Raw genomic sequence first — 1,153,433 nt, forward strand, 5'->3', positions numbered from 1 at the left:
GTTAGCTTACCGCGGTCACACACTCAGGAAGCCACCAGCAGGTGCTGTATAGACATCCCATGAGTGAAAGCAAGACCGAGCCGCTGCAAGATGATTCATTATGGTCCTTATCGCGGTCACACACTCAAGACAAGAGAGGGAAGATCAGCATGGACTTTCACAAACAGAAGTCAAATTAAACAGATGAAAACAGTAGCATTTAATAGGGCTATTTAGTGTGTAATTTATTTCAAAGTAGGCTACATATACACACTGCACTTCTGTTTGTATTGTGTAATGTGTGTTATGTTTTGCGGCTCCAGACTATTTTTCTTTAGTGAAAAAAGATGACTCTTTTGATAGTAAAGGTTGCTGACCCCTGGGCTAGAGTATGATAAATCTCAAAAATCGAATTCAAATTTTTTTTTCTAAAAACTCTAATTGAATTTGAATAAAAACTCGACCCTTGAAAAATCTGCCCCTTAATGTGTTTATACTGTACCAAATTACTTCTTAGTAACTAAGTAACTAAGCCGGGTGACTGATTCTAATGGGCGCTGGAACTTGGGGTCTAACCTACCCTGATCAGAGAAGGGGCCTGACTAATGAACCTTTGGGTTCTTATGGAACAATTCCCTGGGCCCTAGATCTGCAATAGCTACAGTGAAGTCCTATTGGAACAGAAACCTGAGGGGCCTAAATGGAGAGTGAAGTCCTTTCCTGACTGACACTCACTGACACACTAAGTGGAACCTGTAGTTGGTGCACTTTTGGTGCCTTTCCTGCACTTTCCCAACTTTACCTCAAAATGGAAAACTTTTTAGTTGGCTAACATACTTTTTATGATCCCCACCACAGGTTATTCTGTGTTTTTTTCTCTTATACTTGTTTCTTCTTATTTCATTTTCTGTTGTTTATTTGTTGTTATTTTTAACTTCTTGTCTCTTTTGTTTTTTTGTCTCCATCCCAATATCTTATAAATACGGTACCATCTCTACTCCTGCTACCTTCTGCCTTGCTCTCCCATTTTCTCCTTATTCCAGCACCCCTTTCCACATTTGCCATTGTCTCCATTTCTTTTCATGCAAAGTACTATAGTTTCTTTTTACATTTCTGCCAGTCAGGGTCGGACTGGGGGGCCCGGGGCCCATTGGAGCTGCTGTCCAGGGCCCCCCTCCGGACCCCTGGCTCGGAGCACGCAGCGACCCCCCGGCGCACCACTGCTCCACCGAGGGTGTGCGCTTCTTGCAGAGGTGGGCATGCGCGTCTACGTTTTACGGAGATTGCGGCAGGAACTGTGTGAAAATTACGCAGTGCCTAACCACAAGTGCAGCTTTCTTTTTTTAAAGGTAACACGTGCAGTTTTCTAATGGCTTATGTGCCATATTTCCACAGCTACAATTTTTAAATAACTGTTTTTAAGGATGATATGTTTTAATTTGAAATTCCAGTTAAAACCATGCTACATCCTTGTTCTTATCCTACCTTTGTAACCTCCTTCTCTATTACTATTGCTCACAATTCCTCTTCCCCAGTTCAGCTTAGCTCGGGTGTGCCTCAAGGTTCTGTACACTGCCCTCTGCTCTTCTCCCTGTAAACTCTTTCTTTAAGAGAGTGTACTGCTTCATTTGGCCTTAAATATCACTTATATGCAGATGGTTTCCAGATATATTTAGACACCCCTTTACTAACCACTGACATTCAGACCAACATCACTAGCTGCCTCCTAGCTACCTCCTCCTGGCTGCACTAGCAACATCTCAAGCACAACCTAGCTAAAACAAAGGTCCCGGTATTTCTGCCCAAACCTAGCCCTACTCCTCCTTTCACCAATACTTTTGATAGCATGACCATTTTTCTTTAATCTTTAACCAGTCCCTTTCCTGACAATAATATTATGCTTCTGCTTTTTCCTCTTTAATAGTGCCAAATATATTGCAGTAAAATACTCAGATTCTACCTTTCGAGCCTTTAATGTCTCCCCAATAGGAGATGAAAGCTGCAAGGGGCATGGTCTCTCTGTTTAAAGGATATGCTGCTTGGCCCTGTAAGCTATAGTGTTCTGGAAAGAATAGGCAAGCCTACTTGCCTGCCTGCCTGCAGTTGAACTGGGGACCTGGTGTTTCTGTGCTATCCACATTACCACTGTTCTATGTGAGCAGACAGCTAAGGCCCTGGTTCCTATTGCTTTCCATGTATTTGCAAGTAAGCTTTGATTATTTCACCTGTTGCCACAGGTGATCAATGTAAACCATTAGGTTTACATTTAACCATTAGGTTTACATTTAAAACCTCCTACACTGCACTGACTGCAATATAGGTCTATTTCCTGATAGTTCCTGGGTGTTATTCCTGTATGATCATATGGTCCTGACCCTTGCCTGTTTTGACCTTTCACTGTAATGCTGCCTGAACCGACCCATGCCTGTTTGACCACTCTTCTGAATCCTGACTTGGTACCATGTTACTGATTGGTTTTGACCCTGGCCTATTTATACTGACTACACTCCTGGTTCCTGATCTTTTACTGCTCCTGCCTGTTCCACGTCTGCACTCTTTGTTCCCTGTTCTTCCTGAATACATTGCAGTTCCCTTGCCTGCCCAGAGCTTCCCCCTTGGTCCTCTCATCTTAAGTCCTGGTGGCATCTGAGTAGCGGAGGGCTCCTTCCGAAGCCAAAGCCCTAGTCAGAAGTGTGAGCTGAGACTGGGACCTTAGGGTTCTCTATAGGAACAATACGTTCCATACGTTACACTACAATTGCTAATTTCCCCAAAAAATTATGTGTACAGGTAGCCAGCTTGTCACAATATATTATAATACACATTCTCCCAGTATGTAATTTTATACATTGTAAGATTGTGCAGAGCTACATATCCTGGTAGGGCTTTATAAATAAAGTTGTACATACATGTTTATAAGTACCCTGCATCAGATAGTTGAAAGATGCTCAATTACTAAATTTGTCTCAGTTTCCCCTTAAAGAGATGAGTGAAAAAATAAAGATTGTGTGAGAAACAATTAAAGTAAAAATCCATTTGGGTGTATGAAGAAATGAAACAATTATGAGCTGTTTTAAAATGATACTTGAACTTTTATAGAGTTACTTTAAAATGCAGATGTGACTCTGTGTATTCAGAGACTGCATGAAGCTACAAATCAATGTAAAGTTTTCCTGTGTAGACTTACGTTCTTATCTAAAGATGCATTGCATTCCAGATTGCAAGATTAAAATAATGTATCAATAGAGTTTATTGATTTGTTTTATAATGCGCATCCGTTTTACTCAGACTTTTACCAGGTCTGGCACAACCCAACTACACCACAGGTATGCTGTGGCACCATGACATGCAAGCTGCACAGGTCTAATATTTAAAGGTGCCACGGACTAATTTTCATTTCCCAGCATAGTATAGTTCTTGGGTCTGTTCTCTGTTCTTGACCGTAGCCTGACCTTGACTACTGCAGTTTTGCTGCCTGGACTGACCTGTTAGCCTGTTCTTGACTATACCTCTACCTCTATACCTGATTATATACTTCAATTCCTGTTTGGTTTCCTGTTTCTCCTGACTGTGGTTTGCTCTCACCCCAATATTTATGTACGTCTCAGTTCACTTGTTCACCCAGAACTCCTGCCCTGATTCTCTCACAATAGGACCTGGCGGCATCCGAGTAGCGGAACACTACACCCATAGTGAAAGGCAGCAGTTATAGGCAGATCCTAGACCTGAATCTTGGCACGTGGGGTTGTGAGTCTGTATGTGACATAAGGACACATACTGCAGACCATTTAAGGGCAATAAAGAGAAAGCATAGAAGATATTCTGTTTTTCTAAGGAAGGCATCTACTAAGCTATCAAATAAACATATTGGTATCTAATATCAAACAAAATATAAACTCACAGAAATTGAACAAAACTCTTATTAATTCCAGTGTTCACAGGTGCAGTTGAAAAAAATCTAAAGAAATGTATAGTTTCCTGATGGAGCACAAAACACATGACATGAGATGAAATTCATAGCTGCAATCAGCAATCTGTTTTTTTCGCATAGTTGTTTGCATTAGGCATCAGTGCTTGTGACAACAATGGCAAAAACCTGAATTACTGTAACAGAAGGAAGTGAAATGAGCTGTAGCTTCTCCTCATTTCCTCAACACCGATCCACCATAGAGCATTGGCATGGGAAATGGTCAGATTCAGAATTATACTATATTTTTTTTCAACCTAATTTTAACATTTAAAGAACACTTGCTTTGCTGGCCATCACTGGCCCATGAGAGCAAACATGTATCTGTATAGCATACTTAAACATTGCTGGTTTTAGAATTTGTACAGACCCAATATTTTTTTCTACAGTTTCATGGATAGGGAACATTATTTTAGAATTATGTTTTCCACAAATTCTCACCTGCAGGCCTATAGAAATTATCTGTGAAGCTGAAGCTAGATTCTCTAAGGTACTAACAATCTGATAGTAGTGACATTGCCATGCCTAGAAACCAAATGGTAAATACATGAGCTGATGAGCATCAAGGAGAAACTTAAAACAAAGTGAAACTGAAATGTTTCATGCGGGCAGAAAATTAGAGACTTGAGGGAAGAAAATCCTTCAATGAAGATCAGAAATAAGTCAAGGAAGCTTTTTCAATACAAGGTCTTAAAGAGATACTGACATCATAATATTGCCTTTTAAAGCAAGTTATAACTTTGCCATAAAGTATTTGCACAATGCTTTTACATTACCTGTCTCATGCCCCATGTTCCTGTATGAGGGGGCTGCCATATTTGTGCATTAGAAACTTTAACTGACAGGCTGAGACGAGACAGTCAGGTTGGCAAAACAGTCAGGTTTAGAAACTTCAACTAACAATAACTTAGAAAAACAAAACTCTCAGCAAAAAACAATCAACATGACCTAACGGGCCTAGGGCGGCAGGATTTTGGAGGATGGCATGCTGTCCAACCACACCCAAATTGGTTCAGAAACACTGGGGATGAGCAGGAAATCCAATCGTTTTTTAAATCTCTTGTTCGCCAATCCCCTTTGCTTCGGCCCCAATGATGAAAATTTGAGTCAATAAAAGGGAGGGGACAGGGGCGACAAACGACAGCGGGCCTGGGGGCACCCAGTATGTAAATCCAGCCCTGGTAATTGCATGTCATGCTTTTTGTGGCAACATCTAAAAAGCAACCTCCAACCCCAAGACTGACGAGACAGCTGAAAGACAAGAAATCATGGTTGTAATCAGCCAAGTGAGAGTAAGAGCAAACAGAAGAAAGCGAATTCCATATGAAGGCCAATGGGTGAAGCAGAACAGGCATCTATATCCAGGCTACAGGGTTCAAGGTTGGCAGAATGTATCAGAATGTATGCAGAATAGTAGCTAAAAGCAGTATATAGCTTATCAGGTTCTACAGAACACAAATGCCAGCTTTGCCATTGACATGTTTCAGGAATCCCATTGGGCATTTGGCACAAATTTGTTGCTGTCTGCTGAAAGTAGTATAAAGCCAATAGCTTGTAAAACAGTGGAATGTTAGCAAGGCAGCACAATGGACAGCATAATAGTAGATGACACTATCTCACACAGGGAGTGGGAAAGTATCTCACAAGGGGATCCACTTTGCAGAAGTGTGCTATGTGTAGATGCCCTTCATTATATAGGGTAGATATTACCTAGTTAGGCACCTACAAGGTATTTTAAGACCCCATAAAGAGGAGGCGCTGCATTAAAGTGTACTAGGAACCCAACCTCTCTCCCCACACTACAGTGGAAATGATTATCTGTATCCCATGTCAACACAGTGTATGTAACCTTTAACTTAAAGTGCTTGAAGTTAATCATAATGTTACAGGTGCTTTACCCAAATCCAAAAAAAACAATATCAAATTGTTAATACTTAAATTATTCAGGGTAGAAAACACGTATACATAAGTTACATAGACTTACAACCGTGTTTTAATTACGGGATTTAATGTCTATTAAAACTGTATTTCATTTTTAATTCTTTCAGTGTAAATGCTTCATTAAATATTTATGAATGCAAACCAGAGCACATTATCATAGCCTTTGGGGAGAATACAATTTTAGCACTGTTTATAAAAGTTTTAAATACTTTATAGTATGTGAGGAATTTATTGTTTCTTTGCATGAATAATTGATAACATTAAAGAAAACATTTGCAGCCACTAGGTTAAATACATACAGCATAAATGATGCATATGCAATGCATTGATACCAGGGGAATTCTAGAAAGAAAAATTTGTGAAATTGCTGTTTGAACTACAAATATAGTTACCGCTATGCTTTGATCTATGGATGCGAAAACTCAAATCAAATTTTTCAAACTCAATTCGAGTTTTTTTCTGCAGAAAAAACTCGAATGTCATGAAGGCTGCAAACAACTCCAAAATAATCCCAGGACGTATTCCATAGGCTAAAACAGCAATTTGGCAGGTTTTAGGTGGTGAATAGTCGAGTTTTTAAAGGGCCACTGTATGATAAATCTCTAAAAATGAATACGAATTTGGCCATAAAAAAACTTTTCTAAATTCTAAATTTTAATTTTCACTTTGACCCTTGATAAATCTGTCCCTTGGACTTGTCACACCACTTTTTCAGTCTGCAGGCATTTCTTACAGGCTTGGTGTCAAGGCCTGTGTATGTAGAGCAGGCAAATACCCATGCTCCAAAAACCTGTCACACAAATGGTTCAACTGTAACAGTATTATTTCTAATAGCTCAACAAAACTGTGAAAGTGACCTCTAATTGACTGTAGAAGGCAACTGCTATAGTGTAAAATAACATTTTGTTAGGGGTTTCTAAACAGCGTATTACCAAGCTGTTTATCCTGTTTAAAAATGTCTGCATAACATTGTATTTGTTTTCATTTTTTAAGAAATTTGTACTTTGAAAAATTCGAATTTTTTTAATAAATTTTGATTGGTCGAATTTCAAGTTCATGGGAGTTTTAAAAAACTCCCATGAACTCGAAATTCGACCCTTGATAAATCTGCCTCCAATTGTGATTTTTAGTATTACATTAGCACTACTTTAGCACAATGTTGCTTCTTGATTTACTACAAAATGTGTGAGACCAATGGAACATCTTAAAAGCTGACAAAGGATTATGATTAGTAATTACTGACACCACTAATTAGCTATAGAAGAGGGACTCGTTTACACAGCTTCTTGGTACAGACAGACCCAATTCAATGTTACCAAAATGAGTCAAAAACAGGGTTGATGTATTATAAACCTGGAGGTTTTCATTGTCCCAACTGTACCTCTTGCTGGTTTATGGCCCCTGCCACAAGTTTTCTACATTCACACTGGAAATAGATATCAAATTAAACATCATATCACTTTTACGACAAATCATGTAATCTTTCTGATGAGTAGCCCTATGTATATGTTGGGAAATCTGACTTAAAAATGTATGCCCATAGGTCAGCTATTAGTAAAGCGTTGCATTATTTGTTTGGTAATAAACTGTTGCTCTTGATATTGGAAGCTGGGCACACTTAGAGCGATATCAAATATTTTGGAAAGTGTCTCCTTTATAACTAAAAGGAATTCTTTGCCTTAGTATGATTTACAGGGCCGCCATCAGGGGGGCACAGGGGGGTATAAGTGTAGCGGGCCCGAGCCTGAAGGGGGGCCCTGCAGTGCTGAACTTTTCGAAAGAGCCGGGCCCCCCTTGACAGTGCCGAAGCTGTGCCGGCTCCTTCCGAAGTCCCGAACAGCCGAAATGCGGAAAAGTGCAGAAAAAGCCGAACAGCCGAAGTCCCGAAGCGCCGAAAAGGCCCGAAGCAATGAAATAGTTGAAGCCGAAGTCCAGAATCGATGAAAAGTCCCGAAGTCGCGAAAACAGGTGAAATTGAAGTCCTGAAACTTGTAAGGGGGGGCCCTGACGCCAATGCTTTTTTAAAAAATATTCTTTGGGGCCTAAATTTTTTTTAACTTGTAAGGGGGGCCTTGGCACCAATGCTTTTTAAAAAAAACTTTTATGGGGGGCCCTGGCGCCAATATATTTTTTTAACTTATAGGGGGCCCTGGTCCCAATAGCTTTTTATAACTTGTGTGTGGGGGGGTTACCTTTTTTAGCGGTGATGTCTGTGTGGTATTTTAACTGTGATGTGTAGTGGGCGGGATCTTGGGCAGGGTGGGCAGGGCCCATGCAGGCCTGAAAATTTTGATTTCTAACGGCGGCCCTGATGATTTATATAGTAGTATTTTATATAGTAGTATTCTAAGAATATTTGTAATCGGTCTTCAGTTCTGATGTTTTGTGTTTTTTTAAATTCTTTACATTCTTTGTTGTGCAGCTGTTAGGCTTGGGATTTTAAAATATTCAAGTTGGTTTCCAAACTGTGACTAAAAACAGCTGAGAAGAAAGCTCAAATAATAAAATGAAGAATTTAATGTAATATTCAACATCAATAGCATCCTTATAAAGGAAAAAGGTAATTACCTTATAACTATTACAATAAATCTATTAATAAATGATGTTGCTGGCTTGCTTACTAATTTATACTATGGTATATCTGAAAACATAAATAAATAAATGATACCATGTGGTTCTTATATCAGATTAAGGGAGGCCTGTTCATTAATGGGGGGAGTACAGGCGAGCTTAAAATAAGCCAACACAATGAAAAGTTGTGCAACATTGGTAATAATTGCAGATAAAGAGCATTCACTTTCAATGATCATTCACTAGAGCCTGTACATTCACAAGATAAAACGAGCGGACTTCTTATTATAAGTGCATAACTACTGGTATACAGGGCCGCCATCAGAAAAAAATTTCCAGGGCCCCCTGGGCTGCGCCCACCACAAGCCCCACCTACAGATCTGCCCTCCCCACCCCACAGTCCACACACTAAAAAAAAAATTGGTGGCTATGGTTCCCACATGTTAATAAAAAAATAAAAAAATATTGGTGGTCAGGGCCCCCAGTTTAGTTTTTGAAATGATCAAGTTAATCTACACTTTCCATGCTAGTTCCCACTTAACAAAGCAGCTTTGATGAAGTTAATGTTTGTTGTTTTGTATACGAAACTCTACTTATTTCCACATGTCTGCTCCCATTTCAGTTACAGAAGAGTCAGGGGGTCAAATTCACTAAAGGGCGAATTTTCGCCAGGGAACACTTTGCCACACTTCGTGCCACTTCGTCAGGCATAAATTAGTTACCACTACGCTAATTCACTAAAATGCGAAGCTGCGTCTCGGCAACCGAAAGCTGGCGAACTTTCACTTTCGTTAGTTAGTCAGCTTGAGCATTTCATAGCGATCTTTCACTAACAAACCTTTGTTAGTACTCTTACACTTAGGGCAATTTGAATAGGGCAGGTACATCTTTATTAGAGATGTTGGTGCAAATGCTTGAAGTGGCCACTTTTTATTACAAATGTCCAAGGAAGCAAAATAAAGACAAAAAACAGATCATCTTATGCCCTAGACATAAACCCACCCTAAAACAAATGTGGCATCCCCCTTAAATGGTTGAGGAAGAAATCTTTAATACCTTTATGACTTTTCTGCATACAGAATACGATGTCAATGACATTAGAAAGACAAGGATGAAGCTAAATCTTATCAGTTCGCCAGGTCTAAGGTGGTAAAGGAAACACTGGCAAAAGAGGTAACGTTCTGTAAAATTCACACTTTAGTGAATTTGCTGAGTAAAGATAGTTTGCCTGAGTGAAAATTCACCTGGCGATAGGGCATGAAACTGCGCTAGTGGCAGTCCTCTACGCCTGTTAGTAAATTGGAGATGTTCCTGCGAATGAGATTTCTGGCGAATCATAGATAGTTCTCAGTTGCATTCTCACTTCACTGCTTATAAAGGAGACAAAAGCATCCCCCTGAGTGGAAGACTCTACGATAAAACCATCAGGGGCGATCCTGGCCCATCCGCCGCCTGAGGCACTGTTTGGAGATAAATAACCAACTGCATGTATCACTACTATTAACGGAGAATTAACGTTCACCTAAGTGAACATTTTTAACGCCGGGTGCCTTCGCAATATTTAAACTTGCCGCATTTTTTTGGGTTTCTGCTTTCTTCATTGCCATAGGCGCTGATCTACATACTTTTATCTAGGCCAGAAAGTGGTAGACTAGGAATTTGGAAGCCTAGTCATTTAAAATAAAATAAAATAGGGTTGCCATCTGCCCGGTATTTTACTGGCCTGGCCGTTAAAAATTAAGCTTGATCCCAATGTTATTAATAGGGGAAATGTCATTAAAAATAGGAAGGTAGGTATTTTTTTCAAAAAAAAGTGGCAACCCTATCCATGAAGGATATAAACTGAAAGGCTAGCGTATTATTGGAATATTTATAACGTTTTAAAAGTTTATTGAGAAGTTAACTTTTATGACCATAAGTAGAAAGTTCTTTAAACTCTATAACTAATAAGTAAATTGCCTTTTTTCTATAGGGGGAGCTACTAATCCAGTATCAATTACGTACAAAACAAAGGCTGCATTCTTAAAACCAAACTCAGTTCTCAAATTAGGCACACTAACAGAATTCATGATATTAGAATGAAGTGGTTGCGACAAATTTCCCCCAGTAGTACAAATAAAAGTTGCCATTTCGGATACATTTAGTTGCTATGGCAACAGGACGCTTTCCCCTTAGAAGGATCCGTCCCTTTGCAGCTGACAAGATTCTTCAGACAATATACCCTTGAGCGTAACAGGGCGGGTCAAAGCAGCGCTCTGAATAGCTATTGGCTATCGATTCAGCCAGTTACACGGCCATTGGTTGGCTTCTATATTCTGCGATCACGGGATCTCTCATGTGCACTGCGAAACAGGAAGCGGAGAAATGGCGACGGGGAGCACGGAGCTGTTGATAGGATGGTGCATTTTCGGGGTGCTATTACTGGTAGGCGCTGGGTGTGAAGCATTGGGCGGGTGGGTGTTTGTTTATGTAGCAGCTCTCAGGGACGAAATTATACATAGCTTGGCATGGGCTATAAGCCTATATGCTATAGTAACAGTGTGACAATGTATATTATGTATATATAGTATAGTAAATACACCTCTCTTCAATGGAACTTTCCAAAATACATAATTCAGTAGTAGTAGTTCCAGAGCTGCTGAAAACAGTGTATGTCATTATCTGTTCTCTGCACTGCTTTTCATGACTTCAAACAATGTAGTAGCAGCAGTCTTCTATTCTCTTTCAGACAAGACTCGGGTTCAAGCAATGCCTCGCGTGTTCTACAATTAACATACCTTTGAAGAATCATGCGAGGCATTATGGGAATTGGAGTCCTGGCTGATGAAGAGCTGACATTAGCTACACTGTTTTAGTAGTCAGGTCGAGCCTGTAGAGAATAGACATGGGCCACAGACAGATATTGCTTTTAACAGATTAACTATTAAAATCCATGTCTCTGCAATACCCCCTTTTCTCCCTTTTCCTATATTGCTCTAAATTCACTCCCAGTACAGTTCCACCCTTCCTTCCAATAACACTGCCACTGCTCTATGTTATCTTCTGTCTGGTCCTAACTCTAATACTGCCATTGATCCTGTTACCCTCTGACTACGGGCATAGGGGGGTTCTTTTGTTTAGGCTGGCTAAAAGCCAAACAACCAAAAACATTGTGTTGACATTGAGAACATCTTGAGTTGAATAAAAATAACCATTCAAGAGTCGATATGGGACACACACACACACGATGGCTAAAATTATTAGGGCACAATCAGCCTAGGACTGGGATTCAAAATAGGCCCTGGCATTTCAAGTACAGGTATTGGACCTGTTATTTAGAATGCTTGGGACCTGGGGTTTTCCAGGTAACAGATCTTTTTGTAACTTGGATCTTTATACCTTAAGTCTACTAGAAAATGATGTAAACGTTAAATAAACCCAGTAGGATGGTTTTGCCTCTAATAAGGATTAATAATATCTTCGATTGGATTAAGTACAATGTACTGTCTTATTATTACAGGGAAAAGGAAATCGGTTTTAAAAGATTTAGATTATTTGGATAAAATGGAATCTATGGGAGATGGCCTTTCTGTAATTCTGAGCTTTCTGGATAATGAGTTTCCAGATAACAAATCCCATACCTGTACACAGAGGCCCAAAAAGCCCACTACATAGTGACTGTCTGTGGGAACTTACAGTAGCCCCCTTGACATTTGACAGAATACTCAGAATCTGGGCTTGGACACAATAGTAAAATTGCCTACAATATTACCAATGGAGTTAAAAATGCAGTATTGTGTAAAACCGATATATGTTGCTGAATTTCATGCTTAGCTGTTAATTTTTGCTTTATATTCAAAAGCCTAAACCTTGTAACTTGTGTAAAACTTTTGTGTTGGAAATGACTGCTCTGCTGTTCCAATGCAGTACCTAAGTGAGAAAGGCTGGGATATTTTTTTGAAGGCAGTGTCCTGTTTAGGAGTTTCTATTCCTTCCAATAACTATTTTACATCAAACCTCCTTCTCTGTCACTATCTGTTACACTGACAACCCTAGTGTTGTGTAAAAAGGCGACATCCCAACAGACAGTGACCTTACAGAATGTAAAGGAGCCTGATGTTTAGGATTTATTGAAAGCCCAGGATTCCTGCCTGCACAGGGGCACCGACCCTTGTGGGAATCACTGTTATAAAAGAACCTACTAGGCTGCTGACTTTATTATATATATATATATATATATATATATATATATATATATATATATATATATATATATATATATATATATATATATATATATATATACACACACACACCAAGCCCTGTATGCAGGAACAGCTGTATCTCTGTGCTTTCAAAATACAGGTAATCATACATAGGGTTACCTTGCGCAAATGACTTTCTGACCTTCGAGCAATCAGGTGCTGCAAGTGTTTCTTATTACCTAAGGAGATATGAGCATTGAGCAAATTCAGCAGCGCCCCCCAGTGGAACCAGCAAAGCATATTCACCCTTCACTCTCCAAGGCACTTTGCAGCTGTATACATTTTTTTTTGGATCTCTTAGCCTCCTCAAACCTTAAAGGAAAACTATACCCCCAAAATGAATACTTAAGCAACAGATAGTTTATATCAAATTGAATGACATATTAAAGAATCTTACCAAACTGGAATATATATTTACATAAATATTGCCCTTTTACATCTCTTGCCTTGAACCACCATTTGGTGACTCTATCTGTGCTGCCTCAGAGATCACCTGACCAGAAATACTACAACTCTAACTGTAACAGGAAGAAGTGTTGAAACAAAAGGCAGAACTCTGTCTGTTAATTGGCTCATGTGACCTTACATGTGGTTTGTATGTGTACACAGTGAATCTTACGATCTCAGGGGGCGGCCCTTATTTTTTAAAATGGCAATTTTCTATTTATGATTACCCAATGGCACATACTACTAAAAAAGTACATTATTATGATAATGGTTCATTTACATGAAGTAGGGTTTTACACATGAGCTGTTTTACTCAGTATATTTTAATAGAGACCTACATTGTTTGGGGGGTATAGTTTTCCTTTAAAGGGATACTGTCATGGCAAAACATGTTTTTTTTTTCAGTTAATAGTGCTACTCCAGCAGACTTCTACACTGAAATACAATTTGTCAAGAGAGCAAACAGATTTTTTATATTCAATTTTGAAATCTGACATGGGGCTAGACATATTGTCAGTTTCCCAGCTGCCCCAGTCATGTGACTTGTGCCTGCACTTTAAGCTGGCTATAGACACAAAGATCCGATCGTACAAATCATCGTACAATCGTTCTTCCCCATCTTCCGACCTGCCACTAACCATTCCGATAAAATAAAGTACAAAAGAACAGATCAGCCGATGTTCTGCCCCTGACAGCAATCATACGAAAGTTATGTCCGACCAAAGCTAGTGACAGTCTCCCTCTGAAAATTGTACGATCGGCAATACATGCAGAGATACAGTATATACTCGAGTATAAGCCGAGGTACCTAATTTTACTTAGGAAAACTGGGAAAACTTATTGACTCGAGTATAAGCCTTGGGTGAAAAATGACAGATTAACCTGTTCAATTGCATACCTATACTATATACTTGCTATATAAAACTGTGCATATAAAGCGACAAATAACTCGGTCGGACATTTTTATTTTAACCAGTGACTAAATCACCTTTCTTTTGGTATCCAAAAACCGTGCCAGAGATAACAGCAACAACACTAAGCTAAGGTGCTACTGTCCCATCCCAACATGCCAAGCAGGCCCAGGCATGCCCCCCACAGCTGCACCCGAGTAACTTAAGAATAAGGAGCCACTCACCTGTCCGAGTCCCCCGGGCTATGCGGTGTCCCTAAAGGCAGCAGGCAGGAGTGGGTGTCAGTTAGCCAATTGGGCCAGTTGTCCACCGAGAGCGCCCATTAACTTCTTCTTGCAGCCTCATTCATTGCAACTTCATTCCCGCCCTGGCTCCCCCTCACCCAGGGTCAGATTGGGGGGCATGGGGCCCACTGGGGCTACCGGCCCTGGGCCCCCTTCCGCCCCCCCTTGCTGCTCCGGCGTTCCGGTTCCCCTGTATGTGTGCATGTGCGTCAGTGCACAGCACAACGCTAGGGTGCATGCATGCGGGCACCGCTAGTGCACACGCGAAAAAATTTGCTGTTCCGAAACTGCCCTGCACTTCCACTGAGGGCGGACAGGCAGCTAGGGGAAGATCCGGCCGGGAAAGGGGGAAGCGGCACTGCCCCTCTGTGGACGCCCATGTACCTAGCTAGGTAACTTTTATACTGACTCTAGTATAAGCCGAGGTAGACTTTTTCAGCAGATTTTGGGTGCTGAAAAACTCGGCTTATACTAGAATGTATACAGTATTACCCGCAGCCGACAGAAATCTTTTAACCTGTCCGATCGACCAAACAACCGATCTCCATCGGATGAAAAATGTCGGGACTCTCCACACACGGTCCGAAAATCGTATGAATCCTCGATTAGTACGATCTGATCTTTGCGTCTATGGCCAGCTTTAGGATGGAACTACTTTCTGGCAGGTTGTTATTTCTCCTACTTAATGTAACTAAATCAGTCTCAGTGGGACTTGGCTTTTACTATTGAGTGTTGTTTTTAAATCTGCCAGGCAGCTTTTATCTTGTGATAGGGAGCTGCTATCTGGTTACTTTCCCATTGTTCTTTTGCTAGGCTGCTGGGGAAGGGAGGGGGGGATATCACTCCAACTTGCAGTACAGCAGTAAGGAATGACTAAAGTTTATCAGAGCACAAGTCACATAACTAGGGGCAGCTGGGAAACTAACAATATGTCTAGCCCCATGTCAGATTTCAAAATTGAATATAAAAAAAATCTGTTTGCTCTTTTGAAAAACTGATTTCAGTGCAGAATTCTGCTGGAGCAGCACTATTAACTGATGCGTTTTTAATAAAAACACGGTTTCCCATGACATTATCCCTTTAAGCAACAGACAATCATGCCTTTGCCCCTGGAATGGATACTGCTTCAACATTACCTCTATTTGTTCTCTCACCTTTTCCTCTTCCAACTCCCACTAGAGTTTCTAGCTTTTCTAAAAAAAAATACTGGTTTTCCTATGCGTTTAAATCATTTTTACCAGCCCTGCCAGTAAAATACTGACCAGGTGACAACCCTAACTCACACCCATTCCTTCCTTGATGTCAGTTTTCTCTCACAGCCATACACCCACCCTCCTCCTTTTATATGCAATAATGGTGGTTGTAATGTATATTAAAGGGGCACTATGCTCAATCATTTATGTTAAGGAATAAAACAAAGTGAAAGCAAGTCCCGTTATTGCTTCCTGGTTTGTACTAATCACCAGTCCTCTGAGAAACTAAAAAAATAATTTCCCCCAGCTACAGTTTTTATTAGGCTTTGAGAGGTTATCAGTGGACTGGTAAATAAGCCACTTGTATGAACCAGGAAATTGAACCAGGAATTAAATCCAGTTTCAGTTAATGCCATACTTAGTGCAAGAAAGGGCAAACCACAGATACGTTTTGCCTAATGTTTTCATAGGGCCAGTAATATGAATAAGTGAAAGTAGAGGTATGGGATTTGTTATCCAGAAACCAGTTATCCAGAAAGCTCCAAATTACAGAAAGGCAACTCCATTTAAATAAAATAATTAATTTTTTTTTTAAAATGATTCCCTTTTTCTCTGTACAGGTATGGCACCTCTTATCCAGAATGCTTGGGACCTGGGGTTTTTTGGATAATGGATCTTTTCTTAATTTGTATCATCATACCCTAGGTCCACTTGTAAACATTAAATAAACACAATAGGCTGAAGTTGCCTCTAATAAGGGATTAATTATATCTCAGTTGAGATCAAGTAAAATGTACTGTTTTATTATTACAGAGAAAATTTGGATAATTTGTATAAAATGGAGTCTATGGGAGACTGCCTTGCCATAATTCTGAGCTTTCTGGATAACTGGTTTCCAGACAGCAGATCCTATACCTGTAGAATATATTTATCTGTAACCCACTTTTGTTGTGCTGTAGACACCTCAAAATAAGTGTTTGCAGAATTGTGCACCATATTTTAAATTCATAATCTTAGCACTTGTTTAATTGTGGAAAACTGCATATACATTTCCTTTAGCAGCAATGTAGACTGGTAAAATGCTTATGACATGCTCAATTTACTTTTAAAGTTATTTATTATAGGCAAAGATGCTGAGTTTAACAACTAGTTGTCATCCAGAAACTTACAAAGGTGCTAATCTTCTCAATAGACCACCTATACATTAATTGCTGGAAATTAGTTATTTTTGTGCAGGTTATTTTAGACTGATAACTTGGGCCATGTATAATTATACATCTAGATGCCAAACTAATAGTTTGCAAGAATAACTACTCATGTGTATCGCTATCATTTTAAAAATAAAAAAAAGCAAGGAAAGAATAAAAGCTGAAAGCTAACACTGCAGTTCTTTTGATTACACCATTAATTTAATCTGCTTGATTGATTGATTTTTTTGTTTTGTTTCTTCAGGCTATTTTGGCCTTTTGCTGGGTTTATGTCCGAAAATACCAAAGCCATCAGGAAAGTGAAGTGATTTCAACTATAACAGCGATATCATCACTAGCTATTGCACTTATCACTTCAGCACTTTTGCCTGTGGACATTTTTCTTGTTTCTTTTATGAAGAATCATAATGGAACGTTCAAGGTAGTTTGTCATTTATGTTTTACTAATTGTTTTTCTTTGCACCAACGTGTGGGATTTATTGCTTTTATTTTTGTGAAATATAAAACAAAGCATGAAAGAATTCAAGCTGACCTTTACTGTTATTTTCTGTAAAGGGATATTTTGGAGAAATAATATTCATATGTCTCTATGAAAGACATGGTGTTAATGGTGGTCATTTATTGAAGATTAAACTGTGAAAATAACCTGTGTTTATTAAAGGAAATTGTTATCCACTTTAGTTCTTCTCAGTTTGAGAAACACATAACCTAAACTGTGCCTTGAAAGATATAGGAAATATATGTTTGGGGGTGGCTCTGCTGAGAGATGGAATGGCAGTAGCCTTTAGAAAGGATGAGGGGTGTTGAGGCATGCCAAATTGTTAAAGGCCTAGTTGTTCACCTTTAGATTAACCTGTAGTAGGATGTAGAGTGTGATATTCTGAGACAATTTGCAATTTGTCTTAATTTTTTTATTATTTGTTGTTTTTTACTTATTTAACTTTTTAGTCCGCAGTTCTCAAGTTTGTCATTTCAGCAGCCTAGTTTCTAGGGTCCAAAATACCCAAGCAACCATGCACTGATTTGAATAAAAGGCTGGAATATGAATATGAGAGGGCCTGAACCGAAAGATGACTGATAAAAAAAGTAGCCATAATAATAAATAAGTGTATCCTTACAGAGCATTTGTTTTTTAGATGGGGTCAGTGACCCCTATTTGAAAGATCAATAGTCAGAAGAAGGTAAATAATTCAAAAACTATAAAAAAAAGAATTATCTTAGAATTAGCTATTCTATAACATACTAAAGGTTAACTTGAAGGTGAGCCACCCTTTTAAGCAGACCCCAATGATTCTTGTCGCTCACCTGCTACCCCCAGACTTGCTCTCTGCTTCAAAAATGCGCCAGTCAGGGTACTACTTGCTTAGTGCCTCTCCACCGCTTTTTCTCTATGCTTTCAAGTTTCTTTGTGGACTTGAGCTACTGCATTACTATACAGAACTTATCTGAGATTTCAGTACTATGGATTTCCCCCCATACAACTAATGCAAGGGACACATGTGAATAAGAAAGAAAATGGCAGTGGGGTGCTTAGCAAACTGTATACAGGGATGGTAGATTTTTTTTTTTGAAGGAGAAGAGCAACAGTCTGTGTAGCAGATAAGTGATTTGATGGGTGTTTGTGGGAGGTTGTCCAAGAACTTGCACTTCCCCAGTGACGTGATGTTGCCAAGCCTTCTTTAAAGCCAACTAGGGTTTATTTTTATTTTTATATTTTTGTATTATGTATAAAGTTGCAGAGCTAGTTAGAAAGTTCATTGAAATACAAATGTCTTCACATGTAAGTATCAAGTCTGTGCTCCATGCCTACTTCTTCTCCTGTAGTAAATAGACATAATCTAACAAATAAATAGGTTTACATACATAAGCTACAGTTTAGCTTTGGTCAACCTGTATATGGCTTGCTTAATATTAAGGAGGTGATATTATGTACTCTTGCTTGATGAATCTTGTCAAAACCGTGGGGTTCGTTTATAAACACTGGTCAAATTTGTACATGGACAGTAGCCTATGATAACCAATCAAATGTTTGTTTTTTTCAGCCAGCTGTAGGCTGGACAATGAAAGCAATGACTAATTGGTTTCTATGGTTTAATGCCCATGTACAAATCAGCCCAGTGTTAATAAATGAGCCCCAGTAAATTAAATGTGTCTATCTTTAGCACTATACATAGATATATAGCTTCTTGGTCTAGTTTTTATGCTCCGTAATTTGTCATTTAAACACTTACTTAAAAGAATGCAATCCCCGTTTTTACTTAAATGATAAATGTTAGTTCTTTAGCTTGATGTTTGTAGTGTGAGTCTTATACAAGGGCTCCTGATATAGTCCCTATTATTAATCCATATCAACCAAAATGAGTTATCCTTCTATAGCTTTACTGCACCCTTTCATTCTTTTTAAGATGCTCTGTAAGGCACAACACATTTAAAGTAGAACAATACATTCACACTGAATACTTACCAATAGATAATTTATATCATAATAAGACCTGACCTGTGACCTGTAAAAAAAAAATAAATAAAATAATAAAAAACAGGACCAGCACATAGATGCAGTTCATTATGGGTATCTACCCTTGTGGTTTACTGTGACAAAACAAACCACAGAGGTATATACACAATTTACATTGTGTACCAGTCCTGTTTTTGGATATCTACTTTGTAAGTGCTGATTATTCCCAGCACTGAAGCTCCCGAGAATGGCTTACTGTGTGTGTCTGGTAATTTGAGTCGCTGTAAATAAAAAAAATATTACAAAATTTGTCGTTTAATATCTTTCAACTTGCACCACCATTTTGTGATGTTCTATGTGCCAGTAATCACCTGGTAGAAGAAACATGTAGGCTGTAATAATTACAAGAAGACGTGACATGCCACTCACTATTCATTGGCTGATGTAACGTAGCATGTAGCATGCCCTTGGCTTGTATAATGGCATGGTACCTTATACAAGCCAGCAGGGGGTTTTTCTATATGGGATTATCCAATTGAACATACTACTGTATACATATATTTTTCATAAAAAGATTGTATTTCTTTAAACATTGTTTTAAATATTGACTGTTTTATTGAATATAACAACCCTGTTGACAAAAAAAGTGGGGTCACTGTGTACACTGACTGAAAAAGCTGTGTAATGTTTAAAAGTGCTGGGACTCTCCGAAGTAAAGATGGGGAGCAATTCACCACTCTGTTATACACTGTGCAGGCAAATATTGCAATAATTTAACAATATTGTTCCTCGGTGTAAAATTGCAAAAAATCATCTACTGTACAAAATATCTTTAAAAGATCCTGCAATTTCTAGGGATATAGTTTTCCTTTACTAGCAAACCAGTGTTTTTCTTTCTTTTTTTTGTTTTGTGTTACAGTTGAGAAGACTTCATAGCTTATCTAAATAAATTGCCTATTTTAAAGGAGAAGGAATACCATTTTTACACTATTTTTGAAAGTTTAAAGAGAAAGAATAACAATTTACACATTTGGGATGCCAAAAGTTAGGCACCCCCAAGTGATTACTTTTACTTACCTGACACCCCGGGGCCAGTGCTCCTATCAGCAGAAAACTTCACTGGCCCAGGGCTCTTCTAGCAAGCACCACAGAGCGATCCACATGCTATAGCCGGCTATTTCACTCTATTGCCCCGAGGAATTTGCTCGCTAGAAGAATCTCGAGCCAGTGCTGTTTTTTGCTGATAGAAGCACCAGCCCGGGGTGTAATGTAAGTAAAAGTAATCACTTTGGGATGCCTAACTTTTGGCATCCCAAATGTGTAAATTGTTATTCTTTCTCTTTAAACTTTCAAAAATACACTTCTGAACATGTATGGTTGAAGGATAATTCATTTTCCACTTAGTCTTTAAATTATTTTAAATAATCACATCCTTCTAATGCATAATGTAGTGTTACAAAGGAAACTGTAACCTGAATTAAATTTTAGTGAGCATCTATGACTTTATTTGAAAGCAAAGGTGCACAGGAGTCATCCAACAAACCTGAACAATCTGGAGTAAATCTGCCTGGAAAACCACTTTTGAACAGCAAAGCTCAACATACCTACCCCAAAAGACTTAAAGCTGTTATTTACTGCAAAAGGTGAAGTTCATGGATTGATTACATATGCAAAGAACATACTTGTCTCTCACTAGTGCTGCTGTGGGATTATCCTATTTATTCAGTTACTAATACACTTGTTTTCCACTGAATAAATGTAATAATCCTACAGCTGCACCAGTTGGATGACATAGTTTTCATTTCATGGGACCTAGATATAAAGTTAACTTACCTAGCTCAGGAGAATAAACTAAAATTGTATTTTGTAAAGCATTGTTGTATGTTAATAAAAAGATCTTCAATGCTTTGAAATAAATATAGAAGAGTTTCAGTGTAGGATATGTTCATAAATTAAAGAATTTGTGTATTTTGTATTAAGTGCATCTAGTTTAGGGTTATCTGACCTGTGATTTTATTGAACTATAAATCCCAGTGTTCCCTCACAGCTGAAATCTGTTTGGTTGACTTGGCAGCATGTAAATGAGAAATCCCTAGTTTAATCAGTACTGCAAGCAATTTTGTATTCTTCAGGTTTGAAAAACTGAAATATGTCTGGTACATTAAGGACACTGGGAGTGCCAATTTGGGCATCCCCCAATTAAAAAAAAAAAAAAAAAAATATTTTTTGTGGCTAGGTTAGATTCTCAGGGCTGGGTGGTGAATGAGCAGTATAGAAAATATTGTTTCAGAGCTTACTGTTGTGCATGTGCTTAGCTTGAATCAGTGATACCTGGAAGTGGGAAAATGGCAGTGCTCTGGAAAAAGTAGGTGTAGTAGCCTGCAGTAAAGTTTTCCCCCCATTTTTTTGTCAAAAAAACTGTCATCCCCCAGTGTTTCATCTTTTCCTGCTTCTTTAAAGGGGACCTGTCACCCTAAGAAGTCCTATTTTTTTTCATGTAAGTCAAGCAAAATAAAATTTACTTACACTATTGAAATAATTTAAATTTAGTTTCCCTCAGTCTGGCAATTCACAATCACAGCAAGCAGGTGCCATTTTGTGAACACTGTTAATTACAATAATATTGTTAATCTTAAAATCCTGTTAATGCACCAGCGTGAGGACCCTTATGCACATGCCCATGCACTGTTTATACAATTAAATGGTAAGGAGGGAGGTCGAATGTTGGGAGAGCAGAGCAGAATAAAAAAAGTGAAAGTAATTGTCTGCCCTGCCTCTATGTTTAAGGCATAGAGGTGGGGCAGGCAATAAATGATTGACAGCTCAGATTTTTAAATGTATTTATAATAGGTATATATATTTTATTAAAAAAATAATATGGATCTCATGTTCAGTTTGAAAAGGACCTTTAATAACTTCACATCAAGATAAAACATAACAAACTGTTTATCAGTAATGCATTGCTAATTGCTGATTAATTCTAGAATCAGCCAGTCAGAGCAGGAGAATCCTGTCAGTGATTCATAGCCTGAGTGTGTTGTCATTGCAAAATAATGTTGGCTTGAGGAACTCATATATTTGTAAATGAATATATAACAGAAAACTAGAATTTAATGGATGTTTATCATAGCAACTGGTATTAGATTTGGGTGTGGGGAGAGTCCTCAAGAATGATTTAAAAAAACAAAACAAAACAAAAAAAATAAGTAAAACGCTAAGGGTGATGATTTCCAAGTTATTATTACCTGTGCCATGAAAAAATGTTAAGAAGGCAGTGGGAGATAATTGTGTGTCTGGAGGAGGCTCTTGGTTTTCTGGAGAACTGCAGCTACACATTTTTTGCTAGGGATGGACTGCACCTCAGTGATGATGGTTCAGCTGCTTTGGGGGAAGAGGATGGCTAAAAGGTTGGATTAAACTAGGCATGGGGGGAAGGTGCAGTGTGTAAATCTGTGGAAGATAGGTTAGATGAGGTAGTGGGCATAGTAAGGCTAATTGGTGGTGAAGACTTGGGTTGGGGGTATTGATAATGGCGGGAGGTTGGCAAGTTGTATTAACACAATTTTCAAACTGGTACCAGTATTAAAGGTATGTTTAATAATGCAAGAATACTGACTGGTAACCTGGGAGTGCTGTAGCTACTTCACTGCAGGAGAAATATCATGTAATTGCTATTGCTCAAACATGGCTGAATGAGTCACACAACTGGGCAGTACAAATAAGAGGCTTTGCTTAAATTTGTAGGGCCAGGCGAAATTGAAATGTAGGTGGGGTATGTCTGTTTGTTAAGCAGAAGATAAAAGGCAGTGTAAAGGAAGAAGTGATAATGGAAAATGAGGGAGTCCAGCATATTAATTGTAGGTGTATGCTCTAGACCCCCTAATGTAAGTGAAGAGGAAGCGCCTAAGCACCTGTTGCAAATAGAAAAGGCTGTTGGTTTTTGGCAAGTAATAATAATGGGGGATTTTAATTACTCAAATATAACTGGAACAACAGTATTGCCAGGGTAGTTCATGGGAATAAGTTTACAGCTGTAACTTGTTGCATGCCAATTTTTTATCACAGGTTGTTGAGGAGCAAACCAAAAACCATACCGTACTAGAATTAGTGATCTCTAACAACCCAGATTGGATCCCTGGGAAATAGTGGCCAGAATGTGAAATCATTTAATGTTTGGTGCAAAAAACAAATATACACTGGGGTAACAAAGACCCTGAATTTCAGAAGAGAAAATTGTAGTTCCAGGCAGTAACTAATCAGTGACTTGAGGGGGGCCATGTAGGTCATAATTGTTTGCTTTTGAATCTGATCTACATGCTGAGGATCAATTATAAACTCACTGAACAGTTATGACCCATGTGGCCCCCCTTAAAGTCGCTGACTAACTCAGAGTTATAGAATTGAAAAGCAGGAAGTTGTGTTCTGTTATGTTAGACATCAAACACTCCAGCCTTTATACATTACATTTTTAGAAAATGATAGAAACATTTTTTATTTTGTACAGCCTATCTATTTACCCATTTTTTATTTTTATATTGAACTGTTCCTTTAAAAAGGGGTTATGATCTCAGGCCAGTAAGTTTAACATCTGTGGTGGGCAAGTTATTTGAAGGCTTGTTAAGGGATCACATTCAAAATTATGTTCTGGAGAATCGCATTATGAGAAGTAATGAGGTTGCAGTAGATGTGACCAATATGGATTTTGCCAAAGTGTTTTGATATCGTGCCCCACAAACGACTGCTCTCTAAACTAAGGTTTGTTGGGCTTCGTGAAGTCATTTGCATATGGATAGGAAACTGGCTACAGGATCGTTTACAGAGGGTACATTCTCTCCTTGGAGTAGAGTTCTTAGTGGGGTCCCTCAGAGTTCTGTATTGGATTCACTTTTATTTAACACGTTCATTTATGACTTAGGGGAGGCATTGTAAGCAATGTATCAGTGTTTGGTGATAACACAAAACCATGCAGCCCAATAACAAACTGGGAGGCTAAGTGGCAAACTAAATTTAATGTTAATAAGTGTAAAGTCATGCACCTGAGATAAAAGTATGCAAGCCACATATAGCCATAATGGGACTGCACTAGGAAAATCCATAATGGAAAATGACCTTGGAGTCCTTGTATATCATAAACTTGGCTATAGCAAGTAGGGATGGGCGAATTTTTCGCTTGTTTTTGCCCATAGACTTGTATGGCGTCGTGCGTCAAAATAAAAAGACGCGCGTCAAAAAAATTTCGCTGTGCGACATTTTTTGGCGAAACTAAATGGGTCAAATTCGCCTATCTCTAATAGCAAGCAATGCCAGTCAGCAGCTTCAAGGGCAAACAAGGTTTTTCGCTTCATCAAAATGGGCATTGGAGAGGGTCATTCTTCCACTTTTCAGATTATATTTCAGATTATTTGTAAAGGGATTTTTGCAGCGAGAGCTGTTAATTTGTGGAATTCTTTCTCTGAATCAGTTGTACTGGCAGATTAGATAGAAGTGTTTGCAAGGCTTTTTACACAAGTTTATTGAAAAAACCTATTCGTAAAAGTTGATCTAGGTACTTGTCTGATTGCCTTATATTTTCTTCCTCTGAGGCAAGTTAGGGAGGCTTCAGAAGGTTTTCTCCATTAATTTCTAAGGGATTTTTAAAAGAGTATTTATCAATGGGTGAAAGTGAACGTTCATCCTTTGATAAATACGCCTTTCAAAATCCCATAGAAATGAATGGAGGGTGGCGGAATTTCACTCTAGAGGACTGTGGCGACTTCACTTTTTAATAAATATACCCCATAGTATCTTAAAAGATGCTTTTTTGTATACATTTGAAATTTGTATCTTATCCTGGACCAATGACAAATGAACTATTTTACATGAGAGGTTTTCATTGTTTTTGGCATTACTGGTCCCTTAATAGTGCAAATGCAAATAGAGTACATTTCTTACCTTAGATATTCATTCTAATCATTTTTGACAAATGTGCTAAAATGCTTTTGAGATTATCGATATTAAGGAAATTACATTTTTCAAAATTTGTTACATAAATTTCACTCTTCTTTTTCCTTTTTTTAGGACTGGGCTGAAAACAATGACACACGAATACAAATAGAGAACACGGTATTAATTGGCTATTACAGTAAGTATGATTCATGGATGTGTAATAATATTTAGTTTTTTATCTGAGATTTTACAAGAAAGGAACTTCTTAAGTAATTTTCAAAATTAGAAGTTATTTATTTATCAGTTAAATTGTATAAGCATTGTTAATTACTTTTTTAACTGTAGTTTTTTTTTTCTTAAATGTAATTCATAACCAGAATTTATTCATTAATCTGAAGTATTAATTAAGCCAATCACACATTTTAAATTGTAAATCTAAAATATTTATCTAAGACAATTTTCAGCCTGTTCATCAGATATTTTTAGGTGACATCTTGTGTGACAAGCCCTAATTACTCTCATTCAATATGAACTAGCTTAGCATGCAAATTTTTGTATATTGTAAAATAATATAATAATTCTGTTTTGTTTAGTGTCAATTGTGAATTGTTCTTTTTTTTATGATCTTTTACGGTAACTGCTGAATTGGAATAACATACTGTAGATTTACTGCTGAAATACATTTTCATGATGAACATAGACAGTTTGATTTTTGCCAGTATATATTCACATTCTAACATGGTTTTTACTGTTTTTCATTTTTATTTGGCACCCTTATGTAAGCATAAGCAGATGGTTGCCCACCATCATATTTTGAAATACCCCTACCATTTTTATTGTAAGCAGTATTTGGTCAGGGTTGATCTGAGCTGTGGAAATCACAAATTACGCTCCTTTGTTTCTGAATGACATTGCTATGCCCTTCACAAATTAAATTTTAGAGCATGCGTAGCTGATTTCCTAGCTCCTATACTGCTGAAATTGTATAATCACTATGATCCAGAATAAGCAAGTTTCTTGTAGCTATGTGATTTGATTTTCTCAAAAGAATAGCATTTACCTCCAGCCAATCACAGCACCCCCATTGCCTATGTGACCCATGTGGTCATCATGAAGACCTTTGTTCTTGATACAGCCAAAATATTAGTTTTGACTGCCAATGGCGATTACTTGACAGAGAAGTGATTTTCTTAGCAATTTTAACATATTGATGTTCGAGTTTTGCTAATACATGTATGTTTTTCTAATGTTTAATGCTTGATTATGCGTGCCTCTGTTTGATTTATTTGGTTTTAAAGTTTATTGGAATACCCAGTCATAGAGCATGAATGTATGTGAGCTTCTGCTACACATGGATAAAGGCTTTCTCTATATGTTAGTCCTTTTCCCTTAGTTCCCTTTTCTTGTTGGCATGTGTATGTGGGGCAGCGGCGGGGACACCCGTCGCTGCCATAACGGGGATGCACATAGTCTGTACGTGTGTGCCAGATGCGCACATGAACATTTGGCCTGGACTGAACTTTTACCTGGTATCTCACCCTGCTTGAACTCTGCCTGGACTGACTCTTGCCTGTAACTGACTGTGAGTAAACTCTGCCTGTTCCTAGTCTGTACATCGTTTTCCCTCTACTACACTTCTCTTGAACTTTAGTACCTGGTTAGCTGGTGTTTTCTCCTGTTTTCAATCCGCAGCCCCTTTGCTTGCTCAAAGCTCTCGCACTGTTCCTCTCACACTAAGTCCTGGCAGCATCTGAATAGCTGAGGGCTCCCAAAGGCGGCTGCTATAGGCAGAAAAGTAAGCCCAAACTAGGAGCTTGACATTAGTTCTGAGTATAGGGTGCTGTTTGTGACACTTTAAATTTTAAAGGAACAGGTCCGTGTAAAATAAAAACTGGATAAATAGGCTGTGCAAAATAAAATAAAAAAAATGTTTCTAATATAGTTAGTTAAAAATGTAATCTATAAAGGCTGGAGTAACTGGATGTCTAATATAATAGCCAGAATCATACTTCCTGCTTTTCAGCTCTCTAGTCAGCGACTTGAAGGGGGGCCACATGGGTCATAAATGTTCTGTGAGTTTGTAATTGATCCTCAGCATTCAGCTCAGATTCAAGTCACTGATTGGTTACTGCTTGGTCACCAGGGTAACCAGTCAGTGGAAACCAAGAGAGCTGAAAAGCAGGCAATCGTGTTCTGATCTGTTATGTTAGGCACCCAGTCACTCCAGCCTTTATAGATTACATTTTTGGCTAACTAACTATATTAGAGACATTTTATATTTTGCACAGCAATACTGAACAATTCCTATAAGGCCAAATATATAACATTGTAAGTTTGGCTGAAAAAAGACACATCCATCAAGTTCAACCTTTTAACTCTATAATAACCTGCCTAACTGCTAGTTTATCCAGAGGAAGGCAAAAAAACCCATTTGAAGCCTCTCCAATTTGCCTCGGGGGGGGGGGGGGTGCTAAAACTGAACTAAGCTCTCTTAGAACCCGGGGGTGTATGCCATCTGGCCCTGGCACCTTGTTTACATTAATTTTTATTAAAGTTTTATGAATTCTATCCGGATTCAGCCACTGACTAGATTGAGCTGAGCCATCAGTGCAGCTATGAAGTGATCCTGGGAACTCTGACTCCTCTGTTGTATACACTGAAGAAAATAACTGATTTAGCACTTTTGCCTTTTCTGTATCTGTTACAACCATACTGATTCAATAATTTAAAGGTGCAACACTCTTAACCCGTAGACTGAAGACTATGGTTAAATATGTTTTTCTACTCCAAACTTCCAACCTTCCACGTTATACTTAAAGTAGCAATTATTAGCACATCTATGAAAATCACTTTAAACATCTAAATATGAAGCATCGTCCACAAATCCTTATGACATTTTGATGCCAGAAATGTATAGATTTACCAAAGTATGTGGCTGGTACTGGCCCCATAATTGTAGTGCATATAAAGTTTCATGGCAAAAATGACCACGCTGTGACCACCCCATAACATTTAGTAGACCCCATAAAACCAGATCTTTTCTTTAGAAAGTACACTTTCTGGCAACTTCAATATGTGCACATATTGAATAATGAAATAATGAATTGCAAGAGAAGCCATCTGCATTAACAACCCCCTGCATTTCTTCAAGCTACAGCTATGGAGCAGATATGGAGCAACTCATTGTACAGAAGACTTTTCAGTGGACTAAATACTCTACAAGCAGAACTAGATTTGGCACTCTACCACTAACGTCCATGATTTATTTCTAAAACTTTCTTTTACTTTTCCTAGCTAAATACGATTATAGATTTGTCATTTATGCAGTACTTATCAATTCAGTTAGTCACACATTTTGAATAATCGCTATCTTCGAAATAGGGAGTCTAAATAGAAATAAAAAGTAGCAATAAAAATACATTTGTAGCCTTACAGAGCATTTGGTTTTTAGACGGGGACAGCGACACCCATTTGAAAACTGCAAAGAATCAGAAGAAAAAGAAAAATAACTATAAAACTATAAAAAATAAATAATGAAAATCAATTAAAAAGTTGCTTAGAGTAAAAGGTACCTTAACGGTTTAGTGTTACCAGTAGCATCAAATATACTATTTAGGCTCCCTAGCATTGTTTCTGTGCCAGTAAAATTCACTGGCGTGACTCTAAACAGCCTCTTCTGTTGTATGTCTGTTTGAAAAGTATCCTATGATAAACTATAAATATGTGACTTGCCAATAAGCATGTTTACCTATTTTTGCATATTTTATTTGCACATTATAGGGCCACTCAGCCAAATATTTTTCAGAGCTTTACCTGTCTAAGTATTCATATTGCATGGGAAGAAATGAAAAAAATAAATACTGATTTCTGTGGTTAATATTTAAATAAAACGCATCTAAGAATAAAAGATTTGGATACAGATTACAACTGTCTTGTCAATCAAAATTCCTATTCTGTGACAGAGCAGACAAATGGAATGTGCTGCGTGAGCAAAACTTAAGAGCGTCCTTCTGTCCTCTGAGACAGATCAATTCACCTTGGCATGACTCCGCTCATCCTAAGCTAGGTTTATCCATCTCAGTCAGTTTTATGTATGCCTGAGCACAGTGCTGTTAACTCATGAATCCTGTTAATGTCACTAGATATAGATGTAGTTAGGCAACGTGTAACCGAGTATCAACTCATTTACATTCTGTTAATCAAAAATGTACTACCGTAGAATCTTAGCAATGAGGCACTCTTGTTGCGCTACAGGGAAGTAGGATATTTTTAGATTCATAAGATCAATTTATTAGTAAAATGTATTACAGAGTAAGAGTGAGCTATAAGGTAAAGACAAGAATTTCTTCCTTGAATAATCTTCCCAATATTATATAAAGAGCTTGGAGTTTTTGTAGACCAAAGAAATTGTGAAAAGATAGCCAAGGAAAGGCTCAGGAAATGTCATATATCAATCCACTGTGGCACAGTTGTGAGCGGATTGCATAAAGCATACAAGGAAATTGGGAGCAATGAAAGGAATGTGTGCTATCTTGTTGTTAGAGTCACTGACCCCCAGCAACCGAAAAAATATCTGACTTTTTAAGTCTTTAAGTTAATGAAGTGTAATCTCTTTTGGGCAGAGACCTCGTCTGTGTATTGAAACATCTAACGCTTAAAGGATAAACAAAGGTATAATCACTGGGGGGGTTTCCAAAATAGCACTTCCTGTCGCCATTTCCTTCAGCTTCTATGGTGCTCCCTTTCTTCTGTTCCTGGCAGGAGCATGCACAGAAAATTTAAATACATACTTTATGCAAAAAAGACCACTTTTTCACTTGCCCATAGAAAAGAAAAAGAAGAGGAAGAATAAGCTGGGTTGGTGCAGTTTTCTGCTAACAGAAGCACTGCAGACCTAACATTTTGGAACCCCCTAGTTATTATAGCTTTAGTTTACCTTTAAGTTTTTATTTTACTTGACTAATGTACGATAGCCATACCCGTGCTTGTTTTTGCTCCTTGTGAAGCAATGCGTACCTTTGTGGTGCTATATAAATATTACATATAATGCAGATGCAAGTTTATTGCTATTCCTATTTTTATTGCTCATCTTTGAGTTCCGCTACTATACATCTTCTGTTCTGACTTCTAAATTGCTATGTGGTTTCATGACCTAGCAGTTTGAATTTAGAACCTGAGAGCTGCATAACAAGCATTTAAATAATTCAAAGATCAAGAACCATACAAACCCACACCAGACATGCATCTACTGATTTTATTAAATTATTGATGAACATTATCTCAACATATTTTTTAAATTAAGAAGCTGTACATCTGTTATTGAATTTTAACAAATGTAACTTAGAAGGGCTAAACATCAAAGAAGTAATTGTGGCACCAACATCCAAGCAAAATGGGTAATTGTCAGACTTTAGTCTGGAAACCTTTTCTCTAAAGTCTGCATCCAGTAGGCAGTTTTTAGTAGTTTACTGTCCATAATAACCATGGATAATCACCACGAAGCAAACTTTGCACCTTTTATGACCTTTTTTGCCCATTTGATATGTTTATTACATATGCGGAAGAACCGGATTTATAGACTGGAATAAAGTTCAGGTGACCCATAAAAACAAACAAACTGACCATTGGTGACTTTGACATATAACTTGCTCTTAAATACAGTACCTAGGGGTTAAGGACCATTATGCCTTTAAGGCAAAACAGAATAATAGACTGTATATGTACTGTAAAATACTTGCCATCATTATTAATATTATTATTAACACATATTTATAAATCACCAACATATGCCTAGGAGCTGTACAACAATGAAGAACATTGAAAAAACAGATCATTGTTTTCCCTAGAGAATCCCTGCCAGACACATTGCCTGGCATATTTTTTGTGGCCGTCTGGCTTCTCACCTGTATGTTCTTCACTCGCGCCAATATATATATTTTTTTTAACAGAAGCCACTAGAATCGTGCAGTATTTTGCCGAAGCACAATTTTTTCTGGAGAGAACACTGCAGAATTACAGTGGTGTGAAAAACTATTTGCCCCCTTCCTGATTTCTTATTCTTTTGCATGTTTGTCACACTTAAATGTTTCTGCTCATCAAAAACCGTTAACTATTAGTCAAAGATAACCTAATTGAACACAAAATGCAGTTTTTAAATGAAGGTTTACGTTATTAAGGGAGAAAAAAAACTCCAAATCTACATGGGCCTGTGTGAAAAAGTGATTGCCCCCCTTGTTAAAAAATAACTTAACTGTGGTTTATCACACCTGAGTTCAATTTCAAAGGTTATAAAGCCATTTCTAAGGCTTTGGGACTCCAGCGAACCACAGTGAGAGCCATTATCCACAAATGGCAAAAACATGGAACAGTGGTGAACCTTCCCAGGAGTGGCCGGCCGACCAAAATTACCCCAAGAGCGCAGAGACAACTCATCCGAGAGGCCACAAAAGACCCCAGGACAACATCTAAAGAACTGCAGGCCTCACTTGCCTCAATTAAGGTCGTGTTCACGACTCCACCATAAGAAAGAGACTGGGCAAAAACGGCCTGCATGGCAGATTTCCAAGGCGCAAACCACTTTTAAGCAAAAAGAACATTAAGGCTCGTCTCAATTTTGCTAAAAAACATCTCAATGATTGCCAAGACTTTTGGGAAAATACCTTGTGGACCGACGAGACAAAAGTTGAACTTTTTGGAAGGTGCGCGTCCCGCGTAAAAGTAACACAGCATTTCAGAAAAAGAACATCATACCAACAGTAAAATATGGTGGTGATAGTGTGATGGTCTGGGGTTGTTTTGCTGCTTCAGGACCTGGAAGACTTGCTGTGATAGATGGAACCATGAATTCTACTGTCTACCAAAAAATCCTGAAGGAGAATGTCTGGCCATCTGTTCGTCAACTCAAGCTAAAGCGATCTTGGGTGCTGCAGCAGGACAATGACCCAAAACACACCAGCAAATCCACCTCTGAATGGCTGAAGAAAAACAAAATGAAGACTTTGGAGTGGCCTAGTCAAAGTCCTGACCTGAATCCTATTGAGATGTTGTGGCATGACCTTAAAAGGCGGTTCATGCTAGAAAACCCTCAAATAAAGCTGAATTACAACAATTCTACAAAGATGAGTGGGCCAAAATTCCTCCAGAGCGCTGTAAAAGACTCGTTGCAAGTTATCGCAAACGCTTGATTGTAGTTATTGCTGCTAAGGGTGGCCCAACCAGTTATTAGATTCAGGGGGCAATTACTTTTTCACACAGGTTTGGATTTCTTTTCTCCCTAAATAATAAAAACCCTCATTTAAAAACTGCATTTTGTGTTTACTTGTGTTATCTTTGACTAATAGTTAAATGTGTTTGATGATCAGAAACATTTTGTGTGACAAACATGCAAAAGAATAAGAAATCAGGAAGGGGGCAAATAGTTTTTCACACCACTGTACATACAAAAATAACCAAACGATACAAGAGCTAAATGGTGCCCTGTCCAAAGCTTACAATCCCATTTTATTATCAACCACCCTATCTTGAAACATAGTATCTACAGATGAGAATTCATATACATGTATTTCAGAAAAAAAAAAATCATTAATGAATTTTCAAGTGTATGAGGATAATGTATGCTTCTACTATAATTTAGGTTACCGTTACAAGTTAATGAGGAGAACTTCTTTTAACAACTTCAATTTTCGCAGAGGGTATTTTATGCTTTATGGCCCACGAAAGCAGTGCTTACAGATTGAAATTGTTACAAAGTCCATAATAAAATATTAAGAAAAAAAAAACAAGAGATTCTAATTATATGTATGAAAAAGGAGATGAACAAGAAAGTGTATGGTCATTAAGTTGCCACTGTTATAGAGGGGTGTTAGGAACCCTAGGCCGGTGCTCCTGTTAGCAGAAAACTGCAATGGCCTGGGGTACTCGTATTGAGTGAGCACCACAGAGTGATCATCTTCTTCTGTTTCTTCATTCTTCAGGGGCCCAGGCAGAGTGAAAAAAATCCAGCTTTTTGCATACAATTCTACTTTCTACTCTACTGCGCATACAGACACACAAATATAGTAGAAGGGAAAGTGATTGGGTTGCACGCCTCCCTAAACTTTGTGTATGGTGTAAATTGTGTGTCTTTCTGAACTGCACTGAATAAAGAACACATTGTGTTGAGTGTAAGAAATGTATACAGTAGTGGGAAACTTAAAAGACGAGGAGAGAGTAAATGCACATTTTCAATAGACTGAACTGAAAGTCCTTATTGAGTACTGCAGGTCTACAGTTTGTAAAAACACCAATGTTCTCATTGCGACCACGTTAAGTAGCGAAATACCAACAAAATATCGCATTGATATTTTGATGGGTAATTTTCGTTTAAACGTTGACTTTAATTGTGTATTGATTGACAGTGTTCCTTTAGGACAGATTTGTTCTTTTTTATGTAAGTGTTTTTTTTCCTCTGTGTGCCTGGATTGAGGTTATGGGTTTAAGGAGCATCAGTTCTGTTTTGCCACGATAACACAAACATAAGGAACAAGTTAATAGTAAAAAAGTGAGATTAGAGTTCTCACCACTTACTATTTATTTCTATTTCTAGTAGTGTATTTATGATTGGGTGAAAGTTAGAGTTCATCGCTTGATAAATACACTTCTGAACATTCCATAGGAATGCATAGAAAGAGTGTCAATGCAGTGAGCTCTAATCCCACAGTTTGATAAATCTGCCCTAACTAGCTGGCTTAATACCCCAGCCCATAATGGGGATCCATAGACATCATGGGCCAGATTCAATTCAGAGAGAAAAAAATATCTCATGGTTTATCCCGTGAAAACTCATGGACGAGATTAAATTCGAGGAGCTCAGATTTCTCTTAATTCACTTCCAGTTTTTCCCATGTGATAAACCTTGAGATAACTTTTTTCTGATTTGAATTGCGTCCCAAATTGAATCACATCCATGAGTTTTTACGTGATAAACCTATTTCTCACTGAATTAAATCTGGCCCTTTATGTGGCATCATTTAATATGGGTATTTTACCTTTGAATTAACTGGTAGTATGATGTAGTGATATTTTGAGACAGTTTTCAATTGGCCCTTATTTCTTTATTTTCCTGTGTTTTTTCTACTTGTTTTTCATTTTGTTCAGTAGATCTCCAGTTTGGAGTTTCAGCAGTTATGTGGTTAAGTTTAAACCACCCCTTTAAAGTACTGCATTCTTTTAAGGGTCCTTTAAAGGGATCACTTGATTTTTATTAACATTATGATTGTTTGATCCAATGCAGTAACCCATAGGGGCATATTTATTATGCTGGTTTTTTTTAGTTATTTTTTTAGACTGACTTCTGCCGTAAACTATATAAAATAATGACTGCGAATCTGGCAAATCTGTTCACATGGTGTAAAATTAAACACTTCTCGATAAATTTGCCATTTATTTTACACAGCCTTTTACACTGTTTCTTTGGTGAATTTAATTTTACACAGCATAACTAATATGCCCCCTAGTTACTAACTTGCAGTTTGCATTGTTTAGTCATGTGGATTCATTGTAACTGAAGGATTGACCAGAATGCTTGTGTTTTTAAACAATGTATGTTTTAACTATATTACCGGTATGGGACCTGTTATGCTCGGGACCTGGTGGTTTCTGGATAATGGATCTTTCTGTAATTTGGATCTTTATATCTTAAGTCTACTAGAAAATCATTTAAACATTAAATAAACCCAATAGGCTGGGTTTGATTCCAATAAGGATTAATTATATCTTAGTTTGGATCAAGTACAATGTACTGTTTTATTATTACAGAGAAAAGGGAAATAATTTCTCAAAATTTGGATTATTTTTATACAATTGTGTCTATGGGAGATGGCCTTTTCCGTGATTCAAATCGGATAACAGGTTTCTGGATAATGGATCCTATACCTGTACTGTCAAGATTTTGGTCCCTCTAAAGCTCTCCAACCCCTTGGATGTTGTTCCCAGTGGCCTTAAAGCAGTTGCTTATTTTTCAATTCCAGGCAAGTTTTGGTTGCATAAAAACCAAGTGCGCTGCCAGACAGAGCCTCAATGTAGTTTGACAATCAACATAGGGGCTACCAAATGGCCAATCACAGCACTTATATGGCACCCCAAGAACATTTTTCATGCTTGTGTTGCTCCCCAACTCCTTTTACTTCTGAATATTGCTCACGGGCTCAAAAGGTTGGGGATCCCTGCTCTAAAGAGAGGAACTGATCCAAAGAGACCTGTATCTTGTTTTTATGTTCATTTGTAGCATCAGTTAATGTTATATTTTGGACAATGTAAATGTGATAAGTCACCTGATTCCATACTTTAATAGAGACTATAGTTACTGAAATACCATCTATGGATTGTTACTGTATATAAATGTATACCTAGGTACTGTATATAAATGTAAGATCTAGTAGAATGTGTTATTAAACCGCAAGATATACTTTTTCTGACAATTGTTTTTCCTTTTTAGCATTGTATTCTATCATACTTTTCTGCGTGTTCTTGTGGATACCTTTTGTGTACTTCTATTATGAAGAAAAGGATGATACAGATGGAAGCCATTGCTCTGTGAGTTTTTGTAGTGTCTTCCTTAAATATATTTATCAAATACTTCAGATTAAAAATGCAACATTATGCAACATAATTAAAGGTGCTTTAAACAAATCTATAACATCAAAATTTCAAGTGGAATTGCTTAGTAGAGGGGCATAGATTTAAGGTATCTCAATTATAAATGGTGCTCAGTGATGTCATTTCTGTCACATGACTCGAGGAAACTTGTGTATTATAATAAATATTTTACCCCTGTTGTAAAATATGAGATTGTCAAAGTTCACCTCAGTCACATGACCTGGTTAGAAACTGTTATCTGGAGAACCCCTCCTCCAAGTATTTTTGCATATTTAATACCATGCCATACCTTCATAGAAGCTTGGGAAAAATAAAGCAAAGTAAAAATTAAACACAAGTTTTACTCTTAATATTTCATGCAAATCTATTCGGAGAATTAAACAATGAAGTTTGCCCTATAAATCTGACAATACCTTATGAATCCACAAAATTGTGTTCAACACAGACATTGCTTTATCATTGCAAATAAGCATTTGTTAGCATTGGAAACATTTTTGGTCATTTGATTTTGCTTTATATATTCTACCACAAAAAAGACAAAGCTTCCATGTGCCCTGGAGAATAGCTCATGTACTGAGTAAATGTATGCCTCTGTCAATCAGTAGGATCGGTGCTGGTCCAGTAGGCAGTGTATTACATGAATCCCTCTGCATCAGGCTATTCTGCTGTGCTGAATAACGCAGACTTTAAATGCAGAATAATCACTAAACAATGATAAACATTATCTTTTTAATGGAACTTTGCTTTAAATGCTGATAAAAGAGATGCTAAAAGTTGATTCAGGACAGTAAAATTTACAAATTTGTATTTCCCTCTATTAAAGGGCATGTAAAGGCAAAAAAATAAAATCCAATTTTTACTTTCTTTAATTAAAAAGAAACCTATCTCCTATATACTTTAATTAAAAAAAGTGTACCATTTTTTTATAAGAAACCTGACTGTATGCAGTGAAATTCTCCATTCATACTGCTGTGGATAGAAATTGTCAGACAGTCCCTAACTGCTGGGCAGGGAAACAATCAAACTTATGAACAGCAGCGGTAGCCCCCCGCCTTACTTCCCAGCCATGCCGAACTCAAGCAGCTTTGTTTCCCTGTAGAGCAGTTTGCGACTGTGTAGAGATTTGTATTGGATTTTATTTTTGCCTTTACATCCCCTTGTTCTGTTTCCAACTCCAGCTGCAGGGACAAAGATCATGGAGCCAGATTTAAACAGATAAACTGGTATTCTATTTGGAAGATTATTTTGCTATAGCCACTGGTTCTGCTGAGTTAGAGAAAGTTTGTGTGAAACAATACAAAAACTCTAAAATTCACATTATATTACATGACAACACAGGACCCAGTGCAGTCTGAATATTCTGATTATTAATCAGTCTTGCTGTATCGGCTTCTGGCAGATATTATTTGACTTGTGTTGTTTTGATAATTTATGATGATCCCTAAGCAGCCCAGACCACACTGAGCATGTGCACAGTCTTGGTCTCGCAAAGATGTTTAAAAAAGTTACAAGATGGTGACCCTCTGTGGCCAACTTTGAAAGCATAAATCATTTGTTTGATTAGGCTTCTGGTGCAGTAAGTTCATGTTTATGTTTAGTATACAAAATACAGCATTTCTAGCCTTATTCTATTTTAGACTTTCCTTGTCCTTTAAATTAGGTACTTGAGGTTTTAAAATTCACATAAAATATGTTAAACCTGATGCACTGTTTATTTAAATTTCAAAGTCTAGTGGAAGATATTCTACACAGTGTTTATCTTAGTGCCAAATTGGCTTTTCATTTACCAGTATTTCTGTGGCGAAGGAAAAAAAAAAACCAAAATATTGAGTTACTGTAAAACTTAGGGGCTTCTATGAGCATTTGCGGCAGGGCAGCCATACAGCAAAGGTTTATAATCAAGCACAATCCAAAAATATCATATCCTGTTGTATTCTAATCAGTGCAAATCCTAGGCTTCTGTAAGAAAGTAATATTCGTTGAGTCATAAAAAAAAAAAAAAGTTTTTTTCCACTGCCTGCTAAACATGGTGGTGGATTTATAGCATCAGCAAGCATCTATTAGAGCCATGTTATTACTATAAATGAGTATACGGTGGCAATGGAGTACAAAGATCTATTAAGTTAACCTGTACAGTAAATGGATGATATTGCTTACAAACATTCTTAACTTCTTTGGTGGTGGGCTGGTATCCTATAGAACAGTTCCAAACTTGAAATTATTATTATAATTATTACATATTTATAGATCACCAACATATTCTACAGCACTTAACACAGGGTTGCCATAAGAAATCACAGGGCCCCATTTTAACCTGCCGGGTAAAAAAATAATTGGTGTCCAGGGCACCCCACATGTAAGAAAACATTGGTGGCCAGGGCCCCCCTCACACATTTGTGTAAAAACATTGTGGTCAACCCCCCCAGAAGTTTAAAAAAAAAAAAATAGGTGGCCAGGGTTCCCCCCATACAATAACAGGGACCACTGGGTTAACTTTAGGGGGGGCGCTGCCATGTTGCCCTTACTTTATTAGTAGGGCCCCCAGCTGTCAGTGAGCTGCCAACTTCACAAGGGAGGGGGTGCACAAGTGGCTTCATCTTCTAATAACAGCAATCTCTTCCCTTACTCACAGTCACAGAATTTTAAGTCCCGGTTAAGCCTCATGGGGATTGGATGAGCTGGAGGGGAAGTTCCAACCTCAGCTATCCAATCCCTGAGCAGCTCAACCGGGACCAATAATGGAAGAGAATGGACAGAAGATGCAGTCTTTTCTTGCTCCAGCCCTCCCTTCCAAAGTCGGCAGCTCTGTGAGAGCAGGGGGGGCCGGCTAATCAAGTAAGTGCAGCACGGCGGGGCCCCCCTTAAGCCCTAAAACCCTCCGGGCCCGGGACAACACTCCCCCCTGTCCCCCGCTGATGGCGGCCCTTACTTTACATAATGATCCATAATAATTGAGAAACAAATTGATACAATAGGTAATAAAGTCCCTGACCCACAAGGGCATACATTCTATGGTTCTAATACAGAATGTTACTGCTAAAAAGGTAGAATACCCTTCATTTGATTAAATATATTTGTTATGTGTTAGGGGATTTAACTTACTACAGGACAGGGAAGTAGCTTATTACGCAGCCCATATTTTCTCTTTCTTTGTTTCTGACCTTAAGTGCAGTATGAGTCAGACTGCAAAAAAAATGAGGGTTTTTGTTTTCATTTCTCAAATTGTTTGGGTTTTGATTATGCTTCTTATTATTCTTAATTAAAGTTGTGTTTTAATGTATCCCTTTACACTACTTGGGCTGTATTGTATTGGTGTCCCTGCAGGTTGTGCAACAACTATACCTGTCTATAAGCTTGTTCCTTGTATGTGTCAGTGCTTATCTGTTTTGCTTTCTTTGTTGCTAGTCTGGTTACCTATACACATAGGAGGGTGAAGATGCTAAAGAACTTGGGGTAATATAGATCTTTAATAGCCAAAAATCTGACCCCCCAAGCTTCAGCCAAATAACAGCACAACTGGCACTCACTGCACAGTATGAAATTGTGGTTGCTTAAGTTAACTTCTCAGTTGGCAAAACATTTAAATATTGGAAACTATAGACTATTTGGAAGTAAAAAAATGTACCCCCAGGCCTCCATAAATTACCAAAACTAACAGTGCACTAATCTCTGTCTATGTTATTGCCTCAATTATTATTTTAGAAATACTCTCTCCCTCCCTTTTTTTACTAGTCTTTTGAATGTTTGTTAGATGTGTGAAAACAATCTTAAATCCAATACCCAAAAATTGATGACAACAAAAATAATAAACTATAAACGGTAAGGAGCATCAATACTTAAGAATATTGGGCAATATTGAAGACGTATGTTAAAACATGCTCTGCTGCCATGGTTCTGTCATAGCTCGCAAACTATCCATATTGCTGTTGAACACTTGTAATTTCATTGATGTCAGATGGTGGCCACAAGCTATTAGAAGGGGCGTTGATTATACATGAAAATAACTGGATCCACCATTATGGAGAGCTCAATATCCATATGCAAAAAAGAATTAAAGCAGCACACTGTGTAAATTGCAGTGGTGCAAAACTACTTTTCTTTTGCACCACCAATTATTTCAATCTTGTTTCTTTTAGTCTTGGAATTCACAATCACAGCAAGCAGACAGGAGCCATTTTGTGAATACTGTTATTAGGATATCATGTCAAAACCTTGTTTATGTGCCTTGATCTGATGCCCATGCACAGGCTACACAATTAAACAGTGAGGAGGAGGGGAAATGTGACAAATGTGCAGGGACCTCTAGGAAATGCAGAATGGAAAGTGAAAGTAGTTGCTTGCCCTGTTTCTGTGCCTAAGGCAGGGAGGAGGGACAAGTAATATATGATTGACAGCTGAGACTTTTAAACAAGTTTATAACTGGTGTGGATGTTTAATAAAAAACAAAGAATTTGAGTTTCATGTTTATGTTTTGGTTGCCGAGGATGAGTAGAGTATAACAAATTCTTTATTAGCAGGTTCATGCAGCCATTACACTTAAACATTCACTTCAACTCTAATACTTTTAAGCAGTATAGAAAGTACTATGTACACAGTGAAACTCTCATGCACAGTGACAACTATAGGCCCTTTGTATAAACACCACAATGTTTAATTTGAAAAGGACTTATTCTACAGCTGTTTATGTTTGGGTGACAGGTCTCTTTTTTAAAGTAGATGAAAAATATCTTGGCTCATATCATTTTTATAAAGCACATTAGAGATTCCACAATACTGTGTATGTATATCAATTCAATGAAAACCCCCCCCCCCAACACACTTTTTATATGCTTTCTGGCAATGCCATGATCCATCTAAATTATCTCCACCACCCAAACAGTTTATATAGTGAATAAAGTACCCCCTCTTGTAAAATATAAGGATATTATAAATTACCGAGGAGTTTCATGACCATATAAAAGTAGGCCGAGTGTTTTTATACAGGTCATGGCACTCCGAGGTGACTTATAATATCGGTTACTTTATTTATTAAAATACACGAGTTTCAGTGAGTCGTGTGACAGAAATTACATCATCAGAACTCACCGTTTATAACCGATGACATGACTCACCGTTTATAAGAAAATAATTATGAGATTTTCATAGCTTTTGTGTATTATATAGATATAATACACAAAAGCCACGAATATCCTGTAAATTATATCCTTATAAACAGTGAGTTCTGATGTCATTTCTGTCACATGACTCACTGAAATTTGTGTATTATAATAAATAAAGTACCCCCAGTTGCAAAATATGAGGATATTAGAAGTTACCTCGGAGTTCCATGACCTGTATAAAAACACTCGGCCTTCGGCCTCGTGTTTTTATATGGTCATGAAACTCCTCGGTAATTTATAATATCCTTATATTTTACAAAAGGGGGTACTTTATTCACTATATCCCAACGACAGTCTAGCACACAATAGCCGTACTTTAGTAGTAGATAGTGGCGGTTCCCTGGAGGCTCCGTCCCTGGCCTCCTGCTTATATTAACAGTATATGTACGGGTTTGGGAATCACACACTGAAAGCAGAATACCTGCCTGTTTCGAGCACCAGGGCCCTTTTTCAAGTGTGTGCAACCAGTGTAAAACAAAAAGCTTTATAACACCACACAGGAAACCCCACCCACCAAATTTCTTGTGAGTCCCTTTTAGTCCTCATTAACGAATAAAGTCTTTTTTTTTTTTTATAAAAAAAGTCCATTTGTCAGCAAGCTACACTAGTAGAATTTGCATATATTTGCTCTGTTAACAGAAGGTGACAGTAGATACAGATATGATGTCAATAACATACCCTTTTTTGTTATGCAGCAAATAGGCAGTGCTTTGAAGTACACATCTGGGTTTGTTCTGGTCTGCTCGTGTTTGCTGCTTATTGGGTAAGTGTATTTAAAACAACATAACTAATTTTAGTTATGTGTATAAAGAAATATTGGATACTAAGGCTCTACAGTATTATACTGTATATATGGGCTTTTTGCCATGCTTTAAGTACAGGTATGGGATTCGTTATCTAGAAACCCATTTTCCAGAAAGCTCAGAATTACAGAAAGACCATCTCCCATAGACTCCATTTTAATAAAATATTACAAATTTTTATAACTGACTTGCTTTTTCTCTGTTAAAATCAGTACCTTGTACTTGATCCAAACTAAGATATAGTTAATACTTATTGGAAACAAACCAGCCTATTGGGTTTATTTATTGTTTACATGATTTTCTAGTAGACTTAAGTTATGAAGATCCAAATTATGGAAAGATATGTTATCCAGAAAACTCCAGGTCCCTAGCATTCTGGATAACAGGTCCCATACCTGTAGTACTCTGTAAGTCTGAAGGTAGAGCAGTTCTATGACATTTATGTGACCTTCCTTTTAACTGCTTCCATACCTTTGTGCACAAAACTGTCTGGGCCAGCCCCTGATTTCACCCCTGTGTGTGCTCACTTGTATTTACTCCTGTAAGTATGGCAGTCTAACATATTTGAAAAAATACAAACAGTGTCCAGGGCAATTATCACACCAGAGAACCACAGCCAAGGAACTGGATATGCTACGGTCTTTGGAGAATAAGGCACATAATTGATTTTTTTTTCTCTGGTGTTTTTTTGGTGATTGATGACACATGCCTGTTGGTGTGCTTTACACACTGTAAAAATGTTGCAGGCAGGACACAAAAAACTCACCCCTTGTGCTAATGGTCATAGTGGGAGGAACTTTGAGATGGATAATTTTCTTGTATCTTTTCTGGCAAAGCTGGTATTATAAATGAACAAATCATTTTACAATTAGTAGTTTTGACCAACTAAAGTCAAGATTTTTAAAAGATGTAACCCAAATAAATGTGCAGATCACTGGCCAATTGTAATAATAAATATGCATTGGGGTTTGTATCTGATTCTCATTTGCCTGCAGTCTGCCATTTTCAGTCTTTTTGGTCATGACAGTGCCCTAGTAAGTTATGATTATATCCCTGAAAATATGTGAGATCTGAAATACTAGTTACTCTGCAAACTAGCTGAGGTTAATAAAACCAAAACAATAGACAACTAGGGTTGCTGTTTCATTTCTGGAGTCTAAATGTAATGACGAATCCAAATGCACTCACTATTAGTAACTCACACCCAGACTAACCATCAGTGTGCATTGATTTATTCTGGTCCAGACCGATTACAAATCCATTAGTGACATGCCTGAAGATATTGGGGAAATTTTAGTCTAAAAGGATAATGTAATAAAAGGTGCAAAGTATGACACTTCTCGTCAGCTATGGCTGCCAAGGAACATGTAGCGGTTTACTGGTAACCTGGTCAAACTTTGAGCCTGATATTACATATGGGATAAAGTCTTTTATTTATAATACTGTGTGCTTAATAAAGTTGTGGGAGGAAACTGGCATAGACATCAGTATAGCTAGTAGAAAGAACGTAACATTCTTGCATATTTAATAACTGCTTCAGTTCCTAAGCAAGTTTATTAGACTTGTGCCAGATTTATACTCAATGTTCAGCTTCATCTCTGCTTCTCTGTATTAAAACTTTGCAAAGTGCTATGCAAAAAAGCAGGACAAATAACTACACTTATTTGTACACAATTCATAAATATGGCCCCAAGGTAATAGTAAAAACTTTCTTACAACCCAAGCAAATCCAATCTTTGTACAATTGGGGTTTTGGCCTGGCCTTACTACAAAGCATGTCTCACACTGTGGTATAGCCTTGTTTACTAAATGTAAAATAATACAGTATTGTTCCAGTAAAAAAATTACTGTAGTGTATCTCTTTATTAACCAAATTACATGATTTCCATATCCAAATACCCCTCAGGCATAATGTTAATATGGTAAGGCCATAGTAACTTTTCATTTTAGATCAGATCTTGCCATTATTTATATGAATACAAAACTTATAAGTGAGGGAAATTGATTCTAATTTTTGTGCAAAATTTTAATTTTAAACAAGTGTGATTGTGTTTTGCAATGGCATAACTATTGAGATGACTTTTTGTGAGCATTGCTAGCAGTTATCATTTGTATAAGCTGTTTATGTAAGTTTTTTATTATGCACTTACACTGCTTGTCATCACCGCTCATACTCTCACAAACCACAAAAAGATGGTGCTAAATGCTTCTTGAAATGCTGAGAAATAAAATATCACTCTAAAAATTGAGAAGCATTCAGAGCACATTGCTCTTGGAAAACAAATAACTTTTTATAGCAACATCTATATGACTGCACAAAAAAATCTATATGCCATTCAAATCTTTACCCTACATTAACCATGGTACACAAATTCTAATAAAATGAAAATGTTTTGCCTGTTCGTCATAAACTCCCAAATGTGCAGGCTGCAAAGTAGTATTATAAATCTCAGAATCTATTTATTAGACCTAGATTTTTGCTTTGACAACATACTGATCAGTTCTTTAGAAGGACCTTTTGGTATTTGTTTAAAATGATGTTAAAGGAGAAGGAAAGTCTTTTACCATTTGGGGGTGCCAAATATTAGGCACCCCCAAGTGAATGTATTTACTTACCTGAAACCCCCGGCCGGTACTCCTATCAGCAGAAACTGCGCCGACCTGGGGTTATTCCAGCTAACACCACGGAGTGCTTCTCTTCCGGCTTCTTCGCGCTTCAAAATTCCCAGGGCAGGCGCATGCCCAGTAGAATGAAAAAGCTGACTTTTTAGTTAAAGTAGGTTAAAGAACAGAACAGTGTTGCACTTGACCTGTTTGCCCAGCACACATCTGGGCACCACTACATATGTAAATGATATCAAGTGTGTCTGTAGCAGTTCAAAGATTGCTTTGAAACAGCAAAACAAATAGCTTGTCCCCAGAGATGTTTCATTTGATGCCATTTAAGTCTTTTAATATCTTTAGTCTATTGTGGATGAAAGATATTGTAATACCCTACAAAAACATTTTAGTAATTAGTATGCTCATTTATTTTAAATCCTATGTCTTCTGATGTGCAGTCCATATAAGCAGCCTGTATTAGCCCATAACTTACAGTAAAAGTAAAGAAAAAATTGTAAAATAAAAAAAATATAGCTTCATATTGTTGTATATCATGTATGTTTTTATCTTTTAAATGTATTCATAATACGGTACTGTAGTTTAATGCATATAATTGTTATTTTGTTGCCTACAGGGCTTTTGCACCTTTGGATATCCCCAGCAAAGCGAATGCCACAGAGCTGGATAAAATTAAGCTTTTATTTCAGAATCTCGGGAGCAGCAGTAAGTATTTTTATCTTGTTGTATGAATTGTAGTTATCCTGTGAAATCCAAATCCTAAGGGTAAGAAAGCATTTGTGGGCTTTTTTAATTTTTTTATATTTATTGATCATTTTGGATTGTCCCTTAAGGACATTCTAGATCCATTTTCACAAAGCTTATATTGTCCTTCAGTTGCAACTCACAGAATTAAATCTATTTTGTCTTTTTTTTTTAATGCAATATTTTCTCCAACAGTGTGGTCCAAATGTTTGCTTTTAAATATGCCACCAAGTTAAATATATTGACTTGTACACATGGCTTTATATTTGTTTGAATTGAAGGGATGCTGTCATGGGAAAAAAAAAATTCTAAATGCATCAGTTAATAGTGCTGCTCCAGCATATTTCTGCACTGAAATCCATTTCTCAAAAGAACAAACAGACTTTTTTATATTTAATTTGAAATCTGACATGGTGCTAGACATTGTCAGTTTCCCAGCTGCCCCAAGTCATGTGACTTGTGCTCTGATAAACTTCAGTCACTCTTTACTGCTGTACTGCAAGCAGTCTAACAACAGAACAATGGGAAGCAGCTCCCTAACACAAGATAACAGCTGCCTGGTAGATGTAAGAACAGCACTCAATAGTAAAATCCACTCCCCACTGTGTCATATTCAGTTACTTTGAGTAGGAGAAACAACAGCCTGCCAGAAAGCAGTTCCATCCTAAAGTGCTGGCTCTTTCTGAAAGCACATGACCAGGCAAAATTACCTGAGATGGCTGCCTACACACCAATATTACAACTTTAAAAAAAATACACTTGCTGGTTCAGGAATTACATTTTATATTGTAGAGTGAATTATTGCAGTGTAAACAGTGTAATTTAGAAACAAAAAATACATCATAAAAATCATGACAATCTCTTTAAGTCTAAAAGGTTAGCGTCTAAGAGTCTTGAGTCTAAGGGGATTATTTATTAAAGCTCGACTTTGTGAGGTGTTTTATGCTTCTTATAAACTCACAATTTAAACAAACTTGAATATTTGTTTATTTTATTTATGAAACATTTCTATAGTAAAAAGACTTGATTGAATGCAATCCGGGAAACAACTCGAATACCTTGAATTTAACGAGTTTATAGAAGTAAAAACTCTTGACTTTATCGACAGCTGGAGTATTTTCAGATTTGGACTTTTAGCAGCATAATATATCTAAAAAAATTCACATTTGATAAACTCAAATTTTTCGAATAAACACAACTTTTAATAAATAACCCCCTAAGAGTCATTTTGTTAGGCTATCTTGCACATAATGTCAAATAGTTGACTTGCTGTAAGCAATAAAATCGTTTTTTTTTTAGGCTTCCTACTTGCTTGCAAATGAAGGGTCCTTGTGAGATACTTTTGTCATGCTAATTTAAAAGTCACACTAATGAAATGAGTACTTGGGGGCCTATTTAATACTTATAGAGGTTGAAGGGAAAAAAGCACCAAACCCCCACCCCCCTTTGTCAAAACTTGTGCAACAGTTTTCCCAAACCCTAGCTTATAGTGCTTATGCATGCTTTTTTTGCAGACAAAAGGCACGTACCAGTGAGAATCACATTGTCCCATTCATTTTCAATGAGGCTAGGAACTTGAATGTTTTAATGAACTGGGAAAATAAAGTTGTTAGGGACAATTCTCATTGACTTCTGTTGGACCTACTGCTGACTTTTCACAGGTTTTATATTGATTATTCACGGTTCCAAATAATATTCTTGTATATTTTCATGAAAAAAGCACATGCTTGAATTTTGATAAATCGGCCCTTTTAATCTCGTATACAAATGTATATTCAGATTATCAAAAGTACCTAAAATATTAAAGTATTTGTTTATTTATTTGAGTCGTTTTTCCAGTTGTGCTCTTTGTATTTCAGATGGTTTGGCTGCCTTGTCATTTTCTATTAGTTCATTGACCTTGATAGGAATGCTAGCAGCAATCACCTACACAGTGAGTATTTTTCCCTTATGTGAATCATTTCCTGTTTTGTATTTGTATAAAAGCATTTAATTTTTTAACCAAAATTACTTTTTTTTTTAGGGTGGATTCAATTCTAAAACATAGGCTTGCCATTGCTAAATATGCTTTAGATCTTCCTTTAAATCTCATTCATTTAGATGCCCATAAGAATGTTTTTCAAAATATAATTTCATTTGTTTTTACTATATTGTTTGAGCGTAGCTGTTGCTGTAGCAGTTTTATACCTTACTGTTACATTTCTTTGGAAGCTTATGTGGGGGAATCCATTAGTAGACTGGCCAGCGTGAGAGACCAGTAATTTGTTTGTCATGTATTTTTGGATTGATTGTCTTGTAAGAAGACAATCAACCATATCCACAGTTGCAAGTCATTTCAAACAATATCACAATATGAACCCCTCCAATGTTAAATTTTGGGCTATAGAACAGATCCAATTGGGAATCAGAGGGGGTGATCTGGAACAAGAATTACTCAAACGGGAAACACATTGGATCTTCAAATTAAATTCAGTTTCACCCAATGGGATCAATGAAAATATACTATTTAATGCTTTTCTTTAATAAACATGATTCAGGTATTTAGTTTAACATATCAATTCCTTCTAATAGTAGACACTATTCCAATAAACATGATTCAGGTATTTGGTTTAACATATCAATTCCTTCTAATAGTAGACACTATTCCACTAACATTTTATTTAAATAATCTTGGTAACAAATAATAATAAGTTTTACTAACATCTCTTCCTCAATAAATACCGGTGGTTGTTATAGATACCAGTGAGTTATATATCGATTTAACCAAATACATCTGAAATGTGACCGTCGCTTAGCAACGATATACACATATCTTCCCCAATGTAACTCTCGCGAGATCTCATCGCGAGATCTCATTTCCAAGTATTGCGAGATCTCATCGTGAGATCCCATTTCCAAGTATCGCGAGATCTCATCGTGAGATCCCATTTCCAAGTATCGCGAGACCTCATCGCGAGATCTCATTTTCAAGTATCGCGAGATTTTGTATTCAGGAAGTGATAAAGATACCACACCAAACGAGTCACTTTTAGATTTTGCCTTGACAAAGCCAGCAGGCGAAACACGTGTTGGCACACTGGGAAGCGCTTTTTGTGAAGTCTCCTGGGCGCTTTCCTTATTTTTACTATTGCAAAATAATTTCCTATTGATTTTAAACCTTTGCGACCGCATTGATTCTTCTTTTATAATCTTACCTGTTATCCAATGGCACTGTGGGATTTGTAGTTTTATAGGGAAGATTAGCTCTCCGAATTATAAGATAGCAAGGTAAAATTGAGACTACAGTCCCCAGTGACCTACTTTCTCCTCCGTGTGGGGTCCCAGACTTAGAAAAATACAGGCAGCTAGAACTTGGGACTTCTCCACCTCTAACAATTTTCCTATTCCTCCTTTCTCTTTCAATGCTGGTCTCCTTTGAATAATTTTATGCAAACGTTTTTTAACACCCTATAACTTTAACGGGGGTGTATGGATTAATTATTACTCACCAATTTTCATGCAGTCTTCAAAGATTACCTTAATTGATTTGCAGCAATTTTAATGAATTTAGTAAAGTTTACTTTTTAACAGTTAATCAGTTATTTACAATCTTCTATAATGAATGGATTTTAATGTGTGATATATAATAATGAATTAACTTTAATCTCACCTGGGTCAATTTAATCCTGGTTATTTAAGTTAACTTCTTAATTTCATTTGAAGCACTAGCACTTTATAGCACAATATTAATTAATCCTGTTACATGATTTTTAATTGCTAATGAATTATTAGCACCTAGCACATAGCACTTTATTGGGTAACCCAGCAATGGCTGCCCAATAATTGAAGCAACACTGGGTTAGTAACCGTTAACGAAACTGTTAATAAACTCTGACACTGCTGCACTAATACTTGAATTTTCTTTAATTGGTGGCCAATTGAATAGAGAGGGGTTTTACTTCTTTTCATTTCTATAACGTCTTGTAAGAAGCACTAGTTTCATTGAAATTGAAATTTAAGATAATGGAAGAGAGGGCTAGTGAGTCATTTGATTCACATGTCCCACAAAATTTGAATGCATTAATTTGATCCTTTTTATGTTACTATTAATTTTCAAAGGAAAGCTTAATCCTTAATATTTGTTGATGGTGGTTCATTATCACTTGGATGCCAGAAGTACATCTAAAAGTTGCCTGTGACTTTCTCTTGACTTACCTTTTATGATTTTCCTTGAATACTTTAGTACATGTCCTGGGTGGGTAGATAAACATATGACTCATATTCATTGATATTTAGGGGTCGATTTATCAATGTTCTGATTAGAATTTTAGTAGTTTTGTTGCACAAACACTCACAAATTTGAATTATATTTTCAAAAACTCAACAAAAACTTATTAGACACAAAGAATGTGAAAAACTCAAATTTAAAACTTCACCATCTAAAGGCTTACGAGTTCAGTAGGAGTTGTCCTAGGCAAAAATAATTTAAATTGAGACTTTCGAGTTTGAGTTTATGAACTCATAAATTTGAGTTTTTTAGCTGATAAACTCACAAATTTGATGTATTCAATTTTTTTCCGTGATTGTAGTCAATCAAGTTTTTTCTAGTCAGATTTTTTTTAATGAATAAGCAAACATTCAAGTTTTTTTAAATAGTTAGTTTATTTGAAGTAGAAAAAAACTCACAAATTAGATTTTTGATAAATAAGCCCATTGTCTATTTATTCTTAAATACATGCAGGTTTTAAGGTATCTGATTTGATTTTTACTCAACTGCATTCAGGGCTGAGGCCATGAATGACATCTTAAAGGCTGAATAAAATCAAATCTACTCAATACGCTAATATTACTAGACAATTTCAATGTCAACCTTTGGTGTTCTTCATGCCACTAAAATGCAAAGTGCAGCATCCGATGTTATCCCATTGCTGCATGTTGATTTTTTTTTTAAAACTGAAAGTTTTATTAAGCAGTTTCATATATGCAACATCACATATGTGGGTATATATAGTATGAAAATAGGAGGAATGGGAAGGGGGGAAAAGAAAAAGAAGGGTGAAGGGAAGGGGAGTAAAGTAAAAAGTCTGTAGATATACAGTAGGAGAAAAACACAAGCAGTTTGGCTGCAGGTCCTGCATTCAGAAAAGAGAGTCCATAAGTGAAAGTGTCCATCATACATCCATGGCGAGGGTGACTTAGAAGTTGCATCCTTCAATACGTTGAGTCGTGCCAATGTAGTGAGGGTTCCCCCCTAGTTGGAGTTAGACGTGCAGAGCCAATAATAATTGTGGATCATGTTCGTGGGCCAGCTAGGGTAGCCAAATCGCATCAAAAGCTTCCATGTCTTCCTTAAGCAAATGTGTAAGTTTTTCGTTTGCTGCGATGTACATTATTTTAGCTCGCAAGGTTGCTAAAGAGAGTGTAGGTTTTTTCCATTGGCTAGCAATGATGAGTCTGGCTGCCATTAAGATGTGTTGGCTCAGTTTATGTGCAGCATTGTTAAATTTTTTTGGTTTCTTCCCTAGTAGCAAAGTAGATGGGTCCTTGGGGAATGTGGAATGTAGTACCCTAGAAATGAGGTGGCTGCATGTTGATTTTATGGACCCGCAGGTTGAAGATTTAGCTCAGACCTGTACTACCCATCTTTCCATCCAACATGGACTATGGGATTTTCATATTAGCAAATGTTTGTTTTTGTATTATATTTGTATGATGCATCCAACTGGTTTTGCAAGATCACAGTTTCACTTGTTAAATCTCTGATTCAGGAAGCTTTTATGCATTTTTTAAGAAGGGCCTGTGCATGTGAAAATTCAGCTCAAATAATAGCAGCATTTGCAAGTAAAGCTCTGATAATTATTCACTAGAGGGCAGTGTTAGTCAGTTAATGTAAAAAACATTAATTCATATTTCACAATATAAATACATTTTACTTAAATGTTTTTATACATTTTTGTTAACTGTTTATTGTATTGAAATGTTTTACATTTAAGTAATCAAATATGAAAGTTTATATTTTTGTTTGCATTAAATCCTAATATTTCTAAATTTCTGATTATGGTACTACATAGATATTAGGCTAAATGTATTTTTTATTCATGTTGGTAAAAATAAAATTCATTATTGAAGTGTAGTATATACTTTTTTTTTTAAAACAAGTGTTGACATATCTACTTAGAATAAGGCATCTAATAAAAATACTTTGTTTACTGTTGTTAAAATATACTTTTTTTCATTTTATTTGTTTGCACAATGGAATCTCTAGAGGCTTTGTTACAAAATATACATTTGGCATAACCTTGCAAAATATGCAGTTAATATCTCTCATTGTTGAGGGCACAGAAAGAGCAGATCTGAGCCCGGATTGGCTACCCAAGTGCAGCTCCAAATTGGGCTTACCCAATTATTGGCCCTGGGGTTAACAATAGGATCATATTATGGCCTGTGGAGGCTTGTTGGACGAGTATCATATTGATGTGTCGATTCAGTCCTCCAACACAATTTTCAAACCTGCATGATTGATAGCTGGCTGATTTTCACCCAGACAGTGATCAGGCAGACCCATCATTGGGACCCATACAATAAGCCACTGTTTTGGTCTGGACTGGAGGGACAGAGTCTGCAGCTTTTAGTGTCAAATTTTTCTGATTCAGCCGTCAAGCTTCTTGAAAAGACGATAGATGCTCCTGCAATCAGCTTTTACTGGTATCTGCTATGGGACATCACTTTAATTATACTTTTCATGTAATACATAAGCAAAATAAATTATAGCCACAGCACACATCACAGGAGATGCTTGTGATGCTGAAGGTAAGCAGCAGGTCCCAGAAATCTGTAGCATTGCCAGCATATTTATGTCTAAGAAGCATTGATATTTAGATGCAACTGGATGACTGATGATTAAAGGGCTTAAAATTTGTCCTGCTGCTTCTTAGTCAGGCTGCCAAAAAATCGGTACTGTTTATATTCCCCTATGGCTTGTGCAAGCATAGTCGTACATTTCATCGTATGCAAATTCCTTCACTGGTGTTTAATTTCATTCCACTTTAACTTCATTATACTAACACTCAAATTCAAATCCCTATTTTAAGTGACTAAAGTGTGATTCAGGCTGTCTGGAAGGCACATTATTGGTGCCATCTTGTGTCCCAGACAATCCCCAGATGGGCCAGTACCATTGGATGTAAAATCGATACTACTGGAATTTAGGTTAACATGCAGACATCACACAGTAGATGCTCTTATAACATGCTGATAAATTCTGTCCACTAAATCTTATGTTTTCAAATGCTTACTTCTACTTGGTTTGAAAGAAAGACAATGTTATACAGATGCAGCCACTTTGGTTTGTCTGTTTGACACAGAATAACTAAACACAGATATCCCATTTATCTCATTTAACACAGAAAACTGTGACACAACATCCCATCTAATTAAAGCATTCACCATTGTGAACAATGGTGCTTTGGTATGCTAATGAAAAGGTTAAATGCATTAAATGAGTTAAGATAACTTTAGATAACACAGTTTCTTCAATTAACTCTGAGTCATGACGCATTTAACTCACAAATCCAAGTGGCTTCATCTGTAGGTATAATATGGTTTTGTACAGAATACAAACTAAAACCTACTACATCTCTCTTATTTAGGCATATGGGATGTCTGCATTACCATTAAATTTGATTAAAGGTAAAAGAAATGCACATTATGAACGTTTAGAAAACTCTGAAGACATAGAAGAAGTGGAACAACAAGTGGAAAATATTAAGTCAAAGGCAAGTTGAATGGAAATTTTAAATGAATCCAGTGGGATAACATGGGGATAGCTTAATTACAAAATATAGTAACATACTTGTACAGGTAACACTTGTAATACTTATGTAAGTGAAATTAAAGTCTACTATAAATATCTTGCATTCTAGGTTAATAATAAAAGCTCTGCATCTTTCCATTTTCAACGCTGACATTATTATATTAGTAATATCTATGTGCACTAAACACTAGCATCTGTTTGTCTTATGTATTGTCAAATCATTTGACAATATATAAAAGGAAAAGGACAGCTTGTGTGCATATGATACTTGTATGCATCTTTATGCTCCTGCAAAATCGTAAACTGTGGATCTTGCATCACATGGCATGACATGGGGGGGTCACTAACCCCGGCAGCCAAAAAAAACTATGTGTGGAAGTATAATGTTATTGTTATTTTTTATTGCTTCTCTTTTTATTCATATTCCAGTCTCTCATTAACACCACTTCCTGGTTGCTAGGGTAAATAACACTCTAGCCTCTCAGCCATCCTCACTGAATCAACATAAAAGATCATTTAGCAGTGTTGGGTTAATGAAGGTTCCCAGGGCTGGGCCGGCTTTGGGGGGCTTTTAGTGGAAACTATTTGGCGTGCAGCAGCTCCTAGATATGAACACGTTCCTATGAATGTGTTGGTATCACTTTAATTGAAGAGCTGCTGAACAAAAAGCTAAATAACCTTTGCAAAGGTTGAAGGTGAACTACCCCTTTAATCTATGACTTTTTTCCCCCATCCTGCCTGACTACAATTCCTCTTCTGTGCAGATGATTACTCTGCTTTACAGTAGGATGCTGTTGACTTCTCAGGCCTGTTTTCATGAATCATCCACTTTTTGATTAGGAGCTTTTTACATTCTGTAACTTAAAGGGATCCTGTCATCGGAAAACATGTTTTTTTCAAAACGCATCAGTTAATAGTGCTACTCCAGCAGAATTTTGCACTGAAATCCATTTCTCAAAAGAGCAAACAGATTTTTTTATATTCAATTTTGAAATCTGACATGGGGCTAGACATTTTGTCAATTTCCTAGCTGCCCCAGGTCATGTGACTTGGCAGGCTGCTGTTTTTCCTTCTCAATGTAACTGAATGTGTCTCAGTGGGATATGGGTTTTTACTAATGAATGCCGTTCTTAGATCTACCAGGCAGCTGTTATCTTGTGTTAGGGAGCTGTTATCTGGTTACCTTCCCATTGTTCTTTAGTTTGGCTGCTGGGGGGGGGGGGGGAGGGAGGGGGGTTATATCACTCCAACTTGCACGACAGCAGTAAAGAGTGATTGAAGTTTATCAGAGCACAAGTCACATGACTTGGGGCAGCTGGGAAATTGACAAAATGTCTAGTCCCATGTCAGATTTCAAAATTTAATATAAAAAAATCTGTTTGCTCTTTTGAGAAATGGATTTCAGTGTAGAATTCTGCTGGAGCAGCACTATTAACTGATTCATTTTGAAAAAAATTTTTTCCCCCATGACAGTATCCCTTTAACAAAAGTTGCCTACCAAGAATAATATTGCAGTGATTTTCCAATCGTACTAATTTTACATGGGCTTTTACAGGAAACATAAAGCAAAAAATGTATGTTGATATATTCTAACCTATATGAAGTTGTTTAAACTGACTTTTTATGGTGAGGTATTTGCCTGCTGGGGCTGGCCGTTACCCAGTGCCAAGCAGCCCTAGGTTAAAGGGCTATATTTATTAAAACCTCTAACAATAAATTTTGTTTCAAAAAATATATCGGACATTTTCGTAAGCAGCTTCAGGAGCCAAGTGAAATTGACGCGCCTTCTTTACTCAAGTGTGGAGCATGCCCATTGCCTAGATTTTTGGTCATTATTTCTTTCTGGTTATGACCCACGGTGTCTTCATATATGATTTCATGGACACTGTTTATATGTCCTGTTAGTGGGTCGTATTTCCAAGCCAATTTAGGATTCTATACTGTTACAGGGCTTCATATTATCATAAATCTAAATCTCATTGAACTGAAATGTTATTGATTACTCAAACCAGATAGCAGCTTTGGAAAATCCATCACATACCATATCCTTAAAAAAATGGCCTAATCAGACAAACAACCAGTCAGTAAATACACTCCATTGTTGTCATTAGTTAAGCCACTCAGAACCAACCATAATTCAATTTGTAGCATGCAGATAAGATTCAAAACATACGGCTCTCCTTACTGGTAACTAATAAGAAAGCTGCAAAGCAGGAAGTTGGATTCTAGCTTTTATGTTAGACATCTGGTCATTCCAGCCTTTATAGATTACATTTTTGGCAAACTAACTAACTATATTGAAAAATTTTTATTTTGCACACCCTATCTATTTACCTGATTTCATTTTTACACTGAACAGTTCCTTTAAAAATAGACTGCATTTTATACCATTATGATGTGTGGAAAATTCCGTAAAACTTGCCCCACACTAAAAAGTGTTAATTAAATGACCCTTAACTATTACCTAATCTGTGCAACTTTGTTATTAGTCACCTCAGGAATAAGTAATAGAAGTAGTTTCTTTAAATCATCACCAACTTTTATAATATGCCAATATTTCTACAAGGTACTGTACTATCATAATTTTTGCCATTGTTTATTAAAGCTAGTAATATATCTAACCTTACCTTTCGAGTCTTGCTCTTTACTGACACTAATGTCCTTACTACTTTTGTTAATTGTGTCTTTTAACGTCATGCTTCCAAATGTAGCTTCATCTTTTACAGACTGATAGACTGTCCCCATTCTATTTTATTATCTTCCTTCCTGCTGCATTCCACACACTGCTGCTCATATACCCTATGTAACTTTTTGAAAAATCCAGTGTCTCCGGTTACTACTTCACACTTTAATTCATGACCTGTTCTGCTGTGAGTCTTTTCATCTCTTTGTCGTTACAGAGACCTGGTCCTCTCAGAATAAGAGTGCTGTTGAGGCAGGCCTCTTGTTCTCTCATACTCCCTGCTTTTCTGGCTGTGAGGGAGGAGTAGGCATTCTCCTCTCCCCACACAGTTCAGCTGTTTTGCCTCTCTCTGTTCATGTGGCAGACCTCCTTCTACCAAACACTTGGCTACATTCCTATCTAACCTGACCTTGCTATGTTTTTTTCTGTGTTCTTAAAGTCCCACAATAATCTTGGGTGATTTCAGTTGTCAAGTTAATGACCCCTCCTCGTCCTGGCCATCCATAAGCATGGTCACTTAGTTGATCTGATCTTCACAAGAAACCCTTTAACATTGATCCATTTTTTGGCTCATCATATTACAGTATCTCTTATGTTGCATGCTTCCACCTCTGCTACATTATTTATTACTATGCTTATTACCTATTTTATTATGCTTGTCCTCCCTGGGTATACTTTTCTACTGTAAAATTATACAGCGCTGCATATTCATGTATTGCTTTATAAATAAAACTATACATACATACATATATACAGACATTAAGCACTAGCCCTCTGTAGTAGTATCAGTTGACTTAAGTAATTTTTCATTCATGAATTATATATGCTGTACATACCATGCTGTCTTGTTAAAGAGGGCGAAAACCCCAAACCCGTGTACTGCAGTTTAGTGTCAATTAAATGTATTTTTATTTTTTGTCCAAACTCGCATATTGTAATAGTAGCACTGATGTTATAAGCACTGTTTGTTCATAACAGTGTGTCAGGGACAGTGGCTCTCCAGCTGCTCCCTGCAAAATGGCTTTGTGGAATAAGAAATGAGAAAAAGTAACATGGCATGCATTCTTTCTTTTATGCTTTTGTCTATTATTCCCAAACCTAAATAAATATGACTTCTAGTTACACTATTCACTAGGAATGAGTTCATGTCAGAATGTAAGTTGTAATAAATGTTTGTTATCCATCACTCTTTATATTTTACTTACCATTCAATCTACCATCTTAATTGTTTATAATTCCAAATTCCACAATTAAGACAATGAAGATAGTTGCAAATGTATTTACCACTTGTACAGTGCTGTGGAAATGTTGGCACGTTATAAATGCATATTAAAGGGGAACCGCGGCTTCCAAACCAAAAAGAAGTCCACGGAAACCCATAATATACCCATCACCGTTATTGGTTTCTTAAAAAAGTATGAATAAATGCCATTCTATGCTGAAATCCAGCTGTTTAACAGTTCTTTCATTCTGCACAATTCGAAATCCTGGCAGGGAAGTTGGGACTAAAACACAGTTTACAGATATCGTGCAGGAACTACATAACCACAAATCACGTGTGCATGGAATTGTGGGGTTAGGACGACAGCTGGCTGCTGATACAAAGTAACAATAGTCAGAGCTCAGTACAGTAGTCGGAAAGATTAGCAGAAGAGCAGGGGGCTAGGTTTAGTGAACTGTCAGAAACCATTAAAAATCATGAAAAGTCTGCATATTTTTTAATTGATGTATATTGCTTTAAGGGACATTCATAAATAAACTCTACCTTCAACATCAACTTCTTGCTTCCTAAATCTATATAAATTGAGCACCTAAGAACAATATTCATTGGATAAGCCAAAAATATGTTTCATAGGAGCAATATATAATAAACAGAAGAGACAATATTTCTTATTTCTGATGTTACCATATCAGAATGTTGTCTTGAACACAATTTACACATTTACCTTTATTCATAATATTCTAATGTCACAGCTTGCTTTTCTGTCCCTGTGTGTGACTATTACGTAATTCATAGAATGATCCATTACTGTTATTCTTGTCTTCAAAACAACAAATGTTTCTTTACTAGAAACCAACAGTTATATTTACACTTATAACGGCATCTTTTTATAGAACTTCTTCCCTTTTAATACTAGAACTAGCCCTATATGGATGGTCCAAATTCCCTATCTTGTCTCTCTTGTAATATTCACCTCCTTGGCATGACATTTTTAATGACATTATCCATTAGGTATTTGTATGAGTTGACTGAGATTTTTTTTTACCTTTAAAAATTGCCAATTTTTAACATAAAAACGTACTTATAATGCCATCTCTCTCTTGTTAAAAGAAATTAATCCAATCTGATAAAAATAAAGAATTTTATGGAACCCTTATAGTGACTAAGTACCCTAAAAACCCTTGATTCCCAGCCTGTCCTACAGTTAGACAGCCATAAAGCCATGCATTTATTATATTGGTGGTGTCCTTGAATTCATTTTCTTAATATGCAATCAAAATATTCTTTATCACTGGTTTAAGGATCAAAAGTAAATAAAATATTTTCACTGTGGTTCTTAAATGACTATTGTCTTGACCACCTTAGCATGCCAGCTCTCTCACAAAATGCATAATAAATATATAGGTTTGATTTAATGTATTATGTAAAAGACTATAGTAAATTTGTTTTCTGCTCAGATGGTGGCACTATTGGAGAAACTCCAGTTGGCATAATATTCTGTAAAAGCTTTGTACTATTATGTTGGCTTTTGTGTTCATACCTTTGCTTCATTATAGTGTAAGGATGGGAGACCATTATCTAGCAAGGACAGACAAGCCTTATACAAACTACAAGAAAAGCTGAGGACATTGAAAAGGAAAGACAGGCATCTTGAACATCATGAAAATAATTGCTGGACAAAATGTTGCCTTGTCATGAGACCATTTAAGGTAAGTAACTCATTTATATGTATTGATGTGACTTAATGCACATGTTCGAATGTCCTCACGGGGAAACTTCGGGCGTCTTGATTAGCGCCATCGTTTTTTTCATTTTAGCCGGCGCAGGTTCAGCGAAGGCCTTTGGGGAGATTGGTCGCCGCAAAAACTAGGCGATTAGTCACCAGGCGACCAAATCTCCCCAAAACGCCCTGTGTGGCCTGACCCTTAGTGGTTCCAAAGGGGTATAGATGGAGAAGCAACAACAATGTATGTCGAAAAAAATATTATCTCTGATTTAAAATTTTTCTATGCAAAAGCCTTAAAGGAAAACTTTACCCCCAAAATGAATACTTAAGCAACAGATTTATATCAAATTAAGTGGCATATGAAAGAATCTTACCAAACTGGAATATATATTTAAGTAAAAACTTTTACATTTTACATCTCTTGTCTTAAACCACTAGTTTGTGATGGTCTGTGTGCTGCCTCAGAGATCACCTGACCAGAAATACTGCAGCTCTAACTGTAACAGGCAGAAGTGTGGAAGCAAAAGACAGAACTCTGTCTGTTAATTGGCTCATGTGACCTAACATGTATGGTTTGTGTGCACAGTGAATCGTACCATCCCAGAGGGTGGCCCTTATTTTTTTCTATTTATGATTACCCAATGGCACATATAATTAAAAAAGTATATTATTATGAAAATGGTTTATTTACATGAAGCTGGGTTTTATATATGAGCTGTTTTATACAATATATTTTTATAGAGACCTACATTGTTTGGGGGGTATAGTTTTCCTTTAAGCAACAACTCAAACTGTAACAGGAAGAAGTGTGGAAGCAAAATACAGAACTCTGTCTTTTAATTGGCTTATGTGACCTAACATGTATGGTTTATTTGTGTGCACCTTGATCACAGACTGCAGTCCTTATTTTTTATTTAGGATTACCCGATGGCACATACTACTAAAAAAGTATATTATTATGAAAATGGTTTATTTACATGAAGCTGGGTTTTACACATGAGCTGTTTTATGCAATATCTTTTTATAGAGACCTACATTGTTTGGGAGGGTATAGTTTTTCTTTGTGTTTTAGGCATAACTGCCCTCAATCATTGGCATGATACAATTAAGTGTATAGTGTGCTTATAAAGAGCCAGCCAGTAAGTTCAAAGCAGTTGATGGACATTAGGAATTTTTTCGTGCCATGGTGCTTGCAATGAAAGCATTGCTTTCTTTATATGCACATTCTCCTGGTGTGCACAGTCATAATATAATAGAGCATATCATTAAAATAGCATTTTTTTTTAAATAATCATGAAGCTTCTCATACATCAAGAGATCCCATATAAACTGTAACACAGCTGGATTTTACTATGCTTCACACGTAATTTCCCCATATATTGTGCCCATGTGTTCACTTTTACCTAAAGGCATATAGTTTTACTGAAACAATTACAAGTCCTCTCCTTGGCATGATTGCCTTACTGTGATTTTAAAAATTACAGCAACTTAAGAACTCCAGAACGTCAGTATATTCATTAATCCTCATTATGTCCCAGCTGTTAAAATTTTCATTAATTGCGAAAGATGATTTTTTTTAAAGCATTCATCGAAATTGTAAAACAAGAATTGTAGTAATAGTTGGTATTTCACATCAACTTGGATATCCCAAATTCTGTGTAATAATTAATGGCATAGCTTCAGTGGTACAGCTGTTCTCTCATTGTACACAAGCTTTAAATATAGTCCTTGACATTTTTTATCTTTATTAAATAACTATTTTTCATGAAACTTATCCAGATGCTGCTATAAAAACATGCAAGAACACAGTACTTTTTCAAATAAAATTCATAAATAAAATATGCAGAAGTTTATTCTTTTTCAGTGCTGTAGGGAATTTCTGTTTTCTAAAGGGTCTACATGTCTTTTATACACTAAGGGGCACATTTACTAAGGGTCGAATATCGAGCGTTAATAACCCTCAAATTCGACCCTCAAAGTAAAATCCTTCGACTTCAAATATCGATGTCAAAGGATTTACTGCAAATCCAACGATCGAAGGAAAAATCGTATTCAAAGGATTTTAATCCATCGATCGAAGGATTTTCCTTCAATCAAAAAAACCTTAGAAAAGTAACGGGGAAGGTCCCCATAGGCTAACATTGTACCTCGGTAGGTTTAAAGTACCGAAGTATGTATTCGAAGTTTTTTTTAAAGATACAGTACTTCGACTGTCGAATAGTCGAACGATTTTTAGTTCGAATCAAAGTCGTAGTCGAAGGTCGTAGTAGCCTATTCGATGGTCGAAGTACCCAAAAAAATACTTCGAAATTCAAAGTTTTTTTACTTGGAATCCTTCACTCTATCTTAGTAAATGTGCCCCTTATTCTCACATACAAATAAATTGGTTATTAGAAAAAAGACTTCACTACGATTCATTTTATTTGCAAATGCAGGGCTTATGTTGTACTGTCGCAGAGGCATCACATATTTATAATGACTAAAACTTGAGACTCTAGAAGCGCATGCAACATTATTTGATACTCTAATGAATCAATAATAACAACACATCACCTCACTGAAAAACATAATTGATTAAATCTACACAGGCTACACAATTAAATAGTGCGAGGTGGGATGGGGAATGTGAGGAGTGCGTTTTAAAAATGAACAGCCAGGCGTAAATACGCCACTGAAACCACATGCGACCGTCAACATGCATTTTTCATGCGTTTTTCAGCACGTAGGATTCTTTTCCCAACATGCACTTCTCATTGTTCTCATTGATAATTTGGACTCCATATTTAAAATAGGCTGCGTATTTACGCAAAGTGTGGTTTCAAACGTGAAGATCCCATAGAGTCTATTGATTTGGTAGTTTCTTGACGTATTGCCGTTTCTGCTAAAAAAATGCCAATACTGGCGTCCTGTGGCGGATTTCAGCTTGCAAGCGCCCTGTGTGAATTGCCATAGTGTGTTTTCCATTAGTTTCCGTGGCAGTGCAGTTTATGCGTATTTACGCCTGGCTGTTCTTTTTTAAAAACGCAGCGTAAAAACGCCACTTCTGGCCTTGCCCTTAGGAAGTGCTGAATGGAAAGTGAAAGTAATTGACTGCCCCGCCTCTGTGCCTCAGGCAGGCAATATATGATTAACAGCTCCGATTTTAGATACATTTATAACATGTATGGGTACAAACATGCACATTTTCCATCTTGAAAAGTAAGTACACCTCTATATTTATCACTAGCTCAAACATCTAAATTTGGAATCAGACGCAAATGATTAAAACATTGATTGAGGTGATCTTTTTTACACTTCATTTAGCTTGCTTTTTGTTGTTGTGTGTGGTATCACTATGGCTAGATTGAATGAGTTCCCTGGGGCCTTTAAAAAGAAGGTGATATATACCTATAAGTCTGGGAAGAGATTTAAATGATTGCCAAAAAATTGGACATCAATCATTCCACTCTCCAAAAAATCATCTGCAAGTGGAAAATATTTTAAACAGCTGACAATTTGCCCAGACCAAGTGATACAAGCATGTTCAGCCCAAGAGCTAAAAGCAAGCCTTTAAGAATCCCAGATTCTCATCACAGGACCTAGAGGTAGATTTTGTGCTTGAGTCTGCCATTACAATGAGTCTGCACACGTTAGATCTGCATAGAATGTGTGCCAGGAGGAAATCTTTGCTATTTTAAAAGAACATCAGGACAAGACTATAGTTTTCCCATGAATACCCAGAGAAAATTTTAGAAAGATCTAAATATTCTCTAGATGTAGTGAGGAAGATTTCAGAAATGGATATCTGTGTAAGAAACCCTTTATTTCATAGCTGAAAACATTTTGTATTTATGTCAGAGGCTGGAAGCCATTTATAAGAAAGAAATACTTAAAGGGATTCTGTTTTTTTCTGGTATAGTTTATATAACTAGATTACACTGTGTACATTGCATATAATTAATCCTATCTATTCTCAATAGATGTGTTTTTTTTAATTGTAATATTGTTGTGTAGACAGCCATCTCAGGTCATTTTGCCTGGTTATGTGCCTTTAGAAAGAGCCAGCATTTCACAATGGAACTGCTTTCAGACAGGCTATTGTTTCTCCTACTCTGTAACGGAAGGAGTCCCAGTAGGACTTTTTTTTTTGCTATTGAGTGCTATTCTCATATCTACTATAAAGGCTGTTGTGGGGGGGGGATTTTGCTTCCATCATGTGTCCAATCTTCAAATATAAAAGGAAGATATTAATAAATCCAGAGACTCATACAATGCTTTGTAGTTCCCTTATCATGAGTAAGTCATCTTGGGCTTGGGCTGGGTATATTATAACAACTGCCAATACTTGTATTGGATCTGCAGTACAAGTGTAAAAATACAGTTGTTATTGTGCCTCAAATTTGTGTGTATCATTGCACATTAATTAAACATTTTCAAAGCTTTTGATGTTATTTATAAGTGTAATTGCAGCTGATACATTGGTCAGAACCACAAGACAGACGCTTATTATAGCAGTGACATTTACAAATGACTTTAAAGCAACTGATTTTTGTAAATTGGAAAGTTGGAAAGTTTGGTGGACATTTCTTCTTATTAAATAAACACGGATACATCATACAGTAACTTATTCTATTCTAAAATGTACATTTGTTTATTTAACTTTGCACAGGAGTCAACAGTTTGTTAAGCTCCCCATAGACGCAACGATTCTTCTTGCCGAACGACCAATTTTAGAAAAGTCCGTACAATCCTTCGAAATTATCGTGCGGTTAGTGGGATTCGAACAATCGTACATCTTACGATTTTTCGCCCGACATCTGTCAGGAAATTGATCGCCTGGCAAATTGGTCTTTTTAGTTGATGGACAATTCGTACGATTGTATGATCATTCAGAGAAAATCGTGGTCTCACGATGAGGATCGGATCTTTTAAAAATCTCAACATCTATGGCCAGCTTTAGTATGTTAAGGATGCTACTGTTGCAAATGCTTATGTTAATGTTTCATTTTTCTTTACTTTCCTTAGCACTTTTTTTTTTTAACCACAATTTTTTTTTCAGATTGTTTGGGGAATCCTTTTCATCCTGGTGGCCCTTTTATTCATAGTTTCACTTTTCCTCTCCAAGTAAGTTTGCTTATCATAAAATTTACCAATTCCCTATCTATCATCTATCTAAATTGCAGATTTTTTTTATATTCATTCAGGAAATGCTGTGAAAATGTGATACAGTTTTTACTGGTACCGAAAACAAGTTATCACTGAACCTTTATTATAGGCTAATAATATTTCTATTGAAACATTGATATGATTAAAAGTAACACCTTTCAAACCTAATATTAAATGTGTGGTTCACCTTTACTATATGTTATAAAATGGCCAAATTCTAAGCAACTTTTTAAATGGTATTTATTTTTATATTTTTTTAATTATTTGCCCTTTTCTTCTGACTTGACTTTCAAAAGCGGGTCACTGACATAATTTTAAACAAATGCTCTGTAAGGTTACAATTGTATTCTTATTGCTACTTTAATACTCATCTTTCTATTTTGGCCCTCTCCTATTCATATTGCAGTCTCTTATTCAAATCAGTGCATGGTTACTATAGTAATTTGGAACTTAATATGCAAAAAGGGGGGTTATGGGAGCACTCAAAGGCTAAGTTAAAGTATATTTAAGTATAATGGAAGTGCTACTATTTAATGCACATTCCCTGGTCCCCTGTCTCATAAACAATTCAGTATAAATGCAAGTAAATGTGTTTGCAAAACAGGGGTTTTTAGTTACAAAGTTATGATCATAAAGATGATAAACCACCATACCACATCAAGGTAATCCCCATACGGTGGTCCCTAACTTGTTTACTTCTGGTCATAGTATAAAAAGTCTTTTACTTCTCTGCATAGTAGCTTTACTTGTTATTAGTGTCTCGTTGAACCTTGGTTTCAGTCTGGGGGCTAGATCCTCCCCCGCCAGTATGCGGCTTTTAAGAGGGAGAGATTGCCCAAACCAACGCCCATTTTTAAAAACCTTGACATGGTATGGTGGCTTATCAACTTTATGATCAAATTAATTAATAAATAAATCAATCCTAGAGAAAAGACAGAAGATGTGTTATTGTAAAGAGGAAGTTATATGATAATAACATATATCTACCGTATACAATCCAACACATAGTTTTACAAGAAATATTAAACATACTAAAGGAATGTTTATTCCAGGTCGTGCTCTCTCTCAATACTTAATTTTGGTACTCTTATATTACATAGTCAAGTTAAATAAAATTAAAAAACTTAATTCAGAATTACTGTCAGGTATTTGGAGATGTAACCATGAGCCTACATGGTTCATGTTAACACATTAACTATGCTACAATTGACTTTTTGTCAAAATATGCAAAAAATTAAAGTAGATGGGAGCTTCCTTTCTGATCAATATTTATCGTAATTATTCCACTAGTACTTAAACAGTGTCATAATTAGACATTAATCCAATATTATATCTGACAAAATACAAACAGAATGCAAGAAAAACAACAATTATAATAAAATAATAAATATGAATTATTCAGATACCTCACTACAAAAGTGAGACATTATCTAATTTTCTTTGACGCAGTCTATAAGAAAGTACCTTGAAATCCAGCAGATTTTTTTCCCTCAAAAGCTAATGAACAAACTAATAATACAAATAATATAGTTGAGAGAACTTTTGAACAACTATACAAATAAATCTTACATGAGTTGTAAATACAACACGAAAAAAAACATTTGGGAACCCAAAACATGCAGCAATATATAGAGTAAAATAGAGCATTCAGAGGAAAAATGGTAGTACTTAAAAAACATACACAAAATGATTCTCCTCAAAACTCACACCTGAAAATCTATTTGAATGTTAGTACATAGACTTGTGTATGCTTTATATGTCACTTGTCACACACATAATTACTGAGATTTAAAAGCAGAAACTTTTTGGTTTTATTAGACAATAAAGGCTAGGCCAAACTCTTTTCAAAATAGAATTCAGAAGGAGATGATGAGTTATAGTCCAATGGTATAGGCTATATATCAAGACAGATTTATTTTTTATGCATGTGTTTTTGACTGGAGTTAAAAAGGGTTTTTAGGTAAGTTAAAACTTGTAGATAATAACTAAACTTGGATGTAGCAAGCAATGCCAGTCAGCCGCTTCAAGGTCAAACAAGGTCTTGAACTATTAAAAAGGGCATGCATTTGCGGGAGGAGGGGTTTTTTCTTCCATTATACAGAGCACCTGTATGGCCCCATCTAGAATATGCTGTGCAGTTTTGGTCTCCACCACTGAAACAGAACATTATTGAATGTACCCATTCCGATTAGAAGAAAGGATTGTCTGTCTAAATATTTGGAAGGGATTTTTTTTTCAGTGAGAGCTATGAAGATGTGGAATTCTCTCCCTGAATCAGTCATACTGGTTGATACAATGGATAGTTTTAAGAAGGGATTGGATGGCTTTTTTTTACAGGGTTATGAAAGATTCAGTAGCTGATAGTACAAGTTGATCCAGGGGCTGGTCCGATTCCCATCGTGGAGTCAGGAAGGATTTTTTTCTCTGAGGCAAATTGGAGAGGCTTCAAATGGGGTTTTTCTTGCCTTCCTCTGGATCTACTAGCAGTTAGACAGGTTATATATAGACTTTAAAAATTTTCAACCTAACTTACTATGTTACTATGATATTTTCAGTTTAAATAACTTTGAATTTTTTTCTGTCTTAACTGATAAGTGTAACATCATTCCATTGTTTCTTATTTTTACAGTTTGGATAAAGCTCTTCACTCTGCTGGAATTAATACTGGTTTTATAATTTTTGGCACCAACCTAACAAATCCTTTGAATATTCTTTTGCCTGTTCTACAGACAGTAAGTAGCAGTGATGCAAAACACTGCATAACTTGTCAGAGCTATATAAATAAATGATGATGATATACTGGGAGAACTGGATATTTTGTATTTCTGTATGCATTACTTTGAAAACTATAGAAGAATTATTATAAACAAAGTGCAAGAACAAAAGCCACCAACCCATGCATTTTTTTTTATAATTTTTTTTTATCTCCGTTTTACTTTAAATTTTATTTTTATTCTTTCCAAACATGCACTTGAATGCAAACTTAGACTTGTTTGCCTTTTAACAGTAATCAAACTGTGGAATCCAGAAGGATTCCTATCAGTATGATCAAAATCTACCTTACTGTCAGTACGGTAAATTATTAGTGCATTGACAAATTTATTAAACCAGATACATATGCCTGTTCCTGACTTGAAAACTGCAATCCAACTAGTCTCTGGAACATCACTGTACCAAGAGTATCAGTAACCTTGTACTGTATATTCTCACTTGGTAAAAAGCTTTCCAACCCTATCTGTCAGCACAACTACTTTAGGGAGAGATATATCCACTAGTGAATTAATACATTGGACAGTTTGTTTGATGCCCTTGTATTTTCATATATAGTGATCATATGATCTTTATTAGCTTAATTGCTTTTATCTGAGTTAATTATTTCATTAATGTCACATTTGCTGGTGACACAAAAATAATGTGTATTCTAAATGCAGCCATCTCTCATTACCATTTCCCTGAATCTATACCCATATTTAATGCAGGCTAGTACCTTGCTGGCCTTTGCTACTTCTGCTGTTGCATTGCTTTTTACAGATCACACCAACAGTGTTCCAACATCTAACCTTCACAAAGAAGTAGAGGGTATTTTTGTTTAGCAGCAAAGAAAAGACTAACATTATATTAATACATTTGGTTTTTGAATGAGATGTTGGACAAGGAGGTGTACGCATGTGGCCATGTAGTTTCATTTTAAATGTGTGCAGACATTTAAAGGGTTTTTTTATGGTGTAATTTTTTATCATTAAATATAACTGTTTACATTGCAAGGAATTCATTCTACTATTTTAAATGTTATTCTTGAACCAATAAGTGTATTTAGTTGTAATATTGGTGTGTAGACAGACATCTCGGGTCATTGTGCCTGATCCAGCACTTCACAATGAAACTGCTTTCTGATAAGCAACTGTTTCTCTTACTCAGTGTAACTGGAGAAGTCGTAATCAGGCTTGGGTGTTTTACTATTGAGTAACGTTTCCATATCTACCACTAGCTGGGGCGTGGGAGCATTTTTAGCAATGCACATGTCAGGGAGATCTTGTTATGTTGTTACTGTCCCATTGTTCTGTTGCAATTAACAACATGTCTAGCCCCATGTCAGATTCCAAAATGACATATAAATAAAATTAAGCTCTTTTGAAAAACAGATTTCAGTGTAGGATTCTGCTGAAGGAGCTCTATTAATGGATGCACCCTACACCAGGAGCAATAAATCACTGGGAGCTTAGACAAGAATGGAAGCAAACTGTATTTATAGTGGCTATCGCCAATTTAGATATCATTGATCTAAGGGTTGGGTTCAGTGCATATCCTGCACCTTGAATAGCTGTATTAGTGGTCATGCTTTTTTCACTCAATATTGCTGCTTTAACGTTTTCTGGTTCAAAAAGCACTGGTATCTGGTTTAATAAATTAATGCTTTATTTTGCATGTGAAAAGTCAGAATATATATATTTTTTATTATGTTTCCACTTTATGCTTAACATGTTCTTTTGCACTTATGGCTATACGTATAATTATAATAATAATTCACCTTATAATTCTAAATTATTCTTGCAGTCTGTAGCATTGTCTTAAAGATGCAAAAGTGACTCTCATTTATGATTGCCTTTCAGGTATTCCCTCTTGACTATATCTTTATTACAACCATCACAATGTATTTTATTTTCACATCAATGGCAGGAATACGAAACATGGGCATATGGTTCTTTTGGATAAGGGTAACATTTTTATTCTCTTTATATTTACTTTTTAAAATTTCTCCAACCAGAAATCAAGCTTTTGCATTCTTATATACATTTCCTTTAAACTTGTATTTTAAAAAGGGTTATGAAGCTGTAATGCATTTGCACATGTTTGTTTACCATCAGGCCTGTATTATTATACAGGTTTGGGACCTTGATACTCGTTATACAGAAAGCTCCATATTACAGAAAGGCCATCTCTGATAGACTCCATTTTATCCAAATCAATTTTTTTTTAAATGATTTCCTTTTTTTCTGTAATAATTAAACAGTACCTTGTACTTGATCTAAGATATAAGTAATCCTTATTGGAGGTAAAACCAGCTTATGATTTAATGTATGTATCCAAATTGTGGAAAGAAAACCCTAAGTCCCAAGCATTCTGGATGTCGGCCTTAGCTGAGGAGCATAAAATTATTTCTTACTGTCCTGCAGGATCCACCATTAATACAGATTGCTCCCATACTGCTACATGTCAAAAAGCAAGGGAGCCATATGTAGATTTTAATTGAGGTGGATAATTTAAAGCGGACCAGTCACCCACATACAAAAATAGCTGAATAAAGTCTTTTGCAAATTAAACATGAAACCCAAATACTTTTTTTCATTAAAACATCCATACCTGTTATAAATTGTTTAAAAATCTATGCTGTCAATCATATATTGTTCATAAATTGATTGCCCCACCTCTATGCCTGAGGCTTAGAGGCGGGGCAATCAGTTACTTTCACTTTCCATTCAGCACTTCCTAGATGTCACTGCTCTCCTTACATTCCCTCCTCTCATTCCCCCTCCCTCCTCACACTCTATTATTGTGTAGGGCACTGTGCATGGGCATTAGGTCCCTAATTCTGATGCATACACAAGATTTTGTAGTGTTTCACACATTGCCTTAATAAGTGTCTACAAAATGGTGCCTGCCTGCTTGCTGTGATTGTGTAATTCCAAGACTGAAGGAAACAATATTTAAATAATATATATAGTGGAAATAAAGTTTATTTTGCTCAACTAACATAATAGAAAAGGATTTGGAAATATTTCTTATGGTGACAGGTTCCCTTTAATGATCAGCCAAGCTCAACCAATCCCAATGCTACTGCCTTGTTTACCATCTTATAACCGGATTATAGGAGCACGCTCTATAAAAGGTTAAAGGAGAAGGAATGGCTTGCAGCACTTGGGGGTGCCAAATGTTAGGCACCCCCAAGTGATTGTAGTTACTTACCTTTAATTGCTCGACAAATTGAAGGCACAAAAAAAGAAGAAAAAAAAAAGCACATAAAAATATAATTATGAAGTGGAATGCACATAAATTAAACACTACATTAGAAGAGCAGCAAACACACATTACAGTATAATCCCATTTTAGGTTTTTATTGGGTGTAGAAAAGAATTATGTAAGTCTGGGAATATGTAATATCAGGTGAAATAATTATGTAATATATACTAGATGCATCACATCTAGTATATATTACATAATTAATTATGGAAAAACTTAAACTCAAGGGATGAAAAATGGAGGTTTCTCTGTATGTAGAGTGGCAGCTACTACAGTATTTCCATAGGTCATTGCTGTCCAACTGGTGGCCTGCGGGTATGCCTCATGCGGCCCTCTCTCCAACTCAGCAGCCCCTCCCTCCTGCTTTCTCGACTGATGGCTTAGGATAGTGCTTAAAGTCTCCTCACCTATAAAACTGGATTATTTATGAGTTAATGCCACCAATGACACACTGACCTCTTTAGAAATCTTTAATCTTCCTTGCATCTGATAAAAACTTTCCATGCGCTCCTGTGAAACTGTGTATTGCGCTCCATTAATTCTGTCTGACATCACACATAATAAATGGAGCAACAAGGCACATAGAGAATCACATTTCAGTTACCATTAATGATAATGATACTTTGCAATTAATTGTTGGGCAGTCAGTGCCATATGATGCTAGACTTAACTGCCGTTTAATGTTGGCCAGTCAGTGCCATTTAATGTTGGCCAGTCAGTACCATATGAAGATGGTCGTTACTTTGCCATTTAATGTTGACCGATCAGTGCAATTTAATGCTGGCAGTTACTGTGCCAGCCCTTGGTACCAAAGACATTGGACAGCACTGTCATAGTTGGTTGTAATTCCACTGCTAGAAAGGAAACTACTGATAAAAAAAGAGAAATAGCAAAGAGTGCCTCTAACAATGGATGCACTTTTAATAGCATAAGTATAAATGCATAACACAATTGAAATCAACAATTTATTGTATTGATTTTGATCATTTTATGTATTTATATTTATACGTGTGATATACTGTTTCCTTTGAATCGGTTTTAAATGGTGTTGATTATAAAACAATTTTTATGGATTTTAAGTTGTTAAAGTGGACACCAACAAAAAAAAAAAAAAATTTCTTCAGTAATACCTGTTTGTAAACACACAGATGTATAGTTGTATCCCAATGTGTTAACATTCATATGATAAATTAATCGATTTAGAAAGAGCGAATAAGCACTCAACATTTTATAATCTGACAAACGGGGGACAGAAAATAAATTAATAAACAGGATCTACAGGCTAAAACCGTAGAATTAGAACTAACCATAAGTTTTGAAAATCTTATTTTGATTTTTAAATTGTCAACTTTTCACACAGTTGTATAAAATTAGAAGAAGGCGGACTCGACCACAAGCTCTCCTGTTTCTCTGCATGATCCTTCTTTTGATTGTTCTACATACTAGTTACATGATTTACAGCCTTGCGCCTCAGTATGTGATGTATGGCAGCCAGAAGTATCTATGGGAGGTGAGCATGCTTTCATTTTTTTCAGCTTTTTGTCCTTAATGGGTTATTTTTGTGTGAAAGTATGTCAGGAAAAACACACATTTTCAAGTAGTGTTGTTCCAAACGTGTTTGCAGGATAACTGTCCCACCATATGTCAAAAATGTGCTTTCTAGGATGGCCACCGTTAAAATTGAATACTGGGAGGTTTGGATCACTACAGAGAAAAATATTCTATAAATATCTATTTATAAATATTCTTATATATTCTAAATATCTAAACTGTTCTTTCAAAACCACCTATGCATTATGAAAACATATGTACAGGATCCTTTATATTCTCCCTCTCTCTCGCTTTAGGGTAATATTTTAGTTTACCTTTTCAAAACAACCTAGACTTTCTAAACTTACCTGAGTTTTTGTACTCAACTCCTGTAACAAAATATAGTGCACATGAATTGTCATGCCGGTCATATCAGCTACTGCAAAATCAACAGACATAAACATATTTATAAACACATTCTGCCAATAATAACATGGGTGAATATGTCTAATTCAAACTACCAATCTGCAAACCTTTTATAATTTAAATTTCACCTACTGACATCAGTGGTCAAAATCAGATTCTAGATCTGAAGGACTTCTGGTTTGGAAGCAGAGTAAGGGAACAACATTCATTTGTAGTAAAGATCTGTGGCTCCAAAGATGCTTCTGTAGCTCCCCATCTTTTTTTTCTGCTGATTCACTTCACATGCTCTGTGCTGCTGTCAGTTTCTGAGTGTAGGGATGTGGGCACTGTTTACTAAATATATAATATAAATGTCACAGTATGCAGTAAGTCTGATTAGTAAATCATTCATATTATTGGTACATGGTAGCTCAGAAACCAGCACAATTAGCATGTTAGAATGTAATAATCAGCCCTATAGCATCACCTTACTGTGGATTACTTCCTTTTCAGAATAATAGCACACAGGAGACTGCAATAGGAAATTCGTCTGCCTTAGTTTTGAAAGACTGTGATGCCAGTGCTCCTGAAGGTGAGCCTCAAACTTTCACAATGACATAACTATAGCATCTTCTTGGTAAATGTGTTCTTGGACAATATATCTTAGAGAATGTATAATTCTAACTTTACACATAGATATATATATATACTAACATTAATACCTTGCAAAAGTATATGCTTATGTTAATGTAATTTGTTCATCTATATAAAGATGGCAATGCACACTAAGATTTCCTTATTTGAAAAAGTTCACCCACCCAGATAATGGTGGACCAAAATAGTAAAGCCTGTGCAGAACTGGCTCGGGCTGAGAGAGCTGCATTCATGGCCCAGTGTGATTTTTGCCTTAGCTCCCACCAGATCAGTCAGGGAGGCCATCATTTTTTTTCTCCAAAAAAAGACTGTAAAACTGCTGTCTTGGCCAAGTTTGCTTGATTCGGCAGGCAACATCGGATGTGTATGGCCGACTCTTGCTCCCTATTCTACGACTTTTACCCTGATTTTTTGTTTGTTTTGTTTATTTTTGCAAGTGTATGGAATGAAGATGTGGTTCAAGTATAGACTTTGAGCTTTAATTTGAATTGAAGACAATTTGCAGTTGGTTTCATTTAATGGTTATTTATGTAGCTTTTTGTTCAGCAGCATACCAGTATGGTATTTCAGCAGATATGTGGTTGCTAGGGTTTTGTTACCGTTGGCAACCAGGCAGTGGTTTGAACGAGAGCCAGTTTTATAAATAGGAGAGGGCCTTCATAGGAATGTATGTTTTAGATCTTAAGCCATTGCTTCCCTTCTTTTTACTCCTCCTCTTCCCATCATTCTGTTGCTGTTAGTTGATCTGTTCAAATAGTATTTTTAAGTGTTATCTGACTCTTATCTGGATTTCCACTTCTTGAGGCTTACCAGTAATTTGCACCTGACATTAGGCAACAGTACACATATCTCTCAAGAGTGTTCTTGAAATTATTAGATGAAAAAATGGTTCTCTTCATCATGAAAAGAATCCTGCAATTATCGAGTACAGTTGTGTTCCATCATTGCTTAGGCTTTTTGGTGTTGCTGATCTCACAAGAATGTACCCAATTGTGGAGTTGATCATTCCTAATGTTACTCCTATCTCTTTTTTGGGTTTGTTCTGTTTTCTCAGCCGTATTATAGCCTGATTTTCTTGCATTGACAGCTCTTTAGACCTCATATTAAAGCAACCGCTTTGAAATGCAAATGTCAAACTTTGGATAAAGTCCAAACCTGATTAATTGTTAATAAAATATTGAAGGAGCTGCCCACACCTGACCATGGAGCTAGTCAATTGTCCAAATTGTTTGGTTTATTAATGGGGGACTGTAATTCCTAAGTCATTCACCCACTTTGATCTAAATATCCTCAAATTAAAGCTCACAATCTGCATTTTCAATCACATTTATTACATATTTTTAACTCTGTATTTATGGACTAGGCACCTTGAATTCTAGTTAATTTCACAGTAGGCCATTTATTTAAAGGTGTGTTGGCACTGATGCCTGGACATCCAGTCCAATTGTGTCATCGTCTGTGCTTTGTTCCTATAAGCTTGAAAGTATACTTTAAATAACATTTACTTCGGCATGTGTCTAAAAAGGAAAAATAATCTGTTTTAGTAGAATTGTTTAATTATCTAAACGTTAATATTGTACCATATTAGAAAATGTATTTTCTTGTGCATGTCCTTTATCATATATTGTAATTTTGTGACAGTAAATAATTATTGTATATAAATATTTATTAAACAGGATGGTGTACCATAAAGTGCCTTTCTAAACAGAATAATTTATTATGTTATAACTGTTTCTTACATCAGCAGTTTAGCATAGAGGCAGACGTGATAGATATCCTGTAAGCTAAAATTACTTAACAAATTAGTATTGTAATCAATAATGCTAAATATAAACTTGCTTGGTTCATTAATCTAGGACATCCACTAAATAAAAATAAAGTTAATGAGTAGCAAATTGAGTATTTTTGACGTGTGTTTAGAACAGTGAAATTCAACAGAGTCTATGGGGCAGATTTATCAAGGGTCAAATTTTGAAGTTAAAAACTTTGAAATTCGACCATCGAATTGGCCAAATTCGATAGTCGAACTTTTCTTTTTGAATTTTTTGACCGTTTTCGGTAAAAGTAAAATTGTTTGATCGATCGTAGCAATCGATTCGAACGATTTAATCGATCGATTAAACGATTTTCATAAAAAAATATTCGACTTTTTAAACTTAGCCACATTTTGGCTCTAGGTTCTAGGAGGTCCCCATAGGCTAACATAGCAATTCGGCAGATTTAGTGGTGAAGTGTCGAAGTTGAGGTTTTTTAAAGAGACAGTACTTCGATTTTCGAATATTCAAAGTATTTTCAGTTCGAATCGAAGTCGAATTTGGCCTATTCGATGGTCGAAGTACCCAAAAAATACTTTGAAATTCGAAGTTTTTTAATTTGAAAATTCACTTCCAGCGGCTCACAAGCAAAATGTTGCTCCCAGTGACCTCAAAGCAGGTGCATACGTTTGAATCCTTTACTTGGAGGCAAGTTTTAGTTACCTAAAAACCAGATGTACTGCTTAACAGACCCTACTGTAGGCTACCAATCCACACAAAGGCTATCCTACCACAGCCCTTATTTGGTACAACCTCCCCCCCCCGAACTATTTTCTTGCTTGTATTGCTCCCTGACTCTTTTTACATTTGAAAGTGGCCAATGGTAAAAAAACCTTTGGGGACCCCCACTATAGAACATAAACTGGGAATTATAAGAACTCTACACAAAAGGACTGAGACTATGGCAACCAATGTTTAGGCAAAAAAAAGGAATGTAAGCATCTCAAAGGAACTCTGAAAACTTGTGGATACCCAGACTTTACAAGTTTTCAAACAGAGGGGAAGATCATAGCAGGCAAAGCAACATAGTCATCCCATATTTAACTGGAACATTGGAAAAACTTAGGGGAATTTTTAACAAACCGCATTCCTGTGTTTTTCAAAATAAGCAACACCCAGAGGCATACGTTTTTTTTAATTGAAAATATATACGTTATTATATATTATAAATCAGTTTTATTACATAACTTTGTAACATCCAGGTAAAAACAAGGGGTGTTTCAGTTGTAAGGGTAGGAGCTGTCCTACTTGTCCCACACCAGCGCACGCCAGAGTTCGAAAAGAAAGAAGCAAGACATGGAGCTGCCAGTAGAGTCCTTGTCCTTTCTGGTGATTGTCTGCTAGATGCAGTTACATACATAGAAACTCATCAGCAGGGCGGGGATGTCTAGGACACCTTTTATGCCCTTGCACAACTCCTTGTATATAACTGACCACTTTATTCTGTCCATATTAGAGCCCAATATGAAGTGATGGCTCTGCTACCTGTAGCCAAGGGAGGCCAAGCCTGGGCGCTATATATATATATATATATATATATATATATATATATATATATATATATATATAGTCAACTACAAGAGGTCCTCTGCACTCAACCCATTATCAATATATTTAAGACAGCGACATTTTGTGCATACTGCTACTAAAAAATGCCTTACCCTTTAAACAACACAGGGATTGTTTGTCCATATATTGCAATATATTTAAGCTGGCCAACTACGTCAAAGTCATCCCATATCTGGCCAGTCCTACGCTTAATTTTCATCTGATTCATTAAGAATTCAATTGACAAACAATCCCTGTGTTGTTTAAAGGGTAAGGCATTTTTTAGTAGCAGTATGCACAAAATGTCGCTGTCTTAAATATATTGATAATGGGTTGAGTGCAGAGGACCTCTTGTAGTTGACTATATGTATTTTGTGGTCACACCCTCATTGCACCCCCGCCTAATGGTTTTAAAAAATAGTGGTGAGCACAACTTTCCCTTGTTTGTATATATATATATATATATATATATAGCATGACGAGAAGAACCTTGTTCCTCAGCACGAGTGTATTTCCCTTGTTGGTAAGTTCTCTGAGGCTCCAAAAACACATCTTTTTGCTTACTTGTGCCCTCCCCACCAAAACAGGGACTTTGATGAAGTCACCTTGATAGAGAAGGGGAGGTTATCAAAAGTCACATTCCATTCTACAAAAAGCAGGCACTCTCAAGCACTCTCATTGACGAGCACTCTTATTGACAGCTGATCTGCACAGGAGATGGTCACGCCATCCATGTACAGTTAGAACTTGATCTGAGATCTGGCTGGTCCCGGTGTGGTGATCCATCTAATCTCTGGAGTCTAATACACTCGACAAAGAACCGTGAAACAGAAGTTAGTGCAACCAAATAACTCAACGCCTATAGTAAGTATGTGAAAATTTAATGTGGTCTATGCTGTCCAGTGCAGTGAAGAATGCTCAGATCTATATTTTGAGGAGGCTTAACAACAGCTCAGTAAGTGAATGGCCCAGCATAGGAGGGCTAGCACCTTAGGACAAGACTCAGTCTATCTACATCTAAAGGAAAACTGGCACTCCAACTGAAGACTGCAATGTACATATGTTGGCCTGAGAAGACAGATAGTTTGAAGGAGGCCATTTATGCCACATTGGACAAACCATCACTAAATAGAAGAGGGGGCTGTGATGCCATTTGTCATCAACATACAATGCCGCTTTAATATCCTTACCCCGGAGGTCTCACAACAATTCACACTTCCAGACATGTACACATGTACATAGAAAAAAAAAACTACCACCTGACTCAGTGAGGATCATGGTACCATTGTGATTATAGATACACTTTCACACATCAGTGAGTTTCAACTAAAACCAGCTGAATAAGTTCAACGGAACCATTGTGATTGGATGTCTGTGATTTAACTACCCTTAAAGGAACCTTAACATCAACAAATGAAAGTGTTTTAAAGTTAAAAAAAATATAATGCAGTGTTGCCCTGTACTGGTAAAAATGCTGTTTGCTTTTAAAACTAACATGTGCACTTGTTGGAATAGCTGCATGCTGTAACACTGGGGTTTTTTTTACACACAAAAAAAAGGTTGAACTTGATGGACGTGTTTTCTTTTTTCAACCTTACTTACTATGTTACAATTTAGGGCTGTTTTTGTAGGACTAACAATCAGCTGTTAAGTTTTATCCAAGTAACTTGAGTTGTGTACATAGCTACATATACAGCAATCATTTTGTAATTTTGATGTTTATAATCTTGTGTAAGAAATCTTTTGTTTTGTAAAAAATCTTTTGTTCTTGTAAAAGAACATTGGGAATTTATATACTTGTTTTTCTTTGTTTTTTTTGTTGTTTTTAATAGAACCTTATTGTTTGTTCACTTTATATAAGTGGTTTCTAACTGCGTTATCATTATGGATATTGTGGAGAATGTTGATCAAATATTCAGAGATCCCCTGTATCAACAGAAACATGAAATGTCAATGGAATAACAAAGACTAGATTAAAGGTGTTCTTTTTATAATTTTGTTATTAGTCACTTAGTCCTTTTATTACTTAAAATAGATGAATATCTAACTAGTGTGGGAAAAATGTTTTACTGTATGATGCAAATGAATGAAATGATGATCCACAGACAGATGGTGATCCACAGACAAATGAATTTGAAAGTCCTCCAAAAAGGCGAATCAAATACCTTTTGATTGCTCCCAATCCATCTGCTATTCCATAGTACAAATGGCCATGAATTTATTTCACCAATCTGTGCAAAACAAGACAAATTTTGGCACAAAGCCTACCTATAATGATAAATGTTCATGGGATTTCTATTAAAATTTGAGAGATATTGCATGATATTGAAATATTGTGTGAACAATGCAATTGACTGAAAAAGGTATGTTCTGTTACTGATTAAAAAAAAAAAATAGTTTATGATGTTTACTCTTAAACTTGATACTGCACTTGAGATCTTTAGAAGACATCTCAGCTACTTTCTTCAGATATGTTGGTTATGTAAAAAAAAAAAAAAACATCCATAGCAACTTCGTAGTATTACATTGAAAGAAAAATTGGGAGGCAAACCTGTGGATTAATTATAATGTGAATTAAAAACACAAAATAATGTATGCAAGTGCTTGTGAATTGTTTGGCGCCCTACCAAATCAGAGCACTCGGTGTTGCATTGCTTCATAATAGTTGAAAAAGGTTTGAAAAAAGACAGTCCATCAAGTTCAACTGCTCCAAATGAAAACCCAGCATCCATACATACACCCTCTCCATACATCCCACATAAATTATATATACCCATATCTATAGAGTTTAGTATAACAATAGCCTTTGATATTATGTCTGTCCAAGAAATCACCCAAGCCACTCTTAAAGGCATTAACTGAATCAGCCATCACAACATCACCCGGCAGTGCATTCCACAACCTCACTGTAAAGAACCATCTAATATAATAATAAACTTAACATAACATCAAGCTGTGAGCATCCCTAAGAAGCTGCTCTGATACATGCACATGCAAACCAATGTGCACTTGGGTATTTGTCAAAGGGGGGAGTCTGACCATTAAAGTGTGGTAAGTTCTTTTTGTTTGACTTTCCTGAGGGTTGTCAATGCACTCAGTATAAGGTTTGCTAGGGTCGAGAAGCTGAAAAGGACCTGGGATCTGGGAACATAAATATAGAAGGTTCATATATGTTCTATTTGTGTCCAAAGCCTTCATGTTAACAAAATATTAGACTTTATTCTGAATTTAGAATCCTCTACCTCAAATTCCTTTTAACCTTAAAAAAAAATGTTTCAGGTGGATCAGGCTTACAGCGTTTGAAAAGTTTGACAGTAACATGTTATAGGAAAGCTAAATGAAATACAATGTGCATTTTTTGAGATAATGACAATCTCAATATGAAAATACTATGGTATTTTTATTTAATAATAGGAAAGAATTGCAAATCTGTTTTCAAGGCTTTGAGTGAGGCATTTTATGTATGTATGCAAACTAGAAAGCAAAACAGAAGGTTCTGCTTTGAATTATGAATGGGATTTGGGCTCTTACATGTTATTTACAATTTGGACTTCTGACCTAATTTCTGAACAAATGGTATGTTGTCAATAAAAAACATTAATCTTGCTTCTACTGCTTGAATTTCCACATGTAAAGTTAGGCCAACTGGTTGGAAACCAGTAATGGGCAAATTCACTGCGAATTCCCGCGATTCGCCGCCGGTGATTAAATTCGCAAAACCACCGGTGTAAAAAAACCGGACGCCATGGACGTTTCACGAAACGCCCCAAATTCGCCCATCACTAGTGGAAACAATAATTGACAAGAATGAAAATTGTATGAAAATTGTGCCAGAGCAAGACAAAGTTTTGCTGCAGGAAAGTAAAGGACACAACATCACTATTGCTCAGAAGTTAGATTTGCATGTTCTGGTCATTAGACTTTGTATAGTATGAAACACTGTACATTGAGAAAGGTGAATGTGAAGATTTGTGCCAAGTGTTAACATAGCATTTGTGGATTGTGCCCCACTGTCAAAAATTATTACTCTAGTAAATCATAAAGTCTTACGGTTTCTTTGAAGAAAATTTTAGCTGTCTCCGAAGCAGAATGAAGATGAGTTGTAGCTACAAAATGAAAGTCTGACCACCCTTACAAAAAGCTTTTGCAAGCAGGAGGGAGATAAAACAGTTATACAATGCTCCAGGGCTACTCATAAACCTGAACCCCGTAGGTTGAGAACATGTGGCTTGGCAAGTGTTGATCACTTGAATAAGATGAAAATTATGTGGAACAGGAGAATTGTCAGAAAGTATTTTAGACTTGGCTTCTCCTATGACGTTCTTGGAGATAGGGTTTATACAAATTCTTGGAGTTAGGGTTTATACAAATTAAGCATAAGGAAAAACAGACCAATTTGCTTGTGAACTGAGTATTTTAGCAAACTGTAGTTTTTATGCTTTGTTAGTTTTGTGGTGCACATTTGAGTTTCATTTTATCAAACTGTTTATCTGAATTTCAGTTATTTTGTTTCATTTTATGATGGCTGTCTCACAGTGCTGATGCCACTCATCTGCATGTAATGTTGTGGGTATCTCTCTGGGATGGTGTCACTTACCTGCTAAATGAGTGTTGTTGTGCTAAACACTGCATTTAAAGGATTTGCTTATTGCACACTAGCACAATTTGTGGGCTTAGCCATATAATTTATGCTGGTAATAAAGGTTGAAGGAGGACATTCTTTTTTTTAAGTGCTCTAAATAGTTACATTAATATATTTACATTTAATCAAAACTAACCAGATATAAATTTGATTATAATTACAAACCACCCTGCTTGCAAGAGCTTATAAATATGTTAGGTGCAAGTATCATCATTTATATGACTTCATGTCATACCCATCCCAAGTTCAAAATACATCCTACTTTAAATGGTTAAATACAAATGACATATGACATTATTTAGCAAAAAAACAACAAAAAAAATGGAAATCTTATTAAAGTTCAAGTGCAAATTGATGTGTATAGCCTTAATATTCGCAATAATAACTTTTTTACAGCCATCAGATTATAATATAATCTTTCATAGTAATTATGTGATAAGGTTACGGTTCAATATATTTAATATTCATTTGCTGAGCATCACGCTGTGTTTACTAGCCCAAAGGATACTGCAGGGTGGGGTGTAGCAAATGGTCTTTTTTTTTAACTTCTCTTTTGTGCCATTCATCTGAATTACAAATTGTTCGTAATCTTCTGAACTTCTTACACCAAGTTTATAATGTCCCTCTCTGAAAGTAGTTCATTGCGCAACTCATTAGAAATACCCTGTTCCAGTATATACTTGGCAATGCAAATGGTGCAAACACATTTTTTGTTGCCCTTGGACCATTTTTTTTTTTTTAGAATCTTGATGATGGCCTGAACACAAACCGTGTTGTGTATCTTTTCTACTACTCAAATAAGTGTTTGTACACCAAGTATGTTGGCTTGATGTACTGGACACCCGAATGGAATTTGCAGGTTATTTTTTTCTCAGCAGTATTTTTATTAAACTTCTATTGTTTCCCCCATTTGTTTATCTGTTTTGTTTGAAGTGCTTCTTAATATATATTTGTTGGTACATTGTTAAAGGAAAACTATACCCCCAAAAAGAATACTTAAGCAACAGATAGTTTATATCAAATTGAATGACATATTAAAGAATCTTACCAAACTGGAATATATATTTACATAAATATTGCCCTTTTACATCTCTTGCCTTGAACCACCATTTCGTGACTCTATCTGTGCTGCCTCAGAGATCACCTGACCAGAAATACTACAACACTAACTGTAACAGGAAGAAGTGAGGAAGCAAAAGGCAGAACTCTGTCTGTTAATTGGCTCATGTGACCTTACATGTGGTTTGTATGTGTACACAGTGAATCTTACGATCTCAGGGGGCGGCCCTTATTTTTTAAAATGGCAATTTTCTATTTATGATTACCCAATGGCACATACTACTAAAAAAGTATATTATTATGATAATGGTTCATTTACATGAAGCAGGGTTTTACACATGAGCTGTTTTACTCAGTATCTTTTAATAGAGACCTACATTGTTTGTGGGGTATAGTTTTCCTTTAATAATCCAATTGGTTTTGAAGAGTGGGACCTACATACATTTAAAAATTATAGCAAAGATACAAGCACTGGTTGCAATTAAACAAATATATGATTTTTTTTTTTTACTTTGTATTTACTATACGTTTCAGTTCCTAAGGAACAACCACATCACACAGTACTGTTTAATCTCAGGCATGTAGAAAACAAAACCTGGGATTGTTTTTTTAACTACTTCAAGTCTCAAAGGGAAACACATTGTGTGTAAACTGACAAAATACTAATAGTCATGTTTGCTGCAAGCATATATTAATTGTCCACTATAAATAAGCTGTATTCAAAGTGAAGGGCTGTAATTAAAAAGATTTTCCTGCAGGTTTTTTACACAGGCTGTGTGCCCATCTGTTCCTTCTCCGAACAATTGCTTTATCAAATACTTTACTGGGCAACCATCCAACTGACCGACTCTTATAACCAGCAAGAAATTTATATTAAACCCCAGTGACACACTCCTCAGGTCATAACTTCTGTAGTGTCCTGGAAGCCCTGTATGACAAGGTCAAAGGAAATTCTTTATTCACCTAGTATGCCCTTTTATAAAAGGCAGTAAGACCAAGTAGAGTAAAGCAATGGGAAACCATTAGACCTTTTGTCGTTGCGCCATCTTTTTAATCATAATTTCCAAAGCTTTGCTGCAAAGAATTCCTGAAGTGGGGTAAGGTTTGTTTTCAATATGTGTTTTGCTAATTTTTTTAATTAGACAGTAGGTATGTTTTTTGCTATTTCTTATGCTAATCATTGCAAAATCTGAATTTGAAAATTTGCATGTTTTATATAAACGGGTTTTTGGTATAATTGCTTCTAAAACCCTAATAGCACCATGGAAACAGAGGGCTTCTTTGGGGACTGCTGATTTGTTTTCTGAGGGGATCCTAAGTATTTACACAAATGACTACCATATGACCCTACATATTCCATAACTGCTGTATTTCATATATGATTATCAGTCACTTTTTACTGTACCCAGCTGTTTTTGGTTTCAACTTGTGCCAGATTCTACTTTATTTTTACATACTAATTCACATTCACTTATTTTATACATTGAAGTGCTGCGTAAAAAATATGGACTAAAAAACTGCATTTCTGCTGTCCGTTTTTACAAAGGTTCTACATACAGTATGGTGCTAATATGTGACTGTCTATTTGAGCTTCAAATAAAGCCTGTGGTATTGTATCACTTTATTAACAAGTTTGTTTCTTGAATAGTTTCTGCATTCAGCGCCCCTGTGAATACCTAATCTGGTTTTTGAGGATACTTTTATTATGTTACTATAACATTTTAGATATGTAGGGGGCAGGCCACTCTACTGGATATGGAAGTGTGAGGAAAATTGGTCCGCTCTATTATACCTCCATTATAGATAGCTTGATTGTTTGAAGGCTTGCAATAATTGAATAGCTGATTTGATTTAAATTTTTTGTGGATGCGACTTGGCCCTGCTACTTTCATGCAAAAGCAGCAACTTTATGTTTACTAGATGGTACCTTTTAAGAAATAATTGAAAGGTTGTGTTTAAAATAGCAGAAAGTCACTTTGTTTGTTTAAAATGCGCTATGAATTCTTGGCATTGCTCTAAAGATTTTTTTTTTTAGCTTAAAATTGTTTTCCTCTTTTAGCTGTATCACCATTTTGCTGTCCTATTAACAAATACAATGCTGTTTTACATTATTTTAAATGAAATAACATTTATATGGTGCAAATTGTATCTTTAATAACAGCTGCCATGCCCCGTTTCACACAGAGTTGCAGACAAATAATGCTGTCCATGTAACTGGTTTAGAAGCTTAGTCAATAATGCACAACTTCTCCTAGACTTCATGGTCAATACTGCTGTGCTTTGCTTATTAATTAAGTATTTCTTTTACATCACTTAGTTTCAGTGATGTGTATTGCCTTCAAATTAATAACATACTATAAACCATATGTAATGCAGTTCTATATAAGAAAAAGATCTTGCACGCAAGAAGCACAAATGATAATGCTGCCATAAATTAAAAAAAAATATATATATATATTTTTTAATTGAATTAGTAGCATGAACCTACATTTAAAATGCTCTGAATTGCTCCTCCATTGCTCTAAACCTAATCGCTTGGACTCTGCTGTGCATTCTGGGCTTCGGCAATTTTTGCTCTTACATTTTGAAACACTAATTTGTGACAATTAAAAGTCAACAAAATTAAAACTGCCTCTTGTTTTCTTTCTTGCAGATCAGTGCACAGTTACTCGAACATATTTGTTTCTTCACAAGTTTTGGTTCTTCAGTTCCATCTATTATTTCGGAAACTGGGCTTTTATTGTGGTATGTAATCATGGTTGATGTGCTGCTTTAATGGCAAACTCTTTCTAAAGGACAAAAGATTTGTCAAACTGGCCCTTACTGTGCAATGAATATGATGAAGCTATAGATGTCAAGACCTTTGCTTGAATTTACTAGTTCCCTCGTTTTAGGGTTGCTCCCTGCACCCCTGATGTAGTAAACAGAATCCCCAGCATGAAATCCGGACACTAAGCGTGTGGATGAGATTTGGTTATTTAGCCAAGGTCGTATGCTAGTCTGACTTATATCTTCTTTTGGACTCAGGGGTCAGGATCAGATCACAATAGCGGGCCTATGCATGTGTTGGCAGTGGCCCACATCAACAGACCAATGCAGCCTCTAAACAACTAATTTCTGTCCATGTATGACATTAGTAATACTTTCGGATCTCTTTCAGGTTGACTGTTGCAACCTTTTTTAAATGTACTTAACTTCATTATGATAATTATGTGGGAACCAAAACACACAGAGGGGGTGTCGGTATAACCTCTAAACTAGAGGGAAAATGCAGTGTAAAAGAAGTACTTTGTATATCAATTCTATTTTGTTGGAGATGAAGTTTGAGAGATCAAAGATGTATGTAATTAAGGCTTTGTGGTGGAACCCTAGCTGAATTAATGACAGGCTTTGACTAGCCTGTCACATTATTAGTTGTTGTCCTCAGTAACCCCTTCTCTGTAGTTTTCAATACACATAGCAATTAGGGAAAAGAGTGTTTTAATTTGTGAGACATTGTAATGTGACTCCACAATTCTAAATTAGACTCTTGTTTCACTGCCTTATCACTTAATTTTCTGTGCCTCAGACTTGACAACTTATATTGTAAGTTAAGCGGATAGGAAAGCATAAAACCTATGGGCACTTTTAGGGGGAGCAATTTTCCTCTTAGATGTCTCTTTGTATCACTTCGCATCGTCTTTAAAAACAGCACTGACTGAATTTGCAGATATATTATATTAAAACACATAAATCTAAAAGTCAAGTACAATCTATATCGTTGTTCTCTGTTAAATTTTAGGGTAATGCAAGTAGTCCTTTGTCACCCATGAAAGATCTTCTCTCCAGCAGAGAGGAGATTTAAATACCTTTAAATACAGAATGGATATCCCTACACGTAAAAAAAAAACAATGCAGATGAAGGCATTTTTCTGAGATGAAGCCATGATCTCCCAAAGTGGTACATCTGTTATTACCCTTAAAACCAATCTTTATAACTGTAGATCAGATATCACAGTTGAATTTCATTCTTATCCCCCTATCGTGCCAGCATTATTAGTTGTGTGTAGTGTTTTAGTAAACAAAGATCTACAACAAGTACTCTGAATATTGTGTAGCATTCCTTGAAAGTAATAGCAACACTATCATTTTAGTATGCCCCACAGTTTTGAATACAAGATGCTTCTTCTCCACGTGTATATATAACTGGCTTCTCCATCTTCATTTCTTAGTTATTGGGTGCACTGGATTAACAGTTTAGTAACAGATGCACTGGATTAACAGTTCAGTCTTGCCAATCAAAAAAGGTTTCAAGATGATGTCATACAAAGAGTTTCCACTGCTATTATTAACCAGAGAAGAGACAGCAATGGTGGGGAGTTGGAACGAAAAATAATTCTTGTAGCATTGCATATGAGAATTTGTTTCCGAATTGAAAGCAACAGTCTTTAAAATATATGTTCTGTTCTATATATCAAGTATCTCTTTTAAGTTTAAGAAGATAAATATTCAGAATGAGCTACCACTGACTAAATCACAGAAGGGATTTTTATAAACCATTGAAGGGTGCAAAATAAAAAGCAATACAAATAGAGACTAAATGTATTTTAATTACAGGTATTCGTTATTGGACTAATTGTGTCCTGCTGTAAAGGAAAGAAATCTGTCATTGAAGGGGAAGTGGAAGATGACGATTCTGACCTAAGTGATGATGAAGATCATCCATAAACTTAATCCAATCTACATCATTAACTAACAACTTCTAAAAACTGTTTGGTTTAAAAAAACAAGAGAACTTTTTAGAAATAATGGAAAAGAATCTGTGAATTCACTCATGGTGTCATGGTTTGCTGGTATGTTGTGTATTTTTGGGGAGAGAGATTGCTGCTGCCTGGTCTTTGCAATGTATTAAGATTATAACATGCCAAATGATATGATTTGGTTAACAAATCTACTGCATTAATTTAACTTTGACTGTGTTTGCAAATAAATACGTTTTTTGCAGGGTGATGGCATTTCATTATTTTAACTATGCGTACACAAAAAGCATTCTGTTTAAACTTTCCTTCTACATAATGACTGGAAGGTGACCTTTGTTAGATTGCTATATTTACATTAATTAAAAATGTAATATTTTTCTATTGTCAATAAAACAATGCCTTGCCTTGAACAAAAATGGTGTTATTTGCTTTTTCTTAAAATTCTTACATATTACATAGTCGAGGGTTCCAGGGTTTAGCATGCTTAAATTAATAAAAGCATTGTTTTTAAACAAGACAGAGGTCTGTTCTCTATAAGCTTTCAGTTAGGTGACTAATACAAGAAGGCAATTTAGTAGATATTAGCAGATGATCTGATTTAAAGGACTTGTAAAGCCTACATTTTCCTACCATGTATATAAGTTGGGCACATCTCCCCCACCCAAATGGCATTATTTGTACTGCATGCATCCCCCCCCCCCCGTTTGCAAGTGTCATTACATTTCACTAAGGCAAATACAGTTAGGCCCGGGGTGCCCAAAAGGTAGATCGGGATCTACCAGTAGACCTTTAGCTGGTGATCAGTAGATCTCAAGACTCTGTCAACATAAAGCTTGTTTAAATTACCCTCTTTTCATTCAGATATTTATTAGGTTATGGTTACATAAGAAATAGTTATTTGTTAAATATTAATTTTCTCATAAATCATTTATATCAAAGGTATAAATCTGGAGCAAAATGGTAAAGCTTTTATGGATGTAGATCATAATGGGAAATTATGACTAAAAGTAGACCTTCCATTAGTAAATTATGGGCACTCCTGAGTTAGGCCCATAAATCTTTGGATAGAGACAACCGTGTCTATAATTTTGGTTCTGTACATCACCACAATGAATTTTAAATGAAACAACTCAGATGCAGTTGAACTGAAGACTTTCAGCTTTAATTCAGTGGGTTGAACAAAAAGATTGCATAAAAATGTGATGGACTAAAACTTTTTTTTTTTAACACAATCACTTCATTTCAGGGGTCCAAAAGTAATTGGACACTGACTCAAAGGCTATTTCATGGGCAGGTGTGGCAATTCCTTCTTTATGTCATTATCAATGAAGCAGATTAAAGCCCTGGAGTTGAGCGCCCTGAGGGGGTGCTTGTATGTGGAAGATTTTGCTGTGAACAGACAACATGAGGTCAAAGGAGCTCTCCATGCAGGTGAAAAAAGCCATCCTTAAGCTGCAAAAACAGAAAAAACCCATACGAGAAATTGCTACAATATTAGGAGTGGCAAAATCTACAGTTTGGTACATCCTGAGAAAGAAAGAAAGAACTGGTGAACTCAGCAATGCAAAAAGACCTGGACGTCCATAGAAGACAACAGTGGTGGATGATTGCAGAATAATTTCTATGGTGAAGAGAAACCGCTTCACATCAGCCTAACAAGTGAACAACACTCTCCAGGAGGTAGGTGTATAGATACCATAAAGAGAAGACTGCATGAAAGTAAATACAGAGGGTGCACTGCAAGGTGCAAGCCACTCATAAGCATCAAGAATAAAAAGGCTAGATTGGACTTTGCTAAAATAAATCTTAAAAAGCCAGCACAGTTCTGGAAAAACATTCTTTGGACAGATGAAACCAAGATCAACCTTTACCAGAATGATGGCAAGAAAAAAGCATGGAGAAGGCGTGAAACAGATCCAAAGCATATCATCTATAAAACATGACGGAGGCAGTGTGATGACTTGGGCGTGCATGGCTGCCAGTGGCGTTGGGACACTAGTGTTTATCGATGATGTGACACAGGACAGAAGCAGCTGAATGAATTCTGAGGTGTTCAGAGACATACTGTCTGCTCAAATCCAGCTAAATGCAGTTAAATTGAGTGGGAGGCATTTCAAAATACAGATGGGCAATGACCCAAAACATACAGCCAAAACAACCCAGGAGTTTATTGAAGCAAAGAAGTGAAATATTCTTGAATGGCCAAGTCAGTCACCTGATCTGAACCTAATTGAACATGCATTTCACTTGCTGAAGACTAAACTTTGGACAGAAAGGCCCACATTAACAGCAAATGAAAGCCACTGCAGTAAAGGCCTGGCAGAGCATTAAAAAGGAGGAAACCCAGAATCTGGTGATGTCCATGAGTTCAAGACTTCAGACTGTCATTGGCAGCAAAGGGATTTCAACCAAGTATTAGAAATGAACATTTTAGTTTTTTAATTTGTGCAATTACTTTTGAGCCTCTGAAATGAAGTGATTGTGTTTAAAAAAAGGCTTTAGTTGCTCAAATTCTTATGCAATCTTTTTGTTCAACCCACTGAATTAAAGCTGAAAGTCTGCAGTTCAACTGCATCTGAGTTGTTTCATTCAAAATTAATTGTGGTAATGTACAGAACCAAAATTAGAAAAAAGTTGTCTCTGTCCAAAGAATTATGGGCCTAACTGTAGCTGCTTTCATCCGAGGGCCATTTTCCCTGACACATCATCCGTGCATTTATATCTGCAAACAGCACAGATGCAATGTAACATTCATACAATTAAAGAATGCAGGCTAAGACAGGCAGAATTTACAATGATGACAAGTCCTGCTTGGATTGAACACGGTAATGGTTACTCTGAGCTCAGGAGAGGGGGGTTAGAATTTAAAAATAGGAGCAGACCGCTAGAGCAGAGTTCTTATGTGAACCAGCAATGCCATCTGTTCATTGGCTGCTAGACTGGAGGGTGTGTTTATTAATCTGAACTGAGAAGAATTGCTCCTAAGCCAACAGTCAAAGGAAATTCCCGAGGGAGGGGGCTCAGTGGGTTAGAGGAGTAGAGGGAATCTTAAGTGGTTAAGGGGATGCTGCAGCCTTACTATTAACATTTGAACAACCAGAGTGGCAGGTATTTAGAGAGGCTCTTCAGTGATTAAATTTTTGCGTGGGGGATTTACATGTCCTTTAAGCAGAATTGTTTGTTTCAGAGAAAACCCTGTGATTGTGTAGTAGTATTTAACATCAGTTAAAGGCATAGGGGCAAATTCACTAAGATTCGTAGTTGCGCCAGGCGTAACTTCGCCAGGCGTAGTTTCGCCAGCGCTCCGCAAATTCACTAAAATCCGAAGTTGCGCTCAGGGGTAGCGTAAGGTTGCGAAGTTGCGCTAGCGTTGATTCGCTAAGCGAAGCGAAGTTACGCTAGCGATGGTTAATTTGCATACGGCGCCAAATTCAAATTTCAATGGAGGAATATGTAGCAGCACTACACAAGCCTGAGAAACCTTCAAAACATCAAATAACATTTTTATTTTGCCCTACACATGTGCCCACTGTATAGTTAAGTTGCCATGAGTTAGGAAATGTAGGGGGGAAGGAGGGGAGCCCCAAAAAAAATATCGATCTTTTTCAGCCTATCACCCATAATATAGAAAAAACGCCAGCGTTTTTTGGGACTTATAAAAAATTTGAACTTTTTTTGAAGCAATCCCTATCTACTCTATTGCGCTTCGCCTGGTCTGAGGTGGCGAAGGAAGTCTAGCGTAAAATGTAGCGTTCAGTACAATGCGCGTGTTAGTGAATTTGCGTAGTTACGTCCGTTGCGCAAATTCGGCAGGCGTAAGGGTGCGAAGTAACACTAGCGAAATTACGCCAGCATTCGTTAGTGAATTTGCGAAGTAACGAAAATGCCCAATGCTAGCGAATTGACGCTAGCGTTAGGCGCTTCGGCGCTTACTGAATTTGCCCCTTAATGTTTAGCCCGTTGACCGCCAGGGTTAGGCTTCCTTTTAGTGTGTCATTGTCTAGCAATGTGGGTTTTATCAGATCATCAAAACAGATAATCCCTGTGATTTAAACGTGTCCCAAACGTTCAGTAGCTGAAGTTTAACTGCTAGACAGAGTAAGTGTAGAATTTACAGTAGGTGGTATAGCCACTCATGTCTGCCCACCCATAGTAGGTAAGTGTAATAATACTGGTGCTATAGCTGGACATCGCACTTGGTTTTCTCAGTATAACTACCTAAATCCATAAAAGGTTGTGTTTACTGCCTCCTATACATAGAGGGATTTTTTTACTCTCTTCAGTTTTCTCTAAACCAAGGAATAAGTCATCATTCCACAATGCAGCTTTTCCCAGAATTCCAGCATAATTTGTGGCCCATGCTAAATACATCCACAAATTATGAGCAACGCACCACTATGTATGCAAATTCCCCTCTGTTTTGGTAAATTGCAAGCAAGTTGCATCACCTTGTCCCTTGCACTTGTGTTCAAATGGTGTCACTTCCAGTGTGAGGCCCTAAAAATTATTTTTTATATATATATATATATATATATATATATATATATATATATATAGACAAATACAAGATTCCTCTGCACTCAACCCATTATCAATATATTTAAGACAGCGACATTTTGTGCATACTGCTACTGAAAAATGCCTTACCCTTTAAACAAAACAGGGATTGTTTGTCCATATATTGCAATATATTTAAGCTACGTCAAAGTCTACGTCAAAGTCATCCCATATCTGGCCAGTCCTATGCTCAATTTTCATCTGATTCATTAGGAATTCTATGGTTTAATTATACATTTTTTAAAAGGGACGAATACGTTTTACCTGCAACTTACTAGCTGCTTTCAAAGTAAAACTCCCAAACTTGGCTGCCCTTTTATTAGACACCAGTGGGATCACCTGACTATAGTTGGAGGGGGTGGGAGCTACAACATGGAGCTGGTCACTGCTCCTGTAGAACTATAACAAACAGGGGAAAGTTGTGCTCACCACTAGTTTTTAAAATCATTAGGCGGGGGTGCAATGAGGGTGTGACCACAAAATACATACAGATGAAGCCACTTGGATTTGTGAGATAAATGCGTCATGACTCATGGTTAATTGAAGAAACTGCGTTATCTAAAGTCATCTTAACTCATTTAATGCATTTAACCTTTCCATTAGCATACCAAAGCACCATTGTGAACAATGGTGAATGCCTTAATTAGATGGGATGTTGTGACGCAGTTTTCTGTGTTAAATGAGATAAATGGGATATCTGTGTTTAGTTATTCTGTGTCAAACAGACAAACCAAAGTGGCTGCATCTGTATAGACAAATACAAGATTCCTCTGCACTCAACCCATTATCAATATATTTAAGACAGCAACATTTTGTGCATACTGCTACTGAAAAATGTAGCAGTATGCACAAAAATGTCGCTGTCTTAAATATATTGATAATGGGTTGAGTGCAGAGGAATCTTGTATTTGTCTATATGTATTTTGTGGTCACACCCTCATTGCACCCCCGCCTAATGATTTTAAAAACTAGTGGTGAGCACAACTTTCCCCTGTGTGTTTTATATATTTTTATATATATATATATATATATATATATATATATATATATATATATATATATATATATATATATATATATATATATATATATATATATATATATATATATATATATATATATATATAATAAAAATCACATGTATACTAGCAAATAATTATTTTTTTATAAGGGACTAATTAATCCGTATAATCCTTGAAACACTACACTGACTAAAAGAGAAAAACACCATTTTAAGCAATTTAGCCATATTTTAAATAAATACTTTTGTCTTCATGGGTGCAAGGGCACAATGGCCCAGATTCAATTCAGTCAGTAAACCAATTACATTCAATTACAGATTTTCCCATAGACTTTAATGGGGTTTTCACATGATAAACCATTTGATAAGTTTTAATTGATAATTGAATCTGACCCAATATGTTTTTTGTATGGTGGGGTTTTGATAAATGTGACTCAACCGAATATGTTACATTTTAGATACGCAAGAGAGCTGTAGTCTCATAAGGTTCTGTTAACAATTGCCAATGAACCCAGTGTATGGCAGCATATGGGACTAGGCCAAGCTACACCAATATGTATTAGAGGCCTTTTGAGTCTATTACTATATAGCAGGGATCCCCAACCTTTTGAACCCGTGAGCAACATTCAGAAGTAAAAGGAGTTGGGGAGCAACACATGCATGAAAAATGTTCTTGGGATGTCAAATAAGTGCTGTGATTGGCTATTTGGTAGCCCCTATGTGGATTGTCAGCCTACATTGAGGCTCTGTTTGGCAGTGCACCTGGTTTTTATACAACCAGAACTTGCCTCCAAGCCTGCAATTCAAAAATAAGCACCTGCTTTGAGGACACTGGGAGCAACATCCAAGGGGTTGGAGAGCATCATGTTGCTCACGAGCTACTGGTTGGGGATCACTGCTATATAGACTCCTCTGTATGCTAAACTTGTTCAAGACACTGGGGGACCCATTTATCAAAGGTTGAATTTTGAATTCATGTAAATTTTTTTTTACTCTCAGAATTCAAATGGGAGGTTATTTGAATTTGAACGTCTAAAACTCGAACAAATATTACTGACTCGAAAATTCGTATTCGATTTGAATTTGACTAAACTTGAATCAAATTTTTTCAATGAATGTCAGGAAGGCTATTAACATCTTCAAATGGGTCACTGGACCTCTGCCATTGACTTCTACATGAACTCGGCAGGTTTTAGGGGGCGAATAGTCAAATTCAAATGGTTCCAAGAGTAAAGGTTTAATAAATATAGCTTTTCGAATTCAAATCAAGTTAGGAATACTCCCAATTCGAATTTGAGAGTTTTGACCAAAAAAAGAAAATTAAAATTCGAATTTACTATTCGACCCTTAAAAAATCTGCCCTTTATTGTCTCTTTCTGGCCATGCCTGCTGTGACTTCTTGGCACCAGAATTTGACCATTATGGCAAATGTCAACACAACTTTATGCTACTTTATTATGGAAGCATAGGGCCTGAGATCAGAGAGAATCTTAAACAAGTATCATTAGTCTTTTGAGCACACTATTTTTAGCTGGATATTTCAGCTGTGCAGTTATTGCATAGCTTTAAGCAAATGTATCCTGAAAATCTTGACTTTGATAATCGATAAATGGATTATGCATGGTGGCAGAAACAGTGTTTAGGGCTCAAAATAAAATGTTTTGACATAGTGCTTTCCAAACAGAAGCCTGCGAGCTGAGACATTGTCCTTAAAGGAAATGTTGGCCCAAAGAACTGCCTGAGACTCTTCTTTATAATTTAAAAATGTAATTAAATTTATCATTTAATTAAAGTGCAGCCCCTAAGCATTGGACATTTGGCCTGGTATGCCACAAATCTTGTGCAGTGCTGTTTTACTGCACAAGTGTGATTAGCAAAAATAATGCATAAAATACCTCAAATTATTAGTAAAAATTGGCAATTGGCTCATAAAATCATGGCATTTTCTTAGTTCCAGTATTAATAGATTATGCGTCCATTTATTAGTATATTAAAATACAGAAATGCTCATATTATTTTTGTATTGTATTTTAAAGCTGGATTAAAATAAATCGTAGAAAATGATTCTGTGCTATTCTACTTTTTAAACAAGTTACAGCAAACAGACACATTTAGTGGTTGTCCGTTGGTGTGATTCGTAAGGAGATGGAACCCAGTTATGAAAAAACTGAAGGCACATTCCCTGGGTTCTTCAATTACTCAGTAACTATGTAGCAGTTTGAAACTCAGAATGGAAGATCAGTAGGAGAGGGACTGAAAAGAAAATTAAGCCAAACAAAAAAAAAACTGTAAGAAAACACTTGCTTTTTTTTGTTGTTGCTGCTGATGTCAGTGACCTCAACTACCAAAGTTTTAGTTGCAGACTGGAAACAGAGAGAATAGGAATGCTAATAATAACAAAAACATACTAAAATACTGAGGATTAGGTAAATCGCTATATGATCGTATTTATCCCACCGCTCTGCAGCGGACCGCTGTACAGAATAGAGAAGATACTGAGAAGATAGTGATCCATCACGGTCAGTATCTTCTCTATTCTGTACAGCGGTCCGCTGCAGAGCGGTGGGATAAATACGATCATATAGCGATTGCCATACCATCATAATACCGGGATCTGGATGTCCATTGGATATGCATAGGGGACATTTCCCCTTCTAGTGCCTACGCCCACACCATTTAAGACTGAATTATTCTGGGCACCAAAGAATTAACCCCACACCGGCTCCGCCCTCACATGCCGTTTTACATCCTGACATCCTATTCATAATTGAACTGGATTAATCACCTTTTCTACCATCAAACTGAGCACCTTATTGGCGACTTACACTACAGCCGTGATGATTCATCGCTCTCCTCATTCCATGAACACTTAATTACGGATTTATCCAGTTGATTGCAATTGACATATATTGGAGGCTTCGACTTATAGCGTGCACGCAGCCTCTTATATTGTATTGTATATAATATATGCAAAATAGGAATAATGGGATCCCCACCCCCCAAGCAGCGCTGCTTATTTTAAATGGTTTTAATAATTTTGGCATGGTGATAATAAATATTGCTTTTTAACATAATCTGCATGGCCCTGGCTATTTAATATTGTTTATTCGCATTTAGAGGTTAAGTCCCATACGGTTGTGGGTAAACATGTCAATATAAAGCAAATGTGGACACCTCTTTAATGCGGGTCTTAACTTGGCTGCTACTAATTGTATGCACCTTGCTTGGGTTATATGGATATTTGTATAAAACGGTTCTTGAGCCACAGAAGATACTGAAATTCTACACATTTTCACCAGAATATCTGGCTTCCACAGAAAGCAACACAGTATAAAGGCCAGATGTTTATATTACTATCCTTTCTTTATATGGCATCTACATGTTATGCAGTGCTTTACAGAATTGTTCATAAGTCAACAGTAAAGCTTCCAAAGTTCGCTGTCGCTTTCACACAACATACACACATTAGCTCCAGCACGATACAGGTTTTATCAAGTTTGTCCCTGATCAAATTAAATTGTGCTTTTTTAATAATAAATAAGGTCACATTGTGGATTCTAGTTTGGTTGGACTTTTTTTTAAGAAAAAATCTGATTTTGATAACCTCCTAAATGTTACAAATGGTATCCCAAATCCAGAACAAACCTCAAGGTCCCAACCTCAACTCATACTATCACCTATAACAACCATCTTTTGCTTCAGGAGGACCCCTCTGCTACTCGGATGCCGCCAGGTCTTATAGTGAGAGGACCAAGGAGAGAGTTCTGGGCAGGCAAGGGAACCAAACTTTTACAGGAAAAACGGGGCACAAGGAGCGTGGTCACGGGACAGGCTGAGTTGACAACAATCAGGCGGTGCAGTACATATTCAGGAGACAAAAGCATAGTCAAGGTCACAGGCCGGGTCAAAACCAACAGTATCGCAGTACAGAACAGGATCCAAGAGAATAGTCAGTAAGTGGACAAAGGTCAGTACAGGCAGCAGACCAGGAATGATCAAAGACAGGCAAGGTCAGGTACAGATTAGACTTAAAATAGCAACCAGGAACTATAAAAATATACCTACATTTGGCAATCAGTAATTGGCCACGGGCCCTTTAAATATTGAATTTCACAACAATGATGATGTCACCCGTGGCTTGCCGAAAACAAAAGGACACGCGTGCGTCAAACCCGGAATCAGTGTGCATCAGCGTGCAAATTAAGTGGCAGCTCCGGGCATCCACATCACCCCACTGGAGCAGGTACCCTCACCTAGAGGAAACCTATCCTACTGTAGCATGTTTTTGTGACAACTGTGGTAACGCCGCAGCCTGTGTTAAGAACTTCTAATGGACAAGTGAAAAATTTGGATTCTCATGTCTGATCCAAATAGGTGTTTGCCCTTTCACATTGCTCTAATAGTCTTTCTTGGCTAATGTCAAGTTCAAGAATGTTTTTTAGGTATCCAATAAGTAGGATTATGCAGACCAAACCCAACTATCTTATTATGTTCCAACCCTGCTACCCTAAAATCTTATCTTTCCACAGTTAGTAATATAGTCTATATTTAAATATCCATGTGCCTGAATTTTTGCCAAGTACAAGTCTATAGGCCAAGACCTAATTTGATTCCTAGAATAACCAGACATGCCAAGAAACTGAATATATGAAAACTAAATATAAAGCAAATTTACTATTTCTGATGAGTTCAAATGCAGTATGAAAACATGTGTATGAAATGGGAGATTGAAATCACATAAACTGTATATTGCACAACATTTTACAATTACACAATTTCATTAAATTTTCACTCGCTTTTATTCTACTGTCACGGTACTGTAAGCACCATTATCTAGTAAGCCTTCTCTCCTATTGTAATTAATGTGATCACAGGCACAAAAATAAGCAGTTAAACACAAAATGAATCACAAAATGAAATTGGAGCAATGGACAAGGGTTTGGGATTTTAAACTTCATTAGACAAACTGTTAAATAATCCATCATATAAAACAGAATGCAGAACACAAAATTACATTTTGCCAGTGAGAAAATAAATGGGATCTTGGAATTATAGTACCATATGATTTGAAAACAAGCAAGCGATGTTGGGAAAGCAAACAATATGTTAATGGCAGTAAAGAAAAGTATCATTAGAAAAATACCCTGGTGAAGTCCCTGGTGAGACTTCATAATTGTGCTAGATTTTGTGGGCCTTAAATAGAGGTAGAAAAATATATTTTGAAAAAAAAAACTCAAGATGATCTGTGGTCTAATAACTTTCCTCATTGGGATAGTGTTCTTTCCATGTACAGGTTATATGTAAAAAAAAATCATTCCGATATTTCAATGAAATAGCATACTTGCATCTGGAAAGTGGTTTAAAAAAATGTGATTGTAGCCACACGTAAATCACCTTATATAGAGAACACACACTGTGACTGAATGTGCTTTTAAAGAACATATAAAGCCTACATTTTCCTACCATGTATACTTTATAAGTTGGCAAGCCCGGATTTGCGGCAAGGCCGCATAGGCCCGGGCCTAGGGCGGCAAAAAAATAGGGGCGGCATGCCGCCCAGCCGCATTATGGGGACGCGTGCATCCCCATTCATTTACAGCAGCTGCGCCGGCGTTTTTTCGCCGGCGCGCTGGGAAGGGGAGGTGAGGTGGGCGCTAGGACCGCGCGGCCACCTGGTCGGACCGCGCGGCCTAGGGGCGCGCCTCATTTAAATCCGGCGCTGTAAGTTGGGCATATCTTCCCCACCCAAGCCACATCATTTGTACTGCATCTACCTCTCCATTTGCCAGCGCCATCATATTTTCCTTAAATAAATAGCAGCTGGTGGCCATTTCCCCTCTGACACATCATCAGTAACATTGAGAAATCTATGCTGTAAAGTTCATGCAATGCAGAATGCAGTTTACACAGGCACAACAACCTTTGATAAAACGTTCTGCTGGGGTTGAGCACTGTAATGGTTAAGCTGAGCTCAGGAGAGGTGGTTAGGAGAAAAAACTTACTAAACTCCCAATGCAAAAATCACAAAAATATCATGATTTTTTTTAAATAAAATCGGACTTTTAAAAAATCAAAAATATTTCGGTATTTATTAAACCTCAAGGATGGTAAACTCTGAATCTGAAAATCTGGCATCTCAGATCTGTCGAGAGTTGCATATAAGTCAAAGGGAGAAGTCCCAATGAATTTTTGCGCCCAAAGTTTTCGAGCAAAAATCAGAGGTTTCGGGTGAAAAACCAAAAAAAACGTGAAAATCGGATGAAAATCATGAAAATCAGATTTTTTTTCCTGCAAAGCAAATTTTCAGGGAAAATGTAATAAATAAATAAGCTCAAAAAACCTGAGCGGATTTGATGGGAGTTTTGTAGCAGAAAATATTGAGATAAATTCGGACTTTGCTAAATTACCCCCCTAGAGTTTCTATGGGTGTGTTTAGTAATCAGAGCTGAGAAGAACTGAGCATGCGCATTAGCCAACAGTCAAAGCAAATTCCTGAGGGAGGGGGCAGAGTGGGTTAGAGGAGTAGAAGGAATTATGGGGATGCTGCAGCCTTACTGTTAACCTTTTAACAACCAGGGTGGCAGGTATCTAAAGACTTCAAAGAGGCTGTTCACTGATTACATTGTGGGCGCGGTTTACATGTCCTATAAGGTGAAAATCCCCCCCATGCAGCGGGAAGGGAGACAGAGCTTTTTCTGTAATTAATTCTGCATTTGTGCACAGCTTATATTCTTTTCAGGAGGAGGAACAGGAGAAGATATATAAAGAGGAGAATGTGCTTTTGTTGCCGTAAAATGCATACTAAAAATCACACAATATATGCTATTCTTTGCAAGTTTCTTGATATTTTTCTTAAGTTATACCAGTATGTTTTCAATTAATTTGATCTGCTGCTATCTTTGTGCAGTCCCAGGCCTACTAAACAGAAAACATTTCTGTAGAACAGTTTCTCCAGAGAAGAAGCTTATAGTTCCATGCTGTCAAGTAAGTTTCATTTACACTTTCATTTGCATATAGGCATTATTACTTTACTTCCCTTTATTGCACTGTTTCAAATGACGTTTGCTCCGATAAGCCATTGTTTTATTCTCTTGTGCAAAATCTCACCTCTCTAGCATGTTCAGTGTGTAGCTTTAAGAAATGATTGTTTCTATAAAAGTCTGAAACGACAATAACTTATTGAAATAAAGTACTTGATCATTTCTTGATCGTAATTCCAAACTCAATCAAAAGAATTTGTAACCCCCCCAAAATTTAATTTCTTCACACCATTAATTTGAGATGTTTAAAACAAAGTAATCCAATAAAATGCTATCAGAGCCCAATGAATAATTTAATATATACAGATAAAGAATAAAAAAGTAAAAGAATAAATAAATAAATAAAATACATTTATGGAAAGAATATAAACATGCATTTAAATGGATTTCATGATGAAGAAGTGTATTTAAACAATACACATAAAAAGCATCCAAATGATCCCAACATCCCCCAAAACCTGCTAGTTTGTTTTGGCATAGTATGCACCAATGAAACTGTTTTGCTTGTTGTGCTTTATGGAGCATTTAGTTACCCTTTTTTATTTCTTTATATGTTTGTTTCATTCTTATTCTAAATCTTTCTGAATAGTTAATTGTGAGAACCACCCAAATTCTAATCTAACTACTGTAGTTTCCTCATATAGGAAAGTCTCCTGTTTCTTCCTTTTGAACTGTACGTATCCAGTGGGGCAGGACAGGCACCAAATGGCTTTCCTGAAAGAAAAAGAAAACAAACATTTTTTAATTCCTGAGAATTCCTGGCCAAATCATATTTTTATTCCTTGTTTAAAATGCTTTTAAAATAACACTTTTTGTGGAGCTAATTACTTTTTAATTTTTATTCATATGTTGATCTGTGCCATTAAAGCCTAACGGGCGAATTTTCGCCAGCGTTAGCTTCGCACCCATCACACCACTTAGCAAGGCACAAATGCGATACGAATACACGAATTCACTAATGTGCAAAGTTTTGTCCTGGGCTTTGAATGCTGGCGGCTTTTCGCTAGCGTTACTTCGGCTGTGCAAGCATTTCATAGCGAAGATGCGCTAGCGTTCATTTGTGCCTAGTGAAACTTCGCTAGTGATCTTGCGCTTAGGTCAATTTGCATATACAGCAGTTAATTTAAAGTTGTATGGACGTCTTTATTATAAATGTTGGTGCAAATGGTTTAAGTTACCGGTTTTTATTAAACATGTCCAGGGAACCTTAATAAAGACAAGAGACTTAATATAATGGCCTACATATGAGCCCACTGTAAAATGAATGTTCCATATGTTATAAATTGTGTTGAGAATTACCCAAAAAAGTAAGTTAGGACTTTTGCAGCCAATCCTGCTTAAAAAAGGAAAAGTCGACAGCGGTTTTTGAACTTTAATGCATTTTCAGCTCACAGGATATGATGTAAGTGACAGAAGACTGAGGAAGATCTAGCTTCTTTTTAGCACTTCCGCTGATCTGAGGTGGCAAAGTCAACTCTGGCGAAAGAGGTAATGTTCAGTAAAATCCGTGAATAGTGGATAGTTCTCCAGAGCAAACAGTCACCTGGCGATAAAGTGTGAATGAACGCTAGCGCCGGTCCCGTTGAAATTGGCGATTGTGCCTCCTACTGAATTGGCAATGTCCCTGCGGGTGGCAATGCTGGCGAAAAGTCGCTAGCGTTAGCCACTTTGCCCTTTAGTGATTCTGCCCCTATGTCTGTCGACCTGTCGCTACACATAATTACATACATGAACAAACTGGATTATCTCCTGGAAGCATAGCCAGAAATTTCATATCTTTTAAAGTATGAGCTATAAATCTCATGAAAAGGCATTAATCATAGTTACTGAATTGATTGCTCCTTCCTTGAAAGGAAATGTTTCGATCAATACATATTAGTTTCTCTTAGAGAAAGAGATGTTAGGGGAATACCAGTACAGTAGATTTAAACAAGCCCCTGAAAAGCCAACATTTATTTGGCTCTTCCTTCTCAAATATTTAAAAGAAAAATGTATGCAGCTTTGACATAGAAAAATTGTTGCCGGGGCAGAAAGAAGACACACAGAAGGAAAACAATAGATACATTTGCAGGGGAAACAGTGGAAATAATAAGAATACAACAGGAGTCATTTACATGCATGTGGGTACAAGAAAAAAGGACATAGGAAGGTGTGCCTCAAAGATTTATGAACCTGCCAGTGCGGCCTCCTTCTACATACAGTAGCTTCATAAATATTCCTATAGTACTGAAAGTCATAATGTACATACACACTTGCATTGCTGTGCGCACTTTAAAAACCAGTAACACAGAAAGGGTTTAATATAGTTTCAAGTAAGATGTAAACTACATCTGCAAATTGTGCGCTTGCTATTATAATTGTGCGCTTGTTATAATAATACCATATTCTATATATTACAAATAATATAGGTCCAAATAATCAATTCAGGCAGTACTCTAGATGGATATGAGGAGGTTTATTACAACTTATTAAGGTAACAGCATCACCTTACGCGTTTCGGAAAGACATTCTGTTAGTCATAGGCAAATAGCCATGCCTATGACTAAGGGAATGTCTTCCCGAAACGCGTAAGGCAATGCTGTTACCTTAATAAGTTGTAATAAACCTAAACCTAAATTCAAGTGCCGCTTGAATTGATTATTTGGACCTATATATATATATATATATATATATATATATATATATATATATATATATATATATACAATGCTTGTTTTTACCAGCGAAGGCAGCCTTTAAACAGCAGATAACACATAGGCTAATCATGATATAGTGCCTTTTTTATTTAAGTGCTGATTAACAAGGGTTCATGTGCATTTATAGCTTCCAACTCAACTTGCAAACATTTCTTTTACAGAATTGGGCTTTATTTTATTTTATACCTTATGCTTATACTTTTAATTTATAAATGTATATAAAACACTTAGGGCCATGACACACACACACACACACACACACACACACACACACACACACACACACACTCACGCATATTACAGCATAGTAATCTGTTGGTATGGCAAACTAATTATGGATCGCTTTGAGTATCTGAATATCTGTGGGCTTCTATCAGTGGACTTCCGTTCTACCTGTTTCGGTTTAAAAACTATATGCAAGTCCTTATCGTATGATGCACCACAGTCCCTGATTTGAAACATGATTCTTGTACTTAATGGGGAGAAAACTCCAGTTAATATTAAAAAATATATTTTACTATATAATCAATGGATGGGATGACTGTCTACCAAATTATTTTTGCATATTGTACAAAAGAAACCCAATGCAAACACAGGGTTTTGTTTGTGCCATCACTATGTAGATCTCCCATTTGCTCAGTGTGCCATCTCTATCTGTGTTCACTCTCTTCTCATGTGCCAGACTCCTTTCTGTAATTTTTATCCCTTTGTCTTTTCCCCCATGTGCCATAGTTTCATCCTCATCTCCCTATGTGCCAACCCAATTTATGTGCAGCTTCTCCCCATGTGTCATTCTAGCCTACATCTACCATTTACATATGCCCTTTCCCCATTACTATAAACCATTTGTGTTCTGTTACCCACTCCCTTTATAAGTCAGCCTCTTCCAGTCATCCTATTTCCAATGTCGCATTCTCCACCTCTTCTCCATACCTTTATTTTTCCCAGCTCCCATGTGCTATGCTACCATATTCTGCTCCTTTCCTCATGTTTATGTTTTTTCTCCACCGAACACTTTGAACTATTCTTTTTTTCAGACCCACCCCTCAATGATGTCTGTTCTTGCTTCTCCCCTGCCAGTAACAGTCAGTGTTTTGTTTTCTGTCATATATAATACATTAAAGACCGGCAAGCTTTGGCTGACCCAGGAAATGTGCACAGCAGCTGTAACATTTTAAATTCCTGATCTGTTTGCAGAAGAAATTAGACAAAATAAATGATTCCCCAATCAAGTTTATAAACCTTTTTGTGAACTATTAGCTAAACAAATGTTCTCTATATCAGCACTGAAATTCCTACATTTGTCTCTCTACATATGCCACTGAGCAGTTACTAATACTCCCCCTTTGACCAGAAGTTACTGGGAACTTATTCTCATCTAATGTCGTGTACCAACATGATCCTTATTGTTCTTTGCCGTGGAGATTCTTGCAGCATCCAATGATATCTTAGTGGAAACCCAGTGTGGAAGCTTTGAAGTTTACTAAATGCAGTGCTTCACTTATAATGATGATGTGCTTTTGTTGTTATGCTTTGCTTATTTTGTAATAGTCAGGGACATTTGCATTGATGAAGAGTAACCACACATGCGGATTAATTTAATTTGCAGGAATCAGTATTTCCTTTAAATTTGACATACTGGAATTTACCTGATTATAAGAAATATAAGGTTATATTCTATAAATATCATTACGCACATATAACATTAATTGCATTAGATCAAGATGCTAAGTTTTACTGAAAGTCATAATACTTTACATATATTTACTCAACTTGATGTTTCCCATAGTTATTGTGATGCCCACAGCATTGCAAGGAGAAAAACAACACTTAATTAGAAACATTGTAATTGACAAATATGATGTGAAAATGTACAGAAACACAAACAGAGCTCCAATGCTTACACGATTATCCACAGATGCAGAACTTGCCCATGTTAAGTAACTCATAGCAACCAATACATTTGCTCTCATATATTTTAAAAGTACTACTAAAGTAGAAGCTAAATGCTGATTGGCTGCTATTAGTTACAGGCCATATTTATTTTTATCCACCGTTGCCCATAAACTAAGTATGGAAAACATCGTTCCAGAACAGCAGTTCCCATAATATCGGGCTGGCAAAGACTGTATAAAGGGGACCCTGACTAAAAGTTGATTAGGATGATATTTATGGGTGACATATGATAGACTGTATTGGATATCCTTGGAACTATAGGCAAGCAACTGTCGTAACCCTGTTATTTGCAAATGGGGCCTTGACTAAATGCTTGACTGCGGGGGGGGGGGGGGTTAGTGAAATTTATTTTGTTTGTTTGTATCAGATGTTTATTTTCAAGCAACCGACCAGTAAATGCTACCTGCTGATTGGCTGCTATGGGTTACCAAACAAGTAACAAACTTAAAGGCTAACAAACTAAGCCCCCCTTACCAAAACAAAAGACCCCCTTAACTGCCTGGCATTGACCCCCTCTCCCTCTCCACACTGTGCATTAGCAAAAAAAAAACATGAAAAAAATCTAACCCAAAAATGCAGAGCAGCGCAGTGGAGCTCCAGGGCACCATATTTACACTGATGTTCAGTTGAATCTGATTCCTGACTTGGTGTTCTGGAGCTTCACTGCGCTGTTCTGCATTTTAGCATCAGATTTTTTTTTAAGGGTTTTTGTTTTACTAATGCACAATGCGGGGAGGGAGAGGGGGGGGGCTTTTTTGTACAGGGGGTTAGTTCTCCTTTAAGACCACTTATTACATTATCCTGTAAGTTTACCCAGGTGCCGTAACTCATATAAACCAACCAACAATTGGCATTTATTGGCCATCTGCCTAAAAGCAAGCATCTGATTTGTTGCTATCGCTACAGCACATGGGCAAACTATGTGCCTTTTATTACATACAGTATGGGGGGGTGTGCTCAGGGGGTTCAAACTACTTATGGCCTTATTTAAAAAAAAATATATTTTTTAATTTGAATAAACAAAAAAATTTTTTAAATTCAAATGTTTGCTTAGTTATTTAAAACTCTTAATACAAAAAAAATTGGTTGAATAAAAATTCCTACCTTTTTACTCTATCTAGGAAAAATTTTTTAAAAATGCATTGGAAAAAAAAAACCCTCTATAAATTTGCCATAGACAGTTCCCATTAACTTTTGCATGAACTCGGCAGCTTTTAGATGCCTAAGTTTTATAATTAAGCTTTATAAATTTTTTGCGCTTAATAAATATCGTACATATGAGTTTTTGAATTACAGAGATTTATTGCAAAGAAAAATTGATTTGTGGAAATAATTTGAGTTTAAACTTTGATAAAGTCTTATGACTTTGATGCTCTGGAAATCTGGATGTAGCAAGTTTAAAAAAAAAAAATTTAGGCTTTTTTTGTTAATAATTGAAATTTGGCTTTAAATTATTTGTTAGGAGGATTCGTTATTAGCTTAATCACTTTTTAAACTTTTTTTTAACCCTTCATGTGCTTTACCTCTAACAGTTTTGTCTTCCTATCCAGGAGGCCGGGGTGCCTTACTTGTCCTCCTTTAATATATGCAGAAGGTAATTTACAAAAATATAAAAATGTTATTTAAAAATATGGTTCAGCCTCATGCTTTAATACCTATGTAATTAAATAAATACCAAGAACCTTTACATCAGTGACCTCCAAAAGCAAAACTGTGTGCATTACCCAAAGTCAACAAAGAAGCCTTTTTAAGAACCATATGACCTTGAGATACGTGTTATAAAACATCCTGAATTCCCAAATGGGCTGCCAACTTTATACAGTTATATAAATTATTATTCTGCACATTTTTATTTTAGTAACATTTCTCTCTTTCTATGTCCACTCAAGGTCAGGACAAAGCTTGCCATTGTTCATAAATACCATGTCATAGGTTAAAAACATCATATTTAAAGAATAAATTTGTTTGACACTCCATTAAATGGAGCTATATTTCTATAAAATTATCTCATTAATAAGCTTGTGCATCGTCAATTTACCATGTAAGGTAAATTGTATGTTTGTCTTATGAGGGGACTCATTCCATCAATTATTTTCATGTCCATAATATAATATCACATCATGGGCTAGATTCAATTTGTTGAGAAATCTTTATTTCATGTTTTATCAGGTGCAGACTCCATTAAAGTCTATGGGAAAATCTGGAATTGAATTAGTTGAAAAAGATATTCTCATTGAAATGAACCTGTCTTAATATGTGCTAATGTACAGTGTACATGATGGAATATGTAGGGTTTTTTCTTAGCAAATAAATGTTGCTATTGTAAGTGTGTGTACATGTTTTTAAATAGTGCTTATTTCTATTTTTTTTGTATTAGAAGCACATAGTATAATGCTTATGGAATACAATAATCGTTTAAAAAGAATAATATTTATGCTGTTGACTTTGTGAATGCCACATTTAAACACAAACCCCGGAAAAATTCTGAGAAAATGGTACAATTTCCCCCAAATTGGCACTTTTATTTGTCATTAAACTCATAGGGACCCATTTCCCAAATAATTTTAAAGCATAGAGAACTAAACACAAATAAACAAACATACAGAATCTGTATACATGTTTTATTCCTCTTCTAGACAGATTATTGCTTAGAAAACACTATTGGGAGTGCTTAATACCCCTTTCTTTACATTTTCTTTTTGTTTAAAAAAAAAAAAAAGGACTCATTCATAATAATTGCAGTTAAATATAAAAAATGTAATTAAAAATAATTTGCAATTATAACTGCTTAAACATCTAAAAGCACAATATTATATAAAAAAATCTGGTAGTTAATGTGTTAAGATGAAAATCTGAAATACCCTGTCTCCTGTGCATCAGTAACACACTTACTGCAAATAAAACTGCATTATGGAGAAATAGGAATCCTACTTTCTGACCCACTTCCCCAAACAATCACTTGCTTACTATAATGACCTTCATCCTATGTTAGCTGCAACATGTTCTAAATGAATGATTTCCATTTTTATACAAAAGACCGGCAGGGCCATTGGAACTTTACAACCAGCAGCTGCACATTTTATATAAAATAAAAGTTTTTTATAAAATCAAGTTAAAACAGGTGCATGCTTTTAGTCCAACACAGATCAAATGCATAGTCACTTAGGATTAACGCAAATACACTTTGTTCTTTATGTTCTAGCGTTCGCTAAACCTCTTTTGTTACTGTTCATCCATAGAAAAAATACAAAGACTTTTGGTGTTACCAAGAGAGAAAAACATTCAATACGCCTAAAAAGCAAATAGATTTTTTCATAGATACACACTCTATTTGTGTTTAAATCAATTACTTTATTATTACTTGCTTATAAAAAAAGAAAGATAAACAAACAATTTTGACATTATTATATGTATATTTAATTATACTGTTTTGGGGAATAAGCCCAATGTCTATGGAGAATTATACTGGCCAATGAAAACAGGTTTTTCAAAAATGAACACATGTATAAAGCATATGATATGTTTACAGTGATTCCTTTTAAGGATTTCTTTAAGCAAAACTTTAATGTGCTATAATATTTTGGTATGGCCATGCAGAGGGGTCTTTTTTTTCTTCGAGAAATCAGCTCAAGAACTCTCTTGGAAGCAGTCTACTGCAGGATTTAGTTATTTTTAATTTGGGTTGAAAGGACAACTGTCCATCAAGTTCAACCATTTCTAACGATCCTCAACAATATATATTTTATCTATAGCATATCTTATATTTAGTATATAGTGATAAGAGATTGTAAAATTATGCCGAAATGCATTGGAGTCAATGATTACAACAAATTACATTGCAGTTTCTAACTCTGCAATATCATATACAATGCCCTACAGTGTGAGCGAAGCTCCTTTTCACTATACCACAGCTGGTTTTCAGTTTTTAAAGGTGTTTATGAACAAATTCAAAAGTTAATGACCATGGACAGACCCCTTACTGATCAAGCTTGAACTAGAAAATGTTCTATTTATCACCACTCTAAGTAATATATCCTTCAGACAGTTCTTATCCAGGGACAAATATTATGTTACATGCCAATATTCCTCAATATAATACCTTTTTTTTTTTATTAACCATATTTGTGGTACTTTATCAACTGAAGCAAACTCTACTTAGAGCACATTCACTGCCACCCTGATGTGTAGGCTTCTGCTCACCTTCTCATAGAAAGCAAATGCATGTATCTGGCAAAATAGAGTGTGCATAAAAACACGTTGACTCAACCTTGTGATATGGTGATTGTGAATGCCCCTTATAACCCCTCCAAAAGCTTTCAAACAATATCAAACAAACAGGCCTATTGGTATCATCCTGAGTATAGGATCCATTTTTGAATAATTGCACTGCTTCGGTAATTTCCAAATCTCCCAATACTATGTAAAATATCAATATAATACAATTAATTAAAGGGGTTGTTCACCTTCCAAACACTTTTTCAGTTGAGTTGTTTTCAGACCGCTCAGCAGAAATAAAAAAATTTTTAAATTGCTTTCCATTTTAAATTTTTTACCGTTTTTCAAAAACCAAAAATTAATGTTCCGGTCTCTAGGGTTTCACTCTGGCAGCTCAGTAATGCAGAATCTAAACTGTTACCATTTTGCATCATTTAGTTTATAGATTTCTCAGCAGCAGATCTTGAGTATTAGCAACTATTGTTTAAATTCTTACAGCTGCCTTTAATGAAACCTTTAGATTCTGCTCAGCAATGACAAAGATAAGAAATGAATCAACCAATGTATCAATTTAGAAAAGTTAGAGAGTCGGCAACCACCCCCTCCTAGAGCTGCTTTAGAAAGACATAAGAAGGTAAAAAAGGACACTTTACACTTCAATATTAGAAAAATGGTCTCACATAGAATATAGAAAGTCATTGGAAAAAGTCTTTAATTATGGTGAACTACCTGGAACCAACTGAACTGAAAAAAGAGTTGGAAGGTGAACTACCCCTTTAAGATTAATTAGAGTGCTTTTGCAGTGCGGGCAAGATTGTGCATAATAATTTTGTCTAAGTCTCCCCAGCTCTTAACCAAATTATATATGTATTTTCTCGTTGTATGGGTATTACTATTATTATGGCTCGTGGCACACATACTGTAATTACTTTGTTGCATTAGACTACAAGCTATAAAACAATGGATAACAGAGAGCCTTTAAATAAACAAATACTTCCACTGTTGTTGTTGCTATTGTCATTGTCTCCCCCTCCACATTCCTGTAGCTTACTCCTCTTTACTGACACTATCTGTAATCATAACAGTTTCTCATGCAAACACACTGCTCACAGGCATGGGGCATGTTTTGGACAGAATATCTTTATTGTCATAGAGCTATGTAGCTAAACATATGCAGCAGGTCTATGGCATGTTTTTTTTTTTTTTACATGATATTATCATTACAAATGCTTTCCTATTAAGCTAGTAAGCTGTCCAGCCAACACCACACTATAGTTTGTGGTGCATTTGTGGGTAAGAGAAGGGTAACATTAGAACAGCAGTGCAAAGAACATATACTTATTTTAGCAGCATGCACTTCTGCAACATGACAATAGCTTGTGCTTATCTTAGCAAGACATACTTTACTTTTCAAGCCCGTGGGGCCACAGCTAATGTGATCTTGATCTCAAGCAGCAATATATTTATCTGGTAGAGTTGTTCTGGAAGAAGAGTTTGATAAATAGCATAATAATGGGTTTCAGCCAAGCTGACTGCTTATTATTTAATTTCACAAGTTGCTTTCAGCAACATAAATATCATCCGTGAAAGAGAAATCAAAAGATATTTTTATTATATTGATCTTTTTCTCTCATGTGGCCCCTTGTCTTCTCTTCCTTCCATGCTCTACTGTTCTTTAGGTATTAGTCATTAGTGACTAATGCTAAGTATAAAAAGAAGCATGACTGATTAAGGCTTTCCTGAGGATTGATAAAATAATTATTAATGCTCCTGAATGCTTAAAAGCTAATGCTGTGCCTCGGGCAAGAAGAAATCATCTCAACATTTATTTCCCAATTACTATTAACATTACACAAAATATATATTTTATATTCTCCATTTCAGCGGTTCAAATTATGTTTGCTGTTTATCTATAATAGCTATTAACTTGGTCATTTTCTTGATTTTCAAGTTTGAATGCACAAATTGTTAAAAAGACCCATTCACTTATTTCTACTTATTTCCTTAGCCATTAATCCAATGCATTGATTTAAGCTTTCTCATTTTATTCTCATTTAACTGCTCCAAAAAGTCATTTTGTATATTACTATAGTAACGCCTCTTTCATTTGAGAGTATTTGAGATCAGTGATATTGAAATGATCCATCAAGAATGCTTGACTCACAGTGAAAAATAAAGCGATAGCTGATCAAAAGGAGTGAACATTTTATGTTTTTTCTATGCTGAAATCAACTAATATATATAAAATATAGTAATATATAAATGTACCATTAGCATGGATTCACTGATATTACATCTAGAAACTGCATATTGTGCATAACATATTCCAAAGACAAATGCATCGTACTGCTTGTACATAGTGATGGGCGAATTTATTCGCCAGGCGCGAATTCGCGCCGAGCGAATAAATTCGCAAAACGCCCGCGAAAATTCGCGGTAAAAATTCGCCGGCGTCAAAAATTTTTTCCGAATTTCGCGAATTTTTCGGCGAAGCGAAACAGCGCAAATTCACCCATCACTACTTCTACACTGTATTCAATCATCACCATTAATGAATTAATCAATCAAGGGGAAAATAGCCCCTTTTTGACTTGAGCTCATTCGGTTGAGGTTATATAGAAAAAGTACATAACTGCTGAACTTCCAAAAATAAATGTAAATATTTTTTTTCACAAACATAACTGATTCCACAGATTGAAAGGATATAATCTCCAATTTATAATCTCCGATTTATATTAACTATTCCCCGAACCTCTATAAGGCTGGAAGAGCCATGCAACCCCTCTCTCACCTTGTTCCATCGTAAAGTGATGTATTCTGGGACTTAAAGCCCTTCTGATTTCCATAATGAGTGGTTTTGTTTAATTACATCCGAATAAAATGATATAAACTAAATCTTTTTAATATTACAGGCAGTCCCCCATTATGTACAAGATCTGTAGGTTTGTTCTTAAGTTGAATTTGTATGTAAGTTGAAACAGGTAAATTTATCTATTAAATGCAACTTAATGTCTGTGTTAACATAGTATTTATTTTTACCTTTCTGTGCTCCGCAGTAGACAACACACACCAGAGGGGATTGGGACAGGTAGTTTATTAAAGCTAAATGCTAATAAAAGTCAAGCAAACCACAGTATGTTACTGTAACAGCCCCTGTCTGTAAAACGAGTTGTATGTAAATCGAGTGTATGAAACTTCAGGACTGCCTGTATTTTCTTTTACAGCATATAAAAACGGTGTGGTTGATTCTGAATAATGATGGGCGAATAAATTTGCCAGGCACAAATTTGCTGGGAATTCCAGCGTTTCACGGCCGGCGAATAAATTCGCTAATCTCTCGCAAAAATTCGCCTGCAGCAATTTCTGATTTTCACGATTTTTTCGTGAAAACTTTAGAAATGCTTGATTTTTTTTGTGAAAAGGTTTGAATTGCTCGATTTTGCATGAAAACGTCCGAATTTCCCTAATGTTTTGTGAAAACGTCCAAATTTCACAAATTTTTCGTGAAAACGGCCGAATTTCACGAATTGTTCATGAACTTTCCATTTCCATGATTTTTGCGAATTTTTCGCCTTTTCGCGACTTTTGCAGGAAATTCGGAAATTTTTTCGATGAAGCGAAACAGAGATACCCATCACTAATTCTGAATAAAATATTGCACACAGTAAAGTTAATTTCTAAAGGAATTGTGAGCTTGTCTGTTATTGTTGATACAAAGTTTGGCCCAACTTTTTCTCTGTATTTCACATGGCAACAGCAATAGTACAAGAATTGTAAACACGTCTGGTTATACCCAATGCAACAGTTGTTTGTGTTTATCACATGAAATGAACTGATGGATTATAGGTGTATATAATTATGGTTAAAGTTCACCATAAACTCTTGTCATTTGTGACTTCTAGTTTTATATTTCATTTGTGGCAAAAAACAATAAATCACATTCAGTTTATGTAAGTACTCATACAGCTAAGGCTAAGTAAGGCTTTCTACAAAGGTACTATCTGTAATACGTTAGCAGAAGACTTTCTTGATTTACTTTCTGAAAGAATTACAAGGACAAAATATACTGTCAGAAATTAAATTGTTCTATACTTGGCAAAAAATGATACTGGCTGGAGGTGCACACCACTCAGACTCTTCTTTATTATTCTGATTACTTTGAAATTGCATATATTGTACTTCAGAAAATGCTGGTCCTTGAGCAATATTAACACAGTTCCTTTCCTTTGTCTCCCTCAGCTATATTAACAAAAACACTTGCACAATAATCATCATCCTCATCATAAACCAGTACCTTCATTAGCTGCTGTCTTGTTTGTATACAGTCTCAGTTAAAATTGTTCATTCTGGGCTTTTGCAGTTTGAGGCAACTATTGTACAAGCACATATGCTTAAGTAGCTGATGGACTAGTTCATTGTGATTGCTTTGTGTCTGAAGTGTTTGACAAGCAATGACTCTTGGAACATAAGCGACACTATTTAACAGCAAATGGTTGATAGTGCCCAGACAGCGGCGTAACAACCGGGGGTGCAGGAAGAGCAATCATACCTTGGCCCGCACTCACTTGGGGCCCACCATAGCCATAATCCATGATAAGTGATATCACGGGCGACAGGGAAGAAGTAAATATAAGATATTCCATGAGGGAGCGTGCTGATGGAATCCTGCACCTGGTCCAACCTGTGGCTAGTTATGCCACTGTCACCAGTAGAGCTGGTTAGTGTTGGCACCCCAGTAAACACTGCATAAATAAACCAAACACATTCTGATTAATAATTCCTCCTTTGATAAATGTGTCTTATCCTTAAAAACATTCCTGATGCTCAGGAAAGTTTTAATAAATGGGTAAAATATATAATCGTTCAAGATTATATTTAATAAACCACCACCACTTAAAAATGTTGGTTGCTCATAATCCTACCCAAGCAATAACTTTTAAAGAGGTTTTTTACCTTACAGGCACATTTTGATCCTCAGATAATAATACTTTTTTAATGGATTTCCATGTTTTATATTTGTCCGTTTTTCCAGAATTTAAGTTTAAAGTTCCTCCCTCTGTTTTTTCGGTCTGGCAACTCAGTAATCCAGTTGCAGATTTTGAACTGTTACAATTTGCTACATCAGTTGATACATTTCTCAGCAGCATCTGTGGAATAATATTGTATAAAGTCAGCTACCAGCTACCTTTAATTAAACTCCAGGGGCCAAGATAAGAAATGTATCAACTAATGTATAAATTTAGAACAGTTTACAGATCAGCAACCCCCTCACCCTCACTGCTTCTTTAGAAAGACATAAGAAAGTGGAAAAAATAAACTTCAATATTAGAAAAACAGTCTGAAATAGAAAGTAATTGAAAAAAGTCTTTATTTTTGGTGAACTAGCTGAAAACAACTACAATGAAAAAAAGTATTGGAAGGTGAACAACCCCTCTGATTAAACATTTTAACTGAAAGGCGGAAAGCAAAAAAAGCATAAATAAAGTGTATTTGGTATTTTAAGAGGGTTATTCATTAGACGTCAAGTTGTGTTTTCCTGAAAAATCTGAGTTTTTCTAGGGTACTTTCAGTAAAAACTTAATTTTTTATATATAGTATACCTCGAAGCTGCAAAAAAACAGAATCAGAAAATACTCCAGCTAAAATCTGTCAACCTGTCAAGGTCATGTAGTCATGTAGTCAATGGTAGAGGTCCCTTCATGATTTTCGTGTTTTTTTTTTCTGTGCATTCGAAAACTCTATCAATTCAAGTATTCAAGTTTTCCTCCCGATTGCATTTAATCGAGCTTTTTACATTCAGAGTTTTTTTTGTAAATATTTTGTGAATTTATTCGAGGTAGAAAAAACCTCACAAACTCGACCTCTAATAAATAACCCCCTACATGTGAATGTAAGATTCCAAATCTGTCCATTTTAACACTGAATTAAACTTGATTAACTCATATAATTTAAATTGCCATCACACTAGGAGAAAGACCTATATTCACTCATCAGAAATCTGATATTTCCTTTTAGAAATGAGACATATAGGTTTAAAGATAATGCATTTGTCATTACGTAATAAAAGAAACAAACCTAATAAATATTTGCAAAAATAAGAATAAAAATTTGCATTTCGCAATGTAATAATGCTCCCTAGATTGTCACTTACGCTGTTTACTACATACCAGGGATTACGTTCTAAAAAATGTTAATAAGTTAAACATCTTATATTTTTGGTATCAGTTTTATGATGGGCTGTCCTGATTAGTAAGGTGAAGGTAAAGTCGGGTTGGGAAAAAACTCTATGAAATTAAGAGAGCTTTAGTAAATAAACCCCTAAAAGTCTCCAGGTTAGTTTCAATATTGTGCATATAATCTATATAATCCATTATAATGTATGTATGTATTGTATAGATAATTATTACAGGATTGACATAGATCATTAGACAGTGTGTACCTATTTTAGACCTTTAGCGCACCAGAATACTTGCTGACACCTTATATTTTGTATCCAGAAAAAACTCTGATGGAGTTTCTAAATTCAGCAACTAGTGCCTGGAGATCTAGATGCATATCAGGAAAGTTTTTTGGATTCTGTAGGGGTCATTTAAGAATCCTCTTACTACCACCTGCCAAGGGGCGCAGACTAGCCCTGTCCTTACTGCCTGCCATAGGGCACTATATCCATAGGGAAACTGCAGGTCTCCTTGTGACCTGTGGCAATTCTGCAAACGCATAAGGCTGCCTTACAGGTTGTAAATTAATACTAGACACTGCACCATTTTTTTACACTTTGCACCCTACCTCAGAGATTGTATTTGATGTTTGCAAGTTACATACTGTTTCAGCTCTGCTTGCACATAATTATCTCAGGAAGCTTTATAACTGAACGTCATTTATTTGCATTAATGTAAAACAATACAACTGTAGTGGATTTTGAAGATCAAAAGTTGTGCTCGCTAATAATTTTTAATTCATTAAGCAGGGGTGCAATGAGGCTGTGACCACAAAATTCATATAAACAAATACAAGATGCAGCAAATTAAAGTAAATTAAAGCAATACAAATCTTAATGATTTAGATGAAAGTGAGCGTAAGACTGGCCAGACCAGGGTTGCCTTTATCGTAGTTGGCCAGCTTAAATATAGGTCCTCTACATTCAACCCATTATCAAATATATTAAGGACATTGAGACCTTTTGTGCATTAAGCTACCAAAAAATGCCCTCCCCTTTAAACAAAACAGGGATTGTGTGTCCATATATTGCAATTTAATGAAGCTGGTCAACTACAACCAAACTGGCTTTCTCAATTCAGAATGTTCTGTAAAAAACATATATTCCCTGGAATCTTACTCCAATTATCATAATCTTTTTATTAAAACCAGCATGAGCTCAGAGTCCTCATGGAATTGAGAAAGCCGGTCTGATGACTAGCAAAACGTCTTCAAGGAAAAAGAAAAATACAGCAAGTCTAGTTGATCTGACTTGTTATTATAGATATACCATGACCTGGATGAATGAGAACCTTCCCATACATTTGGCAGTTGATATTGTGGTTGCCATCACTTCTCTATTAAAAGAGATTAGATAATATTTTCTGAATATAAAGCAGTACACAGTGCATACTACATCCTTCAATCATATAAGAATAAAGAACTGAACTCCATCACTGCCATTTACTAATACTGAAGTCAATAGTACATCAGATAAATGTAGTGATATAGAAAACTCGTGTTTATCTTACAGTACTTTGGATCCCCCCCCCCTTTGTTTTTTCAGACCTTAAAGAAAGCAAAAAAGGAGGTCTAGTGGCAAACTGTCAATAATTGCAAAACACTGACACCAATGTCAGATGTCTACAAACTATATTAACATTTTGTAAAAAAGACATCTAATTAGGAAAGAGAACATCGAAAAGACAGGCAAGAAGTTCCTCAACTTCATAAATGGTACAAATTAGAAGAGAAAGCAAAGGGGAACTAAAATATCAGTTTGGATGAGCAATAAATGGCAAGAAGCAAAAGATGACATTTGAAATACATTTGTCTTTTAAAATTTGCAATAGAGCAAGAGATGTCAAGAAAGGTTCTAAACTACAAAAATGGACCATCAAATGAAAGAGATGATGCTGAATAGATCAAAGCTGCTAAATGATCTGACCCAAGTCTGACCCATTTACACTGGCTGCAGGAGATTTGTTCATAAATTTATTTTAATTGTAGAGTCATTATTAAGGCCCCTTCCATAATATTGTTCCAAAGCAGGTAGCAAACCTTTTGGAAACAAATATTGCAGTAAGCCATTACTTGCATATATTAAAATAATTTTCTAAATTCTAATGAATTATTTAAATTGACTTTACCTAATAGCCAATTATAAATAAGCTCAGTTATGGCATTAATAAATATGTCATTGTTGGAGTGAGTGAATAAGCCAGTATACTGTAACTTCCTTTGATACTTGAGATCTCTTTTTGTCAGCTTTTAAAACTCAAAAAATTGGTTTTGAGTATATAAAAATGTATGAATGTATCAGTCCACAATATACTGTATCTATAAAGGCATGCTATGCATTCCAGGTTAAAAGTGCATGCATGATTTGTTGTTGCACACATTGGTTGGATCCATCACTAGTTACCACCAAAGACATTGTATTTTGCACTCACTGTACATGCCAAATTTGATAAAACTGCTCCTACTGACACGATTCTTGTGTAGTTTGATATGTCTCAATTTTGCAGTCAACTTACTTTGTGACATTGACATTATGTTATGACATTATGACTTTTTTTTTGTAAATCATCTCTGTATTTTTCACCATGTAGATTTCTTTTAAAGAAAAATATACTCTCGTTCAAACAGAAATTCATAAGCTGTAGGTAAACAAAGATTCTTTCTTTTCAAGGTTATCATCTCAAAAAATGAAGAGCAGTCGTGACAATATTCCTCTACTGAAAGCCTTTATTTTTATTCATCGACTCAAAAATGACTAAACTTTGAGAAGTGACAGTGATTAAAGAAATGTCTTAAAATATAAAATTGATTATTTCAGAAATGGCCTTAATAAGTATACTTTTTTCGAATAATACACCATACATCGCCAGGCTTCTCCATGTAAAAACTTTGAAAAAATTGGTGTAAAATGTTTATAAGTTTTTTCTTAGAGTGACCTCTGCTGGAAGCAATGTAAAATAATGGTGGCAAATCTGGCGTTTGCATGGCGTGAAATTACACACACCTTAATAAATTTGCCATTTACAGCAGTGAAAATAAGTATTAAACACATAATCGTTTTTCTCAGTAAATATATTTCTAATGTCGATAACACCCAAATAATCTACACATAGCAAGATAATCAAAACAAAGAAATCTATAATTCAAGTTATGGGTAATAAAGTGAAATGACACAGGGAATAAGTATTGAAGACATGAAGAAAAGGAGTTGCAAAAAGTCATGGAAAGCCAAGAAACCTGCTGGAATCTGTCAGTATTTAGAAAGCAATCCTGCCCCCTAGCAGTGCAAATTAATATCAGCTGGTGAGCATTGTTAGGGCCATAATCCGGAAGTGGAAAGAACAATATTTTTTTTTTTTAAATTCGGGGTGGTTTATTGATTGAATAAAGTAAGCAGTTTACAGTATAAAGTCAAAGGAAAGAACAATATTTAACCCTAAACTGGCTACCACCACATGCTCTTTGCAAGATTTCTGGCCGAGAAGTTAGAGTAATCAGAAGAGGTGTCCAAGAGCCAAGGATCACTTGTGGGGAGTTTCAGAAAGACCTTTAATTAGTAGGTACTGTTGTCAGATGAGACCATAATCGAACTCTTTGGATGTCATTGCACACACCACATTTGGAGGAAAAATGGCACTGTACTTTACCACAAAAACACCATACCAACAATTAAGTTTGGAGGTGGGGCTGCTTTTCAGCATATGGTACTGGCAGACTTCATGTAATTGAAGCAAGCATGAATGGAGAAATGTACCAGGGCATTCTTGATAAGAATCTGCTGCCATCTACCAGAATACTGAAGATGAAACAAGGGTGGACATTTCAGCAAGACAATGATCCCGAACACACAGCGAAGGAAACTCTCAGTTGGTTTCAGAGAAAGAAAATAAATCTGATAGAATGGCCCAGTCAATCACCCGAAGTGAATCCAATTGAAAATCTCTAGAAAGAACTGAAGATCAGAGTTCATAGAAAAGGCCCCCCGAAACCCAGCGGCGCTTAAGGAGCTGCTGCATCGCTACTGCAGTGATCGCTATTTCACTCGCTGCACCGTTTTAAAAAATTGAAATACGGCTCTTAAATTTGCCAGAGGTGGCTTTTTGCCGCCCCTGGTAACTGGCTGCTCCACGCCGCCTGAGGCAAGATTCTCACCTTGTCTCATGGCCGAAACCTACAAGATTTTAAGACAGTTTGTGTTGAAGAATGGGCCAAAATCACACCTGAGCAATGCATGCGATTAGTATCTCCATACAGGAAGAGTCTTGAAGCTGTCATTACCAACAAAGGCTTTTCTACTAAGTATTAAATAAATTTCAGTAAGCGTGTTCAATACTTATTCCCTGTGTCATATTCCCTGTGTCATTTATTACACATATATTAATTTATGGATTTATTTGTTTTGCAATCTGTGTGGATTATTTGGGTTGTTACCGACATCTGGTGTAAATTTAATGTCAATAGCCCCATTAGCAATATATCTACTGAGATAACCATCAGTACTTATTTTCCATGCTGTATTTTACACTGCATTTTACACCATTTATTTCGGTCAATTTCATTTTACGCAGCATAATTATTATGCCCTTGACAGTGGATCATTAATGTTTAAAATTCTAGTGAATTCTCCTTGGGTCAGCCTTCAGTTTTCTTCTGCCTGAGCAACAGAGCAGGTTCTTCTCAAACTTTCTTCACAGAGGCACTTTCTCTATCATTGAGAGCATCAGTGGTGCTCCTTCTATAGATGTGAATCCCTAATGTTTTATACAATATCCTTATTAAGATTGTCAAACATCTAACCAGTGTGTCAAGCATCCAACCAGTTTTCATTTGGCACTCTCCAAATGGCTTCATTTTGCTGATTCCCTTGATCTTGATTCTTGTTCTATTCATGTTATTGACTATTCTGATTGTTGCCTAGGCCAGTAAAAGTTTAATATTGTAGCATGCATTAGCAGATGGTGTTGCAATGTCTTTTGCACTCTTAGGGTTAAAACTAATGGCACTGGTAAATGTTTTCATTTTATAAATATTAGGACAGAAGACATATACTATTGAGAAGCTGTGGCATTTCAAAGAAATTTACAAGGTAAAATGATATTCCTCTTCATTAGTGTGTGACCAATATTGCATGTTCAACAATGAGCAGATTTTGTGGGAATAAATTAAACAGAAAATTCATGCTTTTATTTCATCTATCATTTCACTAGTGCTCATAATAGCAGATATGTTATTCTGATCAATACAGCCCATCAGTTTCTTCAGTGGCAACAGATCAGCTGAGCATTTTTGCAATAACTAAGTTGTTTCAACCATTTAAGAATACAAGAAATATACAGGATTGTAATTCCATGCTATTACAGAAGGATCAGTATTAAGATTTATAAAATGCAGACTATGAAAATACTGCTTTTCATCCATTAAGGGGGTTATTTATTAAAGGTTGAGTTGATTTTTACACAAACGAAATTGAGTTTTCAATGGTATTTTTCAGTCAAAAATGTTTGGATTTTTAGAAATTTGCAAGATTTATTATATTCTGGGAACAGCTTGAATCCGCTAAAACCTGTCACAGTCATGTAGAAGTCAATGGCAGAGGTCCCTTCAACCATTTGAATATGTTAATAGCCTTCATGATGTTTGGGTTTTTTCTGTGGGCCTGAAAACTCAATTAATTTGAGTGATTCGAGTTTTTTTTACCTCAAATTCGAGGTAGAAAAAACCTCACAAACCTCTAAAATTCGACCTTTGATAAATAACCCTCTAAATGTTCATCTGCACGTAATCGAAATGGCCTTTAGGCTGGTGTTCAGGCTTCCCCACCCATCCACTGCTTTGAGACCTCTTAAGGGGGGCAGCCACATCATTGCAGAACCTCTATATGAAAAGATTAAAACATGTGATTTGACCTGACACATTTTTGTCACTATTAGGCATTTGGACTTAATATGATATTTTTCTTGACATTAGACTGTGTGGTTGCTCTATTAAAAAATTTGGAAATTAAATGATATTACCATTTCCCTTTACTCTTTCAATTGCTTTCTTAATCAAAAAGGTTATTTTTTATTTTTAATAGTGCATTAGCAGTTGAATATATATATATATATATATATATATATATATATATATATATATATATATATATATATATATATATATATATATATATATATATATTTGCCAGTATTTACACATTTTTCCCTTGTGTCCCTTAAAAAAATCTCTATCTATGACTGATATGTAGGGCTACTAGTTAAATAAAAAGTATTGCCTTTATCAAGACCTTTAATTTAATTAATACAGGAGCAGTGGTCCACTCCATGTTGTAGCTCCCATCATCCCCAGCCACAGTGGTGGCCAATAAAAAGGGCAACCATTTGGCAGTTTTAACCTTGAATATAAAGTTGAAGTTAAAACTTAGTCCCTGTGAAAATGTATAATGAAGCAATAGAATTCTTAATGAATCAGATGAAAATTGAGCGTAGGACTGGCCAGATATGGGATGACTTTGACGTAGTTGGCCAGCTTAAATATATTGCAATATATGGACAAACAATCCCTGTTTTGTTTAAAGGGGAAAGCATTTTTTTAGTAGCTGAATGCACAAAACGTCTTAATGCCCTACATAGTTTTGCAATATATATATATATATATATATATATATATATATATATATATATATATATATATATATATATATATATATATATATATATATATATATATATATTTAGTCCATGGAGGAGTCGGCACTCACGTCACAAACTTCAAATATGCCTGGGTGCAGTGTCCAAAAATTAGATATAATATCATACAGAATAAGGTCCGCACTCTCAGGACTTAGGAAAACTAAAAAATTTTATTCACAAAGGAGACTCCTTTGTGAATAAAATTTTTTAGTTTTCCTAAGTCCTGAGAGTGCGGACCTTATTCTGTATGAGATTATATATATATTTATATATATATATAGATTCAGATATATTATGCATCTTTCCTCAAAACATGTAATGGTGCAGAAAGAAAAACGCTTTGAAAGCATTTTACCTCCGAAAACTGTCATTATATCAGAGCTGCAGAGAGATGTACACATGTACAGATGTTACAGGTCAGAATCTAGGCTGAAATGAAGAGTGGGAGTGTCTTTTCAATCCCCCACAAGTGGTCACAGCACTGACTGACAGGCTGTGAAGGGAGGGAGGAAAACGAACAGGGCAGAGAGGGGGTTAAATGAACAGGGCAGAAAGAGAGAGAAAGGACCAGTGTAGGGAAGGAGGGGGCAGGACAGTGAGGGAGATGAAGGAGCAGTTCAGGGAATGGAAAACAAACAGTATCCTTTAACAGATGTCTGTAGGGAAGGACTTAGAGTGGCATCACAAACATGCCCACTCCTCCCCCCACTGGCTCTATAGCTTAGGCAGAAAGAGCCGGTGGCAGGTTAAAGTGTTCTCTGGTAGTTCATCAGTTTGCCAGGGGTGTCAGGTCTCCCTAGCATTTAAAAAGGGAAGTCACTGTGTGTTCAGCCTCTCTGGATGCTATTTGCTAGAGATGGTGGTTAGTGCTGGAGAGCTTGAGGTAGAGGTAGGCCTCAGTAGGGCATAAGCCTTTTAGCAGAGGAGTCAAAGGCTCCAATAAGGAGAGCAGGAGTGTTAGTACCCTGCTGTGTCACTCACCAGCATCAAGCAAATTGGCTCAGGAATAGGAGTAATACACCACTGTAAGTATCCTATGCCTGTGTATCATCATCAAGTAGATCTAATTGTTTGAAGTGTCTATAAAGTGATAGTTATACCATGATAATTGTAAATTGTAAGTATTTGTTGCAAGAACCACTGGTGTCCAAGTTTATTAAGAGATCCATTGTATGTGTGTGCAATTCAGTATGGTTAACCATTTCTACACTAATATAGCAAGGGCCCACCTGAGAAAGAAAGTCCAATGTAATGTATTCTGTGCTGGGAGTTGTGACTAGTCCAGCCAAGTCTAAAATGCCCAAAATCGGAAGGTAATACATTGTACTAGCAGACCAGCTTCTAAATAGCATTAATCCTGCATATCAGTTTGCAGCTGATTCAATTTAATTATTATGTGAAGGTCAAAATACAGTCACTCTAAAGCTTGCCATATTGGAGCATGACTACATAATAGAAGTCCAAAGACTTGATACATTGATCCAAAGCTTGGTGTGCACACTCAGAGTGTGCTGGGACAACAAAAATGATGAGAGCTATGAAATGCAAAGCCATAAAGAGAAATAGAATTGACTATTTTATTCAGTTTACGATAGGTCATAAAAAGTCATATTTAACTGTTTCTCTTTTCCGAAACCTACAGCGCTTCAGTGATATCTGTAATGTGAAAGTATATTTTTCCACTTTATTGCGAAGCTGCTATTGCATGTTCAATACTGAAAAAAAAGTTGGTGAATAAAATGCTCAAAAATCTACTTCTAGATTTCATAAAATATCATTAAGTTTGTAATGTACACATAATAGCTGCTCTGGTGCTCTGATCAATAAAGCCTTTCCATTTGTCAAATAACAACAATTTACCTCTATCAAGGTGTTATCTCAGAAGAATCATCGTCCCTGCTTTAAAAGGTCACACTTTCAACTGATCCATCGTCTCTTGAGCACATGTCCATGATTCCTTCAAAAGAACACAAATGCTAAAAAAAAAAAGAAATATACATATAAATGTTCATAACCATTTACTTAGTAATATGATGCTGACAGTTAAACATCATTTTGTTATTACTGTATTATCTTTCTTAATTTTTTTTTTTCTTACAGCATAGACATCATTAGCTTGGGCTAAACTATTTTTATAGACTCCAGATTGTTGTCTCACTGGTTTGAAGGAATGCAACTGGTTGGAGAGGGTTTATGAATATAACACTCTATATTAAGGCCACAGGTAACAATCTGTTATAATATCATTTTTTTCAGATCTATCATGACTGATATGTCTAATAATGCTTTGTTTTCAATGTATATGATCAATTATTAGCAAACCAGGTATTTATAGATAGTTGCTGACATCTCAGTTTCAAGCTGTTGTACCTACTAGCAAACAATAAATATAATATTATTATATTAATATATTATATTAATATTATATTGTGACATTGAACTGATTCAGTGAAGGGTTGAACTCTATAAAATAAGAAGTGTATTTATTTTATCCTGACATGGGTTTCTTACATTTAAAAAACAATGTCAGAATTATTATTAACTAATTATTATGGCATGCCTTCACTGCAAGAGCTAAGTACACCACCTACAGCTTAATGTATGTGCTTTTATGCTTTTTAGTTGGGTGCTTGGACTACTCTGCTGAATATTTACAGATTGGAGACAGTTTCCTGATTATTACATTAGCACTAATGTGTATTTAGACATTAAAGGGAAACTGACTTTTTTTGTGTTGTATTAAAGGAACAGTAACATCATAAAATAAAAGTGTTTTAAAGTAATATAAATATACTGCAATGTTGCCCTACACTGGTAAAACTGCCGTGTTTGCTTCATAACCACTAATATTGTTTCTATAAATAAGCTGCAATGGGGCAGCCATTTAAAGAAGAAAAGGCTTAGATTACAGAGCAGATAGCAGACATAATGGTATTTTCTGTTATCCACTATTTAACCTGTGCCATATAACTTTTTTCAGTTTCCACCATTGTTACACAGCAGCCTGTTTATATAAACTATAATAGTGGTTCTGAAGCAGATCAGCTTTGCCAGTGTTATTCTACAATTTATTGTTTAAGCCATATTATAACCTTCCTATTTAATTAAAGAGGAAATATAATCCTCTTTTCAGCTCATTTAGTTGGGCTTATGTAAGAAAATATGTACAGTAAATGCATGTATAAATGTCTGCAAAAATAAATACAATTGTATTTTTTTTTTACACTGACATACCTGATTTCAGAGATTGAAAGGAAACCATGATAGTCACTCTCTGTTTGCTCAAAATATTTTTTTTTTTATTTTTTTTTGCATAAGCCCAACTGAATGAGATCTTGTCAAAAGGGGCTATAAAGGTTAGATGTACTGAGTCACCTGGCATCCATGATAGGAGCTTGTTGTGTACCACTAGAGGAAACTGCTTATCTAAATGTTTTTTCATTGCTATATACTCTTTCTCTGTTAGTGGGTGTGCAGTTCTAGCTTAATTTCTGTTTTTCTATGTATGGTTTTGATATACTTCTTTCTTGAAATGCATGTACATAGTTAGCCATGTTGCAGCTTAAATAAACCAGTTGTTTAAGCATAACCAGTCCTGCACAACTTTCACTTTACACTTTTTGTGGAGGATTACAATTCTGTTGTGTGGATAGAGCTGCAGCACAGGAAAAGTGCAGAAAAGGAACATCTCACGGGAACAACTTCAGATCCACTGCAGAGATGGCTGCCCTGGGACACATGGAGGGATTTGATGTAAGTGACCCTGCTTCTTGAAACTCATATGCAGAGAGACTTTCCAAACACTATAGATAACCATGAGCAGAGGAGGACTGTGCTGCTGACTGTCTGTGGCCCAAAAACATTTGCAGTTGTTCGTTCACTCACTGCACTGGCCTCTCTTAAAAGAAAGACATACAGTATGAGGAGCTGTTAGCAATGTTAAAGGCACATTTTTCTCCAACACCATCTGTCATTATACAGAGATTTCACTTCCACAAGCAAAACCAAAGAGCAGATGAAACAATTTCTACCTATGTTGCAGAATTACGGTGCTGAGCAGAGCACTGCCAGTTTGGAGAGTTTCTAAAATATATGATGCAAGACAGGTTAGTCTTTGTTTTTCACAATCAGGCCTTGCGACTCTCTGAGCCTAACTTCAGGGCCGGATTTACATAGCAGACACCCCTAGGCCTGCTGCCGTTCATCGTTCCCGTCCCCTCCCCTTCTTTTGTGCAAAAGCGCAGATTTTCATCATCGGGTCCGGAGTACTCGGGATTGGTGCAAATGAAATTTTAAAAACTATTGCTTTATCTCCTGCAAATCCTCAGTGCTTCCGAACCAATGCAGGTGTGGTTGGGGGTGGCAGGCTGCCCTCCTAAAATTCTGCTTCCCTAGGCCTGGGCCTTTGTGGTCTCTCCACAAATCCAGGCCTGCCTAACTTAACACTTACATCCCCACAAGAAAAGGCCTGAGCAGCAGAAACAGCACTTTTACACACTAACCCAGTGATCCCTAACCAGTAGCTCAGGAGCAACATGTTTTTTGACTACTTCGACCATGGAATTGGCTACTTCGACCTTCGACTACGACTTCGAATTGATCGATTCAAACTAAAAATCGTTCGACTATTCGACCATTCGATAGTCGAAGTACTGTCTCTTTAAAAAAAACTTCGACCCACTACTTCGCCACTTAAAACCTACCGAAGTGCAATGTTAGCCTATGGGGAAGGTCCCCATAGGCTTTCTAATGTTTTTTTGGTCATAGAAAAATCGTTCAATCGATGGATTAAAAGTCGAAGGATTTAACTTCTACTGTCGAATATCGAGGGTTAATTAACCCTCGATATTCGACACTATGTAAATCTGCCCCCAAACGTAGGTTGACAAAACACATAGGGGCTACCAAATGGCCAATCACAGCACTTATTTGGCACCCCAAGAACATTTTTCATGCTTGCATTGCTCCCCAACTCCTTTTACTTCTGATTGTTGCTCATGGGTTCGAAAGGTTGTGGATCCCTGCTCTAACCCATCAGGGAGATTACATTAATTTGCTAAACAGCAAACCAAAAAACTACTTTACAAAAGATGCATCATCATTTTCACCTTGCAAAGAATGTGGTGGTCAGCATAGATGCTCTGCGTGCCCTTTTAAGAATGCTGCCTGTCATTACTGCAACAAGAAAGGCCATGTTATATGTGTACTGTATATCCAACATGTCAATAGTAAGGACCCTGAATACTCTGAAATTACTGCAAATGTTTATATACATGCCCATCGGTGTGACATGGAGATTGACTCAGGGGCTACATTTACTATAATAAGTTCAGAATTATTTGCTAAACTGTTCACTCACAATCCTCCAACATTATCAAACCCAGGGTGCACACTCTGTAACTATAATGGACAGTCTGTTGGAAGATGTGATGTCATTGTTCAGTCCAATAGATTCAGTTCGATGTTACCCCTTCTAATTGCCAAAGGTACAAAAAGCCTTTAGGGAAGCAACTGGTTTTCTCCATTAGAAATCATCATCCAAGGTATCCATGTTGTCACTGGGGAATCCCTAAAGAAGATCATCGAGTTTTTTTCATATGAACTGGGCATTTACAATGGTCCACCTGTGTCACTTAGAGTAGACCCTGCCATTTCACCTATACAAATGAAAGCCAGATCTGTGTCATACATGACTTCTGAACAGCGATAGCAAACCTCCAATGGTGTTTTTATTGTGACCGCAAGCTTCAGTGGCTAAAATGGATAGTGTTCCAAATGATCTAAGGTGTAATTTAAAAGGCAGAGATGAGATTGAAAGGCACATTTGCAACAATCTAGTTTAGAAGAATTTTGGAGTTTTCTCTCCATTTTTAGAGCTTCCTTATAGTACCAGAAACAGGGTACTTTATATGCATTTAAATACAAAGCACTGCCACCCTGCACTGGTCAAAATTGTCACCACATAAACACTACTGCAGTATAAAAACATACACCATTTTGTAGCCAAGGGAGGCAGCCATTCAAGTTAAAATAAGGCTATATGACACATACAGTATTCTTCCACATATGCATAATGGTTGTCAGCATTAAAGCAATACTGACAGGTTCCTATAAAAATGCATAGGAAAATGTCAGTATTGGTGGGGTGTTTCGGCAGCTATATATTTCATTTTTAAAATGCCCCCATGTTCCCCCCAGCCCAGTGAAAGGTGCAGTTCAGAAGGGGGTAGAGAACCTCTGACAACATCATGGTCACACTGGGCTGGGGATGGCTGATTAAAAATGAAAATATTAATGGTGCCTATGAAAGAATAGTGCCAGGTCCTGCCTAGTGTGACTGACAGAATCAAAAAACTATGTCAGAGAGTCATCTGAGATAAGTTATGCTGGGTTGGGGGTAGGGGGACTTGGGTGCCTAATCTCCCCCAGTAGTACAGACACCATTCCATGGAATTTATAAGAAGCAGTAAGTATCACTTTAAGACATTCAAAGGAAGCAGTGTGCCATAAAGCCAGAATCACCTCAATTTCTCTGTTCTTATCATCAGATTCAAAAATAACAAGAACTAACTGGTATCAACTTTTAAAAGGTTTATTCATTTACCCCTCTCAGATTTAAAAGCTTATCAACATTTGTAGAGGTGTGACATGGAAAGGCTCCATAACATTGATATCACACAAACTTTCCATACTGAATTTTGTTGGAAATACTGGATTACGCTAACAGCTGACGATCAGATTTTATAATTTTATCTTTATTTTTTTAAAGCCTTTATAACATTAAAGGTTTGGTAGATGCAAAGCTAAAGAACATTAATAAGGACCCTGTGCTTAAAGACCAGATCATTATATACTATTGATCATGGAGCAAACAGCATCACTGTTCCCATAGTGCATTTGTTTAAAAGTCGGTTATTTGGGTCACCAACATAAAGCCTTCACATTTACTTAGTATTTAATTATGTCCACAAATAAAAAATTGTCTAGAAATTGACAGGCACCAAATGATATGGCATTTTGTGAAGCTATAGGTTCCTTATCAATAATCAGATTATCCAGTTAAGCTTTTCACAGGTAATGGCATTTGTAGAAGTAAAAGTTCAAAATACCAGCATCTTTCAATTGCACAGTTTTCCTAAAAGCTGAAGAGAATTACTTAGAATAAAAGAGAAAAAAGAGAAACTTTATGCTACCACACAAGACTGGTAAATGCCTAGAGTCTTTCTCTATTGCTACAATAAAATGTGTCAGATTAAGATATGTCCATATTTTTTAGCAGAGCTTCATCGCACAATGGAAGCTGTAAACCCACATATCAAGCTATATATCCACCAAGAGGATAAAATATACCAAACATTTCTGGGTAGATACACGTTAACCATTTGATTTAGCTGAAATAAGTGGGTGTGGGGTCTGTTTTTTAGTGAGCACTGCACATTCTGCAAAATAGGAAATATTATTAAATATTACACTATCATGTAAAGCACATAGTCAGGTGAAAATGATGTATGTAGCATGAATTTTAAGAAGAATTGCTATATAATACCTTTTAGCAGCTATTTAGAATCAAACAGATGGCAGGTTTTTTTTTTTATATACAACAAATCATTTAAGAGTGTCAATTTGAAGCAGTACCTAGTGAGAGAGTAAGAATGTTAGAATTGTGCCTTTCAATAAAACACTGTAACCATTCTGAAACTGTGTTATCTGTAATGCCTCTGCACTGGCCTAGAAGTTTTGAAAGTCAAGATCAAGGGAGGAAAGAAAGAGAGGAAGAGTTTGGCTCTATGCCATTTGGAGTATTTGAGAGACATGGAAAGGAAAAAAAAGATACAGTTATGTTGGAGCATTCAGACCAAGGGTGAGATATTCTGGTTTAGGTTGCTGTTCTGGAAGACTTCATTATGACATATTTAATGAGCACAAAAGAGGAACTAGGTCAGCTGTAAAATGCAGTGAAGGGAGTGGTCATCCCAAAATGGACTGGGACAGCAATGCACAAGGAATAATTATGAGCTGTGTAATCTGAGATTCAAAAGTGGTAACATAAAGATTGATTTACAGTACATTCTCCCCAGCAATATTACTTCTAATAGGCAGTGACGGAACTACCGGGGGAGCAGTCACGCACCAGGGCCCGTCCCCTCTACTATCGCTACTGCTAATAGGTAAACTATAGGGATGCACTGAATCCAGCATTTTTTCAGGATTCATCCTTTTACTGCAAGCTTCCCCCAGTAAATCCCAAAAGTATTTTAACACACTAAACATGGTAAATATGGGATATTTTGTATTGTTGGCTGTCCGGCTAGCTTACAGATTGTATTTTTTAATGCTAAATTGCATCCTACTATACATTTTTAATTGTTTCAAAATCTCAAAATTCAAATGGGAAAATAGATTGAATTTTTAAACTATACTTGCCATTGACTTCTAATGAAGATAGGCAGGCTTTAGCTGCCAAATTTTTACTTTTGCCTTTTCAAGATCTTCAAGGAACTTCAAGGAACTCAAATTTTAAAATAACAGCCCTTGCATTATTTCTGCACCCCCCATCATATTGGGCAAAAATGCATTTTTTTCTTTTCTTGAGAAAATCTAGCAAACGATTGGAATACATAATATGGTCTTGACTGTAAAGAAGTATTCTATTGCCTTTTCTATTCTATACCTATTTACAAACTGATGACATAGGAGAGAAAACTTTTACACTCCTGGATGCTCTTAAACGCAGGTTAGTTTATAATGATTAAGTACTGACATTTCATTTATAGTTTTATGAGGACATTCATAGATTCAGCAATGAAGGTCACTTCTGCTTTGTGAAAGGCCAGAAAGATCATACTGCACAGCCGCTTGAAAAAAAGAAAGAGACATAAATGTGCATGGTCGATATGACTCCTGCACCCCTTGGCTAACATAAATCTACATATCTCTAATATATTGTGTATGCAGTATTAAATGAAATAATAAAAAAGAAAATGTCTCACAATAACTCCAGTTGATAGCAAAAGAGTTAACTACTGTTATATTTGTGTATTCAGGTGAGAATATTGATGAAGTCAGTCCAAAAGTGCAAAGACTATCAACTAAAAGGCAAAACAGAATACATCAACTTGCAAGTTCTTATGTAAACAAAGTTTTATTTGTGTTTCCGTTTCATTTATGGTTCTATAAAGACATTTGTGGATTTCGGAATGGGCAGTAATGCTTTTTGAAAGGTTAGAAACACTTCACAACCTTCTGAAAATAAAGAATTCAATGTGTATGGCTAATAAATTCTCACAAAGCAAAGTTGCTACTGTATGTTGTTCAATGTGTGATAAATTGTGTATAATACAATTTTTTCTCCCATTTTTATTTACGGTATAATGAAAGAAAATTATGCTGTTTTATTTTGTTTTTAATATTCTTTTGCATTTGGGGAAAGCTAATTCACTTGATATTTGGTGGTAAGGAAATTATTTTTTGAACAGTATAAATTATGAACATTCTGGCATTGACTGGCTGTTGTGTTACAGCCTACTTTTGCAGTCTGCTGGTTGATGGTTTGCACATTATGAAACCAGGTAAATCACATAATTATGGGGAAAAAAATAAAAGCAAAAATAATGAATGGCAACATTCTTGAATTGCTCTCAACCATATGTACAATGCAACTGAATTAGGGAACTAATGTCTGTACTGGGGAGCTTGTGCAAACAGCATCCAATATTAGGCCACTATTGTGTGGTCTACACTAGACTTTGGAGAAACATACTGTTATAACATAGAATTTTAAACCATAAATGTCTACTCTAACACAAAATATGTGTAATGAATGTGGGAAAATGAAAAGTTTGTATGTGAAAGAGCTCGTAATGAGTGGTAACTACTTTTGTATAAAAGGTTTATGAAAGGTTTTGTCATCTTTTATGTTTGTGAATTCATTGGATTTTAGATTTGATTAAAAAGGTCCTGTTATACTACTCACAAGGTCTTTATGTTTATTAATCTGCAGCAACTATTAACATCGTATGTGAGCAAGTTCAGAAGGTTATTTGATTTATGACACCTCAACCCATATTATATATGTATTAGCCATCCATCTAAGGCTAAGTATTTGAATAGATGCATATACTCTTGTCAGACCAGCAGACCAGACTCTATGAAGTATTGTAGGGTAGGATAGAGCACACAAACTGCAGGCTCTGCTGCAAACAACTTTATTCTATCATGACATGTTTTGGATCACATGGATCCTTTTTCAAGGGTAAATCACAAATGAAAGCAATACACCTTTTAACACAGTTTACATTCTAATTTTTATACGAGATACTATTTTAAAATGTTGTCAAATGTGTTGGTTTTTTAATCATTTCTTAATCACACAATCTCTCTCCTCAATATGTTTCTGAATTCTTGAAGAACATTGTCTGGTTGAAAAGATGCAAAAACTGAAAATACTGAAATATACTGTATTTCCAGTATTTTTGCAGCAGAAAAGATCATGATGTCCCCAAAGCTTCTGTGATTCCATGTGGTCAATTTTAAAAACTTAAAACAGTGCATCTTCTAAAGGTAGTTACAGTATGTGTAGTTTTGAACTTCTTGTACTTTTATAATGATGCACTTCTGAGATGTTCCCACACCAAAAAAAGAACAACTCAACCTTGAGATCACAATTAAATATCCATATTATATAAGATAATGTGTGTGTGAAAGGGTTCCTGATATTTTCCATCTTAAAATGACAAACCCGAATTAAAATAAATTGTACAGGTTATTAGTTATCAATAATATACTCTTTATTCACTGTTTATGTACTATAAGAATGAAGCGTAGATAAATAATGTTCTCTATTGGCTAATATAGTGGAGGGGGCAGTATACACCCTTTTTCAAGATGAGTTCTGTAATAATAAACTGCTCAATGGCTGCAGCTTAGGGTAGGGAGGGGGTTGTTTATTCTAAGGTAGATAAAGAGTGCTGAACAAACTGTCCTATTTAGAAATGGGAGGGGCTTAACCAAAAAATAAGATTTACAATGGCAAAAAACTAGGAAAAATATTTTTTTTAATAACATTTTTTCCACTGCATAGAAAATAATGCATATAAATTAATATATGGCAGACACTTAGGGGCACATTTACTATTTGCCGAATATCGAGGGTTAATTGAAGTCAAAGGATTTACCGCATTTCCTTTTTAATCAATCGATCGAACGATTTTCCTTCGATCCAAAAAAGCTAGGAAAGACTATGGGGACCTTCCCCATAGGCTAACATTGGTGCTCGGTAGGTTTTAGGTGGCGAAGTAGGTGGTCGAAGTTTTTTTTAAAGCGACAGTACTTCGGCTATCGAATGGTCGAATAGTCAATGATTTTTAGTTCGAATCGTTCGATTTGAAGTCGTAGTCGAAGGTCAAAGTAGCCAATTCGATGGTCGAAGTAGCCAAAAAAATACTTCGAAATTCGAAGTATTCTTTATTCTAATCCTTCACTCCAGCCAAGTAAATGTGCCCCTTAATAATTATTATGTACCTGTAATGTACTATTTAATTATGTGAGTAGATAATCCAATAAGGTAAGGCATTTGTATCAGTGGGGGCTCTCTCTCTCTATATATATTTTATAAAATTGCAATGAATAGTGAAAATTATATTGCAGCAAACCCACCATAGAGGGCTTAATTAAGATGAGCAAGTGAAATAAAGGTATAGGAATAGGAAATTTCTCTGCATTGAGAATTGCAATAACAAAAAACAACGTGTATATTTTATAATTAAAATATGGTAGAAAGTATGTTACACAGATGGCCTTAGCCATTGAACTCATGTTGAAGTCTGGTGTATATTGCTCCTTATTGTGATTTATAAATGATTTATAAAAATGAGCAGCAAGCCTGATACTTGGGTTTTGAGTAGCACAAACTTTTACATTTCCTTTTCATTTGAAATGTTATATTTCCTTCTTGAGTGCTCTTGAAATTCCCATAGAGAATCTTTATTTGAAGACGTTTGATCAATTGATCTTCTTTGGAAAATGGCATCCCACAGGATGGTATTAGTCTATCTCATTATGTTTTTTAATTGAATGCCTGTGCCTGTTCTTTATTGCAGTTTTAATAGTGTTCACCAGCATCACATTACTTTTCACGCTCACGCACTGCATTCATACAGCGTTTTTGATCTGCATGAAAGACACTTAATCAATTATTTACCCTATTGATCCTAGAATGCTGGACTAAAAGCATAAAGTCTTTCTATGACCATCTATAATACTTAATAAACGGGCCTACCACTTTTACTATTCATTACATTTTCTATTATATGACAAAGAAAGGTGGGGAAGAGGTGAATAATTCTGTTTAAATTCCCTTGAGTATTAAATGCCCTTAATCTGTTTAAAGACTAAAGTACCCAAGCAATATATGCTGCTTATATATGCTGCTTATATTTTGATTTAAGGGATTTGTAATAGCACATCTCCTAGCCCCAGTCTCCTGTATAGAGGATGGAACTTGTTTTCTTTTGCAAGAAATTTGGTAATGACGGTGCTACTGTATTAACATACCTATAATGTACAGTATAACTTAGTCCTTGTAGAGGTTGTCAGTCATGCAAGAAACAAACATGGGTTCCTTAACCCTATAGGGACACCATAATGTGCTTGGTTCTCTTCTGAGTGAAAAAAAGATCTGTTCTCCAAGTTATTTCTAAAGAGTCATTGTGGCCCTTGCAAGAACCAACTTTCTTTCCTTATAGTTAAGGAAACTTTCATAGACTCTGACTGGCACTGTATATGGTTACAAAGTTGCTTAGCTACAATAACCCCCAAATCCTTCTCAATAAACGAGGCCCCTAATGAAATTCCAGAGTATAACTAGCATTCACTTAGGGAGCTATTTATTAAAGGTTGAGTTTTGTGTTCTTGAAAAATTCTAGTTTTTCAAGGTTAGTTTCACAAAAAAAACTCACATTTTCTGTGATTTATAATTCCCCAAAGCTGCTAAAAGTCAGAATCAGAAAATACTCCAGCTAAAACCTGTCAAATTCATGTAAAGTTCAATGGCATTGGTCCCTTTAACCATTTGAAGATTTTTTTTGCCTTCATGGTTTTCGGGTATTTTACTCTGGGTTGCGCTCAAGGTATAAGGCTCACTGCATAGACATGTGTAGCGTTTCAACCACCAAACTCCCCCCCCCAGTTTTCTCTCTCCTCTCCCCATAGTTCTTCTCATGTATGAATATGATCATACGGTATTTCACTGCGTAAAAAAAATAAGAAACGAGAATAATCAGGATGTGAATGTATGTCAAAATGTTCTTTATTCTTGCCCATACGTTTACCTATGACAAATGCATTCCATTGTATGTCTTTTTTCTGTCAAGCTTTAATAAATACGAAGTTAAAAAAAAAAAAAAAAACTCAAGGTATTCAAGGTTTTTTAGCCGATAAACTTGATACATTTTCGATTGCATTGAATTTTTTGCAGTTTTGCAAATTTTTCCTCAGTTTTGCAAACTGGGATTCACTCATCACTTATTAGTATGCCTGTATTTTCTCCCTTGCCAAAAAGTCAGCTAACATTTCTTGAAGCTATCTAATGTATCTGCCAGTACATCTGCTCCAGCTCTCATAGTTAAAAAAAATCTTTTTACACCTTATGATTAGACCTCCTTTCTTCTAATTTCAGTGAATGCCCTGATGTCTGGTGGAAGAATTTACTGATGAATATGAGGGATGAAGTATGAGTGAGTTTATTGTATGGTCACCTCATATATTTATACATACAGCAGTTATCATATTCTCCCTTAAGCACTTCTTCCCTGGTGTAAAAGTACCCAACTTGGCCAGCCTTTAATCATAGCTGAGACCTTCTATACTGTTCATCAAATTAGTTGCCTTCTTCAGAATTTCTCTACTTTAGTAATATCACTTTTAAGTTCTTGAGATGAAAAGTGCATTTTGTAGACCTAACCTTACCAGTGCTTTTTAAGGGGGCAATAAGAGCACTAAGGGGTTCAAAAGAGTGCACAAAGAGCACTTACGTCTGGGTCTGGTAGCACTCTGCACCTTACACTGGGTAAAAAAATCTGGTGTGAAATCAATGGTGTAACTAATTGTCACTGCCCGCCCTTTGCAAAAGAATCTTCACAGCTCTGCCTACCCATATTTCCAGCCCTGGGTACCTGTAATCTTTCATCCTGACTTTCTTTTAGAGAGCTATTTTCAGGTTCTGGACATAGTTAAGTTGGGTGGAAAAATCCATCACGATTCACGATTTTTTTTTGGCAAAGTGAAATGGGACAAATTCGCCTGTCAATAATAATAAGGTTCCTACTCCTTGATTCATTTTTTATACTATTCATATATATTTTATATTCCATCTCTATTTGACCTTGTCTGATTTTTTTGCATTCTTAGCCTTCTTCTACCTGATGAAAGTTTCAGCTGTCCCTACTAACTTAAATGCCTTAAAAGCAAGTTTTATGGTTTTATCAGAAAAATATTAATCTTTAATCAAAGCAGCATTTCACTCATCTGATGTTGCTATGGCACATCTTCTATACTTAGAGGGCCCATTTATTAAACCTCGATTTTTTCTGATCAAGGTTTTTAGAGGGAAAATTCAAATTTTTTGTGGAAAAAAACTCTGGGGACCTTTATCCTTGATAAAGGTCCCCAGGTGAGAACGAAACGTTGGACAATGCTGTGTTACAAATAAAAACACTTTAATTCACCTTTACTAGAGTGTGCTGATCCCTGCATCGATTGTATCATTCCAATTGATCGTTACAGATGCAGCCACTTTGGTTTGTCTGTTTGACACAGAATAATTAAACACAGATATCCCATTTATCTCATTTAACACAGAAAACTGCGTCACAACATCCCATCTAATTAAAGCATGTGAACAATGGTGCTTTGGTATGCTAATGAAAAGGTTAAAAGCATTAAATGAGTTAAGATGACTTTAGATAACACAGTTTCTTCAAAAAACCCTGAGTCATGACGCATTTAACTCACAAATCCAAGTGGCTTCATCTGTACCTCAGAGTTCCATAACCTGTATAAAAGCACTCGGACTTCGGCCTTGTACTTTTTTATGGTCATAAAACTCCTCGGTGACTTATAATATCCTTATATTTTACAATAGGGGGTACTTTATTCACTATATACTGTATATATATATATATATATATATACTGTATATATATATATATATATATATATATATATATATATATATATATATATATATATATATATATATATATATATATATATATATATATATATATAGTGTTCTGGCTATTATTTTAGACATCCAGTCACTCCAGCCTTTATACATTACATTTTGGCTAACTAACTATATTAGAAACATTATTTATTTTGCACAGCCTATCTATTTACCTAGTTTTTATTTTTATGTTGAACAATTCCTTCAAAGAAATGTATGAAGTGATTTGAATTTTATGAATCACCCTATGATGCCTCACTGCATAATGTCTACACTATTTTCACCCCTATTTTGACAGTAAGGTATATATTAAGTAGATGTTTTGCTTTGCTTTGAAGTACATCTACGATGCTTTATTTAGGGAACTGCTAGAAATTTGACTCTAATGCAGATTCATTTAGAGATTAATTTATATCATTCCATTTATATTGCTGTAGACTGTAATGCAATAAAATTGATGTCACAACTTGATTATAATCATTGGAGACAGTAAAATAACCCATTTCTCTGTCATATTTGCTAAACAAGGAAAATACTGCATCTGCAATTTTGTTAAACTATATAAAATTAAAACCAAAGCCAAATCATAATTTGCATATGCAAATTAGGGCCAGAGAGGGAAATTGCGTGACTTTTTGTCACAAAACAAGGAAGTATAAAATGATTTTCCCTTCCCACCCCTAATTTGCATATGCAAATTAGGATTTAGATTTGGTTCGCTATTCGGCCGAATGTTATACGACGGATTCGGGGGTTCGGCCGAATCAAAGATAGTGGATTCGGTGCATCCATAATTTTAAACAAATAATTTATATTTTTAAAACCAATTTCCTCTCGAATGATAAAACAGTTCCTTGTACTTGATCCAACTAAGCTGCATTAATCCATATTGGTGGCAAAACAATTCTATTGGGTTTATTTAATGTCAATGTTTTTTAAACAGATTTAAGGTATATCATTCACATTACGGAAAGCTCTCTTATCCGTAAAACACCAAGTCCCAAGCATTCTGGATTTTAGATCCTATACCTGTAGTAGAAATATTACAGGAAAGTTATGATTGTTCCTCTTCTTCTTTCCCAGATCCTGATACAAGCTGTGTCTCCTGACATTACTTAAAGGGGGGCTAATCTCTGTCATTTATACACACTTTATTGTTTATTGCTGACATATTATCAAGAATTATCAACAATTAAAAACCTGTCAGCTTTAACTTTATATAACTTATTTTAAAAGGATTTTTGATCAAACTTCCTTCCTGCCACAGAATATACTTTTAGCAGTAATAGATTAACATACTGTCATGGACATAACACATGCGAAAATGCTGGTTATCCATGCCCCCCCCCTTGCGGACCCCCCATGTAAAGCAGAAGCAGACCCCAGGCCACTGCCTACATTATGGAAGCTCATATCCCTGCTGTAAGTATTTCCTGTCTATAGCTATACTCCTACAGTCTATTTCTGGAGCGAGGAGTGTGAAAGATAATGGACACTGTATGGATACTCCCTGCATGTTATAAGAGGAATGTGTGCATCAGCAGACAGAGGACCAATTTTAAACTACCTTAAGGTAAAGGAAGCATTTCACTAATGAAGGGATATCCAGAGACCAACATTTCTCTGCTAATGCCACCCAGACTCTTATGGAACCATAAGGATTTGTGTAGCCTTTGCTACTAGTGGACTGTGGGACACTCTAGGTGCCAGTTGGTGACACTAACTTTATGAACTTATGTCCTAAAATGGCACCAACACCTTGTGATAATTCCTGAATAAAAATAATATCTTGATAGATAGATAGATAGATAGATAGATAGATAGATAGATAGATAGATAGATAGATAGATAGATAGATAGATACATAGATAGATACATAGATAGATTAGAGAATAAAATTAGTCTATAAAAATAAAAACTGGGTAAATAGATAGACTGTGCAAAATAAAAAATGTTTCTAATATAGTTAGTTAGCCAAAAATGTAATCTATAAAGGCTGGAGTGACTGGATGTTGAACATAATAGCCAGAACTTCCAGCTCTCTTGGTTTCCACTGATTAGTTATCAGGCAGTAACCAATCAGCGACTTTATGAGGGGCACATGAGTCATAACTGTTTGTTTTGAGCTGCATGCTAATGATCAATTGCAAACTCACTGAACAGTTATGTACCTGGTGCCCCCCCTTAAAGTCATTTACTAACTCAGAGTTACAGAGCTGCAAAGGCCCAACAGAACAGACAATTTAATATGATGGCACTTAATACTAAGTAAATTAGTTTAAGAAGCATTGTTACTGTTACATTTAAACTAAAGATGGCAGGCAACCACAGAATCATTGCTTATGTAGTTGCCCTTTAATGTGCAGCCAACATTATATTTGACTTGTTATAATATTATTTTCAGGACAAAGTTAATGAGCTCTACAAATCCCAGACTCAAAATCTTACTGCAAACTTTTCCTCTTCATTTGCATTTATAAAAACAGGTGAGCATTTCCTAATTAAAGAGAAAAAATGTCATTTATTTCCCCCCACGTTTGCAGAAATGAGCCAGCTTGAAAGGTCTTGAAATAATATTGCAAACCATATGAAGTTATTTCCTGGTCCTGAGATTAGAAGGATATATAACATTTGCAAAGGTCACCAACCCAGTTTAGTTACTGAGACAGAAATGTTGTTATTATAATTTGAGTTTAAGTTCCAACAATTAAACTGTGCACACCTTGTGGCTTTGACTAAATTTCTACTGAAATAGTTGATGTTCCATCTTCAGAATTGGGAAATTAATAAAATACTAGTGCAAAGTATTATGCATTCTTTTTCGTGGACAGGTTGCTTACAACTGAAGGGAGTTCGTCATTGCTTATATTGTTTCGATTTTTTTTTACATTTTTCTTTTTGCAAAAGTTTATATGCCAGAGATCAATCTAGTTGCGATTAATTTTTGATTATTATCTATTTAAATACTGTCTTATTTGATTAAATGTGACAACATTTTTTTATTCTTTGATAAATGCCCCCGTGAGATCGCATATGTTAAAGCTCAGTTTTATGCTGTTTTGGTTAGGTCTTTATTCAAAAACCATGTTAAAAAGCCTTACACGTTTCATACCCCCTGGTACTTAATCAATGCCTATGATTAAGTATCAGGGGGTATGAAACTGGTAAAGGCAGAATACCATGTGGTCTGTATGCCTATCTTTTTAACATGATTTTTGAATAAAGACTATTTTTTAATATAATATAGAGTTTTGGGATAACTTTTTTGGTTTTTGACGTTTATACCCTTTTGAACTGGGGGCTTTATTTCAAAAATCATGGGCCCTTTTCGACAGGCCCTGTAGAGACTAACATCCCATTATATATATTTTTCCTTGGTTAGGTCTTTCACTAATTATGGTCCCTAGTACAATATTTCAATATATTAAACATATATGCTGGGGTTTTATTATTGCAAAAGTCTGTATAAGGGTTTTACTAAATCCAATTACATATCCAAAAGGGGATAGTTACCCTAGCAACTAGTAAGCAGTTAAATCATAGCGTAAGATGAATAGCAGAGAGAAAAATAAGCAATAGAAATGACATATGAAATCTAAAATATCTGGAAAAGTAAACAGTATATCACAAACCTGTGTTTTTCAAATCCAGCAGCAAAAACTGGTAAATGAAAAGGACCTGTGAGAAACTTGGCTGGTGGTCTAGTGGGGTGCAGCGGGGACGCCCGCCATGTCTGGCTCCTCCTAGGTTTTGCGCAACAGTTCTGGTTTTGTGTGTCTTCAGCCATGTTTCGGCTATATTCGGCACAGTTGCGTCTGGCGTCATCGCGCTGGCGCGAAATTCAAATATTAAAGGAGCAAGCACTTTTTGTACATTGCCCAACGTAAAGGTCTATTCTTAGGTCCTGGGTGCTATTTTGTGTATTCCTGATCTGTTATTGACCCTGCCTGTTTCAGATATTGCCTAATCCGCTGCCTGTCCTGACCCTAGCCTGTATATTGACTTCTCTCTTGGATCCTGCTCTGTACTTCATATTCGGTGTGTTTGGCTTGGCCTGTGACCTTGACTACCCTAACGTCTCCTGAATCTGTACTGCCTACTCCCATTTGGTATTCGACCCGGCCTGTCCCTCACCACCTTTCTTGTTCTCCGTTCCTATATCACGATCGGTTCCCTTGCCTGCTCAGAACTCTCTTCCTGGTCCTCTCACACTAAGACCTGGTGGCACCCGAGTAGCGGAGGACTCCTCCTGAAACAAAAGGTGGCTGTTATAGGCGGACGATTGAGCCGTGACATGAACCTTGGGGATTGTTCTGGGTTTGGGATACCTATTGTAACAGGACCCAACAACAACACATAAGCAAAGCAATGAGGTATAAGAGGACCAGGATGGTGAGGAGTAGACAGACCTGTATATTGTGGAAATAACTGCACATGGCTCAACATGGGACAGCTATTACTGCATTTTAGGACTCAATCTATACCTTATGGTTCTTTGAAGACAGCAAGGTTCAAAAGTATAGGCGGAGAGTGATTTTTTTTGTTTGGGAAGCATTAAAGTTGGCCATATACAGGCTGAACCCATCACCCATGGGTCCAAAAACTAACTTTGATTCAAACGTTAACAAAAATACCTTCTGAATTACAAGCAGTCAAGCACTAGAATCACTCTATAGAGCACTTCTTTTTACTGTGTAGAGCACTTCTTGACAGGCAGACAGCTAGTGTGATGTAACGCTAGTGTAATAAACACTGCGGGTACTGACACCCTAAGCACAAAATATACACAGACGTAGTAAAATATTAATATTAATATTGATTTAGTTTAAAAACACGCATGCCCATCAGATTCAACCTTTTGTCTAAATGAAACCTGCTGATCAAAGGGATCCAGGGGATACATAGACAGCAAGCAATCAAGCAGTGGGTACTAGTGATAAGCGAATTTGCGAAAATATTTCGCGAAACGGCGCCGGCGTCTTGTTTTTGACACCGGCGCCCGTTTTTTTGACACCGGTGTCCTTTTTTTTCGATGCCAGTGAAATTTTTTGGCGAATTTTTTCGGGCGAATTTTCGTGTGCGTTTTGCTGCGAATTCGTGCCTGGTGAATAAATTTGCCCATCACTAGTGGGTACAGATATGACAGACACATTATATCTTATGAGAAGCAGAAACTTTAGGGTTTAGGCATCCACTTGTAAAGTGATTGTTTACCTTTAGATTAACTTTTAGTATGATGTAAAGATTGATATTCTGAGACAATTTGCAACTGGTTTTGTGATTTCTGAGTTATTTAGCTTTTTATTCTCCCGTTTGCAATTGCAGCAATCTGGTTGCTAGGGACCAAAACTACCCTTGCATTAGTTTGAGTAAGAATATTAATAGGAGAGGGCCTGAATAGAAAGAATAGTAACAAAAAGTAGCAATAACAATAAATGTGTAGCCTTACAGAGCATTTGTTTTTTAGATGGGGGTCAGTGACCCCATTTGAAAGCTGCAGAGCCAGAAGAGGAAGGCAAAAAACAACAAAAAAATAAAAATTGAAGACCAATTGAAAAGTTGCTTAGATTTGGCCATTCTATTACATACTACATATAACAACAGTTAAATGAAAGGTGAACCAACCCTTTAATGAATTGTCAATGCCATGCATTAACCCACCACAAAAGACATTGTAGGATAAATTCAGATTGGACAAATGAAATGGCAATTTTATGTATATTACTCACCAAACACTGTACACGATAATTATTGTACAACATGAGTTATACAGGACACATATCAAGGAATATACTTTCTGGAAAAATGGTAGCTTACTTGCAGTCTAAATTTCATGTACACTAACCTCACAACAAATATCAGGATGAATATTGTATTCAACACAATTACAGTTGTAATTACCAGGGGACATAAAGCATGAGATTGGCTTTCCCTACCACAAGAGTTTTGGGGAGGGAAAATTACCTCTGTGTCAGCAGCTGCCCTGCTGAAGAAATTCCATCCTCTTATCTAGAACCCCAAACATCTCTTCTCAAATCTGAAATTAACTGGCTGGGGCTGGAGGAAGTTTCAAAGATCACCATCAGATGCCTAGCTGTACCAGGTCTCAAACTGGAAGGAGACAACTTGCAGGCATGATAGATGATCCCTGCACCAAATTCTCATAAAGAATTAACCTCCCCTAGCCTTATTGAAAATCCGCCTATGTTCAAAAGACCACTTATCTATAAATCCACAAAGAGTTGTTTAATTGATGGGGGAAATGCACATCTATGTAGAATGGTAAATTCTACTGTTTAAAAGTCACTACAGTAGAGACGTCAATGGTAATTAGCCTAAAGTATTATTAGGATTATGAGGATTTTTAAAGGGGTAGAAGACTTTAGAAGTAAAGTCTAAAATAGAATAAGGCCAGAAACTCTGTATTTTGTATACTAAAGATAAACATGAACTTAGTGCACCACAAGCCTAATCAAACAAATGATTTATGCTTTCAAAGTTGGCCACAGTGGGTCACCATCTTGTAACTTTGTTATACATTTTTACATGTGCACATGCTCAGTGTGGTCTGGGATTCAGTTGGGTGGCGAAGTTTAGGGATCATAAAAATTCTCAAAACAGCACAAGCAGTGCCGGGCCAAGTTGGCCGGGCGCCCAAGGCAACTCGGCCAACTACATCGCCCCCTCCTGATGTTAACGCACGTATAGGTGCGCATGCACGCATAGGTGAGCGTGCACAAGCTTGGACAAGCGCACAAGCCAAGCAGATCCAAGAAGCAGGGAGACGGGGAAACAAGGGTCTGAACTAGGGGGAAGGCAACAGAAGAGGTACCGTGCCCGGCGCCCCTCCACCTTTGCACCCTAGGCACGTGCCTCTTCTGCCTACCCCTGGTTCCGGCCCTGAGCACAAGTCAAATAATACCTGCCAGAAGCCGATACAGCAAGACTAATTAATAATCAGAACAGGCAGACTGCACTGGGTCCTTTGTTGCCATGTAATCTAATGTGGATTTTAAAGTTTTTGTATTGTTTAATGCAAACTTTCTCCAACTCTGCAGAACCAGTGGCTGCAGCAAAATAATCTTCCAAATAGAATCCCAGTTTATCTGTTTAAATCTGGCTCCATGATCTTTGTCCCTGAAGCTGGAGTTGGAAACAGTAAAGGCGATGTAAAGGCAAAAATAAATTCCAATACAAATCAGTTGCCAACTTCTCTTAAGGGAAACAAACGGTACACGTTTTTAAATTAAAGTATATTCGAGATAGGTTTATTTTTCATGAAATATTAGGTAAAAATAGGATTTTTTTTTTTTTGCCTTTACATGCCCTTTAATGCAAAGTACACATGGAAGCACAGGCTTTGGCAGATGTCTGCTATGCAATAGAGTAATATTATACTGATTATTGGTGCTAGAGTTCCATGATTGCACAAGAGTCCTAATACAGTACTTAGGTGTCTTAACGTTGATATTCTCCCCCTATCTTTGAGCTCCACAGTTAACAAGTTCCCATGTTTATAATTTGTTCTTATTAAAAGTTAAGATGGAAAGTAACAGTTTGCTTGTGGCCCTGCAGTGGATTATATAAGCAAGCTGTGAGCAAAGGACCCAAGTGTTATAGCATGGCTATAGTTTCATAGGATGCAGACAAGACTGTGATTGGTTAGTTTATAGTCAGTAGTCCGTGATTAAAGCAAGTAATTTGAATCCTCATAACACAAGAACTATAACAAATATTTTATGATTATGCATTAGAAAAATGATGCATCATGCCTTAAATTTTGAATGAGATAAAAAATAATTTTGCTTTTAGTGTCCTTTGAATTCTTATTCACTATGCTTCATATTATGGTATTCTTTAGCTTTTTTACTCTATGTAATTGGTTGTGCTGCTCTTATATATTGTAATTTTTTCATAATGAGGATAGATTATTTTATTTATGAATGTTATCACCATATTTCAATTTCCCATTATATAATCTCTTTTTTATTTAGTTAAACCAGTTTCTGCCATTTTTACAGTTCATAAACCCAGGCAGTAGCAATACGGGAATTCTGATTTTTTTTTTTTTAAAAGAGAAATACGTTTGACAACTTTAGCATGGTGTTTTACATAACTGTGCAGGACTCCCAAAATGTTGTAATTGAAAGAATTTGCAAAGATACAGTTGTTCTCTGACTGGTGCAGAGCATTAAATATGCATGACAGGGTTCAGATATCGTTACAAAGGAACTTAAATATTCCAATGAGGCACTCATTATGTTCAAACCAGAAGGTTAATTGGCCATATCAGGTGAGCTTTACTTTTAATTACAAAGATTAGTTCCAGTTGCAATCACTGCAACTTCACTTCCACATGCTTCTTTACAGATCACTTCTTGATATATTAATAGCAAGTTATTACCATTATATAGGAAGGTCTTTTCTGTTAAATTTTAGTAAGAGTCTTACTAAGCAGAAGCAGGCTTGTAGGCCTTTCTTTTCTGTCTCTATTTTTTATCCATGTTTTCTATTTGTGTATATATTAGTTTTAATTTCAAAGAGAATCATTAATTGTCATTATGTATACTCATCACCCACCTGTCCATTTGTTTACAGCTATAACATTTATGTCTGTTACGTCCATCATGCATATTTGTCTGTTTGTCTTTCTAGAGCAGTGATCCCCAACCATGGGCTCGCGAGCACCAACTTGCTCACAAACCCCTTGACCATACACTCCAATGTATTACAGCTTGGAAAAAGTCACTACGAAAAAATGCCCACTGACTTCAATGCGATCCATGCAAATTTTCAGATTCATCCATCACTACCCAGAATGGTTCTTTCTTCTCCAACTAAATATATAATTTATTTTTCAAGTGCAAAATGTGTTAAATTCTGCATTTGCAAATAATTTTACTTTTTTCTGATGTTATTGTCACGCTATTTTGGACTATAATAGGCCATAAAAGGTTAATGTCCAGCTCCTAATTAATTTACCTGCCCCTGGTGGTCTAGCGGGGCAGTGGGGACGTTGAGTGCTGTTTCTTGTACATGCGCTTCCTAATTTGACACCCAGGCGTCAAGATATTATTGCGCTATTGGCACAAAATCTGAAAATGAACGGGCAACTAGCAACTAGGAAGATAAGGAAGTGTAGGGATATAAAGCCATAGGGACAAACGAAACCTATGGGTCCCTACATTATGTTTACTGTTTTATTATATTTGTTTTATATTCTAGAGTTTCGTTTTATGAAGTCATGCCCAAAACGGTATTCTTTGCACAGTTATTTATGTAAGATATGCATTTGCATGAAGCATGTGCTGGCTTTATCCAGATGCATTTCAATACCAGTGAGAAATATTTAGTGATCCAGATGGCTTTCCATCAAGCACTAAAATACCAGGACGAATACTTATCTAAATATAAGTTGAGTTGTTGCTAATTTCTTACACTATGTATCAAAATAAATTTCACACAGCAGATTAAACTTAAATAGGAATAATGTTACCCATTGTGCATGTATCTTATTTCTGTTTGAGAAAGAACTGATTCCCCACAGTGCTGAATAATATATATGATGTTTATAAATGGATAACTAAACATAATTATAAAAAAAGCCAAACTGGGAAGCGGCAATTTGCATGATAACCAGAGTGTTTGGTGCCTGCTACTGTGCTGGGCATTAATTGGGGTATGTTGGTGGAAACATATGATCATCTGGAAAGCTAAGGTGGTAGGCCACATCTAAACCCCCTCCCTGGTGCAAAGTGCATGCTGGAATTGCTTGCTGCCATAGGGCCATGTGCAGAAGCATCAACATGGCAGTAAGAAAACTTGTTATTAAATCTACTGTAATGTATGGTATCCCAAACCCAGTACTAACACCAAGATCCCAGTCACTGCTCACTCTTCTGCCTGTAACAGCCGTCTTTAGCTTCTGGGGAACCCTCGGATGCCGCCAGGTCTTAATGTGAGAGGACAAAGGAGAGAGTTCTGGGCAAACAAGGGAACCTCCATTCATGGCTGTATCCAGACTACTCTACTCCAAATATGAAATAGAAAGTAGTAGTAAAAATCACTGCCCCAAATGTTTCCTAGGACATTAAAGAGGGGGAATAGACTCCTGGGTAAACATTTGCAAATGTTGCAATTCCATTATTTGTGTGCCATATTTCACACACAACCCCACAAAGGAAATAGGATTAACTTGATAGGATATGACAAATGTACCAAGAATAATGTAGTGTATGCTATACTGGATAGACATCCCTGCACATTGAACAAACACAGTAGCAAGACATTTAGGGGAATTTAAACATGATGCAGCCAGTAATGATGGCAGACCCTAGAGAAAGAGGTAGAGTTAAGGTAATATTGCAAAAAAAAACAAAAAAAAAAACATGTATAAGAACATTTGATACAGTAACATTAAAATTTTTTCAAATGCTTTCTGTAGATCCTACCAATCATTCTTCTTTCCATGCAGGTATTGAATCGCACAGCTCTCTTGCCATTTTGTACATGCGTAAGGTTACAAGAGAACTCTTTGCCATGTATGTATAATTTTCTTTGATATTTCTGTACTTACATGCTTGGGTTAGATGATGCTATAAAGACATTTTCTATGTGTACTGAAGAATACTATTAACTGTGAACTGTGGACTATAATCTGTTTTCAGTAAACTCTTTTTTTATTACATGGAAACACTGGTGTTATAAGAAACAATGCACTAAGATGGGCTTGAGTTGCCACCCTCCACGCTACTATGTCAGGTGCAAATTCGTTATCATTACGCTAATTCACTAAAATGCGAAGTTCCATCTCAGCAGCCGTGCACTGGTATATTTTCGTTAGCGCTATTTCGTCTGGGCGAGCATTTCATAGCGAATTTTCGCTATCGTTCATTTCTGCCTAGCAAAACTACGCTAGTACTCTTACACTTAGGTTAATTTGAATAGTGTTTGGTACCTGAAAGTCATGTGGATGTTTTTAATAGTAATGTTGGTGCAAATGCCACTTTTTCAAACACATATCCAATGAGCCATAATAAAGATAGAGGAGACCCTCTAATGCCCTAGACATGATTCCAGCCTTAAACAAATGTGGCATGCCCCTAAAACTAGTTTTAAAAAATTCCACATACATTTTTAATAGTTTGGACTTTTGAAGGCAATCCCGCTTTAAAAAAAGCAAAGTTGTCAGCGTTTTTACAAGTTTAATGCATTTCTGGCATACAGGATATGATGTCACTGATGTCGCTATCGTTCGTTCACAACCACAAGCAGGGGAATGCATGGCTCTACGCATTTCATGACTGCCTAGGTCACTTCATTAGAAATCTGATGAAGTGACCTAGGCAGTCACGAAACTCGTAGAGCAATGCACTCCCCTGCTCTACTCATCCATACGATATGTTTTTAAAATATATTTAATAAAATTGGACTTTTTAATCACCACCAACTGTGCTAGAGTACCCCATCCTACTTTGAAACCAGCGACGCTATGAGTGAGCCTTCCTGTTGCTTTACATTGTACAATCTACGTGACCAGAGTGGAATAGCTGTAGCTGGACGGATGTTACTCTTTCTCACCGTAGCTCACTCGTGGAGTTTACATGCGTGTCGTTTTGTTGTTCTAATTGGAGTTCTACCCTTTATCAGGAAGTGGTCTGAGAGTGATCTAAGTAAGTAGGACATATTGTGAACTAGTTGAGTAATGTCTGTGGAACCTACTGCCAAGTCAATTCTCATTAAGGTAGTGTGACCAGAGGAGTAGCAAGTGAATTGACACTCATGGGGATGTTGTTCCTGCTAAAGGTAAGAGGGTCCCAGGCCTTCCAGCCATTCAACTAGCTGCAGGGCTGCTGGATCTACTTCAGATGTTCTGTCCAATATATAATTGATTATACTTAGAAAATTTCTTTAGTATGATGAAGCTGATATTAAATTTTCATTTTCGAGATCCCTTTGAGAAAGGAAATTATGCCATGCTAGTAATTCATTTATTGGGATGATCACAGCCATTCCTTAGTTCTTTGGAAAACAAAGAGTCAAGCTTTGTTCAAAAAGAAGACCCATTACTTATTGTTATGCCTAATTTAATCTGTGCGTCACTTGTAAAGACACACAGCATTTAAATGGAGCTGATATTCATATAACATCAATTTTCACAAATTATTGTGGACTTTGTAGGCAATGATACCTTTCAAGGGACAATTATACTGCATATGAGGTTAAATGAAGCGTGGTCCCTTCTGTGGATGAGCTGCTGTGGAATAACATTCAGCAGAAGAGTTTTATTTTCAGCTGTATTCACAACAGATATACTGAGGGATGATGTAAACAATTTTTAGAGTTGTTCAGTCGTGTAATAAATAATCATACAGACGGAATATAAATTATGTATTAAACATAGGAGATGTACAGTCAGAAGAAATAAAAGAAAAACACATAAGCATTGCAATGTTAGATGGAAGACACCAGATGGGACAGATAACAAAACAAATCTGTTAAAATAAGCATCTCTTAATTGTCATTCTGCAATTAGTGGATGAGTTCTGTTTCACTGCGCAATGATGTTCATATACAGCTTTGCCACCTTTCCTCAGCATAGCTGATGAAAATACTTTTACATTAGAAGGAATATTTCAGTTTTTATTGTGAGGAAGTTAATCAGTCCAGTTGCGCTGAATATCGGCATTTTGGGCAGGGCACTAGAGTTGTAGACATCATTTTTTTTTTTAAACTTCTTTTTATTAAGATTTTTTTTTTTTTTCATTCCATTACATACAAAAAGAAAGAAAAGCAATCCACCCACACCCCACCCTCCCACACAGAAAATAATAATAAAAAAAAAAAAAAAAAGAAAGAGAAAGAAAGAAAGAAAGAAAAAGAGAGAAGGGGAGCGGGAAGGGATAACCTTCCTGCTACATTCTAAAGTGTATTCGTACTGTTTGTTCCCTTATTTAATAGCCAACGTGACCAAATTCCCGAAAATTTATCAATACACCCCCTGGAATAGTATGCTGCTTTATATTTGGGCATTGCTATATTTACCAATTCTTTCCAGGCATCCAGTGTGGGAGCCTCATGTCTATTCCACTGGATAATAATTAACTTCTTTGCATAATAAAATAGTATCTGGATTAACGTTCTCTTTTCTTTTAAATCTGTCACATTGTTTACACACCCCAGAAGTGCTATAAGTGGGTCCTGATGTATAGTACAAGCGACCAAATTGGATACAAATTCAAAAATCTGTCTCCAATAGATCACCAATTTAGGACAGTTCCACACCATATGTATCCATGAACCGGGATGGCCACATCTCCTTGTACATAGACCATTTCTAGATGGTGCTATACTGTGCAATCGTTTTGGTGTTAGATACGATCTATGTATAAATTTAACCTGGATTAATTTATCTCTTGTCGCTATACAAGGGGTTAAAAGGTTTTTCATAATCATTTCCCATTTATCCAGGTCCAGTTCACCTACATCCTTTACCCATTTAAAATAGGACTTGAGCGTTATCCTGTCTTCCCTAATTTGGAGAGTATCATATATAATAGCCAATGGTTTTTTTACTTCTTGTTTTTGCAAATTACTCTCCATTGTTGTAGTCTGTATTAAGACCTTCTGAATATTAAATTGTGCATGGGCGGCATGCCTTATTTGCATGCACCGAAACATAGTTAAATGTTTAGATACATATTTTGCCCGTAACTGCTCAATCTTTAATAGCTGGCCATCCTGAAATATATCTTTTACATACTTTATTCCTGCTTGCACCCATATGTGGGAGTCAAGTAGGCCTAACAAATGTGGAAAACAATTATTTCTCCAAAGTGGAGCATGCGGTGATACTAACACTTGTCCATTTGGAGATAGACGCCTTTGGGCTACCCTCCACGCTCTGATTGTTGTCAGCATAGAGTAGGAAATTCCTTGATGTAACTCGCCTCCCCTATATACCAGCAATCTTAATGCCTCCCTTGAGCCCAGGATGTTAGCCTCCAAGGTAACCGCAGCATTGTATTGATCTGATTCGAACCACCAGCGCACTGTAACTAATACAGCAGCTAGAAAGTATTGATATAAGTTTGGGAGAGCAAGACCCCCTGCTGTAGTTGATCTTTGCAAGACCTTCTTATTAATCCTCGGGGTTTTCTTGGCCCATATAAAAGACAAAATCATTGAGTCTATAGACTTAAAGAAAGTTTTTGGTAGCCAAACAGGAGAGTTCCTAAATACATAAAGAAATTTTGGCAAGAATTTCATTTTGACCAAATTTATTCTTCCATATAACGACAAGGGGAGTGTAGACATCATTATTACAAATTTTGTTTTATACTCCAGCTTCATATAGATATAGTCAATGCTAGAACATGGTCCTCATTTACTAATGGGGCAAAGTGGAACATTTTACATTATAGTTTCGTTTATGTTTAAGAAAGGGAATGTACATCAAGCAATACATACAGCTAAAAGTGCAAAAGTTTACAAATGTAACAGGTGGATGGGTAAGGGTCTGCCTAAACCAGTGGTCCCCAACCAGTAGCTCATGAGCAACATGTTGCTCTCCAACTCCTTGAATGTTGCTCTCTGTGTCCTCAAAGCAGGTGATTATTTTCAAATTCCAGGCTTGGAGGCAAGTTTTGGTTGTAGAAAAACTAGTTGTACTGCCAAACAGAGCCTCAATGTTGGTTGACAATCCATATAGGGGCTACTATAAGGCCAATCACAGCCCTTATTTGGCACCCAAAGAACATTTTTCATGCTAGTGTTGCTCCCCAACTCCTTTTACTTCTGAATGTTGCTCACGGGTTCTAAAGGTTGGGGATCCCTGGCCTAAACCATCCTTGGGTTACTATACACTGGTTCCAGAACCCGGACAAGGGGTCCAACTCCCAGCAACTCCTAGTAAGCACAATATAATTAGACTCTTTATCTTGAGGTGGGGCCCTGTTTTATGAAATGGAGGAAGGGATTACCACTCTGGTATGGTATAAGCCAGGGGTAGGCAACCCGCGGCTCCGGAGCCTCATACGGCTCTTCATCCTGTTTGCTGCGGCTCGGTCTTGCTTTGCCTGTCATGTAATTTATACAGCCGATGCACCTGCTAGTGGCTTCTTGAGTGTGCGACCGCAGTAAGCCAACCGTTAGCTTACCGCGGTCGCACACTCAGGAAGCCGCCAGCAGGTGCGAGGGCTGTATAGACGTCAAAGGAGTGACAGGCAAGACCGAGCCACAGCAAGATGATTCATCATGGTCCTTACTATGGTCACACACTCAAGACAAGAGAGGGAAGATCAGCATGGAGCTTCAGAAACAGAAGTCACAATATGGCCAACTTATTTTCTTAAAGGGCATGTAAAGTCTAAAATAGAATAAAGCTAGAAATGCTGTATTTTGTATACTAAATATAAACATGAACTTACTGCACCACAAGCCTAATCAAACAAATAATTTATGCTTTCAAAGTTGGCTAGAGGGGGTCACCATCTTGTAACTTTGTTAAACAAATTTGCAAGACTAAGACTGTGCACATGCTCAGTGTGGTCTGGGCTGCTTAGGAATCGTCATAAACAAAGTTGCTTGAGTTCTGCGTGGCTGGGAAGTAAGGCTGGGGCTCCCCCTGCTGTTCATAAGTATGATTGTTTTCCTGCTCAGCAGTTAGAGACCGTCTGACAATTCATATCCACCGCAGTAAATGAAGGAAGAATTGCACTGCATACAGTCAGGTTTCTTATAAAAATGGTACACATTTTTTAATTAAAGTATATTGGAGATAGATTTCTTTTTCATTAAAGAAAGTAAAAATGGGATTTTATTTTTTTGCCTTTACATGCCCTTTAATAATGTTACATCGCCTATTTACTTAAAATCATAAGTACGCCGTTGTGACCTTATTGTGGAAACATTCCTCTTGTCATTTATTCTCACATAAAGAAATAACACATGTGAGATACTATCATGGAGGAGATGATGTAAAAGTGGCTTCTTTATCTTTATAATGGTATTTTGCAAGCGTGGAAATGAAGAAATTAGAAATTTGTGAACTTCATTTGCCAAACTCTCCTTTAGTACACTGGTGATGCTGTTGTGAATTTTAAATTTTGGTGAAAATAAACCCATATATCATACCATATACCTATAAGTATATATGCTCCTATGCATTTATCCTTTCACAGGAAAGATTACAAACACAATAATCTATCCCATAGCATAGCATTTTACAAAATGGCTAGCTGCAATGGTTTTTCACAGCAGTCACTGATATTAAAAGAGATTGCTGCACAAAAATCTGCCACAGGATAAAGTGTTTTTGCTCATTGTCAGAAAATCAACAATTGTAAAAAAAAAACCCAATAATTTAAAAAAAATTTTTCGTTATATTTTAATATACCAAAGATTATTCTTTATAGAGAATATAAAGTGATTTATAGCTGGAAAAGTTGCAGATTACCAAACAGACCTCAAATAATTAAACAGTTAAAGAACTCATACCTCACAATTATGAAACAGAAAGAAAGAAATTAGTTAAGGGTTTTTTTAATCAAAGATTGAATTTTACAGTAATGGGAATTTTTTAGACTATAATAAATTCGATCTTATTCACAATTCGAATGGTATGTTATTTATGAAAAAATTAAAACGTCTAAAATTTGATCTAATAGTCCCAACCCAAAAACTTGAATTGAATACAAATTTAATTTGAATTGAGTTTTCCTCAAAAAAAAACCCTGACTTTTGCTTTTTCTGGATGCACGTAAATTTTTTTTGACATTCCACATTTTTTTCTCCCACTGGAGTCTATTCGGCATCATTTTTGAAGCAGAACTTGCCAAAAATCTGGCTCATCACTACTGTTAATATCTTTCATATAACCAACAGAGGGCGCACTGTTATTCTTTCATATAACCAACAGAGGGCGTTGTGTGATATTGCAGTCTCTCCCCAAGCAAACTGTTGGTATAGGAATGATTAAAAGTGACTGCAATCTTAGCTACTGCCCACTGACTCGAGTATAAGCCGAGGTAGACTTTTTCAGCACATTTTGGATTCTGAAAAACTCGGCTTGTACTCTAGTATATACAGTATTTAAAGGAAAGTCAATTACAAGCAACACCTTCAGTAATTAAAAAAGTGTCATCATCAAATTGGCTGACATTAGCATAAGACAGTTTTAAATTCAAAAGATACATAGTACCTTAATAAGGTGATTATTCAATACTATTAAAAGTCCCTTTGTGCTCATAGTCCATATAATCATGTTATCCCTTTGTGATAAAACTGTAAAAAAGTATATACAATTTAAAACTCAAGAAATTATTACAATCTCAATTTTACAAAATCTCCCATCAATAGAAGCAAGAATAATTTAAATCCTCATTTAATCCCATTGGAGCTAGTGTATTCAATTTCTCAATCCACAGGACCTCTTGCTGTAACACTATTCTATCATGATCACCGCCTCTAATGGGGAATTTAACTACCTGGAGTACCAGCCATCTTAGTTGTTTACTATTATGTCCATGGGTTTTAAAATGTCTGCTTACTGGAGTAAGATATTTCATTTTGTCCAAATCACAGTTATCAATCGACCTTTAATGTTCTCCAATACGTACTCTGATCTGTCTCTTTGTTTTCCCAACATATGCTTTACCGCATGGGCACTTTAGCATATATATATAACGCCCACAAAACCTACATTTTTTGGTACACCACAAAAGGGCTCATACAGCATTATAAAGGGTAATAAATGTAACCATCCCTCGAAAGGTATGAGATTGATTTGAAAGATATTGCCACATGTACAACTGTGGGCGTTATATATATGCTAAAGTGCCCATGCGGCAAAGCATATGTTGGGAAAACAAAGAGACAGTTCAGAGTACGTATTGGAGAACATTAAAGGTTGATTGATAACTGTGATTTGGACAAAATGAAATATGTTACTCCAGTAAGCAGACATTTTAAAACTCATGGACATAATAGTAAACAACTAAGATGGCTGGTACTCCAGGTAGTTAGATTCCCCATTAGAGGCGGTGATCATGATAGAATATTGTTACAGCAAGAGGTCCTGTGGATTGAGAAATTGAATACACTAGCTCCAATGGGATTAAATGAGGATTTAGGTTATTCTTGCTTCTATTGATGGGAGAGTATGTATTGTGCCTGATTTCGTAAAATTGAGATTGTAATAATTTCTTGACTTTTAAATTGTATATACTTTTTTACAGTTTTATCACAAAAGGGATAACATGATTATATGGACTATGAGCACCAAAGGACTTTTAATAGTATTGAATAATCACCTTATTAAGGCACTATGTATCTTTTGAATTTAAAACTGTTTTATGCTAATGTCAACCAATTTGATGATGTCACTTTTTTAAATACAGACGGTGTGGCTTGTAATTGACCTTCCTTTAAAAAATTTCTTTTGCACATTTTGTAAGTAGCATTTGATGAAGGGGCATGTCCCCGAAACGTTTGCTGGGATCTCACTAAAATAAAGAAGCACTTTTCAATTTTTGCAGAAGCATTGAGTGAAGTGTACCTATGTTTCATTTGAATTTGAGTACAAGAAGACATTTTGTTTGTAGCATGGCCTGCATGAAACACCTCCAGTAAGTTATAAAGGTTTAAAAAAAAATTCGCCGGAAGGAGTTTTAAAGTTTGGATTACTGGAAAATAGCCCATAGAGTAACTTTAGTGGAAAATATTACTTAAAGAAGCATCCTAAAGGTGGTAAAGCTGTTAATAATTAAAAATAAAAGGAAGGCAACATCTATGAAGAGGGCCAATACAGAATGACTACTAGGAGATTAGAAGCACACTTACTTCTTTTTGGTATAACGATCAAGCACACTTCCATATAAATATTTTTGCACCATTGAGGACTATGTATTATCATCAAGATATATAATGCTATGGTTTTGTACGTCCACCAAGGAAGTCAGTTACAGAGACGTAATGGTCGTGGGGGGAACATGCAATAGGGGGACCGCAGGGTCTGCTGTATCATAATTCTCATCCCTGACACTTCTTTCACCTTTGAAATAATGATGCAGTGTGGGCTCAGGAAGTGCGGTGTGGGTTCAAGGACGGAGGACAGTTCACGTGGGTCCCCTCAGTAGATTTTTTGGTGGGGGGCCAACACTACCAAGTTACACTACTGACAGAGATAAAAAAGCAGGACAATATTTGTCTAGCAAGGCACTTTATAATACTTTCTACTCTAGATATACAGTCTTCTATGGTTTGTCTATTTCTATTGTCAAAAGTCACAAAACCATTAAATACTATACTATAAAGACTCCCAAGATAATATAAATCAATGCAACTATTTGTATGTGAAGCATTACATTTTCACATCATATTCAGTCTTGGTGTAAACATCAGTATTTTCTCATAGGAAGAGTTATTGCAATGGCATTACTGACAATGATTAGTAGGACCCACTTCCATCACGAATGATCACACAACAATCTATTTAATTGTTACGGATGTCATTTCAAGAGAGTCTTAAAGTAAAAACATTGCCTGGAGGTTGCAAAAAGTACTTTGCAGACCCGTTTTGTGTATGGGATTATAATCTAAAACTCTTTTTATGTGCTAATATTTTGTCTGAATTGTTATAAGGAAGAAAGATCTTGTGGAAGCTTTAACATTTTTAAAGATTAAATAGGATTCAATACACTCAGGATTTTGCAGGAACATCTCACGCATTTTCGGTTAGTGCATTCCTTCTTGGGTTCACATGACTCAGGATTAATAATATCCAGAAGAAAAAAGTACAAAAGGATATACACTTACCGTACAACTTACTGCATTGTACTAAAAGTACCTTCAAGTAATTATTTGCGCCATACAAAAAACCCAAACGTTTCAAGGGTTTCCTGCAGTTTTTGTCATAAGTGAATCCCCAAACAGTTCAAGCACAAATAGTTACAAGCCACTACCTCCCCAAATGTGCCATTTGCATATTTTTGTGTCTGATGTCATATGCAAAAGTGTACATAATACCCCCAACATTAGGAGAGGTAATAACTCGTTTACGTGATATGAAATTGATGGAGGAAATGACCTCTAAATGTAAAGGGAAGATGCCTTTACATGAAAAAACTTGGTCTAAGTGGGATTATTATATCTCTCGGAAATAGAAATTCCATTTTCCTGCATGGGTTATGGTAAGGCTGTAAGTATAGCGATGATAGATACTATCCTCTCCCAGCAAGATTAGGTGACTACAGCTGGATCTAGGGTGTATAATTTTGTTTTTCATTAGGAGACTGAGTCTGGATTGTGAGGGTGTGGGACTACGGGTGATTCAACATCACGATTTTTTAATCACGTAAGCTTACAAAATGTGCAGTGAACATGACATAATCTCATGGCCTCTCTGCTATAATGATGCGGATCTCTATTGTTTTTTTATTCTATGTCACTCAGGTCTATCTCCTATTGATGTGAAATTTGATGTTTGATTATCTCTGCGCTTTGTGCATTAGAACTGTTTTATTATGTGATGGAACATGTTAAAACCCAATAAAAATCTAAGTTACAAAAGTGTACATAATGTCATTGGCCATTTCTTTCGGCGGATGTTCGTTATTTTGCTAACCGACAGCACCATCCACATATATAATAAGGCTGTGGTCCTCTCCATTGGTAAGGATAATAGTCCACTCCCCTTAGCCAGTAATTTCAGAGAATGCTGTGATGATCAACTGATATCCAATAACAATAAAGTATTATTTGTACAGATATCAAGCATCTGATGACAGTATAATACATCATATAAAGAGACATTTTAAAAATAGGAAATTTGGTTCTATTTTCTGCGGCCCAGGTAACTTCCCACTTACTGTCACCTGAGGCAAAGTTCTCACCTTGTGGAGCAGTCCCGCCTATACTGAGTATATTCACTGGTGCGGGTGCTACATACAGTAGATGATTGTTTTATTAAATGGACTGGGTCTGAAGAACAGCTAAAGGACTTTATTGAGTATTATGACTGAATGAATAATTGTCACGCACATTTTAAATTTACCTGGGCTTCTTCTACAGAAGCAGTTGAATTTATAGTTGGAAAAATATTAAAGGGAAAAAAATTGCAAACTGATCTCTATCACAAACCTATGGCTACAAACAGTTACCTTCATGTAGACAGCTTCCATCCCTGATCACAGGTACAATCTATTCCCTTCAGTTAGATGCTCAAGGTTAAGCGAATTGCAAGTAATGAGAGTCTATTACCAAGGAGAACTTACATTTTCTGACAGAGGTTATCAAGCAAGAACCCTGCAGAGTGCAGGGAAATGCAGGAAATTGATAGGGAATCCCTGCTACCGGGTACAAGCAGATTGTTTACAATCCAATAGGATCAAAGCTATTATCTTGGGAAGCTGGCTTTATCTGCTTATGGCACAGTAGTTACTGCTGCCTGAAGGTCCCTGAGTGCTTGTCTGACAGACTACTTCCCTTGCTGCAGTTTCAGGCACTGCATCCAGACCAGAGATTGGGATGGGTGAGTGACCTGCATGTTTCATAAAAATTGACTTCAACTTAAACCAAGCAAGAGGTTCAGGGCATGGGCACCCGAGCCTGTAGCAAGTTTTGGTGTGCGCTGATTTTAATGGTGCCTGTTGTAATATTTGTGTTGTATGTTTTAATATTTAATATTTAAGAGTGAAGGGTTTAACTGTCTACAATTTTTGTGATTGTAGTCTTATGGTAGGTTGACACTTACATAGTGCAGTACCTTTTATTGTAGTTTATTTTTATATATGATTCTTAATGATGTACTGTTCCATTTAAGGTTAGGGCATGGGCAACTTGCAAGGAAGTTAAGGTTATGGCAAGGAACTAGCAAAGGATTTTCTTCACCTTTAAGGAGATTTTTCTTCAGTGAAAATGATGTAAAAAAATATTTTGAATGCCTTTCTCTTTAAATTATATATATTATACTGTCATCTGATGCTTCATTTTCTGTACAAATAGTACTTGATTGTTATTGGATATCAGCTGATCATTACAGTGATCTAGCAAGATTATTTAGTTAATGGAAAGTAGGTGACACAAATTTGATTTGATTGGGGCTATACCATAACAATATCTCCTAAAATATGATGAGGATATCACTGTACATATTTTGATAAAAAAAATTACACTGCAAAATCCTGGCATTATTTATTACAAGTTATATATATGATTGACAATTTCAGCAATGTTGGGTTTTTTTTTTGGTTTTTTTTCCTTCTGGTTCCACAGTAGGGTAAGTAGAAATATTGATTTGATGCTTTAACTATTGGTAGCTAGAGTGTATGAACTCTTAGAATCTCCTTATATTCATTCCGTTAGATTGTCTCCCACTGGGGGTCATTTGGAGCAAACAAATAAAAGCCTTATCTTATTCTGTGCTGGAGTCTGATCAAGCTGTGAGAAGTATTCAGATATGTTTAAGAATGAAACTACCGAGCATGAAGCAATATTTCAGAATGTAATAGCCAGTTTAATGAATATATATCTATCTGTGACAGTCAAGGCTGTCACAGTCATTGGGTTTTATAGAAGACATCAGAAGCCGAGATGTAGACAAAAGTTTATTTACACCATACAACATTTTAAATATTTTATACAGAGCTGCAGCAGGGAGAGCCACCATTGAGCTTTCCAGAGAAAACTGCAATAATAAAGATGTGAAATATATTATTCATATAAAAGTGAGATTATTACTTTATTGCATTTAAAGCAATGAAGAATGTAGCTCAACAAACATTCATTTAATGACAAAAGATTTTGCTTTTTTTTTATATTATAAAGTAAAAAGTGTAGTAATGGCCGAACGGACTGTTATAAACTTTAAAAACTGCATATATACATTGTGCTTCATGGTGAAGTTTTTTGAAAACTAAACCAAGTGAAGCTGTTACAACATGAATTGTTGTCTGAGGTTGATCTATAAAGATTACCTTACAAATCCATTCCACAGGTACTTACAACACAGGATGGTAAGATTTGTACACCTGGTTCTGCACTAGATTTTCTAGTGAGAGAAGACAAGGAAAAAAAACGAAAAAAAAAAATTAAAGAAAAACAAAACAGAAAAAAAAAAAACACCGACATTTGGCACATGAAGAACCTGACATGAAGTAGTCACAAAAGTCCAGATGTCAGGTTTCCAACGTCTCTCACGTGTCAGTGCAATGACTTGCTGTCTTTTTTGTTCAGTTTGTTGGTTATATTAAACTTCTGTTTGAAAGTCGCCTTCTTGAACATCTAAAGGCAAATTCAGACACTTTTCCCATTCAGAGGGTCTAAGTTCTAAAGTATCTTTTGCTTCTGAATCTAATACATTTATTGTTGTATAATGTTGATATTCCGTATTTTTGAAACTGTCCCATGGGTTGTTTACTGGTGGGTTGTCCTGCAGGTACAAAAAACGAGACATACATTATTATGTTAACAACAAAAATAAGAGAAATATCACATTCTCATGTTTATATTTGTTGATCATGATCCTATACAGATGGAAATACAGGTAAAGCAGTGTGTACATTTGTATCTATTACATGTATAGGATTCAGGAAAGGTAGTCTCCTACAGACGATCAAATCCCATAAACTATAAATACTTCACAATTTTAAAACACATTCCATTTCTCTCTCTAATAACAAAATAATACCTTCTACTTGATCCCAACTAACATATAATTTATCTGTATTGATGGGCTAACAATCCCATTGGGTTTATATAAAGTTTAAATGATTTTTAATCATTTAAACATTAAATACACCCAATGGTATTGGAAAGTTGAATATTAAATGGATACTGGTATGAAAATACTAAGGTGTGGGGGCAAAACTTAGAGCCTGCTAGAAGCACACTGTATGTCTACCTGTAATTAAACAATGTTTTGTGTGCTACAACATTGTGCTTTGCACTCAGTTTACTAAACTCTGCTCCTCCCACAGACACACTGATATAAGATGAAAAGATTTCCCATATTTATCTCTTTTGCAGATAAGAAAAATATATATAATGAGAAAAAATGATGCTTCTGTGCAAATAATTTTGCTCAGAATTAATATGCCTTTTGCAAACCTGGAAATTATTTATACCACCTTTATAAAGTCTTAATAAATGTGCTATGCACAATTAAAATTTGCAATAGCAATATTAAGCCAAATGCAAATTGTTTTTTTTTCCTAATTCTTTTCCATTCATGACATCCCAATTTAATTGGATCAGGGACAAATATGAAAGAAATTTAGCAAAAATCTTAATCGTACAAGTTTTTTCCCGAATCGCCCCATTTTTTTTCGGGATATTTCCCGAAAAGCCTGAATTTTTTTGAATTTTTTGCCGGAAAAGTCCGAAGTAGTCAGATTTTCTGATTAATTCCAGTGCCGACTACAGAAACTTCCAAATAGGATAGGGACCTCTCACATTGACTTATATACAACCTCGATAAGGTCTGAGATGCCGGATTTTCGGATTCAGACTTTTTCCATCCTAAGGGTATAATACGTTTCCCCCCCCCCTAAAAATTTGGATTATATAGTAATTCAGACTTTAATAAATAATTATGTACAATTTATTAAGATTCTCTTATTCCATTCAAAGTTTATACTTCCAAAACATTTTAATATGTATTGGATTGTCAGCTGAATTATGAACTTGATTACAGAATATTTCCTTGCTTGATGAAAAAATAATTTCTAACTGACTGATTGATTTAATAATATATATATATATATATATCTATATAGATATATATATATAGATATATATATATAGATATATATATATATAAATATATATATATATATCTATATATATATATATATCACTGTATAAGCTAGATACGTTTTAAATTTTATACTTCCAATTTTATACTATATATACTATATATATATATATATATATATATATATATATATATATATATATATATATCTATATAGATATATCTATATATATATATATATATAAAAATATATATATATATCTATATATATAGACAAATACAAGAGTCCTCTGCACTCAACCCATTATCAATATATTTAAGACAGAGACATTTTGTGCATACTGCTACTGAAAAATGCCTTACCCTTTAAACAAAACAGGGATTGTTTGTCCATATATTGCAATATATTTAAGCTGGCCAACTACGTCAAAGTCATCCCATATCTGGCCAGTCCTATGCTCAATTTTCATCTGATTCATTAAGAATTCTATGGTTTCATTATACATTTTATAAAAGGGACGAATACGTTTTACCTGCAACTTACTAGCTGCTTTCGAAAGTAAAACTCCCAAACTTGGCTGCCCTTTTATTAGACACCAGTGGGATCACCTGACTATAGTTGGAGGGGGTGGGAGCTACAACATGGAGCTGGTCACTGCTCTTGTAGAACTATAACAAACAAGGGAAAGTTGTGCTCACCACTAGTTTTTAAAATCATTAGGCGGGGGTGCAATGAGGCTGTGACCACAAAATACATATAGACAAATACAAGAGTCCTCTGCACTCAACCCATTATCAATATATTTAAGACAGAGACATTTTGTGCATACTGCTACTGAAAAATGCCTTACCCGTTGTAGCTCCCACCCCCTCCAACTATAGTCAGGTGATCCCACTGGTGTCTAATAAAAGGGCAGCCAAGTTTGGGAGTTTTACTTTCGAAAGCAGCTAGTAAGTTGCAGGTAAAACGTATTCGTCCCTTTTATAAAATGTATAATGAAACCATAGAATTCTTAATGAATCAGATGAAAATTGAGCATAGGACTGGCCAGATATGGGATGACTTTGACGTAGTTGGCCAGCTTAAATATATTGCAATATATGGACAAACAATCCCTGTTTTGTTTAAAGGGTAAGGCATTTTTCAGTAGCAGTATGCACAAAATGTCTCTGTCTTAAATATATTGATAATGGGTTGAGTGCAGAGGACTCTTGTATTAGTCTATATGTATTTTGTGGTCACACCCTCATTGCACCCCCGCCTAATGATTTTAAAAACTAGTGGTGAGCACAACTTTCCCTTGTTTGTTATATATCTATATATATATATATATCACTGTATAAGCTATATACGTTTTAAATATTATTGACACAGGTTATTATGATAGGTTACAAAAACATGAGACTCCCCATCACAAATAGGGTTGGTCGGTAATGATTCTTGATGCCAATGTTATCAATAGGGGAAAAAGATAAATATATACAGTAGGAAGGCCAGCATTTTACCCCTCAGAAAATGTGGCAACCCTAAACAAAAAAATGTGCTTAAAACACGGGGAGTCAGTTTGGGTCAGAACTTTTACTATTTGCTACCCTGGATGCTTCTGGATGCTTCTTGGTCTCTTGTGCTGCATATGTTTCCAGGGCTTTTATAATAAATGGGCAAAAGGGGCATTCCACCAAGGCCCACCAGCAGACATTACTTTCTACAGACAGAAGAATCCCAAAGATTCAGAAAACCCAGCTGGTAGAGCTCTAAAGCATGATTATTCTTTTGGCATCTTGTACTTTTCATTTTTCTGGTCAAGGGTAGCAGACCTGGGATTATGTCTACTTTAGAAGACAGTTTTTCGCTGTCTGCCTTATTATTGGCATATATTGAGGGGGTCTTTCTTTTACAATTTTCTTGGGGCACTCGTTGTTGTTCACAGAAATACCTCCCCCACAAAAAAGTATAGTTTTTACAAAAGCCTATGCACTTCTAAAAATATATTCTAAAAAAATTCAGTAAGAAAAATTCTAGGCAGGTGGGAGAAAAATTACAATGTATCTTAACACTGGTATCTTGAAATTGCTCTGTCTGTTCCAACTTGCGCAGTTTCATTAAATGCAGATGTTTTACAGCAATATGTCTCTTATGGTGTTCAATAAAATTCTGATGGGTTTTATTTAAAATAGATTTAAAATATATATCAACATGGATAACTGAGTTACTAAAAATGAGTATACAGTATAAAGCAGATCTGCCCATCTGTCCCAGCCAAATTAGCAGATCACTGTTCAATAAGGCAGCTCCTTTGGTCATGACCAGCACCATCCAATGAACAGATGAGATGGGAGAGCCATTCAGTCTATTAGACTATTGATCACCTACATGCTATAATACAATCAATAGCCAAACAGATTTAACATATTCCAAGCAGATTCCAACTAGGTGTTAGGAAAGTTTAAAGTAATTGGTAGTAGTGCTGTTTTAAAATAAATTTCAATCTAGGTACTGATTGACCTTAAATTGTAAGCTTCTCTGGGATATAGGCTGAAATAATTGATCAATAATATCTGTAAAGTACTATGTAAATATATATATATATATATATATATATATATATATATATATATATATATATATATATATATATATATATATATATATATATATATGGTATTTTGTGGTCACAGCCTCATTGCACCCCTGCCTAATGGTTTTAAAAATTAGTGGTGAGCACAACTTTTCCTTGTTTGGTATATATATATATATATATATATATATATATATATATATATATATATATATATATATGATACAAATTAAGAAGAAATTACTAGTCATTGTCACTGTTTTTATTCGATTTTTATCTCATGAACAGGGCTTCCTAGCTTCCCTAGCTTTAATTACAAAAAAACGGATTTACCATTTTAATCAAGTTAAGCATACTAGAGGACGAAATACACCAACATTGGCTTAATTGGTTCTGAATTTAATTATCTTATAACATCCAGTATAAAGCTCATTTTAATTTTTCTAGAATACACAGCGTACACATTTTTGCTAATAAGAAACCTAATTAATGATTGGCGGAATCACAGAGAGATCAGTATACCTGCCAAAATGTAATTTTACCCTCTATGGTTGATTTGACTGGTTGTGACCTTTATGAGGTTTACGAGATGGAAAACAGCATAAGATAAAATCTGTAAACCTACATGAAAGCAAGAAGTCAAAATATTAAATAAAAAGTCCAAAAGGCAGAAGGGCAAATTTACTAAAGAAGGCGCTTAACTGTATTAGTGCAGCTACTTTTAGCAATGAAGAACATCTTTGTTATTAATTTTAAATCGGTAGATCTCTGATCAAAACTAATTGCTGATTGATTGTTACTGCACTTATGCAATTTAGCACCTGTGTTGATAAATGATCCCTAGAAACTGCTACATGTTTTCATATGAAAACCATATAAAACTACAGCATGCTATAAAAAGCATTACTGAAAACGGAATTTCACCGTTATGTTCCGGTGAAGTTTACTGGACATCACTCATGGAATTAATGTTGGCAGCAAAAGAAAACAATTGCCATCAGTACTCCTAGGATTACGGACTTTGAATTTAGTGGTGGCATTTACAAAAACAGTATTGGTCTAAGGTGAGCCATATACATTTAGGGGGTTAATTATCAAAGGTGCAGTTTTTTTTTTAGAAAAAAAATTTCAAGGGTAGTTTCAGTACAAACTAAGATTTTTTTCAGAAATTGTTCGACATTTAGGGGCAGATTTACCTAGGGTCGAATATCGAGGGTTAATTCAACCGTCTAAGTAAAATCCTTCGACTTCGAATATCGAAGTTGAAGGATTTTGCGGTATTCCTACGATCGAATGATCAAAGGAATAATCGAGCGATTCGAAGGATTTTAATCCATGATCGAAGGATATTCCTTCGATCAGAAAATTGTTAGGAAGCCTATGGGGACCTTCCCCATAGGCTGACATTGGTCTCGGTAGGTTTTAGGTGGCGAACTAGGGGGTCGAAGAATTTTTTTAAAGAGACAGTACTTCGACTATCGAATGGTCGAATAGTCGAACGATTTTTAGTCGTAGTCGAAGGTCGAAGTAGCCCATTCGATGGTCGAAGTAGCCAAAAAAAACATTCGAAATTCAAACTATTTTTCCTCTATTCCTTCACTTAAACGAAGTAAATGGGCCCTTTAATATGCCCCGAAGGTGCAAAAGCTGGAATCTGAAAATACTCCAGTTAAAACCTGTCAAGGTTATGTAGAAGTCAATGGCCCCTTGAACCATTTGAAGATGTTTTTAGCTTTCATAATTTTTGGGGGGGTTTTTTTCTGTGATTTGCTCTCAAAGACTTGATCAAGTTGAGCTATTCAAGTTTTTTTTTGCGAATAACTCAATGAATTTGAGTATTTGAGTTTTTCCCCTGATTACATTCATTCGAGTTTTTTTTTCTATTAAAAAAAACCTCACAAACTCGATCATTGATAAGTAACCCCCTTAATAGCTGAGTTGTAAAAACATTTGCAAAGTTTCACTTTCACAGTGGGCTGGAAGCCACTACAGAACTGGACATTACTATTAAGGCTGCCTTAGCATCTAGCTTTGCTTATGAATTGTTATTTCAAAAGGGTTGAGCATTTCATAAATAGAAGGGCCATTATTACTGTGTAGCTGTTTCCATTGGAACCTTGCCTTGTAGCAACATGTGGGTGTTCCTAAACAGCAGGTTAGAAAGTGACCCCTTACAATTTATGCATTTTATTATCTCACTGTGAAAAAAGATCTCACAGAAAAACTATAAAACCATATTATTATATCTGATGACGCCCATAAGTCTATTAATTGACAAAAGAATCTCAAAGAAATCAGAAAAGACAGAATTTTTCAGCTCTAAAAAACCCAATGGCATGCCTGTTGCAAATTAATGATATTAGCACAGTGTACCTTAAATTGTAAGTTCCATTGGGGCAGGGATTGATGTGAATGATGTTTAATCTCTGTAAAGTGCTGAGGAATATGTCGGTGCTATATAAATAAAGAATAATAATAATAGTAATAATAAAAAAATCACAAAAGCTAAAAGAAAAAAAGAATAATGCAAATTTAAAAAGTTCTCAGAGAAGGGCTCTCAGTAATGTTACATTAATTTGTTTGTGGGGGGTGTTAAGCTCCCATTTAAGGTTATATAATAACCAAAGAGGATGTTTACGATAGTTCTAGAGATGAGTTTTTAAAATCCCTTTTGATTGTAATATAAACAGTTAACTTAAAATCAGACGATTAATATATCAATATTTATTAGTTACTAATCCATCAGTTATTATTTATCAGTTATTTATTGAATTGTGAGAACTGAGTTATGGCACATCCATTTGAAATTCGGTGTTTTAATGTGCATATAGAAATAAACAATTCAAAATAAAATCACACCAGAATACAGTAGATTGTACTGAAATTTAAATAATTTATCCTCATTCTTTTTTTCCAATAAATGCACTCATCTGTAGATTTGCCAATGTAGGTTGAATGGCTTTTGCTCTATTACAAGGGCAATATAAGCCCATGGAAACCTTTGCTCAACAAGAGTACAAATTAAAATGATCTATATTTTTCTAATTTGTTTTCTGTTATAAAGCAATAATTTGTCATTGTCATATATAATACAAAGAACCCTTGTATTATATATACTCCTAAAATGGCTCACTGCTTAGTAATCTACAATTCTAGATACAGTAGGTATCCGGAATATTTTTTAGTAAATGTGGCATGTACTGACAGCAAAATACTGAAACCGAAAGATCTTCAATTTTAGCTAATCAAAACACCAGTCCACAGACTAACCATCTGTATAAGGTTGAAGCAGACTGCAGATGGGAGAGATGGGTTTGTTTATACAAAGCACCTTGTCATATTTAAACAAACTCTCCTCATTACTGTGGTAAAGAAGAAAAATTAAAAAACAATGACACATTATCGCTTTATAACAGAAAACAAATTGGAAAAATATAGATCATTTGCATAAGGAATGTTCAGTACATGCCACCTTTACTAAAAAAATATTCCTGGATACCTACAGTACTGTATCTAGAATTGTAGATTCCTGAGCTGTGAGCCATTTTAGGAGGATATATAATACAAGGGTTTTTTTCTGAAAATTATTAATTGTATTACTGTTTTAGATGTAAAAGATTACTTTTTTGTGAGAATCCAGATTTCATTAAGATTTTTTTTTGCTGAAAAAGTTCAACTTAACATGGAGCACTGATCTACATTTTCAGCCATTTTAAATGTCTATGTATGTACAATGACATGTATAAATTATACATATTGCTCTGCAAACTTACCAAGCTTCCAGTATTTGGTATATCCCGAAATCTGTCCAAAGTCTGAAATTTTTGATTTAATTCTTGGAATAACTCCATATGCCTCTTTCTAGTATGCATGACCTTCTGTAAAAAAATAATAAATAATGGTAAATATTAATTGTTCATCATTTATAATGTGGTGCACAATATAAAGTAGGAGGATACATTTTAAAAGTTTCCAAAGCTTTCTTATTAATCAACTTTACTGCAAGCAAAGTAGCTATTAAACGTGTACTTAATGGGGCACCAGGAGAATAAGTGACTTGTCCGGAGTCACAAGGAGTCGCCACAGGGAATCCAACCAGGATCCTTAGCATAAGATCCCACATTATTCATTATAGCAAAAGGGGCAGCATTATATAGCTTGTTCTGCACACTAAATAAATAATTACATATGTTAACAAAAAAGCTGATTTTTATGTACTAAAAGCAAACGCATAAGAGGGTGATATTTTAATTGTAACTGATATTGTAATTGCTAACGGCAGCATTGTATCATACACATCAATGTGTCAGTCACAGGGGAAAGTAGAATCTCTTGGACTTTTATGATAGGCGCTTGAAACTCGTTTAGTATATTCACAATATAAAAACATAATTACTTATAATTATTAAGTATCTATTGTACTTCGCCCTGCAAAAGACAAGAAAAGGGCTATCATATTAAATATACTGAAATAGAAAACAAGTGTTTAATTGCTTCAATTAGGTAATTAGCAGTGTTTGCATTCTCAGGCTGATTGAAAGTATTACTCAAATGAACATTTTTTAATTGTTCTACTGAATACCTTGTGGAAAGAAATAGAAAAGTAGATAGAAATATCCCTTAGTAAGTAAAATCAATATATATTAGGACATTATAGACTTCAAAATCTGAACAGCACATGATGCCATCATACTGTATATACAGATGTAACTGGCATTGATACATACAAAACTGCCAAGTCTGCACGATGCATCAGGATTCTATAGGTATTTCTTTAAAACAGATAACATGGAAAAGCCACACTTAAAGTGTCTGTGCTTCATTCGCCCAGGTACATTAAATTAGTTCTGTATAGTACAGTACATTTGTTTAAAGTCATTCCTTATTAGTAGGGTCGGACTGGGCATGCGGGACACCCGGAGAAAACTTGGTAGGCCCCAGGACCATGTTGGGTTCCCTGATCTAGACCCGCACCTCCGCCAGTAGACCTAGACACTGCCGCTTACTTCCCCTCCTGGCCCGATCGCACTGCAAAAAGAGGAAACCAGGCAAGGGGGGGTTGAGGGTGTAGAGGGGGCTGTACATGGATAGGGGGGGTGTGGCTGGGGACCCTGAGACGGAAACCCTGGTGGGCCCGGGTTATTTTTTTATGTTTCCATTTAAATAAGGAATCAAATTATATTAAGTAGACTACAGGAAAAGTATGCTTAATTTGCAATCTGCACTAGACAACTGACATTAGAAAAAAAGGAAAAAATCCTGAATTCCAGTGCTGGATCATTCTATTTTAAGCATGGTAGGTGTTGATAGATAAAGACTATGAACTGTAGCTCTAGAATCTAGACCAACCAACCAAACTATGTAAACCCTACAACCTCCTACCATGTATATAAGTTGGGCACATCTTCCCCACCCAAGCCACATTATTTGTACTGCATCTATCACCTTTGTTTTTGCCAGCACCGTCACTTTCCTAAAACAAATAGGAGCTTTCACCGTGCGGCCATTTCCCCTCTGACACATTATCAGGGACATTTACTTCTGCAAACAGCGCATGTGCACTGTAAAATTCATGCAAACAAGAATGCAGGCTTACACATGCAGACAGCTTGGACTGAACACTATAAGGGTAAGGCCACACGAGGAGATTCAGGGAGATTTTGTCGCCTGGCGACTAATCGGCTCGTCTTTTGCGCTACTATCTCCCCGAACTGCCTCGGCGTTTTTCCCCATAGGCTAGAATGAAAAGTCGCCTGCGCTAATGCACACCTGGCGATGCGTTTTCTCACTGAGGCAACTTTGGGCGACTATTGAAAACGCATCGCCGCATGTGCATAAGCGCAGGCAACTTCTCAGTCTAGCCTATGGGGAAAAACACAGAGGCAGTTCAGGGAGATAGTCGCGCAAAAGACGAGGCGATTAATCGCCAGGCGACAAAATCTCCCGAATCTCCTTGTGTGGCCTTACCCTAATAGTTAAGTTGAGTTCAGGAGAGGAGGTTAGGAGAAAAAGAGGAGCAGAGTTTCTATGGGAACAGCAATGCTATTTCCTCATTGGCTGCCATACTAGAGGGTGTGTTTAATAATTTGAGTCAAGAAGAACTGAGCATGCTCATTAGCCAAAAGCCAAAGTGAATTCCCAATGGAGGGGACCATGTGGATTTGAGGAGGAGAATTGATTAAATGGATGCTGCAGACTATTAACATTTGAACAGCCAGAGTGGCAGGTATTTAAAAATGCTGTTCACTGATTCAATTTTTTCATGTACTTTAAATGAGTGGCACCCAGTCACTGTCAGCATATGTAAGCTTCAGGCAAAACAAGGTCTTTCCTTTTTGATCCAACTTGCAATCCAAATTATAAATTGAAACCAGAAATGAAGAAGAAAATACTGGACTTCATTTTATATTTAAATATAAAACATTTAAATCACATGAATCCACTTTCAGATTCTTACAATTTACTCAGTGGGTTAAATGCTAAGAAAACACCAAAAGTATGGTAGTTAGTAACATACATATATTTGAAACCCAGAACAGCAATATGAAGGTGCAGTTCAATAAATCTGCATAATAATGTTGACCTGTTTTAAAAGTTGTTAATATTGCTGATGAAGTGAGGTAATGCTTGTTACCTTGGCGTTTTGGGTGGTTAAATTAAGTCTTATGTAAGAAGACAGAAATCAGATAACAAGAATGGAGATACAGTAACTGCAGTAGTGTTTAATAGAGAGAGAAAGATAGACATAGATTGACAAGGAATGCAATGTATGATGAAGGATATATGAGGATGGACAAGGTAATACACATTTATGTATTATGTAGAAGTTGTAATGGGTTACCTACACAAAGTCTTAATTTGTCTGTATGTGACATTTTTATTCTACTTTTGCACCACAGACCACGGGATTTGAAATATTTCAAGGAAAAATAAGATAAAGTCAACTTTCTCTAAGTAACATATCATAATAACTGAAATGCATTTTCCTAGAACACTACAGACATCTTGATAGCTATTATACTATTCCCAGCTGCTCCACAGCCATTTACATTGGCAGATCTACAAATTTTCAGGTTTGAAATGGCAGCAAGTGAAACAACTCTCATTGTATGTGTATGTGATAATCTCCCAGCACAGATTTTTCACTCACATTTTTTGTCTTAATAGTACTTATTTATAGAGGAGTTATTGTGAAAATGAAAATTTAATATTAGCTTCAACATACTGAAATAAAAAAACTTCTAATTACAACCAATTAAAAATGCTGTACCGTTCCTGAAACAGTCAACAGTTATCGTCACTCTTCCTCTCTCAGCATCTGTTTCTCCTCATTCTGTCTTCATTCAGGAGTTGGGTGTCAGATGAATTATCCAATATATTTTATAGGGGAACTCTTTTGCCTAGAAGATGTATTAGAGCTCACTCTATAAAAATCACCAAAAGTCTCTCTACATGCAGAATTTGTGCAAAAGGCAGTTATTTTGTTAGATTGTGTTTGTACTGTAATCAGTTATTTGAGTGAGCTCTAATACATCGGCTAGGAAAGAAAACCCCCTATAAGAAACATGGGATCAATCATCTGACACCCAACTGCTGCATGAAGACAGCATGAAGAGAAACAGATGCTGAGAGAGGAATAGAGAAAATAAGCTTGATTATTTCAGAAACCATGCAGAATTTTTAATTGATTGTATTTAGAAAGTTCACTATGAGGAAGCTTATATTAAATTTTCATTTCTGCAATAAAGGATACTATATCAGAACTGGAATAAATACACAGACCCCCAAATCCCCACTTGCAGCACTACAGGTACAATATCTTTAAACTTTATAGAAATTATTTAGCATTTCTGAATGAATATTATTTGTAAATGAGGGTATTTCCTTTTACTTTGTCACTACCCTTTTAAGGCGCTCAGCCAGCAAAATCAAGAATTATACATATAGACTAATTCAAGGAAAAACAGCTCTCTAATTCCCATGAAACTGAAGAAGAACAATATCCAGCACTGCACACAGGACCGCCATCAGAAATCGCAGGGCCCCATACGACAAAATTTCCTGGGATGCGCCCACCGCAAGCTGCACCTACAGGTCCGCCCACCCCACAGGTCCGCCCCCCACCACACAGTAAAAAAACAAAAGAAATATTGGTGGCTAGGGTTCTCACATGTTAATAAAAAATAAAAAGATATTGGGGGTCAGGGCCCCCCATAAAAAAACATTTGTGGCCAGGGCCCCCCCCCCATTAAAAAATATTGGTGGTTAGGACCCCAAATGAGAAAAAAAAAATTGGTGGCCAGGACCCCTTAAACGTCCATGCCTTCCCGAAGTCAGCAGCTTTTAGAAAGATGGGGGGCCCGGCTAATCAAGTAAGTGTGGCGTGGACTGGCCCCCCTTACCCTCGGGCCCCCTAAAACTCTCCCCCCTGTCCCCCCCTGAAGGTGGCCCTGACTGCACAATATGTTGGTGCTCTAAAAATACATAATAACAGTAATATTATCTAGTGATAATTGGTAACTGCATTTACTTTACTTAGTTTAGAAGGCAAGTTAAAATCTAAAAAAATAACTATTCATAATAAAATATAAAGCAAACAATGGATTAAGTCAGGTTAAGAGATGAAATTGGTTATCAAAATTAAAAAAGAAAAACTAAAATAATAATGCCAATATTTCTATATAAAATTATTTTCACCAAAATAGTGGTTTTAAATAGATAATTGGTACAGGTAAAACAGTAAAACAGTGAAATCAAATTAATTCATTTTGTTTGCTATTTTAGAGGTTTCCTAATTTCTACTTATGTGGGCTCACAGCAAAATACTCAGCCCCAGCTACTGTATAAATGTTCAATACAGGTAAAACAGTAAAATCCGATTAAAATCAAATTATTTTGCTATTCAATGATTTAAGGTCTCTATTATCTTCTTTTATGGACTAAAAGCATAATACAGGTACTCACTCCCAACCCATAAGCTACAAACCTTTTCCTTCACCTCTAAGCTTTGTCTTGTTAAATAAGAACATCAGTTTGTGTGTATGATACAAAGCTACAAATAAAGTCCAGTAAAATGGAAGTTATTTTGGGTGTCAAAACGAGTCTTACTTAGAACAGTGTCAAGAGTTTCTGTCTGCTCAGGGCATGCCAACTTGCATATCAAATTTATAATAAGCCTTTTACTGAGTTCTAGCTATCAGATGTCCACTAGTTAATCTGTGACTTCCAGGGGAAGTATTAGCTACTCTATAATTAATTTTGCCTTTGTGCCGCAGGTGCTTGAAAGAACAGAATTTTACAAAAAAAAAGAATATCCATTTCAAATTGCAAATTTGTCTTCTCGTGGGTCCTATCGTCTGTGTCTACTCTCCATCCTCCAGTTGCCAGATGTGGAAGGGCTGATTTTGTGTTTTTAAAGGCAATTACAGGCACTTCATAATTCATTATGCCTATGAGCAGCAGATGTTTACAAGAACACGCTTTACACAATGAAATCCAATTCGGTATAAATTATGGCAGTTAGTACCACTAATGGAGACTGCAGGTAGTAAGCAATTGTTTGTACAGAGACTATTTTGATGACTTGATCACAAAAAAGGGCATTATTTTTTCATTAAAATAATGGCTTAAAATATAATTCTTTACTTTATAATGGGGTCATTTTTTATGTTATATTTTCTTAAAATGTAACTGCTCTTTTATAATAGATTTCAGACCTTCATTCTTTACCTCAATGTTTTCAAATTATTTTAGGTAAACAAATTATAGGTAGTTTTAATCTCACCCTGCTAAAAAAAAAAAAAAAAAAGATTATATTTTCATCTTTTATGCAAATGGAAGATGGGGGACAGGAAACCAGATGATTTTCAAGTGATTGATTGATAAAAGTATTACCTATTTGCTGTTTGGCAAAAACACTGTAAAGGATTGTGAAGAATAATGTTATGATCCACATTTTTAATAATACACTTATTTAGGCTTTAACCCAGAACACTTGAAATTTCATTATTTGTTCCAATATCTGCAGTGCATCCTGCATTCATCATCTTCAACACGATGCAGCGGAAAGAAGCAAGGAACGTCAGACTAAGGGATCTTAGCAACAGTTGCCATAGCGAACTTTCCGTTATAAAATGTTCTGCAGTTCTATAAAACGTTGATACAGTGATTATTCATTGTTCACTCTTGGCATTCTTAACAGTTTTTTTTTTTTCTGAGCGCTACCATGTAGTTGTTTTGTATCTCTGTTGATTTATATTGTTTATCTTTCGAAGAGTAAGGAAAAAATATATATAAGTCAATAAAAAAAAAGGATATAATGTGAATTTTCTGTTATTGTCATCACCTTTAGTGTCATTATGGCGGAGGTGAACACATTTTGATAGTGTATTGTTCTGCCCACGTTCGTCTGTCACATCACTAATGGTGCTATTGTTTTCCTCTCTTTTCTTTCATGTTAGATACAAGTTTTTTTCCCAGCAATTAAAAAAAACATTGTCACAAAAGGACAAGAAAACAAGCATTTATTCTGTTGAAATTACTATTATATGAATTTCAGTTGTATACTTCCATTTATAAAGAAAAATATGGTATCTGTCAGGACTGTAAGGGTCCTGGTAATCTTTCTGCATTCGGCACCTTAAAAAAATAATACTGAATTATAATTGACGCTACGTTTTATACATTATCATTTCTGGCAACAAGATGCTTCCTTATAGCAAAATTATTTTTGAAAGGTTGATGGAATACTTGACAGTTATTAATGACCAGCTCTGTGCTTTTCAGGACATGACACGGGGGAGATTAAGCAATAATTATATGTAGATATTCTGGAGGCCTTCACCAGGCTGTGAATATATGTAAATCACAGGTGACGCATTCATAGATACTGGTTACTCTGTTAGAGTATTAACAGCTTTTCCATGTAATCCATTCCTAGTAAGTGCCCATTTTTAAATTTCCAGCTTGAAGGCATATTTTGGAGGCACAAAGGTACAGGTTTAATCTAACAGAGATTAATGCCGGCCAGCAGTCCACATAGGACTGCAAGTTAGCTAATCACAGACCCTTTTTGTCACCCCCAAAAAATGTTTGGCCTCCCAACAGATTTTACATTTGAGTGTGGCTCACTGGTAAAAAAGGTTGGGGACACCTGCTCTAGAGACTTTTGTTAAACTGTACCCTGTACTGACACATATAATCAACCTATTTGTAGTTCTTTTAAAAAGGTGAATGTTACAACTTTTTCAACATTTAAATTCTACCGACGCAGAATGGATGTGTAGCCTATGACACACTTGGGGTTTTGATTATCACTAGAAGCAGCCAGAATTAAAACAAAAAAAAGGTTCATGAGTAATATGCAATCAGCAGCATTTTAAAATAACCTAGGGCATGATGTGTAATTGGAAGTGCATTTGCAAAGGAACATACCTACTGTAACACTGTAACTTTGGGAATGGCAGATACTATATCACTTTGCAGACTTAACAACTTCTGCAGTAAATTCACTGGAGGATGTTACTTTTGTACATAGCCTGGCATAGCCATTTACAATCTACTGGAGACAGCAGCTGCAGCTAATGCATCTTTATTTTTATAGTTGTTTGTGAATTTCTTGGTTTAGAGGCTACTTTGTTGTAAGAATATATTAAAATAAAGCAGGAATTATTAACAGTCCCCCTGTAACACAAAAAGGTGATAGCTTATTGTGGGGGTTATTATCAAGGTCCGAATTTATCTCAATATCAGCTGCTACAAACTCCGATCTAAGTCGGGTTTTTAATGCTTACTTATTATTACATTTTCCTGAAAATTTGCTTTGCGGGAAAAACTCTGGTTTTCATGATTTTTTAGTGAATTTTCCCCGAAAACTCTAAATTTTGAATGTGTCGGGGGTTTCGGCAATTTCACTATGTTTTCTGAGCTTTCGGGTGAAAACTCCGAAAACATTTGAAATTGCCCGAAACCCCTGACACAACCAAAAATCGATGGAACTGTTCCCATTCACTTTTATGCAACCTCGACAGGTTTGAGATGCCGTGTTTTTATATTTGGGCTTTTTAGCCCTTGGAGTTTAATAAATTCCAAAAATTAGTGATTTTTTTAAAAGCCTATTATAACATGAAAAATCAAGAATTTTTCGGATTTCGGGGAATTTCGGGTATTTGGAGCTTGGTAAATAACACCCTAAGGGTTAGAAATTAGCAGTAAAGCTGTGATGGACCTCTACTGACTCTAGTAGTGCATTTAAATAGAAATTGCAATAAATCTTTGGTTGCAAAGAATATTGTGTCAAAGTTGAAAACCATTCATTGCACTTTAAGATCAAAGAGCAGTAGTTTGTATCAAGACTCAGACAGAATATTTGATGCTAACTAGCTACTCCAGGCAAAGCTGATCATGGCAATGTATAGAATCTTCTAGGATATCATGTGTTGCTTTTTAACTTTATTTCTTCTTTTTTTAATGCCTTGCCTTAAGGCCTGTTACTAAAATCCTTTATGAAAACCATAGTTCTTAAACATAACCCTAAAAAGTAAGCTCTTTGAGAAAGGGTAAATGGCCTGGAGTTCACAAACTCTCTATTCTCTGTTGAGCACGAACTATGTTTTTTTTTTTTACCTTCTAGCCTTTCAACTATATCAATAAAGTATCTGAGTTTTCAAACCAATTGTTGATACATTTTTTATGTGTTTATCAGTTTTATACTACTCTACAATTATGCATTGTCTTGCCAATTGCCTTTGTGTTTGCGTAAGCCAGAAGTGTGTTGTGAAACAGATTATTTTCAGATCTCCTGCACAACGTTCTTTCTGTGGCCTGAAACTTCAGTATTTCTATCATATGATAAATGTGCTTAGTACTAAAGTGTTCCATGAAGATGCAGGTCAATGTAATAAGTCAAAATGATGCAAGCAATTTATCAGTGTAATTGCTTTCCCTTGAATGCTATGATCCCCCTTAAATAACTATTGTTTTCATCACATAAGAAACATATTTATTACTAGCAAAAGTGTAATTTTCTCATGCTGTTACAGTTTAGCTTGCTAGCTACTTTATTGAAAAAAATTATGAGTGTTTAATTGCTAAAGAGGAGCTTTACATTTGTTTCTGAAAGGCAACCAAAAAAAGTTTTGCCAAATGCTACCCATAAAATTATTCACAACTAGTGAATTATTACAGTCTACAATCTGGTAATCACACACTTCTGCGGAACTTTTATACTTTTTGTCTGGATAACATGCACAAGCACATGGCTTTCACGTCAAGGCCTATAAGCTGAGAAGGAAAATTTCTAAGGTTGGTGGCTAGCCCTCTATGGGCTAAGTAAGAGTCCAGGGGGGCTAGTAAGTGGGTGGGTGGAGGATTGTGAAGCCAATAAGTGCATTGGTTGGCAGGAGAAGGAAACCTTAGAGAGATGCTAGACGTGGTGATATTGACTAATACTACAGCAGGATATCTACTCTAATGTCATTCAAATGGTCAAAAAATAAACAAATCAACCAAACATAAAAGGCAGGCACTGTGAAAGAATTAAATCTCCATGGACTACTATTGCTACCTTACACCATACTGGATTCACAGAAGGAGCAAAGAATATAGGCAAGAGCTCTATCAATAAGAAATGTCTAGCAGAGGACCAGGAAAGACATTGAGAGACTTGTTAAGAGATGACAAAAGGTCAAATACAATTCAGAATTGTAAACAACTTATTCAGTGAATTCGAATCTAGTGTTTTATAGGGGTAAGGGCTTTTTGCTTCTGTTTTATCATTTTATCTATTAAAAATGTACAAAGCTGTTATGGAAGATAGCTCATAGTACAAGTTGATCCAGGGGCTAGTCAGATTGCCATTTTGGAGTCAGGAAGGATTTTTTCCCCCTCTGAGGCAAATTGGAGAGGCTTCAGATGCCTTCCTCTGGATCAACTGGCAGTTAGGCAGGTTTAAAAAAGTGAAAAGGTTGAACTTAATGGAGTGTGTCTTTTTTCAACCTAACTTACCATGTTACTATTACTACTCTTGTGATCCACTGGTTAGAATGAATGTATGTTTGGCTTATGCATAGCAGTGGAGCTATGGCATACATTAGATATGTTAAGGTTATTCATAAAAAGCTATTTTAGTTCATAACCAGGAGGTTTTTTGATGGCTGACATAGAACTTGTCCTTTAAGCTAGTTGCTGAATAAACAAACTATTAATGGCATCTCATGTAACCTGCCATTCACACTTAAAACCTAATTTACATTATATATTAAGTAGCACTCAGGAAAAGAGGTCTGACCTCAGACAACATGAAGATAGGTCAAAGTGTTACCTTCTTACATGTTCCAGTTTTTTGACTTGCACAGGCCTTCCTCAGATTTCAATAAAAAATAAGGTGAGTATTTATTTACATTTTTTTCTGTTGGACCAATGGAAATCTTATGAGACAAATGTATCATAATAATAATATTCCTACTCGTTACCGCACAAAGCTTTTATAAAGATGCTGCTGACTGAGTTTGCCCATTTGAAGTTCTATTTTTGCCTATGCTGCAACTATGCCTCAGACAAGTTGGCTGCAATCATCCCACAAATTGTGTTATTTTCTAACATTAAACCAGAAGGTGATGTGGCCTAGGAGTCTGGGAATCATGGCTTGATGGCATGGACATTTAACTATTACCTTAAAAGCATAATTTCCAGTAGTTGCTGGCATTATTTCTGGTGTTTGGCATGCAAGTGATGTGCAACTGAACATTGCCTACTGATACAGGTCTCTGAGGGAACCCTGGAGTTACTGCTACCTTGTGACCAGGCAGTAGCTCCAGGGTTCTCTCAGCACCCTGTGTCAATAGGCACAACAGAGATCAGTTTGGAACAGAAGGCAGGAACCCCTGAGCAGAGCCAAGTGCGATTATTGGGTAGTATGAGGAGCACATTTTGCCACAAGTAACTTTAATGAAAGTGGTTTTAGGCACAACTCATTGTAGAGAATTATGAAAGTTGCTCACTGTGCTTGTGCCTGTAAATGAGACCTACAAAGTTTTAATGTGTCAGACTCATGATATGAATCAATAAGGTCTGTCTATTTGGATAAAATCAAGTCATATAATGTGTTTAGCGTACACTGTTGCCTGTTAAAGTTTAATTCTACCTTTTGGTTGTATTTTATTTATTAGGTCAATACCATATGTGAAATCTCTTAGTTCTGGTACAGCATATGTTTATTCCAGCATGCAAGATTGTACTTTATACAACTGATGTAATGAAAATCTGCATTTATTCTCAGTGCTGAACATATGGCACTTATAGCAAAGTATGATGCTTGCCTGGAGTTGTGAGACACTTTGCCTTGATATTTTTACTTTGTGGTAGCTGTAGAGACATTGTGTGGGGCTTTGTCAGCATAACGGGCTACAGTCATGTAACTTTAATTAACCAGAAATATGAATTTCTTTCATGCAGAAGCACATATATTGATACCAGTGAAAGTGGGATTCTGTTCATTGTATGCTGAAACATAGAGTTAATTAATATTATAACTTACTTCAAAGTCAAGGTCAGAATATCGGGATTTTCTTCTCTATTGGGCAGAAAGGAAAAAAAGAAAAGAAATGAATGGTATTAATATTTTGATATATTTACATATCAGTAGCAAAATGGGGATTAAAAAAGTTAGTGTCTAACATACAAAACATTTTAAGACATTATTTTTTTTTTCAAAATAAGTTTAAATATTTATGAGGGAAATTATGAGATGGATGAGATGAGATGGTGCCTAAAAATAAACACGGCAAAAAAGAAATAGACATCATTCACATTCACCCCTTATTTTTACCCCATTTGTTTGTCACTGCTCTTAGAAAATTATAAATCACACAAAACAATGTAAATCCCCTAAATGGACTTTGCCATAATGTTTTCTATATATCTATATGCAAGAAATATCCATTACAAAAAAACTGCATATTTATAACAGTTTATAATTAATTATTTCCCCATAATTAATTTTTTTAACCATTACTTTACATCAGACCTGGTGCAAGCCATTAAGTCAATGGCAAAAATGCAGTCGGCAAGGACGTTCATTTGCATTAGGTGATATAAAATGAGTGTATATATAGTATCGTCTCTATACTCTGATGTTAATATTGCAGTGGAAAATTTATGTATTAAAAAATTATGTGAAATTTATATTGACCCTGCCAGGATTAGAGTTATTTCATGGTAAATGTGCCAACAGATACACAGCATTATGGGTATGCTTTATTGTCCATTCTAGAGTAAACATGTGATCGTGTGTTTCAGTGGGACAGGATTTCATTGATGCATTTTCAACAAGCACCAGTTGTAGCTGGCTTAAAGGGAGTTATAGTCATTTGTGCAATAAGGAATGCAATGCAGATGTTTCTATAGATAATCATAATGCAAATATGCAGAATTGCAATAGTGGTATTTAACAAACATTTATTCTACCTAATAAAAAATAAATTCAGTGAAACCAGTGCAGTGGGCTCTGCTTGTATGATTACAGAATCTAGGGGGACAGGAAACAGAATACAGTCAGGAAGCAATAAAAAAAAACATTTAGGGGGTTATTTATGCCAAAAACTCAAAAAATTCAAGGTTTTTTTTACTATAAAATCAGAAATTTTACTGGGAAAAAACTCAAATTTTTCAAGATTTATTATACCCGAGGATGGAAATATGTCTGAATCCAAAAATACTCCATTATCAACCTGTCGATATCCTGTAAAAGTCAATGGCAGAGGTCCTATTTACAATTTGAAGATATTATGGTCTTCGCCGGGTTTCATTGGATTTTGGGTTTTTACGCCTATTCCTTCGATTTCACTAAAAATCTTTTTAAATACAAAAGATTTGGAATTTTTGCACAACAGTCTGAAAAGTTGTGGTTTTTCCTTTAATGATAAAGAAGGGTAAATCATGGATTCTAGTTTGGTAGGACTTTTTTTTATTTAAAACATCAGAACAATTTGGATTTTGATAAATAACCCCCTTAGTAGTGCACAACACAAAGGTTATGTAAACTGATACAGAATTAAAAGTTAGAAAATAAGAATGAGGTCAGGGAGAGAGGAATGACAGCCAGATACTTAGATGGTTTTATGGAGTACCTGGTAGTATTTCCTGAATACAGTCACAGAGAAAATGTAAACTTGAGAAAAGATTATGAAAACAGCCTTCAGTGAAATATTTATTAAACAGGGCAGACATATAGCCTGCTATCAGATTAGGATCAGTAGTTTAATGTGAGTCATTAAAGGAGAACTAAAATTTTAATTAGTATTAGGCTAGAAAAGATCTAGCCATTTTATTACAGCCTTTTAGCAGTAAAGATTGGTGCCTCCAAAAATGTTCCCAGAAACACCCCATATTTTTTTTTTTCCTGTTGATTTGTAGCATATGCTCTGCTCTGTTGTTATTTACCTTACCATAGAGGCCTACAGTATATATACAATATGAAATTCTCAATACAAGGCTGATTTCCAGACATTTGAACTTTTCATATGATTTGACTACAGACCACTTTGATCCATTCATGTAGAATCCCAAACCAGTCAACAAGTGTGGAATGTTGAATTCTGCATAATGCTATGGACAATAATCAATAGTTCAAAAGAATTTCAACTGATAATTCAATGCTTATGAAATTACTGTTTTCCTGAAACACTAATCTTAATTAGATCACTTTAGAAAGATTCCACTCAATCTACATTTGGACATTTTTCTTTGAGTAAGTACAAAAAATTATAAAGGGTTGATCCCAACTGATTGATCCAAGGTCCATGATGCCATGTCATAACGTTAATTTTAATGGAGAAGTTAGATGTTAAATGAAGATTTATCTAAATGCAATTACATGGTAAGATGCACAAGGTTTTAAGAAGTGATATTATAGCCTTTAAGGGGGTAACTCTTTTGTCTTACCCTGTAAATATTAATGCAACATGTCTATTATTGCTTATCAATAAAGCTGCAAAATACTTGTAGTCCACTAATTAAACAAACATTGAGTTGTGTTTGTACGTTAACTGCTCACAGCAGAGCCGTGCCAACCCGGCCAGGCGCCCTAGGCAACATGCGCCGTCTCAGTGTGCGCGAAACTGCGCATGAGCGAAATTACGCTCCGGCGCGCATGCGCGAAATGGTGTTCGCTCATGTGCAGAGGCGCATTTTCATTAAAGTTACACTAGGCAGTCTGGGAGAGACGGGACCGGATACGGGGTAGGCGACAGAGCAGGTACGTGCCTGGCGCCCCTCCAGCTTTGCGCCCTAGGCACGTGCCTACTCTGCCTACCCCTAGTTCTGGCCCTGGCTTACAGTATGCACTTAATACTATTATACAGGACTGTATATGTGATATAAACTAAGCATTGACAACAAACCAGTTCTACTTGTTATTATGCTCCACAATACAGTAACAACTGATTATTTCGGATAATAATATCTGTATCTAAATTTCAAGTGTTTGTATAATTAGTGATATCTTGAATCTAGAACATTTGCTTGACTGCCAAATACTTTTCCTCTAGCATTGCCTTTCAAAAGTTCCCTGTGACCTACAACCCCCATCTGCTAATAAGTGGCAACTGCAACACCTAATGGTTAAATGGCTTTAGCAAGGCTATTTGTTCTGCAGCCAATTAACATAAACATTGTCTGACATTTAAAGAGAAGCTGCAAACCTATGACTCATGGCTCAGAGGACAAACAGGGCAGATGAATTGTGAACTTTCCTGCCTTGAAAGTGGATCAGATAAGAATGCATGTAGGTGGAAGAAAAGGAATAGAAAAGAGAGAGAGAGTAGGGAAATAGAGCAACAAATGTTAATGACATCGTGAGTGAGTAAGAAAGGGTTAAAGGTCAGGAAGTGCATATTAAAGAGTCAATAGAAGAAAGGAAATAAAACCCAGGATAGAGAAGATAATGTAAGATAAGATGTGTGAATGCATTTAAAGGAGTTGTTCACCCTTAAACAAACGTTTAGTATGATGTAGATACTGATGCTTTGAGACAATTTGCAATTGATTTTTATTTTTTACTATTTGTGGTTTTTGAGTTATTTAGCATTTTATTCAGCCGCTCTCCAGTCTGCAGTTTCAGCAATCTGGTTGCTAGGGCCCAAATTACCATAGCAACCATGAATTGATTTCAATAACAGACTGGAATATGAATAGGAGAGGTCCTGATGAGAAAGATGAGTAATAAAAAGTAGCAATAACAATTAACATGTAGCCTCACAGAGCATTTGTTTTTTTTAGATGGGGTCATTGACCCCCAACTGGAAAGAATCAGAAGAAGAAGGCAAACATTCAAAAACTATACAAATTAAATAATGGAGACCAATTTAAAAGTTGCTAAGAATTAGCCAGTCTTTAACATACTATAAGTTAACGGTGAACCACCATTTTAAGGGGTCTGCAGAGACTGGTCTTGGGATACTAATATGGAGGAGACAAAACTAAAACAGAAGGCAAAGTGGTAGATACGGGGAAGAATGATATAAGGGGTATGGTAGCAGAAAAGGTGATAATAAAAGATTCATGAGCAATAGCTGTTTGTATCCATTCCAGGTACATGGAAAGAAAAAATTAGCACAAATGGTTTGTGGAAAGGACAAAGACAGCAGCCTTCAAAAAAGGTTCTTTGATCACTGAATAACAATGGTACTGTGAAATACACCTATGACTATCTATATGTGGCAATTTAATAAAGACATTTTTTCCAAATAGCAGTTCATGGGATTCCTTTAAGTTAATGATTATTTGTGCCCTGGGAATTGGGGTTAAAGGGGTCGTTCACCTTCCAAACAGTTCAGTTGTTTTCAGATTGTTCCCCAGAAATAAAGACTTTTTTTCAATTACTATCCATTATTTATTGTTTACTGTTTTTCTAAAATCTAAGTTTAAAATGGAATCTCCCTGCCTCCCTGGTGTTTGAGTCTGGCAGCTCAGTAATTCAGGTGCAGACTCTAAACGGTTACAATTTTGCAACATTTAGTTGATCCATTTCTCAGCAGCATCTCTGGAGTATTGGCAACTATTGTATCAATTCTAACAGCTGCCTGTAATGAAACCCAGAGATTCTGCTCAGCAGGGACAAAGATAGGAAATGTATCAACTAAATGTATCAATTTAGAACAGTTTACAGGGTTGGTGACCCCCCTCCCAGAGCTGCTTCAGAAGGTGAAAAATGACACTTTACACTTCAATATTAGAAAACCAGTGACACATAGAAAATAGAAAGTCATTGTAAAAAGTCTGTTTCTGGTGATCTATCTGAAACCAACTAGTTGTTTAAAGGTGAACACCCCCTTTAAATCCTGCAACTATATTGCCGTGTGTGGACTGGATAATTAGACTGCCCTATATTGTTTATATTTACTGTGAAATACAAACAACATATTATAATATTAGGAAACGCTTATCGACAATTTTAAGAATTCATATGAGGAGTTTAGATCATTGAACTGTGGCTAATTGGTTCTGGGCAATATTTTCTCCATGAATGTATCCGTTTATACCGCTGCGCAAAATAAGCAGAGCTAATAACACTAATAATATTTATAATAATCGGGCAGGATATGTAGGAACTGTCTGTACCTGTATGTGTTGTGTTTCCCACTAATGAAGTTGTGTTACACAGTTTCTACTGTGTTATTTATAATGACATTTTTGTCATTGCCTAAAGCAAAGATAATTAATTGTGCAATTTAAGCAAGTTTTATGAACTGCTGAGACTAATATTCTGCAAATGTATAACAATATAACACTGTGGGTACGAGAGCAGAAAATGATACACTGTTTGTAATTATAAATTGCATATATGTGTGAAATGAATTAAATACAATATTTATTTTCAATACATTCAGTCTCCAATAACGTACTCATCAAGTCTTGGGGATGACCTTTTTTGTTTCCTGCTTAAACAGCTTGTAAAGTCTTTTTACTGGTATATCAGCACATACTATAATAGGGTGATACCATATTGCTTAACCATATATAGGCAAGCTCCAAAGCTACTTTTGCAATTGCTGTTTGACACGTCATCAGTCCTTATATCACCGTCCTGCCCCTCATTGTCACCAACCCCGATGTCACCCGGCCCGCCTCCTATCACCAGCCCTCCCCCTGCCTGTTTTCCCCAAAAGGTGGCAACCCTAGTCCAGGTTCGCTCCCCTGCTGCTCTCGCCTCCCCCCTCCCCTCTATCACTCTCCCATTCCTCCCTTTGTCACTAGCCCCTACCTTCCTCCCTCCACTGCCCTTTCTCTTTGTTGCTCTCTCCTCCCTCCCTTTCTTTCAATAATTGCCCATGCGCACTTGCGCCCATGCAGGCATGCATGGGCTTGCAAACAGGGCCCGAGGATGACTAGGGCGCCCTGACGGCTTGGCCCGGCCCTGCCTACCTTTCAGCTTTAATGTTAACTAAACTACTTTCTGCCACTTTCAACTACCCATGAAAAAGGCCCAAGTTGTGGTGCATACATGATCATCACATTGTTGAATAATAATGAATGAACAAATCACACAATGCTATTAATGCAAATGGCAAAGTACTTACTGCATATTGGACATAAGCCCAGTATATAGGGAACATGTTGTAATGCATTCTCTCTATTTTGTTCCTCATTATCATTATTATAAATCAGATCCTTTCCCTTTCCTTCATAGCATGGAGATCATTATACCATCATATAAAGGACAGAAACTAAAAATCCCCACATGTTATCTAAATATTGGTTAAGTCTGGTCCCAGACAAATTTTGAACCCAGTAAGCACAGCATATGGACACTAAAGCTGGCCATAAAAGTAAAAATGACCCATACATGAAACTTTTTTGAAATCGCCTCTGAGAGGCATAGATACATAGTGGCATGTTTATCAAGGGTCGAATTTCGAATTGAAAAATCTTCGAAATTCAAATTCAAAAAGACCAACCGAAATTAAGTCGAAGTTTTTTTTGGTCGAATAGGTCAGTTTTCGATTGAATAGGTCCATATTCGGCCGAATTTGAATAGTACGGATTGAAGGAATAACGCATTCGATCGAATTGGATTCGAAAGTCCACCAATTGACTCCAAATGGGTTCTAGGAGGTCCCCCATAGGCTAAAACAGCAATTCGACAGGTTTTAGATGGCGAATGGTCAAAGTCGAATTTTTAAAGAGACAGTACATGTTAAATTTCGATATTCAATTTTTTTAATTTTTTTCAAATTCAAAGCAAATTTGGATTATTGCCTAGTGAAAGTTCACAAACAGTAGCTCGAAATTCAAATTTTTTTCATTCGAAAATTCACCTTGACCTTTGATAAATCTGCCCCATAGAGTAGAATGGGGACAATCACTAGGAGCACAATTACCCCAAAGGGCTCGACTCATAAACTGTCAAAATGTCTATGGTCCAAATATAACCTTTGTACACAAGGTCCAAACATTTTACCCCTGAAATGTTTTTCAGAACAGAATGTTTAAAAAAAATCCCTGTATCTACCAGGGGTCAATCAACTTGTGCATATTAAAGGGGCCGTATACCCCCTTTATTAATATAAGTTCAATAAACAGGACTAATGGCTAACATTTTTTGCCTATTGTTTTAATCACAAGAAAATATCTATGGGTTTTGTTATTTCTTAAACAAAACAGGGAAATTGAATCTGCTCAATAATTGGTTATTGAAAGGCAGATAATAAGATTACCAGTGCACATATAGATTGCATAATGAACTTCTGCTTATCTGTAGGCCAAAACAGTGATAGGAGGGAGCTTTTTGTATAAAACTCCAGCAGGTGCAAATATCTGCAACCAATGTCAGAGGAAAAAAGATTTGTAGATGTAGTGGATGGCATATAGGCATGTCATTGTGGTCTGCAATGCAACATGGGTAATCCCTTGCATGCCCCTTACTCCTTGTAATATTCTATCTTGTAATATTCTATCTTGTAACATTCCAGTTGGAGTGATTGTAGAAGTCCTGACTTTAAAGCCTGTTAAATACAGGGGTCTCTTGTACCCCACTGCTCTAAATAAATGTCAACTATTAGATACAACTATAAAATAAGCGTATAGCTTTGGTTCTTTCATTGCCAGTTATAATCAACTTTTCCTCACTAATCAAACAGACACAGGCTTTGTCTTTGATCTTGAGAAGAAGTACTTTAAAAAATAGCTTGACTGATTGTTTTTTTTAGCATTACGGAGATTAATTAGCACTGAGTACAATCATGGAATGAATTGCAGTTTTAAAAACTGGCAAGGCGCAAGCCAATGGTCTAGCACGGCTTCTTGCCAAGGTTTGTTTCATTTAGCTTTGCAATATCTGAAAATACTTTGCATTGTTTTTTCAATTCAAATATCTTATTTAGAAAAAGAATAGGTCGTTTTGCAATAATTTGAATGTTGCTGAAAAAAAGTTCAATTAGCAGCTATAAATGTCTGAAAAATTATAAAGGTTATACAGGATCTTTTTCTTTGTTAGTCATATGCAGATGTAATCACACATTATGGCATGGTTGTGAATATATATTGCCATTTTATTATCTACATGTTTTTGACTATTCGTATAATTTTGATTATTTATGGGTTCAAGTTTGGTGATTAAGTCCCAATTTCTGTAGATATATTTCAAACCAGGATGTTTGTGGACATCCCAAACTAAGCAGCCCTCTTTGCTACTTTGCTTAGAAATAGATTCTGGAAGGTTTAAAGTGTTCCCACACATACATACGTATATAACAGCAGCCACCAAGAAGCTGGAAGCTCCCAGTGTCCCCAAAAAGCTGTTGCAAGTTCCTGGGTATTCAAATTCATAAGTGAAAGGCACAGTTTTGACATAACTTCAGATGAACATTTTCAGGGTAATACTGTCCCCTTTTGGAAAACAACCATATTGTATAAACCTTGTATGTGTGGTCTTAAATGCAAAATTACAATCCTGAAACAAGAGAGAAAATGAAGTTTGAATGAATATTGTATGTCACCGACCTCTAAGGAGCTCATTGATATAGTTGAACCTGTTTCACTTCTTGATAGTCCTGCGCTGTCATCCAGCTCAGACGTTATGAAGTTCTTTACTGCTGTGCGAGGTTCAAAAGGAAGGCTCTGCATGTGTTCTTGAGACACAAGATGCTGATCTAAATTTATACCAAATTGTTCCATTACAGCGGGATTCATGCTGAATTCAGGACTGACTTTGTAGTGTAATAGCCTCTCATGAGGCAAAGTATCCATAGCAATGTTCATTTTATTCTCATCTTTCATTTGCATGATGCCAGTGCCTCTTGGCATTACAATATAGTCACTCTCCATCATTCGATCCTGGGAATGGCCCAAATCTGTATCCCCAGCCCTAAGACCGTCGTCTGTGCATAAGTACACAGTTCGTCGTAATTCACTGTTTTCTTTTTTCAGACACTGATCAGTCATGTCCCCCATACTCATAGGAATATGCAAACCGGAAGGTTGTTGGATTATCACTTTAGAAATAATGTTTCCTGGTAATGTTGCGTAGCTCATACCCTCTGGCTTTACTACTTTTTCATCTTCTTCGTCATTTAGTGAAATCCTGGAAAGCGTCCCTGTTATTGTGGCAGCTCTGCAGGGGCCAATGTCCTTGTGCAAAACTGCAAATTAGAAATACTTTTTTTACTCTTTAATTTCCATACATCCTTTTTTTTATTCCCATAATACTTAGCACTAGAGCACACTGATTGAGAAGCTGTTTTACTCTAGTTTATTAACATGCAATGGGACTTAGTTTGATCATACCTGACACTTAATCTTCTGTTTATAATTGACTTGTCTACACTGTTTATTCCAGGGACACCGCTTATTGCTCATACCTGTGTCTGTCCGCTGATATTTATTAACATTTAAAAACTTCAAGCAAATCAAATTATCTTACTTATTTCAAAACTCGTAGCAATACCTTTCAAGATAAAGTCACATGAGCCAATTAAGAATGGCAGGAAGTTGACCAAAATGGCACTATTGCCATTTATGGAGCAAGGCGATTAAAGGGGTGGTTCACCTTTAAGTTAATTTTCAGTGTGTTATAGAATGGGCAATTCTAAGAGACTTTTCAATTGACCTTCATTATTTATTTATTTTTTACAGTTTTCTTTTGTTATTTGCCTTTTTTTTCCTCACTCTTTCTAGCTTTCAAATATAGTGTCACAGACCCCATCTAAAAACAAATGCTTTGTAAGGCTACCTTGTTATTGCTACTTTTTAATACTCATATTTCTATTTAGGCCTCTCCTATTCATACTCCAGTCTCTTATTCAAATCAATGCATGGTTGCTAGGGTAATTTGGGCCATTGTCGAACCTGCAAACTGGAGAGCTGCTGAAAAAAATGCCAAATAACTCAAAGACCATAAATAATAAAAAATAAAAACCAAGTGCAAATTGTCTCAAAATTTCCCTCTCTACATCAAACTAAAGGTTAATTTAAAGACAAACAACCCCTTTATGTCAGTGCAAGTAATGGCACTGTTTTGTGAAAATACTGTTGGGTCTTTCCAGAAATATATAGTGTAACATGTACTACTATATATATAGTAGTGTGCCCCTGTGCACACTAGTCCTAGACATAAGACTAAAGTTACAGCATTCCAGATGGCCCTTGCAATGTCCCATTGGGCTACTAAACCACTTAAGAACAACTTATTAAGATCACCAAGAAGTCCTACTGTATTGTCTCTTTTAGTCTTGAGGGATATTTTAATTGAACAGGCAATTGTGTTCTCTTCTTTTCCTAGGTTCTACTTGAAGTACATAAAATAATTAGGGATGCACTGAATCCAAGATTTGGTTCGGTTTTCAGCCAGGATTCTGCCTTTTTTATGCAGGATTCAGTTTACGCTGAATCCTTGTGCCTGGCCAAACCAAATCCAAATCCTTAAAATCATGTGACTTTTTGTCACAAAACAAGGAAGTAAAATTTTTTTTAGACTTGCTCTGCGCACTTGGCTCTCTTTTTTTTCTCCCACCCTCATTTGCATATGCAAATTAGAATTCAGATTCAGTTCTGTATTCTGTCAAATCTTTCACAAACAATTCGGGGGTTCGACAGAATCCAACATAGTGGATTCGGTGCATCCCTAAAAACAATATGAATGAAACCACATTAATGTGTACAATAAAGTACATGCATAATGTCCTATGCTATATTTGGAAGATTTTCACTCCAGCAGTGTTTTGTTTTATTTAAAATCCATTTTTGGAAGCAAGAACTGCTGCAGTTCTTGAATTTGCATTTTTAAACCGCTTCTTTGAAAGCAGTATTCTCAGCTAAACATATATACGTCAAATATACATGTCATACAGTATTTGTGTGTTCACTGAAGTAAATAAATATCTTGTTTGAGCAAAATATTTTTCCTCTCGAGCTTCTACTTTTATACGTCCCAAAATAGCTGAGGGAATAAAATTCCATTCATGGCTAAAGTTAGGTGTCAGCCATTAAAATGCTGAATGCAGAGTATATTATAAAGGCAGAAAACGATTTCAGGGCTCATGCAATGAAGCTGCACCTGCGGCCATCACAACTTAGCATGAGAAAGGAATTTACCCCCGGGTAGGATAGCCAATGGGCCTCCACCACTTATGCACACAGCTTACTTGTCTTTTAGAAATACAGCAGCAGAGACTGTGTGCGGCAAGGTAATGAGTGCAGTTTGCATTGTGTGAGGGGCCATCAGCAAGGGCCTATGTGTGTATGATGATTTAAGACATGATTTAAGACATGTTTGCCAATGTTAATTTAACTAAACATAACAACACCTTCCTTCATCTAATGGTATTATCAACGATCAAGTTGTATATGGATTTCTGCACTTAAATGTTTATCTGTATTTCCTCAGAATCACTAAATAAAACATGAATATCAGTAGAAATGCAAACCTCCCCTTTATATCTTCATATTGTCATGTGAGGGACATATTGAAAAACAGGGCGATGGGAAGGTACATTTGCATAATTTTTGTGCTTTATTTGTGAATATAGCTACATATGCATGCATTTAGAATACAAGGGCTCATTTACATCACGTGCAGTGAGCAAAGTTCAATTACAACCCTCTCCATCAAACCTTTTCCTACAAAGAAGCATTTCTTCCCAGAATTCCAGTGTCATTGTGGTCACAAGGGGGTGATGCACCTGGGGCCACCTCACTGCACCTGATACTATTGCATCTGATTTAACAAAAAGGATGCAACTGCACATGCATTTATTGCAAATCAGATGAAATTCTTCAGAAGTCTGCCTGGTATCATTCCTGAACATCCATCTCCCCCAGCATCAATAGGCACAACACATTCAGATCTAAACAATCAGGCTGAACACCGGAAACAATACCAGATGGATTTCCACATAATTGCTTCTGATTTGTGATAATATGCTCAGTTGTAGTAATATTAATTAATCCGGAGCACATTGCACATTGCAATTGCATACCTCCCAACTTTTGAAAAATGAAAAGATGGACAAAAACTAATTTTTAAAAAGTTTTGACCACACCCCCTAATTACCATGTCCATTTTACAAAACTTGGCAAGTTATGAATGTTTGAACACATTTATGGGAGTTTTAGTGAAATGTTTTATGTCATAACAGTTTTGCTAATGAAAGTGAATAGCCCTTTAAGCTGTTAGTCTCAGTTCTCCCAAGAGACTTGCTAATATTAAATTGTTACAATTGTATCTCTGCTTATCTTAAATTGTTGCAAAAGTATCCAAATACAGCCGCTGACTGTCCTGGGCTCTCTGTCAAAAAGTCTCTTTTTTAACTAAGTTTCAGAAACATTGTATCTTTTTCAACAGTCAATGCAGGAGATCAACAAGAAAGTCGGGACATTTCAGTAAGAAACCTAGGACTGTGGCTGAGCTGTCAAAATCTGGACAGTCCTGCAGAAAACGGGACAGTTGGGAGGTATGCCATAGCACCAAACGCATTGCCCCCTTGTGATGGAAACAATGTTGGAATTATCAGGGGAAAAGCTGCATTGTGAGAAAAAAATATGGTGATTGTGCTCAAAATTGCACTTTGCTCACTGCATTTGCGGATGTACATATGTTATATTTTTCTTGTGGGTATTTTGATTTTTCTAGAGGGGAGGTGATAAGAATGCTAAAAATGCCAGTTAAAAAAAGTTAAAAGCATTGGCAAAGTATGTTGTTTTTGCTGTTTTCATTGTACTACAGGATATTTTGGCAACAGTTCTATATTCATTGTAAGCCACTAAAAGTCTTATATATGACTTTTGTGAAGCATATTTTTTCAAACTGACAAGTGCCATTTTACACCAATTTTGAAAAATTACTACTCATGCTAGCCATTTTTTCATCATCAGGGGAGCTAGTCCTCTCTGTTTGTAATCATAAACTTCTAGAGCTCTTACAGTGTTATATTGATTTTTTCTTGATGCATGTTCTTACCTGACCGACAAGCAATGTCCACATCTTTTTCAAAGTCTGTCTGTTATTGAAAGAAATAGAAACACGGATATATCAGCAAGAAATATAGTGTAAAATTGGTGGGCAAATGTGTCTTCAGACCATCTTTCCTATCACTCTGGCAAGAGAACAAAATGGAATGCAAACTAAAATGCTCATAAACATTTTTCTTTAGACATTAACTTTTATAATAATCTTTACACATACTATACCAACCAATTCTAAGGTTTGGTGGAGGGTTATGACATACAATGTTCCAATATGCCTTCTAAGCAATGCTTAAAATAACTTCCACAATACTGCATTTCTAATATTTCTTATTTTTAAACACAACACCCCAACAAATAAAGATTAAAATTTAGCAAACTTGGGTGGATGTCAAAAATGGGGTGGTGGTTATAATAATATATAAGTTGTGGGTGGTGGATATAAAAATATATCAGTTTTCTAAAATTATAACTAAGGGGACCTCTGTACTTCCTTGTCCTTTGGCTATTGTGGAGTTGTGGAATTGCAGTGATAAATATACAGCAAAAATGTCTAGAGATTCACACCATTTGCAGGGCATAGAAGAAATTAATTATTGGGGTCCATCTGGTACAATCTCCCTTTAAAACCATATCCTATGAGTTTTAGGATGCTGGTGACCCAAGAGAGAGCTCAGGAGATACCCATCTTACTTCCTAAATTCTAACAGGGTTGGTGATGCAGCGTTTGGATGGTCAACAAAAATACTTTACTAGGTAGACACAAATCTGGAATGTGTTCATGGTGCTGGCATCCCCTCCAAATACTCAACAATTCCTTAACAGCAATGATGGTAAGACAAATATTTTAAAGGTAAAAAAGTAACCCATAAGGAGCCTCCACTTTGTTACTCCTATGAGCAGAGAGGACTTTCTCTGCCTTATATAGAAAGTGATCTGCCCTGAAATGAGTTGGTTGTCAAATCCTGTGTTTACTGGTTGTGCAGTCTCACACAAGTAAGTGTCTTGTCTATATAAGCTATATCCAGTTGTGCTTGATAAACCTTCTAGTCAGATTTTTGGTACTGGCAATTTCCCATTTTGTTTTTTAAAAAGTTCATGTCCAGTAATGAGGACTTTCTGGGTTGCTAGCATGAATGGTTTAGATTTAGGTTTTTTTCATAATAAAAGGAAATAGTTTTTTAGCATAATAAATGAAAATCTAATTCAGATACAATCTGGGGCACTTTTACTTACGTGCGAATTTTCGTCACGTTATTTCATGACGAATAAGAGTATTCATCAAAATGGGCAATTACGTCTCAGCAAGAGAATGCTGGCATAATTTGATGATTCGTTATAGTGAAAATTTCATAATGAACTTTCTCTAGCGGTACTTTCTTCCTAGCGAAACTTTGTTAACTTACTTACGCCTACGTCACTTTAAATTCAGCAGGTATCTAAAGATCAGATTTATGTATTTATTAGTGATGTTGTTAAAATTGCTGGAAGTGGTAACTTTTTATTAAATTCCAAGGAAGCAAAATGAAGACAAAGATCCTCTATTGTCCTAGGCCATGAGCCAACCACAAATCAAATGTGGCATGAGCTTTAGATGTTAAAAAAAGTGTAAATAACATTTTTAAAAGTTACAAATATGAAAAAACTAATTGATAAATTAGCGTACTGTATTTATAATCGTTCGCCTGGCGAAATGCAATGAAAGGTAACCAGCGACAAGTTAATTTGTTAGCAGAGTGTGTTGTATGTCTTTTAGTAAATAGGCAATGTCAATGAAAATGGTCTTTTTAGCGAAAATTCATCAGAGAAACACAATTCGCTGGTTCGTAAATGTGCCCCAGAGTATGTTGGAACCCTTGCAAAAGTGCAAGGATTAGAAAGCAACAAACTAATACTTCTTTTATTAGCAATTACAGTTACAAATAATTCTAAAAACACTAAACATGATTAAAACATGATATATATTGGAAATTTGCTTAGAATTACATTAAATTTACAGCCACTTTAAGGCTCTACAAAAGCAAAAATAAACTCCCATTGTTCAAAAGCATGCAACATTTATTCCCTGAATTAAATAATACAACAAAATAATAAATGGAACATTATATTTCGTTACTGGACACTGTGTTGAATTACGGTATTGTAAATTCATATAAACATGCGGCTGATGTAGCTTTGTAAAGGAATAAAGTGTAATTATTATACAGTATCTATAACTATAGAAATGGCATATTACCAATATTCCCCTTGAAAAATGAGGATCATTTCTTCATATCCTATCATACTTTAAAACAAAATAGGTTGCATATTTGCAGTATTTTAGCTTAGTTAAAGAAATTACTATTTTCATTGCCCAATGAGTAACAGGGTTGCTTCCAAATAATGTGCTAGGCAATCATATAAATGTGATAACAGGGTTTAGGCAAATTAAATGTCTGCGCTTGCAAAATTTACTACAACATTTATCTAAAAGACAGAGGTGATGGCTTTCAAAAGGTATTAAGCATGCTGCAGCATCGAGAGCGCACTATGTCATACAAGATAAATATTAGTAATCAAGCCAGTTCACCATACAGAAATTTCTTATTAAATCTTTGAGCCGATACATGTTGTACTATATATATAATTTTAATTACATGGCAATAGGAACTCACATTTATATAAGGCTTGAAACCATTGTTCAGAATCAAGGGCTTAACAGTATTATGTCTTTGTTTAAATCTCCCTTGTTTTAGAAAATAAACAGCGTTTTGTTGTATGGAAGTGGTTATTGTTGCCTTTTATTTCGATTGTGAATGACACCTTGGATATTACAAGATTATACTATGATACAATAGTAGATTTGGGTTAGCAATTAATGTGATGGAAAAACAACTACTGTATCACTTCTGTAAAATAAATTAAAGATGCTAAAGTATAGTGAACCTTCTAATGCTGAACCTTACAGCCAGGTAAATCCAAATGAAAAATATTTAGTATTATAGGTTCAGTTTCTATTTCTTTATAATGACATAATCTTTACAATGACATCATTTGCATATATTTAAAAAAAATATGGTATATTGAACACTTTTACAAGTTGTTTCCTAATAATTAATATTTGATTCCCAATATCACTTAGATCACAAACAGTTCTGATTAAGGCCTCATCCTCTTATAGTCAACACACAGACCTCATCTATTACAAGTCTATCTAGTTTTTGCAAGACCTACTGAAAATGCTCACATTACCTTCGTGGAACAAACAAACAATAGCAAATGGAATTCATGCTGCGGTTCCAGGTACAGTCTATAGTAACAGTTAGTCAATATGGAACAACAATTATACAGTTTTACAATATGCAGTAGGTACAGTACTTGTTCAGACTGAATAATACAGTTCTTCTACTTTATATATTACAAATTCTCAAGACGGACAGTAGCAAGTGTAATATAATGAGGAAGCGAAGAGTCTTAAATTGAGGTTTATCATCAAATATGTTTAACAGATGTATAAGTAGACATAACACTTTTGTCAGTGATCCCCAACCAGTGACTCATGGGCTATGAGTTTCTCACCAACCCCTTGGATGTTGCTCCCAGTGGCCACAAAGCAGGTCTTTATTTTTAAATGTCTGGCTTGGAGACAACTTTTGCTTGCCTAAAAAATAGAGCTTTCAGTAGTCTGCCAGTTCACATACAGTAAGGGCTGCCAGATAAACAATCTGAGCAGCACTTATTTGGCACCCACAGGAACATGATTGTGTTGTTCCCCAACACTTTTTAGATTTGCATATGGCTCACATGTACAAAAGGTTGAGGACCCCTCGCATGTCAATAGTAATCAACAGATTACTCTCAACACCAGATGTTGATCGGGCAGGGTAAAAAAAATCCTGTCAGATCGCGGCCGCATCTATTCATTAATGCAGTCCCACGATCCGACCGCCCAATATCGACCACTTCAATGAGGGAATATCGAGAGATACGCTAGTTTGGTGACATCGCCAAATGAGCGGATCTCCCTGTGTATGGCCACCTTTAGACTCTCTTTACATGAACAACCCAGAATGATCTCCGATCTGCCTTACTGGATGCCTCTACCTTTTTTCAACATTCAAAAGTAGGACTATCCCACTTACAAAGAAAATGTTTAAAATATAATGTATACTATACAAGTTAGTTTAAATAAGACATTAAAGGCAGGTTTCTAAGGATCACATAACACAGTATTGTTATCAGGTTTTTGAAATATTCTGGAAATATTGTCTTAAAGTAAATTCTACTCAATGAGACTCTAAAAGAATCTGGAGATACAATGTTTTTATTGAGCTGCTTCAGATGCAGTAAATGCTTCTTTGAATGAGAGCTATGTATGATGGTGAAAAATGTTGATTATATTAGCAAAATATTTTAGTGAATGGATGTGGTAATAAAGGCAAGAACACATTCTGTAATGAAGGATCTGCTTGTTGTTAGTTGATGATTCATTTCTAAGCCTGAATTTTATAAAGGACATTATTAAGAGACCACATTTTGTTCCAGTTAGTGTATTAGGTTGCTGGCCCAATGAAGTGTGTGACTCTTATCCTCAGAAGTGCCTTATCTGAAAGTGACATTAAATAAACCAGCAGTATTGTGCCATTTTGTAAATGCTCATGTCTACCGATTTCACATTTAATTAATGACTTTGCACTTGAAATATCATAATTTGGATGCTATTCAAATAAGTACTGAAGGTATAAGACAAGGGGTATGTTAAAGAAGGACGCCAGAATTGTAAAAACAGACTTTTCTGTCCCAAATTGCAAATGTCAAAATGCAAAAGATATAAATATTCATGCTTTTCATCATCATAAAGTTATCTGCACACAGATTTCAAGAAAACACTTATGGAGAAAGGTTCCAAGAACGGAGACAGGCAAGAACAGCGGTGACAGGCAACCAGTGTGCAACCAGTGCATTCAGGGAGCCCAAGATCCTACTGATTATATGAATATAGTACGTGCCTGTAATATACTGTATCATAATCCCTTGTACTGAGGCAGGAATTTATCTAAGTATAAGGACATAAGGTTCTTGGCTATGTGTTAGGGGTCCATAATAAGATGTAGCATACTTCTCCATGTCATAAAAGCAGCTTTTAAACAAATCCTTTAATCCAATCATCTGTTTATGTTCCCATGCTTAATGAAGGCTTACATCTGAATAATAACTGAAAAGTAAAATTCCCTTCTAACACTGCAAATAGTTTAGGTATTCAGACTTGCAAACAAGTCTTTAGTTGGCCCATCCATGTAAAAATGAAAATTCTGCAAATATCCACCAATTGTTTAGTTTATTTCAGGGGCGTACCTACCAGGGGGAGCAGGGGGTGCAACTGGGCCAGGGCCCGCACCCCCGCAGGGCCCCCCCCCGGCAGATTGCGCACGCTGCAGCCGACTGGTGTCAGGCGCAGAGAAAAATCACACGGACGAGGGTGGGGACAGGCCCGGCTGCATGGCCCGCAACTGGGCCCGCCCCCACCTAGTTCCGTTACTGGTTCATTTAATCTATGTACTCAAGTCAATAAAGGTATGGGATCCGTTATCCAGAAAGCTCAGAATTACATGATGGCCATCTTCCACAGACTCCATTTTAATCAAACAATTAACTTTTTTAAAAATGATTTCCTTTTTCTCTGTAATAATAAAACAGTAGCTTGTACTTGATCCGAACTAAGATATAATTAATCCTTATAGCAACCAAAACAATCCTTTTGGTGTTATTAATGTTTAAATGTTATGAAAATACTCTTTATCCACAAAACCCCATGTCCTGCACATTCTGGATAACAGATCTCATACCTGTAGACCAAACAAAACGTGTTCAACCCTGGCACTATATCTACTGTTGAACTCACTTTTATCATCACCCAGCTGCATATTTTTAACTGCAGTTGTACAGTAGATCTAGACTGGGCAAAGGTAATCTATATCAAAACCACAAATGCTAGCGTTATATACTGTCCTATCAATGGAGCATATTTGTCTAGATTTAAGTGGGTCATGACAGAATAGATGAATTACTACTATTTATAACTATGTGAGTTGGTCATAGAGATGATTCTATAACTACATGCAGGGACAAGAGATATCATCAGGAATGAACAATATTTTTTATTTAGCGTTTTCGTTTCCCTCTCCCAGCTGTGAAATTGTTTCTGTTTTTTTTTTTTTTTACAATTGATTATATTCAAAGCTAGAATTTTTAAGTTTAAAGTAAAAAATATAATCATAACCACTTATTTGCTCTAATTTGCTCCTGGTTTAAAAGTAAGAAAATTACTGATGCATGGCTTTACATATTTGTCACATTCTGCCACATAGACCATAGACCATATACCATAACGATCAAAAGGGGGGGGATAGGGACAGAGAATTATTGAGATAGGAGGCATTCTGGTTACATGAATTAGAATGTGTGGCCTCAATGGTCAATTGGTCTAAAGTTGTTTTTAACATAATGTTGGCCAGATTTCCTCAGTGTAATTAAAATATATACTGATTCACTGGAGCTGCAATTCTTTTTTTGACTTGATTAGAGCAAATAACAAAGAGGTTATGATTGTATTTTTTACTTTACAGGGTGTATGTCACCTACAAATGGACACTAAGGGGCAGATTTATCAAGGGTCGAATTTCGAAGTAATGCCATAACTTCGAAATTCGAATAAAAAAAAGATCAATCAAAATTTATAAACAAACATTTTTAACGTTTTTAACTTCCGGTGAATAGGCTGCATTTGAATCAAAGTTTTCAATCAAATTCAAATTGAAAGATTTGCCCCAAAAAACTTTGATTTTTCTAAGTCCACCAAATAGGTTCGGGACCTCCTAGATGGCGAATGGTCGAAGTTTACATGAAGACAGTACATGACAAATTTAAATTTTTGAATAGTCAAATTTATTTCCAATTTAAATCAAATTTTGGCCTATTACACAAAAATAGCTGGAAATTCAAATTTTTTTACTTTGAATTTTGACTTCGACCTTTGATAAATCTGCCCCTAAATAACTTGTAATCACTATGGATTTTAATCTCTTCATGCTTTTAAGCAAAATGATACTGATACTTATTGATATGGCATTCTTAAAAATGTGTAATCACTCTAGTTTTTATTTTTAATATTATTGCTATTTATGCTTATTTTTAATGATAACGAGCTATGTTTTGTAATTTTGGCACCTCCCTTTTTTCCACTTATTTAAACACAGTGTATTTTCATGTGATAAAGGTCCTAATGTAGGACCAAAACGTTGGATTCACAGTAAGATTTTGGAATAAAGAAAGTTTATTAATGTTTCAATTGTGAAGTGCTGGTCCTTACACCTTGCATATACTCTGAGAGCTACTTCCCGGATTTTAAGTGGGTTAAGTATAAGGGATCTGTTATCGGTAACCCATTCTCCAAAAAACTCTGAATTATGGAAAGGCAATCTCCCATAGACTCCACTAATTTCCTTTTTCTCTGCAATAACAGGACAGTACCTTGTACTTGATCCCAACTGAGACACAATTAATTCTTATTGAAAGAAAAAACAGCCTATTGGGATTATTAAATGTTTACATCATTTTTTGTAGACTTAGAGGCACATTCATCACAGGTCGAATTTCGAATTCATGTGAATTTTTAAAAACTCCACCTAAATTCACATGCATTCCAAAGTCGACCAATCGAAATTCATTAAAAAAAATAGAATTTTTCAAACTTGGATGAATTAAACCGACCAGAAAACTCGAATTGAATTCTCTGAAAAAAACTTGAATGTCAGGAAGGCAGCAAACAACTTCAAATTGATCCCTGGATGTCTTCCATTGTTTTAAACAGCAATTCGGCAGGTTTTAGGTGGCAAATAGTCGAATTTGAGTTATTAAAGGGCAAGAGTAAGATAAATCTTGAAAATCAAATTTGAATGCTTAATAAAACCTCAAATTGAATTTAAACAACTCCCTAGCTGAATTTGACAGTTTTGCCCATAAAAAATAAAATATTATAAAATTAGAATTTTCAATTTGACCCTTGAAAAATCTGCCCCTTAAGGTATGAAGATCCAAATTATGGTAAAATCTGTTACCCAGAAAAGCCCAGTTCCCCAGCATTCTGGATAACAGAATGTTATTCATTTTTTTTTTTGGAAATGATGTATAGTTGCTGGTTGATAAAAATGCACCAATGATGTGTTAGAGGGAAAATGGCCACCAGGTAAAAGCTGCTATTTATATTCATGTCCTTTAACTTTCATTGTGCTAATACACATTTTTGGGGATTAATAATTCAGTGGAGGGTTCAAGGTTAGTGATGCTGCTAAAATCTACTCCATAGCAAAGAACTGTGCTCAAGTGCTCGAAGCACTTTCTAATGGATGGACTGATATACATACCATTTTTTAATATGCATATTACATTTACACCTTTGCTTGTGGCAACTATCATTAATTAAGTAGCTACTAATGGCAAAATTATTTAGTGTGTTACTTCCTCTTCTCTTCTGTGTTTGTGTTCCTCTTTTCTCTCATTATGTGAATGCCTTTCAAAATCCATGCCATAAAAATACTACAGAATGAAATGCCATGCAGTATTTTGGCAAACCTATTTTAATCCACACCTTTGAATTTTTGACAATTTTTGACTGGTTAAGTAACCGTTAACAGCAGTAACAGTTAAGACAAAGTAAATGATAATAAACCAAATACACTGGAAATGTATATCAAGGAGACTATGACAATAGATGAAGCTTAGATGGACAAATGAGCTAAGTGAGTATTTTTATGCCATTTACTGAGTGACCTGTACCAGTATATTTGCATCAAAACATGTGGCAGAGGAAGTCTTTCAATCCCCTGTGTAATCAATAAAAGATACAACATGGCTGCCATGGATATGTAGATTGAAATAATTTCCAAAGTACAGTATTTCTATTTTTTAAGCATTTTTATAAAAGCACTAGCATATTTTTCCCTGCACACACTAATAGCATTTACTTTGTACAATATAAATAGTGGTGAGCGAGGTAAATGCTTTCAAATGAATCAGTGAATCATAGTGATTCATTACAAACTAACACATTTGTTGAAGAGCCGTCAAGATTTCCTCTCCATTCATCAGTTGCTTTTACATTATGATAGTGGTTCCTTTAAAACAACTTGTTTTAGTCAATGCATTACCCAATTACTCCAGGGATGGAGAGCTCTGCTACCACTTAATCAGCATTCCCCTAGTCAAAAAGTATAATTAGCTTTTAAGCTGGTTTAGCTGCTAATATCATGAAAATATGCAATTTGCGATACACTGCTTGAAAAGGATAGATGGTAGCTATCATGTTTTCATTAGTATTTTTGATTATTTCTGGCCAGGGCACTTTCTAAAAGGGTTCTGAATCTTCTTTGTGTGGGTTTCCTGTGAGTTTTTGGTTTTCTCTATAGAAATTTATATATATATATATATATATATATATATATATATATATATATATATATATATATATCTAGGGGAATGTAATTAAAAATCACAAGCAATGTGAAAAATGCCATTTTTGCAAATGTTTAGCTCTGCTTGCAATGTAAAATTGTTCACTGGCAAATTTTTCAAATAACACCTGCTCTGGAGTTTCGTTAAGTATTTCTGCACAAAATACACTTTGCGATTGCAACATTTTATGACATACTCTGCGAATGTTCGCAAAAGCCATTTGGTCGCAAACTTTGCAAGGAAGTCATTGAGGTCTGTAATCCGTCGCAAACATGGAAGCTAACATTTGCAATGGTGTTTGCCAGCGTTTTTTGCACAAACGAAACACATTACATTCCCCCAATAGTATGTAAAATCTAAGCATTGATAGTAAAACAGTAATTACATATGACTATTCATGACAATGAAAAGAAAACTGTATAACTTCCTCCCCAGATATACGATTTTGGACTTTAAAAGAATGAGTAACAGTTTGCCCTGTGCTAGAAACATACCCCAATAAGCATCATGTCTGCTAATAGGAAACCCTGCAATTCACTGGTTAGGTCCACTAAGGGTGAAAGTGGTCTATATCTGGGATTTGATCAGAATTTTCGATATTAGAAAGAGACTAACTAGACAGGCCACTATGAGCCCTATATAGCAATGCAAGTTAGAAATTCCTCGTAAATTATGAAATGTATATGTAGAGGAAAATGTGTTGAAAAGTGATAAATTAGAGGGCATTCTGCTGAGTGAAACCAACCTAAATTAGAAATTAATATGAGGAATATAAGTCAGGTCAAAATTTAAAAAATGCTCTGTTCTGGTAACGTTAATCACCATTTGGTGCATAAAATCTTTATCTTTGAACCGTTTCATACTAAAAAAGAAAGAAACAAAAAACATACTCCTGAAAGCATGTAGTAGATGTAATCATACTAATAGTATATTTTACAAGAAAAATATTAGGCAATAATGAAGTTAAGCAAATCTAACCATGATTTGTGCATGTCCGTTTGGAAAAGAACTGGAGGAATCTGCATTTATTGGATCTTGGCAATTTCTAAGTCGACATCTAAAAGCATCCTGGACCTGTAATAATAAAGCAATACAAATATTATTATTACTGTTTGAATGCATTACAGATTTTTACATTGTTGATTATTGTGAGCTACTCAATAGTAACTTACATTTCTAGGGAAACATTGTAATTCATGACTTGCTTAAGGACAAATAAAATGTAAGTTCTTAATACTTATCACATATGCATAGACCCGTAAATAGAGAGAGAATGAGATTGAGATAAAAAGTCAAAAAAATGCTAAGGTAATAGATAACCTTGTATGGAATGTTTTGCAGCAGTGGGGAAGATAAATAGGTAAAATTCTTCATACCATAAAATAACTCATAAAATGCAAATTGAGTGTGAGTTATTGCAAATAATCTAATGCTGCTTTGCCAAGAGGCAAGATCATAGTTTTAAATGCATAAGCGGACCATTCAGTGAATGAATGTGCAATGTGTCTTAAGCAGGATTACAGAGGAGATGATATTCCAATTCTTGATTTCAGTAATTCTGCAGATGATGAATTTCTCCATGATGTTAGAGACTATAAACAAAGTGCTGGGCTTTTTAACTGCTGAATGTACAAATGCCAGCATTACCTAAAGGACTGTTGTTTACAGGAAATATTTGTTAATAAACATGTATCTAGTGGAAATAATGTAATACAAACACAGTTACATGGCTTTATCCACATTTCCAATACCTTCTGCAACACTGTGACTATACCCACACACCCAAACTACCAAATTGCAAATGAAAGTTCTTCTTGTTGTGCAAAATGTTAAGGGCAGATTTATCAAAATGTGAAATTAGAGCTCACTACAGAATAATTCACCTACTTTCTATTTATCAACAGGGGAAAGCTAGAGATCACCATTTGATAAATTTGCTTTAGAAAATCCCATAGGCATGAATAGAAAGTGGATGATTTTTTTATGATGAGCTCTAATCTCACATTTTGATAAATCTGCCCCATAATATTGTTTTTCTACTAAAGTGTCTAATGTGCTGCAACCTTGTGAAATATCTTTACTTTATGACAGCACCAAACACAATAGTACTATAACAACAACAATGCATGTTTTGCAAGTTTTGTAAGGAATCTGCTGTGACTAAAGTATAATTGAACAATCCATAAACTGGTGATATATTCACTTATGTGGCAAGATTTCTCAGGATAGATGGAACACCTCCCTGCTTCTTCTTGTTTGCATTGCTTGTTCATTTTATTTAAGTGGTTGGCAACAGAATATTAAACAAAGGGCAAATTATGGGAGAGAAACAAAAATCACATACGTTATTTAGAACAGTGATACGACAAAATGGGGATTTTATGTAAATGTTGACGTTTTGCCCACTTACTTATACTATTCATCAGAGAAAGAGGGACAGGGAGAGCAAGACATTGTCAAGAATGTAATCTGTTTCTCAAGGAATATACAAGCTATATGAGTTTTAGGTTGTATGCGGTCTTAGTATTTGATGTAATGCAGGGCAGGTGCCACTACTATTGTGGATGACCATCATTTTAAAATTCCCAAGCTTTAATAACCATGCCTGCACAGTATATAAAATATATTGGAATTTCAACCTCTTAAACTGTAATAAAGAGTTTGCCTTAAGTGTTTAGCACCTCCTACAAACATTTATGCAAGTATGTCCTCTAAGTTAAGCACTAGTAATGGTGATTATTAATGGTTGTGCATAATATTCTTCCCGTTATAACATGGAGCATAATCAGTCATCTGCCAGCTTCCCCATGAGATAGCATAATATTTGCAGGTAGTCAAATGGCCACTAAAGCAGTTATGTTGAGATTCTCATTGGGTTTCCTCGAACAAAATGACCGATTTCAACACCGGACACGACAATAATAATTTCATATGTTTCAAATAAAATAGTATCAGAAATATAGCATGAGAGAGAGTAAAATTTTGTGGCCGGCCATCAACTATCTTGACAGGATTATTACTTAATATTTTCCTTTTAATGCTAAAATGAAATAACCTTTAGAAAAGTACAGATAGAAAAACGACCAAACTCAGTATATAGATAAAAAGCAAACCGTCAGTTGCTATAGCAGCATCAGCCACAAAAAAAAATATATATTTATCTTTATATGAAGGGCGAATAACAAATACGAAAAACAAAGTGCAGCAAATGCCACTTTTGAAAATGTATGATACGGCAAGTGTCTGATCACAGCAATACACAAAGCAATGATTTATTTTTATGCTCTATTAAATCTACATGACTAACAAAACATAACATAGTGCCTAAAAAAGCAAATCAACAGTGGAATGGAAGCATAAAATCCAACAGATTTTCATGTCAAAACAGCAACAGCATGGCTAACTAAGACCTGGCCACCATACAGCTACTGATTAATAACACATATTCTTCTCCTTGTCATTTACCAAGTGAGGACATTCATTAAACATTTGTAATCTCCTGCAAGCACAGATTCTGGCCAGGTCCTGCAATCTTGACCCTATAATCATTAGGGTCATGTAGCTCTGCTTAGCATAAGGTTACTCATATCCATCCTCCATTTGATTTGATTTTTCTCATACTGTAGCTTTCCCAACATCTAAAATGCATTACCACCTTTAAACACTAATCACTCCTCAGTGTGGCACTTCAGCCAAACATACATAAGTGCAGCAACATCTTGATATATGTCACTGGAAGATCTTGGTGAAAGCTTCTCTGCTGATGATGTCTGGCTTGGTTTTTATTACTACAAATTAAAATCCAAGTTTTAGGGCACATGGACATTACATTAGTCTGCCATTCTCCACTATTCTTACTTTGGCTCTGTAACATGCAGGTAACATTATTAGTGCTAAGCATAAAAAATAGATTACATGGGTTGCATAGACTAACATGGGTGTCATATTGAACCAATTGAGTTATTTATGGCAACCAGTAAACAATTACCGTTGATCATTTCAGTGCACGTTAGGCAATGAAAGAAAACTGATTAATTCCTATGGCAACTCTAACAATGCACCATTAAGTAAAAAAAAAAATCACCATTTATCTTAAATGATATGAAATAATGAACAACTGGTTGTCCATAGGTCCCTCAGCCAAGGTTGGTCTTAGTCCCCTACATAGTTGCCACAAACACCCTTGCCTTCAATCACAAATTATTATGTTTACCCCACTATACACACATAAACTCAAGCTCCTTGGAATTGTTTGTCGTCCCGCCACCTGAATTATGTTACATGTTTTTTGAGTCGTGATGCTTGCCTTTGACTAAGAGGGGTTGCCAAGACATTAGTTGCAGTGTCCATGATTTATATTTCTAAAGCCGTCACTAGTGATGGGCGAATTTATTCGGCAGGCGTGAATTTGCGGCAAATTTGCGCGTTTCGCCGCCAGCGAATAAATTCGCAAAACGCCCGCGAAAATTCGCGGCAAAAATTCACCGGCGTCAAAATTTTTTTTCAAAAAAACGGACGCCGGCGCCAAAAACGGGGGCCAGCGTTGAAAAAACGGGTGCCGCCGTTTCGCAAATTTTTCGCCGTTTCGCGAATTTCGCGAGAAATTCACTAATTTTTCTGCGAAGCAAAACGGCGCAAATTCGCCCATCACTAGCCGTCAATTCTGTGTACATACTTTTTACAAGAAATCAGCATTCTGCACTGCAGAAACAAGATGCCAGGTTGGGGATTACAACTGATTACAAACAGATCAGAGGTTTTGTTCTATTGTAGAGTCAAGGCTTCCTATATAATGACTTGCTAAGGCAGACTACTAACATTGTTAGATTGAAAGTAGAGTTTCATTGGGTTTTATTCAATGATCAATAGCTGTACTCTTTTCACTTCCTACCTAACTGGGTATTTGTAAGTGACTGCTGTCATTTATTACGATCCTAGAAAGTGGGTGCTAAAATGAGCCCAGCATGTATTATATATAAATTATGCTACATGTTTAATGTATGCAGTTTGTTAGTACTGAAGTTATCCGTTGTACAAGCATGGTGAGTTTTAATGAATGAGAGCAGATATATTTAATGCTTTTTACAGATGTATTGATATTCATGTAATTTATGCTTAAACAAAAGCAGCTTGTGTACATTGTGTACATTTTAAACTCCGTGTTCCCATCCAAACACTTATTAAACATTATATTGCACAAGGAAAGTTTATAATGATGGGGCTTATTTGCATAACAATCCATTCCAAATAACTGTAAAAGCCATTTTATTTCCAAGCATACTGGGAGCTTTGCCTGTTATATTTTTACTACACTGTTTAGCATTGCCTACAAACATGCTGAGCAGTTAGAGTGTTATATGCATGGCATGGGCAGGTTGAAAATAAGTTATGTGCCTCGAATATAAGGATCAAAGTTATATATCAGACAACAGTCACAGGGCTCTGTGCACCCTTTTCCTATTGAATTGAAATGTGTACCAAATGCACAACATGTGTGCAATACCTGCCTTATAATTTCTGGTATCAATCAGTTTGTTATGTTATGGATACTACCCAGTGCTCCGCAGAAGGTACCAGTTACTCATTGTACATTTCACAGCTCAGCTGCAGAAGATCCAGGACATGACTAAAGTAGTAACAGGGTACAACTCAACAAAATCCGAGGTGGCCAATCCTCTACCCTTGTGCACCAGGCGTCTCTGTCGTTCTACAGGGTGTGCGAGGTCCTGCACTGCTTTGAACCTAAAGTAGTAACAGCCCTTATGATGCAGTTGTAAAGTAATATAAATTAACTATTCTCAGTAAGTATAACCAAGTTGTTCAGCCTATTCTAGCGGTTCACCTATCCAAGTCATACACAGGTAGATCTGGTGGAGGTACAATGAGTATGGGCCCAAATGCTATGATCTGGTGTCATGTTTCTAATTTTTGGAGACTGAAACTAGTTTCTGATGGCAGGAAATGAAAAATAAAACTATTTGGGGAGACAAGTGCAGGAACTTCTTTTTATTTGTAATTATTGGCATTACTGGGGTGAATGGCAAACATTTTCTACTGTAGTAGCATTTCTGTGGTTAATGCTGATTATCAATTTTCTACAGTGACTACTAGCATAATGACTCAGTATTTGAGATGCAAATAACACTAGCATTGCTGCACTAGCCAATCAAACACATAGTCCTGTGTGTTTCTGCTGATTGCTGTTGGACAGAGTTGTTGTGTTGTTAATAAACATCAAAATAGCAAAATGGCTTTGTTTTAAAGTGGGCAACACCAGAAAGTGTTGGTGGATGAGGCACATAGAATGTCTCCACTTGGACCCAAATTCAAGCACTGGTTTACACCTTACCAAATAAACAAGTTGCATTATGACAGTATTTCTAAGCAGCAATGTAAACACAGTTAAAAAAAAAACCCCACAAAGCTCTTACAGAGCATGTGTGTTTTAGTGGCATTTCACCATTCATCATATCACCTTTAAAAAAGTAAATGTAGCGTATGTTATCTAAAAATTTGGCTCTGTTGGCTCACAATGTCCCACCATGCCCCTTTATTTAAATATAACATAATTACGCTCTGTATCCATTGAATCAATGTATCATATTGTGCTGTTTTGTGAAACGTGCCATGTGAGCCATGTGTGTCAATAAAAAGCGTGTTAGCTGGTATGTGGAAAGTGGAAAGGGGTTTTTACACATAAACTAATTATAGAATATTTCAGAGGAGACTGAGCATGTAGGATATTGATGTCAGTTAGCTGCAGGGCACTCATTATGGAGGTAAACCATATTATTCTTTAGTATTCTTTAATAGTGGCGCTGCCTTTAATGTATATTACAATTATGTATTGATTAAAATTTCTTGTCCTTGTTTTTAGTGTCCTGTTGTGTGGAGGTTAAGGTGTCAGTCTGCATATAGAAGTGCATTTCCACGTTTTGGATCCAGTTTCTGTTTATCTGTTTAGTCTTCTTTAGAAAGGTAAGCTTTATTTGTATGGTTTGGAATGAAAGCTATGAATGCAACATCTGGTTGCCCTTATTCAATTCGCACCATATCCATATTCAATTATTCATTTTGCTACTTTAACTAGGCATTTATCTTTTTCTTTATCACATTATTCTATTACGAATAAACAGAAAGACAGACATGGAAGGTCAGGAATGCACAACTTGCAAAAAGTATGAGTAGGCACTCCAAATATTCCAGCATATGGGCCATAAAAGTTCAAGGTAAATTTTTCACAATTAGTTTAATTCTCTTCTTTTGGCTGTAGGTTTTGGGTCTGGCACCCAAACCTAATGTTTCTAGTGGTGAGTGTCTACCAAACAACACCCATGGGAGATTCATTCTTATTATTTCTAGAATCAAATCCTGTCTGGAGCAACCTGCAAAAGACTCCAGTATAGCACAGGTCTCCTCCCAGTTACCATAGTAACGTAGGACATTGTCAATAAGAGACTGACCTGACAGACTATCTGACTTTTGTGTACCAAAGTTCCACAGTATAGCATCCTCTGTGTGTAGCACTCTGATTAATTCATATATTTTTTCCATAATGGTAATTTATTATAAATTGGGCCAAGCTCAAAAAAGTGTGCATTCAGCCATTATTTTGGACTTTTTGCACTGCACATAGAAGAATTGTTGCAGGTCTCTGCCCTTCTGAATTAAATCATTGTAGATCAGCTCAAATTGTGATTTTAAGGACTTCATGGATGTGTTTTGTAAAAACTCAGGCCAACTCTTGTTTCTATAATCTATAAAGGCTGGAGTCTAACATAATAGCCAGAACATTCCTGCTTTGCAGCTCTCTAACTCTGTGTTAGTCAGCGACTTTAAGGGGGCCACATGGGACATAACTTTTCAGCGAGTTTGCAAATGATCCATAACATGCAGCTCAGATTCAAAGCAAACAGTTATGACCAATGTGGCCTCCCCCCCTCAAGTCACTGATTGGTTACTGCCCGGTAACCAATCAGTGGAAACCAAGAGAGCTGAAAAGCAGGAATTAGTGTTCTGGCTATTATATTAGACATCTGGTTACTCCAGCCAAATAAATTTTTGGCTAACTAACTATATGAGAAATGTTTTGTTATTTTGCACAGCCTATCTGTTTACCCAGTTGTTATGTTTATACTGAACAATTTATTAAGCATTTGCAATTCTATTTAATTCTATTTCAAAAATAGAATATAAAGTAAAATTTAAAAAATGAGGCAACATGGTCAGTTTATTTGATTCAAAACATACAATCATTCTCCTCACCTCTTTTCGAAGAATGCAGTGGACCATTACAATGACAAAACCTTGCAAGGAATCAAATACTGCAAATAGTATCTGAAACAGTATTGATCTTTTATCTGTCATTGCAAGGACAGCAGACATCCACGTCAGTGCCAGGAGTGGTAAGACAACACAAGAACTCCAGAGAGATGCCCTAATCAGATAAAGGAAGAAAAAAAATTTGCTGAACCATATTGTACGTTGTACATAAATAACACATTCATTTGAGTAAAACAGCTAAAGCTTTCCATGCTGATGTGGCCAGCAAAAGATATATTTTTAGGGACATGGACAACTTGCAAGTCTCCTGTTGTTGCAAAAACACAACTCCTAGCATCTTCCATAAGCCACAGAGAATGCTGGAGTTGTAAGCTAAGCCTATCACATGTTAAGTTTTAGGACAAAACAGAACTGGATGTTATACAGGGACTCATTTTTTTATTCAGAATCAAGTCTTTAACAGAGGTACGTAGACCCTGTGGACCTCCAGTTGTTATTTAATGAGAACAAAAAGCACCCTAACATTGTAGGCTGCTGAGGATTACAGTTTTAAATGAGTGGCAGGGCTAAAGTTAGGACATCCCTTATTTAACTCAACATTCCTTTGAAAATTAGAAGTGCAATTGTTCCTAATTTTAGACTAAAAAAACAAAAACACATAACAATATTATCATTAGAAAAACACAAATTTTCTATTTCAAGACATGCACGGTAAAAGATTTGTAACAAGAAGATGTAAATGATTTAGACTAACATGGCATTACTGGCGGTGGTGGCTGACAAAGCTGTTGTTGAAACTACTCCACACTTGGCACATTTGAGCGTCAAACCGCTATGAGGCTCACTCATCTGACTGCAAACAAACAGAACACCCACAAAAAAGAACAAAATATTCAATTTTCACCAAAGAATTAATTATTTTTGTTTGTTGTTTTTGTTTAATAAAATCTCATGCATACTTAAAATGATGAATGCATTGATTTGTTTAATAATGGAAACACTGTTACATTATTATACTGGCTTTTTTTTTTTTCTTTTTTTTTTTAGAAATTAGCTATTAAAAGAAGGATCATTTCATTCATGCATGGCTTGTGTCTGTTTACAAAGTGGAATTTCCCATTTTGCAAATTGAAAGTGAGCAGTTGCAAATACATTGAGCTTAACATATGCAGGAGCTAAGAAGGACATATGATGAACAACCTCTATTCAGGCCTACATTTTCCAACATCAGTCTTTACAAATTTAGAAATTATAATCCCAGTTTGTGTTTTGTAAGTAGAAATCATAGATCATACTAGATTTAGAGCTATCTTAAAGTATAACAAAGTGTTCAATAGTGGCCTGAACATAGGTTGAAAATGAATGGGTTTTGATGAACTATTTTTTGATGGGAAAAAATATGACTTTTTTCAGTGTGATTCTACAAAACAGTGCAGAAGCATCAATCCACATTAAATAAAGAACAATGACCTAGAACATTAACCACGGTAGAAGCTTTAAAACATACTTTAAAGCAAAAAAAAAAATTTGCTGAAGTAAAAACATATTTATTGGCAGCATAATATTCATTACGTGTCTTCCTACCCACCAACTGAGATCCCTATATAAATGAGTAAATATACATTTGGAATTGAAAAACCTCCCCATACTCAGCTCAAGCTTTTCCAGATTTATTTCTTTTTATTTATAGGATACAGATAAATACTTGACGATTTGCATTGTAACTTTACAAGAAATCAGATTCCACAACTCATGTAATACATAAATTGTTTGAGCAATGAGTGCTTTCTGTAACAACTTATTGTTGGGGAGCCCTAAGAGGTGTACAGCATTAGTTAAGGAATATTATGGAATGCATTGCTACCTAACTCATAAAAAGAATGGGATTTTCATGCTAGGCCCTTGCTGCTTCACCTGAGTAGCAGTCCAGGGTCTAGAGGCTTCACTGCTAAATTAAGTCAGGAAACCGGATCCTGCAATGAGTTAGCAAGTGCTAACTACACTCTGTCATGGTACACTCAAGGGGTATAACACATATCAGAGTTAGTGAGCAGTTCTGCTCCATTTAGAAGTAATGGGGTTTGTACCCTCAATGTGGTACTTGCCTAGTGTCGGGGTAATAGGGGAAAGAGGACCAGATTCACCCTCCCTTCTCCTGAATAGCATTCAATTTAGGTACCCCAGCATCAGATGGGGCTCAACCTGTAGGTGAGAACTACCATCTATTGATGTTCTACCTCAGTGAGCACCATGGGAGTAGGTATATTACTTTCACATTGTAAATTAAATTTTTATATGATCAGCTGCAATAGGCATCACTGTTCTAATTTTAGATATTTAATACATTTCTAATTGCTGTTTGAGAATCACTGGCACCCAAACTCTTCAGTATTTCTATTGTTACTGCCATAAAGGACATAGTTAATCTCTAACCCCATACTCCACCATCTAACGAGGGCCCATCTAAGTAAAAGAGTTGAATATATATATATATATATATATATATATATATATATATACACACATTTATTTAAAGTCATCTACAGCTTATTATTATGCATACATTTCCCAAAATTAATATTTTTCACATTTGAAGCTGCAACTAATTTATATTATATTAACTGTAAAGCGGAATGGTTGCTAAAATGAAACAGCTATTTAACTAATACCAATGGTTCCTTGGGGGTTTCTTTGTAAATTATAAGAATCGCAAATGACAAGCAGCTCCATTCTTAGTATTCTTATCTCTTCTTTATGAAATGACGCAACTAATTCAAAGAAGACCATATGTTAAAGGAATAATAAACTGAAAAATAAATCTTATAGAAAAAAAAATATAAAAAATATTATTCTAAGCAATGTTCCAGTATACAGTCATTACTCACAAGTTATTGCTATAAGAAACAATATTAGTCTGCCCTTTGCTATTCTCTGCATTGCTGGTTCTGATTATTCGACCATGGCAGTAAGTAGTTGATTAAAAGACATTTGTTGATGCAAAGCTTTCTTATGTTGCAAAGCACTTGGAAGTACAATATAACCAAAAGCAATATTTCCCCCCTAATCCACAGTAAAAAATCTAATAAAAAAATTAAATTAAAAAATTAAGGACACATGCTTACAAACTGAAGATTAAGGATTATCCTTCAGTTTTAGAATAAACCATGTAACAATTCTACTAAATACAATTTTATAATTCAAAATGGAAACAGTGCAAGCAAAACATATAATTATATATAAAGTATATTAGTCAGGAATAACAACACTACAGAATATAGGGGTACATTCATTATTCTGTCTTCTCTTTTTTTTTAAGAAGCAACAGCAGAGTGGTTACCAAGGCTAAACAAAAGGTCCCAACTTTGCTATTGTAATAACACTTAGGGGCCCATTCATTAAGTGAAGGAATAGAAAAAAAAAACTTAGAATTTCTAAGTGTTTTTTTGGCTACTTCGACCATCGAATGGGCTACTTCGACCTTCGACTTCGAATCGAACTAAAAATCGTTTGACTATTCGACCATTCGATCGTCTAAGTACTGTCTCTTTAAGAAAAAACTTCAACCCCCTAGTTCGCCACCTAAAAGCCACCGAACTCAATGCTAGCCTATGGGGAAGGTCCCCATAGGCTTGCCTAACTTTTTTTGGTCGAAGGCTAATCCTTTGATCGTTGGATTAAAATTCTTCTAATCCGATCGTTCGATCGAAGATATTCGAAGTCGAAGGATTTTCATTCCCCAGGCGAATATCGAGGGTTAATTAAACCTCGATATTCGACCCTTGATGAATTTGCCCCTAAGATAAATAGTACAGATGCTTAAGTTCCCCAATAAAGCATGAAAAGTATTCTCTTGAAGTACACAGAATCCTATTATTACTGCTCTATTACTTTTTGCCCTCTACAACTCTTTCATGTTGCTCTATTAAAGCACATCAAGTTTCTATTTTATTTAATGATATCGTTAAAGCATTTATCATAATGGTCTGCTTTTTGTTTACAAGAATACTTCTTGTATGTAACAGTATTTCTCTTTGATTTCTAATACATTGATTGGTAATTGAAGTAAAGGATACTGATAAGCCTTCTTTAGCTTAGTCATGAAGCATACAGTACCATATTAATATATGAATCAGAACACTGCTTCCCCTGGGCTTACTATCATCCTCAGTAGGGCACATGTGCTGGATAACACAAGTAAGTTTCTATTTTGGGATCTTCCCTATGGATCGCACTGATTCTTCTTTTTTACTTAACTCAAGTGATGATTCATTTGTAAAATACATAAATAATCATGTCAGTTATACATGAAAATAGCAATACCCATATCATAGGAACATGGTTATAATTCCTTTCCATTTTTAAGTACCTTATTTCCTTGTTCAAGGTTGTTCAGTGCTAATTTAGCAATGACTGTGACGAAGAATGTTTGAATGTTGATTGTGTGGAAAAGAAAATGACAGATTATAGTACAATGGCGTTGCATTGTTCGATGAAGCCCCTCTAGCTAGCAGAGCCCTTACAAGGGTAAAATGAATCTTAATTTGGCCAAACAGGGAGGTGTTTTTGACTATGAGTAAGTGCCCCAATAGGCACGAAACGCGTTAGGTATCATGTCCTAATAAATGTTCTACTTTTTTACATTTGTTTTCATATTTTTTGGAGACCCTCACATTCCGTTTGGACACAGTATATTTGACTTTGCACCTTGGGACTGAGGTGAACTCTGAGTGCTTTCTCCTTTGTTCTTTACTTCAATTTGTATTTTTGATTTAATACTTTTTCATTAAGTGGTACCACATTTATTTATTTTTATGTGGCAGTAGCACTAACCTTCGTTTCTATGAAGCTTTTTGTCGCCCAAGTTTTTCAACTTGCCTCATAGCAGGGGTGGCACTAACATTATGGTTACTTGTTTAAGATGCCAGTATTTGGCTCCTTTATATTGCTGCTGAAATATTTTCTATGGATCTTTTCTTCAAAATGTTCTGTGATTAACACAGTATATTACTAACAGCACAAAGAAATATGTTGTTATGGCAACAAAGAAATATTTTGACATTAAATCAGCTACTAATATGATAGATCATCTTTTATACATTACACACGACACCTATAACAATTGATTTACAGGTAGCAGCCTTTATCCTTGACATACTCTGTAAAGTATTTTAAACAGTTTTATTCAGATACCATGTAACCATACAAAGGAATGTACTATATCCTGTACATTAGACATTGCAGAGAGCAGACCCGCTGAGTTTTATCTCAGAAGCTATAACATTTTTAAGTTTTGCAAACTGAAACATCTACCCTATTACTGATTCTGTGAAAAAGCTGTTTTTTAATCAAGGGCTGATTTATTCATTGCTGGTATTTCTTTTTTTTTTTTTTACAGGATGTCAACTTGTAAAAACATATAAAGCTTTTTTAAAATTAAGCCCCCACTGACTTGCATTGTGTTAATATTAACACAAAGGTTGTTAATGTTTCAGTGACCTATAACAGTGCAGTACTGCTGCTGGCTTCTAAAATCATAGACTAGATTTTGACTATTCGACTTTGAACACATTTTGATGAACTGACATATTTATCTCAGCAGTAAATGCTTCGATAAATGGCTGATTTGTTAAAACACTTTCCTGAAAGTGAAGACATTTTTGTGAAACTACTATTAGTGTGACATACCACCAGCACTAGTTACACCACAGTCTATTGTTATCACCACTGAAGTTTTATAACTTCAAATCATTAATTAATTAATCTTTAGTTGGCTACCATGGATCTGCCACTGTTCAGCTGGGTACATCAGAGCACTACATAGGATAGTTTCTATTATGCTATGCTGTATTATTAATTATTTATTTGTATATTAGCTCCCATAATGTCCTATATAGTAAGTATTCTAGTTATATAAACATACTTACAAAGCATAAAAAAATATTACAAGGCTTAGGGTAACAATTCAAATAAAAATTAGAATATAAAGTCTTAGGGGCCCATTTACTCGAGTGAAGGAATAGAGGAATTTCGAAGTGTTTTTTTAGCTACTTCGACCATCGAATGGGCTACTTCGACCATCGAATGGGCTACTTCGACCTTCGACTACGACTTTGACTTCGAATCAAACGATTCGAACTAAAAATCGTTCGACTATTTGACCATTTGATAGTTTAAGTACTGTCTCTTTAAGAAAAAACTTCGACCCCCTAGTTCACCACCTAAAAGCTACCGAAGTCAATGTTAGCCTATGGGGAAGGTCCCCATAGGCTTTGCAATGTTTTTTTGGTCGAACAAAAATCGTTCAATCAATGGATTAAAATCCTTCGAATTGAACAATTCGAAGGATTTAATTGTTCCATTGAACGATTTTTCGTTCAGTCGAACGAATAGCGCTAAATCCTTCGACTTCGATATTCGAAGTCGAAGGATTTAACTTCGACAGTCGAATATCGAGGGTTAATTAACCCTCGATATACGACCCTAAGTAAATCTGCCCCTTAATGTAAAGGGCTTCAACAGGGTTGTTCAACTTTAAATTAACTTCTAGTATGACATGAAGAGTGATATTCTGAGATAATTTGCAAATGTTTTATTTTTATTGTTTGTAGTTTTTTTTAGTTATTTAGCTTTTTAATCAGCAGCTATCCAGTTTGCAATTTCAGCAATCTGATTGTTAGGGTCCAAATTATCCTAGAAACCATGCATTGATTTGAATAAGAAACTGGAATATGATTAGGAAAAGGCCTTAACAGAAAGATATAAACTCTTAATAAGCAATATTGTCAGCAGCAACACTTTCTTAAAGGGGTTGTTCACCTTTAAATCAATTTTAAGTATGATGTAAGTATTTATTCAGCAGCTCTCCAGTTTGTAATTTCAGCAATCTGGTCCAAATTACCCTAGCAACCATGCATTGATTTAGATAAAAGACTGGAATATGAATAGAAGAGGCCTGCATAGAAAGATGAGTAATATAATTTAGCCATACCAATACATTTGTAGCCTTATAGAGCATTTGTTTTTTAGATGGAATAAGTTACTCCCATTTGAAAACTGGAAAGAGTCAGAAGAAGAAAAAGGTAAATAGTTAAAAAACAATTGCTTAGAATTTGCCATTCTATGACATTCTAAAAGTTAACTTAAAGGGGAACTCCCAAAAACATAACTTAAGCTTTTTGAAAAGTAAACATACTTTCAAACAAATTTTAATACATCATTTAAAAAATATGGAGACTTTTCATGATTTTTAATGGTTTCTGACGGTTCCCTAAGCTTAGCCCCCTGCTCTCCTGCTGATCTGTCTGACTACTTTGCTGAGCTGTCTGACTACTGTTACTTTGTATCAACAGCCATCTGTCCTGAGCCTGCATCCTTCAAACCCCACAATTCCCTGCACACATGATTTCAATAAGGAACGGAACATCTCAGTGCAATACATTTTGCATGCTGTCTGTAAACTGTGGAGAAGTTGTTACAATTTGTATGATCAGTGTTTAGTCCCTCCTTCCCTGCCAGGATTCCAAATGATGCAGAAAGATACAGCTGGATACCAGCATAGAAAATGGCATTTATTCATACTTTCTGTGTTATATGGGCCTCTTTTTTAAATTTGATTTGGAAGCCAGAGTTCCCCTTTAAAGGGGAACTTTCCCTTTACACCTGAAGACTGTTTAAAGGTAATTGCTTATTGATTGCTGTGGGTTACTGCACCTGTAAAATGAAATACCTTTGTTAGAAAATTAGTATCAAGGCATACCAAACGTGATACACTTAAATATTACAAATTATATGCTAACTTGAAAATTTGTTAAATATGAATACGTTTCATGCTAAATGCCTTTGGGATACAGTATAATTATTTTTAGGGCTGTTTCTCTACTGATAGGTATTTGCTGTTCCAATCACACAGCTCACCATGGAATAGACTGAAAATGGGTATTAAACATGTATATCACCATTAAATCACCATGGGGCAAATTTACTTACCTCCGAAGTTGCGCCAGCGTTGGCTTTGCCACTCTTCGCCAGGGCACCGCTAATTCACTAAAATCCGAAGTTGCGCTCAGGTAGGCGAAAGGTAGTAAAGTTGAGCTAGCATTAATTTGTCAAGCAAAGCAAACTTACGCTAGCGATGTCTAATTTGCATACGGCGCCAAGTTAAAGTACAATGGACGTATATGTAGCAGCAAATACATTACACTACACAAGCCTAGGAAAGCTCCATAAAATAAAATAGAGTTGTTAGGATGTTAGGAAATGTAGGGGGGAAGGAGGGTACCCCCAAAAAAAGTTTCAATCTTTTTCAGCCTATCACCCTTAAAAAAGTAAAAGACGCCAGCGTTTTTTGGCAACTTTTTTTTAAGCAAGCCCTATCTACTCTATTGCACTTAGCCTGGTCTTAGGTGGGGAAGGCAAGTCTCGCGCAAGAGGTAACGTTCAGTAAAATGCGCAAGTTAGTGAATTAGAGTAGTTACGTCCCTTCACCATAAGCGCAACTTATCCTTGCATAAGAGTAGCGCTAGAGTAGGTCCACTTCACTTCTAGATGTCTCCAAGGTAATTTCCCCAAATCTACATGCAAAGGAAAATCTGATAATCCCAGGGATTCATGTATTGCCCCAATATATCACTGACAAAAGATAGAAAGAGAGAGTTTTCTTTCTCTGCACACATCTAATTCTACATCTTAAACAGAAAGTGGGGGTTACCTTGTGTTGCCAGAGACTGCAATTGATAATCCACACAAATGTCTGACAGGGTAGTGGGAAGATGGTGTTACTAACAACAGTTTACCTTCCCATTCACTGGCAATTTGGCAGTGCTCTACAACAAGAAAAACAAAGTTCTTTCTACTGTTCCCCTGCAGTCCCTTGGATTTATAGTGACACGCCAAACTTTAACTATGTAGAAAAAAATAAATATTGTTTACATTTGTAATTGCATTCATGAAATGCATGTGAAAGAATTCATTCACTTCCAGTGTAGTTGATATGAACAATTATAGGAAAAAAGGTTCACTGGAGTGCTATAGTTTGAAACTATAGCTCTCCAGTGAACCTTTTTTACTATATGATACGCTTTTTCTGGAAGTGGTAAAACCAGATCACTGTTGGATTGAGCTACTAACGAATACCCTACACGGATTGTAGATTCAAAATTTGTTTGTCTGGATATGAACAATTATTTATCAGTGAATTAACTCAAAGAAATTCAAAAGTAAACTGCCAGAGAAACTGACAGTTCGCAGGGGTATTATATGCAATAGTTTAATATTAAATAGTGCACTGATGTGCATCTATGGTTAACAAAGACTTGACAAATAGATACAGAAAGTATCATCAGCCAGTATTTTTCAGATTTTTTTTTACTAATCATGACTATTAACAACATTATAATAAATGTAGCGGAGTCCTTTAACTGAAATGTAAACCCAATGGACTCTAGAGAATGCCTTATTTATTATAGCTGAGCAGCACATAGATGGCGAGGAAGTTCATCATAAAGATTAACTATCCCTGCTTGTGCTGTAAGGGGGCAAGACGCAGCCATTTTCTCTCCTTCAATAGTAACACTGCAGAGTCCAGTGGGGCAGAATCTATGTGAAATGAGTTTATGTTCCCTGTGTACTGTAAAATAAAGAATAACATTAAGAAAAAAAAACCTGTTTATTTCTATTGATAATTGCACTTCTTACCTTTAATAGGAAATGTACTATGAGCATATGTGCTGCACAAAGCTGGTGCAATATTCTTATTATTATAATAAAAATAAAATATGTTTAATAAATTAATACAGTATTAAATGGTGTTGGCTATAGATGAGATGCTATGATAATAAAGCATATATATTTAATGTAGCATTTTGTAAACAATACAATAGAGTCACTGTATGTTAAACAAATTGTACATCAGTCAGTGTAATCCACACTACACAATTAGGCCAGTATCATTGCAGGGTGAGAAGGATGGATGTTGAAAGAATGTAGTATCCATAGCAACAGACTTTAAATTCAAAGAGCACAAGATAAATATAATTGTACTGCAGTCACTGTCTTACAATACATCAGTGTTTCTCGGATGCTGTGGATTCAGTCTCCCCCTTTGTGATGCAACATTTGGTCAAGACCCCCCTTAACACACACAGAATTAGGTTATATCAATATGCATGAAAACATTTTTGTATTTGTCCTCCTACTATAGTTTCAGGAATATCTCAGAGAAGGAAAGCGAACAAATAAGTATAAAAAGCACATAGTGGCACACATATACTCACACTTCTATTCTATTTCCCATGTAAATCAGCTAAAGGAAAAACTGGATAGACACCCAAAAACATATTAAGGCATTCACAAAATGCCTGTGACTTAGGGGGTTATTTACTAAACTCCGAATGCAAAAATCCCGAAAAACTTGTGATTTTTTTTAGTATAAAATCTGACTTTTTGAATTCAGAATTTATTATACCCTGAGTAAGGAAAAAGTCAGAATCGGAAAATCCGGCATTTCAGACCTGTCAAGTAGTAATGGGCGAATTTGGCCTGTCATTTTGCTTCCCCGGCGAAACTGCGAAAAATTAGCAAAACGGCGCCGGCGCCTCCTTTTTGACGCAAAACGGACACTGGCATCCAATTTTTTTTTGACGGCAGCGAATTTCCACTTTTTGACGCCGGTGTCCATTTTTTTCCAATTGTTTTTGACGCCGGCGAATTTCCACTGGCGAATTTTCGTGGCGATTTCCCTAAATTTATTCACCGGCGGCGAATCACGTGAATTCGCTGCGTCACTACTGTCGAGGTAAGTCAATGGGAGAAGTCTCAATGATTTTTTGATGTGCACTGTGTTTTTGGGAATAAAGCATAAAAAATCTGAGTTTTAGGGTGGAAAATCAAAAAAAAATTTAAAATTCGGATTTTTTCTCACAAACCACATATTCAGGAAAATCTAATAATAAATGAGCAGCAAAAAACCCGTGCGGATGTAATTGGAGTTTTTTCCAGAACATGTTGAGACTAATGCAGACTTTGATAAATAACCCCCTTATTGTTGTTTCTTCCAAAATCGGTGTATACAACAATTTATATATCTTTAATGATGTTCTTTTGAAGTTCTTTTACAATATAAGGAGAATGCCTATGAGGAAAACCAAAAGCCCCTATCCATATATATAACTATAAGGAAGGTACAGTATGCTCTGTGCATGCAAAAAGCCTATTCTTATTTTAGGCTGTTTTGTTGAAAAAAAAAGTGTTTATAACCTTACTTTTAAATGAGCTATATTATTGCTCAATTGAACAAATCTAAAATATTTATATTTAAATATTTAATTCTTATTATGAGAATAATTTCTTTGTAAGTCCTAATACTGGATGATCTAATGCACTAATTACCATACACATCTTCTAAACATTTGATTTTTCCAAGACATTGCTTCCACACTATTGACCCCATCTAAAAGCTATAGGTTAGCAAGATCAATATAACCGACTTCGCTAAAAATAACATTTGCATTCGGGATAAAGAGAAATTAATGTTTACTGTAATAATCATTAGAGAGATTACTCGATAAAAGTCTTAACAAGAAGATCAGGAGCAAAGTTAAAATTCATAGAAACCCCCTGAATATTATTATGAATGACTGAAACCAACAAGGGTAATTAGTGAAGTGCAGACCATAAAATTACCGCAAAAAGGAAAACAGAAGAATGCTTTGATAATGATTTTCTAATGCTGCAATTATATTGTGACCCCATAAAAGAACACCTGACTTCAATCTGCAAAACTTACTGATTCCACCAAACAATTAAGATTAATAGCTTCTCAACAACTGTCGAGCCTAATTAAAAAAGAAAGGGAGCTTGACAATTTGTTTTACTGACAGCTGTGGTGGAGGAACGTAATAGGAATCTTTCATACAATCATGAACTATGAACTTATTACAACATTCTTAAATAAGAGATATTGACAGAAAATGACTTACACTAACATTGCTTCAGCAAACTGTAATCTAATGTTTAAAGTTAGAAATGACTTTTGGATGTGTTATGCAGAGATGTTTTGGCCTTGGTTTCTTCTTCACTTGCACCAGCTATGCTGATGGAATACAGCAGTAAATCTGTAGATATGGTGTTACACCACGGAGATTCTTGCACACAGTTGCAGTCCATCTTACTTTAGTTACCCTTTACATTTCCCTTTACATTATTGCCGGATATCTCAAGAGTAATTTAAAGGGATACTGTCATGGGAAAAAAAATTTTTTTCAAAATGAATCAGTTCATAGTGCTGCTCAAGCAGAATTCTGCACTGAAATCCATTTCTCAAAAGAGCAAACAGATTTTTTTATATTCAATTTTGAAATCTGACATGGGGCTAGACATTTTGTCTATTTCCCAGCTGCCCCTGGTCATGTGACTTGTGCCTGCACTTTAGGAGAGAAATGCTTTTTGGCAGGCTGCTGTTTTTCCTTCTCAATGTAACTGAATGTGTCTCAGTGGGACATGGGTTTTTACTATTGAGTGTTGTTCTTAGATCTACCAGGCAGCTGTTATCTTGTGTTAGGGAGCTGTTATCTGGTTACCTTCCCATTGTTCTTTTGTTTGGCTGCTGGGGGGGAAAAGGGAGGGGGGTGATATCACTCCAACTTGCAGTACAGCAGTAAAGTGTGATTGAAGTTTATCAAAGCACAAGTCACATGACTTGGGGCAGCTGGGAAATTGACAAAATGTCTAGCCCCATGTCAGATTTCAAAATTGAATATAAAAAAATCTGTTTGCTCTTTTGAGAAATGGATTTCAGTGCAAAATTCTGCTGGAGCAGCACTATTAACTGATTCATTTTGAAAAAAATTTTTTTCTAATGACAGTATCCCTTTAACATGGCAATTTTCTCAGATGACTGAAAGTATCTAGTAGTGATATGACTAAAGCAACTGGACTTTCTGGGTAATCTTGAACATTTTTTACCACTCGTCCACTCATTTTCAAGATTACTCCAATTGTTTTAGACATATAACAAAAAAATACTATATATCATGACCTGAATAAATGAAAACCTCTCTGACAAAATCTGATGATTCTGCACTTTTGTTTCAATATATTATTTCTGATGAATTACCAAAAAAAGGTTTGACATGAATGAAATATCAACTTCTCCGTGATTCATGCAACTATTCCTAGGTTATACAAAATATGGGGGATGAGTAATTATAGTTTTTTATGTATGAAGTAGTGAGAACATGTGAAACGGCTTACCCTGCTCTGTGTTTGAGTTTTTTATCTAGGATACCATCTCTGGAAACAAGTTTATTAAAGACTAAAATTCCAATTACCATGTTGACCTGCATAAAAAAACAAGATTTATTTCAATGAAACAAAACAACGAACACATCACATACACAAAATGTTTTTTGCTAGCATGCAAAACTGCAAATAAGGACTTTAAAATAGTTTGCATTTTGACAAATATGCAACCTTTGAGAATCAGATATTAAATGCATGTCTGTTTCTTATGTGCTCTGTTTTTTTGGGGGTGCCTTAATGAAGAAACAAACTAATTTCCAGGAAAACCAATGTGGTTCGCTTCAGTGACTTACAAAAGCTGAAATGCATTTGTTCAATTTCTATGGCTTTCTACTTATTATACGCACTTTATATACAGTATATTAGCATTGTGAAATGACATGAAAATGCCATTTTGTAATGACTTTCACAAGGTCAATATATGTTCAAGACATATTAAAATAAAAACGTGCTTTCGGGGGCGTTAATGGTCATTAAAGGGTTTGTTCACCTTTGAGATAACTTTTAGGGGGTTATTTACTAAACTCTGAATGCAAAAATCGCGAAAAATTCATATTTTTTTTTTATAAAATCAGTAAATGTAAATGGGAGAAGTCCCAATGATTTTTTGATGTGCGCTGGGTTTTTGGCAATACCCCGAAGTTTTCAGAGTTTTCAAAGTTTTCGGGTGAAAAATCCAAAAAAAAAAAACCGTGAAAATCAGATGAAAAATTTGAAAACCGGATCTTTCACAATTTTTTCCAGCAAACAAAATTTTCGGGGAAAGTATATTAATAAATAAGCCCAAAAACCCGTGCAGATTTGGTAGGAGTTTTTTTCAGAAAATATTGAGATAAATTCAGACTTTGATAAATAACCCCCTAAGTATGATGTAGAGAGCGATATTCTGAGACAATTTGCAATTGGTTTTAATTTTTTATTATTGAAGGTTTTTGAGTTATTTAACTTTTTATTCAGCAGCTCTTCAATTTGCATCTTAAGCAATCTGACAACTAGGGTCCAAATTACCCTAGCAACCATGCATTGATTTGAATAAGAGACTGGAATATGAATAGGAGAGGCCTGAATAGAAGGCTCAGTAATAAAAAGTAACAATAACAATAAATTTGTAGCTTTAAAGAGCATTTGTTTTTTAGAAGGGATTCGGTGACACCCATTTAAAAGCTGCAAAGAGTCAGAAGAAAAAGGCAAATAACTATAAGACTATAAAAAATAAACAATGAAGACCAATTGAAAAGTTTCTTAGAATTGGCCGTTATCTATTAATTGGTGGGGACATCAAATAAAATAACTGAAGGAAGTGGAATAATTCTGAATATTTCAGATTAAAGCTTAGAAGATAGCAGTTCTAATTCTTTAATTATTAGATCCCAATATTTATTTTTATTCCAGCTTGTGCTCTTACTTTTAAGGTATTCTCTTTCACATTTAGACTAAAAATGTATAATGTATACTATAAACGGTAACTATTGCTCAGGACTGGTCTTTGGAATGTTACATGTGTGCAAGCACAAAAAGCACGTATGGAAACAGGTCTCAAAATGACAATTGGCCTTTTCCATACACATTCAAAAAACACATTATTTATAGGAAACTGTGTATTGTTCTAGTGTGTGATCTGAAAAATAAGATGCATTTAGCCTTGACATTTATTCTGAATTTGAAGAGTTACTATTAAATGGTCTATTTAAGATGAATTATCATTGGAAAAAGTCCTGAATCAGTCACAAATAAAAAATAGTTATTTGGAGAGTATCAGGAGAGTATGGGGAAGCCAGTTACATAAAATGGTTATAATGCAGGCTTTTAATTAATAGACACGCATGTAAAATTTGTCTACAATGCAAGGACATTTACGGTTGAGATCATATTAAAATATGATTGATAACGTTGGTTCAATCAGGGGAGGTGCATTCTGTGTTACTATTAGGGATGTAGCGAACTGCCGATTTGGTGTTCGCGAACGCCGTTCGCGAACACCGGCAAAAAATGCGAACGTTCGCGAACAGTTTGCGAACTTCGAACACCCGCTAAAATCGTTCGATTCGAATGATCGAAGGATTTTAGTCGTTCGATCGAACGATTTTCATTCGAATCGAACGATCGAAGCATTCGATCGAATGCTTTTCATTCGATCGAATGCTTACAATCGTTCGAACGAATGGAAATCGTTCGATTTTTAGCGGTCGAAGGAATTCGAATGGTCGAATGGTCGAACGATTTGTATTCGAATCGAACGCGAACTCAAAATGCGAACGTCGCGCGACGTTCGCGAACATTCGGCGGACGCGAACGGTCGAAGTTCGCGCGAACAAGTTCGCCGGCGAACAGTTCGCTACATCCCTAGTTACTATACATAATAGTTAAGAACCAATAGTTAATGGTTCTTGTAACATTTGAACTCTCTGGAACTCACATCATTTAGGAATGTCCTGAAATCAATTTTATTGTATCTGGGTTTAGACAAATGAATCTAAACACAAGTGCTTTGTTGACCTATAAGAGCTTAATTTAATTTTGAAGAATGTCTGAACTCTTTTCCGCAGTGATGCTTTCAGTATTATTAAATTTCAGTTACCTATAGCAAGCAATCAACAATTTGGATCGCCCTACTACAGGTTAGATGACAAAAGCATGAAAGATAATTCCTACGGCTATCTGGAATGGCGCTATTATGATAACTGGTGCCACATCTACATTTTGGAATACTTTATATCTTTATACTTCATTCTCCATTGTAGGTGTGCTTCTAAATATCCAACGTGAGCAAGCCCACACCCACAATATGCAGACCTGCATCTATGCGACTTCACTATACAGAGCTAGTTGTAGGATGCCTTTAGAATGTAAATGCACACCTGCAATGAAGTATAAAGTCTAAGGGGAAGAGTTTTCCACAATGTTGCTCTGACATTCCGGGATGATGTAACAGGAAGCCAGTTGCCCAGAATGAGATAAGAGCTGCAATTTTATTTTTCACATTAGGCCCCTTAATGTCTCTATGAGACATGTAGACTACATGTTTCACTCCTATTTTAGTTAAGGTTGGCTTAACATGGCTTAACACATATGTATTTAATGTGTGTACTTAAAAGTATATTGAATAAAGAGGATATATTTTAATATTCTAACACACATATCTATCTATCTATCTATCTATCTATCTATCTATCTATCTATCTATCTATCTATCTATCTATCTATCTATCTATCTATCTATCTATCTATCTATCTATCAATCATCTTTGTATGTGTATGCCATCTAATAAAAACATACATACATTTTATTAAAATACATTTAAGGCATCTGTGTATTGAGCTTAACTAAATTGTTCATTTTACCAAAACAACAGCAGCTGCAGGTCCAACAAAAGCATACAGTAGCCCTCCTTCAAGTGACAGCCAGCAACTGGAAAAATAATTCATAAAGACAATGTCAGGAAGACTTACATTCCTTTTAACTTATGGGACACAACATTTGCCTTGACAAATGATTTCAAATCATGCAGCAGTGATGCACTTATACTGTATAATAGATTTAGTCAATTAAACATAGACGGCAAATCAAGAGTCAATAGAACATTTTTTTTTTAAATGAGGCACATTGAATACTGAAACTGTAAATTGGGATGATAGGAATTATGGCTCTGATTATTTCAAACAATTCAAGACAGGTTCATAATACGTTCTACAGATGTGACACAAATTTACAGCTTTCTACAAAGCATAGTTCCCCCCGAGAGAATAAAAAAATATCCTGCACAATTTTAATGTATTTACATACATTGTCAATGTAAAGCAGGGATGTTCAAATTGTGGGATACAACAATAACTGAAGTCGTTCTGCTGGAATCCCTGTTTATTATTTGTAGTTCCATGACAGATGGCGTTGCACAATTTAGAAACTCCTGATATACAGCTGTACTACTTAATAATATGGATGTGGGATAAAAGTAAATGGGTCAACTCAAACAAAAACGAAATAAGTGCACATATGTATACACTGGGGAACTATGATATGTGTGGCTATTAATTGTATCCTTTAAAAATGACACTGCTATGAAATAAAGCAAGCACATATGCAGTTTTCATATAAGGTCACTTACTAGTGAGGAGTCCCATATCCTTTTGCTTTGGTGAAACCCATCGATATAGCCACTACTAATGCTGGTAGACCTGATAAGAATAGAAAAACAAACTGATATCACGCCGCGTACTGAACCCCTGGCGCAACAGAATCATAATTTTTAGAACAAGATAAGCTGAAGTGTTTAATTAAACAAAATATAAGATGTATGTGTAAACAATATTTTAAGCTTTCTAGACTTCCCAGTTTTATCTATTTTCTGTCACTTGAACTGTAATTTATTGCAGCAATAATATCAAGCCAGAGAAAGGGGAAAAATGTCCTCTAGACATATGGCCATACTGTAATGAAATATAAAAGCAAGGATGAAGTAAAATGATTATACAGACTGTGGAACAGTAGCATATACAGAAGTGTACTTTGAACATAAAGAGACTGTACATGCACAGCTGGAGCCTTTGGTATTGTAACCAATGGCACCTTAAAGGGGTGGTTCACCTTTTAGTTAACTGTTAGTATGTTACAGAATTGATCATTCTAAGCAACTTTACAAGTGGTCTTCAATATTTATTGTTTTATAATTATTTGCCTTCTTCTTCTTCTGACTTTTTCCAGCTTTTAAAAGGGGGTCACTGACTCATCTTACTCACCTTTCTATCTAAGTCCTCTCCTATTCATGTTCTAGTCTCTTATTTAAACCAATTCATGGTTGCTAGGGTAAATTGGACCCTAGCAACTAGATTGCTGAAATTACAAACTGGAGAGCTGCTGAATAAAAAGCTAAATATCTCATACAACACACAATGATAAATGGTAACCAATCAGATATTGTCTCAGAATAACACTCCCTACATCATACTTAAAGTTAATTCAAAGGGGAACAACTCCCTTAATAAAGTGTTGCTGCTGACTATATTGTTTCTTAAAGGGGTTATTCACCTTCCAAACCTTTTTCAGTTCAATTCCGTTTTTAATGTTTTACCATTTTTTCAAAGTTTAAAGTTTAATATCCCTGTCTCTGGTGTTTCAGTCTGGCAGCTCAGTAATTCAGGTGCAGACTTTAAACTGTTACAATTTTGCAACATTTAGGGGCAGATTTATCAATTCGGATGTCGAATTCGAATGATTTATCGCAAAAGCTTCGATTGAATAAAAATCGTTCGATCAAACAATGAAATCGTTTGAATCGAACGATTCGAACGATTTTAATCGATCGAAGGATTTTTATTCAATCAAAAAAAAACTTAGAGAAGTGCTGGGAAAGGTCCCCATAGGCTAACATTGCACCTCGGTAGGTTTAAAGTGGCGAAGTGTGAAGTCGAAGCATTTTTTAAAGAAACAGTAATTTGATTATCGAATGGTCGAATGGTCGAACGATTTTTACTTTGAATCGTTAGAATCATTCGATTTGATCGAATACGATCAGATTTGACCAATTCGATGGTCCAAGTACCCAAAAAAATACTTCGAAATTAGAATTTTTTTCCATTCGAATTCTTCACTCAAGGTTAATAAATCTGCCCCTTAGTTGATACATTTTTCAGCAGCATCTCTGGAATATTAGCAACTATTGTATCAATTCTAACAGCTGTCTGTAATGAAACCCAGAAATTCTGCTCAGCAGGGAGAACGATAAGAAATGTATCAACTAAATGTATCAATTTAGAACAGTTTACAGGGTCGGCGACCCCCTTCTCAGAGCTGCTTTAGAAGGTGAAAAATGCAACTTTACACTTCAATATTAGAAAAACAGTCACACATAGAAAATAGAAAGTAATTGGAAAAAGTCTTTATTTTTGGTGATCTATCTGAAACTAACTGAACTGAAAACGATGTTTGAAGGTGAACAACCCCTTTAAGGGTTTCTATCTTTGTAATTATGATTATTTTGGTTAATTATGGTGTGATTAGCCACTAACTTTTTAAATAGCAGAATCATAAGAAATGCACAAAATGGAGATTATAGTTGATCTTGCCGGAATGTGCACTGCCTACAAATGAATTTCTCGTAGTAATCCTGTTACACAATATATGCTGGATGGTGATGTATTATCAGCACAGATGTGGTCATCTATTTGCCAGAAATGAATCATTTATGGCGCAGTATTCCCCCCCCCCCCAAATGCTGCTATTCTTTAGCAGTGGATAAATTACTTAGATGTTGCTAGGTTACCAGTACATTTTTTTCCCAAAGCTAAAACGTAAACTAAGCTTGCAGTTATTTTATCCCCGCATTCCAGTCGCAAAGATTTATCATCATAAAATAATACAAGTACGCTGTATCCGTTTTAAGTATGCAAAGGTACATTTAATATCAAAGGTTTTTTTTTTCTTTATTGCCTAAAAGTTTTCCAGCATCTCTAAATGAACCCATGTATTAGATCTTTTAGCGCAAAGCATTTATTGGCAGCTTGAATATCTCGCCCATATTGATCTGTAGTCAATACAGACATTTCTAACACCTTCATTTTTTATGACATGAAACAGAATACACTGTAATTTGACAGGAAATTTAGAGGGCTCCTGTGTTTAATCAGGGAAATGGGTTTGATTTACAATCATTTCATTTTGTGTAGCTCAGACAGCAATGTTGATTCAAATACTGATTTAGTCTTGTATTTTAAAATGGATACATTTGTGTATGGATGTGGAATATGCATTTTCCTGGCTTGCAGCATTAGATTTTTCTATTATCGCTGGCTACTACAACGACAGGGAATAAGCATTGGAATGTATTGTGTGGCTTAGGAAAATTATGGAGCAATACTTTAGGGGTTATTTACTAAACTCCAAAACTTTGTGGTTTTTTAATATAAAATCTGAGTTTTTAGTGGGAAAAAGTCAGAATCTGAAAATCCAGCATCTCAGACCTGCCGAGGTTGCATATAAGTCAATTGGGGAAGTCCCAAAGATTTTTTTTTTCTGCGCTGGTTTGTGTGCAATAACCCAGAGATTCTGGGGTTTTTGGGGAAAAAATCAGGCGGAAAAACTGAAAAATTTGTATGATTCGTATTGTTCACTTATTAAAAAATAAGGCGACAGAACTCGTGCGGATTTGGTCAGAGTTTTTTGAGACAAGATTGGGATAAATTCAGAATTTGATATATGACCCCCTTTGTTATAGTAATATAAGCAATGCAACATAAGCGTCATTGCGGCAAAACAAGTGCACTAATAATACACTGATGAATACTGGGATGGAACACATTGCACATATTGCATGTCTCAGTGACAGCAAGGAAGGAAGAGAGCAGTGCTGAGTGCAGCTACTGTATATGGAAGTGCAAGGAGAGCACTTTAAGTAATACATGAGGTTTCTATGTGCAACTGGCTGCAGGGAAATTGGCCCACAACTGCTCTTGTGGTTGTAACGACCCCTATAGTTTTTAAGCAACTGAGATGTTAGAAGTTCCCACAGATTGTGGTGCTGCAGTCTATCATTCAGTTCTCTTACATGGCTTCTTTGAGTAATCCTGTACATAGCACCAACTGATGTACTTGGCTCTCTCACAGGCTTGCAAGCAAATTGTTAGCTGTACCTACTGCCCAGGCTCTGATCTTGATCACGGCCTGCCAGTGTGAATTAAAGAATTCATGGAGAGGTTTTCAAAAACATATTTAAGATTTCTCTTTGTAAAACTTTGTTTAAAAGAAAAGATTTCACTTTTTGATTTATAAACCTGCTCAGTGATACTATATATACATTATATTACTCGCTAGGTAAAACATGTTCAGCCAATGCATTTGTGATCAGTCTGACTATCAACGGGGGAAATATACAGCAAAATTTACAATATTTATTTAGCCAACCAACCTACCCAGATGCATTTTTTGAAGTTTGTACTTTCCTTGCTTTTAACAGATTATTGGTCAGTCTGACTAGTAAGCCCTAATATGGCTATACTATTGGTCCTGCCCATATTTTTATTATTTATGAGTGCTGTAAGTTAAAGTAACACATTATTATACAACAATATTGTATTATACATCTTGACCAAATTTACAGCATTCACATGCAACGTGAGTACAGCATAAGCATAAGGGACTTACGCCCCTGACGAAGCCGTGTTACGCGAAATGCGTTGGGCAGTGTAGGTGGTCTGTGGGAGACAGCTCCAATCCGGTCCCAACGTAGCTATGTAGAATTGGACTCTTGGGATATCGGACTTGAAAAGGGTGGTGGGCTGATCATTTGTGCAATTTAGTGTAACTTACTTATATTAAAATAACGGATGACCTGCATTAACAGGCTTTTGATACGCTTGACTTCCACCTACTGCAGTTTTTAAACATTATGTTTTTTAAGGCAACAGTCCTGCACCGCATGAAGTATGATATGCAGTGAGTCTGTTCAGATTTGTTTGTCTTGTGTGGGCGTGTAGCCCATGACTAAGCACCCTGAATGGGTGCGAAACGCGTAGGGTGGATGGAGATGTAGATTTATATGCTTTTAAACTTTGTATGAATACAATTATTCGTTTAATCTAATTTCTCTGGTCCTATGGATCCGTTGAGTGCTGGTCAGCCCTGCTTTTTTCTTTGACGTGCCACTCCCTGAGGCTGGGGGTCTGGGGCTGGTGCACCTGGACCACTCATTACTCGGTGAGTCATTTACAATTCATTTACCTTGTCCTTTCCTAACTATCAAATTGTGTGGGCATGGCCCAGGTTTTTTAAATTAATTAATTAAAAGTGAAGTTTTATTGCTAAGAATGACTGAGTCATCTTATCCATTATCACCCGAACTGGTTTGCATTGGAGTTTAGGACTGGGCCCTGAATCTACAAGGGTCTCTTCAGTCTGCTTTGTTGTACAGCATAAGCTCATCACAAACCAAATTTAATGACTTTAAAATGACTTTAGATCAGAGGTTTCCAAACTTTGGGGATGGTCCCTCATTGGGCCCGAATCAGACTCTGACTCTGTGTTGGGGTCTTAGCCCGAATTACAGATATTTTTGAGGATTATGCCTATTTTCTCTTACAGTTACACTTCAGCAGACAATTAAAAGTTTAGCATTAAAAAAAAATTTCAACCATAAAAGAATGACTACTCAAAGTACAAGAAATATTCCAGTTTGAAAATCTGAAACAGATTTAAACTGAACAAAATCAACAAATACAATTTACTTGTAAATGGTTTCCTTAGATCTCTTTTACTGAATCAAGAGATTATCAAGATCTAATCTCAGGAGGTAGATAATAATAAAAGAAACCATTGTTTCTGGTGCCTCCAAACCAACCAGGGTCATAATAGACCCCTTGCTCTCATCCACCTCCGGTCCTCCTTCCTCTTCCTTCTATTTTCTCTTTTTTTCGCTTTCTTTTTTTTTTTTCTTCTTTCTCTGTAAAATACTTTTATAGGGAAGGACTTCCAAATAAGGAGTATACTAATGTTCCTATCTAGAAATAAGAAGGAGATTCTCGAGTAGAGATGTGAATTTGCTATGCCTGTATGTCATTCCACTTTTTTGTTGTCAAAACTTTTTTTTTGGATAAATCAAAATAAAGAATTTAAAAAAAAAATGATTTGGGAATGAGCATTTATTCAGTGTTCTTTATATTGCTGGAGCTAATACTCATTGTCAGTTACAGTAAGGTTTTTTATATATCTTTATATGAGCTAAGGGGATCCCCCACAACAGGTTCAGCCTGTATGGAGGGCTTTAATGAAAAACTTTAACAACCACTGTTCGACATGGACTGATTGCAAAGGTGAACTAGAAGAGCCTAAAGTGTATAAGTAACTTGCTAGTAATCAGAAATAGAGTTAGTTGTGTTATATTGTACTGTACTTATGAAATGAAATATGCTTTTTCATTATAGGGAGCTGCTAAAATATTTTTGCCGTTAATGTCTTGTTTTGTTCTCCATTAATTATTCAGGAATATGAAGCTTTTTATGGTTTCTGATTTTATTGTTTAATTAATTTAATTAATATATTGATTTAATAAAATGTTGCAGTAATGCATTAACATATATAAACTTGCAGTTATTTTTATTAACATACATAAATATATGTCTTGAAACAATTGAGTTCTCATGATGTTGTCTGCATTATGTATGTGCTACACCACATTCTTCATTAACATGCTGTTTTGGTACTCGACTATGGTTTAATAATGAAACATACCCCAACCAAGGCAAAGAAAGCGTTTTCTTATGACTCTTGTTCGGATTTTCCCCGTAACTGCCATATATGACTGCCATGCTTCTGTCAATACCCAGCAGAAGGAAGCCAGGAAGAAAAAGTGCAGAAAAGCTGTTGTCATGGTGCAAATACCCTAAAGAAAAGAAAATAGATACTGGGGTCATTCATGATCATTTTTGCATTGAACAAAAGCTATATAAACTGTTTTAATAGTTATGCAGTAGTTTCTCTAGTTCAGTTACTCCAAGTTAATATTTTTAGAAACTCAGTGGTTTTTTGAACTCTTGCTTGTCCATTTATAGTTACAAGGTCTATGGTAATGATACACAAACATAAGAAGGCAAATGATATGCAGAAAATTAGTCTTAAATAACAAAACAGTAGTACACACTTATAACATATTATTTTACAATTATATCTTGCTACAATGACTCATCAACCTTGATTTTAATTTGAAGAGAAAAAAACACTTTAGATTCAACAGTAATGAGAGTTTGCTTAAAGGGCATGTCAGTGTTGATACAGTGTGGATAAGGCAGCATTCAGCCAGCACATTGGCAAAAATGCGTGTTTGTTGCTTGTAACTGATATTGGCTCTTGGGTTAATGCAGGCATATATAGTTTAGATTTTAACCCCCATTTCTCAATATCAATATTCAACCCCCCCTTCTCAATATTGTAGGCTAGGAACAGTAAGACACCCAAATGTTGGGTGTTTAGGGTAGAAGAATCAAACAATTCCTTAACAGCTATGTGCTGAATAACAGATAAGCAGTCCATTTATTCACTGAGCTGCCACTTCCCACTGTTCTTAATCTCCTTTCACAGTCTGATTGAGGCGCTGAACTGTGCTGCAATGCTACCGATGGATCTTTAAGTAGTTTTAAATCTCCCTTCAAATCACTGTCAAGAAGTCATGACAGATTTCAGATGGCACCACACTGTCTGTTTAGTGCATACTACTACACACGGCAGAAGGTATTTCACGCTTCAGTCCTTTCATTGCCACTACTTCAATGTTAGAATGAAAGAAAGTTTACAATTGCCTAATATAGGTTTCTCTCCCCTTAAAAAAGCTGTGTGAGTGTAAGCAGTCTGCCAATGCAGGGTGATGATTGTTGTTTCAAAGTGGATCAAATATTGCCAGAAACCAATGTCTGACACTCAGGATTATCATTTGCATTAAATTCATCCTCATCTGAGTTTAAGAAAAATCACCCAAATCCAAGTCTTCCAGTTTTGACTAATATATATATATATATATATATATATATATATATATATATATATATATATATATATATATATATATACCTGTATATATATAGTCTGTGGCTTACATAGGCTTGGCTTTATTTGTCTGCCAGAATACAGTGCTTGACATAATTACAACAAACATTTTTGCTGTGCTGAGTGGACCATGTGCTGTGCAAGATCAAACCTCCGTATTCCTAAAATATAGCAGGGTTGCTGAACTTCTCTCATGGTGGGAGATGCAGCTCTGCTGGTTGCAGAGTTTTGGGCCATCCTCTCTGTAGGTAAAGACTAATACTCAGTGGTGGATATAATGACATAGTGCTGATCTCAAGTCTTCATTGAGGAACAGCAGAGCATAGTAGCTATCTCTTAAGGAAATCTGGCTTAAGAATATTGCCTTGGGTTAGACTGGCAATGTCCTATTTATTTGATGAAATTTTAATAAATGCTGTGGCCATTTACCCCATTTCTGGCTCCAGGTGTTTCATTAATGTATGTACCAATGGGGTTCAGTGGGATGGTTAAAGGCTAAGGGTCTGAAGGGGTGGCCTCTGGTGCGGTGATCCTCTTCATGGGTAAAATGTCCCCCTGCTATTTGTCTATAATGTCCTCTAATATACTTGTAAAGTGTAATCATGTCCCCTCTTTTTTCCAGATAAAACAACCCCGACCTTGACAGTCTACCATCAAACTTTAAGTCTTCCATCCCTCTAACCAGGTTGGTTGCACGTCTCTATACTCTCTCCAGCTCATTTATATTCCTTTTAAGGACTGGAGCCCAAAACTGCACTGCATACTCCAGATGAGGCCTTACCAGGGACCTATAAAGAGGTAAAATTATATTTTCATCCCTAGTGTTTATGCCCTTTTTTATGCAAAACAGTACTTTAGTGGCCACAGAATGTTATCTACAAAAACCCCTAGATCCTTCTCATTTAAGGAAACTCCCAACACATTGCCATTTAGTGTATAACTTGCATTTATATTATTTTTGCCAAAGTGCATAACTTTGCATTTATCAACATTGAACCTCATTTTCCAGTTTGCTGCCAAGTTTTCCAGCTTAGTCAAATCACTCTGCAAAGTGGCAGCATCCTGAATGGAACCTATAGTTCTGAACAAATTTGTATCATCAGCAAAAAATAGAAACAGTACTTTCAATGCCCAACTCCAGGTTTAATAAACAAGTTGAAAAGCAAAGGACCTAGTACAGAGCCCTGTGGTACTCTACTAACAACACTGGTTCAATTAGAAAATGTTCCAAATTCCACCACTACTCTTTGTATTCTATCTTTTAGCCAGTTCTCTATCCATGTACAAATATTTTTCAGGCCAATATTCCTTAATTTAACCAGTAACCTTTTGTGTGGCACTGTATCAAATGCTTTAGCAAAGTTGAAGTAGATCACATCCACTGCCATACCAGAATCAAGGTCCCTGCTTACCTTCTCAAAGAAAAAGAAATTACACATAATATGTTTATAGTTTTCACCCTTCCATCGATCCAATACATTCGTATATCCTTTGTTATGATTTTTACTTTCAGGCAGGCCACTAGTGGATGAAATAACACTCCCCTTTGGTTTTTAGTCAGGAATACCAAGACTGAAACTAAAATACTGATGTGTATGCCCCATTCAAAGGCAACAAGGACAACATTAGCAAACCATAAACATGACAGAGGGTGAAAATCATTGCTGTAAAGGTGTTTGCATTTAGGAGGCATAAAACTGGCTCTAAGTGTATAAAACCAAATTGCATATGATTACTAGTATGTTTTTGGTGGCTTGCCAATCCATACTGATATCCATGCTATTGGCCAGTTTACACATGGCTTCTGTGTTGTCTTTGAGGGTAAAAGGGAAGTTGAGAGAGCTAATGGATTATGCAGTTTTACACCTAATGGATAATGCAGGCTCTTCCCAATGCTCATATTATGCAAAGGATCCAAAGTGAGACATAGTATAAATATTGGAAACAAACATAAGATTAAATAATCTAACAAAGATTATATTTAATAATCAGCCATCGCTGTCTTATGTTGTTATAAACATCAACTCAGCAGATCCCAATAAATAATATCTAATCTTTACCATATTGTACTTAATACATCACACATTTGCCTTTCACGTCAACATTTTATGTAATTTCTATGTTAAACAGTGATGAGGAATACTACCGAGAATCATTTGACTTTGTAATATATTCATGCAAGCTATGATGTGTTACATTTTGCTTCCTTTAGTGCAGCACTTCAGTAAATACCATAAACAAACAACTGCATGAAACAAATGCCAGGAATTTCATTGCTCTGAACTAAACATGTTATCTGCATTAAGCAAATGTTATATTAACATTTAAACAGACATCACTGTGCCTTATTCAGATATTTATTTATTTCAGTTTCAATTGATCTCTATGTATTTGAAAACATTGTGTTACATTTTTTCAAAGTGGTTTTGTGCCCCTAACAAAAACACTAATATGTATAAAACATATAGGGGTAGATTTATTAAGGGTCGATTTGATTTCATATTTTCAATTTTTTTTATAGTCAAAACTGTCAAATTCGACTAGGGAATTATCAAAACTCGATTCAAGCTTTTTAAAACATTTTAATTTGTTTGACTATTAACCACCTAAAACCTGCATATTGTATATATCAATGGGATAGGTCCAGGGATCAATTTGGTTTTGCCTTCCTGACATTGAGTTTTAGATAATTCAAATCTAATTTGATTCGAGTTTTTGAATAGGTAAAATTCGTCCGAGTTTTAAAAATTCAACTTTCTTAATATATTTACCCAAATCAAATTTCAAATTCAATCGAATTTAAGGGAGTTTAAAAAAACTCACATGAATTCGACCCTTGATAAATGTGACTCATAATGTGAGTTTAACCTTTTATCAGGGATGCATGAATCTGCTATTTAGGGATTTGGTTGAGTCCCAAATCCTTCATGAAAGATCCGGATGAATACCAAACCCAATCTAAACCCTACTTTGCATATAAAAATGAGGCAAAGGAAGGGTTAAAGAGAAATGTCTGAGGTTTTCAACTTTTGTAATCTTGATTATAGTCAAACTTCTAAACTCACATTGCTAATTGTTAGATTTGTCTTCTGTTCATTTGGTAATCTCAGAATTAAAGAAAACAACAGTTTGATATGATATACTGATATACTTTACATAAATCAATGGAAACAATGTGCAGTGAATAAAACAATAGTATTGCAAATAATCTGATGGCATGGAAGGAAGTAAAGGCTAATATTCTTTAAAGGAGAAGGAAAGTGTTTTTTGCTTGGGGGTGCCAGAAGTTAGGCACCCCCAAGTAATTGCATTTACTTACCTGACACCCTAGGCTGGTGCTCCTATTAGCAGAGAACTGCACTGGCCCCCGGTTATTACAGCGAGCACCACGGAGTGGTGGATCCTCTTCTAGCGGCTGCGCTTGCGCAGAAGAGTGTAAAGCCAAACGTTAACAAAGATGTCTATTTCATTCTACCGCGCATGCGTCTGCCGCAAGAAATTTGAAGAATGAAGAGGCAAAGAAGACAATCGCTCCATGGTGCTCACTGGCAGAACCCCGAGTGGTGCAGTTTTCTGCTTATAGGATCAATGGCCCTGGGCGTCACGGCTTTAGAAAGCTTGTATATCTGTACACAGTAATCATGTCCCCTCTCAGAGCATCTTTTCTCTAGTATGAATTATGTCAACTTAGCCAGTTGTTCTTCATAACTGAGCCTTTCTAAAACCTTTATCAGCTTCGTAGCTCCTCTCTGGACTTTATTTCAGTAATGTCCTCCTTTGAGTATTGGAAAGCAATTATTTCACCAATTATTTGCCTAGCTTCTTGCCATTAAGGGGATACTGTAGGTAGCTAGCATTTCTTATGGTTGAATATCCCCGAAAAAATGGTCAATGTATGGCAAAATGCAGCCATGGTCAAAACAGATTGTCAGATAATCCCATTGTTCTAAAATAAATATCCTGCCACTTCAGCCACTATACCGTCATATTTTAAAACCATTCTTACAGAATTATTATGGTAGAAATAGAAAATTGGATGCAAACCCTCCAAAAAAAGCTCTAAACTTATGGGGCAAACAGAATTAATGTTGTAAGAGGATTCTCCTGTGAGATCCATAGCTATCAGCTGCACATCAGTTATCTTGCTAGTCAAGATGTAATTTTAATTTTTATGATAATACATTGTAATAAAGCATCCACAGGGAGGACAGCATGCTTTTTAGAAAAAAAAAAAAGAAATACCTCTGTATGATTTACCTTATAAACAAAGACCAGAATGTAGGGTGTATGCAGAACAGGCATGGTGCTCATGGACACCCTCTTGCATTGATTGGGTTGCTGGCCCCAGAAAATAATTTATTGAACGGGTAGGTTCTTGCATCAATTCGGTTGCTGGAATACAGCTCCCAAGATGCATTAACACTTGATAACATGCCAGGTGAAGTAGTGTTGAACAACATTTGTTACATACCTTTTAAAATATATATTTATTGTATATGAATGTGTTAATGGCTTTGTGCATTACTTCCTAGAGGCCTCCCACTCCCAATCCATTTCCAAGAAGGAAGCCCAGGGAGTCCAGATGCAATTTGGGGTGTGATCAGTTGAAATCCCTTGGTATCTTTATAGCATGTGCAGAGATGTCTATTATAAGTCTATTGCTGTCTGGGTATAACCCTGTGTTTTTAAATACATTTTGCAGTTACATGGGCCCTCAAATGGCAAAGCAGCTTTAATAAAATTAATATGTTTCTGTTCAATATAATGCAGTATAATACATTATCAATATCCATTGTGTTGTGTCTTACAGAACTAAGAACCTTGAACAGATCATGGCAAGTATATCCATATGAACAGCAATATAACTTTGTAAACAATTTCCACAGCTACTGCCTCAAGGCAAATAATTATGCACCTAATAATTGCTTTGTGATGTTATTTCAATCACTACAACCAGTGTAGTATGGTTATTCCTTGAGACTTCTCAGTATAATTAGCTGACAGTGCATTTAATAAGGTACATTATTATGCAGTATTAGAAACTCTATTCATCAAAATGTACTTGGGACATTTTCATTATTTCCTTGTTTTTGGAAATAAGTGTGAGGGCACTGCAAAGAAATATATATTGCTTTAGTGTCTGTGTGGTATTTATGTTTGCATGTATGTGATATCATTGCAGATATTGATTTGAAATAGAGTGCAATTATGACAGTACTCAGTTTTAAGTTCAGAATAGGGGGCTGGGTATGAAGTTGTTTTGGATTGTTAAATACCCTCTATATCCTTGAATGTTACAGCAGAATTGTTTAAACCACAGTTGGAATACAATTTAATGGTGCTGTATATTTTAAAGAAAGCTATAAGAAACCATAAATAGTTGTTCCTGTTCTTATCTTTAATTTAATTTTTTGAATTAAAGTAAAAGGGAGGCCTATAGCAGGTGATATGAAGTGTGTGGCTTGTGAGAAAGATAATAGATGCTTAGGAATGGGTAAAACATGAAACTAAGTCATGAATAACCTCAGAAAACCAGACAGCTCATAATATTTCCATAAATATTGTACAGTCCTTATCCTTTGTTGCTTTCCTGTACTTCTTTTATATATTTACATGAAATTACTTTTACACAATTTGGGTGTCAATTTAACCATCTCTCAGAAGGTCCCAGATCCCAATATCTATTCAATTTATAAAAATGTTCAAAAGCAACATGGGTTATCCTCGTGTGCTTCATATGTCAGTCTGATTTGTCAAAATTCTTAAAAATTTGCATTTAAGGGCTTTGTTTTCTGTTAAATAACACTGGGACAGCAGCAAACGATTTGCCTGGATAAACAGGACTTAAGAAGAAGGAAAAATGTTTTGTTAAACTTGTTGTTAACTTTACTGTTAAAAGGCTATTGGACAAAATAATCATGTACAGTACCCAAATAGCATCTGGGGTGTTAAATAATTGTTCCTGAATCTAATGGCTCAGGGCTAGGAATTGCTTGTCATGACATTCCATTTTATAGTGTAAGATCAAACGTTCTATTGTTGTTTGAACAATTTATGTTCTTCTTCAATGAATTATTAAAACAGAACCATAAAGTGTGGTTATCAGATGTATTAAGCAGCAACCATGAAGGTAGTAATATAGATTTCATCTACCAAGGTGAGGTCATCTTTGATACTTATCTTTCATAAGTCATACTCATTCTTCATGTCCAATGATTTGTGCAGCCTAACACCTCTAACTTTTTTAATTTCTACAGGGATTTTAAAGTACATTTTATGGTTCATGTTCTCGTATATGTGTAGTCTAAGCACATAATGTACCTTAAAAAATGGAAAGAGCAATACCATTAAATAACTGTGCAGTAATTTCTGACACTCACTAAGAATCTCTGACTAGTTTTAAATGGATTTTATACTAATACATACTATTTACCGGCTAAATATGGCCAAAGATGGGTCAATAAAAGCTACTATCAAAAAATGTTTGATGCTTGATGGCCCGTGGCACTCCAACAGACTTCCCCTATCAATATCTGACGAAAAATCATCCAGATATCAATTGGCTAGGTTTGAAAGTAGGCCCACGATTAGATCAGTCCAATTTCACCCACCTCAAGGGCATATTAGGGAGAGATCCACTCATTTAGTGACCTCGCCAAACACATTGATCTTTGAGTGTATGGCCATCTGAAGTTTGGGGCCACGAGGGAGTCTTTCACATGTATTATCACTTTCCTGTGTCTGCAGCAAATGAACATACAGATTATCAGCAGGCAATGTTGAAGGTACCGGCACTCAGGAAACAATTAGCTACCAATATCCATCACCAACCTGTATCCATTGTTTGGATAGACTTACAATGTCAGTGGGGGAAATCACAGCACTATATCCCCATTGCTCTACACAGCTAACAGGTTTGTAAACATTATTCACACTCATTTAATATCTATTGTCAACACTTAAATCATGACCGTGGTTTCTATCTCACTATAGCAACTTCGGATTTTAGTTAATTAGTGGTGTGCTAGTGAATCTACGCCTGGCGAAGTGTTGCGCTGTGAGCGAAGCTGTCGCTGGCAAATTTTCGGAGGTTAGTGAATTTGCCTCTATGTGAGATGGCTATACCATAATTCAGAGATTTCTGGATAACAGGTGTCCAGATAATGGATCCCGTACCTGCACCTAGTAGACACTTTATCCAAGACAGAACCTTCATCTATTGCTCATTACTATAAAAAGTATTAAATAGGGTTTTTTTGTTTTTTATTGAAAACTTTACAACTGAATAGGAGCATAATTTAGACTAACATTACAATAACATTACACTCATAAGTAGGGAATAAGGCAAAAGGGAAGGAAGATTCAATCCCTTCCATTTGATCGATTTTAATTGAAGAATACCTCACATAGCGCCAGCTCATCTTATACATATGTTAGTGGCATAGCTTCTGTATTGGCTTCTCTTATATGCTGATTGGTTTCTTACAATCTTCAGAAACCTTTTATGGAGCACAGTTCTACACGGTATCAAAAGAAACAAACTTCTGCATCCCACTGTGTTACTATTGTCAAAAAGAAAAGGATAAAAACATTTCTGATTATTATTTTAAAATATGCCAATGACTTGTTTCCTTTGTTTTCCTCATATACTGTATGTCATCATTCCTAGATGTGAATCTCAGGTTTCATTTTCAATAGCAAAATATGTGTTCTATTATGTATGCATGTTTTGACTTTACCATCATTTTTGTCTATTTATTTTTGCAATGTAATAATTAGATAAATTCATAGATTTAACAACAGACATGTCAAATACAAATTGCCAATCACATTCAATCTGGTGTCAAAAAAAAGAAAGAAAGTTTTGTTTGTCTATATACTGTAGAGGTAGAAAATGATAACATTTATTGGCTACATAAAAGGCCACTCAGCATAAGAATATATTAATGGTAGAAATACAGTCCTGCTGCTGCATATTTTTGATTTAACTTTACTCCCTATGGAAACACACAATGTTAACAAAATACAGCGGGACCCCTTTGTATCTTTCCATAAGCAAGAGCAAATGATGTGGGAACCAATATGTTATAATATAAATTGCTTTTAAAGAGACTGTATCAGCTCCTCACCAGGTTATTACAGATAAAAATTCCTACTTTCTTTTACCATACCTTGAAATTTGAGGGAAATATTGCCACCTCTGTATGCATGTAGCCTTTTGGAATACCATTTACAAGGAAATTATACTTCAACATTCAAATAAATACATAAATATTAAACAGTACAGCTTATTTCATACTACTCTGTGTTTTATTAATTCTAAGGACAACTGCCAACACAAGGATTTCAACACAATCTCTTTTATGACTGTCTGTAATTTTTCTCTTACGATAATTCTTTGCATCAAAAAAGGAAGATTACACATATTTTGATGCAGTGCTTTCAACAGTTGGAAGCATCATTTTACTCATATCAATGGGTCTTCTATTGAACTGTATATCAAGGCCCATTAACCTATAGACTGGTTTGTTCTCCACAACACAAATATGAAATTAATGATGGTTGCTAGCCACAACTACATAACATGTTATCAATAGTGATGGGCGAATTTGGGCCTTTTCGCCGAAAAATTTGCGAATTGGCAAAATGGTGCCAGCATTTCGTTTTTGACGCCGGGGTCCATTTTTGACGCCGATGTCCATATTTTTGGACGCCGGTGCACATTCGCCGGCGAAAATGCACCGGCGTCAAAAAAACGGATGCCGGTATCCAATTTTTTTTTACACCGGTGAATATTCGCTGGCGAATTTTCATGGTGGTTTCGGAAATTTATTCGCCGGTTATCAATAATAACAAGAGAACGCAATGCTGTTACAGTGTAGCAATTCATTCTAAATATTTAAAAATAGATATGATGTAAGTGTACTAATTATTGCCTTAGGCATGATTTGCCGTAGCCTTGCACTTAAAGGAGAACTAAACCCTAAAAATGAATGGCTAAAAATGCCATATTTTATGTACTGAACTTATTGCACCAGACTAAAGTTTCAGCTTGTCAATAGCAGCAATGATCCAGGACTTCAAACCTGTCCCAGTGGGTCACCATCTTGGAAAGTGTCTGCGACACTCACATACTCTGAGCAGCTGTTGAGAAGCTAAGCTTAGGGGTTGTCGCTAATTACCAAGCAGAAAATGAGGTTGGCCTGTAATATAAGCTGATGCTACACTGATTATTATTAAATTCTGATGCTAGTTGCACTGGTTTCTGTCTGACATGTAGTAATTATCTGTATTAATTACTAATCAGCCTTATATAGTGTAATTTCTATTCTATGTGTACTGTATATTGTGAGTGGGTCCCTAAGCTCAGTAAGTGACAGTAGCACAGAGCATGTGCAGTGAATCAGCAGAAAAGAAGATGGGGAGCTACTGGGGCATTTTGGAGACACAGATCTTAACTGCTAAAGGGCTGTGGTTGCCTTGGGCTGGGACAGAAGCCCAAAACATAATGTACAACATTTCTAGCTACTTCTTTAGTTAAGCTTTAGTTCTCCTTTAGAATGATTTACACTTTGGTTTTATATGGATTCTTGGATACTTGAATGTAGTTTCATGCTTCACTGTGCATATTCAGTCTTTATGAGTAACATTGGTAATGTGGGTGCTAGGACACGCCAAAAGGATAAAGTTATCTGCCAGTTAATGAAATGGTATTGAGTTTCAAAACAAGCAGTTATGTTTCAATCTCAGATAAATGTTCATAGAAACTTGTTATCCAGTGGTGACAGAATAATAATTGTCTCAGCAGTAAATATAGATATAGATATATTTGTAGTCCGAATACTACAAAAAGCGCCAGGATTTAATGAATTCTGGATCAAATGAATTTCGAATTTGATGATCAAATAAAATGGTAAATTTAACACGTGTGTATACAGTAATCCACGCCTAAAGTCTCCAGTTTACAACCTACTTATGCTAAAGAGAAGCCCTTATCTATGATCTCACACTGAACACAGTAAAAAAGTAACTGTGAATACTAGAAATAATTTGTATCTAAGATCAAAATGCCAAGTTTCATGACTGGTGCTGCTGATGTTATGCCTTAATCCAACTCGGAACTGGCATTGCCAGTACATCCCACAGAACATGATATCCTTTGATGTACATTTGATGGTGAATTATTCCTCTCTTTTTTCTACCTATTTTAATGAATTGAATTTTTATTCACGTTCTTTTAAATCTGTTATTCTGGCCATATTCTATCTCCTTTCCATTTGTCGCATTATCTTATTACAGTGTCCTTATATTCCTTTGTCCTTATTAAAGTTTCTCATGGAGCTATTTTTACCTCTATCCTCAAAAGCCGCCTCTCAAATTGCTATTGTTTTATTCATGTGCAGATGAGTTATTTCCCTAGAGTCCTTTTTTCCCTTAATTATATCTCTCTATTTGCACCTCTTGCTGCTCAGTCCCACTACTTTTTTATTTAGCCACACCCAGTTTCTGTCTTCATTACCCTTTCCATATTCCTTTTTAGAAAAAAAAGTTCTTATCTTCTATGGGTGACTTGTTTAAGAGCTCATCATCTATGGGTGAGGGCAACCTCATTGGTTGCTATGGGTTGCTGCGCCTGGGCAATCTTCAGATAAACAAAAATGATTGTTCCACACAGGTACCATATCGTGCAAGTCCTCAACAATGACAGATGCAGATATTAGCCAGGTCAAAACATTTGTCAGAAAATAGCTAAGAGCTTTCTTGCCAGACTCTGCATATCAATCAGAAAAGAAAGCCCAGAGCCATTGGAGATCTGTTCTCTGACCACGAGTGCTGACCTACAGTATTTAAGACAGCAGTTGTCAAAATGTCTTATAAACAGCAAAAATTCACTGACATGAAAGAACTTATGGATACACATTCAAGATTTTATTTTAAAACGCACCCTGGGTAGTGATGGGCGAATCTAACCTCTTTCAAAACATTTGTAAAAAATGGTAAAAGTTGCAGAAACCTATTGGCAGCAAATATTTTTTGACACACAACCATTTTTTCAACCATTGGAGTCTATGGGCATCATTTTTGGGGCAAGACGTGGCAAAAAATTTCCTTCATAGCTAATCCTGGGTACATATTTTATATAATTCATCATTCTCTCCAAAAACTTTACAGCTTTCCAAGGTCTAAATCAGATTGAATTGTATAACAAAATGAATAAAATATGTTTTGAATATTGAATTATAATTTACATGAACTCTAACCAACTACTTAAATTCACTACAATATTACAAATGAACATATATTTTGTTATCTGAAGCAACTAGCCAATGTAGATAATTAAGTTACTTTAGTTAAAATCTATAGCGTTTCAATTTATTTATCAACTATTTTGGTTTATTTCAAGTTTTCGCTTTCTACACATCAGAATTCCATTAAGTACTTTAATGAGCTGCCATTAAAATTGGATTCCTTAACTATTACGCAAATTAAGTTACATTTAATTTAAACAGCGAGCTCCAGCAGTACAAATTGGAAAAGGACTTTAAAAGAAACCTTTTTAAAGTGAAAGAGCTTTGAAAGATTTAGGATGATGCTTCTGAGTACATACTGAGTTCATGGTCATGCCCCCATACCCCTTTAGCTGTTGGGTATACAGGGCTAAGGGTACCTGCTTGAGTCAATAAAAAAGAGAAATACATGTTTAAGTAAACCAACAGAATTAGACATTTCCTGCATTACAGAAACGTAGTTATATTCAGCAGCCCACAATGAACATTTCCCTTGACTCAGTTTTCTAATATATAAAATGGGTTCCAATCTCTAACAATTTTTTTTTGATGCGCCGCAAATTTTTTTTGATGTGTGTAATTTTTTTTCCATTGGAGTCTATGGGCATCATTTCCACGGGAAACTCTGCGAAAACAATTTGTTCATCCCTGTTTATGATGACTTTTGTTTATGTGACGTTTTTGTCTTGGCAACTTTTTTGTCTCTGCAAATTTTTCCGCAGCAAATTTTTGCTGCAGTTTTGTAGATGGGAAATGTGGAATTTCACCGTGAATCTATGGCTGGTGAAAACATTTGCTCAGCACTATTTAGTATTGCAGATACAGTATTTGAATATTTCCTGGGTCATACAATCTTTTTATTAATCTGTTGAATTTCTCTATGTAAGGGAACTTACACTTTAAGGCATTATTGCTGCTGGCAAGAGAATTACTGAATACTGGCATTCTGAACACTGGGATCTAAAGGCATGAAATCATTTGCTGTTCCTATATAACCTAACTGATGTTTTGTATTTAGAGTAGATTATATGTAGCTCCTGTCATAAATGACCAAATTGCACTACGACAGCAGTGCACAGCCAAATATTCAGCAGGAAAGCAGGAGGAAGGTGTGGACACTGTACTGTTATGTGCTGATCAAATTCCACCTATGCCTATGGGAGACATTGGCCTGTATAGTATACATTTTTCTCAGCAAGCATCAAAGCAGTGAAGTGAATATTTAAATTGTTTTAAAAATAAGTTTAGCCAAATGGTAGAATGACTAAAAGTATAGATACATAATATGTTTTGTTCCAAGGGTCAAAGGGTTTGGATACTGGCTCGCCAGCCATCAGATACTTAAGAAAGAATGTGAAACTGGCTTCTCTCTGTTCCATATGTGCCAATACTGTACATCATCCACCCTCCAAAGGCATTAGTAGACATGATTCTTATTTTGGACAGATCATCTGTAATCAGAGAGGATGTTCAGGGAAACTTCACAAAAGAAAATATCCCTTTTTTTTAAAGCTGGATACAACAATTAAAGCCAAGCCACTACTTTCCTATAATAGTTGATAATATTAGAATAATAGTTCACAGTATCAGGTGTTTCTTCTGTGAAAAGTTGTTTAAAAAAATCACAATATTTGCCAAATTACCAGACAAGCATTGAAAGCATTTTAGAAAATGGCAAAGGAAACCAGCTGTATTAACAGAGCTCTTGCTAGAAGTATATTTAGTTATATAGTGCCAGCATATCCATTAGCATTGTATAGTGAGGAGCAATTACAGTGTATCACTTCTTTTACAGTGTATATCTCTAAATCAAAGATATCATTGTGATGGCAAAGGAGTGGATTGCAATAACTAGACCACAAGGTTATAATTGCAGTGGAATATTTTTTTATACTGAATTTGAAACACTGGACCAGCTGACTTCATCTTCCTTTATTTAAATACTTAACTAAGAAAGACTCCCTACAACTCGAACACTGCCCTACTACTGCAATATCTGAAAAGCTAAAGGGCCCTGGAAGGTGTACAGTACATGTACTATGCCATGACTTTCTGATATCTGATATGTTCATGGGTACACCTTGGGTAAATTCAATCCCTTAAGACAAAACACACACTGAGAGAGCTGGTCTTAACAACTGTCATGGGACCCTTATATCACAACAGTTAAATATTCAAAAGCTGGGTTCTTAAATACAAGGTCAACAACATATTACAGAGGTTATAAAAATACATTTTTAAGTACAGTCCTCCTTTAAGACATAGCAACAACAACAAAAGGATATAACAAACTAAGAAACCTAGAAAAAAAGCAGAATTACAAAGTGTAAGCGGTGGAATGGAGCAATGGCCAAGGGCTTAATGATTGATTCAGTTAGGGCAGGAAAACAATGCTACAGCAAGAAAGCCATGTTATGTTTTTGTTTTATAAATAGTCAATATTTACGGAGTGTTCTTCCCTTTTATTTATCTAACAATAAACATGTATCTAAATTAGTCTCATGAACGCAATTCATTGTGTGCAATACTCTGTTTTTTAATGCACTGAGAATCAGTATGTAGCTGAACGAGTTAATAAAGCATAGGTTTATGTTTTATGACATGACAGAGCCAAATCCTATTTTATTCCTGCTGAGTCTAAAATAAAGCCCTATTGTAGTTCATACCTCACTGACTGGATAAACATAAGATCTTCAAAAATCCCTTAGTTGAACTATATCTCTGAGGCCCACGTCTAGGTATGCTTCAGTGTCAAACAGCTACAATTAAATTCTATATTTCACGGCATTGCTAGGTTTTGGAAGTCTGTTCTGATATATTTTAAGAAAGAGTCCACAGAACAAAACATGAGAAAAAAAATCTCAATATAAGCCATTGGATAAAGTAGTCATTTAAAAAAAAGTGCAACTCTGGTGGCCAAGAAAAGGAAACACATGAGATCAAAGCGTACCAGAAGACGTTTGGGAAAAAGAGGAGCATCCAGAAGGGAGCCAAATCTAAGGGGCTGGCAGGGAGAGCTTATAAAAGAGTCCCCAGTGCAGGAGTGCATTGTGTACTAGATTTTTCTGAAGCTTCATATACTGTAAAGTTTATATTTGTTACTGCAAACTATGTGTTCATTGTTCCTAGTGGAATGCCCCTGAGGTACAATTCTTCATTGCCCACTAGGTGGAAGCACTGCTCTGTAAATCCCAGTTCCCAGTATTTTTAATGCAAAGAGGCTTAGGATCCCTGATCGCCATAGCAATCGCACATCGCAAAGTAAGTGAGTGTACCAACAAAAGGTTACACATTTAATGGAGGCTTCCATTAAATGATCAATGTTTTGGTGATATAAGAGGGACCCCAAACTTTCTAAGAATGGGTTTTTAAGAAACTTGCACAAAAGAAGCAGATGCTAAACTAAGGGTGTGCTGTAGTAGAAGGTGTTTTAAGAGACTATATTCAGGTCTGAGGATTAGCATAGAAACCTCTTAAAAACGAAAAATTCTAAATGCAGTAGGGCTATAACCCTTCCAAACATTTTCAGTAAATTATATCAAAAACCGTAGACAGATCTTCTACAGTTGCCATTTCGTATAATGTATGAATGGTGATATCAGTGTTGTATTATGCTATGTAAAACTCTGTATGCAATCAGGTGCTTCTACCAAAATGAATAATTTTAATATGCATTCTTTAACCCTCAGTTGGGCTGATATATATGTGTCATTTAAAAGATTAGATTTTCTTGCAAATACCATTGTCACCTTATAGTCTATGGAAAGATGCCTGAAGCCTAAAAGCTTTACTAGGAACAAGCACAGTAGATTTTTATATGAGTATTTATGAGTATATTTAGTATGAGTATTTACTTGTCCTCCTAAATAATAATAAATATAATAATAATAAATATGAACAACAATGAAATACATCTGGAACTGTTAATGGACCAAATATTAAAATTGGAGTTACATACACTTTCAGAACTTTAAAGGTTCCTTTATCAGGGCAGGTCATAAAAATAAAATGATGTAGCTTTGAAAGCCTATACGTGGAACTGATTGCTTAAATGTAGGGGCAGATTTATTACATTTCGAGTTGTGTTTTCCACAAAAATTCAAGTTTTTGAAGTTATTTTTCTGGCCAAAAATAAATTTTTTGGGTTTGAGATAAATTTATGTGAAAGTAGGGAGGGGTGTGTGTATGGATGCTGGGTTTTCATTTTGAGGGGTTGAACTTGATGGACTTTGTCTTTTTTCAACCCGATTTAACTATGTAACTATGAAATTTATTATACCCTAGCCCTGGAAATAGCTCAATTCTGAAAAGACACCACCTAAAACCTGTTGAGGTCACGTAGGAGTCAATGGCAGAGGTTGCTTGAACCATTTGAAGATGTCAATAGCCTTCATGGTTTTTTTAGAGAGTTTTGCCTGAAAATAAGAGCCACTCAAGGTTTTTTTTTTGCTGAAAACTGTTGATCTATTCTTCTATGGTGTATCTTCTTATTATAAACTAAAGTCATGAACATTGTTTAAAATATATCCGTATAAATAGTGCTTAGGGATGTCATCCCATATAATTAGTCCTTAGTGATGTCATTTGTGTCAATGAAACATGTGTATTCTAATAATGTACCCCCTGCTGTATAATATGAGTATATTAGAAGTCACCTTGCAGTTTCATGATCGTCATGGTCTCCATGGCATTCGGCGTTGTGCTTTTATATCAGGATCACCAGGTCACTTCAAAACTCAGGGACAAAGCTAGAAAATCCAGCTTTATATCGATCTCTACTTCCTCTTTAGTAAGTAAAAGTAAAGTTTACTTGCTTTGATAAATGGAAGCATGGTGTTTTAGAAAGCATTTTGTGTCAGGCATTGTCTGTTTTTTTTTTTTTTAACATAAACGACATGCATGATAAAGCCAGCTGAGAAACAGTGAAATTTTCTGCTAAATATGTCTGTGCCTCCTTTCAGTTTTAAAGCTTCTTCTCTGTTGGGCTTGTCAGCTTTTCAGAGTCATCAGATCACCTACAGACCAAGTGGGTAGAACCGTTTAAAATGTCAGTTCAGTGAAAAACAAAGCGCTCTTTCCTCGTGCTGTCAGCGCCCTGCTTTATCATTGTACCTATGGGAAATGAGTGCACTGAAATGTTCTGACATAAGACACTAGCCTAGCATTGATAATTGTAGAAATGTAACTCATAACTAACTTACTTGCATGGGCTACATCTGATATGTCTGATATAAGGGACAATTTAACCTAATATATCCCACATCACAGCCGCTGCATGGGATCTAACTTTAGCCTGTTTAACTAATGGGAGAATCACTTCAGCAAATGGGGGTTTATACAGTATTTCACTTATCCCTTATGGCATATACAGGTATGGGAAGTATTATCTAGAATGCTGGTAACAGATCGTACTGTAATTTGGATCGACTTCTAAAAAATTATGTAAACATTAAATAAAGCCGATAGGCTGGTTTTGCTTCTAAAAGATCAAGTACAAGGTACTGCTTTATTATTACAGAGAAAAATGAATTTGTTTGTAAAAATTTGGATTATTTGGATTAAAAGGTGCCTAAGGGAGATAGTCTTTCGCAAATTCAGAGCTTTCTGGATAACGGATCCCATACCTGTACTGCAGTAAGTATTCTCTTTTTTTTCTGTATGAACAGAAACATGTAAATCCATATATTGTTTGAATCCACATCAACATTCTTGGAATGTTGATTTGTAGCCATTTAGCTACTGCTATGGCTATACCACAGGATTCTGTGAGTTGCCGTTCTACACAGTTGGTGGTCAGTAATTGTGATATCCTAGTTTTTGATCCCATGCATGTTACAGTTGGATCATAAATAGATGAGTATATTGCAGTAGTTTGATGTATTCATTTCTGTATCCATGTATCTATTAAATGAGCAAATATGCGTTAAATCTGCTGTGTTCCTATCATTAGTAGATTGTTCCATTAAGCAAATGCACAAATCAAAGAATGCAAATACTGGAGAGATGAGAATTTCTGTGATTAAGGGCAGAGGCACACATGGAGATTCGGGGAGATTTAGTCGCCCGGCAACAAATCACCTCTTCTTCGGGCAACTAATCTCCCTGAACTGCCTTTCCGCCGGCTGGAATCTAAATTGCCGGCGGGATGGCACTTGGAGCTCTTTGTTTTTCATTGCTGCCTCACGAGGAAACTTTGGGCGACTTCGGAAACTTTGGGCGACACTCTCCAAGTGCCATCCCGCCGGCGATTCTAGCCGCCGGGAAGGCATTGAGGATAGATTAGTCGCCCGAAGAAGAGGCAATTTGTCGCTGGCGACTGATCTCCCTGAATCTCCACGTGTGTCTCTGCTCTAAGTGCTGCTATATCTGTTCTGTACTGCTAAAGTACTGCAGTTGTTTCAGTAGCCAGTGTATTTTGTTGCTGCAGTGTTCAATAAACCATTAACTGTATAAGAATCTCTTGGACACTGCATGATCACATAATGCACATAAAGAACACTACTACATTTGTGTCAAGGAAAAGACCCTGCAAAAGACATTTGAGATTGGGATTGGGAACTGTGCTAGACTGCATTCGAACTGGATGGATGCAGATGAATATAAAAGCCTTCATCTAAAAAGATGAACATATTAAAATATGTATGTGAATGTAAATATCATAAAGTACCTGTATTTGCCAGATTGTAATTCACAGAATGGAAATGTTTACCAGGAATCGGGGGGGGGGCAGATTGTAATCTGTATATGCTATAGCTATCAATTCAAACTACCAGCATACTAGTGAACTGTATCTAGTAGAATTTCCTCTAAACTCCATTTGACTTAATATAAACTAAGACATTTTTTCAGGCAGATTACACAACTATTACTATGTGTATGGATCCCTCAGATACGAGTGTTAGGGGCCCATTCACTAAGCTCGAGTGAAGGATTCGAATGAAAAATACTTTGAATTTCGAAGTATTTTTTGGGTACTTCGACCATCGAATTGGTTAAATTCGTTCGAATTGGAACGAAATCGAACGAATCGAAGTAAAAATCATTCGACTATTCGACCATTCGATAGTCAAAGTACTTTCCCTTTAAAAAAAACTTCGACCCCCTACTTCGGCAGGTAAAACCTACCGAAGTCAATGTTAGCCTATGGGGAAGGTCCCCATAGGCTTGCCTGTGATTTTTTGATCGAAGGATTTTCCTTCGATCGTTGGATTAAAATCCTTCGAATCGTTCGATTCGAAGGATTTAATCGTTCGATCGAATGAAAAATCCTTCGATCGATCGATCGCAGGATTAGCGCTAAATCCTTCGACTTCGATATTCGAAGTCGAAGGATTTCAATTCGAGGGTCGAATTTCGAAGTATTTTTAACTTCGAAATTCGACCCTTAATGAATCTGCCCCTTAATGTCATGTTGGTGTTCAGTTGGAATATAGTATATAAAAGTCATCTCTTTTGTGCTTTTAGCAGTTTGTGCTACCCAAAGAGAAAAGGACTTCATGTACTATATTTATAGTGCAAGATGTGCAATATGTTAAAAAAATAGGTTTGTCATGTTATTCACCATAATGCAGAATAATTTCAGGAGCAACTTAAATTACTACTAGGGTCAGACTGGGTCGGCAGGACACCAGGAAAAAGCAAGGTGGGCCCCAGGCTTTACGGGCCCCCATGGACCCAGATCTGCTACCTGTGGAAGTTGTAGATGCTCCCCCCGCTCATCTGCAGTTGCAAGTTAAGCAATACCAAAGAGGTAAAGGGTATGTGGCACAGGGCAGGTGGGGGAGGTAGCCTGGAGGGCGGCCCTTGTGGTCGCAGAGGGGCCCTTGATGTTGCAGCAAACCCCAGTCAGATGCTGGTTACAACATTTTGACAAAGAATGCTGGCCAGTCAGTGGAACAAATAATGCAAGAATACAGTCACAGTATGCATTCCTATTTGTTAAAGCTGCCCATGCTGCATCCCTGTCATAATTCAGGGAATGTATCACACTGGACATTAGCCCTAGTGGGACCAATTCAAACCAACATTTGACAAGAGAAATTAAGAAAATTATTTGATTTTGATCCATTCCACTATACTGTATATGTTGAATGGATAATTATCAGCTAGGGAATGGGATCATTTGAGGTCAACATGTTCATTCTTGTTATTAATAATTTTTCTATCACAGTAGAACCTGAACATTAATGCAATACATGTTGATTTTATTTTCACAATCTTTGCTGGAGATACTTCCATACCATGTAGAATGTGCAGACGTTTCCCTGCAACAGTCGAGCTTTGAAATTTTAATATGAAAGTTCCATAATTCAGTTATTTTGCATGCTACGTTTTATAGCTCTGAGAATCATTGTGAGGTACTGTTTATTCTGATTTGGAGAAGAAAATCCATGGCCCTACATTTGTGAATTACATCTAAAGTCTTGCTGTAAAAACGAAATACCTTAAAAGCAGTCTGTTAACATTTTTTAAAAAGCATATATGTTTTCCCACTTTTCCACTCACTATGTCTTTTACCCCTTTAAACTGATTGATAAGTTAAATTAAATAACAGAATCCTGACTGAAACCATTTTCCAGTCTATTGCATTCCAGTGCCTGGCAGCTATTTCTGAACGTACCTTTTACTAGTAACTGCTGGCAGATGAAGTTGTTAATAACTACTACTGTATGTGGTTAATATCCACTGCCTTGTAAAGAATGCAATTTAGAACTTTAAAGTTGTAAAATTTTTCTAAACTTGCGGCTCCCACATTTCATGAACAGTATTACAATTCCTAATCATTATAGGTAAGGAACAGTGATGGGCGAATCTGTGCCCTTTTGCGTTGCTGAAAAATTTGAGAAATGCATTGAAGTCAATGAGCATCACTTGCGTCAATTTTTATGCACGTGACTATTTGGTTCAAATGTATTAAAGTCAATGGGCATCTGAATAATTTTCTATGCATTTTGCAATTATGACACGGCAGATTTTTTGCCAGTGAATTGTCGCCGCATTCTTGTGAATCCATTTGCTTGTGTCAAAACACTGAAATTTGCCAATTTATTCGCCCATCACTAGTAAGGAATAATTAATTTTTAGGGAGGCTTAGACTTCCCCAACACTGATTGACTGCTATATATTGATATATGTGCATTGATCCTCAAGTAAAGGGCTTTCTATTGGTCACCCTCCTACTCTGCATATAACTAAACATTTTATGAATGATCTTATATCCCTCACTTTCAAGAGTGCAGGTGAAATATGAGTAATGTGGTATTTAGTGGCTTTGTTTTACTTTACCTAACAATTAGGACAAAGTACCAACATGTTATTTTTGTCTTCATAAGAAGTTATACATATACTATGTTCATCTACTCAAAGACATACACAGGTACTCTCTGCAATGCTATTGAAAGTTCAGTTGGCAAAAAAGTACCACAACAAATATCTTTCTACAAAAATATTGTAAATAGATCAGATATTAGTATAGATCATTAAAGTGACCATTGTTCTCCAGGAGAACAACATTAATTCTAAAACTTTAAAGGGGTGGTTCACCTTTGAGGTAACTTTTATTACATTATGTTATTGAACGGCCAATTATAAGTAACTTTTCAATCGGTTTTCATTATTTATTTTTCGTAGTTTTATAGATATTTGCCTTTTTCCTTCTCACTCTTTGCAGCTTTCAAATGGGCGTTGTTGACCCCTTCTATAAAACAAATGCTGTGTAAGGCTACAAATGTATTGTTATTGTTACTTTATATCACTCATCTTTATATTCAGGTCTCTCCTATTCATATTCCAGTCTCTCCAAATCAATGCATGGTTGCTAGGGGAATTTGGACCGCAAATTGAAGAACTGCTGAATAACTCAAAAACCTTTGATAATAAAAAATGAAAACCAATTGCAAATTATCTCAAAATATCACTCTCTAAATCAGTGATCCCCAACCAGTAGCTCCTGAGCAACATGTTGCTCTCCAACCCCTTGGATGTTGCTCCCAGTGGCCTCAAAGCAGGTGATTATTTTTTGAATTCCGTAATTAGAGGCAAGTTTTGGTTTTAGAAAAAACAGGTTTACTGCCAAACAGAGCCTCAATGTAGGTTGACAATCCACATAGGGGTTACCAAATGGCCAATCACAGCCCTTATTTGGCACCCCAAGAACATTTTTCATGCTTGTGTTGCTCCCAAATCCTTTTACTTCTGAATGTTGCTCACGGGTTCAAAAGGTTGGGGATCCCTGCTCTAAATCATACTAAACGTTATCTCAAAGGCGAACAACCCCTTTAAGTATGCTGTATACGGGATAAAAGACCATTTGCAAATGTCTTTAGACGTTTTGTTGTTTCTGCTTTATTTCAATTTTTGTTTTGTGCCCCCCCCCATGTAAATGTATATTGTTATTAAGTTGCTAAGGTCCTATATACCATACAGTGCTATAAAATTATTGACTGTAAGATCAATAGGAGGGAGCCTGCATGGAATAAAACATATTAGTAGCCATAATACAGTCTCAGTATAAAGCTAGTTAATGGCATCACTGAGATTGGCTACTAAAGGAACAAAGGCATTGTCTACATGATACAGGTAGTCCCCAGGTGACGTACGAGATAGGATCTGTAAGTTGATTCTTAAGCTGTTGAAACAGGTACATTTATCTATTAAAGGCAAATTAGACAGATGTCTGTCTTAACATAGTATTTATTTTTAACTTTCTGTGTTCCACAGTAGACAACACACACCAGAGGGGGTTGGGGCGGGTGGTTTATTAAAGCTTAATGCTAATAAAGGCCAAGCAAACCACAATACAATACTGGAATAGCCTCCGTTTGTATTAGGGATGCATCAAATCCACTATTTGGGATTCAGCTGAATCCCCGAATCCTTGGTGAAACATTCGACCGAATACCAAACCGAATAGGGGCAGGAAATTAAAAAGTGGAAAAAAATTTCTTTTGTGACAAAAAGTCATGTGATTTCCCTACCTGCCCCTAATTTATATATATGCAAATTAGGATTTGGTTCGGCCAGGCAAAAAGATTTGGGCGAATCTGAATCCTGCTGAAAAAGGCCGAATCCCGAACCGAATCCTGGCCGAATCCTGGATTTGGTGCATCCCTAGTTTGTATGTGCCGGTTGTATGTACAGTAAGTACATTTGTAACTCAGCGACTCCCTTTACTCCCTGTACTAATTAAAAGGTTCTCCTTTGAGGCTACAAAGTATTAGAATACATTAGAAAGGAAATTCTTATATGTTATTTCTGACCACTATTTATAAAGCCCCAACATAATTCACAGCTTGTGGACAGATTATACAATATTCCCACCAGCTCCTGCTCCAGCAAACCCTACAGTCTAAGGTCCCTATCATTTTATTGGGAGCCAAAGCATCTGCTTGTATGTTTTGAAGTGTGAGAGGAAATTGGAATAAGCAATGGTATCCCACACAAGCACAAGAAGAACATGGCAACCACTCACTGATAGTGACAATACAAACCCAGGACCTCAGTTATGCAAGACAGAAATGTTAGCCGCTTTGCAGCCCATGTACATATATTATAGTTTGTTTTCATGTACTTTGCACAACACATACGTTCAAAATTCTAATATCTTTAACATTGTACAATCTTTAATGTGTAGCAACTGTGTTCTATGTTTGCATGGCATTGAAGCGGAAAATTGTAGTATGCAATCTACTTGTAAGATACTTAATGGCAATTAAGAGTGGTAACAGTTTATAATAGTTTATACTGTATGTTCTGCTTTAGCCTGTTGTTCTGCTCACTTAACATTAATTCATTTGACTGACAATTAAACTTGACATTATACACCTCAAAGCTTCTAATACAGTATAGAGTAATCTAAAACTCATCCCTGACAAGATTTCACTTCTGGAAGTCTAATTTCCAAAATGTCAGCCAAACCAGAACCATTTACTGCATGAACATTAACAGTGATAAACCCCATCAGAAAGTAGGGATGCACCGAATCCACTATTTTGGATTTGGCCGAATACCCGAACCCATCTTGGAAGATTCGGCCGAATCCCGAACCCAATCCGAATCCTAATTTGCATATGCAAATAAGGGGCGGGAAGGAAAAAGTGGAAAAAATCGGTTTACTTCCTTGTTTTGTAACAAAAAGTCATGTGAAATCCCGCCCTCCCCACAATTTGCATATGCAAATTAGGATTCGGTTCGGCCAGGCACAGGGATTCGGCCGAATCTGAATCCTGCTGAAAAAGTCCGAATCTTGGCCGAATCCCGAACCGAATCCTGGATTCGGTGCATCCCTATCAGAAAGTATTAAAACATTCCAGCTAGAATTTCATATGCATGCTGTTTCATATCCAGCAATGTTTTAAGTAACAAAGTAAAATACAGTATGAAGAACTCACAAGATAGTAAACTTGCCCCAAGGATTTTCTCAGCTGCAGGCTTTCATTGGCAATGTGCAATATGCAAAAGTCAAGATAAAAACCTGCTGTGTTTTGATTAGCATGTCAGAAACCCATCCTTTGTGATTTAAATACATTTATAGAAGAAGACCCCAAGACCCCCAGATCAAATACTTGCCCCATGCATTCTCTTTGATAGTCCCTTTGGCTTTATCTAAGGAGACAAGCGTCCAAGTACTTTGAATCAAATGCATTATGTCATAATTCCGTTTACTTATTTATGACCTTTCTGTAAGTTTAAGGCATAACAAAGGTTTAGCCAGTTTGAGTAGTAACTACTGCATATAGCAGCTTACAATAAAATAATGTATGTTACAAACTCTCCACTTAGTAGGATACTACATAGAAGATTAATATGAAAGGTGTGAATCAGAGGATGGGAAATTCATTTGCACATGTAGTGCACACATTAAACAAATTATCCAGAGTTGGAACTAAGAATTCCCACTAAAAACAAAAACTCTTGTGGTACAAGCTTACTTCCTTACCTACTCTTTTCTTCACTTACTTTCTCAGGGCCATTTTCACCTTCTCTGACCCTCAACAAAAGGAATCATTTATGGTTTCCTTATGTAGCAGAAAGGCGTCCTTTGATGCGATTTGGAAAACATAATGTTTTATGAACTTCTAGATAACACATACTATTAACAACTTTCTATGCTGTTAAAACTTGATAGGTTAATATGTCCATGTCAATCAAGAATTCATTTTAATAGTATGGGTGGCTTTTAGTGTAATATTAGCACCATTATAGTTAGTGTTTATAGAAATGTGACATAATACTCATTTGTATCTTAAAAATACATAAACTTAGCTCTTTTTATTGTGCGTAAAAAGGCAACAGATATCTTGAAACCACAATGTGTAATACAGCCTAAAGAAACCTTTACTGCATCTGTATATTGGCCAGATATATGGTTACTATTCAACAATCTCAAAAATTTAAATCTCAGTAGACCAGGGTCCAACTTTGAAGCTTTCCTCTTGGCTATTATGCAAGGTCTTAAACAACAGGGACCATGTTACAGTATTCTGGTAACAATTTACAGTAATAATATTTAATACCTCTGCCAAGTTATTCAATATATGACCATTCATTGGAAGTATTTTTCTTTAGGTCACTTGGGAGAAGGAGAACAAAAATCAGTAGCTGACAACTTACACTGGATTTATGAATTCATATAAGTGCTTCAGATGTCCCAAATATGTCTCCCATAAATTAGCATATTTCTACAATACTAGACAAGTGTTGTTACTACCAAAAGAGGGCAAGCATATTTTATATTCTATATACCTGTAACTATTTTACTGTAAATGTAAAATATTGTCTTTTTTGCATTTCTATTACATTCCTTCTTCTGTTTTCCAGTTGAACTAATTAACTGAGGACTCACTTTTTGGTTTCTGCATATCAGTTCTTTTCATTTTTAGTGCTGCAAGTTTTGTGAAATTTAATAACAATGTCCTAAGAACATATTTAAACATTTTTCTATATATATATATATATATATATATATATATATATATATATATATATATATATATATATATATATATATATATATATATATATATATTGGAAAAGCACGTAGTACCGGCACTCCCAGGATTTGCATGAAAAACTCAAACGTTCGATATATTGAAATAAGAAAAAAAGGTTTATTGAATCCGACGTTTCGGTTCCTCACAGGAACCTTTCTCAAGGAAAAACCTTTTTTTTTTTTTTTTTTTTTTTTATTCTCACAGGAACCTTTCTCAAGGACAAACAGTGCTAAACAGGAAGTGACAGTTTAAATACCCAAAAAGGCGCCAAAACAGTTGCTAGGCAGCCCCTAACTCCACCCCCACCCCCATAGGTGGTGAGAACCAAGTGTGACAAGTCTATGTGAACTGAAGAACATACACAAGTGTATAAACATATCCAGAAAAACATGAGCAAACCAAATAGAAAAAAAATGGAAAAAATGAAAGGGGTGCACGCTGGTCATAACAACGGGCCTCATGGTGTGCGACCTTAATAATAGGCCCACTCAAGCATAAAGTACAAGGACTGAAACAGACCATCTGGTGGGTTCATAGAAACGTGTCTCCTATTAATATATATATATATATATATATTTATAAATTAACCGCAATTAATTCTGTATAACATTGTTATAAATATATTTGGCAGACACCAGCCGTCTGTAGGCCTGGATTTGTGCAACGGCGACCAAGGCATGAAGCCACACCTGCATTGGTTTGGAAGGTCTGGAGCTGATCATGAGATACAATAGTTTTTTTACATTTCCCATGTGCCAATCCCCAGTGCTCCCAACCTGATGATGAAAATTTGTGCATGTGCATGAATAAAGGGGACAGGGGTAACAAACAGCAGCGGGCATAGGGGGTGTCCGCTTTGTAAATCTGGCCCTGGGGCCGCTTGTCCTTGCATGTTTGCACTGACCCTTGCCTGTTTTTGACCACTCTTCTGATTCTGTTTGGCGCTGTTTCTTTTTTGGTATGAGGAGTCTTTAAAGCATATTAGCCAGCAGGTAAGCTTAACAGGCAGAAATAGAAATAGAATCAGGACAACCCAGATGTCAGAATAATGATATTTAATAAATATAATTCTATTTTTATACTATAACTAGTGATGGGTGAATTTGTCCCGTATCGCAAATTTTTACATCGGTGCCAATTTTGACGCTGGCGTTAAAGTCAATGGGCGTCCAAATAATGTTGACGCACAACGGTTTTGACACAAGTGACTTTTCCGGTGCGCATTCAAAAATTTTTGACACTGGCGAATTTTTGTGCCAGTTTCGCAAATTTATTCGCCGACAGTGAAATGCGAAAATTACCTGCAAGTTTGTGCCTGCCAAATTTATTCACCCATCACTAATTATTTCACAAAAAATCTAGCAAGTTTACAGCACAGCAGAAGAACGCATACCAGTAATTGTTCCCCAATTTTGTCATTCTTATAAGAATTAGCAAACCAATGTCAATTTATCAAAATCAAAAACGTATTTTTGCTTTTTTCAGCCAATGCAAAAAACATCAATAAAGTCAACCCCTGTATGGTTCTCTCATTTCTATTAATGTTAAAGCAGATATAAGTTCTCAGTTGGTGACAGTATAGTTATTAAGCACAGCCCTCCCATAAGCTTTCATTATTATTTAATATTTAATTTTAAAAACCTTAATACAATAAAATAAACCTGTTGTGGTACTTGTTCCCAGCTTCCAAGACAGTTTACTATTACATGTAGGCTCAAGCCTTTCAGCGTCTAAAAGCTGCCAACATTTTTCTTCATTATAAAAGCCTGTTTGTGAAAAATTATGAAAATTGCCAAGCTTTTTTGGCCCAAACCCCTACGTTTGTTAGGAAACTCATGCAGGGTTTCCTGAAAGAATGTTCAAGCTGAAATCAGGCCCCTGAGGAAAATATAGAAAGAAAATGTATTTTCCATATAGAGATGAATATATTGAGTCAGATCAATAAAAGCAATGGACTAAATATTTATGTACAGGTGGCACACTATTTACACCATGCTTTATCTAAATGTTACTAGACTACTGTACTATCAAGGTTTAAAGTATGCTGGGTTTGGTATCCCAGCAACATTGTACCAAACAAATGGAAGAGGATCATTCCATGAGAATGCCACATGATTTGCATAATTTTTCCTTTATATTTGTATTCTTGCCTTTTGACCTGGAAATGATAAACACATGGAACAACTAAAATGCATTTCAAGGACAAAATATCAAAAAAACATATTTTATAAATGTATTGGTTTACATTAATGGTATGTAACCATTATTTCTTGGATGATACTCTAATTATATGAATGTATGAGCTCTGTATGGAAGGTTCATAGTTTAAAATATTAACAGACAATATAAACCTAATGCTACAGAAACAGTTTATTCATCATGCTGGGCAATGTACCTAACATACTGTGATGAAGCACCAGTATGTGAAAGAACAAATGAATGAATTCATGCTACATGAATGAACGAATGAATGAATGCTACACTATTGGTGCTCTAATTGTTACGGTTCTGGGTTCATGCTAAATGCATGGGTAGAGCACCTTCTATATCTGTCCTTTGCAAAGGTAGTACAACTATGCAATATCCTTGTCTAATATATTACTTTGGTTGTACCATCTATTTGTAGTAGATACAAAATATCTTCTCTTGCTGCAAAGATCATCCTTATAATTTTATTATGTAGCGCAAGTTACACCTTGCTTTACTAATTTATGATAATGAACAGGAGAAAAACAAAATTAACGAAGAGTCACAGAATAAATCAGTAGGATTGGAGGATGTTTTTGGCAAAAATTAACACATACGGCTGTTGAAGACCAGGGTGTCTGAGAAAAACATGTGGAAGTTTAGGGATAGGTTTAAGTGATTGTCTTTTTTTATTATGGGAAACAAGATATTTGGATTTTCATCTTGTCTCTATAAACTATAAGAAAACTGAAACTGCAAATGTAATTTTTTTAAAATGATGGAGCTATACCTTTTTAGAATTTGAAACTTTCCTCCTTTGTCTGTAAACAAATCAACTGATGCAGTGACAAGGAAGACTGCATTAAAAAGGACTCAGGGCAATAAGAAAAAAGTATTCATTCCAATTACAATGCACTACAGCTGAGTATACAGCTACGCTTACCGAGGCATTTATATATGGTGTTTAAAAATTTTGAAAATAATACCAATAGTATATCAACAGTAACAATTAAGATTCAAGACTTGAATGAAAACAAAAAATGAAACAAAAAATATACTAATAATAACTACACATGTATGCAAAACACAGCAAGGAAACCACTCAAGATATTTTCTAAACAAATATTTTTTTTTCAGAAGTATTAATACCCTGATTTGAAGTAAATGAAAATGTCATCACAATAATTATTTTTGACAAGGCTTATTACTGAAATACAATGAATTCTTCAACATATACCAAAATCATACAAAATATAAAAACAAATATTTAAGCAGTTAATATCTTTTAGAAAGTAACAGTTCCTCTTAATAATTTAATAATACTGAATATGTATTTAGCTTGCCATTGAATAAATACCATTATTTAGAATGATCAACGTTGAACCAGTTGTAGCTCTCAAACATAAAATGAAAGGTGCTTATTCTAACATGTTACTATTTGACCCTCTTAAGATTATTCTAGTTGTCTGTTTTATCGAAGTGAAGCACCCCAAAACACACTATGAGTTTCCAGGAAGATAAACATATTAAGGGGGCTAGGGCTAAGACTTGCGGTACTCAGAAGAACAAAAGACCTGAAGATGCAGCACTGTTGGAAACACAAAAATATGTTTGTAAAGTACAAGGGAAGGGCAGCATTGTGGAGATTGAGAGAATGGAAGGTTACGAAAGAAGAGAGAATCATTTGCAGAGGGGTATAAATGTATGTGAATAAAAAAGGTTTCATAATCTTGGCAGTCAGTGGGGCATTAGTGTGTCATGTAAGAGCAGGTTCTAAGAGTATAGAAACACAGATAAGAAATGAGAAATACATTTAACACAATGGCAATAGTAAAATGAGGAATGCAACACATAGATGTTCCATACTTCTATATATATTCTTCTACCAGACAGTCACAAGGGAGATGTTCAATGAATCAATAAACTAAATGACAAGAAAATAAATTCTGAAGGTCACCCCAAACAGATATGCATATATGATTGATCACCTAGATAATAATATTCTATAGAGGATAATATTCTGTAGAGGAATCCACTATAATATTTTGAGCATACACTGCATAAACTCACAACCCCTTAGATAGGGTATTGCAAATACGCATTGCCTTAGGCTTTTCAAAATCAGATATCAAGATTAGGGTTGGGCGAAATATTTTCTCTGCATTTTACTGCAAAAAAACGCCCATAGACTCTAATGTTTAGCTTAAAAAAATGTAACACATGTCCCCTGAAAAAAATGCCCATTGACTTCAGTGAATTTGGCAAATTTACAGTAAAGTAAAAAGGGTCACATTTGCTCATCACTAATCAAGATACCTGAATTACTTTGTAGTTGAAGAGGCCTAGGTATAAAATGACTAGATATATGAGGCATAAGATGAAGACAAAGCATAAGATGAAGACAATCAATTCATCTTGAAAATATCCTGTTAAATTTTGATATATTTTTTTTTTATGTTCATGTTCTTGTACAAGTTCTAACAAAAATACTTTACATTCAGAAGGACTTGAGATCTAAATGGTGGTATAGCTGCAACATAGACCCTGTTTCATAGGTATAGAAACTTTGAGTGTTTGCATATCTAAACAATTAGACAACAGAGCTTGTGACAATGTCATGAAACCTAAGGGGCTGATTCATTAAGGGTCGAATATCGAGGGTTAATTAACCCTCGATATTCGACTAGGAATTGAAATCCTTCGACTTCGAATATCGAAGTCAAAGGATTTAGCGCAAATTCTGCGGTCGTACGATCGAAGGATTATTCCTTCGATCGAACGATTAAATCCTTTGAATCGAACGATTCGAAGGATTTTAATCCAACGATCGAAGGAATATCCTTCGATCAAAAAAACTTAGGAAAGCCTATGGGGACCTTCCCCATAGGCTAACATTGACTTCGGTAGCTTTTAGCTGCCGAAGTAGGGGGTCGAAGTTTTTTTAAAAGAGACAGTACTTCGGCTATCGAATGGTCGAATAGTCGAACGATTTTTAGTTTGAATGCTTCGATTCGAAGTCGTAGTCGAAGGTCGAAGTAGCCCATTCGATGGTCGAAGTAGCCCAAAAAATACTTCGAAATTCAAAGTTTTTTTACTTAGAATCCTTCACTCGAATTTAGTGAATCAGCCCCTAAGTGTTTAGTACAATGTGACTGACTAAAAAAGCTCATAATTTAATTGTCGTTAACAGAGCAAATTACATTGCACATGGCCACTTTGGGTGCCTTAGTCCCTTGACCTTACTATACATGTTGGATAATGTATAATTTCGATGACATTATTGATAACATAATAACTTTATTGCTAAGTTCACTGTACTGGACAAAATGTATAATTTGTTACAACAAAGCATTGTTGCCATTTAAATTATTAAGTTTAATAGGCATAGTTACTAAACTTTTATAAAGCTGGAGAGAGCACACTACTAGGAAAACCACAATTATAAACTCACCAACCCCCATAAATATTATATATTGAAAACCTATCATTCTATGTCTTTTTAAAAACCAATCTGAAACTTGTGCTGTTTATTCATTATAGCAGAACATGGATTCATTTGATCCTATAGCTGCAAAAATAAATAAAAACATTATACTAACAGTTACAGCAAAATCAATAATTTGTTAAGAGCTAAAAGCAAGCATTTGTGGTTTTGTTAAGGGGAAATTGCTTTTCACATGTACACTATAAAGATGAATCCACAAGGGTTTAATACAGAATCCATTTGAATAATTCTCTTCTGTCTTTGATAAGATTTTTAACAGCTGTTTTTCATCAACAGACATATGAACTTTTATACAGGATAACGTTTTGCAAGGATAATTATAACGTTTCTGCATTTGCATGCCACTAAGGAACCCCTTTTTAAATGTGTAACTATTTTTTATCACAGACATTATTGGGCAGATAATATTATTATTATTTTTGAACAGATATGAACTATGGCATGTTTTTTGTATACTGGAAACTACAGTCGGAATGAGCATATCCTATTATTTATCTATTCCCAGAGAAGATATTCATATTATATGGAATGTCCTTAATACAATGCCAGGCTTTCATTACATGTGAGCTACTGTGCCTTGTGATACATCTGCTGTCTGCTGCTAACAGCCTTTCCTATTGGTTAGGGCAAAAGTTTCAGTGCTTCCCAGCCATGCAGTCACTATCTGTCACTGTGATCATATTGAAAATCTATATTTAATGGCTGGTATTATGACAGTATGGCTGTCAGTAAATGCAGTGATATTGAAAATGCCTCCAGCTTCTCTAGACCTTCCTTATCTCCAGCTGAGAATCTCACTTCTTCTCTTTTGATGTGCCCCCAATTTTCCCTTTTCACCTAATGTGATTCTTATTCAATCTCTCAGCCTTTTATAAACAAACCCTCTGGCAGCCAGCCTCTCTGCCAACCTTTCCATTAGAGTTTGTAGGGGCCAGACAACATTTCTCTGTTACCTAGTGTTAGATACTCAATCAAACTATGTGTTATACTGCAGCTTGGGTTTATTATCATATGTGAAAACTGATATTTTCCTGTTATTCTCACTTCAGTGTGTCGTATGCAGTGCAATTTCCATTCAGAGGAATGGGTGACAGACACTTTAGCCATTTTGCTGGACATAGTTGTTCTTTAGCTGCCTCATTTTAGACAACTTTATTATGTTCATCTCAAACCAGTGGTGCTCTAAATACATTGTATAAACTAGCCTTTCAATTAAGAGTATTGTGATTTTTAAGAATTAACCAAAGGGGCACTAAATAATAATGTATACATTTTCCAGCATGAGCAATATCCTAAAATATGAAAACATGTTCTGTCCATTCTTTTCATTACAAATATATCCATAGATGTATTTTTAATGTAAAGCAGAACCTGCCTATACATCTTACACTTTATTATAGTTTACTCATTCCTTACAATATTCCTTGTTGTCTGCCCTTGCATAATAAGAACACATCTGCTCAGGAGATGCACATTAAATTGCCTTTGTTTCATTTAGATAGTGGGAAGATACAGATTTAAGTTGTATAGTAGGGATTGGCAAATTTGACCCGAAATGTCGCCGACGCCCATTAAAGTCTATGGGCGTCAAAAAAATGTTGTTGCATGGCAAATTTTGTTTTGATGCGCGTCATTTTTTTTTGATGAACAACGCCATACAAGTCTATGGGTGTCAGTTCCGCAGTGAAACAAGGCTAAAAATTCACCCATCCCTATTGTATAGCTGTCATACAAAAAATAAGAAATGCAGACCCTTTTACATAGTTACCATCAGACAATAATTAAACCTTATCCAGCATCAAGAAGATTTTTAGTGCAATATACACATTACTTGTTTTAATATAAATGACTGCCTAGCTTTGTGATCATCATCTCTGACTGTTTAACCATCTGAATTTTAATATTCTACTGAAAAAACAGACAATAAAATGCCCTCAATCTGCCTACTAGACCTGCAACACCTCTACAAACTGAGCATTTTAACATTTCAAGAATTCTATCTGTTTAGCAGCTTGAGGTAGTTCTACTGCAGAAAAAGAATAAGTTTTCCTCCATTGCTCTCTAACTGTCACTGAAGTGTTTATTAAAGACAGTGATTGCATACAAATATTCCATTCCATATTCCACATTTTTTTCACCCCCTACATGCACATTTTGGGCTGCTAGTGCAAAATATAGACTATACCAGTGCAGACTGATCATAATTCATTTCTTATCAAATTACCAATTAGTCATTTTCTAATGTGCAGTTGATTGTTCAAAACAAATTGCTCATTGGTTGCATTGGGCAACTGCACTTGTGTAATTTATCACTTATGTCCTACAAAACACTAAATGATAAGTGGTTGCATGGCAATTGATATGTGGAGTGTTGACTATATAATAAGTTGAATTGCATGCAACAAACTCTTCCACCACTCATGGTTAGATACATGGTGCACACTGACCTATACGACGCTCCTTAGCAATATACTAGCAAGCAAGGATGCATCTTGTCAGACTGAGAAATATGTGATCTCTCCTATTAAAGTTGTTAAAAAACTGTGTTTAGAATTACTTAACATTCTAATAGAGAATGCCAGAAATATTACATAAGTAGATAATTATCACAACCAACACATGCCCTAAACAAGAGCAACATGATAAAGATTTGTAGTTCATAAATAAAAAAACCTTAATTCAGAGCTGATCCTTACTGAGAACAGGGGAGAGGTGACATGTAAAATCAATAGCACAGCTTTATTGGTATGCATTAAAAACAACAAAGACTCACAAAGGCAAGAGAAGGGGAGCCTGCTTGACATGTTTCGTGACCAAAAATTATTTTCTTAGAAGCACTGGTGCCATTCCTATACACTAGATATTTATAGAAAAATGTCCTTAATTATAACTCCTAACAATACATCAATCATTTGCAATGCATATTTTTCAGTAATTATGGGAACGATTACCATTTGTGTTGTATTAACATACAAATATTCAGCATTGCATTATGTTTTACATGCAGGCAATAATAACCAATAATAATGCACCATTTTTTATTTATGCTTAAACATTATCAGCCATAATGTAAGGTGAGTACTTCTTCTCAGGTAACAAACAGTTGCCTCACAAAAACATGCCAAATTCTTCCACACACAAATTCTCAAGAATAACAATTGTTATGAAGAAAACCAACAATATAAAACCAGAGTTCTTTATCTCCATTCTCTACTTTGCATCTTAGGGGACCAAGTACCACAAGGGACAGTGCAGCTGTATACTTCAATTGTTTGCTGGTATATTCATGACAAGACATTTGCATCATGTCACTTTAGAAGGGAGTTTAAACAAGAGACCATAGTTTTAACATAAACAGGAAGCCACCATGGAAAGTTTAATGGTTACGTCAGAAAGAAGGCACAAAACACTGCTCAAAACATAAAAAGAATTGCTGGAACATTGCAACATATTATTTGTGACTACCAACCAGAAAAATACAAGATACTACAAAAAGAATTTACATCAAATGTGAGTACAGGTATGTGACCTGTTATTCAGAATACTCGGAACCGGAGGTTTTCTGGATGAAAGATCTTTCTGTAATTTGGATCACTATGCCTTTAGAATGCTAAAAAAATGATTTAAATGTTAAATAAACCCAATAGGATTGTTTTTCTGCCAGTACGGAATACAGTAATTAAATCTTATTTTGGATCAGATACAAGGAACTGTTTTATTATTATAGAGAAAAAGGGTAACCATTTCTTAACAATAGACTCTATGGGAGATTGCATTCCTGTACTTTGAAACTTTCTGGATAATGTGTTTCCGGATAAGGGATCCCATAACGGTATATGGGATTCTGGCCAACTGCTATTTACTGTAAATATTCTTACAACCATTGCCATACTTTAAGTAGGAAACATATATGTGAACATTTGCACTCTACGTATTATAATGAGTTTATATCAGTACACATGAGATAGGCAGAAATTAGATCTTCTTTGCTTATGGTATAAATAAATAAAGGGCCATATAATATAAACCTTTGTTTATACAAATTCTGTGTTATACAGTTTGGTAAATTAGACAGCCTTTTTTCAATGAGTGGTATAGATTTTGAGCCACTTTTGAGACCAATCGAAATTTATTAAAAACAATCTAGTTTTCAAAACTCTGGGGTATACGATCGAATTTTCAAATTTTCACTTCGACCCTTGATAAATCTGCCACTTAGGGTGAGATTTGGGCATAATTATTATTTGCTTTCCTAGATATCATGGGTACAAATTTAGGGTTGGGGCAGATTTATCAGGGGTCGAATTTCAAGGGATAAAAAACACTCAAATTCGACCCTCGAAGTAAAATCCTTTTAGCGCAAAAGCTTAGATCGAACGATCGAATAAATTTAAGCGACTGATGAAAGGATTTTTATTCGACCAAAAAAAACTTAGAAAACTGCTGGGGAAGGTCCCCATAGGCTAACATTGGACTTCGGTAGAATTAAAGTGGCGAAGTATGAAGTCAAAGTTTTTTAAAAAAAGACAGTACTTAGATTATCGAATGGTCGAACGATTTTTACTTTGAATCGTTCGAATCATTCGATTAGATCGAATTCGATTCGAATATTTTTTCATTCAATTTATTCACTCGAGCTTAGTAAATCTGCCCATATGTTTTGAAATAAGTGGATTCTAAATAAAAGCTGTTCCTTCAAACAGGGCTTGAAACACACATGTCTGAGTTAAACTATGTCGGTTCTTATTATACAGGTATATGAACCCTTGCACGGAAACCCATTCTCCAAAAAAGTCCTCCAATTTGGGCTTGAATTACACAAGTCTAACAACTGGTGTTCTAAAACGCCGGTATAAAAATGCTCAGAGATTTACAAAACAACTATAATCACGTAATGATTTTCTTTAGCATTATTCTATTCAGTTTACACCCTGCCCATATCATTACGTTGAGAGCGAAACATCAGCATGAGCTTTAATTTTGATATAGAAATCAAAGACTGTTATTTTTTTCTCCAACAAATAAAGGCAACCCTAGCACAAACAATATAGTTATTTCTAATGTACTGTAATAGACAAGCCATTAACCATTTTGCCCCAATTGGTCAAATAAATACTTATTTCCAAGCCCTAAAAAAATGAGCTGAAGACTTGGCTTGAATCTATTTGGATTCATTTACCCCCAAATAAGAACAGCCATGCAGTATACTGTTGTCTGAACACAGCTGTACTATGAATATATGACTGTACTGATTGCTATTGTTTCAGTGTTCTTGTACTCAAGAGAAAGGGCAGAATAATTTATTGATTTGTGCTCAAACAGGGACTTTGAAAAACTCTGAGACTCTTTCTGCACTTAGACAATAACTTATTTTATGCAACCTTTTCAATAAAATATTCATATCAATGCAGCATTATTTCCATAACAAAACACCAAAAAGATTTGTGATATTTCAAGTAGCACCTGTGAAGTGAAAGAATTCTCAATCCATGAATTAAAGGAAAGACAAAAAAGCAGGACTGTTACTTCAAGACAAAATTAAACACATCTTATATATGTCTAAAATGAAGTAGACCATTTTTGAGTGCAAATTATGGAAACACTGCATAAATATGTGTCTACAGGTAGATTATTGGTAATATCACAGGTTATCTCAATATTAATTATAATAAAGTGGGGGAAATTGAAATGGAAAAGGTTGTTTCTGTTTTTCTTTTGTCTAGATTTGACATTTCTGTGTTTGAAATAAGCCTAATATGGGAGGCATGAAGTTGATGAGTTGTTGGTTTGGTACAGTATATGCACAGTGTATAAGCTGTGAAAGGAAACATTTGGGGAAAAGCATCATTACAGCAACTGAGACAAGGACACTGAAGGAAGGGGGGAAGATATAAAAAGTGAAAGTTACAGAAGAGGGGGGTTTGATTAATCCCCCCCTCTTTTGTCTAATTTGGTCGGATAAGTTGCACTTGTACATTTACTAAGGGTCGAATTTTGAAGTGAAAAAAACGTTGAAATCCGAACATCGAATTGAAGTAGTTCCAATTTCGAAGTCGAAGTAAGTTTTTTTTGATCGAATATGGGAATATTCGATCAAAGTAAAATTGTTTGATCGATTTACAAAAAAAAAAACTTCGACTTCTAAAAACTTAGCCAAATTTTGGCTATAGGTTCTAGGAGGTCCCCATAGGCTAACATAGCAATTCGGCAGGTTTAAGGTGGCAAAGTCTCAAAGTCTAAGTTTTTTAAAGAGACAGTACTTGGATTTTCGAATGGTCAAATATTCAAAGCATTTTTTTGAACTATTTGAATTCGAAAACTCACTTCTTTGACTACTGACCCTTCTTAAATGGGCCCCCAAATGTACTTATATATTTTACTTCATTCCCAAGGCTAAGTAAATAGTTTTATTCAATAGCTTTAGTTCTTTGGTAATGGAACAAAATCTTTATATTGTATACACATACACGCACATATATAGATCCCACTGGTGTCTAATAAAAGGGCAGCCAAGTTTGGGAGTTTTACTTTGAAAGCAGCTAGTAAGTTGCAGGTAAAACGTATTCGTCCCTTTTATAAAATGTATAATGAAACCATAGAATTCTTAATGAATCAAATGAAAATTGAGCATAGGACTGGCCAGATATGGGATGACTTTGACGTAGTTGGCCAGCTTAAATATATTGCAATATATGGACAAACAATCCCTGTTTTGTTTAAAGGGTAAGGCATTTTTCAGTAGCAGTATGCACAAAATGTCTCTGTCTTAAATATATTGATAATGGGTTGAGTGCAGAGGAATCTTGTATTTGTCTATATGTATTTTGTGGTCACACCCTCATTGCACCCCCGCCTAATGATTTTAAAAAACTAGTGGTGAGCACAACTTTCCCTTGTTTGTTATATATATATATATATATATATATATTTATTTATTTTATTTTTTTTGAATGAGCTATACAGTTGTGGGGATTTGGTAACCATTTGTCTTGAAATTAGCACAATATATTGGTGTCTGGTTGGTTGGTATTAACCTACTGTATAATATACTCATGGGAATGAAATATTTAGAAGCACAATTATATTAAGCCTGAAGCAATGTGATCTATTTCCTTTTTAATACCGTATTAGCACTACAGATTTAAATACATATCCTCACACTTATGCAAACTGGGATTGCCAAACTAATAGAAAAAAAGCATTTCAGTTCCTACTTGTATGTACTTATATCAAGTGAAAATGAAATGTTTGGAGGGAGAGAAATAACAGTGTCATAAGATGATTTGTATAAAGGCAGCAGTAAAACATTATAAAATAAACTATATTTTGGAAATAAATAGTGTCTAGTTAAACAACTGATTATATTAGGACAAGATATGTTCAGATGTAGTCAAAATTTTTTTTTAATTTATAACTGTAACTTTACTTTTATTATAAAATCCAAATCATAATTAAACTACACGGCAGTTTCTAAAACTGGCTGTTATCATTAGGAAGTCACTTAAATTAAGCCTTCTTTCTGGAAAGAGAGGTCAAGCTTGATAAATGGAATATCAGTATATTGGTAGGGCACGTAGAGAAGTGCTCAGTTTTGGAGAATGCATAGAGTGATATGAAATAAAGTTATAATGTTATAAATAAAAAATAATTCAATCAAATGTAGTTATGAACACTAAAATACATACTATTGCAGTCCAAATAATGTTGAAGGCAAAAGTGGGCACTAAATAAACATTTTCTTTTTTAATACAAATTCATGTTACGGTAGGTTATACTCCTGCAGGACACATATTGGAAAAATAAAGCCTTTCTTTCTATTCTAAAAATTAAATACACATTTTGCAGATATTTAATTTAATAACCGATTGCCTGCAGGAGATTACTTGTTTGATTGATTGATTACACACTTTTCTGTTACTTCTAATTTTGACATATCTCTAACTGTGGTGGGAATATGTTGGACTGAAAGTGCTGAAAGGTCAGTATTTACAAGTTGAGTGACAGGCATGTGATTTACTCATTGTAATGCTCCATACTGCTAACATGCATGGAGCTCTCCAGTTGTGATTGGTCACTTATTATACAACCGTCAGTTCTGAAGTTTATAAAGTACACAAACTGGCTATGTTATACAGTTAATCTGAGACATGGGAACATACTATTGTTACTTTAATCAAGAACCAAAAACTACATATATATCTTTATAAGGGTAGTTTTCTAAGATTTTTGATAAGAGACTCTAAAGAATAGTATGGCTTGACTAAATGTAAAGTACAAAACATGGATGTGTGAAAATACCATTGCTTGTTTTAACATATTTACTAGAAGATGATGTTAATACAATGAATCAGAAAAAGTTATATTCTAGAGCATCTGAAATGCCCCTTTGAGCCTTATTCATACTGTAGTCCTTGTTCAGTGTTTATGAGTCACAAAGAGTTTGCCAAAGTTACAACTGTGGCCTTTCTGCTAAAGGCTCCTAAAAAATTATGTGGGTTTTGAACTAATTTATTAATAATTTTCTTGACAAAACATCATGAAAAAATTAAGAGTAAATTTGTACCATACGATTAACACATTGAAACCCCAATTTTATTGAGCTTTCGCAGCAAAAACTCAACTTTTTTGGATCATCGGGCAAAAACCCTGACTTTTTTATATTATCCAGCACAAATCACTGTGTCAAGAAACAACTTCAGTGACATCTGCCATTGACTTCTACAAGACCTTGACAGGTTTGAAATGGAGAATTTTCGAGTTGAAATTTTTAGCAGCTTTGGGGTATAATAGACTTTTAAAAATTCAAGGTTTTTTTTCCACAAAAAATTTACCCCTGAAAACCTGAACCAGAAAAGAATTGAGGTTTAATAAATGGGCCCCTAAATATCATTGATTTATCCTGTCTCTTCCTCTACAATAACTCTGATATATTTGATTTAGCAACATTATATTAATTACATTAAGCTGTATATTGATATATTATTAATAACTTGGTTACATACTATCCATTTATTATAACTAAAGTATTCTAATCCTTCTTATTCCCATGGAATTTCCTGGATAAACCGTATGGCCACTTCATATAAAGTTAAATGATCGACAAGGTATGGGCTATAAACTAACTATCTACTTAAAGCAAAACAAAAGGAATAATGTGTACCTTTGAAAAAATGTTGTTGAACGGAAAAAAAGACCAGAATCCCGATTAGAAATACACTGTAGTCTTATTTATATTTCTCCAGTACATAATAACAAAATAGTTCATGTGGAATAACTGTCCCCCAAATCCTTTTCTTCTACTGGATTAGTTTTATAGTCTTAATTACTCTCAGAATAATGCTTTAGACTGATAAAACCTTTACTTAATCCAGGTGCCCCATATAACTCTATCTTTATCTATTATCTAAAAGCCATTTTAGCTTCTTCTTCTTTTGCATGCCGCCCGTTATGCTAAACATTATTTTCAATTTTCACATCCAATCATAAATGGTTTATATATATATATATATATATATATATATATATATATATATATATATATATATATATATATATATATATGTATATATATATGTATATATATATATGTATATGTATATGTATATATATATATATGTGTATATATATATATATATATATATATATATATATATATATATATAAATATATATATATATATATATATATAAAATCAGTTTGTGAACTAACAGTTCATACATGACCATACACAATAAGCCAAATATGACCATCTCAAATAATAATCAGGCTGGGTAGAAAGAATTGCAATTAAATTAATGCCTTGGCCTTCGTATACAGTATTCAGCTGACTTCACTTTCTAGGTCCTCCATGATCTGATGATTTGCCCAAAGGCTGAGCAATCAAAACTTCCCAATTTGGCACACCATGTGCAAGGCAAAATTGGACACAGATCTGCTAATTTAAGATTAGACTAATTTATTAGGCTCAAACTAATTGCCCAAATGAATATTTTATAGAGACAAAGCCTTAAGCAAATTATTAATTGAAAAATGAGTGGAAATTAAAGTATTATTCTGCATTTCATACCTAACTATAAGAATATAAGGGCTTCAGTAAAATGAAAAGAAGGGCACCACGGAAAGGAAGGGCATCAGATAGAGAATAAGCAATCAGAAAAAGAAAGGGATAAATATAGAAAAAATACACAGTAGACAAAGGGAGGAAGGGAGGTGCAGAAAAATGTGATTATTGGGAAGCAGAATGATGAATTTTGTACAAGGAGATGGGGCAAAAGAAGAGGAGAAAAATTGAAAAGAATTTGAAGAAGCTAAAGCAGATAACTCAAAATACGATGAGGAAGAAATTAATTCTGAGAAGAAAAATGATTGCAGATTGTTAGTTCTATGGGTGAGAAACCCCGTCTTCCTGGTTTACCTGACCTAGCATTTTAATTGAACTTTAGCCTGGAATATAATCGCATATGTTTGATTTATCATTTATGTTCTGATTATTTCATTGTTCCTTTATCTTTTCTATTAATGCATTGTTTGAAATGTACAGCACTGCTTATACACGAAGCAAGGGTTTAAACCTATACATATACGTATGTGCTCTAGGGGAAGGAAAAAACAGAGACAAAGGAGCCTTGGAAACCTGTTGTAAAATACAGTAGATCAATCAAACAGAACACATCACAGTACAAATAAAAAACAATAAAAAATAAGGTGTTATTCATAACCAAAGGTGGCAGTAGAACCAGGATCCCCACAGTAGCCCAAATCAATTGCCACAGTCACTTGTGCCCAATGAATCGGGCCCACACATTTTGATAGCAAACTTCAGAAATGAAACAAAGTGAACATTTTTAGAGCCAAACTGAAAAATTCCAACACAATTGTGTCCCATTTGAGTATAAGTGCAATCGCAAAAGTAATGTACAATTGTGCACATTTTAATGCATCACCCACAATTTCATCAGGCAGATAAGCCACTTACAATTGCAGTTGAAGTTGCTACATTGAGGGTAAAATACATGACAATTTGTGGTCAAAATTGCACACATTGTACACTGTACTTCATACTGTACTTGTGGCTGTAACTGACCCCAATAAACTGCACATATGCTGTCCTGATGCAATTGCCTCAAGGCAATCAACAATCCTATCCTGTGGGCAGGATACATCTTACAGTACATTACATACGCCGTTTAATGTTATTCAACAAATATTTGATCTGTGTAATCACAAGCATGTCTGCACAACTGCAAGCTAAAATCATACCACAGAGATGATCCAAAACATTCACTTCATCATTGTAGGATTTAAACGTAAAGAATCCGTGATGGCATAAGATATTATGTGCTCCTCTACCCTATAATGCACATTTATTTTATGAATCCAGTTCCAAAAGAAGAATGACTGGAACCCTATCTTCTGGTACTATATTTTGGCACTGATTTCTACTTAAATCCAAAGCCTTTTTTTTATCTAACTCATTTTGCATAGCGATGTAACCATCGTACTTCCAGTAATAAAAATAGTTGTTTTGATTCTCTACTTTGTGTTCTTGTCAAAAGTCCAACAATATTCTAAGGAAAATAAATATTTTGTGATTGGTCCACAATGTAATTTCACCTTGATAATGCGAACTTGCTCTTACTCTCACAGAGCCTACTGATGATAAATCTTGCAAAGAACAATGTGCCTTCACATGATGTTTCGTTTGTGAAGAACTGGTTGTTGCTGCTTCACGCTGATTTGTGAAAGTAATTCAGTTACTGCACCAGTAAGCTTTCCTTTTATCATTAGTGTTTGGTTTCTTTTGATGCACACACAGTGTCGTTAAAACCCTTGTAGCAACAACAAATGGCACGCAAATGATGCTAAGATACACACTTACTGAAGCAAAGAAAGGCACACTAGACCTGATAAGCAATTCTTTTAATTGGATTCCCTTGGCTGTAATGTTTGTGCAAATATGATAGTCCTCCCTACAGTGAGTTTTATTTAATAATGAGCTCTTCATTGACAGACATTTACTATAAGATATTATTTAAGACTAGGTTACACAGAACTTGTATACTTTCATACCATTGTCTCAACTAAAAACACTCCTTTATGTTACATGGACAAACTAATCATATTATAATACTGTACCAGTTCCACCATTTAATACAGCTCCATAAGCATATGCAAAACTATAGACATCTACACAGCAACATGTCTTGTATGTATATTACCGAAAGATGCAATATAAAGTGCTATAATGTATGTAACCAAATCAGCCTGTATATATACATCCCGATGCAGGAACAACACAATTTAATTTTCAGAGAGAAAGAAAGAAAGAAAGAAAGAAAGAAAGAAAGAAAGAAAGAAAGAAAGAAAGAAAGAAAGAAAGAAAGAAAGAAAGATCTAATCTCCTTTAAGAAATTTGTTTTTTTAATCCATTACACAGAGGGTAACTAACTGTGTTGCACCTTACTGCACCATGAAACAAATAATTATATCAATTACCATTTCTTAACACAGCTAGATAACAAATGGATACATTTCTCAGGAGGAAAAGAGTATGATTTTTACTCACAGGATAAATAGCTTGCGTTAATTTATTTTGTTTAGCCAAGCAACATTATTGCATGTTGTAAAACCCTGCCATAAATGTGGACAGTCAAGTTATCTTGTTCTTTTATAGCCCTCATCCCACACTTATATCCAAAAAGATAATTTTATGTTGAGGTAAAAAAATCTGACATGTTTAGGAACGCATAAATAAATATCAAAGTCGTTAAACGTGTAAAGCGCTAGAGATTTATCATAAAAAAAGTGGAGGATCATTTTATTTATGCAGAAACAAATACTTTTTAAATGAGGCATCTTCATTTAGCTATGGGTTATGTCTTAAGCCAAAGAGAAATATTCAACGATATTTTGTGTAAACAATTTATTCCAACAAGAAAATCATTAACGAAACCAACAGGAAAACTATTAAATTAAGGGGCATATTAACCTTACCTTGTTATGTATCTGTGTTTGGCCCACAAGAATGAGTATATTGGATGAGATTATGGACAAACAGAAGTTTATAAGAATTATAGACCTCTCAGACTTGATGTACCTGCAAAGAAGGATAAATAAAAATTTTTACTGGTATATGTATTATGTGCATTTAAAAAACACATATTTATTTTTATATGGTTTGTATATGGCCAAAAAGAATGCTATTAAAGGGACAATTTTAGGCAGCAAAGAAAATCTGGCATGAAAAAGTGGTGTTTATATCAAAATCATGCACAGGTTTGGCAAATTCCACTTGTTTTATGTAGGTTTCTCCAATATTCATTGTTTATTTCTGCACTGCATTTACAATTCATAATTTTATAAATTATATGATACATACATTAAGGGGTTATTTACTCAAACTAATTTTTTCCCCATATTTTACCAGAAACAAACTCGACCTAACTCCCATCCACCAATCTGGCTAATTTACTAATAGTTAAACTCGAAAAATGAATACCTTAAATTTTTCGAGAAAACCAGCATCAAACACCCCAAAACACATGAAAATCGTGAAGGCAAAAAACATCTTCAAATGGTTAAAGGGACTTTTGCCATTGACTTTTACATGAATTTGACTAGTTTTAGGTGGAGTGTTTTAGGATTTTGATTTTTAGTTTTTTTCTCTAAAAATTCAAGTTTTTAGAGTAAGCAAAACTCAATCCGTAAGTTATAATTTTATCTGAATCTGCTTTATTGTCTTTCCTATTGTAAATGTATTTTGTAGTTTTCAGCTCTGATGCATGCTGTCCATAATCAATGCAATTCTTAAAAGTAGCTAATTGCTATCCATGGAATTTGAGCACTACCTCTAGCAACCATTTACTTCCATTCTTTTATGTTGCCTGTTGTCCCAGTTATTTATACACTGCAAACATTCCTTATTATTATTTAGATCCTCTATTGGTTACAGTGACTCTTCATGTTATCCTTTGGTCTTTTGTTTCCATACAGGAGTTATCAGTATTGGAATAATACTTAAAAGCTGACAATAGATGGTAGAAAGAATAGTGTGTTGGAAGTGACAAAGAATATCAATGTTTCAAACAAAAATGGACACACACAACCTGAATGGTAACTGCCATTGAGTATCTCACACAAAATTACCCTTTGTGAATATAGGGTACAATTATTGGCTATAGATAATATTGCTCCTATTTATAAAAACATAAGCACAAGATTTTACTGTCTATTTATGGAAAAGGCAATATATAAGACAATAAGCTTTAATACCTCACTTTAAGATTTTTAATTCAAGTTTTCTCACGATTTAACAAGATCGTAAAAATTTGCATGGTAACATTTGGTAACAAAAAACCTGGCAAATCTTTAAAGAAGTTAACAGGGGGTGTATTTTCAATATTTAAGCTAGTTTTAAACAGTTTGATTTGTAAAACAAAATGGAACAATGTTATTTCCGCTTCAAGTTTATTTCTGTGAATTATCATGATCAAGTTAAAGTTTTTTGTAAATATGCTAAGAATCGGAAAGAAATAGTGATTGCAAAAAGAATTGTTTTTTACAAACAAATTTATAAACAACTCGAACTTAATAAATCTAATTCTTCATGACAGTAGGTAAAAAGATGAAATTTGCTAATTTTCAGATATGACATTTTATATATGCATCTGTAACATATTATAATTACACTGCCATGGCAAAAGCTTTTTAAATTCTGTGCATTTTTAAACTATATGATATCAAGCAGCATCTCAGAAGCTATTAAGGTAGATTCTTTTATGATCTCTTTTATGATTTGCTTTGTTAGGAAACTGTATTTTGGAGAAAAACAAAGTCCTAATACTGTATGACTGGTTCGAAGGAAATACTCATAGTTTAAATCAGTCTATAATTATTAATTATAATAAAAAAGAGTCAAGGCAGACAGCGCTTATGAATTTTCAACAATTTTTATATTTGACTACAAACTGTCATGCTTTGAGAATCCCAGAGGTTAAAGGCAAATTGCTTAGTCTCTTGATTAGTGACACTGCTGAATCTAATACACATCCAGGTTCTGAGAGAGCTTTAGCACAACTTTGTGGGGGTTATTTATCAAGGTCCGAATTTATCTCAGTATTTCTAATATCAAACCTCGAGCAACTCAGAATTCCCAAATGGACCTTATTTATGAAAAAAAAAGCCAGAAAAAAGCCAGAAGAAACTCCGAATTGTTTTTTCTGAGTTTTCTGAGCTTTTTGCCCCAAAACCCCAAAATCATCAGATATCAGTATGGACATCAGCTCAGACACTGGAACCTTCCCCAATGACTTATACAGGGCCTGGAGAGCTTTTAGATGCCGGGGTTTCAGATTCTGAGTTTTTAGACCATTGTACTTTAATAAATCTCGAAAAATTCGAAATTTTTATCTTTGCTCCAAAAACTACAAATTATTTGAGGGTTCAGATATTCGGAGCTTGATATATAACCCCCTGCATGTGTAGTTATAGACAACAGAACTGTATTTTAAGGAGCTTGAGCTTTATTTTTATAGTGATATTGTGTAGTCCTGTAGATACTTGCAAAGCTTTAATAATACCAACAGAGGAAACAAAGATCACATTAGTTAACCCTTTAATATATACAGGTTCAGCAATTAAGTCCCACATGTTATGAGACACAGGGTGAAGGATGTCCCTGCTCCATAGTGATTACAATCAAAATTGGTGGGTAAATAGGAGGTTGATGGGTGCTGCCATTCAAAATGGTTGTGTCACTGGCCCAATAATGCCAAGTAAATATACTGTGATAGTTTTCCAAAAGGAAGGCTTTGAGACTGAGGGTGGAGACTGAAGGAGCCTTCCTTATGGATGGATACAGGTACAAAATCCCAGAGGTAAACAGCAGCAAAAAAAGAAATAAAGTTGATGAGAGGATGAAAGATGTAAATGGATGAGGGTAGAGAGAAAAGACAAGGGGGTAATTTATCAACACTGGGTGAATTTGCCTGTGGGCAGTAGTGACTGTAGTATGTGAAAGTGAACCTTAAAACAAGAAGAAAATGTGGTAAAAGCACTGCTGAATATGACAGAATGCTTACATACCGGTTACTACAGGCGATAACGCAAAAGCACAAGGAGCAAATATATATAGACGGTTAAATCCAAGAGGCCTAAAGCCTTAAAGGAAAACTATACCCCCAAACAATGTAGGTCTCTATTAAAAGATACTGAGTAAAACAGCTCATGTGTAAAACCCTGCTTCATGTAAATGAACCATTATCATAATAATGTACTTTTTTAGTAGTATGTGCCATTGGGTAATCATAAATAGAAAATTGCCATTTTAAAAAATAAGGGCCGCCCCCTGAGATCGTACGATTCACTGTGCACACATACAAACCACATGTAAGGTCACATGAGCCAATTAACAGACAGAGTTCTGCCTTTTGCTTCCTCACTTCTTCCTGTTACAGTTAGTGTTGTAGTATTTCTGGTCAGGTGATCTCTGAGGCAGCACAGATAGAGTCACGAAATGGTGGTTCAAGGCAAGAGATGTAAAATGGCAATATTTATGTAAATATATATTCCAGTTTGGTACAATTCTTTAATATTTCATTCAATTTGATATAAACTATCTGTTGCTTAAGTATTCATTTTGGAGGTATAGTTTTCCTTTAATAGGTATGCTACCAGAGAGGCCGAGGACACATGGATGTACTTTTTTTTTAGTGAGACCAATATAGCTAAACAATTCACAACTTCTCATCTCACTCCTTAAAGTTAGTCACTAGCAATGAGTCAATATAATGAGTAAGAATTGGGAATTGTAGGAAACACAGGTATATGCACTGGGAAGCATAAATAAAGATCATATTGAGTCATATATACTGTATCCACATGTAACAGTATCCAGGCTTAAAGTGATCCACAATTGTTTATGTTCTTCTCTTGTGGTGCCTATTGATAATGAAGCTAGAGTAACCAAATGTCATGCCAGCTTTAATTACAGTAATTATAAGTATAGTAAGTATAATTTTATTTGATATTTGCATTCAAACTAATATGGTGTGCTGCCTGCAAAGAGAGTCTTCAGTTATCATTTACAATAGTAATTTGTGCTCTGCTAAAACCAATTCAAAACATACAGTATTTTACCTTGAAACATACAGTAAAAAGTTGCATGCATAATTTCCCAAGAGTGTTAAAATTTAAATTGATTAAATACACTAGGCAAAGTCTGGGGCCCAAGTATGAATTTTGCTGTGCTGCAATAAAGTCAAAGAAAATGTTTGGTGTGATGATAACTTCCAGTGGCTGCAGCCATATAATGATGTGTTAAATTAGATACCTACTTATTAGTACTGCAGGAAATACTTCTGATTTGCTGGCACAAGCCAATACCGACTACACTACTAAGAGAATGCACAATGAGAATTCGTGGTAAAGCCTATCTATTGGATCAATATCATGCCAGCAGTGAAGTCTATTCTAACCTAACTTTGTGTTCATGCCCTACTTCAGCTTCATGAGCACTGTGCTAACTTTGCTTTAAGGGTAAAAAAGTTTCTCAGTAAAAGTATCTCTATTATTATATCATGTGATACAGTAAATCTACTTAATAACCTGATAGAACAAAGACATGTTACAGAGATCTCCTTCACCTACATTCTACCTGTGTCTCAGTGATGGTTTATTTGGAACACCACTTGGACAGGCCACATAAATATCGATTGCGATTGGTTTGAGTGTATGTATTAAGGAAATAAGCACTACACCTTGACAAAGCAGGAGACTTGACATTATGTAACTGCATTTTCGCAAGTTGTAAATAATTATTTGATAACCACATATCCCCCTAAGATAAAACATTGATTTAAAATGCAGTAGTTCTGTACATGAGACACTTAAATAGATCCATATATTAATATACCTCCATAGCGCTGCATATACAACTGCAAGGGTGATCAAGGCCAAGCATGATAAACCACAGCCAATTATCAGAGTTACTGAAGGAGTACCTGAAGATTCCATGATCTGTTGAATAAAAGATAAAATGTTCAATATCAGTCAGTGAAGTTTTGTAAAACTTTTGTTTTAGTATAGTTTTGGAATGCAAATTTTAAATGCCCATTGTTGGGAATTCCAAGGCATTTAAGTAGCAGTTGCACATGTGGTTTAGTGTCAGCACAATAACACTGTATTAGACATAAACATGAAACAACTAAAGTTTTTTTTAACTTACCTACACAACATGCCTACCCTTTACTCACCCTCCCTTTTGCTTGCATTAAACTTTTAAGCCATACCAAACAATCCACAAACCTTGATTTCTAGCTCCCTTTTCAAAACCGAATGCGAAAAAATGAAATGTCATGTCAATGCATTCAATAATTCCAAAGGAAAAATTCAGCTCATTTGTAACAACAGCATTTGTTAGAGTGGTGATCATACGCATTTACAACTTTGACTGTAGGCCAGGTTACAGCATTCACACTTCACATTGTATTTCCCTGCAGTTAACAGATACTTACCATATGGGGAACCAATTTACTTCAGAACGGAACTAAAGGACAAATATATTCTGCTTTGAGTTACACATGGAATGTGTCTGTCTCCATTCTCAGGGCAGGTTTGAGCATATATCTACAGAAGATAAGTGGTCCAATGCTCAAATGCTGCAATTGTTCCCCCCTTATTGGTTTTTTTTTCCTGTGGTTTTACAGTAAGTCATAAAAAGTAAGGCAAAATGGGCACAATAAAAGTGTCTAGTAAAGATGTGCAATCTATTAGGCAATCTAGGCTTCACCTTGCAATGGTTACTATATGGTATGCTCTCCCAGTCTTTGGAGATAATTTTCTGTATAGCAGACATTGCCATCTTGCCCAGCTGACCTGAATGCTTTCTCATACAGTATATTTGCCTTTTAAGAATAAAACATTCCCACTTACAACACCAGAGACTTGGATCCTTTGTGGTGATTAATTGAGTTAGAGCACAAACACACATAAGACACTCTGCTTCCCTGAATAATCTCCTCACATCTGGCTAAACAATTATGTATTTAAGGGACTGTACGCCCAAAAGGTAACATGTCCCGGCTGTGCATAAAAGTCTGTATGGTTCCTTTGTTACTTACTATTTCTCTAGGTTGCTGAGCCAAAATGGCGAAGGTAGAGAGACGATCACATAAGCATTTCGTATGGGATGCATCGGTAAACACTGTTTTACATCCCTGGGTGGACCAGGTTCCGAAGGAGTCGTTCCTGCAAGAGGGGAGGGGGGGGGGAGAGAAATAAAAGATGACAACGTTACGCCTGACGACTCAAAAAAAAAAATCCTTGGGAAGAAAATGTAAAATGAGAGCCGCAGCCTAATGGAGAGCACCGTTTGCTTCCAGCACACGAGCAGCAGCGATATGTGTGAGTGCAGCTGATCTAAGGCTCCTTCATTGGGATGCACCTCCAGCTGTAATGCGGGGCAGGGGGATACAGTGCGGGGAGCTGTCCAACGCTCTCGGTGCTGATTACTGGCTCAGCTCTGTCCAGCCCTCAAGCAGCCGCACAAACCTCTCGCTGAAGCAATGGATTCATAGTCATACACATCTGCTGCTGCCGGAGAGAGCGAGCTCTTTATTCTGCTTTCTCGGGTTCTCTCCCCGGTCGCTACCAGGTCCTGGCACTGCTGCACATAACACTCTATTTTTATTCAGTTATCTATGAATGTGTGTGTATATGGATATGGATATATTTTCGTCCGGCATGCTCTTGGCTGTATTAATTAAATAGCGGCTGGATGGATGAGGTGGGAGAGAGAGAGAGAGAGAGAGAGGGGGAGGGGGAGGAATTCACCCTGGAAACGGGCAGCGTCGGATTGCTCCACTCTGCCTGGGGGGAGAGTAAGGGGAGATGGTTTTGGGCAGCAGTGCAATGGATCTATGGCAATGGCACCAAGCAGACCCTTATGGCTGACAGTTGCGATTTTTATAGGAAACGCGATATTAGAGTAATCGCCGCTATCTTTCTGTATGTAGGCTGTTCCCTGACACTGGCAGGCCAACATTCACACCATTCCTTAACCCATAATGCCACGCTCACTGACTGACACATTGCCTTTTCAGAGAGCGGCTGCCTGAGACTTCTCTTGTGGATACAAATCACGTGTGTTCTATCAGCCCTAACACCGTCCCAAAGCGCCTCTGTGCCAATTACCTTTACCCCCTCTACAAGAATCCTATGTCTGGGTATTCACTCAGGGATATGCCCGGCTCATGTTGCTCTACAGCCCCCACCCTCCCCCAATTGCAAGGAATGTTGGGAGTTGTAGTTAGCTGTAAGGTCGCACATTGTATGAGGAGTAAGGATCTGTCACCAACACTGCTTCAGGTGTCGCATTAATAATAAGAGAATGTTAGGGAGGTGGAATATAACAGATTCGTTGCTGTTTTGGTATATGGAGGGTCCATCGCAAAGAAAATCCATGTGTCGTGAATCGTGATACAGATACGTGATAGGGAGAGAGAGTTTCCCTGCATTACTGTTTCAATGCATTGCGGATAACTGGCTGCCGTGCCCCCTGGCGGCACAAGGGTTAATACCTTGCAGTATTGTCTTTCTATTGAGCTAACAAGCCTAGCACTCAGCAAATATCCTTCAGGGGATCGATTCAAAGCAGAAAACATAGAAATCTCCTCCAAAATGGCTCACTGGTTGCTAAACATCAGCACAGGAGTCATATACCTCAGCTTTATCACCTTCTACCTATCTCATGCATCTGGATGGAGGGAGAAGCTTTCGACTTAGAACAGCAAATAGAATCAGCTAGGCAGACATTTACATTCCTTAAACATCCTCTTTCACAAGCATTGTCTAGTGATACTGCCAGCACAATGAAACACTGATCTCTGTAGCCAGCATATTGGTATCATTTATACTAATCACAAAATTAAAGCATTCTAGCTGAATTGCATTTGGTACAGGAGAATGAAAATTCATTGTAACAGTTCTGTCTCCAACATTCTGAGTGTAATATTTAAATATGATCTAAATACATATTTTATATATATATATATATATATATATATATATATATATATATATATATATATATATATATAATAAACAAAAGCCATGCATATCTTGTAAATTATATCCTTATAAACAGTGAGTAGTGATGTCATTTCTGTCACATGACTCACTGAAACTTGTGTATTACCCCCTGTTTCAAAATATGAGAATATTCGAAGTTACCGTGGAGTTCCATGACCTGTATAAAAACAATAGGCCTTCAGACTTGTGTTTTTATATGGTCAAGAAACTCCTCAGTAACTTATAATATCCTTATAATTTACAAGAGTGGGTACTTTATTCACAAAAAGAGCCTGCAATCTGACCTGTTTGATGTCTGGGTGCATGGTCAATTGATATTGTACATAATAGAAAGGAGGATCAGCACTCCAGTTCTGTGGGCCACTGGAATATATTTTTTTTCCTTTATGCTGATTAAGTTAAAGGGATCCTGTCATCGGAAAACATGTTTTTTTTCAAAACGCATCACTTAATAGTGCTACCCCAGCAGAATTCTGCACTGAAATCCATTTCTCAAAAGAGCAAACAGATTTTTTTATATTCAATTTTGAAATCTGACATGGGGCTAGACATTTTGTCAATTTCCAAGCTGCCTCCAGTCATGTGACTTGTGCCTGCACTTTACGAGAAAAATGCTTTCTGGCAGGCTGCTGTTTTTCCTTCTCAATGTAACTGAATGTGTCTCAGTGGGACATGGGTTTTTACTATTGAGTGCTATTCTTAGATCTACCAGGCAGTTGTTATCTTGTGTTAGGGAGCTGTTATCTGGTTACCTTCCCATTGTTCTTTTGTTTGGCTGCTGGGGGGGAAAAAGGGAAGGGGGTAGATATCACTCTAACTTGCAGTACAGCAGTAAAGAGTGATTGAAGTTTATCAGAGCAAAAGTCACATGACTGGGGACAGCTGGAAAACTGACAATATGTCTAGCCCCATGACAGATTTCAAAATTGAATATAAAAAAAATCTGTTTGCTCTTTTGAGAAATGGATTTCAGTGCAGAATTCTGCTGTAGCAGCACTATTAACTGACTCATTTTGAAAAAAAATTGTTTTTTTCCCATGACAGGATCCCTTTAACTATATTACAGTGGCACACAGAATTGGAATGCTGGTCCTCCTTTCTATTATATCAGTTAATTATATAGGGCAGAAACACATATAATTGTTAATTTCACACAAACCATAAACATTGATGTAAACTAAATTCCTAGCCCTGGTTCGTGTACACAGGGTATACACAGGGATGAATGAGGCAGCTTTAAGTCTCAGGCCTCCACCAGCAACAGACTCAAAGACACGCATGTGCTCATTTGTTTAGAGATTCCTGCATGCAACAAAATCCCATCACTTTTTGCAGTTTAGATGTACCAAAATTGAACCATTAGGGGGTTACTTATCAAAGCTCGAGTTTATGAGGGTTTTTTCTACCTTGAATAAACTCACAACTCAAATGTTTGCTTATTTATGAAACAATCAGTTTGTAAAAAGCTTGATTGAATGCAATCTGAGAAAAAAAAAACTCAAACATCACAAATTTATCCAGTTTATAGGCTAAAATCCTCAAATACTTTGAATTTATCAAGTTTTCAGATTTGGGCTTTTAGCAGATTCAGAGCATAATCATTCTTGAAAAATTCAAGTTTTTTTACTGAAAATCCAAATTTTTTAATGAAACTACCATAGAAAATCTCCTGTTTTTTTAAGAAAACACAAATCAACTTTTAATAAATAACCCCCTTAAAGTCATGTGAATTTAAAGCTCTGGAAAACTGAACTGTGCAATATTTTTTTCACAATTGGTGTAATTTCTTGATTTTCATCAAATCTGAGTATGCAGATTATTGGAGGATATGGTACATTATATTCTTTTGTTGTGTCATTTTTAAAAAGTTGTGTATGTTCATAAAAGTAAGTACACTGCAATTTACACCAACGTCCTTGAAATGAAGGGGAAGGGCAACAAAAAGCTGTTCTTAGAAAACACGTGCAAACGTTAATGCAATCTCTAAAATGACAAACTAAAGGACAGGCCTTAATACAGTGAATATGCATTATATATTTTGCAAGAGTTGGCATGATCTGCTTTAAGTCTGTGTCCACATTCACATATTAAATAAATGTCAGTGATGCGTTACAAACATTACATTGCAGAATCTACACAAAGATCTGGTAACAGAGGGGTTAAAATAATGCTGTGTTGCTCTGTTATCATCTTAAAAAAAAACCTTAAATACCTCGAACTGAAGTAAAAATCAATAGCTTCATTAAATCCTTCTGCAGGCAAATTACATTTGCCTCTTTAGACAAGACAGAAAATATTTGGAGATGAACCATTTAGATTGTAACAGCCTTACCTTACAAAGATGAACAACCCCTGTATTGCATGAACAGCTGAATACAATGATTTATATAAATTGTACTCTAGATAAACAAAATTTAAGAATTTAGATCAGCATTTGGTTGCATGACCCAAAAGTGGTTACTACTGCAGGGAAGTTTTATTTCAACCTTAATCATAATTACTTGTAAACAAAAGATTTATTTGGAAAATATTTATATTTAGGAGTTTGAGCATACCCCTGAAGCCGTGAAGATGTGGAATTCTCTCCCTGAATCAGTTGTACAGGCTGATACATTAGATAGCTTTAAGAAGGGGTTGGATACTGTAGCTTTTTAGCAAGTGAGGGAATACAGGGTTATGGGTAATAGATCATAGTCCAAGTTGATCCAGGGACTAGTCTGATTGCCATTTTGGAGTCAGGAAGGAATTTTTCCCCCTCTAAGGCAAATTGGAGAGGCTTCAGATGGGTTTTTTGCCTTCCTCTGGATCAACTGGCAGATAGGTAGTTAATATATATAAAAAAAAGGTTGAACTCGATGGACATGTGTCTTTTTTCAACCTTACTTACTATGTTACTATGTTACATACATATATGCATATACAGCACACATAAACAGGTCAATAAATGCTGTCTCTCTCGCTCTCTCTCTCTCTTGAAAACAAACTCTTTACTTTCTCCCTCTTTTCCAATGCTGTACATTTTAACAGTAGAGAAAAGTAATAAAGGGAAGACAAACATTGCAATAAATAGTAGTGTACAAAGAATCATGGGGGAAGAAGCTCCCTGCCCCATATACTAGGGGCCATATTTATATATATACGCACCGAAGGACCTGTGCCTGGGGTGGCAGCTTTTGGTGGGGGCTGCCCTTGATTGCCTATATAACTGCATACTGCATAGAACAATAAAAATCCCCCCACAGCCGCCATGGGAGACTTTCTGCATTAATATAGCGGTGGTGCCAGGGGTGAGGGGTACAGGGCTCATTGTGCAGATAACAGGAAGTGACATTTACCGGAAGTGTGTGACATCACTTCCATTTGTTGGGGTGCTGTTAAATACAACCCTGCCTATATACACAAAGATTTGAGAATTGGCTCTAAAATGCCAAGACTGGGCCAAATATTATTCTAGTTCTCTAAAAGGTAGGATCTGATATTTTTGGAAGAGGTAGAGAGATTGTTCAATAATAAAATCCCAGAGGAAAGTAGCAGCAAGATAGTAACGTTTAAGACAATAGACAGTACTGAATGTGAATGGAGGAAAAAGATGGAGGAGATAGCCAGGAATATAAAAGGGCACAAATGAAGAATTGTAATGGGGAGCAGAACAAAAGATTATATTTTGAATATAATTTTTAGCCAGTTCAACTTTGTACTTGTAACCTCAGTTTTTTTTTATAACAGCAAAAAACCCAGACAATTATATTTTTTTAGGTTTTTTTCACCACTTTTTACCAAATAGCCTTTATTTGATATCATGGAATAAATATTTCCTAGCTTTGCAGACCAAATGACATAAGCCATAGAAGTGAAAAATATATTGACTGAGATATATTTTCTGTTGTCTTTATCTGTCACTCTATCTAATTCTGTATTCTGAAATAAAACAAAATGCTTACAAAAACAGAAGCAGCTACAATGAGGGATTACTAGTGCCAGGTTGGTTCCTGGTGACTTTCAAACCTTTATAGAGATTCTGCTGTGCTGCTTTTGTAAACAATTAGTTATTAAAGAGGATTGGTAAGTGTAGCAGTTTTGATTTCATGAATGTAGTCAGCAGTTTTGTCGTACAGGAAATTTTGACCATGCCAGTTTACCCATGGGAACCATAGAGCAGCTAATTAGAATAGCATCTTAAAACTGGTCCAATCGGTTGCTATAGGATACAGGACCAGAGATTATTTCTTAGGATCATTATTAGGAGGGATATTATTCCAAGAAGTATTCAGCATACAACTATGTTTAATATTAAGCAACATGGCACTGTGGAATTGGCTGTGGAATTGGAAATCTTCTAGCAGAACCATGACCCATAATATACAGTACACATTTGTGAATACATGATATGTGACTTTTATTAGTATACTTTGCACTCTGTAATAGGCGTCTGAATCCGCCCAGAGCTGCATTTTCAGCTACTCAATGCTTTATGAAGCATTGCAAAGGATCACAATTGTTTTTTTCCCAGTGCTCCTGTGGTTTGCTATGTTCTCATAAAATGTTTGCTTTACAAAATCAGTTCTTGGGCTGCTGTAATCATTTCACTGATTGGATTAGCGCTCTTGCAAATATCTATCAATACCTAAATCACATTTCTGTAATTTTATATTTCAAAGTAAAGCAAGTAAATGCATAGGATGTCTTCTCTGTTTACAAATGAGTCAATTCCCCAAATGCAATCAGCACATCAGGTAATGTTGAATCACCCATAACAGGTCAAGTAAATTTTATCTTCATCCGGCTGCTAATTAATGTATACAGTTATAACATGACACTTTTGCCAGATATGCAGTGGAACACTCATTAATCATTAAATGACATAATACTGAACAGGAGTCTAGATCACGGATAAACAGCATGCATTTTGACATAGACAAGGGCTCATTTATGAATGCAAGTGCAATAGGCAAAGTGCAATTTTGGATGGAACTCACTTTCTTTACCCATAATGCAATTTGTTTTCCCTGGAGCTCTGCATCAATCTGTTCAAGCACAGATTTGTAGGGATGTAGCGAACGTCGGAAAAAAAGTTCGCGAACATATTCGCGAACTTGCGCAAAAATGCAAGCGGTTCGCGAACGGTTCGCGAACCCCATAGACTTCAATGGGAAGGCGAACTTTAACATCTAAAAAAGACATTTCTGGCCAGAAAAATGATTTTAAAGTTGTTTAAAGGGTGCAACGACCTGGACAGTGGCATGCCAGAGGGGGATCAAGGGCAAAAATGTATCTGAAAAATCTGCCTGTGTGTGCTTGGAAGAGATAGTGTAGGGGGAGAGCTGTTAGTGATTTCAGGGACAGATGATAGTAAGTTTGCTGGCTAGTAATCTGCTTGATACTGCTCTGTATTGGAGGGACAGAAGTCTGCAGGGATTTGAGGGACATTTTAGCTTAGGTAGCTTTGCTGGCTAGTAATCTACTGTTCTCTTTAAACAACTGCCATACGTTGACCTTGTAGGCATTGTTTGCCCAGTTTTTTTGGACGCAGCCACTGAAGCACAGTTGCCAGAAAAAATATGCCATATAAATGCTGAAAATAGTAATTTTTCGCCATACGTTGACCTTGTAGACATTGTTTGCCCAGTTTTTTTGGTTGCAGCCACTGAAGCACAGTTGCCAGAAAAAATATGCCATATAAATGCTGAAAATAGTCATTTTTTGCCATACGTTGACCTTGTAGGCATTGTTTGCCCAGTTTTTTTGGTCGCAGCCACTGAAGCACAGTTGCCAGAAAAAATATGCCATATAAATGCTGAAAATAGTAATTTTTTGCCATATACGTTGAGTCAACGTATGGCAAAAAATGACTATTTTCAGCATTTATATGGCATATTTTTTCTGGCCTCTGTGCTTCAGTGGCTGCGGCCAAAAAAACTGGGCAAATAATGCCTACAAGGTCAATTTATACACTAATACAGCGATGGATACGGATTACGTAAAATATATTATGGCTGCTTGAAAAAAGTCACTCCGGTGTTTTTTCTGGAGACGGTAATATTATGGATATTTAGACAGAATGTGAACAAGGTCACACAGCTAGATGGCAGTTGGTTGAATAACACACTGGGCAAAAAATGCCTACAGGGCAAATAATGCCTAAAAGGTCAACTTATACACTACTACAGCGGTAGTAAAATAAAAAAAAGTAAAATAAAAAAAAAATGAATATTAAAAAAAAAAAAATTAAAGTTGGTGCTGCTGAACTACTAGGAGCAGCAGATTAGCACACCAGTCCCACTCCCCAACACTGCTAGACTAATAGCACTGGGCTCTTATAGTAGTAGTAGTAGTAGTAGTAGTAAAACAACAAAAAAATAAATAAAAGCAGTCCTTACAAGGACTACTGTTATTGCAGCAGTCAGCAGATGAGATCAGAAGCAGGACAGCTGCCCACTGCAGCTACATACAGAGCACTGCAGTAGAAGGTAGATTACTAGCCAGCAAAGCTACCTAAGCTTAAATGTCCCTCAAACCCCTGCAGACTTCTGTCCCTCCAATAACAGAGCAGTATCAAAACGATTACTAGCCAGCAAACTTTCAACTGTCCCTGAAATCACTAACAGGCAGCAGCTCTCTCCCTACACTATCTCTTCAGCACACACAGGCAGAGTGAAAAAACGCTGCAGGGCTTCGGTTTTTATAGGGAAGGGGAGTGGTCCAGGGGAGAGCTTCCTGATTGGCTGCCATGTACCTGCTGGTCTGGGGTGAGAGGGCAAAAAAAGCGCCAACAATGGCGAACCCAAAATGGCGAACGTCGCGCGACGTTCGCGAACTTCCGGCGAGCGCGAACACCCGATGTTCGCGCGAACAAGTTCGCCGGCGAACAGTTCGCGCCATCTCTACAGATTTGCACTTGGCACAATCGGGCATAAAAATTACATCTGGGCAAATTTTTTAGGTGAAAGTCTGCTGAGTCTATTGACACAGCCTGCAGTTGTAACCCAGGCTCACACAATGGTTCCAGGTGCAGGCAAGGTAAGGGTCAGATAACAGCAGAGGGAGTGATGCTTGGCCCTCGCTTTCCCGCAGGCCGAGTTTCAGCCCCAGGTTGAATACGCATCTTTGTGAATATCATCAATGTCTGCTCAATCTTGTCATTAATTTATCACTTTGCACTTCAAGGCAAGAGTGATGCACACTTTTAGGGGCAGATTTATTAAGCTCGAGTGAATAATTTGAATCAAAAAATATTCGAATTTCGAAGTAATTTTTTGGGTACATCAACCATCGAATTGGTCAAATTCGATCGAATTTGATCAAATTGAATGATTCGAACGATTCGAAGTAAAAATCGTTTTCGACCATTCGATAATCGAAGTACTGTCTTTTTAAAAAAAACTTCGACTTCATACTTCACCAAATTAAAGTCCAATGTAAGCCTTTGGGGACCTTCCCCCTTTTCTAAGTTTTTTATGGTCGAATAAAAATCCTTTGATCGATCGCTTAAAATCGTTCGAACGACTTTTATTCGATCGCTCGATCAAAGCTTTTGCGCTAAAATCCTTGACCCTTGATAAATCTGCCCCTTAGTGTTAAAGGGAAAAATATGTTGTGGCTTTTGGACCAGATTTTTTGGATTGTAAAGCACATAGGAGCAAATTCACTAACCTGCGGAGTTGCGCTAGTGCAGGCATCGGCACACTTCGCCAGGCGAAGTTCCGCCAGGGTGCCGCTTATTCACTAAAATCCGAAGTTGCGCTCAGGGAGGTGAACAGTAGCGAAGTTGCCCTAGCGTTAATTCGTCAAGGAAAGCGAAGTTACGCTAGCGATGCCTAATTTGTATACGGCGCCAAGTTAAGTACAATGGACGTATATGTAGCAGCAAATACATTACACTACACAAGCCTGGGAAAGCTTCATAAAATAAAATAGAGTTGTTATATTGCCCTACACGTGCCCACTGTATACTTTAGGTGCCATATGTTAGGAAATGTAGGGGGAAGGAGGGTACCCCCAAAAAAATTTACCATCTTTTTTTCACCCTTAAAAAAGGAAAATACACCAGCATTTTTTTGGAAAAAAATTCTACTTTTTTTGAAGCAATCCCTATCTACTCTATTGCACTTCGCCTGGTCTGAGGTGGCAAAGGCAAGTCTGGCGCAAGAGGTAACGTTCAGTAAAATGCGCAAGTTAGTGAATTAGCGTAGTTACGTCCCTTCCCACTAGAGCAACTTCGCTTGGCGTAAGGGTACGAAGTAGCTCTAGAGTAGGTCCACTTCGCTAGGGAATTTACGCCAGCACCCGTTAGTAAATCGGCGAAGTAACGAAATGACGCCATGCTGGCGAATCTGCGCTAGCATTAAACGATTCGCACTTTAGTGAATTTGCCCCATAGTGTTTTCTTAACCGGGAGTTTAAAAGAATTTAATGTGGATATAAACAATGTATTTCTCACAGTGTCGGACTGGGACACCAGGGGCCCACCCAAAAACCTTTGACCAGGTCCCACTAATTAATCTTAGACCAGGGGCCCACTCTTAGTACTATTTTTCTTCCTCTTCTCACTCAACCTCTATTCTCCTTGTCTCTTTTCTTTACATACTATACTCTTTTTTTCCCATCTGTTTAGCCTCTTTGTTCTCATAGAAATAGGGAATGGCCATGAAATAGGTCAAATGTTTAGCAGCATGAGGGCACAATGACACCTTGGCCCACCGGGACTTTTCCTGGTATCACAGTGGGCCAGTTCGACACTGTTTACTCATATTTACAACCCAGTTACGTGTGTGGTAAAATGTGTTCCATAGTTACATCATTAAGTTGGGCTGAAGACCAAAGTCCATCAAGTTCAACCCCTTGAATGCACATAGAGTATACAATCATACATATGCAGAAATATTTATACACTCATACTGTATATATAAACTATACATACCAATATCTATATTAATTGTATATTAATTCATTTTGGCTGCTAGAAAGGTTTGTTTTTGTTGTTGTATCTCTGCCAGTTATATCCACTTTGACAACCTAATCAAAATGTAGAATTAAAATAGTACATCCACCCACAGTCATTTTAGGTGCATCCAAATCCTTATTTATGATTTCCCTTTGAGGCTTACACTGTTCAATTCTTGCATCCTCTGTTGTACTCTATTAACTCAGCTTTATGAAAATTAGTAAATTATCTCCAGTTTTTTATGGTCGGTGAATACTAATGAGTTATGTTTTGTTTTGGATATTACAGGCCATTTAATTTTAATAATATATCTCCACTCCCATCTTTAATGAAGCAGCATTATTGTTTGCTTGAAGTTGTAGCAGCCCTCACTTTTTTTTCAGTTCTTTTCCTTGTACACTAATTTTGGGGTAACATTCACTCACTTGGTATTTACTGAATGATGTACAGTATGCAGAATTGCTATTGGTACCAATATTGACCTATCACCACTACACTAACTTAGAATCTCACCTTGGATCTCTTAACCGTCTTCCTAGTTTTACTTTTGGTTAACCCACCAAATTAAAACAATAGTAAACCAGGAACTAGCACATTTATTTTGTTTTATTGTGGGTGCTGTTTTTGCCTTAATCTTTCATTACCCTTCTCACATTATTGAGCATTATCAACACCATAGCAAGAAATGCCTTATTGCTATATGTGAACAAATAGATTTGTGTCTCAAGCAACAACTACTAAAGCATGAACCTCATCTGTTCCTGCTAATATTACTGCAACCTTCTACAGTACTGAGTAGACATCTTTGCTGTTTTCAATATTAAATCTATTCTCTCTTTCCTGAACCAGAACTATCACATTTACAGCTCAAATGTATATAATGGCTCCTATGGCTCACTTTGTTTTCTGTTCCTGGATGACTCCTGCATGAAACAATTAAAATCCCATGGGGCACTGGTTTCAGTGAGTATAGATAAAATAATCATGGATTTTTTTCAATTTGTGGAACCAGATGTGTCTGTGTCGAAAAAATTATATTTATTTGGAATCTGGAATTTCAGACTGTGTTTAAACACCTTTTCTACATAAGCCCAACTTAATGAACTCATGGCAACAAATGGTTATATTTCCCCTTTAAGTAATCTACTTCAATATCATGGCACCCACATTCAAATTAGATCGCTTGTCACATTGATTTTGTGTTGAGTACATTCTGACTCATACTGTATATGAGTGGTTGCACTTTGTGGCTTTTTTCTAGTCCACTCAATTAGATTATAAAAGCAGCAGGGCAAGCTCTTGGTTCTTTTGACATGTGGAGGCCTATTTATCAAAGCCTGAATTTTAGCTGTTTTAGAGGTTTTTGAAATTATGACTAAACACACAAACTCTAAAACTAGGAATGTTATGAAATGCATTAAAAGATCTGAATAAAAAAAGTATGAATGGAAAAAAATGCACTAAAAAATACAATACCTCAAAAACCTAAAAATTCCTAGCAAAAAAAAATATGAAAACCTCTAAAAGTCTGAATTGATTTAAAATGGTCCAATAGGATCAGATCAGCTCCCATTAACTTCTATTGGGCTCAACTTTTATCTGGCAACGTTTTGTATTAGTGGTTTTGGCGATTTACACAAAACAAAGCTCATAATTTTTTGAGTTTTTAAAAAAATGGGAAAACCACAACATTTTAGAGATTTGTGGACAAAAAAAAAATCAAAATTCAGTAGTTATTAAATGGGCCCCTTAACGTCTTATTTATGAATACAGTGCATGGTGCAATTCACTATGTTTTTCATCCACTATGTAGTGTTTTTCCCCAGAATTGTACCGTCCCTGAGGCTTTATGATGCCTTGCATCCTGCATAGTTTTGCACAATGCATAACAATATCGGCTAAGTAGTGATGAGCGAATCTGACCCATTTCGATTTGCCAAATATTCGCAAAACAGTGAAAATTTTCCAAAATGCATTCAAGTCTATCATCAAAAAGTTTTTTTTTTGACGCACAACAATTTTTTCATGCATTAGATTCTATGGGATTTATTTTTGCAGCGAAACAGCATTAGCGTGCAATTCACATTGCTAAAGACACTACCTGCAGGAGCAGCCTGGTTTACCATGTCCAGGGAGGTGCTAATTTTAGGGTTTCCTTGTGTCAATATATACAGTTGCATACAGTACAATATGAAAGCAAGTTGGGTGGGTGCATTGGAACTCTCACAAGTAGATGCAAGTGCAACAAGTTTAGGCACAAGTCACTTTTATGAACATTCTTGATAGGTGCACAACTTTGTGTCGATTTTTAGTACAATTTACTGTCATAAAAGAGCCTTCCTGTCTTTAAACTGGGATTATAGTGTATGCCTACTTGTTTACTTACTTGCTTTGCACTAGCACATACTCTTTTGACACAGTTCTACAATGCTAAAAAATCATTTCAATATTTTATTTAGTAGGAAGGTGTCCTCTTGCTATAAAGTCCCTATGTACTAGTAGAATGTATCTGTGAATTCTTAGAATATAATTATTTGTCACCATAATACTTTCCAGTTCTTTAAATTTAAAATGAATCAATAACAAGAGACATCAAGAAAGCTTGAATGTACTTCTTTCACTGGTACCTTTTGTTCTATATATTGATTTTAATGTTGTTTGAAAACTAGCCTCTTCAGGCATCAAAGAAATACTTTGTATTTGTACTTTCTAGTGTATATGATATAGAAGAAATATGGAATAATAATACCACTTGTGGTTTAACACATGGTATATTTTGCATGCGTATATTGGAAATTGAATTCTGCCCAGTATGGCTAAAATAAATTAAATAACTGATTTTGTTCTTTACTTCTATGCTTTTCAGAATGTTTCTAACTCTACAAGTGCTTCCCTATAACAACCATACAGAAAGGCATGACATCAGTCAGTCTGGCAATTACAAAGTTACTGCTGGGACATCATTTTCAGCTGAACCTTTGTCCTGCTGTAAAAATATATTTTATAATAAAATGGGGGAGAAGTGCTACAAATCTATTGTTGTAATAGTTAAAGGAGCAAGACATAATTATGAAATTACAGATTAGAGCACCAAATTGTGCTTTCTTTTGTTTTTTTGCATGATCTTTCGTACCAGAACTTTTGTGACAGTCATGGCCCAACCCACTCTGGTCATTATATGAACTATTATAAGTTTCTTTACTATGTATTACCTTTGTTTTACCTTTTTTTCTGGTAGACCAGCATGTTGAAACACCAGTGGCATGCCCAACTAAATATTATGGTTATCCAGTGAATGGTGGAGTACAGATTACTGCAGGGAGTCTGGAAACTTGCCAGACACAAATGCATTGCCAGTTTAGACACTTATGTGAGTTTCTAATATTCAGACTGGTAAAGTCAGGCCAGAATATAACAAAAATGGACAGACTGGAGCGCTTAAAAAGTAAAGTGTTTATTGCCCATTTGCACTCTGCACTGGATATAGAAGATTTGCTATAGGTCTCTGCCCACCAAACCAAGATGCAGATACCTGTATCCCCCCAATTTATATAGTGAGTGGGTGGGGGGTGGCACGAAGACGTACCCCCACCTTGCACACCATTCAAACATGCAATTTGGGAACAAAAGAAGACGCTGGTCGCAACAGAGCCACTTACCCCCTGCCAAATAGCAGTCAGCAAGAAGAGTCAATACCCTAATTACATCCCTATTATTTTTAATACAAAATGGACAAAATAGCCAAGGTAGCAAATTTAAAAACAAGGTCACAATATAAAAACTCAGTGCTAATATATATAATAATGTAAATAAATATAGGATAAAAGGTATCACATTCTCAGGTATTGCATTGTAGCAAAACAAAGGTAGTAATGAGAGAGATGGGGAACTCGACTGCATTTGTGTGTATAAGGGATTTACTTGGACTAAGTGACATGATCTTAATTAAAGGTAAACAAAATATCTGGTTAGTTAACGTTATTGCGTGACAGACTATAGCTGCAAGTAACAACTGCACTTAAAGAAGAATCAGTATCTTCAAAATCATCTTTAAAATGTGTCATATATACACAGATAAATATCTATCTTTATCTATTAATAACTGGAAATTCATTTCTTAAAGTTACCAGGAGAGCTTTTGCTGCCCTGTTAACTTGTGGGGGAATGCAGCCTGAGACAAGGTTCTCACCTTGCATCATGGCAGAAACAGACCTGAGTACGTGACTCAATAGGTGCAGATATATTTTTTACCCTTAAATAAGATGATTAAAAGTAGAATATTACAATATTTAAAGCTTGATTTAAATAATGCAACAAACATTTTACACTTGGGATTTCAACCAAGTTGTTTGTTATGGGTTAAATCTTAAAAAATGCCCAATATAAATACTATATACACTATAAAAAATAATCTTCCATCTACAATAGAAGGGGTTCTGTACATTTGTGAGCTGGTGGTTTTATAATTTACCTACAAAATGCTGAAGCCACTATATAACTTGCAGTCATAGGTGACTCTAGGCTAGGCCTCCCCAAACCTAATTCCTCTGTAAATCTAATTTAGCCTGCAGCATTATGCTACACAGGTATCTAACTCATAATAATGAGGGATGCAACAGGTTCAAAGCATACACTGGCATTGCAAGTCAGCGTTCTATGGGGAGGGTTGATATGTGAAAGGATGCAAGTGGATGACCTTAATAATCGAGACACTGTGTTTTCTACCTTGCAGGCAATTGACTCTGCTGCTTTTGCCTGTCTTCCTTCCCATTGTAGGTTTAGAACCACCCAGCAAGGGGCAGGACTACGTAGAAGAATCACTGAGCTGTAGCGATGTGCAGGTCGGGTTTTACCCAACCCTAACCCACCTTCCATGAGCCCGTACCTGCCTGCCCGCGACTTCTGGGTTCCTTTTATCGACCCGCCCCACTGATGATGTCACAAAAAGGGGGGTTAATAAGGTGCACGTCTATAAAAACAGGAAGTCGGAAGCCGGCAGACCGACAGTGCAAGGTGGCAGACGGGGAGAGCAGGAAGAAGAGCTCACCCCGGACCCACAACCGGAGGTGTGAGGTCGGACCGAACCCGCCCAACCCGCAGGTATTGCACACGATAATGAAGCGCTCAACCTTTGTGCTCTGTCTCGTCAGACCAGGTGCTTAGTAGTGAATTACCCTCTCTGCCAAGGGTTAAAGTCATATATTCCATCCATGCGACTGTAGCACACTGACAATAAGTTTTGTTGTGCTTTATATGTTTATTGGCTCATTTCAGTAGACAAAAAGGCAAAGCTTTGGGCCTCACAGGGCCCTTTATCAACCAGAGAGGATTGGGCTGGCCCCGCACATCACTACTGAGCAGGGAAACTCGTGTATATAGGAGGAGAAGGTGTGTAGTGTAATAAGCACTCAGATATTCATTTATTTAACTTAGCTGCTATGCTATAGCTGGGATTTTTTTGTGATATATGGGACCTGAAATGTTTGCAAGATTTTCCTAACCGTACTTAATCCTGGATTTCGATAAAATCTCCTAATACTGGCCTAAACAAGCAGAGCCATGGAGCTACAGAGTGAAAATTTTAGGGCCAGGATCTTTTGGCACTGTTTGGGTTTATATAGTTCTGCTGGGGTGTATGGAGGATTGTCTGGCTGCAGGGGTCATTGTGAGGGGCTGAAGGAAAATGCAAAATAAATGTGGGGACTGAAAAAATGTGTAAGGTAGCTTTTGGTATGGAATTCATCTAACTTCAGGTTCTTATTTAGCGGGAGAACTATAGGATTGAATGTAGATGACAACTTTAAAGGACCAACATCACTAAAAATAATTGGGTATTTCTGTTACCCTGCACTGCTACTAACAGAATCTTTGTTTTAGCACAACAGAGTTATCAACATGTGTGTGACAACAAAATGTTTTGGAAAGTCTAGGATGTTAACGGTCATTGCAGCCTCCCCAAACAAAAAAAATCACCATCCGCCTATGCTTGCAGTTCAATATGCAAATGATTTCATTAAGTCTAAATTACTTTTGGCGTTGCTAATGTACTAAATGATAGCAATCTGCCCATTGCTGTTTCTGTACTCCTAGTATTAAATCATGTTTACATACAGTTTTATTTCCATTATGCTTCTAAGTCTTCTATGCTTTCCAGCTTATCCGCACATTAGGATAAAAGAAGTAAGCCATTTGGTACAGTAGCTATGGAATACAATATCAAGTCAAGTAAAAAAGCTATCAAAAGCGTCATCTCCCAGTGAATTGGTTGGCCACTGCTCCGTGTGGGAAATGTGTTTCTATGCTATCAAGAAAGCAGATATACTTATTCTGTATTCAAGGAATACAATAATTAACCTGTGAATCGCATGATCATATTGCTGCAACTTCACCATGTACTTATGTAGCCAAATATCAGTATCTGCTGTTATAGTCCTGATGTCCAAGATATCATAAATAACTGTGTAAGGATAATCTAACGTTAGCACATTGCTATATTTTGTATTACTGTAAACCAGTTTGCCTTTTATCTGTGTCCTAACTGTCTTTGAATTAATTTAAAACTTTTCCCAGATTCAGCAAAGCTAATTATGCTGTAATTTCACTGCACCAGTGCTAAGTAGGGTCAAATCAGTATCATTAATATTTTGATGATTTCCTTAATGGTTCCTTGCATCACATAAGGGCATATTTGACCTTGTATGAAACTGATTTTCAGCATTACGTTCTTTTTAATATTGAATTTTGGTTGTTGGGTTAAATAACTACAGGGGTATAAAAAATACATATTCTTATTACCTGTATGGTACTGCCAGTACTCAAGTGGATTATAAACTTAGCACAAATTCCTGTTGTTATAACTGTTACCTTTCTATATTTTTCAGTGCTAAGCTATGAACTCACTGGGAATTTGACAAAATCATAGAACAATTTTACACTATTCTTTAAAATATTAATTGTCAGAAAAGCATTTCAATTATATTAATATAATCTGATTTTTTTTCAACTGCTAAATCTTGATACTGTAGGTCAAGCTAAATAAAGGCAATACACATATATAAGATCATGTTTGAACAACCCTCCATGCTCTGAGATAAGTTATCTTGAGTCCAGTTTAAGCTATCTAAGTGATGGGAGTAATTAACCGTACAAATCTTTATCCTGTACCTTTTTCATCTTTGCCTGATTGGAGCAAAGATTAATTAACCTCTCCTAATTAGAATCCTTAACATATACAGTATTTTGTGTGGAGGTTGCAGTAGGGAATCTAACCTTTGACCTTTTGAAGGACAAAGGGTTTATTTTAAATAATGTATGATGTAAACAGACAGAGAAGTAGCATAATATACTATAATAAAGAAATTGTTCATGAGCTGTGTAGAGAAGAGTGTTACTTTTAAATAATTGAAATCTAATTATAATCTTACATATTGTTAAAACCTATTGACAGAAATAAGAATCATTTTATCAATGCCAGGGTTTTGTTACTGGTATTGTAGAAAATGTTTATATATTTCAGATATCACCTTGCACAAGGTATAGTTGGTCTTTGGTTATACTGGATTTTTATATCATATTTTGTTAATTATTTTGCAATAAGGGCATTCAATTCTAGAAACAAATGGTGCATCTGACTTAACAGGGATTTATTGAGAATGAAAGCTTTTCATTTAGGATGTAATAGTCAACAAGGAGCAGAAAAAGTTTGCTCAGTATAAAGCATATTCCAATTAAAACTTATTCAGAATAAGTACCATTTTTCTGTCTACTCTTTAACACAGATTTTAGACCTTACAAGTTCTATTAGAATGTCTGTCTGATGCAGTCCTAGGGCACAGGGCACGTGGAACATAGCAATTGGAAGTTAGTGAAGCGCTATACACATTGGAATTCTAATTAAGAAGATTGAAGCACTCCTAAAAATCAGAAAACTAATAATTTTAAATCACACAATACACATCAGATCCAGAATCCCATTCAGATTAAAAGAGAAGTACTTATAGAAGACAGTGAAGTAGTGAAGTGCTGCAATAATTTCAAATAACTATGTGTAGCACCAAGTAATTCTGAAGTGCTGAAGTGCTTCATTATTTTTAAAAAGGGTTTCAGTTTGAAAGTCAAACAGATTTCCACCGCAGTGACAATGTGAACTGATTTAATAAAAAAAATCACTTTTCCTTGGAACATTAGCCAATAAAATGTACATACACCCATGCATCAGTGACTTCCAGGAGGTAGCAGGAATTAAAATGTTAGACTGAGGAAATTAAAAGCTTAATCTTTTATAAGGATCTTGGGTCACATCAGTTAACTGATGTTTTGCAAACAGCCATGAAAGTTATTTTTCAAATTGTCACATAAGCCTTAGAATTTTAAACCCAATATTTGAATTTGCTGTAAGTGCTATGAACTTGGATGTAAAGTAAAAAGCCATTAACTGAGATGCTCAGTAAAATAAAAATGTTTTATTTGTGCTTGAAACCACATGCAATAGAGTCAAGCTTTTTTTTATCTTCTAAAAGTTGATCACTTTGCATTCAAAGGAAAACATATTTCTTCTTAGTCATTCAGCAAACTTATTGATTGACAAGGGCAGAGATTGGCTTGCCAGAGTATTTCTTGGTGTCCAAGGCCATAATGGGCCTCAGCCAAGGACATACCATTTTACCTTTCATATTTTACTATAGATCAGTGAAGCAGCTATAATATTTGGTATGCTCATGTAATTGTTGACTGTTAGGTCCTAGGAGGAAAGTCTGACACTGGTCAAGGGACTTATGGGTAATTTAATTACAGGACAAGCTATACACCACTTTTATTAGCCCAGTCAACCAGCAGGGAACATTTACTGGTCATGCTTTGAAAGCAAACATACTGTATCATTGGTTGTTATGGATTAACCTCATCAAAATTTAAGTCACTAATTACATAACCCCAATGATGTATTCTTATTTTTCTATTTCAGTTTTCTTTACTATAAAACAAATTGTGTGATCTTTGATCCTTGCCTGGCTTATTCATTTCTACTCTCTAAGGTCCTAGTGATTTTCTGTAGTACATATTCTAAATATTGCCAGAAGATGCTAATTGATTATTGAAAAATGTTACATTTCAAAAAAATGATCAGCCTTTATATACAAATGATATGCTTATTGAATTGAATAATTTACTTTACTAACATTATATGAAAAATTATACTAGGATGACATCAGGCAATATGGACTGATGATAGCTGCATGTAAGCCTCATCTCATCCAAATGTTCTGGCAAGGCCTTTAGAATAAGTGCAAGTATCTAGACTATGTATGGAAAAATTGTTCAAACTATCAATTAATTTTTTTTGGGGGGTGACCCTTTGCACAGGTGTAGCCTAGTGGGTTACAAATTATAATTTCATAAATGAAATGAGTGGGAAAAGCTGTGCAATTGAACATGGAACTGGAAGCTGCCTCTAATATAATAAAAAATTGATTTCACAGAATTGAACACTTAGGGGCCCATTTACTTGCTCGAGTGAAGGAATAGAGGAAAAAAACTTAGAATTTTGAATGTTTTTTTTGGCTACTTCGACCATCGAATGGGCTACTTCGACCTTCGACTTCGACCTCGATTCGAACTATTCAAACTAAAATATTCACCTCTCCCAAGAAACAAAGGGGCAGCTAGTACTTTTAGATTAGAACAACAATGAGTGGAAAATGCAGAAGAATACAGGGAATTAAATAATACCACTTAAGATACACTCGCTTAGGCATAAGTGTAAATTCTCTCTTCATCTAACTTCACCACAGTTCACTTTCATTATCCAGGTATATTTTCACAACACATCTTAGTAATAATTGTAAATACACTTTCGTGAGACAAATGTGCCATCCTGGAATAGATTCTCTGTAAAAATATGTGATTTTCCCATACAATTGTAGAAGGAAAAATTCTCTGGAGAATTTTCATCATGAAGAAATGAGGCATGTGGGTTATTAGCAACGGAGGAGGTGATTTCTTTGTAGCACCACATTGATTATCTCGACAGCCTCAGAACTTTACAAGGGTTTACAGAAGGCTAAGAGATATTGATAGGGAAGTCAATGTCCTAGGCCCCTATGCTCAGTGATATTTTTATTTGCACTGCACTGATTCTTCTCTTTATGAAAATATGTTACCAGTACAAGGTCTCCAACATCCTTATCAAGCCAACATTTAAATGATGGTACTGGGAATCACTAGGGGAAAAGCATGTTGATGGCAAAGCTAATCTATTTGGGTGCTTATATAATATATAATATTATATTGCCATTCTGCTTGCAAGTTCCTATGAACTACATAGTTAATAAAAACCAGTATAAAGATATAAATTAAAGTATTTGTAATATACATTTACTTAAAAAGATACTGTAATAAGTTGAATCTTAACAGCTGGAATAAAGTGCATGAAATCCCAATGAAAGATCTATTGATGGTGTTCTTTTCTAATTACTTTGCCTGGGAGTCCCAAGTGATGCCACTCACAGTTACTCAATTTGAACAAGATGCTCCTTTTATAATTGGTACTAATTTATATTAGCATATTGCTTCAAAGTGTTTACATTATTTTTTAGATATGCTTGAGTAAATTTGCCTGCTCATCAGGGAAATAACTTGAACAAAAAATTGTTGGAAAGTATTTTCTAGGGTTCAATATTTAGTTCAATATTTCCATAACTATTATGGAAATAAATGGAAGGCCTATTTATGAAAAATGTAATTTGTTTAATTTCAGAGGTTTTTCAACCTCGACTAATCTCACATTTGAAAAGTCTATTTATTTATTAAAAGATCAGAAAATAAAAAGCATGAATGAATAAAAATGTGGAAAGAATCTGAATAAGAATCTGAAAACCTTGAAAGCCTCATTTTCATAAGAATTTTATGTGATTACAAACAAAGAAACCCCCCAAAACCTCTAAAGCAAAGAAAGATTTCACAAAGACACGCCTACTTATAGATGGAGAAGTTTTGTATTAGAGTTTTTTGTGGGTTTTACACTGAGAGGCAGATTTATCAAAGGTCAAGTTGTGTTTTTGAGTTTTACGAGGGTAAAAAAAAACATGAATTTTTCAAGATATATTATGCTCCAAAGCTGCAAATAGCTTGAATCCAAAAATACTCTAGCTAAAACCTGTCAAGGTTATGTAGAAGTCAATGGCAGAGGTCCATTGAACCATTTAAAGATGTTTGTAGCCTTCATGATGTTCTAGTTTATTTTGTGGTTTTCTGTGAAAACACGATCAATTCAAGGTATTCCAGTTCTTTTTCACCAATCTTTTTCACAGATAACTGGATCACTATTTTTTGCATCAAAATCTAGGAACAATCCCAATTGCTAATTGTAACTACAACCTTAGTTTGACGTTCTATCTCAATGATATGAGTGAGATGTTAACTTCTGATGTTTGGTTAAAGTGTGAAATTGGGAAGTCAAAAGTATACAATGGTGTCTTTTTAAGAAAATTAGGGGTGCAATGGTACAGTTGTATGGAGCTTTAAGTCTCCTTTAATATGAGCTTGAATGGAATAGTAAGTGTGCCACAATTTGTAGACTTAGTTACCAAGTACCATTGGTACCAAGTACTGCTTTTCCTTTGTGAGCAAATTATCATTATATTGAAATTAAATGTTATACATGAAAGAAAGAACCTTGGTAGATTTTAAATCCTAAAATCCATTAAAATCCTAAGTGTATATTCATTTGGACTGCTTTTTTCTCATCATATATTTGCATTTATAACATGACAAACCTAAGCAATTTATCACTATTTTATGAGTAAAAAAAAAATCAATCAGGCTCACTGTTCAGGCTGAAGAATACTTCTGCTGTATTTTAACAAGTTGTTTGATTTGTGAAGACCCTTTGTCATTGAGCTTAGTAAAAGAAGCAAAATAAATGGCCTTCAAGGATTTATTTAAAAAATTTGACAGATAAGATAACTTTAGACCGTGTAAAATGACAGTGATATTAGCCAAAGGCTGATAATAAAGTTAATGAACTATATAACTGTTCTATATGACATAGACATCCACGTTAACATTCTACTATCCTTTGTGTAGCTCCAGCGTTTGTTAGAGATTTTTATACTACCTATTCTTTATTCTTTTACTATCTTCTCTGGCAGATTCAAGGGTGATCACTGAAGCTTAAGAAATTCAATTAAATCCAAAAAACACTTTACAATTTATTGTAGTTTTGTAACTTTATTCTAAATAAAACTGGAAAGCATGATGTTTTTACAATTATATGCAAGCAATCTGTACATAATTAGATGCTATTGCTATTGAAGAGATATATGCTGAAGCAACACATATTTTTTCCATTTATAAAGTGTAATATATTTTAGTAATAGTTTATTGTTCTTTTGTTGGACTGATTTCACCTTATCTTGGGTGTTTACCATGGTCCAAAAAAATTCACTTGCATTCAAGTACATGTGAAAAAAAAGCTTGGAGAAGGTTTTCAAAACCTTTTTAATGATTTTTTGTTTTCTTAAAGCTATATTTAACAAAGTAAAATATAACTCTATAGCATTTGCTCTATATAATAGTTAAATGCATATGTTAGCTTATGTGAAATAAAAATGCTTTCCCTTTAGTAAATTGTCAAGTGTTGTAAAACATAGGTCAAATGTAATTCACAGTTTTGCAACATGCAACAGCATCTTGAAATAATATAGGTTCCTGCCCATTGCAAGAGCAATCTCATACAAAAAATATTTTCCTACTTTATCTGCAAAGGTTTTTAGGATTTTCAGAGATTCTACAGTTCGAGAAGGTCATAAACAGCATGAAAATAAATAAAATGTATTATGTTATGTGCAACCCCATCGCTGTTTAAACTTCCAGAACAGACCAGACTTTAATAGTGTGAGAAGAAAAGGGAGAAGAAAAAATATTTTATGCAACATACTGTAATTATTCCAAAGTAAATATTTCAGATATATGAGTTGATAAAGCATTCTGAGCAGATTGATGCATGGTAATGGTAATCCAAAAACACTTCTTGCACTTCCATACAGTTGTGCTTATCACCCATACAGCTTTCTCACCTCCTGTTCCACATTGTGCACAAATGCGTCTATTGATGCAGGGGAACCATGAACTACTGCAATTTTCATTCTTGTTAAAAAATATGCTGAATTGTGTCTGGTATTGCACTTGTGTTTGTAAAATGTTGACTTCACCATTGGTTTTGCACACAGATCAGTTAACAATGCATTCAATGTAAAGATTAGTTAATTAAAAAAATAATTTCATGGATATTGCTAAAAACATATTTTTCAATACATAAACATAGTGCACTAATTCATGTAGTAAGAGACATTTCCTTTGTAAATTCCTATAGGTTTAGGACCAGTAGAATATCCAATAAAACCCTTTTTGAGTAGAAACTTTGTACGTGCTTGACTTAAGTAGAATCTCAGATTTAAGTAGAAGAACATACAAAGAAACCAATCAAGGAGTGTATTAGCTGCAGACACTTTTTTACTTTGGCGTCAACCTTTGGGAATTAAATGAGGAAGTATGTGTCAATAAATCAGGAGTACCCAATCAAAGTATTTTAACAGCATCTATGAGATGGAGTTGGAGGCAATGTTGGTTAATTGAAAATATTAGTGTATCAGATTGTGGACCTATCTATTTGCGAAATCATAAAAATGGTTTTTTTTATCACAAAATATGACATTTAGGGGCAGATTTATTAAGGGTTGATTTGTTTTTTCCTTAAAAATTCTAGTTTTCTAGTTTTTGGTCAAAACTCAAATTTTTGGGTTACAAAAAAAATGAATATTGAATATTCGAGATTAAGGGGGTTATTTATCAAAGTCAGAATTTATCTCAATATTTTCTGATACAAACTCCGATCAAATCCTGCTCGGGTTTTTAATGTGAATTTATTGCTACATTTTCCCAAAAATTTGGTTTGTGGGAAAAAATCAGATTTTTTTTCCATCCGATTTTCATGAATTTTACAATTTTTTCATAATTTGCACCTGAAAACTCCGGGGTATTGCACGTAACCTAGTGCACATCAAAAAATCATTGGGACTTCTCCCATTGACTTATATGCCACCTCGACAGGTTTGAGATGCCAGATTTTCAGATTCATACTTTTCCATCCTCAGGGTTTAATAAATTATGAAAAATGTGTAATTTTTTTAAAAGTCTGATTTTATAAATTTTTCATAATTTTTGCATTCTGAGTTTAGTAAATAAACCCCTTAGTATATCCTGACCTTGGAATTAGTTTGAATCCAAAAATACACCACTTACAACCTGTTGAGGTTTTGTAGAAGTCAATGGCAGAGGTCCCTTGAACCATTTAAAGAGGTTAACAGCCTACTTGATTGTAGAGTTTTTTTCGGAGGGTTTTGCCCAGATACTCGAATGATTCTAACAATTTGAGTTTTTTTTTACCGAAAACATGATCAATTTGAGTTTTTGGGTTGCAGGACTTCAATTTGCAGAATCGGGTTTTTCACATTTGAGTTTTTTAAGTAAAATACCATTAGAGTTTTGATGTAATTCGAGTCCAATCGAGGTAAAAAAAAACCTAACATTTGACCTTTGATAAATCAGCCACTTAATTAAAATATAATTAAAAATGTTTGTTTCAATAAATGGCATATAACAAAGAAAAGCAAATCCTTTATATATAGAAGATAAATTATTCCTCTGAAAATAAATGCATATTATTTAAAAAAAAGTATTTTCAATATTGCCAAGACAAACAGTTTTTTTCACATTGGAGAATTTTCTTTATTGAATAAGGAATATAAATATATAAATATATAAATATATATTTATCATATTGAAATATTCACTTGGAATAATTATATTGCATCACATATACTTCATATTTCCATCTTGTTATAAACCAGAGAAAAATAGACCCAGGACAGTCTATGCTTGGTGCACATTTCATAATCTATGCCATAAACAAGCCAAGTGATACCGTTGCTATGTGTGGTACAATGTCAATTATTATAGTAACCTTGAAAACCAATACAACAAAATAGCACTCTCCATTTTTGGGCCCACTAACCAAATGAATCAGTCAAAATCATATGACTGCATGACATTGGGCATCCAGGCTTTCATAAAAATACATACCAAATGTATAATGATTTCAGTTCTATGAAATGAATAACAATGGTGTCTCCTCAAGCAATTATCCTCTGCAAAATGCCTGTCACAGAAAAAAAATCTTACAAATTGTTGTCGATGTCTCTTCCCCTGTGATTTATCACATTTTCTCAGTAATAAGTTTTAGCCACTAGGAATGGGAAATTTGATCCGTTTCGTTTCGCCAAAAATTCGCCGCTGACGCACATTAAAGTCTATGGGCGTCAAAAAAATTTTGTCGTGCGGCAAAAATTTTATTTTGACGCACAATGCCATAGAAGTCTATGGGCATCATTTTTTCGTCGAAACAAGGCGAAAAAATTCGCCCATCCCTATTTGCCACAAAAGTCTGGATATTAGTTAAAATCCCACAATGGATGGAGGAAGGCAAATTATTCCTTTTACCTTTCACATCATATTTACAAATTTAAATAACAGTCTGTTATTATGTTCAGCTCTCTTTTAGGATTACAATTATTTTACAAACAGCGAAGTAAATAACTTTTGTATATACCGTCTGAGTGCATATACTGTACATTCTGGAACCATCACTTTTTTTTAACCATTCTGAACTAAAAACAATATACTTAGAAATTTAAATCGAACTGTATTATGCAGACTACAATATTCGAAATAGTCTGCAAATGATCATATTTCTGTTTGTGTCTTTATTTGGTGTTCTAACTTCCATGTTATTTGGTTATCAGGGCCAGGAGGTCCCAGTATATAGAAAGCATATCTAATTTAAGATTAGATTTTTATTTTGCATTTATTTTATTTTTTATAACAAAAGCTATAACAAAATATTAATTCACAAAGAAAAATTAAGACAAATCACATATTATTACATAATACAGCACACTAAGGGGCCTATTTATGGAGCTGCAACTTTTCTGGGTCAGCTTTTTGACTCCAAAAATCAAAAAAAGTTGTGGAAAACTTTTTCGGGATTTACTATGCAACAAAATTGCTACAATTCTGAATACCAAAATACTCCAGCTAAAACCTGTCAAAATCATGTAAAAATGGCAGATGTTTCTGTAACTTTTTTTGTAACCTTTCTGCAACTTTTCACATTTATGTTTGGATTTTTTAATAAATTTATAAATAGGCCTCTAAGGAGCAGACTTAATACCATTCAAATTCGATTTTTTTTTTTTGGTGGCAAAAAAACATGAATTTGGATTCAGAAACTTGAATATCTGAAATTTAAAAATTCAGCATCTAGAAACTATCAAGTTCATGTAGAAGTCAATGGAAGTTTCAAACTTTTTTAGAATTAGAACTTGTTAGATTATTTTAAAATTTGGCTCACTGATTCATTATAAGTGATGAGTGCAATGTGATTTCCCTGTGTTACAGTTGTTTTTTCACATTTGGTTTAAAAATTACATTTTTCATAAATATGCCTCCCCAAGTTAAAATTAACTGGTCATTTAATTGCATAAGCAACATTCTAAGACATTGTGTAGCCTATAAATTTCCAAGTTTCTTTTTAACGCCAACTCCCTACCTTAAACCATTTTAAATTCTCTTAAAAAATTGGAGAATGCTTAGCCTGAATTTTTTGTGCAAGCTCCTGTAAGAAAAAAACTCTCAGGCAGGCAGAGTAACCACATGGCAACTATATTAAGGGGCAGATTTATCAAGGGTCGAATTGAAAAATCAAAATTTCAAATTCGAATTTCAAGCTAATTTTGGGGGCAGATTTATCTAGGGTCGAATTATAAAATTTGAAGTATAAAAATTCAAATTTCTAGCTATTTTCATGTACTTCGACTTGGAAATGGTCCAAATTCTATTTGAATTTGAAAAATTAAAAAATTTGAATATCGAAATTTATCATGTACTGTCTCTTAAAAAATTCAACTTCGACTATTTGCCATCTAAAACCTGCTGAATTGCTGTTTTAGCAATAACCTCTTAGAACCTATTTGGAGTCATTTGGTGGACTTTGAAAAATCAAAGTTTTTTTTTGAAAAAAGACTTAGAATCGAATACGATCCGAATTCGATTTGAACGATCAAATACAGCCTTTTCATTTCGGTTGCTCTTTTTTAATTCGAATTTCGAGTTGATGGGAGTTTAAAAAAAACTCCCAAGACCTCGAAGCCCCTAATAGTACAGGTGCCATGTGGTAAGTAAGAAAGAGCTTGTAGCCAGCCTGCCAGTGTGTTGACACTGCTTAGCACAGCTTAAAATGGCAATTGCAGGAGTACACAAGGTTTCCTTTCTAGGATTCTGCCAAATTAAGCCAGTTACTCAAATAAACCAAATTGAAAGTATATTTATAGATCTTAATAGTTCATTATGAAAATTAATTGATAAACAATACCATTTTTAGTGACTCATTAATCTGGAAGTTTTGTTGGATGATTTGGAAGTTTATTTTGTATCACGTCACATTGGATCAACCCTGCATTACTAATGCCTTTATTTTTGGGTTAAAATGATGAAATAATTTGTAGGCATTCACACACACATACATCACACAAGCAAACCCTCACCAAACTGCGTAATCATTATCCAGGATTGTGTGGTCTCCAACACAATCATAGTGAACAAATGCAAATAGAATAATTAACACCCTTCTGTAGAGCCAGACTTTTTTTTTATAAGAACAATAGCATTGCAAATGTTCTTTACTACAGTCTCGGACTGTTATGGTGTAAGGAAACCATTAAACAATGACACTATTTACATGTGAAGCTGTATTCACTAACCCATACCACAAAGGAAAAAAAGGATTTAGGGGTTTGGAAGAGCAGATGGTCCCCTTATGAGACTGTGACCCTAAAGACTGTGCTAAAAAAGCAAAAAATAGTAAGAGCAGGAAGGTGATGACCTGATGATATTTTTTAACTTCTGCAGATGCAAAATAAAGTTTAAATATGTATACCTGTATCTATTTGTCCTGATCACTAATTCTGCTTTAGAAACTTTTTGGAGGAAAAGTTTTTTATGTGCTATATATTATTCATTAAGGGGCTGATATATTAACAGTCGAGTTGTACAGTATGTAACTTGAAATTATGTTTTTTTTTCTGTGGTGTTTTTTTATTCTGTACCAAAACTATACTTGGATAAACATTTCATTTATAATTGGGGTAAAATATAAAAATGTAGCAAATAATTTTTTTAAAAGGAGGAAAATAAGGATAATAAACTCAAATAACACTTTTTAAACTGACTTCAGGGCCAAGTTAATAACTGCTGAGTGCTGGGACAAAATACTTGAGATTGTATGGATTTGTTATCCCCTGGGAGTAGTGGAATCATTTACATTTCCAAAAAGGAGAAACTGAAATGATGCAAATAGTGCACAGTCTCTCTTTCCTTGAGACACTTGGATTGATGGACAAAATGTGCAATGGGAACAACAATTTTTTAAAACAGGTCCTAACCCTCTCTTTTTTCCAATCTGCAATAATATGTACACATCATCCAAATACAAAGTTTACAAAAAAAAAGGGTTATATTGCTAAACACTAACGTTAAAATGCTTTAAGTAGAGTAGGTATTAATTAAATTAATTATAGTAATAACGTCCCTGTTACCAACATAACTTTGCTGACAGTTTTTAAGTGACCAGGATCGGTGCAGAGCTACCACAACTGTGTATGCCCCATCTCTCACATTAGCATACCATTAATTAATATTGCCTGTATATGATTAATACTATGCAAATACGCAAGAAAGGGACAGGCCATTAGGGTAATTGCTAATTTTCAGTAGAAAAATGAAAAGTGACAGTTATTTTGGCAAAAGGGATATTCACAAAAGCTTTAACCTTTCCTTCAAACCACCCTTAGTTTGGAAAATTTCTAACGTAACAATAGTATGTACGATATTAAACCAAAACAACATTATGTAGCAACACGAGTAAGGCATACAGTACCTTGGGTCAGAATAATGGTAAATGAAATCTGCTCAAATGGGTTATTAAGCTGGGGCAAAGATTTCTCATCTGACCTCATAACCCCATAAAATGTAATTGGACCATTGACCACAATGCCAGTGACATAGAGCACTAATAACATCTTGTCAGTTGCAATTTATTGCACCTACTCTTCTCCTATATTATTTTGGGTCAAAAGAAAAAGAAGAAAACAAGGAACCTAAAAAACGACTGTACACCGCCAGTTAGGCAATGTTTGTTTGTTAATGGTTGGGAAGAAGTACATTAAAGGGTAATTAAGTGTTTTTGAAAAATAATGGTTTAATAGAAAAAATATTTTGAAAATGTTGTACAATTTATCAATTTGTATATTTCCTGGTAGACACAAAGTTAGAACTAGCGGTATACAGAAAAGACATGTGCCTAGGGCACAATGGTAAAGGGGCACCAAGCATGTATCTCTTCTCCCTGACTGACCCTATTTCCTTGTTCCTAAAGAGTTTGGCTGCACAGAACTCCTGCCTCCCCCTCCAGCTGCATGTTACAATTGGAGCACGTACTGACTGATGAGCGTGTTGTGCTTTTTTGTGCACCAGTGACTTAACCAGGCCCGGGGTAGGCATGTCTCACTCTCCTGTTTTCCCCTCCTGTGATTTATGCTCAGTCTTACTTACTAGTCAGAAGTCTGAATCCCATTTCTTCCCTCTTATATTGGAACCATGCAGCCTACTTTTTTGAAATCTCAAGAAATGTGCATATTCATATGAATTTAGTATCCCTTTACCTTCTCTAATAATTGTCTGTTAAACAATTTTTAGTGAGTACATAAATAAGCAATACTCATCATGCCTGCCAAACATCTATACTTATATTTGGGAAGGAGGTGGACTATACATTATATTTTTAAACATGATCGCTAGTAAGCAAGATAACTAATACCTATGCTAAGGGGCCAATTGCTGCAATTGTGTCCAAACGGTGATTTATTTGAAGCCCAAAGTATACATCACAAAGGGGCCCCTTTGTGATGTATATTGGATAAGCACCCTACACTTACAACAAGTGTTTTGGGATTGGGTCGAGCTCTCCATGTTCGTGCAATGGGACAATTGCTGTGAATTTTTTGGTTCAGGCCCAAAATCCAAAAAAGGAATGGAAAATGTATACAGCAAAACTGCAACCATTCCGAGTACGAAAATATCCCATCTAAAACTTTGTCGAAAACATGTAGTCAATGGATGATGTCCCTTACAACAACTTGAAGATCTTTTTAGAGGTTTTAGAGGTTTTTGATGCTGGCTTTAGTGCATTAATACGAAAAAGTCAGTTTTCGTGATTTTTCTGTGACTTTTCCCAGTCGTGCTTTTTCAGTTTGGATTTTTTTAATAAATGTCTAATGATGGACGAATTTGTCCCTTTTCACTTTGCCATGAATTTCATGGATTTCCCCCAGGGAAATCGTGAAACTGACAAAAAATCCAATTTTGACGCCGGAGACAATTGATGACTCCGGCGTAAAAAAAAATTCTTGAATTCATTAGCCATCGAAATGGGTAAATTCACCGTGAATTTGCGTCTGGCAAATAAATTCGCCCATCACTATCAATGTCATAACAGTTGTGGTTTTAGCGAAAGTTGTTTTAGTCGTGGTTTCAAAAACCTCTAAAACCCCTAATATGTAACCTTCAACAAATATGCCTCCACATTTTAAATATTTGTGATTTTATAACACCAAATAAAACCAGTCTTAAGAGTTAAAATTATATTAATTGCATATCTCATTCTCTGGCTTCACGTTACAATATGTGTCTTCTGGAAATAACTTGCTTGTGAATCCCCCGTAAGTAATTCATGTCAGCCTTTCCTTTCCAATTGTAAATATACTCTATAGGGAAAGAGGAAGTGAGATAGGAAGACCTGTGAAGTGATTAATATAAAGCCTGAGCTCAGGATCCATTTTCCATTTCGACCTCCAAATCATTCATGTTGATTTTTGCTTGCGGAAGGTGGTAAACATTACAACAAAATCGCCCCTAGAGACCGCAAGCTCTTCCTTTATGCACAAGTAAGATGAAGTCTTTCATATGGTGGGTTCTATAATTCTCACATGATACCATTACTGCCCATGACAGCTCTCCCCTAAAAGTAGTTGTGGAAGTGATTTAATACGCTTACTTTTTGCTAAAACTGATATCTGAAACAGTTTTACTACCATCACAATATTTACTCATCACTATCACAGCATGGAATCTATTATACAGGATGTTTGGAGATTGTGATTTTCTGGATTGGGGGGCATATTTATCAAGGGTCAAATTTCGAATTGAAAAAACTTTGAAATTCGAATTCAAAAAGACCTACAGAAATTAAGTCAAAGTTTTTTTTGGTTGAATAGGTCAGTTTTTGATCAACTAGGTCCGCATTCGGGTGAATTCGAATCATTTGAATCGAAGGAATAGCGCATTCGATCCATTTTAGATGACGAATGGTCGAAGTCAAATTTTTAAAGAGACAGTACATGATAAATTTCAATATTCGAATTTTCAAATTTTTTTCAAATTCAAATTTGGACTATTCCTTAGTCAATGTACACAAAAATAGCTTGAAATTCGAATTTTTTTTCATTAGAAAATTCACTTCGACCTTTGATTAATCTGCCCCTAAGTGTTTTTCTTCAACATTTTCATCATCATACCTTAAAAAATACTAAAACATTTTTAACATTAAATAAACCCAGTAGGATTGTTTTGCCACCAATATGGTTTTGTGCAGTTTGGTTACCATCAAGGACAATGCACTGTTTTATTATTAGAGAGCAAAAAAAGAATAATTACAAACTTAAATAATAGAATATAATAATTTGTTTATAATCTTTTATAAGAGAATTTCCCAATGAAATTTTCACTGCAAATATTATGCAGGAGAATGAGCTTCATATTCACTGTATTGGGTACCAGTGGGTATGGAAAATACAGCAGAGTGAGAGATTATAATATATCTGAGACAAAAATGCATTTAAAATATAAATAGATTATACACATGACAATTTACATAACAAATGATAAATACTACTTTAAAAACTGATTTAAATGGGATCACAGAGGAATACCATCAAATCAAAACAAACTAACAAAATAAATGATTAGCTGAAATTCTGTGTGTTTAATAGCTGGAGTAACAGTAATTTTCTGTAGTAAAGGTCAACACGGATCCCAGTAGAGATTCTCTTCTGGGTCAATATATTAAAGAAGAAAGAGTCAGAGTTTGTTTATTATTGTGGAGACACCAGCACAGCTGGATTCACCCTAGGGACAATGTCTTTAATTGACTACAGTATGTCTGATTATCACATGATGCTCTCTCAATGACAGGTCAAGCAATCATTTTGCTACTGGACTTGTGGGATATTGTTTCTTAGCTCTGATGTATATGCTGTTTTAGTTTTACATTTATCTACCACCATTTAAAGATTTATTTTTAAAAATGGCCTTTTCTTCATGGCCTTTATGGAATCAGTAAATAATAATTCTTTTCATATGTTGTTCATTTTTATTTTGCATTTTTTTTTTTAAATTTCTTTTCAACCTATTCCTGCAGCCCTTGGTCTGTATTGTTGTTATGGATCTAGATATTGTCAAACCAAAGGAATGGACAGTGACACATCCATTGTCCCATTGCGTTTCTATGGCACTGTTCTTTAGCTGGATGTTAGCAATGATTGTTAATCAGGAAGTCTGTAATGTTGCTATACAATTCCTGCTTGTAGGGACAATAAAAGTGCTTACACATTCAGCATGTACAGTGTTCTGGGAAAGCAAATTAACAATAACAATTCAAACTATGGGAGCAGCTAGGACCACCACTGTTCATAATAAACCTCCATTGGGTTAGGGATAGAAACAAAAGTGGTATCACTATTTCCCTTTGAAAGTCATGTTATAACTATGTATCCTCTCAACATGAACTCTATGGAAAAGCAATGGAAATTAAACTATATACTAATTATTTCCTAGTCTAAGAATATAAAGACATTCTTGAAAAATGACTAGTTATTTCTTTGTTATATTTTTATATTCAAATCTTGCTAAATACAGAAACCATGCTAGGGAACATCCCTAAAAGGTGGGGAACGAAGGGTATTTGCATTTAAATATTAATACCAAACAATTTTCCACAATACATTAATTTAAAAATGTCAACGGTTTCTTTTTATATTTAAATGTAATTGTGACTAGACTCTTCCCAACAATACTAGGCTCTCCCCTTAAGACAAAATACCAAACCACATGAGATATTTTGGGTGAGAAAGGCAGCAGTTTGTTTATTAACAAATCCATATAAATAATGATCAACATCCGTTAAGTGTAGGGCAGTGTAAACAATTACATTTATATAATATTTAACTGTTAACTTTCTTGTAACTGTTTCTTGCAGCTGTTCAAGGTAAAAGAGAACACCCCCTTCACTTCCTAACTCCTTTAACCCCTTGTGTCTCCACCCATATACGAATATATATGATATATATGAATGCTGCCCTAATGAAAATATAATCACAAATCCCAGTTCTATAATGCAGTTCTAATATAGCATTAGAGCTTAGCTCAATTCAAACAGACAAATATTGTCAGCTTTAGTGATTAGTCCTAACTTGGCCTGAATGCAATATAAATTTTATGCTTTATGATGTTAAAATCCAAGCTTATGAAACCACTGGTGAAATGCACTGTGAAATTTACGTAAAACTGTGGCTGTTGCACTTAAACATATTAAACATATTCATGAGATCATTATAATTTTAATGACATGTTTAAAATGTTAGTTTTTGCCTTGTTGTGCGATTGACTTTAGACGCTTGATAAATCACCTGTCAAATATGTTGGCAAACAAAAACTGTTTTCTAGTTTTGCAAAGTTGGTCAAAATACAAACACTAAAATCTATAAATATGTTACTGAAGGAAGGCAAGCATTTAAAGTACAACAAACAGCAGCTGTAGTCAAATGATATGACTCTGCTCTCATTTACTATACTCTTCAATTGCCAGGAAATGCAAATGCTGAGATTTGTTTTCCTGACAGCAACTGTAGAAGATAAAACTTTTTTTTTTTTTAATGGGTATTTTATTTCCCAAATGGCAGGGGTTGAGTCAGGCGAAATTTGGTTGGTCTTGGAAAGCACCAAGGACTAGGTTAAATGATGGGCATACTAAAAAGGAGTATGTGCAGATGAAGCATTGCAGGCCAGGATCATTGGGAGCATAAATATTGCCATTAGAGTAATGGCAATAAGCATCAGAGTAAGCAAAAATCCCATCATATCATTTGGTCCAGTTGGAGCAGGAACCCATGTTTGGGTACTATTCCATGTTGCATTATTGCTCCTTTTGGTCACAAAAGTTGGGCAGTGCTTGCCAAAGTCGAAGGAGCTTGTATTCCATAGAATTCAGTTCCTAGGACATTTGGAGTGAGGCTATACCTTTATTTTCCCATTTGACCATGGCTGAACTATGTGACCAGCATTAACTTGGGCATATCACATATATACAGTGCATTGCAAAAGTCTTCACCCTCCTTGACATTTTTCATGTTTTGTTGCCTCACAACCTAGAATTAAAATGGATTGTTTGAGAGTTTGCACCATTTCATTCACAGAACATGTCTACAACTTTGAAGATTTTTTTTTATTGTGAAGCAAACAACAAAAATAACAAAATCAAGCTCCTTCATGATGGATGGTTTTCTCTTGTGAACAGCAATCTTCAAGTCTGACCACAGATTCTCAACTGTTTCACTAATTTTGTGACTTTTGAAGGTAATTGGTTGCACCAGCATTTTTTAGGGGCTTCATGGCAAAAGGGGTGGATACATATGGACATGCCAATTTTCAGTTTTTTGTTTTTTTTTTAATTCTTTTTTATATTTTTTTTTTTCATTTCACTTCACCAACTTAGACTATTTAGTGCGGATCCATAACATAAAACATTTAAATTACAGGTTCGAATGTTACAAAATAGGTAAAAAGCCAAGGGGGGGTTAAAACTTTTGCAAGGCAGTATACAAACCATAATTTGCATATTTGAATTAGGGAAATGAGGGAAAAAGAGAACCACGCATGCAGCGTGCAGCTAAAAAATGTTTGACTTTCTTGTTTGTGTGACAAAAAGCCATGTGATTTTTCAGATTCATATTTTTCATCCGATTTTCACAATTTGTTTGGATTTTTCATTAGATTTTAATGATTTTTTCAGATTTTTCACAAAACCCAGCGCACATCAAAAAATCACTGGGACTTCTCCCACTGATTTATATGAAACCTCGACAGGTCTGAGATGCCAGATATTCTGATTCAGACTTTTCCATCCTCTGGGTTTAATAAATTCTGAAAAATTTGTGAAAAGTCCTATTTTATAAAAAAAAAAAATCACAATGTTTTTGTAATTTTTGCATTCAGAGTTTAGTAAATAACTCCCTTGGATTCCGCCGAATCAGAATTCTGCTGAAAAAGGCCAAATCCTGAACCGAATTCTGGATTTGGTGCATTCCCACTTTTTGTTTAGTTTATATTATATACATACTGAAGGGTGGCCTATTCACTTATGTAGCATTTTTTTTACAAGAATTACATTGGTTTGGATAGACAACTTTTCAGTCAGTCTTCATTTTTTTTAAAGTCATTCCAACTTTCAAATGAGTTTCACTGAGCCCATCTAAAAATCGTTATACATAAAGGGGCACATTTACTTAGCTCGAGTGAAGGATTAGAATAAAAAATACTTCAGATTTCGAAGTATTTTTTTGGCTACTTCGACCATCGAATTGGCTACTTCAACTACGACTTTGAATCAAATGATTCAAACTAAAAATCGTTCGACTATTCGACCATTCGATAGTCGAAGTTCTGTCTCTTTAAAAAAAACTTCGACCACCTACTTCACCACCTAAAACCTACCGAGCACCAATGGCCTATGAGGAAGGTCCCCATAGGCTTTCCTTGCAATTTCTGATCGAAGGAAAATCGTTCGATCGATGGATTAAAATCCTTCGATCGTTCGAACGAACTAAATGCAATAAATCCTTCAACTTCGATATTCGAAGTCGAAGGATTTAACTTCGAGGGTCGAATATCGAGGGATAATTAACCCTCGATATTTGACCAATAGTAAATGTGCCCCTTATAGTTATTGCTACTTTTTATTACTTGTTTTTCTACTCCGGCCATCTCCAATTCATATTCCAGTCTCTAATTCAAATCAATGCATGGTTGCTAGGGTAATTTGGACCCTAGCAATCAGATTGCTGAAAATGCAAACTGGAGACCTGCTAAATTAAAAATGAATTACTGAAAAAAACACAAATAAGGAAAAATCAAAACCAATTGCAAATTGTTTTGAATTATCACTTTCTTGAAAATTTTATTTCAAGGTGAAATTCCCTTTTAATATGCTGTTGATCTCTTTAGCAATTCTAAAGTGGTGTTAAAAGGGGAACTTCTCCTCAACTACAATTTTCTTATTTAACAATGAAATCAGAACAAAATATTGGTTCTGCTTATTCTCATGCCCTTCCTTAATTAAAAAGGAGAATATTCTGTGCAGCAAAAGAAAGGTATAAAATGCCAAAAATGATAGAGCAACATCATTTAAGGTGAGCAATTAATTGAAAACCACATCATCACTTAGTACTTACAAAGATACTGGGAGGCAACACTGCAGGCTGCCACAAGACCAGTTGTGCATGAAAAGTGTTCATCATGTATAGTCATGTCTCCCAAATAATTGCACTAAATGTCACATTTGATTTAGGTTTTTGTATTGGAAGTATAGCTTCTGCCAGAACAAAGAATTATCTACAGTAGGTAAGAATTCAGAAAGTATATGTAATGTGCTGAGCTTCAATACTGTTAATCGTGCATATCCATGGATGACTGCAGGTATTAAATGCCCTCAAGGTAAAACCGCTATGCACTGCATATATAACAGAACTTTGCACGTGTTTAAATTTGTCTCTCCTATCTCTAGAATACAGTACATGTAATCATTAAATAGTATTCATTAAGGTCTGTTGTCACAGGAGAAAAGGCAAAAATACAGATACAACATATAGAATAAAGTTAAATTGTAATGTAAAATGTAAGTTTGATACTTACGATTTTGCATCATCCCAAAGAACACAGTATGGCTTTAGAGTACCCTAAAAAAAATAACATATATATATATCAACTGCAAGTTTAGGTATACACAGTTATATGTGTTATTTTTCTAAATAAAAGGTAATAAATGACATTACTAATATACTTACATGGAAAAATAAAGCAACAAATCATATAATCATTAGTGATGGGCGAATAAACTCGCCTGTCACTAATTTGCGGCAAATTTCCACATTTTGGCGCCGGCAAATAAATTCGCCCGAGTCAAAAAGTTTGGACGCTAGTCTGAAAAGTTGCTCACATCAAAATCGCTGCGCATCAGCACTATTCAGACGCCCATTGACTTTAACACCAGCATCAAAATTGACACAAGTGACTTTTCAATGTTTCGTGAATTTTGCGGCGAAGCGAAACGTGAGAAATTACGCCCATCGTTGATCATCATATTTAATAAATATGTTTTTATGGTAACAGCACTAAGATCATTCAGAGAAAAGCTCTCCTCATTTGTACTTCAGTGTCCCTGTCATAAGCAAAATACAAACACCCATAGCATAGAGACAGGAAATAAGTAAAAACTTTTGTTAAGATGGATGGGAGGTCTGTAGTGAGTGCTGGGTGAAGACAAATGGTTGGAGTGTCCCCTCATTTTAATATCATGTTTTGAGCAAGGAAATTAAGATATTTTGGGGGTTATTTTCTATAATTCCCTAATGCTATCTATGTCTGATGTTTGTACCAATACCTGCAAAGAATATATTTTATCTACTGTCATTCTCTGATACAGGAATCCAACAAATATTCCTTTCTTCCAGTTTAGCAAATGCTTAAGAAAAAAATATGACATATATGTGACTGGCATCACACATGATCTACAAATAAGATATATTCTTATACATTTAATACTACATGTTTATATGTTAATGCACAAAATATTGCTGGCTAAACAAATTAATCAAAAGAATTTCAAATAATTTCAGAATATTTTAAGCCCACTATTATTGCTTTCTTTTACTAAATGTCCCTAAAATGTGAAAATAGCTTGCATTATATATTTTGGCCACCAGAAGATGATGTGATTTGAGTCAATAATGGACTTAAGAATGGGTTTAGACATATATGCATATATTTTAGGTATAATGTAAATATAATGTAATGCAAGGAAAATAGGCACTCTATATGCACATTTCAATAAAACAGCATATAAAAGAGTAGAATGATTGATTCTTAATGGATTTATGAAAAGTACATAGAAGAGCACACATTTTTCTAACAGTATGTGATCAAGACAGATTCTCAGCAATATCTCTTAAATAGATTGTATTAAAGATATAAATATATATATATATATATATATATATATATATATATATATATATATATATCAATCAAATTGGCAAATAAACCGCACAACCAGGTCTTGCATAGAGTGTAAAATTCACAAACTTATTTTATTATCGACGTTTCGGCTCCAAACTTAAGCCGTCTTCAAATATACTATTTTTTTTGTATCTTTTCAAATATCTGAGAAATTTGAGAAAAAAAGTCTGGTCTTTCTTGTCTACATACATCTGTGCATGAAATGTTTTATTTATGTGGCTACTATTATGCCAGAATTCCCTTTTTGTAAATTCTTCTTTTTTATTTGTATTTATGTATTATTAGTGTTGGTCAAGTCTCACCTTTACTAATTGGATCTCCTTGAGTGAAGGTCTTCTAAAAATTGATTGGATGTACAAGCTTTTTTCCCATAGATATTGTTTCCTAAAACACTCACACACTGCTCGTTAACAATGAAAATCATGATACCATTGTGACTGGATCACACTTTCACACATCTGTGAATTTCAGCCAACACCTTCCTGAAGTTCAGTGGAACCATTGTGATTGGATGTCTGTGACTTTACTACCGCAAGGGTTTAAATGCTTGGGAATTCACTACCACTGAAGAATTGATGAAACATTTTTCAGGAAAAATAAAATCTAGATGTCCAATTGCCTTTGACTTTTAATTTTACTAGATACTGCAGGCATCATGACCTGGATAAATGAAAATATTCATAGACTATTGCAAAATAATAGCTTCACTGTTCCTGGTTCTATGCCCCCTTGAACACAAAAACTCTATAAAAAAATCCTCAATAAAGCCCTCATTTTGCACTCTTACATTTCAAAAAGCAGCAGCCTCTGGTGTATTCACTAATGCAGTGGAATTGTAATGAAATTATTATAAATTATATATAGAGCAAAATTACTAAAATCTCCTGAAGGATGCACTCACACCTTATAATGAACACTATCACATATATCCAAACCATGTCAGCACTTGTTTGCCATATAGAGTATTTCAGTCAACTTCTGATTAGGTTTGGGCGAATAAGACCCGTTTCGTTTTGCGAAAATTTTGCCGCCGGCGAAATGTCATCTGACACCGACGTGCAGCAAATTTTTTTTGATGAGCGACATTTTTTGCACGCAACGCCATACAAGTCTATGGGTGTAATTTATGCGTCGAAACAAAGCAAAAAAATTTGCCCATCCCTACATTATGATTTTATAGTTCAGTATTTTAGTTACACTTCTCAACTCTTCCATTTGCATGACACCATATAAAACTGATCTGAGAAAGATGGAAGAGTATGTGATTGTTGAGGAGTAAACCAATCCTTTACAAAACCAAAAATATCACTATTATTATTTTTGTGTTATTGTCTCCTGTAGCTCTTTATAGAGTAAATGGTAGAAATACAAGACATACTAGTTTACAAACATTTCACCAGAATAGGTGCATGAGATACATCAAAGTTTACCTAAAATCAATCTAATATAACGAATATTAAGTGAAATATTTAAATAAAACTGTACAACTGTATTTATTTGCAGATGAGAATTATAATATATATGTCTAAGTACATTTTCTTCAGAGTACATTTCTTTCATATGCCCAATTAATCATTGCAGAAAATTTCATTATTGCATGACTAACAGACAATTAACATGAAAATAACAGGTAGCATCTGCTCACTCTGTAAACACCAATACAGAGAAAAGAGAAAGAAAGAGAACATTTGCAGTTGCATTTTGTTTTTTAAATTGTGATCTAGCTGGTATCATTTTTTCAGATTGCAGTTCTACATTATTAAAACAAAAATTAATTCATCACAATAAATTTGAAAAAAATAGGCATTATGAAGGCAGACAGAGTTTAATTTTTTTATATGATTCACTTGTTATAAAAAAAATTTTGTTGAAAAATGGAGAAATTGCCTTTTGCTTTAGTACATCCCTTTGGGGAGGAAATGAAATGAAAGTGAAATGGACAGCTATGTATGATGAAAAATATAGAGCACTGGTTTGGAAATCATTCTGTGTATTCTTCATCTGAGTGCATTATGCAGAAAAATAGAGAGAATAATCCACCAGTTTGCAGTACATAAATCCCATAGAAAGGATAAAATACATTCATTTTAACAGACAATGCTTAGCTTCATATACAATGCAAACAAATCAAATCTGCAATTTTTTTCAGTATTTAATATTCTCCCTGCTCCTTTCCTATCAGAAGGATTTTGCATTTTTATTACAATTTATATACATATATAATCATTTTTCTGCACCAACCACACTTTGCAGAGTGATTAACGTCTTCTGAACTCTGAATCCCAATATTTTCAGTTATTTAAATAAGCAATAACTGGCAAATAACTAGTATATCATCTACTAATATTACTTAATTTCCGATATTGGGAAATGTGATATCAGAATTATCAGTCACTTTATTAATAGGTTTCATCAATGTGCAATATAGGAGCAACAAATGTTGATATAACTTTATTCACTAGCCTTTCAGATGGGAAATGTAGAGTGAAAAGTTAATGAAATCATCTGACATAGATATAAAGTCATGCTGTATTTTACTGATGGGAATAGCCTCTTCCAGATATAAAAAGATCTATTAGTAAGAGCTGGAACCATATTTACCTTTAACATTACAAAAATAAAAGGAAGAACAGAACAAGGCGAAGGAAAGGTAGAAGAATTTATAAGAATCTATATGCAAAATAGGCCAATATTTCTTGCCCATGTTAGGGTACAGTATGCATTGTTTTGTTATGTGCGATGCCAAAATAGGTTAGCTTTAGATAATAATTACGTGGACTGAACATGACCTTCATCATGTTTTAATTCAGATGCTACCTCCTATTTGGAAGCTTATTTGCCTGCAGATTGTGGTCTAATGAACTGATAATGAGATCTATGTGCCTAATTCAGGGCAAAACACTTTTGTTTTTCTAAAGATCAATGTGCCTATTTTAGCCTCAATGGTATGTACCTCTAAGACATTTATATTTTCTGTTTGGTTATAAGACACTTTTCTATTTGGTCAAAGACAATGAAACCTATTAATCCTAGCAAGGGGAATTAGATACAGTGCAGTGACATGAGTAAGCTGAAAGTATTAGAGTATATTGTCTAATTAAGAGACTAAGATACTATTATAGGAAACTGACGTTTTCTTTTATTTCTCTAAAACACTAAAAATTTGACATTTTTGAAGTTTAAAACCATCAAATTTTAATATAAAACCATTTGTTCAAAAAGATTGCAATGAAGTCCTTGAGATCTTTAATCAGTCAAAAAGGATGCAAACATGGTCGCATGGTAGTGCAGGTTTTTTGCACTAACAAAACATTACATTCCCACAAATGAGTTTAATCATGGTTGCAAAAAGCTTTAATACCAATAAATTCAACCTTTTTACCCATAAAGAGGATCACCATACCAGAGGCCACCCCTTCAGACTAGAAGAAAAGAACTTTCATTTGAAGCAGCATAGATGTTCTTCACAGCGAGGACAGTGAGGGTGTGGAATGCACTGCCGGGTGATGTTGTAATGGCTGATTCTGTTCGGCAGAAAGGAAGCGCACTAGGACCCAGGAGCGATGGCGCCGAGGTTCGCGCACTCCGATGACGTCAGCCAACACCAGAGACCAACGCCCGTCTTCCTCCACAGCGTCTTCAGGGAACTCAAGGAGCGGAAAAGCTTTTTTAGCCACAAGTACGCCGCAGAGCGATCAGGAGGACAACAGAAGGGGCAGAATAAACAACGAGGAAGTGCTACAGAGGGAAGAGAGAGAAGGCACGCGCAGTACAGGCAAGACCCAGAGAGCAGCATCAATGGACACCACTGCGCAAACCCCTGTGACTCGGAGGAAACACAAGCAGTAGGTGAGAACTTGATACACAATATCTCCTCAAGGGAACTGTCTCCTGTAGAACAACGTGTTCTTAACAGAGGACTTTCGTTTGTACCCACACACAGTGTTGGTTTTTTTGATTTTCAGGTTGATTTTTTCAAATTTATGCGCAATTTGCGGCTGAAACTTTGGTTTCAAGATAAGGGTAATGTTGTGTAGCAGTCTTCAAAAATGGTCACTCCTAAGAAATTGTATAAAAAAAGTACATTTGATCCACCTATAGATAATAAGGCACTTAATATGTTTCAGAGTCTGGTAACAAATGAATGTCAAAAGCTTTGGGAAAACAGACCTTTGCCCAGTACCCACCGTAACCTTCCTAAGTCTGAACAATTGGCGTTAACAGCCTTGGGAAAGGACCAAAATGTGGTCATAAAAAGGGCAGACAAAGGAGGTGCTACGGTGGTTATGGACAAAGAAATGTATGTGCAAGAAGCAATTAATCAGCTTAATAATGAGGAACACTACCTATTATTAACAGAAGATCCCACTAGTAAATTTAAGACAGAAATTGATAGTCTCCTATATGAGGCAGAACTAGAAGGGATAATAACACCTGAAATTAAAATAGCAATGACAGTAACACATCCAAGAGTTCCCATTTTTTATTTGCTGCCCAAAATCCACAAACATCCATCAAAGCCCCCAGGAAGACCAATAGTCTCAGGGAATGATTCACTGTTGCAACCGCTAGCAGTCTTTATAGACAGTTACTTGAACCCCATTGTGCAGAAATTACCCACGTGTCTTAGAGACACAACAGATTTTTTAAACAAAATTGCTCATATTAAGTTACGTGAAGATGAGCGGGTATTTTTATGCACAATGGATGTATCAAGTTTATATACCTGTATTCCACACACTGAAGGGGTAGAAGCGGTAAGAAAACAGTTACACAGAGAATATGTCCAGGACTCGCCTTTAGTACAATTGATATGCTCCCTGCTAGAGATTGTCCTTACAAGGAATTATTTTCGGTTTGGCACACAATATCACTTACAAAAACAAGGTACCAGTATGGGTGCTAATATGGCACCGAATTACGCCAACATATTTATGTATGATCTAGAGGAGCAAATCATCCTACAGAACATATTGTTTTCTGAATCCATTTTTTGGTACAGCCGCTTTGTGGACGACATTTTTTTTGTGTGGAAAGGCTCAAGAGATAAATTGTTACAATTTGGAGAATATATTAATCGGACGCACAATACTATTAAATTTGTACTACATTTTGATGAGACACAAATAGAGTTGCTGGACGTTCAGGTTAGGAGGGTGAAAGATAAACTGTCTACTAACTTATACAGAAAGTCAGTTGACAAAAATAGTATGTTAAGATTTGACAGCTTCCACCCTCCTAACACGATGTCGGGTCTCCCGAAGAGCCAATTGATGCGTTGTAAGCGTATTACCTCAACCACTGAAAATTATCAGGACAGTAAAGAAAAAATGCTAACTGTGTTCAGAAAGAAAGGATACCCCAAATCAATCTTACGGAAGGCAGAAATTGAGGTAGATAAGCTCACAAGAGAAACACTGCTAGACACAAAGAAAAAAGAGGAAAGGGCCCAAAGGATACCTTTTGTGTCCACTTATGACACACACTCAAAACGTGTTAAAAAAGTGGTCAGAAAATACTGGCCTATTCTGATGAATGACCCTACAACCTCAAGGTCTTTCAGTGAATTTCCCTTGTTTGCTTACAAAAGAGGAAAAAATGTGGGTGACTATGTGGTACACACTGATATGCAACCCCCAGTAACAGCTAAACAGAGATTTCTGGGTAAACCAGTAATTGGAACGTTTCCTTGTCTCTCATGCCAGAACTGTAATAGCATTATAAAGGGGGATACTGTTTCACATCCCACACAAGGAACATCAATTAAATTACGGGGGTACCACACCTGTTTATCCAAAAATGTAATCTACTACTTAAAATGCCCTTGTGGAATGGGATATGTAGGGAAGACAAATAGACCAGTGAGATTACGCCTAAATGAACACCGAAGCTCCATTCGAAATGCACATACCAAAGCCACCTCGGTTGGGCAACATTGGTCTGAACACAGACACAGTGTTGCGCAATTGAGATGGCAAGTGCTAGAAGAAATCAATCCCAGGCAAACTAATTCTGATAAAAAATTATTACAGCGGGAATGTTTCTGGATATGGAAGCTGGGAACCCTAGCCCCTAAGGGGCTGAACGAGAGTTGGGGATTAAATTGTTTTCTTTAAGTCTATACCAACGCGTTTTAGATGTTAATGTGTTCGTGCCATTATTAATTTGTACACATTTTCTTACAGCATTAAAATAAGGAACATCTTCAATAAGAAGTGAGATGTATGCATCATCCAGCTAATTGTACTATAGTCAGTGAGTAACAAATATCAGTATGTTAACAAACTATGTGTTGTAAAGTGTAAATAGTGTTTTTTGTAAGCATGGAGTATATCACTCAGGTTGAGGATTAATGGGTTAATGTTACCAATTGTTAAATAGAGAATAATAATTCACGATTCACATGATAAAGGAGTATTTTAGTAATTTTAATCCATTTATATGTATCTATAATGATAGTCACATTGAGAAACAGGTTTTGAAAGTGAAATGGATACACTGTGATGCTTTTAACATTGTTACACTGTTATTTAATTGTTTTAAAGTATTTTGTATCGACCACCACAAGAGGTCGCAGTTTGAATGTCTATAAATATGTACACGCTCTATGGTTGGGTATCACTGAGGAAGGGCCATGCGGTCCCGAAACGTTTGATCCATTGTTAAGTGTCTGGAAGCACCTTGAATAAAAGTGGGAGCACCCCGTTGAAATCAAATACAGGTATTGGCAATACTTTCTTTTCTGAGATTTATACTGGCGTGTGGCTAGGCCAGGGCCATATATACCTGCATCCCCTGCTACGATTATTTTCTACTATTTCTGATTCTGTTAATGCCTTTAAGAGTGGCTTGGATGATTTCTTGGAAAGACATAATATCAAAGGCTATTGTGATATAGATATGGGTGTAAGGACTTACCCTGGTGGTCTAGTGGCCGACGGGGTCCACCGCCGCTCCTTTGGCGTGGACGCCCGCCGCATTGTCCCTTTATCCCTAGTGCCGGCTTCCTTCCGGCACGCACTTTCATTTCTTAAAGGCGCAGTGACGCTGGCGTGTGACGTCAGCGCGCAATGGCGCCAAATTCAAAACTATAAAAGGGGAGTTTAGTCAATAGCACCTTGCCCATTGTTAGCTTCAATTTGCCTTGTTCCTGGGTGCTTTATTATTTGAATCCTGATTGATCTACTGTGTATTGACCCTTGCCTGCCTGTGACTTCTCTGATTTCTCCATTCCTGATCCTTGCCTGCCAGTTAACTCAGAACTCTCCAATCCTGACCATTTGCCTGTCCACTGACTATTCTACGCTCTCTAATCCCGATACCAGCCTGTCTGTCTATTCTAATCTGCTTGTGCTGGCCCGGCCTGCCTGTTCCTGGTGGTGTTCTTCCTTCCAGTATTCTGCTGAGACGATTGTGCCCCTTTGCTCGTCCAGAACAGTTTACTTAGCTCCTCTCTCTATTAAGACCTGGCGGCATCCGATTAGCCGAGGGCTCCTCCCGAGGTGAAAGGCGGCGGTTAAAGGCAGAAGTGAGAGCCGAGACCAAGGAGCTTAGCTTGGGTTCTGGATTTAGGGTACAGAACGGGATAATGGGTATATATAATTTATGGGAAAGTATGGAGGGGTGTGTGTGTGGATGCTGGCTTTTTATTTGGAGGGGTTGAACTTGATGGACTTTGTCTTTTTTCAACCTGATTTAACTATGTACAGTAACTAACAATGTAACCTTTAATGTAATGAAACATGCAGCTCTCAAGTCTCAACACCACACATCCTCACCTCCCTGCATTCTTCAGTAACACTGAATCTAAAAATGCTCATGCTTTACACAAAATATTTCTCAGCTTTATGCCACACTTAACTTTTAATAAATACTGAGAAACTCAGTCTTAGCAATGTAATAATTTAAATGCTGCCTTAAACTCATACAGTATTTGATTTATCTCTTAACAGATACAAACAATGGCATGTATAATATATGAAATGGTTTATACTGTGCTAAAGTCAGACTGCTCCATAAGTGGCAAGGGGTGCTATATTTCTCATGAATACTTATTTGGTTAGCATAGCGTATTAATAGAGAGTCTGCTATTTGAGTTTTATTTTAATGAAATAAATTTTAATAAATGTAAAGTTTTTTTTTTATCCAGATTTTAAACACACATACATATAGAGTAAGCAGTATAACTATGTTTGCAGGCCATGATTTCAATGATGAGATCTTGGATTCCATTTTCCATTGAAATCACTGGTAAATGCTGCCACAATCTGTTACTAGATATCTACTTTAAAGATCAAGCCATACACTTTTCTTCAAGGGAAGCAAGTGAACCCTCTAACTTCTAAAGCAAATAAAGATAATCCTGCTTAAAAGGAAATGCAATGGCTTTTCAGCACTCAAATGCCTTATCTAGATCTAGGTAACTATAAATCATACTTATAAAATGGTAAGTATACAGTATATTTTATAAAAACAGGCCCTAAATTATAGTGAGCTTTCGTAAATAGAATTAAAGTACCCTTATAGCACATTAATTAAGAATAATCTATGTTTTTTTTTTTTTATTTCTTGAGCTACTGTAAATAGGCAAAGGTAGATAATTCGATTACAGGTGCACAATATAAACTGCCTCCATACTGAACTTCTGCTAATCCGTAAAACAAAACAGTTACAGCAAAATGACAGATGAAAGGGGTGTATTTTTTTATACAAAGCTTAATTATCAGTGGAGGTAGTCAATGTTTGAGTAATGTAATGTTCCCTTACTTGTGTATTTGAAGCAAATATTCAATGTGTTTTGCTCATATTGAACGTGTGTATATATAGGTGAATTTTGCTACTTTAAGTTTTTTATTACATACTGTATATAAACAGAGAGACAGAGTGAGAAAGAATAAAGTCACAGACCATGCCAAGCATTTCTGTGTCCTCGGTGGTTTTATTTTAAGCCATAACACGGTATTAGTGAACATTCATTGGTCAACAAATGTGGAAAATATTCTATTTATGAAGGGAATGAAATTCTTTACTGAAATATTAAAATCGACTTGTGGAAGGGCTCTGCCTGATGCTATCTTCTCAATCTTATAATTGATGCCAAATGCTATTATACATGCATATCGAAATGCAGATTTGACAGTCAAGGGTCCACTTGAAGATAATTCTACAAATGAATGAAAGATCAGAAAAATCAAACATGCAGTGCTAAAACAGTTTAAATTATATTATTATCATACTTATCTTCATTATCATAAATTAAATATTATGTGCTATGATTAAAATGGCATTTTATTTGTTTTAGAGGTTTTTGAAACCACAAATAAACACATTTTCTCTAAAACCTTGAAAGCCGATAATTAAGTTTTTTGGGCAATAATTAGCAATGAAATGTTAAAGTCTATGTTAAAGGGATACTGTCATGGGAATTTTTTTTTTTTTTTTTCAAAATGAATCAGTTAATAGTGCTGCTCCAGCAGAATTGTGCACTGAAATCAATTTCTCAAAAGAGCAAACAGATTTTTTTATATTCAATTTTAAAATCTGACATGGGGCTAGACATTTTGTCAATTTCCCAGCTGCCCCCAGTCATGTGACTTGTGCCTGCACTTTAGGAGAGAAATGCTTTCTGGCAGGCTGCTGTTTTTCATTCTCAATGTAACTGAATGTGTCTCAGTGGGACATGAGTTTTTACTATTGAGTGATGTTCTTAGATCTACTAGGCAGCTGTTATCTTGTGTTAGGGAGCTGCTATCTGGTTACCTTCCCATTGTTCTTTTGTTTGGCTGCTGGGGGAAAAGGGGAGGGGAGTGATATCACTTCAACTTGCAGTACAGCAGTAAAGAGTGATTGAAGTTTATCAGAGCACAAGTCACATGACTTGGGGCAGCTGGGAAATTGACAAAATATCTAGCCCCATGTCAGATTTCAAAATTGAATATAAAAAAATCTGTTTGCTCTTTTGAGAAATTGATTTCAGTGCACAATTATGCTGGAGCAGCACTATTAACTGATTCATTTTGAAAACATTTTTTTTCCCCATGACAGTATCCCTTTAATTAAAAATGGACAAATAGGATAAGTACAGCTCCCATAGACTTGTATAGGACCTCAACAGCTTTTATATGACAAAATTTTGTATTACAGGTTTTCTTGATTTTTACACGTATCTAGAAGTTTTAGAGTTTTAGGGGCTGATTTACTAAAATTCAGATTTCCTTTTTTAACTAATCATATTTTTCTCTAAAAATTCATCTTTTTTATTTCGCCAAAACTCTAAAAATTCAAGATTTATTATGTGTAAAAACCATGAAAAACTCATATACAAAACTTCACAAGTAAAAGTAGTCAAGGTCCCATAGACGTCAATGGAAACTGCGTTAATACTATTCAAACTTGTTTTTTACCATTCAGACTTTTAAAAGGCCCATTTATTAAAGGTTGAAATTCGAATTCATCTATTAAATCTAATACTCAAACGAATTTTACCCACTCGAAAACTCAAATCAAAATCGACAAAAACTCAAATCGAGTTTTTTATCTGAAAAAAACTCAAATGTCAGGAAGGCTAATATCTTCTAATTGGTCACTGGACCTCTCCCATTGACTTATTCATGAACTCGGCAGATTTAAGTTGGTGAATAGCCGAATTAGAATTTTTCCTAGGTTATACCAGGGTATACAGTAGTTTTTGATAAATCTCAAAATTCAAATTCAAATCGAGTTTGGATAATTCACAATTTGAATTTGAGAGCTTGGACCAAATTTTTTTTTTAGAAAATTCCAATTTACTATTCGACCCTTAATAAATCTACCCCGACAAGATTTTTGAATATTTTCAGATATTTTTGCTATTTTATATATATATATATATATATATATATATATATATATATATATATATTATATCTTCAGTATCCGCACTCCAACAAAGCATTTGCAGGGGTGCACAGTCAATTATCAATCATATACTCGCAATTTGGAATAAAGCATTCCCAGGCCAGCACTTCCCTTAGTAAATCAAGTGATTCTATTATTCACACACCACAGTAGGCACTATATGACACACATCTTCAAGACTGAGGTGGCATTGGACTGGTACAGGTGCCTAAAACATAAGAGGGGTATTTTTATGATGACTCATAGGTGTATATTTATTAAATTTACTGGTCTGATTTTTCACGTGCAAAAAAAGGAGTGATTTTCTGAACTGGCTTGGTTTTTCTGCATTTTATCACTTAGTTACATAGTTACATAGTTACATAGTTAAATTGGGTTGAAAAAAGACAAAGTCCATCAAGTTCAACCCCTCCAAATGAAAACCCATCATCCATACACACACCCCTCCCTACTTTTAATTAAAATTCTATATACCCATACCTATACTAACTATAGAGTTTAGTATCACAATAGCCTTGGATATTATGTCTGTCCAAAAAATCATCCAAGCCATTCTTAAAGGCATTAACTGAATCAGCCATCACAACATCACCCGGCAGTGCATTCCACAACCTCACTGTCCTGACTGTGAAGAACCCTCTACGTTGCTTCAAATGAAAGTTCTTTTCTTCTAGTCTAAAGGGGTGGCCTCTGGTACGGTGATCCACTTTATGGGTAAAAAGGTCCCCTGCCATTTGTCTATAATGTCCTCTAATGTACTTGTAAAGTGTAATCATGTCCCCTCGCAAGCGCCTTTTTTCCAGAGAAAACAACCCCAACCTTGACAGTCTACCCTCATAATTTAAGTCTTCCGTCCCTCTAACCAATTTAGTTGCACGTCTCTGCACTCTCTCCAGCTCATTTATATCCCTCTTAAGGACTGGAGTCCAAAACTGAACTGCATACTCCAGATGAGGCCTCACCAAGGACCTATAAAGAGGCATAATTATGTTTTCATCCCTTGAGTTAATGCCCTTTTTTATGCAAGACAGAACTTTATTTGCTTTAGTAGTCACAGAATGACACTGCCCAGAATTAGACAACGTGTTATCTACAAAGACCCCTAGATCCTTTTCATTTAAGGAAACTCCCAACACACTGCCATTTAGTGTATAACTTGCATTTATATTATTTTTGCCAAAGTGCATAACCTTGCATTTATCAACGTTGAACCTCATTTTCCAGTTTGCTGCCCAGTTTTCCAGTTTAGACAGATCACTTTGCAAAGTGGCAGCATCCTGCATGGAACCTATAGTTCTGCACAATTTAGTATCATCTGCAAAAATAGAAACAGTACTTTCAATGCCCACCTCCAGGTCATTAATAAACAAGTTGAAAAGCAAGGGACCTAGTACAGAGCCCTGCGGTACTCCACTAACAACACTGGTCCAATTAGAAAATGTTCCATTTACCACCACTCTTTGTAGTCTATCTTTTAGCCAGTTCTCTATCCAGGTACAAATACTATGTTCCAGGCCAACATTCCTTAATTTAACCAGTAACCTTTTGTGTGGCACTGTATCAAATGCTTTAGCAAAGTCTAAGTAAATCACATCCACTGCCATCCCAGAATCGAGGTCTCTACTTACATTCTCGTAAAAAGAAATTAAGTTAGTCTGGCAAGATCTATTACGCATAAAACCATGCTGGCACAAACTCATAGTATTATGATTTGCTATGAAGTCCAGTATTTTATCCTTTATTAACCCTTCGAAAAGCTTTCCTAATACTGACGTCAGACTAACTGGCCTATAGTTTTGAGGCTGAGAACGGGATCCTTTTTTGAATAGAGGCACCACATTAGCAATTCGCCAGTCTCTCGGCACAATGCCAGATCTCAATGAATCCTGAAAAATTAAGTAAAGAGGTTTGGCAATCACAGAGCTAAGCTCGCTAATTACCCTGGGATGAATACCATCTGGCCCTGGACCTTTGTTAATCTTAACATGTTCAAGTCTCTTTTGAATTTCTTCATGTGTGAACCATGCATCATTAGTTGTATTACTAGAATTGGGAGTGTTAAGAAGGAAACCTTCACTTACTGGTTCTTCATTTGTGTACACAGATGAAAAATACGAGTTCAGAATCTGCGCTTTTATTTTGTTTTCATCAACCAGCTGACCCCCCTCTGATAGTAAGGGTCCCACCCCTTCCTGCTTCATTTTTTTACTATTGACATATTTAAAAAATAATTTTGGATTTTTTTACTGCTTGCTGCAATATCCTTTTCTATAGCAATTTTAGCTTGCCTTATAGCTTCTTTGCATGATTTATTGGCCTCCTTGTACCTTATAAATGTTTCGGCTGTACCAGCTAACTTGAAAGCCTTAAAAGCACGTCTTTTCTTACCCACCTCAACACCAACGCTTCTATTGAACCAAAAAGGTTTTGCTTTGCAACGACGTTCCTTGCTTACAAGTGGAATATACTGACAAGTATATTTATTAAGCAGCATTTTAAAGACTTCCCATTTTTGTTCTGTGTTTAACCCTGTGAAAAGCATTTCCCACTTAATATGTTGCAGAGATGCCCTTATACTGTCAAAGTTTGCACGTCTGAAATTTAGTGTTTTAGTTACTCCCTTATAGAATTGCTTCTGCAACAGAATCTCAAAGGAGACCATGTTATGATCACTATTCCCTAAATGCTCACCCACACAAATGTTAGAGATGAGTTCAGTATTGTTAGTTATTACAAGGTCCAAAAGAGAGTTATTCCTAGTAGGTTCTTGAACGAGCTGGAATAAAAAGTTGTCATTCAGCATATTTACAAACCTACTAGCTTTTTCTGTCTTAGCAACCCCATTACCCCAGTCAATGTCTGGATAATTGAAGTCACCCATAGCAACAACTTGACCCAGCTGTGAAGCCGCTTGTATCTGCAAGAGTAGCTCGGCTTCATACTCGACACTTATACGAGGTGGTTTATAGCATACACCAATGATAATTCTTTTTGATACCTTTTGCCCAGTCGAAATCTCTACCCAGAGTGATTCTACACCCTCACCAGTGCCAGCTATTTTTATTTCTTTAGCGCATGGCTTTAATTCAGGCTTTACATACAAACACACTCCTCCACCCTTTTTAATCCCTCTATCCCTCCTAAAAAGGGTGAAACTTAGGTTACTGACATATTAACTTTTCCATGGGCATGCCCATTACACCACAAAATTGCACCCCTTTAATCCAAACAAGGGCACAAAGTGTCTCTAGCATTCACAGATTGTACCTGCCAATGATAGAGACACTTTGTACCCCATGTGTGAGACTAAGGGGTGATATTTTTAGCCTATTGCAATGTTAGATGAGCAAACTGTTCTTCATCTGTATGGTAGCTTCAAAATACAAATCCATCCATCAGAAATTACTAAGCACTTCACACATTGAATTTACTTTCAACAGAAAACAACTTTTTCGTCTACAGGAAACATTAAAAAAATCTGTTCAGTATGTGCCAGGACCTCTGAACAACTCATATGGAAAGAAAGAAATATTGTAGAGATGAAAGCAGTATGACACATTCACATAGAGGCAGGATGGGACAGGATGCCATTGAGTCCTCAACAAAATACAGTCTACAATAAAGAGCAAAAAAGAAAAATAATGATATTTTTCATACTCATTCAAGCTTTCTCTTGGGAAGCAAACAAGCAAGCAGCACATAATTGGAAATACCATCAACTAAGATGAACCAGTGGGCCATGCAAGTAGCAGCTTACTGCTATAATGACAAGACTTTGATGAAGAAGTGCCTGGAGCGATTTAGCCAATATGGAAATTATAATAATAATAAATATAAATATGTATATTTGGATATTTTATGTCAGGTAATTTTGCCTTGTCAAATAAAAGGATAACATAAGTATCTAGTGCATTGTGGTAGCCATTTTAAATGGTAAACAAAGAGGCTGGGAATATTGTGAAAAGTGCTAATTTTGCTAGCCTTTTTATAAATGTATAAATACATATTAAATACTTAAGGAAAGAGTTGTTAAAATGTTCAAACATTTAAACTGTCGACATACATAAATAGTGATGGGCGAATTTGCGCCATTTCGCTTCGCCGGAAAATTCGCGAAACGGCAAAAAATTCGCGAAATGGCGCCGGCGTCTCGTTTTTGACGCCAGCGCCCGTTTTTGACGCCGGCGCCCGTTTTTCCGGCGCCAGCGTCCGTTTTTCAAAAAATTTTTTGACGCCGGCGAATTTTTTGACGCGAATTTTCACGGGCGATTCGCGAATTTATTCGCTGGCGGCGAAACGCGCAAATTCGCCGCGAATTCGCGCCTGGCGAATAAATTCGCCCATCACTATACATAAATGCATACTTAGTGGGCAAATGTCATTCCGCGAGACTACAGTTGCTAAAATAAGGCTTGGGAATGTCACATTCTGCTCAAGAGGATTCTTTATTGAAGAAAAAGAAGTACAGTACAATATTCTGCATCACCACACACTCTCACCACAGAGAACATCTTAGATTTAAGTGACAGCCAATACTCACTTGAGATGTAGGTGAAAGGAAAAGGTCATAAAACATACTCATGCATTAAGACGTATTGGCAAATAGTTGGAAATAACTTCTGGAGAAACTGAATTAAATTCTTACTCAGCAATGGAGTAAAATTGTATGAAAGATTAGTAATAAAATATGGGACTCATGTACAATGGCAATTTGTCTTTGAGTCCAGTCCAGTGGAAGAAGAATACTTTTATCCAACAACCCATACTGCAGTTAAATCCATGTACATACTAGTAAATATCATTTGGATCTATTTGCTGACCAAAGCTTTGGTATGCTGCAGCACAAAAAAAGTATATCACAAACCCAGACACAAGTACTAGAGCACTAAGGGGTTCACAATTCAGTCTCCTTTAAGAAGCTCTCTGAGTCTGGAGTTTGCTGTTTTCTGCATAGTCTGGTGCTGGCATGCACAAGGCAACCCTGCCTAAAGACATGGTTATTCGTTAGAATTGTTGGGGCAGAGTTGTCCTTTCCTTAACTGAAATGTGAGATACATCAAAGATTTATCAATTCCATCAAGATGTGACTCTGCATAGACACAAATATCTGTGTGTCTATGCACATATAACCATCCTTCTTTTACCCTCTGCCCACCGAATACTTGGAGATGAGTGGAAGAGGAGTGGTTTGACAAGAACAGAAAGGAAGGTAGCAGAACCATGAATAAAGCATGAATAAAGCAAGATAAAAATAAAAAAAACTATGTGCAACTGCCAGTTGAAGAACATACTAAGGAAGAGTAGACGATGAACACAAATAAGGAATGGACTGGTGGTATAGATGAGAAATACCTGTAAAACAAAAAATGGACTGAAATACTGGTGAAATTGGATAGGTCCAGATAAAGGAAGAAATTGGAAGAAATGTAAACAGAATGGAGCTTACTGTATAAGAAGCAATGCAGTAAATTATATATACAGCATGTATAATGTGGAAAAAAAACTGTGTATTGAATGTGTAATGGCAAGTCCCTACCAGAACCAGCTGCTATACAAATTAATATTTTTGTCAGATCACAAAATGGAACTTTGCAAAGAGTGCTGGCATTAATGTGGCAGGTTAAATCACGTTATCCAAATTAGATAAGAAAAAGAATATTCGGTAGATAGCAAGACGATAAACAAGCATTTCCAGCAGAATTGACTACATTTATCCAGTGTTTCCTTTTTCTACGGATGTCAAAGATGTCATTATTTGATATTTAATCCATGCAAAGGAATGTCAGATTGTTGTTTTCAGAAACCAAATGTTGCACAAAACAGAACCCCATTACCCAATATATGGTAAACAAGTACAAATAATTGTTTTACACAGAGGCCACAATTGAAACATTTAAAAATCGGCGAAAAACAAAGAAAGCCTGTCCCATGAGAACATCAAGTTCCATCCAGCTTAATGTAAAAGAGAAATTGTTTTTCAGTATTTCAGTGCTCTGTAAATGCCATACTTCTCCAAATATAAAAACCTGTCACCAACACACTTACAGTCTGATATCTGAAAAGGACCTATGGGTTCACACAATATTCTTAGTTCTCACTTCTTAAAGTGCAGCTTCATCAGATGGTCTGTTCCTTTCATCGTCTATCTCTAACATATGGCCTTTTTAAGGTGATCCTAACCATTGACTATTATGGTTAAATGATTATCCTTGATGTTTCTTGTGCTAATGGTATCCTTATCTTTGAAGTGCATAAGAGCAGAGTTGATCATTCAGAGCTGAATGGTGACAATTAGCACATGCCATCTTTCTGGCCAACTAAAAGTGAAAGGTGCCTCATCACTACTTATATAAGTCAAGCATTTTCATCCTGAAACCAGTGGCATACTATAATACATGATGTAACTACATGTTAAATTCACTGACATTGTCTGACAGAGGGACATTAATTAACCTAATCACTAATATCACTAAAAAGTTATTGTCCAGGCTAAAAGTATTAGTCTCTTTCTTATATTCATGCAGAAGAAAATATGGGTAAATTGTATACATATTTTAGGTGTTACTGGATAATACACAAGCAATGAGTAAAATGTAGTTTCCATTGACATTAGAATAAGATAATAGACTTAAATAATCCTTAAAAATGGCCCAACTTACATAGTTACATCTTTTAAGTCTATGCCATAAACCCGTATAAGTGGATCTAGATTTTACTGACATTACTCCTCACAAACTACTCGTACTAAATATATTTGATGCAGATGCAGCTTCCTGGTTCAATAAACAACAACAAATAATTCTTATTTGCCATTAAGAAAATAACATTGTAAACAACCTTACGCCTATAAATATTCACTGCTTGTAACATAAAACATGGGCAACACCTGACACATGAATAAACTGTTTAAATCAGTTACTGTACTATTGATGTTTTAGGGATCAATATAAAAAATATAAAGTGAGGAAAAAAGGCATTTATATGCATAAAAAGGTAGATGTAAATATGATTTGAATTATTTAGTGAAACTGTGATATGCTTCAATACTAAATGTTTGGCCAACAGTTATGATTATTAATAATAGATTTCTGAAGAAGCTTAGCTATACACTGCATAAAATGCATGTGATCTTTATATACATTGAATAGTAATATCAGTAATTATAGTATGCAGCATTTTTTTTCATTTTTAAGGAGATATGGCTTTATACTTACATTGTTCAAATGAGCAAGTTCAATCTCTACCAATGAATCTGTACTTTTTGGCTCTGGGTGTATAGTAACCGCAATGATCTTCGAATTCACAACAGTAAAATTTCTGGAGAAAAAAGGAAATTAAATATAAAATCTCATTATTGTAAAATGTACAGACACCTGTGTACAGTGCACAACATTCACAAATGCTCTTTTCCTCTTCTTGCATTATGTCTGTTGTTTCAATTAAAATAAAATAATCAAAATGATCTGTTTTCCCTTGATTCCAGTTCCATAGTCCACAGAGCAATATTTGAAAGAGAATAAGATGAAAATCAACAAGGGTAAGGTGGGTGCTTCTTTCTACAGAGCTTTTTATGTCACTTTAAACCAATTCCAAAATTCAATTATAAAAAGAGTTGGGGAGCAACACAAACATTAGAAAATTTCCTGGGGGTGCCAAATAAGGACTGTAATTGGTCATTTGTTAACCCAATGTACAATGGCAGTCTAAAGCAGGCTCTGTTTGGCAGTACTCCTGGTTTAATGCAACCAAAACTTCCCTCCAAGCCAAGAATTCAAAATAAGCACCTACTGGGGCGACTGGGAGCATGTTGGTGAGCTACATGTTGCTTGAGAGCCACTGGTTGGGGAAAACTGTTTAGAACTTACTCTGACACAAGTATATTCAAAAACTACTTAAAAACAACAGTTTGTGGTGTATCATGCTACACTTAATTTTGGTACAAGGGTAGTTGTATGATCACGGTTAGGGATGGGCGAATTTTTTCGCCTCGTTTTGCCGAAAAAAAGTTGCCCATAGACTTGTATGGCAGCATGCGTCAAAAAAAAAAAAAGATGTGCGTCAAAAAAATTACGCCGCACGACAAAAGACTATGGGCATCTGCGACATTTCACCGGCTGCACATTTTTGGCTAAACGAAACAGGTCAAATTCGCCCATCCCTAATCACAGTTTCACCAAAAGTGATATTTTTCACATTAGAATCACACCATGTCTAAAGCAGGGACCTAAGTAGTCCCAACATTTTGCATTCTATAATCTACTGAGTTAGCCAATAAAAGGAATGACCTACTCTATATTTTCTGGTGTCAGTGGAACAACATGTTTTGTGGCACCGAAAAAAAATGCAGATATCTTTATTTTTTGCATTTTTCTTCATTACTAATCATAGGGCTACATCAAACTATAGAACTTGAAATCCTGAACCAACTGCCAATTAGCGATGAGCAAATTCACAAAACTCATTAAAGTTATTGGGTGCTTTTTTAATCTTTACTTTTTCTGCTGAAAGTTTTTTCACAGAAACTTTTGCAGCGCAAAATACTTTGGAATCTATGGGCTTTTTTTGTGGCAACATTTTTTGGCAGTTTTGTGAAAATACGTTTGAATGGCAAAATGTGGAAATTTTTAATTGAATTCATTCCTGCCAAAAAATTTCACTCACCGCTATTGCCAATTTAAAAAGGGAAAGTATCAACATACGTAAGATATATGCACTATTGTTATAATTTATAGAGCAGCGAAAGAGTCAATATGATTGAGCACTTTTGATTGGCAGGCATATATATATATAATTTGTACATTTCACATATTTTCAATCAGTAATAAAAATGATAATAGTTATCAGGACTAAATGTATTTATGGAGTAATATGGTACCACCCACTCACATTGAAAATTGCACATTTATAAAGAAAGAATATTCTTTGAAACCAGCTAACAATAGTATGCAGTTTGTAAAATGGAATAGTAACACTATTTATCGAGTATGCTTTCCCTTTAAGGTAGCAGCATTTGTCATAACATTGCACCAGGGTATGAAATTCAGTGTAAATTGATAGTGATGGAACTGCATTGCCATACTGAATTCAGATGTAGAGTTAATAATACAGTATGAGGATAAAAAATAATAAAGGTAAAGAATTTAAATTTGAAAGAGAGTTCAGATTTAATCACTATTATTGAATTCAATTATCTGCCTAATGTGAATTCAGCGGAATTCAAGCAATATCATTGCACTGAGGCCCCCTACTGCCTATTTCTGCACTGTGACTGGATATTCTGTACATCAAGGACAAACACATTCATTTCTTCTGTACAACTAACACTGAAAACAGTGTTCTGTCTGTAATATATTCCTGTTAGGACAAATTTGGAAAATCTCTGTTTAGGTCATGTAGATGATTGGCAGTAGATTTTCACAGTGAAAATTTGGAAAACTATGAAAATATTTTCAAAAGGTGAATTTTGCTGCAATTTTGCCAAATGCATTGATGTCAATGTGCAGGTTTTTTTGAACCACATTTTTTCTGTTGCCAAATGCATTGGAGTCAACTGGAGTTTTTCTTTCCTCTTTTCTGATGCCCAATGCATTAAATGCAATGTCCATTTTTTTCAAATGCATAGTTAATGGATGTTTTTTTTCTAATAAAATACTGAAATGCTGCTCAGCCAAGATTTAATGAATACATTCTAACCAGTCAGACTCAAAACCTGGGTGTGTATACCCTGGGGTATTGTGTATTCATGAAGTTATCAAATGAGCAAACAGGAGGAGAAATTACTCACAGACTTCCATCCGTGTCCTGGGTGCATTGCCCCGACCTCGTAGCTTGGGGTGAGGCAACGACTTTAAAATTGCAGAAAAGACAAGCACTCTTGAAGGGAACATTTTCAGAGCGAAAAACAATGTTTTATTTCACATTACTAAAAGCAATGCATTTCGTATCAACAGATACGTAGTCATAGGCTAGTGAAAACAATCACTAGCCTATGACTACGTATCTGTTTATACGAAACTTGTCAGATTTTAGTAATGTGAAATAAAACATTGTTTTTAGCTCTGAACATGTTCCCTTCAGGAGTGCTTGTCTTTTCTGCTATTTTGAGCTGTAGTTTTTTTCTAATGCCAAATGCATTAAAGTAGTTTTTTCTTGCACTAAATCTATCAGAGTCAATGGACATTTTTTCTTGAGTTTTTTCTTGAACAAAATGCAATGATGAATGGATGTTTTCTCAAAAAACTGGACCTTTTCCCCAAAGAACAAAAACTATGGCTAAATTCTAGTGCAGATTCACCAAACATGTAAATGTTCACAAAGCTGTGAATTTTGCATTAACTAATCAGAATATTTCTTTCCTTTCCTAGCCTTAAGCGAATTGCTGTTCCTATAGGTAAGTTGAAATATTCAGCTAACAATACTTATCATTTAATTACAATGAATTTTCTATGAATTATAACTTTTACTAATGTACAGTATGTTCTGAATACTTGTTACAACACTAAGGGGTAGATTTATCAAGGATCAAATTTCGAGGGTTAAAAAACCCTCGAAGTAAAATCCTTCGAATTCGAATATCGAATTCAAAGGATTTTAGCGCAAAAGCTTCGATCGAACGGTTGAATAAAAATCGTTCGATTGAACTACGAAATCATTCGAATCGAACGATTTTAACGAATTTAAGCAATCGGTAGAATGATTTTTATTCGTTCAAAAAATCGTTCGAGTCGTTCGAGTCTTTCGATTTGATCGAATTCGATCGAATTTGACCATTTCGATGGTCGAAGTACCAAAAAATTACTTCGAAATTCGAATATTTTTGCATTCAAACTATTCACTCGAGCTTAGTAAATCTGCCCCTAAATCATACATTTAGTAGTAAGTTAAAATATGATTTTTTCTGATACATGTTAATATGTAGGGAAACATGCTAAGTAATAACATACATTTCCTCATCTGCTATTAACAACACTGCATATATTGTTTAAATTAAGGATATTAGTTACATCCAGGAAACATGTCAGGCCAAATGAAACTATGCCCTGTAGACCTATGGTTTGTGGATTAGTGGAAACCTAATAGGATTAACTAAACACCATTGAACTTTTTGTGTTTGACCTATTCTCCACTGCCCTTTTCCTCCTTACAAGTCCCCATTTCTTGGCCCTGACATGATCTCAAGAAGAATGGCCTTAATTGCCTGTCACGATTTACCACAAAAAGGCAAATGTTTTGTCTAAAGCAAATATGCCAAATACGCCAAATACAGCATTTCTATGTGATGTCTGATGGTCACTGCTAAAATCAGTGAGCAGAGAGTTTCTCTTTCAAGTGATGATAGGAAATTTAGGGCACCGTAGCGATAAGCAAAAATTTTTGCCGTGGAAATTATGCCCTTAGACTAATGGGTGAAAAAAATGTGTCATGGGTCAAACATTTGTCAGTTCCAAGCCAATTTGGAGAAACCGCACTCCTCACAAACCCAAGCAGAGTTTCCTGGTGCTCGGTGGTAGGGGAATCGGCAACCGCCCAGCCAAGGTACGTAGAAGGATCACCGGCATCTGCATAATTAAATGCAGTGCATTTAATAAAATTGCAAGGGCTTACCCTGCTCAACCAAACTCCTGTGTGCCGGTGATTCTTCTACGTATCAAACATTTGTCACACAATTTGTTGAGTGTCAAAAAAGTTTTTTCGCCCATAGACTTTAATGCATTTTGGCGAATTTACACTGTTTCGCAAATTTTTGGTGAACCGAAACAGGTCAGATTCGCCCATCACTAAGGGGCAGATTTATTAAGGGTCAAATTAAAAATTTTCACAATTTTTTTAGGTCAAAACTCTCAAATTCGAATTGTGAATTATGCAAACTCGATTTGAGTTTTTATTCAAATTTCGAGATTTGTCATTCTCTGGACCTTTAAGAACTTGAATTCAAAGTCAATGGGAGACATCCAGGGACCAATTTGGACATGTTAGTAGCCATCCTGACGGAGCAAAAACTCGAATCGAGTTTAGTCGAAATCGATTTGTGTTTTCGAGTCGATAAAAGTTTTAGATATCTGATTTTTTTTTTATAAATAACCCCCCAATCGAATTTCAAGTATATTCAAATTCCTTTTATTATTTTGAGGTAGCCAGCATACACAAAGTTTCATGAGGCTATCGTCCCTTTCCTCGAGTTTCACTGTAATACATGCTATAGGAACTACATGTTTCATAGAAGTAGTAAGCCAACTTAACAGAACATATTCAGTATTCAACTTAATAGAACATATTTCATACATATCAGGTGTTTTCATTCACAGAGCAGTACTGTCAGTAGTCAGGCTGCAGAGCAAGGTGCAGAACACAATGTCAGTGGGTGAAAGCCAACCCTGTCCTTACTTCCTGCTATAAGTCATATGGTGAGCACAGGGCCCTGTTGAGAACTCTGGCCACTAGTGATCTCACCTTGCATTTAGAGTACAGAGACCTGCAGATATTTTCCGACATGCAGCACTGGGTGCAAAGTACAAAAAAGTGGGGGATTGATTCTGTTTTGTGCACTTTGTATCTTGCCCTGCATGTAGTAAATTACTCCTTATATGAATATGATTGACTGACTTTCTGATTCCTTTTTTAAACTTAGTTGTGCTTCTTTGCACTTTACTTTTGTTTTTACATGAAGCATTTAACCCCTACCCACGTATACATTACTTAAAGGGATAGTGTTATCATGTTATTTCCTCATACTTTAGAATGGCCATTTAATAAGGCAAGTTCAGATATACAGGTATGGGATCACTTATCCAGAAAGCTCTGAATTTATAGAAAGGCCACCCACCATAAAAAATATTATATTATCATATTAAACATGATTTCCATTTTCTCTGTAATAATAACAACACAGTAGCTTGTTCTTGGTGGTAACTAAGCTGTATACATCCATATTTGTGTCAAAATAATTCTATTGAGTTTATTGAATGATATTTAGCAGAAGGTATGGAGATCCAAAAAATGGAAAGATCCCTTATCTGGAAAACCCCAAGTCCAAAGCATTCTAGATAATATATTCCATTCCTGTATATGTATTTAGAACATTATCTAGTAGAATTAAGTCAAACATTGTACCTATATGGGAAAAGTCTATGAAGATTCTCATTTATCCAGGTCATGATATACAGTATCTAGTAGAAATCAGTCAAAAGCAACTGGATATATAGGGGGTTATTTACTAAAATCCAAATGCAAAAAACACGAAAAATTTGTGATTTTTTTTTATAAAATCACAAATTTTTCAGAATTTATTAAACCCCAAGAATGTGCGCTAGGTTTCTGCAATACCCCAAAGTTTTCTGAGTTTTCTGGTGAAAATTCCAAAAAAATCTTGAAAATCGGATGAAAAAATCGTGAATATATGTTTTTTTTTACAGCAGATTAAATTTTATGGAAAATGTAATAAAAAATAATCGTAAAAAAAACCCCAAGCGGATTTGTTTGGAGTTTGTAGCAAAAAATATTGAAATAAATCGCACATATATAAATATAAATAACCTCCATAGAGTTTTCTTGAAACCGTTTCACCACTCATCTGAGTGGCTTCTTCAGCCCTTCTAGCTAACTCCTCAGGACAAGACTCAGCATTTTATCTACATCTCAAAGAAACAGGACACTTCTTTTAGGACAGCAATGTGCACATCTTGGATAAAGAGGATTGTGGATTTGAAAGAGGTGTGAAAGAGGCCATTTATGCCAAACTGGAAAACCATCCCTGAACTGATGAGGGGGCCAATTGCCATCAATCACCTACAATGCTGCTTTGACATCCTTCACAAACAATTCATACTTCCAGTCATGTACAGTAAAAGATTTACAACTGCCTCAATGCAAATTATGATACCATTGTGACTGGAATCACACTTCCACACTCTTCAGCCAACACCTAACTGAAGTTCAATGGAACCATTGTGATTGGATGTCTGTGACTTTGCTACTGTCAAGATTTTAAATGCCTGGGAATTCCCTACCACTTCAGTTGAACTGAAGAAGCCACTTGGATGAAACGTTTTCAAGAAAACTCTGTGTCCAGTTGTCTTAATTCTACTAGGTACTGTATATCATGAGCTGGATAGATGAGAATCTTCATAGACACGTAGTTAGAAGTTTATTAAATATGTCTCTTCCACTCATGGCTATATAGACCCCATACTCTAAGTAGCAATTAACATCAATGTTAATTGGGTAATGACACAAGGCAGTTTCTTCTGATTTTACCTTAAAAAATGAATCCACAGTTCCTGAAATATGAACCTTCCATTCTGCATGATTCTTTAGGGGCAAGTATGCTGCATCTATTGATATAATTGTAAATGAGTCCTAATAACCCAAGTAAATATCTAGAATTTCTCAAAAACAAAACAGCTTTATACAATACAGTATCCTACCTTAGATTTTTGAATCCTTTGGGTCATTTCCGATCAAAAAACAGTATTTTATCTACATCATTGATAATCTTTAGGAATAAGTCAAGCATAACCCAGGAACATTTTTTATAGATCTCTACTATCCACTTACTAAAATGCACACATAGTTAAAAAGAGATAACTATACACAATTAAAATCCAATTATAGCCAGAATGCTTTTAAATAAATTGCATGCTCCATTCACTTAAAATGCAAATTAAGTATACTTTTGGTCTAAAGTTTTAGTGTGCAATTCATTTGTAACCTTTTTAGTTGGCAGATGACCTCACCTGCACTGGGGACATTAGAATCTGTACTTCAAATCATAGGACAAAATATACAGTATAAGGTTGCTTACATATTTACATTTAAGAACAACAACTAAATTATTATATAAACTAGAAGTAATATCCTAGTCCAAGTATCTGGGAACATATCTTTCCCTATCACTAAAAGCCCCTTTGCTTCTGTCCCTCTGTCCTAGTACACTCATTAAAGGAACAGTAACACCAAAAACTGAAAGTGTTTTAAAGTAATGAAAATATCATGTACTGTTGCCCTGCACTGGTAAAAATGATCTGTTTGCTTCAGAAACACTACTATAGTTCATATAAACAAGCTGCTGTGGAGCAATGGCGGAAATTGAAAAACGGCTATATGGCACAGGAAAACTAATGGATAAAAGATAACACCATTAGTCAGACAGAGCTTATCTGCTATCTGCTGTGTAACTTCAGCTTTTTCTCCTTTGAATGGCTGCCCCCATTGCTACACAGCAGCTTATTTATATAAACAATAGTAGTGTTTCTTAATCAAACACACCAGTTTTACCAGTGCAGGGCAATAGTACATTATATTTTCATTACTCTAAAACACTTTTATTTTTTGATGTTAATGTTCCTTTAAATTTACCTGTACATATATCACACTGGGATTATGTAAACCATAAGAATTTTTTTTTCATTAGTATTTAGAAATGTTAGGCCATATTTTTAAATAATAATAACAACACCACAGTCTTTCTGTTACTGAACAAGCTATTGATGAGCAAAACTGTTATGCTTTTTATGTTATGCCAAAAAATTTGCTAAAGCACAGACAAAAATCACCAAATGGCAACATTTCACTAAATGTATTGGAATCAATGGCTTTTTTGGCAGTGTACTTTTGCAAATGCATTGGAGTCAATGGGTGTTTTTTCTTGTGCCAAATGCATTGAAGTCAATAGGCATTTTTTTTCTCATACCAAATGCACTGAAGTCAATGGGTGTTTTTCTTACACCAAATGCATTGGATTCAATGGGTGTTTTTATCACTTAGCATGTTTTCATTATATATATTGAGCTCCAGTGAGAAAGAAAATAGTAAACTTTTGGTGTATGGCAAGAGATGAGCAGCATTGTGATGATTGTCATAGATGATTGTTATGATCTTTAACTTACTGTGCAAATGCAACAAGGTGCTGCCTGTGCTGGCACATAGACTTCTCCCCATATCACACCCTACCCATTCTCTAACTTGCACATATCTGCGTTGTATCCAATGTATCCTTTGAGGGTAATTTTTCCATTAGTGAAATGATAGCTTGACAAAGAAACAGTATGCTCTGAAATATTACCATTTACATTTGTAAATATTATTCTGCTCACATCCAATTTGATGCTGCTGGACTTTTCGGTAATATATATCCTGTTTATGCATGAATGTTTTCCTTGAAGCAAAACACCTGTTTTTTTTTGGAGTTTGTTTGCAATAAACCCTAGAGTATTCAGACATCTTTTATCTGTATTGTGTTCAAAGGAATGTCTTTTACAAAACCCTGCAAAATTAAAAAAAAGAAAAACAATATCTTGGAATAAAAATAGCATGCTTCCTACTGTGCCACATGCAAGTAATGCACATACTTTCTGTCTACCCAAGAGCTGCTCTTGCACGTGGGGTTACTCTCCCTATATTTATGTTGTGTGCAACTAAATTAAGGATAACATTGGTATAGAAAGCACAAACAATGTTTAGCACTTTCATTACAAGGTGGACAGATTGCTTGTGGCCCCACACAAAGAATTGCAGCAGAAGACCAGAGTGTACTAGCAAGGCTGAAGTTTCATGAAAAGCAGTCAGACATGATTGTGTTGGGTTAGTTTATATGCATGCTTAATAGTGAACAGACAGTGACAACATTGAATCATTAGTGGTATAAGGAAGTTTGAGGGGGTTATTTATTAAAGCTTGAATTGCAAGATTTTTTTCACTAGAAAACTTGAATTTTAGAGGAAAGAAATTAGGTTTCTTTCGAGATGTAATATGCCCCTAAACTGCAAAACACCAGAATCCAAAAAATCTCAGACCTGTTGAGACAATATAAGGCAATAGGAGAGGCAATAGGAGAGGTACTTATCCAAATTTGAAGTTATTGTGGTCTGTGCTAGGTTTAGCGTTAAAATCCAACCTTTTAGTGGTTTTTCAGGCAAAAAATCTAAAAAATCTAGCCCGAAAAATTGGTACGATTCAAGTTTTCACTCGATTTTATCGAGTTTTTTCATGATCCGATCAAATTGAATTTTTCTATTAATAAATACACTAAAATTTCCCATGGAAGTTCGGTCAAGCTTTTTTTTTAATTAATATTATGAGTTAAAAATCGTATTTTAGTAAATGACTCCCTGAATCATCATTGCACAAAAACAAAAGCAAATAAAAGTGCACAGAATGAGTTGAATTTACGTTTCATTACACAATAATTCAACAACTCATACAAGATCAGATATACACAACTGTATTTATATAAAGCACATAGAAGTTGAGATCTAGCCATTCTAGACCTGACAGACAATGTAACCAGAGCTGACCATTTATGTTATATAGAGATCTATAAAGATATTTAGCAGAATACGAGGCATATAATGAGTCAGCAGAATCTCAAGTCAGGGAACAACATGGGTTTTTTTTCTTTGTATTTATTTGACTGATTCTATCAGGAATTTCAGATCAATATAAAATCTTTATCAGGTTCACTATTGCTGTAATTAACAGAAGAATGTGTGTTAAATTTAAAGTCCTCCATACACTTGCAAATTTGCTTTTTTTCTGTTCACATACATATTATGATGGACAGCACATTGACACACTCTGTCTTGTACTGTAGCTCTGCATTTTAATCCAGGGCAATATCTGCAAGGAGTTCATACATTTTCTCTGTATTTGTGTGGATTACCTCTGGTTTTACACTCCAAAAACATACAGGCAGGTTAATTTTGATAAAAGTGACCATAGTGTGTGTGAATGTGATAGGGACCACAGATTGTAATCTTCAATAGTAAATACTCTTTGTAAGAGCACTGTGAAATATGTTGGCACTATATAAAGAAAACACAATAATAATACTACTACTACTAATAATAATAATATTAAAAAGTATAATACTATGTAACAAACGTTCAAACAAAATGATGTGAGAAAAATATGTGGTAGCAACCCATTTGACAAACCCCACTGAAAAGCATGGGATGAAATATATTTTATGAAGAATGGTAGATCTATAGTTTGGCTCAATCAAGTAAATCTATTTACTTCAATGATGAAGTGATATTTGAACTATTAGCCCTTATTGTACAGAAAGGGAATATTTATCACAGCTGTCCATGGTACATAATGTGCTGAGTACTATATAGGTAGTGATGTTGAGAACTAGTTGAAGCAAAATAGCAGGGAAAAAAAGTACAATTGACTAAAATTGATGTCTGATGGTGCTAAAAAAATATCTGGTTGTGTGACAACACAACATTGCTTGAACTATATCATTATTTCGCATGCAAGCATTGTGTGAATTTTTTATGTGAAGTGGTTGTTCTCTGTTGAGATCCCGCTGTTTTGGTATGTCAGACAAATGCATTTCATTTTAAGTGTAGTAATTTCCCTTAGAAATGTATCCTTCTGCTGTCAAATTTGACATAATGGGCATTTTAAACACATTTATTTTAGTACCATATTTCTTTTCAATTTAGTCATTTTGGGTAAAAATCAGAAAAACTGACAATTTAGCAATATTGGAAAAGTATAAAGTAAAACAAAAATAACATCACAGCAGCAAAGCTAAACTATAATACCATCAATTCTTCAAAAAAGAGTGGTGTTATTTATTAAAGAGGAAAGCTACATATATCTACCAAAATCAACGACATACCGTATATACTCGTGTATAAGCCGACCCGTGTATAAGCCGAGGTACCTAATTTTACCTACAAAAACTGGGAAAACTTATTGACTCGCGTATAAGCCTAGGGTGAGAAATGCAGCCGCTACTGGTAAGTTTCAATAATCATGTCACGCCTCCACACACCATGCCTACTTACACATTTAGTACTGAGGCTGCTATATTAAATATGAAAGGTGGGAGAGTACATGAGTACCGGTAATGTAAAATAAATATTTTTTTTTATACTATTCAAATATTTTGGCTCCTGGGTATTTTAGTCTTGTACATTAAACTTTGCAGTAGGCAAATTGTTAAAACAAAAACTACATTTCCCAACATACATTGGGAAATATTTAGCACATTAGGGCAAGGAAAAATTTCAGCTGGTTTCCAAGCAGCCAAAGGCCCAAAAAGTAGCCCAAATCCGTACCTTGACTAGTTTGTGCTTTCAAAACCCGCCTGGGCTTTAAATTACTAGCCTAATTTGGCTGGAAAACAGACAACATGGCAACCCTGGAGTAAAATACCCAGCATGCCATGCCAGCCCCGTTAGTCTAACTTGCACCCCTTGTGGTCAGTGCAGGTACTACAGGCAGCACATTACTGAGTCCCTCTAATTGCCCTGTTGCACAGTACCCAGCCACTGTCTGGATAACCCAGAAAAACAAGCCCGGGCTGCTCACGGATTACGGGGAACTTACCACTTTCAGGTCGAGCACCCCATCCTTCGCCTCCTGCAGCAGCGACACAAACTTACTAGTGAGCAGCCCAAGGCTCTTCTCGTGCCGGCTGGACGCTCCCGCTGCTTCCGCCATGGTATCCACCGACCGCAACTTAACTCGGGGCGGGCCCTTAAGCCCGCCCCCCAACTCGGCAAGTGATAACGAGGAAACTCGGTGAGACACGCGGCCCGCCCCCCTCCCTGACTCTCTCCTCCTCCGACACCACTAGCAGCAGCACGCCTTGCAGGGAGCGCGCACCGCGGGCACACACACTCCCTAGCCTGGGAGTCAGGGGCGGCAGCCAGGCAGCAGTCAGCAAGAGAGGGAAGGCGCAGGCGCAGCCATCAGCACGGAAGAGGCACGGAAGAGGCACGCGCATCAAATAGGTAATTTTTTTTAACTGACCCGCGTATAAGCCGAGGCAGCATTTTTCAGCTTATTTTGGGAGCTGAAAAACTCGGCTTATACGCGAGTATATACGGTACTACTGAAATCAGTCTTCTTCCATTCAAGACCGCAATGCCAACAATGCCTGCAATGTTTTGTGATATAGATACCCAAGAAGACGAATCACAGAAACTTGCATTGTGGGAACTGGTATCTTGGCTGTAAGAAAGAGAGGAATACTGTTACATTATTTCATTCTGTCATGTAACCAGGACAAGCAGCGGAAGGTATGGGAATGGACAGAAAGTTCATCCATTTAACGGATTCATGGATTTTTTTTTAGTTACGATTTTGCAATTTTATCATCAGAATAAAATAAAATATAAACTGGCAAGTTACATACCTCAGTCAGTTTTTACATTGAAAATGTTTTTTTCTTTTACTATTAATATTAAATCAAAACCCAATAAGGTAACTGGTCCATTGCTATAAAGCAAAATATGCAAAAACTGCTTGAGGCACAACTGTCTCGCAGAATGTACTTTCTTATTTTTAAAATAAATGTGTATGGGTATTATATTTAGAACTGCAATTTAGTAATATATGAAAATGGCTAATGGTTCTTCATTACTTTTGTTAAAGTATCCAGTTGAGTCGGACTTGTTGTCTAGACTGGATTGAATGTGAAATGAATATTTCAGCAGAGTGATTTGAAACATTCTTCTTCATGGGCTCATAATGGAAGGTCACGCAGCCCAACTCTTCTGTGGATTCTGTGAGCAAACTAATGGAACACTGCCTGAATTGATGGCAAATGTAAATTTTAAATGTTCAGTACGTGAAAGCTTAGCAGCAGTATTTTTGTACCAAAAAGGTTATTTTCACAAAGAAAATAGTATAGGTTTGATGGCTATAGCCCTGTAGTTATGGCAGCAGCCTTCACTAACTTTATTGCATGAAATATAATCTTTTTAATGTGTCCCACCTGTGTGTGTGGTTGAGAAATCACGTATCATTTTGCTGATTAGATTTCATACCTTTTTACATTTAAGAGCCAAAGGCAGACATATTGCCACATTGGTTGATTAGGGGAGCACATGAACCAGCATACACAGTATACCTGAGGATTAAAAAGGTGTTTATGCAAGATGCAACTATGTAAGAAAATTACTGTGTTTTTAGCTACAAGCCTGTCAGTTTGTGTTTTGTCTTGAACCGACATAGCTCAGTTGCACTAATTGTGGGCAGGGATACAAGTGCTAATTGTATGGTACTCTAATTTAGTTTGTGAATGTTGTTGTGTTTCTGTATATACAGAAAGCTTTAGATTTAGCTGTTTATTGTTGAGCTTTGTAACTATTACTCTATATGGGGCAAAATTACTAAAAGTCGAATTTTCGCCTTGGAAGGCTCTGCCACACTTCGCACAACTTCATCAGACGTTAATTCATAAAGTTTTGCCTCGGCAGATGAATGCTTTTGTCAGTACGGACATTTCTAAATGAATTTTCGCTAGCATTTCTTTCTTCCTAGTGAAACTTCGTTAACATACTTGCCCTTATGTCAATTGAAATATGGCGGGTACATACAGGTCATTTATATGTTTTTATTAGTGAGTATAGGTGAAATTGCTTGAAGTTGCCACTTATTATTAAAAATGTCCAAGGAAACAAAATTAAGACAAAAGAGATCCTCTACTGGCCTAGACATGAGCTCACCCTAAAACAATTGTGGAATGAGCTTCAAATGGTTAAACATTTTTTTAAAAATACATATATTTAACAGTTACAACTTTTAAACATAATCTCACATTAAAATATGAAAAAATGCATTTTTGTCTTTTTTATGACTTTTTTTGGCATTCATTATATGATGTAGCTTCAGCTTATCAATTTGGCAGGTATAACCTGGCAAAACAGACTCTGGCCAAAAAGGGTAACCGACTGGAAAGTTGCTCACCTGGCGAAACGGTCAAATCTTCTCTAGTGCTGAGCTTTTTCGATAGTGAATTATTCTCTATGCCTTTTAGCAAATTGGCGATGTCCCTGCAAATTGTCATTTTGGCGAATTTTCCCTAGAAAAGTCCACTTTGACCTTTAGTAAATTTGCCCCTATGGGGGCAAATTTAAAAAAGGGTGAAGAGCCCATCACATGATAAAAGTAAAGCATAAGCTTTATATTTGAAGAATGCTATAGTTACAGATGCACACAAACAATTTGCTATTAGATGAAAATCCAAAGATAAGAAAGGCAAAAGTAGAGAACGATTTCACAGAAGGCCACCAAAGAATTAAAAGTGGCTCTGTATAAAAACTCATTAAACCATTTTACACAATTGTGAAAAGATTTGAGATCAAAATATATATATATATATATATATATATATATATATATATATATATATATATATATATATATATTAACCAACAAAAAGGATCCGCACTCTCAGGTCTTAAATATAGTATAAAAAAATGTTTTATTGTTCAATGCGAGACTCGCATTGAACAATAAAACATTTTTTTATACTATATTTAAGACCTGAGAGTGCGGATCCTTTTTGTTGGTTACTATTTGAATTTTGAGACTGTACCCAGGCAATTTAAACCGTATTTCGTGAGTGCTGGCTATTCTATGGACTATATATATATATATATATATATATATATATATATATATATATATATATATATATATATATATATATATATATATAAGCGAGAGAGAGAGAAAGAGAGAGAGAGCGACACATCTAAACCTGCTCATAGGGCAAAGTAACATCTTTGGGTGAGTAAACACTTTCATAGAAGTTTACCAGAGTACATTATTTAAGGTCATTAATAATGAAAGAAAGCTAACCTGACCTGCTGTATAGGTGGTAATTGTCTTATTAATGAAAGCCTTCTATGTTCAACCGAAATCAATAAAACCCTGACAAAGACAGTGAGGGAGATTCATTGAACTGTGAAGCAGCTATTGAAGCAGTTTTTGACCAGATAATTTCACTGATACCATGAACAGCTTTATTATTACATCTGTCTTGTTTTGTTTATCTGGTCAAGTCTGAATTGCTGCTTGGGGACTGATATTTCTTGGTTTCTTTGTTCCAGATAAAATAAATATGTTTTGGCATATTGAATGTATATATATATATAAATAAATAAAAATATATATATACATGGTTTGCCCGTGTGGGTTGATCTATGTTGGTGAAACCACTCAGAAAGTTAGAGATAGGTTTTCCCAGCATAGATCAACCATCAAGGTTAAAAATAGATCTTTACCTGTATCAAGACATTGCATAGATATGGGACACACATCAGTTTAGGGCATATTCCCCCACCCAAACGAGGGGGTGATCGTAGTTTAATTTTAAAAAGAACTGAGGTCCAGTGGATTGACAGGTTGAAAACATTAACCCCTAAAGGATTAAATTGAGATTTTGACTTGCACTTATTTTTATGAAGGTTTTCCCATGTGAGTTGTAATTGTAGACATATATGTTGTGTTATACTTCGATACATCTGCTATTAGAATCATACTATTGTAACTGATCTGATGTTGCTATGTAATAATGCTCATGGTTACTAAGGGGCAGTAGATGTATCCGCTTCCATGTACACGCGATATCTTGAGATACGCGTGTCCATGGCAACCGACTACATCACTTCCGTCTTTATGCGATAATACGATCCAAGAAATGGATGCCTCTGTATGTTATACTCTGTGGCAGAGCCGTGCTTGAGAAAGGGAACGAGATGTTCCCGAAACGTCGCTATGTATCGACTCTGAACAGAATTCTGAATAGATAAGTTGGCTGTAACTTACACATGCTTTTACTGCATTTGAAATAAATGCTACGTTTTATTGAACATGAGTGCGACCCTGTTGGGATATTTATATATATATATATATATATATATATATATATATATATATATATATATATATATATATATATATAGTTAGTTTTGGTTATTAAGAAAAAAGATAATTTCTACTTAAAAAAAATGCCAATATGTTAGAAGAAGAATCCTACCCCAAAAAAAGTGGCTCAATATGTATGAGGAAACATCAAATCTCTGGAAAATCTTATAATATTATTGTATAGAGAAATGCCTACAACATTGTAAAGTAACTCAACTGTTTCTTTCATACACACATGCCTCAAAAAGGTCCCAATTCCTCAACACCAATAAATCAAGATGATATTCACTTACATTAAAATTAACATTTATAAAACTAAAATGAAAAAAACACAACTATTTTCAAGCTTTAAAGAATTTCCAGCAAGAGAGGCAGGTTTTACCTCTAACAACCATGTAACCTTTGTATTGACCACTGTTGATTTTGCACCATAAGTATTCCACCTCCATGTAGATATATAAACCATTAACTGTAGCTTTTGTACAGCTAATGAAGTATCTTATAAACAAACGAGAATCTGTCAAAATATAAATAAGACAGCTAATCTATAAAGTGCTTACCTCAAAGTAGGCAGCAATATTCCCAAGGTTTTGTAGAACACCGCTCCAAGAACATACACTGTGGATTCATCAAGATCTGCATGGAAATAATCAAGCTTATTCAACTGAAAATATCTTTCTAAAAAATGGAATTTCATGTCATATTATACAGAGTGGGAACAATTTGTGGGAAATACTTGTTTTTTAATATTTTGTGTCATGGATTAAGGGGTAGATTTATTAGGTTGAGTTGTATTTAAAGCAAAAAATGGCCTTTCAAGGGTATTTTTCAGTCAAAACAGGTTAAAAAAAAAAAAACTAGAATTTTTCAGGGTTAAAAATAAAACCCATGTTTTAATTGAACCATTTGAAAATGTTAATAGCTTTTATGATGTTCAAGTTTTTTCTTGGTGGGTTTCTCTCAAAAACTCAATTAATTATAGAAAATTCAGTTCATTAGAGTTTTTGGGTTGTTCAACTCAAATTTGCTGATTCAATTTTTTTCCATTCAAGTGTTTTCTTAAATCAGAAACAATTTGAGTTGTGAGTTCAATTGAGGTATAAAAAACTTTACAAAGCTCTAAAATTCGACCTTTGATAAATAATGCCCTAAGTATGATGTTTTAGGACAACACCAGTCTGGCATTATGCTCGCCATGTTCTTCATAGTAATGATAGAGATCATCTCTTTGCATTTGAACTCATTGTTAATTAAAAAGCAATTGTATGCAGGATGCAGTAATATGTGCCAGTGAATTGATTTAATTAATAATACTTTTTGTGTGAAAACATTTTATTCATTATATTAGCCTTTTCATTTTTCTTTGCACAATTGTTATATTCAGGGCCATGAGTGTGAAACACTAGAAAACAATCTGGTACAGCATGCTACTTATCTGCCCAGAATCGTATTCGAAAACCCAGCATAGCTGATAATAACAACATTAGCTGTCTATTCAAGCCCACTGTCTATTGTCTACATTGTAACCAAGCATTTCCATTTTTTCACCTATGCATTCTATTTCCCTGCATTATTCACAAAATATTAAATGGAGAGCTCACTCTATTCATTTTGATGTATTTTGTTTGTGATTTTTGACCTAAAGATATGTGACAAACAAATTTGCCAGGTTTCTCCAAAATGTATTGTGAAAAAAAATTAAAATAACATTAAAATGTTATTCTTGAACCAATAAATTTATTTTTGTTGTTGTAATAGTGGCATGTAGGCAGCCATCTTATGTCCTGTTGCCTGGTCATGTGCTTTCAGAAAGAGCCATCACTTCACTATGGAACTGTGTGGAACTTTAAGACAGGCAGTAGGACTTGGATTTTTACCATTGAGTGCTCTTCTTATATCTACTAGGGAGCTTTTATCTTGTTACATTCCCATTGTCCTGTTAAAAGGCTGCTGGGGGGGTAAAGGAAGTGGGGTTATATCACTTCAGCTGCAGTGCAGCAGTAAAGAGTGACTGAAATTTATCAGAGCACAAGTCACATGACTGAGGACACCCTGGAAACTGACATATTTAGCCCAATGTCAGATTTCCCAAAAAAAAAAAAATCTCTTTGCTCTTTTGAAAAATGGATTTCAATGTAGGATTCTGCCAGAGAAGTATTATTAACAGATGATTTTTTTTTTTTTTCGTATGGCAGCATCCCTTTAAGCATGGTGAGTCTCTAATTGTATGGGCAATCATCTTGTGGAACTAATTTGATTTTACAATTGTTCTCAATGTTCTCAATGCAAATTAAGCCCCATATGATACAAACACAATGTTCCCATATTGTATGATATTAATATCTTAAAACAGGATACTTCTAAAATTCAAGAGAGGAGGTAAATTAACAGAATGCAGTCAAATACGCCATGGCCCCCCACAGTCATCATCTTTTATGGGAAGCTCTGAAACAGTATGAGGTAAACCGATACCTCCTACTTTCTTCAAAGAACTGGAGAGTTTTTAAAGTAATTTTTAGGGTTAGGAAGGCAGTGTGAAAAGTTCCAAATACCAGCACAATTATTTTTTTGCACTTTTTGCACTCCCTTTCTGGTATTAGAATTGCCACATGTTTCTGTACTCTTGTTCAGAGGACAGAGACCTGTGGCTGCCCCAATAAATACAGTGCTACCTGCGTTTAGCAGCAGTGGTGCATTCATGAAAGGTGGGAAGAGGAGGCGCCTAGACAAAGATGGGTATGACACTAAGGTTTTTTAAATAATGACATTAACCACAAACAAAGTACTTGAAGAGCTTTATAATGGTGCAAAATTATCTGAAGTGTCAAATTCATTTAAACTACATGGTACCTTTTACCACTGGGTTTTTATCTTGTTATTATCAGGAAAATTATCAAAAATATTTCAAATTTCAAACCATTAATTATCAGTTATAAAGTGTTATATGAGGAGAAATACCTGATGGTATAGGAGTGAAGATACTTTTCGGTATAACCACTTTGTCTTCAGAGTTCCTTGCCCAGTCCACCATGCCTTTCCTGCCTCTCATAGGAAAACTGATATCTGATAGTACCGAAGAAGCAGGGAGCTTCTGAATGCTAGCCACTGGAAAGAGAAAAATCACACCATAAGCAATGTTGCATATTATTTAGTATAAACTTACATTTCTGTATGCAATTAGCTTTATATTGACATGGACCTCTGGGATGCAGCTTTGTTTCTCATTGTTACTCAAACTATGAAAGAGTAATAATAATAATTGTATAAGGAACTGAGAAATAATGATACAAGGATACCTTTAGATTTAAAGGCCACATTGGCAATGGGTTAAAACAATTGAGGTGGTTCAATGAAGAACCCCACGACTAAAGGTGCATAAATCAGTAGCGATTGAGTCATTTCAATAAACCTTTATAAATGAGTTTTTACTGGGGATCCTAAAAAGAAATAAAATCTACCACTTATAAATTCTGACCATGTTATGCCATCTGAATGTTTCTCTTTTTGCCAAGTGAGTAAAATTAGATTGTTCAATGTTATTTTCATTTTATGGTTGCTGGTATTCTGTAATTTACTCTTATGTACTATAGATTTCTCCAATGCATTGCAGCAAAACATGTTTAAGACTACATACACATGCTTGGAAACACAAATGAAAAATTTATGTATGAGCATATATGACTTTTTAACCTGTTACAATGTGTTTACAATGCATTTGCTAATTGTTATGCATTTCATGCACATTTAATTATACTCTGTTTATTAGCAATCAAATATACATTTATAACCACTCTGATAATTTATGGAAGAGCACATGTTCAGAAGTGTCATAAATGCATATAAAACATTGTACTTGTGTTTGTTCCATAATTCTACCAGCCCCAATATTAATTCTGAATTTGCATGAAATGCTAGAAAATTATCCATGCAGTTTTTAGAAAAAAAAATCTGAAAAAATACACAAAGTATTGGACATAAAATGTATTTAAGGTTCATGGAAATTAGAACCTGTGTATAGGCCCAAGCACATGAAATAAGAACGTGTGTATAAGCCCTCAGATCTATTCAGCAGCAAAGAGGTTAAATCCTACAGGCTCTTATACAAATGCTAGTTCAGTATATTGCATCTAGAAATACCATGGTAACAAGCTGTTCAATTCAAGTAAATTACAACATCAGCTCACCAATGTTCTTTATCACCATGGGAGCAACTACGTTCTGCAAAAGCATTCTGGGACAAAGTATATTTGTTTAAAATAATGCAATGTCCTCCTCCTGTAATAAGACTATGGGGGATTGAGGGAATCATTTTTGGTAAGCCCTTTATTAAGAACTTTACTTTGGGATGTGCTTATTAATTCACGGAAAACTGGCATTTCCCTTGCTATTTCTTTAATTCCTAAGACGAAGGCTTGATTCCATGGCAACTGGTACATTACATTCATAGCATATTATAGTATTGCATACTTCAGCAGCCTCGCTCACAATCAACGTACTGTAGTTTTGAAGGATTCTGCACAAGTAAACAACATTTTACAGTAAAACTGAATTCATTTATTTTGATTAATAAAATAAATATATATTTTAATGAATTGCAATATTTGCACTGTGTGTCACTAGGCATTTTTCCTCAACAAATTCAGAGGTATAAAAGTATAAAATAGTATTGTAAAATGAGAGTGGCAGTTGGGGCACACTGAAAAGCTGAATGACTTTAACCTGACTGTGTGACCTGTGTGGGTTAAGTAAACAAATAGAAACTGAGAAACTAGAGTGTTCTAGATTACTTGTTGTGATTTAGCATTTTTCTTCCTTGGAACCTCTGACAAGACACAAATCCCTGTATTTCTGACACAAGCATCAGAAGTATAGTTGCCTTAAATCTAAGACAAGCGTGGAGAATGAAGATATATATCCAGTTAATCAAATGTAAACTTTGCTACCCTCTGAACAAAACACAGAATAGACATAGTTATACAGGTATGGGAACAGTTATCCAGAAACCCATAATCCAGAAAGTTCTGAGTTACGGAAAGGCTGCCTTTCATAGACGTCATTATAATCAAATAATCCAAATATCTACAAAGGATTTCCTTTCTCTCTGAAATAATAAAACAGTATCTTGTACAAATGTCTTTTTTCCACAAATCTCTAACAATTTGTGTTTTTTTCTATATTTTTGTTAAACACCAAATTTTCTAGATTTATTAAGTGTAAAAACCACTTAAAAACTCTAATAATATAATTTACCAGGTAAAAGATGTTGACATCCTATCGAAGTCAGTGGGAGCTGCGCATATTCTGTTGGGCCATTTTTTGCTAAGAATTGTCAGAAAAACTCTTTTTTTTTAGAGGTTTTAGAAGTGCTTTTTAAATTGGAATCTTTTAATAAATTTCATGACTTTCATGGTTGTAGAGAAAGTAAGTTTAGTCATGATTTCAAAAACCTCTAAAACCACTAAAATTAGGCCTCTACGATTCAAATATTAAACTGCATGATTTGCCACATCTTACACTAACCCTTCCTCATTTCAGTTGACTTTTTGTTAATAATAATCTATGGTGCCTGCCCAAAATTATTAGCCTCTCATGCCCGATAAAGCTTTTTCAAACCCTGACTCGATTTTTTTTTTCATTGATCCTCACAACTTACAATGTGTATTCCTTTTTAAACGTTAACAAAATCCTGGTGAGCATGAGAACCCAACAAAAACAGAAATTTTCAGCCTAAGGTTAACAATGTAATCATGTAAACAATTGGGGGAACTTCTTGAAAATCCAGATAGAGTGGCTTCTTTTATTGCAATGAATTTAAATGAAATCCATTTACATTCAGTGGCTTGTAGCAAGCTACATTTATTAGCTAATTTAACAAATAACAAAAAACTGCCAAATGAAAATAACAAAAATGCAGAAAGACAGAAAGCAGTAGTAAAGGAGCAAAGGTGAGAGAAGAAATCTGAGGGTCAGGTATTTTAAATAAGGATATTGTACCTAGTATAGCTCACTTATGTTCTTTAGGGCATTGTGTCGTAATAACTCACTTCACCTCATCTGATTTTGCTACCATAGCTTCTTTATAATGAAGAAAAGCTGGGGTCGTTGTTTCCAGTAACACTTATTAGAGAAATTGATGGAAGGCAATAGGTTTTGAACTTATTACAAATAGTGTAGATAAAACACTCACTGCTCTTCAATAAAGGCACCTAGAGCAAATTTTAACCTTACCGGATACAGTAGCCTAACCGGATACAGTCTTTCTTGTTTCATATGACAATGCCACATGGGTTGCATTTGTGGAAAACAATTTAAGTTAATGAACTATCCACTACTGAAAGCCAACAATAAGCAAGCCAATCAATGTCACCTCTGCTTAAAACAAAAAGAAAAAGCTATAGCAAGAAAAATATTGGCTTCTGGTGTTTTTTTAAATTTGTTTACAAATGGAAAAAAAGGTAATATACACCAGTAATTTAAAAACTTCACCAAAAACAACAAGAAATTGCAAAAAAAAAAAATAGATACCTCAGCAATTAAAGCAAGATAACATACTGGAAAGATAAATCAGTAAATGGTTTAAAATCTCTTGTTACATTTTGACAAGAATCCACAAAACAGTGATCTAGTAATATCTAATTCTATTCAGATTAGTAAGTAATTGATGCAAGAAAAGCATTTACCCAAAAACCTAGCAAAGGAGTTATTTGGTATAGATACGAGCAAACTATTTAAAAAATTGGGATTCATGGATTGGTGTTTACATTTTAAACATTGAGTTTTTGACTTATTTTCAGCCATACTATGAATGTGAAAAGTTTCAATGGTAGTTTGTGAAATAGGTTGATAGTTTGCCTAAACCAGTACATAGAGCAGTGAAAATAACTGATTCAATCATTTCTAATTAGGCTACAATTTGGCTACAATTTTTCAGTGCATTCTTCAAAGCCATGCTAAGTCTCAACACCTACATTTGTAGTTCATCCACAATATTTAGGTTTATTTATGGTTTACTTTTGGTTTACTTTTGCTATACAGTACTACATGTTGACAAAATGTCAAAAAAAAAATATGTCATTTTAGATGATAATAAAATATCTGGCTCACATCCCTTTTATGTTTCAGGAAAGGACATAATTTAAAAAAGTCAAAGAAATATATGAAAAAAAAATCACTTTGGAATAACAGAAGCAATAACTCACCAAGCTTATTGCAATTGCAAATACACTGCCTGATACTGAAGATCCATACATCACTCCCCAACAATTCCATGTATGCCTATACAGTAATTATTCTGGCTGTTGTGGGGGACTTCTGTAACATTCATTACACTGCAATTTTCTATTACTATTTAATGGAACCGTAACTTAAATTCCATTGGGGCCATCAAAGCTATTTGTTTTTAAAAATGAATTCAATTTATTTCCCAAGAGGGAGTTTCCTGCAAATGAGGGAGTCTTTCCGACTTTTATATTTCTCATTTACCAAAATCAATGCTCTCTAGATAATGCTACATAGATTAATGTACACTTAAAACACAAATGCATTGAAAAACATTTAAAAAAGAAAAAAACATATAAATATTGGTAGCATCCTATCTGTAAAGTTTTTTAAGCCAAGCCCTGCACATTGCATGGTTTTTTAAAAAAACGTTACATTCCTTTTACAAAACCCCATGTTTGAAGAATGCAGAACTATGAATCTACCCTGTGAAAAAAAAGCCTTCACAAAGAATATAATCTCAGATCTGTCACGTTTTTGGCAAGATAATGAATAGTCTCACAATACAATCACAAATGTATTAATCAGATCTCTCAAATGACACATGAACTCACTTGGGTACTTTACAAAATCCTCCTATGGTTTCATCAATGCTATAGGCCAGCATTGTACATTGAGCTTACTAAAGCCTAACTTTTTACCCATGAGCAATATTCTGGTGTAAAAAGAGTTGTGGAGCAACACAAGCATGAAAAAAGTCCCTGGGGATACCAAGAAAGAGCTGGGATTAGCTACTTGGTGGCCCCTACAGTTTGTTGACTGGCAGCATACAGGAGGCTCTATTTGGCAACACACCTGGTTTTTATGCAACCAGAACTTGCCTCCAAGCCTAAAAAATAAGCACCTTGTTTGAGGCAACTTTGAGCAACATCCAAAGGGTTGGTGAGCAACATGTTGCTCACAAGCCACCAATTGGGAATAGAGACTGAGCAAATCAGTTTGTACTGCCCCTTGACAGCTGTATAGACTCCTGCAACTGCCACTGCTAATTATTAACCAGGACTAGTAACATGACATACAGGTACAGTAGCCATAGCCACCCTGTAGCCATAACCTGAAAGTTCAGCTCTCACTTACTGCAAAAATTTAAAAAGAATCTGTAATAAACACATAAAATGGTCATAATTCAATTTACAAACATATTCAGAACTATTGGCAGGTTCCAGAACCAAAACAATATAGATGCTACTTGAGAGAAATAACAGAAATGTGGTTTAGCTCATGATCCACACTGATTGAAGACTTGGAATCATTGATTTTCTCACCTCTAGTGATGTCAAAATGCTAATAGTAAACATTGATCATTATTAAAGCCCAATGTACTTTAAAAGGTTATTATAACAGAATAAGTTCCATTACTTAGTAATGCATTTTCATGTACCCCTTTGAACTGTTAAAAAAGAAAAACGAAATGTTATTATGATAGGAAATAAGTATAATGAGCTAGATTATTTGCATGCTAATTAGTTGGAAATACTGTAAGTGCATCCTTGCAGTGGCAAATTATATGTGCCAATGCAAACACCAGGGTTCATCCCAGCTCCTGCAAAGTAACTGGAATAGGGATTAATTACAATAATGCCACTACAAGCATGGAGGCTGCTCAGGTTGCACAGCTCATGTGCTTTAAGAATGACAGCTAATAAGCAAAGCTATTTCTTTTTGGTGAGACTAGCAGAAAAGAAAAAAAAATAAGAGAAGAAAGTCAATATCAAATAAATGCCCATGGGTCCAGAATGAGTTAGTGACTGGCAGAAGGCATCGGAGACACTCATAATTGTGAAAGAACAGAGCTTGGTTATTTCCCAGGTTAACATCCTGTGACCTTTATCAAGACAAATGCAAAATTACTGACTGACCTACTGAACCATTATGGACTTCAGTGGAATTAAGTTTGTATGTTTATTTCTTTAAAATAATGCAATGTACTTTCTCTTTATACACACACAAGCTCCTATGGCACACCACACAAAAATTGATCAGCACCAGCCTTATTTTTTCACAATTTTAAGCATCATCACACCAAGGAAATTGAAAACTTTGAAAAATACCACAAAGTTGCCACAATGTGCAAATCTCTGCACCACGTCACCCATTTGCTCTTTCTTCTGTTATTAAGCACATATATGTCTAGTTAAGAATACAGTATCTGTGCAGGGTTTCATAGCTAAACTGTAGCAGGGTTAATGAATAAAGTGTTGCACAGGACTAACATAAGGTATGTAATGAACTGCCCCAGGGCACACTGGTACTGTCTAGAACATTTAGAAGATCATGCCCCAAGACAAGAGCATGCCCCTTGCTAGACAAATATCCAGAAGAGAAAATTAACTTGATTTTAGCAACTTCAAACAACTTTGAACCCTAAACCTAAAAAGTCACCAGAATGCATAAGAATTTTCTGGAGAATTACACAGGTATGGGACCTGTTATCCAGAATGCTCGGGACCTGAGGTTTTCCGGATAACGGATCTTTCCATAATTTGGGTCTTCATGCCTTAAGTCTACTAGAAATTAATATAAACATTAAATAAACCCAATAGGCTGGTTTTGCTTCCAATAAGGATGAATTATATCTTAGTTTGGATCAAGTACAATGTACTGTTTTAATATTACAGAGAAAAAGGTAATCATTTTTAAAAAATTTGGATTATTTGGATAAAATGGAGTCTATTAGGAGCTTTCTGGATATTGGGTTTCCGGATAAGGGATCCTATACCTGTATTGTGTTTACTAGAAAAAGCCAAAACAACAGCATTTTTATATTGGGGTGCTCCTTGTGACAACCTGTGAATTTATTACTAGATTGTAAGGTTCATTAACTGATATCCATACATTAGGGGGTTACGTTAGAAATATCAAAAAATTTGTGGTTTTCCTATTTTTCTTAAATGCTCTAAAAATAAATACTTCTATGGAAGTCAATAGGAGCTGCCCTAATCCTACTAGACCATTTTTTAATCAATTTGGACCTTTAGACGTTTTGAGATTTTTTTTCACTAGGAATTGTCCCAAAACTATTTTTTTTAGATTGTTCAGTGCTATTTTCTGTTAGTACTTTTTTATTCGGATCTTTTAAAAAAATGTCATGACGTTCATGGTTTTCAAGTGAGTTTAGAAGTGGTTTCAAAAAACGCTAAAATGAGACTGCTGATAAATAGGTCTCCACATGTCCTATAAAGATCTGGCAGGTTAACTGGTTTCTGATAAATTTGGAAACAGTGTGTGTAAATGTTATAGGGTCCATAAACTGTAAGCTGCAACCCTTAAATGAATACATCAACCCCAACGTATGTGTACTGAGCAACTTTGCTTTCTGAATAGTTCCTTTAAACAAACAAGTAAAGGTCTAAATAGAAGTAGAAGTATTGCTGATAATACAAACATAAAAAGGTGCTCATCAGACAAATGTTTTTCTTGGATCATTTTCAAGCTAAGAAAGAATTATGAAAAAAAACATGACATTAAAAAGTACATGGATGTCCCTTTTATATTATTTTAGCCTCTTCTTTAGTTTTTAAAAGAAGCATCACATAGCATTAGCTGTATAAATAACATATATTTACTCGTTTCTCATGTTCTGAATACTGGCCCAACAAGTAATAAATCTTTTTGTACATTGAAAATTTTTTTTTGTGTGGCTCTCAGTTTACCTTTTCTAGCAGACATTAAAAAGCCATACTTGTGATCTTCTCGGCAGTTCCAATAGATTTGTCCAATCCAGTACAAGCTATCAATTCTTTAGAAAAGAATACATGATTTCTTACCTACATTTCCTGTTGTGAGGTATGAATTTTGAAAGTCCATCATTCCCATGCCAACAATGTGTATAAAATCTTCAATCACCTGCATCAACTCCACAGAACCAGGGTAAATCTAAAATGACAAATTACAGAAGCAATTGCAAGCTCTGGATTACATAATCAATAAAATGGCTACACATATAAAATATCAATATTAAATAGAGGTATTTACTCAATCTTTAGCAGTGTGGCTATGAGCAGTGCAACAAGCTTACAGGAAAAGTAGCCTTTAAATATAATACATTTGTCCACAGTCTCTAAAAAGTGAAGAGTTAAAAAGCAAATGTAGAATCATAATTAACCTTCTATATCTATATATTTGCTATATCTATTTACTCTATAACACACTCAGATGTATGTTAGTGATACACTAATGCATTTTTAAGGTTTCTATGACTATTCAATGTCTGCTTCATCTGAAATCTTAACAGCAACTTTTCTGACAGCTGCACTATTGCAGCATTGTAGGAAATTGGGTGCTGCCATACATCTGATCCATTTTTAAACCATAATTACTGGTTAATCACACTAAGAATTAATTTGAAAATGTACTAGCCTGTGCAGCTGCCCTTGATAGAAAACATTTTTCTTGCACGAAGCAATGCAGATACAGCAATTCATAATCCAAACTACAGTAGAAATGTTTCATTTACTTTCAGTATTGTTAAGAACTCTGTAGGCTATCAAGTATGGCTCATTAATAAAAGTTGTTGTTTGTGTTTTTCTGATTTCTAATGTGTATTTGTAGCAGGATCATTAAGCCATCAACTCCATTTCTAGACACAATGGCCATTTTGTTTATCAGTAGCTGATGGAGTATACATGTCACCTACTTATTTAAAAAGAGTATCGATATCTCACCATAAACTCATTAGTTTATCTCAATCTTAATAATGCCACAAATCCATCTTTCATTGAGCAATGAGTCTTTTTTATGAGATTCTTCTTTTATTTATTGAGGGGGTTATTTACTAAACTCTGAATGCAAAAATCCTGAAAAATTTGTGATTTCTGAAAAGTCAGAATCTGAAAATCCAGCATCTCAGACCTGTCGAGGTTGCATATAAGTCAATGGGAGAAGTCCCAATGATTTTTTGTTTTTCGTACAGTTTTCAGGTGAAAATTATGAAAAAATCATTAAAATTGGATTTTGTCCCGCATTTTCTGGAAAATATAATAATAAATAAGCATAAAAAAACACAGATTTGATTTGAGTTTGTATCAGAAAATACTGAAATAAATTCAGACTTTGATAAATAACCCCATGACTGTACATTATTGCTCATTATGAAACTATGTGATAATGCAGAGATATATGGAGGCTTTTATACTTCACTGTACTATATTTTAAATACATTATTATGTTTAATACATTGTAATGTTCAAAGACTGTACTAATGCTAGAGCACTAGACAAGAAAACCACTACATTTAAAATACTGCAGCTAAAGTAGACCCTCTTTAACTATTATTTGATGACTGACTTACTGGGGATCACAGCAGAGAGAAACATTCAGGTGTACTATTGGTCTTAGTGGCGAACATAAAGCTGGCCTTAAGGACATTATAATTAAAGACACACAAAACTGACCAAGATTAGAGATGTCATTTATACAAATGCTATTTTTTTACATTTAGCTTTGATTAGGTGATTTAGCAAAAACATAATACATTTGTTTTAAATAAATGAATTGTCACCACTAATTATAACTGGCACAACAAATATTTGTGGAGGCAATGATCTTAAATAAAATGATAATTATTTATAGGTATAACAGAACAGAACTAATAAAAAGATAATGTACCAGAAGATGAAAAAAATGTAATACCTTTGTGAACACAAAGCATACATCATTGCACATCTGGTTGCCTGCAACCTTCCTTATCACTGCCCATAGCCTATATATATTGTATAAAACCAACCCAAAAGGCTGCCAAAAATCATTGCCAATTATGAAAATATTCCATTAAGAATCATGGGAATCGTCACTGGTTTGAATCTAACTGTAAATCCTACTAGAATTATTCATATCCTCAAACTAGTGTCTGTTCAAAGGCCAAGCTAAATGTCAAAACTTTCTCTGGTAAGTGATTAATTGAATTGAGTCTAATTGAATGGGGTATTTATACTTTAGAGAGCTTGGTGACACATCAGAATTCCCCTTGACAAAGGCTGTAGTGCCGAAACGTTGGGGTGTTCTCATTTTTGGCAAGTGTATCTGCTCCCTGTGATTTGTCCCTTTTTTCCTTGATCTTGTAACTTGGTGGTATATATATGTTTATGCTGATACTGTTGTGCATGATATACCAATTTGTCTGATGTATATTTGTCTGCTATATATTACATAAAAGAAAAGAAAAATTAAATACCACCTTTGTTTATTTTATTTTTAAGTATTATTTTTCTTCATTGAGTGAGCATCCCCTCTCTATTTCTGTAGGTGATTAAAGGTGACCATAGAAGTAACAATTACGATCTTTTTTCGAAAAGATCCTTCTAAGAAAGATTGTTTGTTTCAATACACAAGTGTAGAGGTGAATCGTCAGATATACAGATAGAAACAATAGAATTCTACCTGTATCTGACGATTCAGCACTAACAATGGGCAATGTTTGGGTGCACCCGATCAAAATTTTCCGTCCTGCCTGATCGACAAATCGACTGTTATCCAAATCTTCTGACGATATTGGTCGGCTCTTTTCCCGCCATACACACAGAATATTGTACGAAAATTCGCGCCTGGCGAATAAATTCGCCCATCACTAATTATCCTAAAATCTATTATCTTCTTTTCCCCTAAAATGCTGGAGGTACCCAGAAGGGTTGCCTCTTATTATGAATAATTATCTGTGCACTGTAATTATATAATACTATAATTGTTCTTAAAAAGTACATCCTTTTCTTAATACAGAACACCATATGTTTTACCTGTTGTGCATCTTCCCATTTTTCTTTGTTTTCTTCATCAAGGAGATTGCTTACTACCTGAAAGAAGTTCTGAAAAATAAAATGGAGCAGTTTAATTGTAAGACTTAAACATGTGAATAAGACAAACAGATGAGGAGTTATTAGTGTCATCAAAAGTGTTTCCATCTTAAAATTCATCATATACAGTAGGTTGGAAAACAGTATCCTTGTTTAGAAAGTGATAAAAAATGAACCCTGTCCGCTCGAGTTCTGATAGTAGAATCACTTGTATTTCACTTCATCATTTGTCATTCAATCAGTCAATTTCCATGTCCATAGGATTCACTTGTCCTTGGCTTTTTCCTTTCTGACATTAGCACTGCATTTATATCATGTTCTTGCTAACTGAATTTCTTTGGAATGAGCCCAGCTTGAGAATTTCAAAAATTTCTTTCCAGAAGCAAATCGCTGTTAGCATCTTTCGTGTACTTACAGTGCATTTATGTAACACCAAGTGTATACAATACTACTCCCCTGTCTTCTTTATAAACATATTTTATTACATGCAGGTTAATGAGAAATGTAAAGAACTGTAAAACACTGGAGCATAATGAGTAAGAGACTGATATTTCACAAAGCATCTGTTAAAATGTACCTAGAGACAAGCCCATTTAAATGGGTACACAGAGAACTATTTAACAAGATTTTTGTAGTACAATTTCAAGTGTCTCACTAGTTATATAGCATGTGATGTGTGAAGTCATTGAAATGCTCTCTGGGTAAAAGAGTTTTGTGCTGTGAGCAGCAATTGGTAACATAAAGATAAATGATTTCATTATTCTGTATACAAAACATTATAATTTTATTTCCTATCAGTATATATTTTTAAAGACAGCATCATTCCTTACAGATGGAATTGATTTTAATCTGAAGCCACTAAAGCAAAATGTCATCATTAAAAAAGTCTAAAACTCGTAAAAATGTTTATAACTTTAAATGGTACTCAAAAAGCAATAAAGTGCAAATATAAAATGAATAATTTCAAAGCAGTGAATAAAAACAGGCAAAAAAAAAAAGGCAACTTAGACTTCACAGAAGGTTTCAGGAAACACACTCCTGATTTTATTGTAAGTCCAACGCGATTGTTTTATATCTCTTACCTGTACTCCATCAGAGGCAGGGATATAGCTTGCTCTTTTGAAAGTGTCTGTGACATTTCTAAGGATTTCCACTGAGATCAGAAGATCCCCCGCATAAAAATGCTTCCTCTGAGTTAAATCCAGTAGAGTTTTGGTCACCTGAGACATCCCCTCTGCTGCTAACATGCGTTGACCCTTAGCAAGATGCTCTTTAATCTGTAATGTTCAAATGCATATAGCATATAGATCAGTATATACAAGTGTGTATAGCTATCTATATCTATCTATATCATCTATGAATATATCTAGCTATCTAGCTATCCACACACATACACCTATGCACATACAAAGGTATACCTAGATTTCTCAATTTCTAATTAACACCTCTCTATTACAATAAGGTTAGATAATTAAGTATAAAAACCAAGAAAATATACATCTCAGTGTGATAATACAGTAGCTTCAAATATAGCTTGCACTGGATACCTTAACTAATTATTAATAACATTCACCATCTGGTCCAATCCATTGACCCAGAATCACATACTTATTCTTCTAGTACAGGTATTTTCTGCTGTTTGTGACTGTTGGATAGGATTGCTTGATATCAAAAATCATGGCCCATGGGTTACATTTCGATGACATTATTAAGACAAGCTATACTAGTGAAATTTGACATTTTAGTAATGAAGATTTTTTAACGAAATGTTGCAGTACATTATGCAATTTACCCAACGCCCAATGCAATAAGATTCTATTCCAGGAATTATGGCCACAGCAAGGTGTGCAGCGTCATGCATACATGCAACAAACCTCCTTAATGTTGATAATTTATCTTTGATGTGTCATCTTTACATTAACTCAATCATTAACCATGACTATTAATGGAGGGGTTAACTGCAGGGAGTGCTGAAATGGATGCACAAAAATGCGATTTGCATCGCTTGCAATTTTAATTACATTGCCCCTCATATTATTTGTTCCTGAACTGAAAATGTTACATTTATTTTCTCTCAGAAAGAGAACAGTTAATTTAAAAGTCGGTTACGGAAAAAAAATTCGAAAAGTTATGCCTTTGTGTGAACATATTTGCCTTTGCACGAATGAATTTTTTTTTAAAATTGGTTTTGCGATCCCGGAAACTGTTTAGCGACCACTTCCGACAGTGGAAGAAGGTTTGCAAATTTTAATTAGCGACGGTGCACAGTGAATGTAATAAAACCTTCTACTGAAAAAGTTGTTATGTTTGCTCCAAAAGATTATGACACCTTCAAGCACTTTTTAAAAGTGGGCAATGTGCAATTAAAACTAGCTATGCACAATTAAAATTCGCAATGCAATAACAGTTTAAGGCAGAGTATAGCATTGGGAAATTAGACTTTTTATTATCTTATCTTTTTTGTGACCTATGGTCACCTATGTAACTTTTATTACATTCCTCCATTCTCTTAAACAGGTATAGGATCTGTTATTCAGAATGTTTGAGAAGTGGGGTTTTCCAGATAAGGGATCTTTCCGTAAGTTGGATGACTATATTTTAAGCCTACTAAAACATTAAATAAACATTATATAAACTAAATAGGATTTGCTACCAATCAGAATTAATTATATCTTACTTATGATCAAGTACAAAGTACTGTTTTATTATTACAGAGAAAAAGGGGTTGATAATGCTTACATATGTCCCCACTGCAGTTACTGAATAACACTCTTTATAAAACTGATTCCTTTAAATTTATTAAATATTGTTATGCCAGGGTGCAACAGGTATAGCACTATCTCAGCTGTGCAGTAGTATAGCATCTACCTGTGGCAACCTACTTGTGGCATCAACCTTTTTAAAATGTCAGCTCTAGGGGCAGAGAGGACCATAACAGAAGAGCAATATATTGTATGGAATGTGATCCACTGACACCATAGGTTTCAGAAAAGATATTTTCACCCTGTGCATTAGAGCAACACAAGGCAAGGTATGATGTGACCTTAATGTTTCACATCTTTTCCGATAAAAAAGGCAAAATATATGTATCACAATCATATTTTAAAAAAAAAGTAATCCTTTTTCAGTGAATTTAATAGTCTGCTTTTAAAACATTTCTTGCTCTGGGGAATTTGACATGACAAATAAAAGCTTTCAGAAATCAAAACAATATACAGCTATGTACATAGGTAAGCCTGTTTTTCCATCCTTTGAATGGTCCGTATCATTTCTCAGTAGATAAAAAGGGATCACAGATTTTTTTTTTCTTCCTTTGCACAGTTGCATAAATGTGAAATAAGCATAACAAGAGCAGAAGCTGGCTTTGCACCTACTGAAAGCTGCACGTGTCTGTATTCAGCTGATATGCATCTTGCAAAGCTTGGCTGCTCCCAGAAGGCTACTCCATGAAGATTGAGTGAACAGCGTCTACTAGTGGTGCCTATGAGACAAACAAAATGCAGAAATTATTTGTTAGATTCACCGGCAATGCTGAGCTAGCACGTATACAGCACAACCTCAGAGAAATGATTCTGCTCCATATTGTAATCTATCTTGATATGATTTGCTCAGTTTATAAAAAAGATTTTTTTCTTAAATAGAATCATAAACATAGCAAGGCTGCAAGAAGCAAATAAAACTGTTTGCACATTAAATAAAGCTTTATATATTTTTGTTTAGGGAAGCATTTACCCGTGGCGTTCAGAGGACATCGATTGAATGCCAGATCTCCAGCTGGGGTTCTTTTCCATACCATAGACATCAAATAATCCTCAGGGCAGATTTCATAAGGAGCTGTGAATAAGAGTGAGATTTATATTAAATACACATTTACAATTCTGACATTATTTGTCACGCTACTCAGTTTTCAACATGCCCAAGGAAAGAACCTGAGTGATCATAAATGTTTGTTTTCTTTTTCTCCCTTTGGATCACAAGGCGAAAAAAAATGACGAAAACAGCCTAACCAGCAATTTCTCACCTTCTTAAAAAATAATAATATTCCAACAGTACATGTGGTATAGAGATAGGAGCATGGTTTTAGCTTATTGTACCAATTTAAAATCCTCCTGGTTTTATTAAAAAGAAGAAAAAAAACAGCTATATTTATTTCATTGAGATACTCACAAAATAACTAGCTTGCAAAGGCACAACTGTAAGACCTGTTCAGTACATTGTATTTTCAGAGAAAAGCAAGTGAGGTGTAAGAAGCCTCATGGCAATAATTAAGTAATGGCAGTAATTATTCACAAATTGATGTTGATTGGGTGGTACAAAGTAAAGCGCTTTAACAGATTCTATACATTTTGGCTGTTAAACAGTCCCCCTGAGAAACCAAAGGCTAAATATATTATTATAAACAGAATGACAATTTCTTAGCAGTATGCACAAGTAGATACAATTATGCAAATAACTGTATTTTAAATATATAGCCTATTTTTTTTTTTCAGTTTCAGTTCCTGACACACCATCAAAGAAAATAGAAATGTCTACAGTAGCATCATCTCATAAAAATAAAAGCCCTTTCAGTCTGCTTTGTTCACACTGAGGATTCCAATTCAGGCATTTTTAGGAGAGTCTTGTTTCTTTTTACTCCTCACGGGGTACAGGCAATCTCCATAATCAATTCAAAATGAAATTAATGGGTTTTTCACATGAGAACACTATAAAATGTATTCTCTGCATCAGTAAAGCTTTATTACTAAACAGAAAATATATTTACAAATACATTTCATGATATCCTGTTTGCAACAACAATGTTGCAAAGATGAGGACAACAAAGGTCCACTATAGTTACATAGTTACATAGTTAAATTGGGTTGAAAAAAGACAAAGTCCATCAAGTTCAACCCCTCCAAATGAAAACCCAGCATCCATACACACACCCCTCCCTACTTTTAATTAAAATTCTATATACCCATACCTATATTAACTATACTTACTTATTACCTGGTAATTGTACAAATTGTCCTATTTCCAATAGCCCTTAATTGTCTTTTTATTACTCAAGCCCCTCATTGTTGGTCCAAAGGCAGTCAGGTACCTCAGCTTATAACATTGATTTACATGATTTTGAGGTTCAATGATGATAAAAGCAAGGTTATGCACTTTGGCAAAAATATTATAAATGCAAATTATACACTAAATGGCAGTTTGTTGGGAGTTTCCTTAACTAAGAAGGATCTAGGGGTTTTTGTAGATAACAAGTTGTCTAATATTGTGCAGTGTCATTCTGTGGCCACTAAAGCAAATAAAGTTCTGTCTTGCATAAAAAGGGCATTAACTCAAGGGATGAAAACATTATTATGTCTCTTTATTGGTTGCTGGTAAGGCCTCATCTGGAGTATGCAGTGCAGTTTTGGACTCCAGTCCTTAAAAGGGATATAAATGAGCTGGAGAGAGTGCAGAGACGTGCAACTAAATTGGTTAGAGGGACGGAAGACTTAAATTATGAGGGTAGACTGTCAAGGTTGGAGTTGTTTTCTCTGAAAAAAAGGCGCTTGCGAGGGGACATGATTACACTTTACAAGTACATTAGAGGACATTATAGACAAATGGCAGGGGACCTTTTTACCCATAAAGTGGATCACCGTACCAGAGGCCACCCCTTCAGACTAGAAGAAAAGAACTTTCATTTGAAGCAACGTAGGGGGTTCTTCACAGTGAGGTCAGTGAGGATGTGGAATATACTGCCGGGGGATGTTGTGATGCTGATTCAGTTAATGCCTTTATGAATGGCTGGGATGATTTCTTGGACAGACATAATATCAAAGGCTATTGTGATACTTAACTCTATAGTTTGTATAGATTTAGATATATATAATTTATATGAAGGTATGGAGGGGTGTGTGTGTGTATGGATGCTGGGTTTTCATTTGGAGGGGTTAAACTTGATGGACTTTGTCTTTTTTCAACCCGATTTAACTATGTAACTACTGTATGTAACTATTAATAAAATAACGAATAAATCGGATCGGGGAAAAAAAATAAAATCATAATTTCTTTACATATTTCTGTTTTAGTTAATAGGATAGTATTCCATGTCTATTAGTTGCAGTGACAGCCTGTATTTTTGTCTCTATTACTCATTTTACATATCTGACTTGTTAAAGAGATTCTGACATGATTTTTATGATTTACTTTTTATTTTGAAATTACACTGTTTACATTGCAAATAATTTACTCTACTATTTAAAATTGTATTCTCAGTGCATTGTGCCAGATTTGAGTTTTGAGAAGAAGCCAGCACTTCAGGATGAAACTGCTTTGAGACAATTATTGCTTCTCCCCTTCCCATTGTATTATACCAGGTTGTATTTGCTTTGATGCTATTCTCATGTCTATCACTGGGGGGGGGTTGGGAGAACTTTTAGCAATGCAAACAAATCCTTCAGCAGAGATGTCGGGTAACTGGTTAGCTGTCCATTGTTCTGCTGATGGGCTGCTGGGAAGGTACTGAGGCAGTTAAGAGTGACTGAAGTTTATCAGAGCACAAGTCACATGACCTGATGGCTCCTGGGAAACTGACAATACATCCAGCCCCATGCCAAATTTCAAAATTAAATATTAAAAAACCTGTTTTCTCTGTTAAAAAACAGATTTCAGTGCAGAATTCTGCAGGAGCGGCACTATTAATTGGTGTATTTTGAAAATTACTGTCATCTAGCACAAGCAGTAGTGGTGTGTGTATCAATGAACCTCCTTTCTCTGTCTTTTAAAATCACAGTTACATCTATTTCTGCCAATGTTTAAACATAAACAAGTGTAATCTGTCCGCTGATCATTCGCATCCCTTGTCATGCAAACCCTGTGTTTATACAGTAGCTCCAGGGATTTCCTTTACTGTGAGTGTCATATCTCCTTGTGTGCAAGATATCAAGGCGATGCCCAAATCCTGCCCATGTGCCATGCCTTTCATATACCAACACTACATACAGAAATGGGTGCAATTATTCGTGATCCATTCAAGGAGCACAGCAATTTGTGGTTAGTAGGGGTGTGAAGATGCATTTTGAAGGGGGGGATCAGCATTTTGCTCTTTGCAGCTTGACCCCCATTGTAAATAAACCCTACAGAAGTTTACAGTGAACTGATATTTATGGTTCCATTTATGCACTTATATTAGTGACTGCACACATTTGCAACTCATATAGCAATTTTGTTTTTACGTAATGCTGTGATTCTTTCATGCATTTGCACTTTCCTTTTATCTATGTAACGCTATTGAATGTATTAGCCAATTATTTAACATGCAAAAAATATCGGCCCCGAAATGTGGTGAGAAATTAGAGAAATGATAAAGGACAGTATTATTTAGTACTTCTAATGAGCTCTTGTTATCCCTTAGCTCTTATTGAGCATTCATACCATAAAAATGTATAAAGATCCTAGAAAAAACAATATGAATAGAAAATATACGCTAATCATAATGTAAACGAAATTATGCACTTGGTGAGTCATTACATGTGAATACTGTGAAGTTAAAATGACTAGTTTCCATTGACAGAAAAACATATTGTGCTACACCCAATCAGCAAGTTCATATTTGGCTTTTCTGTACATTATTTGAATGGTAAAAATAAACATGTTTAGAACACATTAACAATTAAAACCACAGCGCTACTTCTTAAAAATTCTCTAAAGCTAAAAATGTTGTCCTAACATTTGATTAATCAAAATGTAGATTTTAAAATGTCATTTATAACTGAGCTCCTGTCATGGCCAAGGTTCTCAGGAGTGAAAATTCCATTACATTTCTAGTCTAGAACTGAGTTACACATTGTCATGGTTACAGTACTCCATCTTTCCTTTGGCAGTGGACATTGAAATGAAAGAAAACAAAAGTCTCAGCCACTGAAAATTTACAATTTTTAACTTTTGCTTTTGAACGATAAAAAAGAAAAGCAATATGAGAAATGACTAAGTGTGAAATTCACTGACAGCAGAAGCCTTGATCAATCTAGGATTTTGAGTTGGATGCAGTCAGAGCAGCATGTGCACATATGTTATCAATGAGCTGCTGGTTGTTCTTAAAAGATCAGAAATACAACAATATTAAAGGGGTTATTTATTAAAACTAATTGATCTCATATTTTTATTAAACCAAGCTTAGCCAAACTCCCATCCACAATTTTATCGTGTTGATCAATAAAATAACTCGAAAAACTCAGGTTGGGAAAAAAACTCTATAAAATCGAGCAAAAACACTAATCTTACAATCTTTTCTAATTTGATGCCCGAATCACTTGGTTTTGGTTATAGTCTTAAAAACCTGAATTTTTCAGATTATCGGACGAAACCTAGTGCAGATCAGGATCTTCAAATTGTAAAAGGGGCATCTCCCATTAGCTTATACAAGACCAGGTTTGAGATGGCAGATTTTTGTATTCTGAATTTTTGCAGCTTTGGGGTATAATGAATCTCAAAAAAAATTTTCCCTGTAAAAATTTTAGTTTCTGCCGAAAAAACTTCAACCAGAAAAAACTGAGGTTAAGTAAATAACCCCCAAAATGTTAGAACCCAAAAAAACTGGTAGAGTGGTTTACTTCGGTAAGCTTATTAATGTTAAATAATTTGATCTTTCTCCTATAACAGGAACAGCACATTTTATTGAACTGTGAGACAAACTATCTATCTAGTCTGTCTATCTGTATATCTATTTATCAATCTATCAATATACTGTAAACCTATCAATGCAATGTAAATCCAGCATATTTTCAAAAAATGTAAAATTAGGCAAGACATTTCGAATGTAAATAGGTAAAAACTAAGTATTAACAGATATATATTTCTGTCACTGGACATCTGGGCCCAAACTGAAGGTAAAGATTTTACAGAAGCCAGCACTTGATCTTTGAGGGCGCTACAACAACAAACCTCATGACTAACATAGCTCTTATGGTTGGTTGTAAGTATATTATTATATTCCTTTGCCATTGCAAGCTACTTGTAAATAGTACTAACTATACTTTACAGTATATTAACAACAGACAAGGCCGTGTGTATGTGTTAATAGTTGTGGGCCTCAATCAACACCCCCCCCCCTGTCATGGAGGTCTAGAGGCCCTACAAGGTATGGGTCTAACTTTTCAGTTCACCAAAATTAGCAGATGTGGGAGGAGGAGTAAATTTTTCCTTCTCCACCACTTTCCACAACATTTACTTATTATAGGACATATTTATAAGGGAGTCAGAAAAAATGGCTTTGGAATTCGTCAAACATTGCCATTTAATGCCATGTAAGTACACTTAATTCAATCGAAATAAGTGTAACATTTTTCATTGGGAAGGAAATGTTTGCTTCAACATTTTACACCACTTTATAAACCTCAGAAAGGAGGTCAATGTCCCATTGACTGTATAGGTTATGCCAGGTCTTGTGTGGTATAAAATAATAGACAAGTTTTAGTCATTAAATAAAAAAAAAATATTTTTTAAACATGTCAGTATGCTGGCAGAATGTTAAATTACATTGAAAAAAGTCAGGGGCTTAAGTACCATAGCAACTAGGCAGTAATTTGGAAAGTAGAATGGAAGACAAATAGGAGAGGTAATCTAAATTTACAGATATATTTTATTTGCACCAATCCTTGATGCACAAAACCTAAAAGTTAAATATGGTTCCTTAGACCTTTCCTTAGCAAGTAATAGGTTGTACCCTCAGTAACTGTTTAAATCATCTTACCAGATACATGAAAGGATGAGGGTTAAAGGATCAGCAACACAAAATGTATATATATTTATATTTAAGAGGTAGGACCGCCTTTATATAAACTTATAATACAACCTATTTTAGGCAACTTGTCAGGTAGACTTCAATAATCATTTTGTATACATTTTTTCTCAATTACTAGTTTTGCCGTTTGTAATATGCAACTTAAAAAGCTCTCCATTAGCTGAGATCTGTGGGTATCATTTTTTGCTATACTTTTTTTTATTGCTTATCTGTTTTTTCAGGCCCTTTCCTAGTCATCATCCATAGTAATTTGAAGAATACTACCTGATTTCTAGTGTAATAAAACACTTGCAACCAGATAGTAGTTTGTATTCCAAGCCTGAAAGTTGCTGAATAAAAATATTTAAATAAAAAACACAAAAACTAAAAAAAAATGAAGACAAATTGCAAAATAATATCTGTCTAGTACATATTAAAAGTTCATTTTAAGGTGAAACCTGCTTCTGGCACTGGCTATCCAAAACAATTTCTCATAATATGCAAGAAATTCTGTTATTTTGCTAGGGCTTGATTTCATTCAAATGGCTGAAGATTTCTTGAACTCCTCTGGAAAAACATATTTTGAGCAATTTAATAAAATGAAACCCTAAGCATTCAGCTTGAATATGAGAAATAACTTGAGATAGCCAGTGCCCTACCTGTTTATAATATAGTTTTTTTTGTAGACGTGGAAGGAGCCATGTAGTGTTCTGCAAGAGAAGACTAATACGCTATTTAGCATCAAATGATGTGGTAATAAAGAGGGACCAAATCTAATTCATGGATCTCTACACGTCTGTATGATGCAAATCAAAAATGATGAAATAAATAAATAAATGTACTGTTACCATGAACTTAAAAACAAATGGGTTTACTGGAGAAGTTCTAACACCATGTATACACTTCATTTATAAAGTATAATAAATGGGTTTCTGGAATAGACTTGTATCAAGGTCTTTCTTGATTGCTGCAATATGTGTTACAGCATCTATTCGAAATAACATGGCAAACAAAGCATATTTCTCATATTTCTTTTTTTAAATGGAATATCTTTTATAGAATGGTCTTATTATAATCCAATACATATAATTGTTAAGTATTTGCATAATAATGTAAGCATTCATAAACTGCACTTATTTGCATCAAACATTTCTCTTTAAATACAATGAAGACAGAAAGAACACTAGAATTCCCTTAATTGAAACTATGCATACGTTCTCTTCCTATTAATATCACATTTTAATTTAAAATAAATACAGTAACAAGGCAAATCATACTGGATATATTGTAACCACAGATTATTATACTTGATTGCATACCACAACTAGGTATATATCTAAATAAAGAGAAACTGAACCTGGAGAGCACAGTGCGTTTCAAAGCATCATTGTGTGTTTATTTGAGGAGTGTCTTACACAACATGTTTCGGCATAACAGCCTTCCTCAGTTGCATACATGTTGTGTAAGACAGTCCTGCAATATATTTACTTTAGCATCAGCATACGCCAAAATGTAGTTTGTACTACTACACATATTACATCTTTAGAGGGCTTTTAAACAAGTGGCCAGTAAATGCTACCTTCTGATTGGTTGCTATAGGTGATTAAAACTGTAGAAAACGTTGTTTTATTACCAAATCCCCTTACAGAAAGGGATGAGCAGGAATACAGATATTGCTGAAAATCAGAATTTGATTTTTCCCGCAGTTGTGCTTAACAAATTTATAAACCTTTATAAATGCCTAAGGCTCACTTAGAGTCCGCATAATTAAGCCTGTGCATGTTGGAAAAGCTTAAGCTAACAATCCACTCCAGATACTGATATGGACGAATAAAATAAAACAATGATGATGTTTTCTTGCTTGAATTACTTTATGTGTTTTTTTATGTCTGTAACCTTTCTAAGAACACATATATATCCGTCTCTATATCCATCTATGGAAGGCTAAAAAATTACAATCCTGTTTCATGACAGTTCCCAAGTCAAACATTAGTGAAAATGTTAGGTAATATATTTACTATTGCATTTATTACGATACAGCAACAATACAACACTATACATACTGTTTTCCTTCCAGTGAACTCTCTCCGGGTTACAGTGCATTCAAAAGATACTGGAACTTATCCATGCCCCAGCCCCCACAAAAAAGAGATGGATAGATTCAGACTTGTACTTTCAACAGCATATTCTTTCAATATGTAGCAGTACATGTTAAACACTCTCTATTTGCAGAGAGCTAAAATCAAATTTCTTGCAAAGTTGGGGCATCTTCATATTTTGTATTTTCTTCTGTCATTTTAAAATGGTTGAAAATTTACTGATAGGGTTATTGGTAGATGTGTATGTGAATTTGAGTGAAAGTCACATGAGAGAACAGCCCTGACTTGCCCCAAAATGAATATTAATATTACATCCTTATATTGATTAAAAGAAAGGTTCAACTAAAGCAAATTGATGGGTTTATTTGGCTTGGGGTATTGGAAATGTAAAATCTGTTGCCTTGTAGAATTCTTCTGGCAGAAACAACAACAAGTTCATTAGCTAAAATATGTAATTTTTTAATATATTTTAACAAAGGTAATTTGCCCATTGCTACGACTCTGCACATCTGAAATGTCCGTATTTAATATTGGAAAATAGGAAAGTATCAATGTATGATTCATGGTTGCATATTCTAATTAAGAATACATGGAAACAAGAAAATATTATCTCTATTATAAGTATAGATTATTGCTAGTTATTAAAAACAGGAATAATCTGAACTTACTAATCGAGAGGAGTTTTACGATGGTTGATATATCTAAATATTCATGTCTAGATGATTCGATGGAGGCATTTCTTTGTATGCTTTGCTTTCGCAAGTCTCCTGGTCAGTCAATCTCCTTTGAAAGCATGCACATTTTCAAACAGCTTTGATTCCCATCACTATGACCTTGTACTTGTTATAGTGTTATATATAGTTCTTAGTGCTATTTTTTTTACATGGCAAAATATATAGATGTTATTGTACCTTACTTTTATTTGGAGCCATGTTTGTTTTAACCTTTTCTTAAATGTGCATTGTTCTAGCCCTCTTTTTTTCCCCATTTTTGAATATTTAATTTTACTTTTATGATCACTATTTCTTATTTTGATATGCTCTACCATATAGAGGTAGGACAATATTAAAATGTTCCACTGTTAGAACAGGTGACCAAGTCCATGTCCAAGTCTATCCATGGCCTAGTTTTGTCTGTCTTACCTTATACAATGTTCTTCGCTTGTCCCTTTCTTGCTAGATTTCTGTCTGTGTTTTATTCTTACTTTGGTAGATATAATATACAGTAGGTTACAATTTAAACTTTTTTTTATATACCATTCCTTGAGTGGGAATTGGGGAGTGGCTGGGAAGGTGGTCACTATTTAGAAGTGTCTAGGTTTATTGTTCTATTCATCTTTGTTTATATTTTGCCACTGCCTTGACTGTTTCAGCATGGATTCTGTTTTGCCAATGTTCCATTTATTTTGATGGGGTTCCTGTTCTGAGAGTGAACTATTGAGTTCAAGTGCATATGGTACACTTTGACTGCAGTTTAGATCTTTTGAAATAAGTGTGCATGATAAAGTTGATACTTGTCCACTCTGTGTCTGTTTACCAGTTCAACTTCATGATTATTTCAGCTTCTTGGGAAGCCTAAACCTATATCAAAGGTAACCAGATATGGACCATAACATCAACATTTTGTTAACATGTATGATTTATATCTCTGTAAATCAAATAGACACACATTATGTGGAATGGGATAACAGTAAACATGCTGGGCAAATTAGAAGTTACTATAGGGGGCAAATTCTGTCTCTAAACACTGAAAATAGAAGTAATAAGAAAAGTTAGTAAGGTGAATTTTATTCTGTTCATATATACACGTGATACTGGTTAGTAATGTGCATTTATTCTGATCAGGTATTTGTGCAAATCAAGTGTAAGATATAATGTGCACAGTAAATTGAATAACTACAAGGTTCCTGACACAATAGCAACAATGCTGCAAAAAGCAAAAAGCAAAAAGCATAGACTAAACTCATATCTGTAATAATTTCTTGTGGTTGTAGACTCAGCTCCCTTATAATAACATACAGTATCTACAAACCTATGCTAAGAATAAAAATTTGGCTTATAGAAGCCCATCGAGCTTAAGTGCCAGATATCCTTTTTGTTGATCCAGAGAAAGCCAAACAAAAAAAACATTCTACAGCCAAAAAATGCATTGATTTCTCCCTGGATCAACATCCTGCCAGCTTTAAAACAAACTGACATAACCTTGCCTTTGCTTAAAAAAAGAAATACATTGTTTTATTTGTTATCTATATATAGTTGTTTCTGCCAGAAGTATTCTACAAGGCAACAAATTTTACATTTCCAATACCCCAAGTCATATAAACCTATCAATGTGCTTTAGTTGAACCTTTCTTTTAACCTAAATGGATCCCACTGAATATATAATTTGCATAAAGTTCCTAAGTGTGTCATATGCATATTTATTTTTTCAGCATAATTATTTCTTATTGAATATTATTTATACTGTAAATAATAATTTGATCATTGTCTTGACACATTTCAGCTGCCACTATACACTATTTTATTACATGGAATCACTAGCGATGGGCAAATTTATTCGCCAGGCGCGAATTTGCGGCGAATTTGCAAAAAATTCGCCGGCATCAAAAAATTTTTTCACTGTCTCGCAAATTTTTCACCGTTTCCCGAATTTTGCGCGAAATTCGCAAATTTTCCGGCAAAGCGAAACGACGCAAATTCGCCCATCACTCGGAATCACATCAATTAGTTAAAGGGGAGGTTCACCTTTACTTAACTTTTAGTATGTTGTAGAATGGGTAATTCGAAGCAACTTTTCAATTGATCTTCATTATTTATTTTTTATAGTTTTTTTATTTTTTTGCCTTCTTCTAATGAAGCTTTCAAATGAAGGTAACTGACCCCATCTAAAAAACAAAATGCTCTGTAAGGCTGCAGATGTATTGTTATTGGTACTTTTTATTACTCATATTTCTATCCAGGCCTCTCCTATTTATATTCCAGTCTCTTATTCAAATCAATGCTTGGGTGCTAGGATAATTTGGACCATAGCAACTAGATTGCTGAAATAAATAAAACCAATTGCAGATTGTCTCAAAATATCACTCTCTACATCATACTAAAAGTTATTTTAAAGGGGGGATTCACCTTTAAGTAAACTTTTTACTATGTTAAAGAATGGCCATTTGTAAGCAATTTTCCATTGATTTTCTTTATTTATTTTTTATAGTTTTATAATTATTTGCCTTTTTCTTCTGACTCAGATGGGCGTTACTGACCTCAACTAAAAAGCAAATGCTCTGTAAGGCTACACACTTGTTATTACTGCTACTTTTTATTGCTCATTCTTCTAGTAAGCTCTTCCCTATTCATATTCCTTTCTCCTATTCAAATCAATGCATGGTTGTAATTTGGACTTTAGTTACCAGACTGTTTATAATGCAAATTGAAGATCTGCTGAATAAAAAGCTAAATAACTCAAAAACCTTAAATAATAAAAAATGAGAACCAATTGTTTCAACATATCACACTCTACATCATACTAAAATTTATGTTTAGATGATCTTGCAGCACAATGCCCCATTTGTGTTTACCAAGAATGATTAAAGGAGGATATTTGAATAGCACTAAGTGAAGTTTGCTGACCCAGCAGCATCCACCAATGAAATAATCACAAGTACTAGATCTGGTAACATGTATGGCAAAAGGCTCTAGTAATGCCAGAGCAGCCACAAGGATTAGCCTGCAATATACATATGACACTGGGAATTTTAGGTGGGAAGAGATCTACTAACTGCTTAAAAAGATCTGAGCTGCCTTTTTAATAATATCTGTTGCATGATGTGACATCTATAAATTATGTCCAATTCTTCTACAGCAAAGCCTGATCAAGTGAAATTTAACATAGTGAGACAAGTGAGAAAGCAGACAACATACAGTACAAAATGTTGCATTTATTATAGCATTTAAAACATACTGTAGCAATGAACTCAAACATGGCTTCCAACATATTTCAACAAAGATAATTTAATAATTTTTGCATACAAAATGTATTTTATTTTTAAAAAGGTTTAAGGTGACTCTCAACAAAATTACAAAGCATAATAAATCTTTCTCTACCCAGGAGATGTTGTCCTTGATTCTAAAATTATGGATCTTTGATTTGAATTGACATTGACAATTAATTTTATTGAAGGAAGAAGTAAAGTAGAAGTACATGATGATCTGGTATCCAAAACAAGCAGTGTGGGGAAAAACATTTAGAAGAAGAAGAATGGGTTTGACATTGGGAAGAAAAATTCTGATTATCTGAGGGGGCGTGACTTATCAAAGTTATTAAGGTTTAATAACTCTAATCACACTAACTACTACTGTTCTGATCAATTGCCTGTGAAGACCAGTTCTTACAGTCAGGACCAATGGGACACAATTGAATATCATGGGCCAAAGGTTTCCGAATTTGGAGTAGGATTCAAGGAGAAAGCTGATTGGAAAACAGGTAGGTCAAATGCTTGGCAGACTGGAAAACTTTATTGAAACACATATAACTGCTAGTTACTATTATCTCTGGATTATGAATACAAACCGTTTGTCTATAAGTTAAGATTGTTCTTAATTAAGAGATTGAACCTCAACAATACTGTATCACGTTTTGCTAGTTCATTCTAAACAGTTTAAATTGCTAACTACAATATTGATATTTTTCATATCTACCACCTGATTCTATTTAGAAATGTTTAATAAATATTACCAAAGCCTTTGATGTTTTTTTTTTTATCCAACAAAAAGAAATGATAATGTGAACACTGTCATAGAATACATCTAATAGTTAAGACAAGAATGTATAGGAAAAATGGTAGGAAAACTTTTTCAGGTACAAATATAGGAAGACAGTGATGCATTAGAGGCAATTTTAACTTCTTGGCTGAGCTAAGATGATTAAGGTTGGTGCAGTTTAATGTAGGGACCCATAGTGGTAAGGAGACTGTCATGTGCCCAGTCAGCCATTACTGCTGGAGGATTTGCTGCTGATTGTGTTTCACTAAGGAGTAGTGAGTTCAGCTGCCACTATGTAGAGGCAGGAAGTCCTCGGCAGCTGGGGTGCGACCCCATGCCTGGGAGCTCGATCAAGAGGATGGGAAGCTCCAGATTTGCCCAACTGAAAGTGAAATTCTCATGCATATTCCATTTGTGACACAGGCTTTGTTAATGCCTGCCATGAGGGAGCCAGTACCTAACCGGAGGGAAAGATATCTTGGGCTGCTAGCGCTACCTGAGACCAAGTGTGCTCTTTTGGGAAAAGGGACTGAGACTCTTTGTCTGCAAAGGAGTAGTGTGGGACTTTGCCTGGCAGGGAGGTGTCAGCACTGGACTTGCACAGGTTCCCCAGGGTAGTGGGTCATGTTATGTTAATGCATATTTGTACTATGACTATTTACTTAACCTTTAAATTACACTTTCCTTATATAAAGTTGTTGTTTTTATATAATAAAGTGTGTATTTCATGTTATTCCTAATGGGGCCATCAGCAGGTGCATTCCCGGATCCCATTAGGTGGAGGCACTGCCAGAGAGAAGAATTCCCAGTACCCTTTCACCTAGCAAAGGGGACTCAGGACCTGTAAGTCAGTAAATATAGTGATGTACCACTTTGGCACCAGGGGGTGGTCAAAAATGGTTAACAATACCTACAGATTTAAACAAAAATCTAAATTAAACAGATATATAGATTATATGTTACTATCATAATAAGCATTTTCCATGCTTAAATATTCTGTTAAGATAACAGTAAATCCTCAAAATATGGTTTTACGTCTCTTAATTGGTGTTGCTTGTATACAATATGTTTTTGGATTTGGTGGCCTTGCTTGTATTGTATTATATCAGCTGTGTCTTAGAGGTAGCTATGAATCTTGCTTTTACCATAAAATCAATTACTTCAGTAGGTCTAGCACCTGTTTTGATTGTAAAACACAGGCAACTTAAGAGTTTAAATATTTTTGATCTTCCATGGCATTTGGAGTGTATACAAATGTGCAGCAGTTTGTTAAATGAAATGGGTGTAAAAAGGTGTTAGCTTCAAAATGCTAGGGTTATGCCAGATCTGTTGTGTTGTAAAATAATGTAAGCATTTTAGGCTTTAACCTTAAATAATAATTTACACCTTTATAAATAGTTCAATTACATTGTATTTATTTCATTTATGTGTAAGAACTACATTGGAGTTTTATAAATAATATTCAAATCACCTTTAGAAATAATATTTTACACTCCCTCTCTGTATGTATAAGTTTTTAAAGGGAGTGCTGGTCTCAAGATAATTAAATAAATAAACTTCACTTTGCTTGATCTCATTATGAAGTCCTGGAATGTGTCATTCCTTGGAACACGACTATCTGCACTATATATGATAGCACCCAGGCAGTAAAATTCTGCTGGATTGGAGTGCACCACAGCCTGAACTGTATATATATTTTTTGTTAGACCATATGGGGTGTGTATGTATATATATATATACACCCCCCATATGGTCTAACAAAAAATATGTGCAGGTCTGGGAACTGAGAGATATCACTGTATGGATTTATATGGAGAACTGTTCAGAGGCTAAACAGTGGAACTTCCTGACTCCTACACACAATCTATTAAAAAGATAGGCACCTAGTAAAACAAGAGAAACAATTTCAGTTATAGAACAGTAAATGTCTGCCTGCTAGCCCTATCTTATAAAAGATCATGCATGCTAGTTTTGTACCCATATGGTTAGGTACCTTGTCTAATAAAACATAGTGGGGGTCATTTAACAACACAAGGCAAATTTGCCCATGGGCAGTAAGCCATAACAACCAATCCATGATTGGCTTTCTTTAGACAGTTGCAGTTAGAACCATGAATGTAACAATTTGATTGATTGCCATGGGTTAATGCCCATGGGCAAACTCTCATATTAGTATTGCACTTGCTATTGAGGGTAGTCAACCCCAGCACGACTCTGTGCAGGCTTTTATCTGTCTTTCAGCTCAATAGAAAATGTGCCTATTTATTATGCATATCCCTTATAAAATGTTAAATTCTTTAAATGGTAACACTGATTAAAACATCTGTATGAACTTGCGCTTTCACATCTGGCCCATAGCACTACTGTGCTCAGTTAAAGTATTGCAGCTGAATGAGATCTAAACAGGAATATCTTTTCTTAAAACAGTGGCCCTCCCCTACACCCCAAGGGAACCAGTAAATTAAATGATTTGATGGGAAACATTCTCATATACTCTCTTCTAATTTCTGCTTATATATGGACTGGCTAAAGAATCACACAATTGAGGCAATTAGATTGCAATAATAACATGGAATGTGTGAGAACTCACGGGTGGTACAAAAGTAAAATAAAAAATGTAAAAATACAATTTCAAAGGGCAAGTAGGACATTGTTCTATATCTATAATATTCTTTTTTTCTAAGAGACATATAATATTAATAACATTTGAAATGGACAATTTCTGCAGTAAATACTAAAGTACAATCTATGAGACCAACTTTAAGAAGCTGACCTGCAATATAGCTGTATGTTAAGAGTAATAATGCTATCAGGGTTATACAAAAACAGCTGCAAAGGGAAAAGCCTTGTGTTTGCTCAAGCATGGAAAAATAATGCTATTGCCAGAAATAGCCCCACTTTGTAAGGTGAAGGTATTGTTACTTGGTAAAATGAGAGCAGCTTGAAATATCTCTTTCTAAAGTGAGATTGAAGGTGTGTCTGATGCACCAAAAGTGAATGTACATGAAAACAATGTAATGCTCACTCAGTATGCTATTTAGGTCTCATTTTGTCATATGGATCAAACGTATTCAGTGCCTGACACCAGAAGGCTCACAAAAAAGTTTTGAGATTGTTAAATAATAATATTACACTTTATGCAAATTGTAAAGAGCTTTTAAGAAGTGTAGGAATTATTCAGTATAAAAATCAATTGGGGACTTTAGCCTTTCTTTTTTGGTTTTTATTGGTTCAATAAACTAAAAATGTTGTGGATCCAATTTTTTCAGCATTCACTATAAGAAAATATCTGTTTACATACTGGGTTATATACTGTATATATGGTTGTTAATACAGCACAGTAAGTTTGAATCTGTTGTAATTAATGGATTTTAGAGGTTTCTGTTAAACCCTTGAAAAGTATAATATTTATAGTATTAGTAACTGTAATCTTATTGTTGCCAGAATTTGCCAAAAGGCAAGCCAGGACAGACACAGTGCTTTTATCCAGGTGTGGACAACTGGTGGCATGAAAAAGTTTGATAGTCCCATATGGTTTTGCTTGGCCTAGTGAGGGTTCCCAACCACTAGGAGAAGGAAACTGGAAAAATATTTGTTAATGAGGTTTTGTAAGCTATGGGGAATATGATTGGTTTAGGAGAATGTAAACCCCAAAATCAAATGGTTCTCAATATTGGGGGTTAGGCATTGAACTAAAAGCTCCATTACGTAAAAGGTTATGGAACCAAAGAACAGTGAAAACCAAACCAATATTTAAGATAAATTATTAAGGCAAGGAAAAGTTGCCCTGGTACAATTACTAATAGATACTATATAATACAGTGCTTAGGGGCTAACTTTATGCTGACTGTGAATATTTAAATAGGCCTGTTACTGGCTACAAAATGTAAACTTGATATGTATAATTGTTGAATGGTGTTTGCAGTTTTATAGAATTCTGTCCGAAAGAGAGTGATTAATGGGAACATTTTTGTTGGATCTTATTTGTTAATAGATCACCTCAGGGGTTTTTATTAGGATACCTATTTCCAGCTCATTTACAGAATTAATAACCTTGAAGTTGACACTGGATGTATTGTCTTTGTGTTTGCTAGTGACACAAAATTATGCAAGAAAATAAGATCCAAGCATTATATTTCCACACAAGGACTGGGCAACTAAACTGCAGAAGGTTATAAGTATGGGGAAGAAGAATGTGCATGCAAAATTATATATTTAATGAGACAAGTGATTCTCACTCTCAGCATGCAAAGCAGATTTGGATGCCACTTCATAAGAAAGATATAACTGTGCATTTTCAGACAAAAAAGGGATTGAATTAATACCAATAATGGGCTTTATTAAAGGAGAACTGTCATGAGATTATGGGGCAAATTCATTGCTCACAGCGCAACACTTCACCATGCATAGATCCACCAGGACAAAGCTAATTCACTAATCTGAAGTTGCATCCAGGGTGCCAAACGCTGGCAAAGTTGAGCTAGCGTTACTGCGCCAATCGAATTGAAGTTGCGCTAGCGTAGGCTAATTTACATACTGCGGTAAGTTAAAGTTCAATGGACATATATGCTGCAGCAAATACATTACATTACGCCAGAGACCATTAGTAAATGGGCAAAGTACCGAATTTACACCCTCGTTAGTCATTTCGCCTTTTAGTAAATTTGTCCCATAGTGTTCTTTTAAGTATTTCTTAAGTAAAGCTAACAATAAAAAAGACTTCCTCAAAGACTTCTGCTCCTCTCTCAGCGCATATCCTTCCCAAAATACAGACACTGCTCTGCCACATGATCACTCAACGCTAATTCACGCATGCACTGGACTTATTGATAACCCAGAGGGAAGGATATGTGCTGAGACAGGAGCAGAAGCCTTTGAGGAAGTCCAGAGTGACGAATCGCATCAGGCGGGGCCTAGTGACGTCAGCCAAAGTGCACCCGAGAAGGAACACGCTGTGAGAAGTGGAATATGCCGGCTAGAACAAACTTAATCCCCAACAACGAATCGGGTAGAAACGCTTTGAATTTGGAAACGACTGTTAAGTGCCCATTCTGCACGTTTTTATGTAAATGCAACTTTTAACTTACAATTATTTATTAAAAAAACACTATATGAAGCACATCACTCATAGTATATCCAGATTGAATCTCGTATAACAAGAATAACAGAATCCCCAGACAGGCGCAGAATAATTTTACATTTGTGAGTACCCACCTTGCCCTGATGGCGGTCCTTTAGAAACTATGGTGCATGTTGGAGGGGGGTTACACAAATAATTGATATACCAAATTGTTCACACAAAGAGGTGGCAAACTTGGATATAACCTACTACAATATGTTCATTTTGCTTTTTACTGTCACTCGAAACTCAGTTGTGGAAAAACATGATCGCAGCAAAATTGCATTATATTCATCATCACTACTCAACATCTCAGCTATTGTCATTATTATGTACCTTCCACATCAACCAATGGAATTGTAGCCCTCTAAAACTTTACCCTTGTCTAAGGGGCTGTCGGGGCACTATGCTTGTAAGAAATTTGCAACATGGGAGACTTTTTTTTTTTTACTATGGAGAACAGTTGTAGCATAGTGGAAAATAGCTTCTTTAACAGTGTAGAGCAATCTAAGCGCTGATGCAGACTTACTAAAAAATGCATGAACTGCAATGTAATTGATTCCAATGCATTTTAGAGAAGTTTTGCATATTTTTCCACTGTTTCGTAGATGTTTTTGTGAAGCTCCACAAGTTTTGCCTATGACCATTAGCTATAAATCTTGTGAAGGATGCTCTATGCAGGGCTGGAACTAGGGGCAGGCAGAAGAGGCATGTGCCTAGGGCACAAATGTGGAGGGGCGCCAGGCACTGTACCTCTTTTGCCGCCTTACCCCTAGTTCAGACGCTTCTTTCCCCACCTGTGAGAGCAATCGCCACTTCCTGGGCGCCTGTGCTCTTCTGCGCATGCGCGCGCAGATGCTTGACTTGTGCACTTGAGCTCCCATGTGCACGTGCGCACATCAGAAGGGGGAGATGTATTCGGGCCAGGTTGTCTTGGGTGCCCTGCTGACTTGGCCCGGCATTAGCTCTATGACACACATCTTTGTTGTGATGTCTCATAGCTTAAACACAATCATTTGAATGAGAATTGTGTGATAATGATCTTTTAAATGGAGTAACATGCTGAGCTCTCTTAGTCAATTACAGTTATGGGACCTCTTATCCAAAATGCTCAGGAACGTGGATTTTTTGGATAAGGGTTCTTTCTATAAATTGGATCTACATACCATAAATCTCCTAAAAATCATTTAAACATTAAATTAACCCTATAGGATTGTTTTGTATCCAGTTATGTAGGTATATGTTATTTGGTATCAAGTACAAGGTACTGTTTTATTATTACTTATTTGATTAACTGTCTTATTTGATGAACTGTCTATAGGAAATGGTCTTCCCGTAATTTGTCGCTTTCTGGATAACGGATTGTCTACCTGTATATAAAGTTTGAATCATAAAAGTGTGTATTACTTGTGTCTGTAAGTTCAACCTTGCCCTATCTGTGAGCTCAGCACAGTTATGTCCCTGACTCAAAAGCACTTTTGGTAATAATAAATGAGGCTTTATAATCCATAGAGGCTTTGGCATGTCTTCTGCCATGCAGAAGAAAAAACATCTTTCCTTCACTGTACAGTTATAAAATTCCACGTCAGGGAAGTTGATGAGTAAAGGTAATGAGAGACCTATTAATTATTTAAAAACAATTAGATATATTTTTGCCTGTTAAAATTATTTAATATAACCATTAATTTTGTTTTGGATCAGTGGATGTAAAAAGGATAGATGTAGGGCTGAAGTTGATGCAGTAATTTGTTTCTTTTAATTTATTACATTATATATACAAGTAAGGAACAAAATTGGTGCATTGCCATGTGCGGTCCCACTGAATACGTTTTCTTCTGTCTTCCCAGAAAACATCTTGAGGGGTGTAAGAAATAAAATGAAACAAAAAAGGGAGGGAGGAAAAAAGGAAAAGAAAAAAATAGAAAACAATCTAGTGTAATACTGTTGATCAAACTCAGTATTAAACTCAAACACACTATTTGCCTTCGACCATCGAATGGGCTAGTTCAACCTTCGACTACGATTTCGACTATGAATCGAACGATTCGAACTAAAAATCGTTTGACTATTCGACCATTCGATAATCGAAGTACTGTCTCTTTAAGAAAAACTTCGACCCCCTAGTTCGGCAGCTAAAAGCTACCGAACTCAATGTTAGCCTATGGGGAAGGTCCCCATAGGTTTGCCTGTGTTTTTTTGATCGAAGGATATTCCTTCGATCGTTGGATTAAAATCCTTTGAATCGTTCGATTCGAAGGATTTAATCGTTCGATCGAAGGAATAATCCTTCGATCGTACGATCGTACGATTAGCGCTAAATCGTTCGACTTCGATATTCAAAGTCGAACGATTTTAGTTCCTAGTCGAATATCGAGGGTTAATTAACCCTCGATATTCGACCCTTAGTAAATCTGCCCCTAATTGTTATATACATACTCAGCAACCACAGGTGTTTTTATTTGACATAATGCATTAAAAATGTTTCCAATGTGCAAAAACTAAGAGGAATCCTTTTCCAACAGTGTGTCTACTCACAGACCAATTTCAGTTAAAGAGCATAGTCTAGCAAAACTATCACTCCCTGCTTTTAAAGGAGAACTAAATCCTAAAAATGAAAATGGCTAGATATGCCATATTTTATACGTGACTAATTGCACCAGCCTAAAGTGTCAGCTTCTCAATAGCAGCAATGATCCAGGACTTCAAACTTATCACAGGGGGTCACCATCTTGGAAAGTGTCCAAGACACTCACATGCTCAGTGGGCTCTGAGCAGCTATTGAGAAGCCAAGCTTATGGGCTGATTATTAAATTCTGATGCTAGTTGCACTGGTTTCTGTGCTGCCATGTAGTAATTATCTGTATTAATTACTAATCAGCCTTATATTGTGACATTTATATTCAATGTGTGCCGAATATTGTGAGTCAGTCCCTAAGCTCAGTAAATGTGATAGCAGCACAGAGCATGTACAGCGAATCAGCAGAAAAAAAAGATGGGGAGCTACTGGGACATCTTCAGAGGCACATATCTTCCCTGCTAAATGGTTGTGGTTGCCTGCTAAAAAGCCCAAAACATAATGTAAAACATTTCTGGCCTACTTATTTAGTTACGCTATAGATCTCCTATAAATTCCCATCCACTTTCTTAATGAGCACAGGTTGTGGGACAATTGTACAGTATACAAACATGTAACATTTTTAAAATGTAAATGTTAAAATCACGGATTTATTAAGACTCACAGACATAGTTAAAAATTTTAGTAACTTTATCGGTCACATAAACACAAATACATTCTTTCCTTGTCAATAGTTTTCCCAAACACTTCAACAAAAAGAAATAAATAATACACACCAATCTCCTGACTAAGAAGTAGTTCCTTATGGCATTGCATTAACATATATAATAAATATTTTTTAAGGATAGTCATAGACAGGGCCGCTTCTGCCATGAGGCAAGGTGAGATCCTTGCCTCAGGCGGCATGAAGCGGCCAGTTACAAGGGGCAGCAAAAAGCTGCCTTTTGTAACTTTAAGAGCCGAACTTCTGGGTTTAGCCATTAATGCACTAGCGACACTGCCCCCTTAGACTCGCTCCGACGATAATTTTTAAGTGCAGAGTGGGAGAGATGGGGGGCGGCATCTGGGCTGCTGCCTCAGAATCGGCGCTGGTCATAGATAATAAATAACAGAATAAATAAATATATTAAATAGTTACACGTTAAAAAAAAACTATTTACCAAAATGCTCTGGAGATTATAATCTATGTTTAACCTTAACTCTCAAAATTGGAATTCATATTAGTACTGCTTTTTTGTCAAAATAAAGTTGGCAAGTTCAATAAGAAGTCAATAGAAGTTGTATAAGCAACATTGAAGCTGTTCAATTTGAGTTTTTGCGATAAAATCTGAAATTGATTAAATGGAAATGATGGGAAAAATCGGAATTGTTTTCTCACATATTTATTCAATCCAGTTTTTCAAATATGGGGTTTTTAATAAATAAGCATGCATTTGAGACTTTAAAGTTTTAAAGTTTTTTAAATTTGATTTTTTTTTTTATTTTATAAATCAGTCTCTCATGTCTCCAAACCTTTCTTAATGTTATTTAGATGCACACCTATTCTTCATTTGTTCCCTGTGTATTGTAATCAGCAGGGTCCATGCAGCCCAATCCATTCATACATAGGTTTGTGATATACAGGTATGGGCATCCCTTATCCACAAAGCTTGGAATTAGGGGAAGGTCATCTCCTATAGATCCATTACAAGCAAATAATTATAATATTTAAAAAATGATTCTCTTTTTTTCTTTGCAATAATAAAACAGTACCTTGTACTTGAGGGTAACTGAGTTTACTAAATCCATATTGGTGGCAAAACAATCCTATTGGGTTTATTTAATGATTAAAGGATATATAGCAAACTTAAGGTATGGATATAAAAATTACAGAAAGATCCCTTATCCAGAAAACCCCAGGTCCCAAGCATTCTGCCTAATTAATCCTATACCTTGTACTTTTTTTCTCACAAGAGTTTGCATTTAAAAGGAATTATTTTTGCTTGAAAAAGCAGCATTCCATTTAAATGTGGATCAGTATTTGTCTATGTTTAAGCCAAGAACTGGACTAGATGACCAAAACAAAAAGGGCTTCAATTAACGTGTATATAACGTTAAATATATATATATATATATATATATATATATATATCATTTATTTTGACATCAGTGCTCCCATGTGTAATTCTTATTCCTTCTACAGTACTTTCCATCCCTGTAATACCTCATCGCTCCATGATTTGCACGCTTCCTTCTATCTTACCTGCTGCCATTTTCACTAATCTTCAGAATCACTACTTTAATGAACATACATTGTCTCATTTACAGGCTTTGCAATCTACTGGGATCTTCTGACTTCTGCTTTGCTCTTAGGACTGCAGACAATCATTTAAACAAATTTATATTGATAAACTGTTTAATTGCTAACAGTTATTGAAGGGTCATTAGTTTGTCATTCATGAACTTTACAATCATAGACATATTTACATTAGTGTTTATATGCCTCCCCTCTTTAAAAAAGAATGTTGAAAAATACAAAAAAAGGTATAGAAATATGACCCTGCACTCTTTTCTTTTTAAGTGGTGCTTTGTTTCCCTAAACTCATGGGCATGGCGTCGTTAAAGAATTGTATTACAATGAAGGACTACACACACACTGCATGCATGAAAGGGTTCTTGTTCCCTTGTTTTTGTGTGCCATAATATATGGAAAATATTAGACTGCTTAAGCACTCTATTTAACAGGAACCATTAAAAGGAATATACAATGTGGTTAAGATCTAAACATTTATGCTGGGCATGGAGATGTAAAATGCATGCAGGTGGATTTTATAACCCTATTTTATCTACATTGTTATCCCAATTGTCCTAAAGCAGTTAGCCTTAAACACCTGGCTGCATGTGGAGTATGGAAAGCAGAACTCTGATGCCTTACCTTAAATGGGTGGCTCACCTTTAAATTAACTTTTAGTATGTTATAGAATGGCTAATTCTATGTGACTTTTCAATTGGCCTTAATTTTTTCTTTTTTTTTAGTTTTTGAATAATTTGCTTTCTTCTTCTGACTCTTTTCCAGCTTTCAAATGGGGGTCACTGACCCCAGCTAAAAACAAATGCTGTGTAAGGCTATACATTGATAGTTATTGCTACATTTTATTACTCATCTGCAGGGCCGTATTTATATTAAGACCGGGGGCAGCACTGTTTTGGGGGCGGCCCTCGGGGTGCCTATTTTTTACATTTTTGATTGTTGTTTTTTTTTAAACCCTCCACCACGGATTTCCATAAGAAATCCGGTGACAGAGCTGAGGGTGTGAGGGGTAGGTAAGGGCAATGACGTCACTTCCGCTGAATATGGCATGTGACAATGTGCTCAGCACACCAACGTCACATGCACAACGCACTGACATCACGTGCACGATGCACTGACGTCACGGGCACAACGTAAGGGCGTGTTTAGGTCAGATGCTTAAGGCGGCTTCAGACCTAAATACAGTCCTGCTCATCTGTCTATTCAGACCCTCTCCTATTCATATTCTTGGATTGCATGGTTGTTAATGTAACCCTAATTTGGTTACTGTCTCTTTAAATAGCAATTAACCCTTGGCAATCTAGGGCCCTGAGTCCCTTTTGCGTATGAAAAGTACTGGGAACTGGGATTTACTGCAGAATGCCTCCACTGAGGGAACACTGAGGAGCACACCTCAGGGGATTTCCACTAGGAAAAATAAAACACGCACACATAAAAAAAATATAAACTTCATGTAAAACTGTATTTAGTAACTGTAAATGTAAATTACACAATATCACTTTGCTCTGAGGAACCTTTGTGGACTATCAACCCCTGGCACAGTCTCTCAATCCCACAGTCCCACACTCCACACTGGGTGGATAAATGCAGAATAAATCTGGTCAGTTCAATGTTCCTTCCCCAAGTGTCCCCAGGTAGCACTACCTGCCCCAAGGTACCTTTCCCTTTGAAAGTAGTAGCCGCTCCCACGTGGCAGGTACACGGGCAAGACTTGTCCTCACCCTGGGGAAACACACAGTGGCCAAAATATCCACAGGCAGGAAATAGAAACTGGCTCTCCCTTATGCTCAAATATGTTACCAAAGCAGAGCAAGCACAGCCCTTACTTTCTCCCTGGAAAATCCTTTCACACAACACAACACTATCACACTCCACAGATCTGGATCTCTCTGGCTGGTGCAGCAGGGATCCCTTTATAAACTCTGTCGGCAACCCTGTACATTTGGCTCCAAAGTCAGGCACTCCCCCTCACCCAAGGATGCACTGGGGGCTGGATAGTTCTCTAGCCTGTAACCGGGCTGGATAGTTACATAGTTTACATAGTTAAATTGGGTTGAAAAAAGTCCTCCAAATGAAAACCCAGTATCCATACACACACACCCCTTCCTACACTCAAATACATTATAGATACCCATATCTATACTAACTATAGAATTTAGTATCACAATAGCCTTTGATATTATGTCTATCCAAGAAATCATCCAAGCCACTCTTAAAGGCATTAACAGAATCAGCCATCACAACATCACCCGGCAGTGCATTCCACAACCTCACTGTCCTCACTGTAAATGTATGTGTATAGAAAATGTTTCAGGTGGGTGTCCCCCCCCCGAAACGTTGATGTTTGTTGGCTAAATAAAAGGGGATACTCCTAAGACTGCATTAATCAGAGTGTGTGCGGATCCGTTTTCTATACACATACATTGCTGAGGGACCCGGCCGGGTCAAAGGAAGAATCGTACCACCAGTTACAGGATTGGTGAACTACAGGTGTGCGGTAGGAGAAATTACATTGCACTCACTGTAAATGACCACCTACGTTGCTTCAAATGAAAGTTCTTTTCTTCTAGTCTGAAGGGGTGGCCTCTGGTATGGTGATCCTCTTTATGGGTAAAAAGGTCCCCTGCTATTTGTCTATAATGTCTTCTAATGTACTTGTAAAGTGCAATTATATCCCCTTGAAAGGGCCTTTTTTCCAGAGAAAACAACCCCAACCTTGACAGTCTACCCTCATAATTTAAGTCTTCCATCCCTCCAACCAGTTTAGTTGCATGTCTTTGCACACTCTCCAGCTCATTTATATCCCTCTTAAGGACTGGAGTCCAAAACTGCACTGCATACTCCACATGAGGCCTTACCAGGGACCCATAAAGAAGCATAATTGTGTTTTCATCCCATTTTTTATGCAAGACAGAACTTTATTTGCTTTAGTAGCCACAGAAAGACACTGCCCAGAATTAGACAACTTGTTATCTACAAAAACCCCAAGATCCTTCTAATTTAAGGAAACTACCAACGCACTGCCATTTAGTGTATAACTTGCATTTATATTATTTTTACCAAAGTGCATAACCTTGCATTTATCAACATTGAACCTCATTTCCCAGTTTGCTGCCCAGTTTCTCAGTTTAGACAAATCACTCTGCAAAGTGGCAGCATCCTGCATGGAACCTATAGTTCTGCACAATTTAGTATCATCTGCAAAAATAGAAACAGTACTTTCAATGCCCACCTCCAGGTCATTAATAAACAAGTTATAAAGCAAGGGACCTAGTACAGAGCCCTGTGGTACTCCACTAACAACACTAGTCCAATTAGAAAATGTTCCATTTACCACCACACTTTGTAATTTATCTTTTAGCCAATTCTTTATCCAGGTAAAAATACTATGTTCCAGGCCAACATTCCTTAATTTAACCAGTAACCTTCTGTTTGGCACTGTATCAAATGCTTTAGCAAAGTCTAAGTAAATCACATCCACTGCCATCCCAGAATCGAGGTCCCTACTTACCATCTCATAAAAACAAATTAAGTTAGTCTGGCAAGATCTTTTACGCATAAAACCATGCTGGCACAAACTCATAGTATTATGATTTGCTATGAAGTCCAGTATCGTATCCTTTATTAACCCTTCGAAAAGCTTTCCTACCACTGACATCAGACTAACTGGCCTATAGTTTTGAGGCTGAGAACAGGATCCATTTTTGAATAGCGGCACCACATTAGCAATTCGCCAGTCTCTCTGCACTATGCCAAACCTCAAAGAATCCTGAAAAATTAAGTAAAGAGGTTTGGCAATCACAGAGCTAAGCTCGCTAAGTACCCTGGGATGAATACCATCTGGCCCCGGACCGTTATTTATCTTAATATGTTCTAGTCTCTTTTGAATTTCCTCATTTGTGAACCATGCATCATTTGTTGTATTACTAGAATTGGGACTATCAAGAAGGAAACCTTCATTAACTGGTTCCTCATTTGTGTGGACAGACAAAAAATATCTATTCAGAATCTGCGCATTTTGTTTTTCTTTTTCTTTTTCGTTTTCATCAACCAGCTGACCCCCCTCTGATATTAAAGGTCCCACCCCTTCCTGCTTCATTTTTTTACTATTAACATACAGTATTTAAAAAATCATTTTGGATTCTTTTTACTGCTTGCTGCAATTTCCTTTTCCATATCAATTTTAGCTTGCCTGATAGCTTTTTGCATGATGTATTGGCCTCCTTGTACCTTATAAATGATTCGGTTGTCCCAGCTAAATTGAAAGCCATAAAAGCACGCCTTTTCTTACCCACCTCAACACCAATACTTTCCTTGCTTACAAGGGGAATATGCTGACATGTATATTTATTAAGCAGCATTTTAAAGACTTCCAATTTTTGTTCTGTGTTTAACCCTGTAAAAAGCATTTACCACCTAATATGCTGCATAGATGCCCTTATACTGTCAACATTTGCACATCTGAAATTTACCCCCAAATGTAATATTTGGCGTTATCGCAGCACGCATTCGCACTTTTGCGAGTATATTTGCTCTAAGCGGAATGCAATATTTTTCGCACAGATATATTACATAAGCACAAAACAGTAGCAAACACAAAAATAAGATGAGTCGCATTGAAAGATGTTTTCACTGGAAAAAAAACTAATAACCATATACCTTTACCACATATAAAAAAAATGCTGACATATATCTTTACCACATATAACTTGACCACATTTTTAAATTACATGAAGAATAGCGAAAAAAATTACGCAAAGCAAACGGTGGAATTGCTCCACGAATCTCTTTCTGCAAAAGTTGTACATACACCTTCTTCTCACAACACTGATAGCAAAGTCGTGTGAACACAATTACATTGCGATTGGATTGCGAATAACATTTGCACTGAACAGCGACTACAGACACAACTCGTTAAAAAACCAAGCGCAATATAAGCAATTTGCGATAAGCAGTTTTATTACATTGATAGCGCAACAGCGCAACACAGCGCAATAACAAAAGTTCGCAAAGTGAAGGGAAACGGCGCAACCAGTTGCAAATGTAGCAGAACAGTCGCAAAGCGAATTATTACATACCCACTCTCGAGCGCAAACTACTTGCAATTCGCTTTGCGAACAGTTTATGCGATTGCGCGTGATATTACATTCCACCGATAGTGTTTTAGTTACTCCCTTACTGCTTCTGCAACAGAATCTCAAAGGAGACCATGTTATGATCACTATTCCCTAAATGCTCACCCACACAAATGCTAGAGATGAGTTTAGTATTATTAGTTATTACAAGGTCCAAAAGAGAGTTACAAAGAGAGAGTCCAGTTACATGTTTCATCCCACCAGGTCTCAGTGATAACAATAAATATAATTTTTAGAGCATTTAATTCTAGGTCTCCCATTTTACCTGACAAACTCCGTGCATTTGCCAGCATACAGTGGAGGCTACTACTTTTACTTTTGAAATTTGCATGGATGATGTCACAGACAGAAAAACATGGAAAGGACTTGTCTGATCCCCTACACTTGCATAACTTGGAACCAGAGAGATGCTGAATAAAAAGCTAAATAACTTAAAAAGCACAAATAATAAAAAATGAGAACCAATTGTAAAGAATATCAGAATATCACTCTAAAAACTAAACATTCATTATAAGATGAACAACCTCTTTTAGTAGCCATAGGTAACCCAGAAAATGCACTTATAGAACTGCAATGATCTAGCACATTACTGAATATGTGTCAGAGCACTTATACATATCCCGGCATAATGTATTTGTCATAAGCTTGGATGAAATATTATGTAACTATGTAACACACACACAAAGAAACAAACAGACATGTACATCAATGAAGAACACTTTGTAGTGGCTTTTGATGTGCTGAAGGGCTTAAACGTATTGATGCCTGTTAAAATACAAATACATTTTACCTCACTTTCTTGTTTTAACAACATCTACCATCCCCAATGACAACTACATTTCAAAACATCTGCCAGATGTACAGTTTGTTGCACTACAGCTGGTGCTGATGTAGCATAACTTTCCCATCATCCTTTCTTTGCTGAACATAAAAAACGCTGATGGAGTAGTTCTGCAACATCTGTCAAACTACTTGCACATGCATTTGCTCTGAGTCAACTAGTCACAGTATCATTCCGGTCAAACTGTACTATTTTTTTTTCAACATTTGAATAGAATTGTGAGAAAAGGAAGGCAGCATTGGTAGCCTCAGAGAATTCAGAAGATAATTTACAACCCTTCTGTTCCATGGCCTTGAACTAGATTTCCATTCGACATGGTTAAAGCAATTTATCAGACAATTTCTCAGTGTAATTTCACGTGATTCACATGAAACATCCCTATATCTAGTGATGAGCCTTTTTTTTGAGTAATGTAGCCCACTCACACTCCCTGGCCTTCCGGAGTTTATCGCCTGGTGCTCGGTGTTGGAGGGATCGGCATCCTCCACAAGAAATGATGCAAGAAAACACTGGCACTCCAGGCAAGCAAATTCAGTGATATACCCTTGCAAATTTTATTCTGCAAACGTGCAGTGTTTCGGGGTCAGACCCCTTTGTCAAGCATAGAGAAATGTGCAAGTAAAAGCAATTTAACATCCCTCACGTAACTCAATTTTTTGCCTGATACATATTCTCTGCAAAATCCGCATATTCATGAGTGGTGACAATTTTTGCCTAGAATTTTGGCATGCGTTTTGTGTCACTGGGAAAAAACAATAATTGCATTTGTGCAAGAAAAAATGGCTTTTAACTCTAAAATGCAGTTGACATGAGATAAAAATCTGTGCACTGCTAACTGAAGCACCACTGTGCAGCAGATGCAGTTCTTTGTACAACCATAATCTCCGCAGCCTTCTTGCACTGTTCCAAGTGTTCTAACATTTTCCAAAAATCACATAGCACATTCCTACTCTGGTAAAATAGATTTTTACTCTTTCCAATTCAAAGTAATAATATTAATAAAGGCCTTGTAGATGTGGGCAGTCTCTTGTTAAGAAATGTATATTTGACCACATCTCAGCATAGATGCAGCTCTCTCTGATATAAAGACATCTAACTCATCAGATAATATAAAGAAAAACAAAGTGAAGCAAATTTAAACAAAAATGTCCTCTAGTGTGATATTACAAAATACAATTCACATCACCCAAGAAATAACTTGGGGAAGTAGTAAGTGTAAAAAAGAAATTACAGACCACAGTTCTATAAACTCAGTCCAGCTCCCACTCTCAACCTGTTGGTCAGCAATGTGCACTGCACGTAGCTCCAGACCCTGGGCAGAGGCAGTCTCTGTATATGCAGTAAGGGGCATTTGTTTCATGTCTGCCCTTAGTAAATAATCCCTATGATTTATTATAGTGACCTGGTGAATACTGAAATGCAAGAGTTTGATTCATATACATAATCTTTGTTGTTACCCTTTACAAACACAAACTTGTGATTCAAAACTCTAGACTATGTTGCACAAAGAAGTGCTGTGTAGAAAAATAATTACATTTAATTTGATTTTGTTATAATGTTATTGCTTTTTCCTCGATAAACGGAGAACCTTTTTAGTTGTAAAAACCATATCCCACTTTATATCCGTTCAATCATTTTGACACACTTTCCATGCATTTGTATTTGTTCAACACCAGGGCTATACATTAATGTTGTCTAAACATATTCATTCCAATAAGCTCATGGAAAAGGTCATGAGTAAGCAAAATTGATTTCTTACCCCAATATAATGCTAAGGATTTCTATCTGATACTTGAATTATTGCCTAAGCAGCTTATTTTTCTTTGTATGTCACCTGTGACTGATGAAAGTGGCATTTAAAAGATCTGGAAACACTTATATCAAGGTATTAAGTATCATATTCAACAAATAAATCCAAGGTATAATTTAAGTATTGTATCCAACATACTGCACATATATTCTGACCCTGATAAAACCACTACTGACATTTATGAGATACAGTCCAGCATTTTGTTGTCCTTCTACATTTAGCTTTTTATTTTAAAAGTATTTTGTCTGACTAAAGCGCTATATTCCTGACATGTGACAAAACTAGATTTATTGTGGATCAGAAAATGGTTGCTATGACCTTGTTTATCCCTTTTCTTTATTTTACATTGTTTTTCTAAATCCCAGTATAGTTGTTTAAATTTTTAAAATGCTAATTGACCTTCTTTTGCTGCAGGCCTATAACTTAAAACATATTAGCACAGCAGTTTAAAGATTTTTTACAGTTCAAGCCCCACTATGAGGCCCAATACTTGGCCAGGGTCAGTTACCCAGCTCTTGAGCCAAAACAGCTAGCACAGCAAAAAAGGCTTACCCCAAATCTCAACCTAATAGAACTCTGGTTGTAGACTTTAGTAGGAATTTCAATAGATTATTTTAAGACACGTAGCAGATTTGAAAAAACTCACTTCCTTTCAGATTCATTTTGGGCCATCAGTGAAGCAAAATAATAAGGGGACAATTTAGTACAATTGGATTTTTTTTTTTGACAAATCACATTATTTCTCAAAAAAAATCGTTTTTTTTTTAAAATTTCTCGCAAACTCTAAAAATGTAAGAGTTATGAAGTGTAAAAACCACAAAAACTCTAAAACTACAAAAACTAAAACTACAAAAATTTGCAAAGTTAAAGTAGTCAAGGCCCTATAGAAGTCAATGGGAGCTGCACTAATCCTTTTAGCCTTTTTTTAGCCATTCAGACTTTTAGAGATTTTTTAGGGGGTTTCGTTAGTAATTGTATGAAAAAATACAATTTTAGAGTTTTTCGGATTTTAGCGCATCGTTAAACCTTTTTTTCAATAGTACTTTTTGTCATTGAATTTTTTCAGAAATTACATGGCATTTGTGTTTTTAGAGAAAATGTGTTTATTCATGCTTTCTCTAAAAGCACTAAAATGAGAATGCTGATAAATAGGCTTCCCAGTGCTATTTAGGAAGTCTTTTGGATGGCAAATTAAACAATATCCAAAAATTCTGGACTGAATAAACCCCAAACCTGACCAATCTTTGGATGCTTTTATAGAGCTTTGAATGGTTGAAATTATTGGGTACAGAGAAATGTTTCCCTAAAGGGAAGTGAACAGCATAATTGAAAATATTTTCAACTACTGCAGAAAAGCAATAGAGAATTGAAACATAAGGGGCCATTTACCTAATCCTTTGCCCCAAGAGTAATATGAGGTGTGACCTTATGCATGTTTAAGTCTCACTTTTAAAAGTACAAAGACAAAACAGAGGCGCCAAAAGGATAAAAATAGCTAAAAGCACTTAAAAACCCACTGGGTAATTCAGAGGAGGTAGTAATGAACTTACCTCCTCCAAGCAGACACCAACGAAAGTGGTAATTTTCAATAATAGTTTATTCACAAAACAGTATTGCAACGCGTTTCGCAGGAGAGGCGCCTGGCGTGTTTATACAAAGACACTGTGGTTTTTGCTCCCGTTCCATATTGCCTGATGAAGCAGGAAATGCCTGCGAAACGCGTTGCAATACTGTTTTGTGAATAAACTATTATTGAAAATTACCACTTTCGTTGGTGTCTGCTTGGAGGAGGTAAGTTCATTACTACCTCCTCTGAATTACCCATTTGGTTGTTAAGTGCTTTTAGCTATTTTTATCCTTTTGGCGCCTCTGTTTTGTCTTACTACCATATCGAGTCCACCCCGAGTGGAGGGGTATTATCCCAGTTTTCTTCTTCTACAGAGAGCGACGTCTTATTCCTGAGTGGGGTCAGGATAATTTCCCCACCTGCCTATACAGTGGTTGCCTATCGGTAACCCTGGTTTGTGAGTATTAATTTGTTTACTCTACCATTACTCCTTGTAGAAACATATTACACTATTGGGGCTCTTGGTGTTCCTTTTTGTCTCCATTTTAAAAGTACAAAGCCCTCTGCATTCTGCACTCACCACAGCTAAATGATCTGAATGAGGAAAGGGGGCACATAGGCTGCATGTAATAAAACTGCTCTTTCTCACTTTAAAGGTTCTGCTTGCATTTGTGTAACATTCAAGAACCAACACTGCCATAAATATACACCTTGACTGCTGGGGTGCCAAATGCTTTACACAGAACCAAACATATTAGTCCAAAAGCCACATTCAAACACTGTATCACCCTTAACTAAATGGTATATACTTGCTGCCAACATTTGCAGGACACTTGCTTTTTCTGGAAGCATAGAAGAGGGACAGAAAAATAATCAGGTTGACTAGCACGTGTAGATTGTAATGCTAAAGCTTTGTGCTACACAGGTCACATATTAAAAATCCTTAGATATCCGTAGTGCAGTAACATTCGATGACAGAATAAATCACAATAATTCACTGCATCAGGCAGATTACACAGGCCCGATGATTATCAAGCTGACAGACTGCCTGCAACTCTTAACTCCTTACCTCCCAAAAATTAAATGACCTGGAAAGAGATGATCTAAAGCAAACAAATCTTCAGAAATAGCTAATACTATTTTGCTAATTATGAATTCAGCATTTTTGTTCCTGGCTGATTTGTTCCGTGCTGCATAAGAACTACTCAGGACACATGCATATTTTATAAACGTTATATAAACAACAGCATATTATTCACTGTAAACTTAAGGCAAAAGGTGTTTTTCCTTTAGGGAAGTATTCGAAACATATTAAATGTTGCTGGTGATGGATGCCTTTTTATTTCTGCATTCAGTAGCATGAATTTGCATTTGTCTAAGGGGGTTATTTATTAAAGGCTGAGTTGCGTTTTCCCAATAAATTTGAGTTTTTCAAGGGTAGTTTCACTAAAAACTCAAATTATTCAAGATGCATTATGCCCCGAAGCTGCTAAAAGCCTGAATCTGAATATACTCCAGCTAAAACCTGTCGAGGTCATGTAAAAGTTAATGGCAGAGGTCCTTAGAACCGTTTGAAGATGTTTTTTTGCCTTCATGGTTTTTCATGTTTTTTACGGTGGCTTGCGCTTGAAAACTATATAAATTTGAGGTATTCAAGGTTTTTTAGCCTATAACTTGATAAATTCAAGGTATCCATGTTTTTTCCCCCAATTGCATTCAATCAATTTTTTTAAATTCAGGTTTTTTTTATAAATATCCAACAAAATATCAAACTTGACTTTTGATAAATATCCCCCTAATGGCCCTGAATTCAAGTTATTTCTACCAAGTATAATTTGTGATATACAGTATTATATTGTTAGTGATATGTATGTATTCTGCAAATATGCTTGCGCATGCCACCACAGTGGATTATACATATTTAATTTCATACAATATTTGTCTAATAGAAGTTACAAAAGGTGAGTGTATACAATTATTTTACATTTGGTTTTTCCCTGTAGATTTCCTGAAGCTGTCACTGAGTAACTATCTGCCTACATTGCCACAGTCTAAGCAATGCCTGGGCATAACCTTCCATATAAACTCCCTAAACCAATTATAATCCCCTTAAAAGAAGCTATCTGAGACTATACATTAGCCATACATTAACTACTCCATGGCAGCTACAACCTAAATTGACTTTTCTACAGGGATAAAATGTACCAAAATGTACATGTATTTCTGTGAGATAAGCATACTTTTACTAGCAAATTAAATGTACTTAGAAGCTTTAAATTTTCACTTCTCAGGTACAGACAGATCTGGTTTTAATAGGTAAATTCAGAGCACGCAGAAACAATTTCAAATCCAATTAATAAAGGTTGCCCTCTGCAACAGTATTGCACCAAGTTCACATACAATCCGTCAAGAAAACTTATTTTATCTGCATTAGCTTCAAGACTGACCAATCATTATTTTAGATTTGTGGTTCCCAAACTGTGGGGCTGCCCTTTCTGGGGGGACCTGGAGCAGTGGCAGGGGGGGCTTAAAATGAGAACTGGAGTGAATTATCATTGTCTCTCCCAGATACACCTTAAAGATCAGCTTAAAGTTAAATTAGGGTGATGTTTGAGGGGAATTAGGTGTCAGATATTTCCCTATGTCTGCACTTATTTCATAAGTTGATGGGGGCCCTGACCAAAGTTTGGACCTTCAAGTGGAACTTGAATTACAAACAACTGCTGATCTAGATATCTAATTTGACTTACAGCATAACTCATTCTGTGCCACTATGTGTAGTTTATATCTGTCTCTTTTTTACAGAGCAGGTCTGGCAAACCTATTAAGTTCCCTTTAAATGGACAAGCTGGTTCAAAATGGATTTTACTTTGGTATGCAATGAGTCGCATTCCTTCCCAAAATATTAATGTAAATATAAATCCCATTGTAGGCTCTTCTGACAGTTTCAAAAGGATCACACAGGATTTGACAATGCTTTTTGATATACTTTGTGATAAATTAAAAAAAACAAATGCAGAATCGTATTTAGCTTGGTCAGGTACAATGTGAATCAGCACACTGTACCCTGATAATGGCTTGATTTGGATGCTCCTACTCCCATGCTGAGTGTGTCTATATACAAATCCCGCATTCCTCAGTATGAAAAATCTTCAAAGAAAAATTCAGAGTACATCAATGAGAATATTTTTATATAGCATACCTTCCCATATGATAAAGAAAATAACCTTATACAATAATTCAATATAAAAGGACCTATATCAGCAATGCTTGTAATTATACAGGAAATTCCATTATGAAGGCAATAAAAGAAGGTCAGCAAACAGAAATGCCTGCAAATTTGCTGCTAGTGAAAAACAAAGGTTGACGGTCTAGTAATCCAAAGATCTGTTTCATGTATTTGGCAAAATTGTGCTTTACTGAGTCTCACATCTTTTGCTATTTTTTGGTGGGGGTGGGAAGGTATTCAGATTTGCATCATGCTTCGACAGAAAAAGTGCGTGTGAGGAATTGGAGCATGATGAGATTTTATGGCGTTGTATAACATTGTTGTTAACGCTGAATTTCTTACGTTATTTGTCACATCAGAGAGCATAACTATTTCCTTAACTAGAGTATATACTGTATAATTAACTGTTATTTTTCCTCCTTTGCAAATGTTACATTTATGAATGTTGCAATAAATGTCACTTTAAAGGAAATCTGCACAGGGTTTTTTGCAAAGGGGCATTTGGTAATACACATCCAGAGAACATAGAAACCTTGTCTTATACAATATAGTGTATAGGCTAAAACTTTACAATGCTGAGAATATTTCATCAAGAACCCAGTTATACTGTACAAAATACATCATACAGAAAAAAAGAGATGCTTAGGGGAAATTATAGTTAGCCTTTTTTGAAAGAGTCCACATATCCTGCTGTGTTATTGGGAGGCACATTTATTAAAGGTCGAATATCAAATTTGTGTTTTTTAAAACTCTATTAAATTTGAATACACTCGAAATTCGACTGGGGGATTATTTATAAAAAAAACCCCTCAAAATAGAATTTGAATCTAATTCGACTACACTCGATTTGAGTTTTTTTCTCCGAAAAAAAACCTTGAATGTCAGGAAGGCTACTAACATGTGCAAAAAGGTCTCTGGACCTCTCCCATTGTCTTATACATGAACTCCGCAGGTTTTAGGTGGCAAAAAGTCTAATTCTTAAAGGAACAGTAAAAAATTTGTTTGTACCAAGACACTTTTAACTTTAAGTTCCAAAGTCTTTATTAAGAAATAACGAATCTCCACTTGTGCTCCTCTTCAGAAATGGCGACAGGGTGACAATCCATCATGCGGCGCTCGTCTTCTATAGGAGAAAGCCAGGGAGGAGAAATCGAGCGCCACACGATGGATCGTCACCCTGTCGCCATTACTAAAGAGGAGCGCAGGCGGAGAATCGTTCTTGGTCTTTTAAAGGACCAGAAAATCAAATCTCAAAATTCAATTTTGAATTCAAATTAAAAGTCAAATCAAGTTTGGATAATTCACAATTTGAATTTGAGAGTTTCGACCAGAAAAAAATGTGAAAATTCAAATTTTCAATTAGACCCGTAAGAAATCTGCCTCTTAATGTTTAAATTGTTCTCAGTCTCTGTCCAAGTAATACTTCCCTATTTTCATATCTTGGACATAAGAAAACACATGCTGCGGGATTGTTTACCATTAACCTACCAGTATGTTGTTAAATTAAGGGAGGAATCCAGAGGAAACCCCCACAAACAGTCAGAACATCGACATTTTCACACAGATTTAACTCTAGCCAGAACTGAATGTATGATCACCACTGTGCAACCATGTTTTTTTTAACAGAAGTCCAACTGAATGAGCACATGGGGGGAAAGGGGGTATTTTTCCCTTTAACATAAATAATCCAGGAAAACACTTTTTTGAGGTGTCCTTCTACAACCTCAACATATCTGCTCACCTAACTGACTGACCAATAAAATGCATGGCATTATCATCTTTTGGATTGATAATTGTCACAGATTTATTCAATATAAACTATACAATCAAATTGAATATTCAGCACATATAAAAACATACTGTACATATAAATTAATGCATTCAGGAAACTTAACAATAATAATCACATATCAGTAAGTTGTAAACATGGACCTAGTATAAAACAAGAGAGCACCCTGTCAGTTTGCCCTTCCACACAATACCAGGCTAGTCCTCTAGCCACTAACCTCCTGGCTCAGAGAACCCAAGATCTAAGTCTGTGACTCCAGTAGTCACCATTAATGGAGTTAATGTTTTCAAGGTTAAAGCCTTTAAACATACATCATGGATAGGTAAGCACCAATCTAACCAACTCTGGCAACCCACCTTAGGGGTTAAGCCATTTACTCAACTTATACCTTCTCAGACTCATACTATGGCAGACTGACAACAACCTTGCTCAAAGATATGATGGAAACCTTACTGGGACAAACCCTTCTGTTTAACTTAAGTCCCTTTACATTATCTAACTAATTAAAACTGATCTACCTGCAACCCTCCAAGACCACACAAGTGACAACTAGCAAAAATAAAGCATCCCCCTGTTCTAAGGTGGAAGGGGATTTTACTTTGTGGTATACACTGCTGAAAACATATGGAGACTCATTTATTAAAGGTCAAACTTTTGTGGTACAGGTATTAGAACTTTTTGAACCCAAGAATAAACTCTATCCCCCATATGAAATAAAAGGCACTAGCACGAGCAGTAACTCATAGCAAACAATAAGATGTTTGCTTTTAATCATGTGACTAGTAAATTCTACCTGCTGATTGGTCGCTATGGGTTATTGCTCCTGTGCAAACTTACCCCATATTACATAACCCCTAATTTCTCTAAAACCAAATGCAATGAAAGTTATTAAAAGATCTGAATATAAAAAATATGAATGCAAAAAAGCTGAATGATCTAAAAACATACAAATAACCCTAAAACCTCTAAAAATTTGAGTTTTTCGTACAGTTACTTGTGTAAAAAAATCAGAAAACCTCTAAAAGTCTCAATGATAAAAAAAGGTCCAATAGGATCAATGCAACTCCCATTGACTTCTATAGGACCTTGGCGGCTTTTACTTGGTTTTGTATTAGAGCCCTTTAAAAAATATCACTGGCAGTAAGTATTTAGGACCACTCTGTTGAGTTTAACTTGACATGGTATAGTGGCTTACCAATTTTATGATTGCAAATAGTGATGAGCAAATTTATTTGCCAGCCATGGACTCGCAGCGGAATTCCAGAATTTTATGGGAGAATCTCTGGTATAAATGCACTGCGTAAAAATTTGCAGCAGAAAATAAGTCAGTGAGACAAAAAATAATGCATTTGAACTAAAAACCTTTGTTTTTGAAAGAATATGCACCTGCACAGATACTAAATTACTACAGAAACAGGGCACCAGAGAATATATATTGATCGATCCCCTCTATTTTTTATGCTACTGCTTAACTGTGGAATGCCATTTTCCTCTGGAAAGAATCTTCCCTCATTCAAATATAAACTGAAAGGTTGTCTTTTGGGTCACTAGCATAACAGCTGACACTTATAGTGCAGTGAAAACCACTGTAACTTGCCAGGATTAATGTCCTCCTATTTGTATGTAAGACTCATTTAGATTGTAAGCTCTAAGAGACAGAGACCTGCTTGCCTTTAACACCTAGCACTTAATTTGAATGTAACTGTTCTTTGTATTTATTTTTATTTGTTATTGTATTGATTGTTCTATTAATAGCACTATACAAATAAAAATATACAAAAATACATACCAGTGGTAAAGGTGATACCGTTTACAGTATATTGCTAACTGAAAATATAGAAAAACTGATTCATGACCAGAGGTGCTAAGTAGACACAGTGTGGGAAATTAAAAACATTTATAGATCCCAACCTCTGAAGTGTGAACATTCCAGCACTTATACTAAATGAAAACAATTAAAATAACTAGTGCAAGTACTGTAGGTAAGGTAGAGATATTTCATATCTTCACACATTATTAAGTGATAGTTTGATAAAAAAAAAGTAAGAGTGCCTTTTGTGGCCTGAAAAATCCTAGTGAAAGACAAAAATACACTTTGCTATTCAAGGCTTGGATGAGTTGACAAGTTTGAAACTTGAAGATAAAGGACTGTAATTTTAGTTGTTACAGTCAAATGCCACAAAATCTATACTCCTGTAAAAGTAATGTGATTTATTGCAGTTTTTACTGTTACATCTTCTCAGTAATAACTGTGCATTCTTATGCATGTTTACCATTTTCTGTGCATACAATTCATTTTCATGGATCAATCCATTAGTCTGAGAAAAAAATGACAAGCAATATCCTAATGAAAATTCAAGAAACTCACACTAAATGTACACTATATTTATAAATATAAAGTAAAGGTATCTGATGGCAGAGTTGACTGCAAGTATTTGAAACAGCAGTGCTATTTTTAATATATTTTTCAAATAGGAGGACTATTTTAATGCACTGTGTAAATGGGTGCTATGGCAACCTTGGAAAATATGAAGTATAGACAATAAACATATAAGCACTCAGAATACGTTGAAGGTTCACTGATTATGTACAGTCAGATGGAAGCAGCGCTCTACACGGAGGCTGTTAACAAAGATGCTTCTGCCAGATAATGGGGCTGAGCTGTACACTGGGTTTCTCTACAAGGTTTTGCCTATTAAGGACTAATAATAGAACACAATACATTCCATGTAGTTCAAACCAAAGGAAGGGAACACAAAGTAGCAAGCAGAATTCTTTCATTTACGGTCATTTTTTCCCAGTAAACTTTTATAATTGGAAAGCATACTTCTGTTGTGATAATAATGACATACAGTTACCATTTTCATTTAAATATTCTAGATATTAATGGTGTGTCGCAAGCAGCAGATATGTTAAAATACAATTTAATATAATGGGGTATATTTATCAAAGAGTGAAGTTAGAGATCACCACAGTCCGCTAGTGGGAAATACCGCCTCTCTCCATTCATTCATCTATGGGATTTTTAAAAGTGTGTTTAAGGGTGAAAGTGAAAGTTCACCATTTGATAAATACGACTTAAAAAATCCCATATATATATATATATATATATATATATATATATATATATATATATATATATATATATATATATATATATATATATATATATATATATATATATATATATATGTATATATATATATATATATATATATATATATATATATATATATATATATATATATGGGATTTTTTAAGTCGTATTTATCAAATGGTGAACTTTCACTTTCACCCTTAAACACACTTTTAAAAATAATATATATATATATATATATTAATGTAAATTAATATCTCTTCATTGAGCTTTTGTTATTCATTTGTATTTGTTATTTGTACCTATTTAAATGCAAACCTACTGAGATGCAATGATGTTGTGCTCTCTCTATGCGTATGTGTGTGTGTGTACACTTATTACATTCAAGGGAAGTGCCTATTGTCATGTCTAATAGTCTCCTTCATAAACTGACCAGTTTTTTTATCTGACTAATGACCGTGACATTCTGCAAGTGTTTGACAGAATAATATTGCAGGTTTTAAGGTAATTGAGACGTGCAGTATAGTTCTTTTTTTCCTCAATAAGAAAAAATGTGTTTATCCTGAAGGTAAATTTATACATAATTGAAATTATCTGGAATGCTTTTTAAAGGGTATTATTTTTATGTCAAAGCAATGCCCTTATGCATACTATTCCTTTATCTCTGATAATTGTGTCTTTTAGGTAACACAAATGTGCATTCATGAAGTCTATCCAAAGAAAGCAGCAGCATAAGGCACAGATAGTTACAGCGATCTAAATTGAACAGGATAAAATTGATGCTATCACGTTTCCTGTTTAGACTACTTTAATTTCCTATTAATTAGCATACCTACTTTCCATTTTCCTCGCTGTACAGTCTATTCTTATTTTATTACCTACTATTATTTCACCAACTCTCAAGTCTGTAAAAACTATACTTAATGAAAATCTTGTATCAAGAATATTTCCCTACAAGACAGTTCACTCAGCTGCACCTTAATCCTCATCATTCATTATTTCTGGAAATTCCCTTAATCCTCCCAGAACTTTCTAGAGGGCTGTTTTAAACCTTTCATGAGGACTTTTCCATACCTCTGAAATTACATTTCTTTGTTTGACCATATTTATCTGCCACAACTCAAATTTTCAATGCCGTAAGTCCTTAAAACTCCCCATAACATTTTTCACCTACTATTTTATTGCAAAAATCTTTCTCTATTTAATCTAGAGAGTGGCCTCACTAATATACTAATATCCAGTGCAGGTATGGGACCTGTTATCCTGAATGCTTGTGATCTGGGGGTTTCTAGGTAATGGATCTTTTCGTAAGTTTGATCTTCATACTTTAATTCTACTACAAAAACATGTAGACATTAGATAAACCCACTAGGTTGTTTTTGCTTCCAATAAGGATGAATTATTTCAACATTTGGATTCTATGGAGTCTATGAGAGATGATCTTTCTGTAATTCAGAGCTTTCTGGATAACGAGTTTCAGGATGGATCCCATACCTAGACTATATCAGTGTAGCAGTAAATCAGACTTTCAAAAAGGTTTAAACCTTTGATGGAGACTTTTCCTTACCTCTTGAATATAATTTTTTTGCCTGGCTGTATTTATCATCCATAATCAAATGTCTCAGTTTTAATAGTCCCCAAAATTCTTAATTTCACTCTTTATTTTACCAAAAAATTCTTTCTTTACCCATGTATAAAGTTCTTTATAAACTTTATATACTTTGTAATAATAAATTATTACTCTTATCTTTCTAAGCAACTGCATACATCGCGAGCCTCCCATAAACATACACATACATACAAAATGAGGTAAAACATATGAATAAATTGAAGCTTATAATGCAAAATTGGGGTTTGTAAGCAACACATTGCTCAGGCACCAGTAGACTTCAAAGAGTGAAATTAACTCCCTAATAAAAGCATGCAATCAAAAAAGAGACCAGCTTACATATTGCTTTTTTGAAGTTCTGTGCAGTGGTCCATGTGTTACATGGTGTGAAATGCATGTTGATGCATTTTAAAAATGCAAATGGAAGATTGCCAGCGGCCTGTAAATGGAACTTCCAAAAGAAAATGTGAAATAGAGAAATCCCACTGAAAAAATGCAGAATATTCAGAATATTCCCTTTTCAACTACAGAATTGTCATTTGTCCAGGAGAAGATGTCGCAAGGCTATATATTTGGGAGGATATCTGGGTACCAGCTATTCTGCTGATAATGCTGCCTGCTATGTGTGGAATGGCTTCCTAGCACATCCTATTAATAGTTGTGAACCTTTCGTGTTTTCTCGCAGATGTGGGCAATTAGACATCATCTGCAACCCCCCTTTGTGTTGAGAGATCTCACTAGCCATTATCGTCCTTTACATTTTTAAACCCAACCCTCTTTCAGCAGAAACCTTGACTTATTTTGTCAGTCCTATGACATAAATTACATACTCTGCCAATAATGCAAAAATAACCCACAATCATTTCATGAATAAATACAAATAATAAACATTTAAGGCATGAAAGACTTGAAAACCTGAATAAAGAACCTATTATTTTGAAGGCTGTGATATTGGATATTATTTGTAAAAATATAATAAATACCTTTGTGTTATGACTGTAGGAGTCATTAACAGTAAATAAAATAGACTATACAAGCAATAAACTCACAAGATCTCTATGCTGGATTGTATTGTCCCTGGGCATAATGGGGACATTGATTTTACCAGGCTTCTGTGCCCCTTTGTGCTAGCACTAGGCAGACCTGGCAGATATGAAACAAAGCATAACTCTTGAACAACAAAGAACTGCTTAGTGTCGGGGAAGAATAGCACTTTAACATGATCACAAATACTCAAGTTTACTTCACAGAATAATAATAGGGCACAAACTTCTTGTCTTTACCACTATGAGGATTAAATTGCTCTCCATGTATTGTCATTGGTTTTGCTCTACAGTGATTTACAGATATTACCTAAATACAATATTGGTAGTTGAACTGCATCAACCATTTGAAGAGTAACAGATTAATTTAAATGCCAAACTATGACTATATACTGTGCACACTGCTACATAAATACAAAATCATTTAAACTTTAGGAATAATACAAAAATATTGCACCAATATCATTCTTTTCTAATTCCTGCCCTGGAAAGGAAATTGGGGCTGCCGCTGCTCTTGTTTATAATAAAATAATATCTTCTTTAGCAAATATAAATGAACACATACAGCAGCAAGGCATTGTAATATTCTTCTTATGGATGCATTTGTAACATTTTCTATTAACAGCAGGTGGCAACCTTTGAAAGCAAGATTGCATCTGTCTGCTTTATATTTTTTTTTTCTCCTTGTTTTCCAATGCGGACATTGAAAACTAAACTGAAATAATGATACTGCCTTTGTGTTCTTCCTTCAGCACCATATTACTGTTCAAGAAGGCAAAATTCTATTAATTGTCACCAATTTAATGCAAATGATGTACATGCCAGAAACCACAAATTAAATAAATACATGTATAATGCTGCAATATGCTGCAATGTGTTACTCTATTTATTTTTTCAATGCCATAAAGGGCAGCAGTCTTTTTTTTCATCTCACAAACATAATATTTGGACTTGCAAATGATTGGGGTCTTGTACAAAACTTGCCATTTCAGCCTGTCAGTCCAAAAAGATAGTTTTCAATAAATAAAAATTCTTATGCTGAGGGTATTTATAACATGGCTCACAATTAATGTGTGAATAATTCCCATAATCAGTGGCTGCTGATTAGAATATATATATATATATATATATATATATATATATATATATATATATATATCATAGAATATGAAAAAGGGCAGGTTCTTATAAATGAATATGTTCAAAAGTAACTCGATTCTGAAGCAAAAGGCTTTGAATAGTACATGACCCTGCTTAGAATCATGTATACCTGGTGGTTGTATATAACAATATTTTATTTAACCTGTGTCTTCAAATATAATTTTGTCTGGCACATTTTGCACTTACCAGGACATCTCTGCTCACTGCATCTTCTAACCTCTTCCCCAGATCCTTCACATTGGTGACCAGTGATTGTAGCTCCTTGGCAAATTCGCGTTCGTTTCTCCCATCCTCCATCGCATGACCTAGAACAGCCACTCCAATGTGCCCATGGATTCCACTGACCATTAGCTGTGTATACAAGATAATAGGGGAAAAATGTTACTTAGTCTACTTTTAGTCTTAGTTACTAAGTCTTAGTTACTTAATCTAAAATATTGGACACTCTTCAAGTATTAATATTTATTAGTGCTGTAAAGCCTAAAAATATTTAAAATATTTCCACTCCTTGCACAAAAATTGCATTGAAAAATGTCTTCTTTTCAATAGGCATAAAGTATATTATGAAAACAGTCACAAAGTGTAAATTATTTCTTTAGTTAAAGGACCAGTAACATAAATTTTTTTAAAAAATAATTCATTTGTATAGAATGAAAAAAAAACACAAAGGCAAATTCAACGTTTAAATCGGTAAAGTCTTTATTAAGAAATAACTTACCGAAACTCTGCTTGCTCTCCTCTTCAGAAAAGGTAATCCGGCAATCCATCGTACGATACTCAATTTGTCCTCCCTGCCTTCCTTGTAGGAGATAGCCAGGGAGGAGAAATCGAACGCTGCATGATGGATCATCGCCGTGTCGCCTTTTCTGAAGAGGAGCGCAAGCAGAGTTTCGGTAAGTTATTTCTTGCATTACACCAGTGTCCAACTTCATACTTAGTACAGTACTTAAGTTTGACATGATCTGTCCTTTATAAAACCATGCAGATTATACATATAATGCCAGTCTTCAGGTCATAATCTTAAATACAGTATGAACCTTTTATATACCTAGTTCACTACAGATTTGAAAATTTTTCAATGAGGATGCAAATAAAACATTTACACAAATACATGTTCACAATACGGTACAAAATCATGTAAGAGATCATAAATATAACCAGTGTTACTTGATACCAAAACATTAGGTGCACAGCATTGTTAGTGAATCTCTCACCATCATTAAGGGTACAAGTTTAGGCATAAAAATTATGGGTACAATTTTCATGTAGTTGGTCAGTTAGCTGCACATTCTGGTCCCAGATTTTCTCAAGATAAAAATATCATACACTTCAGTCTGACGTGATAATATATGGCCCATAGGCCTATAGTTGGACAGTTCTACCTACACCACAGGGAAATACTGTATATTAGGCAAGGGGAGTACTTCAAATCAAGTTAAACATTAACATAAATAGATGCTATAGTACTATAAAGGTGAAGACGAGCAGCTAAGCTTTAGCATCCACATAGGAGGCCACTGAGAAGCAGATCTCTGACTCCTCTTCCTTATTTAAAGAAAAAAAAATCACATATACAAAAATACATAGTTTTATAGACACAGACCCTCTATGGTGATGTAAGAATGTACTATACTTACACTGTTAGGGCTTTACAAAACTCTCCAATCATTCTAGGGCCTCCTGCTTAAAATGTTTTTAAAATGTTCAAAAGGGTCAGAAAAGTTCCACTATTTTATTTGTAGCTCATATCCTCTAGAACTACAGATCTGTTATCAGGGTCTATTTTCTGCACTGAATTACATAAATGTCCCCAAAAAGCATTTCTAATAAAATGAATGGTTCAAGTTGCAACAATTTATTGCTACCAGAGGAAACAGCGGGAAGAAACTGACTATTTTTGCAGGTCTATGGATTCAGCAGGAGCATATGAAGGAGCTGCATAGACTATGCTGTAGATGTGCTGAGACACCATAAAATGATATAGTGTAGACATGCAACCACTGATGCTACATCAGTAAAAGGTGAGTATACACACCAGAGAAATAAAGTGAAAATATTATTATTAAAGACTGATGGTTAGACAGGAGCAATAGTTATGTGGAGTCCATCTGTTTCCCTTACCCTCAATTACAGCTACATATATCCTAAACATCTTTGCAGCCTGGAGCAATGCATTAAAGCTAGCAACAACATTATTTTCTTACCATCAACGCACAGATATATGTATGCCATATATCAAGACATCATGTCTTGATAAAGGTTCTCTGTGTAGGTACAAAACGTTGACTTACACCATGACATTTTTGCACATAAATTAAGTCCCATGAGTGTTCCGTGTCGTGATATTACTTTTTGCGGCTTTTTTGCCTTTTTCCTGGAGGGTGAGTGCACTGCCCTTCAGACTTATATATATGTGCCTATATATACAGACACATATATATATGTGCCTATACTGTATATACAAATATATAGGCACAGACCACAGTACTCAAGCTACAAAGGATTGGCAAGAGTTAGAGACTCACTCTCAATGCTTTTGTCAGGGAAGGGCGACTCATCTGTGATTAGTTGATCCTAATTTACCTATGTAGCTACTGGGATTTGAAACATTCACCTGGAAAGGCAGACAATTCACCAGAAAGCTCTCAGTTTCCCAGTTCGTTTCACTTGGCCCAGTGGTTAAGAGATGGAAAAAAAGCTAGGGTCTGTGGTATGAATTACTTCAGATACTCAAGTGGAACCAAACAGTAGCAGTTGCTCTACTGCAAAGCTTATCTTTCTCACAGCAAGCCTTATTTACAACTAGTGATGGACGAATTTGCGCCGTTTCGCTTCGCCGGAAAATTTGCGAATTCCGTTTTTTTGACGCCGGCGGACGTTTTTTTCGACGCAGCGGAAAATGTTTTTTGACCCCGGCGAATTTTCGCGGACGTTTTGCGAATTTACTCGCTGGCGGCGAATCGCGCAAATTCGCCCATCACTATTTACAACATCAAATCGCTTTGTTTGTTTCCCAATGACGTAGCGAGAATTCCAAAGTAGTTGTGGCTTTGCTCAAAGTTGTGTTTACAATTGTTCATAAAAATGAATACAAACAGTGTATCAAAAGGAACACAAATTGGGTGCTGTTTGGAACTAATTTCTGGTGCAGTGGGAACAAGCCTGTGGTGCCTATTGACACAGTCCAATGTTGCAACCATGCAATTACCACAACGTCCAGCTCCAGGATTACCCAGTATAAATAGATGCTCTGTGTATGATTTAGCAGAAAAGGCAGGCCCTTGCAGCCTTAACTAGGCCCACGGTTGCTGAAAATTCTATGTACTGTACAATACTGCCTATAATAAGGTTATATACCAATAAAGATAACACTTTTATGGTTTTAGCATGCTTGACTGCCCTTTACTAGACTGTACATACAGGCTAGTAAAATGTATAATAAATAGCATAGATGCTATTATGGAGGAATCAATTAAAATACAATGATATAAAGAAAAAGGTATTCAATTTCAATTTATTATTTTTTTATTATTAACATGTATTGTTTGAGTGGAAACATATTGCACAGCACTATTAAAGAAATGTGCTTATACATAGAAATCACATGAATTAGATACATAGAACATATACAGTTGCATACATAATGACTAGTACCAGTGCAAAAGGTAAAAAAGACCCTGATCAAAAGAGCTTACAATCTAAAAGGGGAAGGGAATGAGACACAAGTTGTGGGAGTGGGCAAATCAGAAATAAGGAAGATGAGAGATGTAGCATATGGTATTGCATTTGGTCGCTAAACAGAGTGATGATAGACTTCTCTAAATAAGTGTATTTTAAGAGATCTTTTGACAGCAGAAAGGTTGGGAGAAAGTCAGACAAACTGTGGGAGAGAATGCCAGAGGAGGGATGCAGCTCTTTACAAAGTCTTGAATGCGAGCATGTGAGGAAGTAATGAGAGAAGAGTTGAGGAGCAGGTCAATAGAGGAGCATAGTAAGCGGTTGGGTGAGTATCTAGAAATGAGTTCAGAGATGTAGGTTGGACAGAGTTATGAAGTGCTTTGAATGTCAGGGTCATTAGAATTTTATTATGAAAGATAGTGGAAGTCAGTACAGGAATTGGCAGAGTGGCATGGAAGAGGAGGAGCGGTTGCTGAGGTGTATAAGCCTGGCGGCAGTGTTTATTATTGACTGGAGAGGTGACAGTCTCTGGTGGGGAAGGCCAATTATTAAAGAGTTACAGTAGCCTAGACGTTATATTATGAGAGAGTGAACAAAAATTTTGGCGTTATCTCAGGTGATAAGTGATTGTATTTTGGATATGTTCCTTAGGTGAAAGTGACATGATTTAATAAGTGACTGGATATGAGGATTGAAAGGCAGGGCAAAAACTTGGATAACTCCAAGGCATTGGGCCTGGGGAGATGGGGTGATACTGGAATTGTTAACTATCATAGATACTTCTGGGATGTTAGTTGGGGTTTTAGTTGGGGGAAAGAGAACCATTTCTGTTTTAGAGAGGTTTCATTTAAGGTAGTGTTGTGACAACCAAGTAGAGATAGCAGACAGGCATGAAGTTGGGTTGAGATCAGTTAGCCAGGTTAGTGCATTTTCAGTGTAGTTAATTTAAGGAGGTAGAGAGGCAAGGAACAGGCAGTCTTTAAATGTTTGAATGTGGCACCAATGTATTACACTTGATAAAGAGCCTTGTGCTCGAAACATGTTGTGCTAATAAATAACACTAAACAGCTAGACTGAATGTTCCTTGCCTCTCTACCTCCTTAAATTAATTGCTATTGCACTGTGAGAGGGGGTGCTTTAAGAGAAGAGCTGGGAATTATTTTCTTCATTGTTGGAACTTCTACAGACAATTGAAAGTTTCATTGGAGTGTTATTGCCTAAAACCAGATTGTAGGGGGTCCAGCAGTTTATTGTCAAAGTGGCGTTAGTAGGTTGTAAACAAGGCGCTAAAGTATTTTTATTGTGTCTGTATAACAATTCTGTACCATTACACCATAGTTTCCACATGCCATTGTTTAAAGTCAACAAGTCAAATTTTTTATTGTTGTAGTGCTTAACACAATTATGAAATATAATACCTTAAGCTCTTAAATCAATGCACTTTCTAAATTATCAATATAATTTATTCTTATTTGAACTAAAGTAGAACTTAAATTAGTTGAGTATTTAAGGACAAAGGATTTTGTTATAAGCCACTGGCACTGCGGATATATTGGGGTTGGGGGATTTTATTCTGTACGGTGAATTCTACTTTATTGAAGGAAAGCATTTTATTAAAATATGAATATTTCGACTACACAAAACACATAAGTCTTATCTATAGTATTCTTCTTTCCTGCTTTGAATGAAATTAGCTCTATAAATGTGATTAATTTGATTGCAGTAGGAGCTGGCTGTTGCTTTAAAATGACATTACTGGATAAGATCACTTTAATGTTCTACAAGTATTTAAAATATGTAAAATTATTCATGTTTTAAGGCACAGAAACAAGGAATACAGAATTATCAAAAAAATATATTTTGACCTTTGACAAGCAAGTTAAGTCTAGGAGATTCATGTCCTAATTTGAGAAACAACACCAGCAGCTACTAACGGCCAAGGAACAATTATTCAGAGGATTATTCTAATTATTACCAAAACAAAACTCCAGAGTCAAACCTGACTGACTTATAATAAGCCATGTAAACCAAATGAAAGCTGTAATTATTAATGGACTTGCAGGTTATAGAAAGGTCTTGTGTGTGAATGTGATCACTAAAGGCTAACGTGCTAATATATTTCTGCTAGTCTAAGGGTTATTAAAAAAGAGAAGAGCTATATGAATGTTTAAAATTTAAAGTTTGAAAGTAATCAGACTTATGCTGCCTCTTTAGCATGCTGAAAAATATGCATTATCCAATATTAATGTATGTGTTATGGTGGCGTTGTTCACCTTTGAGTTAATTTTTAAGTATGTTGTAGAGTGTGATATTATGAAACTATTTGCAATTGCTTCTCATTTTTTATTATTTAAGATTTTCGAGTTATTTAGCTTTTTATTAATCTGGTAGCTAGGGTCCAAATTACCCTAGCAACCATGCATTGATTTGAATAAGAGACTGGAATATGTACAGGAGAGGACCTTACTAGAAAGATGAGGAATAAAAAGTAGCAGTAATAATAAGTGTGTAGCCTTATAGAGCATTTGCTTTTTAGATGAGGTCAGCAACGTCAATCTGATAGCTGGAAAGAGGCAAAGGCAAATAATTATAAAACTATAAAAATTAAATAATGAAAACCAATGGGAAAAGTTGCTTAGAATTGGCCAGTCTATTACATACAATAAGTTTACTTAAAAGTGAACCACCCCTTAAGCAATGGAAATTTTACAGGTTGACCAGGAAGGTGGATAAAGTAAGAAAGCAATAGTTTCTCTTTGCCATGCCCAATGCTGTTCTAGACATAAATCCACATTCATGACCACACTGCAGCTTTGGTGTAATTTGCCATGTTTTTTTTCGATAGTGAAATTAAAATGAAATTTCTCACAATTCTAATGACCCAGCACAATTGCAAGTGATGTGCTAATTTTCTGGTGTGTTGCAGTAAATCGGACACACGTTGCGGCTGGAATTTTCAGAGTGTGGATGGCGTTAGTTCTGTTTCACTAATGTGTGTGACATTAATAATGACATTAGTGTTTGATTGACTTGGGGGAAGTGGTTATTGGCAGCTATTGATGAAACCTGGTTTGGGTTCCTTTGGATCAATATTCACAATTGCACACTATTTACCCAAGTGCAAGAAAGTGCAAGGAGCAGCACAAATATGATGCATGAGTACCTTTTATGAATGGCATGAATATGCAAACAACTTTTTGCCCATTGTAGCATGCCATACTTGCAATCATTATCGAGCCCTATGGGTTTGCATTAAGTGTCATTTGTATATGTATATGTGCATTTTGTGTATTGAGTTATTAACTATGTTTACACTGGCAATATCTGTATCTGTGAAACTATATGCAATGGCACACTCTACTGCGGAAGATGCTTTATCTGCATTGTGTAAGGGGCTCTATTATAGTCTATTCCCTGCAGCAGCATCACCACTGCTGATGACTTGGTAGGCTTATTGTGGCTAACAGCATTATTTATGTAACAAGATTTCTCTTTGTGCAATGGCCAGGTAAGGCTTGCAAGTTGTTTGTTAAAATCTCAAGTAATGTCTCTGCTGACACCCATAAATGTTTCTGGTCTCATAAAGGAATGCAGACCTAGGTTTGTATTTAGTCTCCACACCATACCAATGATATCACCGGCATCATCAACACACCATGAAAATAAGATGGACATACAAGTACAGTGAGAGCAACAGTAGCAAATAGTGATGGGCGAATTTGTCCCTTTTTGCCGCGAAGTTCGCGAATTTCCAGCGAAATTCATGAAACAGGCGAAAAATTTGTGAAACCCAAATTCTGATTTGTCGCCAGCGTCAGAATTGTCAGCGGCATAAAAAAAAATCCCCTCTGATGCCGACAAATTTTTGCTGCAATTTATTCGTTAGCTGCAAAACATGGAAATTCACAGAGAATTTGCGCCTGCCTAATAAATTCGCCCATCACTAGTAGTAAATAATCATTTATTCCATATCCCTTTTTTATGAACATGTAATATATGACTATAGCAAAAGTATAACTCAGCTTCTTTACAACAAACTACAAGGACTGATTGCCTTTATACAGTATGGTGCTAAGGAGTTCTCTCATCTAGATAATGATTTTATTAAGATAGATAGATATACACAAATGGATGAACAGAGGAATGAACCTATTTTTCCAGCAGTGAGACTAAAGAGAGATAAGTAAAGGATATCCATAGAATAAAATGACATCTAAATAGGTATTCCTATTAAAGTAGCTCCTTATAGTTCTAAAGCAAAATGCCTATTGTACAGAAAACTTACAACCAAATTAGTGGCAATCTTAAAACACTATTATTGATTATAATGGCTTTATCTAAGGCTTTCCGTGACATTTTGTCTTCACTGCTGATTCCTTTCACACATTGTATGGTGGCCATTTATTTGCATGCTACTTTGATAATAGCCAGGCACAGAGGTCATATTGATTTCCTACGTTTTATGTCGGTAATCGTATTAGTCACACAGCACATAAAAGTGGATTTGATTCAGGGTCTTTGCCTTATTTTGTTAGATGTTTTTTACACCCAGTTATACCTTAAAATTTTAATTTTGGTGAGATATGTAAATTTTATACAGTCAACTTGGGGCAAATTTATTAACATCGGGGACATATTTATTAACATTTAGAGACAAACATTGCGGTGATGTTGTACATAGCAACCAATCAGATCTTTGCTTTTGCTTTGTAGATTGTAGGTGACTGTTCCAATCAAATTGCTGACTGATTGCTATGGGCAACATCACCAGTGATGTTTGTCTCCAGTGTTAATAAATACTCCTGTAGATCTGTTCCATACAATTTATTTATACCATTGGGTGTGGATTCAGTGAAGAACTTGCAGTACATTGTTATAGCTATTAAGTTAAAGTATTTAAGAAACGTGTGTTTACCAGCATATGAGCTTGACAATGTGTTTATATGGAAAAAAAATTTCAGGGGTCAATGTAATATGAGTAGTTAAAGTGGAAAATAAAGGCAATATGAAAATGTATTTCTTTGTCTGAACACGTTTTCCTTTGAGCCAATTAAATATAGCTTTCTCAAACACCTGAAAATATTCAGCAACCCACTTGTAGAAAAAAAGTTTGCAAATTTTATATTTTGCAATAATACTTCATACTAACAAAGTTAATTGGGCTCCAAAACAAAAGCCACCTTTTAGTAGGCCCTAAAAAGGCATGGTTCAATTAAAATTCACAATGTAATAACTGTATAATGAAGAATATTACAGCGTAAAATGCAAGTTTTTGTTCTTATTCATGCCATTTTTTCTCTTTATGACTTTTATTTCATTTCCCCCCTATGATTGTTTCAATGTGTTCTTTCTCATAATGTCAATCTACATTTTAACACCTGTGTTCCTTTAACAAATAGACTTGTTTCATAAAAATCTGCTAGCTTTAGCTTTAGGAGTCCCTTTTACCTAATTTCCCATTAAATTAAAACAGTTATTGACGTTGTATAATACTCATCACAAACAATTTTTACATACAGCCTCTTATTATTTCTATTTTGCAATATCAAAGTGTTTCATGCATTAAAATTGATGGCATTATCGTAGCTATAAAAACACAATAACTTGCAGTGGGAAAAAACTATTAAAGTGATATATCTTTCCAATGTTATTTTCTTTATGGCTATAAAAACTGTGGGAGATAAAAGATTGGAATTCATAACATTCACCAAAGAAGGATCGTTTATTAAAAGGGCGAGTGTATAATTACCTGTACATTCCTGGTTGTGACATTCTCTGGTCTCACTATAAGGGCCCTTACAATCAGAGCCACCGTGGGATGCCGGAGAGCATTCCCTCTGCCTTTTCTGTGTGCCATTGGAACATGTTACCGAACACTGGCTCCAAGTGCTCCATTCCTGCCATAGTCCGTCAACTGCAAATGAGCAATGAAAACATATAAAGCAACAGATTTCACAGTTGGCCATATGAGCTAGGACAGCATTTGTTTTAATGCCCTGCAGATGCTAATGCAGTAGAGGAGTTAATAAAACTAATGCAGAACAGAAATGGCTTATTACTGAAAAAAATATTAAAATGGCAACACATAAGTGTTGACACTGCAAAATACACAAATACACAATAAGTGCATTAAGTACAAAAAGTATATGTTTTATAATTATGTGTTCTTTCACTGGATTATTATTAGTGAAGGGCGAATTTAATCGCCAGCCATGGATTTGTGGTAAAATTCCACATTTCACCTTGTGTGAATTTTTTCGGCAAAATGTGCAGTGGAAAAATTTGTAGAGAAAATAAGCCCATAAGAAAAAACGGCCATTGACTTTAATGCATTACGACAAAAGTCCTCCATAAGAAAAAACGGCCATTGACCTTAATGCATTAAGACAAAAAAGTCGCCATACGAAAAAACGGCCATTGACTTTAATGCATTTGAATCAAAAAAAATTGTTGCACGCGTTAAAAAACCCCATTGACTTCAATGCATTTTGTGATTTTTTTCGCTGTTTCGTGAATTTTTTCACAGTTTCATTAATTTTTTTGCGAAGCGGTACAGATTCACTCATCACTAATTATTATCACATTTTATCAAATGTCTTTTTGTACCATATTTCTTGTACTTAAAGGGGCAACATAGTACCAATACATTTTTCCCATTGCCTTATACAGCTCTAAAAATAGAAGAAATGTATAAGTCTGATACATAGCTGCACTATAATTTTTCTTGTGAAGACAATGCTGCAATTGGCTAACCCACATATTAATGAGCTGCTGTAGAGAAAAACATTAGGACATGCCCACCATTCATTCGAAACACATATACAAATTAGAAGATTTATGGGGAATGCCAATAAATGTTTTACAATTTAAAATCCATTATACTTTTTCACCCAAAATTAATATCAGATGCCATAAATTATTTATAGTTGCCTATATGATAGTTAGCCATCATTTTACTTATGGAGTTTATAATTTTATAATTATATTTATCTGTCGCTGATTTATTTAGTAACATTTGTTTACTAAATTACCAAAATTTATATTTGTAAAAAAGTATATTTTTCATTACCCACACCACATATATATTGAGTGTAAACACATTATTTTCGTACCTACTGATTACCGCATACAGTATTCCTGTTCTAATCCATCCCCTGTAGGGCAGACTGATATATTCCCTTGCCAGCTGGCTTCAATACCTATACACAATATCTGCTGGCAGATTATGATTATGTCCATGTGTTATCATGGCTGTCTGCCAGTCATTGGGCCCTTTTGCTTTCAAAATTTCAAAAAAGTTAATGGAGAGAAATGTCAGATATAAGACTATTAAAGGGGTTGTAAACCTAAATATAACATTTTTCATAGTGGAAGCAAATTTAATTCTAAGTAATGTTCAAATATGCATTCGTTTTTTTCAGGGATTTTGCAAAGTAATTTGTAAATGTAACTGCTTTTGAAAGCTGTTTCTATGTATCTCTTGTCATTGATGGGGCTGAATATAAATACCATTGAAATAATATTGCATTTGTTAACTTCCCTTCATTCCAGACTTCAGTTCCCACAATGCATTGCATGCTCTGTGATTAGCAGTCCTGTAAAGTAGGAAACTTATGCAAAATCATTCAGAGAGGCGGAGTATTATTTGAAAAAGAGTTGACTACTTTAATAGTGTTTCAATGATCCATTTATTCAGAACAAACAGAGAGAATAGCAAAGGACAGACTGTTGATGGCTAACCGGGCTAATATCACATGGATTATCCTATATAATCAAGTGTCTCTGCGTCCAGTCCCTGTGTCCGTGGGATTGCGCTACTGCGCATGTGCCCCACGGACCGCACACAAAAATGGCCTGAGCTGTGACCTGCGACCCTACAGGAGTTGGTTTGAGCTGTAATTAAGACAGGCAGTGCGGGGAGGCGGCGCTGAGAACTGCAGTCAAACCGTAATATGGTATTAGGCACTGGCAACGCGCTATCCATCCACCTGCCGTTCCTCCGCCCCTGGCTCCTCCCTCCTTTCCCGACTCCTCCCTTCCTCCCAGCAGCGGCTCTCTGCTTACAGGTCAGGACAAGATGAGCGGGCGCGTTGGATTCTACAACCAAGAGCTGAACAAGACGGTGTGGGAAGTGCCGGAGCGGTACCAGCGTCTCACCCCCGTCGGTTCCGGTGCCTTCGGCTCTGTTAGGTAGGTGGGGCGATTAGCGAAGCGGGTGGGGATTGGGCCCTGGCACCGTCATGCAGTGCATCAAACTGTGCGGCAAATAGTCTCTGCCACAGGCTGAAGGGGCACCGGCGGCACGTTACTGTGTTCTGAGGCAGGGCGTGCTCATGTTTTCTATCACAACTTAGTGCTGTACTGTGAGAGTTGTAGTTCCGACGCTCCCTGGGCCAGATGATAGGGAAGCAGTGCTGTATGTGTGTGTCGCACCTATACTATACATATATATCCTATATAATATCCTATCCTTCCTATATAATAAAGTTGAAGTGTCTCTGCGTCCAGTCCCTGTGTCCGTGGGATTGCGCTACTGCGCATGTGCCCCACGGACCGTCTCTGGCGAATTTAAACTCTAAAATGGGTTTTTATAAATGTTTGACTACATATGTTCTAGCGCCCGTTAATTTATCAGGCTTAATGTCTAGTGTGTAGATAAATTACTACATAAAACATTCATTGCATTTTACATACTGTACATCATTCAGTGTGGCATCCACCTAACAGCATTTGCCCATACTGTACATACAAATCCTATCTATGGAAAGTTTGTTTCAAGCACATCAAATACACACTAAATTTGGTTTAATCTGAAATGACCAACAGGATGCAGCATTCAACACCATGTTCATGTATGGGACCTGCTATATTGAATCCTCGGAACCTGGGGTTTTCCAGATAATGGATCTTTCAGTAATCTGGATCTTCATACCATAAGAAAATCATGTAAACATTATGGGGGTTATTGATCAAAGGTCGAGTTGTGTTTTCCACCAAAAAATTAGAGTTTTCAAGGTATTGTATAAATCAAATCAATATTTGGTTAAAAAAAAACGTGATTTTTTTTTTTTTTGATTTGTTATACCCCGAAGCTGGAAATAGCTTGAATCAGAAAATACACCATCTAAAACTTGTCGAGGTCATGTAGAAGTCAATAGCAGAGGTCCCTTGAACCATTTGAAGATTTGAATAGTTTTGCTCAAAAACTCTATCAATTTGAGTATTGGCGTTTTTCACCCCGACTACTGTGATACAAATGTGACATGGCAGGCTATGTATGAATGTGATCAAGTGTATCCAATATGGCCCCTTAGTTACAAAATGGATGTACTGACATTAGCTGGAGCTAAGAGTATTAAAGGACACACTTGTTTTTCATGTAGAACTTTATAAATTTTGTTTGAGAAATGTTAACGCGAGGGAGAAGGAAAGGGAAATCAGAGTCAGTACAAATATGCACAAACATGTTTGTCATGAAGAAGAACCCTTGTGGTCAAATTTCCGAGCATATGGCCATTATTTTATTATATGTCCAAGATTAGGATTAAGGCCAAATTCTGCAATAATTGATCATTTTATTGTTGTACTAGTATAAAAAGAGAGCTCAGTTAAAGGGGCTTTGGAACTTCATCTACAAGCAGACGTGTTGCACAGAACCTTTCCTAATTGGTCTGGCTTTGAGAGTTCACTGTTCTGGGGTTCCCCAACTGATGTACCTCTCAAATGATGTTGCAAAATCAATCCATGATGTATTACTTTTCTTACAATATATTAGTCTCATTTAATATTGATCAGTGTGTGTGTGTTTTATTTCTATCCTGCACTTGAAGTCAAGGGAAGCTCGGCAAGACGACAACACTGATACAAGTATTTTACATTCGATTCAAGTTGTGAGTTAATTTGAGGTTTAAAAAAAGCTCACAAAGCTCTAAAATTCGACCTTTGATAAATAACCCCATAAATAAACTCAAATAGGTTTTGCTTCCAATAAGGATTAATTATATTTTAGTATGGATTAAGTAAAAAAAGATGGCCTTTCCATAATTCTGAGCTTTCTGGATAACGGGTTGTCAGATAACAGATCCCATACCTTTATTTATAAAAAAAGGTCCAGAATCCCTGATAATGTTTGGAAAGCTCTTAGCAACAGTATGACAAGGAACAACAATGGAAAGATGTGGGTAACATTCCCCAGGTGGTATTCCAGATAACACTTACCCATATACTGTAGATAAATACATACAGGACATTCTAAATAATAAATGCAATATGTACATTATGCATTAGATAGTAATATGTAATATGCTTTGTCATAAAATTCATTAATTAAGGTTATAATTTGGAATGCCCTGTATCTATATATCTTATAATCTTACTAGGGGACTCGCAGGTTGGCTTTTTATGGTTAGCGCATATAAGTGATAAAGTCAGGTGAACCATATTAGGTGTTCTGCTCCCACTTACACTTTTAAATGTCCATCCATGTGTCTGAAACCTAGATGCACCTGACAGCAAATTGAATAGGAAATTATTATTTATTTTTTAATAGACACGCAATGCCTGTGACAGTTATGCTTGTTGTGTTATTACAGGGAGTTTCTTTTTCACAAGCATAAATCTCTATATTTACTGCTATTATACTACATGGTACAATTACAATGTAGTCGTGTCCTTTTTTAATCCCTTCATTAAACTGAAGGAGCTTTATCAAGGTGACAGAACTACAGAGCTTGCATTCAAAATGAAATGCTGAAATGCTTAGGTTACCGAAAACTGACCTACACAGCAATCAATCAACAGAAATCTGACAACACTGTTTGCTGTCAGCAGGTAAACTAACACCGCAGGAGTTCCTGTAAATAGGAATTGAAGCGCCAGCCTGAAAGCAACAAGCAAATAGACTCACACAGCTTGCAATCAACAGAGAAACTGACCCAAGAAGATTACAGACATCATAAAAAGTGGTATACAAACTTACAAGCACCAAAACTTACTTGCAGTCTACTTGAAATTTATATTCTGTATATCAAAACTACAACAGCATCAGCAATAATTGTAATTGAAGCATCCTATATAATAAAGTTGAAGTGTCTCTGCGTCCAGTCCCTGTGTCCGTGGGATTGCGCTACTGCGCATGTGCCCCACGGACCATCTCTGGCGAATTTTCTACATATGTTCTAGCGCCCGTTAATTTAACGGGCTTAATGTCTAGTACATATATATCTTGCTTGTTTGTTTTTCCTTATTTTATAAGATTCAGCAGTTACCCATATGATTCTGTCAAACTACAAAACAAACATGATAGCAGAACCAGAAAAAATGTAATTTACAATCACACATAAACCCACAGCAGTCATTCATAAAGACTCATATGTTAGTATCACAGACATCATAACACATGCACATAAACATACAATGCAATCCCAGCAAGATTTCCAACAAACACACTACAACACTCACTACCATACTGAGAAACCTAAACAACCACTATATATATATATATTATATATATATATATATATATATATATATATATATATATATATATATATATATATACACACTCAGTATATCAGAACGCATCAGAGCACATCATCAGAACTCACCAAGTTTATATTACTAAGGACCTTATATTGACAGTTTTGACAAATACAAGAGGCTTCATAATTATCTGAATATAGGTATGGGACCTGTTATTCAGAATTCTCGGGACCTGGGGTCTTTCCGTAATATGGATCTTTATACCTTAAGTCTAATAGAAAATTATGTAAACATTAAAGGGCAGATTTATCAACGGTCAAGGTAAATTTTCGAATGAAAAAAAAACCCCCAATTTCGAGCTATTTTTTGAGTACTTCGTCTAGAGAATAGTCCAAATTCAATTTGAAAAAAATTTCTAAAATTCAAATATCGAAATTTATCATCATGTACTGTACTTTAAAAATTAGACTTCGACCATTCGACATCTAAAACCTGCCAAATTGCTGTTTTAGCCTATGGGGGACCTCATAAAACCTTTTTTAGAGTCAATAGGTGGACTTTGAAAAATCAAAGGTTTTTTTTGGGAAAAGCTTTGAATCAAATTTGATCTAATGCGCTATTCCTCCGATTCAAATATGCACCTATTCAATCGAGAACGGAAACATTCAACCAAAAAAATTCCGACTTAATTTCGGTTGGTCTTTTTGAATTCGAATTTCTACGTTTTTTCAATTCGACCTTTGATAAATATGCCCCTAAATAAACCCATTAGGCTGGTTTTGCTTCCAATAAGTATTAATTATACCTTAGTTGGGATCAAGTACAAGGTACTGTTTTATTATTACTGAGAAAAAGGAAATCATTTTTAAAAATCTGGATTATTTGGATAAAACAGAGTTTATGAGAGATGGCCTTTCCATAATTTGGAGCTTTCTGGATAACGGGTCCTATACCTATATTAATATGAAATTTGTAGTAGGATTTCACGTGGCACTATAGGAACACATTCCTACTCCTGTGCCTTGCTTCATTATAGCATTCAAATAGATTTTCATGTCACTGTGTTATCACCCATGTAAGATTTGTGATAAAAGAGATATCCTGCCTGTATAATTGCTGCTATCAGAGCAGACAAAAATAGTGACGTATCAATCAGATGATAAACAGTAAAACAGCACAGATATCTGCTTTAATTCTTACAAACTCACTTTTTGAGTGTTTTTGCACAGTGTTATCAAATACTGTATACAGAGTTTACGGTTCTCTTTCTCTGTTATCAGAGGGTAGTATTCACCCTTATTGTATCTCTACACTGTCTGCCTTGTTGTTGTAACAAGTTGTTTTGCTTTATTGAGGGTTTTTTTAATTAAGGTGTTTTCCCGAAAGATTCGAGTTTTTCAAGGTTAGTTTCAGTAAAAACTAAACTTATTCAGGATAAAAAAAAAACTCCCTGTCAAGGTCATGTAGAAGTCAATGGCAAAGGTCCCTTGTTTTAAGCCTTCATGATTTTCGGGATTTTTTTCGGTGGTCTGTACTCGAAAACTCGGTCCATTTGAGGTATTTAAGGTTTTTTTTCACTGATAACTTGATCAATTTGAGTAATCGAGTTTTTCACCCCGATTGCATTAATTTGAGTTTTTTATACTTGGGTTTTTTCATTAATAAGCAAACATTCGAGTTGTGAGTTTATTCGAGGTAGAAAAAACCTCACACACTGTTGTTCAGCCTTCATTCAAGTTTCTAATGATTGAGAGACTGATATATAAGAAAGGCGAGAAATATATATATATATATATATATATATATATATATATATAAATAAAAACAAAAAGATACGTTTATTCTTTTTCTTTTCGTTTTGCACCTTACAAGCCCTGTGAGTTTGTTTTTTTTCTGTAGATTGATTTACATAAAACCACTAACCTGCACCCAGGCAGTTGTTTTTTGTATATATATACTTGTCAAGGAGATCCGCACACCAGTTTCTTTTTTTAGTGTATATTTATTCCACTGTGCATTTCCAAGAGAAACTGGCGTGCGGATCTCCTTGACAAGTATGTATACATTTTAAATCAAGCACCCAGCATATTTAAGTGCGGATACACACCTGAACTATATATATATATATATATATATATATATATATATATATATATATATATATATAACAGTCCATGAAAGCACTCACAGCAGTCACTCCTTGTGAGCTGAAACGCGTTGATACACTATGCACCAATAAATGATTTGCTGATATACGCTTGATGGCGACTGCTGTGAGTGCTTTCATGGACTGTTATAATTGAGTTAGCAGCCAGCAAATGACTCTGTGATTGGTGAGTGCCGATAACCTCCACACACACATATATACCTGTATATATATTGTATATATAAACAATATAATAGTGGGAGTTTCAAACTGCAACTCCTGCTATTCCTAATCTTTAAAGGGGACCTATTGCGAAAAATAAAATGTAATATCATCATTAATATCATATTAAAATATGAAATTTTCTAAATACAATACATTTGACCCGTTTCTGAAATAATCAAGTGTTTCTTCACTCTCCCCCTCTCTGCATCTCTTCTTTTTCATTCTCTCTTCATGCAAGAGTCGGGAGTCTGATTTTGAATGACATTGAGATCTAATGTATCTTTAAGGGGTGGGTTTCTTTTGCATAGCAGATGTATTAGAGCTCACTCTTTCAAAATCATTGGAAATCTTGCCTCTTTACATGCTGGATTTTGCCAAAGAAACTCATTTTGTTAAATTTAGTTTGTGCTGGAATCAGTTATTTGAGTGAGCTTTTATTTATCTGCTAAAAAAGGGACCCTCCTTAAAAGATATATTGGATTTAACTGTCAATAAAAATCTGACACCCAATTGGCTCCTGAATGAAGAGATGATGCTGAGAGAGGGCTTGTGAAGATAAACTTGATAATTTCATAAATGGTACATATTTTTAATTTATTGTAATTAGAAAGTTCCATATTTCAGTATGATGAAGCTTATTTTACATTTTTATTTTCATGTTCTGCTTTAACCTATGCATTTTCTTATTTGCTACCCCTGTCATGACCCTGCCATTCCGCAGTTCCTGGCTCACTTCTCCTGGGCTTCCTGTATCACACTATAGTTTTTTGGGTTTTTTTTGCCTTATGCATTATCTCTCTACCCTTCTTCATGACAAACTTGACCTTTATACAGCCATTTGGTCATTATGAGATAACTTCCTCTGCAATATGCCATAGTAATTGAAATACTCATAATATGATTTTAATCTAATTATGCTTTAGTTTTGTTAACCTTTTACTTTTAATTGTTTATTTATTTTATTTTATTTCGTTTATGTAACTGTAAAACTGCTATAAATAAAGAGTTATAAAGAAAAAAAAACATACCCACAGACTCCAAAAATGTTGTCACATGTCATGGTGAATTTTTGCAAATTTTTGGCAAATCTAAAGGGATCAGATTCGCCCATCGCTGATCCTTAGTATTTTGAATTTGCCCTTCAAAATCTGTTGTAAATACTGAATGTTGCAATTCAACTACAGTTTAAGCAACATCTAAAGGGCGACAGGTTAAACTCTCCTTCAGTAACATCTGCTACTGGCCAGTGAACACATGCAGCAAAGCTTTCTCCAAATGTCCTTTTTGGTGCATGTGCCAAGAAATTCAAGCATATACATATATAACCATTGTGCTACTGTATGTACATATATTTTACTGCTACAGAGCAACGTTCCCTCTGCAGCTACACTTAAATTCCACATGGATAAAAGACTGCTGAAAGAAACCCATTATTCCACCACGCACCTAAAATTTCAAACTCTGGTAAAACAAATGGTCATAGTTATTGCTACAGTCATGAACCCCAGCCCATATTTTCCTTATAGTCTGTCTTTAATTAATATGAAACACAATTTAACTATTATAAATGCTGAGCATAACTGAACTCATTTTATTCATTAGACCATATACTCTAACAAAAAAAATCTTGTCTTACCAGGACAGAGAGCAATATTGCATGGCTTATTTTGCATTTCCAGGCCATCACAGTGCCTTCCACCATACTGAGGAGGGTTACATGATCTTGTTCTAGTTCTTTGGCCTCTTCCACATGTAAAGGAGCATAAACTCCAAGGTGTCCACTCCTCCCACACTCCATGGACTGCAAAAAAGGAATTTCAGTTTTAAAAATGCAGAAATATGAAACCTAGATGCAAAATTATAATGGTATTTTGCCAGTGGAAGAGTCAAATACTAACCATACACTCTACAAATGTGGCTTCGAAAGCACCCATATCAGCCTTGAATGAATTGGGTTACCACCTTAATGCACTAGGGCGAATGGATAGTGTTTAATTGGATTGCCTGTATTGGGCATACTCACTCACTGGTGCTGTTTGTCAGTTTGCTTGGTATTTGTACCAGGGGAAGATTATAAACCTGGTACTGCAAAGTAGTGCATTTTCATAAAATAACAGCAGTTCAATCTAACAATTTTTTTTCCAGCTAGACTCCAAAGCTTTAGTGATGAATAGGTATACTGTGAGATAGGAAAGAGTACATCTTGAATTGAAGTATTTACAGATGACTAGTATAATCACTGATCTGTGTTATGTGCTTGAAAAATATCTTAATTCTGCAATGACAGAAGCCCCTTGTCAGTCTTTCTTATCATGTATGCCTGAAAACATTGCATTTTGCATTTTCAATTGGTAAAAAAACTAGCATGGTACAGGTACCATATGTTCACCAGATGCGCATGATGTTTTAATACAACATCTCAGATGACATATCAAGGCCAAAAGAATGGCATAATCAAAGAAAAGATTTCTAGGTAATTTAGAGGTAAAACATTACCTGAAACAGAAGAAATTTCAAGCTCTGCTCTGGGGGAAATAGTTACAGCACACATGTTATAAGATTCAATGCTATGGGTAGTAATACGCACTCTGTTCTATTCAGAAGCACTTTCACCTCTCAGAACCCTTGCTCCCTGATACATTTTGCTTCGAGAAAAGATTCAGACAATTATTTTCTGCACAGAAATGAATCACTCTATAGATGAATCCTATAAAGGTTTATAGAATGGTAACTATTTTTACTGTTCGATAAAATAGAGCAACACTTGATAAAATACACTATTTTGAGAGCACTATGTCTGTTTTTAACTGAAATGTGGTTCTCTGTGAAACCCAAAACTAGCTTTATTTCAAAACTGTGATAAAAATAAACAATAGCAATAAGAGCTTGACATTATACAGGCTTTGCACACAATAGGGTTGTGATTTTAGCTCATTGTTCCAGAGTTACTGCAGCATGTTTAGGTTAGTTACATGTAAATCTCCACAGTACAGGTATGGGATCCATTATCTGGAAACCTGTTATCCAAAAGCTCCGAAATTATAGAACAGCCATCTGTCATACTCCATTTTTTCCAAAAAAATTAACATTTTGTAAAAATTATTTCTCTTTTCTCTGTAATAATAAAACAGTAGCTTGTACTTGATCCAAACTAAGATATAATTATTCCTTATTGGAAGGAAAACAATCCTATTGGGTTTAATGAGGGGGTTATTTACTAAAATTCAAATTAATCTCATCTTTTGATTAAACCAAGCTTGACCAAACTCCTATCCATAATTTAATCTTATTTATCAATAAAATAACTCTAAAAAATCAATAAAGACTCAATAAAATCGAGTGAAAACTTGAATCATAGGATTTTTTTGGATTTCACGCCTGAATTGCTCAATGTTTTGGGTTATTGACCGAAAACACAAAATTTTTTGGATTATCGGACAAATCACAATATCTTCAAATTGTAAAAGGGACATCTGCCATTGACTTCTACATAACATTGGCAGCATTGAGATGGCTGATTTATGGATTCAGACTTTTTAGCAGCTTTGGGGAATCATAAATCTTGAAGAATTCAGTTTTTTTCACATAAATTCGAGTTTTTCCCCCTACAACCCCCAACCAGAAAAAAATGTGGTTTAGTAAATAACCCCCTTAATCTTTACATGATTTTTCTAGTAGACTTCTGCAGATCAAAATTACGGAAAGTTCCCTTATCCAAAACCCCCCTGTCTTGAGTATTCTGGATAACAGATCCCATACCTGTACTTGTATATACTATAGGTATGCTTTATTTAATTGTGTATATTATACATTCTGTGTTACACCTATGACTTTGAACTGTAGCCAAAAGTATATTTGGATCTCACCTGAACAGAAAAAAACCTTTTCTATTTCAGATCAGAGTTACTCCCAAGCACGGTCTAGAAAAATCTGGTTTCACATTGGTCTTTTTAAAAAATGGTATCATCAAAAAATGGTTATTAAATACTAATAGAAACATTCTTCATTTGTAAAACTGAAATTTATATCATATAAGAGGATATAAAAGTCATAGGCATAGTACTAAGTAAATAATGTATGATGTGTTATATGGTATAAACTTTTGCAGGCAATTGTACTGCATTTGAATCCACTCACATGCTAGAATAATATTGTACATAATGGATACACTTCTTAAAGAAGTGATTCTGGCATTTTTTAGAGTTTTAATACTGAGTCTTTAAGGAATTGTTTAAAACTGTAACAAATGTATCCACCATCACATTAATACTCAGCATTATATAAAATGCATGGAGAGGCCCATTAAATTGACAGATACAGCAGCAGCAAGTGCTTGAAATTACTCCCAACCCTACTTGTTTTTAAAATAGCTAGTGCAAGGCCATGCAAAGTTGTATAAATATTGTCTATTTAGCAGGTGAATCTTGCCTCCATCTAATTATCTCTCACACTGCTGATCATCAGTGAATCATCAGTGGTAAATCATATGTTGTGATTTACTTTCCTGAACTTGCCCAAAGTTGTATGAAGAGGAAAATCAAATGTTTTACCACTTTATAATCGTCGGGAAAGCATTTGGAGGAGGATAGTCAGCCATAGAAGAAGAGATTTGTTGAGGGTGGCTAATCTCCTCCGGTGTCATTGCCTTAAGAGCTGACTACAACAATAAAGTGGGGTGTAGGAGCATGTTTCAGTATTCAGTCAATTAATATGTACTTATATATTGTGGTATCTTTTTTTCTTGTTATAAACATCTGAGAGCAGTCATCATTTCTCAAAACTTTCTTGTATACAGGAATCTAAATAAAATAATCACAGATACTGATACTTCATGGAAACGAAGAAGTCTGAATCCAACATATATAATTGAATGTTCCCCAAGACTACCTCAGTACAAAGGTGGGATGTATGATATAATAATAGAAATAAATAAATAAATGCTCTTCAAGCCTTGCTATGCTATTCTTACAGCAGAAATGTTATATATACATCTCCCAAAGATAATACTTTTTTCACTTAGTTAGGACTGACACAAGGACACTGCCTTGACGATCAGCTTATGCATACTTTGTACAAACTTTGTAACTAAACTGTTTTTACTAGAGTTACAGTTCAGTTGTGCAAAAACAGGTTTACCCAGGGGGCTATATGTTTGAGTGCTGGGGTTAAATTTTGTAATTTGTGTATCAAACCTGACCCAATATAAATATAAAAATTTCACATGTCAAAATTATTTTGACGCCCATTGACTTCAATGCCTTTTGCAAATTTTATCTGCATTTCAAGAATCTTTCAGCGAAGTGAAACTGGACAGATTCCCCATCACTACAAGGGACTTTGTTTGCACCAATATATACTTTAAATTCTTCCCTTATGTGTTGCTTGTAATGTGTGGTCTGTGTGAATCACTGACTAATCCCTCCTTATTTTGTTCTGTAATAGCATTTAAGTCATTAGAAACCACAGAATAAATTGAGTGTGTAAAAAAAACCTATTGATCCCTTTACTTGTTCTCATGCTGGAAATTGTTTTGAGATTTACTTTATCTATTAGTCCTTGCCATAACTCTGTTCCCAGGCCATAGATGGAAATATACAGCATGCAGTAGTAGTAAGTATCCAATTCAGCATTTATTCTGATTCAGATTTATTATTATAGATTTGATCTTATCATCAGAGCAGCAGATTGTTAATGTATCTGTTGTAAAGAACACATTTTATCCTGTTAAATGTGACATTTTTGTGGATGTTATAACTGACATGCAAAGATACGTTTGGAAATAGAGGTGCCTTTTATAGGCTTAAGATACAAAACTGAATTTCCTCTGCAACAAACTGTATGACATTTGTATGCAGAGCTATGAAGAAAAATGTATTAAAGCTGTGATGTATTTCCTAATAACACAACACGAAAACATATGTTATTTTCGTAAGAAATAGCTCTTTTCCATAAATTTGCTGTAAGACTACATTCACAAAATTGCATCAATTGCAGTATATCATATGTTAAAATCCCCTGTCACATTTAGGAAATTAGATTCAGAAGGATTAGTGGGCACTTTGCTAGAGCTGCACTAATAGATTATTTTAGTCAAATGAAATGATTCAACATGATTAATATTTACTTTTTTAGCCAGCTATTTTTCCCATGTAAAAGAAAATGTAAATGTATAGTGAATATTAAAATCTGCATTTATTAAGGTGGCAAAATGAAATGGTTAGAGGCATTCATTTTAACATCACTTTCCTTTCTTGATCGAGATATTAAAGATAAACTTTCTGCATAAAGAAGAAATAAGTGTTTTTTAACTATAGCAATATGGTGAAATAGTGAATGAAAACATAATAATAAATAATGTGTTTTTAATGTATCTAGATTATTTAAGGAAAAGGAGAATTGTACAGTAAGGTGCAAAGTTCTTTTTAGCACCAATAAACAGAGAAAAAAACCCATTAGTTCCTTATTTTTATCCATACACCCACACTTACTTCAAGTCATCATTCTGAAAATTACCATTTATTGACTAGAATGATACTGTTACAGCAGAACAATAATGCAAAATGGCAGGATTTCCACAAGGGAGGGAGGTTTTACAAAGTGGAATTCTTGCTAAGGGCAGGACTAGACCTGGGTAAACTCAGGTAGGGTTATTTACTAAAATCTGAATTTATCTCATTCTTTAAGGAAAAAAAAAACCATGCCCAAACTCCCATACCCCATTTTACCTTATTTATTATCTAAAAAGCTTGTTTTAATCAGTTTAGGTAAAAACACTATAAAATTGAGAAAAAACCCGAACCGTACGATTTTGTTTTTAGTTTTTTTCCCAAATCTGTAGATTTTTTTTGTTTTTTTCCCCAAAAGCCCGAATTTTTGGATTTTTTGCCCAAAAAGTCAGAAAGAGTCAGATTTTTGGGCTAATTCCAGCACAGACCACAGAAACTTCAAAATAGGATCGGGACCTCTGCCATTGACTTATACACATCCTCGGCAGGTCTGACTTATACACAACCTCGGCAGGTCTGGATTCAGGCTTTTTGCTGCACCAGGCTTTAATAAATCTCTAAAATTCAAGTTTAATTAATAAAAAATAAAAAAAAATTGGAGTTTTGCAACAGAAAGCACAACCGGAGTTTAGTAAATAAGTCCCTATATGTCTGGATCCTGTGGGGGATGGAATTTTGTTTGCCTGGCCTAGGTGCTCATCCAATGTGGCTGTGGAGGGTGGCTGGAACGGCATGAATACCATCATTATATTCAAGTATTGGCAAGCATTCTTGGAGTGTGTTCTGTAATTTTTTTGGTAAATAAAATGAATTTAATGTTTTATGTAATTATTGTCCACTTGTTAATAAAAGAAGTGGTCATTTTCATCCCAGTCCTGAATGATGTATTTTCGGGGGGAGGGAAGTCAATGGCAAAAGGGTTTTTGAGGGGACCAGACAGCTTGAAGATGCATGAGTCATACAATACAATTTTGTCCAGGTGTAGCAACCCATAGAAACCAGTCAGAACTCAAAAGTTTCATTTTAAGCATGGGGCCAGTAAATACTATTTGCTGATTGGATTGTCAAATCTTTGCGTACTAATTTGTAAATCTTTGGGTAATATTAAAGGAAAATGTACAGTGCTGTTTATACATGCATTGCTAAATACAGTACATGCATGCATACAAGATGTTTATATTTGCAGATGATTTGTTTATATGTGCAGATTCAATATGTTACTACCATAACTTTTATATGTATCCTCTTAGCACACAGCAAGACAATTCTATTTGGTTTTAATCAAAGCAGATAACTTAAAAATTTTTTGCAGGTCTCTTTAAAAACTGAGTAGTCAACTTTTTTATTTCCTTGGTTTTTATTTTAAGGACATGTAGAACATTTCAGCTGCAAATGGTAACTGACTACAAAGCTTCTCAGCAAGTGTGCAGAATGTAAAGAGCAGGCAGCATGCACTGTGACTTCAGCACAAGAGATAAAGAAAAAATACACATGGGTCACTGGAACATCTCTTTGTTCAATAATGGAAGTGTCAAGAAGCTCTTGACTGTAAACGGTGCATAAATTTTGCTGGCCTCAGCCCATTTTCAGATTCAGCGCATTTATATTTGTTTGGATTGTATTTAGAGAGAGAGAGAGTTAAGGAGTAAGTAAAGTTTCTAGCTATCCTTAAACCAAAATTGAAAATATTTGTTTTTATGTTTACTGCCTGAAAATAATGAGTTGGGGAAAATTAACTTTAGTTTTCAATACACGGTTTTAAAATTTTAGTATACCAGTATACACCGGGACTACCTCAGAGACTCTGTACTAGCTGGAGCCACATCGTCTCGTCTCACTGTGTATTCGTATACTGCTGAGATGACAATAAAGTTTACTTTGACTTTGATATACTACTACTGTATATACTAGTATATAGTATACCAGTGTTGCCAAAAGCCACCTTCAATAACCACCTTTACCAAAGCAGGAATATTTTAACAATAATATAATTCATTTAATTCTAAATTCCTTTTAAGAAGGAAGATTGTATTTCTTAGTGACTGATTTTTGAGAAATAGAGATCCAAACATAATAGATTATGTGAAAACACATGTATTGCACCTGTTACCAGATTGATTGGGACCTGGAGTTTGTTGAATAAGGGATATTTCTTTAATGTGGATACATTACCTTAATACATTAGTGTGTTTTTTACTAAACCTTGATTTTTTCCAGATCGAGTTTTTTTGGGCAAAAACTTGAATTTATAGAGATTAATTATACCACGAAGCTGCAAAAAGTCTGAAGATTTGTCATCTCAAACCTGCCAAGGTCATGTAGAAGTCAATGGCAGATGTCCCTTTTACAATTTGAAGATCTGTGATCTGTTTTCGGTTTTGTCCGATAATCTAAAAAATTCGGGTCTTCGAACGATAACCCAAAAAATTATCAATCCGGCCATCGAATCCAAAAAATTTGTGTGATTCGGTTTTTCATTCGATTTTATCAGGTTTTTTCCCCAACCCAACTTGATAAACAAGATCAAGCGGAGTTTGATCAAGCTTAGTTTAATGAAAAGATTAAATAAATATGAGTTTTAGTAAATAACCCCCTCAGTCTACTAAAAAACGAATGAAACCTTCAGGAAAACCACATGTAGGGGGTTATTTCTCAAAGTCCGAATTTATCTCAAAATTTTCTGTTACAAACTCTGCTCAGGTTTTTTACGCTTATTTATTATTACATTTTCCTGAAAATTTGCGGGAAAAAAATCCAATTTGCACGATTTTTTTCGGATTGTTTCATCCGATTTTCACAAATTTCCTGATTTTTTCAGAATTTTCTTCGGGTTAGTGCACGAAACCCAGCGCACATAAAAAAATCATTGGGACTTCTCCCATTGACTCATATGCAACCTCGACAGGTCTGAGATGCCAGATTTTCATATTCGGACTTTTCCATCCTCTGGGTTTAATAAATTTAAATTTTTTTTAAAAGTCAGATTTTATAAAAAAAAAAATCATGAACTTTAGTAAATAACCCCTGTAATGTACTCTACCAAATGTCTATCTACCACTCAATATACATCTTAAGCAGAACAGATACTATCATTTATAAAGGCCTAGTCTAATCCATAATCTTTATCAAAAAGAAATTCTAAAGCAGATAGAAAGCCTTTATCTGTGTTGTGCAGAACTTGTTGGGTGACAGATGTTTTATCTGATTAAATCTATTTATTTAAATGCCTTGCATTTTAAACTGAGGGATTGCTGTGTTTTTATAAATTAAAAAAGAAAATCTAAATTAGACATGCTACATTAGTTTAATATTTAAAAAATAAAGTAGTACTAAAATGCTTGTTTTGGTTTTAGAAATGTCATGGAAAATGATCTTATCATGAAGATCGGTGATTTTATATCTTCCAGTAATGGCAGTGTGTGTTAATCATGCATCTTACTCAATTCTGTTTATGTTCTTATTTCTCTTTAAGTCTCTCTAATGCAAAGAAACTCAAAAAAAAATTAGCGCATACCTCACATCATTTACATAATTTCTAAGTTCTAACAAATTGGCTCTGTTTTTAAGGTGCCTTTAAAAATGTGTTTCTTGATTATAATCCTTATATATAAATTATATTTTCTTAATATCTGTACAAAAAAGTATATAATAATAAAGTGGAATTATTGTGACTTTAATTCATACAGGTTCACCTACCATTGGTTAAAAAAACAGAGGCAGCGCAAGGTAAAATTATTTAATTGTTAAAAAATTTTTTTTGTAAAACTTCACCCTTTTACCACACTCCATAATAAGGGGCAGATTTATCAAAGGTCAAGGTGAATTTTCGAATTCAAAAATTAAAATTTTTAGCTATTTTTGTGTACTTCGACTAGGGGATAGTCCAAATTCGATTTGAATTTGCCAAAAAATGTGAAAATTTGAATATCGAAATTTACTGTCTCTTTAAAAATTTGACTTCAACCATTTGCCATCTAAAACCTGCAGAATTGCTGTTTTAGCCTATGGGGGACCCCCTAGAACCTATTTGGAGTCAATTGGTGGACTTTGAAAAATCCCTCTTTTTTTTTTGGGAAAAATAGAATTCGATCGAATACGCTATTCCTTCAATTCGAACCATTCAAATTCGGCCAAATTTGGACCTATTGGATCGAAAACAGACCTATTCGACCCAAAAAAACTTCTACTTAATTTCAGTTGATCTTTTTGAATCGAATTTCAAAGTTTTTACAATTCTTTTTTGATAAATCTGTTTATAAATTGTTTCAGTCATTCAAACCCATCAAACCCAGAAAAGAAAGGGTCAGTGATCTATGAAAAATAGAGTGAAAGAAAGTAAAGTGTATTACCAGGTATAGTGCCATATAATAGATAAAAGGGCGAATTGCTCCAGGAATTTAAAAAAGTAATACCTTTAATGTATGAGTGAATAGGTTATTATTGAAGCCTTTCTTGGTCTTTTATATCTTCTAGAGATTTAAACAACAATATTGGGGTTATTTATCAAAATCTGAATATATCACATTCATTTCTGAAAACTAAATCCGCTTGGTTATTTCCCCTTATTTATCAATACATAAATTCCACTGCGGGAAAAAACTGAAAAAACTAATTTTTTTCGGAATTTCACCTGAAAACAACGAAAGTTTTGCCGGATTTTCAGATTCAGACTTTTTCCATCCTCAGGGTATAATAAATCCCAAAAAAATGTAGGTTTTTTTTCACTTACAATTTGGATTTTATGGGCAGATTAAGGGTCGAAGTGAAAATTAAAATGATTTAGTTTTTTATGCCCAAAACTGTCAAATTCAACTAGGGAATTGTAAAAATTCAATTCAAGGTTTTTTTTTAAAAATTAGATTTTCGAGATTTATCATACTCTGTCCCTTTAAGAACTCAAATTAAACTATTCGCTACCTAAAACCTGCCAAATTGCTGTTTTAGTCAATGGGAGACATCCTGGGGTCAATTTGGAGTTGTTTGCTGCCTTCCTGACATTCAAGGTCAGAAACGGACGCCGGCACCGTTTTGGCCATCACTACATATAACTATCTTGTAGCTGCCCTCGTGCACGTAAAACTAAAATATGTACAAAAAATGAAAAACAGCACCAAGGGACTTTGAAAAAAAACTTTTTGTATAATGGCATGGTATGAACAACAGATGTTTTGGGCTCCATTCTCAAGAAAGGTCCCAATGGGGGCCGAAACGTCGGTTGTGCATACCATGCCGTAATACAAAAAGGTTTTTTGCAAAGACCCTTGGTGCCTTTTTTCATTTTTTGTATATATATACATATATACATTATTAGTGTATTAATGGTACTGTTTTGGTACATATGAGTTCTCAACCTACATTTAAAAAATCAATAGTCAACTGAAATGCATTGTATAGGTGCTTAGAACACAATACATTGGGTCAGTGTTTTCCATTATAACTTCATGCTCTGTAGATTAGTTTATTTAAATGTTTCAATAAGTCTTTCAGTGCATTAGAAGCTCAATATAACAAACCATGATAAATTAATTAAATAGTGTACACAAAAGCACTCCTGAGAGCAGCTATAAAACTAGCAGCATACAGGTGGAACAAGAAGTGTTGCAAATTATCTCATGATATGAGTATTCTATCACAGCAGGTTAAATTCACATTTGAACACCTCTTTTAATTGACTAAAATAGAAGGGCAAAAATCCCCTTACCATATACGCTTTTGTATGGCAAAATTTCTCCCTATCTAAAGGGGATCAGAGAGGACTATGGTACACAGATATCAGGTAATAGATCCTGATCTAGAGAATGATGCTCAGCTAAAAGTTGAGAGAAAAAAAAGAGTACATGTAGGGAACGAAAATATAGTTAATATTCTTTGTGTAAACTCATTTTTACTCATATTTAAAGGAAAGACTATCACTGAAATAAAGATCTGCTCGTTTTCTCATCACTTTTGAAATAAAAATTATTGGTGCGCTTCCCAAACTTCACAATTTTTTTTTTATACAGCACACATACCCTATTTATCAGTAGGGTATTGGCTAAATTTTCCAGTTACAGCAAGGGAAATCATTTGGGGCATAACAAAATAAAATTAAGTTTTTTTCATTAAATATCCAACAATTGTCTTGTTAAGAAGTTTACACTGCAACATTAAAACATTTATACTTTTTTTATTTACATTTTTTCCATTTCTGAATTGAATTATATTTGTCCAGCAGCATTTGATCGGAAAATTAAATTATTGTTTTGTTTGGTTTAATAGTGCTTCCTTATTTTTGCAAAATATATTTGGGAACATTCATGCGGATTTTATATGTTTTGCCTTTAAGACCACATTAAGGGGGATATTCATCAAAGGTCAAAATTTAGACCTTGAATGAACTCAACTCCAATAGTTTCTAATTTAAGAAAAAATGTGAATGCAAAAAAACTTGAATCAGTGAATTTGAGTTGAGAAACCGAATCCATTGATTCAAAAAACTTGAATTGCTCGAATTGATCTAGTTTTTGAGCAAAACCCACCGAAAAAAACTCGAACATCATGAAGGCTATTAACATCTTCAAATGGTTCAAGGGACCTCTGCCATTGACTTCTACATGCCCTTGACAGATTTTTAGATGGTGTCTTTTTAGATTCAAGCTATTTATAGGGTTGGGGTATAATACATCACAAAAAAATACTCATTATTCCTGAAATACATATAGGTCATCAGTATGACAAACAATGCAACAAAAATCACTGTTATAAAGCCATCTTTTTTTTATACATTATCAGATACTATTTAGTGATGGGCGAATTCGCGAAATGGCGCTTTTGACGCCGGCGCCCGTTTTTTGACGCTGGCTCCCGTTTTTGACGCCGGCGTCCGTTTTTTCGACGCGGGCAAAAAAATTTTTGCGGGCGTTTTGCAAATTTATTCGCTGGCAGCTAATCACACAAATTCGCCGCAAATTCGCGCCTGGCGAATAAATTCGCCCATCACTAAATTGCTTTTTTTTCTTCTTAAAATTAATTAAAACGTATTGGAAAAAAACTTATTAACAAGAAAGTTTTTATCTTATTACAAAAAGTGTGTTGTAGAGTACAAATTTAGATAGTGTGGCAGTGTCACGTATAGTTCCTCTCCCTTCTGAGTGATCCATCTTCCTGTGTTATCAGTGTTGCAGATATATACAGTAGAATGGAGTATGAAGTGCTTTTTGCATCTTATACACAATCTTAACAAACCATCTATATTAAGGCAGAGGTACTAAAAGTAACAGCCCGGTGGTAAGTGGGGTGGTTAGAAGTCAAGATGAATATGGAAGTTGCAAATTAATTATTGTAAAACATACATATGCTAGAATCTGTTCTCTAAAATTTTTAAAGAGCTTTGGTTGCCTTTAAAAAGCATTCATAAGATGAGGGGGTGAAGTACGGTATATTTATTAAACAGATGAATTAAACCATTAGTACTTATATTATACTTAAATGATGTTGTATCTAACATGGAAAATGCAGAACTATTTGCCTTAAATGAAAAAGAGCACATGCAATTATCTGAAAGAAATGCAAAAGTATGGAAAGTAGGAGTCTTACCAGTCCCTGTCTAAGATAAAGATATATAAAAAGTACCATGACATGAATGATTTAACAGTGCAACAACAGTCCTGTCATCCATCACTACAGCAGTAGGCACTTTCTACTGTTTCCATTACAACTAATATTTTACTTTTCATCAATCATTATTTATTGTTACTTTTTATATTCTACGGGGGAGAATTATTATTAGTAGTAGCAATAATCAGTGCTCAGTATTAATACATGATTTAAACTGGATACATGTAACATATGTGTTACTTTGCCTCTGTTGCCTTGAAAATATTATTCTTCCGATCCCACTAAAGGTAGTCACACACGAAGGGGTATATTTATCAAAGAGTGAAGTTAGAGATCGCCACAGTCCTCCACCACTCTCCATTCATTTCTATAGGATTTTTAAAAGAGTATTTATCAATGTGTGAAAGTTTGTCCTTTGATAAATACACCTTTCAAAATCCAACAGAAATGAATGGAGAGTAGCGGAATTTAACTCTAGAGAACTGTGGCGATGTCTAACTTCAATCTTTGATAAATGTACCCCATTGAGTGTAGCTCTTCTCTTTTTATATTTTTAATCCAAGTCCCCTCATATTAAGGGGCCGATTCATCAATAGTCGAATATCGAGGGTTAATTAACCCTCGATATTCGTCTGGGAACTAAAATCGTTCGACTTCGAATATCGAAGTCAAACGATTTTGCACAAATCCTGTGATCGATCGATCGAAGGATTTGAATCCAACGATCGAAGGAAAATCCTTCGATCAAAAAATCACAGGCAAGCCTATGGGGACCTTCCCCATAGGCTAACATTGACTTCGGTAGGTTTTATCTACCGAAGTAGGTGGTCGAAGTATTTTTTAAAGAGACAGTACTTCGATTATCGAATGGTCGAATAGTCGAACGATTTTTGCTTCGAATCGTTCGAATCGTTCGAATTCGAACGAATTTAACCAATTCGATGGTCGAAGTACCCAAAAAATACTTCGAAATTCGAAGTTTTTTACATTCGAATTCTTCACTCGAATTTTGTAAATCTGCCCCTAAAACTGCAATAACATTGGTTACCAATGAAATATAATGATTAGTTAAATGGGTAGTACTCCTTTAGATTAACCATCAGTATTATGTACACATTGGCATTCAAATTGACAGACAATTTGCAATTGCTCTTAATTATTTATTTATTTATGTTAATTATTCACATTAGATTTGTTCAGCATATATCCAGTCAGAAATTTTAGTACTTATCTAGTTGCTAGGGTACAATTTATTTTGACAATACCACTATTCTTTAAATGACCCAATAAAAATTCTCAAAGAGTCTATAAAAGCATGCTCAGTACCACCAAAATTCTGCTTTACTCTCCGATTATATCATGTATTCATTACTGTAATACTCTGTTAAATTGTCTTCCACACTAAAGACTGTCACCTCTCCGGTCCATAGCATCCAGTTTTCCTTTGCCATGCCACTCTGTAAATCTGTACAATAGCTTCCATTACCTTTCAGGGTAAAACTCAAGGTAATGACCCTGAAATTCAAAGCAGTTTATAGCCTTACTCCTCGTTATACCTCTGTGCTGACTAAACCAATCATTATGTACTTCTGATTTACTTCTCAAAACCTCAGGTATTACCTTTTCACTTACATAAACATTGAATACCCTTCAAGCTGCAGTTCTCACAATCACAAGAACTTAAAATCTTTAATACATATTTCTTTAGAAAACTCTCATCTAGCTTAGCATTACTTCAGTATACAATATATGCCACTACCATCTGATATATGCAATGTTGAATGCCACATCTCTCACTGTGCTGACTCCTGAATTTGCCCATCCCCCTACCTGGAGTCTCTTGCCGTATTTTCCATGTATGCTGTATTGAGCAGAACCTTTCCTCTTGATTGGAACACTATGGGGGTTATTTACTAAACTCTGAATGCAAAAATCACAAAAAAATCATGATTTTTTGTTCATAAAATTAGACTTTTAAAAAATCATGAAGGGTCCGATTCACAAAGGGTCGAATATCGAGGGTTAATTAACCCTCGATATTCGACTGGGAATTAAAATCCTTCAACTTCGAATATCGAAGTCGAAGAATTTTAGTGCAAATAGTGCGATTGAACGATCGAAGGATTGTTCTTTCGATCGAACGATTAAATCCTTCGAATCGAATGATTCCAAGGATTTAAATCCAACGATCGAAGGAATATCCTTCGATCAAAAAAACTTAGGAAAGCCTATGGGGACCTTCCCCATAGGCTAACATTGAGTTCATTAGCTTTTAGATGGCGAACTAGGGGGTCGAAGATTATTCTTAAAGAGACAGTACTTCGACTATCGAATGGTCGAATAGTCGAACGATTTTTAGTTCGATTCCTTCAATTTGAAGTCGTAGTCGAAGGTCGTAGTAGCCCATTTGATGGTCGAAGTAGCCCAAAAAACACTTCGAAATTCGAAGTTTTTTTACTTTGAATCCTTCACTCGAAGTTAGTGAATCGGCGCCGAATTGTTTGGAATTTATTAAACCCAGAGGATGGAAAAGTCTGAATCTGAAAATCCTCAATCTCAGACCTATCGAGGTTGCATATACGTAAATGGGAGAAGTCCCAATGATTTTTTGATGTGTGCTGGGTTTTGTGGGTGAAAATTGAAAAAACTTGAAAATCCAATGAAAAAATCAGAAAAAACTTCTGATTTTTTTTACCACAAACAGATTTTCGGGAAAATGTAATAATAAATAAGTGTAAAAAACCTGAGCGGATTTGATCGGAGTTTGTAACAGAGAATATTGAGATAAATTCGGACTTTGATAAATAACCCTCTTTTTGTTTATCTAATAATCTGTATGTTTAGGAGGTTATTTATCAAAGTCCAAATTTATCTCAATATTTTCTGCTATAAAATTTGCGGTAAAAAAACAGATTTTCATGATTTTTTCAGATTTTTTTTATCCGATTTTCACTATTTTTTATCACGATTTTCAGATTCAGACTTTTCCATCCTCGGGATTTAATACATTCCGAAAAAATCGTGATTTTTTAAAAGTCTGATTTTATAAAAAAAAAAATCATGAATTTTTTGTGATTTTTGCATTTGGAGTTTAGTAAATAACCCCCTTAGTGTATAAGACCACCTATCGTATAGTGCTGCGGAATGAAAGTGTTAATATGCTAAACATGTATATCTGTATTTATTCACAGATGTGTTCATGATCCTTTAACAATAATAATATTATACATACAGTATATAACAAATATAGTCATATTTGAGAAATGATTCCCCTTTATCTAAAAGAAAAGATTCATAAATTAGATTATTTCAAGTGGAACAAACAAATAATGAAAAGAAAAATGAAATCCAGTGTTCTACTTAGCATCATACTTTACATTCCAAACATCCAAATTTTGTATTGATCTGCTTCTAACACTACCTGGACAGAGGCCAGTGTTATTGCAAACCCTTGTTTCTCTTAAGGGGCTGCTGCAGTGTGTCCCGTAAGGTGGTACACAAGTTCTGGTTCGCACCTGCGACCCTTGACCACAAGTTACTGAACATGTACTCCACTGGGACCACTCTTCAACACCAGATTCACCTGTGTGCAAGACAACAAATAAAAATGAATACAGCCTTAAATGTCAGTATACTGTACTGCAGTGAAGTGGCTAAGCTTTACACAATAACATTATGACAATTACATGCATTCAGTGCCCTTTCAGTGCGTGATGGTTTTCTAATACCCTGTATTTTTTAGACATTATAGATATACAAAATGAGCCTTAGAACATTGTTCATAATAGCAATAAGATGGAGGGTTTAGGCCAAAATGAAATCTATAAACATACATCAAACACTGTAAGGCAAAGTTCAATTTGAAAAGTATGGATCATGCAACTTAAATAGTACTAACAGAAAACAAATGAAGAAAAAATGAAATTCCTACAAGTTGTACTGTATAAAGATATATATAGATGAGATTGCTCCTACTGAGCAATTCTATCTGAAGTTATGTAACCTCATGCTAATTTATTCTATAAATGTGATTTAATTAACAAACTAAGTTACCTAAGTTAATAAGGTTTGAGTGAATTTTCGAAGTACAAAAAGTTCGAATTTCAAAGTAATTTTTTGAATACTTCGACCATCGAATAGGATACTATGACTTCGAATTTACTTCGACTTCGTTTTGAAGTAAAAATCGTTTGACTATGTTAGCCTATGGGGACTTTCCAGAGCAATTTTCTAAGTTTTTTTATATTCGAAGGAAAATCGTACGATCATACGATAAAATCGTTCTAACTGTACGTTTCGAAGTACGATCGGAATACGATCGTACGATGAATAAAATCCTCCGACTTTGAATCCGAATGTCGGAGGATTCTATTCGATGGTCGAATTTCGAAGTATTTTCCACTTTGAAATTCGACCCTTGATAAATCTGCCAGTAAGTGCAATATATATCAGTACAACTAATGTTGAAGTCCTCACTTTAGCAGAACTGTGTCCTACAGCCACATTTAGTAAAGTTAATTAGAATCTAGTTGTTCAAATTAGTTTGAACCTTTCTTTTTCTGAAATGGCTAATTAATTTAATTATGCCCTAGTAAAGAATTGCTCGATCTCAAACGTAGCATTGTCTGTTTACAGTCACACACACATATATGTATATACTGTATATATTGAGAAAAAAGTACTGTATGTTCACTTTAATACACTTTATTGAAGCAGTCACATCGATTTAATTTGCCCTTTTTATTTTTTCTGTATTATTATCATAATCCTCTTTTGGTGCTCTGATTTAACTTACATGTTTTTCTGTGAGAGCTTGTTTTATGTGACTTTACACAGTCAATATTAATTTGAGATCAAGCAATCCTTTACTAGGGCATAATTAAATTAATTAGCTATTTCAGAAAAAGAAAAGGTTCAAACAAACTAGATTCTAATTAACTTTACTAAATGGAGCTGTATGACACAGTTCTGCTAAAGTGAGGACTTCAACATTATGGGGGTTATTTACTAAGCTCCCAATGCAAAAATCATGAAAGATTTGTGTTTTTTTTTTATAAAATCGGACTTTTAAAAAAATCATGAATTTTTCAGAATTTATTAAACCCCGAGCATGGAAAAGTCTGAATCTGAAAATCCGGCATCTCAGAACTGTCGATGTTGCATATAAGTCAATGGGAGAAGTCCCAATGATTTTTTGGAGTTTTCGGGTGAAAATTTCTGAGAAAATCTTGAAAACCTGATTTTTTTCCCGCAAAGCAAATTTTTGGGAAAATCTAATAACAAATAAGAGAAAATATGTATATATGTATTAAACATTAAAGGCTAAGTTACATTTTATACAGCATGTTATAGAGACCTATTCTAAGCAACTTCTCATTTGGTCTTTATTGTTAATTTGTATGTTTTTGTATCTCTAGTCTTTCTATTCTGCCTCTTTTCAATATGTTATCTGGTTGTCAGGGGCATCGACCCTGGGGAACAAAACAGATTAACTGTATAGTTTCACTATTATTGTTTATTCTTATTTTGTATCATTTTCTTTGATTTCAAGCACTCTACTATTCACATTGGACTTCAAAACTGCTCCTTAGGTGCAACGATAGTTACCTATTGGCAACTATTGAAGCTGCAAGCTTGATAAAAAAGAGCAAAAAAATAAATAATTTCAAAAAGTTAAAGAATAACATTTAAAAACAACTGAAACGGAATTACTAATACTATATTTGTGCCTATAAGATAGCCAAGGTTCATTTTAAGGCAATCAAACCTTCATTTTACAGTTTCTACAAGTTATCTTTTGGAATTTGCCACCAAACTTGTTGGTTAAGATATTTTTAATATATTTTGACATGATCTACATATTCAGGAATTCAGGTCCATAGTTTGGCTAAGCAAACATGTTCCTTAGAAACATTTCATGCAATTGGGTGCATTTATTAATGCAAAACTAGCAAAGATGAGATGACTCTTTCTGCTCATTGCGTATCTCAGAGAATTGCTAATTACAAGCTTGTATAAACAAATACATTAGCTCTGTAAATAAATGTGCCTGCAAATTCATACACTGGAAAATCAAAACCATTACTATCAGGAAGTATTAAAACCAAACCAATTGTTTGCTTTATTTGTGGTGGTTTTAATACAGTGATGTTCAATTTGTAGTTGAACAGCCATATATCAACCTTTATTTTCCTTTTAATTTAGAGTTTTGCCTTATCCTTATCTTTGAAGATTCTCATTTCTCAAAGTCATTATATACAGTATCTAGTAGAATTAAGTTAAAGGCAATTGGACATTTAGGGGGTTATTTACTGGATCGCACTTTCACACATCTGTGAGTTTCAACCAACACCTAACTTAAATTCAATGGAACCATTGTGATTGGATATCTGTGACTTTACTACCCTCAAGGGTTTAAATATTGGGGAATTGCCTACCACATCAGTTGAAGTGAAGAAGCCACTCGGATGAGTGGTAAAATGTTTTCAAGTAGAAAAAAGCTCTAAATGTCCAGCTGACTTTGACTTAACTCTGCTAGATACCTTATCCTTATTCTTCCTATATTATCTTCATATTTGAATCCTATCATTTTATTACAGCGATTAATAACCCAATAAAATAAAGAATGTTATGGAGAACTTATTTAATAATTATTTATTTCTATCCGGGTAAGTTTTCTTTCTTTTTTTTCAATATGAAATCATGTACATATGGCATGTTCGGTCCATGAAAATAATGTATCTTTAACATTTTGACTTATTAGGGTCAGAGAAGAAATAAAATTGTGAGCAATGGCTATTATCCTTTTTATTGTATTGTCTACATTACTACATGCTAAATTTCATTTGATAACAATTGTCTTATAAACAACTGAAGAAAGAATCTAAAAAATATGGAACCTATTTTCATATGATTTATGGAGAAAAATAAAAAATAGCTTTAAAAATAAGGGAAAGGCAAAACTGCAATGATTCGATTTTCTACACAGCTAAGGAAGACTTTGAAATACAAACATCTTCTGTTGCAAAAAGTATAACAAAACTGAATTACATCATCATCCATTATGATATATGAAACTTCATACTTTTACTATTTTTGCATTTATATAAATTTATAAAGTAGCACTAAATGTCTACATTTTCTAAGTGTAAAACATTTTACATTTATTTACATTTATTTTTTGTTTACTGTTTTATAACTAATTTTGACACAGCCAATTTATTACTATAAATATAAAACTGAATTGTTCAAACAACGTTTTTATCTGAGTTTTCAGAGTTTTTTTGCGCCAAAACAACAAAATTATCGGATATCGGTATGGACATCAGCGCAGACAAAAAATAGGGTCGACCAGAAAAAGAAAAAAGCTTGAAATATAGGGTCGGGCAAACTTCTGAGCTTTCCCCGAAAACTCCTAATTGTTTGGAGTTTTCTGCAAAAACTAAGTTTTTATTTGAGTTTTCAGAGTTTTTTGCGGCAAAACCCCAAAATCATCAGATATTGGTATGGACATCAGTGCAGACACTGGGACCTTCCCCATTGACTTATACAGGACCTCGAGAGCTTTTAGATGCCGGGGTTTCGGATTCAGAGTTTTTAGACCATCAGACTTTAATAAATCTTGAAAAAAATTTCTTTCTTTTTTGGTTCGGATATTTGGAGCTTGATAAATAATCCCCTAAGTGTGTGCATTTATATTTATATATCATTTACTGTATTTTGTCATTTTTATCTTGCTATAAAAATATGAATAAAAGCTAATGTTAGAGAAAGAAACACATGGCGGGTTTATTCAAACAGTGCCTGATCCTGCGCAAAATAAATAGATGAGGAACTATGTTGGCACAGACATAAACACAAAGGATGTTTATGCTGCTATTAAAATAACACATTTGCCCCAAAATGACTTATTCACTAAATTTATAAACCTAAACTACTAAGAATAATACTAGATTATGAAAAGGATCAGTGGGGATTCAAATGTCAGTTTGTAACAGGGGTGTGCACATGCCTTGGTGTGTGTGTATATATATATATATATATATATATATATATATATATATATATATATATATATATATATATATAGATAGATATATATATATATATATTTATATATATATATATAGATATATATATATATATTTAGAACGTCTGTGTTCTGAACTCAGTAAAGTCATAGCTGAATATCAGTTCATGCTTGCAACAAAAAGGGCTAAGTAGATGTTAGTTATCATGGAAAAACAAATATGAGAGCAAAACATGCAATGTTGACAAGACAATGCATATAGCTGGGGATCAAACATGGATATTAGTGTTTAAGCTTTAGTATACATATTGGAGCATCAAAAGATGGAAATTGGTGTTTGAAGTTCAATGGAAAGCAACTGACATTCATCAAATAAACAAAAAGTTATATCTAAATAATATTTGTAATTCTCTTCACAATTCACAATACTATAATTATGAATTTATACTAATTTCAGAATTACAAAGAATGGACTTTCTGCATGATTTCAGACCCAACTTAACAAGATCATTTTTTTGTTCTATTATCTATTTAGGTGGAGCAAGTTGTCCTTTATTTCAATCAATCTTTTTAAAAAAGTAACCATAACTATGTTCCTATATCATAACTGCAGGTAACAAAGCAGCATGATGTCAGTGGCATGATCAGCTTTTTATTCTTAACTGTGTACATTTTCCCAAATCAGTGATTATTCAGTTTGAGACACGATTCAATTAACATTCTAAATTGATGCAGGTTGGGTCAAGGTACAAATCTATTGGTGGAAACTGAAAAAAGACCAAACTGATATGAGTATGAATCAGTGTCAATCAGTGTCTGTTCTTTCCTGGAAAGAAGTATTCAGCATCTATGAGGTTAGTTATAAAATGGTTCAAGATGATCATTGTCATTGGTCTAGAGTAAATAGGTCTTACATTCATTTGTAAAAGTATTAAAAATTCATAGGGGCAGAAATTCTAATTTTGGTGGACTTGATCCATTGATCCATCCAATTCAATAAATATCGATAAAAATCCATATTTATCATTGCCAGAATATTCAGGAAGTATAATCTCTAATCTCAAATCAGACACAAGAATAACTGGAATGGGATGTTGAATAGACTCTATTTGGTAAACTTAAAAAATTCTCAAATGAACTTGATTAAAATAAGTATTGATTGAATTCATATTCCTGGGTGATCCGTTCAGGGTTTAAAAATTGTTTAAACACCTTAGGCTTAGTTCTACTCTATTTGTAATACATGCATGTTAAATTTGATATATTTTACCTGTTACTGCATGTACTTAGAGCTAAAATTTTGTGAGCATATTATACATTTTCTCAATATACTTGTGCATCCTATTGCTCTTAACTAGTGGCCACATATTTTAGAGGCAAAATGAAAAATAATTTGTGCTAGATGGACATCTATCCATGCAGTAAAGTTGTAGATTAAAATACAAATATAGATAATTTTATAATACAAAAAAATAACATTTAGGGCCAGATTTATCAAGGGTTGAATTGAAAATTTGAATTTTGAGCTAATTTTAGTGTACTTCGACTAGGGAATAGTCCAAATTCTATTAGAATTTGAAAAAAATGTGAAAATTTGAATATCAAAATATTAATAATGTACAGTCTCTTTAAAAATGTGACTTTGACTATTCGCCATCTAAAACCTGCCAAATTGCTGTTTTATCCTATGGGGGACCTCCTAGAACCTATTTGGAGTCATTTGGTGGAAATTTTTTTTTTTTTTTAAATAGTTCTAATCAAATTTGATCGAATACGATACATTTTCGATTCAAACGATCAAATATAGCCTATTCACTCAACGTTAAATTTTTTTTTAAAATAAATTTCAGTTGGTCCTTTTTTATTCGAATTTCAAATTTATGGGAGTTTAAAGAAACTCCCATCACCTCGTAATTCGACCCTTTGACAAAACTGCCCCTTAGTAATTAGAGTATTTGTATTGTCGATTTTTAAAACAACAAGGTGTACCACTGTACATAATGTAACTATGATCTACAGTTGTTTTTAATACCTACTAGCATAAACAAAGTAAACATTAGAGACTACACAGAAGAATATTGTACCCCTTCCCTGTGAAGGACAGAGTGTTGGCCCAGAATACTGCAAATATATGGACATAACAGGAAATGGCCGGGGCATAGCTTATGGAGTTCAATTATTTCTGATAACAGCCTACCCGTTCCTATGCCCATGCACAGATTTCAATGCCATCTCCACTTCTAAAATACCATTTTTAATTCAGAGGCAAATATATATTCTATTGTTTACATTTGAAATAATGCAAAGAGCAAAAAGAAAAACCCCTAGAACATGAATGTTAAACCAGAGCTAGGGGGGCAGGATAACAAGCAGTATTAAATGGTCTTTAGAGTTACAATGACCACCTTAATCTTGCATTTTCAAGCTCTATCTTAAGTTTGATAAATATAGCATCAGACAAAACCATTCAGCTAGGTACTTATTTTTAAGTCTTATAAAATATACCAGCACTATTAAAGGTATGTAAGAAAAAGGGGGTATATACTGTACATAGATAGTATATTATCAAAGTGCTGCCTAGGAATCCCACACTCCCTTTTAATCTAAATCAAAGCTAAAGTAGAATGAACACTGTGTGTGTGTGTGTGTGTGTGTGTGTGTGTGTGTGTGTGTGTGTATATATATATATATATATATATATATATATACATATATATATACACACACATACACACATATGGGCATATTTATCAAGGGTCAAATTTCTAAATGAAAAAACTTCGAAATTGCAAATCAAAAAGACCAACCGAAATTAAGTTGAAGTTATTTTTTGGTTGAATAGGTCAGTTTTCAATCGAATAAGTCCGTATTTGGCTGAATTTGAATCGTACGAATCGAAGGAATATCGCATTCAATAGAAATTCCATTCAAAGTTTTTCCCCAAAAAAATTAAATTTTTCAAAGTCCACCAATTGAATCCAAATGGGTTCTAGGAGGTCCCCCATAGGCTAAAACAGCAATTTGGCAGATTTTAGATGATGAATGGTCGAAGACGAATTTTTAAAGAGATAGTACATGATAAATTCCACTGTTCGAATTTTCAAATTTTCTTCAAATTCAAATCAAATATGGACTATTCCCAAGTCGAAGTACACAAAAAATAGAATGAAATTCGAATTATTTGAATTCGAAAATTCACCTCGACCTTTGGGGGCTATCCTCTTAAATACACTTTCCTCAATGACACTTTCTACTGTGGCTGCCCTCTAGGTTGGTAAATACTGAATGCTAAGCAGCAAACAAGTCCACTTTATAGATCTTTTGCGTATTATGGTCTTGTTTAGCTGGGTCTGAAACAAGTATTACTCTCATGACTATAATTTTGCATAAATAAATGGCTCATACCAAATAAAAATTATAGTAAAGTACATAATGCAACATTAATAAGATTAAACTGCACTAACACCATGCATTATTTTAAAATAGCTGCAAATTATCCATATACAAAACCACAAGCATTCAGCTTAGCATTTTTTAGCATAGTAAAACACCTGATTTGCAGCAATACAAAATCTAACCAAATGTCTACAAACTTATCCTTATTATATGTCATATTGCATCCTTCTTCCTATTATTATATCATTAATGATATAAGAAGTCACATGAGAGTCCCCTGGCGCTATTAAAAAAATTAGGATTTTAATACTATAGCTCAGAAGTACTAATGGAAAGAACATGAACTCATGAATTATATAAGGAATTGCATACACTCACTTAATAAAAATAATATTAGAAGCCTACATTAAGACACAACTTGTGAAAGTTGGTTGTTTCATTTGAGGTCATGAAGCACCAACATAGCTTTTAAAATCTTCTATGATTTTCATTAGAGTGTATATTACCATTATAATACATATGTGGTAATTTTGGAAAGCCAAACAAAATACAAAGAAAATTCAGTAAACTGAATTTGTCTTTGATATTAGGTTACCTATTAACCATTTAAAGTTAGGTATTCTGCATATATCTGGTCTTAAGCTTTTTTGGATCAAAATATTTTGAGGTGGGTTCTTACATTTCTAACCTACTAATCTACTAACTGTAGTTGAACTACAAAGCCCCCTTTTCAATGCTGTGTTGTCAAAGGAATTTGGTAGTTGCAGTTCACAAATAAATACTTGACTACATGTTAGATACCCCTGCCTTAAATATGCAAAACGTTTGCAGCATCATTAGTGGTGCTGCAAAATGCTTGGGATATTAGCTTGTTAGCTTATCTTGCAAAATTAAAATCTCCTCTCTCATTTTTTGTAGTCCAGTAGTTTTATACATCCCCTTGGATAATGGTAAATTATTATTATTATTATTATTATATTTCTGACATAGTATATTAGTGATTTAGACAGAATTACAATATAAGTAACAGATATACTTTATTTTATAATATATTTTATAATATATTTGATAGGTTGCATGCAACTGATACTAGAATCATAAAAAATAGGGACATGCCTTCTAACACAGCATTTTGAGTCTTACAAAGTATTAATGCATCATTGGTCTTGAAAAATGATGTGTTATTTGGTTATGGAGCGGATGTCTTTAGTTAGTATAAAATTTAATTTTATATTAGTGAGTTATATGAAGAAAACACCCTAAACTAAATCTATTAAATATACTGATAACAATTGTTTTGATCTGCTGATATAACCGATTTTACTTTTTTTTATGAATGCCTTACCTTATTTGCTAATACATTTATCTACATAAATATGCTACTAGCTTTTGAAAATATTTTGAAGACTAATAAGACAAAAAGATTTGTCTTGACAGTGTGGACAAGTAAGAGACAAGGTGATCACATCTGCTGTTTAAAATAAACATGTATGCTCAGATGAAATTCATAATGAAAGCTTTATTTAGCACTTAAGGCATGCATTGTCATTTTAAAGAGACCACAGCATGGATGGGTTAGTCGGCGAAATTTGCGATGAGTGTTCTCAGTCTAATTTGCAGCTACTTTATTTATGGAACTGCAACTGGTGGGAAAAATGATTTAAAAAAAAGTATCAGTTTTGCAAAAAAAAAACCTGACAAATATGCAGAAGGTTTATGGGAGCATGCAGTGCTTTTGCTAGAATTAATAACAGTAAGTAGAAAATGTAACTAGTGAATTACCAGTTTGTGCCATAAATTTAGCAGCATCAGCTTGTTCCTGGGGGATCTTTTTCTCATGAACAGATCTTGGTCGCTGACTTTTAATAGTATGATCTCCCATCATTCCAAATTCTAAAGACAGAATAAAGGTTTATGAGAGCTTGTGTGTAGACATTTTTTCAAAAAGTTACAGCACGTATGTCACATGCAATATGGACCTAAACAGTCTTCAGTGAAATGCTTGGTACAATTTATATTTGAATTTTCTCAACTGCTCAATGAGCAATAACAAAGACTTGTCTTTAAAAAAAAAAAAAAAACAACATTCATCTGAGCAAATTTTACATAAAAATTGTTAACACAAAAATAAACATGATGTTTAACATCTCAAGACTGGGGCCATGTGTACTGGGTGAAGAGATACAGCCAATTATTTGCATAATTTTTCTAATCAGTGCTATTCAATCGAGGGATAAGAAGTCACATGTGGTCTGCAAAATATGTAAATGTGAGAGGAGCATTCCAAAATTTTACACTAAAGCAAAGAGATAAAAATTCTAAATAAAACTGCAAAAAGAATCAGTTGTTTCACTCCTTTTTAACAAATATGACACCAGTAAATACTGTACATTATGATGAAAAATATAAACATGTTGACTAGGTTTTTTTTCTTTATAATAAGGTTGTTTAGTACAGCATTTATAAAGTGCTTTAAAATCCAATATTTCACAACTAATATTTTCTTCTATTTTTTTAACTATGCAGATAAGTATAAAAATATATTTTTTTTTGTGTAGATATTTTAATCCACTGCATGAGTGGGAATTAACATATTGCTTTCCCATATTTCCTTGCTGTATATTTAACATAAAAAAATGATGTCCTGGAATTATAGATGCCATGGAGAATGCTTTAATGGAGGCAAATATACAGGTAAATACAGGATACAAAGACTGTCAACTTTCTGCACCATACCCATATTTTAAAATGTTAGGGAAAACATTACTTATAAAGATTTAATCTGTTTTTGTTTTCAAATTTAATTTATGAAGTAAAATAACTGCGAGCATAACACAGGAGTGTTGTGTGTCAACAAAAAAAATGAAGAGAAGCAAGTGGTTTGCAACGGGAGGAAGTGACAATCTCGAGAGGAAGTGACAATCTCGGAGCGTAAATATTTCATGCATTAGAGGCAAAATAATCACTTAGAAAAGTGTATCATTTATACAATTTTGTGGCATTGTGATTGACAGATACTGATATACAGAGCAGAGTTTATGCATTAGCATTTTGGGAAGATATCACAGCAGTGTTAATTATTGGTTTGTGCGTGTTAATAGAACATTAGATTAGAAAATAATTGACTGTTTTATGCAAAAATGCTCTTGTTATCAAAGCAAAAAAATTGTACCAATAAAATGTTGTTTTCTGGCTAATTTATATAAACAAAATAAAAATAAATTTGTTTATGACAGAAGTAAGCTTTCAGGGTGTTACATTTTTACTGCATTTACTGAGTGTGATCTGCAGTGCCCTGTGTTTTTAGGAAATTAATTATAACAATAATATTGTTGTATTCAATCCTAATTTTAGATTAACTGCTTAAAATGTATAATAAATATATAATAATTCAGGATATATTTTAGAGAAATGGGCCTCTAGCCCAATGTTAAAATTATACTTCATGGAGAAAATGCTATCAATGATAAATATTCAAGTAACGCAAACAAAAACATTTTGTAAATATTCTTATTCCTACCTCTTGCCTCTAAAGGTAAAAAATGTTTTTCCAGCTTAATGCAGCTGTAAAATATTGCTTCTGCCATTGCTGTTTCTATATCTACATGTGGTGCTAAAAAAATAACAATTACATAATCTCTGTCTATATCTTCATGTGGTGCTAAAAAAATAACAATTACAAATAAACAATAAAAATTGTTTTTATCAATGCATTTTTTTTAAAAATAATATCTACATTTTTATGTGTCATTCTATCTTGTCCACTTGGGTCTTAAACTTCAGTTAATATATGATTTCTACAAAGGCAAAATTATGATTTTTGTCTCGTTTCCGTTTGTTTTTTGTTTTTATAAGGTGTTCCAACATCTTCAGCTATATAAGCTTGATATTTACAATTATGCTCATGGCACATGGGATATATATTCTGCTCGCATTTTTAAACCGAAGAGATACCCAAACCTTAAGTCATGTGTCATTAGTTTATTGGAAACTGCCTATCACCAGCAATGTTTTAGCAGAAAATACATGTCCAATAATAATAGCAATGATAGGTTCCTCAGGGCAGGATTTGGGTCCTTCTTTGCCATGATTATGCCTTTGAGCCGTATACCTAAATCACTACTTATACAGATGGCGAGATTAATTTACTGATGGTTATAGTTGCAGTAACTAATTTGCATAAATGTTCTACTGATTTCCATCCGCCACTTGCTTGTTGATGTGAAGGCCAACCTTTCAATTAAATAATCTAAGAGAAAACGTAAAATCCCTGTGGCACTACTACTATTATTAAACTCAATATATATATATATATATATATATATATGTATATTTATGTGAACAATAGTGTTTTGGTATGCTAATGGAAAGGTTCAATGCATTAAATGAGTTTAGATGACTTTAGATAAGTTTCTTCAGTTTATCCCGAATCATGACACATTTAACACACAAATCCAAGTGGCTTCTTACATACCGAAAATTTGCTTTGCGTGAACAAATCAGATTTTCACGTTTTTTTTCCCGGGAATTTTCACCTGAAAACTTTGGGGTATTGCATGAAACCCAGCGCACATCAAAAATCATTGGGACTTCTCCCATTGACTTATATGCAACCCTGACAGGTCTGAGATGCCGGATTTTCAGATTCAGACTTTTCCATCCTCAGGTTTTAATAAATTCCGAAAAATTTGTGATTTTTCAAAAGTCTGATTTTAGAAAAAAAAAAATTTTTTTGTGATTTTTGCATTTTGGAGTTTAGTAAATAACCCTCTAAATCTCTAAAAATTTGATTTTTTTTAAAAAAATCGAGTTTTCTCCTTTAAAAACTCAACCAGAAAAAAAATCAAGGTTTAATAAACTGGCCCCTTAAACGACAGCCTTACTTTTATAAATGCATCAAAAGGTGACATTAAAGCTGTGTAATTACAGCTCTTTAAAAGGCTGAATTCCCATAACTACCCATAAAAATATGAAAACATCCCATCACCTGTACAATGCTGTGTAATCCTCTTGGAACTTATTTACAATTGTATAAAGCAAAGCTCTAATGAACAACATCTCTGCAATCTGCAGAGGCGTAAACTTGCAGAACACATAAACAGTGCAACCACTTTAATTCAAGCCAAAGCTATCAATACATTTAGAATATATATATATATATATATATATATATATATATATATATATATATATATATATATATATATATATATATATATATATGTATATATATATATATATATATATATATATATATATATATATATATATATATATATATATATATATATATATATACACATTCAAAGTCCTAACGCACACTATCCATGAGAGACTCCAATGATTAGTCACATACCTGGGTGCTACGCTGAAAATAGCTGCATTATCCAATTTCCACTGACAAAAGGTGCACACCAGGATTTTTCAGTTTAAAACTCCATATTTATTAAATAGATTTAAAACAGGAACCGGCCAACGTTTCGGTCTTTTTCTAAGACCTTTATCAAGACCCTTGATAAAGGTCTTAGAAAAAGACCGAAACATTGGCCGGTTCCTGTTTTAAATCTATTTAATAAATATGGAGTTTTAAACTGAAAAATCCTGGTGTGCACCTTTTGTCAGTGGAAATTATATATATATATATATATATATATATAGATGCTGAAAGCCACTAATGTTTTGTATCATGCTGCTTATAAGATATTTTTCAGCATTGTATGGTAGGATAGTCAGTAGTGATGGGCGAAAAATTTCACCATTGTCGAATTTACGACGAATTTGGCAGTTTCGCCACAGACTAATTTGTTCACAAAAACGCTGCAAATATTCACCATGAGGCTCATTTCACTGTGCAAAAATAATGACGCGAGTCAAAAATAGCGTGGGACAACATTTTTTTTACATGCATCAAAATCAAAGCATGTGGCAAACTACACTGTAGTTTAGCTAATTTTTCGCCATTTTTCTAATTTCTCCAGAAATTCACAAATTATTCAGCGAAGCGAAACACAGCAGATTCTCCCATCACTAATAGTCAGTCTAAGCAGTGGTGTAACTAGATGTTATTGGGCCCCACAGCAAATACATTTTAGGGCCTCCAACATATACAGAGGCTGTCCTGTTTCAACAATATATATTGAAATATTAACTAGGGCCTCATGGAGCCCCCTATATATCCTGGGCCCCCCTGCAGCCACAGGGTCTGTTTCCTCTGAGCCTAAGCATGTTACAAGAGAAGTTTATATACAAATCTGTTGCAGTTCTTTAAAAGTAATTAATACTGACATTGGGGCAGATTTACTAAGGGTCGAATTTCGAAGTTAAAAAAACTTTGAAATTTGACCCTCAAATTGAAATCAAATTTCACCAAATTTAGTGTTCGAATGATCAAATAGAAATCGTTTGATTGAACGATTAAATCGTTTGATTGAACGATTAAATCGTTTGAATTGAACGATTCAAACGATTTTTAGCGATCAACCGAAGAATTTTTATTCGACCAAACAAAACTTAGGCTAACTACTGCACTTCAGTAGCTTTAATTTGGCAAAGTATGAAGTCAACGTTTTTTTAAAGAGACAGTACTACGATTATCGAATAGTTGAATATTCGAACGATTTTTACTTCAAAGTGTTTGAATCAAAGTCGAATGGTCGAGAATATAGCCTATTCGATGGATGAAGTACCCAAAAATTTACTTTGAAATTCGAACTTAATTAGCTTCGAAAATTCACTCGAGCTTAGTAAATCTGCCCCATTGTGTTAGCCAGTGTTAACCTTTTTGCATTTTACATACCATTTCCATCAAATGTTCTCCTGCAGGCATTTATAGTAAGAGTAGGCCAAATACTTTTAACAACTCAATTCAAGGCTTCCTCAAATATTAGCGTGAAATGCATTTTAGCACCAAGGTATGCCTTACTAGCATTTCAAAATGATTTTTTAATGAACCATAAATTACTTACAGACATCTATTGCTTGCTTCATGAACTATTATGGGAGGATGTGTAATGCTTTATTGATAGTGATAGTACTTCTTTTAGACAAATAATTCCCATATGATTTGTGGGTGTATTTCTTTAATTTTCTGATAGATCAAAAAGTGTTTGCTTTAGGTAATGTATGAGATGAAAAAAAATACTTGAAAGCCTCATTCTATGATCCAAGCATTAAGTTAAACTTCAGCTGATGCACTTGCAGGGCACTAAGTACTTAGCTTCAACTTTGACTTGGTAGACATTGCAACTGGCTGTACCTGTACCACTACTCTGCCATGGAATATATTAAGGACAGAATATCACCAATACATTCAGTCATACTATTTCCATTTGCCTGTATTAATATCATAGTAAAGGGGAAGGTTTACAGATGTAAAGTGTCCAGTGTCACTTGTTTTTGCTAAGAAATATTTTCTTAAACTTGGTTATTTTTTCTACCATTTTGAAGTTAATATAACTTTTCTGTTGTATCCACTCCTGCCCCAAACTGTCCTACATTGCAGTAAGCAACATCCCATGCTCATCATCACCAGCTTGCAAATCTCCAGGACAGAGTGCAACGTACAAAAACATTATTTTGTAAATATTCCCTCACATCTACAAACAAATAGGGGGAACACTTTTAGTGACACATGGCTGCATTGTGGACTGAATTTTTATTAGTAAAGGACTTATTTTAGCTTACAACAGCACTCAATTTCCCTAAGTCAAGACTGCCCAAAAGATGTCCAGAGCTGATGGAGGTTGCTGGAAATTGTAGTTTAAAATATATAACAACTTAAATTCTGATTTATATGCTGACCCTACAGTATTCCTGAATAGCTGTGAATGATTTTTTTTTATATATACAAGAAAAGCAAATAATGATGTCTATATTGTCCCCTTAATACAAACATTAAGGGGGTTATTTTCTCTCCGAAAAAATCCAGAAAAATTGGTGATTTTTTATATAAAACCAGACTTTAAAAAAAAAAATCACGAATCTTTCAGAATTTATTAAACCCTGAAGATGGAAAAGTCAGAATCTGAAAATCTGGCACCTGTTTAGGTTGCATATAAGTCAATGTGAGAAGTCCGAATGATTTTTTAATGTACGCTGGGTTTCATGCAATACCCCGAAGTTTTCGGGTGAAAATTACAAAAAAAAATCAGGAAATTCGTGAAAATAAAGCGCTGGCAACCTTTTCATAGCCTATATTAATTAGACAACTTAAACAGCTTCAGTTAAACAGCTTCAGTTATAGTGTTTGTAATATATAACTGCTGTTCACATTAAGGGGATTATTTACTAAAATCTGAATTCACCTCATATTTTATTAAAAAAAAAACACAACTCCTATGCTTTTAACCCAAATTAATCAGTTTGTGGCAAAATGATAAATTTGAGCAAAAGCACAAATTGCTCCAAATAACTTTTTTCTTTCTGCCTGAAAACCCGGGAAAAGTCAAATTTTCAAGCTAAACCCAGCACAGACCACGAAAATGAAATCAAGATAGGTGCCTCTCCCATTGACTAATACAGAACCGAATTTGGCAAATTTTCTGGGTTTTTGCAGCACCGGGGTATAAAAATCTCAAAAAAGTTTTTTTGACATGATTCTGGGTTTTTGCAGCACCGGGGGTATAATAAATCTCAAAAAAGTTTTTTTGACATGAAAAAGGCTGACCAGATAAATTCAAGGTTTACTAAATACCCCCCTTAATGTTTGATTTACAGGATCTCCCCTTTAAATGACATCACATCAGTGCTTCAAAATGATTAAAGCATATGTTTCTAGGTTTGATGAAAATGTGTAAATTAGTTGCCCTTGTGTAATAATATAAATTAAAAAAACTGCATCAAATAATAAAAAAATAATGTTCTACTCTGACTGCTACTAAAAAGTGGATAAAGGATATTTTGTAAATATGCTCTTTGGTGAAAGCAAGCAACTCTAAACTCTTGATACAGTCACTATCACAGTGACTGAGCAAAAGGTGGCACAAAAGATGAAAAAAATATCATCCATTAAAATTTGGTCCACGTTAAGGCTTATATTTTATTCAAGTTATTTTAAAATGTTTATTTAGTATCAATTCATTGTGTACAATAAATACATGCAGTCTCTCTGCATATCATGAGTGAGTTTCATTTTTCCATAGTTACACAGCCAATGTGGTTTATGAAAGAATCAAAAATAATATGCTGTTATTAAAGGAACATCTGCATTAAAAGACTGTAAAACTATATCTGTCCCTGAAGTAGAGATAGTACAAACAAGTTGCTGGAACATTCAACCAGAAAGTCAAACCAATTAAAGTGCTAAAGAAATAAATCACAACCATTACTTTAAAGTTTTGTCTTCTATTTTCTGTGGATACAGATACCAGCAAATATCTTATTGCCGGTCTTTTGTGTGACTGATTAAATCTAACATTCTGTTTTTTTTATTATTTAAGGAAAACTAAAGAGTGTTTTCAAAGTAACTCTAATGGACACAAGATTGCAAGAGGTATATGTATGCTTGAAATTATCATTTTGCTTTGTAGAAAATGGAATTTGTTTGTACTAAATTATTTTACTGAATTCACAGGCGTGGATAGGTATGAGGGAGGAGATGAAAACAAAACAATTAAATGAGTTGCAATTTGTTAAATTAAAAAGTCATTCAAAAACCCAGGATGTTTTTGCTTTTTTCCTGTCACTTCTGCTTGTCTAAAATCTTTTAACATAATAATTACATTTTGTGAACCCATAGCTCTTTTCCAATAGTAGTCGAAAATATTGTGTTGTGTACTTTGTGCCACCGTGGAGTGTATGTAATTGGAAAAATTACACCCTTCAAAATAAATGACTTTTAAACATAAACTACTTTTAAACATAAACTGTCTAATGAACAATATTACATTATGAATTGTTATTTTAGATATCCACGGACTGCTTTGTTTCCATGCAACACGTGCTTGCATTATCTCATTCAGGTAATTGTGATTATAGGCTACTGGGGTTTTTACATAATTTGATGTGGCCCCGTTAGCTACTAGATTTGAAGTCACCTTAAAACCCCCTGTACCATTTCTGTAGTTGAGCTGTAGCAGGCAAAATGGCTTTTGAAAAGTTTTATTACTCTTTATTTTCCACTCAAAGCTTTCAAAAAAACTGGAACAGTTTAAATAAACTAGTTGTTCTTTCCTATGCAAAATACTGTATGGGACAGATTTATGAAACATTGAGGTTATAGATGAACAGTTTTTTAACTATTTGTCACCAACCAAAATTAAAAAGATTTCCCAGCAATTTCCTAAATTGCCTGAGTTTCTAATAAACTTGAGTTGCAGAAAATTTAGTTTCAGTTCAAAAACCTTCTCTCAGCTTTTTACATTGTTCGATTGAGCAAAGCTGGTGGAAAAATAAGTGGGGGGAAGATCAAATTGCAGAAAGAAATTGAGAGCCAACATTCATGGCAAGGTTCAGTAGGTTCATTCAAGTCTGAAGTCCTGAAAATTTGGATATTTGCAGAAAGGAGAAGACTAATATGTAGCGATATTTAAAAAAAAAGTTAAAAAAATCAGTTGAATGGAATCGACCCGAAAACTCAAATCAAATCAAATTTGATTAGAATTTTAAAATCTTCAGTGTCAGGAAGGCTGCAAACAACTCAAAATGTATCCCTGGACCTCTCCCATTGCCTTAAACAGAAATTTGGCAGGTTTTAGGTGGTGAATAGTCGAATTTGAGTTCTTAAAGGGCCAGAGCATGATAAATCTCGAAAATCAAATTCAAATTTTTTTAAAAAAACGCTAATCGAATTTGAATAACTCCCTAGTCGAATTTTACCATTTTGACCATTTAAAATTCAAAAATTCTAAATTTCAAATTCGAATTTTCAATCCGACCCTTGATAAATCTACCCCTTAATGTTGTCCACTCCAAAGTGTTCATATATCAAACTAACAATAAAACAGTTTTGCTTGGATTTCTTCCAAAATGGTTTTATATCCAGTGATTTTTTTTCACAGGATACACGTACAAGCAAGTGGCTTTGAAATACATAGACAGTTTGGGAGAATTAAACTCTCATATGACTAAGTTCCTTAGACACTAGGAAACATGGGGAAGGTTATTTACTAGAATACAAATGTATCTCCTTTTTTTAAATAAAAAAAGCATTGCCAAACTCCCATACCTGATTTTACCTTATTTATTATTAAAAAAAGCTCAATAAAATTGAGCAAAAACCCGAATTGTACAATTTTTTCTGCGGTTTTTTTTTTCTGGATTGCTCGATCTTTTCGGGCTTTTTCCTAAAAGCCCGAAATGGTTGTATTCTCTGGCTAATTCTAGAGCATACCACAGAAACGTCAAAATAGGATTGACTTATACACAACTTGTTTAAACAACCATAACCTTAGTTAACAAGAACTCAAGGTCTTAAGCACATTAAAGATCAAGGAATTAGATTTATCCTTGATTAAAGGTCAGTGATTTATTCTCAGCAAGAAAATTACAAATGACCTCAGCTACAATATAGTCAACAAATGATTTGTTTATTTCTTCACCTTGTAGTTTATAATAATGCCACCCTGTGCTGGGTATGGTTCCTTACTCTAAAAACATATTTAGAAAACATTTTCCAATAGGGTTGAGGGAATATGCCAATATCTAAATAAAATGGAATAATTTTGAAAATTGTGAATCATGCCAATCACCATAATAGATTAAAAAAAATATTAATATAAGTGGGCAAATAAATAGCAGCACAATGTGAACATGCTAAACCAGAGACAAAAGCAGTTCTTAAGCCCTAAAGAGATTTTACTGCTCAAGCACCTTGCTAGTCAAGCGATCAGTCACATGTACAGATATAGGATCCCTTATCCGGAAACCCGATATCCAGAAAGCTCAGAATTACGGAATAGCTGTCTCCCATAGACTCCATTTTATCCAAACAATCCAAACTTTTAAAAATGATTTCCCTTTTCTCTGTAATTATAAAACAGTAGCTTATACTTGATCCCAACTAAGATTAATCCTTATTGGAAGCAAACCAGCCTATTTTGGGTGTATTTAATGTTCAAATGAATTTCTAGTAGACTTAAATTCTAGAATACCCAAATTATGGAAAGATCCGTTATCTGGAAAACCCCAGGTCCCGAGCATTCTGGATAACAGGTCCCATACCTTTACTAATAACATAACCACCTTTGTTTAGGCAGGGAAACATATATAATGTACTTGATACCACCACATTTGTGTTAAACAGACCAATACACATAGAGACCTAACAGTTAGATTTAGTCAGATACAAGATCATGCACAGATAAATAATGTGGATCTTGCACTGACTCACTCCTCTGCATTTAGTAAAGAAGGATGTTCTTACCAGACTTTAAATAACTCATTATGATCTATGACATAACGATCAATTAGTCACTGGTTTAAACACATATTTCAACAATTTTCTGTTTTTAAGTGAAGTTTATTTCTTTGTGATTGGTTCAGTTGAATATGCTCTTGTAAAAGGGTAGAAACAAGCTAATAAACCAATGGGTGTCACTATATATACACAGTATATATATATGTATGTATATACAGGTATGTGATCTATTACCTAAAATGCCTGGGACCTGGAGCTTTGCATAACTTGGATTACCATACCATAAATCTAATAAAACATTTAAATATTATATAAATTCAATAGGATTGTTTTGTCAACAGTATGGCTTTATATTACCTTAGTTACGATCAATTACAAAGTACTGGTTTTCTATTACAAAGAAAAAAAGTAATAATAAAATACATTTGATTTATTTGCTTAAAATGGACTCTATTGGAAATAGCCATGCTATAAATCACAGCTTACTGTATACTGAATTTCTGGACTGATATCACATACTATGATAATAAAAACAGATGAGGAAGAGTACAATAATATAATATAAATAAATACAAATATACAATGACATGCAAGAGTTTTAATAGACACGAGAAGAAAAGGGTCCCTGTCCTGTAAAGATTACAGTCTAACTAATGTTAAGTGACAACATTTAGGCAGTCTGCAAATCACTTTTTTTAAAGGGATTTTTTTCCTTTCTCAGTAATCAAGCCATTCTTTTTTTTAAAAGAAGATCAGCAGAATAGAAATGGAATGTTGATGCCACAAGCAGTGAAACATTGATTAAACCTGTACTGCTGCCTGTACTGTTACACTACAATTATTTTAAAAGGTTTCATTAAAAGGTAACATTGCAGAAGCAAGACATGACAGAAAAACGATAAAATGCCAGATAAAAGTGCTGCAACCAATCAATATTAGATTTTATTTTCATTCTGAACCCAAATTAGTGAAATGGGTTGCTGATCAAAGTCAAATAATGTGTGACTGTTACAGGAATAATATTATTTTTTAGAAGACATTGTTTCTTATATTATGCACTGCTTACTTTCACTCTTTCCAGAAAAACTGATGACATATGATCTAAAATGTATGTGCCTGACAATTTCTCTCTTTTCCACCCACTTTATTCTATTTTTACTGAATGCAGGGCATGTCAGGAAAAAGTGTTTGCAAGATTAGACTTTGTAATGTGTAACAGGTGCTTCAATTACATAAATTCAAGTGGGACTTGCAGTGGTGTTATTCTATAAATATTTATCAGTTTATTGTATTAAATCTAAACAACTTCTAAAATATTTCTTTCTTTTATTAAATCCCCTAGTTTGGTCTAGACTTCTCGTGTGTTGTTGGTTTTGGACTTTTAGTTCAAAACTACTTTTGAGGTCCTTCATATAGTAAAACCTCCCTTTGCCCTTAACAATATTCATTACATTAGTATGAAAATATTGCTGTATTAACTGTTCACAATTATGTTCCATTGATAACTAGAACAGCAAAATAAATATAGTTGCTTTAAAACTAGGTTTCTAGGAGTATTCCCCAAATTATTGGCCTTCAAACTGCCCCTCCCCCCCAAGCCACTGCTTGAGTTGACATTGCTTCGTGAAGGAACGCATCTTTGAACGCCAGGTCCTGGGGTTTTCCCCAGGTACTCGCTGTTGCTGACAGTCTTGGGATAGTGCTGAGAGGCACCCCTACCTCCTCCACCGGAGTATGGAGGAACTAGTATAATAATATGTCACATAATCTAATAACTACAATACTGCTTTTGTAATCAGCTTTTGTAACCAGAGTGTATAAAAACAAGGAAAAGCTCATCACAGACATCTAAACAATAAATAAATACTTTTCTGAAGATAAATATTCTCTTACAGTAAAGGCAATTAATCAGAATATGTTTGTAGTGCATTTTAAAGACACATGTGTCTGGCTTTCAGTTCTGGATCATCGATTCCAAACACTGCCGCTTTTTTATTAACCTAGCTAGTGTCCTATTTTTTCTATCTATTATAGAAAAGTGAAGTGAAAGTTGATATTCCTTTTGTCTGTATTTTCATAGGAAAAATAAATTTTATTATGAAAATCATAAAGCTGTAAGTTTTAATCAAACCATTCTATGCCTTTCAAAGTAGTAATCATGAAAAATATCATGTAGGCTATCAAGCTCAAATATTTCATTACTGTATGCACATTTTAACTTTTTCAAACCCTACTATCTAATAGAAAGATTTTTCAAGGGTATGAAATGATGCTTTCAATTTCCATTTCAAACAACCTGAATGTAAGTTCAATAATACAGAATTTTACCCTTGCATGTTAGATTTGAATTTCATCATTGCTGAATTTATATATATAGTTGATTCTATGTTTTTTTAATATTTAATTTACCCTTATTATGAGACAATGTTTGACTGCATTTTTTTTACAAACGACAAAAGACATGGATTCTGTAATAGTTCACCTAGCACAGAACTTGGTGTAGCTCCAGTTGCATTTAAATTTACAAATCAAATATAAAAGGAACAGCGATTTATGAATATTTCCACACACTCTATATACACTATATATTTGTCTATTTATATGGTCACATGGAGCTAATAGCAAGCTGATAGTATTTTAAGACCTTGCTAGAAGCTTGATTAAGGCATGGAGATTGTAAAGGGAACTATATTTTTTTTTTGTTGCTTTTAACAGGTAAGAGCAACTAGCCAACCACCATGCCTATACTGTATTTGTAGGTGTGGAGCAAGAATACTGCACCTCAGTGTAAGCTAAGATTTGTGGCATAAGTAGGGACAGCTTTTCTCCAATAGTAAGTGGAAACCACAATCTAGAATACAGTATAAAAAAGTATCATAGAACATTTTAATAAAACTTATTAAGAAATAAGTGCTAAGAAGAGTTTTAAAAATTTAGTTTGGCCATTTTTTGCTTTTCTAGTTACAATGCAAGGTTCCTTTCATATCATTGTTTTCATTGACGCCAGTCATACACAGTAATAATTTCAACTTGGATTAAATATTCTTTGTCCTTTGCAGAATCCTAGCTTTGAAACAAAATTACGGTTGGTAAAAAGAAGCTTTTATATAGCAGATTCCTGGAAATATCATATTTTTAAAGGCATCTTTGTATTTTTTGCTATTAGTAACATGTAACATGGTGCGCCTTTCTCTGGCATATCACTCTTCTCAGCAGTTTCTAATCTTCTTGCTCTCAGCCTGCCTGGACATTAATTACTTTGAAAGCTAAGGTTATTTTAAATTAAAACCACATAGAACCAGTTTTCTTATGTATAAAGAGAGGGGTTTTATAGCAACCACATATAACATGATGTCCAAGCATTTATGTGAATATGAGCTGATACCTCAAGTAAATACAGAAATGAACCAAAATTCAATGAATGAACCAAAATTACAACAGGAATAAAAAAAACTGTAGCAATTGGCTAATCCAGAAGTGAAACCTACAGTAAATGTGTCTCTATAATTCCTATTAAGTAGACATTACAGCAGTGCCAATCATTATCTTTCCATTCATATAGAGCTTATACTATGTAATTTCTTTTTGATAAGCCACACTTCCTCTCTTGCACTGAAATATGTAGCCCTTATTATCCCTTCTCCAAGTAACCCATTAATCACATTTCATTTTTATAAGGATTTGTTTCCTTAGCATAATCATGATATGTGCATTATGTCCAAGAACTATTTCATTGCACCTGCATAGTGATTTAGTACAATCGGCAACATGTTTTGTGTGAATCATATAATTCACCTGATTGCTCTCCTTGTATGTGCAACGTAAGCAGAGGGTTAGAGTGAGAGAGAAACAAAGAGGCACAAGATAAAGAGAAACACAGCAGCAGAAAATATGATACAGAAAGAGAGGGAGACTGGGGGTAGCAAATGTAACCTTATTGCTAGTCTTCTTATTTTTAACCTTATAAATAACTATATCTAAACTAGACATTTAAACAAATTAAACGATCCTTCCTCTATTTTCTGTGCAATTATTGGTCTTGTCTCCTTTAGTGTCATTTTTTCCATTGCTGCTGTGTAAGATGAAAACCAGAGTGCCAGTAATTGTTTAGAAATTAGCAGAGATATTGCCCAATGAATCAGGCTCAACAAGCATTGAGAACATGATTTCTGCTATATTTATTTGATATTATTTTATTGTCTAACCATTATCTTGCCTATAGAATACAATTAGAGAGGTGTTAACAATGTCAGCTATTGCACATTACTGTTAAACTGTATGTAGTAGTGCATAAAATTCTAGGTTGATTTACTAGGTAGGACACAAGAGATCTATAGCTAAAAGAGATGGCTATCTTGCTTAATAAAATCTGTGAGTTGAAAGCATGGCTGGCCTTTTGTGGCCTTGTATTTTTTTCCAGCTTCTTCTTTCCTCAAATTTCCCAGGGCAGATACATGCGCAGTAGAATGAAAAAGCCAACTTTTTAGTTAAAGTTTCACTTTAATTTGCATGCAGAGCCGCAAAAAGAAAGAAGAAGCCAGAAGAGGATTGCTCCGTGGTGCTCACTGGAATAACCCCGGGCCGGTGCAGTTTTCAGCTGATAGGAGCACTGGCCCGGGGTTTCAGGTAAGTAAATACATTCACTTGGGGTTGCCTAACATTTGGCATCCCCAAGTGCTAAACGACTTTCCTTCTCCATTAATTACTAATCAGCTTCACATACTAAATATTATATTGTGTATATAGTGTATTGTAAGTCAGTCTTTAAGTTTGGTTGACTGACAGCAGCCTAGAGCATATGTTGTGAATCAGCAAAAAAGACGGTGAGATTTTCTAGCCTAATTCTCTGCTAAGATTTAGTTCCCTTGAAGTACAGATGCATTTCAAATCTAGACATAAATAAATGTATATATTCTAGCCTATGGAAAGACACCAACACCATTGTTTCTTTTTCAGAAAAACAGTCCCTTGACTATTACATGCAAGCCACCTTGTCAAGAAAACTCTTTAAAAAAGTATTTCGAACCCAGTATTTTTATTTTCACATGCAGCTACCAAAATGACATTAATTACAACATGTTTGACCCAAATCCATCAACAAAACAGGCTCAACAAACAGTCACAATATGAAATACTACTTTAAAACCTTGCCAGAAGCTTACAAATCCTATATTGACCTATTTGATAAGCTTTCATGCTATCAAGCATGCAGTTGTCCTATTGATCTGTTGCCGGGGGCAAAATACCCATTGGCAGAAAGTATATTGTATTGTAACCTGAACTAATAGTCTTGCAAAGATCCCTTGAGGAAAATTCTTTTATAAAACATTCATTTGTCCTTCAACATACAGCCACTATGCAACTAAATTTATAGAGGAGAAAATGCTCTTTCTTAAGGCGCATTAGCTAAATAGATTATGTATATAATAGGTGTATGGGTCAGGGTTTTCCTAAACTTTCCCTTGGGTTAGTATACATTGGTTTCGGTACCTGAGCAAGGGGTCCAACTCCCAGCAACTCCCGGTAGGCACAATATAATTAGACTCTTTATCTTCAGGTGGGGCCCCCGCTTATGGTATGGAGGAAGGGATTACCACTTGGTATAAGCATACACAGTATTCACTCTTGATCAAATGAACTTTGGGCACCAGTGGTTCTTTAAAGCAGCAACATTTCAACATTTATTGAACTGATGGTACACTTCTCAATAGTCAGTCACATATTCAAGATGTATGCTTAGATGGTACACTTCACAAAGCAAGTTGTAGCAGCAGGTCATTTACATACAATTGTATTACTCGGGGATACTGTCTGATCCTTTGTTAGTCGGCTTTCCTGCGTTTGGTGCACAATCCCCATTGAAGGTACCTCACAGCTGGTCTTACACTCCAAAGATCTCTCTCTATCCCTGAGCTTAACGCTTGAGTCCCTAAGCTGGCGAGCTTGTCACCGCAGGGTTCTAACCTTTCACTAAACTCCTCCATGGAGCCTTAGCTGCTCACTAACTTTTCTGTACTACCTATAGAGACCTATTACAGTTTCTGACCTGACACTTGTTTGCTCCTAAACTGTGGCTTACCTCCACCTCAGGCACTAGCAGCAACACCCCACTTCCAATGGGTGCACTGGACAGAGACAGAACACGTGGGCATCCCTTTTATAACCTCTGGGGAATGACTCCCCTCTGGGATAAAGGACCCAGCCTAGCTGGCTAACTAAATCCCTGGGGTATAGAAAACCCTTAACCCTTTTATAAAGTGACAGTCACTAAACTGCCAGCAGAATATTCTTACATAGGGCATAGGAAACAGCTTCCCTTGTGTAACTGAGGACCTAAGTGTCCTCATTATGTCCAAGGGAACAAAGAACCTAAATGTTAGCAAAAGCTATATATATATATATATATATATATATATATATATATATATATATATATATATATATATATATATATATATATATATATATATATATATATATATATATATATATATATATATATATAAAAACAAGGGAAATTTGTGCTCACCACTAATTTTTAAAAACATTAGGCAGGGGTGCAATGAGGCTGTGACAACAAAACACAGTTGCAGGTAAAACTTAGTCCCTTTGTAAAATGTATAATGAAGCAATAGAATTCTTAATGAATCAGATGAAAATTGAGCGTAGGACTGGCCAGATATGTGATGACTTTGACGTAGTTGGCCAGCTTAAATATATTGCAATATATGGACAAACAATCCCTGTTTTGTTTAAAGGGATAAGGCATTTTTCAGTAGCAGTATGCACAAAATGTCTTAAATATATTGATAATGGGTTGAGTGCAGAGGACTCTTGTATTTGTCTACATATATATATATATATATATATATATATATATATATATATATATATATATATATATATATATATATATATGTGTGTATATATATATATATATATATATATATATATATAGATATATGTATATAGATATATATATATATATATATATATATATATACACTATAGTCACAGGTGCCTGGGTGCTGTCCTCCAAGGAGGTATTTAAAGTTGCAAAGACGAACCCGCACTCACAGGTCTTAAGAAGAAGAAATCAGGTTTATTTGTCTCTCTCTCTATTTCTCTCTCTATGTATGTGTATATATATATATATATATATATATATATATATATATGCCAAATAAAATCTGATTTCTTCTTCTTAAGACCTGTGAGTGTGCGGCTTCGTCTTTACAACTTTATATATATACTAGACATTAAGCCCGTTAAATTAACGGGCGCTGGAACATGCACATGCGCAGTAGCGCAATCCCACAGACACAGGGACTGGACGCAGAGACACTTCAACTTTATTATATAGGATACATATATATATATATATATATATATATATATATATATATATATATATATATATATATATATATATATATATATAGATAGATAGATATAGATATAGATATATATATAGATATATATACATACATATATTTAGAGAGAGAGAGAGAGAATATGGTACAGGCACTCACATTAATAATTGCTGTAGAGCTGACTGGGTGCAGTATTTAACACCAGGGATCACAGGAAACTTGATACCTCATTCACATGACTTAGGTAAACAGAAAAATCATTTTTTGAAGCAAAACTGACATTTCTGCTAGACTCCCAGCCTTTCTCAAAGTTACAGAAAAAAAGAGTGGACCCAAGATAAACAGTGTATGGAGGGAAATCATAATTAGGGATGTAGCGAACGTCGGAAAAAAAGTTCGCGAACATATTCGCGAACTTGCGCAAAAACGCGAGCGGTTCGCGAACGGTTCGCGAACCCCATAGACTTCAATGGGAAGGCGAACTTTAACATCTAGAAAAGACATTTCTGGCCAGAAAAATGATTTTAAAGTTGTTTAAAGGGTGCAACGACCTGGACAGTGGCATGCCAGAGGGGGATCAAGGGCAAAAATGTATCTGAAAAATCTGCCTGTGTGTGCTTGGAAGAGATAGTGTGGGGGGAGAGCTGTTAGTGATTTCAGGGACAGATGATAGTAAGTTTGCTGGCTAGTAATCTGCTTGATACTGCTCTGTATTGGAGGGACAGAAGTCTGCAGGGATTTGAGGGACATTTTAGCTTAGGTAGCTTTGCTGGCTAGTAATCTACTGTTCTCTTTAAACAACTGCCATACGTTGACCTTGTAGGCATTGTTTGCCCAGTTTTTTTGGACGCAGCCACTGAAGCACAGTTGCCATAAAAAATATGCCATATAAATGCTGAAAATAGTCATTTTTCGCCATACGTTGACCTTGTAGACATTGTTTGCCCAGTTTTTTTGGTTGCAGCCACTGAAGCACAGTTGCCAGAAAAAATATGCCATATAAATGCTGAAAATAGTCATTTTTTGCCATACGTTGACCTTGTAGGCATTGTTTGCCCAGTTTTTTTGGTCGCAGCCACTGAAGCACAGTTGCCAGAAAAAATATGCCATATAAATGCTGAAAATAGTCATTTTTTGCCATATACGTTGAGTCAACGTATGGCAAAAAATTACTATTTTCAGCATTTATATGGCATATTTTTTCTGGCCTCTGTGCTTCAGTGGCTGCGGCCAAAAAAACTGGGCAAACAATGCCTACAAGGTCAACGTATACACTACTACAGCGGTGGATACGGATTACGTAAAATATATGAATGCTGCTTGAAAAAAAGTAACTCAAGTGGTTTTTCTAGAGACGATAATATTATCAATATTTAGACAAAATGTGAACAAGCTCACACAGCTAGATGGCGGGTTGAAGAAAACACTGTGCAAATAATGCCTACAAGGTCAACGTATACACTACTACAGCGGTGGATACGGATTACGTAAAATATATTATGGCTGCTTGAAAAAAGTCACTCCGGTGTTTTTTCTGGAGACGGTAATATTATGGATATTTAGACAGAATGTGAACAAGGTCACACAGCTAGATGGCGGGTTGAAGAAAACAGTGTGCAAATAATGCCTACAGGGCAAATAATGCCTAAAAGGTCAACTTATACACTACTACAGCGGTAGTAAAATAAAAAAAAGTAAAATAAAAAAAAAATGAATATTAAAAAAAAAAATTAAAGTTGGTGCTGCTGAACTACTAGGAGCAGCAGATTAGCACACCAGTCCCACTCCCCAACACTGCTAGACTAATAGCACTGGGCTCTTATAGTAGTAGTAGTAGTAGTAGTAAAACAACAAAAAAATAAATAAAAGCAGTCCTTACAAGGACTACTGTTATTGCAGCAGTCAGCAGATGAGATCAGAAGCAGGACAGCTGCCCACTGCAGCTACATACAGAGCACTGCAGTAGAAGGTAGATTACTAGCCAGCAAAGCTACCTAAGCTTAAATGTCCCTCAAACCCCTGCAGACTTCTGTCCCTCCAATAACAGAGCAGTATCAAAACGATTACTAGCCAGCAAACTTTCAACTGTCCCTGAAATCACTAACAGGCAGCAGCTCTCTCCCTACACTATCTCTTCAGCACACACAGGCAGAGTGAAAAAACGCTGCAGGGCTTCGGTTTTTATAGGGAAGGGGAGTGGTCCAGGGGAGAGCTTCCTGATTGGCTGCCATGTACCTGCTGGTCTGGGGTGAGAGGGCAAAAAAAAGCGCCAACAATGGCGAACCCAAAATGGCGAACGTCGCGCGACGTTCGCGAACTTCCGGCGAGCGCGAACACCCGATGTTCGCGCGAACAAGTTCGCCGGCGAACAGTTCGCGACATCTCTAATCATAATGACATCACAAGAATATAACCTCCCCCTCTCACAGTGTAACACATCAGACACTAAAGTGGCCCAAATCTAAGCAAAAAAATATAGTGAAACATTACATCAAAAGTAATTAAAAAGGACAAAAAGGAACCTATTTAAAACATATGTATAAAACAGCTTCTGTGTCATTTTGTGGAACTGAATGAAACAATGCTGAACTACAACTCCCATACACACTGCCTCAAGGGGTTGGCAAATTGCCAGATAATATTCATGACTCAGCCCAAAAGATAAGAGCACACATTCCAAAAATCTGTATAGGTACTATGTAAATATTATTATAATATATTATAATAGAAGGCTGGTTAACAATTGCTATCACAGGGCACCTAAATCCATCTGTGGTGGCCAAAGATCACACTGCATCAATGTGCATTGAACTGTGGGGCTATGTAAATTTTATGGCTCTCGGCTCGTTTGCCAGCGTGGAAACGGTAACCCTTCATTCCAGTGACAAAGAACCAGCGCAGCATTTTACACGTTGCTAAACTCCCAAATTTTTACATTCTCGTTACTATGTCTGCTTGGGCATTTGAGTTGGAAGCATGGCAACATCTGGAACGCTTCGCTGGTTCTTTGTCCTCTTGAATGTAGTGGTTCCATTGCTGGTGAACCATCCGAGAGCCATAAAATCTTGGGTCCACTCTTTTTTCTGTAATAATTTAAAGTCCAGTAAATGCCTTGCTTTACATGATATTCTATACATATATGGAATGGAATACGGAATTTCAAAGGAAATATTTTAATCTTATAACATACAAATACATAGAGTATCAAACAGAGAAACAATCTGGAAACAAATACCACATTAGACTACAATTCTATTCTAATTTAATTATGCCATTATACAGACAAGAACAAACTGCTCACACTTTAGTAATTAGGATCTATCTAATACATTTTTTCTTTTCATTATGCATATTCTTGCCAGCATAAAAACACCCATCATAAAGCAAAATCCGTCATTCAAAAACTATAGATGTAAAATAGCAGAAACTCAGAGCAGAGAAATGTAATTTAGTACCTAAGAATTCAGCTTCCTAAATGTGTCTGATTAAATTCTGCAATCTAATAATACGGAAGCTGAATCTGTTTTTAGCTTTAGCTTTCAGGCAAGCAGATTATGTTTAGACATCATGAAAAAAAAAGATTCTGATTCCCTCTCTCTCTCTCTTCTAGAATTTTAAATATGTTGTTCTGTGTAGCACTGTCGAATAGTATAATGTCTTGCAATATTTTGCTTATCAACAAGTGAAAATAAATATGCATCTTAATACTCTTTTTCTGAAATGTTAGCATGAAGTATGTTTAAGAGGTGCTTTATACATTTAGGGAGTTATTTACTAATACTTGAATTTATCTCAGCTGGACCAAATTCCCATCCATGAGACTACTCTATGATAAGCATATCGATTTCTATAAATTACATTAGTCTTAATTTATACAGTATAACTTTATCAGAAAAGACCATAGTTACTATGGTGTCATATTCACATATACTCGTCAAGACCAGGAGGGTGAGAAATTGCTGTCTTGCAACAAAGTGTGAAAACAGATTATATGATTATTTATGGCATTACATATGTATTCACATATATAAAACATATAATTGGATACGAAAGTTTGTGAAAGTTCAGCATAGCTACACTATATTAGACCACTTTCCTGATAATTATAGTGCGTCCATGATAATCTAAATGTCTTTAGTATACAAATATGAGAGCTGTTATCCAGAATGCTCTACTGAAAAATTGCACTGTAGTATGTTCAACTAATAAAGCACATTATGGGTGTGTGATAAAACTTTTCCACTAATTATGTGTAGGGACCCATAGGGTTAATTCTCCTATGGTCTGAACCACATGGTGGAAATTCCCTTTCTGTGCAGCTACAGTGTCTACCTAGAGCTTTGGGAGGGGCTGGAGCCCTTGTCCTTGTGCAGCATGTCTGTCAGATACCGGAGGGTGTCACAAGGTGTCGCTGCTGCACCACCTTTGAATATATAGGAGATGCCATGAGCTCACATTTTGCCATTCCTGCTTTCATTTTCACTGAGAGAGGATGGATAGAGACGACTGCAAAGATGTAAGGGCAGGAGCCCCGGGACGGCTGGGGTGTGGTAGCTCCAAGTTTGGGAGCTAGACCAGGAGTGTCTGGAGCTTCTAAATGCAAAACCTGGACTTTATGTGCTTGCGCTAAGGACAGTGCTGGGAGCTAGGAAAGCTTGGAGCCTTTAAAGTTGTCATCACGTGGGTGCCTGTTCCAGCTCTGTCTGAGCCTGCCTGCTCTGTGTGAGCCCCCGAGTCTTCCTGTGGGAGGTTAGAGAAAAGGAAATCATCCAGCGTATCTCCTGTTGTGATACAGGCTTTGTGTGTGCCTGCCACATGGGAGCAAATACCTTGTCCATCGGGAAAGGGATTTGGGCAGGTAGCGCTACCTGGGAACAATGGTGCTATTTGGGGAAAAAGGGAATGAGACTCTTTTGTCAACCAGGAGTGGGGACTTTAACTGGCAAGGAGGTGCCAGGAAGGAACTGCAGCTAATCCCAGGGTAGTGGGACATTTATTTGGATGTAAATGCATATTTATTTTGCCTTTAATCTTGCATAAAGTTATATTGTTATACAGCACTGTGTGTGTTTTACTGTTTTCCTAATGGGGCCTCCCGCAGGTGTATTCCCAGATTCCATTAGGTGGAGGCACTGCCAAGAGAGGAACTTCCCAGTACTCTTTCACTTTGCAAAGGGGACTCAGGACCTGAATTGGTAAGATAGTACAACCTTGGCACCAGGGGGGTCGCCAAGAGGGTGTTACATATGTATGAAAGAAAGGGTATTGTTGGCTTAAAGGTAAACTTTTTTTATTATGAGGTGTAACACATCAGAGAATATATTTAAAATTTTGAATTTATTGACTAATTACCCGGTAAAGAACAAGACTTTCCAATATGTTAGGCATAAAAGGGGTCATTTACTTACCTGAAAATGTTATGCTCAGTAAATAACCATAATGATTTATGAAAACCACAACATTTTAAAGTAATTTAAAACATGTACTTATTACTTTTAAATATTTGCTTTCAGGAAAGGTATCATCATTTATTTGTAGGTTGATGCTATGAAGCAGTCAGGTCATAGACCCATTGTCAGTAATTACCTTAACACTTTTCTCTGTAACATTAATTATGCATACAAAGTGACTGAAATACCAGTTAGAAATATCTTTTTCCTTACAGTTTTTCATTCTATCAAAAATTGCCAGCATGAATAAAATGTAAATAAGTAAGGTTGTTCTTTATGGGGAGACATTAAAAAGCTGCATATGTATTGCACTAGTTGGGGGTCTATGAAACCTGTTTTATCAGTGGCTTTAGAAAAAAGAAACATGCTAATTTACCTGTTGTTTTCATGGTATCTTAGCCATATAGGATTATGCTTATTGTGGTCTAAGCAATTGCAATGAATTATTGGCATATTATGCAGTAAGCAATGATTTTGTATTGAACTTTCTTTTGTTTGAAATTAAATATCTATTTGGCAGTATTATGTCATCAATTATTAAATGCTAGAGTAAATAAGATTTGACAGAATATTTTTTTTACGTTTTTTTTAAAGAAAACCTACAAAACAACAACTGAACCGCTAAGTTCAGAGTTGTCATATGGGCAAGTCAAGATACATCATTCTATTTAGGGAAAATCGTTCGTTAGCGAAAATTCACCAGTATGATGTCATTTTGGGACTTCACTGATTTACTAATGGGCGCAGGCGTAAATTCACTAGTGAAGGTGATAGACTCTAGCGCTATTTCACACTCTAACTTCAGGCAAATTTTTGCTCTCGGGAATGGACTTATCTACGCAAATTCACTAAGATGCGGATTTTAATAAATGTTACCTCTTGTGCCAGACTTGCCTTCACCACCTCAAACCAGGCGAAGTGCTATAGAGTAGATAGGAGTTCCTCAAAAAAAATTTGGAAACTTTTCTAAGTCCCAAAAAACGCTGGCAACTTTTCAGTTTTTCAGGCTGCAAATATTGTAATTTTTTTTTAAGATTACCTGGCTTCCCCCCTACATTTCCTTACATAGGGCACATAAACTATACAGTGGGCACATGTGAAGAGCATTTTAACAACTCAATTTTATTTTATTAAGGTTCCCTGGGCTTGTCTAGTGTAATGTATTTGCTGCAACATAAACGGCCATTGAAATTTAACTTCCCGCCGCATGCAAATTAGTCAACACTAGCACAACTTCGCTTTGCTTGCCAAATTAACGCTAGCGAAACTTCGCCATCATTTGGCGCCCTGGATGCAACTTCGCATTTTAGTGAATTAGCATTGTCCTGGTGAATTTTCGCCTGGCGAAGTGTGGCGATGTGAGCAAAGCCGTTGCTGACGAATTTCCCAAGGTTAGTGAATTTGCCCCCATATGTCCTTCTTCACTGCTATTAACACTGGGTAAAATTGGTTGGGTTAAATTAATGTTTCAATGTTTTTTAGTAGGTATGGTGATCTAAATTGAGAAAATATCCCTTAACCAGAAAGCCAAATGTCCTGATCATTCTGCATAACAGTTGCCATACCTGTGTACAGAAGTATTGCTGATTTACACCACAGCACTAGGTGCTTTGTAAATTGGTTAAAAAAAAACTACTTCTATTGCATAATTTTTTTCTCCTAATTATTAACCTATGCTTTAGGATCAAGACATCTTGCAGCTACTTTATATACACCACCAGTAATGTTCTACTTAAGCCTCTGTAATTATACTCATGAGACTTAATTCAGTTCAAAGCAACCAGAGTAAATAACTAAATATTAGTGTTTAAGTAGTCATCAGTTATATAACAGCAGTAAAAGTCAGCATGGCAGGGCATAAATATATCAGTTTTTAATGATATTTTCCATATAAGACAGTGTAACACATTTTAGGGGCCCATTTATTTAGTTCGAGTGAATGAATAGAAGAAAAAAACTTCGAATTTTAATGTTTTTTTTGGCTACTTCGACTACGACTTCGAATCGAACGATTCGAACTAAAAATCGTTCGACTATTCGACCTTTCGATAGTCGAAGTACTGTCTCTTTAAGAAAAAACTTCGACCCCCTAGTTCGCCACCTAAAAGCTATCGAAATCAATGTTAGCCTATGGGGAAGGTCCCCATAGGCCTCCTAAGTATTTTGGGGTCGAAGAAAAATTGTTCGATGGATGGATTAAAATCCTTCGAATCGAACGATTCAAAAGATTTAATTGCTCGATCAAACGAATAGCGCTAAATCCTTCGACTTGGATATTCGAAATCGAAGGATTTAACTTTGACAGTTGAATATGAGATGTATTGTGAATAGTGATGGGCAAAAATTCACCGGGAAAAATTTGCCAAACACATTGATCAACAATTTTGATACAAGAGTCAATTTTTTTAGGTGCGCCTCTTTTGTCCAAATGCATTAAAGTCAATGGGCATCACAAAATTTTGAAACAAACATTCACGAGTTGCGAAATTTCAAGAAAATTTGCCGCAAATCCATGCCAGGTGAATAAATTAGCTGAACACTAATTGTGCATTATATAAATATATGGTGTAGATAGCTGTGTTATAACAGCTCTGGGGAGACAGATTTCAAGTGAAACAGAGCATAATAAGGTGATTTTATGCATGCTCAGTAGCGCAAATGAAAAATAATCCTTCCACAGGAAATAGGAAATGCAGCTCAAGAGAGGAATACCCACTATGAAGAGAATACCTTGTTTGCTGTATATAGATTTTTTTTTACATCTGCTAAGTTTATTTAGCAATGTTTGTCATACAGTATATGCAATTAACTGTGAGTAAAAGAAAATACATAGCAAACCATATACAGTAAATGATTATCTGTTTGAAAAAGAAGAAAGTCTTGTAATTTGATTGGGACAGCATTCTGCATCCAAGGGATGTACTTAAGTAGGTTTCCTGCAGCTGGGATTCCTGGCTAGCTCTGTCAGCACTCAGCTGGACTCAGTGTACTTTTCTGCTGTAATGCACAGAGTGGAACAAGAATGTATAAAGCTGATTAAAATGAGCTGTAAGTATCCAATCTCTTTGGCACATAAAGGGCGGGTTTAGTGTATGGTAGGCTGCTGGACAGCACTGGCAGATAGAAGAAGAGAGAAATAGAGAGAGATGTGTAGCTACAGCTCTTTTACACTCTTGGAACCAATGTATGCAAATACCATCGAAAACAAACAAAAAAATTAAATTAACTGTTTCATGTAAAAATTAATGCACATCAAAATAATTTTGATGTCCATTGACTTAAATGTCGAGAATTTTTCACCGTTTCACAAATTTTATCTGAGTTTGGAGAATTTTTCGGTGAAGCAAAACAGGACAGATTTACCCATCACTAGAGATAAGGCATAAAGTATATGTTAGCATTACTAAGGATGGGACTGTGTACTGTCTATTCTAATTTTGAGGGATGGTCGCTAGCCTGGTCTGCTATAGGAAGAATACAAGCCAATATCCTGCACATCCACTCTAATAGCCCTTGTTACGTTCTGTAAGTGGGACCAATTAGAGAAAATTTTGACTCTTAGGCTTGTTGTTATTAAATTGAGACATTTTGTAAGAGGCACTCACCCTGGTGGTCCAGTGGGCCGACAGGGACACCTGCTCCGCACTTCCAGGTTTTATACGTGCAACGTCACCGGCATCATGAAGTCATCACGCAATGGCACGAGATGTAAAGGTATTTAAAGGGGACAACTAATTGCCCATTGTTAGGTCAAAATTGTGTTTGTATCTGGGTGTGCTTATATCTGTTTGATTCCAGTTTTTGATCCTGCCTGTCTGTCTGTCTGATCCTGACCAATGCCTGTCTGACAATTCTGATTTCTCCTGGTGTTTGACCCTTGCCTGCCTGACTACTCTTTTGAACTCCGCCTGTACTCACCCAGGCCTGATTGACCTTGCTAGAATTCCGCCTGTACCGACCACTGCCTGTCTGACCCTGCTTGAACTCTGCCCTTACCGACCTTGGCCTGCCTGACTATGCTTTGTCTATTCCTTGAACTGTGCCTACCATCCAACACCCCTCTGATCGTTCAGAACCTTACTTGGCTCCTCTCTTATTAAGACCTGGCAGCATAAAATTAGCTGAGGGCTCCTCCCAAAGTGAAAGGCGGCTGTTAAAGGCAGATGCAAGAGCTGAGACCAGGGAGCCTAGCACTGGTTCTGAATTTTATTGTGCCTCCATCATGGATTGGATGGATTTCTAGGTTGTGCTGTCTACTTTTGTGGATGTATTGAAAAGTGTATAATGTGATCTGAACTATGAACAGCTATAGTATTATTGAATCAAATGCTTTATTTCATGGCACGCAAACACTCCCATGACCCCACTCAAACAGACACTACTACTGAAAAGTTTCACATTCAAAAAAAGCAAGAAATCTTGGTAACAGATTACACCTTAAATTAACAGAGTTCTCATTAGACTTGTGTGTATAAATGTACAGAGACAGGACTCCTGTTCCTTCAGTTCAGAGCTTCCTCATTTGCCCTTATAAATAAAATTGATTACCTTGTCCATTAAAGTGTCTCTTCATGATGAAGCCTGTTATCCATAATTACAGTAACTTTGTAGGTTAACCAAATAGTTGACCCTCTCTTCCCTATAATGACAATGAAAGGTGACATAAAGCCTGCTTAAATTTTTCTTCACAAGCACTATTTGTCCGGTAACCCTTTTAAAAAAAATTTATTACTGACGAGTAAGGTAAAATTACAGGAAAATTACTCAGCATCTCTGCATTACAATTGCAATTTTGTTTTACATTTGATCACAGTGAATTAATTTTAGCATCGGTATTACATTTTTATAAATCATACCTTGGCATAGCAGCAGCATATACACATTTCAAATGCTTTCTTTCCTGAAAATGTTCATAGTCATTAATGTGTGTTCTCCAGAGAGTGGTTAGATAAAACATAGAGGAAAAAGTTTTAACTGATCATAATTCATGTAAAATCTTTCCATGTCAGGGTAAAAGAGACTTTTAGCACTAGAAAAATGCTGTCAACAGAACAGAAATTGCTGTGGTGTTAATCATGTTTTTGAAAGGATATATGATAATAAGGGTGTTATTGCACTAATTACTGTGGCTGTGAGGAGATAAGGGAAATGTAATCACAGCTGAATTTCAGAACTTTAATTTGTTCCTTCACATTTTCTCTTTAATTTTCACTTCTGTCACGTGCATTTTTTAACTGATTAAGAAAATTATTGTATATTTCAAAAAATGCATAAACTTGGCACTGAAAATATGCTCATAAGACCAGATGGGTTGATACCCTTGTTGATTATGCTGGTTTATACAAATTACTTCAAATTAAAGTTCAAAGAACTCTCACAGCTAATTGAACAGACAACTAAAATGTCAAAATGATGTTTTCTTCATTATCAATAGCAATAAACATTTTGATCTAGGTTGAACCAACTGGAAATGTTGATAGGGAATCAAATTCTGAGGCTCTGTGTAGGAAGAAGCTACAGCAACAAGTAAAGAAATTAGCAGAATCTTTTATAAAATATAGCAGGTTGAATGTGTCCGCTAATACAATAAACCTGCAAGATCAGAGTATTTTCAGCAAGTGCTGCTCCATCTATTGAATACAATTTTCCAAAAAGTTACACAAACTGATATTACTTAAAAATTGTTCACTTTGCGAATATTTATTCACATTGCAATCAAATTGCATTTGCAAAGATTTTGGCGTTAGCGACCAATATTACATTCCCCCATTACTGTATAACAAAGACGTAAATAATACACAAATGGGATAGGAACATTTAGAAAGTGGTTAACACAGATTACTCAGAGATTCTTATCCATAATATAATTTAATATATTTGTTTTTATTTGGTAAATAGAAATTCTCCTATCAAATATTAACATAACAACAATTGAAAAGGACATGCTACATTTTTGCAACTAGGGGTTAATCTTAAGATTCAGCCCTCAGATAATAAAACCCTATTCTGTGTATATACTTTTAATAAAGCACAGTCAAACACAATGGGATTTAATTATCAAGGCCTGAATAGCCGAACCTCGAATTATTTGTGGTTTTCGGAGGAAAAGAAAACCTATGATTTTTTCTAGATTTATTAACGTCCGATGGTCTAAAAACTCCGAAACCCGGCATCTAAAAGCTCTTGAGGTCCTGTATAAGTCAATGGGGAAGGTCCCAGTGTCTGCGCTGATGTCCTTACCGATATCCGATGAGTTTGTGGTTTCTGCACAAAAAACTCAGTTTTTTGAGCAGAAACCACGAACAATCCGGAGTTTTCGGGGAAAGCTCCTAAGTTTGCCCGACCCTATTTTTTCGGGCTTTTTTCTTCACAAATAAGGTCCATTTGGGCAGATTCAAATCAAAATGATGCCTCGTTACTGGGCAGATATTTATTAAAAAAAATTTAAAAAAAGGACATTTTATAATTTAAATTTACAAGACAAATACTAATTCTCCTTATAGGTGTGCACGCTCAAATAACGATGTTGGCCAAGGTACTCACAAAATAAGGCTCCACAAGATAATGATTAGAATGTGATATTCCAAAGAGAAGTCCAAGTATTTTAAGGTATGCTGCTCCAAATTACTGAAAACCCTAATTTATCCAGAAAATGCCAGGTCCCTAGCATTCCGCATAACAGATGTAATACCTATATTTATATTGATAAGACCTTATTCTCAAATACAATTTTTGCAAAACACATCCAGAATTTTTGATTGATAATGGGTAATGCTGACTAATGTAATGATTATTTTTGAATCAACAATGTTGGAAGACAGAAAAGGCAGCAGTAGAATACACTCAGTTGCTTTTTTGGAAGCCTCACCATGCTGTACCTTTAGGTGCTATAAGATTTAAACTAGTGTTCTGCCTGTCTTGGCAGCACAATTAACATACTGTAATCTTCAGGATATGGGTATGAGTGTGATTGAGGGCTGTATCCAGGCGGAGAAAAAGCAATACAAGTACAACTGACATAGAGACTGTATAGTTCCATAACTGGTGACATCACAATACCTTGCAGTCCAATTTTACTGTTTACTACTTTGCATGCAATGTCTGGCATATTCATAGAGGGGTGATGAAAGTAATCATGTTATTTCTATGAAATTCTAAATAACTTTCCCAATAATGAAAATCTTATTCAAAGCAGTCGGCTCATGCTTTGAATAAAGTATATAATACAGAAAAGTAATAAAGAATGTACAGTATGTGGTTCAATAAGTCATGAGGAATATATTGGGCAATTTGTTGCAGAATCTGCTTCTCACACATTTAAAGGAAAAGTTCAGTGTGAAAATAAAAACTGGGTAAATAGATAGGCTATGCAAAATAAAAAATGTTTCTTATATAGTTAGTTAGCCAAATATGTAATCTTTAAAGGCTGGAGTGAGCGGTAATCTAACATAATAGCCAGAACACTACTTCCTGCTTTTCAGCTCTATAACTCTGAGTTAGTCAGCGACTTGAAGGGGAGCCACATGGTACATTTCTGTTCAGTGAGTTTGCAATTGATCCTCAGTATTCAGCTCAGATTCAAAAGCAACAGATATGACTCATGTGGCCCCCTCAAGTCTCTGAGTGGTTACTGACTGGTAACCATTCAGTGTAAACCAAGAGAGCTAAAAAGCAGGTAGTAGTATTCTGGCTAATATGTTACTTGTCCAGTCCAGTCCAGTCACACCAGCCTTTATACATTAGATTTTTGCCCAACTAACTATATTAGAAACATTTTTATTTAACACATACTATCTATTTACCCAGTTTTTATTTTTACACTGAACAATTCCTTTAATATGATATGATTTTAAGGGCAATGATTATATTTAAAGAGTACATATACAACTGGACCCAAATAGTACCCATTAATAATCATTTTCAGCACAGTTCTAATTTCAAGCAGATTTGAAAATTAAAAAAAAAAACATTACATTGGAGAACACTGTGCCAGGAACGCTAGCTAAGCATCATAAGAACTCTGTCATGTGCCTCTGTTAGATTATGATATACTTTTTATTGAGGCCTGAAGCAAGATTTATGGGTGATGGAGAAGGTTCTAGGTAATTTTGGAGACTGAATCTGGATAGGTGAGACAACAAGCTTCTGAATCTGGACCTGCCTACTCACTAATATTGTTTTGTTTTATTTTACAGTATAACTTTTAAAATTGTATAATCCAGAAGTTATATGCTCAAATTATCTAATTCTTTTACACTTCCTCAAGTTACAATATTTACATTTTCTACTAAAACTGCGACAAGCTATAGAATTAAACCCTAAATCTGTTCTTTAGAGTAAGAATTTAGAGGCCATTTTTTCCTCAACTATATTTCAAACCTTTGATATGGAAATAAAGGCACATTGTTCCAAGTAGCGCAGATTTGCTGGCCTGAGGTGATCTGCAATATGCAAAACTTTCCCATTATTTATTTACCATGGTGAAATTTAAAAGTATGCTGCAAATATTCCAAAGGGGTACAGTAAGAAATTATTTAACAGGTCAAACAAATAATTTATAAAATGCTTGTTCTAGATAAATATTTTTTCATTCTGAAGGCATGTTACAAATAGGAAAATCAAATAGTGTGAATCAAACAAACCTCTTGCAGCATTTTATGATATGTTACAACAATATTAATTAGTCATGAACACATTTATATTCGTTCAGTGCTAACCTCCACTTTATTTATGCCTGTTTGAGCTTTCCCGATATGGCCAAAGATCATGCATATGCCGAATTATGGCTATTCGAGTGTGGAAAAAAGTTATTATTCTTCAGCTTGTAGCACATTCAAATGTTCCGTCACACTACAGTAAACAGGGAGCAGCACAAATATTATTAATAAAATAATATTATTAACATTTTGGTTACTAATACACTGCATTTCATGAGTTTGAACTAAACTATTCAGCATTAGCATACTTAAAAGAATACTTAGAACATTTCTACCACTTTTCTAAGGAAGATCATCAACAAATTAAAATAATAATTAATTATTATTTACAGTGCTGCATTTAGGTGTGTGCCACCCTAGGCACTGGATCTAAGTGCACCTCCCCTCGATATGCCACTGTGCATGCTTGCTGTTGCATCCTCCAGTGACTCGCTTAAAATAATTTAATTCAATATATAGGTACCTGAGGGCCACATTTCAAACACAAAAAGGGGGTTGTGGGAGCACTCCTAAAGCTAAGTAAAAATATATTAAAGTATAATGGAAGTGCTACCAAATTATTCAGTGCACATTCCCTGGGCCCCTGTCTAAGTAATTCAGTATATATGCAAGTGCATGTGTTCACAAAGACAGGGGTTTTTGAGTTACTAAGTTAAATCATAAAGTTGATAAGCCACCGTACCACGTCAAGGTAAACCTGCACGGTGGTCCCTAATAGTGATGGGCGAATTTTTTCGCCAGGCGCGAACTCGCGGCGAATTTGCGTGATTCCCCGCCAGCGAATATATTTGCAAAACGCCCGCGAAAATTCGCCCGGCGCAGTTTCGCAAACTTTTCGCCGTTTCGCGAATTTCACGGCGAAGCAAAACGGCCCAGATTCACCAATCACTAGTCCCTAACTTGTTTACTTCTGGTCATAGTATAACCTTAAGCTGTTGCCCTAGGCACAGTTGTCTAAATATAAATAAGGCCCTGAGTACATACTATATATATATATATATATATATAAAATAGAGTAGTATTGTATAGCATTATGTTTTATTATACACAGAGTATTTCTTGTTTTTTTAATTAACAAGGAGAAAGAAGTGGACATGTAAAACAGTGGTGCCACAATACTAAATAATCAGTAGCAGCCTTTGATAATTATTGAATATTGTCAGTAATAATTAGTATAAAAGTGATTCAAATTGTGTCTCAAGAATAACTATTTTCTCTGTTTCTCCTTGCTGACTTGGGTTGTATAGCCTGTTCTATTGTGGTACAGTGATTTCTGTGCCAAGCAGATAACTTTGTATTCTAGTCACTCGGGTGACATCATAGATTTCACACTAGGCTTTGCAGCCCATTCAGTTTACGGAAGTAACTTCTTTATTCTGTACAATTTTCTGCTGGAGACTCTGTTTTTTTTTACAAAAATGATGTTTATTAGAAAAGCACACATTTACTTTCAGGCTACGTTGGGCATCTAGACTCTCACAGCTTGAATTCTCCGATTATGCATATCTGCGGGTTATACAGTTCTTAAAAAGATAAAAAAGGAGGATGCTTATTGCCATTTTAATATGCAAAGGCAGCACCACAGGCAGATTTTATTTTAATTAAAGATTTTTGGCTGTTGTCCTAGAACAAAGTAGATTTTATCCAAATTTCTACATTTAATGAAACAAGATTCATTTCATTAAACCTATATGACACTTCAAGGCAACCATTTAAATTCAATAGAATTTAAAGCAGCTGTCATAGGTAACCTTGAAAAAAAATGAAAGTAAAAATATCCCAAAAAATAAGTAAATTAGAGATTTTTCAAATATGTATGATAACAAGCTCAGGAGTCATTAAGTATTTTATGGAAAACAGGCTCATTCTTTTCTAATGTATAAGGAGGTTTTAACCCATTATCTGTTTTATATATGAGTTAGTAAACACAATATTGTTTTGGCCTTCGATGAATTGCCACAAAAAGAATTGCACTATGCTATAAAATTAGCTACAAGTAGAAAAACTCTGTCTTAATATTTTGAACATTGAAGTTGTTTCAAACACTTACTGCACTAGTGTAGTTGCAACAAATCAGAGCTTAGTTTTGATCCAATACAATCTATGGCAAGGTAGAAAATGTAAATTGCTGCAACAGACAACTGTACTGTAATTAAATCACAATCTACAGTGCCTTGCATATGTATTTGATCATTCTAGATTTTTTTATACTTTATTAAAACATTAAAATATCTGTGGCACCCCTATAAAACTGAGGTGCACTGTACAAGTATTATATTTGTCTATAGACTTCTGGGTTTAATACTAATTTAACCAACAAATGCCTGTGTTCTTTTTAATTATTTACTGTGCCACTATAAAAAATAATTCCGTGTTAGGAATGTTCAGTATGCCCAATTATATCCATTTAATTCTAGGTTGGGAAACACGAAATGAAGTAAAGAGCAAGTAGAATAAATATGTTTGCAAGTTGCAAGTGCTAAGGTCATTAAATAATTTTTAGGAACTTCAGTTTCCAGCATGCATCTACATGTTTCTGGAGGTAATACATTTTCATGGATACCAATAATTTGTCTCAAGGTAAGCTTGCTGTGTAGCACCGAGATTACTTGTGTTTTGGATCATGTTCATTAGTGCACATAAACTAGGCATAATAAGTACATAGTGTATATTTGGTACAGTGCACATAATGCACACCCTGTGCAAAAAAATGTCATCATACTAATAAATAAATAAATATATATATATATATATATATATATATATATATATATATATATATATATATATATATATATATATATATATAAAGAGCAAAAAAAGCCAGCACAGCTCGTTTAAAAAGTCTTGTTGCCTGGGTGCTAACAGCAAAATAGTAATGTATATCTGGAAACAGGCGAGCACACACAGGTCTTAATTGAAAAACAAAAGGTGTTTATTAAACAAAAAACTTTTAGTGTGCATTTGTACTTTGAGAAAGGCTAGAGTGCTAGCCGAAACGTCAGTTTTTTGTTTAATAAACACCTTTTGTTTTTCAATTAAGACCTGTGTGTGCTCGCCTGTTTCCAGATATATATATATATATATATATATATATATATATATATATATATATATACGCATTTTGCATCTATACATTGTAAAGCATCATCATTATCAGGTAACACTTAAAACTGATACATATTATACCCATGCCACTTTCTGGAGGGTTGCAGTCAATTTCAGAATGCAGAATACATGCCTACCTTTACAGGGCTGATTCTGAAAAATCAATAGAGCTGTCAATATCCATCAGTAGAAGCAGTGCAATCACAGCACTATGTAGTCTGTAGCAAAGCCAAAGCTGGTAACATTTCCAGTGTGTGCATAGCAACATCTGGTTGTTATTCATGAAACATGACAAATATAGTTTTACTAAATAAAATTCAGAAATACGTTAATAGAGCAGATATCAGGAAAGGACAAAGAGCAAACCAAACAAGGAGGTTAATAACATATACCTATCCCTTATTATAGCGTGCATTTTTGCTTATATTATGTCTGATTTTTTGCTTCCGATAACTGCAGACATTGTGCCATCACCTTCTTGTCAGGCAATATTAGTTCACTTCAATTCTTGATGTTGTATTATTCCTAGCTCCTTAGTCTGCTTCTGCTTGCCATTTAAAATATAGAATGCCATAAAAACATTATGGAAGGAAGGATAATTCTGCACCCATGTAACCATAATCATCAAAGAAAATTGGTCCTGCTAAATCAATCTTCATATATGTCAGTCAAAAGAATTTAAGGGCATATAATGGGGTTAAGACTAAGGAGAATGACTTGGGCATATTAAGAACCAGTTACCAGGGCTAGTGATGGGCGAATTTGTCCCGTTTTGCTTCGCTGAAAAAAATCATGAAACGCGAATTTTGACACCAGCGTCAATTTTGACTCCCGCATTAAAGTCAATGGGTGTCCGAAATAATTTTGACACAGTTTTCATGCGTGTGACTATTTTGACATGCGTCCAAATTTTTTTTGACGCAGTGAATTTTCACCACAATTTAGCAAATTTATTTACACCTGTGGGAAAGTGCAGATATTCACCATGATTTGCGCCTGGCGAATTTATTTGCCCAACACTAACCAGGGCCTTTCCTACGGTCAATTTTCTGTGATGACCATGGTTTCATCTGTGAAGAATTAGCATTCTGAATGTTTTATAGATATTCTTTATTTCCAAAGTGTCAAGCAAAAGTAGAGAGACTAATCAGCTAGGATTAATAAAACACCATTCAAGTGAGATAAGATTTCCTGACAAGGAGGTGAGGGCAGGGGGGGCTCCAGTTATAATTTTATGTTTCTAAAAAAAAGTCACACATACATTTGTATACAGAGACTGTAGATAGATACACACTGTAGATACATAGATATAGATATATTAGTAATGAGTGAACCTGTCCTGTTTCACCAAAACAATGCCCATTCTACTAACTTGTATGGAGTTTCACAAATTAGCATCATCACCAAAAACAGAAATAGTACTAACAATGCCCAGCTCTAGGTAAGGTATGAACAAATAACATTCTGCACGGTATAGCAAAATGTAAAAAAATCACAGATATCACCCCATGTCAAGGTTTCTGCTCACCTCCTCACAGAAAGTAATTACATTTCTCTGGTAAGACCAAGTACATGTAAAAAAAAAGCTGGCCAAACTCATAGCATCATGATATGAAATGTATACCAGTATCATATTCCTTATTGCTACCAAAGTTGAATTAACTGTCCTTTGGCTGATCTGAACTATCTTAATACCCTGGGGTGAATTTGAAATGTAGTTTCAAAAACTAAAATGTTAGAGATTTTAAAGTACAAGTAAAAATTCTTTGCAGACAAAGGGGACAGATTCACCCATCCCTACTAAAAATAGTTATGACATCGACAACAGCTATAGCAGATTTATTTAGGACATAATGGGCCAAATTCAATTCAGTGAGAAAAAGTTATCTCCTGGTTTATCACGTAAAAACTCATGGACAAGATTTAATTTGAAGAGAAAAACATTTCTCCTAATTCACAACCAGTTTTTTCCCATAGACTTTAATATGTGATAAACCGTGAGATAAGGTTTTCTGAATTGACGAAGTGAACCTCGTCCATGAGTTGTCGTGTGATAAGCCTTTTTCTGATTAGTAGTCTGCTTTTTTGGCAGATATTTTGTTGCACGGTTCCATTTAATGCAGCAATATTAAATCTGCAGAAAGAAACAGCTACAAATCCTCTACGAATAAATGAGTAAAACAATATTGCTAAATCATTGAATTTTATCATGAAAAGTATTTTAAACTCTTTTAATTAACCAAAAAAGCTCTACATATATTTGTTAATAAAAGAATATCATTTGTTCAGTATAACTTTCTAAATTTCTTAAATGGAGGCTCCGTACTGTTAAGGACAAAAGCTTTGACAGTACTAGTAAGGGCAGGAAGAAAGTGGAGGGTTGATAGGAATAGGATTGGTAGGAGAGGTTTTGAATTAAGTAGAAAGTGAGGTAATGATAGGGAAAGATATTAATGTTAAAAAGAAAGAGGATGCTTCTTTTACCTTCCGGAAGCCAAGGGAACATAATTCCACCTGCCCTCCCCTTGAGTATGATGTTTAAAAGGGTGGGTTGGGTTAACAGTTATGTTGTCACAGCTTGGATGCTTTCTAGGGGGTGGGGGCTAGGTCCCAGTGTTTGGCATATGAGTGTCAAAGGTGGATGATAATCTCCTGATACAAGGGTCCCAGGAGGATGGTGTATAACAGTTTGCCTGCTCCACCTTGCCACTATATGCAGCTGCAGAAGGTGGCTGGTAAGGCAGGCAGCCATTGTTGGTGTTTTTCTTAAATAGGAAGAATTCCATCTAGGGTATGATATGTGATACTGTTCGATGTTACTGGTTTTCAAATGTTGCTCCTGAATGTCTTTGTTTCTTTTTATGGTCTAGTTTGGTAAAATCACAATGGGGTGCTGGAAAATGCATGGGGTTTTGGTAAGGACCCATTTCTGAGACTACCTAGATAGGAGCACAACCATTTCTCTGATTTATAATGGTAGATGAAAGGAATATTTGAACAATAGATTGATATACTTGCAGGCTGACCTTTAAAACTAGCTGTTTCTTAGCTATAATTCCCAGCATCATGAAACAGAGCAGTGGTCACCAGCCTGCTGGAAGGTCACAGGTTAGCCATTAATTACAGAATATCTGCAAATAAACACTTGGAGTACACACATGTATTAAGCATTAATCACCTACACAATATAAAGCAACATCACTCATATAGGAATTATAAAGGTTTTCTTATAATTTAAAAAAACATGCTTAAAATGTATCAACAGTATTAAAAAAAAAACATTTTGCATTCAACATAGACTTATAGATGGTATCCATGTACAGATACGACAAATTAGTGCTGACCACGTGTTTGTAATAGAGGAACAACTGCAGTTAGGTGAACTTAGCTCCCTATAAAGTCACAAAAATCCATCTACAATTAGAATGTGAATAAAAAATAATACTGGCAAATCACAATATTAATTATTTCAGGCTGACAAGACCCTTGAAGTACAGAAAATATATATGAGGGGGCAGCAGAATCATTATTTGTTTTTTGTTTTTAAACATTATGAGGTGTTAGTATAAAACTGTTAAAAATAATAAATACAGTGTATAGCCATACATTATTATATGAATATAAAGTATCCCAGTAGTATTAATAAAATATAGCTGTATTATAATAAAGGTATGGCTTTGTTATCAAGAATTAATGGGCTTTTCCAGATAGGTCTTTTACAGGGGTCTTTTCATAATTTGGATCTTCATTTGAATCTCCATATTAAGTCTACTAATCTAACATTAATTGAACCCAATATGATTATTTTGCCTCCAATAAGGATTAATTATATCTTATTTGGGATCAAGTACAAGGCACTATTTTATTATTACATAGAACAGAAAAATCAGTTTTTAAAATTTTCAATAATTTGATTAAAATTCTGAGCATTCTGGATAACAAGTTTCCAGATACCGGGCCCAAGCCCCTGTATTAATATCAATATATGTAACTTTAAGTTTTACTTTCACTCATGTTTTAAAATGGATGCAATTTAACCACAGAACTAAATATTTATTAATTGACTTGTTGAAAAATAATAATTTGAATAAATGTAATAAATAAAATGTATCTTATTACTAGATGGCAAATTCATGTGGGCACTTGCCCGAAGAAGTTTATTAAACATGTAATAGTTTAATTAATATATAGCAGTGACAGTCAAGAGGGGAAGTAGGGGATGTATGGGTAGGGGGCTGGTCCACAGCTGGTCCAAACAGATTTGTCATTTTGGGTGAAAATGCTGGGGAGGCTGCTAGTTTGGGGAAAGTAAGGAAAATGGGGGGATTTAAATTATCCAGATATTGACTGGAGCAAACGTTCTGCCAGGACAGTTAATGCAAACGTTTATAAAATGACAGTTTTATGGCACAGGTTCGTGAGGAGCCAATCAGAAAAAAATGCTATACTGGAGCTAATGATCTCTAATGAACCAGAACATATAGCAAATGTGCAAGTAATTTGCAAGTAATTGAACCAAAATATGATCTCATTTAATGTCTGCTGCAAAAGACAAATATACATTGGGACAACAAAAACCCTGGATTCCTGAACAGCAAATTTTGGCTGCCCTTTAAAGCATAGATTGTGCATTATGTTTTCTGATAAAAACATAGTACAATAATTGTAATTTAAAATTATATGAAATCATTACTTTTCTCAATTTACCCCTTAAGATGTAAATGTAGAAGCACCAAGAGCCATCCTATGTGGCTTCATATAGAAGTTAAGAAGTTGATATGAATAAAGAGAAAGATAGTTAAAAACTACAAGTCTTTGGGGATGGAAGCTGGATTAAATGAATATAAATATAATAAATGTTGTAAAACAGCAATCCGGAAGACAAAGATTGGAAATCAGGAACACACTGCGGCAGAGGCTAAGATTAACCCCAAAAAGTTTTTTAAGTATATTAATAGTAAAAAGATACAGGTTGAGAGTGTGGCTCATTTAAATAATGGTACCAGTATGGTTGTAACAGATACAGAAAAGGCAAATGTGCAAAAACAGTTATTTTCTTCAGTGTATACTATAGAGGAGTCAGAGTTTCCAGACACACATTACAGCTGCACCGTTGTTTCAGCTCAATCTAGTCTGTGGCTGACTCAGGATATGGTAAGCTTTACTAAAAATGTATGTAAACAAGGTGCCAGGGCCAGATGGAATCCACTCTTGGGTTCTTAGAGAGTTAAGTTCAGTTTTAGACCAGTCTCTATTTCTGATTTTCTAAAACTCTATGTATGGTACCTACGGATTGGAGGAAAGCTGATGTAAATTCCTATATTTAAAAAGGGATTATGATATCAGCCTGGCAATTATAAGACACTTAGGGGGTTATTTACAAAACTCTGAATGCAAAAATCACGAAAAATTCGTGATTTTTTTATAAAATTGGACTTTTAAAAAATCACTTATTTTCGGAATTTATTAAAACCAGAGGATGGAAAAAATGAATCAGAAAATCCAGCATCTCAGACATGTCGAGGTTTGCATATAAGTCAATGGGAGAAGGAAGTCCCAATGATTTTTTGATGAGCGCTGAGTTTCATGCAATACTCTGAAGTTTTCATGTTTTCAGGTATTTTTCGGGTGAAAAATCCGAAAAAATTGTGAAAATCATTTTTTTTCGAGTAAAGCAAATTTTCGGGAAAATGTAATAATAAATAAGCATAAAAAACATGAGCAGATTTGAATGGAGTTTGTAGCAGAAAATATTAAGATAAATTCAGACTTTGATAATTTACATCCATGCTAGGCAAATTATTTGAAGGCTTGTTACGGGATCACATTTGAAAATGACACTTATGAGCAGCAATCAGCAAGACATTATAAAGGATATGTCATGTCAAACAAATTTGATTGCTTTTTATGATGGGGTACTAGGATGCTGGACAGTGGGGAAGCAGTAGATATGATTTATTTGGATTTTGCCCAAGCATTTGATATAGTTCCCCACAAATGACTGCTTTCTAAACTAAGGTAGGGCTTAATGAATAGAGATGTCGCGAACTGTTCGCCGGCGAACTTGTTCGCGCGAACATCGGGTGTTCGCGCTCGCCGGAAGTTCGCGAACGTCGCGCGACGTTCGCCATTTTGGGTTCGCCATTGTTGGCGCTTTTTTTTGCCCTCTCACCCCAGACCAGCAGGTACATGGCAGCCAATCAGGAAGCTCTCCCCTGGACCACTCCCCTTCCCTATAAAAACCGAAGCCCTGCAGCGTTTTTTCACTCTGCCTGTGTGTGCTGAAGAGATAGTGTAGGGAGAGAGCTGCTGCCTGTTAGTGATTTCAGGGACAGTTGAAAGTTTGCTGGCTAGTAATCGTTTTGATACTGCTCTGTTATTGGAGGGACAGAAGTCTGCAGGGGTTTGAGGGACATTTAAGCTTAGGTAGCTTTGCTGGCTAGTAATCTACCTTCTACTGCAGTGCTCTGTATGTAGCTGCAGTGGGCAGCTGTCCTGCTTCTGATCTCATCTGCTGACTGCTGCAATAACAGTAGTCCTTGTAAGGACTGCTTTTATTTATTTTTTTGTTGTTTTACTACTACTACTACTACTACTACTATAAGAGCCCAGTGCTATTAGTCTAGCAGTGTTGGGGAGTGGGACTGGTGTGCTAATCTGCTGCTCCTAGTAGTTCAGCAGCACCAACTTTAATTTTTTTTTTTTAATATTCATTTTTTTTTTATTTTACTTTTTTTTATTTTACTACCGCTGTAGTAGTGTATAAGTTGACCTTTTAGGCATTATTTGCCCTGTAGGCATTATTTGCACACTGTTTTCTTCAACCCGCCATCGAGCTGTGTGACCTTGTTCACATTCTGTCTAAATATCCATAATATTACCGTCTCCAGAAAAAACACCGGAGTCACTTTTTTCAAGCAGCCATAATATATTTTACGTAATCCGTATCCACCGCTGTAGTAGTGTATACGTTGGCCTTGTAGGCATTATTTGCACACTGTTTTCTTCAACCCGCCATCGAGCTGTGTGACCTTGTTCCCATTCTGTCTAAATATCCATAATATTACCGTCTCCAGAAAAAACACCGGAGTCACTTTTTTCAAGCAGCATTCATATATTTTACGTAATCCGTATCCACCGCTGTAGTAGTGTATACGTTGGCCTTGTAGGCATTATTTGCACAATGTTTTCTTCAACCCGCCATCGAGCTGTGTGACCTTGTTCCCATTCTGTCTAAATATCCATAATATTACCGTCTCCAGAAAAAACACCGGAGTCACTTTTTTCAAGCAGCATTCATATATTTTACGTAATCCGTATCCACCGCTGTAGTAGTGTATACGTTGGCCTTGTAGGCATTATTTGCACACTGTTTTCTTCAACCCGCCATCGAGCTGTGTGACCTTGTTCACATTCTGTCTAAATATCCATAATATTACCGTCTCCAGAAAAAACACCGGAGTCACTTTTTTCAAGCAGCATTCATATATTTTACGTAATCCGTATCCACCGCTGTAGTAGTGTATACGTTGGCCTTGTAGGCATTATTTGCACACTGTTTTCTTCAACCCGCCATCGAGCTGTGTGACCTTGTTCCCATTCTGTCTAAATATCCATAATATTACCGTCTCCAGAAAAAACACCGGAGTCACTTTTTTCAAGCAGCATTCATATATTTTACGTAATCCGTATCCACCGCTGTAGTAGTGTATACGTTGGCCTTGTAGGCATTATTTGCACACTGTTTTCTTCAACCCGCCATCGAGCTGTGTGACCTTGTTCCATTCTGTCTAAATATCCATAATATTACCGTCTCCAGAAAAAACACCGGAGTCACTTTTTTCAAGCAGCATTCATATATTTTACGTAATCCGTATCCACCGCTGTAGTAGTGTATACGTTGGCCTTGTAGGCATTATTTGCACACTGTTTTCTTCAACCCGCCATCGAGCTGTGTGACCTTGTTCCATTCTGTCTAAATATCCATAATATTACCGTCTCCAGAAAAAACACCGGAGTCACTTTTTTCAAGCAGCATTCATATATTTTACGTAATCCGTATCCACCGCTGTAGTAGTGTATACGTTGACCTTGTAGGCATTATTTGCACACTGTTTTCTTCAACCCGCCATCGAGCTGTGTGAGCTTGTTCACATTTGTCTAAATATTCCATAATATTACGTCTCTAGAAAAACACTGAGTACTTTTTTCAAGCAGCATTCATATATTTTACGTAATCCGTATCCACCGCTGTAGTAGTGTATACGTTGACCTTGTAGGCATTATTTGCACACTGTTTTCTTCAACCCGCCATCGAGCTGTGTGAGCTTGTTCACATTTGTCTAAATATTGATAATATTATCGTCTCTAGAAAAACACTTGAGTTACTTTTTTTCAAGCAGCATTCATATATTTTACGTAATCCGTATCCACCGCTGTAGTAGTGTATACGTTGACCTTGTAGGCATTATTTGCACACTGTTTTCTTCAACCCGCCATCGAGCTGTGTGAGCTTGTTCACATTTTGTCTAAATATTGATAATATTATCGTCTCTAGAAAAACCACTTGAGTTACTTTTTTTCAAGCAGCATTCATATATTTTACGTAATCCGTATCCACCGCTTGTAGTGTGTATACGTTGACCTTGTAGGCATTATTTGCACACTGTTTTCTTCAACCCGCCATCGAGCTGTGTGAGCTTGTTCACATTTTGTCTAAATATTGATAATATTATCGTCTCTAGAAAAACCACTTGAGTTCACTTTTTTCAAGCAGCATTCATATATTTTACGTAATCCGTATCCACCGCTGTAGTAGTGTATACGTTGACCTTGTAGGCATTATTTGCACATGTTTTCTTCAACCCGCCATCGAGCTGTGTGAGCTTGTTCACATTTTGTCTAAATATTGATAATATTATCGTCTCTAGAAAAACCACTTGAGTTACTTTTTTTCAAGCAGCATTCATATATTTTACGTAATCCGTATCCACCGCTGTAGTAGTGTATACGTTGACCTTGTAGGCATTATTTGCACACTGTTTTCTTCAACCCGCCATCGAGCTGTGTGACTTGTTCACATTTTGTCTAAATATTGATAATATTATCGTCTCTAGAAAAACCACTTGAGTTACTTTTTTCAAGCAGCATTCATATATTTTACGTAATCCGTATCCACCGCTGTAGTAGTGTATACGTTGACCTTGTAGGCATTATTTGCACACTGTTTTCTTCAACCCGCCATCGAGCTGTGTGACCTTGTTCACATTTTGTCTAAATATTGATAATATTATCGTCTCTAGAAAAACACTTGAGTTACTTTTTTCAAGCAGCATTGTTGTTGTTTTTTTAAAAATAATGCCAGGCAAAGGCAGGCCGCCACGCAGAGGCCGTGCTAGGGGCCGTGCTGCTATGCAATCCTGTGGCCCTAGCAAATTTCCCAGTTTTAAAAAGCCAATGACCCTGAACTCCCAAAATGCTGAAGAGGTAGTTGACTGGCTTACACAGCACACCCCATCCTCTACCGTTTCTAACTTTACCACAACATCCTCCTCATCCTCCACTGCTATGGCCACCCCACGTAACACTTCCTCCACCACCGGTGCCCCTTCTTCACTGGGGTCAGAGGAGTTATTTTCCAATGAGTTTCTTGAACTGAGTAATGCGCAACCATTATTGCCAGAAGAAGATGAAGGAGATGAGGACCTTACACCAGATTTAATTCTGGCAGAGAACACGATAGAGATGGACATAATGAGTGATGAGGAGGAGGTCCCCGCTGCTGCTTCCTTCTGTGATGTGTCAGAAGAAATTGATGCATCTGAGGAGAATGATGATGAGGAGATTGATGTTTTGTGGGTGCCTAGTAGAAGAGAGCAAGAGGAGGGTAGTTCAGATGGAGAGACGGAGAGTCAGAGAGGCAGTAGGAGAATAAGACTTAGAAGAAGCAGGGAGGACAGCCCGCAGGGATCAGCAGGGCAACAACATGTATCGGCACCTGTGTTCAGCCGGCCAACGCACCCGCCATTGCCGCCAATACCGCCAACTCCGCCAACTTCTACTGTTACCGCCAGATCGCACACTTCCAAAAAGTCAGCAGTGTGGGATTTTTTTAATGTGTGTGCCTCTGACAAAAGCATTGTAATTTGCAATGAGTGCAGTCAGAAACTGAGCCTTGGTAAGCCCAACAGCCACATAGGTACAACTTCTATGCGAAGGCACATGAGCGGCAAGCACAAAGCACTTTGGGAGCAACACCTCAAAGGCAACAGGCAAACTAAAAGCCACACTCCTTCTGGTCCAGCATCTTACTGCTCTACCTCTGCTCTCCTTGACCCGTCTGAACCACCCTCCACTCCGCCTTCCACCTTGACCACCTGTTCCCATTCCCAGTCATCTGCCACCAGCCAAGTTTCTGTGAAGGCCATGTTTGAGCGTAAGAAGCCAATGTCTGACTGTCACCCCCTTGCCCGGCGTCTGACAGCTGGCTTGTCTGCACTCTTAGCCCGCCAGCTTTTACCATACCAGCTGGTGGACTCTGAGGCCTTCCGCAAATTTGTAGCAATTGGGACACCGCAGTGGAAGGTACCCAGCCGCAATTTTTTTTCTAAAAAGGGAATACCACACCTGTACCAACATGTGCAGAGCCAAGTTACCGCATCTCTGTCACTTAGTGTTGGGCCAAAGGTCCATATGACTACTGACGCATGGTCCTCCAAGCATGGTCAGGGCAGGTATGTCACCTACACTGCCCACTGGGTGAACTTGGTAATGGCTGGGAAGCAGGGAATGGGTAGCTCAACAACAACAGTGGAGTTGGTGTCACCGCCACGGATTGCACGCGGTTCTGCCACCACCTCTACTCCTCCATCGCTCTCTACCTCGTCTTCTTCTTCTTCTTACTCTGCTGCTGGGTCCTCCTTCTCCTCCTCCACACCTGTGCACCCCCAGCTCCCCCTAGGCTATTCGACGTGCCAGGTACGCCGTTGTCACGCTGTCTTGGGGATGACGTGCCTGGAAAGCAAAAACCATACCGGATCTGTACTCCTGTCATCTCTGCAGTCACAGGCCGATCGGTGGCTGACCCCACACCAACTGCAGATCGGAAAAGTGGTGTGTGACAATGGAAGCAATCTGTTGGCAGCGTTGAGACTAGGCAATTTAACACATGTGCCCTGCATGGCACATGTGTTAAATTTAATAGTCCAACGTTTTGTCTCCAAGTACCCAGGATTCCAGGACGTTCTCACCCAGTCCAGAAAGGTGTCGGCCCATTTCAGACGTTCCTACACAGCCATGGCACGCCTTGCTGACATTCAGCAGCGCTACAACATGCCAGTCAGGCGTTTGATTTCTGACAGCCAGACTCGCTGGAATTCAACGCTCCTTATGTTGGAACGTCTGCTGCAACAACAAAGGGCCGTCAACGAGTACCTTTTTGAACTGGGTGGTAGGACTGGATCTGCACAGCTGGGGATTTTTTTCCCCCGTTACTGGGTGCTTATGCGCGATGCCTGCAGGCTCATGCGACCTTTTGAAGAGGTGACAAATATGGTCAGTCGCACCGAAGGCACCATCAGCGACCTAATACCCTTCGCTTTCTTCCTGGAGCGTGCCGTGCGACGAGTGACAGATGAGGCTGTAGACCAGCGTGACGAGGAGCTGGAAGCGCACGATTTCTGGTCGGAATCACCAGAACGAACCCAGGCACCTGCTGCAACGCAGGGAGAGGTGCCAGAAGTGGAGTCAGAGGAGGAAGGTGGCTTTGTGGAGGAGGAGGAGGAGGACCAACAGGAGCAGGCTTCCCAGGGGGCTAGTGGTGACCTTTTGGGGACCCCTGGTCTTGTACGTGGCTGGGGGGAGGAGACCGTGGATGATGCAGTCCTTGATAATGAGGAAGCGGAGATGGATAGCTCTGCATCCAACCTTGTGAGAATGGGGTCTTTCATGCTGTCATGCCTGTTGAAGGACCCCCGTATCAAGAGGCTTAAGGAGAAGGACCTGTACTGGGTCGCAACGCTACTAGACCCTCGGTACAAGCATAAAGTGTCAGAAATGTTACCAACATACCACAAGTCCGAAAAGATGCGGCATTTACAAACCAGCCTGCAAAACATGTTGTACAATGCTTTTAAGGGTGATGTCACTTCAGGAACTCATCAACATTCCAGGGGCAGAGGTGCCAGTAATCCTGCCACGAGCACACCTGCAAGGACAAAGCCCTTTGGCCAGTCTGTAACGTCAGACATGCAAATGTTTTTCTGTCCAAGGCAGCGCCACAACCCTTCTGGATCCACCCTCAAAGAACGCCTCGACCGGCAGGTAGCGGACTACCTGGCATTAACTGCAGATATCGACACTCTGAGGAGCGATGAACCCCTGGACTACTGGGTGCGCAGGCTTGATCTGTGGCCAGAGCTGTCACAATTTGCCATGAACCTCTTGTCTTGCCCAGCCTCAAGTGTGCTCTCAGAAAGGACCTTCAGTGCAGCAGGAGGGATTGTAACTGAGAAGAGAACTCGCCTAGGTCACAAAAGTGTCGATTACCTGACCTTTATTAAAATGAATGAGGGGTGGATCTCGGAGGGTTACTGCACGCCGGAAGACTTGTTCTGACTTCTATGCAGCTGTCCTTCTCTTCAAGCCTCATGACTCCACACACAGCTGTCCTTTAGCGTCCTCCTCCTCCCTCCGCCACCGTTACAAACTAGGGTGCAAACCCTACTGGTTTAATTTTTTCTGGCCTCTGTGCTTCAGTGGCTGCAACCAAAAAAACTGGGCAAACAATGTCTACAAGGTCAACGTATGGCAAAAAATGACTATTTTCAGCATTTATATGGCATATTTTTTCTGGCAACTGTGCTTCAGTGGCTGCGTCCAAAAAAATGCATATTTTCTGCATTTATATGGCATAATTTTTCTGGCAACTGTGCTTCAGTGGCTGCGACCAAAAAAATGCATATTTTCTGCATTTATATGGCATAATTTTTCTGGCCTCTGTGCTTCAGTGGCTGCAACCAAAAAAATTTATATTTTCAGCATTTATATGGCATAATTTTTCTGGCCTCTGTGCTTCAGTGGCTGCAACCAAAAAAATTTATATTTTCAGCATTTATATGGCATAATTTTTCTGGCAACTGTGCTTCAGTGGCTGCGACCAAAAAATTACTATTTTCAGCATTTATATGGCATATTTTTTCTGGCCTCTGTGCTTCAGTGGCTGCGGCCAAAAAAACTGGGCAAACAATGCCTACAAGGTCAACGACGTTGACCTTGTAGGCATTGTTTGCCCAGTTTTTTTGGCCGCAGCCACTGAAGCACAGAGGCCAGAAAAAATATGCCATATAAATGCTGAAAATAGTAATTTTTTGCCATACGTTGACTCAACGTATATGGCAAAAAATGACTATTTTCAGCATTTATATGGCATATTTTTTCTGGCCTCTGTGCTTCAGTGGCTGCAACCAAAAAAATTTATATTTCAGCATTTATATGGCATAATTTTTCTGGCAACTGTGCTTCAGTGGCTGCGACCAAAAAAATGCATATTTTCTGCATTTATATGGCATAATTTTTCTGGCCTCTGTGCTTCAGTGGCTGCAACCAAAAAAATTTATATTTTCAGCATTTATATGGCATAATTTTTCTGGCAACTGTGCTTCAGTGGCTGCGTCCAAAAAAACTGGGCAAACAATGTCTACAAGGTCAACGTATGGCGAAAAATTACTATTTTCAGCATTTATATGGCATATTTTTTCTGGCAACTGTGCTTCAGTGGCTGCGTCCAAAAAAACTGGGCAAACAATGCCTACAAGGTCAACGTATGGCAGTTGTTTAAAGAGAACAGTAGATTACTAGCCAGCAAAGCTACCTAAGCTAAAATGTCCCTCAAATCCCTGCAGACTTCTGTCCCTCCAATACAGAGCAGTATCAAGCAGATTACTAGCCAGCAAGCTTACTATCATCTGTCCCTGAAATCACTAACAGCTCTCCCCCTACACTATCTCTTCCAAGCACACACAGGCAGATTTTTCAGATACATTTTTGCCCTTGATCCCCCTCTGGCATGCCACTGTCCAGGTCGTTGCACCCTTTAAACAACTTTAAAATCATTTTTCTGGCCAGAAATGTCTTTTCTAGATGTTAAAGTTCGCCTTCCCATTGAAGTCTATGGGGTTCGCGAACCGTTCGCGAACCGCTCGCATTTTTGCGCAAGTTCGCGAATATGTTCGCGAACTTTTTTTCCGACGTTCGCTACATCCCTATTAATGAAGTCATTTGCATGTGGATAGGAAACTGGCTACAGGATTGAGTACATTCTGTACTTGGAGTAAGGTTCTTAATGGGATACCTCAGGGCTCTGTATTAGGACACTTATTTAACTTGTTCATTAATGACTATGGTTAAGCTATTGTAAATAATGTATCAGTGTTTGCAGATGACACAAAACTGTGCAGCCCAATTAATTCCATCCAGGATGCAATATCCTTGCAGCAGGATCTTGACAAATTGGCAATCTGGACGGCTAAGTGGCAGATGAGATTCAATGTAGGATTTAAAAACATGCAAGCCACATATACCCTTGATCAGACTGCACTAGGTGAATCCATAATTGAAAAGGACCTTGAAGTCCTTGTAGATAATAAACTTGGCTGTAGCAAGCAATGCCAGTAAGCATCTTCAAGGGCAAACAAGGTCTTGAGCTGTATTAAAAGGGGCATAGATTCACAGAAGGAGGGGGCTATTCTTTCACTTTACAGAGCGCTGGTAAGGCCCCATCTAGACTATGCCTTGCTGTTTTGGTCTACAGCTCTAAAGCAGGACATTATTGAATTAGAGAGGTACAGAGAATGGCAACTAAGTTGGTAAAAGGTATGGAAAATCTCAGCAATTGACTGGCCAACTTGGCCAAAGGGGGATAAGATAACTATGGATAAATATATAAGGGGATTGTATAATAACCTCTTTAAATGCTTTATTTACTAGTAGGTCCTTCCAGGTGACAAGAGGGTACCTATTCTGATTAGAAGAAAGGAGTTTCTCACTAAATATTTGGATGGGATGTTTTACAGTGAGAGCTGTAAATATGTGGAATTCTCTCTCTGAATCAGTCATAATAATTGATACATTAGATAGCTTAAAAAAGGGTTGGATGGCTTTTTAGCAAATAAAGGGAATACAGGGTTATGAAACATACAGTAGCTCATAGTACAAGTTAAAATTATTCCCTCCATCAAAGGTCAAGGTGAATTTTCGAATTAAAAAAAAAAATTGAATTTTGAGCTATTTTTGTGTACCTCGACTAGGGAATAGTCCAAATTCGATTCGATTTGGAAAAAAAAAGTAAATTAGAATATCGAAATTTATCATGTACGGTCTCTTTAAAAATTTAATTTTTGGAGTCAATTGGTGGACTTTGCAAAAACAAAGTTTTTTTCGATTTTTTTCCCAGGCAAAAATGATGCGATTTTCAATTTAAGTTTTTTAAATGTTTTTTAGAGTTGGTATACCCATTGAAAATTAGTTTTTTTCATATTTTTATATAATGGAGATTATAAATTCATCCAAATTCTTAAAGACTCTCTAAAAAAACCTGAAATTTGGAAATTGTTTTTTTTTTTAAATTAAGCAGATGTCTGACCTCTCTAACCACACATTCTTATGAATATCCCTTTGTTGCTTTATAGGCTTATGGCCTTTAACATACTACTTAATATGTTCAACTATTACATCAACACAAATATTTCTGGCATCTGACTGGTTAAAAGATTTCCATTATTCTTTTACACTGTAGATGCTTTCATCTATTATTCATTTGTTTTCCATGACCATGACCTTACTTTTGAAGTTTTAGTAAAATGCGCCTGTTAGATTTGTCATATCAGTATATTGTCACATACTGTTCCAACTTAGTTTAAACACAGCAAAGGAAGCATGAGCAAAAAGTTTATTAAAATATTACCCAACAGCACATGTTCTTAAAAAAATACTCACCCTTTCAGCTCAATCATTAAGGAAACCTCTTGTGAGTTAAGGAACTCATGTGGGGTTTTAGGAAAAAAAAATCCTTGCTAGTTGAGCTATTTTTCCCCAAATGGGCTTTGTTAAATAAGAAAAAGTACGGCACAAAGCTGCTAGACATAATTACCATAGTGATCGCTCCTGAGGAAATTGTAAATGTATGCTCTTTCATGGATTACTTATATTGTATTACATCTAAGCAAGGGAAGTTTCAAAGTCTCTTTTCTATAAAGTCTCTTATCTATAACATTGATGCTAATAATTTCCGGTTTATCAAAGCAATACATTTTAGTTCATTCTTTATTATACTAAACCTTATGCATTTTTTTCCTGAAGTCTTTAGGAAATATAATTGTCTTTCTTATTTAATGGCATTATTTTCTATGTCACAAGTACAATAAACACTGTCCAGATAAGAAAGGAGATCATCAGATACTGTCTCAAACAAGCAAAAGATGTCAAAATGATTGACAAATTGTTACTTTATTATTAGCGATTATTTGTAGGCAAAAGCAAATGCCTTGATGTGCTGATGCTTTAAGAAGAACACAGCAAGCCACACACAGATTATTCTGAATCTTGCTTACTTTTGAAATCTAGACTATACTATTTAAATTACCAGTCAGATAAATATTTAAACACACACATTTTTTTAAATTAAATAACTTTATTATAGCATATAGATTTTTTGGGGCATTATACAGTCACTGTTGAAATATAATGGCTAATGATTCTGACTATATGACACAGACGTATGCGCAACAGAATTTAAAAGTGCTTAATTTAGAAAGTGTAAATGGGAAAAAATTAGCTAAAAAGATTATTCAATAAAATATTTTATTGTTATGAGGTACTTTATATTGATTGATAGTATCTCTGTGTACCAGGATAAAAAGAGATCTTAGCTCACCATTTACTTTAAAAGCCAATTTCTAATTAGTCACATATTTTATAGCAGATTCCCACTTTTTCTTCCTCATTGTTGAGGAGGCAAACTCTGACAAGTGGTTTATTTCTTATTAATTATTATAAAAGCATGGGATCCCTTATCCAGAAACCTGTTATATATTATTATTTTAAAATTATTTTAAACAAATGTATAGTTGTTGTACTTGTATAGATTTAGCTACATATATCAGATCTTAGGATATTTCATTGCCACATTCAGACTCTTCTTTATGCCAAATTAACTTGCATGAGAATTTTTAGGGAGCTTATGCTGACTGATGCTTGATTTTCTTCTCATAGTCAATCAAAGCATAGATATCGATTTAACAACAGTCTAATATTGGTGGATTTAGAGATTTTTGAAACCACATATAAACACACTTTCTCTAAAACAATGAATTTCTTGAAATTAAAAGATCCAAATTTAAAAAGCACTAATGGAAAAAAGCTCTAAACAATCTGAAAAAATATGAATACCTCCAAGGGGAAAAAAACTGAAAAAACATGTAAAAGCCCAAATTGATTAAAAAGGATATACAGTACTAGGGTCAGTGTAGTTACCTTTGACTTCTGTAGGACCTTGGCAACTTTTACCTACTGAATTTTTGTATTACAGTTTGTCATGGTGTTTACACTTAGGGCATATTTATCAACGGTCGAATTTCAAATTCAAAAAGACCAACCGAAATTAAGTCAAAGTTTTTTTTTGGTAGAATAGGTCCGTTTTCGATCGAAAAGTCCATATTCAGCTTAATTCGAATCAAACGAATTGCAGGAATAGCACATTAGATCGAATTCCCCAAAAAAACTTAGATTTTTCAAAGTCCACCAATTGACTCCAAATAGGTTCTAGGATGTCCCCCATAGGATAAAACAGCAATTCAGCAGGTTTTAGATGGCAAATGGTCGAAGTAAATTTTTCAAAGAGACAGTACATGATAAATTTTTGATTTTCGATTTTTCGAATTTTTTTCAAATTCAAATTGACCTTTGATAAATCTGCCCCTTAAAAAATCAAAAATTTTGAGTTTTACAGAATATAGAAAAACCTAAGATTTTCAGAGATTAGAGGGATTTTTGGTAAATAGAAATGTTTTTCATGACGACATAATATTTAGAATATGGCCATCCATATAATTGCATTTGTGTTTTTGTCATGGAAAAAAGTTACACTCCAGACTAAAAAACGTATATGTTTTCATTAAACTGGGAATTAAATAAATCAATAAAGTTGTTTGAGACAATTCCCATTGACATCTATAGAAACTAGCCGGCTTTTACTTGCCAAGTTTTTCTGGCAATTTTTTCTTTTAATATATCCCGACTACTCAGGACCTCAGAAAATATGCAAATACAGGTATGGGACCTGTTATCCAGAATGCTCAGGACCTGGGGTTTATCGGATAATGGATCTTTCCGTAATTTGGGTCTTCATGCCTTAAGTCTACTAGAAATTCATTTAAACATTAAATAAATCCAATAGGCTGATTTTGCTTCCAATAAGGATTAAGTATATCTTAGTTGGGATCAAGTACAAGGCACTGTTTTATTATTACAGAGAAAAAGAAAATCATTTTTAAAAATTTGGATTATTTGGATAAAATGAAGTCTATGGGAGACAGCCATTCCGTAATTCGGAGCTTTATTGGGTTTCCGGATAAGTGATCCTATACCTGCATTTATATTGGGTCTTTTTTCAAATGGTGAAAACATTTTTTGATTAGGAACTCCCTAATTCTCTGTTCAGGATAGTGAAGGAAGAAATAATTATTTATTCTGGTTTCTGTGAGAAATTTCTGCCCATTCTCATATGTTTTTAATGCTTACAGCCCTAAAAATAACAAATAATTACACAGATATTTCAAAGAACCTGTCTTAAACCCTCCAACACTGCTTTTTGCAAACAACATCTGTGCTTGTAAATTATCATCTGTTTCAGTGAAGATTCTAATGTTATTTAATCTCTGTTCTCTGTGAGTTTTATTTATATACCCCTCACTGAAATTATCTCTGTTCTAACAAAGTTAAATTGTTTTCATTTTAGAATATCAGCTTCACTGACATTACTGAAAAAGGAGAGATTGTCGAACGACTCATTACACATTGAGCTCTATAATTACTTTTTTTTTTACTATGTTATAATCATAAATATGTCTTTATTTGATGTACCTTCTTGTACCTTCTAAGAATATACAACAGAAAACTGAATCCTTATTATTCAGATCTATATTTCAGATGCCACCTACCTAAGGTTTATGCTTACCTTAGTGAGCTGCCCATGCTGTTCTAGATATTCTACATTGTCATTCTTCTGTCAAGTATCTCTTGACATGCACTTTGTAAGAACATTCTATCAGACTGCCCAATGGATCTTCCCAATGGATGTCTTTTTAAAATGATAGGAACCCCTTGTTAAAAGATAAGATGCTCAGTGATATATATAATAAGCTCTAAATGAGTTACAAAGAATGTAAAATGAGCTATTGTTGACATTTATAATCTGGTTAAACTTTCAGAAGTATAATAAATCTACTTAAAACAGTATGTTCTAATGTCATTACTGAAACACCATTACTTATCACCTATTGCTTGTAGTAAGGAGGTAATAGTTTTGCAGATATAAGAAAAAAATAGTGTATATATATAATAAAAAAAAGTGTAATATTTATTTTAAAGCACCCCACATATTTTTCTCATCTAATATTATTAACAAGGTTGAATGTTTGTTCATAAATTCAGTGTCCATATTTTGCCAAGAGATAGGACATTTAAACCCTGAAAGTTCTGAAGTTTCGGTTGAGACAGATCTTTAATGTTTTGCCATGGTAAATTTTTTCAGCAAATGTAGTAACTAAGACAGATTCCAGCCCTTACTAGTCCATTTTTTTAAAAAGTTTTTAGGTGTTGCCTTGATTAAATGAAGGTAAAGGTTACATATGTTTTTAGATGTTTTAATTAGCACTTCCAGGCTGGTATTTTCATTCTTGGTGCTTTGTGGTTTTAGATATCCTGTCTTGGAGAATGATCCATTAGTTTGGAGATTCTTTTCAATTTACATGGAGTACAAAAGGACAGGTTTCATTCCCTATATTTTGGTAGTGGCATAAATATTAGTGATGGGCGAATTTTTTCGCCAGGCGCGAATTTGCGCGATTCGCACCGAGCGAATAAATTCGCGAAACGCCCGTGAAAATTCGCGGTAAAAATTCGCCGGCGTCAAAAATGTTTTTTTCTAAAAACGGGCGCGGGCGTCAAAAACGGGCGCCGGCGTCAAAAACTAGACGCCGGTGCCATTTCGCGAATTTTTCGCCATTTCGCGAATTTCGCTAATTTTTCGGCGAAGCGAAACGGCGCAAATTCGCCCATCACTAATAAATATTGTTATTTTAGAAATGTGCTGATGCAAGTAACACATTGTACAAACAACTCATAAGTAATATACAATAAATTTGAAAGATTATAATAGAGAGCTTGGTACTGCAAGAACTGTCACTATGATAGTAAATTAAATGGTACTCACCCAGTTTAAAATTCCCTATCATTATATGCAGCTGGATGGACTTCAAAGTTCTGTGAAACTTTAATGTATCATAATTCTGACCATTACTCTATCCTATTTCTTATACCTATATAACACCTTATCCAGACCCTTTCCCGAGTATTCCAATGTATGTGTTTTAAGGCTCTATAAGAGTAATTTATATAATTGTGGTCTTCTGGAACAAACAAATAGCTAGTAATATTTCACTTAGCAGAACAAGTACAAGTGCTTAATTTGTCATCATTTTGTCATAAGAATTTTTTTTAGCATGGTGCAGAGGGTGGATGCTAATTAACGCGTTGTGTTTGTTCTGGTGTCTAATAGCTAAATGCCCATCTACTAGCTGTATTGCTGCTGCTCTGTTTGTGCTGAAAGTATCATCTATCTATATAGATGAACCATCTATCTATAGTGATGGATGAATTTATTCGCCAGGCATGGATTCACGGCAAACTTCTGCGTTTTGGCGCCCACAAATATTTTTTCAAAAATGTGACTTAATTCGGTGGCCGAAAAAATTGTTGTGCGACAAAATATTCAGACGCCCTTTGACTTAAATATATTTGGACAAAATAGTCGCCCACGTCAAAATTGTCAAGCGTCAAAATTATTTTGACGCCCAATGACAATGCATTTCGTGAATTTTTAGATGGGACAGATTCGCCAATCACTAGTTATCTATATATATGTGTCCTGAAAGTATCATCTATCTATATCATTTTGTCACAAGAATTCTTTTAATATGATGCAAAAGGTTAATACTAATTGTTTTCTTTGTGTTTGTTCTGGTGTCTAACAGTGGTATCTATTGGCAGATTCAGGGGAATGCTAAGAGGGTTATTTACTAAATTCTGAATGGAAAAAGCATGAAAATGTTTTGATTTTTTTTTTTAATAAAATCTGACTTTTAAAAAATCACGATTTTTCCGGAATTTATTAAACCCTGAGGATGGAAAAATCTGAATCTCAGACCTATTGAGGTTGCATATAAGTCAATGGGAGAAGTCCCAATGATTTTTTGATGTTCTCTGGGCTTTTGTGCAATACCCCGAAGTTTCTGAGTTTTCAGGTGAAAATTCCGAAAAAATTGTGAAATTCAGATTTTTTCCGGCAAAGCAAATTTTCGGGAAATTGTAATAATAAACCGAGCGGATTTGATCGGAGTTTGTAGCAGAAAATATTGAGGTAAATTCGGACTTTGACAAATAACCCCCCTAAATTTTCTGGCATGAATCTACAGGACAACATGTACTACATGAGGTGGTTACCCACACACCAGGTAGAATTTAAATTGCAGCAGCACTATACATATTTATTATTCTGGGTAAAAGATCACTACAGCAATGTAACTGTATTTTACACACCATTTAACATTTCATTTGGATTGCAATATTTTGTAGAGCTAATATAATACATCTCTGGAATGTGTTTGTATGGAATGAAATTACATTTTCAAAATGGTAAAAAGTGTAATGAACGTTACCACTGTTTTAACTTTTTTTCCAGTATGCTATTTTATTATAAGTTTTATATGACACAGAACTAGATATGGAGTGTTGGAAGTTATAATCAACTAGTTGTGATGTCATAAATACTGTAAGTGGCTACTAGAATAATTTGCAACAACGTTTAGCTACTGTATTTTGTTTTTTAAGAAAATGTTGGCTGCCAAATCAATATTAAAGTATTTACTGCACACACACCTTTGTATTTGCACTGCTGCTGATCTGTGTCTAGGTCGAGGTACACTGCTTAAAATAGGATTGATAGGATGACGCTAAGGGTGAGAGAATGATGAACATGGGGTAAACATAAAAGGAAGTTATGGATAAACTGGAATTGTGCTCCCTATTGGTCCAGGATGATTATGACTTCTTCTGCGATGATTTAATATATTGACTTGGAGCTCATGGCTTTTCCATTTTCAACTTCCATTTCAGTATGGAATGGATGCTACAAGAAAGCCTGGGACTCATGGCACCAGTAAAACAAAAGATGTGTCCTAAAGGAAGAATCCCTTCATTGTAAATTAGGAAACAGGGATTCTGTGAATGAATTATGTAATAAATGAATAATGTAGAAAATAGTAGGTGTACCTCCTTTTTAATTTATTCTATCACTTTTTTTTACATTCAGATATTTTAATAAATAATTAAACTTTCAAGTTTGGTAAAATTTTGAGTTAAAAAAAATTAAATAAGGTGATAGTAGACAGAGCAGTGATAAATTAAAGGTATTTCTCCCAGATGATACTGCCTGTTAGTTTAAAGGTCAGGTTAGAGGTTTCTCTGTAGATTTCACTAGAACTGTCCAGGTCCACTAAGGGGTAAGGTATAGAGATGAAGTGGGATCCTGCCAAGCCTGTCCTTAGAGGAGTGTCAGTGCATGATTTATTCTGCACATATAATGCTGTAACTACTTTACCCACATTGCTATATTTGTACTAAAAGATTTCTGTTTTCTGTGTTATTTGACAATTCTAGCATGCAAAATCCCGTCTGTGAAACTAATTGGTATAGTTCAGCAACACCGCTCCCTTCCTCCATACTAGCGATGGGCGAATAAATTTGCCTGGCACGAAACGTGAAAACGTTTGATTACGCGATTTTTCATTTAAATGTTCGAATTGTTCGTTTTTTTGGTGAAAACGTTTGAATTTCACGATTTTGATCAGAGTTTGTAGCAGAAAATATAAGATAAATTCGGACTTTGATAAATAACCCCATAAGAGTAGGTCTTTTTGGAAATCATCCTATGTTTGCGATCCGATTTTCATGCACAGATCGGTTCAAAAAAGGGACAGAAAAAGAACAGGATTATTACTTAAAGTAACACAGCTTGGCTGGATTCTCACAGTTTAATTGCTTTCTGCCTCTCAGTTTTTGAAATAATTCACTGAAATTATTTTTGAAATAATTCCTTTACTCTCTTTCTTTGCCTAAAAAGTGCAGTTATAGGTAGCTGGTCCTGATGTAGAAATAAGAAAAAAAAAGACAATTGGTACACTAATGTGTATATATATATATATATATATATATATATATATATATATATATATATATATATATATATATATATATATATATATATAAATATATTTATTTATTTATTAATCACAGTATAGTCATATACATCTATTCTTACAGCTTTACAGTTCCTTTAATAGCTAGACTGAAGTTAGTAATATTGGTTTTCTGCCCAGAGGCCTTAATAAATAAGCCCCCACGTGCCCCTTAAATGTGCACAGCATGACACAAAGACTTCACTGCTTCACTGATAGTTTTGCCTATAAATGCTTTTCAATCTGACAGCACTTTAAAAATGAATAAAGATCTTCAAAATATGAGAAGATTTTAACAGTACAAATATGATAATGTATAATAAATATTGCCTGGTTTCTGCTTTCCCTCTGTGTTTATGTTTCAGCAATATTGCATAAATAGTGACACACATAGTGATAACCTTAAATTATCCACGAGCAAGTAAGGCTCACATGCACAAAAAAGGCAAATGCAAATCATTGACTGCAAGCAAAAATGCTTATTTTATTTGAAAGTCTTTGCTTTGGGCATTATGTGCTCTGTTAAAACCCAGACTCACTTAGCATTATATTTTCAGTTGGCAATAAGGAAAAAATATTCAGCTATATAACAATGAATGCTAATATGTTGTGGGGCATATGGAAAGCAGTGAGAGAATTCTCAGGCTAAATACAGTTAATATGGGGACTTTAGAGATAAAGTTTCTGGTGAATTTCATAATGAATCCTTTTAAGCTTGTGTGTGCATTATTTGTATATATGTAGGTATTTATTTAAAGCACCACAAATCCTCCCGATATGTGTACATTCTCAGAGGTGAATTCTCTTGCATCTGTTATTAAGTTGTTGGATATCTTCCATTGAGATCTGGGGGGGATTAGAAGTATAGTTTAGTTGAAGGCTGCTGGGTTGTTTTGGCAATATGCACTGTAGGTCCATGACATCAATCGGCACCCCAGAAGCAGAAGTAGCATTGTGTGTACATACAGGCCCAGATTTCTGTCCGTGGTCCCCCGAGTCCATAGCGCTGGGGAACTATACATTCCCAATGACTGCGTCAGGATGCGTCTTGTCGGCATGCCCCCCCTAAAATTTTGCCGCCATAGGCCTGTGCCTTTGCGGCCTTGCCACAAATCCGGGCCTGTGTACATATTGAGTTTGCTGTAATCATTATCCTGAATAGGTGTACTCAGGGACGCAACAAGCGTGTGCCCAATATGCACAGCCACTCCTGCCCACAACCCCCCTTCCCCCACCCCAAACTCAAACAGGTGCAAGAGCAACATCCAGTCGAAGAAACCTCTATAGCTATGCCACTGGGTGTACTGTAAGACTTAAAAAATATTCTATACTTACACTTAAAGGGATGGTTCAGCTTTAAAGCGATACTGACATGTTCCTATAAAAATCATAGGAAAGTGTCAGTATAAAGTAAATGCTGCACCTGTAAAAGTCCCTGCAGGCTTGCAGGGACTGGGGGCAGCTTTGCAGGAACAATTATGGGTGCAGTATTTACTTGATACTGACTGACTCGTTCCTATGATAAACAAATGCTCTGTAAGGCGATAGATTTATTATTATTGCTATTTGTATCACTCATCTTTCTATTCAAGCCCTCTCCTATTCATATTCCAGTCTCTTATTGCAATCAATGCATGGTTGCTAGGATAATAAAGACCCTAACCAGACTGCTGAAATTGCAAACTGGAGAGTTGCTGGATAAAAAGCTAAATAACTCAAAAACTACAAATAAAAAAAAACTGCAAATTGTCTCAGAATACCACTCTCTACTTCATACTAAGGGGCAGATTTATTAATGGTCGAATTGAAAATTCAGATTTTCAAATTTTTTTTTACGGTCAAAACTGTAATATTCGACTCAAACTTGATTTGAGTTTTTTTAAACTCGAATTAGATTTTTGAGACTTATCATACTCTGGCCCTCGAAATTGGACCCTTGATAAATGTGCCTCTAAAAGTTTATTAAAAGGTGAACAACCCTTTAACAATTTTACTTAAACTCCACAATAGCTACAGTTTATGTCAAAGGGGTTGTTCACCCTTTAAATTAACTTTTAGTATGATATAAAAAGTGACAAGTCTGAGACAATTTGCAATTGATTTTCAGATTTTATTATTTCCGGTTTTTTGAGGTACTTGGCTTTTTATTTGTAATTTCAGCAATCTTGGTACTAGGGTTCAAGTTACCCCGAGCAGTCATGCATTGACTTAAAAAAAAACCTGAATTATGAATGGAGAGGGCTGGAATAGAAAAATGAGTAATAAAAAGCAGCAAAAACAATAAATTTGCATTAGATGAAGAATGCAATTAATTCAAAAACTATAAAAAAGAAACAATGAAAAGTTGCATTGCATTACATTCTGTAATATAAAAGTTACCGTATATACCCGAGTATAAGTCGAGTTTTTCAGCATCCTAAATGTGCTGAAAAAGTCTACCTCGGCTTATACTCGGGTCAGCGGTACCCAACCCGAGTAGCTGAGATTGCAGTCACTTTTAATCATTCCTATACCAACAGTACACTTGGGGAGAGACTGCAATATCCCACAATGCCCTCTGTTGGTTATATGAAGGAATAACAGTGCGCCCTCTGTTGGTTATATGAAAGAATAACAGTGACTGCAGTATCACACAGCGCCCTCTGTTGGTTATATGAAAGAATAACAGTGACTGCAATATCACACAGCGCCCTCTGTTGGTTATATGAAAGAATAACAGTGACTGCAATATCACACAGCACCCTCTGTTGGTTATACGAAAGATTAACAGTGATGGCAATATCAAACAGCACCCTCTGCACATGGTAATGGGACAGTGGGACAATGCACACAGTAATCCGTTTGGCAATTCTCTGTCACCATCAACTTTGCAAAGAAGTCCGGTTGATCGCTGGGGGGTCGCTTTGGCAGAATGTGCGCTGCTGGGAGACAGGGCTGTAGTTGTGTCTAGGCTTATACTAGAGTCAATAAGTTTTCCCAGTTTTCGTAGGTAAAATTAGGTACCTCGGCTTATACTTGGTCTTCATAGTTTCTCTACTGTGAGTGTTCCTACACCTATAGAACATTTACCCATATAGGGAATCCCATAGTCAGAGCGCAAGGCGTTAGTTAACCCTTTTCAGTTAGCCATCATGGTGACTGGAACTAGAGCAGCTGCCTGAGCTATTGCTGGGAAGTAATCCCTGTAGGATAGATAGGACTTCAGCCCTGTAGTGAGTAACCAGCATGTACAACAGATCTGGACTGTGGATTTCTCATCAGGAATTTAGGAAGCCTTCGCCTACACCTTCTCCTACGCCAGCCTTTCAAGCTCAGTGTGGATTAAAGCTGCTAGACTGCTTCCCTGCATCTGCTCTGCCTCACATGAGTTTTATCGTTTTCACTACCACTGGGAGTGGCTGAGACCTTCACTTTACACACCCTGGGGTGCATCATCTGGTGTTGCAACACATACCTCTGATCAAACTACTTTGGGATTACTAATATTTCCTTGCAGACCATAGTGTGCACCCTCACCATTACCCTACATAGTCCCCCCTACCCGCCAGCCTAGCAGCCCCCTGGGCAAATGCCCCTAACTCTTTACTTACCCCAACATGCAGATTCTGTTCAGCGGAGTTCACGGACGCCATCTTCAGCTGCTCCGTTAATCTTCGGAATGAGAATGGCGCTTCCGGCGCATGTGCAGTTGTTGCGACACAAAAATTGCTCCAACTGCACATACGCTGCTTCACTGGTCTCATTCCGTGGATTACTGCAGAGAAGAACATGGCGGCCGCGAACTCCGCAGGACAGAATCTGCACGGAGGAGTAAGTAAAGAGTTAGCGGCATTTGCCTCTGGGGGCAGCTAGACTGGGGGGAGGAGGTAGGGGGTAGGTTTTTTTTTAATTAAGGGTTTGTTTCTTCTTTAATGTGACAGAGGACGTTTACATACAAGGGGTAATCATTATTATATTGCCTAACATCTGTTGTGTTATTATTTCTCTGTTCTAATTGCAACTTACTATTACAGTTTCTACCTATTGTGTGGTTTATTGTCTGTTATATTATGTACATTTATCACTTCTGCAGTTCCCAGGGAGTTGTATGCCAATTGCCAGCAATATCTGGTTTTAGCCCCAGGTGGAGGCATTTAACTTATCCAAACACGCAAATCTCCCCCTTAGCTGAGATTTGGGATCTATACTATTAGTGCCACAGTGTGGCCCTGGATATTCATGCCAAGAAAGGGTTACAATAGTAAAAGGTTTTTTTAAATGAATGACAGGATGATATTAGGTTTTATTTTAAATGCCCACTTTACCACCAGATTTTGACTGATCATATGATCATAAAGGAAGAATTCTGGGAGAGAAAGGCATGTGGTTTGAAAATAGTGATGAGCACAACTTGCCCTTTGGCTTAGCATGGGCAAGTTACCGCTGTTGCAGGTAAAACCTTGCAAAAAAATTTAACGCAATAAAATTTTTTGCAAGGTTTTACCTGCAACAGCAGTCTTGTGTGCCAGTGTGCCTACTTGCTACGTATTTCTGAGGTAGGCGTTACCTCTTATCACTTGGCACCAAGCAACCTTTGGAATTATTTATGAAGTACGGGTGTGCGAGAGCTCTTCTTTTGGTAGTATGGTCACAAATTACTGACAGTAACAATTAACTGTATCTGAGTCTGTACAGTACTGTATAGTGCCAGATTTACCAATGTACTATTGCACCTCTTGTACTCAAATAAAGAGCAGCACTTTTGTACTCTCCAACAAATAACTTGATTCTTCCATGTCTAGGACCCTGTATACCCCAATCCCTTAAACAAAGTAATACAAATTCTGTGTATTCTATAACATCAGATTTTTGGTTGTCCCATAAGACATGTTTGTCTAACCTGTTCAAATGATAAACAATTAAATAGCTAAAGAAGGTGACTGTAATAATTAGCAACATACATCTCGCTATAATATACTTACATGTATGCAAATTTATATTAGTTGAATAACCAATAGTAAACCAATTAGATTTGTATTTCATTAGTTTGCCTGTATTTTCCTGTTCAGTGCAAACTTCTGGTTTCTATGGGGTATTGTCGTCCAGAGAAATGTATACAGCAAATAATAATTTAAAGTGTAGCCCAATAAGGCTGTTTCATAAATCAAATGAGTTAATATAGCCTATGAAAGTAGTCCTGACAAAAGAAAATGATGATGATTGCTAACCAAAGATTGCCATAGAAAATAAGCACATATTATTTTCTCCAAAATGTTCTTCCGACGCTGCTGATAATAGCTGGCACATATTAGCTTTTTTAATTTATAGGAAACATCATAATGAGTATTCATGATCATTCCGCTCAAGAGGTTTCTCTGTTATTATTTCTCAGCAGTCACCCACTTGAGCACTGAACTTTCTGCAGTTGATTTAAATAGGGGGAAAATAATCACTTCTGTGTTCAAAACATTATGATAGTCTTGGAATTGGGATGTCTCCATTTAAATTCTGTTTGGGCAGTAAACTCTTTGTATGTCTGAGAAGTTTTTGAAATGACTTTACATTTGCTTCTTATTCAGCTTCTATGCTATGTTTTCACATCCTTGTCTCACACCAGCGGCATTCCCTTCTGGGGTGCCTATGGCATAAGTCAGGCAGAATAGAGCTGATTCAGTTGTGCATATAAATATGATGTGTTGAAACATAATAGAGTTTCTGAAAATATAATTTAGGTGGAGAAATCCATTTTCTGTAGCTAAAAAAAATAAAATGAACACATTTTGCATTAATGCAGAAATGCAAAAAATACATTTATCTTTATATGGATGTTGCATCTTGTTATGCTGGAAAACTGTAGCTCAGAAATTTCTACTCCATAATAAAATATTGTTCAGCTGTTTACTGAAAGTAAGCTAAATGTGTAAATGTTCTCTAACATAACTGCTCAATACTGATTACTGGCAACACCAAATTGGTTGGATTAGTTCATTAAGCCTTGAACTTCATAGGCAGGTGTGTCCAATCATGAGAAAAGGTATTTAAGGTGACCAGTTGCAAGTTCTGATTCTGTTTGACTCTCATCTGAAGAGCATACCTCATAACTGTCCCTTTTTCGGAGGGACAGTCCCTCTTTTGAAAGCTCAACCTGCAATCCCTCATTTGTACTGGAAAGTCCCTATTTTCTCTGCACTGAACAGCCAGAAAAAGAAACAAAGTTTCTAACTTATTTGGCTTTTAGCAGAGAGCACAGAACAGCTAACAGGTGCAAATAAGATACTTTGTAACAATTTTGAGACAAAAAAAACATCATGGATTAGGGGAAGGCTACAAAAAGGCAATCTCAGAGGTTTAAACTGTCAGTTTTAACTGTAAGGAATGAAATCAGGAAATGGAAGGCCACAGGCACAGTTGCTGTAAAACCCAGGTCTGGCAGGCCAAGAAAAATGCAGGAGAGGCATACTGTACGTGGAGGATTGTGAGAATCGTTACAGACAACCCAAGATCACCTCCAAAGACCTGCAAGAACATCTTGCTGCTGATGGTGAGGCTTTAAAAAATAAATGTATTTATTGCTTCTCACATCACAGATAATTGACTAATATAGGGTCAAAATCAGTCAGAGGCTTCTGAAAAAACAAACTTCTAAAGATTGTTAAAAACATATTCCAAACAAAAAACACCTACATACAATAAATAAAAAATTTTATTTAAAAATAGTATCACCTTAATGAAAATAATCATAAGAAACGTTCTATTTTTACAGTATTGTCTTCAGATAAAGACTATCTTTATAATATTGTGTATAATTGGTTAGCAGTAAACTTTGGAAAATATAATAGATATTTTTAAAAAAATGAATGGTTTTCTATGAATGTGTAACAAAGTTTAACATTATTGGGTAAAAGGCTAACACTCCTAAAAAAAAAAAGATGCGTAACAAGAAAAGCATTTTCCAGTACTTATGCATGCCAGAAATTATTTGGCACCTGAAAATGTTGTAAAATAGTTGTTATATTTTTGGCATAGGTTTGTCATAAAGACAAAAAATTACACCTTCACAAGTTGATTTGCTCTTTGTAAGAGGCAATTTATTTATTTTATAACAAGATTAACAGAGTTGTTTTACATAAAATATTTTACAACCTATCAAAATATGACACCCAAGCATATTTTGAAGTGAAAAATAGGGCAGGCAATGACTTTGATCATGTATTGTCTGTTAGGTACCCATGTCTAAACCTAAGTGGCAAATTTACAAAAATATCTTAAAGTAGCTTGGTAAATCTAACAGCTGTATTTTTAATTATGTAATGAAAAATACTTATGCAAAATAAATCTGCCTCTTAGAACAAGTCACTTCATCTTACAATGCACAAAGATGGCTGCCTTTTCTACTACACAAAGATCTGAGAGACACTGAAAAAAGGTTGTCTATAAAGCACTTTATATTAAGATAAATACTCCTTTTTGTAGTATTTGTGGTACAGGCAAAGTTAAAATTAGTGATGGGCGAATTCACGGCGAATTTGCGCGATTCGCGGCAGGCGAATAAATTCGCGAAACGCCCGCGAAAATTCGCGGAAAAAATTCGCCGTTTCGCAAATTTTTCGCCGTTTCGCGAATTTCGCGCAAAATTCGCAAATTTTTCGGCGAAGCGAAACAACGCAAATTCGCCCATCACTAGTTAAAATCTTTATTTCTCATGCCATGGCAGCTTTATACTGCAAAACTATTATACATGTATAATGTGGAAAAATAGGCAGGAAGGAAACAACATAACATTGTTAGAAAAAAAAATAAGTTAAAATAAGAAAGACAAACATTCAGCCAAGCAATGCCTTTCAAAGAAAACTTGCCAGAAAAGCTTTTAGCAATGCTTTTTGTCATGTTACAGAAGAAGAAGATAAGTACATTTCCACAACTTTATACTTGGTTGAACCTTTATATTTATGTGCTATCAATTGGCCAGGAAATTTAAAGTATTCATAGTTCAAATAGTTTTGTTAACAAAAACTCCCTAAAAAGGTCAGATAAGACCATCACCTTCAGTGATAAAATTCTTGGACTAAAAGATATCAAATGTGTTCAATTCTTTTTTCCTTTGCAAATATATTTTGTTCCACGTTCATTAAATATATTGGGATAGTAGCTACTGCATTTAGTTTGGTGAGGCTTAAGACATACTACAATATTTGCTAAAGATTTCAAAGGTTTTTAGATTTAAAATATACCAGCAATGGGATTTATGAACTTCAGTCCTCAAGTCAAAGCCAGTTTTTATACAAGAAAGTACTTTAATACCATTATAACAAATCCTTCTCTGTTAAGGAGGCCCCAATACAATTATATTCCACTAAATTTTTACAGAAGGTGGATTAAGGTTGGCTAATTTTAGGTAGCTCTAGAGTTTTGCTATATGTTATTGATTTAGGATGAGGCTAATTAGTAAATAATTATTGGTACATACCAGCTCAGAAACCAGCACAGAAAGTAAAATCAGCTCTGCAGCATCAGTTTATATGACAGACAAACCTTATTTTCTGCTTGATGATTTGTGACAACCCCTTAGCTCAGCTTCTCAATAGCTGAATACACTGAGCATTTGCATGTCACAGACACTCCTAACATAATCCAAGATGGGAAACTTTCTGGCATGGAGCATTACTACTAAAGAGACACTGCACCTTTAGCCTGGTTCAATAAGTTCAATATACAAAATATGGCATTTCTAACCGTATTTATTTTAGGGTTTAGTTCACCTTTCATAATATGTTATAAACAGTATGAGCCATGTAAAGTATCTTTGGGAAAATAATTTTGTAGCATTTATTCACACACACACAGCGCTGTGTAAGAGGAGTTCTCCTTTCTAGTAGATAAGATAAGGTACTGTATATTCAACCTGTTTAAAATGTAAATAACATTCTAGGGACAGCTTATTTTATTAAATGGATTGGCAGGGAGGATGACTGCAAAAGAAAATGGGACAAGAATATATTGGGCAATAATTAAGGTACACAGATGGATAGATTAAATAAAGAATAGGATTAATGAGGAACAACAGAGAAATACAGAAGGTAAAGGAAGAAAGAAAAAACACAAATGTACAAAGGATAGAAACAGAAAAATGGAGATAAACAGAATACAAAGAAGAGTTAAAAATGGTGAGGGACTAAATAGAACGCAAAAAATGAGTTACAAAGCAGAAAATATTGGTGGGTTTTTAATAGAAGTTTACTAGAATGAATAATAGTGTTATTTACATCCACTACTTAACAAGAAAACCTACATAATTTTTTAATTATTTATATAAATTGTATCACTGATTGCTGTAAGGTAATTTTAAGAAAACACCTTCATGGCTTTTGAAGTAGAGTAAACAGTTACTAAAATTCACAGAGGATCGAAGCATGGATTGTAATCATACAAATTAATACAGTTAATATAATTAATTATAATAATGAATGGCTATTTTTCTCATTACAGGTGGATCCCATATCTGAAAAACCCATTACCCAGAAAGCTCTGAATTATGGGAAGGCCATCTCCCATAGAGTCTAAGAAATTATTCTATTTTTATTTTAATTTGTTTTTCTCTGTAACAATACAGCTGGGTCTTGTACTTAATAGTAACTAAGCTGCATAAATCCATATAGGTGGCAAAACAATCTAGTGGGGGTGCATTTAATGTTTAAAAGATAGACACGGTATAGTAATCTAAATAACCAAAACAACCCACCCATCATAATCTAAACCATTTGATATAAACATTTAATGATTTTTCTATACAGAAATAAGAATTAGAAATTTACTGATTTTGACACACAGAAACCTTTTTTGCCTATTCTATTTACTATAACAGACCTTCACAGAAATTATGTAATTTGATAAAAAAAACTGACAATTATTTTAAATATCTATATTTATATGTACAATATGCATGTGATTTGGTTAATTGGCTAATTATTTTAAATATCTATATACAATATAGAAATGCACCAGAGAAAATTTCCTGTAAATTAGTTTTTTTTTTAAACTCAAATAGTATTTTAAAGGGTTTGCCCTGCAGACAGATGAGGTTTCTGATTAGTGTGCTCTGCCCACCCCGATGGAGAAAACTAGAAAAACTAGAAAACAAAACTTTCATTGCAACCGTGTAACGAACCTCTGACTTTGATCTGGTACACTGCAGTAAAACAGCAGGTCAAAATCTGTTCCAGGTGAATATGTCAGTAAATAGTGAGCACTTGACACTTACATAGAGAGGACCAAACAAGGAATGTTACAGGGTCTGTTTAAAAGTTAGATTTTTATTCTACCAGAAAATAAATATGCACCTGCATTTCTACAACAGAAAAGCATCTGGATGAATGCTTAAACTAGTGTTGTCCAGCTATTTTGCTGAGTGTAAACTTTCATACTTCAAACTACTGGAACAAAAGCTGCTGCTGTATCTTGGATATGTTTAAGGCCAACTCATGTAAAATGGTAATTCTCTAAAGAGCTTTACACGGTACATCAATCACTAGCTGAACTGGTAGAAAATGATAGTCAAAGAATCTATCAGCTAAGCAGTTGTATCCCTGCATGACTTTCACACGGTCATAAAATGTGTTTTCCCATAGGGAACCAGATTGTGTCTTTTGGATTCCTTATGTATCGGTTGGAGCTTGAGGGTTCTGGCTGCAATTCAAAAACTAAAATCTTTGCAGTAGCAGAGAAAAGAGCTTAGTCTGACTGGGGTTTAAATTAAATTGACCACCAAACCTCTTCTTTATGCTCTAGTCTACATTTATGATGTAAGTTGTACAGAGAAAACTGATCTTTAAAGACAGAATTTACAGAAAAAAAACCTTTTCTGTATCTTTTCTGTACTCCCTTTCTGCAGTTTGCAAGTGACAAGTAAATTCAACATAATGATTGGCTGCTATGAAGTTACTTAAACCTTGTGAGTTTTATAAATTACCCCCAGTGATTAATTTTACTTTCTGTGCACTTTTAGAGTTTTGTTTCTGACCTAAAGCAACCAATCCGCAGGCACCATTTAATGGTCTTTTGCTCAAAAGCAAATATTCCTATGGGTTACTTCAACTGTGGAAACTGTGCTTTTTATTAAATATAAGGGTTATTTTTCAAATGCTGGCAGTTGCATACATGATGTTATTCTCATATTATTTCTACCTACATGTCCTATAAATATATCATGAGTCATAACTGAAGATTAACTGAACAGCGGAGATCAAAACATATGGATGACGAACTGAAGAGGAGAGAGAAGCACGAATTGCAGAATTAAACAAGCCATGGCCCAGCTGCTCTAAATCATTTAGTTGAACCCATAGATGCTCTTTAGTAGTCATGGGATAACAGTCTGATAAATTTTGAATTGTATTTCACCCCCATTACTAGAGTCTGGTTTAACAGGACGCATTTTATAATGAAAGTGCTTTTAATAGGATTTACCGTAATTGGAAGACGAGACATAATTGCCTTGAATCAGAAGTAATGCTGTGAGTGAAATCCTTTTAAGTAGTCTGGAATGTACACAGTTTTATTATACTCAGCCCAATAGATTATCAGAAAGAAGAATTAGACCTTCATAAAGGACATAAAATAGCCACTGCAATATTCCCTGAGATGAAACCAAACCGCTCAACAGACATCATTTCAACTTTGCCCTACAAAGATCATAGTGACAAATTGAGGTCTTATTTAAAATTAAAAACTACATTTGGAATCCACCAGATTTTAATCATTATAAGTTCCATTTTTTTTATTAACAAGCCTTTTGTACTTTGTACAAAAACGGTCAAATTTTGAGAGAAATGTTTTAACCTTTTGATGATCCCAAAAATATATGGAAAAATAAAGGCAACAACGTGAAAAACAGCTCTTATGTTGCTGTTGTTTTGCTACTACAGTATGTTTATAAAATTAGTTTCAGTTAAACTTTCAAAATTGCTTGTTTACCATGGCCTGAGTATAGTTAAATAATATGCCTTTTGAACATAGTTTTTGCACTTATCTTCTGTCTTTTGAAGGTAACTACAGTACAGGAACCCACTTGGTCTTTTATGTCTTAAAAGGGACTTAAACCCCCAAAATAAATAGATATAAACTTACAATCACTTATATGAATTGACATTGCATTAATTTCTAGTTTTAGTGGTTCCTGAGATATTAAAAACTTTAGACTGATAAATCAAGGTATTCAAATAAGCAAAATCTATGCACCATCTGCATAGACACACTAAGGGGCACATTTACTAAGGGTCGAATTTCAAAGTTAAAAAACTTCGAAATTCGACCATCGAATGTGATACTTCGATAGTGGAAGTATTTTTTCGACTGAAAACGGCCGTTTTCAAGTGAAGTAAAAATTGTTCGATCGAATGATTCAATCCTTCGAACTGAACGATTCAAAGGATCGTACAAAAAAAAACTTTGACTTCTAAAAACTTAGCCAAAGACTCAGAGAGGTTCTAGGAGGTCCCCCATAGGCTAAACAGCAATTCGGCAGGTTTAAGGTGGCGAAGTGTCAAAGTCAAAGTTTTTTAAGGAGACAGTATTTCTATTTTCGAATGGTCGAATTTGTGACGTTTTTTCAATTCAAAGTCGAATTTTGGCCTATTCGATGGACGAAGTGCCCAAAAATTACTTTTTAGAAATGAGAAGTTTTTGAATTTGAAAATTCCCTTTGACCCTTAGTAAATGGGCCCCTAGGTTTACTGACTGGTACTAGTAGTATACAATTGCAGATATCTTATAAAATAATACAAAATGAATGTGTATATTGCAAAAGTCCTAAGAAAAGTATTATGAATAAGTTTACATCAATCCATTTTTGTGTTTTGATCCACTTACGCTTACTATTTTGAGTAAGCTCTGGGTATACAAATATTCCTGTACGACCAAAGTATGGGTTCATGCAAACTTACAAACTTTTGAAAAATTATAAATATAAACAAATGTAAACAGATAACACCGCAAAACCCAATAGAAACATACTGAATGAACTATAAAATGTCTGAGAGGCCTTATTCTAATACAATTTGCTTTCCCATAATTTGGTGTTAATATTCTCTGCAATGTCTCCCAATAACTCATGTGTTAACAGCGCCTTAGCTTGGTTGTATTTTTAATTATATCTGTAGCAATAAATAATACTAGACCCTTTTTACCATAATAAGAAATGTGGTCATTAGTATTAGATGCACAGAATCTTGTCATGGAAATCTTATATTTATAACATCAAGCTTCTATGAACTTTGACACTCACATTTAATAAAAGACCTGCAGGCAAATTCCACAGTATGTTATTCTGAATCGATGAGACATACAATGTACATATTGGTGTACATACCTTTATTTATATATGTTAAATAATATTGTATACTAAGCTCAACATCTCATACAGTTTACTGAAGCATGCGAGAATCAATTTATAAATAAAACAGGATTCTGCTATATAATTTTGTGTGACATTGACATTGCCTAATGTTCACCGTTGACTAATCCAAACAGGCTATTACTTAATCTGAGTATATGCTATGTACTTAAAGGAGAACTGAACCGCCCACTAATAAAAACCCTACCCAATACCCTATATAGTACCCCCTTCCTGATCCCCCCCACATTGGTGATAACAACTATAAGTGCCCCTAATCCTTTACTCGCCTATAGGTGCAGAGTAAGCGCAAAGAAAAACCTGTTCATATGAATGAAAAATTGTTTGCATTGTGCATATTTTTTCTGAAGCTTTCACATTTTGAATACTACAGTATTTCTCTGCTTAACCTGCATCGGTATATGGATAATGGCCATTTTGTCTCTGTGTTTCAATTAATATAAATATGTTTTGATGCTTAGCAGTTTTCATCATGCAGTGCCATTGTAAATATAACAGAAACTGTCAACAAAGCCATAACAAACAACAATGACAAGCAGCAAGTGGATGCTGTATCAAAGTCTACTTCCACTGCACAGTTATCAGTCTTAAATGCCAGATTATAATATTATTGAAAGCAACAGTGTATTTTCTTTCTTTAGCATGTTATTAGAAACCAGCGGGCATTTTTCCTCAGAGGCTTTAATAATTATGCCCCTCTTTATTTAAACAATAAAAGTGATATTTTACAGTGTATGCGAATAAGATGGAACATAATAAACACATGCAGTTTGATTAACATATCTGGGTTTTGTAAAAAAAAAAATATGGTAATGGAATTATATGTGGTGAGAAAAACAATGGAAACACCAGTGGCTTTAGTAAACAGTGCTTATATATTGAGAGGTCATTTGCCTGTAATAATGCCGGTATTCTAAGTGGAATAGACAAACATGCACTGCTATAAGCAGGGCAATGTATATTTATTTGTGTGATGCTACAAGAGAAATGTTTCTGATCCCAAAACTAGAAAACTGGCTTGGTTTTGGACTTTACACTGTCCACAGGAGACTTTGCAATTCATCTTTATATTCCTCAAACAAAGAATGCAAAGTGTTGGGTGTATCATTCTCTTCAGCATAGTGACTGACTTTTGTCCTTTAAAAGGATCTTTAGTAAGTCCAATATATTGCTGCCCAGATCATTATAGAAACTGTAATGAGACCCATGGTATTGCTGACTTCTTTAACGGTATACTGTCATAATGTATTTACCCCCCTTTAAAATATGTACACATTTTGAAAATATGTTGCTATTTTCTTTCAAATTAAAGGTTTAAGTTCATCATGTTCTATAATGAGTGTTTTTTAGCATTATGTTCTACACGCTTTGGCTTTTTGAAGCTGTTACATATAGTATTTTGCTGGCAATGGTATCTTTCAGAAGAATATTGTGTTCACTTGTTTCATTAGATGTAGATATTTTACAATTTAAAAATCCACTCCTTTTCAATGTCCTTAGCATAGGCAGTTCCTGTCCTTTGTTAATAGTGCCAGAACCTTGGCTACACACCTCTGGATACACCAAAGAAATCAGAAGCATTCAGCAAAGAATAGGGAAGCAGGTTATTTAAAAAATGTAAATATGACAAATGAATTGACGTTCAAATATCACAAAGTTTTTGGTAAGGTTGATCTGGTTCTCCATCTAGCAGTGCTGACTAGCAGTGACTCCCATTCTGAACAACAGGCAAATATTGGTAAGAACATATGCATTAAATTGTGTTCAAATTGAGCAGTTAGATGAAAAAAATGCTATTTCCTATCTTGATATCATATAACCATTCCTACAAGCTATACCATGAGATAAAGAAAACCATGAAGGTGCAATTTTATGTTCACAGTTTTTTTCATTAATAACATAGATTTGACAAATGAATAAATCTTAACTGAATACATTCTCAGGAGATATCTCAATTTCAGGTCTATAAAACACTTTATTACAGGACTAATACAGTAACACAGATTAGTATGTCTAAAAATGAAATCTGTTCTTCTATTAGCAACTATTTTCATTTTTATAGTAAATGACTCATAACACAAAGAAAAGCATACATTTAATAGTGAAAACTCAATGATACTACAAAAACCTGTATATTATACCTTGTGCTTTCTTACTCTACTCCATTTAATTTTGTGGTTTCTTTTTTCTTTTCTTATGACTTTTATTTGTGTCAAAAGAAGAACTGTCCACCCGTAGAGTGTGCAGACAGAGAACCAGCGTCGCATGTTGGAATGACAGGATAGGATATGTTTGGTAAATTGGGTGGGGGGGTTGACAGTCAAGGTGTGCAGTGTGTACCCCTCCTGTCTCTTGAGACCTCTATTGCTGTATTCCCACTCTACCCTTGGTTCTAATAGGAGTGCATTGCCGGATTTCTGCATGCTAGTTGTTAATGATATTAGGCTGAGGTACCCAAGTTAAATGAGACAAAAAAACAAAACAATGTACCAGCACTTAGAGGCAAATGCAACAGAGACCAGCCCCTCATGTTTTTTGTGTCATATAATATGAAAGACTATGAATGATATAAAAATGCAATACAACACAGAGACAGCAGCATTTCTGTGGTACTGAGGTGTGATTAAACTGGGGGGGGGGGTAGTTCCATCCTCCTGGTATACTAAGTGGGCAAAAATAAATAGGGGACTATAAAAAATACTAATACTCCCATGCTTATCCAAAGAGGCCTACTGTAGTTTCACCTCTGTCACAGGCACAACAAAACCAGCATGAGTGCACCCAGGTCCTCCGATCCCACGGATGGTGTGTCACTGGATCTCACCGAGTTGTCCCAAAACTTTAGAAAGTGCCACAGCACTTGGGTAGCATGTGACCACCTGGTGATTAAGATGCCCACTCACACCCCAAATATTATCTTTCTGGACGCACTGAGCTGCCATAAACCTGTAAGTCTCAGAGGTAGCAGACAGCCTAGGGGTTCCACTACAAATTAACAGTGTAAGCAAAGTTACTATGAAAACACCAAAAGGGATACAATTGTATGGGTACTTTTCATCAACCAAGCCAGTAGAGTTATTAATTGGAATTTAATAGAAGAAGCTCACAGCACACAATATTTACAAATAATTACATACTGTATATACACACACACACACACACACATAAATATATAGAAGCTCACAGCACACAATATTTACAAATATATATATATATATATATATATATATATATATATATATATATATATATATATATATATAATACACAAAAGCCATGAATATATTGTAAATTATATTCTTATACGGTGTGTTCTGATGTCATCAGTTACAAATGGTGAGTTCTGATGTCACATGTCTCACTGAAACTTGTGTATTATAATAAATAAAGTACATCCAGTTGCAAAATATGAGGATATTAGAAGATACCTCTGAGTACCATGACTTGTATAAAAACACTCGGCCTTCGGCAACGTGTTTTTATATGGTCATGAAACTCCTCGGTAACTTATAATATCCTTATATTCACTATACTTTATATATATACATACACACACACCTTGTTGACTGGGTTGCTTCATCTGCCTAAAATAACTTGGACAAGGCTGTGCAAGGGCTTCCCCAAAAGCAGGGGTACCTTCCCAAGTATGATTAACAAATCCCTGGGGATCAGATGGGGCTATACTAGGCTATCAGGACAGTTTAGCCCATCAGCCAATTAATTTCACTGCCTTAACTTGAGCCAAACCCACACGGTCCTAAATAATAAAGGATTTTAAAATCAATGGGCATTGGAAATTTGCCTCAAATCACTAGGTAGATGTAAAAATAAATATTTTAACTCATACCATTTGCCATAATTCACAGGGGAACCAAATTCTAAACCACACTTACTAAATTGCTTCCCCAAAAGCAGGGGTACCTTCCCAGGTATGATTAACAAATCCCTGGGTCACTACAAATCCCAATATATTTTAACATATTGGGAGTTTTAGGGGCCCATTTACTTAGTTCGAGTGAAGGAATAGAAGAAAAAATACTTCGAATTTCGAATGGTCGAATATGGCTACTTCGACCATCGACTACGACTTCGAATCGAACGATTCAAACTAAAAATCTTTTGACTATTCGACCATTCAATAGTCGAAGTACTGTCTCTTTAAAAAATACTTTGACCCCCTAGTTCGCCACCTAAAACCTACCGAGGCCAATGTTAGCCTACGGGGAAGGTCCCTATAGGCTTCCTAAAAATTTTCTGATCGAAGGAAAATCCTTCCATCAATGGATTAAAATCCTTCGAATCGTTCGATATTCGAAGTCGAAGGATTTACATTCGGCAGTCGAATATCGAGGGTTAATTAACCCTCGATATTCGATCCTATGTAAATCTGCCCCTTAGTCTTGTAACATTAACATATATTCTTAAATCAGTATTGCTTGATACAACTTTACCCCAGCTCTCCAGAGTACATGATGCTATTAAAATACAAAAAAATCCACCAGCGATCAGGCTCAGTGTTCTTTGTTCTTGCAACTGTTCTTTGTTCCTGCAACTGGAGCTGCACATTTTAAAGAAAGTTTTACTATTAAAGAACAAATGAACACTAGTATGCCATTCTTCTGATGTTCAATTGCAATTAATATTGTGATCACAGCAGTCTCTGCATGTAAGATGATAGTAGGTGACTGAAATTGTGCTTGTAAGCACAGTTGTCCTTAGAGGATTCCACTGCATCTATAATTGATTTTTTTTGGGTCATTCTTCTATAGTGGCAGAGTTTAATATAGGTTCATATCTGTATCCCCTTTGCTTGTATCTACAATACCTAACAGTGTCTTGTGTTTACTAAGCTAGCATAACTGCATATTGATATAGAAACAATACTATTGGAGCTTTGTAGTTGCCTTCACATCTGCACTATTAAACATATATGATCATCATTGAGCCTCACATGATTAAGTGAAACATGGAATATGTGTCAGTAGGTATACGTTTTAACAGCATACATTGATATCTTTTAAAATTAGCTATGCATCTGTATTGCTCTAACTATTCCCTGTGCACTGCAGTACAATCAAAGGAGAGGAGAGAGCTGGAGAAGCATCAAAGCAGGTTTGTTTACCCTATAATAGATTAAATATGTATGAATAGCTCTGCATGGCACTTTGTGTAATTAGTAACAAAACTAAAAACAATACAAAATACATGTACACAATATAGTAAAACAAAAATACTAAAATGTATGAAAACTGCTTTACTCACTGTCAAGTATCTAACAAATATAGAAAGCCATTGATCACAAATTATTTTATTGTATGTACTGTAAAAAAATCCCTGATCACAACTAGCTTTAATTTGGACCAATGACGCATAGCTTTTGGTGTCTTTTTTTATCTTATATTGCATATCTAATGCCTATTTTCCACTTATAGTCTATAATATTTTTTATATTGTGTCTCTCTTTTTTGGAGGGCTGGTTCCTAAAAGTTGCAATTTATATTTGCGTATCATGGCTGCCAAAGATCAAACCCAACACACAGCTATGGGCAGGTATACTGTATAACTCAATAAATCCAGGCATGAATTTGCAGCAAAATTCCAGGATTTGCCATTACCACAATCTTTCCACGATTTTACTAATTTCTTAGCAAAAAGGGAAGGCTTCTTCCATTGCTACATAACATAAATGTACAAATTATGCCAGCTGCTGAACAAGTCAGCAGGCACAAAGTAGAAATGTGCCACAATCCAGACTTTTTTTTTTTAAAAAAAAAAAAGCTATAAATAAACAATGAAAAAGCTATTTTGGGCTGAATGGTAATATATACATATGTGTATATATATATATTGCAAATTGTGCTGATTATGGTAGGCTGAAGCACTGTTAAGAAGGGAAAACCTGCAGTGTAAAAGTGTTCCAAGGTTTAAAGACAAATATGTCTGTAGAATTAAAGCACATACTAGCAGATCTTTACTGGTACCAGAAACAAAATACCTACACTTTTGTTCTGATGGCTCTAGTATTTTTACTACTGTTAATTCTGTAATTTAAAGATTGTATTTTACCGACTATATTTTAACTTTCACCTGTTGATAAATACAATTCTAAAAATCCTATATGAATGTATAGAAAGTGTTTTTTCTGGAGAATAGTTATCTCCCCGTTTTTTTTCCTGAAAAGGAAACGTTCCATAATTTCAAACATCATTCCTTGAGTCTGCTAAAAATCAGTTAAACATTAAAGCAACTCAATACTATCGTATTGCCAGCAATATATCTTCATACAGCTATATCATAAACCAGTCGTACGTAAAGGGATCCTGTCATCAGAAAACATGTTTTTTTTCAAAACCCATCAGTTAATAGTGCTACTCCAGCAGAATTCTGCACTGAAATCCATTTCTCAAAAGAGCAAACAGATTTTTTATATTCAATTTTGAAATCTGACATGGGGCTAGACATTTTGTCAATTTCCCAGCTGTCCCTGGTCATGTGACTTGTGCCTGCACTTTAGGAGAATAATGCTTTCTGGCAGGCTGCTGTTTTTCCTTCTCAATGTAACAATGTGTCTCAGTGGGACATGGGTTTTTACTATTGAGTGCTGTTCTTAGATCTACCAGGTAGTAGTTATCTTGTGTTAGGGAGCTGTTATCTGGTTACCTTCCCATTGTTCTTTTGTTTGGCTGCTGGGGGGGAAAAAGGGAGGGGGTGATATCACTCCAACTTGCAGTACAGCAGTAAAGAGTGATTGAAGTTTATTAGAGCACAAGTCACATGACTTGGGGCAGCTGGGAAATTGACAATATGTCTAGCCACATGTCAGATTTCAAAATTTAATATAAAAAAATCTGTTTGCTCTTTTGAGAAATGGTTTTCAGTGCAGAATTCTGCTGGAGCAGCACTATTAACTGATTCATTTTGAAAAAAAAATTATTTTCCCATGACAGTATCCTTTTAACTTGCTACAGCTTAGTTTCTGAAACCTGATACAAGGTTTCACTAGCACAAGGGCATCAAGGGTAAGTACAGGTTTGGAAACCTATATAATACAGACTATCAGAGACAAATTTAAGTGTTTGATTAGAGCTCATACAGAAAAATCCCAGCACCAAATAAAGGTAGCCATGCCTAAGTCTGACATGATCAATTTGAATTTGTGATTTTTTAATTTTATTGCAAAAACTCTGAACCCAAAATTATGGAAATCCCACAAACTCAATTAATTAAGAACAAGAAAAAAAAACTTGATAAGTCTACCAACTCAGGAAATAGATTAGAAAAACTCAAATTGAAAAAAGGTCAACTCGTTGTCTTGACATGAAATTGACAGCTAGATGAAAATTTTACATTTGCGTTTTACAAGGTTTCTGAGATTAGAGCATGGCAAATCGCAAACATTCGAGTTTTGGAAATACTAATTCAATTTCATTAGTTTTGCAGTATTTACAACACCTAATGGACTGGGAGTCCGAAAATGCCACAACAAACAAATGATCTTGTAGCTACAAGGTCATTTGTTTGTTGCCCTGCTACCAGCAGTCGGATAGGCAGCCCAGCTTTTTTTTAATACAACTATAGAATCTTTTATTCCTTGGATACTTTATTCCTCTGAAAACTGGAATACGAGATCAACAGAGTCCTATATACACAATGAACTTTGTTCTTGATGGTATCTAAGCAAGCTTATACTACTGGGTTATTTTTAAGCAGAAACTTATACACAGTGCCAAATGTTAGGAGGAGTGCCAAATGTTAGGCATGCATGGTTGCCTGCAGTTTGGGTTTCAATACCGAGACAGTTATGTGGGCGGTGGCGACTGGCACACACACTTATCTGTCTACACCGCACACAATAAGGTGCTAAAATAGGGACTTTGCTCCTCTTGGTCTCAATAAAACCTTAAGGTGAGTTAAGGTGGGAACTGGCAGCCTGGAAGCTTTGCACAGTGTTTTTTTTGTAAGGATGTAGGACACGGACTTCAGTTGTGTATGGCCCCCTTTGATATTTAAGTGTGAGTAAGTGTGGTGTTGCCTAAGTCTGGAATTATTCGTTAAACAGCCCGTCCACCTCTACTGTTACTGATAGTATACATGGGGGTACACCAATACCTCCAGGTAAGGTCTTCAGCAATCCGTTGCCTCTGCCTTATATATTTTGATGTTAGAGTGGGCATCTGAGGGCATACTAATGGTCCCAGTGTTATGACCATTAGTATTTTCTGTTTTCTCCATTTTCTTTTTTCCTTTTTGTTTTCATTTGACAATTTTATAGGTCTGTACTATGATATCACTGGTGGGGTGGACCTTCTGGTTGCCTAGCAGCTGTTTTGGAACCTTTTTTTGGGAGACATACAGCACTTGTACTTTCACTGCACTGTTTTTCTTGAGAAAGGTTCCTGTGAAGAACCAAAACATTGGATTAATAAACAAGTTTTTTTAACACATTGATTTTTGTTGTGCAATTCCTATGAGTGCCATCACTATTTTTTTTTCTGCATGAGCATCAAGGTTTTGTGTATATTTGAGGTGTGCAGCCTATGTATTTGTTTATATACACACCTTGTATATCATAAAGATATGACACAAGCAAGTCTCCCTAAAGTAACACAGCATAACGTGTTTGTGCCAAATGGGAACTTACTCATAGGCTAATGTCCCACATCTGTACAGACTTTAACACTGTAGAAGAGTCTGCCTTATAGCCTACAGATCTGCAATATCAGAATTGAATCTAAAATATACCACATTAAACTACCAAATGTCACTGCAATATTTTTATTTACCAATAATATATTACATTTACAGAATGTTTGAATATTTACAGGTTTGTAAAAAAAAAAAAAGTGCAGAACTCTTTCAATCATTTATACTTAATTATGTTAATGGACCATTTTTTTCACACTACATCTTACAGTAACTAGGAAAAATATCTAAATGTTGCAATTGAAACAGTGTGAAAATATGTAGTAAGCCTGTGAAACAGCAAGTAATGCCTAATTTTTGTATTTTAAATAGTGAATATGCAACTAATAGATGCTAAAATATGCATATTCTGACATTAAATTTTCAATCCTTGGAAAGAATAGAGATCATTTGCATAATTTTCTGGTTTTTAATTTGACTTCAAACACTGCAAAAAAGTCACAGCCTAATGTTTTTGTAACACAAATTATAAATGGCTTGTGTCATATTGAGATCATACCTACATGTTTTTCATTAATCTGAAGGCGAAGTGTACATATTCAAGAGGAACTCACATTTTTCAAACAGAGAATACAAAATGAGTTAGTGACCTTTATTATAGCACATGTTTTTTTAATGTTCAGAAAATATTTATACCTTAAAATTAATTCAACTTTCTGAATAGCTTAAAATATGTTTTTAATCTCAAAACAAACTTTCAATCATTAATTCAGTTTACCCTTAAAAACTGCCAAACTAAAGACTATAATGAAAGGTTAAACTGAAAAGTAGTAGAATATTTTATGATACGAATATATAATATATGGTATTTTGCATTGCTCATTAAGATGAAAATTTAACAGGTAAAGAATTAAGCTGCCTCTATGAAAATATGTATTCCTATTAGCATTCCTAAAAGTTAGCCGTAATAGTCGAAGTATTTTCAATTCGAATCGAAGTCGAATTAAAAGCACTGCGTATCTGTACAGCGCTATATAAATAAATGATGATGATGATAATTTGGCATATTCGAAGTACCCAAAAATTACTTTGAAATTCGAAGTTTTTGAATTCGAAAATTCACTTTGACCATTAGTAAATGTGCCCCCAAGTCTACTAAAAATAATGTAAACATTAAATAACCCCAAGGCTGGTTTTGCTTCCAATACAAATTAATTATATCGTAAATTGGATCAGGTACAATTTACTGTTTTATTATAACAGAGCAAAAGGAATTCATTTTAAAAAATTTGGATTATTTGGATGAAATGGAGTCTATGGGAGATAGCCTTTCCATATTTTGGAGTTTGCTGGAGAACAGGTTTCAAGATAACGGATCCTATACCTGTATTTATATATAAATGTTATATTTATATAATTACATTATTTACCATGGGCAGTACTGTGAAAATAAACCTCACTTTCATATTAAGTAACCTAAATAATGATTTCAGTTAGAACAGTAGATATGTCTTATACCCCTAGCTATTGGTTTAATACTGTACAATTGTTTAATGCATATCTAAAATGGACTAGGCTTACTATACTTATATTGCAACCCAAAATGATATATTTCTAGTTTTCACAGTAAATCTCTACAGTGTACAAAATTAAAAATACATATTAAAAAACACCTTGTTGTATAGATATTATGAAATACACATTTTGTTTCATTATCACGATTTTATATACAGGATTTATTAATGTTGACACACACCCACAATGGAACATATTTTAAAAGGAGGAAGAAACATTCTGACTAACTTGTATTAAAACTTGTTAGGTAAAGGTTCTTCAATTGGTTAAGGAAAATACCCATTTTCTGCATAGCTATTTTACAATTCTTCATAAGAATTTAGAAAATGTAGCTATTCAAAAATCTTTTGAATGCCAGTAATGATTACAGACATCAGAGGCACTAAGACTGACGAGCCTTCATTATGTCATTGTTTAAAAACATGATGTGCAATTTGAACTGACATTATACCCTAGAGGGTTCAAAGATACTCAGTGAATGAAAAATCAACATTATACAGGGAATGAAAAGGTTGACCCTAGTGTTAAAGCTATTCCCAAAGGGATTGGAAAAATTAATATTACACAGCCAATTTTGTTGAAGCATCCCATTCATTGCTCTCAGGCTTAAATGTAAAGTGCAAAATGACAAACATCTAGAGCATACATAAAAAACAAAATAATAGCTTTTAAACTAAAAGTAATGTGCAGAAAATATAATTATGTATAATCACAGATAGTTGTGAGGCATCTCTCCTCAATGCATTTTTATATTTGATTAAGTAGTTATATGTCAGAACCTAGAAATACACTTTAAACTGTGTAAAAAAAACCATACATCTTTTATTATATATATTGTACTTTTAGTATCAAAGGCTTAAACAGAGAGAAAAAAATACATAGTTAAACAATTAATGGTGAATACATACACACACACACATATAAACATTATTTTATAGCCCTACTTATTACTATAGTCTCAAATATTTCCTTTCCAAAAATACATCCAATATCCTAATAAAAGCATTTTAGCATCTCTGTGAAGGGCTGTGCTATGTACTCATGATGAGGTTTTACCCTGGGGTAAATATACTGGAGCTTTGTTTACTTTCTCATAATCTAGTCTTAGATAATTTAGTTTTACAGAACATTCTCCTAAGTCAATGAGTCTCAGTGGTATAAACAGAAGTAGTTTGAATATTTTGCTTTGTCCCTGCCATCAACCAATTTACACTCTTCTGATACCATGGGTCCCAAACCTTAATGCTGCGTTTTTTTACTATTTATTTTATTCAGACTCACGGGATAAAGCATGCATCTGTAAAGGTCTATGCACACACAGTCTTAACCAGACCAGCCTCAACATGCAAAAATTTTAAAGCTGCCACCACCATGTTAAAAGGGCTGCAAGCACACGACTTGACACTGTTGCACACAGTTACTTACTAGAGGCTAACACCACTATGCTTTCTATGCTTTCTAGCTAAACACCATGACATACACTCCAGCAAACAGGTCAAGTCAATCAACAGACAACACAAAAAATCCCCCAAAAGCAAAGGATTAAAGATACACCTTTCCCTAACTAGCAAAAGGGTTTAAAACCCATTTAAAATACATACTTCCCTTCAGGTAAAGGTTCATTTAGAGCAGCAAAGACAAAAATTACATTTTATATTTAATCATCTAAAGTGGACAGTGCATAAACTATACAAAAAGATCAGATAATATTACAAAATATCAGAGTAGCAAACAGTTGCAAATTAAAAAGGGATACAAATATAGAAATCTGCATATGTCACCTACAGAAGGATCATGTTCCAGGGGGACAGAAGAAATAGCTATTTGCACCTCCTAATGCAGCTTGAACCCTTGATATCTAGGTTGGGAAGTGATAGGTCCACCCTCATCCAATGAGAAAGGTGAGGGCTGGTCACCAATTTATATGACATTGATTTTTCAATCAGCCCAAACTATTTGTGAGTTTATAACAGGGAAAAAGGGGGAGTAATAAGGATGTTAAATAGAAGGTGAAAGAGAGAGAAAGCAAAATGAAGGGTCATTGTCTTGAGAGAAGGTGTAAAGAAGGCCAAAGTTGAACGTGGAGAGAAAAGTAAAAAGGACACAGACAAAAAGCAAACCTGGTATAAGAAGAATTGAATGCCATAGAACCTGAATTATGCATCATCGTACAATAGAAACTCTTCCTGCTTTCCAAAAAGTTGCACAGCACTGGCCTAGAACATCATTCTTATAAATAATATTACAACTAAAATTCACTTCTTCAAACCAACATTATTATTTTTTTGCATAGCCAGCAACAGTTGGATAAAATACAGCTCACATTCCACACAACTGATACCAATCTGCTCCACCGTATAGCTCTCTGAACAGAAACAAGGTAGCTTATGGAAATAATACCTAAAAACTTTGGCTAAATTTACCGACTCAAAAACTCGAATCCGAAATTAAATTAGACTAAACGTGATTCATGTTTTTTTTCTGGAAAAAACTTGAATGTCAGGATGACTATTAACATGTCCAAATTGTCCCTGGACCGCTCCCATTGACATACATGAACAAGGTTTTAGGTGGCAAATAGTTGAATTTAAGTTTTTAAAGTGCCAGAGTATAATAAATCTTAAAATTAAAAAACAAATTGAGTTTGGTTAATTCACAACTAAAATTTGAAAGTTTTGACTATAAAAAAAGTTTGAAAATTAGAATTTTCAATTCAACCCTTAATAAATCTGCCCCTTGGTGTTAAAAACAGCAGTTACTTGGAAATGCAGTGTAAAAGGTTTATACACAGCAACTTCCACAGGAATTTACTTGCCACCTGAATTTTTTCCATTGACTTCAAAAACATTGACTGAGATATTATGCATAAAAGGGGGAATGTAATTAAAGTCGCAAAGAGCAAAACAATTCACAACAATAAGAATAAAAATCCACATCTCGAAATGTAATATTATTCCTGTTATTGCATTTCAAATTTTAATTGCGCACTGAGAATTTTAATTGTGCACTCTTAAGAAGTGCTTGAAGGTGTCGTAATCTTTTGGAGCAAACATAATGACTTTTTCAGTAAGAAGTTTTATTACATTTACGTAAACTATAAAATTCGCAAACGGTATTCCACTGTTGGAAGTAGTCTCTAAACAGTTTCTGGGTTCGGAAAAGCTATATTAAATTCACGCAAAGCAAAAAAAATTTGCACAAAGGCATAACTTTCACCCCAAAAGTGGTATAAAATAATGGAATAAAATAGGGTGATCGGGAGGCATAAATACCCACATTTATTTACACCCCTTTTGACTTTTTTATGGTATAAATTATTTAAAACATTTTTAAACATTTTAATTAATTGTACAACTGTTGCATTTGTAAATATCAGCAAACAAATAATAGGATTTCAGGGCAACCTAATCATAGCAATCATATATTATGGCATGCCGAGAAATTGTTTGGCTACACAACTCAAATAGAGGAAGTTTTACATGCTTTCTCAAGCCCAGGATGATGGTACATAGTGAGAAAATGGATAAAATCTTCCATCTCTTGCTTCAACAAAGGCAGCTGTGACCTGTCCTTCAATTCCATTAAATAGGGTATCACACTTTACTTAAAATAGATTTTATTAGAACCCTTTAAAATTGCTTGTCTGAGTTTGAAAATGACATATGATTGAAGAGTTAGGCTTCTAATACAATACAATAAACATAGCATTAAAGGTATTTTAGAGGTCATTGCTAGATTATTTCTAAGAGGACCTCTGCTATTGCAATGCTAAGGCAAGTGATCAATCTGTACTTTTTTTTCTAACTAAAAATAAACATTGCTGTGTAACAAAATGCTGCAACTAACATGCATTATTCTGATTTAGTACATTCTACTGTTTCCAAAGAATTTGCAGATGTAAGATGCCAACATAAACTTTAAGAATTCATATATAATGATGGGTGAATGTATTCGCCAGGCATGAATTTGTGGCAAATTTCCACGTTTCGCCTCCCGCAAATGTTTTCATGAAACTGCAAAAATTCACAGTCGAAAAATTGACATGCGCATAAAAAGTGTTGCGCGTCAAACTTATTCAGATGCCCATTGACTTTAATACATTTGGACAAAATATTTGAATGTATAAAAATTGTCGCTCGTGTAAAAATTACAGATTCGCCCATCACTATTCATATATGCACATATCATTACTATGTATGTGGCAGGATTTAGGAATTCTACCAAATCATACAAGGGCCACAGCTAACACTTTATATGATCTGCAGAACCAAGTTAGCCTAAAAATATGCTAAGATTTCTCCTCAAATAGCATCTACCACAATAGAAGCCATGACTTTTTGCAAATATACAACAAAGTTGGACAGTAGTAGCTGGATTGTGCATGTTGGTAGAGCAGTTACAAAGAGGCACAGCCTCTATAGCTGCACAAATTAAAATACTCCCTACAGCGAACGAGATTCCCCATGCCTTCATGTTTTTTTTCTAACAGGTCAATGATTATCAAAATAGTATGTTTAAAAAATTTAATGCTTAAAATTAGAAATAACTTGTATCCGTTCATTGCCTATTTACATTTATAAACAGGTAGGCCTATTTATTAATTTGTGAGGTTTTTTTTCGAACCTACCAACCCCTTGAAAAAACATTGAGTATAAAAAATGTTCAATCAGATAAAAAGTGAACAAGCTTGAATTGCCGCAACTTCATGTTCTACTTATTTTCAATGGGTCTACCAATTCAAAAAAAAAAATTGGAAAAACTTACAATTTAAAAAAATCACTTAAATTTTGGCTACAACTCCCATTGACTTTTACATGAACTCTGTAGCTTTTAGTTGCTGATTTTTTACAAAATCTCTGTTTATGTGGCATTTGAAGACAGAAATGTTCATTAGTTTGTTACAAATTTTGTAGATTTTGAAAGATATATAAATATCAGCATATCCAGTAGAATGTTATTACAAATGTACCTATACATCAGCTTTTGCTCATAATGTATTCCCATATAAAAATGTTCTTAATCTAGGTCACTTAGGGGCAGATTGATCAAAATACGACTAGATTTAATAATCTATAAGATTTTAATAAATAAAAACTCACCCCCCCCTTAGATTCTTTCCTATAGGATTTTTTGGAAGTGTATTTATCAAATGGTGAGTTCTAACTTTCATCCATTGATAAATATGCTTCTAAAAATCCCATAGGAATGAATAGAATATGGGTGAGATTTTATTTATTAAAATCTAAACTCACATTTTGACAAATCTGTCAATGTTATATTCACCTGCTAAAAATGTATTGTACTTGTCTGGGCCCCTTAGTACAGGGAGAGGGGAGCAACTCCATAGTTTTGGAACCACTGTATTATAGAAAAGGAAATATAAGATACTTGTCCCCTTATTATATGACCACTGTAATGTTTTATGTTTTAACTTGTACTGGTACATTATTAGGCATTGTGGACATTAGTAGTCATTGTGGAATTTGTGGACCTCTAAAAGGGCATTTTCTCAAAATTTGAATTTATGTAGTATTAGAGGTTTTTTGAAACCACAAATATATTAATTTTCTTCAAAACCATGGATGCCATGAAAGTTTTTAAAAGATCCAAACAGAAAAAAGCAAGAACAGAAAAAAAGCTGAAAGATCTGCAAACAAATACAAAAACCTTGCAAATCTCAAAAAATTCCCTAAGTTTGCACAGGAGCAGTAAACCACAACCAGCAAGAAACATTTATTGGTCACCTGTTTAAAAGCAAACATCATGGTTACTATGGTCACTGCTCCTGGGCATACACAGAGCCTTTTATGGGAGATAGGGCTGTTTCATCTGGCCAGAGGACATGTGGCAAATCACAACCATACCAGACCAGGGAACATCTAAAAAAATACTGGTGCATGTAGATGGGTAGACACATAACAGCCATAGCCTGTCATGAACCTCGGCACCGGCAGGCGCGTCCTTCCCGTACAGCGCTTGAATAAAGATGGCGGCACCCATAGCCACCACGTGGGCAGCAGCGGCGTCAACGCGGTAACGCCAGTATCAGGACGTCGGCGTGATGACGTCATGCGTTCCGGTGCCAAATTCAAAATAAAAGGACGCCGGTTCAATGCCCAAGTATAGCATGTGTTTGTTTATATTTCCTGGGTGCTCTATATTGCTATATTGGTTGCTTTCTGGATATTGACCCTTGCCTGGCCTTGGATTCTGCATTCATTGTGCCTGCCTTTGAACTTTTGCCTGTATTTGGATTTTGTATTTGCCTGAACCCTCCTGTACTGCGATCTTGGACTTTTAACCCTAAAGCTTCCTCCTTGGTCCAAACTACTCCCGGCTGGTAGCCGATAGGCCCCCTGACATTGCCATAGGATTGCTGCTCTTGTGTACTTGGTCATTACCCAATATTATTACCAAGGTGGGGGAAAGCTATAGTTATCACATAAGCAATTTGCATCCCCTTCATAAATTAGCCACATATCTAAATTATGTTTCCTTTTTTTGCAAACAACCGTTTTATGAAAAAGAAATATCCAATATCTTGAGAGGCACTTGTGCATTGTATATAAAAAATTTTTCTGAGACTGCACATATAAACTGATTGAATTGACATGCTGCACAATCAGCAATCTCTCTATAATGAATACATCATAATGCATAATTGATACATTAATGCAGAAAAAAAAGAAAGACGAAAAACATAATTAGAGAAAAAAATGCTGTTCAGCTGTTATGCTTAGCTAAAGATGATAAGAAAATCACTAGAGCACAACAAATAAACATGGGTCTTGCACCCAAGACCTGAATTTGCTTAACCCTGAGTGACAAAACAGTTGCACTTTGTATGTGCAATGCCACTAAACTAGTTAAAACATTAAAGCCGAAAATCACCACAAAGCCATCAGCATAGTATTAAATCTGTCTTCTGATTACTAATCTTAACCAGGATTCTCTATCCTGTTTGTATTTTAATAGATTGCCAAATATAGTCTAAAAAATATCATTGGTTCTTCATGCCACAGTTCAGTTCTCCCATTGTTAAAATGTGTGAATACAGTTCAACCATTAAGTGGGAATTACTACAAACCCTAATACTAGGAATCTAAGGCCTGTAAATAATCTCAACATGCCACTGGCGGCTTTATCATTATAACTTAACCTAGACTGCTAGGCAACTCTGAAGAGATTCCTTCTTCCGAGAGCATACACATCGATCAGTAATAAAGAAAACAATGCTAAAGTGTAAGGAATCAATTTATTTATACATAGCAGCTATATACTATGTTGCATCAAAGCCAAAAAATGCCTGTCAAGGAGGGAAGGGGGATATGATATATCTCTCAAATTCCATAGTGTTTCTGGTAGCAAAGATGCTACAGGGGGTTCTATTACACAAAGAGGTGCTCAGCAGGATTTTAAGTCTAAGGCTAGAATGGATATTTTCTGATTAAACATGATAGCTAACAACAAAAGGACCCATGCTGCTAAGTAAAAAATCATGATGTCTGTGCAGTCAATTTCCTGGCATGGCCGAAACCATGCACAAAGATGAAGCCCAGTGCCAAAACAGTTAAAAGAAGACTAAAAAAACAGAATAAGAAATAAAAGCAAGGTATGATTTTATTAATCTGTGCAATGAATTCTCAGAGATACCAGTTTTTCTTGTAGCAGTGCCAATCCATTGCATTGTTTCAGGGAACGTGAGAACACGAACTGATATTAAATGAAAGCTTCAATATTTTGTATTTTTCTTTTCTTACTGTTCCCTTGGGTATCAATATTATGGTTCATACCAGACAAACTTAAATAGGCACAACAACAAGCAAAAACCGGTTTGCAGTTTTACAGAATACACAAAAAACTTCTTACTGCTGTCACAAGGCAGTCCCTCTTTGGAGTGCCATTAGCATACACAGTTTGTTCAAAGAAATCACAGCATGTGTTCAGAGCTTCTCTCTGCCTCACAGTTCAACCAAACACTGCACAGCCAGGCTCCCGTAAACAGCCCCACCTGCTGACTAATTGGGCAGCATACTTGTTTAACCCTGCTCCAGGGTCCCAGCCTGTACCCTGGAGATTTAAAGGAGAAAATACCTCAGGCTGGTTGCTATATACCTGCCATTATTAGTGATGGTCGAATTTGCGCCGTTTCGATTCGCCGAAAAATTTGCTTCAGTTTTTTTTACGCCGGCGTATGTTTTTTTCGACACCGGCGACTATTTTTTTTGATGCAGACGAATTTTCGCCATCGAATTTTCACAGCCGTTTCACAAATTTAATCACCCTACTGGGACAGACACACACAAACACATACATATGGCAAACATTAATCCTAAAAAATCGCACAGGTATGACATAAACCTGTAGTATAAAATATTTTATAGACTCTGAAAAGACTGAAAAAATGGTTAAAGGAGTTCAGGACACAGTAGCAGTTAAATGTTAATTTTTCCTTTACACAAAGCAACCACAAGGTGCTATATGTGCACCCTGGAGAAAGGACTATAAGCTGTGGTACTTTTAAAGGTGTAAGATTGCTGGACTCAGTTATTATCAAAAGCAAAGAACAAAGTGAAGAGTTGAAAAAAAAAATATGGAATCAACAATATTATTTTCTGTGCATTGTTACTAGAATAAATCATCAGTACCTACCAAGTTTCTAGTGAGTTAATGCAAATTTTGTTCATGAACACAGTTTAGAAGTTCATAAAACTAAGGCATTTCAGAACTCAAGGCTAAGTAGAACCACCTTTCCTTTTACAATGGCATCATTACAGCAATGTTTTGGACCATGTTAGCCCTTTATCAGAACACAACTGCTTATTGTTTAGAAGTTTAAAGCAGTCACACTTGCACATGAAGGCCTCTTGGGTTATAGGGGTAGTATACCTCAGTCTGTCTTGGTTTCAGATTAGTGTAGTTATAAGTTGTTTTATGCATGCACTTACAAGAGGATTTTTTTTGCAAAAAAATACTATTGTTTCCCCCATCTGGAGTTTGGGTTCTGTTTCGGTGGGGCAAACCATTTTTAAAAGATCGGAGCCCTGTAAAGGTGAACTATCCATTCATTATTATATTTGGATGTAAATGTATGTGATTTATCTTTTTTTCCTTTCTCCTAGCTTCAACAATTAAGAGGGATGCTTCATTTCTCCTCTGCTGCGTACTGGAACATGTACTGATTGAAAATTAGAAGCCTTGACATCTATAGTATTTGTAATCCTAGACATTTAAAAAAATCGCCTTAGCTATTTTAATTATCTAAGGCTTTGTAAAGTAATCATTCTCTTTCAGCTGTGAACTAGCACTCTAAGCCAAATGCATGGAATTGTGTCATACACACGATATAATAAAATAAATATAATGACATTTCAGTGCTTTGTAAGTAACCATTTGGCAAGAATACGAAGACTGTTTACATCCCAACATCAAAAGTAAAATGGATTTATGGGCTCTGTTGCAACAAAGGAGTTAATGTATTTTGGCAATACACAAATTAGTATTCATAAAGTTATTGTTAGGGATGACAATCATTGGGTTGCCAGATGATCTTAACATATACAGAGTCCACAAGATGCTGACTTAAGCGGTTTCAGAAGCAGCAGACAAAATGCTACAACTGCATATCTTTAAGTTAATATATAAAGCTTAGTAAAAATACCTGTGCATACTGAAACTCCAAATACATGCCTTTATGCACCATCCCTAGATAATATATAACTTTTTTTTCATAAACATTATGTAAGGAAAACTTACCCTCGTAGTCTAGTGGGGGGATGGCAGGGACGCTTGCTGCCCCCTCGGCGGGGACGCGCCCCGCGCTGCTGCTCCCCTTGCGCCGGTTTCCTAGTGCGCATGCGCACGCGCACTTCCGGATTTAAAGGCACATGCGCGCTGACGAGGTGACGTGAGCGCGCAATGGCGCCAAATTTGAAAGTATTAAAGGGGCATTTCCACTGTTTGTCATTGCCCGTGATAGGATTTGTTCCTGGTGCTGTTAGCTATTGCTATTCCGTTTGAATCTGATCCTGATTATCTGTTTTGACCCCTGCCTGCCTGTTTGACTATTCTGATCTCTGGAACCTGACCCTTGCCTGCCTTCGACAACTCTTCCTGCTAAATCCCTTGATTGACAACCCGGTTTGACCCTTGCCTGCCTGACGATTCTCGATATCTGCCTGCCTCGATCCTGCCTGTCTGACGATTCTCTTGCCTGCTCCATTTGTACAGTGACCATCGGCCTAACTGACTTTTACAACAGTCGTGCACCTTTGCTTGCCAGAACTCTTCGCTTTGCTCCTCTCGAAAAGTCCAGGTGGCATCTGAGTACGCTGAGGGCTCCTCCCGAAGCCAAAGGCAGTCAGACTACTGGTGAAGCCGAGCCGAGACCAGGGAGCTTGGCATTAGTTCTGGTTTAGGGTGCCGACCGTGACACATTATCTGAGACATATAGGCATTGTGCTTCACATCTTTATGTGAAGTATACTCAACCCCCCCATATGAATGGGGAGTATGGAATTATTAGGGACCCCCTGGTCCAAGACCTGGTATGTACTGACTACTGCTTCTCTGGGTTGAACCACAGGAGGCAGTGTGGGTTTGGCTTGGCAGTTAACGACTCTGTTTGGAGTGTTGGAATCCATTCTGTTAATCTGTTGCTGAATCATTAAACCATTTTTGATGTGGCCAACTTGACTGTTCATGAGTTTCTAGTTACTAAAAGCTTGAATTCATGTATCCATTCAAGTCCTTGTTTCCTGTAATACTCTAAGGGGCCGATTCACTAACTTCGAGTGAAGGATTCGAAGTTAAAAAACTTCGAATTTAGAAGTTTTTTTTGGGCTACTTCGACCAACGAATGGGCTACTTCGACCTTCGACTTAGAATCGAAGGATTCGAAGTAAAAATCGTTCGACTATTCGACCATTCGATAGTCGAAGTACTGTCTCTTTTTGCCATCTAAAAGCTACCGAAGTCAATGTTAGCCTATGGGGAAGGTCCCCATAGGCTTGGCTAACTTTTTTTCATCGAAGGATATTCCTTTGATCGTTGGATTTAAATCCTTCGAATCGTTCGATTCGAAGGATTTAATCATTCGATCGAAGGAATAATCCTTTGATCATTCGATCGAACTATCTGCGCTAAATCCTTCAACTTTGAATATCGAAGTCGAAGGATTTCCATTCCTAGTCGAATATCGAGGGTTAATTAACCCTCGATATTCAACCCTCAGTGAATCGGCCCCTTAGTATATTCCTGCCCTGTTGTAATAAAAACTGTACCTGATGGCAGGTCTGGACTGCGAATAAAAATAGGCCCTGGCATTTCAGGTACCCAGAGGCCCCACCAGGCCATACAGAGGCCCAAACAGCCCCCACCAGCCCACTAAATAGTGACTTTCTATGGCATCTTACAGCAGCCCCTCTGGCATTTGCCAGAATACACAGATTACCAGTCCGGGCCTGCCTGGTGGTCCAGTGGTGCGGCGCTCCTCTTTAGCCGCTACTTTAGCAGCTACTTAGGGCAAGGTGCCCGTGCCTCGCAGGCTTTATCGACGCCGGCACGCTGGCGCGAAATTCAAATGGGTATATAAGGGAGCTCAGTTATTCCATTATTGCCTGTTATAGGAGTTTGTTCCTGGTGCTATCTGAGCTTGTGCTATTCTGTTTTTGAACCTGTTAATTCCTGTTGTGACCCCTGCCTGGCTTTTGACTATTCTGACCTCTGGATCCTGAGCCTTGCCTGTATACCGACTACCTCTTCTGCTAAATCCCCTCTAATTGACTTCCTGGTTTGACCCATGCCTGCCTGAATACTTTTATTCTCTGCCTGCCCCGACCCGGCCTGATCTGACTACTTTATTGCCTAATGCTTTGTACTACGACCTTCTGCCCAAAGACTTTGCATTCCATTGTGCCCCTTTTGCCTGGTCAGAACCTTTCACCTTGCACCTCTCGTTATAAGACCTGGAGGCATCTGAGTAGCTGAGGGCTCCTACCAAGGAAAAAAGGCGGCTGCTACAGGCGGAAGCACGAGCCAAGACTTGGCATCTTTTCTGACTTTAGGGTGCCAACCGTTACACGTGCCCTTTGTTCCCCTCTAAGACTGCCTAGTTTGACCTCTGACCTTTTCAGATTTTCCCTTGTCTGACGCCTGCCCTAACCTTGTGCCTGTCTCACCAATTTGTTTTCTTGCTGCTTGCCCAGAAAATTGGCAGGGTTTCCAGTTTTCAAGTCACGGAAATCAATGGATTCTCTCAGCTAATTCAGAGGGTAACCCTGATAAACAAATATATTTATGTTTTAAAGGATAGTTTTGAATGATATAAAGAGTGGAATACAGGAATTTTAAAATAAATAACATTGTATATATTTATATATACATATGTTCAATGTGTAAAGCATATCATTGTTTTTCCAACCTGTCCTTCTAGTTTTTGTTTGTTCACCCATTTTAGTCTTTTTTTTCTTTTGTTTTGCCTATTTGCTATTATCATTTCTACTTGGATTTACTTCCTTAATTTTGATTTGATTTCTTTTTCCCTCTCTTAAACAGGGAGGCACATTTATCAAAGGTTGAATTTCAAATTCATGTGAATTTTTAAAAACTCCCATGAATTCAAAATGCTACCAATTGAAATTTATTTAAACAATCTAATTTTTATAACTTAAAAACTTTAATCGAATTCGAATTGAATTTGATTCGAAATTAAAAAACTCGATTCAAGTTTTTTTCTCCTGAAAAAATTATAATGTCAGGAAGGCTGCAAACAACTCCCAATTGATCCCTGGACCTCTCCCATTGACTTAAACAGCAATTCGGCAGGTTTTAGGTTGTGAATAGTCTAAAATATTTGGCACCCCCAAGTTATTTACTTTCCTGAAACCCCGGGCTGGTGCTCCTATCAGCAGTAAACTGCACCGGCCTGGGGTTCTTCTAGCAAGCACCACAAAGTGATCCTCTTCTCCTCGGCTTTCTTCAAATCTCCTGAGCAGACACATGCGCAGTAGAACGGAATAGCTGACTTTTTCGCTAAAGTTCTGTTTTTTTGCTCTACTGTGCACGCGCAGCCGCGAGAAGAAAGAAGAAGCCAGAAGAGGATCGCTTTGTGGTGCTCGCTGGAAGAACCAAGGGCAGGGGCAGTTTTCTGCTGACAGGAGCACAGGGTTTCAGCTAAGTAAATACAATCACTTGGGGGTGCCTAACATTCGGCACCCCCAAGTGGAAAAAGACTTTCCTTCCCCATTAAACCAAGCTCGACTAAACTCCCATCTACTATTGTCAAGAAAATAATTCGAAAAATTTGAGAAAAGGCTAAATAAAATCAATTAAAAACTGGAATTATTTTCAAATTTGACACCAAAATCGCTCGATTATTTCAGGTTTGAGATGGCTGATTTGCAAATTCAGACTTTAAGCAACTTCAATATATAATAAATTTAAAAATTTGATTTTTTTGTTTTTCTCTAAAAATTCAAGTTTTTGCTCAAAAAAACATAGAATCGAGGTTTAGTAAATAACTCCTTTAATATTTCACACCACTATCTTATGCCCTCCTGCCATTTTCAGACCCTCCAAATAAATAAAGAGCAGTGAAAGTCCCTGTCTGGTGTTATTACATATGCACAGCAGAGACATGGGCATTTGTAACTCAATAGATTTCAAAGAGAAGAATAAAAAGGCAGGTTGGATGAACACATACAAATGGTAGCTTTGGAGCTGTCAGAATGGATCTGCATTGAAAAGAATCCTTTGTGGTAGAATGTGGATGTGTCATTTAAGCTGTATAGAACCTGATTTTCAAAGCTAAATGTAATTCATCTGATATATACAATATATTTTCTCTATGCATTTCAGTCTCTGCATGGGATATTGGACAAGTTATATAAATCAAGCCTGTGGATTTAGATTTTCACAGAAGTAAACTACTTAATGAAGAAACATTCTAAATTAAGGGGCAGATTTATCAAGGGTCGAAGTGAAAATTCAAAGTAAAAAAAAAAATCGAATTTCTAGCTATTTTTGTGTATTTTAACTAGGAAATAGTCCAAATTCGAATTAGAATATTGAAATGTATTATGTACTGTCTCTTTAAAAATTCAACTTCAACCATTCACCATTTAAAACCTGCCGAATTGCTGTTTTAGCCTATGGGGGACCTCTTAGAACCTATTTGGAGTCAATTGGTGGACTTTGAAAATTTTAAAAAAAAAAATTTGAATCAAATTTGATCAAATACAATGTTACTTCGATTCAAACTATTCAAATTTGACCAAATATGGTCTTTTTTTATTAGGATTTCGAAGTTATCCTAATCCTAATCCCATTACTTCAAATTCGACCCTTGGTAAATCTGCCCCTAAATGTCTGTCTGAAAATAATCAAGCATTTCGAACATTTTCACAAGAAAATCGGAAATTGCCGCAGGCGAATTTTTACCTGTGAATTTTCGCAAGAGATTCGCAAATTTATTCACCGGCGGTGAAACACGGGAATTCGCTGTGAATACATGCCTGGCGAATTTATTCGCCCATCACTACATATGTGCAGTAAAGTAGAATCAGAAGGGATACTGTCATTGGGAAAAAAAATTTTTTCAAAATGAATCAGTTAATAGTCTGCTCCAGCAGAATTCTGCACTGAAATCCATTTCTCAAAAGGGCAAACAGATTTTTTTATATTCAATTTTGAAATCTGACATGGGGCTAGACATATTGTCAATTTCCCAGCTGCCCCAAGTCATGTGACTTGTGCTCAGATAAACTTCAATCACTCTTAACTGCTGTACTGCAAGTTGGAGTGATATCACCCCCTCCCTTTTTCCCCCCCAGCAGCCAAACAAAAGAACAATGGGAAGGTAACCAGATAACAGCTCCCTAACACAAGATAACAGATGCCTGGTAGATCTAAGAACAACACTCAATAGTAAAAACCCATGTCTCACTAAGACACATTCAGTTACATTGAGAAGGAAAAACAGCAGCCTGCCAGAAAGCATTTCTCTCAAAGTGGCAAATTCACTAAGCGCCGAAGCGCAGAACACTAGCGTCAATTCGCTAGCGTTGGGCATTTTCGTTACTTCGCAAATTCACTAACGAACGCTGGCGTAGATTCGCTAGTGTTACTTCGCACCCTTACGCCTGGCGAATTTTCGCTACGGACGTAACTACGCAAATTCAGTAACGCCCGCAGTGTACTGAACGCTACCTTTTACGCTAGACTTCCTTCGCCACCTCAGACCAGGCGAAGCGCAATAGAGGAGATAGGGATTGCTTCCAAAAAAGTTCAAATTTTTTCTAAGTCCCAAAAAACGCTGGCGTGTTTTCTATATTATGGGTGATAGGCTGAAAAAGATCAAAAAATTTTTTGGGGCTCCCCTCCTTCCCCCCTACATTTCCTAACTCATGGCAACTTAACTATACAGTGGGCACATGTGTAGGGCAAAAAAAAAATTTTATTTGATGTTTTGAAGGTTTCCCAGGCATTTGTAGTGATTCTTCGTATTCCTCCATTGAAATTTGAATTTGGCGCCGTATGCAAATTAACCTTCGCTAGCGTAACTTCGCTTCACTTAGCGAATCAACTCTAGCGCAACTTCGCAACCTTACGCTACCCCTGTGCGCAACTTCGGATTTTAGTGAATTTGCGGAGCGCTGGCGAAACTACGCCTGGCGAAGTGTGGCGAAGTGCGGCGAATCGCAGCGAAGTTGCGCCTGGCGCAACTACGAATCTTAGTGAATTTGCCCCCTAAAGTACAGGCACAAGTCACATGACCAGGGGCAGCTGGGAAATTGACAAAATGTCTAGCCCCATGTCAGATTTCAAAATTGAATATAAAAAATCTGTTTGCTCTTTTGAGAAATGGATTTCAGTGCAGAATTCTGCTGGAGTAGCACTATTAACTGATGCGTTTTGAAAAAAACATGTTTTCCGATGACAGGATCCCTTTAACAATTCAGCCTTTCCTGGTCCTTTAATACAGTTTTATAACATTTTAGGAAAGCAATCAAGAAAAAGATATTTCATAGTGTTATGCTTATAATCTGAAATGTGTTTTGTCTGATTTTATTGCATACTGAATTACTCATTATACTCAAGTATAATCTTTTCTATATTTGTTTTGGTTCAGGCGTACCGCAAAATAATATCAGCATTTCATTCACACAGTGTTATTTTACCTGCGGTCATAGCAGCTCCCACGGCACACCCCAAAACACTGTAATAGCCTGGAGGGCTAGAAAAGCTGCACATGCAATATTGATCTCTGTCTCTTAGAAACACCATAAAATGTTTCTCATTTTGTGATTTAATGAAGGGCGAGGAAAAAAAATGAAAATGCTGGGATGGTGCTGTTACTGTTTACAATTTTTTTTGACGTGTTAGAGAGCAGTTAAATATACTTATACTTAACACATTTCCCCTTTATATAAATATATAATCCCTGCTTGCAATTTATAGAGCTGAAGTAGAACGGTGTTCCACTGCTCAGAGTAGTCAAGCACAAGTTCTGCTGAACTGGCACATCTGTATTGATAAGTATTACAGTTCGGTAAAATACCTTGCTGACATGATCCTTTTGCTGACAGTTATCAAAGCTTTAATAAATGGGGAAAATATTCAACTGCTGGGAATTTAGCTTTTAAAATAAATTACTTTTCCCCACTATAATCACATTAAATAATTATGTGTGGATAAATGTGCATTTTCCTCTGGGAAATATGCCCTTAATCCGAGAACTGACTGTATCACACAAGGCTGGTGTATTGCCTTAAGCTTACTGAAGTTGTTTAGATCAAATCATGATTACATTTGTTTGTCTCAAAATGTAAACTGCCTGGACCCACAGATGGAATTACACCGTTTTTATGACGCCTTCATCCACTTTCCGATTATCATTATCATACAGTGGTGCATGTTTACTAATAGAAACCTATCAATATTACAGGTGCTCAACAATTATTGCTTTAGAGAGGTTAATCAGGCTGGAAACAATTTGATGTGCGTTATGCTACCTTATATTATTAGCTGTCCATTAGAAAGTAATTCCTTTGTATACCACAGTACTCATTATACTGCAACACACATCATTTCCCATTTGCCTACATAGTAATGCAGAAAGAATGTTTAAAAACAATTTTTATGTGATAAGAAACACTTCTTTTATAGGGGATGATTTAAACTGAAAGTACATCGCCTACTATTTTTCCTCAAAATGTTTCAAGATTCATTCATAATGAGACAGAGAAAAGTCTTCACCAGATTACATTTAGAATTACATGGGATATTTTGTATATGAGAAAATGTGAAATTGGTTGGTAGGGGTATAAGTCCTTACACACATAGATCCAAGGGTTCAGGTAGAACTGTAACATTGAATAAGAAAGTAATGCACAACACAACAATAGGGCAAAATGTCTGTAAAGGTTCTCATTCATCCAGGTCATGTTTTTAATAATATTTTTTTCTTGAAAAAAAAAACATTCAGCATTCTTCCTACTGTTTTTTTTTCAATTTAGAATGAATTGAGAAAACCAGACATGAATGGTAAAGCAAATTATTGCCAACATACTTTCAATATGCTGTTAAAGAACAAAAAAGTAATAAGTAAAGCTCCTTCTTTCCCTATTTCTTTGGGCATTACATCTTTTCAATGAGGTCAACTTAATTTCTTGTTCTTGTACTGGTCCCATGGAATTTAAATAATTGAATTGCTGTCTATAGTTGACAGGCCATCCAATTGAATTAGGTCTTTATCCTGTTTACCCTCCCTATCCTAAATTCTTATTCTCCTCACGTGGCTGCAGTTTTAAACCTTTTTAGGTATTAAAGGTATAAAATAATAACGTATTGTTACCTAATATAGTCTGCAAAGGGGCTTATTAATGAATAAGTGTTAGGGACAGCTTGAAATGTTCAGTATTTTTATATTTTACCTTGCACGATTGCAGTCGAATTAAGAGGAGTGAAGTAACCCATAGATGCTAATAGTTTAGGAGATGTGGTAATACTTTTTTTATTCTCTACATGAGTAGAAAATAATCTCTAAAGCAGATGTGATAGCAGCTGGCATGGCAAATATTTAACTATTGACGCACTCTACTACCAGTTGAAAGCATACATTTGGAAATTGCTCCATGTTTCTCTCCAATTTGCTTCTGATTATGTTTGCAGTAGGCTTAAACATTTCGTTTTGAAAACTCTATTTCCCATTTTTCCTTGTAGCTTCTGCCAACAGTGAAAGCTGGCATGAAATCTTTCTAACGTTAGCAACATAAGAGCATTAGAGTATTCCTACTGTAGACCAATGCTTAGCATCTGTTCTTTAAAAAATAGATAAATACTTAAATATGAAATCCTTAGGTCTGTCCCATGTGTTCGTTTATATTTATTAGTTTATTGTGCAGACTTGAGTGGGAAATACCAAAACACTTAACAGTATACTGGATTTTGATCTCTGATCTATCTAGAACCTCATCTGTCCCTTTACAACTGTGACTATACAATGTATATTTTCATATCCTCAAGGGAAACTATCAACGCAAATAAAGTTTTAACTAAAATAACTATATATAATAAATAAATTATTAAATAAATAATAAAGGAATGAAACTAGTGACTCATGCTTCTGGCTGCCAAGATACTTTTGGAAAGTAACAGAGATCCCAAATTATAATGAAGTAGTGAAACAAACACAACCTAATTATCCATATAAAATCTGGCTTTTCAGATGATGATTGTTTTTATCAAGTATTTATAAATCTCTAATGTGATGTAGTTTAGTTTGCAGTGTAAAATTATTAGGGCATGCAAATAAAACACAATGAACATGGTTGAAAAATACATATGGGTGACAAAACCTAATATATACTGTATATATATATATATATATATATATATTGTTCAAAGTGGACAACCACACCAATTATTTTTCACTAATTATTTTTCAATTCATTTATTGAGTCATCACTCGTGTATCCAACGTTTTTGCCCTTGTTGGGGCCTTTATCCTTGATAAAGGCCCCAACAAGGTCCGAAACGTTGGATACACGCGTGATGACTAGTGATGGGCGAATAAATTTGCCTGGCACAATTCCCGCGTTTCGCTGCCAGTGAATACATTTGCAAATCTCCCGCGAAAATTCGTCGGCGTCAATTTCCGATTTTCATGATTTTTCAGTGAAAAGGTTCGAATTGCTCGATTTTTTTGTGAAAAGGTTCGAATTGCTCAATTTTATAGTGAAAACGTTCGAATTGCTCGATTTTTTGTGAAAATGTTCAAATTGCTCAATTTTTTCGTGAAAACCTTTGAATTTCACAATTTTTTCGTGAACTTTCTGATTTCACGATTTTTCGGCGAAGCCAAACGGGAGAGATTCACCCATCACTACTGATAATTGGAGTGCTGGTCCATTGGATTCTGGAGTAAGAGTGGGAGTACTTTCTGAATTACTATATATATATATATATATTCAATACTGCTGTTTTTTAAGTGGTATTATATTGTGTTCATGCTATTTTCTAAATAAGCCACACATATCTTCAAACAATAATGTAGTAAATAACTTTTTATATTATTTATTTTTTATTATTATATTTGCCTTGTTGGACAGTGTACATAAATAACATCAATTATGAAGAATTATTCTCAATATACGTGAAAAATTCCACCTACCCAGCCACCGAGCAGCCTAAACCCTTAAAAAAACAGAAATACTAGTCTTGCATCACAGTGAATAAGATCCGGTATATTCAGATAGTATTGTGGTAAAGGGCAATAAATAATAATAAACTGCCTTCCGAAAAATGTGATCTGTATTTTACTGTTTGCAAGTAATTTGGATTAGGTTAATGGCCCTATTTCCTTGTAGATGGGTTAAAACACATGTAACCATTTGTACTTATGTACATGCCCATTTCATTGGTCCATAAGTTGTATTACTGCAACAAAGTGCTTTGCAGGGGGAGGTCCTTCCTCTTTGGCCTGCAGCAGTTGATCTGGGTGGATGTCCATTGAGGCTGGTGTCAACAACTGTCCTAAAGGGAAAACCCCTTTAGAAAAGTCGGGGGACATGGACTCATGAGCGAGGTTATCTAGTGTGCAGGATAGCTACCATTATAACACTCTTAAGGAGACAGAGTCAATGAGCATTAGCTATCAAGAGCAGATTTAAGTTCCACCAAGGAGGATAGCTGGGAATAGCTCTCCCCCACGTCATGCTTGCCTGTAGTGAAGGGGTTGCAGTACTGACAAGGGAAACAGGTTATTGTTCTATCCTTGTTCCACGTCTATTGTAGGGATCCAGACCACATGAGGTACTGACAACCTGGAAGGTGTAAACTTCAGCTCACCCTGCTATTCCTTCAGTGGTGCCATCTAATCTGTATCTGCTACATCTTTGCATGCCTGGCATTTATTTAAATACCTCATGTGCTGTGAGTATTTCTAACCCTATGGCACTTTATATTGAAAAAAGACTGTTTGTTATTGTTTTGCAAAGAACTCCTCACATCGATTTTTAAAAACTCACATGAATTCGAAATTCGACCTTTGATAAACATGCTTCCTCATATCAAAAACGCCAGCATACACACTGATAATGTAAAATATTGCCCATGCGGAAATGGGTATAGACTTAAAGGAGAAGGAAAGCTACAGAGGCATTTTATTGCCAATAGATTAGCTGCAATAGTGCAAGCTAGAATGCTATATTTATTCTGTAGAATGCTTTACCATACCTGAGTAAAAAGCTCTAGAAACTCTGTTTGTTTAGGATAGGAGCTGCAGTATTAACATGGTGTGACATCACTTCCTGCCTGAGTCTCTCCCTGCTCTGGGCTCAGATTACAGCAGAGAAGGGAGGGGGCGGGGGGAAGAGGAGCAAACTGAGCATGCTCTTGCCCAGGGCAATGAGGTTAAGCTGAAGGCAGGAAGTCTGATACAGAAGCCCATGTGTACACAATAGAAGGTAAGAAATGCAGTGTTTCTTTTGACAGGGGACTTTACTTTGGGGGTTTACTGGTATATTTAGATGGACCTTTCTGTTAAGGCTTACTTAGTTTTAACCTTTCCTTCTCCTTTAAGAGAAGAATATATAATTATTCAGCTACACATTTTTAGTAAGCTATGCAGCTTCGGGCTTAATCTCACAAAAATGGGACATATGGAACCTAAGAAAACCAGATCAGATTGCCAAATTAAAAGGTTGATTAAGGTCCCATAAATGCTATATTAGCTAGTATGGTTTTTATTAGAGAAGCAGATCTCATGGAGGATATGTCGAATCACTAACTAATATGTAGAAATAAAATATTAACCTTTCATTGCTTCATCCTTCACTTTTTTTTTTACCATATTCGTAAAATACTTGCCAAGTGAGAAGCTTAGAGATATGATTACTAAGTGGTCTTGGTATATTCAGCACACAGATTCACAAAATGCTTTGATGCCTTTTTACAAATACTTATATAATGTAACGGTCGGCACCCAACACCAGAACAAACACCAGGCACCCTGGTCTCGGCTCGTGCTTCACCAGTAGTGTGACCGCCTTTGGGCCTCGGGAGGAGCCCTCGGCTTACTTGGATGCCACCTAGACTTAAATGAGAGGTGCAAGATGGGAGTTCTGGATAGGCAGAGGGGCACGACTGTAGAGCAAAGTCTTTGGACAGAAGGTCGTAGTCCAAGGCGTGAGGGAATAGAGTAGTCAGATCAGGCTGGGTCGAGGCAGGCAGAAAGTCCGGGTCTGGGCAGGCAGCGTTCAAAGCGAGGTCAGGCAGGCAAGGGTCAAAACCGGGAGATCAATCAGATGGGATGAGGCAGAATCGGAGTCAAATAACAAGCAAGGGTCAGGTTCCAGAGATCAGAGTAGTAAAACAGCCAGGCAGGGTCAAACACAGGAATCAAACAGACTAGAAGCTAAACAGCACAAAGTACAAGGCACCAGGAACAAAACCTATCACGGGCAACCATCAAACAAATGCCCCTTTAAATATTTTGAATTTGGCGCCATTACGCGCTGATGTCATAAGATAATGCGCTCAACGCGCGCCCTAGGGAGGAAGCCGGCAAGAGGAGCGGCGGGCGTCCCCGCCGCACCACTAGACCACCAGGGTAAGTGTTCTTGACACATATGCTTACAGAATGCATTGAGCAAATCCAGAGATCACAACCACTTTACATGGGGTAACCAATAACCATTTCATATGTGTAAACATCCCTACTTCATCTGTTCATTTTAGCGACTGCTGACCACCCTGCCCTGCTTGTAATATGCCTTCTCTGTTACACTCCTAACCCTTTCTTTTCAAACTCCATTATATAAAATGGGACTAAAATGAGCTTCCTAAAAAGTCACCTAATGTTTCAGGGCAATCAACACAACCATATACTGCATGAAATAATTCGAACCATTGCTTCAGAATAATTAAACCTGTTTGCCACAGCTAATATCATTTTGCCATTTTTTTCTAATGTGAGTGAACCTAAAACTCCATTTGCATTATTTTTTATTTTTACATTGTTTTATTGAGTTCTGTTTTTTAAAACAATCGAGCAACTTTACGGTATAGGAAATTAATATCAGTATTCCAAATGTTATCGTGTTAGAGTGAAAAAATGGAAAATAGCAGAAAGCAGACAAAGCATATACTGTATGTATTTCCTCCAATACCATGAAGATAATGCATTAACACTGAAATAGAAATGACTCCAAAATGGTTGTTGAAATATATTGTAGTTATAGTCGAACCTGCTGCAAATATCTCTATGATTTAAATTTTAATGGAACTGAACAAGGTCAATTTTTACTCATTTACTTTTTACACATCTTAAAAATGTGGCAGATCAGATTTTCAGCGACATGCTCTGGCAAAATGACTTACTTTAATTCTTGCATACATCAACATTTATAAGCTCCTCTAAATGCCATTTTAATCAAGTACTCTAGTAGGCTCTCACAAATGCACCCATTATTTATAATATTCCACTTGTATTACACCACATTTAGCACAATTAATAGTGACAAACCACCTCATAAACATTACATGGGAAAAGAATCTCAAGCGGCATTACCCCAATTTATGAACAATTTATGTAATATACATTCATTTGTTATTTTACAAGATTCCTGTAGGTATCCCTGTGAGGATTTATCAGTGCATTGGAGGAGACAGTCAGTATTGATAAAAAGGTAGGAACGATACATTCATTTTTCCAAGATTAAATGGATCTTTGGTCCTAATTGGCGCACAAATCAGTTGTATTATATCTGTGAAAAATAGAGTCTAAACCAATACATACAAATAGGTCCCATCTGATTTGATATAAAGGTTAATAACTTAGCTAAGAAATGGGTCACTCAAAAGAGCATGTCGATTAGAAAATGTAACCAGCCAAGGTTAATCCATGGAGAAAAGCTGAACATCTATAGTAGTGATGAAAATTTGAAATACTGTATATCTCGTTTAAATTAAATTGTCTATCTCTGTCTATAGAATTCTGTGCCTCTTCTGTATGGTTACATTTTACAAATGATTTAAAGCAAACTAGATATATACATTTTATTTTTTTTATCTTTCTTTTAATCTCGGTATTTTATGTTTTACTTATAAAGTATGTGTGCTTCAAAATTTCTAGCCCTCCATACTTTGTATCTCACCCACATCTTCCTATATGCCATAGGGTATCTTCTAAACTTCTCTTGTAGCACTTTCTAACACCCTGGCTGCTGTAAATAGAATTCTTTCTTTTCATAAGTGTGAGTAAAGCTTCACCAAACTGAGGGTGAAATCCTATTTCGATTGGATTTGGCTGAAATATGTTAATGTGGCTGAAATTTGTGAATGTGCCCACTGCACATAGCATTTAGCTAACATTGTTTTCCAACTGAGGATGAAATCCTACTTCCAAGACTTGCCTGAAATGTGTTACCAGCAATCATCACAAAAAAGTAATAAAAATTACTTTGACAGGCTGTTTTGCGAATTGTTCGGCAAAGCGAAATGGGACAGATTTGCCCATCACTGGTAACAAATGTGTCACCTCACTACACATAACATCTAACAACTCATAGGGGCAGATTTATCAAGGGTCGAATTTCGAGGATTAAAAAACCCTCAAATTTGACCCTCGAAGTAAAATCCTTTGAATCTGAATATCGAATTCGAAGGATTTTAGCGCAAAAGCTTAGATCGAACGATTTTAAGCGATCAATTGAAGGATTTTTATTCGACCAAAAAAAACTTAGAAAAGTGCTGGGGAAGGTCCCCATAGGCTAAAATTGGACTTCGGTAGGTTTAAAGTGGTGAAGTATGAAGTCAAAGTTTTTTTTAAAGAGACAGTACTTCGATTATCGAATGGTCGAACAGTTTTTACTTCGAATCGTTCGAATCATTCGATTCGATCGAATTTGACCAATTCGATGGTCGAAGTACCCAAAAAATTACTTCGAAATTTAGTAAATCTGGCCCGTACTGTTTAGCATTTCATTTATTGCTTGCAGTTACAAAATGTTATGACTAAAACTGGACCCAGACTTGAATTTCATCTACTTCTCCCCAAATGCATTAAAGGAATTGTTCAGTGTAAAAATAAAAACTAGATAGTATGTGCAAAATAAAAAATGTTTCTAATATAGTTAGTTAGCCAAAAATGTAATGTATAAAGGCTGGAGTGACTGGATATGTAACATAATAGCCAGAACACTACTTCCTGCTTTTCAGCTCTCTTGGTTTACACTGACTGGTTACCCTATGCCACATGGGCTGTTGCTTTTGAATCTGTTGCTTTTGAATCTGAGCTGAATGCTGAGAATTATTTGCAAACTCACTGAACAGATATGTCCCGTGTGGCTCCCCTTCAAGTCGCTGACTAACTCAGAGTTACAGAGCTAAAAAGCAGGAAGTAGTGTTCTGGCTATTATGTTATGTGACATCCAGTCACTCCAGCCTTTATACATTACATTTTTGGCTAACTAACTATATTAGAAACATTTTTTATTTTGCACAGCCTATCTATTTACACAGTTTTTATTTTCACACTGGACTGTTCCTTTAAAATGTAACATCTGTCCTGGGACCTTCATGGACCCTCAGCTGTTGTGTGTAATGTTGCTCTTTCAACCACTAGTGGAATATGGTGGTATTTCAACCACTTGTGTGAAAAGAGCAATACTGTTTGTGCACAAAGACTCTACATGCTTTAGCTCATACAATTTAAAACCCTGTGGTGCACAGAACACTGTGCATCTTTAGAATATGAACAAAATGTACCCCATTATAGTTACCCGTTGTGACCATAGTTCTAACTTCAAGTGACTGTTTATATTTAGGGGGTTATTTATTAAGATTTGAGTTGTGTTTTCCACAAAAATTCGAGTTTTCAAGTTGATTTTTTTGCCCAAAACTCACATTTTCGGGTTAAAAAAAAACTCACTTATTTCAAGTTTTTTTTACTGCCCAAAAACTCAAATAATATAAGCGATTCAAATTTTTTCAAACAGAAAACTCGATTAATTCGAGTTTTCGGGTATCGCAACTCGAACTCGCAGAATTTAGTTTCTTCCATTCAAGTTTTTTCTTTAATAAGATACCATTCGAGTTGTGAGTTCATTCAAGTTTTTTAGACCATAAATTCTTCAGAAGATACTGTATGAGGATCTGTGCTGCTCCTCAGTGTGTTCTATTTGGTTATGACCACAGCTGTGCTCTAGAGAAAAACCATGTTGGTCAAAACTGAAGATATCAAATATCACCACTTCCAATAACAATATGAGAATAGTGGTATTACATATAAAGGTGTGTTTTGGATTTTTTGAGGGGTATCTTGAAATCATTGCTTGTTTCTGCCATAGGTAGATCCTTTTCCATGCTTTGCTGTGGGAAGCAGTGATAAGCAATTCGTTAGAGCACCACAGCAGTCAACAGACTCTACATACCATAGCCCTTAGGCTATACTGTTAATATAGATGACAATATCTTTTAAAAACATAATGTGTTCAGATTTTGAAAAAAAAATCACATTCAGCAATGTGGGAATTGTAGTGATGGGCAACATTTTTTTCCAGGTTTTTCCACAAAAAACATAATGGGGGAATGTAATATTGGTCTGTTAGCAAAAATTGTTTGCAATTCATTCGCAATGCGTATAAATGTTTGCAAAATTAAAAATTTTGCCTTTAGGAGCAATTTGCCCCTCACGCGACAGTAGGCTAGCAATTATGAATTTTATAGTTTTCGAATGTGCAGTGTTTGTAATAAAACTTCTTAATGAAAAAGTTGTTACGTTTGCTCCAAAAGTTTACACCATCTAAAGGTTCGCAATGCACAATTAAGATTCCCAATGCAATAAAAGCTTAATAAAGAATATTACATTGTGACATGCAAATTTGTATTTGCAGATTTGTTCTCTATGCACATTTTATTAAATTTCTTACTCTAACGCATAGTAAGAAAAGTCACGCAGTTTGGAAATAATGGACAAACACCCATGGACTTCACTGCATTTTGCAAATTTTCGATGACTTTTAAATGCCACATTCAGTTTGCTATGGGTTACTAGACTTGGTGCAAGTATTAGGACTAACAGTGTATTATACATGTGTGAGATCTGTTACATGAAAACCCATTATCTAGAAATCTCTGAATTATGGGAAGGCCATGTCCCATATACTCCATTATAATCAACTACATTTTTGGAAAAATATTTCCTTTTTCTCTGTAATAGTAAAACAGAACCTTGTACTAGATCCCAACTAAGATATAATTAATCCTTATTGGTGACAAAAACAGCCTATTGGGTTTATTTAATTTTTAAATGACTTAGGGGCAAATTTACTTAAGGTCGAATATCGAGGGTTAATTAACCCCGAATATCGAAGTCGAAGGATTTAGTGCTATTCGTTCGATCGAACGAAAAATCATTCGATCGAACGATTAAATCCTTCGAATCAAACAATTCGAAGGATTTTAATCCATTGATCGAACGATTTTTGTTCGATCAAAAAATACTTAGAAAGCCTATGGGGACCTTCCCCATAGGCTAACATTGACTTCGGTAGTTTTTAGGTGGCGAACTAGGGGATCGAAGTTTTTTCTTAAAGAGACAGTACTTGCACTATCGAATGGTCGAATAGTCGAACGATTTTTTTTTAGTTCGAATTGTTCGATTCGAAGTAGCCCATTCGATGGTCGAAGTAGCCAAAAAAAACATTAGAAATTTAACGTTTTTTTTCTTCTATTCCTTCACTCAAGCTATGTAAATGGGCCCCTTAGTATTGAGATCCAAATTATGGAAAGATCCCTTATCCAGAAGGTTCTGAGCATTCTGGATAACAGGTCCCGTACCTGTGTTACCACAAATGACTAACACGTGCCGTTTTTGTGGTAACATTTACAATAACTATAAAAACTCCATATATGAGTTTAACCTATGAGATAATATACTAGAAGAGCAATGCTCACTGTTTCTTGAAGCCATCTGTTCTCCCTATAAGAAAGCTTCCTCTGTCCAATAAAACCTGCTGGTATTTTGGCGAATGACTCAAAGTTTTGAGTTCCATTATTCATTATTGTTTATTTTAGATTAAGCAGACTTTATATATTTCATATCTTGTCCTCAAACAAAAGCTAATTTTGCAGAATAAATATTGACCAAAATGTTATTAACAAAATCATATAGGTTTCCAAAAAATGACAAGTAAAAACTGACATGGAAATGCAAATAAGAAAGGTTTTTATTCAATTCTTGCTCAGTACCATGATTTGTAATAATAATATCCAGACAGACACAGGCCGGAGATGAAAAAAAATCTATTTAATTAGTTTAAAGCCAATTCTTTATAATAACTTGCACACAAAATTAGTAATATAACTTCAAGCCATTAAAAGTCATATCACACTAACCAAAATTGGTATTTGCTTTCTGAGGTTTACACACTGTGTTCATCGCTAGTCTTGTTTTAATAAAATAAAAATAAATAATGTTTGTAAATGTCATGTGATCAATTATGAACGAAAATTTTCTCCAAGTTTGCAGTGAAAATGACGTCCATAGACTCCAATGGATGAAAAAAAATGGTCATGTAAGAAGAAATTTCATTGCTCGTCAAAACAATGTTGTCACCCATAGACCTCAATGCATTTCATCAAATTTTTGCAAAATTTTCGACGTAGTGAAATGATTCAGATTTGCCAGAACTAGACTGATGACTTACAGTTAAATTGTTACAAACATCTGTATAACGGGCTTGTTTAACATTATATTTACTTTCTGTGTGATCTAATATATTAACATATTCCCCCTTTGAGTCATCTCTTAAGTCATAGCAAGTGAGTCTAAGGGCTGGAGGATCTCTTTTGTTTTCCACTGTAGGGAAATGGAGGTAGAAATTCAACCCATTCTTCTAGGTCAGGTTGTACCGATGCATGCAAGCCCCAAAAGCAGTTGAAATGTAACTTGAAGTGTTCCACCTACATTCTGTACTTGCATGCATCTTAGGAGACAATACATACTGTATTCAGAATAAAAAAGGGGGATTGGACATGAAAAGACAGAAAGCCTCTCTATAGAACCTTTTAACTGCTATATATCCTCATGGTGTTCTGGAAAAAATGTTAATCTCTTCTTTTCTTTGCTGGATCAAGATTTGGTCAATACATTTCAGCAACTAAATATTCAAACCATCAAACGTTTTTGGCCAAACTGTTAATTTTTAGTCCAGGACAGTAGGCTTACTGCACATAATTGAAAACTACTAGGGACCTAAAACTTTTTAAGACTTTCGAATAATTAATTTTAAGAACCTGACTGGATTCACAATGTTAGCATTATAACTCATCTGTTTCACAAACTCCCACAATACCATCTGCCTCCCAAATGTCCACTACCAGAAATTTATCTCATGGATTGGAAAAAAAGATAGACAAATTATTTATCTTTCTACATGTCAGCGTTTATTAGATGCTGATAGGGAATAAGAATGGGTGACTGAAATTTTTTTTTCAGAATATTAAGATTTCCTGACTATATATTGGGCCAGATTAAAATAAATGAGAAAACATTATTTTCATGTGAATACATATAGACAAGATTCAATTTGAAATGAAAAAAACTATTTTCCTGATTCAGTTCCAGTTTTTCCCATAGCCTGCCATAGTTTTCGTGTGATAAACAGTGAGAATGTTTTTCCCATTTAATTGTATCTGGCTCTAGGGGACTATAGGTGGCCATAGACACATGGATCCTATCGTACGAATCGAGGATTCAGGTTTGATTTTGACCTGACCGATCCCGCTGGATCCCACGGCACATCGTAATCAGATCGTTCGGCCATACGGCCGAACAATCAGATTACCCCCAATATAGCCATGTTTGTTAATGGCATATCGGGGAAAGATCCGCTCGTTTGGCGATGTGGCCAAACGAGCGGATCTTTGCATCTATGGCCACCTTATCTTGAATTGAATAAGGTGAGATAAGCTGCTCTCATCAAACTGAATGTAGCCCATAGCGTGAACCAGCAAGATATCACCACTAATATAATAGATTTGGAAAGTTATACTTTCTTTCCATTATAGTAAGCAAATGTATATTATTTTTACCTGCAGTGCCCAGAAAATATGTGATTTACTAATTACTTTTGTTTCCCAATTACCCTAAATAAATATTAAATGAACAGTTTAGGGTTGCCATGTGTCTGGTTTTGACCTGGACAGTCCAATTTTTTAAGGGCTGCCTGGGTCAAAACTGCCTGCCCAGTTTTCCAAATTAGGAAAACCAGGTAGGATTTCATGTGTTTGATGCAGCTATCGGCCAATCGCTGATTGCCATGTCATAGCCCCACCCCCTGACAACCCACCTGCCCCCACAACATCACGGTCCCGACCCCACAACATCACGGTCCCGTCCACAGTTAGGAATTAACCAAAAGAAAGGTGGCAACCCTAGAACAGTCACACGTGTTTGCTTCAGAAATACTACTATAGTTTATATAAACAAGCTGCTATGCAGCCATGGGACAGCCATTCAGTTTGGAAAAAGGAAAAAAGGCACAGGTTACATAGTAGATGTCAGAAAAGTTCCCTATATTCTGCAGACCTTATCTGCCGTGTAACCTGAGCTTTTCAGCTTTGAATGGCTGCCGCCATGGCTACAAAGCAGCTTATTTGTATAAACTATAGTAGTCTTTTTGAAGCAAACACACATTTTTTACCAGTGCTGGGCAGCAGTACAATATAAATGAATTATTTTAAAAATGTTCATTTTTTTATGTTACTGTTCTTTTAAAATTAAAATCTTACAGTTTTGATATTGATAGTTTTCTAATGTGCATTGCCTGATAATGCCATCTTTTTTTTTATTTGGGTTACTATGGGATATATACTATCATGTAGTACTGTAAGGCTACACATATATTCTGTGAAAAACAAATATTCAGATATTTTCTGAAAATAAAATAATAAAATAAAATAATATTTATGTTTTTTGTGTTGTTTGAGGAAGTATTTTAACTTTCTGGCTGTTCATTGAAATTTTCTGTAAAATATCTGGATATAATATTCAACCCTTGTGATTGACTTTGTAAGCATTTCATTGAAATACTGGTGACCTTTTAGAGGCCTTTTAAAGTAGAATAATATTATAGTTATTAGCATTGCTTGCCATGCTGTCCTGCTTTATTTCTAAACTGGGGTCCATCTCAAAGGAGCATGTAAGTTCTCCCCTTATCTGCATGGGCTTTACTCTGGGTACTTTCATTTCCACCCACGCTCTGAACACATGTAGGCTGGTTTATTGGCTTCAGATGAAATGTAACCAAGTGTGTGAATGTGATAGGGACTTAAGTGTGTAAAGTAGGGCAGGGAATGATATGAATGATGAACACTCTCTATGAGCTGCTGCACAACATATTATTGTTATATAAATAAAGGATAATAAAAATAAATAAGACCTTTAATAGCTTCTTAACTATAAAAATAAAGCATAATATTTAAAATATGTCTTTATACATTGAGAGGTGTCACTGTGGAACCATAAGGTGCTTTACTCAATTACTCAACCAGTGTAAGCTACTTACTTAAACGTATTTAGCCCAACTTATATAAGTATGGGATCCATTATCTGGAAAGCCCTTATCCAGAAAGTTCTGAATTATGGGAAGGCCATCTCTCATAGACTCTATTTTAATTGAATAATTCAAATGAATCAAAATTATTTCCACTTTTCCTGAACCAAAAAAACTGCACCTTGTACTTGATCCCAACTAAGACAAAATTAATATCAATCCTATAGGGTTTAATTATTATTTAGTATATGGCATTGGAATCCAAATTACAGAAATACCCCTTATTTGGAATACTCCAAGTCCAGATACCTGTAGATAACAGGTCCAACACGTGTGTGTGTATATATATATATATATATATGTACACCTTAACAGCTCATGCCCTGATGCTACCATATACATCATTGATATAAAAAAAGGAAACGTATTAGAATCAACATTTTGGTCTAGGTCACTTGTTTTTCTCAAGATTTTGTTGAAAATGTTCACCTAATAAATGTGCACTTTTGTTTCATAATGATCCATAAATGTTCCTTTTTTTCCATATGCTGGGTGTTACAAAATCTAAATCCATTTATATGAAATAATCAGAAACCTGTGACTTTAAACTTCTTTAATAAACACTGATATTCAACATTAAATAGACTTCAAGAAAATGTTCCTAATCCTAATATAGTTTACGGTAAACAGTCTCCATGGCAACAGTCTCCAGGGAACTGTAAAAGGATTAAAAGTTTCCATAGCAACTGCCACCATATTTGTTGTTTTAGTGTCACTATGGCAACCAGTTTCCATATTGAGCAGAACCTTGGTGACAATTTTCAATCTAGCACTGGCAAAATTGCACAAAATGGTCATTCAAAAGATTCTTTTTTTGTTGGAGGTGCTGAGACCTGCACGTCAGTTGTAATCATCAGGCTTTTTTAAAATCTCTTTTACAAAAATGGCTAAACATTCTTCAAAAGTTAAAAACAGTAAAGTTTAATGCTGATTGCAAAGATAAGTCTGAACTGTGAATTGTAGTGATGGCCGAATTTATTCACCAGAAGCGAATTTGCAGCGAATTCCCGCGATTCGCCGCTGGCGAATAAATTTGCAAAACTGACGCAAAAACAAGACTCGTCTCGCAAATTTCGCAAGAGAAACGGCCTCTCTATTCATTGTGCAGATTTGCTTTATATAATACATATACTGAAGCTTTGGAGCAAATTGATTTTGGTTCAAATTTTTTTTATTTGCCAAGAAGAATGATTTATTATAAAGCAGGCTTTATTTATTTCCTCATAAAATGTATTTATTTCCTCATAAAATGAAAGAGTAGTGGCTTAGTTAAAAGAGAAAGCTGACAGCATGGGGAACATCAGATTTTTCCAAAGGAGATAAAACATGAACTGAACACTATGGGGCAGATTTATCAAGGGTCGAATTTTGAAGTTAAAAATACTTCGAAATTTGACCATCGAATTGGAATACTTTGACTTCGAATATCGAAGTCAAAGTTCGAATTTGGGTATCCTGCAGTCGAAGTAAAATTTTAAATCCTTTGAATCAAATGATTCAAAGGATTTCATCGATCGATCGAATGATTATACTTCGACTTCCAAAAACTTAGAAAAATGCTCTAGAAGGTCCCTATAGGCTAATATAGCACTTCGGCAGGTTTAATTTGGCGAAGTATTGAAATCAAAGTTTTTTTAAAGAAACAGTACTTCGATTATCGAATGGTCGAATATTCAAACTATTTTACTTTGAATCGAATTCGAAGTTGAAGTCATAGTATCCTACTCGATGGTCGAAGTATCCAAAAAATTACTTTGAATTTCGAATTTTTTTACTTAGAAAATTCCCTCGAATTCACTTCGACCCTTGATAAATCTGTTCCACTAATTGTCGATAGCCTAAAAGTATAGTAAATCAGAATACATTGTTATTAGGGAAGATAACAGTTATTTACTCAATATGCACAATGACTATGGTTTTAACATAAATGGTTGTAATGCCAGGTTCTTCATAATTGCCTGAAAGTGTATTTTCTATGTTTTTACTGGCTTTAGTCAGTAGAGTGAATGTATAAAAAAAAACAGCTAATGCTAATGCTACTTATTTGCTTTATTTGCCTTTTTTCTGACTCTTTCCAGCTTGGGGGTCGCTGACCCCATCTAATAAACAAATGCTCTGTAAGGCTACAGATTTATTATTTTTGCTACTTTGCATTACTCATCTTGCTATTCGGGTCCTCTCCTATTCATAGTCCAGTCTCTTATTGAAATCAATGCATGGTTGCTGAGATAATTTAGGCCCTAGCAGCTAGCTGAAATTGCAAACTGGAGAGCTGCTGAATAAAAAGCTAAATAACTCAAAAACACAAATAATACATAATGAAGATCAATTGCAAATTGTCTCAGAATATCACTCTCTGCATCATACTAAAAGTTAATTTAAAGGTGAACAACCCCTTTAAGTAACAGGACAGAAAAGCATTGTCTATGTCTCTATATACTGTAGCTTCCATAACCTTGTTGAGTAGATCACTGCTTTATCTGTTGTATGTAATTAAAGGTCAAAAGTTGGTATAATGACCCAAAGCAATGTTGGTCTAGGCAGCCCAGTGGCTCAGGAAATAAATTGTTAATTTTCAGTACTCTAAATAACACAGATAAAGGTAACTGCTTTATTGGCTAGGCAAGAACAATTTTATCTTGTTACAAGAAAAAAATGGCATCCATGTAATATTCTTTTAACAGACTGCTGTGACATTTTGTCTCATTTGGATGCAGATAACCATGCTGGCCATTTTACACTGTATTGTAATGAGAACATTTAATACCAGTAAATACAAATACACGCTAATGTTAGAAGATTACATCTTACTTACATAAACACTTAAAATGCAGAGTTTTATCTGACATATTAAAGATGCTTAACTAATGCAAGAAATCCATTATACTGCATGATTAAGCAAAGCAAACAAACACACATTTATCCTCTATAATCAGTAGACTTTATTTGTTTATGGAGTTGCTTAATATAATATATAATGAGGCATGTTAAAACATGAAACCTACTGTAAATGCTCTTTTTTTTTTTCTTTTATGGTGGTAGAAAAGCTATCTTGTATACTTCTATATTTTTACTTGTCAAGTTTTTTTCTGGCGACTTTTTGTGTTTTTTCTTTGACTATTCTCCATTATTGGAGGTTCTGAAGAATATTCTTGAGTATATTCATGGTCACTTTTTTTTTAATATACATACAGTATCAGCCCTTTAAGCTATTGCCACGATAGGCTTTTTCATCCAGAGAATAAAGGAGGCAAAAACAGCCAATCCTCTTCCATCCCCTTTATGGTGTAAATGTAGTGACAGGAAGGGTGTCCGCCTGTGTGCACATAAGTACATGGAGTGGATTTGGATGTTAAAATGCCAACTTTTGCCACAGTTGCACCATGTTTGTGCACACAAACAATGCCACGGCTGTCAGTACACTAACACCACAAAGCAGATGGCATTGGATCAGCTTTTTCTCTGCCTGTGTTTAAACACAGGTGGAGAAACAGCCAAATGTGGCATTAGCCTTAAGAGACAAAACAATAACAATGTGATTACAATGGGCTCATTAAGGAATGTATTCCTTTAAAAACTGTTGAAGACACTCAACAATTCCCCTTTAGGGGATTCTTAAGAGTGACACATATTTGTATAATGTGCAAAGTGAAGCTTTCCAGGCTGTTAAGGTCAGAATAGATTAAAGCTGTTTAAGTGCATTTCGCTTAGCTACAATACCAGAGATGAAAAGTAACTGTGGCTTAACAATTTATGTAGAAACAATACATGAACGTATTGCTTTTGTTAGCAGAAACAGAGAAAAAATAACCGGAAAATGACATTGACGCAAAAGTTATTCAACCTTAACCATTCATTTCAAAAGTGCCACAGCATATAATTGTTTAACCTTATTCCTAGCTTCTGAAAGTCCTTTTATCCAGCACTGCAGTAATTCATTAAATTGGGGTACTATTGCCAGTAATATTAAAATATTTCAAACCGTGTCTCTTTCTGCCAAGGGGCAGGAGAAGTAAAGGAGCCTAATGCTGCTAATGCAAATTTTCATAGGCTGGTAGCGAACAGCTCCAGTTTTATAGTCTATCATAAAACATCTCTTTTTTACTTTTTCCAAGCAATGTTTTTTGTTTTTTTTTTGTCTCAACAGCTATTACTCAGTTTCACTGCAGAGCAGGAAATCCAAGACCTATGAGGACGATGATGATTATTATATTTTTTTTTTACAATAATTTAAGAGAATCTTGCACAGAAGAACAAAGATGATTACAAATCTAAAAAAGCAAATCAAATATATCTAAGTGCACCATTTTACTGTATTCAAATATTTAAATAAGAAAGGCACATCTCATACCAAATCTGAACATTTGGGTAAATATTAATATTGAAAGCTGCTAAAGCTAGAAAAGGAATATTTGTAATAATGTCTGAATGTTGGATCTAACGTATGATAAATTTATGCTCTCATTTTGTACTAGTTGAACAATATGTATGCATGTATAACTTTATTTGTAAAGCGCTGTTAAGGAGCCACAGCGCTCTATATAGCATAAAAGTACAATATATATATAAGTATACACGGGGAAGACAAATCACATAATAAATATATACAGAATCATATCAGGACTAAGAGCTTAAGTGCTATGGGGTAAGAGAAATAGTGGGAAGGAGGTCCCTGCCCCGTAGAGCTTACAGTCTAAGTTGATGGGAGGCTATCATACAGGCACAAATTGGAGATGAAAAACTGCACAATACTTTAGAAAGGGCCAAATTGCTGCTTTTGTCAATTGTTACAGGTTAACTTTATTAAAATATTACATTGATGTGGGGAGACATAAAATACATGAAAACTAACTTCCTTAAATGTTAACTTCAAATAAAGTATTAAAAAGTATTACAATTAAAGGCATAGTAAGGTATATTTACTAAGCTTTCACCTTTAAGATCTCCTCCAATGGTGCTTTATAACCACTGCATTTATAAAACTACGTATATACATTACACTTATACAGTGGTAATTCATGATCACCATTTTTAATAGAGCATTTGTTTCCCCTACTTGCTGGCTCAGAAGGGTAAATGCAACAGTTTAATGCATCATCAGAGATCAGGAAGTCCAGGGTTTGTGTTGGGCATGTGCACAACTTTTGTTGACTCTACTGCCAGTGTGTTAAACTGAAGCCTAGCAGGGAGAATATAAGGGCCAATGGGAGATGGGGGGGTGTGTCTTCTAGTAGAATAAGCATCACACAATTGGGGCAAGAGTCAGTAGCAGTGAGTAATATAATTTTACATTATTAAAATAAATATTCTAACTATTAGAGGGGACTTGTCACCCTAAGAAATAATTCAAAATGTATTTTCGATTATGTTTACCCAAGACCTGGGGCAGGCAAGATATAATTGACAATTAAGATTTTGAAATACCTTTATAACAGGTATTGATGTGTTTATAAAAAAAAGTTTCATGTTTAATTCGAAAAGATCTTTTATTATACAGCTTTTTATGTCTGGGTGACAGGTCCCCTTTAAACAAACACAACCATATTGTATGTATTTAAGAATAATCTTAATAACAGAAGTGACCTATTCATTATTATTATGTGCCTCCCCACCCAATCAAATAATGCCTTACATAGGCAGCCAAACAATTAAATTTAACCCGTACTGGTCCCCTAGAAATGCACTTGACACTACGGGGCAGATTTACTCAGCTCGAGTGAATAATTCGAATAAAATAATATTCAAATTCCGAAGTATTTTTTGGGTACTTTGACCATCGAATTGGTCAAATTTGATCGAATTAGATTGAATAGATTTGAAATAAAAATTGTTCGACCATTCGATAATCAAAGTACTGTCTCTTTAAAAAAACTTTGCCTTCATACTTCGCCAGTTTAAACCTACAGAAGTCCAATGTTAGCCTATGGGGACCTTCCCCAGCACTTTTCTAAGTTTTTTTGGGGTCGAATAAAAATTTTTGATCGATCGCTAAAAATCGTTGGAATCGTTTGATTCAAAGGATTTTATTGTTCGATCGAACAATTTTTATTTGATCGTTTTGCACTAAATATCCTTTGTGATATTAGATTAAAGATGATAGTTGTGACATTTAGTGGGTTATTTACTAAAACTCAAATTTATCTCATCTTTTCATTAAACCATGGTCGACCAAAACTCACATCCACAATGTTAACTTATTTATCAATAAAATAACTTGAAAAATTTGGTGTGGGAAAAGAATTTTTCGGATTTGACGCCTGAATTGCTCCATTTTTTCGGGTTATTGCCTGAAAACCCCAAATTTTTCTGATTATCAAATGAAACCCAGCGCAGATTGCGATATTGTAAAAGGAACATCTGCCATTGACTTCTACATGACCTCGGCAGGTTTGAGATGGCAGAGTTTTAGGGTATTCAGGGTTTTTCCCACAAAAAACTTCAACCATAAAAAGCAGAGGTTTAGTAAATAACCCCTCTAATACATGGGTTTTATACACTGTTTCTTATACTGTACACTGTATAAATGTATTTTTAATGATGTAATCATTTTTGCTGGGAAATGTAGTAAAAGTTACTTAGGAAGGGGCACACAACTGGTTTTTTTTTTTAAACATTATTTGTAACCCCCCCCCAAGTTGAATATTTACCAAGTTGACATTTGAACCTCAAATGGAATGATAAGTCAATTGTCTTAAAGCTCTTAAAAATATACAAAAACATAAGGCAGCTCTAAGTAACCACTTCTGACTGTATGATGTATATTTTGTAAGGGCACTGATTATTTACAAACACTATAGACGACATGACAGTTATTCTGTACTGTATGGGTTTAGCTAGAGGCAATACTAAGAACTGTTTCAGGATTAAAGCACAAGAAAAGTACTTACAATTTTTCTTCAACCCTTCTAAAACTATTATTGACTTCAGAAAGAACTCTGTAACTAATATTTACAAAGCAACACATGTATTAATAATAATAATAATGATGATGACCAATGATTTGTATGTGAATTGTACAAGAAGTGCTCCAAATACTGGGAATTTCTGAACTAAATCTGACTTGAAGTAGTTGCCCCAAGGTACTATGCCATCCCAGGAGTGTCTGACACCAGATTTAGAGATAACTTTATGCAGCTGAGTTCTTCCATTTAGAAGAAGTCTGACTACAAAAAAAAAAAAAAACAAGCAGGAATTGGACAGTTCAGAACAAACAGAACATATTAAGAAAATAAAAACATAAATGATGGAACACTTCCATTGCTTAATCTAATAACAGAAAATAGACCAATATCCAGTTCCATTCAATTTGGCAGTACTAGTTTTGGGCTCTGTAAGGGTGAAGTAAAAAGATATATTGCTTGATTATAACTGGCACATTATCTGACATTTCTGGAATGAATGTTAGACTGGTTGTTTTATAAAGACATTAATGAATTCACTACAGTAAAGGGGCAATAGGGAGCAGTGTCATTTTTTTGCCTCTCTATTGCCAACTACAATATATAAAAAATAAATGCACAAAATTGGATACCCAAAATGACTTGATTGATAGATAACATTCTTTGTTTTTCATGAACTTATTTTGCTACAACCTCCATTAGTTAGTAATTCATATGGCATTTTGAGTTTATCATTTTGACTGGACCTAAGGTATGGCATATCTGACAGACACATCATTTTATGTCATTGGAGCCTATAGGCCTTTTCTTTATAAGCATGGCAGCAAAAAATGAGTAGCAGATTTCAAGGACACATGAGACCAATTTAATCATATTATAGTATTATAGGCTTACTGGTTCTTATAGAGTAAACAAAATACACAATGATGTCACTAACTGAAGTCTCATTTGTCTAGATCACATTGTTTATTTAAAAGATGTCATTGTAAAGACAATTTTTTAAATATAATGTCCTTTGTACTACATTGTTTAGCATTCACAGAGAATTTAAGCCAGTTTTTATATACTTACTACTTGATATTTTCAGAAGGAACCATAGGACAAAAAAATCAGTATTTTCTTTTATACGATTGCAATGTATTTTTTTAAAAGCAGCCAATAGAAACAAAATCACAAACATGCCAACAAACACTGATTAAAGCCTCCCTCACCCAGTCTCCTGTAGTAATAGTTCCGTCCTCCAACATAAAGCAAAGTAGTAGAGGAGGGAGCATGGCACAGGCTGGGGTGGAGGTGGTGCAGGCCTGACCAACGTGCACCTGGATCACGTTAGAACTGGATTGGCATCTCTAAAGACATACCTTACTGATTATGTCTGAACCAAAGTCATTTTCTCCAACATTCTCTATTTTTCTATTACCAAATATATGAAGCCTCATTTATGATTGCAGTGCAATAAACTAAAATGGATGTAAACTTAAGCATACGTTGACACCTTTCAAATAAGTACTTGCACACATATGTGCCCCTAAGACCTTGTGGGAATCCAGGAATTAATGGCAATTTGAAGGTGGCAATAATTCTCTTAGCATATTTTGTCAGTAGGCACAACTGATGTTCACCAATCAAATCATATGCCAACAATGCCATTATAACGCAAATGATGGGGAAGGTGCGTCCAAATGATGGCAATTTAGCATGTGTTTACAATTACAGTGGAATTCTGGTAAACATGCTGCATTGTTGGTAAAAAAGTTAAGATGTTTAAATTTTAAAATTGCACTTTTCACTATACTCTTTATTTGTAAAAGAGACTTATAGTATATAATAATTATACTGTAAAATAATATAGTTATATATTGTCAGGGGGTAGGTAGCTAGGACCAGTCTTCTGGTGGTGAGCAGGCCACATAAATAAATAAAAGAATAAATAAAAATACTTTCAGGTAGTTTACTTAATCTCAAAAATAAACAGCACAACATATAATAAATAATTCCTTGCCATTTAATGGGCTTCTAACACATAACTGTCTTCCTGACTAACAAGAGGTACTGTATCTGAGCTGTCTTTGAATTATCCATCTGAGGTGTCTCAGGCAGACATAAAACACCCAGGCATGTTAGGAACCTGTACCCCCTGCTGTAAAATAAAAAGGATATTAAGTCACCATGTAATTCCATGACCTTTTATAAAGTTCATGGAAGTCAGAGGAGACTTCCACAATCCTCATAGTTTACAACAGGGGGTAGATTATTTATTATAATACACAAGTTTCAGTGAGTCATGTGACATCATTAAGCACTCATTATAATCAATGACATCACTAAGAACCATTTATAAGGATATAATTTACAGGTTATTCATGACTTTTGCATACAATAGATAGTTGGATAGATAGTGCTATAACAATAAAAGGCAGATTTTCAAATGTAGCTAATTGAAGAAAAACTGCTTTCTGTATGAGAGTAAAAGGAGACAATGTTGAAACAATAACCTTAGTGTATTTGGTATATCAGATATTTTAAGTTTCGTTTGAAGGGATAAAAAATACTTTTTAATAAGTTACACAAAAAATACAATAACATTTAGTTGCAGGGCCTTAAAAATACCTGTTAATAATAATAATAATAATAATAATAATAATAATTTAGTTCTACATTTTCAATGGAATGCATCCCCATGGATTGCAACTACAATTCATGAGTTACCAAACAAGTACTTTGATTAATTAGATAAAAACAGCTTCTATGTAAATCAAAAGGCCCATCCAAGAATCTAAAGACTTCTTTCTGCATCCAAAATCCAAAGCTTTTATGTAGCTCCCTAGAAGTGAAAATACTTGCCAAAACAGAAAATGAGATAAGTTTGATTTAGTAAAACTAAAACAAAACATGTCAAGATTTGCATATAGATTAAGGAAGCTAGTCAAAGGGGTATCATTTCTGCCAAATATAATTTTATTGCCATCACATTTTTATTGTTATTTGCCATGGTGATCCTGGTCATCAGAATGTTTTCCTATGGGAAAAAATACTCTCCTCTTTTTGTTCTAAAGGCATGCATATTTTGGTCGAATTGCCAGCCTTCCCCCAACATTTTTTAAGAGTGACATACTCATTAAAATGCAACATGTCAATTGAAAGCAGCTATTGAATTTTGGCAGGGTATTCAACCATCAAAAAGCTATTCCTATGCAACAGAGAATTCTCGGATTTCTCAAACTCACATGCATACACATGATTTGCTGTGCTGTATTTATCCCTCTTCCTTTTCTTTGTTTTGTCGCTGTGCTTAGTTGCCTCATGATTTGCAGTTGAGGTTTTGAATACTTTGATATTCTGCTCTCGTTTTGGCTTTCTGCCCTCCTGTCACACAAACCCATTCATTACCACCTAAAGTGTAAGGTCATAAAATGCACATTATTTATGAAGATTAAAGAGGCAGATTATGTTTGTATATTTACAGTGCTGTCATATTTTCCCTTAGAAAAATTGGTTTAATGAAAAATGAGGTAAAAGTTAATGTGAAAGTAGTATACCAAAGAAACGGTAATATATGAAGACTACCAATTAAAACAATTAGTACCCCAGTGTTAAGTCATCCTGGGCTGTCTTTACAGTTTTAATTATATAGCATTAAGAGTTGAGAAATTATTCGAGATTTGCAAATTAATAGAATTATACAGAGGATAAAGTGAACTTTATTTGATTTTAGCTGAAACTGCTGCATAAAAACATTTGTCTTTTGTTTTCAGAACTGCATATATATTGATGCATTATGATTTGCCTTATCTGAGATATGAAAGAACAAGCATCCTGATTCTGGGCCCTGGCAATACAGAAGACAGTTTGGATTCACTTGAACCATGTTTTGTGAAAATGAATATAAATATAAAGAAAGGCAAATACAAATGTATTACACTTCTAATTTATGTAACACAGAATATTGCAAAAGTGCAGTATGTTATTTTTACCGTCTATGTAAAAGCCAAAAACAATTAAATGAGAAAAAAAGGTAAAAATCACTGGGGTAGGGGCAGAAATAGCAGTAGGCAGAGGAGGCTTGTGCTTAAGGCGCAAAGGTAAATGGGCGCCAAGTACGCACCTCTTCTGCCTGTTTGCCCCTTGTTCCTGAAAAGCTCTGCTGCACAGCAGTCCCGCCTACCTCTCCTGATGCATGTTATTGCAAGAGTGCACGTGCACTGACATTCTGCATGAGGGGAGGGGGTATGATATAAGTGCTCTGCCTTGGGAGAGCCAGTGACTGGCTCAGCCCTGACTGGGGGTGTTAAGCCCCCACCCAATAGTTTTAATTTACTGCTAACCCCAGCCATTCTTCACTAGCAGAAAGCACTAGTGCAGAAAGCACTATACTGTAGGTTGGTGTATTTGGACTGTTTTCTCTGTACTTTGTGTCCACTTATGTAGAAAAAATGCAGGCTATACCTGGGAGGTCTATTGAGGTCTAGTGCTCAGTAGAATGTACCCTGACCTGGTTTATTTTTTAGGAAGAGGAGAACTGGTTAGGTGTAGGAAATACATGATTTGAATCACTGGAGGCTCCTAACAACTGTGAAAAATCAGTGAAAGTATTTTAGTATAACAATTTTTTATAACAAACAGCATTTTATAAGTGGAAGAAAGTCTTTCAAAATGTACAGAATTCTGCAGCCCGTGACCCCAACTTAACCAGTATAGTTGTAAATCCAAACACCTGCATACAACCACATTGCACAGCTCTTTAAAAAAAAGCCACCCCCTTCACATCACTGTCACCATTTTGGAATTCTGATGGTCGTGAGCAAATCTTAATACATGAGTTTTCCTCGTGATGGCACAGTCCACCTTCATGTCATCAGAGCTGTTCGAGGCTGAACTGCACTTGATTTCCATTATCGACTTTTGATTAGCTATATCAGCCAAAATAGGTAACCTAGAGAAAAATAGGTAACCTAAAAAACACTTACTTTTCAAAAATTTAATTGTATGAAAGTTCTATTTGTTGTACAGAACACAACACACATTATTATTTAAGCCTGTGTCTAATCATAGAAATTTATATTACACAATGTAATGTTATAGAATTCCATGCTGGCCTTGTTTTGTTTTGACTCCATCTGTTCTCTTTCTAAAATGTGTAAATTAGGAAATTTAGTTGCATAAAGCTTGAATTAATTTATTATAAGAGCCATAAAATGTTTAGGCCATATGTATTATGAATTATGATTTGTAGTATCTGGGATATGAAAAAAGTCTAATAGCAAATTATTCTTGCCATTTAATATCCCCTGGATTTTAATTTTACCCAATGTGCTGAAATAGAATAGGCCTAATGGTTGATATACACTTTATTGCATTATATAATCTTTTTTTTTTGCTTCCTATTTGTATCTGAATGCTTAGAGGAAAAGAAAGACAAATAATGGGGGATGGGATAAAAATATCTGCTCTTGCCAATGTTCATTTTTATGTGCAGTGTTTAATCTTGTTTGGTAAAAGAGGCTGTTTTAAGGCACTGTAAAGAAAATAGGAGGGTTGGTTAATTTGTAGCTAAACTAAGATGTTTACTGCTGCTCACTATCAAGCTGTTCAATAATAATGATCCAAACATCCGCATCAGAGAATAAGACATAGAGACCATTGGGTTATTTAGCACATTAACAGCACGCTGTGATTTATTATTCAATTGTGATATCATCAATCTCTTCTCTATTCTTAGGATATATTAGAAATACAAATGGTTTTCTATAGAAGGCCACTTAACCAAGAAAATATTGGATATTGTGGCTTCACAGAAAAAATATAAAGTCAAATGAAATGGGAAAAAATAAAAAAGGCAATAAATGGGATTGTTAGGACAAGTCTATTAAGTTTAATGTTGTGAAAATGAAAATAAAATACTTCACTTGCAAAATTCAAATTCTTTAAAGGAAGCATTACAGTATACTGTCCTGCAAGTTGCAACCCCCTATAAATGAAACATATTTTCATGAGTAAACCTAGATATCCCAGCACTGTAAATTACAACCTGGGGCTCACAAAATCAATAGACATTTGACTTTTTAGGGCAAGGGGCTTTAACAATAAATTTATGAATTTTTTATAATGGAAGATAGAGTAATAGCAAATGTAACTCTGCCAAGGAATAGAAAGCCAACCTTTTAACTGAATACAAATGACAGTAATCTGCATTTTATTTATAATATTTTATTGTGTTTACTCTCAAAACATACTCCCTGTACCTTGTTATCATAAACTGTGCAGAGCAGCACTCCCAGCAGCAGTACCAGCGGATCCAAAAAATCTGGGCCATGTCATGTATGTCTGATGTCAGAATTCCATGAATTGCCTCCAATTTAAAAATAAAAGGTTTTCTATGACCTGGGTTTAATGTCTCACAGTAGAATTTATTGGTAAGCTTAGATGTGCTCCAAATTGCATGCTTTGCTGTGTCGCCTGATTTTTGAATCAACCAAATAATTGCCTGTTTTCTGGAGATTTGGCCTGAACTCCAATGAAAAGACTTCTCCTTGATCTTAATTACTATGCATTTGGCCAAGTGGCCCTGTTGGGGATTTTGTTGGTAATGGGAAATAGATGCAACCATGCTGATGAAGCGCAGGCACTCAAAAAGCGTCTCACAGACGTATAAAAACGAATAGTAATTTATTAGGTACACATAAAAGTAGCCTTATGTGCTTAGTGTTCAACAAACACAAAGGTTTTTTTTTTTTTTTATCAAATTGTGTTTTCCACCAATACTCACATTTTTAGGTTAAAAAACCTCACATTTTTCTAAAACCTGTTGAGGTTATGTAGGAGTCAGTGACAGAGGTCCTTTGAACCATTTGAAGATGTTAATAGCCTTCACGGTGTTCAAGTTTTTTCAGAGGGTTTTGCCCGATTCAAGTTTTTTTTCGGAAAAACGTGATAAATTTGAGCGTTTGGGTTTCACAACTTGAACTAGCCAAATCAAGTATATTCCATTCGAATTTTTTCTTAAATAAGAAACCATTCGAGTTGTAAGTTCATTCGAGTTCATTTAAGGTATAAAAATATCTAACATTCGTCATTTGATAAATAACCCCCTTAATTATAGTGGCATGAACGAACCTATTCAGAAAATGGTAAATAGCTCACAAAATAAATGTGACACAGACAGCTACAGTATTTTACCATGTTTTAAACTTTTTAAGAGACTTTTATTATTAATTGAATTTAAAAAGTGTCCATTGATGTTCATAATGAAAGGATGCTTCTGGGCTGATTTACTATTGCTTATTATGTTATAACAAAGTCCAAACCTTTTATCCCTTCTTACAATTTGCACTAGGAATTAACCATGAATTAACCATTCAAAGTGGGGTTAAAAGTTCACAAGTTCTAATCCCCCCCCCAATAAAGCAGAATGCTGTTGATTGCTGAAAACACACATCAATTCATCCAGATTTATCAAGAGTTACTTGGAGCTTAATACTTCTGCCTGTGAGATTGAAGTTATTTTGCACTAATTTATATATTTTGGAACAGCTGAACTCATATGTTCATATCTTTTTTTTATTTATCATTTTCATGGTGAAAAAAAAGATTTTTGGGATTGCCACAATTTCTGCTGCAATTGATGTTTAATTACTTCATTACTCCATCAAAAAATATAGTGAATCAGCATAAAATATATTTTTAAAAAATTATAAAAAAAAGATCTTTAAGAGCCAGATTTATCAAAGGTCGAGGTGAAGTTTTGAATTGAAAAACTTCAAATTCCGAGCTATTTTTTGTGTACTTCGACTAGGGAATAACTTCAATTCGAATTTGAAAAAACTTTTGAAGGTACTGTCTCTTTAAATCTTCGGCTACGACCATTCACCACCTAAAAGCTGCTGAAGTGCTGTTTTAGCCTATGGGGGACCTCCCAGGACCCGTATGGAGGCAATTGGGGAGTTTGGGAGATCGAAGGTCGAAGTTAAAAAAACTTTGAATCAAAGTAGATCGAAGTATGATCGAATTCGGCCCACTTCGACCCCAAAAAACTTCGACCACCATTCGGTTGGTCTTTTTGAAGTTCGAAGTTCGAAGTTTTTTTAACTTTGACCTTTAATAAATATGCCCCTTGTTCTATGTCATTTCTTTAATTGAACACTTCTGTAGTTATCCTACATTTAAAAGTGTCCCCAGCTATAACTTTACTTGATGTACTTCACATTTCATACTGAATAGTTTGATAAATTACACTCTATGGTTTTCTCATTCACATTTAAAAATATGCATTTGCAGAACGCTGCAAAAAGTACATTTCTTTAAATATGATCATCTAATGGAAACATCAAAAACTCATATGCATATAAAGGGATCTGTGGCAGAATATAATAAGAGAAAGGTTTTTATTATTCAAATGCATATATATATCCACTATAATTTCCATCAAAGAGTTGATTTTCCTTACTAGGAGTTCAAAGACCCCGGAATTTAAATCTGCATATTATTCACAGCTGCCTCATGCCATGTCAATGAATCTACTGTAAAATAATATTTTGCACTGGCCCATCTGCTTGTTCAAAGACATCAACTTCAGCTCACCTGTTATAGGAAAAAATAAATCACTGTCAATATGATAATTAAAGGTTTGTGAATGGCCAGTAACATCAAAAGTTGAAAGAAATCTGTATGCACATTTAAATATCACGTGTCTTTAGTAAGCACAAAAAACGTTTTTCTAAAGCAGCAGTCTTACTTTGTATAATGATGTTTTGTGTATAGATGGTCTTGTCACCACTTAAGTACTAAAAATATTGTATTCTGAATTGCTTAACATTTATTTGAGAAAGATGGTGCTCTGTGTATATAAGAGAAACCCCATAAGTAAACCTTAGGTGTCCAATTTACCATTGTATGGAGTTATAAACAAGCACTTCTGTATAGAGATAATACAGACACCCTTTAAAATCTTCTAGAATGCCCTGTAGATTTCCCCTGTAGCTGCAAGAGACAGGAAAGCATTATTTTATTGAGGGAATGCTAAATGTGTGTTTTCCAAAAAGACATTGAGCATTGGCTCTGGGAACACCAATTCATGACTGTTGAACTGGACACCAAAAACAACAGTATAACTGCACCATAATACTTGAGCTGCAGCCAATACTGTATCTTACAATCTCACTTGGTTCTCCTGCCTGCCTCAAGAAGTCAAACCCATTTCTAATATTCATACATGAGATTACAGTAAAGGTAAATAGAACCAGTGGTATAACTAGATATTGCTGGGCCCCATAGCAAATTATTTTTTAGGCCCCGAAAATGTCTAGAGGTTGACTAGTTTTACCTGTATTTATGCAACATGTATATGAATTAGCGCCTCACGGGGCTTCATTACCTCCTTGGTCCCCCTGCAGCAGAAGAGTCTGTTTCCTTTATAGTTACGCCCCTGAATAGAAAACTGTTTGAAGTTAATATTTTCCTCTGATGTTTCTGTTAGTGCATAATTGTAAAATATGTGCCATATATTTCTACTTTATGTTTTCCAGTAAGCCTACTAGTTTACCTGTGGCATCTATTTATTTATAAAACATCTATTTATATATGTTTTATTGTGCTGTTGCTGCTATTCCTGTGCTTTGCTAATTGTTTTATACAAAAATACAACTACAATTCATGGTTATGTACTGTGTTTGCCAGCTGTAGTACATGCTTTATTTTATGCTTTCTCCCTTACATGTTCTCCAATGTTTTTTTCCTGCATTTGATATCTGCTCGCTGATTTCCTCTATCATTCGATCATATCTATCCAAAAATATTATAATAATCCAATGGCTTGCTACAAAGAAGTCACTAGTGATGGGCGAATTTGGGGCGTTACGCTTCACCGAAAAATTAGCGAATTTCCTGCGAAATTCGCAAAATGACGAAAAATTCGCAAAGCGGCGCCGTCCATTTTTTGACACCGGTGAATTTTTCGATGCGGTTTCGAGAATGGCGAATAAATGCGCCAATCACTAGAAGCCATACATTTGGGGAACTAACCTGGGATCAATCATGCACACACATACTGTACAGGGCACACAAATCCCCTGCAGGATTTATTGTAATAACTCTCAATAAAGCAGTTTATTGTGATTACTCTAATTAAGATTAGCTGCTACACTGAACCTTATACATTAATTGGCTTTAATTTCTATTTTAAGATTAGATTTACATCTTATCTTTCATATCCTATATGCTATTTAAATATGAATCAAGTAATCTCCTCTATTTCTATGCTTTCCTTATGACAGTCCCACCCAGAGTTATCAGCACAGTGCCTGTAGATGTGTGTAATATTAAATTAAACTACGCTTTGTTGAATCTCTGGGAAATAAAAACATCCATTCTGCCTGAATGTGCACATTGTGACATATTCAGAGTCTGTACTTGAGAAAAATGAAAGAAGGAAAACTCTGGTATTATGAAAAACTTACATGAATGCAATCAAAATATTGATGAAAGTGATAAAAAGGACAAGACCCCTACTTACTGCAGCATGAACACTGAGCTAGAAATTATCATGCAGGGATAGTTCAGCTTTGCAAATATCTGAGCTCCAACAGTAGAAAATGTATTTTAGATTTTGCTACTAAATATCTGAATAGGAGAGAATGGCACTATAAAGCTCCTACTAAATTTGAAGGCAGTTTATAGTCTTCACAGTCATTAAGAAAAAGAAAATCAGGTCTAAAATTAAACAAACTAACATTTTATATTGTTGCTTTTTATATTTGCCCTAGCAAATGCAATGTTTTGTGGGAGGGAAGGGGAAGCTGCCACTAAAAATGGTTCTGCTTTCTTAAAGCAGTGTCTAAGAAAAATCTCAGGTCACTACTGAATAGGTTATCAAAGCATTACCCCTAGAATGGACTCTATATGAACTCAAAGCTACCCAACTGGATACTCAAGCTCGTTCAAGCATATTGAACATTATTTTTGTAATATAAAATAACTATATAATACTGGCACCTTCTTATACTCAGTTATATAGATTTCAAAAATGTCTATATCGCCATTATTTCTATAGAATCACTATTGTGTCCAAAAAGTCCCTTTTTTTGCTTTTTTCCCCCCAAATCTGGAAAAAAATTTGAACCAATAATTTTTAGTGAGTTTATAAATATTTTCTCTTAATAAAAGACAACCAACGGCATTACCCAAATTAAAAACCAGAAGCATTTCTTTGTATTTTACATTAGGAAACTCTAGAGATGATAACGTTAAATTTCATTTTTCCCTCGCTGACTTCAAATATATACATGTGTCTTCATGATATAAGACCTTAGGCATTTACACACTGTAACAACCTGGAGATGTCACAGCCTTTTTATCCAGCTGATGGATGACCAGCCTTTTCCAGCAAGCAAAGAGAGATTGCATCTCTCAAATATCTAGAATGCAGTACTCAGTGCTACATCAGCTACATGTCCCAGGGTGATTTTATGTGCTGCCAGATCCTCTAAAGAATTACATTTGATGTTTATGTGTTTGCTGTAAGTTATATTTTATGATAACAACACTTCTTATGATAATAACCTCTGATCTGTCTTTCAAGAGAAGTAGGTGAGCGAAAAATTGTTTTGTTTTTTCTGCTCAACAAGGTAACATCTGAATTATATGCCAGGGTTTCAGTAAATTAAAATTCAGACAATACTAAAGATTTATGAGACCATTGTCATGATTAATTTATGATATATTTAACTTTTATGGCACTTTGATGATAAAAGGGATAGCTAACCTGTGCCCTCCAGGTATAACTAAACTACAGAATATATGTTCAATAACAACTGGAAGGTCACATGGGTTATTTTGCTAGTGTTATGATACTTAGCAAACAGTTAATGCTAATAAACTGAAGCTGAATGTAATTTATATGAGATTGTTCGTGTTTGCTGGAAACCTGCAAACATAATCATAACTTGCTAAACATGTTAATCTGTGGCCTGGCATGGAGCTGATTTCCGCAACAGAGACAACAGTGCAATAACTGTAAAATAGATACAACTTGTTAAGAGAGATTGAATGGTTTTTGGCTTATGCTAATTCGCATCACTGCCACATTATTAAAATAAAGAAGTACATGTAATTTTCTATATATGTTCCTTAGTTAAAATGGGAAGCTAGGCAACAACCTTTTTGCCTAGAGGAAAAAACTGAGACACCACAAAATCATTGGTGGAGATAATGGCTGCAGCTGATTTATTAATTATAATGCATAACTAAATTACCCAGACTTTTTTTTCTTGAATGTTAGTTTATTTAAGAAAAAAACGTGACAAAAGATGCCCTATGCGTTTTTCATGGGGGAAAAAGCTTGTATTCCAGCATGAATCACATTGTCCTATTCATTTTCAATGAGGCTGAAATTCGCAAATTTTTAATAAACTGGGAAAACATATATATATCCCATTGACTTCTATACAACTTAACCAGCTTTTACTTGCCAAAATTTTCACCTTTTTTCCTTTAATAATTGCAATATATGTATATATGCACACTTTTTTCTGCGTCCATTTTTTTTCTCGAATCAAGAAAAAAACAGCAATTTTTTTTGGTAAATCCCATTCATATCCACAATAAAAAACATCATCAAGTTCGGACTCCTCACTGTTGGCTCTTCCACGAGGCTGCCCAAGGAGAATGAAAGTTATCCCTATACCCTAGCTCCTTTTATGCCCATATTTTCCCAGGCTTTTCGTATTCCTACTCTAAGAACAAAACTTGCCTGCCAATCAACAGACCTCATCTTTTTTAGCTTGAATTGTAGTAGTAACTCCCCTTCCATAATCTACCCAGCAACAGGGATTTGACTATGAAGGTTGTCACTTTCCCATGCCCTCTGGGTTTATAGCCCCCAGGTTCCAAAAAGTGAATTATCAATAGCACCTAATATGTGAATAGCAAATATGTGAAAACCAGACTTTGATAATATACATGCCTATTGCATTCTTTGAAAAAAAATCTGTAATTGAATCAACTTATCCGAATTGCCTTTTTTTCCTGGCAGAAATTGTATTCATTTGGTACAATTTATTCAGTACAGAAGTACAGCACCAATGTGGCATCCCAGCAATGTAGAGATATATCACAGCTTTCCCATAGCGATTCCGCTTCTGCCACAAAACCACAATCAATTAACACTACAGTAAAAGTGTTCTAGTTTCTTTTCCATTTTTCATGAACATTGATAATGTATATCTGCGTGTTGATTTTATTTTAAACTGGATGAGCAAATGTGATACGACAGATGCAATAGGACAATGCATTAAAATAATCTATCCTGCAATAACCCTTGATATAAGGTCAACGGGATAAATGTATTACAGATATTGCATTTTGAAATATTAATGCAGTTTTGGGTCTCCTTTCTTGTTTGGAATAGAAATTCATACAAAATAAATTCATTAATAATAATGAAGTACTTTTTGCATTAATAAAAAAATGGATTACTCTGCCCTCCCAGCAAACTGCATCTCATCAAACAGGAAAAACCGCATGGAATACAGATTGTACATATTAGCAAAAGAGATTTTTTTGTGATGGAGAATCCAAAACAGAGATTGCAAGACAGTTCTAACAATATATATATATTTTTTTCTTTTTTTTTCTTTTTCAATATAAACATTCACAGTTTAAATATATATATATATATATATATATATATATATATATATATATATATATATATATATATATATATATATATGCCAAGAAATAAAATAAACCAGATTATAGTAAGTGCATACCTTGATTAGTGATATATATATATATATATATATATATATATATATATATATATATATATATATATATATATATATATATATACTGTAAGCATGAGGTGGGCACAAGGAACTTGAAAAAAAACTGAATTCAGTTAAACATAAAAACTGGAAGTCAAAGAACAGAACCTGCATTTAGCCATTAGAGAAATGCTAATTCTGGTGGAATGGCAGGTGCAAAGAGGGGAAAGGAGCAACACTAATCTGTGACTATCTCTCAACGTTTTACATCAATAGATACAAACTGGGAAGAATTAGTGATGATGTGTGGGAAGCAGCAAATTATAGTCATTGGTCTACAAGTCATATATGATATTGTAGCCTAAAGGACAATGTTCAGAGAAGGTTTAAGACCTTGTGAAAGGGTTAGGAAATTGATTTGTCCAAGTCAGGAGTGAGCCCCTTCCACCTACTCATGGATAGTACTGAATTCTAAAAGCATGCTATATTTCCGGGCAGCTATCTGCTACACCTTTATTGATAATACATCCAGACTTAATTAAAATCAAACTATATTTTTCCTAAACTCTATTAAGATAGAAATCTGCATGCATGTATATCTTAAATCAGAGCTGATATGTGCTTCATTTTGGTCACAAACTATACTTAAGCAGCTTGGAACTGATATCAATGGTGTCTTTGTACCAGAGTCATAGCATATACATTAGACATGCTGCTAGCACAAGCTATAGCCCGACATGCAACAATTCCATTATGCCTATGAAGATTACTTTGTACTTTAAAGTTTCTCAGTTGAGTGATGTAGTGATCAAACTGAGTTTTTGCATGCATGTGTTATACAGCAGTACTAATACCTTTTCTAAGAACTTGCAAGACTGGCTTTGATTTTTGGTTGGCAAATTAAATGTGTATGTGTGTATCTGAGAGAGATAGATAAGGCTCAGAATACTGGGTCATGGTAGTGCTCTACATATCACAGCTTTATTTTGGATTTGGAAGGATACAGCAATCTCTGTGATAACTGCATGAATTTTTTTTTTTTTTTTAAAAATAGCCTTAACCCTCTGTCTTGACATAGTTCTTTAAAATATTTAAGGGTTTGTTCACCTTTGAGAAAACTTATAGGGGCAGATTTACTAAGCCCGAGTGAATTTTCGAAGTTAAAAAAGTTTGAATTTTGAAGTAGCCATGGAATAGTATACTACGGCTTCGAATTTACTTTGACTTCGATTTGAAGTAAAAATTGTTCGAATATTCGATAATCAAAGTACCGTCTCTTTAAAAAAAAAGCTTTGACTTCATACTTTGCCAAATTAAAGCTACCGAAGTGCAATGTTAGCCTATGGGGACCTTCCGCAGCACTTTTCTATGTTTTTCTGATCGAAAAGAAATCCTTCGATCGATTACTAAAAATCGTTTGTTTCGAACAAGTTAATCATTCAATCGAACGATTTCTATTCGATCGTTCAATCGATTGAATACGCTAAAAATCCTTCGACTTCGATATTCGAAGTCGAAGGATTTCAATTCGAGGGTCGAATTTCGAAGTTTTTTTCACTTTGAAATTCGACACTTAGTAAATCTGCACCATAATATGATGTATAGAGTGATAATCTGAGACAATTTGCAATTCGTTTAATTTTTTATTAAAGGTTTTTGACTTATTTAGCGTTTTATTCAGCAGCTCTTCAATTTGCATATTAACCAATCTGGTAACTAGGGTCCAAATTACCCTAGCAACCATGCATTGATTTGAATAAAAGACTGGAATATGAATAGAGGCCTGAATAGAAAGATCAGTAATAAAAAGTAACAATAACAATACATTTGAAGCCTTACAGAGCATTTGTTTTTTTAGAAGGGAGTCAGCAACGCCCATTTGAAAGCTGCAAAGAGTCAGAAGAAAAAGGCAAATAACCATAAAACTATAAAAAAAATAAAAAAAATAAAACCAATTGAAAAGTTGATTAGAATTGGCCATTTTATAACATAATAAAAGTTACCTTAAAGGTGAACCACCCCTTTAATCAAAGTTCTATCACATAAATGTGAAACTTCTGTTTTTTATTAACCTTTATTAATCTGATTCATCTCTTAGTACATGTATCATTCTAGTGAATTCCATCCAGTCTCCAAATGTACTGTATAACAGGCCAAAGGATGCAACACTATCTACGATTTAGCTCCAGTCAAATAAATTGCTTGCTGCTGTTGCAATCTTTTGTAGGGTGTTGTGTAATTTCAATATATACTCATTTGTACTCATTTGTACCTATGTTTAATGACATTTTATTTGTTGGATCCAGTCATGTATATAATCTAAAGAAATATCGCATGAAAATATGTTTTTTTTTTAAACAAAATACATTTAAGTTTTATGTGGTCTCTCTGTAAAAGACATGACTATATCATTTGGCTAAGTGCAGGAGCAGACTAGTTCCCAGGAATGAATTATAACTGATAGCTTGCTCCTCTGACACTCATAGAGTTCTGTCTTGTGTCAGAGTGCCACTGAGTGATTTGTTAGAAAGATTTATTACAGATGAAATTAACAAACATTTACTGCTTTAAATCAATGAGCAGAGAGACATTTCTGCATATACAGCACTGCAAAACTGAGCATTGGTAGCTTTCACTGGCAAAATTGAAACCACTGATGCTAAGAACAGACTTTTAATGTGTACAGTATATGTATATATTTTGCTTAGCTTTCCAAACACAAGATACTGTCATTTAGAATGTAAATTCTTGTTTGTAGCTAATTGTTTTCCATCTGCACACATCAGCTCCTTCTCACTTTGTTTATTTCCCGTCAGCATAAAGATACACTTCAACACGTGCATGCTGTTGTTGCAACCTTGTTTGCAGCTGCTCCATGCTTTGCAATACAGAACCTTAAATTAAAGGACAGGTCACATGGACTAACTTACCAGAAATCACCTTTAATATATTTTTCAGTAGATGAAGATGCATCAGCTTTAGTCCATGTGCCCTATCCATTATTTTTTTCAATCTTAAAGAATGTTTATGCCTTTCCAGTGTTCCCTTGCTGTCATGTTCTGCCAACGACCTGCATAAATACATGAGTTATGCTATCAGAATACCAAATTTCTCTTCACCCCAAGAGTCAGAGAAAAGGTAAAGACTGAATACGGTATGTCTTGTTGTAGGAAGAAGATGACAGAGAAAAGTAGTAGTGATAATGGAATGTGGACATTGCATATTCTGCAATGTATTATATAATATTCTATGCCTTGGTTTTAAGTTCCAACCTCTACATTGAACTTATTGTACAACATTGTAATATTGCTTTTAGTGGTTAATTGTACATAAACATAAAATATACATGCTATTAAATTGGAAAGTAAACACTGTGACACCCTATTCCCTTTGTAGACAAAAACAGTCTAGATGATGGAAAAGATTCCAGAAGTATATTTAAGGTCATTACACTTTTACATGTATGGGATCAGTTATCCTGAAACTGTTATCCAGAAAGCTTCAAATGATGGGAAAGCCATCTCCCATAGACTCCATTTTATCCAAATAATAGAGATTTTTTTTAATTCGAAATTTGATTAAGGGTCAAATTTCAAATTAAAAAACTTCAAAATTCGAATAAAAAAGACCAACCGAAAAGTATTTAAAAAAAAAAAATCGATTTCTTTTTTTTGGGTGAATAGACCAGTTTAGCAATTTCACCAGTTCAGCAGGTTTTAGATGGGGAATAGTCAAAGTCGAATTTTTTAAGAGACAGTACATGATAAATCTTGATATTCGAATTTTCTATTTTTTTTTTCAAATTCAAATCGAATTTGGACTATTCCCTATTTTAAATTCAAATTTTCACTTCGACCTTTGATAAATCTGCCCCTTAATATTTGAATTTTTTATAGTAGTAGTAATAGTAGTAGTAGTAGTAGTAGTAGTAGTAGTAGTAGTAGTAGTAGTAGTAGTAGTAGTAGTAGTAGTAGTAGTAGTAGCAGTAAGATAAGAAGATCCTAATTAGTTATCAAGAACACTACAGGTCCCAATCATTAGGATTACAGATCCAATATACCAATCCAATCCAATACCAATACAATACAACACCACATAATGGACTAAATTCCCTTTATTATATTGCTGTCTTGTTTTTGTCTACATAACTATGAAAATTAAAAATATGCAAAACACTGAACTTTAAATGATCATAACCCTAATATTATAGAAAAAGCATACTCCTATTAAAGCCTTTGTAAAGAACTATATGGAGTTATAAAAATTGGATGGTTTTGTGAAAACATTCCCCCTGCTCATTTAAAAAATTTAAATAAACCCTCTACATCTCTAAAGAACGTTCACAGCAATGCCTTTCTGTTTTTTTAGAAACCTAATTTCAGTTTTTTCAGTTTCTGGCCATGAATGACATTCAGAAAGGAATTGGTTGTTTTCATTAGTATATATTAGCAAAATAAATCAGAGATAAACAAACTATGACTGAAATCTTCAATAAAATAGGCAATCTGCCAGACAGATAAACAGCAATTTTGTTTAGAGTTCTAGAGTAACATGAAAATATGGATATTAGGTATGAACTTCTGCAGCATAAAGTGTTCTCTTTTGTATGTGCTTTAGGCATAATCAGGATTGATCTAGTTACCTCATAGCAATTATTTAAATCATGTTTAACATTATGTACAACATTCTGAAATAAACCATACCCAAGCATTCAGATTTCCTATAACCATGAGACAGTAATAATTCTAAGGCAATGGGGACAGATAAGCCTTTATTCATGTTTGTGAATGCGTTTTTGTAAGTTAGAAATAAACATTAAACACTATATTGTAGCCTTGGATATCCCATACCCTAGAGAATAAAAGAACTTTTGAATCTGTATCTATTTATGGTCAACTTTTAACGGAAAAGTAATTTGTACATTGGTTATGAACTAAGACACACATGACTCATCACTGACACCATGACTCACTACCTTCTGTATTTACCTTCCCACAATGTGACTGATATTTCCTGGCAAATGACATAGATAAGCACAACTAAATGTAAATGATTATGATAATAAGGGACATTAATAATGTATATCTCAAATTATTTCACTGGGTACTGAGGTCATAGTAGCTTTAATGGATACTATCATGGAAAGTGTGCATCCATGAGAACCTTCACCAGCAATTTAAAAACTGAGCTCCAAAAGACAAATATGTAGTGATGGGCGAATTTCTCCCTGTTCACGAAAAGTTTGCGGATTTCCCGCGAAATACGCAAAACCGTCAAAAATTGACTAAACTCGAATTTTGACGACTGCTTAAAAATTTCTTTGCTGCGAGCGACAAGTCCGACGCACATTAAAGTCAAAAGGTAGCCTTTATCTATCCTAAGTTGGGCTACTAGGTGGCATAGTGTGAAGATATATATATTCCTGAGTACACATGTGCTCGGTTCCATTTTAGTTAATCCCCTTACCTAAGCAGGCAGGATAGGTGAGGTGGAACCTAGATAAGGTCAGGTCTATCGCCAGGTCGACTTTTCGCTCTGGTGAACGATCGTTACTCTGCAAAAGTGAGGCTTTTACTGAACGTTACCTCTTGCGCCAGAGTTGACTTCACCACCTCAGACCAGGCATAGTGCTTAAAAGAAGCTAGATCTTCCTCAATCTTCTGTCACTTACATCATATCTTGTGTTTGCGAAAATGCATTAAAGTTCCAAAAACGCTGGCGACTTTTCCTTTTTTGAAGCAGAATTGCTGGCAAAAGTCCTGACAAATGTTTTTTAAGTTTAAGTTGCAAAATATAATATTATATATATATGTATATGCAAATAACATTTTATCTGGATTGCGGAGGGGCTCTACTTTGTTTTTAAAGAAATCATCAAAGTCCTGAGGAGAGTGTGTCATAGGGTTGACCTATACTGTTAATGAGTGATGGAGAGTATTAAATATATAAAACAGCTGTTGTGGGTTGCATTTGTTTTTGTTTATATGGGTACTGTAGTACTCTTGCTTGGCCTTTCACAAGGCAGATTTGAGACATGGCAATAGAAATTTATAATGGAAAAGTCTTTTTTTCTGTTTTTTATCCACATAATTTCTGCTGATCTTGTACTGGAGTTTAAGAATCTGGTTTGTGAATTCAGCCAGGGGAGGGATTTAAGCACGAGTATATTTAGCCTTTAAGGGGGCAAATGAGCCAAAGGTGGAGGATAGTATGTGATTATACATACTAACAAGAGTATCAGGATCAAACATCTCCTTAAAGGAGGAGAGACAGGACCTGAAAGAGTTAGCTTAGACTGTTAGGTCAATATCACATGTATTCCGAACTAAGAGGACTAAGGAGCAGGTGAAGGAGGCTGAGAGATGAAAACATAATCAAATGATGATCAGAGCATTTAAAAAATAGTTCACATAGCTAGCTCACTAAATATGCATATATTTTATTATAATGCCCACCTCAAACTATTAGACTTAATATTTTTTCAAACACCAATCACAAGGAGAGTTATATATCAAATAAATGTTATAATTTCAATTTAACCTATTAGTAATATCCCCAGGTCCCAAGCATTCTGGATACAAGGTCCCATACCTATATAACAATAGGCCCTGGAATGCAGCATGCTCACAGTGTTCTTACAATATCATGGAACAAATGCAATGAGAACAGTACTTGAGGCACAGAATTACTGCTGTTTTAAACCAATTTGGCAAAGTAGCTGAAAATGTGTCCACTCTTGTTTATTAGCCTAAAAACCATTCGGAGGACAGTAGTTTTGTTAACAGTAATGAAATGCATTATTCTATAGATATTTCCCTGAAGAGGTACTAACTATGCTACCGTTTGCCCTGGCTACGTTCACCAATTAAAGCTTCAAAGTGATGAAATGGTTTCAGTTCACTACAAATGAAGGCATTCAAATTAAGTTAAAAATAAAGTTTAATTCATATTTTTATTATTATAAAAATAGGCTTTTTCATTTAACAGCAAGTTATCATTAAGCATTACAAGTCTTTTAGCATTTCCGGCAATTTCTGTTGATTATACCGTGTCCGTTTACAGGATTCATGTTGTGAATTGATTATCTTATTACTTAATTGCTGAAATACCTGCAGCGTTAGATCTTTCTTTTACCTACATGAGAAGCAATAAAAGCTGTTATGTTCTCCATATTGCAGTGGTATTATCTGGAGCAAGACTACTGGGACCTAAGGAAAGAATTAGAAATTGCTGGCATGTTTTATGCAGTTTTTTTTCCTCCTGAATATTGATTTTGTGTATTAAAACTGAAAGGAGACTGCAAACTGTAAACTTCAGTTTATAGGCCCATATGCTTTAAATGCCTGAAACAATTAGATTCCTAGGCACAAAAATGTAATTTTCTTATCCTGCACCCCTTCTTGCTGTCTTTTTTTCAACATTTTCATCAAAGAAATTAAATAGTGAACTTTACTGGAACAATTTTCCAAACATCACAAACAAATAAAAAAGAAATCCAGTTACCAGTTGACAGTACTGCAATTTCAGTTGTTACTCTTGACTTCTTAGGAAAATGAAATTTCACTTAAGACTAAATCCTGCTGATGTTTTATTCAGACTGCTTATAATTTATTGAAATGCACAGTTTGCATCACTCTTAAACTTTTCAAAGCTTCTGCTGTTTACATACCATTTATAGATTACATCACCAGGACTCCGTACAATGCAGAAAAAAAGATTTTGTGTGACATTTAGGATTTTTTAGTCTGAAATACATCGCTGCTTACAAATGCTCTTTTCAAACAGCTCAATCCGCATATTTGCTTCATGAGACACAAGGGCAGTTTTAGACATAAATTAAATTATCTTAAATTTGTCTTAGTTGCTTAGAGAAAATAGTGCCATAAATCTAAGAATAGGGAAAAGTATTTCTGAAATACTTCTTCATTAAAGATTTGTCTTCTTCTTAAATAACACTTAAATATTAACTTAATAATAAGATAACTAATAGGTACATAATTTCTCTGCAAAAAGATCATTATTACGTAGTTCTAAAATTATAACCAGTGCAAGAGAAACCAAACTCACAAGTGATATTTTAATTCAGTAGGCATATTCTGGCATTCAAAAGGGACCACTGTGCAGATTAAGGGGGTTTTATACTAAAACTCAAATTTATCTAATCTTTTTATAAAACCAAGCTTGACCAAACTCCCATCCACGATTTTATCTTATTTGTCAATAAAATAACTCAAAAAAGTCTTATAGGGATAAAATCAAGTGAAAACTCGAATCGTACAACATTTTCTCTCTTTTTTTGGGTTATAGTCCGAAAACCCGAATTTTTGCCATTATCAGACGAAACCCAGCACAGATCACAATATCTTCAAATTGTAAAAGGCACATCTGCCATTGACTTCTACTTGACCTGAGATCGCAGACTATTTTAGCAGCTTCGGGGTATAAAAAAATCTCTAAAATTTACATTTTTTTCCCCTCTAAAAATTTTAGTTTTTCCCCCAAAGAACATTGACCAGAAAAAAATCAAGGTTTAATAAATAACCCCCTTAGTGTAGTTAGGTTTATTCACCAGAATAACATTTCCATTTCAGAAATATTTCAGAAATATTTCTAAAATAAATAAATTCTAGTGTTCTTTCAGTAGACAAGTAGGAAGTGGTGTCTTGCATTAATGCAGTAATTGTTTTCTTTTCCCTACAAACACCAAAATACCAAACATCTTCAATGGGAATGGTACATTATGCATCACAGTATCTAGAGTTTGCCATTAATTATTTTGTAAAATGAAGGGCTGCTCTACACATGGCTGGAAAGAGAGCTACCTTCTGCCTAAAATATTAAATAGCACTTACACTCTCTCACATATGACTACCATTATATAAAACAAGATGTTTATGAGTTTACAAGAATATCCACCAAGACATACTGGTTATGTGTAAATAAATGAAGGAAATGTTATTTGCAGACTCATCTATAAATATCTGAAGCTGATCAAACCATGTGAAGTCTCCTTTTTTATCTCTTGCTACACACAAAAAGGCTGAGCACAGAGAACTTGACTGAAAGGACACTGTCCTACCACTTGCTAAGTATTCTACCACTTGCAGGCTGCCTGGATGCAATATGGGACCAAATGCTTTCTCAACAGGACAATGTTAAACATTTGTAATTCAATTAGCCATATATATACAAATATACATACAGTATACAAATATACATGCTCTATATAATAAAGGAATCATTTAAGATGGGATTTTGAACACTACATACACATATAAAGCAAATAAATGTGGTCAGACAGCATTTCCCTTGTGGTCAAGTTCAGTGTGTCTCATCTTTTTGTGTGTCAAATACTGTACCATGCTTAAAGTGGGGATCAAGAGTGGCATCATGAATCCAGTCTTATTGGAAAAGATGGATTATAGAAATTCCTGGAAAGGAATGGTTTCCCCTCTGACTAGATAAAGAGATAGAAACCTCTAACTGTTACCCACACTCTCAGTCCCATGACCAGTGCTTTGAAAGAGCAAGCTCGGAGACTTCAAACTCCATGTCAAAGGATAATACTGATGAAGGACACTTAGTAACTTAGTCTATTAAAAGTGGGATCTGGTTGTAAAAATGCTAGAGCTGGTTCATAATCTACCTGACCTAAGAGGAGGTGTTGGTCAGCCCCATATTTTTTCTCACATTGAATGGAGAATGCAGGTGAAACTAAAATAATGCAGATACTGTATTTTCTGGGGCATAGTATTAAAGCAATCCTAACTTAATTTAAGGCAGCACTTTGGGGCTGATTTACTAAGCTTCGAATGATAAAATTAAAATGATAATTTTCTAGTTGGTTTTTTGGTCAAAACTCACAATTTCGAGTTTAAAACCACCAACTTGAATTCAAAATTCAAATTTGAATCCGAAATTTATCATCCCCCCTACCCTGGAAGTAAATCAAATTCAATAGGTCGCCACCTTAAACCTGCCGAGTTCATGTAAAAGTCAGTGGCAGAGGTCTGCTGACCTATTTGAAGAAGTTAATAGCCTTCTTGACATTCGAGTTTTTTTCGGAGAAAAACTCGATTAGAATTGCGTTTGAATTCAATTAGAGTAACATTCATTTGAATTTTAGACGTTAGAGTTTTTTTCTAAAATAAGATAACATTCTAGTTTTGAGGTCATTTGAGGTCATTTGATGTAAAAAAAACTCTAACATTTGACCTTTGATAAATCAGCCCCTACAGTCTGCTGATAGGTATCATGCAGGATTAAAAGTGGAGCCCATAATAACAGATAAAACATACTAAAATAAATAGAATGCTTAGTGCCTTCTAACCACTATTACCACTAACATTAAACAGAATATCCATTGTTTTTATGACCTAATATTATGTTGTAACCAACGTCTTACATTTTGAAAGCTGTTAAGGTATTTGGATATACAATATACGACAAATAGTATATACAGTGATGCACAATTCTTTTCAAGATGGTACCAACTATTAGTTGTAAGTGACAGCCAAGTTGCGGTTGCTGTAATTATTCACAATCATTAGGTAGCACATTAAAATATTAGGAACACTTGATGGACAAGTGTGGTGTGCGGCATGGAAAATCTAATGTCTGAGTTACTGCGTCTAAGCAAAAATGGGCAACTGTTTATATTCACAGTGTGCTTATTGCTGCTAATTGTTTGCATGAACTTTTCATTCTTCCCTGACAAAAGTAGTGCTTTAGGAAGCTTTCAAAGTATCACATTTAACTGAAGCACTAACAAGCCACTTTATTTCGTCTAGGGATGTGCAGTGATCCCTTGGGGGAAGCTAACAGAGAAACATGATATAAGCAATTAAGTGATTAATGTTAATCCTTTCCCTGCTGCAATTAAAGAACTGCAGCACTTTTTTTAATTCCTTAACCCTTTGTTGTGAATGTTTAGCATGTTAGCACGAGTCCAGTAGGCAGGGGGATTATCTGTGAACTGTTAATCTAATCATCCTCCTCACAAGGACCAAACATGCAATAACTTCAAGAGTTTGTATTTTAGGATGTTGGCATATTTTGGGTGGGAAGCCAGTGGTTTGACAAACCTGACAGAAAACTGTGGTAATTTTTTTACCATTTTACTTTGCTTCACACATACACATCATTCATTATCTACCAGAGAGCATGTATAAGGAGCTCTGATAAATGTCAAATTAACAATTTGTATTTCTGGTACTTTATATATTGTCAACACATTTCTACAACAACTTACAAAGATTATACTTCAGTCCCTTACAGTCTAAGGTCCCTATCAGTGGTGTAACTATAGGAGGAGCAGGTGGTGTGACTGCACCCAGTTCTGCCTCCAGTGGTTCCTCAGGAGTCACCTCAGTGCACTACAGGGAGCCCTGGAAGTTAGAACATGTGTGATGTGTGTCCCAGCAGGGGGAGGCAGAATGGGGGGACAGGTTTTGCATCTGTGCCTGTGGTCCCTTATCAATTTTACACACACTATGATACATTTTATCTGGAGCCAGATAACCATCCTATGTGTTTTTGGAGGGTGGAAGTACACTGGAGTGCCCAGAGGAATCCCTAGCAGAAATGGAAAGAACATACAAGCTCCTTACAGATGATGCCCTGGCTGGAATCAAACTCAGGGCCTCAGCGGCACAAGAGGGAAGTGCCACATAGCGTTGGGCGAATCTGTTCTGTTTCGCTTCTCCGGAAAATTCACCAAACTCCAAAAAAAGTTTGCGAAACAGCGAAAAACATTGAAGTTAATGGGCGCCAAAATTATTTTGACGCGCGACAATCTTTACACAAGCGTCCATCACTAGTGCCACACACTGAACTGTGGCTGTGCTCTTGTTTTAGACCAAATTGAAACCATACCAGTTATGTTATTTCTTATCACATATAGAAAGAATGTGATTTTAAAAGATGCTACATCTGCTATTTAAGAAGAAACACATAATTGATGGTTAGCCAGATCGATAAAGCGCTTGCATACTATTCTGTCACAGGGCCACATTAACCCAGTAGTGTATCTCCATTCTTCGTTATGCTGCTATTTAGCCACCAGTCATGCAATAATTTTAAAGCATGCGTTTGGTTGTGCAGCTGAAGTAGCTGTTTTGTGCCACTGAATACAATGGGCTCTATCACATAGTACTCAGGAAAGTGACTACTAATGTACTGTCTGAGGAATAAAATGGAAACATTATTTATTGAGTTCACAATACGTGTGATTAGAGCGGGGCCAATTGTTATATCTGCATTGGATCTCTTGTCATAGCACAGGTACACATATATCATATTGCCATTGCCAATGCCTCTTAAGGCAGAAAATGAGACAACATTTTGGGAAGGGGCTCCTTAACTATATTCCCTGCCTTTGCTCTTATTGCTATTCCAATGGGCAGATGCACTGTTAGGCTGGCAGACAGTCCAGTGTTGATGAGCTAATGAAGAAGATGACTGTCAGCCTTTCCACCTATGCTCATTTTTATACAGTACTAATTATAATATGCTTAACAGTGTCTGTTGCTAGCTATAACATTCTTAGCTGTGACCACTACTAAACATATGCAGAATTAAGTTCAGTTTCCCCACATGTCATGTACAATATGCAAGACAATGTCCAGTGCTAATATAATATGCAGAATTGCCTCCATTGATAAGTATAATATGTTGAGCTGTCTTCAATGTCGCGTCAAATATGCAGAGCTGTCTCCCATGTTAAGTCTATTATGCATATGAGTTCTGTCCATTGCTAAATGTAATATGTAGAACTGACTCTAGTGTAGTTTAATTAATGTAACTTTATTAGCTAATTGCCCCTAAAATATTACATTTTTAGAAAGTATTTGGAATCAGCTACATGCTGGGGAAGCATTACTACAAGTAAAATAAGCAAAATATTTGCCTTTTAGTTGTGTTGATGTGGCTGAGAGCATTATTGAAGAGGACACATTTGTATTTGCTCGAAAGTTTAGTTTAATAAGGATTTAAGTTTGAAAAAAGCAGGCCAAGGCTCTATTAGGGAATATGCTTTACAGTGATGAATGAAGTTGCAGATTTCAGAGAAGATTATAAACAGGGGGGCTGAGGGCTATTTACAAAATCGATGGAGCCTTTACCCACGCCTACAGACAGAACAGATCTTCAGTTCATGGTCTCAATGAATCACACTGAGCATGCAGCACAGGACTCCTTAGTATCTGAAGAGATATTTCCAAAGCATTCAGAGCAAAATTGTACAAAGCAATATCTACTGTGGCAGAGAAGCAGCAGTGAAAGAGTTATGTGTTCAGGATGCTTAAAAGCCTGCAATGCAGTGATGCATAGAAAAACAGAATTATATACCCAGCAAAATGTGGTTTTCATAATGAGCTCTAGTTGATCTAAAATGCATGTTATATTATTTTACTAACATTAATGACAACAAGGATGAATATATTTTTCTAATAGTGGCAAGTGGCAATTTTTTTTGTTTTATTGTTGAAAAAGTTTCCCAAATGCAATACAGAATTATACAAACCTCAATATTGTTTTTTTATCAGGTCAAAGATGGTGTATAATTTTTGTAAGTTAAAGTAGAATCAGATGATACATATAAAAGATAAGTTCATGTGCATGATACATTTTTTTTTTACATTGCTTGGAAAAAATACTTTCTTAATTCATTACACTAGAGAAAAATGATAATCAATAAAAATAAAATGCTCCCCAAAATGAAAATGTGTTTGCTTTACTCCAGTAAAATAGTATATAAATAAGATATTGTTTAGCATTGAAGGCAACCTGTAAGACTGAAGCATTTGCATAATTGTTAAGCTATTTTGAATACAACAACATGAGTGACTAATAAGCAGAAGTCAAATGCCATCCATGGCTCTCTACTCACTAACAGTATCAGAACATAGGGCAGTAAATAAATGCTGTACTAGCAGATGATGTGAAAACGTATAATCTGTCAATGGTAATAAGTACAGGTATGGGATCCATTATGTGGAAACCCGTTATCCAGACAGATCTAAATTATGGAAAGGCTGCCTCCCATGGGTTTCATTATATCTAATTTAATCCAAACTAAGATACAATTAATCCTTATTGGAAGCAAAACCAGCCCATTGGGTTTGTTTAATGTTTGATTTTCTAGTAGACTTAAGGTATGAAGATCCAATTAACGGAAAGATTTGTCCCATACAGGTCCCATACCTGTACTGCATTTGTTTAAAAATTATATATAGATTTTTTCTAATTATTTAGCATCCTCTACTGCTTCTTTTCAGCTTTCAAGTTGGGTTCTCTTTCCCTGGTAGCAAAAAACCAACTGCTCTGTGAGGTTGAAATGGTATTGTTACTGTTACTTTTTATTGTGTTTCATTATATACAGTCCCTCTACTATTTATCTTTCAGTCTCTCATTCAAACCACTGCCTGGTTTTAATAATAAAATATCAAAGTGCTGAATAACTTAAATGGATACTGTTATGGGAATTTCTTTTTCCAAAATGCATCAGTTAATAGTGCTGCTCCAGCAGAATTCTGCACTGAAATCCATTTCTCAAAAGAGCAAACAGATATTTTATATTTAATTTTGAAATCTGACATGGGGCTAGACATATTGTCAGCTTCCCAGCTGCCCCCAGTCATGTGACTTGAGCTCTGATAAACTTCAGCCACTCTTTACTGCTGTGCTGCAAGTTGGAGTGATATCACCCCCTTCCTTCCCCCCCCCAGCAGCCTAACAGCAGAACAATGGGAAGATAACCAGATAGCAGCTGCCTCACACAAGATATCAGCTGCCTGGTAGATTTAAAATCCAGGTCCCACTGCAACAGTTACATTGAGTAGGAGAAACAACAGCCTGCCAGAAAGCAGTTCCATCCTAAAGTTCTGGCTCTTTCTGAAAGCACATGACCAAGCAAAATGACCTGAGATGGCTGCCTACACACCAATATTACAACTAAAAAAATACACTTGCTGCTTCAGGAATTCAATTATATATTGTAGAGTGAATTATTTGCAGTGTAAACAGTGTAATTTAGAAATAATAACAACATCATAAAGATCATGACAGAATCACACAAAAACTAAAAAATGAAGACCAAGTGCAAATTGTATCAGAATAACAATGTATAAATCATACTATAAGTCACTGGGTTTCTTTATAGACAGTCCCTCTACTATTTATCTTCCAGTCTCTCATTCAAACCACTGCCTGGTTGGTAGGATAAATAATAAAATAACAAGGTGTTAACATTTAAAAACCCACAAAAAATAAAAAATGCAGACCAATTGCAAATTGTGTCAGAATAACAATGTATAAATTATACTAAAAGTTATTTTAAAGGTGAACAACCCTTTAACAATGACAAATGTAAAACAAATACATTTGCTAATCGTTGAATGAATATGTATCCTTATTATTATTTTTCAATTTTAAATATTTGCATTTGTGTGCATAAAGAGCCGATTCAAGGAAAGCTTTACAATGTATGTTTTAGTGAACTTTTATCTCAACAGCACCTATTTAGGAAATAAACTGTTACTGTGTTATTGGGAGATTAAATGTTAAAAGATACAGAAAAAACAACCTACGGCTGCTGTACGTTTAGGTCTTGCTGGCACTTCTAACCATCATGGTATAACATCTTGATATATTTATAGGAAAAGGCATTTACTTGTTTTGAGTTGACACACAACTCCTGGTTCCTAACTGTGCCTTGGAGCACTTTATTATTTCATTTTATTACGGCAGTAAATTGGTTTACAATGGAACACAATGTACAGTACTGTTTACCTTATATGCACTGAATAACATAACTGAAAAAAGTCGAACTGAGTGTTGCTGCTGAAATCTGAGTCGATTCCAAGGTTAAAAACCTGTAAAGCACCTTGCATAAGATAATCCTCTTTTTGCATATGCAAAGGCAGTTGGTGGTGTTTAAAGGCATCTTAACAATGTTGCCCTACCACACTTTAATGAATCTATAAAGCATCTGTAATTAAATTCGCAGTCTGCATTATTCTCATTGGTGAAATTTCTTGCATACCCCTTGGTCACCTTCCCTTAGAGAACTAGAGGAATTCACTTTTCTGCTGGAACTATTGTCATACAAACGTCCCAATAACTGCAGCCAGCTAACCTGTGTTCTGATCACAGATCACAATAGCTATAGGAACAAGAGTTCAACCTTCTTTCCTCCTCGGTATCAGATTTTAAACTGAGTAGGCCAACAGATGAGGCAAAGCTTTAGAATAGAATTGTGTGCCAAATCTCCTTTTGTGTTACATTACACATCTGCAACATGAAGAGTGGGGGGAAACTAGAACTTAAATATCTGCTAAAATGTTCATTCAATAGGAATCATTCTTGCATGGCTTGGCATACACTCTAAAAGATTAAATATGTGTATTATAAGACATAATAGGTTCTTGAATAGAAATTTAGCACACATTGCTTGCAATAAATACAGTTTAGGCTGTTTACCCCCTTTCAAATTAATGATGCATCAGGTATTGCTTATCAGAGCATCTGTATTAAGACAAATTGCTATACTTGCCATGAAAATACAATTATGCATCCTACGATTGATTAGAAAAGTACATCTGCAAAAAGTGCAATCGCTATTACAAACCAGCATGCTATTACTCTTCTGGAATTTGTATGCGGTACATGATTCATTTATCTCCAAATAATACAAGAAATGAGATACTGGATGCTTTTACATTATATACCAGCAGTAGTGACAGTTAAAACACAGCTAGCTATAGCTAAGCTGATTACGTTTGGCAAGGCTTTTAGGACACTGCTGAGACATACCATTAGGAGAATTGTATGACATGCTTTAAAATAGTGATTTACCAAAATATGGATGGACATAAAATTTTATGCAAAATGTAGTTTATTTATTGGAGAAAAATAAAAATGATGCATAACAGTTGCAGAGCATACTCTATTTTATGTACCTTAAAAATAATGCCAAATTTTGTAATACCTTGAAAGATAGGGAAAAGCTGATTTCTTTGAGGATTTGACCTTTTCTTCTACCTTTTACACCATCAAATAGATAGTGAATAAAGTACCCTCTATTGTAAAATATAAGGATATTATAAGTCACAGAGGAGGTTACTTGTAATATCCTCATATTTTCCAACAAGGGGTACTTTATTTATGATAATACACAAGTTTCAGTGACTCATGTGACAAAAATGACATCACTACTCACAGTTTATTACTGATGACATCACTAGTCTCTGTTTATAAGGATATCATTTACAAGATATTCATGTCTTTTGTGTATTATAAAAAATTACATGAAAAGAAAATGGTAATTATTTAAACAGTATCTAAATTTTGAATGTCTTTAGTTAAGTAAAATATATTTATGTTTAATATGTTTACATTTTAATTTTTGGTTAAGTTTCTAATTTAGGCTAACCTAATACTAAACCACTTTTAATATTGTCTTAATACGTTGTTTTAAGATAACAGAGTCAGACCTAAGTCAGTTAGTTGTATTTTGCTCGTTAGTTTGCTCGTTATACTCTACAGTGTTTCCCTCATTGACTCTTCAACGAATGCCAACAGTGATACTTCCTAATGAGTTTAACAGGTTGGGATTGGAAATTTACATTCACCTGCATCTTGGTTATTGGATGTTTCAACTGTGTCACTAGAAAATATAAAGAATGCTCTTTTATATTCACACAAATAACTTTACATTCATTGTCATTGCCTGCAGGTAGTGATGGGCGAATTTATTCGACAGGCGCGAATTTGCGGCTCATTAGAGCGATTCGCCGGCAGCGAATAAATTCATGAAACGCCTGCGAAAATTCGCGGCAAAAATTCGCCCGCATCAAAAACGGGCACCGGAGTCAAAAGAACGGACGCCGGCGTCAAAAACGGGCGCCGGAGTCAAAAGAACGGGCACCGGCGTTAAAAATGAGACGCCGGCACCGTTTCGCGAATTTCGCGTGAAACTTCACCCATCACTACCGCAAATTCGCCCATCACTACCTGCAGGGCAAAAGAAAATATATGTATGGGACCTATTATCCAGAATGCTTGGAACCTACAGTTCTCTGGATGAAGGTTCTTTTTTGTAATTTGGATCACCATGCCTTATGTCTACTAAAAATCATTTAAAACATTAATAAAACCCAATAGAATTATTTTGCCTCCAAACAGGATTAATTGTATTTCGTAAGGTTTAAATATAAGGTACTGTTTTATTATTACAGAGAAAAAATAATTTTTAAAAGATTGGAATTATCTTATCTAATATTTAAAACAAGTAAATATTTGCTTATGTGGATGAAAAATGCATGAATAATCTATGTAAACAAATAGGGGGTTATTTATCAAAGTCCAAATGCCAAATACTAAAAAAGAAATTTACTATAAAATCCGAATTTTTAGTGAAAAAAAAAAACTTTTTAAGAATTTATTAAACCCTGAGGGTGTTAAAAGTCTGAATAAAACAGTACTCCAAATCAGACCTTCCGAGTTCCTGTTGAAGTCAATAGGAGAAGTTCCAAAGATATCCTGATGGCTTTTGTGCAATAATCCGAAGATTTGTAGTATTCAAATTTTTTCACTATTTTGTTGAGTTTTTTCCCTCACAGGAAATTTTTGGAAAAATGGATTGATAAATAAGGGGAAACAATTTGTGGGGATTTGGTAGGACTATTTTACAGAAAATTATCAGAAATATTCGGATTTTGATATTCACCTGAGTGTTTTTATGATATTGTGTTGCCTTTATATGAGTTTTAGTCGTATGTACCACAAAATGTATTAAAAACGAACCGAAAATATGTGAAAAAAGTGATTTCTAAAGAAAAGCCCAAAAGGCTATTTACTAGAAGCCTAACTGATATATTGAGTTGTTCACTGAAGTGATCTTGTGGTAAAAATTTCAAGAACGGCTGTAATCAATTGCTGACACCTTTGACTGAAGAACTAATAGGTATCTATAATCAATTACTTTAAATTTGTCAACAATTACCATGTATGATAAACAAAAGTAGTACCTTGATGCCACAGTCACCTTGCTTTTTAACAACCAATTTTTAATATATATTAGAAGTTGTATACCTGGAAATGCTGGAAAAAACACAAATAACTGTAATATCTTTTTCAGGGTCTTGTTTCCTTTAAGTATGTCAGGTAGCAGAAATTGGCCAAGGTTACTAGACTCTTGTTCATATAACTGGGTACATTGAAGGGCACGGGATGATTAATTCATACATAAAAATGGTTTGAAGCAATGCTGATAATAATGGGAGCCTGAAAGTCACATATAAGTGAAGAAAATGTTAAAAATGACTGCTGCAGTGTATGTACTAGTTAGGCATAAAAATGACCTGCAATTTGTCCACTAATGGAAAAGCATTAAAATGCCAAATTATGATATAGAGCACTGTACAGTGGATTGACCTTACAATGAAATAGGGATACAGAACCTATGACCTTTAATGTCAGCACATCAGACTTGTCTTCCTTCAGTAATACCAGCCAATCAATAACACGAGCAGAATGAACAAAGAAAGATTGAAGGTTTTTGCCAGTATATTAGCAGGCACCACACAAAGCTACAAATATAGCATCTGTGCTGTATGTTTACAAAATATTCTACAAATTGCTTCTAATAATGTAAATAATGCTAATGCATATCAATATATGTCAGCTAATTGTAATGACAGAATAACCTCATATCCCAACATAAATTGCTATTGACTTAAACAGTGATTAGCATTGGATCACAGGGAAAAATGTTCATTGTTGGATAGTGGCTGTCTATCAAAAAACCTTTATAGATGATGACATTAAAATAAACCAATGAGTTATACCATACGAATAATTAATCTGATTTTCTTTAGATTAAATTAATTGTAGCTGACACCGACCTTCCTGTCTGACACTTCCATGATTGCTGATTTGGGAGTCCAGTATGGCATAACTAAAATATATGAAAATATATGAAAATATCAGCCTTTTTAGGTAACTGCTAGAATGTTGATTTCTGTCCCTTAACAGATTTTTAATTTTCAGAAATGTATTTAAATATTGTATTAAAAGCTCTTTTTTTATTACTTCAAATATGATTTATATTTCATCTCTTAAATATTGGCCTTAGTCCATGTAACAACTACAGCTGATTTCTTCAGTTATCAATCTATTCACTAATTTCTTTAAGGAGATTAAGGTATTAAATATCACCACTAGCATTTTAATTCCAGTTTAATTTGTATACATGCTCACTTGGAGTTTAATTTTTCACAACGTGACATGTTTAAGAATGTTCTAGTGGCTTTGGTTCGTGTGTCTTTTCTTAGAGGTGGCCGTTAACAATGAAACAAGCTGTATTAATTTGGCCCTTTGCAACAACACTTGCCAACGGTCACATCATTTTTGGGCCCAAGATACCCTAAAATTCTCCAATGCTTGCATCTGAATGTAATTGTGGTCACAGATAAAGCACTTCCATTGGGCCTGTTGACATGGTCATCAATCTATCCCCTGAAAATCTGGATTTATGCCTTTATTACATACAAATATATAGCTAGAGTGTTCACAAAGATCAGTTTGGAAATCAGGTCAAACACTCAGAGCATACATTACATATCCACAGTTTACCCAGATTGCATAATAATCCTTTTATAATGGGCACATATTCTTCAATCGGTTGGTAAATCTGCATCTTATTATAATGAAGCTTCACTAGCTACCTTCCAGTAGCACCTAATTAATCTGCTTCAATGATGGCAGTCTTGGAACTTTTTAGAAGTTTATTTTTGGAGGATCTCTATTTGATTTGGGGGAAAAGAAAAATAAGGGCTTCCTTTAACCTGGAACAGGTGAACAAACTTTTTCACAGGGCAAAGTGTCAGCTTATAAAATTCTTTCAATTAATAAATCACTGAAAACATTGAGGATTAGACATCATACAGGATCATAGACTGTGAGTTACATAGTCACCATACCTGACCCATCAGCTCACTAAGAAATACAGTGTTTAAGCAATAGGAGACTTTTTTTTATTTATTTTTTTTAAAGGCTATATTTGGAAAATCTATTTTCTCATTGAGGTGAGTAAGGGTTTTAAGCTCTATGCTCATAAAAACGAAAAAAAAGAATTATGGAGATACAAATTAAACCAATTGGTGAGTAGGGGAATGGAGAGGGATTTTCACAAATGCCATTTGAGTCTCTAGGGTTCAATTAAAAACTCTAGACACAATGCTAGGCAGTAAAATGGAGATAGAACTATGTTCATCTTTATTATGGCTGTGCACCAGTTTGTGAATTTTCACTATTTTTCAAATGAAAACCTAATTTTTACACCAAATACTTTTTGCATGAATCAAGCAAGTTGAAAATGAAGTGAATATTGGTATAAGCAATACTTGACAAATAAGCTTTAATCTGCACTTCTTTAACATTGTGATGGGTCTTCTATCCAAGTGATGCTATTACTAATGAAGCATCCTTTATATGAAGATTGCATTGCATCTGTGCTTGACAGTATCGGCCTTATTTGTTATTGGCAAACAGGTCACTTGTATCTTGTGCAACAGTTGTGCACATCATTTGCACTAGATGAAATATTGAAGTGGATAGGTTGTTAATTATTTTTACTTCCTAGCTTGCAAAAAAATGTATTACATGTAATGATTAATTAAATAACAATGTAAATATATATATAAATGTATACACGTTAGATCAAGATCAAGTATTAAATAGATTGTGTGTGTGTTGCCTTTGTCCATTTTGCAGGGCCTTTAGAGAAGTGTATCATTTGTTATAGTCCATAAATGAATGAATCTGAATATTTAATTGTAGTGGAATACGGAGAATATTTTGAAATAATTAGGACACGTATAATCATCATCAGTATGGGTCAGAAGAAGCTGTGTTTGGCCATGTTTCTGTGCAGAGTGCATTGGCCTAAATGATTAAGTGTAAAAATGAGAAATGTCATGCCTATAAAACACACATAGAGAAGCAAATTTCATGAATATCCCATGTGTATTCAAGCTGTTATATTATAATTTTTTTCCTGGGCTAGAGATTTTTTATAATTTGTTCTAGAAGTGCAGAATACTGCTCCAGAATTATATCTCATACTGGCACTAATTTATTCCACTTGTGAGCTGGCCAATTATAGATGCAAGTGCTTTGTTGGCGTTCCACATAAATTGCTTTATCTATAAGGACTGCAAAGATAATAAAAACAGCCTTACAGTCAGATATACATGAAGAGAGGACAATATATAATATGCAGCTGTTTATGTTACTTTACGCTATACTGTCTTAATTATACTTATAGCGCAGGCCCATGTCAAACTGTGTTTAAAGCAACATAATTTTCACCGTTAACCTCTGATATTTAATAATCAGTTTTAATTTTTAGATGATGAGAAAAAAACGGGGTGCACTGTTTTGTTACATAAGAAATGTAGGGTGCATTTACTAACAACCGCAAATGCTGCATCTGTGTTATAACCCGTAGCAATCAGTCCATTAGCAGATTTGGTCATGCCAACACAGTTATAGCAATGAAAGTAAATATTTGTAAGTCACCATGGTTTACTGTACTGAGGCTAAATTTCACCTACAATGCCAGTCATTTTGCTCTCCAGTTCATTTAATTCCATATTTTACAAAATGGGATTTTGCTTGCACTGATAACGTTTACATATTTTTGTTAGCTATTTTTGTTCACTATGCTTAGTTTTTATTATTCTATGTGGGGCATATTAAACAGGCAACGGTAACTGCAACAGCTGCTGCCTTCTGCAGTGGATTCGAATTTTCATGAAATGTTTTTTCCAACCATTAAGCTAAAAGACATTCCACAGAATCATGCAATTCTGCTGCAGTAATTGCTTCCTTGCATATCTGCCTTTGGCTTTTTTTAGTTTTTGTTTTGATTTTTGTGCTTGCTTGTGAACATATTTTACTTGTACTCTATTTCTGATCCGGGAAACAGCAGCCATTCAGACTTGCCTGATAAAGGTATTCTGGATATACACACTTCCTAAAATCCTTTTGTATTTTTACTGCACTGTTGTCTTTGGAAGTCCTTGTCACCTTTAGCTGTGAGGGTGGAAGAGATAAGAGGTCTGGCTCAGACAAAGCAAACAAATATTTTATATGCAGAATTATTTTATGCGAAATGGCATATGAACTGAGCTTTCAGCTGTGAAAAGTTAGTGACTTTCTTGCCCCCGAGCTACTGCTACTGGATAGTCAGTATGTAATAGCCGACAGTATGTCAGATAGACTGCTGCTCTGTCAAGAAGATGCTTTAAATAGCCAGCAGTAAAGAATGACATGACTATAGGATTGATATGAAGTAGCTACAGCTACATAGCTACAGCACAGCGCAATATGTCGGCGCTCTATAAATACATGTTAATTAAATAATAAGATATATATACCAGCTATCTCAAATGTGTCTGCAAATGCTAAAAAAAAGCAGCTACTGTAACTGTTTTCTAGATACGAATCCAGTGTTTTTATCCTAAGGAATGTGTCACATCTTTGTTGCCCTCACAAATAAACTGATGCAGAATGGATTGTGCAGTATGAATTATATGCGAATAATAGCAGCAACTGAAAAGTGAATAGTAGGATCATTCCAAATACCGGAAATACTGAAATATGTAGTTCCATCAAAGTAAGCACTCACGGCACACCAGCAGGTTCAAGCAATATAGTAGAAAAGCTTTATTCCTCCATAGTTACATCTACGCGCTTCGATCCACAGGGGATTGTCATCAGGATAGTGCAAAAGAAGTGAAACTCACACATCACCAATCAGTGTACTTTGTTAATGATTACATCCACTATGTGCCTGTGTTAACCCAGTATAGTAATGGCAACTTTAAATATCATTAAAATGTGCATCAAACATAAAAAACATGTAAAATATACAATCGTCAATTAACCTAATAAAACCCGTCTGACCCACATCTAGCCCAAAAAGTAGCAGATACCTTATTAATCATGAATCTTCCGTGAAAATTCGCCAGCAAAAATTTGCTTGCGTCTGAAAAATCGCTTGCGTGAAATTGACGAGCATCAACACTATTCAGACACCCATTAACTTTAACGCCAGTGTCAAAATTGACGCAAGTGACTTTTCGGATGCGCGTCCAAAATGGACGCAGGCATCAATTCCGATTTTTACTTTTTTTTTTTTTGCGAAATTTAGGAGTAATTCGCCCATCACTGTTAGGTACTAGACAATATTATTTGATCATATAGCTCAATTTCTATCCATAAGGTTCCTAGCACCTAAGGAGGAACTATAACTAGTGATGGGCGAATTTATTCGCCAGGTGCGAATTTTCGCCAGCGAATGTGCACCGGCGTCAGAAACGGACACCGATGTCAAAAACGAGACGCCTGCGTCGTTTCGCTAATTTTTTGCCATTTCGCCCATCACTAACTTTAACCTCCACTTATTACCAATTCACCAGCATATTGTCATAGATTATTTTACTAACTAGTAAGAACCATTCAAGATGCTTAATCCTCGTGCTAGATAGCATGGGACAAACCTCAATTAACCCATTATCTTAGGACATCTGATTTAGGACATCTGACTTGTCTGTGACATTCACACATTTTATGTACTTTACCCCTTAGCTTTGGTTCATTGTCACCCACTGGGCCCACTCATATGTGGGCTAAAGCAAATGTCTACCCTTTGCCAATATCAACCAATCAAATGTTTGCTTAATCACTGATTGGTTGCCGTGGGATACTGCCCAGATACAAATTTGCCCAGTGCTGATAAACAAGCCCCATCATTTTACAAAGAACTGTATCATAAACCTGTGCATGTCCACTGTCATTTTTTAAAAGCATTCATTAAACATGTACTTCTTTTTCTTGTTATTCCAACACGGGGCCAGATTCAAATCAATAAGAAAATTTTATTTTTTTGGTTTATCACTAGGAAACACTGTAGAAAATGATGTTGACAAGTCAGTGGGTGGTGCTCTTGAGTACAGAGGGGCCATAAATATTTTAGAAAGATCATATCCAAATATTAAAATAGCAACTAGCTTTTAGGCATACATTTATTTTAAGATGATACTTTTTACAAACCCTTCTAAGGACAAACGCATTTTGCTACCTTAGAAAAATTTGCAAACAATGGTACCCAGTCTGCAGGTAGCTTTACTGGTCTAATGCTTTTAGAACATGTAAAAGCCAGAATAGAGATGGTTTCTTTGAATTCCTTGAATGGGACACAGATTATGCAGGGTTCTGCATAATCATTTATGCTTTAATTTGATTTAGATGATGTGAAGAGAAATGCTACAGTATGTTCTATGAATGTTTTTCTTTTTTCTTTTCTTCAACTAAAGATTCTACAAATATCCTCTTCCAGATGTTCAAATCTAATTTTACAATAGTTAAATGAGTTTCTATTTTAAATAGTATGTTCAACTCAATTATAGACATCAAAGAACTAGATGTCACACTAAAATGGGGCTGTGAGATGATCATTTTTAATACAGAATACTATTCAAAGCACGCACATGGTGTGTTAATTAGCAGGACCTTGCACTATTCAAATATAACATCTTATGTGTCATCAAAATCTTATTTTGGTTGGAACAGAATAATGTTTAACAAATGCAACATATTGTCCATGGTTTTTTTTTGTATACATTTACATCAACTAATATTTCCTCTGATGTGAACGGAACACATTTTGTGTGGTGAGATGCTGTCAATCATTAGTTCTTATATTTTAATATACAATAAATGTCCTGCAAAATATATCCCTATAAAGGGATGCCATTATTTACAGTATAAACAAAACTTAATCATGTCACATGTGTCATATTATCCATTGAAACTTGTGTATTATACTGTACATCACACGGAGTTCCAGGAACTGTATAAAAGCAGCATTGTGCATTTCTATGGCCATGGAAATCCTTGGTGGCTTCCAATATAAATATATCTTACAACAGAGGATACACTAAACCCTGTATTATTGATTCAAGAGTAAAACCCAATTGATTTTTTCCAAATGTAACAGTTATAGCGTAAGTGAACTGATGTAAAAATCAAAACATAGAGCTATATTTCATGCCCTATAGCTTATCTATAAAAAAAATAATGTGTTTATCAACAAACCCCCCAATGAAAATTATATGAAATAGGGTGAAGACCTTTCAGACTTAATTAAAAACGACAGTTGCGGCATACACGTCGGTAATTGTTTTTTCACTATTTAATATCTGCATTATCTTGTTTCATTCAGTATTGTTTACAAGCCTGACTATAAGCTTCACAAATATATATTGTATTTATTGTATTGTATTGTACATACATAAAATATATTTATATCCTATTCTATTCCCCTGTGGGCTCTATATATTTGGAGTTTAGAATAATTAATAATATTTGCCAACTCACAAAACAAACAGAGTAATTTAAGCAGTTGCCAATGGAATATATGCTTTAAGAAGAGGTAATGTTCTCAATGTGATTATAAGGAAATAGCATGAATCAAAGTGGCAAAAACTTCAAACAGATAGAGTTTATCTTGCCAACCTACGGTCTTCTAAATCTCTCTCATCGCTATGCAGAGTTGCCATAAAAGAAGTACTTATGTCCAATAATTTATAATCCCATCTTAAAAAAATGCAAATGGTTGTTGTCACGGTCGGCACCCTAAACCAGAACTAGTGCCAGGCTCCCTGGTCTCGGCTTCACCAGTAATGTGACCGCCTTTGGCTTCGGGAGCAGCCCTCAGCGTACTCAGATGCCACCTGGACTTTTCGAGAGGAGCAAGGCGAGGAGTTCTGGCAAGCAAAGGGGAACGGCTGTTGTTGAAGTCAGTTAGGCCGAAGGTCGTGGTATAATAACGTAAGACAGATTTGTGGTTATACAGGCCGGGTCGAGGCAGGCAGATAGCTAGAGTCGTCAGGCAGGCAAGGGTCAAACCGGGTAATCAAACAGATGGGATGAGGCAGAATCGGAGTCAAATAACAGGCAGAGGTCAAACCAGAACGTCAAACAGGAGGGTTAAGCAGAATCAAGGTTGGTTTCAGGCAAGGGTCCGGTTCCAGAGATTAGAGTAGTCAAATAGCCAGGCAGGGGTCAAAACAGATAATCAGGATCAGATTCAAACAGAATAGCAATAGCTAACAGCACCAGGAACAAATCCTATCACGGGCAATGACAGTGGGAATGCCCCTTTAATACTTTTGAATTTGGTGCCATTGCGCGCTGACGTTATTACGCCAGCGCGCATGCGCCTTTAAATACGGAAGTGCGCATGTGTGCACTAAGGAAGAGCCAGAAGAGGAACAGCGTGGCGCGGCGGGCGTCCCCACCGAGGGGGCGGCAGGCGTCCCTGCCGTCCCCCCACTAGACCACCAGGGTAAGACTTTATTACAGTTGTGTTGCCCATGTTTTTTCCTGAAGCTAATTGCACTGCTCTGCCCATCTTTCCGGGTTTTGTGAATTCGCATTATGAATACATTTTTCGCAAATGGCACGCAAATGAGATGGGAGTTTGCGCGAGCGCATTCAATGTGCGACGTTGTTGTGCGGGAAAATATCGGTGACAGTAACTTAAATTCGCACTTTGCAAAACTGTTTTGCGAATATTGCGAATATTTTCTCCGCCACCAAAGTTGTGGCTTAATTAATTGTGTTTGAGTGTGTGCATAAATATTTGCAATTTGCGATTTTTGACATATTTAAAAAGCTCTTACAGACATTCGCATTGTGAAAAAGAAATTCGCAATTCTGTATGCACCTCACTTTGCAATTCAGCTTTGTAAATATAACCATGCGCAGGGCAAATATATTCACTTTGCCAACCAATCTGCCTTGCGCAAAGTTTATAAATGACCCCCAATATGTGACAAAAATATATCCTTTAAAACCCCGCTTTGGCTTTTTTTTTTTTGAAGACATTGTTTGATATTTTTACTCTGATTTTAAGCTCATGTCAAACATGGAGATTTGTCGCTGAATTCTAATTTTGTTCAGGTTGGTTTTACTGTATTGAATGAGGACAATATTTAGCCTTATATTGCATGACTCATGAGAGAAAATTAGTAAGACTGTATTGTTTCACATTAGACAGTAAAAATAACCTTGGCAACCCATCTCCTTCATCACTTTCACTCACCACCCAAAATGTTTCTAGAAGAAATTTTTAGCTAAAGAATGCCCAATATGCCCAATATGTTTTAACCATAAAAAAATGTAAAAATTTGAATTTGAATTTTCAATCCAACCCTTTATAAATCTGCCCCAATAATCCCAACAAAGATATGTTTGTAACAGCAAAGGGTAGACCAACATCATATTAAAACCCAGGGTTTTGGATTATTTGACAGGGAGGAGTCTGGATACTTTTGGTTATACCTTGTAGACGAATGATTATTTGGACTGTCCATCATTCAGTGAAGACATAATCACAGTGTGTTTGGTAAGACAATTGTAATCTTCTAGGCATGCAAACATGTACTTTGTTTATATGACTCATTGGTGGATGTATTTCAGGGTTACTAAATAAGGCAGTTCATACTGGCCTCAAAGTCATTTGTATTCCTGATTGCAAGATTGAATACCAGCAGACCATTTCTACACAGTTCAGTGATCTTAGGTGATAAGGCAGTTGTTATGGTTATTAAGCATTAAGTTTATCAGAGAAATCTACTTGTACATCACAGAGTTATCATTTTAGTAAATGTGAATATGACACCAGTAATTGCTACTCATTGTGTGTTATCCCGGATACATGTAATATAACTGCTGATGGTGTATATTTATGAATCCACTTTTTATTATTAATGCCAGTCCTATGTCGTGGGACTAACTATTAGCAAGTAACTCTTTATATTCTGGTGTGAACTTATATAAGTGTACAATTATCACAGAGATAACACTGGTTGGGATGAGGATTGGTTTGCTGTAAGTGTTACATGCAAATAGCTAAATGTGTACATGAAGAAGACTTTGATAAACAAGTTTTAAAAAAACAACTTGTGGATAAAAAATGAAACAAAATTACATTAAAATAAAGATAGATAATAATAAACAGGTTTGTAAAGAATCAGTGTACAGCTATATCTTTTTTTTTTAATATAACTGTTTTATTAAATTTTCAATAAAATAAAGTAAAATAAATGGATGCTGTTACAAGAGTAAATATCAAACAACCGTGCGGAATATCTGTTTGTTGCTTTGTAGCCACATTCAAGTTATAAATGCTTACATACAATATGTGGCCCTAGCCATGGATCGACACATCCTTTTGTGAGTCCGAGTTGTACAGTTTAGCATATGAGTAACTTAAAACAAATTAATGTAGGAAGAAAATAGAAAAGGGGTGAAAATGAGGATGGGAGGAAAGAAGAGAGGGGTGAATAGGTGTCTTTTCCATGTCATTCGTCATCTTCCCAGGGCAAATCGCCCTGCACAGGATTTAAGGGTTGAAGGAGGAGGAGGCGAGTTTCTTCTTATCTGATTTATGGATTTTCATGTGAGTTCTCCCCTGAGGGAGGCTTCTGGCCACCATTTAGTATATCAGAAGGGTGCTAGTAGCTTTTGGGATTTTTGTCCCTCAAGTGTGTCAAATATTTGCTCCAAATATCAAAGAAACTAGAGCCTTTGTATTCCTTGTCTTGCAACGCTAGGACCCATTGTAGTTGCATCGTATATAGCAATTTGCGTTCCCACATTTGTGTTGAAAGGGGTTGCTCGTTAGTCCAGAATTCCAGGATGGTCTTAATTGGGGTTAATACCATTGTATCAGCTAGTCTGATGTTACCTTTGATAGTGTTGTTAGGGGGTGCAGGGTACAATCCCAGAAGAATTTGTCCGTGTTGTGTTGATATAGCACAGATTTGCGATTTGTGATAGGACAAGGTTCCAGAGAGTATTTCGTTTTGTGCACGACCACAGAGCATGTTCTAATGTGGCCTCTGGGTGGTTGCACTTCACACAATTAGGAGTTTGAGTTATGCCTATCTTGTGTGCTATTTTGGGCGGCACATATGCTCTGTGGAGGAGTCTAAGAGCCACGTCCTGGAAGTACACTGATGATAGATTTTTGGAGAGTTTTGCACATGCTGTTGCAATCTGTGTTGCCGTGATATTTGGTATGATACTTAACCATCTCGATATTCCCTCTGTGTGTAGGTTGTAGTCTATTCTAGTTTTAATAATGGTGTATATTCCAGATGCTGTGAGAAGTTATCCCTTATTTGCTTTTATCAAGATATCTAGCGGGTTGTTTGTTAGTTGTGGCTTTATGCCCCTAATTACCTGCTCCACATAGCTTTTAACTTGCAAATATGCAAAGATGTGGCTATTAGGGAGTCCATATTTGGATTGAGTTTCTGTAAATTTGTATATTATACAGGTACTAGGATTGAGGAGTGAGGCCTTTAGAGTACCATATTTTAAAGCGGGGATGCGCTTTGGCATCTTGGAACCGGTTATTGTTTAGTAAAGGAAGGAAAAGTGATAGTTTGTATATGCCAAATAGCTTGGTTCTGATTGTTTGATTGTGGTAAATATCAGTGGGTTTGTTTGGCAGTGTGGGGGGGATTTCTGAAGGTAGGGCATGCAGCAAATAGGATAGGGAGAGATTTGGTATGAAATTTTGGTCTCTGTTTGCATCGGTGTATGTATTAGTTTAGTTGATCCAGTCTGTAGCGATGCGCATCAAACTAGCTAGGTTGTAGTATTTTAATTAGGGCAGGTTAAGCCCTCTGTTGTCTCTATGTTGTGCTAGTTTAGATTAACATCCTTGACTTTTAACAAAATCGGTAGCACTTGTATTTTATAATATAATCTTGGAAAGGTGACCATTTTAAAAAGATTAAGTCTACCTATATCGGCTCTGGAAGTCTTGCAAGGCTTTTTCTATGGCTTCTGTTATATTAGTGTATATAATTGTGTTATGTCTGCTGGTATTTTTATACCCAAGTACTTCAAATATGAAGTGGTTTGTTGGAACATTTTATTATATGGGGGGGAACCCAGCCATAACAGATCTGACTTGTCTAAGTTAATTCGGAATCCTGAAATGTTCCCAAAGTCTTGTATTACATCTATTATATGCAGAATTGCGGTAGTTGGGTTAGCTACAAAGAGCATGATAACATCCGGATATGCAGATAGTTTCATTTCTGTTGTGCCTATTTTTACTCCATTAAAATGTTGCAGTTGGTTGAGGTTGCATAACAACGGGTCTAGTGCCAAGTTAAACAGCAGTGGCAATAATGGGCAGCCTTGTTTTGTACCTTTGTACCATAGGTTGAGATGAGTGTACCACTATATCTAATAGAACTTTTGCTGAAAATACATTCTGCCAATTTTTAATTACGTTTTTAATACATTTTAATTATAGAAATGGAAATAGTTTTGCTTTCAGTAGTACTACATTCCCTTAAATTAACTGAGTTTATTATATAGCAATAATACTTTATACACATAATTACTGTTAGGCCCGTACATCTTTGGACAGAGACAACTTTTTTTCTAATTTTGGTTCTGTACATTACCACAATGAATTCTAAATCAAACAATTCTGCTGCAGTTGGACTGTAGACTTTCAGCTTTAATTCAGTGGGTTGAACAACACAATGGTGTCACAGTGCCACTGGCAGCCATGCACGCCCAGGCCATCACACTGCCTCTGCCATGTTTTATAGAGATGTGGTTTGCTTTGGATCATGAGCTGTTCCACGCCTTCTCCATAATTTTATCTTGCCATCATTCTGGCAGAAGTTGATCTTGGTTTCATCTGTCCAAAGAACTGTTTTGTTGGTTAGATGTTTTTTTAGCAAAGTCCAATCTAGCCGTTCTATTCTTGAGGCTTATAAGTGGCTTGCACCTTGCAGTGCACCCTCTGTATTTACTTTCATGGTCTTCTCTTTATGGTATCTATACACCTACCTCCTGGAGAGTGTTGTTCACTTATTTGGCTGTTGTGAAGGAGTTTCTCTTCACCATGGAAATTATTCTGCAATCAACCACCACTGTTGTCTTCCCTGGATGTCCAGGTCTTTTTGCGTTGCTGAGTTCACCAGTGCTTTATTCTTTTTTAGGATGTACCAAACTGTAGATTTTGCCACTCCTAATATTGCAGCAATTTCTGATTTTGCAGCTTAAAGGATGGCTTATTTCACCTGCATGGAGAGCTCATTTGACCGCATGTTGTCTGTTCACAGCAAAATCATCCACATACAAGCACCCCCCTCAAATCAACTCCAGGGCTTTTATTTGCTTAATTGATAATGACATGCTCATGAAAAAGCATTTGAGTCAATGGTCCAATTACTTTTGAGCCCCTGAAATGAAGTGATTGTGTTAAAAAAAATTTGAAAAAAGTTTTTTTATTTGCTATTTGACTAGCTCCTGTTCTATTTTATTTGATGGGATTACAAACAAAATGTAAAAATACATAAAATAGTTTGAGTAAGCTAACTGAACAAATTAAATCAAAAACCAGGCAGCCAACAGATAAACAATGTGCATAATAATTTAAAATTCAATACTTCAGTTCTGTGTTTTGCAACTAGGACTGCCTGTTGGTAAATGTCGTTCATTGTTATGGGTTATTGCACATGATACTTATAATACAATGTAATTATATGTGATATGTGTGTGTTTGTGTGTGTGTGTATATATATATATATATATATATATATATATATATATATATATATATATATATATATATATATATATATATATATATATATATATATATATATAATGTATAATTATCTCCTGCTTTATCATTCTTTTTCACCTGAACACATTTGCAAGTGGATGTAAATACAATTATTAAAAGAAGCACATATTCAGCTTAACTGTGAAATTTGTGTTTTAAATTTCTTATTGGCTTGGACTAATTGCTACAAGTTTGAATAGACTGCTCAATTGCATTCCTCATTAGGTATGCTGTTCTAACTATCCATTCATAACATAAGTATCCATTAGCTTGGTCATGGAGTTTTCAAAGTTAAACTTTCATTATAGCATTTGATATCCACTGTGAAACCATCACATTATTTTTTCCTCAACACAACATTTTCTATCATACAAGATGGATTATTCTTACATATTTAAAGTTTTTGATTGTCTTTTAATATTTAGCACTGGACCTCAAAAATCCGCCCAAGTTTAGATAAAGCTCCACAATCCACTGCAGTGCCAACAGCTCATTTGCACTTATAATATGCTCACTTATGCTCATTGCTAATAATAATGACTGGTACCTACAGCATCCTGTCCACAGCAGAAAACGTCTGCATTCATTTACCCTACTAGACTAGATCTAGATCTCTAGTTTCTAGGAGAGTTTTCTTTCACAGTACATTAGACCCAGAATCATACAGCAAACAGTAGTAAGCAATTTATAATTTTAAACAATAATGCACAATCTTGAAATGGAAATCAGCACTTTCCGTTTGCTTCCACAAAATGGCCTAATATTCTTTCTATAAATGTGTTTGTGGGTCAAATGACAATAAAATAATGTGGGACTTCTGGCATCAATTATAAAAATACTAAAGGGTCATATAATAAAAGTTTTTAAGTTTGTATCAGGTGCAAGAACCCATAGCAACTAGCAGTAAAAATGTATTTATAATTATACAACTCATTAAATGTTTATTGTTACTACAACTAATTACTTTAATTGTTGAAAAATCAGGTATCAGATGTTCTAGAATGTTTAAGCAAAGTAAAATGAAGGGGTTTATTTATCAAAGGTCGAGTTTTAGCGGTTTGTGAGGTTTTTTCATACCTCAAATGAACTCACAACTCATGTTTTATGATTTAAGAAAATGCATGAATGGAAAAAACTCAAGTCAGTGAATTCGGGGTGAACAACCCAAAAACACAAATTGATCGAGTTGTCCACAGGAAAACAACAGCTTGACATTAATAGAGATTTTGATCGAAACCCACCGAAATAAAACCTCATGAAAGAGGTTAACATCTTCAAATGGTTCAACAGACTGTTACAAAAATATATATATATAAAATAAGCTGACTGACAGACTGGCAATTAACAAATTAATTGTTCTGTAGTGAAATAATTTATTTAGGATATATTTAATCTAACTATAAGTTAATGAATCCTAAATGTACTGAAAACCAAATTAATTAGCTGACACATTTAAGGTTATTAAAAGGTGTTTCTCACCTTACTCGTATAGTGAAATGTATTATTATACCTAAAGTGTCTAAGTAGCGATTTATATACCTGAAGTTGCGATCAATTAGCAAACTGTGAAAGAACAGTTTTTATGTATCTGTTCCCTTTGTGTGTAGCTAATACATCACCCGAAGAAGTTGTGAAATTCTTAGAAATGTATAATGTGTGAATATATTAAAAGTATATGCACAATTCGAAAATTTTTACTGGAGTGTATTGAACACTTTTTTTTTGCAACAAAAAATCACTAATAATATATGTTGTGTTATTGCATAGTATGAATAATAAAACTTGTGATATTTTGCCAAAAATATATGCCACTTATAAGCAGGTCATTAAAAATGTACTAAGAACAATTAAAACTTGTAAAATAATAGCTCCCTATTTAGGAATATAATATCTCTGAATTGGTGTTTTTTTAAATTTTGCAATTGATTATTTTTTACAAGTTGTATCACATTAACCAACAAGAATCAGCAATAATTCCAAATATGATTTTTTGCAATAAAATGTATAAAATATAGCAATATAAACATCATATCCCTTACTAGGAACATGAATGTGCTGCAGGTAGCCAGCACTACAATTAATTAATGCTTTAAAACAGTGCAGGTTCTCTAATGGCCACTTCCCACTGACACACAATGCTTGATTCAAACTAGAACAGTACCACTATTATTCTTTAGGTAAAAATGCTATTACTGCATGATTTAGGGCATTACAGCAACATTTCATGTCTTGCTTGGCACTTTATCAAACCTTACTAGGAACACTTAATAACACATTAACATACTGTACAGGTGACCCATATAATGTTTTTGCATTTTACATGATTCCATTTTGAAAGGCTGGCCAGGCTTTATCATTTTATTACTCTACTCATGTTGACCACTGAATGATAATAACTTACCCTTACTCTTAATCCTTGACAAGGGGTTAATGAATAAATAGCAACAATAATGCATGCAATATGGTATTAGGGTAAGGGATGATTTAGCAATTGAGATATTTGACATCTTTGGGGTTGCAACATATGGAATACTACTGATTTGTCTCCTGTACTGTATTTTGGAATTAGAAGTAACTGTTGGTAATGGCCATGGCTCTCAAACACTATGTAGACCACTATGGAAATCTTGGAACTTTATAAATAAATGTAATACAGGTATGGGACCTGTTATCCAGAATGCTCGGGACCTGGGGTTTTCCGGATAACTGATCTTTCCATAATTTGGGTCTTTATGCCTTAAGTCTACTAGAAATTCATTTAAACATTAAAGAAACTCAATAGGCTGGTTTTGCTTACAATAAGGATTAATTATATCTTAGTTGGGATCAAGTACAAGCTACTGTTTTATTATTAAAGAGAAAAAGGAAACCATTTTTAAAAATTTTATTTGGATAAAATGGAGTCTATGGGAGACAGCCATTCCATAATTCGGAATTACGGAATGGATATCGGGCTTCTGGATAAGGGATCCTATACCTGTAATAATAATTATGGATGTGTTTTAGAGTGATTTTTGCCAAATGGACTTTTCACAGACATTTTGGTTTAAGTCAACAGGTATTGTTTTGATGTGATTTTCGGTGTCTTGATTTAGTTTTTCATGTGAAAAGTTAGAGGGATCATGATGCAAAATGAACCTCTGAATGTAAGAACACTAAGAAGTTTATTAGAATATTCATATCTTTTACTGCAAGTATTGAAACAAAGATTTTTGGAATTGGCTTAGGGCTTGCTACTTATAACAAACTAGATAGGATTTCACTTATCTCTATCCCATGAAACGCACTGAAGGTATATTTTCTAAAGTGATACACGTACACAGTCCAGAAAACAACAAGCCGATGGTTCATAATGGACCTGCTCACATTTTACAGAATTTTGCTTTGCAGGCTATAGAGTAAGGTAAAGAGGAACATTATTTTTTTATTGACGTATTCCCTTCTAAAAATATTGTAAAATGCTAAATACAAAATTTTCAATCACGCAAGCACAGAAAAATATCTCACTAACAAAAATAAAAAAGGGTGATTAATAGGAAAACAGGAAGAGATGTTTCAAACAGTCTCAGGAAGCAGCAGTGCTTGGTTTTCAATGAGCAATTCGATTCAGATAATTACAAATAAAACATGCTCTGTAAAGTACTGAGAGCAGCCTTGGTTTCATTTTGCATTGAAAATCCTCTCTTGATTTGTCAAACAAAAACACCTTATTATTTACAATATTGGGCATTTTAAAGTCACTAGTCAAAATGTGGGGTTGTTATGGAGATCCAAGCCATGCTTTGAAATTTTATTTTAAATTTCAAGTACAAAGATATCTAAATAGCTCCAATGGAAAATACAATAGATCATTTCGATTTCATATACGGCTAAATGTTCTTTCCCTTTGCAGTTTTGGCATTTACAATGCATTAAGTGTGACAATAATGTATTTTGGGATTTTTAACCTGGATAAAATGGGTTCTTCTTATTTAAACATTAATAAGGTGAACAATAAACTGTTTTTAAGGCTTCAGTCTATAGATAGTTACATCATCATGAAGGGCTTATTTGTGTGCAAAAAATATTAGCTGCTTGTGCTGACAAAGAAGAAGGCTTTGTGCACAGCCCTGTTGTTCTCAATACTAATTACAGGAAAAGGTGAAAAAGAAATTAAATGAATGAAATATTGAAGGAAGAACTAATTAAATGCATGAAATATTGTAGGAAGAACTCAAGGTTAAAATGCAAATTTAATGGCAATAAGTCAGCAGTATGAAGATAAAAATTACCCATAGGTGTAAAGGTAGAGTTCATGATACTGTTAGAAAATGGCACTATCTGGCAGGAGGAAATGTACATGATCAATTCATTCTTACATTGTGGAGACTGCCTATTAGTACTTTATAATGCTGAGAGCACCAGTGAAACATACTTCATCTGTAAATGTCTTTGCCCCTAAATCATCTACCCTGCTGTTTGTGAACAAGCACAATACAGTATCCTTCACAGTACCCAAATGGTGCATTTATTGTGGAAACAAACATGTCAGTGGGCTATATTTAATTCAGAGAGCATATGGTTGGTGTTAATTGATAACTGGAATGCCTACAAATGGCTAAAGGCACATAGCAACAGGTGATAACTACCGCAGAGCAATCTGTTCTAACAGCTCTGTGACTGTATGTGCATGCTTGTTGTGTGTACAGTTTATCCAGACAAAGGCACATGGCCCATGGAGCATTTTGACCACCATGGTCCTCTTAGGGATAACCTTGGAGTGCAAGACATTCTAGGCAGTCTGCAGTCCCTTGTAAATTACCTAAATGTGTAATAGCAGAAACTTGTGTTTTCAGGTTGGGGGGTGCTAATGAATGCTGCCCACCTCACAAGAGTATACCAATTAATCTATCAAATATCCACAGTTCTGAATCAAATCTTGATTTTTTTTTTGTTTTAAATATCTTTTCCACTGCTTTCATCTATTGAAGCATACATAACATATAAAATGAAAATGTGTCAGAAAGGTCACCAGGCAGACTAAGCACCATCCATGAATTTATTCACATGACATGTTTTGAGCAAAGCTCTTCTTCAAGTGTTTACTGAACAAGAGCCTTGCTCAAAACATGTTGTGTGAATAAATTTATAGATTCAAGCTTAGTTCTGCCTGGTGACCTTTCTCCTGCATTTTCAATTTTCAATGTCCTCAGAGTTCAGCCAAATTCTTCCCATCTGCATCATTAGTTATTGACTATTGTGCATGTGAGTAGCAGAAGAAGGTGCTTAATGGGTGCAAACATTTCTGTAATCATAGTGATGGAGGGAACAAGGGACAGAGACGAAGGAAGAGTTTTGCAATGAAATGGTGACCAACACAATGGAAGCAAAGAATATGTCAACCTTCTTTGCAACCATACTAGTAACTAGAACAATAAATATAAAAGCAAAGAAGCTGAAGTGGCAGAAAGGGCTGTTAATGAATGTGCGTTTATTGTCATACTACATGTTTCACGCACAAAAAGGCTCTTTGCCAAAGGAAAAGTTTTGGAAAGAGCTGTGTGGCTTTTATTTGTTTTTTGTCCACAAATGCATTGATTAGTAAAGATTTCTTTTTTGCTAGTCAAAATTAAATTTATAAAATGTAGCACCTAAAGTATACAATTGAGTATACAATATGAGTCTGCAATAAAAAAAAAATTCAACCGATAAGCAATGGCAAAGAAGGAGTTTCAATAAATCCATGAAAACATTTCATCAAATGTTTAGGCAAACTGAATCTTGAGCAGTCAAGTCAACTCTATGAGGAAGTACTATAAATCTAAGGAGAGTGAAAGCAGTGAACATGACGGAAAGAGGCTGAAACACACTGGCCTCAGTTATACACCAATAATTTTTTCACACTAACCTGTTCCAGTTTCTCCAGAAAACAGGTTTTTTTTTTTTTGTCTTTACACAGAAGGAGCATAATTTATTGATGTATGTAGAGCAAACACTTGATTTCATTGAGACAGTGAGTGCCAAGGGTTTCAGTAAGGATTGCTCCTCTGTATAACTTTAAATTATAGAATATATTTTACGCTGTGGAAAGTGTCTCCTGTTATTCTGCTTGGTTCAACTGCAGTTTCTCCCTTTACAAATTATTATTTGATTAAAATAAAGACTATGCAATAGAGTGTAAGCTTTTTTCCTTGTTTTATCCATGCATTGCCATTGTAGAACATTGTAGACCCACACAAAAATACTATAGCATAGAGGTCACAAATAAAGAATTTTTAGTTATTCCTCCAGACCTCAGGCTAACAATGTAAGCTCTAACCAGTGTATGAGTGATTAGAAAATAGTTCTGTGTAAACCACATGTGACTTTGTATTTGACATTGTGTTTAATAAAAAAGCATGTTCTGACAAAGAGTTTGTTTTCATTGTATATACAAAACTAAATGAATATCTCAAGGCAATATTAGGTTTATTAACTGAAACTAGAGGCACATAAAGGTTGCTGTTATGTATCTTGAAGAGCTGGAACAATTTAAGTGAATCTTGGAAATGAAAACATGGTATTTCTAGTGGTTATTAATCCTTAGATAAAGCTACATAATTTAATTTTCCTGTAGAAATAATTATACATTATAGTTATATTCGGGGGGAAAACGCTATTTGATGATTAATATTTTCATGAGAAGAATTCAATAGAAAACCATTGAATGAAGCCATAATAGGCCTTTAGAGAACATGGTGGCCTGAAAGCCAGTTGAGAATTGGAAAGAATACATATCTATTCTAGTGATGGGTGAATCTGTGCTGTTTCGCTTCGTCGTAAAATTTGTGAAACGGCGAAAAACTCACAAAACCCATTGAAGTCAATAGGCATCAAAATAATTTTGATGCGAGCAACAATTTTTCATACAAGCAACTATTTGGTCCAAATGCATTAAAGACAATGGCTGTCCGAATAATTTTGACACAATTTTTATACGTGCCAATTTTGATGCACACAATTTTTCGCCAATGAATTGTTGCGGCAGTTTTGATAATTAATTTTCTTGCTGCAAAACACGGAAAATTCACCACGAATTTGTGTCTGGTGAATTTATTTGCTCATCACTAATCTACTCTACTAGATATTTTTGGAAGCCCAGAATGAAGGTTAGTTAAGAAGAGATTGGGGTGAACAGTAAAGCACTCTCATAGGTAATTGTCTAGAAACTATGGCTAATGCATTAATGTTAACCTTTTTAAGTGCCATGGGGGGCCCTGAACAAATGTTTGACATAAAAGATAGACTTGAACTAAAAAAAATAAAAAGTCCAGTATACAATGAGTGCACTGGATCAAAGTTATCCAATATAATATGAACATTATTTGATATACATGAATTTTGCACATTTTGTTTATTTACAGAACCTGCTCGACCCTGTGGCTTATTTAATTAAAATAAATCGAAACTTCCCTGATTTAGAAAAAGTATGATTTTTTTTTGCTGTAGGAGCTTTATAAGTGCTTCTTATGTGCTTATTTGAAATGCTGAAAGAAAGTCTTGTTTAAGCTCATATAAATGTTTCTCTAGATAAGAATATCAATTGTATTTACTCTGCTGAAATGACATAATCATGGATGGATAGGATTTATTCATTTTGGTGGTAGTTGGTGCCAGTTGTTCCACAGCAAAAATCTAAACTGATTAAAAATGAGAGTACATTTCAATGTCCCAGATTTAAAGGATACTGTCATCTATGTTTAAATTTAGTAAGTACGTATTGAGAAATGTGTTTACATTTTTTTCAGCTTTTTCTGTGACTATGTTTCAGCTTGTAAGGAAAACATTACTGAATCCTCAGGTTGTTATGTTATATGAATGGTATTCTAGTATATAGCAAGAAAAATCATAAAGCCAAGATTAGATAATTCTCTGTGCTACTACTCTGATACTATCTAGTGCCTTTTTGGATGTTTTAAATATTATACTACTTGTAAACAGTTGGCCAACAGCACTAACATTCTTTATAAAAACAACAGAGAGACAACCTGTTGCATGCATTGAGGCTATTTATTAAAAGTTCTTGAACCCAAAGATGCTTCTTGCACTTCCATAGAGTTGTGCTTGGCACCAGTGCAAACATCCCACCTCCTCTTCTGAAATGCAAGAAGGTATGCTTAATGACACAGGAGAATCCTGGGGCTACACCACCATAAAGGTAATGGAAATTCCAGGGTTCCATCTGAAGGTGTCATCAACAGGCAAAGCAGATTCACATCCAGTGAATCACAAACAAACATCCTTTTAAAAATAAAAGTGCTGGAAATGATGCAATCCTCACTGTGACAAACGTATGACTCAATTGTATCCAATTCATCAAGGTGCATCAGGAATAACTGTCCTGGACGGCCAGCCATAATGAAGCTGCATTGTGGATGTAAAACTGTATGTACTTTGCACACTGCACGTGTGGTCATAAATGACCAAAAACAACCATGATTTCAAATACACTGGTACATGGGATTGTTTCATAAACTAGCTAGGAAGAGGATAAGGATAATGGAAATGTATCACTAGCCAAACACATTTCGGCACAATAGCAGTATGCCATAGAAGGAGCCTCGACAAACTGGCAAATAGCTCATTATATCATATATTGGCCCAAGGCCTTACATTATGTCTATGAATAAAAGTCAATTAAAAAGAAGTGTGTCAATTTTCCAACCAATAGGATTTCGGGTGAACAGTTCATACCAGAACAAAATGTCTTATTGGTTCAGTGCTTGCATGCTAGTCAGTTTTAAAGCCTACCGATAATTTCCTTATTGGAACATCTTGCCTAATGGTTCCAATAGACATAGGAATTAAAGTGCTCACAAGGTATAAAAATGCATTCCATTGAGTGTTTTTCTACAATCCTTGTTTCTGCCTCACATATTTGCTAAAGAGATACAGTACAGGATAACATATACCTGGATTCAAAACCAGTTATGAGAGAATGGATGATTTTTCAACTGCAGATTTCAACACAAGAAGTCCAAAAACTAAAATACATCCTTTCTGTGCAAAAAAATGTAGCTTCTTTGTGTTTATATATGTGCATGTTTGGTTATATGTATATTTATTGTGTCTGTGTATGTGTGCTGTGACATTCACACATGCCACTTAAGGTAGATATTAAACTACTTTCAATACAAATAATATTAACTCTATCATCTGTGTGGCGTTTGCTTATGTCAAAAAATAACACATTTGTACAGAAAAGCAAAGGTTTCACATCCCAGCATTAGAAAAAAGAAAATTTTTAGCCAACCGATTAATGATAAAGAACAAACTGTTAGAACAAGGGCAACATATTATTTTTCAGGTTTCTTGCTCACTGGGTGAATGAAAATGCTTAATGGGTTAATCTGAACTGAAGATGACTCCTAATAATTAATATGCCATTGAGTCTTTGGGAAAAAAAGAGGACTGTGATATAAATTAAGCCTTTCTGTTAAGCAGGAATAAAAAGGAATCAAATGTGGTATAATCCACTCTATGATTTAGTTAACATGCAAGAGAATGGTGATTGGTTTTATGGTTAAATGTCATGTAAAGGGAACATTATGCACTATGAATTTTAATGGGAAGACATATGCTCAAGTTCGCGCACACTTGTTGGGCCGGAGAAGCATTTCTCAACCTAATATCTACAGTAATGTGATTTCTGGCATATGTCTTTTTCTGGATCAGCAACCCTGTATTCTACAGCTTCTACAGAACGCTCTAGTGTCGTTTCCATGAATCAACTGCATTATCCCGAATGCCATTACATCTAACAATGTTACAATACTCATTATACATAGTCGGAAATGCTCTTCTGAAATATCTTTTGAAATGAAAGGCGGTGTATTTATTGCCCAACTGAGAGCCATAGGTATATGAGATAAACTTAATTTATTATTAGTTCTCCAATTATTCCTTAATTTACTCACTGAGGTTAGAAGGGATCTGATATAGTTTGGTTTGGTCCATTGTAGCAGTTTAATAGAGTTTTGCTGTGGACACTTAAAATAGCAATTTTAATGTTATAAATGCATGTGTAATATAATTTTTTTGGTTCTAAGTGAAGGAGAAAGAAAACAAATATAACATAAGACTGGTTGGTGTCATTGATTTATAGAATGTTACTGATGGGACCCCTGGTGGTCTAAAATGTCAGGGAAGTACGTAATGTCTTAATGCTTTCCATGATCTATGTACGTAATAGTTCCATTGTATTGCTTATTGCTGTACATTTATATCATGAATTGGAAAGGATAGTGAATGTTAATTTAACTTGAAAACATATAGCTATTATCCCAGTTATACTATATAATCTTGAGATGATACTTGAGGCCTAAACAGCTCATCATAAATATTTTTTGTTGTTTTGACCATGACTTGGTAGGATTTCTAAATCATTACCGATGTGAATTTCTAAAAATAGCACGGCCCATTATTTGCTGCTGGGTTTGAGATGGTAGTACCCATGAGAAATAGTTTTTTTAAAGACGAAGGATCATATCTGAGATTCAGGGACAAATTTATCAAAATGTGAAATTAGAGCCCACCACAGTAAAATGCCACCACTTTCGATTCATTTCTATGAGAACTTTAGGGTGAACCCATTGATAAATACACCTCGTATAGGAATGACCAGAAAGTAGTGGCATGTTACTGTGGTGGGCTCTAATTTCACACTTTGATAAATCTGCCCCGAAGTGTAATATATGGTTTTCTAATAGCAGATGCCTTTAAGGCTTCCTAAGGATTAAATTGTCCATTTTGTGCAGTAGTACATGGAGACTCATTTGAGTTGCTGGAGCTTTGTGGCATTATCAGTCATATGAAAACGATTCAAAGCTTGGGGCCTCTCAGTGGGGCGGTTAAAGATCCAATTATTTATAATGAAACGGCTCGCAAGTAACTGCAGCAATTAACACGTAAAGCTGCTGTTATTCATGGAGGACCCTAACAGTGACAGTGTTAATAGCCAACAGCATTAACTATAAGTGTTGAATCATGTGATCATGGTAGCAAACTTCCTTCTACAAAGTCCTTGTTATCAGCAGCCATGTTCACAGATAGCTTGGCTGATGTCACACTATGATGCACTCATACAACTGGGTCATTTATTCCTCTCTGTGTGTAAGCTTACATTGTAATGGCTGTTGTCACCACCTTTTCTTTGATGCTTCTGGGTCTGGAGGGATTCATATGATATTTTGTTTAGGTAAACAGATAACCTATAGAACATCAGGCATATACACAGTACTAGCCCCATAACGATTAGCTTCCTACCACCCTTCACAGCACTACAAACCACTATGACGCAGTCATTTTGTACATCATCTAAACAAGGATAACAATGGGTAAAATCTTTTATAAATGTGTCAATGTGGAGTCTGTGCATCTGTAGACTATGCCTCTAATAACTGGTGATTTGTCTTTAGAACCTAGCATAAAAATATGGAAAATAGCATGGAAACAGTGTACAATTGGTTTAATTCAGGAGTAACACAGGCAATGAATTTAATTATGGTGCTATAGGTTTAATTGAATGTTGCAAATGCAGTTTTAGGGAATGATATCAAATGGGACAAACCATAACTCAGTTTACAAAACCATGGAGCATGTGTCAGTTTAATATATTGTATGTGTGTTCCAAGTTGTCACGTATTGCATTTGGTTGGCATTGGCTACATGCTGGTGAGTAGCCATGTTCAGTTCCAGTGCAGGATCAATCTATTTAATGGAGAATTCATTCTTAGGTAATGTAGGGTCAAAAAGCCACATACGTAGAATTTCAATGTGCTCAGATGCCACACTGCATGTAATTTTATGTAAATGCCTTTTCTGTTAAATCATGCATATTATATAGTGGTGTAAATGTACAGTGAAAATAACTCGCTTGAACATTCCTCATGTGAAAGCATTTATGAATTAAAGTGACGTGCCACTTTAGGGCACTTTTTTTTTGGGGGGTGGATATAATTTTTTAAATATCACTAGATGTACTGGAATTTGCATGGATACATACTAAGGCAATGAGACCTACCTTCTTTGGGTGGGCGCTTTGCTTCCTTTGACAGGTTACAGAGCTGGGTCGTTTGCAGTTCCTGAGTCAGGCAGCCCTCAGTCTGCTCATTCAAGGGTAAGATGACATTGTTTAAGGACGCCAACGACTGATCGTCTATTCCCCATTCCCCTAAATGTTGGGGACAGGTGCATTTTGTATACATAATCCCACAAAGCTCGGTTTTCCCATTTTCCAGTTTCAGGCAGTTCTCTAACCAAGTGCACAGGACGTGGCATCCAAATTGGCTAGGGCTCACCTTATTTAACACCAAAAACTCCAAAAAGGATCTGCTGTCATCCTCCTCTCTTTTGTGTAATCCAACAAATTCAACTGGGTATATCCGACGAAGCTGGATGAAATTTTTATCATAGTGCAGAAACACAAAGGTATTCTTTGCATCACACAGCTGCATTATGGAATTGTTGATCCTCAAAAGATCCTGGATTTTCTCATAGGAGAAATGGTCGAACTGATAAGCCAGAAGGGAAAAGTTGGAGCAGCTTAAGTCCTTTTTGGAAAATTTCAGGTAGATGCTGTATTTGGTGGGATCAGGATTTTCCAACGTCCAGGTGCAATTGGTAAAGTTTTTGGGAAACATCTCACTTATTGAATATGATCCATAAATCACCCCTTTCACCAAGGCTGAGCACCAGAAGTCTTGTGCAGTGTTAAATCCAAACATAACCAGCAGATAGGTGGAAAATATATAAATCAACAAATTACGAACAGCCTTCATCCTATGTCATTTGGCCTGTAGGAAAACAAATAAAATCAAAATGCATATAGAATTCTGCGAGCATTTGAAAGCAGGGCTACTGACAATATTCTAGACAGCTGTTTTCAAGATTCCGGCTAGCTTAAAAAATAAACCTTTTCAAAAAGAAGGACGAGTTTATAGATATATATTTATATATATTATTTTCCGTGTACTGAAATTGTTCCAGCGTGTGCAAACAGTGCCACCATGTGGACTTCAAATCTGCACCTCCCTTCCAACTCCTAAATAATAATTCATAAAACATTGCTTTGTAAGGCTAAGGTTGTGTCTATGCAAATTCTAAATAAAAAAGGATAAATAGCACTTCTTTTTGATAAATGACACACTGTTTACACGTTGTTGCCTAAGACATAAGTCCTATAAATCAACATTGCAGTGTATTTTAAATCATTATTTTTATCATGTATTTATAAAAATACAGATAAACAGCAATGGAAACATTCATTTTAAAATTCTTCTTCAAAGCACTTGCCTATAAAGTAAATGCATGCATGCCTTTGTGTCCCTTACTGTGTGCGTGTCTGAATGAGTATGTAATGTGTGTGTGCTTGTGTGTGTGTGCATGGGAGTTTAATTGTGATATTCTCTGATTCTGTAAGAATGATAACCAAACAAAAACATTTTGCTAGAATTAACCTCACCTTATAGAATGTGTGGGTTGGCAGGAATATATTTTACCTTCCATGTGCAATTTTCCATGTGCCAACAGTGTGTGTATGGGAGCAAACTCTCACTGATGGCTGCCTGCCTGTAAACGTCTACCAGACTCATCTCCAGTAAGGGGGAAATGTTTAGTAAAATGACAAGCTCATGGGATACCTTGTGAATCTGGGCATTATTTGGGCACTGTACAGAGCTGCTACATCAGGAAATGCATAAATACCCCAATGTATTGTGATTATGTAGGAAATCACGCAGTTCATTACTTCTGAGCATATTGTTATGACATGGCTTTATGTGATTTTGCAGATGGCAACTTCCATATGCAGGTCTGTGTTGCATTCATTTTCTCCAGCCTAAAACTGCTTGGCCTTCTGTAGGGATAGAGTAAGCTTACTATTAATGCTGAGGCTTGCCTTATATTTACTACACAGTGCTCGATGGCCAAAAATTAACTAGAAGGTTTTCAAATGCTATCAACAGCAAGCAGTTTATCTTTGAAAAACAGATTGACCCCCACACACACACTCACACAAGCTTCAGACTACTGATCTAAGCTGACAGAATTGCTGCAAAGTTCATTTTTATAAGTGTTAACTTGACAGTCTTCTCCAGCACTGTCCCTTGGGAAATAGACATCTGGTTACTGACTTTGCTCTTTTCCCAGAAGCTATTGGATCTTCAGTGACCCCATGCCCAAAGGCTTTGGCTCAAATCTATATCAAGACTTATTTATGATCGCAGATAAACTCAAGATAGTCTAGAAAAACTAATACAAAAAGACATTCTTAGACAGAAATATTTAGGAGTCTCAAATGATAGCACAGTTGGCAGGCATACAAAAAAACCAACACGATTTCCATAGGAACCCAATACGTGTCTATTCTACAGGCAATGGTAAATGGACTGCGTTATAATGAGGCAAAGAGGACATCTTAGGGAAGGTAGATAGTAACACAAGAGGGAGGGGGAGAGAGAGAGAGAGAGAGAGAGAGAGAGAGAGAGAGAGAGAGAGAGAGAGAGAGAGAGAGGGAAAGGAGTACAAGGGAAAGTGAGAGTGAGTACAAGGGAAAGAGAGAAAGGGAGAGTGAGAAAGAGAGTATAAAGGAGAGAGAGTAAAATGGAAAGAGAGAGAGAGAGGGAGTGTGTACAAGGGAAAGAGAGAGAGAGAGGGTAAAATGGAGAGAGTGAGAGAAAGAGGGTAAAAGGGAAAGAGAGAAAGAGTAAAAGGGAGAGAGAGAGAGAAAGAGAGAGAGAGAGAGAGAGAGAGAGAGAGAGAGAGAGAGAGAGAGAGAGAGAGAGAGAGGCAAAGAGAGAAAGGGAGAGTGAGAGAGAGTAAAATGGGAAGAGAGAGAGAGTGTGTGTGTACAAAGGAAAGAGAGAGGGTAAAATGGAAAGAGAGAGAGGGTAAAAGGGAAAGAGAGAAAGAGTATAAGGGAGAGAGAGAGAGAGAGAGAGAAAGAGAGAGAGAGAGAGAGAAGAATAGAGCTCTTGTGTTCTCTCTCCCCGTTCCCAAGCAATGCAGCTCTGCGCAGTACCATGCAGACAAGTGTAGGCGGTGAGTGCCACTGTCACACTATCTAAATGCCGGAATCACTCACAAAAAAATATAAATCTCAGATTTTTTACGCCATTAAAAAAAAAAAAGAAAAACATCGTGACCACTGGCAAGTTGCCTGCGCTCTCCCCTCGCTCCTCATCCCCCAGACAGAGCGATTTAGTAATCAGAGAGCGTCTACCTACATCTCCGCTATAAATGTACCCCCTGGACTTCAAACTAGTGCGAGACATTTAATTAGACTCAGCGGAGACGGAGAGCCCAGGCAAATCCATTCACCCGCGTTCTGCCTATTAAAAAATACATGAACTGCTGCTTATTTTGTCGGTAACAGTTCATTCAGAGGGAAACACACACGCATTGACAATTGATATCAACCAAAATGTTTTTGTTTTTTTATCTGTACGTTAGTGGCAGGCGACGCCATGACTCCACAGTCCCATTATTTTGGGGTACAAACATGGGTTTCTATCAGCCTAACTTCCCACTGATGTCCCCACCAAAGATGCCCCTAAAGCCGCCTGATATGTAGCCAGGGAAGTGAAGGGGTTAACCAGCTGGGTTTGTACCTATTACAGGGGTGTTCCGACCAAGACCCCCATATTTTATTGGACTACAAATCCCGGCAGTACGTGGGGAATTGGCGGTGAGGAAAGAGGCCCTCAGGCACAACATCCCCGCTTTATTCCATTCCAGTGCCCTCACCTACACTACACTTTAAACTCAACACACATCTCTCCCAAGCCAGATAAGTTTCCCACGACATGGAGCAGGTGCCGGCAGTGTCTCTGTATGTGGCTACCACTCTACTACGTGCAGCCCCTGCAGTGCTTTATATTGAGGGAGCCCCTCAATTAGATTCTCCGCTGACATTATCTCTGCGGTTGCCAATGGAGAAGAGAACAGTCTTACCTTCCAATCCAGATTCGTGGCTCCCTCTTCCCAGGGCACTAACACAGGCACACGTCCCAAAAATAACGAAGGAAATCCTCCCTCTCCTTCCAGTCGTTCAATCCCATGTTGCACTGATCAGAGCTGGATAAAACAACCTCTCCATAGATAGAATCATCTATAGATCCTGGAATCCCGGCCAAGCCACGATTAAAGGAAAAGACAAAAAATGCTCCAACGCTCCGAAACGTTTCCAGGTATCAGGGAAAGTGAGACGGGGATGAGACTGAGATTGCAGCGTCCGGCAGCAGCAGCAGCATCACAAGGCAGCGGAGAGCGACCGCGCGGTGATGAGAAGAGGGAAGGCGACTGCCGCTGCTGCTGCTGATTTGGTTATTATTTTCGCCTTTCCCTCCCACTGAAGTAGTGATGGTCGGGTAGCGGCTCCAAACAAATCCTTGGGTGACAGTGGCGCGGATATGTGCAAATGCTTGGGTTTGGGAGGCAGATGATGAGGATAGTGAGATAGTGTGTGTGTGTGTGAGTGTATGAGTGTGTGTGTGTGTGTGTGTGTCTGTGTCAGCTTCACTCAGTGTTTAGATGGTCACAATAAAATGAAATATATACAATATATATATATATATACACACACACTGATTTCCATTCCCTTACTGTATCTGCTGCTTGGCTTGCTGGCAAAACATTCCCAGGCTGGAGATGTGGAGACAGAGAGAGAGAGAGAGCAGTGCCCTAGTGATGGGAAGGAAAGAAGTGCAGTGGCACAGAGAAGAGGAGGCTATAGTACAGCGGCTACTGCCAGCATAGCACTAATAAAACATGGCACTTATAAAACATGGCACATAGGCAAATGGGAAGCTTGTCGGCTACAGATAAGGACACGGATTGGCATCAATGTAGGAGTCAATGAAAGGCAACAGAGAAGAACCAGAGAGCAGAACCTGACCCCGTCCAGAGCCCATGAACTGGGAGAAAGACTGTCATTGTGGCATCAGGGTGGCACCGTGGAATCGGTCACTTTAAAGGATTTGCAGGGGCATTGAGAAGATTATGTAAGGGGGATCAGGCAGGTCCCTCCTCCCTCTCCACTCTCCAACCCCCTCTTCTTTTCAAAAACTCTCCCAGTAGCCAGAAGAAAGCAAGTGCAGCTAACAGAAGTGCGACAGTTGCCAGCGTGAGCCCTGCTGCAGATTAATTGATATAGGGCTGGGAGGAAAACACTTATCAGCCCTCATTTTGCTGTCTGTCTGCAAGAGAAACAATAGCAATTTTCCCAGCAAGGCTACAATTAGCATCGCACTTGTTCTTGCTCTGTTAGTTTGGGAGAGAGCAATGTAACACACACACACACAAAAGCTGGGACTAGAACATTTTCTGCAAAATTGGATCATGTGGATTGGTTTCTGTTATTCCACTTTAACCTCTTGTGTGCCTGGATTGCTGCAATTGATTTAGTGCTACAACCTGCTGGAGCTGCCTTACTGCTTCCCACACACTCCCCCTGAGTAGTAGAAGGCTGTGGCTTGAGCTGAATAAAGTGGATTAGGTATGCCTGGCAGGTACAGGGAGAGCCCCTGTGGGAGAGAGTTCTCTTTTGCTAACTCTGCCTGATCTTTCCAACCCATTGCCTTTCATTGGGAAGCATTGTGTTGTGCATTTATTCTAGGTGTCCAGAATAAATTGTGTGAGCCCTGTCTGTGCTTCTTCTTATTCTGTGCGTTACAGTGACCCGGGCATTTCCCTGGACAGTGCTGCTTGGCTTCAGGGTAATGGATGGATTCGATCACATCTGGGGGTCACCACCTGGTTAATAATAGAAGTAATGTCTTTCATAACATACTCAGCTTTCTTTGGATCCTACTGGAGGTAGAGGGAGCAAGTGTTCTATTCATGATGGATTTGAAGAGGAGCATCTTATCTTAAGCAACGTTACACCAGCCCCTGTGCTATCTGTTCTACAATCTCCCATAACAGATATATAGCAATATGTACATTTAAAGGGGTATTTAATTCTGGAAGCTTCCATTTAAGAATAGCATCTTACCCCAACATACATTCTGGCCATTCAATTTGTCCAAAAATGTATCATCGCTCGTGGGAGTTTGCTTCGTTTTGTAACCTTTGCTCATGGAATAATTGTTTTATCCTCATGGTCTAATGAAATCAAATGTAGAAATGAATGCAAGTGATTGGGTGCTGCTCTTTTGCGTGTTGTGGGTTTTATTTTGGACCTTTTGAAATATGTACACCCCCCCCACTTTTCCTACAACAATTTAGTACAATTGTTCAACATCCTAGGGACTGTGATTGACTTAAACTGACACTTTACATGTCAGCCAAAGAACATGAACACATTATGTTAAATATTTACATACCAACACATTGGCTTTAACCTTTGTCATTAAGCCAAATGTTTATGCACATACCAGACCATTCACATATTGTTCTGCACACTTCTCAGTCATCTACTTCTAGGAAAAGATACTCTGTTAGACACATGGCATATGGTAAGGTTTGGCATTGCCATCCCATTGAACTTAAACTTTTTACTTTATCCTTTATTACTTAAGACAAATGATGTGCACATACATTAGATAATTTATGCATTAAAACACCCAACACAGAGCTTTCACAATCAGCTAGCACTATGGTAATGTACTTTTAGCCTCAGGGTGGGGATTATTCATAAACACTGGGCAAATTTGCACAATTTACAATGTTTCTAAAACCATTACATTCGTTCTATAGTCACCTATTCTAAACTTGGATATTATAAGTTTCATAAACATTCTTACATTTTTACATTTAAGACAATCTGGGCAGGACAACAAAACATGCTTAAATTACATTAAGACACTTCATTTTTTGGATTATGTATTAATAATAGGCAAAACATAATATTTTTGGATTCAACCCCTCTTTGCCCTTTGATAAAGGAGCCTGGAAATTGTTTGAGAATATACAACAGTGAATACTGTTTTAATGCAACACTTGCACAGCCCCGTGGACATTTACATTTTTGTCCTATTTGAAACATTTATTTGGCACCTCTGTAGGAGGAATTTGGGGCAGAGGTGCATAAAATTGTCACATACTTACTTTGGAGGCACTGCATGAATCTGTTGCCCATCTGTTATGCACAATCCACCACCTGCTTCAAAAATGCAAACTGAGCAAAACAGCTGCATGTTCTGCTTAAGGACTAGTGTTTATAAATAGATATTACTAGATAACAACAGCTATGGGATGCATTATTTGGAATTCCCTTATCCAGAAAGCTCAGAATTACAGAAAGGCCATTGTAACAAAATCCGCTTACCCTGGTGGTCTAGTGGTGGGCCGCTCATCTTCCTGCGCCATGTTTGTTCCTTGTTCCTGTCCCCTTTATGGACGCGGAAAAGCTGGCGTGATGACGTCAGCGCGCAATGGCGTGAAATTCAAAGGGTATTTAATGGGACTTCATTCATTTTTGCATTGCCCGTTATAGGGGTTTGTTCCTGGTGTGTCTGAGCATTTAGCTACTTGTATTTTGATTCTTGATTCCTGTTGTGACCCTTGCCTGGCTTTTTGACTATTCTGACTTCTGGATCCTGACCACTGCCTGAAAACCGGATACCTCTTCTGCTAATCCCTCTGATTGACATCCTGGTTTGACCCTTGCCTGCCTGACTACGTTTATTCTCTGCCTGCCCCGACCCGGCCTGATCTGACTACTCTATTGCCTAACGCCTTGTACCACGACCTTCTGCCCAAAGACTTTGCTCACAGTTGTGCCCCTCTGCTTGTCTAGAACCCCTCGTCTTGCACCTCTCGTTTTAAGACCTGGTGGCATCTGAGTAGCTGAGGGCTCCTCCCGAGGCCAAAGGCGGCTGCTACAGGCAGAAGCACGAGCCGAGACCAGGGTGCTTGGCATCGGTTCTAGATTTAGGTTGCCAACCGGTACAGCCATCTTCCATAGACACCATCTTATCCAATATGATTTCCTTTTTCTCTGTAATAATAAAACAGTAGATTGTACTTGATCCAAACTAAGACATAATGAATCTTTCTTGGAAGCAACACCAGCCTAATGGGGTTATTTCATGTTTACATTATTTTCTAGTAGACTCAAGGTATGAAGATCCAAAGCAGTCTGGATAACAGGTCCCGTATCTGTATTAGGTGTCAGTTATACCCCTGTACCACTACCACTACTACTTCCATAATCACACCATCATATGTCTCCATGTTTGCCAAAACAAAATGGTAATGATAAATAGTTGTCTACATGTATATAATGATGTGGCCATATGGGACAACCTAAATCTTTTATGAGCTGCAGTATTTTATAATTGACCAGGGTTAATGTCCTACCTAGGCCTTATTAGCATGAACATAGATCTGATAGAAATCACATCTCTATACAGTACAGCAAGTTTCACTAGTGACTACACATGTTCCAATTATGACTCAGTTATCAAGTAGTCATTAATCATTAGGATAAGGGCAAAAATGCAACTGAAACATCTCTTGCCACACAGCACTTTATGCACATGTACAATACATTAGTGCTTAATACCAGTGAAGTCCATCTAGAAAATGTCTTTCTTACCAAGAATAACTCAGTGTAAGTAGAAAGCATGCTTCCCATTAGTACTCATGCTATGAAATGTATTTAAGTGCAGTCTGGGCTTTTACAATGTTTTATGTATTTATGTTGGATATTATGGATATTAAATATGACATTGTTTTGGCTTACATCTAGCTTTATAGTATCATGATGTTCAACAAGACTTAACATTCTTCACTAAGTATATACCTGTATCCCCCCCCCCCAGGGAACAGGGGCTTTTCATAGAATCTAGCTGCATAAAAACCTATACAGAATAATATCTGCTTGAATAACAGGCCATTTTAATCATCCCACAAAATCTATCACATATTGTAATATTTATATCAGTATGATTGGATGCACAAGTAATTTGTTGTCAGAGACTAGTCTCCCCTCGATCATTCACATGGATTGACAGTCTAACGTGAGGATGCAGAAATTTAGAGTAACAAGGACTCATTTACAAACTTTTGCAAAATGAATAAAGACCCTGCCTCAGTTCACCATGTTTTTTGACCCACAATACAACATTATTTTCCCACAAATTCCAATATTGTGTTTATTGTGTACACTGCAATCAGATGCAAAATTCGATGCCATATCCATAAAACTCAGATTTGCAGCTGTTATTAAACAGTGTACAACTTGCGCTTGAGAGGCATGGGGTCTTAGGTGGGTAGGTACATTTAGTACATGTCCTTTCAATCCATAAAATTCAGTTGTTGAAACAACAGGAGTCTATAGGCTCGTACAGCCTTACAGATGAACCCTACAGTCTTTAAAGCCTAGCAATAGATATTTATATTGTTCTTTTTTAATCAGTTAATATGACACTTTTTTTTATAACACTGTCTAATATGTTTTATTAACAAATTCCAGTAAAATGTTTTTCACAAACAATCTTTTTAAGAATAATTTAGGGCTGTCGGATGAATATTTTTAACATCCTGGCCTCTGAACTTATGATGTGGCAAATAATTGGCACAGCAAAACAAAAACAGCACTGAAATAGAAAATGATCCATTACATATCCTTAAAGGGGCTGTTCACCTTTAAATGAACTCGTAGTATGATGTAGAGCGTGTCATTCTGAGACTATCTGCAATTTTAATTTTGAGTTATTTAGCTTTTTATTCAGCAGCTCTCAAATTTGCATTTTCAGCAAATTACCATAGCAACCATGCATTGAATTGAATAAGAGACTGGAATATGAATATGAGAGGCCTGAATCGAAAGATGAGTAATAAAAATAGCAATAACTAGCCTCACATAGAATTTGCTTTCTAGATGGGGTCAGTAATCCTTATTTGAAAGCTAGAAAGAAGGCAAAGAATCCAAAACCTATAAAGTGGAAAAAAATCAAGACCAATTGAAAAGTTGCTTAGAATTATCCATTCTATAACATACTAAAATGTAACTTAAAGGGATACTGTCATGAGAATTTTTTTTTTTTCAAAATGAATCAGTTAATAGTGCTGCTCCAGCAGAATTCTAAAATCCATTTCTCAAAAGAGCAAACACATTTTTTTATATTCAATTTTGAAATCTGACATGGGGCTAGACATATTGTCAATTTCCCAGCTGCCCCAAGTCATGTGACTTGTGCTCTGATCAATTTCAATCACTCTTTACTGCTGTATTACCCTTCCCCCCCCCAGCAGCCAAACAAAAGAACAATGGGAAGGTAAAATGACTAAGAAGATTTTCATTCATCCAGGTCATGGTATATCTAGTATAGGTCAATCTAAAAACAACTGGACTTGCTGAGTAATCAATGAAGACGTTTCACTACTACTGTGTAGTTGTGATAGGATTATCCAATGTGTCATGCAACTCCTAGATACAGGTGTTACTTGTGAGAGTTGCATGAATGGATGTGTGAAGTGTTCTGAATCCGCCGGGGTACAGATGTTGGAACAGCATTGTATGTAGCAGACAGGTGGTGTAAAAGGCCCCCGCCTCTGTTCAGAGATGGTCTCTCCACCTTGACATGAATCGCCTCTTTCACGCCTCGTTCAAACCAGCGGTCTTCTTTATCCAAGATTTGGACCTTGCTATCTTCAAAGTAGTGTCCCTTGTCTCTTAAGTGTAGAAAGACTGCTGAGTTTTGCCCTATAGAATTCTCCCTCCTGTGCTGAGCCATTCGCTTGGAGAGCAGTTCTTTTGTCTCCCCAATGTATAGATCTGTGCACTCCTCACTACAATGGACTCCGTATACCACATTGCTTTGTTTTTCTTTTGGTGTTTGATCCTTTGGGTGTACCAGTTTTTGTCTCAGTGTGTTGCTAGGTTTGAAAAACACAGGGACATGGTGTTTGTTGAAAATCCTCCTGAGTTTCTCTGACACTCCAGCTACATATGGGATGACTATGTTTCGCCTACTATGTGTCTCTGGGCGGGTTTTTTCTATTGGTGTTCCTGTTGGGCTTGGTTGCTGCTGTTTTGACAAGGGCTCAGTCTGGGTAGCCACATGCTTTCAAAGCTCCTCTGAGATGTTTTTGCTCTTTGTCTTTGGACTCTGTATCAGTTGCCACACATTCCGCCCGGTGGTGCAGGGTTCGAATGACACCCAGTTTGTGTTCCAGTGGATAGTGGGAATCAAACAACAGATTTTGATCCGTATGAGTGGGTTTCCTGTATACTTCCGTCTTCAAGTTACCCCCCTCTTGGATACATATCAAACAGTCCAAAAAAGCAAGTTTGTTCTCATGGACATCTTCCCTTGTGAACTTGAGGTTATTGTCCACTGAGTTAATGTGTTCTGTAAAGGTCGCCCATGGAACTACACCGATATCTAACATCTGTACCCCTGCGGATTCAGAACACTTCACACATCCATTCATGCAACTCTCACAAGTAACACCTGTATCTAGGAGTTGCATGACACATTGGATAATCCTATCACTACACTACACAGAATCAACACCTCTGTGAATTTCTTCAGATGTCACCTCTTTGATGAGTTACAATGTGCCATTGTAAATGGATTAGTGGAAGAGTTTATATGTCGAAAACTTCCCACACCAGTCAGTTGAACTGAAGAAGCTGCTCGGATGAGTAGTGAAACGTCTTCAATGATTACTCAGCAAGTCTAGTTGTTTTTAGATTGACCTATACTAGATATAATGGGAAGGTAACCAGATAGCAGCTCCCTAACACAAGATAACAGCTGCCTGGTAGATCTAAGAACAACACTCAATAGTAAAAACCCATCTCCCACTGAGACACATTCAGTTACATTGAGAAGGAAAAACAGCAGTCTGCCAGAAAGCATTTCTCTCCTAAAGTGCAGGCACAAGTCACATGACTGGGGGCAGCTGGGAAATTGACAAAATGTCTAGCCCCATGTCAGATTTCAAAATGGAATATAAAAAAATCTGTTTGCTCTTTTGAGAAATGGATTTCAGTGCAGAATTCTGCTGGGGTAGCACTATTAACTGATGTGTTTTGAAAAAAACATGTTTTCCGATGACAGGGTCCCTTTAAAGGTGAACTACACTGATCTAAGCCTTCTTCTATTGTCAAACATTAGTCTAGCCCTCATCCCACCTTAGTTTATAATGAGGCTACTAATGCAAAAAAAGAATGCCAACAATCACTATGCAATAGCTAGTAGTATCCAGTAGTGATAAGCGAATACATTTGTCAGACAGGAATTTGCAGCGAATTTCCGCAGTGAATTAATAAAAATAAAAATTGGTATGCGCATTAAAATTGTTGCATGTCAAAATTATTTGGATGCCCATGGACTTTAATGCATTTGGACCAAATAGTCGTGCGTATAATAATTATCGCTTGCATCAAAATTATTTTGACGCCCATTGACTTCAATGCGAATTTTTCGGCACAGTTTCGCCCATCACTAGTATCCAGCACAGCAAACAAAGTATCACCTTACTTGGCATTCAGGTTTCCTGACCATGAATTCTTGGCACCCGCTTTTGGAAGAGAACTAATAGCTAACAGGTACCAAGCCCCTCTACATGACCTATACACAAACCTTCAGCACTATTTAACACACACTGCCCCCATTGGGCTCAGGATGGTCCTGCTACCATTGAACATGGTTGCACAAGTATGGGGCCCATTAGTTTATATTTTATGACTAAACTAGAGAATTATATAAAATAAAAGAATGCATTAGTGACATCTGAGAAAGGATGATGGGAGCTAAAGTTTAAAACACTTGAAGGCCATTGAGATTGATATTCCTGCTTTAACATGCACAAGGCACACTGTGGGGTGGGTGACATGCATTTCCATGGCAAATAGATTATTAATAATGCATGGGCAGTTCTGATCACATAACATAGCAGGACAATTGTTTTTTAATACACTGAAAACAAAATATGCAAGGAATTCAGGTTGTGTTTTAATGAATGTTTTTCAGCCTGCGAATGGATGCATCTTCCCAAATTGCATGTCTGGTCATCAGAAACAGACGAGTGTGGCATATATTTCGAGCAAATGAGCTGTAGCCCATAAAATGTTCAGGAAACCTATTTTGCTCTGCCATTTCCAAGCTAGTCCAGCTCTATAATTAACTATTATTAAAAGGTCATCCTTGGAGCAGATGGTTCACCGGGATTGTACAATATTTGTTGCTCTCACCTCTTATCGTGTGTGGACTAAAATCAATGGGGTTAAATTGGCACAAATAACCTTATTATGATGGCAGATTGATATTTTATTTGCACGGCACCCTGTTTCTCACATTTCCGCAGTAGGACTAGTAATTCTGAATTATGTGCTCAGTTTCCGGCGTACCTCTTAAAAAGAAAAATAGCAATACTTTCACGTCAATGGCTATGAGCAGTTTTAGTCTGGAGAGTAGAATAATTGTCACAATCTGCCTTATTTATGTTATTTCTGTATTATCATTTTGTTGCATCCTCGGTTTTTTTGACGCGGGCGAATTTTTGCCGGTGAATTTTCGCGGGCTTCGCGCAAATTCGCCGCAAATTCGCGCCTGGCGAATAAATTCGCCCATCACTAATGCTGAGGTTGTATATAAGTCAATGGGAGAGGTTCCTATCCTATTTGGAAGTTTTTGTGGTCTGCTCTGGAATTAGCCTGAAAATCTGACTATTTCGGGCAAAAATCAGAAAAATTCTGACGATTTGGATTTTCGCTCGATTGTTTCAAGTTTTTACCCTATCCAAAAAAATAATGCTTTTTTATAATAAATAAGGTCTAATCGTGGATTCTAGTTTTGTCTGACTTTTTTTATTGTAATTTTTTTTAATAAATAAGGCCCCCCAAGAAATGAAAAGTACCAAAATTTAACATAAAGCAGTTTTACTGCACCTTGGCTTGAATGAATGCATTTTGTAGGAGATTTTCATTTCTGTATAAGGATTTTGAGTAATATGCAAGTGAATGACCAGACCCCATGTGACTGCTGCATAGTGGCAATAATAAACTAGAAAATACAGATAACTTGGATTCATGAGTAAAGCAAACATATTTATCCAGTACAATTCTTTATTCTGCATAAGTAATGTATTTGGTACTGTTTCTCTTTATTCTGCATAAGATATTTATTAAGTGGCTATGTGACCCAATGCAGCGTTGTGACTAAAGAAGGACCCAGGGGGTATAATGGGTCCAGTAAGACTGATAAATAAATCCCATTCATAGGGAAACATCATATTCCCAAAATCTATGGGGCTCTAAAATGGATTTCCTGTGGGACAAAAATCCATTAATTATAGGAAAAAAGGATATCTCTGTTATTTGCACAAAATCAGTCCCTATTGCACAGGCCTGTCTTATTGCCAACTATATGGAAATCCACAGAGAGTTCCATTTACAGAATACTTTGCTCACTGCCTTCTTGCTGCAGCATCAGAACTGATAACAAGCAAGCAGGGATTAGGAGATGCTCATATGGAAATTCTGGCATCTATTTGGTCCTTGCAGAAGTGCCGATTGCTGCATTTGAACAAAGTACACAAACATGTGAGGCGAAGGACAGCGGCATTCTTGTCATGCTGCCCTCACCCTATTGAATATATCCTAGCTACATGGCAGTCTGCAGGCATAGAGGGGGCGGACGGAGTCTGATTGGTTAGCAAAACACCATATCTGGCTGAGGATTAAAAGACATCGTGAGGAAAATATGTATTTATTTATTCTTAGGCAAAGGCAGCATGTGAGGGGGGAAGGAGCACGGTGACTACTAATCTTATGCAATTTAGAAAAAGAGTCGCTTGCCCCGGCAGTCACACAGCTGAAAGCTCCCTCTGATTAACCCCAGTGGCTACCATGACCACGTGACCCAAAAGAACCTCATGATGTGTCTGAATGGACTCTCACTAGAGGAATGTCTCTAGAGTTCTGGGCTGGAGCCTTACATGTCGGTAACAAGCATAACTAATCAGCAGTAGATACTTCTTAGATACTGATCAGCAGGCAGGATTTTGAACATAAATACGATGATTTCTACAGCAAGGGTGGATTGTCTGTTCTCCTTTGCTTAAAAACAAGAATAGTAATTTAAAAAGGAAAAATACCAAGGAATTAACCTATTCAGGTTGAAGCTCAATAACCCTTGATATAAATAGAGTTAAATGATCTGTTCTGTTAGTGCCTAAAGCACTGTTAAATAGATGAAGCTGTCCTAAAATTAATGCCCTCAACCTAGTTTACATCCTCATTATTTGTAGCCTCATTTAAATATCTCTGTGTGTAACAGGAGGGACTGTCTGACATGCCGAGGCGCCCTCGTATTCTCTGCTGGGTTCTGTCATTTCCACATTTGCATCACAGCTCCTCTGGGATCTCCTTGGCACAAAGTATCCATTTTCTCCCTATCCTGTGCTGCCTCTAAGTTGTATGTCTTCCAGTTTGTTTCATGTATTTGCTGGCAGCAGTCTTTGAAATTGCAAATGTTGTAAGGAAATGAGATGATCTCCTGTGCTGCCTTCAGGGAACCCAGTGGATAAAGAGGGTCTTATTAAAATCCACAGAGCAAAAGTGAACAATGAATTCCGAAAAAGAAGAGATAGGTTTATACGTTCGCTCTTAACCTGATTGTGGTAAGCAGGTTAGACTTTTGAACAAGATAACTAATAATGAGCTAAATCTAAAATGCTGCTTGCAAGTATGTATTGCATTCAAATGCGCAATAATTCATACTTTGAAAGATATTCATATTTGTAATGCTGCACATGCTATGTAGGAGAGCCAGGCCTTCAAAGGTACAAAGCTGAATTTCCCAATGGTAAAATCTAATAGGAAATTGAGGCAATACAATATCCTTCCTTGGGGAGACCATGTGGCTTAACAACTAACAGGAAATATATTCTTCTGTTGAACCTAGCCTTATCATTTGGTCTGCCTTTGTTTGCATCATAAGTGCATTAAAAATGCTTGCATTATAAGCTCAATATTTGATATCTGACGTAACATATATATATATATGTGTGTGTGTGACATTTGAGTCATAATAAACAAAGGACATTATAAATTATAAATGATATTTTTACCATGGAATTTAACTGGCTTGCATGATTGGGTTCAGGAAAGCATCTGTTCTGGTAGATTTTAGCTGAATGGGATCATGAGTTGCTATGCAACTTGAGATCGAGAGTTTGAAAATTCAGGAACTGGGAAATGGTGACTCTATGTAACTGGCATATCTATGCCAGCATAGTATATTCTACAGTTAATGTGCTAAAGGTATTTCTTTGGTTTTGCTTTGTTTTGAACCAGTACTTTAAGCCTATGGCACACAGGGAGCCAGTATTCGGTGCTTACATTTTTCCACATTATTAACCATGTACTACAGTATATGTAACCCTGCTGCACCAATTCCCAAAATATTGATTATTAGGCAAGAGAGAAACTGTAGCAGTCTCTTAGAATGTATTTTCTTCCTTAACTAAATTGTAGGATAGGATGTGGGTCAGCAGCCTTGCTGAGATAATCACTGATGTCATAGGTGATGCTGGACTGATGTACAATGTAATAATGTTTGAAAAATTCTGTGATACAAAATATCACTAAAATCCTTAGCAGTAAGGTCAGTTAAGGTTTACAATTAACTACAGATGCAAGCAACCATTTAAACAATGGAATTACTCTCCGGCACAGACAGCCTAGCATATATATGCATATATGCTACTAGAGTTGCTCAAGTTGTTATATTTGTTTGCATTCAATAGATGAAGTTAGGTTTCCCATCCAGTATCTGCCCACAATGTCCCCTGCTAAACCATGAAAAAAGAGTTTGAGTTGCCAACATAACAAAATGAAGCCATTTATATCTAGTGGTGTAATACTTCAATGTTATTTCATTAAAGAAAATGTTTGTCATACAGTACCTTTACTTTGATAACACAATACCACATTAAAGACAGTAGAAATCTTATACTGATTCATAGAGGGCACACTCCATAATTAGACTCTGAGACATCAGCATACCAGTTTCAAAATACCCTCATGACTCCATTTGTGCTATTACTTATAAATAGTAATACTAATGCATTTCATGATGTTACGCTATAAAACAAAGAAAAAGACAGAAACAAAAAACATTTAAAAAGAAAAGCACCCATACTGTATGCCCAATTTGGCAAGGTGGGCTTCTTTTGCAAATTTCTAAACATATTTGATTACTGTTCAAATTTCATACATATTGGTACCCGAAGTTAGACAGTTACCAAAAGTATTGAGATACCTGCCTAACATCTCCAACATCTCGCCCCAAGGGTATAGAAGTTGGTCTACAGTTGGTCTATCATGTCTACATATCTAATTTATGCATAGGGTATTATCTTTTGCTGCAAAGTTATGTATGCAGCATTGAATTGTCAAGAATATTATCCCACACTGTAGTATACAAGTGATACCGACACATTCCTATAATGGGAATTATATATTATGGTCACTATTACCCAAGGGTTCAATTACTTGCACATTTGCTATACATTCTGGGTCATTAGAGATCACTAGATCCAGTATAGCATTTTTTCTGGTTGGCTCCTCAACAACCTATGCCATAAAATTGTCATGCAACAAGTTTATAAACTTGTTCCCATTAATTGTCTTGGTCATTCAGCCACACCAATCACATCATATTTCCACCTCCAGCTCTCCCATTTTACCAGTCAGAGTTCTTGCATTTGCAAAGATACATTTAATACTGGTACCAAACTGTATTTATGACACGTGGTCCTCCCTGTCCTTAACAGTACCCCCAACCATATCTCCTCCCCCATTTTTCCCTTCCTATGCCTACTACATCATCTAACCTATCTTCCACAGAAACCTTTACTGCACCCCCCACACCTAGTTTAAATTATCCTCTAGTCATCTTCTCCCCCTAAGCAACTGCACCATCATCATTAAAAGGTAGCCCATCCCTGGCAAAGAGCCTGTAGCCAATTGAGAAATCAGCTTCAGTGATGTTTTTAGTGGCAATAACATCAGCCTGTCGGGTTGGAGAAATCTTTCTCACTTCAGGTAAGGAACCGCAAATGGTGGTATTTGAAGATAAATTGGTGATGAGACCAGTCTTTGGGATTTTGTAATTTCCCAGTTTCATTCAGAGTTGGAAGTCAGGTTTCCATCATTATGCCCAGATCCCAAGTCTGAACAAGAAAAGCACTGGCACACCCTGGATCTGGTCAGAGCAACCTTGCATTATCTGATGCAAACTGAATCATGGAGAAAGTTTGACAACTTGTTTCTTATTCCACGAGGCACATGAAGGGGATATGCAAGGTACTTTCAGGGGGATACAGATGCAGCCACTTTGGTTTGTCTGTTTGACACAGAATAACTAAACACAGATATCCCATTTATCTCATTTAACACAGAAAACTGTGACACAACATCCCATCTAATTAAAGCATTCACCATTGTGAACAATGGTGCTTTGGTATGCTAATGAAAAGGTTAAATGCATTAAATGAGTTAAGATAACTTTAGATAACACAGTTTCTTCAATTAACTCTGAGTCATGACGCATTTAACTCACAAATCCAAGTGGCTTCATCTGTACATCCAAGGTAAGTCAGTAAGTGGAGTGTTTCTTGTATCATCTTGGCATATAGACTGGCTGGCAGGGACTTCCCAAAGGAGCTTATAGCGTAATCTACAAGGGCAATGGCTACTTCCTGGACAGCGGAAGCCAGGGCCCCACCAGAAGCCATCTGCAAGGCAGCAAGATGGTCTTCAGCATCAACTTTTGTTTGGTACTACAAGTTGGACATATTGCATTCTTTAAAAATGTGACTTTGACCCTAGAACTTATTTGGAGTCAATTGGTGGACTATGAAAAATCAACGTTTTTTTTTAGAAAAAACTTTGAATCGAATTTGATCGAATATGATGTTACTTCGATTTATAAGAAAAAACGCCCTATTCACCCGGTCTTTTTTTATTCTAATTTCGAACGTTTTTTTTATTCTAACTTCGACCCTTGCCCCTAAGCCTCATTAAACTGACTACTTAGTCCTACGTGACCTCCCATTTTTTGTGGAAGTATAAAACATTTTCTAGAAATGTTCCAGTTGGTTATTAAAAGGAATGTCTTATTTGTTGGATGAAACCAGAGGTAAATTTCAGACAAGTTAAGCTGGGTTGCTGATTGAGTCTTTCAAACTGTTCTATTGGCAAATTAATGCAGTCTGACAAAGTTCATCTTAGGTTAGAAAACCAACCCTGTTCTTATACAAGTTCTCTGATTTGCAATTGCTACAGTTTGTATTGCAAATCAGAGTTGTTGGCAATGTTTTAAGTTCAACAGAAATATCTATTAGTACAAGTGTCCATCATAGTGCAAACAACTTGCAATCAGAACACATTTTAAATTTTTATTGCGCTGTGTTTCGACTGAAGCATATACAAGATATGGTAGACTGCCGTTTTAGGTTAGTTGATGATGTTTCCATTTGAAAGGCAAATCGTTATGGAACTATGTTTGCAGATGTATTTGTGTGTTCTAATCCTGAAGTCTGCTTGAATCTATAGTTCAGGTATTCCTCTGAGGATGTTTTGTTTATCTAGGCATGAAACAAATCAGCAGTTATGTGCATAATCTCCTGCATTGTTTAAACGCCCAGGTTTTGAAGTTTGAGATGTTTCAAATAAAATTGCAAATCTCAGATGCTGAAGGGACACACAATGAGCAAATATACGAAAAAAATGTATTAAAGAGCACTTTGGAGCAAGGGTTTCTTGGAATTTTGACTTCACTTAATCTGAACTGAAAGAATCACGTGCTTTTCCTTTCTTCCTACTGGTGGTGACCCTGAATTAGTGCTGCTGTTTCCTTATCTTTTCCCCTTCTTTCTTCCTTTATGTCAGATTGTGGTGTTATCTGATTGAGCAGCAGCCTCTTGAAAATACAAACAGTCTTTTTCAGCAATAATTCTATCTTAGCCTGGTCATTCATTGTGTCAAAGTTCCCAGTCTTAGCTGCTATTTAGCTTCCTCTGTCTACTTTTCTCTGGTTTTGACCTCTACATTCTTGTCTTGACCTTGATGCATTTTTGGTTCTTTCTTTGACCTCCACTTTTCCATTGTCTTTTGCTCCTTGGTTTAACTCTTTGCTAGCACATGCCAGTTTGTCTTTCTATGGTCTGGTGCAATTTGCTTGATTCCTCTGTTTTCTCGTTCCCTAAGTTGGTTACAATTATCTATATATGTTGCCTCTTGTTATCAAGTCTTCTTGCACCCTGGTTCAGCCAGCGGTGCCCAAGAAAGAAGGTTAAATGCTCATTTAAATCTTATGTATATGTAGCAAATTGTATATAGAATAATGTAGTGCACATGCCTTGAAATATAGATCAACATGGGTTAAAAAAAGATAAAAGTCCACTTTTGCATCTCTGCTTACCCAGTCCATGGGGCAAGCCACAAGTCTCTTCTGCATCAATTATACAATGTAGGACCCAATGTCCAAAGTGCAAAAAATTGTGGCTGGCCTCTTTGCACACTGAATCCAATGTAAACAGCCCCTGTACTTTCCCACCTGTTAGCTAACTTGGCCCCATTAATCATCATTGCTTTGAACAGAGATATCATGGCAATACACTTTTCTGTCTCACTGTATGTGAAACTTCCCTTTAACAGTAATAGTAATGGAAACTTGAATCTGACCTGTATGCTAAGGATCAAAAGCAAAGTAACTGAACAGTTTTGTCCCAAGTGGCCCCCCGTCAAGTCACTGACAAACTAAGGCTCGAGAGCTGTAAAGGAGGAAGTTGGTTTCTAACTATTATGTTAGACATCGCTTCACTTCAGTCCTTGCATTTTTGGCTAACTAATTATATTAGAAACATTTTTTGCACAACCTATATAATTACTATGTTTATTTTTACACTGAACCGTTCCACCGGTTCAGTGTCTTAGCATTAATGGCACAAATACTCTGCATTGTTACACAGCCTTCCATTGTTTTATTTTGCCCCTTTTGCGTTGTTCGTGAAACCCCCCTTTGAAGCAAAAAGAAAACATTGCATTTTTCCGATATCTAAAGTTTCATTAAATCTAAATGGAAGTGTGCATGATGGATTATACATTGAAAGATAGCGAGGCTAAAAATAAATGTGTACTCATAATTCCCTGTGCAGAATGACAATCAGATGATTTTCTGCAAGGAAATTCATCATTTATTTTTCTTATCAAGGAATGATATGCTAAAGTTATTTTGCTTAATCAAGGTATTATTTTCCAAATCCAGGGACAAGAATATATAAATATCCTGGTGAAAATCAAATGAACAAAGGTTGATCAGTCACTTCTTTTTGCAGCTTACCCGCTCCCACTTAGTCTCTGGCTAACGTTTCTGGAATTTAGCCAAATGGCACTGATTTCAGAACGGATGTTATTTAAAATGTCCTGGTCATATTGCTCTATTCAGATTACTAATTTGATGAAGAATGATTAATTTATTTGAGTTCAAGATCAATGTAAACCAGAAAGAGGTAAACTGTATGACACTATAATCACTGGGAATAAATAGCTGAATTCAAGAAAACCCTCTCTGCAGTTATTTGGTCTGTGGATCTGGATCAAGTCCAGTCAAGTAGATTGTAAATTTAGCACGCACAGAGTGGTTGTTTTATGCATATTTGTATTGAATTAGCCGACAGTTGATTTTAAAGCTCAGAATGTATTTACTCAACATCCTGATGCACATTTGATGTTGTTATTATGACTAAAGCTGTGTAATGTGAATGTGAATTTATCTTTGTGCAACACAACAAATTCATTCAATAGGGAGCAGTGTTTCCTAACCTTAAAATCATAATGTTTTTAAAACCAATTCATTTTAAAGGGCTGGTTTGTTCTTAATAGAAATGTACTTTTTATTCTAAAAAAAACCTTTAATGCTGTAAAATGGTGCAGTCATTAATGTAGGTATGACATCTGAATATTCTTTTTTTTGTCTGATTTGCTTTTTCTATGTAATGATAAAATAGTGGCTTGTACTTGGTTTTAACTAAGCTAGCATAAATCCAGGCTGGTGGCAAGACAACTGTGTTGGATTTTTAAATACTGAAATGTTTTTATGTAGTAAGAATGATTGCCATCAAAAGAATTGGGACTCCATACAAAATAATAATCAAGCCCAACCCTCCCCCATGGCTAGCACAGTCAGATCTTTGTAAGCTCCACCAGGGTCAAGAAACTACTGCATAGAAAAAAACAAAAAGTTTGCTGCTTGGGCCCACCAAGCCTAAAATTTAATATGCCCCTACACTAGTCCTTACTCTCCCTCCTGATGGTGGCTCCATGTATTTGTCAGATGTGGCCTTCCACATTATTGTAAGGCTCCAGTACTCCATACAAAATAATAGTCAGGCCTGAACCACTCCCATGTCCAGCACAGCGGGATCTTTGTAACCTCCACTGGGGTCCATGTATTGCTGCATAGAGATAAAACTTTGCTGCTTGGGCCCACCAGGCCTAAGAGGACAAGAGTCCTCTCTCCCCTCCTGATGGTGGCCCTTCGTATTTGCAAGACATGAAGGTCCACATTACTGAAAGACCCCATTATCCATAAAACCAAGGTTTTTCCTAAGTACAGGTATGGGATTCATTATCCAGAAACCCATAATCCAAAAGCTATGATTTAAGGGAAGGCCCACAGAGTCCAATTTAATCAAATCAAAATTTTTCAAATAATTTCCTTTTTCTCTTTAATAATAAGGCAGCACCTTTTACTTGATCCTAACTTAGATATAATTAATCCTTATTGGGGAAAGAACATGCCTATTTGGTTTAACTGATGTTTCAATTATTTTCTTGTAGGCTTAAACTATGGAGGGACCCTTCACCTGAAAAAATACCATGTCCCAAGTATAACAGCTCCCATATCTTTATTTTGAATAATAGACCTCTTACGTGTATTTGGAAAATTACATATACAGTATAACACAATTACTGAAAAAATACTGTAGCAATATACATAATACATACAGAACATACAAAAAATAATTAGGGCTATTAAAATATCCGCAACACAATACTTGTTTTTCTAACCTTTTCTGCAACATTATATCCTATGTGGTAACCAACATTACTTACTTTATATTACTATTTGCCTCAACACTTTTTTTTACTATATTCTTCTGATAATATAGCTCTGTGCTTGATGCATTTGTTGTATTACCAATCATTATTTAATGAAAATTTTATTTTATTAATACCATTTCTACAATTTACAAGTGTTATACCTTATTGTTGGGGATAAACATGTTGGACAGCTGTGTAACTGTATAACTATGTAAAGGGCTTGAAACTTCTCACTGTAGAAATTAGCAACAATACTTGCATTGATTAGTAGTGAAATACAGTAGGTGCAAAGCTATGAAGCACCCTTGAAATGTATACTTTACACACCATTGATCAATGGACCCCTTTTCTGTGCCATCTAAATTGAACCCAATTAAAGGCATGGCTCAATTTAGCCCAATGCCTTGCTTGTCCTGTGACTAACACTTCTCAGAATCAGACACACAGGGGTGCAAGGTATTATGGGTGTACAGGTATGGGATCTGTTATCCAGAAACCCTTTATCTAGAAAGCTATGAATTACGGAGAGGCCATCTCCCATAGACTCCATTTTAATAAAATAATTCAAAATTTTAAAAATGATTTCCTTTTTCCCTGTAATAAGAAAAAAGTACCATGTACTTGATCCAAACTATTATATAATTAATTCTTATTGGAGGCAAACCAATCCTATTGTGTTTAATTAATGTTTTAAATATTTTTTAGTAGACTCAAGGTATGTAAATCCCAATTATGGAAAGACGCTTTATACGGAAAACCCCAGGTCCTGTGTATTCTGGATAACAGATCCTATACCTGTATAGCTGACTTCTTTGGCACTTTTATCTGTGTTACAAATTCAAAGTCAAAATTGGCAGTGGAGGGAATAGCAAAGAACAGACATATAAAGCTTTCAATAGCAAATATATTTACTTTAAAATCAATTGAAATTAAAGAATACTGGAAACATTTTGGTATTAAGTTTTCTTAAACCCACTTGCCACTACACCAACATTGCAAGAAGAACAGAATGTTAGATGCCTTTACTTCAGGGATTCACATAAAGTGTTTAAAATAATTCCAGAAATTATAGCAGAGTTTTGCCACACCCATCAACAGGCCATTGGGATATTCAGTTGAGCCAGAGAAAATGAATAATTAACGAATGAACCTACCTAACATGTTAAGGGGTCTTTAATATTCTGAAAACCAAAATGTAGGAGTTAAAGATTCCCATTCATACAGACCTCCCCTACTTGCCAGTGTCATTGAAAATAGAGATATATTGGGATTACCACGCCAAGAAAATTAAGGCATAGGTGCTATAGGAATGGATGGAAAATGTATTAATTTATCACCCAGTTACATTAGTACAATATCTTCCAAGCCAATCACAATCTTATTCATGACAAAATGCAGTAACCTATATCTTGTTTTAAAAGATGAATGAGCAGCTCTCTGTTAGCACCCTAACCAACATTTTTAGCAAGTACATGGGTAGAAATTACTTAATAGATCTAGAACTTGAGAATAATTTAAGAGAAAAGACAATGTACGTCTAAGAGAATAATATACTGAAAAAAGTATACAGTGTTCCATACTGACTATTTTCCATACATACTCTTATCTGTATATTTTTCAAAGATTGTGGTATATTGGTACATTGTGCACATTCAGAGAACTAGTTTAAGAGAAAAGTCTTTGCCCATATATTTGAAGCCTTTAGATATACAGAGAACCTATATTTAAGCATGTCTATCATTACCAGTTAAGCATTTGTACACATGTTTGGAATATAAAATTGTCCATTATAAAAATCTGTTGCTGCCAGTTTGTGTGATTCATGTAATATGAAATGTTCAGCGGAAAGTGAAAGAGTTTTTGCTGATATTTCTATTTTCCCTGTGACTGAGCATGTATAACGATCACATGCATGCATATTTATATTTTTAAGAGGCCTGAGAAAAATAGATTTAATGAGTCTATCCTTCAAATGACTATACAGACTACAATGTCTCTGCCCAAGGATAACCAGCCTAAGCCTCTGTATTTGTTACTGCTCTTGAATTCAGACCACTATAGCGGGGAGATATAGCTCAAAAACAGCTGGTGTGTTGCACACTGTAATCTACTTTTTTAGTCTGATCACTCAAAGCTACAGAAGAAAATATACAGGTATATAATATGTTAAATACAATTTACAAAACTAATATGAACACTAACCTGATACTATTGGGGGATGGGGGGCAAATCCATCAAATCCAGATCTGAAGGTGGATCTATGTACTTAATTATATAAGCTATATGAGCATTGCAGCTAGGTCATTGGGCCTCTAAACATACGCGTTGTATATAACTTGCACAAAAACCTAGGTTACTTTTGTAAAAGCTTCTGAAACTTTAGTACCAAACAATGACAGCAAGCAGCAGTGTGACAAGGCAAACTCAACTGACCCCCCAATGAATTTACAGACTTATTAGCAAATTAATGTTAATTAATTACTGTGATTTATTTACTGTGAGTCTACATGAACTCTTCATCAGTGGAATGTTGTTGTTGGGCATCACAGCAAAATCTTTGAGCCCCTACACTATAGGATCAAAACATTTTTGATAAACATGTACTGAAGCTGCTTATCAGTTCTATGGGGTTCCCCTATAGTTCCTTGGCCCCCAGAAGTTGCAGGGTCTGTTTCTTCTATAGTTACACCCTTGCCTTCAGTACATTGTTTGTGAGTTTTAACATACTGTAGTAACTGTGGTTAAAAAATACACATCCATTTTCAACCTTTTTCAAAACATACCTACCTGCTAGTTGATAGTGTATGTAGTACACACAAGGGGCATGGCCAATAATCTTTGTACTAAATGCTTCTGTTCATACTGTTCATAGGGGCCCAAATAAATAACTGCACAAGGCCCTAAAGTTACTCACAGTGGCCCTGTCCATCAGTCTCAAATACCCTGTGGAATTCAACGGCTGCCAGCTGGGGACATTAGTTGGTAAACTATCCATCAGGCTATCTAAATCAAATCCTACTGAAGTCCTTAACACCACTGCTTCTCAGAATCACTACCATTGCTATGACTCCTATATCTCTCTCTCGCTTTATTTTTAATTAGTCCCGAACAAAACTGTTTGAAGGTACATTGCCTACTAAGTCCCTTCATAATTAAGTCTCCATTACCCTTTCACATATTCCCCTCAGGTGTTTCCCAATTCAACATAACCAATTATATTTTTCTTATGGTGGACATAGATCCCCATCCACTCTATTAAGTATTATGCAATTATACATAAGTATAGAAACTATAGCCGTACTATATCTTTGTATCTTTGTATTTGTATCTAATCACAAATCTTATGTGTTTAGGGCAAGTCACATTTATATTTTTTACATTCATTGGCTGATCTAAGGAGAGCAGCATTTACCAGTTAATGATAAAAGATCAAGAAAAAAAAAAGTTCTGTGATATATGTATATTTGATATATGAAAAGTTCTTTGTATATGAAAAAAAACAAAATCTGAGGTCATATTTTTTTAATAATAAATACTGGTCTCATATGTAAAATAGCTTGCTATAGTTTTCAGAAATTTAGCATGTATTTTCAGTGGGTATTATTGTACAATTTAACACGCAGAAAACATTTTACAATGCTAGTGAATCATGTCTTTTGTCTTTAGTTCTCCATTAATATCAAGTCTGCATAATGATGCGCATTCTTTTAACCAAAGTAATGTAATGCACTTTCCCTAAGTTAATCGATTTTACTCAGAACTGAAAGACAGGCAACATAAATTTTAAAGGAAAATACAGGTTTTTTTTTAACATAACAACCTCTAATTAAAAGTTAAATGTACCCTATTTATAAATATATGAACTTTGTTTTTATTTTTCTAGCAATGTGCAGTAAAATGTATGGCAGTTGTTTTTGTTTTTCATGATTATTGTTTATTCCTAGTTTGAGCTGCCATGCTAATGCTCAGTATTTCAACCATATCATTCTCATCCAAACAATCAATTAAGACTTCGAGTTAACAGTGTCCCTCATTGGCCAAAGGTCATTTAAAATGTTAGAATTCTATAACTATTGTATGCATCACCTCTCATTGGAGGCCCTATAACTTTCCAGGAATAATGCACATATATATATATATATATATATATATATATATATATAAGGAATAGCGACACTCACAGGACTCTTCTTGATGCAAATAAAAACAGTTATTTATTGAACACTCAAGGTTTCGATCCCACACAGGGATCTTCGTCAGAAGAATACAGAACAAACAACCAGAGACCTCATGGCACATTTATGAGGAATGTATTTCCGTGTTCTGACAATTGTTCTTTCCCTTGATACATATTAATGATTTGATCAGACAACAGCATGATAGCACTGTCAGTTAGTAACGATTTGTTTCACTTTACATATCTAATATTAGTTCTACTTATTCGCATGTATGCCCAATATTTATATATTTGTTTTTGAGACACGGAGTGATGATTTTCTGCTTGGACACTTTTAGCAATCCACTTATTTCCACTTATTTAAACTTTTTTGTGAGTGGTTGATTTGAATAACGTTTTGTCTAGTAGCCCAGTGAAGTGGCTACACATCACACACCCTCTGTTTGTATTGTTGTTTCACTTTGAAAAAGGCTGGTATTCCAGCCGAAACATCAGTTTTTTTGTGCCCACATTAAAGACCTCTTCAATTTGTTATAAGACCTGTGGACTACGTTGATATTGATATTTTGAGGACTGCACCCAGGCATTTGTTTTTCTATTTTTAATGAGTGCCGGCATTCATCACAAGTATATATTTATATAAATAAATAAATAAATAAATATATATATATATATATATATATATATATATATATATATATATATATATATATATATATACACACACAAAACACACAGTGATACTGGCACTCTCAAAAAAAGTCATTACTGTGCCTGGGTGCACGATCATCAATTAAATCTCCATACCTCCAACAGAATCAGCACTCACAGGACTTAAAAATAACAAACAAATTTATTACAATGCTACAGGCTGATGTTTTGGCCCAATCCAAGGCCTTTCTCAAAACAGTGAACTTGCCTTAAATCTACTTTTTTGGTGGGAAACAGTAATATAGGCAATGACATATAACCATTAAACTGTTGTAAGACTGATATTAGAAGTAACCTCAGCGTTCCATGACCTGTATAAAAGCACTCAGCCTTCGGCCTTGTTCTTTTATATGGTCAGTGACTTATAATATCTTTATATTTTACAATAAGGGGTATTTTATTCAATATATATATATATATATATATATATATATATATATATATATATATATATATATATATATATATATATATATATATATATATATTCATATATATTTATATATACATATTATTGCTTCTAAAAATCATATAAAAAAACATAGTACAATATTTATTTTCTGTATGTTCATAATTAAAGTCCAAAGCTTTTTTTTCACATTTATTTAGATAATGGGGTAATGTAATTGTTTTATTTACAATAATTGAATATATTCAGATTTTACACCTGGTAAAATGAAACAACAAAATCTAATATTTATAAAATGTAATTGAGCAGCTTATGTATACTGTATACATGTATACTGGTGTGATAAAGAGAGAGAGATTTTAATTATAGTGTTAACAGGTGTTGATTGTTTATTCTCAAAATGGGATAATGGCACAGGTTTAAATTTCCATTACACCTTCATTTTTTAAAAAAATCTTCCTACGGGAATATGAGGATTTATGACTGAATAAAGCTATGTGATGCATAAAGTTCATCCTCCAGTTCCATTAGTGGGCGTACCCATTAACTCTGTTCCCCTTCATTAATCTGGACTCTTCCTGATTCTTAACTACAGCTTTTGTAGACAATGGATTCTATTAAGCTGTACCATAAAGGTGGAGTGACAAGAACACAATAAGAGTACATATATTTTTATGACAGCACACGCTGATATCACTTACTCATAATACAAAATGAATGTTGTCTAGAGTTGTCTGCCCTATAGTAACCTTAGAAGTTTTCTTTTCAATAAGTAATTCATTATCAGGAACTGGCTCAGAGATTGAGACAATGTCCATTCTAAATTTGTAGACTCTAGTGTAATTCATCGGTATTGGAATAAAATGACATTCCAGGAGACTTTAGCCATTATATAATAATGATATTGAGGATATGTCTATATTTCTCAGCTTAATTTAATAGCATTTAGAATTAACTGCTTAGTAATCTCATGTTTGTCCTTTATGCCTTGTAATTTATATTGATACTTATAGGGGAGTTTCAGGAAGCTTCATTAATGAGAACTAAACCATCACTACTGCTAATAGTATATCTTTTGAATTAGGTAGTCATGTCCTGGTTTTCACCTACTACCTTTCATATAAAATAGTGTATTTAATTTTGCCATTTAAACATTACATTAAAACATTTTGTTGTACTCTTTAAATTTCTATCAGTGGCGTAACTACCGGGGGAGCAGGAGGTGCAATTGGGCCAGGGCCCGCACCCCCGCAGGGCCCCCCGGCAGTCACGCGCCCACTGCAGCAGCTGCAGCACCTCACAGAAGAGGGTGGGGGGCAGGGCCCGGCTGCACGGCCCGCACCAGGGCCCGCCCCCACCTAGTTCCGTCTCTGATTTCTATGACCTTATATTCTTAATTTAATTATAAATAATACAGAATATTTTGTGCACAATGGTTCATACTCTAACTGGAGTAGAAGTGGTGTACCACAAGGTATTGGGTCCACTTTTTCTAGCTATTCATCGGAAATTGGATGAGAGCATTTTTAATACATACACGTTTGCCAATAAAACAAAGCTATTCAAGATAGGTGAAGCCATACATTTATACCATCTTAGAGGCAAAAGAGATCATGTATTGATACATTTAAATATATGAACTAGGCATTAAGTATAAAGCACTCTTGTGCTGGCCTAAGAGATATAAAAGATCAAAATATTCAGGCAATATTATATATAATATTAATACTTAATCTGGCAAGGATTATTTTATGGAGAAGGACCTAGCAGTACTTGTTGATATTAAATGAAGGAAGCTATAGCATGCAATTCCATTAAACACCAGCAAGATACTGTCCTTTGTATTTTTTGCAGAATCAACAATAGGGTGCAAAATGACAGTGGAGTCTATAGGACTGGGTTAATCTGTGGCATTGGTTCCAACAAACCTCTGCTTGACCTTTATATTTCCTGCACCAAGTTTTAAGCCCTTAAGAGATCTCTCAAAAGTAAACTTTAAAAACTCGAAAACTTGATTTTTGACCAAAAAAAAACCCCTCTAAAACTTTAGCATTTTCATGGAAAACACAACTTGAACCTTAATAAATCTGCCCCTTACAGTGTTGTATGGAAGAAAGTAAAAAGAGCCAGTAAGTAACTATGTTACTGTGTTGCTTACTGGCTGTGTTTACTTTCTTCCCTAGAAAACTGCCAGCACAATATCACTACACAGCCAAATATATCTAATTTTTTAGAATACAATCAGTGCTCAAATCCACACTCTTGCTTTATCTTCTCATTTTTGATTGTGATCTAAAATGAGCAGCACCCATCTTTGTAATTTATCTGTATTGTATATGAATGTGTCCTTTGCAATTAAAGTGGTTGTTCACTCTGAGACAATTTGTGTTTTTTGCAGTTATTTGGCTTTTTATTTGGCAGCTCTCCAGTTTGGAATTACCTGAGCACCCGGGCAGGGGTTTGAATGAGACACTTTACAATCAGGACTAAAAAGTAACAATAACAAAAAAATGTAGCCTCATAGAGCAATAGTTTTTTGGGTGCTGGGGTAAGAGACCCTGATTTGAAAGCTGGAAAAATTAAGAAGAAGGCAAATATTGAAAAACAGGGCCAGATTTACATAGCAGGTACACCTAGGCCCTTTGCCATTCATCGCCCCTTTCCGCTCCTCTTCATTTGTGCACATGTGCAAATTTTCAGTATTGGGCCGGAGTACTGGGGATTGATGCACAGGAAATTTTAAAAATGATTGTATCGCCTGCAAATCACCAGTGCTTTAGGGGGCAGCTTGCTGCCCCCTAAAATTCTGCGCCCTAGGCCTAGAACTCTGTGGCCTTTCCACAAATCCAAGCCTGCACCTCTAACTATTTTGAGAAATTTGAAAAAAGTGCAGATTTTTAAACCTCCACATTCTAGGGTGTCATATTTGGAAGTAAAGGAGAAACTGCTTTCCCCACAGATGCCCTTATTACCAGTGTCGGACTAGGCCGGTGGGCCCCGGGCTCTTGTGGGCCCCGTGGCCCAGATTCGCTTCTTGGTGTTGCGCGACCCCTCTTTGCCAGGTGTTGTGGCAAAATAAACATTTTGCACGTGCGCACAAATGCTGCGTGCCGTGAAGCCCTGCGCACCCGCAGAGACCCGGTGCACTAGAGCAGCAGCGGGGGCCGGAGGGGGGGCCCTGGGGTGCACCAAGCCCCCCAGTCAGACCCTGCTTATTACCCTATCATCCAGTATTTATATAAGTAAGGCCTATAGTGGCAGACATAGCTTGCAGGATGCTGTTAAACTATTTCTATACTTTCTTTTGCAGTAAGGAAGAGGCCATGTAGCATACTCCTTTAAACATCTCCCTGCTGGAGGACCACAGCATACTGCAAAACCTGGAGTTTTGGCAAGAGTATTGGAAACAAACATTGTGGCCCCAAATGTGGTATGACAAACAAAACTACCTTTGCCGTTTAATCTACTTTTGGTGCTCTCTGGTGCTCTTCTCTTACAGTTTTACAACAAGCAAATCACAATCACATGGCATTACTAATACCAAATGCTGGAAGTGATGTTATTCTAAATTTTGTTGAAACTGTCTCCATCTCAACTTGTCAAACAAATGCTATACACAGTATACAGTAGTGCATCACACACAAATTGTGAAACTTAGCATGTGCATGGATTTGACATGGATAACCTTTCAATCATGCTGACCCACTGTATTGTCTTTAGTGTAATTCAGAATAGTGTTGTTTCAAAATTGTTTCCAACTACATATGTAAAGCCTGCATAACTATGCTACTTGTACCCTTGCTTTTATTGAAAAAATAATTTAAATAATTACACCATCACTGATCTGAATTTGATCAAACGCTCTTTCATTAAAAACGGGAGACCGAGTCATTTTTCCTACTTTCATCTTTCTGCCCTTTTCTTTTACAAAAAAGTATTGCTTTTAATTTGTTCTTCTCCTAATTACAATGTTTAGGCTTTGATAGATGCCTTTCAGTTCCATTTCTATTATATTATTGATAGAGTAACTGTAAACTATTTTTCTGTTGCTTTGATCAGACTGTTAACTGTTGACATTTTACCTCTATTATAACAGTTTAATTTAATTAAAAAAAAAAAGAATAAACAAATCTATTCCTAAAACATTTTTCCCTCCAAAAATTCCCCAGAACATTACAATATAAACACAGAAAAACTACAGGTAAAGGATGGGTAGGAAGTTACGTATGTGCAAAGCCAATAAATATAGTAGTACAAAGTTGCAGATGCACAGCCAACCATTTATATAAAATTGGTCAAAATAACTGCGGCAAAACTTCCCAGAACATATTACTGTGCCCAAGTGGTTTATAAATCAAATTTCAAAACACTCACTGTTATGTAAAGACATTTTTAATTTTTTAGAGGAAAAAACTAGATTTTTTAATCTATTTTGACAGGACTGAAGCAAAATCTTCCTCAGAAGTTTGTATTTTTATACTGCATAAGATTAGAAGTTTGAAAATCTACTTTTATATTTTTTTTCAACTCTCATCCTCTTCTTCTGACATTCAGAGACACTAGTTCCCTTTTTTGACTTCTAATCATTACTAAATGCAGTTAATAAATGGTTGCATAGACTTCAAATCAGTTGTGAATAAAGCATTTTTAATGAGTGACAGTAATTATACTTTTATAATTTAACCTCCAAACATACCCAGGCTACACTGTGGGCATTTCCTGTGCCTTTCTATGGAATGGTAACATACTGTATGTCACTAAAATGTATTCAAGCAATTCTGGTTTTTGCTCAATTTTATAGCACTACTAAAGAGCAGGTAACTCAGAAGTCTGGCTGATTTGAAAATAGCTTAGAAGGGTTGCTAAGCAACCAAGGAATTTTAAATGAGCATGTACGAGATTTCAGAGCTGCAGTTGGCTGTGAAGATATAGGTAGGAGGAGCCAGTGAAATCCAAGATGCCTGCTTCAGCTAGAACTGCAGTGGAGATAGGGGAGATTTTGCAGAAGGTATAGTGAGCTGATGATTTGCATTATACAAACAAATTAAAAATCAGATTTCTTGAACTTTCCCATAGTGTCTTTACTTAGTAAATGATTTTATTTATGATTGGTGCCCTTTAAAGGGATTGACTTTAAGTAACTTTTGGTATGTTGTATACAGTGATATTTCTAAGACAATCTCAGTTTTGTTCAGCATCTCTCCAATATGGACTTCAGCACTTATCTGGTGGCTAGGGTTCAATCTACCTAGCAGCAAACTAGCTAGAACAAGAGACTGGAGAAAGACTAAATAGAAAGATAGACATTAAAAAGTAACATTGTAGCCTCACAGAGCAATTATTTTTTGGCTGTCGAGCCTGTGGCCCCTTATTTGAAAGCTAAAAAGAAGCAGAAAAAGGCACACAATTTTAAAACAAAACAAAATAAAAAAAAATAATCAATGCATACATTTTATTTCAAGCATTCTATATACAGTAATTAATAGTAATACTCTGAGCTCTATCTATATTTTTAATCTACTGAATCCCCTAAAAGTTATTGTAATCATGCATCTGCAATGTTGGGAACACCTTTGTATGCGATCACAAGTTTTGTTTTGAAAATCATTGGCACAATAGTTTTGTAGAAACTTGTAAATACATATTCATTTTTCATTTTACATTTTTATAAGTGCTGGTTTTGTCTAGTCTGTTTTTTTAGCAGAAAATGTTTGCTCTGTTGTAGCTATAAATCAAGGCTTTTGTGGTTCAACTGCCCTGTAAAGATGGCTCTATCAGGTTGTCTATTTGATTTTTCAATTTTAAACAGAGGAACTGGTAGAGCAATTTTTTACAGAGCATTCATTTCAAAAGTGATTTGAGTGGATTCACTTAAAATGGTAAATCAAATTGAGAGAACAATTTTTACAGCAAAGTTATACCAAAAAAATTTGATTGATGGATACAAAAGAGAAAACAATTCGAAGAAAATGGTCTATTTTGACAGGACTGAAGCAAAATCTTGCTCAGAAGTCTGTATTTTTATAATGCATAAGATTCGATGTTTTGAAAATCTACTTTTCTATTTCTTTCAACTCCCTCCTTCTTTTTCTGACATCCAGAGACAGAAGTTCCCTTTTTTTTACTAATCATTATTGAATGCAGTTAATAAATGGTTGCATAGGCTTAAAATCAGCTGTGAACAATGTATTTTTGAGTCACAGAAATTAACCTCCATTGCTTTTCAATGGAATGGTAACCTATGTCGTTAAAAAGCTGCAAAACATGTTGTGTTCTAGTGTTCCACTTTTTAGTCTCACCCTCAATATTCTCTAATGAGCAAATTCAGCTTCATACTATATTCAAGTGCATGGGTCAATGTGTATGTGCATGCAAGTGTCAGTATATGTATAAGTGCCCTGATTATTATACAGGGTGTGTCCATGACAACCCCCATTAGAGAGTTAAGTAATGCCCACTTCTATAGTTGGAATGCAGACAGGAACCTCAGCCAACCTTAGCCAAAAGGCTTAAGCAAGTGAAGCCTTTATAAAAATAGTTTACCCCCGGATATCAGGTCCAGGTTGAGCAGAGCTCTCTGAAACTAAATGGGTCTTGGTTGAAAATCTTGATATATATATATATGGTGCTTTAGCATGGTAAACACTACTTCCATCATTCATGTAGATGGCCTGATAAACAGGGTAATAGTAATAGCCATAGAAGTACCCAAATCAGTAATACTTTGTTTTTAAAGAAATATTTTGGTGGGATACAGGAAATAACAGGTGATTGGAAAAAAAACTAAAAATTACATACCTTAGCGTTTCACAATTATATAACTACTTTACATAGAATAGCAGCTCATAGTTCCAATCTGAACTAGTTTCTAACGATAAGATTGCAAGTCCTGAATAGAATTTTAGACAGAGAAGTGCAAACAGATGTCACAGATAGAGAAAACAGAGTACTGAATCCTAAAGGCTCCCCAACAGGCCCAGAGATATCCTGTTCTGTCTGTACAATTTCTCTCCAAAATAAGAGATTTCTGCTGAAGGCAAGGACTGTCAAAAAAGTAACCTATGAAGATAATGATATATAACTATATCAGAACACATCCAGAAGAACTAGAGACTGACAATATTAGATATGTTTTGATATTTTCTATCGAACTGCTTCACTTACTCAATATGGATGCAAAATTGTATTCTTGTTCTTTCAGTATATTCCTTTATGATATTACAGCAAAAATGTTACTTCAAAAAAGTAAACTACATAGGATCCATTCTCAAATGTATAACATTGATATCAGTAATAATTCACCAAAAACCACTGATGAATTGTAATTAATTCAAATTCTCTTTCATTGATAATAGAGAGCGCCAATGCTTCCATTTTAACAAACCATACTTTATACTAAAATACTGCAGCATTATGGGAGTTATTTACTTAATCTCAGTTTTTTATGAAAACAAAGTCGACCATACTCCTTTCCACAAATTGAACTTTTTTATCAATAATTTTTCTCGAAAAAGTCGGAGCGTCAAAACATTTTGACAAAATTGAGCATCAATTTGTATCATACAACTGATGCTTCGAAAACTCAACTTTATCAGATTATTGGACGAAAACACTGACTTTATCAGATTATCCAGCGCAGATCACAATGTCAAGAAACAACTTCAGGGGCATCTGCCATTGACTTCTACATGACCTCGAAAGGTTTGAGATGGAGTTTTTTCAGATTCAGATTTTTAGCAACTTTGGGGTATAATAAATCTCTAAAAATTCTAGGTTTTTTCCCATCTAAAAAATTGTAACTGGATTGTTATGAGGGATATATAGGACCCCCTGATGAAGGCCTTACTTGCATCCCATACTACCTGTTCCTGGGCAGTATCCTGATTAATTTCCCAGTATTCTCTGTATTGTGCCTTAGCTGCATCTCTAACCAATTCATGGGCAATCCATTTTGGGGGCAGTCACCATTGTCGTGTCCCAGTACCTCCTCCCAGTTGTAAAGGAGACGGAGGTTACCTTCTGTAAAGCTGAGGGAGAGGCCAGCACTAAACCGGGACAGAGCAGAGGTGGATGTTATATAGCACGAGTATTGTTTCTCAGATGGATGAAACCATCTCCAGACATCTGTATGGTTAGTGGCTTGAAGCCAGTCACTCAAAGCTCCCGAATCTCTTTTAAAGGAATAGTTCAGTGTGAAAATAAAAACTGGGTAAATAGATAGGCTGTGCAAAATAAAAAATGTTTCTAATATAGTTAGTTAGCCAAAAATGTAATGTATAAAGACTGGAGTGAACAGATGTCTAATAAAACAGCCAGAATCCAACTTCCTGCTTTTCAGCTCTATAACTCTGAGCTAGTCAGCGACTTGAAGGGGGGCCACATGGTACATTTCTATTCAGTGAGTTTGTAATTGATCCTCAGCATTTAGCTCAGATTCAAAAGCAACAGATATGATCCATGTGCCCCCCCCTCAAGTCTCTGATTGGTTACTGCCTGGTAGCCAGGGTAACCAGTCAGTGTAAACCAAGAGAGCTGAAAAGCAGGAAGTAGTGTCTGACTGACATGTTATACATAAAATCACTCCAGCCATTATACATTGCATTTTTGGCTAACTAACTATCTTAGAAACATTTTTTATTTTGCACAGCCTATCTAGTTTTTATTTTTACACTGAACAATTCCTTTAAGAGGTCGCAGCCTGTACATCCCTGGTTCACGGACTGCATTGAAATCTCCCAGCCAATATGTTGAATAGTCGCTATTTTGTTTAGTATAGTTTGTAGTAGACTTAGATCCCTGGGGGGGGGGGGAGTATACTTTAACAAGTATCATGGTATATGTTTGAATTGTTATTTTCAGAATGAGGAATCTACCATTTCTATCAGACATCACTGTCTCAATACTGAGACTGATTTTTTCCTGAACAGTATAGCCACGTGAGTACTTTGAGTATTCAGCGTACAGTGTGCGACCAAGGCAAGGCCCGTACCCTTTGCCCTGCTAAATGCATCTGCTGAAGCAGCATTATATCTGCCCCTTGTTTTTTTGAGATGGTCTAACACTAATGGCCTTTTCATCTTATCATTTAGACCCCTAACATTTTATTATATTATTTTCAGCCTACCACCCACCATAACATCTTCCATAGAATACGTGACTTGACTCACAGACTGGCAGCAGATATATATAGTACATATCTCAAATAGGGAAGCCCTTAAGGAAAAGAGAGAGCATGGAAAAATATAGGTGAAAAAAAGAGTACAAAATATAGGGAAAAAAAGAGCATAACATAAAAGATAAACCCCATCATTAGACCCCCCCACCCGGTATCCTCCCCCCAACCAGGAGGTACATTTTCCCAGAACAGAATATACCCAAACGGGGGTGTGGCAAAAAAATAGCTAACTAGCCAAAAAGAATAATGATCACATAAGGGTGCTGTACTATTTGCAGTATACCAGCTCAAATATCTGAAGAAAAAACTGGAGAGGAAAATGGAAAACTGCATTCCAAGCATTAAGAAAGTCAATAGATTCCGCCACAAATGAAGCATAAAAACTGCCAAGTAGATGTACATCTTTGAAGAAGAAAAAAAACCCAAAGAAAAATATGCTGGGAATCATACAATTTGCACATCCACAGGACTTTTCAGTGTTGAGCCAGATCTTGCAATTTGACATTTTTCCCATGAAAGGCTCCTGGCATTGGCATGTCTGTGCTCCAGCGGGTCTGCGCTTTTCCTCCATCCATCACTTTAAGTTCGCTGGATATAACATGACATATTCCAAGCCTAGGTATCGAAGTTTATGCTTGACTCCTATGTATAAACTGTGTTTCTTTTGCACAATAGAGGAATAATCCGGGTATATGGAGATCCCAACTCCAGCATATTGAATGTCCCCTTTCTTCCTGGCCTGCCTGAGTGCAATATCTCTGTCTCTGTAGTTGAGCAATTTAATCAGTAATGCTCGAGGTGGTGCACCTGGAGGAAGGGGTCATAGCGGAACCTGAAGTGCACGTTCTACCACAAATTGTGGTGAAAATGTATTCTGACCCAACATTTCTTTGAGCCAGTTTTCATCGAAAATCTCAGAGTTGGAGCCTTCACTTCTTTCAGGGAGACCTAGGATCTGGACTTTTGAGCCGCGTTGGTGGTTTTCCATATCATCTATGCGGTCTGCCATATCCTGAAGTTGATGTTTGATGTGTCTCACTTCTTGAGGCAGAGGAGCAGTACGGTCTTTCACTCCACCCACTCTTTCTTCCAGCTCACCTGTTCTCTCCCTATTGTTCTGGATGTCTTGCTTGATCAGAGAAAAGTCAACCTTGAGTTCCTCAATCTTAGGCCCACTGCATCAGATCTGTTTTTTTGCGTAAGTTTCCCCATAGTGGGTAGAATGGAAATTAATGGTTACTATAGCAATGTAATCTCTGTGGAAACAGCCAACGCGCTTGTATCCAATAGTCAATGCGGCAGGACCACCATGGACACTGAGGATAGAGGTCACATGTACAGCAAAGCCTTACTTGATATATTACTGTATGGTGCTAGTTAGCACCATACAGATATGTGGCTGATGGAAGATTGTAGCTGGCTACACTTCATTGCACATAGTTCACCAGAGCAAAGTCTGTGTGTTGCCAAGACAGTGCAGGGAAATCAAGTACAGGTAGAAAGATTTTTGTCCCCTTTAATGAAGCTGTGTTCTGGACAGTATGAGCTTAAGTGAGTACAGGCAGGTAGTACTATTCCCCTTGCGTCCTCTGTTGCCTGCTAACCTTTCTGTCCACTCAGTCGATTAAGCCCCTAAAGGCTTAACAGCTTGGGCCTTCAATTCCAACTCAGCCTGTTTGTGTGAGGGCCTGAGGCTGCAGGGGGGTAAATTGCGGAACCCCCTCCTGGGTTCCAGCAGCAGGGGTCCTTCCTGCTCAGGGTCCCTCCTGCTGCACCTTAAGTCACTGTGTTATTAGTCCATTGTGATGGAGCAGCATAGGCTAAGCAACAAATGCACCACTGCAGATGATTCGGCTGTGCCAGTGTGAGATATTTCTGCAGCACTGCCGCAGACTATGAACCAGGGGGGGCACCCCCGGGTCCCAAGGAGTCCCCCACCCTCAGGAGTATCTTTCTGTGTTGCCCTGTCTTTCTGACCATGCTCCTCTTACTGCTATGGCATAGCCGCACTTCCAGTCGGGCTGCGGTCTGGGTTCGCGATCACGCAAGTCCCTGGCTTCAGGCTTTGCTCCAGTCTGACTGCAGCTAGAGGGCTCGTTTCAGAGTGAAACCCCAGTGGGGCCTCCTCCACACTGCCCGGACTATTGTGGTACGTGCTGGGCATGTCTGAAGAATGTGGGGAGATTTTAGCTGGGGCCCTGAGAGTGCCTGTAAGGTGCATCAGCACTCAAGTCCAGTCAGCCACGCCCTCAACGTATGAATATTTAAAGGGATACTGTCATGATTTTTATGGTGTTGTTTTTATTTCTAAATTACATTGTTTACCCTGCAAATAATTCACTCTACCGTATAAAATTTTATTTTTCCGAACCAACAAATATATATTTGTTTACTTTTAATATCGGTATGCAGGCAGCAATTTCAGAGAGCCAGCACTTCGTGGTGGAACTGCTTTCAGTTAAGCTATTTTTTCTCCTACTTATTGTAACTGAAGGAGTCACAGTGGATTTTTACTATTGAGTGATATTCTTATATCTAACAGGGAGATGTTATATTGTATCACGGAACTGTTATCTTGTTATATTCCCGTTGTTCTGCTGATGGGCTGCTGGAGGAGAAATGGAGGGGCTGATATCGCTCCAATTTGCAGTGCATCTGTAAAGAGATACTGAAATTTATCAGAGTACAATTCACATGACGAAGAGGACCTAGGAAACTGATAATATATCTAGCCCTTTGTCATATTTTAAAAATAAATATAAATACATCTGTTTGCTCTTTTGGAAAACAGATTTCAGTGCAGGATTCTGCGGTAGCAGCACTATTAACTGAAAAAACATGTTTTCCTTTGACATACCACCTTTAAATTGTAAGCAAAAAATCACGCGAATATGGAAACAAAATGCATGCCATGTGAATTACAAATTAGGACATTAATCTCTTCAATCTAGTCTGCTAAACAAAACCCTGTTACTAATGCCAGATAGTTGGATGATTTACCTAGGTCACAAAAAGAAATAAACAAGGTCAAAGAATTTATACAGAACTTCAAATACATTGATATTTTCTTGTAAAGAACTAGTTGATAAAGGAGTTTTCAATTAAAAGGGACTCAGGTCATAATGGATTTGAGGATACTACTTATACAATTTTCAAAAAGGACTATGGCAGAAAAGTTATAAAATTTGTGAATAACAATTTGCATGTCGCAATGTAATATTATTCATTAGACTTTAATTGTGCATTGCGAACCTTTAACACCGGCTTGAAGATGGATAAACTTTTGGAGCAAACGTAACAGCTTTTCATTAAAAAATGTTTTTACATACACTGCACATTATTGCAAACTATAAAATTCAAAATTGCTATCCTACTGTTACCTGAGGGGCAAAGGCAAAATTGTTTACTTTGTTTAAATGTATTTGCATTGCGAATGAATTGCGAATCATTTTTGTTTTAGCGACCAATAAAAATTCTCCCGTTTGGGAGAAATGTAATAAAAATTGCAAAGAGTACAAATTAGACTTTAATTGCATTGGGAATCTTAATTGCGCATTATGAACCTTTAAGATCTGCTTGAAACATTTGGAGCAATTTATTCTCATTGCGAACGAATTGCAAACGATTTTTGCATTAGCGACCATATACTGTATGTAGTGATGGGTGAATTTGTCCCATGAAAAATTCACAGGCCAGCATGCTGGGTGTGGGAGCAACTTGGTGGTAGGGTCCAATCTAGGGGAAGATGATGATAATAGTAAAACGTCTTGGGTGCTGCCACAGGAGGATGACAGCTGCAGCAGTTCTAAGGGGGAACTGTGTGTTCATGATGAACCAGCCCTATAGTTTCACCCCTATCACCATAAAGAGATAGGTAGAGGGGCAACACTGCACAATGGAACACTTGGCATATGTCTGGGGACCAATAGTCCCAGAAGTTGGTTTCTGACCACACCAGAGCAGTTAAGGCGGTGACACACAACTTCAGAAGTGTGAGCATTGTTTACATATGCAGTCTGGGAACTGCAATCTTAAGTTCCTGTATAAAGCATCATCATTGAATGACAAGGGAGCAGCACCAAAGTGGCAGGGCATTAGAGCAAGAGAAGACATTTAGAGGCTCACATCTGCAGCTCTGCAGCTCTGCTTCTTTTGCAGCATTTTCTTCAGCCTTCTATTTCCTATGTTCTACTCCTCCATGTTTTCTGTCCCACCAGATTTCCCTCCTCCTGTCCCTTGACATCACCTCGTGGCCTGTGTGCCATGCTCTAAAGTCCTGACACTTGTTTGCATTATGAAAAGACACCAACAGTCTTGCTATCTAATGATAGTACTTCTCTAATCTGGTGTGGCCTGCTTTGCCATACTCTGAAGTCCTGCTGTCTGCTTGCACTATGACTAGACATATGCATTCACTAGACTGCATAATTAATGGTAACATTAAAAGGGGGTTTTGGTCAAGCTGAGTTTTCTGATCTATGCAAGCGAGAGAGAGAGAGAGAGAGAGAGAGAGAGAGAAAGAGAGAGTGCATTTTTCCTTTATCTGTCAGGTCCTGGAAGGTGGAGCATTCTGGAAGGAACCTACAGGATAGTTATGTTCCATGAATCGAGTTCACATATTGCAGCTCACGTATTAATGTTGGAAAGTCTCTCTAAGAAGGACACAGGGCAGGAAGGCTACCTGTCTATGGAACAACTTCCAAAAATGCTGGGGGTGCTGCTTGCAACTATAATGAGCAGAGGGAGCCTTTGACCTAGGGACTAAGGGGCAAATTTACTAAGAATCGAAGTCGCGCCAGGCGCAACTTCGCCGCACTTCGCCGGGCGAATTTTCGCCAGCGCTCCGCAAATTCACTAAAATGCGAAGTTGCGCACAGGGGTAGCGAAAGGTTGCGGAGTTGCGCTAGCGTTGTTTCGCTATATAAAGCGAAGTTGCCCTAGCGAAGGCTAATTTGCATACGGCGCGAAATTCAAATTTCAATGGAGGAACACGTATCTGCACTACAAATGCCTAGTATAGGTAAGTTGCCATGAGTCAGGAAAAGTAGGGGGGAGGAAGGGGAGCCCCAAAAAATTTTCAATCTTTTTCAGCCTATCAGCCATCATGTAGAAAACACGCCAGCGTTTTTTGGGACTTAGAAAATTTTTTTACTTTTTTTGAAACAATCCCTATCTACTCTATTGCGCTTCACCAGGTCTGAGGTGGCGAAGGAAGTCTAGCGTAAAAGGTAGCGTTCGCTACACTGTGCAAGTTAGTGAATTTGCGTAGTTTCGTCGCTAGCGAAGATTCGCCTGGCGTAAGGTTGCGAAGTAACACTAGCGAAACTACGCCAGCATTCGTTAGTTAATTTGCGCAGTAGCGAAAATGCCAAACGCTAGCGAATTAACGATAGCGTTCGGCGCTTCGCGCCTTAGTGAATTTGCCCCTAAGAGTCTGAGTCACCGAGGAATTGGGAAAGGTTGGCTGAACATTTCTCCTTAAGGAGTATCATGAGTTCCTGGGTAACTGGTAGTCTACAAGGGGCCCAGTGTAGTGAAGGACTTAATAAATGTATGAAGGTAGCACCAGTGTGCAGGAGTTATTTTGTGTTTCTTATGCGGCAATGGTGACCGTATGATCGAATAATAAACACATACATAAATATGCACACAAATACACACACACACAAATTTACGAAGCAATACAAAAAAGTCTGAATTTGCCCACTCTTCACCCAATTACTGCAAACTCTCCCTTCTTTGGCACATGAGGCTTCTACTTATTTGCCAACATTTGAAATGTATTAATTAGCTCCCAAGCCACTAAGACAGTTTTACTGCTCACTGAGATTCTCTGCACATTGTTACCCAAAGGATATAGAAGTCCTTGTTCACAGTTAGAGCAACTAAAAGAATGATGTCAATAATGCCTTTATAATAGTCTAATCACATGGATATAATCAATTATATCCAATCTACTACAGTTCATTTCTTGGCAGCTAACCTTTTAATACTTCTATAAAATTATTTTCCTGAAGGCTAGACCATCAGATTCCCATTCCAGAAAAGATTAAACTGCCAGTCAACAGATAAGTTCATGAGAGCAAGACTGAGGAATGAGGCTTTTTGTTTATTTATGACCTTACATAGGCACAAACATATTAGTGTCACTCAACAGCCTTTTGTTTAAAAGCTGTTCCTTTTTTATTATATTTGTTAGTTAAATGGAGTGATTTTCTGTCTTATTAGATATTCTGTATCTGATAGTTGTGAGTATAAAATTGTTTTTCTATATATGAGCTTCATGTTTAGAACAGTCAGAAGTTTCGTGTTGAGTATAATAATGCTGACAATAAGACCTCTGAAGAATGGTTTATTAATAATGAGAAATTATGAGCCCCCAGGATTCAGTTGAAAAATCCATGTTTCAATGGTACATAAATAATATAAAATAGATAATTATGAAAGGCCAAGTTTCGCATAATGATGGAAAGCGCACATAACATAATACTAATAAAATAGCAGGCCTCTACATAAAAAACATACACCCTTCTTTTTAGTGTGGAAGAAGGAATAGCTCAAGATTAATAAATAAATAAAAATTCACCCACGTTTTATTCATTCCTATGGTGGTTTTAGAATTGTATTCATCAATGGGTGAAAGATAGAACTCACCATTTGATAAATATGGTTCTAAAAATTCCATAGGAATGAACAGAACGTGGGTGAGTTTTTATTTATTAAGCTCTAAATCCATGTTTTGATAATTCTGCCCCTAAGGCTTTGGTTTAAGTCTAATACCCCATGGTATCCATACTGTCTGCAACAGTAGGCCAGTATGCTACCTGCTAATTGGTTGTTATAGAAACATAGAGCTGGAGGAATGGATAAATTGGATAATGTAACTACAGGAACAATCTGTATTCCAATTCTAATTGAGCATAGCAAAAGAAATCAGCAGGAATGGTTTACTTCCCTTCTGTTTGAAAGAAATCACTGGTTGGAATGGGTTACCAAATAGTGGCAATGTAATAACAGATGCAAACCTATCACTATAACTGAATAATGTTGTTGGCATTACTGTTATTAGTATTATAATTAGTAATACATACATCTAGGGGGTTATTTATCAAAAGTAGGGTTTGTGAGGTTTTTTTATACCTCGAATAAACTCAAATGTTTTTTTATTTACAAAAAAACTTGAATGTAATGAATGAATCGGTGAATTTGGGGTGAAAACCCTGAATACTTGATTTTATTTCATCAGAAAAAACATAAAAACGCTTTAATAGAGTTTAATAAAGTTTTCAAGCAAAACTCACCGAAAATAACCCGAACATCATGAAAGGTACAAACACCTTCAAATGGTTCAAGAGACCTCTGCAATTGACTTCTACATGGCCTCGACAGGTTTTAGCGGAAGTATTTTTGAATCTGAGTGATTTCCAGCTTCGGGATATTATAAATCTAAAAAAAAATTAGTTTTTTTAAGCTGAAAATTTAGTTTTTACTGAAAACAGTTTTTCCTATCCGCAGTATGCTGCAATACATTGTAAACCAGAGTGCCCTCCATTTTTCCTTTTTTTACTGAAAACTACCCTCAAAAACTCGTATTTTTCGGGAAAACACAACTCGACCTTAATATTGTGTTTATGAATGTATTTTCTTTATTTTCTAATTCTACGTTCAGTTTGCAGTAGTATGTTCAGGAATATATTTGCATATTTCCTTTAAAATTATTAGTTTTATTAGTAATTATTTCTTGAAAATATACAAACAGGCACCACCATATTGTTTGGTTTGGTTAAAATGTTCCCAATACTGATTTATAAGCATGCCTAATTTATAGTGACCCCTGAGAGCAACTCCCACTCATAGAATTGCATGTAAATTTGCAGAAAAGCAATATTCAGCTAACCCATTAACTTATGACCTTATGTTTCTTTTGCAAATAATTTCTCACCATAACTGCATCCACAGAAATATCTACATAATATACGTGACAGACCTTGAAATCCTTTTATATAATGGAGGCGCAATTTAACAATAGAGATGTCGCGAACTGTTCGCCGGCGAACTTGTTCGCGCGAACATCGGGTGTTCGCGCTCGCCGGAAGTTCGCGAACGTCGCGCGACGTTCGCCATTTTGGGTTCGCCATTGTTGGCGCTTTTTTTTGCCCTCTCACCCCAGACCAGCAGGTACATGGCAGCCAATCAGGAAGCTCTCCCCTGGACCACTCCCCTTCCCTATAAAAACCGAAGCCCTGCAGCGTTTTTTCACTCTGCCTGTGTGTGCTGAAGAGATAGTGTAGGGAGAGAGCTGCTGCCTGTTAGTGATTTCAGGGACAGTTGAAAGTTTGCTGGCTAGTAATCGTTTTGATACTGCTCTGTTATTGGAGGGACAGAAGTCTGCAGGGGTTTGAGGGACATTTAAGCTTAGGTAGCTTTGCTGACTAGTAATCTACCTTCTACTGCAGTGTTCTGTATGTAGCTGCAGTGGGCAGCTGTCCTGCTTCTGATCTCATCTGCTGACTGCTGCAATAACAGGCAGATTTTTCAGATACATTTTTGCCCTTGATCCCCCTCTGGCATGCCACTGTCCAGGTCGTTGCACCCTTTAAACAACTTTAAAATCATTTTTCTGGCCAGAAATGTCTTTTCTAGATGTTAAAGTTCGCCTTCCCATTGAAGTCTATGGGGTTCGTGAACCGTTCGCGAACCGCTCGCATTTTTGCGCAAGTTCGCGAATATGTTCGCAAACTTTTTTTCCGACGTTCGCTACATCCCTATTTAACAAATACTCTACAGTACAATCAATCTTAATAACCAGTCCCAAGGTACTGCACTCTGCCATATCATATTTATTTTTCTTAAATGTGTTTCATGTCTGCAAGAACTGAAGAGAGAAATAAGTGAGGCATTTACTGAGATCTAAAACTTTCAGTGCAAAATGAACATAAAATACAAAAATTTATTAAGCAGAGCCCGATCTGAGGTTATAAATACTCAGTTAAAGAAACAAAAAGACCTTGTTTGTGAACAAGCAAATACTGTATAGGAGATTAAGCCCACAGAGCAGATGTTGGAGAATTCCATCTTTTGAAATGCAGTGTAAATGTTTACAGCTATGCGATTTCACAGAATTCCTTTGAGAGCTAACAAAGCTGAAAGGCTTATATGGGTCACATACCATCAGTAATGATATTTTAAGAAGTCACATATGACACAGGGTTCATCAACAAACAGCATGAATGATATGAATGATATGCATTGTTGTGTGACCTGTAATTAAATGCCACAACCACATTATCACCAAATCTATCAAGCAATAAGTACGTTGGCTATGGACTGGGGACGTTTATTATACCCCCCTCTGATTCTCTTTTTCTCTTATTGTGTGTGTTTAGAAATAATAGTCACAATCTTTCAATTCTATCTTTCTGCTGGAATGGTGTCATAGTCTCAATCTATACTAAATCCAATAAAAATGAAAAGAAAAACCCGCCAAGCAGAATGGTGGATCTTAAAAAGGAGCAGTGTATAGCACTACAAGTGTCTCATCTCCAGAAATCTTTGTTTTCTGTTTTTTCACTAACATATGTAACCCTACCCTATCTACAAACACAGTTCTGTTCTCCGCCACTGATAAAATATATTTTTAACCCCTGCCCCCATGCCTCCTTTTCGTTGCCTTTATACTCCTGTAGAGAATTTTTTCACTTAAACCCATTTTGTGGTGATAGCTAGTGATGAGCAAAACTGCAAAAATTTGCGAAACTCCAAAAATCCACAAAAAAGCATTGAAGTCAATGGGCATCAAAACATTTTTTATACATTGCGCGCTCCAAATGCATTTAAGTCAATGTGGTTTTTAATCAGAATGTGTGTGGCACAGATTTTGAGGTTTCATGCTATGGGTTCTGCTATCCCCCTAAAATGAAAGAGAACAAAATATTCAAAAATTGCCTGCTAGTATGCATAAACTAAAAATGTTTTGACAATAAAAGCATTGAGTTCCAGGTTTTTAGTATCCTGAAAAAACACAGCACCCAGTGCAGCCACCCATATACTTTTATAGGAAATGTACAAGCTACTTTGACCTGACACATAATGACATGAGTGTTCATCAGGTGATTTACAATTTACTAACAGATCTTTTACTACTTAAAGGAATTGTTCAGTGTAAAAATAAAAACTGGGTAAATACTGTAGATAAGCTGTGCAAAATAAAAAATGTTTCTAATATAGTTAGTTAGCCAAAAATGTAATGTATAAAGGCTGGAGTGATTTTATGTATAACATGTCAGTCAGACACTACTTCCTGCTTTTCAGCTCTCTTGGTTTACACTGACTGGTTGCCCTGGTAACCAGGCAGTAACCAATCAGGGACTTGAGGGGGGGCCACATGGGTCATATCTGTTGCTTTTGAATCTGAGCTGAATGCTGAGGATCAATTACAAACTCACTGAACAGAAATGTACCATGTGGCCCCCCTTCATGTCACTGACTAACTCAGAGTTATAGAGCTGAAAAGCAGGAAGTTGGATTCTGGCTGTTTTATTAGACATCCAGTCACTCCAGCCTTTATATATTACATTTTTGGCTAACTAACTATATTATAAACATTTTTTATTTTGCACAGCCTATGTATTTATCCAGTTTTTCTTTTCACACTGAACTATTCCTTTAATCCACCTCTAAACCGCTTAAATCATAGGTATATCTTACTCCCCTTTAGGTTTTTTTTTTAACTTTTTCAGCAAAAAAAACACAAAATGCTCTGGAGTCATTTTCTAAAAAGAGTGACTGAGCAACAGGCAGCCTGCACCAGCAGAGTTTATAATTCTGCAATAGCATATACAGTACATTGCCTTTCCTTGTTAGAGAACCCCTTTTCCACAATGCTACAATTATACTTCATAGGAAAATAAAGGCTACCATGTTGCCATTTTCTTCTAAACACAGTGCCCGGCCAGCTCCTTTGATAGACAGGGAGGCAACTGGAGAGGGTCCCAAGCCTATTGATGTGTTGATGTGAAAGGCAAGGGTGGAAAATAATGATGTGGTGTTTATACAAATGGCCTGTAGATGTCACTGTGCTCAGACTTATACTGTGCATACTTCCTGGACAGCTTAAAAGTGAAAGTAAAAGTTACTGTTGTGTAATGGCTAAATGAGCCTGCTAATAAAGCACTGTTATACTCTACTCTACCCAGAACATAACAAATGACATCTGCATATTTGTTGTACAGCATCAGACTGCGTTCTTGTTCCAGCGAAAAAGAAAGTGTTCACCGCAGACAAAACCATAATTTTCACCACAAAACTGTAGTTATTCCTAGGCTCACAGAAACAGGTAGCACATACCTTTTTGCAAAACTTGGTGATGGGTGCACATCCCTTCAATGTCCTTCCACTGTTTGATTCACTTGTAAAAATTGTGATGGGCAGCACTCCATTAACAGATAAAATGTTGCTGTTGCCCTTGATGTAAAAATGCAGGCTTTTATCTTTAACAGAGTGCTTTCCATTACCATATTAAGGAGCCAGTGAAACCTGGTACAGAACATGCCCTAAATGAATTATATTCACTGGTGCAATAGATGGAAAATGGAAACATGTCCAGAAAAAGGTGTTCTGAGTCTATTTTTGTGTGTGTAGTGTCACATTTTTCTAAAGCTTCAAAAACCCAACAGGGTCTGGATTAATCAAGTATTAGCCATAACCAATGGTGGCATTGTTTTGATTCTCAAAGAAGTACTGCACCAATTTGACATATATCTTCAGTTGTCTTTTCACCCTCTGATATGTTGGTACCCCCAACAAATTGCTGTGTTATTGGGTTAAAGGTTACAGCTCACATGGATTCACAATGCCTCATGCAAACAAAGACATTTTTTGTTAGACAAATAAATTTTTTGCCCACTGTTATAACGTTACTTTGTCAATCTTCCATGGTTAACTACACACTAAGGGGATTATTTATTAAAGGCCTAATTGTGTTCTCTCAAAAAAATTAAAGTTTTTGAGATCTTTTATGCCCCGAAGCTGCTAAAATCATTGCTTAACCATTTCAAGATGGTTTTTTGCCTTTATGATTTTTGGGTTTTTACACTGGTTTGCGTTCAAAGGGGCAAATTTACTAAAGGGCGAAGGGATTAACTCTGGCGAAAATTCGCCTGTGTGACATCATTTTGGTACTTCGCCCTGGTGTAAATTTGCGTTGTCCTGGCGAAATTTACGCCTGGTGTTGCACTGTGAGCAAACCCGTCACTGGCGAATTTTCGGAGGTTAGTGAATTTGCCCCAAAAACTCGATAATTTTGAGGTATTCAAGTTTGTTCCTTCACTGCATTCAATCGTGTTGTTTACATTTGGGTTTTTTCATAAATAAGCAAACATTTGAGTTGTGAGTTTAATCGAGGTAGAAAAACCTCACAAACTTGACCTTTGAAAAATAACCCCCTAAAATCCTTTCTCAGACACGTACAGTAGCCAGATTTTCATGAATACAGCTGGCTGGCTAGAAAGCTCACTAAAGCTAGATATAGATCTTCTTAGAGCTCTAAGAAATGCTGCTTGTCGGTCTTTCTTTCATGTCTTTAGCATATTAAAATCCAGCATTCTACCAGAGAAGTATTTTTCCAGCTTACTTTTTTGGACTAAGGATTATTTAAAAAAACAAACAAAATCTAAAACAATAAAAAAAAATTAAATAAGGTAAGCTCCCTTATTTATATATTTTTTTATTGTTTAACTTTTGTACATGTGTCCTTGGGGAGTTTTTATGTGCTGCCAAATATAATTTTTACTAGAAACAGAGAAAATCACAGACACTGGGTCTAAACCACTCTGTGGCAGTGACTAACTAACTAGAGAACACCATTGTGCCAGTCTATCCCACATGCTGCAGTTGACTAAGTGCTAGAAATGATAAAAAGTGCAACATGTTCTTACTTCTCAGCTGTATTGTTTGCTGGGGGATATAACATATTGAATGCACTACAGAATGCAAAGTCATAAAACGAAGGGCCTCGATGTGGCATGTGAGCTGACATATTTTGGCCAAAGTGATATAATAACATCTTGATTATTTTAAAGCAGAAACTGTGCCCTGCCAATCGTTCTCATTTTCATGTAAAAATGTATGTTAATTAGCTGAAAACTAAAGGCCCCCCTTTTTTATAAAGCTCCAGAGTTAAAGGAGAACTAAATCCTACAAAATATGTTATGCATGAATATGTACTGTCTAAACTTATTGCACCAGACTAAAGGTTCAACATTTCTACAGTAGTAAGTTGTCACAGATGTGTCAGTGATACTCACTTGCTCAGTGTGCACTAAGCAGCAGTTGAGAAACTAAGCTTAGGGGTTGTTGCAAATTATCAAACAGAAAAACAGGGGTTTGATTGTCATATAAGCTGATGCTACAGGGCTAATTATTACATTCTGATGCTACATGCACTGAATGCATTTCTACCATATGCTTATAATAATAATCGTAATTATTTACTAATCAGCGTTATACTGTGACATTTATAATCTCTATACACAATATATTGTGCATCAGTCCCAAAGCTCAGGTAATTGAAAGCAACACAGAGCATGTGCAGTGAAAACCCAGAAGATGGGGGAGCTACTGAGAGCACGTTTGGAGGCACAGTTCTTAACTTTTAAAGAGTTGTGATTGCCCTGTAAGTTGGCTGTAACTGCAACATGGCCAAAAGGATGGACAGCACTCCATTCAAGGAGGTAACAAGTTTATTGCAGGCTCCTACAAGGATCTCACGCCCTATGCGTTTCGGGTTACAATACCTTAATCATAGGCAATGTAAGTGCAACATGGTCTTACTACTCAGTCACACTGTTTGCTGGAGGACATGATTTTAAATGCATTACAGACTAAAGGGGTTATGTTATTAAAAGCACTAATTTTACCCAGGAGCAGTAACCCATCAAGCATATTTACCCACCAAGCTTCTTATTGGCTGTTATGCGTTACTGCTCCTGGGCAAACGCAGTGCCTTTTATTACATTTGAGGTTTAGAATGCTATTAGGCAGTGTAGGGCCTTGACATGGCACGTGAGCTTACATATTTTAGCCAGAGTTTAATACTAACACTTAATTTCTTTGTAGCAATTACTTTTAAAAGCAGAAACTGTTTTTAGATTGAGTTCTTCAGAAATATGAAATTCACCTGTATTGTGCTAAGCAACTAGCCGTCATTTATGCGCCTAAAAGATATCTGTGAGCAAGTTGTGAGTGTTTTGAATTCAGGGAGCATTAGGATCAGCAGACAAAAGCGAGGAAAGTGCACACAACAGAATGGTGAATCAAGGTTTCAAAAGGAATTTCTACTAGGGATGTAGCGAACGTCGCGTCAAAAATGCGAACGGTTCGCGAACGTCGCGAACCCCATAGACTTCAATGGGAAGGCGAATTTTAAAAGCTAAAAAGACATTTCTGGCCAGAAAAATGATTTTAAAGTTGTTTAAAGGGTGCAACGACCTGGACAGTGGCATGCCAGAGGGGGATCAAGGGCAAAAATGTATCTGAAAAATACATTGTTGACACAGGGCTGCGTTTTGTGCTGTAAAGGGCAGAAATCACACTACATTTCTAAACCTGTGTAATAAACTGCTTTAAAACGTCCGGCGTCTACATGCCAATCAAGTCGTGTAAAGGTTACAGCCTGTTCACACGCAAAGACGAAACGCGGCGCTTACTGCAACGCAAAAAAACGCAAAGAGCTTTAATGAATGATACCGTCAAGTGAGCAAATAATAGTTGTTAATTACTAGTTGAGCTTGTCACCTCCAGGATGTTCGTCCTGTTGGTGGCAATATTTCTGTAGTGGTGTGTTTAGCAGTCACCGTGCTTGTGCGCATGTGCACGGTCAGGCAGAGGTAATTCAATGTACAGTGAAGTGAACCAAAAAACACTGATTCTGCAGTGTGGGCCCAGTTTTGGTCTACTTTATTGATCACCTGCGGTGACCATAAAAGATGCGATTTTGCCACTGTTGCAGAACCCTGAAAAATTAGGCATGTGTACTTTCCTGAAAAATTATGTTTTTTTTGTCGCAGCCACTGAAGCACAGAGGCCAGAAAAAATATGCCATATAAATGCTAACAATATAAATTTTTTTTGTCGCAGCCACTGAAGCACAGAGGCCAGAAAAAATATGCCATATAAATGCTGAAAATATTAATTTTTTTTTGTCGCAGCCACTGCAGCACAGAGGCCAGAAAAAATATGCCATATAAATGCTAACAATATAAAAAATTTTTGTCGCAGCCACTGAAGCACAGAGGCCAGAAAAAATATGCCATATAAATGCTGAAAATATTCATTTTTTTTTGTTGCAGCCACTGCAGCACAGAGGCCAGAAAAAATATGCCATATAAATGCTGAAAATATTCTTTTTTTTTTGTCGCAGCCACTGAAGCACAGAGGCCAGAAAAAATATGCCATATAAATGCTGAAAATATTAATTTTTTTGGTTGCAGCCACTGAAGCAGAGAGGCCAGAAAAACTCAGGATTTACCTGGATTCAAATGAAACCAGTAGGGTTTGCACCCTAGTTTGTAACGGTGGCGGAGGGAGGAGGACGCTAAAGGACAGCTGTGTGTGGAGTCATGAGGCGTGCAGAGAAGGACAGCTGCATGGGGAGTCAGAACAAGTCTTCCGGCATGCAGTAACCCTCCGAGATCCACGCCTCGTTCATTTTAATAAAGGTCAGGTAATCCACACTTTTGTGACCTAGGCGAGTTCTCTTCTCAGTTACAATCCCTCCTGCTGCACTGAAGGTTCTTTCTGAGAGGACACTTGAGGCGGGGCAAGACAAGAGGTTCATGGCAAATTGTGACAGCTCTGGCCACAGATCAAGCCTGCGCACACAGTAGTCCAGGGGTTCATCGCTCCTCAGAGTGTCGATATCTGCAGTTAATGCCAGGTAGTCCGCTACCTGCCGGTCGAGGCGTTCTTTGAGGGTGGATCCAGAAGGGTTCTGGCGCTGCCTTGGACTGAAAAACATTTGCATGTCTGACGTTACAGAGTGGCCAAAGTGCTTTGTCCTTGCAGGTGCGCTCGTGGCAGGATTACTGGCACCTCTGCCCCTGGAATGTTGATGAGTTCCTGAAGTGACATCACCCTTAAAAGCATTGTACAACATGTTTTGCAGGCTGGTTTGTAAATGCAGCATCCTTTCGGACTTGTGGTACGTTGGTAACATTTCTGCCACTTTATGCTTGTACCGAGGGTCTAGTAGCGTTGCGACCCAGTACAGGTCCTTCTCCTTAAGCCTCTTGATACGGGGGTCCTTCAACAGGCATGACAGCATGAAAGACCCCATTCTCACAAGGTTGGATGCAGAGCTATCCATCTCCGCTTCCTCATTATCAAGGACTGCATCATCCACGGTCTCCTCTCCCCAGCCACGTACAAGACCAGGGGTCCCCAAAAGGTCACCACAAGCCCCCTGGGAAGCCTGCTCCTGTTGGTCCTCCTCCTCCACAAAGCCACCTTCCTCCTCTGACTCCACTTTTGACACCTCTCCCTGCGTTGCAGCAGGTGCCTGGGCTCGTTCTGGTGATTCCGACCAGAAATCGTGCGCTTCCTGCTCCTCGTCACGCTGGTCTACAGCCTCATCTGTCACTCGTCGCACGGCACGCTCCAGGAAGAAAGCAAAGGGTATTAGGTTGCTGATGGTGCCTTCGCTGCGACTGACCATGTTTGTAACCTCTTCAAAAGGGCGCATGAGCCTGCAGGCATCGCGCATAAGCACCCAGTAACGTGGGAAAAAAATCCCCAGCTCTGCAGATCCAGTCCTACCACCCAGTTCAAACAGGTATTCATTGACAGCTCTTTGTTGTTGCAGCAGACGTTCCAACATGAGGAGCGTTGAATTCCAGCGAGTCTGGCTATCGCAAATTAAACGCCTGACTGGCATGTTGTACCGCTGCTGAATGTCAGCAAGGCGTGCCATGGCTGTGTAGGAACGTCTGAAATGGGCCGACACCTTCCTGGACTGCCTGAGAACGTCCTGGAATCCTGGGTACTTCGAGACAAAACGTTGGACTATTAAATTCAGAACATGTGCCATGCAGGGCACATGTGTTAAATTGCCCAGTCTCAGTGCTGCCAACAGATTGCTTCAATTGTCACACACCACTTTTCCGATCTTCAGTTGGTGTGGGGTCAGCCACCGATCGGCCTGTGACTGCAGAGATGACAGGAGTACAGATCCGGTATGGTTTCTGCTTTCCAGGCACGTCATCCCCAAGACAGCATGCAACGGCGTACCTGGCACGTCGAATAGCCTAGGGGGAGCTGGGGGTGCACAGGTGTGGAGGAGGAGGACCCAGCAGCAGAGGAGGAAGAAGAGGAAGAAGACGAGGTAGAGAGCGAAGGAGGAGTAGAGGTGGTGGCAGAACCGCGTGCAATCCGTGGCGGTGACACCAACTCCACTGTTGTTGTTGAGCCACACATTCCCTGCTTCACAGCCATTACCAAGTTCACCCAGTGGGCAGTGTAGGTGACATACCTGCCCTGACCATGCTTGGAGGACCATGCGTCAGTAGTCATATGGACCTTTGGCCCAACACTAAGTGACAGAGATGCGGTGACTTGGCTCTGCACATGGTGGTACAGGTGTGGTATTCCCTTTTTTGAAAAAAAATTGCGGCTGGGTACCTTCCACTGCGGTGTCCCAATTGCTACAAATTTGCGGAAGGCCTCAGAGTCCACCAGCTGGTATGGTAAAAGCTGGCGGGCTAAGAGTGCAGACAAGCCAGCTGTCAGAAGCCGGGCAAGGGGGTGACTCGCAGACATTGGCTTCTTACGCTCAAACATGGCCCTCACAGAAACTTGGCTGGGGGCAGATGACTGGGAATGGGAACTGGTGGTCAAGGTGGAAGGCGGTTCAGATGGGTCAAGGACAGCAGAGGTAGAGCAGTAAGATGCTGGACCAGAAGGAGGGTGGCTTTTAGTTTGTCTGTTGCCTTTGAGGTGTTGCTCCCAAAGTGCTTTGTGCTTGCCGTTCATGTGCCTTCGCATAGAAGTTGTACCTATGTGGCTGTTGGGCTTCCCAAGACTCAGTTTCTGACTGCACTCATTGCAAATTACAACGCTTTTGTCAGAGGCACACACATTAAAAAAATCCCACACTGCTGACCTTTTTGAAGCTGGCAATCTGGCGGTAACAGTAGAAGTTGGCGGCGTTGGCGGCAATGGCGGGTGCGTTGGCCGGCTGACCACAGGTGCCGATACATGTTGTTGCCCTACTGTTCCCTGCGAGCTGTCCTCCCTGCTTCTTCTAAGTCTTATTCTCCTCCTGCCTCTCTGACTCTCCGTCTCTCCATCTGAACTATCCTCCTCTTGCTCTCTTCTACTGGGCACCCACAAAACATCAATCTCCTCATCATCATTCTCCTCAGATGCATCAATTTCTTCTAACAGCTCACAGAAGGAAGCAGCAGCGGGGACCTCCTCATCACTCATTATGTCCATCTCTGTTGTGTTCTCTGCCAGAATTAAATCTGGTGTAACGTCCTCATCTCCTTCATCTTCTTCTGCCAATAATGGTTGCGCATCACTCAGTTCAAGAAACTTATGTGAAAATAACTCCTCTGACTCCAGTGAAGAAGGGGCGCCGGTGGTGGAGGAAGTGTTACGTGGGGTGCCCATAGCAGTGGAGGATGAGGATGTTGTGGTAAAGTTAGAAACGGTAGAGGATGGGGTGTGCTGTGTAAGCAGTCAACTACCTCTTCAGCATTTTGGGAGTTCAGGGTCATTGCCTTTTTAAAACTGGGCAATTTCCTAGGGCCACAGGATAGCATAGCAGCACGGCCCCTAGTGCCTCTGCGTGGCGGCCTGCCTTTGCCTGGCATTATTTTTAAAACAACAACAACAACTCAGGTGGTGTTTCTGGAGACGGTATTATTATTGATATTTAGACAGATTGTGAAAAAGCTCACACAGCTAGATGGCAGTTGTTTGAAAATGAAGAACACACTGGGCAAACAAATTGAAACAATGCCTGCAAGGTCAACGTATACACTACTACAGCAGTGGATACGGAATATATTATTGCTGCTTGAAAAACGTCACTCAGGTGGTGGTTCTGGAGACGGTATTATTATTGATATTTAGACAGAATGTGAACAAGCTCACACAGCTAGGTGGCAGTTGTTTGAAAATGAAGAACACACTGGGCAAACAAATTGAAACAATGCCTGCAAGGTCAACGTATACACTACTACAGCAGTGGATACGGAATATATTATTGCTGCTTGAAAACGTCACTCAGGTGGTGTTTCTGGAGACGGTATTATTATTGATATTTAGACAGAATGTGAAAAAGCTCACACAGCTAGATGGCAGTTGTTTGAAGAACACACTGGGCAAACAATGCCTACAAGGTCAACGTATACACTACTACAGCAGTGGATACAGAATATATTATTGCTGCTTGAAAAACGTCACTCGGGTGGTGGTTCTGGAGACGGTATTATTATTGATATTTAGACAGAATGTGAAAAAGCTCACACAGCTAGATGGCAGTTGTTTGAAGAACACACTGGGCAAACAATGCCTACAAGGTCAACGTATACACTACTACAGCAGTGGATACGGAATATATTATTGCTGCTTGAAAAACGTCACTCAGGTGGTGTTTCTGGAGACGGTATTATTATTGATATTTAGACAGAATGTGAAAAAGCTCACACAGCTAGATGGCAGTTGTTTGAAGAACACACTGGGCAAACAATGCCTACAAGGTCAACGTATACACTACTACAGCAGTGGATACGGAATATATTATTGCTGCTTGAAAAACGTCACTCAGGTGGTGTTTCTGGAGACGGTATTATTATTGATATTTAGACAGAATGTGAAAAAGCTCACATAGCTAGATGGCAGTTGTTTGAAGAACACACTGGGCAAACAATGCCTACAAGGTCAACGTATACACTACTACAGCAGTGGATACGGAATATATTATTGCTGCTTGAAAAACGTCACTCGGGTGGTGGTTCTGGAGACGGTATTATTATTGATATTTAGACAGAATGTGAAAAAGCTCACACAGCTAGATGGCAGTTGTTTGAAGAACACACTGGGCAAACAATGCCTACAAGGTCAACGTATACACTACTACAGCAGTGGATACGGAATATATTATTGCTGCTTGAAAAACGTCACTCGGGTGGTGTTTCTGGAGACGGTATTATTATTGATATTTAGACAGAATGTGAAAAAGCTCACACAGCTAGATGGCAGTTGTTTGAAGAACACACTGGGCAAATAATGCCTGCAAGTGCACTACTATTGGTGCACTACTATGAAGAACAGCAAACAGCACTGGACACGTTAAAGAACAGTAAGATAAGTAAAATAAAAAAAAAATATATGTATATTAAAAAAAAAAAAATTACTCGGGTTGGTGCTGCTGAACTACTAGGAGCAGCACAGTAGCACACCAGTCCCACTCCCCAACACAGCTAGACTAATAGCACTGGGCTCTTATAGTAGCAAAGTAAAAAAACAAAAAAGAAAATAAAAGCAGTCCTTACAAGGACTATTGGGTTATTACAGCAGTCAGCAGATGAGATCAGAAGAGATCAGTGCCCACAGCAGCTACATACAGAGCACTGCAGTAGAAGGTAGATTACTAGCCAGCAAAGCTACCTAACCTAAAATGTCCCTCAAATCCCTGCAGAGTTCTGTCCCTCCAATACAGAGCAGTATCAAGTAGATTACTAGCCAGCAAAGTTACTATCAACTGTCCCTCAAATCACTAACAGCTCTCTCCCTACACTAGCTCTTCCAAGCACACACAGGCAGAATGAAAAAACGCTGCAGGGCTTCAGTTTATATATGGAAGGGGAGTGGTCCAGGGGGTGTGGGGGTGGTCCAGGAGGGAGAGCTTCCTGATTGGCTGCCATGTATCTGCTGGTCTGGGGTGAGAGGTCAAAAAAAAGCACCAGCTAAGGCGAACCCAAAATGGCGAACGTCGCGCGACGTTCGCGAACATTCGGCGAGCGCGAACAGTCGATGTTCGCGCAAACAAGTTCGCCGGCGAACAGTCCGCGACATCCCTAATTTCTACATGTACCTTGCCAGCTAGAAATGTAAGCGTCACTTAGGTCACTGGTAAATTATCTGGTTTAACATGAGATGGCTGTTTGTAATTTCATATACATAAACTGCGCTCTAAAGTTTTTATTTTATTCACATGCAAAACATTCCGTCGACTGATCATAAAACACTAGCAGATTTGTTCAAACTGAAATTGCAGCATGAAAAGCATCTTATTAAAAGCTTGAAAAGGTGAAAACCGAGGATTTCAGTAGAGAGTAATATGATGCTGAATAAAAAAAACTACTATGGCGTCAGTGGAAATTTATCTTCTCAAATACGAGATGGACATGTTTATTCCAGACGGGCATATTTTCTGTCAGATTGTTATGGTATACTTCTGAAGAAGTAAATTACAAGACTGCCTAAAATACACATTTATATTTCCAAGTACTTAAAATGATTTGGACATGTAACTAATCATTATTTTTGGAGAAAGCCATACTAACTTTTTTTTAGCACTTTGAAAAAAAATCATTTACATTGGATTTATGTGTTTGGCAGCTGCCACAAGAGAAGTAAATAAAAAGAGACCAGATTACTGTAATAAATTAGAATTTTCAGTATCAACTAAGCTTTCATAATTTACACTTTGGAGAATGATGTTCAGTTTTTATCAAAGCAGCATCAATGAGCATAAGCAAATCACAGCCTCATCATTTAACTTATAAAAGATCTTAGACTCAGCACTGGTCTCATTTTTAAACTGTATTTAGTTTCTAGGGTTGCACCCAATCTGGTTAAGACTATAAGATTATTTTCCTTCTTGAAAATGTTGTACCAATGTATACTGATGGGTATGCACTTTATATAACTTTTGTGCTGCTCACTGCCATTAAAAAGCATCCTATTTGTTGGAATATGCCATTCATGCTCCCAACCATTAGGTACTTATTACCTTAAATTATGAACACTACAACATAAATAGAGATATAATAAAGACTGTCAAACTAGTGACAGGCTATTGCTGCTCAAAGCGTGGAAATATTTCGCCTATATACTGTAGTAAAAACAAAGGAAGGCCTATTTACGTTTTACAATTTTTTCACGGCTGAGAAAAAAGTGAGCAGCTAAAAAAAAAAATGCTAGCTTATTTAAGAAAAAAACAGAGAGGTATTTTGCAGTAAAAACATTGCACACCAGTGAGAATCACATTGTTCTGTTTGTAGCAACAATGAAAATGTAGTGCTCATTACACAGGCAATCCCCCTTTTATTTTGGAAACCTAAGATTGATCCTGAGGTTTAGATGTAGAAGAAGAAGGGAGTCACCTCGCACACCCTGGCCGTCCAAGTTCCATGACACCTGGTGCTCGATGAAGGAGGTGTTGGCAACCTCCACAGCAATCGAGAAGGAAGAAATCACCGGCACAACAGGTTATTTCCAGCAGGGAAACCCTTGCTCGTTTATTTTGCGGATGCAACGTTTCGGGGCTTTACAAAGGGGTTACGCCCCGAAACGTTGCATCCGCAAAATAAACGAGCAAGGGTTTCCCTGCTGGAAATAACCTGTTGTGCCGGTGATTTCAGGGATCAAGATACCACTGTGGGATCACCTATACTAAAGAAAGGATCATCAGAAGGATGGAGTGTGAGGTTAAAGTAGAACTAAAGCCTAACTAAAGAAATAGGCTAGAAATGGTGTACATTATTTTTGGCCTTCTGTACCAGACCAAGGCAACCACAGCCCTTTAGCAGGGAAGATCTGTGTCTCTAAAGATGCCCCTGTAGTTCCCCATCTTCATCTGTGCTGATTCACTGCACATGCTCTGTGCTGCTGTCAGTTACTCAGCTTAGGGACCCTCTCAAAATATACAGTACACTTAGAATATAAATGCTACAATATAAGGCTGATTAGTAATTAATACAGATGACTACTACATGTCAGCTCAGATACCTGTGCAACTACCATCAGAATTTAATGGGAAACTATCGCGAAAATGAAAATTTTATACAAGCTTCATCATACTTAAATAAGAAACTTTCTTCACTATCCCTCTCTCAGCATCTGTTTCTTTTCATTCTCTCATCATCCAGGAGTTGGGTGTCAGATATTCATTGACAGTTAGATCCAATATATCTTATAGGGGGGATCCTTTTGCCTAGAAGATGTATTAGAGTGCACTGTATTAAAATCACCAGACATCATATCTCTCTACATGCAGAATTTGTGCAAAAGGCAGTTATTTTATTAGATTTTGTTTGTACTTGAATCAGTTATTTGAGTGAGCTTTTCTGACACCCAACTGCTGTATGAAGACAGAATGAAGAGAAACAGATACTGAGAGAGGAATAGTGAATATAAACTTAATTATTTTCGGAAACAATTGATTGTATTTAGAAATTTTCAGTGTCATGAAGCTTATATTAAATTTTCAATTTTGTGATAGTTCCCCTTTAATTATCAGCCTTGTAGCATCAGTTTATATTACAGGCCAATCTCATTTTCTGCTTGATAATTTGCGACAACCCTGAAGTTCAGCTTCTCAGCAGCTGCTCAGAGCACCCCCTATGACAAGTTTGAAGTCCTGGATCATTGCTGCTATCGAGAAGCTGACAGTTTAGGCTGGTGCAATACGTTCATTATATAAAATATGGCATTTTTAGACATTACTTAGGGTTTAGTTTTCATTTAAACTTGGATTCCCTTCTATGAACTTGAAACTGTTCTATGCTTACGTTACATATGTTACTTAAGTGATCTACTACTGATATCACCAGAAGATAAACTGCCTGTGATCTAACAAAATAATCTAATAAAAAATGTTTGTTTGCACGAGACATCTGTAGCTTTGGTTATTTGCCAAATCTGTCGGTTGACAAATAGTCAATGTGTGATCTTTATCCAACCGTATGGCTGATACCTCCCAAAGTAAGAAGCACTTAAAGGTAATATTTATGGTCTAGAGGCTGGGAGTGCAGGAAGTTGACCATAGACTATGGGTCCTCAAACTATAGGTTTACAGAAAACATACTGAAAGCATTTTACACATTTTACTACACTTCAAGTGAATCCACAAGGTTTAAAAAGTTAAAGGGATACTGTCATGGGAAAAATATTTTTTCAAAACACTTCAGTTTATACTGCTGTTCCAGCAGAATTCTGCACTGAAATATGTTTCTCAAAAGAGCAAACAGATTTATTTATATTTAATTTTAAAATCTGACATGGGTCTAGACATATTGTCAGTTTTCCAGTTGCACCCTGTCATGTGACTTGCACTCTTATAGACATCAGTCACTCTTTACTGCTGTACTGCAAGTTGGAAAGATATCACCCCTTCCCTCCCCCCCCAGCAGCCTAACAACAGAACAATGGGAAGGTAAACAGCTCCCTAACACAAGATAACAGCTGCCTGATAGATCTCAGTAGTAAAATCCAGGTCCCACTAAGACACATTCAGTTACATTGAGTAGGAGAAACAACAGCCTGCCAGAAAGCAGTTCCATCCTAAAGTGCTGGCTCGTTCTGAAAGCACATGACCAGGCAAAATAACCTGAGATGGCTAGTGATGGGCGAATAAATTCGCCTGGCACAAATTTGTGGCAAATTCCCGCGTTTCAATTTCCGATTTTCACAATTTTTTCGTGAAAACTTTAGAATTGCACAATTTTTTCGAGAAAAGGTTTGAATTGCTCGATGTTATAGTGAAAATGTTCGACTTTCCCGATTTTTCCGTGAAAACGTTAGAATTTCAAGATTTTATCGTAAACTTTCTGATTTCATTTTTTAACGGCAGAGATTCACCCATCCCTAGAGATGGCGTCTACACAACAATATTACAACTAAACAAAATACACCCGCTGGTTCAGGAATGAAATTTATATTATAGAGTGTAAACAGTGTAATTTAGAAATAAAAATTACTTTATAAAAATCAAGACAGAATCCCTTTAAATGTTTTAATCACCCGTCAAATTAAATAACATTGTTAGAGACAGCTCCCATTGACTTCCATTAAACTGTGCCAGCATTTATCTACCAAGTTTTTTCTAGCAACTTTTTGCTACTTTTTAAAGTAATTTCTTTAATAAATACTAACTATTTGAGGTTCTGAAGGTTGGTCTTGAGTATATTGGCATCTGTGTTTTTCGTCATGGCCTTTTCTTCGATTTTGAAAAAACTTACATTTCAGTTTTTTAAAACATTTTGTGCTCTTTACTTTTAGGAGCATTTCCAGGAAGGTTATATATAATAAATGTATATGGTTTTTTTTCTAGGACAACATAACATTTCTAAATCTGCTTCTATTTTTGTATGATTAAACTTTTGTTAAAATATATGTATTCAAAAATATAAACATTAAAAAATAGATATTGAAATAAATCAGGAACTTATTTTATTATATTAAGATAGTCTACAGTTAAGCCATTTTCCTCTAGACCAAACTGTTTATTAAATCCTTATAATGGCACATTATGACGTACTTTAAGAGACATATAAAGAAACCACAAATGTATCTCCTGTCCTGCCTGCCTGCTCCAGTGCAGCCACCTCCCTGCCACTACTATGCCTGTGACAAAATCAGCCAGAAAAGAGAAGAAATGTAGGATCAGCACAAAATTAGACTCTCCACATTGACATGTGGCAAAAGAGCCAAACATTTGTTATACTTGTGCAGACAGTGAAGCAGCTAAATAAGTACATCCAGGAGGCAAGAGAGGACTGGTGAATAGTCACTTTGAAAAAAGAAAAGTTTTATGTATCTTTGCAAGAATAATGACAATGTTAGGAATAGGGGGACGAGGAGTCATGGAGCAATTGCCAGAACTGTATTCCAGTCCAGTACAAAGGGCAGATTATCAATAATGAATTTACACACCAATTCTGGATTCACACACTTTGGATTCACATACCATGCCTCCTCCAGAGCTGTCTTCCTTAATCCTAATGGCACTTCTCACAAAGTAAAGCAAAATGCAGCATTGTTCTGGGGGATTTCCATCTGAACTCCCTTTCCAGATTGCCTGCCACTGAATGTATTCTAAAAGCCTAATTATTAGTAAATGATTACTGTAAAATCATCTCATTTGTTCCACCCCTTCTTCAGCAGCTAAGGGAGAGAGCTTTCAATAGATTTTGATTTCACTATGTATGAACTGAACTGTAGATTATAATAAATAGTGTACCCCCCTAGTAAAAATTATAAAGATATCAGAAGTCAGCTTGGCGTTAAGTGACCTATATAAAAGCACTTGGCTTGCAGCTTTGTGCTTTTATATGGTCGTGTGAGTCCTTAGTGACTTCTAATATCTTTAAAAATTACAGTAGGGGGTACATTATCCATTATATAATATACATGAAAACTGATTTTCTCAGCATGCCAGTACCAAATATGAATAGTTTTAACGAGATTCTTGACTTGTATACATGAAGAACACACTGTTTGGTTCATTGTGGAAGCTGTGCAGAACTCATAAATTACAGCCCCAACATGGGCTGAGTATAGTTGCAGACAGTAGATATAAAACCATAGGCAAGTAACCTAGCAAACAAGCAAAATTCACTTTGACCTTTGATAAATCTGCCCCATACTGTATAAATCGAAACAACAATTAGAACTGCACCCAGCAACATAATTGCCCATCCACTTTTGAGGCACACTAAAGTGCTGTGACAGTTCATAACCAGGGAACAGTCAAAGCAATTATCTAAGAACAGTCGTGGCATAGTGGAAATGAGCATCAATAACAATTCAAGGCAAAGTATACGTTATTGCAGAGCCAAAAATATAATATCACCTTCCCATTGACTCAAATGTGAAAAATGTAGGGGTTTCTAGAAATGTTCACAATTTTCGGGAAGGGAAACTACATATTTAAATAGTTAAAAACTAATACTGTATATTTACACATAACTATATTAAACTAAATGTAGATCTTGAGATTACTGTAGTATTGAATATTATGCTTGTCTCATTCAAGTCATCATCCAAGTCACTCTTTAAGGCATTAACAGAATCAGCCATCAAAACATCACCTGGCAGTACATTCCACAACCTCACTGCTCTCACTAAGAAAAAACACCTACACTGCTTAAATTGTTCCTCTGGTCTAAAGGGATGGCCACTTTCATCTTGTAGCAGGTCAGAGTATTCTTCCCCCAGTACTGCCTACATTTATTTCAAGCCAACTGGTTCTTGTACCTTAGCTTCCTCTTCCTGTGACATCATCCAGCGGGGAGCTGGAAAGTAGTGATGGGCGAATAAATTTGCCATGCATGAATTTGAGGCAGATTTCTGCATTTTGAGAAACTGCTTAGAAAATTTGGGCACGTGTCAGAAAAGTCGCGCATCAAAATTATTTGGACGCCCATTGCAATTAATGCATTCGTACAAAATAGGTGCACGTACAAAAATTCTAAATTGACGCACGTCAAAATAATTTTGACGCCCATTGTCTTCAATTCGTTTTGCAAACAAATTTTCCCATCACTACTGGAAAGCAAGAAAAGTGCCTAAAGATTGCTGAGTGCTCCATAGTAGGGAATGAAAGGAGGACCCAGAGGATGTCTGGATTTGGCAATTATACTACACCTATAAAGGGCTATAAAGGTTCCCCTGTTGTAACTCCCAAGCAGAGAAAAAAACTGTCTAGGAAAGCAGGGAGGTATCTGCAACTGCCCATACTAATCTAGGCCAGGAGGCCCTAAGCTTAAAGGGATACTGTCATGGGAAAAAAACATTTTTCAAAATGAATCAGTTAATAGTGCTGCTCCAGCAGAATTCTGCACTGAAATCCATTGTTCAAAAGAGCAAACAAATTTTTTTATATTCAATTTTGAAATCTGACATGGGGCTAGACATATTGTCAATTTCCCAGCTGCCCCAAGTCATGTGACTTGTGCTCTGATAAACTTATATCACTCTTTACTGCTGTACTGCAAGTTGGAGTGATATCACCCCTTCCCCCCAAGCAGCCAAACAAAAGAACAATGGGAAGGTAACCAGATAACAGCTTCCTAACACAAGATAACAGCTGCCTGGTACATCTAAGAACAACACTCAATAGTAAAAACCCATGTCCCACTGAGACACATTCAGTTACATTGAGAAGGAAAAACAGCAGCCTGCCAGAAAGCATTTCTCTCCTAAAGTGCAGGCACAAGTCACATGACCAGAGGCAGCTAGGAAATTGACAAAATGTCTAGCCCAATGTCAGATTTCAAAATTGAATAAAAAAAAATCGGTTTGCTCTTTTGAGAAATGGATTTCAGTGCAGAATTCTGCTGAAGTAGCTCTATTAACTGATGCGTTTTGGAAAAAACATGTTTTCCGATGACAGGATCCCTTTAACTTCTCAACAGCTGCTCAGAGCCCACTGAGCATGTGAGGGCTCAGACACTTTCCAAGATGGTGACCCCCTGTGACAAATCTGAAGTCCTGGATTATTGGTGCTATTGAGAAGCTGAAACTATAGGCTAGTGCAATGAGTGCTCGCACCAGTTGTTGTGGCGGTGCACTTCATGGTCCTTTAAGAAGAATCACTTATTCTTGAAATGTAGATAAAAAATAAGTTTTTTACCTACATTTCAAGAATAAGCGATTCTTACTGGTGCGAGTGGTGGATATGTTCTTCTTAGTGACGGACTCAGGGCAGCTGCACCCGGGTCACAACGGCAACAGGGTACAGTAAGTAAATGATGTGCAGACTTCACATATGTGTGAAAAAAACAGCATGCTTAAAAATGGAGGTTGATCTTTATACACACAATTTTTGCTGCAGCATGACAAAATATTTATTTTGCCTACATCTACAACATCTACTGCAGGCACAGTATTCAGAAAAATATGAATAATTAATCGCACGTGTCCACCCTGAAAAGTTTTTTTTAATAAGTTTATAGATTTATCCCTTTTTAAAGAATCCCAGCAGAACTTACACAAAATAAAATAATTTTTGATGCTGCTGCTAAGAGAAGCCCCCTCCTGATGTTAGACATGGCAGCTGGTAGCTATTGTGCTATGGTTGACATCAGAGCGTGTAATTGTAGCTACAGCAGGGAATTGACAGCCTCCAATGTTAACACCCCCACAGGATCACAAGAAGTGAAGTTTACAACACTTACAACAACTACAGTTGTTGAAGGATCATTTCTAGGAAACATAAAAAGAGTTACTTTAAACTGCTGCTTGAAAAAAAAACCTAGTATAATGAACTAGCTAGGCTAGGATTACTACTTCTAGTTCCTTTTATCCCTTATTCCTAAAAAGTCAACTTTTCAGACTAAAAATAATACATAAAATCCTTTTTCCAGTTGCTTCCCACTACTTTGATGCCAAGCTATGTAAGAGCTGATCCCTGAGGTAATTATATTGATAACACGGAGTGATGAGCAGGGGGTGCGCTCGCCATTGATATGCAGGCCGTATGGAGGGGGGCGGGGCCCGGCTGCGCGTCATGCGCCAGGGCCCGCCCCCCTCTAGTTACGGTACTGATGAAACATGAGAAAATTGAGGAGCATGAGCATAAATAGGTCGGAGCAGTTTACTGCTTGGATACTAGAGTAGTAGTGTGTGATCATGGGGGCCTCCATAGGTTCAAGTGAGCCATGTGTTGCAGTGTAGTAATGGGCTAATCTGACCCGCTTCACTTTACCAAAAGTTTGCGGAACAGTAAACATTTGCCAAAATTACCACAGCCCCTACCAATTGTATTTTTGCACTTCTCACCAAAAATTCATGCATTTTGTACGACTTTCTTGATTTCTAATATTTGATTCATTGCATATAATTTCATATTTATGTGTCTTATCCAATATCTATACAATGTATGTGAAACGTAATTATTTTGGGTACAGGCCAGGATTTCTGGTGAGGCCACAAAGGCAAAGTATTAGGGGCAGGATACCGCCCAGCCACTTTCTGGGGAGCACTGGGGATGTGCTGTTTCCCAGTGCTCCGGTGCATGCATTCACGCTGGGAAAGATAGTGCGTGAAATCCGGCCCTGTTTGGGTATGTATGATATTTATGAATTTAAATTTTGGTGACTTGAGTAGCAAAAAGATTTTTCTTTTTTGAGCATAAAATTACTGTGTGTACTTTATAGGCTCTTACGGGGGAATGTAATAAAAATCGCTAACGGAAAAATTATTCGCAATGTGAAAAGTTATGCCTTTGCGCAAAGAAATTTTGCTTTGTGCGAATTTAATATAGCTTTTGCGAGCCCGGAAACTGTTTAGCGACCACTTCCGACAGTGAAAGACCGTTTGCGAATTTTATAGTTTGCGCCAATGCGCAGTCAATGTAATAAAACTTCTTACTGAAAAAGTCAATATGTTTGCTCCAAAAGATTACGACACCTTCAAGCACTTCTTATGAGTGCGCAATTAAAATTCGCAATGCGCAATTAAAATTCGCAATGCAATAACGGTTTAAGGAACAATATTACATTGCGAGATGTGGATTTTTAGTATTATTGGTGCGAATAGTTTTGCTCTTTGCGACTTTTATTACATTCCCCTGTTTGTCTTTTGACAGATTTGTTAGTACATCTCCAATTGTTTTTTTGACTCCTGAAGGATATTCCTAAATTATTTAAGCATTACTGTAGGGAACATTTTACTAACTATCAGGAAAGATTTTAATGATATGACATATTTATCAAAGAATGTTAACTTTAGCAGTCTCTGTTCTATGGAGTGATAGCATTCAGCGCTGCTCAGCCACAGCATTGAGTACTATCACCTGTCTGAATCCTCACTCCATCATATGTATTGTATGGGGGGGGAAATGGACAATTATTTTGGAACTGGAACCAATTATTCCAACATTGGAAAATATTGTTAAATCATTAAAGCTTTTACAGAGATATAATAAATCACTACCTCTGGCTTATACTAATGTGTTTAAAGGAGAAATATACAAATGATATTAGCATGACCCCAATAAGTACCGTTTTTATTATAAAGGCATTCTGCCAATTGCTTTAATAAAATCTGTAATATTTACTATTATAGCTACTAAACTAGATAGAACATTTCAATTAAGGACTAGAATTTTTCTATTAAACTGGTTCCTGTGTTTTTGGTTCTTCGGGACAATTGTGGGAGGGAATATGCTAAACCATATCATATAATGAGTTCCTCCTTATTTACAGACCTAAGATTAAGATAATTATTAGGTAAAATTATCCATTTCAACTAAATAAAATGGTTATTTTTGAAACATAGCATATTCAGAAGACATTTTAGACTCATTCAGTGACTTGTTTTCAATACTATACTGCTATATGTGGTCACTATATATTCATTCCTCTAATCAAATAAATAACTGAAAATATAAGTGCATTGTGTTAATTTGGCTACAGCAAAGTACACTTATGAATATATTCCCTTTGGACGTGAATATACGATAAACAAAGTCATACCAATCAGCCATGTGGGATAACATAACACAAAACTCCAGATTACTACCTAATGGGCCTGATTTAATTCAAGGAAAAAAGCCTTTCTGATGGCCTATCTCATGAACGCTATGCTAAAGTCTATAGGGAATAGAATCTAGAAATGTGTTTTTCTCATTAAATTTTATATGCCCTGTGTCTGAGAAAAGTACATTTATTCCTAATGAACTTGGTGTAATGCAGCAGAGTAGAAAAACATACAGTAATACACTGGTTTTATTACGTGTAACTTTGGGGTTTTTGGGCATAACAAAACCCATAGAATGAGGGTGATTCATTAAGAGAAAACATTAGACCTACCTATTTAAATATGCATTCAAAATTAATGTAGTTGCACAATGCAACTTTTGGAACTTCTTTTTAACTTCAATTCATAATGCAAAATGATAGCTTTAGAGTTGTATTAGAGGTATTGTTACAAATAAAACTTGGGTGCAAATGGCAGCGATGCTCAAATCAAATCAGGGGTTGAGCTTGATATGGGCCTGGTGATTTTTTATAACAGATGTAATAGCAAAATATTTTATAATATGTTTCTAATTATTATTTTATATTTTTATCATCTATACATTTAATTATTTGGTAAAGAAAAAATCCAATATACTGTATTGGAAATGACTTGGAAACTATTTCATAATGCAACCATAACAAAATAACTAGCCCTTAATCTTGAATACTCAAATGCTTTACTAGATAAGCTCATCAACTGATCTTTTTCAATGACTATTCAGTGGTGGGTAAGTGATTGGTGGCTGCAGTGCAAGCCTCTGTAGAGGAGCTAATCAGAATATTAAGAGCAGGGTATAACAAATCCAAGTCTTGAGGTGGGGAGATGAGGTACTCACATCTGGCCAATTTATGTGTATCATGCCTGCAATAGAGACTAGAAAACCAAATTGTGATACAGACAAAATGAACCAATATAATATAATATTTAATGTGGGTTCTGGAAGCTGGGAGAGGATATAATGCTATATAGCATTAGGCACTGGCATGAAAACGTATGTTACATGTGAAATTACTAGCAGGCAAAAAATCGTTAAAGCTATTCTGTTGTGGGAAATTTTTGTTTTTACAAAATGCATCAGTTGATAGTGCTCCTGTAGCAGAATCCTGCAGTGAAATACATTTTACAAAATAGCAAACAGTTTTTTTTATATTTAATTTTGAAATCTGACATGGGGTAAGACATGTTGACCGTTTCCCAGGTGCTCCTATCGATGTGACTTATGCTCAGATAAACAACTGCAAGTTGGAGGGATGTCAAACACCACCCTCACTCCCCCAGCCTCCTAACAATAGAATAATGGGAAGTAACCAGATAACTGCTCCCTGGCACAAGATAACAGCTCCCTGTTAGATATGAGAATAGCGCTCAATAGTAAAATTCCCATTGTGACTCGTCCAGTAGGAGAAACAATGGCCTGTCTGAAAGTACTTCCACAGTGATGAGCTGATTCATTCTGAAAGCACCAGGCAAAATGACCCAAGACACAATTATTACAACTAAAAAAAAAATACGCTTATTAAAATATTAAATATTAGAATGAATTACATGCAATGTACACAGTGTTGGACTGGCCCGGCGGGACACCGGGAAAAAACCCGGTGGGCCCCGACCCACATGGGCCCCTGCCAGGCCAGACCCCTTCTCCTTTTGATTTTTTAAAAAGGATCTTCGCGACGCGCATGCTCGCCGATGGGGCGTCTTGTGCGCATGCGCGCCAAGGGGATGGCGCACATCAGAGCACAGCACTGCACGGTGCGCACAGCAGGGGGACGGGTGGCCCTGGACTGCAGTCCCGGTGGGCCCCGGGCCCCCCAGTCCGACCCTGAATGTACACAGTGTAATTTAGTAATACAAACCATAAAAATCATGACAGAATCCCTTTAAAGAAAGACGGCAATCACAGAACATGAGTTAGTATAACAGAGCTGCTTGGTAGAAATATTGGGCAAAGTGAGCCTGACATTTATAATAATTAAAAGTAAGGTTGTGAGGTGGTGTTCCACCACCTGTGTTTGCTTTAAAGCAAACAAAACCTTTTTTTTCTTGATTTGATTGCATATAAATAATGACGTATGGGGCTATTACATGTTCTGTGCCATGCTGTGATGCCTGATCAATTATATTTGGTTATTATTATTATTACAGTACTTGCAACCCTTAATTAACTCAACATGGTTCCTTTTCTTCATTCATCTATAAGTAAGACATGGGTCAATGTTATGAAATATATATATATCTACCAGGCTCAAGAATAACTGAAATGTACTGTATATGTAGATACTATTTTGGGAAGTGGGAGGGGCCCAGTTCTGTGGACATATATAAGGGCACAGTTCCGTGGGCACATAAAATTAGGGATGCACAGAATTCAGGATTTGGTTCAGGAGACGGCCAGGATTTGGCCTTTTTCAGCAAGATTCTGATTCGGCCAAATCCTTCTGCCTGGTCGAACCGAACCCGAAAACCTAATTAGCATATGCAAATTAGGGTGGGAGCGAAATCGCATGACCTTTTGTCACAAAACAAAAATAGTACTTCATGCTGTTGGGCAGTAATCATAGGTAAGCTATGCTCTCAGTAATATTTCTGGCTCATGAACCTTGCTGGCAGAGACTTCAGTATTCTGTAACATATTCTCAAAACTAATGGGTTTCTTGTCAAACTTATCCAGACAATTAATAACAAAATAGAAATCAAACCTTTATGTTAATGGGAGGGGCAACCTGCAAACCTTAATTTTGCCCTCTGAATATATGCGTTAAGACCTTTTAAAAGTGCGTGTGCTCCCATCTTTTATTCCAGCCAAACTACATAGCATTGTGTGTCTGTCACATTAAAAGTGTCAGCTCTACATTGAACTATTACTTCTATAGATTGGATCCATCTCCAGGATCAGTTATGTCTGGCCATTATTATAAACAATGCTGCCAAGCATTTGGTGAGAGTTAAGTCAAATTTTAACTCTACCTATGGCAAGTGATGACTTCAATAAACAAGAGCCAATGCCAGTTTCAGTTAATTATAGCCATTGCTTATAAGAACCACATCCCAGCAGTTTGAGTAAAGATAAGCAATAAAGCATCATATTATCTGCCACATGAAAAATCAGTTCTACCTAGTGGAAGTAAGCCCTACACAGTTTGACCATTGCTTGTAAGCACTGCAGCCCAACCGTCATCTGCGTTCACTAACAGAGGCATGTGGAGTTTTCAGGATACTGCATTTAATAGGTCTGATTAATAGCAATGGCAAAAAAGTTTGAGAATAAAAAAAACTATACTGCTTTGTCTGAACAAAATATCCTCTTAAAGCAAGTTCTCAATAAAGCTAAGCAAGCATTCTGCAAGGGCCACTGGAGGGCTCTCTTTCACTGAAGTTCAAAGTTATGCTTTAACTTATTTCGTTGACAGGCAACATAATGGCAACTGGTGCATGCATAAACAAAAATATGCAAATAAACAAGTTTCCCTGGCCGGAGTAGTCTATAACATTAATTATTTTTAATAAAAATACATGATTTTCTCTATCCCTAGTCAGACCTGGTTTTAAATTTATAGTACTCTTTTTGAAAGGTGAGGAAGAAGTATTTTAATTAGAATATTGGAATATTTTATTTGATTATACTTTACCTATAAGCATTACACAGCACGGTATTGTGCTGACACTTCATAAATAAATTATTATCATTGCAGGCTTGGATAAAAATAAGTATAGTCTGAAACTTTTCACATAATTTTAAAGAAACATCTCCAAAGTGGATTAGTAATAAAAAGGGCGAAATTATATTGTATAACAGTATTAGGTTGCATTGCTCAATAGATCCCCTGCTGACATACAGTGTAGATTTATGAGACGCTACATTGCTTAAGTACATTATTTTAATAATGAAACAAAGACATTCTCATAAATCTATGCTTTATGTCACTATGGTTTTCATTGAGTAAGGTATTTTGCAGTATAGATTGAAAAAGATGTCCGTTGTGTCTTTCAAAATCTGAGAAGGTAATAAAAAAATCACTATGCGTATATATGAATCTTATGTTTGCTACGGGATGCATTTAATTGCATTAACTGTTTAGCTGATTGCAGCTTAATTAATGCAGGAAATGCTACTTCAAAACAACAAATAATTCATATTTCTATATAAAAGAGCCTCAGACAAACGTTATGCCTTTTAATCTTTAAATTATTTAAAAATAAAGGGGAACTGTAATAAAATTAGAAGAGTATAAATTAACTGACAATTTGCATGTTACAATGTAATATTCTTCATTAGACTTTTATTGCATTGCGAATCCTGATTGCACATTAGGGATGTCGCGGACTGTTCTGCGGCGAACTTGTTCGCGCGAACATCGGCTGTTCGCGTCCGCCGCAAGTTCGCGAACGTCGCGCGACGTTCGCCAATAGGCGTTCGCGTCAAAATCGTTCGACCATTCGACCGAACGAAAATCGTTCGATCGAACGATTAAAATCCTTCGATCGTTCGAATCGAACGATTTTCGGATGTTCGAAGTTCGCGAACTGTTCGCGAACTGTTCGCATTTTTTGCCGGTGTTCGCGAACGGCGTTCGCGAACACATTATCGGCGGTTCGCTACATCCCTATTGCACATTGCACACTTTTAAGATGTGCTTGAAGGTGTCCTAAACCTTTGGAGCAGTAAGAAGTTTTATTACATACACTACAATCTATTGCAAATAGTAATGGGTGAAGCTATGCCGTGTGTGAAATTCGCAAAACGTCGAAAAATGTGCAAAACTCATTGAAGTCAATGGGCATCAAAATAATTCTGACGTGCGTCAATTTTGAATGTGCATTGTCGCCGCAGTTTCACAAAAACTAGGAAACGAGGAAATTCGCTGCAAATTCGTGTCTGCCGAATCTATTCGCAAACTATAAAATTCACAATTGCTATCCTACTGTCACATGAGTAGCAAAGGGTTCATAAAATGTTTGCAAAGGCACAATTGTTTGCAATGTGAATATTTATTCTCACTGCAAACAATCTTTCCATTAGCGACCTATATATTACATTCCCCCAATAGTGAGCTCTAATAATTGTTTTTGAACATCCCTGTATATATTATGGGGCCCATTTACTTAGCTCGAGTGAAGGAATAGAAGAAAAAATACTTTGAATTTCGAATGGTCGAATATGGCTACTTCGACCATTGAATAGGCCACTTCGACCTTCGACTACGACTTCGAATCGAACGATTCAAACTAAAAATCGTTCGACTATTCGACCATTCGATAGTTGAAGTACTGTCTCTTTAAAAAATACTTTGACCCCCTAGTTCGCCACCTAAAACCTACCGAGGCCAATGTTAGCCTATGGGGAAGGTCCCCACAGGCTTCCTAACAATTTTCTGATCGAAGGAAAATCCTTCGATCGATGGATTAAAATCCTTTGAATCGTTCGATTCCAAAGAATTAACTATTAAATAATGCAGAAGGAAATAATTTGATGTCTGGCACATACAATATACCTTGTTATGTGCTATGTTTATTGGAGTATGGAAGAAGTTGACCTAAATGCTTGAGACCTATTGGACCAGTTATTTGTATTTAAGAATACATACATACATTTCATTTGTCCATATGATTAGCTAGGGAAGTTCTGATTCATGGAGGTAATTGTTTATGGATATGAACAGGGTGGAACAAGTCCATGAAGTAAGTGCTCCAATTTTTACATTAGGAAATAGTAGAAGGTAAATGTTTAAAATGGCTACTCTATGTTAGCCGATAAGGATACAGGGATCAGTATGACCCCTGCAACCTATTAAAATAATTCCTATTAACTAAACTTTAAAGTAAATAATTCTTTCAAACTCAAAATTCAAACATCCACATGTGCCTCCATGTTCACACAGTAACAATCTTGTTATCGGGAACCTTTCTTAGTGGTGGATACACTCACAATGCACCGGGCTTTCTGCTGCGAAAAACACAAGGAAGAGTGCGTGACAACAAGAAGTCCGTAAACAAGGTACTGGCAAGGATGAAGAGGAGATGTAGTCGAAAATCAGGCAAGAGGTTCAAGGCGGGCGGCAATAATTGGAGTCAAAAGTCAGGCTGGAGTCAAAAACCAGGAATTCAGATACAAAGAAACGCTTAGGCAGGGACAGTAGAACTGGAACCTATCTTGGGCACTCACAAAATGGAGGACTGTAGCTTTAAAGAGATTTTGGCTCCAAATTCGAATCCAGCGCCGAATTCGTGACATCACGACGCTCGGCATCAAAGGATACGCGGAAGTGTGAGCACAGAAACCTTTGACGAGACGCGCCGGGAGGTAAGAGAGCGCCGAACTCTCCCGGCGCATCTTACACACACCTTAATACAAAGGCAGTGCTGCATTTCAAGCAGGTTTAGGAGCACTGGGGACCCGAGCATAAAAAAGTATTTATCTCATCAACCCTGCACTACCTTTTCAAGAGAAGATTCTTGAAGAATCTCCATTCGTTCATTCATTCTAAGGGGTCTTGATTCGCAAAAACATTATAATGGTGGAGTTGTCTAAGGACTCCTGAACACCAGCCTATATTAACAAAGAATCATCCAAAGTACCTAAAATGTTCAGTAATTGAAAGAATTGCATTTGCTTTATATTGGTTTGATTTAGAATGTTCCATTCTTTGAACCTGGATGTGAAAACTTATAATGGTATTTTTCTAAAGTTGTTTTGTTTTATATATTTATTTATTTTAACATCAATCTTTTCATATTCTGTGATCTATAGTATTTTCTGTCTTCATCTTAGGAAGAGCTTATCATAGTTCCTGTTTTCCCAGAACAAGCATGAGCCACTTTGATTTTTTTTTTTGTATTTGTTGTGATAATAGGCTCAAGGAAAGTAAGAACTAGATATCAAAATATTATTTACAATGCCCAGTATTTTATATCAAAATAAGTTGAATTGTATTAAATGAAATGTTTTATGTTACTTTCAACACATATTTATTGTTCTAGTGAATTGATTTTACTTTTTTCTATTTTTGCAAAGCACATTACTATTACATACAGAAACTAAAACACTCCAGGGGAGACTATTCTTTATGTTCCAGCCATAAATGAATCCACAAAAGCTTGTCAAACAAAAATGACTTGCACTCACTATACAGTCAGAATACCTCCCAGAAGTGCACTGTTTCTTAAACTCTTTAATTGTTTCAGAATTAAACCTCCACTCTCATCATTAATATATTATTGGGGAGTTTGAGCCTAGAGACTAAAACAGATTAAAATATATAATGGAACTGCTATTGTTGCATATGAAATGGTAGCTTGCTTTCGGCTGTTTTACTTAATGCTTTATAAAATATTCAGTCAAGTTCAAAGGTCACTCAGTGTCAAATACAGCCATTTCAGGTGTAGGAGGCATTTATATTGCATTAGATTTGTTTTACAATACAGTTAGCTGCTACCTATTAACAATTTCTGAAATAACCTTTTGATGTACAGATACAGAAAGATACAAGCTTCAATAAGAGCATGGCTTGAAGGGATCTAAGCAAAATTGCCATGGGTTGGGTCTTATATATATATATATATATATATGTTATAATTTGGAAATGTAATAAAAGACATTAAAAGAGAAAGTGTGAACATTAAAAGAAAAAATGTGAACAATTTTCATTGTGGAAATTTAATAAAGGTTTTGCAATCCCTCAAAAGAATGTTGTGACCGTCTGCTAGTGGAAAAAATATGGTAAATTTTATAGTCCTCACCAGTGCACAGTGTATTTAATAACACACATCTAATAAACTTCATGCATTTGCAGACATTTTATATAGATTTTGCACTTTCTGCATATTTTCCTTGCAAGAAAAATGATTTGTGCTAAGATAAATTTTAATAAAAAAAAGGGTACAGTTCCTTAGAAATGACTTACTAAAGAACATGTCTTACCCCCAAGATTATCTGACCCCACTGGCGTAAATCTAACGCTGGGCAACTAACTCTCTTTTTTTTTTCAACTTGTGATCCTCATCCAGTATACTTTAAAATCTCACCAACTGATTTCCATTATCTATTAGCCATCTATGTAGCCATTAGTTGCATAGCTATTCCTTTGGCTTTGGTACCAATGTGCACCATGAGAGATACAATAGAATAATATCCTTACTCTTACCCAATATATTTCTTTCGGTGACCAGGCACCAAGGGTGAAACAACTCTAATAAAACATTAGGCTAAATCCTATTGTATCTAAAAATGAATTCCTGATTTGCATCCTTTCCCCATAATAACCTATCCATCTATAACCAAGCCAGTCATTTGGATATCCACCGAGTGAGAGGCACAAAAGGGATCCTAAAAGAAAAGGATACAGACCAGAACATTGAAGAGAGAAAAAACCCTTTGCAAAGATAGTTGTAGTGGAATTTTAGGGTTTAGGAGCCAAGATTGCACAATAGATGCAATACCTTGAATGTACAAAAGTTTATTAATATAAAATGGTAGCAAAAGAGAGACAAATTATATATTGTAAACACTTAGGGGCTGATTCATAAACCTTGGGCAATTTTTGCTGGGAAGTTTGGATGTTTACCTCTTTGTAAAGCAGAAGGTTTCAAATTTAACTATTTTCCATTCTAGAATAATTATAACACAGGTATCAGCTTTTACAAATGTGTCATTGTGTCTCAGGAATGGGTTTCCTAGTAGGAAAGTTATGATATCAATATTTGATAAACCATCCCCATAGTAATATCCTTTAGATTTAATTTTATAATAGAATGGCTATGTGAATTATGTCACAATTCAATGTAACAATTTGCAGATCTTTTCACATTTTCTTCCTGCAATCCAAAATTGCATCCTATGTTGTAGAAAAAAAACAGAGAGTAATATATTTTCACTGTAGCAAATGTGCACTTTAGAAAATAGTCGGTCATGTACAGAACGTTACTCATCTAGATGAACAGGTATCTTTTATTTTTGAAAAAAGAACATCCTTTTTTTTCACATTGTTGTAAAATTGAACATTACACTAATATTCCTGAACAGAAAGGTTAAAACTTTAGGTTTTCTGAGTATTGGGTTCATAGTATTGAAAGCATCCATTTTTCATGTAAGTTTTAGAACAGTTTCACACTATTACTTTAAAAGGTTATGCGTCTTTACACATCCACTAGAGCACTTAGCAAAGTCAAAACATGGAATTATATCCAAGATCTCTCAGGTAACAGATGGGGACCATCAAGAAGTTCTTAAGAAAAATGCGATGATAGCTGTTTTATTATCTTAGTTGGCAAATATTTTTTTTCCCTTCTGAAGGGTAGTCAGGTACTGTTTACATTAATCCAATAAAAAGAGCACAAAACCTGTCTTTTGATACAAGAATAAAATACCTTACTAAAAGGTTATTCATAGTACTCTGCTGATGTACAATGGTAGCAGAGCTCTTGTCAGTCTCACATTTAACATTTAACATTCTAAACATATATTTATTGCAAGCTCGCATGGACAGGTCCCGCTGATCTTTTGTTCCAGTCTCTTTTATTTTGTTACATTGTTTATCTTTATAGTTCCCTTTTTCTATGGGATCCATAAAATGCTAACATATATTATTAAAGCCTTTTAACAAAATGAAGAAAAAGGACTAAAACGATTTTCAAATTAATTAATTTTTCAGTAATTCACGGAGTCCTGCTGTGTTTGCTGTGAAATCAGATGCTTCAAATGTGAACACCAAATAATGTAGAGCAGTTGAAATCCAAAGGAGAATACGCATACCAAAACTCCATGAAAAATATCAGACTGATGAAATCAGGATAACACACTCAAAAGGAAGTAGATTCTAAATGTATTATTGGATCAAAGAAAGCCCATATAGGTCCAACATATTTTAAAAACATAAATAGTCTTCATCAGGGTAAAAGAGGCAAAAATAATGAAAAACTATGCCTTTTTTTACACTGAGACCTATTATTCTCAGTGTCAGCCCTCGCAATGGTGTGGAGGCAAGGTGTAGTGTAACTGTAATTAATAATATTTCCAAAGAATGGGTGCTAGTGGTTCTTGGAAGGTTAACTAGAACTGATTTACTAGAACAAATCCACAAAGGAGAATAATGCAATAATGCATGGCACAGTAGTCAATACTATGGTTTCACAAATGAAACCATGAGCAGAGCAATCCCTCCAATAGATCTTTAAAGAGGGGTATCATACAGTCCACCCAGAGCTTATCTGCTTCCTCAGGGGGAAACTTCATATATATATATATATATATATATATATATATATATATATATATATATATATATATATATATATATATATATATATATATATATATATATATATATATATATATACCCTACATATTCCCTGCACACTGTTTCCCTAACTAGGCCACAATACCAATGGAAATCTAATCTCTTCTATACTCCTTTGTGGAGCTAAAAGCTGCTAATCTAGGTAGCACTGTACCTGGTTATCTATCTATCTGTGACAGGATCTAGCTGCCCCTTATTAAATCCTGCACTAATAATATACTCCACAGTGGACTCCCTTCCACTTAGGGGAGTCTCTGGCAAAAGTCTCTGGCAAAAAGCCCTTAAAGCCTCATGTCTTTTTTTTAATACTATAGCACACTGCAACCTTGTGGCAAAACTAGGGAAAGCTAGGGATTGTAAACTGACCCAGGAAGAGAAGAATTACTCCCTCCATAGACTAAGAACCCTTTTAGTGGTCAAGCCTTAGGACTAGAGAGTGCATAATAAATGAGGGCACCATTTATCAGTGCCCCACAAAAGGAAGAAATAGCACAGGAACCAACCAAGTAGGATTAGGCAGAGAAGAGTAGATACCATTCCCTCAATTAAAATGATATGACTACAATAACTTTATCCCCCCTTTGCTCATTTAGTTAGTGTTACAAGGCTATTTTAAAGACTGCAGATACTGATCAATTATTTATTTGCACATTCATGTTCCTGCTGAAATGTTCATATTAAAGAAATATATAGTTATTATATTTCTGTCTGTCTTTTCTAGATGGACAAATATGGATGCATGCTCATATATATAAGTGTAGTACCACAATACAGTCATTGAGGGTTATTTACTTATCATGGAAAAGAATGCAGAGCCTGGTCTGGCTACGGTATAAACCTTGCACTTGTACTTACCATCTGTAATACGGAAGGCAATGCTGTATTTATTGGGGCAGTTTCATCTTGTGGCAATTCTAAAACACAGAAAGGCAGCGTGCAAAGTCCAAATAACAGACGCATTGTGCTAATTTCTTGTGCTTTGTACACTACCTTGGAAGTTGTAAATAACCCCTGCTGTTTCCTTGCAGTGTACAATTGATTTTATTTTCCTGTTAAAAAGCAGCAAGACATAAACTACTCCTATAAATAAATGCAAAAAAATACTTAAAGATTTGTGTGTAAAACAGTATGTTTTACATTCCTGATTCCAAACATGGTGTATTATTAGTTTAACATGAAGCTTTCTTTTATAGGATATGGTATTATATTAATTCAGAAATTCACTAACAGTGTCTTAGTTTTTACATTTACTCAATAGGCCTTATGCCAATATTTTTAAATATACCCCAGTAGAGACACAAAGGAAGTTAACACAATGATATTTTCATAGCCATACAGTTGCTGACAGCAAATAACATTTAAATAATAAATACATCTTCAGAATATGAAACAGATGAATAAACTAAATTCAACTCAACACGGTACACTGACTGACCAGTAGGTGGCAGTGAATTGTCATCATAAAGGCGAAGGTCATGATAACAACAAATGTTACAGTGCAGAATGTATTATAACTTTAACATAACTTGAAGCAGATATTTTATTCAAAAGCAACTCATAAAGAATTCCTTTATAGACGATCTAGCTCTGCAATAACCAGAAGTTGAAGCAGTGAATATGGACCACATCAAAGTACAAATCTATGTCATTCACTATAGGGGTAGTTTCCAATATGGAAGTGCCACTTTCTGACACTTTTAACCTTGCCTTCCAAAGCTAGTTGAGTTCTTGCAGATCTCTGTGATCCAGAGATCTGTATCTTCCCATATCACTGCAGCATTGCCTGCATTTGGAACACAAGCGGTTCCCTTCTGCCCCCTACCCATACCCAGTGGCAGAACTACCGGGGGAGTAGAGTGTGCAATTGTACCAGGGCCCACAGTAGTTTGCGCAAACTTAAAAAACAGACAGTAGTTTGCGCGCAATTAAAAAACCCACATCCGGAACGAGGTGGAGGGGGGTGACCGGTCCCGGCTGCGCGGTCTGCACCCGGGTCCACCACTCCATCATTACATTATTGCCCGTACCCTAGCACACATTACACTATTTTTGGACAGTTTGCACCATGCCTTCCACTCTAGCTGAATTGCTGAAGGTCTCTGTGTTCTTAAATGCATCCACTCCTATATCCTTATGCTGCCCCCCCCCCATGATTTCCAGGATCACCGTACCTGCCACTCATTACTGCAAGATCTTCTCATTGCTAAGCTCGAGTAATGCAAACTGGCAAGCATAATTGTGCATGGTGCAATTTGCACCTGTGCCATTATGAACATAACCTGGCAGGGCATGGGAATTCTCTTAAATATCAATATGGACTCAATATGGATTTTACAGGTGCGTAAAAGGAGTATGTATTTACAGTGTGCAAATAGAACATTGTAATTTAAACTTGCTCGATAAGATGTGTAAATAATAGGTTTCCCCAATTTCTTCTATTCACTCTACCTGTTTCATATGTGCAGTAATCCATCAGCAAAAGCACAGCACTGCCTGCTTTGTTTTACAGATGTTTTGAAACATGGGAATATATTTTATTTGTCAAGGAATGATTTAAGCAATCCTACATGTTGATTTACACTATTCATATTGTTAATGGCAAATGAAAAAGCTAGATAACATATCGCATGAAAGCTTAAATCCATTTAAAAATATTTTTCCGTAATAACACCACAGGAGACTCTCTCAATAGAAAACTCTTTGAGATAATCTCTCTAATTACTTCAAAAGAAATAATTAAAAATAGCCCTATACCCTTGACTGCAATGTTTTTATTTTGAAGCATGATAACAAATTAATTTGTGCAAAAGATCTCGCATATGCCATTCTCTTATGGGAATACAGCTTTGCCTTCAGGATTATTCAAAGCTTTCTGCATTGTCAAAATTAACTTTTTTTCTAACAGAATTCTGGTGAATGTTTAAGTGCAGTACCTGATCCTTGCAAGGAATTGATAGGTAGTGGATTGTAAGAATCTCACTCTAGGAACACAGCAAAGAGGAAGGGGCCGAGGAAATTGGAGAGAAGACCCCCACTAACGGTACTCTGCCAGTGCATTTCTACATGACAGGGGTCTTGAAGGCTTCATGGAGAGAGACATGCTGTGTCAGTGTGTGTGACAGAGGGATTGTGAGAGGATCTCCTTGGAAGTGTATTTAAGTAACTAAACCTGTAAGTTTGTGGTCATTTGTGACACTGGTGTGACCCTGGTGTGCCCCTATGAACCTGTCAGAAGCTAGTACTAATAAAAGTTTGCTTTGGCTCAATCGCGACTACATACATCATGTTTTATTCACAACCTAAAGGCCCGTCAGGTGCCTTGACTGGGAGTGTACCAGTTAGGGGTGACCCCATTACAAGTTGATTTGGGTTTTGCTATTTACAACTTGATTGGATACTTAACTCTTTAGGTCTTCCTACCATAGAAACTTTTTACAACAATTACATTTTGCCAGTTACAACAACTGAAATAAACGGAGCCACTTTAATCCAAGCCCCCCAATATTAATGCAAAATGAACGGCTACAAGCACAGGAAATCTAATTTTCTTGCTTTTATCAGTACATTCTTTGCACAATTACACATGTATTCAGTGGCGAATGTCGCCAATTGGCCAGTATGCTGCTGGTGCTAATGGTATTAATAGGGGAAATAATGTAGGTAACACATATAGGAATACATGTTCTGAAAATGTGGCAACCCCAGTAGTGACTTTTATTAATAGTCACTAATAAAAAGTAGATAATGTTGCTTCTTCAGAGTATTACCTTGGCTGGGCACACATTCATCATCCTGTTTCATCGTTCAACTTCCAAGTCAGAATTTCTATAACACAACTTTAAAGTCTATATTTGCACCAACTTCCTACATATCTCTCCATCCAGTTCACTGTCTATCTTTTTTACCTCTACTTTATCTGATATTCCTCCCAAATTCTTTGTCTCATCTTTCCTAGTTCTAAGAGAGCAGAGAGTAATCCACATGGACCAGCATTAGGTACAGTCACTTTACTATACACAATCAACATTGTTAATACAAAATATTAGCATTTATATCTCTTGCATAAAGGAATTCTTATCACTCCAGGATGAACTCAATACTGGTGGATTGGGAAGAGACATGGCAAATGACGTTAAGTTTCAATCAATGTATAGTTAGGCTGTGGTAACAAACAAGTCAATTACCATTATATGAGAAATGTAGTATTACAATGGAACAATGTTTAACAAAATTGAAAAGAATTATTATGAAAATGAAAGTGAAAAAATTAAAACATTTGAAGTTTAATAGATTAATGTGAGTTTAAATACAGTATGGTACAAACATATGTAATTGGATTTTCTTTTCATACAATGAGAAGTCAGAGCAAATAAAATCTATAAGGGACCATATACAACCACTAGACACAGCAATAGGCCCAAAAATGTGTGAAGAATTGAGCCCATTAAAATCAGGAAAGTTAAATTAAGCTTAAAGGGATGCTGTCATGGGAAAGCATGTTTTTTTTAAAAAAAAATACATCAGTTAATAGTGCTGCTCCAGCAGAATTCTGCACTGAAATCCATCCAAAAGAGCAAACAGATTTTTTATATTCAATTTGGAAATCTGACATCGGGCTAGACATATTGTCAGTTTCCCAGCTGCCCCCAGTCATGTGACTTGTGCTCTGATAAACTTTAGTCACTCTTTACTGCTGTACTGCAAGTTGGAGTGATGGAAGGTAACCAGATAACAGCTCCCTAACACAAGATAACAGCTGCCTGGTAGATCTAAAAACAACACTCAATAGTAATAGCCAAGTCCCACTGAGACTGATTCAGTTATATTAACTAGGAGAAATAACAGCCTGCCAGAAAGTAGTTCCATCCTAAAGTGCAGGCACAAGTCACATGACTGGGACAGCTGGGAAACTGACAATATGTCTAGCCCCATGTCAGATTTCAAAATTGAATATAAAAAAATCTGTTTGCTCTTTTAAGAATTGGATTTCAGTGCAGAAATCTGCTGGAGCAGCACTATTAACTGATGTTTTCCCATGACAGCATCCCTTTAACATTTCTTATTTTTCCATTCCTTAATAAGTGATATCGATATGTGAAAAAAATCATCATCCTAAATAATAGATCCTAAACCTATACATGCATATTAACTGAAAGTAAAGGGAACAGTATAAACACATTATCCAGAATCTCTTGGTAGATTTAATGTTTGGAAGAAGAAAAAAAAGCTAATTTTACCTCCTGCTGGCAAGATATTCATCCTGAGGCATATGAATGGGAACAAACAAATAAAATGTCCAAACTTGAAGTGTAAGACCAAAAAGCCTTCATTGCTACTTTGGCTCAGAAAGACTTTATGACTTTGTAAGACTAAAGGACAGCTCGGACACTAATATATAAGGATGATCTAAATCTCCTGCTAATTAACTGCGCAAGATGTAGTGAAATATATTTCAAGACTTATGGCAAAATCCCAAAATCTAACTGAAGACATTCATTCCTTTTTTCAATTTTAGCAAAGAAAAAATAAAGTCATCTGTATAACATTGCTAGTGGCAAGGACTGGAGAGATTGTCTGGCTACCTAGGAATCTCTGCAAAGCATTACAGACGTGTGACTGTTTTATTTGTAATAATTATACATGAGTAGAGCATTACGACAGCTTGATTTGTGGAAAGGGTTTTCATAGTCAAGAGATGTAGCTGTGTTCATCAAGGTTCTTTTTTCCAGTCACTAGCTCATTGTGAAAAGCAGCTACAGAGCAGCTTTGTGTGCATTTGGAGGCATCCAAGAAATTAGTTCCGCATGGCTGGGTGAACACTGCAGCACAAAAAAAGAGGATTTTCTTACACATTGCTGTGTTATGCTAACAATGCACATAGCCGAGTTTCAGCTTAAATTTTCTCCTATCATGTTTTTCTTAATCATGACAATTAACAATTTTAGCGTGCGTTACAATGTTCTTTTTTTTTTATACACTGTTGGAAATGAGAGAAAAAAACTTTGGTTCTTCTTTTTATAGCTGCCTTGAGTAAAGCAAACTTACAGTTTACTGTTAACTAAATATGGTCGGGTATACATTTTGTTAAATGAAATATTTAAATAACTATTGTCTTTTCATTAGAACCAGGTTCAAACTAAAGAATGCTTTTATACCAGAGAATTTTAATTGATTGCCAGCACTTTAGAGGCACTGTAAAAATAAAAAAGCATTCCTACGGACTGCGCTTCCTATAAACACAAGTATTTAAACATTTAGAGGCTACTAATTCTACTTTTAGAATAAGTTTAAGTATAACAGTTTTGCCATAGAAATAATTGGTTTATGTTGTAATAATACAGACATATCTTAACCTAATACTTTATAGGTTTGATAGTTGCACATGGGATTTCTACAAAAAATTGCAAATATAAAGATGTTTCTCTCTACATAATTCTATAAATCTTGCTGTTTAGCTTGCTTTATTTTAATGTTCTTTTTTTACATTTTTATTTAACATTTTCAATAACATTACATTTCAAAGCAAAGTTAGAAATGGAAGAAAAGAAAGAAAAGACAAGATTGAAAGACAAGAAGAAGTAAGACCAGTTGGTCATATTGAGCCCAGTCACTTGAAATCTAACGGGGTATGGTTGGCCGGTTATGCCCTGGAGTGTTATGTTTTAACCAAGCGCCTCATATCCCTTCAAATTTTCCAGGGCACCCTTGTGCCATATAAACCAGTTTTTGCTTGGCCAAGGAGTAATTTACAATTTTTTTCCAGAAACCCAGTGTGGGTTGACCGATTACCACTGCAGTAGTATTGCTTTCTTTGCAAAGTAGAGCAGTTGTAGATAGCAGAATTTGGCATCTCCATATATACCTTTTGTAAGTCCTGTCTCCTTCGACACTTCTCTAGCCCAGTTTCCATGAGTTGGACCGGTCTTAGGGCAAATTGTGCTGGTTGCAGTTGTATGTACGAGTAATACATTCTAGGAAGAATGAGAAAATCTTCCCTAATTGCCCGGAATTGCTTACATTCACCATCAGAGATAATATCTGCTAGCATTTTTACTCCAGCAGTCCCCCATGAGGCTATATCTGACACTGACTGAAAATGTGGTAGGAATTTATTGCCCCACATGGGGGTCCATTTTGACCAGGTATGCTTATTCCCCTGGGCTATTTTTAATGCTTTGATAAAGGAGTCAGCCACTGTCCTCATGGGGATGATTGTTTTATAGCGAATGGTTATTCCTCTATTTGGCAAACAGCCTAATGCTTCAAGGGAGCCTATTATATTGGCCTGCAGTACCACGGCCTGATTATCTAGCTTTGGAGACATCCACCAATGTGCGAATACCAGCTGACTGGCGAGGAAATACATGTGAAAATTGGGCAAGGCTAATCCATCCCTATTCATAGGTGCCTGCAGAGTCCAGTGTTTTAAAAAAGATTTTAGGCAGGTTCCCTGGGAAATTGTGGAAAACATATAGGAATTTTGAGAGAAATACAATTTATAAGATGTTAATCTGGCCACGAAGGGACAAAGAGAGTCCTTGCCATACTGAGACACGTTTCTTAAGGCTGGTCAATATCAGGGAAATGTTGAGTGCTACGTATTGTCTGAGGTCTCTGTGAATTACTATCCCCAGGTATTTAAATGTGGACACCACTTGAAGCTGTTGGATAGCATTAGGAGTGTCCTGTGGCAAGGGGTCGATGGGGAAGCTTAGTTGTAGTTCACACTTAACCCCATTTAAGTGTCCTTATCAGAGCCTGCAGGAGGGAATTTGGATTTGCAAGGTATAAAAGCATATCGTCTGCATAGAACGAGACTTTTTCACAGATCCCCCTATGCACAGGCTCTCTATGGCCTGATCCGCCCATTTACTAACTACGAGAGGTTCGCCAAAGCAAAGAGTATGGGTGAAAGCAGGTAGCCCTGCCAAGTGCCATCTTTAGGTGGACCTCAGAGGAGGTACACCCACTCACTAGGATTTTCGCCTAAGGGGAGGCATAAAGAGCACGGATCGAGCCCCTAAGTCGGTGCCCCTAAACCATATCTTTCCGTCACTTCCCATAAATAGAGCCATATGACTGTGTCAAAGGCCTTTTCTGTGTTGAGGGGAACCACCACCCTTTGGCCAGAGTTGCCATGCTGTACAGATACATTTGTATAAAGATGCCTTAAGTTTATATCTCTTGTCTTGGCTGGCATAAACCCTGTCTGATCTGGGTGTATTAGTTCCCCCAGCACCAATCTCAACCTGGTGGCCAAGATTTTTGCAAATATTTTATCACAATTTGGTGATATTGGTCTATAAGACTCACATCTTTGGGGTGGTTCCCCTCTTTTGTGAACAAAACAATGTGTGTTTCATAGAATGATTTCGGGAGCCGACTGGATTCAAGCACTGCATTGTACAAAATTCTCAATTTGGGAAAGGAGTGCATAGGGCTGCTGCTCCCTTGGGCCTGCACTCAAATTGCTCAGGTTTTGCGGCTGCTTCTGTTCTGGTTTTATTTGAGAGATTGCCCATTGTGCAAGGCTGTAGCAGAGTATGTATTTCTTTCCCTCCTGTTTACTGTAGAATTATTATCCATTTTGTTCTTTACATCCAGGATGTGTTCTTGTCTTTCTCCTTCCTCTCTGCACTATTTATAGTGGGCAGAGTAAGGTATTTTGGGTCTATATCCAGGAGCAGTCAGGTGCCCCATGGATTGTCCCTCTATGGCCCTATTAGTCCTGCAGCCTGTTTCTGTGTCTCTCAGTAGCTCTGCGTAGCTATGAGTGAAAGAGCAGACAGGGAATGCACCCCCAAGGTCTTAGGGGGTTTGCAGTGCCGGATTCATCTGGTAGTTGTTCCGCGCCATTTTGATTTGGTCCCAGGTAGGCCCGCCTAAATTTAGCCAACGTGAGTAGGTTGTGGCAGGATACGTGGTACTTCTGCGCCAATTGAGCTTTCCCCATGTCAGATTTCTGCAGGGGTATATAATAATCCCTCCTGTTCTGATTGAAGGGGGTTGTGGCACTTTTTGGAGGCAGCTTTTGGTAGCAAGACCCCGATTCGTGTTCCCCTTGCTTTGCAATTTGACCCGTCCCTGTTGTTTTAATGTTATTGATGCCTATTCAACTCCATTTCTAGGCCATGAGGTGCCAAGAGGTCCTCTGCTGTTTAACAATTTATGCCTCACATAATATAATTGAGTCGGAATCTTATGTATGGAGAACAAGCAGTGCAGCACTGATAAGTCTATAAGCAGATTTATCACTGATCAAATTGGGAATCTTGCAGTGTTTCGTATCAATTCAATCTTCTAACGTTTGAAAAATCTTTAAAAAATTTAAGAAATTTTGGTCAAACTGGCCTATTTTATTATTTATATTTGTTTTGATTGGCCAGTTTGATCAGTAAGTTAGACATTAATGTAATTAATATCTCAGAATGTGTAGCTTGAAATTTCTAATGCTATAGTAGTTTATGGACATTTTCCCATCAAACTTTATGGATATCAATATTTATTGAGTGCACTTTGCTATGTGATCAATCAGAATTAGATATAATCAGGAGTTCCCAGTTTCATAGTTGAACTGCAAAATTAAAAAGCTTGAAGTGATTTGCAATTTTGATGTAAGAATGGAAATTTAGCCAAAGTAATAAAATGTTATATCATTACATTTCTAACATTAATATATAATTAGTACCAATATGTACCAACAGTTGGGTCATGCCCACCCCACCCCACCCAATTATTTACTTACCTGATCAACAACATACCCCCCAGAGTACCCAACAACCAGTCTGTCTAGTTCTAGCCCTGCTCTTCTCCCCACCAAGCTGATCAACAAGCAGTTAAAAAGATCAGCCTCTATCTGTAGGTGTCTGTCTCCTTTAACTGACATTGTGCTACTGCAGTAGTTCTAAAATACTAATGCTTACTTATCCCTAGTACAAGCATTATGATAGTTCTATGATGGGTTACAAATAAAGATATGATGTGTGGCCTTGCTGAAAAGCAGTTGGTGTAACTGTGTTAGGAAATGCAAACTTTGTTATAGGTCTAGTCACCTATAGCAACCAATCAATACATTTATTGCACTTTGTGCCTTTTATTACATTATGCATAAGGTCACATTGATTCCCAACAGTTCAGAAGATAAATCTGTAAATACCTCAATGCTTCTTTAGTGTTTATAATTTCCCATTCTGTAACATTGATTTAGCTGATCCGACTTGTACCACCAATAACCCACCCAAAATGAAAGTGCTTTGTGTTATTTCCATATTTGTATTGTATCAATATTCTTTTGATTGTTTACAGTAATATCTGCATCATTTGCTATTTATAGAAACCAAAAACTTGTAATAGTACATTTAATAACTTGTTTTTGCTCCATTTATTTGTGTTCAAAATGGCAGCTTAGTGAAATGGATTTATCCACATCAGTAAATAATGTCATTCATGTCATGTTATTTTTTTTAAAAAAAAGATTCTTGATTAATATAAATATTTACATTTCATATTTTGGATTATTAAAGGTTTCTTTAAAATGATTCTATACAACTGATGCAGTTTGATTTAAATGACACTGGCAATGTGAGGATCTTTACATAAAAAGACAAATGAATATCTTTAGCCTCATGCTTCAAAACAGTGAGACATAAAAAATAATAATGTTCACCACTTTTGTTCAACATGACAAATGGGATGTAAAATGTAATAAATCTTTGTAATATATGTTTCTACCTAAGTCAATTGTGTTCTTATACATTAATTCCATTAGTGTCTTATGTAGTATGCACTAATTAATTTAAAAATACAATAATATGAATATGGTGATACAGAATAAAGCAGTACATAAACACAATTGTAGACTCAGAAGCAATAAAGAAGTATGAAAGAAATAAAATAATTTAGATACATAGTCTAGTTCCAGTCTCTCATAAATCCTAATGATTTAAAGGGCTACTGTGAGCGTATTCCTATATATGCATATAAACAGAATATTAAAAGATACATAAATCATAAATTTTTTTTTGCTTTCCTCTTAGCATCTATAAAGATATTAATGACATAACTTGCCTTTCCTAAACTGCAATTGTCTCTCCACTTGCAAGCCCCAAGCATTTGCCTATCGCTTTTAAATCCCCTAAAGCCACTGGCACACATGGGGATTTACAATGTCAAAGTCCATATGAGTCAGCGCTAAAAAAGCTCAGGGAAACAAGAATGCAGCATTAAGGGAAATTTAAGTGTAGTAGATTATTGGTTGTTGTAGTTCCACAACTTCCTAATCTTACTATAGGGTGTCAGTTACTCCTTACATTCACACGTGTGTACTTTAAATTGGGTACTTACAAACATTTAAACTTTAAAACGCACTTATCAAAAAGACCAAGATGGGACAGTCAAAGGTTGCTTCATGATTTGTGTAGTTTTAAAAAAGGCACATCAAACCCCCTCTCCTCCTCCTCGAGTGTCTGGGCTACTTCCCAGTTTGAATTTGGTATTGTGGTTTGGCTCTGGCCGGCGTTGCCTCCATTGGTAATTATTATTGGTAAATTAATTGTAAATAAATTAATTGTAGATAATTTAAAAATAAATTCATTGTAAATCAATTCATTGTAAATAAATTAATTAAATATATAAATGAATTTAATTTAAATTGCCCTGGGTTACCTGAAGTGCATTCAATTTGATGATTATTTACCCTTTATTGGCAAAATGAAATGATTTTATCAGGTCTTTTTCACTCAAATTATTCATTAACTTTTGTTAGAATAAAAGAGATAAAAAAAGAGACGCTAAAATGTGAGAGTAAATGGATCTATACACTACAAACTCTAGAACCAAAAGGGCTTAATATAGATTTCAATCAGAGAGCTTTTTTATAAAAAATAGGGAGTACAAACATTGTTTCAAAATGTGTCCAAAAAAAGTTTTAAAAAATGTTTTAGAAAATGGCATATGTATTTTATATGAATTATTTATGGAATCTACAAATATTTGTGGTAAAATCTGTACATGATGAATTGATAACCTCTGAGAACATTCTCTGATATAAAACTATAATAAAACAACGGCAAAAGTTAACGAATAATTTGAGCATAAAGATCTGATAAAATCATTTATTTTGCCAATAAAGTGTAACTAATCATCAAATTGAATGCACTTTAGTTAACCCTGTGAAATTTAAATTAAATTCATTTATATATTTAATTAATTTATTTACAATAAATTGATTTACAATTAATCTATTTACAAATTACCTACAATCAATTTGTTTACAATTAATTTACAAATAATTTACCAATAAATAAATTCCCCAAACGATTGGGTTAATATTGTAAATCCATAGATAAAAATTCATTTATATATACAAATATTCACAGCGATCAATTCATCATAAGGGAAGTACTGTTCAATTCTAGATTTGTATTTTTTCGGTATTTGTTTTAAGAGCGAACTTTCTGAAAACTTTGCAGCCAAAGATACTGTAAAGTAGCAGGTATATTACGCAGGGTCAGGGTCACCTGACGAAGGGGCGTGCCCCCGAAACGTTGTGCAAACTATGACACAATAAACACTTAGGGGTTCACCCCACGTTGCAATTATTCCTGTGTGCCGATTCCTCCTTGTTCTGCTTTATATTACGCAGGGTTGCCATGGAAATGTGTAAACCCGGAAGAAGCAGGGGAACTGTTAGTCATAAGAATGATGTGTCTCCATGGCAACAAAGCCCTATAAGAGGTAAGGGACATATAGACTGCCCAAACTAAGCCTCTGATGAAGTCCTAAAGCAGCGAAATGCGTAAGGCAAAGGCAGCTGACATCCCCAAGCTCCACCGTGTTACAGTGTGTGGAGGCAACGCGGGCCGGAGCAAACCACAATACCAAATTCAGATTGGGAAGTAGCATGGACACTCGAGGAGGAGAGGGGGTTTGATGTGCCTTTTTTAAAACTACACAGATCATGAAGTAACCTTCGACAGTCCCATCTTGGTCCTTTTCAATGAGTGTGTTTTAAAGTTTAAACGTTTGTAAGTACCCAACTTAAATCACAAAGGTGGTGAATGTAATGAGTAACCTGACTTATAATAAGATTGGGAAGTGGTGGAACTACAACAGCCAATAATCTACTACACTTAGATTTCCCTTTATGCTGCATTCTTGTTTCTCTGAGCTTTTTTTTAGTGCTGACTCATACGGACTTTGACATTGTAAATCTCTACATGAGGAGAAATGGGAATACCGAGTCGGAATGAAAGGGGAACACCGGAGACTGTGGTTATGCTATACCTTAACACATGGTGATTTGACTGCTGTGGTGATCTCAAAAATAATCACTAAGTCAAAATAACAGATGAGCACCATTCTTTTCTTTGTTGTTCCAAGTGTTGCCTTCCTGCCACCACCAGCATCTGCCATAGGTTGAATATTTCCCATTGTTTTCAGTTACAAGTAGTGACAGACAATGAAGAACTTTAAGATCACATAAAGTTACTTTTGGTTTCCCTTAGCCTCTACAGAGAAGTACCAAAAACATATGCCAGAATACTGTAGGCATTCCATTCTCCATATGCTTTCTTGTTTCCTTTAGACTGTTTGACAATGAGGACTTATCTATGATATTTTTCAAAACCATGCATTTTAATATGCAGATATTATGAGTGATGCTTTTTACCTTAAGAGCACTGAAGTTTTCTGAAGTGTAAAGCAATGTGACATAGTTATTTATTGTGGTTGAATAATGTCACAACAACAGTGGCAGTTGGCAAAAATCCAGAATGAACAGAATCATTCAATATATTTCAGATCCTTTTCTGCTGCTTACACAATGCCCAATGCTCACAGGGAAACTACTTGCAGCCTGACTGATTTAGGACCAAGTCTGGACTTCTTTTCTTTCTATACAGATTTATGGCTTAATCTAATTTTTCATGGAATTAAATTGAAGCTGATATTTTTTGCGTGATCACATAGCTCTTTGTAAGTCATGATGCCCTTGCCCTGGCACCCAAATAGAATATGTTTTTTAATTATTCCATTTACTATGGCATACAAATGGAGCATATCCATAATATAGCTCATCCTATTGACTTACTGGGCTATTACCCAACAGGCTGCAGCAAATGTTTGTAGAAGACATCCCTTCATTTGTCTTTGCCTGAAAATAGAAAAATTGTAGCTAAGGGGACAAATTAGCATTTGCAAATTAGGGTTCACATTTGGTTTTAATACCCACTGACATATCATTTATCCCTCAACTGTTTTTACACATTATTTTTGGTGAGTGTAGCAAATCCAGGGGGTAAATTCTCCTAGTGACTCAGGAAGTCCAGGTATCTATAACAAAGGCTGGGGAAAATATATATTCCAATAGGCCAAAAGGTAGTTTATGTCAGTTTATATAAGGGGAGGGAATTCCAGGATGGTGGTGGATGCTACTGGGAGGCCCCAGTATGAAGTCTGTATGCTAAGTAAAACAACGCTACAGTAAAGTCAGGAAAAAGACTCATGAGGTGTAAACACTGGAAAGCAACTTCTTTCACATGCCTAGGTGGTGTGTTAGGCAGGCTAGCAATAAAGAGCATGGAGATCTGATCTGATACGAGTTCACATCAGAATAAAAACAAATTTAACAAATTAATGTGGCTTTTGAATTGCTATACTATATGTAGTATTGTGACAGATTCTAACATCTTTCCTTACTGTGTCTCTAATTACATCTGTAAGAAATATGAGTAGAAAATAAAAGACAATTACATGTATCAAGTGATAACACATTTTACAGAAGTTTCATCTGTGGTTCATCTAGGGTTTTTGTCATTTACATAACTGTAAAACTAGACATCAAGTAAACTTCCAAATTATTTTATATTACATTCTTCTTAAGAAGTTAAGCAGCAATTATTTTGAAAAATCTAAGGATCGATGAAATATTCATGCTATTATTTGTTTTGCACTGTAAAAATATTTTTCAATGAAGCATGACATTTCCAAAACATTTAGAAATATGAATATTGCATCTAAAGTAACACATGTTTAAATAAGATTAGAATTTAGCAAAAACTAGAATTCAGGCTACATACAGAAAACATTTACTGTCTTATAAGTAACAACTGCGAGGAGGTGGGATTTGCAGAAAATGTAAAATGTCCTTTAAATATTCATAGTCATTAGTTTAGCTCTCAACACTTATTTATCTACACAATTTCTTCTTTGGTGCTTTTCTCTACCATTTGTGTCCTAAGATGCAATTCTTAGTGCACTAGATGGCATGGATTTTTATTAGATTTAGAGGCCAATTTACTTATTTTTGAAGTCAAGAAAAAAATATGCCAACCCCCCAACTTCAGCTTATTTAAGAAAAAAAGCAACAAAATATCCTCTCATTAATTTTCAATGAGCCTAAAAAACTTGAATATTGTAATAAAATGAGAAAATAAAGTTGTTATAGACAACATTTACTTCTGTTAAACCTCTAGTCAAATACAAGAGTCCTCTGCACTCAACCCATTATCAATATATTTAAGACAGCGACATTTTGTGCATACTGCTACTAAAAAATGCCTTACCCTTTAAACAAAACAGGGATTGTTTGTCCATATATTGCAATATATTTAAGCTGGCCAACTACGTCAAAGTCATCCCATATCTGGCCAGTCCTATGCTCAATTTTATCTGATTCATTAAGAATTCTGTTGCTTCATTATACATTTTACAAAGGGACTTGGTTTTACCTGCAACTTAACTTGCTGCTTTCAAAGTAAACCTCCATACTTGGCTGCCCTTTTATTAGACACCAGTGGGATCACCTGACTATAGCTGGGAAGGGTGGGAGCTACAACATGGAGCTGGTCAGTGCTCCTGTATAAACTATAACAAACAAGGGAAAGTTGTGCTCACCACTATTTTTTAAAACCATTAGGCGGGGGTGCAATGAGGCTGTGACCACAAAATACATATAGTCAAATACAAGAGTCCTCTGCACTCAACCCATTATCAATATATTTAAGACAGCGACATTTTGTGCATACTGCTACTAAAAAATGCCTTACCCTTTAAACAAAACAGGGATTGTTTGTCCATATATTGCAATATATTTAAGCTGGCCAACTACGTCAAAGTCATCCCATATCTGGCCAGTCCTATGCTCAATTTTATCTGATTCATTAAGAATTCTGTTGCTTCATTATACATTTTACAAAGGGACTTGGTTTTACCTGCAACTTAACTTGCAACTTAAATAGTGGTGAGCACAACTTTCCCTTGTTTGTTATAGTTTATACAGGAGCACTGACCAGCTCCATGTTGTAGCTCCCACCCTTCCCAGCTATAGTCAGGTGATCCCACTGGTGTCTAATAAAAGGGCAGCCAAGTATGGAGGTTTACTTTGAAAGCAGCAAGTTAAGTTGCAGGTAAAACCAAGTCCCTTTGTAAAATGTATAATGAAGCAACAGAATTCTTAATGAATCAGATAAAATTGAGCATAGGACTGGCCAGATATGGGATGACTTTGACGTAGTTGGCCAGCTTAAATATATTGCAATATATGGACAAACAATCCCTGTTTTGTTTAAAGGGTAAGGCATTTTTTAGTAGCAGTATGCACAAAATGTCGCTGTCTTAAATATATTGATAATGGGTTGAGTGCAGAGGACTCTTGTATTTGACTATATGTATTTTGTGGTCACAGCCTCATTGCACCCCCGCCTAATGGTTTTAAAAAATAGTGGTGAGCACAACTTTCCCTTGTTTGTTCTGTTAAACCTCGCCAGCTTTTACTTACAGAGCTTTTTTGGCAACTTTTCACTGGTTCTTTTTAATAAATACCAACTATTCCAGGTTCTGAAGAATATTCTCGGCCTAGTTTTTTCTATGCTTTATTTAAAATCACGAAACTCGAATTTTGATAAATTGGCCACTAAAGGTTCCACAAAATGTTTAAAAAAAAGAATGCAAATAAGTCTTGTGTGCCTTCCATCAATGAATAGGCTCATTTGGAGTTTTTCCTGGTAATTCTCAATTGTTTTGTAATTAAAGTTTATAAATGTATTTTATATATTTTTATTATGTTCATATCTAGTTTGTATGTCTCTCTGAATCAAGAATTTAATACTTGTAATTCCTTTATTCTATTCATTTCACACATTGATACCAGGGTTGGACTGGGCAAGTGGGACACCGGGAAAAAAAACAGATGGCCCCGGTCCTTTAATGGTGGTCTTATGCCATTAAAAATAGGTGTTGGTTGGGACAATCACTCTCTTTTAAAAGCCTCTGGCGGGGGAGGAAGGACAAGCCTATTAAACCGTTGCTTAGATCTGGGCAACCTCTCCTCTATAAATGCTGTGGCATAGGAGAGGTTAAAGCCTAGTTAGATCAGTAGTTTGGTGCTGGCCTGAGCAATCACTCTCTTTTACAAGCCTAAAGCAGGGAGGAAGGAACAAATCTGAGTAAATAATTAGTGATGTGCGAATGTATTTATATAAACAAATATTTATATTTCACAAATTGTTTGTCGTTTCGCTGGAAAATCACAAATTTTTCGGCGCAAATTCGCCCATCACTATAAATAATCAGTGCTTTGGTACTGGCAAACCTCTCCCCTTACAAAATGCTACTGGCATGGGGGAGGATCAAGCCCATTTAAGCTGATGCCTTGGTTATGAGAAACTGACCCTGAGACATGTAGTTCTGCAGGGAGATGCCAACCCAGAAACCAGAGACCAGTTAGGACCACCATATGGGGTTTACCTTGACGGGGTATGGTGGCTTATCAATTTTATGATCATAATTTTGTAACTAAAAACCCCTGTTTTGCAAAATACATGCACTAGCTTATATACTAAATTCATTTGTGAAACAGGGGACCAGGGAATGTGTGTTGATCAATTTTTTCCTTTTTGTATGTTTGGCCCTGGCCCTTGCTTGCCCCCGCTGCTCCAGAGCCACTACTTGCCCAGACTTTGGCCACCCCACCTTGGCTGCAAGTAAATTTAAATTTAGCACAATGCAATGTCACAGCAATGTATCAAAAAGAGATGTGAGGCTGCAAGGGAGGTGGTGGATGCGCACAGCAGGTGTAAGCTGGCAGAAATAGCAACTGGAATGGGGGGCCCCTGAGGTGGCAGCCCTGGTGGGCCCCATACACCCCAGTCCAACACTGATTGGAACTCATTGTAGGGGTTGCCTCATAGCTTGAAAACTAACATACTAGAATTGAATGCTAGGATTAGCCTCAGAAGAGAATGAGCACAAAGTAAAACGTTTTGCCACAGAAAAATTTGAGGCAATTAAAAGCTATACTCAAGCTTAGAGGACTTGTATGGAAAAGGTTTGTCAGGAAGGGAAAAATAGCTAAAAATCAGAGATACCCCCTAATAAAATGAATTTAGAAAGCAGCTCATATTTCCCTCCTATCAATATCCTATCATATTGCTTTATGTATTTGCAGCAAAGAGAGAGCAAGTCCTCTCTAGCTCTATGTTGTGCCTCTAGCTCTAAGTATGTTTTATCTTTGGTTAAAACAGCTTACATTTCATCCAGTGGAAAGAGTTGCTTTTTAAGGCATTAAGGTAAACAGAGGGAACCATGGATAGGCCCAGACGAAGCCCATGTCACAGCTTAGGTGGATTCAGTATTGAGATCTTGATACTACATCATGAAGTGGTAAAATAAAACACAGTGTGTGCTTGTTGGCACTGCATTCTGGAACTCACACTTCTGAATTTTACAAAATCTACAAGACGGGATAACAAAGTAAATTTAGGATAAATAAAAATGTTGTAGTAAAGCAACTAATTTCCTCCATATGCTATGACCTGCCCTACCAATATGGGCCATTGTTTACAAATCATAGATACTATATCTGTTGGGTTCTTCGCTCTGTCTCTCCAATCCTTTACCTCCTAATAGTCATTGATGACCTAATGGCTACCAAATATGACAGACTTACAAATGTAAACGTTTGTATTTCATTTGTTTTTGTGAATCTTATTTTTAAGTGGAAAATTTAATTTAACTTTTAGTGTTTTTTTGTTATTTTCCATTTGTATTTGCAGAAAAATTTGACAATTTTAAGAATTTTTATATTAGGCTGTCTTAATAAATTACTTGGCATTAGTGATTGGCGATTTTCTCCAGTTTCGCCGAAAATTTTCCTGAAAAATATTTTTGACGCCACCCATTAAAGTCAATGGGCACCTAGAATTGTCGCCCACGTCAAATATATTTTGATATATTTTTATGCCAGCGAATTTTTGCAGGCAAATTTTTGCTGCAATTTGGCAAATTTATTCGCCGGCGGCGAAACGCAAAAATTCGCCGCAAATACACGCCTGGTGAATAAATTCACCCATCACTACCTGGCATTAGTAGTTTAAGTGAAAATTCGTTTTTTGTAGTTTCTAAAATCTCTAAACCAAAACCAAAATCAGAATGTTGATAAAGGGGACTCTCTAGTTTTGGGTATTGTATTATGTATATATACTTTTATTTATATAGCACTATTTATGCATATAGAACTTTGCAGCAGTATAATGCTAAACAATTTATAAGAAGGCTCCCCATCAATCCTATAATCAAACTCACCTATGAATAAAGAGGTACTCATTTAAAATTTATAGGTAGGCTCTGAAGTCTGAGAGGCTCTGGAGGTGAGAGAAATTAATAAAGTTTGTCTTTTAAAAAAAACAAGGATTCATTTTATTGTCTATGAATTTATATCCTTTTATTTTATGAACTACAATATCTGAAATTATCTTTGCAAATTTTACTTTTTATCTGTTTTATGTTTAAAAGGGAACTATAAACTTTATATAAGCTTCATTGTACTGAAATAAGAAACTTTCTAAATATAATCAGTTGAAAATGCCCTTCATGCAGGAGTTTGGAGCCTGATTTTGATTGACAGCTAGACCTCATCATTATCATTTTTTGCGGGGGAACTCTCTTTCCTAGCTGATGTATTAGAGTTCACTCAAATAACTGATTCCAGCACAGATAAAATCTAACAAAATAACTGGCTTTGGCAAAATCCTGCATGTAAACAGGATCTCTGGCAATTTCAAAAGAGTTAGCTCTAATACATCTTCTAGGCAAAAGGAGCCTCCTCAAAGGCTGTATTGACCTAACTGTCAATCAAAATCAGACTCCTGACTCCTGTGAATGAAATGAGACAGATACTGAGAGGGGGATAATGAAGAGAAACTTGGTTATTTCAGAAACAAGTTTAAATTACTGTATATTTAGAAAATGTCTTAGTTCGGTATGATGAACTAGATTTTTATATTCCCAATAGTTCCCCTTTAAATTTAGATGATTGCAATGCTGTTATTAGTTTACATATATGTTTGGCTGTTCCTTTTTTTTTCCAGATTGCAAATGCGGTCTTAAAAAGTATTACGCTTCAGCTATACTTTGGTCAACCGAAATTATCCTGATAATTAGACATCTAGGGGCTGATTTATCAAAATTCAAATTTGAATTTTTACTATGATTCAAGGGTTTTTTTTGCACTAAAACTCAGCAACTAACAACTGGCAATGTTGTGTAGAAGTCAATGGGAGTTATCTCAGGCAAAATGTAAGCAATTTTGTCAATTGAATTTTTCAAGCTTCACATTTTTTTGCTGGCAGACCCATTGAAAATAAGTAGTAGTATATGAATTTGCCACATTCAAGTTTTTTTTCCGTATTTTATACAATCAGTTCTTTTATAGTTTTCGGGTTTTTCCATAAATAAGCATGCATTAGAGTTTGGTAAGTTTTCAATTTCTTAAAATGTAAAAAATAAAATGCAGAAATTCAAACACTGATATTTTATATATTATACTCTTAATATAAAGAAAAGGAACAGCTAGAATTGTGAATATTTTTCTATTAATACTTTATATAATATTCCCCTATCACTGGTTAATGTACTTGCACTTACCTGTGTTCATCTATGCTATCACTAGATATGAAATTTACTAATTGGCACAAATCTTTGTACATGATTATGGCAGGCGCAATGTGACATAGTTACATAGTTAAATTGGATTGAAAAAAGACAAATTACATTAAGTTCAACCCTTCCAAATGAAACCCTGCAATGATGTCCAAGGTTATAAGCACTGGATATATTGTGTTTCTATGTACACCAATGTGGGTATTGAATTGGGACTGCTAATCCTATGTGAAGCAAGCATGCTAAATTTTGTTCCGAATAAAAGCCAGCTGTTGTCTCAGCTAACCGGAATGTCACAATATCAAGCTATTAAAAATAAACATACTGTTAACAGTTGTATGCAAATCAAACTACTAATACAAAATGATTAGATTGAAATAAAATGTTCCGGTATAGGATCCCTTATCCGGAAACCCGATATCCAGAAAGCTCTGAATTACGGAATGGCTGTCTCCCATAGACTCCGTTTTATCCAAATAATCCAATTTTTTAAAAATTATTTCCTTTTTCTCTGTAATAATAAAACAGTAGCTTGTACTTGATCCCAACTAAGATATAATTAATCCTTATTGGAAGCAAAACCAGCCTATTTGGGTTAATTTAAATTAATTTCAAGTAGACTTAAGGCATGAAGACCCAAATTACGGAAAGATCCGTTATCCGGAAAATCCCAGGTCCCGAGCATTCTGGAAAACAGGTCCCATACCTGTACTAAAAAGTGTAAGGATACATACTGTATGTACTATGCATAGTCATAAGTTCTGCTGTACCAAAACAATAATCACAGGCATAGTGGTAGTGTAGAGGTATGATTTAATGAAGGATTAGAGAATTTATGGTTTAATTTAATGTGGATGCCAATATGGATAATTACATATTAATCAATTATACTGTGTGCCACTGTGCTTATAGCCTTAACTGTGAGATGAGCATGACTATATTTTAGAATATAATCATTAACTATATTCCTGGCTACACAGTACTTAGAGGAAAATGGATAGCTGGTGTTGCATGTTTAAACTCTAGCACATTGTCAATCAGAGGATAATAAAACAATATTTAAGATTTGGATCAAAATAAACATGCTTGAATTTGAGCATTAATAAACATTGCTGACTCCCTCAATAAAGAAATCTGACAAAAAAAGGAAATCACTCGTGACACTTTTTAAACAGTATTTATACAGAAATTTTTAAGATAAGCAATATAAATTTATAGCGTACAGAATTGTTTTGCAATAAGATACTCTCCTGCACAGAAGAGAATTAACATTATTTTGAAATATTCTTAGTATCTTATGTAAACAAAAGCTTTAACACTCTTTCTGTCTCTGTTAAACTTAATATTCTCTATGTTGTTTTAAGTATCACATTTGGCATGGGTTGCAAATGAATAGCCAAGGAGATGTACTGTAGTTGCATATCTAGTCATTGACTAGGTTTCAGCCACTTTTACAAAAATCTTCACAATATTCTTGAGCGTGTAATAAGCAGAAAATCAATTGTTAGGTGAATTTATTATGGAAAAAGCAATCTTTTCGAGGGTTAAGGCAACTGTATACAGATTTGCAGAGGACAGGTTTACTGTCCATTTAAAATCCAAAGTCAAATTCATATTCAAATTCTTGAACTTCGTTGCAAACTTAAAGGAAATAAATACAACCTTTTTAGCATATACAGTTTGTTTTATGTTAAAATGGTAGAATAACACCATTTGAACTGCAAAAAAAAAACACATACTTTTGGCTGTTTTGAGAACCAATTTGATGTTGGTTGCTGTCCTAATTCTTCTGAATAGCCATGTTTTTCCCAATTATGCCTAACCCTCCTCCAGCATCGTCACTGTCCTCAATGTGATAACCCTTTAAGAAAATGGATTTTCAGCTGTTTGGCCTCATTCTGTGTAAAATCATGTGAGATGATTTTATTCAAAACATTATGTACCTTTTCTATTTAGTTTAGAATACATTCAAGCTTAAGCAGGAGAAATTGGATATTTTAACTATGAGGACAGGCAAACCTAAGCATGTAAAACAAGGCACCCAGCACATCCCTTACACTCTCATTGCATTGCTTCAGAGGAAAATAAAGAATAAAGACCTCGTTCACTATGGGGGTAAAATGTCCAAAAGATGGCAGAATTCATTTTTTTTACCAACAAAATATTATCTTAGGTTGAAAAAATACACAACCTTTTATGTCTATATAAAACCTGCCTAACTGATAGATGATCCAGAGGAAGGCAAAAAAAAAGCCCTTCCCAAGTCTTTACAATTTACCTCGGGGGGGGGGGTCCTTTCTGACCCCAAGATAGCAATTGGACCAGTCTCTGAATCAACCTTTTACTAAGAGCTGTTTTCAGTAACCCTGTATTTTCTCACTTGCTAATAAGTTATCAAACCCCTTATTGAGGTTATCTAATGTATCTGCCAGTACAACTGAACTGATTCAGAAAAAAACCTTTATGTATATTAAGGAAACCTCCTTTCTTCTAAATGGAATCAATGCCCTTGTGTCTACTGGAAGGACCTACTAGTAAATACAGCATTGGAGAGTTTATGATATGTTCTGTTATATATTTATACATAATTATCTTATTTATGATATGGTCCTGTTATATATATTTATATATACATTTAGTTACCTTATTCCCCCTTAAGCACCTCTTCACGTAAACATCCCCAACTTGTATAGTTTTCATAACTCACACTTTCCATACCCACATTCCATACCCTTCCATACCCTTTCCAATGTCCTTCTCCATTATGGATTTGCCTAGTGCAGTCCCATTAAGGATATAAGTGGCTTGCATATTTTTACATCCCAGATGCATGATCTTACATTTATCATCATTGAAACTCATCTGCCACCTAACCTCATCTCATCTTGCCACCCAGATTGCCAGTTTGTCAAGATTCTGCTAAAAGGATGCCACATACTAAATGGAATTAATTGGGCTGCATAGTTTTGTGTCATCTGCAAACATTGATACATCAAGTACAATAATCTTAAGCCATTAATGAGCAACTTATATAAACAGACCCAATACAGAACCCTGTAGGACCCCAAGTAGAGTATGTAATATAAATCACCCTCTGTACACGATCCTTCAGTGAGTTTCTGTCACGTTCGGCTCCCTATATCCTGAACCCAAGCTAAGCTCCCTGGTCTTGGCTCTAACTTCTGCCTGTAACCACCGCCTTTCACCTCCGGAGTAGCCCTCGGCTAATCGGATGCCGCCAGGTCTTTTTTGAGAGAGGAGCTAATGGTTCTGGATGAGCAAAGGGGCACGATCGTCTCACCAGGATACTGGAAGGAAGAACACCACCAGGAACAGGCAGGCTGGACCAGCACAAGCAAAGAATCATCAGACAGGCCGGAATCAGGATAGGAGAACGTAGAATAGTCAGAGGACAGGCAAAGGTCAGATTGGTGAGGTCAGAGTAGTCACAAGCAGGCAGGATCAGGATTGGAGTGATCAGAGTAGTCACAGGCAGGCAGGATCAATACACAGTATAACTGATAGGATTAAACTAAGCAAGGCACCTAGGAACTTTCTAAATAGAACCTAACAACGGGCAACTTGCTACACACCGAATTACCCTTTTATAGTATTTGAATTTGCGCCATTGCGTGTGATGTCTTCACACCGGCACATAAACCAGGAAGTTTGCCGGCGCGTGAACCTGGGGAGAAAGGACGCATGCGGCGGGCATCCCCGCTTGAGACGTGGTGGGGGACCCTGCCGCCCACTAGAACACCAGGTTGAGTCCTTACAGTTTCCTATCAATGTACAAACAACAGTGCTAGGAGTAGCAAGTCTTAGAGGGAGCAGTCATTTGTGCGACACTATCAAACACTGTGGCAAAATCCAAGTAGATCAAATTTACTGCAACCCCACCATCCAACTTCTTACTAACCTCATCATATAAAACAATACATTTGTCAGACAAGACTTATATAGCAGAGCAGTAAAATTCAGCAACCTGAAATGCTCTTTGCCAGACTTCTAATTGCATTGAGCCTGCCATAATCACATACAAAGATTTGTGCTAATTAGTAAATTTCATATCTAGTGATAGCATAGATGAGCACAGGTAGGTGCAAATACATTAACTAATGATAGGGGAAATATAATATAAAGTATTAATGGAAAAATATGTACAAAACTAACTGTTCCTTTGTGTGAACATTTTTTCTTTAAATGTATTATATAAAATGTAATCCATCAGTATAAAAAAAGTCTTTGATTGTCTCGCTCTGTGCATTTAAAATTACAGTGGAATAACTTCATATTGAATAAAAGGTTGTGGACCCCTGACCTATAGCAACCAATCAGCAGGTAGCATTTCCTGGACGCCTGTTCAAAGGCAAACATCTGGTTTTCTCTACGGTTTCCTTGGTAGGAATGATTACTGTGTTGAGTTCTGTTCACTTTTAGTAAAGAAAAATATCTTGTTGTTTTAGACATCAGTATGTGGGGTAAGAGACCCCCCCCCTCTAAAACTGCACAAAGATGACTACAAAGTTAAAGGAAGGTTAAAAGCCCTAGTTCTAAGAATGTTCTAACAGCAGCTATACATTTTGAAATGAGTGTTACAAGTACAACATGAAATCAATAAAAACTGCATACATAATATACTGTAAAATACTCATGCTGCATGGCAAATTAGAATTTAACATTGATGAAAACGGAAGAGCAGAGTTAACTGCTGATAAGCCACACAGCTAATTGTTTTCATTGTTCAAGGGGCAAATGCACACAGCCAGTTTCAGCGTGGCCAGAATAGGGCAAGACGAATTCTCCACAAAGATTTTGCTAGATAACTGTATCCAAACCTTATTTCGTTTATTCAAATGTGAAAAAAAGAAATTGAATTTGTACCGCTCATTCAGCCATCCCAATCTTTAAAGTCTCATAACTTTGAGGATTCAGATTTATCCAAATCCCATACCTAGTCCTTGATTTGGTGCACTAGTGAGAAACAAAACAAATTCTTTGCAAATGTTGCCCAAGATTAACCATCTTCATATAGGAAGCAGGTCACTTTTGCAGGTAAAAGCAGAATAGCATAATAAATGTATTTTTAAAATATATATGCCTTGCAAATGCTGCCAAATTAACATGCTGCAGAACATTTTTAAATTCTGTATGCCAGGTTTACTAACCCTTAATCAACTTTTCTTATTACATTGTCGATCACTTTTAATTGACATGATAAAGGTTACGTGTCTCTTGTTTTTATTTTCTGTCTTGACTAGAATCAGCTTTTCCATATGAGCATTTCCAAAATGCATTCTTTCCTCACTTTTGCTCCTATCTGAGTAAAGATTTCATACCTCAGAAGATTAAAGACAAGTAAATCACATTTTGGTAAGGGTGAATTTCATGAATTTCTTTTCTTTTCTAACGTCATGAAACAAATTTTATGGTTGTTTTTTCCCACATGCAATATTATTTATTTTTTGGGGGAAGTTTGCAAATTCTGTATAAATAATTTGTTTTTATATATACAGTAAGCCGAGGAAATCATTTATATAAAAATTACATTAGTTGAACTAAATGTATTGTTTTTAGTTTGAATATAATATCTGAAGCCATGAAGCACTAACAAATCCAAATTATTTTTCAGTTTTCCCAAGTTAGATTTTTTAAACAGAATCCTATGGGTTTATTTGAAAATAAGAAAGAAATTTCAGATGAGTTTCCCCAAAAGAATTCATAGAAAATTGTGTCATCTGCATCAAACTATGTGCAGTACCTCATCTTAAAAAACAAACTATGTGGGCTAGACAACATTCCTTCTGCACATATTCTACTCGCACATCTCCCAACAATAGAAAAACCCTTGAATAAAAAATATAAATACAGGTATGGGATCCATTATCCAGAAACCCGATATCCAGAAAGATCCAAATTATGGAAAGGCTGCCTCCCATAGACTCCATTATAATCAAATAATCCAGATTTTAAAAAATATTTCCTTTTTCTCTGTAATAATAAACAGTACTTTGTACTTGATCCAAACTTAGATTTAATTAATCCCTACTGAAAGCAGAACCAGTCTATTATGCTTATTTAATGTTTACATGATTTTCTAGTAGACTTAAGGCATGATGATCCAAATTACAGAAAGATCCATTATCTGGAAAACCCCAGGTCCCAAGCATTTTTAATAACAGGTCCCATACGTGTATATGCACCCGATCTCCTTAAAATATGAATATAACATTTAGAGGCTGATAAATTAATGATCGTACCTTTGGTTTGGGCATTATGAAGTAAGAAAAGGCAATTAATGCAAACTTGAATTAATCACAGGTTTTCCTGGAAAACCTTTAAAAAAAACTGTTTTTAGGTGGAGACGTTTTTATTTTTTGGAAAAAAACCTCATAAGTTTGTGGGCGGGGGGAAATAATCAATGCAGGAAAACACAAGTGAGTTTAAGATTTCTCACACTGTTTTTAAATCTGTTTATACAAGTAACTGAACAATGGCACTCATTGCAGGGGACACAATATAAAGAAGATTGTAGTACATCTACAGACAGAGTTTTGATTTGTAACATATTGCTTTTCTGTATAGTGAAATATGCACTAGTGATGGGAAGTGCGCTTTCTATTCAAATGTCTTTTTTTTTATCTTTTCTGCCATTTACAGAGGTGTTGCTGTTATTTTCAGTAATTTAGTAACCACAAATGAAAATATATAAAAATATAATACAGTGTTGCTTTGCACTGGAAAAACTGTTGCTTCAGAGACACTATTTTTACTTAAGTAAATAAGATAAGATGGGGGCAGGAGAAAAGGCTCAGGTTACACAACAGAAAGCAGATAAACTCTGTAGAACATAATGGTCTTATCTGTATTCACTATAACCTGTGCCATATAGCCTTTTTTTCAATTTCCACCATTGCTACTCAGCAGCTTGTTTATATGAACTATAGTAGTGTTTCTGAAGCAAACAGATCGTTTTTAACAGTAACCAGCAACAGTACATTATATTAAAACACTTTAATTTTTTGGTATTACTGTTCCTTTAAGTAATATATGGATTTTTTTTGATCCACAAAAGTTTGTGCAAACTAAAGCCAGATTATTCACAATTTACAACAGACTGATTTTCAAATGAAAGAAGATATTTCAGCAGCACGCCAATTATGGTGAAAAAAGTGTAATTTTATGCGTGCCTCAAGCTTAGTTAGCTTGAGGCACGAATAAAATTACACTTTTTTCACCATAATCCCAATATCTTCTTGTACATGAATCAGATCTGGGCAGACAGAGTCACAGACGGCACCCGACGCTACAAAAAGCGGTGAGAGTGTTTGTGTAGCACTACTTTGTCTTTGTGGAACATTTGTAACACAGGAACCACACAGAATATTTATGAAGATTGTTATAATTATTATTATCTTTAACAATTGTTTTCAGTCACAAATCAAAATAAGGCACAACATATTATATGGACTATATGATGGGGATGCAATAAATGCACTACCTGTTGAAGAATCTACTGCAATTTCTTCCGCATTTCTACACTGATTATACATATCTAAGTTCCTTTAAAAATGTGCCAGTGCTATGGGGTTTATACCTACCATGTGCTCATCTGACAGCGCAACAGTTCTACTGTATATGCCATTTCCCTAAAATATAAAAAACAAGCTACAATGTTTAAAATCTAATACCATAGTTTTGAGATAAAATAGGCTTACAAAGTATTTTGTAATTATAAAGCAATAACAAAGATAAGTGAGGAATTATTTTACTACGAATGTACAAAGTGGGAAAGAGCACACCAGAATATGTAGGCAATGCCTTAGTTCATTTGCAGATTTATTGAGTGCACAAGCTTTCGGGGTCACAGCCCCTTCCTCAGGTGCCCCTTCCTTGCACCTGAGGAAGGGGCTGTGACCCCGAAAGCTTGTGCACTCAATAAATCTGCAAATGAACTAAGGCATTGCCTACATATTCTGGTGTGCTCTTTCCCACTTTGTACATTCGTTGTAATATTTGGCGTGGAGGCGGCCAGGGATACGGATGCACCCAGCAAGAAAGTAAGTGGTGTGCGGCAAAAGACTTTGCTGTTGAATTATTTTACTAGCCCTTGGGAGTGCAAAAAAGTTCCTATTGAATCCTTTGGGAAAAACAAGTTGACGTGGCAACTGGAACTTAAAGGGATTAAAAAATGCACTTAGGGAGCTTTCTGTACAACAGACTCCTGGATAATAGATCCCATACCTACATGAGTATTGACAAGGTTAAAAAAGACAGCTCAGAATATAGAAGGAGAAATTACTAACAAAGAAATGATAATCACAGAGGTTAAGTAAATATAATTTTGCAGTAGGTAGAACTTTTTTTTTTATCAGGTGCAAAAATTTTTGGCAATGTAAATGTTCACGACCTTTAGGAGAAAATAGAAAAATAAATTTATATTGGGAAAAGTGACAGAAGAACATGAACAATAGCTTAAAGATAGCATGAAATGTAAACTACCTGTATGCGAACTCAAAAGTAAAAATAGCCTGATCAAATAAAGGTTTCACTACACAAGGGATACATGTTCCAAACAGAAATATCCATTTGACTTCTCCTCCAAGAAGGACACTTTGCAAACTGGTACTGCTATTGTTAGTGTGCTCTGTTTCATTGAAAATAAATTTGATGTACTGCTGTAACAAAAGAAGAAAAATGTATAGTGACTGGGCTGTCCATATTTTAGACCATATTTTAAACAACCAAAATGCATTCATTAAATTCTTTTAGTTGTTTTTTTTTACAACTGTAACCCTTATTTTCCAACCTGGACTAGCTTCTACTCAAATAGTGTAGAGTATTGGTTACATTCTCAGATGGCCCCTCACATAGATGTGTAGCGGAAGGGAGAGGTGTTGTAGAACTGTGTTGCTCAGTCAGGATTTATAGATAATGTATTAACAGTCACAGGGTACTCACAGTACACGTTTTTTCCGGGGTAAAGTGGTTAAGAACATTTCCAGCCCCATTCATATTTTCCTGATGATTTTCCCTTAAATCATATGTCATAGCCCCTGCCTCAAAGGAAACTATACCCCCCCAAACAACGTAGGTCTCTATAAAACAGCTAATATGTAAAATCCTGCTTCAAGTAAATAAACATTTTTCATAATAATATAATTTTTTCAGTAGTATTTGCCATTGGGTAATCTTAAATAGAAAATTGCCATTTTAAGAACTAGGGGCCGCCCCTTGGGATCCTACAATTCAAGGTGCAGACAAACAAACAAAACAAGCCATACATGTTAGGTAGCATGAACCAATGAATGGACTGCTGTTCTGTCTTTTGCTTCCAAACTTCTTCCTGTTACAGTTAGAGCTGTATTATTTCTGGTCATGTGATCTCTGAGGCAGCACAAAGACCATCATTAGCGATGAGCACATTTTTTCATCAGCCATGGATTCACAGTGAAATTCCGCATTTTGCGTAACATCGGCAAAAATTTGCCATGACAAAGAAGTCGCCAGGACAAAAATGTCAAATGAGACAAAAAAGTTGCCATAAGGAGAAACACATGTAAAAAAAATTTGACGCCCATTGACTTCAAGGTGTTTTGCAGATTTTTCACCATTTCGTGAATGGTTTTGCAGCTAATTTTACAGCTTAAGTAATCATTTTGGGGGTGAGGTTTTCTTTTAAGAACCCTCAAAACACCTCCAATCTATTCTCCAGGATTGGAGCTCAGAATGGCTATTTCAAGCTTAACCTATCAGACTTCTCATAGACTTCTTCTAGAGTATGCTATGACAGGAACTACACCTACCACTATCTAGTACCTCATTCACAGACCCTATTCCCAACTTCTCCTAGACTTACCTCCCTTGGAGCCTTTCCTGTACTGAGGCCCACATTCCAGGTTCTCCAGCAGACATCTACTGTACCTTCCTCAGCACATTAAAATCATCAAAGAGGAAGAACATGTGGCACATCTCCGTTATAAAGACTGAAGCCCCTCATGGCCAAATGTGGAACTGCCAGAGGAATACTGTAACCTGGAGTGGTCACAACTTCCCCTCCCAACTCTAAATTAGGCCCAGGTTGTATCTGGCCATAGCCAGAGGATTTCCAACTAGTAAGGAATTTCCAAGCCATAGGGGAATTTAACCCTATGAACCCTACACAAAATGACTGCATGCATATTACATACTGTATAGAACATGATTAGATGAACCTACAAACTACCATTTCTTTCTCCTGTGGAAGTGCAGTACTAATTGTTAATTGTACACAACAGTGCATGTTATTCAGGGACTAATAAAAATGGTCTAAAAATGTGTTTATCTTATCCACTTAAATCAGATGAGAATTTATTTTACGATAGACACAACCGTATGGTTGGACATAAAATACAACAGATAGAACTGAGCTACATTCGAATTGGAGATGGTTCAATTTATAATCTTTGTGCAGCGCATAAATGGAAAGACCACAGCTCGTACCACATTCAAATCAAACATCAAAACATTGCAAAACCGCGCACCGTCCTTTTTATTTTCTTTAGCTTTTCTCTTATCTGCGATGTTAGATAAACAAATCTTCAGATGAAATCCTCAGGGGAGATAAAAGTTTCAAAAGGCAAACCATAGTGTAACACATATAAAAATGTTACAATTCTGTATCTTAATTGAATTACGCTCACCTTTCGTCAGTATATTTCAAACACAGCATATAATTTCATTTCTGCCATACTCACGCTCCCCTCCGCAACTCCAGTCCCGTATTCTCTCCCCTCCTCTACCTCCCTCTGGCGTTTCTGGTTAAAGAATAAGTGCACAATAGCTACACCAATTGACCGTTGTAACTGCTTTCAATATACTCGCACTACGCTTGTTGGATTTAAGCCTTGTGTTAAAGTACAGTATATCTTTCATGCTATTCTCCGCTGATTCTCCTTCAATCATTCGGATTTCCTCCTTTCTCTGCTTTACAAGTTGCAGATTGGAGGAAACTTGTAATCAGAGAGGTTAAGTCAATATCATTATGCAGTAGGTAGACCTTTTTTTATTAGATGCAAAAGTTGTTGGCAACAGGAGCTGCGGAGGGGAGCTGGAAAATGGCAGAAAGGAAATTATATGCTGTATTTGAAACATACTGACAAAAGTTGAATGTAATCAAATTAAGATACAAGATTGTAACATTATTATACCACTGTTCAGTTCTATTTGCTCATCCGGGCCCCAGATGCTCCTGTTCCGCATCTCTCTCACCTCGTCTACTTTCCTCTGGTGTTTCTGGTAAATGAAATAAGTGCACAATAGTGTGTACCGCTACACCAATTGAATCCTTAGCTGCTTTCAATATACTCACACTCTGCTTGTTGGACTTAGGCCTTGTTTTAAAGTACATCTTCTGCTAAATGTATAAATGTATTCTTCTTTTTTCTCGTAAAAGTGGTGAACATTTGCATCCAAAAGGGAGGTAACTTGAAAATGGAAGTATACAGGAAACCCACTCATACGGATCAATATCTGTTGTTCGATTCCCACAATCCGCTGGAACCCAAACTGGGGGTCATTAAAACTCTGCACCACAGGGCGGAATGTGTGGCAACTGATACAGAGTCCAAAGACAAGGAGCATAAACATTTCAGAGGAGCTTTGAAAGCATGTGGCTACCCAGACTGGGCCTTTGTCAAAACAGCAGTAACCAATCTCAACAGGAACACCAAAAGAAATAACCGCCCGGAGACACATAGTAGACAAAACATAGTCATCCCATATGTAGCTGGAATGTCAGAGAAACTCAGGAGGATTTTCAACAAACACCATGTCCCTATGTTTTTCAAACCTAGCAACACAAAAAACTACTCACCAAGCAAATGGCTCAGCATAGGAGGGCGAACTCTACAGGGCAAAACTCTGCTGTCTTTCTACACCTAAAAGACAAGGGACACGCCTTTGAAGATAACAATGTCCAAATCTTGGATAAAGAAGACGTGAAAGAGGCGGAGAGACCATCTCTGAATAGAGGCAGGGGCCTTCGACACCACCTGTCTGCTACATACAATGCTGTTCTAACATCTGTACCCCGGCGATTTCAGAACACTTCACACATCCATTCATGCAACTCTCACAAGTAACACCTGTTTCTAGGAGTTGCAGGACACATTGGTAATCTTATTACAGTAACTACACAGGTTCAACACCTTTGTGAATTTCTGATGTCACCTCTCTGCATAGTTACAATGTGCCGTTGTGATTGGATTAGTGGAAAAGTTTATATGCCGAGAACTTCTCACATCAGTCTGCGAGTAGTGAAACGTCTTCAATAATTACTCAAGTCCAGTTTTTTTTTTTGATTACTTATATCAGATATACCATACAAATTTTGTATGAATTAGATATACTGTACCATGGCCTGGATGAATGAAAATCTTCATAGTCATATAATAAAAGGAACCAACCCCCCCCCTTAAGACAATTTGGCCCAGACTGGAGAATATTTACCTCCTAACTTTAGCATAGTAAAAAAAATCAGATAATATTCAAATATACTAGAAGCTAAATATGAATGTTACAAGCAACGTGTTATATGATATATAGTATGATGTTACTTCAATTCTGTGATGGAGTGAATGTAGCTAAAAAATGTTTTGTTTAAATGTTAATTAACTTTGCTGCCAGTAATCTATGTAAATATGTTTTATAAGAGGGAACTTTTCAACAGTATTAGTTTAGGCAGGGTGATAAACAGAGGCCTACTTTTATTACCTGGTAGATAATGCAGCATGGAGCAATCTAGAGTTTATAATAGGCTGCAGATTGGATTCTTTTGGCATTTTCTGTTAGGCCTTTATACTGTAAGTATCAGTTCTAAAGGTTCAGGATTGTGCTTACAGGATTACTTTGAATATGTGTGCTGCACCTTTGCAGAGGTGTGTTTTTTTTATTTGCATTTGCTAAAAAATAAAGCACAACTTTCCATTAAGGATCTGTCTGGCTACTGAAGATGCAGGTGCCCAGTGACAAATCTGCAATAATGCCAGTAACATGTAACAAACATAATATTTCATATTATACAGTAAAATGCATATTGGCAATCCTATCAAAAACTAATCATTAATAATTTGCATGTTAGACTATTTAGTCTTCTCTGAAATATACTCAAGTTGTGTGAAAAGTCCAGTTTCTCCTGCCATGTCATGCTGTGTCTATAGTTATTTAATGTTTGATTTTTCTAAGGCTGAATTTACTGGAATTTCCACCCCCAATAGAATAGTCATTTTGAATATTCTTTTACAGGGCATAAGAATAATATGGATAAATACACCATAACAATTTTAGAAATGTAAGACTATTGTGGTTTGCTTATGCTTTACACTGACTGTTTACACATATAGCATATCAAGTTGCCATTTATATTTATCTGTGTGTATCCCTTATTCAGCTATTTTTTAAAAAAAAAAAAAAACGTTTTCATATTTAACTAACAATTAGACTGCAGGTTAGAGTTACATGTATTTGTGGCTTTAAAATGATATCCTAATTTCATAATGCTTGTGAGTCTCAGAGATTAGAAGATATACCACTGGTTCCATCTGCGGCATTTCTTATTTTATTAGACTTGGTTCTATAGTATGATGGCTTTGAGAAATCCTTTGAGAAAGAAATCTTATATAGGTAATTCATTCAGCTATTGAGCACACAATCCACAGAAGATAATAAGCAATACCATCCCACTGGACACTCCAGCAGACATGTATTTTTTTCCACTGCCCTTGAGTATACCATTCAAAATCATCAATAAAATAAAAAAGCAAGCTTGTAAATAATGTCACACCAACCTTTTGTAAAATACAATAGAATGGAAATCCTCTCCTTATTAAAACTGACATTCTGCATATCTTGAAGCGCAAAAGCCAAATTTGCTGGAAGGCCCTAAGGACCCTGATCATGCTCAATCAGTTGCAGATCATTGAATAGGCTTAGTTCTGTATATAACACCAACATTAAATATTTGCCTTTGTGCATAACAGAAGTTGCATACTCATGCTCAGTACAACAAAAGCTGTTTTTCAGCTGTGAAATGAAAAGTCAAATATTTTAGCCGGCTTTGCTTTGTGTGGATAGTTTAGACAGAATCATTCACCAGAGAAAAGGTTGAGGGGCTTTACCAGTTTTACAGCTTCACAGTGATTTCCAATGAGCCGTAGAGCTTCAGTTGCAATTTGAAATCATGTGTGAAGCGACACAAGGACAATTTTGATAGCTTCCTATAGTATAAGGTTCCTACAGGTAAAAATCTAAATTAAATCGACACAATATCCAGTGTCTTAATGTAATGGACGCATAGGCGTTTATTTATCTTTGATCACATGATGTAAATAATCGAATTGCAGGAATTATTTTTGTGGGTTTTTTTGTATGTGGTGCATTTGTGTCAATTAAAATCAAACAAGTGTCCTACACATTGGCAGGCAGGTAACAGAAAATAAATGGTATAATGAGGTAGAAGGTTGCCTAACATGTCTTTAGTTTTCTGTCTAGCAACAAATGTTCCTTCAAAGAAAAAAAAACTTGGCAGGCACATAACAGACAACATATACATATTCAGTTTCTGCAGTTTAAATTTCAATATCATAGTTTCCCTACTGGGTCCAAAACACTACTTCTCTCTAATGTCTTTGATTTCAGAACAACAATGTAACATCCTGAGAGCAGTATCTTATACGTTTTTCTTGTGTGCTGTGACCATGCAAAAGACTACAGTATATAATCTCTCTCATTTCTTTGTTCAGGGTTCTGAATTCAGAATTCACAGAGCTTGTGTTAAATAAACTTTCATTATTTTTCACCTCCATTGGTCTCTGCTAACAGAATTTCTCAGACACCACCTTAAGACAGTTTAATTATATTATTGTTTTCCTTTCCAGTTGTTTTTAAGATTAAATACTGTTTTTAAGATTAAAAAAATAAAAGTCAAGATTTTTAGTGGCAGATTCATTAAGGGTCGAATTTCGAAGTTAAAAATACTTCGAAATTCGACCCTCGAATTGAAATCCTTCGACTTCGAATATCGAAGTCGAAGGATTTAGCGCTAATCCTGCGATCGATCAATCGAAGGATTTTTCGACGATTAACGATTAAATCCTTCGAATCGAACGATTCGAAGGATTTTAATCCAACGATCGAAGGAAAATCCTTCGATCAAAAAATCACAGGCAAGCCTATGGGGACCTTCCCCATAGGCTAACATTGACTTCGGTAGGTTTTACCTGCCGAAGTAGGGGGTCGAAGTTTTTTTTAAAGGGAAAGTACTTCGACTATCGAATGGTCGAATGGTCGAATAGTCGAACGATTTTTCGTTCGATTTCGTTCGAATTCGAACGAATTTAACCAATTCGATGGTCGAAGTACCAAAAAAATACTTCGAAATTCGAATTTTTTTCATTCGAATCCTTCACTCGAGCTTAGTGAATCGGCCCCTTAATGTACTTATATTGACATTGTCATGTGTTAGTATGTGGACCAACAAGAGACTGCATTATAGTTGTGTCGTAGTTATATTTTAAATTTTGACATAATGTATGATGAAGAACTAATACTTTGAATCTACTACTAACCAGATAAATTCTGTATTATTTACTGTGCACTCATCTGTACATCTGGCCATCTATGTCTATTGCAAACATAATACTTAGAAATTATTATTCTCCAGACAATTAAGACTGGTTGGTTATAAATATGTATATTTGCCCATTCTGATTGGTTTAAATGGGCTCCCAAGGGAACAGTTAAGGATGTTATACCACATTACTGGCTACCAGTCCCCACAGTTCATGGTCTATGAATATCCTTGATCAATAATGAATAAGACAGACAGTAACTCTTGCATTTATGATGATAAAAGAAACCCTGTCAGGGGAAAATGACACAAATAGCATGTATTTATTTAATAAAAGGTGACATATTTCTTTACAAGCTATTAAAACCTCTCTATCCAATAAAACTAAAATAGGTCACTCCATGTGACCTAAAAGTGATAACAAATAGAGTGTGTAAATATCACACACAATAAATAAAAAATAGCAATATACATTGAACTAACATTATCATCAACTTATGCAGCTCCCAAGAAAGACCCCCCCCCCCAAAAAAAAAAACTGTTTTCCGCTACTGCTTAAACATTTCAATAGAGTCAAGTCTTTGCTGGACCAGAAAAAAACCCTACATATCCAATAGCTGTGTGATGTGACACCCTTCTGCGTAAAGTCCCAGCCCCCAACTCAAGAATTTAAAACAACGTATTTGCATCTCTTGTGAACTAACTGGATAAATCCTGTATTCCAGCATGGCTCTGGAAGACATCACTTTAGAACCACTGTGATAATTACATTTGCTGTAAAGGCTAGAAGAGAAGTAGAAGATCACTTTTAAATACACTCTCACTGGTCTCCACTCTCCACCAATGCTCTATGTTTTATAGACTAGTGACAGTACTGATCTAATAACCTGGGCTAAAATCAGACAGAGAAGAAGTTACAACAGGGACTCAGACTAAGGTACAGGAACAGGCCAATGTTTAGGACTGGCAGCAAAGTATCATAAACAGAAAGACAAGACAGAGGCTGCAGTAGGCAATATATTTAGACATATACAAGCCCCAAATAGGAACTACCTCCAACCGTCAAACATGCAAAGCAAGACAGAGCGGTCTATTTATCATGCTGTGTAAAAAGTGGCATGAAACATTACTGGGGATGTTGCTCATAGCAAACAATCAGGTAACATCTTATTGCTGATTGGTTGCTCTGGGCAATATCACCAGTAAGGCTTTACTCCACTTTTTACAGAACATGATAAAAAGGCCCCTGAGTGTGCCGGCTGTACAGAGATATGCTCCTTACATTCATTTGTTGTTCAACTGTATATTCATAAATAACTTTTTTAGCATGCCTAGTTTGTAAAAGTAAAAGTACCCACGGTAGCGTGAAAGTTCATATCTCTTAATTTTGCAGTGATACTTTGTGCCTGTTGTTATCAAAAATTGTAAAAGATGCATCGAGTTCACATACCCCAAACCTTTCAATGTTTAAACATTGATATTTTCAAAACCATGAATACAATGGTGCCTTTTCCATTATGTGGCAGCATAAAATAGCCTTTTCTGTGATATTTCTGACCATTTCTCAAAGTATTTAGATAAAGCCAACTATTCCAAGTATTTATATATTTAGTGCATGAAACAGAACACACAGTTTGGCTCATGCTTACAGTGACCAGCTTGCTACAGGCAGAAATAATAAACTTTTGGGTTTGCCACGGGATACTGCACTGGTGCAAATTCATCCACATACAGTAAATGACCACCAAGGGGTTAAAGAAAGCACCCACACGAATTTTAAATTACCTTTTCTTTTGTTCTGTAAATTTATGAACATAAATATTGACATTCATAAAATATTTTTCACACAAGACTTTTTAGTAATATAGAAATATAGTAGTATCAATATCGTAATAGAAATAAAATAATGCCCCTATTGCAGCAGTTGTAATAATTTATTCTTAAGACCTGGTGGCCAGCTGAAAAATGGAGGCTGTAACCTGCAGTAACTGGCAGAGAACTCTATCATGCTGACTGACAGCATAGCTTACAAGACTGATTTCAGTTTTTCCCTATGTGTGAGTTCCTGTAAGAGGAACAGGGGAACTTTTATACAAATATTTAATACAGGTATACCTATACCTGACGGGAAAGTTACCTGCAAACTTCCCATTTCTAACAGCACTTTAGGCTCTGCTGTTACAAAAGTGTTCAGCATTGCTGTCTACACTAGCAATCCCCTCTGCTCAAGCCCGCAGCAGAAGGAGAGGTTAACCAGAAGGAAGGAGAGAGTGCAGTAAACTGACATTTTAATATATGAAAAAGAAAATAACAACACATTTGCACAGTATATTTGAAATCTATAAATCTTTACAGTTATTTCAACCAAAGACAACATTGCTAGTATATTATGAGTGTATAAATGTAGAATTGGGGAAAACCTAGCAAATGCAAATTGTCTTCATATTGTTTAAAACAGTAACAAAACTCAGTCCTGAGGCTTTCACAGCTTCTAAAATATACTACTGAACCACTTAATATTCATAAGTGGCTATCATTTTCTTGTTCTCCCTAGGGTATTCTTTTGCATAATATCAGTAATAAAATCTTACTGTTCAACAAATGAACAGTTTTCATCAAAATGCATTACTATAGTTAAAACAAGCAAATAATGTTTTTTTATTTAATATTAAATCAAAATTGTTCATTAGCTTGTTAACCTTTCAAATCAGTGGCACTGAAACAAGTACATTTTTTGCTGATGCATAAAGGATTACATTTATAATTATGCTTTTTTATTTCATGTATTGTTATAATTTATACAAAAGCCACCAAAATGTATGTTTTATCTATATCATATTCAATTAATACATTTATAGTGTGGTCAATATGAATATTATATCTCCCTATTTGTATATGTAGACCTACACATTTCTTAAAATATTACAAATGAGGCAGAAAACCATGAAGAAAATTATACATATATACAATTACTATAAGGGTTTAGCAGAGTCTTTAGTAGATTGTTTTAAATCTTTTAAATCTCCCACTGGGTACTCAGGACCTGAGGCTGGAAACTGTGTGAGCTCAACTGTGGAGTAGCAAAAGAGCCAGATGGGAATACTAGAAGAGACAGTTGCAGAAGTACTGAATAGGTAGGTTTAGGACTTCACTTCTATGGAAACATCTAAATCAAAAATAAACCAAGCAACGCCAAGTCAAAAAACGAGTTCAGAGTAGCAAATCCAGTGGTAGGCAGGGTCACGGCAGGCAACAATCTGAAAGAGTAGTCAGAAGAGGCCATGCATAAATATCAGAAATCAGTCAAACAATACATAAACTGAATAGGGTTCCCAGGAGTAAAGAATGAGAGTAGAGCTGTAGCTTTTGCTTTCATATCCCTAAGGCCAGCTTTGGATAATGGCTTCTTTTTAAAGTGTGCTGGTTGAAAACCAAAATTGTACAGATTTTGTACACAAAGAAACATTTATGACTTTTAGATGCAGATAGGACAATGGAGTGGTGTGGTCTTACAATAATATACTATAAAAGGCCTTTGAAAATTCAAAATGTGAATACGATTTTATAACAATGTAAAGCATATTATTATAAGAGCCAGAGTAGGACAGCAAGAGTTTATTAACAAAAACTTGTGGTAAAAACCCAAGTATGAACATTGACAAATCAGCCCTTAGTGTGGAGGGGTGAATAGAAGCTTAAAAAATGTTTTCTTCAGGCCAAGGCCAAGCCTTGTGCCCTGTATGATGATAATGATAATTATAATAAGTATTTATAAATCACCAATATATTCTGCAGTGCAGAGTGTAGAGGCTTTGAGCATGGCACTGTCATATAGTGTATACTGAAAGAATGCTAAGTTATATAAAAATAAATCTCAGTAGTGTATGTGACCATATTTGGAGTATGAGCTTTATGCCAGTGTTGGAGCTGTTTGACTATGTGGAGTCTTGACTTGCCAATATCAACTGAAGAAGTCCAAAGCAATATCAACTCAAGATGTCCATGTCAGTGTAAAAGCCTTTGATTACCATTAAAAAAACAGCCAACCAATACAACCATAGAACATACCTTAGAACAATTTTTTCTTCTTGGAGCGATACACTTTTTTTCTGAAACACAAATATTTTCTGTATTACAGCTCTTTTCTCCAAAAGCAAGTCACGGCTCCACCCCCCCCCCCACATGCCAATCTCTTTTTGGGTTTGTGGAATAAGCTCTTCATCTTTAACACTAATAATCCTTTTAAAAACTAAAATTTTCTAAAGTAGGTACAGTACATAGACAATTCTATTAATCAATATATACATTTTTTAGATCTTACCTTATATCAAAAAGATGGCAAAATTATCTCTATCATCTATAGAAACCCCAATTTTGGTAACTCCTTACTGCGATCTACTTCTTGACATCCAAAACTTTTCATTAGAACAATGCCCACATGACAATTCATTACCCAATCTTACAAACTTAAACAGAGCTTCTGGGCTTGAAGGCTATTCATTTAAACAATGCCTTCACTCAAGCATTGAGTCTCAAACCCACATGAAAATGTAGAAAAGTAACGATATCCAGTAGCTAGTATGTCTGTACATATAACCACACAAAATGAAAAGGTTATGTCTCTTGTGTTTTTATTACAGTAGAGTCTTCATTCAACTACATTAAGAAAATGATGGAGAAAAATCATAATATATTAATAACAGACCCATAGTGGAGGAAGTTCTAGATGTGGACTTCAAAACGCTGGTACATCACAGATGTACACTGGGGCAGACCAACTTGCCCATAGTCTGGTTCAGGCTCCTTCTACAGCTAACCCAGGATGGTTCACAACCTTAGGGATGTTGAAATGTGGGGCACGGAGATGTGGTATACTCAACACCAATAGGGAACAACAAATGTACTTAGAGATAAATGCAAAAGGGGATTGACCCCTAAGTGCTTAATGTGTCAAGCAATACACAACGTTTCAAGGGCTGGCCCCTTCGTCAGGTGATGTGGCAGACAGTAATCACAGCCCTTAAATAGCCTAAAGGCTAAACTTTCAAAAAAGTGAGGAAAGTCCATTTACATTGTTTTCTCTGGAAAAAAGGCGCTTGCGAGGGGACATGATTACACTTTACAAGTACATTAGAGGACATTATAGACAAATGGCAGGGGACCCTTTTACCCATAAAGTGGATCACCGTACCAGAGGCCACCCCTTTAGACTAGAAGAAAAGAACTTTCATTTGAAGCAACGTAGGGGGTTCTTCACAGTCAGGACAGTGAGGTTGTGGAATGCACTGCTAGGTGATGTTGTGATGGCTGATTCAGTTAATGCCTTTAAGAATGGCTTGGATGATTTTTTGGACAGACACAATATCAAAGGCTATTCTGATACTAAGCTCTATAGTTAGTATAGGTATGGGTATATAGAATTTAATTAAAAGTAGGGATGGGTGTATGTAACTATGTAACTATGTAACTATGTAACATATTGGGGCTCATTTATTAAAGCAGCGCAGCGCATAAGTGGACGCAAAAGGTTGTCTGCGCCATCACAAGCGTGATCGCTAATATATTTGCGTGATATTGCGCATAACACAGAGCTTTTGCGATGGTTTTGTTTATGCGCATTGCGCAAAAGATTGGGCATTTATGTCGCAAACGATGCCGTGGTTGTTAGGGGCGTGGCTGTGGGCGTGGCTACAATGCGCTTGCACTGCGGCCGTCGCAGATTTGCGTCTGTATATGTGCAAAACTGCACCCGGGCAACAGCACCACAATTTTTACGCCTGCCTCTTCGTGGCGTAATAGTAACGCTCTTCAAAATGCGCATTCCTGCCCAGCTGCGCTAGTATATTCAAGATGAACAACCCTTGTAAAGTGCATATTAACCACGCCTGCCACCCAACATGTTTATATTGACCAAGGTTCCTTTAAGGGTATCAGGTAGGCTAAACACCTTTGCAACCAAACAAATATTAGCACAGAAACAAATGCAGATGCGTCTAAGTGAACGCAATATGCGCAATATGTGACGCAACTAATTAAAGCAGCGCATTCATACATGAGCACAACTAATCCTTACCTTTGCGGTATCTTCCTGTGCGCACAATTTATTATAAGCACTGCGACAGCTGATACGCAGTTTCACACGTCGCACCTGTCTTGTGTCTACATTAGCGCACAAATTGCACTGTTAAGGTATCGTGCGCTACATTATTAAATACTCGCATGCGCTGGGCAAATGTCTGGCCACTGCGCTCTTTTTAGCGCTGCGCTGCGTTAATAAATGAGCCCCGGTGAGTCCATTTAAATCAATAAAGTAAATTTTTGTAAGACATTTCCATTTAAAGTCCATTTTTTGAGACAAAACGAATCCAAACAGGTATACAAACAGAAGATATATACTGTATAAAGCTGGTCAATGTATACTTTATCTATTAATAATTTTACCTGTACCTTGAAGTAAATTCGTATGGATGGATACAAAGTGCCAAATGCTGTCATCATAGATAAATATGTAACAATAAAGATATGTTACAACAGGAATACATTGTAACTAATGCTCCTGTGTCAATGGAGTTATAAGTAGCGAGATAAGTTGAACTCTTTGTTTAGTCTACTTAGCATGTGTGTTTGTATTAACCAAATCCAGTAACTTTCAGTTTTTGTTTTAAATTTTGTCCGCTATTCACCACTACCTTTTTCAAAATTTGCCAACATAAATGTGATATTCTATGTTGTTTTTCACAAAAATGTTTGGCCAGTGTGGTCTTGTGTTTATGGTGTTTTGATTGATTTATTTTTTTCTTCCACTGTAGGTTGAAAATTCCGTATAGTAGGTTTGAGTTCATTGAGGCGTGTTTTAATTGGTCTGCTTGTTTGGCCAGTGTAAGCTAATCCACACTGACTTTTAATGCAATAAATTATATTCATGAAATGGAATACATGTGTGGAATTTTTTTTTTGTGTGATGTTGTGTACCTTTACAGGGATGTGTAACACAGTCGCCTTTTATGATGCTATTGCAGTGTCCTCAATTATGACAAGGATAAGTATCAGGAGTTGCCTTTTCTGGTCAAACACTAGTTTTATTGTTCCTAACCATTTCTAGTAAATTGTTTCTGTCCATGGGCTCAGTGTATAAGGAAGTAATAAATCCTGTGTCACCATACTGTATACTAACATCCAAAAAGTGAATAGTGGTGGAGTGGGATTCTAACATGAATTTGATGGAGGAATTAACCTTATCTAGATATTCTAAAAAGCAATCAAGTTCAACTTGTGTGCCAGTCCAAATAAAAAAATGTATCGTCAATAAATCTCATATACGACTGGATGTGTACTGCAAATTCGGTGTTATTAAATATAAATGTTTGCTCAAAATAATCCATGAAAATATTTTTAGTGAGAACAAACTCATGTAAAGTGCATAAAAAATAAATTTTATGTGTGGGTAGAGGTGTATGACCGAGATATGTACATACACATTCAGCACCTTCCTCGTGGAAGGTCACATACATCCAGAGAACATAAAATACCTTTTGGAGGCAGGTCAGGAATCGACTTTAAACTTGTAAGGAATTCTGTGGTGTCTTTGAGGCAGGGTTTTAAGGTGGGGGGGGGATGTTTTGTAGGGCCATATCATCAAATATCGTTAAAGGTTGTAATAGTGATCCTACACTGGACACTATGGGTCACCCCAGAGGATTAACAAGGGAATCATGAATTTTTGGAAGAAAATAAATGTGCAGAATTTTTGCTTCCTTACTTAATAGTAATTCATAAATATCTTCAGTTATAATCCCTTCAATCATGGCAGAATATAGTAACACATTCATCTCATCTTTTAACTTAGATGTAGGATCAGATTTAATTTATTTGGAATGTGAACTATTCTGAAGTTGTCTTAGTGCCTCTTTATTGTAATAACTTTTGTCAAGTACCACTATACGACCATCCTTATCTGCTCTGCATATAATCGTCTCATTTTCTTGTAGACTTGTTACCGGACTTTTTTCTTTAGAGGTAAAATTAAACCCATTTAGTATGTGTGTTTTTTTAGATAGGTGTCCACCTCGAGTTTTACTACAGTCTCAAACACTTCAAGAAATGGAAAAAAAAGACTGAGCATCAGATACCTAGATTATAGGAGGGCCTGGGAGTGCTTGTGGATTTTATTTTGACCAATACGCAATACCAATGTCACTAATAGAGAACAAATATAACAAAAATAAGTCTGGTGTATGTTTCTTGTTCCAATTTTTACCACCTCAACCAGGAGATACGTTAATGAATGGCTACTGTAAACATTATTTTAGGAATATGTGAACTTTACAAGATATACATATACAGTATATTACTATTTTCTTATTGCCTACTTACTTTTCATTGTGTACATGACAGCAACTTAGAGGAATAACATAGCTGAAGTAACAAAATTATTGTCAGAAGACTTAAAAAAAATAAGGATTTGCCCCCGTATGTAATAAAAGGCATTAAGTTTGCCCAGGAACAAGTAACACATAGCAACCAATAACATGTTTGCTTTTAAACAGGTGATCAATTAATACTACCTGCTGATTGGTTGCTATAGTTACTGCTCCGGGGCAAACTTAATGCCTTTTATTACATAAACCCCTTGGTCTGTTAAAATTCAATAATTTTTTTTGCTCTGTGTATTTTGTTGTTGGGATCTTGTGACTATTGATCCAAGTACAATGCTGCACTATTAATAAATATTTTAGGTGGGAAAGTCTGAGAGCCTTTCTTAATCAGTGTTGGGAAGAATGTAAGTGTCTTCTACTAGCACAACCCAATACAACATATATAATGTATCATATCTGTACACAAGAAATTTTAGCTAAATTCTTAGAGCAATAAATGTATTTACTGTATATTAAAGCACTTTTCATGCACTATAACACTTCCTTACACAGGAATTGTATGTTAAAAGAGATTAGAGAGTTTATATAGTAGATTCAATTCATGCAAAGCTGTAACTTGAGAACTCTTAATTAGTTACATACAGGCTGTGTTAACTTTGCAATGCTAGCTTCATTATGGCTACACTGGGTTTTTACTTCTTCATTTGGGAGATATTATAGTCTGCTTTTCTTATTAGAAGACACAGTTACCACACATCATTGTAAATATAACACCAAGATTTATATTGAATTTTGGATCACTTTGATTGTGATTGGTTGAGCTATTTGTGTGTGTTGGGTGGTTCTCAGCCTACAGGTCAGTTAAAGGAAAACTATACCCCCCAAACAATGTAGGTCTCTATTAAAAGATACTGAGTAAAACAGCTCATGTGTAAAACCCTGCTTCATGTAAATGAACCATTATCATAATAATATACTTTTTTAGTAGTATGTGCCATTGGGTAATCACAAATAGAAAATTGCCATTTTAAAAAATAAGGGCCACCCCCCGGAGATCGTAAGATTCACTGTGCACACATACAAACCACATGTAAGGTCACATGAGCCAATTAACAGACAGAGATCTGCCTTTGCTTCCTCACTTCTTCCTGTTACAGTTAGTGTTGTAGTATTTCTGGTCAGGTGATCTCTGAGGCAGCACAGATAGAGTCACGAAATGGTGGTTCAAGGCAAGAGATGTAAAAGGGCAATATTTATGTAAATATATATTCCAGTTTGGTAAGATTCTTTAATATGATTCAATTTGATATAAACTATCTGTTGCTTAAGTATTCATTTTGGGGGTATAGTTTTCCTTTAAGGTGATATGGACCATTTGCTCTCCTAAACACCTGAAAGCCTATCGTGAAGGTCAGTTAGAGTGAGATTTGGGGTAAAATATTATCCATTTAATACAAAGCTACAGTATGGCATACAGTACATGTAGACTTTAGTCTGAAGTCCTCACTCACATAACAGTTTGTTGACTGTGTGACAAACTGGCAGCTTGCACACATACCTTTTGGGAAATTAGTAACTGTTAGGCAGGCAGCATAGGACAAAGGAGCAGAAAGACAGTGACACAGGCTTCTTCAGAGAAACACAGAAACACACCCGTTTATTTTCCAACTATTAAATGACGCAGTCAATTAATCATATACAGGGGTGATCATTGTAGCAAACAATCAGACAACAAAAACCTTGCTCACTTGGCACTACCTTCACATGTTTGAAGAAGTCCCTGACTAGACTGGGCCCCTTATTGATTACCAGCACAATATGGTTTACTTAACAACTTTTTCCTCTGTGATATTCTCATAGAAACCAGCTGACTTTAATTCAACACATTTGTGTGAAATGCTTGAAAAATTGTGCATGCTTCCAATATACATTTATTCTCTAGACCAGTGATCCCCAACCAGCAGCTTGTGCCTTGGATGTTGCTCCCAGTGGCCTCAAAACCAGTGCTTATTTTTAAATTCCTGGCTTGAAAGCAAGTTTTGGTTGCATAAAAACAAGATGTACTGCCAAACAGAGTCTCCTGTAGGCTGCCAGTCCCCATGGGGCCATCAATACACAATATATATACAATCACAGCCCTTAGTTGGCACCACCCAGGAACATGTTACATGCTTGTGTTGCTCCCCAACTCTTTTTATATCTGAATGTTGCTCACGGATGAAAAAGATTGGGGACCCCTGCTCTAGACATTTAGAACTTGCAAGCAATAGGAGAATTCATGTACGTTTCAAAAATCAGACAACTTTATTTGATCGTACTGGTGGAATTCAGAGTGCGTTATCCTGTAATGAGGGACGCAGTTAACTTTTCTATTAGCATTGCAGTGGTGGCACCATGATATTGACAATTTTTTTGCATTAATACAACCAAACAACTTTTCCATTCCTAATGTAACAGTGAATTTTTTATCTGACGTTGAAAAACCATCTAGAGGACACCGTGATTCCACTTAAGTCATACCGCTCATGCAATAAAGCTCTCAACAGTCACAGAGATTTAATGATTGCATTTATTATATTTCAGGTAAGTGTGTTCCCAAATCAATATTCTGCTGGTGACATAAAGAAGCATCTTTTAAAATGTTCATCCTGTTTGTTGCACTGTAAAAACCTTTACTTGATTCCAAAATGGATGGAGTTACCAGTCAATCGACCATAATTGGTTTGATGCAAGATTAGAGAGAACATTATGTTCTTAAAATACAAATACAGTCTGTGATTCAGCTGACTTGGTCTAACCTCTGGATAGTTTAATGCACTCTCTATCCCTTCTAGTTAATGCAATTGGATGAGTCTCAGTTTTAAAGGTTTAATAGAAGACCAAGGCTCTCTCTCTCTAAGATATTAAGAAGCTTTCAAACCCTTGAAAGCAGTTTGCAGTGAATAAATGATGAATTTGTCATTTTGTAATCAAAGTATATACCTATGTGGATAACCGCAACAAATTGTTGTTAAAAATAATATATAGAAATATGTATGGAGAGTCCTTTTAGTTACTGTTTCATAAAGTGTTGTCTTTCGTGTATTTGTAGAAATGTTAGAAATGTGATCTACATTTTCAGAGTTTGAGGTGAAGGCATATTACCTGAAACGCATGCAATGGGATGCTTCGTGAATGGCAACTTCATGCACAAAGATGATTTTATTGAATGAATGATTAACTTAGCTCTTCATCCTTGCAATGTATCTATTAACCTTGTATTTATGGGCAAACATAAGAGATGAATTTGTGAAATGAATCAGTGAATCTAGTGTTATTCTATCCTGGACATTGAGACGCACATTGAGTTTTCTAATGTTTGCCATTGGTTGCAGAATAACTTTAGATCCCTGTCTGTAGCTGATTTAAACAGAGCATGGCTTTTGTATTAATATGGTCATTGCTAATATCTGAAAAAAAAAAATATCCACTGAAAGGTTTGTTAGCTCACACTGATGTCCAGCCAGTGTGTGCCTTTTGCTCTGCTGTAAACTCGTGTACCATCTAATTGTTAAGAACATGATGACTTACTGACATTTTTTACTTTGTCTGGGACTGTTCTAATTCTTAAAGGGGTGGTTCACCTTCGAATTAACTTTTAGTATGATGTAAAGAGTGATATCCTGAGATAATTTGCAATTGGTTTTCATTTTTTGTTATTTGTGGGTTATGAGTTATGTAGCTTGTTATTCAGCAGCTCTCCAGTTTGCAATTTCAGCAATCTGGTTGCTGGGTCCAAATTACTCCAGCAACCATGCACTGATTTGAATGACAATATGGAATATGAATAGCGGAGGGTCTGAATAGAAAGATGAGTAAAGCTGGCCATAGATGTAACCGAACCGCTGGCCATAGATGTCGGCCGAAAAATCATAAGATGTACGATCGTTCGAATTCCACTAACCGCACGATAATTTCGAAGGATTGATCGGGCTTCGCTAAAATCGGTCGTTCTGCAAGAGAAATCTTTGCATCTTTGGGGACCTTTATACAAAGTAGCAATACCAATGAATGTGTAGCCTTACAGAGCACTTGTTTTGAAAGCTGGAAAGAGTCAGAAGAAGAAGGGAAAATAATTTAAAGAAAACAATAAAAATATAAATATTGAAGACCAATTGAAAAGTTGCTTAGAATTGGCCATTCTATAACATACCAGAAGTTATCAACCTTGGCACCAGGGGGGGTCACCAAGAGGGTATTACACTTATTTTTTGATTGCAACTGTAAGTCAACTTCTTGGTGTGTTGGTCATTTGATAAAAGGTGTGTTGTAGGGTTTTCGTTTATTGTTTTGTGTCGGCTTGTTTCCATTTAAAGTCTTTTTGGTATAATTCATTAAGGTTGGTTTCGAGTCTGGCATAGTAGACAGGGCATGATCTGATAGTACTAAAGGGGAAAAATGGAAAGGTAATATACAGTGCAATATATGATACATGCATTTTCCTGTGCCTGACATAACACATGTTAGAGATAAAAACATCATTATAGTTTTACAGAAAGGGCTTGAAAATGATCTTAAATAAATGCATCTCCTTGTTAAAAGTAGTTCATGAAGTATCTTATCTTTTTATCATATCTGAAAGGGGATCCCTGGCACATAAACCAGTACTATTTCTTACTTATGTCCCCTCTATTGGATGTTAATGTCCTTATTGTGCACAAAGTTATTCATCTCTTTATAAACACCAGAAGAACAATATGAGTAGGAACTGCTCATATTGTTATATAATATAGTAAATGTATCACCAGTGTTAATCAAACAATTAAGTGTTGTGCAGAAAGCTGAAAGGTGCTTTTTTAATGTCTGTTTTTTAAATCATCTGCACCCACAGCTCCAGGGAACTATGAGAAAAACAAATCAGAACCTCACTGGCTTAGCATTTTGATGTCTGAAATCAAACTCCCACGCAAATACTAAGAGAACATTTTGCCTTCTTATCTTTTGTGATTTTTTTTCTTGTTTGTTAATTTAGTTTAGCATAAAAATATCATGCATTATTTCTCTTGCAGTAATAGTATAATGCTGGAATAGGTCATTTGTCCTTCATCTAAACTATTTAAACAACTAGTATATGTTTAAAACGTAATCTTTGCTATATAACATCTTATACTCACAAAAAAAACTGTGACATGCTTCACAAACCTATTATAAAAGGTAGAGAATACTATTTTCCATAAACAGATTTATGTTACTGTGATGAAAAATAGATGCCATTATTATCATTATATTTGAATTAAATATGTATGCAAGAACTTTAAAAGCAAGTGCAATCTTTATTTAAAAAAAAAAAAAGTTTAGCTATATCACATGGATTCACTTTGACAACAAGGTTCCGGGGATCTTCTTAAATTAGGAGGTAGACCTTTATGCCCATGGAAGTGCATGTTTATTTTCTGTTTTTTCCAGAAAGCATTGACTGTTGAATCCAATTCAGTTTATTGAGCCACATCAGGGAACCACAGGATTTTGTGGCATTTCTCTATTTCTCTTTTGGACTATAGGAAAACAGGAAATCATTTCAATGGCCCTGATCACTCCATAAATGATTTAAGAATTTTGGTTCTTAAGGGCAATTTTAAAACAGATAATGATAGAAAAGTGTGGGAATACAAATTAATGTAAACTTTGAATTCTCTGGAGAAGGAACTAAACCTGAGCCTTGGATTTATGGCTAATTATGCGGACTAAGAAAGGACTGAACCAGGTCAGAAATATAAACATGTCTGGATATGGACTAAGAGATCATATGGAATTCCTTTAATTCTTCTCTACACAACAATAATTCAGCCCTAATTTATACTTAGCTTATTTGACCCACATTATCTTGTACCTTATCTGCTTGTCTCTTGCAGATCCCATCGTAAATGACTTAGGCACCTCACACATGGATTGATATTCGTTTTTGTTGGTCATTTGACCTATGAGCTGAATGTTGTATATATATATATATATATATATATATATATATATATATATATATATATATATATATATATATATATATATATATATGTATATGTATATATATATATATATATATATATATATATATATATATATATATATATATACACACACACACACACACACACACACAAGAGAACACTATAGCTTCATTATAATCAGTTTGAAAAAAAAGTTCTTAAGGCTTGCTATGATTATATCAGTTAGCTAATTATATCACCTTTATACCACTTTTGTTATTTTTTATTTCAAAAAAGTTGCCCTATAACATTTTTACTGGCTTACACTGTTCTGCAACTTTACCTTCAATCTTAAAAAATGAAACAAAATATTTTCATTTTTCAAGACAGTAAAATATATCAGAATGTATCTGTATGTACACTGAATGCATTTGATGTATGGCAATATCCACAAAAAGTAGGCTAACCCCAGAAAATCATTTCTCCAAACTACCAAACAGCAAAGCTCTCCTAAACTAGTGTTTTATGACATTTCTGAAACCTTCATAGACCTTGCACTTTTTAACATCTTATCTCCCACATGCCCTTATGCAGAAAGACATCTTAAATATGAATTCTCCAGGTCTTAAAAAATGGTTTAATGTTCCATAATCATGGGCTTACCAAAGTAGGTATAATGTAGAGAGCCCAAAAACCATTAAACCAGTGCATATACATTTTCATGGCTGCTGAAAAAAGCATATTACCTGATTATTATATATTTTAAAAGACCAAAATACTACATTGATCTCAGAAAGCCCTATATTTTTGTAAAGTACACTTCTATAGAAATAAGTCCAATCAACTGGACTTGCTGTATTTTTCTTTTTCCTTAAAGTCGTTATGCTACTAGCACTAGTACGCTATTCATCCGACTGGCTTTCTCAATTCAGAATTGAGAAATCCAGCCGGATGACTAGCGAAATGTCTTCAAGGATAAAGAAAAATACAGATAAAGAAAAAGTCCAGTTGATTTGACTTATTACCAAAGATACAATAGGGGTCATTTAAACCTGCAACAGCAATGTGCAAACAATGTGCTTCTTTATATACAAGTAAAGGCAGTAAAACATAAGACTGAAAAATATTTATCTTTATTCAAACTGTGGGTTTTTATGCAGTCATGCAATATATAGCACATGAATAAAACACTTATTAGACTTCCTAATTTATAGGGTTTTTTGTTTTAAAATGTTAGATTTTCTAAAATATGTATTTAAAACTGGCCACCTAAAAATACACATTATTCATAGTTGAATACCAATTTGTTCAGCTGCAGACAACATGTTTGCAGAGAAGCCAATGCAGCCTATATTGTGTATCAGATCTGATTAGTAAACAGCTATTCATCATGTGCATCTTGTATGAAGCTCAACAAATCACCAATTCATTCAAGCTTATTATTAACTGGGAACTTTTCTACATGGAAAAAAATACATTCAGAACATTCCACTGGTCCTCAGTGTCCTCAGGATTGCCTGATTCGTATGGCCACACCATTTTATTTTTAGTACAAGCTAAGAGTAATTTTAAGGGATCCCTGTTAACTGATTATGTTTATTTTGTTCTGACTGGCCATGCTGCCAATCATGGGCTTTTAAGAGTGGACTACACCAACTGCTGTCTTCTGCATTGAGTTATGGTGCAATAGGTGAGCTCTTGGGTAAAAAGAAAGGATGCAGTCAACCTGAAGCATTAGCAATTAAGACAAGACAAATATGTACGCTGAGCTTGTTCACCTTCAAAAAAGTTAGGGAAAAACATAACATGAGACAAACATTTATCTCTTAACGTTTCAATAAGCCAAACAATTATATAAAAGAATTAAAGGATTGATAAAAAATAGAGCAACTAATAGAAAGACAGATAGTATGGTATAAAAAGAGGTAAATCCTTTAAGATTTGACAGCAAATTATTATTTTTTAGAAGAATACTGTTGCACTTCAAGTTGATGAGGTTTAAAGTCCCATCCGCATTGGCCTCATAATATATTCACCAAATAACTTGTCAAGAAGCTATGGGTCACTGCCCTTGGATTGCAGTGATATATCCTGCCAGTCATGATATTTCTCTGCATTGCATCATTGCATCACTTACTGATCTGAACAGAGCAGAAGATTTTGGGTGAATATCTGCAATTTTCACAGCACTTCTTTTTTTAGACTTCTTAATGTTTCTAGGAATAAAATATGTTTTATATATCTTTGGACGCATAACTATATAATCTCACGTTTTCATTATTCAGTTATAAAATGACTAGCTAGTACAAAGTGAAAAAGTAATATATAACTGCTAAATCTAAATGGCCATCGCTACCCTCAATAGTCAGTACATAATGAGCTTATAGTTGACCCTTTTACAATATTCTTACAACCCACCCCCCACTCTCTCACAGTGTACATTAAACATACTGTAGTGTTTAATCCTTTGGCTGGCTGAAAACAAATCTTAGCTCTGCAATATTTTTTCATTACTCTATCTGTGATTTTATTAAAGGAAACGATACCCTCAAACAATGTAGGAGTCTATAAAAATACATTGCATAAAAGCTCACATGTAAAACTCTGCTTCATGTAAATAATCCATTTTTATAAAAATATACTTTTTTAAGTAGTATGTGCCATTGGGTAATTCTAAATAGAATATTGCCATTTAAAGAACTAAGGAGCACCTCCTGTGATCCTACTATTTGCAGTGCACACAAAAAACCAAGGGCCCACATACTTGAAGGTCACATGAGTCAATTACAGAAAAAAGTTCTTTCTTTTGCTTCCACACTTCTTCCTGTTACAGAAGAGCTGCATTAATTATTAAATTCATTAAAGTTATTTGTGTCAACGTGTACTGCTTGCAATTTTTTTGCACATTTTGCCCATTCATCTCTACAGAGCTGCTTTAACATTTTTCTTGCATGAACTGATCTTATTTGGTCTTGTCACAAACTTTCACTTCTGTTAAGGTCAGGATTTTCACTCCATTCTAAAATGTAAAAACTACTTTGGCCTCAGTTAGGTTTTTTTGTTTGTTTTGTTTGTTTAGATTTTTTTGTTCTGAATTATCCTATTTTTTATGCCCATGAGTACTCTGACCTTCCCATGTTTCCTTTGTGGGTGTTTCTAAACTTTATACTGCAAAACAGCCCCCAACCATAGTACTTCCAATATCTCATTGGGTTATCTAGTCAGTACCAGGAACAATTGAAAATACAGTAATGCTGTTTTTTTAAAAACAACAATTTGATCTATAATACCCCCACTTTTTCAGTGTTTTATGTGCACTAATGGTCACAGATATTTCAAGGGCTGTAGGTCTTTTAACTTCTTCATGTGCCATATTTCTTATCTCTGCTCTGGTTACCTACAGAACTTGAACTTGAGCAATGTTATACCTCCTTACAGACATTTACAAAAAAGTCCTGGAGTCACCAGGGCACCCATATCAATATAGAGTTCAAGCATAATGAATCTGTTAACTCCCAAGAGTGTGGTAAATCCACATACTTAATACGTTGTGCTCTGCTTCTTGGTTTCTATTACTCAATAAAACCTCAATAAATTCTTTAACTTCAGCAGTGTGGGAGCCAATTTATTTATTACATATGCAATACCTCCATACATCACCTCTTTATTTTCAAGAACGTCTGTGCATAAGCTTTGCAGTTTTCTTTTCTACTTCGTATTTACTAATTGTGAATTCAGAACTCCTCTTCTTCTGCAATTATACTGTTTTGAAAATGTATTTGAAGCATATAACCTAACCCCACAACAAATAAAACCCTTTACCTACAGGACATTGCTAACAGTTCAAATAAGAATACTTTCTGTACTTAAATAACATGGACCACTGCTCAATCTGTCAGTCAAACCATACAGTCCTTGTTGAACATTCAAGACACTCAAAGTATAATTTAAACTAAAGAGTATTCACACTTTGATCTGTCTTTCTGATCTGAGAATTGATCTGTCTTTCTTCTGTATTTTCAAGAAAAACATTTTTTCTGTAGTAGAACTCGGACAAATTAGCAACATATCTTTAACTATGAAATTAGTAGTAGGACACTATTAACCAGGTATTTCCCCTAATGTTCTCTCTCTCTATGGGGGCAGATTCACTAAAGTGTGAAGCGGCTAACACAGATTCGCCAGCATGACATAATTTTGTTACTTTGCCGATTTACTAACGGGCACTGACGTAAATTCGCTAGCGAAGTGGACCTACTCTTGCGCTACTTCGCACCCTTACGCCAGGCGACATTGCGATATGGCGAATGGGATGTAACTACGCTAATTCAGTAACTTGCGCATTTTACTGAACCTTACCTCTTGTGCGAGACTTGCCTCCTGAGACCAGACGAAGTGCAATAGGTAGGGATTGCTTCAAAAAAAGTTGAATTTTTTTTTCCCAAAACACGCTGGAGTCTTTTCCTTTTTTAAGGGTGATTGGTTGAAAAAGATCGTAATTTTTTTGGGGGCACCCACCTTCCCCCCTACATTTCCTAACATATGGCACCTATACAATACAGTGGCCACATGTATAGGGCAAAATAACAAATCTATTTTATTTTATGAAGCTTTCCCAGGCTTGTGTAGTGTAATGTATTTGCTGCTACATATACGTCCATTGTACTTTAACTTGGCGGCGTATGCAAATTAGGCATCGCTGGTGTAACTTCGCTTTGCTTGACGAATTAACGCTAGCGCAACTTCGCTACCGTTCGCCTCCCTGAGTGCAACTTCGCATTTTAGTGAATTTGCGTAGCGCTGGTGAAACTACACCTGGCGAAGTGCGGTGGAGTGTGGCGAAGTTGTCGCCGGCGCAACTTCGGATCTTAGTGAATTTGCCCCATATGTAATATTCATTTAGGTAAGGGGAACTGTCAGTTTTTACCACAATAAAAAGCCAAACCACCAAAGTGCTGGCACTTTCATTTCTACAGCATCAAATCAAAGTACAATAGCTTTAATAACTACATTTCTTCGACATTTCTGCTACCAGCACTATGAATAAATGACAAAAAATGCTGTAAAGCTATCCTTTAAACTTGTCTTAACATTTAAGACATATATGACATACATGAATGAACATCTTTCTACCCAAGCCTGGCCCTACTTTTCCTCTTATGATTACTTCTGAGGGTATGCTCATTAAACATGCTAATTAATCAATCTGCCTTGGGGTAAAGTTTGACTTTTCCCTTTCCTCTCCTAATCATATTAATATTACTGTCAAATCCAGTTGCGTTTTCTTTCATAATATAGTAAAGCCCCATCAAACTCACTCTCAGATCACTACAAATAGTTGGCTGTGCCTTTATTTTATCAAGCATAGACTACTGGAACTGACTATGAACTGAACTTGCACCTGTCAACTATTCAGTGTAAAAGCCTACTGCCAGGATCCTTCTGCCTCACCTAGATGACAGCCTGTTTCTACACTGTTAAAATCTTTATTATGGTTTCATGTCCAAAAATCCCTGAGGGACAAGCTTTTTCTTGTGATATTTAACACGTTGCACTTAATTTTTGTAATACTAAACATATTTTATTATTTTTTCACTTTGTTTCACCTGTATGTATGTATAATAAGTTATACAGCACCACACAGGTTACTAGTAGGGATATTTAAAAAAAGATCCAGAATGCTCGGGACCAGGGGTCTTCCGGATAATGGATCTTTCTGTAATTTGGATCTTCATACCTTAAGTCTACTAGAAAATCATACAAACATTAAATAAACCCAATAGGCTTGGTTTGCTTCCAATAAGGATTCATTAGATCTTTGTTTGGATCAAGTACAAGGCACTGTTTTATTATTCCACATAATGAATCCCCTACCTATACAAACAAACAAATAAAATTATTCGCCACAATTTCCAGACATTTTGCATTTTGAAGGCAACCAACATTTCTTCATTCACCCTAAATCATAATAGTTAAAACTATTTTGGAAAAAAATGCAAATGTATTTTCTTTTTTTTTTTTTAAATATTTTTATTTATGAAATTTTGTCTTACAGCAGAATAATTGCAGAGTGTAAACAAGCATAGAAACGTTACAGTGTACAGAGCTCAAACGGTATATCACAGTTGTGTGGGCAATATAGTCAACAATCAGAACCACATCACAAGACTGGGGGTGCCCCAGTAGTAAAAATAGTAGTTCCACACTGCCAATAGGACTATCATTCAAACTGGTGCTCTTTGAGAGCCAGGGGTACCCCATAGCTTGCCAAAGTAAGTGCCAAGGTACAGTAAGAACTAGGGGAGCTAACACCGAGTCCATATTCTAGGAGACTGAAAATGGGAATCGTGTAATAACCGACACATAAGAAGTCCCCAGAGCAAAAATGCCATTAGACAGATTAGGTTTGTGCACATAAACAATAACTCAAAAATCCAGAATAAATTGTTAAACTAAGCAGGGAAATAACAATACAAATAAAAAGAAAATGAAAATAAAAAACAAAGAATAAAGAGTGGTCAAACATACGTGAGGTACTGACAGTGGGTGTCACATCTGATACTTGACCCATTAAGACATCTCTTAATGGTGAGGGATAGAGGAGGGACCTGAGGCATTTTATCTAACTCAGCAAATGTATTTTCTAATGTATGCCAAAAGGATTGGGTGGAGTCATAAAAAAGGTTTTCTGGTAACTAAGTAAGGTGCTAATTTAGCAAAAAAAATGTCACTCTTCCTGACTTTCATTTATTAGAATATGCTGTGCATATTACTCTTTATAACTGCTCAGAGCTTGATGTTAAATATTAAAATTGTGTGCTTGAAAACTGGCATATGTTCAACCATTATAGTTCATTAAGCACTTATAAGATTACTGCAAAAAGCCCAATGGGAATACATGAAACATTCTATTCATCAAATTGCACCCAGTTGTGCTATTCATTTAATCAGAACTTTATTTTTTTTTCCTCCTGAATTCTATTTCATTATGTAGATAAAGTGAAAAGCTGAAGTTGTGAATTGTATATCTCTTAAGGCAATCAATCACTAACTTGAAAGAAAAATATGTAAACAAACTCTTGAGGTAATACAATTTCTTTGTTATTTATCAATTTCATTTAAAATGTAAATACTACACTGAAAACGTTGTCCTTGCTTTAATTTAAGAAGGGGACAAAAGTGTTTTAATATACAGTACCAGGCTAAATATAAAAAAAAAAAAAAAAAGTGGCTATACAAATATTCCCAAAGTTCTTTTTCTTAGTTTGTCAGTTTTCATTTTAGACACAAATGTAATCTTGGCATTTAAGTTTAGAAAACCCTCTCTCTTAACAGTTACATATTTTGTCAACTCTAGTCCAGTAAGTATAGGAGCATTGCCTTTGGATACCAAGATAAAAGAACTGGTTCAACCTAATCTTTTAAAGGAAAACTATACCCCCCAAACGATGTAGGTCTCTATATAAAGATATTGCATAAAACAATTCATATGTAAAACCCTGCTTCAAGTAAATAAACCATTTTCATAATAATATACTTTTCTAGTAGTATGTGCCATTCTGTAATCATAAATAGAAAATTGCCATTTTAAAAAATAAGGGCAGCCCCCTGGGATCGTATGATCCACTGTGCACACAAACATACCATACAAACTATACTTGTTAGGTCACATGAGCCAATTAACAGGCAGAGTTCTGTTTTTTGCTTCCACACTTCTTCCTGTTACAGTTAGCGTTGTAGTATTTCTGGTCAGGTGATCTCTGAGGCAGCACAGAGAACATCACAAGATATTAAAGAATCTTACCAGTTTGGTAAGATTCTTTAATACGCCACTTAATATGATATAAACTGTTGCTTAAGTGTTCATTTTGGGGGTATAGTTTTCCTTTAATATATGTTTGGACCCCAGCAGTAATCATCATAGTTTTAATAATCAGGTACTGTCTTTGTAATCATATAATGGGACAGGGACATATGCTAGAATCTGAACGCATGCTTGCAGAATGCTTAGGCCATGTAATTGTTGAGGGATGATGGTACAGTGTCAGGGGCATGGCACTAGTGCTAACATTTCCTAAGTGCTAATATTTTACAAGTGCTAGGAAATGGCAGTTATACAAGACACTTGGACAAGGCATTGACAAGGCAAAAGGAGCTGGATTCCCCTGCAATCAACAGTGAACCATCTGGGAAAAGAAGAAAACAGATGTATTTGCACCTGCTAGTTTGTTACTTCTTAATCCAAAAATGCTTTATCCTTTAATTCTCCTCCTTTCACTTTCATGCTTCCTAAAACATTTTTCACCACCTCCCCCATCAAGTCACAAATCTATACAAATCTCAGCCTCTCTACTTTCCTCTTCTTCCCTCTCCACACATGAAGTATATAAAGTACTGTGTTTAGTTATTCCAGTTAATTCCTCTTATTCATACTAAGAAAAAAAAAAGAACTTACAAATCCCGCTCTCACTTATTGTCTATCTCTCCTTTCTATTGCTGGCAGCTGGGGACATTAGCCCAAACCCTGGCCCTTACCCCATCCAGAATTATACCACGGCCACAGGCTCCTTTTCATCTGTGCAAATTCCAACAGTTCAGAACTCATATCCCTATACCCAGGAACCCAGTTAATCTTTCCTTTGATTTCTGGAATGCCCGTTTTGTTTGCAACAAACTCACCGCTATACACAACCATTTCATTGGCAATTGCTTCAACCTACTCGCACTTACAGAAACCTGGCTTTCTCCTACTGACACTGCTTCACCTGCTGCCCTATCCTATGGGGGCCTACACCTTACTCATACTCCCAGGCCTGGAAACAGACCTGAGTGTGGGGTAGGTTTGCTTCTCTCTCCCCGCTGTTCTTCCACCTGTTCCTTCTGTATCATTCTCCTCATTTCATTTTATTAGGTTCACTGCATTAGGCTCTTTTCTCCTGTTTCACTTTGCATTGCTGTTATATATCAACTTCCTGGACCAACTGCACAATTTTTGGACAACTTTGCTGCCTGGCTTCCTTACTTAGTGTAACAACCCTTCTGTCTCTTAACTTCTTTCACTATCATCCTCCCTAGGGTAATCTTTGTGCTCAGACTCCCCCTCTCACTCCAATGGTAATGCTCTGGACTTTATATTTACTAGACTTTATCTGACCACAATATGCTCACATTTCAGCTCTCACTAACCCCCTTCTCAACCCCTGCAATTCCCCAAACACATACCAACCGTGACTTGCAAGCTGTAGACATGTCGCATATCTCTTCTTCCTTTGACTCTCTTCACAGCCATCTCTTGTCCTAATGTGGCTACCTCTGGCTTCTATAGCACTCTCACCACTGCCTTTAATGAGCTTGCTCGTGCAAAAACTAAATGTGCTAGACCCAAACTACTTCAACCCTGGCATACTGCTCATACAGAATCGATCCAAAGACTTGAGCGTCAATGGCACAAATCACACTTAGAAACAGACTTTTGGAGCTACAAATCTGCCCTGCGCACCTATAACACCATTCTTTCCCAAGCCAAACAAACATACTTTACTTTACTCATTAACTCGCTTTCTAAAAAAACAGCACACCTTTTCTCCACCTTTAGCAATCTGCTTTCCCCTTCTCCACCACTTCTGTGTACATCTGTCTCTGCTCAAGATATTGCTGAGCACAAAATTGACACTATGAGAAGTGACATAACACTACTCAACCCCCCCTAGACTTCCACCATCCTTTCTCCACAGCCTGAGGAAAATGCAGCTTTGGCACTTTAAGGGGCAGATTTACATAGGCTCAAATATCGAGGGTTAATTAACCCTCGATATTCGACTGCCGAATGTAAATCCTTCGACTTCGAATATCGAAGTCAAAGGATTTACCGCAAATAGTTTGATCGAACGATCAAATGAAAAATCATTCAAGCGAACGATTAAATCCTTCGAAACGTTCGATTCAAAGGATTTTGATCCATCGATTGAACGATTTTTCAAAAAAACATGGCACCCCGATAGGTTTTAGGTGGCGAAGTAGGGGGTCAAAGTTTTTTTTAAAGAGTCAGTACTTCGAATATTGAATGGTTGAATATTCGAACGATTTTTAGTTCGAATCATTCGATTCAACGTCGTAGTCGAAGGTCGAAGTAGCCAATTCGATGGTCAAATTAGCCAAAAAAATCATTAGAAATTCGAAGTTTTTTTTATTCTATTCCTTCTCTCAAGCTAAGTAAATGGGCCCCTAAGTATCAGTTACTTGTTAATGCAGCGCAACCGATGCCTTCAGATGCAACAGACACAGACAGGTACCAAAGAGGCCTGGAACTTGGCTACAAAGAGCAGATGGGGCATGGGGGGAGCAATTTTGACTAAACTAAAGTAGAGGTCGATCCTGAATGCAGCATGAAGAACATGGCACAGATGACCCAGCAAGGTGGGGGTGAAGGTAGCTTGCCTGTGATGGAAGGAGGGGCAAGCTGTCTGCCCCTAGGTCAGTCAATGGGATTGCCTAGGTGGGGAGGAGGTATCCTGTGATAGGAGGGGCCTTGCTGAAAAACAACATAGCAGTTGGCAGCTTCCTTTGCTATCTCAACAAAACTCAATTTGGCTGCTCTTTTTCTTACAGGGGTTGCCTTTACCGAACCATAAATATCGGTTACTCATTATTGTAGCTCGAAGAAAAGGTAACTCACCCTCCCCTCCTCCAGTCGCTCCATTCGCATGGGCTTCATGACACGGCCCTGTCCTGGTTCTCTTCTTACCTCACTAATCGTTCCATCAGTGTCTCCTATTATGGAGTAGCATCTTCTCCCCTACCTCTTTCTGATGGGGTTCCTCAAGGCTCTGTCTTGGGCCCCTTATTATTCTCCCTCTATACTTCCTCCCTCAGCAAACTAATCAACTCGTATGGTTTCAAACACCACCTCTATGATGATGATACTCAAATCTATCTCTTTTCTCCTGACCTCAACCCAGAACTCCTAACTCGGTTCTCCTCCTGCTTGCCCGCTATCTCTACTTAGATGTTCCAACGCTACCTTAAATTAAACCTCTCTAAAACAGAAATATTTCTCTTTCCCCAAACTAACACCAGTAACATCCCGGAAGTATTCATCATAGCTAAAATTCCACTATCACCCCATCTCCCCAGGCCTTGGGCTTATCATAGATTCTGCCCTTTCCTTCAATTCTCATATCCAGTCACTTATTAAATCATGTCACTTCCACCTAAGGAACATATCTAAAATACATATCTAAGGTGCTGCCAAAATTCTTATTCACTCTCTCGTCATATAACGTCTAGACTACTGTAACTCCCTTTTAATTGGCCTTCCCCTCCAGAGACTGTCACCTCTGCAGTCCATAATGAACACTCAAGACTCTTAAACCTTAGCAACCACTCCTCCTCTGCCATACCACTCTGCCAATCCCTACATTGGTGTACCCTTTCAGAATAAAATTCTAATTAATGACCCTGACATTCAAAGCACCTAGAGTGGGGTGCCCCACCCTATGTCTCTGAACTCATCTCTATATACTCACCAAACCGTTTACCACACTCCTCTACTGACCTGCTCCTCAACTCTGTCATTACCTCTTCACATGCTCGCATTCAAGACTTTGCAAGGGCTGCACCCCTCCTCTGGAATTCTCTCCCATGGTCTTAAAATTCACTTATTTAGAGAATCTTATGCTTACTCTGTTTATCTACCAAATGCAATTCCACACACAGTACAACATCTTTCACCCACTTAATTCTGATCTTGTCCACTCCTACACCTTGTGTCTTATTCGCTTCCGTATAGATTGTAAGATTTTTTTGCACAGGACCTTCCTTAACTTTTGTACCGTTATTAGTTGTGATATGTGTAACTCCATATGTTTTATGTATGTAATTCTTGTGCGTTAGTTGTATAAACACATTTACTTTACAGCGCTACGAAATATGTTGGCTATGTAAATACATGTTAATAGTAATACAGTTGAGAAAGCAGTTTATGGTCAGAGCATCTTGGTAGTTGCTTCAGACTCTCATACTATTCTTTTTTTACTGACGTGTGACATTAAGCAAAGAGCACCATTTAGCTGTGTGAATCAGATATGTAACATTCAAGTGAGAAGAAAAATAAAACTATACTCATGTGTAATGCAGTCAGTAACATTTCGGGTGACTGCCCTTGACCATGGCAGTGACATGACCATAATGACCTTGGGGTAGTCACAAATTACAATATTTACATTTAACTTCATTCCTATAAGAGAAAAAACAAGCAAAAGAAGCTATTAGCAAGTACATATTGATGGAAAATGTAATTAATATGCCACGGGCTGAAGGTCATACATCAATTTATTTGAAGATATTATTAACTGGCTCTGATGATACATTTGATTGCATTGTAAATAAATATATATATATATATATATATATATATATATATATATATATATATATATATATATTATGTTATGGTGACTAAATAAAGCCAATTAAGCACTACATTATTTAAAATGTAAAAGAAAAGATATACCAAAATAAAAGTAGAATTTCCTTCCCTGAAGTTTAAGATCTAGATTGGTAAAAGAATGCAAATACATGCAGCCTGGCTAAAAAAAGGTGTCAGAGTCTGAAGTGTGACTATTGCAATGAAATAGTTTGCTTTTAAATGCTCTGTTTTCTGGATTGATTTTCTCATTTTAATGGTTTAATAAAATATAATCTCGTCCAGATCATAAAATGGATGTCATGGTGCAAGATTCATTGAGAGGCAATGTAATGTCTTAAAAAATAAAAACATACATTGTTGCCAAGCTATATTTTTTAAATAGCAAATGTTGTTTTACAATGTCTCTCTCTAAGTGATCCTTAGTTCTTTAGTATATCTACTAAATTGGTTGAGAGTTGCAGTTAGTTGTCAGCAAACACAGTATCAAATTTCTTGTGACATGTTTATGGCTGCAGCAGAAGCTTTGAATCACATGAAGTCTCCATTAACCTAAGAATTTATTTAGGTGTTAACTTCAAATGATGAATAAAAATGCAATAGCATTGGGTAGTATGATGCCTTTCTGTAATGTCAAAGACTAAAGAAGCAGCAAGCAAAACATCGTTAGTAGAATCTCATGTACAGAGATCATGAGTATATACCAATTTTCAGTCTAAAGCATGTGTGCAGAATATATATATATGTGTTTATGTGTGTGCATATAAACGGACACGGGCACACACAAATGTATTTATTTATATATATATATATATATATATATATATATATATATATATATATATATATATATATATATACATTTGACAGTATACCTGGAAAAGTCCAGGTTACGCAACTTTTAGGGTGCTTAGTCATGGCTTAAATTGATTCCAGCTGAATTTTTGTAATTTATTAATTAGGAATCATTTTTTACAAAGGATTCTTTCGATCCGAAGTACTATTGTGAATAGCACACTAAATTTTTCATCCATTCTAGTGCTACACCCTAGAATGCCCTAAATACCTAAAAATATAAAAAAAAAAAACCTGTATATATATTTTCTCAGAAAATCATGTGGACAAAAATACAACTGTTTTGGAAAGTTCCATGTTTAGTGAATAGTGAAACTGCCCCATTTTACTTCATAAAAAATTTACAACAAAATGGCAACATTTCACTCAATTGGTGAAATACATTGGAGTCGATCTGTGTTTTTTCCCTGCTGTTTTTCTTACACCAAATTCACTAGTCCAACAATCAGTCACTGTTTTTTTCATCGGGGGGTTGGAAGGTAGAGGGGTGATATCCCTCCAACTTTCAGTGCAGCGGTAAAGAGTGTCTGAAGATTATCAGAGCACAAGTCACATGACTGGGGGGCACCCGAGAAACTGACTAGCCCCATGTCAGATTTCAAAATGAAATATAAATATCAGTTTGTTCTTTTAAAAACAGATTTCAATGCAGGATTCTGCTGGAGGAGCGTGATTAACTGATGCATTTGGTACAAAACATGTTTTCCCATGATGGAATCCCTTTTAGCAACAATGTGTAGATTCCTTTAACTCTTACCTTAAAAAGGGTTGTATAAAAATATCAGCAACATGAAATTGTTGATGGATTTTCTCTACGATAAATACAGAGGAATCGTATTAATGAAATGCTTTCATCCTTTCTATTGGAATTGGCTATTCAAATAGGAATGCTTTACAGAAATAAAAGTCACTGCCAAAAATCTAAATATGCTTATTAGTGCTGGCAAAGGTTACTGTAACCATGTGATTAATGCAATTTATTTGATCCATTTTGTTCCATTTTTCAGGATGAAAAACTGTGCGTACTAAATGACGCCTTTAAAAAACACCCATATGTGCTCTAGGTTTTAATTATTCTTTAAAGCACATCACACTGATGCTCATGGAAAAGACTGTATATGTTTTACTATTGAGTCTTTTAATTAGTCTGTAAAATGCAAATACTCATGACCTTTTTGCAAATTTTAAGTGCAAACAAAAGCTAATCCAAAAAAAAGCCCATGTCCATCTGGCATCCTGTAATTTGGCCCTAAATTCAAAACATATTGTGAGTATTTAAATCATCTTGAATTCAAAGCTAATAAGTTGAATGTGTTTTGAGTGTGAATGTTATATAATAGGGCAGTTTACCCGTCCGGTTGCTGAATTAAATTATAAGCAACCCGAGGATCCTGGGGTTGTAATTCAAAAACAACTAGAGGGCAATATGTTGGACAGATGTGTACATATATTTTATATATAAACTATATAGTTTAGAACACCATGTACTACATGTACTGAGTAGCTCAATTAAATATTCTATGAAAGGATTACATACACTCCAGAATACACAGGGCTCATACACACAAACATGTTATTATGTGTTTACAAACATATGCTGAGCAGATATTGTGTTATATAAGTCTGTGTGTAAGAGCCCTTATTAGTGCAATGCCTCCCCACCTAATGGGTTCCAATGGATTGTCCTTGTGAAGTCCCACTAGGAATTAAAATGCTAATATAGAAATATATCAATTATGACAACGTATTCATATACATATATACTGCAGAAGAAATGTAATATGTCAGAATAATACTTCCAAAGGGTGCTTCAATGCTTCAAAATTTAATTTTGGTTCTAAGTCCCTTCCCAAGGGCTCATGAGGTGTAGCAGCAGTTGCCAAATAGGTGTAAAAACAACAAGGCCTGCCCAGGCCATGTTGTTGTGCTGTTTATTTACTGGGGCACTGACAGGCTTTATTTTTCTGGAATTTATATTGCACATTTTAAACAGCACTTTACATGTGCATTGGTGTGAATTTGGAACATGGCAATGCAAATGTTAGTGTCCTAAATGTTACATAGTTACATAGTTAAGTTGGATTGAAAAGTTGAAAAAAGACCATCAAGTTCAACCCCTCCAAATGAAATCCAACGCACATACATACACACAATCACACCGACCCCTCCATACAACTATACATATAATATCTATCTATACTAATTGTAGATTATAGTATCATAATAATCTATGATATTATGCCTATCCAAAAAATCATCCAAGTCATTCTTAAAAGCATTAACTGAATCAGCCATCACAACATCACCCGGCAGTGCATTCCACAACCTCACTGTCCTGACTGTGAAGAACCCCCTACGTTGCTTCAAATGAAAGTTATTTTCCTCTAGTCTGAAGGGCTGGCCTCTGGTACGGTGATCCTCTTTATGGGGGTCCCCTGCTATTTGTCTATAATGCCCCTCTAACACACCTTTAGGGTCTTTTTTTTTCAGATAAAACTACCCAGATTTAGCTGATTTAAACACTGTTGCTTTACAACACTTCCACTTGTTGCTGGACTACATATCCCATCATACCTTAAAATAAAGTTAAAAGCTGTAAAGTTTTATGGAGGGGTCAGATCCCCCCTGACTCAATTATCTATCTGATTGCATGGAATTAGTTGACTTTGCATTTAAATGATGTTAATATAAATAAGCCCTATGTAGCAGCCTGAGACAGGTGGAGTAGAAAGGGGCCATGACTAAGGAACGAGTAGGGAAAGCTAGTAGGGGTGGTAGGTTGGCATTATGGGTGTAAAGGAAAACATGGAAAGGGGAAGGGCTTACCGTTTAAATAACTAAAAAGAAAGTGTGGGAACCTCTTTTTTAACTGTGACTGCACGGGTCCCTTCCTTTCGCCCTGTGGGGATGGTTGGGAGATGGTATGTTGCAGCTTTTGGCATAGTGGGGCTGTCCTACTGGGTAGCTGAAAAGGGGGCAGTAGTGTTAGGGTGAGGTTGGTGTTGGATAGGCCTGAGGCTAGGCTTAGGGGCAAGGAGGCACAGTACACAAGGAAGTAAGTGGTGGAGGCTCAGCCTTAGGCTGGAGAACAGGTTTTGGTTAAGAGAGGTATTGTTTATTTATTGTAAGTTATTGTTTATTGTTATGTATGCAGCCTCCAGTGACTAGTGTTTTGTCAACACGCTATTCAGTTTTTATCCTAAGTTATCCTAAGTTAATATAACATTATGTAACAAATCAAGTTGCAGCCTTTCCATCCAAGATGTTGTGGTTGTGAGTATTTACTGGGGTGTGGGGATGGGACAGACATCGAGTCATGCTTGAGTCAAAACTAATACCTGTGCACAGATGGAAATCACTGGGACCCACCTCTGTACTCAAACAAACCTGCACCATTTAAAAGCTTAAAACTTCAAATGTATTTTTACCTAAGATTATAGGATTTTGTGGAGATAGGAATTACAAATGTTCAAACCATGTGTTTGATTTAAATGGGTTTGCAAATGTAACTATTTAAATGTGTTTAAAGCTTTTATAGATACAGTACAGAATTACCATTTACATTGCTGCAATTTCCATCACAATTCACCATGTATAAACACATTATTTATAAAGCTGTGTAATGATTTAATGTTATGGTGTGGCCACAAATAAAAAGCTGTGCAGTTGTGAAAAGGCAAGTAGAAGCTGGTAATTTTAGAAAAATCTTGCAAGCAAATATTTATTGTTAGGGCTCTTGCACACATATTTTTATGCATTTAAAAATGCATGGCAAACACATCAGGTATGTTGTTTTTATATGTGTGTTTTTAAAGTCAACTAAGGGGTAGATATATCAAATATTTATTGTTAGGGCTCTTGCACACATATTTTTATGCATTTAAAAATGCATGGCAAACACATCAGGTATGTTGTTTTTATATGTGTGTTTAAAGTCAAATAAGGGGTAGATATATCAATGGTCGAGGTGAATTTTCCAATTAAAAAGATTTGAATTTCCAGCTATTTTTTGTGTACTTCAACTAGGTAATAGTCCAAATTTGATTCGAATTTGAAAAGAAGTAAAAAATTTGAATATCAAAATTTATCATGTACTGTCTCTTTAAAATTTTGACTTTGACCATTCGCCATCTAAAACCTGCCGGATTGCAGTTTTAGCCTATGGGGGACCACCTAGAACCCATCTGGTCCCCCTCCAGAAAAACTTTGATTCAAATTCGATCTAATGCGCTATTACTTCAATTTGTATGATTCTAATTCGGCTGAATACGGACCTATTCGCTCGAAAATTGACCTATTCGGCCAAAAAAAACTTCGACTTAATTTCGGTTGGTCTTTTGAATTTTGAAGATTTTCAAATTTGACCCGTGATAAATATGCCCCCTAGTGTATTTTTATAAGTTCCAACTGCAACCCTTTATTCTTTTGTCTTACTACCCTACTGCAAAAATAGGTTAGAATTTTGTAAAAGTAACAATGTTGGTGGCCAGAATAGTCAAAGATCCACTCATGTTACAGTCATTTAGAGGCCCATTTACTAAAAGTTGAATTTTAGTAGTATTAGAGCTTTCTGAAACCATGATTAAACTCTATTTCCCTAAAATCAAGAATGCCATAAGAGTTATTAAAAGATCCAAATAAAAAAAGTATGAACAGAAAAAAAATGCTGAACAATCTGAAAAAATATGAATACCTGTAAAACCTCTAATTTTTCATACAATTACTTGAAAAAAAACGATGGAAAACCTCTAAAAATCTGAATGGTTAAAAAAAAAGTCCAATAGAATGAGCACAGGTTCCATTGACTTTTATAGGTCCTCAACTGCAGTTTTTGAGAGGAAAAAACACATTTTTTGTAAAAAATATATCTGAAAAAAAAATCCAAATATTAGTAAATAGGCCCCATAGTGTATGACAGGATTTTGACCTGTGAGTGATTATTTCCTTCTACATATGGGTGTTTATTAAATCTACTATTTTGTATGTTGGTCCCTTTTCAAAAATATGAAATACATATGTCTTTGACAGAGCTATAATGCTTTTTTTTTTGCCAGATGACCCTTAGCTGACTTCATTAATTAACCCTTCTTTATTTAAGAGATTGTGCAGAAAGAAATTCTATACAAAAGAGCAAAAACAAAAATACATTTTAAAATGGTCAGAAACATGAGTACATTTTTTTTTTAAAGACGAATGATTACTCAAGCATTTTCTTTGTATAAAACCAAGAGAATTCTCTGTGGAATAAGGTTTGCTACGGATGGCTACAATTTAGATCTGAATTAGTTACTCTAGTTGTAAAGGTGAGACAGCAAGGTTGGCAGAAAAATCAATTAAAAACTGTTAGAAAACAGTTGACATTCATACTACTAGACATTACCTGTAAAATATATTCTCTTTTAGTTAAATTAATTAGGGATAAAACAGAAATTGAGATTATACTATCATTTATGTGGATATTAACAGATTGGATTTACTTTTACAATAATCGGGCAGTGTTTTATTTCACTAGTGCAGTTGTTCCTTTCTATCCCTGATATATTTAAAAAATATATATATACATGCATAAATATATTGATGAACAATATTTGAGTCCAATGTCTACCCTAATTTTAATCCAGGTTTTAGAACATTCCATAGACTTGTAAACACAGTTGGTGGCGATTAGAAAGCCTGAGAAGATATATGTCATGTGCAGTAGATACATCTATATTTGTTCACCTTTGGGAATTGCTAGCTCACCACAGTACTGGAATTAAAAAAAAAAAGTTGGTGATTACACCTGAAACCTGCAACCATAGCAGAAAGTGTGTCTCCACCTACAACCAGATGAAGTCAAAATTTGTAACAATTAGGGGCACATTTACTAAGGGTCGAATATCGAGGGTTAATTAACCCTCGATAAACGACCATCGAAGTAAAACCCTTCGAATATCGAAGTCGACGGATTTACCGCATTTACTTAGATCGTTTGATCGACCGATTAAATCCTTCGAAACGAAAGATTCAAAGGATTTTAATCCATCGTTCAAACGATTTTCCTTCGATCAGAAATTGTTTAGAAAGCTTATGGGGAAGGTCCCCATAGGCTAACATTGGTGGTCGGTAAGTTTTAGGTGGCGAAGTAGGTAGTCAAAGTTTTTTTTAAAGAGACAGTACTTCGACTATCGAATGGTCGAATAGTCGAACGATTTTTAGTTCGAATTGTTTGATTAGAAGTTGAAGTTGTAGTCGAAGTAGCCAATTAGATGGTCGAAGTAGCCAAAAAAAACTTTTTTTTTCATTCTAATCCTTCACTCGAGCTTAGTAAATGTGCCCCTTAATATGAGTAATTTAGTTACTTTGCAAGACATTTACCATGCAAGTTACATAAACGGGTTTGGAATACATTGTCCGGAAACTCATTATCCAGAAAACTCTGAATTATGGAAAGGCCATCTCACATAGACTAAATTTTATCCAAATAATCTACATTTTTAAAAATGATTTCCTTTTTCTCTGTAATAATAAAAAAGGACCTTGTACTTGATCCAAACTAAGATATACAGTAATTAATTCTTATTGGAAGCAAAACAAGCCTATTGGCTTTATTTTAAATGTTTACATGATTTTAAAGTGGACTTCAGGTGTGAAGATCCAAACTACAGAAAGATCTGTTATCCGTAAAAAGGTACAGAGCATTCTTGATAACAGGCCCCATATCTGTATATCTGTATATATACAGATATATATATCTGTAAATGTAGCTGTTAAAGAATTTAAATATTTTCTTAAGTGAAAGCCACTCTTTGAAATCCTTCCCCTGCATTATTTTATAGGAAGTGTTTATATAATTATGACTCCACCATTTTTGAAACTTAGGTGGTTATTTATCAACCGTCGAGTTTGTGAGGTTTTTTTAATACCTCGAATAAACTCAAATGTTTCCTTATTTATGTAAAAACTCAAATGTACAAAACTCAGATCAGTGCACTCGGGGGGACCCCCCAATACTCAAATCTATCGAAAATGGTTGAAGGGACCTCTGCCATTGACTTCTACATGACCTTGAAAGGTTTTAGCTAGAGTATTTTTAGATTTGAGCTATTTCCAGCTTCTGGACATAATGAATCTTGGAAAAATTCTAGTTTTTACTGAAACAACCTTTGAAAACCCAAATTTTTCAGGAAAAAAACAATGCTACCTTTGATAAACAACCCCCTTAATGTACAGTTTTTGGAGCATAATAGAGTCATTAAAAAAGGGGAAGAAAAATATTCTGTTCCCATACATTTTAATACAATACACAATAAAAATGATAGCCAGATTATGGTAGAGGTGCTTGAACATATCCCAAACAGCTATAACATAGGCGACAGAATGAGAGCACTGTGCCAAAAAGAACATTTCTGGACTTTTTTCTGGATACACTAACATCCAATGGGTTAAATGATAGCTTGGAGACCCATGCGTTTTAGAAATAGCAATATGTTAACAACTGATATACTGTATGGCAGGAGTTTAAGAGCAAAATATAATTGGTATTAATCTAATTAATTTACCTGTTACTTTGGTGGTAAACCAATTCAGTTTTACTAATTATGGCTCATATGTCTATTAGTAATACTGTTTGGGGGTTAATTTGTGCTATTGTGCATTTAATTTGTGCTACAACACCTTTAATATGCCACAATACCTCTGATTTGCATGAATATGCATTTAATTTGTGCTACTGTGTTTTTAAATTGTCACAATGCCTGTAACTGGTGTAACCATGCCTTTAAAAAAATTTGTTACTATGGGGCAAATTTACTAAAGCGCGAAGTGGCTAATGCTAGCGAAAATTCGCCATCGTGATGTCATTTTGGCACTTTGCCGATTTACTAACGGTCCCTGGCGTAAATTCGCTAGCGAAGTAGAGAGACTCTAGTGGTACTTCTGACCCTTACACCATGCGAAGTTGCGCTCTGACGAAGGGACGTAACTATGCTAATTCACTTGCGGATTTTACTGAACGTTACCTCTTGCGCCACACTTTACTTTGCCAGCTCAGACCAGGCGAAGTGCAATAGAGTAGATAGGAGTTTCATTAAAAATAGTTGAAAAGCTGGCGTCTTTTACTTTTTTCAGGGTGATAGGCTGAAAAAGATCGTAAATTTTTTTGGGGGGTACTCTCCTTCCCCCCTACATTTCCTAAAATATGGCACCTAAACTATACAGTGGGCACATGTATAGGGCACTATAACAACTTTTATTAAGCTTCCCTGGGCTTGTGTAGTGTAATGTATTTGCTGCTACATATACATCCATTGTACTTTAACTTGGCGCCATATGCAAATTAGGCATCACTAGCGTAACTTCGCTTAGCTTGACGAATTAACACTAGCGCAACTTCGCTACCTTTCGGCTCCCTGGACGCAACTTCGGATTTTAGTGAATTTGCGCTGCCCTGGTGTATCTACGCCTGGTGAAGTGTTGCGAAGTGAGCAAAGCCATTGCTGGTGCAACTTCGGAGCTAAGTAAATTTGCCCCTATATCTTTAACTTGTATCACTATGCTTTTAAAAGGAAGGAAGCAGCATTTCCTGTTGAGTTGAAACTCTTAGGAAGCTGCTACAGGAAGTCGCCAAGAGAGCAGAAAAAGCTGACCTTAAAACCACCTCACTGCTTGCAGACAATACCTGTGAAAATGGTGCTTTTCCCTTACCAACAAACCTGAAGGACTGCAGGAGCTGAAAAGTACAGGTGCACAGTGAAGGAAAAAGGCTTACATACTGTATTTGCTACATTTGCTGGACTCAAGGTTAATGCTGGTAAGTATGCTAATTAATGTCCAAAAGCAATATAACCTGATCCAGCAGCTTGTTTCCTGCACACTGGGGAAAAGGCTATTTGCCTGATGTGCTCTTTAAAATCACACTTGTGAGTAGTGATGAATAAAATTTTAAATGTTTTTATAATCTACACTATTGGTTATCACCATTCGTTCTTTAGTTTTTTTGATTAAGACCTGGGATTATAGTTTGAAAAATGTCAGGCATCCAAATAGTTCAACCATTTTGCTTGAGCAATTGCAACCAGGGTCAGAACTAGGGGTAGGCAGAAGAGGCACCTGCCTAGGGCACAACGACAGGGGGGCGCTGGGCAGGTACCTCTTAAATTGTCTTCTGCCTACCCATAGTTCATTTTCACAGCTCTCTTTGATTCCCCCCTCCCCTCCTCTGCTCTCCCCCTCCTCCGAGCTCACCCCTCCCCTCCTCCACTCCCTCCCCTCCCCTCTGTCGCTCTGCCCCCTCTCCTCTGATGCTCTCCCCTTTCCTTCTGTCACTCTGCCTCCTTCTCCTTCCCCTCCCCTATGTTGTTCTCCTCCCTTGTGTCCGTCCGTAGCTCTCACCTCTTTTCTTTCTCTCCCCATCTTGCGCATGTGCAATTTGCAGTCCATCCGGGGTGCACACACTGGGGGAGTGGGATGGCTTGGCCCGGCCCTGATTGCAACATAGCTTCTAAGTTGTTTTAAAGTATATATTTTTTTAATTACACATATGGGACCTGTTATCCAGAATGCTCACAGCCTTATCTTCATACCTTAAGTCTACTAGAAAATCCTGTAAACATTAAGGGGCAGATTTATCAAAGGTCAAAGTGAAAATTCGAATGAAACAAATTTGCATTTCGAGCTATTTTTTGTGTACTTTGACTTGAATTTGAAAAAAATTTGAAAATTCAAATATCGAAATTTATCATGTATTGTCTCTTTAACAATTCAACTTTGACCATTCGCCATCTAAAACCTACCAAATTGCTGTTTTAGCCTATGGGGGACCTCATGTTTTGAATCTAATTTGATCAAATACGATGTTACTTCAATTCGTACTATTCGAATTGGAACAAAAAACGGCCTATTCACCCGGAAAAAAAAACCTTGATTTTTTTTAAATACATTTCGGTTGGTCTTTTTTTATTAGAATTTCGAAGGTTTTTTTATTCGAAATTCGACTTCTGATAAATCTGCATCTAAATAAACCCAATAGGCTGGTTTGCTTTCAATAAGGATCTATACTTGGATCAAGTACAAGGTACTGTTTTATTTTTACAGAGACATTTTTTTTTTTTGGATAAAATGGAATCTATGGGAGAAAGCCTTTCTGTAATTCTGAGCTTTCTGGATACGGGTTTCTGGATAACGAATCTTATAGCTGTATATTAATTATATATAAAATTATTTTCTATTATTATTGCTCAAATATATTTTGACACAGGTTATAATTCTTAAATTTTTCTGCATACACATATTTTGAAACATTACTTGTCAAGCACCAGACTTTAGTGGACTTTAGGGCAGATGTGTTATTTGACACTAAATTTATGCTAAGCAGATTCTTCTCCATGTTCTATAGTACATGGTAGTGTCTGGTTCTAGTATGAAGAAGTGTGTATTTCAGCTATGGGATGTGTCACTTTGGCAAACCACTAATCCTCAGTGACCTTGTTATGCTTGCATGTCAGAAAGAATAACTCAGGCAACAAAGCTGAGTTCTGAATACTATATTCAGAAGAAAGAAATATACTAGAGAAAGTATGGAGTAGTTCCCTGAAAGTGGGAATACTGACTTGATATATAGCCATTTGGAGGATTGAAATGGTTTTTATATTAAAAATATATATTTTTATACAAACTAAAAACAACAAATTTGAAGTTCTGCTGAATATATTGTTGAAGAAATACATTTTTTTTTATTTCCTGCTAAATCAGGTTTCTATGGCAAAGGATTCAACCTAAAATTCTGATAACTTACAGCAAAATCAGACTTTTCTTGGAATAAATATTGAGAATTCCACATTTTACAATGTGCTTTTTATTAATCAGTACTACCTAGAATGTTAAAATATTTATTCTGAACAGTGCTGTTACTATACAGTATGTTACAGCTGGGGTGCACATCCACTGACACTATACACTAGCTACACCTGTTCTAGAATATATAGTCATAATAATATAGTTAAATAGATAGACTTCAATATCTTTAGACAAATTAAACTTCTGGGAAGGAGTCTATTGTTATTTTAATTATTCTTTTATTTGAAGAGTGATCAGATTTGTAGGGAGACTGTAGGTTTCTTTGCTGTTCATCTCTACTGCTTAGTTTTCAAGCACATTTTAATTAGTCCATCGAATTAGCAAAGAAAAAGATTTTCATCTGTTTGTAAACTTCATTTCCATTGTTAAATTGAGATACATGCAAATTAGAACCCAACAAACATGCAATTAGCCTTTCCTTCTGCTTGACTGAATCAGTGTAAATTGTATGCTACCCAAACTGATGAAGTTAAAGCAATGATTTTAAAACATATTACTTGTGGTGAACTGGAAGCAGCTTGTTTTAATATTAAAATTAAGTGGTTCAATCAGTTTGAAATTGTTTTTACTTAAAATAAGTAAATACAATTAATTATTTCAGAACCTTTATCTTGCAGCAATTAATACTATGGTGTGTACCATGAGGGACAACTGAATAAGATATTTACTTGCTCTCTGCCCCGTATCTGCTATTTTGATGTACCCTTCAACTACTAACAAAAACACGGGTCTCTAGAGACAATTATCACAACCAAGAACTTGGTCTAATTAAATAAGAAATACTGTTGTCATAACATTCCTGGCAATGATCATAGTAAATGTTATTAGTAATTTTAATTTTCATTGTTTAAGGTTAAAGCCGTATTGGTTTCAGCCACAATTAAGCTTTGCATCTTAGCTTATGAATGCTTACTATCACTGTAAGTAACTTGTTTTGGCCTTGGTGTTTTCTAACCTTTCCTTTGCCTCGCTTTTGCTCTTTGTATTTTCAAAAACTCAATTTAAACAAGTACAAAAAAATTATTTTAAATAAATGATATGTAAAAAAAAGATGTATATTAAACTCAATTTAGCAAATGCATCAAAGTGTAATATGTTAGCCCTAAATTTAGAGGAAATTTAAAACATTAAATCTAGAAATCCAAAAGGGATTACTTTTTTTTTCAGGGTGACTTTAAATCTAAACATATTTTCAGGCCATACGTTATAAGACAATAAGAAAAATTATTGGTAATAAGAGGCAATGGTTTGAATGGCATTATAGAAAGAAAGGGCATATATTAATATGATTTATTAAAAATAACTAGTACTTCATCCAATTAGAAATCTTTTGCTGACAAGGAAGATTTTAGTTTCCCTGAGAGACCAAACTGGCTAATAAAATCGTTACAGAACCTTCTCCTGAATCATGAATCAAGAAATGATTGCACATAAAATAATACAAACCTACTCTGAAACTTGTATGGTATAAATGAAAACCCTGAACACAAGAGTATAAAAAACACAACTAAAAGTTATAATAATAATAAAAATAACAATAATAATAATAGTAAAACAATATATGTAATAAAATGTAATATACAGATGTGATATAAACAAATAATGATCATAGAGTAATGAGCAAAGAGAAATGCAACTATTGTAAAAAAATCAAGAAAGAAATTCTGATAGTAAATAGTTGCAGCAAACTTGTAAATAAATACTGCTTTAACTTACTGGTAACCTACTGTATGTCTCTCCTCCTGTTTTCTATTTTCTTCAGACCCTTCCCATCTCATTTTGCATCTTACCATTGAGACTGGCAGCCTTACTAATACAAGAATTTCAACTAAAAAAAGGAATAAGGAGAACAAGAAGCAAAGCTTACTTTCAGACTAAATCTAGGTCCCTGTGAGAAAAAGGTTAAGAAACACTTTATAAAGGGAAATACAATCCTTTAAGTATACTGCGAGGGTCAAACAAGCATAAGGGATCTGCAATGTAACCCATTGTATGAATGATAACACTATTTGTTGGCAGAATTGTTATAAACAGCATTGCATTGCACTTAACTGCTTAGGCAAATTTACCACCATTTGACAGGAATGTTTTACAACAATATGGCAATCAGTTTTATGTCAAATACAATGTAAGAGTTCATTTAAAATAGGCAGGTGCAAGTTCTGGAGCGCTAAGGGGTGTAATAAACAATTTAAAAAAACACACTGCACTCTTAAAATCCAACACAAGTCGCAAAATGCCCACAAACATTTGAAACAACCTACCAGTGTAAACCATGGGTACCGTGTGTCCTATAATTATTTCACCCTATAATAATTATTGTGCTAAACTAAACTTTTAATATGTTATACTAGTACAAATTACATTATAGTATAAAATATATACAATATTATCAATAACATATACATTTGCACAATATGCACAATATAATGGGATATAATGCATATTACAATGAGGACTCATTAAAAAAAATACTAAGTATACTGATAGAAAATGAAATAAAGATATATTCCACAAATGTAAGAAAAATAACTCCTATGTGAAATGTATTTATTATGTGTGTACACATGCTTTCATTATTGTTATCCATTAGGTATGCACATATACATAAATGCATTTCTTATTAACTAGCTATATGTTCCCTTCTTTATTGCTTGACATTCTGTCTGTAAGCATAATACCAAGGATTATCTTGCACTCTCCTGCCATGGGTTCATTCCGTTTAGAATCAGACATACTGTATGTAGACAATCTGCTCCATGACATTGTAGTGTATCTAGGGGTGCATATTATATGCATACTGGGGTAGATTTTATTCCTGGTTCAATTTCAAATTCCCCCACAGACATTAATTAAGTTTTCATGAGATAAACCATAAAATACGTTTTTCTCATGTAATTCAATCTAGCACATTAACTCACTAATACGCCATCCTAGTGATACTGTGCAGCTCAGCATGTTATTTTTTCCATTGTGTCCTTGTGGCTGCTTTGCCATTCTCATAAATAAAAGATCTGGTAGAACCAAACACATACAGTATTTGATTTTAAAAAGCAAAAGTTGTTTTATTGGACAAGAAACACCCCTGCATCCCATCATCAAACTCTTGATTTACCCTGTTTAATTAGGGTTGGAATATACAGTATGATTGTATACAATTCAGAAATAACCCTACATTTAGAAGGCTTCCGCCACCACCCCCTACATACACACAATGCTAAATTCCACCATAATGTTGCCTACTGAAAACTGAAACAACACTAAGCAACGCAATCCATTTGATTTCCAATAACAAAAATATGTGGCCAACAGGGGAGGGGCACTTTTTTCTGTTTTGATGCTATAATTTAAGTACAAAAAAAAATTCTGTAAAAATTACATAGGTCTTAAAATCGTGTAGAACAGTTGTTTATTTCACTATAATGCAGAAACCACTATCTTGGATTCATAAATTTTCCCTACAATTCACAATGAAATCTGCATTCAATTGTATTTATTGTCATGCATAAGCAGCAGCAATGCTAACATTTTAAACTGTTTATCTTTCTGCCTGTTTAATAGAATTAATATGAATTTAATATGAAAATATGTATTTAAATCTGAGTTTCAACCCATTCATTTGAATAAATCTGAAGTGTACAGTACATCTATTATAATAAATGCTTCATATTTTGACACAAAGATGCCACCAAACTCAGACAAGGTAAACCTAAACACAAAGTATGGCAAAGTTTAAAAAAGAATGAAAGATACCCTGTATATACCTCTGTGTTGCTTAAATATTAATCATGGCAGTTCCCTAGAGAATAGGGATGTCGCGGACTGTTCGCCGGCGAACTTGTTCGCGCGAACATCGACTGTTCGCGCTCGCCGAATGTTCGCGAACGTCGCGCGACGTTCGCCATTTTGGGTTCGCCTTACCTGGCGCTTTTTTTTGACCTCTCACCCCAGACCAGCAGATACATGGCAGCCAATCAGGAAGCTCTCCCTCCTGGACTACCCCCACACCCCCTGGACCACTCCCCTTCCATATATAAACTGAAGCCCTGTTTCATTCTGCCTGTGTGTGCTTGGAAGAGCTAGTGTAGGGAGAGAGCTGTTTAGTGATTTGAGGGACAGTTGATAGTAACTTTGCTGGCTAGTAATCTACTTGATACTGCTCTGTATTGTAGGGACAGAACTCTGCAGGGATTTGAGGGACAGTGAGTTTAGGTTAGTTAGCTTTGCTGACTAGTAATCTACCTTCTACTGCAGTGCTCTGTATGTAGCTGCCTGCTGTGGGCACTGATCTCTTCTGATCTCATCTGCTGACTGCTGTAATAACCCAATAGTCCTTGTAAGGACTGCTTTTATTTTCTTTTTTGTTTTTTTACTTTGCTAGTTGCTACTATAAGAGCCCAGTGCTATTAGTCTAGCAGTGTTGGGGAGTGGGACTGGTGTGCTACTGTGCTGCTCCTAGTAGTTCAGCAGCACCAACCCGAGAATTTTTTTTTTTTTAATATACATATAATTTTTTTTTTATTTTACTTATCTTACTGTTCTTTAACGTGTACAGTGCTGTTTGCTGTTCTTCATAGTAGGGCACCAATAGTAGTGCACTTGCAGGCATTATTTGCCCAGTGTGTTCTTCAAACAACTGCCATCTAGCTGTGTGAGCTTGTTCACATTCTGTCTAAATATCAATAATAATACCGTCTCCAGAAACACCACCTGAGTGACGTTTTTCAAGCAGCAATAATATATTCCGTATCCACTGCTGTAGTAGTATATACGTTGACCTTGTAGGCATTGTTTGCCCAGTGTGTTCTTCAAACAACTGCCATCTAGCTGTGTGAGCTTGTTCACATTCTGTCTAAATATCAATAATAATACCGTCTCCAGAAACACCACCTGAGTGACGTTTTTCAAGCAGCAATAATATATTCCGTATCCACTGCTGTAGTAGTATATACGTTGACCTTGTAGGCATTGTTTGCCCAGTGTGTTCTTCAAACAACTGCCATCTAGCTGTGTGAGCTTGTTCACATTCTGTCTAAATATCAATAATAATACCGTCTCCAGAAACACCACCTGAGTGACGTTTTTCAAGCAGCAATAATATATTCCGTATCCACTGCTGTAGTAGTGTATACGTTGACCTTGTAGGCATTGTTTGCCCAGTGTGTTCTTCAAACAACTGCCATCTAGCTGTGTGAGCTTGTTCACATTCTGTCTAAATATCAATAATAATACCGTCTCCAGAAACACCACCTGAGTGACGTTTTTCAAGCAGCAATAATATATTCCGTATCCACTGCTGTAGTAGTGTATACGTTGACCTTGTAGGCATTGTTTGCCCAGTGTGTTCTTCAAACAACTGCCATCTAGCTGTGTGAGCTTGTTCACATTCTGTCTAAATATCAATAATAATACCGTCTCCAGAAACACCACCTGAGTGACGTTTTTCAAGCAGCAATAATATATTCCGTATCATCCACTGCTGTAGTAGTGTATACGTTGACCTTGTAGGCATTGTTTGCCCAGTGTGTTCTTCAAACAACTGCCATCTAGCTGTGTGAGCTTGTTCACATTCTGTCTAAATATCAATAATAATACCGTCACCAGAAACACCACCTGAGTGACGTTTTTCAAGCAGCAATAATATATTCCGTATCCACTGCTGTAGTAGTATATACGTTGACCTTGTAGGCATTGTTTGCCCAGTGTGTTCTTCAAACAACTGCCATCTAGCTGTGTGAGCTTGTTCACATTCTGTCTAAATATCAATAATAATACCGTCTCCAGAAACACCACCTGAGTGACGTTTTTCAAGCAGCAATAATATATTCCGTATCCACTGCTGTAGTAGTGTATACGTTGACCTTGTAGCCATTGTTTGCCCAGTGTGTTCTTCAAACAACTGCCATCTAGCTGTGTGAGCTTGTTCACATTCTGTCTAAATATCAATAATAATACCGTCTCCAGAAACACCACCTGAGTGACGTTTTTCAAGCAGCAATAATATATTCTGTATCCACTGCTGTAGTAGTGTATACGTTGACCTTGTAGGCATTGTTTGCCCAGTGTGTTCTTCAAACAACTGCCATCTAGCTGTGTGAGCTTGTTCACATTCTGTCTAAATATCAATAATAATACCGTCTCCAGAAACACCACCTAAGTGACGTTTTTCAAGCAGCAATAATATATTCCGTATCATCCACTGCTGTAGTAGTGTATACGTTGACCTTGTAGGCATTGTTTGCCCAGTGTGTTCTTCATTTTCAAACAACTGCCATCTAGCTGTGTGAGCTTGTTCACATTCTGTCTAAATATCAATAATAATACCGTCTCCAGAACCACCACCTGAGTGACGTTTTTCAAGCAGCAATAATATATTCCGTATCCACTGCTGTAGTAGTGTATACGTTGACCTTGTAGGCATTGTTTGCCCAGTGTGTTCTTCAAACAACTGCCATCTAGCTGTGTGAGCTTGTTCACATTCTGTCTAAATATCAATAATAATACCGTCTCCAGAAACACCACCTGAGTGACGTTTTTCAAGCAGCAATAATATATTCCGTATCCACTGCTGTAGTAGTGTATACGTTGACCTTGTAGGCATTGTTTGCCCAGTGTGTTCTTCATTTTCAAACAACTGCCATCTAGCTGTGTGAGCTTGTTCACATTCTGTCTAAATATCAATAATAATACCATCTCCAGAAACACCACCTGAGTGACGTTTTTCAAGCAGCAATAATATATTCCGTATCCACTGCTGTAGTAGTGTATACGTTGACCTTGTAGGCATTGTTTGCCCAGTGTGTTCTTCATTTTCAAACAACTGCCACCTAGCTGTGTGAGCTTGTTCACATACTGTCTAAATATCAATAATAATACCGTCTCCAGAAACACCACCTGAGTTGTTGTTTTAAAAATAATGCCAGGCAAAGGCAGGCCGCCACGCAGAGGCACTAGGGGCCGTGCTGCTATGCTATCCTGTGGCCCTAGGAAATTGCCCAGTTTTAAAAAGGCAATGACCCTGAACTCCCAAAATGCTGAAGAGGTAGTTGACTGGCTTACACAGCACACCCCATCCTCTACCGTTTCTAACTTTACCACAACATCCTCATCCTCCACTGCTATGGCCACCCCACGTAACACTTCCTCCACCACCGGCGCCCCTTCTTCACTGGAGTCAGAGGAGTTATTTTCACATGAGTTTCTTGAACTGAGTGATGCGCAACCATTATTGGCAGAAGAAGATGAAGGAGATGAGGACGTTACACCAGATTTAATTCTGGCAGAGAACACAACAGAGATGGACATAATGAGTGATGAGGAGGTCCCCGCTGCTGCTTCCTTCTGTGAGCTGTCAGAAGAAATTGATGCATCTGAGGAGAATGATGATGAGGAGATTGATGTTTTGTGGGTGCCCAGTAGAAGAGAGCAAGAGGAGGATAGTTCAGATGGAGAGACGGAGAGTCAGAGAGGCAGGAGGAGAATAAGACTTAGAAGAAGCAGGGAGGACAGCTCGCAGGGAACAGTAGGGCAACAACATGTATCGGCACCTGTGGTCAGCCGGCCAACGCACCCGCCATTGCCGTCAACGCCGCCAACTTCTACTGTTACCACCAGATTGCCAGCTTCAAAAAGGTCAGCAGTGTGGGATTTTTTTAATGTGTGTGCCTCTGACAAAAGTGTTGTAATTTGCAATGAGTGCAGTCAGAAACTGAGTCTTGGGAAGCCCAACAGCCACATAGGTACAACTTCTATGCGAAGGCACATGAACGGCAAGCACAAAGCACTTTGGGAGCAACACCTCAAAGGCAACAGGCAAACTAAAAGCCACCCTCCTTCTGGTCCAGCATCTTACTGCTCTACCTCTGCTGTCCTTGACCCGTCTGAACCACCCTCCACTCCGCCTTCCACCTTGACCACCAGTTCCCATTCCCAGTCATCTGCCCCCAGCCAAGTTTCTGTGAGGGCCATGTTTGAGCGTAAGAAGCCAATGTCTGCGAGTCACCCCCTTGCCCGGTGTCTGACAGCTGGCTTGTCTGCACTCTTAGCCCGCCAGCTTTTACCATACCAGCTGGTGGACTCTGAGGCCTTCCGCAAATTTGTAGCAATTGGGACACCGCAGTGGAAGGTACCCAGCCGCAATTTTTTTTCAAAAAAGGGAATACCACACCTGTACCACCATGTGCAGAGCCAAGTCACCGCATCTCTGTCACTTAGTGTTGGGCCAAAGGTCCATATGACTACTGACGCATGGTCCTCCAAGCATGGTCAGGGCAGGTATGTCACCTACACTGCCCACTGGACTTGGTAATGGCTGGGAAGCAGGGAATGTGTGGCTCAACAACGACAGTGGAGTTGGTGTCACCGCCACGGTTCTGCCACCACCTCTACTCCTCCTTCGCTCTCTACCTCGTCTTCTTCCTCTTCTTCCTCCTCTGCTGCTGGGTCCTCCTCCTCCACACCTGTGCACCCCCAGCTCCCCCTAGGCTATTCGACGTGCCAGGTATGCCGTTGTCATGCTGTCTTGGGGATGACGTGCCTGGAAAGCAGAAACCATACCGGATCTGTACTCCTGTCATCTCTGCAGTCACAGGCCGATCGGTGGTTGACCCCACACCAACTGAAGATCGGAAAAGTGGTGTGTGACAACGGAAGCAATCTGTTGGCAGCACTGAGACTGGGCAATTTAACACATGTGCCCTGCATGGCACATGTTCTGAATTTAATAGTCCAACGTTTTGTCTCGAAGTACCCAGGATTCCAGGACGTTCTCAGGCAGTCCAGGAAGGTGTCGGCCCATTTCAGACGTTCCTACACAGCCATGGCACGCCTTGCTGACATTCAGCAGCGGTACAACATGCCAGTCAGGCGTTTGATTTGCGACAGCCAGACTCGCTGGAATTCAACGCTCCTCATGTTGGAACGTCTGCTGCAACAACAAAGAGCCGTCAACGAATACCTGTTTGAACTGGGTGGTAGGACTGGATCTGCAGAGCTGGGGATTTTTTTCCCCCGTTACTGGGTGCTTATGCGCGATGCCTGCAGGCTCATGCGCCCTTTTGAAGAGGTTACAAATATGGTCAGTCGCACCGAAGGCACCATCAGCGACCTAATACCCTTTGCTTTCTTCCTGGAGCGTGCCGTGCGACGAGTGACAGATGAGGCTGTAGACCAGCGTGACGAGGAGCAGGAAGTGCACGATTTCTGGTCGGAATCACCAGAACGAACCCAGGCACCTGCTGCAACGCAGGGAGAGGTGTCAGAAGTGGAGTCAGAGGAGGAAGGTGGCTTTGTGGAGGAGGAGGACCAACAGGAGCAGGCTTCCCAGGGGGCTGGTGGTGACCTTTTGGGGACCCCTGGTCTTGTACGTGGCTGGGGGGAGGAGACCGTGGATGATGCAGTCCTTGATAACGAGGAAGCGGAGATGGATACCTCTGCATCCAACCTTGTGAGAATGGGGTCTTTCATGCTGTCATGCCTGTTGAAGGACCCCCGTATCAAGAGGCTTAAGGAGAAGGACCTGTACTGGGTCGCAACGCTACTAGACCCTCGGTACAAGCATAAAGTGGCAGAAATGTTACCAACGTACCACAAGTCCGAAAGGATGCTGCATTTACAAACCAGCCTGCAAAACATGTTTTACAATGCTTTTAAGGGTGATGTCACTTCAGGAACTCATCAACATTCCAGGGGCAGAGGTGCCAGTAATCCTGCCACGAGCGCACCTGCAAGGACAAAGCACTTTGGCCACTCTGTAACGTCAGACATGCAAATGTTTTTCAGTCCAAGGCAGAGCCAGAACCCTTCTGGATCCACCCTCAAAGAACGCCTCGACCGGCAGGTAGCGGACTACCTGGCATTAACTGCAGATATCGACACTCTGAGGAGCGATGAACCCCTGGACTACTGGGTGCGCAGGCTTGATCTGTGGCCAGAGCTGTCACAATTTGCCATGAACCTCTTGTCTTGCCCCGCCTCAAGTGTCCTCTCAGAAAGGACCTTCAGTGCAGCAGGAGGGATTGTAACTGAGAAGAGAACTTGCCTAGGTCACAAAAGTGTGGATTACCTGACCTTTATTAAAATGAATGAGGGGTGGATCTCGGAGGGTTACTGCACGCCGGAAGACTTGTTCTGAGTTTCTGACTCCCCATGCAGCTGTCCTTCTCTGCACGCCTCATGACTCCACACACAGCTGTCCTTTAGCGTCCTCCTCCCTCCGCCACCGTTACAAACTAGGGTGCAAACCCTACTGGTTTCATTTGAATCCAGGTAAATCCTGAGTTTTTCTGGCCTCTGTGCTTCAGTGGCTGCAACCAAAAAAATGAATATTTTCAGCATTTATATGGCATATTTTTTCTGGCCTCTGTGCTTCAGTGGCTGCAACCAAAAAAATGAATATTTTCAGCATTTATATGGCATATTTTTCTGGCCTCTGTGCTTCAGTGGCTGCGACAAAAAAAAATGAATATTTTCAGCATTTATATGGCATATTTTTTCTGGCCTCTGTGCTTCAGTGGCTGCGACAAAAAAAAAGAATATTTTCAGCATTTATATGGCATATTGTTTCTGGCCTCTGTGCTTCAGTGGCTGTGACAAAAAAAATGAATATTTTCAGCATTTATATGGCATATTGTTTCTGGCCTCTGTGCTTCAGTGGCTGTGACAAAAAAAAATGAATATTTTCAGCATTTATATGGCATATTGTTTCTGGCCTCTGTGCTTCAGTGGCTGCGACAAAAAAAAATGAATATTTTCAGCATTTATATGGCATATTGTTTCTGGCCTCTGTGCTTCAGTGGCTGCGACAAAAAAAAAGAATATTTTCAGCATTTATATGGCATATTGTTTCTGGCCTCTGTGCTTCAGTGGCTGCGACAAAAAAAAATGAATATTTTCAGCATTTATATGGCATATTGTTTCTGGCCTCTGTGCTTCAGTGGCTGCGACAAAAAAAAATGAATATTTTCAGCATTTATATGGCATATTTTTTCTGGCCTCTGTGCATCAGTGGCTGCGACAAAAAAAAATGAATATTTTCAGCATTTATATGGCATATTTTTTCTGGCCTCTGTGCTTCAGTGGCTGCGACAAAAAAAAATGAATATTTTCAGCATTTATATGGCATATTTTTTCTGGCCTCTGTGCTGCAGTGGCTGCGACAAAAAAAATGAATATTTTCAGCATTTATATGGCATATTTTTTCTGGCCTCTGTGCTTCAGTGGCTGTGACAAAAAAAAATGAATATTTTCAGCATTTATATGGCATATTTTTTCTGGCCTCTGTGCTTCAGTGGCTGCGACAAAAAAAAATGAATATTTTCAGCATTTATATGGCATATTTTTTCTGGCCTCTGTGCTTCAGTGGCTGTGACAAAAAAAAATGAATATTTTCAGCATTTATATGGCATATTTTTTCTGGCCTCTGTGCTTCAGTGGCTGCGACAATTTTTTTTTATATTTTCAGCATTTATATGGCATATTTTTTCTGGCCTCTGTGCTGCAGTGGCTGCGACAAAATAAAATGAATATTTTCAGCATTTATATGGCATATTTTTTCTGGCCTCTGTGCTTCAGTGGCTGCGACAAAAAAAACATAATTTTTCAGGAAAGTACACATGCCTAATTTTTCAGGGTTCTGCAACAGTGGCAAAATTGCATCTTTTATGGTCACCGCAGGTGATCAATAAAGTAGACCAAAACTGGGCCCACACTGCAGAATCGGTGTTTTTTGGTTCACTTCACTGTACATTGAATTACCTCTGCCTGACCGTGCACGTGCGCACAAGCACGGTGACTGCTAAACACACCACTACAGAAATATTGCCACCAACAGGACGAACATCCTGGAGGTGACAAGCTCAACTAGTAATTAACAACTATTATTTGCTCACTTGACGGTATCATTCATTAAAGCTCTTTGCGTTTTTTTGCGTTGCAGTAAGCGCCGCATTTCGTGTGAACAGGCTGTAACCTTTACATGTAGACGCTGGACGTTTTAAAGCAGTTTATTACACAGGTTTAGAAATGTAGTGTGATTTCTGCCCTTTACAGCACAAAACGCAGCACTGTGTCAACAATGTATTTTTCAGATACATTTTTGCCCTTGATCCCCCTCTGGCATGCCACTGTCCAGGTCGTTGCACCCTTTAAACAACTTTAAAATCATTTTTCTGGCCAGAAATGTCTTTTTTAGCTTTTAAAATTCGCCTTCCCATTGAAGTCTATGGGGTTTGCGACGTTCGCGAACCGTTCGCATTTTTGACGCAAGTTCGCAAATATGTTCGCGAACTTTTTTTCCGACGTTCGCTACATCCCTACTAGAGAAGTATATTTCATCGTGTGAAGATTTTTCCTCTTGTGAAGACATTGCTCTTGCTGATGATGTAGTCCAGTTTTCACACTGAAATTCACTGTATTTTCTTGTTGAAATTTAAGTGTATGTCACCAAATGAAATAAAAACAAGACTAAAAATTTGGGCATGAAATCCCTTTATTATGCTCCGTGTTCTTATCTTTTTCTGAGAGTTTGTGCAACCTTTAGTCACTGTGTATTACTTGCCAAAGACAACTGAAGCAAATTGTACTGTAAGTGCAAAAATATTTTTGTTGTATTTATATTAAGTAGCATGTCCCTAAGGATTACAGATTATTTGTGCTATGTCCGTCTTAATACAGCATTAGAAATGTAGATTTGTAGAAAGCAAGAGATAAACTGTAGACTAAAACTAAGACTTAAGTAAAAGACAACATTTTGGGGTCACTTTTGGGGAGTGATTTTTTTCTCAATGTGTAAAAAGAAAATGTGACTTTATTGAAGAATAATTTGCACAACCTTGAATAGCAAAACATTTACATGAAAAACTTGCAAGTAAATGCTAGAGTGGTTCTATAGAATTGTCTTGAAAACATTCATTTTCCAGTTTATTAAAGAACTTAAGTGTAATGTCCTACCCGGAGTCGAACCAGGGACTTGGTGTTTCTGGGTTACCAATGCTCTATGTGAGCAGACAGCTAAGGTGTACTCCCCTTGCTATACTAGTAATTGCAAATAGGCATGGCTTGGTTCAGATGTTATCTATCTGGTCCCATGTGATCAGTATAAGCCATTAGGCTGCCTATAAAGACCCCTGCCCTACATTGAATCATTGCCCAATAGAGGTTCTGTTTGCTAGTGCCTAGGTGCTTTTCTAAATTGTTTAAGCCATGTTTTGACCTTGCCTGTACTTAGACTATTCTTTCTGATCACACTCTGTACTTCAATATCGGTGTGTTTTGACCTGGCTTGTGACCCTGACTATTCTTCCGTCTGCTGTCTGCCTGCTCCTGTCCGGTATTGACTCAGCCTGTCTCTCTACCATGCTTCCTGTTCTCTGTTCCTGTACCATGTGCGGTTCCCTTGCCTGCCCAGAACTCTCTCCCTGGTCCTCTCACGCTAAGACCTGGTGGCCCCCAAGTAGCGGAGGGCTACTCTCAAACTAAAGGTGGCTGTTAAAGGCAGAAAACGGAGCCGTTAACGGGACCTTGGGGTTTGTTCTTGCTTTGGGTTACCTATCCTAAGATCAAGATGTTCAGCATCATTGAAAATGAATGTACCAACGTGATTTTTTTGTGTGCAACTTTTCTTCCACAAAAAAATGCAAGCAAGAATATTTTGTTGCGTTGTTTCTTAAATAAGCTGTTGCTTGAGAAAAAAAAATCTTAAATATTCCAATAAAATGAAAACAGGAAATTGTTGTATAAAAAATAATCTGTTCAGTTTCAATATTGAAAAAACATACTTTCACCCACAAAAGCATCAGATGTCTCTAAAAGGCCACTAGATATTGGTTAATAAGTCAAAATTGCCAATTAGTTTTTATTGACATTATTTCATTTACTCTAATAATTGATTAAAGAAAAAAAATGCACAAAATTAAAGATTTATTAAAAAAGAAAATGACTTGAGACTTATTTTAATTGCTAAACCTTTCCAAGTCTGATTACATACAAATTAACATCTATAGTAGTTTTATGTTAATTGTTTCAACTAAAAGAAAGCCTTGGGAATTATAATAACTATTTTTCTTTTACATTTAGGGGGTTCTTTTTCAAAATCCAAACTTTTCTAATTTTTTTTAGATAAAAAAGTCCAACCAAACCAAAATCCATGATTTGACCTTATTTATTATTGAAAAAGCACAATTTAATAGGATTGGGGTAAAACTTGATAAAATCAAGCGAAAACCCAAATCATGCAATTTTTTTAGAGGTTTATCCCAAATCACACGATTGTTTTCGGGCTTTCCCGAAAAGCCCAAGTTTTTTGTATTTTTTCCAAAAAAGCCTGAAATAATTCCAGCGCAGACCACAAAAACTATCAAATAGGATAGGGACCTCTCCCATTATCTTATATACAACCTAAGCAGGTCTGAGATGGCAGATTTTCGGATTCAGACTTTATGCAGCATTGGACTTTAATAAATCCCCAAAAATTCTAGTTTTGCCCCAACAAGCCGGACCGGACTTTAGTAAATAACTACCTTTGTTTTGCATAAGTAAAAATAAATTGTTTTAAAGTTGTAGCCTGCACAATTTATACTGACACTCTTAGGAAAAATTATAATTTGAATCTATCCAGTGCCATAAAAGTGGAAATAAAATATTTTCCTGATGTTATGTGTTCGGGAGTGTTTCTACGTACGCTGCAATATGATCTACAGGAACTGTAATTTTGGTAAATATATATGGATTTTTCAAACATGCAGGGGTTAAGCAGATACACTACTAACAATCGAATTTCTTTTCTTTTTTTTTGCACAAATCTCAAAAATTTGTAGTTTTTCTATATTTTTGTAAAAATCAAAAAATGTCATATTAATTAAGTGTAAAAACCCCAAAAAACTCTAATACAAAAATTTGTAAGATAAACATTATTGAGGTTCTATAGTAGTCATTGGGAGCTGCACTGATCCTTTTGGACGTTTTTTAATCAAGAAGTTTTCTCATTTTTTTTGTTAGGAATTGCCCAAAAAAATGACATAGTTACAAAGTAAGTTAGGGTGAAAAAAGACACATGTCAATCAAGTTCAACCTTTTCAGATTGTTCAGAGTTTTTTTTTTCTTTCGTGCTTTTTAAATTTGGATCTTTTAATAAATGTCATGGCATTCATCGCTTTACAGAAAGTGAGTTTAGTTGTGGTTTCAAAAATCTCTATAACCAACAATATGAGACTATTGATAAGTAGGCCTCCACAAGGTCAAATATTAGTGGTATTGGAGCTTTTTGAAACCAATGTTATTAAAATATATTAAAAAAGTACGAACAGAAAAAAGTGCTTAAAAAAATGTGAATATCTCTAAAACCTCTAAAACTTTTCTAAAAGTTTTTCAGAGAGTCTCTCTAAAAGTATGAATGGCTAAAAAAAAGGTCCAATAACATCAGAGCAGCTCCCATTGAATTCTAAGGGACCTTGAATGATTTTACTTGGTGAAGTTTTGTATTAGAGGTTTTTGTAGTTTTTACACTTAATAAATCTTGAATTTTTAGAGTTTTATAAAAATAAAAAATGTTAGAGAAAAAATATAATTCATGAAAAAGAGAAAATCCAAATGTTAGTAAATGGCTTTAACATTCTCAGCAACTCAGGATTTCTAAACAAATGAACCCATGAAAGCTCAACCAACACCCTTCCCCTAGTGGATGGGGGGTTGGACATGGCTGGTGGGAACAAACAGAGGGTTTGTCAGTCAGCCTGCCCAATCCCATTGGTCATCTGGGGGGTGGGCACAAGGCAATTCCCGCACAACAAAGCTCAGGAACTTCAAGCCTAGAAAAAGCAGCTTCCCTACCACCCACCCCTGTTTAACGTATTTTACTTAACATGCTGTTAAAATTATTGCTAAAATGTTTTTTCTCTTCACTTTGTGTCACAGCTTTAGGGTTGTTTGCACTGCCAATTGGTAATTGGGATACAATGTGGTGAGTTAAGCTGTGGGGGGCTGTAGCCTACGGTTTGCCCCCCTTTGCGGCAGGAGACGCCTGTTTTCCGGGTTCCAACCTCATGCCTGCTGAATTGCTCAGCCGTTGGCATAATGTGTAAGGTTTTGGTTTACAAGGTTATTTAATAAAGCTGTGGCCTTTATTTACTCCAGCATGGTGTTACGTGTCTTAATTGTATAGCTTGACCACAGCCGGTCATTTTGGCCCTTTAGCATCTATGTAAATTAAGGATGTTGCTAATTCTGCTCTATGTATACTTTCATGCTTTCATATAAACTTTGTATTGTCCAGAGAGTTTTTCTGATACCACCTCTTTCATGAATCTCTTTATTTTGGGAGGTGGAAATACTATGCAGGGGAATCCATACTGCTTTAAAATAATATGGTTTCTTTACTTATTTTACCTCTTTTCTGTCTTTCTACTGAATTTTAGTGACGGCCAGTGTCTCACCTCTTCCATCCCCACCTAACTAACATTTGGGGATGTCATTTAAATTAGTGTGTTTTAATGTGTTCCTAGCCTGTATAGGCATATGGGTTGGAGTAGCCCAATGACGTGATAGGGGTCAACTCTCACTTTAACCCATATTCATGCACAGAGTAATGGTCTGTGGCCAGATAAGAAGAAGTCTGTTTCCAATGTAGGCTATTAAATCAAGGTGCCTTAACAGTAAATGCCCTTTTTGTTATGCACTTTGTATAAACTCTTGGGTCCACAAGGTAATTAACAAGTGTCTAAATAAAGCCAGTGAATGCCACAGGGTCCAATTTAGATATCACTTTGAACTGCAGTTAATAAATTAGCTGTTTGAAATAAAAATGGTTTGAGGACATTATGGAAATGGCACACAGTAAAATTCAGAGCATTTTGTTGCCCATGTGTCTTGGGCATTTTGTATTTAATTGTATTTGTATTTTTTGTAGGCAAGAAAAATAATAATGGATTTTCTTTTCCTCAGAAAAGTGAAATAGAAGAAAAAATGTTTGTCTACAATATTCTGCATGAGAGTAGAAGTACAGCTGAATATTACGTATAAAAATGTGGACATTGCTTTACAGGGCCACTTCTCTTTCCTGAACTTCCCAGGTTAATTATACCTGATCTGTCTGAAATTAAGGGAACACCTCTAACATGCAAGTTAAATTTCTGCACTTAAGGGCAGAGTTATCAAAGGTTGAAGTGAATTTTCGAATGAAAAAAATTTGAATTTTGAGCTATTTTTTGTGTACCTCGACTAGGGAATAGTCCAAATTCGATTTGAATTTGAAAAAAAACAAAAAATTCGATTTATCAAGGGTCGAATTTCAAATTTAAAAAACTTTGAAATTCGACCAACCGAATTTAAAAAACAAAGTTTTTTTGTGGTTGAATAGTCTGTATTTGGTCGAATTTGTCCGAATTCAAATCTTACGAATCCAGTTTTTTATGGACCATTAACCGGATAGTTATTCAAAAAAGTCCAAGGTGAAAAGTCCATGTAAGTACATAATGTCCATATTCAACCATCAAAACTTGAGAACTCAATTGTGTACATAAATCAAAAAATATATTCTGGGTAACCATAACAATTAACTCTCCCTAATAATGGGATGCAAATCTCGTATTTTTCATATTCTGAAAAGCAAAAAAAAGAAATTTACTGCAAAGGTATAAAAAAACTTTTACAGATAACATGTTAAACTGAATTCTTCATTTAACCCTTTTGAGGTCAGTGTTTGTAAGGTCCATATCCAATAACTTTCTTGTTGCAACAATTTTTGTCCCTGTTTCATATTCACTTTTTCCAGGACTTGCTAATTAGTGATGGGCGAATTTAGGCATCGGTTCGCAAAGAATTTCCACGTTTCGCAGCTGGCGAATAAAATAGCAAAATTGCGGTAAAATTTTCCAAATTGCCGATAAGTTTCCGCCAGTGTCAAAATATTTTTGACGCCTGCAACAATTCTGAGGTCGGCAACAATTCTGACACTGGCGACATTTCTAGGCGCCCATTGACTTTAATGGGCATCGGAATTGTCACCAGCATCAGAGTTGTCGCCGGCATCGGGAATTTGTCAGCAAAATTTGTGTTTCGCAAATTTTTCGCCGTTTCGTGAATTTCTTTTTTAGTTTATCCTCATTCTCTTTTGTCTGGTTTGTAGTTATGTATTACTGATTTATGCTCATCAAGGCAAACTTTTATTGCTCTTTGTGACTGACCCACATATGCCATATCGCATGGGCATTTAATAAAATAGATCACCCCTTTTGAATTAGATGTATCAAAACCTTTGGTGTTATATGGGGTTCCTTTAAATGGGTGCATTACACTCTCCCCTTTGATAATGCCATTACAGTGACCACAGTTGTGGCATGGATAAGTACCTGTAGGATTTTTTTTTGATGTAGTGTAAGTATTTTTTTGCTTGATAAGATCTTCAATATTTTTTCCTCTTCTATAGCAAAAAAACAGAGTAGAAGAGAATTGACTGGCCACTTTCAGATCATTCCCAAGGATACGCCAATATTTGAGTATTGTCTGTTTAATACATTTGGAAATAGTCTCATATGTTGATACAAATGGGATTCTTTGGAAAGCACCTTTTTTTTCTCTGCTGTAACAGGCTCTCCCTGGGTATTTTACCTATTTGTTCCTGAGTTTTTCTAAATCCTCCAGTTTTTAACCTCTGTCAATAAACATATCCATCATTTTATCTGATTCTTGTTTAAATAATTCATCCATAGAAGTTATTCTCCTAACTCTCATCAACTGGCTTTTAGGCAACCCTTTAAATAAATTTGGGCCATGAAAACAGGTTGGTCTTAATAAATTATTTCGATCAGTAGGCTTAGTCTACAGGGAGGTGTTGAATGTACTCTCACTTAGCGTTAGATTCACATCCAAAAAGTGTATATTAGTGGGATGGCTTTCCAGTGTAAATTTTACTGTGGGATGAACAAAATTAAGATACATCAGAAAAGATTTAAGGAGTTCTTGTGAATTTTTCCAAATAAAAAAAGGTGTCATCCATGTACTGCATATAAGAGTCGACGGAGTCTGCAAAATCAGCATTATAAAATATGAAAGTCTGTTCATAAATAAATATGTTTGCATAAGCAGTTGCCATATTAGCACCCATTACACAACCCTGTACTTGTAAAAATTCACATTGTAAGTAGGTAACTTGGTGTGTCCTAGATATGTGCGAATGCATTCCACTCCTTCCTCGCGTGGAATTGAGGTATATATATGTCACGGACATCTAGGGAACACAATATATTATTATTATTTTATTAACATGTATTTATATAGCGCCAACATATTGTGTAGCACTATGATATATACAATCAGGGGCTTTAATACTTTCCAACCTTATAAGAAAATCTTTAGTGTCCCTTAAATACGGTTTAAGTGTAGGGATGATGTCTTGTAACGCTAAATCCACAAATATTGCTATTGGCTGGAGAAGTGAACCGAGATTAGAAACTATTGGTCTCCCCAGTAGATCCACCAGGGCTTTATGTATTTTTGGGAGAAAATAAATATGAGGAACTTGAGCATTTTTACACGTAAGTAGGTCATACATGTAATCAGCTATTATCCCTTCCAATACTGCAGAGCGTAACAATATATTTATTTGTTCACTTAATTCCTTCATAGGGTTATTTTCAATTTTCCTATAATGTGATATATTGCACAGTTGTTGCAAGGCTTCTTTCTCATAGTGAGTTTTATGTACCACCACAATACCTCCACTTTTATCTGCCTTGCAAATCACAATCTCATCATTAGACTGCAAATTCTTAATAGCTGCCCATTCTTTAGCATTAATATTTTTAATCTTGGGTTTATTTTGTTTTTGTAGGTGTTTTTCAATATCCATCTTAACCACAGTTTCAAATGCTTCTAAGGATGGAAGATTACATGGTGACATATAAATTCTCTTAACCTGTAATTTTAATACCATTTTTTTCTCCAAGACATCCTGTTTCTTTAGAGTCTCTTTTCCTTAAAGTGATACTGACACTAAAAAATTAATTTTAGCATATGAATGTACATTAAATGTTACCTATAGGGCATGTTGATCATTTTTTTGCCGAGAGGTTTGTTTTTGTATATAATTGTTAGTTGAAGTTCCTAAGCCTGACTCTCTGACAATCTGACACTCTGACTTTGCCAACCTGACTGTCCCATCTCAGCCTGTTAGTTACAGTTTCTAATGGTAACGGACTCCTGCTGCACAAATATGGCAGCCCCCTTATACAGGAACATGGGGGATCAGACAGGTAATGTAAAAGCATCATGCAAATACTTTAAGGCAAAGTTAGACGTAGCTTGCAAAGTCAATATTATAATAGATGTAAAAAAAAGTTTAATTTCAGGTGTCAGTATCTCTTTAAAAGAATACCTTATGTTTAATGAATGCATAAACTTAAAAAAGTCAATTGTAAAGTTAAATGGTGGATTGACATGTACTGGGACAAAGTTCAGACCTTTATTCAATACAGTTAATTCAGAGGAAGACATATCATATGAGGATAGATTAAACATATTGTTTACCTCCTTGCTCTGTTCCTTGTATAGGGCCTTTTTCTTGTCTTATTAAACATACAATATTTAAATATTGGGGTATCTTTGGGAATGATGCGAAAGTGGCCAGTCTGTTCTCTTCGCCTCTGTTTTTTTCCTATAGAAGAGTAAAAAATATTGAAGATCTGATCAAGCACAAAAATACTTACACTACATCCTCCTACAGGTACTTATCCATGCCATAACTGTGGCCACTGTAATGGCATTATCAAAGGGGAGAGTGTAATGCACCCATTAAAAGGAACCCCATATAACACCAAAGGTATTCATTCATGTAATTCAAAAGCGGTGATCTATTGTATTAAGTGCCCATGCAGTATGGTATATGTGGGTCAGACACAAAGAGGAATAAAAGTTTGCCTTAACAAACATAAATCAGTAATACATAACTACAGACCAGAGAAAGGGAATGAGGATTAACTAAAAAAGAAATTACAGGAAACAACCCTCGCTAAACATTTTTTTGACATGAAACGCCCCCTGAAACATTGTGACGCAATAAGCGCACAAGGGGCTTGTCCCCTGTTTGAATCATTTTGTGTGCCAGTTTTAACTTCTTGCTATTGTGATTGGGAGTGCCGTCTCCCTTAAAGTCTGAGCACCAGGTGGATCCTACCCACGAAGGGCCTGAGTGTGCATGTGATCTTTTTTTTACAAATGTCAGTACATTAAAATTGTTTAATGTATATTGATATATTTACCAAAACAGTTCTGATGAATAACAAGAAATTCAATGGGTTTTTGGAATAAGTCACAATCTATTCTACAACAAGGTAGATGGTTTGACTAAGCATAAAATGTAAATGATAAATGTTTCCAGAAATTGCTCTTGGCAGATAAAATGTATATAGAGCTGAATTGGAGGTCCACTTATTTGGATTCTGAAATTAGTTAGCAGGACACATAATCAAAAGTCTGGAAAAATTTGGACCAGATGGACAATGTTAGTTTATACATACCTTCCATATGAGAGACAAAGTCTCATTAGTAACAATTAGCATGTAGTAACTGCCACACATGGGTACTTAGTGATAAAAATACTAGCAATGAAATGTCTTTTTGATTGTAAAGACCCCCCAAGGGGGCACATTTACAATTATAAATGTGCCATTGATATGAGTAACAAGTCTGACCACAATACCTACTATTGTTTTATGTGATTCAGTTGGATGGAGTCAGCAAAATGTAAAAGAGCAGAGTCATCCAATTAGGCTGGGGTTGCCAGATCTTCAAGAAATAAAGGGGGAACGCATCTTCTAAATGCGTGTTCTGGGCTTCACTGATTGCATCTACTGTAAATCAGTGCAGGCCTTCTTGCTGGATTTTCTAGACGTGTCATAGATTGCTCCCCAAACAAAATTCAGTGCTGAATAGTCGAATGGAACTTTGGCATTCCAAAACCAAATTTCAGGAGAGAAAGTCTGCAGCATTTCTAAGCAAGTTGTTTTAGAAAGCTTTAGTCTAATACCATAGATATTCTGTAATGGTATCCAATATAGTAATGTAAAGAAAGGCACCTCAGCCTTCTAACCATATATCCTCTAATATTAATCTAATATGCGCTATATTTTAAAACTGCTCAGTTGAAAAACACTTTTAAATTGCGTTTTTTACTCTGAGATGGAACTATCACTTTAAGAAGTCTTTCAGGGCCCGTTCATTAAAAAGAAATGAAATGTTTCCCCAAAGAGGCTGTTATTAAAGCATACACTGGTGAATGACAAATTGGGATAAAGGTTTCTCTGCTTTTATGAGTCAAATGACAACACTAAATGCATTTGAACTTTATAATAATAGATATATAAATCATTTATTTGCTTGATCAAATAAAGAACACAAAATGAATGATCAACTGGCATTGGAAACATTAATGAGTTGGCTTTTAAATATTAATATGCTATGTTCTTTGTGACCTGATATATTCAAGGAATATATTTGAACTTGTCAACCTACAATTCTTAAAGTACCCCTAAACACATTTATAAGACATTACATCACTCCTGTAATGGAGGAAGGAAGTAGCTCCTTTGGGCTTTGCTGTCCAGTCAGAGCATGAAGGACAAATATTTAATGTGTTCAGTATCAGCTTGATGTATTATTCTGTATATCTTCAAAATAAATCATCTTCCTTTAAGATGAATGTAAATATATGAGCACACAACATTACTTGTTAATTTCATTCCCCTTCGTGTCCTTGAGTCCTTTGCACAAAGCGGTGTAATCTGTTAGAGTAATTTAATGCATTAAACTCATGATCCAGGAACATATCGAGTATAGCAGTTTCTCAAAATTAGACAGATCTTTGCACTAGAAGTTTTTCTGATACACTGCAGTGCAAACAAACAAAAGATACATTATTTTTCTTTCTTCCATAACTGATATGACAAATGTATTTTAAAAAAACAGCCACTTTCATAATAGCATCAATTACATAATGTGAAATATTGGAAACCCGTAACTACAGCTATAAATCATAGTTCTCTTTTTACAGCTTTAGACACATATTTACACTTTTTACATATTTCAGTTTTATACGGTGTATCTGACTTTTCACTACCATGGAGCATAAAATGTTGTACTTCTGCTTTGTTAGTTGCTAAATTTTTAGCAAAATATTCATAGAGTATTGTTACAGATTTTCTCGAGCAAGTGTTTTTGGTGAATATGCATCAAATGTCCAATTTATTTAAAATATAGTATTTGTGTTGATTATATACACACCAAAAATCAACCAGACTTTTGAGGAAAAGAGTTTCCCAAGAAATTAGTACATTATTTTCATGGTAAATATTATAAGACTCATTTGGTAATTCAGTTGCAAGTGCAACGTGCTAAAATGGAAGCAAAATTGTTCATGCTTGCACACTATTTAGATTAGATATTACAGGTATTTTACTACTCTACATACAAGTAACCATTTGACCATAAAACCAAGGTACTAGTCCACCCTGTACCTGTTGCACAGTTGTGCACAAATGCAAAGTACAGGGAACACTGAAGCAAGCGAGCAATGAAAGTACAGTAACACCTGGTAATAGGAATTAGTTCTTTAAAGACCCATTGGGTGAACACTATCCTGTGGTTTTAAATGCCTACACTTCCTTGAACTCTGGTTGCTGGGCAAAAGCCCATGTATCTACTTTTGCTCATTAGCATAATGTGTACAGTATAGATAGCAGATGTAATGTGAGGGGCAAATTAACTCATCAACTTGAGTGTCCTCTGAACCTAACATTTTTTTTTTTCTTTCATTACCCCATCACACACCAAGCAGGGAAAATATTTTTAAAATAAAGTTGGAAAAGCTGCATCAAGCAAAAATATGGAAAGCAATTATGGAAAATACGGAAGCAATTATTTCACATGTTGCTACTACTGTTGTGTACTTCTTCATATCAGTAGTAACAGTCATAATTGCTCTGAAGAAGTTAAGTTCATGTTGCCAATTACCTTATTTATGCTACAGATTTTGATGCAAATGTCTAAGCAGAGCAATCAATAGACTGGAGGCAGTTCAATAGAAACATGTGATATATGTTTTTTGCATTCTAACTGGACTGAATCTGATCTGAACAAGCTACATCAGTCTGTGATGGGTCTTTTAAATTCAGCACTTTTTATAAAAATTGTGTGTATTTTTCCTACATCCATACTTGTTTATATTGTGACTCTTTAACATGAATATCCTCCTACCAGAGGAAAATCTAAGATGCAATTTTGCATCTTTACAGAACTTAATAATAAATCTGTTACTCATTTATCTTTATTGCAGTTCTTACACAGTTAGTAGCAGTGCAGGTGGGGGCTATTGAAAAAGCATTTCTGCCTTTTGTTAAATACTTTGCATTTCATATACTGTAGATTATAAATTCTATGTGGAAAGGCCTACACTTACCTTTTACTCATTGTGATACGCATTATTTTTCAATTTTTTATTTTTATTCACAATTATTCAAAAAGAACATAGAAATCCCTCCATAGGTACAGTATGTGGATACAGTGGGATATTCTCTATTAAAGTACATTGACATATTGTATAAGTTATACTTTCTCTGGTGGATTTAGCCATGTCATGGGCGTTCCCTGGGAGAAAATACACCTTTGCATACCTGTAAAACCCACTGTCCGCTGTCCGTGCGCACTTCAGGATTGGGTAGGGATCAGTAGTGAGGGAAGAAAGTATGATATAAACCAGAAGGAAGGAAAGGGGAAAGAAGGGAAAGAAAAGGGAGAGGAGAAAGAGGGAAAAATAGACAGAAGATGGCAGGCATAGTGGGGTAGATACTGCTTTTGTGGATAACCTAGTATAGAACAAAAGCTGATATTTACAATTATTCATAGCATCTCAACAAAATAACCTCAATATCTGCATAATTTTAAAGTACAACCGGGTACTAAGGGTCTAGTAGTGATTCCTTTATTTGGCTTGTTTGGCAGAGGCATTTCTCAATGTTTCCTTATGGAATGGAGTCTAGATATTGTATCCAGGGGCGCCAGGTGGCCCAGTGATTTAACATTGCTTTGTGAGATTCCGCATGTGTTTCCTCAAATTTGCGTACCTTTTCCGTTTCCTTTATCCATTCGGTTTGTGTAGGAGAACATTATCTTAACTATCATTAAAAAATGTAAAATATTTTTTCACTGCTGTTTTGGGGTCTATTCTGTTTGTTGGTGAAAGCGTTCAGCATTCAATCAAAATTAGCAGCATCTATATGTATTTGTAGAGTAAAAGGTAAGATATTTCTTTATTTTTTACCATTGTCAACAGCACAAACAAGACCAAGCTTTGCCCAAGTCCTTTAAAACATTGCAGATAAACATATGTTTACTTTCATTAGCACATTATTGTGCTGTGGTTGGAAAAGAAACAGTACCAGCTGGTTAGTTGCTGTAATATTATTTGTGGAGGAATCCCTAGTCTGATAGGCACTTATTGTTTCAACGTGTGAAGGAAACTGCTATCACCAAGGAATCCTATGAATACATTGCCTTTGTCATGATAAATATTATAAGACTCATTTGGTAATTATAACATGCTATAACATGCTAAAATGGAAGCAAAATAGTTCATGCTTGCACACTATTACATTAGATATTACAAGTATTTTACTGCTCTACACACAAGTACCAGTTTGACCATAAAACCAAGGTACTAGTCCACCCTGCACTGATGAATGTTGCACAGTTGAGCATAAATGCAAAGTACAGGGAGCACTGAAGCAAATGAGCACTGTAAGTAACACCTGGTAATAGGAATTGGTTTCTGTAGTGACCCATAGGGATAACACTCCCCTATGACTTTAAATGCCTATACTTCCTTGTACTCTGGTTGCTGGGCAAAAGCCCATGTATCTAACTTTGCTTATTAGCATAGTGTGTACAGTGTATCCTTGGCCCAGAGGCTGATAACAAGTTCTTGCCACACTTTCGTATATTGCTGGGCAAAGGGTGGGGCTTCCTCTTTCCCCTACCACTCCAGGAGGGAGTGGTTGGTAATGGAAGCCTGGAGCTTAGGCCCCAGTAAAGAGAAGGTTTTGATGAAGCCTGGGATATAAGGAACCTTTGAGTGAATTCAGGACAGGGTAGTTCTCTGTAACAGCACTTTCTAGGAAATCGAGGCAGATAGAGCTAGTTTAGCAAGAACAGCATGGCTCCAACTAGGAGGGATAGCAAGGGGGTAGCTCTCCCCTAAGGCAAGACTGGCCTGTAGTGTAGGGATCACAGCCTTATAGGGATTTAGGTTTAGTGAGTTCCCTGAGCCCTTGTGTAAGGATCCAGGTCATGGTACAGAGATTCTGAGGGTGCATCTATCCAGTGTGGTATGCTATCTCCACAATAGTGTCACCAGGTGCTGGCTCTGAGATGCTGTGATGTACCTGTATGTGATAAACCTCAGATGATTATGCAAGAGAATCAGTCCAGAGACAATTAACATTGATTCTGTAAGTAACATCTATGGGGTTATTTACTAAACCTCAAATGTATCTGGTCAGGCTTTAAATAAGGTAAAATCAAGCATCAGAGTTTGGTTGTTTTTTAAATACAATATGAAATAAATTTGGATTTTAGTAAATAACCACCTTAATCTCAATTTAATAGGCACAAGCCCTTCAAGTAAAGTTTTTAATTGTATTTATGCCTGTTCCAGTGTGCTCATAGTATAGATGTAATAGCACTGTGCATGTTGATACAGTCATTCTTGTGCCCTGGTCTGTTTAAATGTTTCTTGTCTGTTTAAATATGCTGGCAATCTTGTCTCATTGCCTGAGTGTCTCTCCTTGAATTTGTTTCTGTCTCTTGTTTTGACCATTCAAATGGGGCATTGCACCTGAACCACCGATTTTGAGTGGTGAGTGACCTGCAATTATATGATGTACGGAATGTTAGTTTCTAGCAAGAGGTTATGGGCATAAGCACCCAAACCTACCTGTTGATGGGTTGAGCATTAAAGAAATGGAGGTGAGAATTAATGAGTCACTTGAGTGTGAATATCACTGATTGAGAGCCAGCATTTGGGTTTCAGCATCTCTAAATTTTTTGTTTAGTATTGCTTGTTCTGACCATGTTTGATCTTTTTCTTTCTCAATCTCCTGACTTTGGTGTGATTCTCCATGTTTACTCCACTGCTCATGCTTTCTGATCAATTTTTAGACTACAGTATTTTTGTTGTATGAAGTGCTTGTGAATCTCTTACATCACTTGATCCTTCCAAATAAGCTGGACAGAAAAGGTGCAAGTAGGAACTTCCTAATATAACTTTAAAAATCTTCCTGGCACTCAAATAACTTTTTGAAACTGAAACCTTGCTTACCCTCTGTATCTATGTTACTTAGTTTCAGACTCGAGTCCCCTTCAGACACGGCTCCTTCAGCAGTGTGGTCAGATGCTGGGGCAAAGATCAAATAGACTTGACAATTAATCTACCTTTTTTATAAAATCTTTTTTATTGTTTTTAACAAACATATCAAAAAACGAAAAATTAAAAAATTCAAATAAAATTACAAATTAACAATTTGTGGGTATTCTTAATATAGCAGTTTTGCCTGACAGCTTTGCAGAATTTACAGTCCATAGTACGGTTACTTCAATCAGATGTAGTCTTTAAAGATCATGATGCATATTGGCAAATTTAGGGGGTGAGTCCAGCCAAGGATGCCATATAAGTTCAAATTTGCCCGGATTGTCCCTTTATATGTACACCAGTTGAGCTATCGTAAGATGTTCCCGTAATACATTTTTCCACACAGTAGTATTATGGGAGTCCCCTGCAATCCATTTCAGAGAAATACATTTTCGTGCAAGGAACAATGTTTCCCTGATTAGTGTAATCATATAATGAGATTTGGTAAGGTGTGATACAACCCCTAGTATACATGTTTTAGGAGAAACAGTAATCTGCAGCGTGGTAATTCTGGTAAGTACTTCACAAATATTTGCCCACAATGTTACAATACTAGGGCAAGTCCACCACAAATGATAAAAATCTGCACGGGCATTGGACGTTTCGGGCAGCGGTCATTAGGTCTTAATTTAGCTTTATTTATGCGGGTAGGGGTGATGTATGCCTGATGTAGGATGAGCATTTGTGAGAATCTGCTCCTAACATTGAAGGATACTAGACTAAGGGCCTCTAACGCCTCCTCCCACTCTTCATCCTTCAGATCAGGGATGTTAAGCTCCCATTTACCGCTAGTAGTGCTAGCCATTTGCTTCTTATTTTTAAAGGAGAAGGAAACCCAGTCAGCGCAAAAACCCTCCCCCCCTCCCCTGTGTTGCCCACCCTCCCTCCTCCCCCCTGGCCTACCTGTCCAGCTGGGCAAATGCCCCTAACTTGTTACTTACCCTTCTGCGCAGGTCCAGTCCACAGAGTTCACAGACACCATCTTCTTCCACGCGATCTTCTTCCTGCTTTGACCAGCGTTTTGGCGCATGCGCAGTAGGAGCATTTCGCCGGTACAGATCTACTGTGCATGCGCCAAAAGTCATGAAGTTTTCCGATTTCACTTTGTGACTTTTGGCACATGCACAGTAGATCGTACTGGCGAAATGCTCCTACTGCGCATGTGCCGGTCAAAGCAGGAAGAAGATCGCTTGGAAGAAGATGGCGTCGGTGAACTCCGTAGACTGGACCTGCGCAGAAGGGTAAGTAACAAGTTAGGGGCATTTGCCCAGCGGGACAGGTAGGCCAGGGAGGAGGGGGGAGGGGAAGCAACACAGGGGGGGAGGGTTTTTGCGCCGACTAGGTTTCCTTCTCCTTTAAGTAAGATGGAATAAATCCATGCCAGTGGATGAGTTCTACATATATTTACCAGATAATCCAATATATTTTCTACAGGTGATTTAGCAATTATGACAGGTGAGGTTGGCCATTGTGCCTTTGTTGCATGCCTTAATTGATAATACTGCAACCATGCGCTAGCTGTTACTTCAAAGTCAGCCTTTACTTGATCAAAGGATTTATATACTCCATCAATAAACAAGTCATCTATTATTTGAATACCCTTTGGGTGGCAGTAGTTCTGTAGTTCTGAATTTTTCAGAGGAAGCCTATCATTCTCCCACAGAGTAGTATTTGGTGAAATTGTCTGGTATTGTATAAGGGGTTGTGCCGCCTGCCATACTTTGAAAAGTGTTTTAATCATTGGAAGCGGGAGGGCAAAGTTTTCTGTTACTTCCAGAAAGATCAGAAGGGGTACTGCTTCTCCACCCCAGCAAGTGCTTAGTATCTTATAAGAAGTATCTGTTTGCCCCCCCCTGATCCATGGCAGGAAATGTTGCAGTTGTGAGGCCAAATAATATGACCTCCACTCAGGGAGGGACAATCCCCCTTGTTGGGAGCTGCGACAATTAATCTACCATTAACAATCATATATACATATAGCTCTTATAACCTTAAATTTGATCTTCCTTGTTAGAAAAACTGTTCAGTCACTCTTGTTAGACAATTAAATTTAGCCGCATACAATCAATTTCATATATAACATGAATAAATTATGCAGATTCTCTGCATAATATTTTTACATTGTAAATAAAACAATAATTGAATAGCATTGCTTTAAGTTAGTACTGCTAATATTTGCAGTCATAATAGCAGAATCAGTTAAATAGTTTTAGGAAAATGTTAGAGCTGGATTGGCATAATTCCATATAAGACATGTTAATTTACTACTAATATTTATTGTGTTTATATCATTTAAAATTATGAGTTATTTATTATTTAAGGATATTAATAGCTACCTTAGTGTTCCAAGACCAGCTTGTGGTCTTGTACCTTTATGAAGTGCCAGAATACATTTGTAACATCTATTATATTTACTGTACAGTAGCTGATACATTAACTACCATTAATTTCTATATATTTTTGTAATTCCAAAAATGTAATCATAACATAATGCAACAGGAGGGACCCAGGCAGAAATACATACCTCCATGTTTATGAACAGACACAACAAATACAATGTAATGAATCAATGGATAATAAAGAGGAATTTTATAGAGATGCTTAGTTAGTTAATAACTAACTAATAGCATGCATTAAAAATATATAACTAATAGTTATATATTTTTAATGCATGCTATAAATAACACTCACTCGACCTTTTGTGAATCGGCCCCTGTATGTGGTATATTTTTGGCTACTGTTTAAAGGAGAAGGAAAGAGGCTCTTTACTTGGGGGTGTCAAAAGTTAGGCATCCCCAAGTGATTATATATACTTACCTCACACTCCGGGTTGGTGCTCCTATTAGGAGAAAACTGCACCGGTCCAGGGGTTCTTCCAGTGAGCACAACAGAGCGATCGGCTTCCAGCCTTTTCTTTCTTCGTGCAAGTGTACATGGGCAGTAGCGCAAAAAGCCGAACTTTAACTAAGAAGTCGGCTATTTAGCTCTACTGCATATGCGTCTGCCCTGGGAAATTTGAAGAAAGAAGATGGAAGCTGATAGCTCCGTTGTGCTCACTTGAATAACCCAACGGACCGGTGCAGTTTTCTCTATATAGTTGCATCGGCCCGGGGTGTGAGGTGATTAAATTGAATCACTTGGGGGTGCCTAACTTTTGGCATCTCCAATTAAAAATGCCTTTCCTTTTCATTTAAGAATGAATCTGAATGATCAGAAAAGTGTGTTGCAGTAATATTATAGACCATGTTTATAATATATATTTTAAGTGTGAATGTAAGCAAAGTTCATTTGAGTGGACATTTTTTGCCCTCTATAGTGGAATACATACTAAAGTAAACTACATGTCTTGCTTCTAAATATTTGAACAATATCAATTAGAAACATTAGGGTTGGAGCAGTGCACCCAGCAAGCCGAGTACATCAGGCCCCGCCCCTCAGCAACCCAGTTCAGAACCCCTGCTCCAGTCTAGTGCACAAAATAGTCTATTTTCAAATTTAAAATTTAACTTTTAATAGTTCCATTATAAAAAGGTATAAATTCATAAGACATAAACCATAAACCTCGTGACACCCCACAAACACACTAACAAATTCACTGCGTGTAAATACACAGTGCTGGACCGTGTCCATAAAAAACAATTAATTAAAACAATGCAAAGGTGGACAGATGGCAGGACTCTCGTAAGGTCCTTGCTTTAGGCTTCAATGGCACCTTGCTTGATAATCAAGTCAGTAATGAATCGCAATGGAATGCCCCCCTCCCTTCCAGTCCCACACAGAACGCCTGCCTGTCTACATTGGGAGAAATAGGAGCTACTCTCACCATCCTCCACCTATGCCGCCTTGCCCTACGCGTTTCGCCGCGTGAACGGCTTCCTCAGGGGCATAAGTGAGTTGCGGTTGTGGAGTGACCGTTTAAATACCGTGTCGCCGGTATCTCCAAGAAGCACTTCCGCCGTATTACGTCATTTCCGGAAAGCGTCTGGGTTGGTGCGGTTCAGCTTGGTTCCGCTTGCGGTTCAAATCCCAATGCGCCTGCGTGTACAGCTCACGTCTATGCTGCGATTCACTGTGTTGTAGATTCTCCTGCGCGTGCGTACTTAGTACTCATCCGCTCCGTGAATACATAGAACTACTATTGGTTTCCATGATTAGTGGGCGACTGTCACCGCCCTAATATATGAATATAGTTATGCCTTTAGGTATGCCTTTGGGTGTACTTTGGCCAGTATTTAGCTCTATCAATTATGTGATCCGCATAACGAATAATGACAAAAGTCAAATAAACAAAAAAGTGCACAGAAAAATTATAGAAGAAGAAATAATATAAGTATATACATGGGGAAATAAGTATATATTTATGGGAGCCCTACAGTGAGCTGCTCCAAAGACTCATAAAAATGGTGAAAAAGTAAATCCTTCATTAAGGCCGTTGGGGGATTTGCTATTCATGGCATAAATCCATCTGGCTTCTGCCTGCAATAATTTTTTATTAACGTCTCCTATTCTTGAAGTTTGTTTTAATTGTTCCACTGCAAAGAACTGCATCACTTTAGTGTTGCCATTGTGACATTCATTTATATGTACTGCTACTGAGGTATTGCGCTTATGTTTGACGTCCCCCACATGCTCCAAGACCCTCCTCCGAAATTCACGTAGAGTTTTGCCTACATATATTTTTCCACATATACATTGCATCAGTTAGACTACACAGGTACTCTTACAGTTGATGTAGTTCTTTATGGTGTACTCTACGTTATCCCGTGGTTGAGTAACATGTAGTGTTTTTGTCACTAAGGGGCAAGCTAGACAGTCTCCACATTTATGACAGCCCTTCATTTTTGATGTTAGCCATGTTGTTTTAGTGGCTTGAGTATAATGGCTTCTTGTTAATGTGTCTCTTAAGTTTTTACTCCGTCTAAAGGTTATTAGTGGAGTTTCACCAATCACTTCCTTCAACTGTGAGTCTTGCTGTAATATATGCCAATGTTTGTTTACTATGTGTTTAATTTTGTTGTGTTCTGCACTGAAATCACCAATCAATCTGAACAATTTGGTGTTGTCATTGTCATTCCGACTGTTCACTTTACTGTTGGTATTTTTAGAAATCAAGAGAGATTGTCTATCCGTGTCCAGGGCCCTTTTGTACGCCTTTTTTAGAGAATTATGACTGTATCCCCTCTCTCGGAAACGTTCATATAGCTTTTTGGCCTCGCTCTTAAAATCTTCCGGATTACTACATATTCGTTTGATTCTTAAATATTGTCCCACTGGGATCCCCGTGATGGTTCTTTGGGGATGTTGGCTGCGTGCATGAAGTAAACTGTTAGTTGCCGTTTCCTTCCTATACAGAGTTGTTGCTATATTGCCCTGTTGGTCACGGTAAATTTTTATATCCAAAAAGTTCACCATTTCTTTATGTATCTGTGCTGTTACCTTCAAATTAATATTGTTATTGTTAAGTTTGTCAACAAATGTGAAGAATTGCTCACTGGTGCCTGACCATATAATAACTATATCGTCTATATAACGAAGCCATAGCGATATCAGTTGCGCGTATTCAGCTAGTTGCTCGTTGAATACATAATTACGTTCCCACCATCCAAGAAATATATTGGCATAGGTAGGTGCGCAGGGACTCCCCATCGCAGTACCTCTAATCTGATGGTAGTATTTGTTATTAAATGTAAAATAATTGTGTGTTAACACAAACTCTAATAGTTCAACTAACAGCAGCTTGGGATTTATAGGAAAATAATTAAGGGGTTTACAAGCTGCAGTATCTGCTGCAATTTGTTGGGTAGGTCTACTTTGAGTTGAGTTATTATTGTAGGAAAAACTGGTGCATAAGATTATGGAATATGGGGGCACCTGAAGAAGATTTGTCACTAGCACTGACATACCAGCAGTTTTACACTGATATAACCAGGTCTGCATATTTTTTGAATAAATATGAAAAAAGCTTCTGTATTGTAGGGTCTCTTGATAGTACAATGGTTACTTGCCACGTCAATGATCTGGCCCAGGTGCACCGCCCTGAGCCCTCAGCACAAGGGGCGGATAAACCGATATATCAAAATGGAGCAGGCACTCAAAGGCAAAAACTTCCACCAGGCAGATGTTCAAATGTGAAGACGTTTATTGTGTCAACCAGCCTGACGCGTTTCGTGTTCCAAACACTTAATCATAGGCTCTTCACATTTGAACATCTGCATATTTTTTGTTGTGAATGTATAGACTATAGCAATCCAGTATTAAACATATTCTGAACTTACTTCCCTCACTATCTTTCACTGTGTTGTTTTATCCTAAATCCATCCTCCCCCTCCCCCTACTCTGTTAATGAACTGGCTTCCCGTGATCTGATATAAGGTCAAAGACTAAATAACAATTTAACTGAACTATTTAAAAAAATAAAACTATAGGTGGTTCATTTTATGAGTGTTTATTGATTTATGTTTTCAAATATAGCATGTATTATTAGGCTGGCCAGCCTTGTAATAAGAGGTGATTTTCTTCTTTGTTAATATTTTCAGAATAGATTCAATAATTTATACTGCCAGTGGAATTAATTGGTCAAAATGGTCAAATCAAACAATATTGGTTTATTGATAAACAGTTAAGTAGACAAATCTATTTAGGTTTGTGTTTTAAATTTGAAGGCCCAATACTACCCTTCCAAACATGTCTCCTAAATTTTCTCTAGTTTGTTCAATGATTTTACATCAAGCTACTAGGAGGTGTCAGCCTAATGCAATGGAAATTACAATATTTGTAATATGTCTAATAAAATCACCTGATATACTAATGGTGATCCACTGGAATAATTGCCTATGTTTTCTAATTGCCTGTACAAAAAGATACCATAACACAAATTCCCATTTATGTGTACAATATACAAGTCAACAGAAAATATAACATTATGGTAATTTAATTATATCAAATTCTTTTAAATATGAATCCTGTTTTTGTCTTAAATATAGATTAAAAAATATATATTTAAATCAGCAACATTTATAATACCTTTCTGTGCAATTTTTTGCGCCTCATAGTTAAAAGCAAATGTGAGATTTGTTGTAAAAAATCCATTGTTTATTGTCCTCACATCAAAACGATGAATTTCACTTCATGTGTGAGAACAATCAGCGATGCTTTTCGGCTATTTGATCTTTTACTAAAAATGTGTTCAAATGATTTCATAATTTGCCAATAATGAATGCTGTATCTGGATGGAATTATGAATATTTTTAAATGGATAAAATGCCAAATATACTGTATGTCAAAAATGCCAAATATACTGTATGCCAAGTATACAGTATGTTTTTCTAGTACATACTATAACCTCATCATTTTGTAAGGAACTAAACTAACATCTAGACAAGGATCATTTCACTCCAAAAACAAGTGTGACACAAAATTAATTAAAACAAAGATGCATGACACAACTTTATATTCTGTGCCCTGATTAATAGACAACAAACACAATTAAAACGCTTAATAGAGGATATCTAACAGATATTGAGCGTGGCATGCAAAGAATAAATCACACAATAGGCACAGTAAGTTTTCCCCAATGAAAAAAATATTGTTTTGAATAAATATTTATCTATATAGCATATTTATAACCAAAATAAGGAGTCATTCTAACCCTGCCTTATAATTATATACAGTAGGTCAGTTTTTTAATAATTAAACTGATTCAGTGCTTTGCAAATAGTTATAGGAGAGCTGCTAATTTAATTATTCATATGCCCAACATTCTTTTTTTCAGCCAGTGAAAGCAACAAGTAAGATGTTTCTAGGGCATAGATGCATAGCTAATTTGTGATCAAAAAGACAATCAAGTTCAACTTCTCCAAGTTACCCCCAGTGTGTATGTTATAGACATATGGGACCTGTTATCCAAAATGCTTGGGATCTGGGATATTCTGGATAATGGATCTTTCAGTAATTTGGATCTTCATACCTTAAGGCTACTAGAACATCATGTAAATCTTAAATAAACCCAATAGATTGGTCTTTCTTCCAATAAGGATTAATTATATCTGGGTTTGGCTCAAGTACAAGGAACTGTTTTATTTTTATAGAGAAAAATATTTTTTTTTATAAATTTGCATTATTTGAAAAAAATGGAGTTTATGGGAGACAGCCTTTCTGTAATTCAGAGCTTTTGGATAACGGGTTTCTGGATAACAGATCCCATACCTGTATACCTATACAGAATTATCCGTACACCAAAATGCAATGTGGCCTTGCGACTGCTCAGATTCCAGAACAATACTCAATTTTGATATGAAATGAATAAATAATAGCAAATCTAAGTTTCAGTTTAAGGTAGCGATATGATTGTCATAGATATTATAAGTGGAAACAAGATGATACAAGGCAATAGCGAGAATACAAGTAATGACTAGTTTTGCTGTTGCAACTGATAGGGTAATTATATCATCATACACTAAAAATGATCTCAGTGTGTCTTTGTATCATGTATCAGAAAAATAACAATCTATACTTCACCAAAATAAAATACAAAGGGAAGAATGCAAGGTAAACTATTTCCTGAGCTTCAATAAAATGTGACCTGTAAATATTCTGCTCGTGACTAGGTTACTTGATTCCATTATTTTGTTCAAATGGTTAGGGGAGGACAAGGTGCTCCAGAATTAAATGTAAAGTAACTCACCAAACAGTGAAAGTGGTCCGGGTGCACCAGCCCCAGACCCCCAGCTTTAGGGAGCAGTACAGCAGAGAATAAGGAAGCAGAGCTGACCGGCACTCGAACGGATCCACAGGACCAAAGATATTCAGTTAAAAAATAAATTTATTGGTAGAAAAGTTAAAAAATATAGCTGCATCTCCATCCACCCTACACGTTTGTAAGAAAAATACCTGTACGGCGGGGTCGCCCGACGCGGCATCGGCAGGGACGCCCGCCGCATGGTCCTTAGCGCCGGCGTCATGTTGTTTTCTAGGGCGCGCGTGGCGCGTCTCTTAAAGATGCAGGCATGCTGGCGTGTTTGCTCCACCACGTTTTGGCACACGTTTGGCGCGAATTTTGAAAACCATTTAAGGGTCATTCAGTGTACAGCCCTTTGCCCGTGATAGAACTTGTTCTAGTGGTTTTCCTGAGCCTTGTGCATCTGTCTTTGTAATTCTGATCTGATTATCCGTGTTTGACCCTGCCTGTTCCTGACTACTCTCCAGTCTGTATCCTGACCCTTGCCTGCCTACGACAACTCTCCTGCTTAACCCCTTGATTGACTACCCGGTTTTGACCCTTGCCTGCCTGACGATTCTGATATCCGCCTGCCTCGACCCAGCCTGTCTGACCATCCTTCTGCCTAATCCTCTTGTACTGTGACCTTCGGCCCAAAAGACTCGGCTTCCAGCCATGCCCCTTTGCCAGCCAGAACATCTCGCCTTGTACCCCTCGTTAAGTTCAGGTGGAACCCAAGTAAGCTGAGGGCTCCTCCTTCCTTATTCACCATTATTTTGTTATTTCAGTGAAGCAATAATACATTTTAGACTGTGTTTTTGCTAAGGAAATGGATGATCTGTTACATTACAACACTAAATGACAGTTTTGTTCCAATAACCTTAATCATACCGTATCTGTTCTGATGAATGATAACATGGTTATTTGCATGTCAATAATATGTCCTTTTTTCAAAAAATATATTGTGGAGGGAAATGTACTGCACATACAGCTGTAACATGCATTTAGTGGAGTTTTTTGTAACAGTTCAACAAATTTTCTGGTATTGATACCTACTGTATGTTAATAGGCGGTTTTATGACATATGGTTTCTATGCCACTCCCCAGATACATCAGCTTTATGCCACGAGAACCCCTAAGCGGTCATTCTTGCACTTGATTTCCATGAGGTTGTCTTTTTATTCAAATATAGACACGCAATGCATTGCTTAGATGCAGTGGGGTTCTTTTGGGGTGGGTGCATTGTGCATGTGTTGGGTTTTAGAAGACAGAAGAATTGTGACAGTACCAGTGAAAAACAGATGATCTATGTTAAAGGTGTTGGACATTTTTTTTAAAAATTGTTTGTTTTTAGTTCACAAGCTTTAATTTATACTGGTATTTGGTTGCTAGGGATACTAACTTTAGAAACCAGAAATCAATTTGGAATTCGGAATGGTAGATCAATAGGAAAAAGTCTGAATAGAGAGATAACAAGTCTAAAACAAGACAATCATTAAAACTGAATACTTACCATCAATATGTTTTGATTACTGAGGTTAGTGACCATAGCGACTTGTAAGGATAATAATCAATACAACAGTAAACTTTTCATTTAAACGTCAAGTGTTGGTGACTATAAGAAGTTTCAGAGCAGCCCTATGGCAGAATAGTAAAGGGGAACTATCATGAAAATGAAAAAGTTATAAAAGCTCCATGGAAATAGAAAACTTTCTAAAGATAATCTGTTAAGAATTCTGTACCATTACTGAAATCAATTTACGCTTCAGTATTCCCCTGTCAGGAGTCTCTCTTCCTGTCCTGTCTGTTTGTGTTGTGGTCAAATGTTGTTCACACATATTAGTTGATAGTAGAGTTAGAGGGCTTCAAATTAGTAAAACAATATAGGTTTACATAATATGTATATATATATATATATATATATATATATATATATATATATATATATATATATATATATATATATATATATATATACATACATATATTTTATCATGTAAAGCAAGGCACTCACATGTCTTAAAATATGGTGAAAAAGAGATAAAGTTTATTTGTTTATTTTTCTCCAGTAAGTGAGTGCAGCTATTTTTTCTTTATATATATATATATATACACACACACCTGGCGTATCATGTTTTTTTTCCTTCCGATGCCCCAGCAGTGCTGGTAAAAAGAAGCCTTGCTGTATGCAAGGTATATCTGTAGAAATAAGTCAAATCACCTGGACTTGCTGTGTTTTTTGCTTGATATATATTCCCAACAAAAATATCTTATTTACAAGTTATTCTTAATTGAGAAAGCCAGTTGGATTTCTACAGATATTCCTATCACCTGGTTCCTTCTCAGTGATGATATCCTTTGCGCCACCATACCATACAGACCAGTGTTTTGCAGAGCTTTTAATAAGGTTGACCTCTTTAAAGAGGTGGTTCACATTTAACTTAACTTTTTAGGGGCACATTTACTAAGCTCGAGTGAAGGATTCGAAGGTAAAAAACTTTGATTCGAACGGTTTGAACTAACAATCGTTTGACTATTCGACCATTCGATAGTCTAAGTACTGTTTCTTTAAAAAAACTTTGACTACCTACTTTGCCACTTTAAACCTACCGAGCTACAATGTTAGCCTATGGGGACCTTCCCCATACGTTTGCTAAGCTTTTTTTCTTTCCTTCCTTCAATCGATGGATTAAAATCCTTCGAATCGTATTTGCGGTAAATCCTTCGACTTCGATATTCAAAGTCAAAGGATTTTACTTCAAGGGTCGAATATCGAGGGTTAATTAACCCTTAGTAAATGTGCCCCTTAGTGTGTTATAGAGTGGCTTATTTTAAGCAACTTTTCAGCTGGTCTTTATTATTTATTTTTTTAATTATTTGCCTTCCTCTTACTCTTTCCAGATTATGAATGGGGGTCACTGATCTAATCTAAAGAAACAAATGCTCTGTAAGGCTAAAAATGTAGGGGGTGATTTTTCAATGAATTTTTGCCATGATTCATTTTATTTTTGCACAGAAACTCACAAATTTGAGTTTTAGTTTCAAAAACTTGAATGTCTGGTATTAATTAAGCAGAAAAAAATCAAATGTACAACTTCGGCATCTAAAAGCTTCAAGTCGACTGGCAAATTGGCAAGCCATTTTTTTCATTAAAACTTTGAGTTTTTCTATGGTTTTTTTGAGTTTGTAAAATCACAAATTCAAGGTATTCTAGTTTTTTCCATGATTATATTCAATCAAAATTTTCTATTCAGATTTTTTTAATAAATAAGCAATCAGTTGAGGTTTTCTTTATAAATTGTTTATTCGAAGAGAAAAAAACTCTAAAACAAAATTGATGTTTGATAAATAAGCCCATTAATATGATTGCTACTTTTATTACTCATCTTTCTATTAAGGCCCTCTCATATTCCAGTCTCTTATGCAAATCAATACATGGTTGTTAGGGCAATTTGCAGAAAGTGCAAACTGGAGAGCTGATGAATAAAAAGCTAAATAACTCAAAAAACACAAATTAAAAAAAAAGAAAACCAATTACAAATTGTCTCAAGATATCAGTCTCTACATCATACTATAGGTTAACTCAAAGGAGAAGAAACTCTTTCAACTATACTTTATCTAGTAGTGTTAAATTGAAAGAAACTTGACTTGCTGAGTAAATCTGAAAGTGTTTTACTCCTGTTCTTGAATAAGTGGCAAAACATTTTCAAGATTATTCAACCATTTTCAATATTATTCAACAAGTTCATTAAATTAAAAGGAATGTTAAAATTCTCATTAAATATTTTTTTTACTGCTGATCGATTTCATTTTGTATTTTGTCACAGTTTGTTGCACCCCCAAAAATATAATATTCCATTCCTAAATTTAAAGCAATTTAAATAGTTTACTCATTCGCATTAAGAATGGCAAAAACGATGTATTACCATTGATCTATTCTGGATTTTATATACATCTTAAAGTTAAACATCTAAAAATGCAAAAGAATAAAATAAAATGATGAAATGTCATTTTTTTCCATACGTTTATTAAAGACCCTTGAGCAACTTCTAGATAGGTTCATGATTCTGAATGGCTCCTTGGATGACACTATTTAAAATCCAAAGATATGGATTATAAACTCTATTCTGCTGGGCACTACATAAGTGCATTCTTACATCAAAAATAAAGTTACCCAAAACATAGCAGTCTATAAATTGCCACCAACTTTGCAGACTATTATGTGGCTTGGGAATCATGAATCTATGCTGCATGAACAAGTTATCTTCTTTTTTATGTTCTCTAATGCCATGTGAGAAAGTAAGAAATATCAAGAGAATACAGATTGGTTCAGGATGGTTTAGTCAAACGGGAATGATCACATATATTGAAAAATATGCAATGAATAAAACTGTCATTTGGTGAACATTATGGTTTAATATATCTTTATTACTTTTAAGGGTTAAGGTGCACTTTATATTTTATCTTTCTCTTTCAGAGATCATTAGGCAACAGGCTTGAATATTGTTTCCTAAGTTTCCACCAAAGTTCAATGAAAAACAAAAACAACCTGTTATTACTTAAAGGGCATGTAAAGGCAAAAAAAAATAAAATCACATTTTTACTTTCTTTAATGAAAAAGTACTCTATCTCTAATACACTTTAATTAAAAAATGTGTACACTTTTTATAAGAAACCTGACTGTATGCAGTGAAATTCTGTCAGACGGTCCCTAACTGCTGGGCAGGGAAACAATCATACTTATGAACAGCAGGGGGAGCCCCCGCCTTACTTCCCAGCCATGCAGAACTCAAGCAGCTTTGTTTGTTTCCCTGTAGAGCAATCGGCGACTGTGTAGAGATTTGTATTGGATTTTTTTTTACCTTTACAACCTCTTTACTGTTTCCAACTCCAGCTGCAGGGACAAAGATCATGGAGCCAGATTTAAACAGATAAACTGGGATTCAATTTGGAAGATAATTTGCTGCAGCCACTGGTTCTGCAGAGTTGAAGAAAGTTTGTATTAAACAATACAAAAACTCTAAAATCCACAATAGATTACATGACATCACAGGACCCAGTGCAGTCTGTATATTCTGATTATTAATCAGTCTTGCTGTATTGGCTTCTGGCAGATATTATTTGACTTGTGCTGTTTTGATAATTTATGACAATCCCTAAGCAGCCCAGACCACACTTTAGCATGTGTGTCTTGGTCTTGCAAAGATGTTTAACAAAGTTACAAGATGGTGACCCACTGTGACCAACTTTGAAAGCATAAATCATTTGTTTGATTAGGCTTCTGGTGCAGTAAGTTCATGTTTATGTTTAATATACAAAATACAGCATTTCTAGCCTTATTCTATTTTAGACTTTACTTTGCCTTTAATGATAAAAAGTTATTTTATTTTGGCAGACTAGAGCAGCTATCCATACCAGTGCAGAGGTATACAAGAGATTAGAAAGATCTGGTGTTCTTCAGAGCTTTCAATCTTGGAGTTGATGGCAAACAAGGCAAATACAAGAGGTCCTCTGCACTCAACCCATTATCAATATATTAAGGAAACATTTTGTGCCTTAAGCTACTAAAAATGCCTTACCCTTTAAACAAAGCAGGGATTGTTTGTCCATATATTGCAATATATTTAAGCTGGCCAACCACGTCAAAATCACCGCCGGTGTGGCCAGTTCCTACACTCAATTTGCATGTGATTAATTAAGAATTCAATTGCTTAATTATACATTTTATAAAGGGACTACGTTTTACCCGCAACTTAATTTCTGCTTTCAAAGCAAAACTCTGAAACTTGGTTGCCCTTTTTTGGCCACCAGTGGGATCACCTGACTATAGCTGAAAGGATGGGAAACAAGACAAACATCAAGATAAAGGATATATCAGTGGGAATAGGTAAATTCTATATAAAATGTTTACTTGAGATTTTGGTCTTCTGTTTAGAATTAATAAATCAGGCACAACAGAAATCTCCTTCAGGTTTAAGGGCAGATTTATTATGTGGTATAACCAAACAATTCACTACAAAAATGTACTGCATTTATAAAAATCAATATTCCATACTGTTTATGTTAAATAGTGACCAATTATAATCCTTTACATGTGATTTTTGATGTCAATGATTTCATTAAAGTTGCTTACGCTGTGTTTTTTTCAGCTTCTCTATATTTCTGTATTCTCTAATTGCAAAACTAAATTATAGCACATGCATTCTTCTTTTGTTCATATTTCTTGAATAGAAATTTTATTCAATGGGTGGCTGTTTCTATATACTGTAGTTATTACTATGCCTCTGTTCTCTTGATTTGCTGTGCAATAATAGACTAATTACCAAAGGCTTTAAAGGTGCTGCTGCTGATTTGTAGGCACTGTATACAGAGTCCCTTTCTTTAGCTATTCATGCAGTCATATGACTTTTTGATATCTTATATCGTGATTGATTTTTCAAAGAGCTAAGGGAGAATTGCTAGAGGTGCACCATTTACTATAGATCAATGTATCTAAACCCATATTCAGATACATTATAGCAGTTGCTACTGAAGTATAATGGCTATCATTTACAAAGAAATATTGTTTGCATTATATAAAGCATCACGGCAAGTGGGAATTGACCACAGCAGGGAGCAAGGACCAAGCAAGGAGTATTTTAATGGCTAGCCCCATTTTCAAGTCTTTTTCTTTATGTCTTTATTGAGGGGATTATTTGCAATCTACATCGAAAACCTAACTAGCTGTCTATTTACAGATATCACCTGCCGCATCAAGGGAGATCAGAAAATATCTTCCAGCTCAGCCAAGGTATCCATCTCTCTAATTGGTAATAACTGCAGAGTTCTATTAAACAGTTTTATGATAGACTTTTTTTTCATCTACTGCTCTTTTTAATCAAAAGATTGAATTGCAACAGAAATTATGATAGTTATTAAAGAATACTGATAATTAGCATGGTTGACATAAAGATTTATATAAAAAAGTTTCAAAAAAATTGTAAAATAATAATTCAGAGCATTCTAAGATATTTAAGAGAGGACCAGCATGAAAATAATAATAATTATAGTGCTGATTATATATGTTAAAAACATATTTTCACTTTCAATTTCTCTTTTAGCCAAATTTCAAAATTTTTGTAAAAACCAGTGATGAAAATCAAATAACTTCTAATCTATTGCAAAATATTTGAGGCTCAAAAAGGTGGGGTAACAATTAGGGGTTCAACCTAACTTCCATCCACAAATTTAACTAATTTATCAATAATTCTTCTCGAAAAAGTTGGAGCAAAAAAATGACTTTGCATGCCAATTCGAATCATACAATTTATACTCTGAAAACTCAAAAAACTATCTAATTGTTGCAGAGAAAACGTGATTTTATTGGATTATTGGACAAAAACCAGCACAGATCACAATGTCAAGAATCATATTCAGGGACATCTGTCATTGACTTCTACATGACCTCAACAGGTTTGAGATGGAATATTTTCATTGGGCACAACTAATTTGCTTGCAATTATGAGTAGAAAAAAGATTAATATACAATATTGTAACATTGCCTTGCAACACAAGAAATTATACTGCAACCGTCTACATCGCTTGTAATTGCATCTATTTTCTAGAGTGTGAAGCTTGATAGAAATGCAGCCAATAACTGTATTTATTGCATAGGTGTGAATATCTCACATTTCAGTGGTTGTACAGCCAAAAACCATTATCTGTGTAATTAACCAGGGAGTTTTTCCATCAATTTATGGGACTATCGACTAGTGTATAGATTAACTTTTAAAAAGCACAGAGTAATCATGTCATAGAGTAGTCTTAGGGTGTACTATATGGTATATAATGCATAGCTGTAAAATATAAGATAACATAACTCAAATAAAAACTTCTATAAATATATTAACTTCAATATGATATTCCTACCTATACTGTGCTGAATACATATTTTTTTCAAAGTAAAGGATTCAGTATTTACTATTACATTACCAAACCACATGCCAAAGCAAAACTTATTAATCCTGAAGCAAAGCTATTTTTCTATAGCAGATTCAGGGAAATAATGTGAAAAGTCGGTATTCTCTAAAAGATTTTTAACAGATTTATTAAAATCTGATTTTAGTTATGATGCTAAATAACCTTTTTTCAGTTACCTAGTAAGTAACATACATGATTTAAGCTCAATCTTTCCAATATGATTTACATACATTTACAGGCAAATGCTATATATATAAAATATATGTGTAGGTTTATTTGTACTTTCACAAAATGATTTGGCTCTTTTATTGTAGAGATAAGGTAGATGGATTCCCTTTTAGCATTTGAAGAAAAATTGCTTTTGTATCTGCCACCACTGTCAAGTATAGTATATACTGCATATGCCACATCTTTGTTTCAAAAATATTCTCAGCAGAGTCAGTGCTGTATGGAGCCAAATTGCTCATACAATTTAAGAAACTAATAAACAGGAACAGAAACTGCTTTCACAGGGATGAACATGGCACAGGTATAGGATATATTATCTGGAATGCTTGGGACCTGGGGTTTTCTGTTTAAAACCCCATGGTGAGGATGCCTGCTGTGTTCGGCTCCTTTGGTTCTGTCCAGGTAGGTGCATGCTGTTCTTCCTGGTTCGCGCTGCTCGGGTATTCAGCACATTCATATCTGACGTCATCGCACCAGCCCAAAATTCAAATATTTTGTCTTTGTGCATTGCCCAACTTAAATTCTAATTATTTGCTTCTAATGGAGTTCATGAGAAGTGGCCTTCCTGTAATATGGAGCTTTCTGGTTAATGGGTTTCAGATAAGTGATCCTATACCTGTATAATACATCTGACTCATAATCTCATAAGAGGTCCATTTTAAGGTGTCCTCTGTGGGTCTCTTAAGAAACCTTTACACAGTGCCCTAGGCAACCTGGCCGGCAACTGTGCCAAATAGTTGCACACATGCTCACCAGTGAGATTGCATGCGCACCACTGTGAACAGATGCACATACACACCATAGCAAATAGGAATGCTCACATTTGGCAAAAGGGCAGAGAGGGACTGGACTAGTGAAAGAATGCAGGGAAAGTACGTGTCTGGCACCACCCAAGCTTTGCTCCATAGACACATGCCTACTTTGCCTACCCCTAGTTTCGGCCTTGCCTTTAAGTCTAAAAACCTTTATTTATCATCCCATTTTGGCAGGTCACTATCTATGTATGTATAATATGCAGTGATTTTCAAAAAATTTTTTAATGTAAAATAGTGTTTCAATCTCTGGATTTAATAAAAATAACAGATGCAAATGGTTTAGTTATTTCATGAGATTTTAATATTATTTGGATTGTATAAGATTCCATCTCCTGTCCAAACAAATAAAAGTTTCTTGATTAACTTGAAAATATCATTTCATGCATTAAGGGGCCCATTTATCAAACCTCGTTTTTTTTCAGGTAAAAAAAAGCTGCTAAAAATCGAAATCCAAAAATAGGCCATCTCAAAGCGGTCAAGGTCATATAGAAGTCAATGGCAGACGCCCCTGAAGTTGTTTCAGGACATTGTGAGCTGCACTTGATAATTCTGAAAAAAGTCAGAGTTTTAGTCCAAAAATCCAATTTTGTATCAATGTATTGATGCTCCGATTTTTCTGTGAAAAATTATTGAAAATTGAGTTCAATTTGCGGAAGGGAGTTTGGTTGACCTTGTTTTTTTATAAAAAAATTCAATTTATTTGAGTTTTAGTAAATCAGTCCCTTAAGGTGCATGTGTCCTGTGTCCAAACTTAAAATCATTTTATGAACAAATCTGCATGAACAGCCTTCTAGCAGTAGTGGTGATAAAATATTTTGACTGTATCTGCATCATGGGGGACATTGGTAGGGAGACTCTGCATATCTGTGTCTTTTATAACCAAGCTTGGTTCAGAAGACAAAAAGGTAGCTAATTAACCCTTAAAACACCTAAAACCGTGAGGTATAAATACATATGTTGAATCAAGGAAGTATAATTCCAAACTGAATAAAAGTGCCATATGATTTGAAAGTGCTTTAATGCCTAAATTAATTTAGTACTATTACTTTGCTAAAGCTTAACACAGAAGTAGTCTAGAAATTGTGTAGTATTGTGGTTCTGTACCAGCCCAAGGCAACCACAGACCATTAGCAATGAAGATGCACCTCTGATGATGCCCCAGTAGCTCCCCATCTTCTTTTCTGCTGATTCACTGCAGATATTGTCTGCTTCTGTCAGTTAACTGAGATGTCTTATAATATACTGTATATTTATACAATATAAAGGTCAGACATACAAGGCTTTTTCAGATTCTCATTACATGGCAGCTTAGAAACCAGTTCAATGTGTATCACAATTTAATAATAAGCCCTTTAGCTTCTATGACAGATGCACCATATTTTCTATTTGATGATTTGCGATGACCCCTTAGCTCTTCTATAGAACTATGAACCTCATTAGTTTAAATGTATTATTATATTATGTTGCTTCAATAACATCACATTGAAAGAACATTCTTTCAAAACTTCCTCTCTCTACCTTGAAATCTTTGAAAGCCTTCTCAAATAAGGGAAAAATCTAAATTCCTGGCCACATGGGATGATTTTTTAAATAATGTATTGCTCAAAATATTCCAAATCATGTGCAGTTGTCCTTTAATCTTTTTATTTACTTGTAGTAATAATGTGAGACAAAGTCATATCACTGGGGGGGGGCTGGGGTCACGGATAAAAGCACAGTTTTAGCCATTTGTGCCGGTTTACAGTCATCCTACAAAACACCATGCTTAAAAAAAAGATATATTAAATATAATTAAAAGACAAGCAATCAATGCACCTTTTTACATGAATCAACTGTACAGTTTCCTATGACTACACCTCCTCCCTTCATTAAATTATTCGCAATTATTTCATTTTATGGGTTTTTTTCAGCTGTATTAAGGTTCCCACACTACTTTCATACCGGTCTGATAGCATAACAGGTTATCATTGTGTAACAAGCAGTAAAAGGCCTTAATTTTTATATATATATATATATATATATGTATATATTATTGAAATTTTAAATAAGTATGTGCAACAAAGTCAAAATTCTATAAGTATTTTACTCAACTGAATGCAAAAATGGACTTAGATAAGGGTATTACTGTACTGAAGGACCTGTAACAAGCAGTCTTCCTTTACAACATGTACATTCTATTATAGACTTAATTGTTGAACCCCAGAAAGCTAATCAGTAAGTTTACTATGCTTTGGGCACTTGCAGCTTAGAAAACAACATGCTAATAATACTGCATAAATTCCAGATACGGAAACTGAAATGCTTTTCACATATAAGAACATTCTGAATTAAAGACAACTGCACAATTACTCCAAAGTATGTTTTTCCTGTATAATCCATTAAAGCTGCTACCAAATCTACATTTGGATTTAAAGTACACTAGTTTATTTACAACAAAATCTGCAGTATATATAATGAGCATGTACTTGTCAGTTCTATTAATATGTGATTGTGTTGTGAAGTTGCTGACATTTAGCTGTCAAGTCCACTTAATAATATTTTATGACTAGACAGATGACCAGTTAAAGGCAACACCAACATAGCTGGATGATCATTCAATCAAAATAAAACTCATTAGATAAACATATAGGTATGCTGCAAGATTTTGATAGTAACCACCAATATGACTATGAAGATTTTCATTCATCCAGGTCATGGTATATCTAGTATAGGTCAATCTAAAAACAACTGGACTTGCTGAGTAATCAATGAAGACGTTTCACTACTCATCCGAGCAGCTTCTTCGAACTGAAGAAGCTGCTCGGATGAGTAGTGAAACGTCTTCATTGATTACTCAGCAAGTCCAGTTGTTTTTAGATTGACCTATACTAGATATAACCACCAATGTGATCTAAAACCAAAGATCCATTTTTCACATATTTCCAAAAATCCATACTACTTTTATTTTCAAATGCAATACCAATAAAGAAGATTATGGCAAACTGGTTGGGTAGCTGACGGAAGTCTATCCTTAGGGCCCTATTAGTTATAAGTACATAAAGCAGATTATGGACAGATACATGGACAGAAATGCCAAATCTAGGGAAAGATAAATCCTAAAGAAAAATTATGATGTGATTAGAAAGTTAAACAATTAAATACAAACAGGAAATATTTACGATAAAATTAAGACACATACTAAACAAAAGACTCTGGCTTATAGCAGAAGGAGGTCAAGGTGAGAAATAAGAGTTTTCTTAGATGTAATATTTGTATCTTATAAGTACACTCAAATATGTTTTTCTGTTTATATTTTATTAAACATTAAATTATTCCTAAGCGCAATATAGTAAACCTTTAAGTAGCAGAAAACATTGTGGAGCAGGACAAAGAATACTGTAATGTGTTTTGATCTCCCCGAAAGTGTGTGAAAGATAGATTCCAAGAAATTGTTAATGGAAGCTATTCAAAATGGCAAGAACGTCACACAAAGTACCCCAGGGGTCATATCTAGGACCACTTACTTTTAAGTGATTCTGAATGATCTTGACATTAGTATTGCATGTGATAGCTCTATATTTGCTATTGATGTTGCAATGGACTGGATAATAATGTTACATCAGAAAGCTGATGGTTTGCTAAGAGGCATGAATAGAATGGATAACACCGTAATTAAATAGCAGATGAGACAAACACAGAGTGAGCTGAGGTTAGGTATTACAGAAGAAAAATATATGTATATATAGCAACTGTTTCTGGGTAAAACTTAACAGAAAAGGAATTTTGTTTTATTGTTTTAATTTGTTTTTGTAATACCAATAACAGAGGAAGAGTAAATTGGTAAGAAAGAGAATAAAAAAGCATGAAGAGGAAATTAGTGCAAACAACACCACCTAATCTATTCATCTAGTGGAAGTATCAGGAGTAGTGATGGGAAAATCTGACCTGCTTCGCAAAATAGCAATAATTCACCGAAATGCATTGAAGTCTATAGGCGACAAAAAAAATTTGACATGCAATTTCAGGACAGTTTTTTCACTAATTGGAGTCTATGGGAGTCATTTTCACTGTCAACTTTGGTGAAAAATTTCACCATCACTAATCAGTAGATTAAAGCTGTGGGTGTCCAGGCATTGTGACATTTTTTGGGACATTTTTTTTTTAGATAAAACAAAAGTAATAAGAGGTCTAATATTGTTCCTGGGCACTAGAGAGTCAGTCAGGCACATAAATGAGTTTAAGGACATTTACTCCCCCAAAAAATAATTGAAGTAAACTTAATCAGGGTGCTTCTCTGGGCATTTCTGCCATTTAAATACATTTTAGCAGTTGCTGAGATGTTTGCATATTTAGACCATCCAATTGGTCCAGCAACACTGTCTTCTTTGTACATTGGGAGCCAATCGGGAGGAAGTACACATTACATAATTTTTAGATTGCCATAGTCCATATATAAATATATATTAGTAGTCAAGTCAGCACAGTCAAATCAAATCTTTTCATAAGCGCATGTACCTTGGAGACAACCTTCATCCACAAAAAAGCAATATTGGACTGCACTTGTTTAGAAAAAACATCCTTTATTATTTATTAATTAGGGCAGATTGCAGATTGCACAGCAAAATATAGAATATGCAGTTATTCTAAATACTGTCATAGAATTATCAAAGTAAATATGCAATTCAAAACAGTTCAGTGACTGTGGCTTCATAGTGAACTGATGGGTGTATCAAAAATGTCTTCAGCAATAAGACACATGTAGGGCCAGATTCAATTCAGAGAGAAAAAGTTATCTTATGGTTTATCATATGAAAATTCATGAACCAAATTCAATTTGGGGGGAAAAACTTGTCTCCAAATTCAGTTCCAGCTTTTTCCCATAGACTTCAATAGAGTTTTCGCATGATAAAGTGTGTACGTTTTTCTGAATTGAGCTGCATATCAAATTCAATCTCGTCCATGAGTTTTCACATGATAAACCATGTTCTCACTGAATTGAATCTGGCCCACTGTTGGTTATATTACATAACTACATTTTCTACATGTAACATTTTTTTACAGATGCTGTATATGTATGAAGTTCAAGATGAATGCATTATCTTTTGCTAGCGTGGGATAAGAAAATACAGGAAAAAATATAAAAATCTTGGATATCTATTTTGTTTTTATACAGAGGTCCATTTCATAGATGTATTTTCTTTCTGTTTCTACAGCAATTGGTAGCAAGTTCTGACTTTTAAGAGACTTTTTTTTAAGGTCAGACTAGCACTGTAATTTTTTTTAATGATCTGATGCTATGATTTATTTTAAGGTTTCCCCTTTCAGACTTGCTTACACTCAGACACCCAGGTAAAAAATGGGATTAGATATGTGCTCCGTGATTATTGTCTCAAAATAGGCAATTTGAAATGTATAAATACACTCATGTATCTACTGTAGTCTTTGTCAAAGGTTGGTCAGTGTCTTGTTGTAAAGTATATAGTATTTTGGGCTTACTTGGAACCTTATAGGATTTTACAAATAGCAAGTACAGCTGCGATCACACAACTTTTGCTGCAAGTGGTGTGTGAATCAGCACAATTCATTCATTCTAAGCACTGCTAGTCTGTTCAGATGAAGCAAATATTGTACATCCTGCTTTCTTTTGCATATTGCACAAAGTGGGCTATGAAGGGGAACTTGTGTCTAAAGCAGTGATCCCCAACCAGTAGCTCGTGAGCAACATGTTGCTCTCCAACCCCTTGTATATTGCTCCCAGTGGCCTCAAAGCAGATGATTATTTTTGAATTCCAGGCTTGGAGGCAAATTTTGGTTTCATAAAAACCAGGTTTACTACCAAACAGAGTCTCAATGTAGGTTGACAATCCACATAGGGGCTACCAAATGGCCAATCACAGCACTTATTTGGCACTCAAGTAACATTTTTCATTCTAGTGTTGCTCCCCAACTCGTTTTTCTTCTAAATGTTGCTCACCGTTTCAAAAGGTTGGGGATCCCTGGTCTAAAGAGTCATTTTTGGCAAAAACCAGAGATGCAACGCAATTGTGTTCAATTTGTATAGAAGTTCACATGCAATTGCAAGCATTTTATTGCATTGGCCGCTATTGTTTCAGGTGAATCTCTGTGTCAGCATTATGGCTAAGTAATGAAGACTGCACTTTGCACACTGCATTGGTGCCCATAAATGAGCCCTTATATCTTTTGCATAACTTATATATGTAATTAAAGTAATTACAGTCAACAGAGGTTGAGGCAACCCCAACAGTGAATTATTTTTAAACTAGTGATGCTTTGTAGCTTTTATCAAATTCAGTTAAAATATGTGTTATGGATATATTATACATGTATTAAAAGATTTGAAAGATTTCTGTTGGTCTGACGATTTCTCTTTTGCTATCACAGTTGTTTTCTAATTATATTCTTCCATATCTCTTTACTGTTGTATACTGGCTGTTCATTACCACCTTAATATATATAAAAAGTCCACCATGCATGTTAAGGCTTTTACAAATGTCTTAAATAAATGGGATTTTAAATATAGCAAAGCTTCTAGGCAAATGAAGCTTTGCTTCACCTTTGTCTTTAATAGTGATTGTTAAATATAACCATCTGGCATCTTTTCTTACCTTGGATATTGTGCAACAATTGATTTCATAAGTGTTGTTAGATTAATTGTGAAATAAAAAAGTTAAGTAATTAGACATTGAACTTTATTGGTTTGTCATCAAGTAGTATACTCTTATGGGGTTAGTTATCAAAGGTCAAGTTTGTGAGGTTTTTTTTATAACTCAATTAAACTCACAACTGAAATGTTTGCTTATTTATGAAAACACTCAAATGTAAAAAACTCGAATCAGTGCAATCAGGGGGAAAAACTCAAATAATCAAATTTATTGAATTATTGGCAAAAAAAAACCTCAAAACTTTGTAATTGATTGCATTTCGAGTGAAATAACCCCAGTATTTTTGGATTCAAGCTATTTGCAGCTATTTCAGGGCATAATAAATCTAAAAAAATTAGAGGTTTTTTTTAACCCGAAAATTTAAAGTTTTTACTGAAACTACACTTGAAAACTGAAAAAGAAAGAAAGAAAGAAAGAAAGAAAGAAAGAAAGAAAGAAAGAAAGAAAGAAAGAAAGAAAGAAAGTTTATTGCTTATGATAAATTGTTCATTCACATCCTTGGGGTATCTGAATAGAAAAAAAAATCACAGGTAAAAAGAAATTTGCAGGTTGAACAAATTCAACAATAACTCAGAAAATGTGACATCCAAAAGTCAAATGAAAATAGCATCAAGGAGGATAAGGTATCTCAAAGAACACATCAGCAGTCTATCTACATGACAGTTCAAGTGATAACTGCAAAACTGCCAACACAACAAGTGTTAGAATGCCTGCCAAAGAATTAGAACTGTGCAGCAATAAATATCTTAGACATCATGACATTAGTGATTGCTATTTACAGATAAAGATGATGAATGGAACGCTAAATACATTTAACAACTAACATTGTATATGAGCCATGTTCCTTTAATTTTCTTTAAAAACAACAAGCTTATAGAGTATTTATCAACAAGCCAAATTAGGATTCCAAGGATTTTGCAATTTGTCATGTTTTTTTCAAGGTTTTGCACATTTGTGAATCTCAAAAAGTATTTGTAAAACATGGAAAATGAGTGGTAAACATCTTCTAGAAGTAAGCCAGGCTCTCATGTATGAAAAATGAGTTGTTTTTTTTTTACTTTAAAATATGTAGCTGAACATTTCACATAATTCTGGTGGGACATTTTTGTTATGCATTTATTAATGTTTTGTCATAGTTCATTAACCAAGCACTAAATAAGAACCTCTTCTAATAGGCAATTTAATTCAGTGCATAGTTTTCACTAAAATAAGGATTGCTGTATTTGATGTATGGAGTTCTGCTAGTTTTAGTATTACATTTCCATGATACTATTATGGTAACTCCTAACCTGTAAATCTAAAATGAGTATTTTGCCTAAAGAAAGAAAATGAGATTTTTACTACCTTTAAGATCTGAATCTGGTATAGTATTAGCACTAGATATTAATAAAGGACATCATATATTGGTAGAGATACTGTATATAGATGCCAAGAGAGTAAAGCAGAATGTTGTACATTTGTAGAGACCTTGAATTTCAAAATATACTGACACATTGGGCCAGATTCAATATAATGAAAAAACATATCCCATAATTCAGTTCCAAAGCTTTCCCTATAGATTTCTATTGCATTTTCATGAGATAAACCATGGGATATTTTTTTTCACATGGAATTGCATCTGGCCTATTATCTCAATATTCCTTTGTGGTTTTTTTTATTTTTGAAAGCTTTGTCCACAATCAGGTAATGTCTTCAAAAACTAATTTCAAATGCATAAATATAAATGTATGTCTTCCATACCATATCTGATATCTTTGCCATCATTCTGAGCTTTGCCCATAGCATGCTACCCAGTACTTAAGCAGCTCTGATTCTTCACCCTAATAACAAGTAAAAAAGTACTCTTTCCATAAAGAAGATAATATTTTTGCAACTACCTATTTAACAGAGAGCAAAGAAAATTTACCTAGGGAGATACAGTATTAGCTTAATTTCTTAATCCTGGTAACATATTAGCACATTAAATTTCCTTTTAACCCTGAGGGGGAATAGCTAATATTCTTAACTTAAGCAAGAATAGAAAGAAATACTCAAATAATTTACTGACCCCAAGAAAATTAGAAAATAAATTAATGTTGTATTAAGCCGAGGGAAAATGTTCATGCTTCTAGTTCCTACTATGACTTTTTTTTAAATATATTTTAGATAGCAATATTATTAAATTAATATGTTTTTAGTTAAAATAGTTAAATGGCAAAATTGAGAGCTATGAGTGGATCTCAATACATACATTACATTTTCCTTTTATAGATCCTTTATACCAATACAGATCCTTCATCTGTCAAAAACTTGATGAGCAGTCTGAACAACAAAAGATAATTGGTTGACATTTGTGAATCCAGCTGGCATATATAAGTATATATATAATTATATATACTATATACTATATATTTTTATTAAGGGTAATAGTATAAAAATGAACTATGTTGTTGATGTGTGTGTATTATTTATTTAAAAAAAATGTATTGACACAAAATTATAGAGTAATCTTCGCACTCCATAACAAGTTCAAAGGTCGAATAAAGTGTCACAGGCATGGTGCACAGCAATAGTTTTAGTTATATCACGCAAATGTCTATACACAGACGCGGAAGTCTACTTAGCACTCGTTGATAAGAGAGTGTCTATAAAATAATACTAATGTTGTGTATAAGTGTGCGATGCGTTTATTCGCGCAGAGAGAATAAGATGGAGCTGTGAAGAGGAGCTGATCAGTGATTATCATAGCTATGGGTATTATGATAATATACCATATGTAGTTAGGTGAGTGCATAGGCTCGCCTGCAGAAGCATTGGGGTGTATAGCTTATTAAATAGATAATGCAATATGTTTCCACCATCTAAAAAGAATTGGAGATAATAGATATCCCTAAGATTCCTCGTACTAGGGATTTCAATGTTAACTCTAAAAGATACATATACAGATTACATTCTCAGTATTGGTAACTGGATTCTTTATATATAATATAGTACACACACAAGACAACATGTATATGAGGGTAGAGTTCGAATAAGTAGCACTCCCATCATGATCCTATTGTATTAGCATTCGGTGACTTGAAGAAGTGCTCCAGCTATATCACTAGGTAAGTGAAGGATAAGTCTCCCTTCGCCATCACTGTGCAGATATCGGTTAACAACCCCCAAACAGTGTCGTCTAGAAAATGAGTCGCCGGAATGCCGGTCTTACATGTGGCCTGCAGCGTAGTCCGCTCATCAGCGTCACTGCCGCGGCCTTCTTATATCCTGTACAACTGAGAGCTGGAGACAACGTATTTTGGTGAGACTTTAACAGGTATAGAGGAGAATATCGTCAGCACGCCTGCGCTTTAAGAAGGAGAAACTACGCCGTGTTAATGAGGATTATACCAACTGCAGGGTTTATCGGTGGCTCAGTGGCGAACGCGATCCGGATCAACAGGCAGGCCGCTTTAAACGCGCTCCAAGACACAAATTGAGGAAACCGCTTAATACAGTGGATAATAGCTCAGGCGATTCTGATGGCGATGGGCCGTCTGCTGAAAAATCCTGGGGCCATGAGGGAAAGGCTGCAGTGCCGATAAATGGGGAATCATCCTCTGCATCATCCCCCTTAACCCCCTCGTCTCCTTTTTTAGCGGAGCACCCTCCTGGGAAAGAAAAACCACCGTTAGGACATACAGTACAAGAAGTACCAAATGCAGAGGGGCAGAGGTGGAAGGGGACACAGGCAATAGAGGTACTGATCTTTAATCTCTCGCAACACACACTGTCTGTCTCTGAATTAAGCCTTTTACAGAAGGGCTTGTATTTTGTGCCCACTTGCTATTTTGACTCTTTAGACTGGGACATTGAATTCTTGAAACTTTGCAGGGGCCTCTGTTTGAGAGATCATTACAGAGACAGCTCCGGCAGGACTGAAGAAACCACTAAATTGAAATTATTATATATTTTTACTCCCCCATGTGTTTATCCAACTATTAAATTGTTTAAACATGCTGTAGAACACGAGATGGAAGTCAACACCCCCAACCCCCGGGTCAGACAGAATATTGCTAAAAACGAACGGGCCGCATTAAATCTCATCAGGAGGACACAAATCTAGTAATATGCCCAGCCGATAAAGGCGGGGGTATTGTGCTCCTAAATTATTCAGATTATAGAGATGAAATATTAGGTCAATTATCCGATAAAGATGCTTACAAACAATTGTCTGGTGACCCTTTAAAGTCTTTTAAGTCCCAAGTGGATGGAGTGCTTAATCAGGCCTTTGATGATGGCATTATTGATTCAACCTTGAAGGATTATTTGAAACAGGAGTTCCCCATTTGTCTGATAATGTATACTTTGCCAAAGGTTCACAAAAGGTTCACAAAAGCCTACTAAGTTGAAGTATTTCAATTCGATGGTCGAATTTCGAAGTATTTTTAACTTCAAAATTTGACCCTTGATAAATCTGACCCTAATAGTGATGGGCGAATTTATTCACCAGGCGCGAATTTGCAGTGAATTCCCACAATTCGCTGCCGGCGAATAAATTCGCAAAACCGCTGCGAAAATTCACCAGCGTCAAAAAAAACAGACGCTGACATCAAAAATTATCCGCCAGCTCCGTTTTGTATGTATGTATGTTTTCCTGCTGTTTATGGGGGATAACTGATACCTTTTTTTCAAATGCCTCAAGCCTTTTCTAATTAACAAACATTTTTTTTTTATTTCATACAAAATATACATCAATCTTCTCTGTCCCTCCATGTCTAACATTTTCATGGAAACTCATTCCATTATTGTCTATGAAGAAGTGTGGGCAGATTTATCACTGTGAAACTGGATAGCACCACAGTGCAATTCCTCCACTCCTCTTTTTATTCCTATGCGATTTTAGATGTATATAGTATTTATCAATGGGTGAAAGTATTCAATAAATACACCTCTAAAAATTCCAAACGAATACATAGAGAGTTGCAGAATTCTGTAGTGACTGGTGAGCCCTAAGAGGCTGTATTACTAATTTTTGAGGTTGAAAACAAAATGCAATAGTGTAAATAAAAAATGTGCACAACTTGTTTAGGCAATCAAAGGTTGTTTTCTGGCTGGTTGCTTATATAAGAAAAATCTTGAACCAAATATTCATGTCCATGTTTTCACAAAAGAAAAGACAAAAATAATTGAAAATCACATTGTACCATTAATTTTCAATGAGGCTGAAATTCTCAAAAGTTTTAATTAACTGAGAAAATAAATATAGGTATGTTAAATTTGCAGAGACAATGCCCCTTGACTTCCATAGAAGCTTGCCAGCTTTTACTTACTGCATTTTTTTCTGGTGATTTTCTTTTTCATTTTCTTCTTTAAGAAAAAATGTCAACTTGATTTTTGAAAAATATGCCTCTTAGTTAAAGTTGAACTAAATCAGTTTATACAATGTATCAGTTCAATCTGTGTTTCTCAGAAAATGTGTTGTACAACAAATTTGTAATTTTGATTTTTAACAATGCCTGATTAGATTCCCAGCTATGTCTTTTAAAGGTATTTTCCTTACTACTGAACTAACTGCATTTGGGCATTTCTCCATATAGCTATGTAACTTTTATCTGCTGGAGGATCACTGCCATCAAGGTATTTTCCTTACTACTGAACTAACTGCATTTGGGCATTTCTCCATATAGCTATGTAACTTTTATCTGCTGGAGGATCACTGCCATCAAATCTGTATCTGATCTGTCCCAGACACCAGCATGTTGGTGGCATTAAACCTAAATGCAAATTTAAAGGAAGGGCAGCGGAGGAAGCAACACAGAAACCATGTTGTGAAATGACTCTCTGGATTTCCAATCCCAGTAGTCTATTAAAACTCTACTTCCATATCATATCAAAAATTATGATTTCGGGATCGTGATACACACAATTGGATAAATAGACCCCATACAGTTACAAAATCATCCATAATTATCAGAAAATGTGGACAAGCTATTGAGTTTAAAACCCTCCACATAAAGGTAGACACCATTGGGTGATTTCTCAGTTTTTCTCAATTCTGTTTCAGTTTTATTTTGTCATTATTGTGCTTCTTCATGTGTTATATAAAGGATTTTTAATGGAAACTGAGAGTAAAAGATTTCTCCTGGGAAGGTCTAAAATGCTAAATGCATTAAATTCGTGAGTTGAGAGACAGTCTTCCGAGACAAAGTCTTCAACATGGAAGTGCTTTTAAAGCTCATTCACTTTAAAATACACCATTGCATATTCTAATCGTATAAGCTGAAAATCAGTTGTGTGAATCATTGTATGTTCCAAGCTTTCTATTAAAATGTCCTGAAATGGGAAACAGCCCCATATATTTTTTTAGTGAATGTTGCTTTGATCAATGCTATCTGAGTCATATCCTCTTAGAGAGTTTTACCTGTTTTCTCTGCACATCTTATAGTCAGAAGCAATTTCATTCTTACATTTACTTTCTTAAGGACAAAATGATGAACTGAGGAAAGATTGTATTTTCGCCACAATACAGCATTGTTAGGTGTAATGAAAGCCTTTTCACCAGCACCTCAAGTATAATACTATAGTGCCAGTGCTCTGTTTAGCAGCACCTTTGTTGTTATCACACTTTTCATAAATGCCTGCAGACACCAAAGATACAATTTCAAAGACAGATCAAAGAGACAGGTAACATGGGCAGAATTCATGCTGAAAACAAAATTGGTATAAAAAAAATATAAACAGAAAGGGAATGACTACAAAAATAAAAAAAATTTGGTACTCCAATTATAGCAAATGCCCGCATCAACCAATAAGCAGATATTTTTACTTAAGCCCATAAGTAGATCACAACACTATTCTTTGCTTGCCTAGTTTTAATGGCCAAAGACAAAATGTTTGGTTGGAGAAATGTCACATAAATTAAAACATTAGCTGTGTAGCTAATTAGTGACGTCATGGTGGCTATTGAGAGACCATACTGGAACTCTTTGCTATACTTTATTTGTTTCCATTTAAAGTTGCTATAGCGTTGGGAAAAATCACCATCATATTGTTGCATTGCAGCCCACATGCTGGAGAAGCAATGATTTTTCAAGTGAGATACTCATCTTAATATATACAGTATGAACCATAGAAAATAATTAAAAATGAAAACCAGAACATTAACAAAAAAGCCAGATTTCCCACTCTACCACTCATGCCCTGGTCCAGCAGCTTCTAAGAAGCAAGAAGAAGCAGAAAATCACTCTGTAATGCATACTGAAAAGTCTCCTGGGCCAATGCAGTTTCAGGAGAATTTGCCCGAGTACCAGGTAAGTGATTACAGTCACTGGGCAGTGCCTAATATTTGGTACCCCAGTGATTGAGACTTTCCTTTTCCTTTAATTTTCAAAAATCTTGAAGGGTATTGAAAATATATATATATATATATATATATATATATATATATATATATATATATATATATATACACTGTATGTGGCTCCATGAAAATATCTTTTTAGAAGTAAATAGTTTGGATATCACTTTTATGACTTTCCAACAACTTTATTAATGGAAAACATAACTAATACATGCTCAATTGGCTAGACAGTATTTAAGACATTATCAGTGACTATGTCCCCTACTATTCTCCTTTTTTAAATTAAAGGGAGGCTACACCTGAAGGAATCCTCTGTTGAAAAGGCTTAAGTAGGTTTCTGGAAAATGGAAATAAATGTGGAGCTTTGAAATTAAAAAGTGTAAATGCTAGATAATATAAAGGCTGTGTAAAAGATTGAAGAGAGTTCTGTAAGTATAACTAACTATGAAAATATATATGCAAGAGTGTTCTTAAGTAAATTGTTTTTACTTGACATTTTTATTGATCTTAAGTTTTCAAATAAAAAGTTGTACAACATTTCACATTAGTCAAAACACGTGTGTTGCCATACCGCAGTCCCACTAACAAGAGATTTACCATTCATAATATAGAAATAAACCTCAAGGGTTTTTAGTATGAGAAATTATATGACATGTCATCACAGAAACAAAAAAAAAAAGAACGTGAGAGAGAAAAAGAAAAAAAAAGGAGGAAAGATAAAATAGAATGAGTTAAGTACCCGTGAGAAAGTAGAGTGAGGAGATTGGAAAGAAGAGAAAAAAAGAAAAGGAAATAATGGGGTCAATAGTGCTTAGAGTATTAACCCAATATATAATATTCAAGAAGAGATATACAAGAGCATTCTGCAAAATGCTAAAGTGATAGTGGTTTAATGAGATGTGGAAGATAGGAAACTGTCTGAGTACATTTAAAATGAGTATAGGGGGTTGTGATTGTGTCTGAATATTTCTGTGCCTGGCTGTGTGTGATAGAGTGTCCTTGTATCATTCTCTGTGTCATCAGTGGTCCCCACATTCCTTTATTACAAACTGACAATATTTTTCATGGTTTTCTTTCCCTACTGAGTACAACCAAACACTCTTCCATATATTCATGACCACTGCCCTTTTTATCATCATGGAAAAACACTGCTTTATAGTTCCCTTTTTTTCCAGACATTATATACAGTAAACTCATACAAACCATCATTCACTTCTATTACAAACTGCAACACAGCTACTCCCAAGCTCCACTGTTCTTTCTTTCACTGCAGTAATGGCATGTAAAATAATGTACCAGGTATTGGTGGATTCTTAGACAAAGTTGTTATATGATCTTTTGATTCATTCCTTATCTCTCCATGTCTTTATTGTTGATATATACTGTAGATCATATATTTTGAGTTTATATATTTTAAACAAACAAAAGAACTAGCCTTCCAGAGTGTATAGGAAAAAATCGAACCTGAACATTCCAGTTCAGTTTTATTTTAATGCTTGATTTAAATTATTTTTCAATCAGACATTGCATCATAGCATAGGCATTGTGTGTTGCATTGATAGTGAAAGCATGGTATTCAATTTAGTGTATATAAATACCAGGAGCACAGAAGTAAGAAAAATGAAAGCTTTCAGCTGAATGTGCCTTTTCCCAAGTGATCAATTGCACTTGTCATTTGTTATTTCGGAGAATGTGCACCATTTAATAGATGAGGTATATCAAAGTAACTCTATTAAGAACATGCCAGCTGTCAATTATGGCCTCCACCCAATAACATCTATTGGGAAAGAAAAACTCTGAAATGGGAACACAACACTATTAATATGATAAAATGACTATAAGTCTTACCATCTGTTGCATATTTCACAAATAATTTGTGTTTTGATTAAAAGAAATTTCACATTTCTGTCTAAGCAAATAAGATTACAGACCAACTGTACCTGTTACTGTCATTTTCATTTATGAACACAAAGAAAAATTAAAAAAGAAAATAGAATGAAGAGAAAGTCTTTTCATTCATTAAACACATATAAATGCATATCTCTAGTTAGCAGAACTTGAAGCACAAAATTCTAATGAAAATATACTACAATAATTTACTGTTAAGGCGTCTATCACCATCTACCTGAATTCTAAGTGGTCTAGTCTAGCTCAAAACGTAAGTTGTTTGCAGTTTGGGAATAAATCTAACACAACAAACTGTGCCTATTCCTGTCAATCATCAATCCTCACAGAGGAAGAGAAAATCTAGTAATGCTGTATACTGTAAATTTAAAATGTTGAGTTGAGTCAAATGCTCACCTATCTATTGCTAGGCTTCTTATGACAGGAACTCCATCTTTTGCATTACCAATAGTAATAAATGCATTTAAGAAAAAGCCAAAATGTAAAGCTGTGCTTAAAACTCTGATACCATACATTTAGGGGCAGATTTATTAAGGGACAAAATTCACACATCCGAATTTTAATCCCCCAATTTGAATGCAAATTTGAATGTGCGATTTATCATACCTCATAGACATGGAAACCGTTCTAATTCGAATATTCGCCACCTAAAACCTGCTGAGTTCATTTACAAGTCAATGGCAGAGGTCCGTTGAACCATTTGAATATGTTAATTGCCTTCCTGACATCCAAATCTTTTTCGGAGGGAAAACACAATTCGATTCAAATTTTCGGGTCTGAACTATTCGATCAAATATTAGACGTTTTAAAATTTTCTTAAATAACCTCCAGTTCGAGTTGTGAGTATGTTTGAATTTATTAGAGTAAAAAAAATTCACATAAATTCGAAATTCGACCTTTGATTAATCTGGCCATTAAACTAAAGTCAGAAGTCTATAATTTTAAATAAAATATTACAAGTATAGGCCAAATGTGCGGCTGCTGGAATTTATGTTACACAAAATATTTCCTCAACTTTACTTGAAAAAAGAAACTCTACTCTACTCAAAAAAGATTTCTAGTGGCATACCGAGTCTTATTAAAAAAGAACATAAATAATGCACTTCATTTGTGGAAATGAAGGTTTTTTCTTTATTAGTTATCCTACATAGTTTGTAATAGCACATAAAAGTTTTAATATACATGCCTTACTTATATGAGCTCTTTGTACTGTGTATATTTATTGTACCTTTTTAATATTGTACTTTTATGCACTATACAGTGCTGTGGCTCCTTAAAGGGATTCTATCCTGTTTTTATGATGTAGTTTTTTATTTCTAAATTACACTGTTTAAACTGCAAATAATTTACTCTACAATATAAAATTTAATTCATGACCCAACAAGTGTATTTGTTTTTTTGTTGTTGCAATATTGGTGAGTAGGCTGCCATCTCAGGTCATTTTGGTGGTCATGTGCTTTAAGAAAGAGCCAGTGCTGCGCTATGGAACTGACAGGCTATTTTTTTCTCCCTCTCAATGTAACCGAAGGAGTCACAGTGGGACGTGAAGTTTTACTCTTGAGTGCTGTTCTAATATCTACCAGGAAGCCATCTGGTTACCTTTCCATTGTTCTGCTGATGGACTGCTGGGGGGGGGGAGTGATATCACTCCAACTTGCAGTGCAGGAGTAAAGACTGACTTAAGTTTATCAGAGTAGTCACAAGACTGTTTGCTCTTTTGAAAAATGTATTCACTGCAAAAGTCTGCTGGAGCAGCACTATTAACTGATGTGTTTTGGAAAAAAAACATATTTTTCTATGACAGTATTACTTTAACAGCAATTTGTATCCCCCCCCCCCCCCACACACACACACACATCCTTGAATTTGCTGAACTGGTCACTCTGTGGTGCAATAAATGGTGTTTAAATTATCCAAGTGAGTGCAGATTCAACTTTCTGAGGGAAAAAACTCTTGGTTCCCTGTTGAAAGGATGGTTTTGTGAACCCATAAAGTTTAATCTGCAGATCAATTAAAGGAGAAGGAAAGCTATGGAGGCATTTTATTGCCAATAGATTAGCTGCAATAGTGCAAGCTAGAATGCTATATTTATTCTGTAGAATGTTTTACCATACCTGAGTAAAAAGCTCTAGAAACTCTCTGTTTGTTTAGGATAGGAGCTGCAGTATTAATGTGGTGTGACATCACTTCCTGCCTGAGTCTCTCCCTGCTCTGGGCTCAGATTACAGTAGAGAAGGGAGGGGGAGGGGGAAGAGGAGCAAACTGAGCATGCTCTTGCCCAGGGCAATGAGGTTTAAGCTGAAGGCAGGAAGTCTGATACAGAAGCCCATGTGTACACAATAGAAGGAAAGAAATGCTGTGTTTCTTTTGACAGGGGACTCAGAGCAGCACCACTTTGGGGGTTTACTGTTATATTTAGATGGGCCTTTCTGATAAGGCTTACTTAGTTTTAACCTTTCCTTCTCCTTTAAAGGGGTGGCTCACCTAACTTTTAGTACAGTATGTTATACAATGGCCAATTCCAAGCCACTTTTCAATTGGTCTTCATTTTTTATTTTGTATAGTTTTTTTTAATTATTTAAATTCTTCTTCTGACTTTCCCAACTTTAAAATGGAAAAACTGCTGGATAAAAATCTAAAACCCACAAATAATAAAATATGAAAATCTACTGCAAATGGTCTCATAATATCCCTCTCTACGCCATACTAAAAGTTAACTCAAAGGTGAACAACCCCTTTTACTACCAAATTGCCTAAAAAAAATATGAGCAAGGTTAATTTCTTTGCAGCAAAACCACATTGATAAGTAGCTTTCAGCATTTTCTTACAGGCCTCTCAATTATTGTAGATTTTAAATAGTTAAGTAATATCTTCCACAAGCACACATTATTATTCAACAAGGGCAGAACCAAATGAAATCAGCATGAACAGAATTAAAAAGCAAGGTTTGAGAAAAAACATGCAGTCAAGAGATTTCGGAGCTTGTCTGTTTATTGTCACCATTCTGATTTCACTTGGTTTTATTATTGTTGATAAAAATATTCTCTTCTAGTGATGTTGTGTTGTCTTCTGCGAAGTGTAAAAACATTACTGACAGCTTAATTATTGGAGGAGCTCACCTGCGTTCCATTGATCAGTAGGGCATGCTAAGCAAAACTTTTCTCAATACATTTGAATTATAAGAATTATACACTTCATCATTTACTGCATCACCTTTTTAGTATAGAACACAATAATTGTTAAATAGGAAACAATAGACAGCAATATATAGCAGAGAGATTGAAACGTTTTGATTGGAATACTGCCTGTATTTAAAAAAAAGTCATTATTCAATTAATTTACAAAATAGAAAAAGCTCACAATTGTGTATCCACACAGCTATATACAGTAATAAACAGTTGTCCTTTATTAAATATTCAGACTCACCTGATCCTATTACTATGGTAGATGTGGTGAATATAATTTAAGTTGGCATCTTACAAAATAAAGTTACTTTTGGCATCTTGTTTACACAACACCCCTTTCATTAATTTAGAAGAATACTGGCTGTAGCTGTATGTTCCAAAAGTTTTAAGGTTGTGCAAAATAAGTCACAAAAAAAATGGTCTGGAAAGTGGTCATAATTAAATTGTTTATTAATAAAGCATGTATTTTCCTAATGCATATATTAACACCATTTAACTCAGTTGCAAGATAATCCATTACAAAAAGCTACTCACACTGTTTTCAAAGGTACTGTCAGGACAATCGGCTGAGCGTTAATGAGGACTAAGAAATGAGGGAGGCACAGGAAGGCTGAGCTTCAAGTCCAAGTTTCTAGACAGCACTTGTTAAATACAGACAAGATCTAGGTCACAGGCACTAAGTCACGGAGGGCAACAGTTACGCAGAATCAATAGCAGGATAGACAGGAGTCAACAATAAAAACATCAAATAAATATAAAGTGCTCACAAGTAGTTTGTTAGTAAAGTTCTAAAATTGGGAAGTGATAATATATGATCTTTTAGAAAGCTACTGATGGCAAAATGTGACAAGGCCAATGAAAGCAGAGGCTCCTTACAGTTACGCATGTTTTTTTGCAAGACATTAAAATCATTATTTATGCAACAATATTACACCACTTCAGACCGATTTCTAGGAGGTCCCCATAAGCTAACATAGCAATTCGGCAGGTTTAAGGTGGAGAAGTGTCGAATTCAACGTTTTTTAAAGAGAAAGTACTTAGATTTTCGAATGGTCGAATATTCAAAGTTTTTTCAATTCAAATCGAATTTTGGCCTATTCAATGGGCGAAGTACCCAAAAATAACTTCGAAATTCGAAGTTTTTGAATTCGAAAATTCACTTCGAATTCACTTTGTCCCTTAGTAAATGTGCCCCTTAGTGCTGATGAACCAAATATAATCACATTTGTAGATTGTAACACAACAGGGCAGATGTATCAAAAGAGTTTTAATAAATACAAACTCGCCCATATTCTATTCATTCCTATAGGATTTTTATTTATCAATGGGTGAAATTTAGAACTCACCATTTGATATTATAGTTCTAAAAATCCCATATGAATAAACAGAACTCACACTTTGATAAATCAGCCTTATTATGTACACCCCCCCCCCACTAAAACCAACAAAGATATTAGAAGTCACCAAGGAGCTAGCATATGGCCTTATGCTTTTGTGAGGTCACTCCTCTGTGACTTGCCATGCAGCCTTGTGCTTTTATATGGTCATGGAACTCCTTTGTGGCCTTTAATACCTTTGAAAATACAGTAGGGGGTACATTATCCACTATTATTATGCTCCCCAACTGCAGAATTTTTTTCCAAGTTTTTTTTTGATTTTGTTGCACTGAATAAACATAGCAGTCTTGCTTTGGTATTCCTCTAGTGTGCCATTGGCACTTTATCTGTGGAGTGCTAATTCCTGGAACACTAAAGGAATACAATGTCCACAGTGACTACACTTGCTCATCAACTAATGTGGTTAATGCAATAAGATGCATGAAGTGTCCAACAGGAGGCATTTACATTGGAAAAACAGGAAACACCAGTAGAAAAGCATTTTAATAGCCCCAACCACAGCATGGATAACTTCAAAATATCTGTTGACAAAGCTATTTCAAAACAGAGCATGGCAGAGGTGAGCACGGCAGGAGAGCTATGGCAGATTTTTTTTTTTTGTAACTTATATTTTTATTATTTCAACAAATAATTCTAATTTGATTGCTTTCTTTTTCTCACTCTCCTCTATACTTTTGCATATATCCTCTGCACTCCAACATCCATCAAACTATCCTGAAATTGTAATCTCCTCTTCACTGCTCCCATCACCCTCTCTCAATCTAAGCACACTGTCTTGTATTGTTAAATCTCTTATCCCCTTTCAACCAATTAAACAATACAATGCTCACACTGTCAAATCTAGATCACATCTTGTGTCACTTTCTTTATTACTGTTACTTGCAGCTGGGGACATCTCCCCAAACCCTGGTCCCACTCACTTATTCCTCCCCTCACCTATTCCCACTCTCAGGCATTTGACAATGTTTCCAAAACTTCTAATCCTACAAACCTTATTCACATAAAGCCAGCACCTTCTCTGCCTTTCTCATGTGTCCTCTGGAATGCACAGTCAATCTGCAATAAACTCACAGCAGTCCATGATTTCTTTATATCTAAATCCCTTCACCTTCTGGCTATTACTGAAACATGGCTCTTTCCCACAGACATTGCTTCACCTGCTGCCCTCTCCTATGGAGGCTTCTCACTTAGTCCCTCACCTAGACTAGATGGCCGCCACTGCAGTGGGGTGGGATTTCTTCTCTCCCCCAAATGTAAGTCCAAAATCTAACCACACCAACTTCTCTCCTTCACTTCGTTAGAAGTCCACAGCATACGTTTGTTTGCTCCAATCTCTCTGCGTGTTGCTGTCATATATCGCCCCGCTAGTCCCTACTCTACTTTCTTGGATCACTTTGCTGCTTGGCTTCCATACTTTCTCTCCAGCGAGACACCTGCTCTCATTTTAGTTGACTTCAACATTCCCATTGACAACTCTGCCACCTAAACTCCTCTCTCTACCAACTTCATTTGGTCTCTCTCAGTGGACTGACTCACCTACCCACTTCGTGGGTCATGCTCTTTATCTTATATTCTGCCACTTGTGTCATCCAACCAACCTTACTAACTCTCCTTACCCCCTATCTGACCATCACCTTTCACTCTCTACTGGTACTTTTCCATCCTTATATAAATAAGCACTAATTACTCCTATCCTTAAAAAACCTTCCCTTCATCCCAGCTCTCCCCCTAATTATCGTCCGGTTTCCCTTCTTCCATTTGCATCCAAATTAGTAGAAAGGCTTGTTTATAAATGCCTGATCCAGCATCTCACTCACAACTCCCTTCTTGACCCCCTGCAATCTGGCTTCCGCCCAACGCACTCAACTGAAACTGCACTCACCAAAGTAACCAATGTTCTTCTGGCAAAGTCTCGTAGGTCACTATTCTGCAGCCTTTGACACAGTTGACCACACACTCCTCCTAGACATTCTATACTCAGCTGACATTCGTGACACTGCTCTTTCATGGTTTATCTGTCTGACCATTCCTTTAAAGTTGCCTTCTCTAACTCTACTTCTACTATGTTCCCTCTCTCTGTCGGAGTTCCTCAAGGCTCTATTCTATGCCCTCCAAGAGCTCCCCCTGTCCCTCAGTTATCACTCACAGTAAATAACACCACCTTTCATTCCACCACACAGACACGCTATCTGGAAGTTATCCTAGACTCGCATCTGTCTTTTTCACCACACATTCAAACACTTGCAAAATATGCATGTACCTTCACTAGCTTCCAATGTCCTCTAGAGTTCAAATTACTAACACTCACATTCAAGGCCCTTAATAATGAAGCTCCTCTCTATATTTCATCTCTGATCTCCAAATACACTCCTTCACGCAACCTTCACTCTGCTTCTGATCTTCGCCTCACTTCTCCTCTCATCACTTCTGCCCATTCTCATCTACAAGACTTCTCTTGGGCTTCTGCTTTTCTCTGGAACTCTCTGCCTCGAGCCCACCTGTTTAAAGAAGCTTATTCAATGTACCTTAATTAATCAATCATTGCTGTATCAAAAATCACAAAATTGCTTTTAAAATCCTCAATTGTAATCTAACCTTGAGTTTGTAAACTCTAATTTGTAGGGGCCTCTAATCCTATTGTACTCTGTAACCTTTGTTTGTTATCCACCATTTATTCAGTTTGTTATAACTAAGGTAAAGCACTGCATATCTTGTCAGCACTATATAAATAAATGATGATGATGAGCAGAAAATTAACAAAAAGTGTGTAAATACAAACTTATGCAAACTTTTAATAGCCTGGAGGCTATGTGTTTTGTTGTTCACAAAAGTGTATATGTCAGAGCCAACATAGCTTTATTGTAATCTGCTTTGTAAAAGGAACTGAAATATTTTTGAAGTGTGCTGTAATTATCACATTTCCACCAAATGTGTTATGCTTTATATCAAAAGTTTTACATATGAATTTGTAGACTGAAATCAAGCCAGAATGTTTGAGGTTCACACCAATTTGGCAATCAACATCATTTGCATCATGAATTTTTTGGTTAAAAAATTTGTATACGGTACATGTCAGAGCCAGCAGCTAGCTTTGTTGTAATCAGCTTTGAAAAAGGAAATTAATTGTTCTGAAAGCTTACTGTAATTATCATCTTAACCAATAAAGGTAACACCTCTACACTAATTTTGTTGGGCTTCATACCAAACATTTTACCTTTGAATTTGTAGAAAGTGAAATCAAGCCAGAATGTTTGAGGTTAACACCAAGTTTGACATTCACTTGCATCATATTTCCTTTATCTACTATTCTTTAAGATTCCCAACATCAGGACAAGCATACAGTGAAACTTAAATTTTACAAAACCTGATTTTAAGTTTTCCCACATTGAACACAATTTTTCATGGTCCCACCAATTTCTAATGCATATCAATGGATGCTTTTTCCTGATTATACATACATACATACAATGTTTTCCTGTTTTTAACACCAAAATATTGTCCTGATGTTACCAAAAATTGCTGATTCTCTTCTGTGAATGTTATTATTAATGAAATTAATTAAAATACTAAACAGATGCATATTTTGCATTTGACTGTCATTCTTGCACATGTCCCCCCAATAGTGTAACATAAGTGCTGCCATGCAATATTTGCGAGTAACACAGTTAATATTATATTTCTAAATAAAAATGACTCCTATTCTTATATCATTTGACCACTTGAAAAATAAGCTGCTTTAACACATTTCTTTGATTTCTTTGATTTTTACATTTTCCTGGATTTTACACAAACTTTTCTTGGTCCCCCGAAAAATGTAAAATGGGGTTTCTACTGTACTGTATTTCCTATGTTAAAAAGATATAATCAAATCACAAAAACATTTTTTTTACATAGATTAATTCTAAAACAATGAAGGAGGTTTAGCAAGATAAAAAATCTCAAACATATGGTAATCTGTGTCCTTTGTAGAAATGTGTAACCATGTGACTATGTACTATGTATTCTCTCAATTACATATTTTCCCACAAACCCTAAATATGTACTCATAAAGCACTAAAAGAAAGAAATTAAAAATACTGACATTCACATTGCTATTGCTACCAAATTTATAATAATATATCTTTTTCTGCACTTTTGAGAATATTCATAGTTTATTCCATAAAATCTTTTGTGAAATTTCATGCCATTTTAGACATGATGAGATTTGTATTTTTGCTTGGCTGCAGGTTTAATTTTAATAAGATCATAAAATGATCATCATTACATTTACTTGTATTTCTGCATCATTTACTATAAAAAAAATTCTAATCCTTATTTATTGATTTATGATACTGAGAAAGTTCTTATTCAAGAAGAATCTAAAAGTCTACTTTTTGATTTACTTGTCAAAACAAACACATTTAGAAAGCTTTTCTAAATCCTTCAGAAAGATTTTTTTCTGTTAAACCAGTGAAGATTGTTGAACATCATTGAACGCTTCCTAATGATTCCCTCTATAGCTCAACCAAAAACCAAACCTTCTTTAATATTCTAGCCTTATTATTCTCATTTTCTATAATTTAACAACTTCTCATATTATTCTTAATGGAAAAGTCATGCAATATTGAGCAGTAACTGCTGTTAATTTCCTGCTGTATATCATTTGCATTTTTTCATTGCTTGTGGAGACTAATTAACATGGTCTAATTATCATACTGATTGTCTGCATTGGCTTACAAGAATATAGGCATTTCAGTCCTGGTTGATCTTACAATAGAGGAATTTATTGTCTTCAATAAAAGCATTTAGATAAAATTCACATCATTTTTTTCTATTGGAAATCTGGTATCTATCAATAATGGTGCTGCTAAATGTTTCAGTTCAGAAGACAGTAATGAATTCTGTTGCAGACTCTAAGTATTATATAGAGGCTAATTATCTAAGTAATACACAGAGGCTAATTTCTTTAGTGGTATGAGGATGTTCTTCCAAGTAAGCAAAAATTAAATTACATTATGTCATTACTCGAAATACAATTGCTTGTATTGAAATTTACTTTGTGTTTTTTTGTGAGTGTGCGCTTTACAAAACTTAATAAAACACAAGCATAGAAATCTGTCATGGCAATATTAATCAATGGAATGGATATAATGGTATTAGAATATAGACTCTCTTCTTTATCTCTCACTTCTTTATTACAAAATAATGATGAGAAAATATACCGCCACATCTACTAGAAAGTATTATATGCTAGAAATGGAAACATGGCATTATTTTATGTATTAATTTAATTAAATGGTCTACAAAGGCAATTAAATTACCATAAAGGGATCCTGATGCCAGAATAAAAAGGGTTTATTTCTATTTGAAATCTATGTGAAACATTGTACTTCTTGTTCATATGAGGAAAGTTAAATTAAATCAGCAGTCCACTGAGAAGCCCTCTGTACAAACAAACCCTCCAATGATATAGCAAACACAAATGGCAGTAGATACACGCCACTAGCAACACATTCAGTTCACAAAGCAATTTTTACCTAAGAATCACTGAATACATCTCAATACAGCCCACAACCCATGAAGGACTGATCATAGGTTTACATCAATGGCCATTTTAGAGGATGAACATGTAACTGGGTGTCCTTGTTACAGCCAATTACAATTACAGCCCCTGTCTTTGCCTATGTATGAATAGTCAAGCATAGCTAAGATCTAGCTCTTGTCCATATCAATTGTCTAAACGAGTCAAACTTATTAAAAAGGATTTGGGAATTATAAGAGAACCATAAGAATTGTTAATATGTAATTTTCATCAGTTGAATTCTACCCATTGGGCTCAGTAAAAGAGACTCTCATGCTTTGTTCTGTGCCGCAAATATATTCATTAGTGGAGATACATTAAAGGCATTCTGTTACGGGAAAACGTTTTTTTTTTTACAAAATGCATCAGTTAATAGTGCTCCTCCAGCAGAATCCTGCATTGAAATCTGTTTTTAAAACAGGAAAGTTACAGATTTTTCTATATTTAATTTTGAAATTTGAGGTTAGCAATTTACTTACTTTCCCAAGTGTCCTTAGCCATGTAATTTGTGCTGCCATAAACTTCAGTCACTCTTTGGGCTATGGACACACAGGTTGAAGGCTCCAGCTGTACTCATCCTGCACATTTTTGCAGGCTGAGAGAAGCTGATTAGTGATGGGCGAATTTGCGCCGTTTCGCTTCGCCGAAAAATTCGCGAATTTCGCGCGAAATTCGCGAAACGGCGAAAAATTCGCGAAACGGCGCCGGCGTCTCGTTTTTGACGCCGGCGCCCGTTTTTTGACGCCGGCGCCCGTTTTTCCGACGCCGGCGCCCGTTTTTGGCGCCGGCGCCTGTTTTTGACGCCGGCGACTTTTTTCGGAAAATTTTTTTTTTGACGCCGGCGAATTTTTACCGCGAATTTTCGCGGGCGTTTCGCGAATTTATTCGCTCGGCGCGAATCACGCAAATTCGCCGCGAATTCGCGCCTGGCGAATAAATTCGCCCATCACTAAAGCTGATCTGCTCGCTGCCCCTGCTCCATTGATTTGAATCTGATCAGCCTACGTGCATACACACACAGCGGAGGTCAGCCCAAATATGCAAAAAGAGGCATCTCCGGGCTGACCTCAGGGGCAGGGAGCAGATTCCCTTCTCTCAGCCTGCAAAAATATGCAGACTGAGAGCAGCTGCTGCCTTCAGCCTGTGTACCCTTAGTCTTACTGCTGTACTGAAGTTGGAGTGATATCAAAAAAACAATAGGAAAGTAACCAGATAACAGCTTCCTGATACCCGCATTGCTAAAAATGTTCCTGTGCCCCATCTAGTGGCAGATAGCGAATAACAATTCATACAACAATGGTAAAACACCCAATAGCTTATAATAGCTTATCTAAAAGTAGTTCCATTGCAAAGTGCTGCCTCTTTCTGAAAGCACAGGATCAGACACAATGACCTGAGATGGCTGCCTATACACTGGTAATACAATAAATAAATACACATTTTAAGTGGTATAGTGAATTATTTGTACACAGTGTAATTTAGTAATACTATGTCATAAAAATCAAGACAGAATCTCTTTAAGGCCAAAATGTTTAGAGAAGGGGAAATTACCGGTACAGCCAAATAAGTAAACTGTTCTACAACTGACTATGGTAGACCCAGATTATATTACGAGTCCCCAAGGGGATCATTAGTTCAAGAGCATGCCCCTTAGTGCTCATTTCTTGAGCACTTGTGCTCCCTACACTGCCATGTGAAAACTCTGGTGCTCAGTAGAAAGAGCAGCATCAGGACACACAGCACAGCTCTGACTAATGTGCAAGGTACAGGGTGGGAGAGGGGATCCCCGCATTCCCTAATGCAGGTAGCATTCACAGTGTTCACAGTGCATTCTCTAGGTCTCTCTTCTCAGAAATCAAATGCAGAGGACTGCAGATATTTGCACAATGCCTTGTGCAGTGGGCAAAGTGCATAAAATGTTTTTTTGTACACTGTGCTATATAAATGTTGTCAATGCATGCAACTAATGTGACTATTTTTGCAGTTCTGCACTAGTAGTTGTGGTTTTAAATAAGACCTTTTTATAAGGAGTAGATTCACAGTAAAGTGGGAAGAGGGAAATTCATCTCCGTTACAAAAAAAAATCCTAAAGGCTCCTTCTAGAATCTCAGTTGTAAAAAACAGGTTGGGATTATTTACAATGGTGTAACAGAACACAAAAGATAACTGTATGAATATATATGGAAACCATATAGTTCCATACTTACATAGTTTATTTGCGTTAAACAATAACAAAAGTCCATCAAGTTCAACCCCTCACACATATACGCATATATATACAGACCTATTAATATACACACATACCAATACCTAAATAACTGTAGATCTTAGGAACACTATAGCCTTGGATATTATGCTTGTTCAATTCATCTAAGCCCATTTTAGAGGCATTAATATAATCTGCCAACACAGCCTCACTGGCTGGTTCACTTTTGCTGGTTCAAGTGAAATTTCAGTTCCTCAAATCTAAAGGGGGTAGTTTAGGGGAATTTCTTTGAAAAACAAACCCCTGCTATAATGTTCGCTAATGTTCTTGTAAAGAATAATCATGTCCCCTTGTAGGTAGTGTAAAAGTAGTGGAATTGTCTCACTGAAGAGGTTGTACTGGTACACATATTAGATTTCAAGCATTGGATGCCTTTTAGCAGTTGAGAAAATACTGAATGTAAATATTTTCTTTGTAAAATGTGTATCCAGTTTCTTGTCTGAATGCCCTTTTGAAGTCATAAAGGAGTATTTCCCCTATGTGGAAAATTTAAGAAGGCATCACATGAGGTTTGTTGACTTCCTCTTTCTCTAAAAGTTAGGCAGAATTCACTTGGACAAAAGTTTGAACTTGGTGGACAACAATGCAATAATTTTAAATTCTTATGCAACCAAATATCATTTACCCTCATACTATTGTGTTGCTTATTTCTTGCCTCGTGTCATGTTTATATTCATAAATATAATAATACTTGCAATGGTGTATAAAACAAATAGCCTTGGGTAACCTGAATGGGTGATAACTTCTTGCATCCTGCTCCAGTCTGTTCTGCTCTGTGTTTGTTCTGTCCTGCTGTAGTCTGTCCTGTTCTATGCCCATTTTGTCCTTTTATGTTTATTCCTTTTCCTTTACATCCAGACCTTGCCTACTCTGATTTTTACAGTCTGTTCTTAGTTCCGCTTTGTGCGTTCCACTAGTTTCTTGCAGTACAGTTCATAATAGGAGAAGTCATACACACAGGTATAGGAATGCTGGGACTAGGGTTTTCTAGGTAATGGATCTTTCTTTTAAGGGAAACATTGTGCAAAGTGAAAATTAGTATGCAATCACCCTAATTTTATACCCAGTTGGTTTTTTCCTACAGTTTCAGCAAAATTGCACCTACCACAATTGCTTCAGATGCATTGAAATGTAACAATTATTTGCACACATTTTGATGAACTGGATGCGTGGAGTGGGGTGCGGATTGTGTCATTACCATTGCTTGATATTAAAATGACATTTCTCTGTAATTCTTTAGAAGCATCCACTATACCTACTGATGCAGCACACAGTACAACCCTGGAATTAGCACCATGTTCAGGTTGGCAGTAGCTCCAGGCAGGGCAGCCATCAGGGGTGACAGTTGTAGGGGGCCCCCGAGGGTAAGGGGGGCCCGATCACGCCACATATACTTGATTAGCCGGGCCCCCAATCTTTCTGAAAGCTGCTGACTTCGGGAAGGCATCGACATTTAAGGGGCCCTGGCCACCAATTTTCTTATAATGTGGGGGGCGGGGCCTGGCCACCAATTTTTTTTTCTCATGTGGGGTCCTAGCCACCAATATTTTTTAATGGGGAGGCCCTGGCCACAAATGTTTTTTATGGGGGGCCCTGACCACTAATATCTTTTTATTTTTTATTAACATATGGGAACCCTAGCCACCAATATTTTTTTTGTTTTTTTAGTGTGTGGTGGGGGGCAGACCTGTGGGGTGGGGAGGGCGGACCTGTAGGTGAGGCTTGCAGTGGGCGCAGCCCAGGGGGCCCAGTAAATTTTGTCGTATGGGGCCCTGTGATTTCTGATGGCGGTCCTGGCTCCAGGGTTTATTTTTGTATATAACAATATCAATACCAATGCTGTGCAATAAACCAAATATTTCACTTTGAAAGTTACAAACAATACAATTGAGCCTGACTTGTTAATTGCTATTTCCTTTGGGAGAATGAAATAAATATTAACAAAATTGTCCCCATGGGCTGCATCTTTAAAAATGTTTTGCACATTCACTACTGCATCCATTCAATGCTATATTTTTAAATACCATAAATAATGATTAATGCAATAACTGCAATATTCATTTTCTCAGTAAATTACTATTTTTTCATACTAACAAAAACACGTTTTATAAGGTGCATTCTAGTATTAATTAAAAAAGGTTTCTTACCACCTTGCAGTACCTTAGCGATTATACTTTGTCTGAATTATGTTTATCCTAATTGTTTTTGCTTAGTGTACAGTTCCTTAATTGCATACAAATGTAGTGTATGCAGCTGCAGTATGTTATTTCTAGACTATTTGGGCATCTGAGAAAGAACACATGGGGTCTTTAGTTTCATGCCTTATTGGACCCCAGCGATCCATAAGCAATATAAAGACTAACTGCTTTTGTTGCTACTCAATCACAGCACATGTTTAATTTTTAGACAATGTAGTACAGACATAACGGAATCATAAAGGAAGCATTTACTGATAAAGAACTGCAATAAATGTCATTTCATCCAGTCAGAGGCTTTATCTTTCTCAGTAGACAATTCAAGGTCACACATTCTGCCGTACAGTAACTTATGGAACAAACAGGAAGCGGATTTAAGTCAAATTACTATTCTATAATAAATGCACTGAAAAAAAGAGTCCTTAGAAGAGATAATATATTTTGGATTAGGCAAATATAGCAGTAATCATAAAGCACAGTTACATGCCAGATCACCTATGATTCCTCATTTTAAATAGCTAACAGGCATGCCATCTATTTTCTGTTTACAATGATCAATGGCATTTTCATTGATCACGGCAGATCATATTCAGTTTCAGATGACTGATCCCTTTATTCCAACATTCACTATTGATAATACATTAAGCCAGCATAAGCTCAAAATAGCATCTTGGAAGTAGTTCCTTTATTGTAAGCTTACAAATGAATCACTCTCTGTGCTTATTGCCTCTTCCAGTCTTTGTCACACCTCAATAAATTATACTGTAACTCTTTACAACTCTCAAACTTTAATAGCTGAATACAAATAGGCAGTATTTGCAATGTTTTCGTCCTGAGATAAATCTTGCCTACAAGGTATTCGTAACAGTAGAATTATTTATAAAGGGATAGAAAAGGAGTATTAGTTCCAGTTTGCAATTTTGACTGAGCGCTGATGAGATACTGGTGTTTAAATATTAATAAGGATCGCAATAGCAAAGTAACACACATATTAAATATGAACTTTGTTAAAAAAAATGGTTATTAGGGTACACTTGGGTTTTAAATCATCTAATTGCCCATATTTAACTCTGCTAATCCAATAAAATTATATCAAAGGGTTTAAGAAAATCTTTGAAAGTTTCCCCTGCCCAGCATTACATAATGCCACTACTATCATAGGAAAAAACTCTTTTTGTTGCTAAAGATGGAAATCTTTTATTTTTATATGGAAGGGGATCCTCATTTCATTGCATTTATCAAAATGTGTCATTTCTTAAACATAACCATCACCATAATTATAGCATATCTGTATTATGATATTGCCTTACCAGCAGCTTCTTTTACAAAAATTTAATTCTTGTATAGCTATATTTATTGTTTTGATGCAAAGAAGGTACTGGTATTGTATCTATTACATGAAATGCTTGGGACCTACTGTTTTCCAGATAAGGGATTTTTCTAAAATTTGGATTTCCATATTGTCTACTAAAAGACAATTCAACATTAAATAAACCCAATAAGATAGTTTTGCCACAAATATGTTTTTTTACAATACAGGTACTGTTTTATTGTTACCAAGAAGAAAAATATATATAAATTAGAATTATCTGTAAATATGAAGCTATTTAAAAAATATATTGTTATACGCTGATGACATGCTGCTATTTCTGACCCAGCAGAATCCCTAGAACAGCTTCTCCAGACAGTAAATATGTTTCTGGATTGCTTATAAATTGGGGGAAATACCATATATTTCTATTGGATGCTGCAGCTCCACAGAATCAGCAACTTCAGTGGGTCTCTGATTTTTTTAATATTTTAGTCATTACTAAAATGAATAATCAAATAAAGACATGGAAGGCATCCACTTATTAACACTGGGAAATGTAGCAATATGTAATGTAATAATGATTTTTTTTTTTACCAGAATTATATGTGTTTAAATATTCCCATATCTATATACACTGTACCTCAGAAAGTGTTTTCTCTATTAGATTCTAACACTAAAATGTTTATTGGGTCAGGGAAAGAAAGCACGTTGTCAAATTCTTCGAAGTTAGTTTCTAGATTGCAAGTAGGGGCAACCCTGCCAGACATGCAAATTTATTACCTAGCATCTCACTGACAGCATTTTTTAGTGAGGCTAAGCTGTGATAAAACTGATGCTTCTTATAACTTGACAAGGGGACTCCTCAATTGACGCTTCGCCTTCAGCTATCCCATTGAGCCCCATTGTTACATACCGTAATGAGACACCAGGAGTCAGAAATGGTGAAAATGGGCACAGCATTTCTTAACATTTTTATCAAATAAATAGGACCTTGCCAGCCTCACCCCAAGGCAATATTCAAAGCCAGAATTCCATAAGGGATCGCTACTATGCTCTGCCGCTCCTCACTTGAGATCAGCACTATGTCATTGTTTCCACCACTGAGTATTAGGCTGCCTCTACCTACAGAGAGGATGCCCCCAAACTCTGCTACCAGCAGGAGCTGCATCTTCCACCATGAGAGAAGTTCAGAAGCCCTGCTGTCAGCCAGGAATCTGCAGTGTGTCAATGATAGGAAATCCAAGCAGGCTGTCACCAAGCACAAGCAGTAGTAGCGTCTGTATCAATCAACCCACTGTGCAGTCACAGGAGTAAAAGTCCCTTTTCCCTCTTCTAAATTTACATGTGCAGTACTCTGGCAAGGTCCTACCGCCACAACGAGCCTAACTGGAAACCTTCAGTTGGGTTAATCCCCACCATACCTTTATTATTATTCATAAAACATAGAAAAAGAATGAAAATTAAATATTCACATAATACCCAAACATTTCCTTTGTATCACACATTCTGTACCACAGGATGGAATACAATTAGCCATTAACCTTATGGAATATATATATATATATATATATATATATATATATATATATATATATATATATATATATATATATATATATATATATATATATATATATATGAATCATTAATAACAAACCGCACTCCAAGGGCTTTTATCCGTGAAAAAACAAAAGAAACTTTATTTCAACGTTTCGGCTCCTCTACTCGGGCCGTCCTCAGGAAAGGTTGTTATTAATGATGCATAATGTTTTATGTAACCTGCACCCAGGTTTTCTGGTTCTGAGTGCACCCTGTCTAGACTTTTCTATATATATATATAAATATATATATATATATATATATAAATATAGATATATATATATATACACACACAAGTCCAAGGGTTGCCAGCACTCTCAATAAAGTTGCTTGGAACCCATCATTTATACAATAATATTCATGTGTGGATGGTATGGGAGTATGTCCCGTCTATAAATCTTTAATGATATAGATATCGCCCCACTTATATGAATATATGTGCCCATGATAGTTTGGTAGATTGGTACATAGTGCCAAATATACTCTAAGTTTTGGACATTATTGTAACATAACTAAATAGATAAACATCAGTGGATACAAATGTCTTGTTTTTAACTGTAATTAAAATGAACTAGGGGATATATATTGTCTAGTTTTGGTTTATATGTGGATTTTAGGTAATTTAAGTATTTAAATTGAATGTATTAATAGTACTTGAATTACTGATCATGTGACTTTTACCAGCTGTTTGTTCCCGCCACAGTGTATATTTAAGGCGGTTTAATGTTCAGTTTGTTACTTTGAGAAAGGCTAGGGACCTAGCTGAAACGTTAGTCATTTATAATCCTATAATAAAGTCCTGAGAGTGCGGACCTTCTTGTAGTAGTTATATATATATATATATATATATATATATATATATATATATATATATATATATATACTGTATATACATATATATATATATATACACATACACATCTTTTTATATATATATATATATATATATCGTAAGTATGCAAAACATACCTAAATACATTCCTTCGTTGAAATACATTTAACTATCTATGACCATGTCCAATTGCCGGCATAGCCAGCTACCCCCCCTGTGGATGTATAATTGTTGGACAGGTTATAGCAAGGTGGACTTCCTACTAGGTTGCCTGACATATCAGGCCAAATAGTTCACCGCTAAAAACTGGATGATCACAAAACCAAAACCACTAAAACATTCCCTTGGCCAGGAGAATTGGCCTACAAAATCATGGCTTTATTTTGCTACAAATTACCATTTACTCTGCCCACGTGGTGGACTATGACGCTAACATGCCCTTCCACACTGTGGAGCCACGCGCTCCTGCAGCCCTTCCATGCTATGGAGCCACGCGCTCCAACAGCCCTTCCACGCTGTGGAGACCTGTGCTCCGACAGCCCAAACACACTGTGGAGCCTCTCCACACTGTGGAGATCCGAGCTCCAACTGCCCTTCCACACTGTGGAGCCCTGCGCTCCAACAGCCCTTCCACACCGTGGAGCTCCGCCAGCCCAACCACGCTGTGAAGACCTGTGCTCAGGCAGCCCTTGCACTCTGTGGAGTCCCGCGCTCCAACTGCTTTCTGCCCAGACAAACAAAACTAGGCTCTATGAAAATAAAGGTTAGCATTGTGCCGGGGAGTTAAGTGATCAGCTTAAGTATAGTAAACCTATCTCTCTCCCCAGCTCACAAAGGGAAACTGCAAAAGCAGGCCCATATAATATAATATAATATTGGGGTCTGTTAATGCTATATACTTGCCAAGATACAGTAATATTGCCTCTAACTCCCAATTGTTAGGCTAGCTGAGTGGCATGAAACTGCAAGCGACTTTGAGCTAAGTGTACGGTAGTATTATTTTTGTTTTTTGCAGGCGCTATAGATTGCATGGGTGTTGGTCTGGGCAGTTTCTCTCTCTTAAAAGCCGCAAGTGGGGAAGGATTGATCTCATGGAACCAATGCTGGAGTCTAAGTTATCTCTCCCCTTTAAAAAGCTAATGGCGGGGGAGGACTAAACCCTACGATGAATAACAATGCCCAGGTTGGGAGACCTTTTATTTCAGGTAATGCTCTTATGCCGGGAGGCTTTAGCATTTGAAATTATGACCAGAGGTAAATAGTTAGGGACTGGCATATGGGTTTTACCTTGACGTGGTATGGTGGCTTATCAGTCTTATGATCATAATTTTGTAAACCCTGTCTTTGTAAACACATGCATCTGCATAGATTACTGATATGACAGGGGACCATGGAATATGCATTGATCATTTTTTCTTCTTTTTCTCTATGTCTGTAGCTATAGATTGTATGCAAATTTAAAGCATGAAGTGAAATGACCCCTACTCCCAAAGAGAATGCTTGCCAATAATCAAACACCATCCGCCTTCCTGGACTACCTGACATGTCGGCCAACCAACCGCTAGGGGTCAGGTGGGCAAGTGTAACCAAGCAGCCACTTGTCACGACTCCTGCAGGACCCTTGCCCATCAAGAGTCTATTTCACTACCAGTTGGCTACTTAGCCCAATCAACTCTGGCCATAGCCCCCCAAGGCAAGCATCCCGACATTGTTCTAGTTGCAAGCCACAGGCACTGTGAGACCTATTGTAGTTTGGCATCGTCTGCTATAAATAAATAAATATATATATATATATATATATAGTGAATAAAGTACCACCTCTATTATCAGTCACCGAGGAGTTTCATGACCATATAAAAACATGAGGCCGAAGGCCGAGTGTTTTTATACAGGTCATGGAACTCCGAGGTAACGTCTAATATCCTCATATTTTACAACTGGGGGGTACTTTATTTATTATAATACACTAGTTTCAGTGAGTCATGTGACAGACGAAGGGGCACGCCCCCGAAACGTTACATTTGACGCAATAAACACGCAGGGGTCACCCCCGCTTCACTAGCCATCGAGTGTCTGGTATCCTTTACTGATCATGTGACAGAAATGACATCAGAACTCACCGTTTATAACTAATAACATCAGAACACACCATTTATAAGGATATAATTTACAAGATATTCATGGCTTTTGTGTATATATAGTGGATAATGTACCCCCTACTGTAGTTTATAAAGATATTATAAGTCATCGAGGAGTTACGTGACCATATGCCGAGTGCTTTTATACAGGTCACATAACTCCGAGGTGACTTCTGATATCTTTATAAACTACAGTAGGGGGTACATTATGCATTATAATCTACAGTTTTTGCATGTCTTACATCCTGGCTTTCATGTATGGTCTATAAATGCTACACTATGTTTTGTGTCTATTAACCCTATTTGTTTCCCCTGTGTGTGTTCACCTTATTTAATGTTGTTTTTTTGTGTTTGCCTGTACTTCCTTTTTGTTTGTTCCTTTTATTTGTATTCCATTTGATTTTGTTTAGCTTTTTTTAGTTTTACCTGCCTTGGGTGAGATCATCAGCTCTGCCTTTAACGGAGCATGAGGAAAAGCAACACGAGTGAGACTGGACACGGAGGATGGGAGGGGCAGCTGAACATGAGAGGGAGAGAGAGACTTTGCCATGGTGGGAGGGGGACTGTGAGGAGGAGAAAGAGCTATAGAGAAGGCATAGGACAACGCATGCAGCAAAGGTATTTGTGCCCAGCATGTCCTAAAATGCGTTCCGTAGGAGAGGCATCATGGGTGGGCGGAGCGAAACAGGAAACCGGAGACAGAGGGGCTGGGAGAGATAGACCTGAAAGTAAAGTAAGAGCGACGATAGTTGAGAGGGACAGAAGCAGCGCGCCTGTAAAGTAAGAGAGTTATGTGTGGAAGACAGGTGGGAGGGGGTTACGAGTGGAGAGAACGCTGCAGGGAGAGAGCAGCAGCTGCAAGTGCTGTCACTTTAAGCTTATAAACGGCGCGTTCTGTTTATAGGGATATAATTTACAGTCTGGTCCCATAGGGAAATGACCAGACTGTAGATTATAGATAGATAAATGACAGCTAGATCGATAAATGATAGATAGATGAATAGATTGATGATAGATAGATAGATAGATAGATAGATAGATAGATAGATAGATAGATAGATAGATATGGAGATAATAGCTAGATAGATGATAGCTAGATAATAGATATATTGATAATAGATACATAGATAGATGATAGATAGAAAACAGTAAATAGAGGTGGTATACAGATTGCCTGGTGGAAATATACATCAATGGAAAGGTGGATAGACGATAACAGAACGATATACAAATAACAAACAGAGAAATAGGAACATGATAAATACTGTAGTTGGATAAATAGATTACAAAGTTTACTCTTTTCGTTTCTAAATGTACCACCTACAAGGGTAGAGTTATTGCAGTGGCCATGTAATAATGCAATAGACCATTTTTTACAGTAAATAAGATGTGCAAGTGATTATAGTTATCCTAAATTGTAGGGTATGGTGTGTGTATCTGTACAGATTTGTTTGTCAGACGTCTCGGCATTTAATTATCCAGGTATTTCTTGAGTTTTTCTGTTCTGTGAAAAGTTGTCCTAGTTCTTTACTCTCCTACGAAATGGATAATGTTAGGTGTCTGTTTGCGGGCAGTGTAAAAGGGTGAGTAGCAGGGATCCCAAATTTTACCCAATAGGAATATAAGCGTTTGGGAGAAGTTTGCCTTTGTCTCGAAGCCTGGATTGTTTTCAATACAAATAAGTGCCAGGTAATGCCTGCTGGGCGTCCCAGGCAAACCAGCCAGCCATGTCCCGTCCCACGCGGCTGTGCGCAAACGAAGACGCACGTGCGTAACCGTGCGCAACCGTGCGCAAACAAGGACGCACGTGCGTAACCGTGCGTAACCGTGCGCAAACGAGGACACACGTGCGCAACCGTGCGCAAACGAGGACGCACGTGCGCAAACGAAGACGAGTGTGCGTAAATGAGTGCGGAGGGGCTTGTGTCAACACGCTGTGACCAGAGCAGCACCCACTTAACTTACCAACCTGTTTCTATCGTGGTCCTGCAGGGTAAATAACGAAGCAAACAAGTCTTCTGCACCTTTCCCAGTTCCTTTCCACCCCACCGGTGACCTTCCCCACATGTGATCGCTGGATCAAGGCTGATCGGCCAGATTTTCTCTTTGGAAATAATGTAGCCTCCCAGTCTGCTTTTCCTAATGTTGCTGGGAAAGGAACAGATGTAGCCTGCTCTGCACATTGTGATAAGTGTGTGGCCCTAAAGCGCTCAGTCGTATAAGGAATGACCTAAGGAATTGGCCCATTGGACCAGGGCAGGTTGGCCCTTGATGTGTCCAGCTATAGTGTAGCAGGCCTATGTCCCACTGATACTTGTACTCAAGTAATGTACAGGCTTCCCCCTGCTCAATCCCTATAATGACTTTGGCAAATAAACATCTAAGAACTATAAATGACAAGCATTTATATGATTGTATCTTCTAATTTGCTTGTCTGTCTTTATCTATGTATCTATCATCTATCATCAGTTTATCTTTTTCTGCATGTTATCTATATTTCATCTGTTTAATTATCTAGCTATCTATTTAATCTGTTTAATATTCATTTGTTCATGTATCTATCTCCTTTTTCATCTGCTTATTTGTCTGTCTGTCTTCTGATTATTTTCCCCCTTTTATCAGAGGCTAAAACACAATAATTCCCAGACAGAGGAGAAGAGTCTCAGGGAAGGGTCCCACTCAGCTGTCTCAGTGGTAAGTAGGTTTCTCCCATGAAAGTGATCCCCCTAAATCACATCCTGCTGGTGACAGTGACAATACTAAATAAGAGGGATGCTGAAAGCTTATTAATTAAAGTGGAAAGCCTGTTGCATTTAAAGCCTGATGTCCCACCATAAAGACCCGCTGGAGTGAATCTGGTTGCACTTGTTGAATAGAGCCTATTGAAAAGGCATTGTAAAGCCAGCAAACCCATAACTAGTGCACCACTCAGGCTTTCTGAGGCCGCACCGCCGCCATATTCGGGCATATGATATCATCCCATTCACTGGCTCTCATTGCAGGTCTCTATCAGTGCCACGACAAACACCCTGCGCTACTGCTGCGACTCACAGTCAATCAAACTGACAGCTCTTATTGAGTCATTTACTGGGCCTCAATCTCTCACTTCTCTAAAGAATATGTGCTAGCAACTTAACTCTTGCAGTAACATTACATTGCTCTATGCACTGTTATAATCCATGCAGGACCCATTTAACATAATCAGTAATTGCATACCAGTAAATACATCTTCAGGGCTTAATTAAAAGTACCCTCTAATCACACAGCGAGGACAATATTATTGGTAAACAAGGAAGACCAAAACATAGATACCATCTCAGTATGGCATGCCTGGCATTGTGTTTGTGTGCAGCTTCTTTTCACTGATACCGACACGTTCTTATTTTTATAGGAACATGTCAGTATCACTTTAAGTAGCAATTAGCAGTCTATCTGGGGAATGTAATAAAAGTCGGCAACGGAAAAACTATTCGCAATGCGAAAAGTTATGCCTTTGCGCAAACAAATTTTGCTTTGCATGAATTTAATATAGCTTTAGCGAACTCGGAAACTGTTTAGCAACCACTTCCGACAGTGGAAGACCGTTTGCGAATTTTATAGTTTGCGCCAATGCGCAGTAAATGTAGTGAAACTTCTTACTGCAAAAGTCGTTATGTTTGCTCCAAAAGATTACGTCACCTTTAAGCACTTCTTAAAATTCGCAATTGACAACTAAAATTTGCAATGCAATAACAGTTTAAGTAACAATATTACATTGTGAGGTGTGGATTTGTATTCTTATTGGTGCGAATTGTTTTTCTCTTTGTGACTTTAATTACATTCCCCCCTATATCAGAAAATTGACCAACAGAAAACTGGCCAATTTCAATAGACACTTTAGATTTCATATGTGACTTAGTATTGTAAATGGTCAATATAAATTGCAATTCAATGGCAAAAAGTTTGCATTTAATCAGCTTTGCAATCAGACACTTTAGATTGAAGCTGGTCATTTTATATTGCAGTTGGTCTCTGTATATTGCTTTTTGCCCCTTAACACTATCATTGCACATGTAATGTATTTCATTTGATCATTTGTGTAGTACATGAAAATCTAGCAGGAAAAACTATTGTCTATCTATCTGTCTGTCTGTCTATTATCTATCTATCTACCTATCTATCTATTATCTATCTATCCATCCATCTATCCATCTATCCATCTGTCTGTCTGTCTGTCTGTCTGTCTATTATCTATCTATCATCTATCTATCTATTATCTATCTATCTATCTATCTATCTATCTATCTATCTATCTATCTATCTATCTATCTATCTATCTATCTATCTATCATTTATCACTGATAACTTATCTATCTATCTATCTATCTATCTATCTATCTATCTATCTATCTATCTATCATTTATCTATCTATCTATCTATCTATCTATCTATCTATCTATCTATCTATCTATCTATCTATCTATCATTTATCACTGATAACTTATCTATCATATATGTAAATGTCTATATATTACAGGGCTGCCTAATTTCATGATAGCAGTTTGTAACCTTGACTGACCCAGTTCAATTGCTCACTTAATTCTAAGACTTGAGGGAAAATGTAACACTTGAGCACTTATTAAAGAAAACCATCAACAAATATTACAACAATTTCATCTATTGTGTTTGCTACAAGGCACAAGATGATCAGAAGCATGACTAAATTCTTAAATCCTGAGTCTGGGTAGTGCAGCATATTTCATAACAAAAGTCGTCCAAAGGGTCCTGCGAGTATATTAAAAATGATTGCTCTGTATTGGAATGATTAATTGCTTTTATTGTTGCAGCTCTTAATCTGCACTTTTTAAATAATTGTTTGCAACATTTTATATCCTGATCATTTTTATCCCATAGCAAGAAAAGATTGTTTATTCAATGCCATCATTTTTAGATGTTCACATTTATCTGTGTATACTTATTAATGATAGTGTCTGGCATTTTTCATTTTTAAAACATCAATAAAAGTCTCTTCAGTCTTATATCTTTTGCTTAAATACAGTTCAGTTTCCACTCTTACAAACATCATGATATTCTCATGAGAAGCAAGGTTATAGAAGGAGCTCATGATATGCTGTGACATACACGGGCAGATGGAATAGCCTTTGAGACTATTGATTTATATTCATTTTTACAAGTATGCTGTTTTGCTAGTTCAATACATAATCCACTCAGATAGTTATTTGGGGCAAATAAGGATTTTTTTTGTTTCAACATCAAATGTATAAAATGCAGAAACATTGCAATGTACTGCTGCGGGCTGTATTGAATGCCACACCAATTTCATTATACCAGTCATTTTAAAATCCCTATTTGAACTTTAAGTTCAATAAGCTGCTGGCGGCATGTTTAGCAATAGTGAAAGTAACCATAGAAAGGCTTTTTTTTTTTTTAGAATGGTGAAATACAGTCTGAAATTTACATAATATCTTATTTGTAAAAGGCATTGCAGCAATTCCCATTTTATATTGTGAAAAAATTGATGTAAACAGTAGTTTATCGCTCCAGTGTCTAGATACTTTATTTAAAGCAGCACAGCATACATATTACATGCCTATTACTTTTTACTACAATGGTAATTTAAGGCAATATATCACCTGCTTGCTTCGCACTGTGATACTGATATAATAAAGTGAAAAAGCACACATATCATGCAGTTTGTGTATTAGCTAGCTCTCTAATGATGAGATGTGTTTTTTAAAGGGTTAACAGAAGGTGGCTCATTGGCTTATGTACCTCAGTGAATAATATTTTGATTTTATAGTATACTATGGCTTGGTTTTAACTGTTCTGTTCTGTAACCATGGATGCAACACATTATTGCATGAATGCATGAATACAAATCATTAGATTATAATTACTAAAACAAGCTTTTCCAATATGGAACATCAAAATATTTAATGGGGGAGGATTTCTCCAACTGTAAACACATCCCAATGTAGAACAAAGGGTAAAGGGTGGCTCATCTGATTTTTTTACTTTGTTCGATTGGCCCATGCATTGTGTTCATTATATCATGTAGTGTGTTTTTGTTTGTTGGCCTTGGATAAAAATGGGTCCTAATGTATGTATGTATGTATGTATAGCTTTATTTGTAAAGATCTGTTAAGGAGCCGCAGTGCTGTTCAATGAATAAAAGTACAATATATATAAAAGTATACATGGGTGAGACAAATCACATAATAAATATATACAGAATCATAGGACAAAGAGCTTAAGTGCTATGTGGTAAGAGACATAGTGCGAAGGAGGTCCCTGCCCCGTAGAGCTTACAGTCTAAGTGGATGGGAGGCAAACATACAGGTACAAATTGGAGATAAAAAAAGTGCACAAGGTAAGGTATAGTCAGTAGCGACAGGACTAGGCTAATGTTCTAGTGGTCCAAAAGGTAGACTCTTCGTTTTTTCTTGAAGAGATTAAGAGAGGATTCCTTATGGAGGAATCAGGGATGGAACTCCAGAGGTAAGGAGCTGCAAGATAGAAGGGTTTGAGACGAGAGATGGCAGTGGATGTGGATGGTGTGAAGAGAAGGTGGCTCTGAGAAGAACGGAGCAGATGACCAGGAATGTATAGCGAGACAAGAGAAGAAATGTAGTGAGAAGCAGAGGAGTGAAGTGCTTTGAAGGGTTTTATATGCTATCCTTTGCTTAACAGGCAGCCACGCTAAGGATTTTAGCTGGGGTTGAGCAGGTTCCCTTTTAGGAGAGAGCAGAAGGATCCTGGTAGCAGAGTTTAAGATTGATTGGAGGGGAGAGAGATGGGAGTCAGGAAGACCAGTTAGGAGGAGATTGCAATACTCTAAATGGGATAAGATAAGGGCATGGATTTGTGTTTTGGCTGTTGTTTGCGAAAGAAACGAGCGTATCTTGGCTATATTGCAGAGGAAGAAACAACAGGTTTTGGCAGTATTGTTAATATGATTAGAGAAGGAGAGGGACTGGTCAAAGATGACACCTAAGCAGCGTGCTGAGTTAACCGGGTTAATAGTCATGCCATCAATAGTAATGGTAAAAGGAAGAGTAGGGCTCGGTTTGGGTGGAAAGACCATGAGCTCAGTCTTGGCCAAGTTGAGCTTGAGGTGGCGTTGGTTCATCCAGGAAGAGATAGCTAGTAAGCAGTCTGCTATCTGGGTCTGAACGTCAGAGGTTAGTGAGGGAGTGTCTAAATATATCTGAATGTCATCGCATACAGGTGATATTTAAGGCCAAATGAAGATATAAGGTCTCCTAAAGAGAGAGTGTACAAGGAGAACAACAGAGGACCAAGTACAGAACCCTGAGGCACCCCCACATTAAGATGAACAGGAGGAGAGGGCAACCCTGCCACATGATTATAGGACCTCACATGTTACTCTGAAATCTAAAGCCTCAACATGTTAATATCTTACTTTATATCCGACACATTGCAAAATGGCAATCAACCTAATACATTATGACCCACCAATGCAGCTGCCTGTATAAGTGTCATTTAGATACTTCACAGTTAGGACTATGGCACAATTTCTCATAAGAGCACTTTGAGTTGAAAAGTACCACTATGGGCATTTGCCTTTCAAGTGAAACAGATGTGGAAGCAGTAGCTTCTCTATTAGCTTAAATACACTGACAGGGTATATGTAACCTACACCATCAGCCTTCCAGGTAGTGTTTCTATTATTTTGTGCATTCCATGTATGGATGCATTCCTGTGAAAGCATATACATTTTTTTTATTCAGCTATTGGTTTAATTTATAATGAAAATTGAAGCCTATGCTTAATAACTTTATAAATTTTATAGTAAATTTTATGAAAGTGATCTAGCTCACCCACAAACCATTTTTTTTATTCTTCAACCTGATTTTTTTGCCTAGTTAAATGGTTGATTTATTGAAATTTGAAATGCACCCAGATGGATTAACTTAAAGGGAAAAGAAAATTGAATTGGACATTACAAGAGTTAGAAATATTATTTACTACAGAAATAGTTCAGTTGGGAAATCAGAGTGCATATAATAGACCAGGAAAAAGAGGAAATTAAATAAGGAAATTATAACTGTGACATATTTATAAAAATGCAAAAGGAGAAGAAATAAGGAATGATTCATAAAAGCATCATTATGACAAGATGTTATATGGTTGCAGAGGACTGCAGAGTTATATAAATTTTGGCTGGCATTTTTTTAAGGCGACAAAACATAAAAATGTTAATATTTCTTTTCTTAAACTGATATTTTGCAAAAAAAAGTTTTTAAACAAAGTCTCTCTAATAAGTATGGAAATGGAGAGGCGTATTTATCAAATTCTGAATTTGTGACCCTTATCAAGGGTTGAATTTTGAATTGAAAAAACTTAAAAATACAAATTCAAAAAGACCAACCGAAATTAAGTAAAAGTTTTTTTTTTGGTCGAATAGGTCCGTTTTGAATACGTTCGTATTCGGCCGAATTCAAATCGTACGAATCGAAGGAATAGCGCATTAGATCGAATTCGATTCAAAGTTTTTCCCCAAAAAAACTTTGATTTTTCAAAGTCCACCAATTGACTCCAAATAGGTTCTAGGAGGTCCCCCGTAGGCTAAAACAGCAATTCGGCAGTTTTTAGATGGCAAATGGTCGAAGTCGAATTTTTAAAGAAACAGTACATGATACAGTAAATTTCAATAGTAGAATTGTCTTTCAAATTCGAATCGAATTTGGACTATTCCCTAGCTGAAGTACACAAAAAATGCTTGAAATTCTAATTTTTTTCATTCGAAATTCACCTCAACCTTTGATAAATCTGTCCAATAACGTTTTATATAAACTCACACATACTAAAATCAAATATTCTATTTATGAAGAAGCTCAAATATAAAAACTCAAATAAGAACATGAAAAAAACTCGAATGCAGTTCATATTCTCAGTTGCAAATTTTATTCAATGGGTCTATCAATACTGAAAAAGATTAGAAGAATGCAAAAAACTTGAATGGAAAAGAAATGTAAAAGCAATGGAAAAGATTATATAGTTTTTATAATTGTTGAAAGTACAGATGAAGCCACTTGGATTTGTGAGTTAAATGCGTCATGACTCAGAGTTAATTGAAGAAACTGTGTTATCTAAAGTTATCTTAACTCATTTAATGCATTTAACCTTTTCATTAGCATACCAAAGCACCATTGTTCACAATGGTGAATGCTTTAATTAGATGGGATGTTGTGACACAGTTTTCTGTGTTAAATGAGATAAATGGGATATCTGTGTTTAGTTATTCTGTGTCAAACAGACAAACCAAAGTGGCTGCATCTGTAGCTCTTCTTGGGCCATGGCACAAGGTTACTTTTGGTGTCACTGTAACTGTAGCAGGAACATTTCAATAAATAAAATGTAAAATCTGGAATCTCTATTAAAATCATCCTGGTAAATATGTTATAGCATATGGGAGCAATTATTGCCCATACATTCTTAGGAACAAAACAGTCAGTAAAACACTATAATGTGATTAGAACATTATGGGGCAGATTTATCAAGGGTCGAATTGAAAATTAGACTTTTTTAATTCAAATTTCAAGTTTATTTTAGTGTAATTCAACTAGGGTATTGTCCAAATTCTATTTGAGTTTAAAAAAAAAATTGAAATTCCATTTTTATAATATATCATGTACTGTCTCTTTAAGAATTAAAATTTTTACTATTTGCCATCTAAAACCTGCTGAATTGGTGTTTTATCCTATGGGGGACCTTCTACAACCAATTTGGAGTCATTTGGTGGACTTTTGAAAATCAAATTTGATTTGAATTTGATTCGAGTTTGCAGGTCAATCCTATTCACCTGAATTTTTTTTAATAAATTTTGATTGAGCTCCAAAAAAAACTCATAAGAAATAATGCTGAAATGCAGAAGTAACGTCACTTATCGCAAGACAAAGATATCTTATTGTACTTTCGTATACTGTACATGGGAACGATGTTAATTTTGTTGCAGGAATATTCACAGTGGTAACCGCGGATGGTTTATAGACAATGGTTTTTTGAATTACTTATATTAGATATACCATGACCTGGATGAATGAAAAAATTTGCAGCCGGCGAAATGTCGCAGACGCCCATTAAAGTGAATGTGATAAAAGTTGCTAATGGAAAAACTATTCGCAATTCGAAAAGTTATGCCTTTGCGTGAACAAATTTTGCTTTGCACGAATTTAATATAGCTTTTGTGAACCCGGAAACTGTTTAGCGACCACTTCCGACTGTGGAAGACCGTTTGCGAATTTTATAGTTTGCGCCAATGCTCAGTAAATGTAATAAAACTTCTTACTGAAAAAGTCGTTATGTTTGCTCCAAAAGATTTCAACACCTTCAAGCACTTCTTAAGAGTTCGCAATTAAAATTCCCAATGCAATAATAGTTTAAGGAACAATATAACATGCGAGATGTGGATTTTTTGTCTTATGGGCACTTATTGTTTTGCTGTTTGTGACTTTAACTACATTCCCCCTTATGGGTGTCAAAAAATGTTTGGTGCATGACGCCATACAAGTCTATGGGCGGCATTTCCGCGGCGTCATATGTTTATAGACAATGTTTATTAATTTTTGTGAACAGATGTCTAATACTCACCTTCCTGCAATGTTTTCAAGGAAATTGTTTAATTTATTGATTAATTGTTAGGCCTCAGTGAACTATTGCTTTAGGTCCATACTGAATATTTAAACAGTTGTTTATGTATAGCATTACAGGTATGGGACCTGTTATCCAGAATGCTCGGGACCTGGGGTTTTCCGGATAATGGATCTTTCCGTAATTTGGGTCTTCATGCCATAAGTCTACTAGAAATTCATTTAAACATTAAATAAACCCAATAGGCTGGTTTTGCTTCCAATAAGGATTAATTATATCTTAGTTGGGATCAAGTACAAGCTACTGTTTTATTATTACAGAGGAAAAGGAAATCATTTTTTAAAAAATTGGATTATTTGGATAAAATGGAGTCTATGGGAGCCATTCTGTAATTCGGAGCTTTCTGGATATCGGGTTTCTGGATAAGGGATCCTATACCTGTATTTCCTTTATAAGGAGAATATCTGTGACTATATTAAGTTGAATGCAAGTGGTGCTACAATGGCCATTACCTCAAATGGTAAGGCAGGTACAAAGTTCTCAAAGGACAAAACAAAGGACAATATCTCAAGTACAAGAATAGATGGAAATGAAATGTTGAAGTTCTGTTCTAGAGTTAAGAAAATGATGCCTGAAGGTGCACCAATACTTGTGTGTGATACACAGTAATCCAAATGCTGTATTGAGCAACTGTGTTCCACTTAAAGACATTACAAGAGTTCTCATAGGCTGCAGAATGTCTGTGAGAAAATTATGCAGTAGAGCTATTTTTTTTTTTTTTGCTTAAGTTCTGCTCTGTGATGAATAATAAACTAATCCCAGGAGGTGCACCAATGCTTTTGTCTGCCAAATGCCTAAACTGTGTGAAGGACGGTGGATCTATAAGTGAAGTCTTCAAATCATTTAAAGTGGACCTGTCACCCAGACATAAAAAGCTGTGTAATAAATGTCCTTTTCAAATTAAACATGAAATCCAAATTTTTCTTTTCATTTAAGCATGCATAGCTGTTGTAAACTCTTTTAAAAATCTCAGCTGTCAATCAAATATTGTCTGCCACTCCTCTATGCCTTGGGCATAGATGCGGGGCAGACAATTACTTAGACAATTGCGTTACTAATATAGTCCACAAAATGGCTCCTGCCTGCTTGCTATAATTATTAATTCCCAGACGGAAGGAAACAAGATTCAAAATTTTTTAACTGTGTAAATAAAATGCATTTTGCTTGACTGACATGATAAAATAGGACTTTGAATTATTTTTTGGGTGACGGGTCCCCTTTAAAAGCTGCACAATGACTGTAAAAAATAAATATGTAATGTTCTATTTAGGGGGTTGCAGACTGGTTCTGTTCTGTTTGGCATCTTTTGTAGTTAACATAAATTTACACAATTATATAAGACTGCTTTTAACCATGTCTACATTGTGTTTGATTTAGTTACATTTGCTGAGATATATTTCAGTAGTTTTTCATATTAAAGTTGATATGAATGTGATAAACAGATGCCAACTCTTATGCATCACATCTAAAAAAGAACCTTTCCTTTGATTCTTTCTTCTATTTGATATTAATCTGCTCTTTTTGTTGTATGATAAAAGTGAGACCTTGTCATCTCATTGTTTTATATCTTCTGAAGACACAGCACAAAGACCTGGAAATGTGAAATCTGTTCGCTTTTTCTTTTAGAACAGATTTTTACAGCACACAGTACTAATCCAATGTTCTCAGGATACAGAATGTGTAAATATGTATGCTTACACATATTATTTTAGATCCGATTTTAGGTATCCATATAGGAAACTCATAATTTCAAATATTTGAATTGTATGCTTTCTTTCATTTAGATTATAAGTAACCTTTATGTAGAATCAAAGGTCAATGTTGCAGACTAGGCATTGTAAAATACTGTATATTTAGCAAAGGAATGATTGAAACATATTGTTTCATCTTTATGCTTTTGAAGGGGCTTCTTCAACTGGAGTTCCTAGCCTCCCTAACAGCAGTATCTCAGAGGCCAAGGGATTTTGAGTCAACACAAATGCAGTCAGTTTTCTCATGACTAAGATTTTATGTCATCTTGATTCAAATAAAAAAGGTCTCTAGTTAGGTAGAGTACAGAGCTAAAACAAGGTACAATATTGTTATCTCATTCTTCTTTGTCCTGCCACACTCACACTTGTTCACCATGTTTTTATTTCCTACAGTGCAATAATCTGTGCCAGAAATTTGTAATCTGAGTCTGATTGGTCAGTCCTGGTGCTAAAGCAATCTTGCAGAAGTTGCTTTGGTGTCAGGATAGATGTCATAGACCATGCATGGTCAATAATGCTGTTTGTGTGTGATCATTTGGGTTCACTTATAGTAAGGTTCAGTGATGGGTGAATTAGCCCCATGTCAGATTTTAAAATTGAATGTAAAAAAATCTGTTTGCTCTTTTGAGAAATGGATTTCAGTGCAGAATTCTGCTGGAGTAGCACTATTAAATATTAAATTGATGCATTTTGAAAAAAAAACTTGTTTTCCGATGACAGGATCCCTTTAAGATCATAGCATAGCCAGATATGTTCTACTCTCACATTAAAAATAAAAAATGCTCGCTTCCTATTCTGGGGCGTGATCCTGGTTAAGCTATGTGCCTTACGATCGTACCAATTGTGTGAAATGACACAGGTTTATTGGTGGTATACTGTTGATTATATGGTCAACGGCAATGTGAAAAACCAATGCTTTCTGTAACAGAAAATTTGTAACTTCAAAGCTTTCTTGTACATGATAATGTGAAAAATCAATAAAGAGAAAGTTAAAAAAAAAAAAAAATGCTTTTTGCATATTTGCCCAGAGAGGGTGCACTGGTCTCAATTTTTGTTTTTTTTGTTCCATGTGTGGTCCTCATATATCCTCTTCATATTGTACTTATATTCTGCTTATAACAGTGTGGGGTTTGATGTTTCCGGGGTACAGTTAATCTGGCCCTATTCCTGGCAGCTGGGGACAAATGGGAAGCTTTGCTTATAGGAGCGACTTGCTGGTAAAATCCTCTATTTGCTGCCTGTTATAAGCAGATGTAAGGTACAGAGGACACGGCACTTGTGCATCTTATTATGCAATGCTTGAACAAATAGGCATATTGGCACATAGAGCAAGCGTTGAAGAAAAGATTACAGCTCTCAAAAGCATTTTCAAATATGCAAGATAAGCATTAGTTATTTTATTTGACAAAAAAACAGATTTGCAAAAAAAATGACCGTTAACCTCTTAAAAACATAAGTGAAAGTAGGTTAGTTTCCCTGTTTACAGAAAATATTAAAAAAAAGAATGTATTTACATATTCATTACTCAGTTCTCTTACACAATTAAAACGTACAAAAGGAGAAAATCTTCAAGTTTATGTATTATTCTTCCTATATATATTCAATGGAAAATGAATGTACTGCCAGAAGCAAGTGTTAATATCAAGTATCTTCATTGCATCTTGACATCAATGTTTATCTTAATCAGCAACTATCCTTTAGATGCAGATCACATGCATTGGCATACCTTTATGAATAACATTTTGCATTACCCCTTGCATTAATAAATTGGTACTGTCGTTTGCCACTGGTACTATGTAATAGAAGGTACAGAAAGTTTGCTACAGGTCTAATCACCAATAGAAGTGAATCAGCAGATAGCATTTAAAAGCAGTGATGAGTTGCGAATGTGACGCTTTGCTTCTTAGAAAAAAAATCGAAAAATTCGCGAAATGGCGAGATTTTCACAAAATGCATTGAAACCAATGGGCATCAAAATCATTTTAATACATTTGTCTATTTTGCCAAATGCATGAAAGTCAATGGGTGTCCGATTTTTAGACAACAAATTTTCACCGCAGTTTTATTTGCTGGCGGCAAAGCTAGTGCCTGCCAAATGTATTCGTCCATCACTATTTAAAAGGAAATATCTTATTGGTTACTATAGGTTACTGCACTTAGACAAAAGTTGTGCCTTTTATCAATTATATAGGCAAGTTTATCTGTTGGATATTGTTCATGCTATTTATAGATCTGGCCTTTGTTGACGATTGCTTTCCTTACAGTTTTTAATGAATTTCAGAAATTTGTGCTTCTATAATGAATTCGTTTTTTTATCATTTAAGTTTTATGGGGTTGCAGCATAGAGCTTTTTAGCTGTAGTTCAAAGCAATATGTTTTGGGCAATTCTAACTCTCAGTTACACTTGGATAAATTCTTGGATTAATGATTCCATTTTATAAGAATGGTTTCCTCAATATCGGTTTACCTTATTGCACTTATAACACAATCCTTATGCAGATTCAGCCAATTTACCATTTTGAGGATAAATACTGTAGTGATGGGCGAATAAATTTGGCAGGCGCAAATTTGTGACAAATTTCTGCGTTTCACCGATGGCGAATAAATAATAAATAAAAAAACAATGTTGTGTCAAAGTTATTCAGACGCCCATGGGCGTCAAAGTTGACGCACGTCACAACAATTTTGATGCCCATTGACTTCAATGCTTTTGCTAATTTTTCAGCGAAACTGGAGAAATTCGCCCATCACTAAGGATAAACGAAAATGTATTTTTAGAGATATTTTTTTTTAACTTCTGCTACAGAGGCTGTTGGAGCTAACTTTTACTTATAATCAAAAAAAGCATTCTCTACCTACCTGTCCCCTCTAATTTCATTAGGCCCAGTGCCAGCAATCAATTGATAAAGAGCCTATATACAGTAAGCCTGCCACTTACTGCTCCCAGTTCTTGGCCAATAGGCTTACTAGCCTGTTGGCAGTTTTCAGAAGCTTCAGTGTTCCCCGTCTGGTTCCAAAGTCCCTGCCTGGTTCTAACTTTTGTCAGTTTATTTAACTTGGTCTGCTGCATTTCCTGACCACTTTCCTGTGTGTTGGATTAATCTTCTGCCTATTGATCCATTAATATTCCAAGCTGATTTAGCAAACTGCCACCATTTTATCCAACTCCAGACTCCAGACTTGTCCTGAAAAGAATACTCCAAAAATGAGAGGAGAGGATATTTGGGGAAAAAGGGCAATAAGAGGAAATATCAGAGACAGTTGTAAACCTTCAGGAACAGGAGCTCTGATGTATTCATTCTTTCGGACAAATCAATAATGTGAAGCTAAGGTTCTCAATGTAAAGTCTTTCATTTTGTCCCATCTTTATCTTTTTAATGTCAATATATTTCTTCATACATGATTAAAAACACTTTTTGGGTGAAGGCCAATATGGAGATATAACTTCAGTGAGTAAAACACAGGTGTATAATACTGACTGGTTGGTAAATTAAAGGGGGGGGACTGTATTGCTGTGATATTTCCATGTAATCTGATTAAGAGCATCTTAGAACAAGGTGTCAAATTGAATAGTAAATCAGACATTTACCCTAGACACTGTAGGAATGAGGTTATTGATCATTTTCAGCATTCGTGTAGAAACGGTTAATATAGTTACATTGTGCAACCTCTAACAGAACAGATATGTAAAATAATGGAATGGCAGGTCTTGCAGAAATTGAAGGCTTTAATGAGAGAAACAAAGAAATAAATTGAATCTCTGTGACCCCTGTGATGTTATGACCCCTATATTTGATTATGCATATGCCAGAACACCCTCCCAGATATAGGATTATTAAATGAGACATAGATTCCCTAAATGAGAAGCTAAATAAATGGTGTAACTCTCTTCTGCAGCCCCTGGTTATGAGGCTGTTTTCCTGTGTTTAAGACAGGCCATCATTTATACACAGTAACATTTTTTGACAGTCAGGATAGTGTTAATTTACATGATAACATTTAGACAGCTGGGAATTTCTTGGGATTCCCCAGTTTGAATTTGAATAAATCTGGCCGTAAGATCTAGAGTGCTTAAAATTATAGTCTACAATTATTTTACATTCTCATTTAATTCCTAGATAAATAGCATCAGGATGATTCTGCCCTTTACATTTTTGCTTTAGCTTATGCAAGCTTAGACAAACTGACAGTGGGATCAGTCTATTTAATAACCATAAATTCTAGAAAATACACAGCCTGTTTTTACAACAGGTAAGTCACTACTCAAGCTATGGTGGTAAATGCCATTGTTTCCTTTACAATACAAAGAAAACATACAGTATACCTTGCTGAAAGTGAAACCTTATTTCTTTTAGTTAATATTAATACATTAAGGGATCACATTTTAGTGGACATTTCTAAAGAAATGTCCAGATGCAAGTGCTACAACACTAACGGGGACCAAATTATTGCTCATTCAATGAGTACTTGTGACATGTGCCATGCACAAGGCAGCCCAGACTGCCTACCAAAGTGACCCTGCACCTGTTGGTGCTCTCTAACCTTGCACATCATTCATATGGGCAAGTTAGGGTAAATCTACAACCCTTCCACTGCCCACCTCTAATAAATACAGTACTGCCAAATGCATTCAAGGAGATAATGTACATATTTGCTCAATCTGTAGAGTTGCTGGCAGTAGGGCATAATTTTTTTGTACTTTGCACCCTGTTTTTCATCAGTGAACCATTTTAACATCAAGTACATTTCAAGAACAGTGCAATACAGTTAGGCTTGAGCATTTCACATACATTCACTAAGTTCACAACCTCTCTGGTGTTGCATGTTCCCATGCTTTTCTTTAGCATACAATGTTAATTTCAGTGATCTAAAGTTCTGAACCCACGACATGAGTCTCGAACTCCAGGATCTAAACTACTATCTGTCAGGGCCTAGTATATAATCGGAGAAGTCCAGACCAAGGAGGAAGCACTAGAACTGTAGTCCGATAAGTGGTATCCGAACTGTAAAGAAGGATCATAATCATTTTCATGCAAGGGTTCAGAGGCAGGCAGTGATCAGACGTGGTCAGGAACAAAACAGGAAGTCAGGAACCAAAGAATCAAGCAGGTAAAGTAATTAGGAGCACCCAGGACCTTTGCAAAGAAAGACCTATTTTTGAGTATTGAACCCATTTCTTGGCATCCCTTTTATTTTGAAGTTTGGCACCGTTTAGGATGTGATGCCGTCACGCGCACTGCGTGACACAATTCCTTCAGTGAGTAATCCAGTCAGCACCTGTGCCTTTCAAGCTGTTTCACACTGATGCAAGTCCAACAGTTTCCACTCAAAACATGTTAGCCAAATACTTGTATAATGTACAGCACCACTCACGATTCTCTTTTTCTTTAAAAAGCCTTTATTCAGCCATGGGCTCTGACCCCAAACAATTCGTCCATTATACAAGTATTTGGCTAACAATTACTTCAGTGTGCAGCCCTGGGAGCCACCATCTTGGCTCCAAAGCAGATCGCTCGTCAACGGAGTGCTCCTGACACTATCTCCTTCTTATTCTATCCTTAATTTGTGGGGTACTCACCAGCAAGTTACTCCCACTAACTCCTGGCATTTCTAGCTGTCTTTCATGGCTTATATTACTACAGCATTCTGCTACAGAGTATTTCCTATGCTGAACTCTAATTAACTCAAAAGAACCTTTTAACTGCTTTTCACCCTCTTACACTTAGTAAAGTCTAAGTAGTTTCCTTTTACTACAGCATAGGTGGAATATCCACTGAATTCTCAATGAAATATATAAACAAAATTATTCATATCTTTAACCTAATTTACGAGTGTAAATGACACCTACGTGCCTCCCCCTGCCCACCCCACTTAGATTGAGTATTAACTAACACCTACAATATCTATGTTAAATTACTTAACAGTTACAAAAATGTTTTATAAATAGCTTATTACAGTAGAATATTGACAAAATATTGTCAAAAGATTTACTCTTAGATTAATGACAGCTAGGGACCCATAGATTGTAAGAAAAATTTAAAATCTTTGTGTACAACACCAAATGCACTGTATGTAATATACAATGTACTTGTAATTAAGCCGTAGCAATCAGATAGCAATTAAAATTTCAGTCCTGACAGCTACACAAGAAAAATAATTCCAAAACTATAAGAAAATGTAAAATTAAGTGATTAGCAAATTGTCTTTAAATATCACTGTCAACATCATATTAAAAGTTAATTTTAAGGTGAAATTCCCCTTTAAAGGAAAACTATACCCCCAAAATGAACACTTAAGCAACAGATAGTTCATATCATATTAAGTGGCATATTAAAGAATCTTACAAAACTGGAATATATATTTAAGTAAATATTGCCCTTTTACATCACTTGCCTTGAGCCACCATTTTGTGATGGTCTGTGTGCTGCCTCAGAGATCACCTGACCAGAAATACTACAACTCTAACTGTAACAGGAAGAAGTGTGAAAGCAAAAGACACAACTCAGTCTGTAAATTGGCTCATGTGACCTAACATGTATGGTTTGTTGGTATGTTTGTGAGTACAGTGAATCCTACGATCCCAGGGGGCGGCCCTTATTTTTTAAAATGTCAATTTTCTATTTATGATTACCCAATGGCACATACTGTACTACTATATTATTATGAAAATGGTTTATTTACATGAAGCAGGATTTTACATATGAGCTGTTTTATGCAATATCTTTTTATAGAGACCTACATTGTTTGGGGGGTATAGTTTTCCTTTAAGTTACTATTCGCTGAAAGCATAAATGCTTAAAGGCAAATGCATTACCTAGCACTAAGTTAATGAAATTCATGTACTAAAGCATTTTCCGCCTTCTAATTAAAACTAATGTTTTTGCAACAGAAAATGAAGCAATTAATTCAATAAATGCTTAACTAGAAAACACCTCAGCAAAAACGGAATTATTATGATCATTGTTATTTTTACCCTGCAAAATTTCATGTATCTGCAAAATAAAGTTCCAGTATTTCATAAGCCTGTCCTGTATTTTCTTTGTTGTTTCTGACATGTTTGCAAATAATTACATTCATTTCACATTTGAGGGAATCCTGTTATTTAAAATATTTTTTTTTAGAGTTCTCCTTGCATTTATGTTCTTTCCAAGTAATGAGAGAATAGAGATCATGGTTTATTTATAATTTGGTATTTATTTATTTATAGAACGTGAGCAATTTATGCATTCTTCCAGCGAAGTTCCACGTGTCCATTTTCTATGTCCTCTGTAAGTTGACTGGGAGATCAGTATTTATGCGCATGAGCAGTTGGAGGAGTTTGCCGGTTTGCACAAATGCGCATGCGCGGAATTACACTGAAATTGCCGATCTCGCAGTCAGCTTACCGAGAACGCAGAAGATGGATGCATGGAACTTTGCTGGAAGAATCTGTGGCGAGGGGTAAGAATGGAGTATGGGGCATCTCCCTGGGGGGGTAGTTAGTCTGGGGGGAGGAGGGAGGGGGGCCTACCTGGGGTGGGGGGTAAGGGTTTTTTTCAGAACAGGTTGATTTCTCCTTTAAAAACTCAATGAAATTATATTCAGATAAAGAATCTATAGTTATAATTTACACAATTTATTCAATTTAGTCAAATTTCTCAAGGTGGAAACATCCTGCAAGGCACCTAGAAGGGCTCATATACATCCGCAAGCACATTTGAAGTCCCACACTTTTCCCCACAGTAAGTTGCATATTAAACCTCTTTACCTTAAAGGTACTTGTGTCAAAATGTGATCTATGCATTTCCATATATTTGTGATCAGCAGCCCTCAGTTCTTCCTGCCTTCTGTTTCGAATCGAGTGCTGCTGTACCCAATGACCATGGGGAACCATGGAGTTAACAGGCTGTAGTTCCAAGATTCCCTTGTGCCTAACAAATCAGGCACAGACATCACTTTCATGCTGAACACCGGAAATGAAAGATGGACACACAATTGTGTCTGATTTCTGAAAAAATATGCACCGTTGCATTCATTTTGGCAGTATTTACAATGCCAACCTAATGGTTATTTATGAATAAATGAAAAGAAAGGACAAGGACAGACTCCTGTGGTTTAATCAGGGTGTCAGGTTTGACCACAAATTAGATGTTGGCAGTTAGGAGCCTATCAGGGGAATGTAATAAAAGTTGCAAAGAGCAAAACTATTCGCACCAATAAGACTAAAAATCCACATCTCACAATGTAATATTGTTCCTTAAACTGTTATAGCATTGCGAATTTTAATTGCGCAATGCAAATTTTAATTGCGCACTCATAAGAAGTGCTTGAAGGTGTCGTAATCTTTTGGAGCAAACATAACGACTTTTTCAGTAAGAAGTTTTATTACATTGACTGCGCATTGGCGCAAACTATAAAATTTGCAAACAGTTTTTTACTGTCGGAAGTGGTCGCTAAACAGTTTCCGGGCTCGCAAAAGCTATATTAAATTCGCACAAAGCTGTTTTGGTAATTGAGACACTATTGTCACACATCAGATTGGAGGCAAAGATAGTGGGAATGAAGTTTGAAGATAAAGAGTATAAGACAATAGCTTTCGCTGATGATATGCTAATTTTTGTCTCAAATCCGATGTCTTCCCTACCCAGCCTCTTATCACTTATAGAATATTTTGGAACCCTATCAAACTTTAAGGTTAACCTTACAAAATCTAAAATTTTGAACATCAATACCCCAGAAAATATAATGGACAGTTTAATAAATAACTTTCCCTTTAAAAAGGCAAAACATAGTATAAAATACTTGGGTGTTAATATAACTCCAAATATGTCCGATTTATATAACAGCAACTTTGTCCCCTTATTGACAATACTACAGGATAAGGTAAATAAATGGAATAAAATAAACCTGTCATGGATGGGGAGAGCACAAGTATTGAAAATGTTCCTGATGCCTAAACTGAACTACTATCTACAAGTTCTGCCAATTAGACTACCAGCTGTTTTTTTCAAGAAAATTAAATCCCTATTTATAAAATTTATTTGGAATGGCAAACAGGCTAGGATTCAATACAAACAACTAACATTACCATTAGACAGAGGAGGGTTAGCTATCCCAGATGCCTGGTTATATTATATTTCAATCCATTTAACACGTATTAAACAATGGGCAGGTGAAGAAAGGAAGAAAGAGTGGGCAGTGTTAGAACATCAGTGGGCAGGGATACCTTTGTTAAATTATTTATGGAGTGAACCCAAAGGTATACCGGACAAGGTGAAGACCCACCCTTTAATAGCTCCCACATTTAGGATCTGGTTCAGCAATAGAATAAAGATGAATCTGACTAAAATGCCCTTTATACTACAACCCTTAATTCACAACATTTCATTTATACCCAGTTTGGAGAGGGGTGCATTCGGGTATTGGCAGATACTCGAGGGGAGACCAAAGAGAATTAGCGATTTCCTGGAAAACAATAAAATGATTCCATTAAAAGAAATTCAAAAGAAATGGGGAAAACATGCTAGAGATGCATGGAACTACCGCCAATTGCAAAATTATACTCATAAATTTAAAGAGGAAGATTGGGATAGAGAATTGACCAAATGGGAAAAACTACTGGAAAGTAAAGAGGTCCCTAATAAAGCAATATCAATTATATATAAACTCTTATTATCAAATATCTTTCTGGGCAAAGACACAGCTCTTAGGGAATGGGAAAAAGATTTGGATATTAAGATCCCCTCCGAGATGTGGAATAAGATCCTGTTACAAGCCCACCAATCATCTAGAGCTGTAAGAGTGAGGGAAATGAATTTTAAAATAATTACTAGATGGCACCTTACACCAACTAGGTTGAATAAGATGTATCCTGAACTTACAGATTTATGTTGGAGATGCGGTAAGGAGAGGGGGACACATACGCACATATGGTGTAAGTGTAAGGATTTGCAAGATTATTGGGGTAAAATCCTGAAAGTAATAAAAGAAATAACTAACACCAATTTGTCGTTGGATGATGCCCCCTCGATTTTGCTAAGTCTAGATACTGATAAAAAGGGTTTATTAAGGGACCCACTTACCTTACACTTGCTGGATGCGGCTAGGTCAATAATCCCAAGATATTGGAAGAAGAAGGTTCCACCAAGTAGCATGGAATGGCAGCAGGCAGTAGAGCACACCAGAAAAATGGAAGAAATAACACATATTATTCATAACAATAGTGCTATATACTGGGATATTTGGGAACCATGGGTTAGGTTTATAAATAAATCGAGTTAAAAGGGATTTCAGTCTGAAAGAGGAATAAAGGGAGGATCCTTTGGAGTCTAGCTAACTATTCTGCTAGTCACATTTCTCCTAATTTTCCCATTCTTTGAGGTTGCACCATTTTTCATTCTGACTGATCTGATGTTACACAATGACCTGTTATTTTACACAATTTGATGTTTCAGGTCAATATTAGACTGCAGAAGCTTCCTTCTTGGTTTTTCTTGGTTCAGCAGTCCAAGAGACCATAGTGAGGCAGCAGAAAAGCACTAATGGAGAATGATCACTCGTAGTAAACTCATAGTAAATTTGTATTCATTGTTTAATTAAGTTCCATTTATGTGTAAAATATTTCTTTTTAGTTTAAGATGCAAAGTATGTTATTTCAGACAGCTGAATATTATAAGCAGCTCTTGTGAAAAAGCAGCAATGATATATATATTTCCCAGAAAACTATAAACTGCAAACTTTAGTCTACCCACTGCAGAATAATTTTGACTTGCAATAATGAGAGTCGTTGTCTGGAACTCCAAAATAGAGATATTAGGGAATGTTATGTTAAATTTCACCAGCAAATTAAAAAGATTGTTCAAATTCTCTTTTTAAACTGGACACCTTAAAATGTATATATTGCAGAAAGGATAAGTAACTAACTCATTTTACACCATGTAAGTACCATAAAAATCTACTCCATTTACAGGCATTTTATCACTGACTACAACAATTTAAGACATTAAAGTAGGTCTGCAATTAAAGGGAGAATAAAATGTATAATAAATAAAACAACACAAACTTGGGAAGAATATAAAACAAGGGCTCCTATAAAATTAACATACATATTAAATGAACTAAACCAGCCTTTTTAAAGATAAAATGATAAAGGTTTATTATTTGTCCTACTTACAAATGTGCACTAATTTCAATAAAAATGTTCTCTATCTTTTCCTCTTAAAATTTTTTTCTAAAAGCATCTCTTGCCTTGAGGTGGCAATTATACTAAATTGGAACTTTGTTGCTCTGCTTATTGAATGCCATTGGATTCTCCAAATTTACATGAAAATTGATATACTGTATACAATCATTGGGAATAGGCAACAAAGGGCTTGTACAATTTTCTAAACATCCACTAAAGACAGACTAATTGAATTGAAGTGTTAAAACCAACTCTATATTATCCCAGGAAAGTTGAAAAAAAATTAGGAAGGTTGTAGAAGCAAGTGCCTCAACAACTTAAAGCCATGTTCATGCATATGATTTGGGATGCCCAATGATCTCCAAGTACTGGGAAGAGGTTGGAGCTTTTTGAGGTAGCACTTGAATTTTCCAGGTAGCTGCACACCAACATTCTGTCTCTTTGGATGACAGGTATATTCACTTTTGTAACATAGTTAATTGAAACAGTTTTTTTTATTTTTAATAGTGTTTTATGTTTTATGCCAGAAAGTTGATCACTATTAAATGGATGGTATCAGGATCACCCGGAACTCGAACTCTGGTTTATACTGTCCAGGACTCTTACACTTAGCGAGTGAGCCGAGTGGAGGCTCTTGGGTCTGGGCCTGACCTTGTTGTTTCTGTATATCTGCCTGTTCCCAGTATGTCTCCTCCCTGTTCTCCACCCACCTCGTTTTCTTCATGTGTCTCCCATTTCCTAATCACCATCCCTTTATAAACCCAGCCCCGAGCCTTGCTCAAGGCTGAGTCATTGAATGTATTTTGTTTGTTCCTGGATAACCTTTGTTCCTTGTTCCTGTATTCCTGAAATTCTTGTTCCTGTGATCTTGTTCCAGCATTCCTTGCCCTCCTAATTTCCTGGTAATGACTTTGTCTTGACCTTGTATTGATTTTTGTCCTGTTCCTGTTATCTTCTGTTGCCATTAAACCTGCAATTCACTATGTCATCTTGAATTGTTTATGGCTATCCCCCTGGGCTTCCACCATACCCACTTCCAAGTGTGAGACTAACTCCAGTTACAGCGGCTTCCCGCTGTGAACGTTACAGATGGCCACCCAATAACCTACAATTCCTGAATGGGTTAAACTGGTAAACAGTATACAATCAAAAATAATGATGACATATGAAGCAAGAGGCAGTCCAGCTTAGTCTGATAATATCTTGTTTGCTGGAAGAACATCCAGATAGAGAAGTTACTAATTAGTTACAAAATACTACAACTAGTTAATGAAAACAGGAGTACTTTTATGCATTACTATATAAAACCTACTATCAAATAAGTAACAGATTGTATTGTTACATACTGTACTTTGTATATATATTTTTGTGTCTTATTTCCATTGTTCACTTCCTATTTTATTTTGTTCACAAAATCAATAAAAATAAACTTTGAAAAGAAGTTTCTTTGCACAGTGCACAATGCACAGTATGTAATGTAGGGTTTGGGAACCTGAAGCTCCTCAAATATTTATATTTTATAGTTTGCACCAGCTTACACTTTATGTAATAAAACATCTTACAGGAAGAGTTATTAAGTTTATCCCCAGACCATCAAGTGGGTCTTTAAAAAATGTGCTATGCTCAATTAAATTTTTACTTTAACAAACTGTCTAATAAAGTCTAAAACAAAGCAAAATGCATGTTTTTGCCATTATTTAAGGAACATTTTCTTATTTATGAATTTCTCTAGTTGATTTCAAAGACAATACAGCTTGTTACACATCCGAGAAAATTAAATGACCATTATCACTTTTCATTATAATAACAAAGTGTTTTCTGTGCATATAATAGATAATGAATCTTCAGATTTTTAGCAACAGATTTAAAACATTTCCATTAGTAAGATACTTACTGTATTTATTGATAATTTAAGGAAACAAAATAAATAATGAAATACAAAGCTTTCTTCAGCCAGTTTGATAAATTTATTTCAGAATCACTGGCTAGCCCTATCTTTTATACGTGAAATCAGTGAATTAGTTTATCATATATTAGATTTTTTACAACAAATCTTCTAATTATTTTGAGAAACAATCCTTCATGTAGACAGATGAAACTGAACAGCCTGCAGAAGTCAATTATATTCTCACAGTATTTTCCAGTAAGTTGTGTCCTGCAGCTACAGAGCTGCCAGTGCCTTTTAAAAGATCTGAAATTGAAAACGTAATTGTATTTAAGCCACATTTGAAACAATCACTTTTTATAGGAATTTCCAGTAAGGAGAACGTACAATCTTATTTTATGGTAATATTTGACGGTAACAGGGTGTGTTAAAGTTAACGCTGTTTATAAAAAGCAACAAATTACATGTCTTAAAGATAATATTAGTGCAGTGCAGTCCACATAGTAAGATTTACCTTAAAATATTTCATTTTTACTTAGTGGATCCTCTCACAAACTTAACAAAAGCAATTAAGCCTCACCTCTGTACCCAAAAACAAAAGATTTGTCGGAAAGTACTTGTCAGACAGGGAATTCACTAAGCTGGAGAAGGAAGTTTTAATGAAGAAATTAAACCTCATAGTGGTACTATGCAAGTTCCCAGTGGTGGATTTCATCATAGCAACAAAATCTTCCATCCACAATATCAATATACTTGGTGATGAGGCTAAAAACATCAAATTTAAAGTACCAGCTGCCCTAGCTAATGCTAAAGCCCTTCATTCAACCTAACTTTGCAGGAAAGGAGGGCTCTGATATTACTTGCAAAGGACCCCAAGTATCATTATCCTGCCACCAATTAAAAGGGAGATACCTTCACTTAACACATAAACTTAATGAAGAAGAGCATCAAGTTCACAATGGAAGATATGAAAGAAAGCGAACTGGAATTTTTGGACTATTCCATATACATCAAAGAGGAGGAGATCTGAATATTGAAGTATATAGAAAGCCCACTCATACTGTACAAATTAGTATTTGCAGTTTCATTTCCACCACCCTATGAACATAGGGGTTATAGGAACTCTGCACCATTGGGCAGAGACTGAGACAACCAATGTCAAGACATCTCAAAAGAGCTATGAAAACTTGTGGATACCCAGACTGGGCCTTTGTCAAAACATCATTAAGGTCAACCAAATGCACCATTCCAATACACACAGAGGAGAGGCTCATAGCAAGCAAAACAGCATCAAATCATCAAAACATCAATGAATGAGCCCTGAGTATTGCTCATTTATCAAAATCAATTGGCATTTTTTTTCAAAAACTATGGTTAAAAAACACATAAGTGAAAATATACATACATTCTGAAACCTCGAATAGTGCAAAATGTCACCAGAAAAAAACTCATTAAAGGAAAACTATACCCCCAAAATAAATACTTAAGCAACAGATAGTTTATATCAAATTGAATGACATATTAAAGAATCTTACCAAACTGGAATATATATTTACATAAATATTGCCCTTTTACATCTCTTGCCTTGAACCACCATTTCGTGACTCTATCTGTGCTGCCTCAGAGATCACCTGACCAGAAATACTACAACACTAACTGTAACAGGAAGAAGTGAGGAAGCAAAAGGCAGAACTCTGTCTGTTAATTGGCTCATGTGACCTTACATGTGTTTTGTATGTGTACTCAGTGAATCTTACGATCTCAGGGGGCGGCCCTTATTTTTTAAAATGGCAATTTTCTATTTATGATTACCCAATGGCACATACTACTAAAAAAGTATATTATTATGATAATGGTTCATTTACATGAAGCAGGGTTTTACACATGAGCTGTTTTACTCAGTATCTTTTAATAGAGACCTACATTGTTTGGGGGGTATAGTTTTCCTTTAAGTAAAAGCTGGTGAGTTTCTATAGAAGTCAATGGGAATTGTGTCAAGTGACTTAGGGGTCCGTTTACAAAAGCGTGGTAAAAATATTCGCACAAAATATAGACAAATTTGTTGCAGAATATGTTTTCGACAGTTTACTAACTTGCGGTAAATATAAATTTGCGAATTTTCTTGCACAAGCATCTGTTTTCGCCAGTTATCGCATTTGCTGAAAATAACGCTACTTACACATTTAATGTATTTATATATTTCCCCAGTTTATTGAAACATTCCAGTTTATAAGGCTCATTTAAACTGAATGGAACAATGTGATTCTCGTTGATGTGACATGTCACTGTGAATATTCTGTCACATTTTTTGTTATACAAGATAGTGCTCGAGGGGAAAATTAGCTTACAAGTTTTTTCTTAACCTTAAAAATTTGTAAAATTAGTTAATTGGTCTCCCTGCACCACAGACACCAAAACCATAATGTAAGCTTTATAGAATTCCTTTTACATACGTAGTGCTAGTCAAAAATCATAATATGGATTATATTGCTTTAAAATAGATATTACACACACAAAAAAATAACAGATATTTTTGATTGCTTTTCATTGCTTTCATATTCCTGTTTGCTAAATTAATGTTTCCCTTCCAGGCTCCTTGTCTGACCAATCACTAAATATGGTGAACAAATGAGCTGCTTGCTTCCTTGAAGTGCTAATTAGTTCAGAATAGACTGAATTCACCTACTTTTGTTTCTTATAAAATCTCCTCCGTTAAAAGAGCCCTATGAAACAAAAAAAAAGATTGCAAAGCTTGTAAGACCAGTAAAAATGAATCATCCAAATCATTTTGCATCTCACCATCATTCCCAGCACGCAAGGATATGGATTGTTTACATTTAAAACATAACACAGCATATGCATGGCTTGGCAACTCTTTTAAATATTTACTGCAGTTAGGACTAAAGTGGAGCTTTCTAGGTAATGTAAGTACACTATGAAATGAGAGTCTTTCTACACTCTAATATGCATGAACTATTCCCGTGCTGTTATAAATATAAAAATCTCTCCATCATCAGGTTTTTTTTGTAATTGTTTTAAGCTGTCTTATAATAACAGTCTCTGTAATAATAAACTCTTGACTCTTAGCTTTATAGGGTTATAACCGGTAATAAGGCTTTAGTAATAGATTCATTCCTGCCATTAAAGATATTTGGCCACAGGAGGCCACTCAAAAGGCCCCTAATAGGTAAATTATAACCTAAATTATTAACTGTGCTAATCAGGTAAATATCTAAAACAATGTGGAATACTGGTGGTCTATTTTCTACTCTGTTCTACTCTGTAGTACACTGTAGGGCAGTTGGGCCAAACACTGTTGGCCTGTATTGGATCACTGTAGGCACAACTATACTGGATATTGCCTTTGACAATATTACAATGTCCATACCTGAAATGCATTGTGCCTAGTAAAGAATCTATAAATACTGTACAATTAACACAGTTGAATGGTAATTTTAGTATGTCAGCATCATATTAATAGAGACATGTGGGCCCCCTGATTGTTCTGGGAAATCAAAATCCATTGCAATCAAATGAGCACTTCAGGAGTTTCTTTAAAGGGCACCTTTTGGGCGAAAATATTCTTCCCAACCAAAGGTGCGGGCTAATAGAGCCCACACTCCGGTTGAGAGTAACTGCCAATGCTAGAGCTCCCTCAAGGTGAGAGCAGCCATGTTGTGCCAAGCGCATGTGCATAATGAGCTTCTGAAATCACATACATAATGAGCAGGTTGCGGCATTCACTCATTATGCAGGTGTGTGCCCCAACATGGAGCTCTCTTCTAGTGCAGGTGTCCTAGTGCTGGAGGGGGCACTCTTTTTTTTTGAAAATAGTTTGATCGATGAATTAAAATCCTTCGAATCGTTTGATTGAACGATTTTTCCTACGATTGTTCAAACGAATTGCGGTAAATCCTTCGACTTCGAATATCGAGGTATAATTAACCCTCGATATTCGACCAATAGTAAATGTGCCCCTAGGTGTCACAATTATTTTGGTAGGGTCACTTTGTGTTTAAGTACTTTTTTGCCTGCTGGAATATTCCTTATACACGCAAATATTAAATATTCCACAAAGTACTTTTTTAGAACTCTGTTTGCTTCAGTTTTTCTGACTTTGATTCATTGCAATGTGATCAGAGCTGAGCTCAAAATTTAGCTAAAAGGTGTACTAGCTGTTAATGTCAAAGTGATTAATGACAAGACAAGGTAGCAATATTTGGGCATTAGAAACATTAACTTGAGGAAACTAAAAAGGAAGCTAAAAAGCCAAGGGAAAATACCAATTGCAAACTAAATTAGTATGTAGTTGTCAAATTATTATTGTATTTTCAACCAAACCATGATTGACAAGAAAACATGGGCCAGAGACCTGTAGGATTCCCCATTCAGTCTTTGAAAAAGTCAGTATTATACTCTTAAAAAAATTGGCATTCCAGAATCTTTTTGGAATGCCGTCTTTACAGTTGTCTCAGAATCAAATTTGCCAGTTCCACTATTGCTTTGCACATAAAGCATAAAAATGAGTTTTCTACAAGCTGTAGAAGCTTTTACAAGTTTCTCCAGACAACAAAATGTAGTCCTCTCATATAGGTGAAAACAGAAAATAGATTTCAATATATACAGTATGTTTAGCCCACTATAAAATTAAATTTCTGCAAATGGAATAAAAGTAGAGCAAGGGGTACAAACATTATTAGGATCTCTTTTGCTTTGTGTTTCACCCAATTCTGTAAACCATTCTAGGGCAGCCTAGTGAAAAAGAAATCCTTTAAATTATTTACCAAATGTTAATAGTGAAATCAGTGTGGAGGGTCACACTATAAAATGTTGGTTTGAGAGTTGGTTAAAATGTTGTTAAAAATTGCTTTTAAGAAATGTTTTATTACTATGAATCAGTGTAAATACAAGAATCATTAAAGCTGATCCTACCGCTATTTTATTTATTTATTTATTTATTTTACTAGTGGTCTGAAAAAAATGTAATCCATAATAAATCAGTTTTTTGTTGAATAGGAAGCATACTAGGGAGAATGACATGATGGCAAAGGTCAATGGAGGCAAGTTTTAAATTTGAGATAAAAATCTGCTTCTTCCAATGCTACATTGATTTTCTTTTTTTCTTTCAGTTTTTGAATTTAAAACAAAAATAGATTAGAGGCATTTATAATAACAGTAGAAACATTTTATAAATGGGTAATTAGAAATAAGTAATTAGAACATTTTATAAATGGGTAATTAGAAATAAAATCTAAAAATGTATATGTGTATTATATATTTAAATATATACTGGGACTATATTTAAATCACATTCTTTTTTAAGAGATAGAAACCACAATTATCTGTCATTAAAAATCCTAGCTAAACATCCTTTATTATCATACAGTATATACATCAAATTAAAAAAAAAAATGAAATTATTGGTAGAAACCTAGAAAGCTTAAAAAAACATGTTGATAGTAATAGAAATATTATATATATCTAATATATATATATATATATATATATATATATATATATATATATATATATATATATATATATATATATATATATATATATATATATATGGAAATCTACAATGGGACATGAATTATATATACATGAAGCTAATACTATAAAAAGAGCTGCAACAATATTTCAATAATTGATGTGCTACACTTTGAGAAAGGCTATTTTTAGTACACTGGGTCGAAAGAAAGAAATAGCACAGAAAATTCAGCATTGAAACAAGAGACCAGTGCTGTAATTAGTAAGGATCTGTACAGTCGGGCAAGGAGCAGTATGATCAGGAATCACATAAGTCAAGACACTGAATAGCATGTACAGTATGATTTGCTTGAGGATGTATGGATAGAAATACTGTACATTCAGTCACAGACAGAGAGAGTATCGGAAAGTGTGAGACGCAAGTAGTGCATGTTACTGAAGTCTAGAGGGAAATTTTTCTCCTACTGCTTGGCTTTTATTATCTCTGTTATCTCATTTCTTCTCAACAGGGCTCTGGCACCAAATGCATCTATGATGCTTAAGTAAAGCTTGGAAAGAGAAAAGAAACACTAGTAATGTTGCTATCTAACTTAAAGTGTCTCCTTGTGGTGCATTGAGACAAGGCAAAAGGCTTATTATTAGGTAGTTTAGAAGTAATATATGTAAGTAGGGAAAAACACTCCAACTCTTTCTGCTTTCCTCAGTTTTCCTTTATATTTCCTCTTTCTTCTTTTACTGTTACAATATTCATTTTGTTTTTGTTCCTATTTTAGCCTAAATATAAGTCCTGTTAGCATTTGTAACCGCTTTGTGAGCCGGCCCAGCATATACAATGCAGATGTGGATGCACTGCACATTTTCCAACTGGGTCATGACATTTCTGATAGTTCCAAAACCTAACCTGCAAACCTTAACCTGCCCTTACGCTAACCCAGAAAATTGGCATTGTAGGACCTACACCCAACCCGTACTGTGTCTTCCCATTTCATATGCTACTTCTTCTAATGCCTCTGGTTTATTGGGAGCAGAGGAGTCCAGTGATATCAGTGGGTGGGGCCACAAAGGAGCAGCAGTTCTATTTACAGAGTGAACAGCTGAGCTGGCAACAAGTGATAAGGCATTTTTTTGATGACAGCATCTTACTAATCCCCACCTAGCTGCTCTCTGTTGCATTTACATTGAAGCAGTCAATTGCAATAACTATGGCGTAGTCACTGATATCCAAGGTAAGAAATATTGTGTTGCGTAAGGCTATGGACACAAAGACTGTTGTCAGTGGCTGATCAGTAGCTGTTGTCAGCCTGAGTAATTTTGCAGGCTGAGAAAAGTAGATCTGCTCAGTGCAACTGCTCCATTGATTTAAATCCAATCAGCCTGTGTGCAGTCACACAATTACGGAGGCTGAAAACAGCAACTGACAACAGCCTGTATGTCCGTAGCCTAAGACACTGAATGCACTACCCCCGTCTGACCCATGCCCAACCCGAACGCTCCATGCTTGTCCAAAGTTTTTTCCACCTGTGTGTCTTAACATGCATATATTCTAAACCCACATATATGTATTTTTGTGCAACTGCATATATGTTATTTGTATTTGTTGAAAGGAAACTAAACCCTTAAACACGCAGGTCTCTAAAAAATAAAATACAAAAACAGCCCATATGGGAAACACTTTTTTCATATAAATCAAGTTTTTTTCATTATCTTTCTACTTGGTATGGGCTGATGAATGATCTCAACTTTACTGAAAACTGATTTTAAGCACTAAGTTCCACCTTATGTCTTGTAGAAGGCACCTGTGCTTATACACAACCCAAAGGCACACATAGTTACAAAGTTAAAGGGATTCTGTAATGATTTTTATGATGTAGATTTTATTTCTAAATTACAGTGTTTACACAGCAAATAATTCACTATACAATATAAAACTGTATTCCTGAACCAGCAAGTGTATTTTTTTTAGTTGTAATATTGGTGTGTAGGCTCCATCTCAGGTCATTTTGCCTGGTCATGTGCTTTCAGAAAGAGCCAGCAGCACTTTAGGATGGAACTGCTGGCAGACTGTTGTTTCTCCTACTCAATGTAACTGAATTTGTTACAGTGGGACCTGGATTTTCTTAGATCTACCAGGCAGCTGCTATCTTGTGTTAGGGAGCTGCTATCGGGTTACCTTCCCATTGTTCTGTTGTTAGGCTCCTAGGGGGGAAAGGGAGGGGGAGATATCACTCCAACTTGCAGTACAGCAGTAAAAAGTTTATCAGTCACATGACTGGGGGCATCTGGGAAAAAGACAGTATGTCTAGCCCCATGTCAGATTTCAGAATTAAGGGGTCCGTTTACTAAAGTGCGTTAAAAATATTCGCACAATATATAGACAGAATTTTCGCCAAATATGTTACCGCCAGTTTACTAACCTGCGGTAAATATAAAATTGCGAATTTTCTTGTGCAAGAATAATTGTTCGCCAGTTATCGCATTCGCTGAAAATAATGCTACGTACACATTAACGCATGGTTTACTATACAGCGAAATGTGCTAAAGACAAAATTAACGCCAGAATATTCGCAAACTTTTACCACCACCTATGTAGTGGCGTAAAAGTATTTTTTTCGCCAGAAAATTCTCAAGGGGCAGGAAATATCCCATAATACTGTTTTTTTTTACCCATCATTCTTTGCTGACAGGAGAGAGATCTGTAGCTATTGCTGACAGGATGTTTTGGCTTCTGCTTCTATCTGTTGCAACAGCAGCAGTTTCAGCTCAGAGGTGTATTATTGGCAGCGGGCATCACAGTCCAAGGATTCGTCAGCCTCTACACTTTTTTGGTTTCATTGTGATTGGCTACATTAAACTGTGCATTTCTATGAAGCAAAGAGATTGACTGGTATCATTTCATGTTCCTATGATTCTATTGGCAGAAGGGTTTATATGATGCAGACATGTTTGATTGGTGTTACTCTGGTAATGTTGTTGGATGGTATAATCATCAGTCAATAAAGTTTATGAGTTTTGAAGGTGCATTTCTGGCCATAAATGTCACAGTAAAAATTGCCATAATAACCGCCATAAAACAAGACTATTTTATAGCATAAATATTCGCAAAAACGTAATTTTTCTCCAGAAAATTCGTAACTCGCTAAAATTACCGCTAACGTAAGCTGGTTCCTTAACGTAGTTACCGCAAGTGATCGCAATGACTTCTGAGCGTATCGATGTTTAATAAACTTAGTCCCTGCGAATTTTCCTTGCATAAAAATATTCTCAGCGATGCGGAAACTTAAAGTCAGATTTACCGCACTTTAGTAAACGGACCTGTAAATATTAAAAAATATGTTTGATCTTTTGAGAAACAGATTTCAGTGCAGAATTCTGCTGGAGCATCACTATTAACTGATGCTTTTTGAAAAAAATGTTTTCTTCCATGACAGTATTCCTTTAAGTTGGGTTGCAAAAAGACCAAAGTCCATCAAGTTCAATCCCTCCAAATGGTCCCCACTGCACATACATATACACACTTATACCAACCCATCTATACACTCACATAAACTATATATACCAAAATCTATAGTAATTGTAGATTTTAGAATCAAAATAGCCTTACAGGCATTAATAGAATGCTAAATATAAATACTAGGTTACATCAACTAATTAATGGACAGAGCTGTGTATTTTAGTCACACACTTTCTCCTAGTACAGTTAAATCTACTTTATTTCAGGTGATATCTAGGGGAGCGCACTGACCATCACAAAATGGTAGCTCAAGGGAAAAAATGTAAAAAGACAATATTTATTTATATGCATATGGTAGTTCAGGGAAATTCATTAATAGGACACTTATAATAACAGAATCTGTTGGATTAGTATACATGCCGAAAGTATACTTTTATTTTAATGCAAAACTGTACAGTGCTGCAAGTAGCATTATAAAGATATACATATTCATATATACATAGAGCTGGACAGAGGTCACAAGAGTACAGTCCATTTTTTAAATGAATTGCCACAGTACTTTTATCTGTCAGTTTGGTATATTTTATAAATCCTGCTTCTCGTGAATATACTAATTAATAGTATAACATGATTTTGTGGTGTTCTGTTTACGAAGTAAATGTGTTGATTGAAACCTGGAATTTAAAACAATCCATCTTAAATTAGCTACCCGGTTTCCCAGCATTGAAAAAAAACACATTTACATATGAATAAAAGTCATGTTTACTTTATCTCTTACAATGTTTGATTATAAGTATGTTCATTGGTTTTATTATGTTCTTGTCAGTGTGTGTCTAGACTGCTAATAAATGTAAGTATTCTTCTGGTAAATATTTCCGTAGACCAGAACAGCACTCATTAAATAAGGTGAGGGGTTCCTGGAACTGAAATGTCCTGGAGAATATAAGGTTTTGTAATGAATTTAGCAGAAAATTGCCCAGTAGTTTGGTATAATGTTGCACAAATGATAAGAAACTTGTATCTGTTTAAACAGGAAGTAATTTTGTAGCATTTGCCCTTTAAACTTCTTTCACTGGTTTTCCTCCTCAAATTTTACTCTCTCAATTAAACGCCATTTATTATTGGGGAGAGATGCGGTGCTTGGTACAGATAATCTTTCCAACAAAACTCTAATGGTTAAGGCTAATGGCTGATGGGGAGATAAGTCACCTGTGATAAAAATGCATGTCTGCGGGTGACAAATCTACTGAAAATTCTTCTTTTATCACAGGAGGCATATCTCCCTGATGCCCATAGCCCTTCAGCTGTTTTTTTTCCCATTCAGACACAGTTCATAATTTCAGAGCATTTTAAATATGGTCAATATTGGAAAGGTATGAAATTGTGGAACCCATCCCATACATATGAAATTAGTGATGAATTGTAGCCTCAGTTTATTTGGATTAACTGTAATTCCTTATTAAGTATACAGGTGGGGTATTGTTTTTAAAGCTTGATGCCATGTATAAAACTTTATATACAGGGTTTGTAGTAGGGCCACTGGACAGAATATAGTTATAAAGGCAATTACCTCTCTATGCTGGTCCTACGTTTTCATTAGCTTCCCATGTAGCTTACCAATTTTGTAAAATAATTTTTCTAAAACTAGTATATGCTTTTTATTTCATTGATCAGTTATCATTGCAATATTATACCGAAAAACCAAGGTTTTTGAGCATGTATACTTCTCATTCTGTTGTATGCACTTCTATTCCTCTCTTTCGTCTTTATTGTGGTGATTGAATTTATGTTTTTATGGCCGCAGAGGTGTTATTTAATGTCCAGATGTCTAAAAATAGAGCAATTCAGCACATAAGAGATTTGAAAAACATGTTGTAATAACTTCAAGCAATACTAGGCAACACTTAAAAGTAGGAAAGCACTGTAGAGGTTACTGTACCTTACCAAAACACCAGCGCCTTATAGCAGTAATGATCCATGCCTCTGATGATAACCCTTTGTTTTCTATTCAAGCACTATATATTCTCTCTCTTCTTTGTTGCTGTCAATCACCTAAGCTCACCGACTGTAGAACAATACATTTAGCAGAACATGAAATAAATGTACAATTTATCAAACTTTGATTTTAATTTTGGTAAAGTCAGCATTTAGTACTGAATCAAACTGCTTAAAATACTGATTTTTATGCAGCTATGCATTGCACATCGTAACTAATTACTAATGAGCCTGCAGCAAGGTAATTTTTCTGAAAACCAGGGAGTTGCACAGAAACCAATATACTTTTCAGCATACATCTGATCATATTAGCAGTTTAGGATGTTATAAAAAGCTGAAAAAGACAAAACTTCAAAAAAATATATGTTGTTGGGCAGCAATGAAATGTATGCATCTATAAAGTTGCTTGCTTGTATACCCTGTTAAAGAGGTGTTCCGAGCAATGTTCTTGGGTGGGCATGAAGCTTTAAAGGGATGATTATCCAAATCTAACTGGGAAACCCCGGGAGGCCCATTTATCAAAGGTCAAATTTGAATTCATGTGAATTTTTCCTTAATTCGAATATACTCACAATTGGACTGGGAGGTAATTTAAGAAAAAATGTGAATGTCCAATATTCTATTGAATGGTTTCCGACCCGAAAATTCAAATCGTAATCGATTCGTATTTGATTCATACAAATCTAGTTTTTTTTCAAATTCAAAGGTTTTTATTATTTTAACATTTTCAGAACAACCTCACAGTAGACATCAGTCAAGCATTGGTATAAAGGAGAAAACAGTTAGTAAGATTGGCTTGTTACTGAACTAACGTCCAATCAGAGGCTGTTAAGAGAGAAGAACAAAGAGTAGAAGATAATTGAGAGAAGAAGAAGGGGGAAAAGAAAAACAAGGAGGAAGGTTGGGGAGGGGAAAGGGGAAGGGGCAAGCAGATTCAGATTCACATTCGGGCCATCTTACAGAGATGAGGTCAGTTGGGCGTCAAACTGCCTTCTTTCTTTTCAGGGTATAGGCCTATGTCCATCAATATATAGTTTAGTTGAATCGGGGGGGAGTGGTCTCATGTCTGGTCATGGAAGAAATATGCATCTTTCCACTCCTTCCACATTTGCAGAGAGATTGAGCTAAATTGGAGAAGCCTGCTGGACCCGAGCGCCATTTGTTCATGTGTAAGGTTTGAGTCTATTAGTATCATGAGTTCCCTTTTGCTTGGTACTTCTGTCGTTTTCCAGTATCTGGGTATCAGGAGTCTGGTCGCCGTCAGTATGTGAAAGATCAGGTGCTGTAATTGTTTCGGAAACTCATTGAGTTTATAATTTAGCATCGCCAGCGATGGGGTCAGCTTAATTCGCAAGTGCGTTGCTTGTTCCAAGATTTGCTCCGTGGATAACCACAGATCTGTGATTCTTGGGCACTGCCACCATATATGTAGTAAATTGCCGTCTCTCTTGCAGTCTCTCCAGCAAGTTTTAGGGACATTCGGATAGTATTGCTTGAGAGTGGTTGGAGTTTTGTACCATCTATAGAATAGTTTCCTCGAATTTTCAATATGATTTGTGCATTTTGAAAGTTTGTACGCTGTGTTAAGCATTTTTATCCAGTGTGGCGTGGGAATTGTGATTTGCAGATCCTGCTCCCATTTCTCAAAATGCTTCGGTTTGGCTTCCATGTCGTCTTCAGTGAGCAGTTTGTAGATTCGTGATATGCCCTTGGGGCTACGTGGGTTGTGAGTGAGTAGTGGTTCAAATGGCGTGCGTGTAGCGCTGCCTGGCATTCTGGTGGTTCCCAATAGGTGCTTTATCTGGAGGTATTTGTAGAAATCACGTGCCGGCAGGTTATATTCCTTGGTTAGCTTTTCATAGGTTTTGATGAGGGTGCCATCATATAGTTGGCCTATCGTAGTTAAGTTTGCATTTCTCCAATTCTGCAAGTTGAGGTTTGGGATGTTTGTTTCTAACATCTTCACTCCCGCCTGGTGTGCTGGGTAATTTAAGAGTGGGTCCTTTTTAGAGATCTTAGCCCAGATATTCATTGCTGTTCGAGTGGTATGGTTTGCAGTGTGATGTCCTACTACTTCATTCATGTTCTTAGACCATACAAGCCCTTTAAGCTTGAGAGGAGATATGGAGTCTTGTTCCAGTTGGAGCCAATGTAGATCTTTAACTGCAAGGTTCCAGGCTCTCATTTGGTCCAGTACCGTGGCTTGGTAATATTTTTCAAGACAGGGAACTCCGAAGCCTCCATCATGTATTCCTCGTTGCATAAATTTCTGTTTAATCCTGGGTTTCCGTTTAGCCCAGATAAAGTCCTGAATGGTTCTTTGCACTTTGTTTTCAGGACTAAAACTAGATTTGTGAACATATTTTCACAAATCTAGTTTTTGTCCCGAAAAAAAAAACCCTTGAATATCAGGAAGGCTATTAACATCTCCAAATGGCTCAACGGACCTCTGCCACTGACTTGTACATGAACTCGGTAGGTTTTAGGTGGCGAATATTCGAATTAGGATTGTTTCCATGGTCGAGTGTGATAAATCTCACATTCAAATTTACATTTGAGTAGTGGTATTAAAATTCATACAGTATCTGTGAATTTTGAAACTCGAAAATTCGAATTTGAATTTACTATTCGACGCATGATAAATCTGCCCCTTACTGTACTGTAAAATTGAAACCTCATCATCCTAAAGACGTGGTTCACCTTTAAGTATTTTATAGAATTGCCAATTCTAAGCAACTTTTCAATTGGTCTTCGTTATTTCTTTGTTATAGTTTTTTAATTATTTGCCTTTTTCTTCTGACTCTTTCCAGCTCTCAAATGGGGGTCACTGGCCCCATCAAAAAAAATGCTCTGTTAGACTACAAATGTATTGTTATTGCTACTTCTTATTACTCATCTTTCTATTCAGGTACTCTTCTATTCATATTCCAGTCTCTTATTCAAATCAATACACCGAGCAACCAGTACCTAAAATTGCTACTGAGTGCTGCTGAAAAGAAAGTGAAAAAACTCAAAATCCACAATTAATAAAAAAGGAAAACCAGTTGCAAATTATCTCAGAATATCACATTCTACATCATACTAAACGTTAACTCAAAGGTGAACAACCTCTTTAACATAAGCTATATATGAAATTCACATACTACTGGTTGATTAATAATGAGAACATTAATATGCTGTAGAATGCATTGGTTTTTAACTAGCCTTATATCATACACATGAACTGACTACTAAATTGCCATTAACCCAAACAGAGATAAATACTACATACATTTTCTTTTATTATGCATGTTGTGTTTTAATTAATTCAGCTATGACTGTATACCTTTTTTTGTTACAGTCAATTTTAATAAGCAAATAGAACACTGGTGTACCAGAAAAGGGGCAAGAAGTTTAACATAAACTATATAAAATATAGTTGCATTACAAACAATATTTTTAAAAAATATTATTTTCTTTTATTATGTTGATAAATATCAATAAAAGTTAAGAAAGAGAGAGAAAAAAGTCAGGTAAAGAGAAAGTAAGGAAAGTAGGTTTTAGAAAAAACCCAACAAGATAAATAGCCACTCAACTCACCACATAATGAAAAAAATATGGGTTTTTTTCTGAAATTTTGAGTTTGAACTGTTTTGTCCTTTTCTTTCAGCAAGGTCAGCGATATAGACAAGTGGAAAATTAAATGAAACACTTTGGGAATTTGGGTTGAGCGTATCTCTGAACTCTGTTCATGTAGCTTGTATGTGAAGCTTCTTGGATGGTTTGGTACAAAGCTTTGCACATTTTTTTTTCAGTTTCCCCACAAGACTAAATCATTTCCATCAAAGTTAAAAAAAAAATAATAATCAAAAGCAGGAACGTTATGATGAGCGATCATCCTTTTAAGAAGGAGATAAGCAATACCTGTCAAAAGAAGTCTTCCATTAGCATTTTATATTTTTTATTTTTAAGGACAGCACAAAAATGTGTACAATTATATATTTTATATTTGAAATGGATATCTGCAAACCTGGAGACAATTACAAATATATGTAGCCCACTAAGAAAAAGGAATTTCAACATTGTGATTCAAGGCAATTGCAGGCAACATAACTGATAATTCTGTTTGACTATAAACTCTGTTGATAATATGTTGACTATAAAAAGGACCATTTTAAAATAAATAGGCATTCGCCTCTTTCATATCACTCCCCCTGCCATGTATTTGTAACTTTTCAATAAATATCAGCTTTATTGTTAGTAGTAGCATTGTTTAAATGTTTTTTTGCCTCCATGTGCAGTCAGCATAATTGAAAATATAATTATCTGTTTTTAAAATAATAAGGCGTTCACCTATTTCAGATTTCAGGTAAACATTTTCTTTTACTTAGTAAATAAGACTTTTGACATTATTATTAGCATTTTTGAAAGCAATGACATTTTTTCAGGGTCAAGTGACAGCCCCATTACTAAATGTTGAAATTCTAAAGCAGCAGATTGTAACCTTCCCTTGCGACTTTTTCAGAATATTCTCATAGGAGTGCAAGTGATTGGAAAAGTGGATGAGGCATTCCGGCACATCAAACTGCATTGCTGATGGAGTGACCCATTGTCCAGTGAGGATATCCAGAGAATGCACTGTTGATGGGGGCATGAGGGTAAGGTTAAGAACCATTGCTGTAAATAATTCCAAATGTGGATTGTCTCTGTGCACAATCTATAAGAACTAAAGCAACTAAAAATCATGAAAATGAAATTCTCTTTATTACATTAAGTTATATCACCATAAAGCTACTTTTTCTAATACTAAGCAGGGGGCCCATTCCAATTTCCATTTAGAGGAGCAGTAATGTTTAAAAGTAAAAACTCATTTTACATTTAACATTTGTATCTATTTATCCACCACCAAATAGGTGGAGAATAAATTAATTAAGCAATATCACATTTGCTTCACATAAGCATGAACAGTCCTAATTCACACCCTCCCTGGTGTTCACTTAAATGCACGTTTTTAGCCCTCACTTTTTTTGGACTCAAGTCCCAGAATCCTCTCTGGGGCTCACTCAAGACACTCAGTCTCCTGGGAGGGTTTTCTCTCTTCCTCTCCAGTTCTTTTGGAGCTCTCTCCAACACAGGGGGAATCACACTCTTTTTCCAGCAGCACACCTACTTTCTGCACTTGGTGGAGTCTACGGCCCCTCACCTTCCTTCAGCTTCAGGAGGTATCCAGGGGTAAGAACTCTGAGGTGTTGCTCCACACCTCCTTTTAACTACAGCTCACCTGTAGCAAGTAATGTAACGTAATTTTGTTCACCATAATCAACGGCGCGCATGCTGCTGGGGATTCCTGAAGGGTGCAGCCCTGGCCCAATCCCACCCACTGCTCCACCGGTAATTACGCCACTGCCTGTAGCTAATTGCTTAGCTACCTCTAGCTTAGGCAGCTGCTTTGATGGAGCAAGGAATGGAAGCTCACTCTGCTCTCTTCCATTTACTCCAGGGACCCATAATTCAGCTTTTCATAAACCAGTACAGAATTAAACAGCATTACTTGCTGCAGCCACACAGACTTTTCCCTGGAGTTTTCACTTCACCAGACTAATACTGGTGAAATACACACATAATCAATGGGGCAAATTGGACCATGGGCAGTTAACTATAGCAACCAATCAGCGATTAGCTTTTAAAAGCCAGCCACAAGTAAAACAATGAATGCAGCAATTTGATTGGTTGCCATGGGTTACTGCCCATGGGCAAATGTGCCCAGTGTTGATAAATGACCCTTTTCATAGGCACCTCTCACAGTATGTATGTAGTAAAGAAAAGCAACACCAGGATTTTGCTTTTCACTATTAAAGGTTTATGTACAGCTGATATGAAGTTTCAGTTGGGACCTTTAGCAAGGCAACCATACATCAAGGTATATATACCCACACAAAGTTATATGATACAGGAAATGACATCACGTGTAGTCTATTTGAAAGTGAGCAGTTTCAAAAATGCAACTCCATAAGATGCATACTCTTTTTAAAAAAAAAATTAGCTCTTATTTTAGTAGAGTTGTGAGAAAGAAGTTGTAGGAGAGTTGAATCAAAGGGTCACTGGTACTTTTGTAGAATTCACTGATTATGTATGGCATCTTAAAGCAACAGTAATAAAGTGTTTTAAAGTAATGAAAATATAATGTACTGTTGCCCTGCACTGGTACAACTGGTGTGTATGCTTCAGAAACTCTACTATAGTTCATTTAAACAAGCTGCTGTGTAGCCATGGGGGCAGCCATTCACAGCTGAAGAAAGAGAAAAGACACAGGATACATAGAAGATAACAGATAAACTCTATTATACAATGGTATTCTTCAGAATTGATCTGTTATCTACTGTCTATCCTTTACTTCAATGGCTGCCATCATGGCTACGCAGCAGCTTCTTTATATAATCTATATATATATATACACACCAGTTCTACCAGTGCATGGGAAATAGTGCATTACTGTATATTGTCATTCCAATAAAACACTTAAATTTTTTGTGTTACTGTTCCTTTAAGAACCTTTAGGTACTTTTTTAATTAATTTATAGCTAAGGTTTTTGTATTTTGGATCGTTTTCTGCTTTGTTGTCCTGCATTGTGCATTTTAATTCCCCCCTCCCTAATTTGACTTGATTTGAGTTGATGAATTATGTGTTTTACGTAAATGTATACTTTTAAAACCTTTTTTCTTGTCATTTTAACTGAACACATTACAGGAATTTTCTTTATAGTTTAACATTATAATTAGGCACTAAAGGCCTAATTTCTGGTAACATGACAGAGGAAACATTGTGACTCAAATGTCAAGATACCTTGAGGTCTGAAATGATTAAAATCAACGGCGTGCTGTATAAATCCCACAGTGCTTCTTTATTTCAGGTTCAATGGCAACCTTTTCAAAACCTTTCAATAATGCATAACTGAACAAATAGATATTTCCAGAGAAAAAAGTAACAGAGATTACAGTGTTTTAATTTGGAGCTGTTAAACGTCAGATTTGATGTGTTTATTCTAATTTATATAGCTACAGTATATTTATGAACATAAGTTAGAAAAATCAACATTTACCTCACATGTTAACTAAGCAATGCATCTATCTATCTGTCTATCTGTCTATCTATCTATCTATCTATCTATCATCTATCTATCATCTATCTATCTATCTATCTATCTATCTATCTATCTATCTATCTATCATTCTGAAGTAGAACCCTTATTTACCTTTTCCTGGGACCATAAGAAATCAGTTTAAATTCAGTTTAGGAAGTATAAAATCTGGGAATAATATAATGGCACTTACCTGCCCTGGACCATGGTAAAAGACATCTTTGTCTGGGAAAACATCATTTCTGGGTACGTAAAATTGGGGTTATACTGGGGTTATTTATCAATCATCTATGTATATCTGCATCGCTTCCATCCACACAAATGATTTTCTGGCTACTCAGAATTAAAATAATTCATGTTTAAAGTCAAAAGAAATCATCACAGACAAATTAATTTACTAGCAAAGAATGAATCTATAGAATCTCTAATACGTTATAATTATTGTATTGAATAAAATAATTTATTATAATAGAGAAAGTAATAACTAAGACACACTTTTATCACAACACTATTTATTAGTACAGGTATGGGACCTATTATCCAGAGTGCTCGGGACCTGGGGCTTTCCGGAAAATGGGTCTTTCCGTAATTTGGATCTTCACACCTTAAGACTACTTAAAAATCATGTAAACATTAAATATATCCAATAGGCTGATTTTGCTTCCAATAAGGATTCATTATATCTTAGTTTGGTTTAAGTACAAGGTACAGTTTTATTATTACAGAGAAAAAGGAAATCATTTTTAAAAAATTGGATTATTTGATTATAATGGAGTCTATGGGAGACTGCCTTTCCATAATTCAGAACTTTCTGGATAAGGGTTTCCGGATAACGGATCCCATACCTGGACTATAAATATAATATAAACTCACAAATTTTCTGTGAAAATGTACTTTCCCTTTTTAATTGTATATGAAAAATTAAGGGATAAAATTATACAGGTAACTTGTATATTTACTTTAGCCTCTATAAAGCTGCCAGATTTGTAGTTTCTTATCCTGCACAAGCTTCTGTTTATTCTAGCTGGCATTATCATTCCTGAAACTTTTCCGAACCCCCCTCATAGTGTAATCCAATCCCTCTCTCACTTTATTTATTTATTTTTTTTACTTTTTCCATGTATTTATATGTATAGAAATGTTACAATTGCCAAGAATAATACAATAACAATAAGGTTAGGCTACAAAGGGGGTTATTTATCAAACGTCATGTTTGAGATTTTTTCTCGATAAATTCACAACTCGAATGTTTACTTATTTATGAAAAACCCAAATGTAAAAAACTGCAGTTGGGGGAAAAACTCAAATACCTCTATTTTATCAAGTTATAGGCTAAAAAAACGTGAATACCTCAAATTTATCGTTAGTAAATAACCCCCAAAGTGTTACATCAATTAAAGGTAACAATGGAGTTAGTTAGTGACAAAAATTAAGTACGAGAACAAGACACATTGCAAGAAAATTTGTCACTATGTATATTGAAGCAAGAGATTAACTTGTTTAATGAATAAGTCAAAGGCCTCATTAAAAGTGGGAGGAAAAGACTCTATCCATTTTTTGAAGATAATTCTGTGAACAGCAGCCAAGATCAGTCTGACAAACGAAGAAATATGAAGGGAGCTCCATTCTTTTGATTTGCGTGTTAAAGAGGAATGATTCATATCTGTAATGTCTCCTAGAAGAGCTAATGTTGGTGTTAAAGGGAATTTTGAATTTAATATCGTGTTTTAAAATGTTTCCATTTCTTTCTAGTATTGATGAATTAATGTACATAAAGTCATATGAAAGGTATTCGGGAATGGTAAATCACATTTGGAACAGCTGTAAAGATATTTTTTGTTTTTCAAAAAGAAATTGAATTCTTTATATTAGCTAGTAATTTTGCTCTCTCCAAGTTCCTGAGGAAATTAATTTATCAAAATTGTTGATAGGTTTTAAAAGAGAATCCGTTGAAATATCATAGTTTAGATATTTTTTCCATTTTTTCACTGTGGGTTCCATGGGACGAGTCCCTCACTTTATTCCATTGTGAAGTGATGGGCTGGAAATCCCTTTTCCTTCTAGGTAATATGTGTATCACCCAATGCAGAAAGCAGAAAGTCTTCAAGTCCCATATTCCATCACTTCAATGGAACAAGGTGTTGGAGGGGTTGCATTACACTATAGGGGGATGTTTAAATATCAGGCAAATTTGCACCTAGACAGTAATCCATGGCAACCAATCAGATGTTTACTTTCATTGTTCTTACTACGTCTGTCTGAAAAAAAAATAATCACTGATTGGTTTCTATGGCTAACTGAATAAAGTTGCCCAGTGTTTATAAATTAGCCCTTGTGAGTCTAAATGTTGATGGCAGGGACTAGTTTGTGTAAAAATAAAACTCATTTGCATTTATCTTTGGAAGTTCAGAGGAAGAGTTTATGCACATTTTCTACACTGGGTGTTTACATTTGTTAGACTGTAACAAACAATCTAATAAAATGCAGTTTAAACCAGAGAGTCACAAAGAATCATCTGGAATTACACATTTCTGAGCATATTACCAATGCTTCTTTTCATGCACATTATCTGTTATTCCCAGAAGGCTATATACAGATATTTTCAGCTGAGCCACATCTATGGCAAGAATTGTATTTATTTGCTATAAGGATTGTCACTGTTAAGAAGCTGGATAACTTGTCAGGCTTAGGCCAATGGCACACAGGCTGTTTTTACTGCCACTGCAATCCATCAGAAAGCAACAAAGGTCAAAATATCCCTGTCCAAATATCATTGCTGCCAAAGCTACTACACGAGAAGGGCATGAAGCAGTGACATGCAGACCTGTGTTCAAAAAATACTTACCTGAGCATTTTTGAACAGAAGTCTGCCTGACACCATATTGCTTGCTTCACACACTGCACCTCTTATTCAGTGACATTAACAGTAGGGACAGACATTCAGGGGTGTTTGAATGCTGCTGCTCTTTGCCGTGGCTGCCAAAACACTATCCCATTTGTAATAAAAGACACAAATTGTGCCCAGGACCAGCAACCTATAGCAATCAATGACATACATTTAAAGAGGTGACCAGTACATGCTACCTGCTGATTGGTTGCTATAGGTGAGTAGACCTACAGCCATGTTTGCACATTGTATACTCATTTGCCTTGAAGTTTTCTCCTTTACATGTACATATAACAGAAGTTCTAAACTATTGTGCTTCCATATTAATTTGTGCAACTGAATTATATTGTATGTCCGCACATGTGCATTTAGTGTCCTGGCAGAATCTGCAGCCATTTGTTTTCATTTCAAACTAGTATTTATTTCATGTACTTGCCCTCATTGCTAATTTGTTATATAAGAAGTAAAGATCAACAACAATACTGAGGCAATTACTGCTCCAAATCATTTTAATCTTTGGTATCTGATTTGTTTAGTTTGGAGTTCTTGCAATTCATAGTAATACAATACAAAAGCTTTCTTTGCTGAAATTTAGTAAAATGTACTTTTCTAGCCATATTTTGCCAAATACGTCCTTTTAAATATGAAAGATCAACAGTGGCATCATGTGGTCATAACATTTAACGAATGCATCTCTTGGAAATATCCTTAGAGATATAACTCAGCATATACTGAATGACAGAAATGCACTATTGGTGCAATAATCCACTTTCTGTATAACCATCTGACATTTAGAAAGTATTTCACTTTTAAATTAATTGGTATATGCAAATTCTTTATTTGTATTATACATATTTTTTTTTTAGTAGAGTAGACAGACCATCAATTAAGAAGAAGACCATGCACATCTAAACTAAATCTCATAATTAACCTAATCAAACCTTTTTGTTTATATAAATATCAAATGAAATTGTTAGCATACAGTATAGCATAGACTCCTTCATCTTAGACTATATCATACTTTAATAATCTTTAAATGTAGGTATTGTAGAGCTTTAGCTCAGCAGAGATGTTTTTGGATAGACTAACTAAATGTACTCATACACTGGCTGAAGTAAACACCGTTCTAGGGGATAAATTGCATTTTGGATTAACAAATTAAGAGCCTCTTAAACCCACAATGTGCCAAACGTATTATTATGATTATATATGTTGAAAATTTGTAATATATGTAATTTATCCAGCAACATTTTTGTGAGGTAAATACAAAGAAAATATAAATAATATAAAATCATATAGTAATAGTGGCCTTAAATGTAACCTACTGAAAATGATTAAAGGAATTCTTATAAAAGGGCTTGTATGGAGACGTAGCAAAACCTTATACAAATTAACGTGAACCATAATAATGTAAAATCTTGTTGCTTTTTATTTGGTCCCATGAATTTCATGATAATGCTAACAGGAGGCTCCTTAATCCCCTTCAGTTGACTATATTTCAGAACATGGGTTACACTACGATGATTTACGCTCAGATGGACCCCCCACATCTATAATGAAGGCTGGTGTGATAGAATAACATTGTGGTAAGGTATCTTTAACTAGAACAAGAGTTGTGTTGGTTGCACAGTAGTGATGGGCGAATTTGGGGCGTATCGCCTAAAAATTTGTGAATTTCCAGCGAAATTCACGAAACGTCGAAAAAATCACGGAATGGCTCCGGCGTCTAGTTTTTGATACCAGCGTCCATTTTTTTTTACGCCGGTGGATTTTTGCTATTGTACAGTAATAATTTACTGAACAGCCAGTCAATATAACATATCACTGCCTGTCTATTTGAGTTCTCTACACAACTTCTAGGCATCTTACTCTTTTCATGGTGTTGATACTCAGATTAGATTTATTAAAAATCCTTATAGTTTCTCCCCGTGTATACATTTTCCATGTCCATGTCACATGAGAATTGTGGGACCCAAGTTGAATTTTTTTTAAAAAAATCTGATAAAATATTATTTGTATTGGAAATTGAACAATGGAGAAAATTTGGCTTGGAGTCTCCTATGGCAGTGCTAACTCAACGCTTCTACACCTTGGTGGAAACTAAGGCTGCTTAGCAACCTTGCACTATGAGCTAGCTATAACAAATTAATATTTCTAATTTATGGTGATCCATCCTGTGGTAGGTAGCTGTTGCCTACCACAGGCTCTCAGCAAGCATCAACCCTCCTGAAAGGGATCCAAGAAAGAAAATCTGGATATATTAATTCATATATGTCTGGAGGCAAATCCCGAAAACAACAAACACATCCGCAAAAACTAACAGAACATCTTCTATTTCAGTCTCATGTGGGCACAATTATCATTGTCAAATACAGTGATGGACGAATTTGTCCCATTTCGCATTTCTCCACGAATTTTGAAAATTTCCCGCAAAATTGCCGAAACAGGTGAGAAATTTGTGAAAAGCAGATTTTGACACCAGCGACAATTTTCCATTGACGCCGGCGCCCATTAAAGTCTATGGTCATCCATTAATTGTCGCCAGTATCTAAATTGTCGCCGGTGTCAATTCTGTCACGGAAATTAGGTGTGAATTCACCCATCACTAGTCAAATATATCTGTGGATGATTCAGTATTGATTGTATATAGCTTTCCTAGTTCCAAATACTATAAATGCCTCTAACCTATGTTGAACTCAACCAACCTCTCTTATGTCATCACTACCCCCATTAATGAATTACATAACTATCTTGATATTAAAGTAGTGCTTAATGGGCTCATGGTGAAACTTCCTTTCCTCAACTGTCAGCATTCTTGTGACATTGGCCTTCTTAAGCTGACCATAGACGCAAAGATCCGATCGTACAAATCATCATACGATTGGACTTTCCCATCTCCCGACCTGCCACTAATGATTCCAATCAAATAAAGTACAAAAGAACAGATCAGCCGATGTTCTGCCCCTGACAGCAATCGTACGAAAGTTATGTCCGACAAAAGGTAGTGACAGTCTCCCTCTGAAAATTGTACTATCGGCAATACATGTAGAGATATTATCGGCAGCCGACAGAAATTTTTTATCCTGTCCGATCGACCAAACGACTGATCTCCGCTGGACGAAAAATGGCGGGACTCTCTACACACAGTCCGAAAATCGTACAAATCCTCGATTCATACGTTCAGACCTTTGCGTCTATGGGCAGCTTTAGAATGAAATGGTTGCTAGATGGATTTCTGTATAATGTTACTTAGGTAATGGATGTAGCATTATATAATTTAAAGAATGAAAAGAGCAAACATTTCAGCTGGATACAGTGACCTCGGTTGTAATGAATAGTACTCTTCTTCCTCCAAGGTTAATATCACACATTGTTTTTCCAAGCTGGTAGAACTACAATGGTGAAGAAATAAGAAAAAATGCATGATATCACCATTACTTGCAATAACCTGAATCATTCGCATCAACCTAGTCACAGAATGGAATTTCAGCCCAAAAATGCACGCACAGGCATTTTTAGCCTGAGATTCACCCTGTGTTTGTAGTGACAGGCAGATCCCATTAATGTCACTAACTACAGAAATGATTCTCCTTTAGACCTGGTAATAACTATTAATACTGAACTTTTTAGCATTTGCGTGGGTGAGCATTTAGGGAAAAGCCGTCATAACATGGTCTCCTTTGATATCTTATTGCAGAGGCAATTTTAAAATATGGTTCTAAAAATCGAATCTAACATGGGTGAGTTTTTATTTATTAAGCTCTAAACTCACATTTTGATAAATCTGCCCCTTAATGAAGATACCAAAACACAACATTTTAGACACGCATACATTGCCATAAAGGCATCTCTGCAATATTAACAGGGAAAGAATTTTGATAGGTTTAAGCACAGAAGGAAAATGGAAATCACTGCATACATACTATATTTTATTATTATTGTCAGTTTATTCCCCTTGTAAAGACATTGCAAATTGCTGGTTTTGAGGTTGGCATTCAAATTAGCTAGGTCAGCTGAAACTTTTATCAAATATAAGGAGGTCCATAGACAAGCTAACATAGACATGGAGAAGGGTATTGTAGCACAGGGTAAAATTAATCCAAAATAATTTTTTTAACTATGTAAATAGTAAAATAAACTAAGCAAGAAGAGGTGGGGGGGTCAGTTGATTGATAAGAACAGGAAACAAGCAAAAATTCTGAACTGTTATTTTTGCACTACACAACTGAGGAGCCAGTTAATGGAGGCTTCCTTTGTAATAGGCACAATTTTAATATTATAAGTATTGATAAATGGGTCACTCAGGTGAAAATTCAGAAAAGGTCCAGGACCAGATGATTGAAAACTTCTTTGCTTAATTTTTCAGGATTCATTGAGGTCTGGCATGGTGCCAAGGGACTCCCATTCTCAGCATGAAAACTATAGGACTGTTAATCTGACATCAGTGGTAGGAAAGCTCTTGAAAGAGGAAAAAGGCAATAAGATACATGAATACATTGAAAATCATAATAATATGGGGCAGATTTATCGAGATGAGAAATTGGAGTTTACCACAAAAACGTATCCACATTCTATTCATTCCTATGGGATTTTTAGAAACATTTATCAAATTCTAACTTTCACCCATTGATAAATGCACTAAAAATTCCATGGGAAACTCTAATTTCACATTTTCATAATTTTGCCCCTATGAGCTTGTTTTAGCATGTTCTATGCATAACAAATCTTGCCAATTATTCTAATTGCCTTTTATGAGAAGCTGAGCAGGAACGACAACCCTGGGATGGCAGTGGATGTATTCTACTTAGTAGTGATGAGCAAATTTTTTTGCAAGCCATGGTTTTGTGGCGAAATTTCTAATATTTCCGCGAAACTGCAGTGAAAGTTTGCTGCAGAAAAAGGTCGCCAAGACAAATATGTCAGCAAGAAAAAAAAAATCACCCATTGATTTTAATGCATTTGGACAAAAAAGTCTCCATAAGAAAACATACCCATTGAATTTAATGCATATGGTCACCATAAGAAAAAATGGTCATTAAGTTGAATTTAATGCATTTGGAGCGAGAAAATTTGTCACACACAAAAAAATTGTTGTGTGCTAATATAAAAATTGATGCCCATTGACTTCAACGCATTTTGCTAATTTTTTAGCAGTTTTGCAAATTCTTCATCGAAGTAAAACAGATTCACTTATCACTACTGCTTAAACTTACTAAAGCTTTTGAAACAGTACCACACAGAAGGTTACTGGTTAAATTGAGGAAAATTGGCCTGGAATGTTATATGTGTACTAGACTGAAGGACTGATTACAAAGAGTGGTGGTAAATGGAACATTTTTTAATGGACCAGGGCTGTTAGAGGAGTACCTCAGGGGTCTGTCCTTGGTCTCTTGCTTTTTAACTTGTTTATTAATGGTGTCACGATCGGCTCCCTAAATCCAGAACAGGTGCTAGGTTCCCCGGGCTTGGCTTTGCTTCCACCTGTAGCAGCCGCCTTTCGCTTCGGGAGGAACCCTCTGCTAATCAGATGCCGCCAGGTCTTGATAAGAGAGGGCCAAGTATGAGTTCTGGACTGGCAAAGGGGTACGGTCGTTATCAAGGTTTTGGACGGAAGGTACAGTTCAAGTAATAGACCAAAAACTTAGTCAGGCAGGCTGGGGTCGGTGAGGACAGCGTTCAAGCAAGGTCAGACAGGCCAGGTCGGTGCAGGCAGAGTTCAAGCAAGGTCAGACAGGCAAGGGTCAATACCGATAGAATTGCAGAGCAATTTGACAAAGTTAGATAACTGGGCAGCAAACTGGAAAAAAAGTTCAATGTTGATAAATGCAAAGCTATGCACTGTGGTAGAAATAATATAAATGCAAGTTAAGTACTAAATGGTAGTGTGTTGGGGGGCTATCCTTAACTGAGAAGGATCCGGGAAGGATCCGGGAATTTTTGTAGATACAAAGTTGTCTAATTCCATGTAGTGTCATTCTGTGGCTACTAAAGCAAATAAAGTTCTGTCTTGGATAAAAAGGCCATTAACTCAAGGGATAAAAACATAAGGTCAGGTCTTAGGGCTTTAGCACACAAGCAGATTCGGGGAGATTTAGTCGCCTGATGAAAAATCGCCTGTGGCAATGCACTAGCGGCACTTTGATTTCCTCGTGAGGCAACTTCGGAAATCAAAGCGCCACGAGTGCATTGCCGCAGGCGATTTTTAATTTTAGCAGGCTGAAGGCAGGGGGAAGGCAGTTCAGGCAGATTGTTGCCCTGAAGTAGAGGTGATTAGTCGACAGGCGACTAAATCTCCCCGAATCTGTCCGTGTGCTAAAGCCCTTACCAGAGACCTATAAAGAAGCAAAATTCAGTATGCAGTGCAGTTTTGAGTTCCAGTTCTAAAGAAGGGTATTAATAAGCTGGAGAGAGTTCAGATGTAAAATCTGAATTTATCTCATAGTATTAATAAAAAAAAAAAGCTTGACCAAACACCCATGCCTGATTTTAGCTTATTTATTAATAAAAAAAACTCGATTTAATTGAATCGCGAAAAATCTAGAAATTGAGAGAAAACTATTTTTCTGCCTTTTTTTCGGAATCGGTTTTACGAGTTTTTTCTAGTTTTTGCATGAAAACCCCAAAAAGGTAGGATAACTTAAAATTGGGAGTGCCACTCCCAATGACTTACACAGGACCTCAGACAGGTCTGAGATGATGGATTTTCAAATTTCTGACTTTTTGCAACATCCGGGTATAATAAATCTCACCAAAAAAATTGAGTTTTTGCCACAAAAAGTCCAACCAGAAAAATTTGAGGTTTAATAAAGGGGGGATTATAGACAGATAGCAGAGGATATTTTTCCCATAAAAAGGATCAACGCACCAGCTGCCACTCCTTTAGGTTAAAGGAACAGAACTTTCATTTGAAACAGCATAGGTGGTTCTTATGGTAAGGATAGTGCATGTTAGAATAACAAAAAAAATTATATATTCATCTTTTTGATTTATTTTTATTTTATTTGGTTTGGACACTGTTATACTCAAAAGTCCTTCTTTATTAAATTGAACAAGCTGCAATTTTCTGCATGATCATTTCCAGTAAAACTTTATCCTAAGCAGATCAAACAGTGTAACTCCTTTAACACATTTTTATAAAAATAAAATATAAGAAACAAATGCAGTTTAATATTTATCTGATAAACTTGAAGGGTACATTTCCCTTATTTTTTTTAAGCTAAACTAACTGGATATCTATTTCTGCAACTCCATGGCAGAGGAAACCTAAAATGTAGCAAGCATGTAACTATGTTTCCAGGGGCTAAAAAGTTTAGACCTTTCGAGGTGAATGCTTTTAGTGCTATAGCATGCCCAGCATTACTTACTATTAGTTTGAAAATTGTCACATTTTTATAGAACCGTAATCTGTCTTTGTACTCTGAAAGCCAACAATAGCAGTACAAACTGGCATGCTATAAAATTGTGACATCAATAAAATATATGGCAATAATATTATATATTTCTGCTCCATTTATAGCATTTCTTTGATTTCTAGATTTAACCATATGATGGCTACACACAGTTATTGGTCAGGGAATTCTGTTTTTTTTTTACATTTATACATATGTGAGCCAGTATTATTTATACTGAAGTATTCTACCTTATTTGGTTCCATTATGATTCAAATCATTTAATTAGCTTAGATTGAAAATCTAGTGGAGTTTTTGCTACAAAAACTTGACTTTTTCAGATTATCCAGCATAAATCACAATGTCAAGACTTCAGGGACATCTGAAATTAACTTCTACATGACCTCGACAGGTTTGAGATATTTTCGGATTCAGATTTTTAGCAGCTTTGGGGTATGATAAATCTCTAAAAATGTGAGGATTTTTTGCAACAAAAAATTTGACCAGAAAAAATTGAGTTTATTAATAGGCCCCTAAATGTCTGCAGTACCTCAACAATTTTGACCTGATGTGAAGACCTTTGAACTACAGAATTCTTTAGAGTTCTATGAAGTTATCCAAAAGGCTTTCCTAAGAAATAAGCAAAAAGAGTTAAAATGAAAATTAAAACACAATCCTTTGGAACTCTAACCCTAAAGTGTAGAAACAAGCAGCCTTTCATAGTCATATACTGGCTAAAAGATAGATTACAAAGAGTGGTGGTAAATGGAACATTTTCTAATTGGACCAGTGTTGTTAGTGGAGTACCGCAGGGCTCTGTACTAGGTCCCTTGCTTTTCAACTTGTTTATTAATGACCTGGAGGTGGGCATTGAAAGTACTGTTTGCAGATACTAAATTGTGCAGAACTATAGGTTCCATGCAGGATGCTGCCACCTGGAACCTGGAAAATTAGGTTCAGTGTTGATAAATGCAAGGATGAACATATAAAGTGCATTTAAATAATATAAATGCAAGTTGTACACTAAATGGCAGTGTGTTGGGAGTTTAGTTAAACTAGTTTTTTTGTAGAAAACAAGTTGTCTAATTCCAGGCAGTGTCATTCTGTGACTACTAAAGCAAATAAAGTTCTGTCTTGCATAAAAAAACGGCATTAACTCAAGGGATGAAAACATAATTAGAGAACATTATAGACAAATAGCAGGGGACCATTTTACCCATAAAGTGGATCACCGTACCAGAGGCCACCCCTTCAGACTAGAAGAAAAGAACTTTCATTTGAAGCAACGTAGGCGGTTCTTCACAGTCAGGACAGTGAGGATCTGAAATTCCGTGCGGTGTGATGGCTGATTCCAGGGGCGTAACTATAGAGGAAGCAGACCCTGCGGCTGCAGGGGGGCCCAGGAGGTATAGGGGCCCCACAAGGCCCTAATTCATATACAATTTCAATAAATATTGGAGAAAAAAGTCAACCTCTAAACATTTTGGGGGCCTGAAAAATAATTTACTGTGGGGCCCAGTAATATCTAGTTACGCCACTGGCTGATTCAGTTAATGCCTTTAAGAATGGCTTGGATGATTTCTTGGAGAGACATAATATCAAAGGCTATTGTGATACTAAACTTTAAATTCGCTAGGTTTTTATTTGGAGGGGTTGAACTTGATGGACCTTGTCTTTTTTCAACCCGATTTAACTATGTAAATATATATATATATATATATATATATATATATATATATATATATATATATATACACATACACACACTGTATAAATGGGACACTTTATAGTTACTAGCTGTGCTCAAAAAGAATCCACAAATCTCTGCTATGCTCCATCTCTCTCCTGCTGAAAAACGAATAGCCCATTATAATTATATCCCGTATGTATTGGGTGCAATTCAGCATCAATTTAAAATCAAAACAACATATCCAGCAGCAAATGTACATAAAATGTATGTTCATCGCTGTTCAATCTTCCAAAAGAAGGGATACTGGAAAAGACAATCATGCTGTAAATATGAACAATCTAAATCTTTCACATAGCTGTTTTCTGGCATTTTTCTGGATGCCGTCAAAGTTAAGGATTTTATATGATAACTATTTTTTTGAAATGCTTGCGACCAGAAGTTTTCAGGAAAAGGTGCCAGGCTGTAATGTAGGACCCCATTCCTTAAGGCTACTAAACTATTTATGTATTATAAACCCAATATGGATTAATGCAGCTTAGTTACCATCAAACTGAAAGATAGTTCAACAGCATCCTATCTAGGGAGAGAGGGTGGGCCATGGCTGCCGGTCCAAATCCCAACCCAGAGTTAATAGATTTGTTCCCATTGGATAGGAGATTTGTTCCCATTAGTTACCTAGGATGTTTTTAACCAGTTTTGGGTGGCAGTTTGGAGTCAAATGGTCAAAAGATTTATTAGTCAGCTTCCCAACCTCCTTATTATAATTGTAAAAAAATATCTCTGTTGCAAAAGCTACAGCTTGGTACCATTGCAAAATGAGACTTTTGGTTGTTGTACTCCATTTGCCTGCTAACTTGATTAGCAGCTGATAAAAAGTATAATAGATCAGTCATTGAATCTATGGATACATGAAAATGTAATATAAGCTTCCTCATACTTACTGAAAGCAGAGGCCTTATTTCTCCCAAGCCTTGGTCCAGAATCACTATTTTGAATTGTTGTGATCATAGCTGGGGTGTCCACTGTGGAAGTTTGGTTGTTTCAGCCAATATACTGTTTTATTTTTACAAAAAAAAGGAAATTAAAAAGAAAAATTGTAACTTTTTGCTTAATTAGTTCAGTAAAGAAAATGACATTCCTACATAAATTTGGAGCTTTTTGGTTTCCAGATATAAGAGCCCAATATTTGTACTGCATGCTCAACCTTTTCTGGTCTGTTCAAGTCACTCTGATCTAGTAGTTATTGCATGATTGAAAAATGCATGGTTTATTTCTGCAATAAAATCTGTTTGATGATTCTTGCATTTTCCAGTATTTCAATGTTTTTCCACGAAATAGTGGCATTTTGTTTCATTTGCCATTTCGCTTGAATGGAAATTCAAACTCACTTTGTGTTTACCTTATGTAAATTTCAACTTCACTTCTGCAGTTTAAAAGAAGTTTTCATTTGGAAGAACATTATTCTATGATTGGTTAAAACCACAGTAGACTTTTAAATGCTAGCCCTTCATTTGTTATTTAAAGTTGTTAATATGATAGGGAGTTATAATTAGTATCAAAGCCCATAAAAGTACCATCAAAATACCAGAATCTTGCAAACACATGTTTTTCTTATAATGGGTTATAATGGGTAATGGGCCTCATTTACCAATTCCACATGCCTAATATACCTGGGTAGCCAATCCAATTGTTCCTATGATTGGCAGTGCAAGCTGTGTTCTACACCTGGTGCCAGTTTAGAACTAGACACTTAAGTTAGTAGATGTTCCTACATGACATCAATCACCTGCTCCTAAGAATGCAGAACTGAGCTGCATAGTAAAAACAAATAATAGCCCCCATATAGTAGAGACGTTGGATTTGAGTACCAAGTCCCAACATTACAGGCCAAGTAAAGTAAAACAATTTTTAGTTTTTACTTGTCCATAAAAAGCCTTACACATTTCGTGCTGCAAGGTACTTACAGTAGTCATGAGCTTCACCTTCCCCTTTGAATGCAGTACTGAGCTGGCACAACCAGTTGGCCAACGTTCAGAAAACAGGGCACTATCCCAATTTTACCAGTTTCGCTTTGTACATTGCATCATGTTAAGTAAATGAAACCCTGCTATAACGCAGTAGTGTTTGTAAAGAAGCCTGGCAAAGGTGACACAAACATGCCAATAATAATTGCACCCAAATAATCAAACTTCTTCCTCAGGGTAGTGCTACAAAAAAACACTATACAGTGCTGAATTTCCACTTCATGCTTTCCAGCTAATCACCCAGAAAGCACATTAATTAGAAGCCAAAAAGCAGAAGAGGGAATCAGCATACTATATTTACTGAATTAATTGGAACAAGATCCGTAACAGCCCCGCTTTTGCTATTTCTCTCTTTGCTTTAGCATTTACATGATTATCACTAAGCATTTGTGATTATAGGCTTCACTGATCTATAAGAAAAATAAGACATCCTAGTTTTAATTACCCTGAAAACTCATAATTATCACCTGCCTGGAAGTAAAAGTGTTTGTGTTGCAGTCAGATATTTGGCTGGTTTACCTGTTCTCATTTAAAATTTGGGGGTAAATTTACTTAAGGTCGAATATCGAGGGTTTATTAACCCTGATATTCGACTGTCGAAGTTAAATCCTTCGACTTCGAATAGGCTTCCCCATAGGCTAACATCGACATCGGTAGCTTTTAGGTGGCGAACTAGGGGGTCGAAGTTTTTTCTTAAAGAGACAGTACTTCGACAGTACTGCGCCCGTTATTAAATCGACAAAGTACCAAAATGATGTCACGCGGGTGAATTTTTGCCAGCATTAGTCACTTCGCCCTTTTGTAAATTTGCCCCACTGGCATCAAAATAAAAAGATATTCTCTGCTATTCATAACATAGTACATATTCAAATTGTCACGTCAAATGTTATAGTTAAAAATACAGTTATAGGATCCATTATCCAGAAAGCCGTGAATTACAGAAAGTCCATCTCCCTTAACGTCATCTTTAAGCAAATAATTTTATTTTTTGAAAGTAATTTCTCTCTGTAATAATAAAACAGCACATTGTAACTGATGGTAATTAAGCTGCATGATTCATATTGGCAGCAATGCAAACCTAAAGGGGTTTATTTAATATTTACATAAGGTATAGTGACCCAAATTACAGAATGATCCCATATATGGAAAAGCCCAGGTCTCAAGAATCCTGGATAATAGACCCTGTACCTTCATGTCTAAATTGGTGACTGTTCCATTTAAGCAGCATGCAAGGCATCTGTGGATTCTGTCTATGTGCTTTAATGTTCTTTTGGGGGCCTTGTAAGGTTAAGGTTACAAATGCTGTGCAATTCACCTAGAAGGGCACTGTGTATGATCTGCAATATTAAGACTACCAAAGAGAAATAAACACAGCAAACAACTGACCAAAAGTTCTTATTTCTTTTTTTGTACTAGTATTTTCATGGTATATGATTTTCCCATTTATCATAGGTCAAATGCAACTGTTGCAGAAAATAAATAAAACAAGATTTTGCCTACTCGGCTATTTGTCAAACTTCAGTTTACCAAAAGACTAAACTTTTAACTGCATTTATTAAGTGAACGTCCATTCAGCAGACATACATTGACATTTGTTCAATTGTATATTGTTGTAGTCTGGTCTTTTGTATTTTTGGGCACAGTGTGCAGACTTAATTCTCTTATGTGTGTGTTTATACTATCTGTTTTTGTGATATACCTTTGGGACAATGCATGGACTACGTGATGCCCCTAGGGATACACCTCTGCAGACCAATAATAAACACCACATTTTTTTATTGTCAATATTTAAAGAGGTGGCTCACCTTTAAGTTAACTTTAAGCATGTTATAGAATTTCCTATTGCTAGCAATTTTGCATTTAGTCTTCATTATTTATTGCTTATAGTTTAATTATTTGCCCTCCTCTTTTGCCTCTTTCTAGCTTTCAAATGGGGGTCACTGATCCTAGCAGCTACAAACTATTGCTTTGTGAGGCTACGATTTTATTGTTACTGTTAATTTTTATTACTTATTTCTTTTCAGTCCCTCATCTATTCATATTCAAAGCACTGCCTGGTTGCAAGACCAGTTGCAAATTGTCTCAAACTCTTTCTATTTATCTATGTCAATTATTCAAATTAGGTGTAGTCTGTTTTGCCATTCATATTACAGTATGAGGATCTATTATACAGAATATTTTATAAGGATATCTATAATTTGGATTAGCATACTTTAAGGGGAAGATTTATCAAAGGTCAAAGGGAAAATTCAAATTAATAAAATTCAGATTTCAAGCTAATTAGTCCAAATTTGATTCAAATTTGAACAAATATTTGAATATTGAAATTTATCATGTAGTCAATTGGTTGACTTTGAAAAATCAAAGGTTTTTTTTGGGGAAAAACTTTGATTTGTACGATTCAAATGCGCTATTACTATGATTTGTACGATTTGAATTTGATCGAAAATGGACCTATTCGAACCAAAACTGACCTATTTGGCAAAAATTTTTTTTTTTTTTAAATACATTTTGGTTGGTCTTTTTTAATTCAAATTTTGATGATTTTTAAATTCGAAATTCGACCCTTGATAAATCTGCCCCTTAATCTACATAAAACAATTAATTGGAGTGCCACCAATAAAGTGTTTTGTCAATTCCACTCTAACTCTAATGAATCCTCCACCTGTAGTACTTGATGCAGCCAGGACCTTCTTTCCCATATCCACACTGTGGCAAAAGCTACTACATACATCTTACCTGCCTATCTAATTTCTTTATATACTTTACTACATGTCCCAGTGGCTTGTATTATATGGGGAAAATGAATACCTTTCAGGGACCGTATGAAGATTCATCGTAGCTCCACTAGGGTCATGACCAGCCATGCACATCATTATCATATATTTATATAGAGGCAGCAAGTTATGCAGTGCTTTCAATCTATAAAGGACACAGTATAGTCTTGCTGGCTATATCAATCAGTTATAGTGCCTCTTGGGTCTTGAATAGGTACAGTCTTCAAATGAAATTAAGACTCCAAGTTGTAAGAGTAGGATTGCATCCATCAATGGCCATTTTAAATCATATATATATATATATATATATATATATATATATATATATATATATATATATATATATATATATATATATATATATATACACATCCAGTAGTCTCGGTGGGCCCCGATCCTGTATGCAAAATAAAACATGTTTGTAATATAGTTAAGTTAGTCAAAAATTTAATGTATAAAGGCTAGAGTGACTGGATGTCTAACATGATAGCCAGAACACTGCATTCTGCTTTTCAGCTCTCTAACGCTGAGTTAGTCAGCGACTTGAATGGGGGCCACATGGGACATATGTGTTCAATGAGTTTGCAATTGATCCTTAGCATTAAGCTCAGATTCAAAAGCAAACAGTTATTACCCATGTGCCCCCCCTCAAGTCACTGATTGGTTACTGCCTGGTAAACAATAAGGGGAAACCAAGAGAGTTGCAAAGCAGGAAGTAGTGTTCTGGCTATTATGTTACACATCCAGTCACTCCAGCCTTTATACATTACATTTTTGCCTAACTAACTATATTATAAACATTTTTTTTATTTTGCACAGCTTATCTACTGTATTTATCCAGTTTTTATTTTTATACTGAACAATTTCTTTAATAGACATGTAAGATACACGTATATATTTACATCTAATCATAATGATTTAAACATGTTAATTGTGTGTTCAGTTCACCTGTTCATAATTGTTAAACTTCATTATTTGGGCATGCATAAATTGAATTGTTAAAAATGTCCTACTAATTAAAAATGGCTAAATGAGGTCTGTGTAAAATTGAATTTACTGCCTACAGCCACTCAGGTTGGAAGTCTGGAAAGGTCATACCATCCATTAATAAAATCAAGAAATAGAATGACCTAAATTCAATAAAGTAGCATATGTAAAATTCAAGGTCATTTTGTTCATTAATTTAAACATTTTGGCAGTGTTTATATGCACTGACAGAAGAACATAATTTTATTGAGAATAGAAAACTGTGCATTTTCTAATTAGTTTTTAGGAACTGTAAAATAAAAACACCGGATTAAGTGAGTTTGGCAAGCTGCACCCTAGACCATTAAAAAATATAATGATAACAAAAATCATTCATTATAATCAGTATGATAACTATCACTGAGGTTGATACTGATAAAGGTAATCAGATTTATTTCTTTTAAAAAACAGACATTTCTTTGTTTAGAAGCCCTGCTCTATGTCAGCAGCTATCACAGCTGTATCAAATGGAATTACACTGTATGTATCCAAAGGAACCCCATGTAGTCATGGGGAGAACATACAGTGTACATACTCCATGCAGAAACTGCCAGATGTGGATCAAACCCAGAAGCCCAGCGCTGCAAGGCTAACCACCGAGCCACATGACACCCACAGGGCTGGAAAGCTTAAAGACGGATATAAACCTAAACATATAATTTAGCCTTGTGAAAGAAAATAACATTCTAAGCACCTTTTCACTATACATATCCCTGCTCAATTTTACTCTTAACACATTATAGTCTGATCTCCTTCAGCCAAGACTCCATTTCCAACAAATACTTCCACCACACTTTTTGGATTCTGCTACATTGTTTCATAGCAAGGGGCAGAGACAAATTCTGCAATTAATAGCTATTACATTTTTAAAAAAAACTTTTCTAGATCTGTAATGAAAATATAATGGAAAGTTGCTTAAAATTATATTTTCTTTTTTTTTGCTGTGCTTACAAAACCCTTTAAATAGTATATAATTACAGTATACTGTATGAATAAATGTCTACTTTTTATATATCAAGTTCAGTGGCTTATGGTTAATGTGACAGCAGTACAAATAACTGAATATTTATATAATGTATGCACGTACATTTTCTTGTGTTGTTAGTATAATCAATGGATTGTTTTACTACTATCTAAAAGGCTGGCCAAATCTTTTTGTTGCTCCTAGCAGCCCATCCATTCTTGGTAAATAAGTAAGCAGGGTGTTTAGGCAACTTTAGGCACACAGCAAAGAAGCATAACAGCTAATTTATTAATGCGGTACCCCATTCAGAGTGCTAAATTTCATTCCACAAATAAAGTGAATAAAAACCCACAGACGCTTGCCAACAAGGAATTAAAAAAAAAACAAGGAGAGTATTACTGAGGGATAATGGATTAAAACCTGAAGATAAGATCAAGTTGGAGAAAATCTTTCACAAATAATGCAACTACAATTTAGAAATTGCACACCCAAATAGTGGGAAGATGAGATGTCAGTCACGAAAGTTGACCCATTATTGCAACTTTGTGTTTAAATGCATTGGAGTAAATAGGAAGGCTAATGTACATTGCATTTAAGTGGTTTTTAGCTCTGAAATAGTATATATATTGTCCTACCTTGTTAAAGAAACCCCTTTCCACTGTCTATGCTACCACTGTTCTTCATAAAATACAAAAGCCATGTAGCCAATTTCTTCCAAACATGGTATTGTACCATCTTTCTCGCAGTTCACTAGGCCAGAAAATCTCCAACAGTTCCAAACCCATTGGTTTAAGTAGAAGGCAAGGGGTAAATAATTACGATATCTGAGCTCTTTTTCATGATCTCACATGGTCTTCATCAACACGCACTGCACACTTGCCAATGCCATATTGATATCTAGAACTGGAAATTATAACATCCCTATAATTTTGAGTGTAATTGCATTAAAACATGAGCTTTTTTTCCATTTTCCATAATTACGTCTAGAGCAACCACTCCTCATGGCTGCAACTATGCATACATATATAGATATAAATACATATACAGTATATTGCTATGTTTTTAAAATAAATTTTTTATCTAAATGTAGCTGAAAGGGAAACCGTTAATATGTTGTCTTTCTGCAGAGAACTAGTATTATACTAAATAGGCAGTAAAAATACATCTTTCAATTTATTCACACACTCTGAGAAAAATGGGTAATTGAATTTAATAAAATGGTTTCAAACACAATTACACACTCTTTAAATGATGCTAACTTGAGCTTTGTACTTTTATTTTAAGTTTTATATGAGTTCATAAATTTAATGTAATTTGCATGACACCGAAACTGTGTATGAGATTGCATACCTCAAATACTAGTAAAAGAACTGCCTATGACTTTGAAAGAAATCTTTGACATTTCTATAACTTTGTAAAAAATGACAAATATATGAAAATGTTTTAAAATGGCCATGAAAATTCATGACCTGTATCTTGGCTGAGCATAAAAAAGATACATGAGAATCTTTGTTCGTTGGAGACAGTAAGTTCTCTATTGGTAGAGTGAAAAGAAATCTGAATTCCTTTAAAAATGACTAGTGAAGTGAAACTAATATATTTTGTATAGAACAGACACAGCAATTACACCATTCTTAATAAATATTTGCATTTGTTTATATAGAAGTCCCACAAGAAATTAACTGTTTCCTAACAGTTACTTAGATCAATAGACCAACAGCATTGTATGTTACAATGGGAGAAATAACTGTAAAGTATATCCCAGTCAAAAGGCCTAGAAGTCATATAAAATGTCCCATGAATTGCATTTTTCATTTTTAGTACCTGTGGATTTGGTCATTCTTTATGGTAGAATTGTTCTCAAGTTCCAACAGTTCTACTATCTGCAGTACCACTTGCTGTCTATATTATTACAGATTGCCTAATGTCAACAGTCTTCTAGGCATGATGTGTAGCTACAGAGCAATTTGTAATTTCCTTGTAGTGAAAGAGAAGCTTTAGGTTTGTTCTGCTAAACAGAGGTTTGCCATTAGAAACCTGTGCATTTTAGTATGTATTTTTAAGCCTCCAGGATTGATTGCACATCAGTAAGAATAACATCTATTAATCTATATATATACAGCCTTTTTGACTCCCAGCGGAAAGTGCTGGTGGTACCACTAGTCTTCTGTTTTAATTTAATAAAATGTTACTTGCCAAAAGCAACAAAATATAGCAACAGGAAGTTTAGGCAAAATAAAATGTGCATGAAGCTGCAAACATACATGTAAGACCTGGGCATACATTTACACTTATGTGTGTTCTTTGATTCTTAAGTTCCCATGTCTCTCAAAAAATAGGGGACTTACACTTACATACCTAACCCAGGCAGCACTCTATTCAAGGGGCTAGTTGTAAGTTTCTGCAATCCAAAGCAGTGTGCAGAGGCCTGTGGCAATTCTGCAGCAACAGAATGCAGTGTGCAAAGTGCAAGAAAATGCCCAATTGCAGTAATTTTTTGCACTTTGCACACTGAGTTCTGCAAAATAAGTGACCCTGTTATATTTCACTACTTTAAGCCATCGTTATTATTGTTCTTTATTTATAAAGCACAAATATATTCCACAGTGCTTTGCAGAGATAATACATTCACATTAGTTTGTGATGCAATGAATCTTATAGGTTATTGCATTCGCACAAACTATGGTTCATTTTAGAAGGAGCCATTTAACTTGCCTGTATGGTTTTGAACGATGGGAGGAAAGTTAGTACCCAGCAGAAACCTATACAGACATGGGAAAATATACAAATTCCTTACAGAGAGCACCCTGACTAGAATCCAACATAAAAAGGGTTTTTTTTAGTGATGGCTGTCTAGACCACCATACCTCTTTCCATTAAACCATGTATGCCATTGATAAAAGAAAAAAATTTACTTACAACTATATATATATATATCTTCGCAAGTGTCATAACCAATGCTAACGAGCAATGCTGAACGAGCAAAGGGGCACAACAGTAAAACAAAGTCTCTTGGGCAGAAGGTCACAGTACAAGGTGTAGACAGATCAGGCCGGGTCGGGGCAGGCAGAGTACAATCGGAGTCAGGCAGGCAAGAGTCAAACCAGAAGATGAATCAGAAGGGATTCGGATACAGAAGAGTCGATTACCAGGCAGGGTCAGGATTTCAGAAGTCAGGATAGTCAGTAGCAGGCAGGGGTCACAACAGGTAATCAGATCACAGAATTCAGAAGCTTAACAGCACAGAACCACCAGGAACTCACTAGGAGAAAACCTATAACGGGCAATGATCTCATTGCAATAGTCCCTTTAAATATTGTTTAAATTTCGCACCATTGCACGCTGGCATAATCAAATAGGAAGGAACGCGGCACGCGTGCCCTAAGGAACCGGCACACAGGAGCATTAAGGACGGTGTGGCGGGCGTCCCTGTCGAACCACTAGACCACCAGGGTGAGTAGTTGTTACAGCAAGGGCAGCACCCTGCTTGTATGGCTTGCCCCGGGTGCATGGTAAATAGTTCAGATATTTCACAAAAGAGACCAGCAACACAGAGATATTTTGTGCATCAAAATTGAAAGTGTATTCACAATTGCATATGGAGTTGATTGAATGATATGTTTAGGTATATGTTAGTGTGTATAGTATATATATACGGTGATACTTAAAATGGTGGTCACTTTAGTAGGTCAATGATAATACGTCATATTCAAAGTTGCAATTTTCCCGCCATATTGTAGATTTAAGGCATGTTCACTGTGATTTTATTACTTTGAGAAAGGCCTTGGGTTGGGCCGAAATGTCAGTCTGTAGCTCTGAAACAAAAAACATTTTTCCATTTTAAGATATATATATATATAGTGAATAAAGTACCCCCTTTTGTAAAACATAAGATTATAATATCCTCATATTTTGCAACTGGAAGTACTTTATTTATTCTAATACACAAGTTTCAGCGAGTCATGTGACAGAAATTACATCAGAACTCACCGTTTATAACTGAGGATATATATTACAAGATATTCATGGCCTATATATATATATATAAAGAAAGAGTAGTTTTAGTGCAGTATACATGCTTCCCTAATATGTAGTGTTCAATTTAATATTGCAATAGAGATTAGATACAAGGCATATTGTCTCCATTTCAAGAAATGGCCTTTGTGTATTATATATATATATATATATATATATATATATATATATATATATATATATATATATATATATATATATATATATATATATATATATATATATAAAGCAAGAGTAGTTTTAGTGCAGTATACATGCTTCCCTAATATGTAGTGTTCAATTTAATATTGCAATAGAGATTAGATACAAGGCATATTGTCTCCATTCCATTTCAAGAAATATACTGTAAAAACTATGCTCCCTTTGAAATATTTGATCCCTGAACAAGATTAACATAATCAGTGTCCACCCCTCTATTAAACCACAGTCAGAGTAATTACCTTAACAACTGTTACCATCAAAATGCATGTCAAATCTCTTTTTTCAATCAATCTCTGTTAATAGTGCTGGGAATCCTGCAGTTACAAATGCAAAGAATTCCTGTTAAGCCAATTTTCAATTGTACATTTTGGTTACAATTACAGAATTTTGCTGACATCTGTTTCAGTTCAGTTGCTTGTGAATGTGATATTCTTGACATTCAACCCATTTCCAAAACAACTGCATGTGGAGACCACGTTATCATTGTTGTAAATCTGACTTTCCTTTGACATTTTGATTCACATTTTTGTTTTAGTATTTTTATTCATTTGAAGCATGTTAAAAAGTAGATTGTCCTATCCCCTCAATTAGTCATACTCTACCAATCTTTCTTAGACGGACATCCCCCTACACCTCACAAGCAATCAGAAACTATATGCAAGATCCATTAAACTGTGAAAGCTACCGCCCAATTTCATTGATAAATGTGGACATGAAGCTGTTTGCAAAAATCCTAGCTACCAGGCTGGCCCTCTATCTACCCATGTTGGTACACCCCGACCAAGTGGGATTCATCCCGGGCAGACAAGCGGGGGATAATGTCAGGAAAGCTATCTCCCTAACTCACCTAGCAGAGAAACAGTCTACTTCTACAATGTTACTGTCTCTAGATGCCCAAAAGGCTTTTGATAGACTAAACTGGAAGTACATGATGACGGTACTTGAGGAGATACAAATGCCACTCCCATTTCTCTTTGGAATTCCCCAGCTTTACAATGCCCCATCAGCTAAAGTAGCGATGATGGGAACACTCTTGGAGGAGATTGGAATCAGGGAAGGGACAAGACAAGGGTGCCCTCTCTACCCTCTCTTGCCCTCTCTTTGGAGCCATTAGCCAATGCCATAAGAAACCACCCACAAATAAAAGGCATTAGGGTAAGAGAGACAGAACATAAAATCAGCTTATATGCAGATGACATTCTCCTTACGCTACCACATCTTAACAAATTGCTGGACCAATGTTGCCTCATCTCGGGGTTCAAGATAAACAAATCTAAATCCCAAGCAATATCAATCAAGATACCTTGGAATACAACTAACTGCCAAGTATGACTCCCTCTATGAAAAAAACTTTGTCCCATTGATTGCCTCCTTAAAATCAAGCTTACAGACATGGAGTAAATACAGACTTTCCTGGTTTGGCCATATTTCAGCAATAAAGATGACACTACTCCCCAGGATACCATACCTCTTCAGGGTCCTCCCAGTACACTTCTCAAAAAAAAAAAAGCCATAACACAATTCATCTGGGAGAATAAGCGCCCCAAAATAAAACTGGATATAATGACGAAACCAAAGAACATAGGGGGAATAGTGATGCCACACATATTTAGATATTATATGGAAAGCGAGACTATCTGAAGTGGTATCAATGCATAGAAATCCAACCATGCAGTGGTTGGATATCGAAAATGTGGGTTTCACCCCTTTGACACTGGATCAGATCATCTGGATCCCTGAAAAAGACAGGAACATACCTGACCTCCCCCCCCCACACACACACAACAATCCACGCAATACAAATTTGGGACAAATACAAAGAAAAACTAAATTTATCTTCACGCAACTCAATATTTTACTCATACCCAGGGAAAGAACCACAAGACTTTCTTACTTGGATTAATAACAAAGCCTATCTATGTACAACCTTAGTCACAGGGTGAGAGATACACACCTTTCAAGATCTAAAAGACAATCTTCAGATACCAAACAGCCAGTTCTTCAGATGTTAACAGCACTTCGGCAGCTTTTAGGTGGCAAATGGTCGAAGTCGAAGCTTTAAAGAGACAGTACTTTAAATAAATTCGACCTTCACTTCGAAACTTCACCTTGACCTTTGATAAATCTGCCTCTAAGAGTCGCTAAGTGGAAGAGCACCTCTCTACCAAATCAACAGGCCCTCATCACTAAAATGAAATGGATAAGAAATAATGAGACCATTAGAGCAAGTGCAAAGTAATATTAATGTGCAAATATATTATTTTCACCAAAACTTTAACAACATTTTAGTTCAGTATCAACTTGCATTTTTATTACACCCAAAGGATTTAGAAGCTGAGTGGACTGTGAAAAATATACAGGAATAATTTGACATTATTCTGCCAAAGGAAAGTTTAAGGATTCAAATCCTGAATGTTAATTTAAACTGAAACACTTGTATTGTGTAAGTGCTTTCTCATTAGAATGCTCAGTAATTGTCAGTAAAACACTAAGGGGGTTATTCATCAGTCCGAATTTATCTCATTATTTTCTGCTACAAACTCCTAACAAATCCGCTCTGGTTTTTTACATTTATTTATTATTACAATTTCCCAAAAGTTTGCTTTGCAGTAAAAAATCTGATTTTTTCTTATTTTTCATCAGATTTTCACGAATTTGATTGTTTTTTTTCTGAATTTTGACCCTAAAACTCAGAAAACTGGGGTTTTACACAAAAACCTATTGTGCATCAAAAATCATTGGGACTTCTCCCATTGACTTATATGCAACCTTGACAGGTCTGAGATGCCGGATTTTCAGATTCTGACTTTTCCATCCTCAGGGTTTAATAAATTTTGAAAAATTCGTGATTTTTTAAAAGTTAGATTTAAAAAAAAAAAAAAAAAACCCTTAGCAAAGATACAGTAAATGTTAAATGTATAGCATTTTAAAATGGAGAGCTTTCAACTTTAATATTTTACAGAGCGCTTTGTAAATCCCTTCAGCTCCTTACTGCGGTCGATATTTCAAAACTACATGTAAATATACAAAAACACCCAATAGCAATATGTTGCTTAATAATCAGTATTAAATCTGTCTGTTTTCAATGTGGAGCTTGATACTAGCAAAAGGAAAATTCAAAACTACATGTAAATATACAAAAACACCCAATAGCAATATGTTGCTAAATAATCAGTATTAAATCTGTCTGTTTTCAATGTGGAGCTTGATACTAGCAAAAGGAAAATGTAAACCAAAAAGAGCAAAAGTATTCTTCAAAAAAAATCCTAATTTCATGTGTTTATTATACATTTCAATGATTACCTTAAAGGACAAGGAAAGTCTAATAAACATTTAAACTCATTGTAAAAGCATACCACCAATTTGTGCCACAGTGCTACTAAATCTTCATTTCCATCCATTAAGCTGTTTAATCATCTTACTGTGTAAATTAAAAAATAGCCCAAAATTCATAGCTCCTGCACTAAGACCAAGTGCATGTGTGCAAGGTAGTATCAGGAAGCAGCGCATGCTCATACATTAAGGGGCAGATTTGTCAAGGGTCGAATTTCGAGTTTTTTTTAACTCCAAAGTATTTTTAAAAAAGACTTTGATTTTTCAAAGTCCACCAATTGACTCCATGTAGTTTCTAGGCTAAAACAACAATTCGGCAGGTTTTAGATGGCAAATGGTCAAAGTTGAATTTTTAAAGAGACAGTATATGATAAATTTTCAATTTTCAATTTTTTTTCCAAGTACACAAAAAATAGCTCGAAATTTTAATTTTTTTACTTCCAATTTTCATTCCAACCCTTGATAAATCTGCCCCTTAGATTGTGAGCAAGCATTTAACTGTGAACAGTAATGTTCGCAAACCAGGACCCTTACAATACCCACCTCCTCTTCAGCTCGCACCAATGGCAATTGAGTCATACGGCTTCTATGGTTATTCAGGCCAAAACAGGAAGATGTCCCTGTGTGTCTGCTCTTTGTACCTCTTCTCCTGCTAGGGTCAGCAAATGTAGAAACTTGTGCATGCACAGAAAACAAACAAATATGGCGCCCATAGCAAAGCATTCTAAGATTACCTTTAAATATAGCATGAAGAATAATTATGAGGTAAAGAAAAGAGGGCACAATAACATACCTAAACATTTATGTAAAGGCTTTCCTTGTCCTTTAAGTGAGGATTTAGTGTTTGGGATTTATGCCACTGCCATCTTAATGAGAGTGTCACCATTGGCTCCCAAAATCCAGAACAAGTGCTAAACTCCCTGGTCACGGCTCTGCTTCCTCCTGTATCAGCCGCTTTTGGCTTCTGGAGGAGCCCTCAGTTACTCAGATGCTGCCAGGTCTTAATAAAAGAGGAGCAAAGCAAGAGTTCTGGACAGGCAAAGGGACATGGTCATTGCCGGTGTTATGGACGGAAGGCAACAGGTCAGGGAATAGATGAAGTGTAGTCAGGCAGGCCAGGGTTGGTACAGGCAGAGTTCAAGCAGGGTCAGACAGGCTGGTTCAGGTGGAATTCAAGCAAGGTCAATCAGGCCGAGGTCAGTATAGACAGCATTCAAAGGATAGTCAGGTAGTCAAGGGTCAATACCTGTAGAATCAGAATAGTCAGACAGGCAAGTTTAATATTCTTTGTGGATAACCAGACCGGGTCTCCCATCTGAAAATTGGGTGCCTCCCTACGGGACCAATTTGCTGCTCTTTTTTGAGCAAAAGTAGCTGCTGAAAGGGAATCATGTACCCCAGCCCAAATTTTAGCAAAATGTTTTAAAGAGGTGTTAACAGAAGGTAAATGGGATAACAGACCACAGTAAGAAAATACCTTAGGATGCACACCATACGCAACGAAAAATGGAGATTGTCAAGTAAAAGCATGAGATGCATTATTATAAGCAAATTCTGCCCAAGGCAACAACTCAGTCTAAGAGGATTGGTTATCAGACACATAGCATTGTAAGAATTGCTCACGGGACTGGTTATCTCTCTCCGTCTGACCATTGGTTTGGGGATGGTATGCGGTGGAAAATTATAAATTGATCCCCACTAAAGAGCAAAAAGCTCACCAGAATTTAGAAACAATTTGTACACCCCTGTCAGATACAATATTGATCAGAAAACCATGCAGTCTGCTGAACCTGTCAACCACTACCCAGTTCACAGTTTTCCCCTGAGAGGGAGGAAGATCCACTATAAAGTCCATAGACAGATGGGACCTGGGTCTATCAGGAATAGAAAATGGCCTTAACAAGCCTTGAGATAAATTCCTAGAATGTTTTGACCTTTGACAAACAGGACAAGCATTTACAAAATGTTGTACATCTTCTTTAATTGAAGGCCACCAAACATTTCTAGACAATAAAGCAGCAGTTTTAGTAATACCAGGATGCCCTGCTATTTTAGAATTGTGGGCTTCACTAAGTACCAACTCCCTCACATTTTCAGGAACGAATAATCTCCCAGAAAGAGTATCCCCAGGAGCCAATGTCTGTGCCTGAGATAGAAGTGTGGCAAGATCTGACCCTAAAGCTGCCACAATCATCTCTTTTGGAATAATAGAAACACATTCTAATGGTTCAGACAGGCTTGGTTCAAAGCTCCTATAGAGTGTGTCTGCCTTAGTATTCTTGGAACCAGGCCTGTTTGTTAAAGAAAAATTAAATCTGGTAAAGAATAAAGTGCATCTTGCCTGTCTTGGATTCAAACATTTTGCTCACTCCATTCCTCAATGGCCCATTTAATAGTCAACAATTCTCTATTACCAATATCATAATTGGCCTCAGAAGACTAGAATTTCCTAGAAAAAAAAACGCACGGATGTACCTTGTTAGTTATTGAATGCCTTTGGACAAGAACTGCCCCTGCCTCAACATCTGAGGCATCTATCTCCACAATAAAGGGTAAGGTTGTGTAAGGATGAGGAAGAATAGGGGCAGATAAAATTCCTTTTTTTAAGAACTCGAAGGCTTGGATAGCCTAAGGAGGCCACTTCTTGGTCAGATCCATAATTGGGGATACAACAAAAGAAGATTTTTTATTAACTTCCTTTAGTAGTTTGCAAAAACCTAAAAACCTTTGGGATGTACAATATGAGAGGGGTTGAGCCCAGTCCAATATGGCCTTAACTTTCCCGGGATCCATCTTCAACCCCTTCCCAGATATGTTGAACCTTAATAACTGTACTGAAGAAATCTCAAAGGTACATTTCTCTAAATTTGCAAACAAATTATTTCTCCTTAACCTGAGTAAAGCCTCATGTATATGCTGTCGGTGGCCACCCAAGTTAGAAGAAAAAATTAAAATATCAAAATACACTACTACAAACAGCCCAAGTAAATCCCGGAAGATGTAATTGACAAATTCCTGAAACACTGCGGGTGCATTGCATAGGCCAAATGGCATGACCAAATACAATCCCTGGCATTAAAGGCTATTTTCCACTCATCCCCTTCCCTAGTATGAATGAGGTTATATGCACCTCTAAGATCAAGTTTAGTGTAGATGGTAGCATTTTTGACTTGATTAAACAACTTAGAAATTAGCGGAAGGAGATATCGTTTTTTTTACAGTGATTTTATTAAGGCCACGATAGTCAATGCATGGATGAAGACCCCATCTTTTTTGCCCACAAAAAAGAAACCAGCTCTTGCAGGATAATTGGAGGGTCTGATAAAACCTCTTTCCAGATTTTCTTGTATAATCTTTCATAGCCTGAGCCTCAGGCAAGGAAAGAGGATATGATTTCCCTCTTAGAGGATTAGACCCTGGGACAGTTTTAGCGCCTTTGAGAGGGTAGCATTTCAATGGCTTTCTTAGAAAATATGCGAAATCATCATAGGATGAAGGTAAACCCTCCAAAGAGGTAACTGCCACCATTTGAGGAGAGGTTAAACAGGAAATTTTACACTTAGATCCCCACTGAACAACCTCCCCAGTTACCCAATCTATGAGGGGTTGTGTACCTGTAACCAGGTAACCCCAAAATTAATGGAGAAGAGGAAGAACCATCAATAACATGAAAAGATAATGCCTCAACATGCATATTGTTTGCGCACATGGGTAAAACCTTAGATTTTTTTGGGCTACCAGACCTGACCCAAGTGGGCTTTTATCAATTGCCAAAATTCTCATAGGAGGTATTAGGGGAATATTATACCTTACTGCAAAGGCAGCATCCAAGAAATTCCCCCGCCGCAGAATCCACAAATGCAGAGATATTAACTGAACCCCCAGGCCAGGACATAATGACATAGACCTTGAGATCGCCTTCGAACCTTTTCCTCAGGGGACAGATGAGTAACTGCCATTTGCATGGGTTCCTCCTGAGCGATAGGTAAAGAAGTGATTGGGGTTGAGTCAGTACCATAGAAAAAGAGTTGCCCATTTCAGCCTGCCTGTACCTTTGTCTCCTATCAATCTGTCTGGCTAACCTCTTAAGGTCATCCAGAGTGGAAAGAGGGGGATAATTAACCAGACTGTCTTTGAGTCAGAAAGCCCCACCCAGAATTGGCTATGGAGAGCAGTATCGTTCCACCCAGCCTCAACTGACCAGCAGCAGAATTCTGTACAGTAATCCTCAATTACCCTTCTCCCTTGACTGAGTTTACGAATCGCGGTATCGGCAGCGGTAGCATATAATATAATATGGCCATGGTGCTACAAAATATCTCAAGGGAAAAATGAGCAGGATCAGAGGGGGGTAACCTTAATGCCCAAACTTGTGGGTCACCTTGTAGTAAGGTCATAATGAACCCTACTTTTTCCTCACAAGAGGAGAAGGAGTGAGGGAAAAAATGGAGGTACAATTTACATGACTCTTGAAAAATGAAAAACGTGCTCGTATCCCCACTAAACTTGTCAGGGAAGGAAATTCTAGGTTCATGGGGACTGCTTCTATTACCCAGTGTTGGATCAGGAGAAGATCCCACGGGAACAGCAATCGGTGGTTGGATCCAAGCCCGGACTGGCAATTTGTGGGTTCTGGCAAATGCCAGAGGGGCTGCTGTATGGTTCCATAGAAAGTTACCATATAGTGGGCTGGTAGGGGGCTGTTTGGGCCTCTGTGTACTTGGAATGGCAGGGCCTATGTTGACTCCCAGTCCAGGCCTGTTTGGACTACAGGAGTTGGTAGTTGCTGAACTGCATCCAATCTGACAGAGAGATTATACAAACCATAGTCCTGTTTCCACTCTTTCTCCTTTAGCCACTGTAAGTATAGAAGTATATAGAAGTATAGAAAGGAGCATCTCAGTGGTCAGGAGCAGCAGCAGCATGACCTTTGGTGTCCATCTTTTTGGGCCCGTTGTACTGTCACGATCGGCTCCCTAAATCCTGAATAATTGCTCTGCTTGCGCCTGTAGCAGCCGCCTTTGGCTTTGGGAGGTGAAGAAAAAGTCAGAATACAAGTAAAAAGGAGGTGAGAAAGACAGGTTAGTAATGTGTAATACAGCTTGTAATATAGTATTTATGTACAGCTTCAATTGATGTAATTGTGGTATGAACACTTGATATGATTTGAAGAGGGATATGAATTAATCATCCCCTTTCCTGGCAAGCTTCTAGCAAATCGTTCTACCAGTGAATTCTACAGAACCTTGACATTCGATTTCCAGGGGAGAGGTATAATAGATCTCAAATATTCACATTTTTAAATTAGATTTTTGACCAAAAAATACAACTCAAATATACAATTAAACACCTTAATAAATTGGCCACAAAATCTTAAATCTTAAAAAGAGAATTAAGGAACAGACTATACAAATACACTGGTGCGGATATCCAAAGGACTTAGTGACACTATAAGGGAGCATGTCTACTATCCACATACTTGATCTGTTCAAAATTTTATTCATTGATGCCAAACTGCAACCTATAATAGAGATAACAGCCGCCACCCATTTTCTTAATCCCATCCATATGTATCATGTAGGAAGTTGTATGGACCATTCCACCCTTCCAATGTAATATTTTTAAGCAAAGACTTCTGTGTGTTAGTAGGACCACCAGGTCTTTGGTTTTCAGTGTTGTTGCATCTGTTGCATCATTTGTATTGTCCTTGACAATGAGTTTGGAAGGACTAATTAAATTTCTATTTTTATATGTCTCAAAGCAGCAAGAGAGTGACAAGTACACAGTCTGACCAAAATCTCTCTAATAAACTCTATGTTTCTGTATTACTGCAAACACTGTGCTATGCAAGCAGGATTCAATAATATAAATTTATTTCCTCCAATTCACCTAATCATATCAGACATCAATTTCAGCACTTTTAATAAACAAAACACTCATTCTGACAGCAGGAACACATCTAAACAGTTTAAAATGTAATAGACATTTCTAATGCATATTGGTTTATAACAAGGTCCAGTAGAATCCCCATTGCATAGAAAGAGGTTGATAGGCAAAATGACTGCATTAACTTCAAAGTACAGGGAAAGTGAAATTGACAGTTTCAGATGAATTAGGTTTATAGCTGTCTTTTTTTCATCGCTTAATTGTGATAGTTGGATAGAAATACTGTTTGTTTGCAAGTGCTTTGACCTATTCAGTTGCTAATTTTCTAAACCTTTGAGAAATTTGTCATTTAAAGTAAGTTGAATGCTGCAACCTTTACAGTAGAAGTGACAAATAATTGCTTCATATTCTATTAAGAGTATTCTCACAAATACATTGCTTTCAGTAAAACCGCCTTTATGGCTATTTGTGCTATTGGTACTAAACTGCAGATAATTAAGCTGTCTATAGAAATGCTATTATTCTCCAAAGGCACTGACAGTGTAACACAGCTCTTACTTTTCAGGGTAGCTCATTAAAATATCACATGTAGTTTTCAATATTAGGGTGATGAGATTTTAACCAATACTGTCAGATTTGGTAGCAAGGAAATTGAGATACTTTTTTAATCTACGGTAAACTTCTTTTAGGAATATATGTATCTTATATGAATACCATGGGATTAAGGGGTATGTCATAGCAGGGACAAAGAAAGATAATTCTAGTACAGGTATGGGGCATGCTCCCAGAATGCTTGGGAACTGGGGTTTTCCAGATAAGGGATATTTTTGTAATTCAGATCTCCATTACTTAAGTCTACTAAAAAAACATGAATTAAACCCAGTAGGATTGTTGTGCTTCAATAATGAATATGTATATCTTAGTGTGGATCAAGTACAAGATACTGTTTTATAATTACAGAGAAAAATGAAATAATGTTTTAGAATTTGGATTATTGGGATAAAATGGAGTCTATGGGAGACGACCTTTTTCGTAATTCGGAGCTTTCTGGATAACGGGTTTGTGAATAACAGATCCCATACCTGTAACTAATAACTAATAACAAGCAATTGACAGCTAGCCTTTAGTAGTCAAATGCTTGAAAGTAAACATTTGCTATGGGTTATGAGGCCTGTAACAATACTGTACCTTTTATTACATTACTCTGTTTCCTATCTTCAGTTTTGGCACAAGTCAAGAGGCAAACAAAATGACATATGTTAGTGTTTTTAGCTTAGTTTTCTTTGAACTATGGAAATATAGTTTTATTAACAGAGAGATGTGTGTGGTGATGATGATGCTTTTTACGACATACTCTAAAACTCAAAATTTCTACCTTGTATAAGTAACCCCTAAATATTGTTTAAATCAAGCATAAACAAGGGCTTATATATTCATGTTCAAAAAAATGTATTCACTATAGGGATACATGTACATACACAAACAAAGTGAGTAAATTAAAATTTCAAGTGTAATCACCACGTTTTTTTTCATAATAGAGCATTTTTTTCCCAGAATGCCAGCATCATTGTGGTCACAAAATGGTGATAAGGGGGGTTGTTAATAGTACATATAGTATAGTACTCTACTTTGATTAAGGTTATTAGTGGGGTCCCTCAGGACTCTGTATTGGGTCCACTTTTATTTAACTTGTTCGTTAATGTCTTCGGGGAGGGTATTGGAACTAACGTATCAGTGTTTGCTGATGACACAAAACTATCCAGCCCAATTTATTCCATCCAGGATGTGGCATCCTTGCAACATGATCTTGACAAACTGGCAATCTGGGCAGCTAAGTGGCAAATGAGATTCAATGTTGATAAATGTAAAGTCATGCACCTGGGATGTAAAAATATCCAAGCCACTTATACCCTTAATGGGACTGCACTAGGCAAATCCATTATGGAAAAGGACCTTGGAGTCCTTGTATGTAATAAACTTTCTATTTGTAACAGTGTAGAGATTCTTAACCATACTCGCATCTAGGGGGAGGCAGAAGCTTGGCGCATGCACATTTAGTTCCGAGGCGCCATGTTTAATGACGTATTCGTTACTAAAATGGTGGCCGCGATGGAGAGGGGTTGACTGATGGGAACACACGCGACATTTTCAAAAATAAGGTTAGCGATCAAGTTCAGGCAACTGGGCTCTATAATAGAAAGTGGGATGGAGGTGAAGCCTTTCATTGTCCTTTAAGGGGGGATATGATAACTATGTATAAATATATAAGGGGACCATACAATAATCTCTCTAATGCTTTATTTACCAGAAGGTCTTTCCAGCTGACAACAGGTCACCCATACTGATTCTGATATTAGGAAGGGGTTTTTTACAGTGAGAGCTGTGAAAATGTGAAATTCTCTCCCTGAATCAGTTGTACAGGCTTATAAAGTAGATTTGAGCTTTAAGAAGGGGTTTGGATGGCTTTTTAGCAAGTGAGGGAATACAGGGTTATGGAAGATAGCTTATAGTACAAATTGATCCAGGGACTGATCAGAGAGGCTTGGTGGTTGGTTTGTCAACCTTGTTGATGTGGGTAGTAAAGAAGGGAGCCAGGACAGGAATCTCTAGTGACAAAGGAAATATTATACAGTAGTAGCCTGGGTAGTTAAAGCAGCTTGGGTTCCAACAAGTAGAAGTGTTGAAGATGCAAGGGTCAGGGCAATGATAGGATAAGGCATCATATCAGAAAAGAAAGAACATTGTTTTATAAGAAACCCCTTTAAGTTAGGCCCAGGTGCCTTTGAGTGGAAACTAAGATAATAGACCAAAAATATCTGAAAACACCAGCATTTTCTCCATATAATATTTTTGTTACAAAAAGAAAGCAGTGACAAAATTTCCAAAGGCCCAAATGTATTTTGCACGAAAAAAGGTTGCTGATAAAAAAAACGTCAGTAAACTCTGCTGTAAACAAAAAAAAACTTCCATTTACTTCAATAAGTTTTGCAAATTTTCACCCTTTACAATGAAGCAACAGACAGGAACATATTCTCTCATATAACACAAGGGCCTATGGCTAGGAGTATAATCCACACCTTTTTGAGGGGCTAGCAAGGAGAGGACATTTTACCGTTTTTAAAATGATACCGATACATTTTACAAAAAAAAGTAACAAAACCTTTCAGAAATATAAAACATTGCCCATTTATACTGTAGATGAGGTTTTAAAACTGCTTGTTTAGTCTAATAACTAAACAGCTACATTATGCCTAGATATGTAAGGTCAGGCCTTGTGTCCCTTTGCTGTGCTCATGACTAGCCACTTGAGCTGCAGTTTAGTCAATATTTATCATTATTTTGTCATTCTAGTGTTTCTCTGAGATTTAAAATCAAACACAGAAACAAACAGTTCAAAGGTTTGTAAAGCTCATCAAAATGCTGTGGTGATTAATTTGTTTTCTGTGCTGGAACTATTCGTTTAAGAGCAGAAAAATAAGTCTGGATCCTTAAACCCCACTTGCAATTTGCAGAGGATATTAACCATTAAGGCTAAGGCCACACTAGGCGATAGCGTCGCGATTTGACTCGCGGCGACTTTTCGCCGCAACTTTTAAGCCGCAGTCGCTGGGGAAACTTTTGCGCTGGCGTCTATGGGGAATCGCCAGCGTAAAAACACACGCGGCGATCTTTTTTCTATTGTCGCTCGAAATCACCGCGTGTGTTTTTACGCTGGCGATTTTTCGCGATTCCCCATAGACGCCAGCGCAAAAGTTTCCCCAGCGATTGCGGCTTAAAAGTCGCCGCGAGTCAAATCGCCTAGTGTGGCCTTAGCCTTAGAGAGGTGTTAGGCACTGCTGCTAACACTCCATAGAGCAGCTGAAAACATTGTGCTAAATAGCCACATTTCTCTGGACGGATAAATGTGTTAGTTTGTTACTGACTGTCAGGATAGTGCTGATGAATGAGGAATCCTTCTGGAAGTCAATTGAGGGCAAATTCTGACATTTTAAGACCACTTTTTTTGAACTGCTTAAAAATATGGGGCTCAAATTTCCCCATCTGCTATTACCTTTAGTCTGCACTTTCAAAATCATGACACCATTTCTAGAATGCCTGATATTTTTTAGTTTAGGGGTTTTTTTTATTTCTTTGGGACTTTTGGGGACAGTTCATGAATCATATTTAGTGCAACTTTGCCTGGGGAAGGGGGAATTATATATACAAAATATAGGGATACAGCACACCTAATAAGCAACATGGAGTGCGAAAAAAGAAGGACTTGGTCAGGTCAAATGAACCATTCACATTTGTATTGATTTACATTTGCAAAGTTTCACAGGAGTGACCCCATTTATTCTACTGCAAAACAACACACACCACTATTCTAGAAGTTAATATTATACTACTGATAATTAAGCATGTATGCCAAATGAAAATTTTTGTAAATTACATAAAATAACAATAAAATTGGTTTGATTTTACCAGAAATAATTGCAAATGCATGAAAACAATGTACTCTTGCATATGTAAACCCACCATTGTATAGTATTACTGTGGAAAATAGTACACATTATATTCTACATATGCTCTACTATTTTACAAGTGTCTCTTCATGAACAATTTTAAGTCACATGTAAGATTCTATTTTTTAATGCTGTACTTTCCTTTATCCATATATTACAGAAACTTTGCAAATTAGGTAATTGACAGGTCAAACATGGAAGTCCTTCTCAGTAGTGAAAACTCAACAATAAGTAATTTATGAGGGTTAATTACATAACAAATAATGTTTGTACACTTTGGTACAACAACTCACATCAGATGACATCAGTGCAACCTATCGCCACGCTTTCAGCACAAAATTGTCAATATCAAGCACGGCACACAAACTGAATTGTGAGTAACTGCACCTATGGTATGGAACCAGCTGAAAAGCTTGAACACATTATCCTCCTAACAGAACATGTATAGCAGTTAATGTGCCTTGTTCATTAGTAAAGGCTATTGCCACTGTAGGTCCCCATCATTTCAAATCCTGACATTCAGGGAGGCCCATTTATTAAAGGTTGAATTTTAGTGGTATTAGAGCTTTCTGAAACCACAATTAAACTCTATTTCTCTAAAATCACAAATGCCATGATGGTTATTAAAAGAATCAAATAAAAAAAAGTATGAAAGGCAAAAACGTTGAAGGATCCAGAAACAAATACGATTATATCTAATACCTCTAAAAATTCTAGTTTCTCAGACAATTAGCAGCAAAAAATATCCAATAACCTCTAAAAGTCTGAATGATTAAAAAAAAAGGTCCAGTAGGATTAGCATGGCTCCTTTGACTTTTATATAGGGATGCACCGAATCCGGCCATTTTCAGCAGGATTCTGGCGAACTGAATCCGAATCCTTAAAATCATGTAACTTTTCGCCATTCGCCATTTTTTTCTGCGTGGCACTATTTTTCCCTCCCCCTCACTGATTTGCATATGCAAATTAGGGTTCGGATTCACTTCGGTATTCGGCCGGATCTTTCACGAAAGATTCGGCGGTTCGGCCAAATCCAAAAAAATCGATTCGGTTCATCCATACTTTTATGGGACCTCAAATACTTTTACTTGCCACAGTTTTGTATTTTTGTGGGTTTTTTCACTTCATTCTTCTCGAATTTTTAGTTTTAAAGAAATACATTTTAAAAACACACATTTTTGGAGAAAAATACAATTGTGAAAAGAAAAGGAAATTTGAAATTTAGTAAATCATCCCCTAAGTCTTACTTTAGTGCCCTGTTTTTTTTTTTTTATTTAGATCTCCAGATGTTGCTGTGCTACATGAATTCATATGCTGAAGATTGCTGAGAGATGTAATGCAGCTGTGGACCAAAGGATAAAAAGATAAAACGAGGAGTAGTCAATAGAATGCCTGATAGATTTCGGTCATATATTCACCCATTAAATCTGAACATAGCAGTCAAATGTTATTATGCAGAACAATTGTACACAGATGCCTTTAAACGAATTGTGAATGAGGTCTTCCTTTATTACACAATAAACACAACTCAATTCTACCTCATAAGGGCATTTTCAATCAATACAGGCGGTGAGCAATTGAATTCCCATTTGTTTGGTCATTATTTCAGCAAATACTGGTAATGAACAGCACAAAAATCCAGACTTAAGCCTTCTGAAACCCCTTTGAAAAGGTGCTACTCAGTGATTCAATATGAAAAGATTTTTCTGTTGAAATTGTAAAACCATCTTACAGCATTGGAAGATAGGGTTGGCCTGCCCTATTGATTAGTACATGGAAGCACAAAAACAACAAGCTAAGTAAATATCTAGCTCTTATAAACATATCTCCAAATCCCTGAAAAATGTAAAAACCAAAACAGAGGGCCCTTTTGAGCTAATAGTAATCTCACCTTCCAAAGTACTGATGTAAATAGGGTATTATTTAATTATAAATCCATTATTTATGTGTTGCAGTACTTAGGAGGTTACAACCTTGCATTTCATGGAATTACATCTGTACCTGGTAGCAAGGATTTTGTAAAATAAAATGACAAATCTATTTAGAACATGAAAATTTTTTACTACTGCATCTGAATTTCCTGAAAAGAGTCTCGATATTATCCAGAGCGAGTGCAATACAGAACAAAGAAAACAGCTAATGGGCTCAAGCACTGTCGGAGTGCTGTCGGAGGTAGGAGCAGGGGTAAGCCATAGCATTTATAATAAAATGCAGGAGGGGGGAGTTTTGTAGGCAAGAGAAGGGAGAAAGGGTTTAAAAGAGTTAAAGGGTCCAGAATTTTACTTTAATTTGAAAGCAGTACTCAAAACAAATTATCATATACTATTGCTAGATGCCTAATACAATTTATATTGCTTATTTAAAACATGCTTACTTAGTAGTAGACAAATTAATATTTTATGTAAGTGTTACTTAACTCACATTTAATGATTTATAAGAAACATGAAAAATATTAAGTGGATATGGTCAGATATAAAAATAGATAAATGCGATTAATCGGCAAGCCATAATAATATTTACTAATGTAAACTGTACTTTTGATGTTATTTTTCGTCAAGTATACTGTTTATAGTTCCCCGAGATGAAAATGGAAAATGAAAATCTCCTGTGACTGATCTATTGATTTCCAAGTCTTTGAACAAATCCTTAGCAGTCAGGTATTCAGGGTTCATAAACAAATTACATTAGAGACGGGGCAAAGATACTATTGACAGCTCAAGTCGTAAAGGGTATTAGGTGCATAATGATGAGTATCGTGTCATTTGTCACATTTTTCATTCATATCTAACCTAGATAACCTGTGGTGATGGCTTTGCAAAGGTTTTAAGCTTTTCAATGTTGTTGTATATAACCACAGCTCATGACAGGAATTGCTGCAACATCATTTTTCTTTGTCTTTTATTTTTCTTCATATTAACAGTTTGCATGGCTTTTTGGCACATTTTACAGCAAATTTTAATTTTCTTGGGCTAATTTCAAATAATCATTTATAAAACACAGCCAAAATCTTTTCTGTAAAGGTTATATGATATGTATGTCTTTATATATTTATTTATATAGTTCTACTTATGTATGCAGTACTGTACAGAAGAACAATAAGTTAAGTTTGGCATAGCTATAAAGAGCAGCCTGTGCTCTAATAAGGATTGCTAGCTGGAGGTAGCTATCTCTTAGGCTCTGCTAGCCTAAAGTGAAGGGACTGCATAACTGAAGAGGGATTAAGGTTATATTCATCATTTCTGCTGTAGGGGATCTGGACCACTTTTGCTAGAAATCCTAAAGGTGAACCTTGAAACCTACCAAGCCATCTCCATGGAGGCCTACTCTTCCATAAATGTATGTGACATCTTTCAAAAATTACCTAATTTTATCTGTGAGCAAAACCCTGTGGATGCATTGACAACAAGGTTTTTCTGCTACTTATTTACAAGAACCTCTGATGTCCTATACTTATATTTCTACATAGCATGAAAGAGGTGTAGTTTCACAACGCCATTTCCCTAACTCTTCCACCTAGCAAGGATCCATTTGAATAAGAGAATCCATTGTGACCGATGTTCTACCATCACTATCTGGAAAAACATGTTTAAGCAAAGATAGGGTTACAGAAGTGTATAATGTGCTGCAGTTTACAGTGGTTGTTGTTGCCAGAATTGGTTGCTAGAAGGAGTTTTTTTTCTTTGTTTTATGGAAAGCCAAGATAAGGACTTTAGCAGTGGAGAGGGGCGAAGGAGAAGTCTAGCAACAAAATTAAATACAGACTGTAGTGGGGAAAGATGAGAGTTAGAAAGGCCAGTTAGTAGCAAGTTTCCGTAGTTGGGATAGAATGAGAGCATGCATGAGCATCTTAGCTGTTGCTTGAAAAAGAAGTGAGATTTTAGCAATATTGCTTAAGAAGAAGTGACAGGTTTTGACATTGGTGTTAAAATGACAACATGACAAATTGAGAGGGCTCATAAGAATCAATATAATCATCAATAAAAATAGTAAAGTGGGGAGAAGGACCAGGTTTTACTGTAAAGATTATTAGTTTTGTTTTAGCTGAACTGAGTTTTTCTTTGATAAACTGTTTTATTGTATTTTCAATAAAATAAAGAAAAGAAAATAAATATCCCAGAGACAAGTTAATTTCACTTCTGTAATTTCTCTCATGACACTGAGCCCTTCTCTGTTCTAACCGTTCTGCTCATCCTCCGTAACTAAAAAAGCTGCCAGTAGCGTAACTACCAGGGGTGTGGGGAGGTGCAATGTCACCAGAGCCACGATAATGGTTATTGTGATTGGGTGGGCAAGGGGAGATTTTTGAGCATGCATGCAGCATTCCAGTGCGCAATTCATGGGGGAGGGCTTGACAGGGGGGCCCGGGTTCCGATCCTGTTTCCAGGGCCACTGACGAGTAGTTACACCACTGCTTCTCTTACTTGCCTGGCACTGCATAGTAAGCAAGGGAAATCTGTTCCAAGGTTAGCTGCTCGGAGGGGGCAAAGCTGACATGTCTCACTGGGCACTGTGGGATATACTTTGTGGTGTTAACTCTTGGACAATTTTGCTGGAGAGACACAGCCAGAAAAGTTTAAGTTAACTGTTTGGATTGCTGTACAGAACAGACAGGAAGAAATGGCAATAAAACACTATCTATGTGATTACATAAATACGAGTAGTTTCTTTTTTTTTTTACTAATACTTATTATAACCATTTTATTGGCTTGGGACACTTGTTCTTGTGCCGTACAGTACACGGCACACTATGTTTATCAAGGTAGATCTTCTGATCCCAGGGTAAAAAAGTCTGGGCACCCCTGTCTTAGATCAATACATTGCTGTGATGTAGCCTATGTTTGTAGCTACCGGTAAGTCTCTCCCTCTCCTGCAATGTAGTCTTTAGATTTGCAGCTAATTTCCCCTTGTGTGGTGTTGTACAAGGCAGAGTTTCAGAAGGAGGATTTGCCTTTGGTTCCGCCCGGTGTAGAGATGTGTGGTGCTGGCACTATTTATACATCTCGTTTAGGTACCTGCGTCAGTAGCTGTAATCATGGGCACCCACTCCACCGAGCCTTCCTCTAGTGCAGTGGTGCACCTGGACCCTGTGTGTTAGTCACTTGAAGTGCCTCTAGGTAGACTCTGCCCTTATCTAGTGCTCAGCACGGGAGTAAGTACCTCTCGTTCAGTGCACTGTGTTCTCGGTGGTTCCAGTATTCTAGGTCCTGGTCTGGTAGGCAGTGATGTCAACTTTTTTCAGTTGGCTCCACTGCCCAGTTAAGGATCACTCTTGGGGTGCTTTGGGTTTCTCGTCACAGTGCTGCAGAGTTTCACGCCCAGTTAAGGATCACTCTTGGGGTGCTATGGGTTTCTCCTCACAGTGCTGCAGAGTTTCACTCCCAGTAGAAGGCTTTTGGCGCTGTGATTTGTCATGAATTTGCAGTTTTCTTAGCGAGCTCACAGTCGTGCGTTCTCTCTTACTCTTGGCTAGCCACGCCCCAGGTGAACTGAGTTTAAGGTGCCTTGGATTCATCCAGCTGAAGATTGTTAAGCAATTGCAGACAATATGTCAAGGAGGATTAAAATGGAGACGTGACCTTTGGCTTTGGTAACTTTGCATAAGGCAGCCTTAGTAGAGTAAGCAGATCAAAAGCCAGATTGCAATGGGGGCTAACAGATTATGGGTGTGTGGAAAGTTACTAATACTGGAGAAAGCAAAAGTAATTAGATAGATAGAACAGATCAAGTTTGGTCTTTTAAGCACTTGCTTGACACAGGCCTGAATGGAGAGGGGAAAGTTTCGGAAGCCAATGAAGATTTGAAAATTTGAGTAAAAGCTATAGTAAGCTCAGCTGCAAAGTGTTTGATTAGCAAAAGAGGCATCACATCAATTCAACATATTGTGAATGGGTATAACAAGAGATGCCAACAGATTTAAGAGACAGTTACATGATCGAAAGGATTAAGACAGGGAGAATAATGCTTAGGAAGGAGGATATAGTGTCTATTAGTAGAGGTGGGGATCAGACGTAACCCTAAAGGAAAAGAGACTGGACATAGAAGAGTGGGGCTGTGTAAGAGAGTGGGGGTGAGTGTAAGATTGAAAATGTAACAAATGTTGTTTGGAAAAGGGTAAGAGGTCACTGTTAATATCAGAAAGAGGTCGTTTTTTGATAAAGACTAAATCGTATGAGTTGGTGTGTCTGTGGTGTGTCTGGAGTTAAACAGAGGATTTTAGACAGAAAACATTTTAGGACCAAGGTTGGAAAGGATCGTTAAAATGACCAAGGGTGATTGCAGGGCTGTCAGCACAAAGGAAGAAAGAAAGCCAGGTGTAAGGGCCCGAAGGCACAGTTGAAGTGAGGACCAAGGAGGAGACCAGACCAGATTCGCAGTACAGGAAGGGTTTATCAAGAGAGTAGTCAGGAAAACAGGCAATGGTCAATTCAGGCAGCAAACAAACAGGATCGATATAACAGGCAAGGTCGGTACACAGGAAATCTATAACAGCATAAACACACCCAGGAACTTGGAAACAAGACCTATAATTGGGCACAGAGCAGTACAAGGAGCTGCCTTAAATAGGCCTGATTTCGCGCCAATTTGCGGACGTGCTGACTTCAGTCCGGACGCGGTTGCGTCAGTCCGGACGCGGTTGCGTCAGTCCGGACGCGGTTGCGTCAGTCCGGACGTGCTGACTTCAGTCCGGACGCGGTTGCGTCAGTCCGGACGCGGTTGCGTCAGTCCGGACGCGGTTGCGTCAATCCGGACGCGGTTGCGTCAATCCGGACGCAGTGGCGTGCTGACGCTGGCGTCCTGACGCCGGCGCCCATTCCGTCGCCGGCGCCCAATCACAGGGCGGGAAGAAGGGGGCGTCACAGTACTGTGACCAGCAGAGGCCATGCGGTGAGGAAGCGGAACGCCATCTTGGGAATCAGGTACAGCATCCATTACACCAGGTTTCAAAGTTAGATAGGAAAGTAGCAGAGGAGGTGGCTGAAGGTGGTCTGTAAATGAAAGCCACTTATACAAAGAGAGGATCTTGATGGCATGCACATCAAAAGAGTTGAATGAGAAGGCTGGGCGAACAGGAATATTTTTAACTGAAGGGGAGAAAAGAATACCAATCCCCTACAATATCCATAGGTCTGGGGGTGTGAGAGAAAAAGACACCACCATAAGGAAGTGCAGCCTCAATGGCAGTATTGTTTCTTCCAGCAGCAGGAAGAAAATTATCACTTAGTTAATGAATCATTTAGGAACAATTTACCATTTCCAGTGATCACCCCCAGCAATAATATATGGCATTATAGGAGTAGATTAATGTTATTTATTGCAATTAATACATGTAACCCTTAAAATACCAAATTTACTAGAAATTTTGTTAATTTTCTCACATGTTCTCACTGCCATAAATTTTATAACAAATCAATTATAAAATAGAAGAATGGAGGGGCTGAGATTCCTTGGTCTTTAATGGTGGTCAACATTTACTATTGCAATGTATTATGGCTAAGTAAAAGTGATGGGCAAATCTGTACCATTTTGTTTTGCCAAAAATTTGTGAAACACTCAAATATTTTAGTTTTTACATTTATATTAATCAAGCAAACCAATTAAAAATGTTAAATGTTAATTGCTCAACATAGTACTCTCACAACACCACTGATACAGTGTCTTATGGTTTGTCAATTAGCTTAAAGTGGACCTGTCACCCAGACACAAAAATCTGTATAATAAAAGTCCTTTTCAAATTAAACATGAAATCCAATTTCTATTTTTTATTTAAGCATTCATAGCTGTTGTAAGCTCATTTAAAAATCTCAGCTGTCAATCAAATATTGTCTGCCCTCCTCTATGCCCATGGCATAGAGGCGGGGCAGACAATTACTTTCACTTTCAATTCAGCACTTCTTAGATGTCACTGCTCCCCACACATTCCCCCAGTTCTCTTTACCATATAACTGTGTGGTCAGGGCATAGGGATGGACATTGGTCCCCCATTCTGGTGCACAAACAAGATTCTGAGCTGATGCAAGGCTTGTCTTAATAACAGTGTCCACAAAATGGCTGCTGCCTGCTTGCTATAATTTTGAAATCCCAGACTGAAGGAAACAAGATTCATATAATTTATATAGTGTAGTTAAAGTTTATTTTCCTTGACTAATCTGATAAAATAATATTTTGAATAATTTTTTTGGGTGACGGGTCCCCTTTAATAGTTTCAGGGTAACAGAACTTGTTAAAAGCTATCTGAACAAGCAAAAATTAGAAATGACCTTATAAGAGAGAGCTAATAATTTCAGCTATTTTTGGTGGAATATATTACAGATATGGGACCTGTTCTCCAGAAGCTCAGGACCTGGGGTTTTCCGGATAATGGATATTTCCATAATTTGGATCTTCATACCTTAAGTCTACTAGAAAATCATTTAAACATTAAATAAACCCAAGGCTGGTTTTGCCTCCAATAAGGATTAATTATATCTTAGTTTGTATCAAGTAAATGCTACTGTTTATTATTACGGAGAAATCATTTTTAAAAATCTGAATTATTTGGATAAAATGGAGTCTATGGGAGATGGCAGATAACAGATGACAGATCCCATACCTGTACGTAAAAATCTTAATTGGTGAGATGAGCAAACGTCAAACATTCCTGATTGTTCAATAGGACAGTTTAAACTTAGTTTTGTAAATGTTATGGATTGAGAAAACCATGCAATGCTTATTACATTAGTTATTGGAATATTTGAATTAGAAGTTCAGAATAGGTACAATAACATAAGCAAAGATAAGCAAAAATATGGACATTTTTCTGTGTATATACCTCATGTCCATGCATTAGTTTTTATTACTATTAGCATCCTTCTTAAGCTTTGTTTCATACTGGGTTCTTGGAGTGCAAGACTGAGTTTCCACCTGGGCTTCCACATGGCTTCTCAATCCTCTTGTCAATGATCACTGCAGAGGTATGTCACTTCTTTGGATCTCTCAGAAATTTAGTAGCAGCATGGTATACACAGATTGATGCACAGAATTGCGGTATAACTGTTGTCTGTCTATATCAATGTCTCTAATAGGAAACAACATGTATTACTAGCTGTAGCTCCCATCATTCTGAGCTTGTCTTTAATGCAATATATGAATTAAGAATCTCTGCTTTTTTGGGGAGATAGGCAAACTCAGTATATATTTGTTAATTTTGCGTTAGTATCATTAAATACAGATGAATGCAGATCTATTTGCCCATCTAACAAGCTAGCAAACATCTAATTATAGAACATTTTATGGCTGTCACTACATAAAAGTGTAACAGTTCCATTAAAGTTGTGAATACCCACCAGAGTTACTAAAACCGTGCATGTTGGATGGATGGTTTTGAGACATTAGTATTGTTCCTTGGTTCTTTAACAAAGCTGCAGAAAAAAAGAGACAGACTTTAATTTTCCACCTGGAAATGTCATCTTTATAATATACACAAGATGATAAATTTTGTAAAAAGCAATACCGAATTTGGATTTTTGTACAGGATTTTATTGTTGTGACTTGAAAAGTGCTGAGTTTGTTTTATGTTGTCCTTTTCAGTATGATTTGTTTGATTTAGAATAAAACCTCTATGACATATTTAAGGCTGTGTATGCCTTTTGAGAATATGAATCATAGTGAAATCATGCCCCAAAGGGAAACATAGAAGGTATCTGTTCTAAGCTGTGAGATATAGATATCGTTAATCAAAGTTTCTCTGTTGCTTTCATTTTTGCTTGCCTTGCAATTGTCTTCTTCATGATTTCTTACTAATTAAACGATAACTATCATATGAAACATGGCCTTTATTACAAATTTCTTATAGTTTTTGAAATATGTATTTAATTTTCCTTCCTCTCAAATACATGCTCTTATTTTGCAGATTTGAAACTTAGTTGTGTCACTACTGCATTTTTCCAACCAATGAAAAATAGGTGGAATGTCCAATGACAGCCAAGGGGCAGGTCTGGAAGTGTGAATGACAGGCTGAGCAGTCACTGAGATGGCGCACAAATAGTTTTATGTCTAGGTCTACTCGGAGGTATTACAGTAAAACCAATAACTAGTTACAATAAGACTTTATAATCACTACCCGCTATACCCAGATCTTTCCATGTAAATGATCAGTGTTGCATACTGATACCCATAGAAAATAAATGTGTTCCACTGTTGAAATCAAATATTTGGATAAAGTGGCACATCTATCAACTTAGATTAATGAAAATTTTGAGGGAAAGTGTTGTTAAAGAACAACTAAACCCTAAAAATGAATATGGCTAAAATGCCATATTTTATAAACTGACCTTATTGAACCAGCCTAAAGTTTCAGCTTTTCAATAGCAGCAATGATCCAGGACTTCAAACTTGTCACAGGGGGTCACCATCTTGGAAAGTATCTGTGACACTCACATGCTCAGTGGGCTCTGAGCAGCTGTTGAGAAGCTAAGCTTAGGGGTTGTCATAAATTATCAAGCAGAAAATTAGGTTGGCCTGTAATGTAAGCTGATGCTACAGAGCTGATTATTAAATTCTGATGATAGTTGTAGTGGATTCTGTGATGCCATTTAGTAATTATATGTATAAATTACTAATCACCCTTATATTGTGACATTATATTCTATGTGTACTGTATATTTTGAGTTGGTCCCTAAGCTCAGTAAGTGACAGCAGCACAGAGCACGTGCAGTGAATAAGCAGAAAAGAAGATGGGGAGCTACTGGGGCATCTTTGGAGGCACATAACTTCCCTGCTAAAGGGCTGTGGTTGCCTTGGGCTGGTACAGAAGCCCAAAACATAATGTACAACATTTCTAGCCTTTAAAACTGATTGAGCTACTAGGAATCCTCCAGAATTCCCAGTTAAATTTTCTATAAATCAGTAACATAAATCATAGGTAGAAATAAAAAAAACAGTTTAGATCCAGTTTTTAGTACAGATTAAGATTTTGATAAACAGGGAAACCTCAATTTTAAAAGCTGGCAAGATCCATTGAAAACAGTAAGTACATAAAGATTTTTTTTTTACTTATAACACTGAAATGTAATATTACCTAGACTTTCTTTCAATAATTTTACTAAGAAAATTCTACCACTTCCATATTAAATGGTAATCAGTAATATGAAATCAATATTATTGCTGCTACACACCTGATCAATAGAGTATGAAACAAGGAAATAAATACTTAAAATGTTACATTATTTAGCATGATTTAAAGGTTTACACATAGCTTGGGTACAATCCCATACTTTGTTCTGTCCATTATTAATGTCTACAAACTAAATGTCTTTAATCCCTCTGTCACCTTTTCTATTCATCTTAACGTCTGTCAGTTATCAAAACCTTTGGACCATGTCATGTATTACAGTCATGAGTCACCATTCATTTTTCAGGACACTGAAATGTGCAAAGAGGGTACTGAAGCATTTCTAGCTTCTATGAAAGTGTAATTGTAAATGATGTGCCCACTTCCAGATTTCATAAAGAGTCCTGCTGGAAAATTGTCTTATAAACATGTGAAATCTTTTGAAAGTTTTTCATTTAATAAACATAAAGATGAGCACTTTACAAGAATAAGTCAAAAAATGCCTTTATATAGCCTGCTATACTATGGTACTACCACAAATAATAGCTAAGGAGACATATTGACAGCTATAAGATGTCTATATAATAGCATAACTGTATGGCACTAATTAAAGCTACCACTGACTACTAAGACTATTGTCTTATAAACATGTGAAATCTTTTGAAAGTTTTTCATTTAATAAACATAAAGACAAGCACGTTACAAGAATAAGTCAACAAATGCCTATATATAGCCTGCTATACTATGGTACTACTACAAATAGTAGCTAAGGAGATGTATTGACAGCTATAAGATGTCTATATAATAGCATAACTGTATGGCACAAATTAAAGCTACCACTGACTACTAAATAAAATATAATAAAGTGCAGATTAAATTCTTACCATAGTTGTGGGTGGTATGCAATTAATAACCAGAGAGTGATCCAGTATTGAGTACTGATTAGTGATGTGCAACCATTCCTCAGTATCCAGTGGGGGCCATAAAAAGGGAGTGAAAAATCAAGAAGTCTACATAGTTGATCAGTCACTGTGAAATGATGTGTTCAGACCAAAAATGAAGTACCAGATTAATATGCATAGCATGTCTACCTCCTCCTCCTCTGAAGGCATTTTCTCTATTTTGTATCTATGCAAACTACCACGATTGACCTCAACTCTAGGAGTACAATCTGAACACTATGGAAGTAAGTAACTAAATTAGAAAATGTCAATGTTTACAATAACTTCATTTACAAATTTGTTTTTACTGCCAAAAGGCTCACTATATCCAATGATACAGTATTTGTGCTGGACTAGAAGATTAACTGAATTTCCTTGTATTGGTTGTAGAGAACAAGAGTATACCCATTTAAAAAGTTAATATCATTCAGCCACCCTAAACCCACTCCAAAACAATACAAGTGAAAAATACACTTTCCCTATTTTTCTTCCCTACACGAATATTGATGTGTGCCCACCATCCTCTCTCACCCTCTTGCTCTTGCCCTACCATCTCTTTTCAGGCCAGACCCTAATTTGAATTGCTATTCACTGTACAGATATATCATTGCTAACTTAAAGCCAAAATGAAATAATTTTATTAAGAAATCTAATTAAAACACTTACGCCAATGATTAAACAGGGAAAAAAAATAAAATAATGAACTTGCGAGTAAGAATGAGAGAGAAAATGTAATTTCAAAATACAAATGTAATATATCCTTTCAGTAATCGTTTAAAGATTAATGGTCTCTACCTCCTCTACTTTCTAACACCTATTTATTAGCCGATATTCATTTAAACTGCCTTGGTTCCCTTCACTCTACATTGCTCTCATAAATGAGTCATACTTCACTTAGATTACTTTTTGACTATTGATATATTAGAATATGAAGTATAACTTTTGATTTAATGACTTTTCTTGGTAAGGAAGTCTACTGAAATAGGTCACAAAGGATTAGTTGCAACAAAAAAATCATCCTGTATGTGTGGGACTAACCTTCTTTTTTGTCAAAGTTTGATTGATATATTACACATTCTATCAATTGCTTTTATAGTAATTCTATATTTGTATTGTTCTAAATGTCTATCATATTTAATCTTGGTACATAAATCATGCTGTAGTTGCTATTAGTTTGCAGTCTAATTTAACGGAGAAGTTGACCTTTGGATAAACTTTTTGTGTGTTACAGGTTGGTTTATTTTTTGCAACATTTTAATGTTTTTTTAATTGTTTGCCTTCTTCCTCCTTGCACTTTTAAATATCTGGTTTGTGGACACTGGCCCAGACAACCATAAAGCTGATGCTCTGAAATGGTAAATGTAGTTATTGCTACTTTTTGGGGCCGAGTCATCAAGGGTCGAATATCGAGGGTTAATTAACCCTCGATATTCGACTAGGAACTAAAATCCTTCGACTTCAAATATCGAAGTCGAAGGATTTAGCGCAGATAGTACGATCGTACGATCGAAGGATTATTCCTTCGATCGAACGATTAAATCCTTCTAATCGAATGATTCGAAGGATTTAAATCCAACGATCGAAGGAATATCCTTCGATCAAAAAAACTTAGGAAAGCCTATGGGGACCTTCCCCTTAGGCTAACATTGACTTCGGTAGCTTTTAGCTGCCGAACTAGGGGGTCGATTTTTTTTTTAAAGAGACAGTACTTCGACTATCGAATGGTCGAATAGTCGAACGATTTTTACTTCGAATCCTTCGATAGTCGTAGTCGAAGGTCGAAGTAGCCCATTCGATGGTCGAAGTAGCCCAAAAAAAACTTCGAAATTCGAAGCTTTTTACCTTCGAATCCTTCACTCGAAGTTAATGAATCGGCCCCTTTATGTTTATCTTATATATAAAGTCCATCTCCTATTCATTATCCATTTTGTCTTTCGAACAGCTACCTTTTCTAAAAACACAAAATAATATAATAAAAAAAGCAGTTTTAAATTATAATAGCAATATGGTTTTTTTTTTTTCTAAAAGTGACATATTATGAACCAGGGCTAGCAAATAATAAAAGGTTTGTTTTTAAATGGGTAAACAGTATTTGCATATTGGTTACTATGTCTTACTAGACCTCCTGCAAACTGTGTGACTTTTATTGCATTACGCCCTATGCAATTTGATGGGTCCAACCTACTGAAATATCTTGTCATTATTGGGTTGAAAAAAGGCCATTTGAAGAAAAAAAAAAGCCAATTTAGGTGTTCTTTTTGGTAGATACAGTATTTAATAGAGAAACTGATATTTAAAGCTGTAGTTCTGAAACTAGATTCTCCACTGATATAAATCTAACTGTCTCAGCCAGGGATAGTTCACTACAGTATGGTTTCTCACATATGCCCTCAGGCCTTACCAACATTGAATTTTTTCTGAATATTCACAGTATATCAATCAAAAGCACAGGTGGCTCTGTCACTGCTGCCATCAGCATAATAATCCAACTGTGCTTCTATATTAACATGCAGATAACATGCTTTGTTGTAGAAGGTTTGTTAAATTCCCAGCTCTGCACATTACCTCTTTACAAATACCTTAGCACAGACAAGTCAAAAAATACTGATTTCAGCGGATGATTTTTTTTTTTGCATTTTTTCCACTACAAGGATGCAAAGCTAAGTCAAATGCTTTATTTTTTTATACCCATGAAAACATCTCTGTAAGCAAACCACCACAAGCACTAAAGGTAATGGGTAGGGGGGCGATTCAATCCAATCCACATAAAGATTGAAATCCCTTATTTGCATATTCAAATTTAAAAAGGTCAAAAAACTGCATATTTTGTCATTTTCAGCTGGCCGGATTGTACAAGTCTCGTGGCATTATGAATTATCCTGAGAGAAGTGTTGAGGTTGAAACCAAGCCTGAACTCTATAGATGCCTCATTATATTATTGATCTTGAACAGTCTGCAGAGAAACAATATTGTGGCTACCAACGTACCAGAGGATTGCAGCTGAATAGGGTCTAGTCATTTTCAACTTGCATGCTATACCCTCTCTTCTTTGTTAAATGTAAGTACAGGTAGGGGATCCATTATCCAGGACTTGTGGTTTTCTGTAAAAGGGTTTTTTTTCCTTAATTTTAATCACCATACCTTACATCTATTAAAAAATGTAAACCTTAAATAAACCCATCAGGATCAAGTTCTGTTTTATTATTAAAGAGGAAAAAATCCAAATTGTTTGCTTAAATTGGACTGTGGGAGATGGCCATCCAGCGATTGGAGCTTTTTGAGTATTGGGTAAATTAATAATAGATCCAATGCCTGTACAAAAGTACAATTAAAACATGCATACGTACATGAGCTTTTTATTTTGTTTTTAAAGAAATCGAAATGAATTGCCTTAAGATGACACCAATGTTCATACAGGTTATAATACACTATACTGGTACTAATACACTGGCATTTCCCAGATCTGCCAAACGGACACTTTTATTTGCTCCATTTATAAATCTTAAAGACAACTATCACTTCAACATGTTTCTTTATAAGATATATAAGTCCATCTTTGTTTATACATTCTATTCTAAAACTCATGCTTAAAATGTATTATATGGCTAAATGCAAAAAAAAAAAAGAATACTACTTTATATAGTGCTTTAAAATAGCTGCTGTATTATACACCCTGGTATAACAGCCAACAATAAAAAAATAATTGGTGATTGGAAATGACCCTGTCAGAACACTAGTTCTAAGGTGTCAGGATAGGCATACAGAAATCTGATATAAATAGAAGGTTAACCTTATCTTTAAATTAAACATAGCACACAACTCATGAGTCAGTATGAGCTACATAACATTAAAATGACAATTAAGATCACTGCCTTTAACTGGAACTACAGTGCAGAATGTAAGATTCAGAGCAAAAATCTGCATTTCAAGAGCTGTGCTTTTCTAATGAACATAATTGCGGATAAAGTAAAATTTTCTATGTGTAAAGAATGTGCAGCATTTTTACATTTTTTTGCTATCTACCACTACTTATAAGCTTACATGATTCATGCCCTCTGATCATTTTTTTACAGATTGTTTTTCACACAAATGGATGGGACTTCTTAATAAATCTTTATAAAATATCTTATCATTTCTGCTTCAGCAGTCAGGATGGATACACCTCAATAGTTGACTACAGCCAATAGTGTCACTGGACTGAGATGGATGAGAGAGTCCTGTCATCAAAGGATTTCAGTAGTTCTTCATTCCCTCTATTGTCATTTTATAACTACTGTCGAAAATTATGTATTATGTTCATTTAATATGCTAAACATTGTGTTGCCTTCTTATTAAAGTGTTACAATACTCGTTTTAAGTACTTGTTGGGACTTAATAATTCCTTTTCATAATGAATAATTTATTGCCAAAGCAATTCCAAAAATAAATCCAGTTAACTTGTGTTCCCATAACAACTTAAATTGATAATTACCGTAACTTGATATTGAGTGTTTTGCTTCAGCTATTTCAACTTTGTAACTAAAAGAACAAAGTACATATCAGTTAACTAGTTAATATAGAAATTATATTGCACAAACGTATATGTGTGTGCACCTAGGTGTATGTTCATGTCAGACTGTATATAAATGCACATACAGTATATACAAAAATCCATTTGTGGAAGAAACAAACTCTTGGTTTTTTTTTTTTTTTTAAATGTCAGCAAGTCAGAGCTATTGATTGATTAAAATCTGAGTGAGATTAGGAAAGCATTCATTTTTTTATCAGTCAGTTGCCCGGATGGTGGAAGATACGTAAATCTGCCCCTTGCATTTTTCATATTGCACATTGAGTCCAATACATACTGTACATTTCATAAGAACATCATTTTAATAACATATTAACAGACATATGTTGGACTCAATTACTATGACCACATTCGTATAAAGTAATGCCTTATAACAAGCTGAAACGGGTACGCCATTAAATGTAGCCTTACATGTTTCATGCCCAAAGCACTAAATCATAAACTGTATAAGAATGCTATGTCAAAGAAGTTAGGCGTAGTCATTGTGATAGAATATGTAAGATGTTTTTATACCAAGGGGGTTATTTACCAAAACTCAATTTTTTCTGGTTGGACTTTTTGGGACAAAATCTTGAATTTTTAGTGGACAAAAAAACTCAGATTTATTATACCGGGATGCTACAAAAAGCCAGAATCTGAAAATCCGCCACCTCAAACCTGTCGAGGTCATGTATAAGTCAATGGCAGATGTCCCTATCCCAATTTGAAGATATTGTGGTTCACACTGGGTTTAGCCAGATAATCCGAAAAATTCAGGGGTTTTGGGCAATAACCCAGTAAAACGGAGCGATTCGGGAGAAAATTCCAAATAATTGTATGACTCAAGTTTTGCTCAATATTATCATGTTTTTTCTGCGTTTTTTTTTTTTGAGTTATTTTAATGCTAAAAAAGGCAAAATCGTTTGCTTGAGTTTTTTAATTAAAAAAATGAGATAAATTCAGATTTTAGTAAATAACCCAAGTGTCATGAATATATATATATATATATAGAGTATGTCGTGAATTATGGTAAAGTCTCCACTTCTGTTGACTAGTTTCTCTAGCAGTGGTGATCATGTGAGAAGTGAAGGAAATGGAAAAGACAAAGAGCAGGAAGAGGATTATTGGCTGAAGAAATATAATTCAGTCCAGTGCATCATCTGGTATCTGTATAATGTTACTAAAAGCTTGTACATTAAAGATCTGCCATTGAGCTATTAGAAAGAACTATATGGGGAGAGTTGGCAGGAATCCAACCTCCCTTCCATTGACCTCCATCCTGTGGGGAAAGCTATATGCTATAGCCAACATGCTCTATCTAGAAATATGCAATTCAGTTTGACTGAATCTTGTAATAATGATTTGAGTGCTGAACATTATTTTTCTGCATGTTCACGTGATACACAATGGTATTCAACCTGTTATGAGCTTGCATTATTCTGATGTACTGAATGATTAAATTGGTAACTAAATTGCCAGTGATTTGCTTACTTGTGCTTCCATGCTGCATACTACTGTATGCATTTCTTATAGCTTTACACAAGCATGCCCTTGTGAAGGTTCATGAAAATAGGTGCTTATTTTTATTCTAGCCATGCGAATGATTAAATGATGTACAGTAATAGTTACAGTACTTGAGAAATTGCCAGAAATTGAGAGTAGAATAAACAGCATGACTAAACCACAAGCATGACTTATGTGCTGTAAATCACTCTAAAAGAACATAAGACAGAAAGGACCTTGTGAGTAATGCAAACTCTGAGATACTTTGGAAATTAAATTTGTTGACTTTTGTTTAACTTTTATATTTTGACTATGTTGTATGTTACATATATATAGTTTACTTTGTGAAAAATTATTTTGTATATATGCATTTATCCCACACAAGAAAAAAGGTAAATGCCATGAAAAGAAAAATTATCATAGACACAATATTAGGTAGCATATATATATATATATATATATAATAGCCAATCAGTACAAATGTAATGCCTGTCTATATGCTATACATATACCCAGTAAAAAATGTATAATTAAAAACTTGCTAATCACATTTATGGCAAAATATTTTCATAAAATGATAACTAATCAATGTGTCTAAAAATAAATCTTATTTTCAGTTATCAGTATTAAGATACAGGTTTGGGATCTGCTATCCACAATGCTCGGGACCTGGTGTATCTAAATACCTTTTACAACAACGTGTATTGGTGGTAACTATTGTAAAGAATATACAAGTTCTTATTCGCCTCTTTAAAGTAAGTTTTAGTAATGATTCATCCAAACCTTATAATAATATACAAATCTAGATACAATAGGTGAATTCCTCAGAACTGTATTCCATAAAGTTGAAAGTTGAAAATACACTTTGCTGAAATACGCTGCATATTTTCAACATTGTGGGCAAACTCTTGTGAAATGAATTTCGTATAAACGTATTTACAGTATTTACAGCATCGTATGCTGGTGAGGTAATTACGTTACGTGTTGACAAGTGGTACAGCTACATTCTGCATGTAAATTGTTTTCCACTTGCCTTTTTAACTCAAAACTTTACTAAAATTCTTCTGCATGGAATTGTTGGGAACGAGAAAAAACAGAAAGGCATGTTGGGAACAGGGCCGGAACTAGGGGTAGGCAGAGTAGGCACGTGCCTAGGGCGCAAAGCTGAGGGGGCACCAGGCATGTACCTGCTCTGTCGCCTACCCCTTGTCCAGTCCCGTCTCACCCCGACTGCCATTGGTGTCTTCTGTGTTAATGCGCCTCTTTTCGCATATGCGCGCCGGAGCGAAGTTCGCGCATGCGCGTTGGAGCGAAGTTTTGAGCATGCCCAGTCGAGCGCGCACTGAGCTGGCGCCGTGGCCCGCCAGATTGCTTAGGGCGCCTGGCTGGGTTGGCCCAGCTCTGGTTGGGAAAAGAAAACTACAGGCTGAAAACACATATTATCATGTGTGTGTGGTTTCATTAGCATATTTATGCTCGACCGCGCATTTTTAAAGCGCAACGGGAAAAAAACGCCACGGTTGACCTTGCCCTTAGGTTCTTTCCCATATTTCAAGATACAGTGTTCTCCCTATAAAACAAAGCTCTGGACAATGAAAAAAGGAGGTGGGTGGGGATGAGCTAAAAGGCAAAACTATTCCCTTCCTCTTCTGCATGCACAATAATAAAGCTTAGATCAAGATACAGTAGGACTTTGTACATCTGCAAAAACACAGTGTGGTCCTTCCAGCTTTTGTTATTTCTTTCTATTAATGGGAGTGAGGTGTGGGTGGGAGAGGAGCACATGTACATACACATACAGTACCTAAATAGACCCATCAGTCACTTACATATATTTGTATAAAATATATATACCCCTACCTACATTAAACTAAATGTAAATCTAAAGATCACTGTAGTCTTGGATATTATCCATGCCACTCTTAAAGGCATTAATTAGTGGTGGGCGAATTTGGGGCGTTTTGCTTTTCTGAAAAATTCACGAATTTCCAGTGAAATTCGTGAAATGGTGCTGCGCGTTATTTGGACGCTGGCGCACATTTGCTGGCGAAAATGTGCTGGCGTCCATTTTTTTGACACCGGTGAATTTTCACGGCGGTTTCGCGAAACGCGGGGATTCGCTCCTGGCAAATAAATTCACCCATCACTAGTATTAATAGAATCTGCCATCACAACCTCAACTTGAAGAACCTCCTATGCTGCGAAATGCATTGAAGTCAATGGGCGTCAAAATCACTTTTGCCACGCGACAATGTTGACACGAGTTTCAATTTTTATATGCGTGACTGTTTTACCAAATGCATTAAAGTCAATGGGCTTCCGAATTATTTTGACGAATTTTTATGCACGCTGCAATTTTGATGCGTGACAAAAAAATTTTTGGCGCAGCAGATATTTCACCGGCGACTTATTTCCAGTTTTGCAAAAACATTCACCGGCAGGGAAACGTGAATCCATGCCGGTCTAATTTATTTGCCCATCCCTTCTTGCAGGTGCCTTTTCAAACAAGATCATCCTTAATACTTATTCCTCAGTGTAATTTTTCCATTCCCTCTCCCAGTTAGCACATCTCTTCACTTTTTCAAGCTCAATAAGACCTTTCTTAAGGCTGGGGTCCAAAAAAAACAACGCAGCAAACTCAAATTGAGGTATAACCAAGGATCCATATCAAGGCAAAATTATGAAGTCCTCCCTTTTTTTTAGACTATGGTGGTATAAGCCAATAAAAATGTTTCATCTGAATACTTTGCATTAACCTTCTGCTACTGTATAACTGTAATCACATTGTACTTTTAATTAGCAAGATGTAGATGGGAAGATGTATTCCTCCCATAACATTCTGCTTCCATGCAAGCTGTCCAATAAATATAGGAAAATACAAGCAATTACCTGTGAATAGACAATGCTGCTATAACAAGTAAACAAAGGAGATTTTTGGTCTCTCAGTTTTGGTTGTTAAATATATCTAATTAAATGAGGTAAGAACTAGGTTTACTGGACATATCTATTAATTCCCATTATATAAATAATACCAAGATTCATTTACATATTAAAGGAGTTGTTCACCTTTGAGTGAACGTTTAGTATGATGTAGAGAGTGATAGTCAATTTGTAATTGGTTTTCATTATTTATTATTTGTGTTTATTTTAGTTATTTATCTTTATTCAGCAGCTCTTCAGTTTGCAATTTCAGCACTCCAAATGACCGTAGCAACCATGCATTAATTGGAATAAGACACTGGAACATGAATAGGAGAGACCTCAATAGAAAGATGGGTAATAAAAAGTAGCAATCACAATAAATGTGTAGCCTTACAGAGCATTGTTTTTTTTTTTTTTAGTCAGTGACCCCATTTGAAAGCTGAAAAGAATCAGAAGAAAATGGCAAATTATTGAAAAACTATAAAAAATAAACAATAAAGCCCAATTGCATAGAATTGGCCATTCTATTTCATACAAAAAGTTATTTTAAAGATGAACTGCCCCTTTAAGGAATTAACTGCTCGCTGGATGCTGATATACGGGGCACTGTTCATTTCATGAGAATATAACAAATCTCCAATTATATTTACTCTTCAAACTTTTTGTCAAAGGTCAACTTGGTCATTTTATGTGTCCTTGCCAAAAAAATAGCCAACTTTTTTTGTACTAAAACATTGATTAGCTAAACCTGCTGAGCTCAATTCAGACTAAAAACCTGCTGAAATGGATTGAAACCAATGGACACATTCCTAGGAATGAAAATCTATCACTCTTAAATTCTTGAGTTGTTTTACCCCATTTAAACTTTCTGCCATTCAAAATGAGTTTTCTTTTGAATTTTCAATCCCTTAAAAATCAAGTGACAAAAAATAAAGACCTGTAAACAGAAAAAAACAAAAGAAATACACTGTTTCTAAACATTTTTCAAGTGCAAAAATCAATGAGAAAAATCATGAAGAATTTTGGTATTTCCCCTTGAAGAATAAATTCAATAATATAAATCTTGATTTCAGTTTCATCAAACTAAATGTGGTCTAGAAACTTTGTGCAAGTGTGCAGTGTAATAAAACCATCAAGCAATATAACAGTAATCAAAATTACACTCTGAAATATGAGTTGTAATCTTTGCAAATTTTTATGCTTTTATTACATTGTGCCCTATGGATTTTACTTCGTAATTTTATTCCCCTGATATAATTAGCATGATAACATGCTGGTTGAATATCAAATGAAAAGACACAACAGATTCATCAATCAAAGTGACAATCTGCACTTTTGAAATCCCATTTAATAGCTTCAACTATTGTCATGTCTTCCTTTGTAGATATTACACAAGGTCTATTGCAGAAAAATCAGAGAATCAGAGAAGACATGAAAAGCATTTAAAGGGGAAGAAGGTGAACTTGGACATTTGACATATGGGGGGTTATTTACTAAATTGCAGTCGTGCTTTTTGGCACAAAATTAAAAATTTGAAAAAAAATGGCGGCTTTTCAGATTTATGCTTTTTGTTGCAATGGGCTTTAATAAATCTCAAAAAAATTGAGTTTTATAAACAAACTGAAAAATTTTCAGTTTGTTTATAAAACTCAATTTTTTTGAGATTTATTAAAGCCCATTGCAACAAAAAGCATAAATCTGAAAAGCCGCCATCTCAGACCTGCCGAGGTTGCGTATAATTAATGGCAGAGGTACTTATCCCATTTTGAAGTTTCTGTAATATGTGCTGGAATTAGCCCAAAAACCCAACCATTTTGGATTTTTCGGCCAAAAATCGGAGAAAGTTTTGGCTTTTCGGGAAAAAACTCAGAAAAACCATACGATTCGGGTTTTTGCTTGATTGGATACAAAGGGGGACCCTTAGTCTAAGGGAAGGAGTAATTCCCCATTTCCTGGGTCACAGTATGACCCATAGCTATCCCAAGGTTGGCCATTAGGTGGCATAGTGTGATGATATATAATCTTGAGCACACATGCTCAGGATCCATTTTGTTAATTCATTTATCTGAGCAGGCAGGAAGAGTGAAGTGGCACCTAGACAAGATCAGGTCTAGTAAAGATAGGCTAACTCACTTTCGTAGGTCACCCTAGGAGTGACAGATAGGCTACTTAGCCAAGCAGTTGAGGCTCCACTGAGGAGTATGAGAGGAATTATGATCCCGGGAACCAATTGCTCATAATTAGGGACTAGGTGTTAGAGTGCACTGCTCTTAGCGTAAAGGCTGAAAGCTGGGTGTACCTTAGTGGATGCTGTGTATGCTCTGTCCCTGTGGGGACTTATACTGACCATTGATGCTGTAAGTATATGCTTTCCACTGTTGTTGAACTCTTTTCTATACGCTTTTCTTTAATAAAGAAGTTCCCTGTTTAAGTTGCAAGAACCACTGGTGCCCAATTATTGTGCACTGGATCCAATTACAGTTCTACAACACCCTGCCTCATCACTGTTCCGAGGGCTCAACCCCTGGGAATTAAGGTCTCATCCGGAGCACATTATTGGGGTAAAGCAAATAGAGCAACCGTGTCACCCAGTTTACTATAGGCTGACATTGGCAATACAGAGAACTGTAATGAGAGATTTTAATGAGAGTCTATAATATATGTATATTATTTATTTATAATTTAACAAAGAATGCCGCATTCACAGGTCTTAGCAACAGAAAAATGTTTTTATTGAAAATCACTTAGGGGGTTATTTATCAAAATCCAAATATATCTCATTATTTTTGAAATATACTCCTACTCCACTTATTCATCAATAAATTTTTCCGAAAAATTCCAGTTTGGGGAAACAATTTGAAAAAATTATGAAAATCATACGAAAATTTGAATCGTACAATTTTTTCAGATTTTCCGCCCGAAACTCTGAATTTTTGCCTTAAAACCACGACATGTTTGGATCTTTGCACAAAACCCAGTGCAGATCAGGATATCTTTGGAACTTCTCCCATTGGCTTATATATAACCTAGGCAGGTCTGAGATGCCGGATTTTCAGATTCAGATTTTTTCCTATCCTCGGGGTAGAATAAGTCACGAAAATTTCAAGGTTTTTTTTCAAGATTTTAAAGTAAAAAAACCTAAACATTTTGACATTTGGACTTTAATAAATAACCCCCTTACAGTTCATAGTCCAAGAGTTCGATTCCATGGAGGGGTGGGGATAAGAGGTATGAGGTGTTTCTCTGTTTTTTTTTTTTTTTTGCTTGTAGCCTGACCTGATGTATATATGCTAATACATGTTGAAGTTTGGTGGTTGTCAAGATATGAATAGTGATTTGATATCCTGTATATGGATGTATTTCCTGTGTGAACATGTAGGGGCCGATTCATCAATATTCGAATATCGAGGGTTAATTAACCCTCGATATTCGACTGGGAACTAAAATCGTTCGACTTCGAATATCGAAGTCGAACGATTTTGCGCAAATCCTGCGAACGATTCGAAGGATTTTAGTCCAACGATCGAAGGAAAATACTTCGATCAAAAAATCACAGGCAAGCCTATGGGGACCTTCCCCATAGGCTAACATTGACTTCGGTAGGTTTTATCTACCGAAGTAGGTGGTCGAAGTATTTTTTAAAGAGACAGTACTTCGATTATCGAATGGTCGAATAGTCGAACGATTTTTACTTCGAATCGTTCGAATCGTTCGAATTCGAACGAATTTAACCAATTCGATGGTCGAAGTACCCAAAAAATACTTCGAAATTCGAAGTTTTTTACATTCGAATTCTTCACTCGAATTTTGTAAATCTGCCCCGTAAATTTGATTTAAGTGTAAGAAGTAAACCACTATAATCACTGAGGGGTGTCTAACATCTTAGCATTCCCAGGGATCCTACTTTTTATTCTCCATTAAAGGAGATATTTTATATAATACTCATCTTCAGTTATATTAGTCATCCTTCCTCACAATATGTAATGAAACATTTTACCTCCTAAAAATGTTATTATTTCAAAGCTGCAGAGAGATTTTTTCTCTTCTGACTTATATAAGGAGTAGTAGTGTCCCTTCTCTTCATTCTCCCACAAGAAACCGTCTAGGGTTGACCCCTTATGCAGACAGGGAGACTGGGAAATGGGTGGACTTTGTGATATCAGGGGCTGCCTTGTGATGTTGGGGGGCGGGTGACAGTCCAAGTGTGTGTCTGTGAAATTGTGGGTGGGGTTATGATATGGTGATCGCCGATTGGTTGATAACCACACCATTCATTTCAAAAGCCTGTCAGGCAGTTTTCACCCAGAAAACCCTCCCACAAACTGGGCTGCCTGGGTGAAAACCAGAAAGTGGTAATTCTAAAAGGGTCATAGGGCTGAGCAGAATTCTACAGTATCAGTGAAACCCCTCACAAAGTCCTGTCTCTGCCCCCAGCCTGCACTCATATGCCGATTGTGATTTGTGTTTCTTTTATGTAACTCCCTGCATTTATTATTAATACTGTAAAATATAAAATATCATATTTTAATAATTTATGATGATCCTTAAGCCTCCCAACAGCAGCCCAGACCACACTGAGCATGTGCACAGTCTTGGTCTTGCAAAGATGTTTAACATAATTACAAGATGATGACCCCCTGTGGCCAACTTTGAAAGCATAAATCATTTGTTTTATTAGACTTCTGGTGCATTAAGTTCATGTTTAGTATACAAAATACAGCATTTCTCGCATTATTCTATTTTAGACTTTAGTTTCCCTTTAAGTGCAAAAACTATTGTAGTTTCCAGTGAACACAATCTTTACTATATGAAGCCTTCTTGATGCCAAAGAAAAAAAAATACCTGTCTGGTGCTTGAAATTGCTTTTACTAAAGACGAAAAGAAAACAAAGCAGAGTAACTTCACCTTGCCCATTTTTTCACTCTAGGAAAAATGTTTTGCTCGGTTCAGTAGCACCTTTCTGTTTTATACAAGTATATAATGGCTTGTAAAGGAATATTTATTGAGATCTGGGACTGTGAAAAAGCTCAGCTCTGTCAAAAACTTTTTTCTTAATAGCACTTTCTCAAACTTTTTCTCCAGCGTCAGAATCTATAGAAATGTGATACTTGTAAAATCATGCCATCATCTCTAATGGCATTTTACTTTCTTAAATTGCTGCTTATTTCAAGGTTTTGGAGGCAATATGCACGTTTTGCTTTTTTGCATCTTGCTCTTTTAATGTAATTTCATATGAGTACACTGTTTCAGTGGTACAAGCATAACAGCACAAGGTAAATATGATCACTGTCACCATCTAGGCATTACAGCAACTGTCATTTATTTCAACTAAATATTGTATAAAAAAAGTATACAGAAATGTTAACATGCTATTGTGTATTGATTTTTCCCTGTAATGCCTTAAGGCAAAATCCCTGCTCTTTTTCAACATGAAGCAGAGTCTGCAACTTGTATGGGGCTACATTTGCTCCAAACAGCTTCAATAGGGAATAGTGTTCTATACAACTGTCATAAAAACCTGCCTTGCTGAGTAAGCCAGATAGTGAGAAACAGAACAATGGGCTGGTGCTGATTCAATTCAAGTGATCTCTTTTATTAACACGTAATTGTTTCTGCTGTGACAATATTTATGCCCTTCTTTTCTTTTAAATGAGCCACCTTCTAGCAGCAAAGATGTTAAACCAGGTATTTGCAACCTTTATTCGCATGCCACTTTCCAGATGATGCTGTTTTAAGATAAAAAAAAACTGTTATTGATATATTTAAGATAAGGCACTGTACGATAAATGTTTTAAGTTATCACAAAGTAGTTTTATATTGGATCAGATTTGGACCAGATTTCAAGATGTAAGTTTTTTTTCTTTTCGCTGCTTTGAAGATATAGAAGACAAGTTCCACCAGTGTACAGAAGAAAATTAAACAACCTGCGGAAGGTAGAGTACATTAAAATGTTTTGCTTTCTTGCTCAATAACCTTGAATACGTTCAGAAAATATATATGAAATGCTCAGCCATTTTATGACCAAGCTGGAACAAACTGATTTTACACTACAAAAAGTTGAAAAATCCAAGGTTAAAAAGCGATAATGTTTCCTCTTACAGGGATTCAGCTGGATTATGGCATTGTGATGTATTACTGCTCTTACTTGCAACTTTTATGTCTTTTTATACTGTCCTAAGTACAGGAACATCAAAAAGTAGTGAGAATAACATTTTTATCAATAAATAGAGAAACCGGTGATTTCTCTGATTCGTGGACAAGTGGGTCCATAAGCATATTATTGTTGGTGCTGCTTTCGATGTATTCGGACCGAGCCCAGAGTTCCTCTTATTTAACTTTTACCTAAATACAATGCACACTCTCACATTTATACTGTATGAAGATACAGAAACCACAATATACAATATAATAATAAGAAAAACTCCTGACATTTTTGCAAAATATGCAAAAAAAGGGGGAGGGTAGGTGGGATGTTTCTACCTGCTCAGAAGAACTGCTACTTCCCTTGACATCACATCCCTGTCTTTTTCCACCCCCAGCCCAACTTTTACCTGCCTTAACTCATTGCTTCTCACCCAATCACAGCTACATCTGATTCTGCCAATCACTACACATAAATCAGTGTAATCTGGTCACTGGTGATCCCTTGTCATGCAGCCCCTGTGCTTATAGCTCCAGGGATTTCCTGTCCATTGAAATTGCCAGTATCACACACACCTCAGCCCTATATGAGAAGGAGGCTGCCAATAAGGTTATACAAATTGCAACCTGTACCATGGTACTTACAAGCACTTTGTGACTTCAATTATCTCTGCTCCCTCTGTGCACATTTTTCGGTTTCATGCAGCACTGACGCTTGTCCCGTGGTTCATTGAGCTTCCTGCTGTTTGCTATTCTCTTCCAATCTCCTGTCCCTATGGCTCCTGCTTTGGGTCAAACTTAGAAAGCGATCACAGCCTTTGCTCAACTCCTCTGCAGAAAAATACAAGCAGTGCAAACAAAGAAACTGTTATGACGTTTATTAAGCTATAGATTTATAAAATAAATGTAGACACTGTATTGAGAAGGGTTCTTTTTGATTCTGTAGAGTGATTGAAACTCACCACACATACATTCAGATATCAGGTTCTATGTTTTAGGTGCAAGTGGGAGAGCCTATAGGAACAACTTGCAGTGGGAACAATGTACATAACACTGGCTACATTTAAGCAGTCTCTATGGGTTTCTATGGGTTATTGTTCTGATGTAGAATTACTAAAGTCAGTAAATAAGCATAAGAAAATCAAAGTAAGGACAACATAAAGAGCAAAAGGCTAAGAGGACAGGGCAGGCAACAGGCAAAGTATAAACATATTAAAAGATGAACATGAATCCACCACCTGCACAGATAACACCATGGCTGTGCAACTGATGGCATGTTGGCTGATTTGGCCCTATTTGACTTCCACCCTGCCTAAGGGCTCTGCCAACTTCTTTGTTTGACACCGTGTTTCTCTCATAGTTTGGCCCTATGAAAGGGATAGTGGATAACTACTCCTCACCCATTCAATAGCCATACTATGTGAATGTTACTTTATCATTTATTGTTTAGCTTTTCTTGCCTTATGCTAGTGAAGCAAAAAATTGTTAATATGCTTAGGATTTGTTTCTGCATTTAAACAGAGAGGCCTCGATGTATTTTTATAATCCCTTTGACTCGGATCTATTTATGTTACACATTTATATAAAGAATTGTGAAGAAACATAACCAAGCATTTGCTGTTTTTATGGAGGGACAAAAGAACTGCCAAATGCAGTTATCCCACAAAACAGATGAAGAATTTTAATAACAAAGAACAGATTCCTACAAAGGTCTGAATGTGTATTGCACCTCTATACCCTGATTAACCAGAGCAGTTGTCAGGGGAACTCATAAGCCAAGAAATATAGGAGAACCTTCATTTTGTTTATATCAATTCACATTGCGTTGAAAGGGATGTACACAATTTAAAGAGTGACAAATCTCTAGAGCTGTCTTTTGACAGTCCACATATTCATAATTGAAATTTGTTCGTCTACACTAGCATAATGCCCAGTTTTGGATGCTCCTTGCTAATTAAAAGATATTTGTTTTGTCAGTTTTCCTGCTGCAAATTAAACTTTAATTTAACATGTACAGTTGGGAATGCATTTACTCTCTATAGTAAGTCTGCAGAACACTATTAATATAAGTACATAAATGGAAATGTAATGATTCATTTTATAGCTGGTCTTTTATTATAGTGTCAGTGAAAACCTTATTCACCTGTAATCTTATTAAAATATTCAAAACAATTAGAAGCTTACTCTAGGGCCAATAACCTCGTTTTTTATTTTCCCTTTGTTTTAAGCTAATGGAGATTTCAAGAGGTGAATGTATAATTTGTTTCCTTTTGCATTGTTTCACCTAGCTTTTCTGTCTCAACCTTCAGTTTTATGCCTTGCCTGTAATGCCATCTTCTCCCGTGCTGTCCCACGGACCTCCAATTGAGATAAAGTCGCCTAGAAATTAGAATGGTGCAAAGTTTAGCAGACCAGGGTACATGTGTAATGTTAATGGTGCCATGGCCAAATTGGGTAATAAATGGAGATCTCTAAAGCAGAGAACACAAGTTTTCACATAACCTGTACAGAGAGATACAAAAGCATTATAATAAATATAATACCAGATACTAGAGATGTCGCGAACTGTTCGCCGGCGAACTTGTTCGCGCGAACATCGGGTGTTCGCGCTCGCCGGAAGTTCGCGAACGTCGCGCGACGTTCGCCATTTTGGGTTCGCCATTGTTGGCGCTTTTTTTGCCCTCTCACCCCAGACCAGCAGGTACATGGCAGCCAATCAGGAAGCTCTCCCCTGGACCACTCCCCTTCCCTATAAAAACCGAAGCCCTGCAGCGTTTTTTCACTCTGCCTGTGTGTGCTGAAGAGATAGTGTAGGGAGAGAGCTGCTGCCTGTTAGTGATTTCAGGGACAGTTGAAAGTTTGCTGGCTAGTAATCGTTTTGATACTGCTCTGTTATTGGAGGGACAGAAGTCTGCAGGGGTTTGAGGGACATTTAAGCTTAGGTAGCTTTGCTGGCTAGTAATCTACCTTCTACTGCAGTGCTCTGTATGTAGCTGCAGTGGGCAGCTGTCCTGCTTCTGATCTCATCTGCTGACTGCTGCAATAACAGTAGTCCTTGTAAGGACTGCTTTTATTTATTTTTTTGTTGTTTTACTACTACTACTACTACTACTATAAGAGCCCAGTGCTATTAGTCTAGCAGTGTTGGGGAGTGGGACTGGTGTGCTAATCTGCTGCTCCTAGTAGTTCAGCAGCACCAACTTTAATTTTTTTTTTTTAATATTCATTTTTTTTTATTTTACTTTTTTTATTTTACTACCGCTGTAGTAGTGTATAAGTTGACCTTTTAGGCATTATTTGCCCTGTAGGCATTTTTTGCCCAGTGTGTTATTCAACCAACTGCCATCTAGCTGTGTGACCTTGTTCACATTCTGTCTAAATATCCATAATATTACCGTCTCCAGAAAAAACACCGGAGTGACTTTTTTCAAGCAGCCATAATATATTTTACGTAATCCGTATCCATCGCTGTAGTAGTGTATACGTTGACCTTGTAGGCATTGTTTGCCCAGTTTTTTTGGCCGCAGCCACTGAAGCACAGAGGCCAGAAAAAATATGCCATATAAATGCTGAAAATAGTCATTTTTTGCCATACGTTGACTCAACGTATATGGCAAAAAATGACTATTTTCAGCATTTATATGGCATATTTTTTCTGGCAACTGTGCTTCAGTGGCTGCGACCAAAAAAAACTGGGCAAACAATGCCTACAAGGTCAACGTATGGCAAAAAATGACTATTTTCAGCATTTATATGGCATATTTTTTCTGGCAACTGTGCTTCAGTGGCTGCAACCAAAAAAAACTGGGCAAACAATGTCTACAAGGTCAACGTATGGCGAAAAATTACTATTTTCAGCATTTATATGGCATATTTTTTCTGGCAACTGTGCTTCAGTGGCTGCGTCCAAAAAAACTGGGCAAACAATGCCTACAAGGTCAACGTATGGCAGTTGTTTAAAGAGAACAGTAGATTACTAGCCAGCAAAGCTACCTAAGCTAAAATGTCCCTCAAATCCCTGCAGACTTCTGTCCCTCCAATACAGAGCAGTATCAAGCAGATTACTAGCCAGCAAACTTACTATCATCTGTCCCTGAAATCACTAACAGCTCTCCCCCTACACTATCTCTTCCAAGTACACACAGGCAGATTTTTCAGATACATTTTTGCCCTTGATCCCCCTCTGGCATGCCACTGTCCAGGTCGTTGCACCCTTTAAACAACTTTAAAATCATTTTTCTGGGCAGAAATGTCTTTTTTAGATGTTAAAGTTCGCCTTCCCATTGAAGTCTATGGGGTTCGCGAACCGCTCGCGTTTTTGCGCAAGTTCGCGAATATGTTCGCGAACTTTTTTTCCGACGTTCGCTACATCCCTACCAGATACAAACAAGAATGTATTATTATTATTGTTAATAGTATTATATATTATGCAGTGCTATACAATAAACATACAGATTACATTAAAAACAAAAAGGATAACCCAAAGCCCTATACAAAAGAGCTTAAACTCTAAAAATGTCAAGAAATGTTGTAAGCTCTCAAATGACCTATGAAATGGAAGAATTTGGGTTCAATGCCCGAATATAGGACTTGGATTGCAACTTCCTGGGTGTGCACTATATAACTTTCTTGGATTGTTGTTCTGGGTTTTGATCCTTTGCCTGATCTTGACATTGCTGTTGCTGCCTAAACCATCCTGTGCCTGGAAATTGACTTGAGACTCCATTTTACCCTTCTGATATCTCATTTTGGACTACTTGTTTTCATGCATTTGAGCTTCCTTCCTTCCTCGTCCTCTTTTGGCCCTAGTTTGATGTTTATTATTAGGGAAGTGCTATTTCTCCTTTGGATCCCATTATTTTTGGTCTTCGGCTTTTCATTCCGTTTCCAAGATGAAACGTCTTTTTTTGTACTATCATTTTTATTTGTTTTTTAAACTTACATTTCTCATAGCAAAAAAATATATTTTTCACAGTATTCATGACAAACAAATTGGAAAATAAACAAACGAAAGAAAAAGAATATATAACAAACATCATAGAGTAGATTCTTCGTAAAAAAAAAAAAAAAAAGACAGCTTCTAAAATCACTGTGTTAAAAAATATATATTTCCAAAGATGATAGGCTTCTTGAATATGTTTTACCCCAATAAAGTCTCTTGGAATTGTCAATTCATATTCTAAATTACTGGTAACTTCTTTTATTATTTGTACGGAAACTGCTGTACCACCACGGTCATTTGTCTGTAGTGAGATTGCAGTCTGCTGTTTGGGTAGTTTGCGTACAACAATGTGTGTGCTTCAACCACCTCTCAGAGACCCTTTTCGGACAGAGTGCAGAGCAGTCCAAAGACCCTTGCCAGGAGTATATAACATATAGTGTTTGGGTAGTCTGCTACTCTGCACCTTGTCATTGCGTGCCCTTCGCAGTGACAACACTTAACATGAATTAGTGCCCATGGTTAACTTGTAGCTTGTATGTTTTCTCACTGAGTTATGGGCATAACAAGTGACCAATGTATAATTGTTCCCCTGGGTTCCCATCACTACGATCGTTTACCTGTATCAGGCATAGTTTGCGCCTCCCAGTGAAGCCTCACCACCATCATATTGGAAAAAAATCCTGAAAAAGCATTTGAAAACGTTACTGTTAGTAACTGTAGTGGTTATAGTATAGTGACCATCACTTATCGTCAACACATCGATGGCAAACTGGATGGTTTATATTGGAACATAGCATAAGAAATGTTACCCATGTAGCTGATGTAACAACCAACATAGAGTTTGGAACAATTTATCATTATGAAGCCCAGTGAGTGCGCTTATTTGGCAACCAATATGTATGTGTTTTAAACCAGCACCCAGGCATGTATGCTAAAAATCATTGTGCACCAGCTTTTGGGACTTGTTTTGAGTACAAGTTGTATTTAAAGATAAAGAGAAAATCCAGAGATTTTGTATGTTATTACAGGACCACCATATATGAAAGAATCTTGCCCCTTAATTATGTATAAACGTTGAAAAAATGCACTACAGAGAATGTCTAAATGTCTAAACGTTGAAAAAAAGCACTACAGAGAATGTCTAAATGTCTAATTTCCCCACACTTACACTTCAATCTCAATAATATAGTTCAATACCCACCTCAAGGGCAGAAATCCAGTTTTGCTACCACTCTCAGGGAAATCTGGTATACCAATTTAATCAGTGGCATCTGACCTTCTCGGGGGTAGTAAGTAGGGATATTGTGACATTTATATGCTGTCTTTGCCTATGCTAATAATACATTTACAAAAATTATATATTCTGTTTTCATTTTATTAAAATAAAAAATGTTTCTAATATAGTTTATATGATAAATTGTGGCTGCACACAAAATGCGTCAGGTGTAGTGGTTTTAATGGATCAATAAAGTGAACTTTTTAGCAGATGTACTCTTGGTCAACTGGTGCTTAAAACTCACTTTGCTATTGCTAATATAGTTAGTTAGCCAAAAATCTAATCTATAAAGGCTGGAGTGACTGGATGTCTAAAGGTGGCCATAGACGTAACAATTACGATCTTTCTTGGAAAAGATATTTCCAAGAAAGGTCATTCGTTTCAACACACACGTGTAGAGCTGAATCGTCAGATATACAGGTAGAAACAATAGAATTCTACCTGTATTTCACGATAACAATGCATCAGATAACAATCAGCATAACAATGGCCGATGTTTGGGTGCCTTCAAAGGCACCCGACTAAAATTTTCCTTCCAGCCCGATCGAGGAGCCGATCGATATCCAAGTCGGCCGGCTCTTTTCCCACCATACATGCACCGAATATCGTACGAAAATTAGTTTTGTATGATATTATCTGTGCGTCTATGGCCACCATAACATAATAGCCTGAACCCAACTTCCTGCTCTCTTTTTGATTACCACTCAGTAACCAATTAGTGACTTGAGTGGGGCCATATGAGTCATAACCATTAGTTGTTGAATCTGAGCTGCATGCTAAGGATCAAAAGCAAACTAACTGAACAGTTATGTTCCATAATTGTTTTAGATATACTGTATGGTCACTCCAGCCTTATTAGATTACATTTTTGGCTAAATAACTGTTTCGGAAGTTTTTTTTATTTTGCACAGCCTCTATCTATTTACCCAGTTTTTATTTTTATTTTATATTACTGTTCCTTTAAGGTAAGGTTAAAAGGTTAAAATTAACTGCACACTGGCATATGAATAGAAAAGGACTTTTCCCTTTTCTTTGCTTTCACATAAATTTAAATAATATACAGTATAAAACAATTAATATACTGTACCTTATATCATATATAGTATGAGGATCTATGCAATATAATGAAAAAAAATTGTAAATTTGAGTTACTCTTCCTTTGAAACATGCAAATCCTTGCTATGTCAACCTATTTTGCTAAAACAATTTCAAATCTCATTTCCATGGCAGTTTCTATACACTGGTATAAATGTATTTTCTTTTAGCAGAAAACATACAGAGTAGCTTATGAGAGAATTCTTTTCTTGTCTAGATGCCTACTGTTATTAGCACTTTTCTTGTTGCAGTAGATGTGAGATTGAATATCTTAATTATTTATTACAGATGTAAATGATGAATTGTCTGGATAATTTTGCAGTGCTCATTTATCTGACCAGTGAAGGATAAAGCTACTATTAGGGCAAGAGTTATTACTGAGTTATGACATTTATGCTTAAAACTAAAGATTAAAATCCTATCGAAACAGACCATATTGATTTTACATAGTCATTCTAAGTAGCAACTTCTTATTGATTCCCTTTGCAAATAATGTTATAAATATACTTAAGGGTAAATATTGTATTCCTCAAGTAACTAGTTATTGTAATTTACAAGAATAAACATAATTCAAAACTTTCATGAACAAATGCACTACAATTTCCTGGTTCTTGTAACTGTAGGCAGAGTTCTCCAAGCTAGCAGTTTTCTGTTTGCCAAGCCACTATTGTCAAAACAACAAATGCTTCCCATCTTTATGCATAGAGTTGTTCTGTCATATGCTGGTTTTCCTATATGAAATGCAACCATAGAAAATCCACAGGTAGAGAGTACAATCCCTTATTTTCTCTTTAGAGAAGTTTAAACCTCTCAGATTTTACTAAATGTGACCCCGGAAAATTGTATGTGTTTTGAGTGACCTTATATTGTCAACCTTCAACAAAATTAGACTTAAAGGAGTTCTTCTTTAGAACATTTTGGAATAAATAATGGAATTAGACAAGGGTTTTAGTGATTAATGACATTTTTTCACCAGATATCCATTTTTACTCTATGTGATTTGCATATTCCTGCTGGTTGAACTAAGGAACAACAAGGACATTTAGAGGCACACAGTTCATGTGAGTTTTTTAAAACTCCCATAAACTCCCATAAATTCAAAATTCGACCAATCGAAATTTATCGATAAAATCAAATTTTCTCAGCTTGGATGAATTTAATCAACCCAAAAACTCAGATTGAATTTGATTAAAAAAAACTCGAATGTCAGGAAGGCTGCAAACATCACCTGGAACTCTCCCACTGACTAATACATCAATTCAGCAGGATTAAGGTGGCGAATAGTTGAATTTGAGTTCTTAAAGGGCCAGAGTATGATAAATCTCAAAATTAAAATTTGAATTAAAACTCAAATTGAGTTAGGAATTTATTGGATGATGTCAGTTATCTTTTAAAATATACCTAGATAAAGCAGAAGCTCTACCAGTAGTTATGCCCACCAAACTGCAATTACAGTTACAAAAAAAATTCATTTAATTGGCAGAGAGATATGATAAAATACCTAGGAGTGTATATATAATAAAGAACCTGCTACTTACGCTACCAAAATGCTTTGTCAGCAACTGAAAGTAAATATACTTACCTCTGTATAAAAGGGAATTCAAGAGTGAAAGCAGACACATGGGCGGGATATTTACTAAACTCCAAATGCAAAAATCACGAAAAATTCATGATTTTTTTTAATAAAATCTGACTTTTAAAAAATTACAAATTTTTCGGAATTTATTAAACCCCAAGAATGGAAAAGTCAGAATCTGAAAATCAGGCATCTCAAACTTGTTGAGGTTGCATATAAGTCAATGGGAGAAGTCCCAATTATTTTTTGATGTGCGCTGGGTTTCGTGCAATACCCCAAAGTTTTCGGAATTTCCGGGTGAAAATTCCGAAAAAATAGTGAAAATTGGATTAAAAAATCAGAAAAAATCTGATTTTTTTACCACAAAGCAAATTTTCAGGAAAATCTAATAATAAATAAGCGTAAAAAACCTAAACGGAGTTGGAGTTTGGAGTTTGTAGCAGAAAATATTGAGATAAATCCAGACTTTGATAAAAAAAAAAACCATGATGTATTTTATTTACTAAAAAGAAGCACTGGCCTTTGGAAAAAGATTACATTGCTTGTTTACTTATTTTATAAAATAAACCCAAGACATATTAGCACAAGAAAAATGTTACCAAAAGTATTGGTCTTTACACATGCTTAACAGGAAAGCAATATCCTTTGTTATACATCCTGTATTTATCATGGATTAATGTAAGAGATATAAGTATGTGCATTATGCTAGTTCTCATGCAAAAAATATGCAAGCATGGCTTGGGGGACAGGACTGTACGCAAATATAAAATGCTTGCTTAACCTACGCAGAATACATTCCTTTATCAATAAAACATTTCTCACCCATAGCCTACAAGTTCATATTAATGTTGGTACTTCTAGCAATATATTATCATGAATGTTTTTAATATTTTACATACTATAACCCACCCATCCAAATACATTTGCTTGAAACCAATTTAACCATTTATCAGCTTGTATAGAAAGAGCTTTAATAATTGAATTGTATGTAACATATGTATCTGGGTGGGATAGGATGAGGATATGGATGAATGTCTTAGCTGTCCATTGTGAATTAAAGGGATGGCTTTTGGCAATATTGCCAAATATTGAAGAATAAGTGACAGGTCTTGATAATGGTCCTAATATGATCAGAAATGGAAAGGGAAGAGCCAAAGAATACTCCCAGACAAAGTTCTGAGTTGACGGTTAATGAGCATGCCATCAGCAGAGAGGACCAGGTTTAGGTGGAAAGATTATCAGTTCAGTTTTTGTTAGGTTCAGTTTTTGGTAGGTTCAGTGTAAAGTGGAATTAATGAATCCAGTTGGAGATTGATAGGAGGCAATTAGCGATTTATTTGGATATCATTAGCATATGAATGATAAAGCCAAATGAGTGGTTGAGATGAACCAAAGACAGATGTTACAGAAAGAATAACAATAGACCAAGTACAGAGGCTTGTGGTACCCATACAATTAGTGGAACTGGAGATGCATAAGAGACAGTATTGCCATTCTGCTTAAGAGATGGGATAACCAGTAGCTCAATCTCATGTGAGCCTGCAGCTTTCTTTTAGACAGCTGAGAAACTGCACACAGACACCTTGCTTCAAGAAGACATAACTTTATTAAACTTCTGCATTAGCAGACAAAGATCATGTCACATAACACTGTATCAGAATCAGATCAGCGTGGGATCTGGATGAGAGCACACACATTAATATATATCTTAACAGACAGTGGCCCAAGGCCCTTAACCTTGTCATTAAGATACTGTACACAAAACAGGAATGTGTTTAAAAATGTAATACCACCAGTTGTGTACACAGCACAGGAAAGATATATATTGGTTTATATGAGGTATTTCAGTTTTGTTCAGCTCAGCTTGTATTTAGGCTGAACAATTTTGTACAGCTCCATTTGGTACTTAATGTAGCTGTGAAGGTTTACTGACCTTTCGCTTCTTTGCATTCTCTTTGCAGCATTCACTATACTTAACATTTTTCTTGAGCAAGGTTGAACCGAATGTTTCCTGTTGGCATCAAATGGATATTTAAAAAAAAAAAAATGTACACCCTAATGAAAGAGTAAGCAAATCTATTTTCATGAGCTCAGGTAACATTCATTTAATTACATAAAGACACAAACCATTTATTAACAAATTACTGTTAAACACATGCTTAACAATAAGAGAAATCTCTGCAATTATCATTGCTGCTGTAATCATTTTTATGGGACTAAACTGAAAATAAACACGTGAGAATACTCTTTAAACTGCTTACAAATGAAGCTGGAATTTGAAAAGGTATTTACAAGGCTAGGTAATGAAGAACAAGATTTGCAGAGCAGTTAGAGTTTACATAAACAAAGCCCACAAAGTTTTACTAATTTCTTTTCCATCTACCAGACTCATCTAATTGTTCAGGAATATGCCCAGGTGCAGTAGCAACCTATAAAATGTTGGCTTTTAAACATTTGACCATTAAATGCTAGAAATGTAGTTGGCTATATACTGTGTGAACATTTGGGAGTTTTAACCTTGAAAGCAAGCAAATTGTAGGTAAAACTTAGTCCCTGTGCAAAATCTATAATGAAGCAGTAGAATTCTTAATGAATAGTGATGGCCGAATTTATTCGCCAGGCGCGAATTTGCGGCGAATTCCCGTGATTCGCCGCCAGAGAATAAATTCGTGAAACCGCCAGTGAAAATTCGCCAGTGAAAATTCGCCAGTGAAAATTCGCCAGTGAAAATTCGCTGGCGTCAAAAAAAAAAATGGGTAGGTAAGAAATCACTGGCACTCAAAGGGCAGGTTCAAGCAGGGACAATCCCTTGCGTTTATTAGCAGAAAATGCAAAGTTTCGGGTCAGGCCCCTTTATCAAGCATAACATTTTTGTTGTGAGAGAAGGCTAAATTACACCCCCCGGCGTGACAGCATACACTCATCATCAGTATTAGCATAAATAATGAAAAAATTAACCCCATTAGTGAAAAACAAGTGAATTATACAAAAATCGACGAAGGGGTCGGCACCCTACTTGCTGTTGGAGGGTGCCGACCCCTTCGTCACCGTGCACCGGGCAATCAACACGTAGACCAGGGAGTGTGAGACGAGCTTCTATTTGAGTCCAAAAAAAAATGGACACTGGCGTCCATTTTTTTTGGACACCGGCGCATTTTCGCCAGCAAACTTGTGCCGGCGTCCAAAAAGTGAGTGCAGGACTGGCCATACCAGGGATGACTTTGACGTAATTGGCCAGTTTAAATATTTTGCAATATATGGACAAACAATCCCTGTTTTGTTTAAAGGGTAAGGCATTTTTTGGTAGCTAAATGCACAAAATATCCCAATGTCCTTAATATAGTGATAATGGGTTGATAATGAGTTGAGTGCAGAGAACCTCTTTTGTTTGTCTGTATGCAGTTCTATCAGACCAACCTGAGAGTGCTGCAGACTGCAGAGCTATCTTTTAACTTCAGTGTAAGCACCCAAGTGAGTAGAACGCGAAGGAGAGGATATTGGCAATACTTGTGTGGCCCTGTGTGGGGATAGATTGTGTGTGTGTGTGTGTGTGTGCTACATGGGAGCAACTGCCTTTTTCCAAGCAGTTTGGGTTTCAAAGGGTTGTTCACCTTCCAAACACTTTTTTTTTCAATTTCAGTTGTTTTTAGATTATTCACTAGAAATAGATTGCTTTCCATTTTTTATTCTTTACAGTTTTTCCAAAATTAAAGTATCATTTTTCAAATTCCTGTCTCTGGTGTTTCAGAGGCTGGAATCTGGGATAGGTGCAGTTGCTGAACTGTTACAATTTGCTGCATTAGTTGATACGTTTCTCAGCAGCATATGTGGAATATCAGCAACTATTGTATCAATTCTAACAGCTGCCTGTAATGAAACTGCTGAATTCTGCACAGCAGGGCCAAAGATAACAAATGCATTAATTAAATATATAAATTTAGAACAGTTTACAGCAGTAATCCCAAACATGTTGCTCACTAACCCCTTGGATGTTGCTCCCAGTGGGCTCAAAGCAGATGCTTATTTTTAAATTCTTGGCTTGGAGCCCAGCTTTAGTTCCATATAAACAAGTGTCCTGCCAAAAAGAGCCTATTGTAGACTGCCTCCACATAGGGGTTGCCAAATAGCCAATCACAGCCCTTATTTGACATACCCAGGTACTTTTAGCATGCTTGTGTTGCTCCCCAACTCTGTTTACAATTGAATGTGGCTCATGTGCCATAATGATATCCTGTTCTGCAAGCGTGTGCTACAAAAGGGTTACAGAAGCAAATGTGGAAGGGGTATTAGTCACCTAAATGACTTGTTTGGAAAGTGTAATTCTGCCTGTACTTTTAATTAAAGCAGCTCATACAGAAGTTGACTTCTCTGTGGACTGGTCATTAGTATTACCAGAATTTTCTCTGCTCGGCAGAACAGCAAGTGACAGGAAGTGAAACTGTCATCATTCTCTGATGTAGTACAAGAAATTGCAAAAACTATCATTCTTAACTAAAAATTATAGGCAACAAGTATGTATAGTGCAAACCCTACTGACCCTTTAAGTATTATAAGTATGCTGATTTGCTAATACTGTAATCAACATAAATACTGTATGTCCATATGCACTGTACATGATTTCTACCTTTCTCTTTAGCAGAAAAGTCAGCTGCTGATTATAATATCTTGTATTTGAATAAACATGTTCATTTTTTATTCAGACTACTCTATTACCCTAGTGGAACAATCCAAATGAATACATGCACACATAGATCAAGCATATGGTTAATTAGCATCTGATGTTAACTTTTGCATAAGAGATCAAAATATTATAATAAAATCTACTGTGGTTTATTAACTGAATTAATGTTTTGCTCCAGCTACATTTCTACCCATAGGTGCAGTGTTATCCGGTGATGTTTGTACAGACATATTGTGTACAGTTATCTGTCTTTGTCTTTTCTAACTTCTTTGCATCTTATGATCTTCCCTTTTTGATTACAATGTGGTTATCATAAAAATAACATTTAATGAGTATGGAAAATCCATGATTTTATTTCAGATCTTTACATCCTGTAATACCGATACAATATTTAGTAATATACATTATACATGCCAGTAGGTAGTAGCTGCATTAACCTGCTGGCTATAAATATATCTCCACCAGGTATGAGATGAAGAAATAAATTATTCAACTTCTAAACCTATAATGAACTTACAGATGAATAAAAAGTCTGCTCTGTGAAACACCAATAACAGCATTGGGTGACTCGGAGACAGCTGCATTTAAAATCAAGTGTAGCATAATACAGACTACTAATCATGCAAGCGTACGTAAAACGACCTACATGGATTTTATGAGTACTCTTGGGGTTTCTAGTTAAAAGCTCTGAAGTGTTCTGCATTACAAGGGTTTGTAGTTTTCTTGCAAAGTTACTTAAGCTGCAACTTTCAAGGGCACCAAAATATAACAGCAAAAACCGTGCTTAGCAACCAGAATATTATCTTTTAAAACGGTTTACAAAATGTACAGTAGTGCTCTTTCAGATCAGGAAAAAAATAGTAGCTGTTGCGAGAAAAGTGTAATTACGTTGACTACCTTGAACAAGTAAGTCTTGTCGGATTCCTTACACGCAATTTGTATTCTATTTATAAAGAAGTAATAGCAAAAGCTTAACAAGAAACATAAAATGTATATAAAATTCTAGTAAGCCTTTGGAAAATATATAGAATATATAAGAACCGCTACAAGTGCAACATTTGTTAGGACAGAAAAAGAATCCAAGTGGTGTGATATAATCCACAATTTTAGTCATTACATACAAGTCAGGATAAGGTCAAAAACAGAACACACAGAGTCTGTAAAAAGTACTGTTTCTTGATACTTTGACATGGATTAGATGTTACTGTACTGATTACAGTTTGTTCCACTTATTTTGGGCAGATTGATTTCCTCTTCCAAGTTGGAGCTTAGTGAAAAACAACAATAAAACAAATAAATAAAATGTAAAATATTTCAGCTGGGAAATATTATTTAAAGGTAATAGGCCATACATTGGATGAATATACTATGCCAATCCATGTATTGTAAATCTTATTTTACAGTTCATTAGTTTCATTTTTCTTTGCGCTCACATAATCCATCAGATATACATGAAGGCAAATACGCAATTTAAATCTTCAGCTTAAAGCTTGCACAACATTGGATCAAGAATGCATTGACCGGGATAACATGATATATTAATCAAAACGTCAAAAAAAAAATCTGTCACTCAAATTCAAAGACCATTGATCAGATCATAATGCAATTAGAGGAATTATACAGTAACTGTTTCTTGCTGACATCAAGAAGTGATGATTACAGCTTAAAGGAGACGCATCTGTGAACCCATAGGTCACCTCGCGTACCAGATCCTGTAAAAAATTGTGGACCATACAGAAAACACAGGTAGAAGGGTTGAATTGATTGCACTTAATTGAAATGCAATCAGTTTCCAATCAGTGTAGGCCAGAATCTTGATGTATTAGAAGCAGCCCTTCATTTTTCAGATCTGGTGTTTATCTCAGAACAAAATAACTATAAATGATGTTCCTTTACTAATGTTAAGAAACCATTAATAATAATAGTAGAAACCAAGAGCAATATCTTTGACAGATGCATTGGCAGCAGTAAGACTTTTAAGTGCCACTACTGCCCTAACGTCAATAAGGTCCGAACATTGTCTTATAGAATTTACAGCTTTATGTCAGGCCTGCATAACTACTAGCAGAAAAATGTGTGTGGAAACCTCATATTACGTCACAGAATTTGTAGTCATTTTGAACATGCCAGCCAGTGCTTAAAGATGGAAAATTGGATGCTGAAGATTTTGAAAGAATAATTGATGAGAGGATATTTTAACATCATCTTGGACACAGCATCATTTTTGTTTTCAAAATACAGCAGAATACAGTAGAACCTCCAGTTCAACCAGAAATAAATGCGTTAAAATCAGGGAAATGTGTTAAAGCAAAATAAGCTTAAAGGGATCCTGTCATCGGAAAACATGTTTTTTTCAAAACGCATCAGTTAATTGTGCTACTCCAGCAGAATTCTGCACTGAAATCCATTTCTCCAAAGAGCAAACAGATTTTTTTATATTCAGTTTTGAAATCTGACATGGGGCTAGACATTTTGTCAATTTCCCAGCTGCCCCTGGTCATGTGATTGTGCCTGCACTTCAGGAGAGAAATGCTTTCTGGCAGGCTGCTGTTTTTCCTTCTCAATGTAACTGAATGTGTCTAAGTGGGACATGGGTTTTTACTATTGAGTGTTGTTCTTAGATCTACCAGGCAGCTGTTATATTGTGTTAGGGAGCTGCTATCTGGTTACCTTCCCATTGTTCTTTTGTTTGGCTGCTGGGGGGGGGAAGGGAGGGGGGGTGATATCACTCCAACTTGCAGTACAGCAGTAAAGAGTGATTGAAGTTTATCAGCGCACAAGTCACATAACTTGGGGCAGCTGGGAAATTTACAATATGTCTAGCCCCATGTCAGATTTCAAAATTGAATATAAAAAAATCTGTTTGCTCTTTTGAGAAATGGATTTCAGTGCAGAATTTTGCTGGAGCAGCACTATTAATTGATTCATTTTGAAAAAAAATATTTTTTCCCATGACAGTATCCCTTTAAAGTATTCAAAGGATACACGCTCAGGAGTCTATTTTTATTTGAACTACAGTTGTGTATTGTTCTGAAGATAAGGTTTAAGCTGTAAAGCATTAATGCATACACTATGGGGCAGCATTTGCAAAATTAAAAGTCAGGTGCACAATGCACAAGTCAACTGTGAATGGCCATAAGAGGCGCAAACTAAATGGAATTCATTATTTACAGATAAACCCAGGGCAAGATGTGCCTGGGATTCCCCTCCATTTTTGACATTAGTTCATTCAGTTAGGCTGTAGAAAATGTGCATAAATACTATTTGAACCACCAGAAATAATATAAATGTATTTTTAAACAGAAATACCTGATTCCACAGAATAGAATGAAACCATGATCGTCTGCCTGTGCAAGGTCCACCTCTATAGGCTCACAGACTGATCCACCCCCTCCCTAAGCTTGTAAAGTGATGGTTTTGGGTACTTGAAGTCCCTCTGTTTTTGGTTAAGGAGGGGTTGCATTAAACTGTCAGCCTAAAGGATGTTGGAAAATGGTCCATCAGTGGGGTGTGGTTTCCTTTCAGTCTGTGAAGTCAGTTATGCCTGTGTAGAAGCATACACATATTTATTTTGAAAGTTCAGATAGTGTTAATGCACCGTTTCTATATATTTCATTCATACGAAGAGATACCAGCGCTGCAAGCTCAGGGGCAGACACCAAAAAAAACAAAGAAATAAAATATAGTGTATTATAATAAAATTTACACCTCTTTTTGCATTTGCTATATAGTGTGGTTTGATTGCTTCCACCAAGGGGTTCAGTTACCCTTTATCTGTGATATTTTAACGGTATGCGTGACCACCTCCTGTGTATAGGTAATGGGTACTTACAAACGTTTAGTTATACCACTAGCATAAAGTATAGTTGCTGTTCAAATCCAGGACATCTTTCAGTTTCTAAAAAGGATATGCTAAAATCGTATAAAAACTTCTTTAATAAAATAGAAAATAAAATACAAATTGCACTCACATATGTGTGCTTAAAATAAGCATATATTCAGTCCGTCTGCGGGTTCCCCAATTCTGCGTTCTACTATAGATGTTAATTGCCTGGCGTTGTTGGTAGGATACGCGTTCTTGGTCTCACCCCGATGACGTCACTGTTACCCGACGCGTTTCGTCTATGCGACTTCCTCAAGGCTTTAGATCCCGACGGGATATGCCCATTTGCATGGGTTCCTCCCCATTGGCAGAAGGCAGGACTGTGTAAGTCAGAATGGTTCCAGCCCCAGCGCTGCAAAACACTCGAACACTTGTGTGTCAGTAAAAATAACATTCGTGAAAGTTGAGATTTTAAATATGCTTATACTATATATTTATATTAATGACAGCAGAGGGTATTATTTTAGATTATTGTAGGGTATTATTGTAGATTGTTGGGTTTACTAACTTGCATATATATTGGCATTAGCATGGATTTGTAGTACACATATTGTAAAAATTTGCAGCACTGCATATGCTATAAATGGTAATGTATAATATACTGTACATACAGAATGTGAATACATAGGAAGAATAGCAGAAATATCATTGAGTACTTCAGGGATATATGAATAAATGTGTTCAGACTTGCGTATTTAAACCAAGCATCATTGTGCCCATCCAGTCTGTTCAGATGAATTGCTCACAAGTGCCCCTATTAACTCTGTTAATGTTTGCTAAGGGCATTTCCTGAATGACAGGCTAATAAAAGCCTATTAAACAATGACGTAGGTTTTGTTCATGGCATGCAGTGGTAGTTACAGTGGGAGGATAGAACATGCATGCATTCTCCTCCTTAATGAGGAACTTTTGCATATTGATATTAGCTTACATTTGTTACAGTGTATCTGCTGGGGACTTACAAAAACACTATAAAATGAAAAGAATGAAAATAAACCAACTAATTTGGTAAGAGTAAACAGGATCCGCTAATGGTGTAGTACTGCTTGACTATAATTATCCCACTGACAGCACACCTGTAACTCTTAAAGAATCCTTGAAGGGTCAGTAACATTCAGGAAGGTGGTGTCTTTGACTCTTTATAAACATTCCTAGTTAGCAAATAAAGAATATGCTTTACTAAAGTTTTTTATGGAATCTCACAGACAAATCTGTTTCTATAGTTTTTCTCTAAAACCAATGAAGATTGAGTTTTAAATGCTAAGATCTTAAATAAAATATAATAAAAAGAAGACATCAATCTAAGCAACTCTCCTTTATACATTTATTTACAATGTTTAATGCAAAAAAACTGTTGTTATTGAAAGCAATATTTGCTTAACTCCTGGTTGTTACTTTTAATTAATGTTGCAAAAATCTTAGTTCCCCGGTTAATCAGCTGCTTGGCTTTAAATTTTATCAACAGTCTGAGCCATCAGGGCTGATAGGGACAGACAAACACTGCTTTCAATAGCAATACACATACAAATTACTTAAAAACCATTTGTAATGTAATATACTGCAAAATTGCTTTTTTTTGGGTTGAAATTCCCTTTATTGGTGAAAGTGTAAAGATAAAATATGCTTTCACCCAAAACATGTGCCTTGTGGCATAAATAATGGAACATTTTACCCTAGTCGAAGTATTTTATTCTTTAATTTAATATTTAAATTTTCACCTTCACTTTCCTTTCTTACTTAAATGTGAAGCTGGCTGGTTACGTATTTGTATATTCAATCGTCTCCAGCATTTTACTATACTAAAGTGTAAATTAATTTATAAATCTATTAGTGAAAAAGCAAGCGTTATAAAGATTATTATGGCTTGTTCTTGATGTTTATGCAATTTAATGTCTGCGCTCAGCTCTGCAGTATTGTAACTTGCAACTTGATGACTCCCTTCCATAATCATGGAGACTGAAACCAGCATACTGAAAGTAAACCGATTCATTCTGTAGATAATGGAGGAACAGTGTTCACTATGCATTACGATTTCAGAACACAAATTACATTTTGTTAAAAACACAGTGTTTAAATGCACTGCTCCTCATTGTGGCAAAACGTTATCAGTTTAATACGTTGTGCCATTTTCCCTTGGTATATAATAGAAGCTGAAGCAATCAGGCTATCAATTAGAGATTCTGCTAGACTTGATACAGAGCAGAAGTGGGAGTATAAACTCACATTTGATTTATTTATTTTTTTCTGTTATGAATCTTTACTGCCACCAAGTGACAACTTACATGGAATCTTTCAAACAATGCTATTTTAAAATCATAAAATAATCCATCCATCTCCTGTGATTTAACTTCCACTGTCACGATTAGAGGCGAATGGGTATTTATTTTTTTCAAAATATAAAAATAATAACATACTATTATTTTGATAATCAAAATGATAAGTGAGAAACGGTTTTCTAGTTATTATACAGATACCTGCCTATATGGACTATACATCATCATTTATCAAAGGCCTTCTTTGGGAAATATGTTTAACCTTGGGATCTTTCCAAGCTTTGATGATACAGTGGGAATAAGGACAATAAGTCAGAAACATTGGAGATTACAGAACCTGCTCATCATCCCCTATCACTACAACACTTCCTCCACTAATAAGGTCCTTTGGGGTAATGTAATAATAGGAGGAAAGTTTGCACTAGTTCTTCTAACCACAACGTTGAAACATCTTTTCCAGGTATTTGTACACCATGTTTTCAGAGAAGCTGTAACACCATGATGCAATCCAGATGCTGTGTTCTATACATAACTCTATAAGTCTAACATGAACCTGTTTGTTTTATTTCATATTTAATAAAAAAGTTACATCTTTTGTGTATGAGTCATAAAGGCAGTTGTTGTAAAGGCAGGAGCTATTATTTATGTATTGGTTTGAGCTTTTACAAAATGGTATGAAACTAGTATGGATTCTTCCCTTGGAGACTTAAAAATCATTTTGCAAATTATGCACATTAAAAGGATTAAAATTTGTCCTTATTTATGGTCTGATCAATGTTAATTGTGCTTTAGATTTCAAAAAGTCACATTTACCCTATTTATTATTAAAAAATACTTAAAGGGGTACTGTCATGATTTTTTAGGGTGTAGTTTTTATTTCTAAATTACCCTGTTTACACTGCAGATAATTCCTAAATTTTTTCATTTGTAATATTGGTGTGTAGGCAGCCATCTCAGGTCATTTTGCCTGGTCATGTGCTCTCAGAAAGAGCCAGTGCTGCACTATGGAACTGCTTTCTGCTTGGCTGTTGTTTCTTCTACTGAATGTAACTAAAGGAGTTACAGTAGGACATGTATTTTTACTATTGAGTGCTGTTCTTATATCTACCAGGGAGCTGTTATCTGGATACCTTCCCATTTTTCTGCTGATGGGCTGCTAGAGGGGGAGAAGGGAGGGGGTGATCTCACTCCAACTTGCAGTGCAGCAGTAAAGAGTGACTGAAGTTTATCAGAGCACAAGTCACATGACTGGGAGCACCTTGAAAAATGACACTATGTCTAGCCCCATGTCTGATTTCAAATTTAAATATAAAAAAATATGTTTTTTCTTTTGAAAAACGGATCTCAGTGCAGAAATCTGTTGGAGCAGCACTATTAACTGATGCATTTTGAAAAAAACATGTTTTCCCATGACAGTATCCCTTTAAGATCATAAATGTTTTTTTTACCCAACCCTACCTCCTTTCATTACCCCTGTAATAAGAAGAGTTCATGAGCTCTGCATGAATCAGCCACTCACCTTCTCTAATTCCTGCTGTCTTTCAGAATGGTTAATATGGAGTGTTTTTTTCATAACCAACTGGTAATTTGGTTAACAATATTTTTCTCCATCCAGAATGGCTCTGAAAAGCCAAGTGGCTGTTGTCACAAACAACAATTTAGGCCTATTCGATGGTCGAAAGTACCCAAAAAATAGTTTGAAATTCAAAGTTTTTAAATACAAAAATTTGAATTAAATTCAAGAACCATGATCTAATTTCCCATTCAAAATAATAAGTAATTATAACCTAGTATTGAATAAGGCTGGACCTAAGGCTAGTACAGCACTTGCTCTGCAAGAATTAAGCTTAGATTGCATGCCAGTTTGGGATGTACAGAATTGTACACGTGTTAAGGCATGGGAAGATATGTTAAAATGGAACTGCTATACACAGAATGTAACTAGTTCATTCCTAATTTGCTTAATAGTCAAGTATTGTTTAACAAATTGATCCAAGCATCACTCAGTGTTTGAAATAATTTCTCCAATATGATTCAGCACTTAAAGACAGAACATCAATTTTAGTTATAATTTACAATTCATCAATAAACACACACAGAGTCATTTATTTGTGTCCATATAGCAGCTAATGTAGGTTTCTAAATTACCTGCTGCAGCTGCTGTCTATATAGCTGTGTACTTAGGCGTTGAGTACATTTCCATTTTTGCAATAAACAACAATAATTCATAGGCAACATTTCAGTGTGAAAACCCTTCTTTTAAATACATTATCACTATTACCGAAACACTGAGTTTACCTAAACCTAACAATAAGTTCATATAAATATATGTGTATATAGAAATGCTCTTGAATGCCCCTAACTTTGTACTCTTGGAGCCATTTGTCAGCTCAACAAAGAGAATAACATTATAAGGGGATTCAGCAAATAAATGTAACGTTTTCTAAACAATCAGAATGCAGCTCTAAAAGCGGATCTACACTTAGGGGCAGAGTTTTCATGCCTCAGTATTTTTTTCTCAGTGTTGCATTGGGTGCCTTAATGGCCCACCATCTTCACTTTGTGAACTCCCACCACCATATCCCCCCCCCCACACCAAGTGATCTCAGGTGTAAGTTAGTGGGAACCTACAGAGCTGTAGTGAGAAAGCTCAGGAGAAGCTCACTATGTGTTGAACACAACTGAAAAGTGGGGGAAAGCTTCATTGGGAGAGGTGACCCCCTCTCAGTGTCTAATGCACTACTAGTTCCTTTCAACATGTAGTGACACTGGAGCAGGGCCGCCATTAGAAATCATGGGGCCCGTACAACAAAATTTGGTGGCCAGGGGATTAAAAAAACATAAAAAACACACATTGGTGTTCAGAGGAATTGAACTCATGGCTTCAGGACTTCAGCTTTGCCTCCTTTTGTGACTTTGGGTCTTTTCGCCGCTTCAGGACTTCAATTTCGGCTGTTTTCGTGACTTCGGGTCTTTTTCGGCGATTCAGGACTTCAGCTTTGGCTGTTTTCGTGACTTCGGGTCTTATCTCCGATTCGGGACTTCGGCTATTTTTGTGGCTTCGGGTCTTTTCGCCGCTTCGGGACTTCGGCTGTTCGGCACTTCCGCATGCAGGACTTCGGAAGGAGGCGGCACGGCTTCGGTGCTGTCAAGGGGGGCCTCTCTCTTTCAAAAGTTCAGCACTGCCAGGCCCCCCTTCAGGCCCGGTACACTACCCCCTGTGCCCCACTGATGGCGGCCCTGCACTGGAGGCTTCCTGAGAGGAATGCTGTGTGCATGTGAGGATGTGAGAGGATCCATTGAGTAGTTTGAGTAATCCACTGAGTCTGGCTTCCAGTGCTCCAGTATGTAACCTGTGTTCAATAAAGTCTGCCTTGGTTCATCACATTACTTGGTGACATGCCTGTTCTTACAGCAAAGGCCTTCCCCATACCATTTCTTGTAATGAGTGCATGTCAGACATGTGTTATGAGTGTTTTACCAGATAGTAAATAGTCCTACTTGCCATAGTTTACTGCACCTGGGTGAACACATTAATAAGATGGGTTCACTTAGGAGTTTTAAAGGAACACTTACACCAAACATTGAAAGTGTATCAAAGACATTGAAATTAGGGGTGCACCGAATCCATGATTTGGTTTGGGATTTGGCAAGGATTCAGCCTTTTTCAGCAGGATTCGGCCGAATCCTTCTGCCCGGTCTAACCGAATCCTAATTTGCAGATTCAAATTAGGGGCGGGGAGGGAAATCACATGACTTTTTGTCAAAAAACAAGGAAGTAATTTTTTTTTCTCCTTCCATATGCAAATTAGGATTCAGATTAGGTTCAGTATTAGGCCGAATCTTTTGCAAAGGATTCGGGGGTTCGGTCCAAAATAGTGGATTCTGTGCGTCCCTAATTAAAATATAATATACTGCTGCACTGGTAAAAGTCTTTCTGAACCAAACAGATAACTTTTACCAGTTCAGAGCAACTAGGGTTGCTACCTGTTCAAATTTCACCCGGACAGCCCTGTTTTTGGAAGTGCTATCGGGCTGAAAAGTGCCTGTCCGGATTTCCAAATTAGGAAATCTGGGCAGGACATTCAAGTTAATGACATGGCCAATCGCTGATCGCTATGTCATCAGTCCCACATCTGATGTCATCAGCCCGCCCTGACATCATCAACCTTTAAAGCAACAGTACATTTTATTTTAATTACTTTGATACACTTTCATTTTTGGTGTTATTGTTACTTTAAGTTGTAGCTGACAAGCACACAGTAACCAGACTTCATAATCCATGGCAATCCAAGAAACCCTTCAAACTCGAACGTTTTGTCAAAAAATATAGTTCTCAGGTTATTCTGTGGGAGTGACATTGTTATAATTTTTAAATACTGTCAGTATATCTCTAAAGGAGAAGTAAACCTTAAAAATAATAGAATAGGGCTTAAAATGATGGGGAGCTACTGGGGCATTTTTGGAGACTCAGATCTTTACTGATAAAGGGCTGTGGTTGCCTTGGTCTGGTACAGAAGCACAAAACATAATGTACAACATTTCTAGCTACTTCTTTAGTTTACTTTACCTTTATCCTTGTCCTTTAAGACCCTGGAGGTGAATATCCTGTTCAATGACATGCATTCTGCCAACATTATAGAACAAAAAGAAAGTATTTTTGTAGTATCCTGTTTGAAAGCTAGTTAACCATCTTGCATCGTTTAAAGCAGAGCCCAACACCTGCTTCTTCTGACCTGATTGTCTTATTTTCCTCTTCCTCTAAACATTTTAATTTTCCAGAATTGAGCAATTCTGCCAGCACCTGTTAGCAATCTAAACACACAGCAATGAAACAGGACACAAAATGCTTTAACCTTCCTGCGGGAATTAGGAAGCTGAGATTGGAAGCTACAATTAGACACTGCCTAATTACAAGGCAGATAGAGGCCTCACCTAATGCATCACGAAGTGAAGACAGATCGGTTACCATGATCTTTTTCTGCAACTCGGGGCTGTCCAATTATGGCTAACCAGCGATTATGAGGGCTGCATAGATTTCACTGTATGGCATTGTCATTTTAATGAACTATGAACATTCAGTATCGAGAATAATTATCATACTGCATGAAAAAAGTTGTACAGCACTGCTATGCCCAAGTTTGACACCAGTGACTAGAGATTTAAGATTTAAAAAAACTACAGTGAAAACTATGGTGAAATTCACTCTCTTATATGCTGATATGCCAAGACTAATTAGTACTGAAAGAGGACCCTAATTAGCACCAATTAGTTTACCTTCACAGGTAGTAAGTTATTTACAAGCTGCCAGCCTCATTTTACTTGACCATATTACTTTAAGTATTGACTGACTGAACAAGAAGTGCTTTTAGCAAACGCTAGTTATAAAGGGAAATTATTCTCAAATGATGTGAATCATAAAAAAATCACCCCTTCCCCCTGCACTACCTGTATGACTACATATGAGAAAGCGACATATTAGTTGTTATGAGCATTTACCGATGTTCTTAGTACAACTAGCCCTTCCCATAATCCTAGTAGCACAAGGGTGCATTAACATTAAGCAATTCATAAAGTTTGAAAACAAAATGTAATTAACAATAGATTCTCAATCCTAGTAATTGAATAAATAACATTCACATTGAGCTTAAATTTCCAAAGGTGACCTCTCCAAATCTTTTGCATGTTACCAGATAATGGCTACCTTAGATCTTCAGCTTTAATTATCAGAGAGGAGCAAGTCAATTTACATAGCATGTCATAATGTCAAGTCTCACTGGCATGGAAAATTGCTAATAAATAAATAGGTAACATACCCTTAGATTCAGCTTATGATGGCCTCCTCGAAATTAAAAGGGGATCTTAACACTATTGCTCAACCACACTTTACTACATTGTTGCTGGACTAAATGTGGCAGCGCACATTAACATATTATCAAAGGTTACAGCATACTGGGAGCTTTAGCCCAGCAACATCAAGGTTGTATTCTTAAAGCAATAGTGCCAGATAAAACTTTTTGCTGACTCTACAGGACCAAGCTGTTTTTTATGTATAAAATACAAATGTTCCTCTCACAAAACAGTAGAGGGACTAGGAAAACTTGTCTTAATATGCTTAATTTAAACATACTACACTACTGGGCTCCAAATCTAAGGGGCTCATATGTATTCACCCTTCTAACAGATTAATGTCTTATTTCACTTTGTAAAGTGAAACCAAAAAATATGTCTGTATACAGGGCTTATTTACATCTGTAGACACAGTGGGTAACTTTCACTTGCACTTTTCCCCGCAATGAGTTGTGTCTTGTATCCATATGCGTTCTCTGTACTTCTAAATAGTTGAAGCATGGAGGAAAAAAACCCGGTGGGCCCATGGGACCCCGCCGGCCCAGACCTGCTCCCCCGGCTGCCCCATAAAGAGCCGTTGTTATGCAGCTGTTGCGCCGTTGCAGCCTTTGCAAATGCACACAGAGCATCTTTTGTGTATGCCTAGAGTTTTGAGGTCGGGAGGGGGCCCCCTGGAACTGCCAGGGTGCAGACATCATTTGCACATCAACACCAGTACTGGCACCATACTGAAAAATATATAACTCAACTGTGCCCAAATTGCAATAAAACACGGGCAGTGGAACTGATTTTTCATACATCAGATGCAGTTACACCAGATGCAGCACAGCAGACACATCCCAATTGCTTCTTATTCAATGCCCGCATTGCACCTGCAATGGAAATAGAATTCTGGGGAAAAACATGGTGCTTGCACTCAAAATTGCACTTTACACACTGCATCAAAGTAAGTGTGAATCACAGTATCTAAAACAAAAGCCAGTTCCAAAGGCACAGGAACAGACAAACAGATATATAGGGTAATATTGCCTTAAATATGGCACCACTAATCGTGCTCGAAGGATTTGGTTAACTCCACCACATATGTGTCAATCCCTTCCAATCTCACCATCACCATAGGCATTGTAAAAAGAAGCTACTTAACTCTCCTTGTGTAAGCTTGCATATATAATTCTCTTCAAGTGATGTGGCCCGCCTATTGGTATAAACTGTAGGATAAAGTGCAGCAGCAATAGTGTAAAATAACTTTTTTATTGTTAAAAACAAATATTAAAATACACTCACATGGCATTCACAGTAAAAAAAAAGCATATCTATGACTCGTCCTGTTGGAACTGCCCCTTGTGAAATGTCCGCACAAAGTCTTTCAATTTAGGAACACTCGGTTGTATATCCAACTGAGTGTTCTAGTTTGAAAGACTCTGTGTGCACATGTGAGTGCATTTTAACATTTGCATTTCAATATAATCCTATATATCTGTCTGTTCCCGTGCCTTTGGCGCTGGCTTTTGTTTTAGATACTGTGATTCGGGCTTGAAGGGATACAAGTAAGAGCCGGATAAGGATTGTGAACACAATTGGACCTTGGGATTATACTAGTTGGACAAAGCAAAGTAAGTGAACAGGCCCTATAATCAGGCCCGGATTTACAAACTTGACGCCCCTAGGCCGGCTCTGCTCATCGCCCCACTCCCCTGCCAGTGCCGTCCCCTTCGATTCGTTGTCCAGCACTGTCGCCTCCACTTTCGGCTTCCCCCTGTCCAGCGATGTCGCATCCACTTCCGGCTTCCCCCTGTTTCTGTGCGTGCAGGTGCATGCGCACGTCTTAATACTCGGGAACAGCACTGGAGACTGATGTGAGTCTCCAGTGCTAGTTACTAAGCAGATGCGGCTGGACCGCATGCTGCCCCTAAAATCCTGCAGGGTGCAGTTGTTCTCAGAAAAGCAGAAAAGTGCAGTGAATCTGGCAGTGACTGTGGAGGGCCCTACTGGAAGGGACAGGCCCGTATACAGTACCCTGGTACCCTGGTAGTTACACCACTGGGGGGTAGGGAAATAATCAGTTTATGTCAGGGGCATGGAATTTATTACCTAAGATGTTTTTTTTTTCCAAACGGTGGAATCAGGTGTGTTTGTGTAAAAAGAATCTTATATTTGCATTTATTTCTGGCAGGTTAGACACACTAGCAATTAGGCAGACTGCTGTAGACTCAAAAAAAATAGATCGCGGCCGCATCTATGCGTGTATGCAGTTCCATGATCCGACCGCCCGTAGGGGATCCATTATGATCCGATCGTTGGGCCCTAGAGGAGAGATCAGTTCAGTTGGCGACATCCAAGCGAATGGATCTCTGCGTCTTTCAGAGTCAGTGTGGGGTTGTTATTATGATTGACTTATGCTATCTCTCTGCTGCTGTCTTGCCCCTCCTTCTTTGTTAACTTCAACTGTTGTCAATTAGCAACCTTGCCCTTTTATAAGCCTGTTACAAGCAACTCATGGTTGCTTGATCATTGAGCTCCCCAGACAGATTTAGCCTACTTCTCCTTGTTCTTGCCTTGTTCTTAGTTCCAAGTTCCTAGTCTCTAAGCCCTCTCCCTGTTAATCTACCCTTATCCTGAAATTAACAACTGCAGCAGCACTTCGATCTTTGATTAAGCTTTTTATTCGTGCAACAACGGCAACGTTTCGGGCTATACCAGCCCTTTATCAAGCCAAACATAATGTGTAACAAACGTGCTTAAATAGGTGATTAAGGGGAGGGTTTACCAATTAGTCACCACCTCCCAATTACAGGACTCAATTCCCAGCAGTCTCAGTAAAATATCAGTGAAAATTTGTGCAAAATTCATCTCTCAAAAGCTCTTTATAATAATAAATAGTTCATCCATTGTGATAAAAAATCCAGTGTAATAGAAATTATCCATCCAGTGTAAAAAGATTTCTGTAATAAAATTTTTTGTCCATCCAGTGTAAAATTGTTTGTGAAATTCAGTGTATAAATAGCATAAAATTTGCATAGAATTGGTGATTATAAATTTAAAATCTTGGATAAGGATAAGGATTACTATGTTAATGAGATCAAGACACAACTTGCAGATACAAGGGTATACCTTAAATTGACATTGGATCCGTTGAATAATATACAAATTAAGATCCGGAATATTGTGGATAAGGCAGTGGAGGCGGGCCTAATGATGGAGCTTTACAACAATTTCTAGATTTCTTTGAGCATATGCATGTATACACTAATTCGAGCTATATACATTATTGTCAACTGTACAAGAGGTATATCGACGATATCATTATGATATGGACAGGCACAATAGAGAGTCTAATGGGCTTTTGTGGACAGCTGAATTCAGCAGTACCTACCATAAAATTCACAATGATACATGATCCTGTGAGAATTAATTTTCTTGATGTAACAATTCAAAAGGAAAATGGTTATCTCAAAACTGATTTATACAAAAAAGAGACGGACCACAATAGTTTGTTGCAATACTCTAGTTTCCATCCACCCTCATTGAAAAATAATTTACCTAAAACACAATGTAAGAGAGTAAAACGTATAACTACAGATGAACATAAAGGAAATATTAGAATGGAAGAGATGAAAAATAGATTTTTACAGAGGGGTTACCCTGAAGCACTTCTTGATGCCTGTATGCAGGAAGTGAAAGATATCCCCAAAAATAAATTAATAGAACAGAAAGAGAAAAAAGAAACACAGAGATTGGCTTTTGTTAGTAAATTTAATGTGGCCAGTAATAATATATGCAAGATAATTACAAAACACTGGCACATCTTGCAGAGGTGTGTCCCACATGTTCCAGCATTTGTAGAATTTCCCTTAATGGCATATCAACGTGGTAGCTCTTATAAGAGCGGATGTGGGATCATCAAAGAAAGGAGCACAAAGGTTTTTGGGAACTCCCAAAATGGGAACATTCCCTTGCCTAAATTGCGCCAATTGTAACAATATCACAAAATGATCAACCTTCACACATTCACATAAGCTGAAGGCAATTAAAGTCAATAATTTTTATACGAATGACTCTACATTTCTTATATAGATAATTAAGTTCCCATGTGGATTAGCATATGTGGGAGAGACGACACAAATAGTTAAAGATTGAATCAATCAACATAAATCTAACATTAGATGTCACTATAAACATTTACTAATACCGGCACACTTTGCTAAAGCCAGACATACAGTGAGTCAATTAAGATACAAAGTTATTGACAGTGTAAGTCCTTTGAGACGTGGGGGTGACAGAGTGCAGCTATTAAAGAAAATGGAAATGAAATGGATATTGAAATTGGGTACGTTGAACCCTGGGGGGACTAAACAGAGAATATACTCCTGAAATATTTATTTGAGATGGTATTTTCTTGTATATCGTGCTTTTGTGTAACAAGATATAACTTTAAGAAGTATACAATGTTTCTATACATAATGAATATACAATGTTTCAATTGTTAAGCATCCTTTTATTGCACTCGAATTGCTCTAACCATATTTTATGCTCACGTATTTTTCTATACTTTAGAACTCCTATCCTGGGAATTACTGGTGTCCTGACAAACGTAGACATCCAGAACTCCAGTGACAGAGCAAAATATGTGAGTTATAGACAAGATTTTACATTTACAATCACCAATTCTATGCAAATTGTATGCTATTTATTACACTGAATTTCACAAAAAGTTTTACACTGGACGGACAAAAATTTTTATTACAGAAAAATTTTTACACTGGATGGACTATTTCTATTACATTGGATTTTTTTTATCACAATGGATGAACTATTTATTATTATAAAGAGCTTTTGAGAGATTCATTTTGCACACATTTTCACTGACATTTTACTGAGACTGCTGGGAATTGAGTCTCGTAATTGGGAGGTGGTGACTAATTGGTAAACCCTCCCCTTAATCACCCCTTAATCGCCTATTTAAGCACATTTGTTACACATTATGTTTGGCTTGATAAAGGCCTGGTATAGCCGAAACGTTGCCATTGTTGCACGAATAAAACTTTTAATCAAAGATCGGAGTGCTGCTGCAGTTGTTAATTTCATGTGGAAGGAACCTGTGCAAAGAGGAGTACAGCGTGCAGCCGAGGCTTCAAACAGTGAGTAGTGTGAGTGTGGCACTTTACTTTGACTTTCTACCCTTATCCTGGTTCCAGTGACGGAACTACCGGGGGAGCAGGGGGTGCGAGCGGGCCAGGGCCCGCACCCCCTCAGGGCCCCCCCGGCAGTCCATTCGCCGCTGAACATGCCGGCAAATTCGGCCGTACGGAGGGGGGCAGGGCCCGGCTGTGCGTCACGCACCAGGGCCCGCCCCCCCTCTAGGATCGCCACTGCCTGGTTCCCTGCCTGCTTCGTGAGGATCTCCCGGTACTGACTTCAGCTTATTTATTGGACCTTTGATACTAGCTGCCTGTCTCGACGTTTGGCCTATTGACTGGACTTTATTTTGCCTGCCAGTATCTCCGTATATTCTGTTAATTTATTGGTTACTGTTTTGCACCTTTTTTCATAAATTGTTCACCTTTTCATGGCTTCCGTACTCTGTTCTCCTATTTATGGTTATGCAAACGAAATTGGTATACTAACTTAGTGAAGAACTATGGGGTTCAGTTTGTGCCAAATACATCCATAAATAACAGCAACTGTGACGTTACCATTAGTGATGGGCAAATAAATTCTCCAGGCAAGGATTCATGAGGAATTTCCGCATTTTGCCACCCACAAATGTTTTCACAAAACTGCAACAAATATTTGCTGTGACAAAGAAAAATGTTGCACATTGTTATTCGGACGCCCACTCTCTTTAATGCATTTGGACAAAATAGTCATGCATATAAAAATTGTTGCGCGTCCAAATTATTTTGACACCCATTGACTTCAATAGAGAATTTTTAACCATTTCGCAAATTTTCCGTGAAGCAAAACGGGACAGATTCGCCCATTACTAGTTCCCATAAGTGCTAAGGAAAAGTGGAAAGTAAAGACCATGTAAATTGAGTGGCAAAAAAATAATTCTTCTCAAGATGCTTTTGAAAATTATTTTGTATTACTGGTACAGCAGAACAACTTCCAACTTCCAAACCTCAATGCTATGAAATCATGGAATCCAGGAAGATGGAAAGTATGTTATTATTCACAGAACGTTCTCTTGATTACCTGAAAAAGGCAGTTACTGCACAGATTAATTAAAGCATGTCCAGGAGCTGTTTTTTATGTTTTGAAAGCAATATACTTAGTGATGCATATCATATCAGAATAATTTCAGACAAACTTCCGATAGAGCACTATATTCTCTGAACAGCAAGTTGCTCTGTATAGAAAAAGAAGTGTTTTTCTGATGCTGCCAGTGCAACCTCATTCTTTCAATTCACAATTCACATTATAGCCCTGACCTATTACGACTCTTAGGAGATTTATAATTGTTATTATTACCTTTTTTTATAATGTAGCTCTGCCATGTTACATAAAACTTTTCAAATACTGTTCATTATTCAAGCCAGTTTCTACCCCAGGGGAGCTTATAGTCTAGATTCCTATCATATTCACAAGGCACACATGAAGGTCAACTTCATCAGAAGCCAATTAACTTGCCTGTGTGTCTGGGTTGGTGAAAGGAAACCTTAGTACATGGAAGAAAGCCACACAGAGATGACGAGAAAATACCAAGCAGATAATGTCATGGCCAAAATTGAATAGCCTCACTCTACAAGGCATTTATCAATCAAAAGTGGAAATAACACCTCCAAATAATTGGCCATTCAGTCATCTGTCAAAACTGAAAGAAGAACTCGATTTTAACAAATACGTTTTTAGACTTTTTTTACCAACCCAAAGTAACCACAGCCTGGGGGCCTGGGGGCCACCAGGACTGCTGCCTCAGGGCCCCCCAGGCCCCCCCTGCCAGGGGGTTAAACATAGTGAGGCACATTTATCATGGGTCAAATTTCAAATTCATTTCGACTTTTTTAAAACTCCCACAAACTCGACAGATTTGACCAATCGAAACTTATTCATAAAATCAAATTTTCTCAGCTCGGACTAATTGAATCGGCCCAAAAACTCGTACTGAATTTGATTCGAATTAGAAAAACTCGAATTTAAGTTTTTTTCTGAAAAAAACTTGAATGTCAGGAAGGCTCTTTTCCCATGAATGTCAGGAAGGAACCTCTCCCATTGACTTATACAGTAATCTGGCAGGTTTTAGGTGGTGAATAGTCAAATTCAAGTTCTTAAAGGGCCAGCGTATGATAAATCTCAAAATTTGAATTAAAACTCAAATAGATTTTGGATAATTCACAATTTGAATTTGAGAGTTTTGACCGAATTTTTTTTTCAAAAATTTTCACTTCGACCCTTTATAAATCTGCCCCTTAATGTAATATAATAGAATTGTTAAATTACATTGTAAAAATTATTATTGTGTAATGCCCATATTCCCATCAAGTTTTACCTTTGCAGACTCTCACATCCCACTTTATCTTCTGATACTAATAAAGTTTATAAATTTACTATCAGAAGTCTAGCTTCCTATTCATTTGAATAAATATGAATGTAAAAATGTCAAAATATCATGTATGTATTTTCCTTTAGGTTACCAATAGGGCTGAAGTTATAGAGCTGATAAGCATCTATTAAATATTTATGTAAATTGTCTTTTTACACATAAAAATCAATTGTAACCTAATGAGTTGAAACAAAATAATTATAATGTGTGTTTCCCATGGCTGGCTTTGAAATATTTATTTAATAATTCCATATCGCATTTGCAAGGCAATAATAAACAGGCTAGACTATGTTTATAAGGTTATTTTTATTCTGATGGAAAGAAAAGTATAGAACTAGATGTGATTATACATTAAATAAAGAGGGGAGAGAAATAGATTTATACAAGCCAAGTTCACTCTGCACTTCTAAACAATGTTATCATGCAAGAACCATGAAATGAATTTATACTTTCATTAATTTTTAAATGAATGTGCTTCCATTTTTATATTGTAAGCACCAATACTGAATTTCTATGTCATTTTAGAAAATATAAAGCAAAGGCATTGCATTATTGAAATGACAGTATTAGTGTTGCCCAAATTCAGGAAGTTTAACATTTACTTTTCATCTCTTTCATTTTGCTTCAGAGCATTTTTTTAATATTTACCATATGCCTTCTTTTCTTTCTGTGATTTTCATTTATAAGTGTTCATAGTGACAAATAAATACAAACAAGCTCTTCAAGATCTAGCAAGGAGGCCAGAACATAAGCTTTCTGTTGGAATAGCAAAATAGAGCAAACTTTAGCTAATATTTAAAGCAGGCGATTTCCTTTATATAAACCAATCCCATTAAGCTGTGTCAACACATGAGCAGTGTTAGTTTTCTGCTCCAGTATCTGCATGTGTCATGTGTGATTCCCAAACTGGTTGAAAGGAGGTGAAACGTCTTTATTTCATTATTCATAACTGGGCAATATGTTAATCGGCCAGCAGGCGGCACCAAACCATAAAGTTGGCCTCTGGGGCAATTCCCCTGCAGGAGTCTATATAAGGGAGTATCTGAGCTGGGCTCTTCCTCTTTGGCCTGTAAAGATCTGATGGCAAGACAAGCAGCAGAACATGTCCGCAAGGAAGACTGTACTTAGCTAGGGCAAAGGGAAGTGCACTACCACCACCTCAGAGGTAATTAGGAAGTTGGTAGAGTAGCAAGGGTAGTCTTTGGTCCTGACGAGTAGGTAGTGATTGGGGTTAGTACTCCAGGTGAGTGTGTGCCAGTTAGGGACTGAGTGTTCAAGGTAGGTTAGTAGGGAACCTATGAGCCATGGTGAGACAGCCAGGAGAAGCTTGTGTATATAGACACAAAAGAGAAGGGGGATTGTGTGTGAAGGAGAGGGAGCCCCTAAACATTCACAACACTTTGCTAGTGTACTTCCATATGTCAGGGGCACTGGAGGCTTTGTGAAAGGAAGCTGTTAAAGAGATGTGAGGGTGTGAGAGAATCCTTGTAAATAGTCATTGGCGAATAAATTCGCCAGGCGCAAATTAGCGGCGAACTTCCACGTTTCGCCGTGCGGCAACATTATTCTGACGGCCATTAACGCGAGCGTCAAAATTGGCATGAGCGTCAGAATTGATGCGGGTGTCAAAATTTACACGGGGCATCTAAATTCGCATTTTGCTAATTTTTCGCCATTTCGCGAGTTTTGCAGAGACGGGACAAATTCGCCCCATCACTACTTGTAAAAATATTTATTTTATTTATATGTAATTGAAACAAAGACACTGAAGTTGCGTTATCTCTGCTTGGCATTATACTTTGCCACCCTCTGTGTGCAGCTGCTATAATAAAGTCTGCCCGACTCACTGCATCAACCTGTGAGATGTCTGTTTTGCACAGTAAGGTATTTTCTTTTCCCTTTCCCATGACTGAGAGCTATCTGAGCTCGGTAGCCCTTGTTAGATGTGCTATACATGAAATAGATATAGGATATTCACTTATGTGTCTAAATTTATTTACTACTATTTATGTTTTATATGTTATAGACATTTAGACTGTAAGCCCTACAGGGTAGGGTCCTTTTGCTTCCTTGACACTGAGCACTTAATCTGTATTGTAATTATATTTTTTATATTAATATAAATTGTATTTCTAATAATGCACTTATTGTTACTTTTTATTCCAATGACCCCTTGTTTGTTACTACTAATTTATATTTTTGTTGTACAGTGCTTTGCCCTCAAGGAGCGCTTTACAAATAAAAATATACATACATACATATATAAATACATAGTTTTCTTGATTCTCAGTTGCATCACCTTCCTAAGCAAAATATATATGTACTTGGCACACATCCTAATATTCTATTAAAGTTTGATAATGTCCTAACTGTTTTATCATTCTGCACTTTTCGAACAGTGAAGTTGTTTTTTTTTTATTATTTTAATATTATGTTTTTGTAATAGTGCTGGCAGTGTAGATATCAGGACTGGTTAAAATGTAGGTCCTTCTCTGTGACACAAGATGGCAAAGTCTTTAAGAAGCTGTGGGAACTTTATACCAAGCAACATTGCTTTAAGATGTTGCATAAATTTTGAGTGTGATGATATTTAAACCACCTTTATAGTAAAATTGTAAATATTAAAACAAAACACAAAAAATAAAACTAATTGCACACTGCTTTAGAATACTGCAATACTGAAGTTTACATGATACTAAAATTTAATTTCAGGGTTAAGTCTTTAACCTGTTATTCTGTATATTCTTTGCTTGGGGGATGGACTTGCCGAGTTAGTATCCCAGCTATTTGTAAGCACAGTAGCTAGGCTTCTCTTATCTACATTCTACAGCTGTGAAATTAAGATGTTTATGGAGGTAAAATGCTTCAAGGTATTGCACTTTATAGAAAGGGGAATGGTGAGATTGGGGACAGATTTCAGTGATGACTCTCTGGGATTTTAGCAGAGAGTTTTCTCCATTGTTAATATTCACTACATGCTTGATCTAGTGGAAGAATATAAAACGTATTAATAAATATCAATATTCAAATAAATAAATGAAAAACTGTAAGGTTTATAGCACAAAGGGTTTTTTATGTTGATGTCTTTATATATGCAGCATGGTGGTGCCTCAATAAGTGCCTTGCAGAACTGGGGGCCTAGGTTCAATTCCAGTAAGGTCCAACTTGTGGGGCCCATACAAATAAATGGTCAGGGTTTACCTGTGATGGGCAAATCTGTCCCGTTTCGCTTCGCCGAAAAAATTGCGAAACATTAATGAAAGCATTGAAGTCAATGAGCATCAAAATAATTTTGACACGTGACACTGTTTACACGAGCAACAATTTTTATACACGTGACTATTTTGTCCAAATGCATTAAAGTCAATAGGTGTCTGAATAATTTTGACATGCAACAACTGTTTAACAAAAACATTTGTGGGTGGCGAAATGTGAAAATTCGCCACAAATCCATGCCTGGCCAATAAATTCACTAGGGCACCATCTGCAAGGAGTTTTTTTTTTTCCCAGTGCTTACATGGGTTTTCCTCCAAGAATTCCTGTTTCCTCCCCTTTGTAATTACAATTCAGCAGGTTGCTTCCTGTAGTCCCAGAATTCTCTGCATACTGGCATCTCTGCTTAAAGGAACCAGAATGAAAACATTGTTCTGTGTGTCTAAAGGACAAGTAATGACAAAAAGTAAAAATATTTATTTTAACTTTAAAAGTTGTATCTGTTCACCCAGCACTTTCAAATAAACTATTTCTTGGCAACAAACGTCCTATTTTATATGAGAAAGGGTTAGATATTACTGATTACATGAATGGCATTGTTTATCTAGCGGTGCAATATACCCATTGTACTCTACTGAGCATATCTATTTTCTGCTGTGTAAACACGATGTAACGCCAATCTGGCCTATCAACACCACTTTCCAGCTAGTGAGCAGAGCATGGGTTACATTGGATGCTCTCTTCAGGATCCGGGCCTTCGCTTTTTGGAAGCTTTCCCTCTAAGGTGTAGTGCAACTACAACAGTCAGGCTACTGTGCATACAAAACATACAAAAGATTGGGCGCCAGGAGGTTCTTATGATGCAAACAAAGAACTGTTTATTAGTCAGAGACAATGATCTCAGGTATACTCACATCACAGTGGATCAGAGGAAAAAGGCACAGGCACATCACATGCAGCTTTAAACGTGCTGACACTCCCTTAGGACAGACTTGACAGGTATCCCACTTCACCTCTGCGACCTATTCCAGTAGTGGTCTCTGGATCAACCTCAGGGCAATCATCTCTCCTGATTCCCTCTCCAAACTGTCACTCCTGCATTGGAGCTTAGAACTGCTCTTTTTAGCTCAACCCTGACTATCTTACACTCGTAGAGCGTACTAGTACTGGGAGCTCATCTGCCACTTTCTATTCCTCATTCACGGGGTTGCCTGGTCCCCGACTTGGACACATGCCTTTCTGGGCCTTGCTGTACCCAGCCCCTCTGAGCACACCCAGCTGGATCACCATCCAGAGGCCAAAGAGGAAGAGGCCACTCCTTACACACACTATATTGCAGTGTGGCAGGAAGTTGTCATTACCCCTCTTGGCCAATCACAGTAAGAAAAAGGGAGGGGCCTTAAAGCCATAGGGGCAGATTAACCCCCTATGGGCCCCTACAATGACTTGTTTCAGATTAAATGGCTGCCCCCATGGCTATACAGCAGTTTATATACATTTTACTCGTTTTCTTAAGATATCGCACATTTTCTACTACTGCAGGGTAACAATACATTTTATTTGAATGCATATAAATGTAAATTTTTATGCACTTTGCACCCTTCCTTCCATGATGTAAATTACCTCTAGTAAGTTTCTAAGAATGAATATAAATTACTTTGCCAATATTTGTTTCAGCCGTGTAGGGTTTGTTAAGTGTCAGAAAACCTGTGAAGGGGGAAACAGAGAAAGGGAGAAAGACACTAAAATATCTGCAAGTGTAAAATAAATATTTAAAAAAACAGAGTGAAAATGTTTTCTAAAGTCATTTCCTCTTTAAAACACAAATTGATATGAATGCAATTATGATATATATTATTACAGGAAATTCAAGTAGAAATTGTACAACTGAGAACTACTATTATCCAGCAAGGTCATTTATGTAAGAAATGTATTTTCAGGTTTCTACACCTCTAGGCAAACTCCTAAGAGGACAAACTTACCCCTGATTGATCTGTCTGGGTATTAGGGACTGCTACACTTAAATCCAATCTAGAACAACAGTTTCTCCTTTTGTTGATAATGCTTGTCTCTTGTACAGACACAGGCTTCTCTAACTAGACAAAGAAAAATGTAATATCGATGTCGATTTCTGGGTTATTTTTTGTTTTTTTTTCCTGTTCTAAATATTACCATTAGTACTAATGATTGTTTGTATTTCTAAAACAAACAATTTAATATGCCTTTTGAAGAAAATGTATAATTGTATTTTGTCAAATATTTTAGTATAAAAATACTCAGATTTCTGTGTAGGTTAACAACAGATGCAATTAAACATCTTTATGAGCAAATTCGGAGTCTTTCATTTCACCAAAAAAATGGGGACAATTTCACCTAAGTGCATTTGGGTCAATAGAAAGGAAATTACATTGCAGTTAAGGTGTTTTTAGATCTGCAATAACATATATGTTATTCTATATTCCTTACCACTATGCTACAACTGTTCCTTATAGAAAAAAAGGCTCCCACATTGCCAATTTCTTCCAAAAACAGTGCCCATACAGCACCCAAGATACACGGGGGGAACTAGAGAGAGAGAGTTCCCATCCCATTGGTTGATGTGAAAGACAAGAGGAGATAATAATCTGCATTTTTTGTAAAAAAAATTAGCCACTAATCTCTATTATTGGGAGGAATTAGGAAGGTCACCCAGTCTTGGCAATCACTGGTGCATATGACAAAAACGAGACATGAAGAAGTAGATATTTAAAATATTTTTTGCCTTTGGTTCACTTTGTCAATATATCTCAGTCCACATCCAGTGCTAAGAGGTTTTGGTATGCAGTGGCTGTGTATTGCCACCTGTATTGTCGTTCTGCCGCTTTCCCACCCCCACAGCACTCACATTTTCGGGTCTGGATGGGGTACGGAGGTCCACATCGCTAGTGCAAAGAGGGCAATTATGCTTTCTGCACTAGAAGAGCTGAATTTCCGGGATGAAAAACAGAAATTTGTCTCTTTGTCGCCAACGGTAACTTGTGGGGCACTGCTGCCTGAGGTGAGTTTCTCATTGGTACACTACTCCTGTCGGTATGAGCTGCATGAATATGGAAGTGCTCTCATTTCTTCAGTAGCTTAAAGTTCAATTATAGGTATGCATGCCAAAATGTTATAATATCTGCCTATCTTCTTGTGTCAGAGAGGTGCAGTAAGTGTCTCTGGTTAGTGGCTTCTAATTCAGGGCTACTAGTACCAGAGTGACTTTAATTCTAAAACCTTAGAGCCCAAGGACCTGTGCTTCTTGAACTGAATACAGTACAACCTGTGTTCATCAGCACAGTATTCATGAGGGGTTGGGCAGTGCTTATTGAATGAGCACTAAGTGGTATCAATTTTGCACCCCTTAGGGTTCTAGCTTTTGCACCAGAGTCTTCTTAAATGACCCTTGATGTTAGTTTGCATTGGGGTCAATCTGTAACTGTTTTTTGTCTGCATACCATTTGTAGAGAGGATTACAATTTTTTAAGAAAAGCTGGTTCTTGTTTTTAGACTAAGCCATGTACAAATAGAACATTTCAGTAATAAAACTCATAAGGTAGACATTTTTATTTAGACAACATAAAAATATAAACGTTATATAAGTCTTGTTTTTATCTACTGCCTTAGCAGTATTTTTAACTAAAATCTTTCAGTAGAAAGATCAGTATGGCCCAGCTGGTATTCCTGAACTGAACACAAAGAAATAAATAGGTTTCCTAATAAAGTGACCCTTAGGGTATAAATAAGGGTATGAAAGACCACCCCCTCTCCCAGGCTAAGGGAATTTGGAAAAAAAGGCCAATAGTGCAATAAGAAAGGGAACACAGTGAAGACTGAAGGTTGATGCTCTCATTTCTGTAATACTTAAGGTGCAGCGAGTCATTGATAAATGTGTCTCTTAGTCTCAAAGACAGTTTATACTACCTGGATCATTGTCTTGCCTGACTGCTTGGAACCTAAAGTGAATGTTTATTACCAGAATAACCTAAGAGTGTGATTTCACAGGAAGTGCATTTTAACAAAAAAGATTTTATTATGAATTAAAAAAAGAAGAAGTTGGACTATTTCTTTGATTCTTGCTATGCATTTTACTGATCGCTTACGGGCTGATTTATTAATCATCAATATTTTTTTACTGCTCATGTAGTCATGCACACATTCTGCCGAATTGAAACAGGTATCGGGTTTGATAAATGTGCCAATTTGTTAAATCTTTCCCGTCAGGAAAAGTTTTGATACCTTTTACAATAGATTGAATTGATGTGGTTCATTCTAGATGTATAATATTTCAGCCCCTTATGTTTATGAAATGAGAAAATACATATGATAAGGTGAAAAATGTCCCCATAATAATATAGAATAGATGCTCTGCAAAAAAAAGTAGGTGACTTGGGGCTGTTCTTATAAAGAAATGGAGATTGATTTGGGCAAAAGCATTAGCAAAAATGCTCAACCCCACCCATTACCCTAATTAATATAAATAGAATAGTCTAATTGTGTGCAAGCTGAGGGGTATAACACAAGTGTCACCACTAGCCTTAGACAATCAACCTCTATATAAGACACTGTAAGGCAGGGGTGCCCAGGACGTCGATTGCGGTCTACCAGAAGATCCTGGCTCTGGCACTGGCTCCTTTTCAGCCAACTCAAGGCAGCAAGCGCCAGCGTGTGGGTACTGAGCACAGGAACCTGTCTCACTTAATTGCCAACAGGGCTACTACTACATTGCCTGTTCAGTAGCAATATTACTGCAACTCCCTGCTCAATTGGAATGTCATACAACTCCAAGTCCCTGCTCATTAGAAATATCACTGCAGTTCCCTGCTCAATAGCAATATCACTGCAACTCCCTGCTCAATAGCAATATCACTGCAACTCCCTGCTCAATTGCAATATCACTGCAACTCCCTGATCAATTGCAATATCACTGCACCAGCTCCCTGCTCATTTGAAATAGCACTGCAAGTCCCTGCTCAATTGCAATATCACTGCAACAACACCCTGCTCAATAGCAATATCATTGCAACTCTCTGCTCAATTGCAATATCACTTCACCAGCTCCCTGCTTATTAGAAATAGCACTGCAAGTCCCTGCTCAATAGCAAAATCACTGCAACAACACACTGCTCAGTAGCAATATCACTGCAACTCTCTGCTCATTAGCAGTATCACTGCAACACCTCCCTGTAAATTAGCAATATCACTGCAACACCCTGCTCAATTGCAATAGCACTGCAGCAATTCCTTGTTCTTGCCCCATACAGTAGACGGCCCACTATTTTTATCACGGTAGATCTCATGACGGAGGCCAGGTGTCGAGAGTAGATCCCAGGGTAACAAAGTCTGGGCACCCCTGCTGTAAGGTCTTAGCACTGCAGACCTAATTCTTCCCAAGAGATTTTATATGACAAAGATGATTGCAACAGTAGTGAGCATCCTAACTTGAAGTTCTTAATATAATGGATTGAAGTGGATGTAATTAATCAGTGTGAAAGACCAGTGCTTCCATAAAATGCATAGACTATTTGTCAGTTGATAGAGCAAATTGTAATTTAACATATGCTCGGAACTTAAGCACTGATATTCACATGTGCAAGCCCAGACCTATGCAAGGGATCCATGGGAAGAGAAGTGTGATGCCAGTGCAGTGCTTCCTGAAAAAAATCCCCAGGCCAGTTTTTTTCCTACAAGGTGCCAGCCCAGGGAAAATAAGAGTTTCATTTACTGCAAAGTGCCTAACAAGAGTGAATAAGCCAAGTTCTTTCAATTACCTTAGTCATTTTCATAAATGTACTGATAAATTAAAACACTGTTGTTATTTTCCACCACAGTTTAAAAATATGCTATGACACAGTAAAGACTAACAGACCTCCAGGCTAGACTAGCAGTATTAGCTAGCAAATGCGTAGTCTCCTAAATATTTTTCCTTAACTGGCCTTCAGGCCCCAAACACTGCTTTGTGCACCTTAGGAGAACAGTCCCACAGTGTGAGAACCCCTGGCATATGATGATTTATTGATCTAAAGGTCTTAAAGGATATTAGGAACTATATTTTTTCTGGTTCCCCTCCGCTGGATAAACTAGCAAACAGGAACTGAGGGAATGGTTGAATTTGGTGGACATGTAGCAATAATATTGTAAATAAACAGTTAAGTGTCAAAGAAGTGATAAAATGTTCATCATAGTACTGGTAGACAATTATTTTTCATTAATTTCATGAGAACCTTAATTAGACGGACGAAGGAGCTCTACCAATACCTCCACCAGTAGCAGACAACTTTTCTCATGGGTGGATGGCATTTAGAGTAGTGATGGGCGAATATATATGCCTGGCGCTAATTCGCTGCGAATTTCTGCATTCTGCCACCGGCGAAATACATAAGATTCGCTGGCAAAAATTTGCTGGTGGCAAAAAATTTTGGACCCATGTCTGAAAAGTCGCGTCAAAATCGCCACAAGTCAACACTACTCGGACGCACATTGACTTTAACGAAAACGCCAAAATTGACCCAAGCCACTTTTTTGGACCCACGTCCAAAATGAATGCCGGCATAAATTTTTGAGTTTCACAAATTTTTTTGGGAGAAATTCACCATCACTATTTACATGTATCCCATTCTAGATACTACAGTATGTGGTGCATAAACCTGAAGAAAGTGATATCAAAAGATGCAATCAACATGGAAACAAAGCAGAATACTAAATAAAAAAAGCAGCATTTAAATAGCAGATGCAACATGGAACCTACAAAAGTGCCAAGCTCTTAAATAGACCTGCTCTTGTGCTGTGCAGTGTTTGGTGTCAAATGATAGTGTGATCTCAAATGATGACACTATAATGATTCTGGCATCACCTGGTGGGAACTCCTTATTGCAAACACATGACACAATCCGCATGCTCATTTGGTGATACGGTGTTTAGGTATCACTGAATGGCATTAAAACTTCAGCAGCGACATCACTATTAGAGGAAATAATATGTAAGAAAACAACAAGAGAGGCTTTAAACAGAAGCATATTTAGATAATCACCACAATAATGGATAACTGCATCTAATTCCATAATTGCAACATGGCCTAGAATCATTAAACCAAGAGAAAATATGTAGCAAATAAAATGGTACTGCAGGAATGGGACCAGTTATCCAGAATGCTAGGGACCTGTGGTTTACTGGATAATGGATTGTTCTGTAATTTGGATCTTCATGCCTTGAGTCTACTATAAAATCATGTAAACATTAAATAAACCCAATGGACTGGTTTTGCTTCCAATAAGGATTAATTATATCTAAGTTTGGATCAAGTACAAGCTACTGTTTTATTATTATAGAGAAAAAGAGAATCATTTAAAAATCTGGATTATTTGGATAAAATGCAGTCTATGGGAGACGACCTTTGCTTAATTCAGAGCTTTCTGGATAACAGGTTTACAGATAATGGATCCCATACCTGTACAAACAAATCATGGAAACTGGAGATATACACACATGAAACACCATCTTGAAATACTCTTTCCCAGTCAAGCAAAAATACCATGAATACACAATATTCAAGATATAAAAAAATATGAGAAATAATATATAAAGATAAGTTATATAATTGTATAAAATTGTATAATTTTACATTTTTTAAATTGTATAAAAATTGTATAAAAATCTTATACGGAAACCCCCAGGCCCAGCGGATTCTGATCCCATATCTCTCTCTCTTTCAAATGCATACATTTTAAATAGAAATATCTTCATTAATGATCACAACAAGGATTACTCACAACTCCCCAACTGTGGAATAGTCACCATGTCAGACTGGGGAGTTTGGGGCACACCAGGGCTGCAACACCCAACAAATGGAATGTACAACACAACAAATAGGGTCTAGTGGATAAATGCTTGAAACATTATTCTGAATTTTCCTGCTGGCAATCAAGGCAGGGTCGGACTGGGGTACCAGGGCCCTTCCTCCGCTGCAATCGCACGCACAGGAACTGAGTTTTTGCCGCAACCTACTGACCGTGACAGGAAGAAACACAAGGTGCGGATATGGGCCGGTGGAGCCCACAAGAGCCGAGGCCCACCGGGTTTTTTCCCGGTGTCCCGCCGGCCCAGTCCGACCCTGAATCAGGGAGAATGCAACAGCAATCTAGAACACCATAATTACACTTTATTCAATAGAATACATAGCAGCAAACATTCGTGAAGACAAGCAAACTGAATTTCTTGAGTCAAGGCCAACTTATTTAAGATCTTTTAGACTTTATCTCCACACTGAAAATGGTAACACAGCTTCTTAAAGTTATGATGTTTTCGTTAAGTTTGCTTTTGCTGGTTTTGTTTTTCAAGCAAGGATATAATGAGGGGCCAGAAGAATCCCACGCTGAACCCCTCGTGGCCATAAGGAAGGCAGTTGGTCTGCTAGCTGTGTAAAACCTAGTTTATTTATATTTAACATCAGTTTTCAGTGTAACAGGCAGGCAGTAAAATAATAATCAAAATTACAGCTGCAACATGAGAATGGGAAAGATTTGCAGGTACCTGGGGAAGAATGTGTTCCCTCCTTGGAGCAATTTTGGTAAGAGTGATTTTATTTATTTATTGTGCTTTCTGTATGTAGCTGTATAGAGTGGCGCAGGCTGTTAGCTACAAACCCTACAAAACTGCATTCCCTAGTTAAAAAGCAAATCACTACTTTTTTTTAGTCTTTGTGATTTTTTTGGTGCCATTAAATGTCTGCTCATTACATGGTGCTGCGTTCTCTCCTGGCTGTTTATCCAATGTCATAGTTTTTGATAATGTAAATCCCTTATAATTAAAATGTGGTTTGTGGCACTATTGTAGCATTTCCATATGAATTAAAAACTGAGCTTCTTCGACTCCATTAATAATTTGGTGGCTTGTAGAATGTACAACCATTTCACAACCATTTTTCATGGTGGATAGGCACTGATTTAAAGTTCTGAATGGCTCCTTGGGGCTTTGGAATCTGTAATGGTCCAACATCCAGCCATCCAGCACAGCCTCAACTTTCAAAGAAACCTACAGTGCAAATAAATAAAATACAAATTTAAAAAAATCTTTATTGTATCTGTGTTGTTTTACTATAGAACTAGGATACTTTAAATATGAAACTCAAATGTGTTTTGATTTTTTAAAGACTTGCCATTCATATAGTGAGAAAGCTTTTTTTTTGCTGTCACTCAAAAGTTTAAAAAGAGTAAAGTTAAACTAATTTATGCAATGTACAATAATTTCAGTAAGAAAATCACCCTAATTCTGCAGTCTGATAAAGACAAATTATTTTCCAAATTTATAGCAATTATTCCAGTCTGCATATGACAAAAGCACCCACAATCTATCACTGCTATATTCTTACATACAAGAATACATGTAAGAAGCTCTTTGCTTATGAAGAATGTAGGACACTGGCAAATAAAGAAGAGTTATATATATATAAGTAAAGAGTTTATCATTTCGTTATTTGCACATAACACAAAATATAAAGTCCTGGAATCACAGAAGCAATCTGATCACTTCAGTATAGACTGCAAGTGTAATGCATAAGGTGTCTCCTATGCTTCTGACATTTAGGTGTTCATAGAAGATGTATTCAGTGATAGCAGACACCAAACAAGCAGAGCACAGCATTTTGGGTAAGTGGATTTACACCACCCATTTTAAAGTGCTGCTAATTGGAAATTGCCCCCCTTCTATTATATCATTACATACAAACATACTGCCCCTAGTGTGCAGAGCATATAAAGGTACACAAATCCCATTCACGGGTTGTGGTTGAGTGTTGTTGTACAACATAGTCCAGCATAGTGAAACAACTATTGTGATTGTCCATAATACAATTAATAATAATTTATTTTCTTATTAATTCTTTGCACCATATTTTGTCCCAGTATACACATCAGATAGACATCAGATAGACTAAAGGAGTAATTTATGACCTCAAGTGCAATGAGCAAAATGCAAATTCAAGTAGAATCAATATGGTTGTAGTTTACCATAATGCAGAATTTTCCCTCGAATTCCAGCATTGTTGCAGTTGCAAGGGGACGTTATGCCTGATGCAATTATGGCTGATGTACCAAAATTAATGCAATTGTGCCCGCCATATATCAGACGTAATCACAAATCTGTTTGTGTCAGGGGGCCTATCGGCTCCCAGTGGGAGTAGTCAGGACCAAGGAGGAAGCACAATCGGTCAAAGTCCAAATTCGCGGTACAGATAACGATCAGGAGTAATCAGAGTCAATATCCAGGCAGGAGTTCAAAGGCAGACAGAAATTAGAGATGTCAAAGTCCAGGGAAGGTCAGGAATCCAGGAATCAATAACAGGAGAATTATCACACACCCAGGAATGCAGTAAACAATTCCTATACTTGGGCATTGAACTGGCGACCTGGGCGTCCTTTTATTTGAATTTGGCGCCGGTTTGTGATGTCATCGCGACGTGTTCTGACGCCGGCATCACAGCGCCAGCGCCTCCACTACCCACGTGGTAGCTATGGGCGCTGCCATTTTGGATTCACCGCCAGAGGGGAAGCATAGTGGTTCTCCTTTCTCCTCCCACTACGTTTTTACTTGTTGAAGGTGGAGGAACTAACAAGTAAAACCTCAATTAAATTAAACCCTGCTTAAAACTCCTACCCTTTACTCTTCCCCCTAATATCTACAGGCCATTGTGTAGGGGTCATAGAGAAAAATTAGGGCCAAGGGCTTCAAAAGACTAACTTTCATTGTTTTTGTTTTTTGTGTTTGATTTCAGTGAAGAGAAATAAACTCCTCTAGACAGTTTGATGTGTGAATGGAAGGCACAGGAACTTTCACTTGGTTTCATATTTGTGTTTCAGTCAGATGCCTGTTTTGATGAATCTGACTGTTTAGAAAGAGGTAGTAGATTAAGGAGACTCAGATAGCTTCAACTTGATTTTCCTAATTATTAACCACAAGAATCATTACTCCCAGTCATGAATACACTGGCATCCAATATATTATCTTGTATGCAAGTAAATACATTAACTTAATAATGAAAATGCTGGTTTATTTGTTTGTTTTGCTGAGTTTATAAAACTTCCAATTGCTTCTTCATCATAATTAGATGGAAGTGATTGGCAAGACAATTGTATCTGTGCTCTGTCATTGTTGATAAATGCCTGGTGCTATTGTCTACAATGTCTTGAACAGGGGATGCAAAAGGAAACTTCATTGTAGAATGAACTTGTTCTTAACAATCATTTAATTGAAAATAATGATTGGATCGATAATGTGTCCAAGGTATGCATCAATATGAAGCTGAAATGAGCCACCTTAAAGATACTCCACAGCAGGGAGATCTTTACTTGATTAAACTCCTTGTACTGATAGCATGCCAATAGTCCTGGTTATTACATTGCATTAACTATTAATGTTTTCCTTGCTGACATTGCAATTTTCTTGATTTTACACAGAGACAATTATTCCTGTACCTTTGGCAACTATGGATTCTGTCCAGCATGGTTTTTCAATTTCACTGACATAAATGCACATTTTTTAAATGTTTCCATCTATTGTAATATATTTTAATTTGCTGGAAGAGATTCTACTTTCCTTTAGAACTTACTGAACAGGAACATGATATATGCTCAATACAGTACTAAGCAGTGTTTATATGTCTGTGAAAGCTTTCATTCATCCAGGTTGTGATCTAGTGAAGATAATTCTTAAGCAATTGGACTTTCTAAGTAATCTTAAGGGCAGAGACACACACTCAGATTCGGGAGATTCCCGCCGGCCAGAATCTAAATCGGATTGCTTCGTTTTCCAAAGTTTCCTCGTGAGGCAACTTCAGGCAACTGAAACTGAAACACACCGATTGCCATCCCGCCAGAGATTTATATTCTAGCCGGCAGCAGTCGCCCCGAAAAAGAGGAGCTTTGTCGCTGGGCGACTGATCTCCCCGAATCTGAGCATGTGTCTCTGCCTGGAAAACTGGAAAGTCCAGTTGCTTTAGACTTATCTGTACTAGATACTGTCTCTGCCCTGAATGTATATCAATAAATTGATTTGTGTACAAATTAACCATTCCAGTTCATGTAGCTTATCTTGAAGGCACTGATAATAATACTGAAACAACCAGTTGTATGATTCTCTGGCGTTAACAACGCCCTTTTCTATGGATTTTAATACAGGGCATTACAGGACATTAATATACTAGTCCTAAATTCAGGGATAGATTATAATCGAATGAAAATTAAGTTCTAAATAGAATATATAGACATTAAAACAATAAAAGTGATAAAAATATATTTGACGAGGCATCTACACTGGGCAAATTTGCCCAGTGGCAGTTACCTACAGCAACCAATCAGTGACTAGCTTTTTGAAACCAGCTGCAAGTAGAACAATGAATGCAGCAATCTGGTTGCCATGGGTTACTGCCCATGGGCAAATTTGCCCAGTGTTGATAAATGACCCCCAGTGTTGTGAACTTTTGACAATAACACTAAATTAGCATGCTTCGAGCTGGTTGCTTTCATGTTTTCCGCATGACTTATAGAAACCTATGGCAGGACATTGCATATAATACAGACCAAGCTGCTGTGTTTATAAAGACTGAAGGGGTGGGGCAGGGTGCAAAGCATGAAAAAACAGGCACTTTTCAAGCTACCCTGCCATCAGGGTATTTGGCCTCCTGGAATACAAGAACCATGAATACAACACTGCCTGTGTTTAGGAAAGCGGTATTCATGCGAGGCGGTCTGGGGGACACACCAGTAACCCCCTTCCCATGTCACAAAGGGACCCTGTAAATGCCACCTGCCCAATGGAAGGCAATAAGGACAGTGCTGCCTTGTGCCCCCCACTGAGGTGTGCAGCATAGTTTGAATTAGCACCACGATTTTGAGATCTAGAACTTGCATCTTACAAATATAGGGGTTTTTGAATAATGCTATCCTTAAATGTCCAAGATTCACTAAAGGTTGATACTTGGCCATTTTTTATGAAACATAAATACAAATGGAACAGATCAAAAAATCACCAGTAACTACAACAGGTGCTTCTAAAAAAAGGGTCACCATATCACATTCCAACAATGACGCAGTGGGGCTATTGTGACCTATAATCTAAACGGACCCATAAAAATACATTGTGAAAATAAATTATAAAATAAATAAGTGTAGGTTACAGTGTTTTAACACCCACATAACTAATTATATATGGCTGTCTAGGCTACTGCTGTAAATATAGTTTAATGCATACAAATTCATAAAAACACAAATGTATTCTTTTGTCACATTAAGAGATAGCTAAAGACTAGTGAAGTAGCCAAAGTGTCACAAATGCCTCTAGAGTGTTTGTCTGTTGAAAATAGCTGGCAGTTTCTGAAGTAGGGATGGGCGAATTTTTTCGCCTTGTTTTGCCAAAAAAATTACGCCCATAGACTTGTATGGCGTTGTGCGTCAAAATAAAAAGACGCACATTATTGTGTGGTGGGAGATATGGATAAAAAGGATTATGATCGTAAATAGAAATACATAGCAGCTTAATTATACAGGCAAAAAAAGTTTAGCAAAAAAAAAAAAACGATTGTTTTAAGACATTTCCTTTCCATAAACTTTCTAGCCCCTTTCCATATGAAATAAAAAAAAATCACAGGTTCTTAGACTGCAATTATCTAAATAGTGGGGTGATGTTGGGATAAAATCACACTAGAATCTGCTCAACCCTATTTCAGCACAAAATGGAATATAGCTAATCATGTTATACCTGATTAAACATTATCAGCAAAGTTTGTGCCCATTGGGTAATCATGGATTTTTCTTCTTTGTCACTTTTAATATATATAAATAAATCCTCCATGCACAAGCGTGATTACCCAGTGGGCATTGCTGTTGCTAATAATATTCTAAAATTGTTGATGAAAGATATAAACTAGTCGGAAGGAAGATATTTCTAGTTAAAAAGTTTTGGGCAATATTGCAGAAAAAATAGGTAAATGGGGCATTTGCTGTTTTCCCTGACACACCAGTTTGTCCAGTTGGCACTACAATACACAGTAACACAACCCTTTCCCATACAAGGTGCACCAATCTTTAAGAATGGGTGGCAAAGGCGAGACGCTGGATTAGATACGGTACGAAATCTTATCAAAAATAATCATGACCTGCTTTCCCTAAAGAAGCTAAAAGAGAAATTCCCATTCACACATATTCCTTAGTCTGCAAATACTGCATTTCGTGAGAAACACGATCCACAAAATAAAACACACAAACGATAACAACTTGTGGAAAGAGAAATCTGCTATACGCTCAACTGCACAAATAAATCATATATTACGAACAAGTATAAACATAGACACCGGAGAATCCCGCTTATTTCAATGGACAACACTCACACCACAAATTCCTATTACAGAAATTTTAAAAGCTCATACTCGCACAACACTTTACCAACCAGCAGATACCAAGAAATGGCATTACAACTTCTTCACAACTCATATCTAACACCCGAAAAATAATTTAAGATAGGAACTCTCTCCTCAGACAGGTGCACTCGATGCATAGCCCCCAAGGCGGATCTTTTACAAATGCTCTGGTCTTGCCCTCGAATACAAAACTTTTGGCTGGAAGTAACCTCCTATTGGACGCAGATAACAAACAAACCAATTCAACCAACAATAGAATGGGCCCTATTTAGCATTATTCAGCAATACCCAAATTTAAATAAAGGGGAGAAACATTTGGCAGCTAGGTTGGCAGCAGCATCTCGGAAAACAATTTGACACCAATGACTTTCTACGGAAGCCCCATCAATCACACTCATGAAACAAAACTTACACCATATCTTTCATATGGACTGGTTGGAAGCCATGACAAGAAAAGTTCTACAAGCGGAAAAATTCTTTTCTACTTGGACCACATACATCAATAATCTTCCTTCATCACTTAATAGATAAGTGGATACTTAACCACTCACACCTTCATAAATACAACATCTTAAAAGGCAACTCTTTGCTACAAGAAACGAACAACTACATCCAAAATACGCTTCAAGGAACTAGATTAACCCAGTAGTTACGGCACTAATAGGCTTTTGGCATCTTACTTAAGGTAAATAAATCTAACTTGTTTATTCAAGATTCGAAGATTTGTAACTGATCTCGAAAATTTGATTCATAACAATACAAAGCAATGGAAATGTAATGTTATGTTAATTTTGTTTGTGTTTAATTTGTCTCCTTTTTCTCATATCCTATACTGAATGCATGTTTCTTTAACAACAATAACTATTGTGTATCTCTAATTGGACACATGTGTCGTCCAAAAATGTATAACATGCTTAGAAAACTAATGCAAACTATTTAAAAAAAAGGAATGGGTGGCAAAAGAGCCAATGGAGGAACCATGTCCCAGATTCTCATGTAATCATTACTTGGTGAGACTGAATGAAACAGAAATATTCATGAAGGAGAAATGAAATGAAAATCCTGGCCTCTCTGTAGGCAAGCAATACACTGGGGTACCTGTAACAGGTTACAGCAGCTTAGACTATGGGCACACAGGCTGAAAGTCTGCCTGTTGTCAACCTGCATATTCAGTGCCCCTGCTCCATTGATTTAAATCTGATCAGCATGTGTGCGTTCACACACAGTGGAGCTGAAGCTGAGGTCAGCCTGGAGATGGCTCCTTTTGGCTAGGGCCAGATGGGGCTGAGATCAGCCTGCTGATATCTGCAGGCCGATTTCAGCCCCCGACCGCTAGCAGAATCCTCTTCTTATCCTCTTCAGCATTAACGTTCTGAAGCCTTGTGTCAGAGCTGTGTAGAAGCGATTGCTGAAATCATGCCTGCGGATTTCAGCAGGCTGATTTCAGCCCCACCTGACCCTAGCCTTTGCGTATTAGGGCTGATCTCAGCTTCACCTCCACTGTGTGTGAACACATTCAGGCTGATCGAATTCAAATCATTGGAGCAGAGGCAGGGAGCAGATCTGCTTCTCTCAGCCTGCGAAAATACGCTGGCTGACAATAGCCGAAGCCTTCAGCCTGTGTGCCATAGCCTGAACAACTAAAGTCTGAAATATACATCAATTACATTTTGTTTACATATTAAAGGTCAACTATTGCAAAACTAAAAATGTAATATAAGCTTTATCATTATGAAATAAGAAACTTTCTAAATATAACCATTCTGTACCATTTCTGAAATAATGAAGTTTATCATTATTATCTCCCTCTCAGCATCTGTTTCAGCAAGATCCAAAATATCTTTTAGGGTGTGCTATCTTTCCTAGCATTAGTAGTAGAGCTAATTCAAATAACTGACTTCGGCACAAACCTTGCATGTAAAAAAATAAGATTTATGGTGATTTTAAAAGAGTAAGTCCCAATACATGGTGTAGACAAAAGATATATTGGATCTATTTGTCATTCAAAATCAGACTCCCGACTCCTGCATGAAGACAGAATGAAGAGAGCCAGGTGCCGAGAGGGGGAGAGTGAAGAGTAACTTGATTATTTCAGAAACAGGTCAGAATTTTTAATTGATATTTAGAAAATCTCTTAATTTAGTATGACAACATTTATATTGGGGGCCTTATTTATCAAAATCTGATTTTTTTAATAAAAATACTCAGACCAAACTAGAATCCACAATGTGACCTTATTTATTTATAAAAAAAGCAGATTGGGGAAAAGCTTGATAAAATCGTGCGAAAATCCAAATCATAGGATTTTTTTGGGGGTTCTTCCCGAAAAGCACAGGTTTTTCGGATCTTTGCACGAAAATTCTGAAATTGGCAGATTTTCGGGCTAATTTCAGCGCAGACCACAGAAACTTCCAAATAGGATAGGGACCTCTCCCATTGACTTATATACAACCTCGGCAGGTCTGAGATGCCAGATTTTCGGATTCTGACTTTTTCCATCCTCGGGGTATAATAAATCTCGAAAAATTCGATTTTTTTTTTTCCACTAAAAATTTGGATTTTATAGTAAAAAAAAACTAATTTTTTTGGAGTTTCTGGCATTCAGACTTAAATACTAAACTAAATAACCCCCTAAATGTTTGTTTTTGTGATATTATTGCATCATTAAATGCTCATATCATGGCTTGTTCCAGCAATTGTGTACTTTATGACCCACTAGATTGTAGTGGTCATTATTGTTGCTCCAAGCCTAGTACACTTGTGATGTTTTTGCTTGCATCTCAATGCTAGTGCAGTTAATGGGACCAGGCAGTGTGAACCATATAGGGATGTAGTGTCTGACAAGAGTTGCCAGGTTTAATTTTCACAAAAGCAACCAAAAGCAATTTCAAGGGGCATGTTTATTATGATGGTTAAAACAAAATCTGCTGAAAAAACGGCATAAAAAGCTGTGTAACATATCAAATTATCAAGGTGTGTGTCATTTTACGCCATGCGAATGCCACATTTGCTGTTGTTATTTTACATTTCTTCCAGCAGAATTCACTCTAAGAAAAAATGCGTAAAACGTTGAGTCTGTTTTTTTTTACAGTGAAGCCTGGTGGTGTGGTGTATTATCCCATTGTTTTTTACACAGCTTAATATATATGCCCACAAAAGTAAGCCATGCCCTGTTTATAACCCCTTTAGCCATAATAGGAACTGTGTAAGCCCAGACAAGACAATAACAATGAACTGGGGTTCGACAAAACAGATGGAGTTCCGATTTTTGGTGCTTAACTTGCCTAACTGCTGTGAAGGTGGGTGCTGCAAATTCTTTGTACCCTTACAAACCGATAATATCAGAATGCAATCTGTGCAAGCTGGTGAGCCAAATACATTTCTATATAATATATAATATAAACAACTGTACAAATGAATACTGTGAAGCTGATTTATTTCATTCCAGTTACGTGGATTGTGATAACATTGGTGGCTCCTTTTTAAATGCCTTGCACTAATGTTTATGCATACAGTATCCTCATTCCTTGCTCATTTCTGGTCATTGCATGCAAATATTTGATCCTTAAAGTCAGTGTCACAAAAGTTTCCATGCCATATTATAATAAGCACTGTTAGATTGCTTTACCCCTAGTAATATTGTGCTACATTTCCGTAATAAAACTTTTGCCAGCATTAAAACAATTTTTGTCACCTTCATAAACCCTTGGCACAGCTGATGAATTATTGCAGACATAAGGTAATGGAGATTCAGATCTGTAGCTTGTAAAATACTGGAAATATGTTTTAGTTGTACTGCTCCTACATCCTTTTACATCATATTTTTGACAGAACAATGCAGATAAAAATGTAGAATATTTCATCAGGTCTGGGAGGTTATGTTTTATACTAAAAGGTGCTTTGCCTATTATACTGACTAAACAACATTTGCAAAGTTTTCTGTATGCATATATTAGTTTAGTTATTAGCAGTTTTAACTAGTATATATATCTTAGGTTTTTTTTCATTTTTTTTTTTAGAAATTTTCAGCATGCAGGAATATGGGTCTGGATCAAGAAAAAGTTAGGCTGAATTTTGAGCAATAGGTTGAACCTGTTGAACATGTGACTTTTTTTCGACCTCAGTTATATGTGAAATTGTAAAAGAAAAAAACTAAAAGTGCAAAAAGCAATCAGGAAACATCTAAAAGTCCCTCCTCTATTTTCTATAGTCGAAAAACACAAAAACAGCTCGAAATCTGAATTTTCACTTCGACCCTTGATAAATCTGCCCATGGTGTGGATATTTGACTTACATAAATAAGGAATGATGCTCTCAATCGAAAATAAGGGACAGATTTATCAAGGGTTGAAGTGAAAATTCGAAGTAAAAAAATTTGAATTTCAAGCTATTTTTGTGTACCTCAACTATCGAATAGGCTACAATTCGATTCGAATTTGAAAAAAATTTGACTATTAGAATATCGAAATTCATTTGCTGTCTCTTTAAAACTTCGACTTTGACTATTCGCCATCTAAAACCTGCTGAATTGCTGTTTTAGCCTATGAGGGTCCTCCTAGAACCTATCTGGAGTTATTTGGTGGACTTTGAAAAATCTAAGTTGTTTAGGGCAAATACCTCAATTCAAATTTCATCGAATGAGCTAAAATTTCGATTCGAGCAATTCGAATACAGCCTATTCACCCGAAGTTGAAAACATTGATTTTTTTATTCAAATTTCAACATTGTGGGAGTTCAAAAAAACTCCCATTACTTAGAAATTCGACCCTTGATAAATCTGCCCTGATTTATAAAAGGTCAAAGTTCGAAGTTAAAAAAACTTCGAACTTCGAATTCGAAAAGACCAACCGAATGGTGGTCGAAGTTTTTTGGGGTCGAACTTCGATCTACTTTGAGTTGAAGTTTTTTTAACTTCGACCTTCGATCTCCGAAACTCCCCCAATTGCATCCATACAGGCTTTAGGAGGTCCCCCATAGGCTAAAACAGCACCTAGGCAGCTTTTAGATGGCGAATGGTCGAAGTCGAAGTTTTAAAGAGACAGTACTTCAAAAAAATTTGACCTTCAACTTTCAACTTCGAATCGAAGTTGGACTGTTCCATGGTCGAAGTACCCAAAAATTACTTCAAAATTCAAAGTTTTTAACTTTGAACCTTCACTTCGACCTTTGATAAATCTGCCCCTAAGTGTTGCACTGGTTTATAGGCCCCTTTCAAGAGTCAATAAGCTGCCAACTTGGTATGTTGGCAGCTTTCATTGGCCAGTCTATGACCACCTTATAGTCAAACTTCCCCTTATAATTTGTCACTGTTTCCTATACCTATGTTATCATCTCCTCCCTACCCCTGTAACCAGAAGAAATAGTTTAAATAAATAATACAGGTATGGGACCTGATATCCAGAATGTTCAGAACCTGGGGTTTTCCGGATAATGGATCTTTCTGTAATTTTGATCTTCATACCTTAAGTCTACTAAACAATCATATAAACATTAAATAAACCCAATAACCTGGTTTTGTCTCCAATAAGGATTAATTATATTTTAGTTTGGAGCAAGAACAAATAACTTCATCCAAAAAATGTGGATAATATGATTATAATGGAGTCTATGGGAGCCTGCCTTCCCATAAATCAGAGCTTTCTGGATAACAGGTTTACGATTAACAGATCCCATATCTGCATATATCAGTATAAAGAAACCCTCTATTTTCTATAACTTATTGGCTGTGGCTTACCAATGAGTTTAAAGGGCATATTAACCATTTAATATTGGTATGAAGAATGATATCAGCCATCTTGCTGTTTTCATACACAGATAATATTGTTTATTATTTTGGCTTCCCAGTATTACAAAACATCAGAAATGTTTTATTGAGCAATATTGCTTTAAGAGTATGAACTTGCTGCTGGACTACAGCTTCCCAGCAGGCTGTGACCCTTGCTAATATGGTAAAGCAGTGCTGTCCAACTGGTGGCCTGTAACCTTCTCGCCCTCCCACTTGTGTGGTCCCCACATGAAAGTCAGCCTGCTGTGGCTGCTTGCTTTGTGTAAACTTTATAAACAGAATTAGTATTTAGATTAATTGGCCTCTGCATTGTTTAAACCTCAAATTTAGACCGTGCTACTGCATTGTTCACACCTGTAATCCCCCCTGCATTGTTCATGCTCCCTGTATGTGCCATACTCTGCCTGCCCTATGCCCCTGTGTTCCATACTCTGCCTACCTTATGCTCCCTGTGTGTGCCATATTCTACTTGCCCTATCCCCCCTGTGTGTGCCATATTCTGCCTGTTCTGTGCTTCCTGTTTATGCCATACTCTGCCAGCCCTATGCTACTTGTGTGTGCCATACCTAACTCGTCCTATGCCCTCTGTGTGCCATACTCTGCCAGCCCTATGCTCCCTGTGTGTGCCATACTCTACCTATTTTTGTGGTATGCTGGATATGGTTTTAAAAATTGTTAAAAGTTGTTATAGCTTGTGGAAACATAGATATTTCTTATTTAAAACATGTTAACATAGTATTCCCCCTTGAATCTTTAAAAACAATTTTATAATCTATATTTGTAATATAATATATGATATATAATTGATATATAATTAGCCAGCAATCTCATCCTAAAGCCATTGGCTCATCATCACAGCTGGCTCCACTTTTTGCCATGAACTACTTTTTTAACATTAACCTACTAATGTGGCCTTGCATGAGGGTAACACAATGTATCGCCAAGCACTTTCTTCTATTCCAGATGGGGCCTCTGTGTAACTCTACGTAATTATATAGAACATGTTCCTTATCATTTCTATCTGCCATCAGGGTCCCTGCTTTTGTATCAAATGAACATGCTAGAATAGTCACAGAAGCTTTCACTCATGGCAGAACCTAAAGCGCATTGTTGTGAATGCAATTGTATTTTATCTTTGACAACAGGGCTTTCTAACTGTCTGCTGTGTTTTTTACAGCAGTAAAACCTCTGAGTCCTGACAAGGAAGGGAGTGGTTCAAAGAAAAATTTTTTTTCAAGACAAATAGCAGCAACACATACAGAGCTGGATATCATTAGTCAGGGTATAGAAATATATGTGCTCAGTTCCATTTCTAATGCATTGCAGAATATACTGAAGTTGTCTGAGATATTTGCTATTAATATAGACATCCCCGAAAAACAGTTAGGGGCAGAATTATCAAAAATTGAATAGGTTTTGCTAAATGTATTATGTTTTCCCACTTTTATAGCAGGTCGTTATTTGTTCAAAAGTATTAAAAGTCATTTACATTCTGGCAAATTACTTCACTCTTAAAACAGCTTTACACATAGCAAGATGTTACTTAAAGAAAAAAAAAATTCCTGATTATTGTATTATATGTGCACACCTCCAGATGAAATTGAAGGAAAGGAACACCACCACAGAGCAAAATACCAAATTAAATTAAATTAAATAACATTCACATGGATAAACAAAATCCAATAAGTACATAATGACAAGCAAACTTACAATGAAAAGCTTCAATGACTAAGGGTTTGTTCCTCAAACATAACAACTAGGGGCAGATTTATCAAGGGTCGAATTAGTTTGTAAAAACTCCCATGAACTCGAAATTCGAGTTGAAAACAACAATCGAAATTTATCAAAAAATGTAAAAATTTTAAACTTTGGGGGAATTGGATCAAACATCAAGCTCGAATCGAATTCGAATTGAATTTGATTTGAGTTTTTTCCTGAAAAAAACTCGAATGTCATGATGCCACCAAACAACTTCAAATTGTTCCCAGAACGTCCCCCATAGGCTAAAACAGCAATTCTGCAGGTTTAAAGTGGCGAATAATCTAATTCAAATTCTTAAAGGACCAATACATGATAAATTTCTAAAATCAAATTTAATTTTTTTTAAAAAACTAAAATCAAATTTTAACTATTTCCTAGTCGAATTTCACAAAAAACTTGAAAATTTAATTTTTTAAATTCGAAATCCGAAATTAAAATTTTCACTTCAACCCGAGATAAATCTGCCCCCTAATGTCAAAGATTTATTTCAAACTATAAGGATGCCGAGTGTCTAATAAAAAGATCCATTTGACCTTGGTACAAAGTTTTTTAGACATATAACTATCGTCTCACCGGGCAGTACACTATCAATCACTTGAATTTGTTAGAAAACATTACTCTTGCAACACTGTATAAAATGCCTAGAAACTGGACTAAAATTATTCTTAGAAACAATGTGCCCACATTAAACATTTCAAAGAGAGAGTTGTGCAGCCCACCTATTGGATACTACAACTCCAGCATGTAAGTACAGTAAGTAAACAATATGGTATTACAATTTGCATACATCTGCATTTCATAAACCCTTCCTGTAACCATGTTTTTAAAATCACTACAGCACTTGATATAGGAAGAAGAAATACATCTACAAGCACCACAAGGGTAGGTCCGTTTGTACTAAGTGGTGCTCACAGACTCAACCCCATATGTAATATATGGCACTAAGTTTTTTCAGGAGCAGCAATCAATGGCAACCAATAAGATGCTTGCATTTAAACAGATGATTAGTAAATTCTACCTGCTGATTGATTGCTGTGGGTACTGCCCCTGGGCAAACTTAGTGCCTTTTATTACATAACCCTATCACATTACATGTGGTCAATTAAATGCATGCCGGTGTGAAGATATTTTTGGGCACTTTACCGTCCACTGGAGAGGTGATTTCCTGCAGCCTCAAATAAACCTAGTACAGGTATAGGATCCCTTATCTGGAAACCCGAGATCCAGAAAGCTCCGAATTACAGAATGGCTGTCTCCCATAGACTCCATTTTATCCGAATAATCCAAATTTTCAAAAATGATTTCCTTTTTCTCTGTAATAATAAAACAGTAGCTTGTATTTGATCCCAACTAAGATATAATTAATCCTTAATGGAAAGCAAATCCAGCCTATTGGGTTTATTTAATGTTTAAATTAATTTCTAGTAGACTTAAGGCATGAAGACCCAAATTACGGAAAGATCCGTTATCCGGAAAACCCCAGGTCCCGAGCATTCTGGATAACAGGTCCCATACCTGTATATCCTATTGCTAAAAAAATGCCAAATATCTGCAAAATCAGTTGACCAATTCAGAAGTTTGAGCTAAAATAATAACAGCAGACAATCGTTGACCTATTTATTCTTGTATATTTTGTAACTGTTTCGCAACAAGAGTGCCAGCAACTAAATGGTACATATTAAACAATGGAGTATTCGGTGCTGACTATTTGAATTTTTGTCCACGAATTTCCATTTCATTCGATTAACTTTTTGGATAAATCTGGACCACAGTAATTTATGGACTCCAATGAGTGTCTATAGGAGTCATTTACACTATTTGCACGCTGCCTGGGGTCATAGTAAATGACTCCTTATGTTTCTGCCTATGTATAAAAATAGCTCTGGAGTAATGTGCAATATTATGTTTTACATGCGGAAGCAAACAATTTCACCTAAGTGGCTGCAGTGTACAGATATTGTGTACAATTCAGGATCTATCACTGACCGTGGCTTTGCTATTTTTCAGTAATCATGTCTAATAAACAGAATGGCAGACAATAAATCTGTTTATGTAAATGGCACTCTCCATTTTTTCTGGGCTCTTTAGTGCAAGGAGGCAACGTGCTGCGAGACTATTATTCTGAGTGTAACATTTAAAAGATCGCTTTGATCGTGTTGCACATGTTTCAAAAAGGAAGCCTATAAACGGCACAAATAGTGTGATTTATCAATGCCTTCCCACAACTCCCAAACCAATACATTCAATTTTTTTTTCTCCTGTGGATGCCACAGAGTAAAATTCTATTATAACCGTCTCTTTCGACTCAACATGTTGAACCAGCAGTTTTAAAATAGACATTATTGGTACAGTAGGAAAAAAAAGTCATATTCTGTGAATATATTTACATTTAAAGCTTCAGTATATGGCACTTGAGATATGCTTAGTATTGCAAAACATCTTGAATTTCAAACACTCTATCAGCATAAATGTCATTTCTTATGGACTAAATGCGGCATGACAAATGTTTGGAAAGACTAATTTGTGGTTACTTCGAGGTTTCCCTTAGTAGAGTGCATTCAGAAGTCAAAAACACAAGTACAGGTTTTTTTTACTGTTAAAATTGTAACGCTTTTAATGGAAACGCATCATGTTACCAGTAAATTGACATTTGAAATTTTTACAGGCTTTATAAAAATAATTTGGATGGTGACTTTTTGTTGGACCGAAAATCATCAGTTGCAAAGGGTTCATTTTTTCCTGATAGGGACTGCTATTAATTCTTCAGAATTTTGCAGCTGGAGCTTCCCTAAACGTATTTTCCTTGAGCGATTTTATCTGTCACATTCACATGGATGGCACTTGAAATAAAAAATCAATACAACAAATTCGGGAAGGATGAAATCAGCATGGCTGAACACTTAATCGGATAAAAATTGTAGCAAGTTACATCTCTCTCTGATTTTTCTTCTTCTTCTCTGTATAAACTTGAACACGGCCTTTCAAACCCATACTTTAAAAACATGGCATTTGGTGGATAACGACAAGAGCAGCACATATAGTTTTATTCAGAAGAAAAGCTGAATCTCGTCATAACTACCTACACATTGACTAATCCACTTTTGCGAAGGCAAGAGGACAGATTTTGTAACATCCTATCTGGAATAAATAGAATGAGGTACATTTGAAATAAAAGTTTTCAGACACAGTATTCATTATGTTTTACAGTAGGATTTAATAACTTTTATGGATCGTATGTCATAGAGATTGGTGTCATAGGATTACACTGGCCAGGAGCTTGGTAGCCAACTGCCTTGCTGCAGTATTTTCTTGTGTATTAGAGAAATTGTGGTCTGACATCTGAAATGAAGTGGATTAAAACAGCATAAAGAAAGGCAAGAATGTATTCTTAGTAAACATTTGTTTAAAAATAGGTTTCAAGAAAGCAAACAGTGGAATCTGTTATACTATATGGGAGGTATGCACACAATTCCAGAAGGACATAATAAGAAGAGGCAGCCCTAATATAACAAGGAGTATCCCAACTCAAGGATATTGTGTTTTTTTTAATGCCACATCAAAGCACCCAAGTTATATAAGTATAATCCATCAGAGAACCACTGTTATATAATTAAAATCCGAAACCTCTGTGGTGTCCTGGGCAGAGGTAGAGACAAGGATAATATTATGCTACAATGCGTCAACCCTACATGAGTTGTAAAGAGTAGGCAAAACAATGCACACAATTATCAAACATTTAATATAGTAGCTGCAGGCATAAATGATTTGTTATTAAACAAAAATATTTATCAAGTACAAATGATGCAAAAGCTGGAGTATTGCTCATAGGCATTAATTTACTGTAAGTTACATACCACAAAAATAAAAATGTCTAACTTGTAGCGTCGGAGCAGATCAAGGAGGGGTCACATCACAGGTGCAGTGAGCACTATTGCGTTCGCTGCACTAGAAGAGTCGAATTTCCATTTTAAAAAATGGAAATTTGGCTCTTAAAGTTACCAGAGGTGGCTTTTTGCTGCTTCGGTTAAGTGACTGCGCCGTGTCGCTTGAGGCAAGATTCTCACCTTGCCTTATGACCAGAGCAGTCCTGTAGATACCTTCAAGGATTTAATTTACCCCATTTAGTACTGCTATTTCATTTGTTGACCCAAACAAAGGTACTGTATAAATGAACTCTGAAATCATAGTATTGATAGGCCATATTCTTTTCTCTTGCCTCTGAGTATCTGTAGAACATGGTTTCATTTATTAAGACATTGCAGCAAGCAAAGACATCGGTTGATTGTACCCCTTTAAAGTTCTGTGTGCAACTTCTTATTACCTACTGAACACAGTTAAATAACTTGCCCAGCCTTGGAACCATTAAAGCTGAAAATTAAAAAGCTCCATTTGGCTCAGATAATGTTCATTATGCCCTTCTGTCATATATATAAAAGATAAGTGTCGCAGACTTCTGCCCAGGTACTGAACTCGCCTTCTGGCTTAGTGACTCAAAAATCTTAAAAGAGTAACTACAGATGAGGATAAAATGGATTTAACATGGATTTATTTTAGATTAGAGAACAAGTGTTTGTTTGCCCCCTTGCAAAGTGGCATTGCCTTATTTCAGAGTATATAAATAATAATAACAGATCCCATGCCAGTAGTTAGCTTACCTATGTCATTGATTTTGCCATAGGGCAGGCGGCAAGTACAGGACTCTGTGCCCATTGCCAATCTCTAACTTGTGGACATAAATAATGTGCAAGTTAAGGGAGAGGTGAACCCCGTCCAGTAATTTGATGGTAACTTTTTTTTTTTTTTAGTCCACCAAAATAAAAGTCCCTAAAATTGAGGCGCCATCTATAAACAGAACTGCCCAGTAAAAGAAAATTTGGGGGGGCGAAGGTTTTAAAGGATGAAAATAAAGTAAAGCAGAAGCGGTTAATAGAGGAAACACAACCCTTGTCATTAGACAATTAAATACCTGTAAATAATTGTTCTGATAAATAGTAGTTCTACTTTTACAGTAAATCGTTGAAGTTTGTGTATTTCTTTGACAATGATCCCCTAAGGCTTTCTGTGGGATTGATTATTTTATTCTTTTTATTATTCTCATGTTTTTTTTATAGATCATAGGTAATGCTCACAGGTTATCAGATTGTTATTGTAGTGCTGGTGCCAGTGACCGCTGTCTAATTTCTTTGGAACTGACAGAATTTTGTACATGATAATGCTTCCTGTAAGCCAGCACTGAGACATTCAGAGATGACAAAGGACAAAAGAGGCTTCCTTTTGATGGATTTGTTTTTATCTCCTATTCAGTTATATTTTTCAGATTTTTGTATGAACTGTTTTAGAATAGTAATAAATATAACCTGGATGAAGTTTGCTTTATCACTTGTCTACCCAAAACTTTTCTCTTTTTTCTAGTTCTTGTATTTGTCAAATTCTTGTCAATTCTTTGTCAAATTCTGGTTGAGGGGAGCTGCGGCTTGGGTGGGGCCGTTGTAGGGGGTTGCACTTGGGGACGGGGGCAGGGGGGGAGGTGTGGGGGCCTTGTAGGCCCAAAGACCTCCAGTCAGAAGCTGTTTTTCTCCCATGTTATCTCATTATAATGTCAAATAGAAAACCAAAATCTAGGTTGGGCTTCCCTTCCACCGCCATGTTTCTGTTCCTGGAGTGGTTCTGATAAAGCAGGGTTGCTTGTATTGCAAAATATTGAACCTATACAGGGGAATGTAATAAAAGTCGCAAAGAGCAAAACAATTCGCACCAATAAGACTAAAAATCCACATCTCGCAATGTAATATTGTTCCTTAAACTGTTATTGCATTGCGAATTTTAATTGCGCACTCATAAGAAGTGCTTGAAGGTGTCGTAATCTTTTGGAGCAAACATAATGACTTTTTCCGTAAGAAGTTTTATTACATTGACTGCGCATTGGCAAAAACTATAAAATTCGCAAACGTTCTTTCACTGTCGGAAGTGGTCGCTAAACAGTTTCCGGGCTCGCAAAAGCTATATTAAATTCGCACAAAGCAAAATTTGTTCGCACAAAAGCATAACTTTTCGCATTGGGAATAGTTTTACCGTTAGCGATTTTTATTACATTACCCGTAACAGTTCAAAATTTTAATATAGATTTAACAGTGCAGCCAACTAATGGGAAAATGATCAGGATGGGTTTTGTTGGATGAATAGAATACACTATTCCTGAGAAGCATAGCCATTTGTTTTACTGATGGTAGTCCTATACAGGAACCATTTCATGCTGGATGCGCAAAATGGATGCTGCAAGTGGAAATCTGTCTGAAAGTGGTCTTTCAGCCACTGTAAAATGTAAAAGATGCCTTCCCGCCGGCTAGAATGTGAATCGTCGGTGCGATGGCACCCGGATCGCTTTGGCTTTCTGAAGTCGCCTGAAGTTTCCTCGTGGTGACATCAGAAATGAAGTTCTCCGAGTGCCATCCTGCTGGCGATTTACATTCTAGCCAGCGCAAAGGCATTTAGGGGTGATTAGACACCCGAAGAATAGGCAATTTGTCGCTGGTTGACTAATCTCCCCCCAGTAACCTTGTCTGCCACCACCCTTAGACTTAATCATTCAGTCACTTATTTTCTTAATGATTTTCAGTATACTTATATAATCATTATGAAACAATAAACTGCATCAATTGCCAGCCACTGATTCCCTTATGCCTTCTAGTGTTAGGGTTTGAGATACAAAGTGCTGAATCCCAATAGCTGAGCCTATAATACCAATGTGGCTCCTAGAGGCTCAAGGTGCCAGAGCCAGGAAATAGATTGACCGGTCCAAGCTCCTTGCTTGCTGGTATATCTGGATGCTGAGCTATACCAGGAACTGTATTAGTGAGTCCAAGCCCCTTGCTTGCACGTATAGCTAGATTCAAAACTATAACTCACAAAAGTGACAGGGACTGAGTGGCATCCCTGAGAACACAGAGAGAGGAAGAATGGGCAAATGGGCTGGTTCACACAAGAAAAGAGACATGGTACTAAGGGATGAGACAGGAGCACAGTCAGGAAGAAAGCTGCATCATACACGAGGGAGGAACTGATAGCGGATTAAATGGAAGCAGAAACTAGAACAGAGCCAGGTCATAACCAATAAGCAAAACAACATACTGTAGTACCCAAGGATTAACACAAATTAAAACTGGACAGTCCAAGGTAAGATATCTGAAACTCACTGAACTGAAATAAGCTTTCCACAACACACAATTTAAACACACAAAACCTGTTTGCTCAGGCAACAAGCGAAAAATGTCTCTAAAAAGCTTCCCCCAACATTTGATTGGTAGAAGGCTTCAAGTATTTTTAACCCCACTCCTTGCCAGAGTGTCCCTGATATCTAGCAGCCCTTTTTTCTATATAAAATCAAGTCTAAGGACTTCCTTTGCTCATGATTGGAGTAGTTTGCGATAAGATTGCATGACACAACATCAGATTTTCTGACTGTATTTCTATAAACTGAAACATTTGAAATCAGATAGCCAGATAAAGGTAATATATTCTGCAATATAAAATGCTTTATGTGCTCTGATGAAAAATATGTGAACTCTTTGCAAAAAAAAAGTTTATGGTTATTTTCATTTAACGTCCAAGCTACGGTCCTATTCATTCCTGTCTGATTTTTTGAATTGTATTTATCAATGGGTGAAATCTAGAACTCATTTGATAAAAAACAGTTTTAAAAATCCCATAGGAATGCATAGAACATGAGTTTTTATTCATGAAGCGCTAAACAATTATTTTGATAAGTCTGCCCCTGAATCGAATGGGTATATGTTATAGTCTGATGGAAAGGTGGAAGGAAAAGTGCTTTCCTACTCTTTTAGGTTCAGTTTTCTGAAGGTGATGATAGAGCAAGTGTGTCAGAGGAAATCCAGTTCAACAAAACAGGAACAAGCGGAAGACAGGATCATGCCGAATTACATGTCTGGCAAGGTAAGTGATAGAGTAAGAGTATGAAATAGTATACTTTATTTGTTCCTCAAGTATAGGTACATCATGAGAAACATTCTAAACTTGCCTGTAGCCGCTACAGAAAGATATCATAAAACGATGCAGCATAGGAATGCCTCTACTAAGCCCTCTGCAGAGGGGAAAGTTTTGTGTGTAGCGTCCCTTTAATGTACTCAAGTTTGACTCTGAAGGCACCTTGAAAACTGTCATAATATTTCAATATCCTGTTGATTAAGACTTTCATGTACTTCAAAAGAATAATGATTCAGTGCATTGGGAGCCTATACATGTTGCTCATGTCACATTGTTAATATTAATGTCCGTTACAGCAAATGTGCACTCAGAAGAAATAATGATTTGGCGCATTGGGAGCCTATATGTTTACTATGGTGTTAATATTGATGTTGATTGCAATGCATCTGTACATTATATCAATCAATTTCATTATGCCTTGGTGGTCCTTGCAGAAAAATATTGCTACTTATACCCTTTGATTTATACAGTCTCTATATACTTGCCATGTTTAGAGCTCTCCACAGGTCACCAGAGGAACATTCTACTGCTCTCTGTTTACTTCTATGGAATTTTTAGGGGCATATTTATCAAAGGGTAAAAGTGAGAGTTTACCCTTTTAGACGTTTTAGATATGTTCACAGTCAATATTCCTATTCCCACAATGCCTTACATATTCTGTGATTAGAAGTGAAAAAGGAGAGTAACATAAGTTTGCAAAGCATTGTGGGAATTGGTGGCTTGGCTTTTCAGTAAGTGGGCAAAGTTTTATAAAAATGACTAACTTCTGCCATCAAAGGTCTGGAGCACAGCGGCAGTTGCTGCAACTTCATCATCAGCAAGGCAACATAACAGTTAGAATTCCAACAAAATAACTGCACCCATGAAGCTAATTGCAGGTTATGCCATGTGGCGTAATGGGCCCATATGTGTTGCTGTTAATTGGCCTTCGTTTAGGGAAAGTAAATGACTGAACAGAAAGAAAGTGAGCAACCAAGGTTTTTTTTTTTAGCAGCAGCCAAAATATCAGAAGAACTGCAGTAAGGTTAATGCAACTTAATACAGATTTATGTTGAGTAGAAACTGCACCTGATGTTTTCAAAACAACTAATTGAGATTGTATTTAGAGAGAAAATGAAAATGCTTTGAAACAAATACAAGGGGTTTTTTTTGTTTGGTTTTTTTTTTAATTCCCCATTTCAACATTTTCATGTGTTACCAATGTTGGCTTGTTCTTTGCTGCCATCAAGGGAATTTAAGTGGTAAGACACGTGGGGAAAAAAAAGTGCAAGAGCTGTTACAACAGGAACTGCTAATATTCAGCTTAAAAAAAGCATATTTAAGATAAAGATGTTTTTTTCAGAGCATTCTGTCTGCAAGGTTAAGCTAAATATTCCAGCATTTATTACTGAACACATTAAGAAGCGCTGCTGCAATGTGAATTGTAGCAAACGCTTTTTATTATTTAGTTTCTATGGAAACCATTTTTTAAAAAGCAAATTCCTAACAAAAGGAATATTGTATAGGGAATCATAAGTGCTACGGTTATTTGTGCAATTGAAATATTTATTCTGAAAAGGACATTGTAACAATATCATATTGTAGCTCTAAGTATTTTGTCATGGGTTTAGCTTTGTTAGTCCCGCAGAACCACAGTTTAATCTCTTCTTGCTTCTCCATAGCTAGTAAACACTTATTTGATACATACAGCATTCATAAAGTTCATCTTTTTCTTCCAGGTGACCTGTGCCTGTTAAAGGGAAGTATTATCATTGTAGGCACTCACAGATCCCACAAACACGCTTGTAAAAGAACTAAGAACTTTATTTAGGCCACAAACTAGATCAACACATTGCCTTATGCGTTTTGTGTCAATAGGCACTTAATCATAGGCTGTACAAAAAAATAAAGTTCTCAGTTCTTTTACAAGCCTGTTTGTGGGATCATGAGTGCCTGCCATTTTCTCTTTTGGTTGGATACTTCCACCTCGAGCTGTAGGTCTGGGGAATGAGCACCCAGACCCCACATATTACTGGTGAGACAATAACCTTTTTAGGTTTTTACATTGGGACTTTTTCTTTAAGTATTGTCATTGTCCCCTTGCTTTTGTGATATTATGGGATGTCCTGCTGCCTAGTTGATAAATGTAGTAGGATCAGCATGTGCTGGTCTAGTGCTGTACATGAGAGGCAGGTGTCCAGGGCCCAGAAGCTCCCTCTTCTGGTTTACACTGGATTACCAGAACCCTGCCACTGTCACCTGGTGGGCCCTGAATCCTCAGTCCTTAATGAATCATTTGTGTTCTACTTTTGGAGTGAATATGTTAATTTGTATGGTTGCCTCTTCTGCTGTTGAAAGATTCTATAAATATTTTAAATGATAATGATTATTCTTCTAAATCATGATATTCAACAATGGTCCTATTTATATGAAAGAGCCACTGGTGGCCAATTGAGTTTATTCAAAATGAGTTATAGTTTAACTTCACTACACTTCCTTCACCAAATAACAATGGCAAATCCTGGGTTCAAGAATCCCATGTACGCCTGCTCTGCAGGTAATACCTAGGCTTTTCCTCTCACCTGGCTTGGTTGATGGCAGGTAAATATTAAAATACAATATCCTCTGTAAAGAGTGTAGAGTACAGCATTGCATTTAAAAATAGCATTACATATTGCTGAGCTGTTATATTAATGATTTTGTGAGTGAACAATATGACTGTGATTACCTCAATAAAGCACTTATGGTTGGGTTTTAAACAAAAAAAGGTAATCTATTTGCCGAAATCAGAGAGATTAACATCTGATTTGATGTTTTACAGAGCAATATATGCAAATACCTGTTTATGTTTTATTCTCTGTTTCTGCATTTCACAAAATCATTGGCCTAGAAATAACAATATGTACTGATATGACGGCCAGATGGCAACATTCTTCCGCCTAAGGGTATATACAGTAACAGGTAATGCTGGTATTGCTTAACAGTGTAAATTTCCCATACTACTCCTATTCTAGTTTACTGAGTAACATTCTTAATACAGATTGAATCCACTTGTGCATGAAATAGATTTCAGCAATGTGCCAACTGAGCAATAAGGTTTTACATTTTGATTTATTATTTGACCAGGATTCCACCTCCAGGCCTTAAGTTCTGGAAAACATTTAAAGTATTATTGAGATAGACAGACAGAAGAGGTTATCCATACATGTAAACAACAGGTGTTTATTATAAATGACACATCTATAGTATAAAAAAGAAATAGACAAGGATATAAGAAATATGAAACCATGATACATACATGGGTCACACATGGACCATTTTGTGTGCAATCTGATTGGTTGATGTACAGTATACACTTTTAGATAAATAGAATGCACTGATCTGGAGGCTTGGTACATATCTTCATAACATCTCTAACCAGGGACAGAGTTACATAGTGGGTACCCCTAGGACCACTGCTGTTCGTCACTCCTGTCCCCTACCGTTCATTCATGAACATGCACAAATTTTCATCATAAGATAGGGAGCACTGGTGATTGGCACAAGGGAAATTTAAAAAACTATAGTATCTCATGATCAGCTCCAGATCTTCTGAACCAATGTGGGTGTGGTTGGGATTCATGCCACCCCCGAAAATCCTGACACCCTAGGCCCAGGCCTTGGAGGCCTTTCCACAAATCCGGGCCTGTCTCTAACTGTAATAAATTAGGAGGTAGGACAACAATGGCTTTGTTTTAACTCATTTTATCATCTCTTATTGACTTACTAAACCATTCTGTGCTCTTAATTGCTATTGTCAAAACCATGTTATGTATCCATTGCTAAGCTATAAAGTAGCCCCCATACAGCCTATGCTACTCTGGAAAATATAAGGCCTATAAGTATTCCTATTCCATTCCTAAATCCATTTTGTTATAGTCTTGTGTGCTCCTTCGGAGATTTTTTTTTTTTTTTGGATTTTTCACTTTTGCACACAGAAATCCACTCCTTGGGGCAAATTTACTAAAGGGCGAAGTGACTAAAGTGGGCAAAAATTCGGGGCGGGTGCATCTTATAAAAATGATTATCTTACCCAAGCTGCTCTATGTGCTACAACAGGCCCCCATATGGATTCCGAAATCTTATTTTCTTAAAATGCATGCTGTCTTTAGGCAACTGGTGTGGGCTCACTCCAGGCCACGACTGAAACTTGAAACATTAATGTGTGCTAAAAACAAAGCTGGCTTGGCCCTCCCAGATATGTTTTTATATTATTTGGCTGCACAACTGTCCCATCTCGCTACCTGGGTGGAAGGTTCGCATCATAGAGTGCTGCACTCGCTTTGGGCTCAGTTAACAGGCTTTCCTGATAACCCAATAAGTTGGATCCTAGGAACTTCTGTCACTAAATCTCAGGCATTGCTCTCCCCTCCCATCGGATCCCTACATAGGGTGTGGAAAATGGCAAACACTCTTCTTAATTCTCCTGCCACTGACCCACTTACACCGTTATGGAACAACAGAGATTACCCCCTCCTATTAAAACTAGGCCCGATGAGTCTCTGGTCGGACCGTGGCGTGAATACGTTAGGTGATGTGTGGCTTGATGGCAAACTAATTTCTTTTGTGCAATTAAAGGACCAATTTCAGGTCCCACATACCCAATGGCTGACCTTTCACAAGCTCAGCCGTGCTCTAAATGCCACACACAAACACCATGACTTATCGCTGTCCACACATACCCTTTTGCTGTACATTAAGAGAGGGCATACGAAAGGTCTGGTCATAGTGCTATATGCTAAGTTGCTACAAGAAGTACACAAAAACAACCTAGATGGGCTACGGTCAAAATGGGAGGTGGATGTGGCACCATCATGGATGAGGAGTGTCAGGAAGCGCAGGAATCCCCTCAGTTAGTATCCCCCAATCATCGATTACGGCTAATTCAACTGTATATTCTCCATAGGGCTTACTACACCCCTGTCAGACTTCATTATATTAGTGCCAGCACCCCGGATGTTTGCACTAGATGTGCTTTGGAAAAGGGGACTTTGATACACATGCTTTGGAGCTGTACTAAGCTCTCTACATACTGGAGGAAAATTCTCGACCCATTAGATGCGGTGCTCCAGGTGACCATTATCAGGTCGCCAAAGGTGTGCATCCTGGCCATAATTCAAGACTTAAAGCTGACTCACCATCAGTCGTTTTTCCTTCTTGAGGCCTTACTACTAGCTAAACGGTTAATTAATCAGGATTGGAGAGTGGTGGCTCCTCCTACATTCTCTTCCTGGAAAGCAATAATGCAGGATATCTGTAACACTGAATGCTTAATGTACCTAAAAAGGGGAGTCCCCATCAAATTTCAAAAACTTTGGGGGCCCTGGACCGACCTTTACCCCCAGCACCCAAGACAACTTCTAGCAGTTTAATCTGTCAGGTTTCAGGGAAGGTGACAGTTGTATTAATACAGATGTGAACTGTTGTGCCTAGTAGTGATGGTGGCACGTTATATTTTCTGCAATGTTTTTTGTCTATGACATGTAACTTGTGATACATTGTTCTTCCTTGTTTTGACTTTATTTTGTAAACTGCTATTTTTATGCACTCAATAAACTACCCGAATTTAAAAAAAAAAGTGGGCAAAAATTCGCCAGCGTGACATCATTTCTGTACTTCGCCGATTTACTAACAGTTGCTGGAGTAACTTCGCTAGCGAAGGAGATAGACTCTATCGGTTCTTTGCTCCCTAATGCCTTGCGAATTTTCAGTCTGCCTTCACCACCTCAAACCAGGCGAAGTGCAATAGAGTAGATATGAGTTCCTCAAAAATTTGTTGAAAATTTTTCTAAGTCCCAAAAAACACTAGCGTCTTTTCCTTTGTCAGGGTGATAGGCTGAAAAAGAGCATCAATTTTTTGGGGGGTAACCGGCTTCCCCCCTACATTTCCTAACACATGGCACATAAACTATACACTGGGCTCATGTGTAGGGCAATATAACTTTATTTTCTTTTATTACAGCTTGTGTAATGTAATGTATTTGCTGCAACATATACGTCCATTGAACTTTAACTTCCCGCCGTATGCAAATTAGCCAATGCTAGCGCAACTTTGCTTCGCTTGCTGCAGTAACGCTAGCACAACTTCGCCAGCATTTGGCGCCCTGGACGCAACTTTGAATTTTAGTAAATTAGCGTTGTCCTGGCGAATCTACGCCTGGCGTAGTGTTGTGATATGAGCGAAGCCGTCGAATTTGCCCCCTTGTGCCCCCTTGTGTCTACTCATAGTGTACTCATAGACTGAACCAAGGAGTGGATGGGGGCATAAAAACCACAGGCAACGAAAAGCTGATCATCCCTGGGTGCCATTAGCCTTACAGAGCTGTAAGTCTGATTCAATTGCATACACTGACCAAAATATCTTCATTTTTTAATTAGTTGCCATGGGATAGTACCCAGGTTTATATTTGTCCACTGCACGTAAATGAACTATCACTTTAACTAATGCTGCATCAGCCAACTTCAAGTGACCAGAAATGAACTACAGTAGATTGTCCTAATTGTATATTGTGATTTATCTCAACACGTGTAACAAGGTTAAATAGTTACATAGTAGCTGAGACTAAAAACAGATACATGCATCTATCAACCTTTTTCTCAAATAAAGGAGGATGTGATTTCATGCAAGAACTGTCCAACGTCTGGGTTCGTAGGTTCTTCTAATGTTTGCCTGTAATAAAAAAAAGAGTTATAGTACATATAGGAAGATTACACATTATAATTCCAGGTGCCATAGTGATCTCATCAATTCTTTTCAAAGATTCCTAGTAGTTTGGACAAGGGATGGTAAGCTACCAGGGGCATTATTACAGAGAAAGCAGACCCTGTGGCTGCAGGGGGGCCCAGGAGGTATAGGGATATGAGGCTCTAATAAATGCGCAATTTCAATATATATTGGTAAAACAGGACACCCTCTGGATATGTTGAGGGCCCTAAATTTAATTTGCAAAACCACTGTAAGCTACACAAGAAAAATCTTAAATTCACTTAGTAAACTAATCTAAGTAATAGACTGATTCATCTTAAAATAAATTTCCTACATTGGGTTTTTTTTGAAAAAAGACCCATTTTGTTTTTATAAATAGAAATAATACAGTATCCATTTTAAAATATTGCATCCAGTAATGCATGCCATATTTTCTCAGGTCTGCCTAAAGAAAGGGACTTATTAAAATAGAATTTGACCTTTTTCACATTCACTCCCTCTTCAAAGGACTATTTTAAGGAATCTCTTCCAATCCTACTACCTTCATTTTCTCTTTGTCTGTTTCTATCTCTCTCTCTCTCTCTCTCTCACTTTCTTTCTTTCTTTCTATCTATAAATATATATTATAGATAGATAGATACGCAAAGTTCATATGGTGCACATCACTACTCCTTTAAAACATATTTTATTAGAAAAATTGTTAAAAGTCACATCTGTACCATATGAACTTTAAATGAATAGAGGATACAGAAGACCTCTTTGCACATGAACCTCATTACAATAAGTACTATTCATCTGTGCTGCCAGTTGATGAAATAAATAAATATATTTAATACATGCAGTATAATAACATATATATATGTAGTAATACACTCACTGATTCTAAGCTTTTTAAAGTGGATAGGTTAACTGTATCAGGCCATACAAGAGCCAATAAAAACTGCCAAATTGGCCCATGCTTGGTTCCCTTGGGAGGGCCTACCAGAGTAAACTCTGGCTGAAAATTCTGTAAGGTTTGGAAATCCCTTTGACCAAGGACAACATTGGCATGTTGATTTAGTCATTGTCTGTAGGTATGGTACCATCATTTGCCCATGGACGTGGGTGGCTAAACGTCATAAACAGACAGGCTGGGTCAGAACCAGAAGCAGAATTGTGAGGCAAACTCAAGGTCAAGAACAAGACTGGGTCAGAACCAGGAAGTAACACAGGGGACAGGAACCAGGAGCAGGAGTCAAAGGAACACCAATCACAGAAAACAGAGCAACTAGGACCAAACACACTTGACCTATAACAGGCAGTGAGTCAGTGCAAAGCAGGGGGTTTTATAGCCAGACTAATGTCTAATACTGAGCACATGTGGCCAGATTAGTAACAGCAGAGTTCAACATGCTTAAGGACCTTAGTTGTCTGCTTGTATAGCACTGCAGTAAAAGAGCCTGCCCAATAACCTACAGATCACAGGTTCAACTCCAAGCAGGATGTTACACTGATCTGATCTTCATAAGTGGACCTTACCATGTGTGGTCATATAAAGTGGATAGGTAACTAAAGGTACAGTACTTTGGAAGATAGTGTTGTTACAGTGAACTTTTTATTATCAGTAGAATTCTATTGTTTCTACCTGTATTTCTGACGATTCAGCTCTAAATGTCTGTAATGAAAATGAACGATCTTTCGTAAGTGTTAAATATATTGCCACCTTAATTCATGGGAACCCCTAGTTTTGTCTAAGTTCCTCCTTGCCTAATACTCTGGATAAACGCTTAAAGGAACAGTAACGTCAAAAAATAAAAGTGTTTTAAAGTAATGAAAGTATAATGCAGTGTTGCCCTGCACTGGTAAAACTGCTGTGTTTGCTTACGAAACACTACTATTGTTTATATAAATAAGTTGCTGTATAGCAATCGGGCATCCATTCAAAGGAGAAATGGTTCAGGTTACACAGCAGATAGCAAAAAAGCTCTGTCTGTCTAATGGTGTTATCTGTTATCCATTAGTTAACCTGTGCCATATAGCCGTTTTTCAATTTCCGCCATTGCTCCACAACAGCTTGTTTATATGAACTATAGTTGTGTTTCTGAAGCAAACAGATCAGTTTTACCAGTGCAGGGCAACACTACATGATATTTTCATTACTTAAAATCACGTACATTTTTCTAAGGGAGTTATTTACTAAAATCCAAATTTATTTTATTTAAAAAAAACACACGACCAAACTCCCATGCCCGATTTTAGCTTAGATTAAATAGAGCGAAAACCCGAATCGCTCAAATTTTCTGCTAAACCCAGAGCAGACCATGAAAACTTGAAATTGAGATAAGTGCCTCTCCCATTGACTTACAGTATACAGGACCTCGACAGGTCTGAGATGGCAGATTCAGGTTTTTTGCAACATTGGGGTATAATAAATCTTGAAAAATGTGAGGCTTTTATTCCCCTCCAAAAAGTTTTCTAATGAAACAAATCTAAATTTTTTGAGATTTTAGCATTCAGATTTTAATAAATAACCCCGCTGAGTTATCAAAAATAAATATGTTAACTTCTACATTTCCTTACATATACTCCAGGGACCTTTCTGCCTTATGGGATCCCAGTCAGGTCATTAAAAACCTGTATCACACAACTACAGACTACCATATGGAGATATATTTAACAAAAAGTGAAGTTAGAGATCGCCATAGTACTGTAGCGTGACATTCCACCAGTCACCATTCTTTTCTATGGGATTTTGAAAGGTGTATTTATCAAAGGATGAACTCTTTTAAAAATCCCTTAGAAATGAATGGAGAATGGCGGAATTTCACTCTAGAGGACTGTGGCGATCTCTAACTTCACTTTTTAATAAATATACCCCATGGTCTTCATGCTTGTAAGCTGGGCCAGTTTAATGTGCCTCCTAAATGTGTTTGATTAAAGTTTTTTTTAATTTTAAAAGCCCATTTATATAAATATACTTTTTATATTGGTGAGTGCACCCAACACGATTAGAAGAAATAGAGAGACAGAAAGGTAAACTGCTTCCAAGCTTTATTGTAGGTAGAAAACATCTGTAGACACTAAACTCCACGGCTTCTTTAATTTTACTGCTCTCACTGTAGAAAAAAACCTTTCCATCGCTGACAGCTGACCTTTTGTTCTCTATACATTCTAGTGAGTTAAAAGAGAATCATTTGTTTTGGCTTCTTTGTAGAGATTTCTTTGTATTGCCTGAATATATTTGTAAATAAGATCAAACCCCTCTGTGACAGCCCTTCCTAGAAACTGAAGTGTTCCATTTACTTTGTTCATTTAGTTACCTGTTTCTGGAAAAATTCCAGTTCTATTGCATCTTTTTTGGAGAAATATATATAGAACATAAAGCAGGATGTGGCACTCGCAGAGACTTGATGCAAAAATAAAAAATCTTTATTGGACTCAACATTTCGATCCCCCACAGGGATCTTCGTCAGGAGAAACACAGCAAAAAATATCCCTGATGAAGATCCCCGTGGGGGATCGAAACGTTGAGTCCAATAAAGATTTTTTGTTTTAGATCAAGTTTAGGGTGTGCTCCTCCATGTTTTATATCCATACAAATAAGATCCTGCTAATTATATTACCTATTAACTCTGATCATTTCTTTGTGTACCGGTTCATTATCAGGTTTGAAAATGGATTGATTTATGTACATAGTTTTATATTTTCAGTATATTAGCCTCTACTTTTAATATTTAGACCTCTTAAGAAAGACAGATCAGTAAGTTAACCTTGCAATACACACTTCAGTTCCCAAACTGTAGGACCAGCCCCTCAAGGGATGTCTGGAGAAGTGGTTTTAGGGGGACCAATCTGAAGGTGATTTAGGTTGAGATTTAGAGAAAATGCACATTTCCTTTCCTAGATACTGCTGTGTGATCATCATTTATGGTGAGACTTGTGGTGAACTATGACTACATGATTGATACAGTGGTGTTTCCAAATTCAGATATGTGATGTAATATCTGAGATGCTTGGGACATGGAGATTTCCAGATAAGGGTTCTTTCAATTATTTGAATTTGGATCTCCATACCTACAAAAATACCTACAGAAATAATTGAAACAATAGACAAACTCAGTAAGATTGTTTTGCAACCAAAATGGATTTATGCAGCTTAGCTGGTATGAAGAACAAGGCACAGGGTACTCTTTTATTATTAAAAAAGAAATTCATATTTAAGAATCGGAATTATATGGTAATGTTGGACCTCAAATGGTGGCTTGAACTGAAAAAGTCTGAAACCTACTGATTTGTCAAGGAAAAAAAGAAAATTTGGTCCTATAGTTTTTATAAACTGAAATTTTCAGCTAGTCTTCTACAGAAGGCCAAATACATTTTTGAGCTTCTCAGTTTTCTACAGCATTTCTCTCTTTTCACTTTGAAGGAGAAATAAAGCTAAACAAAGAATTAGGGACTGATCTTAGGAATGGACAAGCAATATACACTAATATAGAATATTAAATATAATGGGATCACTGCTGGAATATGGTAGCAGTAATGTGACACAGGCTCATTTATCAAGACTGGGCAAATTTGCCCATGGGCAGTTACCTATAGCAACCAATCAGTAATTAGCTCTTTGAAGCCAGCTGCAAGTAGAACAATGAATGCAGCAATTTGATTGGTTGCCATGAGTTACTGCCCAGTGTTGATAAATGACCCCCACTGTACCTAAATTAGAAAAGGCCAATAATTTATGTGTCAACTTGCAGGAAGCTTCAGAGAGACTTTTAATTGACTTTTCAAAGGCATATTATTGTGGAGTTTAAGAAAATGTTACTTCTGTTTATAATGTTGCTGTTTTCTTATATAAACAATGTAGCAGTGTATTTGTCTTTTGTGATAGGACAAATTTGTTACCCCTTTCGTCCCTACTGCTAAACAATTTAACAGCACGATGAGGTGCTATACCTAAAATCTCATTCCTACTGACCTGATAATTTGAAAACATGTCTGGTGTTATTTACCCTTCAGAGAGAATATGCTTATAAAATATAAACAAAGTAACTGCACAATAAACTTGTTATGCTTTCAGGAGGGGTCCATTTACTATACTAACGACAGATGTCCTTTTCTTGCTTTATGGCAGGGATTGTAGCTACTATAGCAACAGCAAATGGTCTCTCTTGCTTTATGGCAGGGATAGTAGTTACCATATTTAAAGGAAATGGTCTCTCTTGCTTTATGAGAGGAATCGTAGTTACTATACTAAAGCAAATAGTCTCTCTTGTTTTTTGGCAGGGATTATAGTTACTATAGTAACAGCAAATGGTCTCTCTTTCTTTATGGCATGGATGGGGTTACTATACTAAAATGAAACGGTCTCCCTTGCTTAATGGCAGGGATTGTAGTTACTATATCAACGGCAAATGGTCTCTCTTGCTTTATGGCAGGGGTTGTAGCTCCTCTACCCACAGCAAATGTTTTCTCTTGCTTTATGGCAGCGATGACAATTACTATACTAAAAGGAAATGGTATCTCTTGCTTTATGGCAGGATGGTAGTTACTATACTAAAAGCAAATGGTCTCTCTTGCTTAATGGCAGGGATTGTAGTTAGTATACTACCAGAAATTGTCTCTCTTGATTTATGGCAGGTATTGTAGTTAATATACTAACATTAGATGTCCTCACTTGCTTTATGGTAGGGGTTGTAGGCACACTTTCAGGATCAGAACCAAAGCAGGATTAATTACCATTTATATCAAGGTTTTTAAATATGTACTACAATGTTATAATGGGGATTATCATGGCTGATAATGACAATGAGAGTAAACAAATAAGAAAGGCAGAATAAATAGGTGTATTGCATTTTAAAGCAAAGGGAGTGGTAAATACCTGTACAAAACATTAGGATGTTGCTATCTAGACCAAATTGTAATTTATTTTCAAAACATATTTCATATGACAATATTTGGATTTGTTTTTAAATAAATATCACCTGCTTACCACACTTGCTGTTTGGAGTCAAGATTGTGTCAACCTAATTTATTCTATAAAAGAATTCTGTAAGCATGGACTTTGTTAAATACTTCCCTCCACTTAAAGGGGGTTAATCAGTTATTATAGCTATTGTTTGAGTATCATGTTGAGTATGAATTCTTTAGGTCTTATCAACTAACACAGGAGATCATGTTTTTGCTTTTATTCTCTAAATCATAGTCCATTACTTAGAAGAAATTGCTGATTGGTTGCTTCTGGCAACTGCACGTGTGCAATTTAGCATCTATGTTTGGAAATCAGACCCTATATCTGAAAATGGTGACCCTGTTATGTAAGAATTAAGACTGATTGGTGTTTAGTATGGTGATTTGGTGTTTAGTATATTGGTCTTAAAGTGGACCTGCCATCCCGACATTAAAAGCTGTATAATAAAAGTCCTTTTCAACTTAAACATGAAATCCAAATTCTTTTTTTTTTTTTTTTTTTAAACTTCTCTCTTTTTATTTATTTTAACGATAAATCACATTCATTTCAAAACATTGCTTTTTTGTCATTATTCTTTTTGCTACATGTTTTGTTGGTGCATAAGTTGTATCTTCAGTGATAAAAATGCAAATACAATGATATGCAATCAGAATACAGCAATAATAAAAGGTAAGGAAAAAAACAATAAAAAAAAGGAAAACCAGAAAAAAAAAGAAAACAAATTCTTTTTTTAGTGCATTAATAGCTGTTGTAAATGCATTTAAAAAATCTCAGCTGTCAATCAAATATTGACTGCTCCTCCTCTATGCCTTAGGCATAGTAGCGGAGCAGGCAATTACTTTCACTTTCCATTCAGCACTTACTAGATATCACTGCATTCCCCACATTCCCCTTCTCTCTTTACCATTTAATTGTGTAACCAGTGCATGGGGATGGACATCAGGTCCCCCAATCTGGTGTATATACAAGATTTTGAGATGATGCAACGATTGAATTAACAACAGGCTCCACAAAATGGCACCTGCCTGCTTGCTATGATTATGAGTTCCCAGACCAAACAAAACAAGATTCAAATAATTTATATAGTGCAATTAAAGTTTATTTTGCTTGACTAATATCATAAAATTGTATTTGGAATAATTTGAAGGTCCCCTTTTAGGTCCTGTCCTCATGAAAACATTTAGGGGCCGATTCACTAACTTCGAGTGAAGGATTCGAAGTAAAAAAACTTCGAATTTCGAAGTATTTTTTGGGCTACTTCGACCATCGAATGGGCTACTTCGACTTTCGACTACGAATTCGAATGAAAGGATTCGAACTAAAAATCGTTCGACTATTCGACCATTCGATAGTCGAAGTACTGTCTCTTTAAAAAAAACTTCGACCCCCTAGTTTGCCATCTAAAAGCTACCGAAGTCAATGTTAGCCTATGGGGAAGGTCCCCATAGGCTTGCCTAACTTTTTTTGATCGAAGGATATTCCTTCGATCGTTGGATTAAAATCCTTCGAATCGTTCGATTCGAAGGATTTAATCGTTTGATTGAAGGAATAATCCTTCGATCGTACGATCGTACTATCTGCACTAAATCCTTCGACTTCGATATTCGAAGTCGAAGGATTTCAATTCCCAGTCGAATATCGAGGGTTAATTTACCCTCGATATTCGACCCTTAGTGAATCAGCCCCTTGAAGTTTTGCCACAGGACTTAAATGAGCAGCCATATCCCAACTACAGACCAGTTTTGCTCTTATTGGGACCCATCAGCATTGCATAGGGTTTGCTGATCAGCATATGTAGAGCCAGGGAAATGTAGGAAAGTATTGAGAAGACTGAAAGCTGATTGAGAAGACTCTTTCCATGCAGAAGAAATTGTGGAATAAAAACCCAGTTTCACGCTTATAATTTTTATTGAGTACCATTTAGGATCAGATACTACAGTCCAATTTACTTTTATTGGGGTTCATCAATGTAGGGTTATTCTTGCATTCCATGTGGATCCATTTCTGTGGCTCTACATAATCCTATCAGAAAAATCCATTACATTGATGAGCTCCAATAAAGGTTGGAGATGATCAGCAACTGCCCTGGCTGTGCTTTAAAACCAGGTGGGGGAGCTTTAGCCTGTAGGCTATACATTTTAGGAGCTAAACTGGATTTCCTTCCCATGTTCCTCCTTATTTACATCATGTGAAAGGCATTTTTCATATGATACATTCAGTAAAACAGAAACAACTAAAACAATATTAAAGTCATGATGACCCACTTTTGCAATCCAGTGATGAAAATTAAACGCTAAGATGTTTTTCTTCTCAAGTCTGCCTTACTTTTGTTATACCTTTGCTAATTAGAAATTTCATGGCGTTTAACTGAGCCATATTTTTTGTTGGGGAAAAAAAATAATAGCAGCTTATCTTTGTCGATTAATGTAAATCATTTAATGCTTCCGAATCCCTCATAAGAGGATTACAATTGATGAATATAATCGTTGGTTGTTTTTATATTCCAGGCTCCCCAGTTGCAATTAACAGAGAATTTTTTGCACTGATAGTTTAATAATAGAGGCTGGATGTCCACAATAATTGGCAGAGCTGCCTCAAGGGTTATAATGGCAGAAAAGCAAAGGGATGGAATAAAGGAAAATAGCAAAGATAAGGCTTTATTGTGAAGCTCTCTTCAGAACTGCCATTCCATTTGGGTATGATAAACAAAGCATATTGTGTTGGGTCATTTATAACTGTGAATGAAGGCAAGTTTGAAATCTCATCTCATACACTGAAGGGTATTAGAAATGGCTAAAATGAAGCCTATTACACACAGCGTGAGGTTCCTTTCTGTTTGCCAGTTGTTTTTCACTGTAGATGATTTGTTTGTTTTCTGCAGCTTTCTCTTATTGGAAATGATTTTTTTTTTAATGAGTCTATCGCAGATGTTTTTCCTGAGGAAAAGGAGATATCACAGCATTCAAAGTGCAGACGTTTCTACCTCCCGGGTAATTTCCAAACAGAAAACATTGTTATAACTTCAGTGAAGTCTGTTGGAAATCAACATTAAATTTGCACATTCTGACACCAGTAAAGCTGATAAAATGTATTAGTAAATGATTGATGCGGAGTTTCATTGCGAGTATCTAACCCACATAAACATCATATGAAATGTTGTTTGTATCCCATTACATAGAGATGAACAAGTCAGCTCAGTCCAATTTGACATTCTACAGATTGTGAGCGTTAATTGCTTTGCAAGGCTGAAAAAGTTTCAGTGGTATTTTGCAAAATGCACTGCAAAATATTTCAAAACCTACTATAAACATTATGGAAAAATATACCAAAAGGGCATAAGCTTAACCATGAGCCATAACCAGCAGGGATTATTGACTAGTACCAAAGTGTCACTGGGGAAATAGGGAGTTAGTAACACTAGATAGGGCACACACAGGAGTTCATTTAAAACTGCATTTTAAATTTACGATGAGTCTCACAGATAATGTAAAGGCCTAAAAACAATCATAAAATGTGTACAGGTATAGGATCCCTTATCCGGAAACCCGATATACAGAAAGCTCCGAATTACGGAATGGCTGTCTCCCATAGACTCCATTTTATCCAAATAATCCAAATTTTTTCTTTGTAATAATAAAACAGTAGCTTGTACTTGATCCCAACTGAGATATAATTAATCCTTATTGGAAGCAAAACCAGCCTATTGGGTTTATTTAATGTTTAAATGAATTTCTAGTAGATTTAAGGCATGATGACCCAAATTACGGAAAGATCCGTTATCCGGGAACCCCTGGTCCCGAGCATTCTGGATAACAGGTCCCATACCTGTATTTTAAAAAAGTCTTGGTAGAAATGAAAGCAAACGTTAAATTTTGAACTGGGTCCACTGATCAAGAAAACAGAAAATGGTACCTGTTATCCAGAATGATTGGGACCTGGGGTCTTCCGGATAAGGGATCTTTTCGTAATTTGGATCTTCATACTTTAAGGGGGTTATTTATCAAAGGTCAAGTCTGTGAGGTTTATTTATTCCTCGTATTAAAAAGTCAAATGTTTTCTAATTTGTGAAAAACCTTGGAAGTAAAAAAACTGGAATGAGTAATTTTCGGGGTGAAAAACCTGAATACTCATATGAATCGAGTTTTCGACGAAAAAAACTTGACTCTAAAATTATTCGCGTTTATGAGCAAAACCCACCGAAATGTTTGGGACCTAGGGTCTTTCGGATAAGGGATCTTTTCGTAATTTGGATCTTCATACTTTAAGGGGGTTATTTATCAAAGGTCGTGTCTGTGAGGTTTTTTTATACCTCGAACAAACTTAGTTAAATGTTTTCTAATTTGTGAAAAACTGCAAATGAGTGAATTCGGGGTGAAAAACCTGAATACTCAAATTCAATCTAGTTTCCGACGAAAAAAACCTTGACTCGAGGATTAATCGAGTTTTTGAGCCAAACCCATCAAAATGTTTGGGACCTGGGGTCTTCCAGATAAGGGATCTTTTCGTAATTTGGATCTTCATACTTTTAGGGGGTTATTTATCAAAGGTCAATTCTATGAGGTTTTTTTATACATCGAATAAACTCACAAGTCAAATGTTTTCTAATTTCTAAAAAACCTTGAATGTAAAAAACTGGAATGAGTGAATTTGGGTTGAAAAACCTGAATACTCAAATTAATCAAGTTGATGAAAAAAACCTTGACTCTCTCAAAATAAACGAGTTTTTGAGCAAAACCCACTGAAAAAAACCCTGAAGATGAAGGCTACAGACATCTTTAAATGATTGCAGGGACCTCTGCCATTGACTTCTACATGACTGTGACAGGTTTTAGCTGGAGTATTTTTACGAATTCAAGCTATTTCAGGCTTCAGGGTATAATAAAGCCCTCGAATGTGCAAATTTACGGGTAAAACACAACTCGACCTTTAATTACATAAACCCTTAAGTCTACTAGAAAATCATGTAAAATTAAATTTGCCCAATAGGCTGGTTTTGCCTCTAACAAGGATTAATTATATCTTCATTTTGGATCAAGTACAAGGTACTGTTTTATTATTACAGAGAAAACCCATTTTAAAAATCTGAATTATTTGATTAAAATGGAGTCTATGGGAGACTGACTTCCCGTAATTCAGAGTTTTCTGGGTAATGGGTTTCCAGATAAAAGATCCCATACCTGTACAAATTTCCTATTTCTAATGTAATTCAGTAGAAGGTATTTAAAGGCTGTTTCCTTTTATTTTCTTCATATTAATACATATTCATTGTCATTCCAGGTGCCTTTCTTTCTCTTCCTCATTCATGCTTTTGTCCTCTGCCTATTTATTTTTGGCAAGCCGCTTTCTCTCACATCAAGGGTTTATTCTAAATCTTTGACAGAGCACCCAGTTCCTGTAGCATCCTTGCCATGTCGATGCTACCATTGTTTAGCTGCACTCTCAGAGGTACACAAAAAGCACTTATGTTGTTTTTCACAGAGACATTTGCTTTGGCAGTATTTATGCAAGTAAAACCTTTGAATTTCCAGTGTTTTTGGGCAGCAGAGGCCTTTAAAAGTCTTGTTAGACTCTACAAAACACATTTGTATAATAGATCGCATAAAAATGACCAAGCTATTTATAGTGAACATCTAGAATTAGGGCCTTTCTATATTATAATATATATATATATTTATTTAATGTATTATATAATATTGGCCAGCAGAACAAGGTGAAAAAGATTTTGAAAGTAAATGAGGTACTTGGACAGTGCTAATAATGATTTCTGCCATCCTACAGGTCAATTATGGGGTAAAAACGCAGAGGGATAATACACCACACATTGCCAGGCTTCGTCATGTAAAAAACAGTAAACATTTTACGTGTTTTTAGAGTGCAAATCACTACCTTGATCATTTTTACCTGAATTTCATTTTACACAGCATATTAAATATGCCCAAACAGTGTGAAAAAAAATTAAAAAGGCAGTGGCAGCCATTTTTCATCTGTACTCTGTGTGACTCCATGAAAAAGAAGTTTCTCTTTTCCAAGTTTGTTGGTTTAAAAAAAAAAATCTGAAATGACTGATGCAGATATCTCTTAGGTTAATGGTGCATAAGTCGCTTTTGGGCACGTTAAGCATTGCATTTTGATAACGCCTAAAGATGAAGTCTCAAAGTGTTTCACACACAATTTAGTGGGGACAGTTTCATGCTGTTCCTTTAAATCACATATTTTTGGGCACAATGGCTAAGAAAACCAGATAATTAATTGCAACAATATCTAGAAAGCAGATCTTTATTTGAAAATACCTGTAGCTTTTCTAATGAACCTTTTATGGTCAGTTAATGAAAACAGGGTCTGACTGGGCCGGCGGGACACCGGGAAAAAAACTGTGGGCCCTGGGCCTCATGGGTTTCCACTGACACAGACCTGCTCCCCTGGTTGTCCCATAAAGAACCGCCATTGTGCAGTTCTTGTCTGTCTCACATGCACGCTGCGTGCCGCAATTGCACATGTGCGCTGTGGGGGTTGGCTTTGGATTTCTGGAGGAGGCCCCCAGGGCTCTTTGTTTTGCTTTGGTGGGCCCTCAATGCTCCAGTTTGACCCTGAATGAAAATATATAAAATAAGGCTCCCTTGCACACAATAGACTAGACGGGGCTTTCTTTGGACATAATAACAAGATGGCAGAACACAGAGCGGAAAGCCAATACTAGGATTTAAGAGAATAGTATTTTAATGTGTGGAGGACAGAAATAAAGAGTATGTCATGTTGCGTTGTAATTTTACTACAACAAAAATATAACATATGCCACCTCTACGATGAAGTTGAAACTAGCTTCTTAAAAATTACCTAGAAAAATGTAAACAACTAGCATCTACCACACAGTTGAAACAATCTCCACCAACTGAATGATCTCAGGTTAAAAAGCTAATGTACTTGCAACTCTTTAGATCAAATCAGGGAATTCATCAACAAATCAAAAGAGAAAGATGGCTTTAAACCTGACACATCAGTACAATTCTAGAAAGAGCTTTCTGCAAAACATTTCTGACATCCAGATTAACACAACTGACAAGAGAAAAAGAATGTCGTGTGGCCATAGTTGCCTTGATAGCGTTGCTGCCTGCAAAAATATATTGCAATTCTGCAGAGAAACCTTGTCAAGATATACTGTCATTAAAATGCTAAAATATATTCAAGTTGTCAGTTTATGTGGCTATCTAAGGGCAGTAATCACTGAATACTGCCTGAAGCAAAAACACATCATTGGTGTTTTATGGTATGTAAATTATTCAACATAAAAGACCCCCACCACATCATCAAATAATTTCCCAGGAAACCGTTGCTACAAGCAACATAATTAACATAGCAAATTATGTCATACATAGTCATTTTAGATTTGTAGATTTCAAACAGAAATGGACACCAACTAAGCTAATATCTCCCTAAAACCAATAAACCTCAGTGCTATCATATGTCATCATAACTATTGGACAACTTAAAATCTACAAAGTCTTTATTTTTCCAAACATATTAAAATATATATTAACCCCACATCTATAGCCTAATGTGTGTCATGCTTACCCAGCACTTAATCATAGGCCTGAAATGCGTTAGGCTATAGATGTGGAGTCAATATATGTTTTAACATGTTTGGAAAAATAAAGACTTTGTTGTGCTGTGACTGGTGTATTAAGACTGGGCACATCTCCTGGGTCAATAATTAGGACGTTTTGCTTCTGTAAGATTGTCTGTCTGTTTCTGAGGCTATATATCACTTTCTACTTTAGGGAAAAGATTATTACCTTAATGTGAATATTGTTACTGTATTAATTCACTCTTTCATGGGGGGGGGGGGTATTTCAGTCCTCTGGACTTATCTTTGGCCCTAGGTGTATTGTATTATTGGCTTTTCTCATAATAGATTTATCTGTACCTATTTAATTTGTCTGCGTCTGCAATCTTTAGGTCTTGTATTTCCGAGGGACCTCATTATAGAAATGTTTCTCAATATTGGGGATTTTGCCAGCCGTCTTATTGTCTTCTGTTAGTCTGAAATCAGACGTTGTTGGTGGTTTCTATTTCCTTCTATGACTGCTTTGTGTGCCAGCTGATTTGTTAATGTATTCTTGCAGATGAGCAGCAGGTTTATCCCTCTGGATGTTGGAGACTTCAACAAATATTAATTCATTCTCCATGAACCTTTGTATGAAGCATTATTTCCATTGGGGCCTGTTTTGTGTATGTTTGTAGTGTAAGCAATTGAAGTACAAGTCATTTTTATTTACCAGTCAGTACACAATATTGGTTCCATTTTAAACATATACATATAACATACATACATATAGGACATATAACATATATTAAGAATAAAGTTGGTTCCTTAAGGGAGTCTGAAATTGCCACAATGGCTTTGGGACCCATTGTCTCAGTTGCCTTTCAGGTCTCTGTATGCTCACACACAGCTTCTTAGGACATACTTCCTCACTTATCCACCGTCTTTTCACCCTCTTCCCCTCCAAAAATAGCATACCATATCATCCATATTGTGTGAAGCCATGGACAAGACGAGGACATTAATTACTTATAGCAGTGGATGGAGCTTCCATATTGAAGGTTTTAGATTCAACAGAAAGAATTCCATCAGTAGCAGGATTAATAGCCACATCACAGACAAATATAACTTTATATTCTCTAAAACATGGCAGTGAATCATCCACATAAAATACAAGATAAACAGGAATAGCATGACAGCCCATGACAATGTCCAGTCCCTGTATCAGTACTGCATTGCATTCACTGAATTCTTAACCTCCTCTTGAAACAGTTTGTTAAATTTGCCAATGCAATTTCCCGTACTCTAAAGTCAACCGCAACCTTTCATGTTTGTAGATTTTCCAGGTAATCCATTGATCGGAAATCCTTAAACCAATTTTTCATAAAAGGCAAATGCTCCTCCAAGTTATGTCCCGATACCTTATCCAGCAGAGAACATTCCTGTCTTCAGGCTCTCCTACAATAACAGTTTTCATTCATCTGTGTGGATTTCTGGAAGGCAGATATTTTTCTAAAATTTGTTTTTTAAATATACTAAAAGTTTCAAGATAAAAAGACCAATAAAAGGGAAATGGTTGTGAAAATCATTGGTTGTAGGGGCACTGGCAAAACATTTTTTTTATTGTTATTAAACTTTTGGCTGTATTTTAGATTTTTGGCTACTGGGGAGTGAAAAAGCAATGTTTGGGTGGAGTTTACTGAAGCCATGTGTAGAGCAAGGAGAGGAGAATTGTTGTGGTATAGCAATACCCAAACATCAGCACCTCCATTGCAGCAAATGTGAGGAAACTGAACAGTAATGTGTGAGCGAGTGAATAAATAGATCGTTAAAGTAATAATGTTTACCTTAGAACCTGTAAAGATACAAAAGTAAATGTATTGGTCGTGACAGAACATTCTAACAATTGCATTAGACAGTCTTTGAGTTGAAATATGTCCCTAATTTTTTGGTTGATTCTGCCGCCCTTTAAATTGAATCAATCACTGTATGAAGACTTTGGGGTAGATTTATAAACGTTTGAACTTAACAATCCTCTCTCACTCTGACCATTTTTGTGAATCAACAGGGTTTTATTTTAATGCAGCACTAATATATTTTGAAGTATACAGACATTATATGGGTACACATTAACATAATATATTATATATATATATATAACATAATATATATATATATGGCACTGATTATCAATAAAACACCACTTTTCTTACATTTCAGAATAAGGGTAAGGTCACACTGGGAGATTTCGCCGCCCGGCGACTAATCGCCTCTTCTTTGGGGCGACTAATCTCCCCGAACTGCTTCCCCCTGTCTTCACCTGCTTTCCTTGTGAGGCAACTTCGGAAAACGAAGCACTGCGAGTGCCATGCCGCAGCCAATTTTTCATTCTAGCAGGCGGAAGACAGGGGACAGCAGTTCGGGGAGATTAGTCGCCCCAAAGAAGAGGCGATTGGGCGCCGTCGACTAAATCTCCCCGAATCTCGCAGAGTGACCTTACCCTTAGGCAATGCCAATTGCCAGAGTGGCCTATTTAAATTATTGACTGTTTTTCTGTAGTTAATAGACCTTACTTTGTACCTGATGTCAACTAATCACATTTCTTCCAATAGTGCCATCTTGTTCTAGATTTGTTTCTGTTCTGCAAAATACCTTCATTCTTAATTCCATGGGTTATGGCATTTAGGACACAGGCACACAATCAACTGTCCCACAGGTGACAAAGCATCCAAAAACACCCTTTAATGCAGAAGATTAGAAATGACTGCATGTAAAACATTTCACATGCAGCTTCTAGTTTAATCACTGGAAAATGCCACATTAGAAGGGATTTTTGGACACTGTTTCCAGTGGGAGAGACTTCTGTGGGTGATGGCACGATACGTAGCCTTTTATTTAATAGAACAGACAGAAAAGAATACATTTTATAGAATATAAATAAATATAATCAATACACATAACTATATTCAAGATTCAAATAGTGTTAAGAAACCCAAAAAGAAGGATGTCCTTGTCCTATGGAACTTAAATCAATAACTACAGTATTATTTTTGGTATCACAATTGATACCAAATGAATCTACTCTGTAGAGCAGGGGTGCCCAAAAGGTAGATAGTGATCTACCAGTAGACCTTTAGCTGGTGATCAGTAGATCTCAAGACACGGTCAAAAAAACAGCTTGACTAAATCACCCTCCTGTTTTATTCAGATATTTATTCTGTTAAGGCTACATAAGAAATAGTTGTTTCTTTAAAAAAATGTATAATTCAATTCTTAAATATAGCAATATAACTTTTTCCATTAATCCATATAATATATTAATAATATTTTCCATGGAACAAAATGCTTTTATGGATGTAGATCATAATGGGACAACATCACTAAAAGTAGACCTGCTGTAGAGTGTACTGGTTAATATGTAGATGCATTTAGTGATACACCAAATCCCTAATTTCAGGATAAGGCCAAACCCAGGATCTTTCAGAAACATTTTTCAGGCTTTCAAGCATAAACCAAATCCGAACCAAAGTCTGTACATGTTGCTGTGCGGAGATAAACCCCTTAATCACATAATCTAAAGGCGTGGTTTTAAGGGTTCGTATTTGGTTTAGTCAAATCCAAATCCTGCTGTAAAAAGACTCCATATGACCGAATACCAAACTGAATCCAGGATCTGATGCATCCTTAATTTCATTGTTTAATATCATTAATACCATAGTGATAAATTCAATCTCAGTATGGTGATAATTGGCTGTATATTTTGGTTTCATTGATATTTTTATTTTATTTTTTTTACAGAAAAGATTGTAACTCCCTGTTACAGGTCAAGTAGTACCAGCTGTCAAGTGCACGAAACATCAGAGACAAATATAAAGAATAAAATAGAAAAAGAAAAAATAGAAAATAGGTTATAGAAAGAATTCTCTTGCAACTTTTAAAATTGAGAAAGTAAGTAAATAAGTAATAAGAATAAAGACATGTAGAGGTACAGACTAAACAGAATCAACTTAATACCAGCCCTAGGCTTCAACATATATTTTAGTGAACCAATTCTTCTTTTGAAAAAGGGTCTACAATTCATTATGGCAGTAATTATAACAATGAACACGTACAATAAATGGCCAATGTATTAAACTTAATTTACGAGTTCTTGATTTTCACAAGTCAGAAGCAGTTGTGGAGATTGCTGTGCCTATTGATGCAGTCCACATAGGGGACTCTCGACATATTCATTATAACTTGGAGGAGGTGGAGAGAGCTCCAGAGTTTCCCTGTGTCAACTGGCTCACTTGTGCTCAATTCTACAGAAGAGCATGCAAGTACTTTCCATCAATAGTGTCAATGTGGGCATGGATCAGGTCAGTATTATCAAAGGACATAATTAAAGATTATGGAAGTTACTTATCAAAGGACAAAGCTTTTTTTAGACCTGAAATGAACTCACAACTCGAATGGTTTCTAATTTAAGAAAAAACTTGAATCAGTGAAGTCGGGGTTAACAACCCGAAAACTCAAATTGATTGAGTTTTCAGTGAAAAAAAAACTAATTGCTCGAACATAAACTAAAAACTCGAACATAATGAAGGCTATTAACATCTTGAAATGGTTCAAGGGACCTCTGCCATTGACTTCTACATGTCCTAGACAGGTTTTAGATGGTGTATTTTTAGATTCAAGCTATTTCCAGGGTAACGGTATAATAAATCTTGAAGAAAAATCTTTTTTTAAAAAAAACTCGAAAAATTCTAGTTTTAACCCGAAAAACTGATTTTTGACTCAAAAATACCCATGAAAAACACAACCCCACCCTTGTGCCCCTATATGTTTTCTTAAAAAAATGAATGATATCTATATTATGGTTGCTGTCAATATAAATGCACACTTGAGAAGTTGGCATCTTTTGGAAATGACTCAGTTTACAGTTATGTTGCTTGTACTGATTCATACAATGTTGAGTCATAATCACCAGTTATATCTCTGTGAGCAGTAGTCAGAAAAAGTTTATAGTTTATACTGCCTACCTCTATTCCTTTTTAACACCCCCCATCCTCATGGAATGGATCTTGCCATACCTCTCTACTTCCGCCCCATATTATTAGTATTACAGCGGCCAAAGTGCAAAACCATGATAATCTGCAATTTTTTTTGCCCAAAATGCATTTATTTTCCCAGAATTCATGGAGAAGGAAAGGTAAAATCAATGAGTGTGCCAAGTAGCACCCCTAGTGATTTAAGTCAGAGGTCCCCAACCTTTTTTGGCCCGGGGGGGGTCGGCGCCCAATTCTGGCCCAGTTCAAGCCTGGAGCCAAGAAAATTCGGTAAACCGCACACCAACACCACCCTTCCTGTACTTGTCACCTGGTGCACAACGATAGAGGCTTCGGCCACCTCAAAATTCCATAGAAAAGACTTTCACTGGCACACAGGATTTTTAGCTGCAGGGGAAGCCCTTGCAATTTTTTAATGCAGTGCAGGTGCAACGTTTCGGGGTCAAGCCCCTTTGTCATGCTTGACAAAGGGGCGTGACCCCGAAACGTTGCACCTGCACTGCATTAAAAAATTGCAAGGGCTTCCCCTGCAGCTAAAAATCCTGTGTGCCAGTGAAAGTCTTTTCCAGTTCAAGCCTGGGTCTGGGCCACAGCCCCTGATTTAACCGCCTGATAATTTGACACTCCTTCAAAAGATACACCAGCCTGGGTTACTGTTTGGGGAGCACCTTGCTGTCCTGGTCTGGCATCTGTTGTACTGTATTCTGTACCAGTCAAAAAAATCTGGGTGCAGAAAGTAGTGTTGGCAGGTGTGTGCCAGGCAGTGTTGTTACAAGCTGCGGTGGGATGTTCTCTCCTTCAACTTGTGGCGTCTGCACTCACCCTATTACCCTATCACCTGCAATATGCTGGTTATTTTCCTGAATTAACATTCATAGAGAACAAAGGCGTTTTTAGGAAAATATTGTGGAAAAACAAGGACAAGCATCCATTTAAATACATTGGAATAGGAGGGGACTGCAATATGAAAAGGTATAAAATGCAGGAAATAGTAAAATTAAATGTAAAATCTGGATTTTTTTAATGCTACAGAAGGTAAATACAGCAATTGTATTTATTGATATGAATTAAATTCTTTAGGGTACTACATTTGCCAAAATGTTCCTCCAAAATCCCATTGTACTATTCTTAAATAATGTTTAACTTGCACAGAAAGTAACATTTTGACAATGCCCACTAGATGGCAATAAAAGCAAAGCTACAAGGCAATTCAAAAACTCGTGTTTGGGATTAAGATATTTTGTTTTATTCACATTGTTTTTGGAATAATATGCCCAGATATTTGCATAACAAAGTAAGAGGAGTAGAAGACAAAATACAATTTTGCTGTTTGGGTTTTTTCATTGCATACATAGTTGATCTTTCAGAAATACATGCTGCATACATAGATTTCCCAATAGAGCCAGAAAGCTCTGTGATAAGCAAAAGCAGCGGTCAGGAAAATGCTAAATGTACGGATTAGATCAGGCTCTGGAACTGGCTGAACCTGACAGACGACAGGTGTAATCACACTCCAGGGGACTTTTTTTTAAACTCAGAAAAGCAAGTAATAAACATAGATGGTTGTTGGCTTGCCCTGCTAACCACATCGATGAAGCGAATGGTATGAGTTTACATTTTTGAAGTGCACTTACACGGGCACAGACCTTTCATGATCAATACATGTATCCATGTTTCCACATATGCAGAGAAAAACAAAGGTTGCTGTCAGTAGTCAATAGGTTAAGGCAAAGGATAACCCCTTATAAATGTACATATATTTTACAGCTATGAGATCCTTTATCCGGAAACCAGTTATCCAGAAAGCTCCGAATTACAGGAAGGCCATTTTTATTGAATAATTAAAATTTAAAAATGATTTTCCTTTTCTCTGTAATAATAAAATAGTACCTTGAACTTGATCCCAACTAAGATATAATTAATCCTTATTGGAGGCAAACCCAGCCTATTGGGTTCATTTAATGTTTAAGCATTTTTCTGCACTTAAGGTATGGAGATCCAAATTACAGAAAGAACTCTATCTGGAAAACCCCAGGTTCCAAACATTCTGTATAACAGGTCCCATACCTGTATTACTTGCAATAGATTCTATTCTGCCACTAGGGTGAGCAAGAACTGACAGTTCTGTTACTGCAGACTCTGCCTGTGCTTTATCAGTTGTACCCCCCCCCCCCTTCAGAAAACCATCACTTTGGCAACTTCGAACCAAATTGGAAAAATGTTTAAAGGGCAAGTAAACTCCAAAATGAAAATTTGCCTATTTCATATTTCTAAGCAACTTTGCAATATACATTCATTACAAATTTGAGCTATTTGTATATGTATTGCACAGTGCTGCACAATATGTTGGCGCTCTAAACAGACGTTAATAATAATATTGCTATTGAAACCAGTGTTTGTCCCTTTCTATTACAAGTATACAGAGGCTCAAGGAGTTGACATGAAGGTTGACACAGGTACATTTAGTGGTTATTTATCAAAGGTCGAGTTGTTTTTTTCCCGAAAAAAACGTAATTTATTTTTTAAACTCACATTTTTCGAGATTTATCATGCCCTAAAGCTGGAAACAACTTGAATTTGAAAATACTCCATCTCAAACCTGTCGAGGTCATGTAGAAGGAAATGGCAGAGGTCCCTTGAACTATTTGAAGATGTTTGTAGCTTTCGTGGTTTGGGTTTTTTCTCTGGTTTTCACTCGAAAACTCGATTCAAGTTTTTTTTTTCACCAAGAACTCTCTAAATTTTGAGTTTTAACTTTCGAGGTTGTTCATAAATAAGAAAACATTTGAGTTGTGAGTTTATTCGAGGTATAAAAAAATCTCAAAAACTCGACCTTTGATAAATAACCCCTTTAATGAATAGGGTTTTTTGTGCAAGTGACTGCGGCCAATTAAATGCTTTTGTATATTGAAACAATGTAATGATTAGCATTGATCTTATCACACATTGAAAGGGTTAAAAACTCTATTGAGCCTGCATAGGATGTATATCCCTAAAATCCATCATGGCAATATTCTGATACTAAAAAAAGAAAAGGTAAACACACCTCTAAATATACTTTTTGTAGGTAATATTTGACTTAGTAATACCGAAGAAAGGAACATTTCTGGATTGTAGCAGGCATATTTGCTAATAAGTAAAGCTCTTATCTGCTAATAAATTTACCAAGATATATTAGCCCTTTTTTTATAAAAAGCAAGTAAGGCCTTAGGTTGCTACTTTAATATGACCCCCCTCCAACAACCACCAGCTACTAACTCTCAGGGTGAAAGCTTCCTACCACCTCACCCAAATAGAAGAAATTATTATTATTATTATTATTAACATGTATTTATATAGCGCCAACATATTGCGTAGCACTGTAAAATAAATGTGATTATACAACTACATCACATGAATTACATACATAGAATATATGGAGTAACAAACATCACAATGAAAACAGGTACAAAAAGGTGAGGCAGGCCCTATGCATAGGCATACACTCTAAAGGAAAGGGAGTAATACACAAGGTATGGGAGTGGGCAAGATCGAATTAAGTGGGTGAGAAATGTGGTATTGTATGTGGTGTTGCGTTTGGTAGTCAAGCAGAGTGAGGGTAGGCTTCTCGAAAGAAATTATATGTAACCTATATACCTAAGTATATGTGATCTGCAAACTTATTTTGCCTTGACCTTGTCAGAGAAAGAGGGCACAATGGCTAGAACCTAGACCAAGAGTAGGGTGAATTTAGAGAATATTTGACTAACCACTCAAGTCTTTGATAGGTCATCTTTACATATAATGTGCCATCCAAATGACTTCCCTTCTCCAATCTGGTTTCTAGCCAGCACAAAAGAAATTGTCCTCTATAAAGTGGCCATTGACCACCCATAAAGTATGGGGGGGTGACCTTTATATTCTGCAGCCTCTGGCCCAGTTGTAAACCATGTTCCTCCTAAATATTTTGCCATTTGTGTCACTGCTCCAGGGGCAATCCTGCCTGAGGCAACAGCCCAATGCCGCCCCTCCTCTCACTTAAAATGTAATCGTCAGACCAGGTAAAAGGGGGGCCACATCGCTTGTGCAATGAGTGCTATATCGCTCTCTGCACTAGCAGAGCCCATTTCCATTTTAAAATACTTTAAAATTTGGCTCTTAAAGTTACAGGAGGTGGCTTTTTGCAGCCCCTGGTAACTGGTCGCTCACTGCCGCCTGAGGCAAGGTTCTCACCTTGTCTTATGGCAATAGCACCCTGGCTCTTCCTGGGTTTAAATTTTAACTTTTTTTTTTAAAAGTAGTTTTTTCTGTCTAAACATTGTTTACCGTTTTGGTTCCTCAATGCCCCATATCTGAGGTCCCCTGCTCAATCTACACATGTAGGAAAACGGATTCCAAAACTGTCGTAAAGCATACAACATACAGACCTTTCTCCTCTTGTACTATGCCAGATACAATTAATATCTGATGTCTGTCAGATTTCATCTACCAATTTCAACTTTCATTCTACCATAAATTCTTGTTGCCCTTAAATCATTTCTGATTCTCAACCCACTTTTTTCCTGACTTGACTACAGCAACTCACTCTTTAGAGTAGGGGTCCCAAACCTTTTTAACCTGTAAATAGAGTTGGGGAGCAACACAAGCATGAAAAAAAACCCGGAGGATGCCAAATGAGGGATGTGAGTGGCTATTTGGTAGCCCCTATGTGAACCTGCAGCCTAGAGGAGGTTCTATTCGGAAGTACACCTAGTTTTTATGCAATTAAAAATTGCCTACAATCCTTGATTTCAAAAATAAGCACCAGTTTTGTGAACAACATGTTTCTTGCGAACCACTGGTTGGGGATCACTGCCTTTGAGTAATAGCACGTTTTGCCCTGTTTGCCATCCGAAAGTTTTATAGTTACATGGGAGGGGGACAAAATGCTCTTCATTCACTTTTTATGGGACATACCTTCGAACAATCAACGCTATCTGATACTCACTTGACAGTACCAGATATTTGTGGACTTCTATCCATTCAGCAACTCAGTGGGTCATGAGTTGAATTCTAGACTGGGGCACTATCTGCAAGAAGTTTGTGTTTCCCCATATCTTCATGGCCTTCTGGATCCTCCTGTTTCCTCCCACACTCCCGAAAACACACAGGCAGATTGTTTTGTCTTCTGGTAAAGCTGTCTATAAAGTGTGTGAATGTGATAGGAATCTTAGGCTATAACCTTTAATAAGTCGGGACTGGTATAGTCTCAGTAAAGCAATGTGCAATGCTATACATCAGTGCTGTCCAACTTCTGTGGTACCAAGGGCCAACATTTTACTGGCCTATGTGGTGGAGGGCCGATACTAGAAGTCAGTGTTGACCATTCCCCCTTTTAAACCACACCCATGTTACCACAAGAACTTTTAAGATCATATCCACATTAATGGTGGTAGCACACCAAAAAAACAAATTGTTGGTGCTCACTGCAGGGAAATCCCTCATCACTCATATGTGAAAAATTGAAGTCATGTTAAAACATACCCTTAAATCCATATGCCTCATCCTCCACTGTGGATAATACAGCAACCCCCCAACACATGATTAAACACCTTAGGAGCCCGTAACAACAATTTCCAAATGCTAACAAACCCCAAGAACAAACCTCTAACAGGCTTAGGGGCTTCGCGCACATCGCAACACTTCGCCAGGTGTAAATTCGCCTGGACAACGCTAATTCACGAAGATCCAAAGCTGCACACAGGGTACCGAACGCTGGCGAAATTACACTCAGCAGTTCGAAGTTACGCTAGCATTGGCTAATTAGCATATGGCGTGCAGTTAAAATACAATGGCCGTATATGCTGCAGCAAATACATTACTCTACACAATGCCAAGGAACCTTAATAAAATTATATAAAGTTGATATAATGCCCTACACATGTGCCCACCATATAGTTTAGGTGCCATATGTTAGCAAATGTAGGCGGGGGAAGGAGGGTACCCAAAAAAAATTTACGATCTTTTTCAGTCTATCACCCTTTAAATAGGAAAAACCATTAGCGTTTTTTGGGGAACTCCTATCTACACTATTGCACTTCGCCTGGTCTGAGGTGGCGAAGGCAAGTCTGGCGATAGAGGTCAGTAAAATCAAAAACTTAGTGATATGCGTAGTAACGCTCTTTTGCCAGACCGAAAATTCACCTGGCGAGTGTGAAGTTGCGCCAGGGTCTATCTCCTTGTTGAAATTACGCCAGCAAAATTACGCCAGCTACAGTTAGTAAATCGGTGAAGTGCCGAAATGACGTCACGCTGGCGAAAACCACTTAGCCCTTTAGTAAATTTGCCCCTTAGATTTCACAGGTAGAGAATGGCACACACAAGCAGCACTGAGTAAGCAGAGAATGGCACACACAGGCAACACTGGGCAAGCAGAGAATGGCACACACAGGCAGCACTGGGCAAGCAGAGAATGGCACACACAGGCAGCACTGGGCAAGCAGAGAATGGCACACACAGGCAGCACTGAGTAACCAGAGAATGGCACACACAGGCAGCACTGGTCAAGCAGAGAATGGCACACACAGGCAGCACTCGGGAAACAGAGAATGGCACACACAAGCATCACTGGGCAAGCAGAGAATGGCACACACAAGCATCACTGGGCAAGCAGAGAATGGCACACACAAGCATCACTGAGTAAGCAGAGAATGGCACACACAAGCAGCACTGGGCAAGCAGAGAATGGCACACACAAGCATCACTGAGTAAGCAGAGAATGGCACACACAAGCAGCACTGTGCAAGCAGAGAATGGCACACACAAGCAGCACTGGGCAAGCAGAGAATGGCACACACAGGCAGCACTGGGCAAGCAGAGAATGGCACACACAAGCAGCACTGGGCAAGCAGAGAATGGCACACACAAGCAGCACTGGGCAAGCAGAGAATGGCACACACAAGCAGCACTGGGCAAGCAGAGAATGGCACACACAAGCAGCACTGGGCAAGCAGAGAATGGCACACACAAGCAGCACTGGGCAAGCAGAGAATGAAACACACAGGGAGGGAAGGCAGAACAGAGCAGGAGACAGGGAAACCTATCATTCTAAAATGTACTACATACAGTTAACACAGTGCTGGTGTCCCATTTGCATTTGAATAAGGTGTGAACAGGTGAACAATGTGGGCAGTCTCATTTTGGGTCTCAGGTGTGAACAGTACAGGGCTTTAGGGTGTGAACAATAGAAGTGTCACAGGTGTGAACAATACAGGGGATTAGTCTGAGTTTGAGGTTTAAACAATGCAGCTGCCAGTTATTCTCTGTAGTGACACTTTTTAAATCTTACATATGGTAAGCAAACACATCATGTGGGGGGGCCACAGAAGGGGGGGTCGCATGCGCCCGGTGGGCCGACTGTTGGACGCCCATATTTTCCATAGAAAGATGACTTTAATTTTAATTACTTTCCTTACAAGTAAATTTCATCTTCTAAACTGCTAATTGTGCACACATAACTGACAAGATAGAAGTAATATTTTCTTTGACAAACACCAAGACGACAGTTTCCTTGTTATATACAAGAAACAGGTGAAAGTTTGGATTACTTAAAATATTTTAATAAAAATTTTAAAATTTTCATATAAACATTACACTACAATAAAATTTACATTATTAGATACAGTCATTGTTACAATCAGAAAGTTCAGATAACATGCAATGGTTTCAATGAAACATCTCTGTATATGCGGAATGGACAATTCGAGAAACACTTCCTAACGGATATTGATGGGTTCTTACTATTAAATCCACATGGGCCACCAAAACAACTGCCCATATAAAGCAGGTATGTCTGTAAATCCAACTGTAATGCAATTTAGGGGACTGAGGGAAAATGATCACTTAATAGAATGAATACAAAGCTGAAAATATTATTACTAAGAACTGCTATTTTGAACTGTGAGAAAGATATAAGCTTCTTCATTTCTATATTGCTAGTCTACAAATGCCATAATGTACAAAAAGCAATATTATTTACAAGTGAAGATTTTATGACTAAAACAGGACAAATATTGTGAAATTATTGAAACACAGCCTTAAGAGACACTATCACTTGTCTTTTGCCATTTGCTTCTTCTTACTATTCAGGGTCACGTTAAATCATCTATATATTATTAACCCAACCAATATCTTAAAGGAATTGTTCAGTGTAAAAATAAAAACTGGGTAAATGGATAGGCAGGAAGTAGTGTTCTGACTATTATATTAGACATCCAGTCACTCCAGCCTTTATACATTACATTTTTACCTAACTATATTAGAAACATTTTTTATTCTGCACAGCCTATTTACACAGTTTTTATTTTCACACTGAACTGTTCCTTAAATATTACACAAAAGTTTTTATTAATAGATTCTGCCACTGGGTGAAGTGTGCAATGAATACAGATATGGAACCTGTTATCTAGAATCGTTGGGACAGAGGTTTTCTGGATACCGGATCAGTCTGTAATTTGGATCTTCGTACCAGAAAATACTAAAAAATCATGTAAACATTAGGGAGCAGATTTATCAAAGGTGAAATGTTAGAGTTTCTTGAACTTAAATGAAACTTGAATATCTAAAACTGGAACAAATATTATCGACCCGAAAACTCCAATCGAATTCAACTAAACTCGACTCAAGTTTTTTCGCTGAAAAAACTCTGCCAGGAAGGCTATTAACATCTTCAAATCGGTCATTGGGCCTCTCCCATTGACTTCTACATGAACTTGGCAGGTTTTAGGTGGCAAATAAGCGAATTTGAATTGTTTCCAGGGTCCAGGTATGATAAATCTCGAATTCAGGTTATTCCGGATTCGAATTTGTGAGTTTCGAATAAGATTTAAAAAAGATTTGAAATTCGAATTTCCAATTCCAAACTTAATAAATCTGCCCCCAAATAGGCTGGTTTTGCTTCCAATAAGGATTAATTATATCTTAGTTGGGATAAAGTAGAAGGTACTGTTTTATTATTAGAGAAAAAGGAAATCATTTTTAAATATTTGGAGTATTTAGATAAAATGGAGTCTATGGGAGACAGCCTTTCCGTAATTCGGAGCTTTCTGTATAACGGATCCCATACCCGTACAGAGTAAATATCTACTGAAATGCAAAATGCCATTGCTGCAAAGGCTCCAAAACTGAAGCCAGCCTTCTTAGCGTTGTCAACTATAAAACCTTGGACCAGGTTCCCTCCATGTCTGAATCTGACTTGAATTAGCCTAAGTTAGAAGAAGAAAGAGAGGAGAGCTAGCCAATGTGCTTATGGACTGCTTGGATGCTTCCAAACAAGAGCAAGATGAAGATGAATTTCTAATTAGAATTTAATTAGCAGTAAAAGTGTCCCTTTAATAGGATGTAAAAAGTAGCTAACAGTAGAGGTGAATAGAATCAAATAGAATACCAAACTTTTTTTAAACATTAAAACTGCTTCAGTTAGGAGTCATAACTAGGGAATATACAATGTCTGAAATATTTTTGTCATTTACTTTGTGTCTATTGTATTCATTAGGAAGTAGGCAATAGTTCTGGCACTAACCAGGGGAAAGTCTGTAAAAGGAGTTGTTCCTTATTGCAAAACCCAACTAAAGCTGCAGCTGGGGCAAGGGAGGGGCTCATTTAAAGGGTGTCTCAGTGGACTGCTGATTTATTTGTGCTTGTAAGAATCTGAAGTAGAATGACATTTTAGTTTCAATTTGCCCTGTTTAGTGCAAAGAAAGAACCATACAGATTTCCTAATTAAAACAATAGGTTAGTATGTTTAAGTAAGCCATTTTAATTTAGGGGGATATACTGCTCACAATGCAGTATGGGTTCAACATAAGAATAATACATTTACGTTATTTTTTTCCAATTTGTAACATTTTTTTTTTTAACGGGTATTAATGGCTTTGCACGCTAAAAACATCCAGTACCATTCTGCGCTATAGTAATTCATTTCGCACAGAGAGAAGCAAACTGCTCTCTGCCAAAAATGTACAAAATACAAATCTGCAATTAGGAGACAAATTGCTTACTTCTTTAACTCTAAAAGCAATAAAAAATGGCCATTGATTATAGGTATGGCACATTCTGGGAGGTTAATGTTAAAGAAAATATTTTAATATTTCAGTTGTTACACAATTATTAGACAGCATTCAATGTAACACACACGGCCTGTCTTGATTTAGCTTGTGAAAATAACTTTTCATTGAGTTTGGTTCAAAGCAACCAAGATATTCAAAGAAATTCATGAAATACAGTTTTTTCATCTAACAATTCAAGCACATTATTTACATATAGAAAGGCAAAATATTTGTATTGTATCATGTTTAGAATCAAAATAGTCCTTAAAATATTTACATTTTACTGTATAAAAATAGCAAAAAACTCGAATGTACAAGCTTAGGTTTCAAGTATTTAAAGCACAAACAGAATGTCTACATTTAACTTAATAAAAAGAAAAAAGCATGACAAATTAAAGTATGTCCCCCTACAACAAGTGCATTTCAAAGCTATAAAAAGAGAACTGCTTACACCTTTTAATCCATGGTACAATCAACTTTGATGCTTATTTGTGTAACATTTCACTGAATTTTCTAAGTTGTTTTCTAAAAAATAATGTTTTTTTTAAAGCAGCAGTTGCTTCATAATCCAAATACTCTACTTTTTAAGAACAGTGCAATTTAAAAATACATTTGTATAGAGAAGTTTAATTTAAAATATTAATGAAAATTTCAATCATGTATGGTGGCATACCAAGTAAAACTTTTCCAACAATAATTTTAAACTTATTGCATATTCACACAACAATGCATTGGAATACTTAACTTAGTAGTGTAAAATATCTGTTATAAAAGATTACTTTTGTGACAATTCTGTAGCAGTAACAATTCTAGTGAATATTTGGGTTTTATAACAGATTATATTTCAGAAAAACACTGAGACGCTAGGAAATTCATGGCACAACTCTAGTGATAAAACTAAAAAGCATGGAAGCATTTATTTTTTACTCTTTGCTCTGTCACTGTGATCTCGTTCCTTCTCCCTGTGCGGTTTCTCTTTTTCCTTTTCCTCTTCCCGGTCTTTCTTGCCCTTTTCCTTATCATGGTTTCTCTCCTCATTTTTAGATTTATCAACACTTTTACTTTCTTTATGAGTTCTGTCACCTGATTTGTCACTATAAGAGGATTTTGATTTATCTTTTTCTCTATGTGAATCATCACGGCTTTTCCGGTCTCTGTCACGAGCACGGTCTTTGTCCCTTTCCCTGCGTCTACTTCTTTCTGAGTCCTTGTCAGAATCTTTTTCATATTGCCTCTTTTCCCTCGAGTGATGAGATTCACTATAATACCTTTGTCTGTGTTCAGCTCTACTTCCTCGACTAGATGACCTATCTGAAATTCGATCTTGTTTGTCCCACGGATCACTATGCCGCCTTTCTGGTCTAAGATCTTTGTGGGCAAACTTTTGTTGCATCTGGTATCTTGTTTGTTCAGGTCCCAAAAGGGGTCCGGGTTTCAGCTGTCCTAAATATTGTGGAGGTTGTCGAGACAGCTGCATTAATGGATGCCAAGCTACAAATGGGTTATGAAGTGTGTTGTCAGTAGAAGTAAATCTAGGTGGTCTTGGAAAGCCCATGCCCAGAGGAGTAGGCAACAGAGGTGGTATGTGTGGTGGATAGGGAAAGATAGCATTGCTTTGAAGTGGAAAGCTTGGATTTTGTTGGAATGGAAATGGAGATGGATTGTTCTTCACAGGAAGAAACGGAGGTTGCTGCAGCTTTAGTCCACCAAAAGTAGGAATGGAATTTTTAGAAGAAGTTTCTGTGTAAGATGCAGAGGATATTTGTGACTCAGGATTATTTGAAGCCTGGGATTGGGCTTTATTTGCAGCCAAAGCTCTTCTAAATTGTTGCAAGGGATCAGTGTCATCAATCAGGATATTCTGGAGAAATGGCTTTGTTTCACTGGCTTTCGATGATTTGGAATTATCTATTTCCTTTTCCATTGTGTAAGAATACCGCAATGACTTGTCACCTTTAGATGAATCAGTTTCTCTGTGTGCCTGTTTTTTTGATTTCTCTTTTTTATGCAGTAAAATAATTTCCATATCTTCTTCATCTATTCCTGTGTTTTCTTCTATTTTACTTAAATCCTGATCTTTGAGGTCTGACAAATTACTATGGTGTCCCCTTCCGGCAGCAGCCTGTCTTGGATCCCTTTTAGTATGTGCAGGTTTTGGAGATTGTGTGGGAGTTACGTTTTCACCAGAAAATGAATTGCTCTCGTCACTGCTCATTTTGTTTAAATGTGCAAATGTGTCAAAATCATTCTTATCATCAGTAGATTCATTTATGTCATCATCTAACGATTCCTCGTTAAAATGAATGTTGGACAAATACGTATCAGTAGAAACATCAGGTGGTTTTCCTTTGAGGGAAATGCCTTGTAAATTTGTAGCTGAAATTCCCATTAAAGATGTAGATTCCTCCATAGTCTCCGTGGACTCTATTTGTAAAATTCTGTCATCTGACTTTTCAGCCACTTCGATCTTACTACTTTTATCTTCTTTGAATGGCTTATCAGATTGTGATGAAACTGTCAAAGGCTGCTTATGATCAAATGTATTTTCTGTAGTGCCTAAAAGACTCTGTAATATATCATCAACGGGTAGAGGTCTGCTTGCTAAATCTAGAGTAGACTCTGCATTTTCCCAGCCAACTAATACCCCTGGGAGAAATCTGAGTGGCTTTGTTGGCTCAAGTTTAACTGTCTCTGGTACACATTCAGTAACTACCTGGGGTTCTTCAGTATCTGAAAGTTGTGGCCTGTTTCTATTTTTATGTAATACAGCAGTAAATGAATTAAAAAAATCATTTTCTTCATCTTCTTCATCATCATCGTTACATTCAACCCTGCTCTTTTTTTCTGCAGGAACACTAAGTAATCCTCCAGGAGGTTCATCATCAATGCTGATGCTATGTAGTCTCTTTACTTTTTGACGGATAATCAAAGCCAATAACAGATTTGGTCTATGGGCTTCAAGTCCTAAAGGAAGACATGCAAGAAGGTCAGTTTAAAATTTTTAAAAAATAGTTAGACCAGCATTGTGCAAACTTTAAACTATTTTCACTTTCATATATAGTGGTTTAAATATGGAAACCTTTTTCCCCCAAGAAATCTGCCTTCAACATAATCGTACAATTGATTTCTGACCACCAGTTATTTTTCAAACAAGGTTTTTGACTTCCATATTAACAGTTACCATTCATAAGAAATGCACTGCTCTATGGACATAATACTTACCTAAGAAACAGAAAATCAAATTGGAGCAAAACAGAATACTTACAAAGACATTCTATTAAGGCGCTTTTAAAAGGTCTCATAAAATTCGTATCTTTTAGTAGAGCTGTCCAAATTAAAACCATTGGGCCGGATGTGGAACGCCAAATAATTTGTTTAAAGGAAGATCAATAAGTGTTTCAAAGTAATTAAAATATAATGTAATATTGCTCTACACTGTAAAAATGGTGTCTTCAGAAACACTACTATAGTTTATATAAATAAGATGCTAAGTATCCATGGGGTAAACATTTAAGTTTAAACAGGGCTAAATTGTTTTGGTTAAATAGTATATGACAGATAAGATCTGTAGAATGAAATTGGCTTAGTTCTTTCACAGGCATGTAAAACCATTGTCTTCTACAGAGCTTTTCTGCTATGTAACCTGTGCCTTTTCGCTTTTATCAGACTGACAAAACAATCATATTCGGTTTATTGGGTACTGATTAATATTTTAACTAGAGACTAATTAAGGTAATGAAATTCAAATTACTGAAAGAGCCCTTATGTGCAAAACCCCAGCCCGAGCTATTCCAAACACTATATTAATTAATTTGAATACAGCAGACAGCAAAACTGAAACATCCAGAAGTACTGGGGACAAGGCACTGCAAATAACTATATTACAACTTTATCAACATTTTAAAAATTAATAAATGAAAATAAATACATTTGAAACTTACCAGGTCCATCAAAAGGTACAAAAAAATGTGGTATTTTCTCTGAGGCACCTAAAGGAATGAGATACATGTCCTTTACCTGCCTCATATTATTTGCAACTACACCATAACGTTTTCGGCTACTAAAATATGAAAACAGTAATGTGTAAGATATTTGATCTTCTTCTGTAACAGGACTAAACCGAACTAAACAGGTTTCCTAAAAAAAAAAGGGAAAAAAAAGTGGGGGTTATCATTCAAAAATAACAAAAAAACTTCAAAGCAAGTAATCAAAATATACTCAATATCAAATCAAATATACTCAATATCATCTCAGTTTCTCACAAGTTTGCCCTAAGAAAGTGGGAACAAACTAAGTTTCTGAATGGATTGCAAAACTGGCATGAACATTTTTTCTGTAATACATGGCCAATATCAGTCCATGAAAATGTTCATCTTTCTCTTAAAAAAAAAAAAAATACTACAAAGATACCCTTTGTAGTAGCTCTCTTAAGGCTAAGGGCAGACGGGGGATTTGGCGAGATTTAGTCTCCTGTCGACTAATCGCCTCATCTATGGGGCGACAATTTCCCCAAACTGCCTTCTTCCTGCCTTCAGCCTGCTTGAATGAGAAAACGCCACTTTGATTTCCGAATCGCATTGTGCGCCGCGAGTGCATGGCGAAGGCAGGAAGAAGGCAGTTAGGGGAGATTGTCGCCCCGCAGAAGAGGCGATTAGTCGCCAGGCGACTAAATCTCCCCGAATCTGCCCTTAGCCTAAAGAACAGGACGGGCTAGATTCGGCCAATCTGATCAATGATATGCAAATGAAGGAGAAGGAAGGCAGCTAAAGTGGCCTGTATCTTAAAGGGGAACTATCATGACATTTTTTTTTATAATATTGAAAAGTCTATAAAAACTTTGACAATTTATAACTTTAAAACATGTTTGCACCGTTACAAAGTTATGGCAAATTATTATTAGCAGTCTCCCAACCCCCCACTCTTCAGAATCTCTGGCACCCTGGCTGGTATCAGTGACTGAGAAAAGTTTAAGTGACAGAGTAGAAGCTGATTTGCTGTGGCATGCCACACCTCCCAAGTAAAGGAATGGAGCCAGGCTGGGCACTGATGAAATTGCACTTGTGCATATAACAGTAAAGAGACTTGCTCCATAACAGTGACAGTAATTCACATCAATTCTAAAGCTGGCCATAGACGTGCAGATTATTAGGCTATATCGGACAGACAACCGAACGAACGTCCGTCCGTTCCAATCTGCCACTAACCATTCAGATTAATATAAAGTAGGACAGAGAACAAATCACACAATGCTCGGGCCATTAATTGACAGACCGCAATCATGCAAAAAATTATGTCTGACAAATAATAGTGACAGCCTCCAATTGATATCGTCAGATAGGCGATACATGCAGAGATATTATTGGTAACCAATATAAATTGTTTAACCTGTCTTATCGACTGAACGACCAATCGCCATGGCACAAAAAATGACGGAGCAATCCACGCACGGTCCGAAAATCGGCCATATCTTAAATTTTTGTGGTAGTTTCCCTTTGTAAACGCTTTATGTTAAATAATAAAGATGATTTGGAATGAAAGTTTTATATATCATAGAAATATCTATGTTTGTTTTAGAAATCTGTGCATAACAAATAGTCAAACAGTTACAGTCAGGTCCTGTAATAAAATGCTTTGCAATTCTGTATGGTAAGTGTTACCTTTGTCCCAGATGCTTTAATTTTGTCTACATAATCCCAAACTGTCTGCGGAGAGATTCTCCCTCCAACTTGAATACTTTCTGGTAGATCCTGCGAAGAGAAAAATACAATATTTTACAATATATCTTTATCTCCTTAAAGGGGTTTTTCACCTTCCAAACACTTTTTCTGTTCAATTGTTTTTAGATTATTCACCAGAAATACTTTTTTCAACTTTCCGTTTTGTATTTTTTTACCATTTTTCCAAAATTTAAGTCTAAAGAGAATGTTCCCCGTTTAAATTAAGTGTTAGTATGATGTGATATTCTGAGCCAATTTGCAGTGTTTCTTTTTTTATTATCTGTGTTTTATTCAGCAGCTATTTCTGCAATCTGGTTGCTAGGGTCCAAATTACTCTAGCGATCATGCACCAATTTGATTGAGAGACTGGAATATGAAAAGGTAAGGGCCTAAATAGAAAGATGAGTAATACGGTAAAAGGGAGCACATTTTTGTTTAGAGATTTATTAAACCCCCCAAAGCTGCTAAACCTTTTAAGGTCATGTAAAAGTCAATGGCAGATGTCTCTGTAGTAGTTTCTTGACATTGTCATCAGCACTTGTTAATCCAATAAAATCGGGGTTTTCGTCCAATAATCCGATAAAGTTAAGTTTTCACAGTGACAATTCAATAAGGTTGAGATTTCTGAGCGTCACTCGGAAGATATGGATTGATGCTCGATTAAGCTCAGTTTAAGTTGTGTCCTCAGGAGTATAGGACATAATGATTTTGTTCATTTTTATTATATTTTTTTGGATAGACTGACAATAGGGGATTTTTAAGACCTCTACACTGAGTATAGGTTTCCCAGTGACATCCTCCAGCGTGGGATCTGCCTTTGGGGTCTTGGAGTGCACTCCACAGACCACCCAGCCTGATTTAAAGTGCTTTATTTTCAGGCAAATAAAGAGGGCTGACCAGAGGGCAGAAAACAGGGGTACATTTTCACAGTGTCTTCTCCCTGCTGCGCTATATGGTTCACTCTGCAAAACCCTGTTGCTGTTCATGTAACAGCTCCCGACCACTCTCCTTATCTGTCAGCAGCCTGTACTCTGCACTCCCATTGCAGGGGGACGGCCACTCTCCAGCCCCATGACTCCGCCACCACCGGGTCAAGCGGAGCGGGTGTGTCTGTGCGCACGTCTTTTGTATTTGGTGATCTACCACTTGGGATGCCATTTTTTCATACGCGCCCAATTCTCGCACGACCACGAGAGTTGTTCTTATTGTGGTTGCCATTTTGTGCACACTATCACAGAGCACAAATCTTCCGGGTAGTGCTTGCAGACGCATTGACGCAAGGCTAAATGAACAGCCCACAGCTCCAGACTCACAAAGTGGGGTGTTTTTCTTATCCTAGCTGGTACTGCTATTACCAGCAGGGCACAATTACTTCTCTTCTCCAGCTCATACTTCTGCAGGTTAGTGCTGGGCTGAATAGACTGGCTGCTAGGGACCTACCCTTCTGCTAAAAAGCTTGTTCAAGGGTAAACATTTCTGTTACCGTGTATGAGGGACAAAGGTACAACCTTTTTTCAAGGGCAACGCCTGCAGCTTCTGTAAAATTTTTGGCCTGTGCAAAATGCCGCAAACAACTGCCATCAGGGCACAAAGACCCTTTATGTGTTAGGTGTAAACCCCCTGAATGTGGTCCTCACCCCCAGAACCTACTCCCCCTCAGGGGGACCAGGACATGGTGGAATTTCATCCCAACAAAGAGACACTCTCATTCCCACCCCCACGAATGGGCATCTCAGTTAGCCACAGGGATTCCTAGGTTAGCACAAACATTAAACAAACTTCTGGCTCGCCTCGACAATCACAAGGGAAGGGCTCCAAAAAGCAGGGCTCCTTCATCTGACGAAGAGAGTGATTTGCTGTCCAGAAGGGCTTCCCCATCCCCACTATTTTTGGGGGTGAGCTTTCTTCCAATTCAGAACAGGAGGAGGAGGAGTCCTCTAGACCCTCGCCTGACTCTGTGGATTCTCTAATATCATCTTTTCTAGAGACTTTTTACCTTCAAGAACCGGAAGTATCATCTGATTCTTCTAAGGTATTTTTTAAACGTCACACTAAGACTTCTCCAGTTTTCCCTTCTCACTCACAACTTGATCAGATCATAAAACAAAAGTGGGATAAACCCGAGAGGCGTTTTCAAACTAAGCGACAGTTCCAGAAGCTCTATCATTTCCTACCGGCATCACAGAAAAATGGTCACTACCACCCTCAGTGGACGCTGTGGTATCTCAACTTTTCGAAAAATACAGCCCTCCCGGTACCTGATGCCTCTTCCTTCAGGCACTCCATGGACAAAAAACTAGAAAGCCTCCTACGCTCTCTCTTTACCTATTAAGGGAGCCTTTATAAGATGCTGCTCAAGTAATCAGCAGATCATGGGCAGTGGCGGACCGCAGGTCCTTATGGATGAAATTTTGGTCAGCAGATTTCTCTTCAAAAAAATCCCTGACTTCCATACCATTCAAGGGTAAGCTTCTCTTTGGCCCTGACCTAGACAAAATCATCAACCAAGCTACAGGGAGCAAGAGTACCCTTTGACCGCAACCAAAAGCCCGGCCTGCATTCCTGCAGGGGTAGGTTTTTTCGTGGCTCCCAGGCTAATAGTACGAGATCATCTCACCCAAGACAATCCTTTGCAGCTCGTGGATGCTTCGGGAGTAAGCAAAGACCACCCTGGCAAAATAAGACACACATTTCTAAGACGTGGGACAAGTCCACCTCAGCATGACGGTGTGCTTACACCATGACGCCCAACACCTATAGGAGGAGGTTAAGTCTGTTCAGCACCGCGTGGCTTTCAATCATTCAGGACGCCTGCATCCTCTAAGTGGTCACCCAGGGTTATCATCTAGAAGTTTCTTCTCCCCCTGTTCATCTTTTCTTCATGTCCAGACTTCCGCTAGACCCAAACAAGTGCTTTGCATTCCAAAATGTAATTTCCTACACCCTACATCTTCTATATAAAGGATGCACATTTGCATGTACCCATTTTCCTTCCTCATGAGAGATACTTGAGATTTGCCGTCCAAAATTGCCATTTTTAGTTCACAAGTCTACCCTTCAGGCTAACATCAGCTCCACGGGGAGCTCTATCACATCTTACATGGATGACTTACTAAGTCATTCCAGCGAGCCAACACTGCACAGGAACAATCTCCTCCGGCTAGACTCACCACCCACTCCAGAGGAACGAGTATGTCCTAGGCGTTCAGGAATCAGATGGCAGCAGAGTAGCTGTGCAAGGCAGCTACGTGAACTTCTGTGCACTCTTTTTCAAAATTCTACCATTTCGACACCTTCCGACGCTCATTTTGGCAGAAAGGTGCTTCAAGCCGCTGTGGCTACTTCCACTTGGACCTCACTCTCCCATCTGGGATTTTTCTAGGGGAGATCTTTGGTATGCCCCCACTGTCCACCAAGCAGACCTGGAGAAAAGGAGATTTTGTGTACTCACCGTTAAATGTCTTTCTCTTCAGTCGCTTGGGGGACACAGGGCTTCCCTCCCTAGATTGAGGCCCTCTTTTTGTCTGTCAGACATGTTATAATTGGTTCTTCAGTATTACTGTTTATACTATTCTTAGTTATACTATTCAATTCCTGTTGACTTTGATGCAAACTAAGCTAATCTCCTCCGCCTGCTGGGGTATAGCCAGTAGAGGAGGAGCCAGTTTTTTTTCCTAGTTGCGTCCTGCCTCCTAGTGGTACAAGCTATACCCCACTGTCCGTGTGTCCCCCAAGTGACTGAAGAGAAAGAGATTTAACGGTGAGTACACAAAATCTCCTTTTTTTGCTTAAGTATGCTATGAAAGTGATCAATTTTAAATGGAAAGCAGGATAATTATTTAATTTAAAAAAAAAGGTAAAAGTCAACTGGTTATGTTTAATGGTTTCTAACATTTACCTCAGCTAAGTGTTCTAAAGATCCAGATACCGGATAAGCTTTGATCAAAAACTTTGCCACTGAAGGCATATTAAGAAATCCTTGCCAAATAAAGTTCAAACGTGCCAAAAATGTTGATTCATCCTCTGCTGTATCAGTAACATGGAATTGCTCAGAACTGCAAAACAAAAAGGGATGAAACAATTACAAGTTTTAGGATACACCCAAATTCTGAGTATATAAATGTAATATCACCCCTTTAAGAATTATCTATGTTTGTACATAAAGTGCATAGCAGTGAAACTGGAGAGAGGGGAAGGTAGTCAAATGATCAAACAGAAAGGTTGCAGTGATCCCCAACCAGTAGCTCGCGAGCAACACGTTGCTCTCCAACCCCTTGGATGTTGCTCTCAGTGGCCTCAAAGCAGGTGCTTATTTTTGAATTCCAGGCTTGGAGGCACGTTTTGGTTGCATAAAAAACAGGTGTACTGTCCAATAGTCTCCTGTAGGTTGCCAGTCCACATAGGGGTTACCAAATGGCCAATCACAGCCCTTATTTGGCACCCAAGGAACTTTTTGCATGCCTGTGTTGCTCCCCAACTCTTTTTATTTTTGAATGTGGCTCACAGGTAAAAAAGGATGGGGACCCCTGGGTTAAGGTATAGCTAAAAGCAAATCATTTAAGCTGTTTAACAAAGGTAGGAAAAGCCATCTTGAAGCCAAAGCCATGCAATTGCTAGCAGAGTGCTAGCTTTAGTCACAGATCAAAACACACATCTGTGAAAGTACAAGTTTCATAAAATATCCAAATTCTAGATATATAACTGTAGTTTCATACATGCCTACCTGGCAGTAATGGAAGCTAATCTGTCATGTAGCGGTTCCTGTTTTCCTCCTTCTACTGCATCTATATTCAAAATACTGGAGGATGTGGAAAGGGGTTCAGTTATGATATCTGCTCCATTATCTGACTGTTTGCGCATTAGTCCTGCGGGATTAGTTGCTTTTGTAGGTGAAATTTCTTCAGCAGGAGGTGCCATTCGACCTTAAAATATAACAAATTTCTTATTGAATATTCAAGTTAAACCAATATTCTGGAATACCAAATAAATATGCCTAAATAAATATAACATTAGCTTATTACATAATGATGTTTTGATGAAAGCGGTATAACAAAAATTCTAATATAATTTCCACAGAAGGCAACCGTATATTGTGATTCTGGAACAGAGTGATAAAGATGGTTGCTGTGAATGGCTTTGAATTCCTAGGCATTAGCAATTGCTACTAAAGCATAAATTAACCCTTTAAATCAATAACCTATAAAGCAAATTATCCATATAAGATAAAAGAACCAAAAGGCTCCTTTGTGAAAGTAAAAATCCATGAATCCATAACAAGTCCCTCTTTATCTATTGGGGGGGGGGGAGTCACCACCTGCCACTAACAAAGATAAAATTATTCCAAGATTTTATAAGAGGGAAATTGTTATAAGGCATTGACCTTTTTCTCTTCTCTTTTTATGATTAAGCCATTTGAGGGGGGTCATACACAAGCCAAACATTGTGGTATCAGATCAATTGGCCCATGAGTTGAAAGGCAACATACCACATAAAGTGGCCATGCAAAGCATGGGCTATTTTCTTTGTGTGGACGATTTGTATTGATAGGCTTGAACTATCTGGATCATACAGAAGAGAGTGAAGAGCAGCTGATGTGGTACATCCGCAGATAAGATTTTCAAACAGGTCCAATCAACAAACCAATGGTCATCAGGAACATGGAGATGCCATATACGCACACACAGAAAACTGTATGAAAGTTTTAGATGATTTAATTGGTATGGTCACCGTTATCCTCCACCAAACGCTATACAAATCACACACATTCCATCAGAAATACATGAGACCTTATTTTTCAGTTTTAGGTCAAGTAAACATACCTGTGCATATTTTACAGTTTAAATCAAAGAGATGATTTTTATGATGTGATGTGGTGTCTGATGAAGTTTCAGCTGGTAACTCTTGCTCTTTTTGAATTTCTTCCTCCTTTTCAGCAGGTTTAACACTAATTTCCTGGCAAAGCAATATATATTTATTAAACATTAAAGTCATAATGTTTATTAAAGACTTAAAATCATCATAACATTGGAGAAAAATAAATAAGTAAATCCCATAATGCAAAACAGAATTGTACATCATTGTAATCCAAACTTTTCCCAAAATTAACATTGTGATTGGTCTTCTACTCTGGTTCATGTCGGTTAGTGAGTTTTTGTAGCTGAAATTAAAAGCCAGGGGAGGGGAACAGTTCGCACATGGCCCAGGCCCCTGGAAATTGTGTAGTGTGTAGCTGTGTTTTGTAAAATTTCTTGTTAATTTGTTATTAATCCACTTTTGTACCTTGCCTTGTTAGGTATGCCTCGAGACATCTATTTAGCAGATTAGACTAGTCTGACCTGATTTATTAGCTTCTGATCAAGTTTTGTTGTCCTAGGCACGGGTTGGCCCAAAAGGATGGCTGGGATGTCACTCTGCATTAGGCATTATAGGTGTCTGCCCTATGATTTGAGTTTACCTGTGTATCCATGACTTCTGGTTCTTTCATGGGGGTTTCACTTTCTATTTCAATTTCCCCTTTATGTGTGATTTTGGTGATTGGTCTTCGTTCTACTTCACGCTGTTCCTTTTCTATCATCTCAATTGTCTGCAAATAGATATAGCAAAATGTATCCAAATAACAAAACAGTGAGCAAGGGATCAGATGCTATTATGATGTATAATTTATTCACAGTGCAGGATTTGTTTAAATATATCTACAATTTCTGGGGAAACGTTTTAATGAAAAGTTTTTGCCATTTAATTGAGAAGGAAAGTATTTTTCACTTGGGGGAGCCAAATGTTAGGCACCCCCAAGTAATTGTATTTTCTTACCTTAAACCCCGGCCGGTCTGAAACCCCGGCCAGAGCTCCTATCAGCAGTAAACTGCAACGGCCTGGGGTTATTCCAGCGAGCACCCTGGATCGATCCTCTACAGGCTTCTTCTTTCTTTAAGTTTCCCGGGGAAGACGCATGTGCAATACAACGAAATATCCAAATTTTTAGATAAAGTACGGCTTTTCGCTATACTGCGCATGCGCACCCGCGAGAAGAAAGAGGAAAATGGAAGAGGATCGATCCGTGGTACTTGCTGGAAGAACCCCGGGCCTATGCAAACTAATCTTTGCATTTTAAATTAAGCATCTCAAAGACTGGCATTTTAATTAGCTCTAAAAGCTCTAGAAAAGTGTACTGTGTAATACATTAATGGTCAACTGTACAATATTTGACTGTTTATGTTACATGTCTGTTTTCCCGTTGTCTCCATGCAGCTAATTCCCTGGAAGCCAATTCCTCTGGGCTCATCTTAATAAGATGTTCAGGTGTGATTTCTCCTTTCAGAACTCGTTTGTACAATACCTGCAAAAAGTAATAAAAATAAAAAGTACTTTATAATAAATTCTAATACATTTGTGTCACCTCAAAGAAAATAAGCAAATTAGACATCAAATCAGTCAAATTATCCAATTCTATCTGTACGTGTATGGCTGCCTTAAAAGACTGATGTAAGTAGCTGTGTACTTACTTTATTTTTAGGATCTTTAAGATTGAACATCAAGCTTCTGTATTTGTTCTTATACTTAGAATCTGTGTCTCGGTAAAAAGAAAATAGTTCCTTTTCAATTCTGGATGAAACTTTTATAGCTCTCTCCTCTGGAATCTTGGAACTTGATTCTGAAATCCTAAAGAAAGAAACCTTAAGATGATATCTGCTAAAATACATCAGACCTTTTAATTTTAGAGTGCAATTATGAAAGGTATGAAAATACAGTTAATTCATTTAAAAAGTTGCATTTGAAAGTTCCTCAAATTTCTGATCAAGGTCAACCTTGACTCCAGCAGGTGCCTGAAACCAAAGCTGTCATGCAAAAGCACAGAATGCCTTTAAAGGACAAGTAAAAGTGCATCCAATCGGTTTCTATTGGTCCCCATACCAGGTAAAATACCTTGTATTGTATATAATAGTTTTCTAAAATATTAGCAGCCTACATGTTGAATTCTAAAGTGTCGTAACTACTGGGTATTCCAGTGTCAATGATTGCACACAGGTCTCGTCATCAAAGAAAGAAACAACTGGCAGGAACAAAAATACGTCTTTGCCTGTTGTTGACGGATCTGCATTTGTTCCGCAACCAGAATAAATAGCTGCATGTCATGTAGTCTACATGGACAAAGAAATGCTTTTCTGAAAACCTATAGGGGATTTTGTAAAAATTATTTTTTTAAAGCGGAAGAGGTTGGGGACGCAATTACTTATTCATTCATTTCCCCCCACCTAGCTTAATTTTTTCCCGCTCTGCATTTTTTTGTTCTAGGGAGAACACAGAGTGAGTTCTAAGTCTTATATCATGGCAAGCCCATTGATGACGGTTTTTAACGTTTTTAAAATATACCCACTGTGTCAGCCTCATCTCCTAGTATTAAATTCCCAATTTAAAAAGTTTAATGTGTTCACCTCTTAGAAATGAGAGATGCATGCTGCTCACTGTCCAGGCTCTCCCACAGGAAGCAGACATGACTTATAGTGACAAACATAACTCTGCAGGAGCAGTTCAAGTCCCACTACAATCTCTCTGCTCTCAGTTATATTAAAAAGTGCCAGATGTTCCTGATCATTGTAATTAGTGGAGCTGCTACTTACTGTTAAGTTTTGCTGTGTCCCCATAATCAGCTATACGGTCTTGTATACTATGGTGAAGCTCACCTGCTCCCAGCAGCAACCCCCTTCAACCTTAGATTAGGGTTACCCGATCACTTCAGAATCCAAGGGTTCATCTATTAAATCCAGATAAAAGAGTTGTACTGACTGCAATTTAATTTGAATGCAATCAGTAAAACCCTGACACGTGTGTAAATTTTCAAATGATCTGGTAACCCTACCTTAGAAACTGCAAGTTAATCGCAGCTGGTGGGTCAATTTATATAATGTTATAACAAGACAGTCCCCCTAGCTGACAGAGCACAACTGAGCAGTTTTGAATAGAAGCAGCTGCAGTTCTGTAACAGATGGGAGGGCCACCTACTCACAAGGAAGAAAATGCTTTCGTCATTATTTATTAGCAGATATCAGCTCATCCAGCTGTTATATAACGACAATTGCCTGCATCCGTGCCTGGAGGTTGTTATTCAGAGACAGCTGGAGGACCATCTTCTGATATTTTTTTACATACTAAAATTGAGAAAGGATATCAAGGCAAGTTTTAAAATTGAGGAAACCATTTAAAGAGGGAAAAACAAAATACCTTTTCAGTAAAATATCTTTCAGAGATTGCCGGACACTTTGTCTTATCTGATCAATAGATGGCTTAGGAGTTGGAGGAGAAGAAGTTTGCAGGTTAGGTGGTGGGCCTTTCTTTTCTTGTTTCTTCTTTTTGTTCTCTTGTTTTTCATTAACACCTGCATCAATAAGGATAAAGCATGTGGCATTATAACATTATTAGAAATACGGCATATTTGATTGTTTTCTGTAAAGGTGGAGATACAAGTTCCTTTAGAAAGATATAGCAGCTTATCTGGCCGTGTATGGGGCTTACGACAGGTCTCCTTGATCAATATCTGGCCAAGAATCAGCCAGATATCGATCGGGCAGGTTTGAATTTTCCTGCTACTAAGGACCACATTGGCTATTTGATGCAGTTCTACAAACCGTAGGTGCCCATTGACATTGTTATAATCTGATTGTTTGGCCCTAGGGCCAAAGGATCGGATTAACCTGCTATCCCCCTGCAGTTGCTGATTTATTGGGGAAAGATCCACTCGTTTGGCAACCTCGCCATACGAGCGGATTTTATAGTGTATAGCCACCTTAAAGGAAAACTATACCCCTTAAACAATGTTAGGATAGAGTAAAAAAGTTTTAATTTCTGGTGTCAGTATCTCTTTAAATATATTATGCAGTTTGATAAGATTCTTTAATATGCCATTTAATTTGATATAAACGATCTGTTCCTCAAGTATTCATTTTGGGGGTATAGTTTTCCTTTAAGCAGTGTGAACCATAAAGACTTTAGTCCTGACATGGGTAATCTGAAATATATGTTAAACTGCAAAGTTAGTAAAATAAGGCAATTATTTTATGTTCCCGATACAATTGCTTAATTAATTTCCTAAATTACACATTTAATTCAGAGGAAAACTCTAATTACCTGCTTGAAAAAGCCTCATATACACTTTGTATGAAACTATAATGTAGCTATGGTATGCAACATTACACAAACCCTACCATTTCCGTTGTTCAGGTAGTTTTAAGGTACAGCCACTAATGTTGCTGTGTGAAAGGAAACAAAATAACTACCCTTTTAAATTTCAAATGACACAGTGTCTGAAACAGTATATAATTTAAAGCAATGAAATAACAGTATATAATTTTAAGCACTGAAAGTACAAAGTTTCACTTGCATGTTTTAATTTGCTTCTTATACTATCAACAATTTACAAATGTAATTAGAAGCAGTGTTCAGTCTACTGTTTTGGCCGGGAACATCACCCAGCTATTTTCTCCTGCCATCCAGCTCCTATCTGCCCTTGCTCCTCCCCCACAAGTGCACCGAGTTGAAAATGTTCCTGCTGAAGCTAAAAGGACTGTGCTATGGGTTTGCTAAAGTGCAGTCCTATCCGTTTGTTAAAAAAAGAAAAAAAAAGTAGTGTGGGCAGGATGGGGAGGCCCTTTTTTTTTTTTTAAATTCTCCCATCTCCAGAACAATTTTTTCCCACCTAAGGTTTTTTCTTTCTCTGGGGAGAACACTGAATTAGAAGTATATGTACTAGGCTGTCTATTAGCTGTGTAAAATGGAGGAACATACTTTAATAGATGACAATAAGTATTACCTAATTTTGTAGTTTTTTCATCATGACATGGAGAATTTGAGGTCTCTTTTGAAGGCCTTTCACGTTTCTCCTCAGAAATACGATGTGTTTCTGGAACACCTGCTTTCCGCTGTGAAACAGCATGTTTTTTAACATCGCCATCTTTGCTATCAACCACTTGTTTGCCATCACCTGAATCCTACCAAGAAAAATAGTTTGCAATAAATTAACCCTTTTGTCCCTTATGGCGTTCACGTTTTCTCCGCCTGCTATCAAGTGATAATTTTCTTGCCAAAATCTGCCCATGTGAAGAGTGACAGGCAGATTTCCCTCTTGCTCTGATGAAGTGTACACAGGTCGTAAGCTCATAGGATAAAATATATACCAAAGTTATTTCAGGTAGCTAAAACTCATAGACACCCTTCGTTCTTCTCCTTTCTGTCAACCAAAAAATTTAGTTATGTATAACTGAATAAACAATCTCAATGAAAATAAACAATAAAAGTAAAAATATAATAAGTCTAGGGTTTAGTGCAGTGGTTTTGGTATACAGGATACAATGTTTAGAGTCTTTGGCTCCTTTATTTGAATAGTTTTGTTATATCATTTAAATTCTAAGATGATGTTTAGCACCTTTTCCTCTTATAGTTTATTATACATTATCAAATATTAGTAATATTATAACCAAGTGATCCTGATGCCATAGTCTGAGAAGAGGAAACAAAGAGATAATGTTACAAAGGTAGAGTGTGAATCGATGCAAAATGGCACATGAAATGGTGGGTGGGGGGGACCAGAACAATCTAGTTAGGATGAATTATATCTTAGTCAAATACAAGGTATAATTTCATTACTACAGAGGAAAAGGAAATCATTTTAAAATTTTTAATTATTTGATTATAATGGAGTCTAAAGGAAATGTCCTTTCTGTAATTTGGAGATTTCTGAATGCCGGGTTTCCGGACAACGGATCCCATACCTGTACTAGAAATGGAGCGAAATACAAAAGCATGATAGTTCCTATAATGCAAAACATTTTCATTCATATTTTTCCAGCTAAAAGCAGGACATGGGGGACCATTTGCAAGTGTTATTTAAAACTGCCTTGCTTTTGCAGAGCTTAAAAATTCATGGTCTATTTGAAATAGGCTTCCTTTGCACTACTGTATTTAATCATAAAGAAATCAGTGTTAAGATTTAAAAAAAACAATGCGCGTGTGTTGTGTGCCAGATTCGCTTGAATCCTACTGAAAATGGCTTGGAGTCGACAAATACTAAACAACTGAAGAACTGGTTTCTTTATCAAATACCTGTTCTGCAACCACAGATTAATTGCATTTTGTTGCAGCTTCTAATTTTTTTTTCTGCACTAGTGATAGAAGGTCTTTATGGGTGTAATACATGTAAATGAATACTCGGATATTCCAATTGTAACATCATTCTGCTTTTCTCATTCATATCATCCCGTCTCAGCGGAACTTTGATGAAGCACTGGCATAACTTTGTGGTGGGTCTCTTTCAAGACTCTGTATAGTCAGATGTGCCAGTTCTTTAAGATGCAGTTTTCCAGTGTAACTTTTATTTATTCATCTATTATCAAGAATACCTAGCACCCGTTTTTTGTTTTTGGATAAGGGGTCTTTCTGTAATTTGGCCTCACCATATATTAAATCTGCTCACATAAGTATATCAAATAGGATTGTGTGGCCAGATATGGGATGACTTTGACGTAGTTGGCCAGTTTAAATATATTGCAATATATGGACAAACAGGGTAAGGGTAAGGCATTTTTTAGTAGCTGTATGCACAAGATGTCTCAATAACTATATTTTTGTTATATTTTAGTGCCCCATGTAGAGGTGGGTTGAGACGTTTTGCTTGCTTTCCAAGACTGCACAATTTAAAGGAACCAATGAACTCATCTTTTTAAGATAGCCTTTTAAATATAGCCTACAAGGATTAAATAAACAGTATGAAATAGTAATATAGACCAATGGAATACCTTTCTTAACGCTTTAACCTTGTGCTTTGAATCTTCTCTTGGCTTTGAGTTGTCATGCGACATTCTTGGGCTGCTTATAGGCAATGACTTTATCGTTGATTTTTCTGATTCTATTTTACTCTCTTGTTGCACTTCAATTTTCTGGCGATTCTCAGAAACACTTGAGTCATCAGCTTCCTTTGCTTCATCTTCAGCACAACACTTTACGCATATATATTCTTTATCCTCGGTTTCCATATGCTGGGCTTGGGAAAGGCTCAAACCAACACATTCTCCATGAAACCAATCATCACATCTTCCACAACCTACCATAAACCTGGTAAAATGGTAGCATACAAACAAAAAATTTATTTTTCTTGGGTAGCAAACAAAAGACAGTGGTCACTATATTTAATGCATATTTTTTCTGGCCTATAAGTACATTACAACATTTCCATTATAACAGCTTTTTGTTTTTTCTAATAATGGATAATAAATCCTTGTAATGTGAACAAAGCTAAAGAATTTTATATATCTAAACAATCAATTGTTTTAACAATTTCAACTTACGATTGAAAAAATATAACTACTATATGAAACTAAAAAGCAGCCAATTCATAATTTGGTTGAATACGTAATCCTTCATATAAGATTTGGCCAGATAACAAATTTAAATACTTTGGATATGGAAGTTTGAAAAAAATAAAAAATAAATAAAATTTGTATTATCTGTGAACAAAAAGTTGGTGTTGGGGAAACACAAATAGAAGGAGCCGAATCCTGCAAAAACATCTGGGAATGCAACTTAATTTTGTGCTGTGGATTTAGTGCATTAAAAAAATTATTTAGAAAATAAACCAAAAAGCCTTTTGCTCATAGGTGTCTTTAAATGATCCACTGCATTGCACTACATTAAGGTTATTTATCAAAGGTTGAGTTGTGTTTTCCACAAAATATGCAAGCTTTTGAGGTTATTTTTTGGTCAAAAATTGATTTTCGGGTTAAAAAAAACAAACAAATTTTTCAAGATTTCTTATACCCGACCGTGGATATAGCTCTACTTCAAAAATACACCATCTAAAACATGTCGAGGTCATGTAGAAGTAAATGGCAGAAGTCCCTTGATCCATTTGAAGATGTTAATAGCCTTCATGATGTTTGAGTAATTTTCGGTGGGTTTCGCTGGAAAACTCAATCAATTCAAGATTTTTTTATGGTGAAAACTCAATCAATTCGAGTTTTCATGTGTTAACCCCAAACTCACAGAATTCAAGTTTTTTCCATTGGATTTTTTTCTTAAATTAGAAACCATTTGAGTTGCGAGTTCATTCAAGGTTTAAAAAAAGCTCATTTAGCTCTAAAATTCTACCTTTGATAAATAACCGCCTTATAAATAAGGATGGAGACCATTTAACCCCAAAGTCCTTATAAATAAGGATGGAGACCATTTAAATGTTAGTTGTGAAAGAGTAGCATTCAGAAATCAAAGACCATGCCAAATGAATAAAGGCTTGCTTATGTGAACGTAACAAAAATCTTTGAAAGAAGCATCTCACAAGAACATTGTTTTACTCAACAAGACACGTGTGGTTTTCTAAAACCATAACGCTCATTAGCGTAAAAATATCAAAATGAAATATAAAAAAAATCATGTTTGGTCTTTTGACAAACAGATTTCAGAAAAGGATTCTGCAGGAGGGACGCTATTAACTGGTGTGTTTCCCCTTGCTGCCTGAGTTGGCTCCTGCGATGCAGCCCCCTTCGATCACATTAGGTCATGGGGGGGGCTGCCTTTTCAAAGTTACCAGGAGCAGTTTTTACTGGTAACGTGCAGGCAAATTTCTCAACTCGCCTCATGGCAGCAGCGCCCCTGTTGAGAACAGCAAAAATATACAGTAATAAAGAAGAGTTAACTGAAACAGTAAACTTGGGACTGGCAATGCTCAAATCCAAACATTTCAGGATAAAAGGTTACTAGTGTAACATATAAATGTGCTGTACTATTACTACAATATTTGTTCTAGAAAACAAAATTCTAAATGTATGTATTAAATATTTAATAGCAAAAAACCTACTTATTGCCATGAAGTTTTCGACATGAGCAACAATATCGGATGGAGCTTCCTACAATCTTATCACTTGCAGAGGTTACTTCTGTTCCCTCTTTTTTTATAGCTGGAATGTTATCTGGAACAAACAGTTGTGGTTCATCAAGAGAAATGCTTTTACTACTTCTTCTTTGCCGAGGTGGAACTAACTTTTTCAGTTTAGATTTTTCTTCTAAAGTATCCAGTGCCTCTTTCTGTTCCCCTACATCTTTTCCTTGAAAATTGGCTTTGGGCATTGTTGATGGAAGTGGTTTAGATGTTTTTTCAGTAGACTGAGACAAACTCTTTGTGCGAGATCGAACATGAGCTGGTGAAGGATGTGTAGTATCTTTGAAACCACGTTGATTATCACTTAATTCATCCATATGTTGTTTAATGGAATTATCTAAATTAGCAGTTTCTGCCGAACACACATTCTTTTTTGCCATCTTTTCATTTGAAGAACCTACAACATCCTTTGTATTTTCTGACATCTTTTTCTTTACTTTGACAACATTCTGTCTTTCTGGATTGTTTACATGCCCTGTAAAAGTGATGTCTTTTTTAAGGCAGCTAACTTTACCCTTCTGACTCTTCAGATTCATGCTGGTATCTTTTACAGCAGATATTTTTTTAGGAGTTCTTGATGTTGGCTGTAAATGAGGATTAGCTTTACCTGAACTAGATTTTTGCTTCCTGGTACCTTTTTTGACATTGCTTTGTTTACTGCAGGCTTGTTTCTCCTGTAACATTTTTTGGTCTGATGCCAGAAGCTTTTCTTCTTCTTTCCCATGTTCACTGTATGCTGATACACTGCTTTCAGCAATATTAATGTCCATATCTGACATGGGTTCATTAACAGGATGGCCAGATGAATTCAAACATTTACCTCTGTCCATTGTGACTTTCAGATCAATTGGATTTTCTAATGAACCACTTACAGTTGAGTGTGCAATCTTTTTAACATCCAACTCACATTTAACAACCCCAGACAAGAGAGCTAGCTCTTTGTGAACATTATCATAAATGACATCTGTTTTTTTATCTGCATTAAAAATTTCTCCTTCAAAAACACGCTCCTCTGCCGTTTGTGTTAACAATTCAGCTGGATGACCAGTGGTTTGTGAGTGGGTTTGCACAGGTTCACTAATTATACCTTGTTCTTTAACAGGCTTTTCTTTTGATAAACTAAAGAAATTTGCTGTTTCAGAGTTATCTTTTAACTCGAGTGATAAATGATCACTTGCTTCATGAGAAGTCTTGTCAGTTTGGTGTTCATCCTTCTGCTCAGCTGTTATGGTTTCATCATTAAATTCTTCATGTTCTGCTCTTGTTGACTTTCTTGAACTTGAAGATGATGCAAGAATTTGTTCTGACTGACTGCTGCTTCTTTTACTTCTTTTCACTTCATGCTCTGGGGGCAAGACATCATCATGCTTCTCTTTTCTAGACGACTTAGATTTTAGACTTGTTACTTTTGAAGGACTTGATTGCTTCTCTGTAGGTCTCTGTCTCAGATTTCTTACACAATCTAAGAAATGTGAAGAGAGAAATAATAGAAAATTACAATACTTAAGAAGTTTTGCCTTAAATAGGCAATTCTATTTTGTAGCTTAACAGAAGCCAATAATATAATTTTAAAAAAGAAAAGGTGTAATTACTGGGGGTGCAAAAGTGTAAGGCATCCCACATTGATTATAATCGCTTACCTTGGGCCCTCACTGAAAATTGCACTGGCCCATGTACTGCTGTAGGAGTGCCAAGCCATCATCTTCTACTTCCTGGATCTTCTTTATGGTCAAATGCACAGCAGAGAAAAACCCTTTCACTCTGCATGCACATCCAACCCGAAGCCACATAGAAGATCGAAGAAGTGGAATAAGATTACACAGCAGTGCTCTTTCAGAAGATTTCAGCCAACAGCAGCACCGGAGCAGGGTCTCAGGTAAGTGATTAGAATTGCTGGGGGGTGCCTAACATTTAGCACCCACAAGTGATTATACTGTGCCTTCTAATTTAGTTAACAAACTGTCCCATAGATGTTATACTGCATTCATAATTAACAGCTCTTCCCAGGAGGAGGCAACCACCATATGGCAAGTTTAATTATGTGTGCTTTTTTTGTGACATCTACACATATCATAGCCCTTATGAGGCATACATCTAAATGCAGATACAAAATTCCCAGAAAGAAAGGTGTGCCAGGAGCAAGTTTAAAATGCAACACTACTTATCAGGATTGCAGCTGGCTGCCATTATGTATTTTAAACATCTACTTATATGACAAAATCTCTTTCAGTTTCATACCTGCAACTTTTGAAAATGTGCAATCCCACAGTTTAATTATGTCACTAGGAAGTTCTTGTGCCAAGAAAGCAAATCCTGGCGTAGCTGGATGCTAAATACTAAGCCGAAAACATGACACATGGGCAAAATGAGTTGCAGCAGGGGCTCTCAAACCATGGAGAAGGCTGTTGTGCTACTACCATGTCTACTGATAGTGACAATCACTCTACACTGACCAAAGGATTTCTTTTTTATGTTTTTTTAAAAGAACTTTTCAAATTTAACATGACACTCCTATTCTTTTTGTAATAAAGCACCTATACCTGTTATCAGGTTATTTAAAAATCTTAGGCATAGAAGTGGGGCAGCTAATTACTTTAACATTCCATTCTTTACTTATGAGATGTCCCTGCACTCTTTTCATGAAACAACGATGCAGGGGATACAGGTATATATGGCCCTGGCCTAGCCACTCGCCAGTAGTAAATCCAAGAAAGAAAATTGCCAATACCTGTGCTTGCTTTCAAAGGGGTGCTCGCACATTTATTCAAGGTGCTTCCAGACACTTTACAATTGATCAAACGTTTCGGGACCGCATGGCCCTTCCTCAGTGAGGAAGGGCCATGCGGTCCCGAAACGTTTGATCAATTGTAAAGTGTCTGGAAGCACCTTGAATAAATGTGCGAGCACCCCTTTGAAAGCAAGCACAGGTATTGGCAATTTTCTTTCTTGGATGTCACTGCACTCTCACATTCCCCCTTTGTCCTCAGCGTCTATAATTGTGTAGCATGGGCATGGGCATCAGGTCCCCCATTCTGGCACATAAAGATTTTGGGAAGATGCACCACTTGCCATAATAACAGTGTTCACAAAATGGCCACTGCCTGCTTGGTGTGATTGTGGAATTAATGTCCTGCTGGTATCTGCTAAATCCAGATTTTTCTTTTAAGACTTACAAATTCTGAAATGCAGTTTTCACTGCAGAAGACAGGTTTCCACTGCATGTCTGTCCAATGGCATATACCTCAGTTGACACTTGGCATTAAACATAATGATAGGCTTGGCTTTAATCACACAATTAAAACCCAATACTATAACCCTACAAAATGATCTTGTGCGGATATTACTTCTGTAGATAGTTTGGAACTCAGCATTGACTGTTCCAACAGAGGATATTTGAGACTGAGTGTCTGGATATCTTTGGCCATATATTGTAGGTGAATACTAAATAAGGATCAAGCAATGCCAGTTAGCAAGAGCTGTCTAGATATTATCTTTTTATTAAAAACGGCTTTGTTTCAAAATAGAAGGTAAGGATTGTGTAAGAGGGGTCTTACAGTATATACGCTATCAACAGCCAAAGTTAAAGGTTTAAATATAACTGTGTGAATGTGGAGTGATAGACAGCATTTGGGGAGGACTGATGATTTTGGTATCCTTTTGGAATAAACCTTTTCATGGATTTATACAAGAACATTATATGTCTAGCCATAGTATTCTGTATTATATGTATTACTCTATGTTAGATATAGTGGTTAATGTAATCTTATATAAAACATAGGAGTTGAGTCTTAAAGGGGTTGTTCACCTTTGAATTTACTGTTAGTATGACTTAGAGTGAGTGATATTCTAAGACAATTTGCTATTGGTTTTCATTTTTTATTATTTGTGGTTTTTGAGTAATTTAGCTTTGTATTTAGCAGCTCTCCAGTTTGCAATGTGGTTGTTAGGGTCCAAGTTACCCTAGTAACCATTCATTGATTTGAATAAAAACAAATATGAATAGGAGAGGGCCTGAATAGAAATAGGAGTAATAAAAAGTAGCAATAACAATCAATGTGTAGCCTTACAGAGCATTTGTTTTTTATATGGGGTCCGTGACCGCCATTTGAAAGCTGGAAAGGGTGAGAAGAAAAAGACAAATAGCTTAAAAAGTATAACATATAAATAATGAAAACTGAACATTCTATAACATACTAAAAGTTACCTTAAAGGTGAACCACCCCTTTCAGTTCAGTACATTAGTCATAGGAAGTTGCCTGCTATAGTAGAAATAGATAAAGGGACAGCCTTCCTTACTGGTTATTGTTGGACTTTACTAAGTGACAGTTATTCAAGGTGTCTACGTGCTCCGAAATATAAGCTTGTTCTTGTAAGCGATTCCAAATAATATATCTATAAATGGCAACAATCCTACTTTGGATTACTAATTGATAGAGAGTTGGAGAGAAGACAGTTCCAGGAGAGAAGGCAGGAAGGAAAATCAAGGCCCCTGAACACTTCAACATCAGGGTAATGTAAGATAATAGGCCAGGCAAATAAAATGGGATATTTTCAGACGTTTTGATTATCAGAACACTAGAAAATTTGTTAATCATCCTTTTTAACCAAACATGGGTGTTCACAGCAAAATTGTAAAAACTATATTAACACTTACCCTGAGCTATCAAACGTGGTGATTTTCTTGGTGACGTCATTGGAGGTTCATTTAATCTATTAATATCTTTGTTTGGCAATATCAGCTCCTCTTCATCATTGGGATCATTAACATTTACTTTAACAACACCAACATCCATTATTTCATCAAGGCCAACACCTTAGAAAAAATATTCAACAGCAATACTTTTAGAAGACATGGCAAAGAGACACTGAAAGATGCCATGGATTAAAGGCACTTTAAATCTGAAAAGAAAGAATCTTTAGCCCAGATTTAATTTTGTTTTTTAGCTTGTATGTAACCAATAACATTCTTCAAAAAAATACCACCAAGAGTGCAGCTTTATTAAACAAATCAGTATCAGCAAAGGAGCATGCAAGCTCATATAAGGAGACAGAGCTTAAGTGCTGTGTGGTAAGAGCCACACTAGGAAGGAGGCCCCTGCCCAGTAGAGCTTACAGTCTTAAGTATGTGGGTGGCTAACATACAGGCACAAATTGGAGGGGGAAAGTGCACAAGGTAAAGGCATTGTCCAATAGGTACCAGGACTAGACAAATGCTCCAAAAAGTAGACTTTTTTTTTTCTTGCAGAGATTGAGAGAGCACTCCTTACAAAAGAATTCAGGGATGGAATTCCAGAGGTAAGGAGCAGCAAGATAGAAAGGTTTGAGACAAAAAGGTGGCAGTGGATGTGGATGGTGTGAAAAGAAAGTCGCTCTGAGAGGTGCGGAGAAGACGGCCAGGAATATACAGTAAGACAAGTGAAGAAATGCAGTGAGGAGCAGAGGAGTGAAGGGCTTTGAATGTTAGCAGAAGGATTTTGCATGCTTTCCTTTGGATAACAGGCACCCATGATAAGGATTTTAGTTGGGGTTGGACAGGTTCCCTCTCAGGAGAGAGCAGGAGGATCCTGGTAGCGGAGTTTATGGGGAGATGAGAGAGGTGGCAGTTAGGAAGACTGGTTAGTAGAAGATTGCAATAGTCTAAACAGGATAGGACATGAATTTGTGTTTTGCCTGTTGTTGGAGTAAGAAAGGGGCATATCTTGGTTATATTGCGGAGGAAGAAACAACAGGTTTTGGCGAAAGTGTTAATATGATTAGAGAAGATGACCCCAAGCAGCATGCTGAATTGACAGGGGTACTCGTCATGCCATCAATAGTAATGGTGAAAGGAAGAGATGGGCTAGGTTTGGATGGGAAGACCATGGTTCATCCAGGAGGAGATAGCTAGTAGGCAGTTCGCTATCTGGGTCTGAATGTCAGTGGTTAGTGCAGGGGTGTTTAAATATATCTGAATGTCATGGGCATACAGGTGATATGTAAGGCCAAATGAAGATATATATTCTCCTAAAGAGAGAGTGTACAAGGAGAAAAGCAGATGACCAAGTACAGAACCCCCCCACTAAGATGAATGGGGGAGAGAATTTGTTAGCAAAAGTAACAGAGAAGGAGCGGTCAGAAAGGTAGGAAGAGAACCAGGATGCAGCTCCATCCCGGATACCAACTGAATGAAGAATTTGCATTAGAACAGAATGACCAACAGTCAGTTTTTCAGACTAACACTTATTTACTTGTTTGTTAAAACTGTTACCTGTGACAGGCTGAACAAACTTAAATACAACATATTACTATTATTTACCTGATGAAGAGGATATCTGCAAATTTGGATCGGTGCTATCCAAAACTGGTAAGCAGAATTGGGTACTTGCAGATCCCAACATTGGATCCTTGTCACTCAGCATATTCTTCAGAGAATCTTCTACGACATGCTGACTATTGGAAAATTCCTCGCCACCTTCACTTTCTAGGTTCGATCCTAGAAAAAGGGCATCGTCTAAGTGTTCAGTAGGAATTAAATGGTTGAATGTGTCAACTATATCCATGAAGACCTCCGAGTATCTTTCAGTCCTGAAAAGCAAAATGATGACAATTAGTTCTCCATTACAAAAAGAAACTTAAGGAATGCATATTATCTCATGATAGTTGTAAATCAAAGTAATTTTCATAAATTAGAGGTACACCAGTTTAAAGAGGACATACACTATGATAAAAAATTATTTGTATTTTCTTTATGGAAAAATAAGCCTTTTCCAATATACTTTGATTAAAAACTATGCAGTTTTACTAAAAAAATGTTTTTGGAAAGTTGAGTTGCCTCACTCCTAAAACAATAGTAGGTGACCACCTACTGTGTGTCATTTTCAATTTTTTTTTTCTACCGGAGATATTGCTCATTTATTTCCTGGTACAGGTATGGGATCCATTATACAGAAACCGTGATTCAGAAAGCTCCATATATTGCAATATATTTAAGCTGGCCAACTACGTCAAAGTCATCCCATATCTGGCCAGTCCTATGCTTAATTTTCATCTGATTCATTAAGAATTCTATAGTTTCATTATACATTTTATAAAAGGGACGAATACATTTTACCTGCAACTTACTAGCTGCTTTCAAAGTAAAACTCCCAAACTTGGCTGCCCTTTTATTAGACACCAGTGGGATCACCTGACTATAGTTGGAGCATAGGACTGGCCAGATATGGGATGACTTTGACGTAGTTGGCCATCTTAAATGTATTGCAATATATGGACTAACAATCCCTGTTTTGTTTAAAGGGTAAGGCATTTTCAGTAGCAGTATGCACAAAATGTCTCTGTCTTAAATATATTGATAATGGGCTGAGTGCTGAGGACTCTTGTAATTGTCTATATGTATTTTGTGGTCACAGCCTCGCTGCACCCCCGCCTAATGTTTTAAAAACTAGTGGTGAGCACAACTTTCCCTTGTTTGTTATAGTTCTACAGGAGCAGTGACCAGCTCCATGTTGTAGCTCCCACCCTCTCCAACTATAGTCAGGTGATCCCACTGGTGTCTAATAAAATGGCAGCCAAGTTTGGGAGTTTTACTTTGAAAGCAGCTAGTAAGTTGCAGGTAAAATGTATTCGTCCCTTTTATAAAATGTATAATGAAACTATAGAATTCTTAATGAATCAGATGAAAATTGAGCATAGGACTGGCCAGATATGGGATGACTTTGACGTAGTTGGCCAGCTTAAATATATTGCAATATATGGACAAACAATCCCTGTTTTGTTTAAAGGGTAAGGCATTTTTCAGTAGCAGTATGCACAAAATGTCTCTGTCTTAAATATATTGATAATGGGTTGAGTGCTGAGGACTCTTGTAATTGTCTATATGATGATGAATGTATCTTGGTTGAAGTAGCCACACTCACAGGACTTATAGCGTCAAAAGAATTTTATTCAAGAAGGAAACGGACGTTTCGGCTGGAACACCAGCCTTTTTCAAATTGAGCTGGAAGCAAAAAACATCAGATTAAATACAAAGAGTGGCGGTCCACTGTTTGTATTTAATCTGATGTTTTGGGCTGCCGGTTCACTTTGAAAAAGGCTGGTGTTCCAGCCGAAACGTCAGTTTACTTCTCGAATAAAATTCTTTTTATGCTATAAGTCCTGTGAGTGTGGCTACTTCAACCAAGATATATATATATATATATATATATATATACACACACACACACACACAGATCAACAGGGAAATGCAGGCACTCACGTTAGTAGCCTGGTGCAGTGCCACAACAGAATTGGAAGCAGGAAAGAGCTCTGCACGCTCAGGTCTTAGACCAAGGTTTAAGTGTTTTATTAATAGGTGACTGATGTTTCGGGCTACCAATCTAGCCTTTTTCAAGGTGATTGAACAAACACTAAGCCTAATAAACACTTAGTGGCGGGAAAAGAACATAGGTGACTTCATAGCACTTCACAAAAAAGGGACAAGCGAACCCAACATAAAAAAAAACACCTAAAAGTACAAAAACAACTAAAATTAACACTGTGTGGAAAAAATAATGTCCAAGAACCGCTACAAAGGCTATCATTACTGACAAGCTATTGATAGTACAGAAGCAAAATAATTAAAGTAATATGTAGCAATCTTGTGACAAAAGGTATTTGGCTTAGTTTGCCAAAATAACCATCACATGTAATTGACCTACCTCGTAAATTATCACTAATGTCTCATGGGTAAACCACCTCAATAATAATAACATATAATAGTTATCGAACAGGTCTGCTTAATATTCATTAGTAGTGTTAATCAGAACAATAGGCAAATGTAGCATCTACGAGAGCCCGTGACCAAGGTTTACTAAACATAACAGAAGTTAAGGCAATGCTTGGCGATATGACGCACATGCCGTTACAAGCTCACTGTACATAGTGCACATCTTAGTGCGCACATTTGTCTGCAAATGTTGCTAGGTTGGTGGCCCCATAGCAACCAAGGTTACGTTATGCATTTTAAATCTGCATTTTTAATGTGCAGCAACTATGTTGCAAGTATCCTCAAGTAAAATAGGTAATCAAATAAGTTTGAATTATGATTGTCCAGTATAAAAAGGATGATTTCCAAATGTATGCTAGATTAACCTTACAATGCATTATGGATGCCAACTCAGCACTACAATACTGGTTACTTAAAAACTACACTATTAGTAACTAGCAAAAACACTACACCTGAATGTACTGCTTATTTGTTACTACTGCAGGGACAGGGTAGCAAAACCTGCTCTCTATGAGACAATAAAAAAATACTAACCCAGGTGCTGTAACCAATAGCAACCAATCAGCATGGATCATCTGTTTAAAAGCAAATATCTTATTGGTTGCTGTGGGTTAATGAAGATGAGCAAACTGTGGGCAAATAAATAGCTTTTTTATTACATATGGGGATTAAAACGTACCTATGAAAATCACACCAATTTGACAATTTGCAATGGCTTAGAGCTGGAAATAAGCATTAGTAAGTAAGCCATTTTGCTGGGTTGCTATAACTCCGACTACTTTGACAGAAGAGGTTCAGAATGATACTTTCTCCGCGTGGTTGCCTAACTGATGGACAAGAGCCTTGCCTTGAAAACCTCTATGGCTCGAGCCACAAAAGAACAGGTCCTTGACTCTTTAATACGATCATTCAAAAGTCTGCCTTCTTAAATTTTTATTCATGGGGCAAAAGTATTTATTCATGGGGTAAGTACATTACCTTCTTAAGTAAGTACATTACCTTCTTAATTATATTGCTAAACTTCTTCTTAAAAAGCATCTGTCTCTTAAAGTGCAACTGGCGCAAATTACATTTTAAAGTATAATTATTATTATTATTATAATGACCTTCTGGCCACTGTCAAGAAACAAACCAAGTCCACTTAAGGTTTCATACATGTATCTGCAGTATCTTCCACAGTAGTTTTTCTTACTAGCCTAACTATATCTGTTTGAAAAGACCGTGACAAAGTTGTGCCTCAACCTCTTCCGCTGCATACTTGCAATATTTCAAGGATAATTACTATCCTTTCAGTCTTCAGTTCTAAAAAATTAATCTCATTGACTGAACTGTAAACAGGAAAATGCACTCACTTCTGTACTGTGGACTTTGGTTGCTTAAGTGAAAAAGTTAAAATTTCCATACTTCCACAAACATTTTAACAACAGAATTATAAAAAGTTGGATTTGTTTCAGCTTTTTAGACCCCCCCCCATATTTAGCCATGTGAAAAGCTCTTCCACATTGTTCCAACCTACGTGCTACCTGATGGTGGCCACATTGCACTGGGAGAGGAGAACATGAACATGCAAGCTGTTTAGAAATTAAAATAGTTACCCAAAAAGGTAATCTTTAGGAAGAAGAAAACAAATCCAAAAAAGTAAAAGTAACAGACAAAATAAATATGCAACAAAAAACAAATTTCCTGCCTGAAAATTTCCATGCTTTCCCATGTAAGTCAGTCTTAAAAGAGGGGCATCCCCTTTCCTGTAGTGCTGTAAAGCTCAAGGCTACATACATCGGCATAAGCCTAATAGTTTTCTGTGCACCAAATATGTATTTCAACAAGTATTATCTTCAAATGCATGGAGAACATGCACCTGTTTGGAGTCTTGTACTTATAACCATGGAAGGATGATGGGTGCATTGTAATTTCACTTAAATACTGCACTTGTGCCAAATGATTTTCAACAGATGTTAAATGTCCCAATAGATTTAAGACAAGAGCAGCATTTTTTCTGCCCAGTATTTTTGACATCTACCACCCACAGTAAGTGCTGACAACTGTAAAGAGTTTTCTTTAAAGCTGAAGCTGCAATAATCACAATTGCTAAAGGATTTTTTTTGTGTGAGTCCTAACCTATGCCCATGCCCCTTTTCCCACCCAACACTATCACAATGGCAGCACGTGGAGTCCTGAGTTCCATTCCAGCCAGGGCACCAACTGCAAGGAGTGTATATGTTCTCCTTGTACTTGCCTAGGTTTCCTCCAGGTACTCCTGTTTCCTCCCACACTCCAAAAACATACATGCAGCTTAATTGGCTCCTGATGAAACTGTCCCTAGTGTGCCATAGGGACCTTAGATTGAGGCAGGGACTGGAGGGAATGATGTAATCTCTGTAAATGCTGCCGATTATGTTGGCACTACAGTGTATATAAATAAAGATAATAATAATTCCGCTATTGAAAGCAGAAAATGAACACAAAATCATGTAACTCGCCCCACACACACTTTACTTGATATGAAAATAATCAGAACAGCAACCTTTATTGGCAATCTTATGTACAACCTTTCTGATAATCTTTATATCAAGTTAATGGTCTGCTGTGAGTTCCATGATTGTATATATAGACTGAGCAAACAATGGCATGCAAAAGAGAACTCGCTGCACCACAATACTAAATACAGTGGGTGTTGCCAACCACTATTTTATAACAGAAACAAGAACATCATACATCAGAGAGTAATAAAAGAAAAGTAACAATGTCTTCAGCAGTGTCTTTGATGAATTAACGTTCTTTCCTTGAGAATTGACAGCCCCTTAGGCTGGGCACACAGACTGACCAGATTCAAATCAATGGGGCAGGAGTACTGAGCAGATTTTTTATTTTTTTTATTTCTTTATAATACACAAGAGCCATGAATGTCCTGTACATTATATCAGTGATGTCATTGGTTATAATCAGAGCTTATGTGATGTCATTTCTGTCACATGACTCACTGAAACGTGTGTATAATAAGAAATAAAGTTCCCCTTGTTGAAAAATATCAGGATATTAGAAGTCACCTCGGAGTTCCATGACCAGTATAAAAACACTCGGACTTCTGTCTTGTGCTTTTATATGGTCATAAAAGTCCTCGTTAACTTAGAATATCATTATATTTTACAATAGGGGGTACTTTATTCACTATATCAAGAAAAAAAGCACCTCCAGCAACCTGCAGTGTGCTCTGTAAATGATATATCTATATAAACGAGAAAATAAAAATATGGATTTTTGTAAAATTAAAATAAGTGCTAGAACACATGCTCAACACAAGTCATATTTAATGTGTTCATGTCGGACAAAAGCGTATATATGAGTATGAGCATGAAAACTTTGTTCATAGCTCCTAAAATTAGAAAAAAACATCTTGCGTGTCAAATAGCACAGCTGAAAAAAAAAACCTATCTTTCAGACACAGCTTTGTCAACTTAAAAGTTAATGTAGCACAGGGCACATGAAGGCAACTTTGCTTAGGCAGAATATGTCAGGGTCAAGCCAGACCTAGCTGCATGTAGCTGCTACCCAAAGAAATGTAAAGAAAATGCTAAGAATAAGGTAGATCTGAACTGACAGATGCATCACTACCCAGAAATGCTCATTTTGTGTTTCCAAAACCCCCTGCCACCACCACATAGGTCACAAGCATACCACATGAAGAGGTGGAATTCCGGCCCAAGGAAGCAATGACTAGTGCATAACCATTGCTTGTCCTCAAAGGGATTCCTTCATGATTTTTATGATGTCGTTTACACTGTAAATAATTCACTTTCATTCCTATACCAGCAAGTGTATTTTTTTTTTTTTTTTAGTTGTAATAGTGGTGTTTAGGCACCATCTCGGGTCATTTTGTCTGGTCATGTGCTTTCAGAAAGAGCGAGCACCTAGGATGGAACTGCTTTCTGGCAGGCTGTTGTTTCTCCTACTCAATGTAACTGAATGTGTCACAGTGGGACCTGGATTTTACTATTGAGTGCTGTTTTTAGATCTACCAGGCAGATGTTATCTTGTGTCAGGGAGCTGCTATCTGGTTACCTTCCCACTGTTGTTAGGCTGCTGTACAGCAGTGAAGAGTGACTGAAGTTTATCAGAGCACAAGTCACATGACAGGGGGCAGCTGGGAAACTGACAATATGTCTAGCCCCATGTCAAATTTCAAACTTAATATAAAAAAAAATAAAAATCTGTTTGCTCTTTTGAGAAATGGATTTCAGTGCAGAATTCTGCTGGAGCAGCACTATTAACTGATATATTTTGGAAAAAAAAAACATTTTTACAGTATCCCTTTAAGGAATCTTACACTTTTGATGTGTTCCATGCTTGCTCCTGTGTGAGTACAGAGTGGATGTCAGAAAGAAAACGATAAGTATTTTCATGACAAAAATCGGTAGTGTTTGCATGGACAGGCTGATCCCCTGCCTTTCAGTGCACACAAATGTGCATTCACTTATCAAAGGCACAGTGAGAAAAGTGCAATTTCTAGCGCAATTGCCATGATTTTCGCTCACAAGGCACAGGTTTTCCTAGAATTACATCATTCTGGATACAAACAGGCATTTCTCTTGACACTGCGATTACAATTGCATTTGATTCGCCAAAATGGACACTACTGTACTGTGATCCACTGCGACATCTGTGCCTGAATCTTTATGTGCACGTGTACTGCGCTATGTACGCAGGGGGTGAAGAACTATGGAGCTTCTTTCCTATACTTGCTCTTTCCTGCTTGCAACTGAAAATTCTGTCTTGTTGCCATGGTCACTGACCCCACCAACCAAAACAGACTGACTTTCAGGATTCAGTTTTATTTTATTTGGTATTGCGCATTTTCTTTACATGACCTCTCCCCCACTTTGAATGCAAAACTATTGTCTGGCTGCTAAAATAATTAGCCCCTAGCAGTAAATAAAGAGGGAAAAAAAACATGCGCATAATTAAACAAAAACTACTAACTAAGATAAACACCACTGCTAATTATGTCTACCTCATAGAGTAGAACCCACATTTTAGGTGTTTCAGGGGACCATAAAAACAGCATTAAATTCAGGTAAGTGTAAAATCAGGGAAATTAATTCTTTGGTCACATAAAAAGTAATTTGCAGGAAGGTGTAAAATTGGGGTATTATTATTATTATTATCAGGGATGCACCCTCACTATTTTGGAATCCAACATTTTTTACTTCCTTGTTTTTTCACAAAAAGTCATGCTATTTCCCTCCCCACACCTAATTTGCATATGCAAATTAGGTTTCGGATTCGGTTCGGCAAGAAGGATTCGGCCGAATCCTGCTGAAAAAGGCCGAATCCCAAACTGAATCCTGGATTCGGTGCACCCCTAATTATTATTAACATCTATTATGTATTGAGGTTGAAATTCAAATGAACTTCACTTTACTATAAAGTTTTTTAAGGTTAACAGTTGCAGACATTCAGGTTGGAAAAGTTGAAAGGGGTTGTTCACCTTTGAGTAAACGTTTAGTATAAGGTAGAGAGTGATATTCTGAGACAATCTACAATTTATTTTGATTTTTTTTTTTTACTTTTTGTGGTTTAAGAGTTACTTAACTTCTAATGCAGTAGCTCTCCGTTTTCAGCAATCTGGTTGCCAGGGTTCCAAATACCTTAGCAACCATGTATCAATTTAAATAAGCGACTGGAATATGAATAGGAGATTGACAGAATATTTAGATGAGTAATAAAAAGTAGCAATAATAATCATTGCGTAGCATAACAGCGCATTTGTTTTAAGATGGGGTCAGTGACCCCCCACTAGAAATCTTGAAAGTCCAAAGAATATGGCAAATCATTTTAAACTATAAAAAATAAATAAAGACCGATGGAAGAGTTGCTTAGACTATTCTATAAGGTTAAGTTAAAGATGAACCACCCCTTTGAAGCAAAACCTAGAGCCTATTTAAGTATAATAAAGATGTATAAGGCAGTAGGACAAGGAATTAAAACACGATTAGTAGAGCAAGCTGCAGGCCCAGGGAGCCCGAGACAAGTCCAGTACTTGTGGGTTAGAGCTTGTGGCAGGCCGAAAAGAAGCACCGGCACGCATGTGTCCTACCGCAGCTATAGCGATGCGCCGCGTTTGTTTTGCTGGACAGATTACTGGCACATAGAGAACGTGCGCTCCCCATATATATATTCCCTACATAAACACAACACACACGCTAACCACGCTCAGTGAGACACATCAACGCGATACATACACACACGCACGCCCAGTAGCTGCGAACAGCACAGCACATTATGGAGGCCTCTCATGCTCATGTCGGGGCTACCTGCAAATTTCCCTCAACCACCAGGACAATTAAGAAACACTTTGTATGAATAGTAACAGTGATTATCTTGCCCCAGCTGAATCTATTTATAGCCCCAAGTGTCAGACGGTTACTTACCGAGCTGGGGGCGGTCACGGCTGACGAGCTGCTCATGTCTACGGCCTTCCTCCTAGCGCGCTATCACGAGCCAATGCGCGCACCCCAGCGCTTCCTTGTGCTCTCCCTCCTCTCACGGGAACGTTCCCTTCACGTCATGCGCTGCCGCTGCTACTGTCCTAGGTAATGAGTGACGCGGCGTCAGAATACCTGCTGGGCCCCGGGTCCGCTCACCCTAAAGGGGTTGTTTACCTTTGAGTTAACTGTGACGAGAGATATACTGAAACAATTTTCAATTGCTTTTCATTTTTTATTATCTGTGTTTTTTTACTTATTTAGCTTTTTATTCAGCTGCTCTCCAGTTTGCAATTTCAGCACTCTGGTTGCTAGGGTACAAACTAGCCTAGCAACCATGCATTGATTTGAATAAGAGACTGGAATATGAATAGGACAGGCCAGAATAGAAAGATTAGGAATAAAAAGTAACAATACATTTGTAGCCTTTCAGAGCATTTGTTTTTTTTTTAGATGGAGTCAGTGACCCCCCATTTGAAAGCTTGTGCATAATAATGCAAAAACAGTAAATAATGAAGACCAATTGAAAAGTTGCTTAGAATTAACCGTTCAGTGGCGGAACTACCGGGGGTGCGAGCGGGCCAGGGCCCGCACCTCCTCAGGGCCCCCCGGCAGCTCGCGCGCCACTGTAATCCGGCCTGAAAATTGCGTACGGAGGAGGGTGGGGGGCCCGGCTGCGCGTCACGCACCAGGGCCCGCCCCCCTCTAGTTACGTTACTTTCTAGGACATACTAAAAGTTCACTACCACAGGGTTGCCACCTGTTCAGTTTTTGTAAGGCCTGTTCGGGTCTGAACTTTGTTCGCTTTTCAGCCTTATGAAACCCCAACCCCAATAATCTGGCCAATACACGAAAAACATTTAAATACTAAGATACTCCCTCAACATGACTTGGTTACTATCAAGTGCAGGTAATTTCTTATTATTACAGATACAAAAAAAAAGCAAATCAAAAATAAATGTTTATTTCTAAATTAGCATTGCTGTATTTCAGAGCTTTCTGGATAACTGATTTCTGTATAATAGATCTCATACCTGTATTTAAAGGATTGGGTTTACTCAGGGTCGGACTGGCGCAGTCGGGGCCCACCGGGTTGTGAACCTCGGGGGCCCCGTGCGCATGCGCAAAAACTAGTGCGCATGCGCGAACGTCAGCCCCAATGCGCATGCGCGAACGTCAGCCCCAACGCATGCATGCACAACAGCGCTGAAAAACTTTTACTGCCGTTCGGGGGCCAATCTAGGACCGGGACTGGGCCGGCCGGGGCCCACCGGGTTTTTTCCCGGTTTCCCGCCGGCCTAGTCCGACACTGGGCTTACTCATCAAGCAGAATATAGCTAGAGATAGGGGTTTGAACTGGGCATCAACATTTTAAAACATTGTGAAAACTGGATAGAAATCCAGCCAGTTGCATCTAAGTAAATAGCCTCGCCCCGGTGTCATAACTCCACAAACATCATTGTGCCCACCTCTGATGTCATCATGCCTATTCCTACATCACTGCCCCACCTCCAATGCTATCTGCCCGTCTCCCGTGTTTGGGTTTAGCCATCATCAAAGGTGTCAACCCTAGTGAACCACCCATTTAATGTCGCCTTAGAGGTCCTAGTCCATGGGGACTGCTCATCAACCAACGCCTGGCTCGGGCTGGCCAGTTGCATGCCAATTTTTATCCAGGGCTGCCCTTGAATGAGCAAATTCTTGTTTAAGGCTGGGGGCCAGTCTAAAATTAAAAATGGGCAGTAATTGACGCGCTGGCCGGGGTTTGGACATGCCTGTCCTAGTCCTTGACACCCCAATACTGGGCCTTTTGCACTTGTTAGCATTCTGTGTACATAAGATAACAGCAGCAAGTGAAATCAAATATTTCTAGAAAGCAAAATTCATATTTTTCTATACAGTGTGTGTTTGTTGCTCGATGGCCAGTTCTATGCGTTCCACCACACTGCTTGTATTCACTACATCGCTAACTTTCATTCACGTTTGCCTGATCGCATAAAAAAGTTTGTGGCTTTCCAAAGCAAGTTTTATGTTCCCAGTCTGCTTAAGAGATCTTTGTATGACATAGTTTTAATAAAATGTTACCCTCGTGCATGTTACAAGTAATTTTCCCACTGCATGCGAACATCAATGATTGTCATGTTCCTGTAATATTTGTGTTAATGCAGGGATATCCAAAAGTTAGATGGAATCATCTACCAGTAGACCTTTAGCTGGTGATGAGTAGATCTCAAGACACTGTCAACAAACAGCTTGACTAAAGGTACCCATAGACGCGACGATTCTTCTTGCCGAACGACCGATTTTAGGGAAGCCCGACCAATCCTTCGAAATTATCGTGCGGTTAGTGGTATTCGAACGATCGTACATCTTACGATTTTTCGGCCGACATCTGTCGGGAAATTGAAAAAAAATCTTTGTCGGTCCCAGTGCAATCTCTCTATGTTTGCAGGGCCAAGCAGGCAGCTCCCCTTTGTTTTCCTGGTAAATTGGTCTTTTTAGTTGATGGTAGATTCGTACGATCGTACGATCGTTCTGAGAAGATCGTGGTCTCACGATCAGGATCTGATCTTTTAAAAATCTCAACATCTATGGCCAGCTTTAATCACCCTTCTTTGTCATTCAGATATTTATTCTGTTAAAGGGATACTGTCATCGGAAAACATGTTTTTTTCAAAACGCATCAGTTAATAGTGCTGCTCCAACAGAATTCTGCACTGCAATCCATTTCTCAAAAGAGCAATATATTTATTCAATTTTGAAATCTGACATGGGGCTAGACATTTTGTCAATATCCCAGCTGCCCCCAGTCATGTGACTTGTGTCTGCACTTTAGGAGAGAGAAATGCTTTCTGGCAGGCTGTTATTTTTCCTTCTCAATGTAACTGAATGTGTCTCAGTGGGACATGGGTTTTTTCTATTGAGTGTTGTTCTTAGATCTACCAGGCAGCTGTTATCTTGTGTTAGGGAGCTGCTATCTGGTTACCTTCCCATTGTTCTTTTGTTTGGCTGCTGGGGGGGGAAAAGGGAGGGGGTGATATCACTCTAACTTGCAGTACAGCAGTAAAGAGTGATTGAAGTTTATCAGAGCACAAGTCACATGACTTGGGGCAGCTGGGAAATTGACAATATGTCTAGCCCCATGTCAGATTTCAAAATTGAATATAAAAAAATCTGTTTGCTCTTTTGAGAAATGGATTTCAGTGCAGAATTCTGCTGGAGCAGCACTATTAACTGATTCATTTTGAAAAAAACATTTTTTCCCATGACAGTATCCCTTTAAGGTTACATAAGAAATAGTTGTTTCTTACATTTAGAAATATCAATTCTCTCATAAATCAATGTAATATTTAAGTAATATTTTCCATGGAACAGAATGCTAACAATACTATTATGGATGTAGATCATAATGGGACAACATAACTAAAAGTAGACCCCGCATTAGAAAAGTATGGGCACTCCTGTGTTAATGCATGCGGATCTTGCATGGTATATGCAAGTATATAGAATTTAAGGGCTATATAACAAATTTATAAATTCATCATTTATAAACATTGGGCAAATTTGCCCCGGGGCAGTATCCCATAGCAACCAATCAGTGATAAGCTTTTTTCAGCCAGCTGCAGGTTGAACTCTAAAAGGAATGATTTTTATTGGTTTCCATGGGTTACTGCCCAGGTGCAAATTTGTCCAGTGTTTATAAATAACCCCCAGTGTGCTCTGCTCCAGTCGAAAAATGCACACTCCACTGGTTTTAAAGGGGTTGTTCATCTTTAAATTAACTTTTAGTATAATGTAGAGAGTGATGTTCTGAGACACTTTGCAATTGGTTTTCATTTTTTATTATTTAGCTTTTTAATCAGCAGCTCTCCGGTTTGCAGTTGTAACAATCTGGGCCCGAATTACCCTAGCAACATTGATTGAATGAGAGACTAAAATATGAATATAACAGGCCCGAATAGAAATTTGACATTTGTACTTACCATAATTGCTCTTTTATTTGGATCCAAGCAGCAGCACCATGAGATTTATTCCTCCCCATTTAAAAGGATAGGACAGTTGAACACACCTAAATTTTCAAAATCCCATGAATACCAACTAGTAAACTCCAGCTTTATTGTAATAACAAGTAACACCAAATACTGCAAACATATTTATTAGAGGGGGGGGGTTCTTTGTGCTGCTTGGATACAAAGGAAAGAGATCCTGCACAGCACCAGCACCATGAAATATAAAAAGTAATTTCTTAAGAGGGAGGGAGTCCTTTTGACATTGTTTTTTGCAAGACCTTTCTGCCAAATTCCGCCTCTTGAGAAGCCCTTATGTGAAGCCTATAATATGCTTTGAAAAGGTATATAAGTTGCTTCAAGTAGCTGCCTTCAAATTTGGCCTGCTGAAACTTGTGCCCTTTCAGCCCAAGAAGTAGCCATAGCTCTTGTAGAATGAGCCTTAACAAAAGCTGGAGGTGAAAAACCTGCTGATTCGTAGCACAGTTCTATAGTGTCTCATATCGACCTGGAAATTGTGAATTTTGACGCTCAACATCCTTTTGTTTTTCCAGTAAAATAGACTAATAGACTTCCTGAAGATTTTTGTTTATGATAAATACCACTTTAGAATTATGGCAACATCTAGAGAATGAAAGGTTCTAAAGGTTCAAATAGAGGGTTACATAACCCATTCAACACCAGGTTCAAATCCCAACTAGGGACCGGAACTTTGAACGGAGGACAAATATTATTCAAGGCTCTCATGAATCGTATCACTAAGGGATCAGTTGAAAAAGATACCCCTGTAAAAGCTAAAATAGCTGATACATGAGCTCTTAAGGTTCCTGGTTTCAGCCCTTTGTCAAAACCTTGTTGAAGGAAGTCTAGAACACTTTGAATTGTGGGTAATGAAGGTTCAACTCCATGATTCAGACACCAAGATCTAAAAGTATTTTGCACTCTACAATACGTTTTATTGGTAAATGGTTTTCGAGAATGAAGCATAGTTTCAATCACCTTTTCTGAGAGGCCCAATTGTTTCAATGTGGGCCCTTCAAGAGGCCGTCAGATGAAGTCTTCCTACTTCCCTGTAGAGAAATTGACCCAGAGACAACAGGTCATTACTGGAAGAATCCAGTAATCCCCATGACTCAACTGAATAAATTGGGAGAACCATGTTGTATTGGGCCAGAAGAGGATTATTGCAATGACTCTTGATTGATCTTCCAGTATCTTCCTGAGGACTCTGCTCTACATTGGAAAGGGGGGAAAATGTATGCCAGCTTGGACATTGCATCCCATGCTTCTGGAGCATACTGTTTGAAAAGGGAGGGGAACCTTGACAGTTTGGTATTCTTTCTCAATGCCATCAAGTCTATCTGAAAACATCCGAACCTTTTCACAATCCAACAAAATGCCTGTGGCTTCAGAGACCATTCTCCCGGCAGAGTTATTGTTCACTCCCTTTATGTGAATAGCTGAAATTTGATACAGAAAAGTCTCTGCTCAATGTAGCATCTTTATGGCTTCTTTCAGTAGCAAGGGGGACCTGATCCCCTACTTATAATTTTTATATGAGACAATTGTAGCATTGTCCGTCAGGACCTTTACGGATTTCCTCCCCACTCTCGGCTGAAAGCATCCATGGTGACTATGTATGATTTCTTCTGGAGAAAAGATTGCCCTTGATTCAATCTGGTATTGTGAGACCACCACCTGCGTTGAGACCTTATCACCTTTGACAGAATCCAGGTGTTGACCAGCAAACTGATTTTCCTGTTCCATTTCTGTAATGGCTTTATATAAAGCTTTGCCCAGGGAATTTCCTCTATTGTTGAGGCCATCAGGCCTAAAACTTTCATGGCCTTCCTGACTGAGACCAGATCTGGGACGTCCTTTCCGAGTCTATGAACCCCAAAAATTAGGGATGCACCGAATACAGGATTCGGTTCGAGATTCAGCCAGGATTGGGCCTTTTTCAGCAGGATTGGGCCGAATCCTTGTGCCTGGCCGAACTAAATCCACATCCTAATTTGCATTTGTAAATTAGGGACAGGTAGGGAAATCGCGATTTTTCGCCACAAAAGAAGAACTTTTTCCACATTTTTCCTTTCTGCCCCTAATTTTCGTATGCAAATTAGGGTTCGGATTCGGTTCAGCCGAATATTTCACCAAGGATTCGGGTATTCGTGAATCCCTACCAAAAAATGTAATCCTCCTTTTGGGAACTAGGGAGGATTTCTGGGGGTTCACAATCCATCCCAACGATTGTAGCAATTCTAGGGTTTTGTCTAGAATAGATGTTTCCTCAAAAGAGACTAGGAGAATGCCGTTAGTCACCAGTCATCCAGATATGGGACTATACAAATGCCCTGGGACCTCAGAACCGCCATTACTGAAGCCACAATCTTTGTAAATGCCCTGGAGGAAGATGAGATCTCAAAGGGGTGAGCTGTAAATTGAAGGTGCTTTATCTTTCCCTGTATGGGAAATGCTACTCTTAGATACTTCTGATGAGAAAAGAACTACATTGGAAGCAATTGGTTTTTAATGGCATAATGACTTTGCTCATTACTGATATATGCAGTAATACTTTTATGTGTTCCATATGCTTTTTAAACACTTGCAGTTGTTCTATGAGCAACTACCTGTTCAACCTGTATACGTGTTTACCACTGACCATGTCTATTGGATACTGCTATAAAAGGATCTCTCCTCCACTTTTTTGTTTCTAAAAGGCTGTAGCATGATTCACTGAAAAAACACGTGTACAGTAGCCCTATAACACAAACGTGGCCTTCAGTGATATATCTTTTCATGATTAGAATACATTTTTAGCCTAATGCAATCTGACTATTGGGACATATGGGATAGTAAAATATTTTTTTTTATTTCCAAAAATAAAATTTTTTTGAAAAGAGTTAATAAACACTACTGAATGTTGCAGGACAAATATGTGACAGTAGAACAGCGTGTCTTTATGCAGAAGGTACATTTAGGCTACCTAGTAGTGGCCCCTCTATATTTGTGCTACTTTCAAATTGTGCAGGTCAGAGGGCAGATGGATGGACATACACACACACAAATTGCTAAACCCCATACCTAATCCATCGGTCCTTTGCAGAATGGAGTGCAAATTGGGACAAAATTTTAAAAGTACACCACCACCAAAGAACTTTATCTGTGCATGTGGTTCAAATGCATTCACCACGAAAACACTATTTTTCAGTTCAGTGGTTTTCACAAATAATTGATACATTATTTGATACATTTCTTATCTTTGGCCCTACTTAATATAATCCCTGAGATTCATTATAGGGAGCTGTTATAATGATACAATTGTTGCTAATATTCCTGCTGAGAAATGTAGCAACTTGTAAAAATTCAGCATCTGGATTACTGAGCTGGCAGACAGAAACAACGTAGACATCAAACTTTATTTTAGATAAAGATCATAAATAAAACTTAGAAAGCAACTGAAAAAGAAATCTTTATTTCTAGTGTACTATCTGAAATGACTGAACTGAAAAAAGCATGAGTAACCCTCCCATCTCTTTCTGCATTGAGTAAGGCTAGGACTAGAGACTTTGGTGGATTTCGGCTCAAAATGTAGACTTGTGGTTCTTCACCTTTTGTTCGAGTTTTGAGAGGATTAAATGTTTCTGTTAACACTTATGTCTGTGTCCTTCAAACATCACACAATTTCTGAATGCTTGCAAAAGCTAGTTGGTTTAACTGAAACCTGACCAGTATAATAGTTACACATACTATCTGTATGTTGAAGTTAATTTGAAGGGAATTAAATGGCACACATTTCTACTGGCAGGCAAGTAACATAAAGGGGGGAATTCACAAAAGTGTCGGGAACGAAAAAATGTCTTTAAAATGTCGTAGAAAGTGTCGTAGCAACAGCCGACAAATTCACAGAGCATTTCTCCGCCAATTTTCCGACATGTGCGACACTTTTGAATTAGTGTCGTTAAAAGTGGGCGTGGTTTTTTCGGCGCCACTTTTCCCGACATTTTTATGAATTACTCGTAAACTCATTTTTTTTACCGACAATTTTTCAGACACTTTAGGCTCTCCAAAATTAAAATGTCAGACAAATTGTCGTTTAAAAAGTCTTGGTAAATGTCGTTTGTACGATGAAAAGATATACGTCATTTTAGAAAATTGTCAGACTTACGAGACATTCAGAGATGGTAACATCTGCCTTTGTGAATTTGCCGTTCATACGACATTTTATAAATTTGTCGACCACCACTTCTGGATTACTTATTTTACCAACACTTTTGTGAATTCCCCCCATAGAGTGGACTTCCATGATCCAAAGTTACCTACCAATTACACTGTTCTAACAGACTGGAAACAGGAACAGGCTTTTTTTTTTATCATTGCTTCCTAGAAGGGTGTGCAGTAGCCGGTTTCTTTTGGGCAATGACACAGGCTGCTATTTTGGGAGATAAGTCGCCCAGCGACAAATCAATTCTTCTTCGGGCAACTAATCTCCCCAAACTGCCTTCCCACTGGTTAGAATGTAAATCGGTTCGGCTTTCCGAAGTTTTCTCATGAGGCAACTTCGGAAAACGAAGTGTTCCGAGTGCCATCCTGCCACGACTTACATTCTAGCTGTCAGGAAGGCAGGGTCTCTGCCCTTAAAGCCCAAATCCATTATCCTACTTGAATAGATAGCCCCCACAATCAAGGCTCCTCCAGAAGTAGCAAAGAAACTGATAATTTGTTTGTAAGATTGGGCTGGTAGCTTCCAGAATAAAGTTATTAAACTATAGTTTAGTGTTAATGTTTTAGTGTCAAATATAAATCACTATTACAACTACACAATGTGTGGGAGATTCTCGGTTTATAGGTATAGGAATTGCCTCTTCTTCAGGCAACTAATCTCCCGAACTGCCTTCCCACCGGCTAGAATGTAAATAGATTTGGCTTTCTGAAGTCGCCCAAAGTTTCCTCGTGAGGCAACTTCGGAAAATGAAGTGTTCCAAGTGCCATCCCACCGCGATTTACATTCTAGCCGTCAGGAAGGCAGTTCGGGGAGATTAGCCGCCCGAAGAAGCGATTTGCCGCTGGGTGACTAGTCTCCTGAAATAGCAGCGTGTCTCTACCCTTAAAGCTCAAATACATTATGCTACTTGAATAGATTACCCCCACAATCAAGTCTCTTCCATAAGTAGCAAAGAAACTGATAATTTATTTGTAAGATTGGGCTGGTAGCTTACAGAAAAAAAGTTTAAAACAAACTATAGTTTACGGTTAATCTTTTAATCTCAAATATAAATCACTATTACAACTACAAAATGCTTGGGAGATTCTCTGTTTATAGGTTTTATTAATTTTCTTTTAAATACCTTAATGCCGGAGCTGTAGCACAAATAAATTGGAACAATCTGACATCAACAGATTAACAGAAAGTGACACTGCAAATTCAAAGGGACTCGTTACCCCAAGCAATAATAACGAATGATATGCAATCATGTTAGTCAAGAAAAAACTTTACATATACTATATAAATGGGCAGATTTATCAAAGGTTGAATTTCAGATGTATATTAATTTGTTTTTACTCTAATAAATGCGAATATTCTCACAACTCAAATGGGAGGTTAAAAAAAAAAATTAACATCTAATATTCAATCAAATAGTCCCGACCCAAAAATTTGAATTCAAATTGAGTTTTCCCCCAGAAAAAAATGTCAGGAAGGCAATTAACATATTAAAAATGATTCAACGGACCTCTGCCATTGACTTGTAAAGGTTTTTATAATATTCGAATTAGGACTGTTTCCATGGCAGAGGTGTGATAAATCTCACATTGGAATTGGGGGGTTAATAAGAGTGTGTGTGAATTGACAAAAAAAATTTAAAATTCTAATTTACTAGTCAATCCTTGATAAATCTGCCCCAAAATGTTTAAAAATCTTGTTTCCTTCTTTTGTTATCTGCAAGCTTTGCATCTTTCAAATGGGTTAAAAAAAAATAAAAAAATAAAAAGATTTTGTCTGTGGTATTGTTTGAACTTGCACGACTGCAACAGAAGTTCAGATGAATACAGTAATGATTTATAACACATTTATTTTCCACTCTTTATTTTGATGTTCAAGCTCTCCTACTAGATTTACAAGCTGGTGAACACTAGTAACTTATTCTCCCACAGAACTAACATCACACATTTCCAAGACAGTATAAATATATGCTTGCGCTAACAATACAGACCACCATTTTTATCAATTACATAATAAAACAAATCAAGTATCCAAAGATCAACTTACACAGCTCAAAAAGCATACAAAATACAGACACTGAGCTCCACTTTGGAAGTAGCAGAACTTTAGGAAGGGAAATCAAGGAATTACAGAGCAATTGTTGAAAAGCAATTCTCCAAATGTATCATAATAAAAGAAATAGGTTCAAAAATTGTATGATGAGAATTTAGCTTTACAGTTTAAAAATATTTACTGATAACAAAAAAAAATGATATTCTATACTTCCTGCACAAGACAAAGGCAACATTTGACTATTAGGGCAAGGGGATATAGCACATATTAGGCCCTTCATAACACGGGTGCAAACATTAATTTAAACAGTAAGGCTTTGTCTGAAAACTTGTACAGGATAACTGGTATGCTTCTATAACAGAAATATTAAACCACGGTGGTTAGTATTAGGGCTAATTACTAACTAATTCACTAATTCATGGGTTGGCAATGCACAAAAGGAAGCTAAAAAAGTTGGGGCAAAGCATTGTTGAGCAAATCTTGATATTACAAAAACTGTGGGAGAAGATGTAAACATACAGTGAGCAGCCAGCCAGTTATGAACCAATGCCCATGTTTAATTGTGGCCGTTTGAATTATTAAAAACAGTTAGGCGGGGCGCTGAAAACTGCATATTAAAATGTTGGCATCTGCAAAATTTGAATAATGTAGATTAAAAAAAAAAAATCAACACTGCATGATTGCAACAAGGAGGGACACAGACAATAAGCAAAATTATTAAGCTCAATTACATTAATTTTATTCTATGCAGTAACAGCAGTTGCAGTACTGCTAGGATTGTGACCTACTCCTGTTCATACTAAGTAAGCTTCACTTGACCTATAAATATTGACTATAAGCACAAAGTCGGCACAGGTCTTCAGTTTTCTTCTGCAGTGTATTCTGGAATGCAAATTCACTGAATGCAACAGTTATTTCGGTGTCCGTTGGAATCTTTAAAGCGTAAACGCATCTTAGGACGATATTTCTCCAAGTAGAGCAGCTGCTTACTGTTGAAGGCTCCGCGTCTTTTCCTATAAAAAGAACACATTACAGATGAGCTTTAGGCTGTGCCTAGTTTCAAATGAGAGCAAAAACACAGGTATCATGCCTGGCTATATACAGATATGTATAAAGCAGAACCCCAGTTTTACATTTTTCAGGGGGCGAAGAAAAAAAAAAATGTGTTAACTTAAAATTCTTCAAGTACTCAACGGTTATAAGCACAGGTTTCCATTTTACTTTAAACCTGTAAATATTATGTTTAAATGAGAGGAAGCATTGCAGCACTTTGGGGAACATGTGCAAAGACTCTCTGACAGTCACATGCACAACCTAAAACAATACATGATTGGTGCATGGCTGTACAGACTATTTAGAATTAAGAACTTTAAGACAAAATATTAAATAAATATTAGACTTCCAACAATTTCTTTAATTTTAAAAATTGAACAATGCTGGCACTTATTTCCCATCAATTCTAATGCTGAATGCCAGCTCAGAGCTGGAAAGCACATACAGGTATGGGACCGGTTACCCAGAATGTTTGGGACCAGGGGGTTTCCGTATAAGGGGTCTTTCCGTAATTTGGATCTTCAAGTACAAAAAAAAAAAAATCAAGTAAACCTGAAATAAACCCAAAAGGCTGGTATTGTTTCCAATAAGGATTAATTTTATCTTAGTTGGGATAAACTACAAGCTACTGTTTTATTATTACACAGAAAAAGGAAATTTAAAAAATTTTGATTATTTGATTATAATGGAGTCTATGGAAGATGACCTTACCTGTATAAGGGAACGTGTTTAGTTAATAGAGTGAAGACACTCAATGCTTGCACCAATGTAGCTTTTCACAAATAGGTTATTTGTATTTGCAAAAAAAAAAACAAAAAACAAAAAAAAACAGCATTCTATAGGAAAATCCCTTGAATGTTATTAAATATGCCTGAGCATAAAGCTGACCATAAATGGGAAGATTTGTATGAGTGTGCACGTCTGTTTGCGTGCACGTGTCTGTGTGTCTTGTCTGTCTGTACAGGTATGGGATCAGTTATCTGGAAACCAGTTATCTAGAATGCTCCGAATTACAGAAAGGCCATCTCCCATAGACTATTATAATCAAACAATCCAGATTTTTAAAAAGTTCCTTTTTCTCTGTAATAATAAAACAGTAGCTTGTACTTGATCCCAACAAAGATATAATTAATCCTTATTTCAGGCAAAACCAGCCTATTGTGTTTATTTAATGTTTACATGATTTTGTAGTAGACTTAAGGCATGAAGATCTAAATTACGGATCATTTATCTGGAAAACCCCAGGTCCCGAGAAGTCTGGATAACAGGGAGTTGCTCCCGAAACAAGCCAGGTGATGTTGGTTTGTGGCCTGTTTCAATAAACCACCTTCTTTTTACCGGAGTGCTGCTTTTCTATCCTTTTGCATTACAGGTCCCATACCTGTACAAAGAAACCCTCAAAATGCAACTATCTATTGAACCTCAAATGGGAAAAATAACCACTATTCTGTAAGATTTGCTTGAATAATAAACTAGAGAGATTTTTCCCCCATGGCTGTGGGGTTTTTTTTTTTGTTATTGCTACCCCAACTCTGATCCAGCTATCAGGGCAGAATTAAATGTGCATGAGTGAGTAGTAACATGGCTCTGAAAACCCATATTGATTACAGTTTGGTATGGCTCACAAGAAAGGGCAAGGAAGAATGGAAGCGCTGCTTCTATGAAGGATTTTTAACCTGCTATATTAATACATCATTTTCGAATGAAATATCAGACAAGTTAGGCACATAGGATGTTAGGCTCATTTTCTTCCTCCAAAATTGCAGCAATAATGAGCTTTGAGTTATAGGGGGTGGTTAACCTTAAGTTAACAATTATTTGCTGCCATCTTCTTTTTTCAGCTTTCAAATGGGGGTCACTGACCCCATATAAAAATAAATGCTCTGTAAGGCTATAAATGTATTGTTATTGCAACTTGTTATTACTTATCCTTCTATTCGGGCCTCTCATTCATTTTCCAGTCTCTTACTCAAATCAATGCATGGTTGCTAGGGTAATTTTGGGCCCTAGCAACCAAAATTGCAAACTGGTGTTACTGAATAAAAATCAAAATAACTCAAAAACCACAAATATAAACATAAAAAACGATAGCAAATTGTCTTAGAATATCCCTCTCTGCATCATGCTAAAACTTCATAAAAAGGTGATTAACTTCCTTAAGGAACTTAAATAAATAAATACTGTAGTATCTGAAGACAAATAGACACTACATACCCGTAGCTGTGTATTTTGCAATATTATCTAAAGGTGGGTAAGGGGTGGACAGGACAGCAATTGCTTGAACTGGCTCTCAGAGAAAGGCTCCTTACTATTTGGGTTATTTTTTCCTTTTATTTTAAAAAGTAAGCATTTTTGATAAACTAATATATTTGAGAATATTATTATTTTTATCATATCTGACCATCTGTAAAAATTGGATTTTCACGATAGTTCCCCTTTAAAAAAAAAAAAAGTTTCTCCAGCAAATGCAAATAGAATTTCTTGGCAGCAACAGTTCTGTTTTGGAAGCCTATAAGTTGGCTTTGTAAACTCTGCCCCAAATAACTTCTGATTGGCTCCTTTTCCTTTAAAAATATTCTTTGTCTAAAGAATTTAGCCTATGATTAAGTGTCTCTTGATGACACGAAACACGTAAGGCTGTTATCTTTTATACATAAATGTAAAATAAATATTTTTGTACTATTTAAACATTGGGCTCCTGGGTTCTACTTTTGATGTTCTGGATTGGTGCCTGCCTACAACTACAATTTTCCATGTCTGATCTTTTTTTTTTTAAAGGTAAGTTTTATTTCTCATTTTTAAACACATACAACAATCATACGTACAACAATAAGTACACTCGCAGACTAGACTGTACAATTTAGGCAGGAAGAAAATATGGCACATGCTATCACCAAGCATAACACAATACAGTTATTGAGCAGTTGAGATGGACACTATCAAACTCAGGGGAACTATACATCTGACGGTTAGGTTGGGACCCTCGAGGATACGAAGGATAGCAAACCATGCGGGGTGTCACAGTAGGAGATGGACTCGGCTATGACCTACTATAGAGGGGTCGGGGCAATGTCATTCCACAAGCCCCAAATTTTATCGAATTTTGTTGGTGTTCCCCTAATTTCGTAGGTGAGCTTATATAGGGGTACTGCTTTGTTAATCAGTCGTATCCACGCATTGAGAGAGGGTGAGAGGTTACCCATCCAGTGAAGGGCTACAGTTTTTTTTGCATAAAAGAGTAGGATACGGAAAGAGATTCGAGTATATTTAGCTGGGACTATCTCTTCTAGAACCCCCAAAAGGCAAACTGCAGGTGAAATTATTCTTGGGAAGTCAAGATTATCTGATAGATAGTTTACAACTTGTGTCCAAAAGCTCAGTATGTAATGGCATTCCCAGATTAGATGGAAGAAATCCGCAGCTTGTTGGTGACACCTGGGACAGGAGTCGCAAGGGATCTGGCCCATCAGTTTGAGTCGTGTGGGAGTTATGTAAATATGGTGCATAATTTTATATTGTATTAGTTTGTCTTTCAACGATATCAGGCCAGTGTATATGTGTTCCGTCGCCTCGTCCCAGTTATCTTGGTCAAGGCCTATAATTTTAGTATTCCACCAGTCTTGTGCTGCTTGAAAAGGTTTGGGGCCGGATAAAAGGAGCTGCTGGTAGAGCCGGGACACCAGCTTTGCTGGGTTGGGATCATGAAGAATTTCTTCTATGACTAGGCAGGATTGCTGGGGGGTAAGACTGTTAAATTGGGAGTAGAAGGTATGACGTAATTGTAGGTATTTAAATAGTGGAATTTGCGTTGGCTGGCATTTAAGTTGTAATGTGCAATGGGTGACAAAGGAATGATTCTCAAGGAGGTCCTTCAAGCATTTAATGCCTTGCCTGGGCCAGAAAGCAGAGTGTTGCAAGGATCTAAAGTGATTCAAATAGGAATTTCTCCAGAGTGGGAGGTGAGGGGATAGGAGGGGTGGTGAATGGCCCAAGATTTTGAGAGCTATCAGCCAGGCCTTCTGTGGGGTAGTCAGTGTCGTCGGTAGCGGGCCAGAATCCCTGGGGCTCCGATAGGGAAAGTTGCGGAGGCTCTCCCACGAGGATAGTAAAAGAGCTTGTAACTGGGAGTTTGGGTTATACGGGTCAGGGTTAAAGCACCAGTGGAGGTAATATATTTGTGAAGCTATGAAATACCAATGGAAGTTGGGGAGGGCCAGTCCTCCCTTGTCGCACGGTGCACATAACTTTGACCAAGCGATTCTGGGTGTTTTCTTGTTCCAGAGAAAGGGGGTCACGATTTGGTTTATACTTTTAAAGTATTTTTTGGGAATAAATATTGGCGCATTATGGAGTAGATAGAGAATTTTGGGGAGGTAAATCATTTTAATGACATTTACTCTACCCCAGAGAGAGAGAGGGAGTTTAGCCCATCTGTTTAAGGTATTGGTCAGATTAAGTAAAATAGGGTCTAGGTTTAAGGTAGTGTATTTGGTGAGATCTGTATGGACTATCACTCCTAGGTACTTGAACTGGGTGGCCCATTCAAGTGGGGTCTCTTGTGGTAGAGATCGAGGTTGGTCAGGGTCAATGGGGAATAAAACAGATTTTTCCCAGTTAACGCGTAGTCCGGAAAACGAGCCAAACCGGTTGACCAGGTCAAGGAGGGCAGTGAGAGAATCATTGGGATCTGCCAAATATATAAGGAGGTCGTCAGCAAAAAGGGAGATTTTTTCCTGAATAGTGCCGTAGGTTAAACCCTTGATTAAAGGAGATTGTCTGGTCAGAATTGCAAGTGGTTCTATTGCTAGGGCAAATAGAATTGGGGAAAGGGGGCAGCCTTGCCTTGTTCCCCTCGATAGTAAGATAGGGGGGGAGATATGGCCATTAACTCTCACCCGTGCCGTGGGGTTCTTATATAGAAGTTTGATCCAGGATATGCATCTAGGGCCAAATCCGAAACGGGCTAACACCTCCCACAGGTAATCCCACTCCACCGAGTCGAAAGCCTTAGCAGAGTCAAGGGAGGCAACTACTCTGGTGCCTGTTTCAGTATGGGCAATCTGCAGGTTGGTAAAGAGTCTGCGGAGGTTGATGTTAGTGGAGCGTCCTGGCATAAAGCCAGATTGATCAGGGTGAATAAGGTCAGGGACTACCTGTTGGAGGCGGGAAGTGAGGACCTTAGCCAGGATTTTAGCATCTGTATTTAGGAGAGATATAGGGCGGTACGAAGAGCAGCGAGCTGTATCTTTACCCGGTTTAGGGATGACAACTATGAGGGCCTCTGTAAATGATGGAGGTAGAGAATTACTATCAAAAGCACTTTGCAGCGTTTCTAGATATTTTGGGACTAATTGTTCTGAGAGAGCTTTATACCAGTCTGGAGGGAGGCCATCCGGTCCTGGTGTCTTATTGGGGGGTAGGGAGGCAATGGCATCAGCAATTTCTCGGGGCGTTATAGGTGCATCCAGAAATGTTCTGTCACTAAGTGAAAGAGACGGGATAGGGATTGAGTCCAAGAACTGAAGGAGTTGGGTTCTAGAGTGAGTAGTTGTGGTAGAATAGAGGGTTTGGTAGAAGGTGGCAAATTCTTGTGCTATGAGCTTGGGTTCTGCGACTATAGAGCCATCATCCAAGATAAGGCGGGGAACAGCGGAGGAAGTTGTCTGTTGTTTAGCCAAAAATGCCAAAAGCTTACTATTTTTGTCGCTCTGATCAAAGATACGCTGGTTCTGGTAAAGTAAGGCTTTCCTAGTTAGTGATATGGAGGCTCTGGAAAGAGAGTCTTGGGCACTTAGGAGACCGGCATAGTTGGCAGGGGTAGGGTTCAGAGTATGTGCTCCGGAAGCATTGTGGAGTTCATTCTCCGCAGCTTTAACCTGGTCTAAAGTATCCTTCCTCGCTTGTGAGATTGCCCCCATAAGTGCTCCTCTCATGACTGCTTTAGACGCATCCCACAGAGTCAGAGGGGAGGTGGACCCCACATTATGGACCCAATAGTCGCCATAGGCCTGGGCATTCGCTTCAGCCACCGTAGTGTTTTTAAGCCAAAGAGGGCTTAAGCGCCATAGCTTGTCTGAGGCCTCCGGATTCCAGCGAAAAGTAACTTGGAGTGGGGAGTGGTCGGATAGGGATTGGGGTAGGTATCGGATTTGGTCAATCATAGGCAGGAGGTCATGGGACACTAGGGCCAGGTCTATTCTAGAAAAAGTTTTGTGTGTTGGAGAGTGGCAGGAGAAGGTTCTTTGGAGTGGGTATTTCCATCTCCAGGGGTCAGTCAGCTGTAAGGCTTCTGTCCACTTGGTGAGCTTTGTAAGCGTATGGGGGTCAGGGCTAAGCTTATCCAAGGACGGATTTAAGCAACAGTTAAAATCCCCCATAATACAGAGGGGGCTAGGTGGGAATTCAGACAGTTTAGTCATCATTGTATCCAGGATTGACACTGCAAATGGCGGAGGCATATATAGATTGACCAATAGAATGGGTTTGTTGGCGATAAGGCCATGTAATACCAGGAATCTGCCGTAGTGGTCTAAGTGGAGCTTTAGAAGTTCAAATGGCAGACCCTTGCGAATTAATACGGAGACCCCCCTCGAATGAGTTGAAAAAGTAGAATGGAAATGCCAACCCACCCATGGTTTCTTAAGTGCGAGAACTTTTTGCCCGGAGAGATGCGTCTCCTGGAGGAGAAGGATAGAGGGAGGATATCTCTTGAGGTAATTAAACATCAAGCTCCTTTTAAATTTGGAATTAAGGCCCCTCACATTCCAAGAAAGTACTGATATATTAGCCATAACATACAGTAGCAGGTATATGCCGAGCCAGAGGAAGTGTCCATCCCTTCAGGTACATGAGTAAGAGAAACATAGAAAGTGCAACATGCTTAGTTATTATGCCATACAACTGAGAGTGAATAGTCTGCAAAATAGATTGATATACAAACCCAAAACATATATAGCCCCAACCCTCCCTACTCGCCCCCCAAACTCGGGTGAGTCTATTACCCATAACAATCTATAACAATAATGGGGGTTATCCCCTAGACATCTGCTAAGAAACAGTCCCTATCCGGGGGTCTAGGGCGGGTGTTAAAGTTAGTAACTGCCTGATGTCAGGCACCGAGCTGAAATGTTGGGCACTTGCCCCGTAAGAAAAGACCAGGAGTGGCCCGCAGTAGGATACCGACGTGGCCGGGAAGGGGAAAAAAAAAGAAAAAAAGGAGGGTGGGGAAACTGTAAATTGCAGGATTATTAACAGACTCCTTCAAGTCAGTTGCATCTCCATTTTTTTCAGGTAGGAAATGGTGTCCTTAGGATGCAAAAGAGGGTCATGCCTCCTCAGTGGTGACCGTTTTGGAGGATTGCAGGGCTGATCTCTTAGGCAAAAACCTTAGGGGGCAAGCGTTCCATGGGTAAAACAATGGGAAACTAGGCAGGTATGTTTGAGGGACAGCTGGGGTGCTTATTTGCAAGCTTACCCAACATTGTGCGACGGTCGCCATAGAGTAAGTTCTACCTTGCTAATACCTAAGATAATGTGAGAGGAATACGCATGGCCCTGCAGAATAATATTGGAGTAGGAGTATTTGACACAAACTGCCAAAGGCAACAGAATGCCTTATTGGGTGTGAGAAACAACAACTTGTAGAGATCCTCGTGGGTTGGATCAGAAATGGGGATTCTGGGAGGTTACTAGCTAGACAGGTCTGGGATTCCGGTCAGGAGATTGGCGAACGCCTTGTTGGTTGAGCCAGTCTTCCACGTCCTTAGGTGAGGTGAAGAAGTGTGCGCGGTCGCCATCTTGAATGCGCATCCGCGCAGGGTATTGCATACTGTACTTGAGTTGCGCCTCTCTGAGTCGAGCCTTTACCCTTGTAAATTCAGCCCTTTGTTTTTGAATGGTAGGGGAAAAGTCAGGGTAAAGTGATACTGTTGCCCCTTGGAAGCGAATCGGGCCTTTCACTCTGGCTGCTGTAAGGGCCGCATCCCGATCTCTGTAGTTGAGCAGTTTTAGGAGAAAAGGGCGCGGGGGAGCACCGGGTGGTGGGGGTTTTGTTGGAACTCTATGAGCTCTTTCCACAATAAAGACTTGTGAGAAGGTATTTGGGCCTAGAGTCTCTTGGAGCCAATTTTCTATAAACAATGGAGGGTTATTCCCCTCCACCCGCTCAGGCAGGCCAATTATTCTGATGTTATTGCGTCTGGACCTATTTTCTAGGTCATCTGCTTTATCAATGGCTGCCTTCAGTTGGTTTTTCATGGCCTGAACATCAGTTTGTAACGGGGGCATGGCGTCATCAATTTCCGACACTCTGGTTTCGAGGGCCGTAGTACGCTCCCTCACCTTTTGTAGGTCCTGGCGCAGCAAGGATAGGTCAACTCGGATTTCCTCAAACTGTGCAGTGGTAGATGTGCGGCTCTCCATAATTGCGGATAGTACATCTCCCAGGGTGGGTTCAGGAGGTGTTGCTGGTGGACCCAGGGCTAGGTCTGGAGGAGAGGGTGGCTGAGAGGCCTGGCCGGGAGACGGCGGGTGTGGTTGATCTCGTGCAAAGCGCTCTAGGCGAGAGGCAGTCTCCGGTTTTGGTTTGGGGGTATTCCTCCTCATCTTTGTCAATAGATCCAGACAGGAGAAGTATACTGAGTAATGGAGTAACGGGGTAAGTAGCAGGGTATGTGTGCTCGGTGCTCGGAAAATCAGGCAGCCACGTCTGATCACGGCATCATTTTGGACATGCCGCCGGGAGTAGGCTAATACCCTCTAACCACAGAAGGTATATTTCAGATCAGGGGGGGGCAGAGGGGGCACAGCTCCAGGTATCGTAAGGGCCAGTGCAAAGGTGCCAACAGATGCTAGAAAAGGCATAAAAGGGGCCAGTTCTGTGGCCTGTTAAGAGCACCCCCTGAGTTACGGTGGTAGAGGCCTGTTCTGTCCAGAATTATGTCCTGCCGCTGTCTGAGCTGTTAGGTGCCAGCTTCTAGGGTTGTGAGGCCGTGATATGGACCAAGGTATTGATGTCTGTAGGGGTATAGTAGCGCTCATAGATACTGCGCAGTATGGTGGTGTGATAGGTATTAAGGTCCCCTAATGTTGTGGGGTCACTCACCCCTTATACCTGCTGTTTTCAGCCTCTCACAGGCTCTTTCCCTGGTCAAGACGGGAACCGCGCCGTCATTCAGCCGCGCCCAGGGAGACCCGCCTACTTTAGTCCGCGGCTTCTCCTAGCTTACTAGGCCGCACTTCTGTTTTCGGCTCCAGCTACTGCTAGAGCGCTCGTTTCGGAGCCAGATTAAAGCTGGCCGGTTCCTCTACCCAGCGGACGACCCCTGCGGTATTTTTGGTATTGGGGGACTTGGAAAGAGGGGGATCTCGTTGGTGACCCCAGGAGCGCCAAAACAGTGCGGCCGTTCGGCAGTTCAGCTAGCCCGGGCTCCCCATGTCTGATCTTTAAGCTGGGCTTTCAGGTATATCTGTGAAATCAAACTGCCATTGTCCCCATAAATGACCTTCAGGCAAAGCACCCTGTCACTGCCCCATACCCCCTCCCCAAAAAAGGCCAGCGTCACATTTTGGAAAGTACTGGGCCAGAGCAATGTTAAACAATGTGCATACAGTTAATTGAAGAGTGTAGAAAACTGTGTGTAAACACAACTACTTTTTGGGTCGACCTCACACGGATTTTTCCCAGTGTGTTTGAATGTACTTTGCACATGGCTAAAAGAAAGTTAAGGAAATACTTACTGCCTTATAAACTGCACTGCATCTTCATACTTCATTCCACTTTCAATGAGTGCAAGAGCAACAAGAACTGGAGCTCTGTAAAAAGTCAAGGGAAATTCAGTTAGTTAGTGTTGCTGCATTTCAACTTGAAATGGAAATGGAAAATAAAATAAAAGCATTTTCTGAAACTATGCTTTGCACTTTATTTTTCAATTTAAAGGGCAACTAAAGCCAGTTAAGTGCAAGTGGCACATTCAAAGCTGGGTCATAGGGTAATGGCACCCAAGGCATCATAGTATAGTACTCAAAAGTAACTAGCAACTCCTAGCTGCTAGTTGGATTGCATAAATAACCCAGTGGTTGATACCATCAGATCAACCACTGACTGTTTACACTGCAAATAATTCACTCTACAATATAAAATTTAATTCCTGAATGAGCAAGTATATATTTTTTAGTTGTACTATTGGTGTGCAGGCAGCCATCTCAGGTCATTTTGCCTGGTCATGCGCTTTCAGAAAGAGCCAGCACTTTAGGATCAAACTATTTTCTGGCAGGCTGTTGTTTCTCCTACTCAATGTAACTGAATGTGTCACAGTGGGACCTGGATTTTACTATTAAGTGTTATTCTTGGATCTACCAGGCAGCTGTTATCTTGTGTTAGGGAGCGGTTACCTGGTTACCTTCCCATTGTTCTGTTGTTAGGCTGCTAGGAGGGTGGGGGGTTGATGATCACTCCAACTTGCAGTACAGCAGTAAAGAGTGACTGAAGTTTATGAGAGCACAAGTCACATAACTGGGGGCAGCCGGGAAATGTCCGATTTCAAAATCAAATATAAAAAAAATCTTTTTGCTCTTTTAAAAAACAGATTTCAGTACAGAAGTCTACTGGAGCAGCACAATTACCTGATTAGTTTTGAAAAAAACATTTTTTCCACCCATGACAGTATCACTTTAAGCAACACTGGAGCAATTTAACACCTATGTACAAGATATGCTCCACCATGTGCATAATTGTAGCTGCTGCAAGTTGAGAAAGAATACATCTACCTGCCAAGGCCAGCAACGCAATGAACTGCAATACAGCAACCAGGCTCTTCACGGAATTTCACTTTCAGGAGGTTTAACCAATCATCTACAATCTGGCTGGATGGAGGTGCACCATCATCAAATGGCCAATCCTACAAAACAAAAAATAGTGAGAATTTCATTGAAGTGCTAAAATAAGCAAACCTAGGCTTGAGTTGAAAAGGGCATATTAAAATCTGGCTATTTTGTTTACTGCAGATATTCAATAATAAATAATGTTTATCCTATGTACAATGAAATAACAGCACATTTCTTCTTTTCAATACTTTTAAGTTTTAAACTACAAGATAAATGCAAAAATCCTTATATTTAACAGCACTGAGTAGAAATATTGGTTTGGAAGGTTTTACTTCACTTCACTTTTAAAGGAATTGTTCAGTATTAAAATAAAAACGCTGTATATTTATATATGTATAAATAAAGAATGTTTCTAATATAGTTAACGAAAAATGCAATGTATAAAGGCTGGAGAGAATGGATGTCTAACATAATAGCCAGAACACTACTTCCAGCTTTGCAGCTCTCTTGGGTAGATAAGACTCCTGTGTAAAAATCAGTTTCCCATTGCTGAAACATTGCCCTGACACAACATTTAAGGCGTATAGCAAACCAAGCATTTTCTCTGAAAGCTTGGAAATTTACTCACCAAAACTTGAATTCCTTCCTTTTCAACCAGAGCAGTGTCATAAGTGGCTTCACACACTCTTACTAAGGTTGTAACACCATATTTTTTAAGCTCCTACAAGATATTTGGGGGGAGAAATACGTTAATGTCAAAATTGTTAAAAGGCTCATGTAATTTGAAAAATCACAGCCTATATAACCTTTCTTCTATTTCTGACAGTGGTACTGAGCATTCTACAAGAAATCCTTCACCTACTGCCATAACCTCAATTAAAAAAAAAAAAAACACATTTCTATTGGGTCTAATTCCAGTGAAACCCATTCCCCACAACAAAACAAATATTAAGCTTTTTGCTTTCTATTAAGTGCAAAATTACAGCTTTGATTTTGCAGCTGGACAGCCTCAAGCATTTTCCAGGCTTATGTGATAAACTGTAAATAATACAATGGCACGACAGGTCAATTAGCAATTGCATTTTCAAAAAGCAATCAGTTTAAAAAAAACAAGAGTGTGCCAGTGCATTATACTCTTAACTATAGAAGGAATGTGCTTTAAAAAAAATTTAATGTCGGGTTGATTTAATAAATATTTCTGCAAAAATCCTACTAGTCCTGCACTTCTGTTCCACTTAGGGCCACCTCCTTTCCAAAGGTATGCAGGGGAGATAGGAAACCTTTGCTTGTGCAACTGCAGGAGTGTGGCTATCCCCTCCTACTGTGCTTCTGGCAAGGACCAATTACAACATACCAACCCCTCAATTAGAAACAATGACAGGGACTGTAACAGTTATACAATAGAAGGTGCCATTTTTAAAACGAATGATCATTTTTAGCCGGAAGTAAAACCAACCCTATATATTATTTAATGGCGACAAGAATGGAGGAGTTTTCAGTTATGTCTACTTTAAAAGAGACATTATTACAACTGAACACTTAAATCAAATTTAACTAGAACTTGTTAAGGCAGCAAACTATGTAGAGGTCTTTGATGGAGAACCACTGGTCTATAAAATAAAAAACAAAAACTCCATATAGGCATTATTTATGAAGATATATTATTGCTGCATTATGTTGGACAGCAAACTTCCAGTTTCACACCACAGCAGAGTTCGCTGTCTTACCTCTATGAATTTGTTTAAAGTTGCGTTGGTTGGGTTGTGCGTTATAAGGAATCTCATGTTCTTGTAGGTTATCTCCACTGGAGCTGGGCGGTTCATTCTGGCCATTTTAATGTCGTAAAAAATGTGTACAGTTCAAAAGAAAAAAAATGTTGTTTGGGGAGCAACAAAAAGTTAATCAAAAGAAATTATGCTTGTAACTGAAGCCAACTTCACTCTACTCCACGTAAAAATTCTCAGTGCTTGCTTGGATGGAAGCAATGGAAGTGAAATGGACCTCCGTATAAGAAGCAGCAAATCTTTAAATCAGTAATACTGAGGCAAAAGAAATGCAGTGCACTGATGTTTACCCCATCCAGATTTCAGCCCCTTAAGCAAAGTGCTCAGTCAAATTCAGTTTTAATCCAACACTTCTTGTACAGGCTGACGGCTCTTAGGGGGGTTTCTTGGTGGAGTAGTAATGAATTTCTTCTACAGTTCACTTGTCAGCATAGAGCGCATGCTGTGCCTGGCAGTAGTCTCCACTGCCCTTCAGAAACTCCATAAATGTGTAACCAAGAACACCACAGAACTGCTGTTGAAAAAGAGGAGAGAGGAAAAAAAATGTCCTTTTAATACACATTTTCATAAAAGCCAGCACATACAGTGGTGTGAAAAACTATTTGCCCCCATTCTTATGCATGTTTGTCACACAAAATGTTTCTGATCATCAAACACATTTAACTATTAATCAAAGATAACACAAGTAAACACAAAATGCAGTTTTTAAATGAGGGTTTTTATTATTTAGGGAGAAAAGAAATCCAAACCTGTGTGAAAAAGTAATTGCCCCCTGAAACTAATAACTGGTTGGGCCACCCTTAGCAGCAATAACTGCAATCAAGCGTTTGCGATAACTTGCAACGAGTCTTTTACAGTGCTCTGGAGGAATTTTGGCCCACTCATCTTTGCAGAATTGTTGTAATTCAGCTTTATTTGAGGGTTTTCTAGCATGAACCGCCTTTTTAAGGTCATGCCACAACATCTCAATAGGATTCAGGTCAGGACTTTGACTAGGCCACTCCAAAGTCTTCATTTTGTTTTTCTTCAGCCATTCAGAGGTGGATTTGCTGGTGTGTTTTGGGTCATTGTCCTGCTGCAGCACCCAAGATCGCTTCAGCTTGAGTTGACGAACAGATGGCCGGACATTCTCCTTCAGGATTTTTTGGTAGACCGTAGAATTCATGGTTCCATCTATCACAGCAAGTCTTCCAGGTCCTGAAGCAGCAAAACAACCCCAGACCATCACACTACCACCACCATATTTTACTTTTGGTATGATGTTCTTTTTCTGAAATGCTGTGTTACTTTTACGCCAGATGTAACGGGACGCGCACCTTCCAAAAAGTTAAACTTTTGTCTCGTCGGTCCACAAGGTATTTTCCCAAAAGTCTTGGCAATCATTGAGATGTTTTTTAGCAAAATTGAGACGAGCCTTAATGTTCTTTTTGCTTAAAAGTGGTTTGCGCCTTGGAAATCTGCCATGCAGGCCGTTTTTGCCCAGTCTCTTTCTTATGGTGGGGTCGTGAACACTGACCTTAATTGAGGCAAGTGAGGCCTGCAGTTCTTTAGATGTTGTCCTGGGGTCTTTTGTGGCCTCTCGGATGAGTTGTCTCGGCGCTCTTGGGGTAATTTTGGTTGGCCGGCCACTCCTGGGAAGGTTCACCACTGTTCCATGTTTTTGCCATTTGTGGATAATGGCTCTCACTGTGGGTTCGCTGGAGTCCCAAAGCTTTAGAAATGGCTTTATAACCTTTGAAATTGAACTCAGGTGTGATAAACCACAGTTAAGTTATTTTTTAACAAGGGGGGCAATCACTTTTTCACACAGGTCCATGTAGATTTGGAGGTTTTTTTCTCCCTTAATAATGTAAACCTTCATTTAAAAACTGCATTTTGTGTTCAATTATGTTATCTTTGACTAATAGTTAACGGTTTTTGATGAGCAGAAACATTTAAGTGTGGCAAACATGCAAAAGAATAAGAAATCAGGAAGGGGACAAATAGTTTTTCACACCACTGTACATAATCCTAATAAGTATATATTTTATACATGCTTCAAATTCATTGTGCATAACTAGAAATAGAATTATACATTATTAACTGAAAACATACAATTTAAATATTGTTTTTAGGTCAAACTTTTGTCTATTATGGATGCCACTTGTTAGGCATATCATCACATTATTGATTTCATATGCCTTCTAAGAACTTATCAGAAGAAGGGAATGTCCTGGCTGATAGAACAGATATGCAGCTTTAGTTTCATTAGCACTAATTTTAATAAGCGTTTGCCCTGATCAATGCTGATTGTTGCAGATTTTTCTATCACAAAATTTATTCTGACAATACAGAAACTTCCAACAATCAGAGCACTAATAAAGGTGGTTGGATGTCCCAAGCCAATGACGTTATGTCCCCATCAGGAAGTCGCCCAGCACCATTTATTGACTGCAGATAATTAAAGCACACTGTTTTGGGCAACCCTCTTTGTCACTTGCAATTCAACTCATTACTTTACGTAATGCCCCTAACATATCATCTCTTACTGGTTTAAATGTACGCGATTGCTTGGTTATGTTGGATTTCCCAGTGCCTGTTTTGCGAGTTACTGATTAACATGTCTGCCGGTTTGCTACCACATAAGAAGCCTTCGGGCAAATTGCTGCCCAGATTAATGCTGCAATTACATAGTATAGTAATTTAGCTTGAAAAAAAAAAATGTTCGTTGAGTTCAAACGTTTGGTCTAATAGAACATGCCTAACTGCTAATGATACAGAGCCTTTCCTCTGTAGCCTTTTCAAATTGCCGGGGGGGGGGGGGGGGGAGAAAGAACATTAAATCCTGATCAGTCTTTGGATCAACTTTGTTCTAATAGCTCATTTCATTAACCCTGTATTTTCTTACTTGCTAAAAAGCCACCCAACCCCTTCTTAAAGGAAAACTATACCCCCAAAATGAATACTTAACAGGTAGTTAATATCAAATTAAGGGCTGTATTAAAGAATCTCACCAAACTGTTATATATATATTTAAGTAAATATTGCTCTTTTACATATCTTGCCTTGAACCACCATTTCATGGTGGTCTGTGTACTGACCGGAAATACCACAACCCCAACTGTAACAGGAAGAAATGTGGAAGCAAAAGGCAAAACTCAGGAGGTGGCTCTTACTTTAAAATAGCAATTTTAAATATTCAATATTACTAAAAAAAAGTACATTATTGTGAAAATGGTTTGTTTACATCAAGTAGGGTTTTACATATAAGCTGTTATATGGGGTAATAATATGAATATTATTCTGGGGGTATAGTTTTCCTTTAAGCGATCTAATGTATCTGAAAGTGCAACTGTTTCAGGGAGAGAATTGCACAACTTCACAGCTCTTAGGCTGTGGGCACACAGGCTGAAGGTTCAGGGGCTCCCTGCTACCTGGATGTGAATTTGAGCAGCCTGTGTGTGCACTCTCAGCAAAGTGGAGGTTAGCCTGGAGATGCCTCAGTGAGCGTCTTTGCGGTGTATGCGAGACCCGCTTCTCCCAGCCTGCAAAAATACATAGGTTGAAGGCTCAGCTGCTCTCAGCCTGAGTGCCCACAGCCTTACTTATAAAATCTTTCAAATATTAAAATGGAACCTCTTTTCTTCTAATCTGTATGTATGCCCAGTGTCTTCTAGATGCATCAGAATTATTCAGTAGATCAGTGACATCTTGTCTTGGGAACTACATAAAATGTTTAGAAGGGCCCTGTCACACAGGGCATGCGGCAGGGCATCCTCTCTCCTGCATCTGATTAGATACCCAAAAATGCATGCCCCATAACAGTTGAAATCACTGCATGTAAAACAAATTATGTGGTGATCCCGGGTAATCGCTTAATAATGTCTCCTTCTGTATTTTCAGGTGATTACCCAGGATCGGATTGCAACTAATGTGAAGGAGCAAATATTGTCTATTGTTGAAATGGCACTAACTAGAATAGTTCCCTATATAGTAGGGTCTGAAGTTTTAGATTATAATAAGGTATGGCTAACATTGGCCAGTCATCTCCAAATGGAGATTAAGACTTACCAGGTCCTTATCTTGATCTACAACTTCAGCTACCCAGACAAGTGTGACAGGCGGATATTCAGCATAAAGCTAATGTGAACCATGCACAGTCTAACTGGTCATAGACGCAAAGATTCGAACGATCGGACTTCCCCATCTCCAGACCTGCCACTAACCTTTCAGATCAAATAAAGCAGTAAAGAACAGATCAGCCAATGTTCTGCCCCTACAGCAATCGTACGAAAGTTATGTCCGACAAAAGCTAGCGACAGTCTCCCATTAAAAATCGTCTGATCGGCAATACATGCAGACATATCGGCAGCCGACAAATCTTTTAACCTGGCCGATCAACAAAACGACTGATCCCCATGGGACGAAAAATGTTGGGACTCTCCACACATGGTCAGAAAAACGTACGGATCGACGATTCGTACAATCGGATATTTGCGTCTATGGCCACCTTAAGTCAGTAGTTTATCAACCCATGTTGATCGTTGAGCAGGATATTTTTGATTACATCACCCTTCAAGGCCAGCTCATTGATCGGTTTCAGGAATATGCTCTGTTCTTCTTTCTATCCTATAGCTTACACTAGGGCCAACTAGTTTCCAATCATCCATATACTCTCCCATCTTCTCAGTATTCTGTTTCAGTTTTTGTCCAGATATTGGACGGGTAGAGCCATTATTAGGCAGATAAGCTGATGAAACAGTCTAAAGGACTTAAATAAGCAGTCCAAATCTGCCCATGTTTAGCTGGTAACTGGTGGTGAGCGAATCTGAC

General features: G+C 36.2%; 4 protein-coding genes and 1 long non-coding RNA gene across 10 annotated transcripts in view; 2 read left to right on the forward strand and 3 right to left on the reverse strand.

Moving 5' to 3' along the window:
- The first annotated feature begins 10,806 nt into the window (after positions 1–10,806).
- Positions 10,807–86,118, forward strand: lmbrd1.L (LMBR1 domain containing 1 L homeolog). The gene is given in 16 exon segments (NM_001088967.2): positions 10,807–10,882; positions 16,990–17,166; positions 25,258–25,321; positions 35,600–35,697; positions 41,615–41,682; positions 44,958–45,046; positions 46,945–47,018; positions 52,714–52,839; positions 58,339–58,491; positions 63,547–63,611; positions 66,283–66,385; positions 68,264–68,368; positions 71,032–71,181; positions 72,120–72,198; positions 83,977–84,068; positions 85,920–86,118. Coding segments are annotated over 16 exon segments (1,614 nt in total). The 5' UTR covers positions 10,807–10,822; the 3' UTR covers positions 86,031–86,118.
- A 72,148-nt stretch (positions 86,119–158,266) lies between these two features.
- LOC108716926 (adhesion G protein-coupled receptor B3) lies at positions 158,267–648,366 on the reverse strand. Of its 5 annotated transcripts, XM_041563152.1 has the most exons (32): positions 647,855–648,366; positions 643,926–644,697; positions 464,973–465,083; positions 455,187–455,348; positions 439,300–439,464; positions 429,561–429,725; positions 420,320–420,484; positions 375,994–376,095; positions 375,636–375,742; positions 373,344–373,538; positions 372,205–372,273; positions 369,241–369,349; positions 361,154–361,300; positions 358,756–358,831; positions 341,740–341,842; positions 322,247–322,290; positions 284,145–284,271; positions 282,938–283,041; positions 278,020–278,122; positions 232,748–232,898; positions 226,635–226,704; positions 225,871–225,937; positions 222,481–222,566; positions 209,987–210,085; positions 209,215–209,386; positions 201,928–202,023; positions 191,456–191,495; positions 187,003–187,640; positions 178,541–178,576; positions 166,779–166,883; positions 165,379–165,459; positions 158,267–159,103 (listed from the first exon to the last, which is right to left on the reverse strand). In XM_041563152.1, exons 2-32 carry the CDS (start codon positions 644,680–644,682, stop codon positions 158,921–158,923), a joined length of 4,635 nt encoding a protein of 1,544 aa, XP_041419086.1. In that variant the 5' UTR covers positions 644,683–644,697; positions 647,855–648,366; the 3' UTR covers positions 158,267–158,920. The 5 variants fall into 5 exon arrangements, with proteins under 5 accessions (XP_041419086.1, XP_041419089.1, XP_041419087.1 ...); XM_041563155.1 differs by lacking the exon at positions 209,987–210,085; XM_041563153.1 differs by lacking the exon at positions 165,379–165,459.
- A 326,025-nt stretch (positions 648,367–974,391) lies between these two features.
- LOC108716925 lies at positions 974,392–976,433 on the forward strand. The gene is made up of 2 exons (XR_001935794.2): positions 974,392–975,136; positions 976,152–976,433. It is a non-coding gene; the product is annotated as an uncharacterized LOC108716925 (long non-coding RNA).
- Positions 976,434–1,086,314: 109,881 nt separating this feature from the next.
- On the reverse strand, positions 1,086,315–1,124,783 carry phf3.L (PHD finger protein 3 L homeolog). Its single transcript, XM_018263506.2, has 16 exons — positions 1,124,626–1,124,783; positions 1,115,750–1,116,018; positions 1,114,109–1,114,267; positions 1,109,374–1,110,916; positions 1,107,320–1,107,635; positions 1,105,339–1,105,516; positions 1,103,754–1,103,907; positions 1,102,037–1,102,193; positions 1,101,754–1,101,870; positions 1,100,989–1,101,117; positions 1,100,354–1,100,486; positions 1,099,258–1,099,456; positions 1,098,433–1,098,589; positions 1,094,475–1,094,564; positions 1,092,759–1,092,954; positions 1,086,315–1,091,781 (listed from the first exon to the last, which is right to left on the reverse strand). Exons 2-16 carry the CDS (start codon positions 1,115,991–1,115,993, stop codon positions 1,089,734–1,089,736), a joined length of 5,820 nt encoding a protein of 1,939 aa, XP_018118995.1. The 5' UTR covers positions 1,115,994–1,116,018; positions 1,124,626–1,124,783; the 3' UTR covers positions 1,086,315–1,089,733.
- Positions 1,124,784–1,134,740: 9,957 nt separating this feature from the next.
- ptp4a1.L (protein tyrosine phosphatase 4A1 L homeolog) overlaps positions 1,134,741–1,153,433 on the reverse strand; it is a 22,523-nt gene continuing 3,830 nt past the window's right edge. The window contains 5 exon segments of one of the 2 annotated variants that reach the window (NM_001093375.1): positions 1,134,741–1,135,973; positions 1,145,752–1,145,826; positions 1,146,781–1,146,911; positions 1,147,466–1,147,558; positions 1,148,565–1,149,135. In NM_001093375.1, coding sequence (NP_001086844.1) covers positions 1,135,856–1,135,973; positions 1,145,752–1,145,826; positions 1,146,781–1,146,911; positions 1,147,466–1,147,558; positions 1,148,565–1,148,669 — 522 coding nt within the window. In that variant the 5' untranslated portion in view covers positions 1,148,670–1,149,135 and the 3' untranslated portion in view covers positions 1,134,741–1,135,855. 2 annotated transcript variants of the gene reach the window in all.

The sequence above is a fragment of the Xenopus laevis genome, chromosome 5L, assembly GCF_017654675.1.
Source record: "Xenopus laevis strain J_2021 chromosome 5L, Xenopus_laevis_v10.1, whole genome shotgun sequence".
NCBI classification, from domain to species: domain Eukaryota; kingdom Metazoa; phylum Chordata; class Amphibia; order Anura; family Pipidae; genus Xenopus; species Xenopus laevis.

Excerpts from the sequence above, each read along its gene's own strand:
- phf3.L (XM_018263506.2), bottom strand. The coding sequence starts at position 1,115,993 with ATGGATATAGTTGACACATTCAACCATTTAATTCCTACTGAACACTTA. Across the intron at positions 1,102,194-1,103,753 it reads AAAGATATTTTACTGAAAAG|GATTTCAGAATCAAGTTCCA; the intron begins GTATTTTGTTTT and ends TTCTTTCTTTAG. Across the intron at positions 1,098,590-1,099,257 it reads TTAGCTTCCATTACTGCCAG|TTCTGAGCAATTCCATGTTA; the intron begins GTAGGCATGTAT and ends TTTGTTTTGCAG.
- LOC108716926 (XM_041563152.1), bottom strand. The coding sequence starts at position 644,682 with ATGAAGGCTGTTCGTAATTTGTTGATTTATATATTTTCCACCTATCTG. Across the intron at positions 361,301-369,240 it reads CCTCACAACAGGAAATGTAG|TGGCTAGCATTCAGAAGCTC; the intron begins GTAAGAAATCAT and ends TTCTCTTTCCAG. Across the intron at positions 284,272-322,246 it reads CTTTGGGATGATGCAAAATC|GAACGACTCCTTCGGAACCT; the intron begins GTAAGTATCAAA and ends CCCCTCTTGCAG.